This window comes from Pseudopipra pipra, chromosome 6 (genome assembly GCF_036250125.1).
Source record: "Pseudopipra pipra isolate bDixPip1 chromosome 6, bDixPip1.hap1, whole genome shotgun sequence".
Taxonomy (NCBI): Eukaryota; Metazoa; Chordata; class Aves; order Passeriformes; family Pipridae; genus Pseudopipra; species Pseudopipra pipra.
The window spans coordinates 48,993,664-50,147,096 of NC_087554.1; the positions used below are offsets into that span (position 1 = coordinate 48,993,664).

At 40.7% G+C, this 1,153,433-nt stretch overlaps 22 protein-coding genes and 5 long non-coding RNA genes across 71 annotated transcripts; 11 read left to right on the forward strand and 16 right to left on the reverse strand.

The window, feature by feature from the left end:
• Positions 1–13,295: 13,295 nt before the first annotated feature.
• On the forward strand, positions 13,296–112,086 carry SLC24A4 (solute carrier family 24 member 4). The gene is made up of 17 exons (XM_064659013.1): positions 13,296–13,959; positions 16,380–16,490; positions 70,597–70,673; positions 71,888–71,962; positions 73,820–73,904; positions 78,100–78,203; positions 78,938–79,012; positions 79,985–80,010; positions 80,661–80,714; positions 81,773–81,855; positions 86,590–86,759; positions 88,462–88,606; positions 98,706–98,872; positions 101,029–101,143; positions 103,286–103,398; positions 104,014–104,079; positions 105,722–112,086. The coding sequence occupies exons 1-17, from the start codon at positions 13,803–13,805 to the stop codon at positions 105,872–105,874; spliced, it is 1,776 nt and encodes a 591-aa protein (XP_064515083.1). The 5' UTR covers positions 13,296–13,802; the 3' UTR covers positions 105,875–112,086.
• A 478-nt stretch (positions 112,087–112,564) lies between these two features.
• Positions 112,565–117,371, reverse strand: LOC135416188 (uncharacterized). The gene is made up of 2 exons (XR_010431478.1): positions 116,833–117,371; positions 112,565–112,702 (listed from the first exon to the last, which is right to left on the reverse strand). It is a non-coding gene; the product is annotated as an uncharacterized LOC135416188 (long non-coding RNA).
• RIN3 (Ras and Rab interactor 3) lies at positions 115,557–182,978 on the forward strand. The gene is made up of 10 exons (XM_064659010.1): positions 115,557–116,059; positions 134,925–135,111; positions 138,464–138,578; positions 156,166–156,238; positions 158,905–158,996; positions 162,811–164,274; positions 166,942–167,250; positions 175,111–175,242; positions 178,451–178,614; positions 181,778–182,978. Exons 1-10 carry the CDS (start codon positions 116,016–116,018, stop codon positions 182,084–182,086), a joined length of 2,889 nt encoding a protein of 962 aa, XP_064515080.1. The 5' UTR covers positions 115,557–116,015; the 3' UTR covers positions 182,087–182,978.
• Positions 182,979–189,569: 6,591 nt separating this feature from the next.
• Positions 189,570–215,718, reverse strand: LGMN (legumain). Of its 3 annotated transcripts, none has more exons than XM_064659018.1 (15): positions 215,620–215,718; positions 214,303–214,333; positions 209,527–209,708; positions 201,138–201,235; positions 200,245–200,326; positions 199,632–199,717; positions 197,084–197,159; positions 196,549–196,611; positions 195,607–195,673; positions 194,185–194,303; positions 193,446–193,535; positions 192,569–192,766; positions 192,093–192,263; positions 191,149–191,216; positions 189,570–190,340 (listed from the first exon to the last, which is right to left on the reverse strand). In XM_064659018.1, the coding sequence occupies exons 3-15, from the start codon at positions 209,662–209,664 to the stop codon at positions 190,301–190,303; spliced, it is 1,296 nt and encodes a 431-aa protein (XP_064515088.1). In that variant the 5' UTR covers positions 209,665–209,708; positions 214,303–214,333; positions 215,620–215,718; the 3' UTR covers positions 189,570–190,300. The 3 variants fall into 3 exon arrangements, with proteins under 3 accessions (XP_064515088.1, XP_064515089.1, XP_064515090.1); XM_064659019.1 differs by having other exon boundaries at positions 214,303–214,334; positions 215,606–215,627; XM_064659020.1 differs by lacking the exon at positions 214,303–214,333 and having other exon boundaries at positions 215,622–215,704.
• Positions 204,402–440,955, reverse strand: ITPK1 (inositol-tetrakisphosphate 1-kinase). 4 transcript variants are annotated; one of them, XR_010431473.1, is made up of 12 exons: positions 440,779–440,943; positions 440,336–440,514; positions 409,435–409,459; positions 370,347–370,472; positions 361,457–361,574; positions 321,381–321,479; positions 319,432–319,472; positions 314,708–314,873; positions 312,969–313,036; positions 311,348–311,510; positions 304,541–306,053; positions 204,402–204,415 (listed from the first exon to the last, which is right to left on the reverse strand). XR_010431473.1 is itself a non-coding variant. In XM_064659022.1 (11 exons), the coding sequence occupies exons 2-11, from the start codon at positions 440,428–440,430 to the stop codon at positions 305,731–305,733; spliced, it is 1,224 nt and encodes a 407-aa protein (XP_064515092.1). In that variant the 5' UTR covers positions 440,431–440,514; positions 440,795–440,955; the 3' UTR covers positions 299,448–305,730. The 4 variants fall into 4 exon arrangements, 3 of the variants coding, with proteins under 3 accessions (XP_064515092.1, XP_064515091.1, XP_064515093.1); XM_064659022.1 differs by lacking the exon at positions 204,402–204,415 and having other exon boundaries at positions 299,448–306,053; positions 440,795–440,955; XM_064659021.1 differs by lacking the exon at positions 204,402–204,415 and having other exon boundaries at positions 299,448–306,053.
• GOLGA5 (golgin A5) lies at positions 224,215–242,484 on the forward strand. Of its 2 annotated transcripts, XM_064658992.1 has the most exons (14): positions 224,215–224,352; positions 224,926–225,541; positions 227,902–228,123; positions 229,150–229,369; positions 229,922–230,045; positions 230,828–231,031; positions 232,182–232,352; positions 232,881–233,009; positions 235,190–235,288; positions 236,874–237,099; positions 238,167–238,272; positions 239,559–239,622; positions 241,217–241,293; positions 242,364–242,484. In XM_064658992.1, the coding sequence occupies exons 2-14, from the start codon at positions 224,977–224,979 to the stop codon at positions 242,365–242,367; spliced, it is 2,211 nt and encodes a 736-aa protein (XP_064515062.1). In that variant the 5' UTR covers positions 224,215–224,352; positions 224,926–224,976; the 3' UTR covers positions 242,368–242,484. The 2 variants fall into 2 exon arrangements, with proteins under 2 accessions (XP_064515062.1, XP_064515061.1); XM_064658991.1 differs by lacking the exon at positions 242,364–242,484 and having other exon boundaries at positions 241,217–241,726.
• CHGA (chromogranin A) lies at positions 284,366–332,808 on the forward strand. Of its 3 annotated transcripts, none has more exons than XM_064659017.1 (8): positions 284,366–284,553; positions 285,122–285,168; positions 288,931–289,024; positions 289,448–289,516; positions 291,700–291,831; positions 293,402–293,905; positions 294,369–294,844; positions 332,770–332,808. In XM_064659017.1, exons 1-8 carry the CDS (start codon positions 284,508–284,510, stop codon positions 332,791–332,793), a joined length of 1,392 nt encoding a protein of 463 aa, XP_064515087.1. In that variant the 5' UTR covers positions 284,366–284,507; the 3' UTR covers positions 332,794–332,808. The 3 variants fall into 3 exon arrangements, with proteins under 3 accessions (XP_064515087.1, XP_064515085.1, XP_064515086.1); XM_064659015.1 differs by lacking the exon at positions 332,770–332,808 and adding an exon at positions 297,519–298,039 and having other exon boundaries at positions 284,367–284,553; XM_064659016.1 differs by lacking the exon at positions 332,770–332,808 and adding an exon at positions 297,519–298,039 and having other exon boundaries at positions 284,368–284,553; positions 291,700–291,798.
• Positions 440,956–442,477: 1,522 nt separating the features above from the next.
• On the reverse strand, positions 442,478–456,963 carry LOC135416186 (uncharacterized). Of its 3 annotated transcripts, none has more exons than XR_010431475.1 (3): positions 456,741–456,963; positions 455,482–455,572; positions 442,478–442,671 (listed from the first exon to the last, which is right to left on the reverse strand). It is a non-coding gene; the product is annotated as an uncharacterized LOC135416186 (long non-coding RNA). The 3 variants fall into 3 exon arrangements; XR_010431476.1 differs by lacking the exon at positions 442,478–442,671 and adding an exon at positions 443,470–443,716; XR_010431474.1 differs by lacking the exon at positions 442,478–442,671 and adding an exon at positions 451,205–452,074.
• Positions 456,964–456,993: 30 nt separating this feature from the next.
• LYSET (lysosomal enzyme trafficking factor) lies at positions 456,994–460,659 on the forward strand. 2 transcript variants are annotated; one of them, XM_064659026.1, is made up of 3 exons: positions 457,023–457,147; positions 458,620–458,807; positions 459,129–460,659. In XM_064659026.1, the coding sequence occupies exons 2-3, from the start codon at positions 458,803–458,805 to the stop codon at positions 459,538–459,540; spliced, it is 417 nt and encodes a 138-aa protein (XP_064515096.1). In that variant the 5' UTR covers positions 457,023–457,147; positions 458,620–458,802; the 3' UTR covers positions 459,541–460,659. The 2 variants fall into 2 exon arrangements, with proteins under 2 accessions (XP_064515098.1, XP_064515096.1); XM_064659028.1 differs by lacking the exon at positions 458,620–458,807 and having other exon boundaries at positions 456,994–457,147.
• A 4,614-nt stretch (positions 460,660–465,273) lies between these two features.
• UBR7 (ubiquitin protein ligase E3 component n-recognin 7) lies at positions 465,274–477,229 on the forward strand. The gene is given in 13 exon segments (XM_064659012.1): positions 465,274–466,785; positions 466,868–467,269; positions 467,272–467,441; positions 467,585–467,718; positions 467,958–468,018; positions 469,114–469,209; positions 470,327–470,380; positions 471,551–471,656; positions 471,965–472,149; positions 472,713–472,844; positions 473,234–473,396; positions 474,241–474,302; positions 475,095–477,229. Coding segments are annotated over 13 exon segments (1,920 nt in total). The 5' UTR covers positions 465,274–466,523; the 3' UTR covers positions 475,188–477,229.
• A 1,065-nt stretch (positions 477,230–478,294) lies between these two features.
• BTBD7 (BTB domain containing 7) lies at positions 478,295–534,420 on the reverse strand. 4 transcript variants are annotated; one of them, XM_064659006.1, is made up of 13 exons: positions 534,295–534,420; positions 514,451–514,636; positions 514,274–514,342; positions 508,381–509,460; positions 496,472–496,680; positions 495,017–495,092; positions 492,706–492,866; positions 492,252–492,395; positions 491,905–492,018; positions 490,191–490,380; positions 486,145–486,323; positions 485,059–485,487; positions 478,295–483,194 (listed from the first exon to the last, which is right to left on the reverse strand). In XM_064659006.1, exons 2-13 carry the CDS (start codon positions 514,530–514,532, stop codon positions 482,379–482,381), a joined length of 3,549 nt encoding a protein of 1,182 aa, XP_064515076.1. In that variant the 5' UTR covers positions 514,533–514,636; positions 534,295–534,420; the 3' UTR covers positions 478,295–482,378. The 4 variants fall into 4 exon arrangements, with proteins under 4 accessions (XP_064515076.1, XP_064515077.1, XP_064515078.1 ...); XM_064659007.1 differs by lacking the exon at positions 514,274–514,342; XM_064659008.1 differs by lacking the exon at positions 491,905–492,018.
• A 329-nt stretch (positions 534,421–534,749) lies between these two features.
• On the forward strand, positions 534,750–553,560 carry LOC135416187 (uncharacterized). Its single transcript, XR_010431477.1, has 2 exons — positions 534,750–551,602; positions 552,440–553,560. It is a non-coding gene; the product is annotated as an uncharacterized LOC135416187 (long non-coding RNA).
• Positions 553,561–561,579: 8,019 nt separating this feature from the next.
• On the forward strand, positions 561,580–668,441 carry UNC79 (unc-79 homolog, NALCN channel complex subunit). Of its 10 annotated transcripts, none has more exons than XM_064659001.1 (53): positions 561,991–563,791; positions 566,652–566,772; positions 571,504–571,524; positions 572,443–572,747; positions 576,095–576,265; positions 579,205–579,297; positions 580,568–580,623; positions 581,252–581,381; positions 582,915–582,979; positions 584,794–584,882; positions 586,051–586,091; positions 587,341–587,369; positions 588,405–588,634; positions 588,970–589,141; positions 591,490–591,720; positions 594,190–594,380; positions 595,211–595,334; positions 596,650–596,790; positions 598,100–598,321; positions 598,915–599,142; positions 600,368–600,509; positions 600,915–600,994; positions 601,079–601,227; positions 602,228–602,385; positions 602,733–602,914; positions 604,159–604,360; positions 605,974–606,153; positions 607,173–607,238; positions 611,463–611,749; positions 614,700–614,882; positions 615,591–615,753; positions 618,605–618,757; positions 620,026–621,249; positions 622,833–622,940; positions 626,874–626,990; positions 628,963–629,046; positions 631,426–631,528; positions 633,269–633,409; positions 637,135–637,173; positions 638,138–638,250; positions 638,335–638,420; positions 638,951–639,124; positions 640,425–640,493; positions 641,113–641,223; positions 646,266–646,370; positions 651,867–651,944; positions 654,436–654,525; positions 657,077–657,252; positions 658,053–658,239; positions 659,335–659,532; positions 661,724–661,801; positions 666,394–666,435; positions 667,114–668,441. In XM_064659001.1, exons 4-53 carry the CDS (start codon positions 572,501–572,503, stop codon positions 667,312–667,314), a joined length of 7,929 nt encoding a protein of 2,642 aa, XP_064515071.1. In that variant the 5' UTR covers positions 561,991–563,791; positions 566,652–566,772; positions 571,504–571,524; positions 572,443–572,500; the 3' UTR covers positions 667,315–668,441. The 10 variants fall into 10 exon arrangements, with proteins under 10 accessions (XP_064515064.1, XP_064515066.1, XP_064515073.1 ...); XM_064659002.1 differs by having other exon boundaries at positions 572,443–572,557; XM_064658994.1 differs by lacking the exons at positions 561,991–563,791; positions 571,504–571,524 and adding an exon at positions 561,580–561,716.
• Positions 668,442–695,625: 27,184 nt separating this feature from the next.
• Positions 695,626–751,621, reverse strand: PRIMA1 (proline rich membrane anchor 1). Of its 3 annotated transcripts, none has more exons than XM_064659032.1 (5): positions 751,326–751,621; positions 750,853–750,986; positions 744,497–744,647; positions 718,186–718,315; positions 695,626–700,049 (listed from the first exon to the last, which is right to left on the reverse strand). In XM_064659032.1, the coding sequence occupies exons 2-5, from the start codon at positions 750,943–750,945 to the stop codon at positions 699,950–699,952; spliced, it is 474 nt and encodes a 157-aa protein (XP_064515102.1). In that variant the 5' UTR covers positions 750,946–750,986; positions 751,326–751,621; the 3' UTR covers positions 695,626–699,949. The 3 variants fall into 3 exon arrangements, with proteins under 3 accessions (XP_064515102.1, XP_064515104.1, XP_064515101.1); XM_064659034.1 differs by lacking the exon at positions 751,326–751,621 and adding an exon at positions 702,991–703,221 and having other exon boundaries at positions 750,853–751,213; XM_064659031.1 differs by lacking the exon at positions 751,326–751,621 and having other exon boundaries at positions 750,853–751,194.
• Positions 751,622–764,781: 13,160 nt separating this feature from the next.
• On the reverse strand, positions 764,782–794,066 carry LOC135416190 (uncharacterized). 3 transcript variants are annotated; one of them, XR_010431481.1, is made up of 4 exons: positions 793,973–794,066; positions 793,468–793,749; positions 791,525–791,730; positions 764,782–765,026 (listed from the first exon to the last, which is right to left on the reverse strand). It is a non-coding gene; the product is annotated as an uncharacterized LOC135416190 (long non-coding RNA). The 3 variants fall into 3 exon arrangements; XR_010431480.1 differs by lacking the exon at positions 764,782–765,026 and adding an exon at positions 767,108–767,310; XR_010431479.1 differs by lacking the exon at positions 764,782–765,026 and adding an exon at positions 789,207–789,574.
• A 6,054-nt stretch (positions 794,067–800,120) lies between these two features.
• On the forward strand, positions 800,121–802,490 carry FAM181A (family with sequence similarity 181 member A). 2 transcript variants are annotated; one of them, XM_064659042.1, is made up of 2 exons: positions 800,121–800,706; positions 801,049–802,490. In XM_064659042.1, the coding sequence occupies exon 2, from the start codon at positions 801,120–801,122 to the stop codon at positions 801,987–801,989; it is 870 nt and encodes a 289-aa protein (XP_064515112.1). In that variant the 5' UTR covers positions 800,121–800,706; positions 801,049–801,119; the 3' UTR covers positions 801,990–802,490. The 2 variants fall into 2 exon arrangements, with proteins under 2 accessions (XP_064515112.1, XP_064515111.1); XM_064659041.1 differs by having other exon boundaries at positions 800,123–800,730.
• Positions 802,491–807,393: 4,903 nt separating this feature from the next.
• ASB2 (ankyrin repeat and SOCS box containing 2) lies at positions 807,394–857,436 on the reverse strand. Of its 4 annotated transcripts, XM_064659037.1 has the most exons (12): positions 856,762–857,436; positions 840,036–840,087; positions 837,040–837,453; positions 830,645–830,909; positions 828,991–829,095; positions 823,631–823,797; positions 822,817–822,972; positions 820,607–820,852; positions 818,306–818,477; positions 812,935–813,496; positions 809,062–809,215; positions 807,394–808,316 (listed from the first exon to the last, which is right to left on the reverse strand). In XM_064659037.1, exons 4-12 carry the CDS (start codon positions 830,887–830,889, stop codon positions 808,180–808,182), a joined length of 1,944 nt encoding a protein of 647 aa, XP_064515107.1. In that variant the 5' UTR covers positions 830,890–830,909; positions 837,040–837,453; positions 840,036–840,087; positions 856,762–857,436; the 3' UTR covers positions 807,394–808,179. The 4 variants fall into 4 exon arrangements, with proteins under 4 accessions (XP_064515107.1, XP_064515109.1, XP_064515108.1 ...); XM_064659039.1 differs by lacking the exons at positions 809,062–809,215; positions 840,036–840,087; positions 856,762–857,436 and having other exon boundaries at positions 837,040–837,440; XM_064659038.1 differs by lacking the exons at positions 828,991–829,095; positions 840,036–840,087; positions 856,762–857,436 and having other exon boundaries at positions 837,040–837,435.
• Positions 813,909–815,950, forward strand: LOC135416195 (uncharacterized). Of its 2 annotated transcripts, none has more exons than XR_010431483.1 (3): positions 813,909–813,923; positions 815,394–815,528; positions 815,681–815,950. It is a non-coding gene; the product is annotated as an uncharacterized LOC135416195 (long non-coding RNA). The 2 variants fall into 2 exon arrangements; XR_010431482.1 differs by lacking the exon at positions 813,909–813,923 and adding an exon at positions 813,955–815,233.
• Positions 857,437–874,382: 16,946 nt separating the features above from the next.
• On the reverse strand, positions 874,383–890,809 carry DDX24 (DEAD-box helicase 24). 2 transcript variants are annotated; one of them, XM_064659035.1, is made up of 9 exons: positions 890,665–890,809; positions 888,735–889,475; positions 885,525–885,902; positions 883,693–883,846; positions 882,805–883,320; positions 880,602–880,677; positions 879,825–880,013; positions 877,288–877,417; positions 874,383–875,546 (listed from the first exon to the last, which is right to left on the reverse strand). In XM_064659035.1, exons 1-9 carry the CDS (start codon positions 890,774–890,776, stop codon positions 875,314–875,316), a joined length of 2,529 nt encoding a protein of 842 aa, XP_064515105.1. In that variant the 5' UTR covers positions 890,777–890,809; the 3' UTR covers positions 874,383–875,313. The 2 variants fall into 2 exon arrangements, with proteins under 2 accessions (XP_064515105.1, XP_064515106.1); XM_064659036.1 differs by having other exon boundaries at positions 874,383–875,542; positions 877,284–877,417.
• Positions 890,810–899,830: 9,021 nt separating this feature from the next.
• On the forward strand, positions 899,831–967,266 carry PPP4R4 (protein phosphatase 4 regulatory subunit 4). Of its 5 annotated transcripts, XM_064659044.1 has the most exons (25): positions 899,849–900,349; positions 900,831–900,904; positions 924,524–924,626; positions 932,976–933,123; positions 933,810–933,883; positions 934,320–934,426; positions 936,959–937,066; positions 941,360–941,481; positions 942,504–942,626; positions 944,837–945,006; positions 946,016–946,135; positions 947,628–947,705; positions 949,212–949,295; positions 950,562–950,744; positions 951,475–951,580; positions 952,345–952,492; positions 954,779–954,923; positions 955,780–955,821; positions 955,913–955,987; positions 957,992–958,067; positions 958,521–958,601; positions 958,925–959,018; positions 959,426–959,496; positions 960,276–960,414; positions 965,335–967,266. In XM_064659044.1, the coding sequence occupies exons 1-25, from the start codon at positions 900,236–900,238 to the stop codon at positions 965,357–965,359; spliced, it is 2,610 nt and encodes an 869-aa protein (XP_064515114.1). In that variant the 5' UTR covers positions 899,849–900,235; the 3' UTR covers positions 965,360–967,266. The 5 variants fall into 5 exon arrangements, with proteins under 5 accessions (XP_064515118.1, XP_064515114.1, XP_064515115.1 ...); XM_064659045.1 differs by lacking the exon at positions 955,913–955,987 and having other exon boundaries at positions 899,851–900,349; XM_064659046.1 differs by lacking the exon at positions 900,831–900,904 and having other exon boundaries at positions 900,244–900,349.
• Positions 967,267–968,223: 957 nt separating this feature from the next.
• On the reverse strand, positions 968,224–977,409 carry SERPINA10 (serpin family A member 10). The gene is made up of 5 exons (XM_064659049.1): positions 977,273–977,409; positions 973,637–974,377; positions 972,421–972,694; positions 971,547–971,694; positions 968,224–969,136 (listed from the first exon to the last, which is right to left on the reverse strand). Exons 2-5 carry the CDS (start codon positions 974,343–974,345, stop codon positions 968,945–968,947), a joined length of 1,323 nt encoding a protein of 440 aa, XP_064515119.1. The 5' UTR covers positions 974,346–974,377; positions 977,273–977,409; the 3' UTR covers positions 968,224–968,944.
• A 17,064-nt stretch (positions 977,410–994,473) lies between these two features.
• Positions 994,474–1,004,074, reverse strand: LOC135416199 (alpha-1-antiproteinase 2-like). Of its 3 annotated transcripts, XM_064659051.1 has the most exons (6): positions 1,003,968–1,004,067; positions 1,003,388–1,003,479; positions 998,481–999,146; positions 997,274–997,544; positions 995,330–995,477; positions 994,474–994,719 (listed from the first exon to the last, which is right to left on the reverse strand). In XM_064659051.1, the coding sequence occupies exons 3-6, from the start codon at positions 999,127–999,129 to the stop codon at positions 994,525–994,527; spliced, it is 1,263 nt and encodes a 420-aa protein (XP_064515121.1). In that variant the 5' UTR covers positions 999,130–999,146; positions 1,003,388–1,003,479; positions 1,003,968–1,004,067; the 3' UTR covers positions 994,474–994,524. The 3 variants fall into 3 exon arrangements, with proteins under 3 accessions (XP_064515121.1, XP_064515120.1, XP_064515122.1); XM_064659050.1 differs by lacking the exon at positions 1,003,388–1,003,479 and having other exon boundaries at positions 1,003,968–1,004,074; XM_064659052.1 differs by lacking the exons at positions 1,003,388–1,003,479; positions 1,003,968–1,004,067 and adding an exon at positions 1,003,110–1,003,271.
• A 24,056-nt stretch (positions 1,004,075–1,028,130) lies between these two features.
• Positions 1,028,131–1,034,156, reverse strand: LOC135416200 (alpha-1-antitrypsin-like). Of its 4 annotated transcripts, none has more exons than XM_064659056.1 (6): positions 1,033,938–1,034,156; positions 1,032,454–1,032,503; positions 1,030,949–1,031,596; positions 1,030,060–1,030,330; positions 1,029,354–1,029,501; positions 1,028,131–1,028,457 (listed from the first exon to the last, which is right to left on the reverse strand). In XM_064659056.1, the coding sequence occupies exons 3-6, from the start codon at positions 1,031,577–1,031,579 to the stop codon at positions 1,028,248–1,028,250; spliced, it is 1,260 nt and encodes a 419-aa protein (XP_064515126.1). In that variant the 5' UTR covers positions 1,031,580–1,031,596; positions 1,032,454–1,032,503; positions 1,033,938–1,034,156; the 3' UTR covers positions 1,028,131–1,028,247. The 4 variants fall into 4 exon arrangements, with proteins under 4 accessions (XP_064515126.1, XP_064515124.1, XP_064515127.1 ...); XM_064659054.1 differs by lacking the exon at positions 1,032,454–1,032,503 and adding an exon at positions 1,033,250–1,033,321 and having other exon boundaries at positions 1,033,938–1,034,152; XM_064659057.1 differs by lacking the exon at positions 1,033,938–1,034,156 and adding an exon at positions 1,033,250–1,033,321.
• A 6,172-nt stretch (positions 1,034,157–1,040,328) lies between these two features.
• Positions 1,040,329–1,048,331, reverse strand: LOC135416202 (alpha-1-antitrypsin-like). Of its 2 annotated transcripts, XM_064659060.1 has the most exons (6): positions 1,048,213–1,048,331; positions 1,047,897–1,048,006; positions 1,044,335–1,045,004; positions 1,042,604–1,042,874; positions 1,041,804–1,041,951; positions 1,040,329–1,040,828 (listed from the first exon to the last, which is right to left on the reverse strand). In XM_064659060.1, the coding sequence occupies exons 3-6, from the start codon at positions 1,044,987–1,044,989 to the stop codon at positions 1,040,637–1,040,639; spliced, it is 1,266 nt and encodes a 421-aa protein (XP_064515130.1). In that variant the 5' UTR covers positions 1,044,990–1,045,004; positions 1,047,897–1,048,006; positions 1,048,213–1,048,331; the 3' UTR covers positions 1,040,329–1,040,636. The 2 variants fall into 2 exon arrangements, with proteins under 2 accessions (XP_064515130.1, XP_064515129.1); XM_064659059.1 differs by lacking the exon at positions 1,048,213–1,048,331 and having other exon boundaries at positions 1,047,897–1,048,086.
• Positions 1,048,332–1,058,545: 10,214 nt separating this feature from the next.
• On the reverse strand, positions 1,058,546–1,063,075 carry LOC135416201 (alpha-1-antitrypsin-like). Its single transcript, XM_064659058.1, has 5 exons — positions 1,062,941–1,063,075; positions 1,061,499–1,062,188; positions 1,060,761–1,061,031; positions 1,059,895–1,060,042; positions 1,058,546–1,059,187 (listed from the first exon to the last, which is right to left on the reverse strand). The coding sequence occupies exons 2-5, from the start codon at positions 1,062,169–1,062,171 to the stop codon at positions 1,058,981–1,058,983; spliced, it is 1,299 nt and encodes a 432-aa protein (XP_064515128.1). The 5' UTR covers positions 1,062,172–1,062,188; positions 1,062,941–1,063,075; the 3' UTR covers positions 1,058,546–1,058,980.
• Positions 1,063,076–1,073,642: 10,567 nt separating this feature from the next.
• Positions 1,073,643–1,081,283, reverse strand: LOC135416203 (serine protease inhibitor 2.1-like). 2 transcript variants are annotated; one of them, XM_064659061.1, is made up of 5 exons: positions 1,081,144–1,081,283; positions 1,077,740–1,078,402; positions 1,076,582–1,076,852; positions 1,075,785–1,075,932; positions 1,073,643–1,074,975 (listed from the first exon to the last, which is right to left on the reverse strand). In XM_064659061.1, exons 2-5 carry the CDS (start codon positions 1,078,383–1,078,385, stop codon positions 1,074,781–1,074,783), a joined length of 1,260 nt encoding a protein of 419 aa, XP_064515131.1. In that variant the 5' UTR covers positions 1,078,386–1,078,402; positions 1,081,144–1,081,283; the 3' UTR covers positions 1,073,643–1,074,780. The 2 variants fall into 2 exon arrangements, with proteins under 2 accessions (XP_064515131.1, XP_064515133.1); XM_064659063.1 differs by lacking the exon at positions 1,081,144–1,081,283 and adding an exon at positions 1,079,008–1,079,669.
• An 11,180-nt stretch (positions 1,081,284–1,092,463) lies between these two features.
• Positions 1,092,464–1,107,424, reverse strand: LOC135416204 (serpin A3-4-like). Its single transcript, XM_064659064.1, has 5 exons — positions 1,106,744–1,107,424; positions 1,104,502–1,105,147; positions 1,098,101–1,098,371; positions 1,095,217–1,095,364; positions 1,092,464–1,094,042 (listed from the first exon to the last, which is right to left on the reverse strand). The coding sequence occupies exons 2-5, from the start codon at positions 1,105,133–1,105,135 to the stop codon at positions 1,093,854–1,093,856; spliced, it is 1,242 nt and encodes a 413-aa protein (XP_064515134.1). The 5' UTR covers positions 1,105,136–1,105,147; positions 1,106,744–1,107,424; the 3' UTR covers positions 1,092,464–1,093,853.
• Positions 1,107,425–1,153,433: the final 46,009 nt, after the last annotated feature.

A 1,153,433-nucleotide genomic window follows, 5' to 3' on the forward strand; every position in this document is an offset into this window, starting at 1 on the left:
AAACTCTTTGCCTGGGAATTCCTCAGATACACAAAGAAAACAAAACTGCAGTTTCTCTCCACACACACTCTATTGGTTTTTGCTGGAGTTTGTCCAAATAAAAAATCAAATTTTAATACTGGGTTATTACCCAGAAATATGTTCCCAGGGCTCTAAATAAAGGTTTTCCTTAATTTCCACTTCTGTGAAATAGTCTTTTTATACAGGCCTAAAAAATGCTCAAACAGAGCACTGGGAAGACTTGGTGAGGTGTATTCTCTTTGATTTTTATGTTGCCCTGTGTACAAGTTTATCTAATCAGATAGATTAGATAAATTTCAGAAGCCTGGATCCATCACAGTTGTTAATATCAACTGAGGTTTGCAGTCTTTCCTTTCATCTCTCAGCTTGTCCTGAGACAGCAATTTCCAAATTGATCCAAAGCAGCTATTCCTGGAATGACTATAAGGAATAGTTGAATAAGGATGACTGGGCAGAACTAATTTATTATTCTAATTGTTTTCTGCATGGTCATCTCTTTTCTATGGCTTTCTATGGTGTAAGGAAAAGATTTGATTCTTATTAAAAAAGAAAAAAAATCACACTGATTTCTCTAGTTTCTGATTCAAGTTCTGTGCCCCATTTTAGTCATAACCTTGTTGGGGTCCTAATCACAACAATAAGTGCACTGAACAGTACAAAAAAAGTTTGAATGCTGAAAGCTGTAACAGTTGATTAACTCACAAATGAATACCCAATTTTTATGTTCTTCAAAAATTTTGTACTATAGTATTGGGAGACATTCAAAGTTTCAAGTTTTTCTGGCTAATGAGTGGTTTTTATGGTTATATGGTTGTGCGTATGTGATGGTATGGACCAAAGAAAATTATCAGCCTTGTTAGTGACTCTGAATCCCATCTGTATTCTGCAGCACACAGCTCTCATTCTCTATTTTTCTTTTGTAGGAAAGTGTTTTAATTCCTACTGGAATTTCTACTGTGAAATCACTTTTGGAGAAGAAGAGAAACTGATACTGATGGAGAGACTAATGCATCTGCCTTAAGGCTATTCTTTGCTTTTCTTTTTCTTTAGCACAGCCAGCCTGGCCCAACAAAAGGAAATAGGATGTTAGAAAAGGTACATGGTTTCTTCATACTTTTGTTTTCATAAACAAACAAAAAAAATACTGAAGGATCAAACTCCTCCAAGTATCAGCATTTAAACTAGTTGCCAGCTATCTGGTACTAAAACTAAGCCTTCTTTTTGAGACTCGATTTCTTCCACCTTTTTTTGCAGCCTCCAGTACTAATTGGTGCTCAAGATACATGCTGAACTAACTGGATTTTATATTTGTTTCCACCAGCAAATAATAAATTATTTAGTCTTTTGTATGTATGGATGATCATTAATACTGATTCTTACTAAGTCTCTACATTTACAATGTGCAATTACTTTCATTTAGTTCATGGAGTTATAGAGTGATCTATTGAGACATGACAGTGTGTGCATGTTGCAAATAGTTCAAGAGTGAAAGAAGCTGCATGAACCTTCAGAATAAACATTGCACGTTACCCAAAATCAGATAGACATTTGATTTACTTCCTTAAAATTCCTCAGGTAGCAAAAGAGGTATGATTGAGAAGTTTAAAACTACAGTTTAGCTAGATCTAAAATATTTTCTCTCTCTCCCTCAAAGTCTGATTCTCAGTAAAGTCTTAGTCTTTATTTGCTAAATAACATCAGATTTTTAAAAGTGTGATGATGTACCTTTGAGTTCAACAGAGAAATCATGAGCATTCATAATTACCAGATATTTTGTCAAGGTGAAGAAAAGATTTTCAGTGTTTTGGATTCTGTTGTAATAATTTTTAATTGTATCTTTTTTAACAGCCTAAAAGTAAGAAAAGTAGCAGTTAGGATACTTACATGTTGTAAGTTAGCATTTGAAAATCACTGGTGAGGGTGCCAATGCTGTGTCTTTCAGTCAGGAGTAACTCAGTGTAATCCCCTCCACAAAGCTCTGAGCCAGGGGCACTGTCTCAGGGACAGCAAATTGCAGTCTGGATTTCATGTAACTCTACTCACATTAATTGATTCATCTGCCTGTTCAAATGCGGGAAAAAGTATCAGGCCCTAGATATGATTATTATTTTGTGTGTGACTTTTAAGTGGGTTTTTTTCTGGATGATTCTGACTCGCTCAGAGACTTGATGATGAGCTGAGAGATTTTTCTTAGCACTTGATCTAAGGCCCATCAGAGTCAGTGAGCAGCAACTCAGAAACACTGAGGAAAGCAGAAAGGTAAAGATACTTTTTTAAACAAGACATTAAACAGGTTTTCATTCAGGGAGAGTACTTGATATAAACATTAAGGAAAGAGTAGTGCTTATTAGCTTCCTAATCACCACAAACCCTGCAGCAGTGCAAATCCCAAAGACTGGGGGTTGCTGCATTCCCACCTCAAACAAGCGGCGTAACAGGATGTCTGCCATGGCAGTTCACACAGCCAGGGCACATGGCGGAGTAGGCTGTACCAGGCACGGAACAAAAGGAAAGCAGGAGGCAGCCTTGCTCTGGAAGTTTCTGATCTGTTCTGAGGAGACAAAACCAACTAAAACAAAGCTGTGCCCTTTCACTCGGTTTTCTTGGCAAAGTCAGAGCTAAGCCTCAGGAGATTTTGTGGGTTTGCTTTGCATATAATAAAAAATTAATTAATTAGGGTTAATTTAAAAACTGAAAACAAATTTTAAGGCTAGTTAAATCTTCTAGAATTCTTGCCTTTTTTTTTTCCCCAATTAATTTGTTAGAGTCTGGAAGGCTAAAATAGAAAATACAGTTCAATTACACAATAGCTTGCTATGAAACATTCACCTCAATGATCTGATTTATTTCCAGCCTATCAACCATCTTGATAATTTGTGCAGGAAAATTACGATAGATTTCCAACAGGGAGTAAAGCAAATTGCATAAAACACAGCCCAACTCTCTTCATTTGCACAGTCAATGCCAACAGCACAACCAATTCTGTGAGACTCTACCAGTCACAATTTTTTTAAATGATTGTGAAATGGACAACAGATAATTTTTCTCCAGATAAACATTTATTTAGCCATACTGTTATGCTATTATTTTGTGTGCACGTGTGCATAGAAAGAATTGCATAAATTATCTTTCCGCAAAAGCTGCAGAGTGAATATATTTTATGATGACCATTACAGCCTGTCTGATGCCCTGATGCTCTGCCATCTAGTTGTGAATTGGCCTGGCTGTTTGCTCCCAAGCTAGCTGCGTATGGGTAGGATCTGCTACGCAGGATTTACTGGTAGCAAGGTCTTGCCTGTGTTCCAAGCCTCAGTAGACCACTCCCCTCATGCTGCCCTTACGGTTTACTCAGGTTGTGGGCTATGTGGATATCTCACCATCTGACCCTCTATGTAATCCTCCAGGAGGAAGGCACTCTCGACAGTGCCTGGTTAAACCAGTGTTTCAGGCTCATAGAATCTGGCCTGCCCTCCTTCACCTTCAGGTGTTCCTAATGTGCAGTGGCAGCTGTTTACCTGCACAGAATAGAATGCCAAGTCTCTGAGCAAGAAGCTCCATCAATAATGCTTCCATTTCCTTGTGGATACCTGTGAAGAAGAAAATCATTGTTTCAAAGAGAAAGGCTTTGGAGGAACTGACAGTCAGTAAAAGCTCAGTTGGTCCCAAGGGCAACCTTTTGAGCAGGTTCTGGGCACCCTTCCAGGGAGGGCAGCTGTGGTGTGGATGCTGTAGGACGCCCTGGGCACCAATGGACAAGTGTTCAGTGTGCAAGTCAAACAGAGCTGTTGATTTGCTAGAGGTGTATTCCACTCTGCAGTCTACAACTATAATTTTTTTCTAGTGGCCACTGATTGTAGGAATTACTCTTCTTTTAATAATCAAGATAATTTTCTATGCTAAGGAGATGTTTTAGACATCTCCCAGGACATTTCCTTTGCCCACAAATGAAAGTACGATGGTTTTAAACATGATCTAAAGGGTTATGAAGAGCAAATAAAGCCCAAATCTCTAATGCTCTGTTTCCGAATCTGTTCCGAACAAAACATTTTCTGTGGCATATTTGAACATTTTAAGTGTTTCTGTGGTCAATTTGCTGATGCTTGAAGTGAATATGATATTCATTACAGAGGTTTATTTGAGCTTTTCTTGCCCAGAACGTAGCTGAAACATTGGATTTTCCTTTGTTACCTTCATACAGATAACGCATAGCTCAGTAAAGCTAAGGCTTAGTAAAGTTGCAGGAAAATGTTTTATGACGTGAGAACAGGCAAAAGCCATGAGTTATTCCTTCCCATGCTTGAGAGAGGTAATTATGGTATTGCAGGATATATAGTGACAGATAGACAAAGATATGTTTTTATATTTATCCACAAGTATAATTAATACCCACTTCTGAGCAGAATGTTCTGTGTATTCATTTGCATAATTGGAAGGGACTTGCCATGTCTAGCTGCATTTTTACCTCCAGTAATGCTAATCTTCTTTTTCCCACAGTCTGATTAAACTTTGCAAGTATCTTGAATTACAACCCTCCAACTTCACAGCTCACTGCTATCAGTAGGGATTGATTTGTTTGAGGAAGCTGGTGCTGCTGACCCTCAACAATACCATTTCGGTTGCCTGACCTTGCTGACAAGTAACTCCTGTGGTCATCTCCAAAGACTGGTGTTATCTCCTGTGTCAGAAAGGACTTTAGCTACTGAAAAATTTGCACAGGGATGTTTTATTTTCTTGTCCCAGGGAAAAAGGTGGCCTCTTGTCACTTATAAGCAATAAGTACAAACAGATGCTCAACAACAGCCCAATTAATTATCCATTTTTAAATTTCAAGTTACCCCAAAGCATGTCTCTGGATTTACTGATAGATGACTTACTTTTATGTTTAGCTGCCGCCTCACTCCATTGTTTCCATGGTAACGCCTCTGAAACATTGCTTCTTTCTGAGGAGATGAAATGTAAAGTGGCTGAAATATTTGAGTGTTGAAATATTTAAATGAAAACAACAGAAAAATCGTGGAATGAGTCAGACATGACAGGTAGGTGACACCCTCAATAGCTGCTATTAAATCGGACTATGGGTAGCGCTACCTTTGCTGTTTTCCTACTACGGGCTCAGCGGACCTGTGCTGAACCCAGGCTGTTCTGATGCTAAGAGGCAGCTGAGCACACTTATGACCAAAGCTAGCTGAAAGAACCTGCTGCTACCCCTGCAAGGAGTTAGGTATAGCACAGAAGTTAATTTGCAGGAGTGCTGTATGTATTATTCGCCACTGATAAACATTTCTTGTTAAAATTGGCAATAACTACAAATTTTATTGGTATTTTACTGTGAAGTCTGTCAAGAGGTTAACATGGAAATATTGCAAAAAGCAATACTGCCAGTGCTTGAAAACACACCAGTATTTGATTTGACTGTGTCTTTTCATTAATGGTAATGAGCAGGAGTTATCTGGGTTTGGAGGAGGTTGTGCTGCAGGTGTGGACATTTTTGTAGACATAAAGGGAGCTTTTATGGAGGATAATCTTAAAGTACTGCAGTTACAGCAATGTCTCCCTCCTGCTACACCAACTCCTTTCACATTCACAGTACAAGACTTGATCTTCCAAGTGGATGGATGTAGTGGTGCTTGTTTCAAACAACCCAGTCTAGGTTGTTTCACTCACCCTCCTGAACCACTTTGATTAAGGTTCCCTTTGTCTGCTCCCACAGATGACTGTGCCTAGCCTCCTTGCTTAGAACCATCTCCTGTTCTTGTGTACCAACCAAAGCTTTCTCTTCCTTCCCTTAAATGCCTCCTTAGACAAATACCTTTCCCCTCACTCTTCTGGACTCTGAACCAGCCTTCTCTGTTCTCCCCTCTCTTGTCTGAACATAATTAATGAGCAAATTAACCCTTCTTTCTTATCTTTTCCACACGAGACAATGTGAAATGAATGCCACAATGAAATAAATGCCGCAAACTCCTCATACAAAACACTCCATTGAGCACTGTTCCCACTCACTTGATTTCTCTGATTGCCATTCTTTCTAGACTATCATTTTACATTATTTTATACACTGAATTTATCTTCCCAGAGCAAGGTTGTTTTGTTCCTACTGTCTATAAAAGAACTTGATTTCTACTAACTTTACAGAAGTAAATGGTAAGAATATTATTCCCCTTCTCTAATTGACAGTTATGACAGTTCCTCTTAGCTTTAACATTATAGATTTTCAACAGAATAAACTTTTGGTTTTGAAAGTCTGTGGTCAGATGAGAGGAAAAATCCACAGATCTCCCCAAGTTATGCTCACTAAGTGTTAAAAAAAGATGCCAGTCAAAGTGGGAGGTGTAAATTTTCTTAACGTTATTCACCATAATTTTATTTTAAAAGCTTTGATAGGCAGTCAAACAGCAATTTCAGTATAAAAATGGATATTAAGTTTCAGAGCAAGCCCACTCAAGATTAGGGAGAGTTGATGTTGCCTTAGGAAAAGGGAATGAACAGGATGACCTTTCTAGGTTCCTTCAAGCATATGTTCTACAAGTCTCTGAATAAAGACAGTTCTCACCTTTTCAATAATGTTGTTTCAAGGACATCAGTTACCAGGACATACATTCCTTCACTTACTTATATACCATTTGGAGTCTGCAGTTGTTTTTTTCCACAGTCACTAAGGATGAATACTCACTCCTCTTCTGAATCTAATGAGGAAAAGGAGCTACCCTGTTGAATCTCTCCCAGCTACCCTAACAGGGCTTTCACTGAACCTCTTCAGCCTTCATGCTTTCAAGCACTGACATCATCTGAGGCTTTTTCTGTGTGAGAATTCTCCACAGCTTCCTCCTGTGTATTCATAAGATCACAGCAGCCTGTGGTTTGGGCTAACAACACATAGCTGTTGAAATTTTTTCTCACCGTAATGAATCAATTTTTGCTTAGTTAATGATCCTTCTTATTCTGAGGGACTAGCAAAGGCTTTTGGAAACAGATCCCAGTAGGTATCAAAGCTGAACAAAAGTGTGGTTGATTGAGGTGTGTGAAGATGTCTCCTCAATAGCTGTTTTGAATTTCACTTATTTCACAGACATACAAGAACTTTCCAAAAGAAAACAAATGGAGAGCATTTTATGGAACTGAATTTAGTTTCTTTATCTGGCAGAGGAATGAAATTATGGAGAGCAAACAAATGTGTTGTATAGTGATGGAAAAATGCTGCGATTAGCCTGCAGAGCTTTGACCTTCCCCAGTCCCTTGTATTTAGCATGATGGCAGCTAACCTCATTCCTCACAGTTATGGGTAAGCACAGTCAAATTTCCCAAATCCTCTGGGAATAGGGCTGAGAATCAATAGTAAGCTCAAACCCACATGTAGATTTGAAGAGGAGGAAGGAATTCTGCTTACAGAGAGAGGAACAAATGAGAAATTTACACTGGGCCTAGAAGATCAAGAGGTGAGGAACAAAGTCATGCGTAGCAAAGAGAGGGAAGGCATAGGGGAAGCAGAAAAGTAGGCAGAAGAGAAAGTGACTGTGAGAGCAGAGGGTAATAGAAAATCACTGGCAAAATGAAAACACAGTAAAATCAATGACACTGGGATTCAGTGGAGACAGCAAACTTGAGAAACTGAGAAAGAAAGAATGGTATGTGTGTAGGGGAGGATATGCTGTGTAACAGTTCTTGCAAGTTAACTCCCATTTCGGTAGGGCTTTATGCATGTGCATGAGTTCTTCAAATCTGGCAAGCATTTAATCAGATGCCTATAGCCCTGAAAAACCTAGTGGGCGTTAAACATAGATGCTGTGATGAATTTGGAGGGCTTAGACAATACTGATTTAAGGGGGCAAATATTGAGGTTTTTCTAACAAACTCCCTTTTTTAGGTAGATGTTGACTGAAACCTTATGGGCAGAAGAACATATTGAATACTACTGATATGCATAATGTCTCATTCTGTACTGCAAAAAGACATTTTGGCAGACTTAGAAAAATAAATAGAGCCAATGTACCTAAACTGTGTTAACAGCACATGACATCAGGAGTCAACTGATCTTATTTTCTTGTAGCTTAAAGGAGATCAGATCAAGTGCCTACATCTGGTTGGTACCTTTTATTCTTACTGTATGGCAGGAAGATTATATGCATTAGCTTGACCTCCTTCCTGGGCTTATGTGAGGTTGTTTATGGCATGTAGGATATGAGGAATTCTTGCTTGTAGCATCTCTACATACTGTGGGAGAATCCCATTATTTTTGATTGACTACTGTTGAACTCCCAGGTAGGGTCTTGGTGAGTGCGTGGCTCCTAGACAAGCGTTGAATGTAGGGTGTAATCACAGATGCTCATCAGAAATACAAAGTAGCATTACCCAAGATTATTAAAGAGAAATCAGCAGCAGGAAGAATGCAAGATATAAAATACAAGGGAGGAGTCGGGTAAGCTAAAGAAAAATGTGGTTCCATATTACAATGTGAGACTGCCTTCTTCTTCATCGCTATTTAATTTTGGTTCACAGTTGAATTAGTTGCAGCCTTGGAAGCAAAACAAAGGTCTGAGTTAAATTACAGAAATAACTCTGTATTAACTCTGTATTAAGGCAAAGTTTTGCCTTTGAAACGTGTAATATGATAATACAACTGACAACTGTCCACTAGAACTGGAAAATGAATGGGAGATAAAAATCTGACAATTCATGGAGAGACATTGAGGATCTTAACACAAGGATGAGTCCTAGGTACTACAGTTGGAGCTTCTCTGTAAATACAGTGGTCCCAGTTCAGGGTTTACACATCACAGAGACTCTGGTCAAACCCTCAGTGCTGATGACAACACTGGATCTGCTTTCTAAATTTCCAGTATGGTTCAGCAAAGCACTTTTCACCAGTTCCTGAAGAACCATGTGTATATATATACACATCTAAGGAGATATGGTGGCCTGAATTACTGTTCAACATTTAAATATTGACATGCTAATATTTGCTTTCTCCAAGCTTATATTGTCAAGTCATATTCATGTGTCCCCCTTACCCAGGGACCGGGTCCTAAATAAGCACAGGATTCCTTCCTCCTTGACAGTCAGGTGATTATGGACAGCACTGAGCTAAGGTTCTCTCCATGACTGCCTCATATGAACTACCCGGACCAAATAGAAAAGGTGGGATCCCAGTCTCTTCTCTCACCAATGCCTTTCCTCTCAGCTGAATTTTTATGGCTTATGGAAGATTTTCTGATCTTTTTTAAGGGAACATTGTCGGCTTTCCTTTGATATTGCCTTCTGACCGTGCAGACAGAACAGGAGAATTGATATATGGATGCTCTTTATATCAGTTGGAAAAGCTGGACTTAAACAGGCTCCTAGGGCTGGTTGGGGGCCTGTCACAAACAATCATCTCCTAATCAGCCAGGCTGCTCCACTGATGCACTCTCAGCTCTTCTGTGCTGGAACAGTCTTCATGGACAACTAACAGGGCACCAGTTTCCAGCTGCCTGGCTGTGCTGCTGCTTTTTCCGCTCCTTTTAGGGGGTGCCATAGAGAATTAATCCAAACATACTTCTCCTTCAGCTCTCAGCAGCATCAATATTTTCTTCTCAGATGAGCTGCTTTCATGGATCTCCTGTGAGACGCTCCCTAATTCAAAGTCTTTGGCTGTTACTCAGTTCAAGATACTAACTGTGCTTGAGATGAAAAACAAGCAAATTTGGCAGTGCAAGATGAAACTAGCATTAGTATGTGCTTCTAGTGAGACATTTTGGCATAGGACATACACAAAAGTTAAATGATCACAATGATAAGCACAATAACAAGAAAGAATTGTTTCTTGCATTTGGCTTAAAGACAAGTGCTATTTAATATTTTCTTCCTTTACACTTTGTTTTGATGATATTTCCCAAATACCTTTAATTTTCAAAATGTAATTCTTTCAGAATTCCTAGACCTAATCTGGAAAACATTTTGTTCTTACTATAATGGAAACAGAACATCCAGGGTATCACCATACCACTCACTGTGAAGGCACCACTCAGAAAACCATGTATGTCTCACTCTTTCTTTCTTTTTTTTTTCTTGAGACTATTAACGGAAGACTGCACTGAATTTATATACAGATGTTCTGGTTGCAGTAAGAGATAGCAATAATTTAAGATTTAAAAAATGAATGTAAAATTTGTAATGCCACCTTAGGCAGAAAACATTTGCGTCTTTTTTGCCCCTGACACCGTATCACTATACCCCCATAAACAGCATGGATGTCTTAAATCCATGATGAAAATGTTGGGACGTGATTGCAGTAACAACCTCCATGTGAATGGCTTGAATGCACTCAAACAGATCCCTGAGGTGCAGGTCCTGACTGCTGTTGGGGAGAGGTGACTGGAGCTGAGTTCTGCAGCATACCACTTCCATTTGAGACATTCTACACAAAGAGGTGTCTGACACATTTCACAAAAACAACCCACCAAAATAAAAGTGATTTGGAATTCTGTTCTGAAAGTTCAGTATTCAAGACCAATTTTGAGGCTGCCCTGTGATCACCAGACTGATTAAAAATGCTAATCAGAAGCTTGTATGATTAGGAGATTAGTACTGTCTGAACTTTGATCTGCCTCCTTTGTGTACACAGGAGAGGGAGAGACACACACCATCATAGGTAGCAGATTTCTGTGCGAGGGATTCACAAGAGATCTCTTCATGTTTTTGGGTTTTGTGTTTTGCTTTCAGTTGCTCACAGGGAAGGCCTCAGGGTTTCTATAGTCACTAACTGTTACCTCTAAAACAGACAACTTTTTAGCAGCAAGAAAAAGGAAAACAAACTGTGTCTGAAAAAGGCAATATTATAATTGCATTCCTGTTACTAACCATGTGGTTTGGTTTGATCCATGTGATGTTCATAGGACTTGACAGAATTAATGAAAATCCCTCACATGTGAAACTCAGGACCTCTAACAATGGTTCACTTCCATGGTCTTTGTGTAAACATCCCATAGAAGCAAATATGAAATACCTGTGAATACCTGTGAATCACGGCCTGTGATCAGGAGTGCCATGGCTTTGAAAATGTCATCAGTATAAAGAATAAGTAAGAGAATAAACATGGTAAATAGAAAAATCACAAGCAACCTCCATCAGCTGCAGCAAGAGATCCAACCATCAGGACAGCTTCTCTGAAGCCATGGCCTTTATCAGTGAAGAATGGTCAGGCATTGGAACAAGCTGCCTTGGGAAGTGGTGGAATCACCATCCCTGGAAGTGTTCAAAAAATATGTAGATGGGGGACATGGTTTAGTAGTGAATGTGTCAGTGCTGGGTTAATGGTTGGACTCGATCCTACAAGTATTTTCCAATCTTAACAATTCTATGATTCTAAGAAGATTATAAACTTACAGCAAGTGGATACTGAAAAAAACAACAAATCTCTGCAATACCCTCCAGTGTCACCATCCTTCTATTGCTAGACAAAATCTTCATACAGAAAACTACAGTCTTATTAAAGCTCTTATTAAACACAGAAGAAGAGGATGGCAGACTGGTGTTCACATTACCACTCTGGATGGAAGCAGAGGCTTTAGTCCCAGCAAAGAGGTGATGGAAAGCCACGTGAGGAATTAGCTTTCAGGTATTATGACAGCTGACAGGGTATGAAAGTGGCATCTCTACTGACATGGCCAACCAATACCTTCACTGGAGCTTAAAGGTCTTCAATGAAGAAAACCCCAGTCCACTATAAACAACAGTGCTGATCTAAAGACCTTCATTTGCCTTTATCCAGATTCCAATGCCTCTGTGTCTAACTAGCCTATAAGTTTTTTTGGTCAGGGATGGCTTTCACCATTCTGGGTTCAGAACAGTGAGATTCTGGGTTCAACTGTGAGATTTCTTATATGGCCATGGAGAGAAATAAAGGGACATAATCTGGCTTGTAATCTTCTCTATTACCTTCTTTGTAGTAGGCAGCTTTCAGTGTTATTTTTCCTATCTCAGCAGCTATAAAGGGAATGGAAGAGAGAAGACTGGAGCATGTCTCAGTGCCATTCTTCTAACATGCAGTTGTTTTCCTGCTTTAATGTAAATCAGAAGGTCAAAAGCCCATTAGAGCCTAGGTGCCACTGGAGCCTGAACAGTTAAGACACACAAGTTTCTGTAGCTATGTGCATGCCAGCAACAAGGTTAACACAACTGCTTCTCTTTGGTTCCCCAGTTTGAGTAATGCCTTTTGCACTTGAGACAATTGGCAGTCTTCAGCATGAATCTAAGAGCAATTTCACACGCAGTGTGTACCATGGCATCCTGAGCACTGTGCTGCTGAATCTCACTACAGCAGATAGAATTCACAAGCAAAATTAAAAAACACATTAGAATGATGGGAAAGCAGAGGATTGGTGATATTTTATTTGTGATGATTTGTTTTTGTAGGCAGGATATTTGTATTGTAATTATGACACCATTAGAAACAATGCCAGATATGAAGCATTATATGTCCTCAAGCACATGGACAAAGATCTAGTGGGAATCACCTGAAAGGCCTCCTGTTGTAAACCAAATGCTGTATGGAAAAGAAGATCAGATGAGTTAATCCTGTTTTGCCTACATGCGCTTCCTCACATGCACAGCATTTCTGGGAGGAATACATGAACTGATGCCTGTGCTGTAGGAGGAAGTTTCCAGAGCTGCTCTCGTTGGCTAACAGTAACCACTTAATTAATGTAAACATCAAATTTTAGTTAAAAAAAGAAGCAAAATCCACTGTGGCACAGTCTGGAACTAACCACCGTTGCACAAAATGGGTCATTAATTTGTCGTCCTGAACACCACATGTTCGTTGTAGTGCAAACTGCTTGCAGAAGCATCATTCTCCCCATGGAAATCCATCTTGAAACGCATCTCCTGGAGACAGCTGGAAGAATCCCGAGCCATCAGTGCTCGACGCCCCCCTCACCACGGCACCCCGGCACTCTCCCTCCAGCCCACTGCCCTCCGACCCGCTCCAGCGGCCGCTCTCCCATCCCAGGCGACCCCAGCCCTGTCCTGGATCCCGGTCCGCACGCCGGCTCCGCGGCACCTGCCGCTGCCCGCTCCCCTCCGCGCACCGATGGCCCCGCCAAGCGCGGCACCGGGAGTGGGTCATTCCTGCACCGTGCAGGGGAAAGGATTAATTTCGCCAGTTATTTCTTCCCCCCCGCTCCGCGGTGGGGGAAGGCACACGGGCGTTGCCATGGGTGCCGGAGGAGCACCCAGAAAGTTGCGGGAGAGGGGCGGGGAGAAGGGGCCGGGCCGCCCGCCGGGGCTGAGTGGCCACTCGGCGCCGCGCTGAGAGCCCGCGGGCGGCTGTGACGCCCACCTGCCGCCCACGGCTGGCGGCAGGGGAGGGAGGGAGGACAGGGATAAACTTCAAACTTGGCCGAGCGGGCGGGCAGGGAGCAGCATGGATGTGTCCGTCGTCCCTCGGTGCTGACTCGCAGCCCGCGGCGCGCTGTGGGGCGGGCGCTGCCCGCGGAGCTTGGCGCGCCGCCGCGCCGCTTCCTCCGCCGCCGGCCATGGTGCGTGTGGGGCGCTGGGCTCAGCCCGGCCCCTGAGCGCGACGCCTCCCCCCGCTCCGCTCCAGGGCTGCCGCCGCTTCCCCGCGCCCCCGCCCGCCGCCACCTGCCTCTCAGCCGCGCCGCTGTCGACCTGAGGCCCTGGGCATCGCCTTCTCTCCGCGCTGCAGCCCGCCCGCTATGGAGCCGCCCGCGGGAAGCTGGCGGGAGTGAGCCCCGCTTTTCCCACCGACCCCGCTGGCCGCCCCCTCGGCGCCCGCGCTCGCTCCGATGGAGCCGGAGGAGACGCCGCTCGCTACCCCGAAGACCATGCTGCTTATGCTGAGGAAAGTTCGCAAGAGGCGGGAGATGCTGCTGCAGCAGCTGGGCTTCATCTGCGCCATCCTCTTCTTCGCCTGGTGCATGTCCAGCCTGCTCTCCAGAGCGGGTGAGTGGCGGTGGCGGCGGGACCGGCGGACCCCGGCAGGGCCGGGCGGGCGGCTGGGGCGGCCCGGGAGCTGCCGCCGCCCCAGGAGCAGCCGGGGTTTGGCGGGGTCAAGCGGCGGCGGCTCTTCCCGTTTTGAGTCTCCCAGTGGAAATACCCCGGCGGGCGGGGGAGCAGCGCGGGTTCCGCGGGAGAAACCCCTGCGCCGGGCGGAGGCGTGGGGTGGATGTGGATGCCCCGGGGAGAGAGGTGGCTGCGCCGCTTGCGCCTGGGGGTTCAGGGCTCCCCGGCCCCGAGTCCGCCGGGTCTCTCGGGCCATGGACCGAAGGGGCATCACGGGGCAACTGCGTGCTTGGAATGGCCCTGAGAGAGTTTCTCCCTGCCGCTGCATCAGAGTTGAGTTCTCTCCGGCCGCTTGTGGTCCCCGTTGCAACTTCGGGCCACCTTTCATTTTGTCCTTAGGTTGTAAACCTCCATCAGCTACAACTGCTGCTTTTCTCAATCTCACACGCACACCTAACATCTTGCCCCCCCATTACAGTATGAATTTGACAGAAATTCTGCATTTTAGGCAAGGAACAGTGCTAATCTTATGTTTTGTAGAGAGAGTATTATATAGCGAGTCTTTTGCATCCTTTGTGCAACTGCTTTGTTGGTAAACTGATGCATTTATAATTAACCACATGGCTGGGCTGTAAAGTGTGCAGCTTCAGGCCCTCTTCATGCAATATGCTTCAGATCACTCAAATACAAAGACTAAGGTTGCTGGGGCAGCACTTGGGTCCCTAGATAGGGCTGCCAGCAGTCCTTGAGGATTTAAGAACAAAATCAACTAAGCCTAGATCTTACGTCTACATTTAATAAAAGAAAATCAGATTTCAGCACAATTAGGATGGGCCATATGCTTAAATTAGAGCTGAAGTTCAAGTGTATGCTTTAGGGAAGAAAAATCTGCTGGAACTTGCTATACTTTGTAATGCCCTTGTGCTCGAATTATTACCTGATTTGTTTGAGCTGTATCTAGGATGGCAATAAGCCATCCATAAAAGAGTTCAGCATCTTAGACCATTTAGCATATTGCTCATCTTAAAACTTTCAACTTGTATTTTAAATTGTGGATTTAGAGTATGCTGTTGGTTTCTTTATTTAGAACTGTTTGTCATGCCTATGGGATTTTTTCTCTTGCACCAGCTATTTATTTTCATAAACTTACTGGTTTGTGAAAACAAGTACTTCGGGTATGAATATGTTTGCATAGTTTGAGGGGTTTTTTTCTTGAACTTACTGTTTTTCTAGAACTTTTTTAGGTTTACATGAAAAATGTCATGACTAATGAAAGTTTTTAATCTCCTGGGTTATCAACTAAATCCCTCATAACCTAATTTTTTTATGGTATGCTGCATCAGGTAGTTGGTTTTTTTTCAGCTGGCTAATTTACAATACATATTATCCATAAACACTGACCATCTGTTCTCTATGTTTCTTATAATTGTGGCTCAGAATATTTTAGCAAATACTCTAGAAAATCTAAGTTCCAGGCTAGATTTTTTTTTCTTTGCAAGAGTTACTGTAACAAAACACAACCATTATATGATGACAATGTAAACTTTAAGATCAGCCATGGAAGAATTTTTGTTGTTATTATAATATGTTCATTTGAAAAGGATAAGATTGAGGTGGAAGTGATTTAATTAAGAGGTTCTGTTCTTTATTTGATTATTTTAATTGCATACCTTACATTATCACAAGTACTCCTGTACTCTATTTAGCAGGTTTCATTGAGAATGCTTCTGGAATATGAGTTGAGGCAAAAGCTCCATTGACTTCTAAAGAAGTTTGTTTTTCTTAAGACTTACGAGAGTTCACTATGCAGTTACTTTCCATTTTCTTTGACAAGTTATGAACGGTTTGATGTTATCGAATATACCCAACACTGAAAAGTTCAGCATCTAGACTCAGAATAAACTAAAATGTAACTGGAACATGCCCATACGCATTTTTATTTTTTTTGTGAAAGCAGTGATGCAGTATATGCAAATGCAGATGGCAAAATGGAAGTGTGGTTGTTGCTTATGTCAGCATTGCTGTTTCATCTATAGGAACTGCTAAGAGTTGGCTTTCACAGGTACAGGCTTCAGCATTTGCTTGCTGCAGCGTATTGTCCTGTTGCGGGTCACAGCCATTCCGATGGCCAGAGCATGTTAACAGCTCAGATACTGCACCTTCATAGCTGGTTACACCCTTGGTAGGTGGGAGCACCCAGCATACGTCTGTTGGCACGTGCTCCAGTCACACCTCGATTTTGCTGCGCTTACATTCTGATGGTCTGCCCATGCTCCTCACCAGTGGGTGCACACAGTCCAGTTAGGATGACGTACGAAAAATCAGCTTTAATGGGCATAACCTCTTTCTGTTTAATACAGGACGAGAACCAACTGTTGCAGAAAGAGGTACCATATCAGAACTGTGGAGGAATAGAAGGTTGATGGCATCACCTAATGGGACACATGAAGAGAAGAACTGTACAGAGCCAGGTAAAATGGGAAAACTTTGTGATGTTTTGAGATTGGGTAGTGCCATCATGACCAAGCTGCAGTGATGCGTAAACATGAAAGTGTTAAACTTAAGAAAACCCCAGAGCTGTTCTGTGAAGAAATAAGGTTTATAGTGCTATGTATTGTTTTGGGGGTCTTTATGAGACTAGTGCTGACAATTTGATTTCTTTAATTTTGTTTCTTTTGGTGCTTATTAATTTCTGTCTAGCTGATGCTGAATGTATTGCACTAGTAATGAGGGGTGTGCTCTTCTTGAAACTATGTGTTTGAGAGACATCTGAGCACACTAATTTGTGTTCATTACCATTATACAGTTAACCATGCTTAGCTAGTTTAATGATAAACTATGTATTCAGTGTAGGAATTTAAATTGCGTGAACGGGGAAGATGAGGTAAGTGATATGGAAACCCTGGAATCCATTTTACTTCAGGATATCTATCTTGGCCAGGCAATAAGAATTGATTGAGGGCAGGAATAGATGACGCATTTTAGTATCAGTGTTAGTCCACAATGCTTTCATGTTCCCATCTGTCTTCCCAATGTGTATTTCCTTTCTCTCTCTCCTTGCCTCTCTGTGGTTTACGGTGTGTGGGAGATGAGACATTTTGCCAACGGCGCTAGCCAAGTTAATTTGAAGTTGAGATTTTTTTTTTTTAATATGACTCTTTGATCAACTCTTTGATGGCAATTGAGTCTGTGCCTTCTTGCAAACAGCGACAGCATGAGTTCTAGTATACTGTCAGCCCCAGGCACTAGGAGAGTTCGGAGCAGTACTCCTGCCCCTCACTTAGTATTCTTTCCTACTCCTCTTCTGTTTTCTTCCATATATGTGATGTGATATATGTATTCATGTCTGAGCACACCTGGAGCCAAGGCAACAGGAGCCACAAAATTGTAGAAGTTACATCAGAAAGATGCCTATGAAAGTTCTGATAGGGATTTCCATTTAGCACGAATGAGAACTTTTTTACGATGATAGCACTGCCAAGGGAAAACATACGATTGTATGTAAATTGGAATTTCGGGAGCAGTGATGACTTCTTCACATGTTTAGAACAAATAGTTCAGCTCCTTCCATTCCTCTAAAATTGCAAGATTAGTGTAAGAGCAATTGGAATAGATAAATACAGTTGAGTCATTTTGATTTGCTTTCTGAGACTCAGGTCACTCAGGTGCACTTTTCTCTGTAACCACAAGAGCTGGACACAAGGGAGGCCCAAATCTGCCTCAGGATGCTGAAGTTCTAAGAAAAATATCACAAGACTTGCATTAAAGTAATGATTTCTAGTCACAGTGATGATATTAGACTTTCTTTTAAAAAGTGTTTCTTCTGTTGGAACACAGATTTACAGATCAAATCTGACAGGATTGCAACTGTAGCATTTTTAATCACTTCCTGTTATTCTGCAGTTATGTACAGCTTATCACTGTGTATCTTCTGCAGCTGAAGGAGGAATTGAGATGCTGCATGAGTGGCTAGATGTAAGACAGATGCAAATAAAGTAAGCATCTGAAAATAGCTGAAGTTGATGTTTGTTGAACAGGAATGGGTCCATAAGAACCTATTATCGTTATTGCTCTGTAACAAGTTCTGTAGATTTGGGCTGGGTTGTTTGTTTTGTTTTGATTTTTTTTTTTTTGGTGGATTGGTTGATGTTGGTTTGTTTGGGGTTTTTTTTGTTGTTCTGGTTTGTTTTGGGTTTTTTTTAATTATTTTTTCATTCTTGTCTCGTAGCCTGGGAATGAGATTTGGCTTGTAATGACAATAAGGTACAATGATGTAAAACCTATCAAAAAAGGAGCCAGTAGCATAGCTCATCTCTATGGGAATGTAGCTTGTAATCACATGATTACAGAGAGAGAAGTCCCAGGAAAGGTCAAGAGACTTGATGAAGATTGCATAGAAAATTGGTGAGAGAGTGTGGATTTTGAGTTCATAGTATATGAATACACCGTTCTCTATAGGCTCCTTTATGACATGTATTTATTCTTACCTATGCCATCTCTTGTGTCTGCTTTAAGCACAAGGGACCCTACAAATGCTTGGGAGTTTGTATGGTATACAGCAGTTTTCTTATGTTATGTGAATGTTTTCCTATGTGTGTTTAGGGTATAAGAACTTCATAGTACCCTGGAAAATGCAAGTTCTTGCTGAGAGTCTGTTAATCCTTTGTGTCCTTGCAGTGCTATTGCTGTGCTCTCTTTTTATTAGCTTCCCACACAAGTCTGCAGTTTTACTTCCTTTTTCTCAAAAGCTTTCAACAGAGTTAATTTATTTACCACTTTCTTACTTACATGTAAGTAAAAAAAAAAAAATCCCCAATTGTTAGAAATTTCAAATTGCAGCTATAGAAGTTTATAAGACCATGAGATCACTACAGTTCATGACAGTCATAACAAAGGCTCACCCTTTGTAATATATCTTGGGATAAAAACTCCATAAGCTTGTGGAAGCTGCTATCTGCTAGAAGCTCACTTAACCTACACTGTCTGAGATAGTTTCATTTACTGAAGTAGATAATTTTGTATTGTGTTTTTCTGGAAACATTTTTTTCTGGGGCCATTGTTTCAGAACAGAAAAAACTTTGAAGTCTTGGCAATGCAACTTTAAAAAAGAACCCTGAGGCTCTGACAAAGGAAAGAAAATATATATGTATGTGTATATATATCCCTAGAGGAGAAAGGTTGCTTTTATTATCAGAAGACTGATGTTTCTGACTATCTTAAGAGGTACTACACATGTTTTCTGATAGTAACTATTCTGCAATCATAAGGAATTATAGCTAGTTTCTATCTCATAACAGCAGCAAAGGAACTGTAGGTCAGCTGCAGGAAGGAGTAGGAGCATTTGTGAGCACCAAGCCAACCTTGGTTCTAGTCTGGACCGAGACCAAATCCTCACCATGGTTAGTGTGTTGTGTAGCATTTTTCCATTAAAAGTCCTTCCTAGCTTTAAACTTGCCCTTTGCTGAAAGCTCCTCTGCCATGATAAGATAGAGGTCTTCATATTGTCCTGGAGGCTGAAGGATTTATAGATTACATGTGAAAGGCTCTGGATGGTAGAATTTTATGAGAGCCTGGAATTTCTGAATTATGAATCTTATGCTTATTTGGTGTTGGGTGACTGCTGTGGCTGGATGGCTGCCATGGGTATTCCTCTTAGATGGAAACCAAACTACCTTTTCTTCATGGCTCTGGGTAGATTTCTGTGGGAGGAGGAGTTGATCTGACCTCAAAGCAGAGCAATCAGAAAGGAGGAGTAGTTGTCTCTAGCATCTTAACATATCTTGTTAGTTTGCAACCGACTTTTTGGCCTTATCGAAGCTCTCGCTCCCATCTGCCGTCAGCTCACTAGCTTGCAGTGCCATCTGCCCAGCAAGTCTGATTTGTAGCCTCTCTGCTCCAATGACTTGCCTCATGTTTCAAAACGTTGCCATGACTCTGTGTCCTCCAGAACTCCAAGTAACGTTTCCAGAGCACTTGCAAGGTGGGGTGACTGGGTGGCATGGTATTTCTCACCATGTGACTCCACTGGGTCATGTTAGGCTGTTACTCAACTGATCCAGATTCTTTGCTGTTGTGAACATTTTCAATTAATCCCTGTAATATGGTACAGAAAAATACTTAAATTTCTTGCTGTGAATTAGAAATATCTGGGAATGTATTTCCATTATCTTCTGACACTAGTCAGTAAGTGGCCTTGAAACTGAAAGAGGCAGTGGTGTTTTCTGTCCAGCAGTTTGTCAACCATGGACAGTTCATGAGCTACACTGATTTTAAATAGCTGGCAATTTTGTTCAGGCACGCTCCTCCCATTGTTATCAGTGGGTGAAGATGAATTATGGATTGGGGGAAAGACAGCGTTAACAGTTCTCCCTGAGCCATGCTGGCTTTTTAGTTTGGAATTAAAGAGCACATTGTAGCAATGTTTTCTGTTCGTGCAGCAACAGAGAAAGAATCAGTCCTCTACAGTGAAATAAAATGTGTTTCTCATTAGCATGTGTATGAGTCAGGATCAAAAGTCATTAAGTCTGTGTATATTTTACACTGTTAGTTATAACCTTGGGGACTCATGTAAGATGTGATGCATTGTAGAGAAACTATAGAAGTCTCAGACAGTTTTGTTAGTGTACTACAGAGAGGACAAGAGCCTCTTAGTTTTTCTACAAAAATCGATGATGTCTCAAAAAGTAATTTTCCGAAGGGATAGAAAAAGTTATTTCTTGTACACTTGTAGTAAAGACACTGTAGGAGCCATCGATTTCCATCAGTTTTAACAAACACAGTGCTTATTTAAATACATAATTCTGAACGTGCTGGATTGATGTATCCTTTTTCTTTCTTAATGCTTGTAGACACCTTAATATATAAGATCAGAAACTTAGTGTAATAAATTCTGGTGGAATATGTAATTTTGTGCTGATGTAAATTCTCTTTAAACAATGTGATAATATGTATTTCTTTTAAACAATGTGCTCATGATCTTCCCTAGATCAACCTTCCATTTTGTAGCAGGGATAAATGCCTTAGACCTCTGCTTTTAAGGAGGTGGTATTAATAATTTCACTGTAAACCTTTGTTTCATGAACAGCCTAAATTAGTAGGCTCAGCACGACCTGCAAGTTCTCTTACTATGCATTCATACAATACCTAGCATAGAAAGACTATGCTCTCATTGAGGTAATACAGGCAATTACTGTGTTGTATTATGTTATTTGCAAATATTCCCCACTCGCCTATTAGTCAGACTTGCTGTCTGCCTTGATGCATAGAAAATGTGCAACTGTTGCAGTATGATAGAATTACTGATAGTGCATATATGTTGATTTAAAATGTTTTGTTACTTCAGTGTCTTATGCCCTCAAAGACCAGGAAAATTACCTGCCTTAAGCATCCTTTTCTTGTGTTGATCTAAAAGGAAATGAAAATGAGGAAAGGTTTAAGAAAAAATTTCTTAGTTGCTTTATGCATATGGTATTCACATAACACATAGATACAGTGTCCTGTGAATGTCTATGTACGCATGCACAGATGTATATATTTATGTAGTTGAAAGACTTGCCAACCAGCTAACATGTAGCTTATTTCTGTAGCCACTTGTCATGTGCTGGTGGGGTTTTATTTGTTTTGGGTTCGCTTTGGGTTATCCCCCTCACCGGTGTCTGCAGACTCACTCTTGTCCCTGTTGAGCGGTAAACTTTATTGATTGTGATTTCAATGGTTTCTGTTTCTGAGGAAAATAGATGTGTGACAATTCAAAACTGATTTTAGTGGACTAGATGAGAGTGAGTGACAAACATTTAATGCCAAGTTTTTCTCATGTGACTCTCAAGGTCTCCTCATCAGAACTCACACCTAGATTTAGGTTGAAGTTCTGACACTCTGACACCTGGCTTACGAATGTGGGTATTAAATGGATTTGCAGGTAGATATAGTTGAAGTTAGTTGGGAAAAATGTTTTGTTTATTTTTTTGTGAACTAGTGTAGGAAATGTGCTTTGATTGAAGGTAGAATTTGAAAAATAACCACCCTTCTCTGAGCTGTTCATTTTCTAGCAGTGTATTAATACTGGCATCCAAAATAGTAGAAAGAAATGAGACAAACATCTCTCTGTGCTTTGGCTTAACCTGCCAGCAGCATCCCCTGGAGAGCTGAGAACAGAAAATGAACTCCAGGGTAATTTATCTATATCCCCAGGTCTAAGTGTCAAGTTTGCAGGAAGTAGTTTAACGCACAGTAAATTAGTGTCTGACTAAAATGCCATTTAGAGATGTAGTAAATAAAAGCAAATGAAACATATTTAAAAGGGTTTTTTATATTGCTGTATATTCTTAAATCTAATAAAAATATTACTTGATATAATCTTTATTTCATATGACTCAGGTTTATTTATAGTTGGTTTGGGTCCAGCTAAAGCACACTGTGGATAAGTACTTTACAAGCCAAGTCTTTGCTCTGAAACCAAAAAGCAGGTCTGAAACAAAAATGAGAATTTTTAAAACGTAGCCACTTCAGAACCAAATTTAATGTCTGGGGACACAGACCCTTACTTTCTTTGACTGGAACAAAACACCCAGGTTGAATGCTCTGGAGTGCTAAGACTAAGATCTGAAGTTTCCCATGTTAGAAACTGTATTAATTTCCCATATTAGAAACTCCAGCCTTAGTACTTAGATGTCTGATTGCCTATATTTCAAACCACATTACCTAAGCATTTCTCAAATATTAATGTAGTAATAGTGCAACGTGTCTTTCTGTAACTGCAGACAACTCAGGCAGACAGTAGCTGTGTAAATTACTGGCCTGAGGTCATAAAATGTGATAGAGCAAAGAATCGAATCCAGATACCTCAGTCATGATCTTGGCTCCTGCAAAAATGATATTTGATTACAAGTTTGGACTAATATGACCTCCTCAGGTTCCATCCAACCTGAGTTGCCCTGTGATTTGGTATGGAAATCAAATGAATTATGTTTCACTCAGGACATATTTGAAATCCTGAACTGGGGATTTCAGAGTCAAAGTTAGTGAGACTTGGGCATGCAGATCTCTGTGGTATTGCTGACTGACTCACATTTGGTATGGGATAATGGATGGGTATTTAGATGTGTTCTTCACTGGTATGACCATGCAGATAAACCTTTTTGTGTGGATATCTGCTCGATTTTACACTCAGAAAATGGTGCTGTTGGTATAAAAGCTGTGTTTAAATTTACCCATCCTTATCCATGGCAATTTTGATTTCACTGCTTGTTTTTTACCTTATTGCTTGTAACATGTCTCCATGTACTGCAACTGAGACAGAAAGTGCTACTGTCTTGCCTTGTATCGTGTGCAGTTGTTACAGTTGTTACCACACCTGATTTTACTGTTGTAGAAAGTGAGTTGAAAAGGATTGTAAATCAGCATTAATTCATACTCTTGGGGTTGGCCTAGGACAGTCTTTATGAGGTACTGGATTGTTTGACAGATGTTAAAACTCTGCATTTATTTCTTCATCTCTGTGCTCTCAGTGCCTTAACAATCCATAACTTGGACCACCAATGTGGAGGATTCAGACAGAACTGGACGAGCAGAGAATTGGGCTGCAGAGATTGCAGGTTGTGAAAAGCACCCGGAGATAGAAAATTCTCACAGGAAGCTGCAGGAGGGATAGAGAAGTTTGGGGGTTGGAATTGTGTTGTATAAAGACTAAGATTACCCAGTCAGGGATCCTGGAGTTAGAGGATAGATGAAAGGGACATATGAGTGAAGGGAGATTGAATTTGAATAGTGAACAGTGAGAGAATCTTGGTAATAGCAAGGCAAAGAGGTGGGCCCTGGGAAGTAGTAAGCAGAGAAAGTGATAAGAGAAAATAAAAAATCAAAATTTAGTGAGAGGTTTGGTTTTGGTTGGGCAAGAAATCTAGAACAAAAAGCAAGGGGAGTCTGTAAAAAGAGCTCAAGTTGCCAAAGGGCTGCATTTTAGCCTTGTGTTTGGCACATAAAACTGGATGTAGATATAAAGCGATTTGGAAACCTTCGTCAAAGCCAGACCCTACTGAGCCTCAACTCTCTCTCTTTGAATCTCAATGGATTTTTAGAGGGTCAAAATGACTGATTTAAAAATAGACTTAGGCACAATGTGCAATTACAGTAAATTAATTTTAAACTTTGTTCTGCTAATATTTCTGATAAGAACCCTCATAATTGATTTTTTTTCAGAAGTTACGAAATTTTATTATAGGTTTTTAGTTCTGCATTCATTAATGCCAATGACATTTTACAGAATAGATGTGATTACCCACCTAACAGGCTGAAAATACTCTGTGAACCTGATGACAATTAAATTGGCATCAGTCCTGTTCTGCAGGGAGGCAAGACCTTCAGGCAATAAAGAGTGGTGGTTTTCTTTATTCTTTGAGGTTGACAAACACTGAAGACATTATAGTAGAAATTGTAATAGCCTTAGAAACAGCCAAATTCATTTCTGCTGGGGCTCTGCTGGTAAGTTGAGGTACAGCAGAGCAGACACTGCAGGGGGATGGCAGGTTACATATATGTGTGCTCATTCAGTTGTTTCCTTTTTTGCATCATTAAATTAACAGTATAATGTTAAGGACAGGTGCTGCAATAATGGTATTTAGAGCAACATTCTCTACCCATAGTGAGCAACAGTGGTAAATGTGCCTTCTTGTGAGCAAGAAGTTGATAATTTAGACTCTGCCTGTTCAGTTTCCATGCATACTTGCTTGTTGGACAATGCTCTGAGATCGCCTAAACCTGATGAATTATTTTTCCCCTGCATATGATGCACTCAGTTTGGTCAATTGAGGGTAACATGACTGGATCTATTGCAGAGGTATTTGAACCTTTGAATAGCAAGATGTAAAATGTTCACAGATGGTGGGAAACATTTAAATTTCTGGAATAGAATTTCTGGATGAAATTTATGTTTAGAAGCTTAAATTGACCGAAATGTGGAAAACAGATTTATTACCCCCTTCCCCTATTTACTGTGAATCAGCTTGTGCTTTGAGTTTTGTGAGCTCCTAGTGTAAAACCCAGACTCTTGGAAAGAGGCAGTTGTTCTTTAGAGCATCTGAGGGCATATCTGTGCTGGTGTACACTGCCTTAACTCCATTGTCATTACAATTTCGACATAGTTTTCAACAGCTGAGGTTCTGCCCTATGTATTTAGAGCTGGATGGTGAGATGCTTAGTTCTTTGGTGAGAATTTTCTCCCTTTACTTTTCATACCTTTGTAAAGTTTGCATTCTTTGCCTGATTATGTCACACTTTTTTAAATCCCTCCACAGGATCTTTGACTACTGTTGCCTAAAATTGTAAGGCTTTTTCTTACCTTCCGAAGCCTTTTACAAGCCTTTCTCTTCCCTGTTGCTGATGTCCTTTGTCTGCTTCCTTTACCTGCACTGAAGCTTTGAGATGTTCCCAATATCCATTTGCCATTTTTTGTTATTTTTGTGTAGACCCTTCCAGATTCGTGCGTGAAAGAAACTGTCTGGAATATTATCATTCTCTCCTTTCTTGGCTCTCACTTCATGAGCCATGAGTATCAGGGTGCTCTCAGGAGACTGGCCAGCCAGGATTGGCTAGACAGGGAAGAAGTCAAAACTAGCATATTAATTAGTCCTGTTTCAGTCATGTTTTGCTAGTTGAGGGAGGAAGGTCCCTATAGAGCTGTAGTGTTGTCTGTCCTTGTTGTGAAATGCAGTGGCAGTCCCTAAGAGCACCTAGTGGAATGGACAAGGAAAAGAAGACTGAAAAAGGCAAAGTGACTTACCCAAAGTCTGCAGAGAAGGTCAGTAGCTAAGCTGTGTTTTCTTTCCCTCTGTAATCATAAATTATAGCCATATTAAGTTCATTGAGCCTGGAGGTGTTGCTGCTGCCATCATCACCTCTCAGCTCTCCTTCCTGATCAGCTCATGACTTGACTCTTTTGTTGTGCTTTTTAAAATGAGAAATACAACTTTTCACAATAAATAAAGTGGTTACCACTTCCCAGCTAGTTATAACTGGTAGCTCAGTGCTACACTACAGAGCATTTATGATTTCTCCATGTCCTTCACTTAGAGGGAGAAGAAACCTTGGAAAGTAAAGATCTCCTCATTTGCTCCTACAAAGGGGTGAGTACATGCCTGGCTGACTCATCTTTGGGCCTACTGCTATCCACAGAGAATGATGTTGAAATATTGTGACTAGGGAAGTTGCAGGTCTCTGCTATGGTGATGGTTCTACAACTGGGGAATGCTTTTGGGAATGCTGTGTGAGAGGGACTGTATAAAACATGAATGCTCTGCTGCTACCAGGGATAAAATGAGGACCTCTTGTTGCTTGCAGGCTGAAAAAGGAAAGAAGGAGTTGAGTATTTTCTCATGTGTGAGCAAAACCTGTGCTTGTGCCTGACTCAAAGGTCTTTGAAAATTTGGGGTTTTTTTTATTTCATGGGGGTGTGAGGAGAGGCTTTTTCTCTGACTTTCTCTCTGCTAGCTGACTTTTAAGTGCAGACCAAGTACTTCAGATTTGAGGTTAATCAATTAATCAATTGTATTTTTCAATACCATGTGTGTTTACTATAGTTGTCTGGTTGTACGGGATTGTTTAGCAATAGCATGTGTTGAGAGTGTTCTTACTTGGAAAGACTATCTGGGATCATCTCCAGAACTGCTTTAAGCTGTGGATATTTAGGGCAACTAAGTTTAGTAAGTACTACTTAGGTAATTAAAGGTTGGATCTGGGCTGCTTTCTCTACAAGACAGCAGACTGGTAATGGGAAATTAGTCAACTTGATTCGATGTTATCTTCTGTATAGCACAGAGTCAGATCCCACCCAACTCAGAGTTTTATTTTTCTAATGTCTTATGGGGTTTTGAAAGTCAAAATAATACTACTTTTCATGTAGTCTTGAAGGTAGCAAAACTAGCTCAAATCGCTTAAATTGAAAGTAGTATTTATAACTGGTTTTGAAACAGTCAAGATATCCATTTTGCACTCTGGACTCTTTTTCTTTAAAGAAAAAATCAAGTCTTTGCTAAATAACTACTTGTGAAATTCTTTTTACTCAGTGTTTCACCAGTTTGTACCCATAGATGTAGGTATAAGACCAACTTGCACATATAAGAGAGATGTTACATGGAGAAAAGGACAGTTGCCCATATCATACAAGCATTTCAGGGTCTTAAAAAGTACTGTTTCTATAAGCTCAGTGGCTTTTGAAATTGTTCAGATTCATGGTGGAATGCATGAAATTATTTGCAGAGTCTTTTGGTTTTGTTGAACACTCAAAATTTGATGTTTTTTCCCCTATTCCAGCCCCCGCCTGGTTGAATGCTTCACAAATGCCACTAGCATTACTATTCTTCTGGGATGAGATTGCAAATGGGATGGGAACAGTGATGCATGTATTATATGCTTTTTATGAATAAAATAGTAAACTTCACAACTAAAGTTCTTTCTTTCCATCCAGTGACTAATTTCAAATATTTTGGTCCTACCACATTGCTGACTCTAGACTGGACTCTGAATTAAGCTCTGCAGTGCAGCTCTGAGGAAGAGAGATTGCACCTTGGCCAGATGCTTTCTGACAGGGGGTCAGCTAGGGTGTGTGTCAGTGCAGTCCTCCAAAGGGTTTTCAGCTGTGAGAGGCAGCACAAATAATAACTTGTGGAAGAGATGAGAACCTCCTGTATCCGAAGTGTAGGGTGGAAAATGGCTGTGTTGGACAGCATTGTCTGTGTGCATGTCTGTGCTCAGACCTGTGACGTATCACTCTGATCAGGCTGTAGTAGGGGATGATATCCCCTGATTCTGGAGTGCCTACAGACATGACTGCAAACTGCCATCTTGAGCATTATTGTAAAGAGACAGATTATCATCTGCTTTGTATAGAAAACTAAGTTTAGTCAGTGTACTAAGTGGAGAGACTTTTCTGTTAATCTTGTTTGGAGTTCTTTACAACAATATATTGCATATATTTTTGTAAGTTAACAGATATGTTTGTCTGTTGTTTTAATGGCAGTTTTAGTCTAGTAGCTAAAGTTTGTGTTCAGTAGTTCTGTGCCTTGACATGAAATGTACAGGGTGGCATAATAACCTTCTACATCAATCTTTACTGCAAGAGATTGAGATCCAGTGTTTCAGTATGTCATGGGAACCAGGAAATTCTCAATTCTAGCTATGCCTGCAGCAGTGACTACCCTTTGGGATTTTACCCTATATTCCTTCACTTCAGAAAAGTGAGTGAAGGAATTCCACCCCCCCCCCCCCCCCCGGGAGCAAAAATATAATTGAACACTAGTGGGGAACTTTGATCCCTTTATCCATGCTACAAATATTACTCAGTTAGACTGGGTTCTGAATGTGGAAAGCATCTTTATAATAGTAAGCCTTGTTCTCCATAGAGAATGAAGATGATCTTGGCTTTCCCAGTGCAGCTACTTAGATGCCACAGTATGAATTCTGATTTAGAGTGAGTGTAAATATAGTCTAGCTTGTCAGTGAGGCACCTGTTTGTTATCCTCAGATAGTTCAGTTCATTGCTCTGATTATCTCTTTTCTTCCTCTGCAAAAAAACCTTTCCTCCTTTTCTACCTGAAAAAATTTATCTTTAATATGGGAAAAAGAAATGGATTGCTTTTTCTCAAGTAGTGTAATCAGATTAGGCATTTACAGGAGTAAAAACGCAAAGTGCTACGGTCATTATGTTCCCAATGAGCGTGTTTATATTCTGCTAGTAAACACATCTGAGTGTTTTGGAAACAATAGTAATCTTTCTCTAAGTGGTGTAGCATACCCTTCTGTGACTTAGTATTTTAGTTGCACAGTGACTTTATACGCTTAATCTTGGAGAGGCAGTTTGGATTGTATTATTTAACAGCCAAGGATAAAAGCCTCTTGCAATTATGAGATTAACAAGAGGTACGCTATGTTTTGATTCTTCCTGAAGTCTGATATGTGAATACATGTGTGCTTTGACTGGATATGTGTTTGATGTTATTTTCTCTATCTCTTTTGGGTTTTTTCCCCCTCTTTTCTTTAGAGAAAAATTCTGTTAGCTGAAAGATTTTCAAAGAATGTAAAAGGCTTAAATGCCATGGGCGTTCCTTCATATGCTGCTGTGAGTGCCAGGCAGCTTTACCACTGCAAAATAACAGAAAACGAGAATAGAAATTTGGCTTTACTGGCTGTTGAGCTGGATGGTCTATGTTTCAGAGAAGATAATTCAGATAATTTGATTTTCTTTGGAACAAACTTGGGAAAGTAGTGTGCTTTTTCTCCCTTCTGGGAAAATGTCCACTATCCAGTGTATGAAGTTAGAAACACATTAAAGTTGTGAGAAAAATCATACTGTTGTAAGATATTAATTGCTGGTAAGATTTTATGCTAACTGTAAAATATCTCTGGCTTTTTAGAACATCATGCATCACTCTATTTATTAGTTCTTAACTAAAATATTTAACTTTATGATGTTAAATAACTTTATGGGGGAAAAAAAGCTACTAATTCAGATGCTTGAAAATAGGACCAGGTTGGCTTTCTTAAATCAGCACAGTTCCTATTTCTTGATGTTGTGTAACAGTTATTGATGTGATGCTACAGTTTTAAACTTCAGGAAAAAGCTGATTAGTGTAAACCTCCCACATAGCATTGAGGACAGGCTGGAGGGAAATGACCCACACAACCATGGTTGCACTTCAGTATTACAGAAATAGTCCAGTCTCTCAGTTAGTCTAAATATATGGCTAGATTTAGAGGTTTGTATTTATTTACTTTTGGTGTTTGGATTGATTTTTCATTTAATTGACATTTTGTTGGCCCACTTCTTGGATACGGAAACTGCGGAATGGAGTTTTGCAGTTGAGGTACCAGCACACAAACGGCAGCACCTGGAGGGGAATATTTCTGCCTCAGGACAAAGCTGTCTAGAACTGGAAGTTTGTTACAAAACTCCATACTACAGTGTGTTCATTGCAGTTTGAAGGGCACATTTTTAAGTATACTCCAGTTGGATTTAATTCATGATTTCACTTGAGCAAATATTCTGATTTAGTACATTTGTGCAGAACTTTAACACTGAACATGTAATTGACCTGAAGTTGTTGAGCTTGTTTTGAACTGAGACTTTTCCAATACCTCCATCTGGAAGGATCATTTGTGTTTCAGCCTGTGTTCAGACAAAAAAGGGACTTAGACTCATGCAGGAATCAAAGTTTTTGAGTTTGGTTTTTTTTTTTCCTTCAAAGTAGTATTTTAGTGTTGTGGCCCCACTGGCCCTTCCTAAGCCACTCTTTACATCAGTAGGACTTCTCCAAACACAGCAAATGCAGCATTGGACTGCTTCATCTTGCTATTATTATCTGCAAATTTTACCTGCATGCAGGTTCTCTGATTTACACTCTTAAGGAGCACTGCTACTTGAAAAGGGGAGCTGAGATTTTATATGTCTTTTGTCTATTGTATTTACATGGTCTGTAAATCTAGTATGGGAGCTGACCATCTAATGACCTTTAAAAATGCAGCCTTTGGAGAGATGAAGAGGGATTTGTTACTTGACAGATTTGTGCTAGCAAGCCCCAGGTTATTTACGGAAGTCTGGAATTTTGTGCTCTTGGATTTAAAGAATACTGTGTAATTCAGATCAAAGGCAAAGTATTAAAATCTTAATTCCACTGAGAGAAATATCCTTTATTTTGGCATTCTCGCACAATATTCTTAATTCATGTTACTAGTGCACCTTATAAAAGAGAAGAAATTTAAAGTTTTCTTATAATTTTTTGTGAAACCATTTTTCTTTCACAACTGGACGAGTGGTCTGTGAAGCTTATTCATAATTTTTAAAAGGAAAAACTCTGTTCTGATACTATATCATACAAAGTCACAGAGTTACTGTCAGGTGTTTGTATTTCCTCAACTAATTGCATAGTGAAAACATTTACATGTTCAATTTTGTTGTTAAAGTATTGAAATATCCCTGTGTCATCAAAACTATTAGAGAGTATATAGGTAAGGAGGAGGAAGGAAGGAAACCAAGGCAAAGGACATTTCAAAACTATTATAGTTGCCGTTCAGGAAGAGTGTTTAAATTGGTACAGATGGGAGATGCTAAACTGCATTTCTGTGGATTTCTACAACCAGTGTAAAATTCATGGGTTATACATCTGAAAAGATCACAATGAAACTAATTTGTTTGGTGGAAAGTAAAGTAGCCATTGCCACTTTGTGTTTCCCTCTCAGATGATGAAAACTACTTCCAGGCAATCTTACTGTGCTATCTAGTGCACAGAAGTACCTTGAATCTTGGTACGTGACTTTGGGGGGTAGAACAGAAACTGTAAATCTCTGTGCTTGAGACTGTTTGTTGTCCTTGGACTGTAGAAATGTGCCAGATGACACTAGCAAGTGTTCTGTGTGATCTGAAAGTACTGTGTGCCCCTTAAAGATTAATTTCTTTGCCCATTTCTGTACTTCCAAAGCTATGGAACTGATACTAGAAGTGCAATAAAGCAAAATGTTCTTGTAGTGTGAGTTGTACCCCTGTCCATAGAAATTGTTTCTCTGACAGTGAAATGACTGGATATATTACTGAAATGTGATGTAGGTCTCTAACCCCAAATCATACTTGCAGCTTGTCCAGTGAAGTTGGTGAGGACTTCTGAACACAAAATGAGCTTTTGACAAGTGCCTCAAGTAGGACTGGATGAGTCTCCCTCACTACAGAATCTTACACAGTAAGCACAAAGAACTGTTCAGGGACAGTGAAGCAGCAGAGACCAAAAGTCTCTCACTGTAGGAGAAGACTCGTGTTCAAAAGGTGACAGTTCTTGTGGGGCAGGTTGGGAACTGTGGAGCTGTTTTGCCTTAACAACACTTTCTCACTCTTTTTGGACTGACATTGTTAAATGTGCAAAGATGCAAAACTGTTACTCTGCATGAATCATCTTTAGGTCTGTAGTTGAGACAGTTACAATCTCTTATCTTTTGGGTTTCTTTTTTTAAGGAGAGGTGATATTCCCTTTAATTACTGGACAGTGAGATGTGAGAACGCTAGTTTGAAAATGGAGGGGTTTAGGTTTAACTTTTTAAATGAAAATGGCCCTAGTAACAGTAGCTTGTGCTGAATTCAGCCTTACTGAGGCGTGGAAGGAGTACTTGGAGCACTCCTAATCAATCTAGTCTCTCCAGAGGCTTTGGCAGATTTCAGTGCTGTTTTGCCCTGTTATCGAAGAGTAGTGTTGCTGAGGTAAAAGCCAGTTGTCTCTTTCCCAACATGAAGGTGGTAGCTCTGTGCAAAATTGCCTGGGGAAACCAGCAAGATAAATAGGAAGGTGCTGAATTCCTACTTCCTCTAGGGATAGAGAACTGCTAATACAAAGTTTCTGAATCATTTATTTACTCAAGTTCCATATTAATCCTGTTCTGTCCCTAAATTTGGTGGTTCTGGTCTAATCCTCCATGTTGCAGGCCTCGTTTCTGGAGTTTGAATAAAAATTCTTTTCTGTCTCACAAGAGTAGAGTGAAGTTTTGTGCATTAGACAGAAATGCTTTGCTACACTAATGGAAACTGCAGAATACGACAAATAGAAAGACAGTCATAACCACAGAATTCTTGATACTAGGCAGTTACATTATACCCAAGATACACTGAAATTGTTTCTCAAATTGAACATTGCATTTGAAATAACTCCTTCCTGAAAATACTTAATGACAAAATTACGGACCTTTCAAATTACATACCATATCTTATGCTATAGCTCTTTTAGCTTCAGATTTTAGATAATATTCACTGATTCAAGAACAGTGATGACAGTGTTGTTGGTTTGGGTTTTTTTAACTGTGGAATATTTGGCTCTTTAGACAGTAGTGAGCATATACCATTAAAAGTTTGGTTCCCTGTAATGCATATTAGATGGTTGTTTATGATGAGAGTAACTTCCATGTGACATTAGCAATTTAAAATTGAGACTGTTAGTCAGGTAGACCACATTTATCCTCAGTGGAGACAAGCATCCCAAATACCTTGCATGCTGATAGTCAGATGAATTTGGTGTGTCTTACTTTTCTGTTCTAAAACAAGCATCCTTCATAGTCAGTGTTATGTGAGTGCAATTCAATGTGCAGAGACACAGTTCTAAGTACATTTTTGTAAAGGCCCAGCTAAGATGGTAGAAAGAAATGTGACCAACTTCTTTCTTAATTTGGTTTTGCATTGTATTTCTTTATATTTTGCCTGTGACTTTTCATTTTGCTTTGATTTGCCTTAGGCTTTTGTGAATTGCTTTCTTCAAGAGACTTTTCTATGACAAATATGTTTTTAGAAGAGCTTGTGTATGTATGACTTTGAATGACATTTTGTTGTCTCATTTGTGTTGCTGCAGCCATCACTAGTCTCTCATAGAGAAGTGACAAGAGGTGTATCAGAACTGGACACTTCCGTTATTCATTTCTTATTGATTACATGTAGTAAAGAAGTATAGAAAGTAAAATCAGGATACTGTGCTTACTGTCACCACCTCCATACAGAGAGTGTGATTTCAAAATGGCAGTTATTCTTTCTGCCAGGGTTTGGCTCTCATATGGGACACTAGAAATATTTTAGGACTCTTGTTCTCTCCTTGCTCTTGCAGGATGGCAATTCATCTTCTAAGCATTGTTAATACAGATTGCTCCAAATCTACTTTTCTCACCAAGTAGGCATTGCTGACTCACTCCTCAAATGCTGTTCATTGCCAAATTTGTCATGCAGGTTCCTTTAGTCAGGCAGCCCAGCCATCGGTGCTGCTGTTGCTCACTGCCCCTGGCAGAAGCTCAGTGCTCTTCACTCATGACTGAAACCTGCACTAGGGATTCAGTTCTTCAGAAGGCTCGAGTGTACAGAAGCTGAGACTGTTCCTTAGGCACTATATCATACATAATCTTACTGGGTGTTACCTCCTACAGTGTACCTTTGAGTGCTTTTTTTATTGATTTCTTGTTCTTCTGAGCATGCACACATGATCTGTCAGTTAGAAGCATTGTATATATTCGTTATACTATATATTTTTGATTGATTTATTTAAACAATTTCCAGTCATTATATCTTCATTGTACACTATCACTAGCTCCTTTGTGGAGTGTCACTAATGTGTATGGATTGCAGGCTTTCTGCATGTCTCACTGCTTACTGGTTTCACTTGCCGACTATCTTACAGCTTAGTAGCTGAGATAGTAATTAAACCTCAGAATTTTTGGGCATACATAGCAATGCTTCTTCCATCCAAAAAATGGAAGCAACTGTAATAAACTCGGGGCATTTATTGTAGTGTGGATCTCTTTTTATCTAAAGGAGTTGAACTGAGTATATTTAATGAAAATCTAAGAAAATTGAGCTACCACAAGGAACTGATGTGCCTCTCTCCCTCTACACTTACAGCTCCCCCTCGTGTTCACGTGTTTACCTTATCCCTTTTTGGGGAACATCCATCACCTTCCAGACTCCTCTGTGAATAGTGACATGGTTGTTGTCTGTTCAGTAGTATGTATGTTCTGATTGAGTGTATTTGACTAAAAAATTAATATTATATGTGGGTTCTTTTTTCCTGAAGGGAGGTATGTGTGTTTGTTGAACATCAAAGCTGAAATATTTTGTTTCCTGTCTTTATAGTCCTACCATGTTCTATGTTCTCCCGTCTGTGAAAATCAAGTCTGCCTCATATCAGTCAGATGGGTGCACTGTAGCACAGGAAGTAGAGATTTGTCTGACCAGCCAAACTAATAAAAAGATAAATGGAAACATACAGTGTCTGAGTAGACAGACTCAAGAGTGGTGCTTATAGCCATGCTCCTCTGCTATAGCAGAGCATTTCCCTTATGTCCTGTTACCTTTGGAACAGCAACCAAGCCTGTCCTTTTCAGGCGCTCAGTGGTCAGCATATTTTTATGATTCTGGACACTTGTATATAAATTGTATGCCCTGAAGTACTTGTTAAATATAGATTTCTTTGGGAAAGAATTCTGAATTTTGAACTCTGAGAGAAAACATTGCAAGAGCAAGCCATGTTGCTTGACCCTTATAAATTGATGGGCCCCGACAATATCTGCCCAAGGATGTTATGAGTGCTGGCTGATGTCATTGTGAGGCCACTCTCCATAATCTTTGAGAAGTTGTGGAAATCAGGGGACATCCTGGAAAACTGGAAGAAGACTAATGTCACCCCCATCTACAAGAAGGACTTAAAGGAGGATCCAGGAGATTAGACACATCATCTTACTTCAGACCCTGGGAAAGTTATGGAATGAATCCTCTTGGAGGCTGTCACAGGTCAGATGTTGCACATGACTGGGAATAGACAGCATGGATTCACCACAGGCAAATTGTGCATGACAAATTCACTGGTGTTCTATGACAGAGTAACCCACTTGGTTGATGTGGGGTGAGCAGTGGGCATTATCTACCTGGATTTCTTCAAGGTTTTTTGATATAATTTCCCACGGCCTTTTCTTAGGGAACTTGAGGCATTAGGGTCTAGAGAAGTGGTCTGTGTGGTGGGTGGGGAACTGGCAGCACCCAGCAGCACTGTGGGGGGGTAAGGAACCCATTTTCAAACCAGCAGCCTGTCATAGGTGGGGTCCCCTAGAGGATTGGGCACAACACTTTAATATCTTCATAAGTGATCTCGAAGATGGGATCAAGTGTACCCTGGTGAAGTTCACTGATGATACCAAATTGAGTGGGGAAGTGGATACTTCAGAAGAGAGAGCCACTCTGCAGGATGACCTGGATAGGCTGGAAGAGTGGGCTAAAAAGAACCTTAGGAAGCTCTACAAGGACAAGGGTAATGTCTTGCACCTGGGAAGACATATTCCAGGAGTGCAGCACAGGTTAGGAGCTACCCAGCTGGGGAGCAGCTCTGTGGAAAGGGACTTGGGGATCCTGGTGGACAAGCTCAGTATGAGTGAACAGTGCACTGCTGTGCGAAAGGAAAACCAACAGGTTTTTGTCAACAAGGGCATCACCAGCAGAGATAAAAAAGTCATTATCCCACTCTTCTCAGGTCTTGTCAGGTAACACCTGGAATACCTGTGTTCAGTTTGGGTCTCCAGTCTGTGCACAAAGCTGTGCAGAGGCTGGAGACTGTCCAGAGAAGGGCCGCAAAGATGATCCAGGGACTGGGAAGCCTGTCATATGAGGAAAGGCTGAGAGAACTGTGTTTGTTCAGCCTTGAGGAAAGAAGACTTAGAGAAGACCTTATCAGCACGTTCCAGTATTTAAAGGGTGGCTGCAAAGAAGGTGGAGACTCCCTCTTTACACGGAGTCATCTGGAAAAGATGAAAGCTAATGAGTACAGGTTACTCCTGGGAAGATTCTGATTGGATACGAAAGGAAAATATTTCACAATGAGAACAATAACCATTGGAATAATCTCTCCAGGGAAGTGATGAATTCCCAAATATTGGACACTTTTAACATTTGTTCTGAACAGGGTGCTGGAACATCTTATCTAGACCATGCTTTTGCCAAGAAACGTTGGACCAGATGATCCTTGAGGTCCACTTCCAACCTGGTATTCTGTGTTTATCTGGCATAATTATCTAAAATCCCATAGGGCTAATTTGCCCATCTGGGAGATCCTGTGTTACATGTCACATGCTGCTGTCACTGATGTGTGCATGTGTGGTGAGTGATGTAAGCAGGAGCAGAATAGGACTTGCATGAACATTTTGTTAGTGTTTCCAATGTTTGTATCTGCTAGTGGGTAATAGAGGTCATCCCGTGTGAATACAAATAAAACTCGTATACTGCATCCTACTCTGGTTTTCCTTACTCTAGATATTAAAGCAAAATTGCTTTTAAGTAAAATGTTTAATAGGTGCTATTTTTTTTCACAAATATGTATTTTCCCGTCCCCTTGTTCTACTAAGCAGGCAGCCTTAGTAACCGTAAGTCCAACAGCACAAGCTTCCAAGTGACGAATTACTATTAGTACATTATTGCAACCTCATTAAATGATCTAAAAGAACTTAATTATATAAATCTACATGTGTGGATGTTTTAAGGAAATATTTTAAAATAAAATGCCAGCTTGATCTCATGCAATAGATAATTAAATTATGGCCTTAATTCAGGAGAGCATTTAAGCATGTTGTTAACAGGCTCTGCTTGTTCAAGAACAGATATATTGGTCACATAATCTGACCAGTGGATGTTTAGGATTGTGCAGAGACGGTGTTGATGGAAGCGTTCTAGGAGTTGCAGGTGGTGGCGGTAGATGACCTGTGACTCGGATCCATATAAGAGAGTAGACAGCACTATGGCTCTGTAAACACTGATCTTGGTGCTTTTCTTCAAGTGTTTATTTCACCAAACTCTTTTATGAAGCTTTCCAAAAGCACTCTATGCCTTTGCTAACCTGTTGTCTATTTCCCCGTCAATCTTGCCATCTGAGGAGATGAGGCTACCTAGGTAATTAAACTGCTGGACTGATTTGAGTTCTGATTGGCCAATGGTGATGTAGGGATGATGGGGGGATGATTATGTGACCAATACATCTGTTCTTGAACAAGCAGCAGTCACAAGTATCGAGGCCATGTTGCTGAGAACACAGCTGCGTTGGGCAGGGCACATCTCCAGGATGAAGGACCACCACCTCCCTAAGATCTTGCTTTATGGTGAACTTGCCTCCAGCTGCCGCAAGAGAGGAGCCCCAAAGAGGACATACAGGGACTCCCTGAAACAACATCTCAGCCTTGGCCATATTGATCACCATAACTGGTCTACTCTGGCCTCCAATCGGGAGGTCTGGAGACACACCATCTATAACGCTGCTGATGCTTTTGAGAACGCACGCAGGATCACCCTGGAGGAGAAAAGGCAACACAGAAAGAATTGTGCCTTGCAGAATATACCATCTAAGGAGTCTTTCAGTTGTACCTTCTGCAATCGGACATGTCTATCTCGTATTGGCCTTTTCAGCCACCAACGCGCTTGCAATAAACGTGAGTAGAGCACTTCCCAAATCTCCGTTCGCGAAGCCCAGCCATGATGATGGTGATGAACAGGCTCTGCTGAAGGTAGAAATTTGAATGTTCTTAAACAGACATCTCAGAGAAAATTCAGTTTCTTAATTTTGAACTGATGTTGTTGTGGGAGAGGGATGCACCTTCCCAAGCCATGAAACAATACCATTGAAAAGAAAGACCGCTTGTATAAGGAGAAACAAAATCTATCTTATAACTATTATGTATTCCATGCATACATAGAATTATGCTCAAGATTAGCACAGAGCAGTGCTTTTAATCCTAAGGAATGAATGTCATGTATATTTCATCTTCATTTCTTCTGAGTGTACAGCCAAAGCTGGAGGTTTCACCTTGCATGAACTATCGATCTCGTACCAGCTGTTCCCCCCAGGCCCTCACCAAGTCCATGTACAGATCATGTAGTATCTGCAGAACGGGTCAGCAGACAATAAATCAAACATTTGGGGCTTGCAGAAAGCAAAGAAAAAAGTTGAAAGAGTATGCACCTTACCCTTGTTAGGGATCACCCATCAGTATTTTTCTGGTTTTCTCACTGATTTTTCTATTAAGCAAAAGTATTAAATAAGTATTTGTCAGAAAATTGAGTCATCTGTGAACACATGCTAAAAGAGAAGAAATTGCGGAGTACATTTTGATCTAAAAAGCATTGTAATTGTGAACCATTTTCCAAATGTCTCTTGAAACAGTGTACCTACTGTACTGTAAGGAAGATAATGCCTGCTGTTTGTTACTACTACAGATTACTAGATGTGCTATCTTAACAGTGGTAAAGCATCTAGCTGAAATTTTTTTCTCAACATAATATTTTTCAGCTAAAGGGGGTATTTTGGTTCTGTCCATATTGTGCTTTCTGGTCATATATATACAGGAGAGATGCTGATAGAATAATAAAATACAGTGCAAGATGCTTATACACCCAATGACTGAAATGCACATGAGTTGCATACACATGCATGGATATCACACATCCATTACACAATTATGTCCCACACTCATTACATGTGACACAACTGAATGAGAGAAGAAGATCCATCTAAACCTCATAAAAGATATGGAGATCTATAGCAGACCCTACTTTTTCTTTTTTTAATAGCATTTGTGTCTGTAAGGGCGAGTAAAGGGATTTATACAGCTTCCCATATGCCAGTGCAGGCACTCTGTCAGAACCTGGTGTTAGGCAAGAGTAGTGGTGCTAGGCTGCTACTTCTGGTGCAGTGGAGCTGGGTAGGAATTGTCTTGAAGTATGTGAACTCCTAAAGCTCCTTCTGCGAGATGCTGGCTATAGTGATAAAGCTGACTTAAGAAGACCTAATCTTTGACCTCTTGTTTATGACTTGTTACTCCCATTTACCAGTACCTTTGTTGTGCTGTAAAGCAGCTCAAGTAAAGTCCTAGGTAAAGAACTCCTAGTTTGAAGGCATCTCCAAATAGAGGTTCATGCAATCTTGATGCTGGGCAGAAAAAAAGTGGGGAAAAAAAATGTGTGGCAGGGGACTTATGAGATGGAAACTTCTTCTTCCAGTTTTGCCATCACTTGAGACTTTTTTTTTTTTTTTTTAGTTATACGTGGAGTATCAGCATTGGTGCAGCACCATCTAGGAAGGCTAATCTGCTCCCCAGGCTTGCACAGCCCTGTATTGTGCAATACTGAAATGCCCATAATAAAGTGTTTTTCTGGTTCTGGGACTTCCAAAGAAATGTAAGCCTATATGTGATTCTTCCTCTAACATGATAATGTCTCCCTCCCTGACCCAGATAAACCAAGGACTGAGGGACACTTTCTGCTCTGAGGTGCAAATCCAGAGACATCGAAAACAATAGGATGACTTCAGCTACATAGAAGATCTAATGATGAGTGTAGATCTAATAAATACTGTTTTTTGAAATCTAAACATACATGTGCAGTCCAGGATGGCAATCATGAGCCTCTGATTCCTACCTTAATGAGGGTTATTTAAAATATGAACTGTTCCTTACTTGAGTTGTATTTTTTGAGGTTAAACATTCTTTCAGCAGCTCTGATAAACACAATAGTGCAGGTATATCAAGTGACCAAGTACCTATGGACAGTAGAATAGAGCTGATTCTTCATCCCTCATTACTGTGATGTTTTATTTTCTGGTTTTTTTCTATCTAGTGAATAGCGTTTGCAAACACTGTCTTCTTTAGTACCTAGAGCTTTGAAAGGTTGTTCTCTTCTTGCAGAAATTAGCAATTTTTTAAAGGCATAAATAATGCCAAAAAATTACTTTCTGTGCCACATAAAAAAAAATCAGCAGTTTTGCAGAGAATTTCTTTCTGATGACATAGGCATGAAAATTTTCCATTTGAAATAGCTCCATGACACTATGAAGGAACTCTGAATATTAACCAGTGAAAAGTTTGTAAATGTGTCACAGGCAGGGGTGTGATTTAGTTGAGGCCATTGTTGCCATTTTGAAAATGAACTTAGAATCATGTTGATCTGGGAAGTAGTCTACTATGTAATTTTCTTTTCATTCTAGATATAGACCTTCTCTACACATAAAAACTGCTTTAGGCCCCATTTCAGAAAAGTTTGTAGATATTATTTAAGCTACTGTTATGTGCAATTTTAGTGCTTTGTTGAAACAGTGCAATAAAGAAATGCAAGTAGTGAAAGTTATACGCAGGTGTTTACGCTCTACTTTTTCTCACTGAAAACTACCATTGGATTTTTAGTTTCTTCTGTTGATTCAGCTCAACATTCTATATAGGTTGTAAAAAAGTCAGTCAAATACAACTCTTCATTTTGCTGTAGATTGGCACACTGCATATAGCATTTGTCTTCTTGGGAACAACAATACATTTCAGAGACTATATCTGAGAACCACTTAGTTTCCATCCTTTTGTTGGCTAGATTATGTGTAAAATGTTGGTTCTTATATTGCAGTGGACAAGGATTTCTCCATCTAAGCAAAATTTTTGAATCTGCTCAGTTTCATTAATCAAACATTCCTTGGCATCCAGTATACCAAAGCCATTGGAACCAAAGAATTAAAGCTGACACAGAATTCTTGCTGCTCTCCACATGTCTAGGGGTTACAATTATGTACAGTGCCTTCAGCATTAGATGGGATCTGTCTGCAGTTGTTTCTCTCCTGCCTGTTAGAAAGAAGTTGAAGTTCATAGTCTATGAAATTGGGTCTGTTTTATATTGCATCAAGGCTCCATTTGGCTACATTCAGCCAGGGTTTAGTGTGGATTTTTATTTCGCAACTTAAAACTTGGGACAATGGTGGAGGTGTTGTTGGGGCTTTAGGATGAAACTCACTTTCTAAGTAAGGAACATTACAGATTTATTTTGTTGTCTTATTACTAGCTTTACCAGTGTTGGCCACACCGTGGCTCTCATTCTTTGGTTGTTTGTAATAATTGAAGTGCATAAGCATTTTGTTTAAGGAAACAGCTTGATTTTTATTGTTAGTAGAATGCTGGTACTGCAATGATAAGAAGTAATGCTGGTCTATTTGATACATGTTCTCTTTGTAATTAGAGGTATTTTTAATCTCTAGAATAACCTAGACTCCAGTACTGTAGGTATGCTCAGCTCTCACTAAAAAGCTTAACTCTTGTTTAAATCCATGAGTATCTAGTTCAGGTGTTCTAATAGCTGCTCAAGCCTAGTCTTGCACCCTCTAGCCCGTAAGTACTTCTCAGTGTGGTCTCTTCACAGTAGTGCCTAGTTCTCACTGAACACTCTGCAATTTTTTAAGGAGAATCCCTGTACATCTAGCCATCTAGTTGAAGAGACTGGAAAGAGTGTTGATGTATGAGAAGAGCAGGATCTCTGCACCTATTCCTCTTTTAAATGCACTTATTTAAAGGACCTTCTCACAACATGTAAATTCCATTTTTCTGTTTTGAAGTACTATTAATTCCATTCTTTCTTCTGAAGTAATTTGTCACTGCTGTCATTCTTGAGGATCCTTCCGATGTCTGTAATTGATATTCTTTTTTCTCTTTACTATTTCACTGTCATCTTCATGGCAGTGACTCTCATATCTTTCTTATTGAGTTATTTCCTGTCATCAAAACCAAGCTACTCCCAAGTTGTCTCTTCTCCAGAAGTATTGGAAACTTTGCTTTTGTTCACTCAGGCTGTCACCTTTGATGAAACCTCAGGAGAGAGACAGCTGGTGGCTTTATCTCATATGTCTTGTAGCCAAACACCACATCTTTTCTAACATTATTAGGTAAGAATAAGAAATGGGAGGGAGTAAGCATGCCAACAAATGTGTTTGGGAAGGCCTATTTCTCAGAAAACCCATAGTTCTTTTTTCTCCCGCTCTCCCAGTCTTTCACTCTCTTTTTATCCTCCTACTAATGTAGATAAGACTGCTGAGTTGCTGAATGATCATTTCCCTGTTATTTCTAAATTTAATACTTCGTTTCATTCCCGGTATTCATTCCTCCTGTACTCCTTCTGGGTCTGTTACCATTCATGCTTGCAACTTCCAAACTGTCATTTTCAGATATGGAAAACAGCTAAAATGTGTAAACACAAGAGTCACCTGTTGTATGTGCATGTTTTTGATTCATATACATGTTAATGATTGATTAGTAATTAGTTACTATAAGCTAATTCAGATATATTTTTTCTCTTGACATTGAAATCCTCACTTTTAAATGCTCTTGTTCTCAATATTGAAAGTTTATGATGTGTAATGTAGCTTACATTTTCCTTAATAAAATTATTCATGTGTATGTGTTTGGTGGCAGAATTTGGCATTTTATTAAAAATATGATCTTTTAAAATGTCCCAATATCACACCAGCCTGAGATGACTCTGAGTATACATAGAAGTTCTTTGGGTTTGTCTGTTTTCTTCATTTTTCACAGTATGGATTCACTGCAATATGAACTGTTTTTACAGTTGTGACACTCGAGTGGTGTTCAGCATCATTGAGGGGTTCAATATCTCACCAGCCCTGCTGGAATCATATGGAAACAGCAGCCATTCCTGTCACAGGAAACTTCAAGCTATGGACTCTTTCCAGTCTTAGTCACTGCAACCATTTTACTGTGGTTACTCTCCATATCTGAGCTGCAAATCAGAAACAGTTGTACACTTGAGGTTTTCAGGGAGTTCTGAAAAGATGTGGTGTGGGATGCTGCTTTCATGGAACAGATTGCAGCAGGCATTGTTTTCTCCCCTATAAGATTCAGGAAGGATATTGAGGTCCTGGAGCAAGTCCAGAGGAGGGCAACGAGGCTGGTGAAGGGACTCAAGCACAAGTCCTATGAGGAGAGGCTGAGGGAGCTGGGGCTGTTCAGCCTGGAGAAGAGGAGGCTCAGGGGAGACCTCATCACTCTCTACAACTACCTGAAAGGAGGTTGTAGCCGGGTGGGGTTGGTCTCTTTTCCCAGGCAACTATCAGCAAGACAAGAGGGCATGGTCTTAAGCTGTGCCAGGGGAGGTTTAGGTTAGATATTAGGAAGAATTTCTTTACAGAGAGGGTGATCAGACATTGGAATGGGCTGCCCAGGGAAGTAGTGGATTCTCCGTCCCTGGAGATTTTTAAAAAAAGACTGGATGTGGCACTTAGTGCCATGGCCTAGTAACCGCAGCGGTAGTGGATCAAGGGTTGGACTTGATGATCTCGGAGGTCCCTTCCAACCCAGCTGATTCCATGATTCTATGATTTACCTGTGTGTAGAATACCAAGGAATAGCTTGTGATCACTTTGTGCCCACTGGTGTGGGTATATAAGCCTGACAATTTCCCTTCTGAAACAATGACAAAAAATGCAGATAAAATACCTGCATCATGTATAAAAGACCTAGGTAACTGTTATTTTGCCTAAATACAAAGTGAATTAATATGCTGCATTTGGTATTTGCTTTATGTTTGTACAGCGATGTTTAACTGTGGGTCCGCAACTAAGTTATTCAAGTGTAATAAGATTTTTTAGCACTAAAATGTAATCCTCTTTGGGTCTGCAGTATGTAGATATACTGCATTAGCCACCGAGAGCCCCTTTCAGGAACAGCACCTGCTTTTTATGGAGATAAGCTTATGTCTGTCTCTGTGACTCAGGGACAGAGGAATACCCATACCTGACCAAAATAGCCCAACATCTTTTTTCTTGTTACAGAACCAGAAATTTGCTTACCAGAAATTTGAAATAATTTATTCGATAAGTAGTTGAAAATCCTACAGTTTTATATCTCATCATGTCTTAAGCAGTAATGATGCAGAACTATACCCTGGGATATGAGATCCTTACCTGATATAAAAGAGTATAATTGTCCTGAAGTCTTTGAAAAACTGGCAGTTCCATCTGGCAGGAAATGGAAATCATCATCAAGCCTATGATAATTTCACAGTAAAAAGCAAATGAATGTTTTAATAATGAGCATAATCCAGCTTCCAAATAGATTACTTAGCAACATAATGTATTGTCTTTAAATCCCCAGTGGATTAATAAAATATACAAATGGTTATGTGGGGTTTCTTGGCATAACCTATCCTACAGTAGGTTAAAGAGAAAATTAAGATACCTGATCAGAAAGGTCCTTTCTGGCTCCAAAATGTACAAATCTATAAAAACTAATTGGAAAAGGGAAAAAAAGCATTCACTGTGATAGAAACTTATGCTAGGATATCACCTCACTGATTTTTGCATATGTTTGCTAATTTGATATGAAATATCAAATATGAAATATCTGTTATGGAACAGATCATCCTGAGTGCAATCACACAGCACCTTCAGGATGGACAAGGGATTAGACCCAGCCAGCATGGGTTTAGGAGGGGCAGGTCCTGTCTGACCAACCTGATCTCTTTTTACGATCAGGTGACCCATCTGGTGGATGAGGGGAAGGCTGTGGATGTGGTCTATCTAGACTTCAGCAAGGCCTTTGACACTGTCTCCCATAATATACTCCTGGAAAAGCTGGTAGCCCATGGCTTGGACAAGTATACCCTCTCCTGGATTAGGAGCTGGCTGGAGGGTCGGGCCCAGAGAGTGATGGTGAATGGAGCTGCATCCAGCTGGCGGCCGGTCACCAGTGGTGTTCCCCAGGGATCAGTGTTGGGCCCAGTCCTGTTTAACATCTTTATAGATGATTTAGATGAGGGGATTGAGTGTATCATCAGCAAATTTGCTGATGACACTAAATTGGGAGGGAGTGTCGACCTGCTGGAAGGCAGGAGGGCTCTGCAGAGGGATCTGGATAGACTTGAGAGATGGGCTGATTCCAATGGGATGAAGTTCAATAAAGCCAAGTGCCGGGTCCTGCACTTTGGCCACAACAACCCCATGCAGCGCTACAGGCTGGGCACAGAGTGGCTGAAGAGCAGCCAGGCAGAAAGGGACCTGGGGGTACTAATTGACAGGAAGCTCAACATGAGCCAACAGTGTGCCCAGGTGGCCAAGAAGGCCAATGGGATCTTGTCCTGTATCAAAAATAGCGTGGCCAGCAGGAGCAGGGAAGTGATCCTACCCCTGTACTCTGCGTTGGTGAGGCCACACCTTGAGTATTGTGTTCAGTTCTGGGCCCCTCAGTTCAGAAAGGATATTGAGGTGCTGGAGCGGGTCCAGAGAAGAGCAACAAGGCTGGTGAAGGGACTGGAGCATAAGTCCTATGGGGAGAGGCTGAGGGAGCTGGGGTTGTTTAGCCTGGAGAAGAGGAGGCTCAGAGGTGACCTCATCACCGTCTATAACTACCTGAAGGGAAGTTCTAGCCAGGTGGGGGTTGGTCTCTTCTCTCAGGCACTCAGCAATAGGACAAGGGGACACGGGCTTAAGCTCCGCCAGGGGAAATTTAAGTTGGATATCAGGAGAAAATTCTTTACAGAGAGAGTGATCAGGCATTGGAATGGGCTGCCCAGAGAGGTGGTGGATTCACCATCCCTGGAGATTTTTAAACGCAGATTGGACGTGGCACTGAGTGCCATGATCTAGTAAATGGACTGGATTTGGACCAAGGGTTGGACTCGATGATCTCGGAGGTCTTTTCCAACCCAATCGATTCTATGATTCTATGATTCTATGATTCAGAGGACAAACAATATTGCATTTCTGATTTGAACATTGGGAGAGCAGTAAAAAATGAACCCCTATCAAAGGGACGATTTAAAAGAAACCACACCAGTTTCTTCTCTTTGGAAGAATAGTAGTTAGCATTTAGAAACTTGATCGTAAAAAAAAAATCTTGTCCAATATGTGAAAGTTGATCACTGCTTGATATTTTATCTTCTTTTTAGTTTTTTGACTTAGTTCACAGGAAATGGGAAAACACACCGAAATTAAGAGTAAATGAGAAAATGGGCACTCTGCCCCTTCCTTTTTGAGAACTGCGGATGTCCAGATTCTTGGACACCTGACTGATCTCAGTTGAGCCTTTTTTTTTTGTTCGTTTAAAAATTTCAGCCCTCCTGAAGCAGGCTGCCCACAAATGAAGAGCGTAATTCTAGTAAGAACCTAAATGGCTTGCTTTCTCCCTTCTGACACCAAAAGTAGTGATGGATGAGCTGGAAGACATTTTTTCCAAGATCCCTGTGTGCTAAGAGTGACCAAGGTTTCATACAAATGGGTTTAAATCAGTAGGCAAAAAATTATACCACAGCAAGCTGAACAACTACGTTCAGCAGTTCCCAAGAACCGTGAGACTTCTCTAAACCCATTTTTGCACATATTTGGTGTTATTAGGTAAATGTTTAAATTCTGGTGATAGATAAGTAGAATGGAGATCATAATCTTAACCACTTTTCAGGCAGTTTGTACTGTTTTAGGTATAAAGGCATACTTGAATTATTTTTATGGTAACTTTAGACGGTAAGTTTAGATTTAGAAAATTTATACAATGGTTGGAATAATAATATACATTATTCATTAGTACAAGTCCAAAAGGACTTGATCTTTCATTTTCTCTTTTTTCTTTTTTGCTTTGTATATCAAAAGAGAAATCAGAAATTTCCAAGGCAAATTGGATCTTACAGAAGAGGTGAAAGGTTCTTGTCAGCTTACTTTATCAAAAGCATAGACCTAATTGGTTTTTCAGTTTACTGACAAGGATTTACAGATATTTTGCTAGCTTAATTTTCTTGCAGAGGGAGTACTTTCTTTGAAAATTATTTTCAAAATTGCCTGATATTATTTTACTTAATTTAATTGCTGGCAGTTGATGATGTTCTGGCAACATATACTTTCAACCTCAAAGAAAAGAAGCTGAAAAAATAAGCAAAGACTGGTCCTAAGGAAAACTTAAATGAGTTATATACACATAAAATGAGAAATGAAGAGGATAAGCACACAGCAAATGAATTTTTAATTGCCACTTGAGCGTAGTGTGTATTTGTGACTAACATTCGTGATTTTTCTTTCTTTGAAACATACCCCTCTGTATTTCTGAAGAACTTGGCAGGTGGTGTCTTTTGGGTAACAGATCTTCAAAATTAAAACTGTAATAAAAGAAATTTACTGGTTCCTGTAGGCTGTTTCAGCTTGAGTGACAGTGTTAATGCTCAGTCTGTTTTCAAGAGATTGTCTTACAGGACAACGGGTGATGTGTGTGCACAAGCTTTTTACATACAGACTCAGAACTTATGGAAGTTATTTAGCTTATCAGATTACTTTTTGTAATGGCATTGCAATTAGAAAAAATCCATTTAAAAATTGCCAAAAGTGTGTGGCAGAATTTGAGAGGTAATTAGAAACTTAGCAAGTATCAGATTGTAAAGAAAGGCCTGTCTGCAGGTTGCTCGGCCTTCATCCAAACTCATGACAATGACAGAGCAAGAATGTTGATAATATTCCTACTGAGTGTTTTAGAAAGCAACTTTGTCCATCCTTCCATCTCAGTTTTGCCTTTTCTTTTGTATATATTTATAGTGAGATATACCTGCTTGTTCATGAATGCTGTATTGTTATTCATTGCCAAGAATGCTCTTCCCTTTGCAGAATGGAGGACAGTGGATTACTGTGGACAGGAAAATCCATTTTGCAGAATATTTAGACACCAGAATTTTGCAGATTAAATAAGATTTCTATATTCTGTACTAAATTTCAGACCTTTTGTTTGACTACACAGATGCTAGCATGCTCTGTTCCTAGCCAGAGATGGACCTCCCTACCAGTAGCCTGGGACAGAAAATAAACATAAGCACTCAAATCTGTGCATGACAAAGAGAATTGATGTAGCTGAGCACACCAACCCATTTCTTGTCTTTGGCAAGAAAATGGTCTGGCTGATGGAATAGAGGCTTTTGGGGCAGATTTTCCACTAAACTATACCAGTTCACATTCTATTCAATTTCATGCAATTCTTCATTTATGACAATGGAATAGGTAAATAAGGCCTTTTGCTTTTTGGATTATGTGTGTCATACAGTAACTTTTCTTTTTTAGCAGAGAAAGCTAAAGGGAAATGGAACACTTTATAGCAGTGCATAGGATGCCTGTGTACCATATACTTAAGACATTTTAGTGTGTTCCGGACATGGTTTGCTAAGGTTGTCTATCCTAACATTGGTAGAATAATGAGAGAATTTATCTTTTATGACTTGCTAAGCATGTAAACAGGTAAGCACAATGCAATTAAGTGTGCTGTGTAATCCTCTACATAATCTCAGCAGAATGCCCCTACATCACCTGATAGAAAAATCTTCACTCATAGGATTTGAGGGGTCATGCTGCTTTGTATCTTGATTTTTGCGAATCCACCTTACATTTTCACACTGAGATTTCACATTTTTCTGCTTTCAACACTTAATAAACTTACATTTCGAAAAAGATAGAGGTGTGTTATCTTGCATGCTTGACAGTCATCGTGAAGTGGGAAGTCACAGGGTTTACAAAGAACATATTTGTTAATTAAAACTGAACTATGTGACTGGAATTTTATGAGCTACTTCTGCATAAAATATGGCTCAGAAATCTGATTAGATATGAATTATGTCTTCCAAAATAAATAATTTAAAATGAAAATGGAAAGTACTGGAAGTATGTTATAGTCGTATATTCTGCACTGGTTGACACGGAATTAGATGACCTGGTAGGTTTTGTCCATTTATAATCTGTATCCATGGCAATCCACACCAGGTGGTGCTGTAATACATAAGCTTTGCAATTCTTACTCCTAGCGAGCTAATGCTTTCTTTGGAAGATAAACTGTATACTGGCATTTTATCTTTGATTCCAGATTCTCTCTAAAGAGAATAGTAGAAGCAGTGTGGGACTCATCTTGATCCTTGATCTTATTTTAGAGATTCTGATTCTTTACATACAATATTAGGAGCTGAACTTTTAGACTGTCAGTATGGCAGCTTTTCAGCTGTAAATATTTATTCTGTTTTACATGACATTTGAAATTTTATTCTGAGGTAATTGGTATGTTAGAAATATTTAAGTTGGTAATTTTATTGAAAACATTCAGAGTCTTACTGGAATTTTTTGTTAGATCCACAGAGTGTAGTATCTTGCATTACATTGCATTACAGTGCACATGGAAATTGGAATTTTAGAATTTTTCCCTCTAGTATCATAGAAGCTGAACTTCCTAGATGAAATTTGCACAGTTGATTAAGGGATTTGGATATACAATTTGGATAAAATCAAAATAGAACTAAATCCTCCAGTCATGTTTGAAAACTTGCATCTTCATTCCTTTGCGAATAAGATTTTCTTTATTGTCCTGCAGTTTTGTAAGGCCAAGAATGATGCTTCTGACTTCTTAATTGCTTCATTTCATTGTAGGGGACAAAAGCTGTTTATCTCAGTCCTTCTATGTCCTGTTGTGACCAGAGTTACAAAAAGTTTTGATAACTCTTAAAAGGTGGGAATAGAAGGAGAAGAGGGAATTATTAGTTATTTAAGGCTATATTGGAATATAAAAGAGACCTGTATATTGAAAAGACTAGGAAAATTGTATGGGAAAATGTTATTTACCCTTGCTCTGTCCAACAGTCTCTTGAAATAAAAAGCTGTAAACCAAAACCCAAATGCAGTTTTTATTGCTTTCTTACAACTGTACTCCTAACCACTTTCAAATGTGTTCCAGTTCAGAAAATGAAAAGCAACCTGAAAAATTGTTCTCTCCTGTATTATTTTTACTTCTAGGGGGTCTGTAAGTTTGCAAGATGCCAGACAGGATACCTAGAAGGATACTTATCCCTACTGAATGCCCCCTCCCAGCTTTCAACAGGAAGAAGGTCCCACAAGTGCTGGAGACACAGGAAGGCTATGGATTAGAAGTGTAATTAAAAAAGGTCTGAGAGCAAGTTTGGTGCAAAGAGAATGGGAGGCTGAGGTCAGCATAGGTGACAATATGGAAATATGATACTGAGAGGTAGAGAAATGGCAGCAAATGGTCGGGTTGGATAATTACGCAGAAATGGGCATCTATGGTCACGATGCTCAGATGTCATTTGGGGCACCTGCATTTGAATAAATTAGCCAAGTGGACCTTCTGCACCTCCAGTCACAGAAACATAGGGCAGGAAGTCACATTTTGGGTCATCTAGACTGTGTCTTAGGAACAGAACTGGAACAAACACTCTAAATATCTTCTGCACAACGCAACACACAAACACATCCCCAGCCCTGAAGTTTTATAACGAGTTAGAGTGGAGTTTAGTGGGTATTTCAAGATAAACAAAATGGCAGGATTTCTAATAATTAGAACTTTGAAAGTGATATTTGATTGTCTGTAGAAAACATTCACCCTACCATTAATGCTGGGTTCTTCCTTTCTTAGCAATGGAGTTGCTACTGAGTATGATCATTCAGTCTTCTAATATGTTTCTGGTAACCCATTATATTTCTTGCTTTATGTTTCAGCAAGAGCTAGAGTGCAAGTTATTTGAAACTCTTCAGGAGGGTTATATAGTTTATATAGTTGAATGGGAAAGGGAAGATGTATTAGTATATTAAGTTAAATGGGGGTTTACTAGTAGACGAGGAAGTAGAAGAAGAGGGTTCCAGTTCATTCAACTCCATTTTTTGCTCAATGTAGTCAGAGTCTGCTTCAAGTCACCTGATAAAAAGCTGTATTGTGTTTGCCACTGTAATTCAGTGATTCTTTTTGCTGATGGAAAGGCAGATGGTAATAGAATTGGATAGTCTCAGACTTTGTAGAGTTTAACACTTCAAAATATGAGATGTAGCATAGTCTAATATTGCTGTCTCTGAGACCACAATGGCTATTTTGTGACTCTGCACAGCATGTACTCACGTTAGAGTGTATTTTTTTTTCTTTCCTGAATTTCCATGTAAGAAAGAGGCAAAATCTTGAGACTATTATGTTTGGCATCTCTAAAGTCTGAAATATTTTCAGCGAAATCACCAGAATAATGCACACACATTATAGACACATTTATCAGAAATAGAAAAACACTGCTAGCACGTTTGATATTGTTAACTGAGCTTCTACAGAGATCAAAGTAATAGCAAGTCCAGATAACAAACACATAAATGATCCAGATCTGCTACATCTCAGTAGATGTCTTGAAATTGTATTTCTTATTCTTACTGGCATGTTTATGTTTGATAACAAGGGAAGTATTTTCTTATCTTGCTATTTAATATAGATACTATTATTTACCAAATTTCAATTGTAAAACCTCTTTGCATCCCAATCACCAGGAGTGACAAAATGATGAGATGGGAAATGGGTGATCTGAATGATCTGAATTCAAGTGGTTTAATCAAGATTATATGTCAGGGTATTGCCTGAGTTGAAGATAGAATAGTAGCCTAACTATTACAATTTATTAATTAATACTGTTCAAATGTCAGCCAACAAATAATTTAGATTTTGGCAGAGAGAAGATTCTAAAATCTAAAGCAAAATTATGTTGAGTTGGGCCAAAATGTACAGTAATTTTTTAGGGAAAAACCACCATGAAAATAATTGGGTTTAAGTAAATACTACTGAGTTTCGTTTACTATGTTTCAGAAATCACTATTGTAAATTATTGAAGTTTTGCAGGTTGCCTGCTCTGAACTGCAAGTTATACCTGACTGATAGTGTTTGATCAGGCTCTTTACATGTTAGTTTTGTGGGTTCTTTGATGACAATTACAGTTTGACTGTTTTGGTTAAAATGTTTTTAACATCTGTGGTTCCCATAGGTTCACTCCTAATGAAATATGTGGAGTAATTGTGATTTGTTTGTGTGTCCTTGTCCTTAGGAAGATCACTGGGACAGTTCTTGATCTGTCTGTATGTTTCTGCTGATAGTACTGTCAGTACCTCTGTTTCTTCCTCTCTCGTCTTCTGTGGTGTCAGGCTGTATTGGATACTTAGGCTTTACTCATAGTTTCCTTCACCTCCTCTTTATTTTTCTTTTGGCATAATTCATGTTTCTTCCTTTTGTTGCCTTCTCTTCTTTACAACATCTTCAGCTCTGTTTCGATCATAACTTCTCTGATGGTTAATTTGTGTATGTGTATCTGTGCCTGCTTCTAACACATTTTTGTTTCCTCAGATCTTCAGGCTTTTCTTTCTGGATGTCTTTGTGCCTCATTAGCACATCTCTGAATGTTTAGTCAAAAATGGCACAGCAGTAGTTATTCCTTAGTAGCCTCTTAGTAGTTATTCCTTACTGTGCATGTTTTGTGTAATTTCCCATGCTTTTGATTTTCTATACTTTTCTCTGTGTGCTTGGCTCTTGTTTCAGTCTTCTCTTTCTTAGCTCTTTGTGTCTTCATAAAAAGTTTTTGATTTTTTCTTCTTCATCAACCCCAGATGTTTGTACAGACTGGGGAAGGAGATGCTGGAAAGCAGTGCCATAGAAAGGGACCTGTGGGTCCTGGTCGATGGCAAATTGAATGTGAGTCAGCAGTGCCCTGACAGCCAGGAGGGCCAACTGTGTCCTGGGGAGCATCAGGCAAAGCATCACCAACTGGTCGAGGGAGGGGATTGGCCTGCTCTGCTCTGCACTGGGGCAGCCTCACCTTGAATATTGTGTGCAGTTTTGGGCAACACAATATAAGTAAGGTATTAAGCTATTGGAGAGTGTCCAAAGGAGGGCAACGAAGATGGTGAAGGGCCTTGAGGTGAAGCCATATGAGGAGTGGCTGAGGTCACTTGGTCTGTTCAGCCTGGAGAAGAGGAGACTGAGGAGAGACCTCATTGCAGTCTACAACTTCCTTGTGAGGGGAAGCAGACTGGCAGGTACTGATCTCTTCTCTGTGGTGACAAGACCCAAGGGAATGAAGCTGAGTCAGGGGAGGTTTAGGTTGTAGAATAGAAAAAGCTTCCTCACCCAGAGGGGGGCTGGGCACTGGAACAGGCTCCCCAGGGAAGTAGTCACAACACCAAGCCTGACAGAGTTCAAGAAGCATTTGGATGATACTCTCAGGCACATGATGTGATTCATGGGGATTGTCCCATGCAGGGCTAGGAGTTGGACTCGATGATCCTTGTGGGTCTCTTCCAACTCAGCTTATTTTGTGATTCTTCTCTTACATGCTGTTTTTTTCTTTAAAACCTTCTACTGTTGTAGCAATTACTTTATCAGTAATCTCTTAATCCTATGTATGATTGTCTATGATTTCTTTTTGTTCTTATGATATTAACTATTATGCTTAGTTGTATTATGTACATATGTTTTACAAATAGTCTATATGTAATAATGAATTTTAAGAATGCTGTGAAGATAATCCACTAGTTCAGCTTTTCCAAACAAGGAGAACATGCCATAATGATGGCATGGCTTTTGTGTGAACTGATTAGCAGCTCTGCTTTGTTGGATATGAATTGTAGGAAGTTGCTTGCAAAATTAGGCTATCACTTTAATTGTTTGTAATATACACAGGCCTATGATCTCACTTTCATATCTCTAGCATGTCAGTATGGTAGTATTTAAAGTGCAGCTGACATTTAAGCCAAATGCACACAAACTGGTTTTGTTGCATCTTCTCTGAACTCTTCCCTCCTGCACTCTGTATCCCTTAACCTATAGCCATGCCAGGTAGGGTGGAGTTTTTTTTGGGAAAATCAAATATTTGATTGCATATCAAATGTGTGGAGAACTGTGACTTTTTAAAGATTGTCTTGTTTTCTCGCTGTAGTCATTAACATTATTCTGTATCCTATATCTAGTTTTCCTACTGCTCTCTGGCTTCTCAATACCGTTACCAGTGCTTTATTTGGAAGGTTAGTCTGCCTTAATGTGGCTGCACCTATTGGGAAAAGTTCTACTCATCTTGTGATTGTTAGAGTCTGTTATTCATGGGTACAGTGTTCCCTCTTTACATGTTAATTTTACACAATTACCACCCCCTCCTCAGCTTCTTCTAGCTACCACTGACACCTCCTCAACCTCTTGGTACAGCTGTGCCATCCTGCTTTTCTTGGAAGCTGTGCCTGCTTTAGTTTTTCAACCAAATTTCTTCCAGCTTGATAGAGGTGGCAGAGGAGCCCTTTTGACAATACTCCATCACTCTTCCTTGGCTGCAGCCTCTTCTGTCATTACTATGTATTACTCGTATTTGTTAAGGTCCACAGTTATTACTGTATGTGTCAGAATCTGTCCTTTCCCTACATTTTTATCATTCACAGTCCAGTCTTAAGTGTGGTATGTCACATCCAAAACCCAGAGCAGGCCTCTTCCAGTGTGAAACACCTCTTGCATCTAAGTCCTAATATTTCCACAAAAATTGGGATGTATTTCAGTCTGGCATTCCTAACTGCTACACCATCCCTTGAGTAAAAGGGGTGAGGCCTAGCTTGGGCTGCTGTCACTGTATCTTACTGGATATGGCTGGAATTCTCTAATATTCAGGCATTACCCTTGCTTCCTTAAGGGGTCTTATTCCAATGGCTTTCTATGAGAAATTTGTCTTAGGTGGGGCATCACATTTTAAGAGAGTGACTAAGTAATTCAGAGCATGTCTGTCCAGGGCTATCATGGGTTCACCATGCAGTTAGCAGAGCATAGTGTCTGCAATGCCTAGATTAAAAACTGCAATAAGGAGCCCAGTCTGACATTGATATCTCAGTACTTTTCCCCATCAGTCGTGGAGAAAGCATTACATGGAGGCTTCAAACGTTTAGCAGAGCCTATGTACTAGCTTGGCTTTGTTTTGTCTGTGCTGTTTTTATAGTAGGTGCATAAACTGTTAACCCTAATGATGTGAATCCATTGGAAAAGGGCACCAGTCCTGTTGAGTATAATTAATGGTTAAAATGTCAACATATGTTTCTCAATATGTAGAATTTTGTTTTGCCTACCAGTGATATATATATAACATATCACTGGTATAATACATAAATGTAATTATTTCCCAATGAAAATAGTGCTGTAGTCTAGTAGAATGTAGTTTTGCTGTTTATTTACAACTTGAATTGTCTTCAGTGAAATAAACTGCAAAGGCAAATATGTCTTTGCTTGGTGACTTTATTTTATATAAGATCATCACAGGAGCTTTATCAGAGTACTTAAATAGGTGCCTGATTTTAAAATTAAGAAGTTTAATTGAAATGAGACCAATATTAATAGTAATTTTTGTAATTGGTGGGCTGGATTTGTGCTGATGACCTTAAATGAACAGAACATTCACAGTCCATTGTGGAATCTAGGTCCTTGATTTGTGCCTTGTAGTTGTTATGAAACATCATGAGAACTTTTTCTGTCTTTGTTGAAATATGCCATCCACACATTTTTTCTACTTCAGAATTCTTTTGTCTAGTTCTAAACTCAAACTTGAGAGCAGCATCATGCACTTACAGTGTTTGCATTGTTTATGTCTCTGAACCTTTCTAATTAAAGAAAAATACGTGGGCTGGAATCTCAAGCTGATGTAAATCAGCAGAGCTCCAGTAACTTTTGTAGAGCTACGCTTCTTAATTTCAATATTAGTCTTTTAGCAGAAATATGGTTAAGAAATGAGAGTTAAAGGGAATGAAAATAGAACTGAAATTACTTTTACTCTAATTTGTTATGTCTGCAAAGTACAAATATGTTAAAATCCCCATGTTGACAAAAAAAAAATCCATACAATTATTTTGCTCACTGAACCATTTAAGCAGTTGATTCATCTGCAGGCACATTTCAAAATCGCCCAACTGTTAAATTTAAGAAGAAAAAAACTAAACTGATAAAAACAAGCTGTTACTTGGTCAACTGCCCAGTCTTGTGTTAAACCACAATATATGCTTTCACTGTAAGAATGGGAAGAGGTTTGTCTAGTGGATGGAACAACTGCTAGAAATCAAACTGGTACATATCATTCCCAACTGTGGCATTAACCTCACCGTGCATTTGGGGAAATCATGTTCTATCATCCCGCTTGTGTCTTCACTGCAAAATTAATTTGAAAGATCTATCTCAGATTAGTTTAACATAGTTGAGAGCAATTGCACTGGAAAGTAACTCAAGAGCTTCACACTGAGTGATTGAATAACTGCAGTGATTGTGTTAGTGGCTGATGAGATGTGCTGAAATAAGCTGTAACTAGTGCTTTCTGACAGGCTAGCCAATTGGAATCAAAGCAGTGCCATGCTCAAATTAAGGATTTTAAAAGGCATAATCCATTATTGGGCAAGAAAGGTTTACCAGACCTTACTGTTTCACAGACCAGGTACAACATTTTATGCCCAGTACTTGATGATTGCAAGGTATTAGAAGAAGCATTTTCACAGAACAAAAAGACTAGAAAAATGGTACTCATCCAGTAGTGTCCCTTGGTGTTTATAACTGGTTTGCAAATTCTTGATTCCAAGTAAATAGAAGTACATGAACAGGTCAGTAAGCTCACTATATTCATCAGCTACGTTCTGCTAGGCTGTTGAAGGGAGTTACAAAGAGTATGAGGCATTTTCCTACATTTTGTCGTCCCTCTCACTGTGAAAGATTGGTATTATGTGACATGGTGACACTAGAAGTTAACTTGATAGATTTAGTAATCCAAAATGGGCATATAAATAACTTTTGAGATGTTAGGTCTGGCTCTCTGGGCAGATGAGATATGATTGATCAGATCAGCAGTTTAAAGCTCTGCTCTCCTTACATCAGCTGGAAGCAGATGAAGTTTGTGGTAAGGCTCTGGTGTCTTTGAGTACTCACTGTCCTTTCTGACCACTCTTTCAGCACTCTTCTGCTCCTGCAGCTGTATTATATCATATTTCTTGCTAGGACTGGCTCTGTATTCTGGGGCATAGCAGGAATACAGGGAAGCACCTTATTTGTGCATAATGGGTTTTTTTCACCTGTTTGAGGCAAACCTAGATGGGTATATTTAGAGAGAATATAAACAGAATATGTATATATGTTCTGTGTATTTCAAATATATATTGGAAGGGTGAGTTTTCCTTTTCAGTTAATCTAAACGAGTAGTAGGAGAGCAAAACTAGTTTCTGAACCACTTGATGTAATGAGATGAAGATGGTACAAGCTTATTTTAAGACAGAAGAGTAAAGTATTGTTCCTCTATGGGGAGACGTGAAAGCACTCTATGTTTTGCAGCTGTATGTTTAGGTGCATTGAATGGCACTGCACAAAGTATGGTGTGGGTAACACTGGAGTCTTGCCTCATTCAGACCAAACTAAAAAAGAACCCTATTTCTAGCTATTTCTACCTGTATTTTGTGGGCATCATCTTGATGTGATGTTTCTTAAGAATATTTTGGATGGTGCTCTGAGAGATACTTTTTTAATTTGATGTATATGGTCTCAGAAAGTGCTTTATAATGTATCTGGCCTAAATACCTGCTACTGTTTGGTATAATGAGTATGTCATTTTCCTATTTCTCCCCTTGTTGAGAATTTAATGGATATACTTATCTGATTTTTCCCCGCTTTCGTAGCTTTCAGACATTGACTCTTTTCCTTACATGTTCTGAGACTCTCCAAAATTCCCTGTCTTTGTTTTTATAGTTGCCTCAGTGATGTTTAAGAAAGTGATTGTTTCTCATGGATGCCTCTCTGATGGTCCAGATGAATGTACTTTTCTCGCTTCTCAAGGCCAGGCAATATAATTTGGTGTCTGTTAAGCCTTATGCAAGTGTCCATCAAATACAAAAATATTTTTGATGTGCTGATTTGGGATTTTCTGCTGAAGGTTATGCCATAGTCTGTATGCATGCTGTGTAGTAAATAAACACAGAGTAAATTGGAGAGAACTCATCGATTTGCTCATCAGGCAATGACGTTTGGAAAGAAATTAAAATAAAATCTGCTAGCACTCAAATTGTTTGCACTTCTGATGGCTGGTTTGGCATGGGAAGTGCTGCTCTCAGCCTTAGTTTCAGACAGTACATGCACACAGGTTTGTGACAGTGGGATGCCTGGTTTTAGGAAGCAACATTCCAAAGTAAAAAGCTTGAGAATTTTTGCATTGCTGGAGAAATACCTGAGTTTAAGTGAACTATTTGTGGTACCAGCAGCAGTGAAGCAGCAGCTTCAGCTATGACCTACATATCCAGGCTTCCAGCTGGGCTTGTGCCATATGTGCTGAAGCTTGTGTGACTGTAGTTCCCCTTTTAATGGTAGCTGACCTGGCTAGATTAAAGAGAGACGTGTTGTGTTAAATTGTACATTCTTCTACGCTTAACTTCTGAAGTCTAAAAAAACCCTGTATGGATCTTTCATGATTGAGCTGTGACATTACCTTTCCCCCCCTTCTTTCTTTCCTTTTGCTCATTTCACTTCAGTGGCTTTGGCCTTGTACTCAGCTTTGTGTATGCACTGCTCCAAGTGGAGTATGGTATGTCTCTCCTCCTTTATGTGAATTGGTATGAGCTTCATTCCAGTGTTCATTAACAGATACTAAATAGTCATGGAATAAGATTTCATGTGGTTGAAGACATTGTGAGGACTGTAATTTTGGATTGTGAAATTATTGTAATGTTTATCTTATTACTTGCCAGCAGTGGACTCTCCTGCTGTTTGCCTCTATTCTGCATTAAGATCACTTTTTTTCTGGAATAATTACTGTGCTTTTAGTTTCCTTCCCTCAAATGTCCAGTGCCACTTAACAGGCTGCTACAATGTGGAAGTCTCCAAATCTTCTAAGAAGATGAGTTTTACTTCCCAGATTTCATATCAAATGCAAGACTGCTGAAGGATATAGTAAAGGCTGGAACTGAAAAGAGATCATTCTTGGAGTAGTCCAGTAGTGTTTACAGCTTCTTATTGAGTTTCTAGAGTAATGAGAAAATGCCCCAAGGGATATTTTCTGGGGAAAAATAACAGAGAACTCTGCAAATCTGCCATTTGAAAAATTATTTATGTAGTAAAGAAATCATGACATAGGAGCTGGAGTGTTAAATCTGGGTTGCCTTAGATGGGATTACTTGTGTGGAAAAGGTGAAGCAGACAGTAGCCTATGGTAAAAGAAACATGTTGACATCATTTTATATTATTGAGCAGAAACTGCATGCTGGAATATTCATGTATTTATGGCTTTGAGCTAAAGCATATGAACTGAGTAGTAATGCCAGTAATCCGGTGTGCTCAGAAAGTGTAAACCTGGCTCTGCAAAATTGTGATGTTTGTTGAAAAGATAAACAACAAGCCTGGGTCTCTCTTTTGTTTGTCTTCTGGGGGTTTTTATGTCTTTTAGATTTTTGGGCTTGGGCCCTCTTCTGCAAACACATGGGCTAGAAGCAGATTTTTTGTTTTACGTGAAAGCTGATGTTCTTACATAATTGCATGATTTGAGGAGCATAGTTTCAGAAAAAGTAAAAAATGAATATTACATGGTTTACAAAGAAGTAATGAGAATTGGCTATACCACATAAGCATGGCTCACAGGGAGAAAATGTTGTGCTTCTGTTTTCCATATCAAAATGAGTCTTTCAAAGCACCAAGAGGTACATGGAAAAAAAAAATTATCCTAAATACTCGGCTTCAAAACCTGTCTTCATTATAGATCCAATGTTTTTTAACATTGCTGGGTTTGGGGTTTCTGTTTTAAAGCTTAATATGTGCAACTTAAAACAATTTTTCAAAATTCAACTTTCTTCCAAAATAAAAGCAAAATCCAGCTAATTAATCAGCTGGTTTCAGCCTGTGGCATCAACAGCTTGATTTTTATAAGGACTGGGCATGGTGTCTGACTTTCTTGAAAATCTTGGCTTGCCTGTACTGAACCCTCTTGGGAACTCTGGCTCCGGAAAGGTCACATAAAGAACAGCCTTGAGGGGCTTCCTCTGCCTTATTATAGCACCTTTGTATTTTATCTGTTCCCTCTTGGTTAAAAGAACTTTTTGGACAAAGCAGAAGAAAACTCACTGTTGGAAGCAATCCTAAATTGGCAGGGGGTGACATAAATGTTTAAGTAGGTCTTTTTACAGCTCTCTTCCATAATTTTCCTTCTATATCCAGAAAGAAAATCTTCTAGTTAAGGAAAATTCAAACAATATCCATCCCTGACTTTATTTTGTGTCTTTCTCTGGTATTTGTAGGCCTGACTTAAAGTCTGTTGTGCTCTGTTACCTCATGCCTATTTGTTTCTAGAAAAGCAGTTTATTTAACTTAGTCTGGTAGAGTCTTAGCCATGTATAGTTTTTGTGCTGTTTCAACTTGTAGAATCTTACAATTTTCCTGGATGGTTCCAATCCCTACTTGGATTGAGTATATTTTAAATATTGGATTTTTTTTCCTTTTCCATGCATTCGGGGAAAAAGAATGGTGTGTGCCAATACAGCTGCTTTTAAATGAGCCATACTGCAGCTTTTACTGAAGAGAAGGGATTCAAAACCCTATTATTATGCATTAACTGTGCTGAAGGCACAATAGCACAGTTCCGTTTTAAAGTGTACTTCTGTTCTGAATGACAGCTGCTCTGGCAGCTCTGAGGGTTGCTTGTTTGTTCATTCTCAGTGTTTTCTACATGTGATTTGTTCAGTTTTCAAGAAACCTGGTAGCTTTTCTGGCTACCAGCAGTTCAACTTAATCTGTGGTCTGACTTGGGTCAAGTCAAATTTTGCCGGTCGTTTTGCCATTTTGAATGTGATTATCACTTCTACTGGGGATATATCAGGCAGGAAATAGCCTCATATTCTATGTTATTGGAGGTCTATCTCCAGCAGGTATAAGGAGGTAGTAACCACCCTATTTTATTCACTGAAGAAGAGTAGGAAGAAGGAACTTGGTTGTACAGAAAAGTATTTGTATCATCAGTTTGCAAGCAGAGATGTTCATGGAACAGTATCAGTAATATTTTATAAGGAAAGATGTTATTTCCTGCCCCTCCATTTATGTCCATTCATAAATGTGGTCATCTTTATATTAGCTCTGTCACTGATAGTCACATTTTCTTTTTGAAGGGCAGTTTTGATCCCATTGTTATATGGTATCAATGGAATAATAATGAATCCCAAATGAGGTCCTCAGATGTTCAGAGAGGAAGATGACTTCTACCTTGGACCAGACTCACTTAACTGATCCCTCTTGCTTGCATATTCAAGCAGCACAGGGAAGATTTTCTTCCTGATATGAAATTCTGTATTGTAGGGAAATCTGTCAAGGCCAACTTCTGTGGTGATTGTTCCTTGTACACCTAGTGAGAGAGTCATTTTGGGACCCAAGGAAGAGATAGTGATCTGACTGTCAAGCTATTCATTAGGCATAATACAACAGCACTATAGATAAGAGCAGCTTCAGTGCATGCTCGGTAACAAAACTGGGGAGTTAAAACCCCACTATCTGTAAAAGTGTCCTTTTGTGCCAGATGGAGTGGGTCATTTGAGAGAGGGTTACTGGTCCCCAGTGTCTTAAAATTATGTTCGCTTTTTGTAGTATTTTCAATGAAGTGCTACAGCTTGTCCAGTTGATTTTCAAAGCCCACTGTTACGCAAACCAGATTGTCATTTTCCCTGGAAGTACAGTTTATTAATAGATCTGTAGTGAAATCCCCTTGCAGATGCTATTGACATGTCAGACAAGGCAGCCTCTCCTTGGCCTTATTGTGAGGTTAACAAACTGAGTTTATGAATGGATAGGCTGAATGATGAACATAAATACTTTTCATCTTTTAGCTCTGGAAGAGATTTTAGAGTCTGACTGGGAGTAAAAAAATAAGTACTCATAGTGCGATGCGACGTTTGATTCTCTAGCTTGTTTGCAGCTGAAAGGCTTGTCTTTGAAAAACATAAGGAATGATTCTTTTCTATGGAGATGAAAAATTGCCTGACCTTTCAATAACTGTCCTTTCTTATGTGAGTCACAGTATTGATAGGTAATCCAGTCATTATCCCTTTTCCCAAACCTTTTCTCCTATCAGGCAGTGATCTTTCCAGGGACATCACTTTCTATCTATATTTAAAAAAGAAACAGCCAAACTGAGTCCAAAACACTGCACACTCTCTCTTCTAAATGAAACAAGATGCTGTAGATCATAGAAACCATCAACTTTCAGGAAGCAAAAAATGAGAAAAAGGTGAGGGGGAGAGGGAATTCGAATGTATGAAGCTCAAAGTGGGAACTCAGAGATAAATTTCATGTAGAAGACACCATTTTTTACTGATGTCTGTGGTTAAGTCATAGAGTGGTCATGAGGTAGTACAATATAAACCTGTTCATATTATTCCACAATATTTATTCAGTCCTGAGAGCCAGAATTATTCCCTTTGAGTTGGGAAATGACATACCTGAATAAGCTGCACCAGTGCTGGACCTTGCCAGTGTTTGAACTGGTTTGCCAGCCTTGGCTCAGAGTAGTGTAAACAGAGCTGAGGCAGTATGCAACAGTAAGTAAAGGGGAGAAGGTGAAAATCATTTTAGTATCCTGGTTTAGGAATCTGAGGTGTGAAATAGAAAGGTTGGTGTCTGTGGGTGGGGTTTTGAAGAATACAGTTGTGCTTTGTGGAAAGCAAGTGCCATAATCACAGAAGAGTGAAGAGTTAGAAGAGTTCAGAAATTCTGTGACTGGTCTGAAGGCCAGGGAAGGAAAAAAAAAAGAAATATGATTCCAAACCTTAGGAACCTTTTAGAGTTATTTAGAGAATGCTAAATCCATTAACACAAGGGCCAGTACACATGAAATGCTGCCATTGGATATGCTGATGTTTTCCCATGTTGGAGTACTTGTGTCATCACTGACTCCTTAAATCAGGAGATGAGATTTCACTGTGACTTTCAGTTTTCTTTGATGGATAATTCTTAATGTGTTTTTGTTTCATTGTTTGGCATTGACTTAATGAATGCAAATACTTTTCTTTTCTATAAAAGAGAAAAGAAACTCAAGGTAAGTCCAGGGCTTAATAAGGTATTAATTTTGCTTTTTATTGTAGCTAGTCCAGTCTTGTATAGATATTTTCGTAACTTCATACTGATGGAAGGGGAGTTTTTCAAGTATTTCATTAATACATCATTCTTTACAGTCATATATCAAATGGATTTAATTGTTGATAATTGAGTCAGTTTTTTGCTTCGTAAGCTGTCACTTACCATTGCACATATAATTGCATTTGGCAGTCCTCTTTTTGGTTGAACAATTCAAATTGAATTAATATACCACAAAGATAAAATTTGCTCATAATTCTACTGTTTGTGAGGTGAGGGCTATGGAGGAGGATGCTTAGTGTGCCTCCCACCATATGGTATTTTGCCTGCAAAGAGAAAGCTTGATTTTTGACATCATACACATTACGTGGATGCACAAATGTCTATCAAAGAAGGTGTTTCATATAATTTTATTGCACTTTGTTTGGATGCTTCGTTTCTGTCCAGGTAGTATAATGCACAAAATGAGTTTACTGAAGTGGTATCTCTGCAGAAGTGTTCTTGCAGCATTTTTCAAGTAAACGTGTGTTTTTCTTTGAATAGCCTGTTCCTGATTTGCTGTAACACTGTGCCTAGGTTAGTATCCAGTGGAAGTTGAACTGAGTATTTGAGGGAAAATCCACATGTCATCCTGCTACAGAAAACTGGAAACATCTGTCTAATGGGAATGGGAGCTTAAAGCTTGGTAATTCCTGTTTTTTCCAGAGGGCATCTAGCATTATCAGTGAAATGTTATTTATGTCTTCTTTGATCCTTGTAAGTTTTATAAGTTACCAGCTTTCATGTATAAAAGCAGTTGCTGAGTATACAATTTTTCTTCACTGACAATTTAAAGTTAAGGACATGTTAGCTTGTGATTTTAGAAAGGGTTATTTTAGAATTTGAGATTTATATTTTTTCATTAATTTAAGCTTCCTGTAATTCTTTGAAAATATACCTTTAATGTACTATGGCACATTTATTATATCTAATTTGGGAAGCATTATTAAAAAGGAGGACTTTCATCTGATACATTTTATATTTGAGTAAATATAGTTTCACTGTGATGGTAAGATCCTTGCGTTCACTTTGTTTCTGGTGTTAACAGTAGAATACATAACAAAAACAAGTCAATACTTTTCTATGAGCAAAAATAGCCTGCTGTTCTTTTCTAAAGTACACAATTACTGTCACAATATTGACAGTGCACTGGTTGTGCAAGAGGATCAGATGAGTGTATTATGTCATTCCCCGAGACTACCCACATGTACTGAGGTCACCACAGTAGTTTCTAAAACTGTCACCACTTCAGCACCTGAGCTAATACGTGAAACATGACAGGACCCTTTTGACATTGCTGGAAAAGAGATTATGGGAGGAATTTCTCCCATTGCCTTCAGGATGCTTTCAAAGTTGTTACCATCTTTCTGTAAAAATCTTCCCAGTGCACTGATTTTGAAGAGCAGTATGGGCTAAAGCCACAAATGTTTTGAAAACAAGAGTGATTCTAAGACATTCTGTTCATTGCAACTCAACTGATATAGGCCCTATGCATTCGGGGAGATGATGTTGGAAGAAGTGTTGATTTTTTGGCTTTCAGTCAAATCTTCTAGCAGATTATATTAGTAAAGAATTATAAATTAATGCAAGTTGCAGTACCATGAAGTCTGTGGCAAGTTCAACTGCTGTCATACAAACTGTTGACATTTTGCTGCTGACACCAGGTAACAATGCATGCGGTTTCTTGACAGACATAAAGAAGCTCACGCAATAATGAGTCTGTTCACTGTCACTGAGGCACAATTATATATGTATGAACACAACACCAGGCCTTGGAAAGATGAGGATCTGAAATGTGAAAAGGGAGTTGCATATAAGCTGAAATACTAAGTGCAGAGGTGCCTAAAGCTGCTTGCAGTGCTTAAACAAATAATACAAATTTGAAATATTCAAGCTGGCTTGTGAATATGATTATTAAGGGGATAAAAGTGGAAGTATGTAATTCTGTCTCTGTCTGTCCTTCTTCCTCTTATACCTGTGCCCTGGGTGCATCTGATGATCAGCAATCCCTGAAGGCCAGGGCAAAGGGATAGGCGTTGCCATCTGTAAATGTAACATGTCCTCAAGGGACAGAGGAACATGGGCAGAGGAGCAAGAGGCAGGCTTAGAAGGGGCAGTGGGCTTCTGCATATATTTGAGTGACCCCCTTCCTGCTAAGGCAGGAGCCAATTGCACATCTTCCTTCAGACATCTACAGATTCCTTTTCCCTGTGAGGAAAAATTTTAAGAGTTGTAGTGGGTTTGCATGTAGTTGAATGCTTAGCAGGTGTTAAGAGTTGGCATGTTTGTTGTGAGTAAATCAACTGCTAATAAGGTGAAGAAATCACATGTCAAGGCAGGTTATAAAACCACAGATCCACGTGGTTGTTGAGATGGTTGTCAGGCTTAGGAGATTTTAAAATTTAACTTCATTGGCAGCCTGCCTGTCACAGTAGAGATAGGGCATGTGGGAACAATGCTCTGACGACACCCGGGATTAATCCGGTAACAGCCTAAATCCAGGCAGGTGTCACTGGCGTGCCAGGGTTACCCCAGCTGCTGCCTGCCAGCACTTCACTTCAGAGCCATGCAGACAGCTTATGCTGTGCAGCTGCTCTTAGGTTCTGTTCTGAGACGTGCTATTTGCATGCCTTGTATAGCTCTTTAGCCACAGACAGCTCAGCCAGAGCTTTTTATCAACAGTGAATCATCCTTTCTGTCATACCATAGTAAAGGATTTTTTTGTGTCCATGACTCAGAGAAAAAGGTGGTGGTGTCCCCTCCAAGTCGTAGCTGGATAAGCTGCTTTTGTTTCCCCACTCGTTTCATGATTGGAGAGAGGGAATGAGCTGCAGAATGATGGCAATTTCAATATACACTTGGCTTTTTAGTGCCCTCCCTTCCTCCTCAAATCTGTGCTGGATAAGATGAGCTGTAGCAGCCACGAGTTTGCAACAGTACCAGCAGGATAAATATTTCTGGATTTCTAGCTGATTTTAAGATGATCAGTGTATGTTCCCTTCCTTTTTTTGGCAAAGGTTAGCCCCATTAGATGTACTGCTCTTCATTTCATCTCCTTCTCCCATCTGTTCTGTCTCTTTTCAGTAGAAACCAAGGAGATGTAGCTCCCACTCAGGCAGCGAGATAGCTCCGTCTCCCATATATGAGAAAATATCTGTGTGAAGTAGAGTGGTGCCCTGCCATGTACACAAATCACATTGTACTGTGAAGGCAGGCTGTGCTCTCTCAAACTCTGATAAAGCCATATCCTCTCTGTCAGCTTAAACAGATGAGGGAATACCACTGCCCCTCTCAGTTCGGTGTTGTTGAATTCCCAGGCCTAAGCTAGGATACAGAAACAACTTGTTTCTGAGAAACCAGATTATCAAAGCAGTAGGTAAGAAAAACAAATAATTATTTAAAATAATAAAATCATTTTATTTACAGCTAGTAAATAAAGAACAGTGCATGTAGATGAGGTATACAGAACTTATAGATGACAGTTGGACAAAACCTAAGATTATCTGTATAATAAAGCCATAAAGACAGCAAATGTTTATACCAAAAAACTCCAAACTGTGCCTTAGAACTCACTGGTAGATAGCCATTTCATTAAGGAAAAAAGCTCCAGAGCATTGTTTCATTTCCCTGCTTTTTGAAGATTTTATAGTGTCTCTTTGTGAGAACAACTGCATGCCATGAGTTCTGTGTAGAGAGGAGCATTATCTTTGAGAAAAGTTGTCTTCATGTTAATTCATTTAATATTACCTCTGCGAGGCAAGCAGATATTTATTACACGTAATTGTTTATTACTAATACTATTATCACCAGACTATATTTGAAGCAAGACCATTTGCAGTGAAGATAGTTTGTATTTGTTTTGTGATCAGATGTCTAGGCTCATTTTTATCTTCTGGCTCTTACCTTTGCCGTCTTCTGGACTTCTAATTTCCTATTTAGTATTAACTGTGGATAACTGAAGTCCCATTAGAAGTATTAGAAAGATAGTGATTTTTGTTCATGCTTCTTAAAACCAGTTTATACTGACTTGACCATATATATATTGTGAAATATTTTGAGTTATACTGTGAAATATTTTTTAGCCAACTGAATGAGATTACCAGGTAGGTAATACTTCCCAGGTAGCACATGCATTTTGCAAGGTTAGGGGACAGGCGTATATTCCCTCTGCTGTATGGGGGGAGTAAAGGGGATGGTGCTTCTGACACAAACACCTGTGATGGGAGCCGCAAACCTTTGCATCTGATTATGTGAAAGGATCTACCTCATGTGCAGGGTCCTGTTATCATTGCTACAGACTTGGGCCAGGGCTCTGTTCTTTCCTTTCCTAATGCATTGCTGGAATATGTGTATTCTCACAGCTGCATCTTGAATGGAGGAGGCAGAGTACAAAATGGGAGATGCAGTACAAAAAATAGTATACGTGTCCTGAATACATCCATGTGGGCATGGTTTCAGCTAGTGATGTAAGAACAACCATATTATGTAAGATGCCAGCAGCTCTGGGTCTTTTCTCCCAAAGGAGAAGTTTCCTTAATGCTTTTCTAGTTAGTAATCACTTCAGTTAATATCAGTTGTTAATAGGCAGAATTTATTTAAAACCACATGCTTTGGGTGCATTATAAGAATGTCAACTGTGAATACAGTTGAGACAGACTTATCTGTAGTTTTGAGACTTATCTGTCTCAAAACTACAATGCAACCACTTTTCTCTTGGTTTATGTATATTTCCACCATCCCTTTTGTTGTCTGATGGTAACAGTGATGAAAACTAAACAAAAAGGAGGAAGTTTTATTCACATATTTTGGTTTTAGAAGTACTTGAATTTGTTTGGCTTGATAGGCAAATCTCTGTTATTTACAGCGTGGTTGGCATTTGTATGGTAATGCTATTTTCTTAGACTGTTCCATAAGGTCACAAATCTCATTAGAGTGCAAATCGTGGCCCTTGAAGACAATGGAGTTCTGTAGCAGCTCAGACCACTTTCTTGAAGCTAGTCCTGGAAACTGTTGTGCTGATAGTCTTTAGTCACTGAAGTATTCTGCATGCCCTTGAATGTGAGCAATGGGGTATTATTGTGCTATTGTGCTGATGTATTTATATATTTATTTCCACTATTGTTTTCATTTTTCCTGGTGGTGGCAATAGGAGGACCAGGAATAGAATGTTTCCCTAGGAGTAGGATCAGATTCCGGAGTACCCAAGCAAAATTTACTACAGTTGTGTATAGTTTTTGTTGTCTGAGATGTAAAAGAAAAGGAAAGCTCTATTCAGTACCACATGCTGATACTGGTTCCAGTCAGAATATAACAGTAAGACTAGATCTTAATGGAAAGCCTAATGCAAATCAATAACGGAATTAGAGTCAGTCGTTGCTACTGAACGTCTGTTGTTATGCTAAATATTCTGCAGTGTTAGTATTTTTAACAAAAGTATAGTGGTTCTCAAATATGTTAACTTCAAATTTTGAAAGGTAAGTATGAATTATGTATATAAGGTTTTAAACACTGCTTGTTGCCACTGTATTAATTCAAAGATAATATATTTATGATAGTGGGCACTAAGGAAAAAACAGCTAAAGGATATTCAACTTTACATGGGGAAACTGTTCGAATCTGTCAAGCTAGACATTTTCAATATATGTAAGTGTGTGTAGTACAGATAAGAAGAGACACTTTTGTATTTATCTAAAACTGAAAGACTAAGTAGATGAGAAGTCATTTGGGTCTTTAAAATTAGATTTTCCTCTCACTGCAGCTAAGATTTTCAAGTGTGTTTGGTGATTACAGGTAACTCAAATTTAAGATCCTCTAAAAAGTGTAATCTTCAAAGAGTTACAGTTCAACGTTTCCTGAAAATAAGGCTGGGTTAGTGTGTTTTAAGTTTAGTAGCTAAAAAACATCAACCATACCTCAATTTCTTTTTTTTCTATGTTCATGGTTATTGTTTGCAGAATTATATCAAAAATAGAGAAAATATGACATTGAAATTTAAAATGGGACAGCATAAATATCATATATTCTGCTCTTAAGCATTTCTTTAATGTGGCAGACTTGAATATGGGGAAGATGCTCATATATTCCCTGTTTCCTTTGCCATGATTCAGTATAGTCTGTAAATTTGTTAGAACTTTCTGGAGCTTATCTTGTTGTCAAGCTACATCTGCAACTCCTTGTAGAAAGGAACATACCTTTCTAAATAATAATTTATTGATTTCAGTTCATTTGGATTCCAGTGGATTCCAGTATTCAGCACTAGCTGCACCTCAGGTACTGTGTTTAGTTTTGGGTCCCTCATTACAAGAAAGACATTGAGATGCTGGAGCATTCTCAGGGAAGGGCAACAGAGCTGGTGAAGGGTCTGGAGCACAAATCCTGTGAAAAGCAGCTGAGGGAACTGGGGGTGTTTAGCCTGGAGAAAAGGAGGCTCAGGAGAGACCTTATTGCTCTCTACAACTACCTGAACGGAGGTTGTAGCCAGGTGAGGGTTGGACACCAGGAAGAATTTCTTCCCTAAGAGGGTTGTTGAGCTTTGGAGTGGGCTGCCTGGCAACATTGTGGAGTCACCATCCCTGGAAGTGTTCAAGAAATGACTGGATTTGGCACTTGGTGCTATGGTTTAGTTGGCATGGTGGTGTTCATTCAAAGGTAGGACTCTATGACTTCAGAGGTCTTTTCCAACCTTTATGATTATGTAAAATAATTTCCACCCTTAGACTTCCCAGACTCCTGTCTGAGGCACCATAGATCTTTATCCCTGCCTGTCTTGTCAGTCACAGTCAGAAATCCCCAAACTCATGTCTTTGAATGTTCCTGTTGTTCACCTACCATTTATGCTTCATTCCTTCCTTCAACAGATTTAGATAGTAGACTTTCTTTAGAAAGTGCTTGGAATCACTTTAATATTTGTGAAATGATTTGCAAGACTGCAGAACGCTATAGTTTATAGCTAAGAGACTGATAGAAGGTTACAACCATTGCATAATTTTTCAGATAAGACACAAAGTCAGAAATATTGTTTCAGGATGAATTTTTGTACCTGTACCTATCACAGAGGAGATGATAGTATAAATAAGGCTTTAAGAATGGGAAACTCTTAGTACAGTGGAGGTTAGTTTAAGTCACTGGAGTGATGATAATAGTACCTCAATATCAGTTCTTTGTTTTTTCTGCAGAGAAGAAAAGAAATTCTGAAATGGCAAACTATAATGTAATACATCAGAAGAGACACTCATGTTTGATCATATGTTTCTACAGATTAATCCTTATTTTTCACTCTTCTCTTTATAAAGGCTGTAATTTTTTTTTTTTAAAAGTATATTTCTCTTTTAGCCATTCATGAATTTCCTGAAGATATCTTTACAAATAAAGAACGTCGGCAAGGAGGAATTCTGCTTCATATCATTGCTGTAAGTTTTTCTCTGCTGTGCTTAATTTTTGTTTTCTTTTTATGTTATTTATTTTTGTTCTTCTTTTAATTTTTAATAAGATATTAATCATCTTAGAGACCTTACTAAGTAGAGCTCTGGATATATCAACATGTTTCTAATACTTTGATGTCAGTGTTTCTAATATGTCTATATGTAGAGTACAAGTGCTTAAAAGGTAACATCTTAGGGACGTGGTATAGTGGTGGACTTGGTATTGTCAGTTTAACAGTTGGACTTGGTGATCTTAAGAGTCTTTTCCAACCTAAACGATTCTATAACTCTATGTTTTATTTAGGAAAATTATGCAAGTCTGAATTTGCAATGCCTACTCATTCATCCTCTTGGAGATAAAATCATGGCAGCATGGATCACAGACTTCTGCTCGTATTTCATCTTATATAGAGAGTTTGGGATTCCTTTATTAAAGACATTTAGCATGGTGTAGAAGATTCTTGTGTCTCTTTCCTTCCTTTTGTGCCTCTATGCAAAAGATACAATCGTAATTAAAAACAACTCAAAATAAATATAGAAAGTATCATGTGGAGTTTTACATTTTATTGTAGAAAACACAAAGCAAGTAAGGCCTGCAGGCTCCAGTTTTTCATTCCCAGCTCAGGGAAGGTAAGAAGGAGTTGTGTTTGATGGACAACAGCAAGATTAGGCCCACTGCATGGGCACAGCACAGAAAGCCACATAAGACAGTAGGAGAATCACATGTATGCAGGGAACCAGGATCATTCCCAGGAGTTTTGGTGCAGTGATGCATGGCCAGGGTCCGCTCATTTCCAATTGTAATTATTTCCTGAGTATTATTGTAATTATTTCCTGAGTTAGTCAACTTGGTATTACTTTCTATTTAATTACTTGGTCTGATAATTAATTGAAAATATAGAAGATGATTATGTAACTTCGTAAGCCTTATCCATTACTTTTCTTTATATGAAGTCTGTTGTGGCACCCTATTCTGTCAAACTGTGGTACCTTTCACATTCAAGAATCTGACAAACATTCTTGTTCTAAACTAAATCTTACATTCAAAAATCTGGTTTCACGCAGGGAGATTTTTATTTGAAATGGAATAAAAAATAAAGCCATATATTTCTGCTAGTTTGAATAAAAATAGCATTACCTTTTTTCCTCTTTTCATGTACAGGAAAAATCTGAAGCATTTTCTGAATTTATTTTCTTTACAGGCTCTTTATATGTTCTATGCTTTGGCCATAGTATGTGATGACTTCTTTGTTCCATCCTTAGAGAAAATTTGTGAGGTATGTTAGAGAACTTTATTACTGTTTTGGAATTTTATGTAGAGAATATTACAGAATCAAACATTTTTGTGATCGCTGTTTGCAGTTCTGTCCTGTCAACTTTTTGACCTTGATCCTTTTCAAGTGATTTGAGCTTCCATCAAAAAATGAACCTGTGGTCTGTGCACACTTGTTCCATGGCTACACTCAAGCAGAAAAAATCAGAGATTTAATGAGATCAGATAGCAAAACTCACTCTTAAAATACCTGAAGCATGTAGCTAGAAGAGATATGGCTTATGGATGAGTTGGGTTTATTATTGTACTCCTGGTTTTAATAGTCACTTGTGAAAAGAAATCATAAATAGATTAATTAATGTATTATGCAAATCTAATTGCACATCTACCACTGTATCATCAAGGAGAAAGGAAGTGTATGTGGTTCTAGCATAAAGTGGAGAAAAGGGAGAATGTGTGATGGTTTGATATGGAAAGAGAATACACATTTTTTAAGCAAAAAAAAAAAGTAAATATTATGCCTTTATGTAATTGTTGAGAAGACTTTGCAAAAATTACGTGGGATTCTAATTCAGTGATTTGATGGGGACAGGGTAGAATTTATACTTGGCATGTAAATGTTGTTTTAAGTAAGACTTTGGTGAACTACTATGAAATGAATACACAGTACAAATATAGATATTAATTCCTTTTTGAGGGCAAAATGAAAATCTCATCTGCTTTGTTTTTAAACAAAAATATGAGTGACCATTTTCTGAAGAACTCCTTTAGCTAGTTAAAAAGTCTTTTTTCCTATGGCTATATGTACTAAATTTCTGTTATTGTTACAGCTATGTACTTACACTTAGCAGAAGAAGAACAAATAGAAGATAAGGGAGGTGGTCAATAATAGTAAGATACTCAATAGGGATCTTTCCCTTCAGTTGTTCTGTTTTCAGTGTGCACCTTAGACACCATATTTAAATTGTACCACTTTGGTTGTACCAGTTACTGGTTACTGATCCTTCATAAAATCTTTACCTCTTGTCTCATGTTCTGCTGAACATTAAAACAGCTTAGAAGAGTTCAAATAGCACACTCAGCTTTGAGATCCTGCAACAGTATGACTGGTAACAGATCAAATTTGTGTTTATGTTTTGTCAAGTTCTGTAGGGTGCCATTGTCATCAGCTCAGAATGGTTTCAGCCAACTTGCATGAAAAATACAGTATTTTTATACTTGTCCTTTTGTCACTGATTACTTTTGTATCCTTGAAGGAAAAATAGTGTACTAAAGATGAGCTTAGAGACTCTCAAAAAGGAAAAAACTTTTCCATAAAACCTGTTTATAGTTCAAGGGAAAGATTTTCATATGGTGTTAAATTGATGCAGCCCACTTATGAAGCTATGCATGTTTATGCTGGTCTGAGAACTCTAGGTTATCTATATCCTATTAGAGCTTAAGAGACACTCATAAAAATAGATCTGTCTACCATACACAGGCCTCTGTGTCTAATTGGACTAATTTTATCTGTGTCAGCGGACTCACTTTTGATTAACAGTTGTTAAGTGAAGCCAGAATCATGCCAGCTGTTAGTAAGATTTATTCACAGAGGTTATATTTTTCTTGTATGGATTTTTATTTTCAAATTTTAGAAGCCCCAAGAGTTGCCCTTAATTCTTGAATGATTGTGTTTAGAATTTCAAAAGTAAATTAATGAAAACAATTTGAGATGTTTACAATCTTTTTGAATCTGCAGAGATGCTTTTCTTTGATCAGCTGCATGTAAGCCACAATTGACTATTCAGTTACACACATAACTGTAGAACTCCACAATGTAAATACAGTAACAGTGTTGAAATTACCAATTGTTTTCTTCCAGAAACTACATTTGAGTGAAGATGTTGCTGGAGCCACATTCATGGCAGCAGGGAGCTCCACTCCAGAACTGTTTGCATCTGTTATAGGTATGGAGCCCACACACAGTCTTTTATTAGATCTGCTGTTAAAAAATCAGCAGCAGATCAAGCACAGGTACCCAAAAGTGCTACCATTCTTCTGTCAATTTATAATCAGCAATTGCAGCTGTCAGCTAGTCTGTGGTTCATGGTATAATTAACTACTCAAAATATCTCATGAAACTATGAGTCTCCTCTCAAAACATAGAGAGGAATGTCTCATTCTGAACACAGGAAGTAAAAGGAGAGATTCATTGAAGTCCCCTGAGAGATAATTTGATATATTTGGAAATGGATTAAGAGCAGCCCTGAGGAAAAAGACTTGGGGGTGTTGGATGATGAGAAGCTCATCATGATCTGTCAATGTGCAGCCCAACATGCATTTGCAGCCCAGAATATCAACTGTGTCCTGGGCTGCATCACAAGAAGCGTGGCCAGTAGGTCGAGGGAGGTAATTCTGCCCCTCTACTCCATTCTCATGAGACCCCACCTAGAGTACTGCCTCCAGCTCTAGGGTTTCTGTTGGAAGGGACCATTAAAGGTCACCTAGTCCAACCCTCTCCAATAATCAGGGACATCTCCAACTAGATGAGATTGCTCAGAGCTCCATCCAACCTGACCTTGAATGTTTCCAGGGGTGGGGCCATCACTGAGCAATCTGTACCAGCATCTCACCACTCTCATTGTAGAAAATTTCTTCCTTTTATCTATTCTGCATCTACCCTCTTTTTAATTTAAACCCATTACCCCTTGTTCTAGAGGTCCTACTAAAAAGTTTGTCCATATCTTTCTTTTAAGATCCCTGTAAGTATTGAAAGGCAGTAACAAGATCTCCTCAGAGCCTTCACTTCTCCAGGCTGAACAAACTCAACTCTCCCAGTCTGTCCTCACAGGAAAGGTGTTCCACTCCTGATCATCTTTGTGGCCCTCCTCTGGACTCGCTTCCGCAGGTCCGTGTCCCTCCTGTGCTGGGGATCCCACTCCAGATGGGGCCTCACAAGAGCAGAGTAGAGGGGCAGAATCTCCTCCTTTGACCTGCTGGCCACGCTGCTTTTGATGTAGCCCAGGATGCATTTGGCTTTCTGGGCTGCAAGGGCACATTGCCAGCTCATGCTCAGCCTCTCATCCACCAGCACCCCTCAAGTCCTTCTTGGCAGGGCTGCTCTCAATCTGTTCATCCCTCAGCCTGTTTTGGTACTAGGGATTGCCATGAACCAGATGTGGGACGTTGCACTTGGCCTTGTTGAACCTCATGAGGTTCACATGCACCCACTTCCTGAGCTTGTCCAAGTCCCTCTGGATGGCATCCTGTTACTCAGGTGTGTCAACTGCACTACATATCTTGATGTTGAACTGCAGAGTTGCTGAGGATGCACTCGATCCCATGCCTATGTCATTGATAAAGATATTAAACACTACTTGTCCCAATATGTACCTCTGAGGGACATTAGTTATTACCAATGTTTATGGGGACTCTGAGCCATTAACCACTACCCTCTGGATGCAACCATCCAACCAATTCCTCATTCACTGAACAGTCCACCCATCAAATCCACATCTCTACAATTTAGGGAGGAGGACATTGTGGGAGACTGTGTCACACACAGATGACATTCATAGTTCTTCCTTCCCTTGTCCACTGATGCAGTCACTCCATCATAGAATGCCACTAGGCCAGTCAAGCAGGAGCTGCCCTTGGTGAATCCATACTGGTTCTCTGTAATCCCCTCCCTGTTCTCCATGTGCCTCAACACAATGTCTTGTAGGATCTGTTCCATAGTCATCCCAGGCACAGAACTGAGGCTGACAAGTCAGTAGTTCCCAGGGTCCTCCTTCCATGGGAGTGGTTTCCCTTTTCCCAGTCACTTGGGACTTCACCTGACTGCCATGACTTTTCAAATATCACAGAGGGTGGCTTGGCAACTACATCAGCCGGTTCCTTCAGGACTCTGGAATACATTTTGTCAGGTCCCATGGACATACACACAGGTTCCTCGGGTGGTCACAAACCTCATCTTCTCTTACAGTGAGAAGATCAGAAAACTGTTGCTGAAAGAGACTCCAGGCCAATTTAGTGTATAAGATAAAGAGAGCAGGTCCTTTAATGAGGCCGTAGGCCCAGGGGAATACACACCACGCACATGCACCCAGAGAGTGGTTCTATGATTTTATAATAAGGTCCACCCAATCCCAGATCTGTCCAGCACTGGTTCTGCCCCCCGACATACTCCTTTGGGAATTAGGTCTGGGGGCCTTTGGGACCCCTTGTTCGTCAAGCTGGTGTCCTGCAGCTCCTCATGGTCACTGTATTGATGGCAGCCTTAGCTTGGATGCCCGCCTGGCACAGCGCCTGCATCCCAGAACTCCTGGGCTCAAGTGATCCGTCAGGCTCAGCCTCCCTGGCAGCTGGGACTACAGGCGTGCGCCACTTATATAAAGATGGACTTTGCTCCCCACAGTTCCCATCTTCCCATTCACTCAAGGGGTGCAGGAAGACAGGTTGCCAATGGGGACTGAGGCAAAATGTTGTTGAGTACTTCAGCCTCCTCCTCATCTGTTGTTGCCAGTTTGACAGCCTTGTTTATCAGGGGAGTATGCTTTCTTTGACCTTCCTTTTCTTGCTTACATACCTGTAGAAGCCCTTTCTGTTATTCTTTTCATCCCATGCCAAGTTCAGCTGCAGCCATGCCTTAGCCTTTTTGACCCTATCCCTACACACACAGGCAGTATCCCTATATTCTGCCTAGGATACCTGTCCCTGCTTCCACTGCCTGTGGAAGGTTGTCTTGCTGTTTAGTTTGACCAGCAGTCTTGGCTCAGCCATGATGGCGTCTTGCCTTCCTTTCCTGATTCCTTAGACCTTCAACATGGTTGTTGGGAGTTCTTGTGCTTTATGGAAAACATCCTGAGATCCAGCTCTGTCCTGCTCCCTTGTCCCTGTGGGCAGTTTCTATTGAAGTTCAAGGAGCTACTGACTAGCTCCTTGAACAGTTGAAAGTTTGCTTTCCTAAAATTCAGCGTCCTGACTTTACTTTTTGCCTGACCCATATCCCTCAGGACTGCGAACTGCACCACTGCATGATCACTGCAGCCCAGGCTGCCTCCAGTCTCACATGCACTGGTGACCAATGGTCCAGCATTGGATTCTTTATGGTAGGGCTGTCTATTACCTGGCTTAAAAAGTTATCCTCCATGCACTCCAGGAGTCTCCTGGATTGCCTACAGCTTGCCATGCTTCTTTTCCAGCAGATGTTGGATGGTTGAAGTTCCCCTAGCAGGACAAGAGCCTATGAGTGTGATGCCTCCTGTAGCTGGAGCAAGAAGGCTTTGTCAGTAGGCTCCCCTTGATCAGGTGGCCTGTAGTAGACACCGATAATGAGGTTCCCTTTGTTGGCTCAGTCTCTAATTCTTACTCGTAGTCTTTCAACCCACTTGTGAGTATTCTTCAGAGACAGCTCTTTGAAGTCTATCCATTTCTTGATGTAGAGGGCAACTGCCCCCACCCCTCTGTCCTCACCTGTCCCTTCTGAACAGCCTGTAGCCACTGATAGCAGCTTGCTAATCATGGGATTTGTCCAACCAGGTTTGGCAACTAGATTGTAGCTTTCTAGCAGCACGATGGCTTAAATTAGATAAATCTGTCTTTAGTAAAGCCTTTGTTGTCTTTCTGCTGCTATCCTGATTGACATTTTTACAAACTTTAGGGAAAGACTGTCTAAAGGAATGCATCATAACCTCACATCCAACTTACTAAAAAACAGGAAGTGTAAGCCTTTAGGGCTCACTTTAGCAATCATATAACTTTAGCGAATGTTATCTGGTTGCTCACCTGGGAGAAAGATTTCTGTGCTTTATTATACTGGAAATAAATTCCATGCTTCTAATGACTGACTGGAGATGCTTTATACTCTTTTGAATGGATTACTGCACCACTAACAATCAAACTGTGAAACAGAACTTGCTGTTGAACTAACTAGCTAGGAAATCATTTACTTTTAATAAAAGCATATATGTAGATATTTTAAGCCAGAACTGTGGAGCTGCTAGTTAAACTAAAAGCACAAATTATTCCACAGAAAAGAGAGCATTAATTATGAAACCTGCTTTGGTTAAACTTTCGAACAATTTCTTCAAGTAGTACTTGTTCTAAGTGACCTAAAATGAAATGACAGAGGTAATTATGTATGTTTTGCTCCCTCTGCAGGTGTATTTATCACTCACGGAGATGTAGGAGTAGGGACCATTGTTGGTTCAGCAGTTTTCAACATCCTCTGCATTGTTGGTGTCTGTGGATTGTTTGCAGGACAGGTTAGTAAGATATTTATCTTTATACAGTTCAGTTGCTTACAATTCACAGGTTTCCATGAGAAAATGTTAAAAAAAAATAGTCAAAGACAAAAATGGCATTGTGAAAAATGTCAAATATTAGAAAGAATTTGCAAATGCTTTACAAATAGCAAATGTTTCCAAAAAGTTCAACTGTAATTTCAGCACTCTGAACGTGTAGCATACAGAGGAAAAGAGAAAACTGGTTCCTCTTCATAAAATACAATGTGTTTACAGTCAACTGATTGGTGGCGTATGCTGATCCTTTCTGGTACTGATGATGACCAAAGAATCTAGACACAAGCATGAGATTTTTTCCATCTACTGAGTGGATGGTTAAACTGTGTATCATATTTTTTCAGGTAGTAAGTCCAATATATTGGATACAAATACAATGAAGAGGGAACCATTGATCTGCTGCAGTACAATAAATTGTATTTTACAATTGAAATTATGAACAAATCAAATATCATTAGTAAGAAATGTATTTAATTAATGGAAGTTTCTATATGATTTTTGTTACTGGTGGTTGTCATGGATCCGTTTTCTAACAGACTGGTATGTCTTTCTGCTAGCAGAAAACTGCAATTGGTTTCAGAATTATTGCCAGTAATACTAATAATTTTGCTCATACACCTAAGTTATTGCAAGATATGGACCTTTTTTTGTCTTTGTAATTGAATATTTTTGTTGGCTGAAGGTGTGGTATTTTTCAGGTGGTTTGTCTTACCCAGTGGGCTGTGTTCCGGGATTCCGTATACTACACGATATCTGTGATCGTACTTATTGTTGTAAGTACTTCTCTTATCAATTAATGTGTTTCATTGCTTGAATTTTTGGAGGACCAGAATGCTAACCATTGATACACACTGGCAAATAATTATTTTCTTAGCTAGTTCTAGTTACATCCGGAAGTGAGGGCTCAGCTCCACAATGTGTGGTCCAAATATGAAAATTTCATACAGCCCCACAGAATATTTGTCCATCGTGCCCATCAGTGTCCATTTATCTTGTACCTACGGTTTGTAAAGTTCTGCAGGCTACTGTTACTCAGTGCAATTAGTACTCTTTTCTGACCTAAGGTACTGCTTGCTGTGGAACTGAAAAATTTTGAGCTGCACTTCTATTTTAAATAGGGAAGATGACTGTTTCTTGCTTCTACACAGTAATTTTATTTCACAGATTCTGGGTAAGTTTTTCCAAGTAGAGCACAGGTGAGATACCACTTTGTTCATCCAGAGCAGTGTAGTACACATTTAATGTATCTGGTGTCAAGGCAGGGAAGAACCCACTCAGTTTGTATTTTGTAGTAAAAATGAATCACCAGCTGTGTATTCAGTTGTGGGAGTTACATAGGGTGGCGTAAAACGTGTATAACCACTTGGCCCAAGAACAGAAGTAAAATAGCTGCCTTTTCTGCTAAAACTAGTCTAACTGTTAAAAGGACTCCAGAATAAATGTCTTTGCTATCATTTACACAGCACAGCATGTGGGTACGTGTGAACATATCTGTCTTTTGCATGCTTGCGCCATTTTACTAAATAGTATTTTTAACTGTCACTGACAGGGATCTAAGCCTTTTTCACAAGGTTTGTGTTTTGTGAGGGGCACAATCCATACAGTGGAAGTTCTGATTAGAAAGGGTCAAAACTCGAGTAGGTCTGGCTAAATATGGCTGATATTTGCTAAACAATTTGACTCATTTGCAAGATAGATCAGAGAAATGGTCAATTTATGTGTTTCCTTTTTTCTCCTTCTTCTAGTTTATATATGATGAGAAAATAGAATGGTAAGTTGTGTAAATTATTCCATAGAGTTCTGTATTTGCCATGAGGGTGATCAGTAAATAGAGTTGCAGTGTAATTGACTTTCATTCCTACACACTGAGAGTATGAGCTGGATTTCACATCTATGTATTTTCTTTAGTTTTAATTTTTATGAGGATCAGGGAAAACTAAAAGAAAATGTAAAAACCTGGAAACATTAAAGTACAGAGGCTATACATAAGGCCTAAAGATTCACATGTGCAGAGAGGGTAACCAAAGTTCCTCTGCTCTGGTTCTGACTGGTTGACATTTATGGGCATGCTAGGTGTCCCAAAACAGAAGCATCTTCTGACAGAGTGCTCTCAGAGTGCTTGGCCTGTGCTCCAGCACTGAAATCACAAAAGGCCTTGGTATTATGATCCTCAGAGGGTAGCTGTGGTTTCAGTCTGCACATTTCTGAAGTATATGCATTGCATTTTATTTGCACATTTATTGAAACTTGAGAGTCTGCTTCCCCCTTCATTCTGCTGAGACACCATCTAATCTTAATGATGTGAATTTGGTGTACACAAATGTGACTTGTACCAGATGTTTAAGGCACACTCCTACATAAAACTTGTAAAGCATACAGCTGTTTAAATGGCCTCCTAACACTTCTTTTTGTCTCTTTGAGGTGGGAAAGCCTTGTACTCATCATTATGTATTTATTCTACATACTTATTATGAAGTAAGTGCTTCTCCTTGGTATGCCTTTTAAGTGTTAACTGACTTTCATTCTTTTGGTCTGGTTTGTCCTTGGCCTTCCTGCATTAGGACAATACAACCAGTCATGTTTCTGTGTAAGATCACTTGTTTTTTCATGCTTACTCAGTTTCTTTCTAGATTTGTGCTCAATCAACAGCAAATATTTTCATGCATCCTTTTCATAGTGCACGAAGGTAAAGTAGCTTTCAGAAAAAGTTGAGAGAAAATATCATTTATACAAAGTTACATGAAAAGTCCACCAGGTACTCTGGATTGTAAGCAAACACCATGTCAGCTATTACACATATTTTGTACTCCCTGAAGAACAAGGTAAAGGAACATCAGACAGACTGCTAAGCATGTATTTATCTTCAGACCATCTCATAGCAGCTTGTATACTGACATGTTCTTCTGTTGTGTCACTGCCTCTGACAGGAGAGTCAGAGGTCTGACTGTTACTTCAAGTGTCTGTGAGTCCACTCTTCTATTTCAAGTTGCTTAGACTTATGCCTTGGTGCCTTCCCCTCACGAATCACCCTTTTGGAACTCGCTTTTCTCCTACATCAAGTCTTAGCAGAGTTCATTGACAGCCCTCTTAGATCTCACCCTAGTGCTAAAGTAGATGTATTCTGTCTTTAGAAGGGTATGGTCAGCAGTCCTGGACATACTCAAGGACCCACAAAGGGAACACAGTACTGAGAGAAACAGTGAGGTGAATTGCGAGCTGATGCAGGAGGAAAGAAGCTGCTGTATAGTGAATGTCCTGGCTCCAAAATCCACAGCTCCAGCGTTTTGCCTTCACTAAATCTGCTCTAGTGCGTTTTTGCAGTTTGCTGTATGTCATGAGAGATAGGTGCAGTCCTTGCTTTCCTATCAGCTTGCCACTGAACTGAATGTCCTTTCTCTTCACTTCCCATTAGTTGTCAGAGAACATGCGTCTTGGCTTTACTGCTTGCCTGCATAAGCTGTTCTCAGACACTTAAAAATTTGCCAAGAAAATGCAAAATGCAACCTTTTCAGATCTTTCCTTTGCACTTTCAGGTACAATGTGAGGATGCAAAATTTCTTCACCCTTAGAAGCAAGAATGTGGGAAATGGTGACACAGTCAATGAGCTGGAAGATGGTAATAAATGTTATGCTTCTAGTTGTGATGACCCATCCGTTCCGTTACTATGGAAAGGTAAGGCTGAGCAGACAGGACTTGGAAAAAGCATAGTTCACAAGATATCCTTTTTATTTCTTTAATGTGGATCAAAACAGTGTTACTATTCAATCATAAGCAGTGTTAGCTTGATAATTCAGTAGTCAGACTGCCAGATTAAAAAAAAGATTTTTTTTTTGTATTCTGAAAACAAGCTGCTTTGCACATGGGCAATTTTACTGCCTTTTTATCTCCAGTGATGAGCTACAACACTGAGAAAGAAATAATTTTTTTTGCCAGGAAGAAGGTAATTTTCACTTCAAAAATCAGTTTGGAACTGGAAGCTGAGATGTGAATGTTGAAGGAGAAGACATGGGCAGATCAGTGAGCAAGAGAGATTACATATTGAGTTCAGATCCTCAGAAGAATGGCTTTCACATGCCTTAATAGCTCTGTATACATTGCCAAGCACATATGTAAAATAGAGAAATTCAGGTTCTTTGCTATCTGTGTCTTTGTCATAAAGGGTAGAAGATGATATCCAGCTTCTGGTACTGAGAATAAGCAAAGATACCTGACTATTTTTGCCTTTTTTGTAAGCCTGTTTTTTATCTTTGTCTTATCCCTCTTCTATTCCATTTCCTCTTTCTCTGTAGAGCAAAATCATTCCTAGTTTCAAAGCACAAACCATGTAATTGATTGAGCACTTGGGTTACTCTTAAAAAGTGAGGTCCCCTTGCTGTATTCTTTGCAAACATCTAGGAGGCTGAGCTCATCAGCAATGTAGGTAGCACTGAAAAGGTCCTCATGTAATAACAAATAGTGGCAAACAGGAATTTAGAGCAGACTCAGAGAATCACACTCTTTCTGCTTTTAGTTTTTAAATTGGGGTTTCTTTAAGGCATGTACTGTCACTTACCAGAGGTTTATGCAGTGACAGCACACTGCTGCTCTGGTCTCAGATATGGTGGTTAGAAAATACTGATTTAAAATTACTTCTCATAGGACATTGTAGCATAATTAAATGAAGATGTTTTTGAAATACTTCCATCTCATTTTATAATGTACTTTTGTGAACACTGACTATGGTACAGTGAATTCTGTCACTCGGGTGTGGAGGTGCATACATGCAAGGTTCAGAGAATACCTCCTAGGGCGGGTATTGCTTGTGTATTTAAGTGGGGATATGGGAAAAGGTTGATCCAGTGAAAGAACCCTCTCTAGCCCTTGTGGTAGAGGGATGACAGCACAGAGTGCTTGCCTGTCCACCTATTTCCTTTTCAGGAAATCTGAAGATTATTAAATACTTGTGAAGAACATGCAGAAAAGAAGCAAGAAAGCTATTAAAAACTTGAACTCATGAGAATGGTGTCTCCCCTGGCAACTGTCCACAGCAGATTTCTTCCCTAATTTTCCTCCAAGATGCACTGGGACTGCAGTTTCAGTCAGGTTCCCTTTGCCTTCTCCAGCACCACACAAATACATGCTGCATTGGAGGGACCATTGTTCAAAGTGTGAAACCAAACGTGCCTGGCATGAGAGAGGACAGAGGAAGAACAGATTAAGGATTTGGAGTGAGTGGTGGGAGAGAAAGATGGCAGTGTTAGCCTAGTTGCTTTGCAGATGGGTGCTTTATGTGTCAAGAAGCTGTCCTAGAAAACCATCACATGGCTTCCTCTTGCTTCTCTCTCCTGTTGAGGCAAAATATGCCATGACATGTCAGTGTCTCTCTGTTAGTTAACATCTTACAGGATGAGCTGCATCTTTTCCAGCATCAGCTTTCAGAAAGGAGCACTGCTAGTAGCAGGGAGAGAACTAGGGAACTAGAGCTGTCCTCTGCCTTACCTTCAACCAGTGATTAGTAGCTTTCAGGATCCACCTAAAAGCCTCCCTTGGCTTCACCTAGGTATAGGTCTAGCCTTAATCTGATTTTCCACAGGAGAAAAGTCTGATTACTTCCTACAAAGGAACAGTTGCTTTGGGTGTGAGGAACTATCATTCTACCAAGGATAGTTAGTCTTTTGCTCAGGGTGCAGGTAAAAGGTGGGTTCACACACTGCAAAGCTCCTTTATGCTTTTAAGTTTTATTACTTTTAAAACCTTCCTATGGTACAGTATAAAAGCTTCCATCACTCAAGTTTCAGAGAGAAAAAGGAGAGCATTTCACTGTAAGAGAAATTCCATTTCAAGGCTGAGTTCTATACACACAGGTAAAGGTGAAATAGTTGTACTTTGTAAATACTGCTCCTATTTTCAAAGTACAAATATGTACTACCCCTGGCTTTTATTATGTTAACCCAAATTTCCACCAGGTGGCGTGGTTCAATTCCTGCCTGAAACCAGAAACTCTTGGAAAAACGTGGGTTTCTGAGGGCCTGATCAGAACTAAAGTCATCAAGAAGCTTTCTGTTGATTTTGATAGGGAGGGTTGTTGGTGATGAGCCTTTGTAGTGAGCAGAATGTTTAGGTAAGATTTTTGAAAAGAAAAGCTGTTCTCAGTGGATATTTTTACTAAGGATTATCTCAAAGGAGAAGTGGAAAAGGCTTTTCTGTGTTTCATATTTCTTAAAACAAGTTTTAGGTGGAGTCCATACTATATGAGGTTAATGTATATATATATTTATGGGCATAGAGAGTCAGACTGAAAAGCTTTTATGAAAATTATAAAAGCAATGTGCTGCAATTAAGTCAAAATACCTGCAATTACTTATATATATATATTTATTTATTTATTTATTGTGAGGTATTCTATATCAGTTTTTATCATGGTACTTTACTCACTGTTTACTGTTTACTTACAGTTTACTCACTGTTTTCTTAAGAAAACACTCATTGTTTCTAAGAAACAATTTCAGAGTAACTTCAGTGCTTCCATGTTTTTCATGACATTGTAAGATGATGCATTTTGGGTACTTCTTTGGAGAAACTCACTTGAGAGCAGTTAATCTGATGAGACTTTTAATATCTGGCCTTTTTGCCTTACCAGCATTACTGTCAAACATTTCTTTTTCTTTGTTTAACTAAAGCGAATGTTAAGCTGATGTGGTTGAGTCCTCCTCTGTGGGGATTGGTTCCTAGGTAACCTCTTCTGTGGGGATGGATTCCTAGGAAGCATGTCTGGCTATATATACCTTCACAGAAAACTTTAAACTGTAAGAGTCAGTGTAATGGATGTTCTTCTTATTTGTGTCATCAGCTGCAGTACTCAGCAAGGTTAATTTGGTTTAGGTGTTAGGGGGGGAGGATAATTGCTCCTTTACATTTAGCAAATGTAAAATTACTGCTAGTTCTATTCTGCATTACAGACAAGACTACAGAGTGGATTCTTTGAGTAGGTCACATTTCTTTGTGAAATGAAAGACCTCTTTATGACACTTCAGGTGACCCCAGTGTACTCACTGAAAACTCATTTTAGTGAAACAAAGCAAGACACTCAAATGCTGAAGGGTAAAAATTACAGATGTTTATTGGTGATTTAAAAGCTTGCTAGGTTTTTCATGCTGAATCATAATGGAGGATATATTTCTTCAACTTCAGATATGTTAGAGATGCTTGAGACAGCAAAGCCTTTAATGCATGATTTAGGTGCATGCGTGGATCCAATCTTTTTCGTGAAAAACAAAAATGCTTCAACACTGTAACAATGCAAAAGAATAACAATATAGACTACTGTGTGTTTAGAACAGGTCTATTTTAATTCCATTGTTTAAGTTGAATGTTTTCTTAGATTTCCTTTGCTTCCTGACTGGAACCATGCACTAATTATCTTTCACTTCTACCTCCTAAATTCTCTTCCTCTTCTTAATGTAAGTAACAATGCAAAAGGTGAGGGAGAGGGGGAGGCCAAGCTAAGCAAAGCAGAAAGCAAGCAGCAAAGATTTTTTTTTCCTGTACAATATTATATGTAATAATTAATATTTATTACAGTCATATGCATATTTCCTGCCCTGCTTTCTAACACCATATGGGTATGTCTCCTGTCTGCTGAGCCTTGCTCTGCTTTCTGTGTGTAGTCTGTAGCATTTGTGAGAATATTGGTTTGATGTTGAGCTCCTGAAGTCCTTGCATGTGCTTGTGTTGATTCCCAATATAATTTTGTCTCTGTGTGTTCTTAACATGGTGAAACTTGGTTAACCTTGTAATCTTAACCTTGGTATAGGTTCCTTTATATTAACAAAGGCTTCCTTATAGCATACATTTGTTCCTGACAGTTGTTTTTAATCGTTTCAAATCTTGCTATGTTAGAGATATTGGTTAAGATTTCCAGAAGGAGTGAGCACAACATTAGGGACTCCTGGATGTGCAGCAGCTTGAGCCAATGGGATAGCTTTAGAAGTTTCAGGAGTGCTGTCTACACGGTGCAAGTGCTTTTAGAGAAGATGTACAAAACCGTAGTGGGACATAAGCAAAGAAAACTGGCACTTCAGCATGAATGGCTGGGTAAAAACTGTTCCCACTTACCTGAGAGTAGCTTGGTAGAGTACCTTAGTACTCTACCTTAGTAGAGTAAAATCCCTTTCCAGTTTGTGATCTGAACAAAGTGCACAACTGATGAGGAGATTCACCAGGCTGCAGAAACATTACAGTAAAGTCACTCATAAATTCAAGCATTCAGATGACTATTACCCCCTCCTGAGTCTGAAAAGAAGGACTCTGGGTGATGGAAAGCATGGTAAGCTCAATTACACTGCTAACTCTGTCCATTGTGATCATTAGTGAAGGGGACACAGCAGTATGGCAAAAATAGTGTTATGATGGTGGATGAGATCATCTGCTCCAGTCCCCCCAAATACCGGTTCCCTGAAGCTGGCTTACGGATTATGATTACGAATAAGTTTGGACCACGCACCAGAATGAGGATGGCAAGCAGACTCATCATTAATGAGGTAGGTTCATTAAGAAAACAGTAAGTGACCATGAGGCAGAGGGATTACCAAAGAACTGTGCTCCTAGTAATTCTGGAATGTAGATTCTCCCATGTTTCTAGGGGTGGAATAGAGCTGTGTCGCAGCAGATTTGAAGATTGATTCCAAACTGGTGATGCTGCCTGTTTTAATGGGACAGCAGTCAAGAAGGAGGGACTACCTTATCTCCCTAACAGAAGATGTTTATTTTGGGAAGTGTGTGTGTATGTGTGCACATTTGGAATTTATTTGAAGCACAAGAATTGGTTTTGCTCATTACAAAAGTGGTCAGGCTAAGGAAGGATAATGAACAGCGCAACAAAAATTCTGTTAGAACTGCTCTTGTATTAGCAATGCTTCAGGATCACTGCAGAGATTTGCCTGCCTCTTTGATATTCACTGTAGTCCTCAGCTCAAAATAAAAATAGGCCAAAATATTTTCATGAGGGGAATTTGCCCTGGACAGTTTCAGTTCACTCTTACTTGATATATTGTCACCACTGTATACTGCTTGTTCCATATCCTGAAGCTGAAGTGGCAGGACTGGCCAAGTGATGCTGTTCTGAACTTACGTGAAGTACTTGGGGTGAAATTTTTGCCCTGCCAACCTTGGGTTCTATGAGGACAGGATTTTATCCTTTGCTCCTACAATATCAAATATGAGAGGTATTTACTCTGAGAAACAAATTGATTTCAGTAGTTAGGAAGTACAAGCTTTAGCAAGTTTCTAGAATTTGAACATCATAGTAGGGGTCATGTGTCTACCCAGCATAGTGAATACCATTAATATGTTTGTAACAAAAGTCCAGTTTAACAGTGAAAGATTGGTGGTGTTATGGTCAAGAGCAGAAGATCAGACAGGACACATAGTTGTTTTTCATTATAGTGTGTTAATACTGCTTTCAAAATTTTTCTTACATGTTGTGCAGTTACTTTATTTTTCAGGGCATTTCAGAGCACTTTTTAAGAATTTGCAATCATTTGTCATGAAAAGAGAACACTTATCGGCCCTGTATTATCTAATCTAATGAACTAAAAATATTCTTTTTTTTAATAAAAGAACTTACTGTTACATCTCACATTCTCCACTTCATAAGTGGGTATATATACTGATGTTTAAAACCTATCCCTGTAATTGTTGTACTGTCTGTTGGAACCGTAGCAGTCTTACACATGTCTGCAGGGCCAGTTATGAGCTTCAGGAAAGTATATACTGAGACAAGGGCAACAGGGATTAGTCTTGTGTTGGAAATTAAAAGTGGAATGTTTACATTTACCTCAATGAATGGAGATCAGAAGGAGGGAGAACAGTTGGATCTGAGAAGGGGAGTTCCTGGGTAATTAGTCATTCATAAGCCAACTCTAATGGTGCAGAGATTATGGTGCTGTTGCCAGTTTGAGTGGGATTTGTTGAATGAGAAGTGCCACATGGTGTGGAAGAACAAACACTACAACTTCCTCCATCATGGCTTGGAAGACTCCTGCCATTAGTTTTGAGGTGGATGGTCAAAACTAGCCTGATGAAGACAGGTAGGCCACTGACAAGTTTGTTGCTGACTGAAAGGAAAGCTTTGTGAAGAAACTTCATGGCTCATGGGATTGGGGCTGGACAGACAGCAAAACTAAGATTTCACAAAGTAAATGTTTTCCAAACTATGGCAGTTTTGTCTTTGACACTGTGCAGCGTCAGCGGTTAATCCAGTCTGCCAATGGTTCAAGCAAAGCACTTCAGAACAGGAGACAAGAGAACATTGAAAATGGAAACATCCCTGTGGGAAACCAAGAGGAGGAAAATGAACAGGACACTCTAACTCCATTTTCAGTGCCAGGTAAGGCTTACTTTTCCAGGTGTTTGTAGTACCAAAACAGAAGATAATTTAAATGTCAAACACTGGGTTGTAAGAAAAGACAACATATGTGGGGAGAAAGAAGGAAAGAGATTGGTTTGACTGTGTGAAGGCTGGATTTGATGACAGTAAAACTAGGCTGGAGGCTGTGTGGCTAAAAGCAGATCTTAGGAAAGTGTTTTCCAGTCACCATGGACAATAATGGTGGAAGTGCTGAATTGCCAGAGGCTAAGTGAAAGCAGGTAAGGCAGGTTTATATTAAAAAAAACATGCCAGACCAACCCTATGAGCACTGCACTACTAGTAATTTTGAAGTCAACAGTTAATAATGACCTGCTGAAAATGGCTAGGCCAGAGGCAGTTAGGTGTATAAATACATAATAGATTGATTTAGTGACTGTAGGGGAGACTTCTTGAATGAAGAGAAAGAAAGATTTAGGGGGAGAAAGAGTGTTTAAAATTGTTAGAATAGCTAATAATATTCACCTTTTGAATTTTTTTTTAAATTCTGTAAAGGTGTAAAGGTCTCTATATATATATAACCAACCTTCTTATGCTAGTGCCCTTGTCACATTGCAGGTTGACTCTCATCCACATGCATTGGAGATTAGGCAGCAGAGATTAGATCACCCCTCACAGACATGTATCCAGTAGTCCTCTGTCACACAGTTACTGGTTAACACAAATATTGCTTGGCATAAATGAACGTTGCATGCAGTGAAAAAGAAGGGAGAATTTGCCATGTTGTATATTATTCTAATTTCTTACAGATCCCATTGCTTCAGTTGCTATCATTTTAGAAGAGACGTTTGTGCTTGAAAAAACATTGGGGCATACTGTGTGAAGACTAGATGACACTGTATGTTATGTTACTGTATGTTACTGTGCTCCCACAGGAACTTCTTGAAGTCAGCAGTTATGGTTTGGAGTGAAGAATGGAAACAAACTAATTCACTGAAGAGAGGTCCACTAGATGGGCTTCTGATAATTCATGAGATAATGAAAAAACTACTTTTATTGTTTGGTGAAATAAGGGGATCCAAGTCAGCAATTTGCTTGTGCACGTGAACACGGTGTTAATGACAACAGTAATAATAGTAACGGAAACTGTAATAAACACTTTTTAAGAAGCAAAAATGTCTTCCCAAGCCATCCAAAAAAATCAAAGAATCCTAGAATCATTAAGTTTGGAAAAATCCTGTAGGATCATTGAGTCCAACCATTAACCTAACACTGTCAAGTCCACCACTAAGCCGTGTCCCTAAGCACCACATTTGCACTTTTTTTGAACACTTCCAGAGACAGTGATTCCACTACTTCAGCAGGCAGCCTGTTCCAAACCTTGACTATCCTTGCATGTGTTGGCAAAGATTTTTAAACTGAGATGTTTTTAACAAGTTTTTGGATACAAGTTTTGATTAGTGTGGTGCAATCATGCATTTCTTCTCACATTCCAGACAGCTTCTTTATGATTAAAAAATAGATTTCAGAATAGAGCTTCCTAAGTGTGTGACATTCACAATAGATAGAATGCTTTGAACTAAGGAGGGAGTTATGTTATGTCATTGGTCTTCTTTAAATGCAGTTTTTCTGCATTTTTGAGAAAGTCTTTAAAGATAAGTGAGGTGTAAGAGGCCAGAGTGGAACCACTGATGATACAGGTGATACTGAATGGAGCAAAAGTTCAACATGAACTCAAAAGAGTTGTGTAAAAGTGGTAAGGCAATTGTATAAAATCCTCATCGTTACCTTCAGGTTTTGTTACTCCTTTTGTCTGGAGATGATTATCTATTGGTTGGATTCTCATTGCTCAACTCATATACTCGGAGCAAGAATTCTTTTATTTTACCTACAAAAGCACCACTTTAATAAGTTTGGAGAAAATGTGAGGAGCCAGTATCAAACTTTGTTGTTGTTTAAGTACTGTGGGACAATCAGTAGTCTAAAAAAACCCTGACATTTAAAGCTGGCTTTAGGGAAAAGGTAGTTTCCAGACAGTTTCCCAGAATCCTCTCTGGTTTTCTTTGATATCTTTTCAGACCAGGAAGAAGGCACATACATTTTCTAAAGATCAGAAGCTTGTGTATTCTTTCAGTACTATAAAGGGTTCTATGAAAAACAGCCTTTCTCTTTAAAATAGGACTTTCCAATTCAACTGTTTGCAGTGTCCTAAGTAGAAAATTCACTCTAGTATTTTAGGAACTGCAACTGAAGTGGCTATGAATTGGCCCAACCCCTTTTTTAAATGCTGTTTTATAGTCACCTTTTTTAGCCTAGTTTGGAATTTGACTTTCTTCCTTCAAATTGCATATTCTAGATCCTTTTGCAAGAACAACTTGCAAAAGGGTTTTTTTCTGAAACAGAAGTAAATGTAAATGAAGCTTAAAGCACTACATCATCTCTGAGTGATTCCCAGTAATTATTTGCCATCTCCAGGTTTTGCATTTTGTTCTTTTTTATCCTTTGTCAACAGCAGTGCTCAGCAATAATTCTGGGGGCTTTAGCATGCAAAAGCAGAGAATAGTTGTTACATGAAAAGGCCTCAAACTGTTACAGCCCAGATCCCTTTGTCGAACATCTGTAAGGATTCACCCCTAGGGTGTGGTTCAGGCCCATTTTGAAACAGGAAACAACATACAGTTTTTGTGGAAACTGTGTAAGATATCATTCAAACCAGCCTTTGCCTTTGGTTTCTGTGTGGGAAAAAACTTTGTCTTTTTAAAAGAGGAATTTCTTTCTTGACCTAACCTTTAGGCTGTGATGATTATCTTCCAACAGAAAGGCTCATTTGAAGCTTTGCGATTTGATTACTCTACAGTTGTTTGGAAACAGATCCTAAACTTTAAAAAAAACACTCCACACATCAAAATAAAGGAGGATGAAACCGAGCAAGCATATGTTGACAACCAAATCATGTGTTAAAGGCCTTGTATAGCTCCATAGTCCTTTAGAGCCCAGACTCAGAAAAGCACTTCTGTGCAGCTTTTAATGGATGCTTAAATCCCTTCCATTGTCACATGTTCAGCACCCTTTAAAATACTCTATGTTCTCAGCTCCTGCTCATTTCACAGAAATGAAGAACTCCTTCTCTTACAGGATTGGAGCATGGGTGCTTTATATAAGTCATGATGGTGTTAGCTAAAACAGAAATAATAATTCTTACAGCTAAAATGAGATGGCAATAAAAGAGATTAGCAATTCTGCCCATTTTTGTATGGCCAAAATGCAAAGATAACATGTAGGATAGAAGCAAAAAAAAATTAACAGTATCTATGAGAAACATTTAAAATGTTGGTACTTGGTCAAACCAAATGTTTGTCTCACTCAATACTCTGACTCCAACCATGATTTTATGAAGAAGCCTGGGGAAGGACAAGACAGGAAAAGTTGGTGTTCAGCTGTTTTCAGCTCAAGGAAGTTCCTGGACTGGGTGTAAAATTTTAATTTAAAATTCCCTAGTGTATTTCTTCTTTATTAACCTGTCTAATTCATATTGAATCTTTGCAAACATTTAACACCCACAACATCCTTTGGGAAGGTGTTTTATGGTTTTGTGAAGAACCATCTTTTACTTCCTTTGAACCTGACTCCTACTAGCTTCACTTAATGTCTTCTTTTACTGGAAACACAGGGAACAAGGCAAACCTGGAGTACCTCACTTGAACACTCAGGATGCTGTATCTCTTTGTTATATCTCCTATGGAGTTACATGTCCTCCAGGCATGAGCTAGTTCCATGTAGAAACCTTTATAGTTTCTGTTTCCGATGCAGAGTTCTTTTACCTCTCTGCAATGCCCCCATCTTCTCTCAGTGCTCCTTTATACTTTGACCACTAGTGGACCCAGAAGACTTCCTGCTCCTAATGTATTTTAAGTAAGATTTATTGTGACTTTTGATTCTTCACTTTAGTTGTTCCTCAGGCTGCCTTTTTGGCCTGCTTTATGGTGCTTTTGCCAAAGATTGGAAACATGACTTAGGAGGCTTAAGGAGCTAGGAAGAGGGCTTATTTGATGTTGCAAGAGAGTTCTTCTTCCAAGAAGCTAGTTCAGAGTAGGACCTAACTGTAGTATACCAAAATGCTTTTTTAGAAGAGCTTCCTCTTGCCACTGCCTGTGTAATGGGGCATCTGCCTTAGAATTTTAATTCAGATCTCTGTTGTCCTCATTTACTGCACTTTGATTTGCACCATGTTCTTGGAGCTCACAAGTCAGACTCCTGTAGAAAACTAAACTGGAAACAGTGTTCCAGAAGAGCAATAAGTGTACTCCTTGGTGGAGGATGCACTGGATAGATTGGAAGAGAACTCATCAAAGATTGAATTCAGTAACTCATCACCGTATTATGAAAGGGTGAAGAGGAACTTGAGGAAGTCTATAAATTCCAGTTTTCCCTTAAAAAAAAATTGATTAAGTATACAACGAGGTTAAAACATACAAAATAAACCAGGCCAATATCCAACCAAGTTTAACAAGATATGGGGAGTATTTCTGTTCAGTTACATTTTATTTTTGTTGAATGTTGTCCTATGTAAACCTATGGTAACTGTGAAACTAAAGTTTGTTTCTCTGTACTGGAGCAAATTCTTTTTTCTAGACCAGTTTCCACTGTACCGAAAATGTGTATTTAAGAGAAAATTATTGGCATAAATCCAAATATGCTAAGTGTGGTAAAAGCACAGGCTGAAAATAGAGATCTGAGTAGTTTTGGACAGATCTTATGGTCTAGAATTTCGAACTTTTATTCTGGAAAATGAAACTTCTGAGAAGAGTACCAGTAGTTTAAGAAATAGTGTGTTTTGGATGAGGATAAGAAGTAAAACCTTGGTGTTTTCCAGAGGGGGAAAAAAGAGTGTTTCCAAAGATCTGTTGCAGGAGAATTGCAATAAAAGTACTTTAATATATCTGTTGCCCGCTTGGAAGGTTGGCAAAGGTTGGGCCTCCTTGGATACACTTATGTAGCCTTTTTCTAGTCTGGTAGCACAGAGTCTTTTGCCTCCGCAATTCCTAAGGGAAGTTGCAAAGCTGAAATCAACAAGGATTTTCGAAGAAGGTGGAGATTCAGCTGCTGTGTTAATTTTCCTAATTGCAAATTGAAAACCATTTTCTCAGATTTTTTTTTTTAATTGCAACAAAGACATTTTTCAGTGGAAAATAATTCTGATGGAAAATTCACAAGGCATCTGGTTTGTTATATCTGTTTCAGTTGTTTCTATGTTGAGTCCCAATACTTGTGACAAAAATTTATAGTTCTTTCTTCTGTTTTAGATGCTGCACATGACTAGACATGATTTCAGATTGTCTAACTTACATATATTAAAGTTTTCTAATCAGTCTGAACTCTGACAAACAACAGCATTTTCTGGCAGAAGTTTACTTGCTGTCTGGGTTCTTACAAAGCTGCTAGTGTGGAAGCATGTGTGTTACCATTACACATTTTCTGGCCGAGAATTGAATTAATATCGATAATGATACGTGGGTGTAAATACATCTTTGTAGATATAAAGCTTAATTAGGACCAAGATGACAGGTGCTTTAAAATCACTTTTAATTGGTGGAAAAACAGGTTAGGTTTTGTTGGGGTTTTTTTGTTTCTTTGTCTGTTTTTTCTTCTCAAAAAAAGGTAGAGACATTAAAAAAATAAAAAAGGAATTCAAAAATTATGAAGTGGAGCATCAAAAAAATTTGCAGCAATAATATTTCTAGGCAAGCCTGGATGTGCCATTTTTTTCCTCTAAGTTTACTGTTATCAAAACCAAAAAAACCCTAGAAAAAATAGAAAGAAATAGTAGACTCCAGGAAGCCTTTCTCATTTTGTAGGTAGACTTCAATTAGAGAAAACCTTTGCCTTAATTGAGAGATTTATATGAATTCATAAACATACAGTTCTGAAAATCCTTTGTGCCAGTTGGATTCATGCTTTTCAGGGATCTTATTTTTTTTTTTTTCGATCAGTCAGCTAATCACTCCTTTGTGTAAGGAGATGCTTCTTTCACTTGGGAAGGTTTAGGCATGTTCTGAAGTGTGGAGTGGAGGTCTGTGCTTGCCTGCTATGCTTTTAAATGGAAGACTAACTGAAAAGTTATCAAGTTTAACTACCTACAATACCTTAGAGGTGACTCTTGATGGTGTAGTTGCAGACTCCACTCTGTCTAAACTTAAAAGTGTGTTTTCTGTGAAGCTTATTGCCTAGGACATGTGGACTGTCTGCACTATATGCCTTTGGAAGTTTTGTTTCAGACTAGCTCTAGCCTGATCCCATTAGGTTTTGGAGCACTTCTAAGTTTGTGTCTCTGGTTCAGCTTTATAGCAAGGGAATCTTATTGGTGTGCAGCAAGGCTGCTCCATGTTGCAAACTAAAATACAGTAAATTGCAAACCAAAGTACACTAAATGGGGTCAGTCAGTAGCTATCTCAAGAGTACACTTCTGATCTGAAGAGAAACAAAAATGCAGTTTCATACCTTTATACTGAGCTCCTCCCAGCTCTGTGTGAACACAGAATAGGACAGTGTTTTCTTTAGTGCCTTAAGGAAATACTCAGTGCTGTGATGTGTGCTGTTGTCTTTGTTCACCAGGACACTATCTGTATGTAAAAGTAATTATTGTGAGCATAACATCTAGAAAGATGACTAGCCCAGAAATGCTTTGAAAATTAGCAAAGAGCTCTTTGTTGTAGGGCTGTCATTTCATTTTCAGAAACATTGTGATCAAGCTCTTCTGTAATGATACCTCTCTGAAATACTTGGCATACTAGCCTTCCAGGTGTATGTGGAAACAGGAAAAATGGACGTATAAAGCAGTAAAAAGAACTTCATGCCAAAAAATGCTCATCTTTCTGTTTTACAGAAGAGTGAACAGAATATAGACCCGTGTTGCTTTCTATAATAAAACAATATTCTTTCATTATTATTGTGGGAGGTGCAAAATACACCTTTGCTCAGTTATGTGGGTTGCTGTAGGAGCCTTTAGACCCCAGGCTCACAGGAGTGGCTGGTACCACTCTTAAAACAACTGCGCTGAGGTCTCGTAATGGAACAGAACAGTTATGTATCAAATGAGAGATCATTTTCTCCCTTGAAGAAGTACTAGGGAGTACTAGCAACATTGTAAAACAATTTGTCATGAGCTACAAGCGTACTCCACTTTAACAAATTTGTCATTAAATCATTTTAATGATTATTTTAGAGTGAGTGGTCAAAACCAAAACAACAGAACAGCAAAAGAAATAATTTCAAAAGAACAAGAAAAAAATAAAATAAAATTTATGTTTTCAAGCCGTATATTGTTTTTGCATTCATCTAAGCCAGGTAAAATGAATAAAGTCATCAGTTCCCTGAGGAAATAAAGTCTCACTTCATTGAGGTTGCTGCTAAATATACTTAATAAATTCTTAAAATACTGCTAAGTTACCATGTAAGAGCAGACTTCTTTAGCACCGGGTGCCACGGAAGTTTCATGACCCAGAACTGAATAAAATGGCCTGAGGCAGAATCAAGGCCAGATATACTTAAAGCTTTATATAAAAGTTTATAAAAGCAAGCCATGACACAAAAGAGAAGCCAATACAGAATGTGTCAAGTGGGCTGCTTTGGCCATGGTGGTTCAAACCTGTTCCAGGTTCACTGCAAATGGCCATTCAGCTTCTTTGTTAACCCAGCAAAACACAGAATTACATGCAGCTGTTGTTCCCCAAAGTCTCAAGCCTAGCTGCCATGTAATGAACACAAATATCACTTCCACAAACCAGCTAGCTGTAAAAAGTAATTTCAATTCATGATGTGTGGATAAAGCATCACCACTAATAGAGCCAGAAATGGGTGACACACATCCATTGAAACTCAGCAAAGATAATGGAAAGGCAAGTCCTCCTCCACTAGTACTTAGGTTTCCTGGAACTGGACAAACATAGCAATGCCAGGGGTAAGGCACTGTGCAGTCTCAGTAAAGCATTTGTTTGACTAATGCAGGGTACTAGGCAAGATTCCTGACAAGATAAACATTCCCCAGCAGAGGCTGATTGCATTTATTCTCTGTTTGTTCTTCAAGCAATTCTGCTTCTTTTATGTTATTGAAAAGAAAATGGGACTGCCTATGTGTAGCAGCACTGAAGTCAGTTAGATTACACCCACGGAGATCAGAATCGGATCTATAATTTTTCCTCTCAGTCATCCACTGACCTTGTGTTTGGAATTACACACTGAGGAAATTACTGGCCTAGGCCATGCTGACTATGAACCAAGCCTGGCAACTTGAGCAGACAAAGAGTACCAATTAGCTAGCTAGGAGCTTTTAATGATCTAAACTGTAACAAATTAAACAGGAGGAAGTATAAGTTACCATAGGATAGTTCATGGGATATTTACAGCCTTGCTAAGAGAATTAAAGTGAGAAGTGAGCCAAGAAATATCATTTTCTGGACAGAACAGATAGAAGATAACTGTTTAAAAAAAATCTGTGTAGCAGCATATGTAACCAGAGGGAAAAATGTCTTTCCTGTAAAATCTGTAATAACCAGTAGTAGTAGTACCAATAGTACCAATAGTAATCAATTCTAGAACTAGAATTGACCTTAAGAGACTTCGGTGGTTTTATGCGTTAGAAGTTCCACAGCCCCAAGCTACTAAATGGGAATAAAAAGCCAAGCTTAGTCTAAGATTTCCTTGTGGGTTGATGGCATGTCAGAATTCACAAAGAAATCTCCAGTTAAGACATTGATTCATAACTCAAACAAGAAAATCTAGTGCTAGAATATGTAAGACTTCCATTTGAGCTCACCAAGTTAAATTAGACTAGTAAGTAGCCTCATAAATTACAAAAGTATTATTAGTTTAATATTTAATTTCCTTGCATCTGGTGTACATTGGTCCAGAGGACTGATATCAATCTAATCAAATTCACTGACAAAAATTCCCATTACACAAATCCTAAATACCAAAGTCCATTTTGAAAGGAAATTCCTGATAAACTTGATAGGAGCTTTCACTAATTATTAACTGTTCTTTATAATTTAGCTAAATAACTTCACTGGAAGATGCACCTGATAATTTTCTTCAACGTGATCAATTATTTTATTCAAAATGGCATATTTTGCTAGATCTCATGCATAGCATTGTCAGTTAATGATGTAATCCCTACTAACATAATTCTAACACAATGTAAAGAAAACACAAATAAAAATTACCATGATGTTGGCTGTGATACTCTAATTTAGCCTGATAAACAAATTTGTTATCCTACTTGAAGGATACCTCATGAACTATGTAAATAGTAACCCATTTACTTATGGCCCAATTATAAAATAATTCTCTTCTATGTATTAAGATTTATATGCACATTTACAGTACTGTAAATTTAAAAAAAATGAGAAAGTATTTACTTGTCTTCAGTGATGACAGTTCTCTGGTATTTCTCACCAGTTGATTTTGGAGAGCTGTACAAGGAAAGTCACTATATTCAGTTAATTTTTACAGAAAATAAGAGACTATCTCGAGGTGGTGCTGTGTGCAGTTGGAGAGAGTTAACAAGTCTAGATCTCCAGAGTATCAGCTTATTCCAAGTTCTGCCCAAGTGAGAACAGTGAGGCTTGTGAAAAAACTTTGCTGTCTTCATAGCTTGGGTCTGTGCTTCTGTTTTCTGTGAGAGTATTTTCTGTTGCTGCACAGAACATACAAGTTATTTTCACCACTTGGATTTCAATATTCCTTATAAGGTGAGAGGAGTGGGGTTTTTTGGTGGTTTGGTGTTTTTTTTTAAGTTATGGATTAATAGTAATACAGACATTTGAAAGAGCAACAAACCTGACTTAATTTTAGTTTTAAAATCAGCCGTGCTTTTAAATCATTGTAATTCTTTCATGGATTTACATAGACCTTGGCAGGCTTAACTGTAAGATTCTGGATGTTCATGCAGAACTTGGCTGCGAGTGACAAGGACAAGTATAGCTGAAAGGTACACTGGAAAATGAGCTGACACACACAATTGTAAACATCCTACTGGCGTCATCCTCTGTGCTCGAAGAGTGTAACTGGGCTTGGGATAGTCATGGGAAAGCTAAACTGTTTCCTTCCTTTCTTTGTCCTGCAGGTGGAAAAATGAACAAAGTTAAATGGTTTTTGACATGGCCATTGATATTCTTGCTCTTTGCCACCATTCCAAACTGCAGCAAACCACGCTGGGAGAAGTGGTTTATGCTGACGTTCGTCTTATCCACTTTCTGGATTGCCTTGTTCTCCTACTTCATGGTGTGGATGGTAAGTGTATGTAGCAGGACTTCATACTGTATGAAATGGGCATCTCAAAATAGATAATAGATCTCTTGTGCATTTGTTAAAGCAAGGCATGTAGTTGTAGTGCAGTCTCTTCAGCTCATATTCAATTATTATAATTTTAGCTTTCTGCTGCTTTATCCTCCACAAACAATTGGATCTTTACTGTGTAGGGTCCAGTACAGTACAGGAAGGTGCCAGCCTGATTATCAAGACAGTGTGGCTATCCACATCCTATTAGTAAAGGGCATTTAAATGAAAATGTTTAACTCTTAGCAGCTGAGACACTTTTAGAAATTTGGCTACAGGGTTTCATACTGAAACATGCATAAAAGGCAGCTGGATGCAGACTCAGAAGTGGTGTAAAACATCCTGATTAGATTGGAAAGAAAATTCTTAGTGAAGAGTATTATGGTTGCTAGTGTGTTTCCATTTGCCCTGGATCTGTGAGAAACAGTGTGTCAGGTATATATCTATAAATTGTTGTCAATTCAGGAGCATACTTACTTGAAGATTTTAATAAATTCCTATTTTTCCTCCTCACCCTCTTTCAGTCTCTCAAGTTTACCTTTTCAATTAAGAAGAGATGACTAGGAAAGCTCCTCAAATTGATTCTGTGATGGGAAAATGAGCAGTACTTCTGCAATATAAAGCTGAAGATTGGTAGGATGCTGTGAAGAATTCATATGCCCATTTTCCTTTTTCTTTTTAAAGGAATATATGGTGAAGAAACCTTCAGCTGGTTTCATGTTGGAATATATATAGTCTCACATATTGCACTCATAGACACATATATATACGCACACTCTTCTGGTCACGCATATGGACGAATTTTTATTCTTAAACTTCTTAAACCTGCAAAAACTTTTTTGGATGGAGAACATCTCTACTTTCCTGAAATGTGTCAGGCATTTGCAAACTGTTTTATGTTTCTTCTCATGGAAGATTGTGTTTTCTGTATGCTTTTTGCAACTTTCTATATAAGTTTTGCATTGTAAAGCAATCCTCTTAACATAGACTGTTGAAGAAATTCCTATACCAGCCACTCATTCTGCCTGGCATAATGATGCCAGAGCCACACATTTATTTCATATTATATGTCCTTTGCAAGCTCACACTCTGTACCTTGGTTCCATGTGTAGATATCAAAAATGAGAGAGGTGCTCATTAAGGGTGCAACACAGTTTGTTTTAAGAGGCAGATGAACTGCAATACAGTTTGTTCTAAGGGGCAGATGGACTTTAATACCCTGTTACCAGTTGCAGCAGCAGAACGATGCCTACTCCTATTTCTGAGTCTCTGCCCCTGAAGATAAGATTTATCATCAGGTTCCTAAAATATACCTCTTCTTTGGTGAAGAGTCCAGCTCTACTCATGTAAGACACTGGGAAACTTTTTTGAGAAAACAACACAGAGCCTTAAAGACTTCCATCCTTAGCAGTCTCAGCAGGGAGGCAGCTGCCTGTCCCTGATTCAGTCTTCTCAGTCTCACAAGCCTATTTCCTTTTCAGCTGCCTTTTCTTCGTGCTTTTTCAGCCCTCTTTGAATACTCCAACTAAATACAGTTCCCTGTCCTTTCTAAGAATTCTGCAGTCTTCAGTGATTCCCTGAGCTCTTTTAAAGCTGTCTCTGGAGTCTCAGGGGACAGTATAACCAGACATGCTCACTTCAAGATTGTATCAGAAGTCATGCAAGAAATTAGTTTCTTCTTCATGTGTTGAGTTATAATAAATTCTTTATATCTCTGCCCCTGTATTACAATATAAATTGGTTGCAGTCCTTTTGAGAATAGAACCAGTGAGAATCTTTGCCTTTCTTGGGAACAAAGAAATCCCAAACCCACAGACCAGATCACCTGATCTCCTTAAAAGATCAGTATATCATGTTAGAAGCACAGAAAATGGAGTTTTGTTTATTCCAAAAATGTTGAATAATAAGACCCAAGGTCCTTTTCCTTTGCACAGGGTTGTTTTTATGCTGATTATTCCACAAGCATTTGGTTTGCAGAAATAGGTAAGTGTCCTGAGTCTAATCCTGTTAGGGTCCAAACCAGAAATCGAATTTAAGAGTATGGCACAACTGTATTGGAATGAGGAGACTTTCCAGATATGGTAAATTAATCTACTTTCCTCACTGTTCAGGTGACTGTGATTGGATACACCCTTGGGATACCAGATGTGATCATGGGCATTACTTTCCTAGCTGCAGGAACAAGCGTCCCAGACTGCATGGCCAGCTTAATAGTCGCAAGACAAGGTACTGTGTCTGCTGAAGCATAACTGCATTCCTTCATACATGCTTTGTGATTTGCTTCCTCCATATACATAAATTGTCAATTTTATTTTATTTCTTCTTCTTCTTCTTATTATTATTATTATTATTATTTTATTTTTTACTGTGTCAGGGCCTCATTAGAAGCCAAAACACTTTGCTAATTATTGTAAATCAAAAAGTAGTCCTTGTCCTGTTATCTTTTGCTTATTGGGACTGGGCATTCTAGCATTCTAGAAGGTAATTCAACATTAAGATATGCCATGCATGGTATGTATCAGCCAGGGTAAAAACATAAAAGTCATAGACAAAACTAGAATATCAGCTATTAAAAATTACATTGAAGAATATATACTGACAACCACTTGTCCATGTAAAACTTGTACTGATTTGTAGAAGACATCTCAATCCCAGGGAAGTGAAGCAATTTAAGAGGATGTGGCAGAAGTCATGTTGCTCCAGGCATGCTTCTCATCCAAATGCAGACCTCTTTCCCACTTTGACATCTGAATAGCCGTGCTCGATAGAGTTTTAGATAACTGTCTGCTGTATCCTCCTCAACTGTCCATTTGAAATTGTCAGAGGCTTTCTTATGTATCTTTACATTTTGATTAAGTTTCTTTACACTTCCTTTTTTTTACTTGAAAAATACTGGTAGCAGTGTCACCTCCTGTTGATGAAAAACATAAAAGCTGACAACATGATCCCTGGTACAGCAGTAGAATAAGAAAAGGACCTAGTGGTATTCTTTTCCACTGTTTCAATTCCCATAGCCTTTTTTCCTTCCTGATAATGAGATCTGCAGCACACATCGTTGGGCAAAAAAAAGTGTTTTGCAGTGATAAATTAAGTACTCAAAAGCCCTGCCTTTGTAATTTGAGATAGAAGTAGTGCTGTTAAATGTTGCCTGCTTGAAAAGTATTATACATTTAAAATATTTAATTTTCCAGGTCGTATTATTTTTTATGTGCAGGAAAATCTCACAAAAAACCAGTACAAAAAAGTATTCAACATTTTTATGGAACCACCTTTCTACTAAATTAATTTTTCATGTGCATTATTAAACAGATTTTTGTAACATGTTACATTTTTAAATTAACAAACTGCTTCTTTAGATTAGTTCTTCTATTGTATTAGACAAAACTACTGTAGAGATTTTTTCCTCTGAAAGTGAAGGTAAGCACTAGCTTGGCAAAAAGCAGCCTAATTTCCTTAAAGACAGTACAGGGACTTTGCTCTAGTTGAATTCAAGAGAGTTGTTTACTGACAGAATGCAGACAAATATCTAATAGCAGAGAGGAACACTACTATAATTTGAATTGAAAGCATTACCCTTCTCTCAGCAGCTTCCTACTAGGAGATACTGTATTTATGGTGTGGTAGTGTATGTCTCCACTCTGTGTATACTCTGAAACTGTTTGTGGGATGTCCCATTTATGTCAAAGTTCCTTTTCCTTTCCAGTATTCACTTTGGGAAAGTGATTTAATAGTTAGGCCAGTGCCTAAAAGAAATTAGCAGGGGCAGAGAATTCTGCCTTCTTCATATTCATTGACAGTGGTGCAGAATGAGATGCCAGTCAGTGATGAGTATTTGAGGTAGATTTTGTGTAATACCTAGGTACTTCACCACAATTCACTCTTTTTTAACTTTCCTGTAGCATTTTGTTGGTCCTGAAGTGTAATTATTGCTGACTGAGCCCCACAGAAGTGCTTGATGTCTTTGACTACCACCTGGTTGGGTTATTTTCAGGATCTCTTTGAATCATTCACATGAGATAAAGGTCATGTAGCCACATACTGAATCCCATACATAATCTTCAGGTTTCTGTGGCTGCTGGCTATTTAGAACAGGACTTTGACATTGAACTCAGATGCTGAATGGATACCACACACCTTGTAAAAGCTCTCTGAGGCACAAGGAAGATGTAGCTGGAGTGCAATTTTTGCACACTTTTTTCAGAAGTCATGCAATTGTTATGGAAATTGTCTCCTTACCTCAGATACTCTGACTGGTTCTACGGGGAATTGCATCCATGAAGATCATTCCCTTTAATTTCCTCTAGTACACAGACTAATGGTTGTATACTTTGATTTTTTTGAAGTGTTGTTGTTTTTTTTTCTCTGCAGGCCTTGGTGACATGGCAGTGTCCAATACAGTAGGGAGTAATGTCTTTGACATTCTGGTGGGACTTGGCATTCCATGGGGTTTGCAGACCATGGCGATCGATTATGGATCAACTGTACGTATACTTAGCAAATCTTTAAGTTCTCCTTTTATTCTATTTGTAAAAAATCCTAAAAGGAAAGCATACAAATAAAATAAGTAAACCCCCAAAGAACCTGCTGAGCATGTTATTAGTTGCTAAATTAGTTCCTCTTTGCCAAGGAACATAAAGTTAAGGAGGGAATTGTCCTTCCACAAGCTGCAATTAATTTCCAGTTTGTCAACTGAAGTATATTACACTGTGTAGCAGAAAAATAGTGCCATGGATAGTTCATGGCTCTATCATTTTCTCACTATACAACTTCTAGCACAGCTGTCTCCGTATACCTTAGTATTTTTGTCTGTAAGATGAGAATAACAGCTTATCTCTCTCTTCTGAGGATTTTTTAACATAAAACCCATTATAAATGCTGACTTCTTTTTTAATGGAGATGGGATTACTATACATTTGCTTTGATTCCCTAATCTTCCTGTTCTTCATTATGATAAATCTGTTGTGGATTTCCATAGTTTAAAATATGTAAGTCGCTATTCAGAACAGAAGGTGGACTATAAATCAGTAAATTGATTTTTGATCTCCAAAGCACTGCTATATGCTGAGCATTTTAAAAGTCTCCTCCAATTCCCACAGGTTAAGATAAACAGCAAAGGACTGGTCTATTCAGTTGGACTTTTGCTAGGATCAGTGGCACTTACTGTAAGTATCTGAGCATCTCCAAGTATTCCAGTTGCAAAATAATGATTAGGTATTTACATGGTATAGAAGGATAAAATAGAAATACTTATCATTGCTTCTTGGAAAGTATCATTCTTCTAGCAATAACATGAGTTGAAGAGCTACTGCTGTCCTCAGTGAGGACTGAAGTCTGGCATTTGGTGCAAGAGATGCTGGATATGTGTAAGTCCCATAGATTTCAGTGACAGTGTTGAAATTATGGGATCCAGTAGTACTTCTTTGGTCCTGTGTGCATACCCCAGACCTATCTCTACTTTATGCTGGGACAAGACCCAGGTATGGTTTATCACCCTTTGCCATTGTCTCTGATTTCTAAAACCAGCCTGGACTAATCAAGTACTGTAGCTTAAATTGTTAATAAGTACTAGTCAGTGAGGACTGTGATGCAGATGCTAAATGTCACTCAGTGTAAGACGCTTCCCCTTGTGCCATGATTTATCAAGCTGGAAAATTAATTCTGTTTCAAAAGTCAATTTTGCTGGTACTTAAGGTCTGATCCTGCTGACTCCCAGGGAACCCTCTGTAGGAAGAATCAAATCAGGTATAAGGAATCAAAAAGGTATAAAATACTCACTTATACTAATGTGTTTCACTGGTTGCCTGGGAGACTTTGTAGAGGCTCTATAGGAAGAAGGGGTCATCACTGGAGGTTTCACACTGTTGCATGACTCGGTCTTACAAAACTTCACATCACCTGTGCATGATGTAAGTGGTAGAATGACCAGGGCTGTTCACTCTGCTACTAACTTCCTAATGTATCTGATACATAAGATGTGAGAGCCTGTTCTTTTCTTCTTTTTTGTCTTATCCCCAGTCTGCCATACTGCACAGTGCTTGTGAAACAACAGAGTTGTTCTGTAGACATTTGTATCTGATGTTGCTGCATGCATATTGGTAACCAGCACTTTGGGAAAAAATGGGAAGATAATGCAGATGTGTTACCATGCTAGCCCTTCCTGTTTTTCTGAAAAGAATCGTTTCATAGCAGAAGCCATATCAGCTGAGTTTGAGGCATCTATTATCGTCTCGTTTGTTCTACTGAATACCCTGATTCGCACAGACCTTTCCAGCAAAACTCAGTGGAGACTTTTGAGCAAAACAAATAACAATTCAGAGGCACTCAACACCATTGAAAAGAGGTGCCTTCCTGAGGACTTCATTGCTTTGCTACCTGTAACTTACTACTACCCTTAGTTCTGGAGCTCAGCCAAACTGCAAAGAAAGCACCTCTTCTGAAGCTGTTGAAAGAATGGGCATTAGGTGCTGGTGTACTACTGGGACATAAAGAATCTGCAGGGGAGCACTTGAGGGAGGGACATTCATGTAGTTCATTCAGTGCTCTATTTTAGTTCATTAAATATTTTGTAAAACAATCTTAGGACAACTGAGAGTCAAACCAGAATTTCAGTTCTTAGTTTGGGCTTTTACATTTCTTTTCTTGATCAGAAAAACATATGTAGCCTTTTTGATCTATAAAATACTGAGAATGTATTTTTATCTTCATACAACATCTCTAATTCAAAAGCCTTGTTTTTAGCTTATAATGAATGTTTCCAAAAGTTTCCTTCAGAACTTAATTAACTAATACTTCGTTTGCTTGCAGGTGTTTGGAATCCATGCAAATAAGTGGAAACTTGACAAGAAATTAGGCATCTACGTGTTGTTTCTTTATGCTGTTTTCCTGTGTTTATCTATAATGATAGAGTTTAATGTCTTCACCTTTGTCAACTTCCCTATGTGCCGAGAAGAACTTTAAACCACAATGAGGAGAGAAGCTGAAATTCTTCTGATTACACATGCTGTAAATGGCAGGAGGCATTTCACATTTTTACCTTCTTTCCATCAGTAATTTGAGTGTCGTTCCTGCTTCATCAGCTAACAAGCACTTTTTCCTATATGGAAGGAAAGCATACCTTCCTTTTAACACGCTAGCTCAAGGCAACCAAAGCATTTTCCTCCTCTTTGGGTACTGCTGCTCAGACATAAAGCTACGTGGATCTTATGCAGGACTCTAAAAGGACCTGTTTCTGGGCATTCTGTTGTGGTTTTCATTCTCCTTTTGCAGACAATCAACCATCACCAAGGTTAGCAAGAGGACAGGAGAAAAATCTTTATAGTTCTTTTGGTTTTGACATTTACTTTCCATGGAAGGATAAGAGGCAAGTTCAGAACTTTTCTTGGCTCATTCAAAATATCTCAGCTACAGGACCGGAAAGTCCAAGGCACATATCATGGCATGCACTGTTGAGGACATCATTTCCCTTTCAAGTGCTCTGCTTATGGAGGAACTTCACTGACAGTTTTTGATGGCAGTGTTGGATATTTATCACTCTGTTCAATGAACATGAACAACGTGGCAGAGAAAGAAGAGGAAATGGTTGTATGTTGTATCACTTGTGATGATGCACACTAGAAGTCAAGAGTATCTGCATACTGAAGAAGAGAATTACATGCAGAAATTCATACTTGAAAAATATGTTTTATTGTTAATGAGGAATGCTGTACACATAAATATAAACTGGCATTTGTGGAATATTACACCACAAAAAACTTTGCATTGGCCATTGTAAGCCCATTGTGTAAATTTAGAAGAAACTAAACAAATAAAATAAAACTGGGTGCTCAGTAACTATCAGTTGTTGTTATCAGCTGAGAGTAGTATCTGAACATAATCCAGACTTTCTGACAACAAAACCCACCCTGATTATGATTTGATTTGATTCAATTTGATTGGTGGGAGGAAGAAGCTTATTTCATCAGTCAAGAAGCTGGTGTATTCTTCAATTTTTCTTTATTCCCAGAAGCTTAATGAAGATGAGTGTCTGTCGTGGAGCAGTGCAGATAAGAATCACATAGACGAAAGCAAGTCTGTCAAGAGAATATGGTCCTTGATTTGATTGCATGCAAGTTTTGAAGCACAATATACTTCTTTTCAACTCCGAGTAGAAGCCAAGTTTTGACATCCTTTCCACCAGCATTAATCTGATGTAAGGAATTACTCTGAATGTAATTGACAGCAAGATTCAGCCCAGAGTATTGAAATAATGGGTAACATTCCACATTGTAGTGGTCATACAATTGCAAATCACTGAGACAGCATATTTTGAATTGCTACTAAACTTTAAAAATATTTTGAAGCTGTATGTGAATGATCACATAAAGTTTCTAAAGAAGCACAGTTAACTTTATACATAGATTTTTTTAATTTTTTAATATTTATAAACCAAACCTATCAACTAACAGTTGATGTGTTTTTAAATATATAAATATTTCCATTAAGACTATATATAAAAAATTGTGTCAATGAGAACATACTATAAAATATTAGTAAATAAGCACTTATTCAGAAAGTTCCTTCTTTTAACAAATGATAAATAGTTATTTTTAGCCAACTGACCTGCAGAATACTGTTTACACCAGGCAATGTGTTTACAATTATGGCTATTTTAAAAATTATTTTAGTACAAATTAAGGAGTGTATTCTGCTGTTGAATTTTTTTTAGGAATTGGATCTTTTCAATGGAATCCTAAAGAAAAAAAGCAACACATTTATTACTTGCTTTACACTTTGTTACAAATGTCAGTATTAGTATCCATTTAGGGTTCATAATTTAAAAGTTTTGTTGTTAAACAAGCAAGTTCTAAAGATGGCCACAAATACAGCATTACTAAAATGCTTTATTGAATAGGCAAGCATGGCAGTAAAACACATTTTATCTCAACAATGCCAATGACCCCATTTCCAGGCATTCAAGACATTTTTGCTGCAGTATAAAGCTGAGGAGATGGAATTCATGTTCATCTTTGAGTCTTCTGTTGCAGAAAGGCTGTGAAAATGCAGCATACTGCTGCACCACTGTAGGAGCATCCCCTTCTAGTCTTACTCTCTCCCCTGCTGTCTTTCAGGACAGTTTGCTGCTGAAAATATGGTTATGACTTAAATATAAGACTGAAAGGAGCAGAGAGAGAGGCTGAGTAAATGTTCTTTTCCTATATTCTGCCGTTGTGTGGTCTTGGAGAACTAACTGTCTCCAACCAAATATTTGCTCTCCTGTGCATGGTTCAGGCAGCTCAGATGTCTTCACACAGTAGAAGAGTGGTTCCAAAATCTGATTTTGAATGCTTAGTGAAAGCTGAGTTGACAGTCATGAGGGCATCAAAGCTTATAGTGCCAGATCTAGCAAACTGTACTGTACCTTCGTATTTCTGAACCAGGCAACTTTGGAAAAATACAGGCACCATTTTTTTCTGTAGCAGCTGACCCCCAGCCCAAACATGCACAGATTTTTGTCTGCTAATGCTATGAGTTCTTCAAACATAATTTAGAATTACTCTGCCTAAATTGAATATCACCTGCTCCAGAAAACCAGTGTTGTGTTTAGCAAGGGTCAGTCTCAGAACATAGTACTGCTAAATCATGTGGCTGGTCCTGTCATCTACAGCCCTCCCTGAAACATAGACCCACTTCAGGACAATTTATATTGAATTCTAATGTTGCATTTCATGAGATGGTCTCATGCATATCCTTCTATGAGACAGGTATCATGCCATGCTTATAATTATAAATAACCTTAGTAGGGTTCTCCTCTGACACCACCACATGACCAAGGATGTATTGTTTGCCAAAGAATTATGAGATGCTGTATCAGGGCCTTGATGACACATTATCATATGAAGTAGTTCAAAGGGTTCTTAAGTTGTCATAATCCATATGCTAAAATGAATAGAGTTATACACCAAGCCATGCAGGTAAACTGAATGGTCCAAGAAAGATCTGATTGACAAATTGTTGTGTGTCAGATAAACCCACATCAGAATGTATCAGTAATTCAGTAGGCTGTTGCAGAGTAATAACAAACTAGTGCCTTTCACGTGTATACAAAAAAAAAAAAAAAAAAAAAATTTGCTTGCGTAGTCAGGAAACCATTGCAAATTTTGCCATTTTCAAATCAAGAAAAGGAGTGATTTGTGCTTGGCTCTCTGCAATTAGTACAGTTCTATCCTGCAGCTGTTCAGATTGTGTCTCAAATTTTGTAGCCATTTTGTTTTATTAACCATTGCAAGAGTTAGCTGGCTGAGTTTGGAATGTGTGTCGTAGTATTCTATAAGTTAATGTTCAGCTCAAGAGTGAAAAGAAAGCTGGTGGATGTGAGAGGTAAAACTGTTACTGTGATCTGAAATTTGCCAGCATACTAACACTGAAAAGTAATACAACTCAGAAAAAGATATCCCATATCCAGCAAAGCTTAACTTCAGCAGGTTTGATTCCATTCTTAAAGCTAAGCATATATCCAAGTGCCTTGCTGGATTGTGTCCTAAGATGACAGTGGAGCACAGTTTTTGGGTTTTCTGTCGTATTCAGATCTTTTCATATTTTACTGGGTTTGTAGTGTAAGGATTTTATTTCTTTCTCAAATTATAAGGTTTAACCAGAGTCTGTGGACTTCTGCTCTGCTGATACCACTTCCAATTTCCACTCTTGTAAATAGGAGAACACGTTCCTTGTCTCAGACTTCAAAACTGTGCATCTGTCTTTGTGTGTGTGAGCGGGGGCAAAACTGAATTATAGCTGGCCAAGGAGGGCTTTTAGCAGCTCTTTTCTGCTGCAGTTCCCCTGGAGTAGCACAGTCCCACATAGACCCACAGGTTGCAGTCCTGTCTGTAGCAAGCAAGTGGGAGTTTCCATTGAGTGACAATTTTTGATTACATTTATTTACCGTAACAATTGTACTGCATTATAAAGTATTGCTTGTGTAAAGATTTCAAGCTTAGGATCTACATGTCTAAATCTAAGAAGCTACAGATATGGTTATCTATTTGATGATGTAAGGGCTGCTCTCTGGGCTGAGGTCTCGCCTACAAGAACACCTTAAGTCTTCCCAACAGGTACAGCATAGTCAGCATCTTTCTCCTGGCTCAGTCATTGGCGTGCCAATTTTATTTTGTTTTTATATGCTTGCTGCACCTGTAGCAAACATAAAATTAGTTTCTGGATTTAGATGATATTTGTAAACTTTCTGTCAACATGTAAACAAATGGAAAAGGTCTTTACTAATCTAATACTTAGCAATCATAGAGAAGATTCTATTCTGTCTTTGATTTCCCTTGTGACTGTGCATTAATTGCACTTGTTTCTATTATGTATTTGCTCTAGTTGCACAAATCCCACATGGATTTTGTTGTCTTCCTTTCTTGGATTTCTTGCCATTGTAATGCCATTTACTTGTGTCCTACTGTTAGTTGGTTTTGGTAGAGTGCTTTAAGCTGTAGGAATACTGCCTGATAATTCATGCCAAGGAAAGATCAGACCTAATGTAATATGAATCAGACACTAAAATAACTGATAGCCAGGTGAAACCAAAGAGTCTTCCTAATTGAAATACATCACCTTTAAGCATAACATTCTGTCATTGCAAGCCTCAGATCTCTCTCTGTTAGTTATTTGTGTTTAAACACTCAGAAAAAAAATCTGCAGCTCGTGCATTCGCTACACAATTTCCTTTTTATTTCTTTGAGTCTGAACTCCATATTTTTCATTTTATTGGGTGGTGAGATTTATGTGATGGTTACACAGGTAAATGACAGCATTTAGTTCCAGCAACTCTGTACCAAACCCTTTATTATTCTCTTGAACTGTTTTGAAAAGTCTGTATGCAAGTGATGGATGTTCTGCTGAAGAGGAGAATGCCATTCAACTGATATGTGCATTCCAGTTTCTGACCTACTGTGTGCATATTTAAAAACCTCCTTTTGAATAACTTGAGCACATACTTTTCTCACATTTCCCCCTATGTCAGGTTCTCATGTTTGCTCCCAAAAGAAATCTGTGAAATCTTATACATCCCTGTCCTGACATGTGAGATACATGTAGCTGCTTCTGCACAGGCTGAGATGTGTAGTGGTTGTGGCAATTTGCTCCTCATGTGGTTCTGCTTGCTGCCATACTTCTGACATACAGCACACTGTCTGAAAGAAATTAATGATTATGGGAATTAATGCCATTTGGATATTTTCTTAGAAGAATTGCCTGTTTGAATTTAATCCCATTTTTTTTTCTTTTTTACTTGCACAAAGAATGTAGGCAATCACTGCCATCGTATCAGTGAGATGGTCTTGATAAACTTGAAAGACAAATCTAAAGATTGATTTATAGCACTAGACATGATAACAAATTCTAAAAGTATCAGAGTATATGAAAACTAGACAGGTATAATCTCTAGAAAGATTGATAACAACAGTAAAGATGCTTCCTTTGAGAGGATTTTTACAGCAAGATTATGGCCTTCATTCATATACCAATTATGTATGCAAAGAACACTTGTAAATCTCCTTCCCCAGCAGCACCTCTGTTTCAAATAGGTGTAACTGCAGCAAAGTTGTGACCAAATTCTTACCTTCACGTTCTTGGGAGTGGTGACAGTGCTCGTTACTGTCCTGATAGTTGGCACAAATTTGTGTCAGTGGAACTGAGCATAGAATTTGGCTCACACTATCTCCTCCATTGCAAGAAAGTATTTGAAATCATTTATGATCACTAAAACGAATTCTGAACCTTTTAAAAAACCTGTGTTTCATACTTGCAGGCATTTGCTGTGCACCCTTAGGAGGTGCGATACCTCTTTAAATATTATTAAAACTTTCTGGAACTGCTTACTTTGAAAACAGAAAGGGATGGGTTTGTAAACTGTAAATAACAGAAATCTCTCATGTTATTTATTTTTTCAATGACTGTGACCTTATGCACTGTGAATGCTCTGTGATATGGGGTCCATTGTACAGATAAATATGTCATGGAATCCAAATGGATTTAATGTGATAATTTGTTACAAAATGTTGGCATGATATTTGATTATTTTTGTTGTGAGAATTATAAAAAATAGTTAACTCAGCATTTATAAAGATTATAGCAGTCAGTATTATAATGCACTATATAAAAATATGTACACTATCAATAAATTATATAAACAACTAGAGTGTGTTTTTTTTCTCAGATGATAAGATGTGAAACATTCTCATGTTTATTATTGAAAATCTAAAATTTAAGTACCCAAATAGGTTATGTGCCTTTACTTTTTTTGTGAAATCTGGACCCTGCTGAACTGAATTAATGAAGGCCCACATTTTCATCTATTCCAGGGAGTATTGCCTGGATAAAGCCATTATTTGGAGTGAGTTAAGTGTATTGCTTTGATTTGCAGCAATTCTGAAACACACAATTTGCTCTTTTGAGGCTAGAAGTGTGTGAATTGCTGAGAACACAGTTTGCTGTACTGAGGCACTGATTCAGAAGCAATTATGACAGCTCAGAAACACCCTGATGGAGAGCATTTTGGCTGCTTTGTCTCATGGTACGGTGGTGTCCAGCAGGTTCACACTGAGTACTGGATGCTGACAAAGGAGTGGAAGTAAGATCTGAAGGCTGTGCAGTACTATTTTCCTTTCCCAGCTACCTAACCTCTGGAGATACTTCTTCTTACCCTTGATTGTCCATTTTCAACATCCTTGTAGTCCACCTCAGGGTCTGATGACTTCTGGTATATATGTTCACAGGCTCTGGTACAGTCTGTTCTGGGCTCACCAAAAGCTTTTAAATGCAAAAAAAAAAAAAAAAAAAAGGAGAAAAAGAGAAGCTAAGAGTTAACTTCATCTCATGGCCTGGTGTATTAACAGTTTAATTAGACAAGTCTTCTCATGAATACTCCTAGCCAGTTTACAACCAGGAGATGCAAGTTAAAACAAATCTTGATCTTATTTTTCTTAAGCACTGTGCATGAGACTGGAATCCCTGTTGCTGTATAAACCTGCCATTAGCCACTCTTGGCTTTTGTGCATCTACAGAAAAGTCTCATGGAAGTGGAGAAAAGGGATATCCTTCTTTGATTTTTACATAAGGGTTCGTTCATTAATGTATGCTAAGCTAAATTTTTCTAAGCTGGGGAAAGAAAAGGATTCCTTCTTATACAAAGAATTACCTTCTAGGAATCAGAATCTGAATGTGAAAAATACCTCTTCTTTTAATCCTTCCATTCTTGACATGATGACCCATCATGATCTGTTATGTAATAGGCTCTATAAAAGGCACATAATCTATGGATTAGTGACACAATAGGCATGGCAATTCCTATGGGCTGTTAATACATGCTGTATTATTGATGCAGCCACTTCCTACTATATGGAAAACAGAACTGTCGTGTAATCTGTGCATATGCTGAAAGCACTTTTTTATAGCCAAAGTGCTCGTACTTAATGGCTTCCCCCATAAGCCATTTTTAAACCTTTCCAACTCGGCTGCATAAAATTACAAAAACGGGCTGCAGCATGCTGTGGCTTAAGATGGAAAGGGTGAATCAGTTCTAGAAAAGAAATTAATTTCCCCTTTCAGCTTGGATTTATCATAGAAGAGCCTCAGTTTGAAGTAACTGGGTGTTATTTTATCATTTAGCTTTTGTGTAATTGTTTACTTCCAAAGCCTGATGCTAGAACACAGTGTCACATTCCAAACCTGTCAAATCTCTGGCTTAAAAAAATACCTAGTAAAGACTGGACAAAATTTCTTAAGTTAAAATTTGTCTTCATTTTCATATTTTAAATATTTTACAGAGATACTGAGTACTTTGTAGAAAATTACAAAATCTTTTAAAATTAAATTTGGTCAATATCTTCAGCGAAGCAAATTTTGAAACTTCACATTTCTGAAACTACATTCTTTACATTGGAAATAGTGTGAAAGATTTCACTCAAATCACATGAAACTGAGATAGCACCAAAATACTGGATTTTTTTATTCTGTATTGTTGCCATTTTTTCCCCCCAAGTCTTGTGAATAATTCTAGTAATTTTGTTCATGCTTCCCTAAAAATATCATTGGAATTGTCTAACACTCTGTGATGTTCTGCATTTGCAAAATCTTAGGTCTTCACATAGGACAGCTGCCTATTTGTGTGAACAGTTTTTCCCATCTGAGGAGGTCCAGGCAAGCAGCCCAACTTCCCAGTTTTTGTCTCAGCAAACTTTTTTTCCAGCAAAACAAGGGTAAATGCTGAGTGGGCCTGGTCCCTGCCGAATTGCAGGGGAGGGAAATGGAAATGTGGGGTAGAGCTGAATTCGTGTGAGGCATGTAGGAGGTTGTTCTCATGCCAGTACCTGAGGTGCATTTCAAAGGTGCCCAGCTGGTGAGCAAATCTAGAACATATTTTTTACTTGGACCTCTGCGCTCAGAACCCACAGAAGGATTCAGAGCTGAGATCTGACAAGCCTGCAGTAAGGAATGAGTGAATCTCAGCCAACCTGCCTGTCTAAGAGGACTAAATTCTTCATTGAATGAGTTTGCCATTGCCTGAAAATTACTCCAGGAGATGGAGCAACTAGCTCCTTAATGTAGTAGAAAAGAGCATTATGAAATACAGTAGCTGAAAATTTAAAACTAAACGAGGGAAAGAATCAGGTGTGAATTTAAATAATACCGGCAATTAAACCCTAAGACACCTTATGTAGAAGGGTAGTGAATTTTCCATCATGCAGTCTTTCACTTAGGCTCTTTGATTTTCTAAGATGAATCCTTCTAAAAGCTAGAACATAAATTTTCTTATGTGAACAGAAGTCACAGTCTTTATTAAAAAAAAAACCTGGGAAAATTTGGTCTAGTGTTAGCACGGAAGTTGTGACTTGGTGACGGTGAAGGACCCCCTGACTCTCCTTAGCTCAGTGCCAGCAGAATTGGCTCTGTGTTCTATACTGAGGTCTAGTTTCCCTCTTGCCAATGCACTGGCAGTTCCCTGACATTTGCATTCTGCTTTGGGCTGTATGGCACTGTCTATTTTTAAAAAGCTGAGAAATTCCTTCTAAAGATAAAAGGGGCAAAAAGTTACCTTTGTCTCCCTGTCCATTCCATGCAATTGCTTTTCTCCACCTCTGCTTCCTACTTCTGCCTTTTTTTTTTCCATTATGCATTCTCCTAGTATCAGATATTTCTGGAACAATGGCGTTGCCAAATAGGAGTGCCACCAGCCCTGTCTGACAGCACATCTGTCAGTCCCCAGCTTCCACAGCTGGTCTGTATTCAGTCAGGTTTCCCGTACAGCAACCATTACTTGATCACTTAAATAACTCCGGGTCAAATGTACTCTCAGACTGACTGCAGCTTCACAGCACAGATAGCTGTTCATTTGCTAGCAGTTGTACAACCTTATCATTAGCTTTTGCTTTAACTGGGAATGTTTTTGTGAAGCTGTCCTCTGCTAGTGTTAGACATTTCATTTTCTCAGGTCCTGTGTAAATATAAAGGTTTCCAAGCTCCATCTGGTTCCAGTTACTCAAGCAGTAGAAATACACATGCTTCAGGAATTTGCAGACAGAGACTTACTGCTTTGCTGCCTTACAAAATCCTTTACAAAGTTCACTATGCTCTGTTGCCTCCTGATATACCTGTAGCCTGTAAAACAATTTCCCTTGAAACTTATTTAAGTTAGAGAAACAAGTTGGTGGTCTCACGCCCTTCTTTCTAATGAGGTTAACCTGCCTGCACTACTAAATATGGGTTTCTAACACACACACACACACACACACACACACGCACACACCCTTGACCACCAAAGACTGCCTCTTCCTGAAATCCCCCGTTCATATAAATACAGGAAGTAGAAATAAGAGAGGCTAAAATCGGATCTTCTTGGTAGTTTGCTTTCATTTCAGTGTTTGTTTAGTCCTCTGCCCTCTGATACTACTGAGCCTGAAGCTGGTTCTAAACATCCTCCCCCTGACGCCCCTTGAAATACCATCTTCAGTGCAAAACCTGAGGATGTGGAGGTTCTGCTCAGCGATGGAAAGGAATTGCTTTTCTTACCGAGGAACTCTCCAGCCACTGTGAAACAGAAAGTGTCTTAAAGTTTGCTGTAAGGATGAAAACATCAGCAGGAGAGAAGGGAGCCAGGGATGACTCAGGGTAAGTCCTGAATCTTTAGTGACTGCTCATTTTTAACAACTGTTGCTTTGCTTTTCCTACTTAACAAAGAGTTCTCAGCTGCATTTGTAAGCCGGCTGCTGAGTTATCAGCTACATAGTCACAATAGTGTGGCAAGATTGTGCTGTAATTTACAGTATTTCCTTTAGCTAACATGTTCCATCTAAAACCAAACTGCAATACCTTTATTTAGCTTGAATCTTAGCTATTTAGGGAAGAAGAAGGATGAATCTCAAGCTGCAGTTTAGGGCAAAGGACAGAAAAAGGGAGTTTTCTGGTTTTGGAAATGTGACAAAGCTTTTCTGGGAGGCTTGCTTTGTTTCTGCTCAAATGCAGAAGTGGATAAGGGCTCATCCCTATCAGCTGATGGTCACTGCAGCTCCTGCGTGCTAAGGTATACACAGACTCTGTCCACGGACTCCCTAGAGACTTCAAATGTGCTTTCTGTCAGGAAAAGAATACAGGCTTTCCTTGCTCCTGGCCAACAAACACTGCACCTTGCAGGACTGAGCCCCAGGAAAACATAGTGGGACAGAAAATGGGTTTTGACTGGGACGACAGTCAGCTAGCTCCTGGGATTCCAGGATAAGGCTGGAATCCTCCTGAGGCTCAGTTGTGTCATAAAGCCCATGCTGAAGCCGAGAATTTCTGTTTCCTGTTGTAAACAATCAGGGGAAAATTACATAGCTGCTGAAACCTTCAGTCACCCCCCTTGGAAAAACATAGTAATACCAGATATTAAGACTTTTTCTTACCTGTTTGACACACTTAGACAGCCTATTTCCTGTGAATAAAAGCTCCCAGATATGTCTGTGATGGGTCCGGTAGAAGAGGCTGTATGGGTGGATAGATATGGGATACTTGCATTTTCAGTCTTTAGTGTGCTGCCAAACTTGGAGCACACTCAGACAAAAAGGAGGTGAAATTGCTGCTGACAGGCTACTGTGCAATGGTTTCACCATAGCACTGTTCCCAAATACCCACATGGAGTGCGGGGGGTGGAGGGAGAACCCTGCATTACAATTGTCACTGCTTTTGCCTTGTTCAGTTGTTTGCATTAAGTGGAACAATGACACTCCTGTTTCAAGGTGTAATTCCTCAGTTCCATGTGATGTTAAACACTGAGGGACAAAGATCACACACTCATAAGGAAAAAATGTAAGTGTCCAATCCCTGCAGACTGGCAAGAGGAACTTAGTCGATGATAAACCAGAGAATTTGCGCTTGGCAGATATTCTCTGCATTTGTGATAGTTAAGATGTTAAGTATTATAAACTGAAAGATATATTCTCTTTTTCTCAGTTTGTCTGAAATGAGCCACATGCTTGCAAAGGTTTGCTTTCAGTCTAAAGTTGCAGGAGAAAGTAAACAAGCCATAGACCTTAGATTTGGACTGTAAATCAAGTGGTTGGAGGAATATTGAAGCATCAATGGGCATGCCACAAGCATTCTTCATAGAGTTTTGAGCATCTGAACAATTTAACAGAATTTAACAATCAGTTAGATTGTCTTTATTTTCAGTCTGTCTCCCACTCATAAAAAAACTTGGGTATTTTAAAATCTGTTTTAACTCTTTCTGTTTACATTCTATAATATTGGTGAAGATCCTCAAAATTACACTTCAGCATGTGTACCTTGTGGCCTCCAACACATTACAGAATTAGAAACATTTCTAAATGGCGTTTAGGTAATTTCCTGTTACGGTCACACTGAATTAGGTGCCAATTTCACAAAATATATGTAGATAAAGTTGGTAGCTTTCAAAAGATATGGTAACATAGGGCAAGCTGCTGATGGAGAATCTGGACCTGATTTTAAAATTCTGTGCACAAAAATTGCACGAGCAATTGCTGAAATTGCACCTCAGTTCACCACAGTCTTTGGGCTATTAATTAAAAGGGAAGGCTTATTCACATGCACAGAAACTATGGCAATGCAAATTATCTTAGAAGTACCCTAGCAACTTGAAAAGTATCCATGTATCCATTCCTAGTAATGACTGAAGGGTCTATTCTGCATGTAGCAAATCCATAAGGAGGTTTTGCTGGTTTATACCTGTGAAATGGCAGAAAAACACTGGGGAGAAACCTGCTTCCAGAATTAGTAGCTACTCAGAGAGGAATGAGGGAGAAGTGTAGCCAGGGGCTGAATAGAAATCAGTCTAATCCAATTGTTCCAAAATGGGTTGCGAGAAATTTAACCAGTAATTCTGACCTAGAGTCAGGCTAACTCCTAGGAACATTAATAAGTGGTGAGATCACAAAACACCTGGAGAAATGGGAGCTGCTTAAGCATGATGACCATGGTTTCATGAAAAGATATATGCCTTCACTCCAGCATCTGGCAAATGTATGGAGGAGATGATGAGTAGAGCAGATAGGAGCTGAGACAGATGTTATATGCAAATATTTAATAGTCCTTTGAGATAGTGGCTGTTTTAGGTTGGGATGGGTTACAGTGGTTCTCATTTCTGGGACACCGGGTTCCCTAATGAAGTAATGATTGTGCATCTTTCTGGTGACATGTTTCTTGGCACAAAACCCACCATCACAGTTGACAGATTTCATGTGATGAATTTAGAGCATTGGAGGAATCTGTAAACTGAAAAACTCTGACAGGTTCACAGATTTTAGTTTTGAAAGGGACTGTTTTGATTGTCTTGTCTGACCTCCTGTGTAAGGCAGACCAGAGATCCTATCAAGTACACTATCAAACCCGTGACTTCTGCTGGAATGGGAGCTTCTAGATACTTGTTGACCACAAAAGCTGTTATCTTCTACCCAGGCTACATATTTGTCTCTTCAGTGCAGTAAATAAATCTAATACCAACATTTACAGGGTTGAACTGAGAAAACAATTCTTAAAAACTCCTTAAAAGCCATGCTTTTTAAAGGGCTTAATCTGAGCTCATTTGAATCAGGAGAACAAGTCCTGTTGGCTTCAGGAGGCCTTGAACCCAATGCAAAGTACTGCTAAAAAAAAATCCAGGCCTAGAACATATGAGATGTGATGTTTAAATGGGCCAGGGGCAGTTCAGGCAACTGGAAACAAATCAGTGTTATCAAATACCTGCTGTCTGTCAAGCAATGATACACTTTCCAGTCAAGAGGGATAGTGCTTCTCAAGAAGGAAATGTTTGTGCTCAAGATGCATTGCACCCAAGATCGGCATATTACTGTAAAGATACAAAGAAGGTGGTACTCTCCAAAGCTACCTGAATTTGGTATGTCCAGGGAGGAGACAAAAATCTCCTGAAATTCATTTAACAGAAGAGCATGTTTGCAACCACATTGACTTGTTATATGATCTTTCCAGCGCTTCCATTAAGTGAGTACTTGCCAAGCTTGGCGGATGCTTGGAGCACATTGTGCAGTGGTACTGGTAGTAGCATGGAAGGCAACTGTCCCATTGTTTGCTGGCAGACAGACCACACTGGGAATATTGCCCCCGAGTAGGAACTTCTCGTCGTTGCAGACTGCCTTATATCAGTGTTCACAGGAATGGGGCCACAAATGTAAGCAGTATTCTGATCATCTACTTTCTACTATAGTTTCAGCTAAATATAGTTTTCCACTTCCTGTCCTAAATGGCTACGTGCTGGTTTGTGTTGTTGACTTTCCAACCTAGAGGTGACATAGGCTGAAAAATGTGCACACATGTTGTGTGCATCTCTCTTGCTCTGTGTGTACAGGTGTATATGTAAATCAGTGTGTCCTGGAGACTAGCTGTGAGGGTTGCTTGGCACAAATTTGAGCTGGCTCCATCTCTTATTCAGCCACATGTACATATTCCAGATATCTCAGAGATTATCTGTTTTATAGAATATTTCCAAGTGATAGTAGGACTATATATTAACTCAGCTATTGGTAAATATAAGTGACTTCTCTAGATCAACAATATAGGATTGTGAGATTCAGAGGAATCTCTAAAATTACCTGAAGAATAGACATAAAAGCCAATACCTAAACCAAATCCATTAGGAAAAAAAAAAAAAGCTTCAGCAATATGCCATCCCAGAGTTTTAAATGGTTATCTGGGTTGATTGCTAAAGAACGTGGAAACCAAAGTGCCTTAGTGAAACTTGGAAAAAATATTGTTCATCACAGACCTTTAGCCATTATAATTTTGAAGGGAGAACATATTTTGCATTTGGGAATAGAAAGAAATAGCTCTTTGGAAGGGTAATTAGAAAGAAAAGGCAGCTGTTTGGAATGACTGATCAAGTTCTAGTGCAGATGGATCTGTGAGGAGAGGGTAGATACTGTCATCAAAACTCTTGGTGTCTCAGAAGTCTATCACACTTTCCCAACTGTATCAAACAGGCATTCCCCCTGTGTAGGGAAGGGTGTCTGTGCGCTTGCGATTGTTTAGGTTGCCCTTTGTGAGGAATTACAAATTAATGACAATAAACAACTAATTATATTCTTTCTAATTAGATTTAGAATTAGAAAAAACAGGGGAAAGGACATTTAGCACATGTTCTCCAGAAGACCGAGGAGAGCTTATAATGCCTCTTGCTATGCTGTTATCAGTACAGAGTGGTCCTACAGTCACAAGCCGTGGTACGTGCTGGGATGGAGCTGGTCTTGGCAGCCCCGGTGTTCAGAGCAGCAACTAGATCATAGGCTGATCTGAGGCCTTATGTGGAAGGGACTTCTGAGGTATTAAAGCAAAAATAGTTACAAACCTGAGATGTTTGATAATTTAAAAAACAAACAAACAAACAAACAAAAACAAACAAAAAAGCCCCAGCATAATATTCTGTACTTTTAAATATTGATACTACCAAACAAGACCTCAGATTTCTCTTTCTGAATAGTTATGGATCAAAACTGAGAAAACAAAGATGAAAGGACACATCTGTACTGCAGCATAGGAGATGTAAGGATGCTGGGCACACCCTGGCCCTGGCATTGATCTAGCTGCACAAAGAGAAGCAGTAGTGAGAAGACAGCTGAACAGGCAAGTTGGCATCCATGAGAACTGTCTGCCAAAAAAAGGTGCACAGTGTCTGCAGGAGTTAAACCATGTCTGTCAAACCATTTCTATGCTTCTGTGCCAGAGAGGGCTGCCTGTGATACACAGGGTAGAGAAGAGTTGTCCTTGTGCAGTGGTTGCACCTCATCTGCTGTGGAGGGGCGTGGGCTGTTACATAAGGCCGCTTGTGTGTATGCTAGCTGTATTTTCTGCCAAGACCCTTGGCACCCCACTCTCCCTCCAGCACTCTGTTTGGCATCCCTGATCTGCTCTTACAATGCAGGAACACAAGTGTCAATCCCATCCTCCCACTCTGACAGGGGAAATCCCTAAAACATACAGATGCACATGGCTTAGTTGGAGCCACACACTGGTGTCACTCTGGAGTAACTCTCCAGAGCTGGAGCTGGCTGAGTTCAGAATCCATCCCTGGGTGTCAGATGCTTACATCTCGGAGAGGCAAGGCAAGTTTCAGCTGGTGTCTTTTAACTGTGAAGTTTGAAGGAGGGGGGTTGAAAGTACTGTGAAAGTACCTGGTAGCACAGCCCTGCGAGGCAGCTGTGGTCGAGGAAGCAGTGCTGTTTAACCTGTGCAAATAAAATAGAGCTATAAGCATCACCCAATATGGTAAATATTGTAGCTTCAAGCCTTTCCTCTGTCCATTCCTGACCTATCTAAAGTAATTCTGCCTACCTCCAGAAATGAGATCTCTCTATACCCTGCTGGAGTGGGAACATTAAGGCCATGCTTCCCTCAAAGATAATCAGTTGCAAGAGTTCTGAAGTGCTTAGCTCCTCTTCGCCTGCACCCAAAATAGTATAAATCTTTTTGCAAGCGAAGATGATTACTTGAGCAGCAAAGGATTAGCAGATGTGAGCACTGCATAGCTGGTTATGCTAGTCACATTTTCCTAAATAGATATTCTGTTAGATGCACACGAGCCAGGGAGTGCTATGGAATGCAGCTCTTTTCAAATAGATGAATATATACATGCCTATGTGTGTGCCTTTCCCAGACTTTCTATGAGCTTTTTCTAAACAGGGAATGTATTTATGTCTGAGTAAAGGATTTCTGCTTTCTGCATTACTGGTACCTTTGAAAGGGACAAGGTGTTTTCAGTAATCACATTGTGTGACTAATATGAAGTCCTTGTAGGCATGAAAGGATCTCTGTGTGTTTCATGGATATTAAGCTTCCCAACAACCAGCTGAAAGCAGATATCTTCTACTGTCATTATAGGGAGGGAGACCAGAGCATGAACTCATGGAGCAGATTTGATTATAGCCATTTACTTTGTAGCCCAGTCTCCTGGATCCTTGTTAAGCAGGGAAACCCTGGTCTTGCCCCAGACCATCCTTTAGGTTTGGGGTGATGCTAGGAAGAGGATCCATCTCTCAGAAAGCCTTTGGTGTACAAGTTCCCTGCTGGATTATGCAGCTAAACCAGCTTCCTCAGTGTTTACATAGCCTCTATAGCTGAAGCAAAAGTGGTGTGTTGGGAGGGTGTGGAAGTGGGGCCAGGGGACTGCCGTTTCTGCAGTACCCTCCATTGCCATGGATGAGGAGGAGCACAAAAACCCCCTGAGATTTGTTCTCTGAGGCCAGGCTGGAATTCTGGCTCTGATAATGGTCTTACAAGGGGCTGCTAGTATTTGCTCTAGGTGATTTTCTGGGATCTGTGTATCAGGACTGTTTCTGGTAGGGTTGAAAGACCTGTCTTACTGCTGGAAATTATCTCCTGACCACGTTAATTAGTACTTTCTCTTTGCTTTTGCAAGGCTAATGCATTGTTGGGGCATTTCAAGTGCTTTGTTGAAACCAGCTGAAAACAGACAACCTTCTGGATGCTGGGAAAACTTTGCCAAATATAGGGAATCCACACAGCTCATGTACATCCCTCCCTTGGCTCTCTGAAGAAAGCTAGTCTTTTGAAACCTCTGTCTTGTAAAAGCAGCTGTTGGGCAGAACAGAAAGCAGCTGCATCCCCTCTTGAACTGGATTAAATTTTCTGCTGCTCGAAAAAATTCACCAAGGAAGCAGAAAGAGACCAACAAATAGCAGAGTCTGGAGACTGACAGCACTGCTGGTTACCTGCATCACTGTTCTTCAAATTGCTAGCAGACTTCTAGGCAAAAAAAGTTCGTCCCACATATTTGGCTAAATGACAGCCTGGGACCTGACCCAATCTTTCATCTTGCCTGCCAAGAATTTTTCTCTTGTCTCTTTCCTTTTTTACCCCCTTGAGTTCTCTTCAAGGAATTTGTCACTCCTGATACCCCCCACAAAAGCAGAAACCAGGCAAAGCTCAGAGCTTCTCCTGCTGAATCAGCAGAAGAAAAAAGAGTTTGGCTTTGGACAACTTTCGTCTCTGTCCAGAGGACAAATATGTAACACAGAACGTTTTAGTGTAATTCTGTACTGAACTCCCCTTCTAATCCTTTCTTAGGATTAGAAATTAGTTTTAGACTGAATCTAATTGGCAACTTTTCCAAGCAAAAGGGAAATAGATTTGTGTTACCCTCCCAGCAGAGATGAGTCCTCTGTGCTTGGAAACCAGTAGAGATTGCAGGAGGGGCACTGTGAAGAGCAGCCTGAGATAGGGATAGATGGTGGGGTTAGTCCCTTGGCCTGGCAATCTGCTATCTCCCTTTGCTATTTTGAGCTAGCTATCTAGATCTAGCCTGGACTTGCTCTGCCTAACTTTAGATGTTTAATTGTTGTGCCCCATTTATGAGCCTACTCAACCACAAGGATCTCTGGTCTTACTGGAGAAGCAGCAGCTCCAGGGAGTAATTCAGGGTGATTGGTGCCAGTGGGCTGAATCCAAGTGTTATATTTGTTCATTCCTCACCAAGTTGAACAGGGAGCCAAGCCAGAGAGCTGTGTCCAGCACAAACCTTCTTCCACTCTCTGGTTCCCTAAGTGGGAGTGCCCCAGTGTCAGACAAGCAATAGCAGCCTGGAGGTAGAGGTGGGTTCAGCACTGGTGTTTTGGGGAGGACATGACCAAGTAAACCATGTTATGGATTGTCAAGACTACTATGAACCCACAGCCTTTGGCTCATGACTTACTTACATTACAGCCCTGGTGACTGGGTGACCATAAACACAGTTAAATAAACAAGTTTGAAGTCCCAGCAATGGTTTAGTGGGGTCTGTGTGAGGTCTGTGCCTCGCTGCTTGGCAGGTTTTGCAGTCATGTGCTGAGCTCCCAGTCACCACAGGGACATTTTAACAATTTCTGACACTGCTTCACTAACAAGTCCTTCACTAACAGGCCCTAGGCTGTTCCACCAGCACAGGATGATGAGGGCCATAGCCACCCACAGAACAGGTTGTTCAGCTTAGCCCAGCAAACTAGAATGCCTCTCTCACCCTGAGAGCTGATAGGGGTGTTCTAGTTTCTATGTGTTTCTAGGTGTTCTAGAGGTGTTCACCACTAGAAGGTGATGGGGACCATGGCCTTTCCCCACCTTTCCATATCTTTGAAATACCCCAACGAGGCCTTTTTTTCTTCCTCTCCTTTCCTCAGGAAGGTAGATCTCTAACCGTGCTCCAGTGTTAATGTAGGCAGGGATCCTAATAGATCATAAAGCAAGAAATAAACACATTTCTCCAATGCCTAATCAAAGTTAAATATGAGGAATATGAAATTGCTGGAGTAAGGCTTAAGAATGACAAAGAGTAAATTCATAGATTTAGATATTTTTTTTTACTAAGAGCACTGCATATTGAAATCCATTCACACTGACATTGGAAGGAAATCTTACCCAAAATATGAATATTCATGTCTAAAGAAGCCTGCAGATCAGTAAGTGAATGGCTAGTTTAAAGCCCCTTTGCGTGGTGCCTTATGTGAGGACCAGAAGGCCTGTGCTCTGCTCCTTCAAATACAGAACACAAGTCCCATGGATTTATTTGGCCATTTCTAGTTGCAAATCAGGACTGAGATAAGTGTTTGCAGGTATTTCTTAGTGGAGAGGAAGACTGCTGAGCATTGTGCAAGTCTGTGTGGTTAGACCCTCATTTTTTGTACATCTCATATATCTACACTCAATTCACTCATAGGGTAAGCAAGACATAACTTTTTATAACTACTCTGCTGTTTCTCTTAATATTTTGCCCAGAATTTTGGCTCTAATATAACATGCAGATTCTAATAATTTTTAATTATTTTTAATTATTTTGAAACAGAATGGCTTTATTAAAGCAAAACCACAGTCTATTCTTAATGAAGTTTGAATTGGAAATTTGTCCCTTCCCTTTATTTTCCGTTTCCCTTTCCCCTCTTTGTTAAGTAAGTACAATATAGAAAAGTATTCTCTGGGTTTCCATTCCTGTCTTCCTTCCTGTCCAGATGAGCCAGGAAAGGGCAAAACCTCTGTCCAAAGCCCTGGCCCTGCAGTCAAAATGGGGGTTCTCTGGGCTTCCAACATTTCATGTGTTTCTAGAATGCAGAGAACAAGCCCATCTGTCTTCTCTCCAGCTGGTGGCTCGGCTGGGCTGCTCTAAAACGCCGACGCCAGAGGGTGAAGGAGGTCTGGGGCTTCCTTATGGTCTTACAGCTTAGGAAGTTGTTTCTCTTCTTCCAAACATTTGATTCTGTTTCCTGCACCACACAAACCTTTCCAGAGAAGTTGAATTATCCAGCAAACATGTTTACAGCTTTTTGTTCAGGAAAATGTCCTTTCTCTAGCCCCTCTGACCCTGGCTGGGCTGGTGTTTCAGCAGCTCTCTTCTTTGCGCTGATCTTGCAGGAGTATGAATCATCCTTTATTGCCTGCACACTAAAACAAAATCTTTAGCTTTGCTTATACACTGGAACTCCTAGGAGAATAATTTGGGTTTGAACAGACAAAGGACAAATGCCCTGAAAATCTCTGCTTATGAATATGGGGGAGAATGACTTATCATTAACTGTCAATTGATAATAAGGGAATAGAGCTAATAAAACCTGCAAAGCAGTTTTGACTTGCAAAGGTATGTTTTAACTGAATAAAAAAGACAGTTGATGTTTGTGAGACAAATTGTTGAGTGCAAAACATATATGTGCAAGGTTACATAAAGACAGCAGTACACTTTGTGAGGTGAATTTTACACCAGTAGGATATAGTACCCCCAGTCCAGTGTGGGGCCACCAGCAGCGTATTCCATTGGTCTTAATGAATGCAGGAAACAGTTAGACTGAGGGAAAAAGAAAGGAAGGGCTTTGAAAGAAGGACTCCACCTTCAGGGATTTTTTTTTGATGTTTGTTTTTTATTTTGTTTCTGCCTGTGTCATGGCTGTGAGTGTGAGAAGGCTTGTTTGGTAGTAGAGCTGACCTGGGAACTATCAGTAATGTGAATTAGCTCGTATTTGGGGTTTTGTGCATATGCGATTCCTTGCAGTATACATACCTTTGTGTATTTAAATGGAGAGACAGACCTAATTAACCTAGGAAACTCAGAGAAGTTAGAAACTTCATAAACACTTAGTGCTCTGTGAGAGAACTGAAAAGTTTGCTGAAAGTTTGTTGACAAAGTCAAACAAGAGTCTCTGACAGGGGTATTGCTGCTGTTTCTCTGTAAGTGCTTACAACTAAGTTTGACCAATTTAGGAGGAAGCACATTTTGAGGGTTTATGGGGAAGCACTGCAAGCACCCCTCCTTCTCTGCTCCTGAGTGACTTGACCCTGCTGCTTCTGTGGTTAGAGAACCACCACTGGTTTTAAACACCAGGTTTATGTTCTGATGAGTGACAATGGTTACATATCCCTCACAACATCAGTAGCCCTTGTCCAGCAAGGTTCTGCAGAGCTGACCTGACTCCTGAATTTGAATGGGGGCAAGACTCTTCTCAGTTCAAATGCAGATAAGCTGCAGTCATGTCCTTTGTCTGTATGATGGTAGTAATGAGGAACAATACATGTGTCAGCTTTAAACCTGGTGATGGCAGCAACCAGGACACCAGAGCTTAGCACAAGCTTGGTTATTCTGCCAGCTTGCTCCATGTGTCTGCACAGAGCCTGCCCCCAAGACTTGGATCTTTCAAGCCAGCTCAGCTATCCTTGCTGTGCTCAGGAGGCAACGGTACAAGTCTACACAGTTCCTCTAGTGTGATGCTGATCTATCAGACCTTCAAGCTGAACCCTGTCATGTATAAGACAACAATCTGCTGTCATTATGTGAGCAGAAAGCTCTGTGTCCACTTGTTACTTAATACACTGACACATGAATTAGTGTTCTTCCACCTGCACAAGTAGCCATGACACCTTTCATCCCCAGAAGTATAATAGCACTCATTCCTTTTTGTAATTTCCTCTATTGGTCTATGTGACCAACGTGGTGAGGACTTGGTGAACTGGTGAATGATTTAAGGGTAGGTGAGCTGTCCCTCACCTGATTCCTTTGTACCATAAGTGGAGCTCCCTGGCAGGGTGATGACTTGCTCCACTTTGGCAAACATATGTAAACATGTACAGGCAGGGTCCAGCTGGGGAGAGGTGGATGTCTGCAATCTGTGTGTGCAAACCCCTGCTAGCCTGCACAGAAGCAGGCATTTTAAAATCCCTGGCAGGTACAAAAAAGCTCACAGAAGTGAGAATTCAATTGCAGGGTGCAAAACCTCACTGCTGAAATTGAGGGTGCCTGTAACAGAAAGTGGAGTAGGTGGGAAACAGAGAGTTTTGCTAAGCTATGAGGTGTCAGGGTATTTAGGAGACACTTAGTTTGTTTTACCTTTTGGCAACTGGAACAGCTGCTGCCTTGGCTATTAAGCACGGTCCTTTCCAGGCTGAGCCAACTGGCCTGGACATGCAGAGCATCAAATGTAGTCCAAAGACCAAACAGTTGAAGGGTGGACATTTGAGTAGGAACAAGGGGACCAGTGAGCAGGAGGAAGTACTCTACCAACCACAGGCTCCCCACAGACCACAGTTCAAGAAGCACAACTTCCTGAGCTATGAGCTTATCACCAAGGTGTACCAGTAACACAAGCATACTGCAAGGTAGGAAGGGCTACCAAACAGGCAAGCCTGCCTCGTGGGGCACACCAAGCCTGTCGCATCACTTCCATTATCAAATTTTTCTGTACATCCCAGAACCTTACAATGCAGGAAGCTCCCACTTCTTGCTTAACACCCTATACCTTTTCTCTTTCTTTTTGCCTATCAGACAACAAGAAACTTGTTTATTTTTGACTAGAGAGTGTCGATTAGCTGAGTGCGATCCCTGAAGACCCCAAGAACCTCTCTTTCTACATTTTGGGGTTTTCATTCCTGGTTTCTTTATTTCTCTTTGTTGGTTTGATTTTTATCAGATCTCTTGGCTTTATTATGAAAAAGCCTGAATTTCCTGCAAGTCAGGGTTTACATTTGGTGCACAGAGTTAGCTGTTGTGCTATGCATTACTCAGTATGTCACTTTGCTGCCTTCCCATCCTCCTAATACTCCGTTTTATGATGAAACAACTCCAGAAGTTTAAAGATGATGGAGCTCTCCCTGTAGCTAGGTTGGGTGCAGGGTCTGACTTCCACCACCTGACAGAAGAAAGAAATGAGAATCAGCAAGGTGACCCAAGCCAGGTCCAGAGAGCAAATTAATCCTTCTCCTTCATCTTGGATTAATTTGGTCTGCACTGATCAAGTGATCAAAGACAGGCTGTCTTATGAGATTAAGAAATGGCATCAAGGTATGACCACTTGTAAGACAGAAGCAAAATGAATCTTGATGTCCTCTAGCTATGGCACTGCATAACTTCCCTCACAGTGAACTGAAAGTAACAGCACATGAATTCACATGTGTGAACAAAGATTTTTAATGAGTCTGTGCAGCTTGCATTGCAGCTTGCACACCAAGCTACCTACATTAAATGTATTCCCCAACATCTGTCTAATCAGAAGTGATACCAAACCAAAGAGAGCATAGTTAGCTGTATATGTCATGAGGGTCCAATGGGTGAAACCTTGCTGTACTTTGACTGCTGCTCATGTAGTTCCAATTATTCCTAGAAGGGAAGGAGTTGACTGAAAAAAATGGATACAGAGATCTATTACCGGTGGCACAGAGCCCTGCAACCAAGTCTAGCTGGGTTGGTTGTGACACAGGATGTAAAACACAGCTGTGAGTTTTCTGTCAGTCTTTTAATCTCAGCACCATCCTCTGATCCATCTCCATTAGACCCTGTGCTCCCAACTCTCTCTTTTAAACACAGAAATTACCAGCACTGTCTATCCACTTCCACCAGGACTGGTGTGTTTGCTTCATGAGCTTTTACCTTTTTTCCTGCTTCAGGTGCTTCTTGTAACCTGTCCTGCTGTGCTTGAAGGGTTTCCACATGTGAGCTTCAGACACAAGCTGGCTTGTATCCAGCCAGCTGGATACATCCTCAAGGATGTATCCCTTGAGGTCCCAGGTGGCTTTGGTGCAAAAAAGTTTCCCTGTCACCTGGCTCATAGAGTTTATGGCTACTTGTCCATCTGAAGCAACCCAGTTGGAACACCTTTTAAAACCTGTGATTCCTGCTCTGCTATGAATGTAAATATACCATTGTATCTCTTTCCTTGAGATCAGCATAGCAAACACTTGTTCTTGCTCTCTTCTGCTTTTCAAAGGGAGAAGTAAAAGCAATGAAACATAATAACAAAAAACTAGCTCCTTATTCTTACATCTATTTAAACAACACTAAGGGCCTCAGTCATTACTTATCACTGCACCACAGAGCATTTGTTTCCAATTTAAGATTTAAATTTAACAACACCTTATGTCTCTTCTCAGAGGAGGTCTGGTGACAGGCAGAAGCTGCAAATGTACAGGAGTGAAGAATTCATCTGGCAGTCTCTGCTGCTGTTCCACACAGTTTCTGTGTGTCTCTGCTGCCCCAGGGAAATTTAGAGTGACCGGCCCCATATAGTCCAGCTAGGAAGCCCTTAGTGTCAGCAGGTTTGTGGCAATATTTCTGAAATCCCTTGCAAAGGTATGCCCAAGCCTGCACCTGCATGAAATTCAGTGGATTATATCCCCGTGCTGCTCTGAAGATTTCTGGGAATGTTCAGCTGCCAAGTGTGGATCCTTATTTCCAAAGCAATGAGTCATGGTGGTGTCATTACCTCAGCATACAGTCACTGTGCAATAATTCAAATCACCATTGTCATTATTTTTGTCTCCAACAAGCAACCTGATACCTTCTGCCAGCCTGGGGCAGGTGTGTGAATGTAATCACTGTGCAATTAATTAGCCAGTGCTGCCAGTCAGTATGCAGCACACAGCTCCCTGCATCCCAACTGAACCCAATTTAGCAGAGCCACTGCAAGATTTAAAGATACTTTGCAGTAAGAACTCAGTAAAAACAAAGAAAGCAGGCAGCTCTAGGGCCAGCTTTTCACCTTCACATCACACCTGGCAAAATGAGCACCTGCCTATATCAGCCAAAGGGATTTGCAGGAGTGTGGGAGAAGGAGAGAATTGCATCTTATTTCTGAAACTGTGAGCTTAGGTATCATCTGATGCGTGAATTCTGAGTGAGCGAAACAGGGAAGGCCGGCTGGTCACTGTGGTGGCTGCAAATCCCTTCAACAGGCTGCACAGCAAGAACCCAGGAGCTGTCTGGCTCCCTCCTCTCTGTGCAGCCACAGAGCTACAGCAGAGCCAGATTAAATTGCTGGATTAAGCACTCCCACAGCCCAGCATGTGAATCTTTGTGACAGCTGTGCCTAGGACAGAAGTCAAGCATCAGTGCCATAACTGCGTCAGCTGGTGTGTCATGGGTCACAACATTACAGCTGAAAAAGGTCTGTTAGGTCATCCATTCCCATTTCTTAGCCAGCACAGATTTGACTCAATAAAGTGTTTGCTACTGGTCTAAACGTGGCATTTTAAGAGATTTGGGCAATGCAATCCCCTTCCTCTTCCCTTGGGAAATTATCCGTCATTTGTTATAACTCACTGACAGGAAGAGTCTAGCCAAACATTTCTCTGTTTCCAGATGATCCCATTAATGACTTTTCTTGCCTTTCTTTCTACCAAAGTCACCCCTTTCACTGAGCTGCACTTTCCTCCCTCTGTACAGTTACAAGAGCCTGCTTAGTTCCTTCCACAGCTTTTGAGAGGAGAACTTATCCTTGAGGGCCCCCTAAATGTTGGATTCCAGTTCTGCCAAAAATATGTCTTATCCACTGCCCTAAATTATCTGCACTGAAAGACTCCACACACTCAAATAATGAGATTTTCCACTAAGACAAATATTTTCAGGCTCTTCCTTTTTCATCTTGTGTGTCTGGGGTTGGAATTATTTTCTATTTTTTATCCATTCTCCAAAATTAGACAGTGGGCCCTACATGCAACCACATGTTAGAAGGTCAGTTCTGTTATTTTCATTCACCAGTCTGTTCTTGTTGCCAAACCCATGTTGCTGCTGTGAGCAGGGCTCCGTCCAGGTGATGTGCTTGTGGGAGGGAGGCCTGCATCAAGCCTGGGTTTCCCTGTGGAGAAGGACCACTGTGCCAGGGTCACTATGTGCCTGGTGCTCAGCAGGTCCAAGCTGGTTTGTGTTATTTTCCTGTCTTTGTGGATAACCTTTGTTTCTCTCCAGGCAATAGGATTCCTGAGCATCAGTGCTTTACCAGCCCTTTTCACCTTACATAATTAATAGCTAACAAAGTTCAACATCACTGGAGCTATTGCAATACATTCTGGTACCACAGCACTGGCCTTCTTTTGATCTGGGTTTCACACATCGTTGGCAAAATCAGATTCATGCCTATGTGACTAATTATGGGAGTAGTTTTTGCTAACTGTCTTATGGAATATTTCATTACAACTCACCTTTATTTCCCTTTACTCATTACTTTTTTCCCATTACTGAGTGTGAATGTTGCCATCCAACACGTGTTTTCCGTTCACATGGTTACTAGGGTTTTTTTTTGGTTGTTGTTTCTTCTGTAAAAAACCCAAGAGATGAATCAGGTTAACTTCCAAAAGCTGTCTTCCATTGCTTTACTCTATATGTTCAGATGATACTGATTAAAATCATATGCTGTTACATCTGAAAGAAATTCCCTCACCTCTGTGACAGGCTGAGCTTTTATGACAAGTAAAGAGAGTTTCACTTATTTCTATTTGCCTCTTTTTTTTAAGCTCAGTTCTCTCATTCGTATTATCTTGGCTATGATCTTAAAAATGGATTGATTAAAATCAAGATTCTGTACACTGATATCCTAACTCTACTTATAGGATTGCAGAAACACCTCTATTTTCTAAGAAAGCTATCTCTGAAGAAGTGCAAAAGACAAAAAGCTACTAAAAACAGAATCTCTGTGTTGCTTTTGGGATTTGAAAGTCTACGTTTATAAAAACTGACTTTTCACAGAATCACAGAATCACAGAGTATGCTGAGTTGGAAGGGACCCACAAGGATCACCAAATCCAACTACTGGCCCTGCACAGGACCATCCCCAAGAATTACACCACGTACCTGAAAGTATCATCCAAACACTTCTTGAACTCTGTCAGGCTTGGTGCTGTGACTACTTCCCAGGGAAGCCTGTTCCAGTGCCCAGCCACCCTCTGGGTGAAGAACCTCTTTCTAATATCCACCCTAAACCTCCCCTGACACAACTTCAGGCCATTCCCTCAGTTCTGTCACCGGTCATCACAGAGAAGAGATCAGTGCCTGCCCCTCCTCTTCCCCTCATGAGGAAGTTGTAACTGCAATGAGGTCTCTCCTCAGTCTCCTCCAGGCTGAACACATCAAGTGCCCTCAGCTGCTCCTCATGCGGCTTCACCTCAAGGCCCTTCACCATCTTTGTTGCCCTCCTTTGGACACTCTCCAATAGCTTAATATCTTTCTTATATTGTGGCACCCAAAACTGCACACAATATTCAAGGTGAGGCTGCCCCAGTGCAGAGCAGAGCGGGACAATCCCCTCCCTTGACCAGCTGGTGATGCTTTGCCTGATGCCCCCCAGGACACGATTGGCCCTCCTGGCTGCCAGGACACTGCTGACTCATATTCAACTTGACATTAATCAGGACCCTGAGGTCGCTTTCTGTGGCACTGCTTTTGAAAGGACTCTCTTAGAAGTTTAGGACTGACCTTATTTGAAATGTACTACTTTAAGATCCATTTCTTTAAAAATAAAAGGAAAAGGAAAACGATTTGAAATAAGACCAAATCAATAGTCCTCCTTTTTTCAGTTCTGACACCTAAGCAGAAAACTAGTGCAGAGAAACGTATTTTGTGTACATTGTCCTGTATTTTCTTTACATGTAAAAATCAATTAATCAGATGAATTACAAGCCTGTATCCCCATGAGTCTATGGCCTTATCCAATAGAGCTCTTGTGACCAGACCTTTCAGCACAAGTATTTCTACTGCCTGCAGTGCTAAGCACATGTATACTTTGTTAAATCAGCACCATAGCTAGAAGCCAGCATTTAATACCAATCTGCCTTAGACTGTAGGGACTAAAAATAGATAGAACTAGTTCTTTGTGTGTCTGATCAGTACATGAATGTAAAGGAGAGCATGTCCCAGACCATTAATATTCTCAACAGCATAATTGGAGTGTTCTTATGTTTTGTGCAGCTGAGAATAAGCTCTGAGACATAAGGTGTGGTTGGGCATTGCTAACGTGTGATGCCACAGGATGGCCCCTCTCCTGTCATTCATCATCTCCCGTGCATCTTTTTAGAGCTTCCAATTACATCTTTAGGACTGGCCAAAATAACAAATGTGTGTCTTCATTTCCTCCTTCCTGAAGGTCCCTCTGGTGTTTCTCCACGTTTCCTGTGGTCCCTCTCATTCCTGTCCCTCTGTACAGGGAGAGGGTTCACCATGTCTGTGTCCTGTGAGTCCTGTCCTGCAGGACCTGCTGGATCATGCTGAGCAGCTTAGGGCTGTTGGCAGAGCTGCATCTGAAATTGTTCTCCTGATGCAGCATTTGGGAATTAGCAAAGATATCTCTTCTGTAGTGGATAACTTGCTGCTGGATGCATTCTTACACATCTTTCTCCTCCTCCTCCTGTGCTCTGTGAGTGACAACAGGGGTGGAATATTCTCCCCTTCCCACGAGCAGCCACCAGTGGCTCCTTGGGTGTAGGGGTGGAGAAGCAGCCACCTCTGCAACCACCAGGACCAGCACAGACTTTCCAGTGAGACGGGGAGTGCTCAGTGTTCTTTCTAAACTGAAATGTCTTAGTCTGCCTCTTTGCAGACAATCTGAGCTGGCATGGGAGGAGGGGACTGCCAAAACTCAAGAGCAGCTGACAGTGCCTCTGGCTTCTACTGGCAGACTCCATCTGAGAGGCCCTGGACTGGGGCAAGATACCACACTGTTGCCCATACAACCCATGTATGTTTGGAGAAGTGCTCCTAGTGGCATGGCTGCAGGGTGAGCTGCAGACTCCTGGCCCCTGCCCAGCTCAGACCGACAGTGAGGCTCTGTGGCCCCTTTCCTCTGCCACATCACTGTCCTTGAAGCTGTGAAACATAACTCAGACACTTCGGCTGGAGTATGGGGTCCAGGGGACAGGCATGCTCAACCCTCTGCAGTGCTGGCTGCCTCTGTGTACCCCTTACATGTCTGTGGGTACCTGTGCTAAGGCAATGCCCATACACAAGCTGAGACCAACAGAGCTGCCCAAAGCACTCTGTCAACCTGTGCTCTGAAACCATCAGCATGTGGCCATAGTCCTTGGAATGGGGTGTATCTGTTTGTTGAGGCCTGTGCACCCAGATTTCCGCTGTCATAGCAAGGTGCCTGTGGTTTGATGCCCCTCAAGGAGCACTCCTGGTGCCTAAGTGCTTCTGCCTCTGTGATTGCATTTACAGTCTTTTCTCCCCTCAAGATTTCTGTTTGCAGTTCTGTTTATCAGGGACTCCCTTGCTGTGTTTCAGCCCTGTTGGAGATACCAGTGAAGAGGGGAAAGAGACACACCTCTGTCAGGCCATTGCCCTGCCAAACTGCGTCCCACTTCCAGGGATCAGCATCCTTGACAAACTCATCAAGACGTGTCCTGTCTGGCTTCAGCTGAACATGAGCCAGGAAAGGGCTGGGGCGATCCTTGGCAAAGAAACAGCAGGGGTAAGTCCAAAGTGGTTTCATTTCAGACAACCACATTTCCTGTCCTTGGTGGGGCTGGTTAGGAGAGCAGCGCCTTTCTTCATGTGGAAGCAAAAATATTTAGCAGACTGCTCTCTCTTTCCATTACCCTTTGAAGCTTTACCACTCTCAGTGGTGCAAGACAGACATATTGGCTTTGGGGAAGCATGTGATCTTGTCTTGGGTTTTATTTACTTAGCGTGTAGATTTATGGAGATGGCTTCCCATTCACCACCACACCCATAGGTATGGTGACTATCCTAATTTGGAGCAATTGAAAAAAAATCCCTGAAAAAAGGCCCTTAAATTCTGGAAGCTGGTGGGAGCCATTTTTATTGCAATAATTGGTATCCGGCTTGTATAAACTGAGTGTTAGGAAATAGCATACTCATGCAAAGCTTATAGCTTGCTTAAAGAAAATATTTCTGCAGCAAAGGGAGCTGCTCCACATTCCTTGGGTCTCAGAGGTCAGGCATAGCAGAGTATTGCTGTCCTGCCTGGGTCCTTTGAGAAGGGCAGGTGCAAATGACCTGAGTTGATGTCAGAGCACAGGAGGAATTCACTCACTTCTGCTCTGAGGATGTTTGGACCCATCCCTTGGCTGACTCAGTCTATCCTAGGGCTAAAGGCTGGCACAGCCAAGTGACACCCTCCTGTGGGACTCACCTGAGCAGGGTGGGCTGTGCATTGCACCTCACCCTGAATCAGACTTCTCAAATAGCTTGGACAAATTATTCTCTTTGTTTTTATGATCTCTCTGTAAGCGGAGACCTCAGTGAATGTCTGTAATGTAGCCACAAATGGCCCCAAGCCTCCTCGGGTTTTACCTACTCCTTGCAGGCAGAGAGTTCCCCACCTCTGAGTGCTTTGGGAATGCATCTTACCTCTGTTCCTTCTGTTTACGCTGTCCTCTGGTGGAGAATTCAGCTGCAGTTTGAAAAAGGCAGGAGAAGTGGTGACACATCAGAGATGTCCCACAGCCAGAGCAGCTCCTACCCACGCTGAGCCCATCTGAAACTGTTCCCACCAGTGGTGCAAATGAAAGAGACTGGCTTTGGTACCAGTCCTGACCTGGGCTGTAGGGTTAAGTACAGCTCAGAAAACCCACTCCCCACTTACCTGAACAGCTATAGTCCAATTTTAGCCTTTGGAGCCATGGCAACCAGGTGTGTCAATTAGGAAAACCAGAAGTGATTCATTTCCAGGTTTCATTTCCCTCATTGCTTAGATTAAATTTCACATGAAGAACTTGACCCATACAATCTGAGATGGTGCTGTCTGACAGTTGTGGCTAGAGAGGCAGTGCTGCATTTGGGTGGTAGGACCTGGGGAAGGGAGAGCCTCTACCTGCAGATACTTTCTGTGATAGAAGATGGGGGCTTGCCCTGCACTAGAAATTGGCCTGTTTAAGGCATGCATCTGTTATGCATTTATTTGCATTTTCTCTGCCCTGCTGATGGACCTGAGCCCCTGGAGCTCCATTTCTTCTGAATGGCAGAGGCCAACATGACAGCAGTGTGTGAGGTTGTGAAGCTGCCCCAGAGTTGTGTGTTCACCATGGGTGCTTTGAAGTGACCGGAGATGCCCTTATAACTGAGACTTGATTAATGATTTTATCAACTCACACTTCTCTTTCTAATATTAATATCCAGACTCCAGAATTAGCCTGAATTTTTAATTCAGTTTTTAAAAATACCTTGACTCTCTCTTGCCAAAGCTTGTTGTCAAAGAACAGATAAAGGTGAAGATTTCTTTGTCTTCATAGCAGCAGCTTCAAGATACAAGCTAAAAATATCCTTGACAATAAACTTTAATTAGAAACACACTTAAGATTTCGCACAATGAAAAGAATGAGGTATTTTTCTTTTTTCAATTTTTTTTTCCCAAATTCCACTGGTCTCATTGGTGGGAACCAATGGCTACAGTAGTTTCACTGATTCCAGTTAGAGACTATGGGGCCTCTTATCAATGAGTATGAATACCTGATGGGATTGACCTAGGCCAATCTCAGTGTATCCAGTGAAAGGATGAGGTGCAGTGGGTGGAAACCAAAATACAGAAAATTCTGTTTAAACATTAATAAAAACTTTTTACTCTCAGCGTGATTGAATGTTGGAATAGGTTACTCAAGAGGCTGTAGAATCTCCATCCTTGAAGATAATAAAAACCTCGACAGACACCATCCTGAATAACTTACCGTAGTCTATCCATCTTTAAACACAGGGATTGGACTAGATGATCTCCAGAGTTCCTTTCAAGCACACCAGTTCTGTGATTTCAGGACCACTCAACACACTTGAATGACCACTTGACGGGTCTTAGACAAGCTAGGGGGACACGGCTTGTTCCTGAATTCAAGAAGGGCAAAGGCAAAGCACTGCCCCTGGAAAGTCAGACCCCTGTCAGTGATCCAGGCTGGCACTGCCTGGATGAGCAGCTCTGTGGGAGAGGACCTGTGGGGATGGTGACTAGCAAGCTGGGCACAGACCCACTGAGGAGAGGCTGTGGGACCAGGCTTTGTTCATCCAGGAGGAGAGACAGCTTCAGGGGGACCACACAGCAAGCCCCTCGTACCTAGAGGGAGGTCATGGAGAAGATGAATCTGGGCTGTGCTCAGCACTCCATGGTGGGAGGACAAGAGGTGACAGGCACACAAGGAAACCAAAGAGGTTCCGACTGGGTACAGGGAGGCACGTTCTCCCTGTGAGGACAGTAACTGGTGGAACTGGTTGTTTGCAAAGGCTCTGCAGTCTCCCAGATTCTCCAGACTTCTATAAAGCCCTGAGCAACTTGGTCTGGCCTCATGGCTTCACCCAGGAAACTGGAGAAGAGTCCCTCCAGCATAGCTGCCAGCCTGAATAACCTTCTGGAAGTGGGAAAAAGCTCTGCCAGGAGACACTGTAGCCACCAGAGCCTTTGTCCTTATGTTCCACTCATGGACACTTGAATACTTTCCCACTCAATGTACAAATGACTCTCTTGCTTTAGATCTGAACTGGGACATTCAAGGGTGATTTGTCCATGATTTAGGGTACTTATGAGAGGAACATCACTTGACAAATTGTGAGTCCAGTTAGTGAAATAGATTGTCTTAGGCTTAAGTGGGACATCAGTGATGCATAGAAACTTCCTTTGCAGGCCTGAATTTCACCCAGATGAAATGTCCTTTTATTCATTATTTTTGTTGTAAAGCTCAACTAAGTGGAACGAAGCTAAAATAAGACCATTTAAAGTTGGATTGTACTGATAAAAATCTTCATTGACAATGACCTAAAATAAAGTTCGGAAGCTCACATAATGTAGCTGAGCTCTTGATTTTTTTCTCTTTTTTCAGATATTCTTAGTTAGGAAAGAGGGTAATGTGAACAACATGGTCCTCGCAGTCCGCCTGCCGTTGCAGAACAAGGATCCTGGTGTGCTGGAGTACAACATCAAAGAAGAAAAATCAAGTAAGGTCTTTACATTCTTTTGTCTTACTCTGGTTATTGTACTGAATCCTCTTGTGATCACTGGTATTTATGTAATCTCACTTGCACTAAGCAGGTTCCTCTTGTGACTGGCAGCAGATCTTCCTTTTACAGTGTAGTTCAGTTAATATTTCCTGCAGCTGCTTTACCTCAGCTCCCCTGTGGTTCTGCACCTTGTGTTACATTTACAGACTCACAAAAGGAACATAAAGCACCTCCAGACGAGGGGGCCAGTGCTTTGATCAAGCAAGAGGAGCTGCCTTTCACCAGGTGGAAGTCCTGAGAAAAGCACAAGGCACTGGCTGACTAAGCCTTGTTAACTCACTGAATCTGTCTCTATTTCTGCCACTGAATTTGGGGGTCACCAGTTATCTGACTTCTGCTACATTGCCTTTTCAGTCATACCGAACAACCAGTCACTCCTAAACTGTTTTCAATGCCTCACTGTTTCTGGGAAGCAGGTGGGCCTCATGGCTGGTGGTGTAGGTGCCGTTCCTTGGATAGCCAAGTCCGTCATGAGCAAGTGAAAATTAACCCAGTTCCCAGCCAGCCATGTCTAATGCAGACCTTTGTGTAAATGGATGTGTAAGGCATATGATTTCCACTTTCTAAGGAATACTTGTAAAGATGTGAATTTTACGATAGTCATGGAGACATGCACTCAAAAGAGTTCATCAAAATAACTTCACACTATTATTTATACAAATGCAGCTAAATCCTCTGTTGCTGAGCTCTGCCCCAAAGCCTGCTTGCCAGGGTGATTGTTTTATTCTCTGCTAAACCATTTGTGTTTCTGCAGATCAATGTTGTGACTTATTTCTTTCCCCTTGCTCAAATGAATTTTGACAGTTGCTCAAATGAACTGTTTCCTTCTCATACGGTTCCTTTCATACCTCTGCATCGTAAACAGACTTTAAAGCCAGAGGGACAACTGAATCTCTTAATCTGTTCTAATCTCAAGACCAGACCACAGCCTGTCACAGCGTTGCTCCTGCACAGGGCACAGCTGCCTGTCTGGCTGCTCAATTCCCCAGAAAGTTTTCTCTCATCCACCTGCTCCTTGGAGCACCCAACTGCAGAGATGCTGCATGTGTTCGGTGCTCTTGCAGGAGGGCAGGAACAGCAAACCTTTTGCCACAGCTTAAGGTGCTCAATTAAGAATACAAGGGCAAGGGTTAGCTGCGGGGTAGGGGAACTCTTCTTTATTTAGCTATTTGAACTTGACCTAGGGCTTAGATTTTGAATGGTGGGGAATTGGGTTTTGATGATTCAAGTTTTCCTTTGGATAAAAGCTAAAAAATTGAATCCTGTCATCCTAAAAAATTTCATTTATAGAAATGTTACTTCTTGACTCCTGTCCTGTCCCATAAAATCTGATTTATTTGAGGACAAGCAAAGTAAAATGTAGTACAAAAGTGTTACTGAGCTAGCCTAGCTAGAGAGATTTTCTGCCATGCTTTTCTAACTTATTTGCTTGCTATTTCTTATTTATCCCTAACTTATTGCAAAATATGTGTTCAGAGACACAGCTTTCTTATAGGAACAAGAATTAAATCAGTTTTCACCACTTTCATACAAGTGGCCAATCAAGTAGAGAAGGGTAGTTAAAATTCAGCTCTCGTTCAAAAAGCAGGAGGGCTGCCACCACATGTGCAGCAATCACAGTGGCCATGAGGCTCATGGTGGATATTCACGTTACTTTTAGCTGGAGTTCTGTTAGTGTTGAGCTGTAGAAAGCCTCTCAGTTCTCCATCCCGCACCGTTTTGACAACAACATACTGGGTACGGAAATGGTCATGCTTTTGCTTCCCTTCTTATTTAGGGTAAGTAGTCTGGCTTTTAAGTTTAGAAGACATTGAATTAATTCCTGTTAGTAAAGCCAAAGTACTATGTCTGGTGCAAAAGGAGATGATAATACATCAAATATATACTCCACTGCCTTCTAAACTTTTTTTCAAAAATAAAATTATGTGTTGTCTGAATGCTTTAAAAGAATTAAGACTAGAACCTGACCTTCCTTCATAAGTATGCTGTTTTGGCTGGATTGCCTCAGCTTAATGAAGTGCCTTTCATTCTTTCCTGTTATTCAGTGTGTGTCAGACCTCTGAGCACACCCAGAGATGCTGTCTTGCTGTGGAACGCAAGTCAGTTGAAAGTTCACTATTACACCCCTGAAAGTGTGTAAAACACCCCATCTTGCTTAGCCTGAGGACCACTGTGAACTAGCAGGGTTTTTCCAAGGATCTGGCCTTCAACTTTAGAGAATCCCTCTTCAGGGAGGGACTTGCTGCAAGGAACTTTCAGCTTGCCACTGAACATTACAAACAGAGGTGAATCCTCCGAGAACTACCTGCTCTTTGAGTCTGCACTCAAAAAGGACCTTCAAATGGATCATCTGTAATTCCCCTGTCATTCAAGGTTCCCCCTTCTTGGCTGTAGTGGGGACCAAGTAGCTTTGATTTTGCTGGCCTGCTCCTAGTATTTCCTTTCTGAGTTGACACATAAGCAATGATCTGTGTCATGCACCCCTTTCTGAGACCTGGCTCCTCCTAAAGGGTTTGAAGAAGTGGGAACAAGTTCTTCTCCTTGTTACCTCAGTTCAGCTTGTTAGATTCCACAGACTTGATGCATTCAGATGTAAACTGAAAGCTGAATTTGCCTTGACATATATAGTTCCAATTTTATGGAGATCCTACCTTCAGTTAAAATTCAAGTTGTAACCAGCAAAATTCAAGTTGCAACCACTTACTATTTTGAAGCACTTTGCCAGCTAATTCCTGTCCTTAGGAGGACTCAGTGCAATCTCAGTATTACAAGAGACACAAAGAAGGATGTGCTAACCTTAGAGGTTGACATGATTGCTGATTGCTCTGTGCCATCTCCACAGTGGTATCTACCTCTTACTTTTACCATATGCAGCTTTAAATAGCAGCAATTTGCTGCATAGCTGTTTGTAAAAAGTCATTCTCATCCCTTCCTACTTTTCAGAAAGTATTTGAAGAGGCTTTCCCAGGTGTCATAATGACAGTAGGGAGGTTCTTGCCCAGCCCTTGTGATCCATATACAGATAGCCATTCAATGATGTATGAAAAAAAATGCAAGCTTCTTAGCATTACACTGCCAAATAATAGTGGATCATTGTTTTTCTCTTTCTTTTCCCCATATCAGATCTGCTTTGTTGATGTTTGGTGAGACATTTAGGGAAGTACAGTTTTCTGAGGGGAAGACTGGATTTAATTGTGATATATATTTTTTTTACATGGAAATCCCCAAAGAACCCACTAGGTAAGCAAATCAAGAAATGAAACCTATTTTTTTTTTTTTTGTGGAAAATTTTCACCTGTTCTCTGAAGTAGCCCTTAGAGTCATGAAACAGGAGAATGGATTTTAAAAATTTCTTCTGGTGCTTCCTCTTTGGGTGTAATTCCTCCAGAGACAGGAAGGCTAAATCCTGGTGGCATCAAAAGGTATGGTAGAGACCAAACAGCAGATACCGGGTGCTATGTGGTTAATCAGAAAGTTGTGAAACCTGGCAACTTTCAAAGCCTTGGATCTCTGTGGTTTTGCTCTCGGCCTGAAAGATCCCTTACTTCTTACTCAAAACAGTGGAAATCTCCCAGAGCTAAAACTTGTTACAAGATTTCTTCCATCTAGAGATGCAGTGTTGGGAGCTACCTCCCAGTCTCTGCTAAAATCTTGACTACTTTGAGCACTTTCTGTTCTGAGAGTTGTCCTTTACTTCTGCTTCATTCCAAGATGGAGCCCTGGACTCTCACATCCCAGGAACTGAGCACCATTTCCTTAGCTAACTCCTGCCCTTGGCTCTGTTTAGCAAACTGGTGGTAACCCCAGGTCAATTCCCCCTCCTCTTTATGCATATGCCACCAGAAGTCATTCCACTGGCGTCAACTCCATTGTAGCAGTATTAAAAAGAAAAGAAGCAGATGTTTAAAGTAAATGTGCATTTCTGGAGTAACATACACGGAGAGCCTGAAAGAAGCTTCTGAGTATGATAGGCCACGTGGTGTAGGTAGTGATAGTAGCTTTTACTTTCACAAAGAGTTATGAAGACACCTGCCACAGGGGTTAAGTCCTTTAATGGAAGAATGTTCTAGAACCATAAACTGAGGTTAATGCTTTCTTTGTTTCTGGGAAATTTTGTGAATAATAGCTGAAAATAATTGATTTCATGAAACACATGTATTGACTACGTATTTCTCAGGAGTCTTTCACATGTGCTTTGGTGTGGAATGTGTAGTAATTGTTTCCCAAACTCTTCTGTACCAAAAAAAAAGAGGATGGGATTCCATTCCAAATAAGCAAAATGACACTAAACAGAAGTATCTGCAATTACACAGAATAAAGAAGAACATGTTATTCATGTTACTAGAATTTTTTTATAGATATAACAATGGAATTGATTTGCCAAGTCAGTACTGAACTCTTTAGGATCATGTCCTAAGTAGTTTGAGTCTGGCCTAAAATTGCCACGGGTGCCTGCTCCTGTGATTGTGCTCCTGCCTTCCATTGCTGTGACTGGCTTTGCTCACTTGGAAGTTTATTTTCCAGAGGCAGTTCACTTGAGCCCATGTTGTGGAGTTGCTGTACTTTTTCCTTATTTAAGCTATACCTGCATGGGGCAATCTGCCATCGGGTGTAACTGTTCAGAAGCATCTTTTTCAGCAGACAAGGCCAAGGCTGGGCTGAGACCGACAAAATGGATGATTGCACAGCTGAAAGAGGGGTTTGTAGTGAAGTCTTGTCTGTAGTGTGGTTATTTAATTTCTTAGAGGAAAATTATGAAATTTAAATTAAAACTCTGTGTGCTCTGACCCTCCCATCTTCTCTGGAGATCAGCTCTGAGTAAGCTGGAGCATAACGGAGGTCTTGAAATAACCTTTACACAATCAAACAGGAAAATGAAAATAAACAATCACCAAGTAATACAAAAATGTCCAGAGCACGATTAATACCTTCTTTGAAGGATGAGACGTGGTGCTATTGGACACGGTAGCTTATACTCAATTTCTGGTTGTACTTCAGGTTATGTGGTTTGGGCTTATGGTAAGGACCCACAACAGACCTTGACAGAAAAAGTACAGGCAATTACTGCACTCAAAAGCACTTTAAGAGCAATCACTGAGCGCTCCTGCAAAATTGCAAGTCCGGTAGCAAAAACTATGTTGATAAAGAAATCCAGTTTACCTGCCTGGTTAATGCTCTAACTGCTTTTACCTGTTTGCCATGAAAGTTCACAAGGACCTGACCACTTTGTACATTCACCTCCTAGTGGACTCTATCGATCAGGACAGACAGAAGAGTTACACCAGGTACAGCGGCAGCAGGAAGGCAGCCTTGCTCAGGAGACCAAACAGCAATTTAGACGAGTAAAGGTGCTCCTTTCAACACTGGATTTTAGGAAGGGTGAAATCAGTTGGAACAGATTACTTAAGGGCTAAGATTTCACAATACACTTTCTTGCCTTAATGTTCCCAAATAGGTGCTGTCTAAAGCTGTGAAAGCAAGCAAAGTCAACTTTGTCAATCACTACCAAGTTATTTCAGTCGCTTCAACACTGCCATTCCTCCTTCCCAAGTATAGACAGGGGAAAACCCAGTTTTTTATTATAGATCAGTGTAATTTGCATAGGATAAAAAGGACATGTAGCAGTAACAGATGGTAATTAAACCACAGTAATCAGGCAGCAACATGTTTACAAGAGGGGCATTAGAGCAAGAGGGGTCTAGACTTTGTTCATTTTTCAGGCTTAGCTCTAAACAAAGCTGCTGAAAGCCGTGGTCTTCACATCTCAGCTATCATGAGGTGAGGGATCTGGGCATGCCTGCCATGAGGGCAGAGCTCAGATACAAAGGATACAAATTCCTGCCTGTGTCCCTGCATGGGTCAGTGGGCTCAAGTGCCATGCGAGGGGACTCACGAAGTGAGCATGAGGCAGGGAACAGGAGGAAGATAGACAAGAAACAACTCAGTAGATGCTCTCTGTTGGCTCAAACACCTTCAAATGCTGACAATGGACTTGCTTATTGCACTCTACTGGCACCCTGGCCGATATGGCCAGATATGGTCCATTATGGCAGATTTTCCTGTTTCATTTTGTTAATGTTTATTTTAATACATAATGCTGAGGCTGGATTAGCAAACTCAGAGACCAAAGTGCTCATTGCTAACATGTCATAGCATGGTCAGGTGGTACTTTCCCATGTGAACTGCATTGAAGTTCTGCACGAATGAGGTCATGGGAAAAAATAGGAGGATAGCTCAGTTACTGCAGCATACTGACAATTTATCTCCTTTAATGAGAATGGCCAGTTGAACTTTGTGATATGAATATTGTTGTGGAAGTGTTGACAGCTCTTGCAATAGCTTCCTCAGTTTTGCAAGTCTTTTTGCTAACACTCTGCCTGCTGGAATCAGGAAGTAGAATGAAGATAGATAGAATTTTTTATTTTCCAGAAAAAGAAATAACCATCACAAATGCGGAGAACCTTAACATTTTGGAAATACCCAGAAAACAGAAGACATAGGAAAACAACCTATAAGAAGGCAATCTGCCATTTTAAAAATTAATTTTAATTGCATTTATTTTGGATCCCTTCTGAACTAGAGTGAAGATGAAAAAGGTAGAAATCTGCAGTATTGGCTGAAGTCAGAAAGATGGGATCTTTGCCTTCATGAATCTGAATAAACTGACATATGTGCTGGTATTCATGCCCCTGACTTCTAAGATGAACCATTTATTTGGGTAGCACTCGCAAATTTTCATGGGAGTGTTTCAAGGCTGGATTAATCCTTGAGTGATTTGGTTTGACCTCATGGATGACCCTGGTTTAGGCAGGAGTTTGGGCTAGAGACCTCCTGGGGTTCCTGCCACTCTCAGGGATTCCATGAGAGGGAACCAGCCAGTGAGTCTGAGTCAGGCTGTGGGCAAGTTTGGGGCAGACAGCAGTTCTCAGAAGGGACACCTCAGTAGAGCAGCAAAAGCAGTTCCCATTCTCTAAGGACCAGGCTCTTGGTGAAATACTGCTGAGATTTACAGAAGGATGGTGGGGAAAAAAATCAATAAAACTTAAATATTTCCTGTGCTAGTGTCTCTCCTGTGATCTCCCCAAACCCCATAACCTTCCTTTCTTTGTTTCCTTCTCTTCTTGTATATGGAGAAAGACAGAATGTGCTCAGTTTATTTAATCAGTGCAGATTTGGAGTTACCTCATATCAGGTACCTCAACATACGTGAAAAGACCCAATAATGCCCAATGGATGTAATTATATGCCCCTTACTATATTGGAGACCTAAGCTTGCTGCAGGCTGAAATAGATTTCATCATGTGGCATCAATAGCACTGTTTTTGCACAGATATTAAAGAGACTTTTCAGTTGAAGAGGGACAATCCAAGGGGTGAGTGTACGTTCCATGCTTCCCAAATCAAACCTCTTAAGACAATCTCTGGTTTATCAGACTGCAGGCAGAAGGGTCCATCAGCAAGCATATTTGGTTACTTCTGTTATCATTGTAATGGTACCATGGTTCTTTTTTAAATGGTCACTTTAACCAGCACAGTTGGCCTCCTCCAATGAAAGCTCTGCAGCTTTCAACGCTGGAAAGAATAATTCTTAATTCTGCAAACTAAGGCGTGAAAAGCAGGGTAGGACTATTTATACCTTTGATTTCCTCTGAATAGATTAGAGGGCTGAACCTGACATTACAGAGCAAAAACATCAAGGTAGTCCTTTTTTAGGGTTGTGTGGGGTTTTTTTGGTACCCCATGCTGCTATTCAGCAATAAAGCAGACAAAGAGGAGACTGCCTTGGCAGCCACCTCATGAACTGCCCTGGAGACTTGTCTACCAGCCAGGAAGGTCATTAAGCATCTTCAAGTTAACTACAGAATATGCCTTTACTGAATATATATATATGTGTGTGTGTATATATATATATGTATATGTATATAAGGCAAAAACATCAGTAGTCCCAGTAACTAGTAGTTAAGGTACTGTAGCCTCATGAGTACAAGTAAAGTAGATGGAAAAGGGTGTAGTCACTTTCTGTAGGAGAGGCAGGAGCCAGGTTTTATGTGGGTTCAGATTGTAACTTTGTGCTGACTCTACTGTCACAAGAAGAGCTCTTGCCATTCCTCATCTGTCAGTTGCTTGTGTCCATGCATCATGCCCCTCTGGTCCCTGTCTCATGCAGGTTATAGCTGGGAAAGAGTAAGCAATGTGGATGTAAAAGCAGAAGGGTGTGGTGAGGCAATGCTTCCTTAGAGGTGCTACCATGTGCTGGGTTATGTGAAATAAAGTCTGGAAAGAAGAAAGTGATAAGGGGCTGGAGTGGCTAAGGGATGACATTGGGAAGGCAGACTGGAGACAAAGGTCTGAGAACGAGGTGGAGAAGGGCAGTAGGTGACCAAGGATGGGGTCACATCTTGTAGTGCTGGATGACTGTATGAGCATCCAGTGTGCTCTGGGTGAAGATGAAAGAAGGCTGACCATGGAGGCAGGAGCCCATCAGAGCTGCTTTGTTGTGCCAGGAGAGCAGGCTGCAGACATTGTGAAAGCACTCTTGGGATAGGTGGGAACTCGGTGCCAAACTGTGGCCAAATTGCCCCACAGCCACCAACCTTACTGAGGCAGAGCATCATTGGCAGTGTGCTGAGAAGCTGCCCTTTCTCCACCCTGCCTAGCTGAATTCAGCTAACTTTTCCCAAGGAACTCAGTGTCATGACACTGGTTTTATTGCCTGAGGTCTGAAGCACAGGTTGCTGAAGGGGCTTGCCCAGCTGTGCATCACCAGCCCCGAACAAGTGCAGCTCCTGGCCAGCGCTGTATTTACTGGGCTGCAGGGAGACCTTTTGCCTGCCAAGCTTTTGACATTGTTCAGCACTGAGATATCAACACAACTATTCAGTTTTTTGGTATGCTTTCTGTGTATAGCCTGACAGGCAATTCCGCTGCTGTACTGTGAGGAGAGTCAGTTTTTCCAATTTACTTTAGAGGAATGTTTCCCTTTATTGTTGCGTGATGGAGCGTGTGATTGAGGCAAAGTAAGAAACTGTTCTGGGCCTGATTAGCCTGAAAAAAGCAGAAATGTGCTAGAAAAAAATAACAACAGTTATGAACACCCTTGGGACAGAAGATCCCTCTTCCATTCTTTCACCGAAACTGGCTGATTACATCTCAATTAAGAAATCATACATTTCAGCAGCAGAACTTGTCCAAGACTATTTTTTTTTTCAAGGATTAGCCAATTGATGACTAAAATTTTGTGTATTTTTATCAGGGGAGAATGGAAAAGCTGAATATGTAGTTAACCTTAGGGTTCAAATTTTAAGAAGTTTAATTGCATATAAGGAGGCTTCTGGGCATGCACCTAGTATCCTATTTTCCTCCTGTTCAATGCAGCAGACACCTTGCCATTGAGGAGAGCAGACTGAGGAATGTTATCTTTTAATGCGGTTCCTGTTGCTGCCTATAAGATGTAGAGCTACCCTAGTTATCTTCAGATTAGCCTCTCTCAGACACAGATAACAATCTGTCTGCATCATCCAGGGCCCAGCATGGGCTAATTTCCCCTGTTTCTGCGTGTTTCCTATTAGAGAGAAAAGTCTACCACTGCCTACGCAGCTTCTTGGCAAGAAAAGACCTACCACTGACCAAGTCTGCCCCATGGCATGGGATAACTGGGCAGCTCAACCCCAGCCCTGGTCTTCAGCTTTGAGAGTGCCTTTTTGCTTCTCCTTTCTGCTGGATCTCCTCTGTCTCCACAGGCAGGACCAGGTCAAAGGCCATCTCTGTGTGGGCTGTAATAAGGACACAAGAGACATTATCTTCGTCTCGTCTACCATCTGTGGTTTGATTGGAGATAGAGACTGAATGATTTCTAGTCCCCCTAGACATTTTCTCAAGGTCAGTCTGCCTGCCAAGGATGAGTTCTCCATTATCCGCAACACTATTAACCCTGAAAATTGGGTTAGAGTTAAGGAGTTCCCATTCAGGAGACTCCTCTGAGCTAGGAGCCCAGAATTTTGATTTGGCAAGAACAGTGACCGAGGTCCTGGGGGATATTGTAAAACATGATATGAGGACATATTTTATAACCTATTGTGCAAGTTCATAATTTCTTTTTTAAATGCAGACGTGCATAAGGAAAGCAGAAAGTCTCATCAAGTCCTTCTCATTTGAGCAGAGTTCCATGTTACTTTGACACACTGCTTATTTTAAAACATAAAACGCTTTAAAAATCCAAACATTTAAAACACAAGGCACTTGTGCAGCTGCTTTTTCAAGATGTAACAGTGCCAGGTTTCCATGCAGTTTCAAAGTTGTTTTGGAAACATTCTGGTTGCTTATAGTTGGTGGCTTTTTTTTTTTTTTATTTTAACTCTGATCCTGAAGAGTTACCTCCCCTCTCTCCATACAAACACTTTCATTTTTACTCTGAGCTTTAAATCGATAGACTGTAGAGAAAGCCTGTTGGAAAGAAGCCCTCAGGGTCTTGTTAGCTTTGTTAATCTTCACTTTGGAATTTTTTTTTTTGGCTTATTTTTCACTCCCAAGAGGCGTAATGTAAAATCTGTGTGTAATCAGAGCTAGAGACTATGCATGCTGTTCCAGGACAATATTGTCTTACCCTACGCTGCTTAGTACCTTGAACACAACCCAAACAGCTACTCTAAATCAATACCCATAATACAAGTGTCCATGTCTCAGTGGCTAAACTGGAACAAATTATAATTTTTGTCCTTGGACAGTGTTTGCTATCTGAAGATCTTATAGAGCTTAATAAACAAGAGTTTAGACTTGTAAATGAGGTAAATAAGACACTGTTCAAATGAGGGCATTAAGGACCTCATATTTTGACCTTTGAGTAGGACTCTCAAAGTCAGTGACAGTGCAATCTATCCCGCTCAGAAGTGGGAATCAGAAGAGCTTCTTTCATCAGATTGGCAATTAGGTGGGATTGCAGCTCTAGGAAGCAGAAAGGTAATTTTTTTCCATTTTTGTCCACCCTATTGACCTCTGCCATTTCAGAGTGGATTATTCCCTTTCATCATTCACCTTTGGAAAGTGTCCTGTTTGGAAAACGCCTTTTTCCTGGAAGCCTCTCATGCAGAATGTAGTTCTGGATACTGAGTGGCTTCCCTTAAAATGCTCAGAAAACTTCCTTTTTTCTATATGATTAACCTCAACTCTATGGTATTTCATGGCATATCTCAGAGCCAGAGAAACAGACTTTTCTCCAAAGTAAATGGAAAAAACCTCATTTTTAATAAAATACATCTTTATGATAGCATACATTTTTCACATTAGCATTGATTCTCAAGGCTGTCCATATGGCCTGGAGATTGCTGCTAAAAACTAAAGCCCCAGAATTCCAAATCATAGCATTGCTTCCTGTTACATGAGGCACAGGGGAGACCCTTTGTATATCTGAACGCTTCTTTTGCTTCACAAAGTTCTACTGAAGAAATTTGCCTTCTGAAAGCAACTTACAAGTATATATATCCAGTTTGTCTTGTCAACCATAGCCCTCAGCCGAGACAGTTTGAATGGGCAGCTGGGCAGCGTAAATCTTGTACTCACATTGTAATGTTTGAGTGGGTGCTGAATGACCTGTGAAAATGTGACTTCTCCAGCAATGATCCCAGCATCAGCTCAGCTGCTTACTGCACCAACCACATCGATTGAATATGTTATCCTACTCCCCTTGGTGTCCTTGGGAGCCCTCTCAGCCTCAACATTTCAGAAAGGCCGTGTTTTCCCCCATATCTCTGCAAAAACAGACTCTGTGTGGCTACATCTAAAACTCAGTCCTTGGAAGAAATCCGGGATCTCCCCAGTCTCTGGCTGAAGAAACAGTGGAATTTCCACAGATTTTCAGGTGTTTATTCCATACCTGGAAAGGAGATATAGGGTGAGGATCTAACTAGGAAGTCAAGTGCTTTGAAATGGAACAACCATTCTCCACACTGTGCTCTGCTCTTAATCCCTGAAATCGCTGTTCACAGCGATACTTTAAGGAAAGCACTTGAGGAGCTGTGACAGTTTTCTTTTAGTTGGGTTAACTGTGCTTGAAGTACCTGTGAGAGACACCCTCCCAACCCCTGCTGAAACACTGATCACAATGAGGAAGAAACAGAACAGCAAAATGCTTGTGACACACTTCTGCTCAAGCATCCTGCAGCAGAGACAATGAGGCCAGGCAGCACCTGGATTTTATGCTGAATTAAAGGCATAAAATCTTAGTGGGCACCAAGGTGCTGCCCATCTGCTTGGGTGAATGTGGATGAACCGAAACACGGTGGAGCGGCCCAGACCCCTGTGCTGTTAGATGTGAGGACAATTCCTTTTCTTAGCACCAGAATATGGACAGAGGGAAACAGTCATGTCTACTGAGTGTCCCCTCTACTCAACCCCAGCCTGAGAAGACTGCAAAAGCCTGTGGTTTGCATCTTCTTTAATGGCATAATTTCATTCTGTACAACATAATTATGTTTTGTGAAAAACTCAGTTTAAAAATAGATTTCTCTTACACTCTAGAACCAAGCTCATTAACACTTTATCACTTTCATTAGTTCCCACCAACAGCTATGATCAGTGATTTTTTTCATCATGGCCAGAAAGATTAAACTCTGTAGGAAGCCATAAAACTGAAATCCTGTGAGAAAGCATGAGTTGGATCCACAACGGGAGACTCTGGCAGAAGTTCAGAACAGGGAACTATTAGCCCTTCCTTGATGAGGGGAAAAACCAGAAACAACTGACAATTTAATGAAAGAATCACTAGGAAAGAGAAGAAAGACAAAACAGACATAGGTTGACCAAGGCAGTCTGGAATTATGCAACCAAAAAATAAACTACAGCTTAGACATCAGGTGGAAGAAGCAGAGGCATCAGATCAGAGAATAAATAAAAAGGCCTTGAGAAGAGAAAACAGATAAACACTGACAATGTTTTACAAGAACACAGCACTCAAAGGCCACACAGTACTGTCCAGAAGGTCATCAAGAAATAGCACAAGAAACAATGTGAGGGACAGATAGTAGAAACTTTCAAACAAATGGAGCTGTTGCAGAAACGTACCACAAACACACTAAGGACTTCTATCTACGTAGTCTAAATTTCCCTATTTAGCAACATCCAGCTAAAGCTCTTTCTCTTAATACCATCGTGAGCCAAGTGCATGAAAAAGGGCCAGAAGGAGATTTACATGTGCCTGGAGCACCGAAACAATAACCTGAAGGAATTACATCACACTCTTGTGCGCTGCTGTAAAGCACAGCAGGTAGGACGAGCACAGTGTATCATGACAGACACAACAGCCTCAGCACTGGGGCTACAGTAGACACTGCAGCTTCTGTACCCATACCCACTGCAGTCCCTACAGCCAGGACTCATTCCCCAGGGGCAGGAAACTGCTAACCTGCAACAGCCAGGAATGTCAGTTTCTGGGAGTAGGAAAGTTGGTAACCTCTGCCTTGGAGAGTTCTCGTCTTCACAGTGAGCTTTACTTGCTTAGGGGGGCACAACAGCAGGAAAGCTGTCCAGTGCTGCTTTCTGCAAAGGTCAGTGCAAGCAAGGTCATGGCAACCATGATATCAAACCAGAGACTTATGTTAAAGGAGGGAAACATCTCTTGTTAGGAGACTATGGATTTATAACCTGAAAATAGAAATTAAAAAGTGGAGTCACACCCATGATGATAAATCTCGCATTCGCCAGAATCTGGAAAAATGAGAGCATCAGAAGAACACCCAATCAGGACTTTTGAGGATGGTTGTATTCTCAGTAGTCCTCTATCAACATAACAGCCGCAGAATAAGGAATTCATATCTTTGAATTCAGATGTTTCTGAAGGATTACATAGATACCAGAAGCAGTGAATAAGACTAATATTGCCATTAGAGAAGAAGCTGAAGTAGCTGGGTCCCATGAGCCTATGTAAGCAGTAAGATGGAAATTGGGTTGGTTTGTCCAAGTGACCAGAACAATAGGACTAGCAAATACAACTCTGTGGAGAAAAATCAATGAGGAAAGGAAGGCAGAATGCTCAGGGACAGTGTGACTCAAAGCCATCTGCATCTGGATGAAGAAATGATGGGGAGATCTAAAGAGTAAAGTAAACATGAATACAGATTCCAGTCAGTGCCTAAAGATGACACTCTTCAGAGCATGCTGCTATTTTAAAGGGAAAAATGAGATGATCATAAATATTTATAGCAGTTCATAACCTGGCCATGTCCTGTTCACTTACTGAGTTACACAAAGGACACAAAACAGAGTATGCTCAACAACGAACCACTAACTCGTGTTGCTAATGCTCCTATCACCCATTAAAAAAATAAATCAATTATTTCTTATCTCTTTGTTTCAGACCTCTCACCTCTACACATTTCCCCTTTTATTTCCTGAAGGTGATATTTTTCTATGGGCTTCTAAATTTCAGATAAAACTTAATATGCTGTGGCAATGTGTTTTGCTCACAGAACCCAGCCTATTTTTGCTCTTGCTTTTGATCCCATTGTTGACTTTCTGCCAGTGTTATGGTGAGATGTAAGTATTTCCTTGCTCTTCAGGTGCCCTGGGTCTGGTTTTATGAGCCCAAAAAGGTGACTTTTGTCTCTGCAGTTTTCAGCAGGATTACAGCAACCTGGCAGATGTCTGCTTCTAGATTCTGCAAAAGTCATGAGTTCCTGTAAATGGTAGTGTCATGATCCCTCCCTAAGCAGCAGTGCTCATGTTGGTGAAATGTTCCCTCAGATACCCACAACATATCCAAAGCCAGAGAAAAGCAACTCTTCCTGACTGTCTTCTCAGAGCAGAGTCTCTCGAAGGCAGTAATGGTGCTGGGAGGAGACATACATTGTCCCCAACAGTCAACAGACTGTATAAACTTTTAGCTGTACAAACTTGCTGTTTTCTGTGTCTTTCCAAAAACAAGAAACATGTAGCAGGACCCACTTAACGGTCTCCACAAGTGAATGACAACCATTCCCACAAGAGATGTTCCTGCACCAAACCCATCATCTACCATCCAACAGCAAAGCACTACTTATCAGTAGTGTCACCAGGTGTTTAGATAAAAACAGATAAAGGAAGTATTATGGTTTCTCCCAAGGAAGACGTTCCTCGGAGGAGATTGTGAGGCTTTCCCCATGGGTGCTGTGCTGGGAGTGTGTCCAAGTAGCCACAGCAGACCTGTGCAGGCTGCTTGACACTGTCGCTGTTCAGAATAAATTTTGGGCTGAGTACTGGTCCTGATGGTGTTAGTACCTTGAGTAATGACCTATCTAAAGCACTCTTCTTACTATTATTCCATCTATTCTTGCTTATTCGCAGGCTGCCCAAAAATATCCCATGAGAGCTGCAGGTCTCTGTGTGATGAATTCCAGCCTGCTGAGAAATATGCTTGGTTTTGTTACCTCCTATGACCTCTCAGAGCAGGGACAGTCCAATTTATGTATACCACCTGCCGAAAACTTCTGTCCTTAGGCTCCAGCAGCTTTTTGTACCTAGTCTGCTTTAGCTATATAATTCCTCCTGATTTGTGGTGGTTTATGCTATTTAACTATATATATGAGGAAAAGTAGCTGTATGGTGACAAGGCACTTGTATGTGGATACTCCTGACATGGAGGAGCTCAGAGGAGCTTCCAAATGGCAGAGCTTCCTGGCACAGAAACAATAAATAGTTCAAATCCAAGTGATTCGCTCATGTATGTGAACATGTACAGGTGCAGCCTGCTCTCTTACAGACACCTGCAGCTCAGGATGCCAAAGTGAACATGTGGTTTTTAACAGAAAAAAAATGCTCTTAAAACCGGCATCTCTACAAAGGACTTTATTTAATTGTCGGAGATTTGAATGAGCTCAGACTCTTGAGTTTTAATTCATTCTCTAGAACAGAACTGGGTTTTGTCTTTATTTTTGTTTCCTGTGTCAGAACTGCAAAGCAGATGCGTTTCAGACTACAGGAATTTTTCATGGTAGATCTTTAATGAAAAATCCGTGACTGAAACATGATTTTTATTATGGAAAAAGAAAAAACTTGCCAAACATGATTTTTCCAGTTGTGAAAGAAAAGTAAGGGAGAGAGATTGTTTTGCTTGAAGTATGTTTTAAACTCCATATAGCAGTATGGTATTGGTGCATACTCTGAGGTTAATCTGTTTGTGCTGATGCCACAAACTGATGTTAGGAATGACTTTTGAGAATTACATGCCCCTTGTCTCTTTAAAAAATATCTACATTGGTGTATTCAGCTCAAAATAGCAGCCTGCTGGGCCTGGGCTGGGCCAAAGGGAGAAGTAAAAGGAGGAAATGCCTTGTTTGGGGAATGAGCTATGAAGCTGAACAAGAGACAATCCTGAGCATTTCTTTCCAGTGCGATATCAGCTGGCTGGAGAACAAGAGCCAGTGCATAGAGACAAGGGAGCGGAGAGCCAGGTGGATGCCTCCCTCCTGCAGGTGCTAGAGGCCCTGCTTTGTAGGGGACTAACAACCAGGCAGGCATGGCAAGGATCTGGAGACATTTCCCAGGGCTGTGAATCATGGCTGACTGAGGAAGCTGAGTCACAGTAGCTGAGCTTCACGTCCACAGCTCTGAACTGTGGCCTAGAGAACAGTGTGCAGGAAGATGCACAGCATCTGTGAGCACTGCCATGGGGGTGGGAGCTGGTGCTGCTTCCCAGGGACTCCTGGCATGCTCCTGTGGTGTGAACGGTGTGACTCTGGGCCTCCAGTTCTTTACAACCAGTAAGCAGGCATTTCTGAGGACCCACTGCAGATTTCCTCAACCAGTATCTGTTTGTGATGGTGTGTTGTGTACAAACAGACATAGACAGTTTGTGAGACTGTAAAGCTGAAGCAAAGATGAACAGATCTCTCCCGCCAAACCAAGTCTTTCTCTCTGCCTTGGGTTGTCAGTCAATTTGAAACTTTCTCCACTGTCCAGTGCAATTTTTTCTAGCTCAACAGCCAAAAGCTCTATAACAATGTGAGATTTGAGCTACACAATGCCATAGCATGCTGTTATAAAGGAGGTCATCGTGAACAACTCTGCAATATGGTATAGATTGTATTTTGCCACTTAAAGGAGAGTGCAGTCACTGAATAACACAATGGAAGGGAGAAGACAGGAGAGATGCAAACAGGCTGTGCTCACAGTGTCTGCATGACCCAGGTCAGAGCCCACACACATAGTAATGAAACAATAATTTCTTTTCTTTTTCTTCAGAGCATTTTGTCCATCCAGACCAAACCAGATTCCAGCATGGAGAGTCACAAGGTCAGCCCCATATGTACTGCAGATATGCACATCCTTAGAGGCAGATGGGCTTGTAACGAACCCTTTGGCTGTGACCTGAGGGGTTTTTTTCATTCCCATTGTTTCTATTAGTGTCACAGCACTCTGATATCTTGAGCTAACTATTCAGAAAGCCAGGCTATTTCTTCTTTAGTGTCTCCCTGAAGAATCTTGTTGCATTTAGCCTCGTTGCATTTGAAGCCAGTTCTTCATGGTTCTTTATATTAATCTTTTCTGGTTTTTACCAGTCCTGTACCTGGAAGGATCTGTCCTGGTATTTGAGGATGTCTTCAAACTGGTTGCCTTCTACTGTGTCAGTAGGTGAGTTGGATTTATTGCTTCCATGGCATGATCACTTTGCTTTCCCCTCTGGATCGTCCTTCCCCAGTATCCAGTCACAGCACAGATCCCACTGTTTCCTCTGATATCCTCTAATCTACCAGACCAGGAGGCAATATCCGATGCTAGTATCTACAATAGAGCCATATCACCCATTTTCTATCCAGGTAAACCATAATCACAGCTATCCCTGCAGTTGGAAGCTTTGTCTGAAGAAGGTCTGTAGGGCTGCACACACAAAGGACAGAGAACTGAGCTAGGAGGGCAGGGAGGAAAAAAGGGCCTGGATTAACTATTTAAAGCAGCTTTAAGCATACACACACACCTCCTACCGACTTAGCAAACCTACCAGTGGATTGTTTTCTGTGCTTGTTTGCTCAGCACAGAAATACCAAACATAATGGGCACAAAGATGGAAAGATCTGTAAAGTAATTTGCATTAGAACAAGGTTTGATAGCAGCTGATGAGTCCCTCTGTGTAATTAAACCTGTGTGCCTGCAGCCTCCTCTACTCTGTGTCCTTGTGCCAAGCACACTGCAGCGACACCTCCACAACCTACTTACCCCATCTCTACTGCAGCAGGCCTGGTTTTGAGTTGGATGTAGACTTTTGACCTCCCCTATATAAACTTAGATGACTCTTAAAGTAGTTATTTCCTTTTAAGAGGAAGAAACAGATTCAGGATATGTTTACAAGGCAGTCATGTTCGTCACTTGGTTAGGTCATGTAGTGGAACAGTCTAGCTGCAGTGTGCTGCAGTTTGCCCAGACAGTCATATTCACTCTATTTTGGGGGCTGCTTCTGCAGCCAGCTGAGTTCAACACTGCTGGGCCACGACTCCTGCTTCCATGCAAGAGACCATGCTCTGTCTCACCCTCATCAGTTAAAAGACATTTAGCCATCTACATGTGTATAGACCCTATAGAACAGGCATAAATTAACCTCTGGACCCATACAAAGATTTCTGTCATACCAAAGCAAAGAAGAGCCCAAATGCAAAACCGAATTTGGCATTTCTAGTCAAATAGCTGGTGAGAGAGAAAACACAGTCACTTCTGCTTTCCTGCAAAAACAATCATGGCTTAAGACAGTCTCAGAAAGAGAGAAAGAAAAGCTCTTCTGTTAGTTCCTGTTACAGATGTTATTTCTGAGTGTCAAATACACTCTCAAATGATTCATGTAATTTCCAAGGTTGCTGTCAAAAGACAAGATAAAAAGGGAATAATTTTCTGAGAGATGCAGGTAATAAAAAGACACTGACATGCCATTTGCTGGCAGCTTGTAGGAGCCCTCTGTGAGATGGAGAGTGGAGAGGCCTGTTCTCAGGGATGTAGTAAATCGCCTATGGATAGCTAGAAATAGCTCATCAGGGTTGACTTTCCTTTTCTTCTCAAAAGAAAGTTTGCCTGGATAGATTACCTCAGATCATAACACCTGTAGGTAACAGGTGACTTGGTGGCTGGTCTGCAAGCTGCTGCTCCATTAATAAAACCAGATTTTTTTTTTATTAGGGCAATGTCTTAATATTCCTGATTTTTAGATGTATCTTTCTACAACAAAATAGAATAAAATTGAAGGGAACTATTTATGCATATAAAAATAGCAAACAAAGAAAGCAGAAGGTCCATGGATCCTCTTCCTCTTTTAAACCTGGTATCTGCCAAGAAAAAAGTAATAAACCAGAGACCACATCAGTTTATGTCAAACAATGTGACAACAGAATGCTCAGTGGTGCACAGAGCACCAGTGCACATGGAGTACACAGTATATCAGTAAGGTCTATATCTCTTAATAAGGGCAAAAATAGGCCCCCTACATTCCTATATCAACAGATTGGGCCTCCCTGCATCTGCAGTCATGTGCATTTTTGAGCTGTGCATTTGTGTAGCAGACACCTCCTACTCACAAAGCCAGCTTTTTCTATAATGGTTTCTTGCATCTTGTAGAACATTTTGTTAAACTTTTTAATGTGTAAAATGATCCTGCACCATTCCTTGCTGCCTTTTAGGGACTGGCTTTTCTAGCAGTCAGAAATCTCAGTGGTATACCTCAGAGTAGAGGGATATATGTATTCTTTTAGTGTCATACAGCAACTTCATCACTGTTTGTCCCTTCACCTAGGGGTTACCTTTTCCCAGGAGGAGTTTTCCTTCCCTCATCCCTCTGTGTCTTGCTGTGTCCCAGTGCCTTAAACTTACACATATTTTTTGAAAAGGAAGCAGAGTAAGGAGAGAGAGGTAAACAGAAAGAAAAAGGACTTCAAATCCTTTCCACACAAAAAAGATTGGCTTTTCTAATTATAGTAATTACCATTTGCAACACCTCTTCTTCATGGGAAGGTATTTTAACCTTTGTGGCTTCCCCTGTGGTGAGAGGCATTCCTGAAGTTTTCAGAGTACAAAGCCAAAACACAGTGATTAAGTCAGTGCCATGGCATGAAGCATCACCACAGAAGCTGGTGATCTCTTGTGAAATCAGAGCAACCCAGATCAGCAACAATGTCCATGATGCCTTATCATCCAGGACTTTGCAGAACAGGGCTGAAATTGTGAGTCAATCCAATCACTAAAACCAAGTGAAATCTAGAGTTCCTATCCATTATGGAGTTTATCGTTTTGCTGTTTTTTTATTGTGTTTCTTTTTACAGGGATTTGCTGCCCTTCACCCTGAAGCTGCCACAAGCAATATTAGAAGCCAGTAGCTTTCAAGACCTTGAAATTATCTCTAGTCTGGGGATAGGTAAGTCTCTCAAAGCAGCCAGAGTTTCACTCTGGCTAACTTCTTGTGAGAACAGAAGTGCCTTGCGCAGATATAATGCAACTGGAAGACAAATGAACTATTTTCTTTGGAATATCTGAGGAAGTTTGAATGCAAGAGGAAGATGTTTATGATCTTCAAGTTCATAGACGTTCATAGATCCAACCTCCACTTGGATCTCTCTGCAGGGAGTGGGACCTACAGTCTTACTGTGAAAGCTGGAGCTTCCAACAGCTAAAGTATGGCACAACCCCTCAGGGTAGCTTACATACACTGGAAATAGCTGGCATCTGAGCTATATGGAAAACACCTTTGCAATTTCCCCTTCTGATGTGTGGGAGCAATACTGATGGAAGTGTGTTATTTTTGAATTTTGATATTTCTGCTTCCTCTTACAAGATTTCTAGTTGGTAGAGAAATGTGCATCATCCCAGCATGTTCTTTCGCCTCACGCTAATCAGATACAAAAAGGAACATTATTTTTAGTGACAGCACCAAACAAGCAAATTTTAGATAAGATGTATAAACTTATAGAGATGGGAAAAGCAGTTTTATTGACTAAAGGAGGTCTCCTTCCTATTCCTTTCCATTTAGCACACTCCACTTCAGACAGCTATGACAGTGCTGTCTCTTGTGCTCCTTTGCTTTTCAGTTTTCCCTCAGGTGTTGAAAACAGCCAAATAATGGAGAAAGTTGAAGAGTTAGCTCCCTTAGAGGTACTCACTAGAGCACCCTGGGCCTTTAGGGGTCTATTTTTGCATCTTCTGCATCATACCTCCCAGAAGGTGTGGGCATACCCTACTAGTTTCAGTTCAGGCAGCTTCATTGAATTTGACCACCAGATTTGCCTCTAACATTTTCAATATCCTTTATTTTGAGGATGTTCCAATTTGTCAAAACATTCTTGAATATTATGGCTTAAAAAAAGCTACTTTACAACTTGAGATTTCAAATTGCAAACTTAATTTTATTATAACAAGTCTAAAAATCTGGATTAAAATGTAGGAAATATATCATGTCTAATTTGAGCCAACAGAGGATATGCTGATTCAGGCAACAATTTCCAGCAACTTCTGAAAGGAAGGATTAGTTAAAGCACAAGCACCAAAGCAATGTTGGTTGTAGTCTCCTTCTTTCCTGTACTGGTGGTCATGAAAGTGGTGATGCTTGGAGGTCATTTTTGTCATGGTATATTGCATGCTGGGAAAGTTTCTGACAACAGAAGAAAATCTGCTGTTGTGTACAGTCTTCCTGGGAAACAGTGTTAGCTTCCTGGAGTGCTATGCTGTCTTAGTAAAGTCAAACAGGCTCAACTACTGAGTAATGCTGTTCACTGCCTCCTGGAACAAAATTTTGTGGATACAAATGAGTACACAAATAACAAGTGCTGCCCAAAGTGGCACTCCTCAAGGAAAGATAGCGCTGTCTGAAATTCTCATATGTTGCTTTTTATTTATTTCAAAGTGATATGTTTCAAGGGGGTAAAAGTAAAATGTCTTACTGCAAGCTGAATTGTTCCACAGAGGATCAGGCTCTTCTGCATATTGTCAAAGAGGATGTACTCCAGGCCCTCTAGGCCTGACCTTGCTGGTACAGAGGGCATTTTAGCAGAAGAGTTAGCATGATTGCATTGCACAAAAAGAGCACATACCTTCACAGACATGCCAAAGACTCAAAGAACAGGGTGCAAGCTCAGGGAAGACCCAGGGCTGCAATGGAAAATGATCAAATGGCCTTCCCTGCTCTATGAGACAGTGTGTCTGTGCTGCGAAACGCCTACTCTGAAGCAGCTGTGTAATTCTTGGTAGGACCACCTCATGTGGTCCTTCTCAGTCTGAGTGGAGCATTGCATTTTCATCAGTGTCTTATCATGGCCACTACTGAGAAAAATAACCAACTTCCCTTTTGTGGGTTGGTTTACTCACCATTTCCTCTGCCCATGAGACCTCACAGCATTATATTCTGATTGAAACAAGCAACTTCGACTGTCTGTCATTTGCTGGTACCCAGTAGAGTCAGAGCTTTTAAGGAAAAGGCTACCCCAGACAGACTCAGATGTGAGGGGGTTGGCAGAGTGATGCCAGTATGTGCAGTTGCATCTGTACATCTACTTCTGAATTCTGTTGTCAAGAGTGCTGTTGTTCCTGGCAACACTTTTATTTTAAGATTCTTTCTTCTTCTCCCTCTCATGATGGGAAATCTGAGAATAAAGCTGTTCTAGTGTCAGCCACCCTAAGAAAATACACTGACATGCTTATAAAGCTGAATTTGCCATGGACACTGGCCTAGGCTGCAAGAGGATAAATCCACAGTTTTATCCTGATGGGAATGGACTGTCTTTTAGTTCACCTCTTGACATTAGAGCTGTACCCCGTACTCAGCACTGAGGGTCATTCCACATGTGTGCAGCCCCATCCATCCCCTCTTGGGCCCAGTATGTGATGTTTTGGCAGTGAGACAGGCCTAACACCAAGCACAAGGCAGGGTTCAAGCATTATGTGACAGCCCCCTTTGTGTCCCCCGAAATCCACCCAGAAGTGCATGCTGTCAGTGTCAGCTCTGTGTCCAGGGACAAGCATGCTGAAATAGTTATTTAGTTATCTGCATCCTTGTGTTTCCAGGATTTCCCATCTTCCCCTTGTCCCTAAATCTGTGGGCATCTACACAGTCCTCACCCAATGCACTCTAAGTATACTCAGAGGTTTATATCTTTTTCCTTGGTAAGAACACATGGGGTTTGCTGGATCCTGTTTCCTGATGCTTCCAGTAGTGGACCCTGGATTAGCAGCTTTAAGAGTGCTTGAAAGCAATCAGACTTGTAAGGCATACAGGTTTGAAACCTCATCTCTGGAGGAAGGGAAAAAGATGAAAAGTGATACTGAATACTATTCAAAGGATGTACAAACCCTTTGTAATTTTTTAAAAACAGTTATTGAAAGGCAAATTCTAGTAAGAGATTTCTGACATACAGAAAGGACTACTTGCGTCTGAAACACCATCTTTCTTTTCTAGTAACGGTTTATGGCACTGAAGTACTTAACTATTCCTTAGTCCTTCATCATACCTCCTTCCTGTGTACAGTCTTTGGCATCATCTTTTTTCTCTGCAGGCAGGTGCAAAACAGAGTGGGCATGGCTATAATTGTCATCCGGAGCTACAGACATTAACGATAATTTTAATCTGGGGAAGGTGTTTAAAATCATGTGTTTCTGGACTGGTTGTACTGCAAAGAAGGATCAGACCTCTGTGTAGAACAGACTCTGCCACATAAGCTTGCTGCATAGTATAGTCATCTTCATCTGTTGTGCTCCTGATGCATGTCAGATCCAGGCTGTATATCTCAGACCTGCACCTTCCCATGGTGAGCAAGAGGGAGACAGAACTCATCTGGGATCTTCACATGCTCACCTCAGGTATCCACAACTATTTGAAGGGCAATGATTACTGACCAAGCCATAGATCCCTTTTGCAATAATTTGTGTTTGTTACTTGTACTTTCCTGCTCACACTGAAAATGCTGAACAGCATTAATAGTTTTCACTAGGTAAGTGTCTTAAACTTGACAAGAAAGAAGATTCTGGTGAAGCTTCTGAGCTTATCCCCTGGTTTTAAGCATCTTGCACACATAAAACAGGCAACCTTTTCTTCACATTGTTTTGTGCAGAGGTTTGAAAGCTTGTGTACCATTTATTTTAACAAAAAATAGGTCTTCTATGTGTCATTAGCAGCTAAAACTCTCTCAGAACATTTTTTCATTCTTCTTTTCTTTCAGTTGTCTTTTTTTTTTTTTGGTCAGATTTTTGGGATTCCTACTTAAACCACAGAAGAAGAGAAGAGTTATCCCATCCTGCAAAAGATTCAGACAGTTCAAGATCTACCCAGCGTTTTGCAAGTAGCACAAACCACTGCTCATGTGAAATTGAGCTGTCAATAGGAAATGACAGGCTGTGGTTCGTGAATCCTATTTTCATAGAAGAGTGCAGTAATCCTTTTCCTCCAGATGTACCACCTCCTAAAAGCCACGCTGTGACCATCGATCTCCCCCCTGCCACCATGATCACTGAAAGGAGGTCTCCCCGCCGGCCCCCTCCACCTCCACCTTCTCACGCTCTGGTTCAGAAATCTTCTCTGAAGCTCCCACAAGATCCTATGACTGCTTGTGAAGAAAACAAGCTGTTTCTTAAGCCACTAGGAAAGAGCAGAGAGGAAATGAAAGCTGAGGGCGGTGACAGTAAAGAAGAAGAAAGGAAGCAGAGCTGCTCGGTCAGTGAGCCCTCAGCAGTGAGCCCTGAGAAGGGCTCCCAGCCCTCTGTCCCCCCACGGAGGCGGCTGTATGAGCGGACCTCGGAGGAGAGCTGTGCGGGTAAGCCTGAAAGTTGTGAAACGCAGAAAGGGGAAGGGACAGAAGAAAAACAAGATAAAAGTACAGGGAGCAGAGATAAAAGGTTACTGTGCAAAAAGGGTATAGAGATGCCCGGGGAGGTTTCCAAAAGGGCTGTATCACAGTTTCAGGAGATGAAGCCAGAACCTGCAGAGAAGAAGGAGGACGTGCCCGAGATAAAAATCAATGCCATTGAGAAAGGGAAGCCACCTCCTATTCCACCACCAAGAAGGAAGAGGCTTTCCCAGGTACCAAGGATCCAAAGCTCCAGCCAGTTGAAGCTAAGAACAGTGGCAGAGACGGCCACGGCCACAGCTCAAGCTGTGTGCAAGGACAGCCCAGCTACAGTGGCAGGTGGTGCTACTTGCGCACACATCAAGACTGAACCAGAACATGGCCACAAGTCTGTCAGCTCAGCTGAACTGAAAGGTTTGCACTTGTCCCTGGAGGACGTGGGAGGCAGCACAACAGCTCAGGCATCAGCATCCGAACCAGACTCCTACTCTACCAGCAGCACAGAGGATGACATGGAAATGCTGAGTAGTTCATCTGGTAAAAAGACACACTCCATAATCTTGGCCAAGGCCAAGAACAGGCTGTCCTTTGTGAACCTGTCCAACGTCTTCACAGTCTTTTTATCTAGTGACAGGAAGCTGCAGAAGAAGATAGTGGAACTGGCACAGGACAAGGATTCATACTTTGGTAACCTGGTGCGGGACTACAGAGTGTACAGTTTAGAGATGATGGCAAAGCAGAGCTCCAGCACAGAGATGCTACAAGAAATCCGGTTGATGATGACACAGCTGAAAAGTTACTTAGTGCAGAGCACTGAGTTGAAGTCTCTGATAGACCCAGCCTCCTACACCGAGGAACAGTTAGGTAGGTGACTGTGGTTTATTCATCCTTGGGCATGATTTGGGAAGGTGAGGATGAAGACAGGATTATGCAGACACAGTTTCTGCTTTACAGAATTATAAACCATCTCTTAAAAGCTGAGGGGTATGAATTGAAGTCTACTCTGTTGTTGCCAGCACTTGGAGGAAGAGCTCTAAAACCTGGAGACCAATGAGGGGGAAAAACTCATTATGAATGTTTTAAAGGGAAAAGTTTAAGCAGAAGAGATGTGTGTCCATGTGTGTGAGAGAGGTATACATGTATGTATATATGCATACATACTTATACAAATATGAGTCTGTATAGGTGATGTTGCCGGTGTATTTTGGTGCTGAAAAAATCCCCGTAGCAGTTAATTAGGGGTGAGATAAGAAAGGGTTTATTTGCCAAGGCAGTAGGTGATATAGATGCGCGCACGCCGGCCGTGCCTGAGAGGTTACATTTTATAACATTATCCATCCAACCCCAGATGTGTCCACCCTTTGGCCCTTCCTCTGGTCCGCCCCGGGCTCTCCCCCTGAGAATTGGGTCTGGGGTCTTTTTGGGACCACTTACTTCATCACCTTCAACTTCATCAGAGCACAAAGGGTACATATTTACCTAATTTTTGACTGTATTCTGTGGTTTAGGCCCTGATATGCTGTTCTCCAAACAGTCTAGGCCTTTGCCTTGACAAAAGACTAAACATTGCTACTGAATTCAGGGGTAGGTTTGATATGGGAACATAGAATGGGGTAGGAGGGTTAGGGAATGTGTAAATAAGGGAAAGGAACAAGGGACAAAGGGGTTTCTGCTTTTTAAAACCTACCTATAAAATTTACAAGTCTTACAAATATTAGAAAAATAAAAAAAACCATTAGGGGCTTAAGGCATCAGTGAGCACTCACAGAGTTTACTGGAAACGCAAAAAGCCAAGTTCCCCCCCACAGCTGCATTCCCCATGGCCTTTCACATCCACTGCTCTGCCGTGAGGATGGAGAACTCCTTGCATGTGGCAAACAGATTAGGGGTCAGTCACTGTCTCACAGGGAGGGACAAGACTATGATGATTCTGAGTGGCAGGTTGGAGCATGCATTCACATGCTCTTTTGAAAGCTTGAGACTCTTTCTTGAGGATCTGAGAAGCAGCGTAGAGCTATTTATGGATCCCTAAGTCAGCTTAAAACAAGCTGGGAGATGGGAGACCCAGCACATGGTCAACCACAGAAGTAACCAGGGATTCCAGGAGATTCTACAGCTCCAGTAGGAGCTAAGGTGGGACCCAGCTAAGTAGTGAAGACTTAAGTAGCCAGGACTAAGACGCAGTCTACTGCCAGTCTCAGCAGGCCCTGATGATTTTTTTCTCATCAAGCAAAGGCTTCACATGATCCTGTAGACTCCTCGGCAGAACAGACCCTCTACCAGCCCCTTGCTATAGCTAGGAGAGGGGACCTGCAGTTTCACTTCTCATATACCTGCCATTTTTGTCCCAATAACCTCTTTCTTCAAGGCAGAGGGGGTGTCAGGATAGAGAAGTCTCTCTTGAATCTTGGTTATTGGAGAGGAGGCAGAAAGAAGTGTCCTTCTTATGCTTGGTAGAGATGTATGTGTACAAGGATCCCACCACCTTCCCACAGACATGCCTACTTGGGTCTAGCTCTGTTCACTGATAGTTTCTTAACAGGATGATGTGGCCTAGTCAGCTTCAGGAGGACTGTCTGCTCCTGGGGAGAACAGGGATTCCCACTGTGGAAAATTTGCCACTTGAATTTGTCCTGCTTCAGGCTGGTTGATTCTCTGGATTCTTTAAAATAATTGGATTTTGCATACATAAATTTTACTGCCCTCTGCTTCATTCCTTACTGCCTGAGCAGATGAACTCTTTTGCCAATTATCTTTTTGCCTCAGTGCAGGGGGAACAAGATCTCTTGCAGTCCCTCTAGCTCTACCTCTGGTTTCTAGGAATCAGACAAGACTTTCTCACAGTTTCTCGTGCTTCCTTTTGTCTTTTATCTCCTGCTAAATATTAATCAAAAACTCAACCCATAAATACTATTTCCTCATCCATGGGTCACATAAGAGCTGTCTTAAGTATGAGTAATTTAAAGTCACTGAGCAGTAGAGAAACTTCTGACCAGGTGTTGGTGTCTCTCTCTGAGCTGGTGGCTACAGCCACTTTTCAGTCACTGAGGAGAAAGGGGTGCTTTGAAGATACAATTAATTTCATCCCAAAGTGAATATCTCAAACAGGTCAGAGGGAGAGGGAAATCAGCTGAATCCCACCTGGACATCTGTAAGGGCAGGGCTTGGAAAAGAAGCACAGTTAGGTGAGTTTCCTCATCTCTCCCCAGAGTTGGCTTTCCTGCTGCCTGAGAGTGTCATGCTGGTCAGCCAGGGGTCAGGCAGAGAGAGCAGGGCCTGCTGGTAGCAGGCAGTCTTCTACAGCTCCAGTGGCAGAGATCACACACTGATGTTCATCTCAAGCCCATCTAGGACTTCTGGAGGGTGTTGGTAATGAAATGTTTGCTTTCTGGGATATAAGTTCTGTTCCCTGCTTACAGCTATGCAGTAGTAGTTGAATAACCAACCACGTGCTGCCTTAGGACTCTTACTTGCACCTGTACTGTGTTGATTATTTGTTATGTGCATTTGTGTTCTCCCTTCTCTATGCAGAAGTGATTGCTGAGACAGCTTTATACAAATGTGTCCTGAAACCTTTGAAGGAAGCAATTAATTCTTCATTAAAAGAAATACACAATAGAGATGGATCCTTACAGCAGCTGAAAGAGAACCAACTTGTGATACAAAACACAACTACCACTGACCTAGGCATCATGACCAGTGTGCCTGAAACAGTTGTGATGGAAAAGATCCTTCACAAATTCACAACCATGCACAAGACGTACTCCCCAGAAAAGAAAATTGCCATCTTGCTGAAGACCTGCAAGCTCATCTATGACTCCATGGCTCAGGGAAACCCAGGTACAGTGCTTCTTCTGAAATGGTATCCCTCACAGATCCTTCTCCATGTGTCAAAGTAACAGGGTTTATGATACAGCTGGTGTGGTAATATTCACGTTGGAGGTAGCAGTGGTGGTTGATGTGTTTGGTATCAGCTGCCCACAGGTTGTGTTCAGAATGGGATGGCAAGTGACTGTGATGTTCTCTGCACTAACAGGTATAAGATGTTACCTGGTTAAGCTCCATAACTCCAAAACCCAGATATCTGTAAGTGTGCGTTATGTGCCATGTCCTTTCTGCACAGGTCTTCACGCAGCTCTCCATATATATCCTCAGGGCTCTGTCCCAGCTTGTAGCAGAGTAATGGTAAATTCTAGGAATGGGTCTTTGGGAATAGTCTCTCGGTTTGGCCTTTACGAAGTTTTGCCTAATTTGAGGAGGAGATGCAGAATGATAGTACTGTTTGTTACTAATTCCTGATGCTCCAGTGAATTCCAAAAACCACTGCTTCTTCAGTGTAAGGAAGTATGTGCTCTGAGTATAAGCATAACTTGGGCCTCAGGCCAACCATTACTGCACACATTAAACCACTGGCCTGCAGACAGGATGCATCTTTGCAGATAGACCAGAAGTCTCTTCCTCCAGCAAACAGCCTTGCCAATTTAAGAGCTATTTTTGTATACTAGTGAGCTGATGACCACAAATTTGGAGAGAAGCCAGGTATTAATTTGCAATAACCTGTGGTTGTTCAAGAACTCTCAATCTCCAAAGGTGCTTTTAGCTGTTCTGCTTTATTTTGTACTGGCAACACTTGGAGCACTCATACATACATGTGTCCCTACTGAGCCTCACCTCAAGGTCATCCCTTGGATAGTAAGCAGCAAGGTTCAATGACCAGTCTAGACACATTAACAGCAGAGTAAGAAGCCACCCCAGGGCTGAGCCTTAGCTGCAGGGTGAACAGGACCTCTCACTGTCTTTAGGTGTTATGAGAAGATTTGGACATATGCAGGGAAATTTGCTGTAAATTTGTTAAAACAGTTGTGTTAAGTTTGAGAATAAATTTAGAATAGATCAAGGACTTGCAAGCCTCATTAAACCCACGTAGGAGACATGGTCTCTTTCTGATGCTGGTGGTATGTTATGTGTATGTCACACCTTAGCTCAGGGCTGGAATTTCTCTATTGAACGAAATATTGCTGTGTTATTTTATGTAACAAAAATTAGGGGTCAGGGAAATAATTGAAAACCCCCTACATTAAAAGATTACCATTTATGAAATCAGATGATTTCATTGTGGTTTGCTATGCCAACCAAAGTGCTTAATTTTGGCCAGCTCAGCTGTTTTCTCATGTTGAGTACTACTGCTAGCGGGATCTAGGTCAGAATCTGAATTCAACCCTAGGCATCCAGTTCCCTCTCCCTTATATGTTCTCAGTGATGCATATCAGGGCCTGGTCAGAAGAAAACTGGTCTGGAACTATGGAAACATACCCCAGTGAATTCGCACCAGAAAAAAAGAGGTTAAGGGGAGGAGAATGCTATAGTCTAACTCCTGGAAAACAGTAGACTTGGAGAGACTTGGAAATGCCCTGTAGACCCACTTAGGAGTCAAATGTGTGAAACTTCTTCACAAAATTAATTGAACCCAGATCACTTTCATTTTCCACCTGGCAAAGACAAGTATTCAGAAATCTGAAACATTTCTCTGACAGGGATTTCCTGCCCGTGGCATGCAGAAGAGCAGCTGTGGGCTGCTCAGACCAGATTTCAGTAGGTAGGAATTCTCCTCCTGCTCTCTGCCCATCTCAAGAGCAACAGTGAAGGCCCTCTTTTGCTTTCAGACAGCCATGAGGCAGCACAGTGCTCTTCACACAGGAAGAGCAGAGGCCATACTCAGCTTCCTGTGCAACAGCCTCTTCTTTTAGCTTCTTTTCCTCACTGCTGAATTAGAAAGTTCCTTCCTCTTCCCAGATAAGAGCAGGTGGAACACAAAACTAATCATTCCCTCTGCTGCAGGACCAAAATCAGTCTACCTTTGTCAGAAAAATTATCTGCTTGATAACATGGTAACTACTTATGTTGTCTATTTTAATTTGTAATTTGTCCGCTCTTTATTCACTTTAGGATGGCCATAGGGTGAGCTGACCTAATAATATGGTTTCATATATCAAATCAAAGTGCAAATACCACCAAATCAAGCACCTTTTTTTTTTTTTTTTCAGACACAAATGAAAACACAAATTTTTGAACATTTTGAGGCACACGTACAGCAGTCCTGGTTTGGCCAGGATGTCCCAAGAGGTACCAAGTTTTCTTTAAAACTAAGGATAGGCTTATTCAGGAACATCTGTGCCTGTGGTAGTGCCCGTCTTTTCACTGCTGAAAGAGTTGTGAAACTTTTAAGTCCGCCTTGTCTGACCATGTATTTCAAGATATTTTAAGAAAGGAGGAAATCTTTTATTTGATTGCAATTCATACTATGTGACAAAATCTGGCTGATAAATTGGCTGTGGTTGAGCTCCCTGATACTTAAGACTAAGAACTGAATGGGTCAGATCCTCAGCTGCTTTAAACTACTCCCTCAAGTTGAAGGCGATCAACTTGTGGATCTGATTCCTCACAAGGAACTAGGAGGGCAAGATCAGTCTTTGTCAATACACCTTTCTCCCAACAGACCACTGAGTACCACTACAAAATACAGTAGGTGGCCACAGATGGGTATCGTGCCCAGCTTCTCATTATGTACTTTGGGGAATCAGTCGATGGAGTTCAGGTGACTCATCTGGCTAGATGTGGGTTTCTGCTTTACAGTGAGATGACTCAAGGCAAACTCCAATGACAGTATTGATTACTTTGTTACTGGCTATAAAAGAAATGTAGGGGAACTGTTTCAGATGCTTATATGTACTGTGTAGGCAGTGATATTAGTAAGTCAATCCTTCCCAAAGGGACAATAATTATAGTATTGAGGTGTTTCACTGAGCTTCTCCAGCTTGTATACAAACTTAAATAACAGCAGCATATGCCTCCAAGAATGTAACCCACAACCTAAAAACATGTAACCTGCCTACTAAAAATACTAGGAATTGTTGGTAAGAATAAAATGCATTTAACAACAGGAAAAAACAAGGAGTTTGGAAACCCACCACCCACAAAATGTCTGGCTTTTTTTTTTTTTTTGCATTATTTTATCTGTGCACTAGAAAAAAGTAAGAGGCAGGAATCATGCTGTTCCTACATTTGGAAGGCGTGCCACCATACCCACAGGGACAGTTGGGCACATAGCTGATTTATGTGGAAAAAACACACTTATTATGTATCTTTCAGAAATACCTTTACTCAGACTAAATATTAAAGGTGTATTGTGGGGTAGAAAGAGAATCTCTGCTTTTCATTAAAAACACAAATGTCACTTGTAGAGTGAGAAACAAGATGCAAATTTGCAGTATGTGTGGTGTATACTGGCAGTGGTGTGCCTGGAGCACCAGGCCTTGTGCTTCCTGGGAACTGCCACTCTGTGGAAGAGAACTGATGGAAAAACAAAAATAGAGCAGCAGTAGGCAGTGGTTTGTGAAAAAAACCTGTGAGACAAACAGGCCAAATTTGGTCAGTTCGTCAACGAGGAAGATCAGGCATGGGAAAACTCTAAGTTGGAAGTTTGAAAGATGGGCAGACTGCTTTCTAAGGTAATTCAAAAAGAATGAATAGAGGTACAATTTTCTGACTGCAATATTTTTAACTTGTGAACTATCTAAGATTATAAAGCTTCATCTTGGAACTGCATAGGTAGCTGGAACTATATAGTTAAAAACCAGTTTCGTGCTAGTGATGGAATTGGCTAGGTGACTGGCCCTAAATCATCTGCTTGAATAATTTCTCTTGCATAGTTTTGCATGGCCAATATGTAGTTTACTTTTGGGAAAAATGGACAGATAGGACATATATTCCATTGGAATATTTCTCTTCCTTAGCTTTTAGAAGAAGGTCCGTCACCTGCTATAGAACTGAGCAGAGAGATATTGGCTGCTCTTACGCACTCCTATATGGCTCTGCAGTTGATAAAGTCATGTATGTCTTCAATAGGATAGCTGAGCTCGTGAGTAGGAAACTGGAATCAAATACTTCAGCAGCCAGTGCAGAACCCATGCTAGAAGCTCCTAAAACTAAGTCAGAGCAATCCCACCACACAGCTTATTATCACATCACATTTCTGAGAAGGAATGTAAAGCTACGCGTAACAGTTTTACTTTGATATCTTTGGGAAGAGGATGCTTGATCTAAGTTACTATTAATGAAGACTGATAGACTATAGAGATTTTAGTTTTTTTGCTAGCTAGCGCAATTTCTACATTTGAATCAAAGAGCCAGTTCAAATTTTTCATGGGGAACAAATTCCTCTGATCTCTAAACCATATATTTTTGAAGTGGATTCATGCTGTCTGCATATATTAACTCGCTTAATTCAACTATATCATAAATCAAACCTTGTAAAGTAGTATGAGATAGACAAGAGACTGTAAAATGCTAGGAAGGATAGTGGAAGGACAGCTACAATCTTTCTTATGATCTTGAACAAATCTCTCTTAATCTTTCTGTACCTCAGGTTTCCCAGCTATAAACTGAGGCTAAAATCCATATTTGCTGGAGATCTGCTGCTAGACATCATGTCAGTGTTCATAAAATATTAGAGCAAGGTGCAGGCGTCATCACAGTCTGCTGGTTTTCAGAATATACACAGAGGGAAAAGAAATGCATGAATGTGTTAAAATAGTCTGTAATTTCTTTATGGAAGCTTGGGCAGAATTCCAATTGGTTTAAATCATGTATTTAATTAATACCCATCTATTCAAGTGCTGCATCCCAGCCAGGAGCTGACGTTGTATTTGCTTTGCTATAAACATAATAGGATGAGCTTGTGGCAGAAGAGAAGGCTTATTTTAAGCTTCTTAGAGATATTTATGAAATAAATATTTCCTGACCCTGTAGGGAAGAAGGGAAAATAAAGCAAGCAAGTCATATCTGGAGTAGGACACCACCACCTTGAATAACACATTCTGCTCCTGCTGACTTCAGCTTTAGCTACAGATGTGGATATTTAAGAATCAGGCATCATATACCCAAAAGTGGATTAAGGTGATGTCTAGTAATTTGTGCAGGTTGTGAGCATACAGCATATGGAGAACGAGTTCTCTTTCCATTATTGCAGTCAGACATCCCTACTCTGCGTTTATTATTCAAAAAGAAACAGTATAAGAGATTTTCATATTGAAGCCATACAAACAGCTGGAAGTCCAATAATATTCCTATGAAATCTTAAAGTTGAGAAGAGTTTATAACAAGGACTGGTGGGAAAAGCATCTAAATTACCTTGTGGAAATGAGATAGAAAGCAATGAAAAATAATTGACTCCATGCCTTTTTATACATACAACCACTTCTCAGCCAACAAAAAAGAAACGGAGAGATTCTGTAGGAGTTCTTGAAAATTGTCCTCTAACTTTCAGTTCAGCTGACACTAAAAGTTGACAAATGGGGACATGGAATTGTTTAGTTTCAAATGGCTGTTTCCACTTTCATTAGTTGGTCAGTCCATTATCTGGTTTGTGATCTCCTTTAGTGATATTTAAAAAAACCACAATAAACAAACAGAAAAAACCCAAACCAAAACCCCAAGGGTTTTTTTTTTTTGTTTTGTTGGGGTTTTTTTTCCCAGTGGATAGGAATTTATATTGTGAAGTAGCAACTTTCTTGGATGCCCTAGTAGACACAATATGAATTGGTCATATAAGAGAAGTAGTAGGGAAAATTCTGCTATCAATGTTGCACTGGAAATCCCTTGGCATTTAGGAAATTAGAATCATTCTGCCCGTGCCACTGGTCTGTAACTACTATATCATAAAGAAAAAGTTTTTAGAGAAGGGAAAAACAGCCTACCAAATCTTTGGTATTTCATCTTCCTTTCTACTAGTTTTATACAGAACTGATTCTCTTGCCCTTTGATTTATTTGGATCAATAGTAGAATAGGGATTTTCTCTGTGAGGTTTTTCTATTACATTTTCATGTCTCCATTGTGTTATCTTTTTTTTTTTTTTCTGGAAAATATTAAAGAGCTGTAATACTAAGCTGCTTGTATTAAGGTAATGTATATGACAGTAATGAATTGGACCCTTCACAGAGCTAAAGCTTTCACAGAGGCATAAGCCAAGGCAACAACAGGCAAATAAAATGTCCATCCAGATGTTAATGGAACAATAAAGTCCATTTATAGTTTGATTGAAGACTGAAGGCTGTTTCTTTTGACTAAAGGCAGCCATAATAAAGCAATCAGAATTGAAAGCGTTAATCCAGCTTTCATTCAATAAATTGTCTATGTTGTGGCATGTGTAGGCTCTGTCAGAAACAGACTGAATTACAGCTCTGACAATCTCTCGTTCTCTAACACTTTGTTTTAACTGGATCAACTCTCTGTCCACTAGATATATTACTGGGTTTATTTCAAAGCCACTTTTTTTTTTTTTTTAATCAGGGACTAAGCTCATGTTTATTTGAGGCTTCAGAAGAATATTTTTCTTTGCCAGTGGAGAATTTGCGTCAGCTATGAATGACAAAAAAAGAAACCTGACTCATGGCAAAGATTTGAAATAAGTCAGTGGGAACATTTGAGAAATAGGAATTTATGCCCTACCATGGAAGAGCATGTGTACTATGGGACAAAAATGGCTAGAGCATTAATTTTACCAGAGCTATATCAAGGGTAGCTTTGACTCTTTGAGGTGAGGCAAGCAGTTCTCAAGTGAGACACATGTGGCCCACGAAACCAACACATCCAAATGCACTGATGAGAAAATCTGCCCACAGTCTGAGGAAAGAAATGAAAGCTTTGGGATTAGGTTGAGAGGAATGGTCAAGTCTGAGTGTTCGGAAGATAGGCCTGTTAAGAAACTTGCTATTATGGGGTTTCCATTATGAATTTATGACACGTCGGTGGAAAGTGAAAGCGTCTTTCAAAGGAGAAAAGTTATCCTTGTGTTCTTTGTGATTTATGCAGCGAAGCTTCAGTTTGGATTCTATTTTAAGTAATAATTATTTATAATGATGACTGTTAACATGCATGGTTTTTCGTCCTCAGAGATCCCGAAGAGCTCTTACAGATTACACATTAGATCACTTTGTTGACTTTGTGGATACGTTTTAAGCATCAGAAATCTTGAGTACCTGCCGCACACCAATTTCAAAAGCCAGTCTAAGCCCAATTGGAAAGGCTTTTTGTTTTCTTAGCTAGATGCCATGGCTAGAAAGATGATTCCTCTTAGATCCTAGATCTCCCTCTTGGGAGACTGTTTTAATTACGAACACGTAGTGTGATGTTTTGCCTTCTGAGGGAACACAAACACAGAAGTCTTCAGTCCTAAAAGCCACTGTCTCAAATTCTATTTTCTGGGTTTGGGTCCCACACATAGTGTAAACCTAAGAGAATAAATACCCCTAATGCATATAGACAACTTCCCTGCTAATATTGCCAACCTGAATTGCAGTCTTGATGTCAGCGTCAAATCAGAGTGACAAGATAGAAGCCTTTGCACTCTTCAAAAATTGCCACGTCTGTGACCAATGAAGTTGAAGTCTTTCTTTCTCCAGTTAATACAGAATGGCAGAAATAGAGCTCACTAAAATTTTCAAGTTCATATTTTGGGCTTGAAGTGATCTAACTTTCTCCTTTTCAGCATTTTTCTTTGCCGATGATTTCGAGCTTTAACTCTTCTGGTAATATAAGCCAAAGTCTGCAAAGGATGTGCTGGGTGAGAAGTTGTCACTGTTACGTTGGAATATGTTTTTGTGGTGAGTTTTTAGGACCACTCTGTGTTTCTCTTTGTTCAGGGAAGCCATATGGTGCAGATGACTTCCTCCCCGTGCTCATGTATGTGTTGGCCCGCAGCAACTTGACTGAAGTCCTTCTGAATGTGGAGTATATGATGGAACTCATGGACCCTGCACTGCAGCTAGGGGAAGGTAAGGGTACAGAGTTTAATCATGGGATATTAATTTTGGAAATCATTATTTACCTCACTTCAGTGTTTGTGAAAGTGGGATAGAAAGGCTCTGGCTAGACTTTGTGGATAAGCTTTGGCAAAGCTTTCAAACCTGAAGTTCTAAAATTATTGTCAAACACTTCAATTCCTTTTAGCAGTGCAGTGCCTTTAGACACCAGCTAGAAAGGCAGGGACCCAGCATAAATGAGAACTGAGTTACTGGATTAGTAACCTAAACAGAGACATCTTGTGTTCCTTGGTCCAAAGGCTGAAAAGCTAGAAGGTTTTTGCCTAAAATGAAGCAGCTGCTGCAAACCATTGTGTGGACACTTTTATTTATTCCAATTTAAAAAAGCACATTTTTTAAACTATACTGCATTCCTGAGGCCAGACATCACTCTCATGGTCACTCTACTCTTAAATTTGTGTGAACCCACTGATAAAGTTCTCTGACTGAGTATCATAGCAAGGCAGAGGAAGAAAAGTGGGGTTAGAGAAGAATATCAAGTTTGGATGTAAATAAAGACTTCTGTTGTTAGAGACATAAATACCCCAGGGAACTCTGGGCCTTTAGTTTCTTAAATATAGCTTGGGAAGCAAATGCTTTCCAAGTGACAATTATGTGCTCTGAATTAGGAACACAGATCATTTATCACCAAGTAGTCACTAAACCAATAAAATGAGTTTTATTTTAGACTTCGGTTTGGTAAGTACTGAGATTCCAGAAAGGAGTCCTGGATGAACAGCAGCGGACTAATTTTATTTATATTAAATAGAGGTATAAGTCTGAAACTAAGACCATGTCATCCCAACACAGTGCAGAGGGGAACAAAAGTAAGTGCTTATAGAATGAGTAGTAGTAAGGTGTTTCTACACAGGCTAATTTTTCTGCTGAAAACAATTGTTAGCAGAAAAAATGTTAGCCAAAGAACAGTATTTTGCTGACATAACCAAGCAGTTCTTAGTAACTACACCGCCCACAGGTTCTTCATTTCAAATGGGCACACTATTAGGCTGGTTATCGAAGTCAGCTGGATTGGGGAGCTCAGGGTATCAAAGGCAAAGCTAGCTGGAAGTTCTCTTAATTCAAAGATGCAAAGGCTGTGTGAAATGTGCACTCTAGTCAAAGGGGGAAAAATTTGTGATGGAGTTCCAGATCAAACTGCCTGAATAATCACATCAGAAAGAGGACTGAGAGTAACTGCAGATACAGGGAATGGGAAAAAAAGAACATCTCAGTGAAGACAGCTCTGAGATTGCGAAGTACAGAACTGTCAAAAGTTAACTTAATTAGGCCTTTCAAAGTTGAATGGCAAAAAGTGATTCAGGCACAAAAATTAAAGGAAAAAAAGTAAAGCAGAAGTGAGAAAAATGTGAAATTTGTAGGTCAGTACACTAAATCACTTAAATTTGGCCTCCAAAAGAAAAATACACTTAGAACTAATTTTATAACAACAGTAATATTGACTACTGGGGCAAATACAAAGACAGATGATGGGTTACAAGTGAGCGGAAATAAAAATACTTAGAAGTGAGAGATAACTTAATTTGTAAAAAAGTTGTAATGAATTCCTGTTGGGTGGGACTGTGAAATCTTCCTCCCTGGAGTTTTAGGGAAGGGATACACCAGGTTTTGGGTTGTGGGTCCCACCATCCCATCATGTGGGTCTCTTGACTCAGCCAGAGCAGGAGAAATATTGAATGACAGACAAGGGAGGGTAGTAACTGTATTTAAGAGGGGGTAAAGTGGCACTTTCAGGGTTCTTAGTCTGTTCTCAGCAGCTTTTTGTGGGAGATAGTAAAGCAAAATAAGTGTGTTTTTGAGTGAACACAGACCTGCATAGCTGTGGGACATTCCTCATCGATCCACTGGGGTATGAAAAGTCAAATGGCAGTGTCTTGGTCTCTCCTCTCCTGCACCAAACTTTAGTGGTGTTCTAAAAATACTGCTCTTAAATAAAGTGCTGTCTCAGCCACCCTTGAGCAACCAGCCGCACTGACGGGGGAGCTCACCGACGCTGCGGAACCGCGGGCTGCTGCGCGGCTTGGGTGATGTGCAAGTGCCATCTAGAGGCAACTGCAATTAGCGCGAAACTTATTAAAAACAGGGGTGCTTGCCCGGCTGACTGGCCGTTGTTAGTTCTCCCCGTTTTCCTGGCACCGGGATGCTGGTGCGGTATCAGGGAATGGCCTCGCCGCCCCCGGGACACTGCGCTGCTGCCCCGCAGCTCTGCGGGCCCATCCTGCCCTCCGGAGCTGAGCCCGGGCAGTAGGTGGGAAAGAGCACTTCGGCCAACCCGTGCCCCAGCGAGGGGTGCCCTGCAACCAAAGCAGCGGCTTCCTCATGTTCACCTCTATCCTTATCAGGGCTCTGATATGGATGAAGCCTCTGTTGATGAAGCCAGTTCTTATCATGGTCCAGCTGCTTCCCCGTGGCTGCAGTTGGTTGTTTGTTGCCTGCTGCAACCAGCACCACAGCAGTCAGGGGATTTCTGAGGGAAAAGGGCTTTTGCCACTTTATCCTATTTCTCTCTCCTACCAAGATTTATCTTGCAACTCTGAACAGTCCAAGACTAACAGGCGAACACCTGGGATCCCTGTGTGGTCAATAGAGCAGCGGGTGACTTGTTCCTGCAGGTCTGACATATCCCACAATGGTGCTGAGCCCACAGGAGACCTGAGGTCCAAACATTCCAGCAGTGTTGCTGGAGTTGGAGGGGCTGGATCCAGGCCTTGTTCTTCTCCTGCAAGTACTTTATAATTGTTTCTATTTCCTTACAATATGGGAACTGCTCAGGAGCCCAAGTTACAGACCTGTTGCATGACCCCTGTCAAACACAATGAGAAGATAACCATGCCCCAGAGAATAAACCATCTGTGGCTTGTGCCTGTTTGCAAAAGCAGCTCTTGTAGCTGTTTCTCTTCAGCCTGTATTCCCTCCTGGGACATCTACAGCCTCAACAGTCAGGGCAGCGACACTGATGTGGAGTAGGAGGGAATGGAGGACACTGATTGTTAGGTCTCCGTCTGCTGGGTTAACATCAGTCACCCCTGCACTCCTTGCAGCGAGGCACGGGACCCCTATCCAAGGGTCAGACAGCTGCCACTGCACAGGCACCAGCAGGATGGGTGAGAGTGGAAATGAATGGCCCATGCTGGTGTGATGTTCATACTTTTGCCTTTTGCAGGTTCCTATTATTTAACCACCACCTATGGGGTCCTGGAGCACATCAAGAACTACGACAAAATCACCGTCACGCGGCAGCTGAGCGTGGAGGTTCAGGACTCCATTCACCGCTGGGAGCGACGGAGGACGCTGAACAAGGCCCGAGCTTCCCGCTCATCAGTGCAGGTAGCTGGCATTATATTCTAGGAAAAATGCCTGGAAGATGAACATGCTTTCTCCACGCTTACAATTTTTTAATATGGTAATTATTTTTTAAAAAATTAATTCAAATAACTGTTAAAAGAGTACATATGGTACAAGATTTTGAGATCCTAAAAAATCACACCTCATTTGAAATACATATTACTTACAAAATGCATTTTTAAGTCTCTAAGTACTCTCATAACATTGTAGTTTTAAATATGATTGTAGAGTGATTTTGCTGTTCATTCTCAAAGGAGACTTGCTAGGAGCCTTTGCATGTGGAGAGCTGTGATGAGGATACAGAGAGTCCCTCTTCTCCGTCACCCTTAATGCCTGAGCAAATCATGGGTTAAACTGAAGAGATGTGAGCAGGCTATGCAGGGCTGTTACTAGATGGCATAAAGCTGGAGGAGGATCAGAGACATCCCAAGAGCCAATCAGTCAAGCATCTTCTAGCACCTGTCCTCCTGTCCAGCAGCAGGAAAGACCTAGAAAGATCTGGTTAGCTTTGAAGCCCAAATTGTGTATGGCCAGGTGAAGACCTTCTCATGCACCAGTGGGAGAGGATCCCAAGAGGGATGGGTGCTCTGGGCCTCCAGCCATGGTGAAGCTGGGTGCAGGTCCAGGTGGTCAGGATGCCCTGTCAGCCCCATGTCCTGTGATCAAATTGTCACCCACAGGGAGGCAGCAAAGGCCACATCTCTGGTTCTGTAGAGCCTTCAGAGTGCAGAACTGAAAATTGTGCATGCTGGAATGTGTGTGTTTCTCTGTGTGTGTGTGTGTGTATGGTGGTTTGAAACTCCCAAGAATCTAATTTCTAAGTTCAAGCCCCCCTCCCACAGTTTGCCCCTGTGAGAGGGTTTAGTGATGGCATGGACTTGATATCTTCTTCACCTCATGTGGAGAGTTTTCAGACAAAACACAACCATTCGTTATTGGGGAAAGAGGAAAATATTTACAAAGGTTTATTTACACACACACACATATATATATACATTGAATTAAATTCTTCTTTTCCTTCAATAAAAGTAGAAGAAGAAAAGAGAAAAATCTTTCTGCCCCTCCTCAGGCCACAGTTTCTTCATTTCAGTTTCCTTGTGGCACTGGTTAGTGTCTTTCACTTTTTCTGAGGCAGCAGATTTAAGTATGGCAGACAGGATTTTTGTTCTTACTTTGTGGAAATTCCAACCCCGAGCCCGAGCCTTCGGGGGATTTCCTTGGAGATCTTTACTTCCCTTGGGTTAGAGCATTTAAGGCAGCTTTCAGTTCAGTCTTACCAGAGCTCCTCTGCTCTGTCTCAGCTTGCTAGCATGGTAGCAGCAGCAGCAGCAGAGGGCAAGGCCACCTCCTCCACATTCCGTCCTGGTTCAGCTCTCCGGACGACTCCGAGTTTTTCAGCTCCTTTCTCTCTCTCTCTAGCTGCTGCTGCATTTTGGGACTCCCTAAGGGTTTGGAAGTCCACCCCTCCTCTTCAGGAGGTCTCTGGGTTTTGGGAAAGTGATAGTCTTACCCGAAAACAGCCCTGTTGAGTTTTCCTCTGTTTTGTTGCCAGCTCTCCCTCCTGCAGGAACATCTCTGCGTCTTTCAGCCGCTTCACGTTATCTCGCTGCTACTGGCTATCTTTTTGGCTTTTAGCCACCGTTGTCTCTGTTCAGGACTGCTCCACTGCCGCTTTCAATGTCTTCTGCTGCTGCTGACAGTAAGGAAACTCTTCCAGCTCTTGATTATGGGACCCTGTCCAGCTTTGACACCCTACCGGGTCTCCCATAGCCTCAGCTGGGGGCTGGGGGCCCTTGGCCCCCAGAGGGGCTCACTGGCCCCCTGCTTCCTCCTTCCTCAGATCATGCCTACCTACCTTCTAAACTATCTTCTCTGCCTTCTCTTCTGTTTCTGTGGGTATGTAATTTCCGTAGGGCGAACGTGGACTTTTGATTGGTCCAGTATTATCAGTGGGGCAAACCATTACTACCTTAGAGAAAAGGTTTTTCAAACCACCACAAAGTCACGGGAAAGTCTCCTGAAGGGGACACGCAGTCCATGTAGGCCTGTGAAAAGCATGGAGTTGAACAGGTTTCCCATGTTGCAGTCAAACCAGTCCCCGATGATCTCAGAAATTGTGAATGGACATATCCATCCAGCCCAGAGTGCTGCTCTAGCAGTAGCTCATAGCAAGTACCTAGGATGGAGCATAATAGCTGAATGAACAAAGCCACATTTCCCCAGAAGATTCCCACCACCTCCAGCAGCTGAAGCGGTGTTTTCCACCCCTTTGGATGACGGGTAATATCAGACATATGTGAGGCCATCCTGGTAGAGATAAACAATGTGCTGGTGTGTTCAGTGGGCCCCTGCCAATCCTTCTGGCTGCCTTAATCATCTGTAGTGATACACCATAAATGCAGTTTGGAAGCCCACAGTCCACACATTCGGCAAATTTCACTTCTCCTGAGGAACCTCAGTATTTTCTGACCAAAATGGTCGGGAATTGTTTTGAGCTTCACAGATATGAATTAAACATGCAGGTTCCACTGTGACCAAAAGCTCTCTAGATTCTCTTCCTCATGTGTTTGGCAAGAGGGAAGTTGTCCCAACAGTTGTTACTGCCTGAAACAGGATACAAGTAAATCAGCCTTCTCAGCATAACATCTTCTGCTGTTTCCTTCCTGATGGAAAGAAGTCCAGAATACACATTCCCAAGGTGCTGTTTGGGTGATTGTGGAGTTACAAGGGTCACCACACTGCCTTTTCCTGTTTTTGGGAAACAGGGGGTTTTCAGGCCAGATCTCTGATGTTTGTGGTTTGTTATTCTGGTCTATCACTTCTTTGCATATTCTTTCTTCAGGAGCTGTAAAAAAATGGGAGAATGAACTGTTGCAGACTGTTCATTAAGGATATTCACCAAAATCAGAAAAAAAACTTCACTTTTTTACAGGGCTAATTATTTGGTTAAGTGCTTGTTAGTTTAAGTATTTGCTGATTCAGAGCTTGTCGGAGGGAAAAAGGAGAGAATAGCTAGGACATTGGAGAACAACTGGAGGATATTTGGGAGCATTTAGGAGCTCTAGGCAGCTATGGCTTTGGGGCTGAATTCTACTTCCTTCAGTCCTATGTTAACTGCAAGGCCTATCCTCATGTTTCTCTTCAGGATTTCATCTCTATCTCCTTTCTGGAAATCGGTGGTCAATCAAGGACACTTGCTTCCCGGAGCGACACCACAGCTGAGAAGCTGAGCCAGCAGTGTGCTGAGAAGTTTGAAGTCTCCAATCCCAAGGACTATGGACTCTTTGTTTATGTCGATGACCAGTGGCTGCAGCTGGATAAAGATGCCCTTCCTCACCATATTAAATCCTCCCTGCTGAAGAGTGAAACCAAGAAAGATTTCAATTTTATTTATAAACCAATAGACCCTAAAATCCCACCAGTTCCAATTGTCAAGGAGTCAGACTTTCTCTAATGGGCTGTGCTGGTTTTTTGCTGCATTTGCTGTCATCCTGGAAGGGCTGGATAGTTTACCTTGTGAGATGCTCTGGTATCTGCAGTTCTCAAAAGGTCTCTGGAGTGTGGCCTTCAACGCAGGGCAGGTGGGCTAATTGTAGATGCTGTCTGAACACAGGGCATTTCTCAGCAGAGTTCATTTGCAGAAGTAAAAGGGGCATTCAGAAGAACGTTCATCCTCTGGAAAACTTGAAGTCTCAAGCCTCATAACCTCCCACTGGCAACCAGCTGACATTGCACAATGTAAACGGACAGCGGAGAAAATCCAGATATCTTGCAGAAAAGTGGACATTTACGTCATACTAAATTAATGCAGGTGTGAATCACCTCTGTGCACAAGGCCTGTGAAAGGTCTGCACACACTTCAATCTGTTTGGAGATAAGACTGTGTTTGTGCCTTACAATATCTGTTCACTCAGTTTGAATAAACTGGCTCTTGTCTGATGTATTCAGTGGCATAGAGATGTCACCTTTAGCAGAACTCCATTTCTGTCTTGCTGTCAACAACATGTTTTTGCCTTTGAAATCCATGTAATTACAAACCATGGAAGATGATCCTGTGCCTTCACTAAGAATACATTTTTTGCCATCTGTTTGTCACTGAAATCAGGTAGCTTAGGAATTTTCATCACTGTATTTTTCTTAAATGCTGGAAGTCTTCACCATCAGTTTTATATGTACAGCAGTTTTAATCACATCGGTTGTATGATAGTGTTTGGTTAATTGTATATTTATTTCAATGTGTGATATGGTGCAATTATTTTGAAATAAGCCTGTGTAAAGAACTTAAAAATTTGTCCAGTGTATCAAACCAGATTAAAAATTTAAAGTCAAAAATAGCTAGAATTAAATACTTGTCCCTTTTACCTGGCTGTCATTTTCACTAGTGTTATCCTAAGTCCCACCAGGTTATGACTTTAATAAATTCAGGCTGTTGCAGGTAGAACTCGGTAATTCTCCTTTCTACCTGTGCTTTCATTCATTCAGTCATTGTAGACTTAAATTTCCTTGAAAACATAAATTCCCACAGAACACATTGAACCAATGCAAAAATGTATTTCATTAAATTTGAAAACAATTTTTCAGGATTGGATAATGGAAGTGTTAGTTGCAAGACAGATCCATGTTTTTGGGTACCTTCATTCAGGCAAGGTGCCCACTGGATATTGGATTGTCTGTATGTTACACAAACTTGGAATCAGGCCTAGCAAAACTCTGATTAGAAAGAAAAGGTGTTTTACTCTGGGTTTTGCTCAAAGTTTTTATTGTTTCCTTCCACTAAAATTCAAAAAAGATTTGGGGCAACTTGACCTAAGTTGCCCAGGGTCTCTGCCTTATTCCTGAAGCTCCAAAGGTAAAATGGTGTCACATATAGCTGGTTACTTTCTTAGTCTCTGTGGCTTGAAATAAATGTCTGTGTCTACATGCCCCAGCTGTAGTGTGCAGTGGCCAAATTTGCATACAGATACCAGTGCTGTGCATCTGCCAGCTTGGGCTGCGTGCACGTCTTGTCAGGAAGGACAACATCCAAGAATGAGGAACAGTGAATAACAGCAATCTTCGTTTTGAGGATATCATGTGCAGAGCTTGCAGTGTGTCACACCAACTCTGAGCTGACTCCAAATCCATGGTTATTTCTACTTGTGTGCAGCTGTCAGCACCACCGCCTTGCCTCTGGGCAGCACACCGACAGGATGCCAGAGCTGAACACCTCCCTCGTGCTGTCCTTACCCTCTTGCAGGGCTGTGTGCTCCTGCTGGGAGGCTCTGCTGCTCTCAGGGTGGCACTTGGGATGCCATGAGCAAACCTGAGATACAGGTTTCCAGTATCAATCTAGGCAGTGATGCTGCTCTCAGGGCCCCAAGGGCACTCACAAGCATGGCTGCCTCCAGTGCCTCCCCAGTGCCCCCCCATCCTGCCTATGGCCTGGAACCCTGTTTCAGCCTCACAGGGCTGTCAGCTCCTGCCCCAATGATGCTGCAGCAGGACTGGTCTCAAGCTCCCTGCAGCCCTGCCCTACCTGGCCTCATTCTGTCCCCATCCCCAGGGAGATGCTGGAATGCCCAGGACTGGGGCTGTAGCAGTGGGACAGGCCCCCAAGAGAGCACCCGTGGCCCCTGGAGCTGCTGGCCTCTCTGCCTCAACAGCACATTCCCCATGCCCATCCAACAGGCTGCAGCAAGGATGTCAGCTCCCACCCTTCTGCCACCCTGCCCGGGACATTCTGTGCCAACAGCTTGGCAGCAGGCCCTCACCAACAGGCTGGGTACAGGGTTTCCATAGTTGCTCCAGCCATGAGGCAACAGATCCTCACCCTACCCAGCCCCTCACCCCGCCACCAGCCCTGAGTGTAGGGCAAGCTCATGGCAGTTTTCCCTTCCGTTCGGAGCACTGCCAGTAAATCCCTGACACAGTGCAGAGAGGCTGGTTTTCCTGTTTCCACCACAGGTATCATCACTCATGTCCCTGTTTCCTGAGGGCTGACCTGCTCCATGTTGGCTATACTGAGGATGATCTCAGCTGTCACTGCTGAGGCTGCAGCAGCAGGATGGTCCAACCTTTGGGCGGCATCACTTACAAACCTTCCTTTTTTCTCAAACCTACCATCCCATACACTCTTCAAATCCTCTGTTTTGCACTTGCTCTCCCAAATGAGACACTCCCTTCCATCTCTCACCTGCCTGTTCCATCCAAACCATGGGCCCAAACTAGCTCTCTGGTCTGCCTCCCACCAGCCTTCTCACCCCTCTTGACAGGACTCCAAGCCATGTACCCACTTCACTTCCACCACCTGTGCACAGGTATCATCACACTACACGAGGTCCACTGGACTGGGGGTTCCCAGCACCAGACCAGAATGTGGAACATCTGACCAACAGCTTGGGTCTGCCATGGCTGCTCCAAGTAACTTTAAGCAAAGATGTATATTGTCTGCCAAAGTCCTCGGCCTGATCAGGTTATTGTTATACTGCAACCTTCGCAGTCACTGAGCCCGAAAGTAATCTGATGGGTATGAGGTCAAAGTAGAAACATGGAAGGAAAGAAGCTAGGACTGATCTGCTGGATATTTCTGGACAGCAACTGGACTTTGCACCAGCCAGGGCTGAGCAACAAATTGACGAGCTGAAGCACTCCAGCACTTCCTGAGACATCTGAGTCGGCGGCTGGACTTTGGGGCTGGGGGGTATTACAGGATATAGAGCTGGTCAGTGGAGCCTGGGGAAATTATGACAGTGCTAAATCACTGCAATCTAAATGGGCTCAGACTAAAATTTATCAAAGTCTAGATCCAAAATCCAGTTTTCAAAATGCAAGGAGCGTCAGCTGAATTTATGTGGGCTTTTAAAAAGGCTCTCAAATTGCACATGCAACATTTTCCTCTGGCACAACAACTGGAAAGCTCTGATTTGATTTGCAAAGATTTCCATGGTTCTCCTGAACTCAGGGATTGTTGACAGTAATGTGAATTACTGTGCCTGGTTGGGAGCTGCCTGGAAGGCAATCCCTGTGCTAGGACTTGGTGTAGAGCAGGTTCTTGCTCAGAGGCTGTGGTACACCTGGCCTGTTTGGTCCCATTATACAAACCACCAGCAACAACTTCACTAATCATACCTCTCTGGGACACAGGGATGACCTGCCTCCTCCAGGGCCTGACCACAGCTATCCCTTGTCAGGGAACACAAGATGGGAGATGACCCATATGAAGGGATCCTGGAAGACCCAGGACAGAGACAGCTGCTGCCTCTCCAAGCTTACAGCTCAGTGGTATGGGGACTCAGGCTCTGTCTGCACCAGGATTATGGAGGAACAGCCTGTCTGGAACAAACTTGCTGTCGTTTTAGTGACCCTGGCAAAGCTCTGAGTCCCCAGTGTGGAGATTGCTGGAGCAATTCAGCACATCCCTTCCTCTGGGCCTTGGTGCCCAGGGTCCTGCACTGCTTTGGGCTGTTATCTGACATTTTGGATGATGAAGGGAAAAAGAAGTCAAATGTGGGAATGAAATGTGCATTTTTAAATGCTCCATGGGGTTTTATTCATGGGATTTGCCATGGGGTTTCCTCATGCTGCAGCCCAGGCGAGAAGGAAGCAGTCCAGTCTGATGATCTGTAACCTCCCCTGGTTAGTCAAGATGGTCACGCTGTGAGTCATGCACTAGCACTCATGTGAGCCCTCAGCAGACAGGAGTGTTTCAGTGGATTTTGACCAAGTAGGGTTGTGCAACCCAGTCAAGGCCTCCTCAAACATTCATTTCCAGAGAAACCTTGTGCAATGATCATGCATTTACCCCCAAGGAAAGGATCCCAGTGTGAGAGAGAGGAACAGGGAGACCTGCTGAACCTGGCAACTTCTGCTAAGAAACAAAAAGTCTGTGTGGCCTCTGCACGCACAGAGCTGATGTAATGCCAGTTTACACCCAGCAGTATAATCTGTCAATAATTCATGGAAATTATTACACTGGCAGATCAGGTATAACCTAAAATAAAAACCACTGAGATCAAAGGCAATTTTCCTGCTGAATTCAAGAGCTTTTGGGCCTCTACATGCTCCAGTCACACCAACTGTACTTTGAAACCTGGCACAAGACTGGGTTTTTCCGCAGGTTTGTGAAGTGATTCAGGCTAGCAGGGACCCCTGGAGGTCATCAGTCCAATCCCTGCTCAGGTGGGGCTGCCTCCCAAGGTTGCTCAGGGCCTCATCTTTCAGTGCTGCAAGACTCCAAGGCTCAAGGTCATGCAGCTCCCCTTGGCCCTACTCCAGTATTTCAACCCCTTGCGCTGTGAAAAATGGTTTCCTCCTATCCAGCTGGTGTGAAGACCCTGGCTGTTCTAGCACAGTCCCTCCTTGGATGAGTGTTGCTACTGTAGGATACTGGCCAGCTCTGCCTGTGGTGTGTGGAATTGCAGAATTGTAGTACTTCTGTTGTCTCCTGCCTCTTTTGGGGTATTGTGCCCCTAGGAAGGAAACAGCTTCTGATGAAGAATTGCCCAAGCTCTTGGCACAAAATGCTGCTTAGTCAGCACTTTGGCTTAAGCATCCTTTCCGTCTAATTCTCTTCCATTCCTGTTCTCACAAGGCAGAGGCTGAGCACAGGAATGAGAGGCCTTCAACCTTCTGCCCCGAGATGGGCACAGCTGCTCAGCACTTACCTCAAGTCATCCTGATGAGACAAGATGCAACTTGGTTTGAAGATAGCTAAAATAATACTGCTTACTGGAATCTCTATAAAAGTGCGTTATCTCCAACTCACATGAACTGCTTTCTGCTTTGTTGCTGGTAGAGAAGGGAGGGCAGTTACTTGTGCTCTGAACCAAACTCTGTCCATCTAAATTTGCATTCTACAGAAATAGCCAGCACACACTGGAGGCTGGTCATGGATCTACCCTCCTGGTGATCTCAGAGGAAAGGCACTGAACTGCTGTGTGCAGCAGGATGTTAAGCAGAAACACACGGCAGATTTGGCACACGGGTGGGAAAACGGCCTTGAACTCCATTCTAGCAATAAGGAGAGGAGGAGAGGAAGCCCTGTCTGGGGCAACTGACACTATTCCCATGGGTTACAGATAACACCCAACCATTCTGCTGTTTTTGTAAATAATACAGCCTCAACTTTGCCCTGTTCTGCCCCGTGGTGACAATTTGCTGGAAATCTGACAGTTTTCCATATTTTGCATTCCAGCATCCCATCATTCTAGGAATGGTAGCCTGAGCAGCTGCATGCCTGCAGGAAGAATGAGGGTGTCTGTACTTGCTCAACACACCACAAGATACTCTTGCACAATCCTAAAATTATTTTCTCATCAGGTTCTATTACCATCCCAAAATAAACAGCCTGCAATGCCTGTGTGATGCTATTTGGAGGCCTTAAAACAAATGTATTGATCAGTGCAGGTGAAGGTTATTGGTTTTTTCTTCTGTTTTTTTCTGCCTGTTCCCCCAGTGACTGCAAAGGAAATGGGTCTCTGGATATGAACTGAAAATTTGGTATGACATAAGTGCTTTTTGCAGGGCATGGATGAGAACCTGCTGCATCTCAGGCAGCATTGTGGGCGCAGTAACATCTTCAGCAGATTGTCTATCTTTTATTTTGGCACATCCCTGAGGGAAGGGGTAACTGCCATTTAGGATAGTGAAGCTCTGGAAATCACTCTTGCAAGAGGAAAATAGAACAGAATTCCACTTTCACGCTTCAGCTTTGCACCTCAGAGCTACAAGAGTCTGCCAGAGAGCCAGGACACGTGACGGTAACAAGTGCCACCTGGGTGTAACTGATCTCTGAAAATAAGGATATGTGATTTTTCACCTGATAATTACATTTTGAGGTCTATTTAGCATGGCTGGAGATTCTTGGCTGTAAAGTGACACCATCTATGAGGAACCTGGAGGACTTTTTTTTTTTTTACCTCTGCATTCTAGATATGAAAACCCAAAAGAACAAAAGCCTCCTCTGAATGCTTCAGAAGTAAAGGGAAAAAACTTTTAAACCTATGAACTGATGATAGTAAGTGCTTGAGGAGCAGCCTGGATTTCTAGGGCAGAGAACTCTAAAAGTAGAAATAAGTAAAACAGCTGATTTAATGTATATATTCAAAAGGGCTTTGAAAGAGTAATTTCTGTTCTTTCAAAGTGTTTGGGGGCTCCTGGCTATCTTTTCTTGATAGCAGCTAGACTGACTAAAAGCTGTCCTGTGTGGCCAGCCCTTCCTCCTGCCATCAGGGAAACACCTGCAACACTTTCAGGCAGTCACAAATTTCATACTCTTATTTTTTGATTTCTGCTAAAACCAGACAGCTTTACAGCTGAAAAGAAACAAGAAGCAACTCAAAAGCAGCACATATCCGAACTTTCAACAACATCTAATGTTTAAACTTTCATTTATTAATTCAGTAAAGCCTCTGTCTCACACTCATCTGAAAGTGTTCACGTTCCTGGCTTTATCTGGCTCTGCTTTATCTAAACATAGTTTCAGTTACGCCCCCTACAACCCCTCTACTCTGTTTGGAGCTACCCAGAACTCTCTCCATCCCGGAGATGTTGGTTTAGTTTTTCTCTGCATTCTTTTCCCATGGAGATGAGGTAATTTTGCGTATTTTAACACACTTTTTGGAAAGAACTCTATAAATTATTTCTGTTTCTGGTCTCCATGTGTAAAAAGGTATGGACAACCTGAAACTTGTGTTCTAATTTTCCCCCTGCTTGTCATCTCTAAAAAGTGGTGCCTTCAAGTGTGATCTGTGTGATCTGGGACTTTTGATATTTTTTGTTGTTGTTGCTTTTACGTTGTAGTTTTGGGGTTTGTTTTGGCCTTTGTTGGTTCAGTTGTGGATTTTCTTTTTAGATGACCTGTCTCATAAAAGTCTTTCAGGGACAGATTAACCTTTTAATGCGATATCATAGAATTAATGATTAATTCATTTTCAAGACACAAGATGTCTAACACTATATTGCCCTGTAGGTGGATGAATCTGTCAACTTTATTTTTATTCACAGGCAATTCCTGTACTCTATGACTTCCCACAGGTTTGTGTGAATATACAATTAATTACAGAATACTGGTGCTAACTTTACAGCATTAGATATTTTTTTTCTTTGGGAAACAGTGCTTTCTACCCAGAAAGATTTTTATTGTTCACAGTTTAACTGTGCTGTTCACAAATACTTCTCTAATGCAACTAATTTCTTTAAACTGTTAAGGAGTTAAAGCTTAAAGAACAAGCTTTGGTTTCTTCACTCTTTAACCAATCTGCAAATTAGTCACTGTAATGGAATTCATTAACTTTGTTTAAAAAGCTAATAGTTAGCAATAGTATAAACAGAATTCCAGAATTAATGACTCAATGTTTAAATTTAGCATGGATTTAGCAATCACATAGGTGGCTTGTAATGTTCATTAAGAGATTCTTAAGAACACTGTGCTTTGAAACAAATTCTCCATCTTGAAAGCTCCAGGAGGTCTGCCAAAATGCCCCTCTCAAAGCAGCAGGCTGTCAGCATGTGGGGATGCAGAGCAGAGCATGGCAAGTGCTGCACTGCTCGTGGTCAGGTGCCTCAGCTCCCAGCAGTTCCAGTACATTGGTTGACCCTCTTCAGGTTGCATGCATGTAAAGTCTGGATTATTACAGTTATGAAAGGTTATCACTTGTAGTAAGGGTTGTATTAGAGACTGTTGTTTCCATCAATACCCAAGGCACACTTGATTCATGGCCAGGCATATTCTGCAACAGAGAACAATAATGATGAGTAATTTTTCAGGTGCTCTGCTCTCCAAGTATTTCCCAAACTGACTGCAGCAGGCTGCCACCAGGAGTGGGGGCAGCACAACTTCATCTTATGGGTTGCATGTGCATGCTGTCTGAACCACCAGGACACTCTTACATTCCTCACCCTTATGCCTTCCTCTCTCCCTTTTCTTCCTCTTGCATGACTCACAAGCTAGGATCCCACTCTCTACCACAAACTCCCAAGACATAATTTCAACACCATGCTCCTCTTGGCCCTACCACACCACCACAAGGGTCAGTCTGGCCCATTACTTCCCTGCTTTCCTACCACATTCTCACAGTGAGGGGCCTAGCACCACGTTCCCTTTTGTCACCAGAACCCAGCAGTGCTGTGGTGTTCTGAGCCACCAGCTGAGGGGGCAGCACAGAAAATACAGCGTTCCCAGGCTTTCTTCAGTGTAAGATCATATAGGATTTACAGGGCAACAATCATGCAGCAGTTATGCCATCACATGTTGTGCGGTACAGTGGGATTCTGTGACTGCCTGTAATTTCCCCTGAGGCTCAACAAGGAAATTAAAGGGTTACATGGGACATGGATTATTATGAGTGGGAGGGGACTAATAATGATATGTTTTCCAAAGTAAACATTTTTAACTTTAGAGTGGGAACTTTACCGACAAAATGGTCAACAGAGCAGAACAAGTGAGAAGGCTGTAGGATTAGGTTTCATTTGCCTATTAGCTTCTGCTTTTTTAACCACAGATAAAACTACACTGTGTGTCTGGGAGAAGCTCATTACCTGTCAATGGGGTATCCTCCTTCACAAAGGTTGACCAAGGCATACAGCTGTCTCAGTGCATACTCATACTGAAAGAAACAAACATTGTTAATCATTTCAGTGAGGAAGAGCAGATATTGTTTATCCAAACTAAACCGTGGAAGTAATTTAGAGATGCTACTAATATTCAAGGTGTTCAACTGATGGTCTTGATGACCTAGTACTGGGCTAGACAGATTTTTGTTCTGTGCACTTTGCTTTTTCAACTTCATTAGATAAATTCAGCTGTGCTGCACATGGCCTCCTAGGCAAGGCCATCTTACCCATGATATTCTTGAAATCCCACAAAACAAAACAAAACACTAAAGAGGATATCTTGCCTGACAACCAGACTCCCTTATTCTTGTCTAAACAGTCTAACAATCCCGTCTAACACCAGGATTTGATCCTCAACAGGGATCCCAGGAAGAGCAAATGGTAATCAAAGCCCTTAGCTAAAAGGTGGCTCTCAGGAATTCAGCAAGACCACGGAAATAGCAGGGAGGCTATTGCAAGGAACTACACAACACAAAATCATAATACAGAAATCTAAATGCACCAAGATTATTAATTCACAGTGCTGGTGCTTGTGTTTCTGTTTTGTCAGTAGAGATGCTTTGAGCAGAACTATAACATCATTTATTTAATATTAGGATTTTTGGAGAGGGAGTTGAAGAAGGAACAGCACTAACTAGTAAAAATTAGGGATTATTTTTGGGTTTGTTTTTAGTAATCTTTTTGCTTACCTACAGGTGTAGTGAAGTGTTTTCCTGCTTCCAAAAACAATACTTACCCTTTCTCCAAAACTAGGCTATATGACTGCCCCAAGCTAGCTTCTTAATAAAAGATGATTTTGAGATGTGCCTATGACTACTGTGCTAGTTTTTCTGGTATGTTTATGAGGTTATATCCAATGATTGACTTACCACGGATAGGTGCCAATTGAAGCAATGAGCTTTGAAGTGGTTCACTGCTGACTGGTAACAGTCATAATTGCTGATGGTCAATCTGTCTGACAGAATTTGGTTGGTCTTTTCTGTTGATCCTGTTACTACGGTGATTATCTTTCGCATGGATTCTTGGATAAATTCTTTCACCTGTACATAAACCAACAAGAACTTAAAACATGCTTTTTCTAAATCTACTTTGAAGACTTTGAATGAAATTTCTCTTTCTTTAACCCCCCTCAACTTTTGGGCTTTTTAAGGAACCTGATTTTGACTTTTCTTTTTAGCAGTCTTTTGGACCTGTCTCTTAAGATACAAGTGAAAAGTAGGGAGACCAAAAGTCAGACTCCTGGAATCTAAAATCAGTCACTGTCCTTCTAGTGTTCTGTCAAAATAAAGAAAGTACTAACAACACCAACACTGACTTCTGTTCTGCAGGAATTACTTGATTTTACCTCCAGATATGCTTTCATCTCTGCAGCAATCTTCCTAGCCTCAACAATGTCATTGGTAGCCATCAGCTTCCGTTTCATGATTGCAAAGGGCACATCTGGACTCGGCGTCAGGTCATAGTGTTCTACAGGTGGCAGAGAAATGGGCACAGCTTTCTTCCCCATGCCCTGAAACTGCATCACTTTCATGGAGGAAATACTCTGAAGGAGAAAAAGTGAACAGATGGAAACTGTCAATCACCCCCAGTAGGTAGTCTGTCTTTGCTTTGCCATGCAAACCTAACTCTCTCAACTTGCTTTATTAGAGAAAATAAAGGAGATCATAGGGTTGTAAGTGCGTGTGTACACACGTTGGGTTTTTTAATACAATGAGGTCAAGGCTGCCAAAAATCAAGGAATTTTTATTTGCAAAACTCACTGTGGGGAAAAAGACTGCCAGGTTAAGTAACCTCACATCTTTTCTAACAGATATTTAATCTGTTGAATAATGGGACTGCTAGAAACATTTTTATCGCCTCTTAGCTCTTCCCCTTTGAGGGATCACTGTACTTTTTAACATTTCATTAATATTCATAATATGTCTTGAAGTGGTAAATACCCTTCTTATACTTGACTGAAGTGAAATCACTGGCAGAGCTTGGAGGACAACTTGTATCCTGACTCCTTGGATTAAATCACATGCAAGGCTGATTTCCCTTAGTATCGGGATCATCATCTCTTAAATGCTAGTGGTCTCCTAAGATAAATAGCTTCGTTTTTTAAATCAACCCTGTCAGTTTACAGTTGATTTTGTTTGGGTTTGGTTTTTTTAAGGTATAAAAATATAGGGCATGAAAGGCTCTAAGATATATCTGACCAGGAAGCCCACTCAAATACATACTCTGTTTCCATACTGCATCACATGGCTGGTGTTGGTGCGTTTCTTCACCAGCTGAAACTGCTTGTGGAGTGTTTCTCTTCTTAGATCCTCCTGCATGAAGAAACTTCCATGAAGTCATAGATACTTAAATTCAGCTATTCTAAAAATGCAAGGAAACCTGAAAAGGGTCTTAACTGCCAGTATGCAGAAGGAAGTATAAGGCGAGAGCTATACAACCTTTGAAACACATAAAACTAAAAACTGAAAAGAAGATTTGACAGCATAGTCTCATATTGCTTTTAGTGATGTCCTAATCTCCCAGAAAATGGGCAAGAAGGGAGTGGGCCAGTATACAAATCCCAGATTTGTTTCATTAATACTATTCTGCATTATGCTAAAAAATGGGTTAGCCACAATTCAGTATTTAAGCACCCCTGAAGCAGACATACAACTTACTGAACTGCCCAATTTGTTCAACACATTTGGAGATGTGGTATCAGATTAGCAAATAAAGATCATGAGAATGTGGAACTAGAAAGTTTCTATCTTATAAATAAGAGAAGAAGACAATATTTAGCAAAGTTAGTTTCAGAAATAAATTAAGTGGCCCAAACAAATACAGTTTATATATGGTTCTGATTAGCAGATAATACTTTTACCAGCTCAATTTGCTTATTTCAGTCTCACATAAAACACAGTATTTCCACAAATCTTGTAATAGAGCTATATTTAAAAAATGAAAAAAACTTATCTAAGTTACCATATCTGAATCTTCCATCCAATTCACACTGTACCAGTCCCCAAGATAAGTCTGCCTTTCATCATCATAGTAACATGCATAAGATGACTCTTTGGGATTGGCAGCTGTTGTTGCATAAACTGTAAGATAAATAGAAAGGGTTTTTTTCTCCCTCCTTTTTTTTTTAACCCCTCTCCTCTCACATGATTTAATACTTAGCTGCACGTGATATATTTGTCTAACTATTTTGGTTTTCAATCATTTACTTCTAAATAGCAGGAAGGAAGCCTGTTAATAATTCTGTTCAGTCAGACTCAGTGCTGCTATAGCAGTTTCTTCCTTGCTGCCAAATGTGTGGTCTGGGAGTGTTTAAAAAAGAAAATGCACTTCTGAAGGAAGTAACTGAAGTCCACATTTCAAAATGAAAAAGTGCTACACATGATTTTATGGAGCTTCAGTGTTGTTCCACCTCAGCTTAAAGCTCAAAAGTAAAAAAAAGTCTCAAACCTTGTCTGCATAGTAAAAGGCTCCTCTTATCACCTTTTAAAATGCTTATTAAGTAACAAGTTAAACTTGGCAGCTCCCCACTGAAAGCTGCCAGGGACAGCTGGGTACTGTAATACAGAAATTGTCCATTTCCTGCCATGGTAAGTCTATGGCTGAGCTGGTTGTAAAACCAGAGTCCTCAGACTGGGAATTTCTGATACAACAAACTTTGAAAAATGCTGATTTACTGAGCATTTATCTTGAACAATCATCAACATGAAACTTTCTGTAAATCTTTGACAGGGCTGCAAGAAGTCTAGGTAGGTGCGAGGCAGCATATTCCAGGGCCAAGGACCCAGGATGCCATGGATAGGTACGTGGTTGATCTTCCCTGGAATCACAGCTCCAAAACTACTACTTGGTCTCCCTGCCACAGACTAGGAATTTCAAAAGATTGTGATTCCTCTTCCTAATCAAGGCTGAGCTTCCAGCTCTGCAGCAGAGAGCTTAGAAACTCCGAAAAATCTGAGTTCCACATCCTGGGTTATTGTGCAAATGTGCAGCAAAATTGCCTGGCTATGGTGTCTCACAAGTGCCTTTGCTACTCAATGAAACTGAGAGCAGGAACTTCACATTTGTTGTTAGCAGTGCTGAGGTTGAGAAATGTCTAGAGCTTAACTGTTACCAGTTAAGGGCAACCACATGGTTCCTGAAAAAAACCCACTTTTTCACCTTCTCATTTGCAAGAAACTGAAAGCCCTGTTAGTCTTTTATAAGATTCCGTTAATTCTTTGAAAGAACTTCCTGTAAATGGAAAGTATTACTTTCTCAAATTCTTGTGCTCCCCTGCTAAAACTATATAAAAGTGCGTTGAACACATTCTTGACACAGTCAGTACCTGCTTAGGTCTGTGACAAGTTGTGACATTTAAGTCCAGTAAGTTAACTGATTGCTCACCATTGATATTATCAGCCAAATGATTCATCATAGATCCAGACTCGCATGCTTCAATGTAGAACACCATCTACAAAACAAAAAAATAAATCAGAGACCTTAAGAAATTCCACGAGAAAATGGTGCAAAGTCCTTCAGTGTTTTTCAGCTGTAGCTAGTTGGCCTGTACTGCTATTCCTGAAACAAATGCTGTGCATAAGGGTACAAAAGACAATTTTTCATTTTTGGGAACTACATGGAAAGGGGAAAGAATCACAATGAAAAGGTGATATTAATCCCTATAGAATCCACAGGGATACACAGACTAATGTACAAAGCACAGATCAAATATACAGTCGCTCTTTAGACACAGAAATGTATCGTTATTGAATACAGTATTTCTGGAACTGATGGCCGTCTATGTGTTCCTAAATACAGCCAGCCATAGCAGACAGATTACCACAAAGAGCTGCTTTAAAAAAAGCACTAATAAAATGTTCTAAATATTAATTTTTCTACTTAACAGTACAGGTGATGAAATAAATGCACAGAATTTTCTGACAAGAGGTATACTCTCAAACTATATTAGCAACTGTAAGAAAAACATGAGGTATATACAAACTTCCTGTAGTAACAGCACAGTCTGAAGTGAACAAAGCACAGGAAGAGTCAGGTACAGATTATGGAGGTGCAGTGGTTACAGATGTTGTTTTTCTAGTTCAGAATATACAGCATTAGCAAATGGCAGTATATTACACCTCAGCATCAACTGCAAAAACACAGTAAGCTACAGAAAAGAAAGAAAATCTGGAGCGGATCAATCCTTTTAAGTGCAAAATCCTAATGCAAATTTCATCGCATGTACCAGATTCCTCCTGCTTTGAACTACTCTCAAAATTAAGACCTATCTCTATCTTCCACACCAGCTGCTCTTTTTATTTCACAACTTCTGATATGCTTGTTTACCTTCCGGTATTTCTTGTGATGATACATGTACCAAATAGTCTTATTCAAGTCCTTCACGTGAAGCTGTAAAATAAGAAAGCTTGTTTTAAAACCACTTACGTTCAACAGACACACAATTCACTTAATAAGAATAAATACTAACTGCTGTGAATATGTACTCTGTTTTCCCAACAAATTTATCCAGTGCTTTGCCCTTCTGAAATACAATATTCTAGTATTTACCACTCTGGAAAAGATAAGTAATGGTCCCAGAAGGTAAGTACAGTGCACCAGAAAGCCAAGTCATACCTGCATCAAACAGTCTGCTTGGACTACCAAAGTCCAATGAAATATGAAATTACATAACTTAGTTTCAACTGAATGCTTCAGATTCTAACTGGAAAAAATCCAAAATGCAGTGATGAGAAGAATATTGCTCTTTTTATGCCTCTCCCCTCAATATAGCAGTGCGTTAAATATTTTCATGTTTTAAATTAATTATTATTTTAGTATGTCACTAAAAGGATGGACTTTATGTTATCCCCAAAATGCTTACATCGTCATCAGGAAAAGCCAGAAGTCCTGGAGCTCCATGGTCAGTGAAGTAAACAAACACATTATCCCTGGGACCACTGTTACAAAAAAAGAGCAAACAAATTATTTTTAATTACACCAACCTAATCTTCATTACAACAATCATCATATGCTTCTCAGCACCAAGACATGTCAACATCTGAAAATAATAGAGCTAAAGCACCTCCTCATCTTGGTAATATTTTTTTCCTCTCAAGCACACTACTTTGGGTGCTTATGAGAGGAGATGAGGAATGAAAAAAAAAGGGATATAGGCTATTCCCTCAAGCATGGGAAATATGGCAATTACACTTCACATTTCAAACCAAATTGTGAGGTAGGGGTTGGTATGTAGGGTATAGTGGAAGTACAATTGTTTCTTAATGGCTACGTAAAGAATTTGTTATACTGTGGGCATTTGTAGCAGTCTGGTAAAAAATGAATGCTTTTATAACTAAGTTATACGAAGGCACCCATAACACAGGGATAAATCAAAAACTTCTTTGCTAAGATCCTTAAGTATGTCCATGTACTATCTTCTTGAGGTCTGTATGGTCACAGTTACCCAAATCAGTGTCAGCCTACAACTCCATGGAGAACTGATGTGTGTACACACTCACCCCTAAGGCCAGACTGGCATGTGCACCAAGTGGCCCTGCAGTCGGTCAAGCACTGAATGCTCACAGGCTTTGGTTCCCTCACGTCTGTGTAGTACTGTTTGTTGTACAGTCTTACTGCACTCTAAATCAAATGGATCATGTTTGGGTGATAGCAAGGTCTTCCCCTAACAGCCAGATTTGCAAAGGGATTTTGCTTTTAAACTGTATTCAGGGACAATTAAATATAAAACGTGTGAACAGACTGGGAGGAGGCCCCAGACCATCCTCTGCTCCTCTGTACCAGGGTCCAGCAAAGGGGTACAACTGCAGCAGCTCAAGGGGACAGTGTCCAGCCTTCTGCCTGGCCAATAACCTGCTGGTTATGGGGACAACCTGGAAGTCCATCTGGAAACCTTCTGCGCAGAGGATAATTGAATTCTTGACCCACCCAATAGCAAAAGTCAGGCCACTTGAAAATTCACACAACAGAGCCTAATAAAGAAGGGCTGGGTGTTACTTTTCTGGCTCCAGCTCCCTAAGTGCAAAAAATTCGACCAAAGTGAAATGTAAATAACTAGAACTTTTATATGTCGGTTCAAGTTGTCTTCCTGAGTACATAAGAGTCTTTGGCCCTCTGCATAGCTACTCCCTTACTTGAATTGGAACATCAAACTTTCACAGGTGAGGTGTGTTCTGCAGTAGTTTTTTCTAAACAAAAAATGCTTTATAGTCACCTCTTGACTCATTCCAGATACTATAAGAGCACAATCTAGTAATGTGCAGCAATTTATTTACTTTTTGCCTCTGTGTATTGCATGTATGATTTTCTACCTCAGCTTTTTAGTATGAAGTTTATATCACTTATTTGACTATTGTCCTTCTCCTTTTTTATTATTCTCCTCAATGTTAGGGTGGGATTATTCTGTTCTGTTTCATTGCTTTGCCTCTAAAATTAAACTGTCAATTGAAGACACACACTTCAGAATTTTTCTTTAACTCTATTAGTCCTTCCAAATGGTCGAATTCAAAATCTTAAAGGTTTTACAGCAATTACTGTACATAGAAAAATATAACTCTTTACCAGCCATAAGAAATATAACACACTTTATAGGTAGGCATCATACTTTCACATCTCAAACTCTGCAGAAGCAAGATGAATAACTGACACCAGGTATCCTTCTAAGAGGACTTCTAATTAGGCTCTCAAATATATTGCTCTTATTCTTGAATCATTGTTTGTATATTAGATTATTGCCAAACTCACAATCATTTGTGTAACTTGGTTTACAAATAACAAGCTTAATACATCACTTACAACATTACTTTTTCAATCATGTAGATTCTTTTTTTTTTTTGTATCAAATATAAACCATAATTCCATTTCATTAGGAATGGAACTATGGTCTATATTCAGTCTCAGTGTGTACCTGTGCCACAAAGACCAAGGCTGGGATTACACATACAATTTTTTCAGCTGATGAGCTGTTTAAACTCTCTCTGTCCCTCTGCCACTGACTGTTAAGTCTCACCACTTCAGGTGATTAATACAGCTGTTCATGTACACTCAGCCAAGCCTCAGAAAACCCTTTCTAGAGGTCTCTAAACCTTAATAAAACTCTCTTTGAATAGCCACTCTTACGAAAGCCAATGGTCTAATAATGAATACCTTAGTACAACTGACACTATCCTCTAGAGTTGTTATACCTTAACCTGTACTGGATTCCATACCAGTCAGATAATCACCAATTGCTTCTTTGTGATGGATAATCTAAGAAACCAGAACTGCTGTATTTTTAACATGAATTATCTGGAATTGCCATCAATAATCTTGCTGGACTCCCAAGCTGCTCTAATTTACTCTGTTCTTTTCTCAAAATCAGTGTCAATGTACAACTATACACGCGATTATTTTCTGAATTAAACTTGTCTTACCTTTTCAATACCTTTCCTGATCCTATCCCCTTCATTGCTTCTGCATCTCCTCTGAGAACAGCAAGAAAATTCTTTGGAGTAACATCCTAAGGATTTGAGAGGATTAAAGTTAAATCTGATCATAAAAACAACAACAAAATCTTCATTTAGAAAGATGGCTTCCTGAAAGTCAGGATCCATGCATGGATGGCAAGTTTAGCTGGCCATCCTTTTCAATCCATCATTATCTAATGCATTAGCCACTGATGACTCACTTGGCTACTGAATCATGAAATCACTGAGTGACCGGATTACTGTTCTAATGAAACAATTAGTCTTACACAGCTGTTCTTCAGATTGAGAGACAACATTTATGAATGGAAGACCTTTCTTCCTTCATTTCATGTGTCAGCACAGAAACAGTGTAAAGGTTCACTTTTATGACCACTGCTTCAGTTCAGAACATCTGCTCTTATATTCATCTCATGAACATCATCATGCCAACTCATGCAGGTAAATGAGCTGGAGGCTTTATACAATGTGCATTTTGAAGTGTAAGATACAGGCTGAAAGGATTTATACAGAACACAGGCTAGTGCTGAACCTACCCTGGGAAATGGGGTTTCATTCCTACCTCCTTTGTATAGTCCTTGGGCACTCCAGCATACACATCTGAGCCATTAGGTCTATTGATGACAATGCCTTTTGTTGGATTTCTGAAAGGTAAATGGAACATAAATATGAATAATTACCCACACACCACACAGTGACCACGGAACAACTAAGAAACCATTTAAACTATCCTCACTGGCCAGATCATCTGAGAGAGAGTATAAGAACTTGCACCATGTGTCATTAAATGATCTCAGAATATAAAGGCCTTTTCACTTCAGTCAGTTACATATACTTGTCTCAGGTGTCCTTACCCTCAGAGTACATTCAAGCATCCCACCACAGATCATGCCAATTAATCTGAAGATGTAGGTGGGTGGTCTCTTATACTATCATCTCTCTCCTTGCAATCTTGCCTTTATTCCCCTTAACTCTGTCCTCCCAGAGCTGCTGTGCATGTGATGTCTGCTGATTTTGGCAGAAGTTGTCTCAGAATTAGATGCTGTTTAACTGAACTGTTTCATACAGAAAGCAATTATACGCTCTAGTCAGTCACCAAGAATGGGACCTGTATCCTTCTGCCTTGAATGTACATGCTGGGAATTTATCTGGTAATGTCCTTTCAAAAAAGCCCTGCAAGTCATACACAGAGCTTCCCCATGTTAGTGGGTTTCGGCTATTTATCTGCTAACACTGTCACACCTGGGAGTCAAGGTCCCTTATTCTCAAAACAATGAAGCTCTGAAGTCCTCAGTGCCACAACTGATGCTGAGCTGTGGACTAAGACTTGAGAAGTTCATGAGCACATTTCAAAGGCTTTTCTTACAAAACTCCTACAAACTCAAAACACACTGGTGACTATAGCATGTTTGTAGTAACCATACAGTTTGCGACTCGTGTGCATTCATCACTTACTCCTCATTATCAGCAATGTCATCATACATCATGACAATGATTTGCTCATCTGGAATTCCATTTCGGTGTACAATCTGGTATGCATGGCACACATCTGCCTGAAATTAAGCAGATTTTCATTACTACCTTTAACAGAAATGTTACCTTTGTCGTGGTTTAGAAATGGTGTTCTCCAACTTAATAGTCCCACTAAAAAAGCCACACTGTCACTTGCTTTCCCTCCCCCTCCAGTTGGTAGTAAAAAAGGTAAAGATTATCTCAAAGGGTTGAGATAAGAACAATTTACTGGAAACAGCAATGAGATAAGGAAATAAAACAGTAACAGCAACAATATTAATAAGAAAAGGTGTAAGACAAAGAAGTGATTTACAGGGAAAGCCACAAAAAATATCGATCTTCTCTGACCTTCTCTTCCCCACCACACCACACTTTCTTCTGACCAGAAAAGAATATCCTTCTCTTGGAAGTGAAAGAGAGCCCCTTTCCCACCCCAACAATGACCTGAGATGGTCTTGAATACAATTAGGGTCTTGGCCATGCCCACACAGCTCCAGGCTCCACCCCCTCATGGCTACTGCAAGAAATTAACTCTGACCTTGGCTGAAACCAGGACACCTTTGAGACCAGAAAAAAAACAGCTTTGCAGACTTAAGAGCAGGCTTTTGTCCAAAAGAAACTACATTACAATATAAGAGACTGAGGGTTGCTAGAGGTTAAACCAAAACTCAACATCTTTCTCTAATTAGGAACAGTTGCATTAATAATAGAGACTATGAGTAAAGTCTCTATCTCATTACCTATTTTGATTTCTTACTTAAACAGAAATCAGAAGTTACTTCAGACTTGGTACAGATAACAAAATTTAACAAAAGGTTCTCAGCCATGTTCCGCTTTCTGTGAGAAAATCTAAATGAAAACCTTGTGCACTGACAGATAAATTTAAAATGTGCCAAGCAGAAGAAAGGAGCTGGATTTCCACCAATTTCAATTAGTTCTGCGCCAAGCCTGCATGACTAGGCACTGAAGACTGTCGTTGGCTTAAGCAAGTACGGTTCACCAATGTCATCATTGCCAAGAATTTATTTAATTTTAATTTACTAGGTGAGAATTTTGGTTACAGAAAATTTTCTTTTTAATTATGTATTGCTTACTCTACAGAGTAACAACTCCAGGGCAAGAAAACAGATTTCAGTGGAAAACAGAATTGCAGAATTTCTATTCAGGCTCTTTTCCTGATTTGTACAGGATATGAATAAGCAGATTTTATTTACAGAACCATCTTCCCGTGATGCAGAAATAACAATATGCATTAAAGTGATACTACAGTAAATACAAACCTCTATCAGAATGCTAAATTCTTAGTAACCCCAGCTCAATTGATTCTCTTCTTTTAACCTTGCAGTCTGTGAATAACCTAATGGGACACTAAAAATCATTCCTAAACATGAGAACTACAGCTCACCACATGCTAGAAAAAGCTGGGCAGGTTTAATGGAAGAGATCTCATCTAACAAACGCACATTACAAATGCAGGCAAGAAGCAAGCTTTAAAGCTTACTTCTGTTGAACTAATCTAATTTGCTAGAGTGGAAACCAAACTGAAGTGGTTTAAGTGGACTAACGTGTGTTCACATGACTTAGGAGTACTAGTTTAGCCAAAAGGACACTATAAAATCCTATAAATTTATAATCCTTGGTCTTCTAAGTGCAGTTGAAGCTGAAGCTGAAAAGAGAAGATAGTTGTACAAGATTCTGGGAAGGGTGAGGCACATTCAATGCTAATGAAGACTCCCACGGGAAAATCCCTCAGGTGACTAACGCTGAATGTTAAACTGTTCTTACTAGGGCAGTTCCACTTCCTACTACACAGTCAGCCTACCTACTCTTCTACCTATCCCAGTCAATCGCCATTGTTTAGTTTTCCACTTCCCTGTATGTTATTATACCAGATGCTGCCTCAACAAGTCAAAAGGTAGAGGTTAACCAGAGTTATAAAGGTATCGCATATAATAAGAAACAGAAGAGTGAAGGTTTGACTAAGCATGCATCTGATTTTCAGAAGCAAACCAAGCAGAAGAAAACACTAATCAGGGCTTCTCTACCCTGACTGATGAGTAGATCACAGATCCCCTCTTACTGTCAAGATATAATACATCTCTATATGCTGACAGAAACAGTTATAGGCTGGCAACACACAGAAATGCTCAAGGGCATGCCATGGTGATATGGTATCACCATATTCAACCAGCAAGTGTCTGTGCTCCCACAGACAGTGGCTGGACAGTAAGGACATCAGAGGTGTTTTTAATTAATACCGAGTACATAAAATTAGTTAAGCTTTGTAAATGCATATTGTCAGGGGGTTTTTGTCTCTTCTCCCTTTCCTTCTGGTTCACTGACTGTTTGCTCAGTATGTCCTGTCTTAGTAAACAGTAAAGCAGATGTTAGAGGTAAAAATAAATGGGTTGAATTCCCTACTGTGAAGGGAGATAAATCAATGTAATCAGTTCCCCTCAACCTTAATTTATGCTTGTTTGGGGGTTGTCCCAGCCTTTTAAGGCTTTTGCTAAGGGAACTGTACCTGCTAGTAGCATAAAGATATCACTAAAAAAGGCTAGAGCAGCAAAAACATGTTTTGCTGCTAAAACTCCATTGGCTAAAGTAGGACAGTTCTGAGTAAACATTTAGAGTTTATTGCACAGAATTAGCTGACCTGATTTGTCATCTTTGATATTGGTCACATGCTCCTCCTCGTTCCCTTTGTAAACCCATAAATGTCTATAAAACCAGAATACAAAAGTCTGCTGCCAGAGTAGGGAGGCGTATGTGAATCTAGAGTATTTCCTGTTGATGTATAACTGCCTCTCAATTTGAGCCCGTTTCTCTCAGAGATATTTCTACAGTATCTCCCTGCAAACCACTCTAAAAGAGACAGCTGTTCAGTTGTTCCAGATCTCTTGCTGGTAGTATTCTTGTTGGTTCAGTAGGTGAAATGAATGCCATACATATTTACTGAATTAATTGTCACTAAATGCAAATCATGCTTTTGTGACCATGATTTGATTTGCCCTGCACAGAGTAGGGGAAGGCGTAGCTGTACAGCTCCTACTGCACAACTGACCTTAGGCAAGCTCCAAAATTGACACTGTTAACAGTATGGTTCAGACCTTTCATCCCCTGGTTAGCCTAAATCTGTTGCTACATCACCAATTTCTATGGAAGATCTGCTTAAATAATTAACTCCTAGACTTTGAAAGCAGAGATCAGAGGGTGAATTACTCTGTCTTCCTGGGATGGGCATTTTGTTTCCCAAAAAGTACATTTAGGGGAATTCTAAAAGAAAACAAACAAACAAAACCACACCAAAAAAACAAAACCAAAACCAAACCCACACCCACCCCTGTTTTCCTCTGCCATACACATTTAAATTGTGCCATTTACACATTTGAATGATGCAGCTTTTAAGTAGACTGCTTGGGTGGGTTTTTTGGAAAAATCAAGTTGTTTATGACACAAGCATGCATAAATAGTTCCTAAAGGGAAAAGCTTGGACTTCTGTGAAATTGGTTACTTCTTGTTTTATGACTGCAAGTTTCATGGCTGAAAAGCACATGTAATGAACTGTAAGCTTCACTGCAAAGTGGCACTATTCCCACTACAGGTACACTGAAAACCGTCACAGCCTAAAAAAGAATTAACTCTAATATATAAGCATGGTAGAAGAATATGTCTGAGATGCCAGCCATGTCTCATTCCTTTGCTTAAACATACATCAGTGAATCTGCCAGAAGCTATAGCGCTATCAAGAACTTAGGAAAGGTTTCCTATAAGTTCAGTTTCAATTTTCTAAGCATAGTGAGGAAATGTTAATTGAAGCCAAACAGCCAAGACATCCTTAGTGTCTGTTACTTGCAGGACTGGAGAATTTAAGTCCCGGAATAACATACTGCTCTGGCTGGTAGTGACTAGAACCCTGAATAAATAAAGTCCTTGACTCACAAAGCTCAGTAAATATAAAACCAAAAACAAGAACTGAAAACAAACCCACGTATGCAAATTCGAATTTTTCTTTTATTTTAAATTTTGCCAGACTTTTTCCACTTGGCATTTTTCTCCTTGAATATGTCCTCATCTTTCATAAGACTCTGTTTCACATAAGGCTTTTCCATGGACTATGTGTTTTGGAGTAGCCAGAAAGTACTGGTCTGTCTCTTTCTGATGTGAAGCTAGCTTTAGATTTCAGTTCGCTGGTATGATCATCTCTCAGGACAGGCAGACTGTTTCTCTTAATGTAAACTACTTTGTTGGCTCATTCTCTAAATCTATCATAAGCATTTAGTGCTGTATTTGTTCATGTACGCCACTAAGCTTTCCAGAGGTATTTTATCCAGCTCTTTGTGCAGTAGAGAGCTCAGACACTTCCCCAAGGAATGGGAGGGGAGTACTCTTAAATAGCAGCCTGGTAACAGAAGTCTGGTAATCAAAAAGCTGCTACAGAGAAGTCAGAGTAACTGCTGAGGAGCAGAGAGGAGCACATCGATACTCCTTCCACAGCCCAAGCAACTCTAATCAAAACCACCAAGACAAGGATAAAAACACCAAAAGAACTGAGAAGCCACAAGCATAAAACAATACATATGCTAGCTTCGCAATGACAGTAAGCCTATCACATTGGGCTCTATACTATTCAAACCACTTCAAATTTATTTTAGGAACTAGATGAGGTAAAAGCATAAGACAAGTTTAGATCATCCTGACTAGGAAACAGTCCCCGAAACAACTGTCTGCAAGGTGTGAATCTCACTGATGTTTAAGTGCAAACAGTGGTTTTATCCTTATCTTGTCTATACTTGGTTTGCACCACTGATAATGGATCCTGACCGCTGACAGCTAAATAACTAGTCTTAGATGGAGTTTTAGATTCCTTGAGGTTACAGCTGCAAACTCAGTGTTTCCAGGGTCTGCAAAGCCTTTACAAACTTACTGTTCCTGTGGTCTGTACAGCATACAATGATCGACTGTTTTCCCCAAAATTTTTCATGTACGAAATGAGACACATTTTTGAAGGTTTCATGTATTTCTTCTGCTTTTCTGGTTGTTTAGTCAGACGAACATATACTACCACCACGTAACTACTGCAGCAGGCAACAGAGTATGTTTTGACCGTGTTGTGTGCAGGCAGCATGCAAAAATATAAATGTAATACAAACATGCAACATCATGTACTAACTGTACCCTGAACAGCTGAATGAAGCAACTGAAACCCAGAGATGTGTCTGCTGAGGTCTCATATTACAAAAGGACATTATGAGTGCTTAGCTGAATGTTTGGAATAGCAACAAGTCTGGTAAATAAAAGAAGCCAGATTGAGTAACTACTTACAGGAACATTCGCATCTATAAATCCACTTGTACACAGGCTAGGTCAAGTTCTAAGGAAGAAAGGTGATGGTAGGAGGAAAGCAAATAGACTACAACATATTTTCTTCAACAGTTTCTCCCTTGGAAAGCAAAGAATTACTCAAACCTGCAATCCTGAAGCACTGCTTTGCTGTACCTGACAGTACAGGTATTATTATACCGAACAATAACATGTATCTCTGTGTGTGGAATTACTTTCATGATGGATGAAGTATAGAAGTGAAAGACCAAGTCCTATTCCTGGTTCCACTGCAAGTGACTTGAGCAAATAATTTAATTACTTACGGTGCTTTTGCCCACCACTGGAAGGTAAAGAACATTAACACGCAAAGACATAGTGATCATTCTGCACGTTTCCAAAAATCTGTTATAACTTCTCCTTTCTGTGGTATCTCTCCTCCAATGTATAACTCTGCTAAAAGTCTATTGCTCTGCTTGTTTTGCTGGGAACAAATTTCTCCAATTTTTTGATACCCAAGGCACCCTTATCTGGATGACACTTCATGGCACACACAAGTGGATTTCCCAGGATTAACTGCTGCCTTTGTCTCACCATATGTCACTCTCCCACTATGGGTGCTCACTCCCATCAGGCCCTCAAGATTGGCCACTCAATGTCCCTAGGCAGAACAGCACAGATTGCTAACGTGCTGCATCTTGTGGGAACTGATTCTTTTCATGACAAGTTAGAGGCACAGTATCTTGCCCAGGACAAGCAAGTAGGAGCTCAGCCATATTCTGAAGGATCCTTCACACAGATTCTTCTTTTATGATGCTGATTGCATAACTTTGATAGGATTATTGAATGTGTTCCAATTTTCGTTTTTCCAAATGTTAATACTGTACCCAAAGCAAGTGGTAGTTTAAAATAAAGAGATTTCTAGTATTTAAATTCAGAACAATCTGATATGGCAGATATTTTGCATTGTTAGTCGACATTATCTTCAAAACTAAGGTATTTAAAGAAATCCTCCTCTCATTTTTCTAGCCTTGAAAAGGAATTACTTAGTAACTGTGTGCAAAACATGACCACACTCAAAAGTTAACATGCTTCTGCGAAACTGGCATGTTCAAAAGACTTACTGTTGGATGGAAATACGTAAGCATGGATCTTGTGTTCTTCATAACTGGCAGATACACACACCATTGAAGGCTCACTGACAGAGAGATTAAAAACTCTGTGCCTGGGCAACTGAGAAAAGGAATTCTCATGAGCTACAACTTCAAAAATGTAGTTTTGTGTAAAGAATTAATGTTGTGGTATTAACTCCTCCTGGAGTGGAATGGAGCCAGCTAGACTGGTTATACAACAAAAGCAACAACCAGAGCACAACTCAGTAATTAAATTTAGACACCCCAAGACAAGCAGGGGTCAAGTACAGCACTAGTATTTTCATAATTGTTTTCCAGTTTCAATTTTAAAACTCTCTTCTTTAAGATTTAATTTGAATTATGAATCATTTATATTAAGGCTGTAATATTCCAACTATGATTACCAGGTGATAGCTACAGTGTAAGGAGCTGGAAAAATCCCTAAAACCTACTTGTCAAAGTGTTGAGCGAGCACTTGCCAGTAACAAGTTCTTCAGATTCAGCAAGACTGTCAGCCTGGTTCATTCACTTTTAAGCTCATCACTACACTGAAAGTTACAAACTGATTATGAGCTGAGGGGGAGAAGAAACATACAAAACCCAGGGTGCCCAACACATAGAAGGTTCATTTCCTCCTCAATCAACACAAATAGAAAGAAAGAAGCCTCTTCAGATTTTACAGGCAGTTACACTGAATTTAATAAATACTTGAAAAGTTTCTGTGTTCAGCAAATCAGATATAGTCAGTACATTTAATACAGTTCAGTTTTTAAAATGCTGGTTTTCTACACTAGTGTTAACATCTCCATTTGAGTTCACCTTAACCAACAACAGTCTAGCAAACTATTTTTCTAACATTTACAAATATAAAAATATATATAAATCAGAATTAAATTGACCCTGCTCTCCAGGCAAGTAAGAGGTAGTTTTAAGTTTCAAGCAAAGACTGCATTTAAGCATAGGTTAATCTGTTTAAGGGATTGTCCAAGAATTCTCCAAGGAGAAAATGCTACCCAAGTCTCCCGACTGCTGATGAGTCTTGAACTTAATCAGAGTTAAGTCACTTGGATTTAATCCTGTCCATACTGACACCTCCACTCAGACCACAATGGCTTTCACAGATGTGCCAAACTCAGGAGTTCTTTTCCCTTTTTTCTCCTCTTTCTGCCACTCACTTTGATCCCTGCACCCTGGAGCACCATATCCTTGTTGTGACAACACAGCTCTGAGGCAATGATGTTGAACAGTCAGCAAACTGATTTAGGTTAAAAAGAACCTTCTTCTACACATCCTCCACCTCTCAAAACATCCTGTGCATTTGCAGCCTTCAGAGATTTTTTAACTGGAGAGAAAAAAGACAGCTCTTCGTAATATAACAAAAAGAGGAAAACAAATTCAAAGAAAAAAAAGGAAAAAAAAAGCATGTGTCTCAAAATGAGGTTTAACTCTAGACATCATTTGTATACCTGCAAGTTGGGGTTAAATCCTCTAGCCTACCAATGGAATATTTATCCTAAAAGACGCAGGTTTCCCAGGATGCAGAAGTGTGCTCCTCCTGCTAATGACAGCTTTCCCAGGAGATAAAAGACCGGACAAAGTTGTAAGCAAAAAGAAAAAATTCACCTTGTAAAAGCAGCAGTGGAAGGAAATTCTCGGGGTGCTAACAACAAACTAAGAGCAGGCTCTGAGCAAATCTTGCGGCTGTTTGTTTTGAAAACTTCACACATACCTGGGAGTCTAGAAGTAGAGGCACTTGCCCTAATGACAGAAGGTCTGAACTAGTCTACATGATAGGCAGCTATCATCTTCCTGCGACTCCAGGAACAGGCATTTTCTGGAGCACAGACAGCATGAGCATGGGAACCAGCAGTGCTTACCTGGTGCCGATAGTTGTACCAGCCATTCGAACCGGCAACAATCACCACCCAGTGCTTCCCTCCATCTTCAGGTTCTTCCATAGGGAATGTGCTGATACTCAGAGCACACCCCAGCAGCATAACTGCTTTCAGTATCATCTCTCTTCTTTATTTATTCCACAAATGGGAGAAAAGTTAGGTTCCTAATGAAGAATTTGAAGAGAAGTAGATGAGAGGACATCAGTCAATAAGCAAATGCAAAGTAAGTATCAGTGGTATGATGACTAGGAGGTTTTCTTGCTTGTGGGGTTTTGTTTGTTTGTTTTACAGACCATTTAACCCACAGCACAATTTCTGGTCAAATCTTCCTTTAGCCCCAAGATGCTACTAGTTACAATAGTTTTCTGTCAGCTTTCAAATCTGACTGAAAGCAATTCTGACCAGGACAACCAAGTCGTTCAGCTCCCTCTGGTTGTTTTGTTCTATAATAGCTGGTAATGAATAAGGCCCAAATACAGAGCAAGCCTCACTATCAAGTATTTCACAGATAAATCTTCTTCAGATTAACACTATTCTCTTGGTCTCTGCTTATGTTGTTCCCTGGTTTCCACTCATTGGCAATTAGCCCACTATTACTGAGTCAAATTCCGGGTGATGTAGGCACAAGGATGTACAGACATGGAGAACTGCTGGGGAGTTGGAAGGCCAGTGTCACAAAAGCTCTCTGTGCCCACAAAGCCAGAGAGGGTGGAAAGGGCCATGCCACTGTTCTGCACAAGATACAGCCCTAAGTGCTAGGGCTGGGGGGAAGTGCAGGCTGTGAGAGCCTCATGCTATTTGTGCAACCTGTAATGCTAGTGGAGAGAAATGTGAACCAGTACCACATGAAAGAGTAGCATTTTCGCCTCTTTTGCACAATGGTTAAGTGTTTGCACAAGGCGAGAGAATTGGGTATGAGCCTGTGAATGACAAACTCAGAAAAGCAGAGCCAGAGGGGAGGTTTGAGCCCTTGCAGAAATAGCTCTTTCTACTTTCTTGAGAGGACTAGAAGTAGGGTCCTCACTAGCGACTTTCCAAGCACCTTGATTGTCTGAAAAAGCATTTGCACTAAAAGCAAACAATCTGACTATATCTAATCACACATTTAAAGGTTTACTCTTTGGGTTGGGGGAGGTAGGAGAAGACTGGCAGTTTATATATCACAGTATCAGGTCTGCTGCATTCAATGGGTAACTCATAAACCAAACTGCCCTGAAGAACTGCATGCTCTTGGCACATGCAAAAAGATTACATATTTCCTCATGCACTGACACCTGGGATTTTACACTGGCCTACTTACAAAAAAGAGATCCTGTAAATTAATCATGGCTGCTCTTTATCGAATAGGTGCTGTAATAAGAGGTAGAGTAGCCTACTTTAGCAATGTTTTCTCTGGAATAAAAGTTGGAAACCCCCAAGCCATACAATATGGTCACAAGGCAAAATGTCAAAACTACCACTAAAGCAACTAAACAGTACCTAAGTCAGCCCCAGTCAAAACCATCTGTCTGCAGCCAGTCAAATGAGGCTGAAAGAGAGAAGCAGCCACCTCACCTCCAAAGCAGCCATGTACAGTGAAGACTGCTAACCTAACATGTAGCATGGGTCTTTTTCCAAGACTGGATCCACTGGTCACTAAGATTCAGTCTTGCAGGCTTGTATGAAAAATATTTTATATATTTGGAAGTTGAGGGGGTTTTTTTAATTCTTTTGTAATGGAGCTGGAACAAAGTAAGGGAATCATGTTAGCAAATCAGCTCCTTCAGGAAGGGCTGTTACCACACAGAAAAACTCCAGAACAGAAAAAACAGAACTAAACTTATCTGTGAAACATGCCTATTCTGTTGCCTACAGCCCAGCTAAAAGTCTGACCAAGTCATATAAAACTTTTGTAAATGCCACAACACATCATGGGCCAATGAGCCCAATAATTTCCAATGCTCAATTTCATTAGGCAAGAAAAGAAAATCAGTATTTTTTAGACAATCTGCTTAGGAATCTTAACTGAGTTTGACTTAGTAGAATATAGAGCTGAATTTCATGCAACCAGATCCCTCAGAGCTCAGTATCTGTCTCATAAGAGGAAACTTTTTCCGTGTTTATTAAACTTTTCCTTTCTCCAATCATAACATTAATTATATTTACATGGAACAAAAAAAAAAAAAAAAGAGAGAGAGAGAAAATAAATAGTTCAAATGATTGCTGGAGATCCTTCCACATGATGCTTAGCTCTTTGAGGTATTATTCACTGGAATCCAGGACATATCAACAGAAGGTGTGCTGCTGCCAGCTATTCACTGGGCCATATAACATGGTGGCTGATTTCAAGGCAGGTCCCAGCAGCATCTGTCACATGGAAACAGTCACTGCACTGCCAGTTACTGATACACCCCACAATAGAGACTGGAGTGGCTTCAAAAAAAAACACACCACAGAATGCCAGCTCCTGAACTGTAGACAGTTTGATGGGACTGTATTTCCTGATGAGTTCACACTCCTGACTACACTAACAGGGGCCTATAGGTCTCAGGACCCCAGCCAGTACCTCTGCATGGGCCCGTGCTGTGCAGGCACAGGAGCACCACATACCAGCCCCATATTCTGCCTGCAAATGGGCCCACAACAGAAAACCCCAGGGCCAGATCAGAAACAGGCTTAAACTATGAAGCCCATTAGGCAGTCCCTCCACGATTCAACAGTCTCCCATGTGGTATGTGGATGTAGACCCTCACGTTTCTTACCTCTGCTGAGACAAAAGTTGTGAATGATGCAGAACTCCCAGGGAGAAAATAAAAACCAAACACTCAGACACATTTGCACTATATTAGCAAATCATGTATATTTTGTCATAGATTATTTAGAATAGAAAAGAACTTCCTCTTTGGCACTAATTAATGACATACAATCTCACTCATCTCTCTTTTCCTATATGGTAATTAAATCAAATTAACACCAGAAAAAAAGGTGGGGGGGAACCTGACATACCACAGTGCACTAATAAACCTTGATTAATAAATGCTCAGTTCCCCGAGGTTCTCCAAGCAGCACTTAAAATAGGTTTAACCATTAAACACGTGTTCACTGCTTGTTTCCAACTACTGCTTAAAAAACCACAACACAACCCAACCCAAACAAAAATACCCTATCAAACAACAAACAAACAAACCCACCCATATTTTTACTTATTTTAAAGAAAGCCTCTGAGTGCAAGTGGGCAACCTAAAAGACTGTATTCTGGTTTATGTTGAAGTGTTCTTGACCTACAGTTGAGAAGAGAAAGTTCCCCATCACATGCTTTGTCTTCAAGTCACACTAAGAGAAAGCAGCTCAGCTGACCAGCTTACCATAGGTACATAAAAAGCCTTTCTCTGCAGATCTGTCACATGCAATCCTAAATGCATGCACAGAGGGAAACTGCGGAAAAATTGAAAATTCACTAAAAGATATCTTAGAGCTTTGGATGACCCACAAAATATGAGAAGATTTGATCAGCTCCACCTAGTTTTTCTGGCAAGAGTTAATTAACTTTGCTCTGAGATCATGTCAGGAAAAAGGCACATCTCAGACGCAGTGGGTTCAGCATCAGACCTAAACATGCAGAACCACAGCATATACGCACACAGGTAGGCTGCTGTGCAGTTTGCACAATCTGTGGAAGAAGCATGTCCAGAACTGGGCGGCTCTTGCCAGAACAATTCACTCCTAAAACCCGTTTTTCCTGACAGTGGTACTTTGACCACTTCCTACTAGACAGGTGGCACACAGCTCTGCCTTGATAAGAGAGGGATGTTCAAAAAAAAAAAAAAAAGCATCTGGAAATGGCTGGCTGCTGCTAGAACAGTTCTTCTGGCCAACTGCCTGTTCACTGAGTTCCCAACCTTCCTTTGGGAAACAGTCCTCTAAGATCAAAACTCTTAGAAACAACAGGATACCACCTGGGTATTGAGTTTGAGTTGATAAAAGTATTTTCCACTAGTGTTTAAAATTATGTTGACACTTGGGTAGCTTAAACTCTAGATAGCTCAAGCACTACCTTCAAGAGCTATATAAACAGAAACCATAGCTCTATTTTCCTTTCATGTGAAATAAGTAAACTAACAGTAATCTTGCTGAAAAATAACAGCCTTAAACTAATCAGTTGATCATTCCAGCTTTTCCAGGAAATCTCTCTTTTTCAGCTCACTTCTTATAACCACCAGCCTTCCAGGTTCCAGAATCAAGCCACAATTCCTTTTTCCACACAGTGCTTGCATATTGCCTCTCACTGTAATACTTAGATGCTGATTTCCACAAAATATGTGACTCACAATAGTCCTCCTTACAGGAAACTGGTGTCCACAGCTCTGTCAGCAATGTTCTGCTTACATGCTGTGCCGGCTGCTACATAAACAGAAGCACCTAAGCCCATGATTAGGCTTCTGCAACATTAGTCTGATTTTCTTTCTGCACTTGTATGGCAGAAAGAAAAAACCTTTATTGGTGTAAATTCTGACAAGGTACATTTTGATGGAGATCATGGTTTCTGTGTTGCAAAACATTTCTTTACAAAGTCTACTAGTAACCACTTTATGAGTAGGCTTAATATGACCAGAACTTGTAGTAAAATAATTTTTAGAGTTATTGAAGATGTATAAGTCACTTTTACTGTAAAAAACCCAAGAATTTGTAGTTATGTCAACTCAGAATGGTATTTAATGTAAAATAAATGCATTTAAAAATAATTATAAGTGAAGTTCATTCTACTGTTTGCAGATTTACCTTTCTCAGCAGCCGAGAGACAGCACAATTTACTTGGGGATAAAAAAAACCAAAATCATTTATAGAATGGTGATAATCTAATACACCTGGATTAGGGGATTTTTTTCTCTATGCACTTCAAACCCCCCAGATTCTAATCTGGCAGATCTGAAGACTTCAGTAAAACTGCTTCTGCTATTTACTTTCATATCTGTCTACAAATTTACAAAGCCTCTGCCGTCACATTCTGATAGTACGAAAAAACAGGTACAGAAGCACTGCATGAATAGCTTCGTTACACTGCCATGATTTGGGAGATGGAGTCAGTCAAGGGTAAGCATTTCTGCTCAGCAAACATGGAAATGTTTGGAGCGTGGACAGAATGAAATTCTGGAGAAGTGATTACACAGAAATTCCTGGTGGAGATTACACGAGATTCCTGCACTCCGCACGTCTTTTACTATGGTTTATCTTAGCGTTTCTGGTCTTTGCTACAATATTTATTTTAACCCCCAAATTCAGACAGCCAACACGGTGCCGTTCCCATCACAACTTGGAACTAGTGATGTACTACCTCCGAGCAAGGCAAGGCTGTCCACCAGCTGTAAATAACCGGCGACAGCGCAGCACTTCTCAGGCATCACCAGCCCTTCGCAGCAACCCCGTAAATTGTTACTCTATCCTTTTCCCTTGTTAAATATGTATTTCCAAGGACTAAAACCGAGCTGCTGTCACTGCATCCCCCCGATCTCCCTCCTCCCTCCTCTGCCAGCGCTGGGCAATGACCCTCGGAAGGAGACGCTCTGACTCCTCTCGCTTCCAGCAGGATCATATACAGCTGCCGGGCCAGGCGGGCCCGTGACAGGGACGGACAACTGTGTCCAAACCCCTCTGACCACGGGCAGCACCGACGAGCCGCCCGGCGGCTGCGGCCGCGCCCACGAGGTACCGGCGGGGCGGCCGGACCGACCCTGACCCTGTGCCAGCGCCCGAAGGGCGGCGGGGCGGGGGGCTCGGCAGAACCATCGAGCGCCGCCCCGTCACAACCTCAGCGCCCACCCACGGTGGGGTCCCGAAAAGCCCCCGCCAGCCGAGGTGAGGGGGCGCCGGGCGGACAGGAGGGGGTCGGCAGCGCTCGGAGCCGCAGAGGGAAACCAGCGCCCTCGGCCGCTCCTCTGGAGCCGCTCGTCCCTACCCCTACCCCTGCCACCCTGGAACGGAGCGGGCCGCCCCTCGCTCAGGGCTCCCCTCGCCCAAGCGTACACCCCCTCCCCGCGCGGCTGTGCCGGAGCGCCCGGACAGCGCGGCCCCGCCGTGCCCTCACCGCGCCGTGCCCTCACCGCGCCGTGCCGAGCAGTCGTCGCCGCCGCGGCCGCTGTGATTGCGGGCACGGCCGTGCGGGGCCAGACCACCGCGGCCCTCGGGGGGCGGAGCCGGGCCACGGCCAATCGCGAAAGTGCGGAGGCGGGGCCGAGCACCCGCCGGGCCGCACTACGAGCCCCAGCAAGCCCGGCGCGCCCCCGCCCTTAGAGGGCCGCGGGCCCTGAGCGCAAAGCGCGTTGGGAGTTGTAGTCCTGCGGCAGCGCGGCGGGTCGCGTGGTCCCGGGTGTCCCTGGGGAGCTCGTCTCGCGGGGCCCGGGAGCACGGCGGGAGCATGCCAGGAGCATCCCGGGACGTGGCGTTTGCGAAATTTGTCCACGGGACAGGAGCGGGTTAGCGCCGGCTGTACCTAACCTTTGGAGCTGTCCCGTTCCTTCGGGGCAGGATGGAGGCAGGAGGCCAAGAACGGGAAGGCAGAGGAATGTGCCAAAGGGAATCCGTGAAACGGCCCCACGTGGTCCTTGTGTGTCTCAGCCGGGATGGCTGGCAGAGTCCTGGCTGCTCACAGCAGCCCTGCCCCGCAGCCTGCTCCCAGGCACGGTCCTGATATCTGCACACATCGTAAAGTCTTCTCCGTTTTTAATGAGAAGAAGCAAAGATCCCTTTTGAAAAGTAGAGGCACATGCTTTTTTGCCTAATAAACCACATAAAAACAAGCACACCAGCTTCCTCATTGCCCACTGTGAACAAAACTTGCATATCAGCAAAAAATCCACAACAACTAACTTTGCATTTTGTGACCAACCAACCGTTTTTGAATGTCTGCAGAAAGTCACAGTTTTGTTTTGACTCTGCCATTTGCATTATTTGCACCAACTCTACTTACGATCATAAATGTAAAAGGTCATTACAGGTTAATCATCAGTACTTTTCTGGAAGTCAGCGAGCCCAGCAACCTGACGTACCTCCTGACACAATAAAGCTGTTAGAACCCTGGTCAATTCAGAAATTACCTTTTTGAACTGACCAAGACCATCATGCTGATTATCCAGCAGGAGAAAAACAAGCCCTAAATCTTCCTTACACCTCATTTAACTTGAGCTTAGCAGCCAAGTGGGTTATGCTTATGTTTTATTACCCTCCTGCCCTAAAAGATATCGAATATCACTTAAAAGTACTGCTGACCCATCATCCAAGTCCAAAGGTGTTTTTCATACCATTTCTCATAGCTGGGCTAACATGAGGTTAAGTACACCTTGTGTCAGCTGTTGCTTCTAAGAAGTGTAATACTATCATTGCCAAATAACCTGTCTATAAATTCTACATTAATGAAACATCAGCAGGATGTTCCTTTCTGTGAGAAATAATAGAGGGGAAGACTGCTACAGGAATCCCACATCTCTGTCAAAATGTATCAGGCAGGTACAAAACACACTTGAGTAATAATCAGATTTTCACTACTGAATTCAATTATTTCTTTCATGGTCTTAGAAAGTTGGGAAGTTTGCCTAAGGGAGAGATATGAGTGGTGTTGCTAACAGGTATATAGACTGAAGTAAGCGGAGATCAAGCTGTGGGGCTCAGACAGAAGCAGCTAGATCTCCTGCAGCAGGAATCCAGCATCATCCTTGTGACTGCTGCTACTATGGAAGAGAAGAAATGAAACAAATAATGTTTTGTCCATCACACAAACAACCATTTTATGACTGTGTAAACAAAAGTATGTACAATGGTTTTTAAGAGAGAAGAGCACATAAGCAGGTAAAACCACAATGGATTTATGAAACTGAAATGAAATGTTGTTCAGCCAGCAGAAGACAAGGCTCCTTATAGCTGCTTATAGCAGCCCTCCATTACCTAAAGGAGGCTACAGGAGAGCAGGGAGACAGACTTTTTACATGGATGGGTAGTGGTAGGACAAGGGGGAATGACTTTAAACTGAAAGAGAGCAGGTTAAGATTAGGTATTACAAAAAAATTTTTTACTGTGAGAGTGGTGAGGCTCTGGAACAAGTTGCCCAGAGAAGCTGTGGATGCCCCATCCCTGGAAGTGTTCAAGCCCAGAATGGATGCGGCTTTGAGCAAACTGGTCTAGTGGAAGGTGTCTCTGCCCACGGCAGGGGGACTGGAAATAGATCTTTAAGGTCCCTTCCAACACAAGCTATTCTATGATTCTATGAAACATTTTGCTCTTGCTCTGACAGTGCTAAAAAGCAAAAGTAGCCACCACCCATATGTCTCATAACAAAACTTCTTGTCTGTGGAAGGCAGTTCCACCAACCCACCAAAGCCACATGCTACAAATGATAACTGAGATGCCAAGAAACTATGAAAGTGTTGGCCAAATGAGAACCAAAAAAAAACCACCTCAGATGTGAAACTTCAAAACTGCAGATAAGGTAGGTTCTTTCTTAATAGAGAGCTTTTACCAGCCAGGGATGGGAAGTCCTACAGACCAGAAGGCTGCCATACACTAAGGGTGGGGAGTTTAGCTACAATTCTGTTTTGCTAAGAGTGCTCTGAGAGGATACTAACTCCTACATCTGACGTTGCTGACACCAGGCTGGCTTGGGAGTGCTGGCATGGCGGTAGTAGTTCTGGTAACACACAGGTTTCCCCAAAAGGTTTTTCATATTTCTGGCACAACTCTGGAGATGTTTTATTATGGGTAGTTACGGTTTCATGCCACTAACTTAACAGCTGGCAAAATTTAGACTGAAAAGTCACTGATTTTGCTTTTAATCTGGCAGAAAAGATACTTCTAAAAATGTAGATGAAGCTATTCTGGACTGCACCTACACTTTCCTTTAAGAGCAGCTGAATAGATCAATAGTTTTTTTTAAATGAGTCAAGGCCAATTTTTAGCTAGGAGAAAATCGACTGGAATCATGAATCAAGCTTTTTTAGGGTGTGTACATTTTAAGCTTCCTTAGCCTATTTTAAACATTTTAACAAATTCTGGTTCTTTGTAGTTGCATTAACTTTATAACTAATAGCGAAACAAAATAAGAAATTCTGGGGAAAAAAAGCTAAAACTTAAGGTAAAGAGATTTAAGATAAATGAACAATGTGCTGTGCCTGGTCTTTCCACGTCTTCACCAGCAATGAGATTAGATCTGTCAAACTAGCATAACTAGCTGCCTTGTAAAGGCAAACAACAGAAATGGTTATCCCGTATATTTGAAACAAAGGAAGATTTAATTCTCATTTTAGCAAAATGAATAGATGAATAACAGGGTGATCTTAGCTATCAAATGATTAAAGGGAAAAAAATATTGATCTTTATTTTGAGAGGAAAATCAGAGGAGACTTACATAAAGTGATCTTAATTCTGAAAGAAAGAGAGTTAATTTCAGGCATGTCATCATGGAGATAAACTAAAATTAAGCAAGTCTGGGAAGAAGAGGGATTCAGATGTTTATTTAACTTACATCACTTAGGGAATATATACACATACATTGTGAGAAGGAGTGAGGGAAAATCTTATCCCTACAGCTTTGTACTTGCTTTCTTCAACTGCTCTGACAGATTTAACTACATTCAGTATAGCAGGTTCCTATGTTTTTCTTGAAAATAGGTAAGCAAGTAGAAGGGAAAGGCTTGAGATAGCACCAGTGAAAAACAATGAACACAATGACCCTTTTTTAGAGGAAGAAAGAGAAAGGTGAGAAGAGTAAGAGCAAATGATCCATTTCTTCCTTTTATATATATATATATATATATAGTAGAGAGAAAAACTGTTTGTATGTACCCTGATATAGAATATCCATCAGCCATATATATATTTGTACGTACATTAATTTTATTCATTAGCATAAATGCTCCAATTTGGGGGGAAGCTTTGCAGATCGGAGCCTCATTTACATGCAGAGTTCCTCAGCATTTAGCAGTTCCTAGTTAAGTTTTGTGTATATCACATCAATTAATGACTGAATGAACTGCAGTGTAGAAAAAAGCAGTTACAGGCTGCAGAAAGATTAATTATAAGAAAAGATTGAACGACCTGGGGTGATTTAATACAGACAAGCAAAGATCCAGGAGAGACACTTTAACATGATGGATTGTTGCAAGAGGAAGGTAGAAATATTTTCACATCTCCAGAAAAGAGAATGAGAAATTATGCAAGAGATACTGAAAGATCAGAAAGTGGAAAACATTTTTAATTATAAGGTACTAAAGCACAGACACTAGGTCCTTGGTACTGAAGCCTATAAACGTGGCCACACAAACACAGTTTCTTGCAAGACTAAAAGACATTAGGTATTTTTTGTTGTTCCTTTTTCCTCTGAGCTTTATGGGGAAAAAATCTCCCAGGAAATACAATATTTCTAGCAGGTCGATTCTCCAGGCAGAGCTGTGCTGGGAAAGGAGGAGTTGAGGTTTACTCTATACGATTTTGTGTCCATTTCTGGTTCAATAATTAAATAAACAAAAATATGAAAGCATGCCAGGAAAAGCAAATCAGTGATTTCCGTGTATTTGAAAAGGGAGCATTTGCAGTCCTCATGTGCTCAGTGGAAGAGTAAAGTTATGACTGAAATGCACCTGGTAATTTTTCTTTATGGTGGAAGTAATTTGGTGCAAAGAATTTGGGGCATATACTTCTACCCTGACCTATGTCAAAGGCAGTGGAATAGGAACGCATACAGATACATATGTTGGAGACAGAGCCAAGAGACATCCTGATCTAGGATCTGTCTGCACATAACAGTTTTATATTTGCATCTGGGGAAGTTTGAATAAGTATGGCAGAAAGTTTAAGTGCAAGACATCCTGGTCACTACATACACATTTATAACAGCATTGGTTACAAACCAAGTAACACTTCCTTGAACATACACTTGCATGGAGAGCTGAGAAAAGGCTCATCAGGAAAGTTAGATGTGTTGGGTTTTAATTTTCATCCTACAGAAAACATGAAAATTACTTCTAATCCTTTGTGCATCTCTTCTGCAGATGACACCCTTCTACCTTTGAGGTGGAGTAGTCAAGTAATTGTCAAGTGTAGTCAGGTGAGCTGTACAGCAAAAAACATAGGTTTGGTGTTCAATAAAGTAGGTGTTAGGTGATAGCCTCAAATATCCATATGATCAGGAAGTTCAAGGGAATGACAATGTGTACTAAAAAAAACAAACAGGGAGTAGGAAAAAGGGGAAGAAGTCTAAAGGTTAAAAGATGACAAACATGTCCTTATGAACAGCAGCTTCCAAATCACCTGTGTGACTATGCAATGGAGAATGTATGTTAAAAATTGTGAAATAAGTTAATGACCAGCAGTAGCCTTAATTATGTTATTTATTTCGAGTCTAGTTTATCAACATTTTCATACCTATAGAATATGCACTGAGAACTAGGGGGGGAAGCCAGTTATGAAGCATGTACAGCCCGAATAGTATTCTCTGAACTTGACTTCTGTTTCTTTTTAGTTCATCCCAGACAGTCGTGGGAACCCTCATATCTGACTGACGTACTTCCTAAACCTCACTGCACACATCCCCTTGATAATGCATCCCCTTGATAATGATTTTTTCCCTGCACACAATTAATATCTAAATATATGATATCTTTGCAGTATCACTGTGGATATGTGCACTCAGATTCCAAATTGTTGAATTACCCATTGCCACTGCCAGGAAGAATGCTCTTTTCTCTCTGTTGGTTAAAACACACTTCGCTCCATATTAGATTCAGGCTTGCCCAGGCAATCGATACATTTAGAGCTCCAGGATTAATCCATGTAATTCACATTTAAGCCAGGAAGTTGCCAAACTGGCACAGTGAAGACCTTCCACAAGGCACTCACATTATTCTTTGCATCCAGTTGCATCCTCTTGTTTGAGGTAAACCTCTACACTTTTAGAAAATTATTCTGAGTATCCTGAGGTTGTGAAAATGCATGAAGAAAGGCATGTGGCTGAATGCAAATAAACCCCCAAATCCTCAAATGGCATTTTAGTCTCCAGACTTTGTATTCTCCAGGTTGCTATTTTTAAAATGTCACTAGACACTTTTGATCTCCTAACTTTTATAAGTGTGATGGTAGTGTGATAACTTTGATGGCAGTGTCTAGGAGTGCTGGCTTTGTTTCTTGTTAGAAGAATAATATGTTAATTCTGTCATTTGTGTATGGAGAAAGGAAATAAGGTAGTGAGGACACTGCAGAAAAAAGTTTCATTGTGATTTGTTAGAGGAAAAGAGTAGGAGTAACAAAAGGAGAGAAAACCAGAAACAACAGAAAGATTGAAAGAATGCTTGTGTGTGTGTGTATAATACAGTTGAGTGTACTGTAGAAGGAATACAAGCACAGCCAAACTTTGTGTCTTTCATTTTGACACAAAAGTGAGAATGCAACAGTGGAGACAGAGCAACCTTTCCAGGGTGTGAATGAGCACTGGTCTAACTTCAAATATCCCAGCCATAACTTGGTTATGTGTTCTAGTCTGGGTCCATTGCACCTTGTGTACTCATGAACCCACAATTACAGTCGCTAGGTAGAGTTAAAAATTTTCACCATTTCATGCTAAAATGTAGCTCTTTTAAAAGGCCCCCTCAAACTCCTGTCAGTTCACCCTAACATTTTTCCATGCTAGATGTTTATGGAAGTTTTGCTTTCTAATAATTTGCAGTTTATAAATCATTCTGTGATACTGAGGAAAACAGAAGACAGGGGTGTGTTTCATTTCAGCAAAAGGAAACAGAATTGTGTCTCTGTTTACAAATTCTCTGGCTGAGATGCTCTTGCATCTGTATACTTTGAAAAGGCCTATTAATTATTAAAGAAATAAAAAGAAAAAAAAACTCTTTGAAGGCCTTTTAAATGCTGATACCACCTCTGACTTTGGAAGTCCCTGAGTCAAAATCCTAGGGAGAATGTAGCTGAGAAATACCTTGTGTCCTGTTATTATACCTTCCCTCATCACCTGCAGTTTGCCACTTTCAGAGAGGGATTTGTGCTTTGACTGGCACAGATGCACTAATCTAGCCAAGAAGAATTATTATGTTCAAATCACAGCTGTGACTTTTTGCTATGTTTGTGGGAGGCCAGTCACATCTGGACAAGTTACATACCTTCAGTCACATCTGAACAAGTTACAGACCAGAAGTATTTTGAAGGCTGGTGATTAAAATTCCCTTAAAAGTTCATTAGCACTGAACATGATCTATCCCTAAAGTTTGTACATTTTGACTAGACCAAACCTGCTTTGCTCTGTTCAGGTATGAAAGAGGATTTCCTCTTCAGTTCCTCCTCGCTGTACCTCAGTTGTACCTCAGTTGTACCTCCTCGCTGTACCTGGAATGTGAAGACAGTAACACCACTTACCTCAGAGGCAATTGCATATCACGGGCTAACATGACAGCTCAAAGGTAGGCTTGCTTGGGAGTGTAGGTGAGGTCATGCAAGGTGGCTAAAGGAAGAAGCTATGTACCCTATGTACCTTCATTTACCACGGAACATGCAGGAATGTGAGCAGATAGCACAACTGTTTCACCTTAGGTTTTTCTGCAGTAACCAATTTCTCTGCCCATGCAGAGTCAGGAAAAGACATAGACAACAGTCGTAAAAATTTATGGGGCAAGTTCATACCATTTTATTCAGTGATGCATTTAACTGATGAGTGGCATGAGGCCACATACTGAATGCTGAGAATGAATAAAAGTTTAAGTGGCAACTCATCCAGTGACCATCAAATTGTTTTCCAATCCTTGATATTTGGTATAATTTCAATATACTGCATGAAGCAAAGACCTTAGTCCAGATATGTAGTGATGTAATAATATTATGACACATATGAAAAAGAAGGTTGAATTACGATAACATGACCATTTTGTTGCTATATTGTGCATTTTTTATGTTTTCCAGCACATTTTATTATAGAAACTAACTGCCAAAGCCCTAATTCAACATATTTAGAGAAGAGATTAATTAACTTTCTAAGTACAAGTAATGTGACTATGTATCTGTTTTGCCTGTGCTACCTAACATCCCTTCATGAACAACAAAAAATCTGTGAATCACCTCAGTAGGAAATGGTAATTTTAAAAAAGAAATAATTTCATAAATTGCAAAACCTGTCTTTTTTTAATTAAAAAAAAAATCAAACTTGAAGCCCCAATTGTTTTCTTGCAATGAGTTTTGAGGAAGTGATTTAATCTTGCTGTGAAATAGTTATTCTGGCAGATATTTTCCAGCTTTGTTATTTAAATCTCCTTACAATTACAGCTATAATAGGAAAAATTAATGTGCGTAAATTATAGCTAAAAATGGCTTTTACTTTGAATATGAATAGGGACCTAAAGGCTTCGTACAGAGAGTCCAATTTTTCATCTACATCTAGGTATGAATCTCTCCCTTTTCGCGCTTGCAGGCAGAGAAGTGCACCCAGAAGCACCAAGGAAAGCGATATCACTACTCTAGGCTTCTCTGTGTCATTCAACAGTGTTGCTGTCATCTTTACGTCTTCTCGAAGATCAGGCAATTGCAAAGTTTACGCACTATGATAAAAGGAGAGAAGCGAGACATGGCGGGCGCGTCAAGCCCCGCCCCCCCCGCCCGGTGGGAGGGGCGGGGCTTGGGGCTGTCAGCGCGGAGTGCGCCTGCGCGCTCCGCCCCCCTCCCGGAAAGGCGGCCACGTCTGCCGGAAAAGATGGATCCGAAGGATCCGAATCGCCGGGCTCGGCCCGCGGCCCCGCCGTGACTGTCGCTGCCCCGCCGCCCCTCACGGCTCCGCTCGGGCCCCCGCGCTGGGAGGAGGTGAGGCAGGGCTGCGCCGAGGCCGCTCTTGAGGGGGGGAGGCCCGGGGACAAGCGCGGCTGAAGGAGAGGGGCGTGGGAGGGGAAGCGGCCCCTCCGGAATTCAGTCCTGGGGTGAAGGGGCCCTTCCAGGGGACTGGGGTATGGTGGTGTCGCAGGCCCGCGCAGCTGCCCGCCGTGGCGGGGTCACGGGAGGGGCTGCGCAGTTTGTAGGGGAGGAGCCCCTCTGTCTGAGCCAGGTTGGGAGTCTGCCGGCCAAACATGTAAGGCTTAGTTGTTTTCTGTTAGTGTGATAATATTCCATAGTGGGTGCTGATGCTCAAAACAGGTGCAGTGGTCTGATTTTTTGTTTTTAAAGCTTTGGTTTAAAAGCCTTGCTTTTGTCTGTTTTTTCTCAGACGTCAGTTACCATATTTCCATCAGTTACCATAATAGCAAGATAACTAAACGAGTAGGAGTAAGGCTTTAAAATAACTACAGCACTAATGGATTAACACAACAGTTGTTTAGGTAACCCACACATCTCGTCTTAGCAACACTAGTCTGATTTGTAATCATTCTATGTCTTTTGCAGCATATGGTCCCAAAGTTTTAATTGTACAGACTTTATCAACAGACACCCATCATGTCCTGGCTTGTTGATCTTGCTGGAAAGGCGGAGGATCTACTCAACAGAGTTGATCAAGGAGCTGCATCAGCTCTGAGCAAAAAAGACACATCAAGCAGTGCAGTTTATGATAATAAGAATTTGAACTCTGCCAATGAATATTCTGAAGTGCACCAGCATACTGGAGAACTGAAATATCAGACATCATCCAAAGCAGCCTACATCTCATCAGCAGCTGATAACATTAAACATCAGAAGGCCACAATCCTGGCAGGAACAGCAAATGTTAAACCAGCACGTAGGACGTCCTCAGAGGCTGCTTCTCCAGTAGAAAGTGTTTCCACACCCAGAGCTGCCTCGCATTTTGTGAGAAGAAAAAAGTCAGAACCTGACGATGAGTTGCTATTTGATTTTCTCAACAGTTCAGAGAAAGAGCCTAATGGAAGGATGGACTCTAAAAAAGAGAAGAGCAAGGCACCTGTTCTTCAAAATCACTCTCGGACTTCAAGCATTAGTTCTGTATCTACCAGTACACAGAGTGCAAAAACTAATGAAGATAATTCCATCAGGAGCCAAGGCAATGGTAGTTAAATAGTCTTGAACCTAGAGATATTTAAAACCCAAGTATGTCTAGGGTAAGGCTAGGTAATGGATTTACTGTCACTTCATGAAACATTTAATGGTAGTGGTATGTCAAATGTGTGGGATACAGCAGGGCCTTTCACATTTTCTCATCACTAGGATAATGCTAGAAACCATGCTAATTTCACAAATTGCATAATTAATGCCTAAATCTTTTGTGTTTTGGATCCACCTCCTTGCTACTGCTCTCGTTGACCTCTCTGTGCTGTGACCTGAGCTGGCATCAGCTCCCATATGTCCCCACGTAGAAGCACAGGTGCTGCTGCATTGGTTTGGTCACTCAAGGGTCCTGACCTGCTGTTGCTACATAGGAGAGTGAGTGACTTTGACCATGGCTAGATGGTGTTGGCTGCTGCCCAGTGCACCACGTGGGATGGTGTGAGGGTGAGCTGACAAACTTCCTGGTCCTGCGGAGTGGAAAGTTGGATGTGCGTAGGCTGTTGTAGAGCTGCAGGCATGAGAGAGCTAAATAGGTAAAGCCTTTGGATTGCCAGAAGTAGTTCATTACTGCAGTCTAAATCCAGAGGCCTGAAAGAGCCTCCAGGCCAGGTGGTCAAAAGATGGGGCTATTCCCAAATCAACAACACAAAGGAGAGTGTGGCTGGGAACTGTCAGGAACTTGCATTCTCTATCAGACTGTCCATTCTATACTTAGTCCTTCTGCTGCTGTGCTGTTTTGTTGTTGTTTATTCTAGAAAATTGAAGGAAGTGGTTATTTCTTAATAATGTAGTTAGAATACTTCATTATTTATTCAGTAATTTGAGCGTGTAAACCATTGTAAATGTCAGTTTTTTACTTACTACATTAAGTATGCTGAAAAGTTTTAGACGTAAAAAGGGATCACTTCCAAAGATGTGAATATTTTTGTATTTCTCGGTCTGTAACTTTTCAGTAAGGTTTACTGCTAATAATAAATAATTCAAATATGTTAGACCTGGCTATATGGCCTTGCTGATTGGTGCTTAAGAAATATATTTATTTTGCTCAGTATGGCCTGTTGACTTCTGAGGATTTTTGAGCAGAGTTTGCATTGTGGAGCTGCAAAATAAGAAAGTCACAGTTACAACATAGGGTTTGAGCATGCTGGTTTCAAAGTTGATTGTACAGATATCTGTACCATTTAATTATTGAGTATAGAATCTGTTAATAGACAAAACCAACTAACATTATACTTTGTATATTGCCACAGATATAATCTAATCTGTGCTATAATGGCTAATTTGTTTCTTCATTAATCTATTGAGTTTTCCAGACAAAGGAATGAGGATAAATTGTCTCATAATTTGGAAACTGTGTAAATAAATCAAAGAGAAGATAATGACACTTCTTAGAATTGTTCAAGTGGGAAAGGGGGTTGAGAAAATGTGGAAAAAATCTTCCTGTCACTGCTGCTACTTGTGGGTGTGGTGGTATTCAGAATTCATGGCATGCCCCATTTCCCTGGGCTTGGGGTTATAGGGGCTGTTGCAATGGTAACAAGGAAGGTAAGGCAGCTTGGTTGGCAATCACAAGGTGAAGTAAATAATGTTTTGGCAACTAAACTGCAGTCTTGATTGACATTAGTTCCAGTCTGACCGCCTGGATTTTCAGCAGTTACTCCCTTGAGAGTAACTAAATTCAGAAGTAATATTTTTGGATTGCCTGCTGTTTGTTCATTGTGTGCTGTGTCATTTTGTCTTAAAACTGATGCAAAGCTTCCAAATATCTGCATGCTGGAATCAAGGCTCTTGCAGTGGATGTTTAACTTTCACAGCATTAATCAAGGACACTCAGTGTGTTTGTGCATGATGGGGAAAAGGCTGTTGGTTCCTCCTTCCATGCAAGGGACTGTAATTCAGAATACTGCCAGGATTTCCCTTATTGTTCTCTTCTAAAATAAAATTTATATCCTCAGAATCTGAATGGAAAACCAGAACGGGCTTGTACTAAAAATTCCCCTAGTTAGTTGCTATGAGTATTTAATATTTTCTGTTACTCTTCAGATCCTGGGGACATTTCTGAGTAGCAAAGGTATAAAAAGAGTGTTAATGTTTTGAAATCCTAAATTTGCCATTAATGTAATAAGAAGTTTTATAACTTCCATGTCTTGTCTTGCAGGATTAACAAAAACACTGCATGGCACATATGTAATAGTCCTGCTTTGTGCAAGTCCCTTGTGAGAAGCAGCTCCACATTCCATTTCAATATAAACTATTTTGATTATTATTATTTAACCATCGATGCAGAATATGAAGTTACTGTTTATATAAAGGCCATTTACAAATATGTATATTAGTTCTAACTGGCATCTCTCCGTTCAGAAACTCCAGACAGTTCAGACTCTGGACTGGGAGCACAAGGGAACGGTGTGAAGGATTCTTCACTAAGTGCAGTAACTAATGCCGGCCTTTCCTCTAATGATGATTTGAAATCACACGAGCTCTCCAACCTGCGCCTGGAGAACCAGCTGCTGCGAAATGAAGTGCAATCTTTAAATCAGGAAATGGCTTCATTAATACAGAGGTCCAAAGAAACACAAGAAGGTACTTCAACTGTAACATTAGTAGAACACCAGTGGACTAGAAAATAATGCTCTTTTTTTGTTATTTGTATTTATAGTAAAATCTCACTAGTTACATTTGCATGTATGACCTACCAAGTAAAATGATTCTTGGTTTCAGAATAATGAAATGGTAGAAACTAAAACTTGTTTAACTACAAAGATAAAACAAATGTTGATTAAAATAATGTGTTCAAGTTAGTTATAAAGCTTACGTCATATTAAAGCAGTGGTAGCAAATACCACTATTAAAATACTTTTTCTGCATTTTGGTGGTTATTGCAAAATATTTTAAAATGAATAAATTCTTTTAAATGCTTCAAAATCTGACTACTTTCTGCTGTTATAGGCTATAATATCTGATGCCTAGAAACTGACAATAAAAATATAAATTTTAGTGTTTTTAATATGACCTCACAAGCTTTTTCAAAGCCAAATGAAATGAAAAATATAAAAAATGTGACTACAAATCACACAAATGATAAAATGTACAGCAAACTCCTGCTGTTAGACATAAAACTCAGAGACCACATTTTTTTTCACAGTAACTGTATAAGACAGATGATTTAAATTTTCATTGAAGTTTAATGTGTGATGTTTGATTAAAAACAGAAACCTTTGAATACTTTGTAAGTATTCAGGCGTTATTTCAACACTGGTGTATTTTTCTACAGTTATTTAGTTTGAGCTTACTGTCACATGGAGTTAAATGAGATGCTTTATGCAGAGGTTTCTGCTTGCACAGGGATATTTGACAGTAGGCCATTGCAAGAGGTGGGGCAGGTGGGATGTGTGTCTGTTTTGAGATCACCTCCCAAATTTTATGGGTCATGCTCTGACAGCCAGTCTGGCATTTGTTACTTCCTGGTAGCTCATAAATTTTGAGTTCTACTTCAACTTGGTCGTACTTAATTTTTTCTTTAAGAAATGAGATATGTGCATCCTGATTGTTTACAAGACCTTGTGATACCTACTTTTATAAACTTCAAAGAAACTTCTTATTTTGTAGAGCTGAACAAATCCCGTGAAAAGGTCGAGAAGTGGAATGTTGATCATTCAAAGAGCGACAGGATGGTTAGAGAACTTCAGGCTCGAGTTGATGATCTGACAGAAGCTGTTGGTGCCAAAGATTCACAACTAGCTGTGCTAAAAGTACGGTTGCAAGAAGCTGATCAGCTCTTAAGTACTCGGACAGAAGCTTTGGAAGCCCTGCAGAGTGAAAAATCACGGTACTTTGTAATTCTGCAAATAGTAATAAGTTTGAAAATTCAAGGTAGATAATTCAGTCTCTTTAAGAAAAAAATAAGCTAATGGGAAAGGGATTGTAACAAGATTTGAAATATGAGGATTAAAGTTTGCTCTGAGCCTGCTATTATCATAGTTGGCAGTGGGAACAGGGCAAATGAGTATAAAATTGGGGGGGTTGGCAGTTGGTTATTGAAAACAATTTTGTAAAAAGTGTTTTTTTGTGTCAGAGACTGGAACTGGAAGGTCTCAAGAAGTATTTCTTTTTCTTGAAAAATACACTTGCTTATCCAGAAACATGAAGACTTTTCTGACTTATCTCAGTGCTGGGATATGAGTCAGCAATTGTATACTCCAGAATATAGGTCAGGGAGGTGTGTGAGTCATTAACTCCAGGCCTCACACCTGTAGTCAGCCAGATGCAGTAATTTACTGGGTAAATTTTCAAAGCTGGTCTGGAAACCAGGAAGTTATATTTCTACCTGAAAAATCACACTAGCTTTCTTCTTTTTAAATTAATACTGTTGCTCTTTCAGGATCATCCAAGACCACAGTGAAGGTAGCAGTTTACAAAATCAAGCCCTTCAAACTCTTCAGGAGAGGCTGCGTGATGCAGACTCCGCACTCAAGCGAGAACAAGAAAGTTACAAACAAATGCAGGTTAGACATGAAGAGTAAGGAAGACTTTTAAGACTCTACTTTTGAGATCAGATCTGTGGGGTTCCAAGTGCTCTCTCCTCCCTTTGACTTAAGTTCCTGTTCAGGGTACTAATTGCTTGAAAAGCTGTCTGCTGCACTAAGTATCCTTGTGATGCTGATCTACCTATGTTACTTTGCAAGCTTCATGCGTGAAAGTTTTTGAAGATTCATGCTGACAATTTTTAGTGGTTTTTTTCATGTTCCTAATGTTAATACATGTTTTAAAATTAAATCAGTAATCAGTTTATTTTTTTAATGCTATGTTGTTATGGAACTTATTGTTACATAATTTTACTGTGTAAAGATGTGAATACATCGTTGCTAGAGACTATTTTCCACACTTAACTTGGCCTTTGTTATATGTAATAGCATCTTTGAAAATATTTATCAGTGTTTGTTTTGGTGTTTTTTAAAGTACTTCAAAATGTGTCAGGCAACATTTAATATTTTTTGAGGAGAAAACTTGCTTTTTGTTTGCTAAACAAATGTGAATAATAGGAAGATTGTTATTCCCTCACTATTTCTGGTGAGGGAAAGAAATGCATATTTCTACTGACATCATTTACTACTTGCTTAAGCAAACAGAATTTCTTTTGACATAATACTAATGCATCTTTAAATTGGAGATGGTAGATATGAAGTGGTGTGCCCTGTGTAGTTGCTTTTAAACTTTCTTTTTTCCTTTCTAGGTTAAAGTTGAGACTGTGTTTAAACACAAAGTATTGTTTCTTTATTGCTAATAGAATGAGTTTGCTGCTCGTCTAAGTAAAGTGGAAGCTGAACGTCAGAACTTGGCAGAAGGGATAACTGTAGCAGAGAGAAAGTATTTAGATGAAAAGAGACGAGCTGATGAGCTTCAGCAGCAAGTCAAAGTAACTAAAAGCCAACTAGAATCTGCAAAACAGGAACTGACAGACTATAAACAGAAAGCTACTCGCATTCTCCAAGTAAGCATTTTTGTGAAGAAATACAGTTTCATTTGCGTGCTTTAACTTTTTTAAGGTGTTATGCTTCAAATAATCTAATTTGTGGGGATTTTTTTATGTGACCTGTAATGTGTTTTGGGGTATATCTATAATGATACCTATAAAGAACAGCTAGCAGTCTGCATTTTGTAAATTTAAATTTATAGATGGAGTTATGGGATTGGAATGGCAGTTCAGATTCTGAACTTGAAGAAAAGTGCAAGTGAACTGTTGCACTTATTGTGCAACATCTGTCAGTGTGTTCTGCATCCAAGAGTCCAATCTTAGGCAGATAGTTAAATAGATTAAACTTAAAATTTGTTTCATCTCTGATATTCCTGATTCATGAACATTGCTCTGTCCTGCTTGAGGCTGAAGCCTGACATAGAGTGGATACTTACATGTAACCAGAGAAAATACTTTTCTGGTCCTGAAAGTTGTGTGTGATCAACATTATATAATCAATGGCAAAATCAGGTATTTTGTGCAGAGTTCTGTACTACTTAAATTGTCAAAGATAGCAAGTCCAAACATGGACGATTTGAGTCTTGTTTTTCAATGTTAGCAAGATGTTGAAGATGGAGATCTCTGTTTAGAATAATTAATTTAGTCTAATGTCCAAGGACAGGTTTTAAATCAGTAAATATGGAAAGCCTGAATCACAAGTCCATGTCAAGCTAACTCTGAATAAAATGGTTTATCCTCTTTCCTGAGAGAGTTATTGCTGTATTTGATTCTTAGCTGGCTTCTGTTGTCAGGAGAGAGGACAGACTGAAAGGGGCTCGGTTCTGTCTTTAGTGTCTGTTAGTGTATGTCTTCTCTGTTATGGTAGTTGAAGAGCCAAAATTCAACATTCCAGGCACTTTTAAAGAGAAAAGCTGTACTCTTCCTTAGAGGACATGTGCTTTCAGTAAATCTAGTCTCATGGTGTACAGGGAACCAGAAAAATTATCAGTAGGGAAAGATTTTCATTTTCAAATGTGTAATGTGTATTAACTTGGCTAAAAGAACAGATAAAGCAGTTTTTTACTGTATGTCTACATTAGAATTTTAGACCAAAGTAATTTTGGCATATTCTAGTTGAATACTTTTTAAATCCTGCTATAAATAATATATTGATTTATTATTTCAGTCTAAAGAAAAGTTGATAAACAGCTTAAAAGAAGGCTCTGGTATTGAAGGCCTGGACAGCACTACAGCAAGCACAATGGAACTGGAAGAACTGAGACATGAGCGAGACACTCAGAGAGAAGAAATACAAAAGCTACTGGGGCAAATACAGCAGATGAGAACAGAGCTGCAGGTAGCTGTGCTTATGTACACATGTATTTGTACTTAGCTATGACAAAGGACTGTTTTCTTGTGTACCGTGGGTCTGTTGTTTCTAGTATTTATTACCTTACTTCTTTCTTCCCTCACTACTTTTGAGAGAAGCATTTCTTTCCAAACAAGCATGGCAGTTTCTGTACCTATATCCTTTTCTGCAAGGGCTACTAATCCTTGAGGCAACGTAATCCAAGTCATCTGCTGGCATAACAGGCTCAACCCAGCAGCTGCACGAAAGCCTACTTTGCACAGTTTTAGCCTGTATACAGTAGGAAGGAAGAAGTGGAGGATTTTCATGTTCACAAAATGCATTTATTTTATTACTGTATTAATAAAAATATTCTGTATAAAATGATAAATGTCATTTATCCAATACACCCTCAACCTTCCATTTCCTCTGAAGCAATATTGCATATACTACTTTTTTTTTCTTTTCCCATTACCTATGACAGATTGCAGAAATGTTTGAGTGTTAGCAAAATGGTTACATTTCTGTTCATTTCAGGATATGGAGACACAGCAGGTAAGTGAAGCTGAGTCAGTGAGAGAGCAGCTTCAAGACCTACAAGAGCAGATATCAGCACATAAAATGGCCAAGCAAGAGGCAGAAGCTGAACTAGAACGGCAAAAACAGGCAAGGAATTCTTGAAAGCTTATTGATCTTATTTTAGGCCCCATGTGGTGTCATCAGCAAAGCATTTGGCTTAATAAGAGAGTAGCTTATACAGTGTTTGGGTTATTTTTTTTTAGTATTCCAGAGAAATCCCCAAAAGCTTGGTGAATGTCACTAGGCCAAAGAAAGCACAACGAGGACTAAGCAATGGTCAGGGCCTTCTGAATACTCCTGATGAACAGAGATCTCACTGATGTATTAAAGAATAAACAGGACCCTAGGAAGTGCACAGAATTGGTCAGAATCTTAAATTTTATTCAGCAGGGAATAAGTCAAACAACAGGGATATAGTAACACTTGGAATATTATTTATATCAAGAAACTAAATACTGGAAGTAGTTACTGTGGAACTTCCCATGCTCAATTAATACATAAGTTTTAACTCATAAAACAATGTCATTGTCGTGGAAGTTTATAGATTTTTTTTTTTTAATCGCATGAATCTAATCTGAATCTAAATGTTGTTACTTCCAAACTGATCTATTATTACACAATTTGCTGATAAAATTATTTTAATGAATTTCTTCAGATTTTGTCATCTTTTTGAGTAAACTCAGCCTTGATTTAACCAGTTTTGTGCAAAGAGAGGGCAGAAAAAAGACAAACTCATCTTTCTTGTGAACAATAAGAATTGAACAAATACTTTGCACCTTGTTAAAAAATTTCTTTGTAAGGAAAAGCTCATATAAAGAGAATTAATGAGGAAAGCAGGAGTACACTGTATCTACTGGGAACAATTTATCTAACAGGATTATCTGTTCTTCCAGAAATTACATTTTAATGAGATGCTTGCAGCTTGAACTAATTAAAAGGCAGAAGTCGAGGTCTGCTTTTGATGGGTAGCTAATGTTTATTAGGTCAAAGCAGATGGTAGATGGTATTTTGTTACTCCTACCCTTCTGAGAAATATGCTTTAAGTCAATACTACCTAGAGAAAGAGTGAGGTGAATTAGAAAAACCTTATCAGTTATTGCAGAAACTGAAGTATTCCTTTTGATGACACACCTTTACATGTGCTTTTAATGTAATTGTGTTGATACTTAATACAATTATGGTCAGTGCTGGCTGGGAGTTCCTTTAACTATTACCAAAAGGTTTCTGAAACTGAAGGTGGAAAATAAGGAGAGGTGTTATTTTTTGTACACCTGCTGATTCAAAGGGAGAATAGATTATCTGTTTTCTGTAGCAACTGACAGCTGAAGTTATAGTGATTTGAATACTCTGAGTATTCTTAATTTAAAAGAATAGCATGACAGGTCTTTAAGTGGGAGCTAAAATAGCCACTAAATCATGGAAGTAACAAAACGTATGGTTAGATTTCTCTTCAGTAATTTGTTTCTTACTAATATTCCTTCCCCTTTCACAAAATGGCCTGAGGTTGTGTCAGGGGTGGTTTAGGTTAGATATTAGAAAAAGATTCTTCATCCAGAGGGTGGTTGTGCTCTGGAACAGGCTCCCCAGGGAAGTGGTCACAGCACCAAGATTGACAGAGTTCAAGAAGTGCTTGAACAATACTCTCAAGTATGTGGTGTGACTCTTGGGGATGGTCCTGTGCAGGGCCAGGAGTTGGACTTGGTGATTCTTGTGGGTCCCTTCCAACTTTGCACATTCTGTGATCTGCTATGTTAATTTATCCTACACCTTAAAGGAAGATGTGTGTCATACAGAATTATAGATAAATATGCCAAGAGTTTTTAAATACTTTTAAAAAATGGTATTTTGAATTAATGAGTTTATTTTAGGAATACAGACTCCCCACAAAGTATTTCGTAATTGTTGCATTATTGACATAGTTTCAAGATAGCAACATAATAAATGGTGAAAGTGTAATGAATATAAACTCTAGTCCCAATGAAATTGTGTGACTCTTAGTAAGCTACTCTGGATTAATATTTATATTAGGTCAGTCTCCACGAAAGAATTTAATTGGTCTTGTAGGTTGTGTCTTCATACTCAGCTTTGTCTTTCCCCTTACCCCCCCTATTCTAGTCAGACACTTAACTAAGATTAAATTTCAGTTTGTATTTGATTACAGCATATTGCTTCCTTGTGTTTCATTGTGAAACTCTAGATAAGAGATTGTCACTCAACATAGTTATATGTATAAAATCTTTTATTTGTAATTGTGGTGAATTTTATAGGAACTCCATTATACCGAAGAAGAACTGTATCGAACAAAGAATACTTTGCAAAGCAGGATAAAAGACAGAGAGGAAGAAATTCAGAAGCTCAGAAATCAGGTGTGTAGAGAAAATAATTTTATAACCTTCAGTTATAAAAATAGTGACGGAAACTATTAATATGACTAAACTCTCCTGAAAAATCCCATAAAGGTTCTACTTGGGAATTACAGTGTATTTGTTTCCAATACAGACTAGAAGGGAACCACGTAGAGTAAATAGCCTAATTTATAGTTGTATGTGCTTTTATATTTGGGGATAGTAATTAACCTCTGTCCCAACTAGACCTGATGGGTGATGTTGGATCAACATTCTTCTTTATGAAAACTAAAAGAACTCATTGGAGTTTGATTAGGTCATTACGATTTCATCTAAGATCATTGTAACTGGGCATAAGAACCTAAGATACATCCTACAAACTCAGTGATCCATCTACTGCTCTGTGTTGGACAGTGGCAGTTAGGGGCCAGCATGTTTTGGCCACTTCCTTCCCTTCCTTGTACCTGGTCACCATCAGCAGTTCTGTTGGGGACATTAGTGCTGTGAGTCTCTACTAAATCCCACCGGTATGTTGATGGACCTCTTTTCCTTAAATCGGTCTAATCACTTTTGGCACCTCCTGGTACTTGTCAACCTCCAGTCCCCTTGAGCAGCATGAAGGCATAGGCCTCATTTTGTGCATATCTTAGCATGATGAAAAGTAGTCTGTATGTAGAGAAATTGATAGTCTGGAGTCAGCTATGGTCAGCTGTGCAGTTATAGTGTCAGAGGGTTTGGAAATTGTTGTGTTGCGATAAAGATTTCTTGAGCATGTTGGCAGACTTGTCTGGTAATGCTGGCTTCTGGACTACCTGCACCTGCCATGTTGCAGGCATATAATTTGTATTTTGGATATCTGTCATTCCTAATGATTGTTTTTCATCATTGAAGCTCTATCTGTGTGGTATACGATGCCAATAAGTGGCTGAGGTTCAAGATTGTAGTGAATAGATGAGGTATTGCACATATGGCAGATCTGGTGATTCCCCTTTGCTTTAAATATTTTCTGCAAATTGAATTACATGATCCATGTCAAATGCACGATCCATTTGCTGTCCTTGCAGTTTCTATTTGCTAGTACAATCATGTTTCTGCCTCAGTGCTTCACAATTCTTCTGCAACACATCCTGCATTTTCACCATTTCATTCAAGTTTTCCTGTAAAATTGGCATCAGATTCTTTGCATCTGTACTGAGTTTTTCCTTCCTCACTTGAAAACATTTTATGTATTTGAAGTTGCAAGTGTAGTAGCCAGACTGGATTAGCTTGCTATTGTCATGCCTACCTCTGAGGCATAGCATTGATTTTATGATTAAACTTAGGGTTATACAGAAAAGTTCATATGATTAGAGGTGGATAACAGAGAAATATATTTTTACATAGAGTTTGTTGTGTCATGTAAAATCTTGTTTTAGCAACTGTTGAAATGAAGTTTCCTGTTTATTGTGTTCATTACTGATAGTTTTGATAGCATTATCCTGAAAAAATTCTGCAGTGGAGAAACTTGGTTCTTGAAGGCTTAGATCATTATTGAGTTTTGTAATATGTCAGTTGGTCAGACTTTGAACTTAGGCTGATTTTTTTTTTGTTTTTCTTTGCTTTTTAGCTCACAAACAAGACTCTAAGCAGTAGTAGTCAGACAGAATTAGAAAATCGGCTTCATCAGCTGACAGAAACACTCATTCAGAAGCAAACCATGTTAGAGAGCCTGAGCACAGAGAAAAACTCACTTGTGTATCAACTGGAACGGCTTGAGCAACAGCTGAAGGCTATCCAAGGCACTAGTGCTAATGGACCTTCCATTAATATGGCAGGCATTGATGGTGCTGAAGGTAAATAAGGAAATATAATATTTAAAACTCTTGTCTTTTTTGCAGTTCAGGCTTTTATATTTCCTAATGCCTTTCCCTGAATGAGTCTGTAAGGAAAAATAAATGCTGAAAATAGGCTGCTTATGCTAGAGACCTTAGTAACTATAGTCTGCAGCAGCCAGTATTACAAAAAATAGTTAACTAGAAGCTCCTTTTTGTGTCTAAATGACTTTAAGTAAATTTAATAAAGCCAATGTAATCTTTAGTTCTCAGTGCTATGGCATTATTGGAACAATCCTCTCACAGGTGCAAATAAACCCATCTCTTGGGGCTTAAGCCGAATATCAGAAGCAGGATCTAAGTATTCTCTTGTAAAGAGGGTTTGGGAGCAAGAATGGGATACTTCCTTTTCAGAACTGATCAGAGGTCTGGTTGAAATTAATCTTCTTGCTTTCTGTTTTTCTTGAAAAGCAGCTTAAAATTCAGTGGTTCTGTTGAGGTTGGTTTGTCTGACTTGTATCTCTGGCAGAACCTCAGAAGTTGATTCATGGTGTTGAGATGTTACTTTTCAAAATTTGTCATTTTTTATATATATTAAGTAAATTTTAAAAGCAAGGGACAATTACTAAGAGCTGTAAAATGACTGACCAGATGTTTTTAATAAAGCTGGTATATAGTAAAAATGTAAATAAAGTAAAAAATTTTTGAGTATACAAGTTAGTGTCAGAAATGCTAATCAAAGTTTTACTGTATGAGAAGTAAAAAAATTTGAGAAAGTGTGATAGTATCAAATCCATCATTTTATACACCTAGTAATAGTTACGACTTGATAGAATTGAATATCAAGATACCAATCTAGTGAACTTAAAAAAAACCCACTAAATTGAAGAAACATTGGACTTGATTGTAAGTTTATTGAGAATTCCATTCTCAAAACATGCTTCTCTGCCCCCAGCAAGACGACAGTACAATCAAATTAATCACTATTTTTATATTATTTTTATACGTCTTTGTTATACATTATCAGTTTGTTTTCTTAAGCAACACTTCAGCTAATGGGGTTTTTTTGCTTTTTTCCCTTCAAACAGGTGCTCGTATGCGTAATGTTCCCGTCCTGTTCAGTGACGTGGATACCAGCGTGGCAGGAATGTATGGGAGAGTCCGCAAAGCTGCGAGTAGTATAGACCAGTTCAGGTAAGAGTGTCCTGAGGGAATGCGTGTTGTAGTTGCTGTAATCCTTTCACAGTTTTCAGGTGACACGCTTTCTTTTGTATTGCTCTTATGAAGGTAAAAGTTAAAAATAATGCAGCCAAAGTGTAGTATAAATTACTAAATGTTAACCTACTTGAGCTTTTCTGTAACGTTAATATTCTTGGGCTTTTTCAAATTATAGTCAATTATTTAAATAATGCTCTAGTAGATACAAGAGGATCACCAAACTATGGACAAAACCATCTAACTTTTTTCATTACCATCTTCTATGTTTTTTACTTACAGTTGTGTCTGTGATAAACACTGTAAGAGTGTATTAGAGGGGGAGTATCATCTATACTCTTTTAGTCCTATTTAGGCATCCTGATGAAGACAAGACTCTGGTTTCTGACCCAGTGTAGCTGTTTACTTTGAAAGATAATCTATTTGAGGAATTAGTAACTGAAAGTCATTCTGGATCCAGTGAAAGACTTGCTTTTATCCTTTTTCTGAGCAGTTAGGTTAATTGTCAGTATTCAGATACCAGTAGAAAACAAAATTAGGCAATACTTCTTAATCCTTTGAAAGCAAAATGCCTCAAGAGAAAGTCCTTTGTGCATCCATGGTACTTGAATTTCATTGTGAAGGATATCAGGATTTCCATTATTGGGACCTATTGTATGTAATGTTTCAATTCTGAACTTCATTTGACAGTATTGTATTCCCTTCCATACATGGAATTGACATTGCTGAGCAATGAGCAGTGCACACATGTGATGGAGTTACTTTGAAGCACTGTAGCAGTAACCTTGCAAAACCCAAGAGCTTTTCATCTAATGAACTATAAGAATAGTAGTAATGTATTGCGTTTTCCAAAGGAATCCAAACTTTTAGTTGCTTTGATGTATCGGGTTTTTCAAAGGCATCCAAGGTTTCAGTTGCTTAAATTTTTTTGAAAGATTCATGACAGCTCTTCAGGTAATGAAATTTGACAAATATAGAGCATATTTGTGTGTTTTTAAAATGCCTGTACACCTCTTGAGTCCTAATTGTTTTTCAAAAACTTTGAGCCTTGCATGAAAGAGAAAAAATTAGGAGAATATGTTTTATGGTTTGAATTTTCTAACTCCACTTAATCTTCTGAGTACATGAAGTAAAATTCAAGACATAGCAAAGCTATGTGTGTAACATCTGCTCATGTTTGACTTTGTGATGACTGGGATGAGAGGAACAGGAATTTATTGCTCAGTGTTAACTTGTGCATTTTGTTTTCTCTTGTACCTGTGTAGCATTCGGCTGGGAATCTTCCTAAGGCGGTACCCCATAGCAAGAGTCTTTGTAATCATTTACATGGTGAGTCAGCTTTCTTTAAGGCAAGACTTCTGTAGCCAGTTTAAATGGCCAGATTGATGTTCAAAAGGCTATATCATTAACAATTCAGTGTGGGGTTTTTTTTAAAATGGAACTAAATAATACTTATGTAACAGCTCTTTGGAGTCATGTTGCTTTCCAATTTTCAGTTTTTCCCAGGAATTCTTAGTATAGCAGTCTTAAGGACACTTATGTAACTATCATTTAAAGGACTGTAAAAGCAGATTTCTAGTAGTCAAATACAGAATAATAGTGACCAGTTGCCAAGGTTAACCCACTACACCTGCACACACCGCATAGGAAAATGACATCTGCTTAGAGCTTTTGTAATATTTGACTCTTTGCAGGTTTTTTTTTGGTGGCTAATGGTCACTCTTCTCTAGTAGCTGAAAAAGTAGCAAGAAAAGTTTTTCTTGGCAGACTTAACCAGTGGAAATATAGACTTAAATAGTGGAAAGTTGCTCACCCACAACAGGCAAAATTGTCAGGCTGGCAACTGATAGAAGTGAAATGCCTCCCTTTTCCACTGGAGGGCAGGTGCCTGTCAGCTGCAGGAACCTGTGGAAAGTGCAATCTGCCTTGCTTGGAAATATTCTTCTGGTTGAGGACATGGAAAAAAACCCACGTTGCTTGAGAAGGCATAATGAGTTGCTGACCAGAGTTTCTGAGAACTGCTGTCACTATTTCGTGATATAAAGGAGACAGACAAAGGAACAAAGGAAACTACAATTTCCCCCTGCAATTGCATCTTCTACCCTCCTTTTAAGTGTTGGAAGGAACAGGCTGATTAATTCCTAACCTCTCTTTCATCACTTAAACTTATAAATATATAAATAAAATGCTTTGTACCAAAACAGTGGAGACTTTTGCTGCCTAAGCTGCAATCTGAAGGGAAACTCGATGATGGCTGTATATTGGGAAGTCAGTGGCAGTTACACTTTTTTCAGCTCAAACCTTGACTATGACTACTGTAACTTGAATTCTTTAAATTTTTTTTTAAAGCAAGTGTGGCTTATGTATTTCTTGTTGCGCTTCAAGCAGCTTCTTCAATTCTAATTGGATAGTTTCGTCCAAATTTGAATGAGAACATTCACACAGAGTTCATAAAAATGCCTCAAGTCAGTGTCTGTGGTAAGGAGAAGGATAGGAGAACTCAGCTGTCTTACACAGTCTGATGTCAGCCAGCTGGCACAGGAATAGTGGCTTACCAGTCACTCAAGGCAGATCACATAATGTGCTGGCTGGGGACTGGATATTGGAGAGAACATCTGGAGTCAGTGGGGCGTGGAGGAAAAGAGAAACCAGAGGACACAAATTGGTAGGAAAACAGGCTGCTTTATTTTTGCTGCTTGTTTAAAGTCCTTAGCTTTCTGCAAATGGCTTCATCAGAATATGACTCAGCATTTCACTGTTCAAATGCAAAGTTTTTTTAGGAGTAGCTGATTATTGGGAAAAATATTTTAATCAAAATATTTCGACAAAACAAGTTTTATTAGCTGTCACTGAGAGCTCTCATATTTACTGCTGCTGTGAGTGAGGATTGTCAGTGTTAACTTTATTTCTTTGTTTTTCTCAGGCATTGCTTCATCTCTGGGTTATGATTGTTCTCCTTACCTACACCCCAGAAATGCATCATGACAGTCCCAGTGGCAGGTAGACTGAGACAGGACCATATGCTGTGCTAATGTGATTTGGACTGGCAATGTCTTTAGAATAATCAGTCCTGAAATATCAGCAAACCCTTTCTTGTGGGGTTTAGGAAGGAAGAAAACCATCATGCCTGATTTATCTCTACTTTTCAAATACATATATAATACTATGTAGCTTTTTCAGCTTACCTAAAAGAGCATAACTTTCCTGGAGAAATAAAGCTGTTAAGTTAAGCTATGGTTAGCCTTTATATTTTATGTAGACCTTCTGGTGGTTAGAGTGAAAGATAAGACTTGCTCCTACAAAGAAATGCAAGGATTTCTGAAATTACAGATATATATGGTACAAATTATTTCAGGTCATATTGGATATGGGCTATGGTCAGGTAATAAACTGTACTTAGCAATTCAAATAAACTTCTTTCTGGTTTCTTTCAGTCTGCTTTTGCACTTCTGTTTTTAACTTTGTAAATAACAGGCTTTTCCTTAATATGTTAAACTGGGAAAAGGACAATGGATTGGTGCAATATATTTTTGTAAATAAGTTTAAGAATAAAATATTATGCATTCTTAGCTTTGTACTTCTAGTACAATAGATATATCTTTCCTACAACTGAGTAGTGGGGCTACCTATTTAAAGGGTGGTATTTTAGCTTTATTTAGAGAAAGAGAGAGATGGTTTTGAGAGAGGTTTAAGCGCTTGAGAAGTAATGGTGTTTCTTTTTGCACTTGAAATTTGTATATTTTAACTGCATTTTCTTATACCTCTTTCATTAGTACATGTCTTAATCAGATCTTATTGAAACATTTATTTTCTAAAGCTTTGGGTACTTAATTAAAACTATTTCTATATGAAATCTATCAAAACATTAAAAATTTCTCATGTCTAAACACTCACCAAATATACTAATAAACAAACCTCATCAACTATTTCTCTTAAAACCCAAAATACCAAACCTACTGTAATAGTTCTGTTGTTGGATTTGTGGCATTCTGTAATTATGAATTATCGATAGACAATCATACAGATCACTTTCTTAAGAAATTTCTTGTTTTCTTGTGTGGTGCTCACAGCTGAGTAATGAAAAGATGTCTACAAGCAATTTGTCACTCTTGCTCTTAGGATATGGCTCGGTTTTCACATGACTGAACACACTCAGCATTAGATCCTGTCCATGAAGTCTGTCACTCTGCCTCCTCTGGAAATGTTACAGTAGACAAATGACTGTATTGCTGTTCTGATTCGGATCTTGCAGAGAAAACTGAAATGTTTTGATGAACTGAGTAATAAAGGAGAGCATTTATTGTAAGTTGTGTCCCTTCCCTCTGTCACATTTGCTTTACTTTGCCTAGTTCCTGTTGTCTGGGTTTTTTTCAATTCTGATGCTGAAGCCACTTTTGAACCCCAGGGAGAGCCGATTGGTATAGAAGGAGATCATGTAAAGGGCCTTTTCACACTCATTTTCTACAACATGCAGTTTTTTCATCTAAAAGCCTCCGAAACACTAAATCTTGGGATACTCCAGTATATTGTGACTTTGGGGGGGAACATTCTTAGTGGTATAAACCCCTTACAGCTTTTGTGACAACACACCAACTGCATATCTATTCTTACTTCCTTTCTTCCTCTGTTTTTCTCTTTTTTCTTCCTTTTTTTTTTTTTTGTGCATGTGGACAACAGCTTTTGGATGCACAGATAATACCTTTTTTTGGTGAAAGTCACTGAAGCCCTTAGAGTGTTTCTAGAACCCTTTATCATAGATTAGTCTTCATTTCTTCCAGGTTTTATGGTAGAAATTTCACAGGGGTACGCTACTAGAAGATAACTGCTGACTTTTGCCTATTGAATTAGGCTCTTGTGTTCCAGTTTCTGTTTGGGTTTAGGCAGTGATGTCTTGAAGATGAGAATAATGACTTTGGTACAGGGTGCTTGAGCAGCATCAACCCTGTCCTCTGGGCAGTTCTAAACTGTTTCAGAGCTATACAAGAAATAAAGAACTATTCCTTAAAGGTTTTGTTCAAACACACTGGATTTTTGCCGCCATAATTAATTTTAATGAGCTGCACAATGCACTGCAAGAACATGGAAGGTCATGTGATGGAGTCTCTCAGAAGATAAATGCCAAATTTCGAGTTGCAAGGTAAGATACACTCCTGCCTCTGATCAGCAATATTGGGGCCCGATGTCATCTGTATAGATTTGTGAAGTCAGCCACAGCCATGGGTCAAAGGTGACATAAGGATACCATTTTGACAAAGCAGCTCTTCAGGCTGGTGTGTTACTGTCAGGAGGTTGCCTTGCTGAACAGATGGCTTTGAAGTGAACAAGACACTTCTTGTAGCCTCTGCTTAAGTGGTGGGAGAATATTCCAAGCGCCAAGTCTCTTCTTGAGGGACTGTTGTGCTATTGGGCAGTTAAACTGCCCCCCATTCAGAGACCAGAATATAAATTTAGGGGTTTTGAAAGTATTTTACAGATGCTGAGCCTATCTTTCCATGCTTTCTCACTTAGCACCAGAAATAAATGGTTGTCATAGCTAACAGAAAATAGGAATCTGTCTCCCAGCTGCTGTATCTCACTGCCTTGAGAGCAGAATGGGCTGTTGTGTGGCTGAAGGAAAGTCCTTTTTAATTTTCTTCCTCCCAGGACTGAAACTGCTCCAGGTATCAAGCGCACAGTTTGACAGAATGAAAATTATGAAAAATGAGGAAGATGGTTGACAGGGAGCACCACATTATTTATGTATATTTGTTTGCTCCCTCCTAATTTGTGCTCCATTTCTGTGCTATGGTCAGAGGGACAGAGTGTATTATGCCACCTTTCTGGAAGGGGGTGAGAGGAGCTGTCTCCTCTGGGATGGCCAGCAGCAGGCTCAGGGAAAGCGGCTGGCAGACAGGCTGCAGGTGAGGGTGGGAGCTGCACAGGTGGAGGAGACTGTAGAGGGAGGTAGGGATGGGTAGCAAGAGCGAGACTGCTCTTTCCCTGATATTTTGCTGCCTAGAAAAAGGCCTGTTTCTTTCAGACCCTGTTCATCTTGGTACATATTCAATTAGGCAGATGTACTTGGAGACAGATTTAGGTTTCTGCGAAAGAGGGCTTTGTGTACATACTCACAAGCCCTCCTGTGGTTTGCCACCTTGATTTGCTGATATCTGATCTCTGCTTTATTTGCTGTGCTAGGTCAGCCATATATATACTAAGACCCTGTATGATAGAAGTGACTTTATTGCTTGATTGCAGATAACAAGGGAGAAATCAGACTTGCACAGTAATTAATTTGCTAGTTTCTCATCTGTATAGATGAGAAACATATTGCTTTACCAAAGAGAATGAATTTCTTTGCTGACCGACTGCACTCTGTTTATAAAATTTGACATTAAGATATTCCTAGATATTTAGCCATGAAACTGTAAGAATATTACCAAGAATTCATCAGAATTTAATTTGTTTTCATCTGTGTGTTACCCTCCTTCCCTACAGCTTGAATTTAGAAAGCCTTGACTTGGGAACAGGCAGGCAGATGTCAGCAAACCAGAAATTGTGACAGATGAGTAGCAGCTCCCAAAATTATCTGCATTATTCTAGCAGGCATCCATGTCCATGCACTCACATAAATAATCCTCTTAGATACATAGTTTCCTTTCAGAAATGCACTCATGAATTTAATCTTTATTTTACTTGATGTTGGGCTGGTGGCAGAACTGGATCCCACCACTGCATTCCACAAATAGTGGAATGATCTTTCGAGTTCTGCCTACTTAATGCTGCTTCCTGCCAATACTGTGCATCAAGGAGTAAGTGCAAGCTGTTGGGAGAAAATATCTGATACTACAGGCAGCTCAAGGAACTGGGGGGATCGTGGACAGTAGAATAGATCTGAGGCATAAGTGAATCAAGGTGGGCAAAAAGCTTGGTCTGGGAACAAAAAGACACTTTTTCAAGGGTGGGGGGGGAAACAAAAGTCGCTGATTTATGATTAAAAACCTTTGCTAATGATGTGGTTAAAAGTCTGACAGGTCAAATATCACGTAAGAGACTTCTTATGAGAAAGTAAAAGACAATAAAAGAGAAGGAATGACCTTTTTGTGCCATGACTTATGTTTTTCCAATCAAGAATCAGAAGCATGGATGGGTGTTTTGTCTGCAGTTGACTTTACCTGTACTGAATTTTAACTCTGTTTAGATAGATGTTGCATATGCAGCTTTTTACATTTGCATGTTCAGTTCAAATCAGGCAAACTGTATTTTGACTCCACATTTGTTGAAGAGAAGTTGGAAGAGGACACAAATCAGCAGGGGTTTGAGCTCTGTAGCAGCAAGTGGATGAGCTCCAGATGTTCTACAAAATCAAGCAGCTGTGTTTATTAAAAGTCTGTGATCAGAAATTGCTGTTCTCATTTGCAATAGCTAGGAAAGCTGAAATTAATCAGCTCCAGGAAAACACCTGATATGATACAGGAAAGATCTGGAATTCCTCAGTGAAGTAGGATAGAGTGAATGTTGATTTTTTCACACAGAAAGGAATTCACTTTTGGCATTCATAGAGAAGAGAAACATTATCACAGATAACACTTTCTCCAGCCTAGTGCTAATATACTCAGGGTGTTTGCTCAATGGCTTATAAAAAAAATATCACCTTAGCACTAGTGTCTTGCAGCAACCTGGAAGAGACATAATTTTTGTATGCAAATTCAAGCAATAATTAAGTCCTAAATTGCTCTATTTAAAAAATAAAGAAGCCTGATGAAAGCATTTGCATTGATATCTTTAGTGCGAAGAAAACACGATTCACAATTAGTGTTTAATTTGTAATTAGAAAACACGTTCTGCTGAATGAGAGATGGAAAATGTCAGTTTTCTGCCCAAACAGGTAACTAGTTGCTTGAGGAGATCCCTGCCCATGAATGTCCCATCTCCACAGTGGCCTTCCAGTTTCCCTTCCGCAGCAGCAAGTCAGGAGGCTGCACAGAGAGAGCAGATGAAACAAAGAGCAGGAATTAGTATTTCCCCAGTGGTCCATGTTGATGTTCAAAGCTTCCCTGTACAATAAAGCCAGCTTAGCTTGAATTGCCTATTGGTGTCTGCCAACTGGATATGTGGATTGGGACTTTCCCAAGTGGGGTGTCCTAAAAACATATTTAGGCACCTGAAGGAAGGACTCTGAGTTTTGTTTTGGAAAACCTTGATTCTTCTGGGCCCTGTTGTCTTAGTGAACCATGACTTTGACCTTTATGGGACACTCAGCTGGCCACAAGCTGCTCACATATGGACTTTCACAGCCTTTGCTTCCTAAAAGCAGCACAAGCTTTGCTCTCACAGAGCCACAGCTGTGCCCCCTTCTCTGGAGAGCCGTGGAGGTGGTGAAAGGCACCATGATCTGCAGGCATGCAGCCCTGGCCCCAGGGAGGCTGGTTTCCCCAGGCTGCTGCCAGACCCCCAGCAACCACTCAGGCATCACAAATGCAAGTAACCCCATTTGCAGTCATGAGAGTGGGAACATCTGTCTCATGCCAGACAATAGGATATCAAGGACCAAGACATGCCTGGTTCATCAGTGATGTGTGTGGTCATAAAGCTTTACCCTGATGGGGGTTTCTAACTGTGTGTGGCATTTTTGCAGGACAGCATTAGGAGAAGTTGTCCAACTTGTTCTTTCAAGCTGGACACAGAAGCAGCGTTGCCTGTAGAGGAGATGGGGGTGATGCTAGCTCTTACATCAGGTCAGACATAGTTGGGGACTGTTTACAAGCCAAAAATCCTGCCTCTGCTTGTGGGGGTCAGTGAGGGAGGAAAGGTTGTCCAAGGACTGGAGGCCTGGCTTCGCAGCCAGGACGGACCTTTCCATAGGCATAAAGCAAAGCTGTATGATCACCTGTATCAGCTACACATGACTATTTATCATTAATACAAGGTTATTGAAAGCATTGGTTTGAGCTACCTGCACCTGCTGCTTCCCGAGGGTTCACAAAGAGATCAATTATGCAACAAAAGACTTTAACAAAAGCAAACAGTACAGCTGCTGTTTTGAGGGGGCTGTGCCCTTGCTGTCAGCTTGGGCCATGTACCCAGCCAGCCATGAGGCCTGTCACAGTCACCTCTAAGCAAGTGTTGCCCTTCCCTCAGTCTGCCCACCTCCAGCAGGGTGGAGGCAGTGGCATGAGGTGATGCACCCACACAGAAACATTCACCTCATCAAATCTTATAGCTGTTACTGTATTTACTATTTTTTTTAGAAGAGGTTGAATCAAATACCTGCTCAGGTTATTCTCAAAATAGCTTGGCATGAGATGTTGAAATACAGTTTTATGAATTATTTTCCTAGCATAAAAGTTATACGCAAAGCCACGTACTGGACAATGAGTGGGGAAGATACTGAAAGGAGCTTGGCTGTGACATGAGGGAAGTTTCTGGGAGGGTCAGGACCAGCTCTCAACAGCACAGTTTTCCAGCAGTTATTAGTTTCTTTGCCTCAGTTTCCACTTGGATAAACCTGGTAGTTTCAAGCACATGGTGCTCTCTCTGGCCTCTGGAAATTAGATAAAGTATGTGCCTTTAAGTCTTACCATTTTCACAGAATCACAGAATATGCTGAGTTGGAAGGGACCCACAAGGATCACCAAGTCCAACTCCTGGCCCTGCACAGGACCATCCTCAAGAATCACACCATGTGCCTGAGAGTATAATCCAAATGCCTCTTGAACTGTCAGGCTTGGTGCTGTGACCACTTCCCTGGGGAACCTGTTCCAGTGCCCAACCACCCTCTATGTGAAGAACCTCTTTCTAATATCCAACCTAAACCTCCCCTGACACAACTTCAGGCCATTCCCTTGGGTCCTGTCACTGGTCACCACAGAGGAGATCAGTGCCTGCCCCTCGCCTCCTCCTCACGATGAAGTTGTAACTGCAATGAGGTCTCCCCTCAATCTCCTCTTCTGCAGGCTGAGCAGTCCAAGTGCCCTCAGCCACTCCTCATACTGCTTCCCTTCAAGACCCTTCAGAATCTTTGTTGCCATCCTTTGGGCGCTCTCTAATGGCTTAATATCTTCCTTATATTGCTCACAAACGTTATCTTACCTTTAGCTGCAAGGCCCCAGTGTCATTCCTTACGACCCAAAGATACAACTCTTCATTTTCCTTGATGATGGGTTTAGGTCAGCAGCAGTGTGGAGGTATCCATTTCTCTCTACATTTTTCCCCTTTGGCTTTTTGAAGAAAAGCAATGAGAAGGTGTTTATAGCATCCTTGTTAACCCATGGAAGCTAGGTTTCCATTTGCCTTGGCACTGGGAAGGGGAAACCCATCAGGCACCACACCTGCCAAACCAACACCAAGGACCTGGTCTAACCTTGAGAGCCAGAGACCTGAAGTATGGAGCTGCTGAAACCCAAGCTGCTTCTGAGCAACAGCCTCCTCTGTTCGTCCTCTGGTGATCCCTTGTGAAGGGTGAGCTTTGCTCAGTGCTTCAGATATTTCAAATCGCCTTCTGAAGGCCTAAGTAGGAATTCTTTTGAGATTTTGGCCTTATTGGCTTCAGACCTACAGTAAGGGTTTATATTTATGAAAAATTATTTTTCAGTGCTTGACTATGAAAAAGTTCTGGCAAGGGTTACCTTGATTTCAGCAACTAATGCCATGGTGTTAGAAATCTGGTGTAATGCAATTTCAACTGAGCTGAGGTTAGGGTTGGATATGTTGGTTTCCCCTCGCTGAGCTGGTATAATATTAGTTCAATGATTTGTTACGGCCTGGAAACTACAGGCCGTAACAGTTTGTCAGAGAAAAGACAGACCTTGTTTGTTTTAACCTGTGACAGACTTCTGACAAGATAGGACCCAAGTCTGTGTTCAGGGTGAGGTGTCCTGAGGGGCAGCCGAGGCAGCAGTGGGCAAGATGCCGGCAGCAGAGTCCAGGCTGCATCCCCCAACTGGGACTTCCACTGCAGCTAAAGTGTCATAGGTTACAGTGAAACCACAGTGATAAAACCTCCCCAGCAGTGGACTGTCTTAAATACAGGTGTGCTGAGTCCTAAGGAAACATACTGAAAAGGGATTAAAATGGATCCACTGTTTCCTAAAGCCGCTCCTCTCTGGACCCGAAGGAGGAGCAGGCACAAGCCTCGCCACAGTGGACTGCTATTGCAGAGGGCAGGAGAGGCCTATCCTTCATGGGGCTTGTATGTCATCTTTTCCACCTAGTTAGGATCAGCCGGGTCTGGCTTTTAACAGCAGCATGCCTGCCTAAATCACTGGTTGGTAAATTACATTTTTCTGTCTAGAATGAGGTAAATGTGTATTTTATCTAGGTAATTAATCTGAGGGATAGAGCTAACATGATTATTGTGTTTTCTTTTCCCTCGCTCCTGTCAATATGGCCATGTGGTGTTTGTGTCTCGGAGCCTTTATTAAACTGGTTTATTTGTAAGCAATCAAACAAGGAAAATTATAAGGACAAGGATGATTTTGTTCAGACTGTCACCTTTATCCAGCACTAACAAGCTAGGAAATGGCACTGCCTTTTATTGTCTTCCTATCTCTGTAAACTTGCTTTTATTAAAAAAAAAATTAATAAAGCTCTTAAATAAGCAAAGAGGAATAGGCTTGGAAAATTCTGTGGACTCCAAGGTACTTCTCTGGTTTTCCTCTGCAGGAACAAACACAACCCGTTCCCCCTTTCCCACGCACTGAACCTTTTTATTAATATGTCAGGAAGCATGACTCAATCTGCAGCTTTGTCAAGACTCAAATGAGAAATTTAGGTGGTTGTATTACCAACTGCTTGTTTGTTAAATTTTCCCCCCTTAGATCTTGATAGTTTAGTGGCTTAGGACAGGCAGTTTCTTTGGATATAGTGACTAGTAAGGTAGTCAAAGTTACCTTGCCATTAGAGCTTCTTTGGGCAGGCATTGAGTTACCAGTGAGGAAAATTCTGTATGTTACCAGAGGCTAAGAGAGAAGTAGGAGAGTCTCTAACCTGCAGCTCTAGCAAAAGTCATCCACAGGTACCCATTGTTCTGTATTCCACGTCTCCAATGACCGTGCAACAAGATCCTCCCATGTCCTCTTCAGTCAGGGCAGAAGCCAAGGTATAACCTGAAATGGGTCACTGGGTCACTGTTTGGTCCTGCCCATGGACCAAGGCCTCAAGGACCCAGGGTAGGGGCAGTTTGCCTGGACCTTACCTGCACCCTGCTTTTTTGCTTGCAAACTGCCTGACCTTGGGTGCAACTGCAGTACTGTGGGCCCTAGCCACCTATATAAGCCACAGTTTCATGGTTTTTTTATAGTGGTTTTCTCCTTGAAATTTTATGGGTTTCAGTGTGTGTTTTCCAAAGGCTGAAGCCCAGACACAGATCCCAGGCACTTTGTGGCCAAGAACCATCTGCACCGCTGCAGCAAGCATTGCAAACCAGTAATGATCTACCAGCTGGAAGACTGAAATAAGTATTTTCTTACAAGTTTCAAAGGTTTTAGGGTTTGCTCAGCACATTTTTTTAATTTTTCACACCAGCTTAAATAAGAACTGAAATTACTGTTTAGTGCAGGACTTGAGATATTTTGGGAATGACCATTCTGGTTGCTCAAAGATTTTAAATGTTTACAGTGAGGTAAATTAATTCTGTAATTTAATATCAGAAGAAGAGAAAGAATATGATTGTATTAGACAGAGCTGGCTACTTGTTGAGGGTGAGCTGGCCTAGCATGGGCTGAAGAGCTTGCTGGTCATCTCTGGTTCTCATGAGAACTGCAGCTTTCAAAAATAATAAAATACAATACAATAAAATAATAATATATAATAATCCTATAGACCACAGCTTTTACAGACCCTTATGATAATCTCTTCCACAAATGAACATCTTAGTTATAAAGATATATGCTAATGTGAACATCCCCAACAGAGGCAGCGCTGATCTCCGGCACCATTGCAAAGATGCTTTTGTGTAACAGTCATTTTATAAAACAAATAAAATCACATGCTTTTATTTACCAGTGCTACATTTAAAAAAGTCAGGATAATATAGCTGTTCAGATTTCATTGTTACTCTGCCTAGTACTGATATCCTGCATGAATATCTGCTGTGTCCTCTTAGCAGGAAATTATGTTTACATGTCAAAGGCAAAGAAAGAACTTCTTTCTGAAATGTCAGTGTTGTTTTATTAAAAGCATTTCCCCTGAAGGACTGGAAACTGCAATATGGTGAAATACCACATTACAGGAAAGTGGGACTGACTGTCAGAAATTAATTCCTCCATTCATCCAGCCTCTGGTCATTGTTCACACAAGGTCAAACAAGACCGACGTGAGAAGTCAGATTATCTCTGAAAAAATAGCAGCAATAGTGAGTTAAATAATTTAAGGAATTACTTAGTGCATGAGAGAGATGGTAGTATATGCTGAAGGTCCTTCAGATCCTGTATTTTTCAATTTGGACCAGTGGAAGTAGGAAGTTAGAAGACTCAGGCCAGAGAGCCAGCTGTATCCTGAGTGGCATTAAAAGCAGCATGGCCAGCAGGTCAAGGGAAGGGATCTTGTCCCTCTACTTCATTCCTGTGAGATCTCACATGGAGTGCTGCATCTGGCTCTGGGGCCCCCAAAACAAGAATGACAGGAACTTGTTGGAGCAAGTCCAGAGAAGGGTCACAGCAATGATCAGAGGGGTGGAGCACCTCTCCTGTGCAGAAAGGTTAAGAGAGTTGTAATGTCCTTTAAAGGTCCCTTCCAATGCAAACTGTTCTGTGATTCTGTGATTCAGTGGGGTGTATCTGTCTGGTCTACATTACACAAGGAAGTGTGGTGCGCCTGGTTGCAATCCTAGTGTGATGTTCCTCTGCTTGAGGAGGAGACAGGTCAGCAGTGTTGAAGCAAGTAGGGCTGAGCAACAGGTTTCGAAGAAGAAGAATAATCTGGAGGCCAAGATTCAGCCACATGCTCTGGACCTGTGAAGGCTCAGTCCATCTCTAGCTAAACCTGTCTCTCACCTTTTTATCAGCACACTGTATGCATTTAAGGATACGGACTGTCTTTTAAATCTGTTCACCAGACTTTATTTCAAATTTATTCCTTCATGATGCTGAAAGAAACCAGTGAACATCTCCTACCTGCCACGATTTTAATTGTCCCTTTCCTCAAAAATTAACTGTCTTACGTATTGCAGAACCTAAGGTTTAACAGTAGAAATGAGGCAAAGAGTGGACATGACTTTCTATGCCTTTAGTAGTCATGTTAATGTAGAATTTCCCAGCAAAATATATTTTTGCCTGATTACTTGATTAGCAAGAAATTATTGTACACTTCCAAAGAGATCAGACTTTCTCTTGTGCACTCTTTGAGGTGTGAGTCAGTGGCAGCTGGAATTCTGGACCACTACTTTCCTTAGAAGCTGACTTCTAATGTCCTTCTGAAGGACTGTCAAACACGTTATTGCCGATTGCTACTTTTTATTCTGGTTTCAAATTAAGTTTAAAGTACTCCATTTAATGCTAGCAGGTGATTTGTCCTGAATATGGACTTGCCCAAGACAGTTTGGAGGACGTACATAATTTTTTTTAAAGTTACTGCTCTAAGGCACATTTAATAGTGCCATCTAACCCTGACCCTTGAATCCTTTAGCCACAGCAATCATACTCCTTAACCTGAATCCTGCCTCTCCAAACCAGCACCTCAGTCCCAGGTCCCTGCCTCCCCCTCATGTTCTCACCCAGAAATACAACAATCCTGGCCATGGGAGGCTCAAAGCTAACACAGGGATATTCTTTGCACGGTGCAGAGGTAAACTGTGGAACTCCTCTCCTCAGGATGTTAGGAATGCTGAAATCTTACACGGCTCCAAAATTTGATTAAACTCTTTATTGGAAGAGAAACCCACCAAGAGCTCTTAAACCAAAAAATGCTGTCTGGTGCAGGGAGCCTTTCACTGTTGATTGCTGGAGGCAGCATCACCCTGTGGGTATCCAGTCTTAGATATTTCCCTGAGCATTTGGTTGGGGCTGCTGGTGAGGCTTTGGTTTTCTCAGGGAGAGCTTGAGCTGCCCCAGGCAGTGCAGCCCAGTGGCCTGTGGCCAGTGCACACAGAGCATCCTCCTGCCTGGCTGTGATGTCTCCCCTGCCTGGCCAGTATTGGCAGAGGGATAACAAGCTACGCACACGTCTGGGTTGACTTAATAAGGCTCCTCTTACACAACAAGGATGGCAACATGGGCCCCAGCACCGTGTGAAATCCTGCCCAACAGGCAGCTGCCTGGTTGTGGAAGAGCAGGGTGTGCAGATTCCTGTGGTCTTGAGCAGCAACCAGCCACATGTCTGTGACAGCTCTGCAGATGGGATATCCACTGCTCCTGCAGAGGTGCCAGTGGTGGCATAAGCAGCTAGATGCTCATATTTTCACTTACATAAATTAATTAGAAAGGAGTTATTCAGCTGATATCAACCACGCACCCCCCTTTGAAAGCTGATGTTATGATGGTCACTGATTGCAGCAACAGCTAAAGAGGAGGGTACGTCTAGGAGAGGAGGATTGCATTGGCTTCCCCTTGAGCAGCAGTTGTCACATGCCTTAATCCTCTAGCCATGATCTGCTGCAAAATTTGCCACCTGCAAGCTCATACTGGCTGGATGACTCCTGGCCTCTCCCCTCCTGGCTCACCAGGCAGCCCTGAAAACATGGGAAAGCAGGGACCCAAACTCCCACCCACTCAGAGGAGTGTCGTTGCCTTCTGTGAGCTTTGAGCATCCACAGCTCCTTGTGCCAGTGGTTTCAGCATCTCAGTGTGTACCCTGATCTGGGTTCAGACCCTTGTGATGGAGAAAAAACCTGAGAGGGTAGCACTTGGGTTACTTGCGGAAGCAAATATTGTGAGGGGAAGGGGTATTTCCAGTCTCATGCTGTTGTGGAGCAGTATGAAGGGTACAGATCAGCAGGGAACTGCAAGTCTGAATATGAGCATTATACAGCCCAAACCATCTGTATGGAGAAAGCATCTTACACACCTTAGAAATCCAGGAGAGGTGCCACTTAGAGAGGCACTGCAGCCTTTCCTGGCCCTGTGATGATCACACTGTGCTTCCCACAAGTTGGTGGGTAAAGAATCTGGCAGCAGGAAATCCCTGTTGGATGCAGTTCATGGTGATGGAACCACTGGCAGGTTTTATCTGGGGGTGCCCACGCAAGCCCCCAGAGCAGGCAGTGAAGCATCCCTGCCTTTGGATGGAGCTGCAGCGTGGTGTTCAACACCCAGTTCTTGTGGGAAGAGGCTTACATTTCTCAAGGACCTTCTGGTTTTGTAAGGGCATGAAGGAGCACTGTAGGACTGATGTGGGTACATGGAAATGTCAAGGGGTCACTTTCTTTTACAAATCTGCCTGTGTCTGGATTAAAAATCTACATAACACAGATGTTTGACAATCTGGGAACATTTTGGAACAAATTATGGGGGCAGCTCCCCTCTGTGAGTTACTCCTCTCTTTTTTGTCTGGCCTAAACCTGGGAGAAGTCCAGGTCCTTGAGTTTAAGTCTAAACTAGAGTGATTTCTGCTTTGTTGTCATCTAGCCTAATGGTTTAACAAAAAGGTGGAGCAGTCAGTGGTGAGTCATGGGTGCAGAGGCTTAAGTCACATGGTCACCTGTCCACATGGTAGCTCATAGCTGTGGCCTGGGACCAGCAATTTGCAACTTTACCACTGCATCAGCTCTGGTAAAGTCCTGGGCTCCAGGGCCAAGGCATCCATTCAGGCTGGAAGTGTTCTTTTTTCCTCCATCCCAAAGCCAACAGACAGAAAGACTAAAGAAACAACCCCCAACCTCAGAGCAAGAGTCTGTCCCCTTGCTGTGCATTCCTGTGCTTGCACCATCATCTCTTTGCAAGTCAGACCAAGAGCACAGTTGGCCCAGCCTCAGGTGGCACAGGACATGAGGATGTGCAAAGCTGAAGAGCCTCAGGCTGCCTGCCACTCACTGCTCCCTGCCAGGCTCCTGCCTCCCACGCTGCCTACAAGGCAGATGTGGCTGTGGAGCCTTTTGGCAGGGCTGCATCATTCATCATCCAGCAGTAGCAAGCTGCCCACTTTTGGCATGGCTGTTCAGACGAGCTGCCGTTTGGCCTCCCATGACAGGGTGCAGCACATCACTGCTAGCTTAAGTGACAAGTGCTCTTCTCCCTTCCTGGTTTGCCATCCCCTGGTGTCAGGAATTATCACGCTGTCCCATCTCCCACACCATATATCCCATTAAGTACTTGCTTCTGGCAGAACTTAGGAAGCTGCTGCACTGCAGGAGAGTGGAGGAGGCAGGAGGGTGTGGGTGAAGGGTATAGGCAGCAGGTGTGCTCTCAGGGGACCATAAAAATAATGCCTTGCATTATATAGCTATAGCTGGGGACCCCCTTCTGACCTGAAAAAGTCAGGTCTGGAATGCTAAAGCAAAGAATAAAACTCACCACGGTAAGCATGAGCTCATTAGTAACTTACTGAGAGTAGCTCAGCCACATTCGGAGCAGAGGGCAGTCACCCCTAGCATGGCTTTGAAGGGACCTGAGTGATTGGCAGCTTGTCTGAAGCACTCAAATTTCTCACATTAACCAGCACTCTAGGTCTGCCATGCATCAGGTCGCATGCTTGCCTAGCAAAGTCACCTCACCAAATTAACACAGCTGCAGGGATGGATAAACACATGGACCTTGATATGCCTGCATTGCACAAGAGTCCAGTTAGGCCTTGGGAATCACACTCTGGCTAATGTGCCAGCATCCCCTAGAAGCTCAGAGGTCTGGATGTGAGCAGTTGTGACTGTGACTTGGTCCTTCCCAGGGTATTTCAAATAATTTTAAACAACTGTTCACTTCTTAGCTGCTGGGACTCTCATAGGAAAAACTCTATTTGGAATTACTCTAATGTAATTCCAAATCTCCAGCAATGTGCTCAAAATAAGAACTGAGAAACTCATTGCCCATGTTGTTGGAGAAAACAGATAGACAGTTTGCTAATTCATTGAGGCCAACTAAAGGGAACGTCTTGATTATCAGCTTTACTGAACTGTGGGGGTTCCTGATCGTCATCTCTGGACTGGTGGCTGACTGGCTTTGCTTAGCGTCAGGCATCACAAGTCCTGGCCACAGAGTCCAGAAATGGAAGCATTCCGAACTGAAGCTGATTTTTAAAGAATATGTTTTAAGCCATATTAACTGCTCTGCATCAGGTTCCCTACCTGTTGAAAAGGAGTGTGGTACCCGCATGCCAATGATGTGGTGAATTCCTGCTGCTCTTACATTTGAATAATGTCATAATTCAGAAAGTTCAGAAAAATGGCTTTCCAAATTTCAGGTTGTTGCTGTTAGGAGAGGAACCGAGAATGGAATTTGACATTTCTCTGGCATATCCCACTCCTTTACCAGTATACCCAGTGCTCTGCTCCTCATAGCACCAGTGAGCCCAAAATACAGGACAGAGAATTCTCACTGACAGTTTCCAATCCCTTTCTATCAAGTGCTCTTCCCAGGAGCTCTCTTTCCTATTTGATCCTATAAAGGTCTCCTGTTTGATCTTGCTTTTCTCCTGCAAGAACCAAAATTCCTTTCTGGCTCAAGCTCTGGGGTTTCCTTCCTTAATGCTTCCAGAGAGGGAGATGGAATGGATTAGGGCATGTGCCCAGGGATGAGAGTTGAGAAATGGTCTCAGTTACAGCTTTTCAGGTGTTGCCACCAGCTGCTGCACTGTTGAAACTCCCCAGCAGTGTGCAGTATGCACAGCCTGTCTTTCTGAACCCTTTGGCAAAGTCAGAAGCAGCTGCATTGCTCATATCTGGATAAGGATGTAAAAACAGATGTGAGCTTTATGGGTCTTTTGAATCCCACAGACCTGGTAAAACTCTTCAGATTATTTTATAATATTATTGTCAATATATTCCTACAGCCAGCTAATATCTCTACCAGTATGGATTGGTTTTTCCCCTTTTCTTGTATGTGTGATTTCATGTCCCAGTACAACATATATATGCTGTGCCAGGAAGAAGCTCAGTCTGATGCTTTTTCCCACCATATTGTTAGTCATTTGATTTTGGAATCCTGAATGTCTCAAAAAACCCCAAAGCTTCTGCATTTACATGAACTTTGTATGAGTGCACAAACAGCATTTCCAAGGAAGTGTTAAGTCCAGCTTGAAGGCTATGAACCTCTTTTTTGAGAACCTCTTGGCTTCCTTTCTCACTTGAATTCCCACGTTCCTTGGACAGGGTTGGAACCCATCTGGCTGGATCCTCTGACTGCAGTGCACACATATACTGAATTCTGCTGGGACTATTGTTAAAATGTACTTGCTTCAATGGATGAGATATCAAAGTATTGACTGGAGGCATGAGTCGATGTCACCATTAATTCATGTACCTCATCATCCTACTCAATCAGAGTGCTCTCATTCCACTGGGAAATGTTGCTGTAATTAAGACCCTAAAGCTTTTTGAGAAAAAGGAGTAGAGGCAAAATAAATTAAAGGAGAGCTGCTCTCAGCTTCTGTAAAAGCAATAGTTGCATTTGAATTTTTTGCCAAGCCAGAAGAACAGTGTTTGACACACATCATTGATTGATTGGAAGCAAGTTCCAGAGCCAGTCCCAGGGCAGTCGTGTGAGTAAGTGCTGACTTTACAGGGAAATCACAGTGTGCAACAACTGAGGTCTTGAAGTGTTGTCTCAAAGAGACTCTTCCTTGAGGACTGGGTTTTCTTTTATTTTCTAAGGTTATCTTGCCTTCAGTATGTTATGTTCTGATGCACGGTGAGGTATGGGGAGAGGACACACTTGTATTAGGGAAAGCCTCTCTGAGCAGGCATCAGGAGCACTCATTTACTGGTGCAGTGTGTGCAAGGGGAAGGAAGGTCTGCCTACAAGTGAGTGTGCAAACCAATTTAAAACCTAGTCTGTACTGCAGAAACTTTGTGGTTGAAGTAGAGAGACTGCAGAGACAAGCTGAATTACATGCCACCAGAATGGTCTTCCAGTCTGCAGAAGGTATTAAATATGGGCTGAGCATCTGAAACAGCAGAAATTGGCAGAGATAAAATTGATAATTTAATGCCCTGTATTCTCTCGCTGAGATCCCTCAATATCCCACACCATCTGGCTGATTTGAGTTTCTTCCTGGTGTCCCAAACTACCCTTTTTTTTTAATGGAGCAGCTGCAGCAGGCAGCTCTAGCAAGCAGGGCTCCCCTCCGGGGTGCTGTGTCACAGGGTGCTCCTTGCCTTGCTGGGTGCTGTGCTCCCCAGCACATGTCAGAGTGCTGCTTTTCCTGACTTTCTTCTATCACTAAAGTGATACACTTTCTTGGCAACTCATGCCCCATTTTTTTAGCCTGGGTATAGGTTAAGTAAATATAAAAATACTCAACCCACTAGTCAAAAGAGAAAAAGGTATATTGATTCTTCTCCCTCCTAAGTCCTTTCCTATAAACTTTGTTCATTTGGTTGATATTATATTAAAAATCAATTAGATAAACACCAAGTTGGATTTCTCAATAATCATTGTTTGCATGGTAGAGAGAGCAGTTGGAGATGAAGATAAGGAGGGGTAAAAGCTGCTTTCTCTTCCCTACCAACATGAGATGTTCAGTATTAAAGGGCAGAAATTAGGATCTGGCCTGATAGAGCAGGCATAAGAGTCACACCTTGGCAGGGACATCAGCCAGCCTGTAGCACTGGTCTGTAAATGATAATCTCCTGATACTATTACAGGCAGTGCCATTCTGACTGTCAACTTCAATTAAGCACACTCCCGTTTGCTGTTTCCTGCTAAACATCACTCCAGGGCCACAGCTAATTCAGTGTGCAGCCAAGTTTCATCAGGAGGGGTTTTGCCTTATAGAAATTGGATTTCCATCAGTCACTGGTGGGGTTAGCTCACCAGTTGTGTGCCTGAGGCAAGAAGACCCTTGGTGCAGCAGGGAACCGTGGAGGGAGTGGATCATCCACCTTTTGCCTTCCTCCAAACTCCCAGTGCTGTTCCTGGGCTCCCAGCTCTCACAGGGGCTTAGAGGCAGAGCCCCCTCCCCTCCTCCAGGCAGGGGGGAGCCATGTGAAGGGATGCTGGGCCACCACAAAGCCCCTTTACATACAACCTTCAACCAAGTCTCCAGCCTTTGGTGTCTTTCAGCTTCTGCCTTCAGTTTGTTGTGCAAACATGAATTAAGCATTAGGACACCTCTGTTCCGCAAGGACACTGTGATACAGCGGTGATACAGCCCCGTGTTTTATTCATTATAAAGAACTGAACTCTATTACATGAAAAATTCAAATATTAAACTGTATTAAATGGACATGTAGGGGATATATATCTGTGTATCAACATATCCATTTATTCATGGGCTTGGAAGGGTCTTAGATATAGGTAAAAATAAAGGGAAATTAAGTTACTCATCCAGTCTCATACAGTAAATTCGTAGCTGAGTCAGGAGAGGCTCTGAGGAGATATTATTATTTGCTGTTGGTTACGTGAGGAAGCTTAGAGCCTCCATACAAGGGTCAATTTATGTTTACAAATTATAACTGTCTTTCCTGAGGTGGTGTTTGCCTAACGCTTTGAGAATTCCATCATCAGCTGCTGAGAAAAAGCTGTTATGAACTCTCTTTTTTTTATTCTTCCACACACTTCTATTTTAAATTTATCTAGTGTTTCCCCCTCTTCTTATCATGTGAGCTTGACCTACCCTTCCTAAGATGAGCTTGGTCCTGCTTGAATGGACACCCAGCCCCTGACAGCATAAAGAACATATCTGAAAAGATAGCCAGGGTTGCAGAGTCTGTCCCCTCTGGGTGCCTTCACTCTCGCTGCAAGGAGCAGGAGCCAAGTTATGCTCTTACAGACCCACTCCCACAGCATGAGCTGCACCTGGGGACACTCTACCCCTCAAGCCCTGTGAGAGTTCAGATGCACTGGGCTGCCCAGAGAGATCCTGCACAGGTTTTGTGCACACCTGACTCATACTCTCCAGTGGGTGAACAAGGTGTTGTCTGCTCTTCCAAAGCATCAAGGAGTCAAACTGATAACACTACTTAAAAATTTAGCTTCCCATATTGCAAAGTCCGGCCTCTGCCCTTCCCTATCCAGAGTGTGACTTCTTATTTTTTGTGCCATGAAGCTTTTCCATCTCCGGCTCGATCCAAAGTCATACGATGAAATTTGCCCTCAAATTTTGCCTAAAAAAGCTGTTTTCTGGAGCAACATGCTCTGATTTGAAGATTGCTAGCCATTAGTGGTTCTATTGTCCCTTAGCTAGCTCTTCCTAAAGAGCATTTCTGGCAGTGATCTTATCTCAGGAACACTGTTTAAAATATCTTGTGGAAAATACCCAGGGGGCAGATGAAGGTCGTCACTGTCCACACACTTAATTATTTAACTACTATAAGGCTGGTAAACAACAGGTCCATTACAGATGGGGTAAATGACTTCAACAAAGTTTCATACATCTGTGAAAGGGAATAGCAGGGAGAACATGCACTTTATGGAAAAACATGAGCTGGATTGGCAGTGTAGTCTCTTCATTGAGATCAGGCCTGGATCTGCTCCTGAAGGACCAAGTACTATGTATGTCTAAAAGCTATTACATGGTGCATTGACAACATCTCCTTGTCCCTTGTGGTGTTCCAGTCATTTCACCTGTTGAAGCTGGACAACATCACTCAGGGAAAACGTCTTGCTGAAAAAACTATACCTAGAAATACTGAAGCCAGTAAAAAAAGAGAAGGTCCGTAAAGGACCCTGTAGTGCCATCTTGAATTTGTCAATTTAATATGCTGTCCCTGGAGCAGCAGAGGTGGGATGATATGGAGTTTGTCCTCCAAAGGCATCTTTAAGAGAGGAAGGCATAGCTGCAGCCCAGCACTTTGAGGTTCCCCTTGTTTAGCCCACTTTTTTTTAATGCCACTCACATTTTGCTAATAGAGTGGCTACAGATTGGTGGATCTGAATGTAGAAATAGAGTCAATGAAGGCCCCATATGGATGGAAATTTCCTTCTCTTTTCTCTGCCATGAGATGAGGACTGGGGTATAAACTTAATTTCAGAAAGCTCATGCAAATTGCCCTACTGTGTAAAAGTGCAAAAGCCTAAGTGCTCTTGTGTTACACCACTAATATGCAAGAACTTGTTCTGTTTCACAAAGAGGCATTTCAAGCTTTATAGAAATTAGAAAGGACAATTTCAGAATAATAAATTTAAAATATGACCCGAATCTCTCATCTACACATCATGTGTAGCAGGAGCTCGTTCTTTGTTGCTCAAAAAATATAGTTACCTGCAGTGCAGGGAACAGCACCGTGACATAATCTTGAAGATTAAGGAGTGATGTGTTTTTTAGTTCTGTATTTGTAGCTGTGACATTGTGGCTTGAGTGAAGCATCCAGGCAACAAGCCAGTCTTCATGATTACCAATATAATAACTGGCTAAACAAATATTTCACACACACAGATCTAATGAGGCTGGTGCCAGGGAAAATAAGCATTAAAAAGTTAATTGGGATATACTTTTTTAAATGCATTATACCTTATTGCTGCTGGTGTATCACCTGCAATGCCCAGCACGGTTCAGGAAAGGCTGTAGCCAGATATAGATACAGAACATCTGCTGAAGAACAACGTGTTAGTGTCCTCCTCAGAGCAGTCACACCACACCAAAGGGAGATGTGATGCAACAGCAGTAGCCCTGGCTATATCCTCACATGCAGCACATCTTGCATAAGAGTGTGGAGGTCGATGCAGTCTATCACAGGAGCCCAGGAAAGCTCTGGTCACTCAAACTTCTCAGGGTCAAATAAGTTTAATTGTAGGTAGCCCTATTTTAACTCTTTCTCTGAAACTGTGGAGGAACACAGGTTTTTTTCCCAGAGTATACTTTTGGTGCTGGCTGCTTCCAACCACGCCACCTGTACCACCATGTGATCCAGGAGGCACAAGAGCTCCCAGGCACTGGCTTGTTTGAAACATCATCAGACTGTCCTCCCTGCTCACTTGTCTCATGGGAAGGAGCTGCACAGCAACACACTGCAAAACCACTGTTGTAATAGGCTTTGGTTGTGCTACGTAATGTTTGATCAGACATGGGTTGCGATAAGAGCATCAAATTAGTTACTCATCAAGGTGATTTTTGTCCTAGTTTCTCCAAGTCATTTTTTATGTTTGCTTGACTGTAAGTGTATGGTGACTTGAATTGGAAAGGCTTGTTGGGCAAACATGCCCTGAAAGAGTCTCTACAAACTGTAATAGGTGTATTAAATCAAGTGACTTTGCTTTTGAAAACTAATAAAGTTCTTTGCTGTCCCCAATTAATTTCACAGACACTCATAAAGCAAAAGATTTAATTAGACAGACCTTTTTGTTAGTTGCTATTTACTGTATATGCAATGAAAAACTAATGAGAGTAGATGTATACTGAAAAGATCCTGCCCTGAGTATTTTATTAGAAACAAAGCAAAAGTGAAGCTACTAGGCTGTATTTATTACTGTAGTTGCATTAAATTCCACGAGGCTATAACAACTCTGCACCTGAGCCATGGAGCCTCAAAGCTCTTAATGCTTAAACTTTGCTGCAAAGGGACTGATTGGGATGCAAGTTTCAGCAGCGCTTTCTGCAGTTGTTTGGATGATTTTGTATGAACAAAGGCTTTTAGTGCAGTTCTCACATCTGCTTCAGAAAGATTGCTAACACATCTGCCCAGTTCTTTGCTTTCCCCCCCGAGAGGCACATCCAGATTTGTGATCAGAGGTGCAGGCTTTTGATAAGAGACATCTTGCAATAAACAAATTCATGTAGGTTTTCTAATGAGAAGCATTGTTAATTTTAGCTGGAGTGTTTTAAACCAGGCAAACTTTTCTCAGATCTTTAGCTGTGAATGCTAAGGAGAGTTAGAAACCCCAGCCAAATCTGAATTTTGTGGCTCTCTACCAAATGTCTTCAAAATCCTGGTGCGAAACTTGGACACAGAGTGTGTCTAGAGCTGACACCAGCCTCTCCACGACTGCTTCTCACCCAGGGCAACTGCTGGTTTCTCTGCCCAGAAACCACAGCAGCTCTCACAGAGACCCTGGGGACATGGATGTGCTCAGGAGCCAGGCTGTGGGTCCCAAGGGAGAGCAGGTTTGTTGTACTCACTTGCTTAAATTGGTCTTGCTACCTCCACAGAAGCAACATGCCTTGCTTTCACGGTAAGCAAGCTAAAAGGTGAGGAAGTGTTACCAGTCATACTGGAAGGTGAGAGCCTCCTCATGGTCAGAAACAAAGTTCCCAGGGAGCCATATGACTGCAGCACCATATTGGGCTCAGGTCTTGGGTTCCTGGTTAATATGATCAGAGATAAAATCAAGTTTTCTTTTTGCCTGTCACCTAGCGACTTTCAGGAATTTTACCTGTAGGAGCTGGAAGAATGTGGTTCCTTCCCACAGTGATGTTCTCTGGACAACTGTGCACCTGTACTCACACCCACCACAGTGTGTTAAGGAGCAGTAGACCCTTCTATCTCATCTTCTTGTTCTTAAATCCAAATCCTGCTGTCTTGCCAATTCAAATGTCATACATGGAGTCTTTCTTGTTTTGCAGGAGCTTCTCTGAGTTTATATACCTGCCCCATTCCTCCATGAGTAAATTCATCAAGCTCACATAACCTGCCTATTAAACCCAGCATTTTTGTAACTGTCAGTGTTTTCTATATCTCAACACTTACTCATTGTACTTTTATCTACTTCACCTTCCAGATTTCAGGTTGCTGTAAATGCTCCAGAGAGCCCGTTCATGACAAACCAGTACAACTGATGACATGAAGGCAGCTCAAGCCACCTCTTCTTGTCTCCTTCCTCTTCACTCTACACACACTCTTCCATGTCATCAGTTCTCAGGGTGCCTCAAGACATTTTTGGACCCAAATTGTCTCATGGTTTTGATCTTCCACAATTCACCCACATATGCTTTTGCCCCCCTTTGATTTTGCCACGCAGTACAATAAATCAACTTCCCTGTGTTAAATGACCTCTGTGGTGGTATTCCTGCAAAGAAATGTAACTCATCACCAAGCCATCTGGTGTCATACCATGCATGGAGTACAGCTTATTTTTAGGTGTTAGACCTGAACGAGTTCTGGAGGTGACTTCTGTTTGACTCCAAAGTGCTTGAGGAGTTCCTGCTCCTGATTTAGGCCACTGAGACTGACATCTTTTTCTGAAGTGGTAAAATCCAAAACCAGCACTCTCAGCAACCTGGTTCAGAAGATCATGCCCATCCTCCGTGTCACAGTTTGAAGCAGCCACAGTCCTGTTCACAAGGAAGGCCAAGCTCACTTCTCCCATCCAAGTGCCCCAAAGAGCAGACTAAGAGTACATACTCCCTTGCACTCATTTATTCAGGCTCCAGTTGCATCAGTGACAGCTCAGGGAAAAGAGAGGCTGGGGTATCTGTGGCCTCTTGTGGCCAGGGGACTCTCAAGGGGGGTTGGGAGTTACAGCTTTGGAATCTATCAAACAGAGAGAAGCATTAAAGCACTAAAACACTGCTTTACTTCTCTGGGGACGAGTTGGGGCAATATGCTCTAAATACTGTCACGGTAGGAAAGAGGCATTGCACTAAAACTGCCTCTCTGGCTTCTCTGTAAAACCTGAAATTGTGATTCTTGCTCATTTCCTTCCATAAGTAGGCATCTTCCTCGAGAGGGTGATACAGGGTCTGAGGCCCAGGCAGGGAGAGGGTTCTCCTTATCTTGAGTCAGGTAGCCAAGCTGATTGAGGAATGACTCTCTCAGCAAAGCTTCACAACCCCTACCCCATACTTTACATCTGGAGCCCACCTTTATCTTCTGGGTTTCATTCTGGGGCCAGTGTGTAACACAGAACACCAAGTTATACACTTTGCCTAAAACATGTCTGCGTATAGCTCTGAGCTGGCAGACAAGGAGATGAGGTGCATTAGTAGGGGTAGATCCTCAGACTGTTTTGGGTTTTCCTGAATAATTTATGCTAATAAAATAATGGGACATATATTGCATGGCATTAACATCACAGCTTTCTAAAGTCCTGAGAAATCTAAGGAAGTCATAGGGAAAGGGTTAAGGGCACCACAGTCTACAAAGAAAAAGGAGAAGAAGGTTGTGCTCTGGAGAGGCGACAGCCAGCAGAGACTGAAACATCCACTGTCATTTTCTGCTTCAAGCTTCCTAAAAAGCTTGATTATTACCAGATGTTGAAGACAATTGAAACATAAAATGAGGATTGGAGCGATAGAAAGAAGAGCTTAAAGAACATTTAGATTAGTGAGATGTGTTCCAGCTTGCATAACCAGACAAAATTCATCTGCAAGGGCTTAAAGACCCATCCAAAGCCATTTCCAAGCTATTAATAACTGCTTTTGAGTAGCTAGAAAATAAGAGAGGATAGCAGGGGAACACTTAGTACCTGCATTGCAGGGAAAGACAAGGAATTTAAACCAATATGCCTAACTTTAATTCTTGGAAAGATTCCTGGAAACTATTATGAAACCCTCAGTTTATAATCAGGTACAGATTAGTCAATGATATGAAACACACTGCAGGGATTTGTCCAGAATAAACTGTGCCTATTTGTTACATTTTTTCTGCTTGGGTCTAGTGGTTAAGGGAAACAGACATAATTTTAAGAGTTTAGACACTTTCCTGGCAAATATGTTCAGGTGTGTTCCAGGGAAACATGGTCTAGACTTCACTGTGAGAACTGAATCCAGCTACCTGATAAATTGGAAGAGTAAAAGCATTGCAAGACCCAGGGAATGTATGCTCAGCCTATGTTTGACCAGTGTGGGGAAGAATGGATGATGGGGAAGAGAAAACAGCTAAAAGATATCTCAGTAAAGCCAAGCTGTTAGAGCTTGATAAACATTGGAAGGGAGGCTCATGATCTGAAATTATTGTGATGACTAAGAAGAGTACTCTGAGATCCTCAAGATGAAATTGGGCAAGTAGAAGAGCAAAGTATTGCAAGGAGAAAACGGAAATCAATGCCCAACTACACAGAGATCCACAAAGAAAATTTAAGGGAAGTAGTAGCAAAAACCTGGGTATGAAAGGATGTTGTGCAGCAATTGCAAAAAAACCCCAAACAAACCAACAAAGAAATGGCTTTAAACTACCTATGAAAACACTTGATCTGTAGATTAGAAGAATATCTGTATCAGAGGATGAAATTCTGAAACAGCTTTCTAATAGATGTGAAAATGTCAGGAATCTTTACTGGGTTCAAGATGGAAAAGAACCGTTTCTGGCAAGGACTTATCAGAGCTGGTTGCAGAAGTGCAGGTCCAGGCTCGGTGACACAGTAGCTTCCTTGCTAAGGTCTTTCATTTGCTTGTTTGTAAGACATAGTGGGGTGATGCTGCTCGTGTAAGGGTTCAGCTGGAACTGCTGTCTTCAGCTTTGGGACCCCCACTTCATGGAAGGCAGAGGAGATGGGAAAGACGCAGAACTCAGCAACATGAATGAGAAGTTTGGAAAATACATGAGTGTGAGGAGAGGCTTGGTTAATTTGGAATGGAGAAGGCTGGGGAGCAGGCTGGGGAAATGGGGTAGCAATCTTAGAGCTGCACAGGAGAGCCACAGAGCAGGCAGTGGTCAGCGGTTCTCCATATCCCATGCTGGACAACCTCATCTGAAGCAAAGGAGATAGAAATTAGGAAAAAAATGTAAAATTCAACATACAAAATACGAGGATAGCCAAACATTTAGACAAGTTCCTTTAGATGTAAGACTTCATATGTCCCTTAGCCACACAGCTGTCAAGGCAAGGCTGACTTTCCTCCTCTGGCAGGAAGGTACTGGAGTACCTAATCCACCCTGAAGGCATGGACAGGTTCAGTGGTCTGTAAGAGATCCCTTCAGCCTGATGCTTCTGTCAGTCTTGCTAAAATTAGGGTGAAATTGGGTTATGTGCACCTGAAACCATGTCAATGCCAGTAGGAGAGATCTCAGTGAACTTAGAGTAAATCTTCCACCTTCTTCTGATCCCCATAGCTGTAACAGGTAGTATTTTCCCAAAATTTTCTCACACACCAGAGGTCTACCAGCAGTAAAAAATCCAATATGCTTTTGGTCTCCTGCCGCAATAACGTACTACTGCTTTCACCATTTTGTTTTAGACATAGTTTGAAGAATTTTTCTATTAGAAATCATTTTCAGAGCCACATCAACCTTAGTCCTGCCCAGTACTCCAGGGTGTCTTTTTAGTTTTCAGTCCTGAAACAAGTTCTTCTGGAAGGGTAATAATTGGCACTGAAATAAGAGGGGAAAAAGGTGATGGGTGTGAGGAAGAAGGCACAGCAGGTGTGCCTGCGTTCAGAATGCTCTGCCACAGCCCTCAATAAATTCCCACACAGATGCTAAAGCCTGAAGAGAGGACAAGGTGTCCAGGATTTAACAGTAAATGACTGTCTAAAGAAAACAATTATTATATTGTTTACAAGACTTACCACAGTGGGTGTTAATACCAGACTTCAGAGTGTAATGATCTCTGTTCACTCTCCTAATAAATAATTTTTCTCATTTAGCCTGGCCGGTCAAATGGCTTTGACTTGTTGAATCCCTTGGATGGCTTGATGAATGTTCTCCCATCTTAATGACTCCCCATAACCTTGCTGCTTCCTGAACCAGTTCACCATGGCCAGCTTTTTCCCCCTTTGGGAGGTTGTTTATCTGACAACCAGGACACTGTTACTGGAGCATTTATAAAAAGATTATTCCGCTAATTATTCAGAGGTCATCAACTGGAAGGTGAAGCAGGCACTGGCTCTCAGCTTTGAGCCCCCCAATACTACAAGAATGTTCCTGTTACATAAAAACCCATAATTTTTAATTCTTTAGCACTTAACCTTTCTGCAGCCTTTGAAGGAAGGTTTCGGCTCCAGCAGATGCAGTTTGTTTGGAAGAAATTATAGTTTTCTCCCTTTTAATCAGATACATTCAATAACCACAGCAAGCTGAAGACATTTCTCCTGTCTTTTTTCCACAACAGTTTGTGTCATGAGGGGGATAAAGCAAAAACAGCTGCCCAGGCAATCCTAAATGGGCATCAGCATCACCCACAGGCAGACACTTCAACTACCCCCTCAAATACAGGCAGGTTTTGCCTGAAAAATGTGGGGTTTTCTCCTTCTGTAATTGCCTCAGGGTTCTGTGGAAATGAAGACAGGCTCAAAGTCACCCGTTGGTCAGGTAGAGGGTTTTGAAACGGATCATCAGCTCTGAACATGCCCCTCCACTTGTGTTCTCACTCATTGCTCACAACTTCATGAAGAAGGAGGCAAAGTCCCTGCAGTGCAGGACTGATCTGGAGCTTCTCTGCTTCCTTCACTGGTTTTGTTTTGCCCAGGTGTACAGGGTTGCAGCTGCAAAACATTGTTAAATATGTGAGAGGAAAAGCTGAAACAAGATCCCAAAGGAAGTGCCTTATAGATATGGCAGAAGGTGAAACAGCCAGGTTGCAGGTGATAACTAGGCTGCTTTGGGTAGTTGGTCAAATTTCACACCAATGGCAGGGGACTTCAGAGGGACCTCACAGAGCTGGTGAATGGACAAGAAGGTGGCAGATGAGTTTCAGCAGAGATAAAGCAGGTGATGCAGCTAGGGAAAAATAACCTGAACCATGACAAACACCTGGAACCATCAGTGCGATAGAGCATCTGAGAGAGGCAGGAGGAGAAAACACCAAGGTTGGGACACTTCAGTTTAGAGAAAAGAAGGCTATGGGAGGATACAAGTGGGGTTCACAAAATCATGAAGGTGGAGGATAGTGTGAAAATAGAGCTGATACACCCCAAATCCTGAGTCACAAGAAGTCAGGATCTCTAGGTAACCAGTGGGAGACTGCATTAAAGCCAGTAAGGTAGTTCTCTGCACAGTAGGCTATGAGCTCCTGAGCTTGCTACCAGGGGAGTTGGCAGAGGCAGACAGGACAAGAAGGGATAAAAAGAGACTGGGTAAATCCAGGGACAGCAGGATAGAGATATCAATACAGCAAAAAGAGAAGGTAATGTAAGGGATGTGTCACCTGCCATCCATAATCCATCAGCTGAAGATAGGTGCTGGGGGAGCAAAAGGGGCTGCAGAGAGCAGCTGCTTTTCCTGAGTAATGTCTAATGCCACTGTGGTTTTGCTGTTGCTCTTAAATTACCAGGAGAGCATGAGCTCAACCTCCCTCTGTTACAGTCTCTGCAGTCGAGACTCCACAAATTGGGTCAGCATAATCTGAGCACCAGGGCTGAGCCTCATGAGGGGAAAATCACATCCCTCAAGACTCAAGTGGTAGGACATTTCTTAGGGACTTCTGTTCGAATTATAGAACTCCCTTCTTTTAGGGAATTGTTAAATTTTTGGTCTGTAGGTACAGCAGACTGGGGTAAGTCCAGCTGAAGTAGCTCACATAACAGTCTTAGGTGAGTGCCCCTTCACCCTTTATCGCACACAGGTCTTCTGCTTATGACCAGAATCAACGAGTGGCAAGTTCTCAGGAAGAGACCCAGACATCTGCACAGAGAGAAGTCTTCTCCAAACAAAGGATTTAGCCCTGTAGCTTTTTCACTTAATACAGCTATTGGGTAATTTCATCCTTTCCCCAATTTACCAAGAAATTCAAAAGCTAAATTCTTTTGTTTAAAAAACAATCCATCCTTTCCCCCTTATTTTGATAGATAAATGAATTCAAATATGTATTGCTGGATAAACTCAAATACATAATGCTGACTAAAGGAAACCTCTGTTTATTTAATAAAGGAACAAGTTGGCTACAAGAAATGAATTACAGAAAAGACAAGGACTCTTGGTAATAAATGCAGGACTACAGCAGACACTGTGGGTTTCCTGATGCTTTGAGCTGTCTTACCAAGGAAATACTGTTTAAACATGCCAAGAGGGACTGTTTGTTCCCAGACTGACTCTGGCAGCTCTAATTGAAAGCACTGCCTAGGATTCAGTTTGCAGTGGGGTTGTATAGGAAAAAGCTGCATACACTTACTAGGCAAGGCTGAGGTGGAAACCACCAAGTTTTACTCCAGCAGAGGGTTCAGTGCAAGACTGAGCACAAAGCTCCCACAAAAGACAACTTTGAAAACTCATCTGGGGAGATCTTCAGCAGCCAGGTGTCACCTAGGATGTTTTTGAGTCTCCCTCAGTGACAGGACCCCAGTGGTAAGCCAGCAGTCGGTGCCTGTGGAGGGTTAGCTCTCACAGTGCCCCGATGCTGCACCGGCCTGTGTCGTGGCAGGTGCTGTGGCAGCATTTGGACCATTCACATAGTCAGTGACAGAGGCTCTGGAGTCAAGACCATGTGGTGGGGCTGTCTGAGGGGACTAGAAAAACCCATGTTTTGTTAACTGCTGCTCACAGAACAATTTGTTCACTCAAAATGTGCTGCAGGGAACGAGTCCCTTCTGGAGAGGCACAGAGCAAGGCACATGACTGTTGTCCTTATCAGCAGATCTCTTGCTGTCTGGTCTGAGCCTGATGAGACTCACTGCTCTTTAAATCACTATTTGTCACCAATTCTATTCCAGCCCTTCAATTGCTAAATATCCCTTTATGTACATATTTATTTGCTCCACAGCTACTACCAGGCCAACAGCCCCAAATGCAGTTTGCCCAGTCTCTGAACTGCAGTCTTACAAATTCATCAACAACATTTGCAATCAAAGAATGTAAGTTAAAAGCTACTTAACCTCAATAACAAAAATTAAAAAGTAAGTTATGGCTTCCCAAGGTTTCTCAGCATCTGCAACTCCCTTGTTTACTAATGGAAGACAAAGGCCGGATTGTAAACCTGCTGCCTCTAAGCTGGGAGAAGGGCTTCACCATGGAAGCAGGTGTTTCATGTCAAAAGCCAGCTCTGCCAGAAGCCAAGCATTCATGGAAGGGTAGGATCAACTGCACTTTCCATTTTCTAGATGCTTCAGCCAATGTTATTTTCTGTAAGTCTAAGAGAGGATTTGGAAAATAACTAGTTGTGCCTAAAAAGGCCTTGAGGATATATTCAAAGTAAGAAGACAAGGAACAGCATGCCACGAAGTAAAAGGTTTCTATTTATTTTGTGTAGCAGCTGTCTATTAACAATAGCTGTTCAGAGAGACATGGACATAGTTCCCAAGCACACAGAAATCCTCTCTGCCCCTTATGCTCCCTCTAAGTGATAGATGAGATTATATCAGGAGCATTAATACAACTCACAGCCCCAAGCCTTCTCACAATCCAGCATTCCCACTTTTTCAGTGCCTTTGGTGTGCCATTGACATTATTGATGCCTTTTGTAGTGTAGTGGGGAAGGTCAGTCTCTCCCTCTGCACAGCAAAACCCCCTCTTTTACTTGGAGGGCCTGGTTACAGAGGCATTATGTGCCACCCATGCCTCAGACTTACTTTGGAAGAACCTTTCCACCACCCCCTATGTAAGTCAGGTATGATCCCTGGGCACACACTGGGATTTACAAGGGGCAAACTTTCGTTTTCTTCCTTCTGTCTGGGTGCAAGGGGATGCTGACAGTCCCTGGAGGCTCACCAATCACCCTGGTTTGGAGACTGTTACAGTCTTGTCTCATGGCAACCTCCACCAATAATTCCCATTGCATTTTATTCAGACACCTTTCCCCGTACATAGGAGATGCCCCTCTCAACAGGAGGATGCTGAGATCCTAACACTTCTAGGAGAGGTTTTTGTACCAAGAGATAAGTGTGATCCACTGCAGTGATTCCCACCTGTGGAGCAAATCACCCTGGCTGGTGGCACCCTGAGAACTCTTCCTGCCACTGCAGGCCAGCTCTGAACCCAGTGAGGAAGCCTAGAGAGCCAACCCCATGCAGCACTGTGCACCTAATGATACCACAGGGGTAACCAGTGCAGGCAGCAGCACCAGCAGGAATGGTCATGCCTGCCATGGGCACCCAGTGCCAAGCAGAGTTAACAGAGAGACCAGCAGCTTTGGCACCACCTTTTTCCTCCTCACCCCTCAGAGAATTGAGCTGTGATGAGAAACATATCTCCAGCTCTTCACCATTCCAAACCAGCCATGCTAATGCAAAGCAGTTCTACCATGCAAGTAGAGCATCCTATTGCTCTCCCTTCAGCCAAACAGGATTTACACTTGCTCTGTAGCATCTGCCTCCAAACTCTGGGACACTACTCTGCTGTGGGAGTCTTGTGACTCTCAGCACCCTCCAGCCCTTGCAGAGGGGGTCACAAAGAGTGTGTGCTTCAGTTCATCACCTCAGGGTTCTCTTCTGCCCCAAGCAGCTGATTAGCAATTCTGCAGCAGCAAAACTGCACTGCCGCATAAGCCAGGTTTAGATGGTGATCCTTTAAACAGGAATGATCTCTGTCAGAACAGCTTTCTTAAATCCTGAGAGAGATGCTGCTACTTGCACTTAATTGTTTTTCTGTGTATTAGCTATTTAATGTTATTAGCATAATATGTGCTCCTGTTTACAGAGGAAGCATTTATCTGTGTGCCTTCACCAAAAAGTGGGTTCGACTAATTAAAAAAGGAGGACGGATGGGATTGCTGCGAGGATTTGAATGTAAATGCACTAGCAGATGCTTCCTGATCCTCCCAGCAGAGTACATCACTTTTAATAAACTCGGAACAGATGGCTGACTGCGGTGTCGGAGATGATATGTATCAAAGTGCTCTGCACTCCCCTCCCAGTCTACTCTGTCCTCAAGCCTCAAAATCCAGAGGGGTGAATCCTCACCTGCAGCTCTCTGGCAAAGTTCCCTCCACTCAGGGGTTCTGTGCTTACTCATTGCAGCTGCGGAGCCCTGCCAGGGATGTGTAGAGTTTCTGCTTCATGAGTCCTGTGGAAGTGTGGTTGAGGTGCTTGCTGAAATGCAGAGCCCATAGTTTGTTTAATTAGGCTGCACAAGGAGCAGCAAGAGATAAAGTATAGCTAGTTAAAATTTGTGTGTTTCTCTTCTTTCTCCTCCATGGGAGCTGGGTCCTCCTGATAGCAAGGAGGAAAAACTCCTCTTAGTTCAAAAAGGTGTTGATTTGAGCCAAATCTGCAAGACTGAAGTGAATTCTCCCTGAAACATTTGGTCTACCAAAATTGCCACTTAAACTGATAATGTGTTCACCTTATCTCTTGACCAAAAGATGGAATGAAGAACTCATTTAAAATAGGAAAGTTTTAGAAAATAAATAATCAGTGCTTTCTTGGGTCTTTTCTTCCAATGTCTCAGAGCTCTCTACAAAGAGGATTTTGTCCAAGGAATAAACTGAGGTATCACATTTCCCCAATTGCTCATTACGTAACCCATTGTTACCTTTGTTAGTGCTGGTTTGAGCCAAACTGTGCAATGAGTTGCCTGACTCCTTCACACCTATTTCCTAGTCTGGCTGCTGACAGTAACTGTGGGAGCTGCTGGCTGGTAGGTAAAAGGTGGCAAAGTCTGTGTGACTACTGGAAAGGAAAAATGAGCTGTATGATTCACTAGAAAATAGAAGGCAGTTTTCTGACAGCAGGGAGATGAGCTAAGTAGGTCTTTCCCTGGACTATCCCTAGGAAGGCAGCTCAGGTGTTTCTGGCAGCTATTTAAAGGACCACAGAGGGAAGACTGACTTCTAGGTATCTTTACCATCTGCAGCTCAAGCAATGTAACCAGAGGTAAATGCAGACCTAATTCCATAAAATGAGTTAGATCTCCTGAACAGTGCTGGAGATGGGGGAATGTCTGGGATCTAGCGAGCAAAATTTCCAGTGTGAAATCCTCATGAAGATAAGGGCTGGCACTAGGAAGCTGTGCTCTGCTTGGAAGGAAGGAAATGGAAGGAAATCTGTCTTCGGTGCAGTCTAACAGAAAGACACAGGGGAATGAAATACTGAGCAGAAAAGGAAGATCTGTGCTGAGGTTCCTATTGGAACATCCCTTTTTTAGCCAAATCACCACAGAAAAGCATGTGGATATTCAGCAGAAGGGATGGCAGACTGGCAGAGGAGTCTCCTGGAGATGGTAGTAAATCTGCAGCTCAGAAGTCCTAATCTGGGTCCCTTACACTACAAACCTCCTACAAAGGCTTGGATGAGCCATACTGGGTCTTTGTACCCCTTCTGTAGGTTAGAGAGGACACCTATGGCAGGCAAGACTGTATAGCAGAACACCTGAAGTTAAATATTAAAGCAGATGAAAATTGTCTGGTGTGGTGAGGATGGTGTGGGGATGTGGTGTTCAGGATAAGTGCAGGATGCAGTTGAGACCTTTGGAATTAAAATCAAAGAACAAGGTCAGGGGTTCCAAAGAAAACTGGATGGATAGGAGGGAGAAGGCAAATAAAATATCAGGCAGGATATTCTGGAGAGAAGAGAAGAAAACACAGATAATGGGCATTGTACAAAGAAAATAGAGAGGTCTGAATGGTCTTGTCCAGCATCTCAGTGTGTGTGTATAACACTGTCCTTGGCCAGCACAATCCCTCGGTATCACTTAACACCCCACAGCACTGAGGATAACCATCAACCAGTCCTTCCTATTGCACTTCAATAGACCTCTCCTGTAAAACTCCGCACGCTCTCATTTCTTCTTCAAAATTAATATATTATTGTATATTGAAGGTGTGAAATTAAGATAACAGCAGTATGATTGATATTGGGGAGGGGGGTAAAAATACTTCAATTTCTGCCAGTAAAATGGAGGCTTTGCTGCTGGATGCACGTCTGTCTTGGGAAGTTCTTTATTTTAAGCATCCAGTTATTGTTGTAGGAGGGACCATGGGCTGCAAGGATTCAGTGACTGCAAAATGAACTTTCCCATGAGTACAGACTCATCATTCACTTTTAATGATCCAAAGTCTCAAACTAATTCATACAAGAAAAACGGCAGTGTCATCCCAGGATGTTAATAGGAATAGAAACACCATAGAAGGTCATCTGTAATACAGAGGAGCTGTGTATTTTCTTGAAGAAGCACCTAACATGCGTCTAAGGGTTTCAAAACCCATTGCTCCTGTGAAGCAAAGAACCTCTTCCTGGATCATTCCAAAGTCCACATGAATCCTATTGAAATCAAGAGTGTATGTGTGGGTTATGGTTTAACAAAAAAAAAAGGAGTTTAAGTATGACAATAAGCTTCTTGTTATTCACCTGTTGATCTTTGGCAATAGTTGATATTCCAGCATCATTTCCGGTGGTAAAGGGATATTTCTAGTGTGAACTGTGAAAATGAAAATATCAATACCTCTCAAAAAAGGGGAAACACTTTCTCTTGGTAGGTGGGGCAAAATGAGGCATGGAGTGGGAGTCAGCCTCTGGGCTGAGGAAACAGAGCAACTGGCATATCTGAGCCAAGTCTCCAGCTCACTTTTACTCGCTGCCATCATTGTCTTGTTTTGTGGTGGTTTTATTTTACCCCTGAGGGTCTGACTTCTCTAATTAGCTTTTTTTGTTACACAGGAGTGATACATAAAGATTTCCTTTTCTCATCTCTGGCCAAATTGAGGATAACAGCTTCATCAGACAATTGAGTACTCTTCCAATCAAACAGCAATACATTGTCTCCAGGGAACTTTCTTTAACCACAGAATGCAAGCAGCTACACTATTTGTGCTGTGCTTGAGGCCCACTGCAGGGGCAAGTGGGGCCACTGCTTCTCCTGATAGCATCTTCAGAGAGAGCAGGAGGGAGCTCTGTGCTTGGTTCCCCTATTACAGTGTGGATTTCCAATGGGGCCCTCTGCTTACCCATCTCTTCCAATTAATGAAGCTGCTTTCAGAATATGAAAAATTCATTCCTTTGCTTAAGTCAAGGAATAAATCCCAGAAGGTTGATGGTTTGAAGCATTTGCATGTAAAATTTTAAAGTAAAATAAAATTAAATAAAACTGGAGTGATTGTGATACCCAGGAGTGTGGGAACAAAGGTCAGGACTGAATTCCCAATTCTCTTTGTGGCTATTGAACATTGTGTACCTACTGTTTATAAAGGGTTAATAAAGCATCAATAGATGCAATAAGCATGGAGAAACATGAGTAGTCCATGATCCAGATGGCTATAAACATACCAGGTGATGGTGGTAGAGATGGTCTTTAGCACAGTTATAAATAGAGCTGATCAAAATATGGAAATGTGTTGCTGCAATTATTTCAATAAGTAAAGTTGTTTTCAGTTCAAAGGATCTGAAAAATGTATCATTATATTAAAAAAAATGTTTGAAAAAGTCCTATTTAATTTCTGCTTTCATTTGTTAAAAAAACAGTATAAATAGATGCTGACAGTTTGTATAATCACCAAAACCCATGTAAAATACTCTGCTAGTCAACTTCCAAGGAGGGAGCTGCATTGCTATATAAGGAACTGATCCTACAGAGAGTTTCTACAGAAATTATTTGAGGCATCTATATCATTGTTAGGCTTGTACCTGTTTCTCCACATTATGCAAGAAATTCAAAGCAAGAGAGGTCTTCAAAGCTCCTACTGCTCTGACTTCTAAAGTATCAGTTTATATTATTGATCTGTATTGATTTTGTCAAGCTGAGTCTCCTGACGTGGACAACAAGCAGCATCCCCATGTCTGGTAGCAGAGGAAACATAAAGTGGACAACATGTACATTGAGCGTGGAGTTAAGCCAAAATATATCTCTGAAAGCATGGAAGAGTTCCCAGTCAAATATGATGATTTGTTACAGTTTCTTTCAAGGAGGAGGAGGTTCCCATTAGGGTTTTTCAGGACAATTTGACCTGCAGCAGATGCCACTTGTGTACAGACCAAAGGGAGTAATGGCATGTCTGTGACAGTGCTGGATAGGGGAAAGGACACTCAGGTCCTTCACACGGGCTTCCTGCTTTCACATCTGCAAGAGCTGGAGGAGGCTGTAGCTCTCATAAAATGTAGCTTAGGCTGTTTTTATTGCAGTAGAACTTTTATCACACAAAAATGCAGTGGGAGGCAGGAACTATCCTTCTCATGAGAACTGCTGAGAAATTATCCTTTGCCACGAAAGGACAAAACAGACAGAAAGGCCCTATCTCAAAAGCAAAGGGAGTCCTGGGAAGAGCACGATTTTCCAGCTCCCAAGTGAACACAGTAGTGGTATTTGGATGCATGCCTCTGGGAAATGCATCCAAACCTCAAGAAAGGAAGCCAGGCCTAGGATTCAAACTACAGCTCACTGAAATGCATAAAAGTCTTCCTATTGACCTATGTTTGAGTACAGGCTCTTAATGAACAATTTCTTTAGAAATGCAAATAGCAAATTTGCTCCTTACACTTTCAGTTTCTCCTTATGAGAATCTATGTCAAGCAAAACAGCTGCAACATTCCTGTCAGTACAGAAAGTCATGTACTCACTGCAGCCTTAAATACAAAGTCAATTTATTACCCATTTATCTTCTCTGCCTGGGGGAAACCCTTCCATTTCTGTTCCTCTGGAGTTACAGATGACAACAATTGCCTCTTACATGGCATGAAACACGTAAAAGGATTTCACTATGTTTCTGGTTATCTAGCTGTCTCCATAAAACAAAAAGCTGCTGAGAGCCACCAGACAATATTTTAGTAAAAACTCTCAAAAAAACAGAGAGGTAAGCGTGGTCCAGCTTTTCTTCCTCAGCTTTGTTGTTTCGGTTTTTTTCTTTTTTAAATCCCCAGCAAAGTAGAAAGTAGGTTTATCCTGAAAAATTCCCCCAAGCAGTTGGTAGCAGAGATTGAGTCTGAACTCAGTTAGCTGAGTACAAATGGAGAGGAGATCTCTGCAAGGTCAGTGGCCATCAGTGGCCCAAATCCTTCCCTCCAAACAGAGCAAATCGGAGCAGGGGCAGAGAACTTCTACGGGATCCCCCAAATTTCCTTTGGACTCATCCTGCAATGAGGAGGAGTCTGTCTGGACCATTTTATCTGCAAAGGATATGGATGAGGTGGGCTCAGCAGAGGCCTTTGCTGCATTTGAAGGTGCCTCGTGCTGCTGTCCTCTTGCCCTGTGGAAGGTAATTGCTGTTCCCCAAGTAAAGGACTGCAGTCCCTGCTCTCCTGGGAAGAAAAAGCATTGGTCAGGTAAGAAATCTGAGCTCCTGCAGGCTGAAGAAAAGCCCAGTAATAGTAATTTAAGATTCTGTGGCTGTTCCTCAAGCTGCTCTGTGCTGATGCCCTCAAACAATTTAATACCTGAAGCATTACATCCTCCTGTTCTTTGCTTAGTACAGAAGGAAAAGGTTTGCTTTGCCTGTAAAGAGAACATTCATTAACTGGCATTAACTTGCAATTGGGTGTTCAAAAACTGCCTTATCAACAGAACATCAGAGGTAGGAACCATCTGTACTGCAAAGGCTGCCCAAAGCTCTGCTCAGGCTGTGTGGAGAACAGCCTGACCCAAAACAGGGTAAGCTGATGGAGGGAAGGGACCAAAATGCCAACTGAGACCAACAAAGTCACAGAGAGAGTCTTTTTCTTTTCTTCATCCAGGCTGATTCATTTGCCTGATACAGGCTGAGACAGCTGTCTGCTATTGGCACTACTGGAGCATATCTAAAACATCCAGACACCCTCCCTATCCTCTCCATAATGTCTTTTATATGAGGGAATCATAGATCTTGAAGGATACTGATTCCTGAGACATCTATGTATGGTCATTTCTAAAATGAAAACCAGTTTTTTTATGTATCACCAGAAAGTTTCTGGGCCACTGAGTGAAGACTAAAAAAGTCCTAGTGCATGCAGGATGCACCAGAATTTCTTTGCATTATGTCATAGGTAATTATATGCTATAGGTAATTAACATGTGAGAATCACTGGCTAGTAGCCAGATTTAAAGGAGCCACATGAGAACAAGATGATGGCAGTTGTTTCTCTTGGAAAGGAGATGAGTAAGGGAGAAATGTAAATATCCATGAAAGCCTCACTGGACTAGGGAAGAGAAAGACCTTTTGTCTTTCCCAGCTTTTAGCATTAGAATAAGAGGTAAATTAAAAATAGCAGATGAAATATTTTTGCTGTGTTTAAACAAGATGTGGCACTTAATGCCATAAGAAGTCCTTGGGCTGAGGAAAGTACTAAGTTTGAGGAGAGACTGTTCAGAGGGACAAGTAAACCAGCTCCTTCTAATTAGCACTAAAACATTGTGGAGCACTGTAAAATATCAGGGCTAATGCCTAATTTTTGAGAGGTTTGGAAGTTGGGATTCTGCCTGATACACACACAGGAAGAGACCCTGTCCCCATCCCAGCCCCCATCTCGGCCTCTGGGAGAGGGCCCAGAGTCTATGTCTCCCTCCTCCAACCCAGAATGGCAACTGCTGTGTCCCTGTGCTCCGTAGCTCCAGGTAAATGGTTCCAGGGATGTGCTATTGCCACTGTTTAGGAAATAATATTCTTGCGGGACAGCAGTGCCCTGGAAGTCCTTAAGTCTGGCTTTTGTGGACATTTTTGGGGACAGAGACGTGCAGGGAGTAGGTACAGGGATCCTCACACCTTTCCTTCATCCTCCTGCAACAGCAGCAGGGCAGCAGGCTGTATGTTCAGTTGTCTTTTCATCTCTTCAAGTGCATTATTTCCAATGTTAGCTAAAGGAGATCAAAGAAAGCATCCAGAATGGAAAGTGTTTATGTGTTTCATGATTTCTAAACCTTGCTATTAGAAAAAAAAAAAAAGAAGAAAAAAATTTTTTTAATTATAATTGCTTTTTAATTAGGGATTTTGTCATTTGTCTCCATGAATTGGGGAAGTTAGCACAAGTGCATCTAACTTATATCTTGAAAAAGACCCTTACCACGTGCTCATTTGATCAATAGATGAACTCTGGCCTTATGGGCAGTCCAGGAGACCCACATCCCCCTCAGTACACATTAAGTGCTTCACTTGGTGTTCACTAAGCAGCTGGCCTGAAGTGGACAGACAGTTTGGGTATATAAAGGAAGAGGATGAGGAATAAAATTAATCTCTACAAAATATACCAGGCAGTCACTTCATGTTCAGAATCTGGGACAATGCTGGTGCTGACTGAGGGTCTGTGTGTTGGCTATGAGCTGCTGGCAGTGTGGAGGCAGTCTGGTGGGCTTATGGACCCCCAGAAGAGGAGTGTTGGTCCAAAGACCTCTTGTCATTACTGGTTTTTTCTTAACTCACATGAACCTTGTTTTGTGCCTGCAGGCCAATAAATAGGACTATATGTCTCTAGCTTCAGAGCTAGGTAAACAATATCAGTGATGTTCTCATGAGCTTGTTTTAGACCAGTCTAGAACTTACAGAACTGCTTTATCTTACTGAATATGTGAATCAGCATGACACAAACTTTGTTGTCACAAGTCTAATAAAACCATGCCCACGGGAACAATCAGTAATTTCCTGAGGAGTTTGAGATCATTCTGTTCAGAGAGAACCTCCATCTTCACATCTTTTCTTACAGATTCAATGGGGCTCACGGGAATCAATGAGGGTTTTCTGTAAGTGCCAGGTAAACTGACCATGGCATGGAAGAGGTATGAAATTTTCCAGATTGTGTTTGAATAATGTTTAGAAAAATTATGTTGAGATCCAAGCTATTTGTAAGGGTGCCCAGATGGTATTCTGTAATCACTACAGAAAGGTCTCTTCTCCCTACAGGGAACATCTGCCCCAGTGAGAGCTGTGCATGGCAGGCAAGGATGAGAATGGATAGGCAGTACCTCCTTTCAGGATTGGGCACAACGATGGGCTTTTTCATGGGGTGTAAGTAAAGCTTCGAACAGGAAAATCAATTAACTTCAGGCTGGTGCGAGCACATCCTAACTAAGAAAACCAAAGCCAAGTCAAAATCATTTTGCCTCTGATATGAAAAAGAAGAGAGGATTGCCTTTTAGCAGCATAGATGGGCATTCACAATAGCAATCTGAGCTTTGAAGCTCATTTCTATTTACAGGCAGACAAGCAAGACTTGTATGAGTGAACTGAGAGGCAAGTGTGATTGACTAACATGTGGAAAAGTAGAAAAAAAAGGTGCGATGTGGGGGTTTTAATAGGCTTTGCTACTAATTAGGCAATGAGTTTACATTCATGTTTTCCAGTCAAAGAGTTATCAATTGATTTCATATGCAAGGTGGTAATTGCTGCCTATTTTTTGCTTAGTGGTCTTTTTGGTTAGGGTGTGGATAATAGCTGTGCCTTGGCTTCAGGCCTTTTTGATATCTTCATGAAAATGAGACTTTTCTTCTTTATGAGCCTTAATTCCCAGATCTGTACACAGATCACAACAGTCTGAGAGGCAGTGTCGGTGTTTCCAAGCACAGAACACGGGTGAGTTCTTAACCCAGTTTCAGCCAGGAAATTAGAGAACAAAGCTCTCAAAGTAGCTCAGAACCATACCCAAGGTACCTTGGTTTTATTTCCTGAATTCCGAAATAAAATTAAAATAAAAACTTACTCTTATGCATTCATTGAGAATAGCACTTAAGCCACATGATCTCTAAGCAGAGAGACCTTGTGCAGAGGAAGATCATATATCAATATGGCTTTTAGGCTGACCCTCTTGGTTGCCCAGCTCAGAACATGGATAATGCAACAGTGCTGGGTGTCTGCTTCCATCCATCCTGGCATTGCCATCTTCTCAAATCACTTATAGACTAGGAAGGCAAATAACCTTTTCTCATCACAATAACTCACCTCTTTGTCCATCTGCACGTTATGTTAGTGACTGCAGGCGGGTAATGGTACATGGCTCTCCACATTCCCACCACACTTCATGCACTGGAAATTGTGCAGCTATAAGGAAAAATGGAATTGTTCTCTATAGACATCAATAGCTTTTTTATAAGGCTGGAAGTGGTCGTAAATGTCCATCCTCATTACTTTGTCATCCACTAAATATCTACTTCTGTCCATATAATAAAACACAAACTACTTTAGAGACTTACAAACCTGCTTTTTCCTTGAAGTCTGTTGTGGCAGAATGCCTTCCACTTCTTTATTTGATCACTTTTGCCTTTTGACATAAATCTTTCCCTAACATGTTTTACTGTTACAGTTCCTAATATAGCTGTGCCTAATAAGACAAATTCCAATAGCAGAAGTACTGAATTGCTGGATTAACAGTTTCATATCCAGTTCCCTGGGACAAGAAACAGAAAAATTCATCATCCATCAGATACTTTTACAGTGGGAGAATGCATGCCATACCTGGAAAACATTTAGTTTCTCCTTTCCAATGAACTTAATGTATGCAAGACCACAGCTTGAGAGAGAAAAAAAAGTAGTTATGGGCACTACACATCCTGGTACATTTCTTGAAAAGAGGCCCCAGGGAAGAAAAGGGATTCATATAAGAAACAGGATTAGAACTGAGATAATATATTGCCCTAACAAGATCAACATTTATATGTAAGGATAAGTAAATATTGACTAGGAAAACATAGCCTGATAAGGAGACCAATCTGTTTCTCTCTTAGGAACACATAGGAATTAACAAACTTAATAATGTTCAGTATTTGAGACTCAGAGACTAAAATGCTCTGGTGTATCCTGAAGGAGTGAAAGGTCATTGTATATGACCTCCACCCCTCTCCCCCAATAAATAATTCAACAACACACAAACACAGTCTGTGAAAAAAAAAAAAAAAAAGACAAGAAAAGAAAAGAAAGAAAAACAAAACAAAACAACACAACCAAAAAGAGAGGATATTATTGTTCTGGAGGATGCAGGTTCCCCATGGAACAAGAACTGTCATGGGTGTTCATTTCCTAGACTTATGAACATTTAACCATCAATAGTGCCATTCAAAAACACTGTTCAGAGGATCAATTTATTTCCATATTTTCTCTGCTATTAACTAGAAAATGCAACAGACAAGAGGCGATTTGATTTTGTATGAGTGGCCTTTTAGAATCCAAATGTGCCTTTTGAAGCATGCATTTAAATCAGATAGATATCAGGACATTTGGAGCACATTTCCATGTGCATCTGGAAAGGGAAAGGGGAAACCTATAGTGCAGTCAATACTCCCTGGTCTCATAGAAAAGTTCTTGTTATCTTAGACAAGATGACCTCTTAGGTTCTCTCTAGTTCCTTGGGTGCAGGACTCCCCTGTGAACAGAGTGACGCAGGGTGGAGGAGGTCAGTGCATTTTTCTGAATTTTGTTTTCTAGTTTAAGTCCCTGGCTTTTGTGACCTCTGAAGTCGCTTGATGGATAGCACAGAACAGCTGAGCTGCTATTCCTAAAGAAATATTGTCCTAAAGAAGCATTAGATTCACTTTCAAAAGAGAATCCAGCTGACTGACCTGACAGATGCTCAATACAAAGAATAGAGGCACAGTCTTTTAGAAGCATGGATATGCTTGTGACCAAGAGAATGGTACACTTTGTTACTTCCTCTCTCCCTTTGCCAATGCAAACTGGCAACCAGGTAATCTTGGTTACTTCAACTATGGAGTGTAGGTTGTTGCTACAGATTGTTATGAAACATTGGACAAATGGGTAGCAACCTATTAAAATTTGCTTGCAGAGTCACAATAGCTGGGCAACAGATGCACCAGCCTTTGCTGTTTAACCCACATGATATCCTACTAACAAATATTTCATAACAGCCGGGACTTACCATCTCCACCATCAAACCTGTTTCATGGTGACCAGTTCTCTGGTCTCTCTTGATTGGTCTTACATGGACCCCCATCCTCTGTGGACCTGTTTAACAGGCATCTAAAAATTTCAGCACCTGTTCTAAACTTCCGTGGTCAGTGAAAGGCAAGGGGACCCCGAGAGGGCAAAACCACCTACAGGTAACAACGCTGGCTGGGACACGGAGTGACTCTCACGTTTGATTGCTGGTACATACAGAGAGGGCACATGTGCAGAGGTGCTGTAGATTGCCAGTGTCGGGTGAAGCGTTGGAAAAGCAGTACTCTGGAAACACGCCTCAACCTTCCTGTGCCTGCCAAGTGCGAGAAGGTGGAGCAACAGGGGCCTGACACCTTCTACTGGCACAGGCAGCCGGGGAAGTCGGGGGGATGCTGGCGTGTGGCCGCTCCTCTGACACCCGGCGACCGATGGAGGTTCTTGGGAACGAAGGCTCTGTGCTAGGGGAGGGGGGAGAGGAGGAGGTGGCTTCCTCCTGACGCCATTTCCGAGGGCTGGGATATATAAATGAGCCGGTTGCTGCAGTGCCCCATCTGGGATCCTCAGCCAGGGCACTGGCGTAGATACACACGGCCGGTGCTGGTCCCCCCCGGCACTCTGCCTGGAGCCCCCACGACAGCACGGACTCACCCTCTGCCCCTTTCTCCCTCCCTCCATCCCGCCAGCACCATGAGCCGCCCAGGACTGTTCGCCGTCCTGCTCCTGGCCGTGCCGGGTAAGTGGGGCTGGGCTGGGCTCCGTGTCCCCCCTGCCGCACCCCGGCCCCGCTCCCGCCTTCGGCACCGCGGACAGGGACGGACCGGCCCGTCAGCACCGCGGACAGCGGCCGCCGCAAGGTCACTGCCGATGGCCGGGCCCTTCCCTTCCCTTCCCTTCCCTTCCCTTCCCTTCCCTTCCCTTCCCTTCCCTTCCCTTCCCTTCCCTTCCCTTCCCTTCCCTTCCCTTCCCTTCCCTTCCCTTCCCTTCCCTTCCCTTCCCTTCCCTTCCCTTCCCTTCCCTTCCCTTCCCTTCCCTTCCCTCTTCCCCTTCCCTCTTCCCCTTCCCTCTTCCCCTTCCCTCTTCCCCTTCCCTCTTCCCCTTCCCTCTTCCCCTTCCCTCTTCCCCTTCCCAGACTGAGAGGGGCACAGTGCATACATCCAGCTGCTGCACCCAGGGACTACTTCTACCAGAGTGTGATAGCCCTCTTCTCCACTCCCATTTTTAGCAGGATAGTAATTCCTTACTCATCTCACAGCTGAAATGAATAACAAGTTCTCTTATTTTCCCCTCTCCCCACCTTACAGCCGTCTCTCTTCCTGTGACAAATGACATGAATAAAAGCGACACTAAGGTAAGGATGGGCCAGTAGTGGAAGGGTCAAATGAAGAGGAAGGATGTGATGTTTAACCTACACCTAGCTGTTTGGTTTTGGCCTGCTCCTGCACCTGAGGAAGTCCCTTAGGATGTACCAGAGGGATTGGACAAGCTTGTTTAGCGAGGAGATGGAGGCTGGGTATACCTTTCCCCAGTCCTCCTACTTTCAGCTTTTCAAAGCTCCCAGCAGGAGGTGACTCAGGAGAGAGTGGGGGGAGATGTGATTCAGGAAAGGGCATTGCTAGAACTGTGTGTGTTTGGGGTGTGTACATCTGTGTTTGCATGTGTGTAGTATGTTCCTTAAACATGCATGTTCCAGAAAAATAGGCAACTGGTACTCTTGGCTTGCTAATCCATTCTCAGGAGCTGCTCAGCCTGTCTGGATGGCTACAGGCAGCGCAGGACTTGGCTGACCTCTCCAGCCCTCCTTTATAGGCTTCCGTGCCTACATCTGTGTCATGCCCTCTGACATTAATAGCTGCATTTTGCAAATGTGTGCTCTCTCAATAGACTTTTGGCAGCCTAAATGCTTGGATAGGTGGGTTTGCCTGTGTTTATCTGTGACAGACACCACCCCCCTCACCTCCTCCTTCCCCATCTTTCAGATGAGCCAATCTCTTGGCTGCCCAAATTAAAACTTCTACAGAAATTCATGTCCAGAAAGGAAACTCCAGCCTTTTCCCCCTTACTTCTTGAAATGTTCTGTGTTGTGAAATCTTCTAGCCACAAAATGTTTTTTCCCCCGGCAGCAGTAGGGGAGGGTACAGGCTCCATTGCATGTCACCTATAGGACATGTGCCATGAGCAATGCCTCCCTATTTTCTGTCAGACGTGCCTGGGCCCGGACAGTGGTTGCTTTGTTAAGACTTTTAGCCTGCTTAGCCCTTGCTGGGGCTGAGCCATGAGCTGTGAGACACCGGATGCCTTCCTTGGTCGGTGTGCTGCTGAGGAAGGGCACGCGGGATAGGCACTTCAACTGGCCATGCCAGAGTGTGATGCTCATTGGGCATCTGGTGGGACAGTCCATTAATTCCATGATTTTCCCTGTGAGATCTATCCCCCAATATGTTCTTTGTGTTAAAAATGGCACTTTTGTGGCAGTTGGTGCAACTCTATGGAAATGCTTCCACCAAGGAAGGACTCCTTCCCAAGACTGCCCCCCTCCCTGGGTATTACGCGACACATGCTTTATCTGAGAGCAAAATCATCTTTCTTTTGAATTTGCTGCAATTGGAAGGAGCCTTAGAACTTTCTGCCTTCACCACCCTTTAAGTCACAGCATTGTAGTGAAGGAAGTTCTGGTCTTACAGGGCAGATCAGGGCAGGGATATCATCACATGAATACAGCAACAAGCACTGCAGCTCTTCCTACACACCATGCTCTGTGCCACCAGCATTTGAGGGTAGCTCAGGGATGTGTAATGTGTGGTCAGGACCTGCAGAACTTTGCTGGGCAGCTCATCAGACTTCCCTTACACCAAGGGCTTTCCACAGGGAGCTGAGCACAACCAAAGCATTTACAATGTCTCTGGTGTTTGCCCACTATTGTGCTTGTTTCCCTCTTACAAACATACATTTCAGAAGGGCCTGAGCATAGCCAAGCTCAAATATGGAGAAGTCTGTCCTTGTAAGGACAAGATCCTTTGGAGGTTTCTGTGTGGGGACATTGTGAACTGCTCTTAAGGATCTAGTTACCTGCTCATGGTTAGATGATAGCTATGGCAAAAATCCAGTCTGAGTTTCTGCACTGGATTAATTACATTCATTTGGAAAGGATCTCGTCGATTTCCTGATGCAGGCTATTATTTCATGACCTTGTGAAGCCTCACTTTGCAAGACTTGCTCTAACAAAAAGACAAGGAGAGTGCTGCGGAATGACTGCATTCTTCCTTCACTTCCTTACAAAGTTCCTCCACAGAGTTGACTGTATTTCTGTGGTAACTGATGTGGGTTTTTGTGCTCAAAGACCTTGAATCATCTTGGAAGCCTTCAAAAGGCTTGAATAGAATATTTCATTGAACTAGATTCTTATTTCTCATGCTGAGAAAGTCCTCAATTCTGAAGCTGCATCAAAAACTGCTGCAATAAGGGAGTTCAGAGGTTGGGAAACATGGGAGGGGAGAATCAGAACCTGGGGTTTTTTTCGATTTAATGGTAGAGTGAGGTGACTCAAAGTCATCTAAAGTCAGTATTATTAGATTGCTTGTGGTATAGGAGAGTAATACCAGGGAAATTCCCCTTGTTTATTTTTTTTAGATCTTTCCTGTAACATTTTTAATCCATCAAGCAATCCCCTCAAACTCAAAGGAGTTTAGGAGTTCAGCATTTTATGGCTGTGATCTGCAAAGGCAGAATTCTCTCCTTACATAGGGTGAAAATTTGCCCATTCCAGCTGGTCAATGAATATATCCAGTTGCTTGAATGAACAGCATTGTAGTTGACTGGGAATTGCTGACTTGTGTTTAATTTCTGCTGCAGCCACAGTGCTCAGCTCTCCTGGGAATGGTGCACTGTGAGGGAGGTCAGGGCTCTCAGGGCTGCCTGCAGAAATCATCAGGAGAAAGAGATTCAGTGAGTGAATTTTTTGCTCTCAAGGCTTACCTGTATTTTTTTTTTTTTTCAATTTAGCCTCTGTTTTTTTCCACAAGCAGTTGTGAGCCTTGCATCCTTCCTGGGCTACTTTATAAATAACTATCCTTTTGAACTAGGCAACCTGACTCCTACACCATTAACCAGCCCTAGACTGTAGTGAATGCTTCTCTCCTGTGTGATCGTTTGTGTCTACCATGGTAACACATTAGGGCTTTCAGTGGTGTGTTTTTGTGTGTCTTCACACCTGACAGAGGTACCACATTGCCTCTGCACCTCTTTCATTCTCCTACCACACACACAGCTCTGGGATCCCTGTGGTATCAGCAATGCTGCAGTTGTGTGGATGAAGAGTTAGGCCTTCCATCTCACTACAGGTGACAAACCAGATAAATAATGCTCCTCATCTTACGCTGAAGAAAAGAGCTGCTGGAAAGGGTGGGCCCAGAGTTCATCCTATCTGAGAAGCTGCACCAGATTTTCTTCACTTTCAGATGACCTGCCACCATGTACAGCTCTTCCAGTCTGTAACAGATGATTTGAACACTCAAAGCACAAGGTCAAACACTTCTCCAGAGTGTCTTGTCCTTCTCTAGGGTTTGAGAGCAGTATTTTTCTTCTGTGTTTGCAAGTAGTTTGCCCCTGACCTCACCTTCCATGCCTGGCTGCAATGTAACTGTGGTGCCTTTCTCAGGCTTTGAAGAGCGTGCAAGATTTCAAGGTCACCTATTGAACAACAATGACCACTTGTTTCTCTCTACAATCCACTGAGCCCTTTTATGAGATTCATGTTGAGATATATTGGCTTAAAAGAGGACAATTTTGAGCTTTCTATGTATATATCCAGATACCCTTTACTCTCCTCATGTGCCCAGGCCCTGGGATGGTCTGAAGCTGTGAAATCCTCAGCTGAATTGTGTGTCATGTTGAAGAAGCTCTTTCCAGTGTCACTTGTCATTTGTTCACTTCTGAGTTGCAGCAGGTACCCTCTGTTCCTGCATCAGGTAAAACAGGAACTGAAAATTCAGTTCTGGCTTGACCAGAAAGATCTGTGACAGCACCTGCTGCATTTTAGCCTTGGTAACAAGTAGATTTAGGAAAAAAAGATAAAAAAAGCAGTGCTTCAGTTTGTATTTTTGTCTCTTTCTAGGTGATGAAGTGCATTGTAGAGGTCATCTCTGATACTTTATCTAAGCCAAACCCCCTGCCGATCAGCGAGGAATGCCTAGAAACACTCCGAGGAGGTACAGCCTTAGACTTAATGCTGGGTATCAGCAAGCACAGATCTGGCAAGTAGGGGCTGGTCCTGCCCTGACCAGCAGAGTCCTGGCTCCTTGATCCCTGTTAAGGGGTCCTCGACACACTCACCTCCTCACGGTCACCCCACCAGTCTGCCCCGTGCCCCAGATGCAGGGACAGAGCTGCTGTTTGTCCCAGGCCTGGCCTCATGTGGGCACAGGGGGGTGCTGGCTGACATCAAACCGCCTGGTTTTCATAGGACCTTCCTGTCATCTTAATCATGCGGTTAAGACGTGACAGCAGATCAGGCCAAGGGAAAGAGAAGAGCAAATGAAGAGAGAGGTGGCATTTGGGGTTCTTTTTCATTTCCTGGGGGTGAGGGGAGGTTGTCTTTGGCGACTTTCTTTACTAAGTCTTCCCTATTGCAGATGAACGAATTATTTCTATCCTTCGCCACCAAAACCTACTGAAGGAACTCCAGGAAATTGCTGCTCAAGGTACAGTACCAGCACAGTTATTTGGGAATATAACTAGAGGGAAGTTATAGGGAAGTGTGTTTTTACCTTTTGTAGCCCCTTACACAGTTTTATTGCTTGTTTGGTATTGGTTTTTTAATTTATTTTACATTAGTTTGAGATCATATAAATATGCCCTAGGAAATACAGTTACGGGACTTCCAGTAGAGATTGTGTGAGTGGGGACAGGAATTGTCCTTATAACTCCAATATGTATCTGCAATATGTATCTCATGATTTCCATAACTATCAACATGATTTGGTAGTGATGCAGAGTATAGACATTTTGGGGTGGGAGAACCCTAAAAGGACATACTGGAATTTAATTCAACAAATAATCTCCAGCTCCCAAACTGGAATGAAAGGCAAGAAAACCTTCACTGTTTGTGCAGCTGGAATCTAGCACTAAACCCAGGTATGGAAGAAGGGAATCCACACTGAGCATTGAGTAGGACTTGCTCCTAAAAGATGAAAATGTTCTTGAGCTAATGGGGTTTTTTTTATGGTTTGCTTAACTCAAATGCAAGTTTCTTTGATTTGGAGAGGTGCAGGCTGCTCACCATGGGTCAATGTGGGAGCAGCAGCAGCACAGAGCTGTGCAAAGGGGTGTGCAAGGGGAAGAAGGGCTGTTCTCAGGTGCCAAGTTGCCCAGAGCTGACATGCAGGTCTCAGGCAAAGCTACTTCACAGCTAGTCCAGATCCCTCTGTCCAGGTGGTCCAGTTGAAGTTTGCAACAGGGCTCTCCCCATGCTACAGGGAGAGTACCTCCTGACCTTCCCTCCTCCTTCTCCCTGGGCTAACCTGGGTGACAGCTGGGCATCAGCAGGGAGAAGATGATCAGAGTATCCCCGTGCCCTGCTCCTGTGTGGCAAGTCTGCCAGGGGTGGCTGGAAGGCAGTGCCACCAGAATGCTTTCAGAACAAGGAAGACACAGAGGCAACAGGGAAAAGGAAGAGGAAAAATTCAGGAAGTCAGGATTGGGACTCTCATGCAGTTCCAAAGCCATATTTTGGTCACTACCCAAACGGTGAAGGGGCCAGCTGGGCAGTGACCTCAGATGGGCCCCATGGATGCTCCAGTGATCCAGAAGAAAGAAACCTTATCCTCCTCAGTGTGCTGGGATGCTGGTGCCTAGGCCCAGTAGGGGTTTGAGGAGGAGCACTCAGTTATAAGAAAGGCTGTGCCCCTCGGCATGGAGTCTGTAAGAAGGAACTTGTTTCATAGAGGTGCATCTTGCTCCGTTCTTTCCTTGGCCTGAGCCCATCACATCACTTAGTCCCAGAGTAACATGAGCTCTCATCTACAGATCACAGAGACTGGGGGTAGGACGTTCTTGTAGACCAAGGGAAAAGCAAAGGTGTTTATCTTAGTCTCCTCTGTGCTGGCTGCAGCTGGTTCTGCTCAGGCTGGAGAATCCACATCATTCAGTTCTGGGCTAGAGAGCACTGGGCAGTGTTCCCTCTCGCCGCTGCATTAAGGCAAAGAAGCAGGGCATGAGCTGGGTTAGACAGACCTTGCTTGGCTTGCAGATCCCATTGGAATGGGGCTGTCTGGGGAGTGCTGGTTGCCAGGACAGCTGCACTCTGACCTCCAGCTTGTGTTGCCTTCAGACACCTTCCTCCAGGGTGTTATGTTTGTCAAGTGGATTCCATAATCCCAGTGTGGGGCCTTGGAGCCCCAGGCTATCCCTGCAGTGGGAATGAACACTGCTTCTTTCTCCCAGCACCCTGGGAGAGGGGCCCCCACAACTAGGCTGGAGGGCACAGAAGCTCTCAGTGCTCACCTCAGCAGAGGTACATAGGCAGAATCTGACAGGAGGCAATTTTTACCCTTTATTACTCTAATGCTGAAGTCTTTTGTTGGCCTCAGTGTGCTGCAGTTCAGCACCTCTTATTCCCTAGATCTCCATCAATATTAGTTTTCCTGGTAACGCTGATTCTCTGTTTGTTTAGAGACCATTTTGTTTCCTGCAGATGATGTTTCTGATTGTGGTTTTGTTACTGCAGTTGATTCACGTATCCTCCAGTCGCTTCTCCTCACAGCTCCCCTTTGGCAGATTTGTCTGCTGTAGAAAATACAAAGGGCGCAGAACTATTTCCCTACCCCTACTTTCTGAAACACAGGAGGGACTGTTGCCTTTCCATACTTTTTGTTATTTGACACAGGTGCCAATGAGAGAACCCATCAGCAGAAGAAAAACAGTGGCTTCGAAGATGAACTTTCCGAAGTCCTTGAAAGCCAGAATGACAAGAACAAGCAGAGAGGTCAGTGTCAGCCTCCACCCCCGGGAAATACAGGTCAGGCTGTAAACAAGGATGTTCTTTCTAACAGCCTTGATATGTCCATCTGCTTCTCTTGTAGGCATCTTCTTTGATGCTGCCATTGACACACACAACCAACCTGATGTTTGCTTTCTTATTTACAAGCTTAAACAACATGTAGTTTCTGAGCTATAGTAACTGGTGATTGTCAAGTTACCAAACTGATACTGATCTTTTCTACCCTGCTGCTCACACTATCACTCACTCCTAATGTTTAAATGAGTCACAGCCGGGGAAATCCAGGACTGAAAGACTCAGTGATACAGGCAAGAGTGATGTGGGCCTGTGCCTGCCACCCTTGTTTCCAGGCATCTAAGATACTGAGTAATGGGTCTCTGAAGGAAAAATGGAACTTGCTATACAGACATTGTACACACCCCCACAAAACCCCTGTTATCTTGGAAAGATCACGTTCAGCTGAGATTTTCCCTTGTCACTATGTTTCTATGGCCTGACTAGAGACAGGCAGTTTGGCCGAAAGGAGGGTTTGGCCCCTTTCTTCTTCCTTGTCAGGAAGACACAATGCCAATGTGGGGTGATGTGACTTTTCATCTAGCAGCTGCACCCCCACAGAGGGTCTCAAGAGGGCTCTGGAGCATGTGGTTGAACCACAGCAGCACAGTGATGCTGAGACTTCATTTCAAAGCTGCTCAAAGCAATGAGTAGAGACACTCCTGGGGGCTGCTGCTGCAGCCAGCATGGCCAAAAGCCAACAGGATAGTGGCACTGGATCTCCCTCCTGTTAGGGCAGACCTGAACCTCTTGCTCCAGCAGTGTGGAGACTGATGAGGATGAAGTGTGGCATACTGGGCCTTTCAGACCAGCTGGCAGTCCAGCGACACCAGCACAGTGACACTGGTCTTCACCAGACTCGTGTGACCAGCATCCCCTCACCCTAGCACACTCCTCAGCACTCCTTGGGGCTGCACTTGCCTCTCCATACTATCTGGCTTTTAAGCCCTCATCTTTTCTTTTGCAAAGTGGTTTCTATGTCTAATTGTGTTAAAAGAGGCCACTCTCACCTGAGCAAGAGCAAATACCCAGCCCACATTAAGCTCCTGCTGAGTAGTTACTTTGCAGAAGCAGAGCCACACCCCCTCCCTCCAGCACCCTGGGAACCGGGCTGGCTGCCTCTTCAGCCTGACGGGAGAAATAAGGATGCAATGTTAGCGCAGCACTCAGAGCAGGGAGAGCTGTGCAAGTGCTGTATTACACTCCTAAATAATTTCATTTTACTTGCAATCTGGTTTCACGCAGGGCAAGTTCATTGCTGGCATCTCAAGAGACGGTGATGAGGCCTGTGCCTCAGCAACACTTTGGCATATGCTTAACTTCAGCCTTGCGAGTCTCTCCAGGAGCTCAGGCACCAGAGAGAGCACTGCCTTGCCTGAACACAAACATATGCTGAAGTGACTTGCAAAAGGATTCACGGGCTGGCTAAGCAGATTGCTGAGTGGAGCTGAAGCTCCCTGGGAAATGATTGGGCTTTGCTGGTTGTGAAATGAGCTCTCAGCAGAAATATTTCTTCTTGTTTGTCCTTGTGCAGATGCAGCAGGGGAGCACCCCGAAGAGGAACAGCCCACGGGGTCCCTGGCTGAGCTGACAGAACAGAAACCCCAGCAAAATGAGGATTCAAGAGAGGAGGGAAAGAACAGCCTGGAGGAGAGGGAGCCCAGGCCCAGGGATACCAACCCTGTAGAGAAAGAGGATCGGGAAGAAGGAGAAAGCAATGACATCAGGGATACAGACGATGCCCAGCGAGACAGAGCTTTGGACAACCACACTGGCAAAGATTTCAGTGAGGATGAGCAGCAGCAGCAAGAGGATGAAGAGGAGGAGCCCAGAGGCTCCAGGGACAGCCTGGAGCTTGAGGGTGAGGGAGAGGAGCCATCCAGGAAGGGCCGGGAGCACAGCAAGGAGGTGGCAGGGGAGCGTGTGGAGCGGGAGGATGACGGAGATGATGCTGCAGAGGAGGACCCTACTGAAGCAGAGAGGTCACTTGATTTGGCTGAGGAAGATGAGGAGGCTGAGGAGGTGCAGGAAGATGACAGTACGTATCCCAGACAACTGCACTGATACTTTCCTGGGGTAGCTGAGAGCACTGAGACAGATGGATTAGAGGCTTTAAAGCCAAAAAGCTCAGGCAGGTGCTTACTGGGTTTACAGATATAACCTTGCCAGCAGCCACCCAGACCCCACCACAAGCACTGGAAGCATGGGCCCATACACAGCAGGTAACACAAGCCCTGCAGCAGCCTTGCTGCCTGCTGCTTGGCTCTTATAGGTCCTGGGAACAACCAATTCCTTTTTCTTGGACTTACTGCAGGGTTTTGGACTGCTACCTGCAAGCCTTGCTACTGACATGGCAACGTGAGAGTGGGTATCTGCAGAATCCTAGGAAAGTGGGCCTAAGTCAGGAAACCCATCTGGCATCACTCCTGAAGGCTCAGTTCAAAGGTGGACTGCAACCAGGTTAACAGTTGTTTTCACTGTTTTGTTTCATGCTCTTTCAGATAATGATGATGTGCTGGGATTTGGCAAAGATGGGCGGAGCTCTGAGGAGGAGGAGGAAGAGGAGGAGGAGGAAGAGCAGCCCCGAGCAGTGAGAGGAGGAAGACATCACCTGGAGGATGAGGGGATGCAGGAGGAGGAGGACACCTTCCAGACCAGGGATGCCAAAAGTGACGAGATGGAGGAGGAATCCTCCAGGGAGTGGGAAGACACCAAGAGATGGAACAAAATGGATGAGCTGGCCAAACAGCTGACATCAAAGAAGCGCCGGGAGGAAAATGATAGTGGGGAAGACCCTGACAGGTCCATGAAAAAGCCATTTAGGTCCCGCAAGTATGCCTTCCGTAGTCCAGAGGAAGATGTGAAAAGGTCATGGAAGCATCACTCGAAGGAGGACAGCAGTGAAGGAGGCTTCCCACTTGCTCCCATGCCTGAAGAAAAGAAGGACGAGGAAGGCAGCGCTAACAGAAGAACAGAGGTTGGTGTACTTAGGCTTAAGAATAAATCCTGCCCGGTTATCCAAACTATGCTGGGAGATGTAGATGGTACCTTGGCATTAACATAGCTAGCAGTGGTTCTCTGTGATATTAAGCTGATGCTTAGTGAACTTTTGAAATTTGCACCTAGTTGTGTCTTTGTTTTTTTATCTTTGTTTTAGTGATTTGTGCAAAAACATTCCCTGCCCCACAGGGTCATGTCTCCAGTGACAGGACTTTTGCACTGGCCTGTTCTGGACATGGTGACCAGAGCTAAATCTGGAGCCTGGGGATGGGCCTTGTGTCTCAAAGCCCTTCCAAGTCAAAGAAAATGCTTTCCCTGTCTCAGGAATGGAGTGAGTAATGTCAGACCTCCTACAGAGGTAAATCAGGGGTGCAGCTGTGGTGAGAAAGCTGGGGCATTGGAGTCAAAACTGTTGACAGATGTTGGAATACATCCGAGTCAGGCTTCCAAAGTCAGACATCTCCTTCCCTGATACCTTGTGTGATGCTGGGCAGTAGCTCAGCACCTCCACAGCAGCCAGGACTGGTGGATTCGCCTTTGTGCTGAGGCCCAGCTTCAGGCACAGGAGTTGATTTGGGATAGCTCAGAGGGCTGAGCATGGGCTTTGTGGGTGTTTGCCCTGGGATAGGCCGAGATCAGGTGCCTGGGAAGAGATCAGGTGCAGGGCAGCAGGAGAGTGAAGCCAGTCTGCTGCAGCTCTCTTTCCTCCAAAACAAGCCTCTTTAGTTACATACCAAACCACTGGCCAAAGATTGCCCATCAGCATCCCCTGCTACTAGAGCATCTCCAGTTGTGTTGGTTCAAAGCAAAGCCAAATGTCTCAGCTTGAAGCAGGGATGCAGTGCAGTGGGCTGGCTCATCTGGCTCCTCACCACCATCTGCCCACACCTTAGGTCTCTCCCCTTAGGAGGTTTCTACCCCCCACCTGCCCCTGCCAGTGGCTCTGGGGTACACTTTGTCTGCAAGGTGGTGGACTCAATCTCCAAACAGGGACTGGGAAGCAGGATGTTGAGGCTGCAAAACTGCTGTGTTTACAGCTGCAGCAAGACTTTCTGTTGTTTTTTGTTTTGTTTTTTCTTAACTAGATCAGGGCCTCCGGGAGTCAGTGAGGAATGTCTAGACAAGGTACCCAGCAGTGAGGGAAAGGAAGGCACAGGCTCTGGCTCTGCCAGAGCAGCTGCTATCCTGTCCCCTCTCCTCATTTTCAGGCTGTGTGGTGGTGTGGCTTGGCCAGTGAGGCCAGCATGGGCACAGATGGGGGCTGTGAGTGCTGTCCTGTGCACTCTCCAGGGCTCAACATGTGGGGCCAGGCAGAAGCAATCCAGAGTGCAGAGGCACAGCATGAGGCAGTGGTTTGGGCCTCACCAAGCTCTCTTTGGGTGCTGTGGAGGATCTCAGCACAGCGCTATTTTTCTCACTTTCGGGGGGCTCCAGCTGTAGCCAAAATTCTCCTCCAGAAGGTGAGCCTCAGCCGGCTGCTCCCTGACCTGCTTCAACAAAAACTCACTGGAACAGTGGCTTGGGCTCAGCTGGGCTCCTGGGGTGCTTGGGGCACCCTGAGCTGCTGACACCCTGCTGTAACCAAAGACTTCCCAGGGGTTGAGACGAGGGCCCTGTGGAGGGACATGGTGACTTTTTCCCTGTTCAGGAAAATAGCTCAGGGAAGAGAAAAAAATTACTTATTTTTACATACTTCCTTTATTTTTTCACACCAGCCACATGCAGTGCTGGCAAGTGGCTCAGTGTCAGCCTGTGCTTGGTAGCTGTTGCAGGCAGCAGCAAGGCTTTGTTCCCTCTGCACAGGAGAGGGGCTGTCACCTCGATTCTGCTGATGGGAAAGGCACTTTTAGCATCTACAGCCCCAAGTTTGCTCCCACAGAGCCTGCTGCTGCACTAGGAGAATGCAGAGAGCCCCAGCTGATGGCAGCTGTGAGAGACCGGCAGGGCTGGAGCTGGCAGCAAGACAGGGCCAGCTGGATATGACCTAAGTTCAAGCAAAGCTATGCAGTTAGGAATTTGAGTACTTGCACTAAATAAAATAGCTTCAGGTGACAGCACAGATACACAAGAGCTGCTATAGAAAGACCACCAAGTGATGGGCAGCTCGAGCTTTTAAATTGATGGCCTCCTAATTCACTACTTTCCCAAACAGAAAACCATCTTCTGGTAGTAGAAGTACATGCAAACACCCAGGGCACCATGGGGAGAGGGAACACCAGCATCCCCTGCACGAGCAAGGCACAAACTGCACTTGCCACAGCTGGCAGGCACCAGTGCCCGTCCTGGTTTGACTCCGCTGACTCAGTGCAGGTGCCCATAGCGGTTCAGCAGAGCCTGCCCTGGCCCCAGCTCCCTCCAGCCTGTTCTGGAGGTACAGACCTGTTGGGGGCTGCCCTGCCTGGCAGAAAGGCTGAGGAAGTACGGGAGCTGCATGTCTTGTCCCCATTACCTGCTGCAGCGATTACACATTAGGACAGGAGTAATCAGTGTTGTGCACAGATGTCTGTCCAGAGGGGCAAATGCAGGAGCAGGCTGAAGGGATGGGGCAGGACGCAGCTGTGCTCGTGCCCCAGGCAAGGCTTTCTGTAGCTCTGTGGGGCGAGGGCTGCACACCCATGGCTGCTGACACGTGTCCCGGGCTTTCCTTGCAGGACCAGGAGCTGGAGAGCCTGGCTGCCATCGAGGCCGAGCTGGAGCGCGTTGCCCACAAGCTGCACGAGCTGAGGCGAGGCTGAGGGCTCCGGCCCTCCCTGTGCGGGCGAGAGCACCGGCGCCACCCTCCTGCCTCCCCACCGCGTTTCCATTTCCCGATTTAAAAGCAATTAAGCCGAGCAGAAGCACCGCCCTCGCTAGCGCCCAGGCCTGCCTCCTCTGCCGTAGTGTTGTGCCCATCGCCGCTGCTTCACCTCACGCTCCCCTGTCCGCACGGATGCCCACCCGCCCGGCCGGGCGCTGGTGGGTGCGAAGTGCAACCTACGTGTGTATTTTCTGTCTGGGTGGGGTTTTTTTCCCTCTTTTTTTTAAAAGACAAGACAGCTTTCTAGAAAGTTCTTCTTTCACCGGTAGTTTCACTGGGTAAAAAACTGCAATAACTTGTTATCTTTTGATTAAATGCTGAGAACTCTGACTGTAATATATTCTATATAAAAAATTTATCTAAGGAAAAATAAAACTGCAGTGGGTTCCTTCCTTTGTTTTGGCAGCTTCAGTCTCGGTTGTCAGCACACTGCAGGGCTGGTGCAGTCCTGCAGAGAGGAGGGGAATGAAGGGCTCCCCTCACTGCAGACACACACTGGTGCTGTTCCCTCCTTACCCCGGCTCCTGCGCTGCTGCCCGCTGGGACCCAGCATCGGGGACACTTCCCTGTGGTCCCCAAGCACTGCAGAGCTCTCCCTGCCCACGCAGGGCCCACTGGTGCTGTACAGCTCAGCCAGGCAGTGGGTGCCCTGGGAGCTTCAGTGAGACCTGGGAGCTTCAGGGGTCACATCCAAGGTTTATCGATGAACACAAGGTTGACCAGAAAGAAAACAAAAGTTTCAACACTGGGGCAATGCTTGACCAAGTCAGGCTATTTGGACAACACACAAGTAGATTACAAAAAAGAGAAGTATAACAAATAGGCTAGTCATGAGGAAAAGTACTGGTCTATGCTTCCCCAGAGGTGAAGGCCCATCCCAAGGGGCTGCCCCTCCTGTGTGCTGGCTCACAGGAGTCGTGGTGGCCAACTGGCACTGTGCTTATAGGCGGAACTGTCTCCGTCCTTTGGGTTTCAGGCCACATGGCAGCTGGAGGACTGGGTGGTGCCTGGGCTGAGGAAGCTGGCCCCAAAAGTCTCTGAGCACCAATCGTAATATTTCCAGTGTTCTGTGTGTATTGGCAGCAGAGGAAAAGGCCCACCCACTGCAAGGGCTGTATTTCAGATGCCCCAGTTTGAAGCTCAGTTCTCTCTCATCACCTGCAGCCCACAGAACAGCTGAGACCCAAGGATTTTCTTCAAAGGGAAAGATGGCATTCAAGGCCTGAGCGTGGGGCCTGGGAGGATGCCCCACCAGCTGGTAGCTGCTGCTCTGACCAGCTGTACCTCTGTTCGCCACAGCCAGCCCTGCCTTGGGACTGCTGCACTGAACCCCATGCAGTGTCTAATGAGCGCCCTTGTGAGAGTGCTTGTTGCTTAGCAAAATTTATTGCTGCTCAGTGAGATACCTCTCTCTCCTGCACTAGCCCAAACAGGGTCTTGATTAAAAACCTGCTACATTTTGAGAAATCAAGAATTCCCTATCCTGGATGATGAAAAATCAATCACCTCAGAAGCCTATGCTGTGAATAAATTCTTATGTATAAGAGTAGCTTAAATCCCAGTGATGTTAAGACGTGTTATACAGTAAGATAAAAATAGCTGACTTCCCTCTAAATGTTAGAAGAGAAACCAAATCAAATCTTTCTGGTACCAGGAGGTCCGAAACAACTGCAAACAACTGCACTCAGGAAGAATGTGAACATCAAATTCTCATGAAAACAGGTTTCTCCCAATGAGCTGTTCATCTTGCTGCCCTATCCACTCAGAAAGAGGAAGCAAAATAGAACTTGTTATAAGGCATTTATTTTCATTATGTGTTGGAAAGGGACAATTCTCTCTTCAAAACAATTACAGAGATAATGCCACAATACCTACTGCATATTGCTTTACTGTTGAAACCAAAACATTGTCCAAAAACAGGTGCTTGGCAAACAAAAAGAAAATGAATATACTACCATTGAAATCAATGCTGTTAGATGAAAGCACCATCTTCACTGTCAGATTTGATCAGTCATGCAATTGAAGACGCCAAATAGCAAGTATTTTGGGTTTTACAGTAAACCATGGTCTTTTATGGGTTTATATAATTCTATACAAATTTAAGTACAAAATGGGAATTATGTTTCAGAAATCATAGTGAACCAGGCTGAAGCAAATCACAAGACACACTTGTTAACACTGTACAGCTGGATTTGAACACAGATACCAATGAACTTGTGAAACCTAGCACACACAGAGAATGGTCCCCAAGATTCAGCCATGCTTAGGTGGGGAGCAATGCTGGAGACTGAAGGACAATATCCAACACTATTCACACCCAAAGGGCCAATTTTCTCAAAACTGTTGGGATCCCAAGGAACTGTTGTTACTCCATTTTAAGAATGACAGTGTTTTTAGTATGTGGTTATCACAAGGGTATACACAAGCTGTATCAAATACTGAATCAGAAATAAATAATAAAAGATACATCTAATACATCTTTTATTTTTTAATATTTTTTTACAGCACTGACTTTACAAGAGGATAGACAACCCATTTTAGGGACTGCTAACATCTGAAACAAAGAAGTCACTATTTTATACTCAACATATACTCAACCTTTTAATAACTTTATATATGTATATATGACTTTTCACACAAAAAAAAGTTAAAATAATTTATATCTAAAAACTACTGTGTAAAGAACGAAGAAGGAAATAAAATGTGGGTTTCTTAAAAAAGGCTGGAAGAGGAAGACCTGATTTTCATAAACTCCATTTGCTGTTTCAGCTATTTCTGGAGTTTCAAAAGATTTCCCGGCCATCAACAAAAACTTCCCAATACATTAAGAGCCCCCTGCAAACTTATGACATGCTGGGCAAGGTCACCTGCTAATGAGGTCATGTGGGCCACAGGCATCTGCCAGCATCCGCCCCAGTGGATTCAGGATAAGAATCATGGAGAGAAAGAAAACATCTCCCCAGATTGCTATTAAAAACCACAGAGTGAAATTCTGGACCACTGGTATCATGGTGTCCACTGGCCAGGATTTTACTCCCAAGCCCTACCCTCCTTGCTCTCCTTCTGCATCACAGATACGGGACGTTTCCTCACAGTGGATTTTTTCATTTCCACAGGAAAACTACCCCAACAGCAGGGTGGACCAGAGCCCAACAGCCAACAGCACACACAGAGTGAAAATGATTTCCTTTGCTTGCTGCAAATGTTACTGTGCTTGTGTTGCTGAGAAATCTCTCTAACATCTCCATTTATACCTGGGTCCTCAAAAACTTCAACCATCTTTAGTAATTTTTGTGGCCATGTAATTTTGACAGAATCCACGTAGGATCTGAAACCCATCCAGTCAAAAGCTCAGGTGTTGATGGCCTGGATCCACACACAGTGAACAGGGAAAGGAAAGGTAGTGAAGATGTGGAAAGTACTTTTCTGGAGGTTACATTCCTCTGAAATAGATATTAAAGCAATATTACAAATAAAATCAGTAATGTGATCTGCAACAGCATGTCCATTTATCTATGAAAGCGAGAGGAGATTATATTAAAGGAAATATTTTAATCTACACAAAGCATTTTCACATACTCCTAATTACAAAACACACACCATAAAGTAATTTTATACTGAATACAGAAATCAATACATCTCTTACTAAAAAGGAGAGAGGAAAAAAAACTTAGCAGGGTAATGCAAGTGAATTCCTGCAAGAGTGCACATGGGGAGACTGCTATGAACTCAAAATAGACTCTATTCACTAAAAAACCAAAACCCAAGATTTTCTGCACAGCTGTGGAAGGCAAGGCTGCAAGCTAGTGTGGAAAAGCCTGACTCACTTGTCACTGCTGCCAGGCAAAGACTTTAGGAAACAAGTGTTTTAGCCTAAGAACTGAGAAGTCTGGATTTTTTTAATTGGATGGAAACAACAAGAAACATTTTTCCTTTGTTTTTTTCTGGTTTTTTTGCTAGCCAATTCAAACACCTCTGGCCCCATTTCATCTGTTGCCTTTGGACTGTATTCTGCCTCTGTTATCCAACCACTACTCCACCTGGTTGTTCCCTGGCTGGATACTGCTCACGTTTAATCTGAAGAACTGGAGGCTTTATCTCGAGCAATCCTCATAACCTCCTGAAAACCTCAGAGTCGGGTCCTTAATTTGTAATCATCTATAATGAAAACAAATTGAACTGTTAGATTTCCATCAGCACACCCTGCTACAGACCTGATCTGCACAAACATTCCCACATTGAGGATGGAGATCTTTGAACAGCTTTATCATTACAACAGTCTGAATAGTACTAATAAATATATCCTCTCTGCCACCCAGCCCAGTCGATCGGCTCCTCAGCACAAAGGTTGCACAGCCAGACGTGGTCAACCAAAGGCAAAACATCTTTGGCCCAGTGACAGTTCTACATTACACAAACCACAAGTGCCAGCACCGATGCTTCTGGTTTGGCTGCATTTCTGCAACTGGTTTTCACATTTTCACATAATGACCAGGATGTTCTGGCATAGGCTACAAACTCAAGCACAATGTGGCCCAGCCAGCTAGAGGGGGAGGAGGGTGGTGATGACTTTACATTGCAGGCAGCAGTAATACTACTTAAGTTCTCTTCAACAGGGAAAAATCTTCACCTGTTGAAGCTGATTATGTAATTACAGTGGAAACCAGAGTCCCATCTTCTCCACCATGCTGACACAAAACATGGAGAAATTCCAGTCAAGTTAATGGTGTTCTTGTGGATTTCTAACAGTGAAGCAGAACAAAAATAAATCCCTAAAAAGCTAACTGGTGACCATGTAATTTTAATACAATTGCTCCCATCAACACAGCAATAATAGCGATGCCTCTGAAAACCCAGAAAAACCTTTTTCTAACCCACAATAACAGAATTCAAACAGACATTATGGAAAAGCTCCTCGGATTGTCTGCAATTTTAAGAGCAAGGGCATTCTGGTATGGTCTAATGCTATTACACTCCTCTACTTTTACAAAGAAAAAGACTACAGAGTATTTACTAACTTACTGTGAAGCTTATCTTAAATCAAAACTATTCTGAAATTACCAAATGAGGCAGCAATTCAGAAAAGCACTTTAGCACAGGCTTAATAACATACTCATGCTTGAATATTTTGCAATAATGTAACTGTATGTCTGGATACTTGGTAATTTACAGTTTTGGCTTTTAAAAGTTGGTCTCCCGATTTGCCCCTGTGATTTAGTAATATTCTAATATACGAGCCATAACATTAATTTCTGCAAGGAAATATAGTAGTATAGCAATTGCATGGTAATTTCTGTGAAAACTCTATTGTAATGCCACATCACAACAGGTACCTGCATATCTGCACCTGGTAAATTAAAGTGATACCGATACATTCGATAAATAAAAAATAAATTACAGACTATGGGAAAAATGTCACTGATCACACCAATGACCTAAACTTGTTTTCTAGTTACTGCCAAGGTCTGGAGTAATATTTAAATATAGTATTTCTGCAAGCATTAAGAGAATTACAAAATAAACTTCTAACAATCATTTGTAAACAAGTTTAAAATGCACAATTATATTTCAGTAGTTTATTTTGGAGAAACAAAGCAGTGCAAAATAGGCCAACCAAAATTCAGAAGGCAGCCAGGAAAATAAAACTCTTATCTGATGTTCTAACTAGGAAACAGCATACAGACATTTCCATTGGATCCAACACTCAATTCATGTAAACATACTTAGTTTGAAAGGTCTTGAGTTAGTAAAGCAGTTTTAATATCATTGCTCCGTCCCCACCACCCAGTAAAGAAACAAAAACCAAAAAACCAAAAAAAGCCCAAGCCATTGTAATAAAGGGAGCAATAGGCAAGTCTACAAACACTCCACCAGCTGGTTACAAGAAAGTACCATACAAAAATATGCACTGGCAAGTTCCTTCCTGAGGGTATCTTTTGTTACACATGTAACATAAAAACACTTTTCATTTTAAACAAACAAAAACAAACCCCGAAGTGTAGATGTCAATTTTATTTCAGTCATGGCTTTACGAAAGGTTTGGTCTGTCATGAATACTTTTATAAACCTCTATGTACATCTGACTCACTCACACCACAACCATCCAAGACCTGCGAGCTGCAGACAACATGGGATCCAGCAGCCTCAAAGCATACAAGGGTTGTGAAGCGTGCCCAGCTCAGAACTGATCTGCAATACTTGAGGAAGTTGGCTGCATTTACGTGTACCCTGGAATCTGATCTATACCACACTCATAAGGTCCTTTCAGTCCCCAAAGAAATATTTTAAAGTTAGTAATCCCTCTAGAGGTGGAATCATCTTCTATTGTGTAAATCATCCTGAAAAAATCAATCTCAGCTACAGGAAATCCCCAAGAATGGCATTTTGGAAGAAGACCAATTTCTCCTAAGGAAAAATCATTACACAAAAGAATTGCTACACAACACTCTTCAAACTGTTTCCCCTCCAGGACTGGTACTATCAGGTAGGGTGGTGACATCTTTTTTACAGTTTAATCCTCTCTCCATGACCTACCTGGGCTTTAAGCTCTAGATCCTTTCGAGTAGCTATCTAACAGATGATACTAACCAAACTGGTATTAGATGCTGCAGTGGTGGATGCTTTATGAACACCTGCTTTAGAAAGACAGACATTCCTGCATATGCAAGATAGGAGCTTAACTAAGGAAATTTTCTTAACACCACCACTCTAAAATGTATGTTAGGGCTTATAAAGGGGAATAGAAGGCCACTCCTTCTACCAAAATAGTGTCTCCATTCTCAGCACTTGGATATTTCCAATTTAGTGTTCAGAATTGGCAAAAGTTGCAGGAATTCTCAACAGCAGAAGATGCTGCCATGCTAGAAGATGCAACACCACTGGTTCACTGCATATCTCAAGAGATAACAAATTGGCCACGCTTTAGTTACAAAGAGTATAAAGCACTGTTGTAAATTACCATAGGGCCTCACCTGGCAGCTTGCAACAAAATAACATGGTCTCCAAGCTAGAGCTGTCCTGTACTTCTACCTCATATGAAGGTACACAATTCTGTTTATATTTAATTTGCAGAAAAAAATGCACAGCAGCATGCATCTGTGGAAGGCAGCAACTGAGTTACCCTCAGGATATGCAGACCAGGTGTACTGCTCCAAGGAAAATGCACAGCTCTGCCAGCCTTTTTTCAGGGCTCTCCCAGAGTCCTCACAAGTGCAACGGACAGAGAATTAAATTCTCCGCTAAGAGATCAGCTGCTTCCATTAACTCTTCCAGGATTTCAGTACTAGCAGATGATTGAATCTACTCAAATCACTCAGCCTAAATACTGGCACCCTCTCTGGATGAAATATGTCACTGTTGGCAAATGTGGTTAGAAGCTGCTTTTGACTGAAGCAGTGAGGCCTGGGGGAAGAACTGCAAGGCTGGAACAGGGGTGGTCACCTTGGCTCTGCCCCTGAACAAGCAGGCTGCTCTGTCCTACTCAAAGTGCAGAGGCTTCACAGCAAGCTACCTGTCAACATCTTGACTGGTCAATGTTTCAAGAGATTTGGTTTAGTGATACTGAAGTTGTCTTAGCCTTCTTTTGCAATGGCCTACCTGGAAAAAAAAGGAATAGGGAATATTTTAGGCAAAAATCTCTAGCATTGTTACATTCAGACACTGCATTTCAAAATTATTATCTTCTTGATACCATGAGGTCCGATTTTAAAATGCTGGTCACCAGTGATTACAAAGAACAATAGAAATGAAAGAGCAACCCTCCCACAATGAAAGGACTAGTGTTAAAACACATGTATGTGTAAACTCTCTACAGATTTGCAACTGGAATCTGATGAAATGGATCTGAATCACTTTCTCACTCTTCCCCTTTCAGTCCGTTTTATCAGCGCATTAGGTTAAATCAAATGGAAGGGGTTTTTGATTTTGCTTTTCTGTGTTGTGTTTTGTGTTTGGTTTGGGTTTTTTTTTTTCATTTTTTTTCTCAATTGTATTGTTACAGCCTGATCTGGCTCTGAGACCACAGTTTGTATCCCTGTGGCTTTTTCTCAGTCCATGGTATTGGCAAGTTATTGAGAAGAAGCTTTTGTTGCCAACGTAGCGACGCAGTGCTGCTGGAAGCTGGGGGACACTGCTGAATTGCAGCCTAGTCTCTGGTGTTGCAGTTTTACTGAGCTGTTGGTCTCGCTTTCCACAATCCAGGAGGAGTCTTTTCCCATGACGCTGAGACAGCCTGTGCTAGCACAGCATATCCGCTCGTCCATGATCCCACCGGTCTGCTCTGCCAGCAGCTTGCTGCGGTTTAGCTGGGTCACCTCAGGTACCTGACCCTGCAGGACAGCAGCTATGTGGTTCAGGAGATCTGTGAAGAATTCAGAAACACCCTCGTAACCTGAAAAGAGAAAAAACAAAGGAAAGAAAAAAAAGGCAATTGAGTAATTTTCCTAGGTTCTTTGAAAGACTTCTTTTAACAGTTTATTTCTTGGGCTGTCCTTGCCCTCCAACTGATAATAAAAAGGCTCTTTTCCATGACATCATTTTAAGTGACAGCACAAGCAGATTAGCATAAAGAGGAATAGAGAATCTTACAATAAAAATAATTTTTTTCCAATGAGAAAAACTGTTGTCTTTCAGATTTGCTATTTCTTTTTCCTTCCAAGTATATATGTGTATATATAATTTTAGGTATATTCTACCATTTGTTGCCAAGTCCAGGTTTTTCCCTAAGTTACAAACTCTGGGGTATGACGATCTTTTCCATTCTCTTTCCAGGTTTACTATGGCAAGTAGCTCTAATGTAGAGCTCCCTTGAGGGTTTGAACTCTCTCCAGAATTTGCCAAGCAATACCCTCAGTTAGGAAAACCTCAGAGGACAGCAGGGCTGGCTTTATATCCTACAGAAAAGGCAGCTTCCCACTGTGTAAGAAGCAATGTAATGCTCGTCTAATCTAACCTGACTTGACACTTAAAACATGTTTCCTGCTACGTCTGAAAAAACACTCAAGGCACAGGAAACATGCACCAATGACACAGTATTTGGTAGAAACATCAATCTTTTATTTTGGTACTGAAACCACCTTTCTGCATGTTCTGTTAAGTGATTCCAGACAATTTACATGCAGTTTAATAACAAGTTTCCCAGTTAAAACAGTTGCTCAAATACCAGGAGACACGACATTTTTGGTGACACAAAGGGTAGCAGTAGGCGTACAGAGCTTCTGGCCCTATTTTAAACACTCTGGTACAGGCACAGTTTTATCACTGCATTTATTCTAAAATTGAACCAGACATGCAACATATGGGTACAATGTCTTGAAATGGATCTTAACTGCTACTGCATTACCTAAAATTGTTATCAGTTTGCCTTAGTATTTAGAGGTGACATATGACATTCGGTATTATTTAATGGGATAGGCTGACTGTTTTAAAATGTCTATAAAAGTATTCTGAAGGAGACCTGGCATTAATACAGGACACTGAAGCAATAAATAAGTTTAAAAGACCCATGTGAATAGCATACATCACACAGCAGCATATGAGCAGAACCAGAGACCACAAAGTAAATGCACATTTTAACACACTTTTAGTGATGTGATCACTGGGCAAAATAGCTCTTCAAATCCATAAATAATTCAATTTTGATCTCCATTCTCCTGTAAAGACCAACTTCCTTAGGCAATAAAAACCCCAATTTCCCAGAAACATAAGGTAAGAGGATAATTGTGGCGATTTTATGGTATATTTATAACCCATACGTTAACCATATAACTCTTATTTAGGCTGAGACATTGATATGAATTTTATTGTACTTGCTCACAATTCTCCCAGATAATTAACAGGTCACACAAAACACCATCAATGTGAGAAGACAGCTCATAGTTTTGCTTTCTCAAAGACCCTTAAACAGATTCACCAAACAAACCATTCATTTCAAAACATCGAGTTTCCCAGTGCCCCACATGATAATCCACTGGTCGGCAGGGGGCAACTAGGACTCTTAGGGCTGGCCATGGGAGTCAGAACAGGATCTCCACCTCTTTGACAGAAGTGCTTGTTATGCTTTCTTGCTTATGTAAAAGCTGTGGGATTAACCTTCAAATCTACTCAGAGTGCTTCAAACACCCTGGGAATAAGCCATCTCCATAGTAACAGCTTTAATATTCAGAGAGGAGATCCATAGTAGCCTAGAGTGTTCCATGTCTGCTCACTGAAAACAAACTAGCCTTGTTGAGGGGCACCTGCAAACACACAAAGTTGTTTTAAATATTTAAAAGTAATAAGACGGCCAGGTATTTAGTCCTGAAATCAGCAGATGTTACAGGGTAAGGAAGCTGTACATAACAGATAGGCTCAGTCTGGGCAAGCCCTCTGCACACTGGGTGGAAAGGCCCGAGTAATTCTGCCTGGCCACTCAGAAGAAACTTCACAAAATTGTAAAAAAGAAATACAAGGAAGGGAGGAAGAGAACTAGATGTCTCAACTCTTGAGTCACAGAACACCTGTGGAAGGCTGCCAACTATGGATATTGCCTTGTTTGGTTCTGAGGGTTGCTGCAGGCCTCTCAAACAAATCAGTTGTGGGACATCACCTGTGCTACAATGATAACAAAATCAAGAAGGGTAGATTAAAGTACACCTTCAGAAACTACTGGCAATGAATTCAGGGTTAGTGTCACACAGGGCATCAATGAAAAGATATAAGTTTAGCATGCCTCAAAACACGGCTTGCATGAATCATGCTCCAGCAGGTGCTATCCTAGCACTGCCCGCTGAAACCGTTTTGGAAGTGCATTTGTGCCAATGTATTAACACACACAAAGTGCATGTTCAGATCTGATGCTTTTCGTATTCACCCAGAACCAGCAGTCCAACTCCACAGGGACAGACTGCAGAACACACACACGCGCCACTGCTCAGGTTGGCTGAGCTCAGACACAGCCACAGAACAGCAGGCTATGTGGATGGAGCCTTTTCTGTCACTTATCTGAGGTCAGACAAACATAAACCCCACATGCTACGTGACTGTGCCTACAGTCAGATATCTCAGCTGGTAACCACTGCTAAATATAGTACCAGTGGTTTCCCACTGAATAAGAGACACTATGGGCCTTTCAGACATTTATCTTTAAAATCTTTTTTGAAGAGTTGCTGGTGCTAATGGAGCAGGTAACAGACAACATCCTCCTGCAGGTACATCTGCTCTCACTTCTGACGTTAAACTCATCTCAACATGACATCCATGGAGTGGCAGGTTCAAATGAGCTTCAAGCCTGGTAAACATAAAAGACAGCACACAAGTAAGGCAGCAAGCCTCTAGGCACCTGGACAAGGCTTTGGTTAGGCCTGGCCCCAAGCTGTGGCTTGAGCTCTGTGGAAGAGGCTGTGAATGCTCCTTATAGGGTACCTCTTTCCCTCCCTTTCTCAAAGCAGTGGTGCAGAGATAATGCAGCAGATCCCTGGATGGTCTAAGTTGGGTCCAGTTTGGCTCTACTGCAACCATTGCAGGCTCGGATGATTTCAGGAAGAGGAGCGAGGGAGGGCCCCTTCCTGGGACTGCACTGAGCCAGGAACAGGGAGATCCCACTGCTGATGCAGCCCATTCGTTTGAAGTGGCTGAGTTTGAAATTCTCATTAGCAAGGTGCTAGCCCTGTCAATGAAGTCAGCCCTTGAACCTGTTCAGCCTTTATTCATACTGGCCCTTGGAGAGAAATGCAGTTGCCTGGGCTGAACATGCTTTTGAACAACAGAGTATTCTGTGCTGAAATGTAACTTTGCTGCTGTTGCATTTTACGCCATTGCTTCTTCTCCAATCTCAGCAGCCCTTCAGGGCAAGGGCATCTCTCAGTTCTGCTACCTTTTACAAATCTGAAGGCACTTTTGTCTCTCCCAGCCTTCACTTCCGTATGTCTGGTCCCTGCTGCTATCCTCTAGACTTTCTCCAGCTGGTCTTCAAACTATCCCATGGTGATAAAGTGAGTAGCTACCTTCACTACCCACATGTTCACCACCAAAACACTGCTGTGTGAGACACAATATAGGTCTGTGCATAAGAACCTTCCCCATGCTCTCAAGTCTCCTGCAAGGACTAAACCACTCTATTAATTCAACGTCCCTTCAAAGACCAATTACTGTGCAGACTGAAACACAGAACTTGGGCTGAATATCAAAAACTATTGCCTTAGGGTAGAAGTACAGCAGAGCATGAGGCCAAAGGCAGTTCTGAAAACTTCTGCCACAACAAGAAGACATTACTCCTCTCTAAATATGCAAATATATGTTTGCCACTAGTTGCTCCCTAATCTGGACTTTTCAACATTTCAAGAAAAGGGGAATTTTACTCTGTGCAAAGTACCAAATCGAAAACAATACTTGAAAAAATATAAAAACCATGAAACACCAAACCAAAATGGGGGATGTAGCAATGCAAAAGAATCTCCTGCATCGCTGACTTCAAGATCCAGTGTCTGAAGTATAATCCCATTCATAAAACTGATATGGCTCCATCTGACACCAAATTTAGGTTGTTTCACTGCTCTTGGCAGAAGAGCGTTTTCATAGGTCTGCGGATTGCATCCACACCATATGGTAGAACTGTGACGCAAAGTGACCTGAGAATAGCAGAGTGGAATATTGAAAGGAAGCCACTCACTGTGGAGGTACACCAGCAAGGCACTACAGGGCAATAGTAGGACTGAGGACCCAAATGGAAAGATTTAGGAGACTTGAGGCTCAGGGCAAGATCTCTAGATGTAAAGACACCACAGCCATATTGAAAACTCAAAGTCTTCAACGACAGGTTAAAGAAACTACGAAACAGCCTGTGTATGTCTCTGGGAAAAAACATCACTATTCAGGTAATGAGAGGAGATTCTCAAAGAGAAAAATCCCATACAAAAGAGCATCAAATGAGATGATGTATTCTTTTCCTGTGTTAGACTACTGAATTTAGCACAAGTGACAGACCTTCTCTTATATGCACTTAAAAATCCTTATAACAATTGCAGCGGTCAAGGAGCTTATTTAGTTGTTTCCAAGACATATGTTAACTAAAAAAGCAGAGGATAAATTTACCTAGTTTTAGATGCTCTAATCTATTTTACTCCAGGATGCACTTATGAGTGCACTTGCAAGGATACTAACTCTTCACAGCACTCTTCTGTGCACCTACAATTTTATCATCTTCAGATTCCTGGTACTATTTTTGTGCACAAATGTCTTTTTGTGGGGAATCAGTTTGCACAGGAAGAGATTTTCAATGGAACAGTTTGTTGCTTCCACCCCCTCATCTTTTTTAATGGCACAGTGTCTGAAAAAAACCAGAAATCTTTAAAGGCTCTCCTAAAATAGAATTTACTATTCTTTTCATTTCAGAATGAGGGCCAGGTCCAGAAAATCCAGGTTCCAGCACACAGTCCTGGACTGCAGTTCCTGGGCATCCCTTTGCAGGGAAGGGCATGACAGCCATGTTACAACTGGTCACTAAAATTTGACCATATCTCCTAAGAGCCAATATTTCAGTTGCCAATTCCATATCTAGATTAGGGTTCTCCCCTTCCCAGATTGGCCTGTATTTGATCTCAGAACCATCTAGATGCTACTTTCCTGTCCCCAGCTTGGGAAGCAATGATGTGAGACACCAGCAGTAAAACTTGTTCTACAAAGAAGGAGTGGAAAGGCTTTTCTCACCTGGGAATGCATTTATATCAATGACCGCATGCTGCCCAGTCTGATTGTTAATGATGATGTCAATTCCGAAGAGGGAAACTCCCAGAGCTTGCCGGAGTGCCTTAGAGATTTCCCGGATGACATCGTCGTTTGGCCGCTCAAATACTCCTTCAATTTTATCCAGCTATAATGGAAAAAAACACATTACTCAGGGACTCTGAAGGAGCCTTTTTAGTGGAAAGATTGATTTTCAGAAGTTTCCAGGTGCATATCCACCAAATCTAATTGCAGACCACCATTGGCATGAAAGAGAGAGAGACACCAAAGAGAAAACTGCTTTCATAATTCAGAATCCTTCCTATATTGGAAGTTCATCTGCTCTAAAGTACCTAGTTCTTCCTCCTCATACTGGTGCAGCTGGAGAAGCAGAGCAGTGTAGGAATGAATGGAGAATCAGACTCGCTGTTTTAAGTACTAGATCTACACTTTAAAAAACATATACAGGTGGCATATTTAACCCTGCCTGTAAATATTCTGGATATCATTGTTATTTCAATGTAGATCAAGATCTACACTAAAGAATTGATAGGACACAGTCCTGTTGTTAGTTTAGTCTGAGCCATACAATAGAATTCAGCTGATATCTTCAGGGTAGAGCATACTTTTTGTGGGGGTTTTCATGTATAAATTATTCCATCAATATTTATTAAAATTAGTAACTCAGGTTACTTATGACTAGAAGATGCAATTTTCTTCACTTTTTACACATGTTACACAGCAGAAGTATGTATGGAATATGTATGTGTATGAGTGAAATGGCAGGTAAACCACAGGAGCAAACTCCCTAAGTTTGAGAGTAAATTCTTAGGAATGGCTTCTCCCTTAACATAACCATAAAGAGATTTATGAATAGTACAATTACAGTTTTAATATTTAGCATCAGCGTTGCACATCAAATTCAATCAAATACGAGACTAATCCCCAGTAGAGCTTGTGAAACAGAAAAGAATCTTGAGACTGAGAGATTGAAAGGACCCAGTGCTGTAAAGCGACTTTCTCAGCAGTCGAGTGCCCAAGAACTTCTTAGGATTGATATGTGCAAAGCTTATTAAAAGGACTGGTAACGCTAGCATGAAACTGCAGGGTGCTGGCACTGCTGGTCTCGAAGGACACCCAGAAATGGTCCTGTGGTCACAGCTTGGGCATGCTCACATGGCAGACAGCTACTGGCCCTCTGTGGCCTTGTGTCAACACCATTTCTCTGCTTGAATTTTCACTGTTTGTCTTTCTTCACAGAACTGAGTCCTAGAAGGATGATTTATGCTTATTAATCTCTCTGGACAGGAAAAAGCCAGGTGTTTGCATTTAGAACCTCGTTCTTCCCTTTGCCTAGATTAGCCCTAGGGAGTTTGGGCATGGCAAACAGCACAGCCCTGCTGCATCAGTGCTTCCTCACCGGAGCTCGGTAAGGAAAACCAGAGGGGTACACAGGCATGCTGGTTCGTGGTACCAAACAGACCTCAGCCTGCAACACAGAAGCAGACAACTTGTGAAAGAGAGTCACTAGCTACTAACGCTTCCATAAGAAAGGACTAGATAGTTTTCCAGCCGTGCTAGAGGGAAAAAGACCAAGTGTACTTACTGCTGTTAAGACGGATGAAGACTCTGGTTTGGAAACATTGTGGCTGTTGAAAAATATTGATTCTCTGTCTGCAATTAGAAACAGGTTGTAAATAACTTTATACCAGATTTTAATTTCCAAAGGAATAGTGCAAGGAACAGTAGGTGGCACTGCAGCCCTGGGAATCTTGTCTTGGTCCCCACTGGACCATCCTTGCCACCCACCTCACCCACAGGCACTTGGCTGCTGGCACTTGGCTGCCTGCACAGGCAGGGACCCACAGACAGGTCACCCACAGTTCTTGGACCACAGACAAATAGAACCATGCCCTGGGTTAACAGAAATTGGTTTCCTTTCCTCCAGCAGAGCCAATTACCTAAGTTCAGTCAGATAATGAAGTTAATTTCTACTAATTTGCCATACTCAAAGTGACAGTTCCAAGGGGAAGGTGTGTGACAGAAGGGGGAAGCTGCACTCACTGCAGGCAGTAGGCCAGTAGCACCCAGGGTACACTGAGATCCCTGTGAAGCTGGGGATCATCAGATCTGCCTAGTCAGGAACCTGTGGCATGGCCCCCTCAAACTCTCCTGATCTGGGTAAGAAAGTGAGACACTTACCCTAACCTACCTACTAAGCTTATTTTTATGTGGACTTGCAGACAACTTTCAAGGCTTACACTAACAGATGAGACATTAGCTAAGGCACTTTCAGAAAGATGCCTTAAAATGTTCCCTTCAAAATGCAGAAGGATAGAACAACTATCCTAATAGTTTATACGAACACAGGTTCTGGCCTACTTAGATTGATCAGGACATAGAACAGACCTAAATGTAAATACAGGCATACATAGCTGCAGACAAGGACTTTTACCAGGCTCCTAATACACCTATACAAACACAATACATATTTGTGTGCAAAATGCAATGGACAATGGACATAGTACAATCTGCAAAACCACTAAGCAAAGGGACAAAAAACTGGCACTTGTTTATTCATGTCCTTTAGTTTGATCCTATCTCCACCTCCTGGATTTGTCCAGTTGCAAGTAGGTCATGCTCCCATCCATGTGCTGCTAATTCCTTTATGCTTTTGGTGGGCCACAAAAATGCAGTCCTCTGGAAAGGAGCGCTTTTTCCATAAAGGAAATCTAAGTAATCTTTAACAAGAAACCTTCAAGTGCTGCTTTCTAGTGACATATAGAAGGATCGCTGTCCTCACTGACAAATCCATTCCTCCTTTCCCCCAACACATCTAGTATCTACAAACCAAAGGACACTTCCCACCAGTGTTTTCAACACTGGGTCTCACATAAACAGGGAGGCTCATTTAAGGGAGAGCACAAGTGATCCTTAATTTAAACACACATACATAACCAAGGTAAAAATAGGGAGAGGAAGTTCTGAAATGATGGAATCCAGGAAATTCTCTCCAAAGCACATTTATAAACAAACTCCGGAACAAATGACACATGAACTTACTGTGAAATGAGAGAACTCTCCCCCTTTCCACATGACATAAAACACTGTTTCTAACAGGTGAGACTCAGGTTACCATTGCATAAATATTTACTATATGAATGTCATTCGTATGTATTCCAGAGCAGGTGAGTTATTTCCCTTCCTATTGAAATAATACAGAAGAGGAAACATGGTACGTCAGAACCAGCTGCCTTCACTTCAGCAGTGTTTTCACAGATATTTTTCATGTTTCCTGACAAGGCTCCAAGAATGGACGTTTTCTTTTAAATCGGTACAACTGACCTGAGATTCCTGCAGAGAAGTTCTTTAAAGACGGTCTTTTCACCACTGTGTAGGACTCCCCAACCACAAAGACTTTATACAGCACGGCATTGTGGTTGATGAAGCTCTGAATGACACAAGGGGGGCGAACAGCTTTCAGGCCCTCCTGGTTGAAGATGATCGCCATCTGGAAACAGGCACACACAGTTGTGCACAACTCTTGCAACAGTTTCATGCTTACCCCCCACCTGCCTAGCAACAAGAGGGAACATCTACTGGTGGCTGTATATTGACCATGTGTGAATTCCTTCTGCGCATCTGTTTCATTACATTTCATTTAACTGACACACAGCTCTCTGAACACTACTGGCAGTGCAGCTTTCATTGTCAATCAACATTTTCTTCTCAGCTCTTTGCAACTTCATTTTCTGCCTTTAGTTGGGAAGCTACTGCAACTGTAGGTACAACAAAAGGGTAAAACATCTGACCAACACAGATGACAAAGTTCATATTGAATATGAGCCTGTAGCATGAGAACAACAGAAGGAACAGCTCTGCTGTACTAACTATATGAGTTCTTCCCCACGGCTCTATTCCCCATGGTTTGGTTCAGCCTAGTTGCAACAACCTAAGTATTCAGGCTTCACCCACACCATCAGAGAACATTTTTCAGACTCCAGTAGTTCTTACTGCTAACAAATGTTGGCCTACTGATTTTCCTTGGTTTCACCCCATTACTCCAAATGGATAGTCCTCCTGAAGGCACTGGAATAAATATGCCAAAAAGGAAGGCATTTATAGGGCCTGAATGATGACCAACAGCTGCCTCAGGCAGCATGGGAGCAATGTTGGTAGGTGCACAGAAATACTTTGACGAGACAGCTTATCTTCAGCACATGTTACACTGGTCTTTCCATCGACCTCTCCGTTACCAAGCTTACGTGCATATATAATTAGCATAACCACAGTGCCCCATTTTGCAGGTTTGTTGTTGGAGTAAGGGTGCTGAAATGGCTCCTATTAGTGAGGATAAGCCTAGGTTTGCTCTCTATCCTTAAAGCCCTGAAAAAGCTATGCTCTAGGGATCTGAATATTGACCTCTCTTCATTACTCCACCAATGCTGGGCCTTGTTATCCAGTGGCAGTGGGGCAGTTGGTAGTAAGGTCAACTTACAAAAACAAGTAAGGAGTGTTCAAGGTCAGAGCACATGACATTCATTTTATCTTTTTTTCCTCTGGAAAAAATTCTGTCCCACAGGCAGGGATGCTTTGCTTAGAACCCCCTTCCCCTCTTAAGAGTCTTGAAGACAACAGCTAACAGCCAAGTCTTAAGCCTGCTGCCTACCTCAGTCAATGTAGGATGCAAAACACTTAGAAAAATTCCTAAGCTCTGAAACAGAGGTGGTTTTATAAGACTGTTAATATTTTCTCACTGTCCTGATTGGGCCTACTGTTTTACTCAGGATGAAAGACAGTCCAGAGAGGCTAAGAGAATTCCTCTGGGTCCTACAGTGAGTCCACAGTGATACACAAAATAAAATGGGAGCTTCCCGCCTCAGCATGGTGCAGATGAGTTACACTGCTTGCTTGTGCTTTCCATATACTTTCTGTCAGTTTTTGTGCTTAGTGCCAAAGTCAGGGTCACTGGAAGGATTTTACAAAGAAACTTTATCCCTTTATCCCTTTACGCTCTCTCTCACGTATTACATATGATCAACTGCTCTTTTGATGAATGCTGTACTTTCAGACTGAACTTTTGCTAACACCTTAGTTTGCTCCTGTAAAAAAAATAGCACATATAATAGGTTTTTGGGTTTTGTTTGTTGTTCAAAAACATGGCTGTGGTAAAGGATGTAGTGATTACATATTCATAGTTAAAAGTCTGAGCACATTTTGTCCTTATTGCTCCTAATCTCATAGTCTACATTAGATCACCTGTCTGCACACATGCACAATGACTCAGTAGATTAACATTTTCTGAGTTCAAGTCAATGTGTCCATTCAATACATATTTGCAGCTGATATTGTTACTGTCTCTATTACACCAGGTGCACAGCAACAACATCGTACCTCATTTGTTTCTCACTGGTGGCAAGAAACATTCTTCCTCCTCCTGTGTAGACTGTTGGCTTTATATAACCTACAACATCTCACTGGCAAGAACTGTGCTGTTCCTATAGTGTTCTCTTCCAATATTAATTGATTCCCAAAAAAAAACCCCACAAGATGAACAGGTATTTATCAGCCTATTTTAGAAGCGTGGAAAGCCAGAGAGTTTATCTTCTCAGCACATAACTGACCTAGACTACTGGAAACGGACTACATGAAACCTCTCTTCTGCAAAGCTCTGTGCTGACAGCCCATGGACTAGCACACAACCCATATAACTCCTGTGGTGTTGCGTTAGGCTGGTTCACTGTGATGTCTTATGGTTTTTAACATGCATGAATAGAGCTCCAAGAATTCGCTTGCAGGGTGCACTTGCTCTTTGTCATCTAGCACAGACCTGCTGTGTCTGGCAGTAACATGGGAACAATACTTGATATCATAATTTCCAAATAGCATTCCTCATTATAAATGCAGAGCTGTCTTGAAGGCAAAACTAAACATTTGCACCAGTATTTTTTACTGACAATGTCCTTAAGGAATTCAGTCTCAAAAAGCATAGTGATTCTTTGCATTTTTCTCACTCAGAAAAAGTAATTCTGGACACATTTCTTCAGGTTATGAGTCTCTCATGGGAACTTCACCGAAGGTTAATTATGTTCTGATCTGCTGACAGCCAGGAAGCACAACTTCCAGCCATCATCTCTGTTCAAGTTTAACAAATGGTGCTGGCAAAGCAGGGTTCAAGTGCTGAGCTGGCCAAGGCGGCTGCTAGTGCAGAGGCCATGTAGAGCTGCAGGACACCAAAAGGAGGTTAACAGCACCTTGGCTTAACTACAGCATGTTCTCACATGAGAAATGAGGAGTCCACCAGCCTTGGCTGGCACAAAACCCAAACTCCAGCCTGCACCTTCAGCTGTCCCTGTTAGCCAGCACTTGAAGTTTTTGAACAGCCATCTTATGAAGAAAAGCAGGTTTCTGGTCAGTGTTTTGGTTCTGGTGTCAACTCTGCAGTGAAAATATATCTACAGAAAATGAAGTGGTTTACCAAAAGCCAAAGAAGGACTCATTTATAAAACAGGCAACAATTTATTTCTAGACCTATGCTTCATCTTTTAGACAGACTGTACTGTAAGCAGGTACTTATTCTATGCTTTCCTTGACATTATTGACCATAAGCAATTACAAGACAGTTCCACTCTGACCATAAATACACTTTGGATCATTCCTGAGAACTCAGCAACTCCAAAAGTTGCTACTACGAACTATGTAAAGTACCATGCAAGACTTCAGGCTTTTTTCCAGGGGTCCTCCTAGGCTCTCGTCATAAGTTCCTGTGATAAAGTCCAGCCTACAACTGTATTTTAGTCTAATTTTTGCTCAGAAAATGGAATTCTGGCAGGAGGCTGAGGTGCATCTCCATGGTATGACAGATCAAAGAAAGATTCACCAAGGAAACAAAGTCCAAGCCTGACCAGACATGAACTGAAAGGTTCATGCATTTCAGGCTGCAGTTGCAGAGGAACTCCTGACAGAAACATCAGCAAGGAAGATTGAGTCTGAAATTCATTAACTAATCCAGAAATTCATTAACTAATCCAGAAATTCATAAATTAATCCAGTCCCCAAGTGTTCTTGGGAATGACAGTAAAAATTTATAGCAGTTGCTCTGGCAAATAATAGGACTGTGTATTGGCTTGTGAAATAATCCATGGTAAGGCCTGACTGAAAAATCTCACTGCATTTTTAAAAGAAAGTGCTGATCAGTTAAGATTTCAGCCATAGCCATTCTGCTAGTCTAGACTAACATTTTACTTCAGGGTCTTCAGCTCTCAGAGATATTTCAGCAACACAGCACATATTTCAGGAGCAGCTGGGAAACCTGGACTCATGACCACGTTGCTAACAAAGGAAGCTGGGAATTAAAAGAGCCAGCAGCAAGGGCTGGATTCTCAAAACTGAACTGCAGTAAGCAGGAAGGCAGGAAGCACAAATGGAAAAGAATTAAAACAGGACTCAACTCACCTAAATTTAGAGGAAGCTAGTCTCATAGGTAATGCACTCCTTCCAGGAATATACAACCATTTTAGCTGCAATTGCCTTACAGGAAGGCAGATAAGCTCTACCAGCACTGTTCTCCCCACAGATCCCACTGTGTTATTACAACTGAACATGCCTGGAAACCATCTCTGTTTGTTGCTCCTTCCCCTCAAGGAAAGAAGCCAGCTGCTCCATCTGAAGAACAAACCCACTTCTCATCTGTACCACATACATGTTGGAAAAGTAACACTGTGGGATGGAAACACTTATTTAGTGTGACCTCTCACCAAAGGAGAGACTGAAGGAGATTCCTTGGAGACAGAGCTGACTGGAGACTACAAACTGCTAGACACAACAAGGTGATAGAAGCTAGAAAGTGCTAAAAATAATTTTCATGTCAGGAAATTCAAGTCATATTTAAATTCATTTCAGATTTTTGAAAAAATAATGGTGCAATTAAATATGAGGGAGAGGCAGGGAAGAAAAGTTGTTTGTGCACAGACCTCATTCAGCCTACTACAGGATTGGAAATCACCAGCCAAAACAGCAGGGGGGGGACTGGAAGCAGGGGGATAATACTGCAAAGTTTTTTAACTTACCTCATGAGAATTGGTTCCATGGGCCACTCTGGTTTTACAAACTGGGTAAATAAAAAAGAAAAAACAATTCACCACTGAAACAGGACACACAAACCCCTTATAATCCTGTTCCTACCCACACATGCAAACACTGGAGTTCACCAGACCAAGGCATTGACTGTACCAGACACCAGTGACAGTCTCTGCTTGAACAGTGTCCTCAATCATTGCAAAGCTTGGTTTGCTCCAAGCCCTATTCTCTGAACTCCTCCCTGTAACTAAGGTGCAAGCACAGATCATTATTAGGACTGGACAGAGTTGCAAAGCATCAGCTAAGAAGTTAGTATCAGTATGGGATTGCCATCCTGCCTACTCAGAGAGCATCTACACAAGTATGTGATTTTCTTCTGAAGCTGGAGCTACTTTACAGGTACCACAAAACACTACTGTCCTGAAAACAAAGGAATTGGGATACGGTGAAAACCAACTTATTTTCCTACCTCCCTGTTTTTGGAGAAGAGTAGGAAACCTAATGACCTCTATCAAACTAATATACAAGTTATTTTTCACAGGAAACCACAGAGGAGGACAAAGAAAGGTAGAGAGTCCAGCAGTTCTTTTTCCTTCACATTTCTTATCTGATCTGTATATCCTGGTTCTCACCTCCATCCTAAGTAAGAGGAGGAGTAAAACCAGTAAGACAAAAGAAAAAAAATGGTCGTTCTGCTAAGAAACCAGAGAAGAGCTGAAGAGCCTGGAACCCACATGATCACTAGAGCTGATGTTACTTATGTGTTAAGCAAAAGACATGAAAACTGGCAAGTAGTGAGGGGGTGGATAGGATGAGGCTTCTTTGGAGGTTGCTGGAAGAATCAAATTGCCAGGCAAGAGGACAGGCAGCTATGAAAGGCAGATGACCTGCACTAGAATCCAAAATAAGTTGGTAACTTGAGATTTTGGAAAGTGGTATAGGATGTCTCAGAGACACATGCTCTGGAGAACTGGAGCGTTTTTAAGAAAAAATAAAAAAAGAGAGAGGAAGAAGAAAAAGCACTCCCAGAGTACCAAGTTGTATAAATTTTAAGTGCTATTTTTTAATTTCATCGTCATTTATAGAGGTTGATTCAGACCTTCTGGATATATGGGCTATGCTGCTGACTACTGAGCACCAGTCAGCCTGTATTGAGAGCACAAGGTGAAGAGGGGGTCAAAGTTGTTCAGTGGGCTTTAAATTACTGCTTCACAATCTAGCTTCAGGAGACCTGCCTCATTTGGGAGAGCGATGGCAGGGAGGGCAAAACATGCTTTTTCCACGCAACTTTACCTCTGAACCTTACAAATGAGGCAAGCACCAAGGGAACAAACACCGACTAACCGATTCTGCTCACTTTATACTGCAAGGAATCAAATAAAGGAACGAATTAAAGCACAAGCCCCAAAATGAAACTTGCTACAAAGCACAAACAGTTCATAGCAGCTGTTTGAGGCTGTGGGCCCTTGGAGTCTTTTACATATGGTAGTTTTTTACCCTTTTTCTTCTACTCTCTATGATTATATTTGTAGTCTGGATCAGGGAAAGGGAGAGGTGGGTGAAAAAAGAGGACAATCAGCAAGGCAGTGATTTTCTCAAGAAAAACAATGAATGCAGCTGGCAGGAGAAACACCTTGCACAAGTTCAGGGCAAGAGGCTAACTTTGTTAGAACTATTAGCATTTCCCAGGAATGCATGTTTACTTTAGTGAGGTGTTTAAAGTAAGGAACATCAATAAAAGGCAAAGTAAAAGCTGATAGGGAGGTTTTGTTCCACATTCCAAACGCTGCTTTAGAGCATTTATTTTAGGAAGGTTTTAACAACCGTGACACTTTTGGCAGTGAAACCCACACTCCTACAATGTTGGCTATGCCTTGGGGAATGCATGTGCAATATTCAGAACCTACTAGAAGCACCAAGAAAAAGCCCATGTACATACTGAATGGGAATGCCAGTCCATTCTTCTCTATAAGCTCCAAGGTATCTTCTCCACAGGCACTTGTCAGCTCCATAAAGGGTGGTGAACAGATCCTCTCATCTGCAAGACAAAAAAAGGACTCAAATTGAGATGAGGGGTTTAAGTTCTCAGCTGCATCATGAACAGCTCTCTCCATACTAACTGCTTCTTGATAGTCCACCTTAACAGCTGAAATTAAAGCAACAGAAAGATTATAAGCCAAGACTGAATTTGGGGTTCTGGAAAAATTTCAGAAGATGAAAGGCCCAATTTTTAGATAATCTAAATAGAAATATAAAGCCAGTATTTTCAGTCAGGCAGCAAAAATGATCACCTGCTTAGGAACGTGCAGCTGCACAAGACTTAGCTAGTGAGGTGAAAAGCAATTGGGATCTTAGCTCTTAACTTTATGCCTTCAATCATAATTTTCTAAAACATTTTACAAAAAACTGAATGGTCATCAGTTGTGACTGGAACAGGCAGTTTCACAAAGCCATCATTCCTGTAGGGCTCCTCAGGTGGCAGATTCCAGTGTAGATTTACTTCAGACAAGGTGCCAGTCATGTAATACGTACTGCTGTTCATTGGGACCTCTCTGCCACAAAAGCAGTGCTCATTTGGTCTGGCAAAGCCAGTCAGAGCACCACTGAGACACCAAGACACTATGTCAAGACTGCTCAGTGTGGTCTGGTTAAAGAGAAAAAACACAGGAACCATGGTAAAATTGAACAGAGCAGGTCTGCTGCAGAGTGTTTCTGCTGATGTTGCGCTGTTCACATGGGGTTGTGGGAAGGCTGGGGTCAAAACCAAGCCCTCTTAGTGACTCAGTAGGTTGACTTGCTCTAGGATTCACCTCCTGTTCACTGTAAGAATACTTAGATTCCCCTAGGAATGCAGCAGGAAAGGGAGAAAACACTGTAAGACTCACAGCACTTGAGCATAAATTGCTCAAGAGGGCCGGGTTTGAATTTCAAGTGCAAAGAGAACCTTGGCTTCAGCCACGGCTCCAGGACAGGTCAGCAGGCCCAAGGATTTTCAGACAAAAGCTGTGCACACATTGACAAAATCCAAATCAAGAACATCACCCACGTACAAGCAACTATCCAATTTACCTCCTCAGGGAGCACAGTCTTTAAAGTACTACCTTCATGGAGTTTTAGATGTGACCAGGTTAACTTTGGAGCCATCAAGGAGTTATAACTTGAGTTAGATGCACAGCACTGAATGTAATTCAGAATGGGTCTGCCGGGACTCACTTTTAAGACTTATTTCAAGAGAAACACTGTGACACTTTCCTCCAAGAAGCAACTGGAGATGAGCACAAATGATGGGAACAACTGTATCTGGCAAACTCAAGTCACAAGTTTATACCAACCAGCAACTTGTATTAAAAATAAGCAAAACAAGACTGTTATTCCCATTCACATCTAACCTAGTGAGCACAGAGAATCCGAACAGGTGGAGCCCATTCTGTCCAGATGGTGCAGAAACTGAAAAGTACATGTGAACTAAAATCCCAGCAAAGTTAACCATATACTCTGAGAGAGCCATGCATTCAGAAATCACTTCATAAACATTGTTTAGATTAATGCTTTTCATTTCATTATAAGTATATATATAAAGAAAATTGAAACATCTCTGAAAATTACAGAGATGCAAAACTCTATATTTTGGTATACATATCTCAGTACATCCTCAAGGCTTTGAGAATATCTGAGAACTCTGACCATTAGCAGTGCTGTTGCTAACAAGAAGTTTTCTGAGAAAAGAAAAGGCTATTTTCATACGTTCTAAAAGGAGCAGAAAGATTGATGCTTTGAGGTCAACCTCTACAAAGCTAAACAAAACATCCCAGACTTCAAAGCTTTCAGTTTGCTGCTATGAAAACAGAAAGCAGCATCCAAAAGTGACAGGTACTGTAATATTTACAAGCCTTTGCCAGACCGAAAGTTCCTTAGTTGGATGAATTTAAGGAATAAGATTTAGATTACAGATACTTGGGAACAACTTTGGCTTGGCAGCTCTCCCACCCACATGCTTAAGACTCACAAATAACTTTGCCTTCAGAGTGCAGATGCAGAGGGATGTATGGTTCCATCTCACTGCCCTCCGTTTCTCTCCCATGCAAACAGGAACAGGAGACAGGGAGTATTCAGTTTTCCTGCTGATTACATGACACTTGCATGGGGAGATGAAGGAGGGGGCAAACAGTAATTCCTTTGACATTGTACTTAGAAAAGACCATGTGGATCAACAAAAAGTAGCAGAGAAGACTCTTAGCATCTCAAAGTGCTCCCGCTGACGTTGCACAGCATTGGCATTTTCTCCACCAAGAAGGCAATTCTATCCCACTGAAACCTCTAAAACAGACCACTGTTTCCCAGCCAGACCTGTGGACAAACAAACCCTTGCTCAACACAAGATTTCAGTACAGCCTACATCTAGAAAACTGCCGCTCTGAGTTTAATTGCACACACTGAAATTCTGAAGATAGCTGTAGGTTTAAAAAAAAAGAGTCCTTCAGCTGCTAGCAATCATCCTCTTCTCCTTCCCAGGGTGGCAAACACATGCTAAAGCTTTCTCTCATCACCAAGCTCCTGCTATCAGACTGACAGGAGACTCTGCACACCTTCTCTGCACTGAGATCTAGGACAAACCTAATTCAATGGCTGAGGGTCAATTCAGTACTAATTTACATCAGCATGGAACTACACATTGTGCATCTGATCCACATTGTGCAAATGAACACCCAGTGGTACACCAAACCCTCCTCTCTCCTCCTGCCAAACTAAACTGCTTTAATGTGAAATTACTGAGCTGTGGTCAGGTGCTGGACCCTTGGTACTGTCACTGCTTCTTCACAAACCAGCTGTGACAAGACACCATGGAAAATCACTGCTAGAAAGAACGACAGTAAATATATACAAACAAATAAACATAACAGTCTAGAGGTGAGAAGGGTGACATGATTCTGGCTCCACCTAACTCTAACCCCGTTGATGCTACAGCCTAATCCTCTAGTCTAAAACCAAGCAATATTCTCATTTGCACCTGAGAGCCCTAGTATGGACAAAGCACTTTCATAAAAGCAGTCTGAGAACTACTATAGCATGAGGCCACAGCCAGGCCACACCTCCCATGGAGCTGCACTGGCCATGTACTGCTAGCAGAAGTGACTCTGTATGTGTCAGAACACAGACCTGATACAATGCAGAACCTATGCAAGGAGCTGATGTTATTGCTCTTCAACCATCAATACTCAGTTCTTTGTTGTGCACTGAGATGCTACTGAGATGCTACTGACTGGAAGACTCTTCTTCTAAAACAGCAAGTTTGGAAAAGACTCTGCCTCATCTTCCATCCTTGGCTATGTACAAGTGACCTTAAATCCCAAACGATTATTACAAAAGCAATTTTTATGCTTTTCACATTGGATCTGAAATTAAAACTCAGGCACTTCCTCCCTCCTTTTGGGTGCATACACTGTATCACACAATAAAAAGATAACCACAGTTATTACCCCTATCCTCATGAAGAGTATGCTGAACTGAAGATATCAGCAGGAAAAATCTGTTCGTAAGTCAAAGGACTGCTGTGAATTAAGAGGTGTACATTGCTATAGTGCACTTAGAGAATGGTATTTCTTTTTTTCCTAACTGCCTGGTTGTCTCTGGGAGTCCTGCCTTTGAAATATGGCCAGGACTCCAGGTGGACCTTGTCAGGTCCAGAACTGCCAACCTAACAGCAACAAGGAAAGATTCCTTCAGATCAGGAGAGGGTTCAGCTCTCATTTCAGACAACTACCAAGAGTATCTGTAGCACTTTTGTTGTTAGAAACAACATACTGTAATTAAATTTAAAAGTCAAAATTCTGTCACTCTGTTCCTCCCCCATCCTTGTCCTCATTTTTATTGTATGCCTTGGCACAAACTTTGTGGTGTCTGCTTTCCATATTTTCCTTCAAATATGCTCCCTTTTCTTCTCACAGGGAGCTCTCTCTCCTCTGTCTTACTTCCTGTATTTTTTCTCACCCCCATCCCCATTTCTCACCTATGCCGTTCTTTTTTTCAACTGTTATTTCTGTTCTTCCACTGCTACGTACACTTTATCCCTCCCTCATCCTTGAATGGAGATCATGGCTGGGATCATGTTCATTGCAAAGGCAGGGGGAGCGTTAGCAGTGGGACCCCTGAAGACAGCAAGGCAGCACTAACAGGTCACAGGTGACTGGCAGCACTCACAGCACCGGGGCAGTGAGCTCTGGCATGTCCTGCTGTGGGGTGAGCTTTGTCAGAGCACTGTTCCATTCCCACACAGGAACAACACTATTAAGAAGGTGGAAGACTTGACTGATGAAGGCCAGTTTACAGAGGGAGTAACACAGCTAACCAACAACAGAAAGGTAAAAGAGCACTCAAACCAAGGAGTCAGTGCCAGGAGGGGATTACTCCAGGTGAAGTTCAACAACAGTGACAGGAGCAATGGGATGTGAAGACGGGGAAGATGCAGACTAAAAACTGGCTTGGAAAAGAGAGTTTTCTGGCAGTGAGAATTGGTGTAAATCTTTATACTCCAGGCTTGCTTCAGTGAGAGATGCTGAGTAGTGCTTCTCTCAGGGCCTGTGCACCACTGGTGGCCTGCAGACAGAATACCAAACAGTCACAGGATATCCAAACCCCCAAAAGGAAGAAGGCACAAGAAACCACACACTCAACACACACTCTGATTTGGCAGGCAGGCAAAACAGATAGAAGAAAAATAAGAGTAATATATGGCTGATCCCAGTTAACCCAAATCTTGATAGTAAAAATGTACACGACAGTCTCTGGATGGTTTTTGATGAGGGTAGATAGTCCTTGTACTGTAGAAGTTTGAGAAGTACTGACACAGAGGGCAGCTGTGGATGCCCATGGGGAAAAAAATAAACCATAAGAATAGAAGAACCATAAAATAGTGTCTTATTCAGATTTCTTTGGTCCTTATGATTTTGGACCAGTAAGAAAATAAATAATAGACTGCAAATCCAATGCTCTGCATTCATAAATCAACAAACTGTATTTCCTTCTCTTCAGAAAAGAAGTTTGAAAGAGAATTCATGGCCATCTGTGAGACTAGCTCAAAACCTGTGGCTAGGAAAAAAAAACAAACTGTGAGGAGGCCACTGCTGATTTAACTTCAGATTTACAGTCTCAACATGTCTCCTACCTCGTAATTCACCATCCTTTATTACCTAACCTAGGGATTAGGAAGCACAGCAGAGAGGCTGAAAAACAAGTATTTATTCCCAGCACCACCAACCTCTTGCCACAAGACCATGACACAGTCACCAAACACATTCCATGTCTGAGCTCCCATTTGTGAAGTGGGGAGAAGGCTTCACCCTCTCTTGGCGAGGCAGGGCTTTATGGAGCTGGTTTAAGGAGTTTCAGGAAAAAGACCTTTTTGATGCTACTGGAGTCATTACAGTAGCTGAACAAGCTACTTGTTTGAGGCTTCAGTCTGAGCATCAGCAACCAAAATCCTGAGAGTGCTATTGAAAAAACATAAACACATATTCTTTAGTGTTTAAAGAATATCCTGTCTTTTGACCAGGCTCAGTACTGTGTCATTAGCAGTGTCTTATTATGTGTTTACACACAGAAGGACCAAAAGAGGGACATGCTGAGGACAAGGGAAAGGTAAAAGAAGTTAGTACAGTGAATTTGTGAAACAGGAAGACACAGTTTGTCAAAGGAGTACAGGAGGAGGCCTGGAGTCCCCCAGGTGTGCAACAGACTTGGAACACCTAGATCCCTTAATTCTGTTTAGCAATTCCAAATGGAGCACAGCTTGTGCCTGAGTTGCTCTCTGTGACCAGAAAGGTTGCCAGGGTTATTTCTGAAGAAACTGGGTACACGACCCCCACATCACACAATGTGTTACGCAGAGAAATGACAAAGATGCTTCTAGGAAGTGCTGGTCTCTGGTGTAAAAACCCTCAGGCAGAAAAACATCCATGTCAAAATCAGGACTGGCTTAGGCCAGTTATCATCCAACTGTTCACAGAGCAAATGTTAAGCCTTAAACTATCAGAAAGATTTACAGCAGACCATAACAAATTTCAAACTTCCTACTTTGTTGAGAAAAGCCACTCTTTAATAGAATAGTTGGCTCTGTGATTTGAAAACATTTTAAACTCTTCAAAAATAAATATATTTTTAGTAAACTGTGATTCCACCAGCTTGCACCGCGGTACTCTGTTCCTGTGGGGATAGAAAGGATACACAGCCAGGGCAATGTCTTTTTCTCCTAATATAATAAAGGGAGGAAATCTTAACTTTCATCTCACCCCTGCCTTCTAAGTTCATTTTCAACCAAAAAACCCAACCCAGAGAAGCTGGCAGGGTTTTTTTTTAAGCATGCAGCTGAACCTTATCTCAAAGCTATCTTAAACCACTACAGATTTTTGCCCTTTGGCACCCCTTTAATGATCCTTGTAAACTTATAGCTTTGGACTGTCACTTCTGCTAGAGTCAAAACTTAGTATGTCCCAGAGTCAGTCAAGCTAAGCCAACCCCAACTTCACAGCAGTCCAGCCCCTATGAACTGGAAGAAACCCTTCTTCATTCCTTTCTGTAGCAGGTAATTTTGCAGTTGAAGCTTCATAAACCAAAAAACTTCATTCATAAGCCCCACAATTTCAACAGGTTTATTTCAGCACTTCTGAGCTGTACTAAAAATACTCTCAAGTTGTTTTCCCCTCCCCTCAGAAATGTGTGTGCATGAGGAATATTGACAAAACAGATTTAATTCAAACATCTGTGCTCATCACTGAAGAATCAATGCAATCTGAATATCTGTATGCTTGCATCTTAGTCTTAAGTCTGTGGGGGAAAAATTCCAGTTCCCATGATACAGCAGCTGTATTTTGGGAGCAGCACATTTGGCAGCACATTCCAAAGACACAAGAGGGCAGAGCAGACTCAGCTTTAAGGGCACAATTTCAAGCTTACCCTAGCATGACATCCAAGGAAATATGCACCAAATATCTATCTAAGTTAAATGGAACATCTGCCAAGCAACAGTCTTGCTTTTTAATAAAGTAGTGATTTTGAAGCATTTGGGCAGCGAGTGAGAAAATCTCACAACTGAACATATAAAAGAAATTATTAAAAAAAATTCCCAATAACATGTCATTTTCTTGCAATTTAGGAGTGCTAATTATGGTTTTTGAACATGATGAAATCAGCTTAAATTGAATAGAAAGTATAAAATATAATGAAGAAATAAAGGGAAAAGTCATAGCAAAACCAACCTGATGGGAGTTTTTTCCCTCAGATGAACTCTTCTTCAGAGACAACCATTTCACAAAACTACAGTCTGTACAGAATCCTTCTGTACCTTTTGGATCTAGACTTTCATCTTACACCCACTTTCTTTAGTGAGCAGAATGCTACTTTCTGAAGGGAATTCACCTCCTCTCTTGGGTGCTCAGGCTGAAAGAAGCAGGTTTTGCAAATAAGCATTCAGCTCATTTGTGAGGTGATGGAGCCTCACAGGTACCTGTCAGTAGAGGAGCACAGCTACAGACCTGCCTTCAGTTAAATTAGACCTGTGGTGAAACACAGTCATGACAGAGCCAATAAAGTGAACTCACGGCGATGTAACAAGTCAAGAGGTGAAAATTTATCTCATTCAGGAGACAGAGTAAAGGCCGGGACATGTGTGTTCATCCTCAAATAGCCCCATTTTTCAGCAGGTAAGAGCAGTTGCTACTCACCACCTTGCAAATGCAAGAGACAGGAAGCTTTTCAGCTGAAGTTAAAAAACCAAGCACATCTCACCACAGAAAAAGGAGGCAAATGGACCAGCTTTCCAGAAGAAGGAAATAAACCTTCTGGTGCTTCTTAAACTCTGTGTGGAGAAGGTTAGGCAAAACTATCTTATAAGTAATGATGAAGGGTGGAGAAAACCTGCCAGAACAGCTTTTGTTGAAACAGTAGCATTTATTTCTTAGAATACTGAAGCTGTACCAAAACTTAGGAACTCATTTTACAGGCAGGAGTGTTTCCAACATTACAGGAAGAAAGAAAGTAATTTTCCTCATCAAGGAAAAAAATGAAAGGAATTGTTTGGCAAACTCAAAGAAGCCTTTTCTGCATTTTTACTCCAATAATGTTCCGCTCAGAACTCTGGCATTGAAAGTATTGGTATCTGTGAAACCCCAAAGGCATTTCCAGAAGAGAGACAATGCAAAATCTACTCTGCATGTCTGCCCTATATGAAAATGCAAATGTCAGAATCAGTGTGAATACCTGAATCCCTAATAAAACCAACTCAACTGTCTAAACAGTAATTTGTATATACAATATGTATTTGTATATACAATATATATTTGTATATTGTTTCAAATGCTTATCTATGTATGTTGAATATAGGAATTATAGTTAGCATTGCCATTCTCAAGTGACAGAAGTCCCCAGTTTTAGTACTCTTACCAACATGGACAACCCTATTATGTAGAATGATAAATGAGTCTCAGAACCAAGAGCCAGTGTCCAAATATGACTCCTTCCTGTGTAATACAAAAGGTATATAATGGTCCAGACGTAGCATTTTTCATGTTTTCTCTCCCAAATACTGAGCTAAGAAACTACTTAGACTAGTACAAAACAATTTCCAAGCTAAACTTCGACTTGCAAACTACACATGTCCAGGATAGGAGCCGATGGGATGTTAGTTTTGCATCCCCCTGGTCTAGATGAGAGATAAGAAAAGATAGTGGTGTGCACTTCACTGTATACACACACAGAGCTTGAAAATGGCCAGGGACCACCAGACTGGGAGCAAATATGTTGTTATATACTATGTGCTGGAGCTTGAACAAGATATGAGCACCAGGGCCCTCATACTTAAACAGATAGGTAGCACCAAAGTTCCTCACAACCACCTAATGCACACAAAAAACTGACACTAGTTTGTTCCATACAGTGGGATGCTAATCATTCCCAGGAATCTAAGGTAAGCTGTGAAGGCCCAATGCTGAACTCCTTACTGAATTTATTTGCACTTAACTCTTAAATCAGTTACTTCCTCTCAGTTGAAGAATCAGTCTTTCCTTCTATTATACAGAGGACATTGTCTAATAAAATAGAAAAACACCAGGGAGTACATTCATGGCAGGGGGCACGACAGACATGACACAGGCAGCGTTTTCTTGTCCATGACAGAGTTCATTTGAAGATATTAGAGTACCCAGAAGAGTAGAGCCCACTGAAGCTCTTGATATCTCTAATCTAAGAGGGTTGATGGCCCTTAACCAGATCAGTTTAATGAGCTTTTGAAAGCTAAATCCTGGGAGAGACTGCACAACGCATGTCCCATGCTTTCAGTAAATACCACTTCCAATCTATACATGCTGGGGCAGAGGCAAAGCAGCAGCCCACAAGGAGTTCAAAATAGTAACAAAATTCCCTCTGAGGTAGAGAGGTATCCCAGGGACACACTGGATGTGCCTCTGACTGTATCAGCCATGCCTAGATCAAGCCTCCCTAGTACAGCAGGACTCCTGTAGCACCTGTGCCCCAGCTCGAGCCAGGGAGGAATATGGCTTTTGGCTCCTGTTCCAAACCATAACAGCAATGATAGAGGAAATGTGAATAACTACCTGCCTTTTATGACTTTACCAACTCACATTTATGTGGGGACAAAGTGAAGTGCAAGAGTTAACATGTAGATCTATAAAATATAGCAAGATCTTGGGATAACACTGAATAATAGGAGAGGCACATCACTGCCACTGCACAGCTGAGCAGGGCTGACAGCAAACCCTATGGCTGGGCATCTCCCATCGGCTATGCTGGGGGGCCACCTCTGTGCTGTGAGGTCAAAAGGACTTGCCAGAGACTTGGTGATCACTGATTTCATTTGAGTTTCATTATGCAAAGCACCCACCCAGAACACAACTATACAACAGCCATGTGCTTCTTCCTGTGCCATGGATGAAACGTAAGAACTTGGCACTTCAGTAACAGCAGTGGAAAGAACTCTTTACAGATACCTAAGCAGAAACTTCAATATCAGCTTAATAACATAAGCAAATTATCATGGTCCCCAAATTTACATGTAACATGGGAAACAAGAAGCTAATGTTCTGCCCTAACACTGTCTTTGCACAGGTAAACAATCTTCTCCAACACATGTGGGACTTTTGCCTTCTACACTGCTCACCATTCAGACCTTGCACTTTGTGGTGTGGAAGGAACAAACTCAAATGAACAGGATTTTCTATTCAGAAACATTTTGTATTTTCAAATTAAGACCTTATAGAAGACTTGTAGACAATCCTGAAGCACTTAGGAAAAATGTAACTGAAACACTCGTTCTGGTCTTGAAGGATTCTGCTCTGTACTTGTTTGAATGCCTTAACTGGAGTAGGGTGCATCAACCAAGGCTGCTGCCTAACACAGGGTACAACTTGATCATTTTTCCAAAGTGAGGTGGACTGGGCCCACTCCAAAACCAATGAGAAGAAATAACTTCTGAGACAAACAAGCTATGTGTATTTTAAACACCAGAAAGAAAAAGAGCAAAGACCTATCTACGTGGGAAAGCTTTGTTGGTGTATGTTTTTCTGTTCTAATTATGTTAGTATAACTACAGCAAAGGAATGCACACACACCACTTTGTTTAAATTGGATTGGTTTCTGTTGTTAAAAAGTCTTTAGACAGCCCTGTACATCTCTTTTCCTAAACAACTGCAAAGCACTCTGGGTAAATATTCCATGGAACAGCATTCCCAGACTGAAACCCAATACTCATCAAACCCGTGCAATACCTGTGAGAAAATACTGGTAGGCAAGAACCTTACCCCCTACCTTACCCATTACCACAAAACTATGTTGGTTTAGGAAGCTATTGGTTTAGGACACTATTTCCACGCTGCTGACAGGTTGCAAGGAGGAAATCTTGTGCCCCAGGATTCTGTCTGGGATTATGAAGAAAAGGTAGTGCCTGCTGAATTGGAAGAAGCATGTGTTCCAGCTTGTTATTTCTGTGGATGTCATCTGATAAGATGCCACACTTCTAGCAGTATCCAGGACAAAGTGGTTTCTACTTCTGTCTTCTCTGGCACTGTGACACCGGGTCTTTGGCCACATCTTTGGTGCAATCAATGCCCTTCCCTGGTTTGACACTGAGCATGCCAAGCATCTAGCAGCAGCCAGAAGCCACTTATTCCAAGAAAACCTCAATGCTTCAAAGTAGCAAGTCCAGCACTTGATCTCTTCCAATAACACTTGCACAGACAGGAGACGGCAATAAGGAGGCAGAGGGAGGAAGGACAACTCCATCAGAGGGGAGTCCCTGACTGATGTGCCAGCACACATGGCAGCACCAGGAGCCAGGCACCCTGTGACAGCAGGCTCTTGAGTTTGGCTTTGAGTTCCAAGAGCCATGTGCCAATGGATAACTGTGACAGAAAGGGGAATTCATCTCACCTAACTCCAGCCAACATATTTCTGCAAGCTGTCTGTGTACCAGTGAAGCCAGTGGAAATGGGCACATTTGGACAGTGATTTACCTTATACATTCAGCAGTTTGAAATTAGTCACCTCTGGACACATCTCTACCCTCTGTTAGTAAAGTCCTAGTACTGCATATACATGTAAATTTTAGCTAGTGTGAGGTGTACTGAACTGTCCTTTGCTGCCAGACAATTACCTTCAAGAGAACTGTTGCTGCAAAGCAATCTTCCTGTTTTCCTGAAATGTGTATTCCTGTCTTGCAGGGAACAATGCTGACCTGTATAGTCTGAAAACACAAATACCTATCATTTTCTGGCCTCAGTTACTACACTGACTCCTAATTCATGAACCCAAGCATGACAGCAAGAGTGGAGGAGATGTCCACATGCAGAAACACCCTGAAGAGAAGCCCAGGAGGACAGAGAACTTATGACTGATTTCATAGAAGCCCATGGTTGGGGTTGGAAGGGACTTTAAAGATCATCTTGCTCCAACCCCTCTGCCATGGGCAGGGACACCTTCCACTACATCAGGTTGTTCAGAGCCCCATCCAACCTTGCCTTGAACACTTCCAGTGATGGGGCATCTACAACTTCTCTGGGCAACCTGTTCCACTGCCTGACCTGACAGTGACTCAGAGATGAATCCTCTGGAAGATGCCTTGAGCCACACAGACGTATCCATTTAGAAAACACTACCATACTTTGCAGCACCGAGTATCTGGCCAGTGAAGAGGAAAGTTCCCCTTGTGTTCAGTGTCAGTTCCCAGTATCCAACAGATCCTTTCCAAAAGGAAAAGTAACATCCTGTGTCTTCAGAAAATGCACTTCTTTGAGAAGTAAATAGTTGCAAGAACTTAAGAGTACTTGACGGGCACCTGCTGAGTGTTTTTCAACCCACTTTTTGGTGTGCAACAGTGCTGCAAAGATACGTCAAAATCCTATGCCCTACAATATGATATGTCCCACACAAAAGAATTTAAATGCTACTAACAGGGTAAGTAAAATCATGGGCTAAACTCTATTCTTAATTATGTTGTAATCAGAGAAGTATTAAGGACAACCCAGTCAGAAGAATGCCAGATTCATACCATACCAGTTGCAGGATCTGAACTCTGCTCTGTAGGTGGATTAGAACATTATGGAAAGAGCTAAACTCTTGGCTAATTTTCAAGAAGAGAAACATTGCTAAGCTCAACAAGCTAGACAGCTCTCAGCATGACCCATCATGGTTTGTATAAAACATCTTTGATTTAGTAGACATGCTATTTCCTTTTCATCTGATCTATTTAATGACCTTTTTCCAGGCTTTGGGATTCTGGGTACTCATTTTCTTTTTTACAGACTGAAAATGCTGTAACAAAGTCGGGGCAACAGAAGACATTGAGAGACATAGTATTTTCAAAATGTGGAACATATCTGCAGGCCTGGAAAAGCTAAATACTTCAAGGACAATTAGTAGATTTCTGAGACATGCAGTCATGTCTTTCAGTAAAACTTTACTAATTTGCTTCCTAGTAGATAAAAAGAATTAGCTTGTATTTGCAAAGATTTAAAAAAACCTAAAACACAGAGTATATATTAAGATTAGACTTTTCAAGTAGACAAATGCAGATGAAAGACTGCTCATAGAAGATCCAGGCTGCTATCAGTGATGTACATTTCACTTATACAAACCTCTTCAAATATACAAAGTTTCACATGCAAAGATTATTCCAGCATCCCTGGGCTATCCAATGGGGGTTTCATTTTACTGCCAAGGAAGCTGAAGCAGACCCTCAGTGAACTGACCAAAGCAACAGTGGGTTTCAGTGGCAGGCTCTGGCTCAGGATGTACCAGCAAATCTCCCATGGTCTCCAAAAGCACTTCTCATTTGGAGATCTTCTCCATTTTACAAAGGCAGCACTTGTCACTAACCCATTTTACAGCAAGGAAAATGTGAGAGACAAAACCCTAGAAGGGCTCATCAAGAGACAGCCTGGGGACAGGGGTGGAAAACCTCATCTTTCTGCCTGACATCCTCTGAACCAAGAATTTAACCAGTTCCTGGATCTGTCCCGAGTCACCAGCCATGTGCGATGCCACAGCATAACAATATTTGTTGAGGCATTTAAATTCAGAGAAAGGAAATATAGATACAAAAATACTGAAGTAAAAAAGTGCAGTGGAAAAGTTTATAAAAGCTATGAACAGCACACAGAGTATAAGCACTTCGGCTTATTTCAAGAATGTAGAATGTGATCCTAAATAATGTTAGGATTTGCAAAGATACATAACACAGACACACAGCTGAAGCCTTATATGAGATTTCCTCATGTGTCTAGAACTAAAATCCCTGTCCATTTGTTTGGTTTCAACTTTATGTTCTTGCCTTGCTGTGATTATTACTGATTGCTTTTTTCATCTTTGTGCCCATGGATGATTTCACGTGAGTGCAAAGCTGTGCTACTAGCACCGTGTAGGTATCCAAATGTGCTCATTTCTGTAGAGTCTCTCAAACACAAGGATCTACATGTCAGCACTCAAAGCACTCCAGAAACAAGCAGGAGTTTTGTGCTGTACAAACACATCAGTTCTCTGAGGTGGGGAGGCTGCTCTTCCCAACTGGAACTCAAATTTGGAGAAGATTAGATTATGCAAACAGAGGACTTCTGAGACTATGAATGTGTCCTGACAAGAACATTTTAGCTTTCCTTCCTCTTCCCCGAGGCCAGCACTGGTGCCATTTGTTAGCAGAAACTCGAGTGCCATGTATTAATCAGCAAAGCAGAGCATATGCATCTTTTCTGGGTGATTTATTCACATTACCAGAGAAAAGGGCAACAGAAGACATTGGGCCACTGCAGAGAAGGTGCTGTCAAACTCAACACTTGTGCTAAAAAACAGGAATGATGTACCTTTGGTCTCACAGGGAACAGCCTTCAAAACCTGACAGCTTCTCTCTAATATGCATGTGGAGGAGGATGTTATTTCTCAGAGCTGCTGAATTCAGCTCAGCAAGAAGGGGAAAGCACTCAGAAAGGAATGCTGTGTTTTGCCAAACAAGGACATGTTAGCACCCTACCAGGACACCAACTCAAGCAGTACCAGCATTTGTTTTGTTCCAGTAAGTCTGGCTATTAGTCACATCTATGCACTGTCTGCAGCAGCCAAATGCTGTAGTTAGACATATGAGACTTGTACAGGCAATTCCAGAAACACATTCATTCTGTGCCAAAATACAACACGCTGCCAGTTACAGAAGGGGATTCTCACTCCAAGAGCAGGGGTGATATTTTGTCTCCAAAAACGTACCAGGAGTCAGAGGTGACATAGGACCTGAGAACAGTCAGGAATGTACCATGGCTCAGTGTGACAACGTGCTTGTCCTTGGGAAACCCTTAGTTTTAGCAGAACAAGAGGAGGAAATGCCCTGAGGGCTTCTTGCAATGTCTCCACAGGAAGTGACATTGCAAGTATCAATTACACTGCTGAACTGAGAAAGTGGGGAAAAAAATAATCTGTGTTCAGAACTAGAAAATCACAGCAGGTGTCAATATTTTCCAGTCTTCAGGCATGTAACATCAACATTTCAAGCTTCTCCATCAAGTGTTTAATTCCAGTTCCCTTAGGTTCCTTAGGAATTGTCTGCACAGTGTATAGCAGAGTACAAAAGCAGGAAACCATTGGGAGATTTGGTGCTTTACTAAAAGGGGAAGCAGAGAACATGCCAAGTTTCTTGTGAAAAAAAAGATGATCGCGAATTGTGTAATGCTGCAAGGGGGACGGCTGTGATCCTGACAGTGGTTAGGCTATCACAGCTTTTGAAAGTCACAACCAGGATGACAGGGTTCCAGCAAAGAGCAAGTGGCAGTAAGCCAGCCTCACTCATGCAAAAATCTGTCACTACTGCTACTTGATTTTGCAGACCACTTTCATACAAATTCAAAGAGCAGGGAGGCATCCTGTCTACTTTGTTCACCTGAGAGCAACAGTTCAGGCTTCCAGATAGGAACAGGCAGTTTTGAACAGAGGGAACAAAGCCTAACAGAACTCATACCCTGCTGAATTCATATCTCTGCTGTTCCTTCTTTATAAATGAGAGGTCTAGGACATGACTTTGGTTCAGAGCACTTAATACAGTCATTAGGGACTTTAGGGGCTGCACCAACTAAATGCACCCTTGCAGAACTAAACTCCTTCATTTCCTTCTGACAGCCCTGTTTGGAGCACAAGGACACAGGCTTTACACTCCAACAGACTCATGGAAGGTATCAGTTCCAAGACTTACCAATGAGGAAACCACAAAACCAGAAAGGTCCCTTCTTTCCCAGCAAGCCCTCGTCATTCACCTGCATTTTTCTAGGGTGAGGCTGGGGAAGAAGGCAAGCACCCACCCACAGTCCAGGAGTGGACAGGATGCTTGTGACATTCCCACTTCAGTCATAAGCTAGCCATGACATACAGCAATTGTCAAGTGGATGTGCTACTGTAACCAATATAACCACCTTGCTGGAGGAGCTGGAGGATTGATCCTCCCATGGAGGCAGGACCAAATCCTACTGTAAAGAAAAGCAGCTTTCCTAGGTGGATGCAACCTCATGGCTACGGAAGGCAAACAAAGTGAGAACTCGAGGAGGATGGCACTGCCACAGCCTTTGCTGCCTAGAACAAAGAAGACATGTCTGAGCCAGACACGCTCAGGGCACAGAGTTGATATCTTGGCATGTTCTGAAACTAACTCTTCTACGCAATGTGCTTTATTCAGTTCATATTCTTCCCCATGAGGCTGAGCTAGATGCTTATTTGAATTTGCTTTTAAACCTGCAGGACGACCCCTGCCCTCTATACCATGAAAGAGTAATTATGTTCATTTTGGCAATAGTTATTGGTCTGTGATCGAAATAAACACCCTGTCCTCAATGCCTGTTTCTTAAGTCTGCCCAAGTAAGAGAATATTCTATAAATATATCCCTGTCAACGAGCCAATACACTCATGGGTTTTACCCTAATATTGGTTTACTTTTATAGCTCTTCCCCTATAAATATTTTGCAAACCTATCTCAGACAAGAAGAAATTAATTTTCTGTATGAAAGGCAAATAGCAGGATAGATGTTCATGTAGCACAGTGAAAAATGAAGCATTGCAAACACATCATTGCCAACTGGTAAATTAGCGAGAGTTTGAGAGTCAGGTATGAATGAAGTTACCAACCTTTCCTCTCCCCTTTCTGTTTATCCTTCTAAGCAGGAAATCCCAGACAAGTCTCAGAGACCACATTTAGTAATGTATCTTTCTAAGAACCAACTTTAGATTTTTTTAAGGATTTTCATTTATTACATTTCATGATCACTTCCGCACCTACCTGTGCTCATTCTACTTCAGCTTCTCTCAAAAAATACCCAAGGATTTTAATTTCATTTTGTTTTTAACCTTTGCATCCCATTTCTGCAGCACTTATATTCTGCAGCATGAGACTAGTCATTATGTTCCGCCTTAGAGCTGCCAAAACCCAGGGTTAAACTGCAGTCAGCCAAATTTCAGACCACTTCTTCAGGAGAACACAGGAGTGGTTCAAAAGCTGCTCCTCAGCACAAGATGGGGTCCTCACAGGCAATATCCCACCTCAGCCAGCAGGTACAACCTGCAGGCACCAGCATGAACATTTTAAAAATAACCTTACATGCATTTCATTCCAGCTACTCATCAGAGAATTCTCAAAAGATGTCAGGTGGCTTGTTATTTCAACCCCGATCTAACTGCAATATGATCAATAGAGGAAAAAGAGGGGACAGGACTTAAACACACCATGTGAACCAGACTTAGGTTTTCTAGTCTTTCTAAGAGACCAAAAAGATTCATCCAGTAAGGATCAGCAACGTCTTTTTGTTCCCCAGGATGAGACTAGTCTTCTGCATTCCAGGTCTGTGAAGCCCTGTGATACTTCCAAAAAATGGAAACTTAGATGTATATTTGTAGTTACGGGTTACATGTTCACACTATCCCATGAAAATGGTTCCTAGCATTCACTTGGTTTCTCTGTATTTTAATTTTCCTTCAGGTTCCCCATTTCCTTTTCTTTCTTGCCAGTGAGATCTTCAGCATCCCTTACTAAAGGGAACTTTTTTCCAGTATCAGGACAGTGTCTGACCGTAATAGAAAAATCAGCAGAGAGAAAGGCTAGTGGCAGGTAAGAGTATAAAACCACAAAAGCTTACAAGGACATTGTCCCTGTCATAGCCTCTTGTAGCTGCCTTTTAGGGACTTCTCCAGGAAAGTAAAGGGTTTATCTGCTCTCAACAGGTTTTTCTGCCGTCAATCTAATTGCTTTTTTGAACACACACAAATCAGCATTCACAGTGTTCTGTGGCCCTGAATTTCCCTGTTTAGCTATGCAGTATAGGATAGTGAAAATGTTGGGGTTTTTTTTAAGCATACCACCTACTACTTTCATATTTACCAGAAGAAACAACACATTGCTGTTCCCATTCATCATCAGCATGCTGCTCCCGATTCACACAGGCCTCCATTGTGCTCCCTCCCCTCTCAGCTGCCTCAAGAAGTTTTGAATTCTGCATTTCAGTTCGATCAAATCCTTTGCCAGTGAAGCTACTGCGCTGGGGATGGAAAAGAAAGAGTTTGGCTGCTCTAATGAAGCATTTCAGTAACACAGTGCAGGTTTCTGTCAAAAGATCTTAGATTTTGCCTCCAAAGACTTGTGCTGAGTCTTAAGTAGAGACCCTTAACAGCACAGGCAATCAGACAATCTTGCATTTAATGCACAAGATTTGGAGAAAAAACAAAAACCATACTTCTGTAAGCTTGCTTTGGGACTTTAGGCTATTTAGGTTGTATTTCAATGTACCAGGTTATTATGCAGTCTTTGTGAGGTTAGAACAGCCACTTTCTGAAAGAAGTAAGATATTTTGTTGGAAGAAGTTGCTGAAATGCAAGAGAATTGCTTATAGATGCAGGTCAGATTTTGAACACAGTCTCCTACACAAAGTCCCTACCTCTCATAATAAAGTGCTCTAAGCCAACAAACCTCGTTATTAAGAACTAGAAACTGCTCAAAAAAGAACATGGAATAATTAAAAAATAGCTGTTTATTAAAATTTTCTTAGTTCAGAAGGGACTGCATTTCAGCAGTTATAATGAAGATGATAAGCTGCGTTTATGCAGTTACAGAGCATTAAACAGACTGCATTCCTTTTGTGTGACTTACAAAACTAATCAGAGGCCATCATCAAAGAGGTATTATGTAATATCTATGCCGTTAAGTCAGGTTGTAAATCCTCCCACCCTTGTGTTCAGAAGGAGGGAGGAGATTCCTGCTCCAAAAAAACACTGCAGGCCCAGCTCAGAATTTGGTAGTGCTGGTCAGACTCAGACTTTCATCCACAATCACATCTAGATATGAATTTTCAAAGACTAGCATGCAGGTAGATAGGGAACAACATTCAAGTGAGATGCCTGCAGGGAATCTGTTTGCTTAACAGCATGCCTGCCCAAACACACCATATATATCCCCCACCCCCCAAAAAAACTCTTACCTAATTTAAAATAAAAGATGCCATATTATATATGTTCTGCTCATTCTCAAATTGAGAATATAGACAATAACATATAGCTAGAAATAGCCTCTAACTTTAGGTTAACTTTAAATCAAGAATCAAATTTTGTAGCTGGATTACGTCAGGTGTTTTTTGTATTTGCTTTGTAGCAGTAGATGTGTCTGGTGTGGGGCTCAGCTCAAAGAGTTCAGAAAGCTGCTGAGATGGGTTCTGAATCCTAGAAAAACTCCACACAACATTCCCTCTCCCCCTCCCAGAAGAGATGTGTTCAGCTGATTACACAGGCATCCCTAGTTCACTGCAGCATGAAAGGAATCAGAGCTGAGTAACACTCTTCCACAGTCCATCTTCTTCCTTTTACCTTGAAAAGGAGCTGTAAATTCAGAGGCTGCTCTGATTCTGAGCTAGCACACGCCTGGCAACGAGAGCTACCCCATTACTGGGAAAAAGATACGGTCTGGAAGAAATGTATGTTTCTCCTGCATGATGCAATGCTCCTGGTTAGATGCAAGCATGACACGGAAATAACCTGTCCCCTGCAAGGTGACACACAGCACGCTCTGCACAGTGAACAGAGGGGACTACTGCTGCTCTAGGCTTTGCCAGCTCCAGCCAAGCACGGTATTTCAGGGCACTGTAAGACTAAAAATCAAAGCAAACAGATGTCTCCAATCTCAGTAATAGCACTTGAACTGGTAATTACATCAGAGGCGCTGGTTCTCAGGAGAGCCGTTCACAGTATGATGGTGAGAATTTGGTCGATGGGCATTTTCCCATTATAGAAAACTCTTCAGTAAGGGCACCATCATTATGTACCATAAAAGTCAGTGCTGGCAAAAGACACTTAGGAAGCCCTGTGACAAATGGCAGACCCGTCCCAATATTAATCTTATCCAGCCATCAGCTGGAGATGTCTCAAATGGTAAATGTAATAGAAAAAATAACAAACAAATACTATTTTAGGAACAGCAGTTCTCTGGTCAACTCAGTCTACCGGCATTTAGCTGCAACCCTCCACAGACACATCTATTAAGTTTAATTAAAACACAAATATACAGTCTGTTTTATTTGAGCTCCATTTGGTGATATGCTGCCAGTCCATGGACTTTTACTCCCCTACATCAAACTCTGACTTTAGCATATGTAATACTTCATTTTGTGCAAACAAGTCTTCCTACAGGATAAAGATCATTACATTAAATTATCATTAATTTTAATTATCTCAACTCTGGATATGCTGCCCAGCCCTAAAGACATGTTTTATTTCAAACTACAAAGCAGTGTCACTCTTCTGGACTGTTTTTAAAAGCCATGACATTTATTTAACACTTACGACAATCAGTATAAAGGAGAAAGCTAAATTGCACCACTGAAATGGTAAACACCAAGTTCCCAGCAGTGTTAATCTTTCTCTGATCCCTTCTTCCAAGAGGCTGCTCCTAGGAATCTGATCAAACTTGAAAGCTCACAAGTACTTTTGGAGATTAGCTGGTGAAGCAGAAAAGAGGAGTGAGTTAGGGTGAACAGTGAGTGTAAGAAAAGTGTTTCATTGTACAAATTTCTTCACACTCGATCCCCGGGGTTCTTTTTATTAAATGTTTTATATTACTTTAATGACAGCCTGTACTGAATTTCCATAACCCCTCTTCCGTCAACAAAGCCCAGCACTGAGACTGGCCTTAATTTAACACTAAGAAAACAGGAGATGGAGGAAGACAGCTAGCCAGGGGTCCTAGCAGGTCTCTTGCACCATTTGCATCCTATAAAACACTCTAGTTTTTTACTTCACTTGAGGTAAATTGAATAAATAAGGCCTCTAGAGAGAAAAGAATGAGACACTACAATTTCTGAGATGCTGACAGATGAGAAGGAGGAAAAAAACCCCACTGCTTTAGGTTTTGGCCACTTTTGGAGACATTGGGCTCTGAAGCCTAAATAGTACCTCTTTTCATTGTTCTTGCTTGTCAGAAGTATTCTGCAATGGTGAGAAAAACATCCCTGCCTGAATGACTAAAAATCAAAAGACTGAGCATTAGACCAGGCATAATACAGTGCTACAAAACGGCACATGCATATTGCGTAGTTACTCAGATTAAAGTCTTAATCCAGATGACCTGAACGCAAAGATTTGTGGCTAGGTTTGGAGGTGATCAATTCAGGTAGACTCCAGCTACTTCACAAATTAAAACCAACCCCCAAAATTTTATTAAACACTGTCAGTCCGTCAAGGTTTGTGCTACAATACTCATGATCCTTCTATAAACCATTTCCTCATTGACAAGAGTGACTGAAAAAGTTATATAGTGCCCTGAAACTGGACAGCCTTGAGCCACATCCCAGGCAGAGAGGTGACTGCAGCAATGGGACACATCGCGATGGGGCACAGGGGATGGTGGGCTGGAAGACTTCACATGTGTACGGCCAGCACGTAGTGTGGATGTTGCTCAAGTGGCCAGAATTCACCAGGGCCTAGACAAGCAGTCCCACTGTCACCAGTAAACCCATCTTTACAGAGATAGCTTTCAGCAGCACAAATAAGCTGCACTTACTTCTCCTTCCCTAGCTTGGTGGGAAAAGTTGTTGTTGCCAGCAGTTCAAGCTCACTGTGGAATGAACTTTTTTTAAACTGGCAAATACTGAGCAGCTCAGAAATCCCCCCCAGTGAGGGCCCTGGTACAACTAACAGTTAATAAAATGGAAAGGGAAAAACGTGCACACATTTCCAGATGCTTAGAAGACAAATAATACCTGTCAATCTCCACACCCAGATTTAGCATGTGGATAAGGCATCTGCATTCACATATTGGAACATTTTATTGTTTTATTTTTCTAAGAATAAGCACTCTCTCCAGTGGAATTCATGCTCTAGTCTTGTACATGTGTAAAACCTAGAATTAGGTGGCCTCAGGTTCTCTTGCAAATACACTTGTTTGATGCTTGCATCCACTGAACTAAAGCAGATGTTCTCCAATCATATTTTTCTTCTCACTAGGTGAGAAGGGAGTTGCAGTATGAGAAGAGCAGCTTCCAGTACTGATGTACCCTGGAAATGAAGATAAATTACAAAATCCCTCATTTGCTCTTAGTATCCTCTTTTAGCATGTTATTTAATATGGACAGAGAAAACAGATTTTTTTTTAAGTGTTTTTCACTGTTCGTTCTCCTAAAAGTCTAACCGCTTCCTGTCATGCCCTGGCAGGAAAATTATGATGTTTAAATATCTGTTCTCTCACTACTTTGTAATAACTGGCATTAAACTATATCAAATAATTTGTTGAATAATTAAGTTTTAAATAGCTTCACAAAACCCCAAAACGTCTTAAATTTTAATTACTGACTTCTTTTGCAATATCCCTTTCAAAAAGCAGTATGAGCAATTTATTCTCGTGCTTATTAATGCAACCCCACTACACTGCTTGAATTTCCTATTCCTCTCAATCTGCCTTCTCTCACTCATGTTCCCTGCCTCCTTTTTAAGGGAAAGAAATGAGTATCGTCCTGGAAAGGATCTCTGCTCAATCTTGCATTCCTAGATCACGTAGCCAGAAAGAAAAAAAGGAAGGCAGAGAAATGACAGAACAACAAAAGGTCAGAAAACTGAAATTCTTTTGCAACATCATTCTACATGAAAAGGCAGTGAACTCACAGATCTGACCCACAAATGTTAGTTAGAAGCTAAGCAGCTGGATGAGAACTGCTGGAGGTAAACCACGATGCCCTGAGTAATTTCATTCATCTTCCACTTGCAAAACAACAAATTATCCCTAGTGCATCCAGACCAGAGCTAAGCACAATTCTCACCTCATGTACAGAAATGAGATCCAGGACCCACGAAAAAATGTCATACTTTAAAAGTGAACACTGCAGTCCTGCTGATGCTTACTACATGTTCCTTCCCCCTCCAGTGTTCTGGCATAACGAAGGCTCTGCAGGGGTCCTGGGGAGCACACAGGCTGACCTTTCCATGAACGGGCACCAAAAACCCCACTACTCTTCATGGGAGACAGGTCTCTCTCCCCAGAGCTATCTGAGCATTCTGCCTTGCTGTTCTGTGCATAGCAATTTTCTTCAGTCCTTAAGTTTAAGATCTGAATTGGGTTCTACAGAGTTTGGCTGTTAGTAATAGGTCTAACAAACTGCAATTTTGTTTCTTTGCAGAAATGAATTTCACAGCAGCTCCCAGTGCACTGATTGTACAATCTTATTTTTCAACTTGAAGCAGGATGTGCAGGAATAAACATGAAGGCAATCTATCAGGTTGAGGGACTGGTAAACTGGACACCAATGACATCCATCACTTGACAGAAGAACCTAAGGCAAAACTGGGATTGCTCATTTCTGAGAATTAAGTCAAAACATTTTCTTCCTAGTTAAATCAACCCTGAGATGTCAGTAAGAATTTCTGACGTATGTTTACTACTAACACTCTTGCAGAGGTCAACTGCACCATTCACTCCCATTTCAGACTTTGCTTCAGCAGTTTGCTTAATACAAGCTTGTGCCCTCACTAATCTTAGCATCTGTGCTTTGCTATACTAATACCTGCAAGTTATATGTGATATCCTAGGAGTTATTGTTCATAACTGCTCCCTGTCCAGATAATCCCCCTTCAGCACCAATCTTTTTTCATAGAATTGTAGAATAGTTTGGGTTGGAAAGGACCTTAAAGATCATCTAATTCCTACCCCTCTCCCATGGGTAGGGACACCTTCTGCTAGACCAGGTTACTCAGAGCCACATCCAGCCCGGTCTTGAACACCTCCAGGGACAGGGAGTCCACAGTCTCTCTGGGAAACCTGTGCCAGTGCCTCATCAACCTCACGGTGAAGAATTTCTTCCTAATATCTAATCTAAACCTACTCTCCCTCAGCTTAAGGCCATTCCCCCTTGTCCTACCACTGCATGCCCTTGTGTAAAGTCCCTCTTCAGCCTTCTTGGAAGCCCCCTTTAGGTACTGAAAGGCTCCTCCTATAAGGTCTTTATTTTTCCTTTTTTTTTGTTTCTTTCTTCTTCTTCTTCTTTTTTTTTTTTTAAGCACAAATCCACTTGCACTTTTCTTGCTAGCCTGAAGAACCCTGCCTTGCATACCATCAGTTCAACTAACCTTTTTCCCCTTCCATTTGAAAAATACACTTTCTCTCAATAACTGTCAACAACCAGGACTTTCATACTACTCAGTGTTTTAGTTTTACAGTCTCAAGCATTTCTACAAAATGGCCCCGAAATCCAAACTGTAAAGGACTGAAGCATTCCACCTTATGCTTGTGCATAGTACAATGACAGAATATTAAGACATCTAACTTGCACCTTTTCAAGGTGTGCTTTCGTAAAGGTGCAGTACCAACCCTTTGCATTTCACAGCTGGCTGAGGAATTATGGAGGATTCTCCTTAGCCCCCTTCTGATTTGTCTGCATATCGGAAAAATTACAAACTAGGCTCTGAAATTATTGAAATGATGCTATATAAGCAGGATCTAAATAGGTCTAGGAACTCTCATTCTAATCTGTGTTTTTCTACTCAATTTTGGTTTGCTCTGAGCAAATCCCTTATGAACTGCATGTCAAGGCATTTCTATAATGATCGAGTGAACAAGTATTATTTATGGCAAGATTTATATAACTACATACATGTGGGAAGCTCAGTACAGTGTATATTTAGCATCAGATACTGAAGGCTTCAAAATAATGACAAAACCTGGATATTTAAAGAAACCAGGTCATAGCTCAGAATTCAGCTTTCACTAAATGCTGTTTCAAAGTGTTTCCTCTGTATGCAGTTAAAATTAAAAGCTACGTGGATACCACGGAAGCCTTACCATCTTCCCCTAACGTTTCAGGATCATTTGTATTACAGTGGCACTGGGAGGTAAATATTTTGTGCACTGTGCAAAACACACAATAATAGGTGGTGCCTCCCTCGGAGAAGTTTCAAACCAAATAGGACTGATGAAGGGATGGGGTGTGAAATGAAGAAACAAGGGGATGGAGAGATTAGTACCTACCCAGGCACCTTGACAAAGTATTGAAACAGGATCAAGCCTTTCAAGTCCAAGCACAGTGGAGTTCTTCAACAGGTTTAACAACTTCAGATGTCTCTCTGTACCTTCCTGGCTTTAATGTACCAATGCTTTAATGAAGATAATGATAGTGCTGTTCCTAGATTAATACTATGTGCCCTATAGCCACTAAAAACACACATCAACACTTCAGTCTTGGGAAGTTGCAGTATACATGGTGTATACAGCAAAAGAAAATGACACAAGCAGAGCACAAACCAGAAAATGTTTTGAAAAACTCACTTGTTTTTTTCAAGTCAAAAAAGAAAAGAAGAGGAAGCCTACTTACATTTAGGTTTCAAAGAAAATAAAAAACTTCCCTGTAAGTCTGAACAAACATTTAGTGCATGCAGATGTACCTTTACAAAAGGAAAAATGAATTTTCCTATGAAGGCTAACCAAGTACGTAAAGTTACTAAAAGAAATTCTCTTGGACAAAGTAATATAAAAACAAGACTGCATGAGAGCACAGAAGGAAAATGGATCAAAACCAGCTGCATATCATGAGACACATTACATTCAATATGAAATGCATTTGTTTTATTCTTCAGACCCAGGTAGGCTTTGACTTTCACTGCAACTAAACAAACACTAGTGAGCCAATGCAACTCACTAACTTTTACGGTTAAAAGTGCACCTAACATATGGTATATTTTCATTTAGGAGATAGAATTGTTTAAGAATTCCTTCATAATCCTAATCTTGTGGTAAATCTGATATATTGATAGGGAAGATAAGACAAGTACTGCCTGCTTCAGAGAAGTTTGCACATGTCTAGATGTGATTCTCATGCTTATTATGCTTTGAATGAAGCTCTGTCTCAATATGAGCTGGTTTTCTTTGTGCCAATGGCTCCAACAAAATATAAAACAGCCAATGCAGACAGAAACTTGTGTTGTTGCTACTTTTTGTGGGTAAACCTGTAAAACTGATTGTGAATCAATTTGGATTTAAAATTAGAAGGGATTCTCAACTTTAAATATCCAGTCTTGCACCTGCCAGCTGAAAGACAGAGACAGGGAGCAGAATGAAGCCTGCATAATCTAAGGAAAAATGGTCAGCAAGCTGCTACACTACTTAGACACACACAAGTCTATGGGGTGGAATCCAGATGGAATCCACCCAAGGGTACTGAGGGAGCTGGTGGAAGAGCTCACCAAACCCCTTTCAATCATCAAAGGAGAAAACCTGGCTATTTTTCCCAGTGGCTCAGCCTGGGTTTCTGGAAGGGTTGGATGATAAAGTGCTTACAACAGGTGGGCCAGGACTAGATAATCCTGGCTAAATTGCTTATGTTGATAACCCTGGATACTGAACTAACACAGAAAGTACCATTTCCTTGCAGGAAGAACAAAAAAAAAAAAGGGTTTGTTGTGCACAACCAGTCTGTCTGTCTTGCTCTCTCTTTTTTGTGTTCTGTGGTAGAGAGTCAGCTTCATAGGCACAAATGTACCACCTATTGAAGCATTTTCACCTATTCCCTTTTTTTCCCCCTCACCTCAGCAACACCTTAGGTTGCTACTACTGCTGCATCTGGTGCATGAAGACAATCCCAGGCAGATAAACCTTCACAAACCAAGCATGTAAGGTCCGCCACCTATACGTGCCTTCAGAGAGCAACATATGCCTGTGTTTGGCACAGGTTCCACTACTGTTTCAGCAACTTGGTTACATAATTTTAAGAGCTTCTCTAACTACTTAAGTGATGGTTATGCATCTTCAGCCTGTTTCACAAAGAATTTCTCCTAATTCACAACAGTGTCTTCGAAAATAACCACTCTAAAGGAATAAGGCAAGAGGGAAGAGGCAAAGCATGGCATGATCTTGGCTCGGGACAGGCATGCACTTGCAAAGAGCAGCATCCCTGGAGAAGTTCCTGCCAAGGATGCAATTACCATCTGGAATGGTAACCCTGCCCAAACACCTGCATGGATGTAGTTATAAAGAATACAAAGGTGCTTTCTTCTGGTACTGTTCATCCCTTCTCCCACGCAGGAAGTTGTGTAAGAGCATCCACATCAGAGCTGTCATTCACTGGAATGAAAAGCAACACACCTGATGAAGACAAGCCCACAGAATCTCCTAAATGGGACATTCCTGTAAATCCAGCCCCCCACCAGTGTGAGCAGTTTGTGTTTTATTTTTGCATATCACTAGTTTATAGCTATAGTAAGTCCATAATGTTAAGTTCAAAACAAATGGATGGGCGAAACTGCCTGCAACAGGGCTTGTACTTTCATCACAGGTGTGAAGTAAAATGCTTTTCAGTGAAACATAAAGCAAAGCTCCTTTACTCTCACTTTATATTAAGTGTCCAAAAGAACAAGTCACCTTTCTTCTTGGGATTTTTGGGTCAGCAATATACAGAATAAGAGTGGGAGAGGAAGGGGAGGAAAAGATGAGCTATTTTCTTCTCTTCTCCAGATTCTGAAATCTCAAAAATGCTGACTCTTTCCACCACCTCTTTTAGGCTCATTATAAATGATAATTTCAGTGAAAATAAAATGAATATTTTCTGATCTCTTCTAACATTATTTGCTTTCAAAATACTGAAAACCAAAAGCAATACAATCAGCTCTAGCATCTAGGACATTTACTTTCCCACTGTGTGGGACCTTGAGGGGAAGAATCACACTTACAGAACTGTATTTCATTAACAGCTCTTAAAACAGGAAGGCATACAAACATTGTGGGGCAGTTTTGGAAGACACAATGCTCAGACTGACTACAAAACCTGGCAAGTGTAGAGCTCTGCACTCCCCTAAGCACTTTTGCTATCTAGGTTTAGCAGTTTAACTAAGTGGCAGCCAACCAGCTGATCAGAAAACTTTGTCTAAATTAACGATAACTGCAATAAAATGTCTGCTTAGATTTTACCCCCAAAACTCATATTGCAAAGGCAACAAAAATCAACCAAAAAGCCCTAATCTGTGCTCTAGTGCACCTGCATGACAACCTATGACAGAACTATGGAATGCCAAAGAATTTATGGCAGAATTCATTTCCTTGCAGCAAAATAGGGGTGTGCATTTGAACTTTCTTGGTGGGAACATCCCTCATAAACTGCATTTGCCTTCCTGCCAAAACTAGTAGGTTTTTAAAAAATATTGTCTTAAAAAGGAACTAAAAGCGTGTCCCCAAGAGCAACAATGGAATCAGCAAATTCCACAGTATAAGAAACCAGCTGGTGTGATACACTTCTCTCCTTTTAGAAAACCAACACTAATTGCCCAATACTGAAGTAACTGCAGTTTATCTCCTAGCAAATGCTTGTGAGGATTCCCAAATCAGCAATTAGTGTCTGTCCCATTGTGCTTCTCTGCCTAATATCTTATGCAAATTATACAATTTATAGCTCTAGATTTAATGTGTGGTTGCCGAATGCCACAAGGCAAGAGGAGCCTGCTGATTCAGGAATGCATCGTTCCACTGCCTCACCCCCGTGAAACAAGTGACAAACTCATTCCACAGATTTCTCCACCAAGGAAGAAATACTTGCTCCTGCTGTGCCACATCCATATGAACAGGTGCAGCCAGCCCACTGCTTCTCTCTCAGCACCCCAAAAAAAGCAGAATGAAGCCAACTTTGGCCCAGAAGTCAAACAGCCAGAGTAATAGGGCTGTGTCCAGCTGAAACATACTGCTTTTTTGTAAGGGAGCACAGCCAAACATATTCAGGTCTGGCTGCACTGACCTATGGAAACTTTTTCCCAGTGGAAGCCCAAGACTACTCAGACTGCTTAGCTCTAAAGCCAGCACAGGCAAGCCTGTGGTCATTCTCTGTGCTAGCCCTGCACAGGAAAGGTGTACATTAACATTTCAGCATGACTTGGTTAAGGCTGTGGCTCAAGCTGTCAGTAGGTGATGTTTTTCATTCTGAAAGACAATCAACATCAGAAAATACCGGTCTGGAAAGGCTACCAGGTTACCTACCCCAGTCTCAGTCTCACTGCGTTTTGGCAAGATGAAATGCTCCTAACACCAACACTGGTAGATGTTCATTTATCCAGCCTGTTCCCAAAACTTTCAGTACAGGAGGTTCATAACTAGTCCCATTGGTTTGTTCCAGCACTACAGCAGCCTTGCGAGCAAAAATCTTAACCATACTTCTTCCAGTGTTCAAACAGTACACACACAGGCTACCAAGTGCTAACCCTCAAAACGTTCCTCTGGTGAAGCAAGGAGGTCAGGCTGGCATTTTAGAGACCAAGAGAGTAAGCAGGACTGTTGCCAAAGCCCTAAATCTGAACAATTAAGAAGATATTAGGATATTAGGAGGAAATTCTTCACTGTGAGGGTGGTGAGGCACTGGAACAGGTTGCACAAAGAAGTGGTGGATGCTCCATCCTTGGAAGTGTTCAGTATCAGGTGGAACAGGACTTTGAGTATTCTGGAAATTGTCCCTGCCCATGGAAGTGGGGTTGGAACTAGATGACCTTAAGATCCTTTCCAACCCAAACCAGTTTATTATTCTATGATTACAGATCCTAAAATCTCAGAGACTATGCCTTGCCCACAATGCTGCATGTAGATTAATTGTATTACATGTGAACTAGGACTTAGCACAGGATGGGGCTCATATTCCATGTCCCTACTACTTACCTGGATGAGTGTCTTGTCAACACACCAGTGACAAAGTAAGCTGGTGTGATAGCGTAAGCTCTGTGTTAAGTGAAGAAATTGCTTCAGTGAAGCTCAACTTTCCCACACAACCAAGAACTCAGTGGATCTTCAGACATTAAGAAAATGCAAACGAGAAAAGATAAAGCTCTTCCTGAATGTTAACATCTTCCATCACCTTCACAGTATGTTTAGCGTCCCTTGGTCAAAAGAAGGACCTAAATCAGAATATTCATGTACCCGTCAGCAGACGGGTGGTGGGTACATGTCTACAAGACTGACACGTTGTGTCTCTGCAGGAAAGATTTTCACTGCCGGCTGCTCACTGACACTCAGAGGCAGAGCAAACGCCCACACAGCATCCTCAAGCTGATTAAGAAGGGCCTGGGACACGAACACTCCCTTACAGAGGAAACCCGATGCTACATCTAAAGTTAACACTCTCAGTAACAGCTGAGTGCTTCCTTCCCTCCCGGCCCCGGCAGACACTACAGAAGCTGGCAGCTGAGCTGCAGCACAGAAAAAGCTGCAGCTATTCTCATCATGGAGCAGGCTTGTTAGGGTGGGCAGGAGGGTGAGACTGTGAAACATTATCTGTTAAATCACTTTCATATTTACATAGGAGACAAATTTTGCAACCCGTCAGTCTTACTCATAATTTTGCCAGGCAGCAAGGGAGGAAATGAAACAAAATGTTTAAAAAGTTGAAAAGTCCCAGTAAAAGTCAAGTAACACCCTGTCCCAGACAATGCACCAGGGTGATCTGGAGGGTGACCTCCTTGATCCTCTAGTGGAATAAAAGCTAACAGAAAAAATTCTTCAAGGGTGTTCAGTACAGTTAACTCCTCATCATGTATTACAAGTGCCTGCCCTGCAGTGCCTCAGTTCTGTCCCCTTGTGCACGCTCCCTTGCTTTGCTCTACAGGGTCTTCTGTGGGCTTCAATGTAACAGAAGAGAGAGCTATCAAAGAAAAAAAGTCATAATCATGTCATCCAGCCTTATTTCTGAAAGAATAACAGTTTTAACATGTCTAGCTCTATTTGAGTTCCCATTTAACATGCTGAGTGCTCATAATAATTTATATTAAATACTTTATTCACAAGACAGTAAAAATACCAAAATGTTACTACTCACATCAGGTTTAAAAGTTATGGAGTATAGAAAATGCTTTAAATCCTCACTGCACTTTCAGGCATTCTTGCTTTCCTGGAGATGGTAAATGAACACAGGAAACCAAATGACCTCCCAGTTCAGCTGATACCGTGTTATCTCAATCTCTCCAACTTGGCAGTGGTTTTCAAATTGGAAGAAAGGGAATATATATTGTCCTCCAACATATCCCAAGTTACGCAGCTCAGAGTTCATCAGTGGAGTTTCTTTTCAACATCCATCAGTCAGTGCTATATACCCCCAACCACAAGGGTCTGTAAACCTTTCAAACCCAGTCATGAATGTCTCCTACATCTTTCAGTCCAGCTATGATCTTAGTTGATATTTTATGTCAACTGCACAGCTATGCAGTGGAACTCTACTCTGACATGGCATGAAAGAGAAAAAGGGGAACATTTCTCCATTTATTTATATTTTGTTCCAGATTTTGTTCCACCTCTGCTAACCTGAGATTGATCTCACTCTTGCCTTGTGTGGCGGTCTCTTGGCACTGATAATGTCCCTTTTCTCCAGGATTCCTTTTACTTCTAATGCATATTTTTAAATTCAGGAAAGCAGAACTGAAAACAGTCTTCAAGAAAAGAAAGCACTTTATTTCCATAACTGTACACTCAGTATCTTCCATGCTGTTTTTGGTTACCATAATGTTTTTGTTTGATTCTGTTGGCAAGTTCTCTTTTGACTACTGAGGCTGAGGGGGCAGAAGTTTCCAGTGAGCTACCCACTGTGATACTGAGGTCTTTCCTGAGCAGTGAGTCAATGTAGAAGTTAACAATGCATGAGCTGCCCATGTTATTTCATTATAGGCCCAAGAGACCACAATACCATGGATCTGTCACCATCCTGACTCTACACTGTCTTTTGGTAAACCCATCTGATATTGTTGTCTCATAATGTCTGGAGAAAACTAAATAATTTGGCCTTTACTAAAAGGTTTGCCATCCTGCGTTCATCTGCCTTTTTCAGAGTTAATAAGAAATGTCCTGGAATGCCACTAGTACAGGATGCTTGACTTGCCACATTGAAAACAGTTTATTTATCTCCATGTCTTTGGTCTCTGTCTCGTACTTTCTGATGCTTCAGCTTATCTAAGATCTGTCCTCTGAGGAGTGATTTTTTTTTTGGGGGGGAGAGTTATTTCAATGTACTGACTTGTGTCCAGCTACCCAACCTCTTGCTGACAGCTTCCAAGAACTATAAGAGGCCCAAAGGCCTGAAGGCAACTAGAGCAACATGGACATAAATTGTCATTTGGGGGATACGCAATTTCTACTATTCAGACTATTTTAACCCAAATTAACAAGCCGTGGTTCACTCTCTGTGTACAGAACTAAACAGGTGCATATTCCCCTACAAAGGTCACAAGTTCTGAAACATGCTGGCCCACCAAACAGGGTATGAACAGATGTAACATATGCCTGTAACACTATCACTTTTTCTTCTCAGTGTAGCATCTTTTTGTTTTCATAGAGCTAAGCTGTATCCTGCTGAATCAGTTGTGTTTCCTTAACACAAATGCAGTGACATGAACCATGATTACTGATGCTCCAGAAGTGCCTCCATGGCTGTCTCCATACAGCCATTCCAGCGTATGAATGCATCTGGATCTCTTTATTTCCACCCCATGTGCAGCATTTACACATCAGAAAAACAAAAAATCAGCAAGCACTACTGTAAGGAAGGTACTCCAAACAGGAAGAACAGCAAGATGTTAATGTGTAGTGTATCAAATGACAACAAGTAAATAACCTTGTCTAGCAAGACTATCAAACAACTGACCATAGGGGTTTGGTTCCACTGAATCATAAACTATATAGGAAACTGAGATCCTTTCAAGTCCCTCTCGTCAACCTTTATACTTTAAGCCTCTTCCACTCTAACTTCTGAAAGCCATTTGGAAAATTCATGAAACAGAACCAACTACTGACATCAAGAACATAAATGCACCCAAGCTTTCATGATTTTCTTTACTGATACACTCAGATGGAACAGTTGCACAAGGCCAGCAGATAAGTGAAATGTGAGGCAGTAGTGACTTTAAACTGGATGTAAGTGGTCCCAGTAAAGGAAAACATCCTCTTCTTGGATCTCTCAAGTATTGTTATCAGCGGACTCCATGCAACCCTCAAAAAGCCTTAAGGTCCTGCTGGACTCTTCATGAGGAGAGATTAGAATCTAACCAGGGGTACAACATGTTGGCTAGATAGTTATCTGAGAAAATGCAAGGGATGCTACTTTTCTTGTTCACACCAGACCACTGTAACCCATCCTAAAATAAACTCCTTCTTCAGCAGCAAAAGTGACATGAACACATTATGCCAGAACTGGAATAATGTTTGACCAGCCAAGTCCTGGTTTCCAACTCAGATGAAAGGTCTCATTTTCCAAGATTTATTTCTCGACCTCTGATCTTATGACAATATATGTAGAAACATTGGGAAAAGGCACTTACTGCAAAAAGCATTCCCAGTTAAGTTTTACATTGATATTATGAGCAATTTATCCTTCAATGCTCCTTCATTACTTTTTCTAGTACCCAGACACTTGGGAAAATTGGATGCTAGCCAAAGAAATTTCTGCTCAAGAGGATCAGAATAACTTGAAACACAACTGTACTGGAATTTAAAACATCCAGTTTATTCAGTGAAGACTTCATCATGACAAGAAGAATCTCCGCTCCTCCTTTCTTAATCCTCAAGAGTTAATCCATGTTCTGTTCATAAAACCCAAACAGGAGATGTCTTAGGAATGCCCCATGAAAATGGAGTGCAGCTATGGCTTATATCTTTACGCCATCAAAGCAGGTTCGGTCATTCTTCAGATCCACCCAAACCCCTAACCAAAATTCACAGAAGTTCTTACTTAAATTGATTTAAAATTTTCCACCTTGCCAGCTTTATCAAGTACACATATGCTTTGAAATTATGCATGTAGATGTAAAATAAAAGTTTCCAACACTGGTATACAATAAATGAATAAAAGGTCCAGTCTTGTTTCTTTTTTAGATTCAGATAAGCAAAAGAGGCTGAAAGTGGGGTGCAGATTTCCCATATCTGGTCACAAAAGCACATTAGAGTTAAAGTTTAAACCTAAGTCCACCCAAAAATATCTGAACTTTACAGGCAGGCTTATTTTGAAAGCTCAGTGGCCATCAAGACTACTAGGGATCCAAGATGACAGTTGTTTGTTGGTTCAAGGAGTTCTGACTGGCACATTGTGAGATAAGTCAATAAAAATGTTTTCTATATTTTTCTCTGGGCTGTGTGCCTGTTGAACTGCAGAGTCACTTGAGCAGTACCAAGCTGATGGATCTTAGGAGGCCAGAAGCAGCAGGCCAGCAGATTGACACTCCCGGGTGGGAGAACAGGGACTGTGCCCCTCACACCCACAGAGGCCCCCAGCTCTCTGGTCCCTCCTACCTATGCTGGGACAGAGGTGACAGCCCAAAATAATGAAATCCTGAAGGAGGGGAGGAGAGGCAGGAAGGGACAGGAAAGCCTGATCATATTTTCTGTTTATGAAATGGCTAACTTTCAACATTCTTACCTTAGAAAATCCTTTTGTAAACTCCTTTAACAAAAGAAGAAATGGTACAAGACAGATCACAGATTCCTTTTGGGGCTTCCCACTTTCTTTTCCTGCCACCTCTCTCAGGACAGGATTAGTCCTTTGGAAGCAGCTGTCTACTTCAAATTTCAAAGCCAGGGTTTGTTTATCATAACACTGACATGCTCGTGTCCCTTTGTTACCCCCGTTGTGGATGAATGAATGAGATTTTATGAGAAAGACGTCAGGTAACAACTCCCTGGGTCAAATGTCCCAGGGTATTTCCAGTTTGATAGAGCAGGACCAAGATCTACCAAGTGGTGACAGCTGGGTACAGAGCACTGCCACGTGCAACACTGCTGTGAGCTGATGTACTGTAGACAAACTCCTTCCAGTCACAGAGCATATTAATTCCACTCCAATTCCTTCCTTACACACATGTATACTAGTTTTCAGACAGAAATTAAAATCCAGTGAGTGAACATGCACCACACACTTGTAGTGAGAGAACAAGATATCTGTCTGCATGCATTCTTGGTGGAAAGAGGGTGTACAACCAACAAGGGAGACTTTTCCATTCAAAAACTGGCTTGGTTATTTGCAGTAGCTAACATCAGCCCTCTAACTTAAAACACTTTACTGATATGTACATAAAGAAGTGAGTCTCAAGTAAGTGATTAGGAGGCTTTAAATTGAAAAAGATTTTTCTTTTCACTTTAATAGGAGCTTCAAATACAGATAGAGGTGCCTCAAGCTGACCTGTGTAATTATTCTTCTCTCCCCCCTCTGACCAAAACTGCTCTGAAAAGTAGGCCACAGAGAGCAGAGGCCACAGTTTCAAAAGGTGAATGCCTACAGCTATGTATATACAGCTATTTTCATGCACTTTTAACTGGGTGGCCTGGTTTTGAGAAGTTTTGAGTATGCACTGCTCCAGCAATGTACATGCTCCATAACTTCCAAAAAATAAAACCTGACTACCTGCTTTGATGTTGAATTGTTAATGCATAATTTCTAATTTCTACTCAACAGATCAACAATTTCTGTTAAAACAATACCTACACAGCTTGCTTGGCACCAGACACTTTCTGTATCAGAGTATGTGCATGTATACCTGGACAAGAGGTTCCTGCCCAAAACAATGTGGCATCTAAAGGGAAGAGACAGGTAGATGAGTGTCAAGGAAAGAAAGAGACACACTGTGCCCAAGGTCATGCAGCAAATCAGAACCAGCACCAAGCAGAAAACCCTGGGCCCCAAATCAAGTACCTTACCCATTACATCATGCTGAGCCTCCCCTCTAGGAATAAAAATACATGCAGCTGTTCAAGGAGTATTTCTAAGACAGAGAGAATCTGATAAAAAGAAATCTAGGGAATAGAGAAGGATGCCATGATCTGTTCTATAATATTCCCCAAAATCAGAAAGGAGCACACACAGCAACTTCTCATAAAATAGTAAACAATCAAACATAAATGATTTTGATTACATGCCAAGATGAAAATATCACAGCTAAAGGGGTTTATACTGTCCTAAGGAAATAGCTCCTGTACTTCAAAGAAGACTGTTAGGAGAGAGAAATTCGGGAGCTGCAGCTTGGCTCGTGCAGGAGCTTCTAGATGAACTCCACGAAGACTAGTGTCTGTATAAATTTTAGATCTAAATTTAAGAATCTAAGAACAATATGATTTTTAAATCATAGGGGGAAAAAGCCAGGAGCAAGTGGTAAAGAAATGAACTCCAGGGTCTGCAATACCTTAAGTTCAAACATTACCTGAGAAACCAGTAAGTCACTTGAGACAGCAAAGGAATCTGAGCAGCAGATGGGAACACTAACTAGGTAGAGTACCGAGTGAGTAGCATGTGGCTTTTCATCTTTAAACAAAAAAATGTAATACAAAAAGGTTAGTTAGTGCCTAGTCACAGTGATTATCTATTACCATCTTAAGCATAATTTTGTGTCAGATTTTGAAAATCAAAGCTGTAGAATCACAGTTTTTCAACACAGCATCACATGATTTAGTTATTTTTCATTAGGTTAGAACTTTAAAAAGGTTGACACAGTTCCAACCATACAATACCCTGTTAAAAATGAAATTTCCATTAAATAATGCTCCTGATCTTTCACCAAACATCACAGAATCTGATCTAGAGCACTTTTATTTAAGAAGGAAGTCTTCACAGATAAGTAAACAAAGCAATACAGCTGCTGAGAGAAGTCAACTGCTACACCAAAAAAATCTCTTCAGTGATTTATTTCAGTATCGACCTGCCAGCTATGTAGGACACTAGCTGGGAATGCAACCTTTATTTTTTCAAATCTCTTTTTAAAAAGACTCAGAAGTACAGGTTTCAGGACTAGTTCTTTTATAGTTTGCACTCAAAATAACAGAGAACAGGAAAAAGAGGAAGTCACAGCGCTGGCCAGACTATTGATTCCAAAATAGAATCTATAAAATTAATGTTCAAATATCTCTTAAAGATTTCTGCCCCTCATTCCTCTCCTCCCCAACAAGAAGAGAGTCTCACTTCCTTCCAAGAGAGGTATCACTATCTATACTGAATAAAGCAATCTCTGCAAATTACCTCAGCACTGCTAATTGCATGCCAGCACACCAGGCTCAAGGTGAACCCTGGAGCAGGTTGCTCAAAAAGGTTAGGCACTGTCCATCTTTGGAGATACACAAAAACCCAACTGGACATGGACCTGAAGAACCTGCTCTAGAAGTTCCTCCTTTGAGCAGGGAGTTGGACTATATATCCTCAAGAGGATTTTTCCAGCCTCAGCGATTCTGCAAGTCTGCGAGCCTTTTATTTCCACAATGACTGAGTGGTTACTGTGTCAGACTAGGACATGGAAAGCCCAGGTTCAACCCTGTGCTTTCTCTCAAACTCTGCTCTAGTTACTAGTATAACTCTACCCTAGTTACTAGTTCTCTTCCACCTCAGTTCCTTTAGCGGCCACAGACTGTGGCAGCAGAGAAAAGGAGCATGCAACAAAGTGTCCTTGCAACTCATTCTCAGGAGGCTGGATCAAAGTACTTATCACTCTGACACTTGACTCAACAAAGAGCAAGCTACTGGACTTTCAGAAAGCCTAACAATGTCCACATGCCCAGTTTTAGCCACTTCAAACAGGGATTCCCTTTTTCAGGAAGCATGGAGAATTCTCTGTCAAAAGGACAGTAACTTGGACATCTGAATGATAATTAAATTTAAAATCAAGCTATTTACAGAACATGTTTATAGAATGCAGTCACCTCAGCAACATCTGCCATTTTCAAAGGTGCAGGTTGCACAGAGGGAGGAGGGTTCAGCACTGAGCAAACTGGAGTCAGCAGAGCATGTAGTCACCCTCTCTTTAACCCAATGGGTGCAAATCTTTACTTATACAGTTCTTGTAATGTCTACAGAGTTGAAATAAAGTATAAACTGAGGATCATAAATAAAGACTATACTTCATTTATAGTCACTTTAAAACAAAATTCAAATAGAGGCAATAAGCACTGAAATCCCAAACTGGTCTGTAAATAAACACTGAATTTTCTTTTGAAAGACTCAGAAGAGCAGAATGTTTCTCCTTACATATATACTCAACCCTCCTGAGTTTACAGCACCCCTTGGGAAGACACAATACCTTGCACTGAACTTAAGCTATCACATCAATTTTGTATCCTGCAATAAACTGGGCTCTCTAGTTACAGCTAAAGACTAGGATATAGTTTTCTTGGTAGTTACTTCCATATTGAAATTCTGGAACTGAAAAGATGTGGCTCCTAAGAGCTCCTGCTATTCACAGATGTATTACTTCTTGTTTGAGTTTTTTAAGTGCTCATGGCCTTGGGATATGACATGACAGCTGCAACAGAGAAAACATAACTTAGCAGGTGAAAACAAGGAAAGGGGAAAAACCCACAACTGCCTAGAGCAGTGTAACTTTTCTCTCACTGCAGATCATCGTGTGCAGGAACACAGAGGCTGATCTACTTAGGCCAGAAAGAGAAGTTAGACAATCATTCAGCTCTCTTGAGATTTCCTCTGCTAAATACAAAGTTGGTTCAAGGTCTTTGTCATGATATTTCTGATTTTGAGACAAAAATAAGATGAGACTGGGAAGAAAAGTGCTGGGGGGAGGGGGACACAGGGTCAGGGAAATATGGTCACCAAACACACTGCAGCAGCCAGTGACAATAGGTAAAGCTTTTCCTTACCTCATTCTTCAAGTTTATTAACAACTTCTCTTTAAATTATTAGTTTTAACTGAATATGAATTTCCTTTTTCTTTTTCCTCCTTAAGCATTTATTTCTTTTTCTCATCAGTTTGACCAGAGGAGGCTGAAATATGCGGAAGACAAAGTACTTGGAAAAACTGGAAGGTCTCCCAGACATATTGTTCTCATAGAGATAACAATAGTACTGATAGCAATTTTAGAAAAAAAAAGAACAAAAGCAAATCCTATTGAATCTCTCTTCTGCTAGAACAAAATCTCAACCACTTCCTCAGAGCACAGGTTTCCCTCAGCACCTCTCTCCCATTTACAAACAGCAATAACTGCAAAATTGTTCTAAATTAACTGAGCATTTTCTCCTGAAGAAATTCCAAAAGACAAGAGAGAGTGCTGTGAATTATTAGCCTTGTTTTTACATAAAGATACTGTCAGTATCTTTATGGGCCAGGTAGGTTATATGCAAACAATATGTCTATAAATCCACAACTATAAAAATACACATTGAGAAGCTTCTTATCTGCCCATCAAGAGAGTGATAACACAATCTCAATGTTATTTCCAATAATACCCCATTAGAACAACTCATTAGAGCAACTCAATTTCCCCCAAATATAGTCATCTAACATATGAAACAGTTACTTCAGAGATATTTTAGACTTAAATTCAAATTACTGTCATGTTTCAAGAACATGACAGTAGCAGAAGTAGAAAAGGAATGAAAGACTAACTTAACCCAACAGTTACAAAGGTTAAAATGATAAGATAATAGAATTATTCGGGTTGAAAAGGCATGACTTCTAAACACGGGAATACAACTCAAATGATGCCAATTAAAGGCAATAGTTTATGTCAGGTAACAAGCCAGCACCAAAAGTATATGTGTATTCCTCCTAGCAAATAGCTTGTGCAATAGGCTTCCAGGGCTTCTCAAAGACCTTAGCTCTATTTACAATCCAATTTCTTTTGGTCCTTTCCAAAAAAAAAATTTCTTTTTCTCCCTCAAATTCAGGCCTCAAGATTCTTATTACAAGCTGTGGAGTTTGTACAGTCATTTCAATTTACCAGCACACACACAAAGACAATGTTTTCCAGAAGATTTCTGGGAGTGCTCACTGTGGTAAATATGCTCCCCATTAAATCCACATCGTATTTTTAACCAGATGCAAACCTCCTTTGTGTATATGGAAAAAGAAGAGCACAGGATTCCAGAGGGTAATCCTGTGACACAGGAATGCTTCAGTGTTTGTGCTCCCATGGAGAGACAGAACACAAGGGGCCCAAAACCACTACTTCAAACTTCACATGCAGCCTCCAGAAGCAAGCTGCTTCCTTCTCTAGCCACAATAAAAGCCTTTAGGGAGAGCAGGTATTGTCCTACCTTGCATATATGCCTCTATTTGCCGAATTAGCTCGTAAGACTTGGACCGGTCCAGAAGTGTACGAATAGCCGGGAGAGGGTCCAGGATAATGGTTTCTGGATGAGCATCAATATACTCCTGCAAAACAATATATATTCAAAAAAAAAAAAAGGCATTAGGTTTGCTGACAAGTGTGGAAAAATAATGAGATGGGGAAGAGAATAGAAAATGTTAAAAACCTCGAAGTCCAGCTTCTCCTCAAGGGGAGCCAAACGGACATAGGCAACACAGGAAGTCACCAGACAGTCAGGACACTGACATTTGAAACAAACACAAATGTGACAGCTAACTGTTTAGGATAACAAATTTCTCCTGTAGACTCGCTATCAGCAGAAAAACCTGTGCTGCAACCACATCAACTCAAAAGGGAGCCAGTGGCAAAGTGCCACAGTAAGAGCTGTGAGCAGCACTGAGGAAAGCAATTAGAAGAAGAAGGATGACACATTGCTATCTTGGGGTCAGCCTTGCATTGAATTATTGCACGTGAACATCACAACCATGTGAACTAGGCTCAGAACTACATCTGGATTCTTTTATGTTGTTATTATTGCTGTCCTCTAGCTGCGCTGAAGACAGCGTTAAGAGCTGGATGATAAGGGCTGAAATTTTATTTGGCAGAGCCAAAAAGATTGCAGCTTCACTGTGTCTTCATTGCTTGCTACTTCTCTAAGTTCATACTCTCCTTTCCTGACTAAAAGAACAAAGCAAAGTTAATGACCTCATGGAACTTCATCTTGGGAACTCAATTCCCCATTCACTGAGGTCATGACTGCACTACTGCATCTTGGCCATGAACACAGACACAGCTGCCAGGTATTGGCCTTGTAATCCCAACAAAACTTCCTTCTGTTTCTTAGAAGAGAAACTGAGTTCCTTCATCATCGCCCCAATCTGGTCCCATAAAGTCAATGGGAAACACACACATCTATCTTACTCTATTAAAAATCAGACAAATATTTCCCAAGTTACCATCTGTCTTTGTTTTACCCAAGTTCCCAAATCCATCCTTATGTTTTCACTAATTTCTTTAAATCCATTCATGCAAAAGGCACGGTAAGTGCTCCTGCAATATTGGACTTTCATGAAGATCTACTTCATTTAAATTGACTATTTCAAGAAGGAAACATACTCCAAAACATACTTAGGAGTATGAGGAGGTGGCCTCGGGAGATGCACTTTGCTAAATACTGAGCTGAATGGCATAATCTATTCCCAGAAAGGGATTTTGCTCCAGACACTGACTGGGGATGTAGATTTCCTCCCCACCCCAGCACTGGCAAACTGTTGCTTTCTGCTGACTACATAGTCTGAACTGATGGCTGCTAAAAGGGGATTATTCTTTTGAGGCTAAGAGGATCCAGCATTGGGATGATTAGTTTAATGAACCCACTGCATCACCCACAGCAGACAAGCAGCTTTCTTCCACAGGGCATGAGGCAATCTTCAGTGGTGATACTTTCGTCTGACATATTTAATAATCCCTACAGAACGCAAAGAATTAATTCCCCAAAGATATATCCGAACTTGATGCCACTTAGTAGAAGTCAGGGACAGTCTTTTGCACAGTCAGTCATCAAGACTGTCAGACCCAGCTGTTGTCTCACCCTTGCAGCACAGCCTGCATAAAAAGCCTCATTGACTCACTGGAACAGAAGCTAGGTTCATTTCAAGTCATTAAAACCCAGAACATACAGTTTTCTTGAGTGTCCTGCCCCTAGAACTTCCAGAGTCAGCTTTAAATACAGATGAGATTTTTATTTTTTTTTAAGAGCGAGAGTGTCTCATTACCTAATGCATCTTAAACACCTACGCGTGGCTACACACACATACCCTTTAATGCAACACCTAAAAGACACCCTGTGGAGCTGGCATGATCCAGCGATTAGGGCCTTAGCTTAAACTTGCTGACTGTGAAACTGTACTTGAGTATCTCAACAAATCTGCAGCATAACAAGACAGCTCTTTCAGCTCCTCTATGCCACAGTTTAAAACAGGGAGTTACCACAGAGTGTACCTTCATGAGCTCGCTTAGAGAATGAACACATTACAGGCAGGCAATACCATGATGTGGCAGCAAGTAAGCACAGAACTCAGCCTGGACATGTCACAGCTCTGAAATGCCACCTCAGCAGAGATCCCACAGCAAATGTCCTGCAGTGCTTCAGATGTGTGTGCTAGCTCTTCCTGTGATCACCGCTCAGCCTCAAAAAGTCTCTGGTTCCACCTTGAATTCAAGCTCCCCCATACATCCATCTTAGTCCAGCCCCTATTCTGCACACACTAATCCTTCCCCTCACACATACATTTGTCATGCTTGTGGACTCTGTCACCTTTACTCCCCTCCAAGGAGGGAATGATTTTTCCCTGTCTTAGCTCCTAGTGCTCATTCCCAAATCCTCCTGATGCTCATCTCATCATTGAGAACTATGCTCACTTCCCTGGGATTGGTGTATTCCACTTGTTACCTTGGCTCACATTACACTAAGTATTTCCAGAGGGAGCATGGCTTTTTTATGCTTTCTGTAAGGAACTTCACAGTTGCTTTATTTCTAATGACAATAGCTCTAACCTGTATGTAAAGATGATCCAAGCAGTGAGCTTGACACAGCATAACAAAGTTCAACAGGAATGAAGGCACGATCTCAAGGCCATTCTACACCAGTCAACATCTCAACAGAACAGAGCATCTAAGCTGACTTTCCAGTGACTGATTTCTCATCCTGTTGCCTTAAGGAGCCTTCGAAAAGCTCTGTAAGGCAAACATGAAATAACTGATGAAGATGGGGACTATTTTCCAAAAGCCATTTAGAGTCTGGAAGACTTAAACTACTCTAACGCCAAGAACTGCACTGAGTGCAAGCAGACAGCCCCTTCAAATACACACAAAGGAGGCTGAACATGAGTTTCTTTATAAAACAAGGACATTTCTGAGCATCAAATCTATGTCAAGTACTATTCTCCAGCTTTTCTCCATTTGCAGGCTTAGGCACTCAGACAGCCAGAGGGCATAGGAATGCCAAAACTCGAGAGACTGTCAGCAGGGCAGTGAAGATCTGTGTTATCTGAGTAAAGGAAAGGACTCAGACCTGAAGTGTCTCGTAGAGCTAATCTGGGGACAGGCTACAGATCTCTCCTTCTAACTGAATCCAGAAACTGCTCTCCCTTTGAAGCAAAGGACTCCCAATGCAGAACAAGGTGAGTCTATTTGTGTATGCCCTTTCTAGTTGAACACAGCTAGAGGTTAACTGCTCAGAGGACAGGAACATCAATATGCACTCATGTCCTCATACTCTGCATCTCTTCTCACATACCATTGGTTTCTTGGATTTCCATCACAAAGCACTAACTCTGCATTCAAAACCAAAACTATCTAGTTACACCAGGATCCCCAAAGCAAATCATCCAGCTTCCCCTTGGGCCTGTACACTGCCAGCACTTTCCCAGTCTCCCACACCTCTCACCAGTATATCACCAGCAAATGCAAAAGAAAGAGTTTGAATACCCATGTATTCAGAAAATTACTTAAAATAAATAATTTCAAAATCTGAACCTTACACCAATTCCTCACAACAGGAAATTACAATACAAAAATCAATTTTCTTAGTTTCACAGGAACAATTACGACAGCTGATATGAAACCGTTCATAAACTTTGATTCTTTACTAGGAACTGCTGCACACTCAGGCATCATGTTTTACTGAATATATACCTGTGAACATCACCTAACAGACTGGAAAACTACTGATGTAGCCTAAGTAGCAGCACTCTTCCCATGCCACAGAATGACTCCACTATTAGAAATACAGATCTGGAAAAACATGAAGGGTTTCTGTCTAATAATTTTCGTAACAGACGAACTACTATAGATATGAACTTGAAAATGGAGCAGTTGAAGGAGAAAAAGAGAAACACTGAAGCCAAGAGAGAGCTTTCAGTACAGCACAACCTTTCAACTTTGAACATTCAAATCTTCTCTGGTAATTGTAACAAAACAACTCTGCTCTCTTCTTTGGTGGATTTACTGGACACTGGCATCCAACAGCAGACTCCAACCACCCAGGCAACAATGTGGAGGATATTTAGGCTTTCCAACAATAGTTTGAAAGGGCTCTGTCCTTGGGTTGCAGTTCAGCTTGACCCAGACAATATCTATGTTTTCCTCTTTCTAATCTTTGACATAATAAAAGCAAACAAGAAAAAACAAGGACTTTTAGCAGATCCTCTTTTGTTTGTATTCCAGGCTTGGCATTAAGTCATTCTCTGTACCAGCCCTGTTATTGGCAGAAGGCCAGCACTGAAACTTGAAATCAAAGAGAGACCAAATATTTCATGTTGCCTAATAAATATCTCTGCATATAAACCAGAGATTAAAATATATATATATTTTTCTTGAGAAGCCTTTGTATAGATGAGAATAGAGTTGCTTGTCATTTTACCCAAAAAAGGAAGCTAATGATTTTTTTTAATATTTTAACAGAAAGTTCATACAGTATCTACTGCAAATAATAAGTCATTAGATGATAAGAGACTCACTGATTCACTGACTTGATTTTATGACTAAGTAATAAAACTTATATAATCTTTTGTTTAATATGAAACAAAGTCCCATAAAACAAATATTCTAAAAGAAAAAAAGTTAGCAAAAGAAACAATAACACCGTTTGGATTGTCTTTTCCCATATACAGAAACATGAAGATGACTGCTTCCAACAACAGGCGAACATTTTCCAGGAGAGAAACAGATGTAAGGACAGACACAAGCTTGTCTAAAGAGTTTGCCTCAGTTTAGGCTTTCTTTTTGTTTTTCTTAGGCTGTGATGATCTCTTTTCACAGACACCTTCCTCCAAAGGGAAAGGTGTAGGCATGTTGGGTCTTCAACGAACACTCATCTCAAAATTGTTTGTCTCCAAATATAAAAGAAATTTCTGCAATGGTTGGGAGGGATGAAGGGTGTGGCAAGGAGAAAGGGGAACAGATCTTCTCTGTTACATTTCCATTCACTGTACATCTCAGAGCAACTTTCTCAGTACTCAACTGCCCTGTTTAGCCTTCAAAACTCCACAACTGGAAATACTCCACCTTGCAAATATCTACCCACAGGAAGCTGTCCTTACAGTTAGCACTTGCATGACAGATTTTTAGTTAATTTTGCTGCATATGAGGCTCTTCCAACAAATTTAAGACCCATATTTTCAAATGGGAAAAACACAGGTATTGGCCTGTGAATTCAGGTGCAAATAGACCACTTCAACTTTGTCTCACCCTGTCCTATCAGTAAGAAAAGAATTACTAAGATGTACTAGTTTCCTTTGATTTTTCACTTGCCTTTTCTCAGCTGAGCAATCCCCTAACTCCTTTCCTTCCATAATATCTCCCTAATTTTCCTTCCTCCCAGTCCCAATCCCTTCTAAGAGAGCTTCTCAATCAATAATAGAAGAGCCCATCCTTGACAATTCCAGAGTGGAAGAGTCAAGGGTTGAAGGGCAGCAGGGGAGAAAATGTTTTTAATTTTTATCAACCTGATAGCAGAAGCCTAGGTATAAAATTTGCTTCTGATCTATCTTTTTAAGAAGGCTAATGCAAAGAGAACCTGTTCAGAAAAAGCTCTGAGAGACAAATTAATAACCCTACTGATTATCCATCACTTTGAGATATCATTTTGAATGGAACAGACTAATATGAAGCTGTAATGAATGAAGCTGCTCAAGTCCCTGTACAGCTATGACAGGCAGCTGCTGAGAGAGTATTTTGCTCTAATGAAAGAATAACAAATATTCCCCAATGTCTTACACAAGCTAAAACATACTCAGTTTTCAAAGTCATATACTTTGCCTAGAAGGAAGGAACTGGGGTAGTTTGGTTTTCTTTCTTAGCAAGAAGGAAGGAACTGTAGCACCAGTAAGTGAAAGGCACCCTGGGGACTATGCCTCTTCCCACCTGACTTCCCTGCATGTTCCTCTGGTCAAGAAGGAACCACCAATGACTATAACCAATTTTTACTAGACAACAAATAAACCGTGTTCAATTGGTCCAGCCCAGTGTTACAGTGGGTAGGAAGGGAGACTGAACATCATCTTTACATATAATCACCATCCCCAAAATAAGGATCTAAGTGTCCTAAAAATCAAATGGAAAGATTTCTCTACTTTTCACTTAATACACTACACTAGGAACTGCATGCAGCCTTTGCTTTAGCTTTGGATGAGATCACTAGGCACTCATCACCGGAGTGATGAGAACACTCAGTGTAGAACAGTGCAGTGGAGAACAGTTTGCACCACCAACTGCAGCCCAGACCACATCCAACCAGCACAAAGACTTTAAAACTCAGCCCTAAAGGTCTTCTGCAGCTAAAAATCCCACTGTCAACAGGAACTCCTCCATGCTGTTAGTGCTGTTTTCAGTCTCCTGTAAAGGTTTTTTTCCAAGTCATTAAATGGCAAGAAAAAAACCACATGCTAAGAGGCTTCCTGTTCTATTAGCACTCTCCACCAGATCATACAAGGGTTAATCACAGATTCCAGACAACAGGGACATAGAGCCATGTAAATGTGAAGCCAGTTTCCTCCTCAGCTCTTGCAGATTAGATGGTCAAGACTTCAACAATACAGCTCTGAAAAAAAGCTATTCTTAAAAAGGTCATAAATGTAGCCTGACAGATCATTCCTCCTCCTGTGGTCAAGGATCCCTTGCTCTCTGCTTCCTGGAAAACTGCTTTATGGAGCCAACAATAAGACTGGTGCCAGGTATCATCTTGCTGTTACATTTATATTCAATAGCGGGAAAAAAGCATAATGAATTTTGCACTGTTTGGTCTGGTTAAGATCATCAGAACTTTTTCAGTCAAGCTAATGAACAATAAGGGAACCACACTATTTTGACTTGTGTGTAGGTGCCAGAAATACCACAATGCTTATATAACACCTCACACACATAAGCAGCTCTCTTTGCAAGGGGTAACTTTACACTTTCTAGGTTGCTCACTGATTTTAGTTTAAAAACCCCAAAACAACAGCCCCACTCCACACACTTTATACAAATGGATTCTCATGATTTCTTTTTGTTAGGGAATACACTTCTCTTAATTTCTAATAATTTTCAATATCTTAAAAATAATACAGGACAGAGGGAGACAAGCAGCAATTTCCAGCTAGTTTATACCCTGGATACAAAATTATATGAGAATATACACTAAAAACACATTTTGGCATGTAATTCAATGCAGACAGGCCTGTCCTCTGCTCTGATGGTTCCTGGGTGCATGTTTTACTACCATGGAAGCTCCCTGCATGCCAGTGATGTGGCACAACTCAGTCACATGTGCAGAAGCACCAGACTTGCTTTACAGGGGAGAGAATATAATTCAGAAGCCTGCTCACAGGGGTCCCTACCTCTATCTTATTCACTGGAAAAGTTTGGAATGCACTGGGAGAGAATCTCTTTCTAATGAATGAGTTTTGAAGATACTGAGAGATTATAATTTCAGACCCATAGAGAGAAATATGTGTATTCCAGTAATGGGAAACTACTTTCTAGTTCAACTCCATGGTTGTGGACAAGCCATGCACTGAGCTATGCTAAAGAACATCCGAAAGAAGATCATCAGACATCGGTGTATTGTAACTCCGTCTGTAAATTGATGTTATCATAGATATTATAAATTCATATCAGAGCTCAAAACAGAAACAAACAACCCTCAAGTCCTTATGAGAGCCGTTCTCATGAGTCTTAATCAGCTAACACATGCACCCTTTAGACTGGTCATCAGTTTTTCCCACTGGTAAGACAGGAAACTAGTTCACATTTGAAACATGGAAAGACTGCAAGCAGAGAGCCCCTGAAGTCCATCTCCCTGTATGCTTCTTTGGACATTTATTAGTTTCCAGTGCTGTGGGAAGTGGATGCCTGCACTGCTTAGTGAAGAACAGTCAGTCATCCACTACTCAGAGAACTGGTGCCAGAGGGTCAGACCCACAACTCAAAACTTTTCGTCTCCTGTGCATTTGAGTAATATGCAGGTGGGAGGAAGCAGAAAAGCTCTGCAAAAAGAATATTGACTCTGATAAGCGAAATACCTTCTGCATTACTAGTTGTAAAACATTAAGCAGGGTGAAGAGAATATCATATGCCAAGAAAGTAAAGTTGTCAAAATTGCGGAATTTGCCTGACATAAGCGCATTCCATAAAATTCTGAACCTTTTTTTTAAATGTGCTTTTATTTGAATGAGAAGAAAAGAATACATCTTTTATCAAATATAGCCACCAGAAGAAACACCTTTTAAATCTATAAAGGTGTTGCTTTATCATTTTCATCAGTATTTAAACTACTGATAGGAATTCCTTGGGAAAATAGTTGTCTGTACCACTATGCCCTGCATATTTCTGACCTTCAATGTAAACTTGAGAAAAAAAAATTATATAACAAGAATCTCAGCACTAGAGGACAGAATAACCTCAATGCTACAGAAATTAGCATTCCAGGAACTGGGAAGACTAGACAGAACTGGGCCAAATTAATTCAGTGGCTTTTGTCATGGAGAGATGCACGTAAAGGGCTCTGCGAACACTTGTTCCTCCTTGTGAGCAGCACTAATGCTTTTGAAATGACATCAAGACAACATTTGGTGGGAAACCAGTTCTTACTAACCTTACCAAGACAACATAAAACCTCTCCAAGGTGCAAGTCCATTTTAGACTGACAAAACTATTTTTTCTAGGCTATCAGTAGCAGGGCAGCAGTGTGCCAGAGAGCTCTTTTCCTACCAACTACACAGTAAACAGACTGAATTTGCTGCACCAAGATTGTCCTCCTGCTTGAAACGCAGAAAGACTATGAAAGAACCGCTTACCTGGAACCTGTGAACCAACTCCAGTGACTGGCTGTCATTCTGGTCTGCTTCAAGGATGACATCTGTTAGTTTATGTATGATCACATCCAAAGGGCCCTGATCTTCAATGGGTTTGGTGAGGTCAAGCTGAAGAAACCAGAGAGAAACCTTTTATTAATATATGGAGATTCTTGTCCCTGTCACCATCCAAGGTGTTGCTGCCACACAGAAGGCATTTACTTTACATAATGCCTTTATTTTGCTATGTTATCCAAATCCCTGAGAATTTACACTTCATCGAATGTTAGAAAATTTAACCCAGACACATTTTCTCAGCAACATAGCTCTAATTTCATGACTTACAGGCAAGCACTCTCCATCCAAACACCTTCCTATGCTTCTCCACCCTGAGCCAACATTTCCCTCTTCAGTTTCTTGGTACATTCACATACATGCGAAAGTAATGAGCCAACAAATATTAACACCACTGATAAAAGGAATGCCTGCTGTGCCCTTCGCCCTTTGGGATTGCACAAAACAGCACCCAGGACAGGAATACAGGTAACATAAACCCAAGTGACTCAGGATCTGTGCAAATTCATCTGCTACAGGGACAGATGTTTAGCTGGTAAGGAAGGGTGTAGTTCCCAGGGAACTTCAAATAGCAGACTTGGGGTAGGAGACAAAGATTTGGGGTGGGGTGTGCAGAAACTCTGCTCCAGAAAGCACAGGAAGACAGAAAGTGATAGCAATGTGTCATAGGGCTTGATCTCCTGTCTTGGTAGACAGGGTTCAAGAAGCAGAGGAACTTCTGGCACTGGAAAAGAATTGAGGAAATTCCTCTTGAGGAAATATTAATGCAAAGAAAGCTATTGGACCTGATGGGATGCAAGAATACTAAGAGAGCTGGCCAATGTCATTGTGAGGGCTTGCATTTATCAGGATATTAATTAAAATGGAGATTCCAACTAAATCAGGAAAAAAAAAAACACCACAGAGGCAGTCTAGCTACAGCACAGAGTCCCACAGAGGCTGTAGGATCTCCATTCTTCAAGGTTTTCAACACCTGACTGGGCAAAGCCCTAAGCAACTGAGTCTAAATTTAATGCCAAATCTGCTTTGATGAAGATGATGTATTACAGACCCCTAAGATCACCACCAAACCTAATGATCCCATGAAGCTACTTAGCAGATTTAACATTAGTACAGTGTAACTGCCAGACTCGGCTCATGTCCTGGCCAATACACTGGGCTGCTCACAACACAAAAGCTCCACTTCAACCAACTGTGAGATCTACTGTATCAGTGACAATTCAACCTTGTAAACTTCAAACCAGGAACATTTTTGAGAGGAAAGACAGATGTGTTCTTACTAAACTAAAGTTAGCATCTGATTTTATAGTTACATGCACGCTCCTTTCCATTGCTGCTATCCCTTTTATTCAACTCTGGCAAAGAAGGGGGTTGGAAGCAGAGGGGGGAGAGGAGTGCTGGGCAGAAGAGGCTGCTCATGCTCTGTTTTCTGTCTCATTAGCTTGAATTTTGTCCTACTAAAATTTCCCACTCTACAGAAGTGGCCCTGATTTGAATTAAGGAGTGAGTGCCTTAAGGAAGGTAACGATAAGACAGGATAGAACCAATAAAATAAAACGGCAGAGATCTATCAGCCTTATATTAATTTGCTAGTTGCTAATGTAACTGATTCATTTAACTGAATTGCTTTTCTGCTCTTATCTGGGCTAGGCTTACCTGAGGAAAATAACTGAAGTTACCTATGCCACAAAAGCAAACTGAAAGATTGCCAGTTCCTCCCACAGAGACCCCCTTTGCTTCCCCATTACTACATGGTCCTACTAACAGTTTATAGGTTGAGACCCTTTGAAGTCCTTATGCAGATTCTAATACAACTGGAAAACATCTTGTGTGTCTGTCTTACAAGGAGACTAACAAAGGCACTGGTCACAGGTGGGGAGCAGACTCCCTACATGCCATGGTAAGGATGACACGACAGCTTCATGTAGATGCTCAGGGATGGGTAAACTATGGCCAGCTGAGGCAATCCACAGAAGGTCTGGCTGTCATGGCACTGCTGTTTTCACTTTCACAAGTAGTGCAGCACAAAGGCTGAAGGAAAGTCTGTGTCTGCAAAATTAAGGCAAAATGAAGTTAATTGCAGCTTGGCTAAGGACACAGAAGGAGATAATTAAGTTCTGCAACCAAGCTCCAGAAAAATCAGCTAATATCCTTAAAAGAAATCTCAGATGACCACACTGCTTTTTCTGATTTTTTTCCATCTGCCTATCACATCTGGAAGGAAACAGCAAAACAAAGGGTCCATTTAACTAGGTCAGAAAGTTCCCAGTTGCCAAGGTACAAAAATGTGAATTAATCCAGTTTCAGGACTTCCAGTTTGAGAAACAGTGAGAAGCAAATAAGTATCTGAGATTGGTTACCCCTCTACATTCTTCCTGCACTTGCAGCTCAATCTGCACGGAAACATTCAGAAAACAAGAAAACAGTCCTGCCTTTCAGCCTCGACCCAAGAATAGAAGTAAGCCTTCAAGGCATATCCAGGCATTTCCAGCATAGTGTTTTCCAGAAGCATAAGACATCTGGGCAAGATAACTTCTTCTCAACAGTTGTGCCAGCTAAACACAACTGGCATATTTTGAGAATGAAACCAAATGCACCTACTTTGCACATTGGAAAGTGTTAAAAAGGCTCCCCCCCCATAACAGTGTTTTGCTTCCCCTTCACCAGGAAAGCAATGCAAGAAATGACAGCATGATAAAGCAGCTTTCCTGGTAGGAAGTTTAATGACCACTTTAATTGCCTCAACAAGGACAGCAGGTACATTTCAGCCACAAAAACCTTCAAAATTTTATCCAGTGTTTAGCAGATCGGAGGATCAAACCATTTGCAAGAATAAGTTCTCTGTGTTCTGAGCCATGCTGCAGAAAGCAAATATTCCTGGGCTGTGTGGAATTTGGAAGAGATCCACCTTCCTTTTATACACTGAGGGAAAAAAAAATAAAAGTAGAAGGAAAGAAAAGATTTGAGAAGGTAAAAAGAAGCCTTTTCAAGTGGAGTATCAGACCCAAAAAGAAGTCAGTGAAAATAAAGTGCAAAATTTCTGATGGCCCTCTGCTGAGACAAACACTGATTCATTGTTTGTCACCAGCTGGAATTTGAGCCTTTCTACTTCCCTTCCCTTTCAGCATCTCTCTCTCCAAATGATCTTTGCATTTGACATGGATCACCCAAAGGTTTGTTTTTGCAAAGAACTAACACCATAGCAACAGAAGTGAGAGAAAAGATTTATCAGCACCAGCTTGAAAAAACAGAGATATGTCTATGGTGTCTTTTTTCTGTGAGGTAGCCTATAGCCTGCAGCCTACTCTGCTTGCCTTTTTTCGTGTTAAAAATCTACACCCAGACAGGTATTGGTTTCATGGCCTTGCCACTTTACCACCAAAACCCAGCAAAACCCAGGTGAATGACATGGAAGACAGTGTCAAAGCTGTACACAGAAATGCCAGACAAAAGGCATATACATGACTTGGATAGGTGCACTGTTTGCTGAGTAAGAAACTGTCTGGGTGGCTGGGCCCAGAGAGTGGTGGTGAATGGAGTTATATCCAGCAGGCAACTGGTCACAAGTGGTGTTACCCAGGGCTCAGTATTGGGGCTGGGCCTGTTTTAATGTCTTTATCAATGATCTGGACAAGGCGATTGAGTGGACCCTCAGGCAGTTTGCAGATCACACCAAGTTAGGTGGAATGTTGATCTGCTGGAGAGTAGGAAGGCTCTGCAGAAGGATCTGGTCAGGCTGGATTAATGGGACGAGACCAATGGTATGAGGTTCGACAACACCAAGTGCCAGGTCCTGCACTTGGGTAACAACAACCCCCTGCAGTGCTACAGGCTGGTGAAGATTGTCTGGGAAAGGACCCAGTGGAAAAGGACCTGAGGGTGCTGCTCAACAGCAGTTGACAACGATCCAGCAGCGTGCCCAGGTAGATGAAAAGGCCAATGGCATCCAGACTTATATCAGGAAAAGCGTGGCCAGCAGGACCAGGGCAGTGATTGTCCCTCTGTACTAGGAGCTGGTGAGGCCACATCTCATATCCTGTGTTCATTTTGGGCCCCTCACCACAAGAAAGACCTTGAGGTGCTGGAGCTTGTCCAGAGAAGGGCAACGGAGCTGGTGAAGAGTCTGAAGCACAAGTCTTATGAGAAGCAGCTGAGGGAGCTGGGAGTGTTTAGCCCAGAGAAAAGGAGGCTCAGGGATGACCTTACCATTCTCTACGACTACCTGAAAGGAGGTTGTAGCCAGGTGGGTGCTGGTCTCTTCTCCCAGATAACAAACGATAAGAGAAGAGGAAATGGCCTCAAGTTGCTCCATGGGAGGTTTATATGCAATATTAGAAAAAAATATCTCACCAAAAGGGTTGTCAAGCACTGGAACAGGTTCCCCAGGTAAATAGTGGAGTCACCATCCCTGGATGTGTAGATATGGCACTTACTGACATGGTTTATTGATGGACTTGGCAGTGCTGGGTTAACAGTTAGACTTGATTTTAAGGGTCTTTTCCATCCTAGATGATTATATGGTTCTGTACGCCTTTCCAGGCCTTTCAAATCCATATATGGAAGAAAACAATGACTAGATAAATGCTCTTATCATAGCTGGCTGCAGCTAGCCTGCCCACCTTTTAACAGAAGGACTGGCTGAAAGTTACAAAATGCTGCAAGCTTAGAGACGTCACAGTTTCCCCCACAGGTTTTCCAGAGAATCCACTGGAGAGCAAGTTACAGGCATACAGAGCTCCATATCTGCCCTCCTCTCCCCTTCCCCCTTCCTCTGTCCTCCAGAAACACACAGCCAGCACATTATCCAAATCATTAGACAGAAGGGCAAAAAAATGTTTATTTCCATTAAGCATAATTTGTTTAAAGTTTTGAGGTTGTTTTTCTCCAGAACGCTGGCAATCCATCTGTATTGCAGGGACAGGGCGAGTGCCTGGCAGAGTGCCATGGCTCTCCACTGGTCCCAACTGCAATCCCACACAAATGCATTTCTGGAAGCCGTGTTTAAAAATAAAACTATGTCCAAGTGAAAAAAATCTGGATTTGTTCTCTCAGGGAAAAAAAAAAACAAAACAAAACCAAAAAACCCCAAGCCAAACAACTGCAAATGATGGATTTAGAAAAAAAAAAAAAAATCATACATAATAATGATTAAATATAGTTATATATTTTTTGTTTTATTCAGTGTTTCCAGTCCATGATACAAACAACTGTATTTCAGAATCTGTCTGATTAGGATTTATAGTTTGGATTTTTTTTGTAAAGCTCTTCTTCAGAAATAGTTTTTGGATTATCATTCACATGAAATGAAGTTTTAATACCAACCTGCCCTTTTATCTCAACCAAAGAGAGCTCTGTCCACTGCTATATCCCTGAGGAATTTACAACCCATCTCTCCGTGTATATTTATCCTTACTTTTCTCTTGTTATCTTTTCATTAAAAATAAAAATACTCATAAGCCTATTTAAGCATTTTGCCCCAATTCTCCAATCAGCTAACAAACTCCATTCACTAGGATGCTGCATTAAGTTCTTGCTATGTCTCAGTTTTCATTTGATGGGCCACTTAGGAACAGCAGAATAAGAGTGCACACCCCTTCCCTGCAGCCTGTTATGCTGCAGGTGGAAAACGTTCACAAAACTTTCAACCAAAGGAAGAGAATGAAGATAGAAGGCAAATCAGAAAAAAACAGGTTTGTTTCTAAGCTTTCTCACTAGCACCAAATCATTAGAAATTAACTCGAGTGCTAGAAAGCTTAATAAAATGCCACAAAAGGGAAAGAATCCAGCCAACTTTCTGGTAGGGACCTCTGCTACACATTTCACAAATCACAGTCCATAAGTTCCTTTGCGGTAATTTAACCATTTTCCTCCCTGGGAACTGGACACACAGCTACAGCCTGACCTGACTTCTCTGCTCCTTGACTCCTGAGGCTATATACAGAATTTACTACACAAATCTATTGTATTCTGTTATTCAGATACTCAGCTAAGGCTGTATTGATCCCAAGATGTGGTGTTTATTTCAATCTTAATTCAGCTTCTTAAACTCCACTGCATGTAGACCTTCAGGATTTTAGCCCTCATCTTCCTCTCCTGGGGCTATTTTCTACCCTGTATATATCTTCATCACATATATTTATATAAAAAGGCTTGTAAAATAAAGCTTTTAAAATTATTTCCCCAACTTCAGCCTCAGTGTTTAACTTACTGTGCATCAATGCTGCGCAAATCATAATGAAAAAGTCACAAGCTCCAGGTCACAAAGCCAAGTCTTCACAAAGCTGAACCCTGACAGCTGATCTATTGGTGGACACTGTTCTCTCCCCAAAAAGTTCAAAGAAAGCATCTGAAAATATCTTAAGCGCTTTGGAGAGGAAGGGAAGCAGCAAAAATCAATACTGCCAAGTTCACTGTTTCCCTTTACTGTAAAAAGTAAGGTGAAAAACAAAAATACACAGGATATTCTAATTACAGGAGAGAAGATGCTTGTTTTTGAAAGAAAGTGAGGAAATTTCCTGAAAGAAATCAGGAAAACAGTTGTGCATGTCCATCCATACGCATAAGACTTACTTGTGAAGAGCAACAGTGACAGAACAGAATGGCACTGACTGTTCTTGGGAGAAACCAAGGGAAATCCACAGGACCAAAGAAGACCAGCATATCCTCCTTTCCCAAATTAAAATCTGCAGGAGCAGTCCAGTCCTGTCCCATCCCTCCAACAGGACTATACACTCACAACCCTGCTCTCTCAATTCTGTGCAAGCACAAAACTGTCACAAATGACTCCTTGCTGAAGCCCAGGGAAGGTGACAAAGTATATATTGGTATACATCTCCTCATGAAGAAAGACATCATGCTGCCTGGTATTTTCACTGATATATAGGCTCTCCATGATTCCTAAAATATTCATGTATTGAAACTAAATAAATATTTAGATATTTAAGAGAGTTCCTCCTCATCTCTCTGTCTGAACCAAGATATTATGCCCAGACAGTGCAAGTATATAGCACTTGCTGCTGCTCCTGCTGCTAATGGTGCCAAAGGATACCAAGGGAGAACATGGATCCCTCTAGGCAACAGAAACACCAGTCCCACAGCAAAGGGCAAACAGGGACCTCACTCATCAAAGAAAGAGCTGTAAAGAAAGAGTAAAAAGTACACCAAGAGGCACTACTTTGTCTCTCCACACCCCCCTTCCCCAGCACTGAATTAACCTGCACATCCTGTTGAAGCAGCAGCATCAGCAATCTGAGAAAGGAAATCCGCTGTGGTGAGGAGACTTCCCCCCTCGGCTCTCTCCTCACAGTGATGAGAGGTGAGGGCATCGCAGCATCGGGAACAGCTGCCACGTCACTTGGGAACTCTTTCCCAAGCAGGAAGGAAATGTAGCTTGAAAATACTTCTTGCTGGTCTTCTTGGAATTGAGGAATTAAAGACTGATCAAAGAGCTTACCTTTCTACCACTGCAGGACACTAACTCTACAGGTTATCTGCTGTTGTTCTGTTCAGCTTAGATAACAGAACCACCAAAGCAGAAGGAAAGCAAGTCCCGCACTGGGATACATCGTTCAGAATTTCAGGTGCCAGTGACATCCAAGGCAGCAAGACGCCTAAAGGTGAGGATCAGCACAACACAGCCTATGAAATCCTGCTGGTGCCAGTACCCAGGTAGTGACACTTTAACACCAGAGGAGAAGATTCCAGGTTTAACAGATGGTTTCTTTGTGTTTTCTTGCACTGGTGCCAGGGCAGATTACTTTGCATTCTGGTAGCACAAGTTGCCAGAGGGTATGTGTGAGCACTTGGCCCATTTTCGGGAGTCGTACACTGCTGCTCCCCTGGAAGCTAGGTATGATCTCTGAAGTATCGGGGAAGTTCTTACTTCTAGCTGTGTTATAGATAAAATGAGGAAAAAGGAATATCATAGCTTTTTTACACTACGTATATGAACATACATGGACACCATTTATGGATCACTTTCCCAATTACTACACAAACTGACTAGTCTTTGTACATTCAAGGCTTGTCCTGATGTCATGCAATCCCCCAGGACCTTAGTGAGCATCATCTCCCCATAGTCTCCTCTGCCCCCTGCCACAGAAGCAAACAGTGAGCCAGCATTGCTATCATCTGTGCAGGAACAGTGACAGACAGTGAATTGTGACTCCTACTCAGAACAATGCTGGGATAAGTAACTGTGTCTCAGTTACTCAAACCTCTCCTACTGCCCCCTTCACTTCCCTCCCCACTACCCTGACTCTGTTATATGTATCTCAGCTGAGCATCACCCTTCTGTTGGACTAAGTTTTGCCCCTTCACTTCTCTAAAAGCAAAACAAGAAATCCCATCTTTGGGCTATGGCTAAAGTTCTTCACAGAACCAATTTTCAGTTTTTCTATTTTACCCAGGACTGGAACGTTGTTATTGGTACTTTGGTTTTGACTTACAGCCAAACACACACACGCAAAAATAAATTCTAGAAATTAAAGTATAACTCGGCTTGGTTTATCTCTTTATCTCCTGCACAATACTTTGGCAGCTGCAGAAAGTTCTGGAAAGAACTTGCAAAGATGAGGGACCACCTATTTCTGAGCACAGTATTAAACTGAAAACTCATGTCCCATTAGGGCTGGACTGCAGTGAGCAGGTTTTTGGTAGGCAATTGGTTAAGCAGCTAAGTCTTATTCAGGGACAGTGAAAGGCAATCACTGATTTTCAGCACTGCAGGAGAAATAATCAATGTTACTCAAATCCAGGAAAGCCTCTTGCCAAGGGTGTCTCCTGAGGTCACCAAGACTCCTGTGGATTAAGAAGAGAAGGAGAACAAATCCAGAGATTAGCAGAGGAGAAAAGTTGAACAGAAAATGTGTGACATGGGAGGATTAGTGCCCCAAAGAATAAAAGCAAGTTATAGAAAAACAAGAATGCAGGAGAATCAGCATTTAGCATAACCTGCCTTGCTTTACTTCCTAGAACTGTCAAAAAAACAGTGTTCAGCAGATTAAAATGCTACAGAGGAAATCTCAATAGTGGAAAGTATGGGAAAACTACTAGCTGTTTTCCACAACATATGGCTCACTTCTGGAATGGGACAATCAGACTCAGAAACCCTTTTAGTTTTTTAGACTTTACACGGAAGAATTTTAATGTTTCTTTGAGTGAGCTGAGTCAGTTCTAGCCTAGTTATTGAACTGACAGCTCAGTCAATCCTATAGGAGAGCAGATATCACAGGAGGAATGGAATGGAGAAGCCACTCATGGAGAACACTCCAGCTAATCAAGAATACAGAAATACTGCAGCACTACAGCCAGTAGAGCCCAGGCAAGCAGAGAGAGGGGAGCAAGAGTGATGCACTTCACTTCTCAGAAGTTTTCAGTGCTTAATTATAACACCATATATTCAATCAAAATATCAAGATCTGACAGTACCACAAATACTTTTTTGGGGGGTTTTTTTTTGTTTTTTTTTAATAACTACTGGATACAGAGAAAGTTAAGATGAAGGAAGCATATTCTTCTGAAAGTTTCTCTTGAAGACACACAAACATGGATTGCATAACTTCCCTCCTTTTGACCATGGAATAGATAAGTAGAAAAGATGATATATAAGAAACATCTCCTCAGAAAGCCTGGCTTTCCTGGCCCTTTATCCTAAGGGCCAAGGAAGCTCAGCTATGGACTTAGACTACTCAGCTCAGGCTCAGCTTTTGGATAATTCTTCAGCAGCACCTGTCAAACATCAAGAGCAGTTGGAGCTCCTGTGTGTGCAGCTGTGCTTCCCAAGAAATCACCAATGTCTCTGCTGTAATTCCCCCTTCAACAAAGCTTCCCAGCTGGTAAGCCAGGCTGCCAGCACCCTCTTCATTTCTGCTAACTACTAACCCCAAGAGAGCTGAATTTCTAGATGCATTTCCCTTTCTCAAGAGACTCTGGATGATGCTGAGTTGTAAGCAAATATAGGTAGCACCCAAAGTACATTTAAACCAGTCTGCTCATCACTTCACTGAATTTATGTGGTCTACACTGTGCACTAAGGAGTTTAAACACATGTGGAGAAAGCAATAGCTGTCAGAGTAGAAAGTTTATATGCTCTTTATTCACCCCCTGCCTAAACTAATTAGGATCCCTTCTGAAAAACAAACTGAAATTCAAACATATTTCTCTTAACAGAAAAATCCTCCTTCATTCAAACATATTTCTCTTAACAGAAAAATCCTCCTTCATTCAAACATATTTTTACAATGCTGCTCACAAACACTGGATAGCCAATAATGTTTGTGCAACTGCAAAGGATAGAGGAGAAGGAAGTACACTGGAATAAAAGAGGGAAGAAACACAGAAGCTTTGGAAGACTAAGCCTAAAGGGAAAATAAAAATGAGTAAGGTTGCTTTTAAACATAGAGAAGGTCACATTTAGGCTGATCTGTATCATATCCTTATGCTGCATGAGCAGAAATCAGAAGAGAGACCGTGAAGAGATAGAAGAGACTGGAATTCCCTTCCATCCTGTTCCAGCAAGTATTACTTACGGAAGAATGAAGTTGCCTTTCAATTACAAAGCATTACTTCATCTTGAAACCACTGCTCCCAGTGAGACAAAATGATTAAACTCTCCCTTCCAAGTATGAATTTAAAAGCACTTGAAATGGTCTGAAATGAACACGGCTGCAAAGGTAAAAAAAGTTAGCTCATCGTTTCTCAGACTGAGGAAGAAGGGCATGAGTGGACATCACAACCATCATAAACCACCCGTGCTGGTGCTGCACTGCTAGAAGGTATTGGAGAAAGAAGCAGAAAGTGAAGCCAGGAGAATGTGGCTGGAACACAGGCAAGGCTCTAAAGGAGGAAGAGGACTGCAGTGAGTCTGAATCATTGGTTCAGCAAACACCCTGGCATAAAGAAGGTGATCAATAGTTAAAGACCAACAGTTTGTTTTGAAGCAGCCGCAAGGTGTTTTTGCTTTTTACTTTCTACCATGTCTGACAAAGTCCTCGCAAGTGGCTCAACCATGTATGAGACATTTTTTCCCACCCAGGTGAACTGTCTTTCAATGCAGTACCTGCCCAACATATATCCTCTGGCACAGGCAGAACATTTTAAGTAAAATTCTCGTTTAAAAAGAATGATAAAAGGTCTTGCTTTTGCTGTGCTGAGGACGTCTGACAATCCCTCTGACTGAGGTTATGACCCAGCTACTCCAAAGCAGGAAAACTAACATAAAATTTAGTAACACAAATAATACTAAATCAAGCTGCGTTAGTTTAAATTACAGGATAAAATGGTGTACAACTCAAGCATTTTTTTATGGCTTCAGGATGACAAATTTATAAAGAAAATAATTAGTAAAGACTGCTGAGTTGTGAAAGGCTCCAGGATTTGACAATAAAGGATGCTTAGCATTTCTTGCCAGCATGCCAAAGAATGAAACATACTTTGGGAATACATAAAAAAGAAGAAAAATTGGGATCTCTGTGTAGCAAGTGTAAGCTTAATATTAAAGATAGTATAGGAATAGTCCCAAACATTATACAAATATTTAGCTTCAGCTTTCAGCAAGAATAGAGAAGCTGATGGAGGGGCAAGGCAAGTTGGTGAACAAAGATGGGTACAGATACATCAATGGGTACCAGCAGTCAAAGCCAGAACTCACAGAGTGAGATTCACAAGAGTCAATAACTACACTAATTTCAGGTTTCTTGCAGACAGAGAGAAATAAATACATACTTTGACATTTTAAATTCATCTAGCCTGCCTTACATTCATGTTCTAGAATATGAGGAATTGCACCTGAAATATTCCTGATCAGAAGGAGCCTGGTGGGGTGGCATAGATGCCAGATGATTCTTCAGAGTTTAATGTGCTGAGGCCAGGGAAAGCTGCCTCTCTACTATAACTGGATACTTAAAAAGAAACAAAAACCCCAAATCCACATCTCTAGAAAACAAAATACAATTAACCAAAACATGACATAGGATATCACAGGATGGTGACAAAAGGGTTCTGAGTAACTGTATCCATATTCTGGAGAGCTTCCAAAGGATCAAAACAAAAGCAGCTATTTGGGAAAGAGCAGAAAGGGGAAAAATGGCAGCTAATTACTGTTCATCTGACCTAGTAGTATGCTAGTATTTCAGTATAGTTGAAGATACCAAAAAATAATCAGATCTTCAGGGGTAAATAAAAAAATGTAGTAAAACGTGACATGAATCTCAAAAAGATGGACCAAACCCATCTAATAGGCTGTATGACCACCGATTCTCTAGACAAATAAAATGCAGCAAAACTATTTTCTCAGACCTTGGTAGAACATTGGAGGCAGGTAAACTGGAGAAAGACAAGGACCAGTAGAAGCACAGGAGGGTGAACGAAGAGTTAAATAAAAAAGAAGCTGACAATGGCTTGAATGCTGGCAGCAGTGGCAAACCAGAGGGGGTGCACTAGTGTCATTCCTCAGGCACTAGTTTTGTGACCATTTAATTTAATATCTTCATTAGTGGTCTTAACACAGTAAGTGGATTACTGATAGACCTTAATAACTACACAGAAGTGTAACTGGCACTATTACTTAGACAGAAGTATCAGGCAGAAGTGAGAATCAGAAATAACACTGACTAAATACAAAATGAAAATGATACAAAAAAATTCAGCTTATGCTCAGAGAAGGATGCTGGTATGGTAGCTGAAATATAACTGTGACAAACTCAGTTTCACCAGGACCAGGATATTTTGGCTGTGGATTTCAAGAGTTAAACAAGTAAAGAAGGCACTAATGAGACCCACATGGAACAGCTTCACCCAGTTCAGGGCATCCATCACTAGAAATGTAAAATCAAAATGAAAATACATGCTTAAGAATTCAACCAAACTTTTTAAGCTACAGGCTCAAGAACCCAGCAAATTCCTTCCACACATTCCATGGTCATGGGCCCTTATAAACTATGAATAGCAGCATTTGGGCTAATACATATTCTTAGAGTCTTAACCACTTTCTGGCAAGAAACAGCTTACCTTAATAAAAAATACACCAGAGTACTGACTTACTTGATGCTATAAATGGGCAATCTGGGGTGCACAGTACAAACTGAAATCTGCTACCCAGGAACATGTATGTTCCTGGAGTTCCCTAAATATTCTCAGAGGAACAAAAGGACTAGGAGGTACAGCAATGGAGATCAAACAGAAAAATCTCAGGTTTCAAATTATTCAAACTCACATTTCACTTCCATCATAAACAGAGCCCTAAGTGAGCAGCACATAGGCAAGATTAAAAAAAGACCATCAGAAACATCACTCAGGAAGAAGAAGGCAAAGCAGCACTTTGTCATTGACCTGTAAATCAAGTCTGGCACACTCCCTAACTCTGGGCTCTTTCCTCATGAACCCTGACTGAGGATCTGTCTTCACCAGACAGGGAAGGAACTTGTAGCTCCATCCTTGGCAAGGCACCCAGGCCTCGAAGGACTTCTGCAAGGATCCTGCAGAAACCTAAGATGGCTGTGCTGACTTACAGGAATATCAGTGACACAAAAGTAGGTCAGAACTCCATTTTAACTGGTTAATAATAGTTTCAGGTTTTGTCTCACAAGCCTACCATCTGACTGCTGGGGCTTTAAAATTACTCACCCACTACTCATTTTCTTTTGCATTTCACTGTTTGAACAGGAAAATTACTTCCTATTCAGGGAAGATGGTGAATACAGGGGTAATTAAATGAGCTAGAAAAAGAACAGCTAAAATTGTAGTTCTTATTCCTCACTCAACTCTGTTTACAGGAATCTCAAGCTTTTCTGTCACAGCAGCAGGTAAAACATCCTCTGAAAATGGAATCTATAAATTGTTGGTATGCCTTCCACAGACACATCTTCAGTATTCATACTCATTTTACCAAAGATGGGAAGAGGATAAAACAGTTAAAATATAAGGGCACAACTAGAGTATGGAAAGCCTTTGCAGCTTATAACCATAGGACAGAAAAAGCCAGATACACTCCTAGAAGGTCTCCTGTTATAAGCTAGTTTTCAAACTATGTTTGCACACACTCTCTCCCTGAGCTCTGATATCAAGGCACTTGTCTTGACTGCCACTCAGCTGTCTGTCAAGACACCCTCTGCTGCTTCTCATCCATCAGCACAGATGATGCTTCATTTGCTCTCTCTTTCCTTCTCCACTCTTTTGCACAGGGGTAGCTCCAAGCTCTTTCCAAAATTTCACCCTGGCATCACTTCTGCACTGCTTTCAGCTAGGCAAGACCCATTCTGTGAACTGACAGGTAGGGCTGGGCCCAGCTCCTGTCAGCCCCCAGGTCCCCATTCTACATCCACAGCAGTCTCAGTTTGACACTTTGGTCTTCCTCCCCTCAGCTCTGCTTTTTCATTGTTATTGAACCTCTAGTTCATAATTCTGCTTTTCTACCTCTGGCTCTTACCTCAACCTCTGCTCTTGCTCCTGTCCCAGTTAGCTCTCTGAGCTCCCCGCTTACATCAGTCTCTGAGAACACGATCATCATCAAGCTACTGGGCCTGCTATTTAGAAGTCATAATGAATTCTCTCAAACTCTCCCCTTCTTGCAATCCAGACTTTCCAGATTCCCTGTATCTCTAACCATATCATCCTGCTTTTGGATCAGAGGGAAGCCCTCCCCTGTTCACCTTCAAAATTCTTGAGCTTATTCTCTCCCACTTCTCATCCACCCACAAAGCCAACTCTCACTGCCCACTTCAAAAATCCAACTAGTGCCTCAGTATTTTCTTCCATCCTGCTGCTTCCACAACAGAGAAGCTTGACATAAACATATGCACAGCTTTGTCACTGCTAGACTTCACATTCCTTTTTCCAATTCCTGCTTTGCTGGAGTCACTTTTAAAACAGCCAAATGCTTAAAAACCTCCTGCCTTTTCTCCAAAGGTCTACTTGACTCCATCTACCAGCCTGACCATACAAAAATTTAGAGAAAGAAGAGTATTCATGAGACACTGCACCTACTTTAACGTGGCTACACAGCTTTTAACAAGGACATACTGAAACACTAAGGGCAGAATAACATTCACAGAGACCAGGTGAGCACAGAGCCATCTCAGCTGAACTTGAAGCCTTGGCCAGTAAGAAAGTTGTTCATAATAAAAGAAAAGTATAACATATGCAAACATATTTTATATCTATTTTTAGATATATATTCCTACCTTTCCAAGAGCCCCTGTTGGAGAAGATAAGTGTATATGTGTTCTTCCTCCCCTTCCCTTTTGAACTAATTAACTTTCGCTTAGGATATAGCACAAAAGAAACCACCACATTGCTGCTCTGAGCCATCTTCTGAATCTGAGAACTTTTTCCCACAGTCATTTGTCACCACTGGAGTATTTAAAAGCCTACAGTTTGGGGAGAAAAGGGGGTTTGAAACCACTACAATGCAGTTAACAGACATCCTTTGATAATTAGAAGTACTCTCTGACACTAGCCTGCAGAATTATGACATGAACACAAACTTTCCCTGCCTGTCCCACACTCAGGAGTCAAGCACCTCACCATAACAAGCCACCTCCAAGTTCTCTGAGCAGGAAAAACTGAAACCACGTGTTATTGCTGGCACAGCTTTCACACCCAGAAGTTTACAAATACAATTGGAAATAAGGGCCTGTTTGCTGAGAAAACCCCTTCCATGTGCTTCCTGTTTGGTCTTCACTGTTACACTAAGCAAATATCTTGAAACCTTCTGGGCACAAGCACTCTTGAAACTTTCAGGACAATTCTCAATTTCCAAATGAAAAACCCTTTCCTTATTGAAAGCAAAAGATGTGAACGAGCTTCCCATTTTAATTTATGGCAACAGTCATGTAAGAATTGTCTTCATATAACTTTGGGGAAAACTTCTACTTAATGAGATTTTTAATGGACCATGCTGAAAGAAAAGAATTTTCCCCCTTTGCATCGCCTGGCTTATTGTACTTACTCAATCCACTGGCACTGAAACGCTGACTTAGAAACCTCAGAAAACTGGCAAAAAGAGTTCCTGCAGATTGTTTACCCTGTGCATCACTGCAGTGTAAAAAAACCTATTTCCCAGCAGGAGCTAGTAAGGCAATTTCCAAAGGCTGCTTCCTTACAGCTGTGTTGCAACGTGAGTAGAGACACCTTCAGCAGTGGACTCCCAGCAGAAGGCAGGTGATCCAGAGCTGTCCAATTCCTGATTCTCACCTTACCAGAGAGATTAAAAAGAGCATTTCAAGTTGTCCGACCATGACTTCCCTCTCTGCTACTCTGCATCTCTCTACAAGCCTCCTTTATTTCTCTCCACCCCTGGCAGCTGAGGATGACTGCCAAACTGGCGTCTCCCTTCTCTTCAGTCAGTTCCAGTGGCCACGACTCCCTGCTGGCAGCCCATAGGGCTATCCCTTGCTGCTGTTTGCAGACAGGAAAGAGAAGGTGTGTGACCAAGCTGGCCCCTACTAAAGATAACGTTATCGCAGCTCCAATTGTTCCTATCTACATCTGCTGGTGGGAGGAAATAATCAACTTGTCTGAGCTAGAGCAGGGGATGTTGGAGTACTATGAATCAGAAAGCTGCTTCTGTCAGGAAACTTTGGTCATGTGTTGCATTAATAAAGGATTTTATTCTGTAGCTGTGCTAATAAATGGCATCTTAATGTTATTTCTCCTCTATTTCTTCCTACTTGCATGAAAATGAGAGGCAGGGTGTGGAGGAGGTGATGTGGGGAAAGAGAGACCTACATGCAAAACCAGAGGTAAACCTTCCTGATGCCTTGCACACAACTGTGGCCATATACAGTGTCTAATGCGTACAAGGCCAACAGTGCACTGAAAACATAACTGCTGGCAAACAGGAAGCACTGCAGGATCTGCATGCGTGTCCTGAAGTGCTGAACTCTAAGCCAAGTCCTCAGAAAAACACACAGACTGAAAAACAATGGAGGCATCCTCCATACTGGCTTCCTACTGACCCTCAGCAGAACCCACTGGATACAGGCACTGGGACTGCCCATCGTCACTGACCTTCAAGGATTTTTCAGTCTACACAGCAGCTTTTCAAAGGAAAATTAAAAGGATTATAACTGGTTGAACTGCAGTGTTTTAACTAAAACACAATAAACTATGCTCCAAGGCAACAGGCTCACCTTGAGAAGGCTTGGTTTCTGACCCTTTACTACCAGCATTACCTTAATTAGTTTTAGCAGACTGACTTCCTTTAAGCTGCAGTGCCTACTGTGCTCTCACATCTGGAAGTTCACCATCCAGGAGGTCATGTAAGCCCTTTCAAGTTATTTCCTCCACCATGCATTTTTATCATTAGCCCATTTTACTTCGTGTTTCAATACTGAATCAGGACATCAGAGAGATGCTTATGAAGCTACAGCAGCTGTGAGCCTTATAAGAACAGAAGTGACACCCAGGTTCTTCTATTATGTCTCAGCTTGCTGAGATTTTCAGGTCTCTGTAACATCAGCCAAACTCAAGGATCCTGTAGATTAATACAGTGGTGTGTTTAGCACAATTTGTTTATTTCACTTTTTCAACTAGCCAGGAGCAGAGTCTATTACTACTTCCCAACTTCAGAGCAATACTGTAAGCTTTGACCAGCTCCCCAGGTATGCTGAAGGTTTTGGAGCTGCTTCCCCGTGACAAAGTTCCTCATTGTTAAGTGCAGCTACCAAATAATCCTTTTTCGGCAAGGCAGCAAGAACCAATCTCTGAATGAGGCTCTTTAAGACAGTGACTGGTTGTACTGGGTTTGGCAGGGACAGAGTTAATTTTCTTCACAGCAGCCTGTATGGCACTGTGTTTAAAACCAGTGACAAAACCAGTGTTGACAACATACCCATGCTACAGTTATGGCTGAACAGGGCTCACACAGTGCCCAGGCCACCTCTGCCTCTAAAGCCATTCCTGCAGCCCATGGATAGAGATGGGCAAGAGGCTGGGAGAGGACATGGCTGGGACACCTGAGCCCACCTGAGCGAGCCAGGGACTGGCTGGGGTCTTAGCTGCCAGCTGGGGTCAGTCTGTCACACTGGTCCACACAGTATCTTCCAATTTGAGCTCAAGCTGCTGCTAAACACAGATTTAAAATCATGTTGATAGGGTTAAAATTAGAAGCTAATAATATGTTTTAGAATGTCTGGCTGACACAGGCCAGGTATTTCTGTTGCTCAGGTTATGTCAAAGGTCTTTTTGAAAATCCCCTTCCCATCCCTACACAGACATAAGCAGACATCCTTCTACAGTGGAAAGACACGGAGACAGAAAAGTTGTAATTACATTTAACATATTTATGGCAATGTGACATTTTCAGTTGTGCAATTTAAAGGAAGGAAAATCATTTCACTATCCAGGGATCTTGAGTTTTGACATTCCATTTTTTTCCCCTATTTCATTTTTTTCCTTCAGTTATTTCAACTTTTCACATTCTTCAAGAATTATTTAAAATACACTGACAGAACATGCCCTTTTCAACACTGGCACAGAAACAATTTCCCTAATGTAGAGCTAAGAAGATGGCCAAGATACATTTCCAATTCCCTAAGAAAATAAGTGAACTATCTGCTAATCACTCTTAGCTAGGCCATGTCATTACTTAAGGGTATGACTGTTAAACAAGGCCTGGCTAAAGAGAAGAGAGGAACATGCTCACCTTAAGTGAGAGCTACTCATGCAGCCTTCCAGAAGCTAAAGGGGGGCTACAAGAGAGGTGAAAAGGGATTTTTTACATGGTATGGAGTGATAGGACAAGGGGGAATGGTTTTAAACTGAAAGAGGGAAGGGTTAGATTAGATATTAGGAAGGAATTCTTCACTGTGAGGATGGTGAGGCACTGGAACAAGTTGCCCAACCGGAACAAGTTGTGGATGCCCCATCTCTGGAAGCATTCAAGGCCAGGTTGGATGGGGCTCTAAACAACTTGGTATAGTGGAAGGTGTCCCTGCCCATGGCAGGGGGGTTGGAACAAGATGATCTTCAAGGTCCCTTCCAACCCAAACATTCTTAGCCTGACAGTTTAACTAAAGACAAAAATAATCTCTAAAATTTGTATGAAAAACTAAACATTCTCCTCACCTACTCTAAAACTTCAAACATAAGGAAGGAAAAATACCCCAAAGTGTATTTTCTCAGATTCCTAAGGAGCTCATCAGGCTGGGCTGTCTCCCTTTACTAAGTCCAGGTCTCTAAACAAAAAATCAATGGGGTGGCATGGGGTGTGGGATGGTGAAGGAAAGGCTCAAAACAGACCAGTGTTACTCAAACACTGCTAAATCCTAAATAAAACACAACAATACTGACCAAGCTGAGACACAGAAGACCTGGCGTGGGTCCAGAACACAATAACCATTTGTCTTCTTTGCCAGAGGCAAGCAGCAGCTGGGGATGCCACTCAGGGGGATAAAACAGCATCAAGTTACAGCTGGAGGATTACTCCCAGGAGCAGTGCAATACATAAGAATAAAAGATGACAAGTTAGATGAATGCCCTTTGAGACCCTTTTCAGAAAGGACTAAGTGTTCTTTAGGAGAATCAGGAAAATTAAGGATGCAAAAAACTGCCAACATAGTTTTGCCAAATTCACTTGAGAATGAAAATTAATCAACATGCAAAAGGCTTCATCTGAATCAGCCCGAAATCCTCCAAGGAAACCCTGGAAGGTAGATCTCAAACCAAAGGAAACGCCCAAATGGTACTTTGTGAAAATAGTTTACTTTTCTAAGAGTGAATGGGAGCCCTTTGAAACACTCCTCAGAGTTTGCAGGATGATTATACACAGTGCAGTGGGAATTTCTGAGTGGCAGAAATTGTCTCAAGCATTTCATAATATAGCAAGGGAAGGAAGCAGAAAGCCAGCGATTGGTTGGTATTTATGTATTTATTTATTTATTTATTTATTTGTTTGTTTGGAAAACTTGCTTTAAAATTAATGTTACAATGCTACAGGCAAATCTGCTCCACATCAAAATCACCTTTTGGGAAAAGGTATAAGACTGGAATCAAAACAGGAAGTTCTTCACAAGGCTACATGGTCTGTAACGTAACAAACATCATTGCATTGCTTACCCAAGTTCACTGCCCACATGGCTGCCTCAATATGAATATACTAAGGGCAAGTAGAATTGTAGGTGCCTCAAACATGCAGAAAGGACCAGACCAGCAATACGGGAAACCTTTCTTCTGTGGAGTATGGGAGCTAAACTGGAAGAGTTTTCTCAAGTGCAAACACGATGGAAGAGAGAAAAAGGAGAATAAACTTGTATTGTATGACATCAAGCTTTACCTAAAGTGAATCACAGCCCTTTCTAAAACACCATTAAGTCAATATATGATATCCTTGCAAATGACGTGGAATGGAAACAATTTCTTTTCTGCACCTTTCAAAGCTGACAGGAAAAAGAGCACTACAACACTGCAAGGAACATTGTGACCAGCAACAAAAAAAAGGCAAAACGGCTTGATTTTCATCAAGAAAGCTAAGCATTGCTAAGATATCCAAGACACCATAAGGATTCAGGTTCCTAGGTCACCGCTGTGACCTTTAGGTATCTAAATTTCCTAGGCAGTTAGTTTGAAACTCTTAGGTTACATCCAAGCAAACAAGTTACAATAAAATAAAGAGTGTGGATTTACAGCTCATCAACTACTGAAGCCCGGTAGCCGTGGAACAACCCTACTTTCACCCAAGGTAAACAGGCGGTAAGGTAAAAAGAGTATCAGCATCTGAAAGGTGCTTTTCCCTAAAAGAGAGAAAATGCTTAAGATGAGCACCACACAAAATGGGTTAATTAGGACTGATGGGGTGAGAAGAAGGAAACGTATGGGCTGATTAGCAGAAAGACTTCCTGGCAGACAAATGTGTTAGACCGTGGAGCAATCTCCCACGGGAACTGGTGAAAGCCCAATCAATTGGAGCTTTTTTAAAAAACCACCAAACAATAGACAAAATATAGGAAAGAATCCCACACTTCAGGGAAACAGAGGGTAGGTATTTCTGCATGTATAGAGCCTCCCCCTCCCCAGTTCAGCCAACCACAAAAGCTTCACGCAAGACTTTCTGTAACTGGGTCCTTTCCTTGTCACAGGACTTATGCTCTCAGCAAAGCATGACACCAGCCACTGTGCAGGGAAATCGTGCCTGCCCCTTCCCCTAACGCAGCACAGGTTCTGTGACCACAGGCTGCTCCGCTGTCATCTCTGCACTGCCTGCTCTCAGCTCAGGACCATGCCAGCCTGCAAAATGTGAAACTAACACCAAGAAAAAGTGCCTCCTGCACTTAAAAATGACTGACCTCCTCCACTCAGTAGAGATTGCAGACATTTGCCATGTCCTTAACCGAGGCAAGCTTGCAGGGGTAGTGTTCTGGATATTCATATATTGCTTATTACAGACATGTGTTGTTCAAGCCTTAACAAGAGCTTTCCAAATAAATCTGCTCTGAGGTTTAACAAGCTCTTAGGCAGCTCAGCTCTGTGGCATTCACAACACAATAGACAGCAGCACATCTGAATACACTAATCATAAAAATGACCTATCATAGCTAGAGTTCAGCCCATTAACTATCCTGTAGCAACACAGGGCTGAGTAACCGCAGGTTTTATAGCTGTGACCTATAGCTATTTGCAGAGACATACCAATGTAAGTGTATTTTGGGAAGTGCTATGTGCTGCAATGTGCCCTGTGGTTCCAGGCACTTCCTTGCATTGACTACCCACAACCAGCATTTTCAAAAGTTCATCTGATGAAAGGACAACAGCATCTCCCTTCACCAAGAAACTTAAAGTGACAGTTTTTAAAATTTGGCAAGTTCATAGTCTTTCCAGCATATGCACTTCACCACCAAACAAGCTACCAGTGCAATTAGGAAACTATCTATGCAAACAAAACTGATTTTATTTACTGTCTGATATGAGCCTTCAGAGGCAACCTAGGCTGAGCAATAGCCAGGCAGCAAGAATTACAGACGTGCACTTCCACAGCACATCCTGAGTCAGGTGTTTCAACACTGTGGGTATCTACATCTGATAAACACGGTCTAAGAGACGAAGGTAGGTCATGGAAAGGATGCCATGTCATATTTATTACAGCCATAAGTAACTGATAATAAGACTTCGAGGTTTGTCATCCTTTCTCACTGCAGTCTGTTATCTTTCTTCCCCTTCTTCCCTTTACACACCCTACAACCCAAGATGACCACAGAAAGCACAAGCACTAGACAACTCACCTCCGAGGTGCACTACTGATGAATACTATGCTGTGGGCAGTCTCAGCTTTGGTTTTCCCACTGACAGGGGCAATTTCAATTTGAAGTATTTTATTGCCTATTTTATTGACAAAAGCAAAGGGGAAAAGTATCTGAAACATGCTATGTAAGATTGAATTTATCAGGCTAATATATAGCAGGAACTGTTTTTATTATTAAAACCAAAAAACCAGGTTCACAAAATCAGCAAAGTGGAACTGAGGATCTGCAATCCAGCTGTATTATCACCATGGGCTTTGCAAACAGCTGCCTAAGCATAACAAGTGATGCTTCAAGGCAGGGGCAAGATGAGCAGAAAAGTGGCTTCTATCTTCATTCTCCTGTCCTTCCAGGTTGTGCTGCACAGAACACTGATGGTACAGCCTCTGCTTGCAGAACGAAGGAGACCAAGACTGCAACAAGGATTTCTAAATCAACCCCCCCCCAGATGACCATTAGGCTCACCCATCATTGTAGCTTTCCTCCCCAGTAGATCACTTTCCTCTCCTCCTCTTTTCATAGCCTCTTTTGGTCACCTCTTTGACCCATGGTCACTAACACACCAATGCCCATGACACAGGAAATCTCTCTCTTTGCCAAAACAATTGGGAAGCAAGTGGTGATATGATGAACTAGGGAAAACATGCTCACATCATGCAAAGGTGTGTGCCAAGCAAGAGAGGGTAAATATAAAATTCAATCTATGCAGGACTTCTGCTGGGAAAAGTGTTTCACTGCCTCTCAGAGGATCCTCAAACCTCTTCAATTAGTTAAAGGGTACTAAATCCCCGAGGAGGTTCACACCAATACTAATGGGCCAGATTAAGGCCCAGAGAAAGTATCCAAAGTCTCCAGTATGGGAACGAAAACAGGTACTTTAACTGTTTGGAACAGCCACCGCAAACTGGCTTAAAACACACATGGCTACGGTTTCGGTTTGTTTCCTTTAGCCAGCCATCTCCCCAGGGGACAACAAAATCTGCAGAGGAGCCAGCCAGACTGACCCCTCCAGAAACCTCCTGCATTACCCCACTATGAAGAGGGACCAGCTTTCCCAGCTATTCACTTCCCCCCTCAGTTTCTCCCTTCTGTTCCAGCAGGATACAGGTCACTGAAAGGGGCGCCTCCACTCCAGACCCTGCACTTGCAGACTAAGAAACTAAAGCTTATAAAAGGCAACTTGCCAAATGCTTGACCCTAATGTCCTTCTGGTTAACTTGAACCATGACTATGGCAATATGTTTGGGACCAATAGGCAAGAAGTATAGAATAGGAGGTTACAGCACATTTTGCCTCCACCTGGTAAAGCTTCCAAATTCTTATTCTCTGAGACAAGTGGAAGCAGGAGACAGAAATACAGGTGGACCCTGTGAAGGAGAAAAAAAAATGGAGATTCACCTTGCAGCAGAAACTATGAATATATACAGGAGAATTCATCTGTTTTCTTCTCTGCCAAAAATAAATGTCTTAAATAAGTGCTTCAAGTAACTTTTAAGTATTAAAAATAGCTCATGAAAAATGGGTGCCTTTCAAGCTGTCTCCTTCTAGGGAAAAGTTCCCAGCAAACATTATGAGAAATAACTAAGACATAACAGCAACTAATTTCCAGCCCACCCAATAAATTGCATTTTATCACATATTTATATCTCAGATTGACACAAGGCAGTTAGACATAAGCTAACAACCTATTACATAAAGGTGACAGCTGTGGAGTAACCATTTATTGCATTTATTCTTTTTTTTTTGGTTTTTTTTTTAGTTGGATTTTACTTTAGGAACCAACAGCAAGGAAATTATTTTTACCGAGAGTATAAAGTTTCCCCTCTTCAGCCTGTGCTTGCAGGAGGGATTGCCTTTGTTTTCTTGGCAATAAAACTTTTCTTTCCCAGTTTTTCTTTATGTTAGACATACCAAGCTCATTACATTAATCGGCTATTTCAGAATCAGAAAGTTGTCTTGAGTTCTGGAGAAAATGGGTGGTGCCTTCAAAAACAAGTCTGGGACTGTTCTGTCTAAAAAACGTGGTATTTTAAAATGCAGTGGGAGATGTGGCTGAGGCACAGTCACATACTTGTGTTAGCACAAATCTTCCTAGGAAAATGAGCAAAGGAGGACACAATGACATTGACTTTGCTCCAGATTAGCAACGTAACTACATATTTTATGCTCCTGAACAGATCAACCAGTCCATGTGGAAAAGTTGCCACTGTTGCTACCTGCAGCGGCTACTCCTGCAACCCCACTTTCCTGGCTACACTGCAGGGGCACTTCCACAGCTCCTGCCCAGAGCCACCTCCTTGGACCACAGGATGTACCAGACTACAGAAAAGGTTTCAAGCTGCACAGATCTTGGCATGGGTGAATTAAAATGTTAAACTCAACTATGCAATGAGAAGAGCCTTCAGATTCTCCCTATCAATTTTCTTACATCCTGGTGTAGACTCACCAAACATCCTGCTGGAACTCTGCTTGCAAAGAGGTGCTGAGCCAAGAAGTCTCTCTACTGTTGGAGAGAGCAGTCTCTCACACTATCACCCTTTGAACTCCTTCAAAAAAGCACACTAGAAGTGCAACAATAGGCTGCTGGTGTGTTTGGATTTTCATTTTATAGGGGCAAAGGATCTCCAAGTTGCCATGCTACTTGGCTTATATATTTATGTCTGCTATATTTGACCAGTTCCCACAGAACCAAAGTCCCTCACTGAATACTGAAAGTACCTCATAAGAAAAGTTTTCATCCTGAAATCGGTACTACAAGCCTCCTTTCCCCTATGGAAAGGAGGAACATGCCTATGGAGTATGCATGTTCCTTTTGCATATGGTGGTATCTCATAAACTGCAAAAGAATAAGACTGTAATCACAGAAACATTAACAGAAATTCCTCATTCTTTAAAGCTTATTTACAATGAAATAAAAGACTAAAAGCCTGTAATTTTAATTTTCTTCTACTGCATTGCCAAAAAGTATCATAGAATATCCTGAATTAGAAGGGACCCACAAGGATCATAGAGTCGAAATCCTGTAGTACATTTATAGTGTAGTATTTTTTTCTAAATAGAGCCATGAGAAATACAAATAGCAAAATCATCCTATTTTGCAAAGTATAACTACAATAATCTCATACACACTGGAATTCTGCTGATGATACACAGTCTGTTGCATTGTGTTATATTTTGTATATTTTGCTCTGAAGATAGAAAAGTTCCTCAACAGTGGCCAAAACATTTAGGGCAATTTCTATGAATGTTCACAGAGGGAAGGACACCAATGGATTAGCTTCAGCACATGGACCCGAGGGGCTCTGCCTTCCTGTGCCCCAAAACTAGAAGTCACTCATGCACGTTTACATCACTAAGTAATAAAACAGAGCAACAAAATCACAAGCAGTTTAACAGTAAATATGGTCAGAAAACCCACCAGCATTTGACAATGGAATTCATTCAGAAAAAATTTCTCAGCTAATATTTTTTGGGGGATGGGTGGACAGATGAAATGGGATTCACACACACACATTTGTGCAGAGTGGGCTGCTGCATTCATATTTCCACTCAGAGGGTATAAGGTAGAGCATTTGGCTTTTTCCATGAACCTTAATAGGAGCTGCTCAGCATCTTTGAAAAGCAGGCTCATCACTTAGCAACTTACCTCAGATTTCAGATACTAGAAAGACCAATATGGTTGGTCATCTCATTTGTACTAAGGCTCAAGCCACAGAACTTCCCATCACCATGACTTCCATCATACATGACCACCTGATGGAACTCTTATCTTTATGAAAATAAAAATATCATGATTTTAAATCGTTTCTACTAACTGCAAGCTAATTTGATACCTAGTAGTATCTTTTAATGATTATTTCCCCTTGACTAGAGCATTTCCATTGCAACACCTGCAAATTTCATGTTCCCACTACACCTTCTATGCCATTAAAAAGAAAAATCCCCTTTCAAAATCTAGAGGAACACATGAAAATTTAGTGCTGGCAGCTCTAGTTCTGCCACACCTGTCTTTGAGAACATTACAGCCATCTCAGGTTGTAATTCAGCATTCAGCAGTGGCCCAGGAGGCAGGACTCCACACTGAGGTTTGGCTGCAGGACACTGCTGCAAGTGCTCAAACCTCAGGCTAAGAGCTGACACCGCAGCTCACAGCCCAGGATGTGCTGCAGCAGCACCCCAGGTGCACAGCACGCTTCTGCTTGTGTCAGCACAGGGAACAAGGTGTGACAAACACAGCTGTGTAAGCTGGTACACAGCTGGCAAGGAGCAGAAGGGAGCCGAGCAGTTTAGAGGGAACTGGCCTAACAGTGTATCTTGCTGCAGGAGGCTTCCCATCGCCAGTGCTCTCTCTACAGAAACAGCCATTCAAATGCAGCACTTGGATGGATTAACAGATTCTGGGTAGGCCTGTGGTCACATACAGACAGAGACATGCACCACTGGCCTCTTCTTTCCAAAGTCAGAGCAGTTGTAACCTGGCTCTGCTGCAGATGCTGCCTGGCCTCATGGATATGGCAAGGGGCTCAGGAGGCTACTAAGTCCCATGGAGAACAAAGCCAGTCCTCTGCCATGCTAGCACAATTTTGCAAACTCAAAATGAAGAGTTGGCTTTTCTCCAGACAGCTACAAGTACAAACACAGGACAGGCCCCAAACACAGGTCCTTCAGTACAGCCTGTTCTGAACACCACAGCCCAGGAGTTTGTGATGGGGAACAAAGGAGGATATCGAGCCAGTGGAAGAGCGGTTTGAAGTCTGAAAACTGCTCTTCAAAAGCTCTGTATTTCAGGTTTAACCTGCTTATGTTAACTGCGGAAACATTCAGCTCAAAAGGAAGTCCCATATGTAAAGCTTAAAAAAATGAGCCAGTAAAAGTCTGTAAAATAAGGGACAAAATGCAAACCAACGACCAGAGAGCTGTATGTATCCCTGACATAAATATAGGCTTTCAATATGGAGATTAAGTGACTTGCACTTTTTGGTAGACATGCCATTGCCCTGTTGTGAGCACCTTATCCCCAAACTACAACACACAGAAAAGCAGCATCTAATATTTTTAGTGTTAGCCTTAAAAAAAATACCCACAAATACAAATTTGATGGTCTTCAGCTTTAGAATTAGCTTGTAGAGTTTATTCTTTTACCCATTTATTCTTGGTCAAATGCACAGCATTTGAACTAGATGAAATGGCAATCACATGAGACAATGGATATTAGAATAGACAGGTGTCCACTGCTTTGTACAGAAATCAGACAGGAGAGAAGAATCTGCTATAAAATTCCCCAAACCAGACTGAAATGACAGGAAACACTGTATATGGTTTAAATACAAACAAGTCCCATGAGGTTACTTAATTCAAAGCTCTAGGCACAACTAATGGTTTCGCATTACTGAAAAGCAAAGAATTTTACAAACAGTGCCCCTTCAGAGCAACACAGAACTCTTCAGCACGTGAGCTGCTTTGTTTTGTTTTAAATTTCTATTTACTTGCTGTTTCTGGGTGTTTCCTCATTGTTTTATGGTTCGTCGTACCAGCACGAGCATGTCACTGTGCCATAGGCTGTTGCTAAGTGATCCTCTGCAAACACACCAAGTTCTTGAGACAAAATCATAAACAATCCTAAGAGATTCAATAAATAAAGTTGCAGCACATCAATCCTAAGAAAATTCGCAAGAAATTAAAATTCCCAATCATCGACAACTATGCTTGGTACTTCTATCTACTGAACATGAAGTAAACTCTGTTAGCTCTTCTTTTAAACATTAACTTGATGGTATTACTGCACCAAAACTTGGCTACAGACAGACATATCTGGGCAGTAACAATGGCGACCTTCAAGACAGCATTTCCATGGACAGATTATTTTTCATGCATGATTATGCAGCATTTATACTGTGATTCCTTAAACAAAATGACAGCATAGCATTACTTCAAAATCACTTCTGCTGTAAGCAGAGTTAAGCTGTACCCACTCCAGGAGTGTGGTGAAAACAGACCTTCTGAAAACGTTTAAATCTTCCTCTTGCCTAAATTGGCACTTTGCCGTTTCAGAAAAAAGGACCTTGACAATGGAGAAGTTCAAGAGGTGGCTGGGAAAATGCAATTCCACTTGCCTTTTAACCTTCCACAACACCTACTACCCGCTGACCATGAGGGGATCTCACTATCTTCTTTCCTTCCTTGTGCTATATTGAAGTCGAATCTACTCTACACTAATACAGAAGTAAATATAATCCACTGAGCTGCTGAACAAAGGGCTGACTGCACTAAACTAGTAAAAAGACATTACACCAACAGCATTGCAAGGCCTGGGCTGTACTGGACAGACCGAACATGCTGCAGCCCTTGCAGCAGCACCGTCCTGGTCCTGTACCTGCTCAGGCACAGCATGATCACATCTATGTGGCACACAATGGTCACAAGGCCAACACAGCTTTTGTGTGCATCCACTTCCGCAGGCTCAGTTGAAAAGATACAGATTTTCAGAAGCACAGAAAAAGTAGAGATGCGTTGATTTCATCGTACAGGTTGAAGAAGAGGAGACCCAGCACGACCTCTAAAAAAAGCAATTGCAGCACTTATCAAAAGAAAGCAGAGAGCTTGAGCATTCAGCTCACCTGTTAGGCAAGACTGACAACCCAGGTGTAGTTTCCTCACCTAGAAGGAACTGAAAGCCATATGAGGATGTCACACTTCACTGGCAGGAGAAAGGTCCTCCAGTCAATGTAGGACCATCACTGTTCAAAACCCACCAGCAACTCTAACCTGCCCTTTTTGGCTGAGGTGGAAAACCTATCAGGAGCAGGGACCAGTGGAAGGATCTGTCACCAGTGGGGAACAAGTGCCATCTCTACCTCCTTTTTAGTCACTTAGTTCATTGATACCCAGCCATTCAGACTTTGCATGGTCTGTGAGTCAACACAGCAGGCTCATGAACATGTAATCTGCTTTGAGTTTCAAACTGCTTTGTACTTAAAATGAAAAAGTTCTGTTTCCCCCTTTATAGCTGCCAGGTTTTTTTCAGCCACTTAAGGATGTTATCATAAAGGAAAGGGTGTTACAAAATAAGCTCATCTAGGTCACAGTAAAGAACATTTTCCAAGCTAATCTGAAGTACAAATGACCCCTCTGCAATCAACATAAATTCTCTACAGATGCAGTTAGCTTGTTCTCTAATCTTTGCCATCAGTAAGTCAATGAACAATTTTAACACTAACTATGCTGAGGTTACAGGACAGTGGATTTGTGCGACGAAGCTTCTTGTATGAGAAAACAATTTCAGATGCACTTAGACCTTTGAATAAAGGAAGCTCTTGGCTTCAATCAGCAATTTATGACAAAAGCAAAGCTAAAATGCTTCTCAGATTGCAAAGTCAGACAAAAATTCCTCTACAAGAGTTGTTTTCCTTACATTTCAGTCTCTTACAGTATTAGCTCAGTCCCAATGGCATCTTTTCCATTCCCTCTTGGGATGACTCTGTCAAAACACTGTAAATAACTTCTTCGGACTTTGGCAAGGTACCAGGAAGAGGAATACTTTTTTTTAAAAAAGGCCTTCACCAACTACTGAATGCCCACCTTACAACATGCACTCAAATGAGGACACTATGTATAAGTTAACATGTGTAACAACTTTAAATTAGACACAAATTTATTGAGGGAAGCACATCAACTCAGAAACTAAATGAGGCAATGGTAATTTACTGAAGCAACCTTAGAATGAAAAAAATGATCAGTGAACTTGTCAAGTAAGACAATGAACTATCATGGATCCTTAAATAACCAAAAAACAGTGTAAGGTAAGTCCATTGCTTAGCAATGACAGAAGCAGTCTATAGTTTGTATATAGGGGTAGTTTCTGCTCTCACACTTATAACCTCTGTTGTGCCAGTTTTCAAAGGAGCAGCGTCCCAAGTTTGGGGTTTTTTTATTGTGAGAGAAATGTGAGATACCTTACTGACTGGTTTGCTGACAGCACTGCCTCAGGATCCTACAGGTTAGCAAGCAAACTTTTACCTAAAGCACAGAGGACACATTCTCTAGACAGGCTTTTATTCACCTATAATATGAGCAGCAATTAATTCTTTTGACTCCTTCACAAAAATAACCTTAACATAAGAAAAGAACCATTAAAGTAAAATGTACTACAGCATCACCATTTCAGTGACCAATTTGTATACTGAAGGCAGGCTTGAGTTTGCTTTGTTTTTAAAGCACAGTTGAGTCACAGAAAGCACAGCTGGATACACAGCCTCCTAGGAACTAAATCACCGTGCTCTACAGGCAGGTGAGCAGGAGGGGAAGCAGCAGAGCACAAGATGTGACTACCATGAACAAAATTGCTTCACAGAACTGCAGAGACAAAGCTCACAGCTTTCATGGTTCCTCAGGTTTTGGGATTTAAACAGATTAATTACTATGTCAGTACCACACTGTTTTTAAATATACTAACAGTTTCTTCCCTGGTATGAATCTGAGCAACACAGACATTCACAGGAACCTGCCAGAGGAGGCTTCTCTCCAAGCTCCCCCCAGTTTATGGAAAGAAAATTGTTACCCTCAACCTTCTTCTCTTTGACAAGAGCTTTCCAAAAGGAGGGACTCTATTCCACCACTTGCTGAGGGATTACTTAGGGCAGATCATGCTCTTAGGTATCCAGTGACTACTTCAATCCATTTATTAACCGTGGCTGGTTCACCTGGCATAGCCAGCAGAAAACCACATTAATCTCATCCAGAAAGTTCAGCAGCAGTCTCCTTCATGACAGGTCATATGAGGGAAGAGTGATGAAAAAAATAAAAATAATTTTAAAAAATAACATGCCATAGCTTCCAAATTTTCAATAAACGTGACCTTATGTTAAAGAAACACACATTTTTTGATAAACCAGTTCACCTCATTTTGGAGAAACTATGCTCATAATCATCTAATTTTCTCCTGGTGCTCTCCTGTCTTCCTCAGACTGAAATTCTAGATCGAACAATTTCCACCCAACACTACTAATTGCACTGCTTTTGGTACCAGTGCAAAATTACCTTTAGCAGCAAATATTATCAAAAAATAGACAATGATTAAAAATAAACTGTCAAAAAGTCCACAAGTGTTTTCCATCAGAAGTCAGTACAAGAGATATTGTAAAATAACAACCAAAGGCATAAAAAACATCTACAGCTTGTGCAGAAACCCCTTCTGTCTGATCTGTCTATGTTTGGACATACAGCAAAGAGGTCTACACTGTTGCAAAGAGAAATTAAAAGAAAAATCAGGTGTGTTGCTTTCACCAGAAATGCAGAGTTAAAGTGAATACTAAATATTCATTCTAGCAAAAGGCATCATTCTTGAAATACAGTCCCCCCTGGAGAGAGAAAAAAAAGGGGTTGGGGTGGGGGAAAAGTTCAGTTGTTCTAATTAAGTTGAAGCCACTCTTCAGTCTTCTGCTATATTTCCATGAAGGCAATCAGGCTCAGAAGAACATTTCCAGCTTGCACTGTGTTTGATTGTGCCCTGTTTTACACAGAGGTAGTTGAAGTACGTGTGCTAAAAGTTTCTCTGACTTAAGGCTAAAGAACCTTTATATAGGAAAACCTAAGAAACTTTAGGGCCTAATGTGTCTAAGCATCAGGTTTTATTGGAACCATTCAATCTTGCAACATAAATATGTTTATCTCCTTTAATTGTGAAGTGCCAGAAGAGCAAACAAGCATGCAATATCTCCAGATACAATTATCTCAGGTCACAGATCAAAGGAGTAAGTAACTCTTGCAGAAGCTGGAGAAAGGAAGAGTCAACATATACTGAAAAAAATTCTTCAAGCTCCACTGATGTTTTGCAGAGTCCTCTGGAAGTTCAGACCCATCAGGACCCTCACTGAGGAAGGCAGGCATACAATTAGCACCTTTACTGTTCTGATGATATTCTCTATATAAAGCTTCCATTTGAAGCGACCAAATCTGAGCTATGGTGGATACATGAGTCATTGCTCCCAAAAAAACATCTCTGTGGAACAAAACCACAGGACTGAAGACAAGGTTACAACTTGTCACAGGAATGAGCTTGCAGCTCTGCCTGAGTAGAGAACTGCATGACTGCACCCCCAGAACAGACAAAGGATGGGGCATTCATCTGGGAGAGGACTAGGGTCAGAGATACAGTCACCCTTGTCATGGTATCTTATTAATTCCCTATCTTTCCTACTCTTAAGAAAAAATTTCAGAAAAGGTCAAAAGATCTACGTGCAAATTTGTACTTCAACACTGACTTTGCAGTTTCAGCAAAACTGCAAATGAGATAGGCTGGTTTTAAAATAAGGTATTTCCTGAGTCACGTCTCCAAACACACTCCATGTGCCCTGTTTTTATACCGTATCACAACACCTGCAATCAGTGAGACAAATAATCCTATTGTTTAATGCAGACCCAAATTAAAGCCAGGTCTTTGCTGGCCCATAGGCACCACTGATAACCATGATTCATAAAAGCAATGTCTAATTGTCATTTTGTACAAAGACTGGGACTGTATGCTCCAAAGAGGTAAATACAGAGTTTTACATCCCAGCGTCTCTGTGAGGGTCTTATTTTTATCCATACTGTTTCTTGAAGAGGGATTTATGAAGCTTTGCAGTTCACAGAAGTATCTGGGAAGACATATGCTGATGACAAAGAGTATCATACACAGCAATCTTAAAAAATTAACAGCCCTGTTTTCCTCCACACACTAATCTTGGTCTAAGTCTCTCCCCTCAGATAGCTCAAAGCAACTTAAATGGCATTCCATTACACAGAATATTACCTACATTAGGAAACAGAGGCAGAATTTCTAAGGATCTTGCCCAAAGTATCTGCAGGAAGTGACAAAGCAAGGCAACTCCACACTGCAATTTCAGTCTCATTACAGCCACCAAAATTTTTGGCAGGGGGCCCACAGGGACTGGAATTTCACCCAGGACTTCCCAACTCCCAGCCTTCAGCACTGTTAGGAATCACTGCCTCATCACTACATACCAAGGAATCAAAGGGGCTGGGCAGAGCTGGCTCCATGGGCCAAAGCAGTACAAGCTCAAACTTGACAGCCATTTCATCACATGTTAGTTAGAGATTTCTAAATCTTAGTAATGTTTTCACTCACCCAGGTAACTTCTGCAACTGACTGCAGAGCCCACACCTCTCCTAGGTCACTGGGATTCACCGTCAAAAGAAAGCAGAGACTCTCTCTGAGACACAAAAATTTCTTCATGGTTCTCTCACTCACCAAGAGCAAAAATAAACCTAAATGCATTTTGATTCATTTGTCTTACTCTAATTTTTAAAGAATAAGTGTTTATTTATTTAATCTGCTTAATCCACATGGTAGAAACATTATGTAGTTTTGTCTTCCTTCCTTGCCCCAACAGATGTGTATTTATTCTTCTTCCCGCTGGACCTGAAAGGCCCATGCTGTACCCTACTGACCAGCCTGCTGATGCAATATAAAGCAAAATCACCCCTCCCTGCACTGGAACCTGTGCTTCATTCCTGCTGGGCAGTGCTGCTTCTCAGCTACCAAGGTCTCACACAGAGGGATCTCTCCTACTCAGAAGGACCAGAGGAAGGATTCTGCCTGAGATTTGTTCTTCCACAGTCCTGCTATTTCGGGGTTTGAAGCTGAGATTAATGCACTTTTTTGAAAGACCCCACTTTGTGTGCTTAGAACACTCTGGTGTAGCACTGACATTAAGAAGTATTAGGATCTTTCTATGATTTTAACCAGTGGCCCCTCACCTTCAGGCACATGCAGAGTACCTAACACAATCCAGACTGGGGAGGGCTGGAGGGCTTCTACAGCATCATTTCCAAAAATGCACTGAAGGCAAAGCAGGCTGCCACTCTCAGGAGAATATGCACTTTACTGAGGGCCTGGCATGCACGAAAAAATAAATTTTCTTCTCCCAGTACTAGAGAGCCAACTCTCCAACATCTCAACAACCCTGCTTGCTTTGGAAGCTTTCCAATCACATCTTTCTGTATATGCTATCGGATATATATTTTATAAGCTCCTTTTCTCGGTTAGAAGACTGTTTCAAGCTTATTCCATTAATACTTCATGTGAAAATAAACCACTCTTCATTTCAAGAAAACAACTGTTCCCTGGCAACAAATAGTGGAAACCATTGTCATTAGTATTTTACTTTGATTGAAGAATTAAAAAGTGCTGAGGGAACACTGAATTCTCTTTTGCAGGCTTCAAGAAAACCTGTGGCTCAAAGGACAGTTTTCTTCTCCAAAGAAAAAGATTACAAGTATCCCAATTCCCAGAGAGTTGGGGGAAAAAGGAAAAACAAAACAGCAGTTGAGACCATTGTAACTACTACAATCAGCTGGTTCCACACTGGAAAACATGTTATCCTCCATATCCCGCTGCTATTAAGAAGTGTGCAGCTTGAAATACAATGACTAATACCACTCTTATAGCCACTGACTAGAACATCTTTCTATGATAAAAGAGCATTAGTGTTCATTTGAACCAAAAATATCTACGAAAAATAGGAAATCTTCACTATTTTAGAATTTAAAAATGTGAGCAAGAGCTCTAGGAAAGCTTGGGTGTGGAAGTGCTTGAAACAGTTTTGAAGTCACGAGACATATGAAAGCTCCAAGCTTTGTCACACAAAGACTAAACTGGCAATTTGTCAGAAGCCAAAGGGCTGAAGCTAATTATTCTGGGTTTGCATAGCTTGTGAAACAAAAATAAATGCATGTCCCCACCAGAGGAACTTATGATGATTTCCACTTCACTGCACGTGTTTTCAATCTTACGTTCTTCAAACTAAGCCAAACAGATTTTTCCTGAAAAACAAGGTAGATGGAGATGTTCTCTCTCTCTCTTGCCAGCTTACAAAGTCATAAGAAACTGGATACTTTACTGGCTAAAGAAAAACTGACAATTTTCAATCCTAAATTTGGCTCTCCACTAATCTGGTGTATGGCAGGGGGGGAGGGGGACGAACTGAACAAGATCAGAAACAGCTTTACCATTTGGACACTATGCAAAACGCTTCATTGCTAGATTTCATTATAGAAAATAGCTTTTTTTTTTTTAATAGTAAATGCCTCATCAGGAATCCACTGACTTCATAGGCAGCCTTTCTCTTGAAACAGTGATGAAAGAATTCATTAAGAAATGCTTAAATTTAAGCATTTTCTGGCAAGTTCCCCCAATGCCAGTGCAATGAGTGCTCTGCCTCAGCCCTACCAGCTGCTGCCTGCCTAGCAACTGCCTGCAGGCTGTGGCAGATGGGCTTCAGTCATGTATGCCACCTGTTCAGAGCATCTCTAACCTTTCTCTGGCCACCAGTTCAGGCCACTCCAGCTGAGAAGGCAGCTGTGAAGGATAGGAAGAGCTGGCAAAAAAGGAGAAGGTACGTAACTGCCACAGGAACTGCAAGAGCATTACGTTCAGGATACTTTAAATGCAGCCTGAAGATTAAACGCAGCTGAACCGGTGCTGTCTTTCACTGGAAGAGAGCCAGCAACACCAGGCCTGTTGACCACCGTCATCTGCTCTTCCCTTCCCTTCATGCCCACACAACAGCAGGAGCTCGTGGCCCCACACCCCTTCTGAGACAACTGGAGCTGGAATTCCTGCTGCACAGGTTTGCAGCACAGCTCCCAAAAGCACTGAGGTTGGTACAGCAACAGGCTCCCCAGAGGAAACGGGACATATCCTTCAGTCTTCCCTCCTGTAAAACTGGAACAAGAGTGCTTCCTTAACCTTACGGGGTACAAACAAGTAAGCACCCTAATTTAAAAAGCACTTTGATACTGGGGTAATGATTGCTTAAAAAAATAAACAAATGACATGCCACAAGGTAGGAGATACAGCACAGAGTTCTGTTAAGAGACTATTTTAAAGCCAGTAAGCTGCTTTTTAGCGGTTTGTTTTTCTTTATAATATATCATTGGTTTGCAGCTGTCCCACTGACTTGGATTTAAGCCGCAGCAAGCAAATCTAGATCCAAAACATTGCCAGATCTTAAAGATGCTGCTACTCAGCAGTTCTGCCATGGCCACCGGAAAAACAGAAATGAGTTAATCCTGCTCAGGCTCACAAATGTTTGGGTGCAGGCTCAGACTCATACTGTCTTTGGAAAGCTCATAACCTTGAAAGCTTTTTATTTAATTAATCTACCGTACTATCTTTTAAGCTAGCTAGCTTGATGGATGTTACTCAGTTGTACCATATAATGTTGCACATTTCAGCTCCTGTACCTTGCGTTCACAGTGAATTCTTATTATGTTAGAATTTAATCAGTATTTCTAAAAAAATTCCAATTACTTATCACCACACAACCTGAGAAGTTTTTTGTTTCTTTTCAGTGTGATGCTTTAATAATGTCTTACTGCTGGATAAAGGCGCATGCCTGCTTAGCATCCCACTGCCAGTCCTAGTCTTCCATTATTTCTCTTTGGACGATGTGCATGTTTCCCCACTCAATAAAAATAGAAAGCTGGAATCACTCTTTCTGCTGAAAGTGGAAGTCTGAGAGAAGACGAAACACAAAACTTGAACACAAGTCGCAGAATGTTAATTGGTGTCTAGCAGCAGCTTGCTGATGATCTGTACACCACAATTGGCTTTAAGAAAGCAAAATAAAAGAATGAAATCTGTCTAGGCAGAGGACTATCCTAAATCCTCACTGCAGGAAGGAAAAAGAAGTCACGCAGATGCTTACTTCAAGACTTCCCCTTAGTAGTAGAAAATCCTTTCCTGCTCCTTTGGAAAACAATAATCTGATGTTTGTTCACAGAAGTCAGCACATACCAGTCCATTGTGCTTTGCTCTCTAAAAGCCAGTAACTAAACCTTACTTTCCAATTCACTAATTATTACTGGAAAGCAAGTCTACATTCAGAAAAATTCTGAATTTATGTAAAGAAGAAATTAGGTGAACATCCTGTGTATTCTTATGTTTTGAGTTACTTGCCTATTGTCATGTCCAAGAGCTGGTTTCTCTCTAACAGGATAGGTTTTTTAAAAGAGGAGAAGAGGAAACAAATCAAATAAATGCTGCTGCTTGACACAGGAAGAAATATTCCCTCTGTCAAATAAACTTTGTCCACCAGATGGACACCAAGACAATGCTCCACCAAGAAGCAGGGCTAGTGGGATAGATCAGGTGAGGTGACTCAAGCAAAGGTTTCTAGTAATAAAGGATGGAAAAATAGCCCACTTTTGATACATTCCCTCCTGGCTAAAGTGCATACATCAAGACATATGAAGCAACACATAGGTGATAGGCAAGGTGTGATCACACACACACATCTATCCATCCATCCATCCTGTTCTGGCAGAGCAGCAGGCATCAGTGTTTGAGGTATGCCTTTGGGGCACAAATTCCCAGTACAGGTTAGTCTGACATTTCCGCCATGCTGTGATATTTGAGATCATAAACCATTTTTACAGGGACAAAGTCCGGTCTAGTTCTGTCCAAATGTTTCCCAAAATGCTCTTCCTATAAAGAAATACTTTCCAATAATTTTGTATCTATCTGATGACTGGCCATTAAGCTACACAAGCATCAGACAACTGAGAGGTAACTTGTGGAATTCTTTTAATCCACAAGGTAAAATGGAATTTGCCCTCTGCTCAACTAACTGGTGCATCATTGAATTCATCTCATACAAGCCCCTTGCTGCTTAAATGTACAGAGCAAGTGCAAGGCACATATAACAAATGCAGGCATTGGACTGTAATACCCTTCGGTATCATTGAAATAACAATGTCCCCTAGACAGTGACACAAATATAGGCTAGCTTCTTGTCCTTTTAATACCATGCAGTTCTCAGACAACCACTCACACCCAAAAGACGGACTCTGCATTTTAACTAGCAATGAGAATTTTTTAAAGCCTTTTCTGACAAGGGGATTCTTTAAAATAACATGGCTTGATTTTTCAATTTATTTTTTGTTAAGTGCTTTTCTCCTGCTCCCTGCTGGTGTTGAGAAGCACCTTTCACATGGATTTAAGAGCAACCTCAATTATCAGTGGCTGACACACCATTTTCCTCGTCTCTCCCCTGTCCTCTCTATTGAGGCAGTTTCATCTCTCTTACTGAGAAACTCACTGACCACCTTACGGTTCAAAATGAGCACTAGGTAAGTACCAGCAAGAGTGAAACCTATGACACACAGCTCTTCTAAGCACAAAGAATAAGCCAGAAGAGCATGCTCCCCCTTCGTCTTCTAGGGCTACAATGTGACAGCAGACAGGGTAACATAATTCCTTTCCCAAGCTGACACCATCCTTTAAGTAACATCTTGCGTGAAATGTGACCATTCGGACCTGGGAAAGAACAAAGGTAGCCAACACCTGAACTTATCTGTAGATGGGCTACAACTTGAAGGCACTTTAGTATCATTTCACTGCTCACTGGGTTACAAGAACATTCCTTCTGCCATAGTTTTTTTTTTTCAAAGGGCAGCTCCTGTTTCTTTTAAGCCTGACTGCCTGTGAATGCAATTTACAGAGTAATATCACCTAATCAACTATCCGATCTTATTAACTGACAGACACAAGAAAAGCTTAACTGCATTCCCACTTTCACCAGAGCACCTCTTAAACTAGATGGCACGTGGGCTCAACACATGCTTCACAAAAAGGGGATCCCATTTTCCCAAAACCAGTATCTGTTACAGAGAACTGAATGGAAAAGAAAGAAAAATCATTAAGCCGAGGTCATATTGACATCTAAATGACAGCATTTAAAATCAGTAAACCTTCCTTAGAAGACAATAGAGTTTTTACTCACCTGTACTACTTCTACTCCTCTTTTCCTGAAAAAAAGAAAAAAAAAAACAAGTAAATGTTAGTGTTGGAAACTTGAGGAAAAAGTAAAAACAAAAACTAATGGAAAAGGGTTGCTTCATACTAGAATGCAAACAATAAAAATCTGCACTAGTAAATAACCTGATTCAAATTCAGGAAAGCACTTGTTCAGTTTCATTCCTTGTCTAGGAAGCACTTCGGCAGCTTCTGAATCATGGACTCAGAAGTGACCCAAGATGCATACTAAGCAGCTGGGACTGATAGGGCTGCTAGGTGAGCACAGGTAGGAAATGGCTGATACCAGGGAGGGAGGGGAGCATCTCAGTTTTAATTAGATCTAGCTTGCTTTTCATTTCTCATGTGCATGCAGAGTGTGCAAATGGCACCAAAGCACATTCCACATCTTTTATTTTAATCCAAAGATACATGTACAAATGTCAGGGAGAATGAACAATACACCTTGCAGCCATTTATCCTCTTATTTACAGCCTTGTTCTAACCCCATCATCTTGATACACAGGATGCTTCCCTGGACTTCAGTTCAAAGACTTGCAGTCAGTCTGACTCCTGCAGGAGAAGCGTCAGGGGTTTGTCAGAAAGGTCCAAGCCTCTGGCCATATGGAGAATAGCTCCAGTGATCCTGAACTGCCAGGGATAAGAGACTGGAGAAACCTATTAATTATACACCAAAATGTTTAGAACTGCAATGGGTAGAGCCAATTTAGGCAGATCTGTAGAGACAGCTGTCTACTCTGCAGGTATGAGAACTGAGGTTCAGGTACATGCAGCCAGTCAATGTTCAGTCACAACCTTTGACAAGTTATCAAGCAAAACAAACCATTTCTGGACTAGTCTTAAGAGCAGAACTGAACCCCTGGCACAATGCCTAGCCATCCCTGCTCCATGCCCTCTTCCCAATATATGCAGGCTATTTAATTATGTTAGAACCTTCTCCTCACTTTGAAGACAGGAAATTTAACATAAAAATCAAAAGCCTCATCAAGTACAAGACAGGAATCTTTCTTCCTTGTTCCCACTAGCCCTGTATGTGAAAATCAAAGACCCTTTTCGGGGAGGTCAGAGAACAGGACCGCCTAACTCTGCTCTCAATGCTTTTCTATCTAAGAGCGTCTGTGTTGTTGTCCATAGTCACAAATGCTGCACACTGCTGAATACACAATGGCTCCCCCAGTTTTCCTCCCAATACAGTAGTTCTTTCTTCTGGGAGGCCATTACAAAGATGCCCAAAGGGACGGGCGATCAATCAGCATCTATGACACAAATTGCTCCCTTTTCCACTTTACCAGTCTGGAGTTTCTCTGGCCTAGAAGCACCATTCAGTACACAGGCACAGGAGAGAGCTTGTTGTTGCTCAGCAAGGAAATTAAAAAGAAAATGAAACGAAGCACCTCCTGCAAAGAATTTCAAAGCCCTCTTGCAGATAACAGTAGCTGTTAAGTGGTGGGTGATTAATATATTGCCATTACAGTGTGGGAAGCATTGCTGCAGATCATCACCTGAGGCTGGCCAGATGTGTTCCAACTGTGCGGTAAGAAGAAAATATGAATTTTGTAGAGAAAGAGTTAATAGCCAAATTGTTGAAACCATTATTTTCACAGAGCTAATGAGAAAAATAAGAAAAATTAGGTGGGGAATGCTGTTTCATAAATTAGGGCTGCAGCCTACTCAGAAGCATTCCAAGTATTGTAAGCTAAAACTTAAAATAACCAAATCAGCTCCATTTTTGCTGTGTCTGCCCTGGAGTAAACAGAACTCAGAACTGCCATTGAAATACACTATGCTTCAGACAGGCCTGCTCCAGAGTCTCTGGAAGAACAGTGACGAATGGCAAAAGCTGCATTTCTTGTCATGGCTGCATACACACTGAATAAGCTTTATTCTACTTTGAAGAAAATAAAAATGCAAGTTGGGTGCCAAACCCACTTGAGAAAGAGTCAGTCCAAAGGTTTTCTGTAATCCCCCCAAAATGGACTTTGTAAATTTTCTGGGACTGACTGAAACCAAGTGTACTGCCCCAGCAGAAGGGAAGAAGCCAGACCAGCCAACAGGCAGAAAGAAGGGGTGCCTGCTCTTAGGTATGATGTCACACATGTTTAAAAAGGTACAGGAAGGAGGAAGCAATTTCCAAGGCTGGCTTGGTCTTCCCCTTTTTCAGAGGGGGGTAGGATGTCCTTCTGGTTACCTGAAATATGATACTTTTTCTATTTAAACTCAGGGGACCAGAAACCGTAGAAGCATGCATATTTTGAGGATTAGTTAATTTGGGAAAAAATCCTCTACCAAAATAGCTTTATTTGAGAATAAGTTCTTTTAAAAACAAGAAGTATCCAAACAACCAGGATGCCAACGCATCTCAGTTCTGGCATTAGCAGATTCTTCGCCTTAAAGACTTCCTAAGCCAGCGACTCCAGGCTTTTCAGCCAGGCAGGTCACAGCTGCAGGCTCAGGGCAGCAAGACATCTCTTATGCAACCAAGCATGCAATACCATCTAACCACACTAACTGCCTTACGTCACCTGTGAAAGGGCTTCGGGTCAGGCACAGAAAGAAAGCTGATCCTACGCACAAGAAACTCTAGGACCTTCAAAAAAAAAAAAACTAAACAGAGAGAACGAAGCAGGCTGTGGGCCACAAGCAATTCCCCAACAAGGGGCTGCCCGTGCAAGACAATGGAGACAAGACATTTGCTAAATGAACTGCTCTGGGAGCCTGACAGAGCCATGGACCAGCCACCACTTCTTCCTATTGTGCTTTAAAAAGCCAGTAGAAAAAATACATCCTACAGCCCTGGTGTATGTTCTTTTGGGCTGTTTCTTTAGCAGAGGACAGGCAGGGCATGATAGACAGGACAGGATGGGATGACTATTTCATTTGGTGTACTGACCACTACTCTTGTGTCCCTTGTGGTGTTGTCCATGACCCTTCTTTCTTCCCATGTAGTTTGAAACTGAGCTACTGCCTACCAGGGGAAGGGCTCCCATTCCCAGCTGGCCTGGCTGCCTCCTGACTTTGGCAATGGCTGTAGAAAAGGCAATAGACTATACAAACCTCACAGCGGGTCTTTCTTTCTGAGGAGAAAAGGAAGATAGTTATTAGCTGTATTTCCCTTCTCTCTCCAAAGAGGCAACAGAACTGTGTCAAAGAGAGACTGTGTCTGCACACTTCCATTGAACAGGTACTTGAAAAATTGTCAGTTCTAAATTACAGTCCCAAAGGTAACTAGCTTTAAAATACATTTTGTTCTAAAAATCATCTAGACAGAGATCTTGTACTCCAATCATCAGCCTAAGAAAAAAAACATATTAGCAAATTTTTAAAAACCTCTGAGATAAAAGAGAAGGAAGGAAAAAAGTGAATGTGATAAAACTAAACTCCTAACTTCCAGCAAAGCTTCAATGTCTTCAAGTGGCACTGTATGCCTAAAGCAATGGAAATCTATACAGGACCAGGACAAATTACTGACTGGCATTGCATGTTCCCTTCCTTCAGCACATAGCTCTGCTGAATCACACACTGTAACACTGACAGGAAATCCAGAAACAAGTAACTGCTGCATTAGCCTGAGATACCGAATAAAAACCAGAAGCTTGTTATGACTTATTAGTTCTATACTTGAAACCAGTGAACAACTCTACTGGATAATGCAAGACTCACTGTATACAATAGCAATTACAATAATTACCATGCAAGTTGACTTCATGTTTAAGTTGGAATGATATATGGATTTAGAAAAGAATTCAATATCAAGTTACTAAAAGCACATTAATCGGTGTCTTGAAATTGATGTTTTACCACAGCCTCAAACTATGTAGAATAGCTGGTTTTTGGACTTAGGGATGGGGTTTTTTTAACATCCAAAGTAAACAGTTTGGACTAATTCCCCACAGCATCTAGGACCTCAACATTATGGTGAATGACAGTTAAAAGAGAAAATGACTATCAGGTTGTATATCATAGTCATGGTTAAATTAAGCAACTTATTTTTGCTGTCTGGTTTGAGTGACAGACTGAAAAATGCCAAATGGAATTTACAATTTCAAAAGTAAAAGGCAATCTTTCTATCCGTTTCAATAGTCTAAGAAGTTATTAGTGCATGCGGTGAAGTTCCTTTTCTCAGACATGAGAATGTTTCACTTCAAAAATTTCCCATATAAAGAAGGGGCTAATAATAATAATAATAGTAATAATAATAATATTAATGTATTGCTTTGATATAAAAAAATAAAAGTATTTTCACAGAAAAGCAATACACTTGCATCAAAGGGAGTTTATAAATATTAATGCATCAGAGCAAAAACCTGCAGCCACTCAAGACTTTCCACCACACTGAAATTATCAGACATGAAGAAAGGTACCAGGCAAGCAATACCAAAGCAAAGCATGAAAACCAGCCAGTACCAGCCAGCCACAACCTCGTGGACAGCCCATTTCGCCTCCTGGCACAAAGGCAAGCTCAGCTCTATTGCCTTAGCTTTTCCATCAGCAGAATATTCTGTGGTTTTGTTATTAAATATTTGTGACAATCCTTGCTTTTATTATTTTTCATCACTGATGGACTCCACCTTATTGTCTATCAGGGAAGCAACAAAGCGGCAACTCCAACATTGGGGTGCTTGCTCCAGGGGCCCCAGCTCACAGCCACAGCCATGAGTGCACATGGAAGTTGCTTGAGGCCATCTGAAACCCAGCAAGATTCAGCTGTAACAGAGGGACTTTTTGTGGTTTGTTTTTTTGCACACAGATTGTCAAATAAGCAATTAATCAGAGTAATTTTTACCAATTTGTATCCAACTATACTACACTTCAGCAAGCTTTTCCCCAGTAATCAGTATTTTGAAAAAGATTTATGACTGAAGTGGATCAAAAGCTGGCATTTGGGGGAGGGAGTTCTCAATTTTCTCAGTCTGTAAAGCACCATAGATTCTAAGGAGAAGGAAAATAGAGTGCACCTTTACAATCTGGTAGGAACAGATAATGTAGTATGGGGGAGAAAATATCTCACCTAAAACTCTAAGTGCTTTTCAGGTGGGTTGTAAAAAAAACTCCAAGACTTTGGGCTGTCACAGAAGACTGTCCAAGTAGGATAAAACCCCACAGAGGGCAGCCACATTTGCGCATTTCTTCTTTGTTTCTATAAACAGTAAATGGTCTGATCATACATCAGACACTACAACACCACAAGTGATTTTTTACCACCTCAGTCACACACAACATTTGGTAGAACCATCTGATCTTATCCACATCTTCCAAGCATTATATTATCTCATTTACAGCCATTAAAAATGCTTCTTAAGAGTGCTGTATCAGAACAAAGTGCCCTGATACCAACTAGAAAATAAGAGAGGACCTTGGTAGAGCAGCAGCAGCATCACTCTGGTATTCACCTGCAGTGTCACAAATACCCATTACAACAAATATTCACCAGCAGCTCACAGCAAAGATCTAGCTAGAAACCCACTAATCCCTTATCCTGCAAGAGCAATGACAAAGTGAAGCATCCAACATCAGTGCTCAGAGGTTCAAGTAGAAGGGAGGAAAAAGCCATGAAAGAGAGAAAACAGGCACTGCAAGCAGTAACTAGGGGAGATAAAATGCCTTTAGTTACTAAGTATTAAGACAGAGTTTCAATAATGGTTTAATGAAATATTACAGGGTTACTAATTTCAGCATTATAAAAAACAGTTAGTGCAGAAATAAAATCTGTGTATCCCAAGTTATAAAATCCATAAACTCAGTAAATACAAACTCAAAAGGATCTGTTTTCTTTTTAAACTAGGCATTTAAGATGGATCAGCGCTGCTGAGCTCTGCCAGACTCTTTTCTTGGAATGAGTGACCCCAGGTTCTGGGAGCCCATACTTGCTGCTTTCCCAGCAGGGACATAAAACCTTTAACCACAGCCTTTCAAGAGAAAAAAACCTGAAGAATCATCAGTGGGAAGAAGGAATGATTAACAGCTGCACAGAAAAATTATTAAAGGCAATGAGTTATTCATCCTACCAGACATTCAGAGACGTATTTAGTACCTGATGACAATTAAGCAATTGGGCAGGGTTCAACCTCCAACCATAGGCTTACGCCACCAGACATCATCAGATCCAGTTCTCAGCTATGGCAAGCAGACACACCATGTGATCTCTTTATAACCTTATTAAAAACCAGCCTCAAACCAAGCTGTTTTGGCACTGTATCTTCCATTACAAGACATTAATTTCCCAAAGGTCGGAGTCCTTCAAATTTGCAGGCTAAATCGTTCCAGGATCGTCCCTCAGCTTCAATAAATGGTTTGCTTCCTCAAGCACTGCAAAGAGCACGCATGTCCTTTCTGTTCCCAGTTCCTTTGTCTCCCCACGACCCCAGTCACCCCAGTGTTAATATGACCCTCTGCAAAAACCAAACGCATGACCCATCCCTTTCAAAAGTCGAAGGTCACGAGGCACCAGCGATGACTCAAAGAGACCTGAGAAGAGGCAGCAGAATCACGAGGCAGAAGGCAACATCCCTTCCAGGGACAGATACGGTATTTATCTTTATATATATAAAACTCTCACTGCAGGAGCTATTGGAGGCTTCTAGAAACATTTGAACACAGTGGGACGGCTCCTATGACTGGAGATTTGGAATGGGAGGATACCGGCTCTTTAGGAAGGACAGGCTGGGGAGGCAAGGAGAAAGTGTCACCCTCTATGTCAATGAACAGCTGGAGTGCATGGAGCTCTGCCTGGGAATGGATGAGGAGCTGACTGAGAGCTCAGGGGTCAAGACTAAATAGGGGGCAGACAGGTGACATCACAGTGCTGGTCTGACACAGGCCACCTGACCAGGAAGACTGAGCACATGAGCCTCACATTCACTATCCCTGGTCCTCAAGGGGGACTTCCCAGCAAAATCCATGGGGCAGATCTTCCTAGAAACTATAGGAAGTCATGGAAAATATGGAAGTGATTGGTGACAGCTAGAAAATTGTGCCTGACAAATCTGGTGGCTAAAGGAAGAGTAACTCATGCCATCTACCTGGATATGTGCAAAGCATTTGACACTGTCCCACATGACATCTTTGTCTCTAAACCTGAGATGTGCCTTGATGTTCTGAGAAGGACCTTCAGCTGCTCTCATCTTCACCAGATGAGATCACATTTTCCATACTGCACAAACACCACGAGCTCAGTATGGCCAGCGAGACAAGGCTCTGCTGAGCCCCAGGTTGGTTCTGCTGGTCTCCTGCACACCACGAGGGAAAATCAACACACACGTCCACTCTTCTAAAGCCAAGGGGTACAGAGAAAAAAAGCATGTCTGTCAAGCCAGCTTTCATCTAGAAATGGCTTTTAATCCACTAACCCTGAAACCAAATGCTGTACATCCACTGTAGCGTTCCAAGACTTTGGCAAACGGCCTTGAATAAACCTTTTGGGAGTTTTTATAGAGGCCAGACACCCACTGAGACATGCATGAGAAATGTGTAATACACAAAATGTTTTTTCACTTCTTGGATCTCTAAAAGAGATTGGGCATTTTTTTGGCAGAAATTAGAGACGTATTTAAGTTCAGCAACTTGCCATGCAAAAATGAGTTTATTCATCTCCAGCCAGGCTTCAAGTAAGATATATAAGTGTCTGGGGCTTTTTCCTTTGTGCAAAACTTCATTATACAAGCAAAGGAAACTTAACATGCCTAGTCATTGAAGAAATCCATTTCCAACTCTCTTTTCCCCTCTCCATAAGGGATGGTCCTAATGTATTGGCATTGTACAAGTCAGACATCAAGCTTCCCTCAAGTTTCATCACCTCTGAGAGCACTTGTGATTTCTTGTCTCCTACAATCACCAAGTGACCACTCCTTGCATATGCAAGGAACAAATTTTCATTTATGGAATCAGAGTCAGACATAGATTCATGGACATAACCAACAACAGGAGTCTGTGCGGGGAAGTCACTGTGGCCAGATAGAGACACTGGCACAGATAGGAATCATGTCAAAAGGACATCCATGTAAAGGTTCAGCATATAGTAAGTAAAGACATTCCTAGAAATCTTTTCCCCTCAAACTCTGCATCAGTTTAGGCTCTCATAACTCTTCCAGTCAGTTCCTGCTTTGTTTGCTCCCTTTGAGACGCATTTCAAGCTTCAGCCTCTGGTTTGGGGCACTTACGAATGTAGCTGTTATTTCAAAGAGGACTGGCTGGTTAAGCCCAAAATAAAAAGCTGGCTCAAAGCAGTTTAGTATCATCTGAAACTGGATTTCACCTTTATTTCACTATGCAGCTCCCTCGAAACACTGTATGAATCACGTAAATAGAAAATGGAAAAGCACTTGGAATCTTAAAAGTGCAATTCTGCAGCCTAGTACTCTACTTGAGAGGAAAAAGATGTTCAGCAGAAAAAACATAGTACAAATTAAAGAAATGTGAATTGAATTGCTTTTCTCCATTTGAATAGATGCAGACATTAATACCAATAATGGGAATTGCCTTCCCCCGCAACTGATTCTTCTGCTTGAGTTTACGTAAACATAAATCAAAGAAAAATGATTTTACTTTGTTTGGAAGCCTCATTAGAGAGGCCTGCAACAAAATGAAAGCTTGGCTTTCAACAAGTGACGACCATACTGTTTGAAAATATTCCATTTATTGACATGTGGCCAACTTCCCTGAGAAGGAACAGCATAGTGTTTGATAGTGCTACAGTGAATTATCTTAGCAATGTACACAAACTACACATGATCCTGGAAATGAAATAAAATGTCTGCAACGTGCAATACTTGAGTATGGTCCTACTTCCAAGAAAAAGTATCTAAGTGGAGAGACAGCAAGTTAATATATGGGTTTTTTTATAAAGCACACAGAATAATATTAATAGTTGATGTGAACATTGGGGCCCAACACACACCCCTGGGCAAAAAAGTTCAGGTATGAGAACAGAGTTTTCCATTGATATCATTGGATAGGGCTGCAGTTTGAGGAGGTGTAAATCCAACAGGTGGAATAAGGCACTGCTGCCAACCTCATAATATCAAGGCAGTATAGGTCATGAAGATTCACAGAAATACACCAAAAGCTTCGGGCAGGGAAAGGCATAGGATTGTTACGCATAGGATCAGCCAAGGTCAGAAAGTGCAAACTTGAAGCTAGAGCAGAGATGAGACAGTGAGACAAAAAGTCTCCATCATTTACCAAAGTTTTTGCACCTGAAAAGCGAAAAACAGTATCTTTAAGAAATCTCCACCCTAGTTCGTGAAAATTCCCTGTCCTGATGTCTAAACCACTTCAGAGAAGCACATCTGTGTATGTGTTGCAAATATATCTGTTTTATCAGGAGTTTTATCTCCTTTATATTACAGTAAAGTTTGCTGTTAGACTAAAATTCTCCCCATTTCTTCCAGTCCATAGGCTTCTTGCTTTAAGCAGTAGCATTTGCATAGGTCTGCATGAACACTCATTTTCTTGTTTGCTTCAGTGGACTGAATACAGTGCAGTAAGAGGAAAAAACCCAACCCTTCGATAAATCATAAAACACAAATACTGTCTGTTTTTTATCAAGCTGTTAGGCAAAATATTTACCCTCTGTAAGTTAAAGTGAATTACAAAGACAGAAGTTCTTCAACACAAATTCTGCTTGCTTGCAAGAAATTTAGAGCATCCCATCTCTCCGAACCACTTTTTTTTTTCTGATTAGCTCTAGCCCTTCTGCAGCCACCACTTTTGCCCAACAGGTCCCCTTCAGAGCTCTGTCTTGGGCCAATACCCACAACATGTGCCTTGATGTCTTCCCACACCCCTGACCTTCCACGGCACATCTCATTAGTCCTCTCACACAGACAGACAGGAGGGTACACACACACAGAGGGTCCTCTAATTAATCCCGCCCTTGTTTTTTTTCTTAACTCAGCCCAGACAGCAGCTGTTACACCCATCATTTCCATCGGTGACTGAGCACATGGGTTTTAAGATGACAATTTTCTCTAATTTGGCCAGAGCATGAAGGAGCTGATATACAACCCCCAAAGTGCTACTACATTTTCTAACCAGACTCTACCCCAGCCCAGATTCAGACCTGCTGGGAGGTCTCTGCTACACTGGGAGATCCAGACAATTTCTTGGGCCTTCTCGGATTTTCTAGAAGTTGCCTCAAAAAGCTAAATCATATCAGAGCTGTGCTACTCATACCCTCATCCTCCCTCAAAAAAAAAAAAAAAGCCTAAGGCCAACAGTTCACCTGCATCTTTTACATTTGCTTCCCTTTATGGACTTAATCTAGATTTTCTGGTACCTGCCGCTCCCCATTGCAGCATTGGTGTGATTACAACCCACTGATGAGTTTAAAAGATAACCTAAATTCCTCTTAAAGGAAAAAAAAAAGCTAAATTTCTATTCTAATCTACCAAATTACCATTGTCCTTATCATCACTAAGGAGGCGGACATATAAACAACTGATCCAGCTTTTGAGTGGGAGTTGGAGGCAGATGCACCAAGGCATAGTACCAGCTAGTTGTTTTCCTCTGGATTATATTTGTCCAGCACCACCCTGAAACTCACTCTTCAATCCCAATAATTGGCAGCAACTAATTAGGAAGGAAAAATGCAAGTAGTTTATTAAATGTCGATTACGTGTTTGATTACACATGATCACAGAACAAATCTCGCTTGGACAAGTATATTCATTTTCTCTTGCTCACTTCTTTTGTTTGTAGACATAAGAAGTAGACACAGTGAAGATGCTGCTGTACCATGCACTGGGATTTCAAGCCTACAGGTGACTGCAGAACACAAGGCAAGGAGAAGCTGACAATTCCTCTGCTGAATCAGGCTGCTTTCCACATTGTTCATCAAGGGATGCACATTACTAACTCTCCATGTTCTCTCTTTAGGGCTTCCACATTTGACATACAGAGAATCAACTCAAAGATACTGCCAGAATTACATCACAGGTTAATTGGAGATACATCAGCATAAAAGAAAGGGACTTGTTACAATTTTTAAATTGCTGTAATTCCAAAACATGTACAAGAACTTAAAGAATCATTCTACATAGGAAAAAAATCTGCATTAAACAACAGCTTCAAATGATGTAGAAAATTCTGATTTTAGACCCTTGAACTGTATCTAGTGAGTAATGTGACTTTTGTTCATCCCATTTATTGTCACTTAAATTATCAAGTACTAGTAAATGAAAATGACCGAACCATGTTATACTATTAAAATTTGCAAACGTACACATTTACCTCTTTATTCTTAGTAAATATAAATAATATTTGCTCAAAATATTTCCAAGAATTCTTGTTTGTGAAGGCAAAAGAAAATCCTTGAAGAAGTGTCTGCTTTTATACTCCACTAGCATATCTCTCTGCGACAGCAGAATTTTGTATCCAAAGAAGTCTTTTTCCCTGGCAGCATGTTTTCACAGCTCTTTGCACATCAGATCCCTGCAGTCAGCCGTGCTTCATGGCAAAGGAGGCTGCTCCACACCCAGCTTTACGTAACTCCCTTGCACACAGTTTGCTCAGCCTTGCTGACTTCACTCTTGCCCTGGGTGGGTATTATCTGCCCACATGGACTTGCAGAGTTTCATGCTTTATCAGCACACAGTCCAAGAGGTGCCAAATACACAGGCATCACCTTAAGGTCAGAAACTAATCCAATTTAGCAAAAACATTCCTCTTGAAAATCATCCCAGTCGACCACAATTATAAAGTTGTGATGGTTATAAAATGATAATCAAAATCTTGTGAGAGTTGCACTTGAAGAGACCATAAACCACCACCTTATTTGGGCTACTCCCTTACATCTCAATGAAACACTACATCACCCCTAATTATTTTCTCTAGTTTCCAGACAAAACTAAAAAAGGTAAACAGCCAGGTTAGTATATTTTTTGCAAGAATAATTTGAACACCTACATTTTTTTCCACTCCATCTGAATTCTAGCACCACCATCCACATCGTGTAAAAGAAGTCTTCCTCCAGTCTGGTCTGCATGTCTCAACACCCCTGCCTCAAGTCAGTCACCAGCCAAGCATCCCCCTCAATCCCAGACAGCTCTCAGACCTGGAAGGCTGCAGACCAGCCAGCACATTCAGCATGGCAGTACTAACAACAGCCCACCAGTGACAGTCCCACAGCATCACAGCCAGCCTTGACTTCGCAGCAGCAGGACACTCACTCAAGGCCTGGCTTCAAGAGAAGACTAAATCCAGTGTAAAGTACTAAAGTGCAAATTTTTTGAACCTAGAAAAAGCACTGGCCTGCATATTGGTCAGACATAATATCTACAGTTCCAATTACTAATTTCTGATAGTTTACAACAGCAGCCAAGTGCCCCAGGGCACTTTTAAACCACAGACCCTGCTTACAGAGGTACACTACAGCTCCATTTATATCCCTGTCTGCCTTCAGCATATTCAGTCAGAAGTGACTCTGGAAAAGTAAGAGATCATTTAATTATGATTTTATTCCACTGTTTTCACACTGTGGTGTTCTCCTTAGAAAAATACTAGTAAGGTCATGCCTAGACTTTTTTTGGAAGACTTTCCCTGGTTAAGATTAACTTCTCTATTCACACCACAAGTGGGTGAAAAAAAAAATAAAGCCTACAGACAAACAATTAGGAAATGAAAGAAAAAAATGTAAAACTGCATTTTTGGCCATTTAAGGCTATGAACTGAAAAAGAATGAATAAGCTCTTACGTCAAAAACAAACAAAATTTTAATATTGTTGACAGCAGAAATATCTCTCTTTTTCAAGTAGTTCTTTGTAAAATATGTCACTATAACTAAGGCCCTAACCCACAGTCTTGCATCCTACCTTACAGTAAACTGTTTACAGATGATTCTAGAGATAACCTGTGTGCCAAACTTGCCATTAAACTTCTCCCTCTGCTCATACACAAGAGAGAACTAGCAAGAACATAATATCAAAGAGCAAGTTTCTTTTCATTTCTTCCTCAAAGTTAATCATTGCCTTGGCACTAGGCTTGCTCAAGATGCATTACCTAATGTCTCTACCCACCTACAGCCATACAGCTCTTGTGCTGTAATTAAATGGCACCAAGCCAAACATCACTGGTCTTGCACCTTTCTAGTAGCATAAGCAGGCAGGACATGCTTATGCTGTCGAGTACCAAACACCTCCACTGATGATGAACGTGCTCGGACAACACGGGCGACAGAAGCTGTGGATGAAGCTTGCCATCACAGACAATTCACACACACAGCACAAGTTTGTATTTATTCCATAAGCCCAGATAAAAAATTATTTTTAAAAAGCTAAAGTTAGAATTCAGTTTTTCAGTGGAAAGGTTTCATATGAAATGGGTTTTAAAACTGCAACCTCTGAAGAGGACATACTGAGTCCCATCAATGCCTCAGTCAGGACACATTCCAGGGACAGGAGCGTAGGACTATAATCTCTGCCTTTCATGCTGTCCCTCAGTTTTACAGATGATGCTCTTTACCCTCTCACTCACCTCTCTGCTCTCTCACTTGGAACACCAAGGCTTCCACTAGCTGCATCACACAGGCTCAGGCTTAACAGTTACCCCAGCCACTTCTGCATCTCACTCCAAGACACCTATCTTACCCTCCTTCTGAGTTGTCATGAAAAAACCATACCTTAGAGAAGCAAGAGAGAGAGCAGAAACACAACCTCCAAAAAATCAATAGCATGGAAAATCTATGGAACACTGCCAGTCTGAGTATAAAATAAGAACAAACACAGTAAAGATCTCCTTTCCCTGATGTAAACATATGGTTTCGGAAGTCAGCACCAGTCCACAAGTAATCCAGAAAATCATGGTAAAAAGAAAACAGTCTTTCTCGCACCAGGACAACTCAACAACACGAACTTCCTTCAGAAGGAGCAGGAACAGCATCCCAACTTAAGTACATGGATGACTCTTGCCTTGGATCAGGAAGGGTGCTTACACCAGCTCAGAACATCACACAGCAGGCAGCCCTCTCTGATCAACATGTCCATCTTCTCTCCTAGATGTGGCTCACAGCTGTTCGTTTGAAAAGCAACCAGGAGAGAAGGCACAGGGCCTTGTAGTCTAGAAAGCTTTCATACTGGTTTCGGCATTTTATTCTTTCCCATGAGACCCCTCCTTGAAACCCTTACATACACAGAGATTAACTGACCACACTGTGTTCTGCAGACATGCTGTTTTCAGTCCTGTGGATAAGACAACTGATGTAAACAGAGCTCACCTTAAAATACTAAACTTCTTCTAAAGCAAAGTAACTGCCTGCCTTGTTTTCACTTGGAAGGGCTTAGATTACACTGTTCCACTTTCGCTGCTAGTATATGATCTGGCCAGTGTTTCAGAGTTACATCCTGAACTGGAAAGCAAGACCAAAACACTGCTGTGCTGCTTGCTGGTCACTGGAAAGATATACTGCGCTATTTCTCAAACAGCATTTCAGAAGATGCATCAAATGATCCCATATTTCAGAAAATAACTATGCAGCCTTAAAATCTCCTAGGAGATCCAGGCCTCATTTAGAGGAGAAAAAATAGTTTCTTGGTACAACAGCAAACAGCAGCTTCTTTTAGAAAAACAGGCTGCAGACCATACCTGATCTTCTAACTTTTAAATAAGCATGACAAAACCAAGCTGTTACTCACTTCTGATACAACCCTCAGCCAGCCAATCTTCAGTCTTTCAGATATTTAGTACAACTAAAAATTGTGTAGAATAAACACAAAAGAGTACAGACTTCCTGAAGAGCCAGTCCCAGTAAACAACCTGCAGATGTGAAAGAAAACGAATCACTTCTGAGAAGTGATTATTATATTTTTTTTCCAGTTCACAGATAGATGGGTAAGTTACACAGCACCTTCATAGATAAGCTGCTACAAGAAGAATAAAAGACTTATACTTTGGGGGATTTTTTTTTTCCAAAGTTCCTGTATTAGATAAACCTTCCCATTAGCATCAGCAGGTTTAGGTTCAAGCTCAAATTTATTTGTAGCTCCCAGAGTTTTCATTTCCCTGTGTTTCATCAGGTTTTGTGTTGGAAAGTGCTCTACTTGCTCTATGTACAGGGTTACAAGGGCCTTCCTGGAACTCAGGCAGCCACACAAGAAGCAGAGAAAAATGTAAGCAAGAAAACAACCCTTATCACTATCACTGTCCCTTCTGCACTGGATTGGTACAGAGCCTCCTGGCTCCTTCTCGTCTTTGCTTTTCAAACCATAGTTTCACTTTCACCACAAATTAAAATTACCAAGTTAGCAAAGTCAGTGCAAACAGATGAAATCTTAGCTTGGCAAAAACTGAGTAACTACTTACTCTCCATACGATGAACTGAAAACATTCATTAGCTAAATAGGTCTGAAAGAGAACAGCAGTTGAGAGAGCTCAACAACTAGGTCTGATGATATTTCTTTTATAGAAATCACCAATGGGAAGCAGACAAGTTTTAACAATTTGAATTCTTAATTTTGAACCATGTGTTGGAGTAGCTAAATATGAATTAAGAGCTGCTGACAAATAACAAGATAAAGTAATAAACACATTGGCTCTCCTTTGAGATCTATGATCTATGAGCAATGCACACTCAGTTCAGCCACTCAACAGTGTTCTGACAGGTTTGTATTATTTCAGCATTTGACAGGCAGAAAAAGCATATTGGGAAATTCACTAATTTACTTAAATTACAGTGAAGCCAACTACTAAGCCAAAAGCCAGGCCTATTTTGGCTGCCAGGCCTATGCCTGATTCAAGGGTCTTTTTTCTATTCTCTCTTGGATAAGAGAGTATTCTTTGATTTGGAAACTCCCTGTACAACCCCCGCACCAGTGAATACATGGAAGACATCAAGATTTATACACATTTCAATTGTTTGCAGCTCATCTACATACACTTAAGACTTTACTCATATTTCAAAGCTGTCTGGGTAGTGTGCTTCAAAAAGCCCTCATAGTCAAACTATACACTTACAGTACAGAGGGAAAGAGCCACCTCTCAGGATTTTTTGGGACTAGCCTTGCAAAAACGCCTCAGTTTCTGTAGGCATCCAACACCAACATCAGACATTTTGAATAAATAATTAAATTTCCTGAAGTGTTGGAGAGGGGGGAAAAGGCATGGGAAAGAATTTTCACTTTCAAAGGCATACAGAGAATGAGAAAAACTTAAACCCTTTAGTAGTTTTTATTTCACCAAAAGGAAGTCAAGTTTTACTGAAAGAGAACCTTCATCCCTCCTCTTACAGAAGGCTCCAACAATTATCCTCTCAAAGCCAAAGCAGCTGCTGAAAACAGGCCCACATAGACATTAACGTTTCAAAGACCAAAAAATATTAAACCAAAAACATTCTCCAGCACAACTCTTCCTTTACTGTAATAATCAATCGGGTTAGAAAAGACCTCCAATACCATCAAGTCCAACCCTTGATCCAACACCGCCGTGGTTACTAGACCATGGCACTAAGTGCCACATCCAGTCTCATCTTAAAAATCTTAAATACCTGGATGTTGGATCAAGGGTTGGACTTGATGATATCGAAGGTCTTTTCCAACCCTGTTGATTCTATGATTCTATGATTAGCAGCACTGCTAGACTGCTCCATTCTGCCTGGATCTGCCACAAATGACAGGCAATCTACTTCAATTTAATGGGAGAGTGAACAAGGATATTTCATATGGACCATGTACATTTTCCAGAAACAAACATTTTGTGTTTCAGGTTTCACTGCCAGCAGCAAGTGTGCTAAAAATCTATTCTTACAGGGAGCTTTCACACCCACATATCAGTCAACATAAGTAAAGGTGGCAGCAGCACTAACAGGAAACTCAAATACTATACTTGGTCCTACAAAAACAAATTTCAAATTACTCCACCGGATACTTCCCTGGGCCAAGCAGGCATTTAGAGTATTTTTAATGGCACCAGGGTTGAATGTTTTAATTACTACCTACCACATTTTTGATTCTTGGCCATCAATCGTTGTTATCAAGCCATGACATCTTTAAAGTGCCTGCTCTCAGAAGCTATGGTACAACAAAGCAAGAACAAACCAGCAAAAGAAATCCACGTGGTGATCCCAGGTTTGCCACCAAACTTGTGCCACTGTGAACAAAATCTATGTCAATACCTGTCTCCCAGGCTTTCCATTAAAAAAAAAATAATCTGAACACCAGGTATATCCAGTTCCCAAGGAATCCAACTAGAGAGATTCCCAACAGCCTCAGAGGGAGCTGGATTAGGCCAAGATCTGCAAACATGGTCAGCTCTCACCAAAGTCAAGGAAACTCAGCACCTTAAAAACGGAGCTTTTGAGAATCTCAGCCTAATTTGAATGCAAGGATTACTATTTTAGGAATAAGCACTTGTACACAGAACTTGGTCCCCATGTAACTTGCCTATGGAACAAGATTTAAAGATCTTGATCTTACATATCAGGAAACAGCTTTGCCCCGAAAGAAATCTGTGGTAAAGTCATCCTAGAATAAATTACTTTGTTTCCAAACTCTTTACCCAAGCTAGGAATGAAGCATTTTAATTATCATCTCCTAATTACAGTTAGTGTAATTTGGGGTGGGGGCAGAGAAGAAACACGCTTTTCCACAGTCTGCTGGTACGAAAGCTGACCAAAAAAAAAGTGACTTTAAAAACACACATCGGCTGTAGTAAGTGTTCTAACTATGTTCTGTGGCTTCAGAAACACATTTTCCTCTTTGAACAAACTCCCATATCCAGTTCTACAGAACTTTTTCACAATGACAAACAGGAGAAACTACTAACAAGGGGAAATCAGGGAAGTTATTTGTTAATAAATGAACAGCTACAGCATGTCAGACTGAAGGTCCCATTTACTCTGCCTCTAGCTGTTCTTTCTGTTCTATAGCCAAAGACACAAAAGAAACATCCCAAAATACTGTTTTCCTTCAGTGATTCTCTTGCAATCAGAGCTACACTGTTTCTTTGCTTCAGTGATTCTCCTGCAATCAGAGCTACACTGTTTCTTTGCCACTGCAAAAAATACTAAGGGAACACCTGCCAAAAAGGAATGGGATTAAGCATGACAATTTAATAGATTATTCAAGACAAAGGAGAGATCGAATCACAGCACAAAAATATTGTGCCAACCCCCCCCCAAAAAATACCTATTGTGAACAAAGATGTAGCCCTTCGCTGCCCAGGAAACTGCTACACACAGTAGCACAAAAATGAGAAATGACTTACTAGAAAAGCTGGAGGTTGGCACAGCACACCTGGAAGTGACAGTCTGCTGCAACCATATTTTCCTCCAATGCACTTGAGTTTATTTTATTTAGAGAAAAAAGATAAAACTCCCTAACGACCCTATGCCTTTCTCATTCAATCACTTCTGACTCTTCACAGAGTCGTTGTGGGCTCCAATCCTAGTTGACTGAAATGAGTACTTACATCCCACCGATCTCTTAGAAACATTCAGCGTTAAAATGCAGCAACTGACCAGCATCAATCAAATAAAGTCTTCTCTGCTCTCTAGAGACTTCTCAGGAAGACATGATCTATATGCTAAAGATCCATGTGGTTTGATTACAACACCCAGAACCAATGATAACCTCTGAAGGTAATTCACAGAAAAGCTAGCCAAGACAGGCTTTAAATTACATTTAGACCAGACAGTAATAAGATCCACTATTTCTCCTGCAAAAGAGCAAGTTCTGATCCACAAAAATGCTCTACCTTGTGGTGCAATGCTATTTCAAAACAAGTAATCCATCACTAGTGAGCAACAAAAGTGATGAAGATCAATGCCCTATACCATACATAAAGAGTAAAGCTACAGTCACCTTGCACTAACAAAGTAATCAGAAGGGAAATCAGCTAAAAAGTTCTTGAAACAAAGTTAGGCCCAAACAAAAGCAATTTAAACTTTGGGATGCCTATGACCAAAGATTTTAAATTCTACCAGATTGTGGGAAAAAAACCAAAAACCAAGACCAAACAAACCAAACAAAACCAAACCACCAAAATTCAAAGTACAAATTCTCCCATATCCTCAGAACTGAGGGCCTAACAGCATTAGAGAGAGAAAGGAAAAGAAAATGGAGTTTCAATGCCCTATCTAGCAGCAAGTCTGTACTTTCTATTCAATGTGTGCTAAACTTTTGGTTCTATACAGGCCAGGAGAGAGGTAAATTAAGACCTAATTTTCAAAATTCACTCCAACCTGGATAAAGTCCCTGGACTTTGATCTATTCCTTGAGACAGAAGGAAAGGTTACACCAAAATGTCAAGCCACAAAGTCAAAACATAACCCCATCCACCGCTTTTCCACCAGCAAATAGATCTGTTTTCCTCCTGTAGCCCCAGCTTCCACTTGCACTCCATGCAACCAGGAACAACTAAAAAACAACAAACCATTTTCCTCCACAGATTAAATGCACTTTAAAAGGTGGCAGTTTTGAAAAAGAAAGTTTCTACCGAGGGACAAAGGGTGCTGTTCAATTCTATCATCACATACTCTTTCCACAGCACACAGTGCTTCAACCCAATATGCCAGCAATAATACTTCCTTTTTACTCTTATGCTTTCCCCTTTTCTGCTACATACAGGGTGCAGGTCAGCAACTACAAGTTTTGGGTTTTTTTACACCATCAGCCTTTCATCAAAATAGTAGTCTTCCTTAGTTTTTTTTTCCCTTTCCTCCCTCTTACACACACTTTTACAGTAGTTTTTCTTTCAGTGCTTGAAAACTACCAGATTGACAGCTCCAGTGAATTAAGCTCCCTCTTTGTCGGCAAGACAAGAGCAGCACCACAGGCAACCTCAGAACAAACTCTATCCTTCTCTCCCCATCCCTCCAACCAGCAAGCGTATCTGAATGCTGAGCTTCGCACACAGTTCTATCATCCCACAGTGCCCTGTACAGTCTCTGATAATGTGGTTTATCCAGACTAGTTCAGAGGACGCTTACGTTAAAGCCACACATGCTGGAAACATGATTCGACGCATTTATCGGCACGTACCTGTGCCAGACAGCACAGCTACTCTAAAACCATGAGGCTGGGCTGAGCACATGCACATCTGTGCTCAAAGACTGACCGGCAAAGAAAATCCATTTTAGACAACAGTGTGAAAGAATGGTGAGTTGAAGCAACTCAAAGTCATACTTGAGACTACAGAAAGGCAATGTTAACTGAAAAATCAACAGGAAGACGAGAAAAACTCAATGCGCTCAATACCAGACAAAAGATGGGTGCAGATCTTACTCAAAAATTAATTGTACATTTGGCATAAATGCTAGAGAGACAGGTCTTCTCTTACTATTGCAGTACTAATACCATGCTTCACTTTTTGAGAGTGCTCCTCTGCTATGTTACCACTTAACCTGGTCAGGCAGCAAATGTGGATCTGGACACTCTCCTCTCTTCACTTACAAGGGGTTTATAGGTTCCACAAAACCCTCCACTGTCGGCTGCAAGTCACAAATGACCAAGTACTAGATTAAGTTAGAAGACAGCTCCTAAACTGTACCCAGCTTTTAGTTCCTCCTCCCTTTTCTGCAAGCTTTTCTATTTTTAGCAGGAAAGTGTTTTCTTTTTGGGAAAGAACTTTTGACTTCTGAACTTCAAGACATCTTGACCGAAATGACCTTTTTTCTTAATTAGTCAAGAGCCAGAATGCTTTAGTAAAATGAACACGTCATCATGGCTGGGCTTCACAAACGAAGATTTGGGAAGGGCTCTATCCACATTTGTTACAAGAGCACTGGTGGCTAAAAAGGAGGGGTTTTTTTGTTTGTTAGGGTTTGGGTTTTTTGGTTTTGTTTTGTTTTTTTTTTTTTAAACCCGTAAAGGAATAGATATTATTTAAGTGTATGTGTACATGTTCATTCCAAGCAAAATGAACATGTACACATACACTTAAAAATAAGTAATATCTATTCCTTTACAGGTTTTAAAAACAAACAAATAAAAAACCCTAACAAACAAAAAACATCACAACACAATAGAAGCAACTTTGGTTTTACCTATGCTTTTACTCACAACAAAACTGGAGAATTGCCAACAAGTGCCAATAGCTTCCTTATGTTCCTGTGATGTCAGAAATGAAAGTGAGTTCAAAAATGCATTAAAAGGTTTATGTGGAGCAGATCCACCTGTGGCTATTGAATGTGGTACCACGGACACAACTGCTGCCACTGGAGTCTCTAAACAGTGACTGACAGAAGGCAAGAGAGTCTGCCAAGGGGAAGGTGAGCATATTTGCTCTGTGCCTCATACTTTCTCTAAGCATCTGCTTAGAGATCAGTCCCAGTTCAGTCCCAGCTGGCTGGGTTCAGGTCTGTTTGGCTGCCCTCATGCTCTTCAGATGGCCTGTCAACCAAAACACCTCCAAGCAGTTAGAGCCCCGGCTATGGAACAAACACACTAGTGAACTTGTACGGGAGTAACCTCACTGTTACCTACCCCCTGTTACCCTCTCACCCTTCAAACACCAGCAAGGAGAGCCCATTCTGCCTGCACTGGTACCAGACTCCAATGACAGCAGGCAGAGGCGGCTGGATCCTCAGCCTGTAATTTCTCCTAAACTGAGACGAGATTTTGTAATCAAAGGAACAGCGTGTTCCTGAACAAAGCAGCATCTACACACAGCTGTATGACATACAGATAGAGCTAAAGAACAACAGTTTTCAGTATTTACATTCATCTCTGGTTTGTTTTTTAACTGCAAGGAAATAAACAAGTTTCTCCTCGAAGCGCACACAGGTATCCAGTCAAGTTTAAGTGGTCACTGCTGGACTCACTAAACCATACTATACTGCTGAAGCAGGCAGTGTTTCATAGCCCACTTATACAAATGACAACACTATTCATTCTTGTAGGGAAAGCAGGTTGACAAGATAAGGAATAAGCCTAGTCATCACACCAATACTTTTAACCACTAAATTCATTTCAGAGTGGCAGGGAGAAAGGACTGCAGTACTGTGGCTGCCCATGGGGCAGGCGTGGCATTTCGTAAGTGAACCTTTATGATATCATTTCCTTCCAGCACCATTAATCACCCCAGACATCACTTGTTCTATCAGCTATTAACCAGTTGTCCCAACCCCAACATGCAGATAACTTTATCAAGGTTAGGCAGCAAGTCATTACTAAGCACTACAAGAGGCAGTGCCAAAGGCCTTGTTTCGAGAGAATCCTCTGAACTATTTCCTCCTGGTGAAACAAAACACATTACACTATTACATGTACTTATCCAGACCTAGCATCAGGGAGAAAAATACAGAAAGTACAAAAAGTCAGCAGCACTTTAAATCACATAATTTCAGAAAAGGACAACTATGTTGCTTATGGCCAAAACATTCAACTCAAACCAAGTCTCTTAAAGCACTGATTTTTAGCCCATAAGTGCTCTTCGAGGGGGGACTCCCTCAGTGTGCATGAATGTTTGTGGTGTGGTCTGATGAGACAAACATGGGGCTTCAGAATGACAGCCAGAAGCATCCCAGCTTCACAGGTCAAGATTTAGTATGCCTTTTGCTGCAGACTTGTCTTATTCACTTATTTTTCCTCCTTTGCCAGTGGCACCATGCAGAATGCAGTTTCACAAGGCAGTGCCTCTGGACCTAGACTGAACATGCAGAATCAATGTGTTACAGAGGGAAAAGACTGGAGATAGCCTTGTTGACAAGGAGGAAGAAAAGCCTGTGAGGAGTGTGATGAAGAACAAAAATAAGCCTGGTTTTGAGGAAGAAGGACCGACTTCAGATTTTTCCAAGCAAGCAAACTTAACTCAGCTGTATGTGACAAGACAAGACACGCTATAAATCTTCACTAACTGGCATCTCAGGGGAGATTAAACAGTTCAATGTGGACAGAACCTGCTTCCAAGTTCCGTGCCTGGCTCTGCCAATTACTTTCCTAAAAGTGCCGCTGGAAACGTGATTTTCTCCACTCTACAGATCAGAGCCTTGAGAGCCCTCAGAGCAACCTCTCAATGAGTGCACACCCTGCTGCCTGCATAGGTAATAGCCTGGTTGTGGGAAAGAGCAGACTTCTGCTTTGGTTCCCAACTCACAGGAATTACTTGACAGAATTTGCATGAGTGGCAATCACACTCCAGCCAAAATAGCCCAAGCACTGCAGTTGGGAGGAAAGACAATTACAAGTAACAACATTCTACTTGGAACTAAAGGACATCCCCTTCCACAAAAATCAGCCATTTTAAAAGCCATTCCTAAAGTACATGGTTGTCCTCCAAACACGATTTCTCTCTGCAGACAGAGAGAATACTAACCAGCATTTTTGTAGTATTTGGACAGTATGGAAGTATCAGCAGTTTCCTCCTTGATCATATAAAGCACGTTACTCCTTCTGAGGAGAGTTAATTCCATCAGCACAAAACAAACCATTGTTTCAAGGACTGAACACTGAAATAAAAAATGAGAAAAAGGAAGATAACCAGACAAGAGATGGTTTGTTCCACAACACTATGGCACAGATGTGCCCATCCCAGGTGGTTATTTTATCTGTTATCATGCTTATTTTAGTGTTTCACATGCACTGCTTCCTTCTTTCCTTGGAACATATTCAAGAATGTCATCTCACCAAAAAGTGTCAACAGTTGAGATGAATAGCACATTATCCAGCCAGTATCAGGAGATGTGCTGTCAATTGGTGCTTCCCAGGTGCAGCATATTAAGGCAGAGGAAACACTTTCTGTCATCTCTGACACCCATTTCAGGCTGAGTCTATATATTCAAAAAAACTGCACACATTTAAGAGTGTGTGCCTAGACTTCCCAAGTCATGACTCCTGAATTAGTGAAGGGACTTCAAGCTACTTAATGTACACAAAGAGCAGTTTCTCAGGTTCTTACTGCACTATTACAGATTGGACCAAACCAAGAACAGCACTCACCTCAGCAGAGGTCAGTATCTCTGCCTTGAAACAGGACCACAGGCCCGTTTCATTCCCACCATGTTTGTCCGAACTGGTTGCAGAAGTCTCAAGCAACAAATTCCACTGCCTAGTGAGACAATCACATTATCTTTTCCACCTTCCTATCATCCCTCCTTCTTGGTACAATTGAAGGCCACTACTTTTTGTTCTGCCTACAACAGAACTGGGGAATAAGCTTGGCAGGGGATGGGGGGGACTTGTGTTGGGTTTTTTTTTCTTTCCTACAAGCTTTTTACAGTGTCTGAACATCCATCTCCAGCCTCTTACTTACATTGAATAGCACAGTACAATACGCTGTATTTACAAAACCTCTGATCCTTCTCACTGCTCTCTTTTGGGCACTTCCCAGCTGATCGGTCTTTTCCCTGAAATGCCGTGCCCCAGGCTAAAGGCAGGAGGTGAAACTACGGCAGCAAGAACCTTATCAGTGCTGTGCAGAATGGAGGCCCTACCTCATTCGCCTTGCAGGCTCTGTTTCGACTGACACACCCCAAGATGACGTTCATTTGGGGGTTCTGGGGGCTTTTTTTGGCAACATTGTCAATCTGTATTCAGCCTGTGACCTGCAAAAGAATGCAGATCTGTCTCTGAAGAGCTGCCACCTGACCAGGCTTACTATTGTTCCTTGCTGCGTATCAGTTCCAACAGGTTGTGGTAAAGGGATGTTCCATGAGGAGGACGCAAACTTCCTGCACCTGAGGTAAATGATTGCTAGACCACAAAACAGAGTCGCTATGAAAGGGTGATTGTTACAGTCCCTTGTGTAGTGGAGCAGCTGCACTCTGTGTTCCCATGAAATGGTTCTGCAAGCATAACACCGTAAGCTTTCTGTGAGAAGAACGCCTGCCAATAAGTGTTCCCAGACATTAAGAAAATGCACACATATCCAGTTCTTCTGGGATGTAAAGTCTTCTCCACACACTACTGGAAGGAGGAGCAGGGACTCAGAAATACAGTGAGCTTCTCCTCCAAGAAATACATGGGGTTTTGCTACTACCTTCAACACCGTTTCATGGTTCAGTGCAATTTCTACCACTAGGCTAGTTCTAAGTCTTTGTTAGAGTTGATGTCAAAGAAATCTACCCACCCATCTGGCCCCCAGTTACTTCTCATGATATAGTATTTCAGACTAACACAAGCAACAATGGGAGCTATTGATCAACACACATACATTTTATTTTTATGGCTTTTAAGGCTGTAAAAGCTAACTGGCACAAGCCAGACATTTAACAAAAGTAGTATTTAGGGTTTTTTTGTGGAGAATTGGGGTTAAAGAAAATCCCTTGACTTCTTCCTGGAAAAAATATGTAATATACTTCATGCCTACTATATAAAGAAACAGATTATTTTAATACCCTCAAAACAGGGTATTAAAATCTTAAATCTGTCTTAAAAGTCATGTTTAGGTTCTTGTGCACAGGCCATGGCACACAAGAGATTGCAAATAAAGTTTAGAAAAGAAAAAGAAAACCATACAGATCTACAGCACTGAAAAAACATTTATTTTTATGGTAGATTTACTAAACAGAGCAGTTTCTTATATATGCTAAAATAAGGCTTAACTATCTATCACAAATTAAATGGACAGAAGTTGAAGAACCAATTTAACTTAAAGAAAAAAACCCCAAACTATTTCAAGTCACAGAAATTTAAATTATGCATACTAATATTTTGGTGGGAAAAAAAATCATTGGTTGCTATATTCAGCAGATTGACCTGGTATCAGCATCAAAACGGTTTCATCATAACTCAGTGAAAAAAAAAAACCAAAACCAAATCAACCCACCACAGTGACCCCTGTCATAATTAAATGGTCTTCAGCACAGGTGACATGCTCGACCAGGATCTACATGCCTAAAGTGCATAAAACCAAGACCTGCTGAACTGATGCAAGTCACAATTCATGAACATGGTCTCAAGTTTCAAAACAGTCTTCACCAGTGCATGGCCCCCAGGAATCCAAACTGGACCAAGATGCCTTAGCTTCCTGTGTGTCAAGGAACGCTGTCAGTTTGTCATGGATAATCTCTCAAGGAGGAAAGATGACCATTTGGCTTGCTTACTAAAAATCAAGACAACTGGGCTTTACTAGGAGGCATAACTCAATTACCCCACTTCCATTGCTTTTTGTGGGCAGAATTTGAGTTTCTCAGAATTTCTATAATTTCCTGAGAACTTCTCCCTCCCAGATGCACACCCTGCTTTTATGAGAAAAAACACAGCACAGTAAAATCCATAAATAATCTGGGTGTTAGGGTACACAAGCACAGTTCTTCTGTCAGTCAAATTGCAGGATTTATCATGACATGAGTTACCTCTTCAGGCAACTCTTTAACTCCTTTCCTATTCGTTTTCTACATGCCATAAAGAGGAAATTCTGACTCATTATGAATTTAGCTACACAGAAAAGCTACCACATTACCATGCAAACTTAAAGGCTGCACATGTGAATGCTTTTGCCCAAAATAACTGAGAGCCAGCTTATCATTCAGAATTGGGTGACTTTAAATTATCTCCTCTTGGATGAGGCATATTTCACTTCACATCACTGTAACTTATTCATGTTGCCATGCCCTTACTGCCTTGCATCTCCACAGCTCCCTGAAGAGACCATAGTAACAGCTGACAAGCAGAACAACTACAAAGGAAATGGAGGCTTTTACACAGTGAAGAGCCATTTGTAAACGGCTGCAGCTCACTAATCTTAACTGGTGCCAAACACAGCACAACTCATTTTCTGAGAAGATATATGCATTTTTCTGTACTACCACCACCACTCCTCATACACCATGAACAGGAGTCCTTTTATTCACAACATCCACAGAGACCTAGCAGTACACCAATGCATATTTTACAGAATGATAATGTGGGCATCCAAGAGTCTTTACCATTACCACCATCTGACATTGACAGAACATCTCTCTCATCTCTATAATGGAATGTGGCATCTCCATTTCCCTAACCTTGCATTAGTGCTCATGCACCTGCACACTGACAGCCATTCCGAGGTCAATGTGATGAGCAGGGAACTGATTGGATTGAGAGTCTTTGCCAACTGCATAACCACTAAATGCAGCTTGAGACAGAGAGTGAGTCCAAGCAGCTAGAGAAAGGAGGAACTGCTCCTTTCAGCAGCAGAGACACGTGACAGCATCAGAACTACACATCACAGGCTCCTAAATTCTCAGTTATGAGCACCCAGAAACTTTGGCTTACTTTTTATCAGGGCATAGATACTCTGTATTTTGCCAGTAGCCAGCAACCTAAAACTCTGATACCGTGCCATCATCTTGGTGAAGCAGAACATAAAGGCTCATGGGAAAGTCTACTTGACATGCACAAATCAGACATTTGCACACTGCAGTCCCACGAAGACCCTACTTGGGGAACTGCAGCCACAGCAGATATGCTGGAATGCAGATAACACAAAGCATGGTGTCCTAGCAGTTTTACTCAAAAGCACAGGACTTGGCAATAGTAGCTTCTTAATAATGACTAATAAATTCACTGACAACATAAGAAGCCTGTACCACATGCCCTGTTCCACACAAAAGAGCTCAATCTCACATCACAACTCAACTAGGAATACCTTCATATGAGCAAGGTTGAGACAGAAACGCTCCTCTCTCCACTGAAACTATACTGAGGCACAGAAAGGAACATAAAAGTTTTGCTCCGACAACAGCTTATGAAGTAGCTTATGTGGAAAGGAGTTCCCGGGCAGAACCAAAAACCACTTTGGGAAGGAGAGACCAGAACTGAGGATGCACCTCATCCCAAAGGAATGCCCCTGCCACGGTGCTTCGCACATAGCAGGGAGGATGACTAACCTGGCACTGAGGAGGGAGCTCAAATTCCTCTCTATACACAGCGGCAGGTCCAGCCAGAGGACCACAGTGAGCTTGGCCCATCTTCAGCTTCGGCCTCCCTTGGGAGGCACCAGCTGCAGGCTTCAAACCGGACTTCCCACTTGTCAGGGCAAGTGCTCTATCCTCCAGGTCAACAGCTCTTGAGGTACCATTCAGGGATCACTGATCCCCTGCCACAGGCCTGGGAAAACACACTGCCTTTTTGCTCACCATCCTGCTCAGAAGCCTGGAGATGTAGATGCATTAAGGGCTGCACTGGGCTCTAATTCAACAATTGGGAACCACTGGTCTGGGCAATAAATGTGGAGGTAGATGCAAGCACAGGCACTGCCTTCATCTCCTTGGGCTGCACCTGGAAGGTACAGTCAAGGCTGTTATGCTCTACAAAGAGCACAGCTCAGGTAGGATGTATCTACTGTGTCACCGTGAGGACCAAACGTGGAGGTGAGCTCAATGGCCTTTGATACAAGGAAGATTCTCTTGGGGATATAAAGCTTAGGCAATAGTCCCAAGACACTGTTCAGGCACAACAGCTGCCATGCCAGTCACACAGAAAGTTTCAAGGTGGATACAAACATGAAGAAAGTATTTCAGGTTCTTGCCCAGTCTTTGTGAGCGGAAAGCTAAAAGCAGGACTGCCTATGCCCCAAAGCTGCACCTTAACTGCTGGTCCTCTCACACTGGCTCATTTCAGTTCAGATAATATAACCCAAAACCTGGAAATACTCTTAAGAGAGCAGTCCAGCACTTAGACTCTATCACACAAGAGGATGATTCAAACAGATTTTGAAACGTCTGTCCATGACCACTCTAGGATGTCAGTGCTTTGCACTAGAAGTGGCTGCCCTGACAGACTGTAAAGAAATGAAGATTCTTATCCTAACAATACCCCTCATCTAAACTCAGCATGCTTCAGGAGTTCATTAGGAGGTTTCTCTTACTTTCCTGGACTATCTAATTGCTTCATTACAAACCCGTACAAACAAATCTGAACTTTGCAGTCATCCAGAAAGTATATCCCTAGGCAACAGGCAAATAAATTCCAAGTAACAGTCACCATAAAGTACATAGAGAAGACAGACACATAGTCCACTCTAACACATGAATCACTGTACAGGAATGAGTACCTTTGTCTTGCTTTTTACCATATACAAGATTTCTGGTAAAATGTACGTTGAGCTTGGCACCACTTTTTCTACAGCTGAAAAAGCTTACAAACACACAAGTCATCAAGTAGATGTTATGCATAGAACACTTGAAATCTTTGCCTAGATGAACACAGCACTCCTCCAGTGTCAGTGGAAGCTACTGGGCAGGAAAACGGAGCATACAAAATATCAGTACAACTTGCTACAGTGACTGTACTTGTCCTTAAACCAAATGTTTAACTCCACTTTTACAGAAACACTAATAATGCTTTTAAAAGTACCAAAGCACGTATGAACATACATCTCTGTCCAATTTCTATAAATGTTACTCAAAGCGAGCTTAGCCTGTACAGGATGAGACAGACTAATTTTCACCAAGAAATTAGTAAAGTGTAGCAATAGAGACACTTCTGGGTCAACTTTTACAGCACCATGAAGACCTAAAACTATTAATAAAATTTGTACAGTACACAAAGAAATTGTAGATCCATGTTATGTAACACAAGTGTAAGGAATTTCTGAAGTAGAGAGAAATGAAGCAAAGCACCTAGTCAGAAAGAGAAACATGGGCAATGAGGGCAAAAAGTCAGTTTTGGAGATTGCTAAGCATAACAATGTACAGCACATAATACCAAGAATGGAAGATAAATTACTACAAAAAGTTTTTAATGGATTTTCTGAGATTCTTCCTAAATTCTAGGCATGAAAACTAGCCTATACCAAACCTCAAGGCCCTAAAAATTATGTTTTTCTGCGCATCAGAAAAACTAATCTAAAATCTCTCGGCAAGGTCAAAACTTAGTCCACAAGTATTTTGTTGGAGAATGACATAAAATTTAAAAAGATGTTAAACCAGAACTTGTGGCCTTTCTTTATATTTTAAAAAATTGATAAATTTTGCTGAAGTTTGACAGAGGAGATACAGAATGCCAAGTACACAACCTGATGGAAAAGCTTCTGTCACTTTCTCGAAGCAGTTTTCTGTTTCTTTTGCTTCCTTCATCCTTACAGAAAGAAGCAAGTGCTGCCAACAGAAATTTCACAGGGATTGGTGTTTTTAGCATGACATGCTTTAATAAAGTATATTTGAAGTCTTGTAAAATATATTCTGTAAAGTTTAAAAGACTTCACAGAAACCACCACACAGGTTATGCCGCAAATTTTTCAATTACCAAAACTCATTTAATATCCTTGTTATGAACTATTAGAATTAAATAAGTCAGAGAAAAATGTTAATAAGTATCAGAAGCTGTAATGCATATGTCACAAGACCTTGGACCCATAACTTCTAATGAAATAATAAAATTGTGTAACATACTGCATAAATTATCCTCTAAGCTGTTCAGATAAAGTCTAAGTACTGCTTATCAAACTAACCTTTACCTCTGGGACTGCACAAAACAGACGCAGTTATACTACCTTCGGACGTCTCATTCATGTCTCAGGTGAATACAAGCTTATTCAGGGGTTTGTGGACCCTAATTTTATATGTTTTCACATGACGTGAAGGAAAGTTATTCCCCGTCGCCTAACTTTTCCTAATAATAATTCGGTTCGTAACAAGGTCCGCAGAGATCCGGGAATACCAGAGACCTTTCGGCAAGCAGCGGGCAGAAATTAACGCGGGCGGGCAGTACCGCGGAGCTGTGCCGGGCCCTCGCACACCCACGGGGACGCTGCACCGCCCCGGATCGGGTTTCCCGGGAGCGATCGGCAGCACCCAGGTGAGCGGGAGGCAGGAGCGCACAGCCGCGGCCCGGCGGAGCGGGGTACCCGGGGCACGGCGAGCCCTGCGGCCCCAGCCCCGGTGGGCACAGCCGGCTCCGGGAACACGCACCGAGCACGGAACGCCCGCGGGCCATGGCCGAGCCCCGAGCGGCCCCAGCCCCATCCCGGGGCCGCCGCCTGCCCCGGCGCTCCCCGCGGCGCGGCCAGGGCCGCCTCCTTACCGGCATAGCTCGGCGAAGGCCTGGAAATTTAGCTTCCTGATCTTCTTCTCGCTCAGCCAGTATCCCACTCGCTTCCCCTTCAGGAAGGTCTGCATGGTGCCGCCCCGCGAGCAGGGGACCAGCTCCGGGCGGCGGGGCAGCGCAGCTGCCGCTCACACTCGGCGCCTGCCAAGCGACGGCTGCAAGGGAAGCAGAGAAAGGAGGATCAGCCGGTTCCCCGCGGCGGGCGCTGCCCCCCGCCCGCCCCAGCTGAGCCGCGCCAGGCGCAGCCCCCGGCAGGCGGGCAGCCCCGGCAGGCCCTGCCCCGCACCGGCGGGCAGCTCGCCCAGGCGGGCAGAGAGGAGCCGCTCCCCGCACCAGCCCCGGAGGCACACCGCTACCGCTACCGCCACCGCCGCCGCCGCTCGCCCCGCGGCACGCCCGCAGCGCCCGCCCGCACGGACCCGCCGCCGAGCTCGCCTCCGTGCCCGCTCGCCGCTGCTGCTGCTGCTGCTGCGCGGCCGCGGTGGTGCTGGTGGTGGTTCTGGTGGTGCTGCTGCTGCTGCAGCCGCTCAGCTCCCCATTTGCCCGCTATTCGCAGCCGCCTCCACTTCCTCCTCCTCCTCCTGCGGGCCGTCCCCTCCGCCGCGCTCCCACCCCCCGCGCGGGGCGGGCACCGGGACGCTCCCGCCCGCCGCAGCACCGGGGCCGCGCCCGCCCCGCGGGCACCGCGCCGCCGCCGCCAGGGGGCGCCCGCGCCGCCGCCGCCTTAAAGGGACAGCGCCCCTCACTGGTTCCGGCCCGGCCCGTGGGTGCGCCCTGTGGTTTTAGTTCCTAAGGAAGAACAGTTTATGTGGCCACTTAACATTTCCTACTGGAGCTATCGAAAACGGTTGTTCAGTACATCTTTCATATAAAAAAGGTTCCAAGAAAACATGAGTTTTCACTGCAAAACCAAGTATCTTCCTTCTTCCATCATTTGGCAAGTACCTGTAGGGATTAAATTGAAGTTTCAGTAACGGCTATTTCTTATTTAACTTCCTTTTGCGGGAGGCAAAAAAGGAGGCAGGCAATGCAAGCATGAGCTGGCATACTGATTTTTGAGTTGGGCTTTCCTAAACACAGAGGCAGCTGTTCTGTGCTTCATTTGAGAGGAAGAATCTTTCAGTCAATTGCTGGGGTTATCTCACAGCACAAGTAAAATTTCCCCATCTTTGTTTCTCCCCATCAGCTGAAATGAGCACCACTTCAGCCCAAACATTTTAATCTGTCTCTCTGGGAATGCCAAGCACGGCCCTTACAATAACAACATCCCTCAGAGGGGGGTCGGCAGTACCTGCAATCCTGATCTGAGGTGCAGATGATGCTTCTATGATGACGCTTTCTGTGAACTGGGCTTGGAGCCCTGTTCAGTGGGAGCTGCTCGGTGAGTTCTGCTGACTCACAGTGCCACAACAAATGCGGTGTAATAACTTCAGCAGAGTATCAGAAAAGTGGTAGAAGCATCCATGCAAAGAAAAGAAGGGTGAAAGCCTTAAGAAATATGAAAATGGTCATTGACTTAGGCTGTTCTACATTCCTGCTGTTATTCATATGAACAGCAAAGTCATTCTGACCCAAGGGTGTATTGGAAAGTAGGCAGAGAATGGAGTCACCTGCAAAAAGCTCATACGAATGGTTTTTGAAAATGTATATCATAGCACTTTTTCTCTATTTGTGGTGGCTTTGAGGAATATGTATGTTTATTTCTCTCCATCATCTTATTTGCTACTCTGTTCTTTATTTTACAGAACACTTTTTATCTTAATCACATTCACACATTTTGCACAGTTCATTAATCAATGTAATTAGAATTAGTAACTGTATTTTGATAGCATGATTCCTGCTACAGAATATTTTGCTGATATTTAAACATTTTATGGAAGCATGGTAATTTGGGGAAAACCTGTGATTCAAAAAGGTCCAAATACTAGACTTTATCAAACATTATCAGAATTATGTAAGAATCTTGAAACAAATTGACTTGGGTTTCCTGTTATGAAGTGTTTCGTTTTGCCAGTATTAGCGCTTTATTTCAGCTATCATTTCACTAGACTTATTTTAAACTTTATTAAAATTTGCATCAGTATATTAAACTCAAAATCTGTATTTGTATCAGAAAGGAATATGAATTTATTGAAACATGAGATTATTGAAGCCAACTTCCTAAATGACTTCTTTCTGAATGTTTTTTTTCTTTGAGAAATGCCACAGCTTCAGGTCAATCTAAATCACAGTCTGCAGAGACAGAAATATTTATGAACTTCTTTCCAGATATGGAAGAGCAGGTTTTAAGAGGTGTTGAGCATTCTTGCCTCCTGTGGAAATGAAGAACAGGAACTAAAAAGGAGGAATTTGCTTTGCTCCAATATAGACAAACTTGAACGACATGTATCAGAGACCAGATTCACTCTTAGGAAGGAGAAGGCTGGTAAATGCCTTCATTTTAAACTGCATTTTTTGAATCTTAACCCTTGAACAACTGCAGATGTGGGAAACATTTCATCTGGTGTGCCACTCTACTGCATGTTGCTTAAATGAATTACAATCCTCTGTTTACACTGCAGAGCTAGTTCAGGCAATGCCAAACCTGGGACCACACTAAGCCCCAGGGTAATGTTTACGCAATTCCTGATCGGGAGCAAGTTGACTATTCCTGTGACTTTCTGTGGCTCAATGCTGTAAGCTGCAACTCATGAGCTGCTTCATGCTAATTAAAGGGGTGAGGGTTGATTAAGATCTTGAGCCCTCCAGCAACCAGAACTATCTTCCTCTTCATCTTAGCTTCAGCTACAGGTCAAAGCAGGTTTCCCTTGTTTAGCTGGAACCTCTCACACCTTGTCTTCTAACCCTTTCAACAAATACAGAGGCTCAGACAAGGTTGGGCACTTGCAATGTGGCATAAGTTAGTGAAACTCCATGGAAGTTCATTTTAGAATAAGACGAGGCATCTCCACTTCATTAGTTATTTAACTATATTGTCTCAATGAGTGATTTTTTCAGCACCTGGCAGAAGTCATGAGTGGAAAGAAGATGACAAAGTGATTTTCACTGCCTGCAGTTCAAGCTTTTTACATTTTATTTTTATTTTTTATTATTACAGGACAGATGTTACTCTACTGTGGACGGTCAGGAGGAAGGGCTGAGCCTTCCATATCAGGACAGGTCTCCCCCTTCTCCAGTCGGTCAAACCGCCAAGTCAGATCATGTGCTAACATGGCACTGCTGGAACAAGACTGGAGCACAAGAGGATGGAGCACAAGAAAAACCCTGCACGTGCAGCTTCTTGGCTTTGAGAGAGAGATTCAAAGAAGGGTCCTGGTACTGCACAGCATCCAGAACTTGTCATCATCAGTGATGCAGCTAGAGAGAAATGCATGAGAAGCATGATAAGCTGCCATTTCTCAGGTCTCTGCTATATCTACAACTGAATCATCACTGCAAGATTCATGAAAAGGCCAGGTAGGACTTCTCTTCCAAGTGGTTCACTACAGGACATGTGTGAGTGAAGCTGAGCTTATACAAATTATGGTTGGTTTTCACCAAACTTCTGGCAAAACATATTGTAACCTCAGCTATTATCTGGAAACTTTTCTGAATGTACTCTGGGCTAGCAGCTTTTAAGTGATAAATCAGTGAAGGTTAGTACTGGGGATGAAAGCTCATTTCTGATGTCTGAGTTCAAACGTACCATGGCTAACTCCAGCCAAGGGCTGCTGCAGGGATCCGGTCATGGAGGCTCCCAAGAGGGAGCCCCTCTAGTGCCTCATGCTGTCCAACCACACTGCTCTGAAGGACCCCTTGTCCATGGAGATGGAACAGGACAGGCCTTGCCAACTGGAAATCAGACTGTCACTGTACAGTCAGCTCAATCAGCATTTAGAGATGCCATCCCTCCAAAAACTGCCACTTATTCTCACCTTCTGCCACACCAGCCCAGCTCATGTGGCCATTCCTGAACAGGATCGGGGAGCCAGGAATTGAGCTGGACTAAAACAAACTCAGAAAGCTGACAACAGTATTTTAGTCTTAACCCAAACCAATTCCTTAGTCTGGATCACCATCCTTCTTCCTACCCATTTATAGTTGCTCAAGGCAGTGAAGAGGTTGGAAGAAGGAGGCCAGGTAGAGAAAGCACCAAGTTGCCTCTTTTGGTGGCAATCCCACTTCACAGCAGCAGCAGGGATGGGGGAAGGCACAGTTCACCCACGTGACTACTCCCTCACTCACCTGACGCAATTTATGCTTCAGTATTTTGATTTTATAAAGAAAAGAAGGATTAGTGAGGACTGACTGAGATTCATCAGTACTTCTGAGATCTTGTAGAGAACAGAAGAAAGAATTCAGCTAGAAGAGCTCAAAAACCTTCCAAAATAAGGTGACAACAATGCCTGGTAGATGACCAGCCCTGTATGGGCCACTGCGGGGCTGTTCAGGGATTTCTGAGCTCCCACCAGCCCCAGTGGAGCACTGCTTAGATTGCTACCTGTTACACTGGGAGCACAGCAAGCTCTTCTGTTCCAGTCATGAGAAGAGGATAAGTATGAGGGTTTTTGAAACTGCAAGGAAACCACCTTTATGGGAACGTACATCTTACTTTCTGTACAGCTCAAAAGTTTGGCTATCCTGAGCTCTGATGAATGTACATGCTGCAGGGAAGTAAGAGAGGGTCTGGCTGCCAAGTTTGCTTGCTTGTCATGTAGCACTTTCGGGGCAGACTCTGTATGAGCTCATAAGCCAAGAAAAGCATTTCAACAGCGAACAAAGAATTTAAAGCCAAAAAAACCCCATGTGGCCAAGATGCAAAAGATGGTGAAGTCCTGTGTTGGTATAATTGTGTCAGTCAGAGCAGATTTTTTAAATTACTGGATTACTTTTGCTAGTCAAAACCCAAGTGTGGACACAGACTGCACTGCTCTAAGTTACCATAGCTCTCTTGCCTTCTACTGTGACAACAAGCTACATGGAAATAATGTTCACACAAACTCTTTCATTACAGACACATACAGAGATTTACTTAGGTGATGGCTTCGGTGTAGTTAAAATGATTCAAACTTTGTGTGCAAGGAAATCCTGAAAGATTGCTCTCCAAAGAATCTGGGTGTCCTCACAGTGCATTAGGTTTGGATTGAGACTTGGATAAGGATTAGGCTGCATTGAGATTTGCTCTACCTACAGTTTCACGCTAACAGAGTGGTTATGGCTGTTTGGAGCTTTTTAATCAGGTAGTTTTAAGTGCCTATAATAATTCTGGGAGCATGTTCCCAGCAAAATGAGCCATCTTTCCACAAAAGAAAAATAAAATATTTTGCATTGCTATAATTATTTTTTTATGATGTAACTAGTTTTAAAATTATGAATGTAAATAAGACCAACACGGACATATAACTCTTACATATAAAGTCATATAAAGTGACCTGAACATATATGAATCCTATGACTATTATCCCATATTTTGCTGATTTACATCTATCTTTGCCTCTTGTGTTAGGAGCACATTGTTCCAGATGATCTAAACAACACATCCTCATTCCAGTTGTCCTCCACTTCCATGAGTTGTTTGTGGTACAGCTGAACCTTTTAAACTGCTAAAACTGAGAAAACAGGAAAGATAGAAGTCCGGTGTGGGACACACCATCACTTGCACTTTCTTCTCATGGTTATGGCTCCAAAGATTGAGGACCCTTTTCCTGTTTTGTTTAAATGCTTCCTTAAGAGTTCCCCAACAGTTCACAGGCCATTGTGCTTGCTGATTCTGCATGGTCCCATAAAGAGACACTGTCTTTTTTGCTATCTGGGAAGGGCAGCAATTTCCATCTTTTCAAAAGCTACCACAATGTATAGACTTATATAGACAAGTGCAAAAAGAATAGATGCAGAACAGCATTTCCAAAGTTCATTTCCAAAGCACTATTCCAAAGCCAACTAACTGTAGCATATTAAAAACAAACAAACAAACAAACAACAAAAAAAACCCACAAAAAACCAAACCAAATCCATCTGATAGTATCTCCAGCATACAAGCATGTTGTAGAAGGACACACCCCATTTTTGCCTGTGATGCACTCACAGAGTAAATTCAAGCTTCATCAACAAGGTGTAGAAAAGGTTTTTGAAACAACCCCAATCCTACCAAAAGCTTCCCCTGGACAGTCAACAGATCTTTTGGATATGCTACAGCTATCCTGAAGTTAACTAAAGATGCTACAGGGTGCTAATCCAGACACACAGCTGAGAAAGCCTTGCTATGAGTTTGGTGCTGTTCCTTTTCTGCTTGCAAACCTTTCATACTTAGGCATCAGTGGTGCACTGACTTGACTCCTACTTACTAGTGTACTGAAGGCAGGAATATAACCTGCCTTGCTCCACCAGTCATCCCTATCCTTGGCTATTTCCCACTCAGAGTGCATTTTGAAACATTATCTGATCTCAGTATTCAATAACCAAAAGAGGCTTTTTTTCCCCCTTCTTGCTCAAATTCCAGTTTCATATCCAAAGATTAAACTATACATGTACATCTCCTCCATGTTACCAACACTCTCTGTCCGGTAACATCCCATTTCTACTTCCTACTACACACAGCCCTTCTGAAGGAAGAAGGTCATGCAGAGAAGACTTGGAAATTCAGGAAACAAGTAAGTTACAGAAAACAGGAGATAATCAGCTGTAGCGTAAAAGGGAAAAGGGAGAAAAAACCCAAACCAAACCACCACAAACAAAAAAACCTGGAAAAATCAACTGAGCCTACAATTTGGTTATAGCTCTTGAGCATTTACTAGGGAGATAGATAGCTCATTTAGAATCACAAACTTTCAGACATTTCAAATTGCCTAGATCATGTAAGACACTTGCATGGATGATAAATTCCATTAATACTTGTAATATCACTTTGCTATTAGACTTATCTCACATACTCAGTGCCTGTCAGTCTGTAAATAAAGCCTAGGCAATGAGAATCTCTGAATGCAGGACATTATAATCCCATAGTGTCATTATGGAGCTGTCTGGACAGGTAGTGCTTCCCAATCATTTTTCTTACAGCTCAAAGGGACATTTCCACAGAGAGGATCACTGCAAATATTTCTAGTGGTTCTATGTGTCTCTGAACAGGCCCCTTCTGTGCCTCATGTTAATATACCTCATATACAAGAGCTGCCTTTAGAGTTGAACATACGATGCCAATGCTGTCCTTTGGGATTTTCCCTTCCCTCAGAGCTTCTGGCAGGGAGAAGGACTGTTAGTGACTAAACCATTGAAGCCTGCTTGCCTTGAGCCTCAGTTTTCTGGTACCACCTCTGAAGAAAGCTTTTCATGTGGATGAAAAGTTTTCATAACTTGTGCCTATGAAGATTCCCATTGTTTGATAGGGGATAAGCCCATATTGCATTTCCCTTCATCGGGACACAACTTCTATTATTTGAGTGAGAACATATATAGGAGTTCAGTGTCTTAAAGAGTTCTATCCATCTATGCAATTTTTTTGAAATTGTGCAAAAAACCCAGGTACATACACACTCCCTCTTTTACTTTTTGTTTGGGAAAACAATGTCAACAAATCAGATGGAAGACAGGTTAGAAGGCCCTTCTTGAACACTCAGCACTTTGTGTAGTGGTTGTTACTGCTCCCTTTGCACCAAGCCTATTAAGTGGGATTCTTGTTCAATATGTAGGCCTGGCAGGATAAATAAGAGAGGGAGAGGAACACCCTAAAACAGAGGAAAGAACTTGTACAACTGTTTGGACCTGCCAAGAAGCTGCCATAAAAGTGTTTCAAGCAGTAGGCAAAGAGGCCTTGGGGCAAAGAGCACCAGACATGGTGCTGAGGCAGACACGCTCTCCCAGGAACACAGCTGCCTTGTGTTCACATTCAATGTTGAAGCAAAGCCTTCCTTGTACTGTCTTTTGGAATTGTCAGATCAATAAGAGGTTTGTATTGCCTGAAAGCTGCACTCTTGAGAAGAAATTCAGTTGGACACAAGTCTCCTGTAATAGGTTTGTTACCCTCCCTGGGAGGGAAAAGGAACTAGATAGATCACCTGATTCCTATTGTGCCAATAAGGTATTCCATACCATGTTACATCAGCTCAGATATAAAAGAAATGAGAAGGAAGCAAAGGCTCTCTCTTCCAGGTAGCTGCGTGGAACAGTTGGGCCGTTTCTTCGGAGGAGGAGAGCATTCTCATGGGGAAGTATTGTTAGTTCTTCTCTGTGTGTATAGTGTTTATAGTTTTTTTTCCTCTCTGGGTAAATATTAAACCGCCTTTCTCAGCAGGTTCGGTTTCGCAGTTTTTTTTCCTTTTCCCTCTTTCCTCCTCCCTTCTCCCCTGGGAGGAGGCAGGGCGCAGACCCGATGGATACCTGGCGTTCAGCCAAGGTAAACAATAACAATATACAGTATAATATTCCTAATAATATAAATTCATAAATATATATGCCTTGTATGTGGCTTATTTAAATCATCATTGTTCACTGTTCCTGCCCCACAGTCCTGGTCTGCAACCCTGGATTCCTGATGAACAGGAAATTTTAGTACAGGCAGGCATGTTGTCTTTCAAAAAAAGTCAAAATAACTTGAAAGCCTTTCTTGGCTCCGTTCTCCAGCCTTCACTGAAATGCCCTTCCTTATTTCACATACAAAGTGCAAACCACACCAACACTTCAACTACATGGAGATCTTCTTCAGAAATCTCCACCTTTGTAATCATACCTCCACCCTTTTTTAAATCTCAAACACATATACTAAAGTTACTTTGCAGCTACTTGGACTACAGAGTTCTCTCTAGAAAATGGTTTCACAAGTCAGAGAAGTTAGCGCAGATGTCTTGAGGGTAAAATTGACAGTGGTTTCAGGTGGCTACTCTGCAATAATGCAAGAAGCTGCCAGAGAGATTGACCACAATTTGTGGGACATCTTCTAAAGATGATGAGGCCTGGATTGAGGTGGGGGAGAATGTGATATAATAGGCAAGTGGGTCTTGTCAAAGGATCTCACCTACACAAATTCGAGAGAATTCAAACCTGAACTCTTCTTTGTTAATCATCTCCACTTGATATCAATGACAATAGCCCCAAAAGACTGGTTTACCATTGCTCCACACAGCTGGGGAAGGGAGAGCTACCAATTGTCACACACTTTTCTACAGCAACAAAAATCTTGTGTTGCTGGCTAACAGTTGTGCTTTTCTGGGGAGTCACATTTGTGCAGATTTCCAGAGAAGGGGCATCTACAACTTATGTTCTGCCATTCTTTCTCACGCTCCCAGCTTTGCATGGCTGTTCTCACCCACCAGCCCCATGCTGGCCGCCTCTAAGCAGTCTTCATGACAGAGCACGACATAAGCATTACCGCCTGAAATTTCATTTCATATAGGCATGATAAGAGCAGCAGCTTACAAACTCTGCACAGTAAGGAACAAAGGACTTTTGTTTTAAAGACTGACAAATGCTGCTTAGTGTGCTTTTGTTAAATGAAATGCAAATACTCACTTACTAATAAATTATTGACATTCTCCCTTCGAGAGTAACCACCAACTGCTGTTAACATCTCCGTTCAACCGTTTGAGTTGTTCTGGGGCTCTGTGCTGATTTCTGGTACAGTCCTCTAGCAGGGGCTTCAGAAAAAGGCAAATTCAGATACAGGGCTAGGTGAGTAGTTAAAAGCTTCACAACTACAGTGAGCTGGCTTTTATCTTTCACTAGACAACAGAAAAATAATAGGAGCCCTCCACACAGAAAAGGATGAAGATTTACTTCCAACTGATGAAATTTGTATGAAAGCCTCTCCCTCTCATGCTGAGCCGACAGCTCTCCCTGTGCACTTGCATGAGTAACAAGGTGCTCTCCAAATGTGATGCTTGGATTAACCATCAGGTACTTCTGTCATTCTGCTTTCCTCCGGCAGTGATTTCCCATTGCCTCAGACAAGTCTGTTCTTCATCCAGGCCTCGATTTTCCTTCTTTAGGGACCAGGAAGGAATACTGAAAATACAAAAAAATGGGAGAACTGTAAGGGATATCTGCTGTATCAGGCAGGCAGCTCAACAGGGAACTGAACCATGGAGTTTATTACCAGAACACCAAAAGCTATCAGTTTTGGTTAAATAAATATCGTCAGTAAATGGGACTGACTGTAACATTTTTAGGTACCAGTCACTCACAAGTGCCCAACACAATCCTTTCCATTATTTATTTGCAAAACCTAAATTGTAGGTTTCAAGGATAAGCAAAGAATACGCAGAACAGTGCTGAAAATAAAACCACATAAGATTCCGGTTGAGGGACAAATCAATGGTTTGTGTACAAAATCTTCAAATAATAAAATATTATGAAGTAACTAAACACTAGGTGATTGAAGTGCTCTAGAGAATAAAAAATAATAAAGCTTTTAAGAACAGAATGAATTTAAGTGATATAAAAAAGAAGATATTAATACTTCTGTAGGAAAGGGGGAGTTCTGGTCTTTTTTTCTGTGACTAACAACCTATCGACTCTCACATGGCATAGATGGATGTCTTACACATGTCCCTCTCACAGTATATTTTAGAAGTTGGTAACTATGGGCTAATTCCTAAGCTCCAACAGGACACGGGGAAGAGGTTCCTAAAAAACAGACACATACATATACAAACTCCTTTTTTTTTTTAATGAAAGCTTAGATTCTGCACATCTTAAACAATAACCTGTCTATCCCCCCCCCCCCCCCAAACCTTCCTCTTGGTTTATACACAAAAAAAGTTGGGATCCTTTGAATTTGGGAAAAGGCCTAATGTGAACTGTGTTCTTTCAGTGTTTCTTTAGTAAAAGAAAGTTATGCTTCAGGAAAGTCGATATTCCCTGCTGCACAGCCTTCACAGTCTAAAGCAAGATAGGTACAGCCTGGAAACTGGGAATCTCAGAAGCGACAATAACTAAATCTCTCTAAAACCATTCTTCGGTATGACTGACTTCCTTCACATAAGCATCATAGAGTTAATTAGCGGAAATTAAAAAGAAAGGCAAGAGTGTCATTGCAACCTCCTCTTGTGAGGATGGAGCTGTCACTCTCTCAGGTGGTCAGATGATTCTCCTGGAATATCTATATAGACAGAAGAAAGAGGAACAGTGCATACCTCCAGTGAACAACTCTCAGAGAGGATTTTTTGTTTTTTACTATTTTTTAGGCCATCTGACCAAACCCAGCATTTTTGGCCTGCAGATCCCTCGTTGTGAATCTGTTTTTCTTTTTAGCATGAGCGACTTTTCAGTGAACTTGTTTACATGACCAAACATGTTGGCAGCAGCAAACTCAGCATGGAAATTCAGTAACTGTTCCTTTCTGGCAGTATGAGCAGACTTCAGTTGAAATCATGGAAGAGCAGAATTCTCAGGAGTTTAATGGCAGCTTTGGAAGTGGATTTTTTTTTTAATATTATTTGTGCAGATTTAGTTAAAAACAAGAAATTGTAATGAATAATGGTTTTGCTGAAATGCAATTCATAACCATAAACTCTTTTGACCAAAATTCTTCAGGACAGATCTCTTTCCTTCAAGGTCAGTACGATGCTGGGTCATATTGCTGGAGCTGTGAGATCAGTATCTGCATTGCTTCTGCAAAAATTGTATTTGTCCTCTGTTTAAATAAATGCCACAGAGAGAAACAGTCAGTCATCAGCCATCTCTGCCCATATTCTTTCAGTGTGTTTTGTCAGTTCTTGCTCAACTTTGAAGACACTTTGTAACTGGCTGAAAACAGAGCGTAAAAGCAAAGATTTTATCTCTTTCTTGCTGAAATTGTTTTACCACAGACAATGTAGACATGAGGATTATATTCTTTGGTAAATAATGAACAAGGAGCATCAGTGTAATGAAGACTAAGAGTTCAGTCTAAAATGCCAAGGCCCTTCTTCATAAAGACTAGTTTCTTTATAGGCACTTTGACAAAGGGTAGTAGTGTGTAAGTCTTCCTTTGACAGATGTTTACTGTGGATGTTTGGGAGAATGAGATAGCTATTCCATTTGTAAATATAAAAAAGTTTGTTGGAAAGACAGTAAATATTTCTAGAACCAAGAACAAAGTATGGCTGGTATTCAGAGGACCTGGCTAACATGATTGCCTGAAGCTTAACTCAGATGTGGCTGCTGCTAACAAACAAAGTGTAGAAGAATTTCAGGAACTGAGAATTAAAGATTAAGGTAATTTAAGCTCCCAACATTTCAAAGCATACAAAGCAAGTCAAAGGAGGAAAAGATCACCATGGATTACACACAACTTACTGAATATCTCTGCTTTTTGTGGTCAGTGTAGCCAAACCAAGCAAATATACTATTTCAATTCATAAGGAGAAGACATAAAATATAAAAATGCCAACATATAGAAAAATGTCTTACATGCTCCCAAATAAATGTGGTACACTCTCTGAGAAAACAGATGTTTCCAACAAAGAAGTTCAAAGAAAGACAATAGTACAAGAAAAATAACCACCTGAGAAAAAAAAGGGAATCAGAAGATTGTAGCCTTACTTTCAGAAGAAACAAAAGTTCTAAAACACAAAATAAGGATTCATAAAACATGAAATAAAACATATGAATTGAAGGAAACTACTGTTTTTGACTCACAGTAAATGATAAGAAACTGATCAAAACAACTTATTACACCACAACAGGATACTATGAAATTCACTGCAACTACATCTAACAACCAAAACAGCTGCAAGCTGCAAAAACACTGGGCATTCATGCACTCACTGATAAAAATTCACATGAGTACTATAAACATTGTTCTGAGAAAAAAAAAAAAAAAGGAAAAAAAAGGCATTTTCCCAACATGCCTCCTCAGTTTTTCAGATCTGTTACTTCAGATTCACTGAAAAACCTTTCCCTTCTGCATTTCTTTATAAACACAGCACTAACTCTTCTTGTAATACAAAGGGGAGTTTGCCCAACTGGAGATGAGGGCAGATGTCCTGTGAGGCTTGAGCTTCCATGTGTGTTTTCTTACTCTGATCAAAGCAGTGGTTCTTCAGTTTGCTCTTCTGTGCCCCACCTTCCAAGTATAAGGAAGAGATGGGAGCTTATCTTCCCTTCTTTCAGTTGCCTTCCTTCTCCATAACCAGCAAGTGAGCATTTTCAAGGCGCTCTGTGTTTCATCCCTCACTCCTCAGCTTAGCCCTACCCTAAAACTAGTCTAACCTTCTTGGCTTAAGGTTGGGTATGATCTTCATAGGACCAACACATGCACTCATGCCCTGTTCTCCTCATTTATGCCAGATTTCTCCTTGGAATCCAAGCACATGGAGTCTGTAGGGATCCCACTGCTCTAGCCATGTGTTTAGTTTAGACTGATGATTAAGAAGGAAAAGATCTGGGAACATGGTGTTCCTGTTGAATCAAAACTCAGCATCCTACAAAGAGGAAGGCAAATACTGTCTTGACAGAAATGTCTCTGTAATAGAGTCTCCCTTCTCAGTTACTTGTCAATGAGAACCTAGTACAACTATGTTAAACATAAACATAAAGATCCACCCAAAAGAATGCAAAATGCATTCTGTTCTTCAGCTTCTGCCTTCCATTTGGAAGCCCAACTAATTTTGGTTTAGTAGTTATCTCAGGTCTTCTACTTTTGCTTTTCTTTTTGGCCATAATCTAAGTCTAGGGAAGACCTTTCATTAATACTGTTTTATGAAAACTTTGTTTGACTCAAAGATTACAAGTAAGCCTTCTGATTCCTATTGTCAGCCCTCATTTATCCTATGTACTTTGTCAGGACCCTGAGTGCAGGAACAGGCCTTAATAGGCCAACAATCCCCACCTGCCCAACTTGCAAGGGCTCAGGAGCCCCACTTAAACTGAGCCCTGGGGCTTCAGACCATGCCTGACCTATGTATTAGGAGTATGGGTCTCCAGCTCAGACATGACTGTGTCAAGCCATGTTCATCAGGACCTGGAGTTATAGACTGACTTCCTAGCTTTAGCTCAGTCTTTTCTTACCAGTATGGACCTGTATGGCAATCACTAGGTTATATCTGACCCGAGTTCTCCTCATTGCACCTGACCCTAACCTGTGGACTGCCTTCCCAGCTTGACCTTGGACCTGCTTTGTTGCTTGCCTGTACATCCTGGCTGAATGTGGTGTGCCCTGCTTGCTTTGCTCAGGTACTGTGGGCAGTGAGGCTCTGCCCTACCAGCTGTGTTATCGTGCTTGGCTCCTGCCCCTGATGGAGCAGCCAGTCCCACTGCTCCCAATGCCTTTCTGTTTTACCTTCAAAATAAACCCGGTATTTCTACAAAAATACGCCGCCCGACAAAACTAAGTGAAACGTTTTTTTCTTTGTTAATGCTACAAAATCCCATGATTAATTCTCTGATTCTATTCATTAAATATTATTTCTTTTGGATTCAACAGACTTCTATTTTCTCCTGTGGTTTGCAAGCTGAATTAAGTCTCACCAGGTATATGTTCTCATTTCAATATGCAGAGTATTAGTTCTTTCTCCTTATTACCAGTTCTCACGAATTCTTTCCCCTTATTATTAACAGTCCTCATGACTGGAATTTAGCTTGAAACCCTTCTAAAGCTGAGAACAGTCGCTTCCCTCCCCCCTCAAAGAGCTGCTGCTAAAACTAACTAACCAATCAAACCCTCAGCTGAGCTATTTGCTGTGTCCTTTCCTATACTATGCCAAAGGTTAAGCATAACACTGAATTTATACAGATTGGGATCTAGCCAAAAAATATTACAAATCACTTTGTCTGGTGTTATGCCTTAGCTTTCAAAGGCCTTGTGTTTGTTATAATAACTCCTCAATTTTTCTACATTCTTCTCTTCATAACCATAGTCTCAGGCCTATGCTTAATATAGAGGAGAAGACCCATGGTTGGGTCTTTTAACCTGCTTGGTTAAATCATAAACCCTCCTCCCTTTCCAACTCCAACAGTTCAGAGAAAAGACAGGCTTTCTAAGTAGAAATAAGTCCCACATTCCAATCCCTTTTCCTCAGAATCTTAAGTGCAAATGCAGGCTTTACACTTAGCACACTGCCAAGCCATATATTAATTTGTACTGAAATCCTTCTCTTTGACATCTAGGTTGGTATTTTAAAGAAAATAGGCTCTCTGTGGTAACTATTTCATTTCCCATCATTACCACTAACCTCAAGATAAGAAAATGCAATATAGCCATGCTTGAGTCTTTTAGCTCCACAAGAAGTTTATTCCCTTATAGATCAACTGGGACCTCACCACCTGTAAGAATAGAAAGAATAGCAGTTAGTCAAGAGAACTGTCCCAGGGATAATTAGCTATTCATTAGCTATGTAGCTATTCATGTCGACATCTTTCATCAGAACTACACTAACGGGTATTTAAACTTCATGAAAGGTAATGAAATCCTCATTCAACTGAATTCAAGTGCAAAACCTGGCAGTCGGGGTTTTGTTCAGGTTGGCTCTGCCTGCGGTGCCGGGCGCCATCTTGTGTCGCTTTTGGGCCTTTAGTTCAATAGGCATTAAAACAATAATTTTAAAAAAAGCAGCATGGCCTAAGGTGTAGTTGCTCTGTGCCAGAGAACTTATATTATATGCTGACTCTTGGGGGCTCTCGGCAGTGTCTCTTTTCACTAACGATATCTGCAGCTTCGTGCACTTAGTCATCAGCTGTCCTGAATATAACCCAAAACACCAGCTTCTAACACTTAATTTTAACACCAAACATAGCAGGATAAGCCATCATAAATTTAATTTTGCAGTGGCTTTTATATACTGCCTCACATGTACCTACTACATCCCCCAGGAAAAATGGCAGAAGGTCCTACGTGTATATACTTATTTACATCCCAAAAAAGAAATGTAATTGCTTTAGCATCTTTCATTTTTTATTGGACGTCCCTTTTTAAATTCTATTTTAGCCTTCTTTTTTTAACTACAGCTGGATGAATGTGAATTTTGGCCACTGCTGCTTTCTCTATGAGAAACAGTGGTTATCTCATGACTTTGGGAATACAGCCATTTAGTAGTAAGTTTTCATTTCACAAATAACACTACGCAGTTACTGAATTAACTAACACAGAGCACATCACACCACACAGTTCCTGAATTCAGGCAAACACGTTCTGCACACACAAATTCTCCCAACGTCACTGCGGTGCTGCCACTGAATGGCACACACCTGGCCGGATAATTTTTTTGCTCAATTCAAATGATCTTTTGGCTTCATTAAAGGATTTTACCCAGTAGATCATAGAACAACAGAATGTTAAGGGGTTGGAATGAACCTTGAAGATCATCTAGTTCCAACACACACCCCCCCCCCCCGACATGGGATAATAAGAACATAATATTTCCTAATAATTTAATTCAATAGAAATAAGTCAGTCAGTCATGTTTATGTATTAGCATATACTGGTTTTAAATACATGCATATCAGTTGTTGGAGGCTGTTACACAACCCAGTAGCCTCTATTGGTATTTCCCTCGACGCAGCCCCTGTCCAAGCACAGCAGTTTGGGTCTCTCCCCCCGCGAGGGAACCGAGAGCCCCTCGGCGCCGCCGCCATTTCGAACGAGGCCGCCCCCGCCAACGAGTGGCGCGCGCCCGAGCCAAGATGGCGGCCGGCCAAGGCGCCCGCCCCGGATGCGGCCGCGCGCCCCGGCAGCCTTTGGCGCGGGCCGGAAGTGGCGGCGGTGCCGGTGGGGGCGATGGCGGCGGGCGGGCAGCGGGGCGGGACCGCGGCACCCGCCGCCTCCCGGCGCCGCGGCGCGGGCTGAGGGGAGCGGGCCGCCCGCCGCCGCCCTCCCGCTCCCTCCTTTTCCGCCGGAGCAAGGTAAGGGGCTCCTGGCGCCGGGGAAGGACCGGTTGGCGGCGAGGCGCGTCTCGCCTGGAGCAGCACGAGTCCGGCGGGCGGTGGAGGGAGGAGACCCCAGTGGGGGTGAACGGGTCCGGTAACCATTACGGCTGTCCCCAAAAGCTGCGAGTTACAATGGGGTCTGGAAACGGAGAGTAAGAATGAGAAAACTCCTGAGTGCTTCCTCGTTTGGTGTAACCCGGAGCTAAGGCTGCTCTTCTGACCACTGCTCAAGGGCAGGATCAAAATCCGCAGCTGTTTACCTTCTTAAATCCGCTGCTGTTTTAATAGTGCTTGTGCTTTCAGTATGTAATTGCCTTCCGAAGATTTATTTTCTTCGAAGGCGACAACTCGTGAGCCAGCTTGGCAATGCCGAACTGCTGGAAAAAACATCCAGTGGCTTATTTGCTGCGTAAACGTGGACTCGGGGGTTCGAGTGTTACCCAGTAGATTAACAACTTCTTACCCAAATTTTTCAGGTGTCCTACTAAAACTATTGACTCAGGGTATCAAAGGGAAATAATGCAGTTAAGTTATGTAGAAGGATCATCTAAACAAGAAATAGCGATCATAGAAATAAGTAATGGTATTCTCAGGTATTTACTATTCTTTCCCAGGTGTTTAATATCCTTGTATGCGTGACTGTTTTAACCACCATGAACACAGCAGTGTGAGGGCCAGAACAATTTCTCCAGGGCTACCCTGACCAGATTCTGTAAGGTCAGGATTAAGGATACCCTTCAAGATTGCTAACCAAATAGTCGAGCTCAGAAAGGGTGATTTAGAAAGGGGTAGTGATTTTTTTTATTGCTTCTGGTAAAAATCTCATACTTCCATGAATTGTCATTGTTCTGTATGCATAATTCATTCTTAAATATGCGTTTCTGCCTAATGTTTTAAGGCTTAATGGGTTCTCTTAAAACAGCATTACATAGGTGGATTTTACCCCTCTCTTAAAAAAGGTAGGAAAAGTAAAAGCCGAAGTCTGAAAAAGCCTGTTTGTTAGGGGAGCCCTAATCAGCTGCAGTGGTTCTCCCTGCCCTGAGCAAGGGCCGTTTTGAGGGAAAGAGGTGATGACTTTGTATGGAGGTACTTCAGCTGGACTGTTTGTGACTGGATTGAAGAGTGTTTCCAGTCACCTAGATCCCATGCTGCCAGCTGGAGATTTGAAGCAGCTAAAATTAGGCCCAGTAGTATCTGTGGTGCTCCAATAATTTGTGCTTTTCCTGAAAAGTGCCAGTGGAAGGGTGTCTGGTTTGCTCTGCACTGAGGCATTGAACAGTAGAGGTGTGCAGCTCCATTCTTCTGAAAGGGCTGTGGCAACTGTCCACACAGGGACAGCAGGAATACAGTTAGGTGCAAGGAACATGCTTATAGTGCCTTCACGTGTGCAAATACATACCTTTGGTACATATCTTCTGATGTTCTAATTGAAAACATATGGTTCATAGATAGGCACTCCGCTAGAGCTTAATACAACTGGACATTGCTACACCACAAACAAGCAGTGATGTTCCTGTTACTGGCTGTCTAGCAGAACATTTGTCTTGCAGACATCAAAGAACTTTCCAGACTTTAATATTTATAGAAAATCTTGTGTTATCCCACCCTGCATCTAGAGACACTGAGGGCAAATGGGGTAAGTAATCTGCCCAATTGATGACTTTTGTTGTGTTCACTCTGTCTTTTGACTGGGTATATCCTGACAGCCAGCAGGCTCTAGAATAGCCAGAGCCATCAATAGAGCTCTGTAGGTCCTTACCATTAACCTGTCACTGGCAGAGTACTGTCATTTTCTATGAAGCAGAGAGAACTCGAGTCTTCAGAAATTGCTGTGTGTGCTGTTTAAACTAATGTGTAATGAAAAGTTATAGAAAGTTAAGTTACAAGAACCAAGGTTCATCTGTGTCTCTCCTCTTTCCCAAGCTGTACTAAATGTTTATGTCACCTTTTGTTCCAGGTGCAGAGCATGGAGAATGATGAACTTCCGCCAGAGGATGGGATGGATTGGTGTGGGGCTGTACTTGTTAGCAAGTGCTGCGGCTTTTTATTATGTCTTTGAAATCAATGAGACTTACAACAAACTAGCACTGGAGCACATTCAGCAACATCCGAAGGAGCCACAGGAAGGAACCACATGGACGCACTCCTTAAAAGTACGACTGCTATCCTTGCCTTTTTGGCTGTGGACTATAATATTTTTAATACCATATTTACAGATGTTCTTGTTTCTCTATTCCTGTACAAGAGCTGACCCCAAAACTGTTGGGTACTGCATCATTCCTATCTGCTTGGCTGTTATTTGCAATCGTCATCAAACATTTGTGAAGGCCTCTAATCAGATCAGTAGATTACAACTGATTGACACTTAGCTCAAGTTCTAGTTTCTCTTGCTGTTTTGAAGCAATTGCATATGCCTGATCTAATCACAAGACTGAAGTTCTGAGTGAAGGCCGGAAAGAGCCTTTTCTTTCAAACTGATAAGCAATGAAGAGAGTGACTGTTTTCTATTTAAAAAAAAAAAGTAATTATAAAGGTTTTTTAATTATGGGTCTATCAAGCAGCCAGAGTGGGAGAGCCCTGTGTGACATGTGATGGAAGTATTCCTCATTTTGCCTTAATGATGCAAAATCACAACACTCCATCTGAAACGTCCTGTGGGGAAACGAGTTTCTGGTCCACAGCTTTACTCCTCTGTGCAAAAAAGTGATTTCCCTTGGAGTAAAATCAATGAAAAGATGCTGCTTTTGTGGTAAATGTAAAAGGAAAAAAATATGAGAACGTGATTATAAAAGCTGCACTTAACACAATTCCTTTTCTTTTTTCTTTTTGCTAAGTAATATCTACATCAGTGCTGTTTTTAATGAATTTTTTAAAAATAAGTTTAGATATAAAAACAGGAAGCAAAGAATAAAGTCTGTGCAAACATTTAAAGGGAAAAAGTACTGTTTTTCCTGTGGTAGCCTACTTTTTTTCAGTGACCACAACAGTGCAGTAAGTAGGCAGTGAGGAGTGGCATAAGCCTGGAGCTTGGTGCTTCAAGCTGTTTTCCTATGACATCAAAAACAGCTTATGCTGTAATGGGCCTGTAGTCTGCACAAAAATTCTTTTATGTTTTCTTCTATTATCTCACTTGATAAAATTGCTGACATTTATGACCATTCTAACTTCAGACATGATGCAAAAACGTGTTCCGGGAGCACTGACGTAATTAGGGAAAACTTTGAATTTGGGAAAGTTAACTGGTATTATGTTGGAGAGATGCTAGAAACAGGTTGTAAGACAAGTAATCATGGTTCTTCTAGAAATTCAAAGAAGTAAGATACTTTCTTCTTGTTCTTGTAATGAATGCAAATTTCTTCTGTCACACTGAAATTTCGCTGAGATTTCTTGTCATAAATTCAACCTCTATTTTTCAGTGCTGTTTTGGCATAGCTTTTAAGTCTAACTGCTGTATTGTATATTTTGAATAAGAGTGAAATCTGTTCTTTCCTCTTGTCCCTTTTTACTTCTTAGAATAACTAAATCTTTGACCCAGCCATGATGGAAGTAACTTTACAAATACGAAAACAGTGCAAAATACACTCTTTAGAAGCAGTAGGCCCAAAAGAATTATGAGCTAAACTCCTCAATTGTAATTTCAACTGTATGTGATTGTCCATACCCAGTCATCACAAATGATAATCCATTTCTGATTGCATTAAGGGAATCCTGGGAATATCAGCTTTCTCTCACTTTGGAAAGAGAACACTATTTTCAGTTTTGCTGTGTTTAAGCATGGCAGTTACAACACTTCAAACTTTCTGCTTGCATTTGGAGATGTTTTGAGACACTGGTTTCAATTGTCAGCATCGGTGCTTGGACCTGAAAACAATGTAGCCTTTACAAGAAGGTTTTGAGTTCTAAGTGCAATATGAAAAGGAGGGAGCTGCCATCTCAGTATGCTGGAGTAAGAGTAAATTATAAACTCTGATGAGTAGTTATTATCTTTGGAATCAGAGCTTTTAAGTTGTGTTGTTTCTCAACTTTTAAAATCACCATGCTATTTATCTATAAAATAAAAACTTTTCAAAGTTTATAAACAGAAGTCTGTTAATGCAGATGCATATCAAAGGCTTTTCTTTTTTGGTTTTGGGTTGGTTTTTTTTGTGTATGTTTGTTGCCAGACAGCAGTGCTGGCTGCCAGCTGCTGTAGCTGTCCTTCCCTCAGGATGTGTGTTCAGTTCATCTTTTTTGTTGTCCTTTTGTGCTCTGTGCCCTTGTTGGTAGCATGGAGTTTTGGGACTGGCTGGATAAAACCAAATCCCTTTGTCATTTCTTCACCTGTGTATTAGAAAGAGATACCTCTGGCCGGACTGTTTGTAACTTGGTGCCATAGTTTTAATCTGAGCAGTTAAATCTGTGTCCAAATGGAAATATTTAAAGAGTTATTTAAAGAATTAAAGAGGAAGCATAAAAAATAGAAAATGGTAGTAAGAACTGCCTAAGTTTCTGTTGTGCAAGCATGTGACCCTTAGCAAACTCATCAGCATGCCTGGTGGGATGAGCCAAGCTGTCTGGATGTGGAGCACGTGCTGAGCACAGTGGTGACTTACAGAAAGGTGGTTTGTGTTTGTAGACTTTTCCGTCAGAAGCCTGGCTTTGGATTACAGGTGTTGGCAGTCATGAGCTTTTCAACTAACTACAGAAAGATACAAAATCTAATTTAAGCAAATACTGTGTCTGTAAGGACTTGAGCTTGAAGTTGAAAGCAGCAGTGGAGAGAATTAGTTTCAACTATCAACATAGTATATAGGAATACTAGACAATAGGAGTAGGAGAAGAGCAAAGTTAGCTCTGCTGATGCTTCCAGCGCTTTTGGCACCAGGAGAACATCAAGAGATGAAGTCTTACTGACAGAGTAAGTAAAGACTATAAAAATTAATAATAAATTGGATTTTATTGTAGTCTCTTAAAAAATTAGTGAAATAACTTGAAGCTTAATTATTATGAAGATTTGTAGGTAGTGTCAATGCTAATTAGTTCTGAATCACAAAATTTGTGCCTGTAACACAAATTGACATAATCTGCAAGCTTTTGGGATAATCAAGCTCAAGTAAATTTTACAACCTCTTTAAAGACTACAGTACTTCTCAATTAGTTCTTGATCATAACTGGCAGATAATGGCACAAGTATGTTTCTAGGGCAGTGGCATTAATCTAGTATAAGATTAGCTTATGCTAGAACTTGCTTATACAAATCTATTTAGTTGTTTCCACTGACTAGGCAGTAAAGATGAATTGCTGTAACTTTCACTTGGGGTGGGAAAGCTATTTTTACTCATAGTCTTTTGACTGAAAATGAGTTACCTCAAACCTGATGTTGAAGAGCTTCCTACAGCAGAAGCTGGAATAATAGAAGCAGTAACAAAGTCCTCAGAAGATTGCTAAACTCTACTAGCTTAGTAATCATTCAGAGCTTTAACTTTCTGCCAACAAAGTGAGTAGTTGTAGCACAAGGGTGATTAATATTCGTCTGTGTGCCACCTACCCTGGATTTCTTTTTATTGCATTTTGTCTCAAGATAAAGCATTGGCAGACTGCTTGAACATCACGTGGGCAGTCTCAGTTTCTTTAGCTGCTTGACCTTCACCTGACAGTGCCTTCCTGTCTGCCACGTATGTGTTTGTGAGTGCTACTGAGCCTGTTCTTCACTTCCTGCCATGGGGGAGCAGGTCTAATGAAGAGCATAGCATCAGGCTGCAGCCCTTCAAGCTTGGGACCGAAGTAAGTTGCAATAAATATGTTCCTTATGACATGTCTCTTCCAGCAGCAAAGTAAAACTGCAAGCTTGGTTTTTAATTAAAAATATAAAGATTGACTTATCCCTGGAACAAAACTTTCCAGTTTGTGCAGGATACCTATTAACTCCCCATATTTTCTCTTGCCTAGTCCATTGTTTTCTTAAATGGATGTTCTCTAGTTTATTATTCTATTAAGTTTCTAAAAAAATGCTGCTTTTCATGTGCCAGTCTTTGAGAACCTGTTTTCTATATATGACCTAATGCATGAAAGCAGTTTAATAACTTTATCACATAGTTAAATTTTAAGAACGGACTCATCTTAGCTCTCCTTAAGGCTAACCCTATGGTGCAGGTTTCTTCTGGGAAGAAAGAACATGCTACAGCCATAAGAAGGTACTTCTGCTCAAGTCAGTCCTCAAAGTGAGTAGAACTGATGACTAATACCTTTGGCTAGTGGTTGTGCCCAGAACCACTCTTCAGTTGTTTACACCTTTGAGTGTTAGCCTCTTTACCACATGTTAAGCCCCATGATGTCCTAACTGCCAGATTACTCTGTATTTTATAGAGAACCTGATATTTGTAATACATTGTGTATAAATGAACTTTTAAGCTTGAGTGAGTGGGAATTACATAGGGGCTGCAATGGGTGAATTGCATTCAAACCCTTTAATGAAAATGATGACAGTGGACCTTTCTCCTGGGAACTAGAAAAGGTCTTGCAGTTTTAGACAATGCCCCAGTTATTGGGCATAATGGGATTGGCCCCTTTCCCTCACAGAACTGTCTGTGTGCCTCATAAATATACTTGTGATTTTAAACTTTTTAAACACAGAACACTGCAACCTGTTAAATTCCTTTGTGGATTTAGCCTCAAAGTTGTTTGAACCAGCAAATTCAGTATTTGAAAGAAGTAACAACAGTATGTCATAATCCCAGTCTTTGACATTTTTGCTGTTCTGTTTTGTAACTAGTAAAAGTAGTTGGTTCTCGTCTAAATGCTCCCGGGACTTTAGTATCACTTCAGCTCTTAATTCAATACAAACATACCAGCATTCTCCTCCTTTATTTTAGTAAGGAAATCCGTTGAGCCCCCGTCAGGCTAGTAAAACCAACTTCTATTAGTAAGGCATACAAACTGCACTAAACAGTGCAGGTGTGGTGAACTGAGCTTGTTCTGTGTCAGCCTGAAATTTGGTTAGCTACAAAAGCACTACGTGTCTCTTGAGATAAAGGACTTGCCATCACTCTTCCATCAGAGCTTACCTCCTCTACCTACAATGCAGGGGCCACAGGTGATTTAGGGGCTCCCCAGAAGGGGTTCAGAACTCAACTGTAGGGTAAGTCCTGAAAGGGGTTGGGAGGGTGGGAAACAGCATCACGCTGAAGTTTCCTGTGCCAGGTAACATTGCAACAACTCCCAGAAAAATGAAGTTCTCTGTTTAGGGCACTTCAGTCACAAGCAAACTTACAGTTTAGAATTGCATAAGGTCCCATGAAGTTCCAGTGCCCTTTTCATCACATGAAAGTTTCTGTGGCTACAATAGGGACTAGAAAAGATTCTTAAAAGGCAGAAACTTGAGTGGTTGTTTTTGACCCAATGTTCATCAGTATCTTCTGGAGCTCAGGTGCAGCACATTCCTGTGTCCAGGCTGACAGAAAAAAGTATCCCATTACTGGAGTGCTACCTGCATTTAGTCCTGTGCTAGTAAAGTTAGGATTTGTTGCTTTAGACCAGAGGTTTTCAGCCCTTGATGTGCCAGTGGACTGCTTACATATATGTAAAGGCCACAGATTCTTGCCTAACATTAAACGTTGCTTTTCAGCCCTCCCACAGTTCAAACCATTGCTGGGGTGTTAAGTCTGCAGGGGGGACAAGGAAAGAAAAGGGAAAATGCTGCTCTCAGATGTAGCTGTACAACAAGCTTCCAAAGCTGCAGAACAGAGCTCATAAAAGATGGAGCTATTTTTTTGTACTAAGCGTTGCCTTTACCATTTTGATAAGCCACTTCCTGCAATAAATTATCTACCCCACAACACTTTAAGCATTTTATCATTTTAAGATTTTGCAGCTTGACAAATACTCTCTCACCCTAGGTCCTCAGCAACTAAACCTCCCTAGTCTTCCGAGTTGGTCTTTTCTCCTTAGATATGACTCTGTCCTATCTGCCAATAAAATACTTTCTTAGAATAAGAGTACATAAAGATGTCAATGATACATTTACTGGACCTCATTTCTGACTCCCCTCCTCCCACCGTTTCAAATGAATGCAGACAATTTTGTCCTCATAAAAATAATTTTATTATTATTATTTTGTCCTCTGTATACAAGTCCCAAGATTTGCTCACTTTCCATAATACATAAAAAAAATTATGTCAGCAGAACACATGAAAATTAACCCCCAAAATGTTTTTCCTACTATTAAGTCAGGCAGTTAACTTCTGCGAGAGAAGACTCAGTCTCTATGGACTGGCTATCAGGAGTGTTTTATGCCTGTTCACAGAAGCATGCACCAAACAAAAACTAGGAACTAAAGCAGCATTGACAACTTGCCCCTTGCAAGAAGATTGTTACACTAATGACATTCTGCATGCTGCATTATCATTAAAAAAAGATCATGCTGCTTAGCAGAGGGATTAGGTTATGCTGATTCATACAGCCAAGAACTGTTACACATAATGTACTCACAGGTGTTGCTCAAGTATTTAGACCTTCTCCTCCTCTAAAATAAACTACAGCAACCAGTGTAGAACACCACTACATTTCCCTTAGTTTATGTCCAATTTTGGTTTTAGAAAGCTTTTCAGAAAAATCACTCTGCTTTCTTTTTTCTTGTTTTTAGGTAATGTTGGGAGTTCTGCATTAGGAGAATATTAAGCTGTAATGTTCCCTTGACTTAGCTACCAAATGAGCTTAAAAATCAACCTGGGTAAAACTCAGTGAGGGAAGTAAGTCTATAGAGATTGAATGCTGCATGAAAAAAAGAGGGAGGGAAAAAAGCTATTTGGAGAAAACAGGCTTAGGACAAACAGTGGTTTTTGACTTGTGGAATAGTAATTATCAAAGTCACACTGACTTGTCACTTTCCTGGCCGATATGAAACCTGAATTTTCGAAACCAAGATTCCCAAGTCTTTCAATCTACTTTGTCTGACTTCTTCCAGGAAAATACTTGATTGATGGGTGACTAAGCCTTTCAGGTAGGCAAAAATAATCTTCCATTGTACAGGAATAGACAGAGTCCTACACGTTTTTTTAATTTCGATACTGTAGTGGTCATATATTGCTTTCTCTCCATGCAAATTCTCTTGTACCATTTTAAGCTCATATTTGACAAAATAACTTTCCAGACTTTATTGCTTTATTTTAAAAGTTAAGGTCACATGAAGAAATACTGTGACATGGAAGAAGTCAATAAAAACATGTAGCAATCAGACTTTTAAGAAAAGTTTTGTATTTGTCAACTAGTTTGCTAAAAAGTACTGTCAGTGTAACACTGTCACCCCATAAACAACACGCTGCTCACGCCCAGGCCCATCCTTTCCATAAAGCTTCCATATCAAAGCAGTGTTGGGATGGGCGTTTCGGTTTTAAAACAGGAGCAGCAGCGCCGTAGGAGCCGTCCCGGGCACCGGGCCCGGGGCACTTACAGTCGGTTCAGCGGAGCGGGGCTGTCTGAGCGCACACCCGCCGCACAGCGCCGCCCTCACGGCTGCTGCACCTTCGTCCGCTTCGGGGGCGGGTCATCGCCGCTCGCCGCCGTGTCCACGTTGTTTTCGTCCTCGCCTTCATCCTCTTCGTCGTCGTCGTCCTCGTCGTCGTCATCCCCGAGAGCACCTGCCGGGGTTGTAGCGGGTGAGCGGCGGGCGGTGTCCCGTGTCCGGCGGAGCGCCCCGGCCGCGCCCGCCCCGCCACTCACCGCGCCGCGCGTCGCCCGCCGCCTCCCGCTCCTCCTGCACCAGCGGCGCAAGCAGCTCCACCACCCGCTCCTGCAGCTCGGACAGGGCCCCTCGCAGCCCGCGCAGCTGCGCGGCCTCGCCCCCCTCCGCCGCCGGGTACGGCACTCGCACCGTCCGCGTCCGCCCGTCGCGGCCGCGCAGCTCCGCCACCAGCTCGGTGCCGGCCGCCGGCTCCGCCATTGCCGCCTCTCCGCTCACGTGCCGGGCCCGCCCCGCCCGCCGGTCACGTGCCCGCCGCGCGCCCGGCCCCGACGAACCGCCCCCGATCACGTGGGGCGCGCGCGATTCCGCTTCCGCCGTGGCGCCCCCTGGCGCCTCCCCGCGCCCGCGTTTCCCGCCGCGCTTCGCGGCCCGCGCAGCCCGGACATGGAGGCGGCGGCTCCCGAGGGCGCCGAGCCGGGCAGCGGCGGCGGCAGCGGCGCCGAGGAGCCCGTGGTGTCCCTGGCGGAGGTGCTGGCGGAGAACGAGGAGCTGGAGAAGGAAGCGCGGGCCGTGCTAGGGGGCAGCGACCACGAGCGCTGCAGCTACTCACAGGTGGGGGCGGGGCCGGGGGGGCCGCGGGCTGGGGGAGTGGGCGGGGCCGGGGGCGGGGTGGGGCAGAGGGGCGGGGGCGCGGGGCAGGGCTGCCTCTCCCCCCGGCGCCCCCTCATCCCGCGGGCGGTCGGTGTCTCCCGCAGGGCGCGGTGAAGCGGCAGGCGCTGTACGCCTGCAGCACCTGCACGCCGCCCGGCGCGGAGCCGGCGGGGATCTGCCTGGCCTGCAGCTACGAGTGCCACGGCACGCACCGGCTCTTCGAGCTGTACACGAAGAGGTACGGGCGGGACGGGACGGGACGGGACGGGGGTGAAGGGAGAGGGGCGGGGCTCGCGTGCCGGCGGCGGGAAGCGCGCGCGCTGCGGAGGCGGGGGGGAGCACGCGCCCCCTCAGCCGCCAGCGGGTCCCTCACAGCTCCCGTGGCTCCCAATAAACTCCTGGGAATTGTTATGAACACAAAACCCAGTGCGTTCTCGGTTAATAAACCCCCGTGAAACGCTGCGTTTTTCTTTCCAGGAATTTCCGCTGTGACTGTGGGAATAGCAAGTTCAAGAATCTGCAGTGCAAGTTACTCCCGGTGAGTTCAGGCGGGTTTTCAGACGTTCAGAGTCAAAATAACACACTCCTGGGAGGCTGGTGCCTCGCCTCAGCCGGTGCTGACTCATGCAACGCCTCCAACCTTCCTAGCAAGTTAAAAAAGGAGGGGGTATTACAGCAGGAGATAAAACTGTTGAGGGACCAAAGGGAAATGTTGAGAGGAGAGGGAACGTTTGGTCCTTGTCATCCGTGAATGCAGCAATTGCGGTGCTGCCAGCAGCATGTTGAGGTGTCTGCACTAATATATCTCATTAGTTTTAAGCTGGTTTCAGAAGAATCTTTTGGGCTGCGGTTTTGCAGTTGCGTTAAGGAGATTTAAGGCTGTGCTGCTGTCAAAGGGACAGTTTCCTTTCCTTCTTAGTGCCCTAATATTTTTTGACAGGTTGTCACCAGAGCCTACTGATGTTTTTTACTGTATTAAGGTGCCTATGCTTTCATACTTGGTGGGTGTTTTGAGCTTGTCACGTAGTTGGTAATCTGTGAAGCAGTGACAGGACACTGCTTAGCTTGCCTGCAGTGTTGCTCCCAGGATAATAACAGTCCAAATGTAGAAATAGTCAGTGGTTTTGTGTATGTCCGTTTTATTCTGGGGGAACTGGGAGGAATCCAGAGCTAGTCAGCTAAGCTGCAGTGCAATGATGCCTGCAGAGACAGGTGTGACAAGTTTAACATGTTACCGATTCTCATTTAAATGAATCCATTTAGTGAAATGGATCAAGTGTTTTTTCCTTCTGCATCAGTCCAGTGCAAAATCAGCTGTACAGGTTAAGTGAACTTCAGCGTTTGTCCATTAATCTGTCTGACACCACAGTTGCCAGTTGTTACAAAGGTGGGCAGACTGTTTTTCCTCTTTGCTTTTCAACTTCAGCATTCCTCACATGCCCTGTTTGTTGCTCACTTTACAGCACAGGTGTCTGGATAATATGTTTCTTCTTGGATATTCAGGCTGATGAATGTAATGATTGCTTTTAGGAATTAAGGTGGAACAGAAATTGGGTTTTTCCAGATTATGCATATTTTCTGTCTTTTGTTTTTCACTGCATTGTCTATTAAGACACTTCTTCCTTCCTCCCAGGAAAAGGGCAAGGTGAATGCAGGAAATAAATATAATGACAATTTCTACGGATTATACTGTACTTGTAAAAGACCTTATCCTGATCCTGAAGATGAGGTAAGAAATACAAACCACAGTAGCAGTTGTATATAGATGGTATTTATGCAAGATACTGTGTAAAGAGTGGTCACTGAGCTGCTTCGTAAGGAAGATCCCACTTTAAGAAATCTTAAGTTCCATATTGGTTGTCATGTGCTGTATAAAGGTAATTAATTCTTTTCTTTTTTTTTTTGATGGTAAAATATGTATATGCCTTAAAGGCAGATGAGGAGGACAAACCATCATTTGGACAAAGTGGTGCTGCAGTTCTTTGCTTTCCCCTCTCTGGAGTTATAGATTTCCCTCAGGGGATGGGTTTCTCACCATCTTGAGAAACATGTGAGTGCAGAATAAGCACATTGCACGTGCTAGGAGAGACCAGAACCTGCTTCTGGTGCCTGCAGCTGTGCTCTCACAAGGCTTCTGGGATGGGAAGAGTCTGTCTTGTAGCACTGGCTTTAGCTTTCCTTTACAGTAGCCAGAACATTTTTTGTCTGTTTGAAGTACTAAAACACAGCACTGGGTTTGCACGTGCTGTTTGCAGTCAGAGAAGTCAGGTGTTTTAAAGAATAAGGAAGGCACTAGTCTTTCACATACGAACAAAAGTATTTTATAAACTCACCTCTGTGAAGTGCAGAGATAGCTTAACATCTCTGAAGAAGTCATTAATAATTGTTTCATAACAAAGCAGTTTGTACTGTGCTGCATCGTGACCAGTTAAGTTTGGATTCTGGCATTCCTGTACAGTCCTGTTGACATCATGAGTATCAGTATCTTCCTTCTGTTGAGCTGCCTGTTCATGCATTTCCGTTTATAGGAAGAAAGATACCAGTAATGTATTAACTTTTATCAGCTCTTTGTGTGAGAAAGTCTTGCCCTGCTGGGAAAACAGATTTTGTAATAATAAATGGGAATTTCCTCAGCCTTATTAGTATGACACATGACATGAGCTGTTGAACCTGGGGGAAGTAAACTGACTGGTGAAGCACTAACTACTTATTAATGGCAGCTCCCTGTGGGGGGTGAAGAGGGAAATGCAATTCACCCGAGCAGACTTTATATAATACTGCAGTTTGAGGCTTGTGAAAGATTCTGGAGGCTGTTATTACTGCTAATAATATGACTGTTCATCTAGATTCCAGATGAGATGATCCAATGCATAGTTTGTGAAGACTGGTTCCATGGAAGGGTAAGGAAACCATAAATAGCAGAATTGCCATTTGCACAGAAATGAGTTAGTGCTGGTTAGTTTTGTGTGGTTGTTTTTACTTGGGAAGTTTGCTGTGGTTCTCAAAACAGAGTATTACATGAGTTTTAAGGTATTTGTTTTCATTCTATGCAAAGGAACGTTGAAAGTCTAATCTTGCACTGCTGTCCAGTCCAGAAACACTAGGAAGAGTCCTACCTTTTTGAAGGTTACCACTTTGGAATAAAGTAATAGCTTTATAGCTGTTTCTTTAATTAGAAAACTCAGATCAGTACAGTCGCTGAGGAAAAGATTCTTACTGAGGCACACCATTATCAACTACCTGAATAGTTCTTCATTCAAAATAATGCCTTTTAAACTTCTAATTCATTTAAGTAGCACATTCATTAATGTGCTGTTCGTTCCTGATTTGGAACTTTGGGAAAATGTTTTAAAAGCAGCCCAGCACTGTGGTGAGTGTCCTACGTAAGGGGTAAGCAGTAAGAATTCAGCCTCTTGTGCCTCGAAGGGCACGAGTGAAATTTCATGTTTGAAGTTGCAAGATCAAAGAGTGGTAAAAAATGATGATTGGCTTCAGTTATGTGTTCTGTAGATAAACTGTTGGATTCTTTTGTATAAGTGTGGGAATGAAGACTCTTGTGCTGCACACTGTGAACTTTAAAGGAATGCTTTTAAAAAGAAAGCCACTAAGTGCTTTTGATTGCCCAAATAGTTCTCACCAGTTTATGGAGAGCTTTGGGAGCTAATTTTTGAATTACATATGTTATCAGTATGAAGGCTTTACAATCTTTTACATGTAAGGAAGGAATTGTAAAAAGTCATTTAAGAGTTGAAATGTGCAGTATGCAAGAGCTATCTTCACCTTTCCTATGTTTGGGACAGTTTAGCAGAATATTATTTAGAAATGAGATTTCTGGGTATGTGGAAGGCATAAAAGGGTGTAGACAAACAAAATTATTTGAGTTTTTCCTGGAATTTTTATCAGCTCTTTCCAGTCTTCACATTGTTCTAATAGTCACTGTAGAAAGTTAGGAAAAGTGTTTGCTTGTTCTGAAAATGTGGTGGCAGATGATGTTTTCCTTCCTCTAAACCTGGAGTTGAGTCTGTTAATTTGCAGCAGATGCTTCACTACTGTGTGCTTGTTTCTGACAGCATCTTGGTGCAGTTCCCCCTGAAAGTGGAGACTTCCATGAAATGGTGTGCCAGGCCTGCATGAAGCATTGCCATTTCCTGTGGGCTTATGCATCGCAATTAGCAGGTAAAGCAAATCAGATCTTAAACTGTGATACCCTCTTCCCTCTCCTAGGGCTTCCTAGATTTTGGGAAGCAGAGTGTTTTAGAATGGGGTATGAGAGGTGAAGGAGACTATGGTGAAAGAAGGAGCAGTTTCTTTCTATACCTCAGTCACTGTGTGTTTGGACAGCTTAGAGTGTATCCAGGACCTTGCAGTGTATGAGGGGATCTAGGTGCTCTCCAACACTGCACTGTGAAGCAGAGAGAACATCTGTGGTGGCCTGTATGTTGTCTGGCACAGTATTTTCACTTATGTGGGTATGTATCTTCCAGTTCCTCCTTTGACCAAAGTGAACTCTCTTGAAGATGAAGGGATTGTCCTGAAGATTGAGGAAAGAGAAGAGCAGAAAAAAGAAATAAAAAAAGAAAGTGGAGTGGAACACCAAGACACAAAGGAGGAAAAGCAAACGGAACAGTTTAATGAACCATCCACCAGCTCTGGGTCTGCCTGTCCTGAGGTAAAGTGTGCCTTCTTTTCTGACCTGCACAGCTTCATACTGCTGATAGGTGAGGTGAAGCCCACCTCGCTCTGCACAGGCTCAGGGAAGGGGTGAATGCATCCAGTCTGTTCCCGTGTTCCTCTTCAGTCACTGACACTTCAGACGCGCAATCTCTGCGGAGCACAGTGTAGGATGTGGGACAGGGCTGTCCAAGGATGTGGTGTCTGTTTGCAGATGGGTTAGATCCATCCCTTCTTGTCAGCCAACTGGCCTGGACACTGAGGGGACTTCTGTTTGTTATTACACAGGGGTATTATGTGTTGTAACTGCACTTGTGTGATGGTCCAGCTCTGAGTTCTTAGACACTTACAGCTATTGCAGGAAATTTCTACAGAAATTTCTAGTGGAAATTGCTAAAACCACATCAGAATCCTCATGTGGATGGTTATACAGGTTTTTTATAAAAATAAGTGTCTTTGAGACAAAAGAAAAATCTTGCCTAAGGAAATGGACGTGCCAGAAAGAACGGAGTGTCTTTGAAGTGATGTTACAGGGTGCTGAACAGTCTCATTTTAATTCAGGTAGTTACTAAGAGTGAGGAACCAGTCTGCAAGCTGAAGGAGCTCCAAAGCAAGCCATTCTTGAAAAAAGATACTGCTACCTTTTGGCCATCGAACTGGAGGAGCAAATTATGCACCTGTGAAGACTGTTTGGTATGTATGCTCTCTTCATTACCATCACTGATCTGGGAGAGATAGGGAGGAGCTCCCAGAGAATCTTTGAAGAGCTTTAGGTAAAATCTGTGTAAATGTTCTTACTCTGCATATAAACACTGAAAAACCCCTTCACCCCACCTAAAAAAACACACTGATTCCTGTGAATTAATATAGCACAAAGGAGCTTCTAAACGTTTGTATTTTCTTTGTTGTTTAAATCTAGGATTGCTTTGGAAGTTGGTATGGGGAAATGTCTGAAATGCTGGATACAAATTTACCTGATAATTGCTGTTCTTTGTGACCTTGAACACAAAAAGGATTGGGGGAGAGCATCTCCCACCTGAGAAGTTTTGTCATGTAAAAGTAAATTTTACTTTATTTTCCAGAAAATGTATTCAGACCTTGAAGTCCAGTTCCTGACAGATGAATGTGACACTGTCTTGGCTTACGAAAATAAAGGTACCAGTGACCAAGAGACGGAGAGAAGAGATCCTTTAATGGACACCCTTAACAGCATGAACAGAGTTCAGCAAGTGGAACTCATCTGTGGTAAATACAACTTCATTTTTAGAATATGCCTTAACACTTTAACTGAACAGCTTCCCACAAGAGATTAGTATCAGGTCTTGCAGTGTAGTGTCAAAGCTATTTTTGAAGTAACATGCAGACAACTGAGAGGTTGCACACCTCAGCCAGGATTACTCCGGAGAAGTCGGTCCTCTCTAGCCTGTTCTTACAACTTCACCTTAGAGCGAGACACTAGATGGTGTGGGAACCTTCACCCAGTTTAACATTTTAGATACTGTATTGATTGTAATGTATTTAATGTGCATATTTAACATTAATTTGCACTTATGCTGTCTAGCTTATTTATCTTACCCTGTTCTGCTGTCTGGCAATCTCCTGTCTAGAGAGTGCCAGTCAGGTGTCCCCTGCAGCTCTGCTGCAGAGAATATTGACAAAGCATTGCTGAGGTATTTTATACCTGGAGCTGTGTTTCCCTCTTCGGTGAGGGCTCTGCACTCTGGAGAGGACAGTTGGCCAATCCCGAGTTACAGGCTGGAACTTTCTGCCACAACCCACGCTGGCTTTTGCAGTGTCTTTTAATTAATTGTACTAATTCATTAACTGAACTCTATACATTGCTCTGAAATCAACACAAACAGATACTCACACTGCATAGGTTAGTCTCAAATTATTAGGCTTCTCATGTTTACATGGACTTGTCTTTTTAATTATTATTAATTATAATCCAGTTCAAGCCTAGATTTGTCTGAAATAAACCTAATGAATGACAAGGAGTAGAACAAGTTGTCTGCTTGAGCCAGTGTTAAACTAAAACTGGATATCTTACTGGTTTTTTGTTTTTCTTTGCTTTTGCTTTGCCATTCAGAATACAATGATTTAAAGACGGAGCTGACAGACTATCTCAGGAGGTTTGCAGATGAGGGAACGGTAAGGGGCAACTTCCAGAATTTGTTTACCAGAAAATGTGTTTTAAAGAATTGTTGAAGGCTGGGTGCTGAATACTATGATGCTGTGTTGTAATATTTTTTCCTGTCTCTTGGAGTTGCTGGTGCTGCAGTAGAAATTAGAAATTCCTGATTTCATTGGAATGTAACAGTTATATTTCCTTAATGACATTGCTGAGAGGTAACGGGGACTTCACAGAAATCTGTTTGCAAAGTACTAAGAGCAGTTCTTACATTTAAAGGAAACTTCTGTTGCTCTAGGAGAAGTAGTCAGGGAAAAAAAGTTCTTAAATTTTCTGGTTTTTCTTAGATTGAATTTAAACCCTTAGAAGAATAAATACTACCTATGATTGTCAGTCTTGTCAGTTGTTTTCCTGCAGGAACGCACCTGCTGTTATTCATTAACACTTGCATTTTGGTGGCAGATTTGCTGTATTGCCATTCATAGTTACATAGGAATAAGACTGAAGTGAGCTAATGAAGATCTTTCTTTGTGTTAAATTTTCTTATGGTAAAATCAAGAGGTCAAAGTACCATTGGGAGCTTTGCTCCATGTGTTTGTTCTGCCTTAGGGGAACTCATTTCCCTGTTTGTATTCTTTGTAGTAGAATTTGGGCATTAATCGTCTCCTTTGGGTGCAACAGAAGAGCTGTATCAGAGAAACTTCAGGATATTTGCTTTCCTGTACTTTGTGTATTGCATGTGGGGATAAAAAATGGGATCCTTTAATTGAGCTCTTGCACCGCACCAAAACTTGGGTTTCATGCTCTTCTAGGTGGTTAAAAGAGAAGACATTCAGCACTTCTTTGAAGAATTTCAGTCACGGAAAAGGCGACGGACTAACAGGATGCAGTACTACTGTAGTTAGACTGAGAGGGTTTGGGTCTGAAAGGACCACTGGGAAAACAATATTCACTGGCAAACAGAAGAGGCATCTTCAGTATCTCAGTATATCAGCTTCTCATCAAAATCCAGCTGTCCAAGAAACATCTTCATTTTGTCTCCTACTTTATTTGTAGCAACTAAAACATGTTCTTAGAAGGTTCTTACCATTGCAGTTAGAGGGATTTTGGTACCGATCGACTTTGCATTCCCCCAAAAGCCAGCCTTGTCTCCAGGGAGAGTTGGCTTGTTACCAGAACAGTGTGTCACTGTTTGTTCCCTGTAGCCTTTTACCCTTTAGTCTCCTGTCAGTGCCTAGAGCTGTAGGCTGTGCTAAACCCACCTGGGCTCTGCCTGCCCTGCCCTCCCCTCTCTGCAGTGCAGGGAACGAGCTCCTTGCTTTCCTGCTGTAAATGGCTCTGTCTCGCCCTTTGGGGTGCAGCAATTCTGGCCAGGGCTTCCTGCACCCAGGAGGTGTCTGTTCCTGTGCAGGGCTCGTGGCTCCTCAGTGGCTGGAGCGGGCACAGTTGTGGCTGTGGGTGACCCACGGGTCCCTCCAGGGCAGCCAAACCACGTGTCACTGCTGCCTGCTCGCTCACTGCTGGGGAAGCGCTCCCTGGGCAGGTCAGAAATGGGGAATCAGAGGTTAGGCTTGATGCAACAGAATGTTCTATCTGGTTTTATACATTAAAAAACCTGTTTCTAATATTGTACAGTGATATTTTACATGAAAAAAATTGTCACACGATCTCAATTCACTTATTAGAATATAAACAATATCGAGGAGGAGGTACTGAATTACAAACCAAGCATGGGGGGTTTGTTATAGGACTTGTAATGTGCTTTGATTTCAAAAACTAGCCTACAGCAAATTATTCTACTTCATAAATGTTGCTGAAAACCCTGAAGCATCCTGGTATTTTGCTACAGTATGAAACATGATCTTTTTATAACCACTGTGATAAGCATGGGAGATGTTTCACTGACTTTTAAGACTCTACACTTAGCTGCAATTAAGAATTGACTTTTTGTAATTTTTGGAGCCTAATGTAGTTCTTAGTTTTCTTTATCCTCAGCCCCCAAAACATACATTAAAGTTCTAGTTTTTGAGGATTTCTATACCGTGGGGTACTGTTCTGCTTCTATGTTAATGATTTTTGAGAACAAAGACCTTTATCATTCTCACTATTAACTGTTTCTGACCACTTTATTTACAAAAACTAGTTGTAGCATAGAGGCTCAGCTCATCCGTTTCATAGAATTACAGAATATGCTGAGTTAGAAGGGACCCATCAGGATCAATTCCAATTCCTGGCCCTGCACAGGGCACCCCAAGAATCCCACCATGTGCCTGAAAGCATTGTCAAATGCTTCTTGAACTCTGTCAGGCTTGGGGCCGTGACCACTTTCCTGGGGAGCCTGTTCCAGTGCCCAAACACCCTCATACCCAACCTGAACCTCACCTGACTCAGCTTCAGGCCATTCCCTCAAGTCCTGTCACTGGTCATAATAGTGAAGAGATCAGTGCTTGCCCGTCTTCTTCCCTTTGTGAGAAAGCTGTGGACTGCCACACTGTCTGTCCTCAGTCTCCTCCAGGCTGAACAGACCAAGTGACCTCAGCTGCCTCTCTTATGGCTTCCCCTCCAGCCACTTCACCATCTTTGTTGCCCTCCTTTGGACACTCCAATAGCTTAATACCTTACTTACATTGTGGCACCCAAAACTGCACACAATATTCAAGGTGAGGCCACCCCAGTGCAGAGCAGAGCGGGACAATCCCCTCCCTCAACCAGCTGGCGATGCTTTGCCTGATGCCCCTCCAGGACAGGGTTGGCCCTCCTGGCTGCCAGGGCACTGCTCACTCATTCCAACTCGGCATTGATCAGAACCCTCAGGTCCCTTTCCTAGTTGCTTTTAAATTTAACTCCAGGTATTGTACATGCTGTTTTTTGGTAGCAACTGTTACAGGAGCTGTAACTGCACATCTAACTACAATATAAAAAGAATTAAAGAACTGTTCAATCTGTACTGTCTTGTTTTTTCTCACTGCTGCTGTAGTGTTTTGTTTCCAAGATCCAGGCAGACACAGGGAGCCCAGTGATGACCAAGATACATCCCAGGGGCTGAGTCAAGCCCAGGATTCCTAGACCTTTGCCTCCACCTAACCCAGGTGTGAAACAAGGGCTTGCATCCTGCCAGCAAGTACAGAAAAAAGCAGGATGGGGGTATGTTTGCTCTGTATTGCTGTTTTTGTAGTTCACTGAAGGGGTGAGGGAGAGGGTGCCCAGAGGCAATCATTGTCCTGGGTTCCAGCTCTGAGCTCAGATCACCCTGAACCCAACACCTCGCTTTTCCAAGCTGTGTTGTTCTCCACAATAAATACACACTAAGAGGCCCCAGGGCACACAGAAGTGCTGCAGTGAGGCCCAGCCCCAGCCCCGCTGTGCTCATGCACCTCTGCTCTGTGTCAGATCGTAATTCACAGTATTTTGCTCTTGTACATCAAAGTGAGACCAGTCAAGCGACTGGATGACACTTCTGAACTTCAGTCATCACTCTGAACCAATGAGACACTTGTTTGTGAATGAGATGTAATGAACAGTCAGCCAGTGCAGCAAAACTGCAACTTGGGAGTGCCAAGTACTAAATGTGTCTGTCCAGCTGAGCGCGCACTTCCTGGATCCAGGGCTGTGTCCCATGGCCCCAGCTCTGAGCCCTATTGCCTTTCACAGGGAATGGCCTCAGTCCATCAGGCTCTAGACAGAACTCACAGAACTCCTTCACTGAAATGCTTTTTCCTTTTTAAAAACTGCCTGATCAGTGCCACAGATTCTGAATCCCTCTTCTTACACTGTTTTATATCATGTCTTTGATGCTCAAAGCATTATTGGGTACTTTTTTCCCCCCAGGAGGAACAAACCCTGTCAGTCTGAGGAGCCTTTACAGTCAGAGGGCACCTTTCTGTTTGTGTTGCTCAGCTCCTTTCCCCAGGCCCTCAGTCACTGCCAGCCTGGAGTGAGCAGGACAGGGTGGTGGGTGTAGCCAGCCCAGCACTGCTGGTCACAGTTCACGGGAAGCAGCCACACAAGCATGTTCTATACAAGCCATTTATTTGAAATGCCAACTATATGTAGGATAAAGTCAGTGTTACATGCTTCTCAGCAACAGTAGAAAAATAGAACCAGTGAAAACCTTTTTACAACTGTAATGGTACTCAAAAGAGAAATGTATTGTTTTACAATGCATCACACAAGACTAGAATTCAAGTTTGGAGGTACCTAAATAAAAATACTATTTATTTTTTTTTTAAAAAACACTATGTACAATTGAAGCGTAAACAAGTTTTACAAAGTACTGGTTATGCAGGTTGTAGAAAAAACACTTGCATAGGACATGAAGTCAGTTTAAGAAAGTTTTCTGAGCCTTTAGCATTGAAGGCACTTGACTTTATACCAGTAACAACACAAGGACAAGAAACATCCATAATGCTGCCGAAGGCAGGGCTGCCTCCTGGCAGTACAGGTAATTACAGAAACCCCAAGTGCGGTTTTACAAGTTTCCCTCTCAGCTGTTCCCTGTACCCCACAGGGCTCAGCACCACCTCTACCATAGAAGCATAGAATTATTAGAAGAAGGAACAGTGCCTCAAACAGCTTTAGTGTTCTTTCAAACAAACAAAAAAATACCCAACCAAAAAAACCAACCAAAACAAACAAACCAAAAAACCAAACAAAACTAACACCCAACCCCCTCAAAACCCCCACCAAACCAAAGAAAACCCTAAGACAAACATTTGGGACATTCCAGGACCAAAACCCAAGGCTTTACAAGTACAGGTGGCCACAGCCTTAATTTTCATAAGAGAAAGTCCTTAAGAACAGGAAAAATACAACAGGAAACTGCCAATCAACACAGCAGTTACTAATACACAACTACAGTAATTCCGTAGAACAACAAAACATTTTAAAGGAAAAAATGTGTTTTAGGAATTAAGTTATTCATCCATATATTAAGGAAAAGAGGAAGGGTAGTTGGGGAAAAGGGAATAAGAAGTTTTTGCATGTTGCTCACTAAATACAAAGTCTGAGCTCTCTCTTTAATAGAACAAGGAGCACAAGTCTCCCTCATTCAAGAAAACAATGTTTATACCTCTATCCAAGCAAAATAGTCAGTAATCTGTCATCTCCATCAAATTTATAGGAGGAAAAGGTGTCAATTTCCAGCCTAATCAGAAAGTGCTTCATGTAAACAAGGAGCTTCTGCACCAAAGTTTCAGTAGACAGAGAATAAGAAGTAGCAGGTAGCACAGGTACACGTGTTGTGTGAGTGAGATGTAGTATGAACACTAGCTTCTGAATAATGCTTCTAAGAAAAGATGGTTTCTCCTCTCCCTCTGCACATCCAACTAAATAGGAAATCCTACGCTGGAGTAAAGTAATCCAGTTCCAGTAATTCAACAAATCCTTCTTTTCCACTTCAAATCAGCTGCCATTAGCTACCATCTTCTTCCCAACTCAAAATATACAAGTGAAAACAGATTGTCTGCATGGCCTGATTGTCTTTGTGGCCTCAGAAAGACTTGTCTTTCATTCTGCACCTACTTTTAAACACTCGATTCTTTTTTGAATACTGCTCAGCTCCTGAGACTTCAAAAGCAATTTTATATTCTAAAACGCAAACGTGTCCTCCCCTGAGGCATTTCTCACCAGCTTATTCCAAAGCCACAGCATTTCATGATTTTCCTCAAACCATAACCTCAAAACTTCTTACCTTCATCAGCCACGCCCCCACAAAATTTCAAACGTTAAAGTTTTATCTGTAGGTCTCAGCCCCACCTCTGTCCAGGTACACAGTGCCACATCAAACTGTGATAACTAAAATAGTTCTCCTGAAGTACATCTATCAGTTTTAGGTAAAAATAAATTATTCAGAATAATCAGTCTTCTGAGGACAGCTCTAACTTTTTAGTAATTAAGCCGCCAACACATACATGATGCAAGTGCAGGGAGTTTCAGGGTTCTTGTATGAGATGAAAGTTAATGCTTCTGGTGAGGTGGTCTCATGCTGGCGAGGATGAGACCCTCGTGTGCGGTAACAGCTACGCAGTCAGACAGCACCATGCTCGATCTTCACAAGAAACCCCGTGAACCTCAGTCACCAACCTGCAGCAGCACCATCTCCCCACTGACACCCTGCATTTAACAATGTTCTACACTGCCGTCCCATGGAAATCCCACATGTGGGTGATGAAGCCGGGACCACCAAGTGCCTCGACTGTGGGCAAAAAAACAGCTTAAAAAGGCTGACAGAGGTAAAAAAGAAAGAAATCTCCCCTCACCCACAAGACATCACCTGCACAGTTTCTGTTCCAATCCTACACCATGTTTTCCATGGCTGCATCTCAAAAGGAGTGTCTGCAGAGCTTCCATGAGGCAGGAGGTCTACAGATGCATATGCAGGAGACACAGCATACTTTAATGAAACACATTAGCTAAGAATCTGCCATCAGCTAAAACCAAAAGTAAAGTTGCAGCACGATTTCTGTTAAAACAATATTAAGCATTTTGAGCTGCAGGAATCCACTCAACATAACCTTAAAGAAGTCCTAAGGTCACACATGGGACTAAAGTGTTCTACTACAGGGAAATGTATTATAGAAACTGTATTTAACCCCCCCCAAACAGGCCTTTACCAGCAATCACTACACTGCAGTGGCATCAGATCCCTATCCTGAATGCAATGAATTTGTTCCTAGAACTGCACAGTGAGTATTAAGGATGCACTTCACAACTGTAACCATTCCCCCCCACCCCAGTGCATTGCTGAACCCCACCCCAGTGGCAGGAGCCAGCCCAGATCACCATCATTCCCTCCTCACATCCTGTTAAGAGGAATCTCATTTCTGTGCTTTCAAAAAGCAAACTCAGGAAATGGAGGCATAATTCAAGAGTGCTAAAGCTTCACACGTGTCATGATGCTAAAGCAGAGACTCTTCACTGGGATTCTGCTCCCAGAAGAGCTGCGATCATGGAGTCAGCAACACGTGAGATCAGGTAAGGAACACTACAAGACATCACCACGAGTGAAGCCCTTTTGTAACCGTAGGCAGGAGAAAGCAAGGCAATGGACAGTCACCTCGGCACCTCCGGGAGAGGGAACCCTCCCTCATGTTCAGGCAACAGCAAAGGTTGTTGACTATGCCTTGTCTTCCTGACACTCCGACTCAGCAGGAATCCACAAATCTGGTCTTCACTATCCCCATGTATGAGCAGCTGGAAGAACAAGTAGTTACTATCATTTTTATAGTATTTCTACATTTATCTCTGCATGGGCAAATCAACAATTCTAATCTGTCTAGTAAGTGCTTCTGGGTAATCATGGAGTTCTCAATGGGCACAGCTGAACCAGAAGCAAACAGACTCAAGCTGTCATATTCCAGTAAATTCACTAGAATTTGGACTCCTAAATTTCCCTCTGAACTCTTAAAAACCCAAATGTAATTCTTGAAGTGGGTTTGCTATCTATATAAGACCAGCTGCCAAAACTTTTCAAACAAAACATTAGACTGGATTCTTGCTGTAGTCATAAAAATCAGGAAGATTTCAAATCCAAACAAACAAACAAAAAAATCTTAACTAAAAATGTAGGTTTTTTGATGTGCTGTTCTTTGGAATTCCTATAATTAAAAAATAAACAGGTTGTTACTATCTCATAAGAAAATACATTTCATAATGTGCAACCCAATGCACATAGGGAATTGGCATGTGAAAGGATAAATGCAAAAGTATGAAAATACAGTCCTTTAAATGTGACATTAAAGTTTAACATATTAGTACAAAACTAATACACTAAAATAGATGTACAGGTGCAAAAGGCTACCAGGTTGTAGAAAAAAGGTACCGGTTTTGTGGTGGTTTTTTTGTTGTTTTTTTTTTTTTTAAAGGCTTAATTAAATCTGCTCAAAAAAAAAAATTCCCACAAAATAAAACCAGAAGCAGCATTAAAACAAAATTGATAACATGCTGTCTCTAACAAAGCAATGTATGTACAAAAGAAGTGAGCGAAGCTGAATTTTTCTGCTGGCATGAAGGAATTTGTCTGACAGAAGTGAGGCCAAAAGTTGCAAGGAATGGGATGTTTACAACTCTTAGGCACAGAGAAATAGTGGAGGTTGCTTTCATAGGGCAGATTTTTTGTACAGGAAGTCTGGTTTGTTGGGAGACCTCCTTCCTCTGCTTACTGCATCTTCCCTTTCCAAATCTGCATTCCTCTGTGCTCCATGTTCCAATGGCTCATCATCTGCCAGTCTCCTACTGGGTCTCTCTTCTGGCATTTCAGAGGTGTAGGCAGAGAGCGAAGGTCTGTTGGAGGTTAGCCCATAGGTTAAATCCGTTTCCATTTTTGCTCTTCCCCTGACGTGAACAGGGCCATTCCCAGCATTTTCCTGGTTGGCCAAGGCCAAGTCCAGTCGCTGGGGAGGTTGTTCTAAGACATCGAGGTGTATTGGCTCATTCTTTTGCCTGTGTTGATGCCCATCTTGCGAGAGCAGGTATTCCCTCCTAGAGTCCTCTTGCTTTTTAGGAGATATCTGGGAAGGTAGATAGGCTGACTTTAAGCCACTTGGTGATGCCTTATTGTGGCTATACAAATCTGGGCCAAAATAAATGCCTTGTGAAGGCGAAGGACTGTGCCTGTTGGGTGCTGGAGTAGAGGGTCTGCATGCAGCATTGGAGAAGTCATAGAAGTCAGGATATTCCTGCGGATTTTCTCGAGCATCTATTTTTTGCTCTATTGCATGTTTTTTCCGAGCAGTAGGCATGTGTCTGTTCTGAATACATGAAATGTGCTGGGGTGGGCCAGGCCCTACCTCTGTAACCACCTGGCTTAACTCCGTGTCAACCGTGAGCTCTGGTAATCTTCTCTCCTTTAAAGACATCGCTGACACACCCATGGCAATATCTGGCATCAGGTCATTTAGCAAGGGCTGAGTACACTGGAAAAGAAAAGAAATTGGTCCATAGAAACAAAGACAAAAGCTAAACACAAACTGTATGTAGGATGGTTTTCCTAATCCAAAATGGCATTTTCTTAATCCCTAGCCAACCTTAGCCTGCAAATTTCCTGCACTGTTTAAAGAACACATGTATCCACTGAGCTTCACCTTCCTGCTTGTTTCCTTCATGAAGCTGTTGTGCCACAATAATTGCTCCTTTTAAATGCATCTTGCCTTGACTATGAAGTAAAGGACTGTTAAACTTCTTAAAGGCAGGCCTACTTTAAGCCACTTCCAATTACCAAACTAAGCAAGGCAGAACTTAACAAATGGTTTGTTAGAGCACAGAGTTACAGTGCAGGGAAGCTATGGAACATGCATGTTGTCACTATAGCCTTCCAGACAGAAGAGTTAAAATTTCTGCTTGCATTTATAATTCTAGTGAAAGGAATGTTAGTAATCATTGATTACTAGTAACTAACAAATTGAAGAAAGAACACAGAACAAAAATATCCCTCATATTAAGCCTATGTTCCTCCTTGCATTATTTATGGAAACATTCCAGCAGAAATATTTCTAATGTGAAAAAGATCACTATATCGTTTCCTTAGGGAAGTCAGTATTGATCAAAGGAGAGAGACATGCAACAAAACCCACCCTTGATCAAACAATGGTAAACATTTCTAATGTGAAATTAAATATTTTAACCTAAAATATAAACAGAAGTGCAATGTATTTAAGACAATTGCTAAAGGGAAAAAAAATAAAATCCATGTTTCCATTCAGAACTCAAGGATTAAATCTGCATCTAATGTGCAGGTTTTCAGTATGACACAACTATGCACTGATAGCTTAGTGAAGTACAGGAAATGCTAAATAACGAATGTGGTAATTTATTTCTGCTTTAAAAAAGTAAATCTATGTCTTTATCCAGTATCTTATATTTCATTGATTTCATTGTACCACACTGTAGTTAAGCAACGATAATAATTGCTTCTAAATGCTGTAACAAACCCCTTTGTATTGGCAATTACCAATTTCTGCTTTCCTACTCCTTTTCAAGTATTTCACAGCTGTAAAGCTTTCACGTTCTTCACATATGTATAAAGGGAACCTGTTTACTTCAGACTACCTACCTGTGAATAGTTAATACCATCACTACCTCTACCTCTGCATTACAGCCTGCAGTCCACTACTGAAGGTGGCTTATGCTTTGCTTTAGTGTAGAGCAAACCACATTTGCCACACGAGGAGCAGCTGAAATCCGGAGGAGACTGAGCGGAGAACTCACTGCAGTCCACAACTTCCTCATGAGGGGAAGAGGAGGGGCAGACACTGATCTCTTCCCTGTGGTGACCAGTGATAGGATGAGAGGAAACAGCATGAAGCTGAGTCAGGAGTGATTTAGTCTGGATATTAGGAAAAGGCTGGCACTAGAACAGACTCCCCAGGGAAGTGATCATGGTAGCAAGCCAGGCAGAGTTCAGGAAGTATTTGGACAATGCTCTCAGGCACATAGTGTGACTCTTGGGACTGTCCTGTGCTGGGCCAGGAGTTGGACTTTTGGTGATCCCTATGGATTCCTTCCAACTCAGGGTATTCTACGATTCCATGATTTCAGAAGCATGAGTGCCACCTGCCCCTCCAAAAATGCTCCTGCCCCTGGAACGTTCATTCTTCCGGAGATTAGGATGCTTTTGGGATGTAGAATGCTGACAGCCAGTTTGGTAGAAAAATCTTCCCCTAACCAACAAAAATGCTCTTTTATTTAACAAAGCCAACTTCATCATAAGAATTCCCTCTGACTCCTTCTCTAAGGTACTTTGAGTGGCCAGAGACAGGGAGGAGAAATCACAGTACTTACCACTTGTTTCTCAGCTGCCATCACTGCTGCTGCTGCTGCCACTGTTTGTCGCCCCAGACCTGTGGTGTTAGTGCAGTCAGGAGGTGCTGCCTTCACACCAGGCAAGTAGACAGGCGGTGCAGCTTTGGGGGCGGTGCGGGAGTGGAACAGCGAGTGATTACACGGGTAAGAGAAGGAACGTGAGGGATGTTGACTTGGCACCCTTTGTTTCCAGCCCACTTTGAACTGGTTATGAATAGGAGTTGCTGGTGGGTGATATGGAGGTGGAGGAGGGGGCAGTGGTGGATGGAAGGCCACAAAAGAGTCCAGTTCTGTAAACATGGTTTCTGCAGTGGGAGTGCTGTTAACACGACACCGTCCAGACTGTCTCATTGTCAGGAGGGGGCTTTCATCCCCAAATCGCTCATCAGGAAAGAATTTGTGAGGATTCTGCAAAGGCAAAAACCCAGCATGTAACAGGACAAAGTAGAAAGTCATTTAGAAAAAATCTCCTAAACTAGCACTCTTTGGAACTTGAAATGTGCTAGTACTGTAACTGCCTGGTTGTGCCACCTACAACCTCACCAGCACTCAAGGTGACTACAGCTACAACAGAATATAGATTTTTTTTTTTAAAATAAGACAAGAAGCATCAGATTCACTGTGTAAGTTGACCAATGAAAGCATTTGCTTTAACAGCAGTGTATAAACAGAAGTGGGATTTCCAGTTTTCCCAGTCCTGATATTTACTGTGCAGACCTACAGGATTAGTTACCACTTTTTCTCCTTTCCAATTCAAGAATGAATAATAATCTAGGTTTCAAGTTATGGTTCTACTCCTCTTGTCAACTCCCTCTTCAGCAGATTTTTTTTCATCCCCAAAATCTGCATCAGTAAGAACACCCTGAGTGGCAATGACTCCTGAGAAAAGTATTTATACATTGCACTTACACATTTATAAAATCACATACGTCAACTGCAACTGGTGTTTGCACCTGGGCAGCTATGAAGGCATCTCAAAGCACTTGTGCACCTGCACACAGAGTGCTCCTCTTGCACACTGCACAATTAGGTCAATTCAGTATCGTATACAGCGACTTTTCATACCTGCAGAAGTTCAGCAGCAGCATCAGAAAGCCCAAATTCCCGCAGCACACGGATCTGAATCTCATAACTGACTGTGGCACCTTCTCCGCAGTTGAGGGCGTACGCTCTCTGCACCTGCTCCGTGTGACGCAGCTCCTGCAGCCGCTTGATCATCTCTTTCACAACGAGGAGATTGGGAACTGGAAGAATAACAGAGAATGGGGTAGGGATAATAGAGATTCCTTTTTGAACTGTGAGACAGTAAGTTTGACTGCAATTCTGAAGAAAAAGTCTAACATCAGGCTGCCTTGAGTTGTTTTCTTTTTTTAAGGAGCATTCTGCCAAGAACTGTTCAACTTACACGTGCTCCACGGAGCATCACTAAGCCACATGGGATAACACACACCATACAAATGGTAAAAGCATACATCACTTTTCCAGCTTCTGCTAGAATGAGCCACAAACAGAGCCTTTTTTTTGTAAACCCCTTATGATGCAGGAATTCCATGACTGGAGGTGGGGAAAGGATATCTTAAATAACAACTGAATGTTCCCTCGTGAATTGTACAGGCCGAGAATTCGCTGATTTTTTTGGCATACACTTCATACTTCTAATGCAATTCTATAATCACAAGACCATAACACCAGTATGTAACTAGAAAAAGTGCATTTTACAAAAGTTACACAAACTGTAAGCCAACAAAAACCTGCTAAAATTATACTGTTTTATGCAGCCATATTGAAATAATTTTAAAAAACCTTTCCAAAAGAAAATAGTACATAATTTGGGGTATTTATCCTGTTGCAAAACTTTCTCATGCCACTTCTTACTGCTGTTTGACAATGAATGGTATTTCTCTGTGGTCTTTCTGTCCTCATGAAAACGTGCATATCATAGAGAAGACAAATTCAGATACGCAAGTCCTGGTGTCTGATCCTTTAACAGCTTTACAAGTGCTTATATTGTCATGACCAGATATCCATAATGAAAGCTCATAAAAATTAAACAGATCATACAGCAAGAGCAGTGTAAAAACACATTTGCATTACAGAGAAGGAGAAAACCCAACACCACACAACTACAACTGGTCCTTATTTCACAAAGTTTACATTGGTACATGAAGGATAAGTACAAGTGGTGCAAAATATTCCCCCTCCCCTCAATGGAGTTCCTGTGCTGGGAGGAGGAACGAACCCATTCTAATCAGTCTTCAAGGCCTGGAAATAAGTCCTCCATGCTACCCTCCACACACTTAAATTCTTCTGAAAAATCCTGATTTAGCAGCCATATGTTTAGCTACACCCAGCATTTTGCTAATACTGGAAAAAAGAGGATTTAAGAGAAGTCTGAAGCAGTTCTCCAAACTAGTAGGCATAAAAATGATATCAGTTTTGCATTAAGAAGTGCTGTATTCTCACATCCAGGTTTGTTTCTGGGTTTTTTTACTATTATTTGCTTGAAACACACAGAATAAAGATTACATATATCAAAATACAATTCTCTCAGTTGCAGGATTTCTAATTCAAAGTGAAATTGGAAAATATGTAAGGAAACCCAACCACTTGCAGAACCTGGCCTCAAATTAGAACAGTCTTCAGCACAGGCTGAACTCATTCTACAATAGTGCTGCAGGAAGAGCTTTAAGACACACTGCCAGCAGCATTTATGCAAATACAGTCCTCAGGCAGTGGGTACAAGGAGATGCCAGGGACAGATGGAGAACAGCTGAGCTGTAAAGAACCTCCTGTTCTGAGCCCAGTCCAAGGGGCATGGAGGCGATGCTGCCCAGCTCTCCCCCCGGCAGCTCCTGTGCTCTGTCTACACTTTAGGATGTATTTCTGTACAAGTTATAGGTTTGGTACAGGCTTTAATCTCCTCAAATTAACTAGGCTCCATCTGCCCATCCTAGCAAAGAGGCACTGGCAAAACCAATCAATTCTTCTGCTTAATTACAGAACTAAGCGAAGCAGACAGTTACTGGGACACAATTCCTGTGCTCCAACTATTGGCCAGGCTCAGGGCTCATATCTATGCTCAAATCAAAGGACTGGCAATAATTCCTACCCATTAAATTGTACAGAACCAAGCTGCAGTGGAGCTTCAGATTGGTAAAGATGTCTCATGCTTGCCAACAGGGAACGTGAGAACTTTTGCAAAATATTGGAGACCTCTGAGAACCTGTTGCCTTTCTCAACTTCTTTGGAAACTAAGATTGAGCAAAGTGTTATCAAAGTCATAACTTATAATGAAATATTTTATATTCGATTCATAGTGAGTACATTTATACTTTTCTCTGTGTGTGTGTATGGGAAGGAAAGTAATGCACTGCTGAGATGCCACAGCTATAAGTTTCTAAACAAAAAATTAGTGCTTTTATCGAATTTATCAAACAGAAGTTTTCAGAAGCTCCCTTTAAGGCTTTATCAAGTTTCTTCCCAAATCACAAGCAACAGATCAAAACCATTTCAAAAAATTTCCCAGAAAACTTATAACTAAACAGTATTTCAAATCTTCCTAACACCTCAAATTCTCTTGCAGCAATTTCAATCCATTATTTTTGTCCTGGCTCTAGCATCTGCAAGAATAGTTTATCTACTTCCTTTCAACATAGTTGACTGAAGGGAGACATAACTGATACACAAAAAGTTTATAAAACAGGGAATCAGGAGTAGTGGAGGAAGATGACTGTTTTCTTGTTGGCATGCCATCTTTATTGCTCTTCTAGAGACTCCCAAACTGATCTGTATCTACTGAAATGTGATATTTTGATCTAAAAACTGATGCCAAAAGTACACACAAGTTTAATGAGAGACTGCATAAACTCATGGATTAACAACACATTTAAAATTACTAACTACAGAGAAAACACCATCCACCACAGCATAGCTACAAGCTGCACATGGTTGAAAAGCACACAGAATTTAACGGGGATTATTTTATGTGGTTTCTCTGTTGTGCTTCCCTATGCACTCACTTCCAGTGAGTGCTAGAATAAGGATTTAGGGTAGACAGACAAATCCTTGACCTGATCCAGTATGGCCATTTAAAGGGCTACACGCGATGCTCCAAGATCGAATCACCTCACGTTTTGTGGCACATTTGTTTTTGTATTTTAGCACAAAAACTGCTCTTTATGGAATTGTATACTGTTGACTTTCAGGCTGTTCTCCACAGAGCTCCCCTCAGCCATCCCACATGCACATAGCTGGCTACACCTACACAGTGTTTCACAGTTTCTTCCCTGAATTTAAATTAAATCCTGGTCATTTAGCTACCTAATCCTGTCCTCCAAAACATTCACTGACCTTTCCAACTTGTCATCAGTTGCAAGTTTTGGCAGTGTATTCTCTATGCACACTGAGTATTAATAATGAGCATTATTAATTACAGGGGTAAGCGAGGAAGAGCTAGATGCTTTGGGAATCCTACCAGATACATTCTTCCAGTCTGATACCAAAAGATCAAGTGCATAAATGACAAAATATATTTAGTATATATTCTCCTGGCTTGCCTATGGGGAACGTTACACCAAGTATCCTGAAGCAAAGAGAGGCCATATCTACTTGCCCATGAAAAGGAATGAAGCAGCTTTGACTTCAAAGCTAAAGTAGATTTGGTAAACTGAAATAAGTGTATTTTGAATGTCTACTTCCAATATTTTCTAGCATACTAAATTAAGCTGATTTCCCTGTAAGTTATGCTCCTCAGCTTTTAATTTTTAAAAGAAATCAGTATTTTGCCATTTTCCAGCCTCCTGTATCTTACCCATCTTGGACAACTGGTTGTAGAAAACTGAGAACACTGTAGAAAACTCTGAGAACCAAGAGTGAGGCTTCAGCAAGTGTTCTACAGTGTTTATCCAGTCCAAGGTTTTTCAGATTGTTTTCTAACTAGTTACTGTGCCATCCAAAACCAGCTAATGTCTTCAGAACAGACCAAAGCAAAGAGACTAGTACTGATGCAGTGCTACTCTCCACGGAAATCATAATGTTCAATAGCTGACTCTCACTTCCCCCAGGCCCAAGCCCCCAGATCAATCGGCATTGGAAGCAACCAGCAGCCTTACCTGGGATCTCGTTGGCTATGACTGAGGGAGGACTGGTCTGGTTAGTGCTGACTTGCTGGTGGGTTATCATATGGCAGCACTGCGGCACCGCGTTGTTCACCATGTAAAGGGTGTCGGGCACGTTGGACATTCGGACCATCCGCAAACGAACGAGATCCGTTTGTTCCACCATCATCTCATCCAGCACAGACTGCAACGACAGCCACCAAAGCCCTCATGAAGGACTGCACACACACCCCCACCACCTGCTGCAAGCGCAGTCCCCAGGGCACAAGTCTAGCAATTGCTACACCACAGTAACTTTTACAGGTCACCAACAGTATTTGGCTTTCTCCTCAGCATTTTCTATTCCATTTTCCAGTCAGAGTCGAGTCAGACCAAAGAGCAGGCAGGCAAATAAAGTTTGGGAAGGTTGCTTTATTTATTTTGTACCTGCCAGATTAGAAGTGACCTTCTTGAGGCCAGACCTTCCAGACTTTGAGGCAATTATTGCCTGTGAGTCTCAACACTGTGCCACTGAGTGGAAGGCATGAGTCTGAAAATGAAACATGTTTCCCTCAGACATCTTAAAGAATAGAAAGGGATTTATGCCTACCCTTTTAAGATTATGATTTAATGTTATATGGATTTATTTCAAAATATGGGAGGCTAACAGTGAACTAAAAAAAGTAATCAGAAATTACTCATTCACAGTGTTTGCATTTCACAATACTTAAACTATGAACAGGAGGAGTAAAGTTATCAGAGACTAAGTATGAGAGTCTTCTCTCTAAGGTTAAACAGCCAAAAGTGGTTTTAAAAAACATTAACAGCGTAATATGGAACTAACAGAAACAAGTAGGAATCCTGACAAGGGGTAGGAGGTGGGGGGAGTGTTAGAATGCACCTTTAGTTAACTACTAAAGCACTCCCATACCATATACCTGAAAACTGAGAGTCAAAGCTTTTATCACGTATTCTTTAACACATTTTTGTCAGCTTTAATCTTCAATCCAAGATAAAAAGATAACATTTTAACTGGCTATTCTTCCTTTGCTGTTTTAGTGCCACTTGGTGTTCTAACCTTTGTACCCAAAATGTGAAGTAGTTTTATTTCTTCCCTCCCCAGAGAGGATGCCAACAACAACACATACACTTAGAAAACATTTTCTTTCTTAGGCACAGGGCAAACTCTCTGAATTCATCAGAGCAGTGGTCAGAGTCTGTAGGTGATGTGGACGTACCCAGCTTCATCTAATCCTCTTGTTCTGCAGTCACCTGCCCTGCTAGGACTCATGAGCTCTCAACTTAAGTCAGAGCTACCTTAAGTGATGGCATTAGTCAGCAACATAACAGGCTCCCATTCTGCCAAACAGAACGTGGCACGTTCCTGCCCCACACAGCACCAAACATCCTGCCCCTGTCACCAAACATCAGAGATGCTGCAAGATCTTCAGTTTGACAGTGCTCATGCAAGAAATTAAATAGGGAAGCTACTGCCTGAGAGGGACACAAAGGACTTCACTCACATGTGACACAAGATATTTATTCCATTTTGCGGAGGATCACAAGATTTTTGGGTATGTTCTGATTCAAACAAGAAGAGGAAATACCAAGAGTCCTCTGCCGAGTGGAATAGCAGTTCTCCACCCAGCTCTGGGGGGAGCTGGGGAGCCTGAAAGACCTGGCACCAAAGTTGCTGACTAGCTGCAAACTGGGACTCTCAGGCTCTCACCTTGCCATCCGCCTGCCAGGAGGGCTGCCGAGGAGCTGGGCCGGCAAACTGGCTGGAAACCAGGGAGGTTTCCCTCAGAACGCTGCTTTGTTTCCGGTGGAATTTCATCAAGATCTGTCTCGCAAACATTTCAATTTCGACAAAAAAAAATTTTGTTGAAATTTTTCTGACCAGTTCTAGAGACTTGAGCCTGATGATCAATCTTGTAAGTCTTGTTAAATTGAAAATGTTAGTATTTTAGGCCAGTACATGTAAAGAGACACAAAACATACCAAAATCTTTCCCTGTTTACAGAACCCCCGATGACTCTAATGTGACCATAGTCAAGTGCTGCTGATGACTATTACCTTAGCCTCCTCCACATATGGCGAGAACAGTCTTGGCCGCACATATATCCCAGCATTTTTTTGCCGCAGCCAGGCATTTGACTTTCCACCTTCTGATGTTGGTAGCATGTCTGAAGGAGGAGTGCTAATCAGGCCTCTCTTCATCTTTAAGAATCAAGAAAGAGGTTTATGGTTTTTAAATATAAATATGGTAAAAACTTGCAATAAATGCATTTTTACACGGAATTTTCTTTAGCCACTACTGATTTTTCTTTAGCCTTCTGATAGATCTAAAGAACAGCAAATTTAACCAGAAAAAGTGTGTTATACATGTATTACTCTCAATGATAACATTTTAGAAGTTAATGCTTTAAACAAACAAACAAACCCAACACCCACTAAAGCAAAAAAAAACCCCACATGTGAACACTGAAGTATGAAGAACCCAAACGGTATTTGTATGAGACTGACTTACTGCATCACTCAGTACTTCACTATTCATGGGTAAGATGTGCTCAATGCGGACAAAAGGTAGAAGTGGAGACAGGATCTCCCTCAGCTCCTCAATGTCAAGGTCTCTCCTCTTCACACCTCTTTTATTCACACTGTGAGCAGTACCACTGAGTAAATTAGGCTCTGTGGGAAGGAATAAGTTTACATCAAAAAGTTTGAATAGGATAACAGGAGTTACAGGGCTTCTAGGAAGTTATAGAAAAGGAAACAAAATTCTCATTCTAAATTAACAGTGCTCATCAGCATTGTTCCACAAAATTAACAACTGTATGTGGCACTTAGTGTTGTGGTCTAGTTGACAAGGGGGTGATCAGTCAGAGGTTGGACTCTGATCTTGGAGGTCTTTTCCAACCCAAATGATTCTGTGGTTCTATTTCATGCCTTAAAACCTGATACGAACATCCATAGAGACAGGTTCAGTTTATACAAACACAGGTCATTTGCGCAGCTGCCAGTTTTAAAGCGTAAGCCAGGTAGAAAACAAAAACAGCGTTTGGGGTAAAGCTTGTAAAGCTCTATCAAGAGCTGTGCTATGAGAACATTTGTACCTTCCTGACAGCAGTTCCCTCCAGGACTCCCTCCTGCAGCTCCTCTACCTTTCCCCAGCAGTTTTCAAAGACTTATTTTCCACAAATTAAGGCCTGAAGAGTCCACTGGGATACATTATTCTAACCTCATTGTGTAGCCCACCTTAGTAACAAGAGTGCCAAGCCCATTCCATTGCTCTCATGGTCATGGGATACCTATTTGTGCCAGGAGTGAGTACCTTCCTAGAGATGGCAAGATACAATGTATGACACACTCAGGTCACTCTTCCTCCCCAGTTAACTGCCTTCACGTTTATTTTAGGTATTGTGTCCAACCTGAATTTGACCAGCTTCACTCTTTGAGGAAACCTGTCAAACATACCCATCCTCCTTCAGTTCAGGCAGCTCGAGCTCATTACAATCTCTAATGCTTTGTGGCATTTGAGTGACACCACCACATATTCAGAACTGTAAACTCAGGAGTGTCACTGAGAAATTTAGATGAAATTACCAGACTAAATTCAGCCCTAATCTGACAGAACTTGACATAGCTCTTATTCCTGCCTTTGCTTATCATGTTATCTGATGATCCTGGGAAAGAGAAGTCAGCTGTTTACTTAATGAATGCCACAGAACAGGAAGCTGTGCAGTTATTCCAAATGAGCAGCTTCTGCCCCAGTCCAAGTCTGTTAATGTTAAACTGGCTCCATTATGTTTTAATGTGCCCTAAGACAAACACTTAGAAAATCTTGTTTTGAAAACAGGTTAATACTTACTCAGATCACCAGAAGCACATCTTTCAACAGACTTTTTGTTGCATTTCGTAAGACATGTCCATGACAATGCAGTTGTTTTTGCAAACAATAACAGCAGATTTCAAAAACATGGCCAGCCCTCCAAAGACAGTAGTCACACTTTACACAGGCAGGTTCTTCCCTTTCTGTTCCCCTTGTACTGTGTGATTGATACTTTGTAGTCTGGATGAACTACAAGCTACTTGCATTTGCTATTTCGAAAATATATGTTTAACCTACTTCCTGTATCCAACAGGTGAGATTGCCCTTGAAGTTACCACTGTAGCAACAATGTGCATCCAGGCTCATAAAAATACATCTACATCTACTTTAGGGAAAACACTAGTGCCATTTTTTGGCTTATTTCTCACCACCATAGATTTCTGTGGGAGAGACATACTCTAACTGAAGTGAAAGGCTGACACTAAGTAAACTAAGAATAAGATTACTGTGAGAAGCCTGCATAAGCACAGGAAAGTAAAAGATACTGCAGGGTTTTTTTTTATTTGATGAATTAGTTACAAGAAAAATAATTCTGACAGAACAGGAAACCAACCAGACTTAAAATCAGACAGAGTTGAAAGGACACCTAGAAGTTTGGTCCAGCCACAGCCACCACCCTCATCCCACACCTCCCCAGGAAGAGTACACAAATTGGCTCTCAGTACATACAGGTGGGATTTGAATACCTCTAAGGATGGAGATCCCATAACTACTCTGGGCAACCTGTTCCAGTCTCTGACCATCTTCAGTTTCCTCTCTTTAAACAGAATTTCTTGTATTTCAGTTAGAGAACAAAAACTTTAAAAAAAACAAGTTCATTTGTTTATTTTTGGCTATACTGTGAACAAAGTAGATTAAATCTCCTTAAATTACAGATTACCCACAAAACAGAGCTTTCACAAATTTTGGGTTATTTGATTTAGTACTGTGTGGTTTAAAGGATCCTCACCTCGATCTGCTATTCTCTTCATCAGCTGGTGTTCTCCCCATTTAATCAGGTATTTAAGAATATCTTGTTCACTTGCCTGGTAGAAAGAGAAAGTCAGTGATCTGCATATGCTTAATGTCACACACACACAAAAATCACATACACAGGTCTTTTACAGTGCTAAAGAAACACAACTGTAACAAGGCAAGAAGGATTTGCACTTTATGATCTGCCAACCACTTTCTCCTAATATTTTAAGGTAGTACTCCTGGTATATCACCACCATAATTTCTAGATTCATGCCACTTATTAACTCCCTAGGAAGAGGTAAAGGATTTTTCTACAGAAGGAGAAATTTTATTTACTATGGAAAGTTACAGGTATTAAATCTGAATTACTGAATTTAATTAAAAGGGGCAGTTCTACCTCTGAGTGTTTGGATCTTTTGTTTAACATTACAAATTCAGCATCTGCACAGCCTGGAAAGCTATGAAAATAATCAACCCCACTAAATTATAATCTATGTGAAGAAAAAGATTTTCAGTAATACTATAAATAAAATAACTTTGCTTTGCTCATACCTATATACATGTGCTAACCACTCAACATTCTTACAGGAAAAAAATCATGTACTGAAAAATTTAAACTTATCTATGTAAATTCTTAACAACTAGGGTAGGAAATTTAGTCAAAATATACACTCTCACAGAAGATCAATGGTACTGTTAACTGTAATTTCTGAAATGTTTGAGGTAAACAAAACTTTTAAAAAAATCCATTTTAAATAATCTCTAAGATTTTATCCCTTGAAAAAGGTAAGATTGAATGGATACAATTAAAAAAAATCCAGTCATCTTTAAGCTCTAAGAAGCTGGTTGTCATTATAAAGATATCTTCCCTGAAGAGAAATGGCAGCAAAAATCCAGAAGCTTTCTACCTGTCAGTATGATTTTCTCTCCCTAAAAACACAATTACTGAAGGAAAGTCAGAAAAAAATTAGTTCTGCAATACTTGTCAGAAAAGGTATTTTTCTGTCTTTCCACAAAAAAATTTTAAATTAAGTCTTCTGAATGATTACTAGTTTATTAGCTCCCACTGACTCAAATTAGTATGTATGTCGTTACAGCAAAACTACTACCACCACATAATTTTATAAAAAAAACCTCTTAAACACACAAGGCAAATGTTAGGTTCAGAAATGCCTTGTTTAAAATAATTTTCATCCATTTACAAACAATTATTAGACTTCTAAGCTATAGCATGTACCATGTTTGGGTTGTGTTACAAGCCAAGAACAAAACAGGTTTCTTAATCACTACTTCAATTTCACTTTTTAGGTATTACAAAAGGAGTGCTCAGTGTGTACAAACTCACTCTGGTGAGCAATTTAAAATGAGCTACTCCCACGCATTTCTAGACATGGTATAAAACACCCTGCCCCAATCAGGACCATCTGTATTCTGCATTGCAGGTTACCTGTAAATAGTCAGACTGAATAGCTGTGAGCAGGTGGTCCTTGCTGAGCTCGTAGAAGACCTCTGAAGTCATGACCTGGGTAAACTCCTCACAGAGGAAATGCAGAGCTTGACGATGCACCCACTTGGAACCGTACGGCTGAGAGCTCCACTTCAGAATGGCAATTAAGGTGTCTAGTGAGATGCTCTCAGCAATAATATCTTCACAGCCTAGGAAACAAAGGCAAAAATCAATGATGTTGTTACAGAGACACTTTGATCCTGAAGGAATAGTACATATGGCTCAATCTGTCATATATATGCTATGTATGTTATATGAGTCCCAGTGAGAGTAAAAACAGAAGTGCCCTACAGATCAAAGTTGAAAACAGGGTTAAATTCTGACTAAAAGTACAGTAATTTTAATGGTGGTTTAGGATTCCAACTACACAGTCATTTACCTTTTAAAGGCACATGAAGCATCATGTCTGCTGGCATGCCTGGATGAACAACTGGGCTAGTTGAGCCCAACTAGAACCTCCTCTGGTTATCTGACTGTTTAACATATTTTAAAGCTGCAAATTTGAATTTGAGTCACTATTGTTTGCAGCACATCCCCCGAAACCTATAAACTGTAACAAAGGTGGGATTTTCATCTGTATCACTTCACACATGGATCCTCCTGAGACAGACCACGAGGAGGAACAGAAATGAGCTGTGACAGTGTTGGTACTCAGCTACTCAGCACAGGATGAGGGCAGCAAAGAACCATTTTCTGACTCACAGCAAAGGCAGGAAGCACTGGCTGGCTGCTCTAGGCCATCACACTGGTATCCTTGGTATCCAGCAGGGCACGGAGGGTGCAAGGACAGGGAAGCAAGCACCATGCAGACTCACCGGGAGTCTGCTACTGTTTTTTTGTACCCACTGCTACATTAAGATTTACTCTTTCACAGGGTACATGTCTTCTGAAGAAGAGACAGGGGATAGTTAAAACTCCTGAAGGGAAATGAAGCAGATTTGGAAGAAATGAGGGGAGATATACTGTGGGAGGGCTGAAAACAAGGGTACTTGAGGTTACTGAGTTAAGAAAGATGGTACCACAATGTTGATAACTTGGAGTCTCCAAGACCACTTTGTTAATTTCCTTTATACATCTGGTTTAGTATAAAGATAGCCATTTAAAGGAAAAAAAAACCCTATTCTAGAATTATACATTGCAGTCTCAACCCACTACAGCCACAAAATTACAGCTATGCTTATGCCCATGAGAGGTCTCCAGACAGTTCAGAGCTGCATGCTTACACTGCAAATTTACTTTTTAGACATCATCATTTTTCTCTCAATTTCAAGGATATTTAAAGACTAAACTTTGCTGTTCAGAGGTCTGTATCTCATTACTGAGCTCCTGGATAAGCTGAATAAGACAGTGTTTAGCACAGTACTCTCAACATTTTTTAAGATACAGATGGCTCTCCTGATGCTACGTATCTTTGCACTGGTTGCATACAGGTAAGACACAATAGCAACAATTAAAAGAATTAAAAGAAAAAAAATCTTACTTTTCTACATAGGCCAGCATACAGAATATACAGCATTCACTCCATTTCCATTGCAAGTAATAATGTGAAGGATATATTATTAAGGAGAAAGTAGTAACAAGGGAACAAGCTACTTCAAGTAGGAGAGAACCTGTCAAAGAAGCTACTACTTAGGAGCAAAGTCACTGGGAAGGGAACCTTAAACAGTAAGGTAAAGAAGAAGGTAATAGAAAGAAACAGTTCAAACATGACTGGTTATAAATTTCCCTGTCCTATTAGACACACATATTTGTACCTAATACCATAAAAACCCCAATGCGATAATTCTAAGAACAATGTTCTGCCATTAAAATTTACTAAACTTATTCAGCAATGTCTGAATGTATACATATGTTTGGAAACACTTTTTATTTAATTTCTCAAGCAATTTATGAGAATAACATCTATCCCCCAACAGTAATAAATTTTACACCAGTTCATATTTAAACCAAGCTTTCCTCAACAAGCACTTGCATGATTTTTTTTTCACATGCCTGATTCACCTGAGAAAAGGAAGACCATGTATCAATGCAGCCACTGACAGAAGGGCTAGAAAAAGCACACACATTTCTGAACAATGCAGTACATGCAGCACTAGGCTGTGCATCCCCAGATAGACTCTTCTTTTGCTTTTGACAAAGGAGTGAGTGTTAAGTCATGTTTCAACACACCTGCTTTGCGTTGAAATCATTGTTGCTTACCATTACTGAAGTAACACGGCACTTCTCGGAGCTACCTATTACTATTAGGTTACATATTATCATTACTACTAGTAGTAAGAACAGATGCCTTATTATAGATATTGGCCTCTAACCGGCATGGCACACATTAACCTAAAGTGAGCAGTGAACAGGCAGCAAAGATGGGCTGGAGGCACTTGGAACATCACCGCAGTCATCACCAGTACAAATGAGAGTAGAGGATGAGGACTGCTCTGAAATGGAAATACACTGTGGGCTGAGGTACAGGTTAGACAAACTGTCCCCTCTAGATGGGGGAATTCCCCAGATTCCTAAAGGAATCTTTCTTAAGTCTTAAAAAGGGCTGGCCAAGAATCTGAGAAACAGCATTAAATAAACAAATAACACAACTACTAAACCACCCAAAACCCAATCTATCATCAAAAAAGCTTAAAATACTTCAGCATACATTAAACGTGAGTAAAGGAAGTCTGAAGCTTTCTACTTCAGGATCCATTTTTACTTAAATACTTAAGGCTTCACATTGTATTTAACTTAGTCATGTGAGTCTACCTCATCTTCCTTTTGGGGTTCAAGAAAGGAAAATGTTAAGTAAGCAACAAACCTGGTAGGGTGAATGAAAGCTAATGACTAGCTGCAATTTGTTTAAAAGATGAGTTTTACTCCCATGAATAAGAAACACAGTTGTGTGAAACAATTCTTTAGGGTCATCTGCACATTGCACTAAGCCTTGCCCTGTTAAGTCCTAATGCAACTTTTTGCATGCAATTATTCTTTTTGCATGCAAGATGACTTCAGCAGACACTGCATCCCCCTGAACTCTAAAGATCATAGGTAGGGACTGTTCCATTTCAAAGGCAGTATGTAAACCCACTCCTGAAATCAGTCACCAGGAAACTCAAACTGCAAGAGCAGAGTATTACCTCAAAGTGAATGCCATTCCTAGTATTTCATCTGACATTTATTTTTTAAACAATAAGGATGCCTGCCCCTGCAAAGACAGAAAACTGCATTTCCATGAGAAATGCAGTTCCAAAGATCTGAGCAACGCTGATTTATAGAAACACTGCCCCTGGCTTAGTCTCAGTTCTTCTGTCAAGTCCAATTATTGCACAACTACCAGTGATATGACAACATCAGGTGAAAAGCTCATTAGGGACGACTAGCAAATGAAACAGTCCTTTTCCTGAGTAATTTTAGCAACGGGTCAGAAGTACAGGATTATTAAGACTATTTCCTCTGAAGTAAGCATGAGGTAACAATTAAAGTGTTTTCTGAACACCTAAATAAACTGGGGCAACCCAATTCTAGCTGTGGAAGGAATCCAACTTCTTTTCTTCTTTGGCAGAAGGTTTTTCTGCTTTAACAATCAGCCACTTGGCAAAAAAAGTAGTCATCTAATAGCCACAAGTTCTCCACAGTGGAATACAGCATTTTTCTCCTATGAATACTATTCTTTTAATATTCAGGCAGCAACAGCCTTCCCAAGATCCATTTACAGTGTCCCAAAGTGTCCCATAAGCTTCTATGACCATTAGTATCTGTCAGAGATTCAACTCGGACTCTAAAAAAATGAAACATAACTACCTTATTTCAGACAAATTAGGCTATTCCATGCACTCTTTTTGCTGGATACCGATAGGCCCTGCCTATAAACAAGTTCTTTCTTCCACAATTCTCTCTCAAATACAGTTTCACAGCCCTTCCAGAAAGAAACGGCTTGAGCCCATGTTTAACATTCTAGCTAGTAGCTTGGGATCAAGACAGTTGACAGACCTACTAAAGACAAATTAAGTGCCTTCAACAATCAACAAAAGTGGCATTAAACAAAGTTTTTGCTACAAAATTTTCAGCTTGATTTAATTCATTCTGTGGTGAAGAGTTTCCCCCTAAACTTGTACAAACCAGTGGAGCCAAGGAAGAAAAAGCAGTAAGAATTCATCTTAATACTGAACTGGAATCTAGAAGCTGTTCAATGTTTTTTTTTTTAAGTTTGTGACATTAGAAGAGACCATTCTAGCAATCAGGAACCACACTTTTTGAATTTGCTGGCACATAGAAAATGGTTCAGACTCATGGCCTGTAGCTAGTCTAAACTGCAACATGGTTAGAAGATCCAGAGATGCTCATCTCATACTCAAAAGTGCCCTTGCTGCTCTAACCAAGCTTCTCACAGGAAGAGAAAGGACAAAAGAAGGAAAACATTTGTCCAGATGTCTCACAGACCCAAAGCTGCAAATGCGCCCCGTACTTGCCAAGGACTCCTTAAAGGGCAGCCCATGCTCACAGGCTTGAGAGCAGTCATAGAAAGCTAAGCCCCTTATACAAGGGGTATTAAAATAGATTGTCATCTTCCTACACTCCATAACTCCTCCTCTTCTGTCATGTTGGTGCTTGGGTGGCCACTCACTAAGCTAGTTGACTAATTTCCATCGATCCTGTTTCCAGCAACATCAGATCCCAAACAGCACAAACTCTACAGTCAGGACAGAGAACAGAAACAAGGAAACTACTGCAGGGGGAAAGGCAGCAGTACCAAACAACCTGTGGCAGATTCAAGTGACCTTATACACTTGAGAGATATGGTAACTGGAATTTAGGTTCTCCACAGCAGTACAAAACCAGCACAAGCAAGTCATAAGACTTACACAGTACAAACAGGAACTACATCTTTTTAACTTGTTATCATGTAAGCAGCAACTCCAAGAACATCTACTTTCCTCTAACTGTATTGTGAACAAGGGATCTTGTTCAACTCCCACCTTCTGATTGCAGGCACTTTCCCAGTCTGTTGATATTTATTGCCTCCTGGCAGCACTGGATTCTCTGTCTTCAAAGAATGCCACAAATTCCTAGCTTCTCCAAGTTCTAGTGCTTTTCTTTTCTATCTCCTCCTGAAATGACGTTTTAAACATAGCCTTGAAGCAGATTAAGTTAATTGATAACTGATACCAAGACTGTAATTTGCAGGTGTGCTATTTCCCACATTTTAGAACACACATGTTCTGGTTACGTGAAGGTGTAAAACTATAACAACGTTTTGCAGAAAAGAGAACAAGACCTAAGTAGCCCTGGAGATAAAGGGCTCAATGGGCCACAGTGGCTAAACACTGCTGAAGTCTATGGCCAAGTTTGGTATGTTTTTAGAGCTATTTTTAATCCCTCTGCTGATTTTTCCAAGCACAAAAATTTAAAACATTCATGTACTCCCATACTTGAAAGTCTGAGTTCAAAGTACATCTATTATGGCATTATTAATGTGTATAGTATTATGTTTTGCTTTATTCAAATACTGATGACTTCACAGCACTTCTGATTAACTGTTAAAGCAAAAATACAATACGGTCTGAAGGTTAGCTCAGGCAGCATTTTGTGTTATGCTAACCACTCTTCCTCAGTGAAAACTCTTGTGTTGAATCCAATACAACACAATATTCAGCTATTCGAAATAATAAATTAGGGAGCAGATGAGCTTCTCTAGGTACGCTGGTGATAAAATGAAGATGAGGAAAAATGTGAGCCCTCTTCAGCAGGGAACAGAAGACCTGGTTACCTGGAATATGGAGAAAGCAGAGGTACTCAACAACTTTTTTACCTCAGTCTTCACTGGCAAGTGCTCCAGCCACACCACCCAGGTCACAGAAGGCAAAAGCAGGGACTGGGAGAACAAAGAACTGCCCACTGCAGGAGATGAGGTTCAAGACCATCTAAGGAACCTGAGGATGCACACGATCATGGGATGAAATGCATCTGCAGATCCTGAGGGAACTGGTGGATGAGGTGGTTAAGACACTATCTGTCATAACTGAGAAGTTACTGCAGTCTAGTGAAATTCCCACTGACTGGAAAAGGGGAAACATTCCAAGGTCCTGCATATGGGTTGGGGCAGTCCCAAGCACAAATACCGGCTGGGTAGAGAATGGATTGAGAGCAGTCATGAGGAGAAGCATTTGGGGGTACTGGTGGATGAGAAGCTTGACATAATCTGTTAATGTGCGTTCAGAGCCCAGAAAGCCAACTGTGCCCTGAGCTGCATCAAAAGGAGCGTGGCCAGCAGGGCAAGGATTCTCCCCCCTACTCTATTCTTGAGGCCAGCCTGGAAGGCTGTGTCCAGCTCTGCTGTTCTCCAGCATAAGGAGGACATGAACCTGTTGGAGCAGGTCCAGAGGAGGGCCATGAAGATGATCAGAGGGCTGAAGCATCTCTCCTGTGAAGACTATGATGGCTGAGACAGTTGGGGTTGCTGAGGTGGTGAACAGAAGACTCTGGGGAGACCTTAGAGCACCTTCCAGTACCTAAAGGGGCTCAAGAAAGCTGGAGAGAGAATATTTACAAGGGCATGTAGGGATAAGGACAATGGGGAATGGCTTTAAACAGAGAGGGAAGGTTTAGATTAGGTATTAGGAAGAAATGTTTTACTTTGAGGGTAGGGATGCTCACAGAAGCTGCGGATGCCTCATGCCTGGCAATGTTCAAGGCCAGGTCGGATGGGGCTTTGAGCAACCTGTCTCTGCCCATGGCAGGGGGGCTGGAACAAGATGACCTTTAAGGTCCCTTCCAATCCAAACTATTCTTTGATTCTATAATTTATATTAATATATACTTAATCATGCCCAATTTATTTCAAAGTTATAAGTGCCAGACTAGTTCCTTTGAGCATTCCTACTGCACTGATATAACTGACACACTTGCACTGATCTCCCCACAATATATTTATGTGTATTTAATACTGCTACCATGGGATTCCTGGCATTTCAGTACTTCAGTCCTCTCGAGATCAAGAGTACTTTTGATGTCAGGCAATATCTGCCTCTAGATCAAAGGCTGCACTACTGAATATGGCTTTAAAATAAAGTTTCTAAGTTCTTATACTTGTCAAGAGTAAACTCCACACCTAAAAATAAAAGCAAAGCAAAAAGTCTGAAATAGTTATTTTTTGTCAATTTTTATTTAGAAAACTTTTTAGAATCAGCAGGCAGAAAAGATTCCCAGCAAAACTATTTCATAAGGCCCCAGCATCCAAATGCCTGTAACAGAAAAACATACTGTACCACCACCTCAGTGAGACTATTTATGACAGTGGGCAACAGGGCCAAGAAGCAGTAAAGGATTCATGTATTTAATACAGTTATCTAATAAAATTAAGATACTGAAGTCAAATGTCCCTGCAAAAGCAGTGGATATGGCAGTGCAGTAAGACTGGAAGTGGGGATTATTTTAACAACATGTGATGAACAGAACACGGAACTGATCTAGTTTTAATAATTTTGCTGCAGAAGAGGACCAGTCAATGTGTTAAAATGATTGCACCAGAACAGCTGACAGAGAGCAGCGAGGTAGCGTGAAGTCACAAGAGCTGCAGCAGAGTGCAGAAATAGGCAGGCAGAGCACAGTAAGGGATGTGCTCGGACCTCCTGGAGAGGACTCTAATCCTCACTGCCTCTGTGAAAGAAGTGAAGAGCTTCACTTTTTGACAGTTAACAAACACCCAGCACCCCTAAATAGCAGTCTCAGTCCCATTACAAATAAACAGGTTTCAGTATGATCAGCTCTATTGACAAGATATGCTTGCTGATTAGTTCACTTACTCAAATTAGTTCAAAGATCCATTTCACTTTCTCCTGGAAAATAAGTGACAAACCTCAGTTGAAAGAAATTAAGATGAAGACAGAGCAAATTCTAAATAAAGCTGCCCTGCTTTACTTGGACAGTAGAGTCATACTACATGCCCATACTATTGTTGACTCCATCATAGGGAAACTATCTATTAAATTACAATAGTCAGAAAAGAGTATTACTGTGTTAGCAATGGGAAAATTTCCATGGAAATAGTCAAAGCTGAATCATCTGCTGAAACTGAAGAAAAATTACAACATCTGGATACTTAGAAAGGTCCCTGAAGATAAATCAAACTAAAATCTGTTGAAAATAAAAACAGTTTATCAGAAGCCTTAAAATACATCAACTTCACTTGACACTCAGTTACAAACACCCAGGTAAAACTGCGTAAAATGAGCAAAACAAATTGGAGAGAGTATCCAGACTTTAACATAAATGAGCCCATAATATTTTCTAGGAAACCAGGGAGACAAGCCTTAGCAAGTTTGCAATTGGCTAGCATGAGTGAACTGAAACAAAAAACTTGAGCCAGGGGGTGTGGAAATCTAGAGAAGAAACTTAAGACATAGCTACTGCGAAAGCCAGCTGAGGGGATCAGTCAGCACTTGGGCAAGACTGGACACCTGCTGCACCACAGAATGGAAAAACACAGTCAGAGGTCCAGGCTGAGAGACTTCACGAGAACTGCCTCCTCAGTGGTCTCCAACACCAACGCAATGCTGTCTCTTGCAGCATCCCTCTGCTTAATATCTAGAAGTCAGATGTTTGAGTGACAGCTTCCAGCACAGAAGTCTGCTAGCTATGAAATCAGGGAAAGGGAGGGACATTACTGAAATGAAGACCTTATGTTAAGTACTATAATTAGTGAGGACAAGGTGCTACAATCAAGTGCAGAAACAAGAATGGTGGTCACTACTAAAGCACATACTTCATTAAGTGATCTCAGTCAAGTGCAGGCATATAGTTTTTCCTGATCAAATAACCTTCCTTTAATTTTGATTATAAGATTATACCAGAACAATTCTTCAATGTCTGCACAGGACCAATGACCTAAATATGACCTCTGCAAATTAAGTATGAAACTATTAGATTCTGACTTCACTGGCATATAGAGATCTTCTACAGAGTGCTTGCTACTTTCTCCTGTAGCTAGGGAATGCAGCACAAATTTTGTAAAACCCTAATTAGTTCAAATTAATGTCTAAAATTTCAGTGTCTGAAGGGCTGCAAAATTTACATTTGCTAGTATTTGATAATATAATAGATTTCAACATTTGCTTAATTTTACTGCATTTCTCCCCTATGTATAACAACTTCCCCATCCCTCAATCTCACCACTTCTGTGGTCAGAAAGAGGCTTACCAGGGAAAGAAGAAAACCTTTGTAGGTCACTACGTCCCTCTGCCTCCTCCCAATGACCACCTCCAAAATCCTACAGTTCTGGTTCCAGAGGGCCCCCAAGACTGAGCCTGCTCTCCTGCAGTCACTGGTTCCAGCCACCCAAGCATGCTGTCAAGGTGCTGCAAGCCCAGAGCAGCTCCTCCTGTTGCCCTTCTTTTCACTCTCCTAGAAGTAGTGCTGTGGGAAAACCTCTAGGGAAAAGTTAAGATCTTGTTACGACTGACTCATACAATATACGTTCCAGAGCAGCACTGTTCTGTAGTGCATTACTGAAAAGAGTGCCAGTTTAGGACACGTTGATCCAAGCATGCTCAACTTAAAGTGAGCAGAAATAATGAAACTCAGCATCAAATGAAACATCATCTCTGTTTTTTCAGCATTTACTAACAAAAAAAAAAGCGCAATTTTTCTATCTATAAGTTTACCTAAGTTTCTCTTCAAAGTTCTCTGCCATTGCTTATCTGCTTTGATATAACTGATACTGCTTCATCAGAGCACCTCCAGATCACAGTTTAGGTTTCCAATCTGAGGGAAAGAATTGCACCCTATTCAGTTATGAAACTGCATAATTATTCAGTGTCTTACTTAGGGTTTAGTTCACAGTTAAATTCCCTCATTACCATTGCCTGAGCATGTTAAATCCTTTTAGCACTTGTGTATGTGCATGCACCAAAACTGAGAACCTGTATACTCCTATCACCTTTTTAATTTCAATCCATTTTCATTTCTTGCTTTCAGCTGGCCTACTGAGTTGTTCTCAAGTACTATTAACTTGTGAATACTGCATAGAAATGAACTTAGTACTGTAGTTCAACTACCATGACACTTCTTGCCCCTTCTGCATTCCATTCAACATTAAGCTTCTAGGTGTACTCAGAGGGAAACAACAACAAAAATAAGAAAGATGCAGACAGACCAGAAAGGGTCCAAAGGAGTGCCACAAATATGATCCCAGTGCTGGAGAACCCAGCCTCTGAGGAAGAACCGAAGAAGTTGTCTTTTCTCCCTGGAGAAGAGAAGGTTCAAGGGGAGCCAACCCTCATCGCAGTATTCCAGTACCTTTAGGTACTGTAGGGCAGCTATAAAGAGGACAGAGGTTGTCTCTTCACAAGGAGCCACATGAAGGGAACAAGAGGCAACAGGTCCAAGTTGCACTGGGAGACAATACAAGATGTTTTTGCCATGAGAACAATCATTCACTGGAACAACCTCCCCAGGGACACAGTGTAGTCCCCATCACTGGAGGTTTTCAAGATGTGATTGGACAGAATGCTACCTTATCTCACCTAGGCTCCCTTTCCCACATATCTTGGACCAGATGATCTTTTGAGGTCCCTTCAAACCTAGACTGCTCTAGGATTCAACGATTCTGAGCCTAAGAACAGCTCAATCACATCCTGTAGCAGGTTACCTCAGAAAAGAAATCTCATTTGATTTCTACCAGTTTTATTGCAGTACGGTTATTTCAACTTTCAGCATAATCTGAAAATTAGTTTCTAATGCCAAGCTCTACATAAGCTACAGCAGTTTTATTAGTTTCCCATATCTTTACCACTCTCAGTTTCATGTAACTATCAGGATAACCCATTACAAATATAATCTCTTTTTGCAGTGCTTATACCTGCTCTTTCATGTCCACTCCTTAAGAAGTTTCCTATTTTACTGAAATCTCCTGAACAGTTTATAAGGTTTCAATCTTGTCAAATTCAATTTGACAGCTAAAAGTTACAGATCTACAGATTTACTGTAAAAAGTCACTTTTGTTAAAAAAAATAACCAAGCTTAAACAAATCACGTTGCTGATGTATCAGTGCGTTCCATTCTTCCCTTCTCAGCTCAAAAGTAAAATTCTCATTCCCCACAATTCCCATAGCCCATTATGTATAATATGGCCACTAAATAGTTCAAACACCAACTGACCATATTGAAGGTAAAGCTCCTGCAACCACAAGAGGTGCCATTACTTCACCAACTGGTGGTCTGACACTTCAGAGATTGCAATAACCCTGGTCAGCCTTTATGTGCAGGAAGTTATATATGATCAAGATTGTAGTGATCATCAAGAATAATTGAAGTACTAAAACTTTCTAAACTTTATGTCTGAAAATGCTGACTGCCCTGCCTTCAGTTCTGTACACAGAGAAGCAGATATTAAAGACCTAAAATTAGTGCAATTAAGCTGTTTAAATTTACCCCAACAGCAAGACTGAAGGGTTGTTGCGTCCCCTTTGACATAAGCTACAGAAATAATCATTCAAGTTTACAGCCTTTTTAACACATTGAGACACTTCCTAACAAGTCCAAATATTTACTCCTCTCATATCCTCTCCCTATAGTTTACACCCAATAGATGGATTACAGGATTAGATCAGGATCAGAAATACCAAGACCAGTTATACATATCTGATATAGATAGCATGCTTCAACAACGCACCATATAACTAAACATGGCATTTCTTCTGTCCCTAGAAAACAGATGCATTACTGACAACTTACAGATAGAAAACAAATTCCTTTTCTAAAGGAACTGTCAGTCACTGATAGCTGACAATAAACATACTTACACTGCAAAATAGCTAAAATTGTTCTAGTAAGGTCATACGTTCTACAGCAAGGACAGTATTACATACCTTGTGCAAGCATGTTAAACTCCAAGAACAGTGCTATGTGATAAAGCTCCATAGCTTCTTCAGCCCTAGTCATGTTTAGTTTTCCTGCTACAAGAGCCTGAACTTCGCTTAAACTGCCCACTGAAGGACTGGAGTGCAAAACCGAAAGGTCCACCACATCTGTATACATACAGTTCAAAATGACCTTAGCATATTTTTTTGGTATGATAGATTCATCCAATATAATTCTAGTTGGAGTTCGTAGAGTTCGGTCTGTGATTTCTTCACCAGTTCGTATCCTCCTCTGCAGCAAGTGACGAAAAAACGGAGATCGTGATGAAATAATAGCTTTATGAGCTCTGAGCTCTTCATCTAGACAGTTCTGACTTCCACCAAAAGTTTCAACTAAGTCAGAATTGGATGAAAAGCTAAGAACCACATCGTAGTAGCACATATAATCAAACAGTGCGCGCATGTCAACATCTAAGGAATTCGGTGTTCCAAATTCTTCACTAAGCTGAACAAGAATATCAACATTTTGGAATCTTGAATCCTCCATTCCAAACTCTCCCGTATAAAGGTAGTGTAACAAAGCAGAAAACATAGGCATATCTATGCCAGCTGTGTTAATATCCATTATTATTTCTGCCCCATACTCCGGTGAGGAAGAAAGCAGCGTTTTAAAAAATGGACATCTTGCCGCCAATATCGCACGATGCACAGGAAAACAGGTTTCTTGAAATATTAAGTCTACATCAGTACAGTATTTGTACTGATAAAGTTCAGCCATGTCTTTTTGTAGCGTCCTGGCTTCTGGTCTTGCCAAATTAGCTTGTAGATAAAGTTCCTTTAAGGCTGATGTTCCTTCGTATTCTTCTACTAATGCATTAACATCTCTGACATCCCAGCCCGAGAGGAGCTCGCGCATCTGCTTGGCGTGATCAGCAGACCGGCTCGATTTCCGACGCTTAATGAATTTCTTTTTGAGGGTGGCAAGGCCAGAGGTTTTCTTTTTCTTGTCTTGAGGCTTCTCATGGCCATGGTCAAGGCTATATAGCTTTGATTCACAGCCATAACCTTGATGAGAGTAGGATGATGTCCCTGAAAGTAAAAAGGAAAAGGGAACACATTTATTCTTTAAATTTAAAAGGAAGGTCCATAACACCTAAATACCCAGTGTCTCTGAAAGTTACACAGTTTTTCCTCCTCTGCACATTAGATAATTCGACAAGTTGAAAACCTGACTGAAGTATTTTCTGGCCATTAAGAACAAAACCGCTTTTTTTCCCCCATCTACAAAGTTTATAGTTTGCTGGGTTTTGGGGTCGGATGTGGTTTTTTTGTTTGGTTAGGTCATACCGTGGTCATAACATTAAAAGTGTCTTGCATTAACTTTTTAAATACTAGTATGATCTCAGTGAAATAGTAGCAAGGCCCTAGCAAAGTGTTTTTCAAATTCTGTTCTAGCATTAAGTGTCATTTCAACAAAAGCATACCTGGCATCAGACAGTTATAGTCATAAGAAAAAAAAAAAAAAAAGAACACAGTACCAAAACATTCAGGGAAACTGAGGAAAATTAATTACTTTCAGTGCAAATTTAACAAGAAAGTAAAAATCCTGTCATATGATAAGTAATACTGAAGTCAAACACATAAAATGGGCTCCTTTCCACAGAACTACGGGTGCTAATTTGTGCATAGACACCATCAAAAAGAATATGGAGAAGGGAAGTTTTATTGTATTAAGATTTCCTATAATTATTTTTCTCCTCAAAAATCATTTATAGGGAAGTTATGTTATGAACCAAACATACAATGAAACAAAAACCAAAAATGGATTCCCCTCAAGATAATGTGTTACATACCTGACCTGTTCTGCTAAAGGAGCCTTTGCTGACTGTCAGTTTGAGCCTAGCTGCATATACACTAACACTGATAGCAATTTAGTAAGAAAAAAAAAAAAAAGAGTCAGAATCTGCAGTTCAGCAAGTAGTAGAAAACCAAAGTAATGTTTTAGTAAAAAAAGTAGTTAAAAAACATAGTTTCAATGTGAGAGTCATACTTCTTTTTAAGGGTTATTTTCTAATTTACGTTTATTTACAGGAACTTTACATTTTAAGCTAGATGGTGAAGAGCCTCAGATCTGACAACAAAAGAAGAAAGTACACAAACCAAACTCCTACTTTTGGACCAAAGAAGAAACAAGAAGAAAACATTTGCAAATGGTACACAGCTCAATAACAGTTTCATCTGAAATAGTATTTATCCATTTTCTGTCAGGAATAGTTAACATGTTTCCATTAGTACATTTGTGTAGCTTCTCTACTTGTTGCCTTTTTTTATCATTTTTAAGCTCAAAGCACATCCAGGGTGTCTGGGGCCTTTTACAACTTGTTCTATCATGGCACTCTCCCAGTTCCACTTATTTCAGGTAGATTTGCTGTGATAATGTTTTGCAATGCTATTTTGACAGTGATGTTGTGGGCCAGCCTGTCAAAACACAGTGCTTTTAGTTACCACATTATTTCAAATAACTATTTCTTGAACTTTGAAAGACACAGGAATAATTTAAAGTTGTATTTGAGAGCATGACAACTGTAGCAATCTTAAGATTCCTGTAAATTGTGTTATTGTTTAAGCCTCAATAACTGTAAGAAAACTCACACAGTGGCTTTTATGCTGAGCTAATTAAAACTCCCACAAGCCATGCAACACAGGGGTTTTATGATTCATCTAATAGTGAAAACTCTGGGAAGGAACTTTGCTTTATTTGAGGAAAGACATCTAAGCTACATTAAAATCTGCTTAATCATGCAACATGTTATTAATCATATTGAAATTTCAAGATATGAAAAAATATCCATTTAAATGAAAAGAACAGCAGTAACTCAAGACAACTTCAACAAGGAGATTGTGCTGCAAAATCCACCATAAAAATTCCTTCCACATGCTATACTAAATATGAAAATGAAAAAGTAGAGATTCAGCCTCCTGCTGATAGAGACTAAGTCTAAAATTTCTACTTCATTTAAAGAGTTTCGATTACATATCACAATAAAAGTTTAACTACACTTTGGTCACTCTATAATGACAGATTCTGCTGCAAAAAACCATGGCAGCTCATTTCTTTTATTTTGCATTCTAACAGCAAATTTGAGTATGCAGAACATTCTCTTACATTCTACTAAAGAAAAACTAGGACACCACAAGTTTCAATTTCTTTCTTCCCTGAAGGCTGCTCTGAGGTATTACTTGCACATGAATCACCACAAAATACTAAAACGCCATTCAAACCTCTGTGAGCCCTGAGCTACTTACAAGACTTGGCTCTGGAAGTACTGCAAACAGTGCTATTAACCCTTACAAATACATAAAACACTGCTACAAAAGCACCATCACACAACTGCTTTGTCAGAGGTAGAAACAGATGCACCAGCATGGCCTCTCTGGGTTCACAACAGCTCGTGGCTCCATATCCCTCAAAGAAAGAATCCGGAAGAGAACCTTTTTGACCTGTCTGTATTCCTTCATAAGGCAGCAGCATTAGAAGTAGGAAAAAAACTTATTCCCCACTTCTACACTAAAAGGCACCAATCTATTAAATATTGCTCAAAAGTAACAGCTACTTCATGCCCTTAGACCATGCCTAGCTTTGGACAGGTAAATATTTACAGAAACAGAAGACTATGCAGAGAAACTACATGGGCACTTGACAATGAAAAATGACATCTGTTTAGTCCTTTGCATGCCCACACATTTGAAAATCTAAGTATAGAGCTCTATTTAAAAAAAAAAAAAATTGAACAGATGTACTACCCTAGAAAATGGTGTGAAATCTTCCTCCTTAATGCTGTAGACAAAACAGCAGTGGGATGACTAGCTAAGCTTTCGCTAGAACAAAAGTATTTCTTTACAGTAAGTGCACTACACCATTTTTACTGATTTATCTGCTCTTCATAAACTGTAAGCAAGTTCAGCATGAAGTCAACTAACAATAAGAGTTCATACTATGAAACTACTGTGCTTTGCCAGATCAGTTCTTAGCTTTTAGTGTTCATCCTACACTTACAATGTAACATGGTGCAGTGCTTTAACGGTAAAGTAGCATGTCTAAAACAAACCCACAGGCCTAAATCCAGTTTCCAGGAATAAGAAAACTAAATTATGCAGCTATTATAACTCTATTCCCCAGTTCTACTTCAGCAGTAAACAGACGTAATGCCTTCCACATAAGAACCCCCCCAAAATGTAAAAAAACCACCAAAACACAAAATCCCCAAACCTATAGAAGCTGATGTAACATTAAGACAAGTGATGGAAACCTCAGCTATCAATTTTAGGATACATCTCTTTTTTACAGAGACAGCTATACAAACCTATCACCCAAACAAAAAATCAAAATGAGGAGGAGCCAAACGTCACAAAGCAGGAAGCAGAGATGTACACGTGTGATGGAAATAGCACACTCGTGGAACTCCATAATATCAAAAGATTTCAGCAAGAATTGTACCCAGACCACTTATCTGCCTTGCCTAAGATGAGACAAGTATATGCTTTTAGGCCTTCCTCAAAAAGAGGCTCAACCACAATTTTCCATAGGCAATGGGGGTCAGTAATTTATTGTGACATAATATGTTTCTATTTTGAGTTTAATAACGAAGAGTATCAACTAAACCTTCCACATACGATGGAGAAAGTTTCTGGGGAATTAATGAAGCCTTTGGAAATCTCTCCTCATCAAATCTGTTTAAAAGGTGTTTCAGCATGCAGATCTGCCTGTTTCCAGGCCTGTCAGGGTTTCTCTTCACTCAATATAGTGGCAGATTAAAAAACATCAAGACATATAATAAAAACATTTTAGCTCTGATTTTTAGCAAGTTACATGTAAACTGGGGCAAACCTATTATTGTTAGCTACAATACACTGAAAATCCATAAACCCTTAAGGGGAACTTTACAGCACAGATAGACATGATGTTAGTACTGAGTTCTTCTCTGACATGCTATGACTGCACACATGGACGTTTTTGCCCAGAGCATGGGTCCTTAAATGTAACAGTTTGTGGCCTGTCCTCTACAAAGATCTGAGTAAGGAGTGCCACAAAAGCTGAGACAAAAGAGAAAATTTACAAACCAAATCTGTTTTTCCTCTGCTAAAGATATCACTGTGCTTTCAATGGTGATTAAAAAAGAAGTAACACTGAATATCAATAACTACTTATTCAGTGTTGCAAGCTGAGGCATAAAGGAGAAAGGCATTTATAAACTATTGATGTTATTTACTGCTAAGATCCTTCTTCAGGCTGTCAGGGTTGGTTTTTTTAAAGGAATATTTATCTTCTCAAAAACTGCCTTCTTTTAGATTCATAACACAACTATTTATTATTTATAGTGTGACAGTACTTAGATCTCCACTGAGGTCTTTCTGTACTAGACTGAAAAACACATAAAGGTAATGCCTGCCCCAGTTATGACTGGAATAAAGAAATAATTTCTTAAGGGCCCTTCAACTCATGTTTCTGGCTAAGCAAGGTTCTTGCTTGTAAATAATACTGTTAGGACAGTAAGTACCTCCATTCCCCATTTAAAGGCACAGGAAAAGGAGGAAAAGCTGTCTTCAAGACTGTTTGTTACTTTAACAGGTTTATTATCAGAGACATCCCTTCTAGCAATAAGGAACTAATTCACTTGGACACAATGCCAATACTACAATGAATACTGATGATCAAGAGTTTTATATGCTCTAACACAGTTTCACAGAAAATCTGAGGAAGAAGAATAGAAAATGGTAACAGAAAGCAACTGCTCAAACCAGGAAAACTAGCATGCAAGGTTTAATTATAAAAACCCCTTTACTTTATTTAAGTAACCTGGCAACTGTTTACCAGCAAATGGCAGATCAACCCATTGCATACATAGGCCAAACAGATGGACAGGACCAAATTTCATGCACGATTGAGCTTGAATGGATTCAAACTGGTGACCTAGAAAATAAAAGCTCTACACAACATTTCTGCAAGCAAATCAAATCCAGTGCATACACAATCCAGCAAGTCATTTATGTAAGTGACAAGATAACCGAAAAGAGTTACCTATGAATGTCTGTTGTGCCTGTGAATTTCCCCCTACCCTTGGGGAACACGAGTGAGGGTAGTTAGATGCATTAGCACCCATTTTCTTCAGTCACTCAGGCATTCCGCCTGCTGGCTCTTCAGTGTATAATCCCATAATCCTTTATAAATCTTCAATCCCAGGTCCAGCATTCTGTTCCTCCATTTCTGAAGAACAAAAACACCAATTAGGTACTTTGCTGTTTGTTCGTCAGTAGGCATTATGCAATTTAGATAAGATAAATTAAGCTTCCAACACACAGTACTTTCATAAAATAAAACCTTTGACACTTCCAAGATCGCCTTTTATTTAAAGGCTTTTAAACCAATATCAAAAATACTTTTTTCCCCATGGTGACTTGCAATTTTCCAAACCATTCACCAATCAGTATGATAAATTTGTAACACAGAACAGGATGGCTATCAACCTTTCAACTAAGCAGAAGTTGGTCTAGACTAGATATGCTCCTTTGACTATACCAAGAAAGACTTTTCATACATGTTTATATATATTCCCACAATGTTAAAAAATCCCAGATTGAATTACACTGATTGAGAAAGCAAAATAAGCCAATCCCATTGGAGGTTACACCATTATCACTGTTTTCAGCTGCATTTTTATTTCATAACATTTACATAGTTCTCATTCAGTACTGCTTTTCAAATTTAGGCTTGAAAATACATAAAAGTAGGTTAGAAGTAGGTTTATAATAGTAAAAATTAGGCATTTAAGCATTCATTGAATGTTTTTATTAGGCATTTGAAAACATTTTAGGAAGTCAATTCTGAGGTAATTCCAACAAGGATTCATTGCTAAACATACAACAAGCACATCCTAATTTATTCCTGTGTTAGCAGTGTTAAATTATTAATACTGCAAAATGAAAGTTACCACATGAAGAAGTGCTACTGTCAACTGAACTGGTGTGCCCCCTTCAAAAACACAAACATGCAGATAGGAGAGTGATACAAAGGTAAAGTCTATACTAAGAATTTTTTAGACTCCACTGGTCTAGCAACCACAGTGGTAGTGGACCAAGGGTTGGACTTGATGATCTCGGAGATCCCTTCCAACCCAACTGATTCTATGATTCTACGAATATTGTGAACATGTAGATTAAATTGTTCTGTACAGTCACAGGTGCACCTGTATTTGCTATATGCTCCCAAATTGATCTCCTTTCTCGGAACATCTCTGGCATGTTGAATTGGCCAAGAAAGTGACCTGCAAAGGCATGTGTTTCATGGAATCTGCAGCACTGTTCCAGTCTCCTCTCCCTGCATTAATACTCTATTTCTGGCACGAGGAGTTCAGAAGAGGAGTTACTGTGACACTGCAGAGGTGAGATGCGATTCTCAGTGCAGAGGCACATCTGGCCTCCCTTAGTCAAGAAGTGCAGTATACAGTGCAGATCCTGGGGAGCAGAAAGTGAGACACGGGCCATGAAGAAAAAGGCTGCAAATTGCTGTAGGCACAGAGGTGGGGGGAACAAAAACCCCAGGATTTAAGGGCTGACTACACAAAGAGGAAAAGTTGAGAAGGGTTTGAAAACCTGGCTTACAGATGTGGTTATTCACACAAAGGTGAAACACAGGTGTGGGACTGAAAGAAGAGTAAGAGTGCATGATTTCCATCTATCTGATGCCTTAGCACAAGCTTCCTAAAAATCATACCTTTTGGCATTTATGGTCTATGACACCTGATGTTTTCAAAAAGCAGCTACACCATGTGACACTAGACATGATGTACAGGTAGAATCACTGCTCTGGAGAGCACATAGCCCAGGTTGGCCTCACACAGCTGCAGGCTGCTGGTCACTAGTGGAATTCTGCTAAGGCAGGAGACAACAATAACATCACCACCCTACACCCAGGCTTGTAAATGAGAGCAGCGGTGCTCCAATGTCTGCCCTCCCTAGTGAGGTGGCCAGGTCACCTCAACTGCATACAATCCTGAACTTGTCTCCACACAGACTCAACTTGCTACACATCAGGAAACAAAGGTAAAAAACATCCCACATGAATAGGAGCCTACTCAAGATGAAGACAGAACCAAAGCATATGTAAAACGGGCAGCATCACACCAGCAAACACCAGTAAATCATCTCAGCAAACACAAGCTGTTGGATCAGTTCAGTCTTAGCCAATGCATGTACTCATTTTCTTCCTTGTGCAGAAATAAGTTAGCTATTTTAAGATAACTGAATCCATATGGACGCAGATCTCTTCTTCATATACGAAAAAAACTCTAGTGATTTAAGAAAAAACACTTAGAAAATAATTTCATTAAAACAGTGACACTCCAAGTGATTTGTGTACCCACCCAGAATATGTTCCTTAAATGTGGTGTCAATTTCCAGATAGAATTAGTTAAACCCAGGATAAATTTTGTGGAGGTAAGAGTCACCGTTCAGTTTGAATGCTAACTCTCACAAATAAAGGCCAGCAACCTGAGTAGATATCCCAACAACTTCCCTTTTCTCAGCTAAAAATTGGACTTTGTTCATTTGGACTTAAGTCCTGGAATAATGCCACTGTTATTCCACCTTCCTCTTCTGCATTCAGCTGTGGTGTGACAACTCATCTATTAGATGTCTACTAATAGTTTTCAGTTCTTCCTGACACAGGAAAGAGCCCAGGAGCTGAGTAAAAGAGAAGAAAAAAAAAAAGTGTTGGGGCTTTTTTTTTTCCCCTGAGCAACCACTCAGTATACCTAACCAAGTCTCAGGTTTGAAGTTAACACCTTCCACCTCCTTCCACTTGGCAACAAGTGTGCCCCAAAAGATGGAAGGAATGCGATCAGGTTATACATGCAACTGTTCAATATCACTAGCACTCAGTGCTTGAATTTGCAAACCAGGAATTAACTGAAAAAGGAACATCATAAAAGGTTCCTGAAATACATGATATAGAAAATAATTTTATTCAGAGGCTTTCCACAACAACATTGTTACACATTAAGCCCACGTGAGTTTCACGCAGAATGAATTCACTCACTAAATTTAAAATATGTAACTTCCACACACTGCTTGGTCATGCACGTGCAGGCTCATTTCTTGAAAGTCTTTTGCATCTTGAATTCAAGTGTGTTGTAACTTGTAATAGTGTATTGAGACCTACAGCTCATAAATGATCATAGCTTCAGTTCCAGTACTGTCCTTAACCTCGTGTATCAACTGAAAGCAAAATTCTTGTATTTTTAAATACATCACTAAATTTACAAGCTACTATTGTATAACCCATGTTGTGTTTCCTAAACAAATTTAACCTGGCACCCATGATGAACTCAGTCCTGAAGGAAGCCCTGTCTTCTTTTCATTCTCATATTCACTTTTCCTACTTTGTTTGTTCTGTCCCAAATATTCTGTGGACCAGACAAATTGACCCACGTTAAAACCAACCTAAACAAAATCTTTAAACATTATCAGTCACCCCAATTTGTTTGTTATGACATCAAGTGCATACTTGCACTAGCACAGGTGGAAAAAAAAAAAAAACACGAAAATAAGCCAGTAGAGTAGGATTTCATCTTTTGACAGCAAAGTGTACTTAAACCAGTCATGGATTTAGGTGCCTTTTTTTGTTTGGTTTGTTTTAATAGTGTCTGCTTCAGCCTCTACACCAAACCTAGCCTACCTGAACAGACATCAGTCTAGCACATAACCTGCTGAGTTTAGTACGAAGGTCAATACATCTCAGTTACTGCAAAAATGCCAAGTCAAGAATGCTGTTTCCCCATGGTGATAGACAGTTGTAAAAGGAAATGAACATATAAAGAAATAACTCCAAACCACAAACAATTACATCTTTAGCTGCAAAATGATAGATTTCATCTTTCCTTGCAGAAGCTATTCTGCATACCAAGAACTTCCCTACTTCAGCTTATCTGAAGAATTTTTTAAATCACATTTTAGCCTCAGAATATAGTAACAAAATTTTGTTTAAAAACTACCATCAGGTGAACATTTTCTTGCCTTTTTATTAAAAGTTTGCATGCATCCATGTAAGCATTATCAAAACGAAACTCAATTCAACATCTGTTGACCTACTGAAACAGGACCTCTTGTTGAGAGCAGCGATACAAGCACAGATGTGCTTTATGTACATACACAGGTACACAGGAAAAAACTTAAACTATGTCAAAGCTTGCTTAAAAAAGCCTGTACTGCAGAAAGAGTATATGAAGTTTGTTATATGAAACCAGAAAGCTTCAGAAGCTAAAATTACCATCCCAAATGCTACAAAAAGCACAGAAGTGACTTTCAGATTATACTGATACTCAGAATAGAATTTAAAATAAACACAAATCTAGCAAAAAGTTTCAGCATCTGAAATAAGTATTGAGAGGACTGAGAAATTTATCACATTGAACCTAAAATTCTAGGAACCTAAGAAGACTTGCAACTGAAGTATCTGGGCTGACAGCCAGGAATTCCTGGATTGGGAATTTTGATTTAACAAAAAGTCTGTGTACAAAATAGACATCAGGTAACAGTGACACTTTTTTTATAGTCATCACACAATATAAATGTTTCATAAAATTTCCTGTAGTCCATTGGAATCCAATTAACATAAAGGGCAAGGTGGAGAGTGCTACAACATGTTTTACAGTCAAAATAATTTGGCTCTTCCCTGTAAGATTTTAAAAACTTTTTGTATTTCTTTTGGAGTTGCTGTCATAGGATTATGAAACAGCATAACACTAAAACCAAAGTAGGAAATTATATCAAGTACGTGCACATACTTGTACCAATATGGTATTTCAGGTTTTCATTTTACTTAACACATTTTAAATGTACTATGAGTAAATGACAACACAAGCATCACGAGTGTACCTTATTCATGTTTGCTTAGATTTTTATCTAGACCAAAAATGCTATTTATTCTATTTTGCCCCAACAGCTCGTTTCAGGGAAGTAAAACCATAATGCAAGATGAGATGACAAGATCCAGCAATAAACTGGTACATTGGGTTTGGGAGGTGGTGAGGGTTGTATGTGTGTCTTTAAAAAAAAATATTCAAAAAAATCAACTTTTAAAAGTGCCAGCTCCAGTAAGGAAACACATCAACTATATTTTAGCAAGGACAAGCCTATTTCCACAGACATTAGGCAGATCAATAACTAAAAGAGAAAGAACTTCTGAGGGTGAACCCCTGCTAGTGTCCCGAAGGTACATCCCACCAGCTTGCCTTAACATCTTGATCCTGCCTCCAGCAGAGCCCTGAGCCATCACAAAGGGATTCAGGAACAATCCCATGCTCAGAATGACAGTTTTACAGTTCCCATCCACTGAGGAGTCTCCAAAGCCAGACCTGGTCATGCTGGTGATACTAGTGCAGTTACAAGCCAGCAACATCCAAAGGGGCAGGCACTTACAAATTAACACAAAGTTGTTTGTGGTTGGAGTTCCAACTGTTTGTTCAGATGTGCAATTAATATCTACCTCATCTTTCTTACTATGCTACTGGAACATGATTTTCCAAGGAAGAGGAGCTGACAAGAACTGAGTATTACCCGCCCTGACCTTCCTCTTCTTCCATGAATGAGGCAGTCAAAAGAGGTACTGGCATACTCAGATTTTGCAGAGGCCATAGTTGCTGACCTCAGAAACATGTGCTAAAGGGTCGAATGCATATGGGACAGCAGACGTAGTAGAAATTGTGTAACTGGCAAGTAATTCATTGCCCAAAGGAAACAACTGAAATTCTGAAGGATCAGCTGATTATCTAGACAGACACACGCAAATCTACTCAAAGCCTATTTTAACTCCTTTTTAGAATCCAATCAAGCAATCAACCCTTATCATTATTCAAAATTAACTGGATGATACAATAGTAAGATGCAACTGATAGAGTTGAAAGGTTCTGGTTTGGATTAGTTCTGCACAAAAATAAGGAATGGATAACATTCTTCATGACGTGGGCAAATGAATCTGTATTATTTCATGATTTACTGCAATGGAAAGAAAGAAAATCTAATAACCAAAATACCAGAACTTAAGCCATATCAGCAGTTACAGGCTCAAGAGGGCAAGAAAAAGCAGATATAGCTAGATTATGAAAGTGACTGTGTTGCTTAGTGCTTTGCTGACAATCATGTGTTCCAGCTATCACAAAGAACCCTTTCTTAAAGTTAAGCATGAAGTTTACTTTCTCTTTCATGAAGTACTATGCTTCTCCATTAAGAAGTTCTTTCAAAATGAAGGTGGCAAAACCACCACAGTAGTCCTGGCTTGTTATTTCTAGTGAGAATCATGGGACTGAGTTTTAGGGGGGAAAACCCTAAAACAAACAACCTGTACTGATTTTCAACATAGTTTCTGAGGAATCATAGTGAAAATTAAAAGAACTACACTCAAATAGCATGAAAATGTGTGCAGTCTTTAAGGTAAGTACATTTCAGAAAGTGAAAACATCAACAAGCGTTACATCAGGTGAAAAACCATGGAAAATACCCTCTTTTCAATGCTGTCTTTGCAAATAGTGTTCAAAGTAGGATTTCTGATAATCAGCAAAGCAATTCAGTGTGACTGAACATGTCACAGTCCAGAAGTAATTAAACAATGTCATCAACAAGGAGCGACAGGTCAAATCACTAACATGTGGAGTCATGGGACATCAACATATTTATATTCTTCTAAATACAAAAAAGTTTCAGCACCTAAAAAAATCCAAACACACAAAGCACACACAGACTAACTGATAGCCATACAATCCTGCACAGAATATACAGTTCCTCCCCAGCAACTTAAACGATTTCACATACTGGCAAACAAATTTTAAATTTTGATCTCTCTACATCAGTGATCCTTCCAGCTGGTTGCAAAACACATTAATTTACCAGAAGTCTATTCTAATTGATAACATTCACATGAAAGACTTCACTAACATTCCTGAAGATGAATTCAAAACACTTCTTTCAGCCACATAAGCAAGAACTCATTCATTGCCCTCTAGGATTCTCTTGAAGTAAAATGACAGCATGTATTCATCAATGACTTTCGATTTGTTAACTTGAAAGGAACATTATCTGATTTCGACACAAAATGTCATTAAATCTACTTTGTAAGAAAATCAGAGAAATTCTATCCACCAAATTTTTATCAATATCACTGAACAGAGTAATTAGGTATGAACATATCCTTTTACAGAGAAATTAGGATAATTAATTTTAGCCAATCTAGAATAATTGCAACAGAGTCTGACACACTGATACATTTTGAGGAGTATAAATATGTTTCAAAAGTCCTCTTCTGAGCGAAAATCACCCACATGCCTTTTTTTTTTTTTAAGAACAGCAAATACTCTTTGGTTTATTTATGTGAACACACCAGCTGATTAAGACAGAAAAAGGAACCTCCAAATTACATGAGAAGTACCCCAAAAAAAGGATCAGACCTTTTTTTAAAGTAGTCTGCTTTTTTTCTTTCTATCAAAGTTCAGGCCAACACTCGACCACCTTGTCAGGTATTGACCTAACTTAGGGAAATTTCAGCTAAATTCAGCTTCAGATACTTTGGTCAAATACCAATCTGGTAAGACCACTGCCCTCCACAGTGTGTCTCCAGACACTGCCTGTCCTTTATTGCAGCAGTATCCTGAGTCACCTGCTCCTTTTCCCCCAGGGAAAAGGCAGAAGTGAAATAAAAGTAAGAACTTTCTACATGAAGCTCTCCCATCTTTACACAGATTATTTCATGGGTTTCCTATTGAAATACCCCTTATCTGTCAATGGGATTTGTGCTTCTTATGGAGCAGAGCAGGCAGTCTTTCCTCTCTGCAGTCTTCCCAACTCATGGGTTTTTATTCTATTTAGTCTGAGAGTACCCCCAAAAAATCCCTGTCTTATTCAGAACAGTAATTCCTCCTCTTGCTCAAGCTGTGACCCAACCACAACGTGACATGCTGTTTTCAATTAACAAGTCTACTAAGATGGGGAAATCTTGGCTCAAACCCCAACCATACGGAAGATCCATATACCCTACAGTTTCCTTGTACCACAGACATTTTCCCTTTTCTCCAGGCTCAATTATTTCACAGAAAGCCATTTACTCTGAATGAGGACGCGGGAGCTTCCTGTACACAACAGTGCTTGTAAATTCACTGCGCAGTTACATTCACCACACTTCCTCTCAGAACATGTTTCCTCTGAGAGTACATTTAGTTACTAACGAGACAATCCGAGACGCTGTACTCTGTACCTACACAAGTAAGCAAGCAGCACCCATTGCATCTTATGGCTTATTGTTTTCAATTCATCTTCAAAAAAAGCATCCTTTTGATCACTCAGCTTTAGTACCCTTATTAGCTTCCACAGCCTTAGTCATCTCCGGTGATGACACTGCTTGAGGTTTTCACAACAATAGCTCCAACATCCCAACATTAAAGCAGACTAAAAAGTCTTGGACTCATATACTGATTGGCCTTCCCAGATGGGTGACCTCTGTTAATATATCAGTTTAAAAATTACCTCTGTCTTAATTTGGCCACAATCAACTCTTCCTCCAGCCAGCCAGCAATTGCATCAGTAACAACATTTTGTGGTATTTCTGTTGCTTAGAACATCATTCCTCATTACTACGGTGTTTCTATACAACCCTCTTCCTTTACACACAAGCTTCTGAGATGCTTAGTGACAATACACATTGGAACAATACACATCTCATCTACTTCCACTGAAAACCTCTGCCTGTGGTTAAAAAAAGCTATTACCAATATTGCCATATATTCTAAACAATTTTCTTTACACTCCATGCCTTAATACACCACCATTCTTTTTGTTCTGTGCACCATCCTCTCCATGGATCCTTTTGTCAACACAACACCACCACATTCCCCCCATTCAGCCTTTCCTCTTTAATATAACAAAAGTCTGAAGTATGGGTTGCCAGCATCATCTCTTACACATTTAACACTAATGGGTTCATCTACTTACAACGGAAAAACTGGAAGGTGGAACACAGAAAGGCATGGTAAAGAATTCAAAAGACAATCTAGTACAGTTATTTCATGAGACACAGGACTTCTACTAAAGAAACACTGATTTTCCTCATTCAAGAAAACATTAAGTCACAGACATAAAACTGACTCATTACAGCTACAATTCCAATAGTTTCGACAATAAGTCACAAGCCACAACAAGTCTTGGATCCAATCAAAACACAGTTCCAATCTGGATTCAAAATGCTTTATTTGGTGGACACAAAACCAAGTTGGTTCATCACCACTGTGGTTGCACACACATTTCTTCAGCAGCAGTGCTCACTACAGCTAGTACCATCTTCCCAAAGCTCCTCCACCATGCCAGCAACTAAACAAGGGTATCCTCTTCTGCGGAACTTATTTCTCTCTAGTGTTGTTAGCTCCCTGCACCACTTTACAAAATGACCAAGGAACACAAAGGATGTCACCAAAGGAGGAAGAGCAATAAGAAAAGGTTACTTGCTCCCCACAATCAAATGCAACATGAAGTTTGACTAATACTCAGTTGGCACAGTCTTCAAAAAACATTCCCAGTCCCATGCGCTCATTCCTACTGTCCCCTTTCATTGTAGGAGATGTTTGGGAAACCACCTAAGTCCTGACTGGACTATCTTTTGTTTTCAGCTGATCCTTTGGTGTGGCTGCAACAGCCACTTCCCTGAAATACAATGTTGCCTCTATCTTCATTCAGCCACTTTCAATGTAAACATCTTAACGTAAGTGGGCAGCTGTAAGACCACTCTTGCAATATGCTGTTTCTCCTACATAGCTCTTAAAAAATTAACAGTAGGAAAAAGGCAAGGGCAGTCTTAGCAGAAAAAGGCCATTGACAGAGCAGTAACTACCACAGGGAATCACCATGGCAGTGCTCACTGTAGCTAGCTAGCTGACTGCTGTTTCTTCTTTGCCCTGTACTTATTTTGCTCTGTATTTCTGCAGTTTGTTCCTCCCTTCAACTAGGTCTTGGTTAACAACCCTTCAGATAGCAGCCATCACTACTAAAGAGGTCCATAAGGGTTGGTGCTTTTTTGAAGGCTTGGAAGATTTTCAATTTGCAGTGCCAGAATATATACACTTAGGTATTAGTCATAAAGGGAAAAAATAGAAAGCATTTTCATATTCCCCTCAATCTAGTGAATTCCTTCTCTGATGGGGAGAAGCTAACTGTGTGTGCAAGACACTCCCTGTCAGCTCTTCACAGCTATCAGGGTGATCTGACATTACCACTGAAGTCAAACTAACAGGGAACTGTACTTTGCCCTCACTCTGCTGCTCCATCCAGCCAAGAAGTTTTCTTGCTCCCCCTTACACTACATACAGAGACTATATGATCACAGAATAAGTCATTTCCGATGGCTGATCGATCACCCCACTGCTGGAAGGGGTGACAGGTGACAGACAGGGAAAAGGAGTTCTTGCAGGTTGCTCTGACAGGCCAATAATCAGAACAGGAACCTACAGCTGTCAATATGAAGAGAGCAGACTATTCCTATTGAAATGTCTCAACTCCACAAAACTATACCCTCGTAGCCATCCTTTTCATTCTCTCTGAGCAGGCTCAGTCTCAACAAGTTACTCTGGTCTGGTCCCAGGCACATTGGCACAGCCCTCCTTTGCAGGCACTGTTTCTGAGGCTCCAGTTTCAGCGCTAACACTCACCTTTTCCCCTTGTCTCCTAACATCCACATCACTCCCAAGTCTATTCTGCTCATTGATGCAGGCAGCAATACAAAGATCAAATTGTAAAATTCATTGCTCACGGTATTTATACAACAACTGACTTATTCAAGAGCTTGTAAACTGGTTATGGACTGCTACCTCCCTGAGCAGGTCTGAAATTTCTGGTCAAATCCATTTAGATACTTTTAAAAAAAACCTCCCACAACTAGCATCTTATACCCGTTCATATACATCAATTATATACTAAGATTTTAACAGTTATTTAAAAGCTTCCACATTTGAAAGATTTCTCCTTTGGTTGGACTCTTCTATAAGATCAATTTCAATTCATTACCTTTAGCAGAAAATTTTAAGAGCCACACTGATTTCACCAGCTAACATTTACATCATAACATCTAATGCCAAGAAATCTTTCTATGTCATACAGTTCAAGGATTTCAGACATTTTGAAGATTGATACTTCAGTACATGCACATGAGAGCATGGACAGTAGCAAAATACACTAGTATTGCAATGCTTCCCCTACAGTACACGTCTGATACTGACATAAACTATCAGAACTCTCAAAGTTATACCACTAACTTCAGCTTCAGTGGTTAATTTATTAATACCTACATTTAGATTCCACGCAAGCTTAATGAGAACTAAATGCTCACAAACTTTGAGGCGTGTCCTGCCCAAAACAAATGTATTTCAAATGAAACAGAAAATACACTTTCTCAATGATAAAAGCAATCAATTAAAGAAAGGAAAGGCTTAGTCAGAAAACCAGACTTAGTCTACAATTAAGTTGGAGCTTTGTTTACATTTTCCCCTTGGCAAGAAAAGGAAGTTATGTCTTCCAGATTTCCTGCAACAAGCTCTCTCCGCATTTCCAAAGCATTTTTTTGTCCTGTAACATTAACATGCAAGTTTTACAGAACAGTCAAAAGAGCATCACACATGTTGACATAACATGTTTCTGAAAACAAGAGGCACCAATCACGTACACATTTAATTTAATTAACTCAGCAATATCTACACATACCTCATGTACTCAGACTTTTAAAGCCTGCAGTTAGGAGAGCTTAATGGGTGTTTTTTTGTTTAACTATTTGCTAAGCAAATCTGCCCTTCGAGCAGACTCTTGATATGCCTTAACTCTTCCTTCTCCCTCTACAAGATCTGAAGCTTTTCAGCTGCCCCAGAGCATTAAAAAAATAGATTTTTCAAAAAAATCAAACAAAAGTTTTAGAAGGAAAGCAAAAGTCTGTTGGATTGCACTACTTAGAGGAGATGCTCCATTAAGGGAACAAACCCATTGTTTCTAATGTAATTTTAGACAAAATTTTGTTTCTCTTTCTCTCTTATCCACAACTGTCCTTGATATTACTATTCCTTCACATACAGAGCAATGGCAAAACGCAGAAAGGGAAGCTAGCCTGCACTGTACTTCCAAAGCTTCCTTTGAGTCTTCCATTATTTGAGAAGTCCATCAATACACAGAAAAACCCAAAACCTCGTGGTTTGTTTTTTTTTTTTCTTTTTTTGGGTGGTAAACTTACTTACCTCTCTACCTAGATGATCGTTCCCACTCAACTCTCCATTCATATTCAATGAACATGAGCAGTTTTTAGCTGGATCCGTTTCAGATCAGTTTTTAAATTAACAGAAATAAAATGTTCATTTTAACAAGGAAACAAGTTAATCTTGTACATGTGAGAAAAAAGGGCAAATTCCATTTCCTTCCAAATTTAAAACAAGGATGAAACTCCAGATTCAAAAGATGTTTAAATAAAAGCACCCTGATTATTGTTGAAGATTGCTAGTGCCCTAATACAATTGAGCTTTGATGCAGCTGAAACCCAGTAACAAAATTACTTTCCAATTCAATTCTCCACCAAAAATAAGTTGGTAGCTAAAAACAGAATGAGGGGAGAAGGGACAAAGGAGAAAGGAAAGTAGATGCCCAAGATGGAGCTGGGGAAATACCTAGATTAGCAAATACCTAAATTTTGAGCCAATAATTAACTGAGAAATTACGCAGTAACAAAATTACTTGAGATATTCTCATCAGAAAAACTCAAATGTCTTGAGAAACTTAGAGCAAGACAAGACAAATTTTATTTTACTTAAAGTGGAAATGCCCCGAGTAGTATGAACAGATATTTCGTAAAGTTTATTTTAAGATTGTACCTCAGATTAACAACATTTTCAGTAGTCTTGTAATTTAAGCTTGAAAACCAACTTCAAATAGTAACTGTCCAGGTTATAGCATTAAAGATTGTGGTTAAATGCAATTAAAGACAAGCAGCTTGAATTCAGTGCAGAAACACACAAGAGTCACTTTACCAGTGGTTACCAAGTCTTCAGGTTTGTGTCTAGAACCGCAAAATACTATTAGACAAGGCATAATCTTACACTGTATAACAACCTTACTATGTCAGAAGGGTATTTTGGCATTTCAAGCCCAAATGCACATTTTCCCGAAATGCTTAAAGAAGGACTAAACCATACAGAGATTTTAATGACCAAATAAGAAGCAGGGAGGTACCTTCTGACCCAAATAATGTATCTTTTTATTAAGGAAAACCCCACCAAATTATTCTCTTAAATATTATCTTTGGCTATTAAAACAAAACACCAAAAAACGCCAACCAAAAAAGTCAGCCAAGCTGGGATTTGACAATTTGAGGCAGTAAAACACACATTTTTATCCAAAATTTAGATAAGCTAATACCCAAATCACTCATGAAAATAAACTGCAGAGGAGATGGAGACACTTGATACATTGGGAGGGTGTGGGGACTCAGATGGACTGAGCAGCAGCTCCTCATTACTATTACATACATTCCTCTGTACAAGTTATGGTGCTTACATCCAGCTCGCCAGTAACATCTGTTGCCTCTCAGGAACTGAAAAGTATTGAGACAGCTTAGATTATCCCTCGTTCATTACCAAGGCCATTACTGCACTGAATAACACAAAACTTCCCATCTCCAGTGTGTGTTTTGTCAACTTAGCATTCTTCTACCTTGCTAGTCTCTGAAGTATAATAAACAACCAATTTCAAAAACTTCTTGGAAGTACCTCATTACAGACTGACAAAGGTATTTTCAACATAAAATGTCAGCATAAGCAATTTCACGTATTTCAGAGAGCTGCAGTCACAACTAGAATGACTTTAAAGAAATCCATGACCCTATTAACATTATCTTCTCTTTCTGCATTCTAGACATTTCGTATGTATTTCATTTCATCTCTTGAGATATCTGAAACTGAGATGCCCAGTACAGCATGAGCCAAGGTACAGGACATCAGCCTTTATTCCCATGCTTGGTTAGTCTGTGATTCATTGAGGTTTTTTTAAAGGGGTAATACAAAATTACACAGTGTATACGCCTACATTCCTTCCTTCAAGATGAAATCTTCTGGTCATTCAGTTAAGTATCACAAGCAGCTTCAGAAATTGTTAACCTTCCATGTATATTAATAAACAGGCATCTGGGTACATGAGAGAAAACCTCTAAATGCTCCCACATGTAAAAAGTACTTCAGCACAACCTCATCTTATAAACACTACAGAACTTAAGTGGATGGGCGCTATAACTATCACAGCAGGAGGAAGGCTTCAAATAAGACATTTTCAAAACGTGAAAAATTACTAAATCCACAGCAAACCAAATTCCTCAGTTCCAAGAGCCAAAGAACAACTTCCCCCCACCTTTACATCAAGAGTCATCATGAGAACAAAGCTAAAACAAGATCAAAAGAGATCAAAGAATAAGGGAGCACCAGTCCACAAAATACTGTCTTATTGCATTCTGATTGTATTGTTACATCAGAATGCTTTTTAGTCAGCTCTCAAGCAGCACTTCCAATATAGGGGTCAGCAGAAAAGTATGAAAAGGAACTTTTGTCACTCATACTGATTATTTCTAAGGCAATTAGAATAACCTCCCCATTACAGAAGTGTTTTATATACTTCACTGCAGTACAGAGATCTGGGGTGGCAGATTATAGGCAAGGCAGCAGTTCAGTTTCTCACTAATGCAACATGATCTACCTGGTCAATCAAAAATACTTCATTTTGTATATAAATAGGCATAATTTTCATAATGTTGGATGCCTTCACAAGACACTGGTATTCTTGCTTTTTGTACCCCAAATCTTCATTAAAATCTCAGTGATGGACTATAAGAACAATCTTCTATGACCCAAACTAGTCTAAAACACACATGAGAGCACACAGAGATATATTTTGCAGCTCTACTGATCATACAGAGCTTCTGCAAGTACTGGTCACAAAACAACAAGCCCAACTAAAAGACCAAGCAGCAATCATTTATTACATTGCTGTTTCAGCTCTGAGTTTAGCCATCGGTACCATCAGCAGAAGTGTAAAATGCCCGGACAGTTATCCTGAAACTGACTTTTAGCAGATTTTGGACAAGGTTTCCAAATTAGAGGAATCTTGCATACCATTAACTAGCTTTATCTCTCTAAAGCACTTCCCACTACATAACACTGAAGATCTGAACTGATGGAGAATGTCAGGAAAAAGAGATTCATCTTAAAAACTGAAAGTTACCATTCTGAAATAATCCTGTATCAAACTGGACAGAGTAGAAATAAAAAGGCTCTTTTAACAATACGGGGAATCACAGTAAAAGCAGCACTCAAGAGACATTATTTAAAAGAGATTTTAAAAAATTAAATTCTACCCATTACAATTTACTGTAGTGGATTGAAAACAGGATATGATAGGTAAGAAAAGCAAAGATGAATACAAAAATCCAGTCTTTCTAATACAGGAAGAACTGAACATACAAGGATGTTTGAGTGCCATACACGATGTACAGTATGACCACTGAGTTCAGATAAAATTTGAGGACAAAGATCAAATAGGGTTTACAAAATGATCAGTCATTTCTACAGGTAACAGCTTCCATTAGAACATCACATTTGAAAAACAAAGCAGGATAATTCTGAAACATAGAAACTGATTTTGGAAGATGTTGCCCTCAAACACTACACCTCCACACTTTACTTAATCAGTTTTGACTGATTTTGTTTTTCTGTTAAATTTTTTCTTGCATGTTTAAACACTCAAGCATTTAAATAACCGTTTTAAACCCACTGATTATAGAAAATTCCCAATGGGCTGAACATGCCCTGCAGTGACTGGCCCCTCCTGGCCAACTGCCCCCAGTTTATATTCTAGATGTGACAGTCTATGGTGTGGAATATCCCTTTGGCCAGTTCAGATCAGCTGTCCTGGCTGTGCTCCCTCCAAGCCTCTTGTGCAGCTCCTCACTGGCAGAGCACGGGAAACTGGAAAGTCCTTGACTTAGGTAAGCGCTGCTCAGCAACAACTAAACCTTCAGCATGTTATCCACATTATTCTCATACTAAATCCAAAGAACAGTACTGTACCAGCTGCTAGGAAGAAAATTAACTCCCCCAGCTGAAACGCAGGCAACACGTAAACAACTCTACTGGTACAACTGAGGGAACTGAGAAGAAGCACTCCTCAGCTGTTTTTTTCCTGCAAGATTTTAAGACACTTGTACCATTAAGGATTTATCAAGAACCTCACAGGCATCCTTATAAAGCCAGAAAGCATCTACCATCGTCTCAAGGACAGAGAAAAAAAGGGGACTTCAGGTTCCCTTTAGTTTCAGGAGAATCTCTGACATGATCTGGTCTCTTTGCTTGAACACTGGAAACTAAAACACCACTGTCAGAGAATATGAAAGCAAATTGCTCAAACTTAACAGAACTTCAGATATCAAGGTATGCAATAAATGTTGCATACACCATCAGCAATATTCAGCTCCTTCCTATCCATTTTCCTTCCTGCCCATTTCTACTCTCACAATTATCCCTGTTTTTACATAAAACATGCAAGGATTTCAGATCTCCTAGCATCACTACAGTTGGCATCCTTCTTGGGAGTTAGGCATGACAACTGGATAGGTACCAAATGCAAGACTAGCATCAAACATGGCATCTACAGTCCCTTCTTTTTATAGTTCAGGCATATTGGTAAGCCAACATATGAAAGAGCACTCTAAAAATCTGCAATAGCTTTTGTTCAAAGATTTAAAGGCACATTGACAAGACTTATTCTTCAAAGAGCCTGGGAAATGAAACAAAGCAATAACTAGATGACTTACTGGAAGCTCATCTAACTCCCATCTGAACTAGGATTCCCTGTCCTCACTGCATGTACAGTAAAGTTTCTGCACCAGGTTTCCAGACTAGTGTGAAATAATAGTAAAAGACACTGATCTGATAACAGAAATCAAAAGCCATGTAAAACTGTTAAGAAAAAACAAACAAAGAAAATTTACAGTTAAACTCACAGCTCAAGATTTTCTGTAAGAGCAGATTCTCATCAGTATTACTAAGAACACAGTTATTTCTTCTTAAGTGCAATCTCACAATTTACCTACAGATCTTTTGATTGATTAATGTGAACTACATATATTCCCTGTGAAATATCAATAGGCTGTTTGGATTCATCTTACTTTTTGTCTCTAAAAGATAGCCAGCCACAACTATCCTGCTCATCACTGTTCACCCAAGACATCACAATACACCCCCCTTTTCTTGCATGTGGTCTGACCTATCAAGACAACAGAACATCAGGGTGGCAGGAGGGGCAGGGCTAGCGCCCCACCTCCTCCTTTGGCCGCATGCAGGACCCCAAGACACCACAACATCAATGCAGCCTGCAAAACAGGGTGGAGGAAGGACACTGTCCCAGCCTAGAATTCATCTCCTACAAGCCTCGAGGTTAACTGTCATCAGTGACAGCTGTAAACCTGACATCCTGTATACAGCAACTTGAAAGGCCGCTTCCAAAATGAAGGCTTGATATTTTGTTGTTAATTCATCAAGCTGTGGCAGTCCCACTGAATTAAATTCAAAGAGCTGGCTGCAAAGACAGAACATTCTACTCTAATTTAATCAGGAGCAACATACCTTCACAACACAAAGTTTTGAGCTTCTCAGACAAGTTTGAAAACCAAGAGGGGGGAAAAAAATTAAAAAACACTATGACAAGTCCATGCAAGTCTCCCAGGAGAGCTTACAAAAATAATTCTATTCTTTCATGTATGACTCCTTGCAAATCAGTCCATGCCAGCTATAAGCATTACAGCACCACTGTATCTATGACTCAGCAAGGGAATCTGGACATATGAAGAAAATCCACTTACTAAAGTAAGAGGCAAGGATTTAAAATGGCAACAATTACAGCAATGCCACAGTAAATGAACCAAGATGACTTGTGTCTGTGCTCCTTGTATGCTTAAGCATACAAACCAGATTAGAATGTCAAACCCATTTATACATTGGCTAAAGTTTGAAAGCAAGTAAAACAATGCTTAGTGCAGCTGAGCTGAAACACAAAGGGTTCAATAGCTGTTTTCATCTCCGATGAACAAAAACAAACACTGGCTGCACATTTGACACAAACCACTGAATGTTATTGCCAAGATTACCTGTATGCAGCCCAACTATGCAAGTCTAACTTTAGATCTGAATTAAAAAAAAAAAGTGAGCAATCTGCAGCTTCGTGTTATAACTTAAGATAGAAGCTTGATTAACTAAGACATTCATCACATGTTTACATATAAGCACGAACAGAGAGTAATGTTTGCAGAACATTATTTGCTGCAGCAAAGTAGCAAGTTCTTAAATGGCTCAATTATGCTTTGGTCCATTGACTAGGACTAGTTAGAAGTAAATTATTCCAAGAAGGAAGAAAACATCATAAGCCATACCTTCTCAATACATTATCTTCATCCAGATATTCTACAAAATGAGCACTCAGACCTTGCCTTGTAAACACCATGGTCCACAGAACCTGTATGTTACTACAAGACTCCTCTTCCACATCCTCGTGAATACTTTCTATAGATTTAATTTTTTTAAGATGACAGCAGGCTCTTAGTCAACAAGGGGAGGAGGAAGAAATATTTTCATTGATTTCTTAAGCAAAAGAGAAGGATCTAAGAAGGAATTCCCCTCCCTGCTTCTCTCTAAGAGGGATACTAATACAGAAGTAAGATGAAACATTTGAAACAATAAAGAACCTTAGAAGACTCACCCTACTCTCTAACATCTTTCAGACAAAGAAGGTAAAGCTTTAACTCCTCAAGTTTCTCAGTTCTCAAAAATAGTTATGTGTATTACAAATTTTGTATCTGAGTTTCTAGTTTTATTTTCTCCATTTCTAAATGGAGTGTGGAGCATGTGGTAAAACCTGAGGTGATCACATCCCAGCGGTATATCTGTCAAACACTATGTATTATGTTACACTGCTTTGGAGCAAAGCCTCGAGCACTGCTACATTGCCTAAACTAAATTCTCACACAAATGAAGTACCATTGTATCAACATGTATCTGATTACCTCACTATCGTATTTTATGTTAGCACTCGACATGTGTGTCATCTTTCACCCAACGGCCTCAAATGGGATGGCGGGGGAGAGCAAGTAGAAACACGAACGGACAGGAAAGCACTTATCCCACTGGCAGCAGGAATATTCCAGAGGCACGAGCGAGCACATCACGTACAAAGCTCTCCCTCCGAGTTCCTCCAGAAGCACCGCGGTAACACCTGTGCGGACAGGAGCAGGACAAAGCCCCAGGTATCCCAGGGCAGCAGCAGTCGCAAGACACGGGAGCTGTCACGGGCCGGGCTGAGCGGCCCCGGCGGCAGCCCCGCGGCCACAGCGGGCAAGCGCGGCCGCTCCCGCACCGCCCGGACACAGCCAGAGCCCCGCAGCTGCGGGAACACGAGCCCGCACCGGCTCCTGCGAGAGACGGTTCCAAGCACCGCTCGCGGGCTCCGCAGGGAGCGGCGCCGGGCCGGGGGGACGAGGCAGGACCCGACAGCGCGAACGGGCACAGCCGAGGCCGCTGCCGGCGCTTCGGACCGCGGACCCTGCGGGCCGGGAGCGGCACAGGGAGCGGGGCTGCTCCCCCGGCGAGCGGCCCCGCGGAGCTGCGGGCTGGGAGCGGCGCGGTGGGACGAGCTGCTCGCAGCCGGCCCGGCGGGGCGCGCTCCGAGCCCCGCCGCGGGGGCGTCGACGGTCTCGCCCCTTCCCCTCCGCCGCCGTGACACCGAGTCCGCACCCCCCTCCCGGCCCAGCTCCCCGCGGTGTCTCACCCCCGGCAGCCGCTCGCCGCTGCCATCCTCCCGCTCAGCGACACCCGCTCCCTCCCGGCCCCGCTCCGGCCGCCGCCATTTTGATCCCGAGCCCCGGGCTCGGCCGGGCAGCGGGAGCGCACACGGCGCCTGCGCGGCTGCGGCGCGCGGGACACGTGGTCCGCGGGGAGGGGGCGGGGCCCGGGAGGGGCCGGGGGCGGAGGGGCCCGGCGGGCCCGATCCTGCCGCGGTACCGCGGTGACCCACCCCCCCCTGCCCCTCCGGTGTTCCCCCGCTGCCCCTCCGGTGCTCCCCCGGCACGGCCCGTCTGGGATCGTGAGAGAGAGTCGATCTCAGTGTGTGAGCCCTTGCCGCGACACCCCTTCCCACACCGCGTGCGTTGCTTGCCCTGTGTGACACATCCCGCAAGCTCGTTACCATGCCCAGATGCAGAGGTGTCTGCAATGTAAGTTGTGTGTCAGCACATGTTCTTTGTCCTTGAGACTTAAGCTGCTTATATTAAGCATATGTCTGTCTGCTTGCTTTGCCACGCTGCTGTGAGCTCATTACAGGCGGGACACAGATTTCAGTTTTATTGTTCATGCTTACCTGGAAATAAACTCCCACCACCTTCCCCACTTCTGATAACCTCTCTCAGCATCTGAAACACACCTAGATGAAGGTATGTGCCAGCAGTAAAAATGTCTCTGGCTGTTCCCACCGTTGCTGGTACCACTACTGCTACATTTTCTTCGAAGAAAGGTGTGTGTGGATACTGTCAGGATTAGCCACCATATCTGTAAGATCACTGTTTTCTGAATCAGAGAGTAACCAAAAATCCAAAGTAGTCAACATTCTATTAGAACAATAAAACCACTTAGGTAAACCGAACTACTTGAACCCTCTAAAAGAACTATATATGAGAAGGTCTGAGAAAAGAGTTTCATGCAGAGGCCAAAAATCTGATGAAGTCACATGGTAGAAAATATTCAGCAAACTGAAAGCCACATCTCTGTTCATTCTTGGTTGGTAAAGGCAAGCTATGACTGATTACATCTCCTCCTGATTCTGCTGACAGTCCATTTCTGGAGGGAAGCCTTCCGCCCACTTGGCATCATGCTGTCCTCCATCTCTGTAATTAACTCGCCTGAATGCAGCAGACCTCCCTAACTACCACTTGGCATAGCATCCCATAGTGCTGAGCAGCTTACCAAGAAGCTAGGGGAATAAACAACCTCTAATATATTTGCCCATGCTGTAGACTCTTTTCCTACTGATTGCAGCCAAAAAAATGGAGGAGAAACACAGTTGGGCTCATGGACAGTATCATGTACCCCTTGGGGTTTTAACCATCTTAGTTATTTATATGGTCTCCAGTATTGTAGTATACAAGAGAATCACAACCATTGACTTCCATATCTGCATAGTACCAGAGTAAGATCAAGGAATTTTTATAATTGTAGTTTCACACTGTCAGGGTTATGCTTGTATCTGTTCAAGGGGGACTATGTCCTGTAAATGTGATGTCTTTGCAAGCTTTTGTTGCTGTTGTCAAGAGAGATCATAAAACTGACTGGCAGGCAGAGCTCAGCCTCTTTCAGCTATTGCTTACTACAGCCTTTCCATCTTCTATTTATGTCTCTCTTCTTGCTCCTGCCCTAACCAGCTTTCCATTCCTTGCTCTTAGGAACCATTATATGGAACACTACATACAGTGTTCAGCTTAGTTTTATTTTACTCTGGTTTTATGTAGAATTTGGGTAAATACGTTTATATTGCCTGCCTGAGCATATAAGGCTTTATGTCTATGACCTCTGTGCTAAAATATTTTTTACTCATGGATCTGTATCTCATTTGAGTCCTTATAGATGCTGCAACTACAGGAAAGGCTTCATTTGTCTGAGCCACAAAAGTCAAGCAACCAGTAGACACAAACCTATAGAAAACTAAACTGCAGTAGTTTTAAAGCATGGAATTGTTAATTTAAATGTATCTGTTAGGTGAAGTGGTTGCAGATGAGGTTCTTAAATATGAACAGTCCGTGACAGCCCCAGCCTCTCTATAATATTCATGATTTATAATATCATTGTTACAATTTTAGCAATGGCTCGCTGAGAGCAGCATAGGAATAAGAACCAGTTAAAGTTAAATAAGTAAGATTCAGGTCATAGAGCTTTTAGACTAAGGGGGAGTAGTACGCCAGCTTGGTTTTCAGGTGGCAAGAACCAGTTATGAATTTGTTCCCAAAGTTCTGTAAGTAGGTAAAAAACACCCATTCAATTCTCCAACAAACCTGGCTCATAATCAGGTAGCGAAAATGACAAGGAAAGGAAAAGAAGTCTTGCAGGCTGAATGTTTGGTTCATTAGTGGTCTTTTTTAATATTCTAATACGATTAACTGGAATGTAGTCAAAATGGATGGTTAGATTGAAGTGCCAAGATCTTGCTGTGCAATAGTCATCCTTTCAGTAGCTAAAATAAACCTTCTTTCTTATGACTCAGAGGCAAACAGTGTGTTGGGTAACAACTTGGGGAGACATCTGGCAGGTTGGAAGTGAGGAAGGCTACCACGAGCTTTCTTTCGCTTTAGATTTTTTAAAGCATAGAGGTCACCCCTTGAGTGCAGCACATTGTCACTGTCTTCGAGGATTGTGTGGTCTCACGGGCTAGACAGCTTGGAAGCACACCAAAAGTAAACTGGCTAGCTCCTGCCACCTGGGACCTTGGTGCAGAAGACAGGTTATAAAACACTGAGTTACAAACCTCGCTGCAGAGGAGTGAGAATTGGAAGCTAATTGCATTTACATGCAGGTAATATGTTTTCTGAGATGAGAGGATAGGAAATTCAGACTGTCTGACAAACACCCCCAGAGCATGTGCACACACATCTCTTCCCTGATCGCTTAATTATAATCCTCACCCCACGCTCTCAGAAATAAATTGATGTTCCAATTTTATCAGGATTGAGATATGTTTGGTCTGATCAATTCAAAATAATCTCTTGATGTCCTAATGAACAAAATCTTATATATGCCCTAAATATTGTAAAATATCCTCTCCTCTTTAGATCAAACAACGTGCAGAATGAGATACTGTCTGAGCCACACAACACCGTGCAGTAGCTCTGCTCATAAGCAATGGTGTAATACTTATTCATGTTTTTGCAGGAGCTTCCGTAAAATACTTACCAATGGTAATCACTGTACGTACACGTTGCATTTTATCTCCAAATTCGAGTGTTAGTAGGAAAAATTGATTATGTGCCAGCACTTATTAAGAATCAAACCAACTCTAATGTCTATTGCAGTTCATTTACCCTTCATTTGCACTAGGAAGCTCAAGCTTTGAAATGCCCTTTTGATGATATATATCAGAGTTTATTGAAAAGAAAATACACTTGGAAAAAAACCCTGACCATTTCACTTCCATTGCTTCATTTTGTGTCCATCATTCATTTCTTAGACTTTTGGATGTTTCTTTTGATTTTCAGTCCAAATGTGTACTATTTGTTATTATTAATTATGTATTTGTATTGCTGTATTGTGTGCAGGGTCTAATCAAATCCAGGGTCTGCTGTGATGGATGGTTTGCCAAACTCAGATTACAATACACGGTCTAGAGAATTTACCAATTAACTGGAAGGTGTGATCATGCAAGGTACCTCCTGCAAACCAGTGAGAAAATCAGATGTGTGTAATTTTCGGTGAGAGTTGGGGTCATATCACATGTTGCAGAAGGTGCCTACTACAGAAATAATGTCAGCTGCATTAATTGGAGAATGTGATTCTGTTTTGCTGGAACAACACTTTTTTATTCATGACCTTTTGAAGTCCGACTTTCTGATGTTATGGATCAAATCCTTAAAGTCGAATTTACCCTGTTAATTTTTTTTTTTTTTTGAGTGTGTGTGTTTCAGTTCAATTTCATGGAACTCAAAGCAGTAAATCATGGCTAAAGAAGAGCTTAGAATACTTTAGAGTATCATTTCTTTATTGGTAACTGATCCACAATAACTGAATCCTCAAGGGCTGAAAAATAGATTTAAGACTGATGCTTCTTATGCTAAACAGGATTCATTTTTGTCAGTGATATTGATGAGATTCTGCAAATATATAGACCTGGACTATTACTAGCTCTCTAATGTTACTTGGTTTTTGTTGTCTTTCTTATTATCTGAGCTTTTATCAGTTTCTAAACCTACTTTAAAATTTTGTAGAAGAAGGTTATTTGCCATAAAAACATTGCTCATTATACATCAGCTGAGAGACCCTCAAAGAATAGACTGAAGTTGATATGCAAGCCACAATAACTGGCTTTCTACAATCAGTGATAGCAGAGTGAGAGATGTGCTTCCTTGTGTGAAATGGGTGCTGTGGAAGCACAGCAATGGAAGCAATGCTCCTTCTGCCCTGATTTTCCTTGTTCCGTCAATCACCAGATCTTCATACAGAGATGAAGAGAGCCTGTGTTCTGGTAAGAGAGCTGAGGAAGAAGGGAAATGAGGGCAAAGGATTTTGTTTGCTGCTGGCAAGAGAGAAGGAGGCTGCTCTGGGGTACCTACAAATTGCCTACCAGCACGTGCTGGGGAAAGGGGAAGGGCACGCAGCCACCGTGTGTTTCTGGGGAGCCTGGTGAATTAGATGAGGTGAAATAGTTGCATCCAGCAGAAGCAAAGTGCAAACTATTATTTTGAAGGAGATGTTAAAGAGGCCCTGCCCCAAGCAGGTAGCAGAAGATACATGTACATCAGGGGCCTTTGAAGAAGCACAAGGAAAAGAAGTGACACTAGACTCCCGTGTTAAGATGGGGGGGCCTGGAGACAGATAGGGGTCTGTCTGTGGAACAGTCCGGCACCTCAAGAAATGAAGACAATGTGGGTGGTGATCTATGCCAGGAGATTATACCTTACAAAACTACTGGCCTGTGACGTCCGTGGGCTGACAGTGATGGGCAGCCCATGGCCATTACATTTAGACAAACCTACACCGGGAGGCACAAAATTAATTAGTTTGCCTGCATGACCTTTATGTAGATAACTTTTGCACATGCACAGGGAAAATCTCTCACTCTGATCACCAAGGCATATCCTAAAAGGAATGTTACTTGATTGTAAATCAAATTTCATTTGGATTAACCTTTAGTTGGGTCCTTAAAAGGGGATTGTTATGTGTACATAAAGGGGTTGTTTGTTGTTACTGTTGCTACAGTGTCACTGATGCTTTTGGTGAGGATATAATCACTCACCCTGTGGCTGCATTCCTTGGTAAATGCTCTTTGTAATTTGTCAGTGCAGAGAAAGATGCCAAAAACAAACCGCTGATGATGATGGCAATTGCTTGCCTTGGCTGTGTAAACCTGCACTGCTGGTCTTTTCCTATCACTCAGTACTTTATAAAATGATCCTTTTTTCTCCTGCTGTTTCTGTGTGCAATGTGCACAATATAAGAAGTTTGTGGAATGAGTGGTTACTCAATACACTGATCTCCCCTCACAGCTCAGTATGGCACTATGCCTACTTTGCTGCACACTTCAACCTACTTTAAATGCAGAGTTGATAACTTCCTACAGCCCTTTCTGTGCATGAGTGCTTCATAAACACCAATGAATTATCAAAAAACAGTTGTTATATTCACCCTGTAGATTACAATGTGAGACACAGAATTATTAAGATGGAGAATCTGCTTGTTGTGGAGCTCAGTTAAGGTACCTGGGCCCTTATGGGCACTTCCCAGTACTGCAGCACGTGCCATGCTCAGTGCATGTGTCCTGTTCAGTCCAGTTGCAGCTGTGAGTCTGCCCTCTTGCAAACTTGGCACCAGGATTTCAAGTCAAGCACTCAGAACAGGAAGATCAAACTGCTAACCACAACTTAGAAAAAGTTTAAGTAATGACTGATTATTACATTGTTAATCTTTGGCAGAGGCAAGTTTGGATTCCGAGGAGAGCACTTAGCTATGAGACAGTCCTTTCTCTGCCTGAAACGTCTTGTCTTGTGCCACCCGTGCCTTCCAAGTTCTACAGCATGCTGAGCAAAGGTCAACAGATGGACACTTTTTAAAAAAATGTACATTCCTGATTTATACCCAGAATAGGTCCATCCTATAAATTATCTATCTGGTTAGACCCTGATATGACCCAGTTGGATCTGGGTGTTGTAAAGTGCAGTTACTGATGTTAAAAACAGTTATCCATTGGAACCTAAATACGTTTTGATTACATAGCATCAGCCAAATTCACAGCACTGACTGGAATTTGTCTGTGTACTTAATGTATGGATAAACTAACTAACTCATTGGGAAGTTCATGCTAGAAAGATGATAGTAGATGATCAGTGGGAGGTACAAGAACTGATGTGTATATAAAACCTGTTCATAGAATCATAGAACTATAAGGAAAAGACCTTTAAGATCATCGAGTTCAACCATTAACCCAGCACTGCCAAGTCCATCACTAAGCCATGTTCCTAAGCACCACATCTACACATCTTTTAAATCCCTCTAGGGATGGTGACTCCACCACTGCCCTGAGCAGCCTGTTCCGGTGCTTCATGACCACTTCAGTGAAGAAATTTGCACACAGAATAATTTAGGTTGAAAAAGATGTCTAAGATCATAGAGTCGAACCCTTGACCAATCACCACCCTGTCAACCAGACCATCGCACTAAGTGCCACTTCTCGAACACCTCCAGGGATGGTGACCCCCCCACCTCCCTGAGCAGCACGTTCCAATGCTTAACAATCCTCTCTGTGAAGAAATTCTTCCTGAAATATGCTGAGCTGGAAGGGGCCCACACAGATTATTGGAGCCCAACTCCTGGCCCTGTACAGAACAGCCCTGAGAATCACACCATGTGCCTGAGCGTTGTCCAAATGCTACTTGAACTCTGGCAGACTTGGGGCTCTGAACACTTCTCTGGTTCTTTGTATTCAGATTGCTGAATGGTAATCCTCCTGAGATGTTGCTTGATCAACAGTGGACAAATCTTGTAATGTTATTACTGCTACTTCTTCTACTGTCTTAAGAAAGAAACTTGGATGATGAAGCTCTTATCAAGCTGAGTAGTGTCTGGACAAGACTGAGTGAGTATGGTTTCTGAAAGAGGTAGGGCTGGAAACAAGTTGAAGCAATCAGTCATTGTCAGTGAAAGAGCAATGAAGATATTGTTAGAAATCTTCAGATGCTGAACGTTTTTTAAGTGCCAAGTGAAAGCAACAGGCAGAGTAGTCAGTGGTGAGACTACTTGAAAGAAGTAGTCAACACGATGAAGATCTAACCTCCCTAAAGAGAGCTGAACGCTGTAATGGATTGCTCTCAATCAGCAAAAATTACCTTGTGTCAAATCTAAATATTCCTTACTGAAATTTAAGTTCACTACTTTTTGTTCTGTCAACAGCAGACACAGGAAACAGATTATTCTCTTAGCCTTTGCAACTACGTAGTTATTGGACAAGTCTGGAAGAGAGTCACCTTCTCCCCTACTTCTCTATTTAGACTAAACAATTCAAACTTCTTCAGCTTTTCTCTGGGGATATTTTGTGGTTCTTGGTCGTTCTTCTCACACTTCTTTGTTGTCTGTGCGATTAATTCACATCTTTCTTGACGTCCAGGTCCCAAACTGGAAGCCCAAATTGCAGCACAAGTTTTACCACTAGCATGTGCTCTACAGAACCTCACAGATGATGCTTTTGGGTGTATCTCCCAATCTCTTTGCACCTTCAGTTATTACTGGTCCCTTCAGGCTCTCTTCTGGCAGTATCCTTGGCACTCACATGGATGAAAAGCACGAGGAAATAACTGGTGGGATTTCCTCATCTCTTTCCAGGAGTTTGAAAACATGCTTCTTGGAACAGCAGTACAGAGTATTGTGAGGGTCTGCCCAGTTCAGGAGAGGTTGATGCTGCTTTTTGTCTCCTCCATGGAGGTCATGTGTCTCAGGTCTTTTGGAGAATGTGGCTTTCCTTCTTTCATCCTCAGTGCTAAATCCTTGCTTGCTGCCTGGACCCTGGCTCTTTGACTTCAAAAAAAGATGCCTTCTTGGAAGAGCAGCTTATTCACCCCCAGCTGCTGATGCTTCTAAAGACTACTTCAGCTTGCCAGTTTCCTTTTCTGCATCCTGACCTTAAAAAAGGGTTTGAGAAACAAAGTAAGTTAATTAGCAGCTCCTGTCCTGAGGTATTCTCAGACTATGCATGAAGACCCAAGTCCTGGAAAGGAAGAAGCTATGATGCATTGACTGAGGATTTTTTGCCTTTTTAGACTGAGAGCTGCATGAGAGTCCAGTGTTGGCTGTACCACAGCTGGGACTGACCTGTTTTGCTTCCTGACAGTAGTGGTGCTGATGGTGCCAGGGGAATCTGCAATTCCACACCAAACCACAAAGCATTTCAGAGGTAAATGAGATGTTATTAACAGATTTTAGTTTAGAAGTCACAGTTAATGAAAACCTATGACTACTATTGCAAGATCTGAGATTATATTAAGAGTGGTAGCAGTTTCCTGTTAGGAGAGAAAAAAGAGGAAAAGCGCATGGAAAATCACACAAATATTGACACTCAGATTCTGATGAGTCTTTTAACTGTGAAGGTAGGATCTGAGGAGGTCATGTATGAAGTTTTATATGCTGTAGTGGGGTCCTATTATTTTCATGGGATAACTGCTGGAGATGAGGGACTGTATCCCTAAGACACCACAAATGAGGATAAAAATTTGCTGTACCAGGCTGCCATATATATAGAATGCATAGTACACATATGTCCCATGTAAAGCATTTGAGTTAACAGGAGGAGTTACAGCAATTACCTGAATGAGATGGTTGCCCTGGAAGTCCCTTTTAAATAGAAGTAGGTTTAAGCTGTATCAGATGTAGTTCTGTGTTGGCTGACAATTCAAGGGTTTTTGGATGCAGAGTCTAGGTGCAGATCCTAACAGATAAAGTCAACCCTGAATGCAGTAAACTGAAATTGATAGCATATCACAGTGGTTTAAATTAATAATGTGCTGAAAGTCTGGTTTTGCTTATGTTTCAAGCTTTTGACTGTGCCTCTATTTTTGCCTTTGAAGTTAACATTCATTGCACACTGATCTTTGTTTTCTCCCAAGCACTTTCATCCTCTGCCTCAAGCCATCCCATGTACATGGGAGGAGATCTGTTCAAAAGATTTTTTTCCAAATCCCTCCTTAAAATTAATTTTTACAATGAATCTTATGAGTAATGATATGCTGCTACTGTTTACTGTGCTGCATATGGCATTCACCTTGTTACTCTTCGCTTTTCCCACCAAATGTACATTTATTTTTGGCTTAAGCTCTGCCCTTTCAAAATAAAGGAGCCTAATGTGCCAGAAGGTGTTACCTTGGTAAGACCAGTTTTGCTTCTATACACCTTTGCAGCTGTCTGGTGATGTCAAAGCAGAAGCTGCCTATGAAAGTGGTATCTCAGGATATAGACAGGCTTCTGAGGCTTTGCTGGGACAGTGACTCCACCAGTTCCTTTTGTGATACTGCAGAACAAAAATGAATGCATGACAGATCCTGATGATTTTCCCCCTTGGTGTCCGATTCTCTCTGTACTTCACTTTCTAAAGAGTTGTTTTATTTGACCTATTTAGACTATAACGTAGCTCATGCAGTAGTTTGCATGTTGCTATATGGATAGCATGTAGCCTTGTGGCATAACATCTATTGGCAGTCCATACCCTGCTGAATTAAACCTGTGCTCTGGAGAGACCAACCCAGGATTAGGCATTGTGAGCAAGTCTTAGAGCAGCAAGTCGTGGAGCTCATGCAGCCGAGCTGTTATGTCCACACATCACTGCTTGGGGATATTAACCTGACTCCAAGAGTAGTACAGAAATTTATCATGATGTTGAGCATTTCTTGCTGCATGCCAGAGACATGCCCTTAGATTCCTGCAATCAGTATTCACTTTCAGTCTGTAATTCTTTGTGAACAAACTTTGGAGATAAAATGAGTGTTGCAGGCAGAAAAAAAAAAAGATGTGAAAGACCAACCACTGAAACAAATGAGCTGGCTCTGGATAGCACCCAGGATTACAGCATCCTCCATAGTTGAATGTGGAAATTACTTCATGATGCCTGCCCACAACAGAACAAAAAACCAAAAGGTTATGTGTTCTTGAGACCCAATGAAAAAAGAAACAATACCTGTGGTGATTTTAAAAGTAGGCACGGTTCATTTATCCAAATTGGACGAATGGGGGTATTGACCAGCTTGCTTTTGGAAGCCTCCAGCTGATCACAACTGGCCACTGGGATTAGTTTTGTGTCCTGTCCAAAATCCATGGATTGTCTCCTCCCTGTGTCTGGGTTGGCATGGTGCCACTGTCTTCAGTTGTACAGTGCCAGCTAATACCAGCTGAGACTCCAGACTATGATTTGCTTATTCATCAGATTCCAAGGGGAAAATATAAATAGTATTTAGCTCTCTTACTGCTCCCTACAGAAAAAAATAAGGAGTCTCATCTTCATTTAAACAGAAGGAAAAAGCCACTGTTAAATACTGTTAAAGTATTAAAATTTTACTGTCTCAAGGAAAAGGGCAAAAATCTGATATTGTCCCACTAAAATTGATAGAAACACTATCCCTGACTGGTGAACGTAGGATGAATCCCCAAATTATCATAAGGGCCCTTTATGGAAGTAGAATAGTTTTCAGAGGAATTCAGTATTTCATTGCTTCTATCAGTGTTAGCAATATATTGATTATTTTTGTGATTGTAAATAAAGGCAGCAGCCAGTTTGGGTCCTTACCCGCATAGAGAAATATCTGTTAAAAGAATTTGCAAAATGCTCAGCCTTTCTCAAAACAGTTGCTTTGTTCTGGATCAGATGTGGCCAGAAACAGAAAGCAGCATCCTCTACCACTGCCCCTTCCCTGCCTGGAACTCTCCATTCAGTCTCTGGCGGGTCAGTCTGCCTGCCACCCCCCCAGCACACCCAAGAGCAGTCAGCCTGACAGCACTGCACTGTTCAGAGGCTCAGACTTTGGACTGGGGCTTTGCTGGCATTTAGCTGAGACAGAACTGCAGGAGGAATCCTAGCCTAGAGTCATATTAAGTAATCCTTCTATTCCAGCTCTTACTCCAGGTGACTGTTGTTTGAGCTTACAGAACAAAAATGTTGTATACTGTATAAACCAGCCAAAGGCATAGCAGGGAATATCCTTTGTTCCAGGTTTCAACCACGTTTTAAGTTGCTTTTCATGCTTTTTACTTAGGTGGATAGAAACCTTATCCTTGAGGAGAACAAGACCAGGGCAGAGTCACTGCACACCCAAGCAGCTGTAGGTAACTGAGCCTGCCTGGTGTTGCGCAATGATTTAGTGCCATCTACAGTGTGAAATGGGTCTTGGAGACCGAGGGGTGTCAGAAGTTTAAATTACACAAAAAGCAAAACAGCATGCACAAAAAATTGCCTTACAATTTAAGAACAAATAAAGACATGATTAAAAGCCAGAAGAAATTAAATTAAATGCTTGCTGTATATTAAAACAGGAATAGAAGGTTTAATGTTGCTTAATTTGTGCTTTTGAATATGCTTGATTCCAACATAGATTGATGTATTCCTATGTTATTGGACTTTTTTTTCCTCAACTCATTTATTTTTGCTGTTGTTGATCTAACTGAGCTTGAAGTAAAGGACAAAATGTCACCTAGTGCCCTTCTTAATAACTTTTATGCAATAGGATACCACACCTGCTCTGAGTCCTTTGGTGTCATTGGTACTACTTACCCAGACTTAAGGAGAGAATCAGGACTCTGTAAAGTCAATTCCATATTGTGGAGCCTTCCTTGTTAGTGCAGTTATTGAAAACCTAGGAACACGTCATCCTTTTGCAGAACTGTGCTCTTGTCCAAAGCACATGAGCATTTGATTGTGCTTAACTTATCCACCTAGGAAGTTCTTTCCATTACATCTTCTCTGTGCTCTATTCAGGCAGTAAATCAAAAGGGTGGGTTTTTTTACCCACATGATGATAAACTAAACGATTTACTTCTTTCTCCCCTTGTACAGTCTCGCAGTGAGAGGGCTGAGCCTGATTGCTCTTTAGCCTTTATATGTCATAAATAAAATTTGGGATTGAGAATGAGTTTCTGCCAACTGGATGTGGACTCATCCTAAACTCTTACGCAAACTGGCAGTCAGGCTCAGAATCATTGCAAGAGCAGCTTCCCAATTTCTGCAGTACCTGAGGGCCTAAATGGAACCTCTAACAACGATCTCTTGAGTGACACCAATAGAGAATGACTTCTCCATTTGCCATTATTGATATTTCTAAAATTAAATGGATTTGAGAATAGGAACTGAAGAAGCAGGCTCTGATATCAAGGTCTCTCACAACCTTCCTTACTGCTCTCTCCTTCCCTCTTTGCTTGTATTCCTCAGCATTTATATGTCTTTGCCATTAGATCCATTGTTTTGTTGTGTCAGTGATATTATATTTACTGTTCCTAGGGCAATACACTGACAAATTCAAGAACATACTTTCTCCTTTTTTATACACACTATGCAGAGCAGGCTTATTAAATGTTGAAACAATACTTGCAGGAATCTAATGTACATGCCTTCCTTTCCAGCGTGGGAGATGAATTCATTGGAGACTGGAGCTGAGAGGAAGGACAGTATTAATATTTTCTTTCCTTGAGAGAAAAAAACAGTTGTAGAATTATGGACAAGAAATTTGTTATGTCTGTGTTTAAGGACATAAGAATTAATCAGCAGCTTTTCTTAAAAGAAGGATAATGTTAAAGTACCTGCCTTCACTTACTGTGTAAATGCTCGAGGCAGAACACAGTCTATAACTAGCTTGTAAATGGTTTGTTTATTCAAAATGCAATGATGACTTCAGTGTTATTAAGCCTGCTTGGGCAATGCTCTTGAGCAACACGTATTCTGGATTATAAACATGCAGCATCTGATTCCAGCTTTTGGTTCTTCTCTCTGATATACTGTTGTAATTCAGGAGAAACTGCACTCAAGGTAATGAGCTTTTCCACTTCAAAACGGGAGCAGAGCTCAGCTCTGCCGTCCCCAGGTGGCAGTGTGCGCCCTGTATAGACAGAGAAGCCCAGGTCTTGGCTCGGAGAGACCCAGGTTACCCTGTGTGGTGTTGGGGGGGGGGGGTGGGTGGATTCACTCTGGCCAAGTTCCATTGCTGCATTCAAAAAAACCCACTTCTAGTATTTTCTTCCAAAAGTGCCTCCAAAAGCCTGTGCAGCTTAACCGAGTGTTCCAGTAAGGTTCAGAATGAAAAGGTCATGAATTTATGTTAAAACACATCTAGATGGTGTCTGTGCTAGAAACAGACATTGGAATAATTTCTATTTGCAAATTGCAAAGGCTGTTCTTCTATATCTGAAGAAGCAGCTCAGAGCAGAATCAGCACCAAATCCTCTGTATTCCACTATACTTACTATTGATCTGCAATTTATGGAAAAATAGAATATTACTGATAATCAGGCACATTTATAAATATCAAATGTATTTAATTTTATTGAAGACAGTTTTTTTCAATGTGTCCAAGTAGTACAAATAGAATTTATTTTCTTTCAAGTATGAAACTTATGGAGGGAAAGTTACAATGTTAGAAATCTCTCATTAAAAGAAAATAAACCCCAACCTTCCAAAAAACTCAAGGTAATTTTGCTTACTCTATTTTCAAATTAGAGACTTATATTTCACTGTAATTCTACAAGTTAAATACCACCATGAGGATGTCCTAAATTTATATTGCTGTAAGACCTCTGTTTTGAATTTCTCTGTATTTTGATGCATCTCTAATCTTTTATGACAGTGATAGTTCAGAAACTCATTCACTCTGACTGAAATGTTTTCCTCCGTGAAAAAGCAAAGATGATCACAAATATTCTTTCAAAGATAACATCAAGGAGTTTATTAATGGGAGTATTATTATAGATAGACCAGGAAAAAAAAAGAAAAAAGAGTGGTTAAAAATTCTTACTCCAATAATGTCATTGGAGTAATTTTATCAGGACTGAAAAAACTGCAGATCTGTAGATTAGTGATAATGAGTGTTAATTTTCAGAGAAGTTTCAACATGTGTTGTAGTTCTGTATGTTCCATTCTCTTTAAAATAAGGATGTCAATGTCTGTGTCCAGGGACAGTTAATGGTTCTCTGTGCAGCAGGCTTGGTTCTCTCAGGTGATATTCCAAAGCCAAGTACCATGGAAAATATGGCCCAGCATTAACTTCCTGCACACTCGACTCACCTTTTTAAATAAAATCAACGAGTGGTCTCATGCAGACATCAAACTGCTGAAACAGCCTTACACTGTTATCTACAATGTTGCCCAAAAGCAGATGAGGGAGAAGATGAGCTACAACATCATGGGGTCGGTGCTGTCTCTGTATGTTAATTGAAAGTGCTTTGCTCTGGCACTGATGGGGATGTTCTAACCTGTATCACTGTACCAGTGGCTACAGAACCTGCCCTCTCAGCTAAGGTGTGAGGAAATGGTACTAGCTAATGAACATATCAGAAGGAACCTTAGCAATTCAAAATTAAATTATTCCAGTGATAGCAGTCTAAAGAGTAAATACTCTTAAAAGCAGGGCTCTGAAAGAGTGAAAGAGCAAGGAACCATCCTGTGGGATCAGGTATGTTGGGAAAAATGCAGAATGCATTTTTATGGTAGCAGAGAAGAAGAAAGTTGCTATATAAACTGTGCCAGGAGAGCTTTGAAGTCCTCTTGCCACACTGAAGGGACCAATAACAAACCTAGGAACAGCAAAAGGCTTTTAAAATCTAAACTTTATGTGAGAAAACTCCTAGTGTTTACAAGTGGTGTATAAGTACTGTCTGGGGGGCTGGGAATGCGAGTATAGAGGAGGCTGGAGCACACTCAGCACCCCCAGGCACTAAATGAGACAGACTGAGTGAGGAATGAAAGGGCCAGTGCTGAGCCAAGAACAGCTGAGCCTTTTTGGGGACACTTTGACAAACACTGTTCACTGCCATGTGAAAATACGTAGACTGTAAATGCCAGGGTGCAGCACTATTCTGAGCAGAGGGCTATGGTAATGGGGAAGAGTGGTTTGGGTTTATAGCTCAGTAGTTGGAAGGTTTACTAGAAAAATAAGATTATGGCTCCTTTTCTAGTAAATGTTCAGAAAGCTGGAAAATAACTGCCAAGCTTGGGAAGAAAAATGAGAGCCACTGTTGCTATTGTAGGACACTGTTTGATTTAATTTTAATACAGGAATTAATGCTAGTGGGGTCTGAGCAGGAGATAGCTGGAAGATGAAAGCAGAATCTCAGTATAACTTTATGGAGTTTTCAATCCTCACAACTGTAAAGAAATGTAGAAAGCATGAAACACAAAAGCTAAATATCTGAAAACAAGTAGTAGAATTCAAAACCTGTTATTTTAAAGTATCATATATCTAGGACAATCTCTTGGTGTTAGAGGGTCTGTCTCAGGAAGTTTGATTGCTTAGGGTTATCTACTGCATACTTAGCTGCTACTGCCACAGCTGATGAATGCAAATCAGTCTTTTGCTGTCTAATTACTTTAGAAACATCTCTCAGACGTATTTATTTCTGGAAAAATTCTGTATTTGTTACAGATAGGTAGGATATTTAGTGTTTGGGGAGAATTTACAGGAAAAAATCCTTGTTGTCTCTTCCTCCATAAAATCAAGCAGGTAAATTTACCAAGATAACAAATCTACAGCTCTGGCAAAATACATGCCAGATATGTCTGTTTCATCACTGATCCACTATTGTTTGTTTGTGTAGACTGCTAACTCTGCTCTTTACACCTTGGTAACATATTCTGCACATTGTCAAAAAAGCCTCAAGATGAGGCTCTCCCCACCATCATTGTTTTACAGGCTGTCTTGGAAGTGAGCTTCAAGTATGTACTCTGATGAGAAGCCTAGAGAAGGATGACATGGTTATCTGATTCAGTCTTTGGTAATTAAAGGCAGGAGAAAATACAGAAGAAATTAATAAAATGTATTTAGAAATGAGTAGGGAATCTAATAAGTTGCATGTTTACTGCAGCTGAGTGAAAATCTTCATGTCTGCGTGTAACAAGCCCAGATTTCATCTATCAAAAACGTCCATGCTGGAAATGGCACAGTCTGTAGCTGAGGGGAGGATTATTTACTTTCCTGCCTCTTCACCTCCAAGTGCACAAGTAACACATTTTATATAGATATGTGCAGACTGTCAAATGTCTGATTGCTATGGGTGAAAGCTGACTAGCTATAAACCAGCACCAGTTTGCAAGATGAATTCCTTAATTAGCATGGTGCTGGTCCTGGGCTAATAGCTTCTAAGCGTGGGCTTAGTGCCATGACACTGAAGCTCACCAGCATCCATCCAGTTCTGCCTGCAGAGGAGTAGATATATCCCTCCCTGTACCTGCCCATTTACTTTTGTTCTTAAATAGTCTCCTACCAGGAATGCTGATAACATTTTTCTGCCTTTGCCTGTTACCCTGTCACACATTTGGCTTTGATGCTGAACCCAGGCAGGTGACTCGACATTTCCCTGCTGTGGATGGCTGCTCTCTCAGCCATCACAGCTGCATCACAGCTTCACCTGGATTAGTGATGTTTTGGGTAGGATGTGCAGGAAGGAGATATTCTCTGCAGCGGGAGCAGGGAATTATTTTATTTGAGGTACTGGTCATTTATGGGTCAGATTGTTTTTTGAATTAAGGTGGTATGTGAACTGCAAATGGGAATTCCAGAGAGTGTGTCATTGGGGTGCAAACAATTTGTGTGAAAAGACATATGCATATGAATATGGGGGAAAAAAGCTCTAGTAGACGGGAGGAGAGGCAGCTTTCTCCATTTTGCCTCACAGCATCATCAGCAGAGACAGACTCCTCCCACCCACTGGGCTCATCAGTGTAACTCAGTGGGAGGTGGCTGCATCAAGCCAAGGTGCTCCTTTCCCAGTAAGTGGGCAGATACATACACTCCTGCTGGTGATGACCCAGGGAGAGCAGCTACCCAGTATACTTCAGGTTGTGTTGGTGCATCTTGCATCCAACTTAAAAATTAAGGGACTTGACTGTCAAGCAGATGGACTCCTTGCCTTCATTGAAAAGAATTCAGCATTCTACAGGCTTTGAGCAATAGAAAATAACAAAGGACTGGGAAACTCCTGGCAGCAGTAGTTACCGGCTGGTCAGGATACCCCAGCTCTCCCCTCACCAGGATTAACTAATGGGCCCTATAATGCACCACGGATCCCGACTCTTCCAGTTCAGGTCTGCCAGTTGGAGAAGCTGCTGGATCCACAGCTCCCCACCTGAGGAAAAAGTGGGACTAGTGGTGAGTTCTGTCTTTGAGCCCTCACTTTTTCTTTTCCTCATGCAAATCCATCTTCTTAGAGGAGCTTTCTCTTGCTGTTCTTTTCCACATAGAAAATATATGTTTTATTCATCCCAACTAGAAACCAGCTCTCCCCAGGAACTCCCCTCAAAGAAGTTCCTCTCCTCCCACCTCCTAGATGGCAAGCTTGTGCTTGAGAGGAAGGGAATGCTGTCACAGCATCCTAGAGAGACATGCATCACAAAACCCCATTTCTGTGGGGTGCCTTTTATAAGCTTTATTATAGTCCCCAGCACAAATACTCTAATATGTGATTATAGAAGACTAAGTAAAATTAGTTAACTAAATTAAGCAGCAACTCTCTTCCCTATTATATCAACTCCCAGTGTTAGTAGATACTCAAAGCTCTTGTATATGATTAGTGGTAAGCTGCACTACTGTAACTATTAAGCAAATAATACTGTTCTATAAAGATTTTGTTAATAAAAAGTTCAAGAAATAGGCACAAAATATACTGAATCTGTAGGAAAAAATAAAAAAATTTTCATGTCTTTTAATGTGCCTTTTATGCTTTTACATGTGTCTTGCATAAGAATATTCGTGCATGGCATGGACTAAGGTACTTTTCTTTCCAACTGCCACAGTTTACTAGTCCGTCTAGTCTGAACATGTAAAATATTCCTCTCTGGAATATTTTTCCATTAGAATCTGCCACATCTCTGGAATTATGGCTGCAGAAATTCAATAATATCAAATAATTTGTTTGGCAATAGACAGCTTATTCGGAGAGCATTTCAGTTTTTTTAGCTTTATTTAACCTTATTTCCTTTCATTTAGGAGACAATCATTGGATTCTCAGCATTTTCACTGGCAGTTCTTGGACCAGCTGGATGGTTCCTGTGCCACCTTCCAAGCTATAAAAAGAAATAGAAAACATCCCTTCAGAATTAAGATCTGAAGGCTGCAATAAACTGTAATGCTCCAAACTTGGATTCTCTTGAAAGCCCTGATACAGCATATGGCTAACTAAAGTCCCAGTTCACACACTATTATCCATCCTGTATGCCAGGTCCCAGGTCACAAAGCTTTTGAAGATTTTGTAGAACTGGACCCAGAAATTAAATGGTGTAGGAATGCAAAATAGTGGCAGGTCTACTCTGCCATCCCCTGCTGCATTGAACCAGTCTGTGTGTACCAGTCTGAATCTGTCATCAAGTACTGCGGGAAATGGAAGATCGGCAAGGAGGATTGTAAACACGCTTGAGTGACCTGTAGTTTGGGTCTCAAAAAAAACATATATCGTACTAATTGTTGTTTGACCTTGTGTGTTAGACAAGTAAAACTTCTGTGTCTAGGCCTGTGATAGCCTTAGAGGCACCCTATCGAACATGCTTGAGATTCTTGCCTAGCTGTGGGCAAGGTTAAAGCACAGTGGTAAATTATGCTTGTGCAAATCCCTGAAATACAGGAGAAAAAAGCAGGTTGAGTGATCCTATAGCATGGATCAAGCTTCACAGTGCCTGTGTTCTCGCTTGTGTGTCTCTTCTGACTGCTGCTTCAGTGATCCCTAGTTGGCGAGGTAACAAAAGTGAATTTACTCTTTGCATTTAATCTGTGGTTTTGTGGTTGTTCCTGTGTCCTGCCTGTGTCAGCTCTTACTGGTACTGTCAAAGCTTTAAACTAAATAAATGGGAGAAAATACAGAAAAAAATATTTTTATAGTCATCTCAGACAAAAATTCGGAGAGTTTAAGATTTTCTCCAAAGTTTCTCTTTAATCTTTACACATGTTCTTTTGGTGTGTTCCCCCACCCCATCTACTCTTCCACAAGAATAAATGTTTTTCTGCAGGTCATGATTGTTAGATACTTCACTTTATTTTCAATCTCTAGATTAAAATTTATGACATTTGAGATATTTTCCCATGATTGCTATTTATAATAAATGCTATGATAAATACTTTGAAGTCTAGACTATATTTGAGAAAAGTACAATAAATAATACTTGTTATGCCACATTACATGTGTTATGAAGGAATGTCTTTAATAATTTCATGTCTGTCTTGCAAACAAATACAGAATATTAACCTATCTCACTTTGTGTTTCCCACCAAGGCTCTAGTCTCTGATAGCCCACCCTTCATTTCATCTTACATAGCTCCTGGACTCCTATGTGGAGCAAACCAATTTGGAGGAGAGGCTAGCTGGCTCAACTGGCTCCTAGGGAGGCAGTCTTCAAGCACACAAGGAAGATCAGTCAGCTGTGGCTGTTACTGAGCCAGGGACTTGATGTGGCACGAGTCCCAAACACGGTACACATGTGGTAAAACACCTTAGCAGCGTTGAACATCACATGCTTTCTCCTCACTTCCTTCATGAAAGCCTCATGCCTTCTTTTGCTCTCTGTCACTGTTTTTGCCCAGCAGAGACCTTTTACAATTATTTTCACTTCGGTGTAGAAATACTAAAGCAAAATAAATACTATGCTCTGGGTTTCTTGGCTTCCATGTTCATGTTTTTGCCTTTGGGCCATGACACTGTGATAGGTTTAAGAATGCAGTATTTTGACACTTGTAATTCTGGTTTCATTATTACCATTACAGTGTGCTTTTACGTTAGCTATGTAGGTAGGTGGTCTAGTTTATAATATAGTTCTGCACAAGTCTGACATTAATGGTAAGAAACAAATCCAGTTTACTGGGGGGAGATCTAATTCAGCCAAGGTGGTGCTAATTTTCACAAACATGGCGTGGTAGCTGTCACAAAGACTGTCTCTCTTAGAGCAGTAAATCCAATCTCTGATTTTTTAATAGACCGAGTACATGCTTATCAGGTTTGTGCTAGTTCTCTATGCAGGTCACTATGTATTTCTCAAAAGTCCACTGCTATGGCAACAAATTAAGTATTTTGTTCACTTAGAGGCTAATGACATTACTCTAAAAGGGAAATTGAGGGCATTTATCAGAGATTTTTACAGTGACAGATACTGACAAATGTCATAATAAAGCTAACATCCACAGACTTAGTTGAAGTAATTATCAGAATAAGAAGAAAATTGTAGTTTTGTAAATATAACCAAATAACCACTGTATTTCTTAACAATGTTTTCTTTTCCTGAAGTCTTAATTATTCTAAATTGGGGAAAGAGAGAACAAATATTAACATGGCAAACTGGCTACTCTGTTGGGAACACAGTACTAGCAATACACACAGAGCCCTTTACTGCTCCATGCCTCATTTTAAATCAAACCAAGCCAGTGATGACTGAAATGAATTTGTCACATGCCAGATGGCATAACTGATAAGGGTTGGTGGCTTCAGCCAAGCTTCTACTCACATCATGATCACTTCTGCCATTACTGCCAACTATTCTATTCTAATTCTCTACCCTGCCCTAATTTCTATCTTACTATACTCTACACCTTCCTTCTCAGAATATTTCCTTTCCTGTCCTCTCACAGCAGGAGATCTCGTTGATTTTTTTCTGTAGATAGTGCTGTGTGGTAGTACCATCGAAGGCCTAATAGGAAGTTTTCCTCGCGTTTTTAAGTCTCAGGACGGAGGCTGAGACTGGATATCTTCCCGTCAGAAGAAATTATTTTCCTGCACAAGATTATACAAGCTGTCAGGATACTGTGTTATTTTTGTGCGTAGACATAATTTTATGTGAACAAGAAGAGGTGCTTTTCCTGTTCACTGTCCTTTGGCTGATGCCGGTTAACCCAGGTGTCTGAGCCCTGAGGAACAGCTCCAGCAATCATCCTGTGTCGACCATGATACATGCTGTAGCCTATTTGAGTTGAGCCTAACTGTCTAGTTTAATCCTAGACAGACTTTTCCCTCAAGCAATTATCTATTTTACAATCATTCATGAGGATTAATGCTTACAGAGAGCAAAGATTTAGAGATAAATTAAATTTCATGGGGTCTAACTATTTCTGTCAAATACGCATGTCTGAGCCTGAGGGACTCTATCTGCTGTTTGAATCTGACAGAGAGGAGGTTCGTCCCTACACAGGACCTATACAGTCTCCAGTCCTGTACCAAGTCCCCTGCATCAGCATTGGTTTAGCCTAGTAAATACCCAAAAAGCACCATGTGGATTGAAAAGTCCTGAGGGCCAGAGAAGTTTGCCTTCTGCTCCAGTTGACTCTGTGTTTGACTTTTCTTACTGGGATTACCACTGGCTCATCAAGCAGACTCTGCTCTCCCTTGACTCCCTCCATGCCACAGCCTTTAATTCAGATAGGCTTGTAGTGATTACTTTTCAAACATGTCCCCACCTCTACTGTGGTTTTTAATTCCCTATCACCATGCAGTTATTGATAACTTCCTGCCAAAAAATGAGGACGCTTCAAAAAATCAAGACATTGGCTTAAAATAAATGAAATTGGAAGTTGGCTGGTTTTGTTTTGTGTTGTTTTATAAAACTTCCAAAGCATTTAGGCCCTTGCCTCTCATTTAGGCATTGAAATCCTCATTTGTTTCAAACATTGTTTATATTGCATTTGAGTCTTTGAATATGTCAGGCAAGAACTAACTTTCATTTAAAATTCAACTAGAGATTCTTGTAATTACCTGACTCTGGAAGCTGAGCCTTTAAGGAACATCATGGGAATGTAATAAGGGTTGGTAACAGTGGCCACATCTGTATATAAATGAGTAAATATATACCTGTAAATAGATAGATGGATTTTTTTTAATATATGCATACATTTACTTTAATTTATGAACAATTTAAGGAATTTTCTGTACATGATTCAAGGTAGGATAGCTTAGGATTTTGTATTTTTCAGAAAGGATTACCTTTCTAAAAGTAGATTTGCTAATGCTTGGAGATTAAAAAAAATCTCTGTTTGGAGCTGAACACTTGAAAATGTAATTCAAAATGACAACAGTCATATAAATAGTGACTTCGGCTCTTGATGACTTCTTTTCCCCTTACAGTGTTTTCATTAATTTATTCTTGAATTATATTGTAACTACAGTGCACACTGTTAGGCAGACAAAGTTTAGTTAAAAACCAGCACAATGCACAGAAACAGGATGCTCCCCAACCCTTCCAAACCTTATTTACCTTATCCTGCAAAAGCCACAGCAGAAGGAAATATGATAATTAAGTCTATTCAGCCAGTGAAACAGAGAATGCAGTTTATAACTAATTCCTCAGTGAGGGGTAGATGTATTTCATAACTATCTTGAATATATTTTTTCACCTTAGTATCCAGACATCCAGCTGACTGATATTCAAGGATCACCTCCTTCAAGTGCCAGAATGGTCTCTTCCAACATGGAGATTGTCAAGCACAGGTCCAGGAGACATGCATGGCTGAACAAGGTGTTCCTGACCAAAGCCAAGAAAAAAGCATACAAAATGTGAAAGAAGGAGCAGGTGACCTGTGATTCATGCAGAAACACTGGCCAAGTGTGCAGGGATGGGGTTAGGAAAAGCAAGGACCACTAGGAAATGAATAGGTTGAGGGAAGATGAAGAACAATGAAAAGGGATTTTATGGAGACAGCAGCAGCAAAAGGAAGGCTAGGGAAAATGTGGGTCTGTTGCTGAATGGGGCAGGGGACCTGCTGATGAATGAAATGAAAGTGGCCAAAGTACTCAAATTCTCCTTTACTTTGGTCTTTTCTGGTAAGACCTTGTCTTCAGGAATCCCAGGCCTCTGTGGTCAGTGGGACATTCTAGAACAAGGAGGACTTATCTGTCAGTAGAGGACAATCAGATAAGGGAACATTTTAAAACAACCTGACATACACAAGTCCATGGGACATGATAGGATGCACACACAAGTGCTGAAGGAGTTGGCCAATGACATGGGAAGACTGCTTTTGATTATCTTTAAAAAGGACAAAACAACTGGGAGAGTCCTGAGAAACAGAAGAAAGAAAATGTCATTCCTATTTTCAAGAAGGACAAGCAAGAGGATCCAGGAAACCATAGGTCATTTCTCTTCACCTTGATCCCTGGGAAGATGATGGAGCAAATAATCTGGTAAACCAATTCCAAACACATTAAGGACAAGGAGGTGATTTGATGCAGTCAAAGGCAAAATCATGCCTGACCAACCTGATAGCTTTCCACAACAAAATTACTAGCTCAGTGGATGAGGGGAGAGCAGTGAATGTTTATCTTTACTTTAGCAAAATTTTCATCTGTCTCCCATAACATTGGCATAGACAAACTGATGAAGTATGGACTAGGCAAGTTGACAATGATATATATTCAAAAGTGGCCAAACAAACTACCAGGCTCAAAGGGTTGTGATCAGGGGCAAAATGTTCACCTGGAAAGTAGTCACTAGTGCTGTACTGCAGGGGTCAATACTGGGCTGGTACTGTTTCCTATTGCTGCCAGTGACCCAGATGATGGGACACCCTCTGCAGATATATAGATGATACAAAACTGGGAGGAGCAGTTGATACACCAGTTGGTTTTGCTGCCATTCATATGAGTCTCGAGAGGTTGGGCCAACAGGAATCTCATGAAGTTGAACAGATGAAAATTCAAGTCCTGCACATCAGGGGCAATAACTAAGCACCAGTACAGGTGAGGCTGGCCAGCTGAAAAGCAGCTCTGCGAAGAATGACATGGGGGTGCTGGTAGTCACCAAGTTGACTGTGAACCAGCAATAAGCCTTTGTGGCAAGAAGGCCAACAGAACCCTGAACTGCATTAGGAAGACCATGGTCAGCTGGTCAAGGGAGATGGTTATTCTCCTCTACTTAGCACCAACTAGACCAGTGGTATGTCTAGTTCGGGTCTCATCAGTACAAGAAAGACATGCATATACTGGAGTAAGTCAAGGAAGGGCTAGGTGATGAAGAGACTGGAGCACCTCTCATATAAGGGGATGCTGAGAGGGCTGGGATTGTTTAGCCTCAATGAGAAAAGATTTGGAGCAGGGAGCAGTGGGGGGTCTTGTCAGCGTGTACAAATTCTGTAGGGGAGGGAGTAAGAAGATGGAGACAGACTTTTCTCAGTGGACGTCAGTGGCAGGACTAGAGGCAATGGAAACAAACTGAAATATGGGAATTTCCACTTAAACATAAGAAAAAACTTTCTACTGTGAGGATGGTCAGATGTTTGGACAGGTTGTGTAGAGAGGTTGTGTGGTCTCCATCCTTGTAGATATTCAAAACCTGACTGGACAGGGCCCTGAGCAATTTGCTTGCTGACCTTGCTTTGAGCAGGGGAGTTAGATCAGACAAGCTCCATAGCTTCCTTCCAAACTCAGAGATTCTATGATTCTGTAAAATTTCAGTGCATGATCTCAGAAAAGTAACATTTATTCTTTTCATTTTTATCAGTTGGTATGTAAGTTTTCCACTCCCCATTCATTTATTGTTAAAAGTATGTTCATCCATTAATGGCTTGTTGACTTTCAGATGCCTGCAGATTTATGTGTTCTCTTAACTGAGTGTGTGTAGAGGTAAAAAGCATATGGAAATAAACCTTAGCTGCTTAAAAATGTTTCCAATGGAGCACTGTGCCCATTTTATTAGGCACTCTCATGAGGATCTTGCTGAGAAATGATGACTTTGGTTCAGCACAGAGACTTGAGAAATTAATTCCCAGAGTGCCATGTTCCCTTTATTTGCTTGTTTATGACATTTGTTCACAATGTAAAGTGTGATTCTCCATGCTTGTATTAAAAAACTAGGCAACTATTAAATTGTTTGACCAAATAACAGATGGCTTGTATAGGATTTAGTTAGAGCTTAGGCATTGTTTAGACATGCAAAAGGACTCATAAGTAATAAATTGTTTTCCATGTACCTGAACTACATGCGGAACTGTGTAGGACCTCGTTCAGTAAATGCAGGCATAGCTGCAATTTTCAGGCACTTAAACCAAAGAAGAAATTTTACAAGAGAAATGGAATTAATATTTTCTCAGTGTATTCCTACTTCATCAAGCTGAATGTTTTTAGTATTCTCACCACTGTAGTATGTGAACATTTGGTATATTTCAAAGATACCTATGAAATCTGAGTTCCTCTCAGTGCAGAGAGTTCCCTATTGTTCTGTAATGCACAATAAAGCAATTCAGATTGATTTGTGGTATCAACAGACAGAAATTTAGACTTAGACTAAAGATGAAACCTGCTTTCAACATCTTATTTCAATGAAGTCTGAAACCCATTTTTATGTATTTTCATCACTTATGCTCTACAATGAGAGACCTAGGGTTGGGGGCAGCGGGGCTTGCAGCACCACATGACATCCCTGGGCACTTCATTAAATAAAATTAAATAGAAAAACTCCCGTTGACTTCAATGGGATCTCATTTCAACTTCTAATAAAAGAAAAATCCTAAATGTTTACTCTCAAATATTTAAATGTAAAAGAGAAAACTTAGATGTTCAGGTAGAAACCTACGTGATCTTACAGCGAGTTTGACAGGAAGAAGAAAACCATATATAGGAATGAACACCTCGCTGGTGTTCCTTGCTTTTGTCAAGTAGTACTCAGGGAAATGGAGACAACTTCTCTCCCAGTTAACTCATGCCTTTCAGTTGCTGATCAGTGCCACTGTAGTTGTGGCAGCCTGTTCATATTAGCCAGTGGTAGTGGTATAAATCAGCTCTACTCTCTCTTTGGGGCTCACAAGCAGCAGGGAGTGTGGGAAAAACTACGGCCTCAAGTAAGAGCTCTGTTTTGTACCTAAGAGGTGCTAAAGAAAATTGCACGTGCAGTATATTTAGAAGATTACTTTCAGAAAACCTCCCAACCTGTTAAATGCCGGTGAACAGCATCTGCCCCTTCGCTGCAGCTCCTGGCACAGAATGTGCATCATCACCAAATCAGGGCAGCACTGCCTTGTTCAATGAATAATAAAACATACCTGTTTTCCTCCACCTCCACAGCACAGTTCTCTTTGGTTGCCACAGGCCTACTCATCTTACACAGCTCAGTGTTTTGATGATGTTGCAACTGAATTTTTTGTGTGTAAACATCAAGGCTCCCATGCTCTGGCTGATGAAATACTATTGCTTCCATGAAGCTTTTTCAGAGGTGTGAGGATCTAAAAAACTGGTTTGGAAAGTTTCACAGAAGGAACTCATAGCTAACTTTTCATTTCTGAGACCTGGTAAGGCCAAGTCAGGACACCGGGGAAGTTGACAGGACACATGGTGGTGAAATAATTTCTCTTGGAGCAATTTTATTGTTATTACTGTACTCCCACTACAATCAGATGAAGGCCTTTTCATTCCACCTTCGTCCTGAGACAGTCACCATGGCTGGGATCTGGCGATGGAGAGGGAACACAGTCGGGGCTGAGCGCAGCCCTCGTCTTAGGGAAGGCATGACGGTCCCCAGGGGCTTGGTGCACTATGGAATCAGGTGGGGAAACCCGGGCAGAGGCACCCGACTGCCTGCCCTCCTGGGGTAAACAGCTGGAGCCCAGGGGGGTCGAGGGGAGAGGTACTCAAGGGAGCAACAATTCTGTTCCATGCAAAGAATCAAATGGGATACCCAGAACTGTCCGCTCTCGACTCGCTCAGCGCAGCCGGGGGTGAGCAGCACCAGCCCCTCCGCAGTCTCAGCCCCCCTGGATACCCGGGGGACACCGCCGAGGCTTACGAAGATCTTCGGGCTCGGCAGCTCCCAACTCGGCGCCGTGGGAAGCTCGGTGGGGCACCCCACCCCAACACACCCGACCTGGCTCGACGCGCTCCCGTCCTGACCAGCTCAGCTCAGCTCAGCTCAGCTCCCCTCCCCTCCCCTCCCCTCCCCTCCCCTCCCCTCCCCTCCCCTCCCCTCCCCTCCCCTCCCCTCCCCTCCCCTCCCCTCCCCTCCCCTCCTCTCCTCTCCCGTCCCGTCCCGTCCCGTCCCGTCCCGTCCCGTCCCGTCCCGTCCCGTCCCGTCCCGTCGCTCCCGAGGTCGCTCCCGAGGCCGTTCCCGGTCGCGGCGCCAGGCGCTGCCCCTTTAAGCGCGCTCCCGCCCGGCGCCGCCCGCCCGCCGCTCCCCGGCCCGCAGCCCTGCGGCAGCGGCACCGGCGGCGGCACCGGCACCGGCAGCAGCTCCATCGCGGCCGGGGGCCGGCGCTCCGCGGCGCCGCGGGGCAGAGCGGGGCGGCAGCATGTCCACCAAGGCGGAGCAGTGTGAGTGGGGGCCGGGCGGGCGGCGCGGGCCGGGGTCCGTCCGAGGGCAGGGGGCGCGGGGCCGGGGGCGCCGTCCCGCCGGTGTCGCTGCCCCGCTGGTGTCGCTGCCCCGCTGCCCCCCCGCCGCCCGCCCGGCGGGACAGCGCTGCCCGCGCCCCTCCCGCGCCTTTGGCGAGCGGGCGGTGCAGGGGGAGGGGGCTGCCGGCGTTCTGGCTCTTTCTGCCGGAGCCGCCGCCGGTGCGCGGTGACGGCGGCCCCCGGAGCCCCTCGCTGGCCGGGCGGTCCCCGCGGGGCGGCGGCGCGTTTGTGTGAAGGCAACGCCGGGGATCCGCGGGGAGAAATGAGGGGTCGGGGCTGCGAGTTAAGACTGAGACCGCCGGGTTGGCCCTCCGCCCCACGGCGGGAAGGGTCCAGCCTGCCTCGTCTGCCAGCGCCATGCTCTATCCCAAGGGATGCAGCCACCTGAGAGACTGGAGATGCGCTGTGGAGACCAGCGATGACCCACGCGTTGCCACCTTGCAGGTGGTCTGATAGTGAGATAGAGTGAAGACAGAGTCGTGCTGCCGTTCTTGCCCGTGCCGTTCACCTTTTGGGTGAATGTAGGCTGGGCGTTTGTGTCTTGCCTGCGGACAGCCTGCGACAGTGCCCAGAGTGTCCCATCAGGATTCCCCCGCTGCTAGCATTCCCCTGTGACTCTGCTCCGTCACGGGTGTTTTAACCACCATGTTGGCTGGATCCGATCGGAGGATGATCAGATGACATGGTGGTTGGCATATCAGCATCTGTGGAATGGAACTGTTCCCCAGTGTTGTTACAGCTGGTAACACCTGATGTGTCTGCAAGAGTCCTAATGGGAGGCTGAGAGGAAAATAACGGGATAGTCAAGCTCGTCATCCATATCAGAGCTACTTTCTCCCCTGATACAGTGCCATGGTTATGAGCAGGCAGTCTGTGACCAGGAGGTTGGATTGATGTTTGTCATGATGATGTGATGTGATTTGACACTTCACATGCTGAGATTTGCTCTCTTCTTCCTCCAGGTCACTGAGGAGGATCCTTGTATTTATATATGCCTTTGTTGAACCTATCTAACAAAAATACCTGTATTTTTTTCCTTAAGGGTTTACTGCTTATTTAATGGATGATCTTGCTTTTAAAATATTACGCGGATGTTAATGTATTGCTGTAGATGTACAGTTCTGGCCTCATAAACAGAGACATAATGTTCTGACTGTGCAGAAACCCTGAAGTGTGCAATGTTTGGATATGTACCATTCTGTTCTTTCTGCCTTCTCTACCCTCCACCTGAGTTCTGAAATAGTTTCATCTTTCATGTGACACTTATACATTAATTACGCTTCCTTCACACTGCCATGCGGAAGAATTTGTGACACCTTTTGTCCCAGCACTGCCTATGGCATTTTCTTTTATTCTACCTTCTCTACTCCTCCATTCCTGATGCTTTCGGTCTGCTCCGTTTGAGCTTCTTTTTCATATGTAATCCTTGGCTGGTTTTTATTTTCATCCCTTTGTACTTTTCAAGACACTACATCTAGGTCTGCCACGTCCCTGTTGCTCTCTATTTTAAGATTTACTTGGGGTCTGGATTTCAGGTCTTTCCACCTCCTAATGTTCTTTTTCATGATACTCCAGGAAGAGTATTCAGTTAATGGGCATATCCTGTGCATTCTAACCTGCTGAATGTATGTTGTTTACCAAGGCTACTCCCCTGACTAGTTCTTATGACATTACCAAATGTCTTTGTTTCTACATAACTTCAAGATTCCCTCACCTGCAATTTTTGACTAATGGGCTCTGACAAGGATGTATTGATGTGCATACACCACTACCAGTCAAACTTTCAAACCCCAACTGTTGCTGTTGTTGCTTCTGCCCTCACTGACTGACAGGCAAGAACCAGAATGTCTTGGGAAGGACTCAAGTCACAAGTCATAATGAATCTCAATTTACCAAGAACATCAGCAAAACACTACGAATGAGGAATCACACTGATTGGAACAGAAGATGTGCTGGTCTAAACATGACTCTGTGGCTACCCCACAGCTCTTGAGCAGGTTGTATGAACAACAGGTAAAATGGTGTAAATCTGGGAGGTTGACTGGAGAAGCCTCCCTTTTTTTGTGACCACATGCATCTTGTATCACATACCAGGGCACATTGACAGTGACTTTGCAGCATGCCTGAGGTGTTCTGTTGTATTCAAAGAAAATGAATTCTTTTTCACCTTACTTAGCAGTAACTGATATTTAGCTGTGGTAAGTAATGTCCTGGGAATGCCTGATGCCCACTCTGTTCTCCTTCAGGACAGTCAAGCAACCAGAGCCATCTTTGAAGACTCCTAATTATTTCACTCTTGATTCAGCTAATGTTTATAAGGGAACTGAAGAGTTTAGTGAGGTCTGTGTAGATCCTAGACAGATACCCATTTGTTTTTTGTGATGACCCTATGACAGGGGCCATATACTTCCACAGGGTGACATCACTTTTGAAGTGTGTCTATGAGTACTCAGAAAATTGGGTCATTCACACGTTTCTGTAACTTGAAAGCTGGCAAAGATTTTGCTCTGGAACTTTCCTTCAGATGATTCTTTGTGTTCTGGGAGGCTGTGCTGAAATGGACAGAATTCTGGGAAACAGAACTGAGAGATGAGGCTGAAACCTTTAGCCTAAAACTAGTGTTAATATTTAGGCTTTATAAATAATTTTTCTGTTTTGCTATTTTGTCTGATACAATTGCATGACAATCCTGATTAATAGAAATAAATAGATTTCCTTCTTTATTAATAAAAAGGTGATTCTAGATACCCTATGCCCTTTATTGAAAGTTAGTAACTGTAGGGAGGCAGACAGTTCTCTGAAATGCATCTAGATCTGAATTCTGACATCATCTTTGGCATTTTGTTAATCCATTTAATTTACACATATCTGACAACAAACCGTGGCAGCCACAGTAATCTGTGCATCTGGCTGTGAATTGTTCTTTGTTGGGTACTATGAAATGTGGTCTGGTTTTTTTGCAAATATACCTGGCTTTTTTTTTTTTTCCCAGACGAGTAAGTAACATCACAAAATACATCTGTGAAGTAATTTCTTTCTTAATCTAGAAACTAATCAAAAGTGTCTATCGTCTAGCAAGATGACCTGCAAATCTGGGACTAAAACTGAGATTAGTGGGCAGAAAGAATGAGATATGGGACGAGAAGGGGAAAACAGTCTTGGACTGCTAAAGTCAACCTCTGTAATCTGGAGTGAAAGACGCCCTGATCAGATGTTACTACCCCAGTGGTTTCAGGAGTGTATAGGAATATAGTTATGGCTGGTCTCACACTGGATAACTTCCTGGAAAGCATAGTTCGTAGTTCAGGCCTATGTAGTGACCTGAAAGGCTCTGATCTTGCTCCCAGCTATACTGAGGCAATCTGAGTCCATGTGACAAAATTTCTGTTTTCATTTGTTTGGCGGGGGGGGAGGTCTTGACTGACTTTTGGTTATTCATTAATGTCACCTTAAAATAAATTTGTGAGGTAAAAGACTTAAAAGTGTTGAAATAATAAGATGCTTATGTGTTGTTAGTTTGTTACTTTTACATATGCATTATGACAGCGTCCCTAGTTGCATTTTTACTTGTTTTTACAAAGACCCCAACCTTATTCAGTCACATAATGGGCTTTCTCCTTATGATGAAGCCGGGTAATATCATGAGGGGGACTTTTTTTTGTAGAAGCTTCACTTGCTGCAGAAATTGGGTGGGTATGGTCAATACAGCAGGAAATGGGTGAAAGAATTACCCTGGTTGGGTGCTGCAAGATTGGTTTTCTTGTCATGCATTCAAGCAAACAATATCCTTCATCTGATGATTATTTGAGTGTTCCTATCTTGTGGATAATTGACTTGATATTGTCAAACCTCATTTTTTGTATGGCTGACCACTCACAGAATCTTCTCTTTTCTGGATGTGGAAGTCCAGTGTGTACTGTTACCTGTACTGGCAGAATGGCTCTCAGTATCTCAAGCTGAACAACTCCCCTTTTAACTGCCTGTTACACAGTCTTGGTGCACATTTAACATGATGAAGAGTTCCCAGCCAGCTCTGCTGTCATGAAGGCTGTGTCTGCAGTCCAGCACAGCTGAGCAACCCCTGCCACAGCCAATGCACTGTTTCTCAGCAGAGTTGGTTGATCTGAGCAGAGCAAAAGGAGTTGAGCGTGTGTAGATGTCTCTACATGAGACTGTATTGTGCTCTGTAGGCAATGTAAGGCATTGCAACTATGGTGGGTCATCATTTTTTTTCCAATACTGAACAAGGATCCCCATTAGAAAGTAAACCCACTATTACTTGTAAAACAACAAAAAATTGGTTTTAGTAAGGGTGTGCACCTCGTACTGCTCTTTGAAATCCCCTCATCTGCTTGATCAGACTTCCTAAGACACTTAAATAAACAGCACAGATCTTTTTACATCTTTAGTTCATTGCATAAAGTAAATGTATGCCCTACAATAAATCACATAAGCTCTCTCTGTCTTAGTTTATATCTCTGCTTTGGCTGTAGGAATACTTACCTGTCTCACATGAACCTCCTGTGATCCAAAGACTCATTCATTATAAATGAATCTTGAGATGCTTGGAGACATGGAAGAAGTGCAGGGTGGTAATATATGTATATATTTTTTAAATTTGCTAGCATGAAGTTTTGCCTAATACAGATGCAGGCATTCACTTCCATGTTTTCTCCTTGGCAATCTTGTTCATTTTATTCAGTCAAAATAGAAGGAGCAGAGAAACTTTTCTGTTTGTTAAGTTTAATTCTTAAATTTAAAAAAAATCAGAAATGGAAGAAACAAATATGACTCTGTCAAAGTCTGCAAAAAACCTAAATGAAATTTTCTGTGTTTGTTTTTTTGTCTTTTATGTAGTTGCTTCCAAAATCCGTTACCTTCAGGAATACCACAACCGGGTTCTCCACAATATTTACCCTGTGCCCTCTGGAACTGACATTGCAAATACTCTGAAATACTTTTCTCAGACGTTGTTGAGGTAAGTTTTAACTAATGCTCTTGAAGAAAAAAGAGCTAAAGAATTGTAGGGGGTATTGATTGGCTTTGAATTGGTTGCAAGATTTAATGAGTCAATGCTCAGACAAAAAGAGTCAGAGCATAATTGAAGAAAAAATGGTATAAATTAATCTTTTCAGTGGCTGTTGCCCAATTTGCCCAGTTAAGCCCCCTTATTGAGTGACTGATTCTAAAATAAGCTTGGTTGATTATGCATTTGCTTGGCCCTCCTAAGACTTAGCTGAACGCACAAACATGCTGAACTTGTGAAGAATGGAGTTTGTGACCTATGAAGTTTTAGATGGGTGTACTCGTGACCTCCTTGACAGTCCTCGTGCCCCAGAATCCTAGAGTGACGAGCCAGAGGAGCAGAACTAGCTTATTATTGTGCCATTGTTCAGCTGACTGTCAGGTTCGGGTTCTGGTTCAGTCCCTTAGAACAACAGGAGTAGACACAAAGTTCGTTTACAGATCTGGATTTGGATGGCAACAACAGGTCAGGATTGTTCTGACCCAGGGTTTTGATTTATTCTAATATTTAGTTATAACATGCAGTACTAAATACCATGTGATTACAGGATACATTATGGATAGAAAATACCTGCTGCCTTGCTAAAAAAAAAAAAAGGAAAAATTACGAGACTATTAGGAATGATATACATTCCACAGTGCTTCCTAGTGGATTCATATTTTCAAATTGCTTTTAAAATGGCTTTTGACCACAAAGAGGTGATTATTATCTGCCCAGATTTTGGTTGGCACTAGTTTTCACATCCAGAAAAATGCAGTTAAAACTGCATTTCTACGCATAGCTTCCTGATTTATACCTGGAAAGATTGTCCCTAGTAGTTTGGAAATAAAATGATTTGCCTTATTGGAGGAGGAAATATTAACAAAATACAATTTACCCATACATTTATATGCATACCTCTATGATGTATACAAGTTGAGAAGCAAGAATTTAAACTTGAGAGAATGAGAAGTTCATTCTAAAAGTGAAAGAGCCTGAGATGCATCAAAATTCTTGACCCTGTTTATAAGAAGGAAAGACATAGAAATAATTTTCGGTGGAACATCTGTTTGCAGCAAACTTTAAAACCTCTCATTTGCTTTTGAAATTTTCAAGAGCAGAATTGTTTAACCACTGAAATTTGTTTCCTTCCTGATTTAGAGTGTTGAAGAAACTTATGGCAACCAGGAGGACTTTTTTTTTTAAAGATTAATAAATTGAATTTTGCCTTATTATGTTGCAGCAGTGGGAAAAAAGTGTTCAAAGAGCCACTAAAGATACCTCTGAAATGTGGCTCTGTTCCCACATCAGGCTGTTATGATGGATTATTTGCACAACACATACTTAAATTGTATTTAAGTAGGGTTATATATGACAAACATTTAAGCCTCTGCTTAAATACTGTGAGCCTTTAATCTGTTAAAGCAAGAAAGTTGGACTTGATTCTGAACATTTGCTCTTTTAGCTGTAACTACCAAGTGCTATAATGAGATATGTTTCTTTTTGGTCAGAAATTCACTGAGTCAGGATAGATTTAGAGTCTGCCACTTAAAGAAAACATCTTTATACTACTCTGTTGTCTTCACCTTTCTAAGCAGTACAGGTGACACATTCTGTGTGATAAATTCTTCGCACTCCAGGAGCAGTGATGTTTCTGGGCTTACTGAAAAAGCTTTATACTTAGCACCTTTGAGAGCAGTTCAGAAATCAGGGCAGCAATTGCACAACTGAGCAACTCCATTTTTTTATTTCATGTTCAGAATGGGACTGAACCAAAATCCTATTGTTTATAATGCTGAACCTCGTGGGTTAGAAGTCATACTCGTATCTGATACCCATGTCTACACAAGTGGCTTTGTCCTTCATGATCTGAGATCTGATCAGCCTCAGAACTAAAAAGGCATGAGAAATTAAAGCCAAGACTTGAATCTAAATTTAAGTGGACTGATTTCTGATACTCAGCAAGGTCAAATTCACATTCTAAATCCCTGTAACTGGGGAGTTTGAACTGTGGATCAAAGCCTGAGTGCTATGGCTGAACCAGTATAAGTTTATATACTTGCTGATACTAAGAAAGAAGCTGGATAAAAAAGCAAAACAACACACCCTGTATTTAGTGTGACAGATGGAAAGAAGGAAACTCCCACCCACTGCGTGCAGATCTCTGCGAGATTTACCCTAAAACTAAACAGACTGGTTAAGAACCTTTCTGAAGAGCATGTTCAGAAATTTCTTTGAATATTTTGCATGCCAAGTCTCCTTTCTACCTCCTACACTGAGACTCCATTGTACAAGGTTTAACATCAATGATAGAAGTACATGGTGGAGAATAATCTTTCTAGCTTCACACCAAACATATGCAATGAATTTGGGCTGCTAAGAGAATGTTGATCAAACAGTAGCAAAAATGCCCATTGATATCTGGAGGTTTTAGGTTGGTTGTCATCACCTAATATTTTAAAATAACTTTAAAAATGTTTCCCAGTTTATCAACTCTCCTTGCAGCTGATTTTTTTTAGGACAAACAATTCTTGATGAACATATGTAGTCATAGAAATAATGGAGGAGTAGTGATTAATCAGGTTTTACTGTTTATTACCATTTTACCTTTCCATGTTATGGACACGTTGACTGTGTTCTTTTCAGTGGGACATGCCCACTGTTTTGAATGACATTGATATCTGGTGTCATTTTGCTAGCTAAAGATGGATTGCACAAGGGATTAATTTGCTCCTTTGCTCTGTATGCAGCCTTCATAAATTACAAGTTGGGGGGGGACAGACGTGAAATGGCTGAAAAAAAAATTCCTTATTTCTATGAACAAACATCACATAAAATCACCATACACAATGCATAGCACATTGATTCATTTAGTTCTTCTTTAGTTTTCTCTTTGGGACAAGCATTTCTTTACATTACAGCATGAATTTGTTTCATGCCCTGCTCATTTTCAGTGTTTCCTCCCTCATTTGAGGAATGATCTAAGGCTTAATAAACATCCTGGGGAAGAATTTATTCTTTCACATTTTCCTGAAGAAAATTCTCCATATGTATTTCTAAATAAAACATTTTACATAAGAAATACTTATAAATGCCTTGGTGGCTAACTAATGATCAAGCTTGTTTTGCTGCCTTGGTGAGATGTAATTGTCTTGTAGGCATTCTAGGAAACCTTTCCAGGAAGGCAGTACTTTTGGGATAGATTTGTAGCAAAGATATACACATCTTGAAACGAGCCTTGGTAGCTTTGTCCCTTGTCACAGAGCAAGTTCAGTATGGAGTAAGTTCAGTATGGAGTTATGATTTGCAGACATTCCAAATTCTCAGTATTTGGTTTGAATGTAAACAGAAGCAAAGTGCTGTTATTGTGTCTTGGTCTTAAGAGACTTCCTAGATTTTCAGTTTTGACACTTCTGTTTATTACTTTTAAAAATATGGGTCAGGCGGGTCAGGCAAAAGCCTGTGTCTGAAATTTTTTTTTTTTAATAAATCTGGTGTGATTCCAGCTGGAATTTAGTTCTGATCTTCTTATTGTTGAAGAGAAGGATGCCCTGCTCAAGATACAAGCATGCTTTGGCTTCTAATCCATAGATGGGCCATAGCTCCATGTAAAAAGGAAGGATTAATATTCTTTCTAGAAATAAGTGCACTTGAAGTGATGTTTTGGCAAGTAAAGAGATGGGTAATTGGTATCACCTGTTGGTAGACAAGAAAGGAATATAGTGTAGTACTTTCATATCTCTAAACATGAGCTACAAATTATGGCAAATGAACATCAAGCAAATTAAAAGGAATCAGCACTCTGGTAATTGCTTTTTAAAGTCATACTAGATCTTAGGTGATTTTCTGATACAATTTCATAAACACTACCATGACAGTCACCATGTTTCTTGTACTGGACGTTGGGTAACAGAACAAAAATAATCTGCCAAATATGTAAGGAACAATAAAAAAGGAAAAAAAAAGTATGTAGTTTCTTAAAACAGACTGAGCCTGCCATCTCTGACTGCAAGTGTGATGCGATAGTAGCCACTTGGCGTAGAACTGTTTTTGTAAAAATGTTTTATATATGTGGCAAATGAATGGCACCTTCTCTTGTAAGCACCTTAGCAGGAGTTTGGCTTGTTTGTGTAAATTGTTGAATTGACTTGGAAATAAGATGTATCTTTGCTAAGGTGATTATATGATGGAGATTTCTGTACTGTTAAAGAGAACAGAGGTTTCCAGAAGTGCTCCCTCTTGGCATAACTCTGCTCTTCATGGGTCAGTGGAAATTTTAATGTTACTGACTTGTCTTTTGTAAGTTTTAACACTGACTTTGGGAACAGAGTTAAACCAACAGCAACTACTTTTGGAAATCCCAACCACTGAGAGGTGCAAAATGTGCTTAAAAAAAAAAAAAGGCACATTGTGTGTGGTTTAATATATTTAAAAGGTGTATTGTATTTTATAGGCACATATGAAGATTATGAACTAACCCTATAATTGCTTGATAACTAAACTATAACACTGCTTAAGTGACAATTTATTTCTATTTAAAATAGTGGGGTTTATTTTTTTAAAAAATTAATTAGATTAACATGTTTACAACCATGTTTGCAACATTCTTAAAGTGACATAACAAGCTGGTTGACGTATAGCCTCTATTTTGATTCCCACTAAATCCTTTTTATTTTTTGAAATTATCTCTCCTTTAATTTATAGTGAGTTTTGTTGAATAATAACGTAAGTAACAGCAGGAATGTATGGTAACATACTGTCTGATCTGCAGTTACATAATTGATCTTGCTTGCTTAGCCCTTAGATTTTTGAAGGTAACTATTTACCTAAGGAGTGTTTGTATTCATAAAGTAAAATGTTTCCTCCCTAAACATGGGCAAAATTAAAAACACACATAAACAACCATTATCATTAGCTCACAAACATATGCCAAAGACCATCTACTATATATTATTTTATAACTTTTCCAAATGTAGTTTAGTTAACATTTTAGAAATATTATATTATTTCTAAATCCATGTGCCTGTTTAAACTTCATTATCTCAAATGATACTGAGTGAGTGGTCATGAAACAGTATCATAAAATACATACAGACATTATTTTAATGCAATAAACATGTGATTTTTTAAGACTATCTTAACAAACACACATGTTTATTCTTTGCTAAAACATGTTTCTGCAAGTGCCACACCTATATTTTGCATGTTTTCAGTCAGTTGGCTCAAAAGATTGTAGGGGGAAAAAAATAAATCTCTCAAAATCTTCAGAATCTCAGAGCGAAATACCAGCCTATTTTGACACAGCTATTTTTCCATAGCAAACAGTTTTAATTTTCAGAATTTTTCTTAACTGTGAAACATGGGTAGGGCACTGAAACATGCATTTTTATATTTTTGCTCCTTATGAACCAGATAACACATGAGATGCAATGAAATTTTCCTAGATGTCAATTTTTAATTCCCTTATCTTGAAGCATGAAAGTAAATGGTTGCTAGATTTGTAGATACAGTGGTTTTGGTAGTGATTGCATCTTATGTGGGATGTATCTGGTCTTTTATTATTTGTTTTATAGTGTCATTTCAATGTAATGTGCTGTTCTTTGTGTCTTTGTTGTCTCTTTTTTTTCTTTGTCCCCCCAACAGCATTTTGTCCCGCACAGGGAAGAAGGAGAATCAAGATGCCTCCAATTTGACAGTGCCCATGACCATGTGTCTTTTTCCTGTGCCATTCCCACTCACCCCATCTCTAAGACCACAGGTCAGTTCCATCAACCCTACTGTTACTCGCTCCCTCCTTTACAGCGTCCTGCGAGATGCTCCATCTGAACGTGGCCAGCAAAGTCGTGATGCTCAGTTATCAGACTACCCATCTTTGGACTATCAAGGACTTTACGTGACACTGGTGACACTGCTGGATCTAGTTCCCTTGCTACAACATGGTCAACATGGTAAGCAGGCCCTTGAACCCTTCCAGTATGCTTAACTTCAGTGCTGTGAATCCGTGAGTGATGATATGCAGTAGAAGAGATGGGCCTAAGCTGACCTGGATCTGGAATTCAAATCTTCTGGGATGTGTTTATATCCAAGTGTTTGGTTTGACTTTCTTAAATAAAAGACTTTTTTTTGCTAACTGTGGATTTGAGTTTGAATTCTGAGGTTGTCTGATTTTTAGTGATATGCTGGTGGTATGTAACTAAAATACAATGGTCTGTAACAAAAATTAGACAGATGGGTCTGAAAATATCCAGATTTTGGACTTGAATCTGCTGGGATAACTTCAGACTGTCTTTTTGGGGTGAATCTCTTAAAAAGGCACGAAGAGCTTGCCAATGTGTATCTGGCCTATAACAAATATACAGATTGAGTGTTTTGGTGAAGGTCCATCTCTAAACAGAATATAGTATATATCTAACTGAAGAAAAAACATGGTTATTGTGCTTTGAGATGGCTTTAAAATATTCCTATGTAAAAGGATGGCAACATCTTTGTCTGACTCACAGAAAAGCAATATTGTCTTACGTTTTGAATTAGTTATTTGCAAGCTTTTTTTGTGACTGTGTTGTATTTGTACTGTTTTCCCTCAAGTTCTTCATCTGTCTGCTTCTTAGTCTTTAGGCTTTCCATACTGGGATTCAGTAGCCCAGTATTCTCCCTTTGTTACATTAGCCAAATATTAATTTTCGCTGTGGTATCAGGAACTATTAATTACATAGTTCAGTATAGGAAGATTGTTGTCAATCTGATAACACTGCTGAAATTCTTTAGGAGAAAAGTTATGTCTGTTAAATGCTGAATTCCTTTTGAGCTGGCAACAACATGTTTGAATCAAAGAGCACTGCAGTATGAAGAAGTATGATCTCGCAAAAGTGGGGCTCCCAGCAAGTGGTAGATTTGTTCAATTTCTAGAAATTTTGGAGTTAATTATCAGAACAGTCTTTTCCTAAGTAGATAACATGGTGATAATTAACAATCAATGGAGACCTGTAAAGAAAAAATAACAGTGAGCAAACACAGTGTCTCTCCTTGCATGGTTTTCCTCTCCTTAGTCAGGTTATGTTGCTGTGTCACTTGACATCCTAATGGGCAATCTGGGACATGGTCTCACCAGAGTAAGGAAGACACTCTGGGAGTAATTACCAGTGGCTCAGCAGCTGGAAGGGGATACCAGTGGGAAATCTTACAAGAGTCTGTGCTGGGTCTAGTGTTATTAAATATTTTAATTTTTTTTACTTAGCTTATAGAATTGAGAGAACACTTTGATTTGCAGATGTTATCAAGATGTCCTTTATGTGAAGGATATGTCATCATTCAGAGTAATTGTAGCAAATTGCATTCTGTTTTGAAACATCTTCAAAGGAGAAATATGAAATACTATGTTTAAGTGGGAGAAATCAAAGGAAATGGGGAAAATACTAGCTTGCAGCTGTACTGCAGAAAGATCTGGTGTTCACGGTAGAACAGAGCAGACCATAACTCACCAATATATTAATATTATTCTAGCAGTAAGTAAACAATTTTTTTGTGTATGAGACACCAAAGCATTATGCTTATTATTCTAACAGCCCTACCATGGCCTCAGGTGGAGTAAAATTTTCGGATTGGTCCATCTAACTTCAAGAAAAACATGGAGTATTTGGGATGAGTCCAGGAAGAAGAAACAAGAATGAATTAAGGTCTAGGAAATGTGAACAGTGGGGAAAAACAGAAAGAACTTAGTATGTCTAGCTTAGAGAAAAATGGAAGGAAGATATGATTATCATATGCAAATATGTAAATGTTACTGTGAGGAGAAATGAACTAAACCAGTCTATTTGTGGTTACAGTTAATTAGGATAAGAAATGTCAGCAAGCAAAATTTTTTTTAAAAAGAAGGTCTTTTTATGATAAAAATAATTATGATGAATTGACAGGAGAAGGAGTGAACTGTCTTGCGGATTTTTAAGAACAGTTTAGATAAATATCTGCCAGGAATAATTTGGTTGACTCATGCTTGGGGCAAGGGGAGGTCACTTGCTATTTTTATGAATTTGTGTGTGGAGAATTACATTTTGCAATACAACTTGTTATTTATTTCTTCCTCAGCCTAGTATTTGACTAAAAAAAATATATATTTTTTTTATCAGAACAATCAATGTCGTTTGGGTAAGTACAACTGCTGTGCTAGGCAATCCTGAGTTTTGGCCCAATCAGATTATAAAAGACTCTGTATTTAGCTGAGAAATATGAATTGCAAGAGAGAAGCACTCTCTAGCACTAGAGGTCTGGTCAGACCCTTGCATAGAAGACTTGCCAGAACCACTGAAATGGAGAGCCAGTTTTTAATCTTACTATGACCTGGGATGTTTACAGCTACAGATGTCTCTGCACGTTACAGAGGCAGTTTTACATTGCACTGGTTTTACAGATGAGACTGAAGGCCTGTGTAATGTACTTAAGGCTGGGGAGTAAGTAACAAAAGGAGAAAGGCCTTCTGATGTATTTGGGTCATCAAACAGGTTGAAACTTGGGGTTCATTGAGTGCTGTAACCTTTGTCAGAGGGTTATGGGCACCAGCTTAATTCCTCATTTGAGAGAGAGTGTAAAGATTCCACATGATGGCACAGATATATAATAAATTGTCCCTTCCCTTTGGATCTTGAAATGTTGTGCAGTTATTAAGTATCCTTTCCGAAGACTTATACTATGATAATAAGTATAGAAATTCTTGATAAACTTTTCTTTTAAGCCTTGGCCATTTTTGACCTCAAAGGCTTCCCAGGAAATCAAGATCTGTAGTTTAATCATGTGTGGTTTGAAAAATGCAGTGATGCTTCCTGTAGTCAATATGTGTGGAGTACTTTGCAGCACTCTTGATGGTAATTAAGATAAAACCCTTATTTTAATGTGACTGATAAAGACTTGAATGCTTTTTGCAAAAGCTGGCCTTTCAATACAACATGCATTTCAAATTCTGATTCTAGTAACATCTCTGCTTAAATACAAGCCATTGTATGTTAATCACTCTATGATTAAAGTCAATATTGATTTAAAACTATTATTTTATTGGTTGTAGTATTCATATTCCCTTCAGACTCTTCTGATTAGTGTTCAACAGCTGTTTCCCTCAACTTAGGAGGGGCTTAAAAATTATGAGTGAAGTCACTTGCCTATGGTGATTAGCTTCCCAAATTATTTTGAGATGAAAGCTTGAATTTAAATGTAATTTATTTTTATAGATTTGTAAACAGAAAAGTACCTAGTCATAATTACTTTTTCATTGTAATGATTCTGTATTTTTTTTCATTTTATTCAACAGATCTTGGGCAATCAATTTTTTACACTACTACATGCTTACTTCCTTTTCTCAGTGATGATATTTTGAGTACTTTACCCTATACAATGATTTCAACACTAGCTACCTTTCCTCCATTTCTGCACAAGGATATTATAGAGTATCTCAGCACATCTTTTCTGCCTATGGCTATATGTAAGTAGAACAAATAGTATTGTTTTGTCTTGGTGCATAATAGTATCAGACTGTAGGAGTCAAAGCTGGGTCTGTCATAGTATTGTAATGGGACATCAATCTACTGTATATATGCAAAATAATTTCATGTGACTACTTTTCAAAGGGAAATAATTCCATAATTTGTATTTATTTATTATGCTATGTTTTTGTGTGAATTCTTCCTTCATTTAAGGGGTGAAGTTCACCTTATTTAAGAAATACCAGGTTTTCAGACCTGTAGAACTTCTGGTGCCAACAGTGGGAGTTTTGAATACAGAAACAATGGGCAAACTGCTCCTGAAATTAATAGATGCAATAGCAACATGTGTAACTTTTGCATCTGGACTTTATCTGGATGTACAAGTATGATTCTTCTCAATGTAATGATGTTGTGATGAATTTCTGATTTTTCTTTGTCTTTTCTACACTTTCTTTCTTAAGTTCTGTACTAAATAACTGTGCCTGTGTCTCCTATCCACAAGTGTTAAGATTGAATTTGATGGTGCCTGCCTTTTCTTCTCTTTCATTTTTCTTCCCCTCCCTGAGGATGTCATGTGATTGCTTAATTACATAGTCCTTGAACAATGTGGATCCTAAGGTGTGTTTTGGGCGGTCATCCATGTACCTGATAAAAAACTTGATGGGATTTCAGGTAGTAACAAGAAACGTAACCATATTCTGCAGATGGAAGTGTTAGGGTCAATGTTAAGTCAGTTTTAACCAACAGGCCTTTTACTGTGTGGGATCAAACACTGGAACAGTTTGCTAGAGTAGTTGCAGATTCTCCATCCTGGTACATGCTCAAAGCACAACTGGTCCTGAGTACCTGCTCTAGTTACTTTTCTTTGAGTAGAGGGGTCAGACAAGATGATCTCCAGGGGTCCCTTTGAACATGAACTGTTCTGTGAGTCTGTGAGAATGTCTCCTACTTACTCTGTATTCCAGACCTTTATGGAAAAACATGAACAACTTTTGTACAGAGATCAACACTGATGTCATTTAAGCATGTAGAAGATGCTGAAAGAAGCATGGTGCAGTGTTGAGATTTAGATTCTATGTAAACTTATCACGTATGTTTTCTGACTCGACCAGTCAATGATCTTGGAAAAAATCCCTTACCTCTCCTGTACCTCATTTTTCCCATATAAAATAGTAATTGTAATTAGACACTGTATTGAGGTTTTCTCTGTTACCTTTGACAGGTCTAATGACAGTATGCGAATGAATATTGCTAAGATATAAGTCATACATATGTGCAATATAGCTCCCCTTCCAGTTAAGACCATAACGCTGCATTAAACAACTCTTTTTTCCATTAGTGCTATCTGTTAAAGAGCAGCTGGAGTTGGTGACTTATCCTGTCTGTCCTCAGATCTGTAGAACTATTCCTCAAAATATCTGGTTGAGCCAAATGCTTGGTTTACTGAAATAGATACTGTTCCCGAACTACCCTTGACAGAGATTGCATTCGTGCATTTGCATTTGTCATGCTGCCTTTCTCCTCAAACAGTTTTCGTGAGATCTCTCTATGTAACCAGTCTGCTGCATTTTAAATTTGGCTTCTAGTAGTGTCCTACTTTTTTTGCTGATGGCCACATTTTAATTGCCCAGTTGGAGCCGCTGAGTATTTTTCAATTTAAATCCATACAAGTAGACCTTGCTGTAATAATTTGGGGGACTCTTATTTGTGTGGATGAGATTCGAAAACAAAAGTGCAATGAAGAGAGCCATAGTACTGCTGGATCATGTGGAGAACAGAGAGAAATTCTCCATTTTCCCTTCCCTTCTTTTTTTCTGGTTGAGTGCTCTTTTAATTGGTGTCCTAGTCTTTCCCCACTGAGAATTATATGCTCCTTTACAAGGCGAGTGCAGAACCTCTCCTTCCTCTAGTGTTCAGCTGTGATTTAAACTGAAAGGGAGGATTCAAGAGATTGTGTAAGCAGTTGGAGAGCCAGATGGGAGGGATGAAAACAGCTCACTGAACTGGTAGCTATAGTTCTGTGCTTCTGTCCCAAATGCTTGGTATTTGGGTCCTGGCAGCCAGGCTTGGGAAAGGAAGCCTGTGAGGATGGAAAGATATATGCCACATCTCTGTGTAGGAGGTTGCCTTCAGAGACATATTGCCCTGTAATAGTTCAGCAAATAAACACCTACACTCTGCAGGGTTTTTCCAAGTATACCATTTAATAGTAGCCCACTTCATCGGAGACCAGAAGGAACTCCGGCCACTTTCTGTGTGAGGTCAAAGTTACAATGTAGCTTAGCTACAGTGCTACTGTTTATCATTATCTTGGCACAGTTCACATAACAGTGGGGACTAATGTTTCTGGTATGTAGCTGTGACTTGAGCTCATACCCTGTGCTCCCGAGAAGTGCTCTGCCATACACCTGCAGCTATCACAGCCCCAACCCTTCGTCAGGATGCCTCAGCAGCAGGCTTTCCATTTTTTCTCCATTCTTTACCCTCCAGTTCCTTTTCACCCTTCCTACAATCCAAGGCTTAGGTGGACTTGGCTGTGTAAGTAATGTTATTTTGGTCAATCTGTGGGTTCTGAAGGAGAGTGCCTGAGAAGATAACTGTCTGGTTAATGTAGCTCTGGGAATGAAATCTTACTGATCTGGAAAACCAGGTGTGCGCTCCGTGAATCAATATCTAGTCATCTTTCTCTTTCACCAGAAAAGGTGGAATACAGAAAGTTTCTAGTTTTTTAGGTTTTTTGTTTGTTTATTTTGGTTTTTTTGTTTGGTTTTTTTTTAGGTTTTTTCTTTTATTTTTTTTCCCTTTTTCTTTATTTCTTTGGTTTTGTTTTCATGACATGGTACCTTAGGAATTTTATTTGCATGTGTTCAAAACACTTACATGCTTTTGTCACCTATGACAATAGAAAATTTATATATTTTTTACCCTTTCTTTTAAGTGGGATCCTCAAAAAGAGAAGGTGTTCCAGCACATGTCAATCTGTCTGCATCATCAATGCTAATGATTGCAATGCAGTACACATCAAACCCAGGTATGTGTAAACATGCAACACGGTATCATTCTTTCTAAGACTATCAATCAGGAAGAATTGTCAAATGCAATCAGAAAAGTTTAGATGATGGGAAAAACCTGTGTCATTATCCAGCACAGGATGAACAGTAATTGATTTTAGTGAAAAATGGAACTTCTGAACATCATACTGGAAGTAATCATTATGTGGATAAGAGATCTTATTGTGATGAAGAAATAGGATTTTGCCCAGGATTGGAGATTCTGGTCTACTCTTGTTTGACATCAGAAAATAATGTTAATATATATAACATCAGTATTGGAGAGAAATACCACTTACCTTGACTATAGGAACTCATAGTAACAGTTTGTCTTATACTATGATTCATCTACCATCAAGTTCACAACTGGTACTATCTGTTAAAGAAAGCAGGTAATGCTGGCTGCAGGCTCAATGGAACGATAATGAATTTAAATGTAACCATGAGTATCTAAACACAAGTCCAAAGCCATTCTCTCTCACGGAGACACAGTCCCAGTTAAATCAGTGGGATCACATAAACAAATTGAAACAAAATTTAACCCCAAGGAGCTGTTACATTACATGATAGTCAACTATCTCCTGTTTTATATAGATGGGTAGATGGTGTGTATGTGAGGTGTCACATCATGACATATACTTCACACAGGTAAATAAAAGCAGCACACCATTCTTAAAAACTACTTGCAGAAGTCAGTTTTTTTCATGAAATGTTCTGGGGTTTTTTTTGTGAATTCCATGTTCAAACCATCTGAGAAAAACGTTGCCCTGTGGTTTTTGGGAAATCAAACATGTAAAGTAGTTCATTTGGCTCTTGTGTTTGTTTGGTGCAGAGTGGCTCCTGTAGCCTTTGGTATTCATGGGAACAATGTATTGTTATATGTGACTCCTATTGTTGCCTCAAGATGAATGAAAAGATACCCATTTACATTGTGGCAGAGGGATAAAATTTAAATGAATCATCAGGTATTCTTCAACTAGATGTGTTTGAAAAAGATCTCCATTGCTGTACAAAAAGCTGTACACTCATGATAATCAACTTACTGCATTTCTTAACAAAAACAAGTTACCAATATTCAATTTCTAATATTTTATGATGACTGTCAGGGCAATGATTCTTTAGCACTTTAAAATAAAAAATAATTGAATAGAGTTTTGGATGGACAAAGCAAAGCCAATCAGCTAATTAAATAATTTCTTCTACCTGAGTTTCTATTTCCATATTAAGACTATACTGTCTCTTTTCTCTCAGTGTATCACTGCCAATTATTGGAATGTCTCATGAAATATAAGCAAGAAGTATGGAAAGTAAGTTTATGATCATATATACTTTGTGGAAATGACTGTATTTGGGTAGCCATGAAAACCAGATGGCTTGAAAATTGAACTGACTGTATGCCAAGAAGTTATAAATGATCTTTATATCCAGTCCTCCCTCTGGATTATGGAGAGGAAGGTCCCTCTAATTTCTAGTTACTGTCTAGAGACAGTTCCATGTTTTGTGGAACAGAGCTCTGTTTCCTAAGTACCATGTGGTCGTGGTTCCAATTAGCAGAAATTTTAGTAACTAGCAGTCTTCTCAGTTCATGTGGGACTGGATTTTTACGAGAACTATTTGTGAGTATTGTCATCATCTGAATCTGCTCTAGATTCAGTTCTTTATCTACATAGCACCTCTTTGCTCCATGGCTATATAGGGGGTTCATTCTGCTCTGTTAGTACACTGCAGGGTGGGTGGTAGCTGTTGCATGCTCTGAGCAAAGTCAGAAGAGCTGAAGTTAGTCATCTAACCTGTCTGTAAGAACTGCAAAGGAAGTTTGGTAGGGCATGACATGTATTAATTTTGTGTGTTCAGATGTCTTTGAAAACAAGGACTATTTTGAATTGTGGTTTGTTACCTTGCAAAAATAAACACTTTGTACATGTCTTTCCTTAGGATTTGCTATATGTGATAGCCTATGGACCATCTCAAGTTAAACCTCCAGCAGTACAAATGTTATTTCACTATTGGCCCAATTTAAAACCCCCTGGGGCAATCAGTGAGTACAGAGGACTGCAGTACACAGGTCAGTGCAGATGGTTTTGTATAGGCCAAAAGAAATAAATGATCAGAAGTATGTTAAAGTCACATATTTACAGTTCTATGATGTATTTTGAATTTTTTTGTTTGATAAGTTGTACTTTCATAAGTATTCAATATCTGTTTATCTGCATTTTCAAAAGATGTTATGAAAAATAAAAACTCAGATCGTGGCTAGTAAATATGTTGTCTTACACCCAATATTAACTAAACCAGAACAGGAGAAGGAACAGGAAATACTCTGTTTGTTCCAAGTGGTCTGTGAAGCTGCTGCCTTGGCCTTACAATGGTTCTGGTTTATGTTCCTTTCAATTATTGCTTTGTTTGCTTTTGTTCTGCCAGCTGCTAACACTGCTGCTGTTGCTAAGACTCCTTATCTGGCTGTTACTGTCAAAAAAAGTCAGGTGATGTCAGGTGCAGTCAGTATAATGGATATGTTCTCAAGGTTGATTATAAGATGAAAATGAGAGACAAACTCAGCAATGCAGCTGGAGCTGAGTAGGTGGATGGTACAAAGTCTGCTGTCTGCCAAACTCCCAGTGGTCCTGATGGGGCAGTGCTGCTAGAGGGAAGACTGTCCATTCATGACTTGCTTTTACCTGTGTGTCTGTCTCAACCTGTTTCAAATAATCGCTGTCATATGGCATATGTTTTTTTCACTTTTAAAATTTCTGGACCAAAATGTGACATTTTAAATTATAAAAATGAAGGGTTAGAAGACCCCCTAGACCAACTCAAGTGCATCCTGAATGTTCCTGTTAGAAGTTTGTCTGATCTGTTCTAAAGCTTTCCATTGAAGGGTTGATAGGTTTTCATGACGACTTTTTAAAAAAAAAAAATCTTCATGTACTGCTCTGCATCACTTCTATGCAAGCAGGTCTGTAAACTAAGCATGATATTCCATCTGAACTGTTACTAACACTGGATAGACTGGATTTTTTTTAATATATATAAGTTTTTCGTTAATATATCCCAGAATGGGATGAGTATTATCTGCAGTTGCATAGCATTTTGACGTGGGGGCAACCTGTAGAGCATCCAAATGTTGCCACTTGAGCATCCCTTTGTTGTTTACTTCTTGTTATTACAAAACTAAGGCTCCTTCTGTCACTGGACTAGTTTTCCTTTGTTATAGTTGTGTTTTCATTTTACCTGGGAATGTTACTGAATTTACTCAGCTACTCCTACCATCCTGCTCCTGGAGTGGAAGGATATTTAATTAATCAAGGTGTCAGTGAGATGAAGAAGGGTCTGTAACAGGAATGTCTGTGTCTTACTTTTTCCATTTCTTCGCTGAGTCCATGGTTCATTTCATTATATCGTAAATAAGTCAGTAGGCATGTATGTTCAAGTTGTTTATTGTAATTATTAAGCCTCCTGAGGAATGGCTATTTGTGTAGTACTCATGTTTGTGTAGTACTTACTACAAGAGCATCTTGTTCTCAATTGATATCACTAGCCGCAAAGAATATAAATATCTCTTCTCCATTTATTAATCAGCTGTGTTTTGGTTTTGCAGCCTGGAATCCTATTCATTGCCAGCACATTGAATGCCATAATGCAATTAACAAACCAGCTGTGAAGGTACTGCTGTTACTTTGGGGGGTCAAACCCAACTATCTGGGGGATGGGAGGTTGCACTTTTACCCCAGCCATATGCTGTGGTTTTGTGCAGGTGACCAAGAGCAGGAGCTAAGGGAACAGCAAAGCCTGTTGAGACCACGGGTGTCAGACCTTTGTGAATATGTTCTTTGGCTGCTTAAAGCAAGATGAGATATTCACTGCAACTACCATGGGCCAGATCTTGAAATTAAACATGGGGATGGTGGTAGAACACTTTATAAAATTCTAAGCTGGTTCCTGGCTAATCCATGTAAATATTTTCCTGAACATGTATAAATATGTGCACAAATATTACTGTATACAGGAAACATTATTTCAATTACATAGGTACATGTTCACCTTGGTATCTTGACTGAGGTCATACAATGCGCCTACTCTGATTGTGATCCTTTGCTTGAAATGTGTCCTAAAGCAAATAGCAAAAAAGCTTTACTTACCTCTTCTGCAGCCCTGTTGAGGGAGGTAAATTGTATCTTTACACACAGAGTAAAAATGCAAAAAGGTTTGACCAGGATCACAACACAATTTGATGGCAGCAGCAAGAATACATCCCGAGTTTAGAGCTTATTACTGTTAGGTGTACTAATTAATTGATTTGTATCTAGTTAAGTATGTAGACACAACCAATTTTTCTAGGATCAATTCATATACTAACATAATTTCTTTAGGCAAACAGTTCTTCAGTGAGCCTTTTCTGCAGGTTCTGATACTGACAGGGCATAATGGTGATACCTATCTCAAAAGTCCTGGAAGAGACCACCTTCCTGCCTATTCCAATCATTCTCAATGATCCCTCATTTATAGGAAAAATGCTAAAGGTGTTGCTTCATGTTGAAGTGATTGCTAGATTCAGACTAATAACTCAATAAAGCAAGATGTCAAAAAAGTACAGTTCCAGGCTTTGCAGATGAAATACTTGAATATTTTTGAACGATCTCTTATCTTCATTTTGACAGAACCAGTCTTGATCAGTTGTCACTCAGAAAAATGCAGCCTGTTTTGTCTTGTAGAGATGAATGTAAATTTGGTTAACGAAAATGAGAAACATTCAAGGACACATTTTTCTTTGTAAATAAGGTCTTGCACTTGAATGGATTAAGCAACATTTTGATTAAAGTGGTTAAGATATTGTGTATGCATACTACTGTTCAATGTTTCCTTAGTAGTACAGAACACTTTGACAAATATGTATGTAACTGGCTATTAACTGTAACTGTTTTCTGTAACTGACTAATGTGAAAGAATAAAAGCTAATGCAAGACAAAGTCTGGACCTATGTTGCCAAGGGAACTGTGAGTCTTTGTTCTGTCACTGCAGTTGTGCTGTATATTAACAACTGTGATGACTGAAAATTAGATTTTGCTGGAAGAGGCGTTACTGAGAGAGAAAAATCCAGACTTTTACATTACCTTCTCCTAAACAATGGAACCTCTAAGCGACTATGTCTTTGGGTGGAAAAAAAATAAATTAGAAGTCTATAGTGAATATGCAATGTGAATATGTAACACAATGTACCTGTCTTTCAGACAGTGATAATACTGATACTGAAGGATGTCCTATTTCTTATAGGCTCTTATTTTTCACATAGATCCTTCTCTTTTTTAGAAATAATTTGAGATCTTGTGTGCCACATGCTGAGTACCCTCTCTCATAATGTTTCTCTGAACACATATCAGAGCTGTGTTACATTGTATGTCCTAGCATTAATGCGTTGAACTGTTTCAGTGGGTTTCAGTGAACAGGTGTCTTAATTCTTTTCCTTCTCCGTTTTTCAGATGTGCATTGACCCATCCTTGTCTGTGGCTTTGGGTGATAAGCCACCTCCCCTATATCTTTGTGAAGAATGCAGCCAGAGAATTGCAGGGTAGGTAAGCTAAGAGCTGGAAAGTGATCAAGTATCATCAGACTCCAGAGTTCAGAACTCTGGAGTTTTGCCTAATTTTATTATGATTAGCGTATACTTTATATAGATAAACCTGATGAAATATATGGAGCATGCTGCCATTTGTTATGAATAAGGATTGCAGAAATTTATCTCACATGATTAGCATTTGCACCTAACTTAAACAGAAGTGAATTTTGAAGTTGAGATCTCTGAATGAAAAGATACTGTGGGAGGCATTGACTATAACAGGGAAACCTCATTATTGTACAAGCTTCTGCTTATGAAATGTCTTTTGTCCTCATCCATTAGTTGCCATTAAAAGCAAAACGTTACAGTGAAGGCTCTTTCAGAGAGACTTCATTAGTTTTCTGTAGCATGTATTTGGGGTTATTCTCTAAGGTACACTGTGAGGCAGCAGAGATCAAAGAAATTGATCCAGGATTGGCCAGTACTTGAAAGAAGTATAGCCTGAGATGAATTAACCTCACTTGGGTTTTTGTTTTGATTTTTCTTTTTTTTCCTTTTAATTGCTAATATGGTTTGCATTAGTTTATAAAAATCTACTAATACTTACAGGGAATGCCAATCATTAGTTGAAATGAACAAGATTACAGGTAATTCAGAAACTACATGGGTGTTTTTCTCCCCAGTTTAAGACGACTTTATATCACACCAGCTGTGGGAAAAGCAATTACATCTCACCTTAGGTTTTAAGTCATCATTGATTTAAAGCTGCAGGAAAAAGCAGCTGAATTCTGTAGAAGCATAGCTTCTATGGACACTCACAGAAAATGATACTGGTACTTTGTTTTTTTTCTATGTTCGTCTGTTATTCTTCACTATCATTTCTTAGCTGTCAGGCTTTCAGAGCACACACTATTTTAATTTGATAAATTTATGCCTCAAAAGTAATTTTGGAAAGCCTTGAACATAGTGACCAGCATCAGCAAAGTGGTAATTTAATGACAGGCACAACAAAGAGACGTAATGTAAAGCAGCCTGCAATTTATAGAACTACATTTGAAAAAAGTAGCTTCAGAATAATGTCAGTGCTACCACATTAATTTATCTCAGTTTCCTCTGTGCAAAAAATAAATGCATATATAAACAAAAAATGGAAAGCTAATTATATCTATAATATTTATAGGGATCACAGTGAGTGGTTGATTGATGTTCTTCTGCCACAAGGTAAGAGGTATTTTAAGGGTAGGTACAAAGTAATCGTAATTGTACAAACCTATGGTTCAGTATGATATATCTGCATACTGTATTACTTGAAATGCTGCATTCTGTTCAAAAGGGGTTTTTTTTAGAGTTTTAAAGTAGCTTGTACTTAATGCTGCTGAATGACCTTGAAGTACTATGAAAAATTGACTAATCCTCTATCTGAAAATTGATACAACTCTTTATGTGTGAGGAAACAGAGACAACTGACAATTTGGAAATCTTGAAGTATTCACAATTGGGACCAAGTTCTTAAAAAGTGTTTGTGTCCCACACCAGTGTCCAAAAAGAGGGACTGGTTCTTCCAGTAACCTGGGTCTGATTCGAAAGCTCTTAAAGCTTGCGAAAATCTCTAATACAACCCTGCAAAGGATATCAGAAAAAAACATAAAAATATAAAACATAAAAACCATAAAATATTTTTCCATGATCCAGTCATTGATCCAATCATTGTCCTTTGGCCAGTGATATTTTATTATCTACTAGAATGTAGACAAAGCTTGTTGACAGACTAATCAGCATGTTATCTAAAATAACCCTTTCAGGGACACAAGGAAGACACCACCTCTCTCTTTGCTCTGCAAACTGAAAATTCGTAAGCAGTTGAGATTTTTTTGCTGTCTGCTTTTAGTTGAAATGTTACCCAGATTAAGAATGTTTTATTTACTTAAGGGAAGTACTTCCTTTTAATCAGCCACTTAAATTTACTGAATCATATGTTGCCAGGACAACAGATGGAATAGCTACTGCTTACAGGTTCAATCTGCAAACATTTCACATGAAATTATAGACCACAGACGTAGTAGCTGCTTCATCCATATTCACTACTCTTTTATCCCATGAACTTTCACAAGCAGTGTGGGCACATCTAAGCTATGTTACTTACAGCATGCCACAGTAGTGTGCCTACGAGGTGTACTTCTACAAGTCTGTCCACGAGGCAGAAGCATAGGCAGAAGGTGGATGGGTAGCAGAGCACACCACACTTAATGCACAAATGCTGTTATTGCATTTCGATGTGGAAATAGCCATAGGCTTAAGTATAGTGTCCTCCCTTATGCTGTCCAACAGGCTTAGAGGTTTCAGCAGTATCTGGAAACCCAAGTTTAGCCTCAGAGATTTCCTTGCAGGAAGTCCCTTTTCCCATGGCTGCCATAATAAAACAGAAAGATCGTCATTTTGTGTTCATGTTTTGTATGCCTTCCCCTTACAGCTGAAATTTCTGCTATATGTCAGAAGAAGGTAAGATTCAGCCATTTCTGTGATGAGGCATGATTTGATGTTGTGTGTAGTGTCATTCCATTAATATGTAGTGTGCTCTTCTTTGTATCATTCCAAAATTTCACAATTTATCCATGAATGCATTTGTTGATGGATGAGAATGATTCAGCAGCAAGGTTTCTTTTTGTTAAAACTGACAGTGTTTGATTTGAGTTGTAGATTTTAGTTGAAGTGTCAATTAGTAAAGCAATTCAATTATGCAATTGAGCTCATTTTGTATTCTATAACTCTGCCTATGAAGAGGGTAGAGGAAGAGGTGAATTTTAAATTCAAGTGTGTATATATATCTCCTTATCTGCTCAAAGTCTTGGATTAATCCTAAATTGGACAAAAATTGTACTCTACAATGTATATTTTTAAAAGTCTTCAGTGCTTGGCTCTGAAAAGATTGCTGACAAAAAGAATCTGCTTGCAATACATACCAGCTAGTGTGTTTTAATAACACTTTAACAGCAAGGAATACAGTGCATAACATATTCTAGTTATCATATGGCAAAGAAAGCTTTTATGTTGGGCTGGATTACCAGGTGTCAAAAATAAAGGTAGCACCTACTTCAGAGCCTTGGTCAGTTACCTGTGATAAGGTAGATCATTACATAGCATAAACTGTGTCATGGTGGCACCATTTTTTTGCAATCCTAAGGATCTGCCTGTTGCTACTTGTAACTTAAAAAAACATTCTGAAGCGTAAGAGAATGATTGTAAGTTTTAGAGATTGCTTCAAGCCAGAAGGTTGAGGCTGATGACTTAAATGTCAATTTGGTCTGCTCCAAAGAAAGAGCAACTGTGACATTTAAGTTCAGGCTCGGCACTTGATCCTGAGTTTATCTTTCTGGGTGGTCAGTGATACTTGACTTTACGAGTTTCCACACAGTAGTGCTTATATATAATGATTTTGGAAATTACCAACACTTGAGCCAGTTCCCAAGTTTTCATGCCTATTTTCATTCCATTTCCTGATACCTGTGGCCTGATAAAATCTTTTCTGTTTTTCAGAACTGTAGTTCACACGTCAGAAGAGCTGTTGTCACATGCTTCTCAGCGGGCTGCTGTGGCCGCCATGGCAACAGGCCAGTGCGGTACTGCAAGAGATGCCACTCCAATCACCACAGCAGCGAAGTTGGGGCAGCTGCAGAAACCCACCTTTATCAGACCTCACCCCCTCCTATCAACACCCGGGAGTGTGGGGCAGAGGAACTCGTGTGTACTGTGGAAGCTGTGATCAGGTAATATGGCAGCTTATGAGGCATCAGTATGTAAAGCAGGATCAGGTTTTCCTGTAAATATTACCTGCAGGTCTTGTGCAAGTGGATTTTAGATTCACCTGGATGAGTTCAGAGCAGGGACACTGAACTCCAGCTGCCTTATCAGACAACGGATCAGCTGTGAGTGTTGTCCTGACCAGGAAGTCAGCCTTGAATCTTAGAATTTGATGTTATTTTGTTACTGTTCTCAGGAAAATGATGACATCTAATGCCTTAACCTGTAGTTATTCTTCGTTATTCTCACCTGTATCCAGTGCAGGAAAGCTGCATTCACTGACCACAGGCTTGTTTTATAGCTTGCTGAAGGAAGCAGAGTTTCATGCTGAGCAGAGGGAGCATGAACTCAACCGCAGGAGACAGATGGGCCTCTCCTCTTCCCATCACTCCCTGGACAACACAGATTTTGATAATAAAGATGATGACAAGCATGACCAACGCCTCCTGAGCCAGTTTGGAATATGGTTCTTGGTGAGAAATTCATGCTTTCTTCTCTCACTCTTCATGGTTCAGTCTACTTTCTGAAGCCTCTGTTTTATCTAATTTTTTTTCCCCACTTCTTTGCTTTAGTTGGAGACTTTTCTGAATTGTAAGCAAAAAGTTGTTCTTTGAAGCTGTCAGACTTGGAGATTTCATAACTAGTTTGGGTGGAGCTTGTGACTGCCTCTGTCTACTATGTAGAGTGTAGAACAGAATTGTTCAGTCTAGTTTTTTAATTGACTTTCTGTGTGCCATCAGCTTCTGCTCACAAGTGCCCCTTGCTGAGTGTCATTATTTTAACTTCAAAAGGCAATCCCCTAAGAATCTATTTTTCACCTTCCAGCTTTCAGCATCACTCTCTGGAAGCACAGCTTTCTCTCTTACCTCCAAAAGGCTGGAGGAGTCTTAATGGGCTGCTCTTCCTTCCTGCGTTTTGCTTGGTCTGTCTGGATCAGCCAGTGTACTCCAGCTGATTTACCTGGTGTGGGTTGACAGAATGAAGCTGTGCTGGTTCTACCACTCACAGTAGTTAGCAGAGATTATTCCAAAATATCAGGACTGCTGCTGGCCAGTTCATGAGCAGGCCAGGCTGCAGCCTGATAGATCCTCAGAAATTGCATTCTGCAATTCCCCTTAAGGAGAATTCTCCCTCTCAGGCTGTTTCCAATTCCCTTTGAGCTCTCAGGCTCTCTCCTCAGTCACCTAGTGACAGGTGGGGAATAGCAGGACCCTCATCTGTTATCTAAACAGAGATAGGATCTCTGGATGCCCAGGTGCCAGGTGTGGAATTCTATAGTTCCAACAAAGCTGCTATGCAGTTTCAAGTGACTATATGAATAAAGTTTGTATTCTGATGATAGGTTTTGGGTTTTGTTGTTCAATATTGTTTTAGAGTTAAAACCTTTTATTATTTTAAACTTTTTTTTTATTTTACTGTGTTCATCTATTTCATTTCAAATGATACTTTATAAAGACTGAAGGCCTACATTTCCAGAAGTAGAACTGAAGTGAGAACAAAAAAGGTTTTGTTACACTGTACATGCCTCATCCTAGACATTCAGCATGTACCTTTCTGTGGTAGGGAGGAAGAGCTCTCTGACTCCATTCTATTCTTATAAAATCTCTTGATCTCTCCATAGTGAGCATTGGTAGAGATCACTATGAAGGTTGTGAGAAATCATGGGTTGCTGTTTTCTTTCATAAAATGAATACCTGTCATCTAGAAACTGGACAGGGCTCAAGAGTTCCTATTAAAAAGGCAGCCAGCTGATACTGTCCTTGAGTTAACACTCAACTGAGACAAGAACAAGGAAGCAAACACCTTAACTTCAACCTGCAATGAAGTAGAACAATGGAGACTACTTTGAATTGAAAGAGATGTTGATTGCTGCCTCATCCCAAGAAAAATCACTGAGAAGAACATTTGGAAGGTGGATTCTGGTCTTCTCTGGAAAGCAGTGCTGTCATCTTTCCCCCCAGATATTACAGCAGTCTTTCTCCTTTGTTCACTTGCTGCAAAGCAGCAGTGGTCAGTTTCAGGTTGCCAAGTGAAGAGAGGACAGTTTTCACTAGGAAGTGGCTGATAGGTGGTTAAAGGAGCTTCTAAAATCTCCTGTCATCTGTCATTTTCCACTCTTTGCATTCAGTGCAGCAACTTGACTTGAAACTTTGTCTTCTGTCGCCAAGAGCTCAAATAGCAGATAATTAAGGGCTTAGCAGTGTACTGGTCTGTGAACTGGGGTAGAGAGTCGATCTCAGATTTGGGACAGTTTTATAGTCCAGATATCATTTTAGAAAGACTTTGGAGCGGGGGAGAATAATGTTGATTATTATGTGAGGATTTCTGAGGACCTAAAACTCACCCCAAGTGAGGACAAAAAATCAAAATTGGAATCTTTTTGCAAAGTAAAGATCACTTATTGTATTAAGTAGACATCTTCTTTCAGAATTTTTGAAGTTCTTGATTTGCCTTTTTATCTTGTATGTTTTACATATGTGTGCGTATGTATATCATATTTTTTACCAGGTATTACATTACCTTCTGAAATGAAAAGTCATTTTAAAGTTCAAACCAAAATGTTTCCATTTGTCAATAATTCTATATTGATATTTTTCAGTGTTGAAAGTAAATAAAAAAATTCAGTGCCTGGCTTTTTTTTATTTTCTGGTTTGGAAATGTTTTGTCAATTGTCCTGTGCCAACCTCTACTTAAAACTGATCATCTTATTTGTCTTCTAGATATATCCTTATAAATCTGAGAATATGCAAAATATAGTAGATAAATAATTTGCCACCTTTAATTCTAGAAATTAAAGTTGATTTATGTTTCTCTCTTCCAGGTGAGCCTTTGCACTCCCAGTGAGAATACACCCACAGAGAGTTTAGCAAGGCTGGTTAGTATGGTATTCCAATGGTTTCACTCTACAGCTTACATGATGGATGATGAAGTTGGTAGCTTGGTTGAAAAGCTCAAACCCCAGTTTGTTACCAAGTGGTTGAAGACTGTTTGTGATGTCCGTTTTGATGTCATGGTTATGTGCCTCCTTCCTAAACCAATGGAGTTTGCCAGGGTAAGAATGATTTATCTGAAGGTTCCTTTATTTACTGCAGAATTTAAGGTATTAAGTAAAAAGATCTTTTTTTTCCTAGTCTGTCAAGGCAAAGAAATCTCAATGGTAGAGGGAGCAGTGAAGTTCAGGAATTTTTGCTCTTCATAGCATTTTTAGTTTTACTATATTAGAAAGTGAGCATTATTTACACTAATGCGAAGACAGGTTGGAAGAATATTGTAAGTATTGAAAAACACTGCATGTTTTTGATAGCTGCATGTTTTCATTATGCTGCTGAAGTACCCAAACTTGGCTTTAGTAAAAGGTATCATTTACCTACTCACAGATATAAGCCTGTCCTTTCATACTGTTTCTCTGTTCTTTGCATACCTCATCTCTGAAGCTGTGAATTCGGGTTTGTGAAATCACACAGTTGTAACCAAAGGGAACTCTGGGCATACTGATGCCCTGTAGCTTCAGAGACCTGATTTAAGTGACTGAGTTGAAGACCAGTCTGACATGGTTTGCCTTGTTGCTGGTGAAGAGAAAGAGATTTACCTGGAAGGCCATCCAGGGTGCCTAAGTGCAACCACTGGTAGGATCTCTTCCAGAAAGAGTGTCATTCTTTCTGTCGTAGAATCACAGAATCAACTGGATTGGAAAAGACCTCTGAGGTCATCAAGTGCAACCCTTGATCCAACACTGCCGTGGTTACTATACTATGGCACTAAGTGCCACATTCAGTCTCATCTTAAAAACCTCCAGGGACGGTGAATCCACCATCTCCCTGGGCAGCCCATTCCAATGTCTGATTACTCTCTCTATAAAAAATTTCTTCCTAATGTCCAACATAAATCTCCCCTGGTACAGCTTAAGATTGTGCCCTCTTGTCCTACTGCTGGCTGCCTGAGAGAAGAACTGGGCTCAACACTGATCCCTGGGGGACACCACTAGTGACTAGCTGCCAACTGGATGCAGCCCCGTTCACCACCACTCTGGGCCCGGCCCTCCAGCCAGTTCCTAACCCAGCACAGAGTGCCCCTGTCCAAGCCATGGGCTGCCAGCTTTTTCAGGAGTATGTTGTGGGAGACAGTGCCAAAGGCTTTGCTGAAGTCCAGATAGACCACATCCACAGCCTTCCCCTCATCCACCAGGCAGGTCACCTGATCATAAAAGGAGATCAGGTTGGTCAGACAGGACTTGCCCTTCCAAACCCGTGCTGGCTGGGTCTGATTCCTTGTCCATCCTGTAGATGCTGTGTGATTGCACTTAGGATGATCTGCTCCATAATTAGGATGATCTGTCCATTAATTATGAAGCAGAAATCACCACTTAACCATGCTTTTCTAAGACATTTATTTTGTGACCTCTCATGTAAAATGTTCAGAAGACATGTTGGGTTTGTTTCCTAAAATTAAGACTACGCTAGAAAGGGCCATTGGGACTTGACGCAATGTATCACATCATCAGGCATGAACATCTGTGGATTTTTCATGACCTAAATAAAAAATAAATGGGATTTGCTGTAGACAGACCAGCATACGTGTGCAGACCAGCATGTATATGTGTCTTACTGTGAACCATTGCTCAGAAGATACATAGGGCTGTGGGAGGATTGGAGGGCAGCTGAGGGAATTTGAGAGATGGATGGACACTTTGACTGTTAGAAACTGAAAAAAGAGATCAGATCTTTGAGGCTAGGGGGTAAAGGAAGGACTGAACCTCATTCTGTAATCTCTTATGTATTTTTTTTTTTGGATCCAGCCCCTCTTTTGAATTTTGTTACCCTCACTGCAATACTTAAGACTAGACTGACAACTTGCCAGATTTGCAGGGCTTCACTAGAACATGTAGACAAATAGCCATGAAATTAGCTGTGATGAAGAAGAAAAAGTAGTTTGTTGGCTGAGATTACCAGTAGTTTCTGCCAGAACAGCAGGCATCTCAAGAGCCATTAGTCAGGAACAGCAGATGTGAGCTGAGGTCAGTTAGAATAATTAATCTCTGTACGCCAATTACTTACGTGCTTAGAAGTATACTTTTTGGCTTACATCACTTAGAACCTTTCCTCAATAAAACCCTAAACAAACATCTGTGAAAGAACACCTGGTTCAGACCATGTTTTTCAAAATAAAGATCCAGCACTGTAACAATTTATGGAGAGCAAATACTTTATGGTGCAAGTTTAACCAAATAAATCTGTCCCTTTTCGAGAACTGTAAACAGTAATACACTGTAAACAGTAATATAATAGCCTGGAAGTGAGTGAACTTCTAAGACTTTGACAGTGCTTTTGGGTACTGTGAGTCAAATGGAAGAGGAAAAAACAATGCAACCCCCATGGCCGAATTCTAAATTCTGCCTTGCAGGTACTAATGATCACCCCCTACAGTTTCCTGGCTGCAACACACTGAACAAATTTATGATGCTGAGCAAGTTACAGGGACTAGAAATGTTGTTCATCATTGTAATGCTTGGAAATACCCACAGGTTGGCGGATACTGGGACAAATCGTGTAGTGCTGTAACCCAGTTAAAAGAAGGGCTAAATCGAATCCTTTGCTTGATTCCATATAATGTGATAAACCAGTCGGTGTGGGAATGTATCATGCCAGAATGGTTGGAAGCTATAAGGACAGAAGTGCCTGACAATCAACTGAAAGAGTTTCGGGAAGTGCTGAGGTATGTAGACATAAGTTGGAATCATTCTGTTGTTGCCTATGTTGATTCTTGAGTGTTGTAGCACAAGATGGTGACAAGGAATAAAAATGCCTATATGTGCAACAGACAGTAGTGAGTGAATGCTTCTGATTTGTTTTTATGACTTATATTTAGACTAAAGCACTTAAGCTTTGGGAAAGTCTTCTTTTATTGCTTCTGATATCCTCAAATCTGTATCAAGAGCCGAGTACATGGACGCTTCTTTGCTGTGAGCAAATCACATTTTTAGTGGTTTCCTGCAACATGTTGGAAGGAGCATCTTTCTCCTTCTGTCAAGTTGATGAGAAATGGTGGGGATTAGTAGAGCTGTCAGTGATATATTTATTTAGCTAATATCTTCCCCTATTGAGCTAAGAAAACACCAGAATAAGAATGGTGGCTGAGTCATAATTTCATGCCTTTAACAGTAAAACTTCGCATTGCCTTTTAATTGATGAAAAGGCTCTGAAACTGACTCTAAGTTCATATCTCTAGGTATTGCTGTAAACTTTTTTTTAGTGCAAGCATGGAATAGTGGACTACTGGTGAGATGAGAAATTTTCCAATTTTTACGTTGGGTGTTGGAGGAGATATTGCTGTCAAATGCAACTGGGCATATTAGCTGTGATGTAAATCCTTAAGGTGTGTCACCAAATTCAGAGATGAACTTACACAGTCAGGACAGCTGGTATCAGCAACCTAGCAACCCTGTGGAGGGTGAAAATGCAAGCTTTCTACCAGTTTTCTGTTATGTCTCATATGGTGTGTGCCATCATAACTCAGTGATGGTATGTTTTTGTTCTACTTTTCAGCAAAATGTTTGACACTGAACTTTGTCCTCTCCCTTTCTCCATGGAGGAGATGTTTGGCTTTATTAGCTGTCGATTCACAGGATATCCATCCTCTGTGCAAGAGCAAGCATTACTCTGGCTGCATGTAAGTGTCCTTTCTTGATGACTCATGCTGGAAGAGCTTTTAATTTTGAAAAAGAAAAGAAAAAGGAGAGTAAAAAAATGAAGCCACTTAGCCACTTTTCCAGAGTTCATACAATCCTTCTGCTCTTTGCTTAGCTCCTGTGTAAGGATGGTTGGTAGACGGACCCTGAGAAGCTTTTTTACTAACCCATCATGAGCAATAATCTAGTTGACAGGGTGGTGATCTAGTTGACAAGGTGGGGATCAGTCAGAGGTTGGACTTTATGATCTTGGAGGTCTTTTCCAACCTAAATAATTTTGTGATTCTGTAATAAAATAGAAGGCTGGGAATTTCTTTTACCTCTGAATGCCAGTTGTGTTTTCAGGGTCATTGAGCTGGTTGACTTTTTGGCAGCAGAATTTGTTCTGTAGATTCCAAAATTAATTCCAGACTCCAGAAACAGCTGTAGTTGTTCCTGCATATGAAGACCTGAATGAGACTAGCTCTATACCCATCAAGCTTTCTGCTGCTCTGGCCTTTTGCACTATATTTGCCCATGAAACTGGCATTCGCCCAATGTTCATATTTTAAAGCTACAGGGATAATCATGTCAGCTGAGGGCAGTGACTTCAAAAGGGGTGTAAAATTTTCCACAGCACCTTGGGATAATACCTGTACTTTCATTATCACTTCTTTTCTGCTGAGGCTTATTTTAATTGAGCCTCTGCAAAGACCAATTTACCTGATGACTGTAGCAATTTTCAGGTATACAAGGTTTTCAATTAAAGCATGATATTTTTAGAATTTTCTTGACTTAATAACATTTAATGACAAGTACAAATGAGCTCATATTTTTCTGAGTGTTGGTGACAAAATAGATTGTGAATATTCTCAGTGATTTGCAAAAAACCATCCAGTTACTATGTTGACACCTATAGGCTACTATTGTGACTGGATTCAGAATAAATACAGGAATTCAGTTTTAAGTAGTAATAAATAAAGTAAATAGTTATTCATTCAAGTATTGGTAATGTTCTGCTTTACAGAAATATTTTTGTGGAATAACCTCACATCCCTGTATGGTTTTGTGCATAAAACTGATCTCAAGGTGCACCAAGTGGATGCCAACAAATATTTTGAAAATAACCTATTTTTTGCCAGTTTTCTTTTGCCTGGATTCTAAAAGAAATCTGAACTTGCACCTCACCTCATTGAATCTCAAAATTAAATACATGGAATTTGCTGAGCTGAGGATTGTATTATAAAGATGCTTATAAAGTAGATGGTGCTTGTGATTAAACTTGAAACTTACTTTTTATTTATTGTCTATCCTCAGGTGTTGTCTGAACTTGACATTGTTGTACCTCTTCAGTTACTAATCAGCATGTTTTCTGATGGAGTTAATTCTGTAAAAGAGTTAGCAAATCAAAGAAAATCGAGAGTCAGTGAACTGGCAGGAAATCTTGCAGCTCGGAGGGTAACTGTTTCTTATCCTGCTTATTTTTTTTGCTTAGAACAGTCTTCCTAATAGAATGCATGTGAAGGATTAAAAAGCCATCTTTCGATATGGCAGCATTTGATTGGAAACACTATAGATTTTGAAAATGGAAGAAAATTGACATAACTTCACTTAACATCGCTCTATCACATGATCAGTGTAAAGATAATACAGGTAGCAACTTAGTATCTTTTCCAACCTTTTTCTTCTTTTCACCTTCTATTAATAACTGTCAATGGCAAGTTGTTATGGACAACTGGTCACCCAGAATAACCTTTTGTGTTCTGGTACAAATTTGGTGGGCCCAGGTATGTTTTGGAAGAGTGATGGAACAGAATTATTTCTGTTTCCCAGAATTTTTTTCCACACCCAAGAGATGCAAAATTTGGTCTGAAGTTGCCAAAGGCTTTTGGTCTGAAAGAAAATACATACAAATCTGTAGGCATTACACATGCTTGGTCTGATGTGGCTAACTTCCCAGTAGTTTGGATGAAGTGCTTCAAGGACATCAGGAACAAGATTGCTTGGGAAGATCAAATTCTTTAGATTTAAGGAACTACAGCATCGAGGCAGTTGATGATGCCTTACATGTGGTCTGCCTGTCTTCTGATGTAGCTCTGCAGACAGCTCTCCCACACCTAGCCCGGGATCACTTCTAAACTAAGCAGAAAAATGGACAAACTTACTCTTTGGTCTTTCAGACCATACTTGGCCTGAAAATAGGCCTCATGTGTCATCTACATGTGTATCTCCCTACAACACCTAGAGCTTCTCAGGTATTTTAGATGACCTATTGTGGTGTGGGCATAAATCAGTGCAGACATACACATCTTATTACCATTGTGTCTAGTTCAACTCCAGCTACCTGTACTCTTAGGACAGCCTTAGTTAACACCCTTCTCTTGAGATGGCCTCCTTTATTAGCCTCCTGCTATTAAAATTAGTGACCATAGATCATGGACCAGATCGTTGTAACCTGATGGCTGCTTTACTGCCTGCACCAGTTTTCTGTTTGGTTTATGATGTTGAAATTCCTCCTCAGTAAGAATAATATAATGAATGTCAGCCACTTAGCTTAAGAGAATATATACATCTGTGCAGAATATGGTTCCCATACTTCTATCATATTTTATCATTTAGTGGCATTAAGGGATGTGTATATTTTGCAAAACAGCTACAGAAGGGTAAGGCTCTCATAGTTCTTGATATTTTTTGCGTTTTCATATAGAATGGGATTTCTTAAATGTCTAACAGTCATTTGGACTAGTTGATTTTTTAATATTTTCAGGTGAGCGTTGCTTCTGACCCTGGGCGCAGAGTTCAGAACAACATGCTGAGTCCTTACCCAAGCCCCTTCCAGAGCCCATTCCGGAGTCCAATACGTAGTCCTTTTCACAGCCCTTTCAAGAACTTTGGACACCCTAGTGGAAAAACAATTGATTTTGACTGTGAAGATGAAGAAATGAATCTTAATTGCTTCATTCTGATGTTTGATCTCATACTGAAGCAGGTACTTGCAGAAGAAAAACACTCACATGGAAGGGACACTGAAGTTCTGTAGTCACTTTTGGCTCTCCTTTGATCCTGTATTGATTCCCTTTCTGTTAAGGGATTGGCATGAAGTATAAGACATTTAAATTCCAATACAGCTGTCATCTGCCTTTACCTCTATAGGAGTTATAGGTTCATGTTCAGTGAAGTTAAATACCTTCACATTCAGGTTAGACACTAACCTCATAATAGTGAAGGGAACTTCTTGAAGATTTCTACAGACTAGAAGCAGAGGATTGTTGGTAGGCTTAGATTAGATACTTAATTTTTGGATAGCTAAATTTGGACTTTGTGAATCCAAGGGCAAGTGCTTTAGATAACTGTCTCCAGGTAAAATTAGTGGATCTTGTGTTTTAAATTGTCTCTTTAGTTTAGCTGTTGGAGCTCGGGCCTCAACACCAGTGAAAATTTAAAATTTAATATGTTACAGTTTATCTCAAATTCTTCCCAGCACTGTAATATAAAACTAGTAGAAATGTAGGACAAGTCAGACAGTTAGGGCTCTGGCTTTTAAATAAATAATAAATCCTTATCATTTTCACTTTCTTTCAGATGGAACTCCAGGATGATGGTGTCACTTTGGGCTTAGAGAACAGCATTTCAAAAGATATAATATCCATCATAAACAATGTATTCCAGGCACCCTGGGGTGGTTCTCACACCTGTCAGAAAGATGAAAAAGCAGTTGAATGTGGTCTGTGCCAGTCCAGCATTCTGTGTTACCAGCTGGGTTTTGAGCTGCTGGAACAACTTGCTCCAAAGGAAGAAATTAGGCTTGTGGTAAGTAGAGCTGGGAAAGGGTCTGTATTATTGGTGTACTAAAACTCCTCTTCCTCATTTTTCTCATTCCATTGTGCTTGAGGGAGCAAAGCTGCACTGACCTTTGGCAGGAAGGATTCAGGAGGTTAAAGCAAAGTGCCACTGAACTGTAAAATTTAAGTCTGAATTGATTCAAAGAGTGGGTACTTTGAAATGATTAATGATTTTGAGTGAATCAGTTGTCAAGTGAGCAAGCCTTAGTTGGTGCTTGACCATTGAAAATGCTGAGCATTGTTGAAAAACTGAATGTACTTCAGGTTGTGTATCCAGCTTTTCAGACATAAATCTGTACTCTTCAATTGCTAGTCGTCATTAAAGTCTTCTGCATGTTTGCAGAAGAACTAGAGCATTTCCTGTGGTGGTGATGGTTTGATGAATTTATTTTAAGCTGTATGTCTGTTATACATAACTGTTCCAACTGATAGTTGAGAAGACAGCATCATTCCGCTTATTCTGAGTGCTCATTTGCCGTGACATGTTAGTAGCAGATGTTTATTAGTATTTCCTTTTTCAGTGGAGGGCATAGTGATGCCCTTCTAAGTGTAAAAGGTTCAGGATTTCATTTGGATGTTTTTGCTAGTAGCAGGTATTGTGCATGTGGTATTCAGTAACTTGTGCTAGAAAAATCTTCTCATGCCTGGTCAGTACAGATTCTCATCTCAAAATTAGCAAGTAGTGCAGTCTTGGGTGCTGGGGCATGGTACCACTTCTAGGATCCACCCTGCAATTTACAACATAAATGTCACAACGACAACCTTTAATCCTGAGCTCCTGGCCACTGGCAGAAGTAACTACAGCCTACTCCTTTGTTCAATGTAAAAGTGGTTGAAGTAGGTCCTGCCCCTAAGCCTGTAACTCTGCAATCATGTAGGAGATGCCTTGCTTCTGTCTGTTACTCCTTTCAGGCAAGGATGACAAACTTGGTGAAACATTGGCTCTGTGACTGGATCCACCTCAGGTCCAATATGGATATGCAGTTTCTGTTAAATCCATGTCTGAAACATAGTCTTTCTGTTGGTATGCATTTGCTGATGCAAAATATTAGATAGCAGGTGATTTGAATGCACAAGTGTACATGGAACTAAACAACGCCTCATTTGAGCTCAGCTTATCACACCAAATGTAGCTTTAACAGCAGGATATGGACAATATCAAGAAATGAATTTAACCTATTATATTCTTAAAGGAGCCCACAGATAACCTCGAAGATAGTCTTCTGTATACTAGACCTGAGTTTATTATAGGAACTGAAGGAGAAGAGGAAGACAAATCAGCACCAAAACATGGAGAAAATCCAGGAAATCACACAGAGACCACAGAAAATGCTGGTAGGTAGAGGATGAGAAGGTTGAGTATTTCCATAAGGCTTTAAAAGAAATACTTTACTCATATAGAATACAAATTTCTGAAGCAGTCTTTCAAGTTCAATAGTGCACAGTCACTTTTTTGTCGTGCATTTAATTATTTCAACATATTAATTAAATAAGAAGGCTGTATTTAGGTTGGTAGCATGTATGACTGTCTCTCAGAAAATTGTTAAAAGAAATTTTGACTTTTTGAACATAAAATAGCAAAAACATTGCATGCCAAATTCCATGTTGTTCTAACTTTACTGACTGCAGGTTCTGTGGCTACACTTAATATGTCTTTCATCACCTCAACATTCTTTAGTTTCATTTTTTATCCACAGATAAAAGAATTTTAACATTGTCTGTAACTTACATTTTTAACAGCGATAAAAAATGACACAGAAAGAAAGTTTTGTTATCAGCAACTTCCAGTTACCTTGAAGCTCATATACACTATATTGCAGGTAACATTGATTACTTGTTTGTTTGGTTTGAATTGTTGGTGAAGTGGTGTCATTATGTTGACAGTAATAGATCTGCTTACACAGGAAATGTCAAGGTTTGAAGAACCAGACATTCTTTTTAACATGCTGAATTGTCTGAAGATCCTGTGTCTTCACGGGGAATGCCTATATATAGCAAGAAAGGACCATCCACAATTTCTTGCCTATATTCAAGATCACATGCTGATTTCAAGGTAGGTTTTTATTGCATATTTTGTCCTCATACTTTGTTGGTTCTCCAGCTATCCATTTGTTGTTAGCATCAAAGAATTTGCAGGTTTAGTATGGAAAACTAACAAGGGTGGTAGGGAAGCATGGAAGGGTTAAGAAACCCATTTAAGAGCTCATTGCACAGGCTAATTAAGACATTAGAAATGAAGCCAGGGTACCCTGCATTATCCATCATGGCTACTCTGTCATGCACCATTTGTTTTGAATAATAGCATTATCTGAGACTGAGGTATATCTTCTCTGACTCTATAAAATAAAATAAAAGATGATGTAGAGACAGGTACACAGTTTATAGGACTTTAACATTAAAACTGAGAGAACAACAGTATTGCACCTTATTTTTATGAGGAAAAGGAAGTTTTTTCATTTAGAATCAGAGCGAATTGGATTGAAATCTGTGCATTTTAAGATTCTCTTTGGAGAAAGGGACTTTACAGAAAACTAGCTGAATAAACATCAGCATGTAATCTTCTAAAATAGTCTGTTCATCACCACTTACAGCTGCTCTGTATCAATTTCACTGAGCATCTCCTGAGGCTGTAAGGTTTCAGCAGACGAGAGAATCTGTTCTGAATCTAGATACCAGCAAATTGTGAACACACAACATCTCAGTTATTCGTGGTGCCAGGGAAGTTCATGTGGCTTATGTGCTGAAGCTGGTCATGCTGAAACTCCTAATTCATAGGACAGTTTATGTTCCATGGTAGTTGCCTTGAATTAGGCAACCTCTTTTAAAATCTGAAGTGTTTCAAAGTAAGGAATATTTAAACTTGGGTTTTCCAGAGAAACTGCTCAAGTTGAAGATTTGCAAGTAGCTCAATTTTCCTACAAGTCACTCTGTAGAATTCACATATGTGCCTAGGATGGCTCACGAAGATTTTCATGAAAAGTGCGTTACATTTAGAAGAAAGGATACAAAGGGAGTGTTTTTATAAGCAGGCTTGCTCTTTTTTGTCTTTCCAGTTTATGGGGAGTTGTGAAGTCTGAGTTCTCTCAGCTTTCTTCCCTGGCAGTCCCACTTCTTCTTCATGCACTTTCGCTTCCCCATGGAGCTGACATTTTCTGGACAATCATAAACAGCAATTTCAACAGCAAAGATTGGAAGATGAGATTTGAAGCAGGTAGGCCTGAGGAATGTACTCCATTTTCTCTTTGTTACTTCTCTGAAGAGGTAGAACTTTCTCTGCTGTAACTGAGGAGACCTATAATAGATGATGATCTTTTTGCTGCTATGGAGAGTTTTGAAGATAGTCTGTTGCAAAACTGTGGCACAACAGTGCTGTAAAATAGAGGAGAACATGAAACATTTTGGGTAATAAAAACAAAATTACAACTCTTGCTAGCTATTTTTGTTGTTACTTTCTCAGCTGTGCATGTTTCTAGGAAAGTTCTATTCATCAATACATAAAGAAGCCATTGCCTAAATGAATATGCCTCTTTTCTTTGTCTGGGTACGTGATGGCTACAGTGGAGAAGGTAGCTGTTTTGTGCAGATTTTTGGATATTCACTCTGTGACAAAAAACCACCTACTGAAGTACTCCTTAGCTCATGCATTCTGCTGTTTCCTGACTGCTGTGGAAGATGTCAACCCAGCAGTAGCTACAAGAGCTGGGTTATTACTTGACACCATAAAGAGACCAGCTTTACAGGTGGGTACATTGCATGGGAAAAAGTACATTCAAACAGGAAACTGGGTTTTCACCTGAAGTACAGCATCACAGTCACTGCTAATACGTCTTTAGGTAAGCATTATAGGTCTTGGTCATTGACATAGGCACAAAATAGCCAAGGGAAATGGTACTGCCCTACCCCCAAGTTAGAATCATGGAATTGTTTACATTGGAAAAGACCTTTTAAAGATCATCTAGTCCAACCATAAATACTTTGATGACTGCAGAGGATACTATTGCATTTGAAGTGGTTGTAAAAAGCTGTAAATATTTTTTATTACTTTAAAATAATTTGATATTTTTCAATTAAAAATACATTTGTAAGTCTTATGACACCCTACTGAGCTCACAATAAGAAAATTTATTTGAACAAACCCAAACATGGCCTTGATCTTCAAAAAATTTACCTAGGCATGTCATTTTATCATGTGAGGGAACCTGTCAATCCGAATTCTCATGATTAAAACTAAATGGATATGAGAGAGAGATAAGCAAGGTAAATAAATCTCACAGTACGCAGTTCAGTTCTAGTTCTCTGGAGAATAGAATGAATATGTATTTTGAAACGTTCAGTTTTGCTGCCTGTAAGAAGTTGTTAATATTTTCTAGTTTTATTCCATTTGGTACCTTTTCAAAATAGTTTCCAGAGAACTTGAGTTCAGTGAGACTGTAACAGTATACCGCACTTCCATATTTAATGTGAGCTTTCTTCTCAAAGTTAAGTCTTGACACTAGAGCCGAAATTCTAGTGCAAGTAATGTACAGAAGAATTTTGAGGCAAAGTGCCTCTGATACACTTCACCATGTAATTTTTCTTTCTCTGTTTGGGCTTGATGATTCATTCTTTTTATAATTAAGGGCTTGATTCAGTTACCTGAACGTAAGGTTTTTCCTCAAGCAGGGGTGTATGAGCAAAGTACTTTGATATTGTGTACCAAATGTGCAGTAGGGCAGAACTTTGCCTGCACCTTTACATTCCTCAGAATCCTAGCAAATTCTACATTCTAAATATGATGTTCATTTATCTCCTTACTTACCTTACTTTCCTGTTGATATCAGTAGCATTAGTTCTGACTTAAAGGACTTGATAGAAAAAAGGAGCTAAATCTTTATCCAATACTAATTGGCAGGAGTTGTGACCTTTCACCTCCTTTTGCTTTAAAACATCCTGAAAAGATTTCATATCTCACTTCTGTGTTATTTTTTTTTGTTTCCCTCTACAGGGTCTCTGCCTCTGCCTTGATTTCCAGTTTGACACAGTAGTCAAGGACAGGCCCACAATTCTTAGTAAGCTTTTGCTGCTGCATTTTTTAAAAGCAGATATTCCAGCTTTGAGCTGGGAATTCTTTGTGAATCGCTTTGAGACCCTGTCTCTGGAAGCACAGCTTCATCTGGACTGCAACAAAGAATTCCCTTTTCCAACAAGTAAGCAGAATCCAAATCAATCTGATCTCCTTTTATCATGTTCTGGAATTAAATTTTCCTGCAAGGGTCTGAGAGACTTGTAGATATCACATGTATAAATTCTCTGAAATTAAGTAATCTTTCGGGCCAAAAGAAAATAAATCAAAGTGAGGATTTTTTGACTGCCCAACTACGGATTAAGCTATACTCTGTTGCACCTTTGAGCATCATGTTTTGCTCTCCCTAGCATGTGATTGCCAGCCTTGGTTGAAATGCAGTCTGGTTCTGTCATCAGCTGCAACCTGCATTAACCCACCTGTTCTAGTGTAGCTGTTCTAATGCTGTCAAGTTCACTATTTTCAAACAGTGAGCCTGACCCTGTTCTGTGATGGTCTGTCTAAACTCAGCCCTAGGAGCTGTATGATCCTCAAAAAAACCCCAGTGTATGTGGCACAACACAAGAGGCACATGGACTCCTGGAGCCAGTGTTCAGTTAACTATTCTTGCAGTGACAAATGTATGTAAATGTTTATCCTGTTCGTACTTGGTTTCTTGATGAGATACCATGTCTCCTTACATTCACTAGGAAGGGACTAAAAAATAATTCATGCATGATTGTTTGGCATTTAGAGTAATTGAAAATTTCCTAACACAAGTGGTGGTCCATAAGGAAGATCTATTTCCATCTGATTTTCTTGGAGGAGGTGGGAACAGCTGTTTGAACAGCATGTGCTCCCTCAGCAGCCTAATGCCTCCTCCTACATTTGCATGGAGCCCAGTGCCTGAAAATTCCCGGGTGCTGCTGCACAGGAGAGGGGTGGAACTGCAAATGTATTTTCTTCTCCATATGTGAGTAGCTTAACCCAGTCCTGGGAACTGCTGATGTGGCCTGAGGAGGGAATCTTGACACTGTTTTCTAGCATCTCTAGCTGCAAGTGTGGGGTCATATCTTTAAATGTGTGTATTTGGGAGTTATTTAAATTATGCAAAAGATAATTTTTAGATTTCTTTTTAACCTTCTCTTTGCCATTTCAAAGAGTGGTGCAAAGGATGGGCTCACTGGCTTCAGTCACTCAGATCATTAAACTCAAGGGGTTTCAGTGCACTCTAGACGTAAGTATGGAAAAGTATTGGTGACCACATTAAGACATGCAGTGATGCTACTGGTAACACCACTGTAACTGCATAATGAACACTCACAGGTTTTTTGTTCAAATACAGGACGATAGGTGTAGGCAGGACCAGAGGTCAGTGAGGCAAGACTAGAGGCCAAATCAGTGTATGGGTGCACTAAATGTGATCTGTACTCATGGTATTTTTGACATTTTAAGTAGGGTGCGTCTCATATTCCCTTAGCCTGAAATTCGGGTTTTGATTTTAAGAACCTGTTTTTATCCAACCTCTAAAGAAAGAAGTAACCGCATATTTTTTTAACATAGTTATGCCACTTGGGATTTTATGGATTTCAGAACGAGAGCATGCAAATGAGTACCTTGCAGGTGGACCCTTGAGCCCATGTGAAGCTTTCTTGACTGGAGTGGGACCTGGGGCCCAGTTGCATTAGGCACTTGGCAGCGCTGGGGCCTTACCATGCTGTGGAATGAATCCTAACTTGGTCAATTGCATTTGCAAAGCTATCACTGCTGTCCGGACAAATGTCGCCAACCTCAGTGATGCAGCAATGTGGAAGATCAAGAGGGCTCGTTTCGCGCGTAACCGTCAGAAGAGTGTGCGCTCCCTGAGGGACAGTGTGAAGGGACCAGCGGAGTCAAAGAGAGCGCTCTCCCTTCCAGAAACCTTAACCACCAAAATTCGTTGAGTATCTGTTTATGTTTTTGTGACACACCTCCATCTTCTCCCTTAGGATCGTATCCTATTTATGGGTACACATTGGAGCTGCCAATATTTATCCAATTGGATAGTAAATTTAGGTTTCTGACTGTTTTGGGCATTATTCAGATAATGACAAGTTAGTGAGTTTGACAAAGAACATAGACAGACATTATGTCTATGCTGTGTTTGTTTAAAATGACATAACAAAATGCTCCAAGACTAGTTTGTATATAGATCTTTATTTGTGGCTAAAACGCACTAGTTTTGTCTTAAATAGAAACAGTGTTTACAGGAAAATTCATTTGTTACTAGTTTATCTATTATTTGTAATTATTAATCAGTGCATGCAATATATGGTAGACATGTAAAATCAACTTTTAATGTCTCAAATGAATTTTTGGATATACTCAGAGTTCTTTTGTTAAGAAAAGAATGTCAATGCAGCACATCCTTCCTACTAGCTTCTATAGGAGGATGTAGGTGCAGGAAAACCACAGACCTAAATGGAGTGCCATGCAGATACCTTTCCAAGCAGAAATAAACCTCAACCATTCTCATTTAGAGAATTTTACTAACACAAATTAGTGTTTATATTCAAATTGGACCTTTGCTCTTACCCATATAAAAGGATGATAAAACTTTCAAACTTGGGTGCTAGTAAACTATTAAGTTACAAAGTAATTTTCTTTCCAACACTCCCTCTGCCCTCGAATATTTTGGGATTCTTAGGTAATCCTTCTTGACCAATTATCGATCCTGCATATGGACTCCTGTGATAACCCTTCTACCAGCAAAATTAAATGATGGAGAAAGTTAGAGTTATAGAACATGGTGCACAAAACCTGTAGGGCACAGAAGAGACACATTCCAAGCAATTACACTCACTGCCTGCCAACAGCACATGAGTAAATGAACATAAATATGCTAGCACTGAATATATGCTAAGTGTAAGATGTCAGTGCTGCCTTATTAAACAGAGTTGCTCTTGTTTTTTTTAAAGCTGTGAGCTTGACCAGACATGAGCAGTCTGCACCAGCACTTGGAGGAACACCAGAGCAAACACCAGGTGGGTTTGACAAGGGAGGTGTGTTTTGATGGAACAGGAAAAGGAAGGCTCTAACTCTGACTTTCTTGCTGAATCATGAGATAAACTTACACAAGATGAAAGTTGTCTAAGTGGCACAGTGAATCACATCTCAGCATGGTTCCAAAAAGTGTAAATTGAAGCTTTGCTCACAATTTGTACTGAAAACTGCCTCCAGTTGTAAGTAGTACTTCAGTGTTGGGGGGAGGTTATTCAGAGGCAGTCAGCTATGCCAGCAGTGCCTCACCTTCCTGTGTTTCATTGCCCACAAGTAAATCTTTAGTAAACTGGCCCTGTGGGTCACCTATGTTGAGTCTGATCTTTGACCAGGTCAGGTTTTACAGACGGCTTTTGCTTGTCAGTACCTTAAATAACACTTATCTCTTCTGTATGGCTTACAGACATCTTAAGTCCTTTGTTTTGTATTAAGTGACATTTTGTGAAGATGTCACCCTTCTGTCAGGCAACTGTAGAACAGATAGCTCAGTAGGGTCCAAGTAATCTCTTATGTAATTGTGACTACTGATAGGTCTTGCTTTGAGTGCTGTGTAAACTGACAATTAGGAAATGAAAAAGTCTCAGATTCAAATCTTTTCATGCTCCTTCTTCAAGACTTGGATACTTCCAACAGGTGCAAATTCAGAATCAGAACATACCAGTTTATTGGGCGATCAGCTGAAAGGAAGATATCTTGTCAGTGTGGGTGCTGACTAAGCTGTGAAATGGAATAGTACAGCTTCTGAATTAGTGGTATATAACCCTGTTCTGCTAGCCCAGTGAGAGCTGCAAGTCAACCAGTTTCTTACAGAACTGGTGGGTTGTCACAGGCTCATAGAAGGAACAAGTGAAATAATGGTGTGATGAATAGATGTGTCAGTGAATGACTGTTCTTCACTTAATGGCACCAGTCACCTGGTATGTACTGGGCTTAAAGGAACTTGTCATATAAGGAGTGTCAGTCTCACAGTAGGCATTGTTAGCCATTGTGATTTTATTAGATGTATTCCGGTATTTTGAACCTTCACTTTCCATGCTCAGGCTCTCTTCTGCCTCTCAGTCACCTGAGGTTCAAATGAAATTTCCACTAAAAATGTACATATAAAAGAAGTTGCACGTAGCTAGTAACTACTGATCTGAAGTCTGATAATATGATTCCGAATATCACAGATGATTTGGGAACTAGGAGACAAGTGACTGTCCCTCTCCTCCTGCCCAGTTTTTATTATTTCTTTCTGAAATAAATAAATAAATTCTTGTAAAAGATTATTTTAAGGTTTGACTCATTGTTTTTAACACTGCATTGGCAGTACTGAGCATATCTGGTTCAGCTAAGGAACTGACTGACTCCTGAACAGAGGCTCTACATCTGTTGTAGAAAAACATCTGTTTTACGCGTATCACTTGAGTGAACTAGTCCTCGTGCTGGTCTGTTCTTTCTAGATCTAAAACTGTCATTCTTGCACAGTCCAAATGCAAGCTGAGTTCTGCGTGCATTTTGTATGCACTGAACACCAGGATCATGTATTTGTTCCTGTATCCTCTACTTGCATCCTGGACAGTCACTGAGAGAGTTCAGCCTGAAGAAGAGGAGACTGAGGGGAGACCTCATTGTGATCTGCAACTTCCTTGTGAGGGGAAGAGGAGGAGCAGGCACTGATCTCTGTGGTGACTGGTGACAGAACCCAGGGAATGGCCTGAAGTTGTGTCAGGGGAGGTTTAGGTTGGATATGAGAAAGAGGTTCTTCACCCAGCTGGTGGTTGGATGCTTCAGGCTCCCCAGGGAAGTGATTACAGCACCAAGCCTGACAGACTTCAGGAAGTGTTTGGATGATACTCTCAGGCACACTCTTGGGAGCAAGGCCAGGAGTTGGACTCGATGATCCTGGATCATCGAGGTCCCATCCTGAACCCACTCGATGACCATGGGTCCCTTCCAACTCAGAATATTCTGTGATTCTATAAAGTGAAATGTCAGGAAAAATCCTGGGAAGTCTTTGTTAGCTCGTGTTAGTATTATGAAATACTGGCAAAATTGACCATTTTATCACTGAGCTTCTAAATTATATTGTTCAGCAAGTGAAAGTAAAATGGATTAATCTTTTCAGATTAATTACTCATTGAGTTCTGTTTGGAGAACCAGGATTTATTTAGAGCTCAATGATCCTTTTCCTCACTTCATCTTATCTCCTTCTTTGTTTTCTTGAAAATATCACAACATGTTAAAGAGATGAAAATAAATAGGACTAATTAAAACGGATCTAATGTCATCCTTAAAAATTATGTCTTTATGATACAATTTCACAGAAAATTTTAACCTGGGTATAATATGTGGAAAGATTATTTCTCAGTTGATGTCCACAAAGCTAAGGTTATTTACTATGTGCATTTTAATGTGCTTCTGAAAATGGTACTTGCTTTATTTCTCATTCAAATTATTTCAGATTTCATTGTTTTTGCATCTGCAAATCTTGGTCCAGCAAAAGTTTGGGTAGAGAATTTTCATTTTGAGGGAAGGTTTCAGTAAATAAAAAATCCCGGTGAAAACTGTCTGGAACAAAAAATATCATAGAACATGAAGTTCATTGTTTCTTTTTACCAAAATGAGACCAGGAAAGGAAAGTTATTCTTAATAGATGTGGATCTGAAAATTGCACACCCCCCTGCCCAGTGGAATGACAGTTTTCATTTTCACCTGTCATAGAAATAACAACCTTCTCCCATGCTCTGCAAAACAGCCAATCAAACAAACCCCTTTGCTCACCCACCAGTAAAAAATGTAAAATATTTTACCATTGTTCAAAAAACTTACAGACACTGCAGTTTGTCTAGTGAAGATGCAGTTGTACCAGCAAAGGCGTCCCTTGTCAGAATAGCGTATTACATTGAGAATAGCGGTAAATTAGAATATTAAAATAATTTTTAGTATTTACTATAAATATATAGCTATGAATGTACATAAAACCTAGGGCATGTAAGTAACTTGGATATTAAATGCTGACTAGTAACCCTAACACAGATCCAGGAGCCATTTTAAGATTATACTTTGAGTAATCTTGCTTGTTTAATTTTCAAATTAAAGTGTTGTTGCAAAAGTAAGGACTATTTCTGGTAGTTGAAAGGATTTACGCTTGAAATGAAAACAAGTGGATCGCTTTATAATTCTGCTTCATACCAGCTTTCTTTATCTCAGTTATTCACTGTCAGACAGATTTTAACCATGGATCAGAAAATACATCAGAATACATTTTAGTAACAATTAATTTTAATTATTCAATTATAGTGATTATTGAACAAACTAAAATTAATGGTGCAATAAAAAATTAATGTTCATGTATTGCCCTGTTTTGATGCTGTCAAAATATTTCTTTTATTCCTTTTGTTGATCAATACAATGAAAAGTTTTTAATTTATTTTGCATATAATGCATATATAATGCATTTTATTTATACAAAAATATTTAATTTAAGTTGCTCTTTTAAAATAGGACACTGTGGACTAATACACTTTACTGTTATTTGGCTATGGATTTATTCAGAATTATTTAATAAAAAGAGTTGTATCTACTGTTGTGTGAAATGATTTCTGTTTTTTCATTCCTAGTGTTCCTACCATGTAGAGCTTTAGAAACAGCTAAGCACTAAAAAAAGGTTTCATACATAGGGTGAAATGGAAGAGAATAATTTCAGAGGGAATTGCTAGAAAATTCTATTAATCATACATGGTTTTAAGAGTGACTGGAAATACTGTATTTAAAAAAAAATTAAAATATGAGAATGAAAACACTTGCCCAGTTGGCAACTGTTATTTGCAGTGTGTCTGTTTTGGATAGTGACAGCCAGCATCCAAGCCTTCCTGTGCTTTGTAAGTAGCCTCTTGTCTTTAACATTATCATATTCCTGTGGAATGTACTACAGATTGATTATTTCCATTCAGAGTTTATAAACCAAATCTTAAGATTCTACTCTGGGGACAAAGTCACCAATGTTTTCACATAATACATAGTGTCCTAAGAACTAATAAATGATAATAGTGCCTATGTTTTGGTCCAGGTTATTTAAGTGAAATACAGATTCAACGCTGAAAGGGAAAGTCTTCATTCTTTGTTTAATCGTTGTTTGGTAGAATTTTTCATATTTCCTACCTGTATTCTGTACCCTGTTTATGGTGTTACCCAGTGTCTGATTCCAGTGTCTCTTGTGCTGATAGGACAACCCTCCCCAGAGAATGATAATACGATAAAAGACCTGCTGCCAGAGGATGCTGGGATTGATCACCAGACTGTCCACCAGCTCATTACGGTGCTAATGAAGTTCATGGCAAAGGATGAGAGCAGCGCCGAGTCAGACATCAGCAGTGCTAAAGCTTTCAACACAGTCAAGCGCCATCTGTACGTCCTGCTTGGCTATGATCAGCAGGAAGGATGCTTCATGATTGCACCGCAAAAAATGCGTGTTTCAACATGCTTTAATGCCTTTATTGCTGGAATAGCACAGGTAGGTGAAGGCACTTACTACTTTTTGCCTCTATTGCTTATTGCCTGTTGTTGAAATGGTGGTAGCATAGCGTTCTTTGTAGCAAAATAACGGCTAAATGTGTTAATCTGACTTAAAACTTCAAGACCTCTTCTGTTGGTGAAAGAATTTCTGCTTTCTACTAGTAGTCTAAACTTGCTGCCTCATTGGCATAGGGATAATGTGCATGGAGGCATGCAAATACTATTACTGTATGAAAAATTAGTGACTGCTTCAGACCTCTTTGCCTTCTTTCACTAGCCTGTGAATGCCTTACTTTCCTCATGTGTATTTCCTCCTTTCCTCTTCAGGAAGACCTGGGACCCATGTGTTCTTGCTTGTTTCCCTGTGTGACTGATCTGTAAACTCTTGAACATTCTTCACTTTGTAGGAGGCTCGTTTTTCTTCCAGTACTTTCTGTCCTCCCTTTCCTACGAATTGGCATCACCATGATGAACTTTTGCCTACAGTGCTATGATAAATGACCAAGCACATCCTTGCCTTGTACCTTCTTTCTCCATCTTGTAAGGAGGACCATAATTTTCTACCTCACAAGGCTCTTCTAAGGCTCAATTAATCCTTAGTCATAGCAAGTGCGTGGTACTGGGCTGAAAAATATTTCACACTTATAGAGTATTATTTGCAATGAAGCATTATCATGACTTCAATGCTTTTTCCTTATCACAGACTCTCATAAAGGATTACCTTAGGGGAACAAGAGGGTTTTGATTTCAGGTGTCCACTGTAACCTTCAAATTTCAGTGATCATAGCTGACCTGATTTTCAAAAGTACTACTTACTGCAGCTCTAAATATCACCACCTGCCTTTCTCATCCACCTTTAAAATGTCTCATGATAGCTGAATTCACCATTTCTGTTTAAAAGCTTCATAATTGAATCCTAGTTCCTCTGACGTCAAATGGAGTTTGAGAACTTCAGTAGGCCAGAATTTTTTTCTGTGCAGCAGACATCAATATTTTAGTTTATATTTTGGGGGAATTTGTTTCTTAGCTATAGGGCTGCTTAGTGTTGAGAATCACTTTACTGCAAGGGAAATGCTCTTTGCAATCTGAAGATGTGTTTACACAGTGTAAAGTCAATACTGAGCTCCTAAGAGATCTATTTCAGTTTTAGTTCCTGAAGTCATAAATACTTGCTTTCCCCACCAACTCCACAAAGGTTGGGATTGGGTTGGCTTGCTGGTTCGTTGATTTTGATTCAAAGCTTGATTGGAATCGCCAGTTCAAGAAAAAAAAGTCCAATATCTCTTAGTATTTTTCATCATAAAATCGGAGTATTTTGAACTGCTGAAGACATAACCCACTTATTTCTCCCCTTGGCAGTCCAAGCTGCTTGTTTGGCGCTGGCCGCCAGTGCGGTGCTGCCCCACGTGGTGGCGCTGCTGCGCAGGCCTGGCCCAGCATCCATCCCAAATCTCCCTGTGGGAACTTAAAAAATGGGTCTGCTCAGCCTGAGACATGTTTGCTTTACAGCATGTGCTGTGCGTTAAGGCAGCGCTCTGTCTTCTTTGTATGGATGAGTTTTTCCTAACCGTGCTCTGTAACTATCACAAGTTACATAGGCACTGCAGTGTAGGACCAAATTCGGTGATTATATATCATATATTCGACAGGCTCACCCTATATGGAAAGGCATGGGGGTTCATCTATTTAGCTTTGTGCACGCAACACAAATATTTGAGACAGCTGCGCATCGAACTAGAGAATTTTACGTGGAAAAACTAGTCATCTTGTTTAGAGAGAATTTGAGACATGAGTTTAGTGTTTGTAAATTAGGCTCATCCCCTTGTTCTAATGAAAAACAAAACAAATACAGACTGTCTGTTTAAATGTACAGAGCTCCTGATAAAATGTGCTTAGTCCACTGAAACTGCAGGGACATGTTAGATCTTGGGGTTGTGCTGGAGTTGGTTTGGCCTGTTGTTACAACTTCCTGGGTGTCAACCAGTGTAGGTCAGCATCAGAGATGAGAGCTTTGTGGATCCTTGTTAGCATCTAGTTTAACTGATGATTTCAGGGTGTGTGATTTTAAAAATAGCTAATGTTGCAATGCTAATGGGAAGATTATGAAAAATAGCAATGCAGTTTCAATCGAAAGCACAGTTGTGCCAGGGTAGTGGGAATATGTGGCCTCACTGCACCTAAAGATCAGGATTCAAACCTCTAGGACAGACCTCAAATACCATAATGCTCTTCAAAGTTCATGGAAGGCAAGGCATATGAGTAGCAGTAATCACAGCAACCTGTCTGGAGCAACACTGCCACTTAAGATTGATGAGCATTTTATTTAAAGCAAGATATTTTTCATTCACTTTATTCTCAGATCCTTTAGAATTTGTGTGCTTAGACTTCCCACATAACATAGTGGACATACTCTTACCTTTGCTATGGTGGAGAGTGGGATTCTAGTGTCATTACCTAATTCCAGAACCTGAAGCTTAAACACCTAATGTGGCAAGCCTGTTGAGAAAAAAATAAAAAAATGGCAAAACAGTGTTAATACAAAGCCCCCCAATAATTAAAATATGCAACACCAACCCCCAAAGCTCACAGCTGCATCCTATCTGTTAAACATGGGATATACATGATATGGTTTTGTGTGTTGAAGTATGATCAACTTGCACTATAATACAGGGCTATCCCACCATAATATACTTTATGAAATTACCAGTGTATGTTAGAATTTAGACTGTACTGAATGAAAGGCTTTCAGAATACATTTTCTTTTGTTTAATTTTGCCTATCTAGCTAAAATGAGAACGTGGCAATCTGGCAGAAAGCTTCTCACTGGTAGTGAGGCTTCCTTAAAACTATCCATTTCTTTTCACTTAACTAGGACCTCAACTGTATTATTTTATTTTTCAACATAAGTGGATTTGGTTTTGGTGAGGTAACTCCTGTGCTCTTTTCAGGTGATGGACTATAACATTAACCTGGGAAAACACCTTCTTCCCTTGGTGGTGCAGGTGTTGAAATATTGCACTTGTCCTCAGCTAAGGCATTACTTTCAACAGCCTCCTCGCTGCTCCCTCTGGTCCCTCAAACCTCACATTCGGCAGATGTGGTTAAAGGCTTTGCTCGTTATTCTCTATAAGGTGAGTGGTCTTAAAAAGATGCTGTCCACAGAAAAATTTACGCTTCAATTTAAAATTTGTTGCAGGGAACACCTAAATGTACAGCAAGTGAAAGGAACTGTAAAGAACACTTTTATATGCTTACTCACTGCATTTAATTTCAATGTCTGAAATAGTTAGGCTTTCTTCTGTGCTACTGACTTCATCTATGCTTCTGCAGTGTATATTGTCTTTTGTGTGTTTACCTGAGAAAGAAAAGTATGAATTTGAAAATAGGAAAATGAGGTATGAAATTCCAGTGAGAAGTATTTTGAGTAACTTAAAATTAGTTTTGAAAAATTAGTAACTTTAAATGGGGGAGTATGTCAGTTTAACAGCTTGTATTCCTTAGCTGAGTGATGTTAAATGGTAATGTGTCTATGCACTGAAATGGAACTGTGAGTACTTTTGATATGCTTAACAAATTTCTAGGAAGTCTGTAGGGCATACAAGGAAGTGGAGACACTAAATGTTACTAATATGGACTTATAATATTTTATTAAAATAATTCTGTGTACAAAGCTGACAACAGTCCTGCTTCTCATGGTGTAATTGTGAATGTATGATGAAAGGAAGGCAAAGGGCATCCAGCTGACCATATTCTTGTAATTTTTCTATTTTACTGCCTAAATGTTTATCCAAGGAGAAAAGTTAGTTTTTAAGCTGAAGTTTTTCTCTTTTGCTGAACAGTACCCCTACAGAGACTGTGAAATCAGCAAGATTGTACTTCACCTAATCCACATCACAGTCAATACCCTCAACGCTCAGTATCACAGCTGCAAGCCCCATGCAACTGCTGGTCCTTTGTATAGTGACAACAGTAACATAAGCCGATACAGTGAGAAGGAGAAAGGTACTTTTAACACTGATTTGTATGATAGTCATTGATTTAATTCATTAAATCTTGCAGTTGTTGTAGAAATGGGTAAATAGGGTCTAAACCTTAGAACACAATACTCAGAATTAAGTCTGAAGTGTGACTTATCTGACCAGCTATAGCCACCTACAGTAAAAGACATTCACAGTTGCTCCTTAGGTTGAGATGTCTCACATCTCTTGGGGGGAGTGTATCTTAAACTTAGTGGTTCAGTCACCATGATAGTGATGATAGTTCTTGGCCTTTTCCATGGCAGTGCTAACTGACCATGTTCACACGCAAGGTGCCACATTCTGATTTTACATTGTAATGACTTGGAATCATAGCAAGAAAAGAGAAAATTATCAATTCAGTCTATAGTTTGCTTTTCTCTGTTAAAGGAGCTGAAGTTGACTAGCTTAATGCAAATGTATTTGTGGATGTCTAATGGCAGAAGAGAATGGTTCAACCCCTAGAGTCAGTGTTCGATTGTTAACTCTATGTGCTTGCAAGGGTGCTCTGATGATGTGAGCTGGTGTAAGCTTGGGGCTTGAAGTCACATGGTGTCACTGAGTGTAACTACTTACAATTGTGAGGTTTATTACATGGTAAGTGTTAGTGATCAAAAGGTTTTATCAGGTTTAGAAGGTTCTTTTGATGATAATCTGTAGCTGCTTTTCAGCTATTTTGCCTTTTAGCTGCTTGTTTGTGATTTACATCCCCCTTCTCAAACAGTCGTCTTAGTGTGGAGCAAACTTCTGAAAAAAATCCAAGAAGCACTCTTGTTATGCATGTTGGTCCCTTTTTCTCTTGCTGCTTGTTGCTTGTGAAAAGATATCCAGCAAAAGAAGAACGCATTTTTCTTATTATCTGAACACCCTATTGCTCACCTCTCAAAAATTAAAGCAAGCTTAACATGGATTTAACCTATGTATCGCATATTCTCACTCACTTGGATGTTTAGTATTGGTAGTGGAGGGCTAAGAGTGTTTAAATAACTGTGGCCTTACTAAAAATTTATCTTTGTTTTGAGCCAAGTTAATGATTTAATTCATAGTGACTTAATAATGCTGAGGGTAGTAATAATACATTTACAAAGTGCATTCACTTTCTGGATTGATTCTGAGATGTTTCTAAGACAAAGTGATTTGACTAAGTACCCAGCTTGTCCAACACTGGTTCCCTGGGTGGCCTTGTGTCTCACTTCATTGTTGTTTCCCTATGTTTACAGTAAGGTTAATAATATTTACTTGCTTTCCAAAGCTGTTGTGATGGGCTTTGGGCTGCGTGGAGGTAAAGGATCATAAATGGATGCATTTTGCTCTGTAAATACTGACTTAACCATAGGGCATATTCTCCTCCTTTGTGGAAAGACTGCAGAAAAAGGAGGATGTAGGAAAGTTTTCTTCCATCGGCAAGAAGCAGCCAATATAATTCCATAGGGACTTGGAAAGTTGAAGCCTTTCCCACTTTTTCTTAGGAGACTTGTTTAATCTCTGGTCAGGTAGTGTGTGTGTTGCTGTCATCATCAAAAGTGGTGTTTAGAGAAATGAACAGATGAGAATTTCTTGTCAGGCAGCAAGAATCCCTATACTAAAGATGGATTTTCCAACTATTGAACCTTTTTCCTACTTTTTCTGCCAAACTTTGTTGTGGGGTTTGTGAGTGTTGTGGGAATCAAGTATACAGACTGCTGTAGAACTGGTGATAAATATTGTGAGAAGAACCATTTGTTGCCAAGGGGAAGAAGAAGTCACACATAGGACGTGACATTAAAAGTGATCTCCTAACTTATTAAACCCAGTTCATGTAGAAATTCTTACTATCAACCTTGTTTGATTTTTCTGGATTTGTCATTTCAATTATGTATCTTATGCCCTGGTGCTTTTAGGTGGCAGTTCCATAGCTTCACATGTACTAGCACTTTCTAGAAATTTCAAAGCTAAAGATATTTATGTCGAGTTTAAGTCTTCAGTTTTTGTCCATTCTAACTCTTTGACTTACTTGCCTCTCCAGTCCTAGACACCAAATGCATTTCCTCTCCATATTTGCTTGCTAGAATAAACAAGGCAAACTTTGTTTTTCTTTTGAGTGCTCTGTTTTCTTTATGGTCCCAGTAGTGTTTTATTTCCTTAGAGATGAATCACTGGATGTAGAATCACAGAATGATTCCTCGTGATAAGTATGGATTTTTCCTTTTTTTTATTTCTGTTTCTTTTAATAGCCATTTCATACAGATGATGTGGCATTTTTGAGATGGATAAATAGATTTGGATCTTTCTTTCTCTTTGCCGTTTTCAACTGGCAGGTCTCAGAGCATAACATTTTACTATTACTACTTATATCAATAATTTCATAGTTCATACTCTTAGGTCTTATTCTATTACCAGCTTCTCCAGATTATCTATTTCTTCCTTTTTCACTTTCGTATTTTGCTGGTTTATAACTGACCCTGCAGTTCTTTGAGTAATTTCCGTCTTCTTCAGGTTACCATTTCTCACTGAGCATTACAGAAGTTGTTTACTCGAGTCAGTTCCCGATCAAGTGTATTTCTTCCATCTAAACAATCTGTATTATTATCAGTAGAAAAGATCAGCTTAGAATGGTAAAAGCATTGGTATACTTTTGTTGTGTTGTAACCCATTTTTCATTTATCTCTGACTTTAACCGAAGAGGTAACAAGAATGACAAAGTTATGCCTGGGATATAAATTGTCTTGCAAACTTCAGATGATTCTTCATTTTTCAATCAAATTTAGTTGAAACTAGCTGGGGTTTTGTTACATAGACAGCTATTCATTCGAGAAATTGTGCTCTCTTAAGAGTAATAAAGCTTTTTCTTTCTCCAGCAGAGGAAGACAGTGTTTTTGATGAATCTGATATTCATGATACACCAACTGGACCTTGCAATAAAGAGTCTCAAACTTTCTTTGCAAGACTGAAAAGAATTGGTGGCAGCAAAATGGTGAAATATCAGCCAGTTGAGATGAATGCTCAAAGAAGTATGAATTGTTTTGTTGGTATAAATTCATGTAGAAATACAATTTCCTACTCTTAGTTTCAAGCTAACTTTCTTTGTAGAGTTTGTTGCACTGCCTGATTTGAATACAACTACTCTATCTGACTTAAAAGAGCAGATACTCCTCATTTTCCTGAATGAATTATCTTTCAAGAATCTCGGAGTAGGCATTCCAGAATAAAAATATCTGAAATCAGCAGTTGTTCTCTGAAACGTTAAGCTCTTTTGAATTAAAAAAAAATTATGAGGATTTGCTGGAATTTTCTTTGACCATTGGGCTGAAGATTTTTACTCAAATTAATTTTTTACTAGAAATTGATTTTGTTGGTGAGGTGGGACTCTATGGTAAGCAAATTTGTTGTTGCTGCTGCAAATGTTACGCTTTCCCATTGGCAAAAATGGTCATTTGGGGGTTTTGAAAAGTCGGAACTATTTTGATTTCAAATTTAGGGTTCTGAAATGAATAGCCTAAAAAAAGTTGAAGAGATTTCCATCACCACCCTCCTGCCTTTTTTTTCTTTCAGGTGTTTGCATGGGGTGGGGGGGATGATTCTGACTAGAGCAAACATCTACTTTAACTTTTCTCACTTCTTTTTTTGCGTGGTGATTCATGTGTGAAGTATTTTGAAATATGGGGATATTGATGATTATGTGAAATCTTATGTGAAAATATGTAATTCATAATAATAATACGACAGTGTTAACCCCTTAAATGTTCTCAGTGAGTATGTTTGCACAGCAAAATACCAGTGCAGTGGTAGTACCAGCAAGTGTAACTGTGCTTGCTTCCCTCCTCCCTAGGACAAGGAGCTATGACTAAGTGATGTGATAGTTGCTAGACTTACTGCTGATACTACCCTTGCTTCTTGAATTAGAAGCATCCACTTTAAGCCCACTTTGCTGCAGTAAATTAATGTAGGTGTACTACATGCAGCCAGCCCAAGTATCTGTAGAAATATCTTCTTTCAGTGCACAAGGCTAAACAGTCTATCTTCAGGGTACATCTGTCCAGGATGTATAGAGTTTGGACAGTTTTTAGATAAATCCTATTATCCAAATGGCAGGTTTTTGTTATTATTCTTTGTAAAAATCTGTGTAATGTGATTCTGAGGTTAAAACGAATGTGGACAATTTTGACTAATACTGGGTTTGTATTTGAAATGCAAGTCATGTTGAATTGTGAGATAAAGATGAAGATATCTGCCAAAAGTCTCCAACTGAGGTAGTATTAGCTCTTTCTGTTTTGATCAGGTGAAATAGAGCTGGCTGAATATAGAGAGACGGGGGCCTTACAAGACAGTATTCTACGCTGTGTGAGAGAAGAAAGCATTCAGAAAAAAAAACTGCGCTCTCTAAAACAAAAATCTCTTGATATAGGGAATGCAGACTCCCTGTTGTTTTCATTAGATGAACATCGCAGGAAGTCCTGCATAGACCGGTGTGACTTAGAAAAACCACCTGTCCCTGCTGCTTATGCCATGCACAGGCAGAGCGATTATGGACGATCTCGGCAGAATTCTTCTACTAAAGCTGAAAATATAGAAACACAAGAAAGTCTTCCTCGTACAGAGAGTTTCCAGGAAACAAGAAGGCCTGTCATACCAGAAGTTAGGCTAAACTGCATGGAAACCTATGAAGTAAAAGTGGACTCCCCAGTTAAACCTGCTGGTCCCAAGGAAGATTTAGATCTGATAGATTTGTCCTCTGATTCAACATCGGGTCCTGAAAAGCATTCAGTGCTCTCCACTTCAGACAGTGACTCTTTAGTCTTTGAACCACTTCCTCCCCTTCGAATAGTGGAGAGTGATGAAGAAGAAGAAGCAACAAACCCGCTGAACGATGAGGTCTCTGGAAAAACTGCTGTGTCATCTCCTTCAACTCCTATCAACGTCTCTGCACTCAGCCTCAGCACAACTCCTCTGGTACAGTTCAGCATTGAAGATTGCTCCAAAGACTTTAGTTCTAAGGATACAAGCAACAATACTTCATCAGGAATAGAGGAGATAATTTCCACTTCTCCCAAAGCTCAAAAGGACTCTTCAGAGTTAGTTAAGCTGGAAGAACCTCAGGACGTGTCCTCTGGGAACCCACTAACACTGAAACAGAAAAGGGACCTGCTGCAGAAGTCATTTGCCCTTCCAGAAATGTCCCTTGATGACAACTCGGAACTCAATGTGGAGGAAATTAGACCTAGTGGAACAATTCCAAGCCCTAATGTAAAGACAGTCCTTATTAAAGTCCCCGAAGATTCTGAAAAGCAAACAGAAAGTGATAAACTTGATACCAACACAGAGTCTGACACCGAACAAAATGCAGAGCAGAAACAAGAAGAGGAGACTGAGGAGTCAGAATTTAAGATTCAAATTGTTCCTCGCCAGAGAAAGCAGAGGAAGATTGCTGTGAGTGCTATTCAGAGAGAATACCTGGACATTTCCTTTAACATCCTTGACAAGCTGGGAGAGCAGAAGGAGGCAGGTGAGCTCACTGACCCAATTGAAAGGCTTATTACTGCATGAAGGTTTTAGTAACAGACTGGTGTAAGGAGAGATGTGTATATTTATAGGGAGAGATGTGTATATGTAGCATCTGATGTGGTCCCAGGCAGCTGATACTTCCAGGTGTTTGTTTCTCACAAGGAATGTACTGATACAGGCATTGTGCCTGTGCGAGGGCCCATTTGAAAAGAAAGTGGAGCTCAGTGACAAAAATATTCATTCTGATTCAAAGTTAAGGAGTGAAACTCCATGGCCTCTTTATGGAGGGAGTCAGAAAAATGGTCATACCTCTGTGCCTTTTATCCTGCTGAACTAGTCTGTGCTACACTGATTCTCTTCTGGTGTAGTGATTTTTGGCCTTTATTTCTTTTGCCAGCATAAGGCAGTGGAAAGCAGAGTGAATCACAAAGTGCAAAGCTGAGCAGGCTGTGAACTTAAGAACTAAGAGCACTTAGAATTAACCACAGTTTGCATTTAGGAACAGACATACACACATATTTTGGTTTTATACACTAAAAGCTTTTGTATTGGGTATCCACAAAGTTTACATGGCCTGTTTAAATCTTTGTTAAAAATTTAAAATTCAAGCATGGGGAATCCTCTGTGTACTGTAAGTTTTTTCAGGTGATTTCAATGCAAAGTTTTGTTACTAAGTTTTTTCAGGTGGAGAGAAAGTAAGTTTTTTCTGTTTCCTCAGTTTCCAATTGAATCTGTGAAACAGTTTGAAAAACTGTATGCTGCTGCGCTTTTAATTGTGTGGTGCAGTGAGGGGGAATATTTATGCATTCCCGACCTCACTTTTTTCTTAATTGCTTCAGAGACAATCACAGTGTACTTTCTTATTATGATATTCCACTTTCACAAGGAGCAGTCGTTCAGTGTAATCATAGTTACATTGTTCCCTTTATGTTTCAGGCCTATTGTCCCATTTATGGTTGTAGTAAGCTGAAGAACTACTGGAGCTTTATAGAAACTAAAGAGAGCTGAGTGCCTTTGAACCTTTTTGAACTGGGTTCTTAGGGAAGCAGAGTCCTGAAAGAATTGTGCAATTAGACTCAGTGCTTCTTTGACCATTCATAAGGGCCAGTTTTCATGCAATAACTAGCACTATCATCCCTGAAACTGCTGTGCCAGTTCTGTAACACCAAGTGGAATCTTTTTAGTGAAAGAATCTTAAACTTTATGAATCTTTGGGATCAACTGCTGGATCAACAGCCTTTTGAAGGGTAAACCAGACAACATGTTGGGGATAAGGCTTTTAAAAGATGTTAAGCCATCATTAAACTAGGTTTACATCAGTGGTACCTCTATTATTTCCATGTTGGTGGTTCGAATAATCACTCTGTGAGTGGGATCAAGATCAAATGATGTGCATTTATTAGTTCTGAGCTCTAAAGACCACAGGCAGAAATCTCCTTTAATAAGTGATTTTGAGCACTAGATCGCTGTTCCCCTATAAAAATTCTTGTGACACACACACTGAATCCTTTTAAAACTGCTGGGAATGCCAGATGGTGTATGGATGACTGAAATGATTTGAAAAAGCACAATTTTCACATGCAGATCCTGCTGCCAAAGGACTTTCAACACTGGAAATGCCAAGAGAATCATCATCTGCACCGACCCTTGAAGCAGGTGTCCCAGAGACAAGTAGTCACTCTTCCATATCAAGTAAGTTTACCTCTGGTTTGATGATTAAATCAAAGTTACTGTATTTGTGCAGCAAATGCATATCATGTATGGTAAATTCCTTCCTCTGAGTTTCATGGATTTGTGGAAATAATGTGTTGGATATAAATAGATCTGTTAAACCTCCGATGGTCAGCAGGATTTTAGCAGTTAATGGGTACAAGATTTTCTGTTGTGACATGGCAGGTTTGATAACTGTGGTTTTCTTGAATTAAAGTAGGTAGCAGCTAAAAGCAGTATTTCACTAAAGCATTGTCAACTGTCAGTGCACAGAAGCAGAGGATGAGAACTCCACACGGCTGTTACTGTGGCCTTTGATACATTTCTTGCTGTACCTTAGGGAAAGAATCTCATGCAATTTTTGTAAAATGCCTTGAATGCCACTTCCTCAGCTGCTTGCTGTAATGTGGTAACTATTTATCTGAGACTCCCATATCCATTTCAATTGAAAATGAACTATATTGACTCGAGTAGACATGACACATGGCTTAACAGACCACATGAAGATAACACGGTTAGAACACTAACAAAATTCAGAATGGTGTGTCCATCTAGGTAGTGCTAAATAACACATCTGAAGGCTGATGGGACAGAACTCTGACTACTAGAAAAGGGAGGGGAAATGAACTTTGATACTAGTGAACTGCTAGATCAACTCAACTGTCTTGCTGTGCTTCAATTTCAGATTGCTATAGAAATGTTAAATTTCAGTTTCTGAAATTCATTGTCTGCCGATTTGATCAGAAGGGGTTTCTGACCTATTAAAGGAAAGCGTTAATTTAGACATGCAAGTTGAATACTCTGAATTAGATCTTACCTCTCCAGTTTTCCCACACGCGTCTCATGTCACGTGTATCTCATAGTCCGAGTACATTTGTTGGCCACCTAATGATACAGATGTCACTTCCTAAAGCAGCTGAAGAGGTACCAGTTAAGACCTATCTCTTGTGGGTTTAGCTGAGTGCTGAGGGTTCCTGTAAATACCAACATATGACACTGAGATTAGCTCAGTTGTTTAGAGCGTGGTGTTAGTAACACCAAGGTCGTGGCTTTGATCCCCATATGAGCCATTCACTTATGAGTTGGACTCGATGTTCCTTGTGGGTCCCTTCCAACTCAGAATATTCTGTGGTTCTGTGAAATTGGAAATATTACTGGTATGATGTTAAGCCTAAGTTCCTGTGTAAATATTTCTTTCCTCTTTCTGTGTGCCTCAGTTTCCAGCTGCAAAAAAGAACATGAATGCTTCCATTGTGTCTCTTGTCCATTTAGACTGAAATGGTTGTGACCTACTGTGTGTCTTTACAGTGCTTGGCATAAAAAGCCCTGATCAGGACTGTGAGCACAAGACACTTCAGTAACACAAAGAGATAACATTACTTTTACAGCCAGGGCCTGGCCACAGGAAGCATACATCACTGATTGTGACAGGAAGATTTTGCCTTTGAACTTCTCTTTTTGAGTAGAGAATTCCACAGGAACGGAGGGATGATTGTGTAGATCACTAACTAACAAATGAAAGAGTTGCGAGCTACTATATGAAGGTTACTGATTTTCTCATGAATCTTAGGTTTGTTGGAGAAAACCTGATAAGGGAAAACTTCCCTCCCTATGCCACTTGTCAGTCACAGGCATGAAAAGTTACGTGCTGATCCACAGCAATCAGCCTGGCTCCAACACTGTTCAAAGGCTGGCAGCTCTTTGTTTTTTTGTTGTTGTTGTTTGTTTGTTTTTGTTTTGTTTGTTTGTTTTGTTTTGTTGGTTTGGTTTGTTTTTGTTTTTGTTTTGTTTTTATATTTTTGTGTTTAGTTTTCTTATTTTATTTTTTATTTTATTTTTTTAATGAACTTATCAGTATTTGAAATCATGGCTGTCCTTGAGAAATGAGCTAAATAGTCCTGGAAATACAAACCTGCTCAACAATAGCCTGATCATGTGAAATATGCATGAAATTTTTTTAATTACAATCACAAAAAGCTGTTAAGAAAATTCAAAGAGATAATTTTCTCTATTTTGACAGTCATCTGCTCTCCAAGCAGTCTTGTCAGTTCTAACATTAATTGCTGTTCTTTTATCAGGAAATTCTGTGCTTGATAAAGTGATAAAGCATCTATTTAAAATCATTGCCCTGGAAACGATGGAAATTCTGTTTTTTTCCTAATTTGCTCTGAAAGGCAACTGCAATATAACTTTTAAAAGTGAAATATGGAATGGTCTCTTGGTCTGCTTCAGTTCCGCCAGCTCAGTTACACCAGGACTGCTTTGCAAAAATGCTGTAGAGGTTTGTACTTGGACCAAAAATAGAATTTAAGTGGACTTTGAAAGGGTATCACTGAAAAGGATATAATGAGGAAAACTTGAAATACTTTATCCAATAAAATAATTTCAGCGTGCAGATTTCCTCTGAAGTATTTATTGTGTTTACTATTATGCAAGGCCTGTGTATGTTTTGTGAGGGAGTACTCTGCTTACTCTGCATTTTAAAGTCTCTGATAGAAACTGAGTAGAGCAATTTTAGAAGGCACTCAACCCTTCAGAGCTTTCTGAAAGTTGTAATTTATCCCTTATCTCTAGTTCTTCATCACAGTTAATAATGTGAAATGCTGAGTTTAATTTCACAGCTTAGCTGGATACTGTTTGGAATTTTAGAATGGAGCTAACTGATATTATGTTAATGTCCTTTTTAATGATGTTGAATGTAGTTGCAGATGAAAATAATCATTCAGAAGAGCTTTTACTTTGTTGCCCTTGTTTTAAGGCCCTACTGAGGAAAGAAGTTAAACATATACTTAAGGCAACATTTTAAAAGCTTTCCTGGATATTTGTGTCAGCAGTTTCACAGTCCTTGTTCAAGCACGGTCTTAAAACTCTTGTCTTCGTACTCTGAACAATGATTTTATTTTCAGTGGTGGAAATATATTGTTCGGACTCAACTGTCCAAGTGAATTTATTATACTCATTCAATTTTAATTTTTTATGAATGAAGGAAAAAGTAAGAAACTCAGGAATTGTGTATAATCTATTTCTTCTTCAGTTTGAGCATAGAAAATACATAGAATCATTTAGGTTGGAACTTACCTTTAGCATGGTAATTTAGCCAAGTCCACCCTTCAGTCATGTTCCTAAGCACCAAATCAACATAAACAAAAAGTGTAAAATTTTAAATCCACTTTATGTTTTGATTTTGAGCATTATCCAGTGAGAAATATCTCATAAAGCAATCCTTTTAAAGAAGTAAATAGTTGGACGAGGAAAAATTGAATGCTTGTTGCTAGATAGCTTTGTGTAGGAAATATGGCAGTTAAGTTACAAAAGGGTCTCATCTTCAAAGGTGTGCTGGCTTCACACTCCAGCAGAATGTGCAGGTGTTAAGCCTGAGTGGTGGGTATGTAGGAGTCATGTTCAGGTTGTGCCACCCACAAAGGGTGCTGGTGGTACCCTCGGAGGGTGCTGGTGGAGGGTGCCAGTGTCAGTGAATTTGTTTTCTTGCAGTGAGCACAGACGTAGAGCAGCAATCCTTACTTTGCCAGGAGGAGACTGAGTTTCCTTCCTTGGTACATTGTGTATGAGTGAGATTCAAGAACACATTTATTGACTCAGAATGGGAATTTTGGGGTAGTATCTGACACTTCACAGACACCCAGTGTTTTGATGAACTTCTATGATATTTGGAGATAAAAAGGCACTGACAGTTGACACAGTGAATCCAAACCACTTCTGACTGATGGCATTGAAGCCAGAATTGTAGCCTGTGTAGTTGTGTGAAAGGTGTGTATTGACTTGAGAAAGATCCTTAGAGCAAGCAGTCATCATCCTTTCAGTATTTATATAATGCTGGCTTGTAAGATCAGGAAATAAGAGTAGTTTTAAGTGTTGTCTGAGCTCCTGAAATCCTTTTGCATTTCTGACTTGCAGCTCAGTTCAGACAAATGAAAAGAGGCTCTTTGGGAGCTCTGACAATGAACCAGCTAATGAAGAGGCAGCTGGAACACCAGTCTAGTGCTCCTCACAATATCAGCACTTGGGATACTGGTGAGCTGCATTTATTGTTCTTTATTTTTATTTTCTAAATCAATTACTGTGTAACAATCCACTTAAAAAAAGAGGAATATTTCTGTTCTACCATCGCAGATAAGTAATCAAGATCAAGTCTAAAGTGAATCTTTGTAGTGAGTACAAGATGGTATGAGTTGGAATAGTTACGTATTTGGGAGGTAGATCCTCTGGTACAGTGGTGTGCCTACAGTTTTGCATATTACCTGGATTGTTCCCTGGCCTCATTGAAAGAAATGGAAGTATCACTGTTGATTTCATCAGGTATAGGATTTCATCCCTGGTGCATGGAATTATTTATTTGCATGTGTTTTTACAATGGTGTTGGTACATCACAGTTGTGCCTTATACCAGCCAGTTTTGTTTCTCTTTAGAGAAGTTTCTGCCAGCTCATGCTGAACACATGAAGTTTCTGTTCACTCGCTGTTTTTTCTGCCCTTAAGATGAATGAAAGCAATGAAAACTGAATTAAACACAACATTTACTCATTACTTGTTTTGTTTGTTTTTATCGTCTGTAAAACATTTTCAGTTATGACCAAATTCATAGCAGATGTCACTAAATAATGGATTCATTCTGGTTTATCATAAATGCTAGATACTTCAATGCCCATCTTGACGTTAGTGGCATTACACAATCGTGCTACTTAGGAATTTATCAGCAGATCCAGATGCATCCAGAGACAGGAATGCTTAAGATGTTATGTGGTACTTCTGCTGACTGAATTGTCTCACCAGCAGCTCTGGATAACTGAGTTGAAATTTGTCACCAATTTAGATTTCAGCATGAAGTTCCATCAAACTAAATTTTGTAGCTGAAGAGTGGCTAAAGATGTGGTACGTAGTTCAGGATTATCCTTTCTATTCCAGTCTGCTGAACAGCATGCTCAGCATGAGATCCTTAAATCATAAAGGTCAGAATTTGTCAAAGATAACAATGGTGGTTTTGTCCTATCAGCAGGTAAGTTTATTTATTGAGGAGACTTAACTGTATCAGCTAATCTCTCAGACAGGGTTTTAAAGATTGAAAAGTTACTGCTTTTTTTTCTGCAAGAAGTAGTTAGCCTGTATTCAAGAGAAATGAGTCAATACTCAACACCGCTTAGGAACTCTGTCTTGTTAATCTTGTTGCAAGTTTAGTAGCTTTCTTCATCTATGACTTTTCCCTCCAACATTAATTTCAGCTAAAGGCCTTCAAGCATGGAGAGGCAAAAGAAAATGTTCTTTTCTGGAAAGCTTTTCATCTCTCAGTCTCTTGTTCAACCACTAGCTTAAAAGTAAAATTATTATTTGAACAGTGGGTTTTTTTTCAGGGTTAAATGCTCAGTGTGACTATTTGTAATTTCAATGTCACACCACAGTTTTAAGAAATGAAAATATGAGTTGGTATATTTATGTACCAACTAGGAGGTGGTCTCATCCTACATAAGTATATGACTTGTGTTTGGTCCATGCACGCTTTAGTAATTTATTTATTTATTACGTGGATATGTAATGTGTGTCTCTTTCCTTGCTTATTTCAAACCACTCTTTTCTCAGGCTTGCTGTCTGTAGAATAAAATCATTCTGTGCCTGGCTTCTTTCAGTACAAACTATATCTGACTTCTAGTCTCTTGGTGTTTCTAAACACTGTCTCTTTCTCTTTTTGTGGTTCATATATTTTGCATCTTGTTGAACCTTTATGGCTAGAACTTCCTTCCCTTTTTAAATGACATTTTTCTAAAATGCTTTCTTTGTTATTTGGTTACCTGTGTCCTTTTTCCCTTATGGACTTCTTTTGTCTTTCTCTCCCCTTCCTCTCTATGCTTAAAAAATTAACTCTTTTGTTTGGTTTTTTTTTCAGTAGCAGTTGTATTTGTCTTTTTCTTGTTTTAACCGTTCAAGACTTGTGGTGCTGGTGACTGATGCCAGAATCATAGTTCCAGAGACTGAAATTCTTTCTTTATTCACAGAGCAGATACAGCATGGAAAGAGGCTGTGCAATGTTCCTGTTTGCCTAAACCCTGACTTGGAGGGACCACCATTAAGAATCAGAGGTTAGTTCAGTGTCCATTTGACCTGTCTCTCTGCTAAGACTGCCAGGAAGGTTTTATAGCTAGTACAAAATGGTACTGAATTTTATGTTCCAATTAGCTGTTTTAAAGCCCTCAACTGTCCTGTAGATTGTAGGTTATTGGGAAATTATTACACAAAACATTTAATTTAAGACAGGAACAACTGATAAGGAAGTACTGGCTTTCCTCTGTTATTTGTTTTGGCTGTTAACCCGGAAATAAAAGACTCTGTGTGCAGAGTTGAATGTCATTTCTTTATGAACTTTCCTCCCTCTCAGCTGAAGTACATCCAGACTTTCTTACAGCCCTGCAAGTGAGGCAGTGACCTACCTTCTTTGCCTAAATCATGTGGTTTTTTTCCTACTCTTCAGTAAACAAGAGAGGACATTTTCATTTTGAGTGGTTAAGTCTTATTCGAGCATCGTAACATGCGTTACGACTGCTTTTAGCATTTGTGTGCTGCAGTGGTGACTTAAATCTAGAGAACATAACAATGAAACTTCCAAAGTCACAGCAGAGGGATCTTTATGCATTTGTGAGGGAAAGGAAAAACTTGTCTAGAAAAACCTGAAGATCTATTCCTGTTCCTTGCATTCTGGATGTTGTCCTACATTACTGGAGTATTCTGGACTTCCTGAAGTGTCTGCTCATATCCAATAAAATCTTAGGGGACAGTTATGAAGTCCTAAACTCTCTATGTAGACGAAATGTTTCCTTCCATGCTTAGTGAAATGTTTGTTGAAAACCTGTCCTATTCTTGTGAAACAAGCCCTCATCACTCCACACATATGGACTTCAGAAATGGCGTGAGCTTCTTAGATTATTTTGCCTGAGAGCTGATGTTAAATATGCTTTTCCTGCCATAACAGGATTATCTCATAATAAATTCCATCTGAACCTTACACAGAGAAGCTTCCTTCTGTTTCCATACTTAAATATTATCAGAACAGGCTAATGTTAACATTAAATCTGAATCTACAGATTGAAGCAACCAGAAAGTCAATAATGAATTATTTAATCTGTGGTTGAATTGGCATCAAAAGGACTTTGATACTCTTTTAAAAATTGGTTCACAAAATGAGCTTTTCATAAATTGGTCTTTAGAGTGAGACACTCTTGAGGGACAGCTTATATAAATAATGATGAGGTTTATCAGCTGAGCTCCCTGGCTTTGTTATTGCAGCTGAGCTGTATAGGAACAGGAGTTAATGCTGTTTCTTTTATGGCAGCTACATGTGACAACAAAGAGATGTTTTTCTTTATGAACAGAATATCTTGTTTTGTCTTAGTGACTTGGAGAATGAAACTGCTAACAATATTTAAATGTTCATCATGAGGCATTGCAGATGAATGATGTAGCTCATACATGACAGTAACTTTGATCCAAGTTTCTGATGGCTCATAAATGAGTGTGATTATTCTTGAGTGTTTCTGAGCAATCAGACTAGCTGGAGAGTTGTCTTTTCTGTATGTTATTTAGTTTTGTTTGGGTTTGGATTTTTTTTTTCAATTGCTGTTGTCTCCTTAATGAAAACAAAGGGACCAAGGGAGGAAAACTCTCCTTACTGGAGAGAAGTTAGACAGTCAGACTACCCATATTGCTGTAATTCTGGAAAGCAGTACTCTCAGAAGCCAGGACTTTGGATCTTTCGTTATACATAACTTTTCCTATTAAAACAAGCATCTGTCAGACATTAGGTGCATATAACGTGCCAAAGGCAAAGGTAACCCCGTATGTTGGCATGATCACAATGGCTGTGCCCCCAGCGAACAACTCAGCTTTGAAGAATAAAGATATTTGTGAAGACTTTCAATAGAAAGCATTTCTAATGATCAGCCCTCCAATGTTTTCAATATTTTCCAACTCCTCATGAATTATTTCTTCTGTCTGTTCTTTCCTGGTTTCTCTCCTGTGGCTCTGTTAGGGATGGTATGAATAGATTGATGACCTGATTTTGAGACATAAGAACTTATTTTCTTCTTCATGTCACTGAGAACTGTGGAAAGTTAATTGTCCACAAGTATGGGGGAAGAATACAATCTTCTGATATCCACTCTCATAGCAACTGTAGAACCATCCTCTCTCCCTACTAGATACAATTGTACCCACTTTCCTGGACTTCTTGTTATTTGTCATCTTTTTTTCACCAAGGATTTATTTATTTATTTTTAATTGATAGTTCCAGGTAATTGGAATAATCTGGCAGAAGCAAGGAATGTGCTGTATGTCCTTTTGTGGACACACTTTATTTCTTATTTCTAGGCATAGTAAAACCATTATGATTATTCTTTAAAAGTTTGCTCTTTGGATTTCTGTTTAGTGATTTTCTTTCTTTTTTTTTTTCCCCTAATTGCCATAAGGTGCTACAAAATCTAGCTTGCTGTCAGCACCCAGTATAGTCAGTATGTTTGTACCTGCACCAGAAGAATTTGCTGATGACCAGCCCATTATGATGACTGACAAGTAAGTTTTTTTTCTGTTCCTTTCAAAGAACTAGTTGAACTTTAAATATGTCAAGTAAAGTATAGATATACTTTATGGAAACATTCTGTTATTTATCTCTATGCCAAGTTTTTTACTTAATTTTTTTTACCCCAAGGTAAACACTTCCTAAACACTGCCAGCAAGATGTGGTTTTAATTCGGTAGGACCTGGATGATTTTGCCCAGGTGAAATGATGACTCAGGCTATTGCGTGTGCACAGATGGCAAGGGAAGCACTTTCCATCCTATTTTAAATCAAGGGTTCTTTGTGATCCATCAGAAACCACTTTTGTCTTAGGGAAAAAAAAGAAGTTCTATATAAAAATTCCTTTGGGTTTCTGTTGAAATCAGTATTGCGTTATCATGTGTAATCAATGTAGCATTTTTAAAGCTGATACTCACTGATCCTCAAAGCTTTTTCAAACCCTAATTGGTTGATTCAAATGCCTCTAAAGGAAATGTTAAACAGAAGTGTATTCATTTAATGGAGAGGTAAAGCAGTCATCAGGGAGCCATGCAATACTTGGGAAGAGAAACTACAAGTTCTTTCCTGCTCAGTCCAAACATGCAAGGATAATCACTGGAGAAAGACAGGACCATTGTGCAGGCTGTGACTGGAAATGGACCTTATTGTGTGACTAAGTGAAGCACCCCAAAAGTTAGTCTGGTCTGTGGCACTTCCCTTGGCCATTTCAGCAAAGCTTAAGCACCACCTATTAACATACAGACCAGCTCAGCTTGACTTTCATGGCTTTGTTGGCATATTTTCTTTCTGTTCAGTAACAAAGGCAAGAAAATTGCCTGTTCAGTTCCATTAAGTTAAAATCTCACAATCTGCTGGAGTCATTAGCAACTGATTGATCAAATTAAGCAAACCTTCCTACTGGGCTGAGATGAGCCAGTTTCCCACATTGGTTTGCCTTTTTCCTAGGTTGTGAAAGCCTGTCTCATCTCTCCTAAATCTGACATCCCCTTTATAATTAGACATTACGGAGCCCTTTCAGAACTTCATCACTTGTCTTTGAGCATTTCAGGTAGGATAAGTGACTCAGAAGCAAATCTGCCCTGGGAAAGTAGACTTGTCTGAAATCTAAGGTTCTGTGCCCCTGAAAGGTCCTTTCATTTATTTCTTAATAGCTGTAACTGCTGTGGGAACCAATCATATTGTTTCCTAATTGTGTAATTTGTTATTCATAATTCATGACTAACAGGAAGGGCAGTGTGAAATTGTTCCATCTCTTTAAGATCATCTATGAGTGTCATTGTTTGTGTCTATGCTGCTGAACAGAAGAGTGCCAGGGACTTGAGCCCTCGCCTGAGTCCAAGTCACACGAATTGACTTGTGCTCACATTGCTGAGGGCTAGTCTTCACTGCTGCAGGTTTCTCTTGGATAGTGCAAACTGTAGCAGACCAATACAGTGAGGGAGTTGGAATACAATTACCAATGAAGGACTCAAAACAAGGCCAGCCCCGTGGCCCTCTTTCATTCGTCACGGAAGAAACAGCCAGTGCAGCTAGTGAGAAGCTTCATTAATGTTTAAAAGCTATAGATTGTTATTAATTATAGAATGATCACAATTTCATTATCTTTCTAAATAAATTTGGAGTAGAATGTACCAAGTAATAGTATTTTAAAAGACATAATTATACACAGATGTATGTATAGTAATACTTTGTTTTAAATTTGTTAACATCAGTTTTAAAAACTGTTCTTTGCAGGTGCCATGACTGTGGAGCTATTCTTGAAGAATATGATGAAGAAACACTAGGCCTAGCCATAGTTGTGCTCTCAACCTTCATTCACCTTAGTCCAGATTTGGCTGCTCCTCTGCTATTGGACATCATGCAGTCTGTAGGAAGGTAAATTCAGGACTTTCCTCTCTCCAATAAGATTGAAAGAATTTTGTGCCTGGAATTGGGTTTACATAACCTTCACTGTAAAAAAGTATATCTTTTAGAACTCTTAAGTAAATAACATCTGTTTCTGTCTGTGTCTTCATTACTCAAAATTTTATAAATTTCTTATGTAACTTCTTCCACTATTAGTTCAATTTTGGGCAGCTCCTTTGATGTTTTCCCTTTTTACTATGCAAAGGGAGATTCCAGCCTAGGAATCTCTCCAATTTGTCCTGCTGTAAGCAGTGATGTAAAGAACAAATTCAGATTTTTTGCAGTACACTTATTTATTTACTACCCTGTTTATTACCTGAACAGTATTTGATGCAGCAGTTGGCATGCTTCTTGATTGTTTTATGTGAAGAAAAATTTACTGTTAGTTTTTATTCCTCCTGCTAGTTGCTCCTTGAACTGTTTTTTTGTGCTTTGCTAGTTGCTCCTTGAACTGCCTTCCTGTGGTTTTTATATCCTATTTGCTTTCATTTGAGACTTCATCTTTTTGAAAGAAGCCTTCTTTTTGTAATAATCTCCCTCACCTTACTTTCTTCTGCTCTTCTGAAGACTTCCTTAACAAGTACAGTACCTTTGCCCTGTGCTTCTGCTGTAATATTCTTAAGCAGCTTCTGTGCTTCTTACAAAAAATGAATTCTCTTGGCTCCCCCTTTTTCCTGCTTTGACAGAATTTTTCACTTTTATGTGATTCCTGCTTTAGAAGTTATGCAAAAGTGTGATCAGGTTTTCTGAACTTTGCTCCTGGAGGACTCCTAGGTAGGATCATTCATTAGCATACCTGAAACTCTTCAGGCTTTTCACCTGTATTTTTTATGCTAATTAGGACTAGGTAACAAGTTGCATCTCCTTATGAGGGCTTCCAAACCAGCTGCTGCCCAAGGTTGTATCTGATAAGGTCTTAAACACATTACCTGTGGTTGCTACCTTGGCCACTTCCAGGGCTTTTTGCCTCAGAGGTGGGATGGGTGTGTTGGGGGTGTTATAGAATAAATTTCTGGGCAGCACTAGACATGTAGAAATGATGCTCTCCTCCTCCATGTTCTTTTTAGTGACTGAAGTTCAATTTGCTTGACTGTGGCTTCTGCAGGGAGACAGCTCTTCACAGCCCTGCTTCTCTATTACCTCCCAATTCCATTTAAACACAGAAACTATTCAAGTCCTCTATTTCCATTAATTGCAAGGCTGCACTTCCCTCCCATCACTGCTAATTAACTCCAGTGGAGGCAAAGTTTCTAATCTAGATAGATGCTGCTCATTCTGTATGACTCTTGTAAATACAGCAGTGCTACAGCCACAGAGAGTAGATAATTTGGAAGATGAATTAGTCTTGTTGCTACTGGCTGTAGTTTTGGACAAATTCTAAGTCCAATAAGAGGCTCCCCACGAAAGAATTATTTTGAATATATGCTAAATAAGTAACATATACAGGCAGAGAGGCATTCAGGTGCCTCATGTATATAACCTAAGTCTGTCTTTCATCTAGCAGTGCCATATCATTACCTCCAAATACCCATCTAGCAGCAGAAGTGAGAATGAATTAGACTTTTTGCATTTTTATTCTTACAAAAAGAACTGCTGCTTTCATGCACAGAAGAGGAAACAAGGAGTTAGGTAATCCAAGGTCTTTCAGAATACCTAAACAACACACAGAGAGATTTTCAAAAGTTATTTGGGTACACACAAATACAAAGGGGCATCTGTTGTGATTTTCAGAAGACAAGAAATTTTTGGGTTCAAATGACTGAGGATTAGAGATTGACATGTTCCTAAGATTCTGACATGCATTTTAGTTTATGCTCTGGTTCCTGAATTAAGATTTTTGATTTGGTGATTCTTATTTTATTGGTTTCCAAACAGTAAAGCTGGATTTGAAAGTTACATTTAGACTCCTGACATAGTGAAGAGCTTTGAAAAGCTTAACTTCTGTTCCTAACATGTACAAATTTAAACACATCCATTTACTACCTGCTGTCCATTTACTGTTCTGCTCTGTGGTCTGCAAAGTGGAGGTAATGACGGGAGTTCATGGCCTTTGTGTAACTAAGATATTTAGAGTAATGATAAATACATATAAACTGTACATTTCACAAAGTTTCAGATGTTCCCAAGTGTTCAGTGTAGTTTATGTCTCATGAAGTTTTTCCAAAGTTAGAAACCAAATACTTTGTTTATCATAAAACCCATGCTTGCATTATCAAATTCAAAAGGAGAAGAAAACATTGGACTTCAACTACTTTTAGAAGAAAGATTTTAAGTTCTTGTTTTTCTATGCTTCAGCAGATTTTTGAAAACAAGTATCATGTCCATTGGACATGTGATTAGTCTCATTGCATTCTGCAGAAATCCTCCTGTGCTTTAATGTAAGCCCCTGCTACAGTTATTCCAGAATAAAGGTCTGTAGTGCTCAAAGGTGACTTCAGACCTTTTCACCCAGAAAAAACTTTGCACAGCAGAATTAATATGTTGTATTTTAGTGTGGATTCCTCTTAGCAATAGTGGAGTCAGGAACTCTAATGAGTTTTTCTGATTTATGCTACCACAACTGAAGAGAATTTAATCTTCAATCCCCTGCACCATCCAGTTTGAGATTATTGCACTGTTGACAGTATACTGTGTCCCCAGCTTGCCAGGCATAATTAATGAAAATCACCATCCATTTTGGTTTATGCTGTTGCATTCAGATGAGCTGCCTTAGGGTCCTTTTTGGATTTTCTGTGGTGTTTAGAGAGGAAACTATCTTCAGAACAGAGGCTGAGCAACAGCCTAAAAGGATCATAAATCAAAAATAAACATTGAAGGCCAGGTCATCAGCAGATATAAAATAATGTAGTTCTCTGAACTTTCCACTTAGATATATTGTCTTATACCATCTGAAATACTAGTGTACAGCAGATTAAAGTAAAAATTGCATAGTATTTTGTATGTAAGAGATGTTTCCTGTGTACATGTTTATAATTGCTTTTTAGTGGCTTTTATTATTAAAGGTGTGTTGCTTTGACATTGTAAGCCCTGATTCTGTTCATTTACATGTCCTGCATATTGAAGTGCATGATTTTACTTTAAGATTGTGTTCAGTGTTTTCATCACTGAATGCCCATATGTAACTTTAAAGTCTATATTTAGGTACTAAAATAAATGACCTGATTTTGGGAACGCAGTCTTTCTCATCTGACTTTGTCAGAGCTCGTAGGTAATTTAGTATTTCTGAAAATAGGACAGTTATTTAGGTGCCAAAATCTGGAACTAGGAGCCTTACTTCAGACTGCCAAGCAGAGAATTTTTTGCTTAGTCTGTGTTGCTGAGTTAATCAGAAACAATTCAGTCAGTAGGCACCTTCTGGCAAACTTTCTTTCCTCTAAAAAAAATCAGTTATTATCCATGATGTGCTGTAAGGCAATAACTTCACTATCTTTGTGTTAGTAGAGGGAGTCAAGTAGATTTGTCTTTAGAGCTGTTAAGTATTAGTGAAACTGCAAGACTGAACAGAGTTTATATGTCATGCAAACATTATTTTTCTGAATTTAAATGCTCTGCAGAAGGTCTTTCTGGTGACAATTTAAATGTTCTCTAAAGTTGTTGTTCATTATTTATTTAAAATAATACTTTATTGGCTTACTTAAAAGCGAAACACAAAAAAGTGCATATGAGCTTCAGTTACTTTTTTATTTTTATTCCAGGTTGGCATCAAGCACCAGTTTTTCTAATCAAGCAGAAAGGTATGGTAGCAAATGATACCTTGATAAAAATGAAACAATGAATCTAAAGCATCATATTCCCTGACCCTGAAATCAACTAAATTTAACTTTTAAAAATGTTATGTAAGGTTTGTGAGTAAGAGGAAAAAACTGCTCGTTCCCGCTTGTTTCAAATACCATGCGTGTTCTGAAGATGAACAGGAACCCTTATTCATATGTATTAAACTTGAAAAAACTCAGATTCAAATGTAATTTAAAGAGGCTACCTGGGTTTTGCAATTTCAATGCAGCTTTTTCTAACTTGTCCAGTGTTCAGTATTTGTCTCGATGAACTATCTCTATACATTCAGTCAAATGAATTGTCCTTGGCCGTGGATAATCCCTGGTAGTGTTGTTTTATGATGTAAAGCAGATGCTGAATAGGGTAAATTCATTTTGAGAAGCTGTAAAGCACGTTAAGATAATGCAGTTTATGAGTAAATAGGTAATACTTAGCTTTTTAAATTAAATCATTCATTTATGAGTGATTAGGAAGTATATAAACTCTTGAAGAAAACTGCAAGAGGCAAATAAATATTATTGTGCTTATTTCCTTATTGTTCTTATGTATGTTGGTAAAGCAGAGAGCCTTACCCCCTGTCACTGAAATACACAAGGTGAGAGCAGTATTGTATTTTGGACTCAGATAACTCACAAATAAAACTGGAAAATCAGGAAAAATACTAATACAAATATTTATTGAGACAAATACTTTAGGTATGTGTACATAACTTATTCAGCTCTTCGTAGTTGATCTGAAGTTATAAAATCAATATGCTAAATTTCTGTGGGGATCAGGACAGTTTTGCTATTGACTATCTCACTCAAAACTGAACAGTTCCACAATTAGAAAGAGTAGCATCATTATTTTCTCCCTGTAGTTAGCTTTGAGAAGTGTTTTATCTGCAATGCAATTTTTTCTTCTTTTTTCTTGCCTTCATTTCAGCATGATGATCCCTGGAAATGCTGCAGGTGTGGCCAAGCAGTTCCTCCGTTGTGTGTTCCATCAGCTGGCTCCCAATGGCATCTTCCCTCAGCTCTTCCAGAGCATTATTAAAGGTAATGTGCGATACCTGAGTGCAGTTCTGACCTTTGCTTTTCTCTGTATGAGCAGCCAGTGCAAAAATGTCCTTCGAATTTCAGATGGAAGCTTTTTAAGGACCTTGGCCACGTCTCTTATGGACTTCAGTGAACTGAGTTCCATTGCTGCTCTGAGCCAGCTCTTAGAGGTATGTTGACAACTGGCTGTATTAATGGTGCTAGTTTTATTAGCGTTATCAAGCACAGTGGATTATTTCTCCTCATTCGAGTTCAAACTTCCATCATCAAAAACAGAGTAAATTTTTGTATTGTCCTCCCTGGAAGCAAGCTGTCCTCACCATTTTCTTTCTGGGTTTTGCTCTCACTAGTAGTTTGGTTTTTTGTTTCTGTTTTGCTTTGTTTTGTTTTTTTAACCTCACACCAGCTCCTGGAGCTATTCTATTCATTGGTAGTGTGGCCCATTCCTTCTTAAGAGTTAGGATCCTGCTTATAACATTTTGGCTCAAAATCTTTTGGTCAGTAGTTTAGGAACTGAACTGGACTAACACATAAATGTCACATATACAGTTCAAATTCTCTCCACAACATTATCATTAACATCACAGAAAAGCTAAGTGGTATTTGATCTGAACAAATTAGCCTCAGGACTTCCAAATACTGTTTAAGGGACCATTTCTGCATGTGTACGTTTGTTCACAGTTCTCATTTTCTTTCCCAGGGTTTAAACAACAAAAAGAATTTGCCAGCAGGGGGGGCAATGCTACGCTGTTTGGATAACATTGCTACCTTTATGGAAGCCTTGCCGATGGATTCACCCAGCAACCTCTGGACCACGATTAGTAATCAGTTTCAGACCTTTCTTACTAAACTCCCATGTGTTTTGCCACTTAAGGTATGATATATGGACATCTGAAACAAGATATACTGCCATTGTTCAGGATGTACTGAAACAGTGGAAGAACTGTGGATGACAAATCAGAGTGTGTTGTGAATATTTTCTAATGATTCTACTAATGTTTCCAGAGGACTGGATTTATTGCACCTCTGATCCATCCTTTAATTATGTTTTCCGTGGGTAACAATAGCGACTGACCAGAGTACTCTTTGCTTCTTTCTTGGCTTTTTGCCTATGTGTTTTTCATGCCCTATCTTTGTCAGATTGTATTTGAGAGAGTCAACATTTAGGCAATAAAAATCCATGTGGTTTTAACTGTTAAAACTAAATAAAACTCTCAAGAAGAGAAGCACCACTTAATTAATTTGCTGAAAGTACACAGTAGTCAGACAGGCAGAGAGAACTGAGACTACTGGGAATTGGGCCTAGCCTGTTTGGCTGATCAGGTTGTAGTTCTGGCTGTAATCAGAATATAGTTGCAGAAACTGAATCTAGAAGCTTTAGACTCTGCTTTCTGAGAGCTCAGAGGACATACATCAGGATCTTAACTCCTAGGAGTATACTTCCAGATGTCTTTTCAGTAAAGACAGTAGAAACTTCTGAGTCTTTCCAGTAAACATGGAATTCTGATGCCCTTACTCTGACTTTATTTCCTATGGTATAAATGAGGCCAGTGGTAATTTCTTCTGTGCAAAGTAGTGTTACTCAGTATGAGCTGAGGGATTCAAGATCTGATTTTGTGATTGATAACATTGTCTTTCGAATTTGGGGTCATTGCCCAGGTACATGAATGATATTAAATTCCATGGCAGTATTATGCAATAGTCAGATCTTGAAACCTCTTTAGGTTTTGGAAGATTGAGACATTATCCTGCAGCACTTATTAAGCCAAACAGGCAATAACCGTTCCCTCTGTATACTAACCACCCCAATCTGCTACATCTTATGTAACTGAAATAAATAGAAAGAAATTAATTGGATCTTAGTGGTTCCAACTGCATATGTGCCATTCACAGAACCTTTAAGGTGGAGTGTTTACTCTGATTTTCATGGAGTGAAGCTAACTTTCCTAAACTAGCCCTTTAGTGGAGCGATCTCATCTCAAGGCCTATGCTGTGGTATGTTACCACTGAAGGGATATGATTGTATTCAGGAATAAGCCACTTTAGAGAAAGTAATTAAGAAATCATTTTTCAGACTCTGCCTATAACTTACTCATAGCTGCTACCACTGTAAGCAAGATGTGCACAGAAAGGTACTAACTCTGTTTTTTTCTTTTGTCTTCAAATATGTTCAGTGTTCTTTAGACTCTAGTTTAAGAATCATGATTTGCTTGTTGAAGATACCCACCACTAGTGCCACCAGGGTAAGTTCCAAGAAGACAAAATTCTATTGCCTCAGATTTAGCCAGCCTGTGCTACTGTATCTATTGTATGGTGTTGTGCTACTGTATTGTGTTCTTATCCCCTGGATAGGAAAGTAATATATAAACATAAAATGGTGCAGTCCAATACTCTTTGGAGAATAATAAGATGTTTGGAATCTAGGTTACAGTAAAGCGTGGATAGAATTACCTTCTTGCGTGGGTGTGAATGTATATCTTCTTAAAGATTTGATGTTCTCTTTTTTTTTCACCTCCTCTTTTTTTTCTTGAAAAAACCCCACATGAGTAATGAACTTCCTTAGGCATTTTTCAGTACAATTCCACTGAGGTCAGTGAGGTTTTCCTGCATAAACGCTACAGAATCTCGTATATCTCATAAGCACTGTGTCAGAGGTGAAACTGTTCTCTAGTTTTTCACTTCTAATTTCTCACAGAAGCAGGAAGGCAGATGACACAGCTGTTGGACAAAAGCAATGTAAATCCCAGGCAGATAGACTCTGAGCTAAAAATAGTACTGTTCCATTCAGGCATTTCTGAGTTGGAATGCTTTTTGCTGTGTTGGGCAACCAGTTATTGATTTCTCTAAATCATGTCATTGCAGAGTCTTCTGGACCCTTTTTCAAAATTGCTAAGTTTTGTAATTCAGAATGCTGTCTTCACTCTGGCCTACCTGGTGGAACTGTGTGGTTTGTGCTACCGAGCCTTCACTAAGGTAACAATGATGCTGTATCTTCCTTTGGGGACGAGGGAAAATAGGACCAAGTCCTACTTCCCACAAGTAGTTTGGAAGTAAAGATGAAATCATTGTCAAGTTTCAGACATGTCAACAGTTTTAATGTAGTTTGGCTAATCAAGCAGTCATCATGATTCAGTGCCTTTTAATAATACTGGGTTTTACATTCATAGTGAAGATGCAGATGAAGGGAACCTGCTGATAACATTTTTCAGAAAAGTATTTTGGTGTGATTTCATGACTTGGACTTTTTTTCTCTTGTTGAGAAGATACCTGGTATTCATGCATCGCTTAAAATGTCTGTACAGTCATATCTTTCCTAGTGCACAGGTTTAGCCACACACTTTGTGAGTAGAAATGTAAATATTCCTGGTAGTGCCTTTTGAGAGCACAGCTGTGGGGGGAGGCAGCAGATAATTAAGTAAAATGGAAGACTCCAAGATAGAAGTTTTCCAGCTTAGGTAATGTTTCATTCTGTATTAGTATTTCCCTTTGGCATGCACGGCTGTAAGCTGTGTAGAAAAGAGAACAGTATGTGTGCACCTTAAAAAGGTTTTAAGGTTCCTGGATGAAAGCTATGGTCTACAAATACAATCAGTTATTACTAAGTTTCATTTTTGTAGCTACCAGTAAGAAATTGAACAACAAAATCCACAAAAAGCAATCAAACCTTTTACTAAGGTCATATATGCTCCATTATGTAGATGGTCAAGGTCCTGAGCAAAAATGCTGCTTCAGCCACTAAGTGCACAATTTTCCATCCTCGATATGTTTGTCAGAACAGTAATTAATCCTCAGGAAACATTTTATCTTAAGTAGCTACGTGATTTTCTATATTGGTAATGTATAGCTGGAACGTGCGTTGTTTGAGTCTTGATAAGACATAAAATATCTCTGGACAAATAGTGAAGAAATGATAAAAGGAATGACACTCTCACAGAAAAGCTGCACCACAAGAAAATAAGAAACACTTTTACCAGATGTAATGGTTTGAAGCTAACAGTATGTTTGATGACAGCAAGCAAATACTACCTTTTTGTCTCATTTGAAACAGTAGAGTTTATGAGACAGAAAAATCCTGAATGCAGAAGAGATCGTCTAGCTTTTGGAAGTAATTTGAGTTAGATTTATAGTAAAGGCTTTGGGAAAGACAAAGTGAAAAAAATTAATGACCGCTGTTAAAAAAAAAAAGAAATCAGTTGTGATGTGTTTCTCTACAGTGAAAATTACTGTAGGTAAATAAGAGTGTTGTTTGTGATAGAGTACCAAATAGAAGTGAATTCCAGAATAATTTGTGAGCATTGAAACTATTCAAATTTAATTACTTGTTTTGCAACTTTGAGTATGCTGACTGGAACAAAACAGCAACTTCCAGCTAAGCTGTGGAGGGTTCTTGTCTTTTCAAAGAGCAAGCCACTCCGACATGCACTTTGTAGAGGTCAGTGCTGTACAACCACTCCAAATCTTTTTTTATCTCCAACATTTTCCTAATACCCTGTGGCAGAAATATCTGAGTTTCTCTTGTCTTGGAGCCTGAAGACTCACGTCAATCTGATATTTCCTTGTCTGAGTTTCTGTTCCAGGTCAGCAATTTGATTTTCTCGGTGCCTTTGGAACTCTCAGTTGAGAGTAGCATCTCTTCTGTGGATTGTAATCTTATCTTTAAGTTTTCCTTTCAAGTATCTTAAGGTCCTAAATGGACACTTTCTGGCTTTCTTATCTCTTACAGCTGCAGAAGCTTGAACCTAAACATAGCCTTTTGCTAGTATTCTGTTGTCCCTTGCAAAGTAAATGCAGAATGCCTCATGATTTTGCTATTGACTTTTTGAAAGAATATTAAGTGGCTGATCTTCACTGTTTGTAATTACCATAATACCAACAGAGGTAAAATAAAGAATTTTGCTTTATACTGGCTTACTTGGAGGATAGCATACCACTCCATTAAATATCCAAATTTACTCTTCTATTACTAAGTTTGGAACCTGTGGTACTGCTAGAACTTCAGTAGTTTCATGTTCTACATGTAGACATCTGGTAAGTCACAATTTGATGGTTGCAAGGCATTTTTTTATAGGGATGCGTAGACATTTGAGAGGGTTAATTTGGCTGAACAGTGGCTAAAGTGTTGTATTCTTTACACTCTGATACCAGGTTTACACATGGGGTTCCCCTGGGTGTTATTCTCGTGCAACAATGGCTCTGTGGCAGAATATGAAGTTCTTAAAGTATGTATAAAATAGGCTTATACATATTTATCACCAGCATAATGATAGGAATAAGTAAACTTGGATAGGAAGGGTATTCTGGGCCATGGACTTACGTGTTGTCACTCCTGATTATAGTGCAGGAAGCAGGAGGTCAGATGTCAAAAAACATTTTGCCTGATTTTGCTTGATCTCTCTGTACTGCATGTGCTTAACAAACATTAAGAGTTTAGACTGTGAGATAGGAGACTTCTTTGAGAAAGAGGTAGTTAACTGTTGTACTATCCTTAAAGCCAAGAAAAGCTGGGATTCTTGAAGCCAGTGATTCCTTTCCAGTGTTCTGACAAAGCCCAGTTATGTCCTGTATTGCATGGATGTTAGTATGTTAAGTAGCTGAAAGCTTTTGAAAGAATTTTGTTTCTGTTCTTTTCCAGTATGTGCAGGCTACTGTACTGGGTTACTGATAGGAACTTCTGTCCACTTTTTTGAGGCATATAGTTGTCAACTGACTTGAGGATGGCACTGTGTAATGTATGTGTCTCAAGACTGAAGGCATGTGATGGTAGGAAGGGTCACTCTTCCTGGTGAATTTTAGGAAGTAGTCAGGGCCTATTTGCACCATGAGTATTGTGCACTGTTCTGGTTCTCTATTCCCAGTCAGAGTGGAGTAGAATCAGAGAAAGTTCAGGTAAGTGGTAAGAAGAATGATCAAAAAGTAGGATGAGTTCCACATACAGAGGAATTAAGTCAGGGCTCTTTAGTCTGAAAGAGCAGCAACTGATGGGAATGTGAGAGGTCTGCAAGGTCATAAGACAGGGATGGGTAATTTCATTCCTTTCCAGTACAAGAACATACTAAGTTTGTAGGACTTAGTGTCAAAGCAAGTAATGGGAAGTGATTCTTCAACAGTGTGTGACTCCTTGCCAAGTACCGTGTGTACTAAATGAGTCCAAGAGGTCAATGGGCACCTACGTGGAAGAGAAATTCACTGAGAGTTATGAATTATACAGAAACCACACTGAGCTCAAGAAGGTCCCTGAGCTGAAAATAGTTGGTGGAATTATACGTGCTTGCCTTGTTTTTTTTCTTCCTTTTGCTTCTGCAATGGCTTAGTTGGAGATAAGTTACTGAAGACATTTGTTCTGGTCTGAACTCTCCTGGATATTCTTATATTGTATTATTTTTATCAGAGCGCCACTCATGCATGTGGAACGTGTGACTTTTGAATGCTTGCCCCCTCAAGTAATGGTTTCATAACACAGCTGATTTTGGAGTGTTAGCTTCCTGCGAGTTTAGCCTAGACTGCAGCAATGTAGTCAGACAAGGACAAGGACTGCAGTTTGGGGCCCATTCCATCATCTAAATGTGTTATCTGTTTGCACACTCCATGTAATTGAAGATGAAACTAGGAAGGTTGAAGTAAGGTCTGTTGATTCACAGACTGGCATCATAATGTCCATGAAAGACATACCATTCTGTTGTTTTGGCACCTTCTCTGAAATCGAGGCCTGATATTTAAAATCTGTTTTCATTAAAAGATATGTGTGTTCTGTGGGAGACAAGCAGTGTTGCTGTAAGCTTTGTTTGATAGTATGCTACACGCATAGTGTGGTGACATCAGTTCCCTGAAGAGGAACGCTGGTGACTGTTTGGTCTGCTGCAAGCAAAGCTCTCTCTCACTTTCAGCTACTCATGTTCTCCAGCTCCTTCTTTTAGCTGCATTCTCTACTGTGTGTGGCTGGAGGTGGCTTCAAACTGACTATCACTAACTATACCTTGTAAGACTTCTCTGAGGAAGAGACAAATGAACCCATTTTACAGATGCTGCAGAGAAACTGAGGCCCTGATTGAGTAAAAATTTTCACTCATTTAACTTAAGTGAGCAGGGAAGTGCATGCGATTTACAAGATGGAAGATACTAGGTTTTTAATCTTAAGCACACTTTGGATATGCTCTCATTATTGGACAATATTATGTCATTTCTAGTGGTTGTCTGAAAGAGAACACAGCCTAAGTCGTCCTGCTGATCAAAATTCTTGAGTTGCTGTGGTTGGTAGCAGGTTATAGATTTGTTCCACATTTTTATCTTACCATCTAAAGTCAGAGAATGTCAAAGTAAGATGTATAACAGGCCCATCTTATCTCTTGTACCTCCTTGCTGACTCAGCTCTACAGCTCTATTCTTAGGCTTCTGTCTTCTAATCTCCTCTGGCTGATTTCCCCCTATGTTTTAAAATGTTTCTGTTGTAGCAGCTGTAGCCAAGACTGTTTTTGTTGTGGAAGTGGAAAAGTACTGCTAGTCTAATGAGTGAAAATGGATGTCCAAGCAGCCATAGTGCACCGACCTTTATTTTAAGGGGAATAACAACAGAAAAAAAAGTATGGTAAAATGTAAACCATTTTTGGCAGGTTCAGTGAAAGAATAATGCTACATACTATACCAGTTTTGCTCTCCTGTGTCATTTTTTACTGCTTTCCCCTCTTCTTATTGTATGGAACTTAGTGACAGCTACATTTGTATGCCTGGGCTTTATAACTGTTTTATAAAATCTATCTGTATTTCACATGTGAAATATTAAATCTCGGATATAGTGCCTGATAAAACATCAAAGCATAATGACATTCACTGATGTCTGTTCAATCAAGTCCATAGAATTATATAAGTGATGAGTGATGTCTGCTTTTTTGTAAGACAGGAGAAACTAGTACCCTTTTGTAACTTTGTTATTCTCAAACTTAAATAAAAAGTATCCCTGTTTACTAGTGACTGTTGGTGACTTTCAGGACATTCATAATTCTGTGTTCTTTTTGTTGTAGGAAAGGGACAAATTCTACTTGACGCGCAGTGTCATATTGGAGTTACTGCAAGCACTCAAGTTAAAGTCACCCTTGCCAGACATGAATCTGCTGCTGTTGGTGCAGGTACAGGAGATTCTTGTGTAATTCTCATACTGAACCTGTCTCAGCCCAACTTCAGGAGTGGGACAGAGGAAGAAGAACTAAGTCCAACATGGTTGCAAAAAGTACCAGCAATGTTGGGAAAGCAGGAACTCTTTGAATGGAAATCCAGTTACTTTATGTACGCATTGTTGCATACATTTAGGCTTCCACATTAAAATTTAAGAAACTAAATTTGGAATCCACATTTCACAGAATGATAATGAGCTGTGCATCATTGCTGCCATATTGAGGATCATGGAATATATCTTGAGTTGGAAGGGACCCATAAGGGTTGAGTCCATTGAGCTTCATACCATGTCGCAGTGGAGCAGGTGCCCCAGGTGCTCATATCCTAGCCCCAAGCACAGTGTGCAGTTTGTTTGGAAAAGGGTGCTAGTTGATCATGGGCCAAAACTCAGCTTCTAGCAGTAAACTGTCTCCAGTCCCTGAAGACCATTGTCTTTTAACCTGTAGTTTTTCAGTAAAGAATACATAGACAATATTTCTGTTCTTTTCATTCTATGGAGTTAAGCTAACTTTTTCATTGGAATATCTGAGGAAATAAGACACAGACTTGTGAAAACTTCTTCTGCCTCCAAGATGGCAAGTGTGACACAGTTTGGCACCACAAACCTGTCCCACAAAACCAATTTACTGAAGTTCTTCAAATGTAATCACAGGTAGTGGGCTCTCATTGTTTACAATGAGCTAACAATGATATGTGTTTAAGAACTTAAAATTATAGGGGACCAGCATAACAGCACTCCATAAGGTGCAAGCAAGATGTTTATTACGTATATCATTCATAAGGCTTCCAGCATCAGAGCTCCATTCACTCTTTCCCTTTCCATTATGGAATCAGAGCTTCATGTAGCTTACTATGGCCTTATTTTCTTCTGAGTACTGGTACATTACTCATAGTAAGTGATTGCCAGTTGACAGAGAAATAATACTGACAAATGAAATTATATAGCCATTAGGATAACTCTGAAAACAATTATTTTGCCATCAGTGTTAGGGGAAGAATTTGGGGAGGGAACGCTTGTGTTTTTTTTTTTCTTTTGTTGGTAAAGGGTTATTTTTTAAAATCCATTTTAATTTAAAAAGCAGGAATTTGCCCTTTTAAAAAATTATTATTAATTCCAAACTTCTTTTTTTTCAGTCCCAGCCAATACCATCAAATAACTTAACCACCAATCTCTTTCTGTCTTACAGGTGCAGTGATGCACCTTGATACTGTGTGCATTGGCATTTGGTTGACTAGAACTGACTTTTCCTGTATTACAGAATAAAGCAATTATTCTGCATTACTCCATTGTATAGCTCAGTCCTGTGACTACCCCCAAGGATGACCATCCCCCAGTTTAGGCAATCCTGAATTTCTCATTTGAGAATGCAAATGTGCCATGTCAGTTTTAGCAGTGGTATTTAACCAATAAACACTTGCTCTTCATATTGAGTCAAACACCTGATAGACCCAGTAAGCAAAACTATGTATCTTTACATTATCTCATAAAGTTAAAGTGATATTTGCCTGGATTTTCCTCCTAGCACTGTTCCCATATGCTGTATTCACTTTGGGATGTATTCATACCTTACACAACAGCATCTAATGTGGATATAAATGTCTTTTATGATGTCTTTCTTTCAGAGGCTGATGAAGTGATTCATATTTCCTGCTATCCAAAGCAGCCAGCTTCTGTTTTTATGCAGTCAGTGGTAAAGAATAGGGGTTGTATTCAGACCATCTGCCATAGATGATGCCTACTGGAGGCATGATGACTACTTCTCCCATTGACTGTGCAAATTGGCAGCTCTCAGTAGTATGTGGTCTGAATCATTCAACAGCTTCTTGAATTTAAATACCATAGTAACCACTAAGCCCACTGTAATTTAAGAAATTTGCTAGTAAAAACGCATACGTATCTGATTTTTTAAATTTTCTTTGGTGTCATTAATAGAATGAAGGGATTATTTCATTTACCACACAGAACCACTACAATATTAATTCAAATTGTATGATTTGAATCAACAAGGCCATAGCAGAATTAACACAGCACCAAACAGAAATGGCTTTAATTTCCAACAGTCATGTCTCCATGGACATGTGAGCTTGTATGCAAGATTCCATACAGGCAGTGCCCACAGAATACAGAGATTCCATCAAAATGTTCCAGATAACAAAGAAGCTAGGAGCACTTTAATTTAATGATAGATCAGTCGTGGGCTGACTAACAAAGGAATTCCTAGAAATGTACATTTGACACCCACATTTTTCCAGATTATATAGTGCCATCAGTGTCACTGGTGACATAAGTGCTAAGATGAGAGTTAACTTTATCCCACTTTACAAAGAATGAGAATTTTAACCACATCACTCCAATCATTGCATAGGTGTCCTGGATGATAAAGGATACAGAAAGTCTGTCTCCTTGATTTGTCCTAGCAAATGAAAGCCATCATGTACATGCTGCTGTTCCATGGGTTTCCATAGGAACTGCTTCTTCACCCAGCATTTTGTTTCCCATTGCTTTTCTCCTGCTCACATTTCATTAGCACACATCTTCAGGATTTTCACTGACTTCAGATTGTATTAGTGTCTCTTTAGAATTTGCTTGTTCAGTCAGGCTCTAAGATTCAGTGTATCTGATCTGTTTTGTTTGGATGACTCCTATTTTGGGAGGAGCTAATGTAAATCAGTGTATATCTAGTGGTTTCACTTTATTTTTTGGTGACGATCTAATCCACTAATTACTGAATGAAAAGATTTAAGGTGACATATAATATGTTTATAAGAATATATATTTTAAAACATCTGATTATGAGTAGAGGTATAATATATACAGATTATGATGTATAGCTAATTCATTACAGTCAGCAGACATTACAGTTTAGACATTACACTGCAGCTGTACCTCAGCAGGCAATGCCAGTAAGATGCATGACAACTACTTACCCATTTCTCATTTTTTTACGCTGTCAGGGTATTTTTCTTTCCCTTTTTTTTCCTTTTTTTTTTTTTTTTTACACGACTGGCATGAAATTGCTTGCCAATGACATCTTAATGTATTATAATATTTGTAGAGGGAGACAACATAAATGACAATGAATTGGACTGGAAATGTAAGAAATTTTTCATTTTGAGTTTGGTTTCCCCATGTTGTAGTGAGGTCGGGGTCAGTCTCTTTTCCCAGGTGACAAGTGAAAGGACAAGAGAAGATGGCCTCAAGTTGCACCAGAAGAGTTTTAGGTTGGCTATTAGGAAAAATTTCTTCACTGAAAGGATTGTCAGGCACTGGGACAGGCTGCCCAAGGAAGTGATAGAGTGGAGTGGCACATAAGGATATGGTTTAGTGGTAACCTTGGCAGTGTTAGGTTTATGGTTGGACTCTGGTCTTAATGTCTTTTCCAACCTAAATGATTCTGATTCTGTGATCCTTTTTTGACTGCATTGCAACTTCAGGAAGGATGCCTGGAACTGCCAGTCTGACAATGAGAAAAATAAGCTAAACAAGGCCAATTATTCACTAGAGGTTGACTTAAATTTATCAGGTTTTTTTACATATAAATTAATATCTCTTATTTAACCCAAACTCTTCTGTACAAAAGATACAGAAAAGCTGTAGATATATAGGTTTTTCTTTATATAGCTCTCCTGCTTTTTTAGAAAGCTTACAGCAGACCAGTAGAGGTTCCTTTGGGTGCTGTTTCTTGTTGTTGTTTTGAAAAGAAAATGTCTGAAATAAATGACATTTGTCTTTGGTGAGGGTTTTTTGTGACTTAGATGTTGAGTCCTCTACAGTGGCTGTAGCAGTGCACTGAATTGTTGGCTGCTAAATATACTCAGCCAGATTTGTCATGGAATTATGGTCTTTTTTTGCAGCTGATGTAGTACAAGAGAAGCCAAATCTGCACAAAAATGGTTGACTGAAAAATTGTTTACACAGGAAAACAACCTCTCTGTTGTCCAGTGGACCTGGTGTCAGCATTGCTCTTTCTGAAATAGGGTGCATTAAGAGAAAATCTGTCATCTGTTTGCCTAAGTCCATTAATGGTCCTTTTTAAAAGAGAAGTGGAGCGTCATGGTTGCTGTTTGAACTAAGACTCATCGGTCTTTGCTGGATTGATATGCCCATACCCTAAGGCTTTCATTTGCTTTCCATGTACTTATTATAGCTGTGGCACAGAAGAGCACCAGGCCATGTCTCATCTGAAATATGAGTTAGATTCCTGGTTTATTTCTATTTGGCTCATTCTGGTGTAAAATAAATTTTAACCAGAAGAAGAGTCAACTGGAGCCAGGCCAGTGTCTGAGGATAACTGGTTAGATTATTAATCTAAACTCAAGTAGGTCTCAGACTTTTTGTCAAGACAGGTGAAGTAGTTTCCAAGTCATGGTTGGCAGTCTGAGTTCAGATTAAATCCAGCTGAAAGGTACAGCTTGTGGAAGAGTAAATTCTAGGTCTGTAGAGGATGTTCTGAAATTTTCGTGAAGTGGTCGGTCATTGAGAGTACTGCTAACACACGTGCATTAGACAACCATAAATTATATTGTGTAGTCAGTATCTGTCCTAGTTTGTGAAAGTACCATGGTATTAATTTTCAAGAAAGAAAATTAAATCTTAGACCTTAGTTTGGCAGTTATTTTCTGTCTGCTCCTTAGAAATTTACATTGCATCACTATGGACAGAAGTTGCTCAACTGCAAATGTAGTGTTAGGACAAGAAGTTGTAGGAACAAGCAAATCATCTGCAGGGTGTCCAATGCCTTATTGAATCTTATAATGATTAAATAACAGTATTACCTGGTTTAATATATGAATGATATGGACATTGGAGATTTTAGGTCAAGGGATTTGGAAATAAAAAGAAATAAGAAAAAAGAAAAATAAAGCAAGGAAAATAAAAGTGTAAGAGCAATTAGAAATATTCTACTATAACAGAATGACACTGACCATCTCTCAGAAACTCCTTGTTTATGTAATACTGCAGCCTGTATTGTGCAGAAGTTATATGACACCATACCAGTATGGTCTCATCTTCAAAACTGTTTATATAATTCATCATTGCAGAACTTCAGTGAACGTGTTATATCACAGTGAAGAATATAGCATGTTCTACCTTGTCATTCTCTATCATGGTTTATTCTATAATGAATGAGGAGCATTTGATATATAGAAGGAATAGAAAATATGTATATATATATTTGTTCATAAAGAAAGTCTGATTTATTATGCAGTATTCTCCAAATTGCTCCTGCACAGCATATGTGTTAATTAAGCACATTAAAGTCAGAATTTTTTCATTATATTAAGTTAACTAGGTTGTTTGTGAAGAAAGAGGTCTAGAAGGGCAAATTACCATGAATAAAATCAAGAAGACATCTGAACTGATTTTAATGAAGTAATGAATAAATTATTAGTGTCTTCAGGTTACTCCAAAAAATTTAAAAAATAACTTGTATTTAATTTTTTCTTAGTTTGTTTGTGCAGATGCTGGAACAAAACTAGCTGAGTCAACAATCTTGCATAAACAGATGATTGCCTCAATGCCTGGAGTAAGTACTGAATCAAAGTCTATTTCTTAGTTCTGTTGTTCTGTTTTTAAAAAAAATATCTTATTCAGCTTGTTTCCTTAAATTTAATGCTCTTTCTTTTTCATTTCTCCTCTGGTTGGTAAGATGTATTACAAGCAGAGGTTGAGATGCTTCATCCTTTTTATTAATTTTGGAAAAGTTCTGAACTTGATGTTGCTTCCTTTAGTTTCACTGATAATCTTTAGTCATGTAACTACTTTAGTGGAGCCTGCGCTCAAGACAAATCGAGACCTTCTACTATTCTGTGTGGGGAGCAGACCAGCTGAATGCCTCAAAAAATAGTAGCAGGGTGGAAAGCTACAAGCCATTGCCTCCATTCTCACAAAAGATTATTTGGTTAAAGAAGGGAGTTAATGGTATATTCCTGGCAGTATGTAAAGCATTCATCTATATCCTGATGATGAGTTTAGTTTAGGAGTACTAAATTACAAGTACTCCTATTTGCCTAGACACTGAGCATGCCCCTGGTGAATATGCGAGGAAGTAGCACAGTGGGAAGTCTTCTCTTGTTCCATGACACATGTGACTGAGTACCCAAACAGATGGAAGAGGGTTAGACCAGGTTTGCTTCACAAGCTGAGTGAGGACAATGTTTCCCAATATGTGTGTCAGCTTTAGGGATGATGGGATAGGATCTTTCCCATTATCTTCTGAAGTTCATGATTTTTTAAATGCCAGTCTTTCCTCCCAACAGAATATTTTAATTTATACTTGCTTTAAATAGATAGACTAACACTGATGTTGGAAGCTGTGATAGGAATGTGATCATTTCAGAAGAAATCATAGAAAATCAGGCTCTGAATGAAACAGAGTAGATGGTTGGAAAGAAGTCTTGTGCAACTGAGCATTATTTTCAGAGATTGGAGTGTAGTATCTTGTATAATTCTGTTATTCAATATTCTGAAACCCACGTGGAATCCTTTGTACACATAAACTAGATGGAGGATATACTGACAGGGTGACCTTATTTTACTTATTTTGGTTTTTATTCTATCATGGAAACTGACAGAAACAACCTTTGAAAAGCCAGAAGGTGGCACAGTTCAACACTGTGTAGATTGATATTACCATACAAAAATGAGGAGTGCCCGGGTCAGTTGTTTAAGAGTTGTGTAAGAATGCTAGCAGTTTTTCAAATTTCAGCCACTAAAACTCAATTAAGGCTTAATAATTTTGTGATCAAAACTAAATCTGGTTTATTTGTATACTCAGATAGGGTAATGAGCCTCTGTGCTTCAAAGTGTAGTTAATTAAGTAGAGGTCAAAGAGGAGTAGTTTTCTTCTGTAAACTCTACTGCAATGTTTCGCCCTGAGCGTATGACTTTGGATAAAGTAGTCTTTTGTGACTTCAAAAGGATATTTAATTTAATAATTTCATCGTTTAGCTTCAAAAGTTAATCATTGCTTTAACTTGGCCCCTAAGCATGAGGCATTCATAGTTCCCCTTGAATTCAGCTAGCATTGTCTTCACCTCAGACTGTTAACATAGAAACAGAAGTTTATTTGATACCTAGTGGGTTGGTGGTATCACCTTCTGAAAGCTTGTCTCCAGGGTTCTCTGGTCTGTTCAAAGTCTTTATTTAATCTGACAGCTTTGTTCCGTTGACTGCTTTGCACACCTTGGGCACATCGTGTACTAGCTGAAGGCCAGACTCGCATTTCTCACTATGTTCTAGGAAAAGGATTATGAAAATTTGTACTGCAGAAATACAGCAAGCACCACATGGAGTCCTTTTGTTTTCCCTTTGGGGTCGTTCTTGCTCTGGCACACGTGGCTTCTCAATGCTCATACCTTTAAGATCTAACTGAAGCAGTTTGTAGCTTAAGTGCCATTAAGATGCTGTATTTTGAATGATTTTGCTTCAGGAGTATATCAGAAATACTCGTTAGTTTTTAAAAAAGGGAAAAAAAGTAAATTTCAGTGATGTTCATTTTAGTGATGTTTACACATAAAATACCTGAAGACAGTTATTTATACTATTTTTCCATCGTGATTAATGTGACTATAAGGGCATCTGTGTGTGTGACTGAATTTCAATTATAGATTATTGTTTCCATTTGCAGAAATGCTCAGCTGCCTGAAAAACTGAGTTGTTAAATTCTCATCGTGTTTTTAAAACTTTGATTTTGGACCACTGTAAATTTCAGGATTACATGACAGGGTATTCTTGCAAGTTTCATGAGTTAATCTTTTATCGCTGTCGCGGATAAGAGTATTTTATGATGCAAGAAGAGGCTTACAGACACTGGGCCATCTTCTTATACTGTAATCAGATAAGAGGGCATATTACAGATAGAAGATCAAAGCATACCTATTCTTAATTAAAGTAATCTAACTAAAAAGTAAAATAAAGAATTTGAGACAGACATTGTATTCTGGTGAAGAAGAAACAAAGACAAAAACATGAACATTCAAAACCTGGTACTTAAACGTATTTCTGTTGTGTTTTAGTGTGGAACAGCAGCAATGGAATGCATGAGGCAGTATGTTGGGGAAGTGCTGGATTTCATTGCAGATATGCATACCTTAACCAAATTAAAGGTTGGTTCTGAGCATACATTGATTTAAAGTGTATGTGCTTTTTTTAGAAGAAGTGTATTTTCTGTAAGGAACCTGCCTGGGAGAAGTATTTGAGGATGAGTGACAACTTTTTTTTCTTTCCATTTTAAAAAGCTGTTAGTACTGCTATAGGTTAGAGATTTCTGGGGGATCAGTAAAAAGTAGCTTATGCAGTGTTGAAATGGAGGCTGATTCAAATATAGTGAGCACACAATAGAAATGCAGGCTTGATTTTTCTGAAATGTTGATGATAAGCTAATGATAAGTTTTTCTGAAATGTTGATGATAAGCTAATGTCATAGCAAAGTCACTCTGAGAAGTAGTGGTGTTTAATATAACACAGGGAAACATAAAAGTCCTTGCCTGTATGACTAAGTACACTCCTCTGGAGGAATCCTGTGTCGCTTCTATACACAAACAGACACTGAAAAAAGGGGGTGTCCTTTTTCTAATGGAAGTTGTTTTCATTTTCAGGTTATGTTCTGAGGTGGGGAAAACCCAAATATTGGTCTTACCTCTGTAGTTGAAACTGCTTTTTGGTTTATTTTCATTAGTTGGATGCTGATTGTAGCAGGAGTGATAGGAAAATACTTCTGTCAACATAAAATATTTTATTTAGGAATGCATTTCATGAAAGCATCCTAGTAATCATTAGCTGATCAAAACCTAGAATTCCTAAAACTTCTACCTGGTTTTTCACTTTTATGTTTTGAAATTGGACAAGAAGCTTCCCAAATACGTGGTCTGGCTGTTTAAAACTACATCAGAACCCGATGGTCTAAAATTACATGTTGTTTGATTTAGCCATGTCATACAGGAATCTGAGAACAAGATTAGCATAATAGGAGAGTCGAATATGACTAAAACATTACGTATTGTGAAAAATAAGCTTTGTCTGTCTTGGAAAATTAAAGGGCAATTCTTGTTTAACCAGACCAGATAAAACTTACTCTGTGGTTCCAACATAGTTGAGAAAATATTTGTAAGCATTTCTGATTTCCAAAATAGTCAGAACTTTAAACAAATTCACAAAATCTAGATTCAAATTCTTGTAAGCTCATTTAATATATTTACTTACATTACTCGGGTTTTATTAACAGAGGTGTTACTCACTAGGAAGTGAGTCCTAAGATCATCCAGTTGTACAGTTTCTTACTACAAGTATGTATTATCAACAGCATCTGGAGTACCAAGCTAACTAAGAATGCTATATGATTTATATGACCAGTAACAATCCCACCAGCAAAATTTTAATGTGTGTGTTCAAATTTGGAAATTTCTACTCTCTGTAGGAATTGAGTGAAGAGAAATAGTTGTTTGTTTATTCTTGCCTGATATCGTCTTTTGCTTGTCTGAGAATAGTTTTTTTGAAAGAGGTTAATTATTTTTAGTCCTCTGTATTAGCAACTACTGCATTATTGAAAAGGTAAAAATGTTAATTCTGAGGATAATCACATTTCCGTGTACTGTTTCAATTCAGTTTATGATGCTTTTTATCCCTTTGGGATAACAACTTGCAAAGTCTGGCAAGGCTTTATTTAGAAAATTCCACCTTTTTTGAAGGTGTATAATGTATCTGCCTACATACCTGTCTATCGTTTTTACCTGGCTGTATAACAAAGCCATTAGATATTCATGCTGGTACACAGGGGTTTTTTTCTCTTGAAAAAGACTTTAAGTAAGTGATTTTTGAGAGTGTAAGTTTCTGGAGTCAGATACTTATCTGTTACAAAAATATTATTGGTTCACTGATTTTTTTATCCTATTATAATAATTGAATAACTGATGACCTAGATTTTCTTGTACAAAGCATATGGCTCTCCTTTTCAGCAAGCAACTGCAGTTAGCATGTATTCTGTTATAGTCTAGTAGCAGAAGGTAATGCAAAGTTAGCTTAATAGAAATATAGAAGTATTTCAAGAAGCACGAATGAAACATTCCTTAAAGCTGGCAAAGCAGGATAATAAATCATCTTTCCAGGAATAAATATATATGTGTTTCTTGGTAAAAGGTTGGCCATTTTTATTTCCAGGGTTCTAAGGCATTTGTAACAACAGAATAGTGCAATATAGTCATATTGCTGGTGAATAAGTGAGAGCTTCTTTCTGAACGTGTAAATGGAATATTGTACAGGGAAGGCACTTCCTGCCCAGATGCTGTCTTGTTAAATGGTTAGATTCTTCCATCTTCACTTAAGCTCTCTGGATGTGCAAGCATTAGTTTGTATTTTTCAGCTGTTGAGTTTGCTGAGACAAAAGCTACCTATACATTTTGTACAATTTATATTTTTTGTAGACTCTTAAAAGTATGACCCTCTGTGGAAAGATCTGCATATCAAGCTGTTACTAATACAGCTAATACAGGGACTAATACTAATACAGGGGCTGGAGAATTTTTTAAAATCTATTTCCAGGTTTTGTTTTGTAGACACAGTTAGAGATCCTGAGAAAGAATTGAAGTGAAATGAAATAAAATATGCTGTTGCTTGGAAGAACTTAGTTTTTGGGTAGGAAATCAGATCTTTGCCTTACAGAGTCACATGAAGACTTGTTCTCAGCCACTGCATGAAGACACATTTGGTGGACATCTGAAAGTTGGTTTAGCTCAGATTGCTGCTATGGAAATCACTCGGGGAAACCACAGAGACAACAAAGCTGTGATCCGATATTTGCCTTGGCTTTACCATCCTCCTTCTGCAATGCAACAAGGGTGAGAATGCTTTTCCACAGAAAGGAATACTAAAATGAGTTGGAAATCTTCGCCAAGTTCTGTGTTTATTGCCAGATTCCATAGATAAGACCCACAGTAGGGAATAATGGGAGTGGGACATAGAAGCAGCTGGTCAGCAGCTCCCTGATCCTTAACTGAGGAGTTTGTCAATGTAATATTTAAAGTACATGCCAAAGGGACAGTGGAGGTAACTTCAGTGGCTTGACTGGAGTTACCTTGGAAATTATCTAGATTCTTGATCTAGATGCAGACAGTGAAAAGCACACAAGTGCCTGATCAATCCTAGAATGATAGAAAATATTTTGGGAATTACAGAGAATACAATGGGAAATGGCCTTTGAAATTAGGGAGTACAAATGAGTGAGAACTCTTAAGGGTAAGCCTACTGATGTGATGATAAAAATACTAACTTCATTTAGTTAATGTTAGGTGTGAGAAATCCTGCTCAAGACATGTTTTTTGTCCCTTTTCACTGTGATAAATCCTGATGTGCAGCGTTTTATCTTCTAAAAAAAGGGAGATACTGTCCCTTGTCTTACCTTGACAACAAATGAGATGTTTTGAGTCTAGGCTGTTTGACTATGTATTCTTGTCCTAGATTTATCCTGGACTACCTGTCCACTAAATTCTGTGTAGTCTAAGTCTTCTCTCAAGCTGTACCAATGATCTGTGCCTCCAGCACACTGAGACTGCATCTGCTTAATGTGTATAAGGAGACTCCATATTTTGAGGAAAGCCAGAAAAGCTATTATTGTTTAAAATCTGCTCTCTCTTGACAGGCCCAAAGAGTTCATAGAATGTGTCTCACACATTCGTTTGCTGTCCTGGCTACTTCTGGGGTCTCTGACACATAATGTTGTCTGTCCAAATTCTCCATCATCTTGCATGCCTATTCCACTGGATGCAGGCTCACAAATTGCTGACCACCTTATTGTTATTCTGATTGGGTTTCCAGAGCAATCAAAGGTAAGGGATTCCGTGTTATAATTTGTAAATAATTTTATGATCAAAATAATTGCAGACAGTGATGATTCAAGCACAACTTTTTTCTCAAGGTGCTCAGAACAAGAAGAGTTATTGAAGATTATAAGACATTTGTGACAGTAGTTTAACACAAGTATAACAGCAGTCTTTGACACCAACAAGGTTTTTATTAGTGACAGAAGTGGAATGATCACACATTTATCTTGTACATAAAATCCTCCTTTCTTTCCCTTCACCTAGCCAAGACCCTGGTGCTTCCCATTCATTTCTTTGGCCTTTTTTTGCTCTTTCAAATACCTCTTTCCAGTTACCAGGCAACCATTGCGATGTTTGGTGCGGTCAGACGACCACAGAGCATGAATTCCTGTTGCACTTGCAAACTGAGAAAACATCTCTGGCCAGAAGTATCTTTGTTGTAGTGAAGTAGTTAATGTCCAGCACTCCTGGAGGCTCAGACACTGTGATATATAACAAGGATTAGCAAAGAGCCATGCTTGAGTATGCGAAATGAGTTCTTAGTTTTTCAAAACTTACTTTCCTTGACTGTTTTCCTGTGACTGTGAGCAGTTCCAACAAAGTAGAAATGGATGACAGGTTAACAGAACACATGTAAGAGCATGTATTTTGTATGATAGCCATCCTTTCAGGTGATCAGAAGCTGAATGACTTAATCCAGCAGCATTTCTGAAATGGAATCATATATGCCAGGGCCTCTAGGCCTTCCATAGATTGCAGTGAAATTTTCCATGAAGAAAGCCTCAGAACTAGTCCTGAATACCTGTTTTGCAAAACTAACCCTCTTTTAAAGGAACTGATGCCATACTCTTAGATTGCATGGGAGTGTGTTTGCAAGTTTTTAGTCTGAAAATATAAACCCATTTTTTAAACATGGAGAAGATGTTATCAAGTGTACTTGACTTACTGGCTCCTACTTAGAGGGAAATATAGGAATGGGAGGGGTGAGACTGCACAGTCTTGGGATGCATGACAGAGGAGTGCTTTGATGAAAACCTCTGCGCTGTATCCCAGTGCACTTACTTAAATAAACATTTTCTTGTATTTTCTGTTTCTGTACAGACATCTGTTCTGCACATGTGTTCCCTCTTCCATGCATTTATATTTGCTCAGCTCTGGACAGTGTACTGCGAACAAACAGCAGTAGCTCCGACAGTCCAGAATCAGAATGAATTTAGCTTTACAGCCATCCTTACAGCCCTGGAGTTCTGGAGCCGAGTGACACCGAGCATCCTCCAGCTAATGGCACATAACAAAGTGGTGAGTCAGGTGCTGCAGACAGATTTAGTACAGATTAAACTTGGAGAGGGCTTGGCTCTGCTTCAGTGTTTCAATGGAATACAACAGACTATGAATAACATCATAAAGTGACTTTGTTGCTTTTGAGAAATTAAAGGGATAGCTAATTAGTAGTGGTTTAAGTTTGCAGTGGGCCTGAAACAGCATCTAACCAGGTTCTGCCTGAATCAGAATCAAGAGCTAGAGTCACTGCTTGTTGGATTAAGAACTCCTTGAATCATATATCCTGCTCTTAACTGTGATCTCTTGTTTTATCTGACTCTGCCTTACAGCAGCAATGAAGTGTTCTAGGATAATTCTGTGAATATCCACTTGATTATTTTTTGCCATGTGATGGTGAAAAAATGCATAACTGCTGACAGTTGACTATGCATAACTCACTGGCCACTCATCAAAAATAAGCTGAATAAATATCACTTCATTTTTGAGTAATGAATGACAAGAAGGAGGTATCTCTAGAGATAAGAGTTGAAAAGGAAATGTTCACTACATCCAGAAATCATCCAGACTATTTATTTGGATATAACTTTTAAACCTTTGTTTATCTCAAATACTCACTGCTGTTGGAGCAATTTTGTACAATAAGAACCCAGAGGGGTCCCAGCAGCCCTCTCATAGCTGGTACCATTGCTTACCCTTGACTAATGATTCTCTGTGCCTGCAGGCTTAGGATTAAGAACTTGTTTCTGATGGGCAAGACCTACTGTTTCCCACTTCTCAGAAAGTCATGACGGGTCAAAACTTTTTAACTGAGACATTAACTAGTAGCTCTGGCTCTGGGGAGCCTGATGTTAGCTTTGAGTGAGAAACATCCTTTATACACAGCCCAGTCCACTAAATCAGGTGCTCTTAAGGTTTGGGTTTTTAAGGTTTGGTGCTTTCGAGTTTTTTCATTCTGTGTTTGTTTGGATTTTATTTTTTCTTTTTTAAATGTAGACCTGCTATCTCTATGGAAATTATTTTACGTAATTCCCCTTTCCCAATGTGAACCATCTTCCATCCCAGGCAGGCGTGGACCTTACCCTTTTAATTGTCATTGTGTGGGCTGCACTTGAATGTCTCTGAACCAATTACTATTTGCTTGTGTCTTGTCCATATCAGGCAAGGGCCACCTATAGCTGTCTTTAGATGATATTTTAGCCTCTGACACCTAGTGAGGTCTCTGTGGTTCACAAGCCGCTTTTGGGAACAGTACTTCATGAAGCTCCATTTGGAGAAATGGGAAGTGTGCATAATGTTTCTAACCAGCCAGTTCTTTAGTCAGACACAAAAGCCTCTTGTCGAGCCTTAGGACAAGAACATGACCTGGAAGTCCTAAGTTCCAATCCTGGTTCTGAAAGTATATGGTTAAGTGGCTTTAGTGCAAGATATTAAGCTCTCTACCTCAGCCATTGCTCTTTGAAATGTAGATAATAATACTTGCCGGTCTCACAGGAGTGTTGTGAGGTTAATTACTTAGTGTTTGTGAAGCACTTTGAAGATGAAAAGCACAACATAAAAGCTAAGTTTATTATTATTGAGGGGAGTTTACATGTAGTTTAGACAGGCACTGTAAATACTCACTGCTGGCTCAGGGTGTTTGTCTTGTATCTATGAATTTACACAATATGAAACATAAAAAGCTGTCTACTACCAAATAACTGATATTTGCATCTGTCATAAATGTGGTACAAAATGGAAGAATTACAGACTAGCTGTCAGTTCAAAACAATAAATTGTTTTTTGATGGGGGATAAAAAGATGGGTTTTGTGAGTATGTTAATTTTCAAAGATTCAGTAAATAAAAATACCAGTTTGTGACACACAGATTGATGAGAACTACACAGCAAAATAAAAACAATTTATGATGTCTGAAAAGAACAAAGCTGAAGGAAACTTGTTTTGATGTGTGATATGAATTAAAATACATCAAGCACTTGAAATATTTAATAGATAGATGTTATCACATCAGGAGAAAACTAAATTAAAAAAATGTCCCGTATGTGCTCATGTAGTATTTAATCTTGTATGTTAGTGGTTAATAAATGCACATCTAGGGATTCAGTATAACTGCCCAGCAAATACAGGAAGACTGCTTAGAGAGTGTTGGCTTAGCTTACTACATTGTTGTGCTGGACATTTTTTGATTTTATGCTTGACTTTTTTTTCCAAGATGGTGGAAATGGTGTGCCTGCATGTGATCAGTTTAATGGAGGCTTTACAGGAATGCAACTCTACTATCTTTGTAAAGGTAGGCGTACCATACCATGAATATTTAGTTAATGCTGTTACCTGACTATTGTGATTTCTAAACATACTGTCTTCTGTTTCCCCTCCCACTGAGAAAAAGAAAGTGGAAGAAACTGAAGTTGAATGATAATGCAGAAATAAAATGTAGTAGAGCATAATGAAAAGTAAAATCTCTGGTAAGAAGACCAGACCATAATCTCAAATTCAAGTTCTCCTGATTTTTTTAAAGCAATATTTAATCTACTTCCTCTTTACGTTGTTGCAATGGTCTTATTCCTCTAATAGACATAAATGATGTCACTGACTTTGGGAACTTCTAGCTAGTGTCTGAATTTTCAGCCTTCTTTTAATCATCATAGGTCCTTTGCAGATCACCTCACTGTGCCGAGCCTCCCGTTTTTAGGTGGATAACAAAACGTTCGTGCCACAGTGGTTTTCTTGTTATTTTATGTGTACCTGTTGATTTTTTAGAAATCAGTAGTCAGTCTCCTATGGGTTACCACAGTGATTCCCAAAGGAGTAGGGTAGTCTCACAAGCATAAATTGATTTTACTAGCCTTTTATACATGTTTTCACAGTGCATTATTCTGAAGAGAGTTTTCACATGAAATATAAGCAAATCAAGTAGTTAAGGTTAATATAGTTCTTCTATTGCCATAAAGGAAACTTCTGACTGTTGCTTTACTCCAGTTTTTTATGATCTAGCAAGAATTGAAAATAAAGTAGCTAAAATGGAAGGTCTTTATGTCAACTGGCATAAAAACATTCACATTCACTGTGAAAATGCAGGTTTATAGTCAGTAATGGCTTGATTCACTACAGAAATTCTGTCACTAAGGGATGTTAAAATGATTATGGCTGTCCCTGGAAGACATGTGGGCGTCTCTTTCAGCCATCCAGGATGTTCAGAATTTGACAAGGATGAAGAATGGCTTTAAAGCTGTGAAAATAGAGGCCTTTAGGGCCAAATCCCTGTCACAATTCAAATGAATGCTTTCAAGGGGGTTATATTTGAGAGTATATATCAATACTGTGCTAAATCGGGTTAAAAGGACATAGTTGTTACTACAAAATCAAGCTCATAAAACTGTGAAACTCAGAGTTAAGTTGCTAAGCTTTCATGTTTAGTGGATGGGAGATGGAAGAGAAGAATCTGGGTGACCAAATCCCCTTCATTCAGCCCTAAAGTGAAATCCTGAAGGAACAATATACATACATAATGGTACTATAGGATTTTTAGTTCCAGGTTACTATATCTTTTTTAGAAGTAACTAAGTGTAAAAGTATGTACTGTAGATCTGAAAAGTAAGTGCCATAATTTAGGGAAAGACTTACTGTATTGTTTAAGCCCTTCAGAGATTCAGAAGCACAAAGTTTACAGAGGAACCTGTGAGTGGCTTCTCTATAATTTAAAAAAAATCAAATGTGATACTCTTCAGTGGCTGTGAAGTGGATCTGAACTTTGTTATTCCTACTTCAGAAGTCTGCAAGGATAACAATTCTTTGAAAACAGTTGACTGGACACAGTCTTTTGGTAGCTTGTTTTATTCTAGACAATTTTATCTTATGTTTTAAAGCTTTTTATTTCTTTTATTTTAGATGTAAGTCTTTCAAACAAGGTTTACTTTTCACTGAAGGAAAGGACATAGTGTAGTGAGAGATATTTTTTTATACAGAACATTGTTAACACTTTCAGAGATTCATTCAGCAAAATTAATAATTACCAATTATTTTCTCTTGGAACAGAGCACATTAGCACTGATAAATATTGACCATTTATTGTTCATATAATGATGTTTACTGCAGTGTCTTTTATTCCGTCTAAGGATTCAGGTGCTGCAAGAACTTACTTTGTTAATGAAGTCATGGCATGACTCCACACACACATTTTTAATGCACCAAAATGAGCAGGTGGTGCATGTCACATGGTGCCAGGCAGTTTACAGGATAGCTATCCTACCTAGGTGGTCATGTATGACAAGTGAGGGGAAATTTGTCATAAAACAAGCAAGAAAGAGATGACATAAACAATCTCCTTCACTGGAAGAAGAGCTTTCTTTACACCTGAGATAAGCACTCCTTCATCTCCTCCTTGTGTTGGTGCTGTGTGATTTCCTCCTCCTGGTAACCACTGGCCTTTGCTATTAAATTAAAGTCACACTGATAGCATTGAGACAGGTCTTGATTACTTCCTATAGTCTTTGAGCCATTCCATATATTCACAGAGGATATTTTTTGGATCTGATATTAGACTATCTTTACTAGTCTGCTGCAGAAAACAAAGTTGCTTTCTTGTGAAAACATTTCAGCCATTATGCATTTAATTTTCTTACTAAGTTGTAGTGAGATATATATATACACACACACATTTACACAGATGCATATATACCTGCATCTATATTTAATTCATTATATATTCCTCTGAGGGGAAGCATTCTGCTTTAAGAGAGCTTAAATGGAAGTGTTCAATTTTTGTCCTGTTTTTCTATGTCAAAGGAACTGGGAAACTGGCCATCCCAATGATAGCTGTTGATGACGGGGACCAGCTCCTTGCTGATCACATCTTTGTCTGACCATCAAATGTACTTCTGAGGAACTTGGGGGCTTACAGTAAAGACAGGAACAGCTCACCAATCACAAGGCCATTTTTAGAGATCCAGGGGTTCTAGGCAGCTCCAGCAGCTGCTGGGTAGCTTTCTAGAGAACTGGGCAGGCAGCAGAGTTGGGAAACCAGAACAGCACAGTGACCAGTCTATTGTACAGCCTGGTTTCCATAAAAAATTGCTTTGGAATCAATACAATTCCATTGAAAATATAAACTCAAAAAAATTTAACATTGTCTGACAGCACTCTGTTCTTCCAGCTTTTCTTTCTAACTAGCTTTATGTATTCTTCCTTTGTAAAGAAAAGGAGGGCTAGGGATTAGTTAACAAAACTCAAATGCTTCAATAAAAATGTCTTCTTGTCTCATTTATCTGTCTGGCAGCTGTAGCACTAGAGGATTTGCTTGGTTGTGCCTGCAGCAGATTGTTATGTTTCCCTAAATGAGTCCAGACCCTGGAAGACAGAAGTGGTGCTGGAGGACAAAGATCTGTATCTAACCTTAGACCTCTCCATAAGAGAGTCAATATAAGCTAGTTTCCATAAGTGTCCTTTATAGTCAGTGGAGATAAATAGTATTTTTGGACATGATTCATCCTGATCTATTTTAGATACTTGCTTTGGGACAAGATGAACTGGATGTGAAGTGCTTCGTTCTCTCAGCTGACTGTAAAAGTTGTCCAGTGAATTGGTTCAGATGCAGTGGGGTATCCTAAGTTTTCTACCTAGCTTCCCTCCTTGCTTGACGTACTTCTGACACCAGTCCTGTCACCACTGGCTGTCTGCATAGGAACTTCATTAATGCTGGATGAAATTTTCAGTGACATTTTGTTGATGGCACTGGGGCACAGAGCATGGCTTCTCAGTATAATTACCTGTTTCCTCCTCACCAAAGAACACTCCAACAGTCACTGTATTTTATTAAGCACTTCATTAGTGTGAGAGCCCACAGAAGGATGTACAGAGCTCACGTCTGCTGCATCTGGCTGCATTCCAGCTGTTTTGGCATTCATCTCTCTGTAAATGCTGAGGTTTGACTATGGTTCTTCATGTGGTAGACTTAAGTAATGAGTCCTGACAGAGCTGCATATGATTCTCCAGCAAAACAGCACTGAAATTGAAACAATTATCATTCCTTGCACAAGGGAAGCAGCACTTTATCTAATGTTGTCAATAGTGATTAGGTTTAACTTGCAGCTCCCGGAAGCGTAATTGGCAAATTGCAAATTTTAATGCCATTTGGAGGAACATTTTAGAACAATAACCTCAGTGGTTAAATTAATATAGAAAAACATGAATACTTTTGCTAGAAATGCCTCTCTGTCTTCCATAAGCTTGTCACGTTACACTTACTCAGAAGTAAAACTTCCCTAAGGAGCAGGAGTCTGAAATGCATACCAGTCCAGTTCAATAGTAAGTGACAGATTTGTATACCTCCTCACCTTGTAATTCTGGATAGTTTTTACCTGTTCTACCAGGCCTAGAGAATGTCTTACATCCTGCAGTGAAGCACTGATGTGACTAGTGCTTATAAAATGCTGGTTACCATTTAAATATATGGCATTTTATTAGGAACCTCTGCTGCATGTTTTTTTCAGTTCCCAATGAATGCCTCACGTTGCAGAATGTTTACTGTATTCACTCCAGTACTGCTCACCTGCACATACAGAAACACTCTCACAAGGAAAATAAGTGATTTCCTTTAACAAGTTTTTATTCTGTACTCTCATCATTGCCTTCAACAGGATATTAATAATTGTTACCAGTGATTCATCAAGCTACAAACAAGAGAAGCTGGCTTCTTTACCTCTGACAGTTACCTTCCCCAAAACATAGGCATCATTTAAAAATAACCACATTCTCAGATTTGTGGCTCAAACTATGTCAATTCAAATGGCTAAATGCATTAGATATATCCTTCTCTGTCTCACAGTAACTGAAGCATGTTTACAGTCACTTGTGTAATAACAAAATACACCTCTCATCTTACAGCTCATACCAATGTGGTTGCCAATGATACAGTCAAACCTAAAGGTGAGTATTTTCTAGTACCTTATCCTTTTATTCTTGGTGTTATACATTCCTGTAAGTTCTGGAAGTAAGATCACTAGATGTGGTCTCCAAACTCTCTCAAAATAGATCCTTTTAGTGTATCCAGATGAAGATCTCAAGTGTGAGCATACAGAGCATCACTGGCTGAGATACTTGCCCTGTGATCAGTACTGCTCTCCTTTTCCCTTCTGAAACACTTTCCTGTAACCTGGTTCTGCATTGAGGCCTTTCCTCAATATTTACTGAGATTGGTTGTTCCCTGATCTGTGGTTTTCCTGATGTCTTAGGCTTGAGAGTCCCCTGACAAATCAGGATTGTGACTGTTGACTCAGGAGATAGATTTGCGTTCTAAAGCAGATATTATGGGCTTGGGTAAAACTGTGTCAGCTGGCCCTCCTTGTAAGAGAGAGCAAGGTGGATCGAAGTGGTTTGTGAGTCAAGAAAATTTTGGTGAAGAGAATAAAAGTCATGGAGTTGGTGTCAATATGGAGTTGTTTCTGTAAGCACATTTGCCCTCTGTGGCAACACTACAGTGCAGGATGTGGAAGAAAGAAATTCGACACTCGGGCAAGTGTAAGAACTTTCCCTGGCCAACAACCTGTACCTGTCACAGTGCTGTATTAGAGGAAAGAAACTGAATGGTTTGCATTATTTCAACAGCATTTATCTGCTGGACTACAGCTACGCCTCCAAGCCATCCAGAGCAATGTCAACCATCACAGCCTAAGGATGTTACAGGGGTCAGGACAAATGAACAATAGCTCATCTGTGCTCCGCAAATGGCTACAGTGTACCCAGTTCAAAATGGCTCAAGTAGAAATCCAGTCATCAGAAGCTGCATCTCAATTTTATCCTTTATGATTCATGTAATTTGTTCCAAAATATTAATTTTTTAGCCTAGCAATAACAGAGTTAGAGCTGTAAAAGACCTTTTGTATAAGTCAGTATACAGAGTATATACTGTATCTATACTTTTTAGCCTAGGACAGATTGTGAAAAAGCTTATAATGGGTGAAGCTAAGAACCTGATCCTGCCAGTTTATAATTACAATTACTCAGGATCAACAGGTTCTAAGTCTGCATTCATGAGCATATATTGGGAGGATTGGACTCAAATCTATCACATTGTACATATCTCTCTGATCATTGAAATATCTTGTTCTTAAATGTTTCTTTACATTATTTTTGAAGCTAAGACAAAAATCACTTTTCTTTAACTTCTATTTTTTTTAAAAATAGAATTGTGGGTATTCACAAACATGGAAGTGCTATGTTGCTATTTTTTTGACAATAACAAAAGAAAACTGGGTTTTTAGGAACCTTTATAGGAGTTTTTAGGGGGGATGTCTTTTTTTTTTTTTAGATTCACAGCTGGCAATGCAATAAAATCTGTCACTATAAAACAGTGATGTTCTAATGAGGCTTTTTGTCATCATCTTCTGGGAAAACAGCAGCTTGTAAGGAGAGTTGTTATGAAGTGCACTTAGAAATTAGGTTGTTAAACTGTGCCAATTCATTCGTCTTTTTTTCAGTAGATTTTCCAAAACTGCCAAGTCTGATTTATAATTCTTTGAAATACTGCTTTTACTTCATTGATTCTCTGCTGCTCTTCTTTGTAGGTTTCATAGAAGCCTTTTTAATTTTGTGATTACGGTATTGTATTCTTCTGTCAATACTTGTATACAGTGCAATTAAAAATGGATATCCCAGATCTATTCTTATTGATGTCTACAGAATTTATGTTGCAGACTTCAAGAGGAGCATGATTGGACCTGAAGTTTTGCATAATGGTATTTACAAATCCCAGCATTTGCATACTACTGTATTAAACATGATGTTTAATAACAGATGGATTTTAATATCATTAAGGGATTCAACCAAAGCCCATTGGAATCTAAGGAGAATCAATTAACTCAGTGGATTTTACATAAAATCTTGAAAGCATCATAGTTTACCACCTCTTGTAATAAATACTTAAATCTGTTCAATCCCAGTTGTATTTTCTGTATTTATTCTGTAATGCACTGATTAGAAGAATAACAAACATTAAGTTGTATATTAGAATGCTATTAAATCCCTAGTCCTTATTACTACTCTCGGAATCTGCCTAGGTACATCTCAGCTTTTGTGAAGGGTCAGTCTTTCCTCACTGCATTTACTAAAATAAGAATGGAAATGTTTGCATATATGCCATTATAATACCATTATGCATTAAAAAAAACAACAACCAAAAATAAAACTAACCTATGAAACAAAGAAAAGACAGTAAGGCATGTGCTAGCTTGCTTAAAATAGCCCCCTATCTGTGTTTTCAATGGGGAGAAATCGATTTGGCTTTCCTTCCTTCTTAGATTCACACATTATAGGGTCAAAGCTTAAATGGCAAAGGGGGCATTCAGTACTTCAACCTTTTCCATGTCATGTATAATGAGGTGCCCTGTCTTATTCAGCAGCAGGCCCACGTTTTCCCCAGTCTTCCTTTTGTCCCCTATGTACTTATAGAAGCCCTTCTTTTTGATATCCCTTGCCAGCTTCAAATACTGCTGGGCTTTAGCTTTCCTAACTTCATCCTTGGATGACTGGACAATGTCTCTGCATTTCTTCCAAAATGCCCATCCTTGCTTCTGCCCTCTGTATGCCTCCTTTTTGTGTTTGAGTTTGGCCGGGAGTTTTTTGTCTGTCCACACAGGTCTCCTGGTGTTTTTGTCTGACTTTCAACTCATTGGCATTGTCATGAATGAGTGTTTTAGGTCACTCAAAAAATCCCCGGCAAAGGTATCGGCACAAGCAGGTTTAATATAAAAGTGAAAGTTGGCAAGGTCCACTCTCCTATTTTAGTCGGTGGCTACAGCACACAGAGAAAAATCAGACTAAAATGAATAAATCATTCTAAAACTAAAATCAACCTAAAATGATCTACATGGAGGCTGGGGATGAAAAAGGGATAAGGATAAAAAGGAATGAGAGACACCCCCCTATTGAGTCACAAGGGTTCAGAGTAGACCTTCTTGCCAAACTGAACAACAGTGTTTAGGCCTAAAGGTTTTAACAGCACTTAACAGCACTTAATTGATAGCCTAATTTAAACAATTTAACAAAAGATACTATAGAATTTGCTATAAACAGTAACTCACTTATAGGCCTATCTTACTTATGCACCTAACACGCTTAAGAGTCTAAGAGAGGAACATTCATTGTACATTTGCTAGAGCACATTTGCACTCACTGTGTCTTCTTCATGGTTGTGTCTGCAACACAGGTGATAACTTTGCTGGGTAACCACATAAATAGGGCCCAGGTTCACTATTGTGGGGACTGGGATCACCCTAGTGAAACAGGAGTGCTATTGGGCCCCTGAAAAGTGGGACATGTAGGAGAGAGATTTTTGTGTTTTGATGTGCTGTCACCTGGTGAATCTGAAAGACAACTGAAAGGCAAGGAGAGGGAGGAAATATGAGGCCCTCGGGTGTCAGGTAGATGAACTCAGGTGGGTACAATGGGAACTGTGGAAACTTGAAAGATGAAGACATGATTTGCAGGGAAGAGCAGAGCCTGAGAAAATTTGTCTTTAAAACTAACTTCTGGAAAGGAGAATCTGTGATCGGGCATCTCACTTGGTAGATAATGCATGTAGACAACATGGCATAAGTGCTTTCCCTGCCTAGCAAAATCTCTGCTTCAAAGCATCTAGTGTTCAGACTGGCAAAACACAAAATAAATGCAAATATAGTGGTGGGTAGTTATTAAAATTAAACACAGGCCAAAACCAGACCTGCTGAATCCAGGTCTGGAACTAAACACTTTAAGCCTTTGCGGGAATTGAGATCTGGTTTCAGCTCTGGGTTTAGAGATAAGAGCTGGTCACAGAATCTACTTCCGTGTTTGAGCATAGGGTTTAGTATGTATCTGTCACTGATTATAATTAATACGGTTCCTATGGAGCTGTCATGCATAGGCAAATTAAGACTACCTATAAACTGAGAAGCTGCTTTAGCATAGCAGCCTGGAAGATGGTATGACCAATGATTAGGGGTATGTTGACTAATAAAAACAAATAGCATGGGGCTTGGCCAGGTATGTGTGCTTTAACACTTCATGAAAATCTCTTTAAGTGCACTCTAGGGATCTTCAGAAGTACAGAAATCTGCATTAGGAGTTTTTTAAAGCACTGTAAAATATATCTTTACTGTGCCTGAGGTCAGTATACAACTCAAGTGAGTCACTCACATTAAGTCTCTGAAATAGCCTAGAGCAGCAATTCTTTATATTCTGTAGGAAGATTAGGAAGTAAATAACATTTGGTGTTCCCTGAAAATGCTACCAAGTAGCAGGGGCCAATCTTTCTGCTCTGCCGCGCTCCCAGCGCGGCTGTGCCTCTGTGCACGTGTCACTAGGAGCAGAATCCATCCTCTGTCTGATCATAGAGACCTGCCATTTAGGAAGAGCATTTAGTCTTCTGTTGAAATAAGCCGCTTAAATCAACGCCTGTTACCAGGCCTGACCTAGTAAAAGAATCAATTTACTGTGTGCTGAACTGTGAAATTTCCAACAACAAGGGGCACTTTGGATGAAGCGATGGTTAAAGCCTCACACCGGCCGCAGTGCGTCCTACCGCTGGGTTACATAACCCGTGTCCTGAGTGCGGGGTTAATGTCTACGTGGGCATCTCGGGGTGCTTTCCTCTGCCTGTCAAGAAAGCCATGGCCTGAGCTACACACAGGGTCACACAAACAAAGGCTTTTGCAGCACATCAGTTACTATCTACATACATGCCTTATCTTGTACGTAACGTTTCTGCAACGTGTCATTAGAGCCATGGCAGTTCAAAGGCCCTAGAAACACAGTTGGTTTTCTGGCTCTCTTTTCCATGCTATGACAGCAGTTGATGTGCTCTAGGACTGATGAACATTCTGAGATGGAAGATCTTTCTGAACTCTGGCCTGCACAGCCTCCTTTCAAGCTGGATGAAGATTACCAGAGCCCAGGGCTGTTTGTCTTTGCTAGCGTGTCCTGGAAAAGAGCTCTGCAGCCAAGAATCCTGTGCTGTTCCCCCAGCTGCACGCAGCTCTGGGAGAGTTCTATCCACAGTTTTTCTTGTAGACTTTTACAGCAAGGCTGAAGTCTGTTTTTTTCAAAAGGATCTGAATCTCAATTGCACAGCAGCCATTTAGTCAACAATGTGGGTCTTCATCTTAGCAGTCTGCCTGAAGTCAGGAAGAGGCAACAGCATTACAGTTTGTGGGACTTGATGCAAATTTGGAAGGAAGGGCTCTGCATTTGTCATTTGATTTATAACTGAATTACTCTATGCCCTTCAGCCTCTCCCTGCTGAGAACAATTTCAGCTGGAGGCTGAGCATCAAGGGATAGCAGTGAGAATTGTAACCGGAGGGGAAGGTATCCTGGTGGTCTCCAACTGCAAAGGGCTCAGGAAGAGAACTTGAATCCACCCTTGGCATTGCCCTCCCTGGGGCTTGCTGATGGGGAGTCGGGCTATCACTGGAAATGCCTCCAGTCAGATAACAGGAGGCCACATGACAATGAGGCCTGACCAGCCTGGTGAGCCGCTATGGTGCCTAAATCCTGCAGCTGGGAACTGGGGGGCTTTCAGCTATCACTGTGTATGGTTTGTGTATGATAATGTGTGCAAGGGGCAGGAGGAGGTGAAGAGCTGGCAGGGCTTGGGAGGGGTGGCTGGTTTCTTCATTCATCATTACGAAGCATTAACATGGAAAAGCAGAACCCATGACTCAGTCATTGGAAGTCTACATCATGAATTATTTTCCAGCATTTGGCTGGATTTGATAGATACCACAGGGCTTTCAGCCAACTGGCGAGCAGCCTTCTGTGCATTGCCCCAGGTAACCTACTCTGACACTGCATTTAAACAGCTCCTCATCAAACCTGACAAGCCATGACTGTGAGCTGGGAGGCTCTGAGTTTGATAGACACAATGTAATGCTAGGTTCAGTTTTCTCAATGCATAATTCAGCAGCTGGGCAACATAACTGCTACAGCTGTTCTACTACTTTAAATCATCCTTTCAGAAAGGTACAATAGCACACCTGTGAAGTTTTACACACAGAATAAAAATTGTATAGGTAATAGATTTTTTACACAAGTTAGCTTTTCTGGCAGCTCCACTACTTTCATGTCAAATTGATTGCAGTAAAGTTCTTTACAAAAGCTTTGCTACACCTGTGAATCCTTGTCATGCAGGAAAAGTGTCAGTAAAACAGAATATAAAGGACTATCACTAAAAGAAATAAATTATTTATTAAAACTGTTACCTATTTTGCACTTGTGAGGAAATCCTGTGTACATGGTGTTCGTTAGTGATATCCAAAGAAAGTACAAACTGCCAGACGTAGCGAAATCTACAGGGAGGTACGATTTATACCTGTTACGGATCACACCCTGTATTTATAGCTCAGAAGGAGCAAGGACTGATATGGTGAAGCAACTGAGCACCACAGCAATATGTGTTTCAGGTGCTAGTTGATTCCAGGGAGGTGTCACATTAAACTGCTAAACTGATGCAGCCACGATCTGATTTTCCTCCAGATGCGTTTATTCAAGACCAGGTTTTGCCATCATTTTAGAATCAAGTCAACAATGGAGGTTTTATTCTTTGTTATGTGTGTGTGTGGGACATCTGTTTTCCTGTTTGCTCTGATCACACAGAGTCCAGCATCTTCCTAAATCATCTTAGTGCTCCAGAAGCTGCAGCTCAACTATTGCTCAGGAGATCCTGTTAACTGCACCTGATCAAAGCGTTTTTCACATTTTTCAATAGCATATAAAATCATAGTATTGGCATTTTCCTCCCTGTGATCACCACCCTTAAGACACCGATCTGGCTCATGTCAGATGTTCATCTGCTGTAAGTGTGTGTCCTGAGTAACAATAGCCCAGACGTTTTCAAGCTTTCCCAGGAAAAGTGTTAGAGGACCATATTATTTTACCAACTGATTTTGTTAGACTGGCTTTCAAATTTAAAATAGTTTATTTCTTTTTCCTTGCACTAGACCCTATATCAGTCTCAAAAACATTTATGCTTGGATCCCAGTCAGAACTTTCTCAGCCTGTCTCTAATGATTATTTAAGATCCATTAAGAATTGTCAGGGTGAGAAAAGCTGTCCAAGCCAGGACAAAAATATGCTTCCTACTGATTTTATGAAATTTAAACTTATCCATCCCCAGCATTTACAGTTAAAGACTTCCATGTAGAGGTAGCCTTCTTCAGAACCTTTTCAGTAGCAATATTTATCTATGTTTCATTGTAGCTACTGCAATATTTTCTAACATTTCTGTCAAAATGAATTGCAACTGATTCACCTAATGTGTACTAATTTGCAAATTAATTCTATTAACTGAATTAGGCTTAACTGATCTGCATTGTCCAATTATTCATCTGACTCACCCATCCACAGACAGGAGGAGTAGCCTCAATGGGCTATTGTTCTGTTCCTTTTGAATTACAAAACAGCTGCTAGTTTTCCCAAGCTGTGAGGCTGAGATGAAACATTAGGGCTGCTGAAGATGCTTCACTTCAAATGAGAGTATTAGATATAGGGAATTTAATGTTGCCTCAAGTGTCACAAAGGTGCAGAATGACATGGCTCAGAATCCACAGCAACATTTCAAGGCTCTACTTAGTCCCGCCTGAGGGTGTTTTCCCATGTACTGTGACATCTCTCCTGGGATTCATAGTGAGTGTTACTATTCTACTTAGGATGTGTAAAGTAGAGCAGGACAAATAACCGATCCCCCTTATGGCTTCCATTGGTGGACCAGCCCTAAGTGTGGCATAATGCTATTCCCTCACCATTCAGCAAAACAAGAAGGGTTTTGGTGAGTCTTTGATCTCCCTTATCTCTTCATGAATGCAAGGAGCATGGCCTGTAGAGACCTGAAGAACCAAGGAAGTGCTGTTCCTGCCCTGTTCCAGGTGTGAGTGGGAAAGACCACACTAAGATGCTTTGGGATGGGCATGTAGACCTGTGCCAGTGTGAGGTTTCCCTGACCAACTTTTCCAGTTGAGAAACCTGGACCTTAAATTTTACCCAGAGGTTAATTTTCAGATAAGTGATAGCAGCCTGGGGCATTTAAAATGCAACTCACTTTCCTAATAAAGCATAGTTCCAGAGGTCAGGAAATGAACGTCAGATGTTGGGACGTTTACATCCCTTGCAGCTAATTTTACTGTTTGACATGGGACAGCTGTTTTGGCTGGTACCTAGAGCAGAGGGAAACATAGAAGGCACCTCAAATACATCTGGTTTGGGTTGAGCTTAGAGCTAAAGCTAAGAGGGGCCTTTGTCATAATTTCAGTGCAAAAGGAACAGCTGATCTTATAATCACAGTCAACATGAAGGATCCTGGCATCATCAAATAAAAAACCTAGATGTGATTTAGCTTATTATCTCTGAGTCAACAGCATCTTGCCTGAGCTGTCACATGATTCTGAAGTGGACCCAAATCTTACCTGCCCTCCTTAGTCCACTCACTTTAAGTTCAGTAAAATATTAATTCTCAGTGCTGCTTCCATATGAAAAGCTGAAAGTACCAGTGAAATGTATTGATTTTTAAAAGTGAAAACTGAGTCTCGAGGGAGTCTGGCTAGCTCAGAGGATTGTGTAATACTCTGGCAAATCTGACATCCTTTGCTATCTCCAGAAGAGAATGGTAGCTTGTGGTTGTGGAGTGATGCTCACTTTTAGCTCACTCTCAGGGAGTAAAAGCCTTGACTCTTTGAGATTTCTGGGTATTCACCTCAAAGGGAGCAGGCACATTGCAGTTCTGATCTAAACACCTTCAGTTATTGCTTGTTGCTTAGGTTTTGTTTTTAGAGGGTGTTCTGTTGCTGAAAATCTCCCTTTAAGAGCCTTAATAGAGACAGATAGCAATTTAAGAACTACATAAAGGAAAAAACATTTTCATTATCGAGAGGATTGCTTTATAATTTTCAAGATAAAAAGGGTATTTCTAATTTAATGACTTACTATGCTTAAGCAACATGAATATATCTCAGAAAAACTGCAAGAGCGATCCCCAAAGTGTCTCTGTAAATACCATACTTTTTGTGCTCTGAATACTGCAGAAGCAGTTAAGCTTCTCAGAACAACTTTTTAATTAAAGCAACAAAATGTGCCACTCACCACAGAACTGAAGTGGCCTCCTCTTTGCCTTCTAAATAGTAATTATGATTTCAACTCCTTTATCGCCACTTCTACTAAGCAAGAATCAAAAAGCAATCAAGTCTGAAGGACTGTAGGAATCTCAGATTAGTACAATCAGCCCAACAGTAGGGAGACTTCTTTTTCTGGAGTAAAAATAGCAAATAGCAATGCCAAGTAGGTCCTTTTTTTTTTTTTTTTTTTTATTGCCACTTGTTTCACACCATTAAATGCTTTGAAAGAAAGGTACAGTAACTGCAGCTATAATAGTTAAACTTTAGATAAATGTACCTGTCAGAATATAAATGAAATCCTATATCACTTTGCTCATTTTGTTTTGTTTTCCCCATCCTAAATAAAATTACAGAGAATTAAATTTTTGAAGCATGACCATTGCACAGAGAATCATTCAGCTAAGAGCTGGCCACCTGCAAGAGATTCTCTCCTCCCTCCCCTTAAGCTTGTTATTTATTGTCTCCGTTACTAATTAGATTTGCTGAATTAAACTTAGTTTGCAGATGATGGATTTTAAAGAATATTGTAAGGGACAGGACATCAAGGTCAATATCTAAAATTTGTAGAGTAGTTACCTTCAGAGGTCTCATGCTCTGTAATAGCCCAGGAAGGGAGACGCTGCGAGCTGAGCTGACACTCTTGTTAGTGTTTTTTGTTGTGGGTTTTTTTTTCACCCTTAAACCACAGCATGCAGCAAATAGGACTGTTGGTAGTGGCACCATAGTTATGAAAGTTAAAAGCCTTACCCATTAAAAGCAGCACCTGGTATGTGTGAAGGGCTTCCCTAGGCATCTGGAAAATGCTTCCAGGGTGGAAAAACAATACATTTTCTTGCAATCTGAGGACAAACTGACAAGGAGTAAAAGGGAGAGGGAAGCACTATAAGCATTTTGGATAAACATTGACTGCTTTATTGCTTACTGCAAATTCAGACAGGAGCTTTTCAAGGCTGAAGGGAGAAGAGTCATAATTGGATCCATGGCTAATTCTGCAGCAGTGAGGTGCAGTTGTAGTCTAATATTTCATATGTATAAAATGGAAAATTCCACTTCAGTTCAGTTCTGGTGCTAGATCTACTTTAAATCTTTCTTTTCTCCCCCATTAGGCCCAATGACTTCATTACAGTCTCTTGTGATATAAGTCACTGCTTGGAGCAATAGGGTGATTGGAGTATGGTCCTCCACTGGTTTCATGGTTCAGGGAGCCCTCTCAGTAGCAGAGTTTCACCTTCTGGCCTATGGGGGCTAGGGACCATAAGAAGAGTGTTCTCTGAGAAAAAGCCCAGGGTGAAAAAGCAAGAACAATTTTAGACTAAGTGTACTTTGGTGGAGTCTCATCTCTCTGATATATCTGAGTTGTTTGTTCAGCCAGACTGGAATTTCCTTCCCTGACTGATGTGGTGGTGTCGGAATTCTTCTGAAGTCCATTCAGACTTCCTTGACTTCTACATTACTTTTCCTTTTGCCATGGCATACCTAGGCTTTAACTTGTGATCAGCCAGGAAGTGGTCAGGCAGTTGGTCTAGATGATCATTGTAGGCCCCTTCCAAGAGATATGTCCTATTCTATTCTACTCTATATCTGGGGTGTTATGTCCAGGGCTTGGAATCTGTGATGATGCCTTTGTCACTGGAAGCTCTTCTTTCAGCATCAGCATCAGCATCAGCTGCGGTCTCAAAGATATACAGACTCTTGTCTAGATCTACAAAGGCTTGTGTAGGACTTCTTATGAAATGCACGTGGCTGGGGCTACAGCCTTGAGATCTTCCTAAGAAATCTAATAAGTTGTAATTGTTATGACTCATTTATATACAAAGCCAGGATGACAATCTGAAACAAACTTAGAATCACTGGTTTACAGAATATTCCAGTAATTCATGCATTACTGACAGAAAACCCCAGTATTTCAGGTTGTTATTGTTCCACACTTGCTTGTGATATCTTGGTATTTATATATGCAAAGTCTTGTTTTTTCACACTGTGAGTAAGTGGGGGGAATCACTAATTTCAATCAGTCTTACATCAGTAATAATTCAGCTCTCCCCAGCAGGTTGATTAGGTTCGTTGGATAAGACAGCTGTAGGATGTGCTGTGACAGGAGAGAATGACTGTTTGCTGAAACACTGCTGTCCATGGAGGTTGTTAATTTGGGAAATGCCAGCAGTGGGTGAGATGGAAAGGATGTGTTTGAAAGCTTAGAAGCTAATGATGGGACAGGCTGCTTCCTACAAGAGAAAGCAGAGAACTTGGAATAATTGTTGCTGGTTTTGTTCCAAGTCACTGCTCTTTATTGGATTAGCCAAGCTAAAATCCCCTCTAAATTAATGCTTAGGAACAAAACATATGTAATAATAGAAATAATATTTATGTAATTAAATTTATTTGTCCCCGAATTATCTGATCTCCTTTGCTGTCACAGAGTCATATTCTAAAATGTGCATACTTTGATACTACATTCAATTCCAGCATACACAGATTTAAGTTGTCACTGAAGTACTGATACAACCATTTTATGCTTTTGTGAGGCAAACTGAATCGGAGACTTGTATAGATCTACTCTGTAATATACAAATAGGAAAAAAAATTGTTTAATGTATGGTATTCATTGAGATACTGTGATTACATTGACTTGAGTAATTGTCAGCAGTCAAATGATCTGCATAGTAATGCCCTGGGACTGGAGATGGAGAAGAGAGGACTGACTTCCATCTTCTTGGTCCCAGAGTGGCACCAGTCTTAGACAATGCATCTGTGTCTCAGTTCCTTCATCATATTGTGAGGGAGGTAAGACTAACCTCCCTCAGAGAAATTTTATGAAAATTAGGTTTATGTTTGTAAAGCCCTCTGAGAAATGTCAAAGGAACTTGCCCATCCCCAGGGTCTCTGTGTAAAGATCTGTGCACAAATGATGGTTTAAAAGGAATTTGAAGGCCACAAGAGATAGAGATCTGAGGTAGCCATGGGGTCTCAATGGGTCAGTGGAAAAAATTCCACATGAACCTGTAAGCAAAACAAATAAAGCCAAACCAGTTCTTTGTAAATTCCAGTACTCCTAGAGGGAAAATTACCCACTCAACAAGGATTTCAGATGAACTTTTTCTGGATGTGCTACCTGACTTTGAGGGCATATCAAAATTAAATTAGAAGTAGAGTAGCTCACATATCGGATGGAGCAGAAAGAATTTAATTTATTCGACCTTTAGAGACTGCATCATGTTTTGAAATTTAGAAGTGAACTTATAGTCCGGATTGAACCTGCCTGTACTTCATGCCAGAAAGACTGATTATAGCCTAAGAAGGGCAATTTGATATGTTTTCATAACAATATTTTGTTAGCACTAATAGGCAGCCAAATGCCAAACAGAAGATTAATTGAAGCAACAGTCAGGGAAGAGCTGAAGTTCAGCTGGGTAGTCCTTAATGAGCAAAATACAAATTGTGCATCATTGTCAGTGACCCATAAATATTTCTGAGAAATATTTCTTCCTGTTAAGAAGCAAAGAGATGTTCTTAAATTTAAACAAAGGGGGAAATTGGGAAAGAAAGGTCTTACTAATAAAAAGGCAGAAGGAGGAAGAGATGAGCAATAGCATGACAGGCTGCGGAATGGTTTGTATTTTCTCTAGAAAGATGGCTTTGAGTTCTCTGAACATCTGATGACTTTGGTGCTTTATATCACTACAGTTCTGGACCCTGAGCTACCAATGGTCATACATCACACAGTAAATGTCTGATCCCTTCAGGGGAATTTGTGTGCCTGAAGCAGCTCCTTGGTATATGCAGGACATCTGCCTGTGATGCAAGAGGGGTACATTAAATTGTTGCTTCTGCACAAGGGAGTTGTAGCCAATCTTCTCCCTGAAGAGTGGTGTGTGCACCCACTCATAGGGCAGGATTTGCCGACTGGGGAAACTTCTGCTAAAAATCCAAACTTCTTCACTCCTTCAAAGGTTTGAAATGTAGTCACCCAACAGCCCAAAAAACCAAACAGATGGAACCTTCCAAATATACCAGAGCAAAATCCAGTGCTATCCTTTTACAATCATCAGCAACGATAACTCAGCTTTGGGTTGGACAATGGAGTGGGTTCAGAGTAGGACAGATGACAAAATCTGGCCCATAAAGGCAATCCCATCTGCATTTTTTCCCCAGACATGTAAATAAATTGGGGTTTTTTTGGGAAAAAATATTGCTGCTTTTGGAAAAAAGTAGATGTTTTATTTTTCTTAGTTTTGATGAGGTGTTTTAGCTAAGGATAAAGGCTTCTATCAAATTCTGATCCTGCAGAAAACGTTTTCTCCTCAAATCCAATTTCTACTCTTCTTTTCCTCAGCATAACAACCTCAGGCCTTACATGGCAGAGGAGTAACATTTATTAAGCTTCAGTGGCAGGAACTGATGAGCTTAGCAAAGATGTCACAGCGTGACTTGCTTGCAGGCATGTGTGTAGAGTAACAATTCAGAGACAATCACTTAAAGTCTAAATCAGGCAACTTCTTGATCAATGAAAAAACACACTCAGAAAATTAAATTGTGAAAAGTCAAGCTTGGTTGTTCATTTTCTAGAGAGCGTGATGGAGTGGGAAAAGCAATAGAAAACAAGCTCTCTGAACTCAGAAAGCCTGCTCCCCGCTGTGCTCCAGATTTCCTGCTAAGTCCCCTCTGTGCCAGCCCCAGGAGGTGTGCGAGTCTGTGTTGGAACAATTTAATTACCCATCCCAGAAACAGTGCTGGAGACGCTGTGCACTCCACTTTTGGGAAGCTTGGGGCTGGATGCAAGCAGTTTCCTCTCCTGATCCTGACAGAGAGGCTAGAGTCCCTATGTAACACACCCACTTTTCCTGCCATGATTGGAAGAATGTATAAGCTTTTAATCTCAGAAGCTTCCCTGGGGGAGGGAAGGAGCAGAAACATACTGAAGAGACAGCAAAGCCTTTTAAAGTCTGGCATGGTGGTGGTCACAGAGATGGAGACAGTTGCATTCCACTGCAGTCTGCTGGCCTGTCTGCTCCTCAGCTTTCTCCTCCCTCTTTATGGAACAGCGCTGTGTGACTCTGTGCTTGTCATGGGCTGGCCTCACTTTCCTGCTGCTGCACTACTAAGGTACCTCTGTATACTGCTGCACTCAGAGCACAGACATGTCATCAGTATCATAACACACCAGGCTCCTAGGAGACTATGGGAAGCTGTGGAAGCTGATGAAGACAAGAAAGCTTATGTATATCTGCAGCAATCCTTGTGTTTGACATTTTCAGAGGAGGCTTTCCACAGCCAGAACTGACTGGCCACCACTGGTCTATCTTATGGGCTTCAGTGCCTGGATGATTCCTGGAGGTATCTGTCTTCCTTGGTGCAGAGTTAGCATTTGTGAAAACCATATTTAAACACTTAGTTCATTTCACTTAAACACCCATCTCATTTTACCTCTACTTGCATGCAGTACAGCTGCCATGGTGGGGCATGGGGAGATGCAATGTTTCCCACTTCTCTGGAATATAAAGCAGCTGCTTTGCTGATTTGATTTATACTGAGGTTTGACTTCCAGGATGTGGCTGTCTTTGGGTTTCTTGGTTTTCTTTCTTTTCTTTCCTCTCTCCCCATTTTGCACAATATTGACCAGACAGGCCAATGATGATGACTCCCTTTCACCCTGGTCAGTGCCCTCACCCTAGGCTGTAAAGCTGGAGTCTCCCTGCACATTCCAGTCAGATCGAGTCAGAAAAAACAACCAGTTTGTGATTCTTGGTGAGTTTTAGCATTCAGCATTGCTCAGTTGGATGGAGCCCAGAACAGATCTACTCTGGTGGGGGTGTCCCAGCAGCATGTGAATTTAAGCCCCTGTGAAGGCAGGCAGCAGCTCAAGAGGCACTCGAAAGTCCTGCCTTTGGATTGCTCTGTCAGATGTCTGCTGGGGATCTGGCTTTGTTTGTTTTGTCCATGTCTTCAGAGAAGTACATGACAGAATGAGGATTTACATAAAAGTCTCTGTCTCCCTTTTTTTTTTTTTTTTTTATAAATCTTAAAAGGAAACTTATTTTGGACTGAAACTAACTTTGAGGGAGGAACAAAGGAAGTTGTTTACAATGTCTAGGTCATTGGTTCACGAGAGAAGAAAAATAGAATTTATGTAATAGGTCACATCGGTCACACTGTTCGACATTTCAGATTGTGATTGGTTAGATGAAAATTTTATCAACAAACTGTTTGCAGAAGAATGTCCCTGTATCAGGGTTTGTTTGGATTAGAAATAATGAGAAGTCTTCTTGCATGAAGACTTAAAGATCTTAAATGAAGAAACAATGTCAGATCAGAGCATCAGCTGCTCAACTAATTAACTTAATGGATTTGGCTCTCTAGAGTAGAAGTGGTTCTGCATCACTTTTCCTGGTGGGTTTTTTGTTTGTTTGTTTTCCTGTTGTTGTTTGTTTTTAATTCCACATTTGAGCACTGTTGATTTTAATCTGATTTTTCTGACTCTGTACTGTCTGAATACCTCAAACCCTCTATAGAACATTTCCACGTACAACAAAAAACCAAGCCCTGCTGACATTAAACCATAAGGCACAGTTTTAGTTTTATGCCTGTTGGGACAGTGGAAGCTTAAGAGGCTTTGCCAATTTTCCTGGATATATTCACATTTTGACCTTTCTCTGCTGTGAAACTCATAAATATAGCTAAATCGAGTTTCACATCTTCAGGGTAAATAAATTTCTGATTGAAATGCTGCTCTGAGGCATGTTCTTTTTTGTATGAATTTTCTCCCCCAGCTAGAAAGAAAAATAGAAACCTTCCTGTCCTAACTGGTTTGGACAAGCAAACTAAGAGAGTCTGCAGATGTTTAAAGTGGTTACAAGAAAATGCCAACCTCTTTAACTACAGGAAAGTTAGAGAAAGATACACTGCCTTTGAACTGCTTTCTCCATTGAAAGAGAAATGCATTTCTTTCAAAAGTTAAAAATGCCAATAAAAAAAGCAGCAAGAAAACGCAGTAATTTCCATCAAAGACAGTGACAGAATAAGCATCGTTGTGGCTCAGAGTGTATCTGTCACTAAAGGTGGTGACTGGGGGTGTAGGGCCATGCTGGCAGGGTCAGACTCTGTACACAGGAGCAGCTTCAGGGACTCTTGCTGAGTCCTCCCCACTGGATGTTATAGGCATCCCCCAAACTGTGGGCTTTTTGGGCTATTCCTTATGAGCTTTTTTGTGCAGGTCACTGAGTCTCACAATTTTCTCATTTTAGAATAGGAATAAAATTTCTCAATTTCTCCTTGATTTTTCTATCTCTTCAGTTATTTGGAGACAGAATATCTCTTGTTATATGCATGCACAGCATAACTGGACCTCTCTCATGATATGCTCATCTGCAATGAGGCATAGTTGGATGGAAATTCACACTTAGAACCAAAAGAGAATAATTATTCTTCTATGATGAACAGATCTTCTGTTCCAACAGACAAATCAGAATATTGGTACTGACACTTATTAAGTCCTTTTTCCCATCTTAGACTCCAAACAAGGATATGTTCCATATTATTATTACTACTATTATTATTAAATTATTTCACTATTATGATATTAGATTCACATATCCTAGCACCCATATCTGTTTTAAGTGAAACATATTCTTAAAAGACATTGTTATTTTTTTCTTCTTGCCAAGATCTCTACATAGTGTAAAAGCATACTTGTCCTAAGTAGCACAGCTAGAGCCCCTAGGAGAAGGCATTTGAAATGCTGTTTTCATTTTTGGCTGCATTTATAGGAATACATTTCTGCGAGGCCCTTCTATAATCTGTGAAATCATAGGAAGCCAGAGCATAAGGGAAATATACAGCTTCATCTTTCTATGAGGGTTTTTTATAACCTGTCATTGAAAAGAAATAAATGATTTTCAAACATCCATGTCAAATAAGTACGTCACCTAAAAAGCTCTGTATCGCTTGACTAGTTTGCTACAGGGTAGCTTTGTATAATTCCTTGGATAAAATAAATGTTATGAGCTTTCTCTTTCCAGGTAATTACATGGTATCATGCTTAGCCACACTAAACCCCGGGATATCCCGACCATGGTAAGATTTCATATGCAGTACAGAGATGAAGAGTTAACATGACCATATCACAGGTTTAGGACATCTTGGCTACCCTTTGCTCCTGACCATCAAGGTAAATGCATTAAAGCAAAACTCCTTGAATGTGTAACACAGGCCCCATTAAACAGATCATAAATGTTCTTCAAACAGGTAATCAAACAACAAATATTAAGACAACCAGTAGTAAGGTGATGTCAGAATAGCAAAAAAAGAAGCAAGCAGTGAAACACAGTAGAGTAGATCAAAAGAGCAGGGCAGTACATCTAGTACTGCAACGTGGAGATCCCCCTATTTAAAGAACATTAATTGGGCAGGGATTGATTTTTAAGGAGAGGCTGGATACTGTGGATAAAGGATCATTATTATAATAATGCAGATAAACTGGCGCCCTGGAACCTGTCTGGAAAAGTGTTCTGTATTTGCCTAAATAATGGAGATAAGGTACTGAAAAGCTCTGGGTTACTGGAAGCCATCCTTGTGCTGCAGGCAGAGGGCACAGGCTGTGCAGAAGCAACCATAGTCACAAGGATGGGGAGAGGGAATAGGGCAGATACTAGTTCACAACAGGACAACTTTTTTTCCTGACAGTTTGGTGAAGGGAGAAGAAGGGATCTTTGCTTTCAATAAAACTTAAGATCCTTTGCTGTGGTGTGAGGTGACCTTTTACAAGGTGAAGATCTCAGCTCATTTCTGGACTGGAGCAGATTTATGGCAGTTGCTCTATTTTGCATGAAGTAGCACAATTCTATGGGAGGGACAGATTGCAGCATGCTATCATTAGTGAGGCAAGACTGCAGTATTTCTGTTCTTGAGTGACTATCAGAAATTGATGTTATCCATAAGTTGGGGGTTTTTATCTACATAAAATTGTAAAGTGGAAAAAAAGTGCCACCCATAAAAATAGAATCAACTAGTAAATAATTAAAACATTGAACAAAAGAGAAAAGGGAAAACAGAAGAGAGAAAAATTTTGAAGTGTGGTATCAGTTCTATTGCCTCCATTATTTGAACTTAGTGACTGGGACATGGGATCAGACGAATGACCTTTTTTCCCAGTTTATCCTTTCCTATAGCACCCACTGCCAGTAAACTGTAGTGTACTTGTCCCCATTGGGAAGCTGAAGGGGCTCTGTCTGAGGAGTCACATTTGCTTTCAGGGAGGTGGTGGGTGCATATGCAAATAATTACTGCTGGATCCCCAGGGCACTGGAAAAAAATTCTTCTGACTCCAGCAAATGCTCTTTGTGGGCCCTGCATTGATGTTCCCAAATCAGTTGCCTAAATTTACCTCAACTTTGAGACTATATTCACTGATGCTGGCTAAGAGAGAAAGCAGTCATACTCTGAGACCTGTGAGGGCTAATGTAAACTCAGCACTTGCCTGTTACCTCTTTCACCCACATGGTCCAGGGAGAAACAGAAGCTTTGATGTTTCACAGGTTTCACAGAATATTTTGAGCTGGGTCCCTTCCTTTGTTCAAAGCTTTAAAGTGCAAGGTGAATCTAGAAAATATTTATCCCTAGAAACAAACAAATAAACAAACTGCAGTCCTCTGTGAGATGAGATCCAGGTAGGCAACAAGCAAAGAAGAAACAAATGCTTGTATGAGCTGCAGTGCCGTATCTGAAGATGAACATCTGAGTACCTGCAGTCCATCAGAGTCTGACATCCTCCACAGGCTCTTCTGCCACCAGGAAAGTGCAGGAGAGTCTGTCTCTACAGCCTGGCACAGGCACCCTCAACCTACCAGAGGTCACAATCCCTCCTACCACAATCCCCAGTTCTGTAAATTCAGTTTTCATACAGCTGGTGATGCCCCCTGAGGCCCTGCTGGTTTGTGGATGCAGGTAGGGTCCATCAGGGTGAACTTACATTTATCACAGCTGAGAAGGGTTTTAAATTTGGCCTGAAAATGCCAATTTTCAGGCTCTTAGCTAAAAATCTGTCTTTTTGTTGAGTTATTTTGGATCGCAGAGATGAAGAACTAGGAAAAAAATGACACCTTTGTTCACCAGGATAGTTTCAGATTGTGTTTTCAAGGACCCAATACCTGTTTCATTTATCATACCAGTAAGATTGATTAACGTTGTATCAAGAATACACAGGCTGGCCTTGTGCTTACCATTCAATATCAATCCAGAGAGGAGGACATGATCTGCAACAAGGGCTTCACCAAAATGTGACAACTTTTCCCTCCAGTGCTTTTCCAGAGCTATGACTTTCTCTGAGAGTGGTTTCATGCAGCACATGAGGCTGTGAGGCTGAGCCTCAGTGGTGAGGTGGTGAGCAGGATGGGATGCTCATTGCTCAGCTCTGTTGAGTCAAATATATGAGTAAAAACATATAAGCATCTACTGGGAAAATCACATTTAATTAGAAGGGAATAAAATGAACATGCAGAATAAAAAGAGACCAGAGCTGTCGCAGAAAGGAAGTTGAATTAATCCATCTGAGAATTCTCTGAATAATGATTATTATTAATAATGCTGAGCATTATGTAGCATTTTTTGGGTCAAGTTCATTGCTATGAATCATCACAACAAATGTGGAATGTAGGTTATTCTTCAGTATCCAAATGTCATATCTAATGTATATTAGTTTTAGTTATCACTATCATATGATAAGGAGATGAATTCTGTCTTTGTTATTGAAGGGATTTTCCCACCTCTACTGCAAATAAGAATCTCATCACTTGTGCATCACCTTAATCTGTCACCTGGCATATTAAGTATGGAATAAAATGTACAGAACAGAATATGGAATAACTTTTCATCTTCAGTGTAATTTTAAAATGTGTTCCTTTATGCAAAACGAAACTTAAGATAAACCTTTTATACTTTGGTTTCAACAAACATAATCTTATCTACTTCAAGTCCCAGAAATCTGTGTGAAACAGTACTCCCTTTGGTCTGGAAAGCCTGAACACAAACCGACCAGCAGCCAAGGTCCTATACCAACCCAGTCCATGGGAGTCAAGCCATGGATATTAGTACACTTAGGGCATCACTCTATAAAAAACATTAACCACACAGCTCCATTTCCCCTCCTCAGTTCTTCAGGTCTGGCAGTTTCAGCAGAGCCTTAATTATCAGCAGCCAGGATCATCCGCTGGGCACCTTTGATAGTTAGGATCTCCTTCTCTAATCTAACATCAAGGGTTTGCAGCCTCAGCTGATGATCTATCTCATTCATACACATTATTTACAGGCCATTGTCTTAATTCAGTTACAGCTGAAAATTAATACAGGCCAAAGCAAGATCTGACATTATGATTGTTTTCCAGACACACTCTAGAGAATGATGCATAATCTGACAGAGAGAAACTGTCCTGAAGCAGATCTCACCCTGTATAGACAAGTTGTTTGGGTAACCAGGAGAGCGGTTAACAGGTTTGAAAAACAATTGTGAAAGAGATATTTTAAAAATATCTGTTCATGCTATGAATAACATTAACAGGAACATTCCTAGAATAAAGGCATGTTTTCCTGGAGTAACTGGGCTTGAGGGTTTGAAATGTTTGGGAAAGGTGGGTTCATAGCTAGTATATTTTAGACTCTCTCTTTTTTCCCCCCCCTTCTTTCTGATTGTTAAATGTAAGTCAAGGCAGAAAATCCCTGAAAACCCAAACTCAGTGCTTATTGGTTTTAAGCTTTCCTAAGCTGATAGAGTGTCATGTTGTTTTCAGCTGCTTGGTTCCCTTGGAGAAAGGGCACGTCTGTGCAATGTGTGCTGAATTCAGCTGACGGTGACAGACTGAGCCATCAGAAGGGTTGAGTTGGCTTTTTGGACAGCTCCGGTCATTTTTGTCAACAATGTGTGACCAGCCCACTTGGATAGATGATGCAGCTCCTCACCCTGAGGCGAGTCGGGTCAAAGGGCATCCTCTTCCTCACTTACGCATCTGGGTTCTTTTTCCTGATATGAGAAACTGCTCAAAATAGGAGGCAAAACAGATTTGAAGGAGGTGTCCTATGGCTGCTACAGCTTTTCTTAGCCTAAAAAAGAAAATGGATTGTAGGAAGAGGGGCTTAGTGCTTTAATACCCTTGCCATCTGCATTTCCGTGTTCACTGCAACATTGGAGAGCTGGCCTTGTCAGAAGGCTGGGCTGGGATCATTGGGTCCTCTCCCATGTGCTCTCCAGACCCCCTTGAGGTCCCAGTTTGGGTTTCTTTCTCTGGAGACAGTAGCTGAACCTCTGAGCAGCCATGACCCAAAACTGCTGTGAAAGCCTGTGCTGCATGTGCTGCTCCTGGCTGGGAGTGAGGAGGAGGCACCACAGGCACCACAGGCTCTTCAGCTGTCCCATTCAATGGGTGCCTGACCAGGCTGTGCAAGTGACCTCAAAGGTATTGTCTGCCCGAGAATTATTATTTTCAGAATAACATTCATCTATGCAGACTGAACTAAATTGCATCCATGTGCACACATACAAATATGTGCACACACACACACACACACGGTGTTTTGGATCAAATTTCATAAAGTCTTGTTTTGTATTAATGAATTGACTGTGTTTTCCAGAATGAAGTTGCATTTTCTGTACAAGTTTGTATGAATATGTCCAGTTTTGGATGGACTGTTCATACTCTGATTATTGATTATTGATTATTGTTACCCAATTCTGCATAATGTTCCACTACAATGGGTGACTGACATCATTGGACTGGATGCTGCCCGCCCTGCTGAACTGCCTGTGTGCAGCAGCATCTGCCCTCTCAGCATCAGTAAATTCAGACCCTGTGAGACATGTTCTGTGTTACAGCAGTTGTTCCTATGCAACCAAACAGACTGAGGCTGTTCAGCCCCCCCAGGCATAGGTACTTATTTTAGGGTAAGATGGGTTGCCATCTGGAGATGCCATCTTTCTCCACTGAAAACAAGATTCTTGAGAATTTAGATGTATTAAACACTACATTTTTAGTTTGGTTGAAATTACATGAGAGAAATCCTGTCTCAAGTATTCAGTGGCTTCGTAAATCACAGGGGTTGAGAATAAACCTCTTCTCCCTATGACAAATGAAACTGCAATATTACTGATATTCCTCAAGGTACTGACAGCAGAAGTGGAGCCAATTCAGATCACATGGCGCTGGACAGAGAATGTCTCTCAGCACATTTAGACAACACCCAGCACAGTAGAAATACCAAATGGGAATTCTCACAAGACTCATCTTGGTAAGTCAAAACTCTTAAAGGGAATGTTGAATTTAGAGCATCCCTCAAATTTATGATGGATCAGTTTCCTGTCTGTAAGGTAAATAGCATTTTGGAGAAGACTTTTTTTTCTCTCAGAAATGATAAATTTTAATTCTAAAAGTGCTTGGCTCCATCTGGTATCTGATCAACACAATTCCTACACAACATTACAATTACTAAAATAAACTTCTGGTGCTTTTCCCCATGCCTATTTCTATGGAGTAGTTCTACTGCTTTTAGTAGGGCCATTAAAGATGGCATGCAACCTTGTGGGCACCACACAGCCTGATGCCTCACCTAAGGAACTGCTTGCTAAATATGCATTTCTTTTTTCTTCCTGGACAAGCTTCTACAACACAGAAAGATGGTAACCTGAAACTCATGAGTCACTGAAATGCAGCCAAACCTCCAATTTGGAGACCTGAATTCAATGTACAGGTGATGAGGCATGAGGAAAAACAAACCCCAAATAAAATAGCTGCTGAATCTGTAATTTCTTCATTCCGGTCCATTCCTCCATCCCATAAAGCCTCAGTAACTTCAGATTTGCATCTTCAGTACATAAGAAAAGTTGGGGAAAAAGATAAACCCAGAGATATCTCCCACTCCCTTTCCCCCTCTTCTCCTCCTTCCCCCATAGTTTTTCAAAGGAGAATCAGATAATGACAATTCTGCCTCAGTGGTTGGGAACAGGGAGAAATTCTTTCCTCAAAAGATGCCCTGAAACATTTTATGCTGCACTGCCATGGAAAATTGCAGACAGTTGCTGCTGACTTATAGACAGTCAGCATGTGTACATCTATGTGTGTGTCTGAATGTATCTGCATGCAGGAGGCAGGTTTAGATAGCTGTAAAATCATAGCTTTGTCTGTGCAGTGCCAAAGGTATCAGGAAACAGGAGAGTGGAGCAGATTCACATGGTCACTCATTCGAAGGATTTCTAATGCTGAAGGTCTCTATCTGCATGTATGACCAACATCACCTGTTTCAAGGTAAAAAAATACCATGAGTAGGAAGGTTCTACTTTTTATTTCTCCTAAGTGTTTTTTATATTCTGCTGTGTTCCTACCAAGATATCTGAAGATGAGAGCATCCTAACTATTGCAAATATTTTGAGCAAAACTCACCACTAATTTTGAACTAAATTTACAAATGGTTTTGAGCTTTAAAAACAAATGAGCTGCATTTCTTTTATTTAGCTCAACTCTTGTTTTTATTACATATATTGAATTGAATAATTCTTGGAGAAGAACTGATTGAACTTCAGTGTCTTAATTTTAGTAGGAATGTTAAGAAATGAAGCAACCTCAGTGCAGAGAGGCTTTTCAGTGGACTTACCTATCCAGTATAAATGGCCCGTAAAGAAGGGAAACCCTGAGTTTCCAGAGGCTTGTAACTGTTAATAAAAACATTGCTCTGCTTATAAAATTTAATCCATCTCCAAAGATTGAAGGAATTAGAGATTCTCAAAAAAACCAGTCAGAAGTTACTGTTAGGTTTTGTTATAATATTTTTTCCCCAAATATCATTCTTGGAAGAAACTGTTCTTCTTCAACTCCTGGACAAATGCAAAGGTCAGCTTGCAGCAGAAGTCAGCTTGGAAAATTTCAGCACAAACTGTTCACACCTATAGGTTATAAGCATGCTAAACACTGGGTCTTCAAATAGAATGGCCCAAGAAAATTACCACTGTTTCTGGCGTCCATGTGTACTGTATGTACTTTTTGTGGTTTTACCATCCAAACTTGGTCCTGTGTAATGCCTAAAATGAAGAGAGGGTAGGTGTGGTACATTCCTAGAAAATTTTACATATGAGTTTTCTACTCCAGAGATTTTCTGAGGGGCTGTTGAAGGGACACCAGAGGCACGTAACCTGACAGAAAATTTTACTTGATGATTCCTGATGCTTTCATCACCTTCCTCTAAAAGTTGTTAGCAAAGGAATGACTTTGAGCAATCCAAGTCTGTGTCTATCAAAGCAGTCAGTCAGCCAGTCCCTAGGTTAGGGTGACCTCCTGCTTCCAGGGCAACTTGCTGGGGACAAGGCAAATAGCATTTCTTCCCCTGGGTCCAGAGGTCACAAGGGACAACATGTTTAAAGCAAACAAGGCTCTGAAACACTCTTGTTTGAAATTCCACCTGAAATTCTTGCATTATTATTACATCCAGTGTTTTAATACCACTAAGCTATCACCCCAGCAGCCAGTATCTCCATTTGTGGGCGCAGAGCCATGTACTCCATGGTTACCCCACAGGGATTTGGTTGCTGGTGGCCAGGGCAGCCAGGGTGAGCAGGGCAGCAGGTGTCAGGCTCATGATGCTGAGCAAGGAGCTGTGCTGTGCCTTGTTGTGGTGAAATAGGCTCCGGGAGTTTCCTGCTCTCTGATTTCTCCCTGCCACCTCTGAGGGGGCCATGGGTCCCGGCAGGACTTCCTCCTGCTGCTTGGGTACAGCACCAGGATCTTGGGATGGGGCAATACCTTCAGATACCTCAGTGTGGCTGAGTGTGGGCAGGAGGGACCTGGCTTTCACAAGCAGCTGCTTATGAAAATTTCCCATTTTGCTCCCGAATGCCTGCCTGCCTTTCTGCTACCGCTGGAGAGGTGAGCAGATGGGTGATCAGGTGCATTTGTGTTTTAATCCCTCCTTAAAAGGAACACACAGGCTTTGAAATATTCTGTTAAGCAAATGGCTGCAAATGAGGTGTGAAGCCCACAGCCAGGATACACCCCTCACTCTGTCCTTTGTACTTCTCTCACTCTCCGGGTACCCCCCTACACCCCCCGCCCCTTCCTTTTTTTTTTTTTTAATTTTCCGGTAGGCATCAATTAGATGAGGGCTTTTCCTTTTAAACATTGGGATTTTCACTCGGCCTGCTAAGGCTGTCAGGTCTTGTTTGCTGCTGAACAGTTCATGCTTTGGTGCTGGACAATACATGAATGTTTAAATTGCTTGAAATGTCTAATTGAATTATCCTCAAATTACAAATCAAAATAGGAGAGGCTGTCTCTGGCTCACAGGCTCATTCACTGGGATGTGTCTGCTGTACTGCTGCTTTTCTTTATATTTTCTTTTCTGCTTCCGACTACGCCCGTGTTAAATGAAACTTAAATACTGAAAGCATTTCTGTCTGTGTGTGCAGGGGGAAGTGATGCCGAACGTAAAGGGAAATTTATTCACGTTCAGGCTCCAAGTTCTTTTTGTGCTGCACAAAAATGAATTCATGAAATTTATTTCAATGCACAGGAAAGGAAAACAGCCAGCTGCTATTTACAAAGAAACTTCCTTTCTCTTTCAGCCACAGTGATATATCATATAAAATACTTTCAGGCAGATATATATATATATACATATATATATATATATATATACAATTTAACTACTTTTTTTATGAGAGCTCACAGGTTAAGGAAACCAACAGCCATTAAAAAGATTTTATGCTTCTAGCCAGCACTCATGACAAAATCAGCTTCTTAAAGCCTTGCCATTTATACAACAAGGGAGAAATTTAAATCCATAGGATTTTCTTTTGTAAGTTGTTAAGGGAAGCAGAGCTGGGTCTCCAAGCATCACATCTGCCCTGCCCTGCCCCCTCCCCAGCAACACTGGAGACTGATTAGCAACTCTAGTTAGTGCAGGAATGCTTCTTTCATGGGTATAATGTTTTTTATGGCATTTAATAATATATGATACAGGGGGGTTGACTACCTACCTCCAGCCTCAATTGGTTTGCTGTTGCATCTTAACTTCTTCAGTGACTGTCTGTACCAAGGGCCCAAAGTGGGTATTGGTGCCCCATATTGTGCTCAGCAGTTGCACCATTCCTCCTCTCCCCAGAAAACACCCCTGCAGGGGCTGCATACTTCATCCAGGGGTTCGTACCTCCCTCCATGGCTGTCAGGACATCTCATGTGCTATATATTAGCTGATCAGGTAAGGAGCCCTTGCCAGGGCTCACAGCACTGCATGGATGCTCACACCCAGACAGGTTGGGCTGGCAGGACACTCAGTCTAATCAGGAGAATTGCCAATCGCCATGGATATACCAAACTGTGCAACGGCATAAGACAGAGGCAGCAGGACAAGAGTTTAAATGTTGCACTCATGAAAGTGAGGGCTTTTATTTCAACTAAAACCAAAAATAAGACAAGTTCAAAACATGTTAGGCATCTTGGTATTAATATTCTCAGTATCTTTTCCTGAACAGTAAAAAAAAAAAAAAGTAGTTTCAGGCCACTTTCAAGGGCAACTTCTCGTTAGCTTGCAATTAAACAACTGTTTCTGTGTCTTCTGGTTGAAGACATAATAGTTAGGAAAGAACCTTAAGGAAATGGCTTAGATAAAATCTGTATTAATGGAAGATCAGCTCTGAAGGGATATTTTTGATAAGAAAGAAACATATATTAAAATGTTAACACTTTAGTAACTGAAGACTAATACACACTATAACATCAGTTGTTGGTTGTTTTTTTAAAACATTTGATTGCTTTTTGGGCAAAGATTACAACTGCATGAATCAAGCATGCCCAAACAAGAGCATATTTCAGAAATGGAGAAAGCTCTAGTTTGAAACTAATTATTCTGGACATCTTTTAAAATGATGTAGACTTTGGAAATGCATGTGCCTAGATGAAACTAGTGAAAAGGGCTTCATGATTTTATATTACCGAAATCACAGAATACACCCCATCCCTCTCATTACAAATTTCTTGTTCCCTCTCCAAATATATTAAAACTTTGTAATCTAATTTCTCTCTGGTATCATAACACAGGTTTCCAGTGATGGGACAGTGGAGGAAAAGCATACCAGGCAACACCAGGCTCTTCAGCACAGCAAGTTACTGCATATTGCATTATTTAACAATGTTTTCAGCTATGCTCAAGATGCAACCTTGGTTTTAGGTTTGGAGCTCTTTTACTGTGCTCTAGTCTAATCAAATTTGCACCCAATGCTCCTGTTGCTTGCTGTGACTATTTCACCATAGCTAAAGCATGACAAGAGCTCAGCCAAACAGCATGGAATTCTGGGCTGATATTTTTAGTGTAAGTAGGACTTGAGGGACCTCACCAGAATTTCACCAGGGTGTGCCCTACTTTTTTTCTGCTGCATGGTTTCTCTGTGGTCTCTTCCTGATTGTGGCGATCTCCTCTTCAAAGTGACATCCTTCTTCCTCTGCTGCAAATGGGAGGTAGGAATGTTTATCCAACAGCTTTGATGCCTGAAGCAGGGGTCAATGACTTCCAGAGTGGTCACAGGGAAATTTTAATGTGGAAGTTTTCTTCTGCGAAATGTCTCTGATATTTAAGTCTGCTGGATATCATAGTCTATGACAGAATGGTTATTGCTGTAATTCATTAAACTGCCACTCAATCACTTTTCATTATAGAATCATAGAATTGTTTATGTTGGAAAAGGATCATCAAGTCCAACCACTAACTTAGCACCACCCTGTTCACCGCTAAACCATGTCCCTAAGTGGCACATCTACGTCTTTTAAATAGGTCCAGGGTTGGTGACTCTACCACTTCCCTGGGCAGCCTCGTCCAATGCTTCTTTCGGCGAAGAAATTTTTATAATATCCAATCTAAAACTCCCTTGGTGCAACTTGAGGCCCTCTTCTTTTGTCCTATCACTTGTTATTTGGGAGAAGAAACTGACCCCCACCTTGTTAGAACCTCCTTCCAGGTAGCTGTAGAGAGAGATAAGGTTTCCCCTGAGCCTTTGTTCCTCCAAACTAAACATCCCCAGCTCCCTCAGCCGATCCTCATAAGACTTGTGCTCCAGACCCTTCATACTCCTGCCATGCTAGATGATTAGCGTTCCTCAGTCCCATTTAAGGTTTTTGTCCAGCTGGGACATGAAATAATTCTTAAGGGACCAGCAAAAACTGTTAGGGAATATCGTCTTGGGAACTAAAGAAAACCAAGATGCCTCCTGATTTATAACAAAATCCTCCCATCCCACGGCTGGTGTTCAACTGACCTCAGTCAGGTACCTGGCAGTCCCTGGGGAATTACTTCAGCCTCCTTCTGTGGCTGGGGAAGGAAGACCCCACTGTGAAGGAGGGGTTCAGGTTGTGGCAGCCCCTTGGCTTCAGAGAACCTCACGCAGGGTGTGCTCTGAACAGGGAGGGGTGAATACCAGCAAAAGGACACGGGTTTAATTACTCTGCATCAGTGTTGATCTGCTGAAGGACTGGTCCATAACTGGCTTTTGTTCTTGCATGGAAAAGGGAGGGTGAAGCCCACCCAGGGAGTTAGAATATAAAATGATGCATATTATCTCTTGCACCAAAATAAATAAAGGTATGTAGTGTTATGCGAAAGACAAAGAAATAAGTCTAAAACTAGACTATGTTGTTAGGGAAACTTCTAGCCTCTCAGCATAAAGAGAAAGGATTTCATGAACTTTGTGGGGCTGCAGGAGTATCTGAGTGTAACTCCTTTGCTTACACAGCACCAGCAGTGCACATATCTGGGATTAAACTGCAGGTTTAGGCAAGATAGAACCAGAACCTGGCTGGACACATGCACAAGCAGCAGCCCCAAGCTTCTCCAAAACCATAACAGAAAGTGTTCATGCAAGCAGGGTGAATCTGGGAAATAAAAGAGTGCTGAAGAGGCACTGCAGCCATTCCTCCCTTCAACGTGTAGACTGCTCTCAACTACATAACTGACAGGACACAGGAGACTTTTTACAAGTACATTTTTATTTAAAATAAAAATTAATTATGGTGGCTTTTTAAAATAGGGTACTGCACAATCTGTATATGCAACACAGTTTTTGGTACGGAACATACTTATTGAGCAATATCCTTAAATACTAAATATATATTAATGGCTCGTTTGAGAAACATGACAACATTAATTTTGATATTTTTTTTCTCTTTAGTCATTTAACCACTGATACAGATTTCCTATAAACAATATTTGTTTTCATCTGTACATGTGGTACACAGTCAAGAAGGCAGATCTTAGAATATTTACATTCATGCATTGATTTAAACACACTATGTTGCAGTTTAAAATAATATATTTTTGTTTGTACAGGTGCAAGGAGTATTGTAAATACATATCTACCATAGGCCTGATTCTCCATTGCTTGGCAGTGTCTATGGTCATGACCTGGTTGGAGCAGGATGCCCACACTTTCTTCACATGCTGTGACCATATGGCATGCAAGACCGGACAATTAGGTCTCTGTATAGATATATATATATCAGTATATTTATATCTTATACTTAGTAGAACTTTCCTCTTTCCTTCCATGTCTGTTTTTGCAGCATCTGTCCAAGGCAGAGATGCTTTCCCAGGCACACCGCTGAGTTGGGTGTGGATCAGGAAGGGTGGCAGCTCCACCTTCCTGATGCTGCTGAGGAACAAGGAAACTCAACAGCTCAGGCCCTTAAAGTGCACTCCCCGCTAGTGGTGATCCTTGAGAAGAGATTTTGAGTGGCTGCTCTCCCTCAGACTGAGCACAGCAGTTTGCTCAGTCTGTCTGGTGGTCAGAGCAGAACAGGTAACTTCTGTGTAGAAACTGGTCACCTTTGCATCTGCTGGGGATCCGGCTATTTCGTGAACGGAGCTATGAAGGACCTTTCTATCCCTGATGCTTTGGTGGCTAAAAAGGAACTCAAAATGCTTTTAAAGCTGCATATTAGATTGCCAGTTCCCCAGACCCAGAATCACTGCTTAGTGAAGCGCTTATCCATCAGGCCTACTCCTTTCCTTTTGTATTTAATTATAGTACAATAAGGAAGCATCGAAGCCTCTCTTATAAAAGCTTTGCAAGTAGTCTGTAGAGTGTTAAACACAAGCTCATACCACATCAGCAGGCTTCTGAATTCACTCCTGAGAGACAATGCCTTTCTAGCCTTTCTTTTCTGAAGACTTATATCTGCTTCCAGTATACTTTTCTAAGCACTTCTGAATATCACTTTAAATTTCAGTGCAGTGTAGTCAACTCTACCTAGGCAGGAATCTAAAGGCAAAACTACCTCATGGAAGATTTCCCACCTCTCCTTGCCGTGCCATGGTGTGAGGGCTGAGAGCAAAGTATCTGGGCAAGCAGAGGAGCAGCTCTTGGGCTGTCTGCTGCTGCTCTTCTGTGGCCAATGCATTAGAAAAGCACAAGGGAAATGTCTGTTCCAAGAACTATTATGGTGATTATGTGCCCAAATACATTTATCAGCATGTTGCATATAACGATAGTGTATATCTGCCTATGCAAATAAGCTACATCTATATCTCTCAAAATACTGCCACAGAGCTGGTACATACTTTTATCTTGATTATACAGATGGGTAAATTGAGGCACAGAGAGGCAAAATTACTTGCTAGTAAAGAGCAGATTCAGTGGCAGAGTTGAAAACAGATCCTAGTCCGCATGTAGTACGTCTTGCAATGCCCCGCCTCCCCGCTCTCATTGAAGTTTTTAATATTTATGTTCTCCTAAGAAGTCCTCAGGAGGCCTGGGGGGGTTTGCTTGTGGGTTGTGTCATGCACCAGGGTCTTCTCTAGTGAGGACATTTTACCATTTACATCAATGAAAATCAGACAGTGTCTAGTGACCCTCTCTGTCTTGCAAAAACAGATGCATTTTGATGGACTTGTTGTGATTTTCACCTTACAGAACATGCCTTTAAAGCTGAATTAGGAATAAAATAAAACCAACAACCTTTAGGAGAAAGTGCTAATCCTGAGCCTGTATCATGCTAAACTTATCTGCATTCATACTTTATACTCTCAGAGACACATGCAACCAGTCTCAAACTATGCCACATTTTCACATTTAGGCTGAAACAAGTGGAGTAAAAAAAGAAAGGTAAACATAGGTAACTACATCAAAATAAATGTTATAGCTTAAAAAATATTCTAGAAATATACTTGTAATATTATTATTATAGTATTTAGGAGCTAAGTGCTTTAGGCAATCATCATTTGGGATACTAGACTCAAAAGTGTAAATCCTGTCATTTTAATCCCACTTTGGATCTAAGAACATATCACTCTGTCTTGTGCAAGCACACAAAATGACTGTGTCTGGGAATGATCGTACTCTTGGGCAAAGGGTTACTTATTCCCTTTCACTTTTGTAATTGCATTCACTTCCCAAGAAGATCTAGCTTTAAAAAATAATTTTATGTGGTTAAACTTCTACATAGTGATGACAGACTAAAAAGCTAAATGAATAAATCCATAAATTTCTCAAGAGCAGTATATAGCAGCATTTCATTTTATCATTGAAAAGATACTTATATTTACATACACCCTATTGTTCAACAGGTAATAGAAAGCTACAGATGGGCCTGAGCTGAAACTGCTGATTTGAACGTCCCAGAGCTTCTTTTGGGGAAGGTCTGCAGAACATTGTCTTCCTCTACCATCAGGCCAAACTCTGCATCTCAGTAATAGACCAACTGCAGGCAGGAATGCATTCAAATCAAGGTCTGATTTCTGCAGTTCAGGCACATCCTTATATAAAACTGGTGTGTTGCAGTACCGAGGGACATACAGCCAGGGCACAGCCACATCCCAGAGACTGGGCTGACACCTGGGAGTTACTCATAGATGCGGAGACCCAGTGGTATTGAAGCTTTATGTCCGGACAAGAAGCCAGGGTGTAAATTTATCTTTGACTGCATCATTACTTTCAGCACAGAGGTAAACGGAGACATACACGTGGAGGTATGACACGAAGAAAAGTTTTCAGGAGATGGGGAAAGACCAGCATCTCGACTAGTCTCATCACCTTTATCCTAAGGGTTATTTACTGAGTCTAACCTGAGATCCTACATGAAATGAATTTGGGTAGATTCAGCCTTGCTTTAAATAGCCTGCAATCCACCTCACGGAACGTATACTAAGCTATTACACTGAATTTGGCATAATCGGCATTCTCGGCTCAGGAGAGGCAGAGACTGAGTTAACGTGGGCACAACCAGCTTACTGGACCCTCAAAAGTGGTCCTCCAAGCCAGACCTGCAATGTCCTCAGTAGGTCAGTTCAGGAGACTTAACACTTTAAGAAAACAACACTAACCAGTGAATGAAGAGGACTTCAAAGGGCTGCTACTCCTTTCAACACAATCCCGCCCAAATACACCAAGATGTAAACAATATCTTTCCTGTAGGAGTTTCCCTGGGGAATCAATGTGATGCAAACACAGAGAAATGTGTAGAATTTTGCAAAGGAAGGACATTTTTAAAGATAAAATTTAAATGTGATGAAAAAAAAGAGTCTGATTATGAAGTAATAACGTTCAAAGTACCTCTTAATAACATCTCTCTTTCAATAGCAATGATAATTGCTAAAATCTTACATTTTGATTTCTTTTGCCTGAAAAGTCTTCAGCCGTGGAAATTGCATAGTCACCAGACTGCGGATAAATTTCCTGGGACAAGTCACAAGTTCATGCAAATTTTCCTTGATGGCTTAACAAAACCCTTTGTTCCCCTTTTAATAATGAAATAATAAGAATGCTAAGAATGAATTATTAGCGTACAAAACTGCACAGGCTGGAGAAGCATGTAGGTAACACCTCCCACCATATAGAGGGAGGTGTCCTCCCATATAAAGGGAGACACCTCCCTCTGACCCATTTATGAAAAGCTGCCACCACTCTGGTAGATTACTCTCTCCTCAAAAGATCCTACTTCAGCAGCTTTTTGTGGATACTCAATACAAACATAAAAGTAAGGGGGAAGAGAGGAAGAAGAAAAGCGGGAGGCATTGCAACATCGCTTTCATGAGATGCAGCATGCAATGCTTATGCCTTTGTGAGGCCTTTTCTCCGGGCAGCCCAGGTGGGTGAGTTTATCCTCCCTTGGAGAAGCAGCAAGCCTGGAGAGCAGCCTGCTTTTCCCTTCTGGATCACTGATGTGTGCGCTGTTTCTGAAATGAAGTCCTTGGCCACACAGCTCCCTTCGTTGCCTTATTTCACCCACCTTGCATACTCCATGTGTGTGCTTTGAAAGTTTACCACCTCCTGTGCCCTTGGTGGGGTTTCAGGGATTATACGACCGCATTGTTATCAACTGTTTTGTTGTTCTGGGAGGAGGTCATTGCATATTCCGACCGACTGGTTCCGTTCTCTTCTTTTCTCATTGGTTTCCTTGGGTGATCCCAGGTTCGGTGATGTATAGGCAGGGTGGGGAGAAAAGAAAGAACAGAGATAAACATCTTCTTTGTCAATATAGATTGAAAGCGAGGACACGTAAGGTACATCACAATGCTGAACTTTTCCTATCTCTTTTTCCCTTTCTGAACACAGACCAAATCAGTAGTTAAAATTTGTCAAGCATCATGATCCACCTGGAGAGCGAGAGGTCTGATCCTGAGGTCTCATGATGTGCTATTGGTGTGCCCATGCTAATTTGGATACCTGTAATAGATACAGGTGTACCTGTTACATGAGATGAAGGCTGCTGGAAGGAGTGTCCTCCACCATCACCTCTATCTCTGGAAGAGAGGCTGGGATGCTGGTTGGGCTCTGCCTCGGAGCAGTCCTGGCCTTCCTCCTCAAAGTGTTACATCATTCAAACTGGGATGATGACCAGTTGTGTCCACCTAGGACCCAACTCACCATAAAACCCATAAAACCACACTGTGTTCGGTCACTAAGAGTAGACTCATCTGACCAGCACAGATACGTACACCTGTGGTGACCTGACAATCTTCACAGTCAATGGAGAAAAACAGGTACTAATAAAACATGGTTCAGAACAGCTTAAAGTAGAAACCCAAAATAAGTCAGATGCTTTGTGCCCAAGGCATTTGTTTTTCTCTGCATTCTCTGGGCATCAGGCAAAGCATCAACAGCTGGTCGAGGGAGGGGATTGTCCCACTCTGCTCTGCACTGGGGCAGCCTCACTTTGAATACTGTGTGCAGTTTTGGTCACCACAAAATAAGACAGACATAAAGCTATTAAGGAGTGTCTAAAGGAGGGCAATGAAGATGGTGAAGGGCCTTGAGGGGAAGCTGTATGAGGAGCAGCTGAGGGCACTTGGTGTGTTCAGCCTGGAGAAGAGAAGACTGAGGGGAGACCTCATTGCAGTTACAACTTCCTTGTGAGGGGAAGAGGAGGAGCAGGCACTGATCATTTCTCTATGGTGACCAGTGACAGGATCACAGGGAATGGCCTGAGGTTGTGTCAGGGGAGATTTAGGTTGGATATTAGAAAGAGGTTCTTCAGATAGAGGGTGGTTGGGCACTGGAACAGGCTCCCCAGGGAAGTGGTCACAGCACCAAGCCTGACAGAGTTCAAATACCATTTGGACAATGCTCTCAGGCACATGATGTGACCCTTGGGGATGGTCATGTGCAGGGCCAGGAGTTGGACTTGATGATCCTTGCGGGTCCTTTCCAACTTTGCATATTTTTTGATTCTGTGAAAAAGCTTTGTGCTTTCCACACAGATATTTCAGACATTAGGGCCTTGAGTTTAAGGTGCTTCTGAGGGCAAAAAGAGGACCAGATACATGTAATAAAACAGTCTGTGCTATTGTTCTTGACAATGTTTAAAAAAACCAACAGCAATTAATGACAGTTAATGACATTTAATTTCAGCAAAGTATTAATAAAAGATTTATGGAGAATGATTACAAGAAGATAAATTTGTTTGCTTGTTATTTCAAAGACAATACTTCTGATTGTGTTATTTTATGCCTCTCTTTAGCTGGTTAGAGTTAAAACTTGTTAATATTAGCCATGATTCCAGAATGGAAATGGAAGGCAAGGGAGGACTAAGAGTTGTTGAGACTAAGGGTTTTATGAACTGTTTTTCAGTCCTTAACATGCAGTGCCTGTCTGCATCTGACATAAGGTCCTGTGGCTCTGTCTTTTGTGACATTGTAAAGCACCCTGCCACATCCTTGACAAAAGGGATGAAGAATTTGATGGCAACACTTATTTTTTTTCTGGGCAGGAAAATTGCTGTGGCTATCTAAATTTCTTTGCTGCTTTCAAAAATTCTTTCCTTTTGCTTTTCCCCTAGTTCTGAACCTATCAATTATCAAAAAATGAAGACATTTTGGCCACTTCTAATTGCTGTTTGTCTCCTGCTTACCCCTTCTTTCTTTGGTCTCTCTCTCTGCACCTCTCCAGTTCCATTTTCTTTTACTCTGTCTAATCTTCCTCTTCTTTCTTTATGCTAAAAAATGTATTCCTCTCATTTTTATCTACATATTTCTCTCTTCTAGAAGTGATTTTAAGACAGACTGCTTCAGTTCTCCTGAAACTTTTTTTACTTTCCTCTCTGCATTTTTTTTTCTTTTCTTTCTTTTTTTTTTTTTTCTTCAGTTGCTCCTCCCTGAGAGCTGCTATTTGCTCTTTCCCTGGAGAGGTTGCCAGGGGTATGACACCACTGGCACTTGCATGCATTGGAAGGGTATTTTTTCAGAACCTGCAAATAGGGGAATGGAGATTTTATCAAGATTCTTCTTCTGCCTTATCAATTGCTCAGGGTTAGTGCTAGCAAAACAGAGCAGCTATTTTCTTGTCTCAATGAAAAGACTACTGTCAGATGCAAAAGTTCAGGCTTGGAGACTGCTCTGTTTAACTCCTTCACTCAATTTGTTTCCAAATTCACATCAGGAATGGATTTGGGGTCAAACTTGACCAAGTTACACTATTTAAATCATTGACTTGGCACACTTGCATGCACTTGTCACCATGATTAAAACTGACCTATGTATTTAGATATGCAAGGTCATTTTGGCCTGTTGAGATTTTTCAAGTGCCCTCTTGCATTAGGGCATGGCTGTCTGTGTGCCACTAGCTCTTTTTTATTCCAAATTTCGTTGACTGTTGAGATCCAAGCATGCAAATTTTCCTCTTACACTTCAAGGGGAACCCCTTTATCCTATTTTCTGCCTAATAAGGTAGACTATGCATGATCTTCCAATGTGTAATACTCCAAGCTCCCTTTAAGAGGATGAGCTATGGCCACGCATTTATGCATTTCCATTCCAGGGTTGCTCTTCACTGGTCAAAGGGATGTTTCAAATTAGTAAGGGAATGAGTACGGAATTATTCATATCTGTGACATACTCACTTGGTGGCAGGCGAAACAGGTTGTTTGCTAATAAGTGGTTTGCATTGGTTTACAGTATGATTTGCTATACATTGTGCTTGGATGTTTAGCAAACAAATTGGTGTGTTCTTCGTGCCAAACATCTGTGAATGAAAGGGCCGTGCAATGCTGTACAGCTTAGTACATGCCTGAAATGTTGCCTCAGATTCCATATTGACCTCATCACCACACATGCATTAACTTGCATGAGTCCTAAAACCAAGAAAGCACGAAACATTCATTTAATAGTGTATTTTACATATCAAGCTTAAATTTCAGAGGAGGTTCTGATCACATTATAAACCTTATTTATCAAAGAATTTCATACTGGCTTGTCATACTGGCTTGTACCAATCCTTTGCAGAATCCTGTGTAAAGGTCAATGTAATGATGCACATTCAAACATAATTTGTATGTTCTGTGTTCAGAAAATTTCCTAGAGGAAACATAATTTTTGGCTCTTTATTATGTCTAGCCACAAAACTCAGTATATTTGACAAAACTCTTCTTGCCAGCTTTGGCTACTGGTATAAATTTGGCAGGGAGTCAGTAAGGCAGTTGTGTGGTAGAGTATTAGGGGAGGGCTTCACCTCATGTCCCACTTGTATACACTTAAGAAAATCTCTATAGGTGACTATTCAGACGAAATCAAGCAAGAGCAGAGCAAACTATTAATTTAATCAGGACTTTATTATGCCTCATTATAGGCTTACTGAAGCTTTGAGGAGAATAAGACCACTTAGAAATGGGAATTTAAGTTTTGTCCAGAACAGTAAACTGCAACAGAGTTTAAAAGTCACTGTACAATCCACAACTCATACACTTGCAGGTGCTTCATGCTTGAAAGGGATGAGAGTTAAGAATAAAACCTGATTTCATAAGGCAAGTCTGAGCGTTGCAAACCTGTTTGCTGTGGCCTACCTCCATAGCAATGCCTCTATTGAGTGCCAGTGCATCATGGCCAGTATCTGGGAAGGCTGGGCCCTGGGGAAACCCAGTCAAGCTAGGAGGGGGTGACCTTGGGCTGGTAGCAGAGAGATGACAGGATCTCAAATTCATCTCCTTCTGGGGTTCCCATACCCGACTCAGCACTGCCAGGAGACACCTGTCTCGACTTGGGATTTGCTGCCCTGGATTATTCCCTGAGGAAACACATATCCTATTTCTTATGAAATGGGAATAGAGTGCCATTCTTCTTTCCAAATGTAGTTAGAGGAGGAAAGACTGTTTTTTTAGTGTGTGTTGTTCAAGGAGATGCCCAATGCTCAGAAGATCAAAGTGAAACTTCACTCTTCCCCGAGCAGTGGTACAAAATTGTAAAAGCCATCTAGAAAAATACATCTCTCTCTTTATATATATATCTGAAAGATTGCATTGTATGGGTATCAGTATCAACTGACAGAGATTTTACCAATGGTGAAAGCTATGAGGCGTCTCTGTACTGTCTTAGCACAACTGTACCCATGCCAAAGTTGGCACAAGGTACCCATGCAAAAAATCCTTTTGTGTTTTCAGCTCCTCTTGGGAAGTTGCTTTTAATAGTGCACAAAGAACTTGTCTCTCCTCTCACAGCACTTTCACCTCAAGAAAGCTCCTACCCATAACAAAGCTGCTACCAAGCTCTCTGGGCAGCCCCACTGGTGCACATCACAGCACAGGGCTGTGCAAGGATAAGCAGCTGGGGAGCTGCCCCACCAGCAAAAGCAGCTGAAAGGAGGAGGTAAATCAGAGAGCTGTTTTGCTTATAAGTGCAATGACTTCAAAGCTCTTCTCCATAATGATGAATATTTCATTAGCTATCAACACATAAAAAATGTTTTTCAATAAAATTGGGTCTCATACAAGACACCCATTTACTTCATAGGATTGGTCTATCCTATGAGTCCCCAGTGCACAGCAGAAATATCTAAGCTACTTATTTACCAGTAGAGATCAAACTGCAGTGGCATCTTCCTGGGTTACAAAAAGTTGTCCAAGAAACAAGGTAAATATCTATTAAGCATATTTTCACTCAGCTTCATCTCCTGGGCTAGGATGCTAGCAGTACTTGTGGCAGCTATGTTTAGAGCTCTCAGCTAGACTTCACTGCTGGAAGCCCAGACAAGATGATGTGTGGGCTCTAGTCACACTTCAAAACCATCCTTATTTAGCAGATACACTGTAGGACTGGAAGAATAAATTTTGTAATGTTATTCAATTACTAGACCATCAATCTGCATAACTTGCATGTTTATAAGAATATAAAGAATATGAATGGAGGTTGTTTACATCTCAGTACTGGGGGTGTTCATCAAACAGCCATTTGCTTCATGCTGGCCATCAGTCATCAGAGGCAAATCAGTTCTCACAATAGAAACTGGTGGGAGAAGTGAACTTGCTTTTAAGACTGGTTTGTGAACAGGACTCCTGCTAGAGGAGCTCAGTGCACTGATAACAGTTGCTTTCAGGGACACAGCCATCAAATTTGTGTGCAGCCACCCACAATGAGCCTTGCTGGCCAGCCTGGTGCTATGGCTCAGACATATGGGGCTCATGTTGAAAAAGGACACTTGTCTGGTGAGAGTTTTCAGAGCCACGGGAAGAATCACATTCCAACTTCTCCCCTTTGACTGTCTTAGAAGGACAAAAAAAATTAGTCCAGATATATTCTACTTGATAATCTAAAGATAGAAATCAAAGAAGAAACTCTAATGACGAAAATTCTCTGAAACCTTGTTTTTTCTCTATTAAATTAGTTAACGGCCATATGTGGACCATTTATCTGTCCAGAAAAAAGGCAGCATACTACTCATTATTTGTAGAAAGAGGTTACTGGCTCAACTACCTTCCATGTACAAGGTAAATGTTTCACAGTTATAATAAAACACAGCTCCATCTGGACAACTTTCAGCAACACATTCACTACTGCTCAGTGTTTGTCATGGACCAACGTTCAGTACTCCCAGTCTCCCAAGGCTCTTACATTGCCTGTATTTCCATCTCCTCTCTAGTAAGTTAGATAGTCCAGCATCTAAAAGACAAACTGTCTTGTCCCAGTGTTTATTACTTATTACCCCAATATGTGATTTTTTCTTTACTTACTCTTCCAAACTAGAGAGTTTTATAGGTAACTTGGATGATACCACTTGCAGCATTTGGAAGGACTATGTATACTGGATTATTTTCAGTTTTGGACATTTGATGGAGCTCTCCTTCCTCAAGCTTCATTGCCCCTTTTCTCCTTACAAAAATAAATAAAAAGTATTTTGTGAATCAGAAAAGGCCATTCTTTCCCTAGAGACCTTTGAGTACTTCAGTCTTGGCCAAACAAAACTAGTGATCAGGTGATAAATAATATTTACAAGAGCAAGTAAGCATACAATTTTTACATCTTCAGACCTTTTCTGTCTGTCTTGTGTGGAGAAGGAGAGAAGATCTGTACAAGTGCCCTGCACAGTGTTAGGACTATTATGCAAAAGGGGAAAGTCTCTTTCACAGCTCTGGAAGTCATATTGCAGCAATATGACTTGATCTAACCCCAAGATACAATCTTCCAAGGAGGGATTTTTCTTTTCTAGCTGTTCACATGAGCATTTCGAAGCCTGCAATTTACTGCTAATTTGACTCTCCCTCACAGCCAGTTTTAGCTGACTGGTTCCTGGTGTATATTTAAGCAAGCCCTGCAGGTGTGTGGGTGATTTCTGTTTTGGGATGGTTCACACTCAAATCCCCCTCTCTGTGCACAGATTGAAGATCAAGCCTTTGCTGAGTGCTTCTCTTGGGGAAAAAAAAAAATCCATACGTAACTGCTCTGCAGCCATTCATCAGCACTTAGAGGTTCCCTGAGCTGGTGCACTCAGGCTTGCAAAGCGTGGCAGGCAGATCTCTTTCTGCAGAACTGCATCTATCCCAGCCTGCTAAAGTCGCTCTGGGTATATCTGAAGGAAGGATTTGGCCCGTTCAGATTGCAAGTAATTGCAGTAGATTGCTGAGCCGCACATGAAATTCAAGAAGTGGAGTTTAGTCTTCATTTATTTTGAGCAGTGCAAAGTCAGAGTAAATCCACAGACTTTGTTGGACTTGAGGAAGATTCGTTCTGATGTTACAGAGGAAGATCTGTCCCTGGGAGACTAAGGTGATGCAATCCCATTTCCTACTAAGTCCTTCAATGAAGCTAACTTCAGAATTTTTCTCCTACACAAAACCAATATTAAGGAAGAGAAGCAGCTTTATTATTAGGATATTGGACAATTAGCTGACATAATTGATAAAAGTACTTTCACTGACCCCTCACATTGCAACCCATTCTTTGCATTCCCTCTAATGATCTTTAAAAGGTTTTATTGACTGGAGGGTTATTACAGCTGACGTCTGTCGGGTGTTCTCAGTGTGGTTGATATGCTGATATGTTTGATTACAAAAAGAAAAAAATGAATGAGACCAATATAAAAAAATGAGATCATGTTGCCAGCTTTCCAGCCTGGCAAAAAGCCACTAAATGAAATCAAAAACCTCAAACAAACAAATTAAAAACAAACCAAAAAACCCCCAACCAAAACCCCAAAAACCAAAAGAGGAAAAAAAAAAAGACATTGAATGTATGGAACAAAGTCAAAACACGTCTGGAGGATGGTCATGTCCATGGCCCTGCCATTTGGGCAGTGCCATTTAGGGATGAGCTGGGCACACTCCTGCTCCTCAAAGGCCTGTCCTGCTACAGAGCAGTGCAGGCAGCTAAGGCACATTCATGGAGCTCAGTTCATGGTGCACCACGATCTTCCAAGCAATCCAGAAACCGCCTGGGATTGGCAATATATATGTCCCACCCAGATAAATCGAATTATATGTAACTCTATTGCGTTAGGCTTGATCTGTCCTAACAAGTCTATAATTTAAAGAGAGTAGCCAGCTCCAATTTCTGTCCTAACTTCTTACAGAAGACAGTAAACAAGCTTGAACAGTCTAGTCTAATGAAAAGAAAGAGTGGATGGGATTGGCCTCAGGGAACACCAGAAAAGGAGAATGGCATTTGAAAGGAAGAAGCCATAGGTAAATTTAGGCTGGAGATGCAAATAAAAGTTTCTTTCACTCTCAAAATACCAATTTGAACTGGGATCGCTGGAGGAGAGAGCAGGGAGAGAGAGAAAACTACACAGCTTCCATATTGGAGGAGAAAGTGGAAGAAGGAAAAGGTACAAGAATCCCCTACCATGTCTGCAAACTGAATGGCTTTTGGTGCCCATGCTTCCAGTCAGGTTGGGCATCAGTACTAGAAAGATGTGGGGTTGGAATAATAAGGGACTGAGAGAGGAGATGATCAAGGGCTGCTCTTCGCTGCTCTTTTGCTGTCTCTGAAGGACAGTATGTCTCTCACCAGCCAAGTGACTGTAGATACTGCCATTTCAGGCAATGGACTTTTCCATCCTCAAAACAAAGTTGATCTTCTGTGCTACTTTGTGCCCAGATTTTTTGCTCAATACAAGTAACTATCTTGCCATTTAATCACTGGTAAACATAGGCAAGACCTTGAATGATCAGACTTGATCCATACACAAGAACAAGGCTACTGCTATTTCACAAAATTATTTAAATAGTATGATTAATTTCTGTGCAGATGAACAAGAATTCTCTGTAGATTTTCTGCTATATAAATGTCTTCAAGAGAAGAGTGTCCGCAACACAAATAAATGCAAGGAACTGAGAAGAAAATCAAAACTTGTAAAATGAACTGACCTTTGCAGCTATCTAGATCACTTTTCATTTGAGGCAATCTGTCTCTACCTCCAACTAGAGTGAAACCACTATTTCCAAGCATCTGCTTCTGGCTTTCTCCACTCACAACAAAGAGTCTGCAGAGCCAGATCCTGCTCTTTGCAGGATAAATGCAAACCCGCTGTGCATGGACTGGACAGGGTTGTCTCAGCCTTCCCACGCTCCAGGTGTGCAATGGGGCAAGTCCACGCAAAAGCAGAGCAACCAGAAAGTCCTGCACACCTTGATGTCTACGCAAAGATTCGGTTTTGTGCAGATGTGGCTTTAGAAAATTGTAACTGAGGAAGAAAATTTTAACGTTTTCTGAGGAAGAAATTGAGTTCAGCCAGTCTCCACACTGGCTTCTCAGGGCTCAGAGCAACTGAAGGGAAGTTCCAGCAGCTTGGGAGTATTAACATTTCATAAGGTTTCATGCTGCTGCCTCAAAAAGCAAACACCAAAGGGAGCACTATTTCTCCACGTGGGACCTCTTTTCATGGCTTCTTTTAAAGGCCAGAATGAGGAATTACCTATTTTCCCACTCCAACCTTGCACACAGCTGGGATCAGACTCTACATACATCTCTTTACATACATCTTTAACCCTCTGTTATTAGTCCTTCACTCCTTCACCTGGCATTAGCTTGGGGAATGGATGCTGTGATGTTCATCTCCATGAATGCTCCCTGACGTGGCTAATTAGCCAGCAGCTTTCCAAGATGGACAAACCAGGAGCATCATTCTCCAGCCCAGCCATACTGGAGGGGGTGGCCATGTGCCTGCTGATGGAGGGGACACTGGTGTGAGAGCAAGGCAAGAGTGCGGCAGAGCAGGACCACCCCAGACAGTGCCATCTTCTCCCACCCCCAGCTCTGCCCACACTGACCTACTGCGTGTGTCGCCTTCATGGAACAGCTCTCCAAAGCAGGGAGCTATGTGCTGCTTAGCAACCCTGCAGCATAATAAACATTCAGCAGTAAATACACGGGGTGCAGAGGAGGAAGGACAGAGGTAGCAGAAATCAGACCGTGCAGCCACACAAGTGGTGGCAGCACAGCTGCAAGGGGCTCTAGGGTGGCTGCAAGCGATTAATGTGCACCCCTGGTGTGTCACACATCTGCAGAGGGGGACCCTGTCTGCATCCTTTCCCGCTGGGCAGTGTGGCTGCAGGGTAGTAAATAGCACAGCAAGGGGGGTATGTGGAGGATGTAACCTTCCTTCAGTGGGGACCCTTGAAACCAGCTCAAGTGGACAAGAACCTCTGAGCCTTTCTTTATTAACACCTGCTCTCTGTGAGGGCATGGTAAAGCTGAGATCTTGTTAACACACCAAGTTGTGACTAACTAAACAAGGTGTGAAGCTAATGCACCTAAATTACTGTAGGAAATAAAATTTGTTTTGGTCAGATGCCTTGTTACCTCTGGCTGGGATTCCCTGCACAGGAGGGAAGTGCTTCCGAGCGCAGCTCCTGCTGTCGAGCTCTGCCTTTCCCTGGGGTTTCTGCACACTGGAGTCCAGGTTAGAGCCAGGCATCAAAATCAAAGCCAGCAGAAGCCACAAATTAGGGGAGTCAGGGGTGGTAACAAGCCAAGGCTGCTGGCCAGAACGATGCTGAAAGGTCAGGCAGGAAGGGGGTGTCTTCTACATGGCCAAATTTGGGGCAATGGTAGGGTGATGCAGAAAATAAAGTTCTGCAGGAAACATGAAAGGGCAGAGATTGGGAGTAGGGAAAGGGGCATGTGCACAGGGCTGAGAGGGGTGCTGAATGGTCTGATCATATTGAAAGTGCTTGGATGCTTACGATGGGTGGGAGATCAACTGGTGCTCAGCTGCTTCTCGTTCAGGTCTGGCTTCTTGTCAGGCTGAGGCAGAACAGACTGAGTCTGGCAAAGCCTGCCTGGGGCAGTGTGGGGCATGTGTGGGAACTGCTAGGGCACTCCCATGCTTTTCTAACTTTTTTGTTCTAACTTTTGGCGGTTTAGAACTCCTGTAAATTCACCATGTGTGCTGAACTCACGAGGAGCTGCAGTTATTCAGACACTGGAGAAATCAGGCTTTATTGCTTTTACTCCAGGTGCACTGCATCTGGAGTATGCAGATGCAAAGCAAAAGAGGCAATAAGGGCACCCAGGAGGTTTCTATAGGAATCTTACTGTGTCGAGGGAATTTCTGGGTCATACAGAGCTGGAGTAAAGGATCCACACAGCCACCCTACTACCACGGGCACAATTTCTTCTTCTGAGTTACAAAAAGATTGACCCAAGAACCCCAGGATGCTGCTGCTGGGTTCTTGCAGGCTGTAAAAGACACAGTCCTAAGCTCAAATCAAGACAAAAACTTTCTTCAAATGTGCTGGGTATACCTCAGCCACAGCTGTGGTTTTTCACCAACAGGGTCAGCCACAAGTGACCTCCTGTCAGCTTGCAAAAACTATGATTGGCTTAAAAATTATATGAAGGTCTAAGAAAATTTTATTTCTTTGCCTTCAGGAAAAAATGTAATAAAAACATCATGGTAAACCTGGCAACTCTCCTCTCCTGTATATTTTAAAGCTCTAGCATTCACCTGTGTCTTCTAATTGTGCTGGAGTAAATCCAACCAATATAATTAGACCACCATGAGCATTATAGTCTGTTATGAGCATGTAAAATCCACCCATGGCTACTAGATTGCACTGAGGCAGTAACTCTACAATACTTGGCTCTATTGGTAGACTTCAGCCTGTTCAATTTCTTCTTCAGTAGAAAGAGAAGTTTGTTTCAGGTCACAGTGGAAAGTTAATTGTTCACAAGATAGATCGTAATGCTCTTCAGATTTCTGTTGGCATCTTTATCAATACATCACAAATTAGGAGTGAAAAAGTGCAAAATGATCCATCAGAGAGTATTCTGTGAAACGCTTGGACCACTTGCTTTAGGCTAAAGACTAAAGCCTCCTGAAGGCTTTCAGTCTTCCCAGCCATGAGAAACACTGGGGCATTTTATCCATTTATGACCACAAACTTTCTCCCTAGCAGAATGTGAGTTTGTACAACTTAGAAGAGACAGAGAAATTCTGCCCTATAACAGCTATGAAAACATGTAGCACTTATAAAAATCCCAGACTGACATCACTGGAGAGCAGATCCTTCTGCTTATCCAACCAACACATTCTGCAGAGGCAACAGCAAAGCAAACTGTCCTGCACAGCAGTGCTAATACAGCTTGGCTCAGCTGTCTTTCTAAGTAAAAGACTATTTCATCCACTTTATACAGCAGTCCTTGATCTGTCAAAGGAACCTAACAAGTAGTAGCAATATTTTTGCTGTTGTACTTAAAAAATGAGGCCAATCTTCCTTCATCTTGATGCACCCAAAAAACACGGGGCAGCGCTAACTACCAGTAACCTGTCCAAAATCCCCAATGATGCCACTAAATAATTAGAATAAATACAGCAGAGCTCTGGAATTTCTAGTGGGCTTGGGTCAAGTCGTAAGGCTGTTCAGCAGCTTGCTTGTCTCATAAACACTATACCCTGGAAATTACTGCACAACCAACATCTAGACTTCAATACTGTTTGGGATAACAACCGATTTTCCTTGTACTAGCACACAGTTTTCATCAGGCAGGGCTACATTTAGTTTAATAAATAGTGATAGCTTTGAAGGAACACAAGAAAACCAGCAAGAACTCTCCATCTGTGAAGATATCCAAACCCCAGCAGAACACAGATGTGAGCAACCTGTTCTAGATGACTCTGTTAGAGCAGAAGTTTGGATTAGAAGCTATCTCTTCTAACCTCAATCATTCTGTGATTCTATGAACTCATTTCCTGATGGTTAAAATATGGGATTTCCTGAAGAAAGATTGCTTGCTCAGGCTATTTAAATTGTCTTTATAAGACCACCTGCAGCCTCATTCCAAAGATGAGAGTAAATTAACTACTGGGAGATGATTAGGCAGAGAGGCTAAGCAATACATGGGGATGTTGGGCTTTGGTTGGGGGTAACAGAAGACCTGGACAGTGGTGTTCAGTAGTAGATACTGATCCTGTTGTTGTTAAGCATCAACATTCAGACAGTGGAATTGGGCTACAATGTGTTTTCCTTGCTTTTCCAAAATTTTCAAGTCTTTCAACTGCCCTCAGTAACATTCCCAAGATCTTCCAATGAAGACCCTGTTTCCTTTTGAACTGGTCTGACATCAATGAATTGCATCAAGGAGACAGAGATCTGCCCCCATAGATCTTCTTGTTCCCTCTCAGCATTCCCCACTCAAGGAGACAGAGATCTGCCCCCATAGATCTTCTTGTTCCCTCTCAGCATTCCCCACTCAAACAGTATTTTTAAACTCAGCTTTTCTATCAACTATCTTACTCTGTGTCTCCTGAGTAACTGCTGTCTTTGCTGGCACTTGCTGAGAATAAAGGCACCGTTTCACTACAAAACCTTCTAATATGTCAGGTAGAAGAGATCAACAATCTCAATTCACCTTGACCCATCTGTCATCAGTCATGCCTTGAGTATCTTCTTTTAAGCGGACAAGAACATTTAAGATGCTGTTCTGTCTTCTCTCCCCACAATAGACAGCACTGTTTTGTTGCAATTAATAATGATTTTGGACTAGATCGTACTTGGCCTCTGTGGCTCACAGGAGATGGCCACGTAGAGGACTACACAGTTCTTGCTCTTTGGGGGAGTGAGTGGTACAAAATGGGCTGGAGGAAAGGTAGAGGGCCATGACCTGTTTAGTGGGCAATCAATTCCTGCACCATGGGACACTCTCACCACGGCCCCCACTGCTACTTCTTGGCCTCCTCAGTGTTTTTGCCTCACAAGCATCTGCCTCATTTCGTTAAACAAAGCCAAATTTCAGAACCTTGCTCCCACTTCTGAAACTAGATCTTGCAGTATACAGGGACCATAAATCATACACTAATGGTAAGCACCCTAGAAATACCTGAGCAATGAATTTTAAGACAGTTTAAATATGACCTGTTGTTTTATTTCGGTACAATGTTTTCTTCCGTTTAATTATTATTTGAAGGTGAACTCAGTGCCGATTTAAGGAAGTGCATATGTAGGCATTTATGGTACCTTTCTCTGAGGCTATGGGACACACACAAAACAGCAGCTTGACAAAGTTACAATAGTGAATAAAAGGTGTATCATGAAAAATTTGCCTACCATCAGCCTGTTTTCCCCTGCTGACTTAGAAAGAGGGCTCTTTGGCAGCAAGCCCTCTGGTACATCTGAGAACAGATGTATCCATCCTACCTAAAATCCAGCAGAGCCAAGGAGCCACATCCCTAGACACAATGAGCTGCTCATGGGTCATCTCAGACTGTACGGATGTTCTGAAGATACTAAGTGTATGGTTTTCACATGTTGGAAAGCCATCTGAAACACCTCCTGCCAGGTTGCATAGCCGGCACATCACTCGTCACAGAGACCAGGATGCTCAGCTTTGTTTTCCCCTTTGAGGTTTAAGAGATGGCTCCAGTATCTTAATTTCATACGGAAAGCCAGGGATGTATTTTTCCCTTTTATGTAAATATCTTACTCCTCTCACAGACACCGACACACCAGTGAGCTGCAGAAATAGGATTATATATTGCAGGTCCCTCTCTCCCCCATCTCATCTGCTTATTTACCAAATAACTCTCGTTAATCCTCTTTACTCTTGTTTACTTCTCACTTTCCTTCAGTCTTACTGTCTCACTATTTTTCAGGTGCTTGCAGATGTTAAAAAAAGCTTGAGACAGTCACCTCCCCAGCTGATTAAAATCAATTAAATTCCACTGATTGTTTTTGATTCTGAATTGATTTACACCAGATGAAGATGAGCTGCTGGCATTCACTGTGCAAGCCCACAGATCATGTAATATATTGAAATAATCCAGCTTCCTCCAGCTTATTCTAGTTATGAACTGTCCCTGGACCTCCTGGTTTTACTTCTTGATGACAGTCTTCTGGGGCAAGAGTAAGAATGGCAAGTTTTTACAGACAGAGACATGACAGGTAATTACATGGAGGTATTCTAGATTTTGAACCAGTTATTCATCTGCTCTTGCTATGTTTGACTGAAATCACTGGTTGTGAGATCACTTTTTCATCCATTAAATGAGTGGAAAGTCCCACTGCTTACACTGAGGCTGAGCTCCAGCCAGTGATTAAGCCTGTCCTAGAAATCTGCAAATGTCACAGATGGTGCTAAGCGACACTATCATGTATGATGTCCTCTGCACACCTGTACCCTGTGTGCTGGTCATGCAGTGTCCAATGCTGCAGTCACCAGCAACACACACAGGAAATTTAGAGGTTGTTTGAAGTGCCTTTGAAGTATGGCTCCATATCTATTTTCCCAAGAGTTTAACCTGCCTAGCATTTCTCTGAATATTAAAGCTGATAGATGCAATTTGCTATTAGTTCCCTCATGGACAAGAGAGGTCAAATCCATTCATTGGAATGGATTTCAGCATTTCTTACGACCATTTCTTATTGGGAGAACCTGAGTATTTCCAGGGGAGACGCATGGATGGAGGTAGTAGCATGCTTGTTTGGTTCAGGTAGTTGTTACACACAAAGAAGCACCAATCCACTAGGTTGCATTTTATTACAAAATGTCTTAGTGCCTAAAATTGGTGATATGCTGAAGTTTCAGTTTTTACGAGGGAAAACAAACTATCCTGAGAGAAACAGTTTATATACAGATTGAATAAAAATACATCTGAGTTATGATACCCCGAGGACAGTCAGTCCCTCTCTTCCTGCTTCAGAAAAGCAGACATGAGAGAGTTTGACTGGGTCTGGCCCTTTGAAACCAGGAAATGAGATTTCAACTTAAGCACAATAGGATTTTTCCTTTTCTACTTCAAATTTGATTCACATGAAAGTGAGGGATTAATACAACAGATACAAACTCCGTGCAAATAAATCCCTGCCTGCACTTTCCTACTAAAACATTTAACCCTTGTTACACCCTACAACCAGATGCTTTTATTTCACTCTTCACCACCTCTTCAGTGGAGGTAGGAGACAGATTTGTCAGAGATGCTGCAATGACAGAGGTTACAGTTCCAGAAGATGTGCAGGAAGGAGGGCCTAGAGGGAGAAGTGCAAAGGAGAGCTGGTGGGATGGGGGTGTGAGAAAGGACAGGGCAGCCAACAGTTATGGAGCCAGAGGCTGGGAACCCACTGGAGGGATTCTAGGCTTCAGTATCACCCAGATTAATCCCCTTACTCTTTCTCTAGCCACTTCTACCTCCCAATAAAAAGAGTGGAGGATTTCTCACTCTAACTGAAGCTGATTCAGCTCAACAATATATGATAATACTCTGTGTTGAAGGTAGAGATGTTTCTCTTGTGAAGCATCTGATCATATTTCCCAGCATTTATCAATAGATATCTTTTACAGTGGATCAAGAAACCTGAACTGCTGGGGAATGCTGCCAGGCACTTTAGGGCATTCTTTTAGCAGAACTGTTTTAAGAAGGACTCATTGATGAAAAGAAATGCTCTAGTTAGTCTGTAAAATTCTAATTAATAAGATTTTCCTTCATAGCTGTCCATCCCACATTCGAGCAGTTTTTAGCTTAGCATTTGTCAGCAGTGTGAATGTCAACAATAAGAAGATCTAAGAGGAATTTTCACTTTTCTCTGAGCTTAATGCCTGTTCAAGCAGATAACTTGTATGTTGATATTCATATTGTTGACAAATAATGGGTATCTTCATCAAGTATCAGTATTATTCTTCACTGACATGAAGCATGAGGCTGTTATGTGAATTCCCCAAACCTTTGCAAGGCAGCTCTAAATTTGTCTATTTAAATTTTGTTTCTCTTCCTCCCATCTATTCCTCCCATCTGCCAGCATCATGGCAGATTTGAAAAGAAATTCCTTGCTAGGCACAAGTTGCCCTGGAGGGTTACTGCTCCCACATGTATATTTTGCAGCCTTGACACAAATCATTCACAATTTGGCAGACAAATACAAATGAGCAGCAATGATAGATCAGGATCTATAAGTGAGAGATTTTTCACTGTGTTACCAATTCAAATGGACTATGATCTCTGTGCTCCAGAAATCATTTTTTAAAAGTGCCGTTGCTACAGTGAAAACTTTACAGCTTCCCCCAAATAATAAACATTCATTTCAGCTAAACTAGAATAGCAAAGATACTTATGTAAATTTAATAAGAAATAAAATAGAGACTTCTCTCTTCTTGTTTGAATTCTCCCTTTTTGATGCTCTTTCAAACCCTGTATAAATTTTTCAAACAATCAAAGCATGTCCAGTGCTCCACCATTGCGATGTCCCTGCTGAGGCTCAACAGAAATCTTGCAATCGCTTTGCATGGAGATAACATTTTTCCTTAAACGTATTTTCATTTATTTTCCTTTTTTTCCCCCCAAGAAAATATAATTAAAAAATGACAAAGTTGAGAAAAATTGTTATTTAATCCAAGCTGAAATTCAGTGTCACTGCAGTGTCTCATGAGAGGTATGGATGGCATATTGCGATCTCTACTTCAGGCTGGGGCACCTGGATATACTAAGAGCTTCTGTCCAAGACACTTACAGTATAAAACATGACACCATGAAGACACTATTGTGGGGTGCTGTCAGAACCCTATTAAAACCAACAGAGGACAAAAGAATCTTCATCCATCTAGCCTACAAGTCGCACAAGTTACTTTCTCCTCTAAGTTGACCCTTTGGACTTGCAGTTGGAGCCTTCATACAGAAATGTTAGTTTTGACTTTTTTCACTAGAATATAAAATGTTATTTAAGTGAAGAAATTATTCTCACTCCCATTTTTCTGTGTAACTGAAGTCAATACTTTCTAACTACTCAAGGCCATACAGCTATTGCAAAGACAGTGACCTGAAATGGTTACTACACATTGTGTTGTACATAGGTTTCACAGAGGATTTTACATTAAAAGAGACAGGTTTTGAATTTCATTCCATAGGTTATAATTTTGAAGGAAGAATAAATTAGAAGTAGAGCCTCCAAATGAAGACTTAGAGTTAAAAGAGCTTGCATCAATTTGAAGTGCTAAAATTAGTGATGGGCCTGGGCCAAAAATCTCATATCCCTCATGTAAATTTTGAACACTACCAGAAGTGGACAGGACAGTTTCCCACCTCTATGCTTGGCCAAGCCAAAGCTCTCCACATTCACCAGTGACCTGCAGAAATTTGACTTCAGGCAAGTTCTTATTAATCTGAACACTGCACTCTATCCCATTTCTAGTTTTTCCCCTCCTCATGCCCATGACTGAACTTCACCCTTTACACAGGCAAGATATGGTACATAAGCAACTTTCCAATGGAAACACATGTTGACTACAGGATGCCTTTTGTCTTTAGGATGCCTTTAAACAAAACAAAGTGTAAGGCAAATTCCTGGGTCAACCTTTGTGGGGCTACATTGCCTTAGGCACAGTAAAAGCATCTGGAGCCTTACCTTTTTATGGCTTTGTAGCAAATGATGACAACTACAAAGAGGAACACTAGTGTGGCGCAGCATACTGCAATGATAATAATCAGGCCTGGCCACCAGGTCTCTTCAGTGGGACAGAAGGTAGACTTGGGAGCTGTAAAAACAGAGTAGAAAAATACATGAGTTCCCCCAAATCAACAGGGTATAATCAGATACACTTCAATCTCCCCTGCAGTAGCACTATACCAGGGCCACAGATACAGGCAAAGAGGTTATTTCACGTTTAGAACCCATTTCTTTTTTTTCCCCAAGCAACCAATTGCTCTTTTGGGTACTAGATATTTCTTGTCATGGTCCTCAGACAACCAAGTTCTCTGTGTTAGCATTGTCTACAATCTGGCGCTCAGCATGAAGGAGAAAGGCTCAGCTCTGCTACTCATGGGAAACATCTTCTCCCTCTGCATTTGCTATCTCCTGCTGCATCAGATTTAATTTTAGAGAGAGATGTTAAGCTGATAAGAGTAGGTTTTGAAAGCCCATTAGGGGAGGTTTGCTGGGGAGCTGCAGCAGTGCCTACCAATCCATACTGCAGCTAATATTACTGTAATCTTTGAGTGAGGAAGAGGGATTTGTTTTAAAAGAATATGAATTCTATTACATTTATTAATTATGTTCAGAGTATTATAGTTGACAAGATTCTTTTTCATTGCACTGTCTTTTAATTCTCAGTCAAACAGTTAAAAAATGTTAACTTGTGAAAATATAAGCAGTTATTATTACATTTTTCCTATTACAATTGGGGCTAGAATTTTCTATGTAAATATTACTCAATCAATATTTCGTATTCGGTGGCGTTTAGTTAACATATTTTTCTTTGGAGCCATGTTCCTTTTCCCATGCTTTGGGGGGATACTTATTTCCTGAAGAATGGTGAGCAACAGCCAATGCCACGAGCAGTACCAGTGTATTATGACAAGCAAAGAGACCCTTAATGCAGCAAGTGCAATCACATAAATCCATGAGAATTTCAGTCACCTTAAGTGAAGTTTAATAACGAATCAGCCAATGGGACTGTCTATATCTACGTACTCAGCTAAGAAGGGGAGAGAATTAATAATTAATAATTAATTAAATAACAAAAAGGTCTTTTTTGAGTCTAATTGTTTAATTTGATATTCTGAACTCCCTTTTACATACATCACAAATAGCTGCACAAGGTAAAATATGTCATTAGTCTGGCATTATTTATTGTGATTTGACCTCTGCTTTATCTCTTGTGTTTGATTAGGAAAAGACATACACATACCCTTAGATTAACTCCTAACAGGTTAAATCCTGAACTACAGAATTACTGAGAAAAGATTTTTTTTCATTTGCAAGAGGCATAGAGGAGTTGGCAACATTCATCCCAAGAAATCTCCAGGGGCACCTTAGGAAAAGACTAGGTAAAGCACTGTAAGAAGTAATCAAAATAATAAACCCAACAGCCTGATAATTTATGGGCAGTTCAGCATTTGGTACCAATAAAAGGTCTTGTCTTTCTCACATGCATCAGCCCCCAACACATGCTATCATTATGATCATACTTGTCTAGCAAATATTGCCTTCCATTTATTGTGCATATATTGACTGTGAGGGTGGGGTGTTTTTTGCATTTGTTTGTTGTTTTTTTCCCCTATGGGAGAGAAGAAGAAAGCTGAAAAATGTAGTGATTTTAAAAACTAGTGGTTCCTGGCTTCTTCATTGACTATGTCCACTCCCAGACGGTCCCAGCAACTGAATTTCTACTTTATTACTATGTCAGCTGCAGAAGTCAGTTTTCAGTGGGTGATGGAACTATTTATTCTGTTTTGATAAAGCTAATGATTTTAATATTCTCTGAAAGTTTTCAATGTCATTTTTTTCTAAGATTCTAGAACAAAAGGCATTTCAAAGATGACAAAATTTTTGCATGAAGGAGCAGGCAGTCTCAAGGTCAATTTTACCCTTCTCATGTTGTCCTGAAAAACACAAAAGATTGCAGTGAAGTCAAAGGAAACACATCCATCATCAGGTGTCATGTAAAATTTGATGAGGTCACAGAAAATGTGAGAAGTGCAGCTATCCTTATCTAATCCTCGTTCTTCTTCAAAGGCAGGATCAACCAAACTAGTCATAAAGCAAAATGATAGCGAGACTGGGTTGCTCCTCAGCACAATAAATGAGACTGACAAATGGCAGAGACAGGGTATAAAGCCATGCTTGCCACATGTCTGTGCTCCTTCATGGTTTATCACTGTATTTTTACATGGAGAATAAGCAGATATATGTGGGATTGAATAGTAAATATTACTTCTGACAGCCTGTATGCAGTCATCAATGACAGGAAAATATGAACTGCTAATGTGGAGGTGACTCCTAATCCATCTGGCTCAGTTCCCTTCCCCACTGGTCCAGATCAGGCACTCAGAAAGAAGCACAAGAAGTCACACTGGAATCCTTTTTCTTAGTGGCTCATGGCTTCACACAGCTTTAAAAATTTTCTATTTCTACCCCTTATTATTGTAGTGCTAGGTAACCTTGTTTTCCTTAGAAATGTCCACTCCTTTTTTAATAAGCTCCTAGTTGCATACACGTTTCTGCCTTTCCCTGTATGCATTCACATAGCCCTCATTACCCTGGCATTTCTATGTCCTTAATGCATTTCTCCTCACAATTATCCTCTGAGGAAGAGCAGAACTGCTTTTAATCCCTTATGCTGATGGGAAGGCTGAGTCTGGCCTTCGTGGATGACTCTGTGTGCAGCTAGAAATGTCAGCTGAGAGGGGAACTTCCCAAAGAGCCAGCAAGGTGCCTGGGAAGCACCATGTCCTCAGAGATGCCTCACCATGCCTCTTAGTGAGTCCCACACTGAGCTCCTGATGTTAGGGAGCTGTAGATGTCTCAGTTTCCATGGGCTGGAGCTCACAGCTCAGCTCCCTGAGGCACCCCTGGGCTGGGGAGGCTCTCCATCCTGTGCTGGACTCCCAGAGCCCAGCTGCACACTGCAGTGTAGAAAAACAGGTCTCATCTGGGAAGGGCTGAGCCCACATGTGTCAATAAGCCCTCAAAGATCAGAAATTATCCTGGGGTGAGGGCAGCTGCCACAACCTCTTGCGACTGTGCTGCTTTGCATGGAATAGAAATGTATTTCTTGGGCACTCTCTGGAGGAGCAAAGATATGGGTCCCAAACCCTCCTCTAAGAAGGTACTGAAATCATTACAAAACACACTGAGCAGATGTTCCACACTATCTATAACAATGTCATTGTCCACTTGTTTCATTGTCTTAAAAAACCTCTGATGAAATGCAGGGAAACCATTCTCACAGTCTCCTCCTTCTCTGTACCACCTCTTTCAAACACCTTAAAAACCCGCAATGGTTTCAGAACCAAACTGTGTTCTTTACACTCGTGTTTACAAAAAAAGTGTAAAGAAACAACAAGCCACATAATGCTGTCATTTGCAGCGGTGTATCTGGGAAGTGGAAGACATCCCTGGGTGCCTGGAGTCCTGTCATCATCATCACAGGGCTGAGGTCTGTCCTGCCTGGCCATGGTGGGTGCTCCCTTGGCACCCATCACCAGTCTCACGTGAGCAGCTTCAGCTGCTCACAGCATGACTGCTTCCTGGTTTGACTCACTCCTGGCTGCTCTTCACTGTTCTCAAAGTCAGGTGAATGGAGACAAATTATTTTCACAGAACAAAAAACTCAGGAAAATGTACTTTTTCTCCTAAACCTTGAAGTGTCATTCTGCACACTGAACACACCGCTGGGTGGAAAGTGATAGGAAAGTGATGACATTTTAAAGAAGATAAGAAGGGTAAGCTAAGCAATCACAGTCTGACATCCTTATAGAAATCTTGTCAAAATAATCTCATTCAATAAATAAAATATTAAAATAAATAATTGATGCTAAACAGCACAGGCTTAGGAAGATACATCTTGTCAAACGAACTAGATATTTTCTGAGGAGTTTACTAGTTTGGTAAGTAGATGTATTAGTGCTGGTGAGATAACCTTAGACTTTGATATGACATCTGACTTAATTCGATATAATGTTGGGGTTATGAAACTATAAAGCCACACAGTAAGTGTGGCACACATAAATTGAGTTAAAAGCCAGAGAACTGGTATGTCTCAAAATCTAACTATAAATGGAAAGTCACTGCTGAGATAATATGCAATTTTAATAGTGACCTCCCATTTGCCCCAGAATAGGGTGAAGGATATGGGTAGAATTTGTAAATGACTCAGGAATGTGCTCCAATACAAACAGAGACAAACACATTTAGCTTAGAAATAGGGTAATTATTATCATTAGGGATAATTAACCATTACCATAGTCTTTCAGCTCTGGTCAAGCATTCCAATGAAAAATTTAGGTTCTATTTTTTCCTGTAAGAAGTCTAAATTCAGCTGAAGAGTTGGACTCAGAATAAGAACTGAGTAAGTAAAGAAAATGCTCTGTCTCTGCAAAGTCCACATGAGCAAATGCCTTTTTTCTCTTGGCCTTTAAATTCATGAAGTACATGAAGTTGGTAAGGTTTACTCTTAGAGGGCCATCACCTTCTCTTATTTCCATCAGCACCAGGCCTAAATAAATACAATGAACAAACCCATTTCACACCTACAGTGGATTGTTGGATCCAACTTATTGAAAACAAATTCATGAAAAAGTACTTTTAGAGCAAAGGCATCCTGCAAACTATTTCAGCACCACAAAAATCTTACACCTGCTTTCTTTGACTAAGTTTGTTTTGAAGGCTCAGCACAAAGACACAGCTCCAGTTCTAATGTTAGCAGGTATCTGACCACACATGGTTCTAGCCGGAAATGTGCATACCAGGAAAGATTAGCTCAGCTACAGAAGGCTTCCCTCAATGTTCAGGCACAAAAATAGAGGTTGTATCACTGGAAAGAATGCTTACATAAAATTGCAAGTCTCTGATTTCTTTTTATTAAATCTCAATGGGTCACTCTCAAAACTGCTCTGAGCTTCCAAAACAAACAAAAAAAAACTCTGATGAAGCTGTTTTAATCTTCTGGGTTAAGTATTAAATTGTTTTGTATAAGTTATAAAAGTGACACGTTCTTGTACTGCCTGAGACAGATATAGAAACAGGACTTGTAATCCTTGGATACACCATGAGGTTATCTTTAGTGGTCCTGGCTGTACTTCATGAAGCTCATATTTTTTGAACTCTAGTGCTCCTATAATTTATTTTGTTTAGGATTATTACTTTCCATTACAAACATGGGTTTTAGGCTAATCGCTCTTTGCATGGGAATGCCGGGACAAAGTAACACCACCAAGTTTGTCAGAAGACAGAAAGTGTTTCATCATGGGGGCCCTGCTGGGCTGAGCTGGTGCCTCCGTGCAGCCCTCAGCAGAGATGTCGAGACAGGGACCCTGTATCAGGGCATCCCTTCCCACCAGCCATCCCCCATCAGCCAGCCCAGCAAAGCAAAGCAAAGCAAAGGAAAATAGAGCAGAGCAGAGCAAAGCAAAGCAAAACAAAACAAAGAACAAACCAAAATCAAACACAGGGCTAAGCTGGAAAATAGCTAAGGGAGGCAGAGACCCATGCTTCCATGTGCAATCCCAGGGGAGCTGTCTCTGGCTGAGGTCTGAGTGTGTCAATTCACTCACAGGTTCAGCTTCAAGCAGCTGGTGAGTGTCCACTGATATGATGTGGAAGGGTGACAGTGACCCCCATCACCTCTCTACAAGAACAGTAACTTCATGCCTAAAAAAGGAAGAGAGCTTCCAAGATAAAGCAAAACTGATTACGATTTTTCCTCCTGCTTTTATTCCTGTTCTTGCAGAAAGGTCAAGATTGCTGTCAGAATGATCTTTATGAGACATCTTTTTATTGGTGTTAATATTGTATATTCACAACAGGCAGGGGCCATCTCTATTCCTGCAGCACTTCTCTTGCTATTGTAGGGCTATTATAAGCCATGCGCTTATAATTAGCATGTTAGAAAGCAGGATTAGATTTTATTTGAAGGCAGGTTCATATACCAAGGGCCTCAAATGTTTTATCAGTCTTGGATGCAACTTAAAGGGAACTGGAGATGCAGGCAATGTGTTTTTAGCAATCTCTATGTATGTCACATATTCCAGAGACCTGTTAATCTGCTGGCTAAGCCAAGGTTTGTAGTTCTACTTTCATCTTCCCTCCTATTTGCTCTATTATTTTGATATATTCACGTAAGTTGCACGTTGACATCTCCATTTGCGAGACACTAGTTTCTACACCCATTATCATACTGGGATGCAGGGACAAGCTCAGAAAATGTGAAGAGGTTTAGATATGATTTCAGATGTTAAGGTATATGAAAAAAATCCCAGTTAAATATGGAGATGGATTTTGTGTCTGTTGCAGTTTGGGTCTTATCAAGGTGCCTTATAGAAGCCCCTGTGGAATAGAGGAGTTCAATGAATCCCCTGATTAATGCGAAATAACTTGGGTTCTGTGAGGAGAAATCCTACAGAAGGAACAGTTACACTGACACCAAGGCTCAGACATTTACTCTATGAGTATAGTGCTGTGTAAAACATGAGAAAAAAGGGGAGCCTCCATCACGTGCCTATATCTGTTTTGAGAAAGCTGATTTCAGTCCTTAGCCTGAGATCTCTTGTCTACTTTTACATAAGGTCCTTTAGTCCCCCCAGCAGCGTAAATTCACCCTAAAGTGAGTGCTGATTAACTTAATGTTGATTAACTTAATCGTACATCCGGAAGAACCTTTAGGTAGCTAATAAAAAAGGTCCAAGGACTCAAGAGATGTAAAGTAGTAGCAGTCCACACAGCCATGGGACTGGTGCCAGCTGAGGATCTTGTCCCAGCATCTGCATAATGATGCTCATAAGTGCCCCGGAGGCTCTGGGCTCTCTGGGAACAAGATTTGTTACCTTACTCCGGGTGATGGGGAGAGATTTGTGAGACAGTGTCAGCTTATGTCCCCCCTGTTTGCTGTATTTCACCATGTAGGAAATGCTACAGATGTGTTTGGATAATCCATGTGAAAGAAACACACTGTATGTAGCCAGGGCTGCTAACAGCCAGAGCCAGCCAGCACAGGAAAATAGTCCTTCAAAAGAGCCTGCTAGTGAAGTTCGTGTTGCTGCTAGACCTTGACACAAATATAGATCTTCAGCTGTTATCCTGAAAGGCATTTGGGGAATAGGCAAAGTATGTGTTCCCTTCCACATTCTTGGATTTAAGTGGAAAATTTCCTGGGAGGTTGGGGGAGAGGAGGCTGACCAGGAGGTGGGCGACCTTGGTTCCTGTTCCTGGAGCAGGAAGCCAAGCATGACACGAATCCTCACGCTTGCCCCAGCGCAGAGCCCTGTGGCTTGTGTGTGGCCAGAGGGAACCCTGAGCTCTCATTCATGTGGTAGCTGCAGCTGCCTGTAGAAGGCAATGCTCAGGCTGGTGATCAGGTGCAGACAAGCTCACCAAAGGAAGGAAGGATGGAAGGATTGACATTTTCCACTGACTGATGAAGAAGCGGCTTGTCTAACCATGTCAGGCTTCTGTGTGCTGTGGGGGGAACTCCCTGGTGTTTGCACATGTAAACACACAAAATATATGATTACATATATGTGTATACCTATGTGCATACATATACATGTATATGTATGTGTATGTATGTGTATAAACACACATATATACATAGAAAGGAGATATATATAATATATATATTTAATGTATGTCTATAAAGGGGTATACCTATGTATCCATATAAACGAAACCTCTGCAAATAATTTTGTTAAATGTGTTTACATTCTCAGTGGTTCCTCAGGATTTATTAGTAACTGTTGGTGACAGAATAAGAGAACCTACCAACTCTTCTACCAGCTCTTTTTTTTTCTTCTCCCTCTTCCATGCACTTGAGATTTCTTTCATCAGCTGAACATATAAAGACAAATGTTTACATTTGGGGCACCTCTGTATGTGTTTGAAATTATTTATTTTGAAGATATAGGAGCTATTAGATATAGAATCATAGAATCAACTGGGTTGGAAAAGACCTCTGAGATCATCAAGTCCAACCCTGGATCCAACCCCGCTGTGGTTATCAGACCATGGCACTAAGTGCCACATCCAGTCTCATCTTAAAAACCTTTAGGGATGGTGAATCCACTACCTCCCTGGGCAGCCCATTCCAATGTCTGATTACTCTCTCTATAAAGAATTTCTTCCTAATATTGAACATAAACCTCCCCTGATAGAGCTTAAGATCGTGCCCTCTTGTCCTATTGCTGGTTGCCTGGGAGAAGAGACCAACCCCTACCTGGCTACAACCTCCTTTCAGGGAGTTGGAGAGAGTGATGAGGTCTCCCCTGAGCCTCCTCCAGGCTAAACAACCCCAGCTCCCTCAGCCTCTCCTCATAGGACTTGTGCTCGAGTCCCTTCATCAGCCTCGTTGCTCTTCTCTGGACCTGCTCCAGCCCCTCAATGTCCTTCCTGAACTGAGGGGTCCAGAACTGGACACAGTACTCCAGGTGTGGCCTCACCAATGCTGAGTACAGGGGAAGAATCACTTCCCTGGTCCTGCTGGCCACACTGTTCCTGATACAGGCCAGGAGGCCATTGGCCATATGAATGGATGCACTTTACTGTCTCTCTGGTAGTTTTGAAAATCAGTTCATCAGCATCCCTTCACAGCAGTTGCCCGCAGACAACACACCTGGCCATGCTTGAACTCCTGAAGGGGAGATGTAGGAGCACAACACATCAAATGCCAAAAGCAATGCTGGTATCAACAGGAGCCTCGGGTCTAGGCCAGCCCCCTTCCTGACTGGCTGGTTACAGACTCAGAGACAGCCTGCAAGAAGCCATAATCCCCCTCTGCACTGCCTCCAGACCCCACAGCAAAGCCAGAGCTAAGTCTGTGACCGGACTCTGGGAGGGAAGGGTGGAGGCATTCCCAGATTTCAGCTATGGTGGAGCCAACATGGGAGGAGTCTGAGCGGGTCTAGCCTCAATCACATGAGCTTATGGTGGCACCAGGTGCTGTCGCCAGCAGCAGGAACACACAATTATACACTGAAGAAAGATAAACTGAATTTGGCCAGGACTGCAATGGGGCAACTTCTTTGCCCATGGTAAGACATGGTTATAACCAAATGTGTTAAACTTCAGGATGGAGGGCTTTGGGCAAGACTGCCACCCTCCTGGCATCCCAAGGGCAGCTACAGTTGGTCACCTGGGAGATATGAAACCACGTAGGTGAGATACCGGGAGCAGACCATCTTAGAAAAGCAAGGCGGTGTCATGTTCACTGCCATATGCTTGCATATATCTGCTCAGAGAAACTGTGGATGCCCCATCCCTGGAAGTGTTCAAGGCCAGGCTGGATGGGGCTTCGAGCTAACCTGGTGTAGTGGAAGGTGTCCCTGCCCAGGGCAGGGGGTTTGGACTAGATGAGCTTTAAACATCCCTTCTGACCCAAACCATTCTGTGGCTCTGTTATGTTTAAATGTCCAGCATGGAGGTGCTCTGTCATTGCAGCTTCTTGGCACAGCAGCTGAGAGACAGCCTTAGCCCTGCTGCTGCTTTGCCATTGCTTCCCTCTGAGCAGCAGAAACAAAGCAAGCTCCAAAGGAGAGTTCCAAACACTAAAACATTCTCAGGTGGCTTAACTCCAGGAAATACAATAAAATATGAGACTCCCACAGCACTGTGGCTTCCCAGGGCTGTTCTGTTCAAAGTGATGGACACATTGTTTCCCGTTTAGAGAGTGGGGGGGAAAAAAGGGTGCAGGATGGATACCACAGAAAGCCAGGTCATTATTACAGCCACCATTAACTCAAGGGACTACGCCAACACAGCAGGAATGTAAAGCAGGAATAGACAACAACTTCAATAATAGACGAAGACCACCTGGGACAAGTTCATCTCCAGTAAATCCGAACATGATGGAAAGAATTTGGATTATCACAGTCCCCAGTGAGCAATGACCCAGAAAGCTGCTTTGCTGGACCTGTTCCCTCAGATCCTGCACACAGAACAGGAGGAAGATACTACCCAGTGAGGAAAGACCAAAGAACTGCTTCTGACCAGCAATATCCTACGCCAACTCACTCATCTCTGGAGCGTGGCTGTAACCACACATGATGTGCAACAAACTGGCTTAAAGAAAAGAAGAATCATGTAATTCTGGAGCAAAATTTATTCCAGAAAAAAATTCTGTTTATGTTTTTGTTTTTTTTTTTTTTAAACTTCCTTATAGATCTTCACCCTTCCTGTTGCCTGTAATCTTAGGGCCATCTCCAGAGTGCCAGCAGCCAGTTGGGTAAACAACCAGGCAATAGCGGTGTGCTCAGCAGAAGCCTGTCCTGATTTACGGCCTCCCTGGAACAGCTAGGTTAAATAACACTGGTAGAAATCAGCTATTCCTGTAGCAGATGATACTTCTGTTTATTGCATTATGCTGCAGACAAGTTTATATCATGCAGCTGTTCTATGCATATGTTCCTACTACACTTTTAAGGGGGATACTGCAATCACTACGCAGCGGGAACTTCTGCTATAATAAAAACGTGTGGGATTAAGGCTGGAGAAATTCCCTCCCCCGCAGCTCTTACACTGGAGACGCTGTTATTCTACACTCTTGGTTCCCTCATCTCCTTAGTTTTCTCTTCCTTTCTAAAAACACTTCCCTTCTGAAACAAGAAACATGCTTAGTTTTTGAGACTGGAATGTGCAGGAGGTGGAAGAATGGGGCACTTCTGCAGGAATTGTCTGAAGGTCACAGGCAATAGAGTAGTGCATGGCTCATTGCAAGAAACAGATCGGAAACTGCAGGTGAAAAACCCTGAGCCTGGATACAGCCGGTGAGAAAGAGAGCAGCTGGGTGGGGGAGTTTTAAGTGTGATGCTCAAGATCTAACCTTTAGAGGTTATTGAACCTGCATGCATTTAGGTTTGGGTTTTGCAGTGGATTTCACTAAAGCCCCATGTTGCTGTGCTGTCTTGGTAGGTGTCCTGCAGCTGCTTTTCCTTGGCAGATTTGAGATTCCTATAGAAAATGAACATATAATAAGGACCAAAATAAAATAATAGCAGGTGAAAGTATTGGTCTCTCAGACATAAGTGAAGCACATTGTGAGGAAGTGGCTTGTGCAAAGTCACTGCAGCTCTGTGAGAGAGCCAGGAAACAAAATGTCTTTTGACTCCTGGCCAGTCCTACCCTCTGGAACATGTTGCTTCTTCTTTGAGAGTAAACACAAACACTTGATTTGGCCAAAACTACATTATGGGGTGGAAGCAAAAAACTCCCTTTTTGCCTTCCCAGGCAGGTGCCAAATCTCTGCCCCAAGCCAGCACACTGACACCGTGCCCAGGAGCTCTGAGCAGGCAAGACCTACGGACAGGAACAAGGTAGGATCCCACAGGGTGCCCAGGAAGGGATGATGCTAAGCTTGTAGGATAATCTGTATTGCTTTTGTACAACTGCAGAGGAAAACTAGAGAACAGTTCTACATACTTATGGAAGGATGCCAATGCACAGATCAGAGCAGTCAATGGATTGTCAAACAAAGTAGGGAGGGAAAGTCTGTGTTCCAAAGGATCGACAGGCTGAGGGCCAGACCTGCCAGCCTTAATCCTATTAGGTTGTTGGTGAAGTTGATGGGACCCACCAGAACTGAGGCACAACCCTGCAAGTAGGGGCAAAACATGGTTTCAGCTGCCAAGGTCTTTTGGATGAGAGTGGGGTTAGAGAGCAAAGAGGGAGAATCTGTTCTCTAAAGCACGATCTGGAGAAGCAGTTGCATTTATAGGCCTTGTGGAAAAAAGGCTTTTAAGGAGATTACATCATAGCTAGCTTCTGTGTTAACACTCAGCTCTGGCATTTATCTTTACAATGCATGCTCACATCAGCCACTGCCCTCTGATCTGACTTTGTCCTGTGTTTTTCTAATAGCAGTCTCCCGATGAGACGCCGTTTTTCCATCATCATTTGATTCTCTCTCAACATAAAGGATTGAATTGTTTTTACCCTGATTAAATCACACCCTATTGGTTTCTGTCCCAAGCAAATGAGAACTGAAGTCTGTGCCTTGCAAGGCAGCCTTCTCCTTGCAGCTAACACCGACATTCAGGAGAGCCTCGTAGGTACCTTCAGAGTTGCCTGCTCTCCACAACCTGGATCACCGCCAGGCTAGGCAGCACTGAGGCAGTCCCAGTGACACCTCCGGGTAGTCCTAAGTCCTGTCCCTCTGTGGGAGCTGATGCTTCAGTGAGCCCTGCTGTACTTGGTGGCCTGTTTTCTGAAATGCAGGAGATGTCGATGAAATTAGTGGGTATCTGATTCCTCTAAGAAACAGGTCACGAGTGCCTGAGAATTTGCTGTTAAATTAGTACCCTGGAATTTATTTTAGAAGGTGACCTGATTTCCAGAGGTTCTCAGCACTCAGACAACCAGAATGATTTAAGTCAGGTATGCAGATACAAAACCTTAAGTTAACCTTCTGAGTTTTATGGTACAGGCTTTAACCTCTCTTTACTTAGGCAGAGTGTCACTGTGAGCGGAAGACAAGAAATTCCTCTCAGGATGTGGGTTCCACGCTTAGCTCTCCCCCTTGATTGTTGGGTGATTCTGAAAAGACCTCCACTCCAACCTTGTTTCTCCTTCTCCAGGATGGGAACAGGATAGCCCCATCTTTCTAAATAGCTGCAAGATGTAAAGATAAAAAGTGCAACATAAGGCTGCATGTCAACACCATTGTTATTCCTTTCCCGATTCTTTAATAAATAGGCCCACTTATAAGTACTTCATCTATATTTCTAAAGGACTAGCTCTATTTCCCTGACCTTCCCGTCAACTAACTTCAAGGAAACACAGCAGTAAGGCCACAGTCTGTGACAGAACAGCAGAGCACAGCACTGACCTGGGGACAGTAATTCTCAGTTCTTTTGAACAGAGGCACCACTGAGAGACATAGAGATATGCCAGCACAGTACCATCCACTTCATTGCACAAACACACAGTCTGACTCTCCAGCAGTGAGTGATGTGCACAGGCACGTTATGAGCACTGGCAATTCTTCAGTGGGGAAAAATCAGTGCTGAGCATCATCTGCTTGTCCCAGCAAACGTGATGACCTCATCACATTACAGCAGTGAAAAGAGCATCCTGGAAAAAAAGCGGCCTGAAAACACTGAACCTTCATGTTAAGTCTGCCTTTGCCATTTCAGCACACTTCCATTAACAAGCATACTTCCATTAACAAGACTGCACACATGCACACAGACACGCATACAGATGTGTCCCTCCCCCCATTCTGCTCTGGCTGGCACAGATTTCCCAGGGAGGATCTAAAAACCAGTATGACACACAAAGATGAGTGGACTCTCAACATGTTTTAAAGATGAGCTTGGTGCCTGTAACAGTCTGTCATCAGCCTTGCAGAGCAAGCAAATACTGCAGCCTGTCCCCTGCCAGCATGCGCCAGGTATGGTGTCCTGTGGCCACTTCTGCAAGGAGCTGGTTGGCCGCCCCACTGTGTGAGACCGTTCCTCGCTGCATCTCATAACAAGGCTGAAACAACCCAGAAGCTTCTGTTTTGGTGTTTGTTGTGGTGGGTGCCTGCCTGCTGAGACCCAAGTAGCTCAGTACAGGCATGAACAACTTCAACATGGGCAGGAGGAGGTTTGCTGTTAGGAATCAGATATGTGGAGACTTGTTCAAGCTTCCTGGGAAAAGAGCTACCTTTGCTTGCAGGCTTATGGCACTGGGCCCTGAGCCATTTGATATCAGACAAAAGTAGGGACCAGTGAAAGAAGGGTTGCTTCCAAAGTGGAACTCACTAGGGAAAGCAGATGCATTTTCCCACTTTCATCACATAGCCAATATCCCCTCCCAGATCCACTGCAGCAAGATAACTATGAAAAGAAATGAGTCTTCTGGAGAGTTTCTTCCCCAGTCAAGCTGGCCTGCTTTCAGGTTGCTTCAGAGGCTGTCTTAGGGCAGAAGACGGGCTCATCACCAGCTACCAGATATTTCTGGGAGAGATAGGCTCCTTCATGGGGCAGTGAAGCTGCAGGAGGCATCTCATGGAGAAGTGACTGCCAAAGAGCAAAGACATTAAGTAGAAAATTGGCCTCATCCTCCCTTGTGACCTGCTGGCCACCACTCACCTCAGATCAACAGTGAGGAAGTGATTTGTAAACAACACATAGAAAGCATCTCTCCACTCCAAAATAAGGTGGAGTGGGCCATGGCTTAGGACACTTGCTGAGAACTAAGTGGTTTGGAGAGCTCATTCAGCATCCATCTGCATTTTTAGGTGATAAAAGCTCTTAAAAAGCTAGCTCTTGCTTCCACTGAGCCTCAGGCACCCTTGGATGAAATCCATGCCCCAAAAGGTGCCATGAAGGCAGGTTCCAGTGAGCCTGTTAAGGTCCTGTGGTAGTGGCAGTTGTGTGGACACTGTAAGTACAAATAGTGATAGCCTTTCCAGGTTGTTAATTCCTATATTTGCTGATATAGCAAACTCCTTTGTCAGGGTTTTGTTGAAGCTGTATCATCACTGACAGAGGAGAAATAAGACAGGACATAGTGCTGTGTTGTACTGTGGGTTCATGTCCAGCTCCTCAGGCTGCCTCCTTTCATTCATTACTGTGTGGTAACAGCATGGCCATAGACTTTGCATCTCACTCCTGGCATGGTCATCCTCGCTGTGTGATGGTACAGCCTCCTCTTCAACGAGTGGTAGGACAGGACACAGCTGATCAATTCTATAGTAATTATAGTTCACTTCTGAGCCTAATAATAATAATAATAATAATAATAATCATCTTCAGTGCTTGATGTCCACTAGTCTCAAATCCAAAGTTTACAGAGGTGAAAACGTATCTTTGTTTCAGATATGACAACTCTGAGTGGCTGATAGGGTAGCTGACTCTCTTGTGATCTCCCAGCAGATTGGTGGCAAGAGGGATAAGCAGTGCCCTGGACTCTCTTTTCACCGTTCCCCAGAGGGTGGGCAAGATGCCTCACTTGCAGGAGTCACAGTACATCACCATCAAGTATTCTGAGAGCTTATCAATCTTTCAGCTCTTGCAGTGAACAGACCTTCAAAGGAGGGATGATATAGGTTGAAATGCAAACAGCTGTAACACGGTTTCAGGAGTCTAAACTCCTATATTGATGACCAGTCTTCGACCAGCAAATGATTAATGAGATACCTCAGCGCTGGTAGATTCAAGCCCACAGAAAGATGACAGATTTTCTTGGTATAATGTTCTATGTACAGATTAAATTAAAGTCCAGATCTGCACAACTTCTTCGAGTTCAACAGCATTCACGAGTGGTGCCATCAAAATCACAGGCTATGCAATGTGAATAAAATTCTGTGCTACTGGTATAACTAAGATATTATCTTGCGGAAAGCTTTTTAAAGAGGTCAGGAACCTCCAGGTAATAGCAAAGACAGGACAAACCTCACGTCTTAGAGCTGACACTTTCTCATTAGTGCCTTCAGAGAAGCCTGATACAAAACCAGCTTCAACCAGCTGCAGACTGAATTTCATAACACAGATTGTGGAAGACTTGGAAATACTCAGAACATTTTCCTAATGTGTTAATACAGCGGTTTCTAAGGCACTAGTTTGTGTTCATCTCTGAAAAATTAATGGTCTGCCTGTTGAGCACTCCACTATATGGAAAGAGTGACTATAATAGTCATACACTTTAGATTGGTAAGTATAGATGGCTTTAACAAGTTTACTTTACTAAGAAAGCCATATTGCAAATCATATGTCTAAGTTTTATGGAACAGTCGGCTGACTAAGTAGCTGATACTTCTGTTGGTGTATGGCACCTATATAAACATTATCCTGCTGTTTGATATTACGTGGTTTATTCCTTCTATAATTTCAATGGCTCAGTTATTGCCAGAAATAAGAGCTACAGTGATCACTTAAAAATGCCCCTCAGGAGATCAATAAATAATTCCCATACCTAGTGCACTTAAGTTCCTTTTCCAAATTGTATTCAGGTTCAACTTAAGGGAAATTAAGTTGATGACACATGTAGAGTAAAATGGAACTGACATGTGTAATGCCTTCCAAACCAGGAGTAAATTTAATTCTAATATAAATAAAATCGTATTTTTCAACTGATAAATTTTCATGCAGTTTCCATAAAATATAGAACACTAAAAAGGCAATTACATCACATTTAACAGACCAAGGCATTTCACCATGCCAAATGCCCAATATAAAGTCCTCAATCACCACTCAGTCCATTTGTAACTCTCTGAAAGGTAAAAGAAAAGGCACAGGTTACCTTCCAGTCACAAATACAACCAAATTGGTAGCAGGTTGCTGCCTGCATTGTCCTCAGGCTTTACACAGAAGTCTAGACCTGCACAGGTAGACAAGCTTTTGCAGAAGTGCTGCTCACCATCACTCCTTGCTGAAGCCTACAGCTGTAAGCAGCCCATGCTGCAGAATGGTGCCCTATAAAGAGGAGGTAGAGCACCTGCAGCTTGACAAACCAAAGCGAGGGTTATACCAAACCCTCCCTGTGCTCCACTGACAGTAGTTTCTGTTGATAGTGGCTATGAAATAAGATTATGCATTGCTTCCAGAAGGAAAGGAAAATGTCCAGAGATGATTCAAGAGAATCTGCTCCATTGGTAAAGGTCCAGTTTAATAGCAGCATTTGTCAAGGAACAGATCTTTGTCTAAAAATATTTCTAACCAATGAACTGATGAAATACCAGCTCCATTTAAAAGACACTTCAAAATTATAAAACGATTAATTTAAATAACAATTAGGAATCCACAATCTGCTGCTGTATTTATGTGGTTATAATGGTAATATGATTTACTAGTGGAAGTATTAAATTAACTTGCATAATTATTAATGACAGTTTTTGGCAGTGGCATCAGTTATTAACCTATGTTCATAGTATATTAATGGACGCTATGTCCTCACTTTGGGATAACATCCCAAATTCCCAGACTGCTGCTTCCTTGATCTGCTATATTGATTCAAAAATTACCCATAAGTTGCAATTACACAAGCAGTGCAACACCTTTGTATCATGTTCACAAAAATACAATGCTCACAACTATTACAAGAACATATTTCTGTGGGTCTGTTTTAGCGAGGTCAGCTGCTTAGCCCTCCCTGCTGGAACAGCTTGTGCCAATTAAGCATTGACTTCTGACTTGTCAAGATGAGGCACAACTCCTTCTGCCAGGGGCAGGTGAACCTACAATTACTTGTAAATCAGCAGCCTCTGACTCATCAGTAACTTCACTGAAGATTTGTTATCTTCTTAATCAGTGAAATGGTAGGCACGTACAAATGGACTGCCATCCACAGAAGGAATTAATGTCTCCAGCTTAGCCAACTCCTTCTGTTTAAAAAAAAAACCAAAACAAGCTGTTGGAGTATGCATCTCAGAATAGAAAGGACTGTTCTACTGCAGAACCAGTTTAATATCTCATGTTTCTTTAAAAAAATTAGACAATGCTTTTAATCTATAGATAGCAGAACTCCCACTGATTCCTGCACTGCAAAATCTGTCCTGAGGCTCTTACTTTTAAATACTTCAAAATGCATTTTCAAGAGAGAGGATTTTTCCATTATATAGATTTATTACTGCATGAAAAATTCAAAACAAATACACAAGGTCCCAGAGCAGGGGGAAGATTCATCACTTGCCCAAATAACAATTAGACTTGACAAAACATTTCAGAATTTATTGTGGTGAAAAACTGAATTGGGAAAGGAGTGGAATCTGTGATTGACAGTCTGCTCTAACCAGTGTTTTACACAGACAGACAGGGAGTTTACAACAACCCAATATGAGATGTCAGGTGCACGAGTGACAGCAGAATCCTATCACGGAAGTATTAGCAGGAACCTTTCCAATCTTACCTGCTTTTTAGTCACTAATCCAGCTCTTCAGACTTACTATAACATTTTAGATGCCCGAACTATTTCAAATTTCTTATTTGACTGCTGTTTAAGAAATGTCCTCACCCTAAATAATTTTCTCATTTTGATTGAGAGGTGAGGACTTGTAACTTTTATTCCTACACCAGAAATAACTGTGCTAAATCCAAAAAACATCAGGATTTTGAAGTCTTTATGTCTTCAGTGATAAAATCAGAGGTGCCTGCTGCTTGAGGCAGAAAATCCAATCACTGCATTTCTGATTTAGGTGAGTGAATTCTGCTTAAATCCAGTCTTGGATGCTTAATGATTTGGTTCACTGTGCTAAGAGAGATCGGAGTGTCTGTGATGTGAAAACATGATGGAGACCTGGACTAGAATCTATAAGTGCCATCATCTATGACTCCAGGCTGCGGGGTTGGATTTCAAATTAGATTTGAGAGCCTCAAAATCCTACTGCCAATTCTGAGAGTCACATTCCTCCAGTAACATGAAAGTGTATGTGGGAGAAGACAAGAATTGAATTTTGGTTTTGCTTTGTAAATTATGAACAATGCTCTCACAGAAGACTGCAATTCAGAGTATGACAGCTGTGTTACCAAAACTGGAAGGGCTTCCCTGTTTCAGCATACTGTTTGCATTTAAAAACAGTCACTGTCTAGACCAGACTTGCTCTCACAGTAGCAGTCACTACCACAAATGTCTTCATGTAGGAGATGATGTGGCCCTGGCCATTTTAGGGCTGCTGTAGTTCTCTCTCTGCTGTTCAGTTTTGGTAGTCACTATGTTGTATGAAGCATGGAGGAAAATGTCTCCCCCATATTATAAAACAAACCCAGCCCTGTCTGTTTGCTAACAATTCCCTTGGACATCAGCACTTGGGAGAAATCAACCCAAGACTCCTCAGGTGTGTCCAAATATCTCCTTCAGTGCAGTTCTTCAGGGGTCACTATTAGGACCAGTGCTGTTTAACATCTGTGTCAGCAACACGGATAGTGGGATTGAGTGCACCCTCAGCAAGTTTGCCAGCAACACCAAGATGTGTCATGCAGTCAACACACTGGAGGGAACGGATGCCATCCAGAGGAACCTTGACAAGCTTGAGAGGTGGGCCCGTGAAAACCTTGTGAATCATAGAATAGAATCGATTGGGTTGGAAAAGACCTCCGAGATCATCGAGTCCAACCCTTGGTCCAAATCCAGTCCATTTACTAGATCATGGCACTCAGTGCCACGTCCAATCTGCGTTTAAAAATCTCCAGGGATGGTGAATCCACCACCTCTCTGGGCAGCCCATTCCAATGCCTGATCACTCTCTCTGTAAAGAATTTTCTCCTGATATCCAACTTAAATTTCCCCTGGCGGAGCTTAAGCCCGTGTCCCCTTGTCCTATTGCTGAGTGCCTGAGAGAAGAGACCAACCCCCACCTGGCTAGAACTTCCCTTCAGGTAGTTATAGACGGTGATGAGGTCACCTCTGAGCCTCCTCTTCTCCAGGCTAAACAACCCCAGCTCCCTCAGCCTCTCCCCATAGGACTTATGCTCCAGTCCCTTCACCAGCCTTGTTGCTCTTCTCTGGACCCGCTCCAGCACCTCAATATCCTTCCTGAACTGAGGGGCCCAGAACTGAACACAATACTCAAGGTGTGGCCTCACCAATGCAGAGTACAGGGGAAGGATCACTTCCCTGCTCCTGCTGGCCACGCTATTTTTGATACAGGACAAGATCCCATTGGCCTTCTTGGCCACCTGGGCACACTGTTGGCTCATGTTGAGCTTCCTGTCAATTAGTACCCCCAGGTCCCTTTCTGCCTGGCTGCTCTTCAGCCACTCTTTGCCCAGCCTGTAGCACTGCATGGGGTTGTTGTGGCCAAAGTGCAGGACCCGGCACTTGGCTTTATTGAACTTCATCCCATTGGAATCAGCCCATCTCTCAAGTCTATCCAGATCCCTCTGCAGAGCCCTCCTGCCTTCCAGCAGGTCGACACTCCCTCCCAATTTAGTGTCATCAGCAAATTTGCTGATGATACACTCAATCCCCTCATCTAAATCATCTATAAAGATGTTAAACAGGACTGGGCCCAACACTGATCCCTGGGGAACACCACTGGTGACCGGCCGCCAGCTGGATGTGTGAAGTTCAACAAGGTCCGGTATCCAGATCAGGGCAATACCAAGCACAAATATAGGCTGGGTGGAGACTGGATTGAGAGCAGCCCTGAGGTGGAAGACTTGGGAATGTTGCTGAACAAGAAACAGTGTGAGCTTGCAGCCCAGAAATCCAGCCATGTCCTGGGCTGCATGAATATAAGCATGACCATCATGTTGAGGAAGCTGATTCTTCCCTCTACCCCACTCTCATGAGACTCCACCTGCAGAACAGTGATCAGCTCTGGGGTGCCCAACATAAGGAGAATGTGAATCTCTTGGAGTGAGTCTAGAGGAGGGGCATGAAGATGATCAGAGGGCTGGATCACCTATTCTACAAAGACAGGCTGAGAGAGTTGGGGTTGTTCCTGAGAGGGTTGGAGAAGGCTTCAGGAGATGTTGTAGCACCTTCCAGTACCTGAATGGAGTCTACAAGAAATCTGGAGAGGGGTATTTTACAAGGGCATGTAGGAATAAGGATAAAGGGTAACAGATTTAAATGGAAAGAGCATAAATTTAGATTAGGTATTAAGAAGAAATTTTTTACTGTGAAGGTGGTGAGGCATTGGAATAGGTTGCCCAGAGAACTTCTGGATGCCCCATTCCTGGAAGTGTTCAAGGCCAGGTTGGATGCAGCTTTGAGCAACCCGGTCTAGTGAAAGTGTACTTGACTGTGGCAGAGGGGTGGAATTAGACGGTCTTCAAGGTCCCTTTTAATATGATCCATTCTATGATTTTATCATCTGTCCCAAAAGATCTGAATGTCCTTAGCTTTCCTACTTGCACTGAAGGGACCCTGCACGCTTTCTGAAATCAAGCTGTACATCTGAGCTTATATAGTTACCAAAAGGTTTCGGCCTTCCTGGAGTTGGTAATTTTTATTTTGGCATTTTCGTCAGTCCAAATAATTAGTTAATTAGATGCTCTATCTCTGAAGATAAAGGAAAAGATTTCACCTTAAAAACAGAATTATACAATTACTGCATGGAGATTAGAGTCTTCTGCAGTGATGTCATTCACTCTGGCTTTGCACTGATGTGATCATGCTTGATCTCAACTGTCAGCTCAGGACAAACTGTCACTGAGGTCAAGAGATGTAAAGATTTCACTGTGTACCTGTGTGCAAGCATACAACATGGTTCATGTATCCAGACTCAGCTTAAGTTTCATCCTCTAAATTTTGGCTGAAGCAATATTTGACTGAACCCTTCCATCATACAGAGAGCAGATGGCAGTACCGTGGACTCCTCACACAGTTCAGGAGATGGGTAGAGCAGAGACAGCAAATGTTGCTCACCAGCAGGTGAGGAGTTCATGTAGAACATCCTTTCTTTTCCTTGTACCATTTTAAAGAAGTACTTTCTGAAATGTTTTTTTCCTCAGACCTTACACAGTCTAAAACTGATACTGACTGCAGCTCTAACCCTTTCCTGTTTTGAAAGCCTGCCTTTTATTTTCAAACAAAGTCCTTTCTTCTTTGCAATGCCCCTGGAGAAACCTGCATGCTCACAGAGTATTTAAGGGTTGACAACAGCAGTTTCTTAGATTTTTAAGGGTCGACATCATTTGAACTAGCTTAATCTCATGGGTCCATGAAGGCAGGTTAGAAATGCTGCCTAAACAAGTACTCCATCCACCTTGTCTTAGTCCTGGCTGAAATCCCGAGACAAAGAGGAAAGCAGATCGGGGGAAAAAAAGATACAGTTAATTAAAGGCCAGGTTCTAAGCATCTCTATCTCCTTCAGGTCACCAGAGCCTTATTGAGGGAACACACTCACTGAAAGTTCCTCCTTCCTTTGCTGTCAGCATCTAAGCTTAGTTGGCCTTAGGCCCCTCAGAGCCTCGTGAGCTTTCCCTTCACTTTATCAATGAGCAGTTTTCTAGGCATGGGTTAAAGTGCAGGCTGCTGCTTGCATAAGGGGACTTACTCCGGAAACATCAATATGCCAGACTGTCTGGAGGAACCTCAATCGGCTCCGAGACCACGTCTCCTGATGGTCCTCACCACTTCATCACACAGTCCCCACCATCCTACTTTCTTCTAACATGGGCTGGAGCCCCTTTCCTTGAAGAACCTCAGCAAGGTATACATACCAAACAAGACAGCAGTATCTCAATGTATTGCCAACAAAGTGCATCTGGAATGAAGCTCAGGAAACCAGAAACTTAAATCCTCCATAGGCCCCACTTTGCAGAAAAAGATAAGGGTCACCCAGCAAAATTGAGAGAACCAGCATCCACAGGGGGCAGCACAGCTGATGTCCTTCCTGAACACCCACACATTCCTGCTGTAAATACACAACTATAACAGGGAGGTGTCTCCTAAAGCCTGGAAAGCTGGTGTTCCTAACACTGCTTGAGGTTTTAGACTGCCTGCTAAGCTGTGTGTAATTCCACTAATTTTCTGCAGAGGGAATTAGCTTATTTCCACTCAGAGTAAATGCAACATTTGCCAGCTATATATGAATTATGGAATTCACAACATTTAATAGATTTTGTACAAATCTATCTGCAGGAAACAGAGCTAATGATTTGTTGCTGGATCAACCTGTCGATATCAAAATGTCTAAAGAGATGCTTAATGAACTGCCAGTTGATGTAATATTTTTGGATTTCAGTAAAGCTTTTGATACTGTCTCTCACAGGATCCTTTTGGACAAATGTCCAGCACACAGCTGGATAAGCACATCATGTGATGGGTGAGCAATTGGCTCATGGGTGGAGCACAGAAGGTAATAGTGAATGGGGAAACATCAGACTGGTGACCTGTCACTAGTGGGGTTCCACAGGGCTCCATCTTAGGCCTTGTGTTCTTCAACATCTTCATAAATTACTTCAACACAGGACTGGAAGGGACACTAAGGAAGTCTGCAGATGACACAAAACTCGGAGGAGCTGTTGACTCCCTCCAAGGCAGGGAGGCTCCTGCAGAGAGACCTCGACAAATTACAGGACTGGGCAATCATCAAACATTTGAAGTTCAACATGGGAAAGTGCTGGATTCTGCACATGGGATGGGGCAACCCTGGATATACAGACAGACTGGGGAATGAGATGCTGGAAAGCAGTGCTGTGGAAAGGGACCTGGGGTCCTGGTTGATGGTAAGTTGAATATGAGTCAGCAGTGCCCTGGCAGCCAGGAGGGCCAACTGTGTCCTGGGGGGCATCAGGCAAAGCATCTCCAGCTGGTCGAGGGAGGGGATTGTCCCACTCTGCTCTGCACTGGTGTGGCCTCACCTTGAATATTGGGGCAGTTTTGGGCACCACAATATAAGAAAGATATTAAGCCATTGGAGAGTGTCCAAAGGAGGGCAACAAAGACGATGAAGGGCCTTGAGGGGAAGCTGTATGAGGAGTGGCTGAGGGCACTTGGTCTGTTCAGCATGCAGAAGAGGAGACTGAGGAGAGATCTCATTGTAGTCTACAACTTCCTCATGCGGGGAAGAGGGGGGCAGACATTGATCTGTTCTCTGTGGTGACCTGTGACAGAACTTGAGGGAATGGACTGAAGTTGTGTCAGCAGAGGTTTAGGTTGGATATTAGAAAAAGGTTCTTCACATAGAAGAAGGGTGGTTGGATGCTGGAATGGGCTACTCAGGGAAGTGGTGACAGCACCAAGCCTGACAGAGTTCAAGAAGCATTTGGATGATACACTCAGGCACATGGTGTGACTCTCAGGGATAGTCCTGTGCAGGGTCAGGAGTTGGACTTGATGGTCCTTGTGAGTCCTTTCCAATTCAGCATATTCTGTGATTCTGTAACTGTTCCTGAAAGTCCTCAGTTGTCCTCAAGAACAATAATAGCCTTTCAGAGAATGACTCAGCTGCTCACAAACAGTTACCCAGTGCCATCCCATACAACCAAGCAGGGCTGCAAAACATTCAGGTGGGACTAATAAAGAGGACACATAGAGGATCCCCTGCTTTTCCACAGCAGCAGCTGTCAAAGAGCACTAGATGGCTTCATTTAGCAGGTAACTGAACTGTCAGTGCCTGTAGTTATTGGATAGACAGGAATTTTGTATGTACTAGCTTTAATCATCCAGCCCAAACCACAGCAGCTGTTTTAGAGTTGATCTAAACCTCCTGCAAGATTCAGTTTGATTGCTGAGAGAGCTTTTAAGGACAGTACCTAGCAGACTGCAGCCTTTTGTGCCTCACAAACCTCTGAGAGCAATGCCAGCATCTTTATGGAGTGCCTCGTGGGGCAGACACTCTACCTTGTAAAGGTAAAAATCTTGCAGCTCCCAGGCTGCTGCTTTTTTGCTAAGGTCTTTCCAATGCTAAACTTTAATCACTTAGAAAGTGCAAAGTGCAAGTCTAGCTTCAACCACTTCACAATAGCTCGTTTTGGCTTTTTAGTGCCCTCTTCTCTGAATACCATTTTAAAAGTAGTATCTATAACATCAATATTTAACCACTAGGCTTGTTCCTTATCACAAGGATGAGGATTGCTGTACACATGGGCTAAATCACAGTGCCTAGACAGCTGATAATAATGAAAGCATCTTTGAAGATGAGGCACTTGATTGCTACTCTAAAGCTTACTGGTGAAAGAAATGTGTAATCTATTTTTTCATTGTATTTGAAATGAAGTCACTTGCTTAAATATTAGTCATCTGGATATATATATAGCTCATTTTTAAAACTGGGTTAGCACCTGGCAATCCAGCCTGAGTAAGCATCAGGCTATCCCAGTCACAGGCCCATTTGAATTCTTGTTCATCTTTTTGCAATGTGTGACAGACTTCTTTTTTTCTGACATGACTTCCTTCCCACTTCACAGGAGACAAATCCATGCACTCAAAGCAGCTGCCTGATGGCAGCCCAGGGAGGGGAAGCAGCCTGGCAGCAGTCCCCCCTTCCCACTGCAGCTGGACAGCAGGGCTGGTCCCTGTGCCAATGCCACATCTTGTCTCCCTCAGGGAAGCAGGGTGCCCCAGGTACAAGAAAACAGAGTGGCAAAGTATGTAATTTTCTGCCTGTGATACAAAGATCAAGGTAATTTTCAATATTACTGTCCATGACATTTTCCTGAACATTGAAAGAGATTTTTTCTGCTATAAAAAACATCCCTCTCTCCTTTCCCAGCTGTCTTTGTACTTTCTTTCCCAAGTGTTTCCCTGTTGGTTTTTCTCTGCCTTTGCCTTAATTTTCTGCAGTGTAGCACAAGTACAAATCATGCTCCTGGCAGAAAAGACACTGAAAAATTCTGCCTGTCCTCCATCTGACTAAAAGCTGTGCAGAAGACTTCGTGTCTTCTGCACATCTGGAGACGGCACTGATAAAGACAAACAGCCCAATGATGATACCTAATGATTTATTTTTCCTTGGGGGAAGTGCTGAGGATACTAGATATACTTTGCAACGTTGCTCCCAGGAGAGTTTATATAAGCAGGGAGATGAATTAATAGGCAGCCTTATAGGGAGAGATGAATTTGTGAAAATGCATAAACATTAAGGAGATTTGCTGGAATACCAAATACCTGGGATCTAGTCCATGTCTCTGCACCCAGTGAGCGCACATAGCACTGGTGAGGTCTGTCCCACTGCACAGGGACTGCCTCTGGGGGACCACCAGCACAGCTATCACTCTCCAGAAATGATCTATGCATCAGGGATCACAGGACCACTGATGTGGAAGGGAGCTGGCAGAGCTGAAGGCACCAAGTGTGCTGGACATGGGGACGCATGGCTGGAAATTAGGAGGAACTCGGATAAAGATGGGGAGCATTGATTTTTATGAAGAGAAATAGATGAGTCTTAGCCTGTATGTGCATTAGTGGGAAAACTGCTCAATTGCCACTGACTTCTGACATGCCTCTGATTTTTGTAACAGCTGTAATTAATTTCCCTTGGAGTACCCAGACTGTCAAGCTGCGTACCTGGCGTAAAAGGAGTTCATGCAACTCAAAGGTCAGCACAGCGCTAAGTCTCCGTAGGAAAGCATTTCCCGGGGCTAGGGGATTAGGAAACCATTTGAAACTAGGGAATCATATATAATACAATGATAGGAGGGAACTTGTCTGGCTTTCCTCCAAAAGCTAAGCATCATTCATTGATCAGAAAACAGATCTCCATCTCTACTGAGAACACTTCTTCCTCCATTTGCTAAGTGGAAAATGACAAACAAGCTAGCTGTGCCCTCTCCCACATCCTTTCTCCTTCTGTCTGTCCAGGTGTCCCCGTCACTTTGCCCTCCTTCAGTGCACCACAACTGTACCAGTGGCTACTTACTCGGCACCGCCAGCAACCTTGGGGGCGGTGGAGGTGGAGGAGGCGGTGGTAACAGTGGAGGTGGCCTGCACTGGCAAATTTCCTGGCAGCTCTCTGTAACTTTCTCTGCTACAGGCTTGGAGCATGACTTCTGGGGCTCACCCTGAGTGATCTGTGAAGAAACAAGTCATTGCATGAGCAGTAGAACAGTGACAACTGATTTTCCATGAATGTGTTTCTTAGATTTGAGTATCCGAGTGGCACCTCAGACCTGTAGGGAGAACTGAGCTCACGTTCCTCATTAAGGTGACTACAAGAGTGTCTATTCCCTATGTGGTTCCCGCTTTTTATCTTTTATTTTTTTATTTAATATAATATCTTCAAGACTCCTTTTGCCTCTGTCAAATTTGGTTGAAATTGGCCAGCTGTTTTTTGAGTTATTATGGAGTAAGGAGAAGGCAGGCAGTGGCAGACAATATGATTGCGTAAGCCTTCTTTCCTTAGGAAAGCCATCTAGCAGCATGCATTATTCACAGGGTCATTGCTGCAAGCCAAAGAGAGCTAATAAAAATTACAAGACAGTTAGGGTCAGGATTATGTTCATTTTCCTTATGGCAGAACTGAAAGCCAGAGGACATCTCTCCTTTGCTTTGCCAGCATCACTTTGAAGCTGAGAGAGCATTTCACAGGGTGTTTCACTTCCCACCAAGAGGAGAGAGAACACATATTTTACTCATCTGTAGACCACAGCAATGACATGGTTAAAATGGAAATGCCACATTGTAACCTGTGTAACATGCAGTGTTGGCTAATAAAACTGAAGATGAGGCACTGCAGAACCCAAGTATGGGCATCGATTGGCAATGGACAATGATTTAGCCAGTACTGGTATTCAATAGCTTGATCTAGTCATGACAAGGAGCACTTATGAACAGCAAATTTGTCTTATCATCAGCAGTATTTACATAACTAATGATTTAAGGAATATTCATTAAAATTCCTAATATAATGCTACAAAATGGAGTCAGTCCCTAATGAAAAGGAAATTTGCTGAGCATCACAGAAGCTTCTGAGACATATTAACTTCAAAGGTCTCTAAGCCAGCTCTTTCTGAATGACTTATACTCAGATGGTAAATACTGGATACAATTTTAAGGAGACAAAGCAAAGTGTAAAAGATTAATAAGCATGTTATCTAACAAGCATTTTGAATGTAAGTATCAGGAGACCACCTGGGACAGACTTGTGTCTTGCTGAAGCTAAGGACAGTTACACTAGCATTCAACTATTGCCTCGTGCAGTTTGGTTTCAGATGGGTTATTTTCCTAATAGTTTTGGCCTAACATCATCCTCTGTAATCAGGGTTTTTCCACAACATGTCGGTCATTACAGAGAGGATGTCTCATGCCATGCTTTCTGATTTCTTTCAGGCATGCTTTTCTGCCTCTCTGCCTATCCTCAGGGTCAGCCGGGGTTGCCTTCTCCCCGCTTCTCTCTCCCGTCCAAGCTTTGCTTCCCTTCCCTGCCAGCTCCAGGGACAGTCTGCCTCCTCTACCTTTTCAACCCTAGTCCCCAGGCTAGGCACCTCTCCCACTTCCCACAGCTGGGCACCAAGGGGGCTGCACTGCCTCTTGGCTGCAGGAAAGCTGTGCACAGTCATTTTATATTTCTGGCCAAAAAGAGAGATGTGGCTAATTAAAACAACATCACTGCACAAAGGACACATTCACATGCGTAGGAGGTTTCTAAATGCAGAAAGACGCATTACTCTGGCCTCAGGGAAATGGAGGTAGGGCTTTGTTGATTAAATATTATAGGGAGGGAAGGAGGAAAGAATAGAAAAGTCTACACGTAGCTGAGTCGGAAGGACAGCTCAGCACAGCATAAGGCAGAAGGCTCAGTTCTTTAAACAGCTTGTCGAAATCTATTACCAAACATAGGGAAAAACAAATTCAGCACAAGTGCTTTCCAAGTTTCCCCTTCACCATCAGGTAACAGTAAGAGGATGGTTAAAGACCATCTCAGACAGCTTCCAGGAACTTACACAAACTCTCTGAACGGTCTAATGAATCAAAGTGACTCGGCTGCATAATCCCTCATGACTGGTAATAAATCTGTCTGCTAAGCAGGTTTATTTATTTTTAAAGTAAGTGATCCCAGGCAGCAGAATATCCTCCATACTGCCTCAGCTCTTTCAACACTGTTCACACGTGGCATTGGGGTGCTAGGCACGCTCCCAAGAAGAGCCCCATGAGAAAAGCATCCACTCCATGCAGTGGCTGTGGCATACCTTGTTGAATGGGTGTGACAATGTTTACTGTGCTGATGGAAGGAGATGGGGTACCATCTCTCCACTGGTCCCAGCAACTGATCAGGAAGCAACTATTAACTCCTAGCTATAACTACTGTCCCCTAACTAGATCCTTTGTTATTGAATCCTATGAGCTCACTACAGTCTCACATGAGCCAGTGTGATGGGAGAAGATAGACACAGGGCAGAATAACATTGAGCAGACTTGAAGCCAGCTTTGTTTGCAAACCAGAAGCAGCTTTGTGTATGTAAGTCTGAAGACAGTACTGGTATGGCAAAGCTACATTGACTTATTGCTCTAACCTAATATGAACATGAACCAAAAGCTTGCTCTGTCTTTTTTTTAGAGCTATTGACTGCTTTTAAATCCCTGGAGTCTCTCTTACCCTAGCCTGGTAATAGAGTGTCCTCAGAAACCATTGGATAATTTTCTCAATTACTTTGCAGACAATATTAACCCTATACTCGACCAGCCACTCCTTGCTCCTGTCTACTTTGAAAATACTACTTTTGGGGAAAAAAAAAAGTTCCTTTGTCTCTCAATATCTGAGCCTGCGCCTTTAGCAAAATTCCGTATGATCATTTTTAAAGAATCGTGAAAGAATTGACATTTAAAAGCAGAGGCTTTATCACCTATTTGTTTCCTTTCTCTTGTCACTGAGTAAAATGTCTGATTGTTAGAAGATACCTGTAGGAACACAGATATTACCTTGCAGGGGTTTCTCTTAGATGGTTAGTTTTCAATAACAAAGATATTGTAAGTTGGCTGAAATCTGGCAGGAAAAGGAAAGACTCAAATAGAGGTTGAGGGCCTCGAAGAGGAGAGAAATAGCCAAGGACTGCTGCAAGAAGACAGAATAGCAACAGTAACATAAAACAGTAGATAACAGTAGCAAAATAGAATTAGGAAAAAAAGAAAGACATTTGGACCCTTTTCAAGGAAAAAAATCCCCCTGTTGATGTCTATTAGTCTTATGAAAGAAATGAAGGCTGTTACTTGTGTCTCCTAAAGGTAAGCAGAACAAATCACTAGAAAATATGCAATCTTGCTCTGGCAAAAGATGATAAAATAATACTTCATGTTTCTTTCTTACTGTTTGAAATTCAAGGTAAGTTTTTACAGCATGTGGCAGGAGAAAAAAGGCATGTTGAAAGACCCTAATCTTTTTCTGGCCAGATCTGCTAATTGAATCTGGCCTCAAACTTTACTGCTTGCTTGCTCTGCTGGACACTTTCATGGTCCCAGAATGGCTTTGGAAGCCCTTTGCAGGTTCATGTGTAACTAGAAACCCAACAGGCTGCCAGGCAGTTTGTAGCACAGAGGTTGCCTTGGCAAGGGTTCACTTCTGGAAATGGACCTCACAGGGCTTGCTCCCTAGCCGTTACCTCTGCACCTTCCAGCCATTTGTCTGGGTGCTGGAGAAGCCATGGCCTGTCTTAAACTTGGTTGTTTGTTTGGCATGAGGCTTTCTTAAAACACACTCAGCAGCTGGCCAGTCTAGACACGTTGCCTGGACTTCAAGCTGATGCATTTTTTTTTTCTCTGCTCTGAAAATATGTAAACTTGACTTTATGGATTTTTGCATTTCACGCGAACATGTTTTGCAAAAAGGACAAATGTTTTAAAATATTTATGGAAATGAAAATCTGATCCACAAATGTCCAGGGGAAAACAAACAAAGTGGTAACTGGTGGTTTCCTTTTGCAGTCTCTGTTGAAGTTTGTACCTGTAGCATATTTCTCTTTAATCCAAAATCTCCTTTAGAAAGAGTGGTCCTAGTCCTGCTTTACATAAAGCAGAGGAACAGCTCACCCCGATCAGGGGCCGCCTGCATGTGGCCAGAGCTCTTTAGTATTTCAGAGTCCCATGTGACTGCAGCAGTCCACAAGCATGTTCTACAGAGTGGGATGGGAAAACAGGATTAATACACTCCCTGGAGGGTGGCCCTCTTGCGACTTTTTTAATCGGGTAAAAGGAGGAAAGCTTTAAAAGAAAACTGCAGTTGACTGAAAAGGCACAGGGACCTCTAAAAGCCTCCTAATGTAGCAAGAGCTTTGTCTCTTGGAAGCAGTCTACAGAGATGAGATCTCAACACCACTGCATAAATCCCAGGACAGCTCTGTGTAATTCACATCAGAGTTAATCCAGATCCATGTTTATGAAACCAGAAAAAATGTGACCCTGCTATTTATCATGACCCTTACTGCTCTGTTTTTTAAATTATGTCAAAAGCATCAGACAGAATCATCCCATCCTTCTTGTCACAGAGCTGGCTATGAGGCTAATGAGAAAAAATTGTGAGGTTTGTTTTGGTTTTGCTTTTAATAAAATAAATGTTTCTCCTTTGATTAGCATCTGACTGATTCCCTTAAGTGTTACAAGGCAGGGCCTAGGGAGGGAATGCAAAGAGGTGGGAGGGAAGGCAACGCCACACATAAGTCATTGCACAGACGAATGGGTGAAAAGGGTCTGGGAGAAGAGACGTGAGAAAACATGACGGCTGCTATAGATGGAGCAGGGGCAGGGGAGCGACACGATGCGACATTACAGAATTAGTCAAGGAGAACATGGCTTGTGAGACTTTGAAGATAAACAGCAAGGATTATGACTCAACATGGGGAAGGGAGTCATGGGAGGGGTTCAAAGATGAAGGAGTTTCAGTCACAGGAAGGACGGAAGGCTGGCATGCAGGTGAGCATTCCACACCTGCCCTTCCCATTGGTACCTGCTGATAGGAGCCCTAGATTAAGCCTAGTTTTGGGAGAACTGGACAAAAGCTTGAGCAGCTTTATTGCTTGCTCTTTGACAGAACAGCAAGCAATAGCAGAAGTACAGTTGATGAATGGGACAACAAAACTTCCAAATTACAGCAAGGAAAGCTTGCGCTCCTTGGCTTTTGCATTTCTCAGAGCCTGTTTCAATTTTTATAAACATAATTATTTTTGAAAGATTATCTTAGATTATCTGAGTAGTTTGCCAGAAAGATGTTTATGCAAGTTTTTTTTTCTATTTGATTGACTGACTGACTACAGGAGAGAGGTTGCACGAGGCATCTCTTTTCACCCAACTATGCTTCCCTGAAAAATGCAGTTACAGTTTTAACTTAAGCTCAGCTACCTGAATACTTGAGCAGGACAGCAGGAAGGTAGCACTGGCAGGGATTTCTGTGACAGGGGAATTAGGTTGTTTTTGTTGTATTTCTGTTCATTTTAATTCGTAAAGAGCACAAATCGTCTTTGTCATTCATGGCAGGAGACAAGATCCTAAAACAAACAACATCTCTCTTTAATCTCTTGGGAGTCACTAAGTTTAGATCAGGGAGTAAAAGATGTGGAGTCTCCACTATATTTTCTCCAAGAAAGAAACTGTAATTGGTCAGTTCTTGAACGGCACTTGGCTGGCTCATCAATCACTTCTCTGAAGACATACATGATAAATAAACTTTAAAATATCGAAGTGACGCATTTGAGTTTGAGCTTTGCTGCTGTTCTGAGTCTCCAAACTGGATGGGCGCTCTCCCTCACTATATACCAGTTTCTCCCAGTCTCTCTTGCTGGTCACCTCACATTACAATCAAGGTCACAAAACACCACCGCGTCGGAGTTGGCAAAAGCTGATTCAGCCCTTAACCCACAGAATCCTCAATTCGCAATCAACACCGAAAACCCACGGCAAGGCACGACCGCCGGGTCTCCGCTCCGCCACTGCCTCTTTCCGTGCATCTTGCCACCTACAGCAAAATGCGCTTTCCATCCCTCCGGCCGCCAGCGCGCCGAAGAAAGTCAACTCCATCCTGCTCGGACCGACCGCTCTCGGACCGAGTTCGGCGCTTCGGGGCTGTGCCCGGCCGCCCGTCCCGCACACTCGCCGTCCCGCAGCGCCCAGCGAGCGGGGCCCGCGCCCCTGAGAGCAACAGCTCACCCCGATCGGGGGCCGCCACGGCCTCCTCCCGCAGTGCCGGGGGTGCCGGAGGGGCTCTGCCCGCGCCCCCGCTCTGCCCCCGCCCCGGCCCCGGCCCACCGCCCCCCTCGCCCCGCAGCTGCGAGCGGGCTAGGGCGACCCTACCTGGAGGGACCCCCAGAGCGGGTGGAGGGCACAGTGTAGCAGCAGGGAGGGCCAGCAGCAGCGGAGCAGCCCCAGCAGCTGCCGGAGCAGCATCCCTCCTGGGCGGGTGGGCGGGGGCGCGGGCTCCGGGCGACCTGGGGAGGGAGCAGAGCGAGCCGGCGGCAGAGGCGTTGGCTCGCACCCATGCCCGGAGCGCGACTGTCCCAACTTTAATTCTGGAGGGGAGGGAGGGAAGGCGGGAGGGAAGGAGGGGGGGGAGGGAGGCAGGGAGATGGGCGGGTGGGGAGGGGAAAGAGTGGTCGGGAAAACCCAGAGCCCTTCAAGTCCCAGCTCCCTCAGCAGGGAGACGCGCCTCCACCCCCGCCCTGCCCACCTCCCTCCCCGCCCGCCCCGCCGGCTCCCCCTCCACGGGATGCTCTGGCCGTGGCCGCCGGCAGCCTGCCCGTGCCGGGGGCTCCCCGGCCGGCGCTCACCGCTGAGCCCGGGGCTCCCTCACACCCGAGGGGGTGAGCGGGCGGTGGAAAAAGTTTGGAGCCGGGCGCAGGGGAAAAGGGGCAGGGCCGGGGCCGGAGCTTGAGGGGAGAGGCGAGGCGAGGCGAGGGGAGCGGCGCGGCCGCGCAGCCCGGGGATTGCATCTCCCCCCTGTCCGCCGGCGCCGCCGCTGCTGCTGCAGTGATTTTTCAAGCCCATCAAGGCAGTCCCTTCCGCGCACGGCTCCCCTCGTCTCTCCCTCCCCGCCCGGGCTCCTCCCGGCGGCTGCCCTCCGCTCAGCCCCGGCGGAGGCGGCCCCCGGGAAGCTCGGGCACCTCCGGCAGCCGGGAAGCGCCGCACCCGCCCACCGCGCCCTCCCCGCAGCCGAGAGCGGGACCGAGCCAAGGGGAAAGCGCCGGATCAACCGGCACCCCCCGTCCTGGAGGAGCCTCATCCAGAATTGCGGCCAGGTGGTTTTGGGGTTGGTGGTTGTTGGTGTTCCCCCCTTCGCTCACGAGTGATACAAGGGCTTGTCCTGCGACAGGCGGGAGCTGGGGCTGGGTCAGCCCAGTGTCTCTGGGATGTAATAGGGAAGACGCTTCATGGCATTTGTGTAACAGTGCTTGCGGGGAAGTGGATAGACCACCTTCCCCTTCCCCGCTCCCCCCCCCCACAATAGCAAGGCACCGCAACCCGGCTTCCCCACAAGAAGGAAACAGTAGAAAATCAAGAATGAAGGTGGTTTTGCTTTCAGTGAAGCAGTAAACGAGCAAAACAACTGCTGAGTGAATGGTAGCCGTTGCTGGAAGTTGGGCTTTGTGGGTATCAGAATGACCATCACACGTCTGTTGTTGGGTCAATGAGACAGGAGTCCTGTTTTCAATGTTTCGAATGCAGTAAGCACGTGGGTTTGAACAAAATATTGGACACAGGGTTTATATTTCATATCCTGAGATGAATAGGTTTGAGGATACTGAATTTAGTTTTTCTTTGTATTTCTTGCACCCACTGAGTCAAGTTTAATAATCAGTTTCATAAAAATCTGCTCAGAGAAGTGGGAATGGAAATACATTAATTTCTCAGCTGATACACAGCTAAAATTTTCTTTTCATACCACTGTTACACCGCCATCTCCATTCATTTCAGCCCCAACAGGTGCTGGTTTAAATGTCAGGACTATAAGGCCCAGCAGCATCTTACAAATGAGAACAGCATACTGGAATGTAATGGTGTTACACCTGAGTTGAGGTAGACTCATTGAACCTAGACATTTATTGTAAATCCTTGCCTTGTGGTTTTGTAAGGGCAGAATACCGAGAGGTAGAGACATTGTGGGCAGTAATTGTACAGCAAATATATTTTCTGTAATGATGCTGAAAAAGATGGTGTCCTTTTCTGTAAGCCTACTGTGTAATACACAGGGCTTAATATATTGTGCTCATTCAATTATAGTTTTAGTGAGCTGGAGTCACAAGAGACAGCAAAGCTTTTCAGGCTTTCTGGTGATTTCCTGAAGGTATTTCAGCACTTGGTCACAGTACAGAACATAATAAATTGCACCATCTGTATACATAGTTCTTGGTTCTTGACAGAATGAGAGATAAGGCTTTAGGCATTGTACGCCAAAAAAATACAACACAGATTTATTTTCTTTCAGTATTTACAAAGCCTTAATGTCTGAAGAACCGTGGATTTGCCTGCCATTAGCAATTGTCCAAGTAGCTATTTGTCCGTCTCAAAGCACTGTTTCTGTGGTTCCAAGACAACCCAGGGAACTGAGTAGACAGAGCCAAACTCAACCCCCTCGCATAGAAGCAAGTGCAATCAGGGATATTGTTCTGACACAAAAAAGAGCAGAGTTTAGCCCAGGTAATCAGCATCCTTTCTGTTTCACTCTGGTAATTGACAATTCCCTTGGGAAAATGATTGGTCTGCAGATATATTAAATCCATCCTTTGGACCCAGTCACGTGGTCCACATACGGGCATATTTCCCATTAGTCTGAATGGCTAAAGAAAGGGCTGAATATGTGCCCTGTTCTTGTCCACATGACACCAGTGCTTTTAATTAATTACATTGGCTTCTCTTCTGTAGTTTCTATGGAGAGAAAATAGAGTCCAGGAATTTTTCCCACTTACAAGGAAGATAAATGATGTAATGCTTGCAAGACTGTAGGCCCTGAATCAATGACAGGCTTGAAATATGTTTTGCTTAATAACGCGTTAAGTATTTTGTAGCACCAGGACTGGTGTGTGCAAGAACGGAATGATTTGTTTGTAGCAGTCACACTACTGAAGTGTTGAGCAGGATAATGGCTAGGGCTACCATCCCTGAACCAGAACCAGGATTTCCTGATTACTGCTACCAGCCACAACTTCCCTGCCACCTTGGGCATATTTTTAAAATTACCTACACCAGGTTCCCTGCCTGTCAAAACCAGCATGACTAGATCTAGCTACCTGAAATTAGTATTGTGTTTGGTGGGAAAAGCAGTAACAGGGTCCTGTCCTCCAAAATGTTTTTAGCATATCACAGAAATCATGACCAATATCAGTTCCTTTGCTGGTGTGATCAGCAAAGGTCCATGCTCTGGCTCAGTGCTCTGGAGATGAAAAGTGTGTTAAAAGTAAGTGTTACAGCTCAAAATAATAACTTCAGCTATTTTAAAAGGGGTTTTTTATTTGTTTTCAGAAAAAGACTGCACAAATAGCATCATTCAAGCAGGTTTTTTTAAGCTTTAAGTTGAATATTAACACTCGATAGAATGATGACCATTACTTTTTCCTTTTCATCTTTGGTTTGATTACCAAAGGAGTATTTATGTTGTTTACTTTGTGGCTTTTTTTCAAAACAATTGCTGATAATTGAAAAAATTGTTATTAACACTCCAGTGCAACAGCTACTCAGGAAACATTAGTAAGGACTGCTGCACTGATTACCTGTACAAACAAATATTACTGTACTCCTTTAATCTAAGTAGCCATGACAGTTATAATAGACTTTAGGAGGCTATTTATTTTGTTGGTATTGATGGAGTTTACAGCATGAATTCAAGTGTTCAGAGGGCACAGGAGTAGGTTTCCTTCGAGGTTGACTTGTCAAAACTTCATTAAAATCAACAGATATTCCCAGTCTGACTTTAGGCAAGCTCTGTCCCTATGTCTTCTGAAACATCAGAGTGGAGTTTTAGCTGGAGCTAGTGGCAGAGGAAGTGAAGGCGACCTCTTCTCTGGCTCTGTGGTCAGTCAGGCCTAGGAAGAATCCACTTAAGCTTTTTTTGCTAATGACATTTCTGGATCTGCGTCAGTGAACTGAAGAAGAGTGTCCAACCTGGTGAAATGCTAGCCAAAACATAAACAAAAAATATTTCAGCACTGAATTTTCAAAGCCTTCTGCAGCCTGAAAGCATGGTCTATCTCAGATGAATTTTTGGGTTTCAGTCTAGAAAACCATCAGCAAGCAAGTAAATGTACAGCATCACTTTGGCTTGCACTGAAAATATTTTTGTTGCTATTTTTAAAATATATTTTTATTGCTCCATATATCTAAAGCAGTGCTTTCAACATGTGGAAAGCAAATTTATTGTTTTTAGATTGAAAGTCTCTGCCAGAAATCCACACCTTATTGGGAAGGTTTTAGAAGATCAGAAATCAATAAAGGTCACAGTGTCCGAAACAGTGGAGGAATTTGCATTTCTCCAAACACCATCATCAGTTCCCAGGGAGGGGATAGGATTCTTCTTGATGATCCCAATTATTTGATAAAACTGAGGACCATGCAAAGAATAGATTTGATTTTTGGAAGATTTGATCATTTAAAATGTGATTCCTAACTTTGAGCATATTTAGAATAAATTGTTGTAACATCTGATTCTTTGATTTTCATTATACTCAAGGATTGGAAATGAGTTTTAAGTTTCATTAGTGTCCAAATTTCAGTAAGTGCTCTTCAAGTTTTCTCTCACATAAATATGGGCTACTGCACTGCATCTGGAAAACAAAAGCAGGGTGTTTCCTTTTCTTTGCCATAGATCAGGAATACCTTAATCAAAATCGATGGTTCCATGTCAGTTTAGGTGAGGAGTGAATAGGACCAATGTTGGAGAGCTCCATCATGTAGTCTTTAGCTTGTACTCCATCACTTGAAATTACAGGGCATGGCAGATTCATGGGCAAAAAAGCTGTGGCTATACATCATGTAAGCCTGTTCTTGTCTTTTCAGTTTTCTAGCTCTGAGATGCTGCATTCGGTGATAAACAGGCCTCCTGCTTACTCACTTTCAGTAGTTTCTCACATTTTGTTCTCTTCAGCAAATGGATTTGCTCAGCAGTATCCCTATTCTTTGTTTATAAAGATAAAACGTGTGGGATTAGTTATTAAAGTGTCCAGAAGAGTCCTAGATGTGAGGAAGAGCTTGTATGTCCCAAGTATGTCTGTTTTCTTCAGCTTTACCAATTGCTCACACAACATATTACTACTTCTTAAATATATTACATTCTTAGTCCCTTATGGCTATTATAATGAAGTCCCTACATCCTGAGTGAACTACAGGTTGCAGGAATCACTTAAATGCTATATCACTTTTCGTTCATTATGTATTGCTGCTTAGGTCTCATCTGTCTTTACAGAAGATTAAATACTTGTTATTTGAATGTGTAAAAGACAGTATGAAAACACTGCCTTCACATTTACTCTTGGACTCTGTTTGGCTCCCTTGCAGATTCAATATAAAAGGCAGGGCTGGTTACACATTTCCAAGAGGAATTCCTCATCTGCTTTATAAGGGAAATCCAGTACAAATGTCTAATAGTTGTGGTCTGTAGCTGCTTCTCTGGAAAATGACTGGTCGGGTGATAAAAGTTCAGCAAACCCTAGTAAGCTCTGAAAAGGTACCTTGTTGTTTATTCCATACTACTATTAAGGATGTGTTTCTGTACTATCCTTGAGATTCTTGTGGATGAAGAACTATATAAGACCAGAACCATGGTTGCCAAGACTATTATGGAAACAGATAGCAAGGACAGGACTGAGTAAACGTACAGGAGTCGAAGTAGTTCCAGATGAAAGGCAAGGATAGAGGATCACTGCTTCTAAAACAAAACTATCAGTTAGCTGCCTTTTTTTTTTTTTAAGTCCCCCTTCAAGGAGAAACCTGCATATATTTTAGTCTGACTGATATAATTTTGATTGTCAGTTTAGTGAATCCCAAGCATCAGAATATTCCCCAAAACTACAAGTCCAGCAGTTTCTATGCCTAGCAAAAGTATGATTGAATTGGGGACTAAAACTACTGTGTGCAGGTCTGTATATTTGACAGTGTTTCATTAAAAAATGCTTGAAAGATGGTCCATTTCACAGAACATTGCTTTCTCTTTCTTCTCCCTCTCTCTTACTTCTTACCTCTGTTTTTATTTGACATGATTCCTAGTCTGAAAAACTGGTAACCAGATTTTAGTAAGCTCTGGGTCTGCAGATCTCAGGTATGGGTTGTCCAACCTGTCTTGGTGGCTGTGAGCACATAGACCATCTAGGTTCATATCTGGGTTCCAAGCTGTGGGGATGCTGAGAGGAAATCATGAAGGTGTTATTAATTGTTATAAGAAAATACTGGTAGAAACACGCCCAAAGTAATTTTTGTTTTTCTTCACTTACCCATATGTTCTCATTCATTCATTCATGGCTGGGCTTCGCCAACGAAGATTTGGGAAGGGCTCTACCCACATTTGTTGCAAGCGCGTTGGTGGCTAAAAAGGCCAATACGAGACAGGCATGATCGGTTGCAAAAGGCACAGCAGAAAGACTCCTTAGATGGTGTATTCTGCAAGGCACGATTCTTTCTGCATTGTCTTTTCTCCTTAAGGGTGATCCTGTGTGCTTTCTCAAAGGCATCAGCAGCGTTATAGATGGTGTGTCTCCAGACCTCCTGATTGGAAGCCAGAGTAGACCAGTTATGTTGATCAATATGGCCAAGGTTGAGATGTTGTTTCAGGGAGTCCTTGTATCTTCTCTTTGGGGCTCCTCTCTTGCAGCAGCTGGTGGCAAGTTCACCATAAAGCAAGATCTTGGGGAAGCAGTGGTCCTTCATCCTTGAGACGTGCCCTGCCCAACGCAGCTGTGTTCTCAGCAACATGGCCTCAATTTTCATTTATAGATCCATATGTTCTAGAGCAGTGGATTTTGGTAAAGAGCCATTCTGCTGTTTCTTTAACAACACATTTGACAAACATGGCACCCACTGTGGTGAGATGGATGAGATAATCTGTGCCACTGACAAATATGTGACATTTGTTAATGGCACGGAAAGAAATACAAGATTGTGCCAATGTTCAACACAGAATTTTGGTGAATAATTTATATCAGCCGAGGTTAAGAGTTAAGAGCCAGACTCTGAGCAAGTCACATTGTAATGGGCCCATCTGTCTCATAACAAGAGCTATTGATTGGTTATAAATCACAGCTGGTGGGGGACTATCACAAAGATACCGCCGGCAGCAGAGCTTGCCACTGAGATCTGCTGTGGTTGTATAGTGCTGGGGTTAATGGGGAGAGTTTCTTTCCAACATCTGGGTGCTGAGAACCAAACACTGCTCTGGGACAAACACTGACAGCTGTCACTGGCATTACTGGTAGCAGCTCCCAGCTCTCCCAGCAAGTCTTCTGGTCCATAATACAGGCTTTTGTTTAATATATTGATTCAAATCTGTCCAGCACATTTGTACTCTCCTGACAATATATTACTTCTCTGTTTGCAGCTGGGAAGGAAGATCCAGCAGTTTGTCAGTGTTTTCTAGACTTTTACAGAGTATTAAATCTCTCTAAGTCTTTTGCATCATCTGTGTCTGAAGTCACCCTGAGGCACACCAATCCAGTTGGCCACTGCTGTCATGTCTTACATCCTGTGTGGTCTCTAATGTCTGAAGAAAGAGAAGAAGATACCTAAATTGGTGCCTATGCTTTTTCGTTTGCAGAACATATACTGGGATCTGCCTGCTGATCATAGGTGGTAGGTTATCTTAGTGTTTGGTAAGATACTGCTAGAATCTTGTTTTACTAGGCCAGTAGATAGGAGGATGGTTCTTTGGGGCTTAGACTGGCTGTCAAAGAGCCACACACACATAGACTGCCTGACAGACCATGTCTCCTTCCTTGTACAGAAGACAGCCAAACATACAGGTGTTTCAGAACTGAAAACTGCACTAATCCTTGCTTGGCCGTTGAAGAACAGATGAATGCTGGTACAAAAGTTAAAATATCTGTATTATAAAATGTTTTAAACATTGAGGTACTGTGGGTTCCTCTATGTATTTTCTAGGGTCAGAAGGCATTTTTCTGGCAGCAAGGCCCACTGCAGAGGTAGACCTGGAGGCATACGCAGTGCAAAGAATTTTCTCAGCTAGACATAAAGGAAAGGCAACAATATGTTTAGGCAACAATTCTAAGAAAAACGGTGTAAGTTCTGAAATCATCTCTTATTAATAAAAACTCAGTTATTATCTTTATGTTTCTGAGAGTCCATCTTTTTGGCAACATGTTCTTTTTCCTTCTTCATCTTAACAAATACGTGTTCTACCAAATACTAGGTAAAAGAAGAAAGTTCTCAACAGAGCCTGGCAGTCCACAGTTCCTCCAACCGAAGCACTTACACCTTGGAGTGCTCTTTATCTTGCAGTTTGCTTTGTCTCATGAAACTGAGAGAGCTCTCAAGAGGTTCCAGGAAGACAGTGGTTAAGGTTTCCATCTTCATGTCCCCTAACATCAGTGCCTACACTCTGTTCCACACAGACTGAGGTGTGCTCTCTCTTGCTTTAAAATGCCACCATCCTTCTCAGCCTACATGAAAAGGGATGAAGGAATGTGCTGCAAAATTCCCATGCTGTCTTTGTTGTGATGAGTGATGAGCCACATCATGTTTTTTCTGGCACTAAGAATTCTTAGCTAGTGAGGAAATTTTTGGGGTATTTCTGTATATGCAACGTATTTGCTTGCTGCTTACTTGTGGTATAATCAGAGAGATGAAAGAGGCTCGATATATTTTTAAGTACTCTATCACTGGATATTTTAAAGGATATTAGAAATGCATCTGTAAGGATCAACAGAGGCTAAACCAGTTTGAGGACTAGAGGATGGATCAGATCCATCTTTGTCAGCCCTTTCTGTTCCCCAGACCATCAAGTATTAGTTTGTGCCATATTTTCACAATGGTTTTATTTCAAAGTGGGCTAGGTTTTGAATGATGCTGCTTTCACTTTTTCCATTTTTCTTTGCTTGTTAGTTCTGCTTGTCTGTGCAGGAGGTGGAGGAAGAGCCTGTGTCTTTTTTTTTCTTTTCTTTTTTAATTTTGCAATTTTTTTTTCCTTATTCTGATGTCTTGGAAACCCCTGGGAGGCACTGTTTTGAGGAACCTTCCCATCAATTTATCTGATGCAGTGGTGGAAGATAACTAGTGTACAAGGTGTTATGAAGAGATAATGGAGGCAGCAGTAGCTGATCTTTGCTAATGACGACACATTTCAGCTTCTCCTGGCACAGTGTCCACCTAAGCACACAGCCACATGCAGCCTTAGCAGTGTTGGTTGGGGTCACTCACTCCCAGAGGAGTAACATGCTGATGTGTGGTATGTCACACATTGCTGACTGCCCCTCGCACCATTTTGTCTGCCCCCTTGTCTTGTTTAACTGACTGTTAGGCTCTGTCTTAAGATGCTTCCTCTGTCCTTTAGCTTATCCCTTGCTTCAAATCCCAAACGCAGGACCTTCCACTGGTTGCTAATTTGAGAAGAAACACACCTAAAGCCCCTCTGCAAGATTGACATTATTTTGCATTCATCTCAGTGCCACCTAAGCATTTTGAGATCCTCTGATGAAAGTCATTACATAAATGCAAAGCATTGTATTCTTCAATGTTTAAATCATGACAGATTTTGAATACAAATTTTTTTCGTGAGTCAGTCATGAATAATTACAATTTGCATTTAATATTTTCCTGTATTCAGCATACCCTCCTTCTCATTTAATCCTTCTGACTCGTGCTGCTGTAATAACTCTAAACCTGAATTACAGAAGCAATTGTGGATTACCTTGCTGTTAACTTGGTGATGAGTAATCTTTCTATACTTATAGGCAGGAATAATTGGCAATTGTCTGTATGAGCAGGGAGAAAACCCATAACCAAAGGAAACATTTCTCTGTTTATGAACTGGTGAATCCATTTTACTTGCTTTGTATCCAAAGCTATAGTGACTGTTTAATGTGAATATCATTTCCTTTTCCTTACTGCTGTAGTGCCAAGGGATGAACTAGTATTGGGCCTTCACTTAATATGGCCCAGGTCAAATGCTAAGGAATAGGCAGGGATGCCCAGTGCACTTGCAGTCTTAAAGAGCAGAACATTGAGAAGGTATATATTTTACCCAATTGTATATGGTATTAAATTATATAAATTATATGGTATTAAGGGAAAGTGATAAGCAAACTGTCTTTGAAGTATCTTTGTTTGCAAGGGGCAGCTTATTTTTTCTTGGAAACACCATGTTATTTATCTAATCAGCTCCTTAGCTGCCATTTTCTGGTTTCCCCTAAAAAAATTGACCAGGTGACAGCAGCAGTCCTGCTGAGTCCCAGCTGTGGGAGAGGAGCTGAAATGCCTGCAGCAGCCTGTGTGTACCCATGCCTGTAGAACACTGTCCAATGAACTGGAAATCCACAGTCCAGCTCCACACATTTGTCCTAGACATATAGGAATGTAATTCTGCCATTGTATACTGGATATTGCAGGCAGGAGCAATTCTTTGTTGCTTTCAGGTAGCGACACGACAAGAGTTAGGACCTCTGTGGGCCTGCCATGCTGCCTTCCATAAAAAAACCCCACTGTCCTTTTGAATGTCTTTGCAATGAGTCCTCCCACTGGGAAAGGAAATAGTCCTGAAGATGGTATATCCTATGGGTCTTTTCATTAGGGGGGATTTTAAGAGAGATGACTTCTTGCTCAGGGGAACAAATGTTTACTCTTGAGTTAAAAAATTGCCTCATAATAAAGCTGTTTTACCAGATGTTGATTTACCCTGTCCTTCTCCTGCACTTGAATATATTCTCATAATGCTCATTTTTGCTGTAATAATCCAGCATCAACTATGCTGATAGTCCCACACAGAACAGTTTAGAACAGCTAAGAGCTGCTTTGGGTGCCAGAGCAAACGGGCTGGTTCTCTTTCCCCTTTTTCCTTCCTTTTTCCTTCTATAGGTTAACCTGGTGCTGATATCCTCTTCTCCCTGGCCCTGGTGGTGGTGGAGGGGTAGAGCCAGTCCCGGGGTGCAACTCCAGAGTCCCAGGACATTCTCTCCTGGCCACGTTGGTGGAGTTTGGCATCACTGTTCAGCGTGTGCATTAGTCCTTTTCTCTCCAATTTTATGGTGCTGGAGCATGATTAGCTCTCAGCTAGTACAGATCTTGCCCCTCTCATCTTTTAAAATGTAACTCAGTCATCAGGCTGCTTCCCAAGCATCTCATATGAGCAGTCATTAGATCCCATTTTGGTGTTTGAATCTGGAAGCTGAGCTCTCCACTGCCAGTTTGGAAAATAAGACACCACACAGATGCAGAAAGAGAATAATTGCACCAGAATGCATTTGCTGGAATGTGAGCTGGCAAACTCAGTGGTTGCATTTTCACACAGAGGCTTCAGTGGGGTCCCCTGTCTGCAGTGAGCCACTTGCACACAGAGGCCTCCAGGCACCTTCAGCTCTGATAACATCTGTCTCTCACAATTCAAACTCATTTCTGTAACTAGCTCAAGTGCAAGAAAACACTGCTTCTCCTCTCCTTACAACCAGTTTTAGTTAGAACCAGGTCAAGTTTCAGCTTTGACTTGATTCTGGTGTGCCCTGTCAGATCCTACTGGCACCTACAGGTTGGGAAACTCTGTCATCAACAGGCACTCTGCATATTTTCGTTTTGGAAAGGGGGAAAGTTTGAGTCCAAAAGCTTTCTGTAGTGTCAACCATCTGTTTTCAAGAACATTTCTCTTTGTGCTATTTCCAGTCTGAACTGGGGGTGAGGTGTAGCCTTTTTCAGTTATCCATTCATTCTTCCTTTTCATTTGTTTAAATTGCTCATCCATCTTGTTCATCAATGTGTTGCTTTGCTTACCACAAAGATGATAAATTCCTGTGCTCATAAAAACTTTGGTGCATTACTTCTGTAACATAAATATGCTTATTAACTTTTCTACAGAATGACTTCCATGAGGAAGATGGCATATGCGCACACTGGAAGGAAGATAAGAGTCTGAAGTAATTGGATTAGCTGTAATAGAAGAATGGGTGAGCTGCGGGGATGGAATTCACCCAAGACTAATTTGGAGCACAGAATATGAGAGTGCTGCAAATTTGATAGCAAATGATGCTTGCTTATATTGCAATTAAGGAGGCTTTGTAAGTGTATATCTAACACTGCATCTGTGTATCATCTATAGGATGTAGGGTCCATGCACCTACAGATACTTGCATACAGTATTCTTTGATGAAAAGGGGCCCTGATGAATACATTTATTCAGGCTAAGAAAACTATAGGAATTTTGCCACACTTCATAGTCCAGTAGAAATAGCTACAATAGCTATGTATACTTCTTTCCTTCTCCTTACCTTTAGCTCTCAAATCTGAAACAACTCCTGCTTCCTCCACTGGCATTAGCTGGAGGCACTGCTTGTAGGAAATCCTGTATGTTTAGTTATGGGGAAGGTTCCTCAGAGCTAGCTCAAAAAGAAGAGCATTGACCTTTCATCCAGGAAAGATAATTTGGAAACAAGTTTTATAGAAGGCTTCAATAATGTGATTCTCCCAGAGCACTGGCTGCAGAAAGATAGAGCCAGGATAACTCACACATTGGGTACAAACACATGTGACTCATACACATCAACTGGAAAAGGTGAAGTTTCTCTGTTCTATTGACCCATGAGGACCAATGTGCCTCATGTTAAAATTTAAAGACTTTGCTACGTTCTCCATGTTCCTATTCCTGCTCTCCAATTACTCCTTCCTCTTCCTGTTGACAAAAAATTCAGCTTTCCTACTGATCTCCTTCCTGGAGCAGAGGTAATTATTCCCCACAGTGGTCTCCAAGACCTTGCATGTGGCCTATGGAGACCTGAAGCTTCATGTTCAACCTTGCTGAAGGTGCCCCAAGAGTCAGTCCTCTGGAGCCTCCTGACAGCTGAACTCAGCCAACATTGCCAAAATGTCTGCTGAGGGCTGTGTTGCCAGTGATGGAGCTTTGTTTCCAAACTCTCTTTACCCTGTTTCACTTTCATTCGATTTATAGTTGTCTCTGATAGTTGAGATTAATGTAGATTTTGTTTTACAAGCCAGCATGGAGTTAATTTGCAGAGTATTTATTGTTCCAGCCACACAGAGGACATAAATCACCTTTGAAAGAAAATGCCCTGTTGCATGCAATGGGCTCAGTAAGTTTGTCTAAACCTGTAAAAAGTTGCCATTTAATCTCTGCCTGAGGTTAAATCCTGTGAAACTAAGACTGAGCAGTAAAACAGTGGTAAGCTTCCATCTTTCAGGAGTACTCAGCCCTTACTTCTTTCCACAGGCTCTTAAGCTTTTATTCAGTGCTCAGTGGAGATAAATATAACATGCCCATAGCCCTCTCTTGAACGGAATAAATTAATTTATATATTTACTTACATGGCTATATATCAATGTATTTTAATGTAATACAATGTAATATAATGTATTTTTAATGTAATACAGCAATGTGTTTTTTTAAAAAAACCTCCTCACCTGCAAATGGCTCTCCACATTAAAAAATCAAGGTCTCCAAAGGCAGTTAATGATTTTGAGCGGCATTGTTGAGTGCTCAGCCTAAGATAACAACATCAACTTCATTGAGACTTTTGGGATATAACTCAAGCCATTCACCAAAACATTTTTCTGGATATCATTCATGCCTTCTGTATTATACCAGGCCTGACCTCTTACATTTTCAGGTAATTTTCCACCCAGGCACATATGAATCTATCAAATATTCCTACTTCAACATTACCTAGGAGATGGCTAGATATACAATGACCTCTCAATCTGGCTAGGATTGGCCATTTTGAGACTAATTTATAGTAAAAAACTTGATTTTATTCTGTAGTATCAACCAGTCTGTTCCATGTACTTGTCCTGTAGTCAGTTTTGGTGTTCATTTAGAAGTACCAGAAACAAAAGTGCCTTGTTACCTTTCTTAGTAAATGTAGTGAGATAACCAGTTCTGGGTCATCTTGAGTGGCAACTACATCCACTACCTGTATGTTCCCGTACCTACTTTGCTTTTGGACTTTGCAGCCCTTACTGATTTTGACAGACTTTCATACACAGAATAGTTGCTGTTACTGACTACATGGCATCCAACAGCTCCATGGGACTGTTTCTATGCTTATAAGACTTTCCATTATAATGCTAAGTAAACGCAAGTTTTCAAACAAATTTAACAGATTGTTTTTATTTGTCAGCAGTTTACAATGTAAGCCCAATGATTTTTTTTATTTCTAAAATTTGTCATGTCTCCAACCCTGGCTATTGAAATATTGGGGAAAAACTGGTGTTTGTTTTCAGACATTCATTCATTCAACTGCTTTTGATGAATATCCCAAAATGTCATGTTTGATTTTGCTTTCAGCTTCTCACAGAAAACCTGCCTGTTCCAAGGGGACCTGTTTGATAAAATTAAATAACCATTATATGAGGGGTTGTTTTACTGTGATTTAGTAAAGCAGAGCAGGCTGCTTCTGCATCTCAGAAGAATAAGAATCAATCTCCTGCTTTCCCCAGCGCTGTGCCCATTCATATCTGGATATTTATGAACAATATAACTCCTAAAGAAGAGAACACTGTAACCGTATTGCTCAATACATACACATTTGAGATGTATATTGTTTCAGCCTCTCTGTGCTCAGCAGAACAACCAGAGAAGCCTGCTAGTGTACCAGATAGGAAAATAGCTAAACACAAGGACTGGAGTACACGGATAACCATCATAGATCCAAACATCTGATGTGCTTTCTGTATATCAGGAGAGAAAGGCCCCCTTCTAAAATAAAACAAAGCAGAAAACAGAACAAGTGTGAGCTGAAGTGATAAATTATAGAGGACTTCATGTAGAGAAATCAAATAAATCTCTAAATATTTTTAGCAAGCTCACTTTCCTTTCAATAGCTCACCAGGAGGTTCAGTTGTCTCAACTGGCATCTTATTAATACTGCACTGATTGGTGAGCGTGCAGGGATGGAGCAGCACTGGTTAATCGCGTCTTCGAGGAAATTGGGAAAATAACACAGGAGATACTTCGCAAACAGTGAGCTGAGCTTTTGCTGTGAAAAAGGGTCTGTTTTCACAACAGGTGGTCAATAAATCTAGCAGTGTAATGGATCATAGCTATAAGTCAGGTTTCAAATGTTCCCAACTGCAGGTAGCATCTGTCTTATTTGTGAATCTGATCACAAACACTCTTTGCTGCAAATGCAAGATGGAGTTTCTCCATTTGGCTTGCTTACTTTCCTTTGTGTCTTTTACTTGGTCTCTTCTTTGGATCCTGATGTTTCAGAAGACTATTTTTGATGAATATAATGCTAATGCAGTGCCTAGTGATTTCTTTATTTTGAACTAAAAGTCTCTTTCATAAGCAATTCCCTCTAGAAAGGTTCCTTTTAGTATTATGCACTACTTGGATTTTTCCTCAGGAATGCAATGTTATTTTTCTTTTTAATTCTCTTTAAACTGATGACACTAATGCTCTCTATAAAACTTGTTGTGGGCCCTGCTCTGCATCTTGTACATATTTGGGATTAAGGAGAATTTATTATCATGTGGTCCTAAAGAAGCTTTTTCAAAGTCTTGAGTAAACTCTCCTGTCAGGTGAGTGCCGATTATATATTATAGGGAAAAAAAATAGTTTTAAAAATAGATCCAAAAAAGATCTGAAGGCTTGAGATGAACAGTTAGGAGAAACAAGACTGGGAATTTTTATTCCATTCGAGGGGGCTGAGAACATTCACAGCAGAGACCAGAGTCACCTCCTCAGAGAGCTCAGTGCATAGGCACACATACTGCATATATAAATATATATGATCTTCTGGGAGACACTTGAAGTTTAAAATCCATCCTTTGCATTGGGCTCTTTCCAGACACCCCAAATCAGACACCTAAATAAGAAAACAACCACAAAGCCAATCTGTTTTGAATGCATTGGTCTGGCATTTCCAGTGTTTTTGGAAGAGGTATGTAAACTCACAAAGCAGTATTTCATGCCTTGCACTTAAAGTGATTTCAAAGACAGTCACTCATTGAAGAAAAGAAAAAGGAAGTATACTGCTTCTTGATGATCTCTAAAACACAAGGAAAACTGAAGTCTTTGTGTTCTGTAAAGGGGAAATCTCAGAGGTTAAACATGCAGGTTGTGGAGGGAAATGCTTTTTAGTGCAAAAAGAAAGGTTATGCTGAATGTTGTCATCCTAAAACTGGTATTCCTCACCACAAGCATGGGAACTGTTCGGAATTTATAACCTTGATAACTTCAACTGCAGCAAAGTATATATAAGTGGATCAATTTTTAATATGTTTAACTGCAAATCTGACAGTGACAAACCCTTCAATGAATCACAGGCTCATCTTCTGGTTTGAAGTTAACAGCAATTTCATTAGATTTGACTGCAAAAAAACACCTTGGCATGATTTAATGTTATAAATTATGAACTATTCAAATTGCTCACTGAAAACATATTATTTAAAGATGTACTTTAAATGTAAGAAAATGTAAGTAAGCTGTATATTTAATGGGTTATACATTTCTTTTCCAGGAGACTATTTCACATTGGGAATTATCACACTAACTTGTCAGCATGATCTAGTGGTATGAGCAGGGGCATCGAAGTTGGTGGGTACAAGGCAGGCAGTATGTGGTCCTGAGAAAGACATTTCACTTCTGCATTGTTTTTTCACCTGTAAAATAGGGAGCGGGGGAAGAGTAATGAAGCTCTCCTGGGGTCTGCACGAAACTAATGTTTGTAAAACACTTTGAGGGTTGCAAATGAAAAAGGTGTTAAAAAAGTGTTATAACTTCAGTTATTTCTAATTATTTTTTTTTTTCAAGCAGGGGTCAGATCCTCAGATTTGGCTTTTTTAGGGACTGTAAATCTGCCCTCATGGTGCAATTAGTGGGAATCCCCACACACTGTAAAAATGCTTTTCTATTTATTTCTGCTGCAGCTTGGACATCCAACTCCATTTTTTACTTGAAAATTTAATAAAGACATATGATGGAGGTAAAGAATTGAAAACTTTGTAAGAAAACCAGAGTTTCTCCATTCTTGCCTAAACCAACCTCCAAGTGTATCCATCATACTGGCTGCTCTAACCAGCACTGTAGATCATTTGTTCTTTTTGCATTAAAAGCCCTAAATAATTTGTCTCCATTGCTGTTTCTTAACTCCTTAAACTAATAATTGGCACTAACAACTTTAACACCTGCTGCCTTCTTACTTGACTTTGATTCGTGTAGACCAACCTGTAAAAACATTAAATGTTTTTAACATCACCCTTGCTAGTCTTGCAGGCTCCAGCAATCATTTCCTTTCATGACTCTCCCATAAGCAGAATTTTCATCTTAAATGTTCTGCATCTCTGAAGCCATATTGCTGCACATGACATCTTCTGTTAATGCATATGAAATTTAATTTCACTTAAAAAATACCTCTAGAACACTTGTTTTTTTTTTTCACATTTATCTAAATATGAGGTTTAAAGCATGCAAAATTTTTTTTTAATCATGAGAGATCAGACATTAATCTGAGTGGTTATTCAGCAGTCATCAAAATTGTAGCAGGACAAGACTGTGGCATGAAGATCCTCCTAATAACAGGAATATGGGTTCACTGGCCCCTGTGATGTCTACTGCAGTGCTGAATCTTCATCATTCTCCTGGTTCCTCCTTGTTATGATTTGTTATGGTTACTGGAGACCTGGGGACCTGGCAGCATTCTGTGTAGTCTAGGATTTTGCCTGGTCAAGAAATATCTGCTCCCTGTAGAAGGGTCAATTCTAGCTCATATTCCCCTCCAAAGGAAAGCTACTGGTACGTTATTTTAAAAAAATAAAAGTCTCCTGTGCTTGATTAGTGCTGGCTGTCATAAAACCCAGACTGCTGGGTCATGTGCTTTGAGCATGACACCTCTTTTTTTCTCAAAGTCATAAAAAGCCTTTCAGAGAGGCAAATTTAAGAGCAAAACATCATTGAAACATGGGCTAACTCCCATTGTGTCATTCTAACCTCTGTCTCTGGGAGTTATTAGCTAGGGTGACAGGCTATGCACTTATTTATTCTTCCACTGGCAGTGAGAACATCAGAGTGCAAAGGTCCCTAAGGGACTGCTCATTCTCATTCCTAATTGGGGTATTTAATAGTTTCTATCACAGGCCTTTTAAGGTTGAATGTGAACTGTGTCCTATTAGCCAGAAGACACTCTTTAGCAAATTGACAGCCAAATCTTTTAGAAGAATATTGTTATTTTTTATATACTATCCTAAGGCTTCTGGGTGAGAAAAAGGGAGAAATAATTGCTTAGTACTGGGAGAGGCTCAGGCACAAGTTAGAATTCATCCCTATCTATTAAAGTAGAAAAATTTCTATATTGTATATCCAGTAGAATAACCAAAAATTAGATTTGTACTTAAAGAAACAAATGTCCTCTTTTCTGTAATTGGTTCCTGCTTGGAAGAAACTTCTCAGCACATTCTGTGAATGTATTTCAGTCTAATCCACCATCCAGGTATTTCAGCCTGGAAATACCTTAGTGATTGAATTCTCCCCCTGCAGTACTTGCTTTGCAGGGGACTTCCTCACCTGGGCACTAAACCTAACCTTGTAGTCTCAGAGTTCAAAGCTCACTCCCATTCAGTGTATTGTCAGAATCCAAGAGGGGTAATGTTTTTACAAGATTTTTTTGTTTTCAAGGATGCTGGCTTTTTGTTCCAATATGAAATATGCTGGAAGACCAAAGTGAGAGGCTTCAAGTCCTCAGAAGTCCCCCAGACATTACCTGCCTGATGCTGTTCAACAAATAGCTAAGACTTAAAGTTCAAATTAAATAGGACTTTACTTATGTGTTTTACTGAAACATGATTTACAAAAAGAAAACATATGAAAGAAGTTCATGCTTCTATCTGCTTCTTTTTGATGAGTAAAGCTTGAGAAATATCTATTTCCATCATCTGGCATTGTCACAGTCAATCACATAACAAGCATGTGTAGACACTATCTCAGATATCAATCTATTTTTGCTGGTTGTCTTCCTTATAGTTCCCATAAAAGCTTTGCAAAGCCCAAGTTGCCAGCCTGCAAGGTGCTCTGTGCTGGTATTTCCACCAGATATTCTCTGGACAGGATAGGGTACATAAAGATAATGGATAGAAGGGACTGCATTAAGACGAGAGAAAAAAAGTTACAGACATTCTGAAAAACACAGGGTATTTGAGTTATGGTTTGAAAGTACAGTAAATCAGAGCTATCCTATAGTCAGCATAGCATATTCCCTCTTCTGACATATATTCTACCATAGCAGTAACATCCAACCAATCACCACTATTTTTATTGTATTGCCATTATTTGCCAGTGCACTGTGCCAGATTTTGTAGTGTTTCTCAAACAACAGGTCAGGATATAGATGTGATAAAGCAGAGAAGTCGTGTAAAGATCTGGTTATTATTTTTGAAGAAGAATATATGCACATGGCAGGAACAGCCGAACAAGTGGATGGCCTTAGGAAAAGAGGACATATGGAGGGCCAGACCTTGACTGTGGTAAACATATAATCTGCATACAGATCACCAAGATCTGAAGTTAATTCTAATTAACTTCAAGAGGGAATGGGTTAGTTGTGAGTCTAGAAGGTCATGGTTTAAGAACCCATGCTATTGTACAGCTGCTCCTATGTGAGGGAACACATAGACTAGCTTTATGTACATCCTCTTATTCCACTTCATATATCACCTCTTACTCATCAAGCACTCCAGAGAGACTGTACTCTTGCAGCTTTGTGGAAAAGAATATGAGAAAACTGGTACCCAAGCAAATTCCTGAAATATGTTCTTACATTAAAAAAAAAAAAAAGTCTCTCGTCGTGTTCAGCTCCTGTCTATAAATCTTTTCTTGGCAGTGTTATTAAGAACAACTGGCTGAAGCAGCACTGTTCTTAGCTGAGATTCTTGTTGTCCTACGAACCTGTCAGCCAAGTTACAGGAGTAAGTATAGAGAATCAATAGTCTTTTTGGCAAAGAGAAAGAGCTGACATTGATTCTTCCAACTCTGGCAGCTGTCTTTCATACTGTGCCCTTCAATGTGTGGTCAGGGCCTGTCTGTGGTCCTGTTGCAACCTCGTAGGGTGTTCAGCATAGGAGGCAAAAGGAGAGTCTAACAGAATCACATCTTCCCTAACTTCCACAAGTTAAGGACTGGGTGAGTTCGATAGAGCTTCAGACCTTCAGAGGCATAGATGGGACTGGGTGATAAGGTTCCTCTCACTCCTCCTTCTCTTGGATGTTGGATCATCTGGCAATGTTCTGTGACTGCCCTCAGTGGACTTCTGGAGAAGTCTTCTGTCATAATTCAGTATATCTGACTAGATAATAAGATATGGTCCAGAAACTACCATTAAATTAATAACTGTTGACTACAGTCACAGGCTATGTTACAGACATACAAAAGCTTGAACTGCAAATGAGCTGGGTTACTGGGATTTAACACAAGCAAAAACAGAAAGGTGATCTATCCACATTATGATAATAACACTCACAAGGCGGAGTCGTGATATAGTTCCTTTTTTCCCCCATACTTTCCTATCACTGCTCCTTAAAACCAGGAAGTAATACCACATTTGGCTGATGTTGCCTTGCACACCTTTTGGGTATTTGATTTTTCTCAACTCAACTGTTTTTTGAAATGCTGTGCACCTCTACAAGAGCCCAGTCAGAGGCGAGTAGAGGATTTATTTTGTAATCATTATTCTGAATCCTAAATACCACCTAGTAAAACAATCACTCATAATTGGACTTCTTTAAGCATTCTTTGTTTTACATCTTTAATTCATTAACCTTGGTATTGTCGGCATGTTGCCACAATCAAATACAACTTATTCCATGTTGTGCAGTGAGAGCCAAGGGCAGATCTCACACTGGGCTGTTGTCTAATGGACCTGGAGCGCCTGTTAAATGTAACAGCATCCTAAATATAGGTATCTAGCAAGGGGAGAGGATGTATGTGCTGGAGATGACTTGGTATACATCCAGGTGCTGAGCTGGGCAAACCCAGTCCTTTAATCACAGTTTCATCAAATACCTGACAAATTTTTTAAAGCCCAAACTGATTTCATCCTTGAGCTACAGCTAAACTAGAATTCCTACAGGGCTGTTTCAATTTTTCTCACTTGGATGCTGTTCTCAGAGGAGAGAACTGACATATAGGCTTTGCTCAACATCTGTGGTACTTTTCAAACCACAGATAATCAGTGGATAATGCAAAATAATATAATTTGCATCAGAAAGATAACTGAAAAGCCTCTTACACATATTAGTGGGCATAATTTAGCCCTTTGATGTTAGAACAACAAAAGAATATTAAGGGCAAGTTCTGCTTTGTGCAATATGTGCTGATAGAAGAGCTGAAGCCAATGACATCCTGCAGATTTCTGCCACCTTTTCTCATGTTGAGGAAAGCTGCCTGTGGCCAGCTCCCAAAGGTTCCTGTAGAGCAACATGTGATACAAAAAGCCAGAGGTCCAGCTATTTGGAAATGATAACTTCCTCAGCTTAGGGAATCAAAAGACCTGCTAAAGCCAAGCATCCTCACTAGTGCTGCAAAGGGAAGTGATAAAAAGCACCCTGAAAAACTTCTTTTTAATCTTGTTAGAAGTAAGAATAATTGAACAACCCAAAGTGTCATAAGCAATTTGTGTCTATGTGACAGACAACAGACCTGTTTTTCAAGGTGATGATTACACTGACTTCCCAGCAGAAGCTCAATCAAATCTGTGGTTATATGGTTTCCTTCCAAACTGGAAAACACGGCAGTGCTGGTGTTATCTTATAATGCTTTTATGCGTATGAATTTATCACGTGCCTCCTAGCTGGGCTTTCCTTCAGTGGTCGTGTCAGTCCAGAGTCCACCAGCAGGACCATCCCATCTCAGCTGGTCATGTTGGCTTACTTCAGTCCTGACTTTCTGTCTGATTTCATCAAAGCAAATACCATACTCCACAGTATTTAGGCCACTTAATAGTTTTTAGGAACCATCATTTCCAGTATTATCTATGCTCAGGAGAAAGCATGGTGGGAGAAAAGTGCTATATCTTGTAGTCTGTGGTGTGTTAAAGGAAAATAAAGTCAGTTACTTCCATGTGTGCAAACAGAAGAACAACCCTTAGCACTTTCAGCTCTATAAATCGTGGTTTTAGTATAACTTATGCACCTTCTTTACAACCCATATTCCAAGAGATCACTGAAGAACCAGTGATCAGCTATTACTCTTCAAAGACAAAAGATAATTCTGTTTTAAAACATAAAAAAGCATTTGTGTTTCTTAAAATCCCCACAAGGGTAAGATGCTAGATTTTACTGGTGAATCTGATTGCTATAGGAATCAACAAGACCTTATGTTACCAAAGATATTTTTTTCCGGAACTCCAGGTTTTTGTCCATCCTCTTAACAATGTCATTTTATTACAGCATGTGAATCAAAACGCTCTGCTAATAGCAAGGCCTATTGCTTTTCCTGCTTAGTACCCATTTGACACCTATCTATTGACTTCATCTTGGTGCACGGTCAGAGCTGTCCTTAGGTATTCTTTACCTTTTATTTGCATCAATTAATATTCAAAACTGCGTATCAGCTATCAAACTTTCATCTAGAGGCTTAATGATATTTTATTGCTAGTGATTTGCTCAATTCAGGCTATTAACAAACAATGAGTGTTTTGATGAAAAATAATGCAGGTATTTTTCATTGTAAATAATGGATCTAAGTTGGACTTCTCCTACTTATCAGATTTTTGCTGAGCTATGCCAGTATGCACAAAATCAAACCCCCAGTCTTCTGACATCAGAGACTGATGTAACTTCCATGGATTTAGTAGATCTGTCTGCAAGTGTAAATTCACTGAATGAAGTGGCTTCTCCTGCTCTTGTTGAACTAACTGAGAAATACCCTAAATCAACAGGATCATGATCTGGTCAGCTGGGGAGTGTCTGTTTATAGATAAACCGATTCTTCTCCTATTACATGTGTTTAGAACTTCTCAAACTCCTCTGACTTCGAAGTAACTATTCTGGATTTACAGCTGTGTAAATGAGAGGAGAATCAGACTCAAGAGAGAAAGAAAGCATGGTCACTAAGCTGGTTTGTGGATTTCCTTGGGTGAGAAAAGGAAGTACAGACAGTGGTGTTGGGGATTTTTTTCTTCCCCCTCCCCCAAGTATTTGTTTACAACCTATGTTTCCTTTATTATTGGCTTTCAATAATACACCTCAACATTTTTTTTCCATGTGCTAAAAATACAGCTGGTTTTAATATTCCTATCACTGGCTTATAAAAACCTGTAAGTACAAAGCCCTAAGTCAGTAGCAAAAGTCCCCTTCTGTCTCAAGAGGAATGACTGATGCATATGAAGACTGGAAAGCTGGCACAAATGTTGTTCTCAAGCATTTAATGAAAACATCTCCAAAGAATATACTGGGGGTAGGAGAAAGCTGGAGGAGATCAAAGATCCTGCTGTGGCTGGGTGGCTGCTGCTGCAGCAACCATGCCATAGGAGCCTGGGTACAGTTTTATCTGTTGTCTCTGACCAAACTAGGAGGCTTCCTCCATGGCTTGCATGGGAGCCTTGTGCACAAAGAGAAACACGCGCACACACAGAGCCCTCTCCGTGCACTAGGGAACAACACAACACTTCTTAAAACAAATATATACTCCTAAACATTTCTTTTTAGCAATAATCAGGGATAAAGTTTACTTTCCTGGATAGGCCTCTCTTATTAGAAAGAACTTATGAAAAAAAGGGAATGTGGGTCTTCTTATCTCAACCACCCTCCCCTTCCTTTGCTTAGGAAAAGAGGACAGCAACAGAGAGCAAAGACTCATGTGCTCACTGAGCCTGGGAACTCAATGGGTTGTTTTCATTTGTTGCTTCTTTCCATAATAGTTGTGATCATTAGTACAAATCACTTTACTTCATCATGCTCATCCTCCCTTATTTCTAGAGTAATAACTCATGCAGGAAAGGTCAATAAGGAAAGCATCAATGCCTGGTGGCAGGTATCACCTATCACTACCATAGATTGATAAATGGCATGAAAATCCTGACTTCTTTAAACGACATGGGCTTAACCAGACATAGGGTGTGGAGGTTTCTTGCTTGTTCATGCCTACAGGGTGCACTTACATATTATGGGGAGAGTGATCCTGAAAAGTCAGGTCATTCTGCTATCTTAGTACTTCATCTTGTGTGTTTTGATGGTCTTTTGCCGACTCGTCTCAAGTAACACTGCAGCCTGACTGCAGTCCCAGAGTCCCTTCAAGGGAATTTAGAGTTTGTTCAGAGCTTTCCTTTCTTGGAAAAGCTAATATGAGTAATACAGGCTGGACTGCAACTGATGTATTTTGATATATCTTCTTTAATCATCAGGGACCTACACTGGCTTGGCCTGGTTACCAAACTAATTTAATTTACCTGATAACAGCATATTCACTTCCTTAGGGTGTAAGAGAGGTAAATACATAGCTCTGCTCCCAGGGAGCTGAAGCAGTATTGTGAGCCCACAGGTTCAGTAAACTATGGAGCAAAGAGTGAAACAAATTGGTAAGGGGAGTTTTGTGTGAGATAATTTTGTTGTGTTGTAGGGGGCTTTTTTGTTTTGGTTTTTTGCTTATTTTTATTTTGTTCCCCTTACCCATCCTCCCCATTGGTTTGGGACATGAAGCAACTGAAGTTGTAGTTGCTATTCCACTGAATAATTAATAGCTATTTCTGAGTTGGGTATTTTATTATTTATCAAAAAACATCACTTCATCAGAGCTAAGGAGTCTATTAAAAATCTATTGCTTTTGAGAAAGCCTTCACTGGTGGAATTTGTTGCAGAGTGTAACAAGAACAAATTCCTGAACTGCAGCTGCTTCAGAGACAAGGTTCCCAGTCAGACAAAAGGCTATTTAACTTTGTTCACATCGGCAGTGGCCTTGGGAAAGAGGTAATACCCCAGCTAATTCAGAGATGAAGAAATAGGGTTGAGGATGCAGGGACAAGGTGGGAGACACGTGGCAAACACTCGCAGCAGTTTCAGGGCATATTACTCCCTAGGCAGCACCAGCAGGGTTTGCTCAGGTTGTAACAGGAAAGCTTTGGTAGTCTCATTACACCAGCAGAGCGCAGGAGAACAAGGACAGTCTCTCCCTCAGACTTGTGCTCTGTCCTTGGCCTGGAGACCCCCTGCTTGGGTGCAGCTTGTGGTGAGACATTCTATCTGCTGATTGACTCAACATGCTGATCCCTCTGTACTGCTTAACAGGTGTCATGGTCCCTGGGAGAAAATAACTTGCTCTTTAGTCTTAGAGATACTTAATAATTGGAAATATGTCTCCTCCAGCCCTGCTGTCTGTCTCTGACTGCAAAGCGAGGTGGAATGCTCCCTTCTGCCTCCTGGCTCCATGACTTGTGTGCCAGCGGCCAGGCCACTGATGCTCTGCAAATGAATGTAACATGCAGGAACATCACTGAGTCCAGGGAGGAAAGGATGGCACTGATCACTGAAGGGCTTCAGAAATGCAATAAGTCAACTTTTAGTACACTGCAGTATTGTTTAACTGGCAATATTTCTCTGCAAATGGATAGACCAGGCAGTTCTAGAGGCAATGGTGAGCCTGTAAATTGCTTGTATGTTTCTGCAGAATGGTTCACTGCTCTTTTATGGACAGAAATGTACTTTCTGCACCTGCTCTCAGTCAGTGCTTCCGAGAGCTTTAACGTGGTAGTGTCTAGCGTCTGATTATTTCCACAGATTAATCGGGCCCCCTCTCCCCTCAGTTTTTGTTCTGGAGTCCCTAAATACATTTTGGTTTTACTTTGGATCTATTCTTTGAGTTTGTTGGTTTGGTTTTTTTCTTTTCATTTTGCAGCATTGAGCACTGTTGAAATAATCCTTTCCCATGTTGTTCCTGTGCTCTGTGCTCTTTAAATTATTCCATGCAGCTTCATATTTGTTCAAACAGAAATGCTTAAAATCCCTGGCAAGGGGTGTTGTTGTCAGGGGTAATCACCCTCCCGCGGAGATGAGAAGTACAAGGTGTAAATGAGTACCTCTGCTCCCCGAGGCAGTGTTAGCCAGCAACAAGCCACGCTCCAGGAGCTGTCTTAGAGGTATTGTGGAATGTCTTGTTTTTCCATATAAATCACTGAAATAAATTATCATGATGGCTGGAAACTGCTGGCTGATGCTAAAATGTCTTAAATGAAGACACAAAGATAAATCTTTTGAGCACTTACCATCATGACATATTCCATTAGTCCATTATTATTTGATTACTGGCAAGGGGCAGTGTCAGTGAGCGGAGCAGAGGGATTGCCAAAGGACTTACTTCTTTAGACAGGAGGCAATCAGAGCATGGATTGAGGGGCAAGCTGAGGTCAGTACAATTTCAAAAGGATCTTGGCATGTCTGCCCTGTCATGTAAGGGTACCCAAGGTGGCTTTAACTAGCCTGCTAGGGCAAACTTGCCACCTTGCAGACTCCTGTGGAAGCTATTTTTGCTGCTGCTTTGCCAGCTTCTAGTATCACTGTCTCAGGAGACCTCCTGGCCTTCTTCCCCCTTCACATCATAGGGCAGCTGTCAGCCTCATCTGCATGGGTGAGGCTTCATCTGGATCTGTCCCCTGAAGTGCATGGTGACTTCGGTCTACTTGGGCCTGAGATGCATGTTTGACTTTTTGTACTTTTTAACTTAATTTTTACTTAATTTTTTTTTTATGTATGGAAAAATAGCTCTTCCTGCTTCTCATCCTTCATCCTGGAGATGGCAAAAAGGGTGTTGAAAGACACTGGGAAGGCTTGGATGCCACTAGTTCAAAACAAGAGTAATAGGGCACATGTAGGGAAGGAGATCTGCTGTGCTTTAGACGACCTCTTCAAGCTTGTTGCCTAAGGTAAAAAACCAAGCTATGGGCAACATGGCAAAACGATTGTGTTCAAAATGCTCCAAAGTCTGGATCTTCCAGGTGTGGACCCTGTCTGTGGGCTCATGCAGAACTCAATACTTGGCACACCTGGTTGTGACTCACAATTTACGGCTGATAAAATTACACAGGAAGGCATATTCTGTGATTCATGTGCAAGACTGCATCCACTGCGCTTACTCTTGCAAATCAGCCACAGGCAGTGCATGATTGGAAGCACTCTCACTGACAGCAGTGTGCATGGGCCCTGCTGACACCTCTCTAGAGCCACCTCTTCCAGATAGTTCACTGTCCACGATCCCCACGGCACAGAGGGTGGTACTGTCAGCTCTCCACCACCCACAACTACTTTATCTGGATTATGGATTAGCTGCTGCACAGAGAGAGACACAAAAAGCTAGTGAGGTGCCTGCTGGACCTGCTCAGGTACCTTTGGCAAAGCCTGCAGCAGGCTTTTCCCCTTTTCCCTTTGCTGAAGTACTCCAGAACTGCACTCATGACCCCAGACCAGCAATTGGCAAGCCTGGCTGAGGAAGGAGAAGGGCTAGTACACTGCACACAGGGTCCTGGAGAGGAGGGTGGCCATGGGCTGAAGTGTGCTGGCATAGTAGAGCAGCCATGGCAGGTGTGAAGAGGCAATAGTGAGTCTGAAGTAACTGCAGTTTTCACAGCAGTAAGGTCTGGTGAGGTGCACTTTGAGCATCAGAGAAGCGTTTTGGAGGTAGAGAGCTTGGTATCTGGGGCCAAGAGTGGATTAGGTGCCATCAACTTCCACCACTTGCTGCCAATGATGGTAACAGTGTTAGGCCAGTCCAGGGTTCATCTGCAGACAGATTTCTGCGATACACCATGGCCATCTGTAACTCCTCTGGACCTGGCATCTCTTCTCCCTTGTCTTCTTCCCATTCTTCAGTACTTTCCCTACTGGGGAGAGGCCTGGATTGGGCCAGGTTCAGATGGAAAGGGAAGAGGGAAAATCTCTAAGGTCATATAACTAGTGGTCAGAGCTTCTTGTGCCAAACCAAGACCCTGCCACTAGCATTACAAGAAACTCCATGCACCTTTATAGGCTGTCATGGAGGAGACAAGTTTTTTGTCACAGAGAGCTCTGTGTAGCAAGCTGGAAGCACACATCACACTACACATTTGTGGAGATGCCCTTGTATTAACTAAAGATATGTGTATAATGTGTGTAACTTGTGGCCTTCGTGTAAGGCTGCTCTGCATAGGCAGGGACAGTTTTCTTGCCATGTAAGCCACAGTAAGCTTCTGTGTCCAAAAGCTGTATGGGGACATGTCCAAGTCCACCACTGGGATAAGGAGGTGATGGAGCTGAAAGACTTATTTACATTAAAAAGTATGCAGATGGAAAGACTGTTGGAAGTAAAAGCCACTTTTTCCTGGGAATTGCAGCAACTGATGTGCCTATCAATACACACGCCCTCCTCCATGCTTGCAAAAGTCCTCCCCTCTCCCCCAACATCTGAAAAGCTCTTATTTTACCTGTATTGTCTGTATTATCTGCAGTAATCAGTCTGTCATCCCTTCCTCTGTTTGCATAAGGTTGATAGATGGATGAACAGAGTGAGAGATGCAGCTCAAGCCCCCTGCCCTGCCTCAGGGCTGGGACCCTCTGGGAGTTTTGGCACAGGCTGAGGTGGGGGGCTCACAGGCACAGCCACACACTGTCCCTCAGCTGTGCTCTCCCCCTTGCCAGCCTGGCTGGGCACCAGGGATCCTGGATTAATCCCTTGGATGCTGCTCACTGCCCCAAACATTGCATCCATTGAAATAGTTTTTATTCTCTCATAATGGCAGTGTGCACGAGGTCAGACTGATCCCAAGTACCTTCCTGTTTGATGTGCAAAATGAAACAGGAGAGCTCAGGATTATGCACTGAAAAATGGCGCCTCCGTGTATTTAAATTAAGTAGGGTGCATGAATTCATTATGATCTGAAAGCTCTTCAAACACCGCCTAAGTAGGTACAACAGCTTCAGATGAGCCTCAGGACTAGTTGCTAATGCATATACTTGAGAAAGTTTCCTGGGTTTTTTTTTCCTGTGCCTACTTACAGCCACAGAGCTCCAGCTTGAAAAGAGTATCCATGCAAAAGGAGGTCCACTAAAAGAAGCCAAAAGCTGTAAAAATATCTTCAGTGTAATTTGACTCTCAGCTGCAGGTCTGCAATTCTCAGGACTTCCCTTCCACTATGTAGAGAGGAAACAAACTCTGCCTTGGCATAGACAGTAGCAGCAATAATGAAAACAATATTTTTTAGCAATGAGCAGACATTTTTGTATTGCATAGAAAATAATATAATTTTTATAGTCTCAAAATTTTAAAGCTTAAAAGGTTCACTGTGATCATAAGAGTGCTATGATCATCTTCTATGATTCCTTGGTTCTATTTCTTGGGGTGGTTTTTTATTTTTTCAATCATTTAATACAGAATTGTATCTTGCTATAATTTTGATAAGGCTGCAAGCTACAATCCTGGCATTGCTACTTCCTGCAAGGAACTGGCATCAGACCCCTAGTTTGTCTTAAGATATGTAGGAAATTAGGAAAGAGCCCTGTAGCTGTGATTAAAACACCTCAACCCCCTTGCTCAGCTGTACATCTGTCTTTATAAGTCTGTGCATGGAGATAACTCATATCTTAAACTAATTTTTCATCCCTTCTAAGGAAGCCTTTTCATCTCTGGCACAATGTGCAGGAGTTCCTCCTCATGCATGACAAACTGCAACGGTTTGGTGAATCTGCAGAACGTGGTTTCAGTTTTCCAAACCTCCTGGCAGCTCTAAGGTTTTCAAGTCCATTAGTGGGACAAGTTGTTGGCAGCTTTAACTCTCAAACTCTCTTAGTGGGTGAAACTTTTCCCACTACAAAATGGCAGCACAAGATACACTGGGAGGATAAGCTACACACTATCATCACCTAGCTGGCACTGGGGCAGGTCCTGCTCTGTGTCCTGTGGTGGAACCTGCACTCAGGCTCTGGCATGCCTCCTCCAGCCAGCCCTACTGCCATCACCAGCCTGAGGCAAGGATGCCTCGGTGTTGGTCATAGCTGAGCAAGATAGAAACTGCAACTGCCTACCCCTGATCGCTCATGTGCATTTTCTTACCCTGAATAAGCAAACCCCCTATTCCCCTCCCTTCATAGGACCAAGACCCTGGGAAGTGAAGTCCTTTCAAGTTCTGTCTTCAAGGGCAGCTCAGCTGACTGCACATCCCCAGACACAGGCGGAGCATGTTTTAAAGACAGTTCTTCACTTTTGAGAGGAAAAGGTCATGAATATCAGTCACTCTCAAATTCAAAAGGCTGCTTCATCCTAATCAGGGAGGTGAAATGTCGCTGGCTGTTTTCTGCAGCCAGTGCTTTGCCCTGAGAATATCAGAGATGCTCAGTGTTATCATAGACACCCCTACATGCCCAAACAAAAAGGAGATGACTAGCTGACCAACAGCCCCCACTGCCTGGCACCAGGACCCTTACCATAAGTTGTGCTGAGCTGGACACCAGGCAAAGGTGTGCTCATGTCACAGTGCAGTGGAAATCACTGGAGCTGAAAGACCAAGAGATGGGGGAATAAGGGACGTACCTCAGGTCCTGTCTCTATCCATAATGTGAACAGTAAATCACTGCTGCCATGCTGGCAAAAGCTGAGCTGTCACACTGGAACAATACAAATAGAATGAGAAAGAGTCAGAGAGCAATTGAACCGCCTTTCATCAGCAGCCAAGGGTTTACAAAAACCTACCACTTGGGTCTCCCAAACGGTGGTAACTGGATCAACTTCAAGTTTATATTTGCAGTTTTTCCAATCGTTTCTCAAAGTTCAGTCTCTTCCTCCTGTGTTGTGGGGGTGTAACCATAGCTTTAGCTTTAGAAAGGACTTGACTGTCTTGGAAAGATAGGGGTAAGTTTAAAGATAATGCCTAGTTGTGCAACTGGGATGGGATTCAGGAGACCCAGAAAAAGAGAATTAGAGAAAAGATAGCTGTTTTTTGCTCTCCTCCTTCCAACCACTATTACTTTTGTCTTTGCTGATGAAGTTGGGAGTCAACCATTCCCTCCACGGTCATGCTTCACCCTCCTCAGCAACCACTAACTGTCTCCTTTGAAAAGGATTTCCAACCAGGAGAATACAGAATCCCCTGGGACTCCTACCTACTAGATCTCAAAACACCACTAAATGGAACAGATGAAAACAAGGACATCAAAAAGGAAAAAGACTCTGCTTCCCTCCTGAGCAGGCATCATGAGACAAGCAGTAACTGAGAGCCAGCCCTCACATCAGTGTGCACAGCAGGAGAGGGCAGTAGTGCTGCTGAGACCTGGGCAAGGCTGAGAGCTCAGATATATACAGTGTCTATAGTGATCCAGAGGCAAACAGCATTTTGCTTTCATCACTGTCCAAGAGCATCCTTAGGGTAATGCTATTTCCCCACACAATTAGAAACTTGAGAGACATGAGGATCCTAGTGCTCCCCTGGGTGCCCTACAGCCCCAGGATGGACTGTACCATGTCTATGCCCCAGCAATAGGTAGGGACTGAAAATGGACCCAGCACTTACATTGGGGCACAGAGGCATGAGGAAGAGATAAAGGTGCTCTATCATGTGTCCCCTCATGCTGCCAGGCTCTCTGAAATTGCAGCTGCACACCAGTATGTGACTGCTAAGCACAACCAGGTAACTCAGCATTTGGAGGTCTCTGGCAGAGGGTTTTAAGAAGACAATTTCAGTTATGTCCTCAGGATAATCTTTGCTTACTTTCAGTTTTATCTGTCACAAACTTTGGTTCCAAATTGGCATGGGCATAATCACTTTCTTCTCTTCATCTGGGAACAGGGAAGAAGTAAATCACTAGCCAGCGGATGTGGTCTTTCTGTACAGAGTTTTTGTTTTAGTTAAACTTTGGAGATGTTCTTGAACTTCTTGCATTTTCCAGGCATTTAAAGGCATCATGAATTACAATGTAATTGAAAAATGGGCCTGTTTCATAGAAATGAAGTGTAACCAATAGCCCCAGTCTGCTGACTTAATAAAGAAGCTTAACATTATTATAACTATATTAATAACAAGGCCAGCTAGCCATTAGCAAGAGGAGTTCATTCATTGCATCTCTCTGACACTTTCCAGCTTGCTCTTTCATGGTAAATGAGTGCTGCTTGTGTTCATTTTCTATTCAGATAATTCCCATTAGCAAGATAAAGATATGGGTGAGAGATCCTACTTTACTTCTAAATAAGAGCTGTTAGCAAGATGATGATAGAAATGATATGAATCTATGACAGAGGAAAATACAAAGAGGAGAAGGAATGATAGAGAAAGGAGTCCTGGTGCAGAAGAGCAGAGGAGGATGAGGAGGAGGAACCTGAAGCCCTGATCCAGAGCAGTCCAAGATCTTTTAACAACTCACCCCAAGCTAAAAGAGACTCGCTAATGGACAGAAGCACTGAAGGGCCTGGAACAGAGACAGACAGATGAACTCACTGGAAGCTTGTTGTGTTTAGCTTTATAGCAAGCTCCTAACTGAATCAATATGAGCCACATATATTCCCACTGGTCCTTCATTCTGCTTCACAATCTTGTTTTGAATAAACGTCTCAGCATTTCAGAGACATGTCAGCTTGGATGTATTTCATTGACCAGTTGCACTTAATATAATCTGCTTGATATAACACTGTGAAGGATCTGTTCCATTTTCTTGTCACACCAGCAGATAAGGTGTACTCAACAGGTTAGCCAACCTACCCAAAAAACCTCTCTGCTGAAGACTAGGTATTACCAGCTCAGCAAAGACGTCAGTTTTGTGCTAAAGAAGGGAAAGCAGTTGATGCAATCTTTTTGGATTTCAGTAAAGCTTTTGATACTGTCTCTCACAGGATCCTTCTGGATAAACACATAATGAAGTGGGTGAGCAATTGGCTCATGGGTGGAGCACAGAGGGTAATAGTGAATGGAGAAACATCAGACTGGTGACCTGTCATTAGTGGGTTCTGCAGGACTCCTTCTTAGGCCCTGTGCTCTTCAACATCTTCATAAATTACTTCAACACAGGACTGGAAGGGATACTAAGCAAGTCTGCAGATGACACAAAACTCAGAGGAGCTGTTGACTCCCTCCAAGGCAGGGAGGCCCTGGAGAGAGACCTTGACAAATTACAGGACTGGGCAATCATCAAACATTTGAAGTTCAACAAGGGGAAGTGCTGGATTCTGCACCTGAGATGGGGCAACCCTGGATGTACGGACAGACTGGGGAATGAGATGTTGGAAAGCAGTGCCGTGGAAAGGGACCTGGGGGTCCTGGTTGATGGCAAGTTGAATATGAGTCAGCAGTGCCTTGGCAGCCAGGAGGGCCAACCGTGTCCTGGGGGGCATCAGGCAAAGCATCTCCAGCTGGTCGAGGGAGGGGATTGTCCCACTCTGCTCTGCACTGGGGCAGCCTCACCTTGAATATTGTGTGCAGTTTTGGGCACCACAATATAAGAAAGATATTAAGCTATTGGAGAGTGTCCAAAGGAGGGCAACGAAGATGGTGAAGGGTCTTGAGGGGAAGCTGTATGAGGAGAGGCTGAGGTCACTTGGTCTGTTCTGCCTGCAGAAGAGGAGACTGAGGTGACACCTCATTGCAATGGAAGATGGGAGGCAGGCACTGATCTCTTCTCTGTGGTGACTGGTGACAGGACCCAAGGAAATGGCCTGAAGTTGTGTCAGGGGAGGTTTAGGTTGGATATTAGAAAAAAGTTCTGCACCCAGAGGGTGGTTGGGCACTGGAACAGGCTCCCCAGCCTGTCAGGTGGTGACAGCACCAAGCCTGACAGAGTTCAAAAGGCATTTAGATGATACTCTCAGGCACATGGTGTGATTCTTGAGGATGGTTCTGTGCAGGGCTAAGGGTTGGACTCAATGATTCTTGTGGGTCCCTTCCAACTCGGCATAATCTGTGACTCTCTGAAAGCTGCTCCAGTGTTAGGTGTTTCTTTCTGGGCTGCAGGACTTCATCGCGTCTCCTCTTGCTCCGTTCACCTGTTCCATGAGTACCAACCAACCTTTGTACGTAATGAGTCAGAACCATTGTTTCAGTTACCATAACAAATTTAAACTGAGTTTGAAGCTTGGTGCCTGTTTCAGACCTAAAGAATGATTTCTGTATTCAAAAGTTTACTTGTTTTTTTCAACTATTTTAGTTGCACTGATAGAACTAATTTCTACACCCCTTTGTCTTGCTTCTATCTGCCTGTAGTAGAACAGTGTGAAGTCTGGTAAAAGGCAGTTTTTAAGGGAAATCTATTCAGGTTCTGATGTGTAAAATGCAGATGTAACTAAACAAAGTGCAGCCTTCTTTTGTGTCAAATACACAGCAATCAGAATTTATTTTTTTCTACAAGCCTTCCTGAAAATGGATTATCTAAATCTTCTGTCTGCAAATCAATATTCCCACTACCAAGCAATCTCTCCAGAGCCAACAAGCATTCACACTCTTAGTGCTCACCACAGTTGCTAAACACTACGCTGATATGTCTTTTGTACTGGTGATTAGTGCTGCCTTCACACTGCAAACAGGGTTTGTAAATATTTGTGAAAACCTCTGAATGCTGCTGGATTCATCCATGTTTCTGATCCGTACAGTAGTTACCTTCACAGATATTTCTAGAAAATCCTCTCCCCCCCCTCTGAAATTGTTGTAGCAATAGATTTTCATGACTGAAGCTCAGCCTGTACAGAAGAGTAAAGCAAAGGACAATGAAGTCCTCTCATGTTGAGGCTTCTGTGTACTACAGTTGCAGAAATAATGCTGAGTGGGCACGCTTGATGGGCACGCTTGTGCATTAAAATACAAAAACAATTTTAGAAAGAAACTCTTCTGAATTAGTTCAATTTTCAGTTGTTCACTTTGTTCACTTTAAAATTGTTTTACCGTGGTTTTCTTTATATTTACTCCTTCTTTTTGTAACAGCTATTCCTGGGAAGTGTATTCAGATAATAAAATTAGACTCAGTCCAGTGGTAACAATACGCCTTAAAGGTTTTAAAAAGCCACTGTTAAACAAAAACAAACAAGCAAACAAACAGATGATAGTGCTGATCGTTTTGTAGGGCCAGTTAATTTTTTTCTTACAAAAACTTTGTGAAAAGGGGATGTTTCATTCACAGCATTTGGACCAGGTCTGCCATGACATTTTCAAACTCCACTTACTCCCTGTGCATCTGGCTTGCTGCATTTATCCTGTGGTGGCTGGCTGCACTGGCCTGGATGTAATCTTGTTTGCATAGTCAGTCACACACAAAACGAAGAATTACTCTACTGTATGAACAGGGTATTCATTACTTGCTACATCCCATTTTAAAGGTTTCGTTCACCCAATCAAGAAACATGATACAATGTGACACAGCTGAACTGACATAAAATGAATTAACCCATTAGCTGAAACGTGGGTTACCTAAATGGTCCAGGAAATCATGAATGGATAATTAATGATTAATTCTTAGAAAGAAAAAAAATAAAAGCTTTATTTTAGTCTCAAGGAGTTTCTGACCAGTATGCTTGCACAAATATGAACTAATGTAATAGCAAGAAGGAAGAGACTAATGCATCTGCATCAAGCCAGTGAGGCTACCATGCCAGAAGCCCTTCTGGTATGCAACCAAGCCTGTCCTGAAGGTGGCAAAACTCCCACATGTTCAGGGATACTTTTGTTCCTAGATGTTGTAGGATCACATCAGGCCAATTCAGCTCATAGGATAAGCCTTGCCAAACTCTTGATAGATCGCTCCTTCCCTCAAAACAGATTTAGCAGCATCTCCAGTTTGGTCTGCCAAGTTCCTTGCACTGGTGAAGACCCTGCACAGAGAACAGGGTCTGGTCCAGGATATAGCACAGTGGGCCACCCCTATTTGAACAAATCCTACCTGACCACAGAGGTGGGACGCTCATGATTATGTGCTGCTTTTCTTAGTAAGCGTCCGGATGTGATGGCACAAAACACCAGATGTGTTCAAAACTGCGGAATGATCTTCTCTGTCAGAAAGCTTTGGTCAGCTTTGTCCTTAGAGTGACATTACAGAATGACATTTGAAATCTTAAAACAAACTAGATTAATAATAGCAAATCCCTATAAACTATGAGTAATTCAAATTCCTGAATATCATGACAAATTTCATGGAAGATAAAGATTCTTCTGAAAAAGTATCTCCACCTGGAGACTGCTTTTACCAAGCTACTCAAGTGAACAACTGGTCTAGTGCTACTGTCTGGTCTCTTCTCAACACTTCCATACCTGGAAGAATGGCTGATAAAATTTCCTCCGTTCTGCCAGAGTTCTCCAAACCTTAAATTGTATAGAGAGATGTGCATTGTTTCATTGATATTACTTATAGATTTCTGTTTTCTGTATTTTTAGCAAAAGTTGTACCATTGCATAAGCATCTTTCTCTCTTGAAGTAATTAAGACTCTGCCGAAGTCCAGCTGCAGAGAAAGACAGGTTTGTAAGAGTGTACATGTGTTTGGAAGGAGATTTGACAGCTTGTGAGTTATCTAGGCTTGAAAACCTGACAATTGGATTGTAATGTTTGAAATTAATATTGCTGGTTTAATTACCAAATAAATCTTTGTATATGTTCAGGGAGCTGATGGGGTACTTTTTTTTGTGGACAGTATACCTTCTGCTTTCCTCACCTTTCATTATTTATACCTGCCTAATACTATACCTCTGATGTTCTTGATATCTATTCATTTGGAAAAAGGGAAAGGTTACTTTCCATAATAGCTTTCTCATGCTGCATAAGATAGATTGTAAAATGACTGCTTTTTGGCTGGGGAAAAAAAGGAAAATTTCTCTATTGTCACAAATCACTGTCTGCATTTTACAATACTATATCTCTCTGAGCAGCTGCAGTTTAGTGTAGGGATTGCCCTTCTTCAGCAACATGAATGTGTTCTTAAACAGCTGGAGATAAGCACATTCAGAGCCTTACTGAGAACACACCATCACATTTCCATTGGTAATGAGCGAAACATCTACAGTACTTTCCATCTGAAATGAGCTTTACTGTAAGCTAAAGATACCAGCAACCAAGAAAAAATATCATGTCAGGTGGGCAGTAGTCTCTTGGAAGCATGGTGGCTCTTGCCCTTACGCATTAGCAATAAAATTCATCCCTGTGATATCTCCAGTAAACACAGATGCTTACTTGCACCTACAAGGGAAGTTTTTCTCATTCTTGAAGTTATTATAGAGATGATTTTGAAACAAAGAAAGGTGCAAGACTGTAAACAGCAGGGTACTACATGATAAGGAGATTTAAGAATTACACAGTTGCAGATAACTGTATGGTTTGGGATTTTTTTTCCTCTCATTTGCTCAAGTTGTGGTTCCTATGTTTGCATGGTAACCTTGTCAAGGACTGCATGAGACAAAATACTATGCAGCAACAATGCATAAGCATAGGCTGCGTTTCATGTTTCCACTATAGGATGAGGATTCATGACAGAGTTGGGATCCAAACATCTCCCCAGACCAGTGGGTTTCTGAGTTGCCCCCTCAGGTCACACACAGGCTCCTGTGGACAGCTGTGGCATTGCTCAGGCTCGCAGAGCTCCTGCTTTGGGCACAGAAAGAGGAGTCCCCTCAGCCACAGCTGGGCTGACAGCATAAGACAGGCTGGGTTTGAGCCCCCAGGGATAGAGAAAGGACCTTGTGCTCACCTGCCCCAAATTTACCCTTTATGCAGGAGTAAAGAAAAAGATGACAGACACTCTGGTGCTCTCCTGTTCCTAGGCCATTTTGGTATGAAAAGCTCCTGAATTTGCTTTATTTCACACTGACTACAGCAATTTTGGTAACCGCCAAAGAGCTTGCTGAGCAATTATGATGGCTCCTACCTCTTCCTTGCTCTGCCAGCCTCCCATGTGGAAATGGGGCTGGCTGGCTGCAGCCACATTGCTGAGTCAAGACCCCAAAATGATTCTTACTAAAGGGAATTCTAACATGAGGCATCTTTCCCTCTGTTTTCCCATGCTGAAGCAATAGCAAAGCACCCTCCACTCAGTTCCTTTTGTAAATGTTCCTGTTGTGTTTGACTCACTGAGACAGATGAAGTGACCCTACAGCCAAATTTTTGGCTACACAGCCAACTCTCACAAATGTTACTGGCCATTTTTCCTTTGTTGGAACTGCAGCACTGGGGCTGGGCTGTGGGCTAACCATGCTCTCTGGTTAGCTTTTCAGGTCAGCTTTTCAGGTCAGCTGATACAGGAATATGCACCATTAACCCCCTCTTCAACAATAAAGTTCCCCAATCCCTCCATATGGGATCAGCCTTCACAGAGATGTGCAACAGGGCCAGTTGAAATGAGGTGTCTGGGTGAAGGCTTTGTTTTCTTTCTTGTGTTAAACTATCCTTGGTGCCCCGTTGCACAGGGGTCTCCTGAGGCAGAGACACCCTTCAGTGGAGAGGAGACAGGTTGATGGTACATTTTGTATTTGTGACTCCATGAGATATATGTGAGGTAATAAAGCTCTATCTGGATTACATGAACAAGACACCCACTGAAATGCTTCAGCATTTTAAAAAAATCCTGATTAAAAAGCTGGCCTTCACTTCTAGCTCCAAGCAGGCAAGGACTGCAAATAAAAAATCGCCTCTCTCCTCTCACTCTTCTATTGGGAGAATTTTGCATAAATTAAAATTAATGCATTTTTTCAACTAGGTCAGTGGAATGTAAATGTTCTGTTCCAGAGAGGATTATACATGGTAACTCAGTTAAGGGACACACAGCGCAGATCAATCCTGCTGCATTTATCAAAGCTGTGCTGTTTGGAACAGAAAGCAACCAAAGTTTTCCTACCAAAAACACTTCATTGCAGTATCAGAAGGCTCATGGGGCTGAGGATGGGTATTTGTCTCACTCCTGGGAAATCTCAAAGTCTTTCACTTTTGGCTCTATGTCAGATATGTCCTCAAATGTGGTCATGAAATCTGTATGATAAAATGGGACAGCAGAAACATCCCCATCTCAGTGGTTTTTAGCTCCAGTGGGAAAATGCCTCCCTGTGTTTGCAAACCAGGCAATGCAACATGAGACTCAGCAGCAAGTTGAGCAAAATTGAATTTGTGCTGCCCCAGGAGCTTGTCTGCTCCTGCTGTCAGGCCCACATCTGGTTGCTGCCAGTTGCATGCTGCCTTCAACAACTGCCTACTTTGTTTATGTTTTAGACCCCACAGTCAGCCTAGATGCAGACACTGTGCCAACTGAGCTCGTGCATCTGAGCCCCTGGTAGAGTCTGCAAACAAGCAAATAAGAAGAAATATAATTTTCTCTCTCTCTCTCTCTGGCTTGGATTTTCTCCTGCACCACAAATCTGCAAGCACACACACACTCAAGTGTATAGAAATGACTGACTTCCTGCCATGCTGGAGAGAGGCTTCAGAGGTAAGCAGGCATGTTGCTGCTTTCAGAACTGGACTGGGACTTTTGTTTTGATGGGCTCAGTACTGTATGTTCTAGTGTAAGAAAAGATGCTATGACTGAGACCATAATACAACAACAATTCAAACAAAATCTTCACAAAAAAATAAAGTATTTTTTTCATGATGGATGACACTTTGAATTACGTTAGCTCCCTAGAACAACCTCGTCTTTTAAAAAAAATCATAACTAAATCTTTCTGAGCTGCAGACATCCTTTTATGAGGATCAAAACAAAATTGCTATCAATGCAGAATAGTCCCAAACAAACTTGTAAGTAGTGCGTGGAAGGAAATGGGACCCTGTTTTTCACATGGTTCCAGTACACACATTCCTTGCCTCTCACTGCATAATCATACCCAGGATGTATTTTCCCATTCCTTCAAATAAAAAATGCTCCTGTGAATAAGATGAAAAGTCTCTATAGCCCAGTATCTCACCTCAGATATCAGCTTATGTAGATATTTAAGGAAGGGCACAAGGACAGGAGCAGTATACAGTGATCTGCACCTGATACCCTCTTCTGGTTTTTGGCAATCGATAGTTTCAAGAGTCCCTGAGCTACAGGTTGAAGGTGGATTTTTCGTCCTAACAGTGGTCCTATATGCCATGACTTTGTCTAAGTCTTATTTAAACACATTTGTGCAGCAACAAGTTGCTGTTTTGGCAACAAGTCCCATGATTTAATGCATCATGTGGAAAATTTCTTCCTTATGGTTTAAATCTATTGTAGGATAATTCAATTTGTTATCCCTAATTCTTGTATCGGAGAAATACAAATTAACCTTGGTCTGTTTACCTTCTCCATGCCACTGGTGATTTTATACACTTACATCTAGTCACCTCAGGTAGTTTTCTTTCCAAGTTGAAAAGGTCTAATTTAGTCTTTCCTGAAAAATAAACTGTTACAAAACTCTGACCATCCTTGTTACCTGTTCTATATCTTTTCTAAAGTTATTAGCTCAGTGCTGGAACACTATTTTCTGTTCTGTTTTATTGTGTTCTCTCATTTAGCAATTCCTACTATTCAATTTGCCTTTTGACTGTTGCAGGGCAGTAAGTGATGTTTTCAGAAACCTCAATTTCAGTTACCCAAGAACTTTCTTGAGTGTTGCTATCTAGAGACCGTCACTGCAGATGTATAAGTAGAGTTATTTTTTCCCTAAGTGCCTTACTTTGCACTTGTCAATACTGAATTTCATCTGGCACTTCACTGTCAGTTGGTATTATAAGCTCCTTCTGCAAAAGTCAGCTTTAGCTTTGATTATTATGAATAATTTTGTATCATCTGCAAACTTTGCCAGTATTCACCCGCTTTGCCATGCCCCATATAGAGATGGTGAACAGCATCAATCCTAGCATAAGCCCTTGGACACCCCTTTTGTAAACCTACCACCAGTCCAGAGGAAATGTTGCTATATTTATTCTGTTATTCATACAGCTCCCTATCACATTACTCACCTTTGTTCCTTGAGGTGGTGGCTGGTGTAAGTTCTGCTTTGGTAGCTCAGAAATTTCATATTTGCTCTTTCAGCACACTGAGTTGAATGCTATCTTGTCCTTGTTGTTTTATCCAGGTCAATTTATCCAAAAGGGTCTGCTTTTCAGAGGCTGGCTGTGCTTCTCTTTGTCCAAAGATGTTCCACCTTGCCATCAAAGCTTCAGCTCTGGGAATAATGCAGATGTAATCACTTGTTTATCAGAAAATGTAAACCTTTTGCATTTTCCAGCAAAACTAATCCTTAACAGAAGGGTCCTGTACATCTAGGTTAAGCTCTTAGACTGAGGGGGATTTCTTGACCAGCTCAGGCCTGAGGACTCCCTCAGTATCCAACATTTAAGTTCTATCGGTTGCAACTGGACAATTGTTTCAAATATATCGCATTGTAAACCTGGACTGCTGGAATTAGCATTCTGTTCAGCATTGAACACAGTGGAGTAGTGTCTTTCTCATTGTCCAAAAGAAGTGGGTTAGGAAGAACTGATTGCTGCTAATCAAAGGTTAATTTAGTAGAGTCCATATAAATAAGAATATGTTGACATCTTTAGAGTGCACATAAGCTCGTGCTCATGTATTCCTCTGAACTGGGATCTACAGCAGCACACATATATGCTCATACCTCTTCCTGTCAGTGAGAAGGAGACTCCTAGCAGGACAGCAAGTTGCATTTTCACCCTTTCTTTTCCTATTTACTCTCAGTGCAGGTAGCTCTATAATCTACAGATCTTTCTCTGACAAGCAGATGCAGAGGCAGAGCTCTGTTTTAGTCAGGCTGGCAAACTGTAAGTCTCCTCTAGTTTACTTTGTGTCACTCCTATCTGATAGAACAAACAGCAGTCACTAAGCTGAGGATTGCCAAAGCTATGCCAAAGTATTGCTTGTACCACTCTTTGCTGTCCTTGAGCCTAGCATCAGATTATACTTCCATGAAGAAAAGAATACAAATTCTGCTAAGTATTTCAGGTATAAAAGCCTCCTCAGACATAAAAGTTTCATCAGATATAAAAGTCTATTAATTTCATTGCCAAGGTGCAAATCACACTGCAAGCAATAGACATTTAAGCTACTCTCACAAATAGCTACAAATACTTCTCATTCACCATGAGGCACTGATTAGAGAATTTTGTGAGCGAAGCACTACTTAAAAGCACTATCTGGATTAATTTCCCTGGTCCCCCACGATGGATCAGACCAGGCTCTCCAATACCACTATCTCTCATGTGAAGCTCTGCTCGTGCCTGGCAGCTTGATGCACAGATCTAGCTTGTGCAACAGTGACAGGCTTTCCTATGTACTACATTCACTGGGGGCAGAAAGAAAAGAAGAAAAATGACAAACTTGGCATCAGACTTGGAAAAATTGGTTTGGCCGCCCAATTTGGACAATATATTCTTATTGTTATTTGTCATGAGCAATTACACATTATTTTTTTCTTTATTAGCATTCTCTCTTCAAAAGATGATTGAAGAGATTGTGTAAGGCAAATAAACTTTTTTTTTTTTTACTTCAGCATATTAGTGTTCAAAGTAGTTTCACATTCTGCAGGAGCACATACCAAACTCTGCTGCCTCCTGTCAGCACCCACCATAGAATCCCAGTGGATGTAAACACTGGGACGTAATATCCCAGAAAAGCAGAGTGCTAATGTGCTCCAAGTACCCAGCTCTTGTGTTTTTCATGGAAAACTCATGGTGGAACCTAATTTGGCACCTGTAAAAATCCACGCCCGGTTAAAATTTGGCTTCAGTGGGAGTACCAAGCCCAGAGCTTCTAGAGCAAATACTGAGCTCCAGCAGAGACTGATTCTGATCACTAATGCCTTGATCAATATTGGCTCTGTGATTTGCTTGATTTCTTCACCGCAATATGTGCTGCAGACCCTGTTTTCCTCAGAAAATCTTACCGATGCTTTATGAATGCAGGATTGGTCCCGAAGATTTGGATTTAAGCGCCTGGAAGGCGCTGAGGATGCTCAGGCAGCATTGAACTGAGGGAGCTCTAGGGCTGTCCTGGGTTTTGCTCAGGCATCCTTGAACCTTTTGCCCGTGCAAGGGACTCCTGGATACAGAGGCTCGTTTGTTTCCCTGCGATGTTTTTTCCTGCTCTCCTGGTGCGCAGCGTTTTAGCAGCAGCAGCACTGTGTGGGGAGATGGGAGCGACTCCCGAACGCACCCCTCAGCACCGTCTGAAAGGGGATAAGGGGAGAAGAGAGAGAGGGGATTTGTTATAAATAACAGTTAACCCCTGATGTTGGCTTTTCTGACCGGAGTAAAGGCTGCGGCTTGCCGGGGCCGGGAGCAGCGCTGGGGGAGAGGAAGGGAAGGAAGAAGGCAGGAAAGGAGGAAAGGAAGCAGGGAGGGAGAAAAGGAAGGAAGGAAGGAAGGAGGGAGAGAGGGAAGAGGACGGACCACGGCAAAGAGGAAAACCCACGGCGCGAACTTGAGGGAGCGGGCCGGGCCCAGCTGGGTTCCCCCAGCGCCGCCTCGCGGCAGCGCCGCGGCACAGCCCCGGCTCGGGCTGTTCCAGCGCACCCCGGGAAGGGCACGTGGATCTACGTGGCTGTTCCTGGAGCAGAGCGGCGAGGCGGACAGGCGTTTTCCCCGGGTGATGGCCACGTACCTGTGCCAGCACAGCCTGGGAATCAAATGCGGCACGCTGAGAGGCAGACCCTGGCATACACACTTAGTCCCAAGGTGCTCAGCACAAAGGCGCACATTTGGGCACCATCAGGGTAGTAAGGATGGCAGCAGCGCTCCAGAGAAGTGTATGCTTCTCCGTCTCTGTGATAATTTCCTCTCCTGTGGAAGTTTCTACCCACCTTGCAGAAAAGCAGGCCCTGCACAGCTCCTTGTGACCAGCTTGCTCAGCAAGTGCAGTGTGCTGTTTGCATTTCCCGACACTCACCTCCCATGGACCCTTCTAGGGGTTCCCAGGGTGACCCTCAGCAGCAGCTACAGCCCTCATCACCTTTCCACACTCCTTTGAAGCAAAAGGACAACTTTAGAGAAGGACATTTCCAAAACTGGGATGGAGGGATGACACTGAACTTGGTACAACCGTGATTCTACTTCTTTGAGAACTGCTGCCTACAGCAAAGGTGGCTGAACTCCCCAAATTATGAATTGTGCTAAAGTTATGAGATAAGATAAAAGATAGTGTAGCTGCATGGTGTGGTTCACCAGTGCTGGTGGGCAGATGGTCTGTCTGGAAACACAGTAAGGGAGGCAATCGGAAGGAAATGTTAGGTATGTAACTGTGCCTTGCTAAATAGATAGCTGTGTGCCTCGTGGCCAGACTGCCCTGGGGGCCAGCTCAGGGCAGTACTGCCTGGGGCTGTCTGCACCTTATCCCAATGCCAAGGGCTGCCCAATTGCACATGCAGCCCTGTCTGGGCTGTGGGACAGGGTCATGCCCCAGGGTAAGGAATTGCTAGTCCAGGAGTGTCAGGGGTGTGTTTCTGGCTGCACCCAGCACTGATTTCAGTGTTGAAACACTGATGTGGAGAAGCCTCATCCAAGACAGTGGAACAGAGAACAGGGCTGTGAGCCTGACCAAAATGTGGGTAGGAGGAGCACTACACTTCTGGTCTCACATGGCCCTTCTGCACTGTAAGCTCAAGATCCAGACTCATCCCCTGTCCAGTGCCCATTGTGCATTTCTTATTTTGCAGTTTTTAAGAGAAGGTCTTCACCTTTTCACATGTTTATATTGATGTCTGTATTTTTTTGATCTTTTCTGCAGCACAGTTTCTCATCAACAGAAGCTCCATGTAGTGTTTGGTGTGGAGTTCATTACTGATCTTGAAATTAATTAATTCAGAATTATTTAAAAAAACCCTATATTTGGCCCTGCTGCTTCTTCTCAGTGCATACCTGCGGTGTGGGGAGGTAGAATTTAAACCTCCAGAAGGATCAAACCAAGGCCATGCTCTTTTCTAAACATTATCTTATTTACCAGAAAGAGACGCAGTGAGAGAGAGGCAGGATGAGCTTTGATCGTGCCCAATTATGGAGTGTAATATTGGATACATGAATACAACATTGTCATGGGTGCTTTTCTTTTCTGCCCAGAAAAACAAAATTCTCCTTAAAGAAACAGCTGTGTCCTGCCTGCAGCCTGCAGAAGAATGGCATTAGTCACGTGCAGTCCAACACGTAGCACAATTGTAAAGTTCGCTCTATGAGACTGACAGGAGCTATTCATATCGGCCCTCTCCACCATCTGCCTGAATGGCAGGCTGCGGGGTCGCTGCAGCCCCCCCTCACTGTCTCTGCATAGCCTCAGCACTTAGTGCCTGCTCAAAGTCTGTCCCCAAGTGCAGAAAATCAGGGATTGAAAGCAAAGAGAGGATGTCACTCAGGTCAAAGCAGACTGTCAAGAAGGGAAAAAAAAGGAGTGGGGCGAAAGAGTCAAAGCTTTATCTGTTGGGAGAGCCAGGTTGCTCTTCTCCTGGGAGCAGAGGTGTTAGTTTCAATGAGAAGATGAGGAGAGAGAGCAAAGTGGACAACTGGACAGCAGGAATCTGGGAAGAAATTCCATATTCTCCTTCCCTGAGATTAGAGGACTCATATACTCCTTCCCTGAGCTCTGGGGCAGGACCAGGCTTCATGAGGATCAGTGCCAGGGCAAGACATCCCTGCTGCTGTCTGCAGCACCTGTGTGCTGGGGTGCAGGAAGGGATGCCAAGGGCTTTGGCTGCACCCCTATGCACACTCTGTCAGACATCCCTTTCACGTGAACCCACAGGTCCTGAGTTGGCCAGCCTCACATCCCCCGCTGAGACCAGGCTCTAAGTCTAGAGAACAACCTGTTTGGAGGCCTGAACAGTATCAGTACCACACTACCTGTCTCCCTCATCCCTTTCCCCCCTGCCACTTTGAAGGTCAGACTAGATGGAGGGAGGTTTGTTTTCATCCTATGAGCTGTTGTTCCTTCTCATTTCCAGGCAGTGATATTTTTCCTCATGACAGAAATTCCTGCTATCAGTTCCTGAGGTGCGTGGCTCAGAGTTACTGCAATCCTTTCCTCTCTCACTGCATTTACTCCTAAGATTACCCAATTCTTGCAGTTTGATGTTAAATAACATCCATTTTAATGCCATCAGTGTGTCATTGACATCTTTCCACTTCAGTCACTGTCAACATGAAATCTAAAATCAGGATCCCTGAGTAAGAGTGTTAGTGGTCTTCCTCCATCTCAATACTACTCTTCTCCAGGCCAGTACTTCTGTTTTCACATGAACCATTATCACCTCCCCTCACACTCTTGGCTCTCTTTTTTAAGTGTGGAGGCAAAGCAGAGACTTAGGAAGCAGCAGGTGAGTGAAAAGATACTATGCAACTGAAATATCTTTGCTTTTAACTGCCTATAGGGGACAAAGTAAAGGAACAATTCACTGGTGACCCATCTGGAAATTTTCCAGCTTATTGTCTTACGTTTCCCAACTGTTGGAGCCCCATTTTCTCTTTGCTTCCAAGTGCACATCCACTAGCCTCAACAAGGAGTCCTCTCCTCTCCGAACCTCTCCTCTCCTCTCCTCCTGACAGTAGGGTGAACCCTGTGACAAAACCTGTTGCTCAGGTTAGGATGTAGAAAAAGCTTCATTTTAGTGGAGGAAAAAGAATTTTGAGTGAACTAGTGTCAGAACAGTGACCTCAGATGTTTTTTTGCTGCTCATCTGTTTAGTGAGCTGCCTTTTGCTTTACCAGCATGATTTGGGTGTTCCTGCTCTTTGAAATGCTTGTGACACTTAGGAGAGAGGGATCCCTGCCCCGGTTAATGGTGTGCGTTGTGGTTAGTGCGTCTGCTCACTCGGTCCAGGACAGCCTGGTGCTGGAATACCTTTGCTGAATTGGCCCCTCAGCCTGGAAAAAAGCTGTGGGAGATTTTGATGTAGAAGTGACTAAATATTGACATCACTTACAATGAGTGACACTTTAAAAACACTTTGCAGGTATTTTTGTGCAAGAAAATCTTCTTCATTCAGTCTTGAAGGAAATACTGCATTTTAGGAGAGACCTGGCTGCAATTTTCAAATGAACTGATTAATTCTTGTGCTTTTCTTTAAAAAAGGAGTCAGAAAACTTTACATACCAAAAATTCCCAAGAAGACAGCTGTCAGGGGGTGACATGTCGGATATGAAGTGGCTCTCCAGCTGGTCCCTGTCTGCATGCTGGGAAGGCATGTGGAGACATTTTTTCAATTGCTGTACTAGTTTGACACATTCACAGTGGAAAATGATGTATCATTCTTGAGCCTTTGGTTGGTGGACACTTCAAAGTGCATTGGATCCTCGTAGAGGAGTGCCCTATTGTTAATTGTTTCTTTCACATGTACATTGGGATGAACATGGTGAGAGCAGCGAGGAACAAAAGGGCTCCGGTGGCCTCTTAGAGAAAACCCTGTGCAGCTCAACCTGAGTCTGACCTTGAAAGGGTGGGTTGCTCTGGTTTTTAAATCCTGCTTGCTGGTTCATTCCCCTCTGGCACCCCACTGTTACCCAGCTGCAGGAGAATGAGATGCAGGAGCACTGAGCATAGCAAGGCATGGGGAGCCCCTCCAGCCCTGCTATGTGGTGCCCAAGAAGCCACATCCTGCAGAAGCATCCTTCTGGGAGAGGATGGGCATGGCTGTAGTCTAGGAGCTTGGAATGGGCTTCTGCAGTAAGTATGTTGGAGGGGTGCTGGGTTTTCATTATCCCCCAGTAAGCAGGCAAGCCATATCCACCCTCCTTAGTCAACTGACCCCTTAACCATCAGTCTCAGAGAACAGGGTCTTGAGCCTCTATGATTGGATGTAGGTCACATAATACATGGCATGAGTTTCTCAGGTCTCTGAGGATATAGTTCATTAAAATGCTGAGACAATCCTTTACTCCCAGGCATCTGTCACATGTCTCTCTGTCTCCCCCTCTTACCCCCTTGGGAGATCAACTAGCTCTAATGGGAGACTGCACTGTGCTTTGTGATGTCCAGACTGGGTTTGGAAGTTCAAGCACAGGAGGCAGTTTGTTCCTGCAAACAGAGACATTATCCCTTGGTGTACATCTCTTTCAATGAGCTAGACAAAACCTCTCCCTATAGCCTCAGGTGCACAGAAGTGTCTGTGTCGGGCCACAGAGAGGGGCCAAGCTCCAACTAGTGAATCCTGAAATAGATGCTCAAGTAGGTGACTGGAAATTACCCCCACAAATGATCTGAAAAGAGAACAGAAGTTTGAATGCTGGCATAAGTAGATGACAGAGGGTGCAGACAGGGCTTGCTGCCCCAGGTTTGCTAGGGAATGAATTGCTTCTGAAATAGAAGCTGAAGGAGAGAGGCACATCTGCAAGTAGCAAGTCAGCCACTCTGTTACAGCCCACTGCAGTGCCATAAACTCTGTAGCACATTCTGTTGCAGGATGTCCTGACTTCGGGGTCTCCCTGGACCTGAAACACCTGAGCCTGGGCACCATCATATGTGGCTCAGGCCACACTGGAAGAAATTATGTGAATAGGGATGTCAGCACTGCGTGCACCAATACAGAGACACTTAAGAGTCATCCTTGAGGCCTCTGCCCAGAGTTTTGTATAATGACACAGTCCAGATCTTGACTTCCTCTGATGAAAATTGGATTGATAGAAATAAAGTAAAATAACTGTCAGTAAAATAATTGTAAAATATAGTTGTTTTCAACCCTCAGTGCTCAGGCCTTTGATGCCTTACATCAGTAAGGTAGATTTTACTTGCAAAACGGCTTGGACTTCAGTCCGTGCTTTCTGCACGGTATGTGTGTGTTTGGTTCAGAGCTGGCAGCATCTCCCTGACAGTGGGTGCACAGGTCCTGTGGCCCTCTCCAGTCTTCCCATCCCTAGAGTGTGGACTGGAGAGGGAGCATCGCTGCTCCAGCTGCGGAAGGCAACAAATCCCGGCTGGCATATGGGCTGCTGCCAGCTCTGTGTCATCAGTGTGTCCAGGGCACATGAAGGGGAGCTCTTCTGCTCTCCTCTTCCTCCAGCTCTAGGTTTTACTGTGCTATTAAGTAATTGCCACTCCTTAGGGATAAGCCTGCGAGAAGGCGAAGGGCTCACATAACTCTGCATCAGTAAAGGAAGCAGCTCAATTAGCATTTCACACGCCTTTTCTTCCCTCTCTTCTTACCTTCCCTGCAGCGGGCATGCTTTCCCCTTAAAGGATTGTCCTGTTTCTGCTCCTTGCCAGCGTTGGCAGGGTGACAGTAGTCGAGTGTGCAAACTTGTGCTATTGTCCCCAGGCCAGGGGGAGTCATGGAGACCCACTAATATGACACAGGAAAATGTTTGCTGATGGCAATTCTATGGGCTTTGTCTAACTCTTTCTCCATCATGACGACTCGATTTAAGTCTCTAACTGTTTGACTACAGATGCAAGAGTACTATCCAACTCCATCCTTTTGTTCGGGTAGTTTGAATGGGTAATTCAGCTTTTGTGTAACTCAATTGAGGGGGCAAACATAAAGACAAGATTCTTGAGCGCTCAAGCTCCCTTTCCATGGATATCTGCACATCTCTTTAGAGATTTGTTCCTTTCCTACCTTTTTCTGACATCATCCTCCCTTTAAAAAAAAAAAAGGCTCTGATGGGGAACGGTTAAAAGTAGGCTAGTCCAGTCCCCCGTATTACATTGTCCTGTGCCAATGAAGCATGGTTAGTATCAGCCCCCAGAGAGCTTTGGGGAGTGCAGGGAAAAGGGTGTCTAAACTTTCCTAACTCGTCCTCATCCTGAAGCATTTTCTCTTAGATTGTGTTGTTTTTAAAAGAAAGGCTTCTGTAGGGGTGAAGAGGATGGGGAGAATGGTAGAAATCGTGGGGAAATGATTGTATTTATTAGCTGTCTTTCTGCGGCTGTCCCCATGGAGACAATTTGTGATGGCAAAGAATGCAAGGAGGGGAGGCTGATGCCTGATTGGGATGCTTTGTATTTGGCAAAGTGGCTTCTGATTGGCCTGGGAGAGCCCCGAACTCGCCGGAGTCGATATTCATTCAGCTTGCTCAAGTGCTTGCTAAACTGCATCCAAACACTGGCGGGCCCTGGCTGCCTCCGCCGAGGTTGGCGGTGTGTAACCTGCCTAACGAGATTAGCAGGGAAGGGGCTCTTCTCTGCAGCGACGCAGCCGCCAGCACCGGTGAGAAAAGCTGCCGCGCGCCGGGTGAGTGTCCGTGCTTGCTTACAGGGAGGCCACCCCGGCTTCTGCCCACTTCAGAGCTATCTAACAAGATTAGGCGCCGAGCTGGCTGGCATTCATGAGCCAGTCCCCGTGCCGGTGTGTGCTGGGGCAGCAGTGCGGGGCGGTGGGCTGCGGGCACGCGTCGGCTCCAACAGGAGTTTGCCTGCACGGAGGCGAGCTGACGGACAACTTGTTTGGGTGGCTGAGAAGTTTGACACGTCCCCCCACCTTCCCTCCATTTGCTTGGTGCTATTTGAACCAAAGCTTCTTGCTCTTAAGTCTGCCCGTCATGTTTTGCAGGTTTGCCAAGGTTTGTCCAAAGGCGGATTATAAACTTTTCATGAGAAACTCTGCACGGTGCATCCAGTGAAATGGCATCAGACAGTGAGGTAAAAACCCTACTGAACTTCGTCAACCTGGCCTCCAGCGACATCAAAGCGGCTCTGGATAAATCAGCTCCTTGTCGCCGGTCAGTTGACCACAGAAAATACTTACAGAAGCAGCTCAAGCGGTTTTCTCAGAAGTACTCACGGATGCCACGGTGTCACCCCAGCAAACCCCCTGAGTGTGGCTGGCGCAGGGGGGCAGAGGATCGGGGCCGTGGCCCCCAGCCCGAGGCACCTGACCCCAGCCCCCATGGTGGGGCTGCCGCCGAGAAGGTGATGCAGACAACCGAGGCAGAGGAGAGCCTCACTGGGGAACGGGTTTTGCAGGAGCAAAAACCTGAGGCTGTCCGGCCGGACCAGGTGCCCATGAGGAAGCGACAGCTCCCTGCCTCCTTCTGGGAAGAACCACGGCCAGCTCAGAGCCTGACGGCCAGGGCCTTTCCTGCCAGTCCTGAGGGGCTCCCAGCCCCCAGAGACCTTCCTCCCTATGAGGGGAAGAAAAGCAAATGGAGCCCAGATGCTGCTAGCCCAGAGAGCCCTCCTGACCCTGCACCACATGCCGGGGAGAAGGACCCTGCCGGGGTCCTCTCAGGCCGGGTGGGTGCCTGGACCTGCTGCCCTTTCCCTTGCCCCGGGACAGGGGTGTACCAGCCCCCGGGAGCGCTGCTCCCATCGCCCTTCCCAGGGCTGGGACTGTGGAGGAAGAGTGCAGCCACACTGCCGGCGGAGGTGCCACACTTCTGCAAGGAGGCCGATGGCACGGGGCAAAAACTCTACAGGCCCATGGTTCTGAAACCCATCCCCACCAAGCCTGCCATTCCCCCACCCATCTTCAATGTTTTTGGCTATCTTTAGCGGGGCGGTGTCAGAGTCATGCTGAACACAACAGCTCCTGAGGGTGAATTGAAACGCCCGGTCAGCCACCAGGCATGAGCTGCTGGCAGCGTGGAGCGGCAAGGGAAGGAGACCAGTGATCACACCCTCTTCCTCGTGAGCGGGCTGGGGGGGAATTAGTAACTGTTGGGAAGCTACTTGGGCCTCCACTCTCCTCTCAGTACGCGGGTGTAAATCGGGAATAAACCTTATGAAGCCGGTGGCATGGAGCATGAGGCAAACCAGGGCTCTTTCATGGATGGGCATTGTCTGAGGCGCGGTGAGCGGGGCTGCAGGCCATTCATAGCTGCACTTGTAACACCTAGGAGACCTCCTCCATGTGGGAACATCTTTCTGGGGCTGCCCTGCAGCAGCAGCAGTGAAATGACATGAATTAAACCCATTCAAAAAGTTTTTGTACTTTAAAGTAATTCTGGAGAAGTCAAGATATTCAGGTTGCTTGGTTTTGCATGCAGGAGACTTTAATGTAGAAACCACACTTGTGAATGATTTAAGCTCTTGTTGTATGTAAATACTGAAAGAATTAAAAGAAAAAAATAAGGGAAGAAAGGAGGTTAATTTTATTTTGGTGATTCTGCAAATGCAGTCTGTCTAATTTTATCCCACGGGGTAGGCACAGGTTTCATTAGCAACTGGTAGGGAGATATGAGGGCTGAAATCTCTGCCTATGCAGATTGATATAAACTTAAAAGTAATTCTGATGCTGGGAAATTAGCTAGCATTAAGCTGGTGCAAATGGAAGCAGAATGAATTTCCACATCAGGAATTACTCTGCACTAACAGAACAAATGAAGAATTGTATTAGTTTAATACAAAACCATGAAATATGATAGAAGGAAAAAAGTGTAAAGAACAGGCTGCCTTGATTTCTGGCTCACAGATGTTTTTTGTTTTGCCTGATTTTAAGATGCTATCCCAAGACCTGGCTGTAAATGTTTTGCCTACTATTTTCCTAATTATTTCAACAAATTGGCATTGAAGAATTTATTACAATTTTTTTTTAAGTTAGGTTTCTCTTAAACCCATGGAGAAAGTGTTACTAAGACACAGAACATGAGATCTGAGATGTTTAATATTGCAGGTGTATGTATCTATTCCGTTATACTGGAGTATATCACTGAAGTCAAAAGAAGAATATTTTGAGGGGTAAAAGGGCCAGAGAATGGACACCTGTGATATCCCGAGGCCTGAACCTGTACTGTTGCTGGAGCTAATGGGAACTTCACCCAGGTTCAATAAAAAGTGGCCTTGATTGGTTTGGTCTCTGACTAGTGAAGCTCTTTATGACTCCTGGTATCTCTGCAAGGGTTAAAAAACAGGCAACATTTCTTTCAAGCACATTGCAGTCATGAAAAAATTATCATCTGAGGCAACTGTAGAGTGCCATTTTGGATCTTCTGATGGGCCTTGGTGTTGTAGAACTAGGTTGCAACTTTCGTTAGAATACGAACTACTCACAGGCTAAAGTATTTAGTTCTTTCCCCATACTTCACATATCCCAGCAATGTTCACTTTTATGGAAACAACATCTGTAATGTGTTAGTAGAGCAAGACAAAAGTAGAACTGGAGATGGCTTTCATTGCTTTCTCCTTGCTACCAGCACTTAATATATGTATCAATCCTGCATGAACTATTCCTTTAGGAAGAGAGCAGGAGCTATCTTTGATAGCACATATCTGCAACTACATGCAAGGTAGGGGTTAAAGACATCAGGTTAGCTCTTGATCCAGAAGTGAAGATAGGAACATACTTAAATGCCTTTTCCTTTTTGGAAAAAAATCCTTGAGGAAGCTGTCCGTCTCCCCAAGGACACTAACAGAAACCGGAGGCAGTACCCCCATTGAAGTTAATTGGAGAGCAATGGCTTTTAATTTACAGAGCTGTAGGCAAGGAATTTTTTACATGGAAATAGGGGTCCATCAATAGCTCTGGGTCACTGTTGTAATCCAGATGAAGCCAGATGCTGAACTCTGTCTCAGTGCTGTCAGTGCAGAGCAGCCTCCTTGGTGTTGGTCTGGGTGAGCAGAGCAGGTCATGGAATGAACTACAGGTATTGCAGAGATTGCTGTGCACAAGTGTTCCTGCTTGAATTCAGAAGGAAGTTTCACAGTGCTGTGTATCACACCAGAATACGCATTTCTATCAAAATTAAAATACTTGGCAAAGTGGATAGCCTCTGTATAAATTTTATTTCTGGAGAAATCCAGAGAAAGAAGAGAGTTAAAATCAAGTTTCTCTCTTTTGAATGTTAAATTCTTTGTTTTCTTTTTTTTTCTTTTAAAGTCTTTCTTATTTGAATGTATATTGCTGCACATTTTCCATGTAGTAGAATAGCGTTTTTTAAAGGATCGAACCAGATCATTCTAAATGACTTCTGACTCAGATATTTATGCTCTTACTCTCAGATTTAAACTAATGTTACTTTTTAAAATCCTTTGTGACATGGATGGCCCTTGCTGGGGCTTTGAACTGGAGCAGCAGTGAAGTAAAACATAAATGAACAGAAGACAATTGTTAAGTATATTCAAAATCACTGAATGGGGATGTGTGAGACTTTCTGAAAGGTTTGCAAAGAATAGCAACTCTGTTTCCTCTTTAGTAATATGTACTGTTCTCTTATCCCTGAGATTAAAATCAGAATTATTAATTGTTCAAGCTGGGATTGAATCAGAATTTTCCTGGATATTTTTGTGTTTGGCTGTTGTTATTCAGGACAGCTGATAGCTCTTCAGAATCTACTTGTTTATTCATACTTTGTTTGAAAGATGGAAACATAACATTTGAGAGCTGCTATTTACAAAAACAATGCAAATTTAAACTTTTAAAACCACAATAGCTTTTATAAATAATGGGAAGGGAGAGGTAAATGAAAAAGCTTTCATACAAAATGAAATTTAAAAAAAAATCAAAAAAAGTGCACAAGAACATCAAGTGAATTGCACATTTTGCAGTAAAAAAAGTACAGTAACCTGGTCGTGAAATATTCCTAGAACATTTCACATAAATTCATTGTCTTGGAAGGAGAATATTTATCACACTCAGTAAAAACAAGCCACTTTACTTTGCACTAGAACTACTGATCTGCTTATAAAGCCTGGTTTGGTTGGGTTTTGGGCTATTTTTCTTTTCACAGTAACTTCTAAGCAGATGCATTAAAGGCACATTGAATTTGTGCAGATTCAGTATTTTGCACAAAATAGTATGTCAGTGACTGGAGCGGAGAGGTAGCAGGCTCCATTTCAGTGCAAATAATTGTAAACTGAGTATGTGAAGTTTTGCTGTAACGATCAAGCAGAAAGGACTCAATAACATTGTAATTACCAGATTGCCCCTCTAATAGACTCTTCTCACCTCAGTTTCTTCCCACAATTGTGTTATATTCCCATCAGACCAGTGTTCTCCAGCTTAGTGACTCCTGCTCAGGACAGGTGGTTGACAGCAAACCAGGACTTGGGTCTCCCAATAGAAATGAAGGGTTCTTGGTTGAAAGAAAAATGGGCTTTCCATATTTGTGCCATTCAAACCTAGTTTCAACTTCTCCAAGGACATAAAAAGAAATTGCAACTTGCTAGACTGTTGTGGACACAACAATGTTGGCTCAGGGGAAATTCCCATTTTGGGGTAGCTTATGAAATCCCACTTCTCTGGTTATACATGCAGTTGGTGATTGTGAATCCTTTCTATCAGCCAGGGTCTCCAGTGCTGTCACCACACACCAAACAAACACTAAAGTGGTCTCCAGCAAGCTGTGTTTGTATCCATCACCCTCTACAACTCTGCTTTGTTACACTTATTTAATTTCAAGGACTTTTCTTCTGATTTATATCAACGTAAGTAGGACCCAGGCCTTCGCTGTTCAGCCCCAGAAAGTGAGAGATGGATGAACTCCACAGGTGATTTTCTGTCTCTCAAAGTACTGCTTACCAATACAGGGCCTTCACTGGCAAAACTGGTCTAGAGATTTCCTGTACCCCATCCTTTTCTCTCCACCCAATATTTTTCTAACCTGATGAAATTCCCTGTTCACACTGGAGGAGACAAGGAGGTAGATCCTAAACTGACAGTAAAGGAAGTCACTGGATGAAACATTACCAGTGGAGGAATCTCACCTGACTTTCCAAAGCTTTGCAAGAAGATCATTGTTCAGTGTGAATTGAAACACTGTGGGTTGTTCAACTTTCGCATTCAGGTAGGGGACAGCTGTGACAGAATGTTGTAGCTGTAACCAATTTAGTTCTGCTCCCATCCTGTCCCACAAGTGCTGAGCACGTTTCGCACAAAGTCATCACAAAATCTGAACTTGTGTGCCCAGACAGACCTGTATGTGTGCAACACACTTTAGTCCTGTGTTAAGGTATAAAACTCCACACAAATAAAAGTCAGTGCAATGCATTTTCCCTACTTACATTTCTATCTGATTCCATGCATGGTATGTAGACCAACAAATAAAACCAGATCTGCCATGTGTCTGGGGGGGACTCCAAGCAGACCATGATGCACAGCTCCTTTATCACCTAAGGAAAGAATGAGTGTGCTTCTAGCATAAGATCTGCATAGACGTCATTCCAAATTTCAGTTCTTTCATACTTTCTTAGGTGCCTATTCAGGAATGAAGCACTCATCAAAGCAGTTCAGCAAGTCACACCTGTCAGCTGAGCCGTAGTCACTGCCAATAACCACTCATGGGCTCCTTGGCCTCCCCAGCTGTGAGGGAATGTGACTTGTTAAAAACTTCAATAAAAGAATTTCACGGACAATTATAGTTGTTCAGCAGATAGATGGTAACTTGTTAAGCTGCCATAAATCAGTTGAGGATCTGAGCTGTAAATAGGTGACCTAATTTTCAAAGAAGCTAAGATAATAACTTTTATCAGTTTCAAAGGGAGCTAATAGATATTTCAGACTTCCGAAGTCAGAAAATTCAGGGCTAAATCCCAAGGTTTTTAGTCTGCCTCACTAATATATGACACTAAATGTGATCCCCCTGGCTTCAGTGGAACTACACCTAGTGCAAGCAACTTGACATTGTTTAGGCACCTGAATAAGGATTTGGAAGCCTAATTCTGGATATTCATTTTCATAAATTTTGAAGTCTGACTTTCATAATTTTGAAATAATTTCTCTTTCTTCCATTGATATTATTGCTATAGCCACAGAGGTCCAAGGAGTTAGGAAAGGCTGGGGTTTTTAGAGATAAGATCTTCTTGGGGAGGAACAGATTAAGTTGGTGTAATAGTGTTGCCTCTCTCCTTCACACCACTCTGTTCCCTGTCCTCTAGGGCTTTGTTTTGTTCTGACACCAGATTCATGACAGTGTAAACCTACTGTTTACAGTGCAGCTACTTCTAATTTACACCAAGAAAAGAAAAAAAAAGAGCTCAGATTTACTTTCAAATCCCCAGTCTAAGAAATTCTCTCAGAATGACAGAAAGCAGAATGACATTGCAAATGTAATACAGAATGAACTCCATTCACTATGTGCAAATACAGTTCTTACTTCCTCCTTAAATAAACCTTTCCTTGATTTTTAAAGGATTCATCATTTCTGGATTTTAGTCTGTTGAAGAAATCTGAGATTTGAATGTTCAGAAATCAAGTACTCTACTCAATAAGAAAGATACAAAAAAAGAAAGTAAAAGTGTTAGCAAGGTGGTGTAAAAGTATCAGAGAATTAGCAACCCGCACACTTAGCAGAAATCCAAACAATAAAATAGAAAATACAATAAAAATCTCAGTCAGTGAAGGAAATGTGATTGTCTTCCCAAATATGTTGACTCTCAACAATTTCTTAATTGTCATCACAGCAAGGATGCTAAGCTTCACCACAACCCCTGGATAACTTTGTATTCCTCTCCAAATATTGGTACGACTCATTTGTCAGTGTCAGGTTTCATTTCTTGTTCTTTGCAGAACAAGCACAGAGGTGAATCATATGTGTTTGCTCTTGAAAAACCTAACAACAGTCCTATCTTTAGCTCTGTCTCCTCCATTTTCTTCTCACTCACGCTTCAAAAGCATATTTCTCTTAGATTAGTCATTGGAGGGTGCTTGACCAAGCCAGCAGCAATTCCTCCCCGCTGTGGGCCCTTGCCATGCTGGTGATGCTGGGTGCCATGCCGGGAAGCCACTGCATATCCATCGTGCCTGGGGTCACTGTCTGTAATCGTGCTGTAAGTATCGGATCAGTCTGTCTGGGAGAGGCAAGGTGTCAAGAAGCTTAATGCGGTTTCTTCCAACCAGGCTTCGTACCTTGATGCGGCAAAGATGGGAAAGAGGTCGCGGAGGTTCTGAAAGACAGGCGGGTTAGAAGCATGAGCAGAACAGTTTTAACTTCAAATGGACAGCTCAGCTTGGCCAGAACAGTGTGAAGAGGAAAATGGGAGAAGGAATATAAAAAGGGGTGGTTCTCTGTAATGAAGGGATAAGGCATCTGAGATTGATAGAAGATCATCTTTCTGGGACATGACACAGGGAAGAAAGTGGGGTTGGAAAGTAGGGTGTTGTACCCATCTCAGCCTTAGAGATAGGCTTTCTAGGAGGATCTGTATAAGCCACTTCAAAGTATTCAGCCTTCCCACTGAAAAAAAATGCAGTAGGTACCAAATTTACCTTGATACCAGAAACCTAATTCTAATACTGTCTACGAAAGACTTTGTATCCTGAGGGAAAGGATATTTAGGAGAGCACAATACAAATAAAGACTTTAAAGGCCTCTGGTCATAAGGGTGCTGTGGGGATTGTCATACTGCCCACCTGTCCTGACCTGACTGCACCCCAGGTACAGCCAAATGGGCCTTTCTGCATCACAATGCTCATTCCCAGTGAGTCAAATCCATGGCTGGTGTATGTTTCACATCACAGTCAATGACATCTCAGAAATTTCTAGTGCCTAATACCCAGTCCAAAGTATAATTCAGTTACAGTAAGGAAATCCTTTCCATTTTATGGGATGAATACTTAGGTGATGGTGACTGAGGTTTTGAATCTAACAATGGGACTAGTTGGGTCAGATTCTCTCCTGGGTGACCATACCTGCTTTTTCTTTAATGACAGCCCAGTCCTCATAGCTGTCAATATGCTCCTTGAGCCGGGAACAGAGCTGCACATTACCCACATAATCCAGGAGAACATCAATGATTGGCCCAGCCCAGCGACTTATCTCTGGAGTAGACACCATTTCACAAAACTTCAAGGAAAAACAGATTGGCTACAGTCAATGAATGCACTTGTGGAAACAGCAACAATAACAATGGCCCTGACAACTTCAGTGGTCCCACCCTTCTACCAGCTGTGAGGGAAATCACCAGTTTCCCTTCAGAAAACTTAAAAGCCTATTGTTTGACAACTGAGATTAGAACCCCATCTTTACAATCCCAGGATGACACAAATCCCTGGTGAAGTCCTAGCTCTGGAGCATGGAAGAATGATGAATTGTTTACAAGTCCAAAGGTCCTACTTCCACAGAAGTGTGAGGGCAGGGGAAAATTGCCCCAAGTCAGTGAGGGGCTGCTGAAAGGTCCATGCAGTCCAGGGCACTATGACCAATCATTCTGGGTCCCTTTCCCTTCTTGGGAGGAGCTCTGTGGTGCTACCGTGCAAAAAGAGGCTTAGGGAAAGACGGAGATTCAGCAGAGCACAGCACCTCCTGCTTCTTGTGAACCCACTAGTGTCTGCAGCTTTTGGGGACCAAACACCTTACTAGAAACAAGATGGGAGAATGGAAGAAGTGTCTACACAGATGAATCCGAGGCAGTTTTACTCACTTATGAGAGAACTATCCTGGGCCTAATAGAGAGGCATCTTCCTTACTCAGTCCTGGATCAGGCAAATTTTCTGTTGCCCACAGCACGAGCTGCAGAATACTGAGCCATTGCATGGTGGGCTGCTTATGGAGATACTGCAGAATAGACTTAAGGACCTGACTTCAGGCAGTCTCATTTCAAAAAAGTGGTGACTTTTCGTCTCACTTTAATCTAAATATGTATATCAGTCAGCCTCATCTGTCTCTTCTAGTGTTCTGCATCTGATGAAGATATCTGTGGATGTATCTGCATGTGAACAGCCAGGAAGTTTAACATGAATTAAATCATGCTGTGTGAGTAAGAATTCAGGCACAGAGCTGAATCCAATTGAATGATGGTGGCTTAAGCACCATCCATCAGCTTAGTCACTGAGACTGTATGCAAACACCCTCCAAGCTCACACTAAATGGGAAAGAAAACACACCAGCTTAAACCTCTTTCAGTCTAAGCTCCTGTAACTAGATCAAATTTGATTATACATCCATGAGTCCTAACTCGAAATGCATTAAACTGTTGTGTGGATACTCTTATTCAGAAATAAAATTATATTATCTTACCTAGTAAGGAATAAAGCTGCAGAAAAGGCTATTTTACTCAGGGTAAAAGCATTCACAGAGGTGTTTACTACTCTTCTCTTATTTTTCACTGAACATTACTGTGTATTGTTTCCCAGAAGAACTAGATACACTGATGTCTGCAGGATCGCAGTGGACAACCCGCAGTTTCCTACCTGGACTGCTTATAGGAAGTTCAGTTAGTATAGCTAGCTGTCACTTTCCAGTGCATATGCCACTGCCATGCAGTTATCCATAGGATGTGCCAGCTGGGGGTCTGCACTATCACCTCCATGCAGCAACTTCTTTATCAGTTTAAATGAAGATACATGTAGAGCAATAAAACACTGGATCTTATTTTCTCTGTTCTTGCCTCTCCCAGAGACCTTGCCTGCCTCTTTCTGTCTTCCCTATTCACAAGCTCAATCTACAAAAACATTTTCTGGAATAAACGTGTTTCAAAAGACATTGCAGGAAAATAAACACAACAAAATGTAGGAAAATAATGCAAACCTGCAACTGCAGGCAACGGGATTGACTCAGGGACAAAGTGGCTGTGAGCCTTTGTCCTCAGCAGAAACCTGAATGCCCTCTTGCGGCAGTACGATACTGCTCTCCCCACCTTCATGGGTTTGACAGCAATTCTGGAAACGTAGAGGAAGGCAGCAACCATTTTTCTGCATTCACTTTCTCCAGGACACATTAATTTAGTGGCAACAGTAAGGATTTATAGTTATGCATTTTCCAAATCCACTTACAGTAGCTCATAGTCTTTCAAAGACTAATCATTCAGATTTATTACCCTTACGTAATCTTACACAAGAAAAAAGAAAATGCACGTCCTTTGTGTGGAGAAGGCTACAGTTTCATAAGATCCTCTATATTTCAGAATACAAACCCTAGCATAACTATATATCTTGAAGCTACACTACACATGCCTTACTTTTATTAACCAAAATACTAGCAGTAAAAGCAATTTAAAAACAGTATTAGAGGGAAAGAATTGCTTTTTTTTGTGTATGCATTTGTCCCTTACTGCTCTCTCTCTCTAGGCACAGATAAAATTTTGTACAGCTTTTGCTACCTCTACCTCATGTGCTCTGACCTTTGAGGAGATGACTGTGAGTGACCTAATATTTTGTTAGGCGATAGTTTTAGGTGAGATCCAGAGGGAATGGGTTTTGAGTGGCTAGAATGTCATAGAGGGCTACAGACAAACCCTCTCTCCCTGCCCTGGAATTCCATCTCTCTGTTCACTCTACCTGCTACCATATCATGAAACAAGGACTAGAGTTGATACATTCTATTAATTTTTCTTTGACAAAATAAGTGGAATCCTGAAAGAATTTTGCTGTGGCAAACATTCTCAGGGAAAAGTCAGCCTCTGTTTGGGATAAAAGATTATTGTGATGGACTCTTATCATCCTCATTATAAGATTTTTTTGTGTGTTTGTTTTTTTCTCCAGATATTTTACTGGAGAGTAAAGTCTTTTGGAAGACAGGACTGATAATAAGATAAAGATATCCTAGGATCTTTTAATATTTTCCTTTATTCTTTCTGCCATTAAAGAACATTTATTGGTAACCATGTCTTTGAGATTCTTCTGAATCCCTCAAAACTACACTTAAACTAGATAGAAGTTGATTTATTTCTTCCCTGATTCTTTGCAAAATAGAAAGACTGCTGTGTTGAAATTTCTTTTTTGTGTAGCATGTTGAAGGATAGCAAATTTTGATTGGATGGTCAGACTTCATTTGAGATATATTGGAAGGAGAGAACATACAGAAATCAGAAAAAAAAAGTAATCTGAGATTCTGCAAAGTCCATTAAGGTACTGAGAGTCCAATCCCAGCCCAATGGAAGCTGAGCAAGCTGCACTTTGGAAAGTACCGCAAAGATACATGTATGAAATGTGCATATGCAAAATCTGTCTTTGAAAATATGAAATCATGGATCTAAATCTCCTAACCTCTTGTGAAAACTTCAACTATAATTCACAGTCATATATAGCTAATGTAATAATTTGTGCTCTCTCTCTGTGATTGCTTAGACAGTAAACTTAGAAGGTGCAAATATTTACATTCACTAGTTTACCCTCATAAAGTGAAGCTCTAGACAATTTTTATGTAAACAGTAGATAAAATTCTGTATCAGACAAAACAAATCTTAAAGGACATATAAAAAAAACAGGTTTCTACTATCTGTATGCAACCACCCATACATCTGTCAGGAAAATATGCCTCACTCCTGCACCTCAGGCCCAGAGGAAAAGAATGTTATAGAACTGTCAGTAAGGCTGTCAAGATGGCTATAATTCACTGTAAATTCAAGCTGGTGCCACAGAGGCTGTTGCCTACCTTCCTGCTGTCATTGAACATGAACTTGGAACGTTCACAGACACTTATTGAGCCTTTTTTCTGTAAATAAAGTGGAGATATTGGCAACTTCTCTCATCAGAAAGTTGTGAGAAAAAATACACTAAATTTCTCAAAATCTATGGGTAGGAGCTGTCCTCAGAAGTCCTACAGGTAGACTGGGCAGTGCTTACCTGTACTGTGGTTGGCTCCTTGGTCAGCTGAGGATCATTAAGTCTTTCCCGTCTGTAATTTAATGCAGGATGGGGGCCGTTCCCATACTGACACTCGAAACAGGAACTTGCATCACAGCCCAGATCCAGGAGATACTTCAGCACAGAGAGGTACTTCATTGAAAACATGATGGTAGCTGGAAATGTGGTGGGATGACTTGATATATAGGCATCAATGTTTGCTCCATGGTCAAGGAGCAGTTTCATGGTCTTCATGCAGCCATGACGGATGGAGATGAGTAATGGGTTGATGAGGTCAATATTGGGGTTGGCTCCAGCTTGCAGCAGGAGCTCTGTGGCGTAGATATTGTTGTTAAAAACTGCAAAATAGAGGGGGGTGGTGCGTCTGTCCTCATAAAGGCAGGACCGTTCATTGGAGAGGGCACTGTTGACCTCGTAGCCAGCATCTATCAGCTCTTCCAAGATGTCATCGTTGTTCCGTTCGGCCGCCAAGTGCAGGGGGCTGATGCCACTACGTTTGACGCGGGTGCGGCTGGTCACAGGGATCAGCATGGAGACAATCCTACCAGCAGGAGAGTCAGTGAATAGCAGTGAGCTCTGGGGGATTTACAAGCCTACAGCAAATCATAGCTTTATGGCTGTAACCGTAAGACAGAGTACTTGGGTACAGGAACAACTCTGAGAGAAACCAGGGTGTAAACTTTAAACCTATCAACAACTCCCTCTGCTCCTACCTTGCCAAAAATGTGAGTTGTATGACCCCCTCTCTCATGGAGGAACACTTTTTTTTTTTGATTACCACCCAGTTTCTGTGATGTAATGGCAGCTACAGGGCCAACATGCTGGCACTCGCCTACCCTCTTGTAACTTCTCTTAGGTTCCACAGCCCAAGTGGCAGACAACCAGCCAGGATCTACCAGATGTCCTGCACCTTCATCACTGTGCTGTGGGTAGGACTGGAGGAAAAGGCAGACACCCCCCAGCCTGAGGTGCCAGCAGAAAGGCTGTATCTCCTCACCTTTGTAGGGATTGCTTTATTGCTCAGCAGAGAAGGGTGCCAATGAAGCACTGGCAGGTGTTGTGGGTCACAGCCACAGCAAAAGGCATAGGTTAAAATACATATTTGGTTCCCGGACCTCCCCTGGCAGATTTTACAAGTCAGTTATTGACCTGCATTGATCCTTATCCTGGAGGCCCTCACTGTGTGGCTTTTGGCTGTGGCAAATCCATGGGGCTGTCAATGTCCACCCCAGATCATGGGGAGCCAAAAAGACAATTAGTAAAGGGGAGAAAAAGAAATAAAAATATTCTCCAGGCTGGTTTCCATGTTTTAGCCAAGGGAGAAAAAATGTACAGCCAAGTCCTAAACCCCAGTAGTGAGGGATTGCTATTGGAACGCATGATGTGGCCTTAAACACAACAACATAAATCATGCTGCTCTCATTATGTAATGTGAATTTCAAATATATGATGTATAGGAGCCCTGCAGTTGCAAATCTGTGATCATTTTTATGTCTGCACAGGTGTCATTGGAGCTGCATGACCAACCCAATAAGTTAAACCTTCATTTCCTGCTATAAAGTTGGGTGGTTTAGCCAAGGCACTAGGTTGATTGTGTAGATACAGATAAGTCACCTTTTAGTACTTTCAGACAGAGACTAGGGACCATCCAATGTGAGTCTGCCTGCTGTTTCCAGAGATGACCATGCTTCCTACATAATGTCTGTGAAGAGAGGGGTATCTAAATAGGAACTTGTGGGAGTTCAGCAAGCCAAGCACACCTTCTTCTTTTTTTTAACTCCCATGCAGATTCCTCTATCTAGCAGCCAACAGCTTTGGTAACACACAAACATGCAAAGCTTAGTTTCCTACCATGTAGAAAGTCTCCTTTAAAATGCTGTGTATCTTCAGCTTGACTGCAATGGCTAGTCCCAACACCGGGCCCTCAAACATATATTTACATAATGAACTAAGCCAAATATAAGTGCCAGTCTCAGTAAAACCTTTATTTGTGACAATCTGGTGATCCTGTGAAATGATCCTGTGAAAGATTGAGCCTCCAACGCTCCCAGAAGCTGAAATAAGAGTTGAAGATGCATTGCATTTTACAGGATTATGTTCCTATTTACATGATGGACTATTGATGTCTCCAAGTTACTTCTAAATCTCATTTTTAAACAAAAATGTTTTTCAAATTATGTAAATATCTTGGGAAATTAGGCACTTTTTTTCCTCTAAGCAGCTGCACTAGTTTTCCAGCACTGTGACACTCGCCAGGGAGCAGGAGGTTTGGGTGCTGGTGAGTTGGCAACTTCCCACCATCAGCAAATGTTCTGTAAGAGCCTAATAACAAAAAGGGCACAGAGCACTGCGAGGACACCATGCCAAGTACCAGCATTAGTCATCCCATGATCAAATGTTTTGAAGATTTAAGGGTCTGTTTTGTTCTTCTCCTCCAGCGTATGTGCTTCAGCCAGCTCTTCACATCTGAGTTAAAGAGGCACTGCATCATTTCAGTCTGCAAGGGGAACCTGAACCTCCCTGCAGGAGTGCCACACTCAGGCTCCACATCCAAATGCTGAAGTGTTCTAGAGGTCAGTACAGTTCCTGTACTCCACGTTTGTTTTGGTATGATAAGCAGGAAACATCAAATTTGTATCAATTTCATTGTGTAGCTCAAACTTGTCTCTCTTTCTTGCCCTTCAAAGTGGATTGGTTCAGTAATATGGTGCCTCTATCTCTGCAGCCTTTCCTGTCCCTCTATAGGGAGAATGCAGCTCAAATGAAGGCAGCCAAGACCAGAGAAGTCAGACTACAGCCCATGTCTGTCACAGGGCTGAGCTTCATGTACCATTTTGAAATGGTGCCAAGTTTCTCCTTAGTCCCGACACCTGCTTCTGTGATTTCTATTTGTTAGAAATTAAATGGAGCAGGAGGCAGAGCATCCTTAGTAGGAGTGTGCCAAGAGTTTACTGATTTCTATTTACTTAATAAATCTGCTCATGTTTCAAAAAGTCTTCCCTTCTCAGCATCTCAGTTCTGAGGGGGAAAGAGTTAAATGACTGCTTGCAATTGTTCTACAGCTCATGAGATGACCCTTATGAATTTCTGGTCAGTATTGACAAGGTGTCATTTAAAATAAACAAACACCAAGCAACAAGAGTTGACAGTTGAGCCCTGGGACCACATTCTTTGCTTTTTGATGGTAAGGAGCCTTCGTGCTCTGGCAAAAAGTTGAAGTGTGGAATTCCTGCAGAATTACGTACTAAATCTGCAGGAATACAGAGGTCACCGTGAAGGGTGTTATTTTACTGAATACCAAAGGAATTAAGAATGATCAGCCAATTGGGCTAAAGCTTTGTCATTTAGATAAATATTTATAAGAGAATATCTCTTTCTTTTGTCTTTCTCTTGCACTTAGTTTGCAGCAGTTGTGCATAAAAATTTGTGTTCAGTCTTTTACAAGTGAAACACAGAGTTTGGCCTAAATTCTGGTCTCATTTATGCTGCTGGTTGTCAGGAATAACAGATATAAGACCTGAATCAAGCCCTTGTTTTTATAATTTATTATATATATATATATATATATAAAATATAATATATTCATAATAATCACGTTGCAGAGTTTCCGTGTAAATTTCTTTTCAGGTCATAGTGTGGGACTACTGAGGGGAGGAAAATATTAAGAGAACTGGGCTGGACTTTATATAAAAACTGGATACAGATCAACTTACTGTACTTTCAGATAAACTTTTTCAAAACTGGAACTGGGTTCTGTCTCTGGTGCAAGGAAATGTCTTTGTAAATCAAACCCTGGAGAAAATTTTGAGTCATGCCTGCATTAATCTGTGTGGGGTACCCATGAACATGCTGTAAGTGTATAAACCTGTTACATAAATCGACATTGAGCTTCCCTCTAGAATACACAGCTTGCACAGGGAAGTAGGCCTACTCCAACTACAGAAAATTAATATCCTCAAGTCTAACAAAGTGTTTGGACAAGCTTAATTGACAGTCCCAAGCAAACCTAAACACTAGGATGAAAAACTTTATGGGAAGGTGTAATGATGTCAAAAGCTTTTATTCCTTAGAGACTGTGAAATATGTAAGAATCCACTCTAGCAGTTCTCTGCAAAGATAGCTGTATTGTCCAGAAACAGTCATTGCAGTTGGATAGACTCTCTCATTTGCCTGTTCTCTCATTTACCTATTCCTAGAAGTATTTTGATAGAAACTGCAATAATCAGACGAGTCCTCTACAGTCAGAAAAGGGGTTTGTCACTGCAAGATGTGACTCTGTTTTGCAAAATTAGCTGTGGGTCGCTCATCCTTCCAGCAGCAAGGGGTTAAAGACAGGAACTAAAACTTGCTGTAGGATAAGAAGTACATGCTATGGAGTCCAGGCTCAGAAGCATGCTGGAATGTCCCAGATTTTGAAAGAGCCAGGTAAACGCTATTTACATGACAGTGCAACAATCCCATCCTAGACAGCATCTTCTATATTGATATACTTTATCACATATTGTAGAGTTTGTCCCTTTCCCAGAAACATCTCTATTTCAGAGGACTGTAAAAATCTACCTGATTCCTGGTTATTTTTTCCATTAGTTACTATTCTCACTGTTTTAAAGAATATGCTCAGCTCTGTCCCGAACACATTTCATTTGAGACAGAAACCACAGGGTCTTTTTATGCATTTGTCTGCTATAATTAAGAGTTATTTAATCACTCAGTAATAAAATATATTTTCCAGACCATGAGCAATTCTTGTCCTTCTTTTCTGAAGCCATTCCAATTTCCTGAAAGGTTTCTGAAAGGGAGGATACCAGAACTGAACACCATATTCTAGCAACAATCTCACTAATACCCTAGAGATTCACTTAACCACTTCCTGCTGTCAGCAACTGAATTATTGTCAATAAACCTGAACATAGCAGAGACGAATCCAACATCTTCTGCTTGTGCAGAAGAATCACAATGGACTCATGTAGGAAACTACGCTGCAAAAACTATTAACTAACACTCCCCACCAATACTTTTTTAATTTCATCTCAAGAATATTTTGAGGATCTCAGTTTAATCCACTTCCAAGATACATGATGTTATTTAGCTGCAATAGGTGATGTCTTAGTAAAGTTAAAGAAATCTTTCACCCTTCATTCCTGCTCACCCCATCCCATCCCACCCTGCAAACACACTCTTCAGTGTATAATTTCTGGCCCAAGCTCTGCAAGCAGAAAACCCCATCCTCAACTAGTAGCTCCCTTGCTCATAATGCCAAGAATTAGATCTGAAACATTACATTCTCCTTTTCATAAGAATGTTAGATTCTTGTCTAAAAGATGAAACTATAAAATTAAATAAAACTTACTCGCAAATCCCTTTTTTGGCTGCTATGTGAAGAGGTAACAGGCCATCCTTATTGGCTTTGTTAGCATCTGCTCCTTGGGACAAAAGAAACTCCACAATATGTACATGTCCATTTTTACAGGCTTCATAAAGGGCAGTGGCATTATCACTGGCTTGAGTATTTATATCAGCGCCTAGGAAGGAAGAAAATCTTTTAGCACCAAAAGGTTAAAATCAAATGGAAGGAACATACTTTGAATGAACACTGCATCTCCATAACACTGGAAATACAAAATGATGGGTATTTTATGAGGGAGAGTTTGTCATGGGTAGCAACCATTAGGTCCCAATCATGAATCCAGACTCCATTCAGCTATAGCTCAAAGGAAAAAAAACTTTAAAATGGGCTGTTCTTTATATAGCATGGCCTTTCCTTCAAACACAATAATTCCACTAATATTTAGATGTTTTCACTATGTATATACACTATTCCTGATCAGGAGTTTGGACTAGATGATCTCAATAGGTGCTTTCCAAAATTCTATGGATATGTATTTATGATATATGTTTATACGTATCATTCATACTCTATATATTCACACTATATTTATAGAATTTATAGTATGTTTTAGTTTTAGCACATATCCAGGCTAAAACAATACTCTCTAAAAAGACATCTGCATAGTGCCAAGTAAAAATTCTAAACAGGCTTTATTTGGGCATGTCTTAATTGATAAATATTGCATTTCAAAACTCAGCACCTGAGATCATATCTCTTCACGAGAGCTGAGGTTTGGCTCCAGATAGTTTTAAAAAAAAAAAAAAAAAATTATTAATGAGCTACTAGATCATGTGGGAATTTTTCTTTCTTGAGCTCTAATGTGTGCTTGGCTTAATAAACAACATGCAAGTATAAATAAAGACAATACTTTTGCCATGAACAATTTGGAATCTAGCCTTTTCTGTTATAGATATTCAAGGCCCAAAAGCCTGGGTTTTGACTGTCATATACTGTACCATGGTGTTCTCAGGCAGGCTGCTCTATGTGTATCCTAAATGGGAATGACATTTCACTGGAGTTTTGCTTCTAAACTCTAACAAAGAAATCATGTTTGATCATGAAACATTTCCCTGTGTTCTCACCCTAAGCTGAAACATCTGTGTTGTGTTTGGCCCTTTGAAGGTGCTGTAGCTGGAAACATCAGGAGAACTGCAGTGACAAAACATAATGAGGGACTGCGTTCTTAATGAGAAAGAAGCCCTTTTTATGATGAACATTGCTCGTCATAAACAATGAATGATATCATTATATGAATGATATTCATAAACAATTAATGATATCAAGACCTTTTCAGGCTTGATACAACTGGACAGTTTTATTGGAATTTCTCCTGCATATTTTTCTCAAAATTGAACTTCAAGGAAATCCTCATATCTATCTAGTTTGGAACACAAATCACATTCTGGCTTAGTTTGTAACATTGTAGGCAGCATGATGGACTAACTGGTCATCAATTTTTTTGACAAGACTAGCTGGGCAGCAGAACACATTTTTTGTTCCCCGACTCATATCTTTCTTAGCCATACTAACTGTTTCAGAAGTTTTATTTCATCTGTGTTAAGCTCTTGTTTCACAAGTGCAGGACCCAGATCTTACCTACATTGAAGATGTTAGCCCACTGTGAAAATAAAATACGCCTGGAATAATATTAAAGTATGCTGTGCTTAGTGTAAAGCTGTTTCACACAAGTGGAGCATTAAAAGGTATGCTTAGTATAAGCTAGATTAAAATTCACTCTTTATATGGCTAAAAATTTACACATAGGGAGAGCTAGTCTGCTTCTACTTGATGTAGACCCATTAACTCTACAATAGTACTCCATCTATTTTCAGCAGAATACATTAAGAGGAGAACAGCTAACATTGCCCATCACTGCACATGTTCATGAGCAGATGGGGTAGGCTAAAGTTCAACTTCTGCCATCTATTACCACCTACATCTGTCTTTTATGACTGATTGGATTTTGGGCTACATGTTTCAGCAATGTGAGTTTAGAAAGCTCAGGAAATGCAGTTAGACAGCACCATATTACTTCCCAGAGTAGGTGACCATGAATGAATGCTGAAGAAGTGTACGTGTCTAGATCATGATCTCTGAAAGACCCCACCCAATTCCACCATCTGGAACAACGGGGTTTTAGTGCCTCTGCAGGCTAGGTCTTGCCTCCAGAGACATAAAAATTGTGCCAGGGAGAGCTACTGGAAACTTCTAATTATTAAGAATTAAATGAATAAAGGCATGTAATGGCACGGCTGTACTCACCACATTTTGCAAGGTATCTCAAGGCTTCCAGCTGCCCACTCTCAGCTGCCACAAATAAAGAAGTGATCCCGTAGGCATTTGCCGACTCAATCTTGGCACCCCCTTTCACAAGAATATCAATAATCTCCAGGTCATTTCGGGAGACAGCCTCATGGAGAGCAGTCCATCCTCGATTACAACGATGGTTGGTATCTGCATTGTACTGTACCAGGAGTCTTGCGGCTTCCGCATTCTTACGCTCACAGGCTGTTTGTTTTGGAAAAATGGGAAGAGAGTAGGACAGGCTTTTGAAAATATTCTGGGTGTTGTATATTCATTTCATGTAGCCTAAGGCAGTGTAACTCCAGTAAGCCATAGTAAGACTAAAGACCCATTCAGGTACGAGGGCCAAGGCTGCTGCCAAAAACACTGTCTGGGACTCCTAAAGGGTGTGATAGTGAAAACAATCTTCAGCTGGGAGGTGGTGGGAGCTAAGTGTCCTGTGCAAGGGTTGTGCCAAGCCTGGTACTGGGTGGAATCCAGCCCAGCACATTTGTACCAACTGGACACCACAGTGACCAAGTGAGGTGACAAATGTGGAGGAAATAATTTACGAAGAACAAATATGTTACATAAATCATATGACATGAACACTTTCTTTCCAAATTCTGTGCAAACTGACCCTTTATCTTACTGTCCTGGACTGTAAGATAAAACTCTATATAGACAAGGAAAAAAAAAAAAAAGCTCAAACCAATAGGACCCAGTAAAGGATCCTTAGAAAACCATAATTGTGTGAGTCAGTAGCACTTTCTCCGCCTGAAACAATTTTTAGTTAAAGATCATCCTGAGCTAAAGAAGGTTCTTAATCATTAATAGCATTTCATTGATTTTTATTCTACCAATTTGTCCCATTGCTTTTTGAATCCCAAATCATCAGGTTTCCCACACACTTTTATGGTGGGATCCCAAATCAAAGGTACATAGGATAAGCAGCTACATTTACAAACTCCAATTAGCATTTGTTGTACAATGTACAATGTACAGAAGAGAGGCTGGCACATTTCATAGCAATTGGGTTATTTTCTTTGAAATAATAGTGTCTTTTTTTCACAGAGGTGCCACCTTTTGGTTTTGATCCTTCCCTTGGGATATCTCCATGACTTCCTCTCCCATAAACAGGTGTCACTTGTGTACTGAAAGCAACTATGTAATTAGCTGCTTCTGTAATTACCTATCTATAGCTCTGAAAAGTTTAATTTGCTTCCATATGAGGGATGGCTACTTTGTTATGATAGACTTTTTTTAATTTGTTTTTGTTGTTGTAAGATAAACTAGAAGATATTGCATCAGTGCTAGCACATTGTTATTAAGAGTTTTTCTCTGGCTAAAGGGTTTTTTCATATCATTCTTGTTGTTATTATTATTACTGTGAGCACTACTATTACCACCACTACTGTGTGTTTAATGCACAGCTGAACAGCTTTCCTTTAGCCAACTAAAAGCCAGAATTTTAAACCAAAAGCGTTTTAAACTGAGCAGCTCTAATGACAGGCATCCAAAGCTGGAGGTAAGATTGGTGTTTTAACCAGTAATATGTGCTTTTAACGTTTTAGAGTACTAAAAATTGTCATGGCAGGAGCAAAGGCAGATTGACGTGAAGGTGTGAGGGATCATCTCCTTCTATGAATCTTTGTGATGTCATGGATTTATTGCTATTCTGCTAAAGAAAGAAAGTGTTCTCTCCAACTAGCAGCAAAGTAATATGTCCACGTTAAATACTTTATCCACCTCGCTGAATCGTTTATAATGTTATGCCTCGCCATAGGACACAGCTTGGCCTGACTCACACAGTATATGAATCACTGGCATGTCTACAGTTACTGTACTCCCACATCGAACATCTACTTAGATCCTACTGTTTAGAAAAGCATTTATATTCCAGTACTCTTCGGCTTTTTGTAAGTTTGGGACATTGCGTAGACAGCCTGTGCGTAGGGCCCCACTGAACCTCTCACACCCCACCCTCAGCACCACATCAAAGCTTGCACCCTGCAGGGCAGCTGCTAATCCTCTTTCTGTTACAGATAAGAAAAAAGGCCATGGCATGACAGGTCAGACATAGGAGATAGAGGACTACTGCAGGGAAGTAGAAAACAGGAGCTAATTGCTGAGTTTCTGCCTTGGTGGCACCAGAAGAGTTCAGCATCCCTAGAAAAGCAGCTACACACCTTTGTAGAGCGGCGTTTCTCTGGCCTTGTTGGAGATGTCGGGCTCAGCCCCAGCCTGCAGCAGGGTGAGCAGGCAGTCCAGGTTGCCCCGGCTGGTGGCCAGGTAGAGAGCTGTCTCCTCATTGAGAGTGCGTTGGTCGATGGTGCTGGGGTAGGCTGTGGAGGAATGGTGAGCCCAAAGTCATTACAGCGTGTAGTGCACAAGTATCTACAGCATCATCACCTTCCAAAATCCTTGGAGTTTCAAGTAAGTTTTTATTGTTTCTTTTCCTTTTCCATGATCAGTATAAGTTAGGAATATACTATAAAGTTACTATAATTCAGATTGAGTATCTAAATCTGTCACCAGTTTAGATTAAAATGTTCAGCTATGGCTACTAGCGATGCAGAAAGTTGTTGAGTAACTTCAGCAGCAATTTGAAAACAAACTACAAGAGTTAACTGCCTTCAAGCACCAGCAAAGAGGTGATGGGTTGGATCTCCAGCCAGTGGGAAGTGAGGTGATTCCTGTCAGCTTTGGCAGCTGAGCAGCTCATAATAGTAGAGAGCTCAGCTTCAAGGCTTTAGTGTGAGAAATCCATGGCTTGGCAGGATCTATCCCGATATCAGTTTCTCCCAAATATCCTAACTTTTAAGGCTTCAGTTTGGAAACCTATTTTCCAAGAGAAAATGAAATTAATATACAGTCAGAGAGGTTGGAAAAAAGTTTCACACGCAGTCCCAGGCCAGGATTGGGATGCTGCTAATACTGCCTTTTAGTTTATTCGTATTCTTCTTCTCCATTTTGTAATTAATTAGTTTTAAGTTCACTGACCTTTTTGCAACAGGCTCAGGCAACCCACTTGGCCGTAGTATGCAGCTTCGTGGAGGGGTATCCAGCCATCCTTATTAGGTTTAGAAAGGTTTTTTCCTGATTTCATCATGTTGCATACTGCTTTTTCATCTCCATCCTTGATCGCTGCCACTACAGGGTCAAGTTCTCTTTGAAACAAGATTAAAACTTGATTACTGCTTCCTTCATTACTGAGAAGCTTTTTGGAGCAACATTACTGTATCATTTGACCAAAATAGTGAACCCCTTCAGCCTATATACCAAGTATTTGTGGCCCTGAGGTGTCTTGCCACAGGTAAAATTTCTCTAATTTTACCATTCTCAGCAAATAAGAATAATCACTCTCTAGAGGAACTGATCTCTCTCCTCAGAGAGTAAGGAAAGTGTAGATGTAACTAATCTCTGACATAAACACTTATTTTAAGTATCTGGATTTGGGGAATACTAGCCCTGTCCTTGCTCTGTACACTGCAAATTGTCCATGGCTGTGATAATTACTTCACCTTGCTGTCCCATGTGGCATGGTGCTTCCATATGAGCTCTTTTAAACAAGATCAACTTTGAAGAGCATTGCCCCTGTTCACTCCTGAAGAAATTTTCAGATTTGCAGGTGCCTTTAGCAAAAATTATCAATAAATCTTACTCTTGTATTTTGAAAATACTTCCTATTTTCTTACACAAACCCATTTTCAGAATTTAGCTGATCCAATAATCACAGAATCACAGAATATACTGAGTTGGAAGGGACCCACAAGGATCATCGAGTCCAACTCCTGGACCTGCACAGGACCATCCCCAAGAGTCACACCATGTGCCAGAAAGTATCATCCAAATGCTCCTTGAACTCTGTCAGGCTCAGTGCTGTGACCACTTCACTGGGCAGCCTGTTCCAGTGCCCAAACACTGCCTGGGTGAAGAACCTTTGTCTTGTATCCAACCTAAACCTTCCCTGACATAACTTCAGGCCATTCCTTCAGGTCCGTGTGAACATTAGGGTGTTTGTCTTGGCTCTCCTTTTTTTCATCCAGGGATGGCTGAAAAAAAATACACCCACCTGAATTAAATTCTGAGCTGCCCTTCATCATGTCATCACAGAGATCCACAGCTATAGTTATTTCAGCATTGAAAAAACAGATTTTCAGAAATAGTAACTACTTCAAACACTATTGACCTTAAAAAATATGTCTCCAGTGTCTCATTAAGACATATGACATGCTGGACACTTCTGAAAATCTGGTTGTTAGTTGTTAAGTGGTTCATGACTTGATCCATTCTAACCCAACAAACCACTCACAGGCTCCACAGGGTCAAATAACTTCTAGACACAAGGATTAAAAGGAATGAAAAACTATCAGGGAGGAAGTGAATATTTAAAAGTCTCTCCAGAGTTCAAAGTCATTGAAATGTGTAGAATCAGTGGATATATAAATAACATGTAAGTAATCTTTTATTTGGTGCTACCTAGTTCTGATACTTCCAAGAAGAGGCTCACTGTGAAAATCTACAAAAAGCATACAGTGTGCTCCATGCCACCCAGCATGAGGCACAACGAACAGCCTACAAGTGCACTTTGCCCTCACAAGCCTTCCCTCTGCCAAGGATGCATTCCACACACTCCGGGCAGTGACCCATTTCTCCAAGCTCTGTAAGAGTGGTTGCAGAGCAGGGCTGACCCAGGCACATGAGTCCTTCTGCAGAGCAACAGTGAGAGCTACTGGGAGTCTCCCCACAGAGCAGGGGTCACAACACAGCCTGACAGTCACCATGTCCCCAGTCAGCGGTGCCTGCAGCAGGGCCTGCTGCCCTCCTTCCACCTCATCTGAGGCTGCCAGGAGCGTGATAGAGGCAGGGAGCTGGGAAGTGGGTCCTCTACAGCCAAGTCAGACAGGACCCCTGCCTGTGGTGGACAGCAGCTCTGTGCATGATGCTGGGCTGTGCCTTCCAGTGTTGGCATCTGCTCGAGCTCCTGCTGAGCTGTGCTGGGACAAGGCAGCCACGGCTTTCTTATTTTGATGTACTAAATAACTAAGCTCTAGGACAGCTAACATTGTAAAGGAAGAAGCACTTTTCCGGTTCTAATGGGAACTTGCAAAAAATTAATGTGGGCTATACTTTCAGAGACAGAGAGCAAGAGGTTCATGAGAACATAGGAGCATTTGTGGTTTGAACTAACTCTATGGAAAAAAACTTGCAGTCCTGAAGTCAGAGAGATGTGGGAGACAGGTGCGTGTCTCAGAGAGACTGTTAGCATAGACAGGGTAAGAATACAGCATGTGTTAAAGGTCATGCAGGGTAGTGATTATGGGAACAACCTTAAACTCTAGTTATGACAGAATGAAAGTCTAAAATACCACAATAGAGTGAGATCAGAGACATAAAAATATGGGCAGGTTAGCACAGGTCTCCTCACAAAGCAGATTACTGGTACAACCTCTGTATTTAGTGCGAGTTACAGGAGCAACACTGGATTCCATTGTCTTGCAGGGGCTGGACAGACCAGCAGCCTGAAACTCACACAGCATCACTAATTTCAGTTTGCCCAAAGGTACCTAATCTGTGCCATAAACATTGATATTAGCTTTGAAAGAAAAGTCACCAAGCTGCTTCTCTGAGGATAAACTCAGGGCCTTGAAGTAGAACAGGTGAACTCAATACCTATGCCAGAGAATGGGAGAAAACACCATTTCCCAGGTGAAAAAGTGCTTGGTGCCTCTTGCTCTTTCTCTACAGCTGAAAGCAGTGATTTCAAAACAGTATAGTAACAAAAATAGCAAGACTGGAATGGGGAGAGATATGGGACACAAGGTCAGGCGTTTTGCCTGAGAAGATAGCAGCTACAGCAGGCAGCTGTCTCCCTGGTCACAGCCCTCCCAGGAGGAATCAACTGACCTCCTATGACTGCCAGGCTAAGGTCTCAGGGACACTGCTGTATCTCCAGGCTGTTTAAAGTACCCTGGGGACTAAGCCTAAAATTGCTAATTTTGTACAGATAATAAACTTTTATACAGGTGTTAGAAACTGAGCATTTTGTTGAAGTCAGCTGACAGCAACTATTGGCATCTCTGGCTGGGAGAGGAGGCGGAGGTGGGGGATCTTCATCTTTCAACGCCTCTGGCACCAGGCTGCTGAAACCATCTGTTGTTCTGTGCAAAAGTTCGTGTTACACGTACACTGCAACCTCAGGATTTGGGCACATGATAGAGTTACCGGCACATAATGAGTTACTGTGTGCCAGGTGGACCACGGCAGGAGGCCGTGCATGGGGCTGGCACACAGCAAATGCAAGGTGAATCACGTTATCTGAGACCTCAGTGAAAGCAGGAGGGTACCTCGGATTTGTGGTAGGGTTAAAAATGTGTGAAGAATCAGTTACTATTCTGCTTAAGCCCTCAGATCTTGAATGAAGCAAACTTCTGTCGGGTTCCTTGACCTTAAATGATTCCTGAGTAAGATGAGGGGGTTTACTGGACTAGGCTGCAGATGCTTTAGCCAAGTAAATTCCAGATCAGAACAGAAAGTTTAATGAATCTCCATGTGAAATCCTTGTTTTCTGCCTGGTTTATAATTGGCTGATATAAAACCCCAGCATATTCTTCTGCCTGGATTTCATCAGATATAGAAAAAACAAGTATTAAAACTATGATGTAAGTCTTAATATCTGATGAAATCTTAACCTTATAGGCAACTCAAAAGAATTACTGCATTTCAAAGGCCAGTAGCCAAGACAATAAATACTCATTGCAGATGAGATATATGATGAGGTCAATTTGGAGTGCTGCAGAAGAGGTTCAGTGGAGTATGGAAAAGTTCATGAAGCTCTTTCTTTTCCTGACAGCCTGGAGTGATGCAGGCAGCATGGAAGTAACAGCACTTCCGCAGGTGAAGCCAAATATCATCCCTTCCTGGATCTGAGACTAGGGTAAAGTATCATGCCATCATGCTCTCCTGTGGCTTCCCAGCTATATTTTTGCTTTCACTTGGCAGAAGAGGAGGGCTGGTTTATCAGCCTTATCCCAGCCTTTTTGCGGGCTGAACTCAGTCAAGCTGCTTGATGCAGAAGAACAGCCTGCACCCCACCCTGCTGCTGGACCCAGAGCATCATAGAGGCATGCAAGGAGTGCAGAGCACCTACTGAGAGGATGTGATTTCAATGTGGCCAAGGGGAGCTGGCAGGTGACAGGGATAAGGCAGGCTTCATGCTGCAGCAGAAAGAGATGTTCACAATGTCAGGGAGGGCAATGGCAGCAGAGGGCCAGGAACAGACCCTGCATCAGCCAGGATGCAGGGGGAAGTGAGGAAGATTGTAGAGCTGGGTGAGGGATGAAAGGAAGAAGAGTTTGGAGGAGTAGTCCCTGCAACCAGGCATCCAGGGAGAGACTCGTAACACAGATAAAAAAAAGTAGATTTCAACTGGGTAGATAAAAAGGGCAGGGAATTTTTTTCTGCAAGGATACAGAGAAGTGGTGCCTACAACACTTTTCTCTTGTCATCTGATAGCTAAGGGCAGGTGCACGTATCTAGTCTGCCTGCAGAGAGCTGTAATAAACCTGTCACAGTCCAGACATTTCCACTACACTCAGGCACTGTGGCAGAGTTTAGGCCACCGCATTGCCTGTCTGCTTTCCTCATCCAAGACTCTGTTCACCTAAGCTTATTTGCAGCCCTCCCAACAGCAAAGCTCAGCCAGGAGGATCAGAGTCAGTCAAGCTAGTTTCCTCTTTGGGCAAGTAAGCCCTCTTCAGTGTGGCAGAACAGCACAGGTATGGCTGGGAAAAGGCACAGCATCTTGGGAGCATTTATAAAATATTTACTTTGAAGGACTGCACTTTCTTATCTTGTTTATATATGGTGATACATTTTTTTCCCCATTCTTCCCCATTGTTGAACCCTGAACTTAATACCAATGCAATATGCAATTACTATCAGCACCTACCTGCCTCATCTACCGTGTTGATAAGTGAGCCAGTCTATGTAAATCACACTGCATTTGCCCCTTCCCTGCTGTCCTTGTCACCTCAGAGCTACTGATTGACCAAGAATCCCAGGACATGTGCACTGAAGGGATGAAGAGAGATGAAGAGGGAGAAGGGAACAAGGGAGTTTTGAGGTGGCTAAACTGCGAGAGCCTGGGCATGGTCTGGGGCAGCTAGGAGGCTGGAAGGAAGAGCAGGAGTGCAGTGAGGGTGTGGTGCAGGTGTCAGCAAGACCTCCTCCAGATGAGCACACCATCTCCCCCAACCAGACACCATTGCCACCCAGAAGTGATGTCTTAGTGGGAGAGTGGGTAGCAAGGCTTGTTTTGACTGCGGGGTAAAGCAGGAGAGAAAGAGGGAGACACTTACACGGACTGGGATGTGCTGCACAGGCTGCTGTCGTACCTTCGCCTGACACCCCAGGCTGCCCCCGAGCTGGATGGCTGAGCACGGCCTGTCTGCTGGGCCGCCAATCTGGAGTGGCGATGACATGAATGGAATAAGGAAAAATACTCCGAATAGGAGAAACAGGTCATGCTGAGGCAGAAAGAGAGACACACATCCACAGAATGGAGCGAGAAAGCCTGCCGGTCAGGGCGTTGAATAAAAGCAGATGGCCACGGCTTGCACTGCACTGGATTCAGCTGCTCACTCGGCTCGAGTTTATTTTTGGCCCTCTGAGGAAGCGTCAGGGGATTCAAATGACCATATAAGACAACAGTGTGGTTAACCCTACCAGCACCGCACAGGAAGCAGGCATGAGGCAAGGTGAGGTGACATTCATCACCTCCACAGTGCCACGCAAGCAGGTCAGAGATGAGTGCAGAGGAGGACCCAGGGTGTCTGGGTGTCAGCTCCATTTCAGTTCGGCTCTCCCAGGTGGCAGAAGAGTTCAGCAGTGCTACAGATCTGGTGATACAAGCTGGACAGATTTTCCCTCCAGTAGGAGGTCAAACTCTGCTGGGCTAAGGCAGGGGCAGGACAGGTTAATGCACAGAAATGCTAATGCTGCCTTTTGCCAAAATAGCAGTTGTCAAAGGATACCCAAGGAGGACAAGACCAAATGGCCAGGGAAGCCCTTATTCTCCCCAGCATCGGGTCCCCACAGCACAGCTGACAGTTTAAGAACATAGTAATGACACTGAAAAGCCACAATCTTTGGTGGGGAGTAGGATTGCAGGCTATACTGCATCCTGATTCCACAGCTATGAACATGCTTACATTGAATTATCACTGAATTGTTCCCAGTTTCCCACCCTTGGAAACCAAACAACCACAGGTGTTAATGAGCAAGGCATCAGAGGGTGGAGTTATGACAAAGGAGGAGCAAAACTTTGGTTACTCCTAGTTTATTAAAAAATGAAAAATTAGTTTAAAAGGATATTTTCCCTTGTTTTGGAGGTGACTTTGGGACCTATTCCCTTTTCCCTTGAGAAATCTGCCTTATATAAAATGAAAGGGGAACATGGCCTGTGCTCGAAACTGTCAGCAGGTCTCTGTGATGACAGCTCAGCATTGCAGGGGAGGGGGATGGTGCCACAATTTGGTATCTGGAGCTGTTCTTGGCTGAGAGTAGCATGTTTGAAATCTGACTGATCTGAAATAGCCACATCCTCTAAAAACTGGAGTATCTAAAAGGTAGCCAGCTCACATTATACTTATTTTTTGCATCTCTCTTATGTTTTCCCATAGCAAATGCTGTCCTCCCTCTCTGGTAAAACCTAAGCTTGGTGTATAGTGTGTCCCTGAGGGGGAAAGGAGCAGGTAGCCTCGGGAGGGCTTCTGTGGCTCAGGAAAGCTTGTGCCTCTTTTTTTTCTTTTATTTGTTACTTAAAACAGACAACATCAAGCATATTCTCCTTTGCTGTGAACACATAAATTGTTGACCTCATTGGATTTATAGCAGACTCCGGCTTTCACACTAATGACAGGCTTGCGGAGGAGCCGCCTGGCAAAGCTAATTAGAGAGCACGTGGTCTGACAGGGGAGGCTGTTTTCCATTCCCGGGCAAGGACTCACTTACCTTTGCCAAGGGTAGATGCGGTAAGGTGGGTTGTGGGGGCTGGCGTGGCTGGGGGTGGCCGCCGCACCAGCACATGCCACCATTGACTTCTGGTGGCTCTGGGCACCTGGCTGACCTGCGGGGTCCTCCTCCAAGCTCTGCTGGATGGCCATCTTTATAAGCTCATCTTCACTCAGGCTACTGTACAGACTGTATTCCTCACAGCCTATTGTTTGTCTTTGAGTATTTGCTGCCGTTGTAGCCATTTTTATTATTCTTTGCTTTCCTATAAAAAGAAATTGCGATCATCAAAATCTGGAAAATGAAAGAAAGAAACTCAACTGTCTTGTGCTCAACTATCATCTCTGCCTCTTGATTAGGCTGACCAGAAAATCCTTCAGAAATCCTCCACCAGGGAGAGAATGTTATCAGCTAAAATCTGCATGTAAATTTAATGAACTAAGTTTTTTCTATCACACAGAAATAACTGGTTTAACTGGTGTTTTAAAAAGAGGAAGTGAGCTGTTGCACACAGGGCAGGTTTCTATCTGCTTCTTTTGGTTTCCAAATCTCAAGGGAAAATAGGTAAAGGAAATCCCCGTAAGATTAAAGAGGTACAATTTTGAATTTTATTTAGGAGAAGACCAATGGATGTCTCTTTTTATTGACTTTTTCTTGCTCTAATTGCAGGAAATTAAGGGAGGAGGTTTGTCTCTTTGCTGGTTTTCTAAAAGGACAGGTTCTCCACCATGAAGTGTAAAGAAACTGTTGAGCAAGTTTTTCCTCCATATCTGGAGATCTCTCGAGCAACATGCAAAGCTATGCTTTGAAGTGCCTTTGTTTCACTCAGCAAGGAAAGCAACACAACATTGCTGTGTTTCACTTCTGATTTTTTGCTTTTTCACAGAACAAAGTTCAAGGTCATGAGTGAGCTGGAAATGAGAGAAGGGGGAAACACTGGGGCACACTCAGCAATCACAGAATGACTGTGAACCACCAATGCAGCATGGACTAAAAAGGCCAGGATGATCCAAAATACTGAAGAATTTCCAGCAGTGATAGGGAAGTACTAATGGCATGAATGGTATAATGCTCTAGCAGGATCTCATTTGGATGCCAAAGAGCACTCTGGCCACCAGTGTTCAAGAGCCAAGGGATTATTTTATGGGAGGAAAAGGAAAAGCTTGCCTCAGAAGATGACAGCCAACATGGAATAGGTTTACTTTTTATCAGCACTGAGTGAGAGCTGTGTAAAATAATGGAGAACAGTGGGATGAGGAGCAACAGGAACAAGCTGCCCAGGAGGACATGAGCATGACAGGGTGGGACAGGGACCCAGCAGGGGGGGGCTGTGGAGGCATGTCCCCCAGGTGCAGAGAGGTGAGGGGCTGGCTGAGAGCACCTGTAGGGTTGTCAGAAAAGCTGCCTGACTCCACCCTGTGTCTGCCGGTCCCTGTCCCAGCGATGCCACAGCAGGGTTGGTCTGCAGCTCCACACAGCCTGGCTGTGCCCAGGTTCAGGTCCTACTGATCTGGGCCACCCGGCAGAGCCACGAGCATGAGCACCACTGTGCAGGAACCTGCCTCAGCAGGAGCCTCAGGGGAGCCATCAGCTTCTCTTCCCTGTGCAGCTACTCTCTCCAGCAAGGCAGGGCCTCTGCCCCCAGCTCACCAGGTGCCTGGGGCAGCCTGGCTTCCTGGGCACTCGCACCTACATTGATGGCAGACAGGTCCAGAATGCCACAAGCCTCACACCAGGAAAGTACCCTGCTATGGTAGCCCTTGCTGCTGCGTGCACAGCCCAGAGACAGTCCTGACCTGGAGGAAATGGTAGCTCCCCAAATGGGTAGCTCCCCAAATGGGTAGCTCCCCAATAGGGCAATACCTATGCATGTCCAGACCCTCATGTTTGTTTCTTTAACCATAATTTAAAAAAACCCACCCCCTCACAAACTAATACAGTTTGAAGAAATTGCAAGAACTTGAATTAGGCCATAAGTAACTTAAAATCTTGAATTTAAGGTTTTCACTTCAGACATGGTGGTATCTCCCACATCAATAGCCACCTCAGACTAGCCAAGCCCACCCCAGAAGTGTGAACACTTCAGGGTAAAGGGAAGCCCAGCAGATTTCAGGCTGACATTATGACGTTTAACAACAAAGGATGTATTTCACATCTATGAAAAATGCCAAAATAAAACCTTCAATTGGCTCTAAGCAATGCTGCCAAATTTTGATGGTTTTTATTTTTTTAAATTTATTTATTTTGTTTATTTTTTTATTTTATTTTTTATTTTCATTTTCAGCCGTATCTCTCATGGCTGCAGTTAGTTCCCTTCTCCAGTGGGAGCTGGTATGCCTCAGCTCTGCTATGACCCTTGCTGTCCCAAAGATCCAAGCCCAGACACCAAGCAACACATAGCTCTTGTACGGAGCTGCTGCCCATCCTGCACCCCAGCTGCTCCAATACCTGTCTTTGGCTGTGCTCCAGGGAGTGTCTGGCCAAGAACAATGACACAACTTTGTTTCTCCAGCAGCTGCTGCTGCTGTTTGGCTCTCTCAGCTCCTGAAATGCTGAGCAGCACTTGCATAGCTGCCCATAGGTACTCACGTAGTAGCTGGTGAATGGCAGATGTGTGGAATCCACGGGCTGGAGTCAGAGGGCTTGTCTGAAGCATCCAGCACTGCATCCAGCACTGTAATGCCTTAATGTACAGACCTGGCCCCAGTGGTGACTCAGAGACCTAAACAAAGCCGTCAGTGGAGAGGGCAGGATCTGATCATAAGCTCCTAATGGAGGTGATGCACAGTGACTCTTTGAAGGATGCAAGAACGGAGATGAAACTGCTCCTCTTTGAGGGCAACCTGCACCAGTGCAACCTGGGACACAGATCCCTCCTCAATATCCTGCCCAATCCCATCACTGGCATCCTTATGCCACAGGAGGTAGGGCAGGCAGTGAATCCATCCTCACTGTGCTTCTGAGCTGGGTGTTGCAGTACTTTCAGGGGCAGTCAGGGCTTTGAAGAGTGTGCAGGAGACTACTGCGAACATGATGCCACACCCTGGCACAGAGGAGCTAACTGATTTAGCTATCTCACTAAATTCCCAATGGATCTAGGTATAAAAGCCATTTCTGCACATCTTCCCCTCCCTCCTTTTGTTTCACAGTTAAGGCACAGAGAGTGAAAGGGAGATTTTAAGTTTGCATGGATCATTCCTATTTCACCCTCTTATTCTTGGTAGGGGTTAACTGGGTCCAATCCACTTGCAGAGCAAAGGGAGAATGTTTCCTGCATGTTGGTGAGCCTCACTAATCTAAATATTTTGACAAGAGTTCCACAGAGTGCAGAAACAACAGTGTTAGCTGCAGCTCGCGCCACTGACTCATCCTGCAGGGAGAAACTTTGTAGGGCTCAAAATAAAGCTTTCACGTCTGCTCATTGAACTGCTCAAACATGATGAAGGTGTGAGGGTCATATCCTGGGGTTGCAGGAGCTTTTGGGCCCTTACTGAGAGCCAGAGACAGCCTTGGCTGCCCTGAACCCCCACAGAGACTGTTATAGTTGGGCTTGAAACCATTCTTGCATACCCCTGCCTGTGTCCCCTTGCTCAGATTGACCTGTGTGGTGTGACTGAGTTTGGCAGGAGGCACAACACATGCCTTTTCCCTACAGCTCCCTGTGTGACAGCCCTGAGTGGAGTGGAGCAGAGCAGAGCTACTACCTTCACCTTCCACCTGGGGATGCTTTCGTTTGAAGCTGGAGGACCACAGGGCACCAGCACTGGTCCAAATTATGTCTATAAGAAGTCACAGTGAGCCAGCTGAGCTGCAATGACAGGCCGAGCACATGCCCTTGGCTAGAGGCTAAAAGCACCAGCACCTGGTTCAGTTTACCCTTCTTTCCCTATGGCTGAGCTTGGTGTGTTCCTGTGAGTTCCTGGCACTGCCCTAGCTCAGCTGATACAGCAGGGCTAAGATTACCCCATCTGAGGCCATCAGTGAACTGCCAACCACAGCCTTATGAAAGCTCACTAGACTAATGCGCTGTGAGGTAAATATTTTCCACATCCTGTAATGAAGGTGTGAAAAAAAAAAAATCTCTGTTGCTAGAAATGTTTGAGCCGGTTTGGAATAGTGAGATCTGGCCAAAGTGGTCTTTCTAAATGAAGCTTGAATCTATTTTCTTGCCCTAAGCCTGCTTAGCGTAGGTTTACAGTATTGGAATCAGATTTATAAGTTAAATGCTGGGTTTACTGTTCACCCTAACTTCAGGTTTTGTGGGGATGTTTTAAGGTTTGGCTGTACCCTGCATTTCTCTGACAGCCCAAGATTCCATCCTCACATGCAGGTAGCACACAGCATTGCATCTACTGGGACAGCAGAACCTGATTTTTGAAGCTGTGGGTTAAATGCCCTTATTATTCCTTAGCGAATGCTTTGCCTTCAGGTCTGGATGGCTTCACTAGTGATCTCTCTTGGCAGAAACATATCTTAGGATGCTGCTCTCTGTGCTGCCACTTAGTAGTTCAGTCTGACAAGATCTTCAGGAATCTAGACTTACCACCATTTCCACCTAGAGTCTGATACTTATTTTTAATTTTGCTGTCCTGATTTCAGAGAGAGTTTGATTATTTATATGTAGGAAACAGGCCTGTGCTATACAGGGGTAACTTAGCTGCATCCAGTGACCAGAAGGCAAGGTTAGAAATGAAATGCTGTGCCAGGGCCACACTGCAATGCTCTGTCCTGAGTTCATGGGCAGCTATACCTGGCAGATCTCTGAAACCAAAGGTATTACTCACAGGGTGGCTACTAGTAATCACCTGCTTGATAGCAAAAGCCACAGACAAACACAATTAGGTTGCTATTACAGTTGGACGACAAGCTCTGTCAACATACAGTGTTTGGGAGAATGGGCCTCTGATCCCTGATGCAACATAAATAAACAAGGATTACAGCTGGCTTTGAACATGCAGAACTGTGCAATTCAATACCATTAGCATCTGAAACAACTGGTCCCCATTGATAGCACTTCCTTAAAGAAAAGCTTAGGGGAGCTGCCTGTCCTCCCTTAATAGATTCCAGGCAGCAGAATTAGCAGAATTACTTATTTCTGTCAAAGGAGGGTGGCAGGTGAATGACAAGGTCATTAAGGGAACAGAGCCAGACTTTGCCTGCCTTTGCGCTTTTATCCCAGTCAGCTGGTAACTCAATACAGGACCTTGGTATTTACGGCTCAAGGTGTGATAAACCATATTTCTAAAAACATTACCAAGTCTCTGGAGGCTGCAAAAGAGAGAGGAGAAGAGCAGCTTCATAATTCTGTCTTTTGCAAGGAATGACTAAGCCCCAGCCTTTGCAAATACGTTTGCCTTTCCACGTATTTGTCATTACTTCTTGAAAGCAGAAGGAGCACATGGGGGAAGGCAAGCACGGCTGGATGTCTTCACAGCAAACCAAGCCTCCACTTCGTTTCTTACTGCGGCACCTTTCAGGACAGATCCTCTGTGGGCAATGGAAACCAGATCAACTTGCAGCTCTCAAAGTACTCATATTTTTGCTGCATTTTAGGTCAGTTTCCAGATAAATCTTTGCAGTTCTCTAAGGATATTATGCTGGATAACTACTACAGGGAAGCAAATGATTTTGTAAAACCAGAAAGATTTCAGTGCCCATCAGATCTGGCAGATCTGAGACATCAGAAGAATGACACCTCATGCTGTCCGGCTGCAGCAACAGGCAAGGATTCTTTGTAGTGACAGCTTATGCAGACGGCTCAAGTTCTAGCCCAGTGCTGAAGGAGCAAAGCCGGGCTTCCCGAAGGAATCCTCTGAGCAAACAAATCCCCTTGTTCAGCCCCAGCTGTCAAAACAGGTCACCTATCAGCCTGGCATATGCTCTAATGCCACAAAATCATGATTTTGCACAATTTCTTTACTGGAAATCATACACCTGCAAGATTTTATTTCTTCTCAGAACACATTAATTCACACAGCAATCAGTGCAATATTAGCTTCTTTTCAAACCAACTAAACATTTATAAATTAAAGAAATCATTTGCCAAGGTAATTTTTCTCCTTCACACTGTGCCTTGTATGCTACATTCCACTTTAGTATATTGTAGCTACAGCACTGATTTCTGAGCAAGATATTCTAGGGACAAAGCATCACCTGCAAGTTCAAAAAAAATAAGGAAAAGGCAGAGCTACTGTTCTGTTTAATAGCAGAGAGTGTTTTATGGCATATTTGAAAAAAACAAACCCCCAAATAAACAAAAGCAAATCACAAAACTTTTCGAGACTGTGTTAGGGTGTTAGGTTACAAACTGTTGTAGGAATAAATATTTACATAGACACAGTAAACCGAGAAGTTGAAAATACTAATTAAGTTCAAAACATGCATATTTGCATTACCTTTTTGTTCTGAAATAGAAGGGTAAAAATACTGTTGAAATGGGTTATCTCCTTGATTAAGTCTTAATTCAGAAAATCCTTGCTGGTATTTGTCTCCCTGCTTTGCCTGGATGTTTCGATCAACTGCAGGACAGCTTGGAAACACACTCTCTTTGAAGCCTGGAGTTTATTTCTGGATCACCCCATGATCAGCGAATACAAGCCAAAATATAAGTTGTTCCGAATCTCAGATTTCCTGTTTGAAGATGCACAGCAGAAACTTTTACTGATCCTGAAGTTGTTCCTTGTTGCGTTATCTGACAAACTTCACTTCATCGAGCATCCTGTAGCTAAATGACACAAAGTTGACCTTTCTATTACATCATTATTTATTGTCCCTGACAAGTAAACCATATATGGACATGTTTCTGGAACCTAAAGAAGAAAAAAAAAATTGCCATGTAATTTTGAAGTAAAATATGCTGTCCTGGAGAGTTTTATTTACTTGGGGGGAAGTGAGCTCCCTTACCTTTTCTTTTAGCTGATGCTTGTTAAACAAAACAGCCAAACATTACATGGGTATTTACTGATGTTTTAGAGTTCTTCATATATTTTTAAGGCTGCAAGTTGGAGACTTCAGGATTCCAAAAGATGACAAAAGCAGTTGTGAACCTGTTGCAAGTAGTATTTGTAAGAGCTTACTAGTGGAAAAGAACTGCTCTTGTACCACCTAAATGTGAACAACAGACACTCTCTCAGACTCCTTGAGGCCATAAATGGGAAGTGATTGCCACCTTCCCCACATCTGGAAGAGGACAAGCTGACCAAGGAGGAGATTCTGTGAGATAGCACTGACCCAGGGATGAGTTAGAAGAAAAGAGTAGGCACATATAGGAGAACTGACACTTGGATCGGCTGGAACGTTGGGATAATAATGCTCAGTTCGGGAAGGTTTCCATGTGTTTGTCCAGCTAACACAATGAATGAAGGGAAACTATAATACAGTATCAAAATGATGCCTATGCTTTTTCCTTCAGCTTCTGCTTTACTGATTGCCACAGCAAAATGTTGCATATAGAGAGAATAAAGCCTAGATTGCAGTGGGTCTGCAATCCTTTCTGAGTACCTTGTGAAGCCTCAGGCTACCTGTACATACCCTGTCAGCGCATAAACACCCCCATTTAAAGTTTAGCAAGAACAATCTTGAAGGGAAAAAAGGTAGCCAAACCATATAATCCACTAATATGCAATTCCTTCCAACTCATCTACTTCTTTTGTAGAGTCTTTGAGGACCAGCATGATTTCCCTCTCCATGCTTGCTCCTCAATCCATTGTGCTCCAGCATGAGAGGATGGCCGGCACATGTCACATCTCCCTTCCCTGCTGTCCAAAAAGCTGTCTGTCCCTCATATCTAGTGCTGGGGCTGTTGTTTTGTCCAAAGTTAGAGTCATTCAGCAGTTACTGTGACAGGCAGAGGAGCCCTGGAGGTCATCACTGAAAGTGTGTGAAATTCTTACGCCCTTGACAAGATGTCAGCCAACCCTCTGTGACTTTTAAACAATACCCAATGCTTTTTTTACCCTGATACTACCTCAAGATTGTAACTAGCCTTGGCTTAAAACCAAAACTGAATATCTGCCACTTTTAACCCTTCTGCTTGCTTTTTGGCAATCTCTCACCAAATTCTTGCTCCTGTCATGGTCTGGTTGATCACTGAACTGAAGAAAAAATGCTGATACTGTGATGCAGATTCACACTTCATACAGGCAAGGGTGTCTGTGTCTTCCAGGATGGACTGTTTGATTAACACAAAGATACTGGGGCTCGAGGTCCTGTAAGCCATAAACATTGTAGGTGGTTGCCCATGACATTCAAAGCAAGCACACTCTTCAGCTCCCTTGCAGAGCTCTGTGCACCCCCTTGATATATTTGAAACTTCTATAAATGCTGATGCACAGTTTTCCAATAAAAGCACAGGACTCTGCTTCAGAAGATCTATTTTCAGATACCACTAACTCTCCCTTTTGTCTTGAGTAAATCATTTAGCTCCTCTGGGTATCATTTTCTACATTAGTGAAGTGGAAATAATCAAATGCATTAACTTCAGAGAACAGTCCAAAATTCCTTGCTGATGGGAAGCCAACAGGACTACTTATATGGATAGAGATTGCTGAATAAGGCCTTATTTAATTAGTATCTGTGAAATCCTCAGAGTAAGACCTCATAGAAGTTTGAAATTTTAATTACAGAAACAATACTGTACAGAAATGAAATCATACATTTGGGGGTTGGTTTTTTTCCCAATAAAACCGTACTGTGTCTTTATTACAACACATCCAAAGCATAATAATAACAATCATTATGATTTATTAGCATTGCATCAGATTGGCTAATATTTCCCCTGGGGCATGCAAAGTTATGGATCTGCATTTTCAGCTTAACCCCAAGACATTCCAATAGATTACAAATGTCACCTGAAAAAATAAATATGTACATTTATACTATTTTCTGGAACAAATTTCAAGCTCAGACACTGCATATTAGATCCACGTGCTTTATATTTAAATAAGAGTCATGGAAATGTCTGACATGCTGATGGGGGAGTCAGCTAGGGTCTCACAAACAGTGAAAGAGATTTGAATCTGAGAGAAGAAAAGAAGGATGACCATGTGAAAATGAATGGCAAAATGAACAGCAAGATAGCTTTATTCTTCATGTTTCCTCTAAACAGCCAGCAGAAGTCAGGTTAGGAAAGCACATCTAACATTTCTTTGGTTTTTGGATTTGTTCAGGGTCTCTTCTTCCTTTAGTTGAATTAAGTATTCTTCATCTCTACTAAGCTACACAACTGAATCAGGTAGCTGAGGCTTGAGAAAAAACAGAGTTGATTTGTGCATCCCAGGGGACTGGTGAGCTTTTTACCGATCCATTCTGTATGCAGAGCTGCCATAGATGTGCCATCACATGATGAAATGCATGAAATTACCACAAATTGTATTCCATAGACTGTACCTACCTATGGTGACTAACTCAACTGCATCCAAACACTTGGCTGATGTGTGGCTGTTCTGAAAGGAAGAAAATGCTGATTAGTTTTGACAGTAACAGTTCCTGGACAGAAAATCCTTATAATACTTTGCTTCAGAACAGCATACCTCTTCGTGCACCAATTACATGGAACTGTTCCCTTGTTACTTAGATCTGGGCTGAACTTTTTTGCTGCAGAAGGGCAGCAAGGTGTTTACGGTGTCATATTTCACTGAGAGCATAGAGCTAGGGCACACATATCTTACCATCATATTCCAGCAAGCAGAGCTTTGCATTCAGTGTTGTCATGTTGTGCTTCCATCGGACACTCCCAAAGTTCAAATGCAACCACTAGAACCACAGGGAACTCTCCTGTGCCTCCTGCTACACAACCCACATTCAAATAACAAGAATATAGAAACTCCCACAGGGGAAGATGGTTTCAATTTCCTTTGCAAGAAATAATGATTGCTTTGGCCACAGTATCCCAAGAGAGGTGAGGAGTAAGAGGCACTTGTATGGGAAAAGGTGCAGGATGTCACACATGCCCTGGGGGAATGAATATGATAGACATTATTCCTTGCTGACTTTGCTGCCTAAATACTTCATTGCTGGAAAGATGTAGGTGTTTTGAGATCACTCTACTAGAAATATAATTCCCCTTTTATGAGGAATTTATCCCACTTTAATGGCTGCTGACACACACCCCGAGTCAGAGTGGTCTTCAACTCAGTGTAGAATTTCCATCTCTGCACAGTGGCTCCTCACAGAATATTTTTCCCTTTCAAATCCAACCAAAATGAAGTCCTCACTCCTCTGGAAATATGACATGAGCACCGAGGGGAACAGCCAGTATCCAGGGTCCTAAGCCCCATTTCAGGTATCTGATAACTCAGCCCTGCCAGTGAGCTTTGGAAGAGTGTGCAGCTACTACAGTCACACCTCTCTGCAAATGTCACCATAAGGTCACATCCACTGACTCAAACTGAAAGAAGAATCAGTCAGAGGGAACATGAAATGCTAATATGAAGTGAGCACAACCCAAAGACTGTATAAACAAATATATGTTCCTTGGAGGAAGAGGGAAATCATAAACATTATCATTTAGGTCTCTTTGCTGTGCAAATATCATTTATCTTATTTTATAATGTATGTTAGTAAGAACTCTGATGAAAGACTCGCCTTTACCTTGACCTTTAAAAAATCCACAAAATTCAGAGATATTGCTGCAACCCCATTGCTTTGAGGGTCTTGGAGGATGAGAACAGCAGCCTGAGACACAAGCTGCCATGAATAGCAAAGGTCCTGGAAAAAAACAGTGACTCCAAACCAGCATTGATGGAAAGATGAAATTAATTCTTATGGAAAACAACCTTTTCACAGTTTTTTAAAGGCAGTCTTTGGAAATATACAATGGCTTTTTACCTCTCCATTTGGTCCCTTAGGCTAGTTTATGAACAAAGTCTCTTTTGAAGCTTTTCTCTGGTACCCTCTAATTCCATTAAGACTAATTTATTTCTAATTATTGTGTCTGCTGTATGCAAAAAGACCTATTGCATTGCTCTCCTTTCCTTCCTGCAATGACATGAGAACAACAGGCTTACTATGTATGGATCCGTCTTTGCTTTACATGCCAGATAAACAGACCTTGAAAAACAAAACACCTTAATTCCGCAGCTTGCAGAAATGTCCATAACTTTTAACACAAGGAAGTTCAAGGAATTACGACTTTCTATATGCTTGGAGTGAACCTAAGATAGGTGCTAGTGGAGTGGCAAGGCAGAGCAGGGCCTTCCTGTGAACAGGCCCAGGGAAGACGTGGGTGGGTTGGGCTCCTGAAAGATGGATTCCAGCCTGGGATGGATGCTGGGGGTTGCTTCTGACCAACCCCAATGGAAGTGGGTTCACTGCCATGGGGCTCAGAAACTCAAAACAGGGGGAAAAGCTGCCATCCACATTGACTCCTGTCACGTTATGCTGGCCCACCACCCTGATGAGATATCCAGGCCTGGGGCATTGCTGGTTGCTGTGCAGACAAGAGCAGTGGAGGAACCAGAACACTGTGCTAAAGGACACTGCACCACCATCTCTATTTACCCAGTGCTGGTTTTGTGTGCGGTCAAATTCATATGTGATAGATACCATATCTGAAGCCCTTGTCAAATGCAGTCCTTTCTATTGCCATGGAGGAAGCTTCATTATCTTGCACTGACTGAGCATGCAGGAGAGAGGATCAGAGGTTTATGCCTCCTTTACGTTCAAATCACAAAGCAACAGGTTTGTTTTGCAGGGCTGACATTTAATTATTTGCCCTACAACTCAGGTTAAATTCAGAGCTAAATTTAGGACAAGTGTCTGGACAGAATGTCATGACACCAGTGTATATCTGTTGCACGACATACCATACGAACGAGTAATTTTCAACTCAGTTAAAAATAACCATACACTTACCTAATTCAGCAGACTTCTGGGCTTTGTCTACTGAGCTGGTAAGCAGACAGTGCAATAGTAAGAGTCACAAGTATACTGTGGGAAGAAACATCTCTAAAAGCAAGAAGACAAAAAATATCCTTCTGTGTCTGTTTTCTCTTTTTTTGTGTGTGTCAAGTAACAAGTACTGTCCCATAGTAACATAAGTATGATATTTGGATTATCTTAAAAATCGATTCGAATAAGTAAATTAAAGTGGAATTGTGAAAAGAGTTTTTTCCCATTGAAGTGAGAGATCTCTGATTCCTTAAGGGCAGAGACAAATGGCTGTTAATGCTCCCACCCCAACCCTAGAAGAGAACAGATTTTTTTCACAGTAAAGAATTAGCTTGCTACTACCTGGTTTCCTCAGCTACAAGATGGCTATATAACACCAATTAATGTGGCTGCATCAGGGAGACTCAGATCTCCAAACTAAGCATCATTAGCTTCCTGAGCTGTATTTGGAGATAATAGCTCCAGGGAAAACCTGAACACAGGAAAAACATACCTGTTGTACAAGTGTCAAAACCACAAAGGGAGATAGCAAATCTGTTTAACACCTTTACAGATAAGATGAGAACAGCACAACAGCACAGATGAATGCTGGAGTAAAGAGCTGAACTTCAGCCAAGCTGCCTTGATGTCACCAAGAGCTGTAACAATAAGCAGAATTTATTTTCTCTATTTGAGCTGCTGACATGCTTCTGTCCTTTGGCATTTATCTAGACCTACCTTGCTGATAAGGAAAGGTCAGGGTGTTTTCACCAGGCCTTGGATGGTGGGGCTGTGGGCACTTCAGCCATGCGGGGGTGATAGCCATCAATATCGAGTTCTCCAGCTGGAGGAGCTGGCAGCCCCCATGGTTCCTTGCTGTGGAAACATCCTTACAGGTCCCCAGCCCCACTTGTGTCCCTGGAGCTACAGCCTGGCAGAGGGAAGGTCACCAGGATGAGACAGTAAATGCTGAATGCTGCTGACCATCAAATGGAGGGGCCAACAGCTGTAACAAGCAAACCAGCTGGTTATTGAGGTGCTTTGGGAGCACCAGGGCAGCTTGTGGGGCTGCTGAGCAAGCACTGATGGAGTGCCTGTGACAGCTGAGCAAGGAGAGGGTTTCGTTTCAAGGCAGTAGAAATGCGATACAAGCCTGGGTCACTAAGCTAAAGCTGGTCCAGCCCAAATGGAGGGAGCTGGTACCTGGCAGTTGCCTCGTAGCTGATGGGAGCCTGTGCAGGCTCAGTGTGGGGGCAGGATGATCAATCATATCATGGGCTACAGAAGGTACTGCCAGGTATCCTCAGTAAAAAAATCTCACCCTTAGGTGGGACAGTCCTCTGGGAGGAGAGCAAGGTACAGTACCATGACAGTGTAGGGAAATGTATCCATCTACTTTGTGCTTGCTCTCCAGATACAAAAGCACTTTGCTGTGAGGGCATGCCAGCATAACACCTTTCAAAAGTGCTTAAATCATGTTTACTGTTTTTTCCTTTAACGAGTGATTTCCTTTTGACCTGAGATTGTGAGACAAGATAATGTGCCAAACTATTCACACTATATATGAGTGAGGTTAGTGCATGCACAGTTTCAAAGACATTTTTCTTGAAACGCTGCAAAGACTGAGTCATTTCTTGGTTGGCACATTCTATTTTTCATGAAAATGATTTTGCTTTCTCTGCTGCAATTGTACATCATGTCTGTCACATTAGTTGTGGTCACTGTTACATATAATGGATTAACCTCTGATATAATCTTATTTTCTGTTGCTTGGCACCTAAAAATCAATCAGGCCATTGGTCAGCTTAGGTCAACCCCAGTGGTAGTTTAGGAGCATTTGCAAGAAACTTTGATCAGGATAAATCGTTTCCCTCAGAGACATTCTGCCAGTTCATGATGACTGGTTTAAATCTTCAAAACTTGGCACTTTGCAATCTTTCCAAATATTTTTTGATTATTTACTCCTCAATAGTCCCATTTTCATATAACGCTGAACCCAGATTTGAATCTTGCTCAATTCTTTATCTCCGTGACATTTTGAAGCCTCGTGTCCCAGAGCTGCAAGTAGCACATTCTTGTGCTAATGTTGTTCAACTTCTGGCAACCTCTTGCTGTGTACCAGCAAAGACCCACAAGTGGTTTGAACACCAGGAGCAGAGACCTCACTCCTCAATGTATGCTGGCACTGTAAGTGAGGTTCTAGGGGAAAGCCAGGCTGCAGGCACCAAACTACCTTTAACGCATTGAGTCACACGGAAATGACACTGGGGTGTATGCTGGAAACATGGACTTCAGGTTGCACAGGAAACTGTGGCTAGCTTCAAAACACAATGAAAAAAAATCCAAAACCTGATACATGCACCAAGGCTTCACTTTTGCAGTCAGCAGCTCTTAGTGAACGTGTCAGGAGACATACTGGGGCAGTCTGTGCAGCACATGGCAGCACCAGAGCTTGAGGCACATTTGTGTCTGAAAAGAGCCAAAACACTCTTAATCTCAAAGAAAATGATCGATAGTGTAAATTTTCACCAGTGCTGTGAAATGTTTCTGGCAATTGGTTCACTGCTCAGGATATGAAGACGAACAGAGTGTTTCATAATAATGTTATCAATTTTTTTTTTAATTTTTTTTTTTTTTTAAGGGGAGAAAAAAGGAAGATTTACCAGAAAACACTGGAGTTACTGTAGGGTGCTGTCCTCATTACTGATCTTTGTAATCAGAATCCATACCACATGTTTGGTCCCAGCATTGGTTTGTTTCTGCTCTGCATCACATCTTTGTGACAAAGCATGGGAACTAATATCAGTTTGGTGGTATGTTCTGGTATGTTGGTTCAGTACCAGAGAAGATGACAGAGTCACACTGGAGTAAGTGAGGAGTCAAAATACCCTAGGGTCTTATAACACACTAGAAATAAGTAAATATCCAAAGAAAGAATAGATCAACCAGGCATTACCAACTTTTCTTTCTCTGGGGTAATTATATTTTTTTACTTATGAAAAACTAATATTTTCTCTTCTGAGCCTCCTGTCATGCAAAGCACACACATGAAAAAGGACTCTGTCTCTCTCTTCAGATATATATATGTGCATATGAACATATATCTTACTGGAAATTTTGTATACTTGGAAAAAGACAGTGAAGTCCTTTACCTGAGGTATCCATTGCAGGTACAAATTAGTATGGCAAGAGAATAGCTGGGGAAAATATTGCAGAAGATGTGGGCTTTCTCCATCTTTCTTCATATAAAGAAATAGTTCATATAGTTAAATCTCCACTTCCAGACAATTTCCATCTGTCTTTACCTTCCTCACTCCAAACGAGGGCAGGCAATGCAGACTTTTGCATTTATTTATGTACAGAACAAGCAGATTTTTAGATACTATAAATCAGTACATTCCTGATTATTTTAGTGGAACTGTATTTAATTGTTTCCAAAGTAGGAGCACAAGAATCACTTCAGGGAGAGACATGTATGTTCCATCAAGAGATTTCTAAAACTGTGCTTCAGATCCGTGAAACAAAGTGACACACGAATGGTGCACTGCAGGTGGTTATGCTGAATTGGAGTAAGCAAACAAAAGAGTTTATTGTAGGAAGTATATATCTTTACCATCCTGGGTGTACAGGTCAGAGTTCTGTACTGGCTAAGCATCCTCAGGAAAAAATCATCATACAGGTTAGCAGCATAGGATGCATATTAGCACAGAACCAAAAGAAATTATGAGAAAATAAATCTGCAATTACATATAACTAAAATGGCATAACCCAGATACAAGCATGGGACTCTGCACCTCTTGCTTATTTCATAGAGGAAAACCAGGCTTTGCTGTGCAAATGAAACAAAATACTGCTGAGACAACTGCCATTTAGAAGAAGAATAAAAAAAAAAAAGATAAAATCTTTGTACCTCTGCACATGCTGCAGTAAATATGCACAGATGCACCACAGATGCAAAGAGAGAACTAGGAACCATGTGAAAAAAGGACAGCACCAAGAAAGCCAAACAGCTTCTGAAAAATTAAAGACATTAAATCCCAACCCTCCAATTCTGTTTGTAGCATTTGTATTTTGATGCTATCCTGGGAACTGATTATATTGAATTTTTTGCTGTTGATTTTGAAGCTTTCAGGTTGAAAATTCCCCCAAGGTGTTGCATGTGGCAAGAAAGGGACATTTGCCCAGATAAGGTTGTTAACATGACTTGGCAGATCTCTGCACAGTGGCAAGCAGTAGAAATATTTGCCAGGGTAAGCCTGATCACCTGGCCTACCATCTCTACCTGGACATGGCTAAGGCTTCTGGGGGAACAGGGCTTACAGCTGTGGCCAGGAAGTGGCTCTCCACTGCTCCCCTCTGCTCAGCAGAGATTGGCAGGAGATTTGCATCCATCTTGAAATTTATATTTCTCCAAATCATAGTTTGGTATAATTAAAACAAATGGGGCTGGATTTTGTTGATGCAGGCAGAGGCTGTCAACATTTCCACCCCCAACTCTGCTCCCTTTCTTTTCAGTAGAAATCATCAAAATGTATATGGCTTACTGAATAGAGCACTGTGTGTTGGGAAAGTGTGCTCCTAGTGTGCTCCCAACTTCATGTGAGAAACCAGGCGTCCCCAGCAATCTCAAATGAAGTATTTGCTGCAAGTGAAGAAAAGCAAAGAAATGTTTTGTGACCCAGTTGGGTGAATTCAGGTAGGTGACTTCAAATCCCACCACACCCTTGAATATAAAAGAAAAAACCTTGATGGGGAACATGGTGCTTGGAGATTCTCAGAAACAACAGTGCTTCTAAAGAATTTAGGACGAAAGGGAAGAATAGCTGAGTAGTAACTTTCCTGTACATGTAAAGCAGCTTTATCTGTAAACTTAGCATTGTACATTTAAGGGTGGCATCCCACAACATAAAACCAAACTGGTTGATCTCAGTAGACACTGACTGAATTTAAATTTGTTTTGCAACATGGGGAAGGGAAATTGTAGAAGACAGTGAGATGATTCATAATTGCAAAATCAGAATGTATAGCAAATAATATGGAGTCAATAAAAATAAAAAGACAGAACACCATGATTAATACAACACATATGTGCACAAGTGGTTGACTCAGCCCCAGAAAAGCCTAGAACAGATCTGGGAAACTGAGTATGTGCAGCTGCTGCTCACATTAGTCCATCTAATCCATCCGTCATCTCTAATGTGCCCACCACTGTGGTATCTATTTGCATAGCACAGAGCTCAGGCAAATACATGTATTAACCTACTTTATCTAAGTTGCTGCACAAACCTACTTACATAGGTGCTTAGAGCTAGCTGAATTGCCCATCAGCCTTCTCAAAATGGTGCAAAAGGTCCAAGAAGCACAGTCCTTCCCACATATGTTGACAGTATTTCTTTCCAATAGAGTATCTCTTCAAAAGAATCAGCCAGAAATGTCCATTAATTTTGCACATTTCAAGACCATTCTCTTATAGTTTGCCTTCAAAGACCTCTAACCCCAGTAATAAAACACTCCAGACTTCTAAAATTTATAACCATAAACAAATCAAATATGTAAGATCACATAAGACATTTTGTATAGCACTAATCCTGGAACAGAAGGCTCATTTTTCATATCATATCTCTCAGACTTATTCTGTGCCCAGTGGAAAATCTGTAGCTGGGCCTATATCTCACTTTCTTTTTTGTAAAACCTATGAGACCAGGTACTTTCTTCAGTATTCCAACAGTTATGCCCACTGAATTAATCTCTGCAGAGGTGGCAAGAAAAACTTTTTGCCTGAAGAAAATCTTCAGGAGCTGCTTAGCATCCATCAATACCAGAAGATTAATTCAAGAGACCATCACACTCTGAATTACACTGATAAATATATGTCAATCTTGCTGGGCAGGACCCGAGAGAATGCCCTGAAGTTGTGTCAGAGGATGTTTAGGCTGGAAATTAGAAGAAGGTTCTTCACTCAGAGGGTGGTGGTTGAGCACTGGAACAGGCTCCCCAGGGAAGTGGTGACAGCACCAAGTCTGACAGAGTTTAAGAAGTCTTTGGACAATACTCTTGGGCACATGGTGTGATTCTTGGGGTTGGTCTTGTGCAGGGCCAGGAGCTGGATTTGATGATCCTTGTGGGTTTCTTCCAACTCAGCATATTCTGTGATTCTTTGACCTGGGCTCACATATCTATAAAATTTCAAATTTTTGGAATTAAACAGTGATTCCAAAGTGCAATTTAAAGGCTGTCAGGTTGGTAATTTTTAGGTTGACTCTTCCTGTTGGAAGCCTTGCCTGCCTCCTTTGTGCCCTGCCTGCCTGCCTTTTGCCATTGTGCAATATGATGCAACGTATTTGCTGCCTGGCCCCTGAGTGCAGTGCTAAAGTATAATCTTTGCACCAACTTGTCAGGAAGCTAGACAGGTCTGTTTTATGTTCCCTCAATCTGTATTTAGTCCACTTTGTCTTCATAGGGAGCCCTGCCCAGATAGATATATACATATTTATAAAAACAGCCATTCATTTTATACACAGAACATCTCAAAGTACAGTCATGTCTGTAAACATTTGGGCCAAAACCCCTCTGGCATTGAAACCGCTGATGCCAGAGCAATGAAAGAAACTCTTTTCTTTGTCTCAACGCAACCCTTTCTCATCTTTGCTATGATGCTCTACTGAGCAGAGCTGTGTGACCGTATGCCACGACAAAGCACCACATATCATTGCTATTAACAGGCTTAAGAAAGGTACTAGGAAGAAAATCTCATTACTGCAAGCTGATATTTCTCATACAAGGTCTGATTCCAGATGCAAATTCTTGATCTGTTTGTAAACATGAAGTGGAGTCTTTATTTCTTTTTACATTCCATTTAACTTAATATTGAACTGAAAAGGAATGCTGGAATAGCAAAAAATACTGGAATGACCTTGCTTCATAAAATAAAATTTTCCAAGTAGTGTAATTGTTTTTGAAACCAATCAAGCTTTATAAAAATCAGAATATTAAACTTCCCCTATCATCGATTCATAAATTTTTAAAGAACTTTTCAAACAATTACTGTATTCAGTATGCGAAGGACAAATCTACAAGAGTTAAGGAGATGCATCCTGCCCTCATCTTTTCTAATTAACCTTATTGTGACACCAACAAATGCAACTGATTCCCTTTCAATTCACATCAGCATCATTGAGCTTATGACTTGGCCAAAGAATTAATTATGTCTCAACAGAAAATCTGTAACTAGAAATATCATCAAAAGAAATATGATGAAGGCTGTTGCCTGGTCTGTCTTTGCTGGCAAATAAGTTATTTTTTAAAAACATGTCAACTGAGTAATTTCCTGGCTGATACAAACATCTTGTCCCACATCAATGGTGTTACATGCCAGCAGAGAGAGTCCAGGTCTGGAATGAAGACAACCAAGGTGACTTGTGATTTTGCCTGGCATGGCCTAGGTGATAGACAGCATCATCAGTACTAACATATGGACAGTCCCTTCTGCTGGTCCCCAGGGGAGGGGAGGAGAAATTATCACCTTCAAGCCTCTCTGAGAGATGAGCTCTTGCTCTCCTTACTTACATATTGTGGGTATGAGATCAAAAAGATTGGAAGTCCTGTATGACATTTTGCTTTTTCTGCATATCCTTGGGTAACTTGATTCTTTAACAACTTTACGCAGGGAAAGTCAGCTGTGAATTCTTTTCTAAGGATGAAATGCCTGCTGAAGCCAAAGGTCATTTCACGGTGTACAGGCAAGTGAACATGGAGTAAGAAATTAATGATTTTAGTGATGCTTTGGTTGATTTGATTGACTGTTGTATATTTTCCCATGGAGGAAGAGGACAGAGGTGTCACTCATGTCCCCATCATCCACGAGGTGGGACAAATCTCTTTGCCTATTCACATGTATGCCGGAGAATCTCAGGGAACAGCATTTTCTCATTAAATCAAAGCAAACTCTTACCTATTAAATTATCCACTGCCCTCTCAGTGCACAGTGCGTGTGTCAGCTAAGCTGACCCCAGACTTTTCCAGCTAATTGGTGTCATTTGGATCCAAGTTTGGGCCCCTAGAGAAGTGAGTGCATGGCACTCTGTTATTCAGGAAAATTACCTTCTTATGGTTTATTGACAGCCCAGGTGAGGCAGTGTCATGAGTGCAGGAAGCCAAGCATGCAGTAGATTTAAGACGTCTGTTCAAATTTGAGCTAAGACACATTTTTATAGGGAGACTTCCCGCAAAGGAAATTCTACATTTAAAAAATATGCATTTTTTTTTTTTACATACAGCAACCCAAAAGCAGTTATTCATTATGAGAAAAAGGCAAAAAATCAACAATGCAACCAAAAAAGAAAGACATACTCCGTTAAGGAAATAAATCTTACTTCCGAGTCTTCAACAATAACATCTGTAGCTGTGGACAATTCCAGTTTGGAATGTCCAATTATTACATGTTAATTCTACCTCAGTACTTCCTGCCCTCCTCTGTGCAGAAAGTGGGTTCTGCCCAGGTCCTGTGCTTCAATTTGCCCCATGTAACTGTGAGCAATGAGCAATACTTCACAGTCTCATCACCTTACACCGCCCTGAATCAGGATAGAGACAGATTAATGGCAATAGACAGTGTAGAAATATCATTGGCCCATTACAGGAGGAGGATGGTCACCTCACAAACAGAGACAAGGCAGAGGTGCTTAATGCTTTCTTTGCCTCTGTCTTCAACACGGAAGATGGACCAAGGGGGTCTCAGTGCCCTGAGCTGGAGGACCATGACTGCGAGAAAGATCAACTCCCAGCTGACCCTGAAATTGTGCTTTCCCAGTCTGGTTCAAGAAGTGTTTGGATGATACTCAGGCACATGGTGTGACTTTTGGGGATGGTTCTGTGCAGGGCCAGGACTTGGGCTTGATTATCCTTGTGTGTCCCTTCCAACTAAGCATATTCTGTGATACCTCCTTGGGCACTGCAGAACTTGAGAGGGCTACACTGACCTCTCAGGATGTTTACTCTTGTTCATCAGCTTCAGGGTTGTTTAATCATCTAACTTTGGCACCTCTTTGAAATGCCTAGGTGCCCTAGAAGATCAGCAAGCCCTCTACTCAGTTAAAAACCCCACACTCAGTTATATTTTTCTGGACGTTAGGCCCATATGTAGCAAAATTTGTCCAACACCAGCCAGTGTGGACAACTCACTATTTATTTAAATCAATATGCACCCAAACCAGCATAAATCCAGCACTGTATGATTGAGGGCTGCACTCGGCATTTCCCAGCTTGACCTACCATGACTATACGAGACTCTAAGGACTGCTCAGACCTACCTGTCAGTGTCCTACCAGCCTCACTGGTCATAATAGTGTGAGTACAGCCCAGCCTAACCCACCACCTTCTCCTTTGCTGCACCTTAACTGCACCCTGATCAAAAGGTGCCTTCCCACTTTATGCTTCTTGGGGGTAGTGGCAGGATGGGACCTTGAGTCATGGTGGCTCCTTGCACGCTCACAGGAAGTCTCATGGTTTACTTCAACCAAACAGGGAGTTCCTAAAACTGTCACACTCCTGTTCAGGTTCGGGATCACCATATAAAGAGTATGACTGTACTGTGAGGGTCAGCAGTTGGAAATGACATTTTGACCAGATTTAGGACAAAGAGATTGTACTCTGAATTGGCTTTATGCAGTCACAGGGGGATTTGCTGTGTGCCTTTACTGGCTTGCAAAGCTGATTTTCTTTGTAGGCCCCCAGCAAGACACTGAAAAGCAGTGCAAGTATGCTCCAGAAGACTCTGCTTCTAAAGAGAGGTCACAGTCAATTGTGTCACAGCAGAGCTTGTTGCCAAGTGGCAAGAAATTAAAGTGAGGATGAAATCTGTGTCCCAGCGAAGAGCAGAGCTGACCACCAAGCACATCAAGACATAAGCATCCTTCTCCACTGTGCTGGGAGAGGAGAGCCCTGGTATCAGGGTTTAGTCCTGCTTCATTCCTCTGTGACTCTCTTCTGGCTGTTCATGGCTAGTCTTTGCACATTTACACACATTGCAATCAGTAGGAAATTTAACCAACAGGCATAGTCCATTAGAGCAGGGGAATTGCTGCAAACTGTAGTCTTTCTCCAAGGGAGAGTAAAGTGCTCGCTGTCTCTCTGGGGGACATCCCACATGCAGTGACAGGAGTGACTTTCATAATTTACCATGTCACGAGACTCAGTGCTGCAGCCTGCATAGACTGCAGTCTAGGTCTTTGCTCGCGCTGTAAAATCCTTCAAGTTGGATTTAGCAATGGCACTGAGGTCAGTTATTACATGAACATCTTCCCCTGCGCTCCATTCCCAGTGTGAACACTTCAATTGTTTGGGACTTGATCTGATGGAAGCTAATACATCTATCCATGGCACTGGATAATCTGTCAGTTTACCAAGTCCCTGTGTGGAATGTCTCATCCCCCTGTTAAATGCAGCATTTCACTTCTTTTGTGCCAGAATGCAAATCAAACTTTTAATTTTCATAAGCTTTTTTAAGACTAATGGGAAAAGAGGAAATGAGGCAGCATAAACTGCCAAGCAGAAGTAGAGTCAAATGAAATGACAGAGGGATCGAAAAATAAACTTGTAGCAGAGCTGAAAAACTGAGAGTGAGGTAAGGGCTAAGCTTCCCCTGCCACAATATCCAACTGGTGCATCTCCATTGTTCCATCTATTCTGTTAGTAAAAAAAATTAGCACAACAGTACAGTATTGGTAATAGGAGCAAGGTACTAAATGGGACTCATTGCAACTTTAAGTCTTGTCCCCTGCTGTTGTTAGTAAACATTATGTACAATCCTCATTCAGAATATAATGAGAGCCATCAAAAAGGAGCAAGGAAATCTGGGCTAAACACAGTAAGGGGCTTTAAGAACTGCTTAGCTTGACAAGATAAATGGTGTTTTAAACCCAAAATGGACTCAAAATCTGGGAGCTCAGGTTCCTTTTGCAGTCAGAGGGGATTAAGGTCTGTTATCTAGCCTGTTTATCAATAAAGCAGCTGTGTAAAAAATGTGGATGATGGAGCACTGCCTCCCCCTCATCTAGTCATGATTAAAATACAGTGCCTCTTGATCATGGTGAGAAGCTCTCCAGGTTTAAATCCTAGGACATCAGTTGGTGATCAGCTACTTTTGATGCAGCTGAGAGATGAGTAAAGAATGAAGCTGCTCGGCCTGAGCAGTGCTGGGCACATGGTGATGCAGAGCCTGCAGCTCCCAGGAGGCTCTCAATGCCTATGGCAGAGTGCTAAGTGATTTAGGCACCTCCAGCATTAGAGGGCTTTCAAGAGGCTGTAACTTGCAATGACAGGGATGGTGTCCAACATGGCTGTAGCCCCAGCTCCTGTTAAACCCAGGAATATATTGTTCAAGACCTCTTTCCTCTGATTACATGCTTTCTTCTAATTGACTCATGGCCCTTTATTTCTTTTGCTGCCAACTCTCCTTTAGCTTAACTGGCTCTTCGTTCTCCCTAATGTTATGCCCTTGCTTTATTTATAGAAAGCACTGGTATCCACTCTGGGATACTTTCTCACTAGCGGTGAGCCAGCCAAGTTCCCGTTGTCCCAGACAGGCTCTCAGCTCCCCTGCTCTGCTCAGCTCTCCCTACAGCACCTATGTGGTCTGAGTCTGCCTTTCAGGAACACTGCATGCAGCATTTGGGAGTAGATCTCATTAAAGTGTAGTACCATGGGACATTTATACTTGCTATTATTAAGTATTATGATTATTAGCATTCCTATTATTTCAGGAGACCACTGGGAGGCTGAACAGTCAGAACTGCTGGATTTCCCTCTCAAAGGATAGTTGTTTTATATACTCCTCCAACATCATGGAAATCCTCCTCACGAGGCATAACACAATTAAAAGTTCCTTTGACACCAAAGGATCCTTTTAACAACATTCTTACTGTTAGAACTAACTCTTCTAAAACAGTCATGTGTTTCTTCATTTTCTTTTCGGGCAGCAAAAGGTAGAGAGGAAAATTGCTAAATACAAAGTATTTGAAGGTTTTCTGCTGAAAACCAGTGACAAATTGCCTAATGGTGTTACTCTAAGGCACCTGCTGTTTCCTTTACTGTAATAACAGCAACTGACACTGCCTCCCTTTGCTCCTGAGCTGGGTCCAGTACTTGCAGCCAGTCACCAGCACTCAGCTGTGCAGAGGTGTGCTGGGCTGCAGCTGGCATCTGATGGCAGGAGCAGCAGGTAGCGAGTCACACCGACTGGGACTGAGCCTGCATGCCTGGTTAGCACTGTCAAGTGGTAGGCAGAGGATGAGGGAGCCAGATCTCTTCTATAATAGCAGCATCCCAGTTTGACCCTGGGATCTACATAGCCTTACAGCTGGGAACTAGGAGCACAAACTCCTCCAGGTGATATTAAGGGACAAAATTCTTCAACTTACGAACACAATTCTGCTTGTGAAGAAAGTAAGTCAGGACTGCATAGTGCAGCTTAGCAGCATCACCACAATTGATTGATAGGGTTGTCTGCTTGGGAACTAGGTTAGGCCAAGATGACATGAAGTTGCTGAAAGGATTCACAAAGTATATGGTTCATTTCTGCCTTGCTCAGCTTGCTATTGAAGATGGGGTCTAAAGCATGCCTCTTGCACAGGAAGCTCTGAGACCTGCAAACACCAACCATGTACCACAGACAGCAGGTCTGCTGAGCCCGCAGAAGAGGGCTGTGATACTTGGATGGCTCCACTACATTACCCCTGCAAACACAGACTGGACTGAAAGTGACTATGAGCATTCTGAGCCTCCTGAGCCCCGTTTCCCATTTCCATCATTGGCTGTTAGCTCTGTTTTGCTCCTGGCTCCACACAACCGTACAACACTAAGGTGGAGCCAACTTGAAGAAACCTGCCTGGACAAATTGTAGCCTGCTGGCCTTGCTTAGCACTTTTCTCAGACCACATAGGCACATTCTCAGGCCTCAGAATTTGGGTTTTGACTATGGTTAGATTACCCCCCTCCCAATGACTGTGGATCTTGCCCTGAAATGGCTCTACAGCACATGCTTGCATGGGAGAAATGTGGATAAGACGCATTTCTGAACTTCTGCTTCCACCCTTTTGTGAGTGACACAGTCTGTATTTCTCCATTTCTTGATTAGAGGATTAGAGTTGCAGTAGAAGAGACTCCAGACTGTTTTATAGCTCAATATTTTTTAGCAAACTGGTTGTGACCCCTGTAGTCCCATGCAAGACAATCAAGAGGGCTGTAATATGTTTAAACTTTTATTACACTATAAAATGAATACAGTCCTGCTCCCTGACCTGCCTGCTCCTCATATCTAAGGTCAACTATGCTCTCTCAGCTTCTCCAAACAAGCAAATCAGTCCAACAAGCTTTGATACTTTTTTCTCTTGCTTTTATAAAAAATATACTGGAGTCAAGGGAATATTTGTGTTAGAATGAGGGGGGCTACCATCCAGTGGAGGCTGTCAAACATAGATCCAGTTTGCAGAAGGCTAACTGGGTGCAGATAAACCCATTTGTGTTTTAATGCTGTATTTAAACACTTGGGTGATTTTCTTTTAAATAAATCACTGTTGGGTTGTTTACATACGGGTGAAGGACCTGTTTATCATTACTAAAATCTCTAATCCTGCTGAGTTACACATACCTTAGAGATGACACATTGAATGCATTTTCATAAATGCGTCTTAAATCCTATCCAAATACTTTCTAGCATTCCAGGTCTTTGGGTTTTCAGTCCAGTCTCAATCTGGAGTGATAATTTTACACCAAAAGATTTACCAGACAGAGCTATTTAACACCTAGTCAGGTGTTAAGCCTATAAATAGTTTATCTCTTGGCAAGATTTAGACCTTGAGCCATGAAAAGTCACTGGCTTGTTTTCACTGTGAGGTCAAGTCTCTTTAAGGAGTAGCCTGTTTAAAGGATACAGAAGCCCCCCTGCAGACTTTAAAAAAACTACAAAACATAAAAAACCCTGCAAAACCCAAGCCAAAACCCAAACCAAAGAGCTTTTTTTAAAAACCATTTCACTCATTGTTGTGAAATCTCACGCTGGATTGATTTCCTTGCGGGAATACAGAGTCCCACTGTATTCATTCTCTGCTGATGGAGCAACACCTTACTTGGTGAAATGTTTTCCTCCTTTCTGTCTTTATCACCATGTTTTCCAGAAATTAGATTCCCTGGGATTAGAATTTTAAAGCCCTTTGACATGAAATCACTTCGGCTGTGCTGTCTTGTTTTCTTACCTTTCACATTCTCTGAGAAGAACAGGGTTGTTTCCTTTTGTCAGGCTTTCACCAGCACAGGCACTTCACATAATTTTCTCACACCTCAATCTAGCCCATGCTTTGGACTCAGCAGATTAAGTAGCAGTCCCTCCTGTTCAGGTAGGGGTGAGAAAGAAGACACAGTGTGGTTTTGCCACAGAAGTCTTTTTCAAGCCTTCTTCAAAGTTGCAGGAAAACCTGCAGGTGCATCTGAAAATGTGAAACTCCCACATTTGAAAACTGGCAATTACAAAGGAATCCCAATTTCTATTTTTGGAATTCTTCACCGTTGAGATGACCTCCAGATGTGGTAGAGGGGAGCAAGCTGAGAGCTGAGATACGAGTGCTCCTAATTAGTCATCTTGAATCAATTCCTGCTACTAGACACACTCCCCAGAAGTGAGATTAGGTTGTTATGCAGAAGTCCTGATTCTTTCTGGATTTTGTAAGGTGTAGTCACTTCCTCAGAGGTCCATGAGAATAATATATCCCACAGGAAGAAATCTGCACATCAGCAGGATTTAGCTCCTACCATGACAAGAAAGGACCATTAGGTGTATGTGACAGATGGTAGGTGGTACCTCTATCCACTTTGTGGTCCATTTGCCTTCTGTCCTTCGACCGATTATTTGGAACTTGTTGGGGAACTCAGGGTAAGAGGAAATACAAGACTCAGCTACAAACCAGAACTTGATGAAGAATTTAGTCATCCTGTCAGATGACCACAAAAAGAAGCCAGTATGACCTTGAAGCCATGCTATGGGAACATGATAGCACAAAAATCATGATGTTACTAAGCATGTTATTTATGGTTTATAGGGTGGTATGTAGGTCAAGTCACACCACTTAAAAATCAAATACTTGGTAGTGAATTTCATCTTCTTGCAAGAATTCTTTAGGGCTCAGACTCACATATAACAGCTGAGGAGGAGAATGTTTCTCCAGTTATTGCTGACCATAAATATAAAATATATCCCCCTCATTTGAACAGAGTAGGAAAAAATCCCTTTTGTCAAATGAGTGGTGTCAGTGGCAACTGCACAGCCTGGATACCCTCCCTGTTGGAATCTCTCATGGATATCAAGTGGGCTCCTGGAGGGAGGCCAAGTGCAATTCAGGCCACGATGATACACAAACATGGTGACTGAAGCCTATTTTTGAGCCATGTTTACAAAATATTGCTACTGAGGCTGATTTCTATGGTTAAAAGAATACTCACAATATTTTTGGTTAAACTAATCACCCTTATTCATTATTTAATTGGTATAAATTGAGAAACCATGCCCTTGCTGGGAGAGAAGGCAGTCCCAAAAAGCCTGTCTCCTAATATCATTGCCCTGGATCTGATCGATACTCCAGGTCAGGTCCGAGGGAGGCTCCAGTGGTGCCCATTGGGTGTGGGCTGTGTCCAGGTGGCACTACTCCTGGCACTAACCTTTCTGCTCAGCAATGGCTGAGTGGTGATGCCAGAGCTGCTCAATGGTTACCTCAGCGTTGATGGTGAGAGAAGGGACTGATCCTACCAGCAAAGGCAAAGCTGCACAGCCCCTTGCAGAGCCTTGGTGCTTGGGGACCAACCCAGCCTACACTCGTCCCTGCCCAGCCCTAGAAGCAGGCTTGGTAAATTCAAAGACTCTTCTAGTCACTAAGAAAGCTACTTGGTAACTGGAAGCCATTGCAGCCAACAATCGTTCTGCAAGCGAGAGACACAACAGTGGGTCAACTTTCTGCACTCTTCATCCAGATGCTGATGAGTGAGCTTTCCCACTCCAGATGAAGGGCAGCATCTTGTGGAAAAAAACAGAGGTAGAGCTACACACCAGCCAGGAGAAAGGTCACTTCAGACAGCAGGTGAGCAGGTTGCATGAGGCCAGACAGAGTCACAGGGAGGAAATGGGGACAGGGACAAAAGCATTAGTGTCATTGGGCAGCTGCCAGAAGAAAAAGATGATCTCCCAAAGGGATTTGTACTGGGCTGAACCCCAGCGAGTTGCCCTGCTCACCAGGCACTCTGGCAAATGCAGTACCATCCAGACCAGCAGTTATGCCAATGGCAGCAGGAGTACAAACAGCCAGGAACAAGAAGCTCCAAACTGTCTCTCAGCTCTACAAGCAAGCTACAAAGAGACTGGGAAAAGGTCACATAACACCATGTTTCAATTTTCCCACAAAGAGCAATATTTCTCTACCTCTCGCTTTTTTTTCTGAAAGTAAGTAGATATATTAAAGAATTGAAATACTGGGGGAAAGGTTTTAAAAAGGGCTACATATGATCAGCAGTACATGCACCTATGCATGTGTGGTATGCACATTACACAAAGCATAGTCCCACTTGCTGCCAGTCTGCAACATTAACAGCATTAATGGATTCAGCTCCTTTTAGGTGATCTGACAACAGACAGGCTATAAAGCCAGGACAGGGAGACTTGTACTTCTTGGCCGAGATATGTCACAACATGTTCTTCAAAGCCGATTTTTCAGGATTCAGCCCCTGGGAATGTAAACGTGAGGAGCAGAGTATCATTGGAGAAAGCCATAGAGCATGCAGTCTGCTAGGATAAATAAATCCACTTGGAGACTGCCTAAGCTTAGCTATATATGGACATTTCTAGAAAGTGGGAACTGCCGTGGTTTTACCATTAACATTTCAAGGGTTTTCTCCAGCCTTTTCCAAAGCCCTGTATTAAAGTGGTTTAGCAGAATAATCCTGTCTTAACAGAGTGATAACAGAAACATGGAGAAGTGCTTGGTCAGAGGAGGAGCCAGTGAAAGGGCCAATAATAGCATCCAGACAGTTCCCAAGCTGTTACTGCTTTGGGTTTAACTCTGAACATTGCCTCAGATCTCTCAATCTTCAGTTGAAATCCTGGCCCTACTGAGACAAGACAAATTACTTTACCTTGCAAAAATAAAAAGGGAAGAGAAAATCGGTTGAGCTTCATGGTCTCAAATCTCAGGTTGTGGACCTAGTCTGTATCTATGTGCATTTCTTAGCAAGGAAAAGAAATACTAATGGTAGTACATGCTAATAACAATATATAATCCCAGTACTGGCCAGGACTAGTTAATGATGTACAGAAACACACTCCTTCACTGATTCTGATCCACCCTGCCTGCATTCCTGGCTACAGCATGTGCCTGCAACGGACAGCATAGCCCCATGACAATACTATGGTGTTGGGCACAGGCTGAGGGCAGCAGAGCTGTAAACTCAAATCCTGTAGATTAGGAGGTTATTTAGGGCAATTAATGGTTTCCTGCAGAGGAATTGCCTCTTTTTCCTCACCAGAATTCACTTTTGAAAAAATTCATATCATACACTTAGTGACACAGACTGATGAATCTGGAACATTGCCATTTGGAGCTGGAGACCAGACTGGAGACCAGACTCAGTGCAAGATGCTTCAAGGAAGGCACAAAACAAGCTGATGGTGGGTAGTGGTGGAATAATACAATGTGGTGATAAAAAGTGGAAAGCATCCCCATGGCACTATTTTAGATGAATGTACTGCTGCTTCAACCCATTAAAACTGCAAACCTCAGCATTAGGATAGCTGTTTTTTGTAACCAGTTCTTCTTCTAATACTCCTTTTCATTGCTTTTCCATGCATATCCAACTTCGTAAAAATAGATGTAATTGCCGCATAATAGAAACACACTGGTAATAGAAAATATTGACATTTCACTGGTTGTGCTAGGAATCAGTGGGACCAGTGCACACTTTGGTGCACTCTGATTCAGAGCATCCACTTTGAAATCAGTACAGAACCCCTCATGTTAGTTCCTTCTTCTTTGGGAAAAAGAAGGTGTTACAAAATGGACAAATTATTACCTACCAGAACACCGTGTGGGTGGAAGAGCAGAGGCTCTCCAGGGACAGACGATGTGAGCAGGAATGGTGGAATAAGAAAGGGTAAGATGCAAACCCAGCATCACAGAGCTCATGATACCATGACAGTACTTTGGTACTGGCCAGTAACACACACACTGTGCTGTGTTATCACAGCATCCATCACTTTGTGATGGATGAGAATTTAATGAGAAGTTATTCATTACCTATGAAACACAGGGGCTCCACTGACTTATGCATGGTGAATACCTTATCCAGGATTTCCACTGGAATAACAGCATGTTCCATTCAGTTTTTCTGCAAGCTGCCAAATCTCTACACTAGGGCAAGCTTGCTAGAAAGCACTACCTAATTAGAAAGGAAGCATCTGACATTGCTTTGCACCAGGCTGCAGTGAACTAAACCCCTGACTTCTTCCTCACACTCATCTAAACAGAAGAGCAGGTTGCTAAAGTTTTGTTTCCTAAGAGTCATATCATTAGGCACTCCTAAGTGACTCACCAGCAGATGAAGCTGGAGGCACTAATTGCAGGCAGCATGAAGTTCTTTCAGATCTAGCATCAAACTTGTTGTCTTTTGTCTCAGTCCAAAGCTAGCATCAGTTTTAATAGCTCAAACCACTCTTCAAGATCAGCCCTCCTTGAGTCACAAAGAATTATCCAGCTAGTAAAAGCCCTGTGTGACAGCAGCTGAGTACTGGTCGTGCCCCAAGTTTATTGCCAAAGTCAACAAGGAGTGGTACTGGTGCCAAGGATGCTAACCTTTAGGACAGGTAGGCAAGGAGTGGCAAGAGCTTGCACTGGTGTCTCTGGCAGGTGTGGAGCTGTGTCCAGAGCGCAGAGCTAGATTCACAAATGCTCTCCAAAATGTCCCACCACCGTGCTGCAGATCCTGCTCCCCTCTCACCTTGCTCTCCAATGAGGGTGTAGTAATGATGGCTCTTCATCCAAAGCATGAGCCAGTGGGCTGGAAAGCACTGGGCTGCTCAGCGGACTGCACTGAATAATGTTTTGAATGAAAATTTCTTCTGATCACACAGAGGATGGAAGTAACACCTTTTCTCCAGTTGTATCACAGCCCCATGTGCAGTCAGTCCACTAGTAAACGAATAATAATTGCTTCTTTCAGAAAAGAAGCAATTGTAAAAAGTTCCTCTTCAGCTCTCCTGCAGCCCCCTTTAGGTAACTGGAAGGTGCTATAAGGTCTCTCTGGAGCCTTCTCTTCTCTGCCTGAACAACTCCAACACTCTCAAGCTGTCTTCATAGGAGGCATGCTCCAGTCCTCATGATCATCCTTGTATCCCTCCTTTGGACTTGCTCCAACAGGTCTATCTCCTTCTTATGTTGGAGCCCCAGAGCTGGATGCAGTACTCCAGGTAGGGTCTCAAGAGAATGGAGTACAGAGGGAGTATCACCTCCCTTGGCCTGACTCAGTCACTCCAGATTCTGCTAAGTTCCACATTTCAGATTTTTGGATTATTTTGTGATACCATAGTTACTATATATAGTGCTGCTGTATAGTTAAAGACCCAGAATAAACCAGTACCTCTGTGGTTTCTACAGATATAAGTAAAAACCCGAACAAAATCACCAAAACCATATCACCTGTGCTTAGTTGGAGAAGGACATAGATTTTCCTTTGGTGTTGAAGGCTCAAATCAATAGTTGGAAGCTGATGCTGTTTGATAAGTAGGAATTATCAAAGCTCATTTCACAGCTTTGAAACCTTTAAAAACATCCCCTTTATAACAAACGACCCTACAACCAACCAGGACCAAGTCAGAAGAACAATCAACAGCAAACTAAGTTGTACAGTAAAATAAAAAAGAAAATAAGAACGTGCCTAAAGACCTGAGGAAGGCAAGTGTTCCTGTTGCTGATGTGTTAAGAGAAATGATTCCAGAATAGTTTATGCATGTGAAGCATGACCCTGGTAACTGTCCAGTTCAGTCAGCTGAGGGACAGCATCCTTTGCCAATGGAAGGGACAGGCAGCACCACAGAGCTCTGCAAGATTTCATTTACCCTGGATAGCATCATGAGTATCTTGTCTGATCAGCTTCACTTGGACTTAAAAAGCAGGATTTAGAAGTGACTGGATGCATCCTACACTTTCTGGATGCCTCTGCCCATCTCTTTACTCCAAGTGTCCTCACCCAAGACTGCTACCTGGGTCTCTCCTCCCGTGTTTATCATTGTGCAGAAGAGAGCCCAAAGCATCAGGCACATGGAAAACGCTGTCATGTTCCAGTCCCAGAGTGAATCTTTTCAACTTGGTAACTGTTAATAGGCACTGCTAATGCTGAAACTGCTTCTGAATGTAAACAAGACTTTCCAAAATTGTGGGGTTTGATAGAAAATGAAACTGACCTTTGAGAGACTATAACAGATATGTAAATACCTGGAAAATGGAAGTCACAGGGTCTTTAGACTACAGTTGAACTTTGCTCCCTGTATTCTTCAGCTTTCCTAGAGGCCAGGATCACCCGCTCTCCCCCAAGGAGCAAGGCCAGCACCTCCCAGGGCGAGGAGGCTGAGGGGTCACCTCAGGATCTCAGCTCTAAGATGAGAATGACAGCTGCAAATGTAAAATGTGACTTTTCAGAGGCATGACAGCTCCTGTTTTGACTGCAGTCTTTCATGTTTTCGGAAATTAAGTCAGAATTTTCCACTGAATGAAACATTTCCATTTCAGCAACAATTTCCCTCGCTTCCCCTCTCCTACCAAAATGCTTGAAATAATTTCAACTAAAACTGTAAACTGACACATACAATTTTTATTTTCTAATTTTTTTTTCTTTAGGCCACCTAAAGCCCCTTTTCTGTAAGAAAATCAAATGTTTGGAGTTGCTGTAGTCTTTCTTTCTGTGACAGGCTTACAAGGGCAGAATGGTGCCCATGCTGAACTTGGTTCCTCTCGTGGAAATCAGAAGCCCTGGAAGGACAAAACTCAGAAACGTTTCATTTCACCTCTTTGCACCTGCCTGTGCATTGTGCAAAATGCAACCGAATTGCATTGGCCTCAAGCAGCTCTGGGTGCAGCACAGTGGCAACCAGGTGCTTCTATTCCTCACCTACAGTTCCCCACCACCTTCTTCCAGCTACCATGGAGATTCCTGCCTTCAGCTGCTCATCATTGCCCACTGCAGGGATATGTTTTTAATGCCAGCCCAGGTCATTACCCTCTTGAGCAAACTGGGATTCAGCTGCTCCAGCTTCTTCAGGGCAGCCCAAAAGAGGGTAGCAATGTCACCTATGGGTCGTGCCTGTGGATTGCCCCATTGCAGCCCCATTGCACACACCCAGATTCCCATGGCCCAACTGCTGGGCCATGAAGATCTACAAACAGATAACCAGTATAAATGGAGAGTTGGTCTCAGCCTGCGTAAGCATCACAATTAGGAATCTACAGAGTGTAAGTACCAATGATTGAAGCATCTGAGTAAGCTTCCCAAAGGAAAAACCCAGAAAAAGCATTTGCTGAGACCATTTACTGACAAAAGTGTGGAGACTTAAACAATCCTTGTTTCAGGCTGGAGGCAAATAAGGAAAACAATCCAGAACTGCTGTGTCTGAACAGCTTTGGGACAGTAACAGGATTTGTCCATCTGAGCACAAAATGCCCATCCTTGCTGTCAAGACCCACATCTGCTTCCTTCACACCATGGTTTTGTCCAGAAGTTTTCCAGTTTCTTTCAGCCTGCTTCACCGGAGTGGACTTAAAGGACAACCTCGATCATTGTCATCCCCAGGACTGACAGATTCTGAGGATTTAAGTGAGGTTAAAGCCTAGTCTGCTTCATCATCTTTGTTGCTGAGATAAATGAGTTACCAAAAAAGTGCAAGTTCGGGCCAAGTAAAAGAGGCAACGCAAGATTTACAGATATGTAAACTTGACTTGGGACACCTCTCCCGGAGGCTAACGGAATACAGGAAATTACACTGGTGGTTCACAATTACTCTGGTCACAGTCCATTATGTTTCTTTGGCTGCAGAGGCCCAAGTCTGGCTCGTGGGAGAGGGGAGGATGCGAGAGGCTCAGACCAGCCCAGGCTGTCTCCAGCTTTCCCAGCGCATCGGTGCCACCCAGCGTCTGCTCCGCCTCACTGCCGACATGACCCATTGGAGCAGCCCAGGGCTGCGGCAAAAACAGTCTGGAAAGTGATGAATTCGCTAATTGCACATGAGTTTAGCTGGGTGAAGATATATGTGACACGGAAGACGCACAAACTCTATTGCATCCATAGGCATGCGGTCTTTGCGGCATTATACACAGGGGAGAGATGAATGCTGGTCAGTTATTTCATAGAATCATTAAGTGGCTTGGGTTGGAAGAGACCTTACAGATCACCTCGCTCCAGCCCCCCCGCCATGGGCAGGTTGCTCAAAGCCCCGTCCAACCCGGCCTTGATCACTTCCAGGGATGGGGCATCCACAGCTTCTCTGGGCAACTTGTTCCAGTGCTTCACCACTCTCACAGTAAAGAATTTCTTGCTAATATCTAATCTAAATCTACGCTTTTTCAGTGTAAAGCCATTATCCCTTGTCCTATCCCTACATGCCCTTGTAAAAAGTTCCTCTCCAGCTTTCTTGTAGGCCCCTTTAGATACTGGTCTTTGGAAGGTCTTCCTGCCCATGGAAATGGGGCTGGAACTTGATGATCTTTAAGGTCCCTGCCAACCCAAGCAATTCTGTGGTTCTATGTTTTCATGCTGTGTTTTCTCCACAGCACAGAGGAAAGAAATAAACTAAAACCAAAAAACAACCTTAAATAATCCCTCTCCAAATCCATCAATTTCATTTAGTCTGAATTTTACTATTAACTGTTTAAGCAAGACACCAGAGTTTTGAATCCTTTTTCCAATCCAATAAAAGCAATAGAGCATTTTATCTGACATCATATCTACACAACTTCGGAAGACAAAAAAAAGGCTTAAGGATTACAGAACAGGCCCTCTCTGATGTTTGCAGAGGATCAGTACACTCTGAAACATGGAGACTGCTGCCTCCTGCAGGAGACAGGATAGTGGCCTAAGCAGGCCAGACACAGCCCTTGCCAGTGGGAAGGTGACGGGAAGAGCAGTCAGCGTTTTGCTCTGCTCAGCAGCAAGGTATTCCAGCTGCCCAGGAGATAAATGTGGGAGGTTTCGGCAGTAGAAATAGCTATTGCGTTAGAACTGGATTAACAGGAGAAAGGCCAAGCTTAATCCCTCTCTTAACATGCTCCTGCATGCTGGGAAAAGGGCTAATAAAGAAACTCTTTCCAGAGATGAGCTGATAGGTAGGTACAGAGCATTTGGCTTGAAAGAGGAAGACACTGAAGGAAAATACATCACCCAGAGTAGGAATCTCCTAGCATTAGTGGCTAAAATTAAAACAGCACTGTCCTATTTTGACTTTTTTTTAAAATCATGTTAATAAGAAAAAGCATCTTAGATGTTGCTCCATTATTGCTTCCATGAAGTGAACTATCAGTAATGTAGATGTTATGAGTATTTATCATCTTTCAGGACCTCTCATTGTCTCCTCAATCACTGCACTGTTGCACTGCAGTGCAACAACACCTGTCAAGACTTGCTTTTAGTGCAATAGTTGAATAAATAAATATGAGGAAAGCTGCAAATGAAAAGAAGAGAGAGTGATTGTTATTGTGATAATGCCTAGGGAAGCAGGGCAGAAAGTTGGGTGGTAACTACATGCAGTGGCGAGGGACTTCGAGACACAAGATGCTGAAGTGGAGAGCAAGGTTCTTCCTTTCATCTTAAGGGATTTCATTTCCTTCTTGCAAGGAGAAGGCAGGATTCCACAAGAAGGATAACCATGGCTTGTGCAGCAGTGTCACTCTGGTCAAGCTTTGTATATGGGACAAAACAGTATCTTCATAAGAGATCTCTGTGTGAAAGTAGTAAGGGAGTTAATCACTGTACTAGATTTACCCCCCAATGCATCCACTGCTACAATGTGCTGTGCACTTTATAATCCAACAGCAAAGTGAATTTTTTTTCTTAAAATTCAGTGCTAGCTAAGCAAAAATGTACTATCAGATTTGCTAGGATGGATAAAGCCAGTGGCTAATGCAGAGATCTGTTTACTACTCACAACAGCTGCAGCCTTTTGAATTTGATGGTTTCCTCCCAAAACTTGAGAAAAGTTTTTGAAGGATCATGGAATTTTTGTGCAAAAGGGCACACAAACACAATGCCTGATATTCACCATTCACCAGATAGTAACTGAGGAAGATGCCTGTCTATCCCCTAGACACCATGCAGCCTGCTGAACAAACAGGGTTTTAAAATGACGAACGATTTGGCACCCAAACAGGCTCAGACTTAGGGGACTTGAACAATCTTTTGCTCAATGCTTGTTAAGCAATGGCACACAGGAGCCTGGTCTGCACCTGGCAGTTCTGGCTGTATTAATAGTATTGGATCAGTAACTAATGAGAGCTGTCAGGAATTAGCAAGCACTGCTTATAAGGCTGTCACTTGAATCCAGTTCCCCCACACACACGCTCTAAGGTATTTAATCAATTTTTCTAAATGAGTGTTTACTTTTCACATTAACTCATCTGAAAAATTATGTTGATAGCTTAAAAACAAAACAGAGAGGGAGAACATGCAGTTCTAGCAATTGCAAGGTCACAAAAATTTTTTTCTTTAACTCCCTCCTCCCTATTTCCTCTGCTTTGACCATTTGGTAAAGCACATTTACCAGCCCTGAGTGTACCTGTGTCCAGCCCATTAGTCCTCTGTTGGGGAAACAATGCCATATATTCAATTGCCTGACTTGCTTTTCAGAGCACATGAAATGGTCATAAATATAAGTATGCTAAAGAGCAGGAATGTTTATTTATGGCATCAAATGCCCAGCAGTGGAACCAGTGTCTCATGGCTGTTCGTTCTTGCACCATAACCCAGCTCTGGGAGGCATCATTCATTGCGAACTGAGTTTTGGTTTCACCATCTGTGTATAAGGAATAGTTTACTTAAAACACAGGAGTAACAAAGACAGTTTCCATTGATATACAGTAGACAAACCTTTCTCAGTCAGAATGATGCCTTACAAGAGGCAGCTTTCCCAGTCTAGGTTTTTGGTTCATTATTTGGTTTTTGTTTTGATAAGGCAATTGCAGTATAATGTGAATGCAGTATAATGGAAACTGCAAACTTTTTCTTTATTCCAAGCAGAAAGTTGTGCCTGGCTATTGTAACACCCAGATTTTTGTGTAGAGAGAAATCTTGGGATAAATGGTGGTACCCTTTTCTAATTAAACAGTCCCTGACAAATGTTACTCAATGTTTACCTTTGTTCTCTCGTTGATCATATTTGAAATAGAAGAAAACAACAGGGAATTTTAACTTGATAAATCAGGTCTTGATTCTCTTTTTTCTTTTTTGCCAATGAATCAATTCAATTTTTGTTGTCCTTGGGTGGGCAATAGGAAGAAAAAAGGTAAGACCATATCAGGAATCTTGTTAAAAGGCTTAACAGAAGGTGCATTTTTTTGGCTGAGTTATAGTTGAGATAGAACACTGAGATTTTATTTCTTTTGAAATCTGTGATGGCAACAGTTTTTCCAGCTCCCTTTTGTTTATCATTTGGTAAACAAATACTTCATTTCTTTAATGAAACAAAGAACTCCTGAGGCAAGGGAGCTAATGACAGTACTTGTTCTTATATATGTAGTTTAACTGGCTAAAAGGTCACATTGTGTCTATGTGTATACACACATATAACTGAATCACTAGAAAATAGAGTTTTGAAAGCTTCTGTGATGAAAGTGACATACTTTCCAGTTGTGTTTATACATGTATATATGTGCAAGAATAACCTTTTTTCCCAGCTGGAACTTATGAGATTTTGAAAACCTAAGAAAAGAAAGAAAATTAGTGAGAAATATTTCAGCAAATTTAATTCTCACAAGTTTTTTTTAACTTGCCAAGAAAACAACACTGTGAGGTCCTCTCAGAACTGAGACAATGGCAATGACCTCACTTGAGCCAGTTTAGAAGTAGCACTGTAAGAAGCAGTAATATATTATACCTTGTACCTTACTCCTGTATTATAGAAGAGATTTAATTATTCTCTCTAAATAGACTCATTTAGCATTAGTTCCTTAGCACTAGTAACTAAAGCACATGAAGCTCTGGGCTGCAAGAGGCGACTGAGAGTAAGCTTTTTGAGAAAACTAAGGCTGCTAACAGAACTAGCTGAATCCAGCAGATGTGAGTGAAATGAAGAAGATAAGGATGAAGGAGACAATTTCAAGAGAATGAGGTAACTTCAAAAGAAGGCCAGGCCAGCAACAACAAAACCCAGTAAGAAATCAAGAGACCACCAACCAGAATTAAGTGACTGGACTTGTGGATTGAGCAATGGGTGGTACAGGTGTAACTGAGGGGCATGATCTGGGTAGGGGTACCTCCAGGTTTTGGTACTCCTGCAGTAGAAGACAGCCAGTATCTGTTTGCTTTTATGTGGAAGGTCAACAACTTACATGGACTCTCTTGCGCAAGGGTTCACTGGGTCTCCTATAATATTATCCTATTTGCTTAAAGATGACTTGAAAGATATTGTGAGGATTTTCAGGCACAGTAGGATACTGCAGACTCTGCGTCCTGGGGCAGAAGCTACCAAGGCAGAGGGAGTGGAGCCTATACAGTGGAGTCCCAAGAGAGAAAAGGATTTCCGAAGTATAAAAGGATCTTTAGCTTCTGCTCCAGCACTGGGATTGCTGGATTACTCCAAATCTTTTGCACTATGGGTGCGTGAGAACAAAGGAGTAGTGAGTGCAGTCCTTACTCAATAGCATGGGGTCACACTGCCGCCCTGTGGCTTAGCACTCAACTCAACTGGATCCTGTAGGGGCGGGAATAACTTGCGTGAAAGCAACAGCAGGAACAGTGACTATCACAGAAAGAAGCAGACCACTAACCCCGGGTCACCCAACAACCCTGTATGTCCAGCATGAAGTAAAACTGATTTTTAAGCAACATGTTATGCAAGCATAACATGCCACAAAGGGCACATCACTATGTATTAATGATTTTAAATTAGGATAATATTACTTTAAAAAGATGTAATATTCTGAATCCAGCAATTTTACTGTCTGTTCCTGACAAAGATGAGCCCCACTGGGACTGTGCTAAGGTAGCATTTCACTCCAACTGCATACAGGAAGATCTGCAGGATCAGCCTCTAGAGAACTCAGATCTAACCCTTTTCACTGACAGATCTTTATACTACGTGAATGGAAAATGATACATGGGCTATGTAGTAGGAAGAAACCTAGAGGTACTTGAAGCAGAACCTCTACAAGCCTTGATGAGTACCCAAGGGTCTGAATTAACTGCGTTAGCAAGAGCAGTCTGGTGGGGACATCAGCCGCATTTATTATTATTGCAAATAACTTTTTGGAGTGTGTCATGCAATGGGTATGCTACGGAAAGAATGAAGTTTTCTTACCTCAGCAAGAAAGAGTATTCCTAACGGAACTGAAATCTGAATGCTGTTGAGAGCTATTCAGCTTCCAAGGGAAATTGCTGTACTACACTGTTCAGCTCACACAAAAGGATACAGCAAAAGTGGAACAAATAATGAATTGGCAGATAAAGCAACTAAAGCTGCTGCCCACCAACCTATAATGAGTGTGCCACCATAATAACTCCCTCTGCTTATAGCTGACCAGAAATCAATAATCCAGCCCAAATATAGGCAGAAGATACTCTGGAAGAACAGGCTCAATGGAAAAGTTGTGAGGCTATGAAAGATGAAACTGGAATTTGGACTACTGGGAGACAGTCCATTTTACCAAGAAAGTATTTAATGACTTTGGCTATGTGGTTTCATGATAAAACACATGGAGAGATGATGGCCTCTAGGAATAGTGCTATGGGGTATTAGAAATACTTCTTCCCACCCTCTGGGGTTGTCACCAGCAGAAATGTTTTGGCAGGCACTTAACTGTATCTGCAACCTTTGTCCCTGCTACAACCAGACTCTTAGATGAACAAGTTACCAAATTTGTACTGGGGATACAAAAACACCTGCAAGAAGAGAGGCCCAGATGATTTCAACCTTTTTTATTATTGGATTGTCTTGTATACCTTAAGATACTAGAGTGGTTACTCCAGATATTAAACCCTTTCTTGTATATATGTTTTGGTTCCCTTTGTTTTCTAGAACACAAGGACCAAGGAAAAAATTCCAAGAGAATGAAGTAGCTTCAGAAGGCCAGCCCAGCAACAGTGAAAAACAATAAGAAATCAGGAGACCACTAACCAGAATTAAGTGACTAGATTTGTGGATTGAATGGTGGGTGGTATGGGTATAACTGAGGGGCATGATCTGGGGTAGACACCAAATTCAAGTTGTAACCTGAAAACTAACAGAAGAGGAATTGGAAACCATCACTTGGACTTTATGTTAATCAGTGGATCCTAGAGTCATACACCCTGTTATGGTGGCCCATGTGTGTAAATCCATAACACCTGTCAGCTTATACTGCTCAAGGTATTGTCATGAGGAAAGGAAAACAAACTTTACTCCTAAAAAAAATCATCCACACTACTGATTAGACTGATATATCAATATTAAAAGAACATCAGACCTCTAATTAGCCCAATGGTACCAAAGCCCATGAGTAATTTGTAGTGCCCGTTCTGCTTTTCCAACTCAGGTTTTGTGTCTGTGTTCTCTAACTGCAGCTCTCACCTACAGAAATTTGGCAATTTGTACCATCTAAAGTTGGTTGCTCTGGAAACTGGCTACAATTTCTTCCAGTTTCACAGCAAGAGATGCTGAGCTCCAAGGCAAACAAGCATAGCAGCTCTGTTCACTTGCTTCCCCAGGCCAATGAACTTGCCGCAGGAGCGACAGATTATTTTTCTCTTTTTTACTCACTCTATGAGGCCAACCCCAGGAGGACCTTATGATTGACTCACGAAAAGACTGAAGCCTTGAAATATCTTTCACAAAAAGAAGGTGAAATAGAAAATCTCTCACAGGCCAGAATCAGACAACATCTGCTGAAGTATCAAAAGGGGGTATGTAAGGGATCTAGAGGGTTACAGAACCCTCCCACTCCCCAATCCTATGACCACTGACATCATCCTACTTTTCTGAAATGACTGTTGGGTATTACTTACATATTGTTGCTTGCCACATTATCAGTCTGTTACTAGTCATTCAAATCATGATCTTCTGAGCTCCCTCCTTTACCAAGTCATTCATCAAAAAATCTGGAATACCTCAGGCACCCAAAAAACCACATCCTGCTAGCACAGGACAAGCAGTGGGTGTTTTAACACCCAAGAAAGCACAGGATTCCTTACCAGATTTTCCTCCTTGTGTAAGGCGGTATGAAGTGAGAGGGTAAAAAAGTGTCCATTTCCTGTCTGCTCTCTCCCTTAGGGACCTGGACACAGGGACTGATTGTATTAAGCACATGATACCCGACCCTTTCTGAGGAAGGTGCAAATTACCTCCCCTGTGCCACATGGCCAGTGTATGCCTGGGCTCCTGGCATATGGCAAGGCAGCACTCCAGCTTCTGCTTTGCTAACTTGCTGTTTTATTAACACAGGGGAGGAGAGAAAGAAAAGGCATGGGGGATGTCAGGAAACTCTCCTGTCTAATATGCAAGATCCTGTCCAAACTATCTCCTCAGCAGATGCCTTAAACTGCAGGGACTCTTCCTTCTCTTGATAGAAGTATGACAGACCAGGAACTCTGTAACAGGGATGAGGTCAACCAGCCCTATGCAGTTGGAAAATAAAAATAAATGTTCAGAAGCTATTAGGGTTTCAGTTTTCTGTTAGGTAGTACTGGTTACTCTTGCTCTGTATCAGCTTGTACCCTACCACTACTCTGCTGAGCTCATGTTTTTATTAATCTGCTTGGAAGTTGCTGTGACAGCTTAAATAGATTCAGTAAGTCCTTTAATTAATGGGTGTTTTAGCAGACATAAGCGGCCACAAAACCCCAAGATTACTTGTTTGAAGCCTCAGTGTAACTGCTGTGCCAGCAGAGCATTACAGAAACCATTTGATACTACATGTTTCATTAAATACTAAGATTAAGCTGCCCATATGGACTTGATGTAAAATTCTTCATGTCTACTTTGCACCAGTGGTACATGTGCAAATCAGAGCTGGATAAAACATTCTGCCTTGCTTTCCTCTCTTCCTGCAATAACCTAGTTCACATGGGCATGGGACAGCTATGGGGTAATATTTTCCAATTTATTGTTTAATAATTTCTTTAAATTCACTAAAGCAAATATGAGGTTTTTGATCTAGGTAGAGGACGCAGGGTGTAAGAAAACAAGGCAAAACAGGCAGTTTGCAAGACAGCTTTCAGAGTTTGAGACAAGTATTCTTTTTAAGACACCGAGATATTTTTAGGTTCCAAACTCTGCTTGAGCTCCTGTGGGGGGCAGCATCAGTAGATTTAAGCATCCAGAGTTCATGCAGAGCACTGAACTCAGAGGCTGCAGCAGAAAACTGGCACAACAGCATGTCTCACAAGCAAACATGAACCTGGAACAGGCTCCCCAGGGAAGTGGTGGATTCACCATCCCTGGAGTGTTCAAAAAATGAGTGGACGTGGCACTTCATGATATGGTTTAGTGGGCGTGGTGGCATTAGGTCAAAGATTGGACTTGATGATCTTGGAGGTCTTTTCCAACATTCATGATTTATGAAGGCTGTAAGGAGGGCATAAGTCCCATGCTCTGTCTTGGGGAAGACTGTGAGTGTGAGAACTAGATTGTTAAACACGTGGAAATAGAAGCAGCTGAAAAACTTCATGGCAATAATAGAGAGGAAATAACAATACTCTCACTGTCCCTCAATTCAGTTCACCTCATGATCTCATGGAATCAAAACCTGCCAAAATTCCTACCTCATGCAGATTTTCAGGCAGGCAGGCGATGCTGAGCTGTATTGTCAGGATCCAGACTTGATTTTGTTGATGAATTGTAAACAGAAATATATCATAAGACACAGAAAAGGTCCACCTGGTCTTCAAACCCGTCAGGGACGCAAAACCAATGCAAGTTTCCTTTTCATAATGTAAAAATGTGATTAAAATGGCACAGAAATAAGGGCTTGCTTGTCTTTTCAGTTCCTTTTTTCAGCTTCCTTACAAGGAACTGTCTTTAAATTGCTTTTATTTTTCAGATGCCACATTACTCCAAAGATGTGCCTCTTCACATGAGTGAGGAAACAGAATCTTACCATCTCTTCTCCCTCAGAACATCCCCCTCTGCTCCCAAGGGCATGTGACAAATAGTGCATTGCATGTCTCAGACATAACTGATAAGCTCTGTATGCTTATGATTAAATTGTCACGGCTCTTCTTCAGTAATGCATGGGAGCAAGAGAAAAGCCCTCCAAAGATGGGGATGGGGGGGCCTACAATTACTTACATAGATGAAAGAGTGAAGACTTTGTTATTCTCACGTAACCAGCAAGTGGTTGGAGGGGGCACTCAACTCCACAGACAAATTTCTTTAAGTAGTTGAGTAAATTGGTGCTTCCTATCATGACAGTAACACTGGTTCCATACTGCCTAAGACACAAAAACTCAGCCTTATCCAGAGCTGGCAGGTGAAGGTTACCTGTCCTCTCACCAATACAGATTCCACTGTCTTACCTTTTGGGTGCTTTTCCCCTTTCCTTGCCTGCTAAGTGCAGACAGGATCAGCTATGAGGGATTTAGAAATCTCAAGTGACTGAAAACAGACACAGACTTAGGGTTTTATAGCAGATACAATTTAACAAAAATTCTCAATATATTCTTCTGACATATTTTTAAAAATAATTTTAAAAAATACTTGCCTGGGTCAGGTTAAAATGATTTAAAAGCATAATTATCAGGAAGCAATCTTCAAAAGTGACATTTCATAACATAATCTTTTCCATTAAAGCAAAGATCGTGGTTCTAACATGTTTTCAAATACAGGCTTAACTCCAATATTAAAAAAACACTGAGTAGCAATGCTTATTCCTCAAAAATCTACACATCTTCCAAAGTCTGTCCTGGCCTGTTGCCCTCTTTACTTTCTTTGCACATTTGAACACATAAATTAACATAGAACTAAGAGAGTTAAACCCAGTGGAGAACAGAACAGAGAGTATTATCAGAGGAGAAAGAAAATTGGGAGACATTTCCATAAGCAGAATTGTAGACTTGCTGGTAACACTAACTCTATTTGCTGCCTTTCTCACTGAGCTGGCTGCAGAAAAAGCCAAACCTCCCATCACCACCAGCTCAGATTGTACTCGCACTATATACAGCTGACCTTCCCCTGTCCTTTAAAGACATTAAAATTCAAATCAAGTTTTATCATTAGACTATGCCCACAGTGAATTCTACCCACTAACTTTTACCCATCTCACAAAATGGAGTAATTATCAGAACTATGTGAAAAATAATTAACTTCTATTAATATAGAGAGTTAAGAAAAAATAAGAACATAGAAAAACAAGATCCAAGACAAGATTCAACAGTAACTAACCCGGTGTTAACTGAGCCCTTTAAACCAACATTTTGGTTTGTGCCTGCACAACTAATACACAGGCAAGATCCTTATTCTATCTGTTTTCTAGCTGAGTTCCTCCATAAGTACTGACAGCCTTGAGGAGGATAGTTCTTGCTTCTGTCGCACTGAGTGATCTTGCTCAGTTATCTAATTTTATTGATTTCTTCTTCTTGGCTTGCTTTTTGGACACGGTACTCAGAGCTGAAATGCCCACTGATGTCTGAGGCAGGAGCAGTCTTCCAGACTGTGTTGGGTACTTGGTTTTCATAAGGACTTTAAAGAGTGGCTGGGACAACATTTGTTTCAGTTGTTTTTTCATTCCCTTCAGCATCTTTTGCTTCTGGCTTTCTTCTTGCTCATTAGCTTTTCTTCCTTGGGGCAGAAATCAAAGATACAGAACGTTACAACAAGAGAACAACTTGCATTGCAGACCTTTGTAGTGAGAAGTGCAGATGTTAATCTCAGCTTTCTCTCTCTAACAAGGTCACTCCCACACAGTCTTCCAGTCATCTGTGTCACTTTCAGATCACCCAGGCTGTCCACAGGATAATGAGATCAAGAAGAATCTTGACTACTGAGTAACCATAGCCCAGGTATCATTCTCCTAAATTATTCAGCTGGCTCTCAATCCTGAACAGACTGAGGAACAAAGGGAAGGGGGCCCCAGAAGATAAGGTATGCATTCATCCAGGGCTTCTAGCTCAGGCAGGAGCTTCTTCTGTGTATTTTGTTACTTTACGCATGCCTCATTTCAGCACCTGTAAACCAGGAAGTCCTTTCCTCTTTATACATAAAAAGCAATGAGGTTCTCAGATTTAATAACGCAGGATAAAGAAGGGCATAGAAAAGATTTGAGACAGTTAATAGGGTCAGAGGCCTGAAATGGAGAGAAAAACAAAATCAAAGTTGTTGTAAGGTAAAATTGAAAGGGCACTACTAAAGCCTTTGTAACTGTGTAAGAGGCATTTCATTTATGGGAGGAATGACTGAGATTTTAATTGGTCTCCAACAAGCTACAGAAGAATCAGAGACTGAGTACAGCATGAAGCTGGCAAGTTTCTGGATGGCAATTACAAAATGTTTCACTTGAGAGCCCCAACTTACTTGGACTGGATGTGCTGTTTTGAAACTCATTACAAAGCACAGCATACTCAGATTATGTCAAAACAAGACAGCAGAGTGCTAATTATCTGAAAGCACTCCTGAACAATTCAGACAGAGACGATTAGCGTTTGCTTGCAAAGTGGTTGAGAACCAGCTAGTCCAGCCATGAATAAAATAAATAAATAAATCTAAACATATTTCGAAATTAAAGCATCTTCATATTTAGCAGCTAACAGGTTAGAGACAGATTCATCTGAAGTGACCTCTGCAGCACCTCTATTCAGCCTGCCTTCAAAGAACTGGTAGGAAATCATACCTTCAGCTCCTAAAATATAAACACAATGTGGCACTTTACAGTGCATCTAAATATTGCAAAACTTCATGGCATTGAGCTAATAGGCACCCGCAATTGCAACAGCCCTACACATTCAGGCACAGCCTGCAAAACATTTAATTTATAAAATATAAGAAATTATTTACTTCTAACACACCACCAAAAACCTCAGCAACTTGAATATATGTATTGGCCATTTTGCCCACACAACTCAACCTACATGAGGCTCACATAATATTTGGTGTTTCCTAGCACTTCCTAGCTGTTCCCACACAGAGCTGTCAGGCTCCTGTCCCGATGCCTGACTACAGGGAGAGACAAGCAGAAGTGAGGAAACAGCTTTTTCTTTGACACAGGGGGGACAAGACTCAATCAGGGCATACTGGGCTGTTTAGATCACTCTGAAATACTTGCCAGAAGCTAAACAGTTCTTGTCCTGTGACATGTAGACTTGTCTGTGACTTGCCATAACTGTCACACCTCACTCCCTCAGCTTCAGCACTACTGCTGCACAATCATCCTGAAAACACCAGTAACACCACATACTAATGACACTCCTTTCCTTCCCCTTCTGCTCTGCACAATTTGAAGTTTCTCTGCCATGGTGAGGCTTCTTCCAGACACCAGCACTGTGGGAACAACTGAGCACACCCACAGACAAACATTTCTACTTGCCCATCAACATGTTATCATCAAGATCCATCTCAAGAGCCTCTGCAGCTTGATGGAGCCAGGAGTTGTGTTGCTTTGCCCGACTGTTGAAAAATTCTGCCTTCTCAATCTGCCTTGCCAAATTCATCCGCTCCTGCAACAAAAATACATTTAGACATTATGATCAGGTTTAAATGTGTGGTACTTTAGCAGAATCACTGTTTGAGAGCATGCATTACAATGCAACTGGGGTACAGAGACACTTTGGTTCCCTACCCATGTTCCAGGAGATGCCTTGCATAACAAAGACGTCATAATTTGCTAGTGTTTTACTTCTTCAGATCCACGATAGAATCTGGCTTCTAAAACATCTCAACTACTAAACATACCTGCATGTTAACATTCTATAAACAAAACATTACAAACACTTGAGAGACATCAAGAACAAATCATGATTCAAATACCCATAATTTCCAACTTACATATTTACATAGTACAGATCTCAGAGTTACTAGACTCAGCAGTAAGGGGCAGCCACTACCTTCACTAACTCCTGCAGGCCATATGGAAGGAACAACTCATTTTTTAAGGAATGCACCTGGATCTTGTTTAGGCATAGGACAGAATGTCCTGTCCTTCCCAGCTGCACACAGGTGGAACAAAGATGTCCAGCAAATCTAACCTGACCTGCAGCCTTCCAGCTGGGCCAAAAAAAATAACTAATTCACTGTGGAAAGAAACTCTACACTAACAATAAATAATAATCAACCAGCAGCAAGTTCTGCTGTTTGGAATGTGCCTGCAACTGTACAAAACAAACCCTGTGCAGGAAACTGAATAGTCTGGTGCTACACAGTAACAGCACCAGCCAGAACTGCCACAATAGTTAAGATGCAGAGAGAGAAGAAATTAAATGTGCCGTAAACTACTAAATCAGTCAGTTCTAAGATCACTACAAGAAATTTTAAATAGTTTTTCCATCTTTGCAAAATTCAAGTTCTCTTTAGGTCTATCCTCTATCCTGGTTCAACAAGTCTATTCCTTCCAAGTGTGAAACCCCTTCAGACTTTTTCTGAGCTTGGATGAAGGCATACAGAAACAGGGAAGGAGTGTGCAAAAGGGACAGACATACAGAACCAGCAGCACTATTAGTCCTAACTACAGTGACTTTGTGATTAAGCCCAGTAAGTGTAAAGGAGACCTGACTGTTCAAAGGGACTCTGAGGCTGAAGTCCTGCAACTACAATTACAAAGACATCTCTTCCAGGAAGAGGAGTACTATTACAGACAGGAGAGAAGATCGTGAGATGGTAGCAGGAAAATTAAAGTGTGGAAACAATATTTATTTGCTCATTAATTGACAGAGCATGATAAGAGCCAAGAATACTCAGCAAGAAACACAGAAAGAACCTCTGAAGAAACACTCTTAAAAAACAACAGATTTCTTTCAGTAGCCAGAAATATTTAGTGGGTGTAAGGGGGCAGCAGAGGAGATGGGGGGGAAGGAAATCAGATTCTCTTCATTACTACCAAGAGGATAAAAACAAGTCTGTAGAAGCATTTATTGATTTTCTTTCTCTTTCAGAAAGCTGCATCTCCTGAAAGATTCATGCTAAATACCCCATCTGCAGCAAGTCTGGGCTTTGAAACTTGCTGACATTATTCCCAAGGTGAGGATAGTGCTGTTGCCACTGGGGGTAAACCCTGGGCTCTGTCCAAGCCAATTGGATAAGCCTGAATCAGAATAATATAAGGAAGATAGCTGTTGCATTATCTGACTGCTTGCATTCTCCCTTGTTCTCAATGAGTGTGCAACATTCAGACATTCCAACCCTCAATTCCTTTCAAATCCAGTATTTAAGTATGTCCCATTCCTACATAGCTGATATCACTCAAAACATTAAGAGAATGCTGAGACATGAAATGGTCTCTTATTCAAGAAGTAGAAAATCTGCAGTGACTAGATGCTTTCTAAAACACATTGTTTTGTAAACCCTAACCATTGTCTATCTCCTTAAAATGGCCAATAACCCAGAAAAGAGAACATACCTAGTTTGACAGGGTTCAGTGGCAGCTGTGGCCTCACAGTATAGGAACTCTAAGAAAAGCAGACCACTCACTACTTCAACTGAGTAGAGGGAGGTGAAGACCACTGAACACCCCTGGACCTGCTACTGTTCTCCAATCTGTTCCTAACAAAAGAGGCTTTAAACAATGTACTTAGCAAAGCCATCCCAGCTCCCCAGCCACAAAACATACTCGCTTCCCTATACTGTTTTTGGAAATCTAGTCAGGAGAAACTCTACATAACACCATACAAGAAAAACATAAGTGATGTTTATGTTCAAACACATTTCTTGGGCCAGTTATAATGGAGAAATCATAAATGCTGCTTAAAAAAATATAAAACGTGACTAATTTCATTTTCAAATCCAGGTCCTCAAAAGTAAATTTCACCTGAAATCTGGAAAGAACACGATAGGCAGTATCATATCAGTAATGTAAGTAATAAAAGCAAGCAAGCAACTACTCAGGCTCCAAAAAGACTGTTGTTTCTTTACCTTGATAGAAGTCATGCACTTGGTATCAACCGGGAAAAACGGCAGCTCTTCACTCTTCCCCAGTGTTTTATAAATTTTCCGAAAATTGATCAAGTCGTCAGGGCCAATCAGCAATAGGCTGAGGCCTTCATTGGCAGCTCGGGCTGTTCGACCGCTCCTGTGCACGTACAGCTCAGAAGTACGAGGGACCTGCAAGTGTTCAGAGAAGCCATGAAGCTGCCAGGGAAAGCTAGCAGCAGCCTGTCATGCTTTGGACAAGAGGTTGCCAAAGAATATTGCATTTTATACACACATAGTACATTGCAGGTAACAGAAAAAAGTAATGTAAAAGATGATGTCTTGACACACTTTTTGTTCTCTGATCCAGCATTCTTCCTTGCATAATCTTTTGTGAATTTCTCCTAACTTCTGACCCTCTGTCATTTCACTTGCAAAGCAGCAAAACATTTTATGTGTCCTCAGAGATGAGTTATATGGCTGAGTCATTTGACACCTTTGGATATCAAAGTGAAGCAAAAAGCAAGAAGGATAATATCTGTTATGCCATTTCTGATATAATCGCACATTGATGAAGTGCTAGCTACTGCAGTCAGCCACTGCAGCAATGAGATCTTTAAGTATAAAGCACTAAGACAGTTAAATGATTAAATATCTGTACTTGGGACTATACTATACATGGAATCAAGAATTATAGCTTTATAGTCTTCAGGATTTGGATCATGAAGATCTTATTTCAAAACTAAAACAGTAAAAGTAAAACCATTAAAAATACTTAACCTGGTAGTGGATGACATGCTGCACATTGGGAATATCAAGACCACGAGCTGCAACGTCTGTTGTCAGGAGGACACAGCTGAGAAAGTGACAAAATTTAATGAAGATAAAATTGAAGAGTAAATCATCTGCCGAGGAACATAAAATACAGCAATACAGAATCCTACCACAGCAGTTTAAGAAACAGATTTATACTATATCATCTGCTGGAACTACACATTCTGCTTTTCCTTACAGAAACGATACCCACTATTACATCAGAGGCAGTCTTGAAACAATTCTTAAAATAAAACTAAAAAAAGCAAATGTTACCCTCAGCAGGTCTATATTTCCAATATAGAAATTCACTACCTTGCTGGATCCTGTTTTCCTATGCTCTTCTCTCTCGGTTCACAAGAACATTAGAACTAATTGCTATCTAAAGAAGAAGGGGGATATGTTCCCCTTTGATGCCCTTTTCAGTGCACTGCCCAGGTTGGGTTTAAAAATATCTTTAGTTGATATGACCATACCATTAACAACACAGCCGATCCTTCAGTAGTACAGACATGTTATTAAAAGTTTTACCAGTTGAGAAAAATTACATCAATAACATTATATATTTAAATAACAGCTTTTTGGGGCTAAAATATCTTCTACCAACTTGCATTCAAATAAGCTCTCTCAGTAAATTAAAAGCCAGAAATATAAGGAGAGGATTCTGTTCTGACAATTAGTATTTCTCCTTACCCCTAGATACGATGAACTACTCAAAGATGTTGTTCTTTTATATAAATAGTCTACTACAGAGACAAAATTTTCCTTAGGATATGGAACAATTTGTTTTAAAAACATCTCCCAGCACCTGAAACAAGTTACTTTTAGGTAATGAAAATTTATTATGATTTTATGGCATCTGACTGCATATTCTATTGCTACAAGGTTCAAAATAAAAATAACAAGAGAAAATTCCATGGCTTGCAATCTGCAGAACACCATGAGAGATGGTCTCATAGATTTCTTTCTTGCCTTGAAAATCTGCAGTTTCTGAAAGCGATCCATCCCACCTTGGCCAGTGCTACCAATACAACATTTGCCAAGGGATACTGCAGATCCATCACAGCAATTCAACCTGTGTTCTCCCTGCTTGAATCTATTAACAAGGTACAAATTCCCAGACAGCATGCAGCAGTTTACAGCAGGACTAAACTGTGAGGCTTCCGGATTATGGAAGTACTGAGACCATCACCCTCCTGTCAAAGGCTGTTCCAAAACCAGCAGGAAACAATGTTTCTTAAAATGGCAGGACTGGTCTGCCTGGGTAAACCCTGGCTGCCCACCACTGCTGAAAGGCACAACTGCCCTTTCTCTTACATTGCTCCAGGATACCTTGACCCCCTGAAAGCTAATTCATCTAACTAAACCCACAAAATCGTAACACAGCAAAAAATGGTTAGTCTTCTAATGGCTTAGTGAGATTCAATGACTTACAGAGGATCAAATGAGCTGCAGAGCCAGGACATAGGCAGAGAGGTGTGCAGGATGGTCATGAAAGCCTATGTCTGAAAACAGGGCAAGTGACAGCTCTGTCAGCAGCAGTGAGCTGCCAGACCACAGGATAATTCAGGCTCCAGAGGACCTCAGGACATCTCTAGTCCAACCTCCTCCTCAAAGCAGGACGAGCTGTAAGGCCGGACCAGGTTGCTCAGGGCTTTATCCAACTGAGCCTCAAAAAACTCCAAGAACAAGCAGCCTGTTTCAATGCTCAAGTGTCTGCACAGAGAAAAAGCCCTTTTTCACAGGTAGACCAAACCTCTTGTTTTAACTTACACCCATTACCCCTCATCCTCCTACCATGCACCGCTCTGAAGAGCCTGGCTCCATCTTCTTGACAACCTTCTTTTAAGATATCAGAGGGCTGCAATTAGGCCCCTACAAAGTATTTCTCCTGGGCGATACAAACTCTGTGCCTTCAGCTTCTCCTCTTACAGAGCCAGTGCTTCTTGAACACCTTGGTGGCCTTCCATTGAACTTGCTCCAGTTCATCACCTCAACTATCCCGTGAAACCTCATCCTTCATTGTTAATAACTTGGGCTGATGAACTTATGGGTACTCACATCCCTAGCTAGCCTCCTCAGCTTGCTCCAACTCTAACAGAGCTGCTTCCCCTTCCCACTACCTTTTACATGATTTTTTTCTCTACTAGGAAGTTGAAAATCAACCTACCTCTCTCGCTCAGCAAACCTCTCCAGGTTTTTCAGCCTTTGCTTCTGGTGCATGTTGGCGTGTAACGGAAGAGGATCACAATTTAAGATTGTGAGGAGAGAACTGAGGCGTTTTATACAGTCTATGCTGTTTGCAAAGACCATGGTTCTTCCTGGATACTGGAGAAGAAAGTAATATAGATAATAGTCCTTCTCGTCTGTATTACAGTGGATTCTGGTTTCTGTCAGAGTCTCAACAGTAGCCTCCTTCCTTGTTAAGTCTATTACTTTGGGTTTGCCCTTTATTCCTATTTTTTCCATTAACAATTCTAGTTTGGTCTTCTTGTCCATCTTTTTAGCATTCTTTTTTTGTAAAACTCTTGTAGGAGTCTGATGGACTAAAGTCAACGTGGCAGAAAAAACAAAAGTCTGTCGATGAGGGTTATACTGTGAATCATTTAAGACTTCCAGCAACTGAGACAGCTCTAAGAAGTGACCTTTCTCAACCATTCGGTCTGCTTCATCAATCACAAGGCACCTGTCAAGCAGAAAACACACAGTAAAAATATACTTGTGCAGATAAATACAAACCTGATACACTTAAAAAGAACTTTTCCTGCTAAACACATAAGGGATGTTCTGCATATAAAACCAAAAGGAGCACTGGGTATGCTGGGGCAGCTACAGTAGCCTTCTGCACTTGTTTTTGAAAAAACAGGCTTTTACTACTGTCTTTAATTGACATTTTCCTCCATCAAAATAACCACTGTGCATTTCAATAAAACACTATGAGACAAAAAAAAAAAAATAAGTGATCTTATGTAGTCTAAATTAATCAGTTAGTAAACACAATCAGGGTGCAAGGATGACTAGTTCAGTATCCAGCAGTTATTCTAAAAGGCACATTTACCTGAGCTGACGAAGATTTGAAAGATGTGGGTGTCTCTCTTTAACTAAGTCCCACAGACGGCCTGGGGTTGCAATTACAATTTCTGGCTTTCGATTCAGTACACGTTCTTGCTTCTGTGCAGCCATGCCTCCAACTAGAATTGCAGTCTTAATGCCTAGAACATATAATAGGTTTTATTTCACTAATTTATCAGTCAATGTTTTTATGTAGATCCACTCAATGATTTTAAACAGTTTATACTGCAACTTTCCATAAGCATTTTGGTCAGGAAACTTCAGGGGTTTTATGTAACATCGAACATACAGCAATGTGCTCAATTTTACAGAAAAATCCTCATTACAGTTAGATGTCAAAAATAAAGTAGTCTTTCTCCTAGGGCACCTGTCTTCTAATAGCACAAAGAAACACATCCATAGCTGTTAGCTTTGTTTATCCATACTTCAGAGTCTCATGTTTTGTCAATTACATCTGCATGAACAAGCATATTCCTGCTATGAATAATCAGGAGGCCACTTCGTAGAATAAGACTGAGAAATGCTTATCTTGCTAAATGACTGCTCGTTTGCTATGGAATAATCCTACCAAGAAAGCTCCTGCCCAATTAATGATTCTTGCATAGTAGCACAGACCTTGAGTTAGCTTTAAGTACCTTGCTGAGGTAGTGAAAGGAGTTTAGTTTTGGAGGCTGACTACACATGGCTTATTTCACCCTCCTTCTTCAAAGAATACACTGGCCCATGACAAACTCAATGCTACTGTGCAAGACCCTTCCAGTATCCAAGCTACCACTGATCTCTCTTCCCTACTACTTGTGGAACACCATGCTTCCAAGTATGGATTTTTTTTCAAAGTGTGTTTGAGGCAATAAAGCAAGCCCACATTAAAACACTTTCTCTCCTGCTGCTGCAACTATGTATCACTTGGGCAGCAGATTTTTACACATAAATAGCTCTGCTCCTGTCAGAACTGTATGACATAAATCAATTGTTTCAGGCTAGCAGTTATAATAAGCCTTGTAATCAGCTGCAGGCTGATGAACACAGCAGGATCTACAGACACTAAAGAAGATGTGCTTAAAAGTAGTGCAATGCACTACATATCCTCTTCAATAAATAATTACTGGTGTTGAAGAAGTGGTGAGTTCTTTTCCAATTCTCTCCCTCCTTAACAGTTTCATGTCCTCACTCATTCACGCAATAGATGTACTGACTTCTGGTTTGGAAGAGAAAGGAACAGGATGGAATTGCTTTCATCAGGCATATTACTCAGTAATACTCTACGGCTTGACTGCTGCAGGAGGCAAGTCAGACAATCCAGCAATGTGATCTACCCTAAAAATTTATGGCCTTACTTTTCTTTTTTTGATCCATCAAAATTATATATTTATATACACACACACACATAATTATATACGCTATATAAAAAGATAATTAGACCTGTCAAAAATTGAAATTATTATATATATTTAAAATTTTATATATAATGGAATTATTTTTTATATATAGCCTACATTATCCAAAACTAGGACAAAGTTAGCTGTGGCTGGGTATCTAGTACTCATTCTGTGTTGTGAGAGCACAAGTCAACAGCTATTTGAAGGAAGACACATTTTAAAGCAAAATATCTCACATTAACTGTTTACTTCCACATGCATCTCACCGAAGAATCTTCACATATTTCTCACACATCAGTGACTACAAACCCTAACCCTTCAAAAGCCACAGCAACTTCATGATTTTATGGAAGAAAGTGTGGCACGTGTTCTGGCTCAACACCAACGCCAAGACCCAAACACAGTGTAATCCGGGACACGGCCTGCAGGACCTACATACCTGTAAACTTTGCAACTGCATCAATGTGGTGCTTTACTTGCACAGCTAATTCTCTTGTAGGAGTGAGGACCAGTCCTAAAAGAGGTCTCTTTTTATGGGAGCCAACAGTTTGTGTCTTGTCACCTGAATCAAACTCAACATTTTCCAGAACCTTCACACAGCCTGTTGTGGAAGATGCATCATCTTCATCTCCGCTATCTTCAACCTGCTGATGGGTTACTTTTTCTGCTTCATCCTCATTTTCCCAACTTGTTTCATCATGATGCTGATGGGACTCTTTAGAAACACTGTCATTTGTGGTTGTTGAGCTATTTGATTTTTGCCACTGCAGCACAGAGTGAATCATTGGAATTGCAAATGCAAGCGTTTTGCCGCTTCCTAAAAAAACAAACAAGAATAATAACACAGACCAACAAGTCATTTATTTGAAAAGATGAGAAAAGCAACAGCCAATTGCACACTGTTCTTAAAACATACCACTGTAACAGACACAAATTCACGATCTTTAGAACACCAGAAACTCGCAGAAATAACATCTTTTCTCCTGTTCCCCTTATACATCTCCTTGAGGTCACCAATATCATATTTCCTGGGGAACAGGTATTTTTCCAATCTCTAGCAGGTCAGGCAGACTTATTTGTTCTGAAAGTGTTTTTTAAAAGCTGCAGTTGCAGTCAAGATATTTTTAAAGAACTGTATGCCCGTAAGGAGAATACCATGTCCTAATTGAAAGTTCTGATCAACACTCTCCAAATAAAGGAATAGCAAATGAGGCCAAGGACAAGCTGGAAGGTACTTGAAGGATTTGCTTCTATCTTCAATTTATAGTCCTGTATTTACAACTTTCTAAGAAACTGTATTTTGAAATACTCCACTGCCTAACTTCCCGATCTAGCACCATTTTTATAATCAGAACACAGAAATCTGATTTAAAACAGATAATCCACTTTGGAGAGAAGGCGGTTGTCAAAAATGCTCCTAGCTTTAATTTCAGGGGTTCTTGGTACCAAACTGCCAGTTACATCCCTGCCACGTATTCCCCTCTGAACAATCTGTCAGTATTAAAGATGTCAGGAAGAGCCTGGTAGCACATCGACCCCAGTTAAGGTTCTCAGATGTATCAGTTCATTGATCATGAATGCAGTACCCAGAGTACAAGACCATTACTGTAATAGGCCACTGCTGGGAAGCAGTCCTCTAGAAATCTAAATTCATGTCCATATCACATTTATGTCACAAGCCATAAAGGTTTGCCAAATTCAGCAATACAGAATTTTTCCTATTTAGGGGAGAACCTTAATATTAGTTAATTAACAGATAAGCCCAGTGTCATTATCCTGATCAATGCTGCTGCAAAGTCTCCTCGTATGCACTTCCCCACCTTTCTGCATGTCTGGGAGGTCTTTTATGACTTCTGTCTGCACTTGAAGCAGAAATATACTTATATACTTACACTTATACAGTAAGATTCTGTATTACCAGAACATCTGTTTTTAAGGTGAAGAACACTGATGATCTTGAATTAAATGTAATGCAATTTGGCTGGTGCAAATGTCAGTACTGCACCCAGACAGATCATTGCTGTGATAATCAGCACTATTCTGCAGGCAAGATTCACCCGCAAATTTAACAAATTATCACCTCACAGGACACGTTACCTTCGTAACACACAGACCACATACCAGACAGGCCTGCAAAACCAGGAGAAAAGTATATCTTGGTACTACAGCTCAAGCTGATTCACACTTTTTTAAATGGTTTTAGACTGTATAATCGTACGGAGATAAAACTTGGTTCCCTAACCAAAAACTTCAGTAGTTCTACATATCAATGAACAGAAAGGGTTAGACCCACTGCAAAAACAAGAAGCCTTGCCATTCCCTCCACCTGATCTCCACACAGATATACTGCCATGTCAAAATCTTGATGTTCTTCCCAATGTTGCTACCAAAAAAGGAAGATTAATAGTTCTTTAACTTATCACATTCCTCCCTCAGGCTCAATGCTAAGTGATGCTGTAGGATGTAGAAAAAACAGCTGGAGAGTTTCAACCTCTCCCAGCTGCAGTACCTCCTAAGAGACAGTAGTCCATATATCTCAAGTTGCTACAGGAACACCAGTGATCCACTGGGCCCTCTGGAGAGAACCTGGATTTCTCTCATGAAAGAATAAATGAGCAAAACACAGTCCTCCTACCTCAGGGTTATGCAAAATTATGAAGCAACAACACAGCCTGCCACCAACCACGCTTTCCATTCCACAGCTAGAGAGGGATTTGCTTACCAGCACTGCAAAATGGCACTTTTTTCCAGCACATAAACACCACTTAAATTTTCAGTTCCATTTTCAAAAACACTCCCTGGGGGGATTTCTAATCTTATTAAAGCTAACAGCACCAACCTAGCTTCTAATTAAAATAAAAATGCAAATGACTGCATATCTTATTAGTTAGTATACCTTCTTGCTTGAGAGCAGTAAATGACTTTACAGACAAGCACTGAGATAAGGCAACTGGAACAGATGAAAAGAGTGCAAAGGAAGCCTTTAAACCAAGGCAGCTTCCAATTGTGCTTCCTATCTTCATGTTTTTTAGGGGAAAAAACGTTGCAGTGCTAAAGACAAAACTTCAAAGGTATAAGCAGCAAAAAAAAGTTTGAAGGAACATAATGCTCTGAGACTTCACAGCAATAAGTAAAAAAGAGGCTGTAACAAATATGGCCTGGGCCATATTCACACTTAATGTTGTACCCAGTGTTTATTTACTGCTCCATGCTAGCACTGAATTATCTCCAGAGGAATCCAGTTCTCCACTTTGCCTTGCCAGGGGCACAAGTGTGGCTGCTGGAAAAACGATCCTGCTTGTTTCATTAATTCTGCCTTTTGCAGAGTATCACCCTACTGTACGCAAAGCAAGAAACAATTTGAGAGAAAAAAGACTTCTGTCAAAAGCACAAAAATTGATTGAGATTTCAAAGCTGCATAGGCTGTACTTTGAAAAGATGGAACATCCCCATGTTTTTAAGTTACAAAATTTTAAAAATTTACTCATACATTTAAAACTTTACTAATATGTTGGATTTGCAGAAGATGGAAGCTCTTCTCTCATGTATAAATGCTGCTGCTTCTACACGTAAAAACTTGTAACCATGGGCTGCTTTTAAAGAAGAGATGGGACGCTCGCAACACACAAGCAGTTTAACAGATTTGTACCTGTTTCTGCAGCACCAAGAACATCCATATTATCCCGGATGGCAGAAGGCAAGGCTAAGGCTTGAATAGGAGTTGGAGCACTAAACCCCAGGTAGCTCAAGGCCTGCAACACTGGTTCAGGTACAAACAGGTCTTTCCATGCAGACACATCAGCTTTTTGATCAGCTGAGGCAGACAGAACTTCTGTTGTCCAGTTTTTCCCTTTTTTAGAAGTTGTTATTGGTGGAAGAGCTTCCTGTGCTTGAGAAGCCTTGTTTTTAGCTGCCTTCTTTTTCTTTTTCTTTGGAATGTCTTTTCTGCTTGATGTGCTCTCAGTCGTATGTCCATAGTCTTTACAATTTGCTTCTTTGATTATCTCACTACACTTTTCCTCTTTAGCAACCAGCACATCAACTTCTGCTGCATCAGGAGCATTGCCTTTATCTGTTTGGCTTCTCGAATCTTTGTTTTTCTTTTTCTTTTTGGGAGGGACAACAGGTTCTTCCACCTCCTCATTGCCACCTTCTTCTGATGCACTCTCAGCCTGTCTCTTCCTCTCTTTTACTTTCCCCACTTTGGAAGAACTTACCAGCCTGTACTCTGTAAGTTCCTCCAAGCATACTATATCTCGAAACTCCTCCTCAGCAAATAGATTGGGGTCAATTTCCACAGTTTTCCATTTTCCTATTACTTCAATGCCTTTTTGCTTCCCTTTAAAGGAAGATCTAAATCTCCATCCTTTTCTAGCCTTCTTTTTTTTACCTGAAAAAGAGAGGGAGAGAAAAAAAAAGGAATGAAGACTAACTTGATGATATTCAAACAAACAAGAAATCCATGGCATAATTATTTTACTTTCTTCTTTAAAATATTAAAAATATAACTTAGACATTAGTAATCAAATATTAATAATGTCAATATAACTACAGGCTAATATATATCACTATAACATATATATATTAGCCTGTATAGATATATATACACAGGCTAATATATGCAACTATTACATATATATTAGCCTGTATATATATCTCTCTATATAGGCTAATATATATAACTATTATACATATATATATTACCCTATATAGCCTATACTATCCTATATTAGGCCACACCTGGAGTACTGTGTCCAGTTCTGGGCCCCTCAGTTCAGGAAGGACATTGAGGGGCTGGAGCAGGTCCAGAGAAGAGCAACCAGGCTGGTGAAGGGACTCAAGCACAAATCCTGTGAGGAGAGTCTGAAGGAGCTGGGGTTGTTTAGCCTGGAGAAGAGGAGGCTCAGGGGAGACCTCATCACTCTCTCCAACTCCCTGAAAGGAGGTTGTAGCCAGGTGGGGGTTGGTCTCTTCTCCCAGGCATCCAGCGATAGAACAAGAGGGCACGATCTTAAACTGTGCCAGGGGAGGTTTAGGTTGGATATTAGGAAGAAATTTTTTACAAAGAGAGTAATCAGCCCTTGGAATGGGCTGCCCAGGGAGATGGTGGATTCTCCGTCCCTGGACGTTTTTAAGGTGAGACTGGATGTGGCACTTAGTGCCGTGGTCTGGTAACCACGGCGGGGTTGGATCAAGGGTTGGACTTGATGATCTCAGAGGTCTTTTCCAACCCAGTTGATTCTGCGATTCTCTCTCTCTCTCTCTATATATATATACTAGTCTGTGGTTATATAGCTACACATATACGTATGTTTTTACATATATTATACTTATATACTATATTTATCTATAACATAACTGCAGGTTAATTTATTTAACCATATATAACCAAACAGAGCAGCAGGCCAGGCCTACTGCCTGGCACACCTCTGGGGATAAAGAGAGAACCGCCGGATAAATCCCCGCAGGCCCGAAGCGCTTCCGCCGCTGCCCACCCCGGGTACTACCCGCCGGAGCGGCGGCAGGGCCCGGCACGGCCTCCGCCGGCGTACGCGGGAGCTCCCGGCACCTGTGCTTACCGAGCTCAGGAGGCCCAGGGCAGAGAGGGACGGAGAGAGCGCGGCCGCGAGCTCCGCGGGCTGTGCCGCCGCCACGGCCGCCGCCCGCCGCGTGTGCTCGGGGCGCCGCCATTGCTGCGTGACGTCACTCCAGCGGTGCCGCGTGAGGTCACTGCGCGGCGCCCGCCGGCGCGTGCCCGTGGGAGGGGGCGGGGGGAGGGGGGAGGAGGGGGGTTACTGCGCGCGCACGAAGGGTCTCTTAAATTGCAGCTCTGAAACGAGCGGCTGCGGTTGGATGTCACCAGCTCGTTCGCTGGGTATCATATCGTATTAGTCATTCAGTAAAACCCTTGCTATTCGTGCTTGCTTGCGTGCCAGTGTGCTCCTGTTTAAGAGTGCTGCGGGTAAAGCGATGGGACTTGGGGAAAAGTTGAAGTGGCGGCAGGAGGAGCAAGCACGGCGCCGAGGTCACAGCAGGATTTTTTTTTTCCTCTCACATACTCTCTGCAGCTTGATCTTGCTGTAGGAAGACGATGTCATGAATTATACGCTATGATAATGGCAGATTTTTGTTTCTGCTAAAAGGGTGGCTGATGCTCAGAACAGCCTCTTCTGCTGTGAGACATGGGGGAGGAGAGGGTTAAAAACGGGAGGTTTCAAGGTGATAAGGGACCAGGACACTAGATTAAAGTGCAATTACAACTACAATTACTTCTTCTCTTTGTTATTTGCAGGTGCTTCCAGGTCCTGTGAAAAAATGGGAAAACAAAAGAGTTGTTTGTTTCTTTGTTTTTTTTTCTTTATTACTATTTTAAGGCCAAGGGAAGAAATAAGCATATCAGTTGTTTTCAAGGACAGTTTCACTTCCTGATAATCAGCATTAATGTTCTGGCAATGCACAACATGAGCAGTTGCTTCCAATTCATATCCTCCTGTGAGGAAGGCTAAAGAGCATTTGATGCTTGGTCCTCGTGTTCTGTACAAAATGAGTTTAAATCAGTGACTGTCAGGAAGTCGATTCAGGGAGCAAAGTTTTATACAGTACCTTTAACTCTATGACCAGCAAACCCTATTTACGAACTGAAGACAGTGATGCCCAACGGTGCTGTCTCACTGACAGCACCCCCTGAGCTGGTGCTGTGTCTTCATCAACAGCTTTAATGAGGGGTCTCAGAAGTCTTTATGCCTTCCTTCGTTAAAAGTATCTTTCCTTCCAGGTTATTAGATTCAAATTTGCGAGTGACAATTCTGCTTGTTTACAATTTTTCCATTTTCCCATTTTATTTTACTGGATATTAGCAAAAGCGAATTTGCAGAAGCAAAAGAAACAAATTACGCTGAAATTCTGGTGTGGCTGACTTAATGTTGCTCCTGAATAAAGACTAAGAAAAAAATTGTGGATGGGAGAGTTTATAGCTGTTAATCTTATGTCCTTATGCTGTATGTTGTGTTAATCATATGTCCTTATGTGGTTCCAGAGTTCCCAGTTTTGTCCTAAAAGCAAGATATAACATGGAAATGACTTGCTGAATTATACTTTTTAACGTAATTGTGGACATATTTTCACAGGACATAGGAGTTATTCTGATTTTTTTTTTTCAGTAAGAATTCAGTTGTATATGCAGCTGTCTTTTCTGCTTGATCAGTATTGAGCTCTATGTACTATTTATAGACTAAGGGATTGAAATTACAGGCCCTAAATTTTAATTTGAAAGCAGGGACATGCCTATTTGTAATGAGCCTGGAGATTCAGAATGATCTTACCTAAATAGACATGGTACCTTTTCTGATCGCCATGGTGTGAACTGGTTGTACAAGAGGCATTGATTATTTGAGTTGCTTTGAAATGGGATAACCAAGGGAACTAAACATTTGCTTAGTATTAGAGTGACATTAATCTCTCTGAGCCTTTGTCACCTGAAAGAGACGCAGCTTCGTTATGTTGTGACAAGGTTCTCTCAATAAGAAGTGCACCTTTGTGTCCTAACAGAGAGTCAGCTGATAGACTCCTGGTAAATACAGTTCCATTATCTACAGTGCCGAATGACTTCTTAGTAAAAATAACAGTGACAAATGAAACAGAGGCCTGCTTTACCCCCCTAGGACTTTTTTAGATCAACAGTTACTTAAATACCAGGAAATCGTGAATTGAAGAGAATAATCTGTATTAATAAGTTAACGAGTCATGTCATTTGTCTTGCATAACTCACGTCAGTACATACATATTTTATTATTTTATCAATAATTTCGAAGTTATTTAAGCCAGTATGTCTGAGAGCCAAAGAGAACTTGAAGGGTTTGATGTCTTCATTACAGAACTTTACTCGACAGCAGATCCTGTTCTTCCCAGCTGTAAACTATGGTCCTGCAGATCAGTAGTCCAGAGATTGTGGTTTGGTCTCTAGTGTGCAATATTAGATATTACATGTTTTGTCAGTTAATATTTTGGTTTTTTATAAAATATAGAAGACTTCTTCTAAGGTAGGTCGAGTCAGAGATTGCTTTGACGAATACCTTTAATTTGTGTAGCTGAATGCAGCACCAGGAACAGTTGAATCTGCATGTGAGCAACTGATGTAGGCTTTCACATACTAATAAAATTCTTTGGCTTCTCTCTTTTTTTCCCTTTCTTTTGTTTCTTTGGCCTCTTGCAGGAATGTCAGTATCTGGTTAATTACTGATTTTAATAGCCATTACTGCTAATGAAAGAATATCACCATACTGTGATTTATATTAATCCTCATGGTACACTGTGCGCATGAAAAACATGCAGCTGCTGGCCAGTGGGGGACTTGATGCCTCCTGTATTTTGAAGGCTGTAGAATTTGCTCTTCTGTCTTTTCTGGTATGAGGCCAGATGAGGCTTGTCGTCCTCTCCTGAAGTGCCAAGGTAAAGTCTTGGTTCTAGGGATCAAGGCCTGTGTTTTCATATTCAGAAGTTCTGTAATATCATTCTATGACTGATAATATCTTAAGACATAGTGCCATAAAAATAATAACTATGGGAAATGGGTTGTTAACTGAAGGAGAGTTTTAGAACAGATTCTTCTTTCTGTCTTCTGCAGCATTCTGCAATATTTTTCTATATTTCTCCAATTTATTAGTTCTCTATTGTTAAACCTATTTTGAGAATATATGTCCCTTTGCCTGTGCTGCCTATTTTTTTCTTTTTCTCTCTTTATTCCATCTTCTAACTTCACAGATGTGTTTCTTACTTAGCTCTGTGAAGCGTTTTGTCAAAGACATCATGCTGCTCCTTCAGCTAATGTGTTCTCAAAGCCAGGAGAAAAAGATAATCTCCATGCATGAGATTTAAGAGTACTGGCATGTTTAACTCTAGTTACAATAGCAAAGACTGTTTCAAGAACAGAAGAAGAAGGTGTGATTGAAGAATGGCAAAGACACCTCCATTTAATGTGAGGGAAACATTTGGAATGGTTGCAAATGCAGTCAGATGCAGTAGATACTTCAGAATGTATTTTCAAGGGAAGAATTATAAAGAAAGTTAAGAAGATAACAGGAAATTAAATAAGCATCAATACTGATTAACCCAGGGGCGAATGGCAAATCAGGCCATGTCACTTAATAAGGTAACTGCTTTTCTGGGCAGAAAAATAAAAGTCATCTAATCTATCTGGACAACCTCAAAATATTTTTAATATGGGAAATGATTATTAACAAGGAATAGTAGAGAACTTTGAGGTGAAAGGAGTTTGCTAAAGAGGAAGAGCAATACATGTTTCATTTTGGGGGAACACATTGGTGTATGCATTGATAGATTATCAGTTATTTCAAGTTTACTCAAGGAGTTTCTTAAAGTCTTGTGGACTAATCTTATTTAACGAATAACTGTGATACAATATTAAATTTGCTGATGACACAGTTATTAATACAGAGGGGAATTATGATATCAAGGCAGATTGAAAGGACCTTGAAGACCAGAATAATTGGATGAATATACTTATACAAAGTACAGCACCATTCAGCGAAAGCGAATAGAATTTATACCATTAAGATGGGAGTTAATTAGTTTCAGATCACTGTGGATGACAGAATTATTGACCACAAGATAACTCTGAGCTGCAGCTGTAGTAGATTTGGTAAACTAATTCCTGTACAAACATTCATTCTTCACAAGAGGCATTACTTCACTGAAACTTTTATTTTCAACACTGTATTCTAACCACTTTAATTCAAGAGAGGTGAAGTCAAACTGCAGCAGATACCAGGGGGACTGCTAGGGTGATCAGGGGAATGAAAAGCCTGTTTTAGGAATGAAGACTAAATGCTGAGCTTAGCTTTTTAAACCCATGATTACAGCAGATATGACTGCAGACTTTAAATACCAGGAAAGGGAGAATAATTTAAAGGAAAGGACAACACTAGCACAAGAAGAAACTCGGTAAACTGGCCAACAGTAATTTTAGGTAAGAAATCTTAAGTTTCTACGGCAACCGATGAGTAAAGAATACTTGAAGGCAAAAAGTTGTTAGTTTTAATATAATGTTTGACATGAGTATGACAGATTGTTCATGGTTGTCATAGCAAGGAACTGGACTCATTGGCTTCCTCTTTGTTATGAATATAGCAGTGCCAGTCTTTGCTTTTGCAGCAGGCTGGTATGTCTTAGTACACTCTCTTCGTCTTCTGGGTCAGGGTGCTGGTAGAATGTGGTATAGACATCCCTACTGCAAGACTGATGGCACTGAGATTTTTGCCATTATTGTTCTTATTCCTAAAATGCAAATAAATTCTGCTTTATCTGGATATTTGGAAAAACTAATAAATGTGGGGAAAAAAGTTTTCTGTTTCTACAAAAGAAAATCATTCACGTAAACTTTGTAGTTTGCTATTAGATCCTACTACAGGGTGAAAAATCCTACAAATAGCTGGAAGATATGAAGAAAAATGGCACTTTCTATTTGCTCTGTTGTTATTCTCTCTTTGTGCATGTGCTATTAACTACTTCTGGATAGAGGGTAGTAGATTAGACACTGTAAGAGAACATTACTAGTTCTTACAGAAAGACAGGGAGAACACAGTGATTGCAGTCTTAGAGATTTTATATATTACATAAAAACAAATTTAAGGATCTTTTCTGTGTTATCATATGATCTTTTTGGGTTTTTAGAGCTTATTGGAGGGAACTAAGTTACAGGAGAGAATATGGGAGACCAGGCTACAGATGATGAAAGCACATTGAATACAATCCATTGCTTTTTCCTTTATAACCCATTTAATTACATAGCTATTACAATGAGATGACCCAAGCGGCAAAAGAACAATCAAAACTTTTCTGCAAATGATAGCAGTAAAATGAAGCAACAGTTTCTTAGCAACAATTTAGAAAATATGCTAAATAATATTTTTTGCTGCTGAGGTTTGTGCATGCTACATTCCAGGCATTGTTCCAAAGTAGACTAATATTTTTGTGCATGTTTCTTTTATATTAATCTTTTTACAGGTTTGCCTTAACATGGAGTTTTTCTGAAGAACCACTGTTCATGGAGACATTCTCACCTGGAGTACAGAGGGAATAAAAAAAAATCTTGTTTGGTAAGGCTAAAGCATTAGATGGAACATTAAAACTGCATTATTTTAAGGGTTTGGTGAACTGTAAAAACCAGTTCCAGTCAGAGGCTGCTCATTTGGAAATGGTGAGCAACAGTTGTTACAGCTCTGGCTGTCTCTCAGTAGTGGTGAACACACCGAATTGAACTTCTGCACAGTTCAGGTGCTGAGTCCTGAGCAGAACTGTGATTACACAGTGCATAATCTTCACAGTATACATTATGAAATAGTATTTATTTTTCTGTGGAGTATTAAATGAAAGAAAATGGGAAATGAAGAATGAAATGTTTCATTTAATTTTGATGTTTATGGTAATTCTTCAGTTGTCTAAATTAAAACGAACAAAACAAAACCCCAAGAGAAAGCATTACTTTCAAGTTGACCCAAAACATATTGCCTTCCCCCCCCCCCCAACATAATTAAAAAATATTTTGCTGATTTTTTTCCTCCTTTTTTAGTTTCACCATTGCATAAGAAATTCTGGCTTTTAATTGGGAATGCACACATTTTGCCTGAAACCATTTCTTGTCATGTTCTTCTGTATCCCCCAAACCAGTTACTTCATATTTCAGCTGATTTCAGAGCAGTTTCCAGAAGGCAGACACCTAACTGCTCGGTAGCAAAGGAAAATGGCCGTGTCCAACATGACAAATCCCTTCCCCCAAGAATACTTAGGTTGAGCCAGTGTACCTGAAGAATTCTTTAGGTACAAAGTCCTTCCACCTATTTTGTCTTTTTTTTTTTTTTTTTTTTGGTCTTCACCTGTATTGCATTTAGAGTTCATTACTTCAGAAAGCCTGAATAACACCCTCTCTCTTCTCCCACTCAGAATGGGTGCTGTTTTTCTGGGTTCTCTGCAGTTGTCTCCATTAAGGAAGGATTATTTGAAATCAGCCCGGTATTAGCTTTGCAACCTTACACAGCTCCTGTGTTAAAGTGAAGGTTCCAATTCACTCTGGATTTCACAAAAGCAGCATGAAATAGCTCTTCATTCTACTACATTAGCTATGACAAGGTTAGAATGAAGCTGAGAGTAGAGCTTTATTTGAGAGAAGAGAGGAGTGAAAAGGGGAGGAGCTGGAAGCAGCAGCAGTTAGAAGGGGAGTCATACGTAACTTTAACCATAGATGATAGTGAGAGACTACTTGCCTGCAGATTTACTATCAGAGGGGATTAATTTTTATATATGTGGGTTTGGAACAAAATATGCAAGAATTTTTTGTCCTGTCAAATGTGTGAGTCAAAAGGAGATTTGTTTATATTTAATCTAATTCCTCCTGTAATCTTTAGTCCGGTATTCAATTTCCAGAAAAAAATTCTTATTTTTATTCTGCTTTTAACGTTTCCAGGATATTTGTAGGTCTCTTTGATATATCTATTGATTTTAAAACTAATGGGAGTCATGGCCGCACAGTGTTTCCTGGACTGAGTTAGAAGGACAGGACAGCTTTTTAAAGGAGCTGTTTAAATGATTATAAGAAACTCTCTTCCTTAGTGGCTTACAAAATTTATGTAAAATATAACATCATAAATCAGCCTAGTTGTATATCTAAACTCCATGTTCTTCAGTTTTTAAAACTGAGTTATGAAATTCCTGGTTTGAAAACTGCATTGAGTTCCTAATTCAAGGCACACATAAGGTCGCATAAGATCTCTTAAAATTCATGAGAACTACTTCTCACTATTTCACAAGGTGAAATAACCACAGATTGGCTGCGAAAGAACTTGCAAAAGGATTTTCCTAAGTAATTGCCATTGGGATTTCAGTACGTTTTCCTAATACTTATCATTGGCAGAAGCCTGCATGTTAGGATTCTGAGTTTGAGAAAAGAACATTGTATAAAATTCTTTTTTTATTTCCCCTCATGGAGATAAGTTACTTAACTACTCTGAGAGAACTTAAGTTCAGTCATAACTATTGTATTTGCTGTCTGATGATGTTCCCTAGTTAAAAAGATAATGCAAAGGAGATGTTCAAAATACTGTTCTCATTTTAATTTATTGTCATGCCTTGAAAACTCCAAATGGTTTTGGTTTTCTATTACATAACAGTTTGATTATTTATATATATTTTGAATTAGATTTTTTGTTGTACATTTGCAATTAATGGAGATGCTCTAATTTTGTACTGTTTTACTTGTTTAACTGAGCACAGGATTTGGCCTAATTGGTAGACAGAGAAATAACAGACAGGGGACCATGTTTATTTTTTGCTAGATAAAAGCTGAGGTACTTACCAATTATGGAATAAAAGTTACTAAAATTCTGGGCAATATACTACATAGTATTATCTAATCCTTACAATTTCTGGAATTACTTTTATACTTCATTAACAAAACTTACTGGGTCATGTGGGCATTTTACAATAATAGTAAAACATTGTACCCACTCACCCTTGTGAAATATTTACAGGGATTTTAACTCCTCTGTGAGTGTGATTTGCTTAGTTGTGTTCCGTATAATTATTGCAAATACCACTGTCTAGAGGCCTGGTGAATAACTTAGCTCAGTAAATGCTGAGTCCAACTGTGTGTAATGATTCTTGTCCTGCATGAATTTTGCATCACTGACCCACCCCAACAGGAGCTGTCCTACTAAGTTTTTTAAAAAGATTACATTTTCCATGCTTATTTGTCTGTGAATCAGGGGTAAAAATGGTGTACCTTTATTTCGAAAAAAATACTCTCCCTTGCACCCCCAGTGTACTCTAAGTTTGTGGATGAGCATTGTAAATCCTACAGCATCCAAGGCCTAACTGCATGTATCAGGAAGACTATCCATATGGAAATCTGCACTGTGGTAAGTGTGAGTGGTGTATAACCTAGGTCTGGAATGTAAAAGGTGAAGAATAAGAATTTATGAAGAGTGCAAGTGATGTCTTCGGTGTAGATTCATAATTTACTGCTACGGATGTAAAAGATTTTTTCTTTTTTTTTTTTTGTTTTTATTTTTAAGATTAATATAAAAGCATTCATTGGAGGAGGAACCTGCTTTGGACTTTTCTTTAAAATCAGCTCATCTAGAGGTTTGTCCTGTGTAGTTCTATGAGAGCAGGGCAGGACACTGGTGCGGGGTCCCAGCACCACTGGCGGGGGACACCGCCCTGCTGAGGGGATGCCGCGCCCCACCGGGGAGGCCGCAGCAGCGGACGAGGAGCTTCAGGGAGGCTGCAGCTGTGGGAGGAGAAGCCAACAGAAGCCACAGCTGTGGACAAGAAGCCCCGCAGCAGACGCGGGAGCCCGGCGGGGCAGGCTGGGCTGCGGCTGCTGGGGCACCCCAGGCGCGGTACCGGCTCTGAGGCGGCGGCGCCCTCCGCGTGTTCCGACGGTGCCGCGCTCGGGCGCTGTTCTGCCCCGCGGAGGCCGCGGCAGCGCCGCGTTGCCCCGGCGACCGGCGAGGCGGTGCTGGGGCTGCCCCGGCCGGGGTCTGTGGCGCTCACCCCCGCGACGCCGGGGAGGGAGCCCAGGGGGCCGCGCCGCGGGACGGGGGCGGGGAGCGTCACTGCACCACAGCAACCGTCCCTCCTCCCGGGGCGGGGGGGAGAGGCGGCACCCGGGCGCCGCGGCGGGGCTGCTCCGCTACCGCGTCCTGCCGTGCCCTGCCGTGCCGTGCCCTGCCGGTGCGGAGCGAGCCCCGCAGTCCCGGGTGCTGCGCCGGGGGCTCCGCCGTGCCCGTCTGCCGGCCGGGGGCAGCGCGCTCCCTGGCCCCCGCAGCGGGCAGGCGCGGCCCGCGACCAGGGGAAACTTGGCTCGAAACTCCCGCCCGCCGAGGCACCAGCAGCGGCACCGGCGCTCCCGGGGCTGCGGGTGCCGGCCGCGCTCGCTGCCCGCCCGGGCCGAGCGGAGAAAGTTTCCCTGCAGGAGGCTGGGCGGAGGCGGCGGCGCGGCGGGCACTGCCGCAGTGAGTGCGCCGAGCCCGGGCTGTGCCGGCGCCGGGAGCGCCCGGAGCGTTCGGTCCCGCCGCCCGCAGGGCGATGTGAGGCTCGGGGACAGCGTCGGCTGCCGAAGGCTTTAGGTGTTACATGCGTCCGCTAACCTTCTCCAAAATGGATTTTAGTCAGAGCAATCTGTTCGGATACATAGAAGACCTGCAGGAACTAACTATTATAGAGAGGCCAGTACGCAGGAGCCTGAAGGTATATACCTCAAAAAAGAAGGATGCTTTAAAATCCGTTTTAAATTGTGTCTGTTTTATTTATGCACAGCTAAGTGAGTAGACAGTCTATTTTTTATTTTTTTTTACGACAGCAGGATACTTAAACATTAAACAGACTTGACTACTACAAAGCAGGGACTTAATATTTCCAGTATAAGAATATTAAACTGGGAAAAAAATTGACTAACTTAGGTCTTTAGATTAATTTATATGTGATTTGCTTTTACTTTAATAGTGATAATGCCTGGCATGGAACTGTACTGCTCCAACATTGCATCTTTTCCTGGTGAAAGATATATTTGATTGAATTTGAAATGTTGGCTAGAGATTTCATGGATAAATTCAAGTAACTCATGAAACTGTCCCTGGATATGTGGGGAGGAAGGACTTGTTTTAAGAAGATCAAAATAGTGAAATAATAAGGCACTGGAAACTCATAATCTCTATTTCACACTTGACAGACACCAGAAGAAATAGAAAGATTGACAGTTGATGAAGAACTCAGTGATATTGAAAGGGCTGTTTATCTACTCAGGTATTTCCTAAAATATTGCTCTGAAACATTGCTGACCATCATGTTTGCATACAACTTTTTTTTTTTGTCTTTCAGTAGTTTTTTTTACCTTCCACTATGTTAAACATATAGGTAAGATAAAAATAGGTACTGTAATTTAAAAAAAGCCACCCTGGAATAGGGTGCCTGTGTACGCGTATAAACATTGCTGACTTTTTAATATGGCCTTCACCAGCACAGAGTTGTACTTAATCATATTTTTCCCTGCAGTTGATTTTGCAAGATTCCGTGAATATTAACGTTAAAAACAGCAATCATTCAGGAAGTTCATATTCCCTCAAAGTGAATATTCACTCGTGGGCAGTTACCACAGGCTGAAAGCAGAGCTGTTCTAGCATCCTGTATATGTTTGGACTTTCAGAAGAGAAAACTTGAGAGATTAGTTTTATAGTCCTTAGGAATTACTGTAGAAGGCACTGTGTTAATACTTCTCACTGTTCTGGTTTTTCATTTTACCTCCTTCTTCTTGTTGAAGGTATTGATTTGCAGCTACTTGAATAACTTAAATTTTGGTAGTTTAAAATACAGATCTTTCAATTACTGTGTAAGTCATCTTTGAAAGTACAAATGTTCTGAGGGATTTTGAGTTGAATATGCATTTTTAAACAATACCTAGTAATTGAAGAACCAGCTGCAGCTACCTCTCAGTTTGCTTATTCTGCTATAAGTGCTTTTCTGATCTATGCCTTTGCTCAGTGTTTAGAGTTTTGGGGTGCATGGCGTTATTTTTAGGTAAGCATTTTTGTCCACTGTTACTACTTTTGATATTGTGTTTTGTTTATATATATATATTTTTTTAATGCTGGAATTTACTAAATAGAGGATTTTAAAACTTGCTGTGCGTTTCTGTAATCAGAGCAGTCTGTTGACTCTGGGGAAATTCAGAGAAAACAGTTTGTATGTTGTGCATATCATTGAAAGTATGCATATCAATTTTGGTTTTTACCTCACAACAATCAGCATAGCTGACTTCTTTTTCTTTCCCCGTGTGGCAGCAAATTTCTTTGCTCTTTTCCCAATTAAAGATCCTGTTTCCAGCAATCTGTGTTAACTAGCTCATTGCCTTGTTAAATGATGAATGTTCCACTTCATATCTTTCCTCTTGCCAATTGCTATTCAATCTGGCCTTGACCTTCTCCTGACATCTTTATTTGCTTTCTCTCTACTTGAGCTGCTGTTCTGGGGACATAACATTCTTTTTCTTTTGATGAAGCTTTCATTTTTGCCTCTGCATTGTTCTCATTGCTAAAAGGTAGCTTCAACTCTGCTTGATAGGCATTTTGTAAGGCAATCAGTTGTTTTCCAGGTATGTTAATACAATAATCGAGTGGAAGCTTTTGCTGTTCAATAGTATATTGCCTTCCCGGTACTTAGTGGAGTAAAAACAAACAGTTGAAAAGCTGCCTGTAGCACAGTATCTTTTACATAAGGTACAAAGGTATGTACTTTGGTTTGTCAGGAATTTTTTAATCTATTGTAATAGCCTGTTGCTGTTTGGCAGTAATGTCAGTGTGGTCTTTTTGTGCCTTATTTTCTCCAGCAGATGCATTATTTGCTGGCCTTCAGGTTGTCCCTTATGTGGGATGCTCCTTGATATTATCCAAAAAGCCACTGCCTTTTCCGAAAATCCAACTATAAAAATGGCCTTGATGAGATCGAAAGGAATTGTTAATGATGGCTGTGTTATAGCACATTTGAAAAGGATAATGTTATCTCCATATACATTAAAAATATTCAAGAACAATATTAGAAAGTAAATCTCTTACCTTTAAATATCTACAAATAATATCAAAATACTACTTCCGTCACAGTGTTATTTATATTGTCACTTACGGAAGCTTAATCTGCAAGTTGAGTCAGAATCACAGAATATTCTGAGTTGGAAGCGACCCATAAGAATCATCCACTTGAGCTCTAATGTGAATGGCCCATACAGAGATCAAACCCACAACCTTGTCGTTAGTAGCAGCATGCTCTAACCGAGTTGAAGATGTTAAATTTACTGAGAATATCTTTAGTGTTGCTTGTACAGTGCATTAGAGCTAACTAAACTGAATGAAACCTTTGTTTGCTACAGCAAACCTAGTGTTTACTAATGTTTTTCTGTTGAAGTTCAGGAAGAATCCACACACTTTAATGTCTTTCATTCTGAACGAAAAACCTCAACCACTTTCTTCTCTTTTCCCGTTGTTTCACTTTAAAAGTGCCCCCAGCTTCTCCTCCCCACCCCTGAAATTGAATACTCTGGTTTCCTTATATGCAGAGTTGTTCTGTGTTTACTAGGTACTTGTGTTTTCTAGAGTTCTGCTCCTGTAGTCTTTTACTATTTAAGTCTAAAAAATGGGTTGACATCTGAGTTATAATAGTTTTCTGTTTTTTTCCTAGTGACTGATTCTTGCTTTGCTGTTTATACGGGAAGGCAGAGATTTCCCAGCTGTCACTGTTTCATCAGTTCATTCTTCTTTTTTGACTTCTTGTGTTCTTCACTTCTCATTTGCCAGTAATACTGTGGAGTTTGGGGCATGGTCTTTTGCTTCTTGATATTGCAAAGTTAATTGTTTTACTCATCTGGTATTTATTTGTAACCATCTAATGATTATTTTGTATTTCCACAGTGTCTTGTCTGTGTCTAGACATGATGTGTGGTCACAGATTTTGTAAATTTCTGTTCATTGTCTTCTCTTAAATATGACATAATTATATACCTCTGAATGTTTTTAGCTCATGGTAAGTACCTGGACACAATAATCCTGTTTAAGATCTCACTTTCATAGGACATGATTTAATTTTAATTGTTTTTTATTGTTACCTATCACAGTTTGGTTTCACATTCTAAAGTGATAATAGTAATTTTGATAATCCTAATAAGTTTCTCTCTCTCTCTTTAATAATTATTTGTAGCGGATGACTTTGCTTTCAGTCTTCCCTCTTCTGCTAGTACTGTTTTTCAGATCACTGTGCAATGAAGTAGATTGATAAGATGATCTAGCTAAGGCTGATTGTTTTTAGTGACATTAATTTTCAGCTAAATCAACTCCTTGATTTGCTGCATCATGGGCATGTAGAAGCAAGCGAAAGGAGAGGACGTAGTAGCTCTCCTGGTGGCTAAAGTCACTTTATTGTGACAGAGTGAACTTCTGCTTTAGATTACTGATGCCTGGAGAACTCAGTTTTAATTAGGTGACATTCTGCAGTTAGACTGAGCAAATCCTAATTAAATAAAAATGTGGTAACAAATTGGACTGTCATCTCTTTTAATCTCAATTAACCTTAATTCTTGTTGAGGAACTAGGCTTCCTTAGACCCAATTGTCAGGGATGTTTATGAACTTCCCATTGAAATCAAATGGATTTAGGTACCTAAAGAGGGAGAGGCATTGGAGTGTCTAATATCGATGTTTTAGAACTTCAGCCTGTGTGTTTGGTGGTTTCTGGAGGGTCTAACAGGAATCACCAAAGGGTTGTATTGTGCCGGTGTTTCGCACACTGCTGGCCCAACAGAACAAGAAGGACAGCAGAATAACTGTGCACCTCACCCATGTCAGTGTCAAGATTGATGGCTTATCATAAAACCATCAGCAGATTAAGACAGGATGCCAGACTACACTGAAACAATTGAATAGTTTGCATTCCACCTCAAGGCATCATGACCTCTATCAGGACAGTGGCCATAAGCAACTCAGGGACAGTAATTTTTATTCCTGATGTGAACTTTTGGCTGTAGTCTTAATTTCCATGTTTTCTGATGTTTGATTCATGTTATTACTTATTTTAATTTGTCTAACTGTAGCTCATTGTTTTGGTGTATATGGCCAAAGTTATGTATTCTTTGCCTGATGCGAATCTGGTTTTGGATACAAGGATGCTTACTGGCATGTGAACTGCAGTGTGGCTTGTTTTCTGAGGGCTTTCCTGATAGATTTCCCTAGGGCTTTTACATTGTTGTGTTGTATTATTTTGTAGTCAGCTACTTTTTTTTTTTTATTTGTGCCTGCTTAGTGTTAAAGCTTCTAGACCTTGACATGTCTGTCATACTCAAAATAACAGGGTGATAATGAGTTATCAAGGTGGAAGATTGAATTATTCAACCTTTTGGGAACATAGTGTACTTTGGGTTTGGAGAGATCCTATCTATTGGTGTAGAAAACAACACAGTGCCTCTCCAGAATGGTTTTTGAAAACACAATAGATACTCTATCTAGACTGGAAAGTGTTCTATGCCTCTAAACTTAGCACAACTTAAAAAAAACCCCAACAACAATAAAAAAGTTGTACTTTATTGTAGCCATGCTTGATTAGCTAGAGTATTCTCAAATTCCAAACATCATTTAATACATTATATGTAGTTAATTGTGAATGTCAAAACCACTACTATTTAACAGTTTGAGGTTTTTATTTTTTTGTCTAGTGTTTAGTCATCATGTTAGTTTTGGAAAATTTCTCTGAAGGTGAAGGCAACTACCCTTTGATTTTAAATGAAAGCTTTCATTTAAATGTAGCTTTAGAAGCTGATTGTCTACACTGTGTAGGTTTTTTTGTATTATATAATCATGAAAAATGGCTACTTCATTCTGATTATACAGCTTCTGGTCCTGATGCATACATGGTGTACTGGAAGATCCAGCTATAATGCTAAGCATATTGGAAAATAATTCTTCCATCTATATTGCCAAGCTGTAAATATTAATATAAAAAGTATTTCTTCAGTCTTCTTTTCTTCATCTTTTATTTTATTTTGTAAATTGCAACCTAAATTTTATGAAAGTTTAATTCTGATTCACTTAGTTGGACAAATAAACTATTTGCTTGACGTTGACAGTGTTATACAAGTGAGTTAATGTATATGAAATTGATTCTTTCACCCTAAAGTGAAAGGTGTAGCCATAGACTCCTAAAGTGTTGTAAAGTCACATTCTTTTATTTAAATTTAGATTTGTGCAAATACTTCTGTTAATCATATTTGCTGAGTTGAAACTGCAGCTGAGGAACCAGCTGTGAATATACAGAGCAGAGTTAAAATAGTGCTTTGAGAAGCCTCAAAAAAAAAAAAAAGAAGAGGAGAGAGAAAAATCTACATTTCAGTTTTCTTTCTCAGGCCCCAGTCAGTGCAGGAAGATGGCAATGCCACTCCTCTCCCTTTTCTAGTGATTGTGTTATGTTTGCACTTGTGCCTGCACAGCGCATTGGGGAATTTATCTGAGGCAAACCCTGAAAGTGATGGTTAGTTTTAAAACAGATTGATTGTGTGATCCAGCACTTTGTGCACTTCAAAAAAGACCAGTGCCAGCACAAAGGAATTGGATAGCATCATAGGAACAATGCTCATGAGTGGGTGAAATGTCTTTGAGACTTAGCACTTAATTTGGCTGGCTTATGGTATTTATGAAGCTACGGTTTCCTGGTGTCTAGTTTCACAGTCAGACTTAATGACGCTCTTCCTCTATTGGAGAGGAACTCTCTTCTCCTTTCCTTATGTGACTGCATGTTCCTGATAAGTTTTGTGTACTGGCACTAGTGTTGTTGCAGCCACAGTCTCAGTCAGATTAGGGATTTGATGCTAATTCTAGCATTTTTCAGATGCTTGCTTCCAACGAAATGTGGAACAAAATACAAGCAACTGCTCACGCTACCATAAGGGGGAGCATGAGCAGAGAAGTCACAGCTGATAGATGGCTCTCCCATCAATAGCAAACCAGATTTAGTTCTGATTACTCTAATTTTGAATGTATACTTTGAATTTGTGAAGTCAAGTACTGGTTGAAATGACCAGAGTATCAGCTGTAGTGTATTTAATGAGCTCTTTGGCATTAAATGGACTCTAAGAATCATTAAAGTTGGATGAGACCTCCAAGATCATTGAGTCCAACCTTTAACTGAACACTACCATGTCAACTAAACCATAGCACTAAGTGCCATGTCCAGTTGTTTTTTAAACGCTTCCAGGGTTGGCAACTCCACCACTTCCCTGAGTAGCCTTAACCATCCTTTCAGTGAAGAAATTCTTTCTGATGTCCAACCTGAACCTCCCCTGGCACAGCTTGAGGCCTTTGCCTCTTGTCTTGTTGCTAGTTGCCCTGGAGAAGAGGCCAACCCCCACCTGGCTACAACCTCCTTCCAAGTAGTTGTAGAGAGTGATGAGGTTCTCCCTGAGCACCCTTTTCTCCAGGCTAAGCACCCCCAGTTCCTTCAGCTGCTTCTCACAAGACTTGTGCTCCACACCTTCACCAGCTCTGTTGCCCTTCCATGGACATGCTCCAGCACCTCAATGTCTTTCTTGTGGTGAGGGGCCCAGAACTGGACACAGGATTTGAGGTGTGGCCTCACCAGTGCTGAGTACATGGGGATGATCACTGCCCCAGTCCTGCTAGCTACACTTTGCTGATACGGGCCAGGATGCCATTGGCCTTCTTGGCCACTTGGGCATACTGCTGACTCATGAGCACTGCTGTCCATGAGCACCCCCAGGTCCTTCTCCACCAAGCAGCTTTCCACCCACTTGGCCCCAAGCCTGTAGTGCTACCTGGGGCTGTTGTGACCCCAGGGTCAGGCACTTGCAGGACCTGGCACTTCACTTTTTTGAACCTAATACAATTGGCCTCAACCCATCAATCCAGTCTGTTTAGATGCCTCTGCAGAGCCTTCCTACTCTCAATCAGATCAACACTCTCAACCAGCCTGATGATGTCTGCAAACTGACTGAGGGTGCACTTGATCCCATCATCTAGATCATTGATAAAGATATTAAACAGGACTGTCTCTTGAGCCTGGGGAGCCCCACTTGTGACTGAATGTAGCACCACTGACCACCACTTTCTAGGCCTGGCCATCCAGCAAGTTTTAACCTGGCGAAGAGTGCACGTGTCCAAGCCATGAGCTGTCAGCTTCTCTGGGAGAATGATGTGAGAAACAGTGTCAAAGGCTTTGTTGAAGTCCAGGTAGACAACACCCATAGCCTACAACACCACTAAGTGGTTCAGCTTGTTGTAAAAGAAGATTAGGTTCTGGAAGTCTGTGTGATAGCTTTGGTATGTGAGTTCAGTAGCTCTTCCTTATGCAATGTCAAATTCTTCTCTGGAGATGTCAGTTGTGTTTCAGAGCATCTTTACACATGACATAATTAGGAGAAACTAGGTAGCTGTGGGGTTGTGTTTTTTGATATTAAACACAGTTGGAAAATCTGTGGGTTTTCTTAACTTCTAAAAATTGTACTGTTGCCCTGGGAAAATCTTATCATCCTCTCCCAGAAATGTTCTACACAGGAATATCCAGCTAAATATTTCCCATGTTTCTTTCTTTCTACATGACTGATCCCATACAGAAATAGCATGTTGCTTAGCAGGAGACTGACTTTCTTCTGTTTTTGTTTAGATGAGCACTGGCATTTAATAAATAACAGCTGTATAGTTCATTTTGAGATGGCATATAATTAATGTATAAGTATAATAATTCTCCTTTGTATCACCTTCCTTAGAAAGTTACAAGTGTCTGTAAGAGCATTTTGTACTTATAATGAGCTTTTATCCTCATGCTTGCTCAGTATTACTAATTTATGCTTTTATCCTTTGCCTGATTTGGCAAGAGATGATAGTATTGCACTAGTTTATGTCAGGAGCTGGAAATGCATCCAGTGGAAACTCCATGAAGGTGTAGCTGGGAAAATGTAATATTTTGTGTTAGAATACATCAAAGGTACAGACTCCTCAAACAGTAGGTCAAGCTGTCCATTTATGGCAAGTCTGAGTACGCTTTCACACTATGATGCCCTGTAAAATAATGACTGTTGTATGCAAGTGCTTGAAGCAGTCTAGCCGATTTTCATAGAATCACAGAATGGTTTGGGTTAGAAGGGATAAAAGATCATCTTGTTCCAGATCTTCTGCCATGGGCAGGGACACCTTCCACTAGACCAGTTTGCTCAAAGCCTCATCCAGCCTGGCCGTGAACACTTCCAGGGATGGGGCATCCACAACTTCTCTGGGCACCCTGTTCCAGTGCCTGAGCACCCTCACAGTAAAGAATTTCTTCTTAATATCCAATCTAAACCTACTCTCTTTCATTTTGAAGTCATTTCCCCTTTTCCTATCACTACGTGCCCTTGTAAAAATGTCCCTCTTCAGCTTTCCTGTAGGACCCTGTTAGGTACTGGAAGGCTGCTATAAGCTATCCCTGGAGCCTTCTCTTCTCCAGGCTGAACAATCCTGCTTCTCTCAGCCTTTCGTCATAGGAGAGGTGTTCCATTCTTCAAATTGTCTTTGTGGCCCTCGTCTGTTCTTGCTCCAACAGGTTAAATGTCCTTTGTCTGTGGAGGAACCCAGAGCTGGATGCAGTACTCCAGGTGAAGTCTTACTAGAGTGGAGTAGAGGAGCAGAGTCACCTCGACCTGCTGGCCACGCTGCTTTTGAATCAGCCCAGGTTATGGTTGACTTTCTGGGCTGTGAGTGCACATTGTTGTCCAGCCTCTCATCCACCAGCACCCCCAAGTCCTTCTCAGCAGGGCTGCTCTCGATCTGTTCATCCCCCAGCCTGGATTGATACCAGGAGTTGCCCTGACCCAGGTGCAGCACTTTGCACTTGGTCTTGTTAAATCCTGTGAGGTTCCAGCAACACTCAGCTTGGTGTTGTCAACAGATTTGCTCAGGGTGCCCTGGATCCCTTTGCCTGTGTCATTAATACAGATACTCTGTGCTTGACCCGTGAACCAATTGCTCACCCACCACATGATGTGTTTATCCAGCCCTGTGCTGTATCGGATCATATTGCAGCACTTTGTAAACTTTATGTGAAGAGAAGATGCTTTACTGAGGTGAAATTCTGATTGTGATTTAAGGACTTCAGAATTTAGGACTGCAGGCTTGTACTGTGCCTCAGAAGATATGCTATGACAAAATAATTTGGAATGAGACAAGAAATAGCTTTATTGAGATTAAAATTAATCCTGTTCTCTGGGGTAAACTTGTAGAACTGTTCATTTAGCTATTTTTAGAGTTGACTTTAGTAATATTACAATTTCTGTCCTTTTTTTACCAGCTGGTACTCTAAATGCCAACACTGAGTTACCCTGGAATTTGTCAAGCCTTGGAACCCAAAGCTTATTGTCACAGGAAAAAAAATAGGATTATTTAATCACTTAAACAGAAATTTTTATGCTGGGGAAAGAGATTGGAAATGTAGACAGTTCTGGAGACTAAGCAACTCAAGGAGGTTTTCATTATTCATTGATAAATTCTCCAGCTTTGTTAGGGGCACCTTATTTAGTCTTTTAGGGGCAGTTTTTCTATGAGAGGTTCTCTTTGGCTCTTGAAGACAAACTGAAAAGGAAATTGAAGTTTCTGTAGTAAGGATTTCTATTGATATAATCTGGCAAAACCTGTATTACAGCTAAGAACCAACTGTTTAAATTCTGCACAATTATAGGACTCTGTACTTGAAAAAGAAGGTCACTTCAGATTCCAAAACTGAGACCAGAAGTCAAAGGCAGTTATGTCCTCAGGGAAAGAATTTTCAAAGTAGACCAGTGAAACATAAGTGCAGTGACAGGAATTGTATGTAATTGAGTTGTTCTTGAAACCCACCCTTTGAGAATGAACATGTCACTGGCATTCTTACATCTTGGTTCTCCTCCTTCCCCTGATGTATATGGCCTTTCCAGTCTGAAGAGTAACAGTATCCTTTGCAGACTTTGAAAAAAAGGGTTCTCTAACTCTTGTACCTCAGTCTCTTAAAATTAGTTTTACATGGCTGTCACATTCACTGCAGTTTTTGAAGTTGCTCCTCTCTGTGTGAATAGCCTTGCTGCTCTCATGGAGATGCTCTTTGACAAGATGGAATCTTTCCCATTGAATGCTAATTCCCTATAGCCTATCAGATGAACACCCCTAATATATGGAAGAAAAATGTCTTTCTGCTTTATAAGTAGTAATTAAACAGAATGAGGTAAGAGACAAAGACCCAGTTGGAAACTTCTGCTAGATTTCCTGGATGCACCTGTCTGAGATGGTTTATTGCCTCTGCCTGATACTTTTACAAAAGTAGGAAAACGTACCATATGTTTCATACACATGTGATTATTCGAATGGACTCTTGATGATGCAGGTATTCTTATTTAAATTCTTCAATTTAGCTTCTTTTGCATTCAAATAAATGTTTCTCTTTGCAAAACATTACCCTACATGGGGTTAATGTTAAGGAATAAAAATACCAGGCTCTGGATATATGTCTCCGTATCTCCGTAGCAGTTGTTTTAGCAGCAGTTTTCTTTAGTCCATGTTACGTGACTCTGGGTTCTGAGAATTTGTACAACTCTCATGTACAGATTAGGTGAGTCATTCCTTGTCGGTCGTATCAATTCAGAGCAGGACCAAGGGGAATTGCTATACTTTATTGAACTCATTAACTATGGTTGGAAATGTCTTGCCCATCTACCCCTTACATACTAATGGGATTTAGGTAACTACCCTTTTCTAACAGACTGCAGATAGACAGTACTTCTTAGTCATTGCTTAATTCCAAAATTAAAATCACTTTGTTTACAGAAACGTGCTACAGTGTGATTTTAGCCCCAGTGTTTCTCTGTAATGCCTACTTTTGTGTTCTTCCACTGTTCTTAAATTTACTGTAGCATAAGAAAGATTCAGGCAGTGTGTAAGCAGGGGTAGATGAACTGGCATGAATGGAATTGCATCATTTTGAGTGTGTATGAATCCAAGTTGAGTATAGTAACTAGGAGTTTGTTTTATTGACTTAATCTACTTCAAACAGCCAGGAAGGTGTTTGTAGGACTTCAAACATTTTTTTTTAAACTTACATTTTTTGTAAGGTTATATAAATAGAGATGACCAGAATAAGTCAGAAAAATGTATAGTGATGAAGAAAGTCTGAAGCCTCAAAGAGCATAGTCTTCCATGCTTTCTAATGGGCACAAAACTTAATTTATGCATTCTTCTTGTCCTTATCTGTTTTTCAATAATCATCCAGTTTAAGAGAATACTTCTGGCTTTCCAAATAGATCAATACAGATAGTTTTTCCTAAGGCATTTTTCTCATAGGTTTTTAAAATTAAATCTTCTATTTGATTTTTTTTCTTTCCCCAGTGTATCTTAAATCAGAATGATAATTTTTTTTTATTTCTTTTAAATGGCAATGCCCTGTAACTTTGAATAAAATTACAGGAGTTCCCACAGGGTTTTCTGTGACAGTCTGGGAGCGTGAGGAATGGTATAAATGGAAGATCTTGAAGGCCTTGGTTTTTTGGCTTATGGGAGTAGCTTTGTGTCCAAATTGTCAATTATGGTTCTAGTAAGAAGTCTGCATTTCTTGAAGTAAAAACAGTGAATTCATTTGGGTAGCTATCAGTTAGCTTCTCCCCCTCTCCCCCACCTCCACCCCTGTAACTATTGTTGAACAACAAAGGACATTAAGCAGTGGAGCCACCAGTTTATGCTATGATTAAATAAAAGTTATTCAAACCTGCTTGTGTAACTCCAAAAATTTATCTTTAACAGGGAGAGCAGGAAAGTTGGATTCAAGGTACATCAAAGCATTTGATGATGCAACTGATATTAACAGAGCTGCACAGCAACAGCAATGTTGCACTCAATAATACCGTTCCATTTTGCTTGCTGTGGTTTATGTTTACAAAATGGGATAGTTTACTGTTCGTCTGTGCTGCATGAGAAGTGCAGCTGACCAGCTTGTGGTCTGACTTTCCAAAGTAGTATATATTCTTCTTTTCTTTTCTCCTCCCTAGTGAAATTGCTTAGTAACTCCTGTTACCAAGAGTATATTGAAAAGGCTGGACTAGGGACAGGAAGAAAATGCTTTAAATATGATAACTGTGTTTGTGTTGTAAATGGAAATTGATTGTATTGTCTCTGACAGAATAAACATATGTAAAAGAGAAATGTGAAAGGTGTCTGCTTTAATATGCTTATTTACATGGTAATATTATTTACATTGTTGGGCAGGCTTGGAGATAAAAATGCTGTCTTTAAAGGGAGAAACAGAAAAGATGCCATTTTCACTGCTGAAATTGTAACTGAGCTTTTTGAGGGGGAGGATTTATGTCCATATTAAATAGCAAAGCATGAGTCACTGCCTCATTGCTGCTTGCACCAAAATTCTTCTGTTATAAACAGTTAATCTCTTTTATGTAATTTCATTTCAAAGCTCAGAATTAGGATACCTATTTCTCTGCCATTTTGGGAGCTAGAAGTTAGATTATAGTCTTCAGGGTGAGATTCAAGTTTATTTTTGGTTTTCACAGATGCATCAAGTGCTACCCATTAAATCAATGGAGAAAAGAATGACCATTTAAAATGAACATGCTTCTTTACTACAGGTTTTAACCCAAGAGTATGTCTATTTCCTTTTATTTTTATCACCATGTGGTTGCTTGTAACTTCTTTTGAACCTTGCATGCTTCTTGTATTATACACAAAGAAAATACTTGCGCCATGAGTTTGTAATTATTAGGTGCCTACTTACATGGAAAAATCAACTCTAAGGACAGATAAATACACTTGTGCTTTAATCACTTAAACATCCCACCTATTGAAAATTATTTGTTAGGGAGTATATAGACCAATAAAATTAATATCCAGATCTTTCTATCTTACATAATTAGTGGCAATTACGAAGGTATTCATAAATACTTTTCAAGTGCCTCATCTTACTTCCTGATTAAATGAAGAAAGTGTTTTTGGTCTTTTTAAATGAACAATTGGAATGTGGTGGCTTTTGGATCTATTGTGTGTAATGCCCCACACCTGTAAGACCCATGAGTTGAAAAAGATTCGAAGTAGATTTTAGTACTTTACTAGGTCATTTGAGATGTTCATGACTCACTTTACCTGCTTTTTGGTGAAGGATGCAAGTATTAGGGTTTATTTTTTTGATTCTTTTGCTCCCACTTTTTAAGTCCACCATACAAAAGACTGATCTTTTCCCCAAATGCAATTTCTTCCCTTCCATCTTATTTTCCTTTTCTTTGCCCTCATCCTGAGGGTTTGCCTTAAGTTCATCATCTTCAGGGCACTACACACTGGATACCAGTTGAGATGGTTTGTATGACATCTGTGAAGACTGTGTTGGTTTATGGTACTTGTATAGAACTTTGGAGTTCTTTATGCACTAGAATAACATTGGTATCTTGAGCCCTGCATGCTGTGTTTAAGGTGAATTCTGCCAGTAGATATCCATTTGCATGAAAGCCTCATCCGATACCTAATAAAAGTATTGTTCATGAAAATAATATGTTGTGTTAATATTCCGCCGTGGGTTTATACTAAAAATTTATTGTCTCACACCTTTCAGTTAATGATATTCTTCTTCAGTTACAAACCATAGGGTGTAGGAGGGGAAAATGGTGTGCAAATGGTATTGCATCAATTGTTGCCTTTTTCCATGTAACTTTTTCTTCCCCAGAATGATATTGATACTAACATAGTAAATAGATAAGCCAGATATTCTGGTGGTTAACACTGAGTATATACTATGAAGGATCTATGCATGAGCACATTTGACATGCATTCAAAGGAAAGAGATATTCTTTTCTTCCAGAGATGATTCTGTACTAATTTTAGTAAACGTGGGTGGAATTACTGGTAAATGCTTTTATTTATTCTTTCCACTGCAGAATGTCAAACTCTTTTTAGGATAATTGTACCATTAGAAGTAAGTTAAAATATGAGTATGCGAGGAAAAAATAGTCTAACAAAAGACTATTTAAGATTATTGTAGTGATTTTGAAGGTAGGGAATGTTATTAGGATTATAATTACTTAAACATAATTGAGTAGTGTCATGGTTTAACCTCAACAAGCAACTAAGCCCTATGCAGCAGCTTTTTCATTCCCCTACCAGTGGGATCTGGGAGAGAATAGGAAGGGTAAAGGCAGAAAACTTGTGGGCTGAGATAAAGACAGTTTAATAGGGAAAGCAAAAACCACAGACACAAGCAAAGAAAAACAGGGAATTCATTCACGGCTCTTCATGGGCAGGCAGGTATTCAGACATTTCCAGAACACGGTCCCATCATGCGTAACAGGTGCTTGGCAAGACATACACCATCACTCCAAATGTGCCCTCCTTCCTTCTTTTTGCTCCCAGTGAACATGATATTATATGGTATGGAATGTCCCTTTGGTCAGTTTTGGTCAGCTGTCCTGGCTGTGTCTCCTCCCAACCTCCCATGCAGCCCCAACTGCCTCGCCCGTGTGGCAGTACAAAAAGCAGAAAAAGCCTTGGCTCTGTGCAAGCCCTGCTCAGCAATAACAAAAACATATCTGTGTTATCAACACTGTGTTCAGCACAAATCCAAGGCACAGTCCCATACTAGTCACTGAAGAAAATTAATTCTAACCAGTCAAAACGAGCACAGGTAGTCAGGAGGATTCTGATGGTTTGCTCAGAATGATTTTAACAGGAATGCAAATACAGATTAGTTATCTGTATATGTAACGCTCATTTTTATCTACTGTTTGAAATTATTCTGCCAGAGAGATGGAAATTTGAAAGACTTGTATCATCATTTCAATTTGTTTATTATGTTAATTGTATTATCTGTTTTGATTGTCTGTCCACTCCAAGCTATATGGAACAACTCATGTATTTTTGAGAAACATGACTCTGACTCTTTCTTTTCATTTTAATTAAGTAGCTGAGTTTCATCCTGGTTCCCAAAGTGAACGTGAATCAAATAAAGCACTTTTTTGTTTGACAGAACATGAATCAGCAACAGCTTGAAATTGAAGCAATTTTTTAGTTACTTACATGTTTACCTCAGAAAGCTGTCTTTGATTGATGGTTACTGCTAATGGATGAGAAAGCCGCACTAGAGTTACCTTTTTGACATTGTAATGCTGATGCATGTAACTGTATCGGTCTGAAGTAGATGTACAATACTGCTCGAAAATATGAATCAAGAGCTTTAAACCCTTGGGTTCAGTCTCTTTACCCTTTTTATATTTATTTTCCATGTGACTTTTCATTTATTCACTGTACTCATACACTGTGCTTTCATTCTGTACTCAGAGTTATGTCTGTATGGGTCTTTTACATTTGCATTTTCTTTTGATCCAGAGTGTGTGATTTTGAAAAGGGCTGGTCTACTCGTTTATGAAGTATGTTTTATTTACCATTTGTCTGTGTTTTACTGTTTGATGCAGCAAGTTAGATTTTTTTGTTATGGAATTTATAACCCTATTTTAAAAGTTTGAATTTTTTGAAAGACAGGTAAAAAATTCTACTTGTACTTTAATTCTTAGAAGGTTATGATTATTTCAGGCTTTTACTGTGGTGTTACATTTTCAAATTAATTTTATTCTGTCTTGTTTTCAACAGAGTTACAGAAGCCTAAAAATAAAGTTTCTTCTCTTTATTTGCTCTGGCTAGACAGGTAACAAAGAAAGAGAGGGAAGGAGGGAAGAGTTGAAAGATCAGGCTGCCTGATGCTTCTTTGGCCCCATCAGAGTCTTGGACTTAGGCGGGTTTATATCCCTAATCTAGAATTTCCGTAAATTTCATACATGTAAAGTCTTGTATACATAAATGTTATAGTGTATTAGTACATACAGAAAAAGGCCACTGGCTTCTAGGAAAATTTAAATTAGTTTTTAGGTTGATACCAGTGGTGCCCAGCTAACTGTGATCTTCAAAAGGTTTTCTGACAAAGAAGAAAGTGCAGCATTTACAGTTTAGGAGCCCCACTATTGTATTTTAATACATAACATTAGTTATATAAAACAGTTAATATGATACATAGATCTATGTGTGTGTGTGTGTGTAAATGAATAATGTTTTTTAAATTCTTGCACTAGCTTTTTTTTTTTTTTTTTAGCATTTGCTGTACAATGCCAGAACTATAAGCAATTTGCTACATGAGATACCTGATTTTAAAAATATGTCCCAAATATTGTGTGTTTGCAGTTTCAAGTACTAGGGCAAGTTTTCAGATAAAAGATCATTTTGATTCTGGATACTTTTTGTTTGAATTAGCAACATGGTGGAGGATAATCATACTGTACAAACAATTTTGTATAGCACTTATGGTCTGTAAAGTCTTGTTTGTAATATATAGATTCAGGACTATGTTAATAATTGTACAGCTCACAATTCTCTTTGTCCAACTGAGGCTCTTAAAGGAAGTTATTTTAACAAAATGACAGATCTTTCCATGGGACTGGCTCTGTTTATGATATCCTTACTACAATAAATGTCAAATAGATGTTCAGACACTCCTGTTACATAGTTTATGTTTAAAGAAGTATAATTGGAAAGTAAGCATACATAACATGAAATAAAAGGAAAGTTACTGCTTTACGCCAGTGTAAAGAAAGAATTGTACTTCTACAGAAAATACCAGATTGTATTTTATCAAAGGAGTATTAACCTTAAAATAAAATGAAAACTGGTCTTAAAATGACACATCAATATTTGTGATTTTAAGACATTTTTCTACTTTCTAGATTTCCCCCTTTTTCTTACTAAAAGCCTTATACTATCCAATCAAAGACAAAAATTAAGAAAAAGCACCCTTGTAAAAGTGTTAACTTTTACTTAGCAAGAGCAGTACCTAGAAAGCAGTGTAATAAATTTTAATTCTGTGTCTACCCACCTGCATAGGAAAGATTGCAATGTAAAAATCTTCACAATAAACTAAAGGAGATTCTCAAAGGAAGTCTTATGGGCCACGCACTTTTATGCTATTGACAAAAATACTTATCTGGATTTCTAGTTTACCTTGGCAACAGTAGATTGTACATGAGAACAGAAATCCTGGAAGAAAAATTGAAGTGGAATCATTCTGAATAGGGTAAATCCTGTTAGATACTGAGCTTTTATACACATAGGAAATTAAGTCTAGGATTTATGAATCCCAGTCACAGGATAGTTTAGGTGTCAGAGGACCCCTGGAAGGCATTTGGTGCAAAGCCCTGCTTAAAGCAGGACCGACTTCGCTTCCAAGTCTGATGTAATTTGGTGTTAGATCAGGTTGCTCAAGACATTGTCCATGTGAGTTATGAATGTCTCCAAGGATTCCCGCAGCCTCCAGACACCCTTTTTCAAGTTTCAGTGTTCTTCGTGAATTTTGTTTTCCTAATACCCAGTTAGTTACTGAATACTTTATTCATTTTTTTTAATCTTACTATTCCAAGACCTCACTAATTGAAGTTGGTAAATTTTTACCTCTGTTTTCCACAAATACAGATTTAGACAAACAGAGAACATTTTAGAATCTTGCACTGAAAATAATGACATTTATGGAGTACTAACACTGTAATCTCCTGCAGCTGTCCATCAGAACTTCTGGGTTTATAAAACTAAGTTACACAAAGCATGGACTTGAGTTGTTGATTCACCAATGGCTATTTAACAAGTCATTTTTGCTGAAGTGGTGTAGTTAGCCACAGCGTTAAAGGAAAGTCTATTCCCAAATGGGGCTTTAGTTAGAGCTTGGGTAAACATTGTGCCTCAGTCTTCTTCACAATACTGTGTTCTGCACCTGTCATTGAATTTTTCAGGCTAGTGTGAATAAAGGAGTGAGAGATGGAAATCTAGCTTCTTTTTTTCAAACTCCTTTGTGGTAATATTGTCTTGGGGAACATTCAGTGACTAATCTTTCTTCATGCTGTAGAAGGAGCTGTAGTCCATCCATTTCCAAATACAAATGTTTCTAATTGAGTACCCAGGGACTTTTTAAATTTTCTTTGTTGTTATTTCATAGAATCTGTTTTGAAAAATGCTTTAAAAATTAGTCTAAGAAATCTTATTGTCTTCCTTGAGCTTGATGAAAGTTTGCAAAATTGGAAACACCTATCTTGAATGTAATCATAGTATAGTTGTTGTGGGAAGGGACCTCTGGAGATCATGTAGTCCACCTCCCTACTCAAAGTAGTGTCAATTAGAGCAATATATTCAGTCTTGTCCTGAACTCAGGATTTTGAATCCTATGAATGGAGACTGTACCACCTGTGTGGGCAATTTATTCCAATATTTGAACACAGACATAGAAGAACTTTTGTTTTTTAAGGTTTAAGTGGAACTTCCTATGTATTGAATTTATTCCCACTACTTCTTGTCCTGTCACTGGGCACCAATGGGAAGAATCCACCTCTGTCTTCTTTACTGTCTGACATCAGATTTTATGCATATTAAATAAGGTCCCTGAACTTTCTCTTCTCAAGATTAAAAATCCCTGTTGTCTGAGTTTCTGCTCAGATATTAGATACTGTAATCCCTTAATTTTAGTGGCCCTTCAGTGGACTCACTGGCGCCTGTCTACAAGATTCTTGTGTTGAATAGAGAAGAAGAATCGCCTCCCTTGAGCTGCTGGTGATGCTCTTTTACGTGTAGCTCAGGATGCTGTCAGCTACCTTTGCTGCAAGAACACATTGTTGGCTCCTGGTCAGCTTTGTGCCCACTGGGACCTCCAAGTCCTTTCCTGCCAAGCTACTTTCCAGTTGGCTGGCCTCCAACCTCTACTGGTGCACAGGGGTATTCCTCCATGGCTGCAGAACTTGCATTTCCTGCTGTTGAACTGTGTGATATCCCTGTTTTGTTTCTCCAGCTTGTTGAATCAGCACAGTCATGTGGTCTGTCAACTGCTCCTTCTGGTTTTGTGTCATCTGCATATTAACTGAGGGTGCACTCTGTCCCATCATCCAGGTCATTAATGAAAACATTAAACTATTACCCCCAGTAGACCCATGAGGTAAACCACCTGTGGCTGGCTTCCTTGCAACTCACCACAACCTATTAGGCTCAATAGTTCATTCAGTTTTCAGTCCACATCACTTTCCATTTCTCTAGGTTGTACTTTATCAGTTTGTTTATGGGGATATGATGGGAGACAATGTCAAAAGCCTTGCTAAAATAAGTTAAATTCCATCATCTCAGCCAGTCGTGTTGTAGAAGACTGTAAAGTTAGCTGGTCAGGCATGATTTCCCCTTCTCAAGGGCAGGCTGACTACTCCCAGGGTTTTTTTTGTCCTTTGTATGTTTGTCAGTGGTTTCTAGGAGGATTTGCTTCAGTCTCAAGGCAGTCCCAAATATCATGTGGACTTCATTTTATGAAGGTAGAAGAAATAGGTAAAACCAAACGCAGGGGCTAGTGGGAGAGGGTTAGTGCTGTGCTTGTGCTCAAGAAGTGTTCAAGGAGTGCTCTTCAATGGGTCTTGCAGTTAGACCAGCTCTGGTGCCGCTGCCCAGCAGCGAGCAGCTGGTGTTGCAGAGGCAGTAAGTATGAGGACAGAAATGTTCAGGCACAAGAACTTTCCTCCCTGCTTGAGGATTCCCAGCACTGGAAAGTCACTGAGCTCTCCTGTAGGATGAACTCAGAAGATGAGTCTTCGGGTTTTATATTTAAATGATATTATGTATGTGGATTTTGCTAGCACAAAAGAGGTTGAGCTAAATTGCTTCTAAGTATAGGGCTCTGCTGTGTTCTTCTATAGTTAGAACTTCATTATATTGAGCTTACTGTGACTGAAGAAAAGATTTAGCATTTATTTTAACTTGTTTATTAATACAAAATGTCTACATCTGAGCATTTAGCAATAATTCACTATCCTTCTAAAGTCTTCAGTGTTTAAAGCAAATCTATGGTGCAGCTCTTCTGGTAGAAATAGAAGAAAAATCTTCTGCAGTTGGAAAGTTACAGACTGTGTAGGTGTTGAAATGCCTCCTGCTTCATATTCTTAATTGGCAGCAAGCCAGGTACTAAGAATTTCTGGTTTAAAGGGAAATACTTCCCTTTTCTTTACATTTCAATGAAGAAAGGCAGCATTTTGGTTGCATTTTTTTAGCAGTTAGGATTTCTTCCATCTTGATACAAAATGAATAAAATTTTCAGTTAAATAGCTCCGTCAAGTTACCTTGAACTTGAGCATGATTACACAAAGGTATGTATTCCTTTCAAGTTTTATCATAAGAAGTTGTGGGCCTCATCCCCTCTGTGACCCTTTTCCACTCTGGGTGCTCTGGATTTCTCAGTTCTGCTTTAAAGCTTCATTGGAATTAGCATGTGATACTCAAGAGAAATTTTCCATGAACATGAAAGACTTCAGAATTCATGGCTTTAAATTAGTTAATAAAATGACTTTGAATAATGCAAAAATATTTCAAGTTGTAAGTATATCAGTTATTAATCATTAACTTAAGTTCATTTTCAGTAGTTGACAGAATACTGCCCTTTCACTGAGTTTAGACGTTACTGGAAGAAGTTTTTTATTGAGAGCGCTTATACATGTTTACCAATAAAGATTAGGGGGATGCTAATATTAAAATCAGTCTGAAAAATCTAAACTCTCATCCATTCTTGCTGGTTTTGAATGGCATTAAAAAGGGCTTTGGTGTAGCTTTGCCCTGTCAAAACTTGTCAACATTTACAAACAACAGTTAAACATATAGTGGGGTGTATATAGTTACTAACCAGAAAAATGGTTCCTAATGCTTTTTAAGAAAATCACATCAGCTTGATTTTACGTAAGTAGGTAGTCTTAACAGAGGATTAAACCACGGAAAAAATACTGATGTATTTTCTCTTGGAATACACACTGTATTAAAAAACTACAGTGTTGGATTAGCAATTTTGTGTATTCCTAAAGTAAGATAAATACCGAGAGAAAAAATAACCCATATTCAAAAATACAGGAAATGGTGATTGTTTTTATGCTTTGTCAAGCCTTTTTCTCTTCCCCTTGAAATATCTGAAACTTGTCTTGTTTTCAGCCAGGTTTTTTAATTAATATTTTTGTTACTGCACTCTGATATTGTGAGTTTCAGTCTAATTTTTTTTCCATCTCTGTTGAGCTCCATCCCCAGCTATAATTTTTGTTTGCTCTTTATTGTTGTAAATGTATAGGCACAATAAAGGTGAAGTGTCTGCTCTTGGAATGATTTCCAGATTTTGCTCAGTGGGTCAGAATGTCACAGCCTTGGTGACAGCAATGTGTGATAACCTCAGTACAGTGCTCACAACTTTCTGCTCACTTGCTACCCATCTTAGATTTAGAATAAGTCTTCTATTTGCATTCTTATTTATCTAATACTTAAGGTGTATATGATCCAAAAGAAAGAAAAGGCAAAAATACTAGTTCCTTGCATTCATGGTGTGTAGCATTTTTATAGAACAGTTATTACCATTACTAAGTTTTTAGTGGATTTGACCCTAGATTAGTTCAGTTGGTTAGAACATGATGTTAATAATGTCAAGGTTCCAGGTTTGGTCCACGTATGGGCCATTCACTTAAGAGTTGGACATGATGATCCTTGTGGATCCCTTTCATCTCAGAATATTATGTGATTCTTGATTGCTCTGGGAAGTAGGAATGTTTTATTTTGTCCCAAATTAATTATGTTAGCTGATGTAATCACACGAGCATTTGTAAAGATGTTAATTCAAGTTCAGTTTAGACATAGGAAAAGGTTCTTTTCTGAGAGGGTGGTCAGTCACTGGAACAGGCTCCTCAGGGTGAAGGAGTGGTCACAGCACTCACACAGGTGGTCACAGCACCAAGCCTGTCAGAGTTCAAGAGTCTTGACGGTGCGTTTGGTCATATTATTTACTTTTAGGTAGTCCTGTGAGGTGCAGGGGTTGGAATTGATCCTTATGAGTCTTTTCCAATGTGAGATACTGTATGATTCTAATACATTACTATGTGAGAAATCAGTGGAACTACTTGCAGTGGTGAATCTGAGCATAAACCTGAGCACCTGTAGGACTAAGGCTTGTAATGTGTGTCTGTGGGTAGGAGCCAACATTTACTTATAGTGCTGCTATACACACGAGTGCTAGTCTTTGTGTCAAGTGATAAAGGGAAACAGGCACTGCAGGAGCACTGTCCATCTCATCTATTTGGGCTGAGATAAATTGCTTTTTATTGTCTTATTTTTCTCCATTGATTGATTATAAAGGAAGTTTATCTTAGAGGCAGACATGCACAATCTAAGATGAAGTTAATTCCATCATATATGCTTTAGTCACATACTGTGAGATTACAGACACTTTGTGTTATTCTGTACAAAAATAGAAAGAAAAAAAAGAGAGACATATCTGCCCTTTCTGGAGGGTAAAGGTTTTGTTGGGGCAGAGGTTTTCCTATATTAGAGCCCATATACAGAGTGATAGTTTGTAATTGGTGAGTTAGGTAATTACACCTGTGAACAGAAACCTAAAACATAAGTGAACTGGGGGGAGGTGTGACTCTCCACCTTGCAAAGAGGATTTGAATTCCTGCCATCAAGCCTCTACTTAATCTTCTAGAATGTACTGCCTTCTAATGTGGAAAATTATCTTTGCAAGGATAGTAAAGAATACTTTCTTTCAAAAATTTTTACATTGAAATTGAAGTTTGCTAGATACAATTAAGTTAATATTGATGATACCTAATTGCAGTTTGAAATTATAGCGTGCAAAGAAAAAAAATCTTTCTAGTAAGATATTACAGTATTTTGGTTGGAGTATTTTAGTCTCTGTAGATTTTAACCAAAGATTTTACTTTTGTTTCTGGCTTATTATACAAATATATCCTTATTTTTAAAAGCATATTTATATATATTTAGCAAAATAGGTCTAAATTGGCCTGCTTGACTGTTCCAGTAATTTCATTTGAGCTTCTGAAAGACATGAATGTTGAGGATGATGTAGAGCATTAATGGAATGTGTAAAGATCTTTTCAGCTCTAAATGCTGCAGAAAGACTTTACACCTTAGCTGTGAATTCTCTAATATACTTCAGAGACAGAACAAAACTGGAAGATGATTGTGCAAATCTCCTATCCTGTGACTATTTATGTATCTAGTCCCTTCCAGAGGTCATATGTTTTGCTAAGGGGAAAAAAAAGGAAACGGATGTGTTGATGTTTAGTTTTATTTTTAATTTTGGCATCCAGACCCTTTCTGTTTCTGATTCTATTCTAGAAGTTTATCCACTTGAGTGATCTTTATTTTCATCTCATACTTTTTCTCCATTGTTGCCTACCATTTCCTTCCTATCCTACTTTTTTTTCTTTTCCTTTTTCAATTGTGGGATACCGTTGAGAGAGACAGGATGGGGAGAAAGGTGGAAGATCTGTAACCAAGTTTTTACATCCTTTAATCACAATTGTCAGTATGCATCTGATTATATCTCTGACTGTTTTCCCTACAAAAAGGAAAAAAATGATAGATTTCTGTTAAAATGTTGTACATCATGTGTAGCTTTCATGTATATCTTCTATTTGTCCCCTACCTATGGTTTATCCCTTTTATTGTTATAATACAAAAACTTCCATGAAACCACTGCCTTGATCATCCAGTTTGAAAAGATCTTTTGAAAGTTTTATGTTTTTCTTCAAAGCTATACTAAAATTAAAACATTCATGTAAGGAACTATATATAACAGCTTTTATGGTTGCTGTTTTTTAATGCTGTCTTCTGCAATGTATTTTGTAAAAAAAAATTCCTCTCTTTACTTACATGAAAAACTGGGGTAGGGTAGGTTTGTTCTTGTTGGTTTTTTGTTTTTGTTTTTTTTTTTTAAATGAAAGCTGTGAGTTTGTAATCATGATACAGAGTAATATATTGTGTGTGTTTGTTTTTGTAAGTTCTGGTCAGGATATCCAAGGAACAAGTGTGGTGGCAAATCTTCCAGTCCTGATGCGACAGAATCCTGCTGAAACACTTCGTCGGGTTTTACCAAAAATCAGAGTAAGTTTTGTGAAATGAGGTTTGAATGTGTCTTTTTCTGCAAGTATAAGTATTTTAACAAAGCCAAAAAAAAATCCCACTTTTATTGCAACTCACTCTTCAGGAGTGGTATGTCCAGTAGGTCTTCCACATTAATTCACTGAATTTATGAAGTATTAACAGGTATTATATTTTTTAAAAAAATGTTACAACTGGGAAAAAACCCAGAATTAATACTATTTATGTGTTCTAAAGGTTTAACAATATTTTGACAGCTTTTTGAGAATTCTTTTTGAGGACCATCTGGTCATAATGGTTCATTTTGACCTTCTCGATCTCCTTCCATCCAAACATTAAGATTTTCATGCTGCTGTCCAGAAGAGTATAGTTTGCTTTTAGCTGTCTGTGAAATGTCACATGCTGCCCTCCCCACATTTTTAGTTAGTTGTGGTAGAAGCATGCTGACCATGTAATGTTATAGAGTAATTTTATATACAGATATGTTTGTATAAAGGATACTTGGGTTGTTCAGTCTGGAGAAAAGAAGGCTCTGGGTAGACCTTATTGTGACCTTTCAATACTTAAAATAGGCTTATAGGAAAGATGAGAACAAACTGTTTAGCCTGTTGAGGATAATGGGTATTACTAAAGGGTAGATTCAGACTAGATATAAGGACGAAATTTTTTGCCATGAGAATGGTGAAACACTGGAACAGGTTGCCCAGAGAAGTTGTGGATGCCCCATCCCTGGAAGTGTTCAAGGTCAGACTGGATGGGACTCTGAGCAACCCGGTCTGGTGAAAGGTGTCCCTGGTCGTTGCTGCAGGGGTGGACTAGATGACCGTTCCGACCCAAACCATTCTATGATTCTGTGATTTTAAGGAACATGCATATCTCTCATGTATTTCTGCTCTGCCTCAGATATGAACCCTTGGCTAGAAGAAATGTAGAAGTTCATTTAAGGTGTGGTTTAAGGAGCAGCTTCAGCCAAATAAGAACAAACTGCATCACAAATACAAATGCAAAGCTTAATAACTCTATATGAGGCTGCAGTAAGAATTATGACTTTGATAGTGTTAGCCTGCCTGTCAGAGTGGTTTTCGGTGATTTTAAAGGCTACCAGCTGGGTGGAAAAATACATTTGTTTTGGCTGTCAAAATATCTCAAAGTTTATTTTGGTACACAGCAAATATCTGAGTTGTTTTTTTTTTTTTTTTTATTGGATTGGTCTTCTACCAGTACCATTGGCAGTTTTTATGTGATTAAATAAAAGTTTTGATTTAGAACAGTCTCTTAAACCTGATCTCGTGCAATTGCTCACTTTGATATAAACACAGTCCTAATTTATACAAATTGTCAGCTGAAGGAGCATTGTGTTTATTAGCAGTTATTTCAAGATTTTCAAAGCATTGAGTTATGTTAGTAATTTTATGGACAGATTCAATTTCCTTGTTCCCCGTGTATTTTCAGAGATACATTTGACGCTTTCAGGAGGGTGATTCAGTCATGATTTTACCAGGACACTTTTCGAATTCAGTCGGTTTTTTTCCCATATAATTTTAAATCTCTCCCTTTTTAACACAATTTGCCAATAGGACTGTTATTTTCTTCTTGGAAGCAATTAATGCTTAACAAGAATATTTAGATCACTTGAGATGGGAAGAATTTAACTAGTTACTGACTGAAGCTAAATAATAGTTTGATAATCTAAATACATTGAAATGAAATGTAGAGTTATTTTAAGAGTCTCCTTGCTATGTTGTCCTTTCTATCTCAAGAACATTAGAGTTGAGAAGAAATTTTCTGTAGTAGCTGACGTGAGTTTTCTTGCTGTATCTTTATCAAATTCTCATTGCCAGGTGTAAGAAAGCATATATTAGTAAGAAAAGTGAGATGGCTGACTCACATGCTTATGTTATACAGTTTTCTATATACTGAGATGTTTACTAAATAGCAGAGTGGGCCCATGCAAAAATTATATTTGTTTGTTTCACTAAACTGTCATTTTGTTTTATTGTTTTCTTTGCTGAAGTTTTCAGAAAATCACTGCTTTTGTTGAAAACCTGTGTGGATGTGTATCTCTCAGCTTTTTTTTTTTTTTTAAAGGCAGATATCATAACATTATATTAATAAAAGAATTAAAAAGAGTCATATTATGAAAAATTACTTGGTGTATTTCTTACTGTCTGTGGAATTGGTCTTAAACTGAATCCTCCCTCTGTCTCCTAATGTTAAGGAAGAGGCTGCTCCAGGGACAATGCAGTATTTGTGAAAAACTAATATAATGAGTCATATCCTGCACGTTGTTATGAATTGATAGACTGAAAGATGAGGAACAAATATTTTTGTAGTCCTTACCATGATTACTTAGCAAATATTCTTCTGTAGGGTATTTAAATGCAAGCCCTGATGCAGGAAGGACTTAGGTTCTATGTGGTAGATGTACTCCATAAAGTTCTGGGCACCAGTAGGTGCTGGGGATCACCGAGCTGGAAGGCTGCTTTGCAGAAGAGCACGTGGTGGTCACCAAGTTGAACACAAGCCAGCAGTGCTCCCCTGCAGAGCAGGGCTCCCCGCAGAGCATCCTGGGCTGTGTTAGTCAGGACACTGTGAAGAGTTCAAAGGTGATCCCTCCCCTCTACTCCACGTCCTGCTCTACTCCATCTATAGCACTTATCCAGTTCTGGGCTCCTCATAACAAGAGAGGGCTCAGACTGTTCAGAAGACCCCTGCAGAAAAAAGGCTTGAAGAGTATCTTATCAACATATGCAAATAAATGAAAAAGCCAGACTCCTTGCAGTGGTACCCAGTGACAGGACCAGAGGCAATGGGCACAAACAGAAACACAGGAGGTTCCTTCTGAACATCAGGAAGTGCTCTTTCACTATGAGGGTGACCGAGCACTGGCACAAGTTGCCCAGAGATGTTACTGTCTCCCTCCTTGGAGGTATTCAAAAGCAGTCTGGGCATGTCCTAGCTCTAGGTGGCCCTCCTCAAGCAGGGGGATCAGACAAAATGACCTACAGAGAGCCCTTCCAGCCTCAGCCATTCTGTGAATACCAGACATCATCTCTAAACTTCATATTATTTCCTGAAACTTCTGTGATCCCAGGGAGACTCTTATTTCTTAAGGGGAACCAGTCCATTTTTTGTCTGATTATTTAAATTCAGTAAATGGTCAAGAAATAGCTCTCCTCAGAACTAAGGATTCATATAGACTAACAGATTGTTTAGAAAACATTGAAGTGCTTTCTAGTTATGTTCTGTGCTATAAGAGGCAGATTAATATGCATTTTGTTTAAATATATATGTTTTTAAAAATGGTTTAAGAAGAATGACTTGAAGTTGCAAAGTAATTGGAAACCCTTCAACTTACATGAAGTATGTGTAGTTACTGCCACGTTATTCTGACATAGGTAACACAATCTTTCCTAAAGCAACCTAACTGACTTCAAGAAAAGTTGATTTGGTTTTTTTATGTTTAACATATTGAATCCATTTTTTGCCTCCAGTGTTTCTACTTTGAGAGCAGAATTCATCTTGAAATGAAGGAGAAATAAGAAACACTAGGGATTTTTTACCCTTATTTTTCAGGGTGTAGAGAAGTGCTGGTTTTGGCCTGTCTTCAATAAAAAGTCTAATATGGGAATACGGTTTTTGATTCTAGTCTTATTTTTTTTTTAAATAGGGATGGAGGAAAAATTTAAAAGTGTGATCATTAGCATGAACAGGGCCTAGGGCCTGGAAAATATTTGTATAGTGGGAGTTGGATCTCAGTGTGATCTTAGATCAGGTAGTTCTTAATGACTTTGTAAAGTATCTTCCTGTATAACATTAAAGAACATTCAACTGAAAATAGTACGTGAAGAAAGAAGCATTAAGAATATTAGAAATGAAGCAGACAACTTTAATAATAAATGCAATCAATCTTTGAGCAAATTACTGAGAAAAGTAGTGTGGTTTTCATCTTACAGTGTCATTTAAACCCAAACTGGATGCCTTCCTAGATGATGAATTAAATGAAACCTAAGTTAATGGGCTCCAGGCAGGGGTAAAAGAGTAAAATGTAATGAGGTCAGTCTAAATCTGAGCTCTCCTTTCAGGTTTAAACTTTATAAATTGAAACTTTCTGATATGAGTTAAGTTTCTTTCTGTGGCTTTTATAAAGCCAGTTTTTCAATGGTGTTCTGTTATCTAATATTTATTTGATCTGCAATAGAAGTACAGTTCTGCAGCCATGTGCATTGCACTTTTAACTGCAAAACAGTATTTGGCATTATTAACTTGATGTATTTTTTTTTTCTTATCCTTATTTTTATTGGAGGAATTTTCCTGACTATTAAATGGAAACTTTAATAGTCTGTAAAGGCATAATTGGACTCAACTGTGATTAGAGTCTTGCAAATGTAATCTGGCATTGCAGGGAAATAAGCTGATTTAAATTACTGCACTTGGTTCCACTTCTTAAGACAGGGAAAAATCATTTGTGAATTCGTATTGGCACATGAAAAATGAGTTGTGTAGTTTCAGAGGGCTATTTATTTGAAAGTATTGTCAGCATATAACTGCATAAGGAAACCAATGTACTTATTCAGGATACTTGCAGAAACTCAAAGCAAAAATAAATACTGTTTTTATTAGAGCTGAGAGTAATGCAGAGAAAGGAAGAAATAAATGCAAGGAATTTTCTGGCTGGATACATTACAAATTTGTATTTCATTCATGAGAAATTGATAAATATGGTTACTTCTATAAATATAGAAATGTGTATATGTAAAGTCTAATTAAAATTATTTATGTCAAAGGCACTTTATATGAGATGAGCAAAATCAGTATGTCAATAAATATGACATAAGTGATTATTGAATTAGGTGTCAGTATTTTGGGTATGCTAATAAAACAAATACGCTGTATATAATTTAGATGTTAATGTAGGAATGAGATTATGAAATATTTTTCTTAAGTTCTACACTTAAAATGAAGTGGCATCCTTGTATGGTTCTTTTGTATAGAGGACCCCCCTCTGGATTTCTGCATGCACCTCCTCATGAACTTTGGAAGTCATTGAAATGCAGATTTAGGGAAAGCTTAGACATTCTTATCAACATTTCTCTTCCTACACCGGAGGGCTCTTTTCAAATGATGTTAATAGTATTTTCCCTGTTTTCCATCCTTGGGCTCTGCAACCAAAAGTGGTGGAGGGAGATTGCAGGTATATCTGACTAATCTGACTAAAAGAGATTTTTCAAAATGCAGCAAGCTATGGCTGTTCTTGTTGTAGTGTGTACATGAAGCTTTATTTAGTGTTGTCTGATTAATTTCAAACTCATTTTCACAGTTACTTATTTTCCTAATCTGTCAGTCTCCTCTTGAAAGCTTTTCTTTTTTCATAATAGATTTTATAGTTTAGGAAGAGGTGGGGTGATTTTCATCCTGCTTTATACCTAACATTGGTCTTAAGGTCCATTCTCATTGTATCCTTGAGTTTCTGTAATTTCCATTATTTCTGTGTCTTTTAGTCTTAAAGGAAAATTTCTGTCGTATCAACACAGTTACTAAAATGGTTTGACTATGTTCCTGCTTGCAGCATTCTTTCAAGAGAATTCTGTTGTTGCAGGACAAACTGTGCATTTAAACTAGAGGTGAATTTTCTTTTTTTACAATTAAAGGAATAAACCAGGCTTTCTAAGTTTTGCAAGTTTTGATGCCTGAGTTTAACTTGTGGACATTAGAATAGTCAAGAACATGCTAATAGTCTTAAATTCCATTAAATACACTGTCTGAATAAGATAGGAAAAGCTTTTTTCCTGCAGTGAAAATCTGTGGAGTATCCATGTGTAGAAAAATACATTACCTTCTAAATAAATACATCTATATTAATTAAATTTAAGTTATCCAGCTTGAGTTAAGTGAAAATGGAAAGAGGAGACCCATACATTTTCAAATGCAGTTCTGAGTGCGAACATCAATGCAGACAGGTATGTAAGCAATCTAGAAATTTACATTTCAATGTCTCCCGAGGTCCATGAGGAGGCACATCCAGAGAATGTGTTCTCACACATGACTATCCAGAGTTGTGTGGATCTGTGGAGGAGACTATTTGGAAACTTTGTTTGTTGGTAAGTAACCCTGTTTGTATTGCGTACAAAGCAAATACGTACGTAAAACTGAATTCAAAGAGTCATAGAATCATTTAGGTTGGAAACAACCTTTAAGTTCATCAAGTCCGACTCTCAACCTGGCACTGCTCCATTATTTTCTGATCTCTGTTAGCATCTACTGTGTGTAGATAGTGCTTTTGATTATCTTGGGGATGTTTTTTTGAACAAGTGTAAGCCAGAATCCCAGAACAGTATGGACAGATATTCTGATCCTAAAAATATTCAAAATACAAAATTGGTAGGTGTCCTTATTCTTTCTTACCTGTGGATGTAATACCAATGGAGGAATAAGGACAGAGATAGGTTGTGGAAATAAGAGGGCAGTCTCCATGGCTATTGAATGCAAATATTTTATCACACTTCGGTAAGCAGCTCAGTGCTGTATCTTTTTTTCATTTGGGGGAGTAAGGACACAGGGAATCCTTTTAGAAATAAACATGGCTGTAAACTGAGACAGATCTTGAGAGATAAGTAATGGTTCTCCTTGAAATCAGATAGACTAATAATTGCACATTTGCACATACAAAAACTGGTTGACGGTTGTGGAATGAAAACTTCTTGTTTTTTACCAAATCTACTAAAAATTTCTCAGATGTTCTTTACAAACCCTTTTCTCGGAAGATTTCCTCTGCTATGTTATACCTAGAATCATAGAATCATTAAAGTTGGAAAAGTCCTAAGATCATCCAGTCCAGCTGTTTACCCAGTACCACCATGTTCACCGTTGAACCATGTCCCCAAGTTCCATATCCACATGCCTTCTGAATACTTCCAGGAATGGTGACTCCACCACTTCCCTGGCGGCCTGTTCCAATGTCTGACCACCCTTTCAGTGAAGGAAGCCACGTCCCAGCCACTCTGCCCCAACCTTTACTGCTGTGTGGGGTCATTGTGACCCAAGTGCAGGACCCAGCACTACCTTGTTGAAACTCATACAATTGGCCTTGGCCCATCAGTCCGTCCTGTCCAGATCCCTCTGCAGAGCCTTCCTACCCTCCAGCAGATCAACACTCCCACCCAACTCGGTGTCTTCTGCAAACTGACTGAGGAACACCACTTGTGACTTTATGCAAGCTGGATCTAACTCCATTCACCACCACTCTTGGGACCCAGCCATCCAGCCAGTTTTTAACCCAGCAAACAATGTACCTCTCCAATCCATAAGCAGCCATACACTTAGGTGCATAATGAATATTTTCTTAATCTGATCTAGGCTTATTTTTATTTTAAATTAAAAGACCAGATTATTTTTGATTTTTGGCAAGTGATCTGAGAAAGCACTGTTCATCTCAAGCACTTTAAAAAAGAAACAAAACCACATATATAATATGTTATGTAAGAAGTATGGGTTTTAAACTCTTACAGAGTTTGGAGTGACTTGTAAAATGAGTGTAATACTTCAGTGGTAGAATAATGAACTTTTTATTTTCTCATGAAATAGATACATTTAGAGAAGTAAACAAATGGAATGTTCATGTAGTTTATAGATATTTACAATTAATACTAAAAATGAATGTTGTGCCATAGATTGCATCGTGGAAGTTCTGTGCATAAATCTGAAATTTAAAATACAAATTGTCTTTTTGTTGAATTCAAAAAAATTAGTAATATTTCATCCCCTTATTATTTTTGTTTAGCTTTTGAATTGATGGTTTTAAAGACAGCCTAATTAATTATATTCTTGTATGTTAAAGCTCATAAGTACTAAATGCTGAGTTAGCTAGATAAATATTCTAGTCCCTTTTGCCTTATTCTTAGGACTATATATATGTGCTTTTTAATTTGCATTCCATGTTAGTTGTCAAGGGATGAAATTTAAGTTGCCTCTGCTATTTTAGTATCTCTCACTGAATGAATGAATTACTTCTTTTTAATTCATGTGCATAAACAACAGAAGTGCAATTGTTGGTTGATCTGTATTCATCCCTCATTCTGTAAAGTAGAAAAATCCACACATACACATTGATGAAACTGGAAGTCACAAAAAATATTATAATTAACTTTTTTCCTTAAAATATCCATACTATAATATAAGAAAATCTAATATCTGCAAGAAATTGCTGTTAACAGAAAAAATAATTTTACAGAGAATTTTGTAGTTTACCCAACTTGTTGCATTTTAATTCTAAAAGTAAATGCAAGAATTTGGGTGTTCTTTCAGTACATTTCTGCCTCATGCTTTATATTGATATAATTTGTAATTATACAGGAGGTTCTGCATGTTGCAGGAGTGGAAATGCAGTTAACAGCTGCTGTTTCATTTTTGACTGTTCTGCAAGAGGAGTCGGTGTCCATTCATACATACTCCCACTCCTTCCTACACATCATTCTCCAGAACCTGGAACACAGAGATGCAGGTCAGAGCTGTACAGCTACTCTGATGACCGATGACTTCTATATGTTTTGTTTCCTTAGTGACCATACAATACTGGGTAAAGCAGGGAGTGCAATAACTATGACTTTGTATCTAGACTTGCATGAATGAAAAGATGACCACTTACATAATAATATTTAAATGTAATTCTGATTGAAGCAAAAAAACCCCCACTTTGACTGAAGGACTAAATCCAGAAGTTGTTACTGGGTTGGAGCTTCTCTTGAAGTACCAAAATTTTGTGGCTGAAAAATTGGAGGGAGGATGCTTGACATTTCTTCTATGTTGATCGGTTTTTCTTAATTTCTTTGACACTATTTTTAGAATACAAGGAAAAAAAAGGCCTTTTGTAAAACCAGAAAGTTTTAGTGGGCGTAAGGAAAGAATATGCTTCTAAATGAGGGGAATTAGCTTTACAAAACAAACAAGAGCATTATTAATTTTATACAGGAATTGAAAAGGTACAAGAAATGGGGACCGGATTTGCTTCTCACCTATCCTACTTCTTATTTTGAAGTCTTGGGTGTTAATTTAGTGGCTCTTAGACACATAGCTCCTTGAAGAGATGTGTGTGAGAAGTTAGAACAAATTTTGTAAAACTGATGTCTGTTTTGTTGTATGTACAATATAACATGGATTATATAACTTATAACCATTTCTTTGGAACAGGTGTCAGCAATGCATGGTTAGAAACTCTTCTTGCTGTAATAGAAGCTTTACCAAAAGAAACTGTCAGACATGAGGTAATAATAATCTCTCACTTATGCTAACAAAAATAAGATTAAGATTGCAAGATTGTATTTCCCTACAAGTTTTATTCACTTCTGTAAGATTTGTGGCAGTTCTATACCTGGCAAAATGGTAATGGTTGTGGAACATACTGTAAGAGAGGAATGTGCTGTTATAGAGGATCTGTGGCTGTGATTTGAACCATAAAATGCTATTTGTGCCAGTAGAGGAGTTTAATATTCTATAGTAGCACTGAATATTGAATACAGGTTTCCAATAGACTATTAACGTACATGGGCATCATTGCTGTTAGTATTGATTAATTCCATTAAAAGGTTAATGACATCTGGGATATGTTTTCCTGTTTTTGTTTTTTTTTTAAGAAGAGGAATACTTTATTTAATGCTCACAGTTCTTCTGTTCATGTTTCTCTTTTTTTTTCATATATAGATCCTGAATCCACTTGTTTCCAAAGCACAGCTTGCTCAAACACTTCAGTCCCGTTTAGTTAGTTGTAAAATCATGGGAAAAGTAGCTAACAAATTTGAAGCCCATATGTAAGTAAACTGAAAATATATTTTCATTCCATAGTATAAACCAGTATTTCTTTGTTAATGGACAAAAATTACTACAAGAAAAGTAGACTTGTTGCAAAAATTAAATGCTTTCTTTTTATAGATCCCTTTATCTGAATATTAATTATTGATAAAAAATGTTCATTTTGTAACTAGCATATTCAGCTATGCTTATGTTCATCAGTTCATAACTTCAGTTTGTATGTTCTCCCACACATTTGAATGGATATGCTTTTCATGGCATTTTTTCATATAATTTTTCTTGCGAAAAATAAACCTAAGAGTGGATTTCTCTGCAATTTACAGGGACAAAACACAACTTCATTACCTTAGAGTTTCTTGTCATAAACAAAAGAATTCCATTCCTCACTTTCTTATTATCTAACCAAATTTAACATGTAGGGTTTTTTTTCTTATCCCACTTATATGGAGATATATTCAGGAACCGCTGTTGTTCCTGGATATTGTCCAGCCCTCAGATTCAGTGTCTGTGGTGGTGAAGAGGGAAGTAATGATGAAAGTAAATCTGAATAACTTACCTGCCCAAAGCAGTTGGTATGGTATGGTAGTTGATATGGTACATTCCTTGGACAGTTTATCCAGGCTTATGGTAGTAGGGCCATTTCACCAAATGTGTTTCCCATCCAGGCAGTTGGCCACATGTGATTTTGAATTACAGAATAAATCCACTGCACAGAAACCGTGTCTAGCTGAGGAAGTCCACTCTAATAATGATTGTGATCTGCCCCAAAATGTAAGAATTCAGCATAGCAGAAAAGAAGAACAGCAGGATGATAAGGCATTTAGGACTAAATTTCTTTAGATTATGTTTTTTTTGTTCAATAAAAAAGAACTAGAAGCAGCCAAAAGGAAGCTATCTACATTTTCATTTGCTATTTACGCTGCACTTGTTGGACATGCAAATGTTAATGAGCATGCTAGAGTAGCGATTTTTGACAATGTTACCAAAGTCTTCAAAATCTTTTTATTCCAAATTTGTAGAATTCTATCAGAATAGCAGTCACATTTATTTATTTGAAGTTACATTCTCATGAAAATAAGTAACTTTGCAGATAGATTGGAATCTTATGTGAGCATATAGGAGTATTAAGTAGTAGCTGTAATAATCATACTTTCTTTTGTTGTGTTTCTTTAATATGATTCCTTGCTATTCAGAAGTAGGAAACCCCTCATTTCAGTGAACAGATAATAGCTCCTTTTCTGCACTGCAGCTACATGTTAAGAAGATGGCTGAAAATTTTCTGGGACATATTGTTCATCTGGTAGAGAGCTCTGAGTGCAGTTCAGAGGGATGAAAAGAGACGTCAGTCCCCAGGTTTACAGTGTAGCAGACTAAGATTCATGACACACTCTTGTTCCCCTTGCAGGAGGGCTCTTGGTACAGGCCCAGGAGACATACCTGTCCTCAGGAGTAGACAATTTATAAGCATATCTTCACATTCTTCTTTAGAATAGCACAATTTTTCCTTGTAAAATTTATACTGTAATTAAAAACTTTTTATTTGTATTTCATGTTAATCCCAGGTTATTTTATTGAGTATTGAGAAAGTCCTGACCTTATCATATAACATTAGTTTTTCTACCCTCTGTTCCAGAGTTCCAACAGCTAATTACAAATTATTATTTTTTTTTTTTTAAGTAGCCCTTACTTCAGCGTATTCTAAAATGCCAAACTTTCAAGAATTTGTACAGTTTTTGAAACTTGAGGCCAAATTTTTTTGTAAGAAGTAAATTAATTTTCACTGGAATAGTGGAGGATGTGCAGGCTGGCTTGAAAATTTGCTTGTCTGTGACTGTTATTTCTCTTGAATTTCGCAACAACATAAGAATTTATACAGAGATATTTTAAGAATACTCATGACAGCATCTTGGGCAATGAGAGGAAACACAATGGCTGATACTGCCAAGTTGTAGTATGTGTTTTTACTTAAATAGAAATCAAAATTGTTATTTTATATCTGCCATTGATTTAACATGAATACTTGATCTGCTTGCACGAAGGTATTGCAGTACTCGAGCTTTTAATCTTAAATTCTTTTTCTCCTGTCTTCTCAATTACCTCTTTGGTGATACCTGCATACCAAAGATGAGGTATTACAGGCATTGAATTGGAATTTGCACTTTGTTTATGTAATTCCTTATATTCTTTCAGTGGCTGTTCAGAATTATACTGAAGATGGTTATTAAATGAGGACGGCATCTCTAAGCCTATCGACTATTTTTGTAGTTTAGGAAAAAGTAGTAGATGAAATATGAGAAAATGATAATAACAGTAAATAGTCCTTTTCCTGTTTCTTTATAGCATATATTAGTGTCCAATGTACAGTATTCTTTTATAATTGCAAATTCTCAGAAAAACAATTTACCATGTGTGATAAATTAGTTTTTTAAAAATTACCATTACAAGTAATGTATGAGTAAAATTTGAGTACTGCTGAGTGGATTTTACCCATTCTTGTTCTATATATTAATAAAAGATGTTCACATTTTTAGTATTAAAAGAGAGGTTCTTCCATTGGTGAAATCACTGTGCCAGGATGTGGAATATGAAGTTAGAACTTGCATGTGTCGGCAACTGGAACATATAGCTCGAGGAATAGGGTGAGTACAATTTACCAAACTGAGTCTAAATGCAAAATCTTTCTCTAAAATATTTAATGGTAACCTAAATCTCCTTTTAAAATTGCTGAATTCATGCATACTCAGTAATGAATTTGAAGTGTACAGATGTGTTCTTAGGAATTGGCTGTTGGCAGTTGGCTGTTTTCCACTTTTAGATTTTGCTTCCTCTTTTATAGTAAAATTGCTGAACCATAAAACTGACAGTTTTTTGTAAATAATGACTTCATCTATAGCTTCTTGAAATCATCTCAGTTATCCATTGATGGTATTGGGCTTATTTAAAAATGGAAGAGGATTATGGCAAGTGTTAGCAGTTTCTAATAATTACTGTGCAGTTTTTTGAGAAAAGATGCTAAATTGGTTTCGTAAGCAAATTTCAGTTCAGTATCAACTTTTACTCTAAGCTTAAAGACCTTCAATATTCACATATAGGAATGGAAAAAGTCTGGAACTTTTATTTTAATAAAGAACATGTTATGGTAATAATGAACATGTTAACTACCCACACGGAATTGGTCTCTGAGTGAAAAAATATTTAAAAATTAGAGGTCTGTACACCTGTTACTGTGTCAGGGAGTAAAAAAAGCAGTAACTTTTTGCACAGACTTGAAGAAGTTATCAAGAAGGTTCCCTACCCTGTGTTAGACAGCAGGCCTAGATTAGACCTTTAGTGTCCCTCTGTTTATTAAAATTGTAAATGCATGAGAAAGTTCAAAGATGAGGATGAAACTGAAATGTAATTTGAAAGATATGGCAAGTATATACTTCAGTCTGTTAGTACAGGTGTTTGCGAAAAGGTTGTTTTTCTGTAGCTGTGGAATGATTTTTTTTTGATGGAGAACTACATTGTGACTTAGATTCTGAGTTATTGAAAAAAAAAACCACCAAAAAAACCCCCCAAAACAAAACACCAGAAATTCCTGAAGCAATGTGATTTACTTCTCAGCCATGGACTACTGGAAAAGTGTATATTCAGACTGTTTTAGCTTACTCAGAACTAAGCTTTGCTGTCATGTGCTTGATTTGACTTTGTTTTAGTAAGGTCATGCAGGTTAGTAATTTCTAGATTCCTAGAAAAACTTGGTTTTATTATATACAAAATAATCTTATATACATGCATTAGGCACCTCTTCTGCAAGGTCCTTGTCCTGCAGAAGTTCAGAGGATGTTATGACTCATCTCAGTAAAGCTGCTCATTTGTTTTTGTATGTATTCTCTTTGGTATCAAAATGTAGGTTAGCATGTTAAATCATTCTAACATTTGCCATGTTGAATGGCTTTGAATATAAAAGAACTTGTGATTACAGAAAAGAAAGATAATATTTGTCAATATTGTTGATATTTGTAAAACAAGAAATTTAACATGCATTTTACTAAACTGAATTACTGAATAATTTGAACTTGCATTTCTTTTTACTGTATTCATGGGTCTCATGTATCTTTATGTATCACAAAATTCTGTTTAATGAGAGATTGAAGATGAGAGAAAGAGAGGGTTCTGTTTATTTTCTGGGAGTAGCCTGGTGTTTTTATTCCATAACTACTGAGTTTCGAAGGGCAAGATGGTTCTACCTGTCATATTAATTTGAGGATTTTTGATACCACCAAAATGGAAATCCACAGAAACATGTTTGCAATTTTTAAAAAATTTCTTCCTCTTCTCCCCCCTATATCTGGGCTTTGATTTAGGATGTCGTCATACCCTTTTCTACCATGACCATTCTTAGGCTGTATATTTTTGTCTCTGTCAGTCACCTTTGTTCCTCTTTTCTCATTTGTTCTTCCTCAATCCCATGAGATTTTTTTGGTGTCTTTTTTGAGATGCTGTCTTCGTTTCCACAGGTTCCTCTAACTTTCTCATTTAACCTCTGCTTTAGCCAAGACCTGAGAAGTAAGCATATGAATTTGGCTTTGAAAATTATTTGCGATGCATAATATGGCAGTTTATTTTTTTGAAACAGTAGGAGTATGTTATTCTCAGTGAAGTACCTCTTATCCAGGATATGCATATAGTTAGAGAATATTCTTGACAGCTAAGAAAATTATTTTGGTGGTAGGCTTTAAGAAGCACTAACAGTTTGTACTCATCTGTGTGACTTTGCTTTCAGCAGTTTTATTTTACGTTTAGGATAGGTTTGTGTACAGTCAGGTGTTAAAATAATGACTAAATGTTATTATTAATAATATTAATATTTTGTTATTTTAATTTGTGTTATTTTCCTCAGTGCTTCTCCAAATGCAGTTTAACAAATACTAAGCCATGTTAAAGAAGAAGCAAAAAAGTTGTTTTCATTTGTAACAAGGTGGCTATATCTTATACTAATAAGTGGCCATATTGGAACCAAAATTTTCTTAAATTTGTTTAGTGTCTTTACAGTCAACTAAATTTCATTTATTTTATGTGAGAGATGAAAGTTTTAAAAGAAGATAGGTGTTAAGCAGTGGCAAAGGACAGTATTACTACTAATTTACCTCATCTTAAAGTGGTGGGTTTGATAGGGGCAAATACTTTGTTATCAATTAGTGGTCGGTCCTGTGTATTTTAATTTGATTCTTTCTTCACCAGTTTTTATTTTTACCATGGATGTATAGACTGTTCTCTCTCTGAGGTTTTTGTCTGATCCCGTCCCAGTGCTTTAGATGCTTTAGTCTCAGAAGAAATTGTGAACATTCAGTATTTTCAGTATGAAAGCTATTTCAGTGTTTCATGTGGAGGATGAATAAGTAGTAGGTAAATAAAGACAATTAACTAAACAGAAATTAGTATTGTTTAGGTAAATGTCGAAGGTATAATGTGACAACAGTCCCAATTATTTTTACCAGTTAGTGATATTACCACTAAATGATACATCATTTTATTGTAATTTTATTTTAACATTTAATCATTTGTTTCGAAGAATACTGTTAAGCTACCGCTTATAAACTCTGTAGGGTGCAAATCACTTTGGTGGTGATTATAAACATTTGAAAGTGTTATTGTTCCTATTGATTTACAAAAGGGACAGCTGTTACTTCTTTAGTCGGATTGGAAGGGATGTTTTGGGTATTTTTATTTCAGCATCCTGGAAGTTGTAATCAGTTCAGTATTAAAAATTGTAATTGAAAGATCGAAATGACAGTCTAAACTCTACGTACTCAGTTGCTCAAAGTGTCGTATGTAGTTTCGTTTTTGTCATCTTGGTTAATGCTCGTGCAGCGTAACTTTATCAGTGTTTCCCTGTAGTTCTATGTCTTGGGCAGTACAAATGTTGAGAGCCAGATCTCTTGCTATTAGAAGTTGCTGAGGTTCCATTCTTGAGGTGTGGCACTTCAAGTCCTTTCACTAATTGACAAGCAGACCAAGAGCTCGTCTGTGAGAGCAGGACAAGGTGGCCTTCTTAACTCAAATGCAGACAAAGTCAAACACTGGAACTTGACTACCATAAATAAAAAAATGAACATGAAAGAAAAAAACCCAGTGAAACCAGTGGATATGTCTTCCTAGTTCTTGATAGTAGGGCTATACTAGAAAAAATTTTTCTAGTCTCTTAGAGCAGCCAAGAATCAGTTATACACTGGGACATGGAAAATTAGGCTGCTTAGTAGCTTTTACAGAAGCTATACTTTTGCTCCAAGAAGCAAATCTCTTTTCATCTTCTTAATGCCAGGAACAAATTTTTCTGTGTCAAGAGTATTTCACTTCTCCTCCTTGACCTCTCTGATTAAATTTTGATTTCTGAGACAGTCCCTAATACAACAATCTGCTGCCACTTCACTGATTCCAGTTCACAGGACTATCACACACAGAGGCAATACCAGTAATTACCAAGGTAAAAAAAGGCAAGCAGAACCCTTTCTCATCTTTGAAGTATAAGATTTCCAGACACTTCAGTCCAACATGGCTCATACTTAGTAATTTTTGGCTTTAGACCATCATATTGATGGTCTATTGAGCATATTTGATCAGGAGAGTTTTCTTAGTGAAGTACCCGTGCTCCTTTGATTTTTTTTTCAGACTACATTTTCTCTCATTTATTTTGAGCTAATTTGAATGCTTTTTTAGTGATGAAGTTTTGCATGTTAAATTTGCAGGTTTCTTTGGCTGGCAAAGAAAAAAGTCCTGAGATTGACTGGAGGTTTTTATATAATTTTCTTTTCCTTAGAGCTTTGTCAATTTTTTCTTCTTGACTCTCCAAAAAATAGCTAAATTAGTATTTCAAGAAAGAATTCTGTTTTGCTGTAGAATATTATTTTACTGTAAGTTTTCTTTTGACTGCTTGCCTCACGTTGCAGGACAGAACTAACAAAAACTGTGGTGCTTCCTGAATTAGTAGAACTGGCAAGAGATGAGGGCAGCAGTGTGCGCCTCGCAGCTTTTGAGACATTAGTGAATCTGCTTGATATGTTTGATGCAGGTAAGAATTTAATTTAGGCTCACTAGCCAAGTTCTTAGTGCATCTTATAATTGTATTGTTCTGTCTATGTTCTTCAGACATTTCTAATTTGATTTTTTTATTGTTTTATCCTTTATATTTCCTTATATTTCATGTCTTGCAGTGCTTTATACATAGAAAATTTTAAGGGAGGTGAACTAGTTGTTAATAAAATCAGTTATCGTATTCCAAGTTTCTAATGTAATGTGGCTAAATGGAATGAGTAAAATTACTGCATAAATTACAGGAATATTAGGTTGCTTATATTTAATTAATTTAATTAATTTAATACTATCAATACACAATACAAAATGTTAGCTCAAAAAATATTTACTGTGTGGGAAGTTGGTATGAATTACTACAATACATTGTTGCATTTTAAGCCATATGAAGTAGTAGATAAAGAAAAAATAAGATAGTTTTGGGGAGAATACCATAAATGGACTTTTTACAGTTAGTGTTTATATCAGTAAGTATAATAGTAGGCTTATTTTCAAATAATTGAGCCTCTGGGTTGATGCTGTCAAGTTTGTGCTTCTCTTCACACTTCTCAGTCTTTACTCCTCCTCGCCCACCCCTGATTGCTGTAACTACTGCTCTAAGCTATTGTAAAAAGCTTAGAGAAAGCAATCAGGGGTTATTTACAGGTTTTTAAGGAATGTGTTTCTAGAAATTTGGGTTGTGTGGTTTTTGTTTTCATGGCTGAACTAGAAAATGAACATTTTTGAAGGTAGATGACCCAAAATTATGTCCAAGGGTTTCTTTCCCACGATATCAAAATATTTCTTCTACTTTGTTCAGCCATAATTATTTGATGAATTTTGTTATTGATATAGCATTAGAAAATCCTAATCCCTTTAAAACTTGAACATTTTAATGCAATTATTTTATTTAAATAAGTGAAAATGCATAAATTTCTTAACTAATTACATGAGTTCAGTCTCTGTCCTCTTTTATAAGTGTTGACAAAATGGATAACTTTGAAAATTTCTTTTATTTTTCAGATGACAGGAGTCAAACTGTTCTCCCATTAGTGAAATCATTCTGTGAAAAATCCTTCAAAGCAGATGAATCTATCCTAGTTTCTTTATCTTTCCATTTAGGGAAACTGTGTAATGGATTATATGGTATGATTTAATTTCTTTTTAAAAAACTTTGAAAATGGGGGAATATTGGAGAATTTAAACCCCTTGAAAAATATACAGATTTGAGTGTATCCAGTGAAATGGCAGTTAGTAAAGGAAATATGGAAGTAAAAGTTTGACTTCATATGTTGCATAAATACCGGATTTCAGAAATTTCCTCTTTGGGTGATCATCTGCTTATTGTTTGTTGTTGTTTTTGTTTTCTTTACATACGATCAGAGATGGAAACATGGTGGTTTATGTTTACTGGTTTGACTGATTTATTTGGGTATTCTGGAGCTTATGATTTGGATGACTGAATTTTTGAAAATAGAGACATTTGAAAACCATATGATGTTAATTTTGTGTGTGCACTTCATCTCCTTTTTAAGACACGGTACAGACTGTGGCCCATAAGGAACTTCAGAGGAGAAAGGAGACCTAATGGCATGTGGATTTCCCAGCTGCAGCTGAGGCTAAATCTGCACCCATAATTTTTGTGCCCATAATTTACGCTCAAATTTTCACTTGAGCACAACAGATCTTTCCTTGATAATTCTGCCCACTGTATTTTACATGTGGGGGGACAGCAGAGAATCATAGGTTTACATTATAATTTCCCCTTAGACTCTTTAAAACCTTTGATCTTTCTTACAGTATTTGAAATAATCATTCATGGTCAAAAGTGATCGTTGCTTCACTACAAATTACTTGAAATGACTGTTCCACAGTGTCAAACTGTTATTTCCAGAAACAGAGAGTTAGGACAGTTCATCCTGTATTTATCATGTCTTTCCAGTCTTCTTTTCTGTAGGTTAAATGACTTTAATTGCTATCTCTCTTCACCTCTGAACTCTGTCTGGCAAGTTTGTGTTTTTCTTGAAGTATTATGCCTTGGGACAGCTGAACAAAGTGAAAGGGTTACTTCATGTGTCTTGCAAGATGCATTGCTGTTTACATTTTTCAGTATGAAAAACTGCCTTTTTTGGTTTTTTAATAAATCTAACAACTAGTTAGTCTTTCTCTTTCCTGACCCTATGCAGGCGATGCAGATCAGGCTAAACGTGGTACCTTACTGCTGTCCTAATGAAATTATATAAGGCCCTATGTCCAGTTCCTGAAGATCTTTTTAAACTCTGTGTTCTGAAGAATAAGCGGTCTCGGTCCTTGGTTACTGTTATCAAGATACAGAATAAGCAAAGTCTCTTGCCCAACATCCAAAAAATAAACGGAAATACTGAATATTACCAGAACTAGGTAGACCTTTATACAGTTGCCTATATTGTCAGTGATCTATGGGTAACTTTCTCTTAGTTGTTTTCCCAAGCAGTTTTGGAGCGCCTTTGTAGTTCTTAATCTTTTCTTCCCATTCCCTTATTTTGCTTGTGAAAAACATGATCTTTGCTGCCTTTTTTGTTTCACAGGTCCTGTTAGCCCATACTAGAAGGAAACTGAATAATCAATTTGACAAATTTGCCTTTTGCCATATTGGCTACTGCTGGTTTTTTGTTTTCGTTTTGGTATTTAGAAGTAGATTTTTCAAATTTTTTTGTGTGTGTTTTCAATTTTTTCAAAAAAGTGAAAGTAACCTGCTTATCTGTAATGATATGGCTTGTCCTTCCCCTCTCCAGCTATTAACTGTCAGTACTGCTTCAGCCCTTTTCTGTTCTGTTACTTGACGTATTTAAGTTTTCAGCAGCCTGTACTTAAATACTTGTGAATGCTGGAAGGAAGCCCATCTGACTCTGCACATTTTGAAAATCTTTCATGTTTAAGGATTCACTGATCTGTTCCTTCTCTACTTAAAGCTTGAATCTTTGTCACAGTTATTAATTGTACGGAGCTTGATGATACTAGTGGAATTTCAGAAAGAAAATAAAAGCTTTAAGCATTTCAGCCTTCTTGGTACCAATCACTGATAGCTTTCTTCTCTCTCTTGAGCAGAAAATTGAGCCTGTCCTTGATTAGTCTCTTGTTACTAATGCATTTGTAATTTTTTCATTTTTCTTGATAGTTGCATTCCAGTTTGTTCTGAGTACTTTGTGTACTGATCATACTCTGCTAGGCTCAAGGTGGCGGGAGAAGGGATAAAATTGACATATTTGATAGATTTTTAAATGAGATTTGTTTTGGGGACATTGTTAATAGCATTTGTAATGAGGAAAGTTTGTTGTTTTGTTTTGTTTTGTTTCGTTTCGTTTTGGTTTTTTGAGGCATTTTTACTCCTGAACAGCACTTACGGTTTTTGGAATTTTATAAGAAACTTTCCACACTGGGTTTACAGCAGGAGAATGGACACAACGATAATCAACTGCAACTTCAAACTCTGGAACAGGAAAAGAAGTATATTTCAGTGAGGAAGAACTGTGCTTACAATTTCCCAGTAAGTAACATTAAGTTAAGGGTAAATAACTTGTGTCATGCATATAGTTTACTAAATAGGACTGCATGAGTGATAGAGAAGTTATTCTCGAATTGTTCGTTGTTATCTAGACTCTAGCTCTCTCCTGCACAGTTCAAGTTAATAAGGTTGTCCAAAAGAGTTACCTGGAAAGATTACTCTTTGCAATGCCTCAGAAAGTTATTGGCAAGTTTTGACTGAGCAAATGCTGTTCTAAGAGGTTACTTTTTCTTGTTGTTTCCTACACATTTTCTCCAAACTCTGAGCACAAAGGCTTCAAGAAAATGGCTGTGAAACAGTCCCCAGTTTCAAACCACCCAAAGCTACAGTTTTGCGTTCACTGTGTGTCTTGTCATTCCAGGGAGTTGAAGATTGAATCTGAATGGTTAGATTCATGTTTTAGTCATGTTCCTGCCTGAGTACAGGAAGTGTTTTCAATTTTATGTGAGGTCTCTAAATATACCAGTCATGTTTCTGTAAATCTGTTTTGTGTTTTGACATTCTGCATTTGTATTCGAATAAAATATGCTTGCACCAAGAGCCAGTAGACAGCTATTTTTATTCCACCTTTTAAAGACAAGCAGTCTGTGCTTATTTGAGCAAAACCAAGGTATATACACACACAATCATGTTGAAATTCAGATTCTTGCTTTGTTGCTTGCTAAAACGTTCTGTGTTTTTGAAGTAACTAGTTGCAGCTTTCACTAGTGTACAGAAACATTAACAATATTTATAAAACTAAGGTTTTATATCTCATGGTTTTAGTCTATGTTGTAAGAAAAAAAGCCTGCAGCATGTCTGGAAGATAATATAAATTCAGTTTAGTTTTCAACTCCAGATTTTGTCTGATGCCTGTGTTTTAACAAGGCCATCAAAAACTCCACAGTTACTACTTAAAATAACAACCTGTTTTCTCTCAAGTTCATCTGATAATCTCTGGTGGTGTAGTCCTTCAGCTGTATAGTTAATAAAGGACATTATCTTTCCACAGGCCATGATTGTTTTTGTGGATCCAAAGAACTTCCATTTAGAACTATATTCTATATTCTTCTGCCTTTGTCATGACCCTGAAGTTCCTGTCAGATATACTATGGCCATAAGCTTCTTTGAAGTAAGTCCACAGTGGTTCTTTGTTACTACTTTGGTGTTTTTATTTTATTTTGTTTTCTTCTTTAAGCTTACAGTTTACTGGTGTATGCTGGTTTTCTATGAGGGATATTTAAGTTAAATGCTCAATTTAATATGAAACTACTTGGAAATTTTTGCAGATGTAAAAGCATATATGCTCTTATAATTCCATTCAGTTTATGTAAATTCTACTCAGTTATTTTCATAAAAGTTAAAAAATGTACAAATGCATAGGTGATATTAGCTATATGGTTTGAATTCCAGAAATTAAGATACTATCGCCTGAATATAGAAACCCATACAGGGAAATCTTCAAGGTTTTCAAAGTCTTGTACTGAGAATCCTTGTGTTTCAGTACTTGAGCTTGGCTTTTATCCCATTTTGTTGCTGGGGAAATTGGTAAATCAAGCAGTTTGCAGAAAACATTTAAGAAACTAGTAGAGGCATGAATGGCTTTATTTCCACCATCGTAAGAATGGGTGGATTTCCAGTTCTCGTTACCTGTTGATGCCTTCTTTTAATGAATGATAATCCAACATAATTGTTGCAATTGTAAAATTAACATCTAATTCTACATAATATTTTGTGTTAGATGTATAACACTATTAAAGTACTGCCTGAATATAAGCAAAGTATTTTAGCTCATTTAAAAAAACCTGCAAAATTGTACTGTGGTCTGAATGTACGTTTAGTTCTCGTTGATTTAATTTTAACAGCATAACTAGGCAACCACGTGACAGCCAAAAATGAGTAGTTTATGGCATTCACTGCTAGGTGGGTTATTTTTAAAAAAAAACATGGAGCCATTTCCTTAAATCTTCATCTTGATTGGAAGTAAACTTTTATTTTCACTTAGCTTATGTAAATAAAAAAAAATTAAAAAACATCATCTAAATATTCCTTACGGCAAAAAATCTCATTTCTCAAGTTTGTCTCATGTTTGCTATAAAACCTTTTTAACAGTGTGGAGATGGACTGTTAGTGTTTTTTAGAAATTTACATGAGACTTGTGAGTCACAGTCAAAAACTCCAAAGAAGTAAGGAGTAAAAACTTCAGAAGGAAAGGTTGAGGAAACCTAAATGCAGGCTAAACCAATTTTTACATTTAATCTTTTGTAAATTATATGGCAGGTTGACTTTTGACTCTCCTGAGGTGCATGAGGTACAACATTTGAATATTCCATAAGGAATTTTTCTAACCTTGCAGTACAGCCTTAAACATTTCTGGTAAATGTGAAATAGAGTTAATTCTAAAAGCATGTTTCATAGTTAGATAATAGACCTGTTTCTTGACTCATATTCTTTGTGTAAGTGTATTTTTAATGTGATCAGTGGGAAAGCACACAACTTTAGGAGGCTGATATTAAACAAATTTTTCTGCATCCCTTCTTCATGCTTGCTGCAGAGTAAATATGTGTTGTTCTGCCGTGGAACTAAAGAATGTTTCACCTTGCTATCTTACTGTCATTTTTTAGGTTGCTAAGCTTTTAAATTCTGATGTGTATACAATACATAAAGAACTGGTTACGCTATTACAGGATGAGTCACTGGAGGTAATACATTTTTGTTGGAACTTCCTTTTCCTTGTTACATTGAGGCAGATTATCTTCATGTTTAATAACTCTGCTGTAAGACAGTAGAGTAACAATTTGAAATGATCAGCAGCTTTTACTTTTGTTTCACAGATGCTGTATAAAGATGACAGCCTTCTGTGAATAAAAAGGAGGAAAATAGGGAGGTGTTTGAAATTTGTAGACCCACACTGAATTTATTAGCTTTTAAAATATTAATTCTAAATAGTTTTAATTGCTGTATTATTTATTACCTTGCAAATGCTGGAAAGTTATACTATATTGTATTATACTATATTATACTATATTATACTATATTATAATACATTATAATATAGTATATTATATATTATACTATATTATACTATATTATACTATATTATACTATATTATAATATACTATATTGTAATAATAGGTGATAGCATTCAAGGTTTTTACTTTGTTTTATTTTCATTCTCCAGCAGAAAAGGAGATGAAGAAAGTTGTGTGTGGTTCAAAGATCAAGATTTATAGAAAGAGTTTTGATCCAAGGCAACCTGCATAAATGAATCACTTAGCTATATTGCAGTCAACATAGTGAGATTTTTAAGATTGAAAAAAGAAAAATATTTATGTTTGAGAAAAAAAGCACCATTTCCTCTTCTACCAGTTACTCCAGTACTTGATCTTTTTTGTTTTCTATGAGGATCTTTGCATATGGCATGGAAAAATGAGTTGTGTATTCAGGTGCTCCTTTTTCTTTCAGTACCTTTTGTTAGATGTTTTCAAGGAAATTAAAATTGTTGGTAGAACATCTACTTACAATTTACTAAATTGTGACCCATATTAGAATATTTCTCAAGTTGAACACCTGAAAGTTGAGACTTAGAAGCAGCTGGTGATTTTGAAAAATTCCTTGTTTTGATCCCTGAATGTTTATTATATGAATAATAACAAATATTTGAACTTTATCTTATATCCATTATGAATTGTTGCAAAGAATGTTTAGTTACATACTTTTCTAGTCGAGTTTCACGTCTCACAACATTTGAAAGGAGGGTTAGTCTATTAATGTAAGCTATGTATTCTATTTTTTCTATCAACTGCATTTTTTCTTAACACAGGAAAAATGACTTTTAAGATGCAGCTGACAAACATAGAAGAGCATGTTTTTGTTTGTTGTGTCTCTTTGCTGATGAAATATAGATCTTTGTCAAGGATTAATCTTCATTTTAAAATACTGTATGCTGTGGCTAGTTTAGAAAACATTGTCTGATCACATAAACCAAAACTGAGACCTGTAGTACTTATATTACTTACTAAATTAAAATACCAGTTTTAAATCTCAGTCCTCATCAATGCAACTCCAGTGCTTCTCCTTTTTTTTTTTTTTTCTCAACATGAGAGAGCAGTAACATAAGAGATGTCAGCAGGGATATGGTGGTGAGAATTAAAAATGGATTCGGGTTAATTTACAGACCTCTTTCATGCAGTCTTTCTTTAAATAGGTGTTAGATGCTCTAGTAGGTCACCTTCCTGAAATCCTTGAACTAATGGCTAACAGAGGAGAAAACAATGGATCAGAAAGCAAGGTGGGTATTCTCATGGTGTTTTTTTTTAAATTTCCTTTCTAAATAAAGGTAGTAGCAAAGTTTGGACACATTTGGTATTAAATGGCTTTCATGATTAGTTTCTGCTTTGGAGAAATTAGAAGTTTCTGTTGGTTTTTTTTTTTTTTCTGATTGATGACTTTATAAACTGTACAATAAAAACAGGGTTTTGAAAGATTAGACTCAATATAAAAATGAAGAGTTTATCCATGCTCTTTTTTCTAATTAACCACAGTTAAGTGAAAACAAAACTTGGTTTCATGCTAAAGGAGTGATAGCTAACACCGAATTTCAAATCCTTTTTATATTGATGTGTCAACTGCCCATGGTTGCCATTTTCAGACACAGCTTCTGCTAGAAGGAAATCTATTTCGTGAAGCAAAGGCATTGAATTAGGATTTGAGAGATCTGTATTCAGCTCCCAACTTTGCTAATTTAATCGCATATGGCTCTGGATGATGCTTTATTCCATGGCTCCTCACCTGTTAGATGGAGAAGATAATTTCTTGCTTCAAGATGCTGTTTTGAGCATACTTCCTAAACATATGGATAAATTCAGATATTGCAACAGTACAAGAACTGAATAAATTTATTTTCTTGTTCTGTATGAACAGAAGTTGGGAGTGTAGTTTAAGATTTGAATTTGTCAGATGTTTACAGCTGTAGATACATCTAACATACAGCAAATGCAATGTCAAGTGTAGCAGTCTATTGCATTTTTCTTAGTGCTAAAGAGAATTTAGCTTTGCTAGTATAAATTATTTGCCTCCTACTGAGAAAAGGTGTATAATTCCTACTAAAATTAACTAGGGAAGTGAAACAATAACTTCAAAGATTAAGAGGATAGAAGAAAAATGGGTTTAATTTGGTTTGAGAAAGAGAAGACTGAGGATAGTTGGTGTAAGGGTCTTCATATCTGTAAAAGGGTATTACAAAGAGAACAGTGTTTAGTTTTACTTTGTCAGGAGAAGGGGTTGGAGATGAAAATGTGTTAAGTACTGCAATAGCTTTTGGACTAGTAAAGCAATTTACTGCTTAAACCTTCATTAAATTTCATTACTTTTTTTTAAGAACAAGTTAGACTAGTATCTACTGGAAATGGTCACAGTTGATCCTGTCTGAGCAGAAGAATTAATTGACCCCTTAAAATCTCTTCCCTTCTTATATTGTTGTGATGTGCTTTTTAAGCATAGTAACATGACACAAAGCTAGACAATGTATAATTAATGTTTGTATTTCTGTTTCTAGTTACTCTCCATTCCTGACTTGATTCCTGCATTAACAACAGCAGAACAGAGAGCAGCAACTTCTTTAAAATGGAGAACACATGAGAAGTTACTACAAAAATATGCATGTCTCCCTCATATCATATCAAGTGATCAGATTTATTACCGTTTTCTTCACAGAATGTTGACAATCATTTTGACAAATGTGAGCCCACCTGTCACGTTCTCATTGTTTTTTGCTTATGCTAGTTAGAGCAATGACCACCAGATATTTGCTATGTGTAGTACTTTATGTGTTATGTTGATCTTAAAGTACTATTTTTCGTTGTGTATGGTTTATCAAGCTGTGTTTTTTTAATTAAAGTCTGAATTTGCTCTGAAAACTTCCTGCCATCTGAGGAGCAAAATTTGGACTGACAGTTTGTCATGGTTTGCCTCCTACCCAAGCGTTTTTTCCTTTCGTTGTGTTCATTATCAGTTTGTTTCTAGCTAAATGCAGACTTTTTCCTCTGAGATATGCCTTCTTTGTCTTGATTCCATACATTTCTTTACACTGAGTTTGTTCTTTATGAAAGAACACTGTATTCCTAAAATAAATGGTCATTTAGAGCTACTAGTCTGAAATTTTACTGAGTTAATTCAGGAATAAAACTGTTGTTTTATTTTCTGACACCTGCAATACAGAAGGTGCCATGTAAACATGGAATACTTTAAGTTGCTTATGAAATAGTTGAATATACAACTTGGGCAGAAGGAATAAAGAAGTGTCTCATGAATTGGCCAAACTTCCTTATTCCCCTGACATTATGAGAACTATTTCAAAATCTATAAAGTTAGGCTACTTTTTAGCTTTTTTTTTACTTCTAGAATTTTTATAGGTTTTTAGTCATATTCTTTCAGATAGGTTTAATTGTGTTCCCTTTATTTCTTTCAAGAATGTCCTGCCAGTCCAAAAAGCAGCTGCTCGAACTCTCTGCGTTTATTTGCGTTACAATCGCAAACAGGAACAGAGACATGAGGTTATTCAGAAACTGATTGAACGTAAGATAATTTTTCCTTGATTACTTGGAGATGCAAGTTAGTTTTGACTGCAGATCTATTTAGAGTTATATTTATTCAGTGTAATTTGCTTCCATCATTGGAGGGATTACACTTGGAAGACATTCAGTTGCTCATACTATCACCAGGCAAAATGTACTGTGCATATGTGAGGACTATATCTGAAGCTAATGTAAAGGGATTGGGAAAGAGGCAGTGTAGGAAATTGATAATATGCTAAGATCCCTCCAACCTACTTCTTGTACCCAAAATTGCTAAGCTGTAGGTGCAGCAACATACAAAGAAGAATTCCTCTGTAGAAATAAAATTGTCTAGAGGCTTCAGCATAAGAAGTGCTGAATAAATCTCAGAAATTAATGTATTAATCAATTAGTCACCTTGACTTTTTGGTGTATGCTATGTGTTTTAAAGATAGGTTAGAAGTTTTAACAGTTACCATTAGCATTCCTTAATGCTAGTAGTAATTTTGATATACCTGTGACATGGTTTGAAAGGCATACAGGTCTTTGTTCAACACAGTAGCTAGTTCAGTTGCTATTTTTGCTTTTTCAAGTGCTCACTGACAGAAATGGTCATCGAATTCAGAATGTTAGTTTTTCACTAAAAGGAAGAGCTGAGATAGGCTGAGAAGTTATGCCTTTTGATGTGCATGTTTGTTATCTTCGAGTCAAAGGTCAACCTGTGAAATGTTTTCTATCTGACATTGAAAACTTGATAGCTAATATCTGTGGATTTTTATTTTTCAGAACTGGGCCAAGGAAAAAGTTATTGGAACAGACTTCGTTTTTTAGATACTTGTGAATTCATTATGGAACTGTTTTCAAAATCATTCTTCTGTAAATACTTCTTTCTACCTGTGCTTGAACTTACACACGATCCAGTGGCAAATGTGAGGTATGAAGAATATGTAGCAGTGTACAGGAAAAAAAGCTTTAAATAATATATTAAGAAATATTGTTAGAGGTTTTATGACTTTTTTAAATAATGGGACTTGAATAAAAAAGTAAAGAGCCTTCAGGATGATCAGTATTAAAGGTGTAGGGAAGTATGGGAATGGTGTTAGAAAACCACAGAAGCAGGTCAGTCTGAGTGTTTGGGGACTGATCAAAAACCTTAGGGTTTGGGAGTGAAGGGAACAATGAGGCAGAGGAGCCAGCAATAGATGAAAAGAGTCATGGGTGTAGGGGAGAATATAACTTCAGTCTCCATTATTTTCCATGCATTTCACTGTCACTACATGTAAAGTGAAACACTCAAGGAATTCCTTCAGTGGTGTGAGCTTAACAAGTTATAACAGGTTTTACCTTATGTAAAAGTGTATCTACTTCATCTAATAATAATGCACAGATTTACATAAGCAGAATTTGCACATACATGTGTGTGTTCAGTAAGCTTCACTGCATACTGTGTACTACCGAGTGAACTGTTTAAATAGACACTCTTTTAGTAACTGCCACATCTCAACTCAGCAGGATCCCAAAAACTAAGCCATTTTTTGCATATAGCTTAACATTCATGTCTCATGTCATTAAGTTATTGAAACAATAAACTAAATTTGTATATAATCTGAAGTAGCTTAGTGCTTTTAACAAATATTTTAATTAAAAGCTCTATTGATACAATATTAAAATTTAATAGCAACTTGAACCAACTTGCAATCCCTTAGCTGGCATTAAAATTCATTTTTTCATAAGTATTTTCTGGATTGTTCTCTAACTCCTTTTACAAAAGGAATGCACTGTCTTCAGTGGAGTGAAGTTTAGAGGTTAGATATAGTTGTTAGCTGATGGTTTTAAAACAAACTTAGGGAGATATTATTCTGGCTTTCTACAGTGTGGTGTAAATCTGTAGTGAGAAATGGTGAAAGTTAAAATGGAAGGTATAAAAATGGTAATATGAATTCATATGAAAAATTTTTTTGAATGTTTATAATCACAAAGTTACCATCTCTGGCACAGGAATGTTTCTGATCAGAAGGCAGTGGACTCTGAGAACAACAGAGCATACTGCCATTTATATTTCTTGTACCAGCTCCCTCAGTACCCTCAGATGGATTCCGAATGGTCCCATAGACTTGTGTGTGTCTAAGTGGTGTAGCAGGTCACTGGCCATTTCCCTTTGGATTATGGGGACTTCATTCTGCTTCCCATTCCTGTCTTCCAGCTTAGGGGGTTGAGTTCCCCAAGGACAATTTCAGTCCTCAGTACAAGACAGTCATAGTTAAATTCACCTAAGTACTTTATGCCATACAGATTGAAAGGAGGCAAAGCTGAGCTTTGCAGGGGCACTCTAGTGATAAAAATGTATCCACAGTGTCTGTGAGCAGCAAGATATTAAGTTTGAAGTTTCTCTTCTTTGTTATTTTATATGAATAATTTTTCTCTCTGAATTAACTGCATTTAAAATTGCTTCCTCAGTCAGTAGAGCAGCTTACAGCTTCTTACCCACAGTGTCCACCCCTTCCATTGCCTTGAGGACTGCTTTTTGGGCCTTTTTCTAGGCTGATTAAACTCACTAAGTCATCAGAAAACTCTTCAGTTTTTCTACCCTCTCCCTCAAGTAAGTTAGTCTCCTGTTAGGTTAGTCAGTTGAGTGTTGGACTGACTGAGCTGATGAAAGGTCCAGTCAGTAGCAGAGCCAGGACAAGCAGAGGCAACTTCTAGATAGAAACAGAAAGATAAGGTAGTGGAAAGAAGGGCTATCTCTTCTTAGGACCCAGTAAATAGTTAAATCCTTTTAATCTTTCCAATACATCTTCATTCTTGCAGTTGTATGGAATTGCAGTAACATGATTTTTGGTGCAACTCCTTTGTCACAATGGACCAGATTTGCAGGATATTTAGATAACGGATTAAGTTAGGTCTGTAGAAATCCAGAGGAAATTTAGGGAATCCAGAGGTCTGCTTATTTTTCCAGATTAAAAAAAAAACAAACCAAAGACATGTTTATGGACTTCAAGATAGAGGACTGTAGTCCTGGTCTATGGCGAAGTTTTTGAAAATGTTACAGTATGTCTGGAAACAACACATAAACAACAATCACTTCTGAAAAATAAGAGCTATTACCTTAATTATTTTGTGTCAAGTGTTAGGATGCAATACATTGAGAAATTGATAATGTTTATTAAACATCTGCATTAAAAAGAAAATATTTGCCTTTTTTTTTTTTTTTTTTTGGTAGAATGAAGCTATGCTATTTGTTGCCAAAAGTTAAATCTACTCTGAAGATTCCCACTGATAAACATTTACTTCAGCAGTTGGAATTATGTATAAGGAAACTTTTGTGTCAAGAGAAAGACAAAGATGTCTTGACCATTGTGAAACGAGTAAGCATTTTTCTTTTTCAGCAGTGTTTTGTCTTTAGGGTAATCATTAAAAGTTAGGATGACTAAAGTTATGCTCTTTGTTGATTTTTTTAACGTAAGAACAGGAGATTAAAAAATTTCACTGTCTATGATGAAATTTTGAACAATTAAAAAGAAGATGTAGTATAGTACCTTCTGTGAAATTTAGTAGCATTGATGTTTCCTTGGTTACTTATATTGCAGTTATTTTCTAGTAACTGAGATTCAGTATTTTGGCTCAATGACCATTTATGAAAAAATAGCAGATGACTAGAGACAGGATTAAATGTTGATCCTAGTAAAACTGATCGGGTCTTTGAGATAGTGATATCTTGTTAATCTGTGTTATACAATATACAGATAAAGCATTGCAGAATTTTGAAACGTTACAAATGCCTTTGTAATGTGAATATTCAAAAAAAGTTCATCTTTAGGGAATGCTCATACATTCAAATTTAGAAACCATGAAGTGAAATAGCTAAAGTAGGTGGCTTCCTTACAGGGCCAATCTGCAGCAGAGGTTGGATGAACACCTGCATGGAGCCTTCTGAGTTATTCACAGATTCCTGAGTTGTTCTTTTTCAGTCTAGGTTCCTAAGCTTGTGCTCTAGCCATTCTTGCTTCAGTGCTTGAGTGTATTTTGAGTTCCATGTAGATATTCTATGATTTTATTCATTTTGAGTCTCAGCAGGGCTCTGAGAATACTCTCTGACAGTTTTTAACTGCATTGTAGCACAACAATAAAAGCATAGGCTTCAAGTATTTAAGAAGTATTTTTTCCTTAAAAGCATGGCATGCTCTTGAGTAATAATAAATAATGTTTTAATTTTCTTTATAGACAGTGTTAGAATTGGACAGAATGGAGATCTCTGTAGATGCTGTAAGTATTTACTAACTTTAATAGTTACCGACTACTTTAAATTTCCATTTTCATGTAGTGATTTTTTATTTTTATTGATTTTATTTTGAAGTTTCAGAAAAGATTTTACGAAAATGATTTATTGGATCAAGAAAAAGAGAGACAAGAGCATCTCCTTTTGGAAATGGTATATTTTATCAGTACACTGTCATTTTTTTAACAGATCGTAGCTAAATATTAATGAAGCAATAATTTTAAGGTAGGGAAAAGGGATATTAAGGAGAGACCTGTTAGTTTCATAATCTGTGTGTGGTTTCATTTTACACTTTACAATAAGGTTAAGTCCTTCAAAGTAACAAATAACATCCTTTTCTAACATCCTTTTCTTTACTGGCTTAATTCTGCTTATCAATTAGAAAGGCAAACTGAAGTTTCTTGAAAAATACCATGCATAACATAATAAACTGATTACTGGAACACCTCAGAATTCACATACAGCTTCCCTAGGCAAAGAAATTAATGTCATAACTTCTTTTGTCCCAAGGAGGCTGAAGGAGGCTCAGTCTGTTACAGGCTTTGTTGTTAGCCAGAAAAAGAAGAAAAACAAAAGCTGCAGTAGGCACTTCATCACATAGCTTACATCTTCACCACGTACTACATTTTCACAGAGCCAAGATTAGATTACTGCAGTGCTCTGTGTCTTCCGTTCTGCTGCCTCCTCTCCAGCCCGAGGTGGGAGAAGCTAAGAAGCTGATAGGATTTAGAAGATCCTGAATTTCCTTAACACGATTCCTTTGACTTGTAATGTATGAACTTCTCTATAGAGAACCAGAACAGATTCAAGACTGTCCAAACAATTTAATTGTTTCCTACGTTTGTGGTCCACTTTGATTTCAGTAGGTCCTGCAGGTCTTCTCTTGGACAGCTGATTTGCTCAGTATAAATACACCTGATTTATGTCCTTCCTGCCACCTCCCATTATCATGAGCAAGCAGTTCAACTTTGTTCTCAGGACCTGCACACACATTCAAAGTCTTGAACTTAGCTTTAACATTCTTCAAGTGGATACAATGAATGCTTTTATAGTGAAGGCATTTGGGACAGTGGAAAATAGCCTCTGGTGTGCTCTGTGTTACTGCGTATTGTATGATAACATTGATTTTTACACTGTTTCTACAGCTACACTTTAGAATTCTTGTGATATAGTCCATTGATAGGGGCAAACCTTCTGTATCACAAAGACCTCAGGCATTGTTTGTGACAGGCATGCTTTTGGGGAACCTGAGGTGTACACAGGAAATTGGGACATGTTGCAATCCCGAACAGATGAAGAGCCATTCAGCCTACTTAAATGTATCTGACTGCTAAAGCTTTAATACTGAATATGTTAATAAGTTTCCTTAATTTTAGTAGACTTTGTAGAAACTGTATTCCAGAAACCTTGACCGTAATTAATTACCTCTTCCTTTTTTTTTTAACTTGGGTAGTAATTAGAGTGACATGAAAAAAAAAATAGAGTAGAACAAATATGGTTCACTTAACAGTTTTTATTTATGAAGATGGTACAGAAAATAAGCTAATATTATATAATTTTTTTAAGTTGGAGTGATATCTGTTCACCAAATAGAAGATACTTTAAGGCTACCCAATGTTACAGAAAGGCAAATAAATTCCGTGACCGTGAACAATTTTACGTAACTGATTTTGTTTTGCATAAAGATTTACAAACTGTAGATGTTAATTTGAGACCTTTATAATATTTGAGCATGTGACACACCTTAGCATTTGAGAAAAACATTTTCATTGAATTGTATTTCATTTAATTAAAAATATTGCCAGTTCTGTTTTCAGAGTATTTGTGTAACAGAAAATTTTTACATTGCCAGCTGAAAATTTCTGTATCTTTTTAAATATAAAAAACCCCAAAGGCCAGGCATTATTTTAATAATAAGTTATAGATTTGAACTTCAACTCTGAGCTTTTTTCAGAGTGTGATTTTTATGAGCTATTTTGCCTGATTTCTTTCTGTATTGTTTAACTGGTTCTCTGGATATTCACTAGGGGTTGTACTACTAGTAGGAGAGAGTAAAAATGAACCATTATCTGAGTGATTTGGAAGCAATCCCTTGTCGAAACACAATTTATTTACTTTTTCCTGAGTAATATTTAAGAAAATTATTCATTTTTTTAGGAACAATTAGAAAAAGAGAAGCAGCAAACTGAAGGAAGATCTACAAATATTAATGATAAAATGTTTGAAAAGAAGCGTAAGTTTGTTTATTTGTGTATATATTGTTTGTGCATGCCTTACTCTTCTCCAAAGGTAGTAGCGAAAAGAACAGAAAAGAGACGCTTTACACCGTGAATAGAGCTTAGGAAAGTGGCAATAAAATTTGCTTCTATATATTTCTAAAGTTATTAATGAAAACTAGCATCATTATATATTATATATAATAGTATACATATATAATAATATAATAATATAATAATATAGATATTATTTTGGCTTTATTAGTAAAATACATTGCAATTTAAATTCTCTGTTATTTTTTATTTTGGCATGTAATGTAAATACTCTTCTGTGGTATTTCTGAAGTGTTAGTAGCCCTGGGTTAGATATTTACTACTGTTTGCCCCAGGACTGTGATATGTTATGTCCTCTCTTTTATATAAATCTAAGTTTTAAGAGAGAAGCAATTATACCGGACTTTTTTTCGTAGGTAGAGACAGTAAAGCATCATCAATGTTGGCAAAAAGTATCAATCTCTCTGTTCCTGGAAGCTCTTCTGGTACATCAGCAGGTAAGAACTGTTTTAAAAACTCTCCTAGAATGCTTTGGTCTCTCTCCACTGTTGACCACTGTGGACCAAAGTTTCATCTACTATACAAAGGAAAACATTCCACTCCTAGAAGTGAATGTGTTTTCTGTGGTTTTTAGGTTCTTTTTTTATTCTTTAGTATATAAATAGTGACCCAAGGTTTGGTTTTTTTTCACTATTAAAGTATTTAAACCATTTCTTCAGCTACCATGGGTTGACAGAAAACTATATTTAAAAGTGTTCTTAATTATTGAGGAAATGCAATGGTATTGATATTAAAAAATGTTTGCTCTTTATAATTTTAGGCAAAGAAGAAAAAAAATCCAAGTTGGTTCGAAGCCAGTCTTTCAGTACTCAAGCACTTCATCCAAAATACAGCAACATAGACAAGTGTCCTAAGTATCTTTATTATCTTCATTGCTTACCTCATAGGCAACTGTGTACTAATAGACAGCTGTTATGAATCTATGCAAGTAATGATGTGCTCACTGAATTGTGATCTAAATTTTTACCTTTCTCTTTAATTGATTGACTGAGGGAAGAAATACCATCTAAGGCATGCTGAAGCCTAAAAACTTTTAAGTTAATATATGTCACCTTCTCTCATGTATTAAAAATAATTTTTGATATGAACTGCTAAATCTAATTTTGTACATTATTGAAGAGATTTCAGCATAACTTTCTCATTTAATTTTTTCATACAAACTCAGAAATAACATCCAAGATTATTAAACAGCAGTATGATACAAGTGAGAGGAGCACTTTCTGAAATAAGCAATTTGGTTTTGTTTTGTTTGCTTTTTAAGTAAAAGTTCTGCTACAGGATATACATCTTCAGTATCAGGAATGGGAAAGAGTTGTATGTTATCCTTTAGTGGTAAGTAGGTTATTATGTTATGTTTTACTTTAGTTTTTTGTGTGGATGTTGAATATGTCAGCTCCATTAAACAGGCATGTTGTAAAACGTCATTCTACTAAAGACAGCAGCATATAGATATCCAGTACACTTGAACATTTAAGTGCTAGTGTAGTTAGTCTGTTTTTTCAGGCTCTTCTTTTTTTTTTAAAAAATTTGCTTAAAGTTGCATTTAAAAGTAGTAAAAATAAAATGAGTTTGTCATGACCCAATTGGAATTTTGGATACCATAAAAAGGTTGGATTTGCAGTTTTCTCCCACCTTTTTTACATAAGGAAAAGGAGTATTATGTATAACTTCTACTGAATTAAGAAAGAGAAATTGCTGTTTGCAGTTCTTTCCACTAGATGTTGAAGAGTTTGGATGATTAAAGATAAGACTGAAATGAATGACTTCCTAGAGGAACCTTTCTTTCCGTTCACTACTAATGGCCACTGGACAATTAAATTATATTAAATAGCTACATTTTAAGCAGCTAAAGATTGGCCAAATAAATCCTGCTATTTTCATACATTAAATGTATTAATATTTTCTTTAAAAATGTGTATTCTCATTATTTATTGTTTTTATCATAAAAATACTTGAAGAAATGTTAAGTTGAAACCATTCCCTTAAAATTTTGGATTAGTACCATAGGAAATATGCCACTATTGCCACCGGAAAAACAGCTCATTCTGTTTACTCTGTGTTTATTTTTTTCAGCCAAAATTCTTTGTCTAAGCTGCAACTCTTTATTTCAGATGATTCATTCCGGACTCATTCTACTGGCAGTAGTGGGAATGCTGCCTTCCTTTCTAGTTCTTCTTCTCGCAACTTATTTAACTCAGCTGACCAAAAGAACAATGGAAATAAGGAGAGTCAGTCCCGAAGGATGAGCATGTAAGTGGTTGATGAGAGGTTAAACCAAACTTACAGGGAACATTTTCAAAGGCTCCATTTTCAAAGGAGCCATGTAAAATTCAGCCTATATTTAAGATACTGCTGCACACAGATTTTGAAACACTAAAATAGCAGTGTAGAAATGTGATGTATGCAATTATAAGTGTTTCTAAGATGGCATTACCTTCTAATTAGTCTTTCACATTGTTTTCTCTTGCACGTTTGCATTCAGCTGCTAGATTCTGGGGAGGGTAGAATGGGACAAAGTGAAGGTTAGTGCCTTTGATATATAATAATTACAGTCACAGTGATTTAGCTGCCTGTAAATGGAGAAATAGAATATAAGTATTTTTAGACTACTTAATTTTTCATCGTCCTTCTTTTTATGTGCTTATATAGTTTATGTATCATTATGTAACAATTTAATGATGAATCTTGAGACTTACAATGAACTGGTACTGTTACTTGTTATTAATACCTTCTTTGCCTTACCTTAGCCATTTAGATAAATCAAAAATTCAGTGCTAAGCATCTGCCTTAGCTCTTTAAACATCAGCCTAAACTGTTCAACATTTTGCAAGAACAAAATCAAGAATGTATTTGTTTGCTCGTATGATAAAACTGTAAGTCTTAGAAAATCAGTGTGACACATACTCAAATCTCCATTATATTACTGGCAGGAAATTCCCTGCAGATTTCTTTTACACTATAACTTTTAGGTCTAAATTACTGCCATTGGACTAGCTGTAATTTTGGGTGCTCAAATTGAGACTTTTCTTGGCTAGCAGAGATTTTCATTCGTAGCCAAAGCAGAATGGAGAAGGGAAATGAGCCAGCTGTAGCAAGAAAGCAAGGCTGTTTAGAAAAGTGGATCTGTGTAGTAGAAGCCAAGGTAGGAAAGAGGAAACACCTTACACTGGTTTGCCGGATATAAAGAGGAAAAAATAGTGTTGTCTCTTGAATGGTCTTTTCTGGTGAGTTAAGTATCAGTATGAATATATTTTTCCACTTCAGTATTTTCAGATTCCTTTAAAAAACAAACCAAAAAACGTCCCCCCCACTTTCCTCACAATTTTAAGTTAATAGAATTTGTAAATTATAAAATAAAGCACTCAAAAGTTGAACAAACACGAAAAGAAATTCTCTGAACAGCATTCATTTATCTACTTGTATACTTGAATTTTTCTGCTGGAGTTTTACCATCTTCACTGTACAAGATAATTTTTTTCTGGAATGAAGTCAAGCTTGTGTAGTGATCTATTGTTTTTAAAATTGCATTTTCTTGGTAGAAGAGGTTGGAAGGTAAGTAGTGAATGAAGATGGACTGTTTGTGTTAAGTGGTTTCACAGTAATTTGTCGTTAAGATGCAAAATCACAGTGCCCTCTGTCTCTGTCTTTGCCAGTGTCTAATGCTTTCTCCTTAATAATACCCGCAGTACTTCAAACTTTTTATAGGTGATCATTAGGTGGTCACTTATTTCAGAGTGCATCGTTTCAAACTCAACTATTAGATTAGTAGACATGCTGACATTTTCAGATATCTATAAAGTAAATGGGACATGTACCTTGAGAATGTAAAATGTCATAGAGTGCTACGTAGTTTCAAAAATTAGGTGTGCTCAAAACCTCGTTTTCCTTCACTATATACCTTGGTTCCCTTGCTTTAAAACCAGAAAATAAGTTCAAATATGATCTTTTTTTTAGCAATCATTGTAGGAATTTCAATTACTCATGTCTCACAAGGGTTTGGGGAAAATAAATGGATTAATATTCACAAAGCAGTTAGAAGCAAAGGTTAGTTAGACATTTTTTACATAACATAAAACTTTGCCATATTTCTAAGGTTTTTATATCTGTCACTTAAAATAAAACTGATACCTTTTGCTTGAATACAAAGGGACAGAAAAAGGCTCACACAGAGCAGTTTGCACCTTTGTCTTCAGGCAGGAGAGTGAAATGTAAGAGACTCACCCAGCTTCAAGTCTCAACCTACCATTCCCACATGAATACCTTAACAGCAGAGTATTTAAAAGTTTGTATCTGATCAAATGCAATGATCTGGATGCTTTCTCTGGTTCAGAAGGTCCCTAAACTGCATGGTGTCAGAAGCCAATAGGATATACTAGGGGAAGAAAAACATTTTTGGAGAAAGAAGAAGAGGCTTAGGATGGCGTACATTTAGTTCTGAATAAGAGTTTTTGTATTCTGTGTTCTTGAGGGAAAACACATCTCTCAAGTTGATATAATGTCTGCTGTGCTGTAGATTCATTTTCTCTTTTGTAATCTGGCCCAATACTTAATTATTTTCATAAGAAAGTGGAGCAGCTCTATAAGGAGGAATTAAGAGATACAGATAAAGGAATGTTGGGCGGTAAATGCATTCATTTGCATAACCTCATTAATCACAGATATGTTTGAGTGTACCTTTTATCTTTCTTTTATTCAGAAAGTCAGTCCTGGTGCCAAATATACACAAAATAAATAAACCCAAACATGCTGGTTTCAAGGAAACATTATTTTCTAAGTTGAAAGATGGAAAAAATTGATATCCAAGTATATAAGCAGTTGACAGAAATGATTCTGAGAGAAGAATTTGAAAATTGTACAATGAGAAGTACAATAGAATAGGTGCTCATGAATGAGTGTCACCTTCAGTGGACTCACTAAGGCAGAAAACTTGTGAGAAAATAATAATTGAGTATATAGTTAGACTATATCGTCATGTAAATTTACATATGTGCTGATTAAACTTTGCACTGACCATCTCATCTTAATTCTGGCAAGTCCTAGCTTTCAGTTTGCTGGCTCTACAACTTGAATAAGATAACTTCTAATATGTTACTTTTTCTAAGTAATTAGGTGTGTTATGTGGGCTGTAACATGTTGTTTAATAATTAAAATACAATCAGATATAATGAACGATTCTTAGTTCAAAGTGATATGTTTGGACAACATATTGTCTAATTGCTTAAGCATAATATTTTCCATAAAATTGCTCTACTGAATATTGGCAAATGTTCACTTTTGACAATACAATGCAGTTTGCAGGGATGAAGAATTTCTGATTTCATATATGATGATGCTCCAGGAATTTTTCAAAACTCAAAGTGACTTTGATGGAGAACTGAGTTCTTCGCTTACCATACTCATGAATTCAAACATGTGGTTTGTTCCATTTCAAATATGTGAAAATAATGTAGATGCAAGGAAAAAAAAGTCAGTAAATCATGTTCCAGTGCTCACAAGACAAGAAAGTGACCATTTGCATTGTTGTAATTTGCTAGACCTTAGGTAATCCTAAAACAATAGAAAATGCAAGAATTATGCTTCAGATGCACCTGTGTAACTTAATGGTGGAATCACAAAAGAGATCAATATCTGCTTTAAGTACCTTATGGAATAGGAAAAAATCACAAGGAGCACTGGTTGAGTATTTCGTCCCACAAGTGATCTTATTTCAATCACTTTGCAGAGCAGACGTGCTTTTCTGACTTTAGCTTGAAGAGTTGCCAGTTAGATCATGAATCATCCTAGTGCAGACATTGATGTGATTCATGAACACTGCGTTCTGTCAAGTAGTCCAATCCTGTATCATTGTGCTGTGAAGCTTTATTATATTATTTTGAATGTTTTCAGCTTAGGATAGATAAAATCTGTTTAGCTTGAGTTTACATTGCTGTAATATGACTGATTTCAATATCCAGTTTTTTAAAACTATTTAGAAACTTTATAGATTAATAAATAAAAATATCCACCTTATAGACAGCACTTAAGAATCATGCATCTTGCCTACAGACATACAGATATTGCCTGATATTATTTCCCTTTCAGTTAAAACTTTCTTCAAGAATGAGTGATACAGGTTTTCCATCCTCTAAAAAGTGGGAGTAGTCTATTGTTGCATAGAAATTAATTTTTAATAATAAATTGATATCAGTATTTTATAAGATGTCCACAGCTGAACCTTTAGACATCCAATTTGGTGCATGACCATATTATAGCAATGATATGTGTAAGTATTTTATATACTGTCTTTCATCCAGTCATATAATTGCTTAGGAAGTTGAGCACAAAATGAAATAGTTCTGCCACTGATCTCCAACACTTTGAGTTGGTTACTTACAGCTTCTAATCATGTTTTCATGCTGATGTTTAAGATGCTAGGAGTTCTGAGGTCCAGTGGGAATGGCATATGTTTTGCATCACATTTTTATGATGAAACTGGTAGGTATCCTGACACTGATATATTATCATAAAATATATGCAGTTTTTAAATATTCAGCAGTTTTAAAAGGGTGAAACAGAACAATATATTGTGTTATATGTAAATGATACTGTAAAATATTGATGCAAATTAATATTTCCACAGAGTTCTAAAAATTAAGCCCCATTGTTTGAAATATTTCTGACCAATACAAACAGTTTTTAATTGACATAGCCACGACTCTGTGAAGCTGAAAACCAGTACATTTAAAGATTAAAAAATTAAGGCATGAAAAATCCAGAAACTACCCAGATGACATTGTGGTCAACAGATGACCTAGAAATCACACAGTAATGAGCTCTAAGTTCCTCTCTCCTCCCCATCTTCACTTTCCCCAGATTTTATCGTGGGTTGGGCTGGAGACCTCTGGCACTTTTTGTAGCCATGAGCAGACTGCTTGTAATAGCTTAGCCATCTCGGACGGATCTCTGCGGGACCTTCTGTAGACAACTTAATGGAGAACTTCACCCTTGTTGTGAAGAATGCCCTCAGAGTGTGTCCATTTGGCTTTTTTAGTGGGTGCAGTAGAGCAACTAGTAATTTTTAAAGCACAGCAGCTTATAATTATGTTAAAATGTTGCGCACAATAACAGTTTGTTATGTTATTTAATAATATAGCAACAACAAATTATGTATGTTTCTTCTTTTGTATGAAGAAAAAACAGAAAATCAAACTCCTAGATCATCTGACAGAAAAAAGAGGGAACCAGAAACTGGTGGAAGCAACATTCTGGTGAGATAAGTTGGGAGCAGCAGATGGGACTTTCTAATGCCTGGAATGAATACAATACATCCTGCGATGTTAAAACTCTTAAATAAATCTTTTAAATAAAATTCCAAGCTGCAAAATATGTCCAGATAAACAATGTAATGGTTGCAGAATTGTAAAATGATATGGAATATAACTTCAGCTATGTACTCTTTACTGCTGTAGCTAAAGAGAAGGTTTTGTTTTCTTCTATTATGCCTTTGTAGTTCAAATTCTTAGATTTAGAATGCACATACCCATTATTTAATTGGCTTATCTACAATTTTAGCAACTCTTAGCACCCATGTTTTATGCAAGTAATAGAAAGAATTGTTATGAATATGAAAAAATAATCCCACATTTTAAAGAATCTGATTTAAGACCAAAGTCCAGAGCCATTGATCAGTCTATTAAAAAAACCATAAACCTTAGAAGCATTGTGCTGTGAATTTGGAGCTAATGCTTTTCCAAGTACTCAGTTCATAAAAATTCTGTATAAGTTTCAAAGCAATCTAAAAGCAAATGTCTCCAGATGATGTAAAAAAAAAGTTTTATTTCATAAGTTTTGTTGTATAAATACTTGTTTTGATTTTTAGTATTTCAGATTGTATTTTCACTTGAATAATTTATAGTAATGAATCCAGTTTTTAATCAGCTGTAATTGCAAGCTGTCATGGTTCAGTGATGTCATCTGCATTTGTTTGTACTAATGCTAATGTTTCTATCAAAATTTCTCTGTGGAAAAACATGCAATCCTATTTTAAAAAGTGCTATTTATGCCAATACTTGAGAGAGAGCCTATGAAGCTATTGTCAGCTTCTCTATTCCAAAATCGAAGCAGCATTACTATATTGATATCAGAAATATGTGGTTTTTAAAATTTATTGGTGTATGATAAAGATGATCTGATCTGTGTATGCATATGCGCGTGTGGTTACTTTTTATAATGTAAAAACATGAACAATGATTTACTCAAAATAAAACCTAGGACAATGCTGTACATGCATGTTCTTGAAAAAAAGTTCTCAGGGCATCTTTTATAATTAAAATAAATAAAAGCATTTACCCACAGAGGGTATTTATTTAACATGGTAATAATGCTGGATGTATGCTGTCTTGTGTGGAGTAGAAAATGTGCCTTTGGATTTGGCAGTATTTCAGTCTCTGAATTCTTAAGCTTCTTACAGCACAGTTGGATTTTACCTGTATTCTGACTTAAGTCACAGACATTGTCTAGGTTCTGTGGAAACACTCAAATTTTCAGTTTGTTCTGCAGCCTGGTGTAGGATCTTGTAAATGACAGATTTCTTTAAAAGCTTCTGCAAGTATTACGATGTTTAACGTTTATAGATATATCCATCTATATCTGTATGGATATAGATACACAGATGACCTGTGCTGGCTTCTCCTGGGTTCTGCTTTTGTCTCATTGATGAAAACAGATACTCCCAGCTCCCCATGGACAACTAACTCATTGTGCCAGCTACAACTGCTCACCCATGGGCCACAGGAGACTGCTCAATCTGTTCTTAGTCTGACTTTTGCTAGGGACCAAACTGAGACCAGCAGTAGCCAGCTGCAGAACAGGACACAAAACTGTGTTTGCCCTTTCAATGGCTTTACTAGAGCAATGCAAAACAACCAGTAAGTTCAGAAATAAATCTAAGCTCTTTTTCCCCTTAAAAGCATGTAATGCGTTCTGTATACAGTCTGTCTTTTTGTTTCATATTGGCTGTCATTTGTTTGTAATTTTTAACTGATTAATTTATTTAATACTGATAACACATGCTCCACTCAATAACCCTATTATGTAATAAATTCTTGCTATGTAATCTTTAAATGCTCTATTTAGACATTTTTTGGACTAGGCATCTTCCTTGTGGAATACCTTTGGTGTCTTGTGCATACTTTCATCAGTCCTTCACAATACAGACCTTCATCCAAGCAGTCCTTTTTGGGGCCTCTCACTTCTAGGTTAGTTCTGTTAAACGGCACCAATGCTTTTGAACCCTTCAAAGCATTGGTTTTACCTGCTGATCACCTGTAGGTCCAGAATAACAGCTGAAGGTCAACTTTACAGTGTAATTGGTTGGTTCTCATATTCACCAGCAGCAGGAAGGAGTGATTCTTCTTCTGGGTACATTCATACTGCCTTGTGGAGTTAGGTTAGATGTACCTTCGCAGTCCAGTCAGATACCAGAGCCTGCCTCTTAAGTCCTTTTGTGAATGTCTTACCCCAGTGTCTGGGCTGTTGTGGGCAGACATCTAATGGTAACTGAGGTGATTTTTTGAGATTTGCCATCTTTATCCTCTAATTTTTCTTTTGTATCTTCTCTTGTGGATGCATCTGTCTATGTGTGTTTACTGATAAGATGTCTTGGCTCTGTGCCAAATGATTTTGAACACTCTTCTGCTCCCTTTTTGGCACCTCTTTTGTGAAGGTTGTATGAGCAAGCAGAATAAGGCTTAGATCTGTTAGTTATATAAAGCTAGAAGAAGATTTTTGTGTTGTTCCATACTTTATATATAGGACTCTGCTAATTAAAATTTACTGAATATTAAGATTTTGCAGTTCTGTTGAAATCACTGCTCTACTTGAATAAAGGGAATTGTGTTTAGATCATGGAAATATTTTTCTGTAACATTTTGGCAACATATTTTGGACTCTGGGATGAACTCCATGAATAGATTTATTCCAATTTTATGGAGGTATGTTTTTTTCCTACCGAAGTCGGTCATAGTTCAGTCATAAAGTCCTGTTACATAGCTCACCCTGGTATCTAGATGATATTACAGGCAGAAATTCTGGTTTTAGGAGAGGCCCAGCTTGGTGTTATGAAATAGTACATGCCAGATTTTCCACATTCAGAATATCTGTTATTTTTCTGAATTATTTTGTTTTTAATACAGGGAATATTTTCAAAGCAGGCACATCATGTACTCTGAGAGAATGAGGTGATTTAATACTCTGCATAAACACTTTAAGAGGTCACACTCACAGACAATGTAGTAGACTTCATGATAGACTCAGTGCCATTTCTTCAGTTATAAAGATCTCTAGAGAGAGGCTATAAATTCTGTATTAGGGCTTGATATTGCTTCTGTTTTTGTAAGTGGCAAAAGTATGCTAACATTGAAGTCACTAGGCTCTTAAGTCTCTGCAACAGAGGATAACATTGAAGAAACTGCAGTGTTTGAGAATATTTTGGCATATGAATCTGGGGTTTTATTCAGACATCACTAAAATACTGATTTTTGAGAGTTCAGTTCTGTGGTTTTGGTTTGTTTTTTTTTTTTAATTTCAGATAGATTTTAAAAGTCACATTTTTGCCACTTTGAGACTTAGTGAATTTAGCTTGTTACTTGGCATTAATAATTACTAGGATGACCTGCTGCTAGCTGGAGAGACAAAACAGGTTTTCACATTTCATATTTCAATGTCTTTTTATTCTAATAGAAATTAATAAGATAAAAGTAATGCCTCTTACGTACCAAAGAATAGACACTGTTACCTTTATTCACATTTTTGTTGGATCAACCACCCTGCCAATGAACAGTAATGTTTTAAAAGTTTCTTCAAAAATCATAAAAAGGAACGGTCGGTCCACTTTGATGACAGGAGGCACCGTGAATGCAATTATTTCTGACCCACTGCCTGCTGCGGCCTCAGTTCCTTCTTCATCCACTTCAATTACTGCCTTTTGGACAACCTGAAGTACAAGGTAGAAATAAAATATGTGACAGAAATAAATATTAACATGAAGAATATTTTTCCAAGTGAGGCATTCAGTTGAAGTAGGCTTCTGTTAAGGATTAAAAATGTGAGTGGGTCAGTGCAATCTAACTCTGCTAGACTGGTAGACCCATGCGCTGTCTACTTCAGCAGCAAAGATATTAGTGCAGCCACCATGCCCACAATACTCACATTGTGGATGTGAGTTCAGGAGTCATTGTGCTTTTCCACGCTTCTGAGCATAGACTTCACTTAGAGATTGGGGTTTTTGTTGCATGAAGCAACCATTGCATTTGTGTAGTGCTCCTCTTTGACACCTAACTGTGCAAGGGAGAGTTTCTCAAAAATAGGGAGTGTTTTCAGCAGTCACAAACACTGGCTGGGTATGTCATCCACAGCTGATTTTGTGAGAGCTTAGGGAAATGGATCAATCTTGGCTTTTTTTCCCTGTATATTTCTAATTTGTTCATTTGGTAGCGCAGATTAAATATGTGCAGCAATGAGATACAATGCTGGCTTGGTTTGAGGACCTTCCACTGAAATTGCAGCCTGGCAGAATCTGATTCTTTTCCATTTTGTTCTTTCAGCCTGCATATACTTTTGAGTGCTTCCTCTATGTTTGGTGAACTGCCTGGTCAGCTAGTGGATTTCCAACTCCCATATTCCTAATTCTAGGAATTACTTATGAGACAGTTAAAGGACTTCACCAGTGTTGAGCTCTCTGCTAAACATTCTTAAATAATGAATTTGGCTTTCATGATTCACAGGGACAGGATGCTCCTTTGGCACTTTGCAGCTGATGCACATATTGCTTCTAATACCAGTTAGCAGCTACTCTTAAAGTGTGATTTTTTTCATAACACAATAGAGTTGACTGCTGAGAATCAGTACAAAAGTTATATGATCACAAGGAAGTGTGGGAAAGTGCTGCAGATTGCCATTGTATTTCCCAACAGTGAAATAGTTTATAACAAACTGAAAATCACTGCAATTTTCATCCATTAAGTATTTATTCTTAGGATGTTCCCAGAAGGGTTGCTTTGTTAAGCCAGCACAATTTTGAAAACCTGTAGGTCGGGCATTAGAGTTTTTGAAACTTATATAGAGGTGTTTATTTTACCACCCTATTAACTGGCCAGTCCCAAAGGCTTCTACAAGGATTTGGTGTAGGGAGACTTGTAAGAGCAGCATCTGGATACTGCTTTCTCATAGGATACAAATACCTCAAGGAAGGATGCAAAGAAGATGGAGCCAGGGTCTTCACCTTACATAAGTTTATAAAGCTATGTTTTCAAATCCTGTGTCAGATTAGTATCATTTGGGTCTTGTTTTCCTCAACTATTTATAAATTCATCTTGTTTCAGAAATTTTGTTACTTCTACTCTAATGTAATTTGTATTTAGCATTAATTGCATTTCATCTTGTTCCACACACTCCATTCTGAAGGTACAAGTTTCTCTGTGTAGTATGTCTTTTATCTCCTTTCTTTGATCATGCCTTTTAATTTTCTATCATCAGCAAGTTGTCTTTTCTATAGACTAGCTGTTTCTTTTTCATAAGGCATCTCTTGTCACACAGACCTGATCTTTCTTGATATTGATGTGATTGTCAAGTCCTCTGTCTTCCATTTCTTCTGCTTCTCATTCTGCCTCTGTTTTCTAACAATCTATTGAAATTCATCTTTGCTCTCCCTTAAGTAGTGGTACTAAGTAGCTCCTCCTCCTTTCTTTCCTTGGGGCTGTGTTCTGTCTTTTTGGCCATTCACTGTTCTTGCATTTGCCTGTTTAAAGATCTTTAAAAGTTCCAGCATATGAAGTGGAACATCTGTTTGGTTGGAGTACAACTATGTTGTGCCAGTGCTTTGCTGTGAGATTCTGGTTTTAATTTTCCATGGTATGCAGAAGAATAGGCAGGACTGCTTTGATTTCTCTTTCTCACTGTTACCTTTTTGTGATTTTATTATTTGAACTTTATCTAAAGTTCTTTATTTTTTGAGAATTATACCTGTCTCTGGACTGTGTATGATGAGTTCCCTCTGGGTTTCCTTCTGTGCTCTGGCTTTTACCATTTGACTGTAATTTACAATGTCTTTCTTGTTCACAGTTTTTGTGCAGTTGTGCTCCTTCTCTGTCAACCATATTCCTCTTGAGGCAGAGCTCTTCTCCTGGGATGGATTAGCTTTGGGAGGTGTTGAGCATTTGTGAGATATAACTGTCCCTTACTTCTATACACCTCATACTTGAAGTGAGATCCATACTGAATAAGGTGTGTAGATTGCAGATGAGGTACTTTGGTATTAGTGTCCCTATAAATGTGTATGACAGTCTCTTGGCTGGGCCATTTATCTACTATTACAATCCAAATAGCAAGAATTTTGGAAGGCTTACCTGTGAAACTGCTGCATATTCTTGATCTGTGAGATGACTAAGATCTGCTGTACGTGTAAAGAGATTTTTAATTCCAAGAGCATGAAGCAATTTTTTCATCTTGTATTTTTGCTGTAGTTTGAACTTTGGAACTGAAATATCCACTGTTCTGTTAAAAAAAAAATTCATTGCAAACTTGGACTATGCAGTAGAACACTTGGCTGCTGAAATGCACACTACTCAGGAATTAAGCTTTATACAGAGAAAGAAGGGACAGACACTGAAGAGTCTCTGCTGGCATTTAGTTTGGCAGAAAAGCGTCTCTGACCTGTTAACTGCCAGTGATCCAAGAAATCATTTCCTTCTCTGTATAAAATACTTCCAGTGGCACTTAAAAGTGCCCTGATACCAGGATGACACACTTATTTATTGACTAGTGAAAATAATTGTCGCTTCAGGAATTACATTCCACAGGAATAATTAGGGTTTACATTTTCATATTCAAATTTACCAGTCACTCTGGATTTCCCCTGATAAGAAATGTGTAATAAATGTGCTGCATGTTTAGATTTATTGTGGACTTTGCCTGTCAGTGCTATATTTAAGGAGAGAGAATACCCAAGGAAGAATATGGAAAGACTACATTGACTATGCCCTCAGAAAGACAGACACTTCTGAGATGAGTCAAAGATTTGTCCTCCCAGAGTAGAAACTTTCATGTGACACTTGGGCTGTGGACAGGCCATTAAAGAACCTCTCCTCTGTAGATACCTAACGCCACAGAGATGCTAACATGTGAAAAGGCTTAGGAAGACCAGCTAATCTTTGTTGAGCTTTGTTGCTTTGCTGCAATAGGCATCAAAGACATTAGGGCCCATGGGTGTCAAAGCAGTACCTGATTTTCATGTTTCCAAGCCAGGATTCCACAAGCTCTGTAGACAAATGGTCTTCAAGTGAAATGTAGTCTCCCCCTTTTTCTGGGATAACAATCAGCATGTGGGCATTCCCTCTGTAAGGTATCTTTATCACAGTGCATCTTAAGTTCTCATCAAAAGTTGAATTAATTTTATCTGACTTGAACATCATGGGTACCTGTACACTTCTGTATTTATTTATGTGGAAAGTCTCCATTTCTGTGAATTTGGAATTAAATGGATAGACCCACTTGCCTGAGGAAAGAAAGAAATTAAATCATTATTTGCATTTAGATTTTTTTAGAAAAATGTTCAGAAAAGCTTAAAAAACCTATAGGATATTTTCTGTATCTAGTTGAAGTGGCTGTCAGTCGTATCTGGGAAAAGTGGATGACAATTTCAGTACATGAAATTATTAATAGAATTTTTTTACATCAGAAAAAGGAAAAGGAAGTAATCCACAAACTCCTTCATTTGCACAGAAAGAAGGGAAATATTTTTCTAAGGTTGGTTAGTTTCCACTCAGGTTCAGAATTGATACTTTCTTTGTTTATTAAATGCCTGGTGAGCATCTGACCTTTATTGACATGTAACCTTCTCTGAAATTCTCTACCAGCTCTTCAATATCCTGTATGTAATTTAATTATACAGTCCTTTGGATGGGGATTCAGTAATGCACTGATCTCTCCACAGAATGGTTGTGCCCATCACAGCTATTTCTTTCCCTCCCCTCATAGGTAGTATAATGGGGTAGCTGGGTTCCTCTGGGGAAAGGGATTCTTGATGGAAATAGAAAAATTATTTTTGTTTCAATGATTTTGTGTACTATGTAAAATTAGTCCATAATTTTATGCCTGGTATCCAGCATTCAAGAGTATTGTGATCAAGGCTTTTTCATTTTGGTGGATGAATGAAAATTAAACATGCTTTTGAGTCATAGAGATCATTTGGGGATGCACTGAGGTAAGGGGTTTTTTTCGGTTTGAGACTTTTGTATGGAAGAAAGCATAGAATTGTGGTTCCCTATCATAAAAAATAATTTCCTATTAAATAAACCTAAAGGAATGAAGTAAATCTAGATAGAGACACAGAGAAACAGGACATCTGAATTTATTTAAGCTCCTCTTAATGTAGCTGAAGTTAGAGTTTTGATTCTTCTAATAAATAATAATTTTCCAATATAAAACCAGCTATTACCTTTAAAGACAATGTAGTCCACAAGTAGCAATTTATTATGGCGGTCAAGCTCTTCAAAAAGATCTGGGATTTTTCCTTTGGTCCTCTTGTAAATGTTTTGATTTATGAGAAGTTTTGCCTGAGTAAAGTTTTCAAAGTCCACTCTCAGGAATTCCATATCAAAGTACTGCTTAGATAAATTCAGGAAAGACTCCTTGAGTCTGAAGTCCTTTTGGATAAAAGAAAGAGTACCTTGCATGAGGAGAAGTTCTTGATTCATTGTGAGTTTATCTGTCAGTTGTTTAAACAAAGCTGGTAAATGTTGGTGATCCATGCTGTCCTTCAAAGCATGGAGGTTTAGACCTTTTACTATTTGTCTGTATGTTTCCCCTTTGGCTGCCAGCATATAAACAGTCATGAGAGCTGATACAGAAAGGGGAGAGATGATCACATTGTTATCATGTGTCATTGCAATTTTTCTGTAGAGGTTAAATCCAAAATTTGCAGTCTTTTCAGTGAAGTTGTAAAGAGTGAAGTCTTCAAGACCTTGGTCTTCAGATGGCTTAGAGATATTTTTGTGAGGATACCACTCTTCAGAAATACTGACATTTTTACTTCTTTCCAAGAAATTATTGTCTTTTTCCTCCTTTGAAATGTTAGGTTTGATGCCAGCCTTGATGAATTCAACACATATTTCACTTAAGAGGAGTAGGTAAATTCCGTTTTTCATGTTGACATCCAGTAATGAGCTCTTTTTTTTCTCTAGAAAAAAAGAAAGGCAACACAATGACTTTTCAGTTTGTTCTTCTCTTCACAAGGCAAAAGGTCATAGATGTAATGAAGTGGTCTTTCTGCTTGTTCAGGGTATATATTCTAAATCTAAGATCTCATTCCTGTCTGATAAGTCAAATTTGGATCAGTGAAAGAGAGGGGTTTCAAACACAATTAAATTAATCCAGAAAAGATATCATGATCTTCTGGTATTGGTGATTCATGTCAGGAGTAGTTCACTGATTTTCCATTGCTCACTTGTATTTTCTTTACAAAATGAAACCCAGATTTCAAGCACAATATGCAACTCAAAGATGAAAAATGGAAAATGAAAGATGAAAACTGAAAAGCTGTGTTGCAGCTTTCGTCCTGGGAAATTGATGTCATCTGTAAGCACAAGAATTCTAGGCAGCATGTGGTGGAAACAATATGCTTGGCCTTCATAATTTCATTTCACTTTTCCTCCTGCTTTAGTTTGTTTATCACTCCATTCAGATTGTTCTCCTGATCACATGCCATAGGATTCCCTGCTCTTTTCTACTTCTCTGTCCAGCAAATGCTGAAATAGGTCCACTGGTGCTGTTTCCTCCCTGAAAATAGCATGTTTCAATGTCAAATAGCAAAAGGATGAAGCAGTTGTTCTATGCTTAAAAATACAGTATTTTACACAAGTTTTGATTTCTGATAAAAGTTAATACAAAGTCTCTCATCTGACCAACGAAGCATTTGGAGAAAACTGGACACATCTTAGAGGAGACCTCAGGCAAACTTTAGCATCAGACATTAATGGTGTAAATTTGCACATGAAACACACTTTTCAAGCATGAAATGCAAATATGATTATCATCCATCTTTTCATTAAAGCAATATATGAATTCTTTCCCATACAGCAGTGTGGAATTACACCTTTTGGAAAAATTTTGAATGGCTGCAGTCTTTGGAGATGCATTTTCTCATTGTAAATTAAGCAGGATGTCCAAGATTACCAAGCCTGCACAGATTCCTTTTTTATAGCAGTGGCATGCAGAGAGATAAATGAGATGAAAAGATAAATTGTGTGGTCCATCTTTAAAGTAGTAAGTGATTAAATAGTCTAGAATCACATGACGCTGTAAACTACTCCTTTTAAGTTAAGGATCTGTACAGCAAATTATGGTCATTGTATAATTTGTGATTTGGCGTATGGGAAAACTGCTTTTATTCAATTTATTCAGAGTTCAGCTGAATTTCACAGTTGGCTAATTTAGGCTGTGGGAGTTAGTCCTGAAAAGGTATGTTGATGTGAGTACTGAGATATTCAGGTGCCAAGTCACAGGGTGCTTTTGGCAGTCAGGTGGTGTGCTATTTTCTTTTGAGATAATAGGTCACGTTCTGTACTTGGTGCAACACAGATGGGCTGTCATGACTTAATCGGGAGGCAGTGAAATCCTGAATGTTATGCCTCCTCTCGAGGCATAACATGGCAGACAGAGAACAGAGTAAAATATGCAGTGAATATTTAGTGAATATTTTTTTCTTTATTTTTCTTTCCCGTTAACTCCTGGTTTATTTTCAATGAGATTCTCAGTGTCTGGGTTTTGCAGGACTGGAATAGAGAAGAGAATGACTTCAGCTCCTGCCTTGCTGTTCAAATGGTGCATGTGATTTCTGGACAGTTGGGATACTCACTGTCCATTATGGACTGCAAGCAGTGCAGTTCAGAGCTATTGCAGTAACTTCTGGGCATTTCTGCTGTTTATGTAGTGACCCACTTCTGTGGGAAGTAACACAGGCACAGAGATCCTGTTCCTGCTGCAATGCTGTGCCTGCCCTGGCAGCAAAGAAGGAGGTTCTTTCCTCTGGGAGTCATCCCTACTTCAAAGAAGGATCTTTGGACATTGCCGAGTCAGCTCTAGCACAGAAGCAGGGATTGGAAAATATTGCTTTTGATCAAATTCAGTCACAGAGGAAGGGTTTTCTGCCACAAACCATCCCTCTAAAAGAGCATCAGGCCTAACTGCTCATTAGGCATTGCAGAGTGCCAGGACTTCCTCATCTTTCCTAGGCATAGTGCAATTCTGGTGCAACATCTGGCAGTGTTGCGTTTGGCAGGTGTCACTGTTGCGTCTCTCTGAGAGGTGGGGACAGTACTTGGTTCAAGTGGGCCACCAGCTCCTCCATGAGATGTAAAGGGACTGAATGGGGAAAGTGATGAGCTGCCTTCCAGAGGGCTCTGCCATCCCAACACAAATAGGTTTCAGACTGAAAGGACAGGGGAAATGTGGAAGCTCTTCTTTACAGGCACATCCCAGACCATTCAACACTCAAAAGATTGATAACAGCATACACAAATAGTAACATAAACAAATGCTACTTATTTGGGTGTAATGAACATCACAGGAATAAGAACTTTGCAGTTGCACTAAATATTCCCTGCAAATCTGAGATTGCAAAAATTTAAAGTTAACATTACAGCAGCTGTATCATTCACCTCTACTAACAGTTAGAAATAAAGCATGTCCTCTAGAACCAGGAAAAAACAGTTCTGGGAACAATAAGGTGGAATTTTTGAAGATTATAGACTCATATTTTTAGACCCAAGTAAAGCTTATTGCTTATTTTAGGTGACTCACTTTATGCATAGACAGTTCATTAATAAACTGTGTTAGAACAAAGTGAACATTATTTCCATTTTAAGAAATACTTGTTTCTAGTAGTATCAGTATTAAAGAAGTTTACTTGTGCAAATGCCTTTTTCTTCTGAAGACATTAGAGGATTTAAAACTGCACATCTAGAGGCTCACTGGTAAATATGTAAAATTGCATATATATATATATATATATGTATGAAAAATATAATAATCCTTCCCTTTACAATCTAAATGCTTCATATAAATCTTGTCTTACCTGTTAGGTAGCTCCTCTGTTACTTTTCTCAATCAGCTGTGTTTAAAAATGAGAAGAAGTTGTCTGTCCCATATAGAAGTTTTTGAACAAATATTTGCCCTTCCAAAGAGTGATAATCTGGTTTTGTCTGTTATAAATTAACTGCTTTATAAACACTGAATTTTGTTCCCATGAATGGCATAATGAGGGAAGGTTATATTCCAGTAAATATATTCTGTTTTTCACAAGAAACGAGAAAACAAGAAACTCTTTGCATCTAGCCCTTTGTCACCCTGTCAGGATGTGGCCCCACAGATCCAGTTGTCCATGAGAATTATATTACAGGCAGGCTCTGAGCTACTCAGTGGTGGAAGCAGTATCCAATCCTGCTTTAAATACCTCCTTACATAAAAGGCTATGTCACAATTCACTGAGGCAGGGGAAGCACAAGGGAGGGAGATTGGGAGGGAGGGAGAAGGTACAGAACGTTTGTAGGGGTGTTACCAGCTTCCTTGCCCTGCCATTTGGCCGTGCTTTTGGAGGAGAGGCCAGGGCTCCACTCCCTCTTTCAAGAGCATGCCAGCTATTTGGTGACGTATCAGTATGCCAACATTAACCAGCTGAGAAGCGCTGAGGGATGTTTCTCTTATAAAATACAAGGTGGGGGAAGCTGGTATTCCCACAAAAGTTATACAGAGCTATGGGAGGTACGGATAAACTTTTTGAATTTTCAGTTGGTCTTGCTTGGAGAGGTTTGACAGGCTGATTTTGGCTGTTCAGCGTTATTATTTGGGTTAGACACATTCTTTAGGGCAGTTTATTCAGCAGTTTCTGTAGCATGGTGTGAAGTAAGGTAACACACAGTTATCCCTGAAATTCCAGGCAGTGGAAGGACTGTAGGTAAATTTATTTCCAAAGTCGAGAACACTAGACTTAAAAGAAGATTCTCCTAACAGTGCTCCAAACAGTGGGCATGAGAAAGACACGCCCCCTGTTCTTCTCAGAGCTTTTATAATTTCTGTGCCCCCCTCTGCGGGAAGCCTTCGACATGTCTGTGGACTTATCTTTTTCTCATGCCAGGGAGTGTTTCTCTGGAATGCAGGAGGAGAAAACATCTGAAACTCTCTCTGGGGAAAGATGCCTCTCCTAGGCAGGAAAGCTTTCTTACGCGAAACAAGCTCTGATATCTTCACCATAATTCTTCCAGAAGGTCATCTACCCTTATACATGAGCATGATCTAAACTCTTCACTATTTTGATCAGTGGCCTAATTCCAAATAGAACATATACATGAAACTCCTTATCTTCCCCTCATGCTCCTAAATTAGTTTTGAAAATATTCCCAAATGAAACAGAACACTTCATTTTGATTTGGATTGTAAAAGAAAAAGAATTTGGCCCTAAAATGTGAGATAAGGGGTCTATTCTCTAATTTCTGGCTGAACTGAAAAAAAATACGACGTGCAGTGTAAGTGGACGTATTGGACATTTTAGAAAGTCCGTCATGGACTTTGGCATCCAGGACTCAATGCAAAAAGGCTTTTGTTTGTTGTTGATGAGTATTGCTTCTATAAAGGGGAAAACAGTTTTTGCTTTTGAAGTGCAAGATTTGATTAGGAAGGGCTTAAGACCTGAATGCAGGCCCTCCATGGTCTAAACAGGTTTGTATCCTCATTGCAAGGACACATTACTGGAGGGCAGTTGTGGGTTTTATGCTCTTAAGAAGTTTGAAAGAGGGGTCACAGGCTCTAGCTGCTTGTGTTCTTCCTTAGTTTAAATTGGTTTAAAATATTCTTCCTTTTAGAAACAATCCTGGTCATAATAGTGCCCCAGTGTAGGCATTGTATTAAAGAACACGAGAACATAAGATGGGGTTACTAAGCAAAGGCCCTGCTCTAACATCAGACACTCTATTCCCTAAGCATAAGAAGCTCCACTGTGAATGCCCCAGTGACTTCAGAATTTTGGTTCTCTGTTCAGGTGACTGGACTTTTTTTTCCCTACCTCCTAGCCTATATTTTTTTGTGTTTAATTCAGTTGGATTTGAAATTCCAATGTCTTCTCATTGCATGGAAGAAATTTGCATCTGATATGGTTGAACAAAGCTGCATTAGTGTGATGTGCCTCTAAATGTGTGTGTCATGTGCAGACTGTGGTACTGTGATTGTGACTGAGGAAGAAAATACAAGGAAAACCTGATGCGCGCAGAAGCCAGTTTTTGTGCTCAGCAAAATTAGCAGTTATTTGCAATGACAATAGTGACCAAGCCTCTTCCTCCTCACACCAGGACTCTGACATGTGTGGTCACTGCTGGAAGCCCTGCATGAGTTAAGATGCGCAATATTGATGTTTAGTATTCAAAAGATTAAGTCTTGTTTATAGATGGTACTGAAAAGAAGGGTTTGAAGAAATCTTAAAGTCTGTGAATCCCTCAGTTAAATCTTTTCTGGACCACAAAACCCATATCAGTCCTCTTTTACCTGGAGGAAAGACATATTGGCTGTGTACGGAGAACTGAGGGAATTTTCCTTTCTAGTTACTCACAAAGCCCATGCTAGTTTTTCTCCATACACTATCAGGAGTAATGTATTCCTCCCACCAACTACTATTTATATTGTCAGTTGCCTTTTGATTTCTACAGAGCTTTCTGAGCAGTGAAACGCCACCCAGCATATGGGTAACACTCTGCCAAACTATAGATATTCGCAGAGTGAGTTGCTGGGAGAGGATTGCCAGTTTGTCCCTCTGGCAAAATTGCACTTTTCCACAGTTTAGGACAAAACCACCTCTGAGATCAGAACAATCAGAACAACATGTGTACTGCTGCCCCATTGTGTCTCTGCTGGGACCCTGTGCCAGCGCAGTGCTGAGGCTGGGCAACAGGCAACTGATAGGTCAGCAGTTGAGCTAAAGACCGTCTGTTCTCTAATAAACAACTGTTTGTGGATGCATATGCAACTCTGAAAAATTTGGCAGTGATTATGTAGTCCAGGTTCTCACCAATCTGTTTGACAAAGCCCTGTGACTCTTGAGTACCTGGGGGTAGATATTGCAGAGGCAGATTGAGCTGCTTGTTCCAAATATTCAGAGGGTTTTTGTTATGAGTCTTTCATCCTTTTGTAGTTTTTCCTGTGGGGCTGGCAACATTTCTGCTTCAGTGGCTGCTTCTCCTTTTACTTACTTTCCTCAGTCTATTTTCGGAAACGTTCCCTGACCATGAAGCAACTAATCATCCTAATATTTGGGTTTTTTTGGCTTAGATTCCCTGTGCTAACCATGATTCCTCCCAGTTACAATCTCCTTGGTACAGCAATAGTGCTTGCTTAAGTAATGCCTCTCTTCCACATGCCATGACCCATTTTAGCAGTTTGTAACTCAGCCACAACTGAGCTTCAAAGTGGGCTATGAGATATGATGGGCATTATTGCACTACTGAGAGCAGGTTCCAGGAAGGAGACAGGTGGTTTAATTAATTGTGTCTGTACCAGGTTCCTGGTAAGAGATTTTTTGGAACTGAGTTTCTTGCCTTGCTCAAACAAGGTAGTAACCAAACAGATATATTTCACTCAAGGCCCTGCAAATTTCTGTCCCCAGCTAGTGGCTATCCATTTGCTTTCTCAAGGGCAGACACAGGATATTTACACCTGTCTTGATGGAGCTAGTTGAAATCAGTCAGAAATACTGTCCAGGCTGGAGTCTGATGAGAGGAATAAAGGTAAAAACTGTCAATTTAGGAAAGTATTTTGTCTGAATGTGATCTAACATCTTCCATGTTTTTTAGACTAAACAAAATACCAGTATACCACAAGTAGTTCAGGAGATACACAGGGATGATTTTCAGGGATCTGTATTTCTTCTGAAGTCTCACTGTGAAATTACTCATAACACATAAACTAACATGCTCCAACAGTTATAAAACAGCTCTTTTTATGGTCTCCTGAACATGCTTAGTTTGTTAACAAGCTGATTCATCAAGGTTGCTGCTTCTCCCACTCAAATAACACACTATATAATTGAAATAATCAGGATGCAAATGCCTTGTGGCTCCAGGCCTACTCTGTTTATAAGCTTGGCCCTTCTGTAGAGAACTAGACCTATGCCACTGTTCATGTGACAGGATTCCTGTAGCATCTTTGGAAGGTACATATTCTTTTATCTCACCTGAGGTGGGATGGGTGCATTACTGTACAAGATGGACAAAGCAGTAAAGCTGTAGTATTTCATAACACAGGGCTGAAGTATCTCCATTTTATTTTCAACTTCATAGTCAGGCACTGTTTAACTGTCAAATAAAACTATAATTGTCTTTTAATAAGGCATCTTACTATGGAATCTTTTATAGGAAGTGCAAAAATGATGAAACAGGGTAGCAGTTTGCCCAGAGAACTACAATTTTCAGTAAGAGGTGAAACAATCCTCCATGAGGTTTGATGAAAGTAACATGGACCCCTGCTTTATTCCAGGGGAAATAAATGACCTTTTAAAGTTCCCAGCCTTGTTTTCCTGTGACTTTCTGACTCGCAGCAATGGAAAATTTTAATTTGCAATAATTTATTTATCCTGCATTTTTACACAGAAGAATTGAAGTGGTGCAGCAGGGACCGGCTGGTGTTTGCTGAGTCCTCATGGAGCCAGCAGGTGTCATCAGAACCTTTAGTTCTCAGATGGGAAGAAGGATAATTTTGCGTGTTTGGACAGCTGTCCTTCTCTGTGCCTTACTAAGTTTGTGTCATGAGACAGGATTTAAGCAGGCAGGATACACAAACTTAAAAAAATGGCACTGGAAGATATATCTGTTTTCTTGGGAAGTCATGTCAAAGTTTCTCCAGTAGATGTAAAAGGCAAAAATTCGACTTGAAAAGCAGGAGTTAAAAAGTGTGTAAGAGGTTAGTATATCTAAGGGGGAAACCCCTTTATTATTACACCTTCAAAATGGCGGAAAATTTTACAATCAGTGACTTCTGATGACCTGAACTTGAAATATGATCTATTTTCCCACAATTTCTTATCCAAATTCTATGTTTACATGCACTGTACATTCGTCTCCTTACTGGTGTGATAATCAAGTTGTGTTCCTGAGACTTGCAGTCTGGCTGTCTGGCCTGAAGCAATTACCTGATGTAATGAAGAAATGTCTGCACTTTGGCCTCTGTAACAGACAAGCAAAAAGTGCCTTTGGGCACTTAGGAAATGTGCTGAGGGTTACTAAGTACCAAATGGGTGCAAGTTAGTGCTACCCACATTGCCCACAGAGAGGCTGCCCAAGAGCTCTGCACTGTGGGGTTGGGTACTTGTGTTCCTTTGGGGTTCTGCCATTTGAACAGAGGTATCCATACAGGTCTGGCACTGAGTGTGCGCTTCCTGTGCGAGGCTGCATGTGGTGGGTATTCAAAAGCCACTTTTTTCCCTCAAGAAAGTGTGTTATCTACTGGCTGCGCTTACATGGAGCACTGAAGCAGGCATTAGTTTTCATATAGGACTTGGTGTCTTTGTTTAAACTGCTTCAGCACTTTACGCTACTTGTTCTTCCATGAGATAAGTCAGTGTCTGTGTGTTTCTACCCATTTCTTGTTACCAGGCCCTTCTTGAGGTTTTCAAAGACAATATCTGTGTTTACCTGAAAGCAGTAAAACTAAAGTGGAGAAGCAAGTACAGATAAACAAATCTTTAAGATGACATTCATGTTCTCTTCAAATAACATATGAAGCTGTTATATGGCAACAACACAGTTCTTGTGAATTTGAGTTCAAAGGATAATAAATGGCTTCCATAACGATCAGTCTCAAATGTGAGGCCAGAGACATTGACATACTTGTGTCTGTAACTCGATTGTATATATAATATTAATTTTCAAGAAAAAGACGTATTATACCAAAAACCCACTATAAGTTGAAAATTTGTAGCCAATATTTCCATTGGTTCTTTTCCATAAAGAAAATTATTTAGACAGTGAAACGGTTAAGTGGACAGCAACAGTTAAGTGGACAGCAACCCCTGTCTGTGAGCTGTGTAGGGACTCAAATATGGCTTGCTTTATGTTTCATAAGAATATTGCATTTAATATGTGGGCAGTGCCAGATGTGAGGTGTGAATTTTTCATTTCCTTGATTTAGGTGCTAATACCACTTAGCAACCTTACACATCTTTGAAATAAGACTTCTTAAGGATGCACTTACATTGCTAGTGAGAATATAATTTATATTAGGAAAATTACTTGGGAAAAAGGGCAAATGCATGAACCTCTTTCACTCCTGATGGAAACCAGGTGCTAAGTTTATAGCTCTTTTGAGAGGTTTCCTTTAGACAGCTACAGGACTTGGTTGCTTTTCTCAGTTCCTGATTTTTCTGGTTAAAGTGCCATCCAACTTTGCAACTTGGAGTCAGTGAATTTTCAGCTTGAATTTTTTGAGAAAATTTAGGTTGTATTTTCTCTATCTCATTCTCTCTCTTACCTTCTCTCAAATCCATTTTATATATTTTGAAAGTGTTCTGGTTTTGCATCTGCTGGGACAAAATGATAAAGGTCTGAAGCATGCCAAATTCATGAAGCTGAATGATCTGATCCAGGACAGATACTTTTACAGCCTGCACTGTGGGATGTGGTGATGAGCTTGTCTTTGCTAGACATCATGTAATACACACCAGAGAAGCTATGGAAACCAGGTTTCACTGAATCTGCAGGCCAGATAACTATTCATATATACAAAAAAAGAGCAATATTTATCTTTTTACTTCCAAGTTAGGCCCATCAACATGTGGAAGGTAAATGAAACCTTAATATTAACTTCCTGGATAACAAAGAGTAGTGAGGTATGTTCATGACGAGCAGTTTTTTATATAAGTGTCCATTCCTATAGGGTGGTAGGACAGCTGGAAGAAGAGAAGAGAAGGATGGCAGTCAAGGCTGCAGAAAGCTGAGACTTTACTGAACAGAGCTCAGAAAAAGTAACCTTGGAGGCACTCAAAACCTGGCCCAAGATTCCATCAATACATGAAATGTAATTGGCTATTTGAGGTCTGTTCCTTGGCTGGCAACAGCATTTTCCCATGTGGGAAACGCAGTCTCTTTGGACCCTGGATCACTTGGAGTGGAAAGCTGTGTTCCCAGAGGATATGTACCATGGGTCAGCTCAAAGCACCTTCACTGTGAGAGCCCCTATGGAGATTCAGCTGTAGGTTAGTCTTGCTTTTCTGTGCTACAGCCATAAGCACAATATCAGTACTTTTCTCTGTGCCTTTTCTTGGAAAGATTCCCAGCCTCCTACAGTCAAGATTTTGTGCCAAACTGAAGTATTTAAAAGCCTATAATACACTGTGTTATATATTACTTTAAGGAGAGTGGTGTCTCCAGTGTGGGAGCAGTCTTACTTCAGACACTTCCTGGGGCTGTGGCCAGATCAGAATAAGTGACTGAACACATCCAAGACATCCTTCTTACCTCCCAGAAGGCCTGATCTACCATCTTCATTTGTTCCTTCTCAGTCATTTTTGATTGAAAGCACCTATTTTGCTCCCTGTATAATGAAACAATTTTTGGATCCCACTGAAGTCACTCTATAGTAAATGATAGTAACCTTGGCCAGCATGTGATTATAGAATGAATGTGAGATTTCTGCATCATATAATTTGCTTTTGATGGAGGTATTCATTTTTCTTTTTGGCATTGTAATGAGCATGGAAGCATTTGCATTGACAGGAGGTTGAAATTAAAAGCCACCACCCATTCTTCTTCAGTGAGCAGTGGTGTCTTCAAGTTCCAGTCACTGTCCTCCTAAAGGACAGCCAGTTCCTGTGGTCAGACTTCTTGTCAGGCAACATTTCTGTTTAGTAGAAGATAAGCGTAGGGTGAATATGATATTTCAACTACATTTTATTGAGCTAGTAGCTATATTTAGCAAGACTTTGCTCTCTCTGACCAACAGGCAAACAAGTGCTCTTGCGAACGCACAGTGCAGTAATAGCACAGAATTGAGGACTCTATATCAAGAGACTGCTTGAGAAAAGACTTTAGCCTTTAACATCATGGTTCATAGACTTGCCACTCAAACCAATATCTTCAGCTTGATCATAGTTATCTTATAGCTTAGGCACAACGTATCCGTAATATGCATTGGAAGATCTAACTTCGGACACAAAGATGTTCCCATTCTGTAGGAAGAACACAGTCATTGGACCTATTTTGATACTTGTGGAGGGTCAGACCCACTGATAATCCACCTTGCCTGTACTCCATATAGGTTGGACTGGCAAACACCATTGCTTTTAACATGCTCCAGATATCGGGTTTCAGCTCCTTCTTAGACTTGTATATGCATAATGTGGATCAGGTGTGGCAATGTGCTCAGATGCTCAGCGTACTGCTATTGTGTACCAAATCAAATCGCTCATCCCAGGTGATGTATGGGATGGGCACAGAAGATCAGGCATACTAAAGAGAACATGAAATATACAGAACTGATGTTTTTCATCTGAAGAAAGAAACCTGTAAGATACAGACCATTGTAACAATGAAGAGAGGAAAACAAGCAGTCTTTTCAGTGTTGATGTGTTTTACTGTTATATCAGTAAAATTTAACTTACATAAGGATATTTGCATGAAGAAATGATGCAGTGGAACAGTGATGGGAAAGTGTTACTACCTTAAATCCTTGTGCGGACTTTCATTCCAGCATGAGTGACTTCTTGGTTGAGCTCTAACTCTTAAACTCTTCAACAGGTGACAAAAAGGGATTTCTTATGCAAGAACAAAAGTTTCTGTACAGAATACTTTCAATCTAGAACTATATTATTTTAAACCAATCCTTTAGATCATAGCAGAACCTTGTTTTTTTTCTGCATATAGTGTAATGGAAGGTGGAATTATTCAGCACATCATTGAATATAATTTTTGGAATTGATAAAGCTGTTTCTGCCTTTTGACCAAAATTCAACATGTGAAGCCTTGCAAAACTCACAGCTTCCACTGTGAGTCATGCTAACTAGCATGACAAGAATAGGTCTTTTGCCCTTCTGTGGCTGTGTGACTTCCATACTTAGCTGACTTACAGAGCTGCTCTTACTCTAGGCATACCCAGACGTGCCACAGTGTGATAGGTTTTGAGTTCTCACTGAGAGCTGAGCCAGTGAGAGATTCCCTATAGGAGCAATTGAATCAGCACAGCTGTGCCCATAACAGCTCATGCTGCTCAGGGGAAGTGGCACAGTCTCTGTATAGCAGTTGTATAATGACATAACTGTGTTACTTCACTAAGCAGGCTGAGGTTTAACTGTCCTTGCTCAGGCAAGGACCGTTTTAGTAATTAATTATGCACATGCTGCAGTTTATGTTGGTAACAGTATGTCTAGTTCAAGTAGATATGATAGATGCAAGTGTTGAGGAGAGCCCACAGCATGATACTGAAAGCCTGCAAGCAAACGAGCTCTAACAGATGAGGTTGCAAAAACAGAAGCTGAAGCCAGGCTGGAAGTTTGATCATAAGCATGCATGAAATGCAAATGCCTCATCTCTTTTTCAGTTCTGCTGAAAAGAAAAATGAGCTGTGTAATGGAGTCTTTGCCCAGAGTTTTATCTCCTAGTTTAACATCAAGCGATAGGGAGTGAGAGTGGAAGCAGTATGCAAAGTCAGCATGCTCACTGCAATGCAAACATGAGCTTTATCTTAAATTTGCCCTGAGAGAGTGGAAAACAAAGGTATAAGCTAGCAAAGCATTTTCTCATAGAATCTCCTCTGTTCACTGAAAGTGTCTTGTCCACAATCTCCTTTAGAGTAATTTGGTTTAATTATTCTAGCAGGGGTTAACACTTCTGTGTCCCCAAACCATACGACAAAGATGAGTCAGTGTGTGCAAGTGTATCTGTGTGTGAATACGTCTGTAGGACAGAAATACAATGAATCTGAGCATAGCTAAGTGCCGGGACATTAAGTGAACTGATGCAGAGCTGGAAGGACCTGGGCTGTGCACCTTTGCCCATTAGCCAAGGTTTGCTCAGGAATGGTGGCAAATTGCAGTCACCCTGAGAGCAGATTTCGGGAAGGAATCTGAGAAGACAGCATGCCTTGGTGGAATACAGCCCACTTAGGGAGCCCTGCTGGCATGTCAAGCAGCACCAGCACTGCTCAATGGTGTGGGGAAACAGACAGGAGGGAGCAGAGTCCTAAAATCCCTTTTGCAGTCTCAACAGTGATGCGTTTGAGCTAAGGAGAAATGTATGTTATTAAGTCCTATTATCACAGTCTCCCAGTAATCTCAAAAATGTTAAGATTTCGTGCTACCTTGATGTATGGTTTTGTGCATGGGGTGTGAGACTCACCTCCTCTTGAAGCACTTCAAGAGCTGTGAAAATAGACGCTGTGTGGGTCAATGTAACCTCTATTAGTTACAAAATTATATACATGGTAGGCAGAGCGGAGCTGAAAGAAAATGTGCTGGCTGTCTTCAAGTGTCTGTGGTTATATCAGTTGTCATATTCTAAAAATTGTGTGTTTTGCTCATATCAGGTTAAAGGGGACATTTGGAAGTTGGTATATTTTTTGCAGGGGAGATCTTGCCTACCAATATAGCAGCAAACCCACTTATACTCCTGACTTCAGACTTCCAGCTTCATGGAAGTCTCTTCTTTTCCCTGCTGTCCCCATTTGTGCTACCCGGAGAAGGACAGCACACTCAGGGACACCAAGTGGATGACAATGGAACTTTTGCATCACGGTCAGTGCCTCACCACTTGGCAGTGAGGCTGAGAGCTGCAACCCCATGACTCCTTCCACCCGAACTCTCGTTATATTCAGCCCTCACTGTAGGAATATCCCTGTTTTCTCAGCCCAAGTGGCCTCACATGTGGCCAGGCTTGGCCCCAGCACTGCCAGTCCTGGTGGCCGTCAGCAGAAGCAGAGTGGGCTGACCTCCTGTGCTAACCATGGAGGCTGAGCTTTTCTGCAGCCACAGCTTAGACACACCCTTTTGTTCTTGAACCTTGCTTTTATATTTTACTAAAGTCTGGAATCATTAGAAAGTTTTTCTTCTGTGACCAAAGGATGCCACCTTGACAAAGAAAAATGCATACAAGATCTGCCTGTTTGGGAAGACTGCTCAGTCAGCCAGGTTTCCCTGACTGGTGCCAGTGGGCTACATGGGATGGCATCACTCCCGCTGCCCAACATGCTGAGCTCATTCCCACTGTAAAGCATATGCAAAAATGTGTCATTTTCCCACTACTATATGAGGAACTCAGGATATATTTTGAGAATATTGAGAAATAAATCCCTTAGGTATGTATTGTTAAAGCTTTCGTTAAAGTTTTGGATGCTATACAAGTATTAAGTCACACTAGACTTTTACCTGTGGCGAGACGTTACATTAGTTAAACAGTTATTTCCCGTGCTTTGAAGCCAGCTATTTCAACACATCAGGTAGTCTGATAATCTCTCAGCTGCACCATTTAACAGGCAAAAAGCTTCTCTGTGTAAAAAACCATAGCAAACCCAGGGATATAAAATAATGGATTGAACTAGATCAAGCTGTGCTTCAGATTATACTTAGATTAGCTGGAGAGTGATCATGTATACAACCAGATTCTCATGCTGGTCTCCTGCAATGAATAACCCACACACAACATTCACACCTGGCCTGCAACAAGTTGTCCTTAAAAATGCTGGCTGTTGTCGGTGTCCCAGCACCACCACCACTGTATGTTTCAGTGGCAATTCTGGTCAGAGGCTGGGCGCTCTGACACACATGAACGAGCACACAGTGGTTTTGCCACAGCAACTGTCACAGGACAAACAGTCATTTACAGCTGGGAAGATTTGTTTTAAAATAGACTTTCCATGTAACCATATAGAAAGCAACCTACAAGTGTTTTTAGCTGTGATTTTATCTCCTCTCAGTGAGCTGCTCTCCTTTGTCAGTGAGTAGAGGCATGCCTTCTACTAATCAGTAGCTGACTGGCTCAGCTAGTGAAGATAAGACAGAATAAATAATGATGAAATCTTATTTCTTATAGCTATGGGGGGGTGTAAAAAAGTGCTTTTGATCAAGTTGCTAAACATCTAGTGACTGAATAACAGAGTATCAGTATATCAGATAAGATAAGGAGGCACGGAAAAAGAAGTCATACTGATGCCCATTGTAGTGCCTTCTTCAGTTTCTGGACTAACAAAGTGGTGGGAAATTCTGTCCATGGGAACAGAGCAGAAGGGAGCCTGTTAGCCCCAAAGTAGGCACCCGGATGGTCCCTGGGCTGTGGATCACAGCCTCCTGCCAGAGGGTGTCTCTTTGCGCTCACAGTCTCCAGATCTTGCCCCTCCTGGATGTGGCTGGCCCTGTGCCAGCCTTCCTCATGGTCTTGCTGCCCAGCTGTGGGGAAGAGCTGAATGTCCTGTGGTCCAACACACACCAGCAGGCTTGACAAGAGGGCATCGAGGTCTTTGGAGGAGGATGGGGATCTGAGTGCCACTTAGGGCTGCCTCCTTGCCTCTAATTCCTCTTCTTCCCATTGCACCAACTTTTACCTTTTCTCCCACGTTGGTCCACAAGGTTTTAGCCACTTGGTAGCTGGCAGAGCTCACTGATTGACTACAAAAGGGTGTTTTGAGGGGGTTGTTTTCTTTCCAAAACATCAGTTCTTCATGTGCCCCCATTAACCAGGCACTGGGAGAAGGGACCACTGGTATCACCCTGTCAAGCTGATCTTGTGCTAAAAAACTGCTTTTGGAGTATACCCATGATATATTTCTGCTCCAAATACCTAAAAAGCTGACATCCACTTCCTTTCTGGACCCAGCATGTGGCTACATGTGAGTCTCATATATTTCATGAGCTTCTGCCCCCCTTTCCTTCTCAGTAACCTCTGGGAACATCCTCCTGTAGCCGGAGTGCTGTGTTATCTTGCACTCTATGAGGTATTTTCATATTGCATATAGGAAGCAAGAAAAACATAGGGCTGTTTGGTCCTTTGACTCTATCAAGGTGTACGGGGGACTCACTGATAATAACAATTATTTTGCATCCAAGTAGGTGGCTTGGATACCCACCATATACTGAAAATCTTGTTATGACGGAAAAACATGCCTTGTATGCAAAGATGAGAATTTTTCAGTAATGTATTTAAAACCTTAACAGTTTTACCCAAGAATCAATAGCTTGATCACAATACTAAGACTTACTGTTCAGATTATGCATAGTTAAAATTTATACAAACAAACTCTTTAGTACCTTCTCCGTTCCCTTGTTTTGTGCTCACCCTTGTTTTATGCTCACCCTTTCTCTGCCCCACTCCTTCCTCAGGTTGATGGCTTCAGCCCTAAGCAAAGGCGTGGCAGGATGGCCACATACTGCATCCTTGCTGGGAGGAGTACAAGGGTGGTGGATGCAATCTCTGTTCTCTGGGATCTGTTTGGGATCATTGTTACACATTTGCTCGCATGCTCTTCCCATTGCTTTTCCTTCATTTGTTCGCAGGTTCACAGTGCACCTGAACTTACTACCTGTGCTGTGTTTTACATACATTGTGTTCTCGATCTCCATTCTCCTAGTTATGCCCTAAACTGGTTTCGCTCAGCTCCCAAGTCTGAAATCCTTTGATGACCAGTAACTGAGCACTGACAAGATGTTATAGCTCTAGCTCTAAGGTGTTCAGTATTCTCCAGTCCTCTGCTATCATCCCACCATGTCTGTACTCCTTCACTTTTCATTCTATGGCCATACACCATTCAGTGCAGAACAACTACGTGTTTTTAATATCTCCTGGTTACAGATACATCTGTATGTGTATTGAAATGTAAATGTTATACCATACAATCATATGAAGGTATGGAAAAATTTAAACAAATTAGATAATAGCACCTGATTTCTGGATAGTTACTGTTACAAATAAAGAAGCTAAAACAAAACTCCAGGCAGGTGAGGACAGGTTCAAGCAAAGCCTTACAAGTGCAGAGACCCAAGGCCTGTGCTGTTAGTTTGACGCAAAGCAGGTCGCTGTGTTATAAGCAACAACAAGACTGCTGCATTTGCAAAGTTAGAGGTTACACTGACCCATGTCTGTCTTTCTGCTAAGCAAGAGCTATCAGATCACACCTGCCTGAGGTGTGAGTTTCTTCATTGACTCATCTTTGTAGGGGGGCTAAAGGATGTGGGGTGGGAAATGGGGTGACTTTTGGTTCTCCTTCTCCAGGTACAGTCTTGGATAATGGTGAGAAAAGAACAAAACCCCAAATGCCTCCTTCCACAAACAGTGTGTGAGCCCAGGAGGCTGTTGCAGTCTTGGGATGTGGTACTTGGAGGACTTGGAGGCTGCTGGGCTACAGCCAATGGCATTGCCCTGGTGCAATCAGTGAAACAGAGCTTGGCATCTGGCCAAGAGACAAACAGGTTACCCAAACCTGGGATCACTACCAGCACAGCTGTAAGTTCCATCCTCACACTCTGTAGTTGTGTCAGCTTTGTCAATGGCTAATGAACCTGGTTGTTAATTGCTCCCAAGATGCATCTCTGGCTCATTTATATCCCCAATTGCCCATCGCACCAAATAGCAATAGCACAGTGACCTGAAGCCCTGTCTTTCTGCCCAGCCTTTCTGGCTCTGCTCAAGTGGTTTGTTGAAGGCAGGGAGCCCCATTGCCTCACGCCTCCCATTTTTAGGGAAAGAGAGGAGGACTTGCTGTTGGAGAAGGCACCACAGCTGAGCCGGCAGCGTTCACCTCCTGCGTGAACAAATGGTGCCATCAGGTGGGAGGGATAAAATGTTAGTCTGCGGGAGGGAGAGTGGGAGGCTGTGAAAAAGAGCTGGTGCAGAGAGGAAACGAGAAGAGTGAGTGTAATAGGGAAAACCTCTTTTGTTGCTTGCAGCAACAAGAGCAGGATTAGGAGAGTAGGACTTGGTGGATGGGGGGGAGAGATGAGAACGGGACGCATAACAAACAGCGCAGCGCAGCATGGATGTAGGCAGGGAGCAAGCTGTCTGCTGCTCTTTTGTGCTAAGTGTGGCGCCTGCCTCTTCTTAACACTGTCTCTGGCAAATCCTACAGTGGAAAATCACAGCATGATGTCAGTACACCAGGAGCTATTGCCTGATGAAACAAGTCTGGCAGACGGCTCCTGGACACCGATCTTGACATTGACAGGAAATCCCCTGTGGGAACGGCAGACTCCCCTCATCACCACCACTCTGTTCTCCTGTGGCTGGCACACATATACCACACCACTCACTGTCCCTGTATCCTCCCCAACACATTTTACAAACACAAATCATACAGGAGATGCAGTGAGAGGAGAAGCCCAATCTGTGGAGTGCTGGTTCTTCGCAGCAGCCTGTCTGCTCCTGTACCTCCCTCCTACTGCCCTGTGGGCTCTTTTTCCTGGAACATGTGAGGAAAACAGAATTCCTGCATCCTGCTTCTGAAGGGGGCACATGTCTGTGAGAGCACAGGTACTAAGAGTAGGAAAGGAAGGAATCCCCTTCCAGAGTTATGGATAACAGCCTGCAAAAGCTGATTTAGCTGATGTGAGAGATTCTCTTTGTCTTCACATCTCTCCCAGAAACACATGGGGACAACTTTCCTCCTACTATGCTGTATTTCTGTGTTTATGTCTTCATCCACTGTGAAGTGGTTTACAAGGGAGTGAGCAATATTTAGTCTTGTACAGGTAACTGTGCATTTGCAGCCTTCGTTCCTTTATCATTTCTTGATGTAACCTGAGAATCACTCTACTAAAATCAATTATGTCCGACAACTCTAGGGAATTCAATACATAGCTGAAGATCTCACCTCTGAGCTCTCTCCTCCCTAGAGGTTTCACTGTTGCTTTGCTGAATGCCCATTCCTTAACAGAAGTTAACAGTAGCTGTGATAACAGCTGAGACTGATCCCATGTAGGCTGCACCCTGCAGTTGTATGTCAGGGAGACAAGAATCCTCCACAGGTAGGGTGCCTTATTATTTGCCGCTTTTGGGCACTGGGCCACAAAGCCACCCAAACAAATGGAGAAGAGTTCAAGAAGGCACCAGAAATGTACTGTGTTTAGACAAAAAACACCACCAAGCACTATGTATGAGAGTTAACGGGGGGTATTTACTAGGAACAAGAGCAGAAAGGGGGCTTTCCTTTTGATTGCAATAGGAGAGACAGTACTTTGCAGCAAACTAATAAAATCACACTTGCTCTTAATTTCACGGAGGGCACACAAGTCCTGGCTTTGGCTATGTTAGCTTCCCAAGCCATTTGACTGCTCCCAGCGTCATTCCCAATGCCAGGACACCATTTCATCTCTTTCCAAACTCCACAACTTTAGGTAAAGAAGGGGTAATTGTACTCTTTCTGGTACCTGTTGCCAAGGCAGGCCCATTGAAAATGGTTACCAGTCAGCCTTCAAGCTGCCCTGTAATCTACCTAGGTGCCTGTCACCACTCCATGGGTCAGGTGATGTGCTTATTGAGTGCTCCCCACCTACTTTTTTGGCTGTAAAAGGGTAGTATTTGAAACATCTACCATTTTTTAGAGTCCCATTATAGGTTTTCCACAGATCTCAGCTTGGGTACTTGCCATCCAAATACCTCACTTTCCCATTCATCTACATCCTCCTTCTCACCACTGATGGATACACGTATGAAAAGCAAGCTACTCCATCTAAGTCTGTCAAATTGGCAATACATGGTTGAAAATCTTCAGGTTCAAGAGCAGAATTTGATCCTCCAGTTCTGTTTTGAGCTTCAAGAAACTCAGGAAGATTTGTTACTAGATTAATACTAAGAATGATAAAATGGTTCTGGGGCAGAAAGCAAAATTTTTGGTGAAAGCAGCTTTTCACATTCCCAGTGCTGTCTCCATTAGAAGCTTCCTTTTCCTGTGATCCTGGAATGTCGATCCAACTATTCCCATCTCTTGTTTGCTTACATGTGGTAAATTACAGCTACTTCTGCTTTATTTGCAAAAATGTTCATAATTTTGTCTGCTATTCTGGCTGACAATCACATATTAAGCAGGAGTCTTCCATTGAAATATATATGTTTCTCTCTGAATCCTGGCAAATCTTGGGTCTTTCCTTGACCTTCAGTAAAGTAAAAAAGGCATTCTTTACTAGCTGAATTTAAAGCATTTTCCTTCCTTCCTCTTCAGCAATTGTTATGGTCAATACCAATAGTTTTTGACGATGGCATAAAAATGAAAACTGTTGCTGAAAAAGAACAATATACACTCTGGTACAAATGGAAATGAATCATGTCATGCATTTTCACATCTTTAATTGGTAATAGCAAACAAAAGTCATATTTCACTTCAGCTAGTGATAGTTGGGTTAACTATTTTTCCTATGAAGAGTGTACTGTTTGTATCTCTGTCAAAAATCAGCATGAGGAAGGGATGGTTGAATTCAACGGTAGGAGGAAGAGACACTGGCATTATTTCAGCAGCAGTTGCTGCTGCTGCCTCAGTACCTCTCTCATCAACATCCAGAGAAGCCTCATGAACAACCTAGGAAAAAAGAAAATACAGTCATTCTGGGCAGTCAACAGCCACCTGAAGGATGAATCAGCCTCCTTTTAAAGCAGCCCTACTTTGAGGCATCTATTGAGGAGTGAGTAGAGGCAGAAGAGCTGTATTGTTGTAGTCATGGCTGCTTTAATGAGGACCAGGATGGAGCTACATAAATCCCCTAAAAAAAAAAAGAAGTCCAAAAGATTGGATGAAGAATGGAGGCTCCACCTGTAAGTGTTTGTCTGCACCTCCAAAACCGAGTCTCCAAGGCAGGGAGGACAGGCTGTGGTGTGCCTGGAAGCATTAGCAGTTCCTGTCAAGGAGCCAAGGGTTGATATTCCTCTCATGTTTTAGTTACTGCCTCAAAAAATCTTGGCCAATACCAGTCTTTGAAAAAACAGACATGCAGTGATCTAATCTGATCTCCAGTGTCACCAGGGACCAAACTCCTCTTGTAAGCTTGCGGGCTGAGGCCTAAGTGAGCCCTGTTGCAGGCAAGTTGGGAAGCTGGGAGCTGTATTTAGCTGGTGTTTCAGGATGCTGTCACTGAGGGGTTTTCCTCCGTGTTTGTGAAAGAAAAGGAGAGGGCCAACAGCCACAGACTTACTTTGGAAACCTTCAGCTCTGGGGTGCCAGTGATGCCAGAGAGATCTGCCTGGTTGGTGAACACATCCACAATTCCCATCTTCCTAAGGGTGTTACTTATTTCATAGCTCCCAGAAATAGAAAATTTGGGGAAGTAGAGATCCATACAGCTGTTAGGTAGAAGAGAAACATAGTGGGTGATGAGAAGAATTTTTCACCAATATAAATGATGGTGAGAAAGCTGTGCAATTCCCATGAGTGTCAAACCCCAGGGATTTGGACCCTGAATGTACAGTGGGCACTAATTCAATTGCTGGTGCTTTTCATGCTGATAGAAGCACTATCATTCTTAATCATAACAATAATAGTAATCATAATAGTATTTATCTGGTATTTTGCTTTAGGAAATCGGAGAGCACTCTGCTAAGTAGGACAGTAACAAGGCCCCTGCTTTACAGGCAGAGAAGATGAGGGCTGAGGTGACAGCTCATGTCGCTCAAGAAGGTGGAGAGCTGAAGTTAAGTTCTGACAAAGTCTGCTTGGGGAGAAGTGTGGCAAACCCAGCACTTCAAAGCAAAGAAGTATTTTTGGCATAACTGTGGCATTCAACATGGCTCAGGAAAGGTCTTGGCCCTGCTGTCTGCATTTTTGGATGCCATGTCCTCTAATTGGACATGGCCATGTCCTCCTGTGGACTGGCCATGATCAAGTTTGCCTTTGACTGTGAGCTATTTGTAGACAGCTCCTGCTTAGTATGCTTTCTGCTGGATTTCTTTTAACGTACTGTTCAGGGATGCTCAGAGCATCCAAGTCACCTGCAACAGTGATTACCCTTTAGGTAGTTCAAGTCTTTTGCTGTCTTGCCCAGAGGCAGGTTGGGTTGAATAGCAAAACAGACAGGATCCAAACTGCATTTCTGTAACCTTTGTGTGATACTGCCCAGTGCATTAGAAGAGGATGGGACCTCTAGCACTGGCCTCAACAGCAGAATGGAAATTGCCATTTGGTTCTCACAGTTTCTCCCATGAAGTACTTATTCCTGTGTTTATCTCGAATGAACGTGCACCACAAATTAATTTAAAGAAGGATTATCCTGATATTACAGCTGAGAATGACACATTTTTATTTTTGATATTTGAGGTATCACATTATTAGCTTATATCCAATTTGCTACCCATTATGTTTTTACAAACTGTGCTGGTATTTCTATGATGATGCACTGAGATACATGGGTGTGAACTGCACAGCCTTATTAGTTGTGAATCAGGGCAGAGCTTGGTAAATTAAGCATGTATTAACCTGATATTACTCATCTGCTGTTGCTAAGATCTCTTCTCTCCCAGACAAACAAGGTTGTAAAACATGTTAGCTGATGTTGGTGTCAATGGTTGAAGCTAACTGAACCTCATTAGATTTTTATAGTTTCAAAACAAAATGCCAGAAAATCGGGACATTCACAATTAATCACTTGCCCGTTCTAACAATTGCTGAGTGATGCAAGGGTTTCTGTAAGGAAGATGTTTGTGTAGGATGTACTATGTATGGATGCAATACTACAAACTGTAAAAGTTATGGTTCATTTGAGGTTTAGACATGGGCCTGAATCATGGTGTATCGGTGATATATGAGAGGTAAAACACATTAGTTGAAATCTCGTTATAGAAGATTTGCCTTAAAATTGCCACCATTCCACTGACTTGATGGAGTATTTTAGAAACACCAATCTAGGCTTGCTATTCGGAACTCCTGGAAGCCCATAGTCTGGTTAGGAGAGCAGCAAATCACTCAAGCATCAACAAAAGAATAGTTAAATACAAACCAGCTGCAAGATTTTTACAGGTAGGGCACACAAGCCAAAAATAACCCACTCGCTTCCCAGAATCACCAAGTTCACAGTCTTTGCATTCCCAAAAGAGTAAAATACTATAAATATAGGTGCTGCTGCAGCTGACTGGCAGAAGATTACCTCTGGAAGAGATGATCTGACCATTTCTGGATGGTTTCCTTGTCCAGAGTTTGCTCTAACTGCTTCATTTTCCCTTTTGCTGGCAAAACCAGAAATGCAGTAGCACTGCCATTATAATGCAGCCGTACCACAGTGCATGACAGCTCCTCATCAAAATAGAAGTCAAATCTGCCCGTTTGGTACATCATAGGGACTTTCACAGTAGTTTCAGCATCCACAAAGAACTCCCTTTCTTCGGTATGCTCTGGTTTAAATGGCTTTTCCCAGCTGCCTGATACAAAGAAGGAGAATTTAACTGAATATCCCATGTTCTATCCCATCATAGATTAAATTTTATATAGCTCATAATAATATTCACCTATTCCTCCATGTGTTAAATACAGAAGTTTCAAACATAACACTTTAAAATGTGTAGCACAGTAAGGCAAGAATCTTTTTACCTGGTCAAAAGAGTACATTGGATTCCAGTTTGTGTTTCAGATGCCAGTAATGAAATAATTAGCCATTTTTTTTGTGTCTACCACTGCTTTTCTGTTCAGCTGATCTAAGTGGCCTTTCTGTAAACATAATCTATGTACTCATGTACTGCATGCATTTAATTTCTATTGACTTTAATCATAAGCCTCAATTTGTAGATGTGTTATATCAGGCTTAAGAGCACATCATCTAACCCACATCAGAAATGCACAGTTTCCACTTTTTTCCTTAAAATGTTCTTCCCTATTCATTACCAGCTTTTTCCATATATAAATATTAGGGTATATATAAAGGACTCTGATAGGGGGAAAAAAGGAATATGTAGTAAATTAGGCCATTGAATCATGCATACTTTTAAAAAAAGTATTAAAAAGATTAGGTCATGTATGAGTCTCAGTGCCTTTACTGAAAATCAGAAGAACATGGGGCAATAGGAGTTATGTTTAAACCCACGAACACGTGCTCAAGCTGAACACATGGGCAGCTGTGGCTCGGAGCAGAGCTTCTGCAGCTGTCACAAAGACAACCAAGCCTGTGTGGCCCACAGCTCCCTCCCCATGCCGAGCAGGATCCTGCCACCTCTCCACCACTTCCACTATGCCATGAGGGGATCTTCTGGTCCAGCAAAGATCATTTGAAATTCTCCCCAGACCAGCTTTGAAGTGAGGCAGCTGACATTAGGGCTGTTGGTAAAGATGAATCGTGTGAATGCGAACCCTGGAGTGCTTACCTTTAAAGAAAACAAAGCTAGCCAGAAGCATTACAGTCTGTGGATCCATGTCCTTGACCAAATTAGCAATTTTCCCGTGTGTTTTCCTCTCTATATAATCATTGATCTGCTTTTCAGCTGCTGGGGGATTGTTAAAGTCAGTGGTAAAAGCCTCCAGCTGATACAGAGCTTTGGCATCATCTAAAAACTTTTTTAGAGGTTTCAGCTTCTCTGTTACAAAGATGGCATTCCCCATGTTGAGCTGGACCCCACCCTCAGGATGGCTCAGCATATGAATTAGGTTGTGGAAGCCTTCATGTATCTCTTCCTCCTGAATCTCTGTAAGGTTAAAGGCAAGTCCTTCCAGGATCTGGGTCTGAGTGGCTGATCTAGCCCCTAGGCCCAGCATTGCAAAGGCACTGGAGATGCTTACAGGAGAGAAGATAATGTTCTTATCAAGTGCCTCCAGTGTAACCTCTTTAAAAAACTGGAATGCAAAGTCAGCATTATTTGGCACAAGTTTGAGGCAAGCAATTGCTTCACCTCCATGATGCATGTGGTGTTCAGGATCGTTTGGATCATGTCCGTTGTGCTGACTGGGTGGGAGCTGACTATAGGCAACAGCATGAAACCCAGCCAGTAGTAAACTTAGGTAGAATGAGTTCTTCATCTTCTTGTATTAAAATCCTATGAAAAAAAAAGAAGATATTTCTAAGGTAAGTAAATTAATTAGGTAGAAATAGTTACTCTGTCATTACCACTGAATAAAAAATCGCATCTCTTTCTTTTGTCCTCAGTTTTCATGTTCTCCAATTCTTGCCAGATTTTTCTTTTTATTATTTTCCCAGGCCTCTGGGCAAGTGTCTACCAACTCTTTCTGCCACCCTCACCCTAAATATCCGCAAAGGCAAAATTCAGCATGGATTAGTTGAATACACAGCACCCTCAGCAGGCTGAAGAATGGAGCATATCCCACCAGAAAACACACCATGGATAATCACTAGAAGACTGCAGTACCACTGTGCTTTTGACACTAATGGTCTAAATAAGTTCTGGAAAGCTCATCATAGAAGAAGTTTGGATGTTCTATGAGTAAAAGGAGAAAGAGGAAATTCATGCAGGTGAGTAGCAATTAGTAGCTACATACAAACAGCATTTGAGCAAACAGGCAGGAAGGATATCTTTAAATAAAATTTTGGTCAGATTGATAATGCATCCTATTTCAAGAAAGGACAAATTAGTAGTGGCTGTTCTTCAGCAGCAACCAAATATAAACCCCTACCTCTCTAAGGAACAGGTGTTTGGGTTTTTTTTCCAGAATAGAAATAATGTAATGCTTTAAATAAGAACCTGAAACAAAGTGCTGTCTTTTCATAGACCAATAAAATCATTCAAGTGGGTTCATTTTCAGCTCACCAGAAGCAGTCAATATCATTAACAAAGAACAAAGCCTTGTTTTTATCAGATGCTCTACTGGTAGAAGGGCAATATATTTATCAATGTGTTACACTTGGCTGTCATAGCTACATTTCATTGCAGAGCTGATACCCTGCACTGTATAAGCTCTTACAAAGGGACTTTGGAAATGGGAATATGACTGTCCCAATAGGCCTCATTTCAGAGTAGGAATGTAGGGCAAAGAAATGGTGAAAAAGTTGCAAAGGATTTGGGGAGATAATGAGCCATATTTGCTAAAATTGTGTAAGGAGAGATATATTACAGCAATGGCACCTTTCATCTCCGGCATGATTCAATTTGAGAGACTTTCTGTTGTCAGAAAGTGCTATGCTTACAGTCTAGCTTTATCTATAACATCAGAGGGAGAAAATTATATTTGTAGTTGAATATCCACTTACAGTTAGACTTATAACAAAACATTTTCAAGCTATAATCAAATATTCAAACATTTACATGTTTGTTATAAGTAATTCTAAAAAGCAGGCCTCTTTGCAATAACACCTACAGAGCTACTGACAAGTGTAAGAACTATAAGGGTTCTTGGTAACTTCATTTTCAATTACTGTACAAGGTAGTTTTAAATTATAGTTCGGTCTCCTCTGATTTTGACATTGAAATCATACTTCTCAATATATCCAGTTACTTGTAACTCAGCATAAGAGGTCCAGTTCTGAATATTTAAAACCGCTGTCAGTGAGCCAATATATTAGTCAGACTTTGAAAAGAAATCAGCTCCCAAACAAAAGCATCAGAACTAAGCTTAATCTATTTCCACATATCCAGCAGGCTGATTCAGAACTTGTCTCTGGTTAAATTGTTTACTATGAACTATTTACTCAGCTGCAGTCATAATTTATCAAGAATAACATGAATACCAAAAAATGAAACATTTTATTTTAAACATAAGTTGCTACTTGTTCCCTATCTCATCACATTCAATATTTATTACATAATATAGCAGATAGATGGGCTTTTCTATGTACACCTAAAAATGCCAACTTCTATTTATTTGGAATACAAGGTAGACAAGGTATTTAACTGACTTGACCTCAAAACTGTGGCTAGTGGATACAGCATGGGTTTGCTGTAAGGGTTCTCTAAAAAATTGGTTACCATTTTCTGAAGGGTATTTTCCCTATCCTGATATTTTTGCTCTGTGTAGTTATGACATGTTCACATTTTGTGGTTAGTTTATGTACTTTCATGGAATTAATTTCCTTTTATTACAACTCTGAATTCACAGATAATTAAATACAATCTGAATCTGAATCATCCATCTGTTACTCAGTACTGGCCAATCACAAACAGTCAAGAATCGTGAGTCAGCCCTCACAAAAATCTTGATAATGTTTGGTTTTAAAAGCATAAGATTATAAGAGACTTGGTAGCTGCAGTTTGTAGAGGTCTTTTTTTGTTGTTTAAGCCTTGAAGATACAAATGGCCCACTCCATCAGTCCCTTCTTTGAAACATAAAGGTACTTTTATAATAAAATTTCCATCATCTAAGCCTTCATAAAATCATTGGGGATTGTAACTTTATACTCAAATACTTCATACTCGATACTTAGTATTTCATATGATATTATTGTGGCTTCTAGGTTGGCAAGTGATCAACCAGTGGCAAACTGACAACAGAGACCCTTTCAGCATAAGACAGAAGCTGTAGATTCTCACGTGGCCTTAATGATTGAGGGATTTTCCTACGAAGCATACTTGCTAATGATTTATTAAAATGCAAAGATCTGAGAACACGAGCTATAAAGCTCTTAAGAAATTTCCTGAAGGAGCTAAGTTTGCAGAAAGCTCCCTATTTTAAGACCTTTACTCATATAATCTCCAGAAAAAACAGTTTGTCCATCAACATGGCAGTAGAAGTGAAAAGCACTTCAATTCAAAATCCAAATCTACACTGACTTGTTGAATAACCTGGAAAAAACCACATTTACCTCTGCCTCTTTTCTTCTCTTTGTGTGTGTTACAATGACAATACATTTGTGGTATTCAAGAACATCTTGCTTAAAGAAGAGCTTTCAATCAAACCAGACAATGACACAAGCGCGTGCCAATGCTGAGAGGACAGTGTTTTCAGCAATTTATCTGTAGTAGACTTGGTGATAACACTTGCTGAGTATATTACCTCTTCCCTCTCACACAATCTTCCCTACCATGTAACTCAGCAAGAAAATGGAGAACACTGGGATTAGCTGAAGCTACCCTAGAATAATTCCACCAGAAAACCTGGAAGTGAGCTGGACTGAGTTTTCTGACTGACAGAACTTGCTTCTTTGTGGATATAGCTAATTTATCCGTTTGGGGGCTGATTTTATCTCTATGATTTGGAGAGACAATTCTGAAGACAACTTTCTGCCTTTAGAGTCCCATGTAATATTCCAGGAGATGAATATTCATCCCATACTTCTCCCATAAGGGGTACTCCTGATAATCTCATTTCAGTCAACATGAAAACTTGCATTACTCAAAGACATATGCAGGCATGAAATAGAAAAGCTGTTTGCTCACCAGATGGTGCTGCTACCCTCCTAATTGTTTCTGAATGAGGAAATCTGAGAAATTTGTTTCCTGAAAGCTGCACTATGGGAGCACCAGGCATATCAAGACACAGCACCACCACTACCACCATCAGTGGGGTCTGCTGAACTAATATCAGCTACTCAGATACATAAAAAAAATCACCCAAGCACACAAAAAAAACCCACAAAAGAAAGACTTGACTAGCCATATTTGTGTGTGAGAACATGACCTCAGGATCCTGCTGTAGGACTAGCTACTCAAACAGCACAACAAACTCGTGTGTTTTCCTGGCTGGCCAGAAAGCTCTCTGCATACTTCATTATATGCACCTGGACATGATCAGGGCCTTTTCCAGACTGATCATCTAGACATTTACTTCTCTTGTCATTCAGAGTTTTGATGCCTCTATGCCTGAGGCCCCTAAAAGGTTGCAAACAGAAGCCAAGGGCATTGGATTCTTCACAGAAGCTAACCACCGTATTTCATTAAAAGTAATTCCTTTCACAGCAGAAACATGGAAGCCAAGTTTACATTATCCTCTAGAAATGTATGTGACTATTCACAGAGCTGTTTTCTGTTTCTTCTATCTTCTGTAAGCCAGTTTAGCATTGTGGAGCTCACCCAGAGAGTGGCATCACCCACTTCTAGGCCTCCTTTTACCTGGAAACAGGTGAACATGAGCTTTCACTGTTCTACCAGGCCATCACGTGTATTTGCTGTTGAACCTGAGTTAATGCACACACTCAGAGATGAAGCATTACTGAGGCCAGAGGATGAAAAAGTAGATAAAAAAGAATGAGTGCAGTGGTTAGGGAAGTCAGGTGAGACAGCAGAGATTTTCTTCTCTCTGCAAGAACAGATCAGACCAGGTTCCCAGTTTCTACTTTCCAGTGTACACCTGACCACAGCCCAGTCTCTGGCTCATTGAGAGTGTTGACCTCACTGTGATCTTCACTCCCCTGAGCACGTGAAGTTTTCTCTCCTTCCCTCTCAACGGTCCTGTAATCTGATGATTAGTGCAATGTCTCGTCTGAAAGGGAAGCAGATAATAGATATACCACCCCCTAAGCAAAGTATTTCTTGTAGACCTTCAATACAAAAATCAGCAGAATTACTTAAAAAGAATCACTAATACATTAAAAAAAAAAAAAAAGCTCTAATCACCCACCCTCAGACTTTTAATGGAGCAGAGCCTATTTCTTCTAGCAGGGGGTACATCACGGAAAGTCCCACTTTTAGGATTTCTTGGGTCCAGAGATCACCTTGCTGTCCTGCAAGGCAACTAGATACCCTGCCCTGGTTTTTAGATTTTTACTCCTTCTGTCAGCCACCTGACAATGTGTAGGCAACTCATTGCCTCAATTGTGATACCTATGTCCTTTTTATCCAGTTGACCCAATAAAAGCCTCTTTATCTAGGACAGATTTCAATTTAAGATGAAAAGATTTAAAATCAACTGCCTGCAAAAAGAGGAGACACTTTTGAAGTCTCTATAGGAAGCAAAAAATCACTACTTACAGCAGCTTCAAAGGATTCTGCTGTCTTCAGCAGGACTATCCCACAGCTCCCTCTCTTATTTATACTGTTAAATAGCATTATGAAAGCAAAGCGTCCTCTAGAAAACATTAACCAGGGCAGTCAAGTGTTACTACTTTAGAAATGGTGCAGAGTAAACAGTGAAGACAATTTTTGGGGGCAGGCACCTGATTTTTGCTGTATATGCATGGCCAAACCCTGCCTTTGCTTAGAACAGTCATAAGAGTCCTCCTGCATTTCTACACATCCTCCTCCTGGGAATCCAGATACTACTCACTCTACCAAATACTTCACATGCATCATTAACTTCTGTAAACTGCATGAGTTCATATAGTAGAAGTACTGAAGTGAGTAAAATTAAACATATATATAATACTAGACAGGAGCCTAAGGAAAAGACAGCTGGATGAATGTTGCAGCCAGATCTCAAGTTAGTATTTTGCACAGAAATATTTTGCTTCCTCTACACCAGACTTTTCATTGCTTTTCTTTGGCATATTTGTTTAAAATGATACATTATTTCTTAATTATCTACATTGCCATTAATAAGGGCCAATTTCTGGGGACATCTCTAATAGTTATCTTAAAATACAAACTGATGTTTGTAGTAGCTGAGGGTTACTGTAGGGATGGCAGCATGAAGGCAGAGATGGGCATTCAGGAGCCCATGGTACCCAGCCCACCTCAGCCAGACTGGGGTCACTCTTTATCTCATGCAGCAATTGGTTGAAGGACAAACTGCTGTGTTGTGCTCCACAAGTGTGAGCTGGCACAAGGCACAGACACTGCCAAAGGACAGGCAAGGAAGTGGCAGGCCAGTGCACCAGAGCATGCTTTCACACAGAGCTGGACCCATGTGGTCAGACCACCTGTGTTTTACATGATCCCCCTGTAAGGGTGCTCCTGCAGCACCCACGGAGGGGCAACCACATGGGTTGTGCTAATGTGGGTATGGACTGGAAAAACTCACAGGTCAGTGCCCTGGTGAATGCCTTCCACCGAGGAGGAGCATTCCCTTGGGAGACAGGCAATTCAAGGAGAAAAGGTGCTATACTTAGTAGGATCATAGAATCATTTAGGTTTGAATATAAATCTAAGATCTCTAAGTCCAACCATTAACCCAGCACTGCCAAGTCCACCACTAAACCATGTCCTTAAGTGCCAGATCTACATGTCTGTTAGATAACTGCAGCCTGTTCCAGTGCTTGATAATCCTTTCAATGAGGAAATTTTTCCTAATACCCAAACTAAACCTCTCCTGGTTACCTCAGCAACTTGAGGCTGTTTCCTCTTGTCCTATCACTTGTTACTTGGGAGAAGAAGCCTCACCTTGTTACAATCTTCTTTCATGTAGTTGTAGAGTGATGTCCCCCCTGAATCTCATTTTCTCCAGGCTAAACACCCCCAGCTCCTTCAGCTGCTCCTTGTAAGATTTGTGCTCCAGACCCATCACCAGTTTTGTTTCTCTTCTCTGGAAATGCTCCAGCACCTCAATGTAGTGAAAATATCTTTTCTTGTACTACACTTTCAAGGAAGAGTCTTTCAGAAAGAAAAACTTTATAATAATGGGATAAATGTTTTGGTAGGATTTTCCTATGGGTTAGGAATAAAGGTAAGCATTATGACTGCACATGCAAAACTACTAGTAGGTTCAGCATAGAAGGTTCCGTGCATATTGGGCTGTTGGAGCTGCTGCCAATCCTTTCCTTCCTGGCTTCTTCTCTCTTTTTCCTCTTTCACCTGCACAAAGGTGAGCAGAGCAGTTCAATATGAGTTTGGTCCAGACTGCTATGAAACGTGTTTGAATTGTTTACAGGCTGAAAAACCAGCAGCTGGGCACATGCAGCCTGCTTCTCTGTAAACTAACAAATGAAAACAGCCTCTGAGGTTACATAGACTTACCTAGAATATATTCAGACTGAAGATGAATAATACTTGCACCAAGAGACAAATGAGAACACAATTAAAAAAAAAGTGCAGCTATGAATAAAGTTACTGAGAAAAGTGAAGAAAAAAACAATCGACCTAACATGACTTCATTTAAGAGCAATTTGGTGTTGCAATTGAAAGTGCCCTTCACCTGCTGATGTTTCTGTGAGAGTGCAAGAGGGAAAATGAAGTAAAAAAAATCTAATCTGTATCAATCTCCAGTGTTATATGCAATGTGAAAACTGATTTCTTTTTCCTCATATATACAAGTTTCATTCAATCATGTAAGCCATCTTGAAATTTGCTGAGACACTGTTTCAATATTTGAAATTAGAATATGTTGCATATGAACTCGCAGCTCTGTTCAGGCAGTGGGCTTATGTAGGCAGTGCTCTGATATTCTGAAAGACAGGAATCCTTCCCTTTGGTCCTCTTGGTCTGAAACAGTAGATGTTTTATTACTTTGAACCCCAAGTTACTTTGGAGTTTTTAAAATATTATTATTATTAAAAGATCTTAATAATACTATTTAATTTTTAGTAAATTGGCAACATTAACAAGAGTCATCCAGCATGAATTCCCTTGGAAACAGGCTAGCTGTAGTCCAAAAAGAATTAATTATTTAAATTAGAAGAACTGTATACTTGCTTTTCTAGTACAGAAACATTTTTGTATTTTTAAAATATTTAGCTAATTTCTCTAAAAGCCTTTTTAAAACACAATGAATTATGTCTGTTCTGATAATGCCCTCTGGAGTACAGAGAGCACAGACTCCCTCTTACAATAGTGCTGAATGTAAATGTCAGCATGGAGCTGATGAAAGCTGTGTCTTTCTCTGCACTGCCAGGCCAATGTTTAATTTGTGGAGCTCTGTTTCTCACCATGCTTCAAAAGAAAAGGTTAGATGGAACAATTCAGCAGTGACCTGCTGGAACAAGTGCCAATACAGATCAAGTACAACTGTGTCAAGGGGCTGCTCCAGTCCTTCCAAGTGACCACGCAGCAGACCTTCACCTTTAAGTTAATTCTTTGTTTTTCGTGCTTGCCCCCTGCCAGCCTCCACAGTAGGTCTGGGCTCACTCCAAGGGGGAGTGTCTTGCTCAGATGTTAATTCCAGCTCCAATTAGGGAACACACACACACAGTATGGTCCTCTGAGACAGTGAGTCCCTTTCCTTTTTTCCAGTCTAGCATCAACCTCTTCCTGCAATACAGTATAGACTCTCTGGGTCCCAAGGAGACTGTTACTTTCTATCACTTCCAGAATTTGGCTTGGAGTCTGCTTCTTTCTTTTCTCAGGCTGCGGTTTCACAATTGTTTTAACCTGACCAAAGTGCAGGATGCTGCTGCCAGACATATCCTTCTACATCCTTGCTGTCTCTTTGAGATGGTTGATGGCCTCTGGGAGCTGAAGCCCAGGACAAATGGGGAGAGGCTGGAGGAGCAGGTTTTTTTCAGCCTGGAGAAAAGAAGGCAAAGGGAGAGGCTGTACTTGCTGTTCTCACCTACAAAATGGGCAATGTTAGAGAGAAGATGGAGCCAGAGGTGTGCACTGGTAGTGAGTAAGGCAGGGGATGAAAGCTGCAGCATGATAAACATAAAAGAGATGTAAGAAAAGTGATATTCACAGAGAGGTGAAGTACAAGGGCACATCACCATGTGAGGCCGTGAAATTGCCATCCTTGTAGACATCCGAAACCTGGCTGGACATGGCCCTGGGCAACCTGAGCTAGATTTCAGGCTGGTGCTGCTGTGACCAGGTGGTGGGATTGGGGTGCCTTCCAAAGTAAATTATTCTCCTTTTATAATAAAAATTACTGAGAAACCATGCTCTCAGAGTCCCTGTCTCCACTTGCACTGCAGGTTTGCATTTCACCCTGCAAAGAGACTCCCCTCTGCTTCTCACCACATGAGTACAGAGGCTTTTCCCTGGAGCACTCAGCCCCCCAGGAAGGTGTCGTCTCCCTTGTCCCCTGGTATGCCCCAGCACAGCCAGCACAGGGCAAGCAGACAGCCTCTGTCCTGGCTGCCCAGACACAGGCTCTGCCAGAGCACAGCACACAGTTATGCACACAGGGGACATACAAATCTGGTGGACCACCTGCCACTCTCCCAGCATGCCACAGCCATGGCATGTGGCACATATTCCTCTGTGATACTGCCTATGCTCAGACTTGCAACATTGCACAGGAGTCTGCTTTTCTCCTCAGAGACTTCGAAAGTTTCCAGCACTGACTGGATCTCAGCAGGATTCACGTAGCTGCCTTGATTTCTCTAGACATGCCTGTAATTCAGGCCAGCTACTGATACACTTTCTAATAGTCTACATGGTGGGGAGAAGGAAACTGTTGAACTTTGGAACAGCCAAACTTGAATGGGCTATTTAAAAATTAGAAATAAGTTGATACCAAAGAAACATTTTCCTTCACGTATGTCCATTAAGATGGTAAGTTTTAGGATGTGTCCTTAGTGGGGTGTTCAAGAGGTTGCGTTTTAAATCCATTTGCTTCCTTAGTGTGCAAGAAGCATCTCCAAAGAGGAAGCTTTTGATAGCCATTGGGAGAGCTGTCTCTGGTGACAAAATCCTTTAGCACAGAACAGAGTTTGGAAAATGTTCAAATGCATGTTTGATTTTGCACATATACATTTATTATTATCTGAGTAGACTTATGCTCTTCTTTCTTGAGCCATGAATAAAAAATATATGTGATTGGGTCTGAGAACACATGTCAATAGTTCTTTACCTTTTATGTGGTCAAATTGCTTTCCTCTCTGTGTTTGTTTGTAGTTGTTCCCTCTGGAGAACTGTGGGGAAGAGGAAGATTCAGTGAACCTGTTGTTTCTATGCTCTAAAATTATGTCATCTGAACATTCTCAATGTTAGATCTTTTTTTGATAATAGTTGTTTTTTTCACTGAAGAAAAGCCCTAGGCTGATGCAGGTTTAAAATGTCTGCACACCTCTTGCCCTGAGCTGTGAGAAATATGGTCCATAAAAGATTTGAACCTTGGAAGCTGCTCAAGGGGGTACCAACTTCTGCACATGCCCTGTGGAAACATTTTCTTCTTTCAAATACCTCCTTAAAAAGCACATCACCTTTGCCCAGATGCTTTAGATCTCTCTGAAATGGCTAGGAAGTTGAAGACTGGCCACTTACAGAAAGACCCAGCAGACTGAAAACTAGCTCATTATTTAGCTTGATTTTAAACCCCATAAGTCTACCATCTCCTGTATGTTAGGCTGATTGCTCCAGCATTTGCATTGTCTTGTCTTCCATAGAATCTCATTTTCTGTTCCATCCACCATCTGTAGCAATTATTATGCACACCTCAGAAACTGGTAGTGTGGGATACTGCAGGTGATAAAGTCTGGGACTTTTGGATGGGCTATCACATGTCAGGCACCTCAGCAGGACATATTAACTGCAAACTTCTACTGTTAGAGAATGCCAGGATGAAGGTGGCTGTGCTGTGCTTTTTGGACTGCTGGGGTCCTGCCTGCTGACACTGATTTGACATTACATTTCCAGAGAAAAAACTGGATCCTCCATAATCCTGTACCCAGCTGCTGTATCCTGCCCCTGGACTCCACTCTGCCTCCCCCCACTGTCATACCCGGTGTTTTATACCAGTGATAATGAAAATGTTGAATCAGCCTACACCCAGAGCACACCCCTGAGAAAGCCCAATTTTTCCTTGAGGTTGGATCACTAAAACCTTTGAAAATTGTTTCCAATCTTGCACTAATATTGTAGTGCATTTCTGTACCTTATGTAAGAATATGTCATGTAAGACAATAATGTCTTACTGACCCTAAATATAACCTTGCTGTTGCTTAGCTAAGCTGTACTTTAGCCCAACTATTTCCTAATGACAAGCCTTGTTACTCTGCCATTGGAGGGGATTAGATTGGTCTGATGTGGTTTGTTTTTGACAAAACTGTTTTCATTTTGTCATCTTTCTTTTTTTCTTGCTATTTATCATCTTTAGATGCTTTCCTAATATTTTCAGCATTTTCCCAAGCACTGGAGTTGGGCTGAGCAGCTTATAATTGCCTAACTCTTCTTTTCTCTCTCTCTCTCTCTTTCGTTTTAAGAAAACTTTTTTTATCCTTTTCCAATGCTCTGAAAAAATTTTTTTTGTTTGTTTGATTGGTTAGTTTGTTGCTTTTTCTTTAATGTTGGCTTATTTTTCACTTCGAAGCACAGTCTTCTCTGACCCTTTGTTGGACCTGAGAGGGACCTGGGACTCCCAGAGGAGCTAAGGGGTATCTGTAACTGGGGTGGGGAGCTGAGGGAAGCTGTAAATGTAAATCCAGTCCAACTTTCCAGTCCAACCCAATATTTTTAAGAACATTGTCCCCTAAACAAAAAATCATTGACACTTTTCACTGAGCAAACAGGACTGTTCTTGCACTCTTGGCACTGGAAAATATCTCCCACCTGTGCTGTGTAAAGACAGTGAAAACACCATGCACCATAGGAAGGCCCAAGCACATTGCCAGGCCTGTCACACACATCAGTATCCCCACAGATGGATAACATAAGCATAGCGGTTCACTCTCATCCTTAATTAAAAAAAAGGAAAATAAAATAAATCTCATTCTGACAGACAGCTCTCTGTCTTTGGTCTAATTCAAGCAACCCATGAGAGAGTGCTGTGGATTGTGTAGGCATAGCAGAGCAGGAATTGTCTTGTTGAGTTGAGCTGAGGGCTGGGGTGAGAGCCAGTGGTGACACACCCAGGCACAGAGAGGTTGCTCTTGTCCCTGGAGCATATGAAGGTTCTTAGCTAGGAATGATGCATTAACGTACTTTTCATCAAAACAAGAAGGAATTGCTTGGGTCTGGGTTGATGAAATGTCTTGTGGGTAGGCAGACCCTTCCTGAAGGTATATACAGAGGTATGTCCAGGCATTGCTCATCTGCTTGGAACAGCACAGTTTCACTTCTGAGTAATTCCCAATAAGCATGGGCTGTTTTGATGAATACTTTGTTCCCATTCATTTTCCTGAACAAGTCCATTCACTCATGTCAACTGGACAACCTTGGGCTACACAAGCACTTGCCTCTGTTCAGGAAAAGAAACCTCTAATAAAGATTAAAGCATTTAAGTGACTTTACTGTTTTAAATATTATAGAATACTTTACATCCACATCAACAAAGTCTTTATTCACGACCACTAAAAGTTACTGTTTGTATTGCTCAGGAGATTGACTCGTTGCAATATCTGGGACTTGTACACATTATTAGGGTAACTGAGTGAAGATTTTGGCACAAGTTAAGTTTCACTTCTTTGTACTTGTGACATGTTTAAACTGGTATCATCTTACACAGACTACATAATCACCCATCTGCTCTGTAGTTATTTGTAGCAGATGTTAAATACTGTATACAAATATACCTACAATATATAACAATATAGTTTTAATTCTATCACATGTATGCAACATAGCTAGTAATCCTCTGCTGGGTCTGGTTGTGAAAGTATCTGACAGTGAAATGACCCTGCACTCTTCAATAAATATTCAATCAAAAATCTCAACAATTTTAAAACAGTATAATTATGTCTTTGCAAGTTACTTACAACACTTCTTGCACTAAATTGTTTTTAAATAGATGATCAGCCACTGGAACTCCAGATATTCTTCCTTGGGAAAAATTTTCCTGCTTCAAGCATATTTAGGCAAATGCAAAATCTTTTTGAATTGAGACTACAGGTAGCATCAGAAATATGACACTCTTTTAGTCTTTTACAAAGCTTTTAGGTGGATTACTGGTATTTTTAGCATTAATAGAGTTCAAAACCCTATACCCACCATAATTACACTTGTATGCTTGCAAATTAATATCTTTTAGAAGTACCTTTGTCACTATTCTTGCTGCAAATGACAGAACAAAATTGGCCAAGGCATCAAAATTTCTGTATGCTTTTTTACAAATGCACCCAAGATCTGCAATCTCAGAGACAGAGTGACTGCACTCAAATGTTCATAAATGCTCGTCAGTATGCACTATGTTGCAGCTAAACACTGCGTGATCCATCTCTCCAAAAAGCCACAGGCTGATGCCTCTGGAGTGTATTTCACACCACACTTTGTGGTTTAGAGAGCTCTCAGCACTCTTATGGCTTTACATAAGTGATGGGTTAGGAGTAACAAGCTCACTGAAGATGGTTCTTTCCTCCCAGGTGTTCCAGGGCTGCAGTCCTTGCTCATGGCACTTGCTGCTGAGTGGGGGTAGCATCACACTGTGCCCCTAGGACTTCTCTGGCATCACATTGACTGGGAGAGATGAATGACATCACTGAGTGAGATGTGGCAGGACTGCACATACTATTCTTGTATTGTGCTTCCTACAATGAGTAAAATGTTGTTGACAAGAATTATCACTTTGCCTATGGGATCAAAACCTTTGGTTTCATAAGTGATTTTCTCAAATGCTTTCTGCTTTTTGTGGTTACTGATCTGCTGGTCAGTTTTGGTGGAGTACCAAAGGTGACCACAGAAAGCATCTGTTTCATAAACATCTTTCACCTCTGTAGTAGCTGCAGTCACTTAACTGTGAACTTGACATTTCCCATATTTAATTTTATGAGAATATTTTATGAACAATTTAGCATCTTAATGGGATGACATGAGCTTTTTCTTATCTCCTTTTCCTCAATTCTCTGGAAAATTAAAGAAAAAGCCTTTTTGTGTTCAGGTCATCCTGGAAAATCTCTTACCCAACACTAAGACTGCAAAAACAGTGGAAGTACTGATTGCGAAGAAGAAAATATTTCAGAAAATATTGTGGTTTGACTCACAAAATGTGCACTGTCAGGCTGGTCTGTGTTTTTGTGATGATCAACCATACCCAAGCTACTGAACAGAAGGGATGGTAGTAGTGTAGGATCCTGTGATGCCAAATAGCCTCACAGACACTAGAGTTTTTGGGCTCACAATTTGCTGTGGGTCAGGGAGGCCAAGACAGGGAGTGGGTTTGCTACTAACATGATGTTGTTTCCACAGTATCACAGCATATTTCAGTTTGGAATGGACCTTTAAGAGACATCTAGTCCAATCCTCCTGCAAAAGATCAGGTTGCTCAGAGCCCCATTCAGACACATGAATATTTCCAGGGATGGGACATCTACCAACCTTCTGGGCAACCTGTTCCAGTGTTTCACCACCCTCATAGTAAAGAATTTCTTCCTCATATCTAGTTAAATTTACCCTCTTTTCTTTAAAACCATTACCCCTTGTCCTATTGGAACATGCCAAAAGTTTGTTCCCATCTTTCTTATAAGCCCCCTTCAAGTATGGAAAGGCTTCAATAAGGTCTCCCTGGAGCCTTCTCTTCTCCAGGCTGAACTAACCTCAACTCCCTAAGCCTGTCTTCACAGGAGAGTTGCTCCACCCCTCTGATGATCTTCATCTCCTCTGAACTTACTCCAACAGGTCCATGTCTTTCCTGTGCTGAGGACTCCAGAGGCGGATGCAACACTCCAGGGGGGGGTCTCATCAGTGCAGAGTAGAGGGGCAGAATCCCCTTCCTTAACCCACTGGCCTTGCTGCTTTTGCTGCAGCCCAGGATACAATTTGCTTTCTGCAAGTGCACGTTGCCGGGGCATGTCCAGCTTTTAATCTACCAGTACCCCTAAGCTCTTTTCTGAAGAGCTGCTCTTGATCCCTTTTTCTCCCTGCTGTATAGATACTAGGGCTTTCCTGTATTTGTTCTAGTCCTGTTGTGGGTAAGAAGGATTTCACCTCCCTCTATTAAAGGTTTTTGCTGTTGGCTGGTTGCCTTCCTATAGGCTTGGGGGAAAATGCTTCTTACATTTCTATTCAGCTCTTCCTGTCATCTGTATATTCCTCTGCCATATTCTCAACTACCTGTGCAACCCATGACTTTTGGCTTTCCAGCACGACTCCTAATTTTTGATTCTAAGTTGTATAGATGGAAAAAACTCAACTCTGGGGCCTCAGTCTCGCTTTCAACCAGAGATATTCATATACTTGAGATAAGAAATATCCAACATTTTTTTCAATGTGAAAATAAGGTGCCTTCCCAAAAGCAGATTTAAAGATGTCTGCATAGGTGGTCTTGAGACACATTTGTCAGGGCCACGCCAACTTCTGTATTTCCTAATATGTAAACAGACAGTTGTGCAAATTCGGCATTGATTTAGCTCAGTTTTTAGCTGACATTGATTATACTTTGTTTGCTACTATTTACATGATGGTGATCATGGACATGTAGCAAACAGACACAACTTTTCTTGACCATCACCATGAGTAACCTGGGCGTATACAGATATATCCAACACAATCTGGCCAAATAGTGCACTGATATTAGCAGATAAGTGTTACCTTATGTCTTTAGGTGAAGATAAATGGCCTGAAATACCTCTTATTCACTAAAAATGCATTTTAATGCCAAGTTTCATTGTTAGTCTTGTTTTGCTTATAACAAGAAGACTTGTGTGGTCTTATTTTGACTTTAAACTTCCTACCTTCCTACCTTCAGAAACTCACCCAGATTTTGGGAGATGGTGGCCATGGAGGGGATAGGAGACGACAAGCTAAAAGGAACAACTTGGTCTTTTGGACCTCCGAAGGTTTCAGTTTATGGAAGCTGTTCAGTAGCTGTTTCTAAATCTGGCCATTTGTTGGAGATACATATTCCTGCTCAATTATTTCCAATGTATATGGAGAAGGTCAGAGAAGCGGATTTCTTTGAGTCTGTCCTGTTCTTCATATTTCTTCAGCTGTTGAACAATGTTATAAACCCACACTGTATCAAAAACATTAACCAGACAAGGGACAGATAATCACTCCCGAGGAACAGCCAATAATGTAGATATTGCCTGTGTTTCTTTTGTCACAAATACTGAGGGACTTTCTGCTTAGGGGAAGGTCAGCTGCATGGTGAAGAGGGGACAGCCTTTGACAGGGTGAAATATTCCTGTCAAAACTCATCTTCATTCAAGCATATTGTGTCAGGTTGCCCAGAGCAACTTCTGAAGCTTTTGCTGAATCTGCTGAATAGTCTCTCCCCAAATACTTTTTAGATGAAAAACTAAAGCATTTAATTTTGACAGTTTCTGAACAGTATTTTAAAAACTTCTTTAAAATGTTGTCTGACTCTTACAGTACTTCCTCTAGCTCAGTAGTGCACTGCTTTTCAGCTGGGGTCAAACAAAACATGCTGATCGCTTGGAGAAACTTTCAGCTCATTTACTTAGAAAATGAACTGTGGTTTTCTGACAATGTTTTTCATCCAAAGGGCAGAATTGAAACTGGTTGTTAGATCTGCCCTAGCATGGTGTTTAATTCACTCAGGAGCAGATCCGGGGATGAGATCAGTGGGAATTAGGGAAGGATGTGGAGGACTATGTACAGGCACCAACCTGCCTCCAAGGGGAAATGCTCCCATCCCACACACACTCACTTCAGCAGCAGCTGAGTCCTGCTTCTGGTAACTGAAACTCCTGAATGCCACAAAATTACAAGGAATAGATGACATAACTGCTGCATGGGAAATTCTAGTAATCAATTGCTATGAAATATTAATAATAGTGTTGCTCTTACAAAATCTGTTTAAGTTTTGGAGGTCTTTTTCTTCTTTGTTCAGGTGTGTTTAAGGAGAACAATACTGATGGTTGTGAGAGAGCAGCTGGTCCCAGGTCTGAGGTGGAAATCAGTCACCTTAATCAGTCAGAGGAGGTCCTGTGTCTTCTGGACTCAGGTAGTTTAAGCAGAGGAGGGTGATCCAGCAATGTGAAATGTGCACTTATTTTCTCAATAAATTGAATTCACATTTGGAAAAAACCAGTTCAGGAAGAAGGCTGTGTTTCTGGTTAGGATCAAGAAGGAAATTTTCCAGTAAAATAGAAGTGGAAGAAAACCAATAAGAAACCAGAGACAGTCCATAAGATGATGAACTGTAATGTGGAATCTGCTGGTGTCCAAAGCACATAATTTATATCCTCTTTTGCCCTTAGACATGCAACATAACACTTTGTTACAGTTTCCAACTCATCCCTGGTAAGGACCAGCTGCAGTTGGTGGATTGTGAGCAAAGAGAAAGGGAAGGACCAGGGGAACTGTAGTTCGTGCAGTGCTGCCTTGCCCTGGTAGTAGGAACATTATTGGACCCCTTGTGACTTCTTACCTGGCAACCCAATAGTCAAAGAAAATGAAAAGTGGCCGGGCACTTACCATGATCAGTACAGAGAGCAGCGTGGATGTCTATTGATAATGCTATTTAGCTATTGTATTTTTTCCTGTGCCTAAAGCAAACTGGGAGGGGCAAAGATGTAGTTGCAGACAACAGCATGTTTAGAGCATGTCAGTGGATAGACACCTGCAGTGGCTGCTACACACCCCTATTCCCTGTGCTGCTCTGCCTGTCAGCCCACGCAGCAGCAGGGAGGAAGATGAGGGAAAGTGATGAGCAGTGGCTGGTGGATCTTTTCCATTGAAAGGAAATGTACAAATCCAATTTTAGTAGCACAGGCATTGCAGGGAAAGGCTGTGCACAACATGTCTTTTTTATTTTTTTCCTTTTTCCTTTTTTTCCCTCTCCTCTTAAAATGAGGGCGGGGGACCACAAGGGTTTCAGAATCAAAAGAACTGAGCTGATGTTCAGAATGGCAATGGGCAGAGATTTCTTCATTGCCTCTGAAGTGTTGTTAACTGAAATGATTAATAACAAGCATTTGGAATAAGGAAATCAACAATCCCTTCAAATCCTTCAGTAGCTTCTTAGGTCCCTGGTCCTCAGGATTTCCCCAGAAAGACTTCTGGAAACCTGCACTGGAATTTGTTGGGAGGATCTAATTTTCTCGTTCTGTCTAAGAGAAGAATTTGTTTCCTTGATGAGTTTCCTAATTCTTGAACTCACTTCCAGTCTTCCCAGGATGGTCACACTGCACTAGCTTGGGGTCACAAGGTTGTCTGTTACAAAACGCTCTTCCCCCTCTAGGTGTCGTTTGTTCATCTGGATTCTATTCCCTACCAGAAGTTCAAGATGTAAGAAATAATTGTTAACCATGACATCCTAGTACTATTTACAAGAATTAAGGATACTACAAAGTCAACTTTTTCACCTTGAACTCTGTCAGGAATTTCCATGTGTTTGTTCCAGCATGTTGTGACGCCAATGAGGGCTCCCTCTGTTCTTTCTTATTTTCTCTCTGTTCTTTAATATTTGCAGATCAGCTATCCAGATCTCCCGTGTTTTGACTAGTCAGCACACTGTTGCACATTGGGAATAGAAATGTCTTTAGAAAAAGGTGATCATGGAGTGAAGGACTCTGGGTCCAAGTGTAGGTAATTATTATTGCCATAGAAGTGTTATGTGGAATTACACAAAATGGGAAGCTACTTACAGATGATCAGTTAGCAACAGTAAAAGAAGCAGCTACCAGTAGTGTCCCCATGCAACGATCCTAGAATTTCTTGAGACTTTTGTCTTGGCAGTGTCCTGTATGTATCATGAGTTTATATACAGCCAAGTATGCCATGTGCTCTCAGTTCTTCTCAGATAGGGATCCCAAATTCAGGTGTTATAAAGATGAAAGAAATTGAGAGTGGAAAGTGAATGTTTACATGCAACGTTCTTCCAGAAAAGTGCAGTTATTGCTAAGCAGGTTTTCTTTTTCTTCCTGAAGAGGATAGGGCTTTAGTATGGATACTTCTGAGTTAGACATAAGAAGGGAGTTGGGAGATATAGTCAGAAGGAAGATTGATTTAGCTGGTGGGTCTGAACACAGACTTAAACACTGTGCATCTCTGCATGTGTTTAAGCAGATAGGCAGTGGATAAAAGCAGTGGGTGGCAGAAGTCCTTAGCTGCAGCAGAAACCTTAGAAAGGCATCCCAGGGGACGAAATTCTCCTCTCCCTTACCTGAGGCTACCCCTGCAGTGGCAGATGTTTTGGGAAGGGTTACATGCTCTCAGATGTGGCAAAGCATCTCTATCCCTTAAATATTTCCATCTCAATTCTCTTTCACAATTCTGCTATTTTAATTTATTCTCTAGGTAATCACAGATTTGTTTTTCAGGCTAGGAAGTTTTTGGGAACCTTCCAAAAGTATTAACATCATGCAGCATTTAGGAACCCTCCAGAAGCTTGTGAATTAGTGATGCTTGGTCATCTGCTGCTGTCATGCTCATTCAGTAGCTGGAGGAAACGCTGAAAACCCTCAAGGATCTCTTGCTTCTCCAACCTTTGTGTAGCTGATTCCATGTGGCCATTTTGGTCCCAGGAGAGCATTACAAAGACCATGGAGATGCTTAAAGAAAGGAAGAAAATTACATTGTCACCTGCTTCTGCTGAGGCCTGATTTTAGAATGTAATGCAAAGTTAGTGTTCCTGGAGGCTGCTTAGGATCAGCCAGGTTTTCACATCAGCCCCACCTTCATTTGGGAAATGTTGCTCTTTCTGTTCACTATGATGGTCAAGATAGGGGCTGATACGGGACTGCAGCTTGGGATTTTGTCAGCAGCACACTCTGAAAAAGGACTGTGCTCACTGTCTGCTGTGACCATTCTCTTGGATAACGTAACATCGGTTATGAGAATCTGTCTGTGTATTTTCCAAATGGCCAAGTCACAGAATCACAGAATCACAGAATCAACTAGGTTGGAAAAAGACCTCTGAGATCATCGAGTCCAATCTATGACCAAACACCACCTTGTCAACTAGACCATGGCACTAAGTGCCACTTCCAGTCTTTTCTTACACTTCTAGGAACAGTGACTCCACCACCTCCCTGGGCAGCCTATTCCAATGTCCAGTCACTCCAGTCCTGCTGTTGCTCAATGTCACCATCCTCAGCATGCTTTCATCACCACTTCTTTTTTATCTTCTTATTGGTTTACTTATCCTGTCCTCTTTTTTCCCCTCAACTCCTTCCTGTCCCTTTCCACCTCTCAGATGCCTTCACAGAAAGGGCCCTGATCATCATTATCCACATTGGCACCAATCCTTTCATGCCTCTCAGATTCCTGTCCTCTGACCATGCCAATGACCAGACACAGGATGTCCATTCATACAAAGCTGTAGATTTGCTTTTGAGTTTCCTGATTCTCTCTGTAGGTTTTCTGCTATGAGACTCCCTGGATCTATTCTATGGTATGAGGCCTCTGCTCTGACAGGCTCTATGTGTTGAAGTATGTGGGAGCAGTCATCTATGTACCAAGGAAATAGATACCTTAGTTATCTGCTAACAAGGAGAACTAGTCCTTCCCAAAAATCCTTCATCTTTCTATAATTTTTGCTCAGTGATTCATGTTTGCCCTATTGCTCTTTCTTTAAAAATTTCACTCAAAAATCACCTTCCTGGTAGTGAAAACCTCCTCTGCCTTCTTAGCTGGCTTAAAGAAGAACTTCTTTGTATGGCATAGATTGCCATAGTGAGCTACATCAACTAGGCATGAATTAATTAAAGTATTGAATGGACTAATCTATGACACAGATAGCTAACATGAGTTTAATGTCCCTGGCTAATAACATTTACTGGTATTCACTGCACTTTCAGAAGGAGCGCACCACATTCATCTGACCTTTACTGCTTTTTGCACTGTTTTTATATTGTTTGAACAGGCTTACACAGTGAGCACACTGTTATACATTAAACAGAGCAAATAAAGTTCATACAGTAGCTGTAGAGCAAGCAGTGACAGCATTGCTTTTCTGGGCACAGATTCATGCCAGCACAAGAGAGTAAAAATAACACTAACTTAGTGTGTCTGGATCCCAATGGCTCCACTGTTTCTTGCTGTCTCCTAAGGCTGATGTCAGAAATGAAAGGTGGGGGGATTTTCACACAGCTTTTCTTGCAAAAAGCTGGAAGGATGTAGTAAATACTCTCCTACCCCTGCTTCTCTGTCTCAAAGTCTTCAGAGGAAAGCCAACAGCAGCCTGGCTCCAAATCCAGAAGTATAAAGTAAAGCTGTTTTCTTCATAAATCCCAACAAGTTATAGTACTAGTTGCATGGGACAGATGCAACATTTCTTGAGACATCTTTTCTAAATTGCATTTCATGCTTGAAAAATCCACCTCTCCTTTGAAGCTAAGCATCTCTTTTGTTCTCTTCCTCATGACGGGTTACAAGAAAGAGATGATATTTCAGTCAGTTAAATTTCAAAATCTAGAGAAATATTAAGATTAATTAAAATAATAATTACAAAGTTGAACCCAACTATATTTCATCTGGTACTTTGAATAAACTTAATGACAGACACTATGCTGATCATAGTGTCACTAAGCCAGAGATGCTTAGGCTGACTATGCCCACTCTAAAACATCCCTAAGAATTTTGATCCCTATATCTTGTATGGCTCAGCGTGATGAAGAGTTCAAGGAAACAGCCCAGAGTTCACAGAGAGCAAGGTTTAGTAAAAACCTTGTGCACCTATGTGCAAGGTTTCATAAAAACTCTTGAAGCCCAGCTCAGGAAGACCAGACACTCAGTTAGAAGAACAGAGTGGTTAATTAGAGTGACCTCAGTATGGGACTGGGAAACTGGGTGTCCATGTCAATGAACAATTGAGAATTTAACTGTCTTAAAAATGTGACCTAAATTTTGCTTGGGTTAGTGTCTACCTGCACACAGATTTGTGGTTTCCAAGTCTGACCACTATGTTAATACACCAACTGTTTTGATAACCTTTGTGTGCCTGTGTCAACCCAGCCGGAGCCCGAGCTGGCATTACCACTTGGAGCAGCAGCCAGGCTGTTGTGTAAATGAATAAATCAACAGAATGCAGGGGGCACATATTTCTTTTCTCTGGGCTTCCTCACTCAGACCCAAGACTTTGACCCTTTGAAGATTTCAATGGCTTTTCTTTAATATTACTGCACTGGTAATTCCTTCTCTTTTGTTTCTAAGCTCTTTGTAAACTCTGACCTTTTCTATCATCTCCTATTTGGTATAAAGAAGTCAAATCCCATTTTTTATTCAACTTTTGTGATAATTTCCATTTGTACTGCCAGAAAAATACCTTATTTTTCACTCCCTATTCACTGACTCACAAACCTATTTTAAGATAGTCTCCCTAATTACTCCTTTAAAGTCTCTCTTGAGCATAAAACACCCAAAAAATACTATTTCACAATTAAACTACTCCTTTTAGTGTTGAAGGAGTTAAGTAGGGGGACTTATAGTTTTCCATACTGGAGTATCAATTAGCAGGCTCTGCTCCAGCAGGAAGGGAGGGAAATGGTCTTATTTCATTTGGGGTATGATGACCACATGACCATGACCACTGATTCCACATGACCACTCTGGGGGAAATGCTAAAAGAATGATTCACTCTGCTCCTTCCCACCAGTTGTGTAAGATGCTGAAGTTATCACCTTTGAGGGAATTGTAAACCTTGACATCACAGCCCACAAGCAGAAATATCCTGGGAAGAAAAGGCTTCCATTCCATATATGCCATTCAGCTTCAAGCAAAACTAGGGAAGGAGCACTTTCCCCTTTCACGGTAGACCTTTAGAGGCAAAAGGGGTTTTTCCAAGGAGAATGAGAAATGTATTGCCCATGTAGTATTGTCTGAAAAGCAAGAGACCAGAGTACACTTGTATTGTCAAGGCATTTGTTTCTGTACTCTCCTGGTCTCAAGTGCATGTAAACACAGCAACCAATAAAAATTTGTACTCCAATGAATTTTTTTTCTGGGTTTTTATAGCATGTCATTCCAATGGACCTTCTATTCCTCCTTCATTTTCATTTCTGTAAGATAAACAAAATGAGATTTACTATGTCTATGGGATTTCACCACCCAGGCAGGCAGGCAGTCAGTGCTTGTGAGGCTCACTATAGTATTTACTCAGTTTGGTCCTTGTTTGGGCTTTAACTGATATTTTGGCATGATCCTGGGTCATTTTATAATGAAATTCTTTGTTCACGAGGCTTTTGAGAAACAGTGGAAAATGAAGCTAAAAGAAGCAAAAGAGGAATCATTAGGAAATATTCAATGAATCTTGTTTAGCTAGGTTTGTTTTGATTTTTTTTTTTTTTTTTGACCACAGAAATCTTATTTCTGCAATGGCATATTTACCCTGTAACCAAATGGCTGGATTCACCAAGTAGTACTCATGCCTAGTGGTGCTTTGAAAGTTTTACTGGCTAATAGTATTTCTGGTGAAACGCATAGAAACTGATTTTCTTTAAGTCTGCAGTTTTAGGAATTCTAGTTTTCTGAATTGCTTTTCTAAGTTGTTTCTGTCATTTTGCTGAGGCCCTTGCATATGTTTCAGATCAGCTCCAGATCAAACTGTCTCATTTTTGGATATACAAGGAAATTAATAAACCCTCTATTTCTTTGGTGCAACTGAGAATTCTTGCCCTTGACCCTTACAACATGTGGTTCGATGGCTGAGTCAGAGAGCTGGCCCATGTTTAGCTTATATTTAATTTACTTTCCTTCTGTAATAGCACAGGGAATGCAAGAGATAGGGATGTAGATGGAAAAGCGACAGGGATTCAGAGATTTTATTTAAGATAGCTGGTTGTTTTTTGTTTAGTTTGGAATTGTCGATATCATCCAACTAATTTAAAAGTTATGAGAGGACTTTCACACAACTTACTTTCCATTTACAACCCTCTCAGATTACGAAAAATCCTCTACACCAAACAGCTTGCAAGATGGAAAATTAAATTGTTCAAAATTGGTTCTGTCAAGGAGAAGGAATCCTGATACTGTTTTCTCACTTTCACATCCATACGCACATGTGGGCCTCAGCGGGGTTGTAGGTGAGGTAGCAGCGACACTGGGAAATCTGCATCTCAAGCTTGACCTACTGCCACCTGCTGTTTTGGGGAGGAACCTGATTCTTCCATCTGAACTGCTTCATCAGGGTCAGCTTGACTACTTTCTGAACTTTCACAACACATTTACAAAAGTACAGCTATAGATTTGTTTAGTTCTTACAGTGAATTTCCAGCATTGCAGACTGTCTCTCAGAGGAGAGAAGAGATAGTGCTCAGTTTTGGGCACTTTGTTCTTGAATGAGAGTTGAACAAAGGGCAATGTAAATGCACTGTACGTGATTGAATGTCACAGACCCTGTAGAGATTTGGAAAGAATGGCTCTATTCCTATATCAGACAGAAGTTGTGGATTTCTATTTCCTTTTTCAGTGCATTATTTAAATGCTATCTGCAGTACAGACAATCAATACATATCTATAGCTCCCACTGACTTCCACACAGCACGTAGGCATGCAAAATTTTAATGTAAATGTGATGTACTTGCCTAAAGGTTCACAGATTCACAAATGAGGACTAACAAGTTTCATGGAAAACATTAACAGAGCTAGAAGGAGTTACAGTTTTAAAAGACTAAAAACCTGATGTGTCCCTTTGACACAAGCTGCCCCAGCACTGCCTGTACTGGCACATCTTCAAAGAAATATAGCTGGCAAGAAAATCCACTTGACTGTGCATATAATAGCTATTGGCTAAGCCAGAATTTTCCCAAGGGCTCACGAGAAATTCTTTGCTTGAATTCTCAACCACCAAGGAGCTCCAGGTGTTACTGGAAATAACACATGCCAAGTGGGGTAGCAGTACCTGGTTCTCCAACCAAGGAAGCCAAGTGCATTGGTCTTTTCCACAGCCTTATGAAATTCCTTTAATGCACATGGACCTGAGATCCCCAGATGCAATTCCTTCCTTGCAAGGCAGTTGTGAAGGAGATACCTTAGCAAACTGGGAGGTACTGCAACCCTGCAGAAGAGAGGGACTTGAGAGACCCAGAACAGAAAAGGACTCCAAGCTAACAAGCTGTTGTAATACACTTTTAACACATGATTTTATGTTAGCCAAGGGCAAATCATGGTGGGTTTTTTCAGACTCTTTCTGATTTGGGGCTATTTATGGTTATTATTTCAATAGGTGCATTTCAGATAAATCAAGAGAGTTCACAGTAACTTTCAAGTGCAATATGTTGCTTTTCAAATATGACAGCTTGCTGTTTACAACATTCCCTGTTGCTTCTAAAAAACCATAAAATTGCTGGATGTCAGGTCAGACTGTTTGGAAATACAAAACATAAGCACTGCTCAGATAATCTCCATCCCCACTTATGGCTGACTGTAGGTAGTGCTGGGTCAGGTTTCCTGTGACTTAAGCAACAGCATTGCTGCCTCTGAGCACTTCAGAAATGCCTTCCCAGCTAGGGCCTTGACATGAAAAGTAGCAGAGACAGATGATTAATGAAGGCATAGAGAGACCTGGCTGTCAAAATCTATGCAAAATGGAGGCAAAAGCTTGCAAAGTTAATGCAGTCTAGTTTTAATTGTCAATGTGCTTACAGATGCTGTATGCCCAATATTCCAGTACAGTAGGGGTAGATGCTACTGTTTCAGTTAACAAAGGAAATCATCAAGGACCAAAATCCCTATCCTTGAGATTTTAGCTAGTTACCTGCAGGTGGTATTCTGGTGGAGGACAAGGCAAGGCTAGTTATCCCCTGATAACACAGGGGCACAACACATGGGCAGTCCACTCTATGTGCTGGCTCCAAGTTTTCTTTCCCTTGGGTCAGTATGTCTAAAGTGTGAGGAGCATCGGGATGTTGGAGTGTGGCCAAGGGTTCCTTGTCTTCTTCAGAGAGATTTTACTCTCCCACCCCTCTTCTTTCCATGTTGCTCCAGAAAACATGAAGGCTCAGCAGTCTGCTGGTGTTATCTTGGCCCAGGGTGATTTGTTTTCCTCTTGGTAGAATTTCAGTTTCAGCCAGAGGTGATTCAGGATATCTACAACTGGGCCACTGTGTTGCCTTTGGTTTTATGGTAGACTTTCCAAACATCTGTAAACCTTTCACTTTTTCTGTTAAATCATCATGTTCTTGCTATACTCCCCCTAGCTCCATCATGGAGCTAAAATTACCGAGCAAATCAGCTCAACAGTCTTGTGCTCTTCCAACTCTTTAAACCCCTTTCCAAAACCCATATAAATCTCCAATGAAGTCTTTGAATTAAACTGCTTATTTGAGAAATCACTGGTCTGCCTTTTAAAACTTTTTTTTTGAGTGGTTGTTCTTATTTGCAGTTGCAGGGAAGTTACAAAAGCATAGCTGGGACCCATCTTCTCAGCCGAAATAATTTTTCTACCCTCAAAGAACTGCTTTTAGGCACTGAGCAAACTTGTACTATTTTCCATAAGAAAATCTCACAGTTCTGATCAAGAGATAATTAAGAATTTTTACAAAGGTTTCTATTTCAGATACTTATTACTAAACAGTAAAACTGGAGTTGTTCCTGGGTTTCATTTTCCAGAATTGGGCAGAGCAGGGGGTAAGCAATGAGGCAATATGAACAGTTTCCTATTTATTCTTATTCTTGCCTTCCCTCTAACATGTCCCAAGTACCACACAGTTAACTGCTCCCCTAAACCTCACCACTCCCAAAGCAGGGGAGCAGTGACTGGGCAAGCTGTATTAGTAGCTGTGGATGAAAAGACTTGTAGCTTGTGCTACAACGTGCTGTGCAATGCTGAAATCCTTGGCTTGGCTCCAACAGCAGACGTTTGCCCCTTCAAGCAGTGTTGAAACAATTGATTTTATTTTCCTGAGAGACAAAATGAGCTAGACAGGTATAGGTGACTCAGATTTTCCATGGAGCATTGCTGGGTTTCTGTCTTCAAACTTTAAAGTGGTTGATTATAGAGAAAATATTTTTCATTAAGCAAGTCTTTGGGTCTGTGTGAATAGGTTGGCTAGAGGTTGGGTTTTTTCTGCCCGTAGGACTGGGAAAAGGTCTGTGCTTGCTCACATGAAAGGCTCTATTATCTTTCACTGCAAATACACACACTATGGTTTTCTCTCAGCTGTATGACCTGTCAGGGCTCTCCCAAACCAAACCACAATGGGAAAAGGATTTAGCAGCTCTGACCCAGTCTATGCAGAAGCCACAGCCCTCCAGCAGTGTCAGGGAGTCCCAGGTCTGCTCAGGGGATTGTTTGATTCCAGCTTTTCCTAGGGAGGAGAGCAGAGCTGAGGCTGGAAACCTCAGAGGTGGGGTTGGGGCAGGGGAGGGAGAGGTGCTCAGCTCAGGCTGTGTTTGAGGAGTGCCCTCCAGCTCTTGATGCTGAGAGGATGCTGTGAAGGGAGCCTAACCAGAGCTCCTGGCAGTTCATTAGCACCATCAAAGTGTTCTACCCATCCATTAAATCGCATTATCCATAGTGAACCTCATATGAGGATTGAGTTTCTGTGTACCGTGTGTCTGTGCAGAGGTGCTGCCAGTGGGGGCTGCAGGGTGGCTTCTGTGAGAAGAGGTCAGAGCTGTCCTGTGCTGGAAAGGGCCAGTTCCAGATGGCTCTAACAGACCCACCACAGAATACACCTGAGCCCCTTAGCCAAGATGGTGGCACCTCTGGGAAGCATATTTGAGAAAAAGGGAAAAAACATTGTGTGGCAGCTCTGAGAGGGAGAACTCAAAAAAACAAGTTAGAGAAGCAGCCCCACAGACAGTCAGGTCAATGCAGAAGGAAGCAAAGGAGGTGCTCCAGGTGCTGGAGCACAGATTCCCCTGCAGCCCCTGGAGAAGACCCTGGTGAGACAGGATGTCCCCCTGCAGCCCATGGAAGACTGTGGTGGAGCAGAAACCCACACTGCTTGCTGCCCTGGAGGTCCCCACATGAGAGCAAGTGGATGGATCCTAGAAGGAAGCTGCAGCTTATGGAGAGCCAGCTCCAGAGAGAGAGCCTGGCAGGAACTGCAGCCCCATGGAGACAAGTCCATGCTGGACCAGTCTGCTTGTGATTGTATCCTGTAGGAAAGACCCATGCTGGAGGCATTCATGGACTGTCGCATATGGAAGGGACATTGTACTGGAGCAGGGGAAGTCTGGGAGGAGGAATGATCAGCAGACACAAAGCTTTGTCATGGCTGGGCTTCGCGAACGAAGATTTGGGAAGGCTCTATCCACATTTGCTACAGGCACGCTGGTGGCTTATGAGGCCAATACATGACAGACATATCCGATTGCAAAAGGCACAGCAGAAAGACTCCTTAGGTGGTGTATTCTGCAATACACGGTTCTTTCTGCGTTGCCTTTTTTCCTCGAGGGTGATCCTGCGTGTGTTCTCAAAGGAGACAGCTGCGTTATAGATGGTGTGTCTCCAGACCTCCCGATTTGAGGTCAGAGTAGACCAGAAGCTTTGTAAACTGACTGCAATTCCCATACCCTCATGCCCCCTTTCCTGTGCCATTCAGAGGAAGTAAAGGAGTTAGGAGTGAAATTGAGCCTGGGAAGAAGGAAGCAGGTTGGGGGGAAGGTGTTTTTAATCATATCTTTGCTTATTACTATCCTACTCTATTTTTAATTGCCAATTAATTAATTAATTAAATTTGATACTGCAACACAGCTCTCCATCACATGGTGCTGCTGGTAACACTGGCTTCTGCCTACTCAGCACTCAGGAAGGTGTCAAAGTCACCTTTCTGTACCCTCAACATCAGCTTAATGGCAAGAAACCTCTTGGAAGCACTGATCAACCTGAGCTTGCTGAAGCAAGTGGAGGTGAACAGGATCAGCTGGCAGGTGGACAATGGAGACGTGACCCCCAAACAAAACCCTCTGTTTGGGTTTTGCCAAATCCTGTTCTCCTAGGGATCCCATGCTTTACTCTGCACGCACAAAACTATTAAGGATGATAATTTGAATAATTATATTCAACTTTCATAGACACAAAAGCTAAATTCTTGCCCTGCCAGAAAAGTTTGGCCCCTTATTCTGGAGCAACTATTGAGGAATGCGGAACGGAGCGAGGGTTGGAGCTGGTAGGGGGCAGTTGCCAAGCTGGAAGAAAGAGGTTTATTCTTTACCAAGGAGCATCCATCATCTAGGAAAGGAAAAGTTTAATAGGTCTATGTCTCTGTTTCCCTTCTTAGCCATTGAACTCTGGAAGGTGAAGGAGACTTCTGCTGGGATTCACAGTGGAATGAAAAGGAAGGAAAAGATGGTTTTTCAGCTGAAAGGGATAGATTTGGGGTTTGTGAGCTGAGGACAGGGAATGGGAAGCATTGGGAGTTTCTCAGCCAGCAATAGGAAGTTGTATTTGCATACAAAAAACCCTGACAGCAGTGATAAGTGCATGGAAAATGTCTGTTGAAGATCCCACGGCTGCCTCTTTGGCCCGAGTCATTTTGTAAACATGGCCTACTCATGTTTGTACCCAAGTCTCTGTTTCTAAGTAAAGAAAAACTTGACATAATATTTATTTATTTATTAATTCAGGATCAGATCAATTCTAGTCCCATCTTACAAAGAAATTCCTGGGATGCACACAAGCTTTCTTCTCTGCACTTGCGAGTACAAGTGCTCTGGCCTAGTCTTCCCTAGCAGTTGGGTTCACAATTTTCCCCAGGAAGAGTATGCCGTGGGTGGTTTTGTCAATAATCATCATCAGGAAGGGCCTGTTGAAGGTGATGTGAAGCGGAGGATGAAACCATCCGGAATACGGTGTTATTTCTACCATGGTCGCTGCAGAAGCCTCTGTGCCATTCTCTCTAACATCGACCGTGGCCTTGTGAATTGCCTGGAAGGAAAGCAAAGATTATAATGTAGGTAGAGAAGAGAGGGAACCAGCTGGGGAAAAAATTGCTTGCCTTAACACTGTGAGAAGGTAATCTTTAAAAGAAATCACAGAAATAAATGTAGAACTTGTGTGAAAAAAATACTAATGTCCAGCCCTTCCAAGACAAGCAAATCTGCTCTGAGGGAGAATTCTCTTCAACACTGTTGGAGTCAAACTTGGCTGCTAGCAAAGACTGAGCAACATAGAGGACTCTGAGAAAAACTCTGTTTTTTCTCAGAGTAAGATTTTGTCCTTAGTATTGAACATAGAAGTAAGTTTTCATTTTGCATCAATTTCTGTGTATGCAAAAAAAATTCTTTCTGCAAAGGCACAATAGTGACAAGCTTTATAGTTTTTCTTTCTGTAACATAGCCCACAGATAAGACTTTACAGAGCTTTCTATGGGAAGTATAGCAAATTCATATTTAGGAATTCACATGATCTTATTTCATTGTCTTTGGTCAGCCCTCTGCTTTCTTCCTTCATTGTCCATAGCACATCTAAAATTTCCTCTCATGAGTCCCTGCTACCCTTCCTCTATTTACCTGTCCTGTATCCATAATCTAGATGCTCCCATGTGTCCACATGTCCCTTGTGTTGGGGAGCCCCAAACTGGATGTTTAGTACTCCAGAGGTAGTTTCACAAGTGCAGAATAGAGGGGAAGGATCACTTCCCTCAGGACACAAAGCATATATCCCATAGGACACTGGAGAAATAATTTTGTTTATCTGTATATTCATTTCTTGTTTGTGAAATGGGGCTATCCCGGTGCCACAAGTCTGTTGTCCATATAAATTCTGAAGTGCTCAGATAACAAAAGCTATATACATAATACCATCTCTCTTTGCATACTTACTTTGGAAACCTTCAGAAGGGTTTCTTCTGCCACTCCGGAGAGGTCAGCCTGGTTACTGAACACCTCTGTCACACCCATTTTCTCAAACAAGCTCTTAACATCATAGGAGCCAGAGACAGAGAATTTTGGAAGGTCCAGGTAGATTTCTCTTTTCAAAAATAAATGAAAAATGTGAGTTTGTTATTGCAAGATTCCTTGATGCAGTAGCTATGGCAGGTATACACCCATCCCAAATACCTGTGGAGCTAAGGTTTGGCTTCCTAAGACAGAGGTAAATCCCACGTTAGAGAAGCAGAAACTGAGGTACCTATACCACCAACCACAGCCTGATCAGTGGTGTAGGGACAGAGTGATAGTCTAGGAAAGCGACTGGCTGGAAACTATCATCCAGACTGGAGAAAAATAAATTGTATTTTCTTTTGAACTAGATTCTTCCTACTGAAGGCAAGTTCCTGAGGGCAATGTACCCATGTGCAGGATCCTCACAACTGGTAGCACTCTCACTGCTGTGACTAACGGGGCTGAGGAGAGGGTTGCCTTTAGTTATGAAATCACATGATTCCTTGTCTGAGTTAAAGAAACTAAGCAATGCTTGTTCCTCAAAGCTGTGCTTAGCAATTCATTTTGACATCCTAAGCTTTACCTTTCCCAGATGAGTAGTTTTGGCCTGTTCAATATTTAAGCAAAACCACAATTAAAATATTACCTTATTTTAAGTGATTCCATCCACTTGGACACTGTTTCTTTCAGCAGAGCATCTTCCACGTGTTTCATTTTCCCTTCATCAGGCAGAACAAACAATGAAGTAACATTTCCTGTGTAGGGGATTTCTACTACCCAGCAAGACAAATTTTCATCCCTGTGAATATTAAAGGCTTTGTTTTGATGCATCATTTTGACTTTAACAGAATTCCTGGCATCCAAGAAGAAGTCATCATCTCTTGTTTTCAAATTGTTGAAAGGTTTTTTCCAGGAACCTTTTGACAAAAGAATGAGTACAGAATTCAAAAAAGAGACTAATAAAGGCATGTAGCATTAGTTGATGCTTACAATGTTGTAATTGAACAGCAGAGGCAGCAACAAGCCTATCTCAGTTTAAGGATGCTTTGGAAAGAAACTTTACCTCCTTTCAATGGTTTTAATAAAAATCACACAAGAAAATATAGGTTGAGGGTTGCCATAGAAAAGAGATGAGCCTCTGCCTGTTAAAGCAATGGTAAATTTTTCATGGACTCCAACCATGCAAGTGTCATCCGTGTTTGACCATGTTTTGCACAGCCAGAAAGGCACAGAAACCTGTGGTTTTCAACACATGATCATAAGTTCCCAAGCTCATACTTTCTGAATATTTTCAGCTCTGAACCTGGCTTAAAATTGATATGATATTAATCAGTTCTTTTATTTTTTCTTTTTTTTTTCCTCATATAGAAAATGATTTATCATACCTGGCTTTCAAATATTTAGCTATATAATTTAAAAATAGGAAGATGTGTTTTAAATTAAATGATAGGATAGGTTCACAATCTGAAAAAAATTACTTTTCTTAGAACTTCAAGAGCTTATATGTATAGCTGCTACTCGTGTTTGTCACTCACCTTTAAAGAAAATGTAGTTGACAAGAACCATCATGGTGTTCGGATCAAGACTCTCAACTAAATCAACAATTCTGCCATGTGTTTTTCTTTCCACGTACTCATTGATTTCCTTTATAGCCTCTGGAGGATTTTGAAAGTTACTAGAAATAGCTTCAGAATAATAAAAATGTATGACATCATCCAAAAATTTTTGAAGAAGTTTCAGTCGATCATCTATGAACAGGGCATTGCCCATGTTCAACTGGACTTCTCGATGAGGGTCATTCAGCAGCTGGAGGACACACTGAAATCCTTCATGTATCTCCTGCTTCTCCATCTCTGTCTGGTTGAAGAAAAGGCCTTTGTGCAGCTCTCTGAGTGTGTTTGATCTGGCCCCCAGGGACAGCATTGCAAAGGCCGTGGAGATGCTCAAAGGAGAGAAGAAAATGTTCTTGTTGCCTGCCTCCTCTCTGACCTGCTTGTAAAACCTAAATGCAAAGTTAGCGTTGCTGGGGGCTATCTTGACATGAGGGAGGTTTTCATCTTCAGCCTGGGAATGGTCTTCTGGGGAATGGGGTATTTGTTGTTCCTGCTGCTGACCCTGGACTTGAAGTCCAAGAAGTAACAAACACAAATACAATGCAGACTTCATTGTCCTTCTGAAGAGTTCTGTTAAGAAAGAACAGAACAACTTTTAGATCTAGAGAATTTTTTCTTTCCTACATAAAATGTTTTTGTGTTCTAGATACTGAGTTTCGGATGCCAGTTGTTAAAATTACTTTTTTATTTAGAAATACTCTTCTACTTGGCCTCCTGGATGGTCTATGTCTAGTAATTTCTCTTAGTTTGTGACCAATGAGCAAAGGAAGAATGATAGTAATGTGGCATTGCCAGGAAAGAATCAATGTTGTGTAGGCTTTTGTGAGGTATTATGTGTGAAGTACTTTTTTCCTCTGACCAGCATAGCCTCAGTGCACTCCCTAAGTGCCTTGGGGTGCATGACTGAGTTAATCTGTGGGCACCCATGTATGTGGTAAGCACTTTGGCAGAGGGACCAACTTTTGCTGCTATGTTTCTCTACTACCCATGGTCTTGTTACGACATTAGTTTTCGAAAACTGCAGAGATACAGTCAGTTATAGTTGTGAATAAAATCCACCTCAATGCTCATCCCTTAAACTCTTCATGTCTTTCTGTCTCTTTCATAGCAGCTCTGACTCAAGACCTATATTATTATTTCAAGATATTACCTTCAATGTTTCAGCAAATTGAGGACAAATTGAGAAAGTTTATTGGCTCTCTCTGTTGCACATAAAGTACCCATAAGGCTGTGAAGCCTGAGACTCGAGAGCTTAGGAAAAGCTACAGTGGAAAATGCCTTGTTGTGTATGTGTAATTTGATGACATTTTCTCTTCCTTTAACTGACTTAAGCAAATTCTACACAACCTCACAGTCTCTCTTCTGCCCTTTTCAGGGAAAGAACCATGAAATATACTGGAGAATAATGTTCTCCATAGTGTCCTCACCTAAATTATCTCAAATGACAGAAACTCAAATCCACGAAGTGGGCAGTGGCCTGCAGGAAAATCGAGATGGTCTGAATATTGTTCATAGCAGCTATATACTCATCCTGGAGCATGGGATTCTGCCCCCAAATCTACCTCAGGCTGTGTGTCTAATGCCAGGTTTAGGTCTTGCATCAAACTTTTCATGGGGAGTTGTTAATTCCAGGTTCCCCCTTTTCTGGCTGCCCGTTATGAAACACTGGAGATACAAGCTACAGAAGGGCTGAGTATGGGAGTTGTGCTCAGGATGTGTAAAATTCTGGATAAGAACATCGACTTGGGGAGAAAAAGCATTCTAAACACTGGTAATTCATTTTGGTCTGGTAAGCATTCTTTTCATAATTCCCCCAATCTGCTTTTGAGAGAGATTTGATTTATCTTTCTGGCCTCTTAACTGCAAGTCATCTGGTCTTTAAGCACACAGGAGAGAAATAATGCAACTATCTTTATTCCTGCATCAGCCTAGAATAGTCAGGACATTGAGATTACAACTAAATTTACTCATTAGGCATCTTGGTATTGACTGTTGAGTATTCATTTTGGACTTCATGTCCCAATCATCCTGTCACTATAGCTATGAGATAGATCACTGAATGAATCCTGTTTCAAACATCCTGAACATGCTTTCAGACCCTAAAATAATTTCCAATTACTGTACAAAATAAATTAATCTCAGAATTAAATACTGTGCAATACATAGCAGGGATCACACACAACAAATTGAAAGACTTCTAAGAAAGTACAATATGGTACTTACTGTGCTGGACCGACCTTTCACAGTGCTTCTTTCCCATTCTTCATTTGCCTTCTAATATTAAGTTAATGTCCACTGGTAAATATTAAACAGGGCAAATAAGATTTATTTGCAAAGCAAAGGTTGAGCAAGCTATTTTTTTTCTGAATATCAATTACTGTAAGTCCTTTGTTTCCCGTCACACAGGCCAGCACCTAGGGCTCTAAAGGGAGAGAAGACCATGGACTTTGCTACTCTTGGGCTTGAACAGAACTGTTGGCAAAAGAGTTTGCAAAAAAACTGTTTGGCAAAACTGTTTGCAAGGTGGTCTGGCATAACCATGGTAAATGAGTTTTAGAGAACAGAACATGAAAAGAAGTGGAAAGCTAAGAAAGGGCCAAAGCAATGGACACTGTGCCTGCACTTTGTAACTGAACTCTCTGCACAGGATATCCTGATGAAACAATGCCATCTAACTGAGTACCCAAGGCAGCAGCAAGTTTGTTCAGGAACAGCTCAGTATCTCCATCCTGCTCTGTAGTGCACGCTGTAGGTATACCCTAACTGGTATTATTTGATGGACTCATTAACTTATTAGAAAAAGGATAGTTGTGGGAGAAAGCCCTAACTACGAAATGTGGAAAGAACACCTTTGGGAACAGGATCACCACGACGGCAACCCTCTGGAATTAGACAAATTAGAGACATTTACAGTTTAAGCTTAGGACTTGTGGTTGTTATTGTATGGTTTCACTTTAAGCTTTGTTATTCCCCCCCACGCAGCACCCACGCGGCTTCCCTGGACAGCGCCATGTTGTCCTGCCCACTGAGCCAGCCCCGCCTCTGTCCTAATCCCATTGGTCGTCTCGCCCGTCTCTCCCCAATCCCTGGGTTCCTATTGGGTTTTGCACCTCCCGTTTCTCCCATTGGCTAGCTGAGTACCTAAGCCCCCTCCTTCCCCTGAGCCTTTACCCAATCACATCCCACTTCCTGAGCCTTCCCCCAGAAGCCTTAAAAATCCTCTGTCTGTTTGAATAAAGGCTTTTCATCATCGGATCCTCAGAGTGTGAATATCGTGGGTTTTGCCCCCCGGCACAGTGGCTAGCACCATCTGGCCCCGTCTCTGAGAGGCTGTGCGTGGGGAACCGGTCCCTCGGACAACACCTGTCAGATAGTCAGAACACTGGTTAGGTTTTTGAAACACCTTTGATGGGTATTTTAAAAACTACTAGAGTAAAAAGTAAAGTATAGTATAGCTTGACAAATAGCTAAAATAAGAAAACAAATGGAAGAATGAAATGGGCAAGCTTTCCCATAGCAAAATTTTAGCTGGGGAGAACATTTCCCCCCCCTCCCCCCCCCCGGTGTTATATACTCAAAGGATAAGCATGAATTATATACATACAATATTTGTCATTACATACATACTGTATACTACCTTATGCTGGGTTCCCTTTCAGAGGAAGCTGAAACAGGCACAATTTAGCTATTTAGAAGGTTATTTAAGGATGAGATGCATGTTACCCATTTTAATTAGCAATGACTAATTATTTCCATCGAATGTACATGATTTTGCCCCAGGTAAACTTACAACTTATCTACACATAGGAATCAATCCACCATAGTTATTGCTATGTAACTACTCTCTCTTACAAGACAGAGGTAGGGTTGGTCAGAATGTATTTCTGCAGAGAGGGGTTTTTTCATGACGTGCAAGTACCCAATAAGTTTATTTTAGTATTATGTAAAAGGACCAAGTCTCAGGAGCAGCAAGTATGCTGTTGCTTAACTCTAGCAATGAGAAGCTATTTTCCTCAAGTCTAGGCCTGCCTACATAGATAGCATTAATCTTTCAGCCCAGTCCTAATGCTTGGCTAATCATCTGAAGGATGCTACTATTTCCAGAGACGAATTTCTGGGAATGGCAAAGCTGCTGCAGTGATTCCTCTACTTTCTCCCAGGACATGCAGCAGCACTCAGCATGTCAGAGAAAGGGTGGAAAGTTGCATCTGTCTCTGCTCACCACTCGCAGGCACCAGCTTTTCTGATCTGACCCGTCTTTTCCTAGGCAAGGTCAGCAGTTACAGCAGACCCACAAATGATCATTTGCGAAGAATCAGTTTCCCAGCAATTCCAGACAGATCAGCATGGATAACGAATGCATCAGTCACACCTAGTCCTTTGAAAATCTCCCTTAGGTCATAGGTGCCAGAAACAGAGACTCTTGGAAAACGTGTCTCTTCTGTTGAATGCAATGGAAAATGAGGGTGAATCACCACATGTGGGTATCACCTGCATGTCTGCCAGGTGGCAGGTCTGTGAGAACCCAGGGAAAGGAAAACAGTTTGTTGATTCACTGCACATTCCTGTAGGTGAAAATGTCTGTGTCCCCAGGACAGGTGTCACTGGGAAATGCAAGGCTAAGCTGGAAATTTTGTGCAGTTTTGCAGAAAGGAGATCCATCAAGGGGAATTACACAGAAGAGAGTATGGAGCTCCTGGATGCTTTGAGATATGCAGTGGCTGGGACAGAAGGACTCTTGCTCCAGGAGCCAAGGGACTCACAGAAAGGACTGACAAACATGCTTTTCCCATTTCACTAATAATGGTCCATATGAAAGGAATTAAGGAATAATTTAATTATCTCTGTCCCTACTGTCTGCTCAGTTATGCAACGTCTTGGTTCCTCCTTGCAGGAGCAGTTTCATCCTATATCATTAACTTATTTCTGTTGCTGTTTGGTCATCAGATTATTGTGCTAGCTTTGCAAGTTATATTTCTGGGTATTCCAGGGCAAAGGATTTATGATTGCAAAAAGAAAATATCAGCAAGATAAGGATTGAGCAAGATGAATGTGTACTTTGCAGGATAAATCCACATCCTATAAAGATCTATCATTCAACATATATCTGTGAAAAGTTCATCTAAATAAACTTATTGATACACATAAATCCAGTAAAATCATGAGTTTGGTATAATCGCAAAATCGCTGTAACTAGAATAAAATCAAGTCCTCTCTGTATACTTATCTTTTTCTGTAAAAGGCATCCCACATGTGCTCTCCACGTCTTACAAATATTCATCCTTTCCTCCCCAAAAAATGAAAGTACTTCAGGCTCCCACTTCAAAAAGCAGCATGACTGACAGAAAGAAAAAATGCTGAAGACTAAGCAAAAGTATGTGACAGAACTGGGAATAGAAGCTAGACCTTTTCTATTTTGTTTTCAGCTTCTTCCACCAATGCAATAGGAATCCTTGAACCAAATTTTCATATAAACTCATAGTCTGCTAGATGGAAGTTTTATAAATAATCTATTTTATTTCTTCTGTGTTATGTCTCAGAAGGAAATAAGTTATTATCAGGGTGTGATTCCATTTCTCATAACAGACATTTTACCTCAGATGATACTTTCATCAGTGTTCAGAAAACAATATTTTATGTTTTCTGCTTTTTCTGTACCTAATCTCCTAGCATTGAAAGAAAAAGGGTTCCCAAGAGCATATAAGCATTTAAGACCTGATGTGTATTGCATTGGAGTCAATCAAACAGCATTTTAGTGTTCAAGATGGTTAATCTGTCACTGACAGCTCATCTGAAATTCTACTAATGTATTTTCCATACTGTCTTCCCAGATGAAGATATTGGTGTTGTAGACCTACTTAACACTACCAAAGCTTTTCAAAATAGCTGTTATAAGTTTTATAAAAATCACTCAAATAAAATAGGGGAAAAAATAAGTAATAGTAGGCAAACTGCGAGGCCAGAATTTTGCTCTCAAATTGAATCTTAGCTTGAATTCCTTTTTCCATCAAACTCAAGTAGTTAAGACTGCAGACCAAACCCCTTAATTAAGTACAACAGTACAAGAACTTAGACATGGCACATGTAACTCCTAGAATTAAAATAAATGACAGAAAATGAAAAGTGGTGTGCCCTCCTGAGTGTCAGTGAGGTTAAAACCCAGCCTGTCCAGCATCTGAGCCTGGCTGGTGGCTTTGGAGACCAGGGCCAGCAGAGCAAAGGCAGCAGAGATTCTGACCAGGGAGAAGAAAACACTCTTGCCAGTTTCTTGGGCTGTCAGTGTGTGTTCCTGAGGACTTTCCATTTGCAGGACCCAAAAGAATCTTCATTGTGGGTTTGCTGCTCCTGTGGTGCTTAGTTTTCTTACACTGCTTGTGGCCACTGGACTGTTGACAGTCAGGGACAACAGGCTCACATGCAGCAAAGGAGCATTGCATGCAATTATGTCTAAAGAAAAAGCAGAATCAATTCAAGGTTTCTTGATCTAATTGTAAGTAGATTTCATGTCTGGGTACCATTCCAGAAACAACTCCTAAATTCATCCATCTGGCCCTTTGAGAACCTCTATAGCTTTATCAGGTTATAGCAACATTTGTCTTTCTGACTTGCCAGTAAAATAGCTTCTAAAAATTTTTAGCAATCAAAAAATGTGAGTTTGCCTTTAGTCTGGCACTGTCTTTGAGGTTGAATTAATCACCTGGGATCTGGTTATATCTGTCTGACTCAGCACTAGTTTGGCAGTGGTATTACTGCAGCCATGGTCTGCTTTGTTTAACATCACCGTCAGATTTGAGGAGTGAGGAGCTGTGCATTTTATCACCTCCATCTCTGCCTGCCTCTGCACAGTTGGAAGGACAGCTGCGTGACATTGACTTTGGGTGCTGAGTCTTTCTCAACAAGGGGTCCACCTGCCAAGGGAGAATCTCCAACGGCCTTTTTCTGCCAGCTCATTCCAGTTTGAAGTGTAAGGCTGCACCTAGCAAGCAGCTAGGTCTCTGAACTAGTGACATACTTTCTGGATCATAACAAAAATCTTGGTTTCAGTATTTTTAAGGAGTGGATATAGATGATGGACAGTGTCTATACTTCCACAGTAAGTTCTATCACATTTTAAATTGCCTTTGAGTTCATTTATATTACAATGCAGTAGAATTAAACTTGTGCTTCATGATAGTTTCTGTGTGCTCATTTGTGAAATGTTAAAGGTATCTGCATCATCAAAGCATTGCTGTATCATCTGAGGACGAGCATAAATTCCTAATGAGGAGCAGCCTTTTGAAAATAAGCATGCACAGTTACTGTGACAACAAATGCACAGGACTATTTAGAAGAAACCACCAAAACACATCTATGCTAAGTACATGGGAGTCTCACAATCTGTGCCTTACAGTAGTTTTGAAGGATGTTTCCTGAACTTCCTAATCTTATTCCGCAGAAGGGCAAAGGGGCTCCAGTTCCCTCACTGTTCAGAAGTAGCTGGTGAAGGCCTATCAGCATGACCTGGAACTTAGTGTCATTCAAAAAATGCATATCACCAGCAGAGTGGGAGCTTATAGGGCTAAGTGCCAGAGGGACACTTTCTGACTCCTCAGTTGTTCACTCTGGCTCCATTTGTCCCAGTACATTGAGCAGTTCTGGGGCCCAGACCTGGCCATCAGCCTGTAGTCACTCACATCCTTATATTTTTAGTACGGTTTCAGACACATGCCATCTATGATTCTTCCAAACAAGTGCTAAGCCTGCTTTTGGAGTTAGCACAGGCCAGGGGGTATTTCCAATAAGCAGCTTGGATGACTTGCAGGGTTAGAGTTAAGCAATGTGGATATAAGCAGTGATGAGCCATTTGACCTCATGGTCAGAGAACAGATCTCGGAGCACTTTATTTACTAGCATAGATGTAAACTCTGGAAATATGATTAATCTCAATGTTTGTTTTATTCCTTCCAGGTATTCATACTCTATTGCTTCTGAACTTCTGTTTAGAGAAACTTCTATTTACAAGAAATACGTGATCAAGTCTATAACACAATTTTAGTAACACTTTTTGTGTATTTAGCTGACTAAAGCATTCCCCAGCTCTAATTTAGCCACTGCTTCCACTTAGGATGTTTATGTAGCATTTCTTACTTAAAGGGGGACTCAAAGAAGCCAAGACATTGTGGGTGGATGCCATCAGCTGTGAATGTCATAAAGGGGAGTATAGCAAAAGACTTGACCTTCAAAGGAAGCGCCTAGGCATGGTCTGAAAGTGGCTGACTCTCCCAGTGTGTGGTTTGCAGCTATGCCTTCCTTTTACTGGAAACCCTACCAATGTCAGAAGCTATAGTTGCTTCAGCTGTTACCTACTCAACAGTTTATTTTGCAGAGAATTAATTTGGATTTATCCACCAAACCCATTCTCCATCCATGGAAGGGCAGGCCTGTATTTCCATCTTCTAGGCAAAAATCCCTGCCAGAATTTCAGGTCCAACGCTAGCTATCCTTTTGCAAGGGTTGGCCTGACCAGCCTGGAGTTTAGGATGTTGGAGGTGTGAGACTGTCTGCCTTCAGGAAAGGAGTACATCTGACCATGAATGTTCCTAAATATCCTGTACTCAAGGCAGATTCTCTAACTGCACAGACTGGTGTGGGTAGGTAACAGTTACCTTGGAGAGATTGAACTTGAGAGAGTAGCTCCTTCTTGGATACTAATTGCTCTATTATCAAATTGACGTCATGACAGTATTGACTCAAATTTCTGATTAAATTCCTATTCACCTGTTTCATTATATTTAAAGAAATTGAGTCAGGACCAACACACTGAGAAGGGTCTGTTTTTTTAACCTCAGTCCATGTTGCTATACCCCTGAGCAGTGTTAAATATGTTTATCACTCTTCAGCATCTGCATTTGATCCCACAGGATGGAACAGGGAGGGAGCCAAGCTGACATCACAGCAGACTCGCTCTGTTTCTGTCAGCATCCATCTCTCGTCTTGCTCAATATTTTCTCAAGTGCCAAGTCTTGGATTTGGATTTTGACACTGCCTTGGATTCATAAGGCTGTGTTAGGAAAGGTGTGTCAAATTGACACAGACATCCTCAGAGAGGGGAGAAATCATTTTCTCATGGAAATAGAACATGACTTTTTTCATCAATAACATTCACATGGAAGAGAAGAACTAAAATATTCCTGAGTGGACTACATTTGTATTTTAAATTTCCACATCAGCCCTTCAGCGCCAGGGCCTGGTGAGAACCAGCAGCAGCTGGAGCAAACCTCAGCACTTTCTTTCCTTCCTACCCACAAATCAGACATGGCCTCTTAATTTGTACTTTATTTATTTACAGTGTTTTAAACTGATTGTCTCAGCTGGATATTACCTTGCTTTTCAAACATGGCACTTATCACTAAAAGTCTGATTTACAAAATTCTTCATAATTCACTAACAGGTGTATGTCAGTTGTTACTTTCTACTGAAGGAGAAAGCAAGAACAGTGTTTTTAAGACACTCTTACCTGACTTCTTTGGAAAAAGAAAATTGTTAGTAGCTGTTTTGATATAATTTTAAACATAAGAAATGATAATTTTATAAAATACAATTCAAATCAATAAGACCAGTCACTGACCAGTCATTTTTCAGTTGGATTTACAATTTTTCCCATGAAGAGGATGCTCTGAGTATATTGATCAACAATCAACAGCAAAAATGGACGGTTGAACTTAACAATAGGAGGAACAGAATGAGGAAGAAAATCTATGCCAGTGACTGCCGCAGCCTCTGTGCCATTCTCATGAATCTTCAACAGGGCCTTGTGAGCAGCCTACAATAAAATACAGCAAGAATTAATGTATGTGGAGGATGCACTGTGAAATGATTCAAAGTAACACTAAGTTAATTCAACTACTACCTTTCACAAAAACTGCTGGTAGGCCAGGAACCAGGAAGAAGGGCACTACAGCTCATGGTTGGTTTTTTAGCAATGGTGTCTCAATAAGCAAGTATTCTCACATTCAGTGTTCCTCACCCCAAGTGCATCCAATACAGACCTTACCCACTGCACGTCTTTTGGAATTAACTGAATATTCAAGCAAATTCACAAGGAATGACAGTTTCAAAGGGAAAGGAAGCCAGGCTCCAGAACCGCTCTATATGTATTCCTAACAGCACATGCATTACAGTTTAGCCAGTAGACTACAATCTTGATACCAAATTTTTTATTAAATTATTTTTGGGCATTTTTAATATTTTTCTTTTACTAGCCCTAAGATGTTAGAACATTGTAAGTGCTGCTTTCAGAATGGCTGTAAGAATACTAGTCTTTTTCTTCACATTGTTTTCAGTAAGTGGGATGTTTTCCTCAAGTCTCATCCATCTTACATTATTAGCACTCATCAGAGCCTGCGATAATAACATCAGTTTTTAAATCCTTTAAAATTATACAATGAATCTTGGAAAAAGGCTGCTTTTTCTGGTAGATATGCTGATGCAAGACATCCCCAACAGTTATCCATGGACACTTCTTTCACATGCGGAAAATGCGCTGTGTTCAGTTTCCGGTAAAGTGCTAAACCCACCTCTCCACCCACCCACCACCTTTGCCTGTCAGACAAAAGACAGATCTTTTCTCCAGATCCTGGAGAAGTCTGAGAGAGTTTACAGTGACTTTATCAGCTAAATGTTCTATTTCAGAGTATCAGCCAGCCCTAGCAATAAGTAAAATTTCACAGCTTAGCTTAGGGTAAGGCACTCAGGTGTTAAGGAACCCACAGACCATTGTTTCTGCTGACAAACTTACTTTTGAAACCTTCACATCAAGGTTTCCTGTGATTCCAGACAGATCAGCCTGATCAGAAAACACATCAGTTACACCCAGATTCATTAAGATCTTCTTTAAGTCATAGGTGCCCGAAACTGATAGTTTTGGAATATGCACTTCTATCCTCCTGTTAATTCAAAAGAAAATTATGGTAGTTATTGCAATCAAAGCATGCCTTTGACTGAAGATTCCCAACTTGCTGGTGGTTCTTCTGTGCTAAAATGTTAGTCTTTTAATCTAAACGAGATGACAAGAAAAAGAAGATGGGAAGATGATAGTCTGGAGGATAAGGAAAGTATGGAAGGAGAAAAATATCAGTTGGGCTTTCTTGTATGATTCTGCAACACAGTCACTTGGTAAGACAACAAGCAGTGGTGCTGCCAGCGTTTTTGGAACAAAATTTGCATTCCTTTTCTAATCTTGATGGTTTTTCTTTTGGAATTCACACCCCATTCCCTCTGAGGGATCTGACTGCTCTGCATTATGTTAATGTGCTTAAGACAAGAGAAATGGAGACACTTAATATCAACTAGAAAATATATGGGGAAAAAAATTTAATTTTCCACCTCACAGACCTCTTCCCTTACCACAAGGCAATGCTGATTCTAATTTCTACTGAAAGTATCAAATCATCAAATCACTTGGTCTGACCCTTTACACTTATTCCATTGCTTAAACCTCCCTTCAACATCACAGGCTTTAACTGTAAAACCTGATCATAGTATTCAGACTTTGGATTCTGACTACCTTGAATCATCTAATCAAAGTTCTATATTTACCGTCTTTGAAGTGATTTTTCCCATTTAGACACTGTGTCTTTTGTCAGGCCACGTTCCAACTGTTTCATTTTTCCTTCGCTGGGCAGGATAAACAGTGCTGCAACATCTCCCTTGTAAGGAATCTGCACCACCTTGCAAGACAACTTCCTGTCAGAGTATGCTTTATAAAATCCATCTCGAGTCATCATCTTCACTTCAACTGAGGTCTTTGCATTCACATGGAAATAATCCTTGTGGGTCCCTCTAATACTGAAAGGATTTTCCCAGTAGGCTTAAAACCAAAAGAGAAATAATGCAATTGAATACTTACTTCAAGGAGGATATCTTAATATAGTCTAGACTAATGTACACTAGATAAACCCATATCTGAAGATTTACTTGAAGATAAAAGGTGTTACGAGTTTACTAAAGGTCTTGTTCCCTGTCATCTTTGCTCTGCTACGTTCAGCAACAACTAAATATCTCAGGTTAAATTTTGTAGGGACTTGTACAACACCTTTCTAAGTCAGATAAATTACATGAAGTAACTTCCTTATATTACCTTATGTTTTATTTGAAGCAAATGAAAGCTGACCAGGATCCAGTGACTTGCTCTCTGTTTTCAGAATATTGCTTGTAAAGCAAGTTTCACAGCAGATGTCTGCCCTTTAAAAGGTAACATGTTAAGCTCCTTACATGCTTTTTCGTGTTCTTCATGTTGTAGAACTAAGGAAAAGCTTACATGCCAGAGCAACCCGAACTTCTGGTCCTGAACATAACTGCTTTATGGTAAATGGAACAGGGCTTCCAGGTCTTTGATCTTCAAAGTGGTTTTCTCTCGATGTTTATTGAACTGAATTTTCTATGATATTTTATTTTGTATTAAAACAGGTCACTCGCGAAACAAATAGGGATTACAGCTTGCCATTCTGTAAGTATGTTCTTTTTTAATATTGACTAGAAATAAACTAAATTTGAAAAATAAATAACGGAATGTGAACTCCACAGTATTCTGATTGCTTTATAACCTTTCCTCCTTGCCCTGCAGAAAAGAAATATATTCTGGTACGATACTCAGACTAGGCACCTGAGACTAGGGCACCCAAATTTAATTTAAGGACTTGAAATAAAATCTGTTTTGCTGAAAGTTCATCTATTTCTAAACATTCATTTCTGAGTGGAAATTCTATGTGTGTCCTGCATGCTCCTACAAATAGATATAACATCTAAGAAGTTAATCATTGCCAAAGTAATGCATTCACTAATACCTCTTGGGATATGTATAATGTGGTGACAAGTTGTAGAACAGTTAGACTTCAACTCCAGAGGTACCTACCCATTTTAGACATGGACTGTAAATAAATTAAAATTTTTGATAATTTTTGTTAATCAGCATTTCTAGAATTTAGTTTTCTACTCTGTACAGCATGTGAAAAGATTTTAATTTTAAAAATAATAAGTAGATGAAGTCTGATGGAAAAATTTAACTATGCATGAATCTGTTGTGCTCTGGCAATTCCCTATTCTTGAAGATTGCAAATAAATGGACTTTTATTCTTAGAAGTCTAGACATATGCTAGAAAAACTTAGACATGGAAGGCGTTTCAAAGTGTGAGAACTTTCAATATTTTTTCATGATAGCCTCCTCCAAACACTTACCTTTTTTAAAAAAGATATTCAAAAATAACTTAGCATATTTGTTTTAGTGCAGGTGAAGCAGGTGCTGCAGTAAGTAGCATCTATGTAACTTACCTTTGAAATAAATATAGTTAACAATTACCATTAGGGTGTTTGGATCAAGTTCTTTAAGTATTTGCTTTATATTCCCATGAGTTTCATTCTTTACATAATCATTGATCTCTTTTTTAGCTTCAGTGGAATTCTGGAAGTTACTAGAAACAACATTTCCTCTGTACAGTTTTTTGATGTCCTTCAGAAATGTTTTCAGTGGCTTCAGGTGATTGTCCATGAACAGGGTGTTCCCCATACTCAGCTGCACCTGGTTGCCAGGGCGGTTCAGCAAGAGGAGGAGATGACGAAAGCCATCATGTATCTCCTCCTCCCGAGTGTTGGTGAGGTTAAAGGCCAGTCCTTCCAGCACCTGAGCCTGGCTGGTGGCTCTGGAGCCCAGGGCCAGAAGGGCAAAGGCAGCAGAGATGCTGACTGGGGAAAAGAAAATGTTCTTGCCAGGTTCTTGGGTGGTTGCTTGCCTGTAAAACCGAAAGGCAAAGTCTGTGTTGCTGGGGACTATCCGCTGGCAGGACTCAAGAGGATCTCCCTTGTGGGAATGTTGCTCCTGGGGTTCAGTTGCATTGGGCTGGTCACTGTGGTGGTCAGTCTGGGTCAGGCTGTGAACATTGAGGTGAAGCAAGGCCACCAGAAAGCACAGTGAGAGGGTGGCCTTCATCTTTCTTCACAGCTACTGCATGGACAAAGAACAAAATGGTCTTGGATGCTGGAGGTCAGCTGTATTGACATCTCATCTTTTGTTTCTATCTGCTACTGCCTTCAACTGGTAATCACTGTTATCTCCTGACCTGCTCCTTTGCTATGGAAGTGTTTTTTTTAAATCATTTGCTTCTGAGTTTATCTGTAATTCCTGTCCATTCTGTTGCTGCCTACTTCAGTTCTGCTTTACTCCAGCTACAAAAGTTCCTTGTTACTGGAGAAAGAAACATGGAGAAAGAAAGAAACAAGCGAGTATTAAAAGAAAATAAGAGTCAGAGAGGGATAACAAGAGAAAAGGCTTTTTTTTTTTTCTTTTGTCTCTATGTAAATCTATTTTAAAGCAAGGCAGCACAACAGAAGCAATGTGACTAATTCTTTTATGTTCATCTCTTAAGAACTCTTGGGATTATTATGTTATTTGGGATTGAATGAGGCTTACGTTGAATGACAGTGCAATGTCAATGGAAAACAATATGAGATTGCAGCATTCAAAAGTGATATTTTCTCTTTTTCCTGACTCATTTTAGCATACAAACTGACCAATCATGAGAGCTGGTAAAATTTTTCTGCTTCAATACCTGATTAGGTTAAAATATGTTTGTTTACTTTAAATGACCACTCATGTAACGTGTTCCAGATGGGGGATACACGCAGGAAGGAACACATCCTGTCATGGGAGGGTGAGGTCACTGGTGTGGGCTTGGCCTCCCCTGTCTTTCCAAACTTGGTATCAGCAGGAAGGTCTCCTTTTGTAAGGTAAATGGGCCTATAGCCAGAGTAGCGCTCAGCAGTGAGACAGGATCATGACATCTTAGACATTTGGAGTGACTGGGCCTGATTTTTTGTTTGTTTGCTTACTGCTTTCTCTTTTACCAGTTAGACCCAGAACATGCTGGGATGATTTGTAATGTCTAAGATGCTTAACCTGTCAGAAAACAGGTAAGAGCTATTCCCATTAAAAAGATTGTACCAATGACAAGAAAAGTAACTCCAAATAGCCTTCACCTTATGTCCTACTTGAAATGGAACAGCTGCAGGGCAGATGATCATGAGTTACCTGCTCACCCCCCAATCAGTGGTAAAGGCACTCAGCAGAGCGGATGAGAGGTTTACTGGTACTTTCCCCACCCTGTGTCAGCACTCTGACCAGTAAAATTCGAGTGAAAAGGAGCCAGCTTGTCCTTCTGCAGCTTTGCTCTATGTGATCTGAGTAAATTGGGACTTACAGGGGAAGTTGGCATAGCAAAATCAATTTGTGAATTCTTTCTGGACCATTGTGGTGCAAGTCATTTTCTCATTCACTTCAGTTTTGGTTATCTGGTTGTAGAATAAAGGTCTCTATGTAACCTTTGTTGATCTCGCCAAGGCTTTCGATACTGTGAGCAGAAAAGGTCTGTGGCAGATTTTGGAACGCTTAGGATGTCCCCCCAAGTTCCTTAAAATGATCATCTCACTTCATAAGGATCAACGCGGCCAAGTCAGATATGGTGATGCTCTTTCTGAGCCCTTTCTAATTACCAATGGTGTGAAACAATGCTGTGTTCTTGCACCAACTCTATTCACACTCTTTTTCAGCATGATGCTCCAAAGGGCCACTGCAGACCTCGATGATCAAGACGGTATCTACATTTGATACCATACTGATGGAAGCCTTTTCAACCTGAGGCGACTGAAGGCCCACACTAAGACCTTAAACCATCTTGTCCGGGAGCTGCTTTATGCTGATGATGCTGCCCTTGTTGCCCACACAGAAGCAGCCCTGCAGCGTTTAACATCCTGCTTTGCAGATGCTGCTGAGCTCTTTGGGCTGGAAGTCAGCTTAAAGAAGACAGAAGTTCTCTATCAACCTGTACCTCTAGAAATCTTCCATCATCCCCACATCACCATTGGCCAATCAGAGCTCAAATCAGTCCAACAGTTTAATTACCTCGGTAGCCTCATCTCCTCGGATGGTAAGATTGACGGAGAGAGAGACAACAGGTTAGCAAAGGCATATAGTGCTTTTGGAAAACTCCATAAAAGAGTATGGCGTAATAAACACTTGAAGAAAAGTACCAAGATCAGTGTTTACAAAGCCATTGTGCTGTTTACTCTTTTATATGGTTCCGAATCATGGGTCATCTACTGCCACCACCTGCGTCTCTTAGAACGCTTCCATCAACGCTGTCTCCATACAATACTTAACATCCACTGGTCAGATTATGTGACCAATACATCTGTTCTAGAACAAGCAACAGTCACAAGCATTGAGGCCATGTTGCTGAGAACACAGCTGCATTGGGCAGGGCATGTCTCAAGGATGAAGGACCACCGCCTCCCTAAGATCATGCTCTGTGGTGAACTTGCCACCGGCTGCCGCATGAGAGGAGCCCCGAAGAGGAGATACAAGGACTCCCTGAAACAACATCTCAGCCTTGGCCATATTGATCACCATAACTGGTCTACTCTGGCCTCAAATCGGGAGGCCTGGAGACACACCATCTATAACGCTGCTGTTTCCTTTGAGAAAGCACACAGGATCACTCTCGAGGAGAAAAGACAATGCAGAAAGAATTGTGCCTTGCAGAATACACCATCTAAGGAGTCTTCCTGTTGTGCCTTTTGCAATCGGATATGTCTGTCTCACATTGGCCTCATTAGCCACCAGTGCGCTTGTAACAAATGTGGCTACAACCCTTCCCAAATCTTTGTTCGCGAAGCCCAGCCATGATGACTATTCAATATTTCTCGAAATCAAGTTCACCTGTCATTTGAGTGCTTAGAAACCAGGTTTCATCCTTGAAAGCAGATGTGCTTTATGACTCACTTAGCTAAAGGCCAGATAGCTGTATCAAAATCATTAAGTTAAAGATAACTGGGTACTTACATTACATTCAGAAGGCTCTTGCTCTCATATGGGTTGTGCTGTTTCTTGCTGCTTTAGTCATACTGCTGTTTTCCTCTGTTAAACATTACGTGGCTTCAAATACATATTACCTAGAAGCACAAAGGTGAATGCTGATGAAGCTAGTTTTCTTGGATGTTATATGCATCTGTCCACATTTCCTCACTCCAAACAGAGAGCAAAGACCATGGGGCCTGGCTGGTCAGTAGAGTGGAGTGTTACATCCAAAAGAGTAAGCAAATATTTATTGGAAATGACATTTTGGTGCCAAGAGCAGCTACTTTGCCCTATATGCTACCTGAGATGGATATAACTGTTCATCTGGAGACACAATTTTGCCCAGCACTAAGCTTTGAAGACCAGGGTGAGGGAGCTGCAAGGAGCACCACTTGTGCTCAGCCATGCTACCCAAACTACTGGACTGCACTTATGTGTCAACATGTCTTTTATTTCTACACAGTAGAGACTCCAGTGGTCACTATTCAGAAGCCAATGAGTTGTCTTGGCCTCATAAACATTTACACTTCTGTTAAACATTACATGCATCAAAAAAAAGTTATCTGAAGACACAGATAAATGCTGATGTAGACATGCAGAGAAGGTAGAAGTCAGTGATCGCAGGGCCAACTGGCTTTTATGTTTGCTGTCCCCAACATGCATAATTGCCATCTGCAAACACACTTTGAAGAGGAGAGGTCCATGGCCATGGGCAGTTGTACTACCACATACACCTTTCTAGCTTATTGCCAGCTAGTGACACAAATGCTAAAACATCTCGTGAGGTGTGTTATGGCCTGCACTGGGGCTTTAGTTTTTTGATCATGCAGCTTGGGGATCTGTTACAACATGCTAAAGCAAGCTAACTTCTTTTATGGAAAGAGCAGAAAAGGTAATCGATGTGAAACTTGTTTTTTCTCCCCAAATGAACTTGGCAGCAGTTCAGAAACAGTCCCACACTCTGAGGCTTTCTTTGAGCCTTGGTTTAGTCACAACAGAAGAGGAAGCCTGGGCAGTGGAGTCCACTGTGCAGCTGCAGGGCCAGCTGAAGCAGAAAGTAATAGGAGAGAGACTCAGTGCTGTTAAGAATTACATGCAAGAGTTGGGGCTGATTCTGGATTCCCTGGATGCTTCAATACGGTGAGAAAACTGTCAGATACACAAACACAAATGTTTTTGCTGTTCAGACATTCATCTGTATTAGTCTCTTGTTGAAAGTCAACATGGATCAATTCTGAAACTCTTTAAAATCTGCCTCTCTTTGCTTCATTTATCCTTTTTCTCAAGAGGTGGTGGCTTGAAGAAGAGGTTCATTGTCCTAACAGGGAGGTCAGCAGAGGTTCTACAAGCCAACAGCTGGTCCACCACGGGGCCTATTTCTGGAGAGAGTAACCTGCAAAAGGTGCTTAGCAGTGTACTTTGTTTTACACCCTAGTTCCTTCCTAAACATGTGACTGTACTGGTGCTATTTGACTCCAGTGCTTCTGTTACAAGCTGCCTAGCTCCTTTCTTCTGCAAATGCTCAGCATACCTTGCAGGCAGCCCTGGCCATGCCTCCTGAATGCAATGTGTGCTCTAAGCATCATTCTGTAGAAACATTTTCTAGGACTGTTACAAAATTCCTCTTGTTTTGGACACTGAAAGAAAAGCAGTGGCACTGTCTCAAAGTAGCAAAATGTCAGTCTTGGCTGGGGAAGGACCTGGACCAAGTGTTTGCAGAGCAGTCACAGCCACCCTGCTCCAGATCTATAACATCCACATTATGAAACATATTTCTAGTACGGATGTATTGGCTGCCCCAAGGCTGTCTTCATGTTCCATCCAAAAAGATGGTATATGTATTGCCAAAATTCACCACTGCTTACTCTGGCACCAAACTCTAGCTAAGAGGATGCAGTCATTGTTGGGGAGCTGGGGGGTGGTGGCTCTGGAGCAGACTCAGTGTTAGGTTGAAGAACTTACCTAAAGTATGTCTTGAAGACATATATGGCCGCAGTAAGATTTTGCCATTAATTTCCGTTCTTACAACAGGACTGAAAGGTCTGCCTGCCCCCGGCCTTCAATTCAGCAAGGGAAGGAAAATACATGGAAGGTAAGCCGTGGTCAGTCTGGTAGTGGTTCACATAAGAATTTTCTCTGCATTTATTTTCCTAAAAATACCTTTTTTAGCTCTCTTATACCATTTGACAGAGCTCACTCCTCATTTATACTGCAGATGGAGATTAATGAGGAGCTTGTTACTCTAATGAGTTTTTAATAATATGCATACTATGAGAGGTAAACATATCCATTTCAAGCAATGGTAATAGAAGCTGCAGATGATGAATGGTATTGCCAAATTATTCAGAAGAAACATAGATCTATGATTCCCATTTAATCTATGGAAAACTGGGATTCACACGTCAGTCAAACATAATGTAGCAGAAGTTCAGTGTTTGACTGCCACTAAAATCATTACTTCACGATAAAAAAATTGGTATTTCATAATCTGAAAATGTATTCAAGATTTTCCGTAGTTTTCTTTTAATAGTTACCTATGTAAAGACACTGCCAGCTAGAGGAGTGCAGTGAGAAACACAACTTGGTTATAAAGAGGTGTTCAAAATAATTGTGTTACCATTTCCATATTACTAAGCCTTGGAAATAATAGCTCAGCTCTAAAGCCTCAGGAAAGAAAGGAAATATTTCCTTTCCATGTATTGTATTTATTGATATCAAGGAAAACTGTAGAATTTATGTACTAAATACATAGTTTTCTGTATCATGTGGAAAGTGAACTTCTCAAACCAGAATGGCTGGAAACAGATTTTCTAATTCCATGTTTATAAACCAAACCAAAAATGTCTTAGTAATTATCTGTACTTCATGACTACATTTCGCAGATGTTTGAAAGAAATGTTAAGGTGTTTGATATTTGCTGGCCAAGTTATGTTTTTATGCAGGAACCCAGCTGTTACTAAAAGAGTGTAATTTTAAAACTCTAACTTTGAAAACCCTAGTCATGCTAGCAGAAAGTTTGTCCATGAAAAAGTGTTACTGATCCTAAGCAGTTGTTATTTAATCTATTTTTTTGTTTTACAGTAGGAATGATTGGTTTAAAAGAGGCTTTTTAAAAACAGCAACCTAAAATCTTACGTAAGACATGCGCACACAGGCTCTGGATGCACTAAATGTCTCTCACTGGCTTGTTTCATTTTTCTCTAAAGGAACACAGTTTTGCTCTTAGTTCTAATATAAACACAGTTCATGTGCAAGGTAATTGTGATCTGGTGTATTGTGTTTATACTTCCAAGGCAGAAAACCATGTGGATTTTTGTAATCGATATTAAAGAAAACTCTAGCCTCATGTTTTCACTTGGTTAGGACTGTAAGCAGTTACACAGTGGCTATTTAATGAGCCATGTCTAACAAAGTAATAAGGTTTAATTAGCCCAGCTTAATCTGACAGCATGCTGCTGGCACACTATTTGTTTGTACAGCTGGCTAGTGATGCATGTATGCATATAAAATAAAGATCACTCCTTGAAGTTTTTCTGTGCTTTTCAAATATTGTGTAGTTGAATTTCATGTTGTCTTCATACAGACTCTGCTTCCTCCATACAATGTAAAATCAGATCTCAGTTAATAAGATTAACATATTCTTCATTTTGAGTTTTGATAGAGGCTACTTTCAAGTTTAACATTGGCAATGCCTATACAAATTTCATATTTCTGTTTTTTAATCATGGCAAAAATTTGGGTCACACGAGAAACCAAAACCTGTGTGGACAAGATCCTAATCCTGTATTATCTTCAACATGTACCATTGTTTCAGGGGGCAAAAGCTCCAAGTAAAGCACATAGATAGGCTGCTTAAGGCAGGATTAGATCTACACAGAGATAGTAATTGATTAATGTTTATAGCATCTTCCTTTATACTTTAAAAATAAGATTATTGTTTTGTTCACATGTTGATGTCCACCATGCCTTACATGGATTTTCAAACCTGAAACTCTGAGCCAAGGTTTTCTTTTTTTCTGTTGTTTGTTTGTTTGTTTTGCTGCGGAGAGTCTAACCTACAGTTGCAATCAATGATAACCACTGAATAGTGAGAGGACAAGAATTAAATCTATATTCATCAGCCCTAGCTAGTGCACTCTCTGTGTTCTTCCCAGCAAAATTCAGCAGGTCTTTGTGAAAGTCCCATAAAGAAAGTGGGGGAGTTTCATAGGAACAGAGACTGGATGGCAGAAGTGTAAAGGGAAGTCCCTAACGCAGTGACTCCTGGGAGCAATTGCATCTGAGGAAACCCAGATCAGTGACTCTCAATCTACCTAGTGGAGAGCAGAGCACTGGAAATGCCAGAAAGAGGCTGAAGTGGAAAAGCAAGAGAGAGGTAGTCTGTGCTTCTCTAACAAAACATATGCATCCACTCAATAATAAAATCTTGTTCAACTTCTGTCCAGCCACATTGTCTAATGGTTTCTTGAAGCAACCTTATAATCAATATGGCAGAGAAACATTAAAACTTCGGGATCATAATCAGTCATTAAAACATTATATTTCTAAATACTGTCCCTCTATACAACATATTTTGCTTTTCAGGAGAACATAGCCAACAAGTGTGCCAGTATGTTTTCCCCACAGGTTTGAACTGCATGGCTGCTTTCCAGGAGATGTGTAGGTAATTTACAGCTCTCAAACTGTATTATTTAGTGGAGTGTCCAGTTAGTATGTAGGAGTGAAACCTAATCACACAATGTACTTGTTATTTGCTGGCTGTCATTTACAAGAAAGCGAGGAATTGAACTGACATCTGAGTGAGAAAGCATCATGAAAATCCCCCATCTCTGCACAGAAAGCCATCAATATTTGTCACAGAGGTTAATTTTATGCTAGTTCAGATCTATTAACTCGAAATCCAGTGTGAACACAATGAGGAAAAAAGGGGTTTTAATCAATGTCTTTGAAGTAGTTTCTAAAGAAAGACTGGAACACCCCTAAAATCCACAGAGTGCCAAAAATAACTCCTCATTTTTGCCCACAGAAATGAGATACAAGGCTTAGGTCTCAGTGGTTAGTTCAATGTTGCCAAACTCCATGAATACTGAAGTGTTTAGAGAGGCTGTTTTCCCTTTAAACTTCTTCTGACCTTTCATCATCTTCCCCCGCCCAAATTCCATCTCCGTCCAAAGCACACATATCACGTCCAACTGGAGTGCCTTGGAAAGAAAACGGAGTTGGATTTCTTGGGGGATCAGGGGAAGAACATTTTGGGGAATCAGTCAGTAAAAAAGAAACTAGATAAACATAGTTTTTACTGTTAAAAAATAGAAGTAGAGGACTTATCTGACCACTTTTACTGCCTCTAAACAAATTTTTTCATTCATTTTCCTGTGTTAAATTAAATTAAGATGTATATCTGTAGTGCCTCCATCTGTACAGCAATACAACCATTGAAAGATATGTTTTTTAAAGAAGCAAGTACTAAAACTACCTGTGTTTACCCCAGCTGTGCTTTCGTCCTCTGTCTTTTTTCTTAATTTCTTTTTTTTAGTAAAGAAAATGAATTATTTAAGGAACTGCCACGTTGTATTATCCAAAAACTGGCCAAAAAGTGAGTCATCTTAGATTGGAATAGCTCTGAGTTTCATTTATGATTCATAGGACTGTATTGAATGAGTTGGATGCCTGAACTAAACACTGGGTTTAAATCGAGCACACCAGATCTACATAACCAAAAAGAGAGAGCTAATCATCATCTCAGTGAGCTTCGAAGGGAGCAGTCTTTGAGCAGACACTGGAGTGGAAATTAGAACAGATGTAAATATGTCTCTAGAAAGAAACTCGTTTTGCTGTGATGCTCTACAATTTCTACATGCCTTGGTGCAGAGAGAGCCTCTCCTACTCCCAAAATAAGGAAGAAGGAGCAAGAAGTGATTTGTCACATCAGCTGTCATGTCCTACACATGAGCTTGCCTTGGGGAAGAAAGATCTCAAGCCAATCCCAAAGACTCAAGGACATGCAAGAGTCAAAATCTTGAGGATCACTCAAAATTTCTTTTTATGGTAACCACTGTGCACTGCTGGTGCAGGTTCTCCTTGTTGGCCTTGCCTGTGCACATCTAAAGCCTTTGAAGCATATCTGTTTTTGACCTTGGATGATGGAGAGTGGACATTGGATTGGAGCCCTGCTTTTCTGGGTTATCAGGATCCAAGGCGCCTCAAGCTCAGTGGTATCCATTATAGGTATATGGTTCTAAAGCCGTGTTATCTATCTCTGTTTCAGCCCCTCTGATAGTGATACTGATACTGATATTGATACTGATACTGGCTCTTGAAATCCATCCACCTGCCACAACAGGTCATCAACCTGTGCACGCTTTGTGCAGGTAGCCTTTTCTTCAGTGGAAGTATCTGGACATCCACTGCAAGCTGTCACCTGTACTGAATCTCTTTCCTTGCCAGTTCCATCTGGGTGGAAGCAAAAGCCTTTTCAGAGGCTGTATAAGTAGACACACTGGTTTTTGCTCTGAGGCGTGTGCCCACCATTATGGCAGAGACCTGGAGCACTTAGCACTTACCTGAGCTGTGGGTCTACTCGAAGATTTCAGCACCCTCTCTGCACACCTTGCCTTCACCAACTGCAGCACCACATGCTTCTGATGCACCATGCCCTGTTTGCTGTGCTCCCTAGAGCCATTTAAATCTCCTATGGATGCTCCTGACAATGCCCCCTCCTTGCCAGATTGGCTTGATAGAGGTTCCAGGTCCTGATGGGGCTCTGGACTGCTGCTTGAGGGTCCCTGAGCACAGGTGATTATGCTGCTGGTAACTCATTCTGACATGCCTGGAGTATACATGTGGTATTTGGGGTTACCAATGCTCTTTGAAGGTTGCAGGAGAGCACTACCTTGAGGAATATGTCTCACGAGGACTTGCTGAGCCTAGAGGTTATTGTGATTTGCCGATGATGGATGTTGGCTGTGCAGATCTTGACCATGGCACCTTCATAGCTGCCAAGTTCCTAGTGACAATAGTAGTCAGGTTATCAGCCCTCATTAATCACCAAGTTCTTTCAGAGCTGAGAAATTAGCTTAGTATTGCCGAGGAATATCTGTTAATTACTAATTGTTTGACAATTGCCAGACTATTGGAAAACAAAATTAAGTATATTACATCATAAAATCATAGAATGGTTTGGGTTAAAAGGGATGTTAAAGATCATCTAATTCAAACCTGTGCTATGGGCAGGGACACCTTCCACTACACCAGCTTTTCTCAAGCCCCTCCAGGCTGGCCTTGCACACTTTCAGGAATGAGGCATCCACAACTTCTCTGGGCAACAAGTTCCAGTGCCTCAGCACCCTCAGAGTAAGGAATTTCTTTCTAATATCTAATCTAACCTGTCCTCTTTCAGTTTGGAGCCATTGCCCCTTGTCCTGTCACTACATGCTCTTGTAAATAGTCTCTATCTTTCTTATAGGCTCTCTTCAGGTACTACAAGGCCGCAATTAGGTCACCACAAAGCCTTCTTTTCTCCAGGCTGAACCACTCCAATTCTCTCCATCCTTATTTTGTGCATTTAACAGAACATTAGTAGGTATTTCTTCAAGTGTTTATTACGCCATACTCTTTTATGGAGTTTTAAAAATATGGAACGCTTCATGAATTTCTGTGTCATCCTTGCACAGGGCCATAGTGTTGTTTACTCTCTTATACGTTTCCGAATCATGGGTCATCTACTGCCACCACCTGCGTCTCCTAGAACGCTTCCATCAATGCTGTCTCCGTACAATACTTAACATCCACTGGTCAGATTATGTGACCAATACATCTGTTCTAGAACAAGCAGCAGTCACAAGTATAGAAGCCATGCTGATGAGAACACAGCTGCAATGGGCAGGGCACGTCTAAAGGATGAAGGACCACCGCCTCCCTAAGATCTTGCTTTATGGTGAACTTGCCTCTGGCTGCCGCAAGAGAGGAGCCCCGACGAAAAGATACAAGGACTCCCTGAAACAACACCTCAGCCTCGGCCACATTGATCATCTTAACTGGTCTATTCTGGCCTCAAATCGGGAGGCCTGGAGACACGCCATCTATAATGCTGCCGTCTCCTTTGAGAACGCACGCAGGATCACCCTCGAGGAGAAAAGACAGTGCAGAAAGAATCGTATCCTGCTGAATACACCACCTAAGGAGTCTTTCTGCTGTGCCTTTTGCAATCGGATATGTCTATCTCGTATTGGCCTCATAAGCCACCAGCGTGCCTGTAACAAACGTGGATAGAGCCTTCCTAAATCTTCGTTCACGAAGCCTAGCCATGAAAAAGAAAAAAAGTAGGTATTTCCAGAAGAATATGCAATTTGCTTTTCAGACCATGACCTTAAGGATGTTTCTGCTACGTGCCTTTAGTTTCTTCCTAGTGGATGCTGCACAATGCTGGGAACAATGACAGACCCGTGCAGTGGCTCTAATCAGTGGCTGTTTGAAATATGTTATTTTCTTTGATTTACTTCAAGCATGCTATTTCCCTCTCTTCCCCAATACTTGTTCCTTCTTTATGGTCTTAAACACTACTCAAAGTTGCTGCTGGTTTTCTTCTAGTGCCTGTTGAACTTCACATAGTTTGTAAGTGACAGTTAAATCTACCTCCACCATGGATTAATCTGGGTTTCAGAGCTTCTCATTTATGTTTTTAGCCTTTGTTCCACTTCTAGTTCCTAGTTATGACAATGAATACAGTTTGCCGCTTTTTCTGCACTGCTTGTTTTCCTTTTCTCCTTATTTCAGAGATCTGCTCAGTGTGTGCTGTTCCAAAGCTTCTGCCGTGTTGGCAATTCTTCTTTTCTGGCTGTTAACCTAAAACAGCCTTCACAGAAGATTTCAGCCCTACATAACAGATTTCCCTTAGTGTCCACATAGGTTGCATCTCCTGCATGTGTATGGTTGCATGCACTGCCATATCAGATTTGTGTGTAGACACCAGTGCAAGCTGGGTTAGAAGATGTCCTTTACACTTTATCCCTCATGTGGTTCATCAGACCAGCTCCATCCTCAGCAATGTCACTGCATGGAAGTGGCCCACTGAAGTACTTGCATGCAGCAGCAGCAGCTCTTGATGAGCTAGGATGATAGCCCTTCCTTGGCTGCCCTGAGGCTTCTTGGTTACAAAATTCACAGTAGAGAGCCAACCAAGAAACAAAAATCCAGGAAAGAAGAGACAAAAAACCAGCAAATTGAAAGAAGAAACACTGTCTTGAGCAAACCATGACTGCAATGGATTTGTGACAACCTTAATGCTGACAATTTGGGGGGGTTGTACAATCCTTCTGTGCTTATTATTTACTATAAAAATTTGTTGCATTTTTCCAGTGAGGGGTATGACCTGATTTTTGCCAAATTAGAAAGAAAACCAAGGCAATTCATGTATGGTTCCCACTCCCATCTGAAGATGATTCCCTACCATGATATTTTTCAATTGTCCAGTTCTTAAATCATCTTGATTTTTCTCTACCCACTTTCACATGCGTTAAGCAACAAGATTACCTCTCAAAGTGAGATCTGGTTGGTAAAATACCATCTGGATATTTTTTTCCTACTAACAAATGGAGACTATTGATCTGAGGTCCGTGAGGAACAACAAACATAGTCTCTTGATATTTGCCTGCAGAATCATTTGTCATTGCAAAGTTGGACTTTGGAAATTCGTCCTGAGTTAGCCCTGAGACTTGCAAAGAACTTTTAGATTATCATCTTTAGAATCAGTTTATCTGTATTAAACCAAGTCCTGATATGTCCAGAGGTATAAAGCTAACTGTTTGTTACTAAATACTGAATATACTAAACATATTTATGAGTAAGAAACTTTTGTTATTGGTTTATGTGATTCTGAGGAGGACTTTCAATTTCAAGTGTTACATGTCTGCAGATAGACATAGAATGTTTTTTCTATTACTTATTAGTATTTTTACAGCAATAATTAACTCATATTGATAGCATTAACTTAATGTCAAAGAAAATAAAGATCCCCAAACAAAACAAAAAAATGTATTTTAGGAATATTCACCATAATTTTTAAGTTATATTTTTCACAAACATCTTAAGAAACTAAGATCTAAAAAGTTGCCATTTATATTTTTTCCACCAGTTTGAGTTATATAAAAAAAGACTTAATCAATCTATAATCTAAATACTTTTACTGCCTTTCTATATGTTACTAAGATGTGCTAAGGATGTTGACTAAAAAACTAAAAAGCAATAATAAAATAATTTTAAATATTTACTGCTTTGTGTTTCTTTCCTTTCATAACCATGTAACTATCTAGTGTAGTTAGGCTCAGGAAACCTTAAGTGGAAAGGTACAAATATCAGTTCACAATCTGTTTTTACTCTATAATAATAATCCACTGCTAACATTTAGGGAAGTGACTTCTCAAATATTTTCTGAATTTTTTATGTGTGTTTATGATAGCTTAAAGCAGGTTAACAGTCCCTAGGCTACCACAGAGGAGGAGACAGAAGAAGGCAAGCTAAAACAGCTACATTCATCAACTCTTTACAATGGTGTGTCCTCCAGTGTCCCAGTCAATGATCCCACAGTTTCATACCATACTTCTTTACAAAACCTAAAGAAATTAATGAAAATTCACTCCGATATTAAGGGGACCTATATTTAAGAATAATCATCAAAGGTTAGTGGATTAAACAGACAGGTCTTACACCTTGTACCTTCTTTTCCCTCTTTCCCTTCTCCTCTCAGAGGCACAAACTGTGATTGTACAGCAACAGCTACATCATCTGGAGACTTTGAAAAATCTGAATATCCTACAGGAGCATGTCAGAAAAGACATCCTACAAGTGAAAAGTGACTTGTATTTCATTAACACTACAAGCTATACTCAGCTGTAGGCTGGGAAAATACTAGTGACTTTTGGACAAGGAAAAATTGTTTTTATGTTTTAAGGGGTGATTATGTTTATAAGGGTAATGGTTGAAAGATGAGCACTACTACGTAGTGGTATGCATACATAAGTGTTTCACGGGATCACAGGAATTTAGCCAGCGATGTGCTGAAGTCTTGTCAATCAGTCATTTTTCTGAGGGTTTACAATTTTCCCAATGAAGAGGACAGTGTGGGTGAATTTATCCAGAATCACCAGGAGAAAGGGCCTGTTGAATCTGACTCGAGGCGGACGAGGAAAATCACCAGATCTCCAGGTAACCTCCTTCACTGTGACCCCTGTTGCTTCAGTGCCATTCTCATGAACATTCAGCACAGCTTTGTGAATCACCTGCAAGGAACAAAGCAAAAGAGCCTCCAGCTGACAACCCAGCCAGAAGAGAGCAGTCTGCCACCCTCTTCACTCTTGGCAAAGGGAACCCTGCCTGGAGCGAGATCCAGCAGCAGCCTCTGGGAAGGTCATCACCAGTTGCTCCCCTTCCCACTGCAGTGCCAACAGCCATCACTGCATGTGCAGAGAGTAACCCTCAAACTGCGGGCAGCCAAGGAGCAGTCAAGATGACTGATGGCAAGAAACTCTGGAAGGAAAGAAACCTGGTAATTTAGCCTAGACTCAATTTTGTCTTTGGCAGCTTCATGTATTATTGTGAATTTACCCTGTCATCTAGCTGAAAAAAATAACTTTTTGAGAACACTAGAAGGAGAGGAATAACAGCCTTTTGCCCTCTGTAGGAGGAATTAGAGGAAATTTTACCAAAGCTAATGTGCTACATTTAGATAATTTTGTTTGGTAGCCAAAAGAACATTTAATTATATGTATGTCTTCTTCCTCATCCTGGAACCATGCATTTCTTGTACCTCTTGTACTCATGTTTGGCTCCAGGTTTATGGATGATAGGGCTTGCTTTGCCTCCAGACTGGCAGCTGATGATGATTGAGTGATGCTTCAGAGAGACTGAGATAAGCTTTTCATGGAATATTAACATCAGGTTCCTCAGAACAGACAAATATTGTGGTTGCTTTCACATGCTTACTTACTTTTGAAACCTTCAGTCCAGGCTCCTCAGTAATTCCAGACAGATCAGCTTGGTCAGTGAACAGATCGATCATACCCATTTGTTTGACTATCCTTTTCACATCATAGGTACCAGATATAGAAAATTTTGGAATGTGCAGATGTATTTTTCTGTAACAAACAACACAAACAAGGACAAATTGTCATCTAGGTAACAATCCTCAATGCTTCAGTAGACTGACACTTCACATTTGTTTTTCTAACTGTAAATAGTCTTCTCTCAGGGTCCAGATATCATTTACGATCAGGTTAGCTACTTAATGTGGAGGGTTGGAACAGAATGAGGCTATTAACCCCTGCCTCCCCAGTGGGGTTCAAGGAGTGAGGGGGAAGACATAGCTATGCCAACTCAATGACAGACAGAGCTATTACTGCCAAATAGGAGTGTTTTTTCAAAAGATCATATCTAGCTACCCTAAGGCTGTTCAAATATATGGCAGGCCTGGGCCACCACAGAAATAGCTGCAGTAATGGTGAATTAGTCTGCTTTTACTTACAATGCCCACAACACACTAACATACAACAGGTTCTCTATCATAGTTTCCCAATGCTTGTATGAAACAAGCTTCTGTTAACTTCATCGTGTTGCTAAGTAACTTTTGGTTGAACCAGGAACTTAACCCAAGATGGATCCCAAGTTCAATACCCTATTTTTTCACTAGTCATAGCTCTTTTTCATTTTCCAACTAAGAAGAGGGAACTCCTCACAGAGGAACAGTAAGTGTATAGAGTTTAGTAGAATAACCTGGCCTTTATAGTTTTGTCTTGGTGAGATAAACACTACTAATCTGTGGCATGGTCACCTCTTACCTTAACAAAGAAATCTTACCTGTCTTGGAGGAACTTTTCCCATTTAGATACAGTCTTTTTCAAGAGAGCATCTTCCACCTGCTTCATCTTCCCTTCGTCAGGCAAAACAAATAATGCCGCAACATCTCCTTTGTAAGATATCTGAACCAGCCAACAGGACAGCTCTTCATCAAAGTAATTTCTGTAGTGACCCTTTCGATACATCATGTCAACTTTTACAGATGTTTTCTGATCCACAAAAAAATCCTCCTGTCTTGTATATAATGTACTGAAGGGTTTCTCCCAATGAGCTTATAACAAAAAGAAAATTTATTCAGTGGAATACAAAGAGGAATGGTCACAGTGAATATAACAGGATCCAGTTCCACAGCCTTCCTTCAATTAGAGCAATTTTTTTTTCATGCTACTGCATCCTCAGATGTTATAGCGTTGTATTTTTTTTTAAGTGCTTAGAGACAATTACAGACAGATAATACTGAAAGCGCTGTCTTTCACTAGAGCATGAGTCTGTGATCACATTAAAGAATTTACAAAACTCAAGAAAGATATTTGTATTAAAAATTCACTAAACCAGGTGAGGACACATTTTTACTGTCAACAAATATACATGGGTTTATAGCAATACTTTCAAGGTACTGAACATGATTTCCTCAATTTAAAATATTTAAACTCCAGTTTCTTTCTTTTAAGTTTTCATTCCCTGCAATAAGCATTAAATATCTAAGCTACAACCTTTGCACCCTTTGATATTTCTTACCTCTAAAGAAGACATAGTTAACGAGAACCATTGCAGTGAGAGGATCAAGATTTTCCACTAGCTTAACAATTTTCCCATTTGTCTTTTCCTCAATATAACTGTTGATCTGATTCTCAGCGCCAGCAGAGTTGTTAAAGTCAGAAGAAAAGACTTCAGATTCATAAAAGCGTTTGACGTCATCCAAGAACTTCTGTACTGGTTTTAGAGTCTCTTCTATAAAAAGGGCATTTCCCAGGCTCAGCTGGAACTCACTGTCTGAACGGTTCAGCATGTGGAGGAGTTGGCAAAAATTGTCATGTATTTCCAGCTCCTGAGTCTTTTTCAGGTTAAAGGCAAGCCCTTCCAGAATCTGCGTCAGTGTCACTGAATTGGCACCGAGTGCCAGCATTGCAAAGGAAGCAGAGATGCTTATGGGTGAAAAGAAAATATTTTGATCCATTGCTTCGGATGCGACCAGCTTGTAAAATGAAAATGCAAAGTCAGTATTGCTGAAAATTAGTTTGACAAATGTTTTGTTCTTAACTGGATAAGCTCCTTCCCACTGAGAACTATGTCCTGGATAATATGTCCCTTTAGCATCATCCTGCTTACTGCGGTAGCGAGGGCGCTGATAACACTGGGCAACAGTATACAAAGCAGCCAGCAATAAACACAAGGAGAAGGTGGGCTTCATTTTCCTTTTAGCTGTTTCTGGAAAAGAAATAGACATACAAAATATGGCATGGAAATTAATCTGTTCATGCTGCAGTAAAGTAAAATGACGGTCTCAGAACATACTTTGTTTTCCAAAGTCCCACACACTTATAATTCACATTCCTGATGCATGTCAGTGTGTCCTAGAAAGAATATGACTGCTAATACACTATTTACATAGCCTAGTTCTCTCTCAAAAGAGGTAATTTTAAACTTCTAAAAGTTTATTAAATTTAATGTTAGCATATTAACAGTCCTAGGCTAAGACTGATTTTTTTAAAAATTTGCAAATAACTGGAAGCTTATGACATTTTCCCCAGAGTAACTGGTAGGAGTTGGTTTTGTACTCAGTACTGCAGGACGGTTACTGCAGCCCTGTTAGCCTTCCTCAATTCATCAAATAATTAGAAAATGAAATCTGTGTCAAACAAAAATGTGACAAACATAGATCATACTGTCTAGAATGAAAATTTCAAAATACTCTTACAGTTTCCTCAAAGATGAAACACTAGATCAATGTGGTAAGAAATTCTATAGGCATCTGTATTGTTTCCACACCAAATTTTTATTTAATTATGTGAAGTGTCTTCTTCACTATCTGTTCTTTCTGGCCTTTGAAATGTTTTGACTTTTCCATAACAGTTATATCCCCTTCTTTAGATGTACAAAGGTGCCCTTCCCAGGCAACAATGTAACTCCCCAAAATAAAATGTCCAAATAATCCAAGGGAAAACTAGAAGGGTACTTACATTGCTACGAAAAAGATCTTGATGCATCCATCTAGTCTTGTCTGCTCCTTCTTCTCTTCAGTGCCATTGAACAGCATTACGCAGAGCACCCCCATTAATCATTAATTAGTTCAAACAAAAATTGCCACTGAGGATGCCCAACAAGCAGTAATGACATGGATATTTTGGACAATTTGTCCAAACCAAACACATGCCAACAGTGCTGGGTGAGGGGACTACGGACAAGAGGGAACAGAGCAAGAACTGTATCTCCTGTTGCTTCCATGCTTGGGGATTGACAGGAGAAGCCTGCTGTTGTGGGTGTCTGGCAGGAGAGCCACAGCCATACCCTTCGTGGCTGCAGCTGAAAGCTGTGAAGACCACTCCTTGCCTGGGTCCAGCTGAGCCAGCACAGGTCACAAGGGAGTGCACTGTCCCTGCCAGAGTGTCCACTCCACTTCATCCTGGGAACTGTAACCTCTCTGTCAGGATTTCAAAACAGGGTTTGGATTTAGAAAGCCCTTTTGCTTCACTGTATACCTCAGTCACAACCTTTGACACCTTGTTTAATGGTTTCAGGGCTTTTCTTATGGAGGGCAGACTGGTGATTGGCGAATGGTCTCTAGGTTTCTAACAAGAATAACATGTGACATTACTAGTCTAGTAAGACATTTACAGTCAATACAGTTGTTTACTCATTGTTGTTGGTCTTCACCTGTGGCTGAGTATTTGGGGAATTGGTGTTTTCCCTTGGCTTTTTAGAAAATATACAACAAAACAACTACTGCTAAGAAACAGTATTTTTGATGGCTCCAGAGACTGACTGCAAAGGGAAACGTGGTCAGTGAATACCTTATTTCCTTGGGTTAGTATCAAATGCAACTGAAATGGACATCAGGAGGACCCAAAACAGGCCAATTCACCTTTCATCCAGAAGGTCTTAAAAAAGACGTGCTGGCATCACTGGATGATATTCAGGGTTGAATATAATATATGGACAAATCACAGAATATGGACAAATCACAGAAGGAGAAACTAAGGAAGGAAATGAACTTTTTAAACCGATACGTACTCTCCTCCATTGAGTAGGATGGTTTTGGTGTTCCACTTAGCACTTATAGTGTCATTCCCATCAGGAAGATGTAATATATGCAATATGCATTCCATTTATTCCACATTACCAGCAATCCAAAATGTTGATGGCCACCATCAGATTTTGAAGTGAGGTTAAGATCCATAATCCACAAATCACTGAACCATTGCCCAGTAATTATAACTCGATTATGAACTGTCAAAGTAGCTAGCAATGCATGTGGTCACTGGCCTATTATAGCTTACAAAACAGTGAATAAGATTTACAAGATGGAAAACAGGAACTTGAGTATTTCCAGTTTAGCAAGGTCTGCAAACATACCAATAATCCTTAATCTTCATTAACAGAGATCAACTTGTTTATTAGCAGTGAGGCAGAAAGTACATAAATGAAGGGATGGCCTGAAGGATGACTCCTTTTTGACTGGAGAGGCATGCAACACCCCACACTTGCAATGAAATGCTGTAGTATCTCTTCTCTTTAAAGAATAACAAAAGATGTACACAACCTCTGCTGGGAATACAAGTTCTTTCTACTTTGTTCATTAGTCCTTGTTATTTTCATCGTTTTATCAGCCTCAGGGATTCTGGAAGCAGTTCCATTTCAAGATACCTTCTGCTGCTATCTAAAACCACATAAAACAAGAAAAATTTATATTGTTTGCAATAGCAAAAACATATTTTTTAAGGTCTATAGCTTTGAGAGCATCATGGAACTATGATTTACAGATTGACTATATCATGGGATAGCAATTCAGTGATGCCATATTGCCCAGCAAATAGCTTGTAAATACATTGAAAGGATTTAATTTTCCAGGTTCCACCTAATTCCTTCCTTATTCTCCAAGACAGACAACACTTATTCTTTTCTGTTTTCTGGGGTTTCTTGCCATTATAGCTTTAAATTTTATTTCATTTTCTTACATAATATTCCACCTGGCTAAGATATTGGGGAGAATAAAAAAAAAATTAAAATAAATTAAATTAACTAATTATAAATTACAACATGCCAAGAAGATGGAGGGTACCTTCTCAGCAATGTTAAACTGTTGGGTTTTAATAATGACAACTCTTCCAAATATTCCTAGAATTATGCCAATTAACCATGTCGACAACAAGTTCCATCACAACAGTAAGTTGGGAAGACAAACGTTATCATTCCAAACATTCTTCCCTCTTCTTCTTCCTTCAGATTTACATGCTGAGCACAATGGTATGAAATATATAGCATGAAGTGATATGAAATATGATTTGCAATATTCATTGGATCACTTGGAGTCATCTGTTCCAGCTGTGTCCCCTCCCAACTCCTTGGGCACCCCCAGCCCACTCACTGGCAGGATGGGGTGAGAAGGAGACAAGGCCTTGGCTCTGTGTAAGTTCTGCTCAGCAAGAACTAAAACATCTCTGTATTATCAACACTGTTTTCAACACAAATCCAAAACATAGCCCCATTCCAGCTGCTATGAAGAAAATTAACTGTATTCCAGACAAAACTTAGAAGATGCTTCTCATTTTCCATTAACTCTAGACTCCAATTTAACTTGCGTTTGTCCATCATGGAACCCAGAAATGCTCATCCTTTCATGAAGGTTTTGCTTCATTTCTTTTCAAGAAATTAATTCCTCATGTAAAATCTTGATAATTTAATTTTAAATATAAAAGTTGAAGTAAAGTGAACACAAGATATATTGTAAACCAAAAGGATTTTATTTTGTGGATGTGGGCTGCTCATGTGTTTGCATTGTTACTTACTGCTGAACCGTATGCAGGAGAATGGCATCTGGCAAATGTGCTTATCAAATGCAAACTTCAAAAGGAATACAGTGTAATTATGAAGATACTTTGTAGAAGACATAAATACACACGCACACACCCACACTCCCTCCCCCACCTGTAAGTACCCACGGTATTGGAAAAAGATCAACTAGTATGGTGTGTTGATCTAACAATACGTGCATAAGCCTGGCAGACAGGAAACTTGGGTTGCCCTCTGAGGACAACTCAAGTAGAAGAAGAAACACAGGCCCTAGGAGTTGTTTTTTAGTATGATAACTGATTGCACAAGATGTGGAATTGTTAATAATTCTAGTCATATGAGCAGTGTGTGAATGGTTCCGCTGAAGATAATCATTTAATCATTATCTTTGCTAAATCAGAACCTGTGGCAATAATAATTAATGCTTAGTGATTTGAATTGGAAAAAAAAAAGGGAAGAAATGCTATCTCAAATTAATTGTGGTATTTTGATAACAACAGTAACCTCAAAACATTTTTAACCGCTTTGAAGGGTTGCAAATTTGCAGATTTTGTATGCAATTGTTTTGAACCATTTTTTTACTAAAGGCTAGTAAAATGAGGATTTTTTTTCCATTCTGATATGTAGTAATGTAAAATAGCATATTCTATTCTGATATTAGATTCTCTGAAAGAGTTAATGTCTCTCAACCTTAGCGTTTACAGTCTAATCAATTTAGTTCTTTGACTTACTTTAAATATACTATTTTTTTCATTTCATTTACACCTGATAGTTATTCTCAGGTGTAAAATATTTTTACATCACTTAATATCAAACTGAAAAAAAATTCAAATTGCACTTGTTCCTCACACACAGAGAGCCCTTTCTGTGGAGAGTGCCGATGTAATGGAAGGACATAACACATTGCTTTCTGCAGCCTGTAATAGGGATTTTCTCATTTATCCTTCTGTTATTATAGGACCACATGTGGATGGTCCAGAGATTTAGACTGTGGCATGATGATTTGCTATTGATTTTCTCTTTTTTCTATCCCAGTAATTTTTAATATTTAATTTGACTCCTTCCCCACTACTGAGCTGATCTGTATACCTACTACCCGCCATGACACCAAACCCTCACTTCTGTGTGACAGCAGTCAGTTCAAGTGCAGCATTTCACCAAACCTGCAGCTAAAACTTAACAAGAAAATCGAAGGTCCTACCAACAGAGTAATAACAAGCCAGAAAGCTGCTGTTCTTCCTGGTTTCAAAATGAGATAGAATTTGTCATGTCCATTCCTTTATTTTAACAGGAGATGGTGGCACAGGGCTCCTTTTCCTGTAATCCCCAGAACTCAAGGCTCCATGCTTAACAGTTCTACCTGCAGAAAATGGTGTAGGAGAATCACACTAAAAGCTTGGCTTATTGCAAGAATCTTACCACTCATAACTGGTATATTGAAATAATAGCATTTTACTAGCAGAATTTGCCCTATGGACCTTTTTCTCTTGGTGTAAAAGAACCCTTTCTATGCAAACAACATTTTGAGTGACAATTTCACCAGAGAATAAAAGTTCTCATTTTGAAATTAGGTTGCCTACCAGAGAAATCCCTTGGCATTACTAAATAAATTTAAATTGATGCCTTTTATTCTTTATTTCTGTGACATAGATGTGGTCAACTGAGCACTAAGAAAATGCCTTCTGTAGATATTTTGGAATTATACTTGAAGTTTTTTGCTTCCAAAGCCAGATAGAAAGAATTAGGTCTAAATTTTGCAAGGTGTTATCATTTTCTACTGTTTGATAGATTAATATTTTTGGCCTCAGTGAAGAAGTAGAAGGACGATCAACTAGCTGAGTGAATATATTCAATAAAAGTAAATTTATTATATGATTCCATTGCTCATATCCATTTTCTTAAACAAGTCTTTGACACTGTGAGATTTTAGAATGTAAGATTTTGAGGATTCTGAGAGGTCAGTGAGATGGTTTAATGCAGCAATTCTCTTCCCTGTTTCAATGGAGGCAAAAGAAGAGACTGTGTGGTTGCCCTTAGCCTCTACAGATCATAATCTGGCAGGTCAGCACAATTCCATTTCCATCAATGACTTGCATTAACATGCCTCCACAGGACACTTTGGGATCTAGGCTGTACCTACATGAGCTTTCTCTCATGATTGCTGCACCATCTTTCACAATCTGACAATCTAGAAGTGTACAGAAGTATTAGAGCATATTTGCTTCTGTTTGATGCCTCTCTTTGGTCTCTCTTGACACAACTGTGAATGTCAGGGCTATGAAACACAGCACAATGACAGGCATGGGCATGAGGTAGTAATCTCTGCCCAGGGCAACTGAGACAGAAAATGCCTTAGAATTTCACCCACAGGATTTACCCAAGGGACACAGCTCAGACTTGAAAGATAGAGGAACAGAAAATAAATTCTAGTATCTGTCCCTTGAAGATGTAAGTTATGGTGTGGTTTTTCTAATGGCTAGAGAATCTGCATCTGTGAGAAGAGCAAACCTAACAGTATTCATATTCATTAGGACTTTTCATTACATCTTTCATCTCCTCTGTGCACAGATATTTTCTCCTGCTCTGAAGTTGCTCCCTGGCTGCAACCAAAGTTCTTATGATGACTAGAACATTTAGGTTGGACTCAATGATCTTGGAGTTCTTTTCCAACCTGATTCTGTGATTGTTTTGTCTTATTCTATGTTGTTTTTTCCTTTCAAACATTTTTCTTGATCAGAGCATCTTCCATATAGTCTGTTTTTTCTGCATGAAACATGGTAAACAATATAGTAACTTTTCCTCAGTAAGATAGTTGCCCAAGTCAGACAAAGTCTTCTTCAGACATTCCATATGAGCATCATATTGCTGTTAAGAGTTTTCCAACCTCAAATGATATGTTCTTGTTTAGTTATGTAATAAGAATTTTGTTTCTAGATGGCTTATGGAAAAGAAACTGAATGCAATACGCATAAGAGAAACAAAGGCTCATTTGCATAAATAAGATTAAAATTCATCTCTGGGGGTGGGATTGAACTGAAAAGGCACTTTCATGATAGAAATTCTTTTTTTCAAGAAGCCAGCAAAGTCATTTACAGCAGCATCAGTGTTTAGCTGACTTTGTGTAACCAGGATATTAATCATAATCAATGACATCTACGTGAAATGGATGAATGATAGTTTTCTTTAAAACTGTTAGTCTGAGGAAAGCACAATTACCAAATTATTTAAAAATGGATTCAGTGTTATATCTGGGACTGGGAACTTAATGAAGGATACTTCCAGATCAGTCTTTGCTGGCTAACAGTTTAAAGGCAATGAATGATATTATAAATATGCTCAGTTTAAATCTAATGAAAACAGCCCCATGCTGCTTTCATGGGGTAAGAGCAGATGTGCAGTATCCAACAAGGAATGCTGTACGGATGGGTGAGATATGGAGGGTGTGTTACAGGACTCAGAGATACATAGCCCATGGCAGTCTTCCCTCATGCTCCTTTCCCTCTTGATAATTTGCACTTGCTCTAACTTCCACCACAGTGCATATTTAGAGATTTCAGTGAAATATCTGCATTTTAGAATGTTTGTGTTTCTCTTGCTCTTTTTCTCTGCTTGGAAATTCTAGTGCCTCTCTGTTTTGGGGGCAAGAATTGAATGCTGGATTAGGGATTAACACTGCTATGAGGGGTTTTTTTGTACCACTAAAAGCTGCCAAGACTCATGTCAAAGATAAGCAGCTGGGTTGTGAGGCACTGAGACTGCCTTGTATCAGCCTACGGGTACTCCCAGTTCCCAGAATACACATCCAAAAACCAACCTGCCTGGGAACTATCACAATCATCTGATTCTTAAGAGCTTAGTGATTCTCTGCCTGAAATGAGTGTGAGTAAAGAGAAAAAGCCTGCACCTTTTGTTGTGCTGAATCTACTGACACAATCAGAATAGGGTTGACTTACATCTAGGTGAAGTCCTATTTCGTTAAAGTAGTAGCAGCGATCAAGGGCTGAGCAGATGACAGAGCTGTGGGGAGAGGACTGCTATGCCCATTCAATGGTAAGTTCTTCAGATACCAAGGCTGAGACTCAAATTGCATAGCCAGGAATAAGAAAAGAAAGTCCAAAGTACTGGTAGCAGCTGAAAAACAGGGCTTATGTGAACAACTGGTTCTTCAATAACTATTCAAATGCTTTATGCCTTTTGGCATTAAGTCAGCTCCTCTCCTTACTGATGAAAGGTAAAATGCATTGAACACATACTACATTAGCCCTGCCATCCTACTGCTTCATGTTTTGTAACAACATTCTACTTGGACTCTGTCACAGGGCAAAGCAAACAGAGAATTGCTGACAGAAGTTATCCCATCATCAAGAGTCCCAGTGGACCACAAACAAGGTCAGATAGAACAAACTTACAGTCTCCCACATGGCTCATAGGCTGCCAGGAGAAGCCTGTCCCTCAGATCTGCTGGGGCACAGCTAGGCTGCCTTTCAGGGACCCCGGCTAACAGATCTGTTTTCATTCACAGAGCTAATCAGCTGAGATATGCTCTGTTTAGGTAAGTCTTTTTCCTCATAGCTTCACATAAGCATGTCAGGTCAGGGCTAAAAGACCCACAGCAGGTCATTTCTCTTGGATGTTTATGGTAGGGGGTCATATGCTTCACTGTAAGCTTTATTATCCCCTTCTGCTGACTGTCACTGCAGAAAGTAAAGTGGATTACACTTTTAGGTTATAAAAATGGTCTAGCTCTCTTTCAGGGCTTAGTTTGGATCCTGCTGCCCCATAGGTTGAAAAATGCATGAGTGAGAATTGTAGGGAAATATTGAAGAATGTTAATAAAATCACCTACAGATGAATGAGAGAAGCCATAAAATACATGTGTTTGCCACAGATAGAATGAATACACAGTCCATAAATGAAAATTAAACCATTTATGTCTACCACAATCCTTCCTTTCCTTCTCTACCATTAAGAATTCTAGTAGCATGAAGAGGAACTTTCCCTATAACATAAAGACACACAACAGCTAAACAGACAATTAATACAAGGCAGACTAAGACAGATTTCTTGGAATTAGGACAAAATACCCTATTCTCCTTACAAAAACTTTGCAGAATTGTCCAGTTCCTAAAGAATATCATTAGAACAATGCTGAGAGTAACATCAGTGTCAGTCCAGGCTCTATAGATCTCTATACTGTGAACTATAGGGATTTTTCTGGTTTCGGTGTATGTATAACACAAGACTAACTAGTTTCCTGTTCCCTCAATATCCCTCCCTTCAAGAGAGATTTGGTGTGATCCCTCTTCCCACCACAGGTCCCTGCTACAACTCAGGCCAACCTGCTGGTCTGGAGTATGAAGTTGTCAACTGGAGGACAACTGTGGTAATGCCCCAGATTGTGATAGATAACTCCCAAACCAGCATTCAAAGGTGTCTCATTTGATACTTTTGCCAGGAGCAGTCACTTTCCACAGTCCAGTGTGGAAACTCCCAATGCAGCTGTTGTCCTGCTGTTCCTTGCCTCTGCTCTCAAAAGTAAAGCCTGAGAGGTAGATGGGGCATGAAGTTGCTCCATGTGTTATTTCCTAAAGCCTTTGCTCTGTCCTAGCAACCATGGGTTTTTTAACTTCTTTCCCTTTAGCAGCAGGCCAAGAACCTGTTTTTCTGCCACTGCACCCTGATAAAAATCTCATTACTCAGATAAAAATCTCCCCATCCTACCTTCTAGTCAGTTCTGGTGCACAGATTTGTTGGGATGGGATCTCGTGGGAACTGCTCCCAGCGCTTGTTGAGTTTGTATGGCCATCGCAGGAGCAGGCTGCCTCACACCACAGCAAGTTATCATTGATCTCAACTCTGTAAAAGCCGCTGTTTTGCACAGAGGTATGGTCTCTCCCAGTCCGCTGAGCGATGGTATCTCATCCCAGGAGAAGCAATAGCTCAGGGCTTCCACTGAATTCTTGGAACGTGGTGCAAACGGATTCATACACAGCAGCAATCTCCAAGTCTCCCTCAGCCAGAAACATAGTCCTCCGTACATGAAACCCATGCTCCAAGCACTGATGGGCCTCAGTAAAGCACCTTTATGTAGGGTGGACCAAGTTTGGGAGAACAGGTCAGAAGGCCAGAGATGTGGGGGGAGAGCTTTGATTAGGGGTTTGCATTGCCTTTGCAGTGCTCAAAGCACATTGCCAGGATCACTGTGGAAATGAGCAAGTACATTCGGAAACATCACCTTCCTAGAGACAGGGACTCAACTCCACTTGCAAAAAATGTATCCAGGATCAATATGCAATGGCATGAGTTAAAGCAGTGCAGTGAGAGAGCCGCTGTCGAAGTCAGCCTCTCCTTGAGGCAGCAGCTGTGTGATAAATGGTTTGTTATAGAGTTTAGCCCCAGTACTCCACTGCAGTAAGAGTGGTGATCTACAGACCCACAACAGAAAGGAAGTGTTCATGTATTTCTTGAAAACAGGTTTTACCCAAATAGGCACATAAAAAGAGAATGTAAAGAATCTCAATTTCCACATGAGAAAAGTTTTACTCCTCTAACAGATGTTAAAACATATTTTATAGACATAAAACATATTTTACAGACATCCTGATATGTTAATAAGAATGACTGAGGGCTTCTGTTGATTTTAAAAGCTTTAAAGAATGATAGCAAGAGACTGGAGTAATTCCTTAAGTGATGGATTTAAATTGCAATGCTTAGTTTATTTATCAGCCATAACAATAATTCATGAATGACATTTGTCACAGGACAATTCTTTGACAGTTTATGCTATGCCTAATGTCACTGTCTCAAAGTTTTTTGCTGACCTTGTGGACTGCAAAGAGACACATTGAGAGTTACAGCAGAATAAGTCTATTGTTTCAGGGATTTTTCTCTTTTTTTTTTTTGTCAATGATTTCTTAAGAGCTCCTAGGCAAAGAGTTGGAACATATGAGAAAGAATAGGTTGATTGAGGATAAACAGCCTAGGCAGCAAAGAGCAATGTAAAGAAGAAAAGACTCTGTAGGGACCAGCTCAGGTGAATACTGGTCATCATCATGTGCTGGAGAAGACGTAGTAGCATTACAAGACTTGTTACCTATTGGGATAAAGGTTTTGGTGAGTAGCAAAACTCCTTAGCAGAGAGAATTCACTTTGAAAAATAACAACATACTTTAAAAAAGTTATCTTTCAAGGAAAATTTGGAAAACATATTAATAACTTCAATTGTGTTTTGACCCTGGCTAGATGCCAAGTGCCCACCAAAGCCACTCTATCACTTCCTTCCTCAAGTGGACAGGAGAGAGAAAATATAATGAAAGTTTAATGAGTTGAAATAAGGAAAGGGAGAGATTACTGTCAAAGGCAAAACAGACTTGTGTTGGATTCCAAATTTTTGGATATGAGAAAAAGAAGACTACTAGGTTTAAACAAAAGCCTTGGGCTGACAGAGACTGGGAAAAAACCTCCATTTAGAGTCCAGACAAGGATCTATTGATGTCACGGGTTTGGAATGTCCTGCCCAAGCCCGGAGAAACCATGCCCTGATCTCATCATACCTGTGCAGAAAAACTTTTGTGTTTTATCTCTCCCTTTGTGTTATCTGCTCCCCCCATGTAATCCCCCTAAGATAAGATGGGTTTTCCCCTATGATCTAAGTGCTAAGACCCAAAAGTTGGTAATTTAGGATTTCCCCTTTACCTCATCCCTATAAAGTCCCTAATTGTAATAGTTCTGGCCCCTGATGAATATGTAAACCCCCCATTGAATATGTAGACCCTAAAGCCTTTGAGTAAGAACTTGTAAGTCCAATAAAGCATTCCAGCTTCTTGCCTCCGCTGGGATCGTCTTAGCGTTATTGACCTCTGCAGACTTCACTTGGGGAAATTAAATTAATTTATTAGCAATCAAAAACACAGCAGGATAATGAGAAGTAAAACAAATCTTAAAAACACCTTCCCCCTACCCATCCCTTCTGCCCAGGCACTACCTTCTCCCCCACAGCAGTGCAAGGAGACAGGGAACGGGAGTTATGATCAGTTCATCACATGCTGTTTCTGCTGCTGCTCCCTCCTCAGGGAGTCCTACCCCTGTTCCAGTATGGGGTCCCTCCCATAGGTAATAGTCCTCCACAAGCTTCTCCAGTGTGAGTCCTTTCCATGGACTACAGTTCTTCATGAATTGCTACAGGATGGGTCCCTTCCATGGGGTGCAGTCCTTCAGGAACAGGCTGTTCCATCCTAGGTCCCCCACAGGGTCACAAGTCCTGCCAGGAAACCTGCTCTAGCATGAGTTCCTCTCTCCATGGATTGACAGATCCTGCCAGGAACCTGCTCCAGTGTGGGTTTCCCATGTATCGCAGTCTCCTTTGGACATCCACCTCCTACACAGACTGCAGATGGATCGCTGCATCCCTCCAGGGGTTGCACAGGCACAGCTGCCTCACCAAGTTTTTCACCATGGGCTGCAGGGGAATCTCTGCTCTGGCACCTGGATCACCTCCTCCCTCTCATTCTGCACTGACCTGGGTGTCTGCAGGGCTGTTTCTTTCTCTTATTCTCACTCTGCTCTTCTCTGGCTGCAATTACTTCTGCAAAATAGCTTTTTTTCCCTTCTTAAATATGTTATTATGGAAGCATTACTATCATCTCTGATGGGCTCGGCATCGGCCAGTGCCAGCTCTGTCCTGGAGCCGGCTGGCCTTGGCTCTGTTGGACGTGAGGGAAGCTTCTACCAGCTTCTCAGAGGAGCCACTCCTGTAGCCCCACCTGCTACCAAAACCTTGCCATGCAAACCCACTATAATTACTCAACTGGGGAAAATGTGACATTTAAAAAGCGTTACTTGATGAGATTTTTTTAATAATTTTTTCTTATTAATTTGACGAGGAATTCCTCATTTACTTCTGAATATCCCTCAATCAGAGAGTAGTTAGTAGCACTAACTAGCCCATGAATGCGAACACTGTACCCATTACAACTCGTGCCCAACACCAATATGCCAAATAACTCGGCAATTACTTTTTAGTAGGATCAACAATTTTCCCCATGAAAAGTGTAGTGCCAGTTAGCTTGTCAGAGATCAAAATAAGGAAGGGCTTGTTGAATTTGATGGTAACAGAAGGATACAGAAGTCTGGTAGAGATTACAGCAGTGGCTCCTGCAGCTTCAGATCCAGCCTCATCAACTTCCAGCAGGGCCTTGTGAATTGCCTGCAGAGAAAAAAAGAAAACACTGTGGTTTATATATGGGACAGGAAGAAGGAGGTAAAATAATTCTCTTCTTATGGAATATTTAGGAGAAGAAAGGAGTGATAAATCCAGTGGATGAAAATTTATTTTATGGTAAATCTCCAGCGGTCTGAAACACGAGTGTTTTTTATGTCAGGACTGAAGAAGGAGAGCCAAAAATAAACAGGGACACACTGTAAGTACATTCTCACTAGTGCTGAGTAGAGAGAAATAATAACAGCACATGCACAAACTAGTTTATTTTCTTAGATGGTTAGGACTTCCAATAGGAACACTTTCTCTTATTCCAAGGTTAATGAAACACTGCTATTTAAATGCTAATACAGGGCTAGTATTTGGCATCTTTAACATTAAATCATAGCTTAAACTGACATAGCGAAATTTTGCTTCTGCAAACTGGAAATCTCCTGGAAACTTTGAGAATATTAAAAAATTAGGTACTAATCAACACAAAGATCATAATATACTCCTCATTTAGAGTTTGACACAATATCATATAAAATATTATATTCCAGTGCCAAGAAATCATTTAAAGTTGTTCAACTTTTCCATGTACTTAATATCCAGCCTTTTAATAGCAATATTAAAGTAATACAAAAGTGATCCAGAAGATTCTTTCTGTAGAAAAGCAAAATTACTAAGCAAGCCCCTGCGTTTCGTTGTGAGTTTTACTTATAACTTCAACAATAAAAGGAAGGGAAGAAAGTCTTTAAAAACCCTAGACACAATTGATCGAAACAACCAACCACCACCCCATCACTAGCACTTACTTGTGAAACCTGGAGATCATGGCTGCCACTAATTCCAGACAGATCAGCATTACCTGAGAACACTTCAGTAATGCCCATTTTCTCAAACAGTTTTTTAACATCGTAAGACCCACTAATAGAAAACTTCGGTAACTGCAGATTTAATCTCCTGTTGATCAAAGAAAACAAAACAACAGTGAGGCATTCCAGGCCTGTTTCAGCCAGCAGGATGGATAGTAAGCAATTCAGCGACACTTGAAAGAATTCTTTTGATTGCAGACTTGTTTGATGGTAGCATTTGTATTCCTTGAGCAATCTTGGCATCCAGAGAGATGCCCCATCTTCTTGTTTCTACATTCTCCATTTGATTTTTGTGAAAAGAAACAAATTTCTTCATTGCTACTCATTCATCGCAATGCCACATACAGACACCTAGCAGAGTTTTTTGGCTAGAGAGTTACAGAGAATAAGCAGACTGATTGTGGAAAGCCTAAAATAAGGGAAAAGGAGGAAAAATATATCATGACAAAATTCATGGTGAAGAAAATGAATTGTGTTGGCACCATGAAAGAGGAGGTACGGTAGTCAAAAGGCAGCCAAGCAAGTCTTGAGGCAATTGTTACAATGCTGTGACCCCTTCTGTCTGGTCAGAGAGCCTGCAGTTTCTTAGCAGTTATGCTCTTCTCTGACTCACTTGGGGAATTGCTTATTTATGAAATCAGGACATTATACCCAGCAGGAGATGATCCGAACTTAGCACTTCCTTTTAAAAATAGTGAATTGTTCTCAAATATAGTAATCCATCTACCTAGAGTTACCTGGGCATAAGTTTGTTATTCCATTTACAAAGAGTTTCCTTGGAGAGAGCATCTTCCACTTGCTTCATCTTTCCATCATCAGGCAGAATGAGCAACGCTCGTGCAGTGCCCTGGTAAGGCAGCTCTATCACCTCACAGGAGAGATCCTGGTCGTAGTAACTGTTAGTGATACTGTCATGCTGCATCATGTTGACTCTAACAGATGCATTTGTGTTCACAAAAAAATCATCCTCATATGTACGCAAAGGATCAAAAGACTTTTCCCAGGCAGCTAATGGGGGAAAAGATAAGATATTGCACTCAAATGTGATAATCATAAGAAATGGCTCTTCTAAATTAGACCAACTTAAATGTAGGACAATGGAGGGCTATTTATGGGAGAATATGATCACTGAATAATTTCAACCTCCTGCATAACACACAATAAAGCAATTTTAGCTGTGCAGTAAGCCCAGCATAGTAAGTGTAAGTAAGTCCTGTCTTGCTGAAAAACAACAAAAGGCTGATGAGGACCAATTGAGAGTCCTTCTACTGTAGCCATATGTAATGCCTTTTATGCCGTTTAAATACAATGACTTAAACATTCAGCCACAGGACCTTCTTCTCATACCTTTTCTATTAGGCTATGCCCCTACAAAAGCTGACTGTACTCAACCTGGTGAGGAATTCATCAGCAGAATAAAGGGTCTTAACATTTGCTCAAGCCTCCAGAGACACAGGCCCTCAAAATGCTCTACCCCAAATCTTCATACAATGCATCTAGTGGATCTACCATAGAACTGGGGACCCTATGCGAGAGTATCAGTCCACCAAGTTTGACTGGCATGTACAGTCAGCATAGAGATCTTGGAAACATCTTTAGTCATTGTGCTCTCAGACCAGTGCGACTATGTGCAGTGGATCCCTGTCTATGAGAGGTCCACTAGAGAGGGACTTCTCTGTCTACAGCTTTCAGGCAAACTGGGTCATGATTAAGAAATCAGTATTTCTCAACAATCAGATACCCTGCTCTTGGCCAGGTCTAACCTCTACTTTGAAGGTTCTGCACAATTTAGTTCTTTCCTAAATAGTCACTCTGGTAACAAATCATCAGGAGTTCCCTAAAATTTTTATTTTGCATCAAAACCATCTATTGGAATATTATGTTAAATATCTTACCTTTAAAATAAATGTAGTTAGTTAGAACTAGTACAGTACTTGGTTCAAGATGACCAACTAATTCAGGAATTTTCCCCTTGGTTTTCTCCTCTATATATTTATTGATTTGCTTCTTAGTTTCTTCTGGTTTATGGAAATCGCTATAAAAAAAATCTGCATCATAAAATTGTTTGATATTTTGTAAAAATGACTCCTGTGGTTCATACCCAGTAGCTGTAAAAATGGCATTTCCTATATTTAATGTGATATTAGCATCAGCACAGTTCAGTATGGATAAAACTTTGTGAAAACTGTCATGTATTTCATGTATGCGAGCCTCAGTCAGATTGTCAAAGCCCAGTCCTCCAAAAATCTGAGACAGGGTGGTTGACTTAGCACCAACAGCCAGCATGGCAAATGCAGTGGAGATGCTCATGGGAGAAAAGAAAACGTTTTCATCAGCTTCCTTTGATATAGCCTGCTTGTAAAATCTAAATACAAAATCTGCATAGTTTGAGCCTTGCTTGTCACAGTTATGTGTTAATAAATTTTCAGTTCCGTCTTGCAGATTAGTATTGTTGACTTCATGGCAAATATCTTCATGGCGACAATGGGTTACAGCACAAAGAACAGCAAGGAGTAAACACAGGCACAGGATACACTTCATCTTCTTTTGAAATTATTCTGTCACAAAATAAACAGTCATTAAATGAGCAGATGGTAATGATGTGCTTGGTAGTAAGGAATAATAAATAGTTTATTATCATAAATATTATGTAGTGCAACTGTAAATATCTAATATACACATGATATTTAAAGTTCTCATGGGTACAACGTCAACTTTAATTAATAAATTCAACCAAGTTGTAGATTAAAATGTCAGCATAATAAAACCATCATATTTCATTGTAACTGGCCTGAAAAGGCAATACTTTTCTTCATTATAATACATTGGCTATGAAAACATAGAGCTAAAGTTCACAATAATCTCAATTAACAATTACATTATTTTCCTATGATCATTGTCTCCCATAGGGTACATCTAAACAAACAAGTTACCATGAGGGAAGAGAGGGTGGGGGTTTCAAAGACATCAAATACTCCACAGCATCTGCCCAAAAGCAATTTGATAAATGTAAGGAAATGTGAGACATCTCGCTACTCACTGGAAGTGGGGTAAATTCCCTCACCTCCACCAAGGCAGCAGCACAGAGGCAGACAGCTATCACAGACTATTTCGTGCTTGTTAAATTCACACCTCTGTTTACCTCATGGCCCTGTTTACTTACTCACATGGCCAGTCATTGGCCACAGCTGGTGGTGGAAGAAAAGCATGAACTTCAACGCAAAATTCAAGGCAAAAGCCTGGAGCATCCTGTGACATGACAGCAGAGCACGCAGAAATGGGCACAAAGACATGTGGGAAGCAGCAGGTTTGCATCAGAAAATGAGGTGCATGTTTGGAGTGAAGGAACCTTTCTTTTTTGGTGGCTGCAACAAGTGTTTGTAATTTGTTAAATGATGTTTTGCCCCTCACCAATGGGTTAACTTGCATGGGATATGGGAAAGACCTGGGTCCAAGAAGAAGAGGACCATTGATCCCATTTGGAAATCAAAAGACATAGATTAATTTCTTTGGAGATGACAAGTTTCTTTGTTATGCTTGTTCTCCTAATGCTGATGTAATATTCTTCATGTGAGTCCCTGCTCTCCACAGGAGCTGAGACAAGTCTCTGGTTTACTGAATTCAGTTCCCTGCTGTTCTGGAGGCATCTCATACAAACCCTCTTCAGAGCTGTAACAAGCTATCAATGAAAATAAGCTTTTTGTTCTTGTAGCTTCTGCATGAAAATATTTCTAGAACTTTTCTACTGTTATGGCTTCTCTTCTGGTTTCCAGCCAACGCAGCCTGTTTGTAGCCTTTTCTTCCAGGAACATATTTTCCCGTGTCCTGCCAAGGTAAAGTTGTCTTGGTCTTACATTCATTCCCAGATGTGAAAGATGATTGTATTTACTATCTAAACAACATTTAGATGGAGTTTCTGAGGGCAGCCCAAGTTCAAGGATTTTGTTTTATTTTTTTTATTGATGATCTTCCTTGTTTTTATAGCAAACGTATACACTAGCTGTGTGTTCTCATATTTGCTTAGATCTGAGTATGCTGAGTGTGCCTGAGAGAAGATAGGGTCCACTGCAGTGACCTGCAGTAAAAAGCGGTAACACTAAATTTGAATTTCCTTAAACCAAAAGATGGAATATGGCTCTAGATGGGAATATGATTCAGCTATTTGCAGCTCTTTTAAACAGAACTCTCCCTATTCTTTGCAGCCAAAAAAACCCCCCAAAACCAAAACCCAAAAAACCCTTATGTGGAAAAATGAAGTAATAATGTAGTACACAGGGTGTTCCAAAAATACTTGATGTTTAACATCTTGTAGGCTGTTTATCTCTAGGTATTTGAGATATTGCACACTCAGGTGAGAAGATAATTTTTATCTGTCCATGTTCACTTCCTGTGTCCATACAGAACTTAGCCTGAATTTCAAAGAATTTCTGAAGCAAAGAGTATGGTTTAGGGTTTTTTTTCTGCAGCAAGCTTATATTAGGCATGTCTCTGTTATAGCTTCTACTATAACAGATCAGTTAAAAAACTTTTCTTAGTATCAGTGCTCTCTGTAGAAATCTGAAAGAAATGCTTCTACCAGAAGCTGGAAAACACTGAATATTGTCATCAAGTTTTCCTCCCATACTTTTCCCTTTAGAGATGAAATCACATTAATTTCAACATTTTGAGATTAGAAAATTTCACACACAAATATTTTTGTTAACACTTCAAAGCTGAAGAAATTGGAAAGGCTTTACTCAATCTGGCAGTACTTTTTATGCAAATTGGAAATTCAGAAAATAATTCTCTTCCAGACCACATATTAGTTTGTCTATGGGAATAAAAGGGGCAATTAAATTTAAATTGTGGCCTTCCACCCGCCCCCTGTTACACTCACCCCTGTCTAATTAGAAAGCATGGCCTTAGCAATTCAATGATTGTTTTTTAAATTAAGTCACTGAAAGAATTTATAAATTGGACCTGGTTGTTCAGTCAATAGTGGGATTATACTAATTTTGAGTCACTGTGAAGACTGTTTCAACCTAAAAGGTGATTACATCAATATTCTGTTTTGACAACTACTTAATAAGTCCCCATGACTTCAAAGGTTATTTTAGTTTGATTTCAGGCTAAGCATATTCCCCCAGAACAGCAGGTCCCACTGGTCCCTTACATGTCTGCTTGATTAATCTTCCATTGCAACATCTGCACAGAACCAAATCACAAGCAGACAAATGAAATTAACCTAATATTAAAATTCAACCAACCACAGAAATCATTGTTTGCAAGTCTCCAAGAAAAGTGCGTGTGTAGTACTTACGAAACCAGAAGCCTCGTTGCATTCAGCTGACCATGTTGTTCCCCACACTGTTACTTATACTAGTACATCATCTTCTGCTTAATTAGTGCTGTTAAACATTAAACAGATCTGATAAAAATTAGAGCCAACCAAAAAAAAGGAGGAAGCAAAGCAAATATTGACAAAACAGGTTTGCGAGGGTCATCTCTATTATTCAGCCAAAGAAGCTGACAATCTTCATCCATTTGAAGAGTAGCTGTGACATTCTCTCTGTTGCCTTTGGCCATGTGGAGCAGATGAGGGCAAACATTGTGTAATTAGGACCCTACTGGAAACCAGGAGATTGTGCCTGGAACCACTGGAAACAGGGCAAACATTGTGTAGTTAAGACCCTACTGGAAACCAGGAGATTGTGCCTGGAACTACTGGAAACAGGGCAAACATTGTGTAATTAGGACCCTACTGGAAACCAGGAGGTTGTGCCTGGAACCACCGGAAACAGACAGTGACTCTTGGTGCCAGAAGTCAGACTGTCTGTGCTGTGATGAAGTACACATGGAGCCATGTATCACATCAGCTTGGTGCTCTTCCAAAGTCTATCCAGAGCAAAATCTTCTGCCTGATCCTCAGCCTGTATATGGATGACAAACTAATTGCCTGTACTTTCTCTCTCTGTCTGTAGCTGCATACCACTGAGAGGATATGTGACAGACATGTTTCCCTGATGGATTTCCTTCTCTGGCTGATGTGGTCCCTTCATCTATCTCAGTACTGCATGGATCTCAGTTACTGCCTCAGGCAGGTGGCGGGAATACAAGAAGCAAGTTGTTTACTCCCACACGTGCACATACTGCATGTGAGCACTCACTTCTCGTTCTCTTTGCCCTCTCACACACTTCTAAATTGTTTAAATGAAAACAAGTACTGCTTGTTTCTATTAACTTTTTTGAATAGGAATTAAGTACTGATGAATCAAGCTGACTGATTTTTTCCAGTTAACAATAAAGACCATGATTGAGTGCTGACATGAAATACGTTTCCCCATTTGGGACGACTCTTTCCTTTGTACTTGTTTACTCACATGTGTAATTTTGTCATTACAAACATAGATAAACATGGAGACAGAACATAGATAAACCTTGTCTGGACACTCCCCTTCTTTGTTTTCCTCTTTATTTCTTCACTCCGAAACCCCCACCCCCCAACTCCCCTCCCCTTTCCTTTTTACTTGTTCCTTCTAATTCTGTCTGTAAAGGTCACAAACACAAAGATTATGTTACTCATCAAAGCCTGGGTGACTGACAGATCGCAGTGGTCAAGGACGAACTGTGTTACAAAATGGTTATAAGCCTCTTGTTTTCTCTTTCATTTGTGATGCCTTGTAATTATTGTTTTGTTCTTAATAATGCTAAGCTAAAATTTAACAAGGCATTTCCCTAGCATTTCATTACAGAAGCAGCAATAAGGTGCTACAGCAGCTTGAAACTAAAATGATGAGGACATGCTCACATGCCAGGTGTACCACGCACTGCCACAAGCCATTACAATCCCACCTGTCTACTGACCACAATTTCAGCTCTAAAACTAAGTCATGAAACCACGTTAACCAGCTTCATACTGATCATTTATATACTGAACTAGATCTTTCACTCTATTATTTATTTTTAATAGGAATAAAAGTACAGAATACTGAAATAACCAAACAGATGGGTTTTATTCCTTCTGATAATTAAAATCACGACAAAGTCTACATTGCCCAAGTCCATGTTACTGCTGTGCATTTCATGTAGGTCAGTTTCGATACCACACCCCAACTCATATTTTGACATCTTTTGAAGAAATAGACCCATATAATAGTTCATGCATTTGCTAACATCTTGCAAACATCTTCCTGACTATCGGTTTCGTTTTGAACAGACCATTCTGAAACAGGTTTAAAGAGTTCTTAATTAACCAAGACTGTTATATTCCATGGCAACAGAACTACTCAACTTGTCCAGTGTTCAAAGGAAATCAGAGATTTTTTGTCAATTTAGCAACAATAATAGCTGTTCTAGGATTACAGCTCACAGACACACAGGTTACTTCAAATACAAAAAAATCTTTATCCCTATTATAAGTTACACGAAGATTTGCAAATGTAAGGTATACAGATCACAAGTATATTAACCTAGCAGCAATATGAAGGAAATGGAGTATAGAATTAGGAAGAAAATGGACATTACCTTCCCTTTCATTCCCTCACTGATAGTTCTGAGTTATGCAGAAGTCTTTGGGAAGGATCAGGCAGTCAGAGTGCAGGGAGAATGTTGAGATTGAAGATGTATGCATGTCTGGTGAACTATGGTTTTTCTAGTCTGGATAACATATACAGTGAAGAATAAAGGTGCAATCTGCACACAGTGGTCATGCCATGCTCTCAATATTTATTGAAGAATCTCTTCCACTGTCCTGTCAGAAAGAAAAAATTCAGTGGTTTAGAAAGGGACTGTGAAATGAGGATGAAATATAGTCTATATACAGTGAAAAAAACCATTCACAAGAAGAAGGAAATTCTGCTCACAGAACTTTTTTTTTCATCTGAATTAGTATCACTCATATGAACTAAGTAGAGAGCAGGGACAAGAATTTTTTAAAAAAATTACTATACCAGTGGCAATCACCGATAGTGAACACTCATCATCATTTTTCAGTTTCAATGCCAGTTGCAAATTATACAGTAAATGTAGCAGGTGTGTTACATGTATGGTGCACCAATAACTGAATCTCCTACTGCTGCTTCAGTGTGTGCAGGTTGGCAGGCATGACACAAGACCTATAGAAGATTTGAGACCTCCTGTAAAAGGGGCAGGAGAGTAGACAGGTTGCTTTAGCATAAATATCCGTTATGTAGGCCCCAGAATCTTTCAAAAGAAGGCCTGTTTTTCATTATTTCTACATGTAACATCTTTACCATGGACTTTCTTTTCAGACTTCAATGTTTCTGCAATACTAATATTAGTAACGAAAGAGCTTACTGAGATTTAATATCTCGATGATTTCCAGCAGGGGTACTGTGGAAAAAAAAAATTTTATTCTGTTTTATTTTCCTCCTAACCCCCAAAATAGATGAAAAAATACTCTTATTGACTTTAAAGATCTCCAATATATTTTCCATTGCCCAAGTACGTTTCAAGATACTGAAATGATTTCAGGCTGGGATAGACCACCTGATGAGAGAACCACTGGACTGAAAATTAAGGATAGATGGCTATCTCTGTTGAGCAGCTCAGTTTTGACCTTGGGAACATCACTGATAGGCTTCAGTCTCCTCATCTGTAAAATAAAAATGACACATCAAACTTTGTCATTGAGATTAGATGGCATGAAAATAAAAAGTTACTTTCAGTGGCCTTTAGCATCGCTTTAGTTCTTATTGAGGTTTATGAAGACAGGATAAGTTTTTATCAGTTTTATTCCAAGGCACCTCCCTTGGCAACAGTGACACATAATCTGAAAATCTGTGGTCTGCAGATGCAGCTTTATACAGCTTCAAAGTAAAAATGGAAATGTTCCTGAATTGCAAGCTTCCATAAACAGTCCTCTGTACTTTTCAGAAAGCATATTCTTTCCTGATATGCTTATTTTATTCAAGAGATGGCAGTTACCCAGGTACACTACAGCATGGGGAGAGGTGATTAAGCACACATAAATTGCAAGTATTAACAATCTGTATGCACCATACAACACTGCACAATCCAATCCTTTTACCACAAATTTTTCTTTCATGACTAGAAGATGCAAATACAAGAACTTTGTACAGAGAAATAGAGATGGATAAGACCATTGTGCTAACTGAAATTTTTTTTAACCTTTTGATTTGACCCAAGCATATGCCAGCAGGGGTTGCTTCACCTGAACCCCTTCATCTACTGCCCATCCAGTATTGTACTTTTAAAATCATATTATTTACCTATGATAAGGCCTGAATCTTGCTCTGACTGTGTAAGCTAAGAAATGAAGGATGATCAGCCTTAGTGGGTAGGTATAAGCAGCAAAGAAGCTAAGTTTCTACAGAGTGAACCTGTGATTGAGCTGGGAAGGGAAGTAGAAACTCCCAAGTCCCAACCCAATGCTGTGTAACTACTGGCCTGTCCTTTCCTAATAATGTTCTTGCGTTAAAGAAATAAAGAAATTAATCAATTAATTATGGGTTTCCAACAGCAATATAGTACTTAAAATTTTAATAAATATGTGTCTATACAACATGAAAATGTAGTTAACAAGAAACATCCCAATGAGTAATTCAAGACTTAAGCAACTAACATTATTCTGAAAGCCTTCATTAAAAAGTTCTTCCTCACCTTCCCATTTGATCCACTGACCCTGCTATCTGGGACCATCTCATCTGAATTGCTTTCTTTACCTCCTTTGTACTCCTGAGCGATACTTAATCAAGTGTCTACCTTTAATTGTACAGCTGATCAAATAAGGTTGATCAAAGTGGATTGAAGTAAACAATAATGACATTATTCTGTGACTCAGAAGCTCAGCTGCCCAAGCATACCATATGGATTTTGGCTAATGCTCAAAGAAAGGACCCAGAAGTGGTCTTACAAGCAAAAGAGTCAGTTTACCTTGTTTATTACACCTTGTTGGTCTCCCTACTCATACAGAACAGCTCTGTTGAAAATGAAGGTACAAACATAGGAATCACCAGGGAACAAGAGCAGAAGGAAGGCAGGTTTCAATTTTATTTTGAATGGATATAGAGTAGATCAAATTTTGCTGTTGTCACTAGTTTTAATTACATTGGGAGAAGATTTAGCTCAACATCACATAACTTTTAAAAATCCTACTCTAGATCAATATTCAGACAAGTTCAACAAAGTCATTTTTCTCTGTAATCAACCATTATACAAACATCTTAAATCTGTTGGTTTTAACAGAAAATTTTTTGAATTGTAACTATTTCGATACAGATGAAGACTTCCCTACCCCAAACCTGTTGATACTCTGCCTAATGTTGACTCCTACGTACAGTTATCTTCTCTGATATCCTTTTCCTGCCTTTCTTCACATCACCCACAGTCACTTGCAGACCACTGTCATCTTGGCACACCATTCCTCTACTCCTGCTTCCTCCATCAGCTTTGAGAGCAATGGCAAATAGAGCCTGTTGAAGAATCATGAAGGAAAGCATTCCCAAAGGAGTCACAGCAAGCCCCTTCAACAGAAGTCAACCTCTGGGGACCAGGGAAAGCCCAAATGGTTTTCACTAAATACCCAGGTGTCTTCTTCCATAGAGCAGCAGAGCATTAAGGCACTCCTAAGGCTGGGGTCAGCAAGAATGGGGCTCAGCTGTAGAGAGCAAAAAGGTTAATCAGGTCACAAGAACTTCTAGGTGACAATGTCCTGCTCTCAGGTTCATTGATCAGCCAGTGAGAGTATTTTTTTTTTCCCTGATGATGCAATGTTTTTAAATTAATGCCTTTGTTAGAACTTAGGTGGGTGGGGATTATGAAAACCAGTTTGAACTGGTCTCTGGCCTTTGTGAATGCTCCGGCTCTCATACTAATGGTGATTGAATTAATCTCTTAACAAACACGTTTGTTTTTCTAATTCGCCTCCACACACATAATTACTAAAGCTCCAAACCCAACACCCCAGTATTACAGCACAGATGACACTTCACATCCCCTGATCTTCAGAGATCTCTGAACTATTGGGATCCTTTCTGAAATAATTTCTGAAGCACAGGTCTCCTCACCAGAAACAGAGTCCTGCAAGTCAGGACTATGTCTAAGAGGATTCACTGTCTCTAAAGCAGGAAATTTTTTACCAGCTTGTTCTAAATATATTTTCCTTCATGGCTTAATGTAAAAGTAATTATTTTTACTACTGGTTCATAGGCATTCAGTGCTAAGAATGCCTAAATCAAAGCTAAGAAATCCTTAAATCCTTTGAGCTCGAGATCCCTACTTACCTTTGATCGTAGTAGGCTTATAACTGAGCTACAACTTCATCATTCTATTACTTACAACAGTGCTTCACAAATGCTCAATATTTTATTTCATTTGAGAAACTTTCCCAGATTGCACAAATACCCAGATTCTTCCTGTGGCCCTTAATGTTCCCCTTTAAAATCCTTTCTCAGAAAAACTTCTTGGAAGTTATCTGAGAGAGCAAATTCCATGTAAGAAAGCAGAGTCAGAGAAATCAGAAAATTTTCATGAATATGTTTGCTTTGTTAACATTTTGAAAGAGAAATAATGAAAATGTCCCATGTTTATTTTTATTTTATAAGTTGCTATCAAGTGGTCAATTTTCCTATCATTTAACAATAAAATGGGAAAAAATTCAAAACCATTTTCAGGAAATTTGTTGAGATTTTAAGGTCATTTATTGGATGTGAAGATAATACAAATAAGGAACTGTGGACATTATTTAGAGTCTTCTGTAGAAAAAGTCTGACTTGAGAGAAAATAATTGTTTACACAGAAGTTTGGACCAAGCATTCAATTCTTCAAGTCAGGATGGAAAAGACTTCTATATCGGCTGTAGATGATCTGAACAATGAGGAAGTAATTATTTTGACACTCACAGTTTTATTCTCATTTGCCTTTTTTTGTGGAATAAAAATGGATTTATCATATACTCTAAGGTCATATATAGAGGAAAACCAGTTTAGAACTGGTATACTGAGAGCTAATTCATATTAAAAAAATAAATTTTATTCTAAGAAGTTTGGTATGAATCTGATGGGGTAATGAGATATTCCCATTCAAAAAATATACATGTATTTGGTAGAGAAATAAAAGAACAAAACCTAGAAATATTAAATAAGAGATATGATAGATCTTGTTAGAGTCTTTGTGAAGGTATGTTGGTAAATAGCAAGGCATTCATGTGATTGTAAAAAGTATAATCAATGGTTGTTAAAAGACCAAAACTGCAAATAAGCAGGCAAATGCAAATTCACCTACTTCAATCATTCAAAGAAGTGATAAAAAGACCCTTGTAATCTCTAAAAAAACCCACACTTTTTTTTATAATGAATGCTCCTAAACTACTGAGTCAGGTAAATTCACTTAGATTTTTAGTTATTTCCTACGGAATCATTGAGCTGATCAACTGTTGCTGTTAACTGAGGAAATAAAAATGCCCTTAAATGCCAGCCCTAAACTGTTGTCTTAGACACCCTCAGTCACAGGAAAAGGAAACAAACACATAGGCTTTGGCTCTGAATTGAGCCTATAGATGCACAGTAGTATACATATATAGTATATATACAGATACCTCATCCTATAAGCCAAATAAAATGGGTACTCTTAGCTTAGATCAAAGACTCATCTAGTTCAGTATCCAATGCTGCACATCGCACACACAGTATAGACATATCACTGTACACTGAGCACACTGAGTTTCCCTTTTTCTTTTTTCCCTTCATCGTTAGCTCACACTGCTTGGTTTAATTTTTTCATCAGCACGGAGCACGGAGATGACAGATTCAGTGGCCTACCCAGGATCACTACAAAGTATCTATCTTGAGTGGCAATGACTAACCTGAGACCACCATGCTGAGTATAAACCAAGGGCTTATTTCCTTGTTAAAAAAAAAGGGAAAAGCCAGTTACTGATACCATCTAAGGAGTCTTTCTGCTGTGCCTTTTGCAACTGGACTTGTCTATCTTGCATTGGCCTCTTTAGCCACCAGCGCGCTTGTAGCAAATGTGGGTAGAGTCCTTCCCAAATCTTCATTCGCGAAGCCTAGCCATGATTTCCTTGGATTCTTTGCCTTATATTTCCTGGCAGTGATTTTCCTCTGACATTTTATCAGCCAGCCAGTGTGTACTGTGAAATTATTCCCAATGAAAAAGGTGAAACCACTGGGAAAATGTGTCACCTCACAATTCATTAAAGTCCCACATCATCTTTGACTTCTCTGAATAATGCATGCCTGAACTCATTGCTTACTAAGGGTCTTCCTCCCCCACTAGCTTGCAGGTTTTTTTTAGGTCCTTCCCCGGGGAATATTATATGTTTTCAGAAGTATGTGACATATATCAATCAAACCATTATAATACATGGACAGATCAACTCTTTAAAAGAATTCTTTGGCAAAGGATTTTGCCTCCTGCTGGAAAAGACAATAAAAATATTTCTGTAAATACATTAGCAATAAGAAGTAGCTAAGAGGAACCTCCATCCTTTACTACATGTGAGAGGGAACATTGTGACAATGGATGAGGAAAAGGCTGAGGCACTTTATGCCTTCTCTGCCTCAGTTATTGATAGTAAGACCAGTTGTTCTCAGGCTACCCAGACCCCTGAGCCACAAGACAGGGATGGGGAGCGGAACAAAGCCCCCATAACCAAAGGGAAGATAGTCAGCAACCTGCTACACCACTTAGAAACACACATGTCTATGGGGCCGGATGGAATCCACCTAGGGATACTGAGTGAGCTGGTGGAAGAGCTCACCAAACCCCTTTCAATCATTTATCAGCAGTTCTGGCTAACCAGGGAGGTTCCAGACAACTGAAGGTTGGCAAATGCAATGCTCATCTGCAGGAAGGGCCAGAAGGATCTGGGACAGTACGAGATAGTGAGCCTGACCTCAGTGCTGGAGAATGTTATGGAGCAGATCAATCCTGCGTGCCGTGACGTAGCATGCAACTGGGTGATCAGGCCCAGCCAGCATGGGTTTATGAAAGGCGGATCCTGCTTGACCGACCTGACCTCTTTCTGTGACAAGGTGACCAGCTAAGTGAATGAGGGAATGGCTGTGGATATTGTCTACCTGGACTTTAGTAAAACCTTTGACACTGTCTCCCTAAGCGTCAAGTCAAAACAACCGCATGCAGTGCTACAGACTTGGGGCAGAGTGGCTGGAAAGATGCCCAGTGGAAAACAACCTAGGATGCTGGCCAACACCCAGCTGAACATGAGTCAGCAGCGTGCCCAGGTGGCCAAGAAGGCCAGTGGCATCCTGGCTTGTATCAGAAATAGCATGGCCAGCAGGACCAGGGCAGTGATCCTGCCCCTGTACTCGGGACTGGTGAGGCCGCACCTCAAATCCTGTGTTCATTTTTGGGCCCCTCATTACAAGACAGAAATTGAGGTGCTGCAACTTGTCCAGAGAAGGACACTGAAGCTGGCAAAGGGTCTAGAGAGTAAGTCAGATGAGGATAAGCTGAGGGACTTGGGGTTTTTTAGCCTGGGAAAAAGGAGGCTGAGAGGAGACCTTATTGCTCTCTACGACTACCTGAAAGGAGGAAAGAGTTTGTAGCAAGATGGGGTCAGTCTCTTTCTGAAAGTAGCAAGCAATAGGACAAGAGGAAATGACCCCAAGTTGCTCCAGGGGAGGTTGAAATTGGATATTAGGAAACATTTCTTCATTGAAAGGGTTGTCAAACACTGCAACAGGCTGCCATGGGAAGCGATGGAGTCACCATCTCTGACTATATTTAAAAGATGTGTGGATGTGTCACATAGGAACATGGTTTGGTGGTGTACTTGACAGGTCTGGGTTAAGGGTTGGAGTTGACCTTAAAGGTCTTTTCCAGCCTAAAATATCCTATGTTTCTATGATGGTCATGTGAGTTCTTCAATATTTTTTCATACTTATTCATAATACATAACTACAAATTCTGCATTTTCCCAAAAAGCGAAGTTGAACTAACTGTTCTGCAACTCACTGCATGTTCACTTACATCTTTTCGAAAAAACTGTCACTTCTTATTACTCTGGTACAGAGACAGTTTAACTGTTGCATCAAAGTGAGGTGTGCATCTTTTTGAGACGGCTAAGGTCTCTTGCATGCGTACTAAACAGTCTTGGCGATTTGTTGCTACCTGTTCTTTGATTACTTTTTTTTTCCCTGAAAACTCTTCTATTTTTAGTTCAACTTAGAATAGTGGTTCAGACTGCAAAGGAAGCACATGTGCAATGAATTGAGCTTTCCTGTTTTGCCAGTGCCCCCTTTGAGCACTTCTTCTACACTTTGAACATCCACTGGCCCCTCAGGCTCTCTGAAGTGATGTCTTTGAAAAAGAATATATTATCATGTGACATGATTTCTGCAAGTTTCTTTCCCTCAAAGTTGCCCTTGTCCTTTCTTATTACAGTTTTAGATTTGATGTTGTGGGATTGTTCTTTTTTCAAGGGGGCATTCACTGGTTGGATAATGGCTTCCATTTTGTGAAATTTTTCTTCTTAATTCTAATTTAGTTTTTTTGTGCAACTATGCTTTTTTTTCTTTTTCAAGTTAGAGTTTCTTGGATTTACTTCAAAATGGATTGCTGTACATTTTTACAGGAAAGTAAGCTGCAAGATCTGGTTAAGTTAGAAAATTATTTGTGACCTAGCAAGATCTGCAGTGCCTCTGCATTGATGTAAAATGCAAATAACTGTAAAAACCTGTAGAAAAATACCCTCAGTCAAGGTTTGCTATGGATCCAGTGATGTAGGCAAATTTAGTACACTTAATTTTCAGTTTGGGAAACACTACATTTATTTTTTCTTATTGCCTTATTTGAATGCTACTGAAATGAGTTTATCTTCACTGTGATTTTAATTGGAAGTGGTTTCCTTTACAGAAAGCTGACAGCTTCTAACACTTTTCTTTTTTCCCCTGTCATAATTTATTATAAAGAAGGTGTAATCTAGACAGCCTGTATTTTGTTTATGGAATAACAGGAAACACAGTTCAAAACACATGCCGAGACTGATAGCATATCTATTACAGAATCACAGAATACACTGAGCTGGGAGGGACCCACAAGGATCATCGAGTCCAACTCCCGGCCCTGCACAGGACCATCCCCATGAATCACACCATGTGCCTGAGAGTATCATCCAAATGCTTCTGGAACTCTGTCAGGCTTGTTGCTGTGACCACTTCCCTGGGGATCCTGTTCCACTGCCCAACCACCCTCTAGGTGAAGAACCTTTTTCTAACGCCCAGCCTTAACCTCCCTTGACACAAATTCAGGCCATTCCCTCGGTTTTGTCAAGGGAGTCAAGAGAGAACTATTTAGAAGAGAGATGAGAGACATACAGAAGCTACACACTTGATAGAGTAGAAACAGCATGCTCTCTATAGGCTTTGAAGTAAACATCTCTGCATCAAAGGAATGCCCAACCTTCCCAAAGTCTCCTCCCTAACAGAGATAACCTACTGCCCAGGCTAGAGACAGACGGCTTTTTGAAACTCATTACTGGCATTACTACTACTTTGCCGATCTAATGTATATGAACAGTAAACTAATAACTGGTTGTTGACATCTGTCAAAAAAACCAGCTTGAACCATACTTAAGTCTTCACTCTGAGCTACAAAAGTAAAATAGCAAAATTAGAAACTTTTAAATGTCATGTTTATTCGTTGATGTTGTTCTACCATAGTACATTTGTCTGCATATTTCAAGGCTGTACAAAGACTGATGTTAATGCTTAAAACCTATTAACAGACTAACCCATTTTAGTCAATAATTTACCCCTCCTGCAACCAGAGATCAGATACATACCATGAACACGAGCAAAGAAATAAAATAATGATAGATGTTGTGAAAACCAGAAGAAAAAACATAGATAAGAAGGTAAACCAGGAGAAAAAAAAAGCATGTTCATTATGAATGTGACTTTGAGTATTGTGTATCTTAACAGTGAAAACAGCTCTTTATAATATTGTGACTATACTAACCATGAAGCAGATGAGAAAGAGAGTACCAATGTTGTACTACTGGACAGTCTGAGAACAGAAGGGGTTATATCAAGAGACACGGCAAGTGTCACTGATGGGATATAGGTGTTACTGGTAGGGTGCTTGATCCTACAAACAATACTGGAATGGCGCTTACTACCATGGGTAATCTCCCAGGTACAGACAGTAATGGTGCAGACACTGGCACCAGAAGGAGGTGGCTTGTGTTTCCTGCTGCCTGGGGGCTTCTAGAAGCTAGTTTAGGTGCAGGTGCAGGCTAGAAGTAGTCTTCTGACTGCTCTGAGCTGTATATCTGATTCATGAAAGTTGGCTCCTGGGGAATGAACTGCAGATTAGATCTACCTCTTCTTTTCTTAGACCAAGTTCTTAGAACCTCTAAAGTTTGCCCTGTAATGAGTCTGGACTGTACATTTCACAGAAACAGTGGGCAGGCCAGTATATATCTGCAGGGGTAAAACACACCTTCTTTGAGACCCCTTTGCAGCAGCCAAGCTGGGACAACAGCTGAAAAGCAAGGATGTATTAGACTCACTGGACAACAATGGTACTATGCAAGGTAGTAAGCATTATGCATGTTAAGGTCTATGCTAGTTACAAACTTCGTGTTGGTGGGAGAGGGACACAACTAATAAAGTGACATAGCTTGTACCCATTTGTCAGTCAACACAAAAAAAATGTGAGAAGGCAGCCATGAGGGAAGAAGCAGACGTACACAACTCTCTCCACCCACATGCTCTTCAGCTTCCCTGCTAGAAGATGTATCTATGCTATCAGTATCACACAGGCCTACTTTATCCCAGACCTAATGAAAGTTCTGCCTGAATGCAACCTTCTTAAAAAAAAAAAGCAAGGCCCAAACAAACAAGCAACTATGACAACTTAAATTGATGAAGAGTCTCATCTACAAAAAACAATGAATAATGTCAGTTAAGAGGCAGAGAGCCCCTCTGCAGCCATGCCTTACTCATCAGGTCAAATACTTGATTTAAGAGTGGTGATCACCACATACACAATATGTACATTAACTTAATCTCTTTTCAGAGGGTTCACAATTTTTCCCATGAAAAGTATATTGTTCTCCAAAGTTATGACCATTAGGAATGGCCTGTTGAGTTTAATGGTAACTGGAACGGACATAGGCACTATTTCCATGCCTGTGGCAGCTGCTGCTTCGGTGCCAGTCTCATCCACCTTTATCACAGCCTTATGAATAGCCTGTGAAGAAACAGACATGTACAAGTCAAGGGGGTACAAAAATAGTCACCTAAATAAGAATGTGACCTAAAAGTGCCTGAAGAAGTTATTGGTAAGAAACAAGCATCAGATTGACAGGTGTGAGTCCACTGCATAAAGACAGCAAAGCGGAAAAAGAATCACCAAGCTACATGCAGCATAGCTCTGGTCCCAGAGAGGAAAAGTTTGTTTCCAGTGGAGATACATGTCCCCACTAGTGAAAACATTTGCTTTGTTTCTTTTCTTATTCCCTGCACCCACTCTTGGAGATCTGTACAGCTAGACCAAATGTTAAGAGAGCAAGACCATATTTAATTGTCTATTAAAAGTTCATATAGCTAAAAAAATAACATGTGGACTAGCACAATTGATAGAATTCTGAGAATATGTTTTCTATGTTCCTTCATGTCTTGGAAATAATGGTAGCAAAGGAGAAGATCCAGAAATGGAGGGCTAGACTAGAGAAACCTATAAGTTTTACCTTGCAAAGTCAAGACATTGAGAGATCCTGGTTTACTAACATCCTCCTGAGGTCATGAGGGCAGTTGTTTTCTTCATATTAGACAATTAAAGCTGCACTGATTGTCAGTTTTAACTCTAGGTTCATTGAAGTATGACCTGTCTGTAGCTTTTACCTTGGCCTGACACTAATGAGAGTCATTGTTCATAGGCTTGAAGCCAAATGTTTATACTAACTGCATTTTCCTTTCCCCTAAACAGTTTAAAAGCAAGCAGTGTTTTTCCTCTCCCCTCCCCTCCATAAAACACAAGTGGTGACACATCCTATAGTCCATTCTTGCCCACAATCAGGCTAAAGAAGACAAATGCAAAGAGAAGCAGCAATGTAGTGACTGTAACAGCACACTGCAGGAAGGTAGTGAGGTGTGGATAGACAGCAATTTGGTCATGTCTGTTTTATAAGGTTGCCCCCATGTAGATCGAAACAGCCTTCTAGATTAAAAAATTACAGACTTGTAACCTGCTCCAACCCAATTGCACTTACAGTGCATGGACAAAATACTCTGTATGCCAACAACTACCTTTTCATGTGAAGCCAAGCCTTTTTGCATGAGTTTTGCATCACAAATAGTTGTACAGAAAGTGATGCAAGTATCAGTAACCATAGGCCCATAAAACAAAAAGCAGTATGACTTACCTGGGAAATTCTGTGCTGGGGCTGTCCAGTGATCCCAGAGAGGTCAGCCTTATCAGTGAACAGATCCATAATGCCCATTTTATATAAGATATTTTTTAGGTCATATGTCCCATAAAGAGTGAATTTCGGAAGATACAAATTTACTGAGCTGCCAGAAAAGAAGTACAAAAGTATAGTGAAACATTTGATCACATATCACAGAATAACATAGACTCACTAGGGAAACTGATTTTGCTTTCTCCCTCAAAACATTTTGCCTGCAGACTCTTTCAGCCCACAAAGGAGATGTACACTGACACTAATTTGAGGAGAAGAAAAGAAGATTTATGACAATTGGAAGGTTGATTGAGAAGATAAGGCTGTAGTTTGCTGGCTCCCAGTCTGCAGTAACCCAACACAAGAGCAGTGAAATTGACCCAGTGATTCAGCACAATACAACTGTACCTTCCTAAGAATCTTCCTCTAACATTTTCAGAAGTTAAGTGATCTTTTATGCAATCTGCTGGAAACACCTTCATCATTACCCATTACTGAGGATGCAAAGGATTCACCTTGTGAAAAAGAGATTCCTTTAGGTGTCTCAGACTGAGCACAAAAAAAATTCAACACATGTGAGTTCACTGGTTACTTTTGAAAAAAAAAACAAAAAAAAACAAAAAAAAACCACAAAACACAAAACCATTGGCTGGCCTTGTGTATTTATCATATAAATCAGGACAGAGAAAACAAAAATATATACCAAAGAAGCAGGACAATGATAAATAGTGATAGAATGGATGACAAAGTAAAAAACAAAAGCACATTGACAGAATATAGATAGTCAATAGATAATCATTTTTCTATGTCAAGCCCAATGTTTGACACCAAATTTTAAGTGACTAGTTTGCTGTTTTCCATAAATAACCCAAAGCTCTATACTTCTGACTCATTTCTTCCTTACTTTTTCCATACAGATCTAACAATTACTTTTCAAGGGTTAAACACAACATTTACAGCCAGAAGCAGCATAATGAGACAGAGGTTAGAAATAGTGCTGACATTAGGTACTGTTTTCTGGTGAGAAACCAGGACAACTCTCCAGGGCTCTAGGTCAGGGAGATGTGGAACACTTAATGAAGCTAGCCAAAGAGCAAGACATCCAGCAGACAAGTGGAAAGGAAAGGGCCCATACCTGAAGTGTTGCACAGCATCTAATGCCAAGTCTGGCTGGTACCCAGAAATGAAAGTGCTACAGGTTTGATAACTGATTGCTGATCTCTTAGTTCTCCCTAATTTCAGTCTGTGCTGATTGCTGTCCCAAATGATGATGCAATTATCGCTGAATCATCTATCTTACTGTTGTGTAAAGACATTCCTTCACAAGCCCCTACTTTCTTTCAATATGGAGGAAAGAGAAAGCCACAGCAACAGTGCAACCAGGAAGGAAGCCCTGGGATGCACTTTTCAGAAGTGAAAGTGGTGCTTTCTCCACAGTTCAGCCATTAAATAGATCTCAGCTGCCTGTACTGGTGAAACTTTGGCACTATCCCCTGTTTGGCAGCCAACAGTAATGAAAAATGCCCCTCACAACACATCTGCAACTCATATCAGTTTGCAGACACAGAAACAGGGACAAACATAGCTTGCCCACAGCCCTTGAATCATTCTATATACTACTTCAAGCCCATTTATTAAGACCTCCCAGAGACTCTGAATAAGAGCAGAGGTAAAAGGAGAAGTTCGTGTCATCAGTTTGCAGGAAAGAATGGTCATCATGAAAAATGGGGAGCAGCAGGAAACAAACTTGTTTTCGACAGTGATGCTTTTTTATATTATAAGATAGGAAATATAAATCCCCTCAACCTTATTTAGTGTCTTTCTTGGTAATTTTAAAGGCAATTGTGTTTCTTTGACAAAAATTATACATATGTATCTTGATTGACCACCTTATTTGTCCTATAGTCACAAACTATGTAGCTGCTTCCAGAAGTTTCAAAACTGTTAAGATGCACAGAGAATTAATTTTTTTTTCCTGGTCCTTTTTTTTTTTCCAAATTAAAAAAAAATTTAGATTCTTTTGATGAGATTTAACAGTGAATCAGAGTTAGGAGCATGACACTGGTTTTGGGTTTCTGTATTAGGATGCAATTTTTCTTTTGAAAAAGGATCATCAAAAATAAGTTTTTCAAATGAGTATGTGTGAAGATCACTAACTTGATGCATAATTCATAAGTGAGCACAAGGGCTTGATACTATAAACATGTTTTGCCTATGCTTGTACAACACATTTTGTCCCATGAAAGGCTAGTACCATACAGGACACTAAATGTAAGGAGTATAAAATTATTTTTAGAAAGCAGATAACCTTTCTGCCTTCTAGGCTCAGTTACCTTGAAACAAGTGTAGCTTGTTCCAATTTTGCCTTCCTAAGACCTCAGAGAGCCTGAATATAGTGGCTCTGCAACGTGCTTTGCCCTCATAATTGCCGAATGGAAGTTATTATTTCAGCATTAACTGTGCAATTATTGTTAATTTTAATAGGTAGAAAAGAAGCAAGAGACAAGAAAAAAGGCTGAAGTGGTAGGAATTTACTTGTAAATAGAAGGCAGAAGACCTCCCCCAAAAATATGAGTAGAGGTCTAAGTCCAAAAACAGGGGCCTATTGGGAGTTGGATATGGGAAAAAAAATGCAGAAATGGAAAAAGTTCTAAAGCTGTGAAGGTTTTCAGTGCATGCAGTACTGAATGTAAAAACACAGTGACACCAGAGAGCCAGATTCAACTTTGGTCAGTGGGAATACTTCCGCAGATAAAACAGAACTAAAAATGGTGTTCTGATTCTGTGTCATAGCCCAGCACATTTGTTTCCTTGCCTACCATCTGAACCAAGAACTTCAGAATTTTACCTTTTTGTGACTAATGACCTCCACCTTGACATATGTTCACAAGACAATCTTTTCTCCAGCTTCCTCATTCTTCCTTTATCAGGCAGAATAAAAAATGCTGAAGCGCCTCCTTTGTAATCCATTTGCACCACAGTGGAAGACAGTTGGTCATCATAGCCATGCTTGAACAGGCCCATTCCAAACATCATCGGGACTTCAACAGCCTTGTTCCCATCCACAAAGAATTTGCCCATTTTAGTGTATTGTGGATCAAAAGGTTTTTCCCATTCAGCTTGAAATAAAAGAGATTGAGTTAGAGGATATTTTGAGGACATGAAACCATAGGACATATCACCACAGGACACATTCTTAGATGACAGAAACTGGTACTGTTGGATCGGCTTCAAAGACAAACCAGTTTGCAATAATCACTTGATCTTACTGAATACTGGGAATAATTTAATAGCAACACACAGTAGGTAGAATGCGATGTAAAAAAACTCCCTCAGATTTTACAGTGGGCTGCAATATTCTTCATTTAGATGACATATCAAGGGTTCTAACTTCCACTTTTCCACCATGACAACAGTTTTAAGGAGTCTGTAAAGCCCCCATGCTTTCTCTGAGCTCTGGAGAATATTCTCTCCTTTCCTTATTCCCAGATCAAAGTAGACTTGAAAAGGGTGACATGAGGGATGAATTCTCCAGAGAAATTAAGGAATTTGGTTACTTTCAGAGACAAGGTGTTTATATCTCGCATTAGCTGATAATGTATAGAGTCATGAGGAACTTAATTCTACCAGACTGCTGGGTTAAAAAGCAAAACAACAACAGCAACTTTTTCCACTGCATCCTCACAATATTAAATTTTCCAAGGCTCCTCACTTAGTCATGGTGAAACAAACTCTCTACATCGGAACTCTGAAAGATTTTTATCCTCAGTGGAGAAAAATTTCTAAGTATCCACGTATCCACATCATTCATTTCAGAGGCTGAGCAGATTTTAAAAAAGGGTAGGGGTTTTTGGAAAGGTTTCTTTGCTGTTTTTATTTTTAAGGAGTGTTGTTGGTGTGCAGTAAATTTTGCCTTCTAGAGCAAAACTAACATTTAATCAAATTTATTAGGCAAAACTAGAGCTGTGATGCTTAGTAAAGTAACTGCCATCAAGAAAACAATGAAACAATATGCAACCACTTTTGACTTCTGACTTCTATTTGAACATTGATTATTAGGCAACTTGTTACAAATGAAATAATTATCTTCTGCTGTTTCCACCATCTGACATAGCCTGCGCTTAGTATTTGGAAAAAGTGAAATGGGAATTTAGGGTATGTCTTGGGCTCTGAAAGTATAGATTGACAACAAGATGACACAAGTCCTGAAACATTGAAACAACCTTTATCTAGTGCTCAACTCAGGGAAAACACCCACTGCTTTCACAAAGAACTTCGCTTGATTGAAAACTGAGTAGGATGTTAGGACTGCTAACTCTGGAATTCAGGAGAGCAGACTTTGGTCTCTTCAGCAATCTGCTTAGTAGAGTGCCACGGGATAAAGTCATGGAGGGAATAGAGGACCAAGAAAGCTGTATCACCAAACTCCATGCAGCACTACAGGCTGGGGGAAGAGTGACTGGAAAATGGCCCAGAAGAAAAGGGCCTGGGGGTGCTGGTTGACAGCTGCTGAACATGAGCCAGAAGTGTGCCCAGGTGGCCAAGAAGGCCAGTGGCATCCTGGCCTGTATCATCAGTAGAGTGGTCAGCAGGACCAGGACAGTGATTGTTCTGCTGTACTCAGCACTGGTGAGGCTGCACCTCAAATCCTGTGTTCATTTTTGTGCCCCTCTCTGTACAAAGGACATCGAGGTGCTGGAGCATGTCCAGAGAAGGACAATGGAGTTTGTGAACAGTCTAGAGAGTAAGTCAGGTGAGGAACAGCTGAGGGAGCTAAACAGTTGCTTAGCCTGAAGGAGGCTGAGAGGGGACATTATTGCTCTCTACAACTACCTGGAAGGAGGTTGAAGTGAAGTGAGAGTTGGCCTCTTCTCACAGGCAACTAGCAATAGGACAAGAGGAAATGCCCTCAAGCCGTACCAGGGAAGGTTCGGGTTGGGCAGCAGGAAGAATTTCTTCACTGAAAGGGTTGTCAGAAATTTGAATTTGATGCCCAGAGACATGGTGGAGTTGCCGTCCCTGGAGGTGTTCAAGAAATGACTGGACGTGGCACTTAGCACTGTGGTTTAGTTGACATGGTGGTGTTCAGTCAAACGTTGAACTCAGTCTTGTAGTTCTTTTCCAACCTTAGTGATTCTGTGATTCTATGATTCTATTAATATTCATATTAATATTCCACCAAGCACAGGAGTGATCTCTCCTAACAAAGAGAAAGTCAAGTAAAAACACCAGGAGGACTGTGTGGATGAACAAGGAGCTACTGGGTGAAATCAAACACAAACAGGTGGCCTACAGAGGGTGGAAACAAGGACAGGTAACCTGGGAGGTATACAAAGAGATTTTCTGAGTATCCAGGAATTAGATTAAGAAAGTTAAAGGTGTGATAGAATTAAATCTGGCCAGGGACATCAAGGGCAACAAGAAAAGCTTCTATAAGCATGATGATGACAAAAGGAAGACTAGGAAAAATGTGAACCCCCTTCAGAAGGAAAAGGGAAGCCTGGTTACCTGTAATGTGGAGAAGGCTGAGGTACTCAATGACATTTTTTGCCTCAGTCTTCACTGGCAAGTGGTGCAGCCACACCACCCAGGTCACAGAAGGCAAAACCAGAGACTGAGAGAATGAAGAACTGACCACTATAGGAGAAGATGAGGTTCAAGACCGTCTAAGGAACTGTTCATGCACACATTCACGGGACCTGATGAAATGCATCTGCAGATCCTGAGGGAACTGGCGAATGAGGTGGCTAAGACACTATCTGTCATATTTGAGAAGTTATGGCAGTCCAGTGAAATTCCCACTGACTGGAAAAGGGAAAAATAGCTCTCATTTTTAAAAAGTAAAAAAAAAAAATTATTCAGGGAACTACTAGTCTGTCTCACCTCTTTGTGTGGCAAGATCACAGACCAGATCCTTCTGGAATCTATGGTAAGATAAGTGGAAAATTAGGAGGTGACTACTGTCAGACAACATGACTTCACTAAGGGCAAGCTGTGCTAAAGGAAGAATAATAGATGTTATTTAACTGGAGCTGTGCAAAGCATTTGACACTGTTCCACGTGATATCCTTTTCTCTAAACTGGAGATTTGCATTTGACAAATGGTCCATTTGGTGGATAAGCAATTGCCTGGATGGTTGCATTTGAAGGGTTGTGGTCAATGGCTTGTTCTCCAAGAGACCAGTCACAAATGGTGTTCCTCAGGGTTGGATTAGGACCAATGCTGTTCAACATCTTTGTTGGCAACACGAACAGTGGGACTGAGTGCAGCCTCAGTAAGTTTGCCAATGACACCAAGATGTGTGATGCAGTCAACACGCTGTAAGGAAGGGGTGTCCTCCAGAGGGAAGGTATGCCATCCAAGGGGAGAATGACAGGCTTGAGAGGTGGCCCCATTGGAACCTGATGAAGCTCAACAAGGCTAAGTGCAAGGTCCTGTATGCGGGTTGGGGCAGTCCCAACCACAGATACAGGCGGGGCAGGGAATGGATCGAGTTGAAAGTGGACCTGAGGAGAAGGACTTGGGAGTGTTGGTTGATGAGAAGCTCAGCATGACTCAGTAATGTGCGCTTGAAACCCAGAAAGCCAACTGTGTCCTGGGCTATGTCAAAAGGAGTGTGGCCAGCAGGTCAAGAGATGGGATTTTCCCCTCTACTTCACTCTGGTGAGATCCCATCCAGAGTACTTCATTAAGCTCTGAGGTGTCCAACATAAGAAGGACATGGACTTGTTGGAGCAAGTCCAGAGGAGGGGCCACGAAAATGAGCAGACGGCAGGAACATCTCTCTTATGAAAACAGGCTGAGAGAGTTGGGGTTGTTTAGCCTGAGAGAGAGAGTTGGGGGAGAGAAGGCTCAGGGGAGACCTTAAAGCCCCTTCCAGTACCTAAAGGGGGCCTACAGACAAGGAACGACTTTTTACATGGGCAGATAGTGATAGGAAACAGGGGACTGACTTTAAACTGAAAGAGAGCAGATTTAGATTTAGATTAGATATAAGGAAGAAATTCTTCACTGTGAGGGTGGTGAGACACAGGAACAGGTTGCCCAAAGAAATTGTGGATGCCCCATCTCTAGAAGTGTTCAAGGCCAGGTCTTTGAACAACCTCGTGTAGTGGAAGGGGGCTACAACCATGGCAGGAGGGTTGGAACTAGATGACCATTAAGGTTTCTTCTAACCCAAACTGTGGCTATCACTTAACACACAGGTTAGACAGAGATGATATTCACTAATACTTTCCTGCTGTTTCAAAGGAACATTTATTCTTATCCTCACCTCTATCTTAGGGGTCTACCTTCTAGGGATGACACCTTTGTCAAATGCTTCACAGTGTTCAAGTAGAAAAATGAACTTTGAGGTAGTCTTTGTGGTGATCAGCTTGACAAGGGCATGATAAGGGGCTGGTGTAATATACCCACTGGCTCAGAGACAGAAAAATATTGCCAGGCTTTTGTCCTTAGGGAAGGACTTCTGTACTACAGTACACCACAAAAAAAAAGGGTAAAGAGAGGCACCAGTACTGTGCAAGGGTGGTTGCAATGCACAATGGAAAAGAGCCTAAAAATATGGACTGATTATAGAGCTAACTGGGCTTTAGGTCCTCTCCAGATTAATCCCAGCCTCTAGAACCTTAACCTACTTTTGATTTCAAGATAAAAAATATTGTTGCTATTAATGCTATTCTTTAATCTATTTTCTTTAAAATCAAAGAGCTAAAACTGAAACTCCACCATATTTGGAGAAGGCAGGAAATCATTTCAGTAGTAAAATGAACATCTAATTAAAAAAAAAAAAACCACATTTTTAGAACATGTAAAAGTTAACTGTAATACAAAGTTATTTTTAATAAAAGTTTCTCAGGCTTTTGTCTCAATTGTGCTACTAAATTTATTGCTTAGTCTTCGAACTCCTTTCAGTAAAAGAAAGGGGTTTTTGCCTGTTTTGAAAGATGTGCCTGTTGCTCAATAAAAGCCTAAGTGAAAACATTTGAGCCAAACAAGTACGTTTTCAAGAGAATTAAGAAATATCAGTCATCTATAATTCAATCAGCTCCATTTAACTGTGGCCAAATCTTCAGAGATTAATATAAGGAGCTGAGACACAGATGAAAAACAACAGAACCCCCCCCCAAAAATATAGTTCTTAATTACTTGCAGGGGAACCCTCATATTGGAGTGTGCAAACATCCAGGTTAACAGTTTTAAAAGAATAGCTTTTCCTAGGTTTTCCTTTTAAAAAGAATCTCATTCCTATTATGTCATCTCCACTTCAATTAAAAAGCTTAATGATAATTTTATCAGATAGATTATAGGATATTATTTTTCTGAGTACAATTGCTTTGTTTTCAGCATATGAGTAAGAGAGAGAAGGTTGGAAAGAAGATGCAATATCTGTTATTAGACCACTGATTGAGCCTTACAGCCTTGATCCTCGTCTTCTCATTAGATCAGCAGTCTGAAAAGCTCTGGGAAGATCTGTTGACTGTATCTAAGCAGACTGCACAAGTTAATTAAGAAAAACAAGCTTATTGTCAATAGGCTTGTATCTGATACTGGTGGGTCCATCTTCACTGGAAAATATTAGAATCTGCAAATCAAAAAAAAAAGGGTGAAACCTGTGCCTCTAGACACATCAGGACTACAGACATACGATCGGCAAAGGCATAGTAAAAAAATAGGGAGAACACGAGTGTGAAAGCAAAGTTGTTGACTGTTTAGTTTTGGATACATGAACATACACAGTAACAGCAAAACTATGGAGTAAACATACTTCTATTTGGTAAGATGCTACATTTTACTTTAACAGCATTTTTTAAATTTAACTCCTAACTTGCTGAACAAAACACCAACTGAAGTCCACAGAACTGGATTTCAAATTAATTCCTAGACAGCAAAGCATTTAAGAAAGTGCTTGGATCCCACTAGATTGTATAGGATTAGGAAAGCATCTAATCTTTCCTACCTAGAGGTGCATTCCTCAGCATATATTTCACTAAATCTTCAGAAAGAAAGAAGTTTATATATTAAAAAATATGGGAAAATTTGCCATACATTTTGCTAGGAATTATCATCAGCATCAGGCAGAACATAATTTTCAAAAGCTTTGTTTGTAACTAAGTGTAAGTGAGGACCAAAGGGAAAACAAGATATGAGTCCATCTGCAAAACCATGTTGCAACAAAGGTGATGAAGTCCAAGACTGACCTGAGGAAATAAATTATGAAATAGAAGAATATGATACGTGTATCTTACCGTTAAAATAAATATAGCTAATGAGGAGAATTTCAGTAAGTGGATCAAGGTTATTTACAAGGTCCTTGATTTTTCCATTGGTTCTTTCTGCTACATATTTGTTGACTTTTTGCTGGGCTTGATCAGCCTTCTTGAAGTTCATAGGATAAGCTTCTCCTTCATAGAAGTTTCTGAGATCACTTAAAAATTTTTCTTGTGGCTTCAGTCGGTCAAGCACAAACAGAACATTTCCCATATTCAACTGTAAGCCCCCATTCTTTCTGTTTACCATTTGCATGAGTTGACGATAACCTTCATGTATGTCATTTTCAGAAATCTCACGTGGGTTAAAGCAAAGGACCCTAAGAATCTGTGTCAGGGTGTCTGATCTGGCACCGAGAGTCAGCATTGCAAAGGCAGTAGAGATGCTCAAAGGAGAGAAGAAAACATTCCGATTGTTTTCGTAAGAAGAAATCTCTTTGTAGAAACAACATGCAAATCGACAAACACTGTTCCTTACACTTTGCCATGGCATGTTTTGGTTTCCTTGGGCTCTTTGATTTTGGTTTCTTACCCCTTGGTGATTAGGCTCATAGCAATAACTGTTGGAATTAATTCCAACAAGTAAAAGACACAGGAGAAACAACTTCTTCATGTTTCTGTGACTCTGTAATAGAAAAAAATTTACAATTGGCTTACAAATCTTTTCACCTGGTGTTTAGCAACACATCAATTCCTTCACTATAAAAAGTTAGCTTAGTACCAGTGATTCCAAGACATTTGAACTGAGGGGTACCAGCTTTCTATTTCAAGGAAGTAGACTGTGGAAAATTACTCAACGTACTGAAGAGGTTATGAAATAATAAAAATCAAAGTTAAAGAGGGATGAGGTAATACCAAAGATGCCCTCATTAGAGTTAGTCTGCAATTCCTTTGAAACTGTTTTTTTTCCAATGTTCTCTTTTCAATGTGGCTTTAGGTGATTAAGAGCTGTGAGTCAAAAGTACAGATCTATAGAGCAGAAAGTAAAAAATTAACAGATGAAAAATCAAAGCAGAATTAAAACACAATATTCCTTCATTGTAAAAGTTAAAATATTATGCATTTTTTAATAGGATCCATGTAAACCCATATGCAGGCACCAAAGAGAAAGTAAATGCACTTGTTAATGAGGAGCTGATGAACATTAACAGTGATTTCATAAAGGCTGAACAATTGAGCACCATTAAAAGAAGCCAATATCCACATAAATAACAAAAGAGAGAAACAGCAATTAGGATGTTATCAAGACCATGGAAATACAGTGCTGTTTATTAAGGAAGGGAAAATGCATATGTACATAGAACAAACAGCAAATGGAAATAACCGTGCCTGCAGCATGGAAACCATTCATCCCACATTTGTGGCAATACTTTTACCTCTAGAAATTAATACTGCATCACAAGTGGTTCAATATCTTGTGTCAACAGAGAGAAAGAAGTAAAGATGGGAAATATTTGGAAATCTAGAATATCCACTTGTGGTATGCGATCATTTCACCTACAGAATCTTTTATAAAACAAAGTACTCTTTAGGAGAAAAAATACCTTAGGTTTCTGAATTGCACTGAGAAATGCAGACTGCCTTGTAAATTCATTGAATTCCAATCAGCTCCCACCATGGCCTCACATTTGTGTTCTCCACTTTCCAGCATCTTGTTCTCTAAAATCCAGTGAACTAAGAATGCTGATCTCTGCTTTAATAATATATGCTCTAAGTGTCCCTTAATTCACAGTCTTTGAATATCGTGGTCATAGAAATACTACTATCACTAGGAAGGGCCTGAATCCCACGACAAACCACTTTCAGGCAGTGCACTTTTGTATCTAGAACATATTTAAATTTAAGCTCCTTGATTTGTTTGTGACTTTTTCCACCATCACTCTTACTCTAATTCTTTTAGCCACAGTTTCCTTTTTTTAGGAGCCTCTAGATGCTTTAGAGAGCAATCCTTAAGTCCACATTTCCATTTCATTTCATGCCTTACATTTGTTACTATCATCAATTTACTTCATTTAAAACACTTAGGAATGTAGTTTTTCTAAGGAGAGTTATGCCATATAAACACGCCTATCTAACAGAGGACTTATTTTTTTTATTTAAAAAAATCAAAATCATGGTAAAACAGTACAAGAAGCTTTAAACCAAAATACGACAATTTTTCGATTGATTATTCAAAAACTGTTGTCCTACTGTTACACAGAAGAAAAAAAGCATTACTTACGGTAAAGTCAAAAGTGTCCTGTTGTATTCACCAGGTCTGCACAGGTCCTTGCTCAGTTGTTTGTGCTGCCGCACACAAAGCAGGGTATCCTCTAGTAAAGGTTAAGATCATCTAAGGGCTGTGACTCATGCATTATAATTTTAGAGATTAGTATGATGTCGAAACTAGTTTTACTGGACACTTAACTTTACTGAATGTGTTTCACACGTGGCTTTTTATTATTCATGACTATACAATCACCCTGTTAGATTCAAACCCATTTTCCTTCAACTGAACCCGCTGTTTCTTCATATCAAACATTCATACACTTCTCAGTTGCCCCAATGTATTTTATGAACAAGAGAGTCACAATGTGATTTCTAGTGACTATAGCAATGCTACCACTAAGGCCAAGGACAAGACTTGGTGCACCAGGACAATTTGAATTTTTGTGACCTAGCTTGCTTTGTCTCCTGTATAATCCATGGCTGGTGTTGATTTTCTCTGGTTGAAGCCAGTGATGATTCTAAGAAGTGCAGGGCTTAAACCACTGTTTTGATGTATTAGCAAGTGCTGCTGTATGTGTACCTGACTATCCACTCCCAGACGGGGAATCCACTGGCAGCAAGAGCTGTGATATCAACTCCTGGGCTACTCACATGGCCCTGTGCCCAGGGAAGAAGAATGCAGCTGGGATGCCATTGAATGCAGGTGATCCCAGTTACAAGCATGGCCTGGGGACAGGGGGTGGAAGCCTAGGAACAAGGGTGTTAAATAGAGCAAGTCTTTAGATCAGCTTACTATCTTGTGATCTGGGATGTGGGGAGCAGTCCCCTCTGATCCTGTGCCAAGTTCAGCTGGGTCAAAGCAGACAACAGACATCCTGTGCTCAGGTGTGTATCCTGGGTGCAGAATGACAGAGGCATTGAAGAAGGGAACTCTGAAGACCACATAGTTCAACCCCATGCTCAAAGCAGGGTCATTTTAAGTCAGTTGCTCAGGACAGTGTCCAGTTGGGTTTTGCCCTCCTTGTTTGAGAACATTGACACTGAAACAGGTTTTCTCTGGATTTAGATAGAACTTCGTTTATTTTAATTTGTGCTCACTGCCCCTTGTCCAGTCACTGGATCCCACTGAGCACAGGTTATCTCTTACTTTACTCATCAAAAATCAAGTGTTTACACACACTGTTAAAATTTACACAGGCCTTTTATTATCTGGGCTAAACATTTCCAGCTCTCTCAGCCTCTCCTCATATGTCAGATGCTGCAATTCTTCAGTCACCAGTGTGGCACTTTACTGAAGTCACTCCAGTATGTCCATGTCCTTCTTGCATTGTGGAGCCCAGCACTGGATGCAGGACTCCTGATCGGTACACTAGGAATGAATAGAGAGGAAGAATCACTTGCCTTGACCTGCTAGCAATGCACTTAATGCAGCTTAAGCACGTGGAATTACAGAATCATGGAATAATGGAATGATTTTGGTTGGTAGGAACCTTAAAGATCATCAAGTTTCAATTCTACTGCCATGGACAGGAACATCTTCCACTAAACCAGGTTACTGAAGGCCCCATCCAACCTGGCCTTGAACACTTCCAGGGATGGGGCATCCACAACTTGTCTGGGCAACCTGTTTCAGTGTCTGACTACCGCCGTAGTGAAGAATTTCTTCCTTATATCTAATCTAAATCTACTCTCTGTTTAAAGCCTAGATATATCACTACATGCCCTTGTAAAAAGTCCCTCTTCTAGTCTCCTGTAGGACCCTTTTAGGAACTAGAAGGCCACAATAAGGTCACCCCAGACCCTTCTCTTCCCCAGGCTGAAAAAATCCAGCTATTCTAAGATGTCTTCATAGGAGAGATGTCCCAGCCCTCTACTCATTTTTGTGACCCTCTTCTTCACCTTTTTATTTGCTGGGCACCCCAGAGCTGGATGCAACACTCCAGGTGAGATCTCACAAGCGCACAGTAGAGTGGATGAATCCCCTCCCTGGACCTGCTGGCCCCACTGCTTTTGATGCAGCCCAGGATAAATTGGCTTTCTGGGCTGCAAGCGCACTTTGCTGGCTCATGTTCAGCCCTCATCCACTGCCTCTTATGCACCAGCATCCGCAAGTCCTTCTCAGCGGGGCTGCTCTCAATCTGTTTATCCCCCAGCCTGGATTGATACCAGGGGTTGCCCTGACCCAGTGTAGCACCTTGCAATTGGTCTTGTTGGACCTCATGAGTTTCCCATGGGCCCACTTCTCAAGCTTATCCAGTTCCTTTTGGATGGCATCTGTGCTTCAGGTGTGGCAACTGCACCACTCATCTTGGTGTCATTGTCTGCATTTCCTGCAAGATCTTACTGCTGGCTCAGAGTCAACTTGGTGTCCACCAGGAGCCTCAGATTCTCAAGCACAGCATCTCACTTTCTAAACCCAGGGTAATATTTTCTCTCATTTTCCCTTCAAAATGTAAACATTTTCTGGGAGGGACCAACCCTTACTATACACAAAATAGAGTGCTGTTTCTAAAGACAATTGAAACACTAACCACAACAATAACTCGGCAGCATTTTGTGTGAGGCAAAAATGCAACCAGTGAAAGTCGTTGGTGATTACAACCTACCAAGCAACTCAACAGATTGCAAAAAAACCCCTCTTAAACAAGTTGCTTTTGAGGTAAAACTTGAGAAATAGGAGGCTTTGAGACAGGATACCAGACTTGCACATAGTACATTCTTCACACATACCACTCATCTGAAGGAATACTTGAGATACTCTTTTCACTGCTTCTTGTACAAATAAGAGCTGAGAATCTCACTTAGAGCTAACTTTTAATAATGGGCTGTAGTTTTCATGGTATATAAAAACTGATTTCTGATGAAGGAAGGAAGCCCAATTAAATACAGACGCCATGCTAATGACAAGGTGAAGGATGAATGACTAAGACAGATTTGAACACACCTAGACCACACCTCAGCACACTTGCAGGAGAAAGCCTGCTGCTGAACATGGAAAAGCCTGCCCCATGATTGGAAAGAAAGCAGAGAAAATCAATTTAGGATCAATTTCTATGAATAAAGTGAATCTCTGGAGACTAATATTAAAGAAAGTCAAAATTTTTCTTTCCTGTGTTACCAGTATGAGAGAAAGGAAGGTGAAGGAAAGGGTAACAGGTCTAGAAACAGCTGTATAATTTCTGTATTTGATGAAAAATATTCAACAAGCATAAACAATTATTTATATCATAAGCAGAATACTGATTTACAAATAATTCAGCCATTTTGTTCAGTTTTGAAGATTGGGATATTCCAGAGCAACGTTGCATACGTTGAAGATATAATACAAGTAGTGAACAGAAAATTTCCTCACCTACACTGGGGACTTTTCTAAAAGTTCCCACAGCTCTTACACATCTAGCACTGAATTGTTTATAGGTGTTTAAGCCTCAGCTGGCAAAATTTAATGTAAATGCATCTACTTTGAGCAAAGAGGTTGAAAGAGGTTTGTTGATACAAGGTTCCTCTCTTTGCTATATATAGTAACCACTGATGGCACAAGCAGGGAATTCTACAGCACAAACAAGGCCTCAGAGCCTCTCCTTTGCCTGTGCTAAACCACAGATACCAGGTGTGTATATACCTTCAAAGAGATGGAAGAATTTCTTAATTTGTTGCCCCATTGAAACTAAAGCACTTCCTCATAACCATAATTAAAAAGGGAGGCAACAGAGACTGGAAAACAAATTTATATTAAGTTGTTCTCTTCTGGACCTAGCAATACTTTCTCCTGAAAATATGATAGAGAAGAGTGTGCAACCTATGTAAACTGTAAGGTGTGATCCATCTGATTATGGAGCTTCTGTTTCCTTACACTAATTAAAATATGATCTTTTATAAATAGTTCAGATCTTGAAGAATTTCTCAAAAATTATTGCATAGTAAGTAGAGCACTGTTAGAGATGACCTATAGAGATAGTATGCACTCCAAGGCATCTCTGTTTAGTTATGGGACTTTTCTCAATTCCTTTAATCATAGGAATTCCTGCCAGTAAATCTATTACACTACACAACAAACAGGTTGAAGAATTCACTAAACTATCAAAGACTAGGATAGTTTGGAGTTGTCTAGCATGTCAATGGTTTCTGTTCCCAAAACTATTTGAAACATTCCTCCAACTGAGAGCCTCACCCTGATAGCATTTGTTTGGGCTAGATTCTCACAAGCCTGCAATGTTTGAGTCCAGTGAAATGGACTTGCCTATTTTAAACTCTGTTAAAAATAAGTTATAGGGAAACAAAAACCAAACAAATGACAAACACCACCTCCCGCCCCCAAAAGGTTGAAACGTTCTCTTCCTTCAATGTCTCTTTTTTTTCCCCCAAAGATCTTTCTCAAGCTCTCAATCCTCTCTTTCATCAGTCAATGAAACAGACAATAACCCCTACATGTCCTCAGCATCCTGGTCAATGATTCCCCTAGCTTTCAATCTCCTTTTTCTCCACAGCCAGCAGATTAAAAGTCACATTTCACCTACATTCACTCTTCAAGGACCTGTGCTATACACAAACAAGTAAACACACTTTACTCTTCAATGTTTCCTGGATACACTTAGTGATACCCTACCTGTCACTGGAAAGGTATGGCTGTATGTAGAGAGATGCAACTCTCTTGTAACACAACTACAAGATTTTCTTGAATTAGGTCACTATTAGCAAACCCAGCAGTGTTTTGTCAGAAAACAAAACACTTTATTTCAGGAGCAAGGCAGAAGTGGCTGTGGTTTGGCAGCTCTTTTCCCTCCTGCCCAGCTTCCCAGCTTTTCTTCCCTGTGGAGGAAGTAGGGAGGGATCCCACACAACTTCTCCAGCCATCTCTTCTGCAGAGGATTCAACAGAGCTGTACAGTATAGAGTCATAGAATGGTTTGGGTTGGAAGGGACCTCGAAGATCATTTAGTCCAATCCCCGTGCTATGGACCTTCCACCACACCAAGTTCCTCAAAGCCCCATCCAGTATGGTCTTGAACACTTCCAGGGATGAGGCATCTGCAATTTCTCTGGGCAATCTGTTCCACTGCCTCACCATTCTCACAACAAAGAACTTCTTCCTAATATCTAATCTAAACCTACTCTCTTTTAGTTTGAATCCATTACTCCTTGTCCTCTCACTTCATGCTCTTGCTCTGTCTTTCCTGTAGGTTCCCTTCAGGCACTTGAAGGCTGGAATTAGGTCACCCCAAAGCCTTCTCTTCTCCCGTGTGAAGAGTCCCAATTCTCTCAGCTTTTTCTCATATGAAAGGAGCTCCATCCCTCTAATTGTCTTGGTGTCCCTCCTCTGGACTTGCTCCAACAGGCCAATATCCTTCCTGTGCAAGGGACCCAGATATGAGTACAAAGTTTCCCCTTTTCTGGTCATGTGGGACTTCCCCTGACTACCATGACTTTTCCAGTATTACAGAAAGTTGCTTGGCAACTACATCAGCCAATTCCCTCAGGAGTCCCTGAGTCCTCTATTCCCTGAGTCCTTTATCCCCTTTTGGCTGTTTTTGCTCTCCTAGCCAGAAGTAAGGGTGCCAGGAAAGGAGGCAAGAGTAAGGAAGAAATGCTGGATAGAATAGGCCTCTTCTGTATAATATCTCTCCTATCGAGTCAGAGACCAAACCTCACTTCCTTGCACACAGCCATCCCCTGAATGTCCTTCCAGTCTTCTCGTGCCCTTTAAATCCCCCACTCAGTACTACAAGCCCTCCAAGCACCAACCTCACTCCAGTCGCTACCTCCTCAAAAGACTCACCACCAAGTCTCCTTCAGCTCCACTGACATATTTTGCCCTCACCTTCAGCTCGTCCTTTAGGATCAATGTTACACAAAGTGAAGAGTGAGAGGTGAGGACAAGATATAGGCAGCAGTTTGTTTCAAGAGAGCTGAAGAACCATCACATTGAAGAACTGGTATTGGTTTACTTGTCATTGCTTCTCCTCAAAGCTCATAGAACTTTCTCCCATGAAATGAGCTCCCACCTCAGCACATCCTTCAGTTAAATATGACTTTCCTGCTAAAAAAAAAAACAACAAAACAAAACCAACTCCTTTCCCTTTTCTCTTTGCAAGAGCTCTGTGAAACACTGTTCCACACTTCACTGGTAATTTTAACAGCTTGCTCTTGTAAATTTTCTTTGATCTGCCTTTGGTGAAATTTTACAACTTTTAAGTTTCTGTCTGCTGAGAAAATTCACATAACACTGTTTTCCTCTTAGTTTCAAACAATCTCACTGTCCCAAAACACTAATACATTGATACCAGATACTAAGGTAGGTGATTTTTCACTTTCAGTCCTTATCACTATCTCTTGACATTTTAAATAAGCAAAAACGCTACAGAGAAAATCCCCAAAACACACCACAGAGAAAATATTCAAAGTGAGATTCACAGCCAACCACAAAAAGTCTCAGTATTAAATTGATAATTGATAAACCATATATAGACAACTACCCCGAGAATATCTTGATTCCTTTTTCTTACTTCCTCTCTCCAGCTTTGATTTCCCTTCTGAATGGCTTTCTCAAAATGAACAAAACTAAAGAGTTTTGTGTCCTGCATGAATAGTCAGACTAGCAGCAATTCGAAGTGTAGTACTCTTTGATTACATTAGAAACATACTACTGGGAAAAAGGTGTTTACTAAGTCACTAGATACTGGCACATTTTTCACCAATAAATCTTGAGGCATTTCAGATAGAAGAAATTTCAACATGTTTTTTAAAGAACATGTAAAAAGCAGCTTATTCTGACAGCACAAACAGGAGAAACCAGGGAAAAGGATGACAGTCATAATAAGAGATTTCTTTTTTTGACAAAATCAAGTTCTGAAAAAATTGGTTAATCATTGAGTGTCAACTATCTAAATACTTTGGAAACAGTTGTAAGAATTTAGTTACCAACTCTTGCCATGGGATGGAACCGTGAGAGATTAATCTGAACTGTAGCGTAATACTTTCTGGAACTAATTCTGCTAGACATGCAGAGACACCTCAGAGATTACAGACTGATGAGGGCAAGTAAGAAGCTGTGTCTCACAAAGAAAGAAGTACTGTTCTCCATGTAGGACTGAAACATGAAAGGAAGACTTTTCGCTGTGGGAACAAAGGGAAAATAAAACTAAGAAATGAGCTGTGAGAAAGTAGGGCTGAAATGCAAACTTTCCCACCTGGGGAATTAACCCTAGAGATTGCTATGCTGTGCAACATCACTTCATGATGCCAGAACTGAAAGGAAGACAACTGAGGCAGTGACATGATGCTGAAGCTGTGCAGGCCTCTAGACTTCAGGCTAATTGTGCTGATGTATCTGTGCTATTACTCAAATGTGACAATTGAGCTGTACACAGCATGTTCCTTGCCATATACTCACATGCCTTATTTGGAACAAACTTGGGTGTCTAGCATGACATCACATTGCACAAACTGTAGACAAACACCAACTCTCTCATCTCCAAAACCTTTCTGAATGGAGTTCAAAACATAGAAAAGCTCAGGGAAAGAGATTTGTGAATGAAGTGAGAGTAGCCCTAGGTAGACATTCCAATATTGCCCTAAGGGAGGTTGTGTGGTCCAACACAACCTTAGATATGCATTGAGAATCCAGAGTAGTACCAGAATGGGAGCCCCAATCAGAAAGACATGTTCTGTGTCAGAGTGTCACACTTCACAACTTCACTGCTTTTGATACCTGACCTAGCTCATCCAATCTCCCTTAGAAATCTCTACAAACAGCTGTTTTGCACAGACTAGACATACTCTGGGAAGTAAGCAAATCTGGCAAGACTAGCTCATGATGCCTCCTATGACAACCAATCCAGGGCAATGCAGATGTTACATTACGAAGAAAAGCAAAAATGTAATTGATTATATAACTTCGGAAGAATTTACGAGCCACAGCAGTTGTATAGCATAGTAAGGTCCTTGTCCTTTCTGACTACTAATTCAAAGGATTTTTTCATAGAAGCACTAGACAATTCTGCACCAGGAGATGAATTACTGATAATTAGAAAATGAAGAGGTCATTGCTCATTGTAAATTGGATCCTGGTGCACAGACCCATGTGATGATTAAAAATCTAAAATCACAACTAAAACTTTGGGGAGTAGAAATTACACAAGTGAAATTCAGAGTTTGCAGCCACAAACTACTGCACAGGGAGGAAATGTGTGAACTACAGGTATGGATAAATAAACTGAGAGGGAAAAGCTTGCTCCTTCCTGAAAGCAGGGTCTGTAAAAGTATGTAATACTCCTTGCTCTCCAGTCTCAGGGCAATGAGCTCATTGGAAAGAGAAATGAACAAAACAACTGAGCAAAAACTTGAGCATGGGTCATTGAGAAAGACTCTCTGGAATGTAGATTGTATCTGAGAGGTGACCTCTCAACAGGACATACTGTGGACTTAAAAGAACATACTTCTTAACAAGGCACACTTTTAACTTTGCAAGAAGCAACTTCTTCCCTTTCAGAAGGTTGCAGTTGAAGATTTATTCACACTGGTTGGAAAAAATACTGTGGGGTTTTTTCCAAAGTATTATTTTCACTTCTGTGAAATAGCCTTAGGGTGAAATATTACAGCTACACACGCAGTTGTGCTACTGGTCCATTACACCCTTTGTCAAGAGACATGCGGTTTCCATCTATACTGTTGCAACTATTTGCAGTTGTATTCAGAAAACTGAACTCCATTATATCAACTCTGACAGACTGAAATGTTGAATTCTGATCTGGACTTTGCACTGTTCAGCAACAAGTAAGCAAATGAGCAAAATGGGATTTGTCAGGTGCAGATTTTTAATTTAGCAGAAAACAAACTATCTGAATGCTTTTAACATCTTTAAACTGTAGCCAAGGGAACTTTAGGCCTGCACAGTTCTAAAGAAATTAAATTGTTTATTTGGGATGCTGGGTGAATTCGTCACTTCATGACCATCATGAAAATCACACTTATAAAAGAAATTAATGATCATAATGAGCACATGTTCAATGGTGTATGGAGATCATCATCCAAGGACAGACAAATGTGCTGAGGCAATGTTGACAATAGCAAAGAAAATGAGCTCCAGGACAATAAACAATGGGAATCAATAGTAATGATATTGGAAAGAGGGAACTTCATGTCCAGAAGACAAAGGGCCTCAGAGATTCACTGAACTTGGTTAGGCAGGGAAACTAGTAAAGTCATCCTGGGTGGCTGGATCTGTTTGCAGAATCACTGCATAGCTAATATGTCTGAGGTGGGAAAAAAAGGTCTGTAGGTACAATTGTACCTATAATGGTTTAACTCAGTGGACACAGAAAATGTGGGGTGTATCACCAAACAAGTAATGTGAGTTGTAACTGTGGTACTAAATGAGAAGGGAATTGCCTCATCATTGCCATTGTACACACACTAGATGATACATGCTCCAAATGATTCAGCTCAATTATTCTCCAAATGTTTGGGGTTTTTTGGCAACAATCTATGAAAATTTTCAAATATGTGGAAGCAGAGAGATCATAACTGCATTGACAGTGGGTGTAGAAAAGCTGATTGACTTAGGATGTTCTGTAGAGACATGATGGCAGATCAGCAGCACAGTACAGCTGCTGTGCTTACCACTGTACTGCTGGAAAGAGGATTCAGTATCCTTTCTCTGTGCTCCACAAACGGTATGCCCCTTTTCAGATCCTGTATGCATAGGCACCACTGCATCTTGCTGGGCACCTTCCTCTGTCTGCCAGGAATGTGCCTGAGCAGAGCAGCAAGTGAACTCTCTGATGGAGTGGTGTTTGGGACAAACCCTCTTTCCACAGATAATATTAACATGTGGGGGTACCGGAAACGTGAATTCACTAGGAGAAATTCTGAAGTTTTAGAAGGGGAGAGACATACCTTCTAGAGGAAGAAAACAAAAAGAAAATCAAGTAACTTTTTCGTCAGACCATAACAACCAAAACCTACCAGAGACACACATCCCTTCTTCCCCTTCAATCAAGTACAAGCCAGTCATTGAAGGATGTATATATTATAGATTGATGTATATATGTATTTTAAAAGTTGCTTAATAATGGGTTGTGGCATGAAAGGAGAAAAAAAAACAATGGTTTCTCAAGAGCTGTTAAGTGAAGACACTGCCACAGCCACTAAAGCAGGAGGCACTTTGGCAAGAGAAGAACAGAAAAAAAGATAAAAGAACTCAGATTTTGGACTTTCCTGCTGGTGGCTGCCGCTTCTTGGAGAGGTTCTCATCCAAGCAACCTAATGTCAACAGAAGTCCTCCCTCCTCCCTGTTTTCAGCAGGGCCTGGATTGGGTCTCTGCTGCAGCTCCTGCTGCGCTCCACCAGGCTGCCCCACTGTCTGCAGGGCAAACTGTGGAATCACAATCAGTTCATGCAATGGCAAAATGGTGTCAAGACTACAATTTGCCTCAGTTTCTCACTGCCTGGTGCAATCTCAAGACATTATGTCATGATGTCCTGCAAGGCTGTGTCAGCCCACTTTTGCTGCTGAAGGACAAAAACTGAAGTCAGCAGCCAGAACACCAACTGTTACAGGATTTTCAAAGCTTTTCAAGGGAATCCAATTGCAATCTCTGGGAGTTTCCATCATATATCATAAGCTTTATTTACAGTTTTGCCCATTGCAATAGTTTCCTGAGCCTATGGGAATTAGAACAGGTTACTGCAAGATAAGCAAGACAGGAAGTTTGTAGGCACCAGATACTCTTGATAAGCTCCTGTATATATGTCCAAGTCCTGCAGTAAAAATGCATTAATCTACTTTTCTTTCATTTAGGAGCAGGTTACTTTTCATTTATTGCAGGGTAACAGTGGTCACTCAGGTAAATATAAATATGACAGTGTCTGGTGAGGTGGTTCTCACACTCCAGTACAGGCAATACAACACAGAAAAAAAGCAGACAGCAGCTCCTCCTTTTGTACTGAGATCAGTTCCAAGATTACTGGCTTAGTTTTTACAAGCTCCTTGAGAAAATTGACTGTATATTACACATAAAAAGGTATGGCAGTGCTATTCTTCACATCAAGTCATGATTAATACAGATTTCTAAATAACACCAAATACTAAAAGGCACATTTTGTTCTTGTCCTCTGCCAGTTTTAAAGTACTTATCCAATGGGTTTGGAAGCTTAGTGGGATTCCCTTCATAGTTCCTCTAAAAATACCCTTCCAAATTTTGCACTTTTCTAAAAGAAACCCTGGGCTTGCCAAAGTACATATTCTCCAGATAGAGCAACCATTGTCAGATGTCTCTGCAGTTTGGCTCAACAAGATTAACGTTGATGGGAAAGGCATAAGGTAATATTCTCAGAAATGCAATAATGTTTTTGGAGCCTATGTCCCATTTTCAAAAGTAAATGATGTTCTAAGGTTTTTCAAAGGTATTTAGTGTTTGAGGTATTTCGGTATTTGAGTTTTCATCAGCTCACATGCAGACTTGTAACTAATTTGAGCACTTTAGAAGCAAAGGGCAGTCTTTTTTATATTCATAAACATTTTCAAAACCCCAGTCCTTGAAAACCACCGTTCCAATGCTTTAAAAAAATTGGATTCACAAATATGAAAATATTTTAATTGTGATTTTTCTGTATTTTTTCAGAAGTAAAGGAGAACAAAAAAAAAAGAGAAGGAAATCTAAATCTACAAATAAAGTTCAATAATTAGATACCCACAGATCACAGGGTTTAATAACTAAGTGATAGTTACAGATATTTCAGCACTAACAACTACAGGTATGGATTTAATTGGATTTCTTTCACTATATTGTATAATTTCCGCTCTCCCGTTTGATGAACCAAACATTATTGGACAAGTGTTATAAATGTATGTTAAATGAAAACAAAGTGAAACCATTGAAAAGGTGAGTGGTAGCAAGTTAGAGTGAATAACAGAAAAACAAGGTAAAAGGTAGAAGGAGGGGAGACAAACAGAAAACAATGGGCTTTTGAAAAGTAAGTTAAATATGTTAGCCACTTCATACAGTTTTATATCTATACAAAATGACATAAACCTCATCATAATCCTGTTATTTTCTTTTTAAAAATCTATTGCAGAACTTGCAAAAGGAGAGAAAAAGATCATCCTCTGTTTTAGAGGCAGAAGTTTTTCCAAATCTCTCATTAATGCATGAAGTATAATATTATCAACGTTATTTGTCTTCTTACGATAACTGAATAAATCAATGTCTCTAACTTGTGTAGAAAAATATTCAGTAAAAAGTCAATATAAAATACTATTTGGCTAAAATCTCTTCCTAAAATACTTCTGGTAGACATTTCACCTCACAAAGGAGTTTCATAATAACAAATACACAACACTATGCACAAATACAAATATGCTTTTCCTCTTACTAAGACGATACTGAGTACTGGGTTGCAAAGTAATACCCTTCTAAGCTCCCTTTCTCTTTGTGTACAACCTTTTGCTATAGCAAATGCATACCACACAAACAAGTTGCTAAGAGATAATACAGATTGTGAAATTAAGGTACTTAGCAGCAACTTCTCTTGGATGCCCATGTAATCTTACTCCCATTGAGTATAATGTAGTTTGCACCTCAACGGATGTGTGGCAAAGACCTTACATGTGCCATAAAAGAAGCCATTGGGTGGAGTAGGTTACATGTTGTAAATCCACACCCTGACTTGCCTCATGGTACTTTGTTCATGAAGGTGTCCCTTGGGTTGCCTGGAGATGGATATGCTTTCCCTCTTCAAAGAAAACAAGGAAACTGTACCTTATGAAATACAAAATGAAATGTTTATAGAAAGTGGAAGACAATTCACTTGCAAATAACTGAAAAGTTAAATGTGAAAATTTAGCTCTAGGCAGACAGTTACTTATAACTCACTTATAACAATATATTCTCTTCCTTTTTTTGTGAAATTGAAAACCAATTTTAATTTCTTCTAATAAAAATCCACAGTCTGATTTTCAAAAGTAAATGTTTTATTTCAAAATGCTTGTGGACTTAAAAGTTACTTTTATGAAAACAGCCTGACATATATGATGTCCATGACACTGACTCCCCAAGAAATGAAACAAAATTATACCCTGAATGACCAAGGACTAACTTTGGTAGTAAACCCAGCTTATGATACTGGCACTCTGTTAACTAGACAAACTATAAAATTTTTCATTCTTCTTATGGTTTATACACATATTTATCACGTAAATGAGTCAAAGACTCATACTGAGAGGGTATTTTTCATTTGCTTGGGATTTGGGGAATTGTTTATGTTTTTTTACTATACTCCGTGGTTCTAAAAAAGGCTCTGTTTTCCAAACATAGTTTTATTTGCTTGGGAAAGATTACCAAATTAACACTGTTAATGTTAACACAGCATAGATGTTCATGCACCTGTGTTGAACTTACCTGCAGCCATGTTTTGTTGATACACACAGCTTAAGTTATATTTGGTTCATACTTAGTTATAAAAGCATATCAGAATAAAAGATAAAAATCCAGTGGCCAACTTTTTGACATGTGACCCTTTAGATAGCTTTTATCCTTGGGACAGCAACTACCTCATCTCAGTAAGTGCTGGAGGAATCATCTTAAATTTTAAAGCGTATTTTTAGGTAGAAATAAGAGTAGAATCACAGAAAGAAACCACTTTAAATGGTTTTGGACTACTGCGCTACTATGTTTTACCTACTCTTCTTACACAATAGATATATATATCTCAGATCAAAGACATACCCTGTAGAGTATTACACCAATTAGTAGCTAACAGGAGGAGGAAGTCAGAGGGAAAAAAAAAGTAAGAGGGAGCAGAGAGAGACTAGCAGAAAAGTAAAAGAGTGTTTATTTGAATGCCTGAATCTTCCAGGCCACATGGTTTTAAACCAGCTGACTAACTACATCACTACCTTCACTTGCTAACTTGAATTTTTTTCCATGCAAATTAGTTTTGTATGTTCCAAGAACTCTTTCATTTTGTGTTGGAATTTTGTGGCTTGAAAAGTGAACAAATGTCCAGTCATTCAGGAAACTTCATGATACAACAAGGTAGAGCACAATAACCACTTTGAACTACATGGAGATCCGCAGTATGGAAGGCCAAAGAGAACAATGCCTGCCGTGACCTCAGCAATCATCCACTTTGTGTCAATGCAAGGGCATAAAGCAACAAGCACAGAGCCAAGTTCAAGATCTACAGTTAGACAGGCAATCCCTACATATAGGGCTTGGCTCTAACTCCCTCCCAAAGCCAGAGTGATAGACACACCCACACCAACGAGTAGAGAGAGATTTACTTGAGGCATGCAGGGCCAGTACAGCAGGATAGAACACAGTGCCATACAAAATACACCCCGCCATACAGAACTCTGTAACTATTTGAAGAAGTTCCTATTAACCTCTTGCTTCATCCTCAGTACCACCCTGAAGGAATGTGTTTATGGCAGAAGTTAACAGGCCTGCCTACACCCTTGTCATGGGGGAAGGTACAGCCCAAAGAGCATGAAAAGAGGTCAAGCCACAAGATAAAGCCCACAACAGAAACAAATGGCTAAAATACATGCCAATGCCAACTTCAAAGGAGTTAAAGCAATGTAAGGCACAAACAACATGAGGCCCAAAGATAACATCTGATGTAGCAAATGCCCATAACTTGACTGTTGGCATTATGGTGACAGAAGTACACCATATGCTTCTTAACATGCAAAGGACTGCACAATTCTCACTGATTACTCCAGTGACAACTCCAGATCAATAGGACTTGGGTGAAGACTGATATATACCTGGACAGCTGGAAAGCAGTGCTTCCTCTTCCTGTGTGCTCCAACCTCCACCTGCTTTTATAGCATGATTTGTCTTGATCTCCATCATATACTTCCTCATCACTTCCCTTTTACAATGTGTAACTTCTCACTCTCCCTCAGATTATTCCCTCACTTGAGCTTCCTTTGACCACTCCCATTATAAAAGCATCCCACTTGAGCCAATTTACTCCATCTTCTTTTCAATCTGGAGCTCTTTGAACACAACCTTTATTGTTTCTACCTGGGGCTTCTCTCCTTGTGTGGTTCTTTCTTTTTGCAACTGAAGCTGTTTTTACCAGAATATTTAATAATTCTTCTGTAGCCCAAGAAGTACATCAGTAACCTGTGATTTATAAGAAAGGAAGGAAGGAGTCTGCGTACAACATATACATTCTAGTTGATGTTACACAGTTGTTATAAAACCCTTGAATCATGGAAGACCTCATTATATGGGGAATCCTCCATTTGTTTACAAAGGCTTCATCACATCTCTCCCAAACAAAGCACAATAATGGGTTGTTATAACTTTAATGATAACCTGTTCAAAGAGCTCTGGCACAATTAGTTGGATGAAGTCTAAAGAAATCAGCTGAATAACTACTCTGCATGAAATGCAGAGCAGAACAAAGGAAACCAGGCCTTGAAGGAAGGAAATCAGATTCAGAGGCTGGATAGAGTGACATTTGTAATGAACAGGAAGCTTGGGCAGGAGTGATGTGTTCTGCATAGCCGCAGGAACTCAGACCTAAATTAATACAAACTAAACAAAATGTAAGGAACAGGGTATCCAAAGGCTTGAGGGCAAAAGGCAATCTTGTTCTTCTTGGACTTCTAGGACTTCCTCTAGTTTGTTTCTGACCTCCTTATTTATTCCTTCAACACATCCCTCGAAGACAACATCCTGCAACGAAGTCTAGTTGAACATCTGGTTTTAGGCTACCGACTGAACTGCCATCTGAAGTCACAAACACTTGGTCCTTCACAAAACAAATCCTTGAGGAATCTAGTCAATGCATCACCCTTCCACTTTAAAATCTTCAGTTAAACTTATGCAATACAGGTAATCTCCATAGTTCATTAGCCTGTTTAACTCCAAGGTTCAACATCTACAATGTCTTCCAGATGACTCAGTGTTCTAAAATCTTTTCCTACAGCATGTTTAAGTAAATTTGTTTTGGACAATTGCTCTCTTAAGAAACCAGTTCTCCTTCAGAGGGTCTCTTTCATTGTACGTAACGTCTGTTGATATTAACTCTGTCTAACCATCCTCTGTTATTCTGTTTGTGTCATTACCTTTAAGAATTTCAGCCCCATAGGAATCCAGGGACATCACAAGAAGAATATGATCACCACTAAGCTGAAAATAGAGCTTTTAATCTCAGTTATAGGGAGTTCATGATGTAACCCTTATCTTAAAGAACTTGTCTGGGACCTTATATAATCACTCCTTCAATTTCTGATGGGGATTTTAAAGAATATTGGCTTTGGTCTCTTTCTCATCTGTGCCTCATTCTGGGGTATTTCATCCACAAAGGCAGCTACACTATTACTGAATCTCATGTCTGCCCCTTCTAGCTAAGCTGAAATATTAGCCTGTCTCTCTGTCATCTGTTCATTGCCTAGTGTCCACATTGAGTTCAGTACAGCAAGATAAAAACTCTTAAATATTCCTCAAAAGGAATTTTCACCTACTTCTTTTCCTCACATCTCCTTAACTAGACACAACCAGTCTAGTTCAAGGCCTGCAGATTTTTTTTATGTAACCTGCCTACATACTTACACTGTTGTCCATGCACACAAAAAATTTACCCAAGTATACTACCAAGCCCTTTCCTGTTCCTGACAAATGTACTTCTTCAAGGGTTTTTTAAAAATATCACACTGCCCTTCCCCACACATCTCTTAACTCTCCCATCCTTTTAATTATATCAAATATAAACTCTTTATCTTCTTTTCAGAGTCTTGTCTAGTCTTTCTACTCCCTAAATCTCTCATTCAGTGCCTAAGGACAACTCTTGCCCTATTATTCCCACATTACACCTTCAAAAAAGCGCTTTAATGTATTCTCCCATCTTGACACCAATGTTTTGAGAAAGTTCCCTGTAATTATTGACACAACCATTTAGCCATAAAGAAAATAAAAATGATTCTATAAATAAATTAGCAATGGAGGGCTAAGGAGAACCTCCATTCTTTATCGGATGTGGGGGAAAACAGGAATAAGGAAAAGGCTGAGGCACTCAGTGCTTTCTTTGCCTCAGTTGTTGATAGTAAGACCAGTTGTTCTCAGGCTACCCAGACCTCTGGGCTGCAAGACAGGGATGGGGAGCAGAACGAAGCCCCCATAACCAAAGGGAAAATGGTCAGCAACCTGCTACACCACTTAGAAACACACACATCTATGGACCCGGATGGAATCCACCTAAGGATACTGAGGGAGCTGGTGGAAGAGCTCACCAAACCCCTTTCAATCATTTATCAGCAGTTCTGGCTAACCAGGGAGGTCCCAGACAACGGGAGATTGGTAAATGCGATGCCCATCTACAGGAAGGGCCAGAAGAAGGATCTGGGACAGTACAGGATAGTCAGCCTGACCTCAGTGCCAGGGAAGGTTATGGAGCAGATCATCATGTGTGTCATGACATAGCATGCAGAGGACAACTGAGTGATCAGGCCCAGCCAGCATGGGTTTATGAAAGGCAGGTCCTGCTTGACCGACCCGACCTCCTTTTCTGACAAGGTGACCAGCTAAGTGAATAAGGGAATGGCTGTGGATTTTGTCTACCTGGACTTTAGTAAAACCTTTGACACTGTCTCCCAGAGCACTGTCCTAGACAAACGGGGTGCTTGTGGTTTGAATGGGCATACTCTTCACTTGTTGAGAAACTATCTGAATGGCTGAGCTCAAAGAATTGTGGTGGTGAATAGAGTTAAATCCAGCTGATGGTCAGTTACAAGTGGCATTCCCCAGGGCTGAGTATTGGGGCCAGTATATTTCTCAATGATTTGGACAAGGGAATCTAGGGCACCCTCAGTCAGTTTGCAGATGACACCAGGTTGGGCATGAGTGTTGATAATCTGGAGGAAAGAAAGGCTCTGCAGAGGGATCTGGGCAGACTGGATTGATGGACCAAGACCAATGGTTTGAGGTTCAACAAGGCCAAGTGCTAAGTCACAACAATCCCCTGCAGTGCTACAGGCTGGAGGAGAGTGACTGAAAAGCTGCCTGAAGGAAAAGGATCTGGGGGTGCTGGTTGACTGAAGCTGAACATGAGCCAGAATAGGCCAGGAAGGTCAATGGCATCCTGGCCTGTATCAGAAATATTGTGGCCAGCAGAACCAGGGCAGTGACTGAAATACTCTGCAGTGGTGTGGCCACATCTCAAATCCTGTGTTCGATTTTTGGTCCCTCATTACAGGAAAGATATTGAGGTGCTGGAGCATGTCCAGAGAAGGGCAATGAAGCTGGTGAAGGGTCTGTAGCACAAGTCTTCTGAGGAGTGGCTGAGGGAGATGGGGGTGTTTAGCCTGGAGAGAAGGAGGCTGAGTGGGGACTTTATTGCTCTCTACAACTACCTGAAGGGTAGTGGTGGGGGTCATTCTTTTCTCCCAAATAACAAGCAATATGTCAAGAGGAAATGGCCTCAAGTTGCACCAGGGGAGATTTAGATTGGATATTAGGAAAAATTTCTTCACTGAAAGGATTGTCAAGCATTGGAACAGGCTGTCCATCAAAGTGGTGGCATTACCATCTCTGGAGGTATTTAAAAGATGTGCAGATGTGGCATTTACCGACGTGGTTTAGTGGTGTACTTGGCAATGTTAGGTTAATGGTTCGGCTTGATGATCTTAAGGGTCTTTTCCAACTTCAAAAATTCTATTATTTAGTTGTTCTTTTTTAGATCTTCCTTATACTTTCCTTTGTTATAATACTACTATGGTAGAAAAGAGAGATTATGCTGTTCATATATTTGCAACGTTCACTCTGTGAGAATGGTGCCAATCACACTAGTCAGCAGAGTCTCATTGCTGCTGCTGCTCATCAGTCTACCAATGTTCATCTTTCCTCTTTTCTCTACTAAAACTGAAAGTTCCTAGGCACAGTTTTTTGTGTGTATTGGTGATTAGCAAAGTCAGAACCAAGAAATGATGAGATACCATTACACAGTACAAGATGCAGGCCCTGAGGAACAACTAATTTGAGCAAGTGTGCTAAACACATATGGCACAAGAACCATACCTGATTTCACTGAAGATAGAAAGGGAAATTACTGATACCAATATTGCAAGATGGCATCCTTAAGCACTCGAAAGTAGTAACAACATCCAGATGAGCAAGCATCTTTGTGATTCATTCCTACCTGCTTGTTGATAAAGAATATTACAGGCCGCTATTGTGATTATCACCTTCTCTGACAAAGGTCAGTAGGAATTCCATCCTCACTAAAGCTTGATGGTGAGTGAAGAACAGTCAAAAGAAACACAAATGTGACAAATTCTTACACTGCTGCAGTTGACCACCAAAATGACCCTGACTTCTCTGCATTCTCCTCCTTTGTGGTTTGCTAAACATTTTGTTCTTTCATGTATTATACTTTTACTTGTTTCTACATGAATGTACATGGGATGTCACAATACCCTTGTCCAACACAGTACTATTTTCTCAGATCTTTCCTAAGGCCCCACATTTTCCATCTACACATGACAATGCTTGCTTAATACATGGTCTTATTATATTGAGCTTTGTGTTTGCATTCCTTTCAGTTTTTGTTTTTCTAATTCATTTGAGAACCTGCGTGATAGAAGGTTACAAATTCACTGGGTCACGTATTTTTGTACCTCATTTGCCAGGTGCTTTGTTCAAATTCTATGCAAATGGTAAGCAGGCACCACCACCATAATACTAATAAATGCAAATTAAATGCTGTTCTAGGAGCTATTCCCTCAGAATAGTAGGTTAACATTTATGTAGTACTTCCATTCCATCCTGTAGACTGCAAACACATTAGTTAATTAATCAAGGCCAAATAAGAATGCCCTAATTAGCCAAGCCCAGGTTGCTCTTAATGGTGATGGGGCTACCAACAAAATGAAGGCATTTGTGATTCCAAGAACGCACCCATTTCTGTTTCACTGGATGGAAGGAAAATATTGTTTACGTACAGAATGATTGGTCTTACGGCAGCACTGACTTCGCAGAGAATTGGAAAGAAGACAGGAAATTAACAGAATGAGCTTGCATCTTCATTCAGCAGCTGGCAGCCACTACATGTGATCTATAGAAACAGTGTCTGAACAACATGGCCAAGTTCAGTTGTTTTAGTCTTTCATAAACAGAAGGACAACACAGAGACCAACTATTGCATGTGGCACACATCGTATACAGATACTGAGTTGCAGTCATTAAGGAACCATACATCACTCAGGATATACACTAATCCTATTGTATGCTTGGAAACTTACAGAAAACAGAGTAATTGGTTCTGTTGACCATGGCCTAGCAATGACCATCTATGCCTTTATTTTTCAGGTACCTTTTATCTTAGTCAGTTAAGAGGCTGAACAGCCAACAAGCTAATGAGTCTTATCACTTTTAAGAAACCAGGCTCTTTACTTACAAAGCTGATTGCATCAAATCAGCTATATATAGCTAATTGGACTATATACTATATCAAATACAAATCAAATTAATCATCTGCTTAGAGCACCACAATCTCCGTAAGCAATATCCTCCATGGCAACAATGTGTCTCTGTCACTGTGCTACCTCCTGAAGTGAGTCTAGGCCAATCTTATGTGGGATGTAACAACTGAAAATAAGGAATATTGCAAAAGATCAGAGAGAACAGGAGTGATTCAGTTCCAAATTTCTCACCAAAACAAATGATACAGTTCGCATTAGAGAATAATACTTCCAATTGTGCTGTCATCGCTTTATACACTATCCTCATGTTTGGTATATGCACAGTTACACAGGTAACAAGGAAGGTCATGCTACATATTACCTACATTTGATCTTCTTTCTGGTCTTTCAAATAGCAAAAGTATTCAGAGATTTAAGAAAAAAAATCCAAGTCTTGCTGTCACTGGCTTCCAAAATTTCAAGCTTTTCTGCTTAGTACTATAACAATGTGTCATGATATGGGGAAAAAAACCCCAATAAATGTTTTTAAGAAGAAGGAATCTTGTTTTCATGTAGGTTGAAATTTTGCATCACATACATCAGGCAATACCATCTGAGAAACTTGCAATTCTCAGCATCTCCATTGCTGATATTATCATCAAAAGCCATGGGACAAATCAAGTCTGGTGGTAAGAGCTATTCCTGTCGCTAGTGAAGCACCATGTAGTTATCAAAACACCAAATCACTGCCATCACCAACTGATGTTTATCCTGGGCACACGAAAATTTTTTAAGCAAACAGACCCTCTGAGCTAGCCACCATGCACAAAATTAAGCTATATGTTTTGCATGCATCTACTGAAAAGAAAATAATCTACTGAATACACCCTGTCTATCAAAGAAGATGAACTGACTGAATATAAAGTCTATGCACCAGAGGTTCATTTGTGCATAAAAACATTTGAATATTAATCTACCTGCAGTTTGTAAAGTATTCTCCTCTCTCTATGCTACTTCACCCTATTTATCATAATGATTCACCACTTCTCTCTCTGTAGGGATAGTAGAAACTCAGTATATCTTGGCGACAATCTGTGAGAGAGAGCTATATTGGGAAACAACAGGAAGAGAGATGATCTGTTAGGCAGTTTCAATGGAAGCATTTTCCTTTTTCCTTGCTCTCAGTTCTTTCCTTCAGTAGGAGAAGATTTTTGGCCACTTTGCCAACATCTTAGCATGTTCTGAAGGTCACTTTTGCTTCCCAGAGGACAAAAGGAGATGTAACTACTCCCAGCCACTATCAGGTGAAAGGATGATACTCAGCTCCAGCACTGGCAGATGGAGAATGCTGTAAGAACAGAGCTACATCAGTCTTCATTAAAGAAAAAGAGGTTTCCCATAATCATTTGATTCATGAACATGAAACTACGGGTGATAAAGGCGACTGACTGCATAAGCTGACCTGAACAAAGAGAAAATCAGCAAGAAATCCCAGCAAAAAGTAGACTTTTAAAGATATGCTGGAGGATAAGAAGTTCACTCTTCTCTCACCACTCATTTCACTCACAGACTTTTGTAAAACCTGTATCTGATTTGGCAAGAGAGTTTAAACCACAATAGAATTGCAGAGACAAGAACAAAGGTGCTGATCATACACGTGTAGTTTGACTGCCATTTGGGTAACCACACTGTCAAATATGAATGAATTAATAAGAGCTGGGCTGTATATGAGGTATCCTGCTTGTCACCAACAGGTCTCTCAGTTTGCTCCTAACAGCCTACTGGGATTTAGTAACATGTGGTACCATTGCCAGATTGCTTGCACTTCTGCTGTTTTTGAAGTCCAGGAGAGAAGGGATACACAGGGCACTGTAGAACGTCTATGCAGCTCTTATCAGCGCAATATCTTGCCTTATGATGCTCACAGGGAAAACTATGTTCTGGATACTCTGCTCTCCTACATCTTGCAACAAATGCTTATACTTAGGCACACCCATATTACCTACTGTTGCTCAGTTTTGCTTAAGATCTCCCAGCATCTGCCATATAGTATGTAGGTATGTGAGTGTACCTGCATACACACACAAGACACACATACATGCATACTTCCTACGAGTTCTGCTGAGTATTTTTGTGACATTCTCCTTCTTGCTCCCTTTTGCATACAGCACAGAAGGGACTTGCGGATATCCTGTTCAACAGGAACCTCCGGGTGGAGCAACACTGTCGGCAGCAGTACGTCCTGTTTTCTCTCCTCCTTTAGGCGTAGTCCCATCTCTGATTATCTACAAGACTTTATCACTGCAACTCCTAAACTCTGGCATTGCTCATCTGCAGGTGACTTACATACCTGCAGCTGTTGGCTCCTCAGTGTCCTGCTGCACAACTTTCTAGCCAGAAGGCCAAGCACTGTTTGACCTTACTTCACCACTCAAGGAGCACTCAGAATCAGAGCATTGCTCCCTTGCTTCCTAGATATATTCGCTGGGGGAAGGACATCTCTAGGAAGGGGTCAGCTCCTGAGACAGAGAAACTGTCCATCTGATGGCACAGTCATAGGCATGGTTGTTGGTGGTACCAAGAGACTGTGGTGATCAAAAAATCTCAAGAGCGCTTTCTGCATGTCTGACTTGGCACATTCTTCCTCTCCAGGACTGCCTGTTAGTATAATGTTCTCCATGTCTCAGACTTGCCCAACAAGCCCTCCTTCCACCCGCATACACTTTTCCTCTACTCTGAATCACAAAATGGTTGAGGTTGGAAGGGACTTCTGGAGGTCACTTTGTCCAATCTCCTTGTTCAAAAAGGGCCACCTACAGAAGCTTGTCCAGGACTATGTCCAAATAGCTTTTGAGTATCTCCAAATTACCTCCAATATCTTCTTTACAACTACCTTTTGACGAGATCCCCCTCAGAGCCAGGTCTTCCGCAGACTGAAGAATCGCAGCTCCCTTGGCCTGTCCTTTTATGGGAGATGATCTGCTTCCTCAGTCATCTCCATGGACATTTGCTGGACACTCTTTAACAGCTCCATGTCTCCCTTGTACTAGGGAACCCAGAATTGGACACTGTTCTCCAGCTGTGACCTCTCCAGTGCTGAGTAGAGGGGTAGGATAACCTTCCTTGACCTGCTGCTTCTTCCTCTCCGTCCTTCCTTACTCCACACGCTCTCTCTTATATGATCCCTCTTTCTCTCATTACCTTTTTAAGGACATTTGTAGAACTAGCATGCTGTCAAATGGTTACCTTGCTTTTTGAAGGACAGTAAATTCTTCACAAAACATGAGAATTTCATATGCAATGAGTGACTGGATCTCAAGTAACCAATTTTTCTTGGTGCTAGGGAGTAAAAAGCTAACACAGTGTTTACTATGACTGTCCTTCACAACAATTAATAAAACCAACCAGAAGCAAGATCACACTCCCAACACAATTCTTCACATGAACAACTTCTTCCTTTTCTATATTTTAAGTTCTTCACTGGCTTTATCAAACAAACAAATAGTTAACAATAATGATGCAATCTAATCTCTTTAGCAAACAACCGAATTTTTTTTCTCAAAGATACAGACAGAGTTCAGCATGAGAACAGCTATGTTTTTGGTAATGTCATCTCCAGAACACTGAGTTATGCATTACAGACATCCACTTCCACAAATGATAACTAGAATTAACAGCATTTGACTGATTTCTAATGAATTTTCAGAGGTAATATAGATATTAGTTCCAAATAATTGTACAGTCTAGTTATTACTGTGCTACCACTGCAATAGCACCTAGGAGGGTCCTTATGCCAAATACAGGCATTGAAAAAGTAGTAACCTGTACCAGAAGTTGGTATGGGGTTACCTTGGTGTGGGGGTTGGACTGGATGATCTCCAGAGGTCCCTTCCAACCCTAACTATTCTGTCATTCTGTGAAAAAGCTTAGAAACAAGACTATGGGAGATGACAGGGTGAGAAGACAAAGTAATAAGAGGATATGTCAGCAGTGCTGTTCTTAGTACTAGGCAAAGTATATCAATTCCTTAGTTTTAGCACATATTTTTGGACTAGCAGATTATCTTAAAGCATCATATACTACTTTTCTTATACGTATAAATACCTTTTACATATAAAATTAATTAAAAAGTATTGTACATTGAAAGAATGATATTATTAATCTCAGTTTGTTAAGTATAGTGACATTTAAGCATAAGCACATAGTATGTGTAGCCACAGTCACTACAGCATGCATGGCAGTTTTCTACCCTAATTAATCCACAAGCTTTACCAAGAAAGACTATAAGAAACAGAGTTTTAAAATAATATATAGAAAAGGGGGGGTTAAAGGAAATAAAATATAATTTAAGATTAAATAGATTAAGATTAGATCATAATTAGACAAAATTGTTTATGGAGATTATACATCAATAACAGAGCAGGTGTGTACCTAACAGCTAAGCTATGCAGAAGCATTTTGTGTGCTCACACCATGGGAACATTCAGAGCATGTCTAACACAAGGTTTGTTTCACAACACAAACTTGTGTAGTTTTTAACATACCAGTAGAACTTTAGATCAGGCACAATTGTGTAAGAGGCTGTCAGATGAAGTACATTTTTGTGCTGCTGTAAGCAACTTCTGAATTGGAATCTACCATTATAAATTTCATCATTTCTTATTTTAAATTGTAACTAGCATAGCCCAAAGAATACTATTTATAGATTATACCTTAGAGCAATAGAGATATAAATAAACAAACCAAATGTTTAAAATTAAAAATTCAAGAAAATACTGCGTATGTGAAACCAGTTCACTTTCACCACGGTCATCAGACTTCTTTCAGAAAGACTGTAGATTTTTTCTTTTTTCTCTGTACCCCTTATTTCTTTTTGCTCCCTGAATGCAACAAATGAGTTTTGGGGATTTGTCCTTTTTTCCCTCTTTTTAGGCAAATTAAATTTTTGAATATTTTCTCAGTTTGGAAGCATTAAAAAAACCCACCAAAATTAATATAATAGAGAAAATAGAGAAAGTAAAAACTAATTTTAAAGGTATAAGAACTGCAAGATTTGCAGAACAAGTGTTATAAAGTTACTACTCCCCCTTACCACCCTGAAGCTTTTCCTAAATCAGAAAAGCTTTTAAAGAATTCTTAAACATTTTGCAAAGTTCCAGAAGAATAAAACTAAAATGAAGAAAGGAACTGAGGAAAAAAAACGGTGGCAGGGAAAAAGAGAAAGAATGGAAAATAAGCTCACATACTTTTGACAAGACTTACCTTATTATGCTAAGTGACAAAAAGGAGAATATGAAGGAAACAAGATACCAAAATGCAGAAAATTCTAAATATTTGGAAAAATGTTTTGTGAAACAAACTTACAGTCTATTATCTTACATTTTAAAAGAGAAACATCTTCAAAATTTATATTTTCTTTTCTCCTCCAACATTTTGATCACACATATAAATACCTTCTGCCAGCATCTGAAAACTTTGCTTCTTGTGTTCCCTCTCTCTTCTTTCCAGGTAAATGGACATAATCCTTTACTAACTGCCAGTTCCATATAAACCTGTTGTTTTTATCCAGATGAAACAAAGAAAACATAGAAAACAGTACTTTTGTGCAACAGGCCTTGGTAAAGCTTGGGTTTGAAACAATTATGATCAGATAACCAGTATCTTGATCCCTAAAGGATCTTTACTAAGGTGTCATTTACAACTACCATAAACCTGACCCAAAAGCATGCAGACAGCCTTGAGCTACAAATCTAGCAGTGCTATAAGATATCCTGCTTCTCCAGATTTGCCCTGTGGCAGACGCCTGGACAGCAAGTACACAGAGGCATTAAAGTACAGCTGAGACAGCATTACCTGAAGAGGAAAACTCTTTGGTTACTCCTAAGAGTTTTCTAAATGGTATTTGGACTCTCAGGAGGCTCCCTTTTTTAATCCTTTCTTTTGACTAAAGTGTCAAAGTGAAACCTCCCTAAGGGGTATCTTAGTACCAATCTCACGCCACCCTCCAAAACTGGTTGCCATAGCAGTTTCTGGGAAAGACCAGGGCTAAGTTCATCATCACTGTAACTCCATACACTCCTTTAAATATATATCCTTGCAATAACTCGACTGCTAGTATCCGTATTAACCCCATGAACATAAATAATACTGCAAAAATGGTGCTGTGAGCATAATGCTTGAGCCAAGGGTGCCATGAGCACCAAGAGTTCCCTTTCCATGTGTAGGGTGTGCATATGCACCATTAGTGTATAAAAATAATGTGAATGCTCTGCAGAAGATTTAAAATGAAATTAGTATCCAGTCTGGATAGCCCAGTTTGCATTTTCAGATACGTGGAAAGATAAGAAGGTGGTACTTTTAGATACAGCCAGAAATTTTAAGAGCAATATTCACACTCCATAGCAAAGATTAGATGAGTGTGCCTTTGCCTGGAAACCAGCAGAGGCAAGAGAGAATCTTCCAGACCCTGCACAAGTCCATCCCTGCCTACAGTCTTGCTCTTAATTCCTCCTATTCTTCATTTCCATTATTATGCCAGTGCCTCTGGCACCACTGCTTCCTCGGAAACTCCCTCTGCCTCCACTTCCCATCAGCTCCTTGTACACCAAACTCCTTCTACCTCACAGACAGGGAAAGGCAGACACAGACACTCTCTTTTCATCTTAATCCCTTCTAAAGTGCACACCGCCTTTTACTGAGCTTGCCAATGCAATCAGAAATGGTGCTGCACAACTAATAAAAATAATTATCAGGCTTTGATGATCATCCAGGATGGTTTTTATGTGTTTTCTCTCTCCATTTGCACAGTGAGTCTCATGAGACTGAATTTAATTTTCTCTGTTTGCTGTGAGCATTTAAAAAATAGTCTCATCCATAAAAATATCCAAAGCCTTGCACTGAAGGCCTGTTCTCATGTTTAAGACCAGTTTCGCCCATGCGGGATTTTGTGCTATGCAGTGTCACAGCAGTAATTAAATTTGCACAGAATTCTTCATCCTCAAAGAAACACAAAGTGCCTTTAAAGTTTAAAAGCACTGAAATACAAGCTCCTGTTTACATGAATGGAAAGTTGTTCTCCCATCCTTAAAACCCCACCACAAAAATAGGGATGAGGTTGGAAGTCAGTCTCAGGAGATGTGAAGTCACTGTCCCTCACATTGTGCTGTCAGAACGAGCCAGACAGGAGTCCACGAGAACCCTGCCTGCCCAGATGCTCATCCCCTCTGCCACACGAACGTGTGCTAGTGCCATCTACCAGCCACCCGGGACACCACATCACCAAAGACAAGTGATTTTTTTACCTTCCTGCTTTGTAGCTCCTGAAACAAATCCCTTCTTCAAGTTCCAATCCTCCACACCTGAATGAAGTCAGAATCACCTTCCAAGAGCTGTGAAACAACTCATCAGCTGAGGGATGTTGTCATTAGTAGCATCTTCACCTCTGTGTTGTCTTTGGGGGGATTTTTTAGTTACCTAGGGACAAACATAGCTCCTGAGCATCTCCCCTTTGGCACCTAAGTTCCTCCAGGACAGTGTTCCCAGTGACATACACTGTGGCAGAGCTCCTAACACAGCCCCTTCAAATATTTAAAAATAAAAGAGCATTCAAGCTAGAATATAACTCAAACCCAACTTTCACATGCTGTTGGCTAAATCCTGCTTTCTCCACTGACTTCCTTGGCCAAAGTGCAATATATTCACTATATACAGAGAAATTATAGGAACGGGAAAAAGGCAATTATTTTGCCTTTTTTTTTTTTTTTTTTGTTTATACAACATGATGTGCTATTTTTCCTGGTAAGAAAATGTCCTCATTTAAATGTTCATAACTGGATAAATGTCTGTCCAAGTAATATTGACTCACTCCACTTCAAAGGAGCCTTTTTGTAATTTTATTTATGAGGGAAGAAGTTGGCTGAGAGGTTTTATTTACCCCAAAAATAATTAGCTATTTATCAGCCCTTCAGTTAATAAAATATAAAGTTGTTTCAAGATCCTGTGTTATTGTTCCAAGCTCTCCTAACAAAACACTTTTTTTTTTGTCCAATTACTGATGGCCTTTTACAAAATGTCTACATTGAACTGGAATTCCCTTCATGCTGGATAACAGAATCAAATTAATCGTCATGATGACAAAACCTACTTTCAAAGACAGCCAATTAAGATATTCAGTTTTTGTCTTCTTAGCATTTTCTCCTGTTGCAAGAAACATCTTCAGCTATGTAACCCATACATAGACTACAGTCTCTTATGGAAAAATCAATTTCAAAGAAAATGTGCTGTGATGTTGCCTGAAAGGAACCTGCAGTGACAAGACCTGGTAGAAGCAAAAAGAGGGACAGAGACAGAGGGAAAATGGGCCATGATTCTCTGGTTGTTGTCAGGGTGGAGGCAACACCTGAGAGGACAGGGAGGTAGCTGCCTGATCTCAGACTACCCCCTTGCTCCCTAATATGGCCCTGTTTTGCAAAGTAAGGAGCCAATCTGTCCAGTCACCAGGGCTGGGATTCCCCGTGAAAAACTTGGCCACAAGGTTGGCAAGGGAGGGGTGGAGAATGAGGCAAGAGTTCTGTCAGAATCACTCCTCCACAGCTCGGTGTGGGATGTGCCTTCCAAGATACAGAGCCACTCTCCAAAGTATCAAATGCCCTGAGCTAAAATCAGCCCAATTAAAAAGAGCTGGCAATTTAATGGATGAAACTCTTCACCAACTGGTATTTAAGCAGCTGAAATGAAAGATTTAGTGTGAGAGTGTATTCCCTCTTGCAAGAAAAAACAAACCACCCTACCAATGAAATAAATGAACACATATCTGCTCTCTGTGCAAGGCAAAGTGCCTAGAGAGAACAAGAAGATTTGCACTCATGAAATCAGGACCAGATCCAAACCCACTGATTGCCTTGGCATTTCTGCTTGGGTCTGAATAGCCCAAAATCAGGTCAAAATCCCTTAAGACACATTGACAGATAAATTATTTTAACCAAAAATCCCACTAGCACAATATAACACAATATATGAATACTATTTTCCCGTTCATAATTTTTGCTGTCATCTAGTTACCGTAAATAAAGGAATTTTATTATTATTTCAATTAATCATTTATTCAGTGTACTCTTTATACGTGTTCTGAAACCAAACCAAGCTGATTTGTGCCATCTACTGGTGAAGCAAGGATTTCCAACTCCTAAACACTTTACTACAGAGCTAGTTTATTTTAAATTTGTTTCTTTTTATTATTCACTCTACACAAATGTGTTACTTCTTTGCAAGCAATCTCATATATGCCTTATCTGATAAAGAAGATTCTGTTCACATTATCTGAATGTGATCAATATCATCATGTAGGACAAATTAATTCATTGACAGCTTTAATTAGAGTTATATTATTGTGATTTTATTGAAAAATCTCAAAGGCACATTTTTAAGCTAAAACCTTCATCCATTAAGGTTGGATACAGGCTGAGACCTATTTATTAGCTTGCAGTATCTTTCTGCTTATGAATTGCAGTGTTCATGTTGTGACAACTGCAGGTATGCTCTTTCACATCTGAGTTACAAGTGTGAACCACTGCTCTGAACTGAGGTGTCCTCAGCAGAATTGAGGTGGGATGTCCCTTTTGTACAAGGAACTGGTAAGATCTCACACTGCCATACTGTGGTTAAATCTTGCTATTCGTCAAAAAAACTGAACTCAAACTGTGACCAGCTTGCTTGGAGAAGGGCATCCCTGGAGAATGGAGATATCTTTATGGGAGAAAAACCCCAAAAGACCTAACTTGAATAGTGCAGTAGAATGAATAAATGAGACATGCAATCTCCCGTACCAAAGGATTGAAGTGAAGGAGAGAGAAGAGTTTTTTTCAGTTTCAGGACAGTGTTGGCGAAAGAAGAAATGGGCGTCAGCTGACCATGAATATATTTAGGTTGGAAATTAGAAGGCTTCTAACCATCAGAAGAAAAAGGTTCTGTGACAGCCAGCCAAGGGGAGCGGTGGGGGCAAACAATCTAACTAGTTTTAAGATAGGCCTTGGTAACTTAATGAAAGGGATTATGAAACATGGATGTCTACAACATTAGAAAACTGGACTTGATGACCCGGACAATCCCTTCTAGTCCTCTGTTCCCACATTTCCCAGAATGTTCCTCTGCTTTGACTTCAACATGGTGCCCAAATTCTGACAGCAATAGATTTAGTTGCCTGTCAGGAGACTCCAAATTACGGAAGAGTTCTGTTGATCCCAAACCCTCTCATTAGTTGGGATATGATTTGGTAGGAGTGGCCAATTGCCTTTTGTCTCTAAATCCTATGGTGCATTTGTCAGATCTGCCTTCTAAAGCTTTTAAACACAGTTTATATTCATTTTTATTGTAGGCTGCAGGCAACTGGTGAATTAAAGGTGAATTAAGCAAAACCAGCCATTTTTAAGTACAATAGCCAAGGGATCAACTAAGATGTAATTATCTGTCATGTTTAGCAAAAATCACTGTGATAGAAAAAAAAAGAGGTGGGAAAGTCACTGGAAGTACTGTTTACAATGTAAGTAACTTGGTAAAAGATAATTATTTATTTCTAAATGACCTCATGTTGCTTCTAATTTGGAGTATGCTTTAATATAAATTGGACTCTAAAAATGGGTCAGAAACATGACCCAGTATCTGCCCAAATTGGATACTTGCTTTAAATAAAAATGATGTGCTGTTTAAGAAGGGGGAGACTTGGCTGAGCCCCCAAAATTCCAGCTGTAATGCACAGAACCGGCAAACACTCTTTGACCTTGGAATAAAAGAAAAATGCCTGAAGTCTCTCAAACTGAGCACTCAAAATTATATATCTCTTTTGAAAATTCAGTTCTGAAGTAAACATGCAATTAAGTCCATCAGCTGATACTGTTAAGAACAACCCTCTGCCTCTCTCTCTGGTTGCCATTTCACCCTCTCCAGCTGCTACAGAGACAATTTGAGTATAATAAAGTAGCAGGTCTGTGCTCAGGAAGTGATATGGATGTGAGTTTGCCTGTGAGTCTGTGCACAAAGAGCGGAGGAAACACAACACGTGCAGCTCCCCCGGGCATCTTGCTGGAATTCTGCATCTCCTGCTGTCTGTGACTAAGCACACAGTGAAAGGTTTTTATGAGGATCCTCTGAGAATCATTTCATTTTGTTTCTCTTAAGTAGGAAAATGTCAACATTCTTGAACTACTTCATTCAGATGTCCAAGTGAATCATATTTAAATCGGAAATATGGAAATACAAGAAAGACAGCCTAATACACTTTCAAATTATATTTAACTGATCTCCCTCTTTTTGGAAGGATTTGCTGTTTGGAAACGCTTAGTCTGGCTGGACTCTGTTCGACAGCCAGAACATATAGGAAGAACAATCAATCAGGCATCTCATGAAAACATTCCTCCAATGTGTCCAGCTGTACTTTTCCATACAGAGTGGAATAATTTGGGATAGAAGAAAACCGGATCTAGATGAGGTCCTTTGGCACAAACTCTCACATGGGTATGTAAACTTAATCCTTACCTGAGTAAAGTGAGTAGTGTCAAGAAAGTCCCACTGAGTTTAGTGGTAAAATTAGTACAAGCAGAACTTGGATCATAACACTACCTTCTTCCCCAAGGGTGAACACTGTCACCACAGCTGCCTCAGGGCAATAAAAGGAAGGAACACATTAATGCCAGCCTGGTCTTAGCCTCTGGGGAACTTTGGGAAACAATGCAGGTATGTCTTTCTCTTTTTGATGAATTAATTCTTCCCTCCATTACACAAACTGCAAAAAGCTTCAAACTCCCAGCATTCCTTCCTGCTAGGTTTGTACTTCCAGCCCTTCAGACTTAACAAAAGAAGTGCTGCTGGGAAATATAATGTAGGCAACAACCAGATTGTAAGAATGCTCCCAAATAAGTTTTCAAAAAGGTTCTGCAGCTCTGTTTTCCTCCATCAGTGGAGGGGTACAGTATGCTATTACCATATAGCCATTGATTATATATGTTATGGCCTGAAGGAAGATCTACACTTTTCACATTGGGCTATTTAATTTTCTAAATGATAGATAAAAGTTTCCACTGATGTTCTGCTTCTTCAGATGCACCCCCCCCCCCACCCTGAAAAAATCAGAATCTACTACTGTTAGTGTGGATTACTGATGGATATTTTAGATGGCATGAATCTGAACTGATGCTTGATTGATTGACTTTTTTTAGATGATGTCATGGATCACCTTCTGTAAAGCATCAACAGGATCTTAAAAATACCCTAAACGGCATTATTTAGGAATTAATAAAATCTTTATTCCACCTTGCTCCCTACTTCTCATCCTTAAAAAATAAGCAAAAGACAATCAAGTGAGGAAATGAGACCACACTGCAGCATGCTCAAATATAAATACAAACACCTGTGAAACTACTTCAAGACTGAGCCTAATAAGCCACAATGATAAGATTCTGGTCTTCCTGATGGCAGCAGGAGCTGTGCCTCTCCCTTAAAAATGTTCATCATTCAAGCATAAGATGTCTGATACCCATCACTACACACTGAACCTTTTCCCATTTGACTTATAGCTGATTTTTCTCTTTTTCCTCTTTCGGGAATTGTTTCTTTCTCTACTAAGCATTCTGTAGCCTGATTTTTTAATTGAAAATATGTTTGGTAATGAAATTCTGAAAAATACTTCTTCCCTTTAACAGTACTTTTCATATCGGACTTTGTGACATTAGCATCCAAACACTTTATGGTGTCATTCTCATCTTCATTTGATTTTTCTTCCACAGCTTAGATGTTGCTGACACTGTGTGGTTTTCTTGGTCTTTAGTACAACAGTGACCTAGAAGACTGATCTTGCTACTTGCATAATGGGTTGTGGCAGAGATGTTTGCATGTACGTAGATCTTATGATTTGCAAAATTAATGAAAGAAACATAGAGCTGTGATCTCCCTATAGTTTGAATGTAATAATTTCAACTTAAGCCAGGGTAATTGCTACTTAATAAACCATTAGTTTCATTCCCACGCTATGACCACAGTAACAGCAGCTTCCTACTTCATTGTTTGCTTGCTTTTTTTTACTTCCATGAAATTGCAAAAACTGGCAAATGTGCATGTTGGGTTTTTTTCTTTATTGGTTCTGAAGGAAACTCAAAATTTTCATTTTACGGATAGTTTTCTGACATCTTAGATGTTAACTTTGAATTTCTTTATTCCACTACTAAATAAGGTTTTATCACTAATTCAATAACATTGCTTTTCATTTCAGATAATAAGACCCTGTAATCTTGGGGCACAGGCAAAGGATCAAAAACAGTGGGGTTATTCCAGTTAAACACCTTACTACTCAGCTACCCAACTGATCTTGTGCTTCTAACCTTTTGCCTATGAGAGGGAACAGCATGGTAGCTTGAATCTCATCAACAGAAATCCTGGATGTTTGCTTTTGCAGCTCTTTGTCTCGAAAGAAAATCACAGGTTCTGGAAAATTACAAAATGAGAAGATAGACTATAAAGAGAATGGTGCAATGATAAAAACAGGTCAAACTGTTCAGCAGCATAAACACAGTGGGGTATGCCTACAGAGAGCATCCACCTCTTTCCAGGAGACACAAAGTTATTAATATAAGGGAAGCACCCTTCCACATGATACACATTCTGCCCCTTTGCCACCCTAGTTGTTGAGTGCATTTGTAGTCTTGTTTCAGAAAAAAACTCAACACATTTTGGAGCACAATATAGATGCTAGTGTACATAAAAGCATTATGAAATATTCACTGCATAATGTCAGTACTCCCGATGGGACTAGGGTATTTTGGAGATAGCTTCACGGGCAAACCTCTCTTTTCATACTTACTTAATCTAGACAACATCAGAAGCATTTCTGCATGCAGAAAGGAAAACACTCTCAATAGTAGCTCCATAGATGCCAGATAAAAAATCTCCTTGAACATATTCCATCTAAGAGAAACAGTCTGTACTTTTAAGTATATAATAGAGCTCGTTTATATCTACATGAACCAACAGTGACTGTGAGTGGAAGTCAATGGATTTCTGTCAGTGAGTGGTTTACTTGATGACATCTTCTATGCCTTTAATATGGACCTGAAAGTTAATGAAATTCATTAGCCTTACATGTTCTCAAGACGTGATTTAAGCCATGGACAGAAACCAAGATGGAGTGTGAAAGTGTGCTGAGGCTGTTCATCACATGGAGCAGCAGAGTGCCACTTCTAAATCCATGGTGAATCAAAAAAATGCCTTGGGTTGGATGGACCTACTGAAGAGCTGAGTCAAAACTTCCAGATCAGGCTCCAGATAATTAATTTCCAGTAATTTGGCTTGGCAGGCATTGTTGGTCTCCAGCCAAATACATGAGTAACAGCAATTCATTGAAGGGGAGAGGGGGAGAATGTTAAGATTCCTAATTACTTGGAGGAAGTGTTTTTATGTTGTGATTGCAGATTTACATAATGTTCAGCCAGCAACAAAGCAGAAAGCATTGGTACTGTAGTGCACTATTTAGAACAATCTGATGAGCTGCAACCACCCCCCCTGCAGCCACTGTAGCTACACAGTGTTTGCAACCACCAGTTCAAAGCACTTCCATCTAGACAGGCTGCAAAACCAGATACAGCAATGACTGGGTTCTCTTCAGTGCATTTCGCCACAGTAAAAATTTTGATGCTTCACACTTCTGTTGCCTCTTAAGGAATAAAAATTCACACCTCACAAAAGCATACTCAATTTGAGTCAAAATACTTCAGTGATAATATTGGTATCTTCACTCAGGCCAGTGGTGAGAAAGATAAAATGGTAATCCTAAGCTTACCGGGGAGTCTACCTGCTCCAAATGGAGGAATTTTATTGACAGCATCACTTAAAACAACATCACATTACACAATGACTTCCTTGAACTTATACACTGATGAATGGACAATATGACAAATCTGCTTTCTACCTGCAACATGTCTAAAACACATGAAAAGTCAATGGGGAACTGTCTTTGTTTCTGCACATGAAAAGTCAACAGCAGGAATATATAAACTGTAAAAATGCTGGCATGGCATTATTTGTCTTCACTCACCTTGAAATCCATGTTTGAAAGCTGCTGTGATTTCTATCCAATCTCCCATTTTTAAGGAAACCTGGAGGATTTTTTCCATTTATTTCCCATTTTCTCCCATACGTACATGCATTTTGACACCAGACGTAGTCCCTTTTTCCAGCATATGGACCAAATTAAAAGAAGGTAGAAATGCTTCCAAATATTGCTATTGATATGTTAAATCTGGCAGTACTTGATGGGACTTCGGGGAAAAATTCCGTTCACAGTTTCACCCAAGAAGCTACTTTTACCTTTGGAGACATTATGGAAGTATAACTCAAACTTTGGGAACAAGTTAACAGTGAAAAATCTACTTGGGGGCATCCTTTTCTTGGCATTCAAGACTTCTTAGGGTTTCAGGAAGATCTTGTACTATATAGTAGTTAGACAAATGACACAAAAAGTATCTGCCATGATGGAAGACACAGGATAGCAGGTTTTTTATGAGGGTGTTTGTCAGTATGCTATCGTTAACAGAAACTATACAAAATTTGTTACCCATCATCCTCATTTTCTTCATTCTTAAAAATCCAGTGCCAGAAAACACAAGGGATACTGCTCTGTTGTGGAACTTCTGTCTAATTCAGATTTTGTGCCTCCACAGCATTTCTACCTTCCCTTATATATAACTTAGGGCTATTTCCATTAGGTCAAGTGTTTTGAGGTCTAATTTACATGTGTTTCTAAGGAGCAGACAGCCATGGAGTGACTGTTTTGTGTAATAACAAGTAACAGCACAGAGCGGGGAGCAGTGGTTACCAGCAGGAAATGCAAGTTGACAGGCTTGTACAAATGGCAGCACTTAAAAGAGATGGGCAGTTAGCTTCGCATTTGCGTTCCCTGTGCCAAGAAGGGGAAGGCAAAGTGTTTCCTGAGTAGTGTATGAAACACAACCGCTCGCCTCTTGCTAGACAGGTGTAGTGCCATCAGGCTCAATTCTGTCAGCACTGGCCAGACAGAAAGAATCTCTCTTGGCATGCCTAGTGTACCTCCTGCAGTCATGGCTAGCTATGCTAATAGTCATGGGGAACATCTGGCTTGCCACTGCAGAAGTAAGAGAAAAGGTGAAGGACCATACCGAGATCTCAAGCCAGCATCTACCCCATCAGTGTCATATATCCTAACCAAGCAAGTAAGGGCACACGACATAAATTTTGGAGAATACAGAGCTTTTACAGATGCACAAAGAAAATATGGTGAAAAATGGAAAGACAAAGGGCATCATGGATTTCTGGCACATACAATTTTTCTTTCAACTGTAAGTGGATCTATATTCTTTGAGAGACTTATGTGGGGTTTGGAACCAAATAGATAAATATAAAGCAAATGAGCATATGAAGAAATGAAAGGTATGTCAAAAGAAATTGCTTTCAGAGAAATATGTAGATCAGAAGCCCATCAGCAGCCTTCCTGCATTAGAGATCCAGAGGCCACTTAGTAGCTGCCAACAAAATGGTTGGTGGGAGTTTGCCAAAGAGAGCCACATGCTGTTGCTGGAAAACATCTTTCACAACTGAATTTGGCATATATGTCTGGGAGTGCCAGAGAGCAAGAGAGACTAGCTAAACTGCACACTTTTCATTGACCGCAATTAGTATGAATATACTTAAAATCAGGAATGTGAGTGCAAGCTACTAGCAGCCCTGCACTTCCTCTTTATGCACCTTTGTCTGCAGTTTAAGCACTATGAAGGTAACACCCAAGGAAATGAACTGAGAGACAGACAGCATACTGAACTCAGGCCAACAAGCCAGGTGACAGAACAATGCCAGATCATCATCCTCCCTCTTTCGAGAAACATGTGTTTCAGCTGGGAACCACAAAACAGTGATAAGAACATGTAATTGTTGCTGTGTGAGAGCAGAACATTTTCACTGCCAGTATCAAAAGAGGACGTCAACTGATAACTCAGACTTGGAGCCTCTGGTCATCATGGATTTCCAGAGACACAGACATGTTTTCAGACATGTTAAGGGGCAGCCAGAGTACAGATGTCAACACAGGTTCTAAGCATGGACTGTGCATGAACTGTGCAATAGTTTGAAATAACCCATTTTTAAATGTCTGAAATACCAAGAATGTTTTACATTCCTCACTTTTATTCCTTTGGTATATGAAAGAACTGTCTCCACAGTTGGTATTTCTGTACACAGGTGGTATTTCTGTAGCAGCTGCTATTTTCAAATTCCCTAACATGGGTGGAAATAAGCATATCCAAAACACTTTTCAAATAAGCAACACAATAGTTTCAATTATAATGAAGACTTGTAACATGCTGCCTGAACACAGAGGTTTGTTGAGAATCCCATTACATAGATATTGCTCTAAATTTAAAATCCTTGAAATACACATAGTCAATCCTAGATTATTTAAGCAGAAGAACAGAAGACTGTAGACTAGGTCATTAGGGGGAAAATAAAACAAAGACCACCTATCTGAAGTGTATATACAACATTTTCAAAAGAACTTAATAGGAAAAATCTTTCTGGCTCTGTCTCACACCAAAGTGAATTGAAAATGTAACAGGATATTCCATTTCTTACACTTGTCATGATACTTTGCATGCTGACACAGTAGAATATGGTAATTTCTCTACCTAAACAGAACAACTTCCAGTATTTCTGACAGCAAACAGCCATTTCAGATTACCATCTCAAGAACATCAATCTCCAAAACAAGTATTCATGTATGACATTCAATCAGCATTACCCATTTTTCTTGCAGAATGTTCCAGACATGACTTTCAGGTTCCAGCTCTTTTTGTTGGAAAAAGCGAAGTTTCTTTTACCTTCTGAAAAGAAATTGCTCCAGTATAGATTTGTAGGTTCTGGAAATCATCTTAAAAGAGTCTTGAATGTACTTTACTGGTTCTTTAAACTGTACTCACAAGGAGTGCCAAGTCCTTGCTCAGAAATTGCAAAAGAATGCACTCAAAGAAGGCTATAAGCAACTGTTCCAGGAACCATACAGATCCAAGTACACTGTAATACTTCCAAATTACAAAATTATTGTCATGCAGTTTTACTCATGTTCTCACTTAAAGGCCAGCTTAACAATCAAGATTCAGGGGGTTCCTGGCCTTAAGATTGTCTTTAAAAGTCTTTAAAAACTAACTTCATTTCAGATGATTTCTATTATCAGTTGTTTTAAATGATTACCATGAAATGAGGTGCCACATGGATACCAGAGGGTGCTTTAGTACAATTACATACCTAATAATCCATATGTTTTGCTAAGCTTGCTGAAGGTCGGAAAGTAGATATCAAAATGAGCCCATATTTTTCCTTTAAAAGTTTCCAGGGCATTTTTTCTTCTAACTGTGCAGATATTGCCACTAAAATATTTCTGCTGTAATATTTGATATAAAGGAGGACAGATATACAAGAAACAGTGGAATTTCACAAATGGTAAAGGCCAGTCACAGTACAACAGTCAATGACTTTCAGTTATCACACTGCTGAAGGAAACACTCACCCTGATGATCTCGGTCTGAGTTAAAATACCCAGATCTACAAAAAGCAATTTGCATTCTGTTAAGCATGCTGTTCTCATCTGGATCTTTCTAGGTTAGCTTAATTGCCTGGCTGAGGAATTCGGTGTGATATTTCCCAGACCCATGCTAAGGGACTTTCTACCCCGTAAGCACTTCTATGGCTGAATTGCAAAAATTGAGCAGAGACCCTTCGTCAGCCAAGTGCTCACATACATACTCTGGTGTTACCAATACGAGTAGCACTTAACTTTCTGGTTTAAGCTAGAAAAAAGGTTTGGAAGTAAGAACTTAGAAAAGAAAATCTTTGCATCAGTGATTAAAGATCTTTAAATCCTTAAAAAGCAAAAAAAAAAATAAGAATGGTAATAACTGCATTTTTTGTCCTTAAAGCATGTCATAATGCCAACATTTTTAGCTGCTGAAACAGCAGGTGTAGAAGACAAATAAATAATATCGCTGATATTTAAAACTTAGTGTAGAATCACAGAATCGGAGAATATGCTGAATTGGATGGGACCCACAAGAACAGGGAGCTGAAAGCAATTTCAGTCAGTAAGTTACTTCGGCAAATCATGACTAGAATTCAGAAGTTTCCACAAACTTATGTAGAACTTGTTAGTCTCCTCTGTTTTGGTGCTTGTTTGCAACATAGCTAATTAGAACAGTAGGAAAATTTACTAGACTTAAGCTGTGATAAATTTTCTTTCTAGACCAAGAAATGAATCCTACTTGGCACAACAGAAAAGAGAAGAAACCTTGGTGGGCTGAGCACCAACTAATTAGGTGATGATTAGGAACAATTTCTCATATAAACTCTGAAGTTTCATTGATACTTGATATAGCAATGTTTACCCAGACATTAAACTTTATTAAACAGAAGTAATAGGGGTAAAAGGGAGGGAAGTGAGATTCAAAACAAGGTAGACTTAAGTATGGTGAGAGATGTACCTATACGATAAAAACAAACCAACAGTATTATTTACAAACTGCAAGATTAATATCATAAAAGTATACTAAACTCTTCAAAGGAACTCTACAATTAAATCACCCACATAAAAAGGGAATTTGAACAGAATTTTTGTCCTTTACTAAGTGTATTACACGAATTGCTAAGCACACCATGGGCATAATAAAACGAAACTCTTAAATTGATCTGCCTGCAGGCTATTGCAGGTGGGCCAGTCTCATCCCTTTCTGCAGGTTCTATTGCAGTCCTGGCCCTTACTTTGTCTCATCCCTAGCAATTATTTGGTTTCAGTGCACATCAGATCATATCACTAATCTGATTTAAAACACTTCTTAATTTTCAGTTAAATTTCAGATGGATGAGTAACTTTTCTATAGCCTGATGAGTGCTAGAACTGATGTAAAGGAAGAGGCAGAAGCATATGGCCAGGGCCAAGTTGGGCACACGTGTTGCTGGAAGCTTGGCCTTACATCAGCCCAAGCTATTTATGAACCTGTGAGTGTGTGAGAGCAAAGTGGCTACCATAAAAGGCCAGACAGATGTGAAATCAGGAAGATCAATTCAAAATCAGTTTTAATTGTTCCTAATGACTTCTGAATAAATATATTTTATGCTACTGAAATACTGACAAGTGTTTACCTGTTACTGTATTACAGGAGTTTTGAGACTGAGTCAAGGTGTTCAATCACTCAACTGCTTTACACAAGAGCAGGGGCCTTGAAGTCCTGATGATGTCCTTACATAAGCCAACTCTCCACTCTACCTCCCTGCTTTTCATTTCTTCATTTCTTCACAGAGTCTTGCAAAATCATTAATAAACTACTACTTATTCACTGTGAAGAGGGAAATAGTTTCTAATGAGACATTCACAACAAAGAAGTAGACATCTTCTGCTGAAAACAGCTCTCAGATTGGAGACAAAGCTATTGCAATTTGAAACAGCTGGTTTTAAGAATATTGGGGTTTAATATGTTATTTAATATATACTACTTAAAATTCATGTAAGACATGAACCACTAGTAGAAGACAACATAATTCTATGTATGTCAATGGAAAACAAATAACATAGAAAAGGATAAGCACTATTTCAAAGGGAAGGTTTTGATAAATAACTAGACAAAAAGCCCAGAAAATTAAGATTAACTTCATGTACAACTCTGAACAAAAAGGGAAGCAAATTCAAAAGACAACCAGATAGGAAGAAAAAAAAATATTATCAATGTAAGACCTGCCAATAACAAAAAACATCTGAGTCATTAGCAACAGATCATCCACTGCAACTTTCATCACTGAGATCCAGCTAGATGACATTTCAAACTTTGTACTAACCAATGATTCTCCACCCCACACAGGCAGGACAAACCATCTCCCAACACTCTCTTCTCCACAAACATCACATTTGAAAAGATAGGTTCCTTATGTAACACTAATTCCACTGGATTAATATACTAAGCAATAGAAACAAATCAAATGTAAAGTCACATGACATAAATAACCTAAAGTTGAGTCCAGTGGTACTTCAATAGGGATACTTAAGAAAGATCTGTGCTGTATCTCAAGCACAGGTTTTATAGGCTGTTAAAATATTAAGACATTAGAGACCAACACAAAAATGTTGGACGAGAAGGGACCACAAGAGATCTATTTTAACTCCTAGCTATGAAAAAGTAGTGTATGAATGTACATATATATGTATGCATCAACTTGTATAAAAATCTAAAAGGTGGGTGCCAAGAGGATGGAGCCAGGCTCTTCTTGGTGGTGCCAACCCATAGAACAAGAGGCAATGAGCAGAAACTGGTGCACAGGAAGTCCCACCTGAACATGAGGAAGAACTTTATTGTGCGAGAGACCACACACTGAAACAAATTGCCCAGAGAAGTTGAGGAGTTTCCCTCACTGGAGATATTCATCCTGTGCTCAGGGATGACCCTGCTTGATCAGGGAGGTTGGACCAGATGACCCACTTCTCTCCCAACCTAAGCGATTCTGTGATTCTGTGAGACTTTCCCTGACACTCACGGGTCCTTAAAAATTCTAATTATGAAGATTCTACAATCCCATCAAATCTCACCTCTCCAACTGGTAAAGTATCCTGCAAAAAGACTTTTATACTATTTAAGATGGAACTATTTTGTCCATGTCAACTGATTACCTTTGGCCATATCTCAGCCTACACTGGTAACAGTTTACTGTTGGCCTTCTTGTCAAAAAGAAATTTAAAAATTATGACATCTTTCATAATGGTTCTCTTTCTTAGGCTAGCATAGGGTAAGATTTTAGAGTAGATCTTTAATTTCTTTTATTTTCACCTCTGGGCAACCCAAAATTTTTCTAATAATTGTCAAAGAATAGTGTTCCACACTGGACAGTAATCCAGATGAGGTTTCCTGAATGCCAAATTAGGAAAATAACTATTTCCTACTCCTATACCAACCAGAGTTGCTTTTGGTCCTTTTTCAAAGACATCACTTAGTTGATGTAAATATAAGCTGTGAACCAATAAACTCAAGATCCCTCTCAAGGTCTCTCGTGTTCTACTGTGGCCTTTCCTGTTAGGCTTCCCATTAGATCTCTGTGTTGGATTTTCACTGTCTTAAATGTAAGATTTTGTACCCTTCTCACTCAGGTTCAGCATATCCCTTTCGAGCTGTTTCTTTAAACGATGAGAATTACTTGTCATTAGGATATTGCTTTCTCCTGGTTTTCTTGACTGTGTGTCAGTTTCATTCATGGTGAAATCCAAACCCATAAAATCTGATTTTCCTCACCGTTCTTGGGAGTGACTGCATTAATAGATGGCACTAAGGAAGCAATTCTTGTCTAGCAAGAAACATTCAAGAGCCTAATTCAGATAAATATTTATGGACTCTGTCACTTTGTAAAACTCATTTCAAGGAAACCAACACACTACAGACATGACAAAGAGTGCAGGAAACTCATTCTTAACTCAGTTTAAAGGACAGAAATATAGAATACACACAGCAAAGAGCTGATGATTTGGTGAATTATTATTATTGTGTATTAACTACATCTTCTCATCACCCACAAAGGTGCCTGTCAGCTGAAGACCAACCCTTATATCAAGTGCTAATGGGAGAGAACGAGAGCTAAACCGGACAAAATAAAATACAATTCCTCAAAATGTATAATTTGATTTGCAGCACAAGCCAAGGAAAATGTCCCATCAGACTCCAAAGAAGCTGTTAAGCACTCTGTCTATGGCAATCACAAGCAGATATGTACCTAATGGATTGCAATTGTTTATGCAGTTGAATGTAGCAGTATGAAGAAGTCTTGAGGCAAGCACTGTGAATCCAACCCATCTCTTTCCTTACCTATTATACCAAAGTAACAAATCTAGTGGCAGTCAGGTCTTGAAACATCCAACATGCCTGTCAGAAAAGTCTTTCCTTCATCCTTCAAATGCACAATAGCAAAAGAAACACAGAAGAAAGCATTCCTTGATATGATGGTCCAAACCTTTCATTAATGAGCAAGCTTTTAGGAAAGGTAGCTCTAGACCATATTCAGAGTCTCTTAAGTGAGATTAAATTTCATAGAGCACAACCGGAATCCAAGGCCAGGAGCTGTAAATTACATTTTAGTGAAAATGTGGTTTTATCTCTTCCTATAAAAGTACCCAGGATTCAGTACATATAGCTCAGTCTAAAATGCTGCTTGAAGACCTGGGAAAGACTGGCAGTCCAGGTAGTCCTCTTAGAGTGAATGGAATTCTTCAGTTTGAAGACATCTAATGATAAATATCAATAAACAGCAATCACTTCCAAGATCATATGGGCTGCTTGTCTTTCCAGATTTCTGTATTTGCTGTGAAACTATAGGTTTATTTAGAAGCTCAACTACACAAAATGCTACAGGACACTCCATGAACAGCAAAATTTATCATAAAAAGCATCTCAACCTTCCTTTCTCTTCACTGGCCTCTTCTAGTTTGCTTCATCAAAGTCCAAAGTCTTCATCTTTTACCTTGAAAATACTCAATGAAATAGATAATCTATACAGGAAAGTACAGCAAAGTCACATCCTACATAGGTTGATCCTGCAGAACAGACAGGTGAAAAGGAAAAGGACAGAGAGACACAGTCCTGAAAATTTAAAAGAAGAGGGCAAAGAAGATGAGCAATAAGCTTGGGTCTGGAAAACCTATGAAAGGAACTAGTGAAAACTGAGATTGCTTCATCTTCAAAAGGAGATGAACAAGCAAAAACACAATAAAGTATCACATTTTCAAGATCTTCATGTCATGTTTTGTAACACAAGAAAAAATATTTCAATAAAATAAAAAAATATTTTAAAAAATTATTAAACTCAATATGAATAATTTTTTTTTTAAATGGGACATTCAAATGCAGTAAAAAGAAATGTCTGTGTATGACATTTTGGAATGACTGAAGGATGACTAATTTGGGAACTCTTTCCTACAGAAGAATAATGAGACTGAGAAGTTAGATGAAAAAGCAACTATGTATTTATGCGGGTAGCAACAGTTCCCTAACACAATAAAAACTGTGTGAAGAGCTTATCAGACAATGTGCATCAGGCCTTAAACAATCTCTTAACTACTAACAGATAAAGTCTAGTGACAGCAAAAACAGTGCCCTTTCTGCCCACTGCAGGGCGTTCCCCTTATTCTCTCAAACATCTGGAACGCAGTGCTCTCGGATCCATCCCCCTGGACCTAAAAATCTGCATCAGTATGGCAACTCCTAATATCATGAAAATACAGATTCATAAAAATGTAACACCAAGTTACAAACACAGTTAACTGAGCTTTGCAGGAAACCCCAAGAAGATTTTACTTGTAAAGAGTAGCTGCGCTTCCTTCTGGCCATGTTCAGAGAGAATCCTCCTACATATTTCTTTCCAATATTGTAACTCTTGAAAGATCCATTCCATCCAACTCAAGGGGATTTTCTGTTATTGTAGATAGTCATCCAAACACTGAGATACATTTATACTAGAAAAAGACCTTAAGTGAGCGTCAAAACATTGAGTTTCCCAAATTCATTATAATATAATCCTATCTATTCAATTCAAAGGCAACTTGCCCCAAAAAGACTTTACAACAAAACAAGCAGCTCTTGATTAATTTTGAGGATAATTTTGATGGAAAAAGCTATTGGAAGAGGGAGGGGGAAATGTACTTTTATTAAAATTTAGTAAACTAATAATACACATTCTGTTTATTAAAAAATAATTATAGGGCTTGTTGTACAAAAAAAAAAAAAAGGTGATGTGGGATATTGCATGTATAGTTTACAATTCATTCTTATCCATATGAAGTTTATTTCCAAATTCACTTTGATACTGTGTCTGAACTAGAAAGAGCAGAGGTTAAATAGGAATGAAACAGGAAATGGAACAACAAATAAAAGCTCTGAAACAAAACCCAATATTTTCTGTAATCTGGTCACTAATGGCTTTGTGCAGCAGGAACACTACACATAGAAGGAGGGATATGGAAAGCAGCAGACTGTTGTGTATCCAAATCCTGCCAACCTACTCAGCAGAAAGCTGGCTGATGTCCAAAGGTCTAACTAGGAAATACAAAAACACAGTTCTAAGAAACCAACCCTTTCAAGATCCCTGATCCACATTGCTGAGTTCTTCTTTTGGACTTTTTTTTTTTTTTTTTTTTTTTGAAGAAACAGCTGCAGAAACATACTTTTTTAATAATTCAGAAGTTTACCCCAAAACTGGATTAGAAATGACATATCTGCTTAATCTTGGCCCAGAAAGCTTAGGGCAGATTCTTTATAGACATTTCTGGCTACAACTCATGCCCCCACAAACACACAGTGCTCATGCACGGTCTCTTGGCTGCCTTTACATATAACCATCTGTTAGGCAGAGTCGCCCATTCACAAGCAGTTCCAGCCTGTTTCACAATCGTTTCAAACCCGAGTGAATGCTGGCTCAGATACACAATTGTGCTGTTGCCACTCACAGGAAATATCTTTTGCCTGACTGTAATGTCAATCACACTGATCTCACATATTTCTGTAGATTTTATCGCATATAACAGAACTTAGAGCCAAAATGAGCACTGAGTGGCTAATGGGAAACTGCTTTGTAGGCACTTGTAGCTCTGATGTTTTATAGTAGAAGCTGCTTAGTAATTTAAGGAAATTAGACAAAGAAGTGGCTCCAAGAGTTGCTGACTGACGGGCAATGACACTCATCTAATCCCACCTTTAGCAACATTAGATTTTAAGCTTAAATAATTTGATCTCACGTGGCTATAAGCAACCTGAGAACAAGACATGAGCTGTGTGATTGTTGACATAAGACCTTAAAACACAAGTTGCGTGCACATCTTGTTAACGGAGGTTTAGGAAATACAAATCGAAACTGAAAGACCCAAGTGAGACCTACAACAATATTTCAGTCAAACTTGATGGCAAATCTGTGAATGAGATTAGCGTTTCCTATTCTTTCAAAGAGAGGCAGATGTTGCACCAAATTTGACAGTGATGCTAAAAAACACCTCGTAGTTAACATTTATGTTTTCGCTAAACTTTCTCCTCTAAGTTGTTTTTTATACAAGAGAGGACAGATGTCTGATAAACATAAAACAGATACTTCCACAGAATAAAAAGTGAAAGATTTTTTATCATTTCTCTGGGACAGATCATTCTTCCCTATTTTTGGTAACACAAGACTTGCAGTGTAAGTTAATACTTTAACTAGACCAAGCGGCATAGCTGGAAAAG

Coding starts and splice junctions, on each gene's coding strand:
- LOC135416202 (XM_064659060.1), bottom strand. CDS start 1,044,989: ATGAAGGCCACCCTCTCACTGTGCTTTCTGGTGGCCTTGCTTCACCTC. Junction 1,042,875..1,044,334: donor TAACTATATTTATTTCAAAG/GTAAGTTACATA, acceptor TTTGGTTTTAAG/CCTACTGGGAAAATCCTTTC. Junction 1,041,952..1,042,603: donor GAAAAATCACTTCAAAGACG/GTAAATATAGAA, acceptor TTGAATTAACAG/GAGGATAGAAGTGCATATTC.
- FAM181A (XM_064659042.1), top strand. CDS start 801,120: ATGGCATCAGACAGTGAGGTAAAAACCCTACTGAACTTCGTCAACCTG.
- GOLGA5 (XM_064658992.1), top strand. CDS start 224,977: ATGTCCTGGCTTGTTGATCTTGCTGGAAAGGCGGAGGATCTACTCAAC. Junction 229,370..229,921: donor CTGCAGAGTGAAAAATCACG/GTACTTTGTAAT, acceptor TTGCTCTTTCAG/GATCATCCAAGACCACAGTG. Junction 237,100..238,166: donor AGGCATTGATGGTGCTGAAG/GTAAATAAGGAA, acceptor CCCTTCAAACAG/GTGCTCGTATGCGTAATGTT.
- LOC135416200 (XM_064659054.1), bottom strand. CDS start 1,033,286: ATGGGAAAGAAGCACTGTGAAAGGTCGGTCCAGCACA. Junction 1,031,597..1,033,249: donor TGAAAGGTCGGTCCAGCACA/GTAAGTACCATA, acceptor CTTTCTTAACAG/AACTCTTCAGAAGGACAATG. Junction 1,028,458..1,029,353: donor CCCTTCTGAAGGTTTCCAAA/GTAAGTATGCAA, acceptor CTTTCCTTCCAG/GCAATTCACAAGGCCACGGT.
- LOC135416199 (XM_064659050.1), bottom strand. CDS start 999,129: ATGAAGAACTCATTCTACCTAAGTTTACTACTGGCTGGGTTTCATGCT. Junction 997,545..998,480: donor TAGCTTTGTTTTCTTTAAAG/GTAAGCACTCCA, acceptor TCTTTGTATCAG/GCAGCTGGGAAAAGCCATTT. Junction 994,720..995,329: donor CAGAGCTGAAGGTTTCCAAA/GTAAGTCTGTGG, acceptor CTTTTTTCCTAG/GTTGTTCATGAGGCTTCTCT.
- LOC135416204 (XM_064659064.1), bottom strand. CDS start 1,105,135: ATGAAGAAGTTGTTTCTCCTGTGTCTTTTACTTGTTGGAATTAATTCC. Junction 1,098,372..1,104,501: donor TAGCTATATTTATTTTAACG/GTAAGATACACG, acceptor TTTTATTTCAAG/CTGAATGGGAAAAACCTTTT. Junction 1,095,365..1,098,100: donor AGGTCATTAGTCACAAAAAG/GTAAAATTCTGA, acceptor CTTTTCTGGCAG/CTCAGTAAATTTGTATCTTC.
- ITPK1 (XM_064659022.1), bottom strand. CDS start 440,430: ATGCAGACCTTCCTGAAGGGGAAGCGAGTGGGATACTGGCTGAGCGAG. Junction 313,037..314,707: donor CTTCTCTGCAGGAATCTCAG/GTCAGTTGTACC, acceptor TTCTAATTGCAG/ACAGAGAATCAATATTTTTC. Junction 311,511..312,968: donor CTTCATCCGTCTTAACAGCA/GTAAGTACACTT, acceptor TTTCCATTATAG/CTGGATAAAATTGAAGGAGT.
- UNC79 (XM_064658994.1), top strand. CDS start 561,695: ATGTCCACCAAGGCGGAGCAGT. Junction 629,047..631,425: donor ACCACCATTAAGAATCAGAG/GTTAGTTCAGTG, acceptor AATTGCCATAAG/GTGCTACAAAATCTAGCTTG. Junction 659,533..661,723: donor TAATGGCACATAACAAAGTG/GTGAGTCAGGTG, acceptor TTTTTTTCCAAG/ATGGTGGAAATGGTGTGCCT.
- CHGA (XM_064659015.1), top strand. CDS start 284,508: ATGAGCCGCCCAGGACTGTTCGCCGTCCTGCTCCTGGCCGTGCCGG. Junction 284,554..285,121: donor CCTGCTCCTGGCCGTGCCGG/GTAAGTGGGGCT, acceptor CCCACCTTACAG/CCGTCTCTCTTCCTGTGACA. Junction 291,832..293,401: donor TCCACCCCCGGGAAATACAG/GTCAGGCTGTAA, acceptor GTCCTTGTGCAG/ATGCAGCAGGGGAGCACCCC.
- DDX24 (XM_064659035.1), bottom strand. CDS start 890,776: ATGGCGGCGCCCCGAGCACACGCGGCGGGCGGCGGCCGTGGCGGCGGC. Junction 885,903..888,734: donor TCTTGGTGCTGCAGAAACAG/GTACAAATCTGT, acceptor TTGTTTTTTTAG/GAAGCGGCAAAACGCTTGCA. Junction 883,847..885,524: donor TGCAGTTGCAAAGTTTACAG/GTATGTAGGTCC, acceptor TATATGTTCTAG/GCATTAAGACTGCAATTCTA.
- SLC24A4 (XM_064659013.1), top strand. CDS start 13,803: ATGGAGCCGGAGGAGACGCCGCTCGCTACCCCGAAGACCATGCTGCTT. Junction 81,856..86,589: donor AGTCAATGAGCTGGAAGATG/GTAATAAATGTT, acceptor TGTGATCATTAG/TGAAGGGGACACAGCAGTAT. Junction 86,760..88,461: donor GCAGACTCATCATTAATGAG/GTAGGTTCATTA, acceptor GACACTGTGCAG/CGTCAGCGGTTAATCCAGTC.
- PPP4R4 (XM_064659044.1), top strand. CDS start 900,236: ATGCGTCCGCTAACCTTCTCCAAAATGGATTTTAGTCAGAGCAATCTG. Junction 955,822..955,912: donor TGGAGATCTCTGTAGATGCT/GTAAGTATTTAC, acceptor TTTATTTTGAAG/TTTCAGAAAAGATTTTACGA. Junction 955,988..957,991: donor AGCATCTCCTTTTGGAAATG/GTATATTTTATC, acceptor TCATTTTTTTAG/GAACAATTAGAAAAAGAGAA.
- SERPINA10 (XM_064659049.1), bottom strand. CDS start 974,345: ATGAAAAACGGAATTTACCTACTCCTCTTAAGTGAAATATGTGTTGAA. Junction 972,695..973,636: donor GGACTACATTGTCTTTAAAG/GTAATAGCTGGT, acceptor TTCTTTCCTCAG/GCAAGTGGGTCTATCCATTT. Junction 969,137..971,546: donor AATATGCAGCAGTTTCACAG/GTAAGCCTTCCA, acceptor CTTGTACTTCAG/GTTGTCCAAAAGGCAGTAAT.
- BTBD7 (XM_064659006.1), bottom strand. CDS start 514,532: ATGGGTGCTAATGCATCTAACTACCCTCACTCGTGTTCCCCAAGGGTA. Junction 496,681..508,380: donor GTTTAACATGCTTGCACAAG/GTATGTAATACT, acceptor TTTGTTTCCTAG/GCTGTGAAGATATTATTGCT. Junction 485,488..486,144: donor CTGCTGCTGAACTTCTGCAG/GTATGAAAAGTC, acceptor TTGCCTTTGCAG/AATCCTCACAAATTCTTTCC.
- ASB2 (XM_064659037.1), bottom strand. CDS start 830,889: ATGGCTACAACGGCAGCAAATACTCAAAGACAAACAATAGGCTGTGAG. Junction 823,798..828,990: donor TGCAGCACATCCCAGTCCGT/GTAAGTGTCTCC, acceptor CTTGTTTCAAAG/AGAACTTGACCCTGTAGTGG. Junction 820,853..822,816: donor AGAAACGCCGCTCTACAAAG/GTGTGTAGCTGC, acceptor CAAAACAAACAG/CCTGTGAGCGTAAGAATGCG.
- RIN3 (XM_064659010.1), top strand. CDS start 116,016: ATGAAAACATCAGCAGGAGAGAAGGGAGCCAGGGATGACTCAGG. Junction 158,997..162,810: donor TATCTCTAGTCTGGGGATAG/GTAAGTCTCTCA, acceptor TTTTTTGGTCAG/ATTTTTGGGATTCCTACTTA. Junction 164,275..166,941: donor CTACACCGAGGAACAGTTAG/GTAGGTGACTGT, acceptor TTCTCTATGCAG/AAGTGATTGCTGAGACAGCT.
- LOC135416201 (XM_064659058.1), bottom strand. CDS start 1,062,171: ATGAAGCCCACCTTCTCCTTGTGTTTATTGCTGGCTGCTTTGTATACT. Junction 1,061,032..1,061,498: donor TAACTATGTCTTCTTTAGAG/GTAAGAAATATC, acceptor TTTTGTTATAAG/CTCATTGGGAGAAACCCTTC. Junction 1,059,188..1,059,894: donor CTGGACTGAAGGTTTCAAAA/GTAAGTAAGCAT, acceptor TGTTCCTTGCAG/GTGATTCACAAAGCTGTGCT.
- LGMN (XM_064659018.1), bottom strand. CDS start 209,664: ATGATACTGAAAGCAGTTATGCTGCTGGGGTGTGCTCTGAGTATCAGC. Junction 200,327..201,137: donor GACATTGCTGATAATGAGGA/GTAAGTGATGAA, acceptor TTTACCTTTCAG/AAATCCAACAAAAGGCATTG. Junction 192,264..192,568: donor AGATGAAAGCATATCTGGAG/GTAAAATCAAGT, acceptor GTTTATGTACAG/GTGAAAGAATTTATCCAAGA.
- PRIMA1 (XM_064659032.1), bottom strand. CDS start 750,945: ATGCTGCTCCGGCAGCTGCTGGGGCTGCTCCGCTGCTGCTGGCCCTCC. Junction 718,316..744,496: donor AAGGTTGCTGGCGGTGCCGA/GTAAGTAGCCAC, acceptor CTGTTTTTACAG/CTCCCAAGTCTACCTTCTGT. Junction 700,050..718,185: donor TGCTACAAAGCCATAAAAAG/GTAAGGCTCCAG, acceptor GGATCACCCAAG/GAAACCAATGAGAAAAGAAG.
- LOC135416203 (XM_064659061.1), bottom strand. CDS start 1,078,385: ATGAAGTGTATCCTGTGCCTGTGTTTACTCCTTGCTGTTCTTTGTGCT. Junction 1,075,933..1,076,581: donor AATAACAAACTTATGCCCAG/GTAACTCTAGGT, acceptor TTTGATCAACAG/GAGATTAAATCTGCAGTTAC. Junction 1,074,976..1,075,784: donor ATGATCTCCAGGTTTCACAA/GTAAGTGCTAGT, acceptor TTTTCTCTGCAG/GCAATTCACAAGGCCCTGCT.